This window comes from Desmodus rotundus, chromosome 4 (assembly GCF_022682495.2).
Source record: "Desmodus rotundus isolate HL8 chromosome 4, HLdesRot8A.1, whole genome shotgun sequence".
Taxonomy (NCBI): domain Eukaryota; kingdom Metazoa; phylum Chordata; class Mammalia; order Chiroptera; family Phyllostomidae; genus Desmodus; species Desmodus rotundus.
Window position 1 is genome coordinate 18072101 of NC_071390.1, and position 1030186 is coordinate 19102286.

Sequence of the window (1030186 nt, forward strand, 5' to 3'; positions counted from 1 at the left end):
TATGAGGATATTTGTGATTCCATGTAGGCCCCATCCAGATAATGCAAAATAATCTCCCCATCTCAAGATCCTTATTTTAATCATACCTTATATGGCCCTTTGTCACATAAGGTAATATTCACAGGTTCTGGGGATTCGGATGTGGACATCTTGGGAGCAGGCTTTAGGCAGACTGCCTACCACAAGAGCCATTTCCCTATTTCTTCACCTGACCAGTCAGAGGACCAGTGGGCCAACACGCAGCCTGACAACCTGGGAGGTAGGAATGAGAAGACACATAATTTATGGGATGAGGAGGGGCATTTAGGACCAGGGTGGAGTTTAACTTCAATAAAAGTTTGAGGAGCCTGGATGTGAGAGGCCTAGCATGTGGAGAATGGATATACCACAAGTGGAAAATGAACTGTAGCCTCAGAAAACATCTTAGCAGCCATTCAAAGCAGGCACTGCATCTCCCAAATCGCTCAGCTCTGAGTGGTCGAATCGATGTCAGTGAGTGGCGGCTACACCCTGAGTAAGGCCATCATGAGAGTCACGCCCTGGTGCTGTCTTGAAGACAAATATGGACATAAATATCATAACTAATCAATACTTGGAACCAGCCTTCTAAAAGAAGACATTACCGTGAACATTAAAATTCTTTATACCGAGATTGTTAAAAAAACAAGACCTCAATAATGAAAACAAGCAAAACTGCTATGTTTTATCAGCTATGCTAACATTTTCAATTTCCAACTATTCATTTCTTATGTGCTGATAATTTTAGGCCTAATAATCAATGTCCAAAACAGACAAGCAGGGTCTTTAAAAAGCAGTGAGGCAATTTACCTTGTTGGAATATGTTATTCCTGGCATTCAATTCTTGTTCTTTTGCTGTGTGCTCTAGTATTCTGATTGTGATTCAATATGTTTTTTTGTTTTGTATCTTGTCATCGATGTTGTTGTTTCTACTTTAACAATTGATTGGCTTACATATCTAATATGCTATGTGACCTTGGGGAAGGCTTTAAACCTCTCTGAGTGCCAGTTTGCCCTTTTTAAAGTACAAGGGGCCAAATAAAATGGTCTTTCTGGGCAGAGTCCCCAATCACTGTTCACCTTACAGAGGACACAGAACAAAATGGTCTAGTGGGGCCCTGGGATAAATAGATGAGGCAGTCCACTACCAGCGGCTCCTGGTTCTGCGGGCCCAAGCCTTGCACATCTACCCCAGAGACTGAAGGATGTCTATACCTGCACCCACAACCCAGTGCAATTCAGTGCAGTGACTTGTCACACAGAGTAACATTGCCTTGAATTCAAAGTCTGTGGGATCGAAACTCTGCCATCTCCTGAGCAGATGACCTTTCCCACACCATCTCCTTAAGTCACAATGTCACCGTCATCAACAGTGAATGATATAATATATAAATATAGATATAGATATAGATAAAGATATATGAAGAAACTCAGTGGGTGCATTAGTGATTTTTACTTTTTTTTTTTGCTGTTTCCACTTTCTATGTCTCATCCCAACAGACTTATTCTGTAATTATTTTGCTTAATATTTAAGTTGCCTAGTCTTCCAAGTTTCTGTTTTTTTTCTTTTGTATCTGAATTTTGGGGAGATGCATGTCCATTGTCAAAATGTAAACGATATGGAAAAATATGGGAGAAACTAAAACTCCCTGCAAATTTCACTAGCTGGAGATGACCACTTTTAATATTCTAGAGAAGTCCTTCCCAGTTATTCTCTATGCCTACAGCATATCTGTGTGCAATTTTATATACATGAGGTTATATTTATGCATCTTTGCCACTTGGTGATCGGTCATGGATGTGCATCTTTCCTCACTTAAAATGACTGAATAGTATTACTTTGCTCAAGTTGTGTTGCTGTACATTTACATAATTTCTATTTTTCCTATCTCAAAATGATATTTCAGATAAGTACTTTTGTTCATTTTTCTTTTACCCTTTTGCAGTTAGTGTAATTACAGATACAGAAGGCATGGACCACTTATGTTCTGAGAGATGGTGACTGAGCCTGCTGCCAAGGATTCAGGCACATGCCCTGTTAATATCTTCCCTGTTTTCCTGGTATCACATGCCTCCTTGACACTCACAGAACTAACTAGTCTTCAAGATGCAGCTGTAGTGTCAAAGCTTCTGGGAACCCTTTCTCACCTCTCCAAGAAGTGTACCTGTGTTTTTTCCTGTGTTCACAGACAGACGCTTCTACAGACTTTCACGGTGGCTTTTATTACATTCACGGAACAAATTCTGTATGCCCCTCTCCTCCGCAGCTGCCAATCTCTAAAGCACAGAGATCACAGGAAGCCATACATAGCATCCTGAGCTCTGGGTTCTGACTATCTGGGCCCAAATACCAGCTCATTTGCCAACTATGTAGTGTTGAGCAAGCTATTCACTTTCTTTAACTTTTCATTTCCTCACCCATTAAATGGAGACAAGTATAATATCTATTTCATAAAGTAGATGTGAGAACTTAAATGAGATAAAGTGTTGTATTAGTCGGAGTTCTAGAGATAAACAGAATCATAGGATATCTATCACCATATACGTATATGTGCATACAGAGAGGGAAACAGAGAGAGGGAGAGAGAGAGATTGATTTATCATCCTGTATTGGCTCTTGCAATATGGAGGCTGAGAAGTCTCCACAATCTGCCATCTGCAAGCTGGAGGCACAGGGAACTCTCTGATATTATTCAGTCTGAGTCCAAAGTCTTGAGAACCAGAATAGCCAATGGTATCGGTCCCAGCTCCGGAGAAGACAAGAGGAGACATCCCAGCTCCAACAGTTAGGCAGGACCAGAAGGGGCAATTCCTCCTTCATATGAGACCTTGGTTCTGTGCAAGTCTTCGAGGGACTGGATAATGCCCACTCACACTGGAGGAGGGCAGTCCACCAACTCAAATATTAATCTTATCAGGAAACACCCTCATAGTCACACCCAGAAATAATGATTAATCTGGGCACCACATGACCAGGAAAACTGACACATAAAATTAGCCTATACGTGTAAAAAGAAGTTAGACTCGGTGGCAAAGAAGAACACTAAGTACTCATTTTGTGCCAGGCATTGTACGCGCTGTATCATTGATGAATCATATTCCTAATTATTAACTTCTAGATTATGTTAATAGCAACTGACTTGTTTCTTAATTTTCAAAGTTAAGACTTTATAATCCATTTCTGCTTATTCGATCTTTCTGGTATACATTTTTCCTCATATTTCCCCTTGCAAAAAATGTAAAAGGTGATTCCTCAGACCACATCAACTTGGAGTGGTAGAGAATGATAAACCTGCAGTTCCTAGAGACTATTAACTAGCTTTCCCACTCTCTCAGGCTTCCTAGAACTCTGGCAAGTATGCTAAGTAGCTCATAACGATAAAGAAAGCAATAATAATAATAATCAATAATATTTATTAAGCCCTTACTATGTGCGCTGATAAGCATTTTGTGTACACCGCTTAATCCTCAGAAAAGCCAACTTGGGCAGACATTATTAACCTTATTTTGCAGACAACAGAGAGATGAAATAACCTACCTAGTAGGTATCAAAGTCAGATTTCAAGTGAAATTTGAAAGGAAAATTTCCATGTTCCTAAAAGCTCCACACTGCGCTGAGGGTCAAGGTGCTCTATTAGGCCTGAAGAAAGCCCAGGGCTATATTCAGCTAGTGTTCTCACCAATGAAGCGACCAGAGGTTTGGCTGTCCACCTCTGCGTCTGGCTCATAACCCTGGATGGTATAATTTCTACTCAGGCCAGACACTGGAGTAGACAATTGAGAGAGCTTGACTCATCTACTTCTCTGCAAGTGAATTCCTGGACCCAGGCTACCCTGCACATGCCAGCTACCGGCATTGCTAATGGCATGTAGGCCATAGGTCACATTCCTCTTTTCTTGTGCATCCAAAAGGAACCACCTCCCGTCATTTAATCAACACATCTAACCTGCTGTTTTTCACTGAAACTGCCACTACACATTCAAAAGCTCTCTATTTCCCGGTGCAAATCCTTTGTCCTCCTGTTGCAGTCTCTTAAACAGGAGAAGACACCTCAAGTGCCCACAGAGTCAACTATGGGGACACAAATGACTGAGGCACCCGTGTGCAAGGCGATGAGGGATGGGGGCACTCCGTCCCAGTGGAGAACTTGGACATTCTCAAGTGGGATTGTTACCACTTACAAATACAAGTCTAGAGACAATGGAGATGGGTGTGGCTAGATTTTCCAGTCTCTATTTTTCCTCAAAGGCAGAAATCTAAACTTATTAAAATTCAATTTTAAAATGTTAGCAAATAAGTCCATTCTCTTTAAATAGTCTGTGATCCAAATAAAACACGTCTGCCTTCTTTCTCCTCCTAGTCTTCAGAAGTAGCCAGCCCCATCCGACTGAACACTCACCGTTTCTCTGTTGTTGCCTTTAACGGCTCCAGTTCCTTTGCCTAAAGGTCTTTCCCTGTCTCTCCTCCACCGGTCAGCTCTGCATGTCCAAATTATACCCAACTTTTGAGACCTTTCTCCATTGATATGTCCTTGATATGCACCTAGATTTCTGTTTTCCTTCTACAATTGAAAGGACTGATATTTTGACTTTTTACACGTGGGTCACATCCTTTCCACTGGATGGGAGCCCCATCATACTAGGAAGAAACACCACATCTTACATTTTATCTTCCTACATAATTAGCAAAGTTACTAGAACATGGTTAAGTAGTATTAAAAAAGTGTAAGCTCTCTTATATATGGAGGGTCTACCATAATAATAAATGGTAACACTTTTTGAAGACTTATATAGACTATGCTGTTAAAGACTTTACTTAAATATCAGTTCTCCTCAGTAATCCTCTAATGCAGTTACTATTATTATCCTCACATTTTTTTAAAAAAAAATCTAGATCAAGAAACTCTGGCAGAGAGAGGTTAAGTTACTTGTCCTGTCACACAGCTATTAACTGGCAAAGGAAGGATTGGAACCAAGTCAGTCTGACTCCAGCACCTGCTTAAGACACTACACTGCTGTGAAGGACAGCGGAAGTAGAATGTTGCAGACCAGAGATGATATGTTTTTTGGGAAAAGTGATGCACGGCTAAATAAAACATATTCACCAGGAAGTGATCACTAGCCTCCCTTCAGAGAGCTTACTCCAAGGAACCTGACCTCCCCTGAAAAGGCAAAGAAGCCTGAAAGTCTGCCCCCAACAGGATCACACTTTTCTTGGTGTTCAAATATTTCTCTACTTTCCTTCCCTACTTCATGCCACAAAGGAGACAGTGTACCCCCCATCAATAGCCCCTATATGAAGACCCTTTACAAAAGTTAGCTTGAATCACAGCTGTTAGTTAACACACATATATGAAGAGCACCAAGGAACCACTGCACTTAGTAATGTAGAGAAATAAAAAGTAACTAAAAAAAGTGACAAAATTTATTTCTACCGTTATCATTAATGGTTGATGACTGGAATGATAGAATGATGCCTGTGGATGCCCATAAGGCCACCTCCACCTCCAAACTGGTCCTGGGACAGACTGCCTTCATCCAGCACACAGCTTAAATCCACGGTCATAACCCATGGTTTATGTTAGTGGACAGAAAAGTGATACTGCTGGTCTTACATGGAGGGGACTTGATCCCAAATCCTACAATTATCAAGGCACTTTAAAATGAATGGCTGGAGGACTCCCCCAGGACTCCTTACCTGTGACATAAAAGATGGTAGCAGATGTGCTAGAAATCAGCTTGGCCAAATTAGGAATCATTCTACCAATAAATATTTATTCAAGGCCTACATTGTGACTATAACTGGGCTGAACACTGTGTTACTAAACTAACTGTTTGGGGACCAACTGCTAGAGTGCTGGCCCAGGTGCTTTGTGGTACAGAATAAAGAATTAGTATTCATAGAGTTCTAGGTATCATGCCAGGCACTTCACAAGCATTATTTTATTTGGTTCTCACAATAAAGGTATTAAGTGGGTGTGTTTTAATCTCTATTTTGCTAATAAGAATCAGAGGCTTTGGATCTGAAGAGTTAGGTCAAGAAAACTAAAGACCCTCCAGGTAGTCCAGGAAAAATATTTGCATACAGGAATCAAAGGCTTGCACGACCATTCCAATGTCTTGCCTGGAGAAAGGAAGTGAAAAGCAGAGAAGCCACTAGCAGAATTCCAAAGTCAGAAAACTGGCCAGAGGATGTCACCACCTATGGCAACAAAGCAAGAAATTAGTGATGCGTGCTCACCCAGAGCGAGTGCAAACATCAGTAATCACAGTGAAGAGGATGTCAAGGTTTCACTGCCTGCATCACCTTCACGGAGCTCCCCCAAGCACCCTAACACTGCTGACAAACGTGTCTGCCCATATTTCCGCCTGCAGTTGCCACCACAGAATAATCACTGTCCTCATTCAATCGTCAAATCTCACAAATGCCGTGAAATGCAACTTAGAACCATCTAGTGAAAGGCTTCCAGGTAACGTTGTTCCAGACTACCCTCCCCCACCGCCCGCTGTACAGAGGACAAAGGAGAAGGGGCTGGTAATAATGCCAATCTCACAACAGAAAATCAGAATTACGCTTATAAATTTAAATGCTTGGTTCAAGGGCATACAACTCATTATTAGCAAGAGTATCAGGACTTGGACCTATGATGATGGTCTCATTCTAGCCATCTGTTCTATTGAATTACCTAACTGCATAAGAACATTAGCCTAGGTGGCCACAGAAAGCTCTAAGGAAGAGATCCAGTTTGAGTTGACTGGTAGGGTTCTGCTGGGCAGATAGGAATGCTATAAATAGTCCAGAAGTGTCCCGAGCAATCACATAGGAGTGTGCTGGTATATATACATTTTCTGAGAGGCTATACCTCTAACTGTGCTTTTTTTAGCATTTCTTATTTCGGTCTGTAGTTCCCAGCCTACCCTGGATAGCGAATGAATAATTGCAGAAATAATGATAATGACCTGTAACCAGCCATGTTTAGAGACATCTGGATCCCTTCTGGCAGGAACAGCGCACTAGAAAGAGCACACACTATATTTCTGCCTTCTGCTATTCCTAGATAAAATACAAGGTGAGCCAGGGGGAAATCTGGGACCAGCAAGAGTTAACCAGTCACTGTCAGCCTCAAAAACCACGAGTTTAGATACAGCTGTGATATTTTCCTTTTTTAATGCAGTATTTTCTCCTTTTTATCTTATATTGACAAAGATGTGACAGGATAGGAGAGGAGGAAAACAAAATGGTAAATAAACCAGATATTTCAATGTAAATATGAAACCCACTGTTGTTCTGCATTCAAGAGGTATAGGGTTTGACAGTGATTACCCTGAAAACAGCTTCAGCTCACTGCAGAGTCCTCTTCTTTGCCCATTTCCAGCGACAGAGCCATCATGAAGAAGAATGTTCAAAGACATCACATCTATAACCTTTGCCAAAGGCACACACAATCTTTGGAAGGAAGACTTTTATTTTCCCTGTCACCTTTAATGCGGAATCTACCAGCTGAAAGCTGAATTTCAAGTATAAGGTCACTGCACGGAGGCTTCCTAAAGACGTAGAGCCTGAAAAGAAATCCTTTCTGAATGTCACTCTTATTTCAGCTCACATTTTCCTGATGCAGTCCAGATGCACTAATTGGCCTAGCTGTCAACAATGACATACATACACATGAAGGAAGGAAGGAAGGAAGGAAGGAAGGAAGGAAGGAAGGAAGGAAGGAAGGAAGGGAGGGAGGGAGAAAGGAAGGAAGGAAGGAAGGAAGGAAGGAAGGAAGGAAGGAAGGAAGGAAGGAAGGAAGGGAGGGAGGGAGGGAGGGAGGGAGGGAGGGAGGGAGGAAGTTAGTTAAAGGGAGAAAAACAACAACAGCATTTTTGGTCAACATCCCCCATCAAGGCATTCACGTACATAACGAGCCCAGGATTCAGTTCAGAGTAAGTAATCGAGATGCACAGGAAATGCCAAATGCACAACTTCCTTTTTCACATGTTGTATAAATGTTAATGTTCTTTCTAGAAAAGAATCTTGTATATTTTGTCCCACTGGGGTTTCAGTGCACATAACAAGGCCAGGTTCAAATTGGTGGCCTACTCACCATACCTATGTGATAGGTCTTCTTTTCTGTGAACAGAATTTTAAAAGAAAAAATAGCTGCTTGCAACAGAAAATTTCACTGATTCCGGTGGTTTGGCAACAAGAGCCCTCCATCCTAGCTCTGATACTGGCTGGAGTTAATTAGCTTCCAAGTCCTTTAGTGAAGCAGACCCTTCAGTTCAACACCCTCTCAGCCCTGTCCATGCTACAGTGTGCTACTCATACGGTGGTCCACAGACCAGCAGATCAACAGCTCCTGGAAGTTCGTTAAAAATGCAAATTCACTGACCTCACCCCAGAATGTCCAATCGGAATCTATGGGAAGAGGCCCAGCAATCTGAGTGTTAACAAGATCCCCAGGTAATTTGTATTTATAGTACAGTTTTAAAAACCCCCTGCACTACACTAATTCATTTACCTGTCCAGACTTTATTAGCATTTAGGTTTATATTACTAACCCAGGGCTCAATGCACACTGTTATTCCCCCGGGTGAATTACCTTAGGAATCTGATGGAAAAAAGCAGAAACAAAAACATAGACCTTCATCTCTCACATATTCATTATATTTAATGAAATTCTGTGTTTTATCAGCTTTGTGACCTGCCAGAAAATGGTGACTTGGTAACAGGGGGTGGGTAAAGGCATAGACCCATTTGGTTATGCGTCAGTGAAGTATCCCTGATTTGTTTTGCTTCAGAGGATCACTGAAAACTGCCAGATTTCTTTGTTCACTGGAGCTGTGTTATTTTGCCTGTGTGAGCTTATCTCTTCCTCAAAGAGTAGCAAAACTGGTCTCGGGCTAAAGCCCAAATTACAGCAAAGGGGAGCGGTTTCCCCTCCTCCCCACTCAGCTGCATTGGATTACGGGAGGTCCTCTGGCTAGAGCCACTAGCCTGCATTAGAGTGTCAAGTGAGACCTCTCCCAGTGGTGACAGAAGCTTAGCATCCTTAGATCACCTTCAAAGCCAGATACTCTGCCTAGAGAGAGAAGCTTTAAGTGGTGGTCCCACTGAGTAGCATCATAGGCTGATAATCGCTCTGTTAGAGGCTGTGTAAAGCATTTTGGCAAAACCCTTCATTACCATTTGAAAACATCAGATGCTTTAGGGTTGCTTCAGGTCCTCCAAAATCTCATCTTTCACTCCTGCCAGGACCAAGGGATTCAGTAAACTCGAGTCAGGCCTCCCAGCCCAGAGATTCAAGATCACCACGCCACGTAATGCCATTTCACGTCTCTCTTTAGATCACCCAAAGCTGAATGGTCCAATTGTTCATGCTCAGTTTATCTGTGCTCCTCGGCTGCGTTCACACGGGCAATGTGGACAGTCTGAAGGGAGCGCCGGGTGCAAAAGCGTTCTAATTAACAACTGGTAGTTCCAGTAATTGAGAAATCAGCCTCCAGGTTAAGGTATCGATTTATTTGGAGAATATTATATATGCTGTGAAATTCTCTAATAGTTAAACCACCACTGAGATCTACTGAGGTAATAATACACGCTTAATACTGTTTCACACAACACCACAGATTTGAAAATGCCTTTTGAAATGTGCATTTTTCAGCTCCTCCATGAATTAGTATGCAGGGATTCTGCCCACGCTGGTATTGGCTCAGGATGTCAGCGTGGGGCCAGGGAAATTTTCCTATCAATAACTTCAGAGGGAACAAAGCTGTGTGTTTATCTCCTTTCATCAAAATTGGGTTTAAAAATGCAGTCACCCTTCTCTGGAACCAGGCCAGAGCTGCCATGGTCATCTCTAAGCTCGACAGCAAAGCAAACAAACAAAGAAAAACCACGGGCTGTCTCCAGATACTCGGCCCTGGAAATTGGCTGCGGCTATTACAGAGGAGTTTCCATCTGTAGCACCTACTGGTGTTTGTTCCTTAATGAAGATTCTAACATCCTGAGACTACCGGGGAGGGATGCACAAAAGACTTAGTCTTGAAGAAAAAGCAAATGAGAATATATACTCAAAGTATTTCCCAACAGGGCTTAAGAGAGACCCTCTCAGAGAGGGCATGGGGACTTAAGAGAGCGAACCAGAACTGGGTCTGATTTGTGTTGGGTGAAGTCTAAACAGTTCACCTTGGCATTCGAGGCCTCGATCGCTGCCTCTGACTGTGTCTCCTACTGCTCTGCCGCAGGGACATGTGCCTCAGCCCTCTGTACCTGCCTGCCGGTCTGGTGGCCTTCAAAGCTTTCTCTCAGACTTGTCTCTTTCCTGGAGAACAATCTCATCACTCTTTCTCCAAGGACCTGAGGCTTTCCTTATTTTTTTAAAAGTCTATCTCTGTTCCATTTCCTCCAGAAATCTCTTCCTACAGCCCCAGGCCTCACACATCCCCTCCTCCCATGTCTCATCACTTGTGACCTAGACCACCCAGCCATGCAGCAGTTCCCACACGCTCAGTCACCTTGCTGCTCTTTGCAGAACACACAACCCAGTAAGTGTCTACCCTTGAGAAAGCATACATTTTGCTCAGTTTTGGGTCTTGCTTTTTTTTCTGTTGCTGGGGACAGGGGAGGGGGTGGAACCTCTGTATATCATACAGAGGCTTTGCTCCCTGGTTCTCACCCTTTTGAAAGCAGAAACATTTCATCTCACCAATATTACTTAAAACTAGGAATAGGGAGGAGAGAAGAAGGTAGTTGGAATGTATAATACAGTCTTCCTGGACCTCAGCAACATGTCACAAGGAAGAGCTCAGCTGCCCGAGTTAATGCAAAATAATAAATCAGGGGCCCGAAAATAAATCAGTGCTTGGGGAACTTCCCCAGACACTCACGCTTCTGCACATGGTCTAAGTTTAACCAACAAGGTCAGGCAACTTATTCACAGAAGCAAGCTTAAAACTTCTAGTTTGGATAATGTCCAGCACTGATCATTCCTTAAATCTGTGCCAGAGCTGTTGTAGGTGTAGGAATTAGAGCAGTTCACAAGGCGAATGCTGTCCCTGCCCTCATTTACCGTATATACCTGTAGGAAGAATACTCCATGTGGGTGAGGGAAGGTTCAGTTTTTTCTGTGCCTCTAGGAGTCGGGTTTTGCAGGATGCGTAGGAGTTGGCCGAGCAAGGTCAGTATGCACAAAGGCATGGAATTTTGAAACCCTGTGACTGGCTTGGGGAAACGAAATTTGAGGTTCAAAGACAAGAGCAGAGCCACGGTGACTGGGACTCCTTTCACGGAGGGCCTCACATTCCCATTAAGCAAGAATATTTTAGAATCATAGTAATGACACAACTATAGGTTTACGGTAGCATTTTCTTTAGTTCTGGATTAAAGCCCCAAATGATTTTTGAAATCTTACTCTTCTTCAATATCTACTCTGGCTTCAGAAATGGCAGATAGTAGCTGATATACATTGAAAGAGTAGGGAGGGACCATAATTCCTTTTCCCTGGCATTATCCCTCCCTCCAGGCTTGCTTCAGGGCCCTGTATGCAATGATAAAGCTATTGCCAGATTACCTAAACTCAGGTACTGCCACTATATAGCAAGAAAGAAAAAAAGAATGATCATATGCTTCAGCAGGTCACATCCACCTTAGTGGGAAGCCTCTCTACTGGGGAGACCCTAGCTGGAGAAATTGCTCCCCACTTTTCCCTAATTATCACCAGTACATCTTTATGTTCAGGATACAATACCTCATTTACCTGATCAGATTCCTGTACACAATGATTATTAAAATGGCGCAACTGTTATGAAAGCTTTGTTTATGGTAGTGTGCAGGGTAAATATTTTATTTTCTGATGGGTGCTAGGGTTTTATTTGCCAGCACTAAAGCTAGGGTAGAGTGGCTGGAAATGGGAATCTGGGTATTTACCAGAGCAAGGAGATGATACACAGATGCTAATGAAAGCTCTGGGGGTAGTTTTCCGGGCTGTTGAATGTAATTTCTCACATCTCCAAATGGCTATAATAGGGAAACACCCTGAAAAGAATTCTCTAATGGCTGTGCCTATGTAGCAGAGGATCATTGGAAAGTTAATGGGCCATGCAGAGCAGATCTTTCTTCATTCATTCATTTGGTGTGGTATAAGGTGGCAGACCGATCGTGGGGCCCCCTGTGCCTCTTCTCTTTTTGCCTATTTTGTTCTCCTGCTCTAGGCCCTGATCTCTGTAGCTTCTCTTTAAAGATTGAGGCTAACCCTCTAATTTTACCTCCCGTTAACACCTTCCCAAACCTTCCAAACCTATCTTGAACTCTCTGTGCTCAGAGAGCCCCACAGGTCCGCTTCTGTTACAACAATTAACACATTTTAAATGAACTCCGTGTTTACCTCCTTGTAGAGTTCACTGGCTCTGATTGCTTAAAAGCAGACAGCATACTTTATTCTTTGTTGCATTCGGTCCTAAGCTCTGTGCAACTGTGCCTTGAATACTGCCAAGTGGTCACCATCTGTTAATCTGCCACTTCATTCTTCCTGGTTCCTAGTACACGTGTGTTTAACGGACAAATGATCAACAAAGCAGGAGACCCTGGTTGACTCTCAGAAAGTCACCTCGTTTTTTTTCCTGCATTTTCAATGAGGAAATTTAGTGAGTAGGGCTTTTTAGCCTAAAAGTTATTCAGGCATTCATTCATTAATTTCATGAGTGTTTAATATGTCATTAATAATAAGCAGGACACTGGGAAGATGCCCTTGCCATCAAACTCCACAGAATCCTGAGGGGGAAGCTGGGAGGACCCAAGGCCAAGCAAAGATAAAAGAATGTTGCACAAACTGTAGCTAGAAAATTCAGAGAAAATGCGAAGTAAGGGCATGATCAAGACGGTATAACTTTGCTTCTAACTTCCTAGGACTACCCATGGACCCCAGGAAATGGCTGGCTGAAGAAATCTTGCAGGCACAAGACTCAGAATACAAAATATGCTGCTATTGATCTTTCTCAATTTCTGATCCCAAAACCTTGCACCAACATCACCTTTGGTAGAAAGGAGAACCTAGCCCAGCAAAATCTCAGTTGTTCAGCCCGTACAGAGGCTACAGACCCAGCCAGCGATCTGGTCCTAATCAGTAATTAGACCCAGATTCTTGAATTCATGCCTCTGTTTTTATATTTACCTGGGGCATGTCTTCCAGAATAAACAATATTGCTTCTACCCAGCCTATAATGGATGGATGCCATCTTTTTGAACAAACTTCCTCAACTTGAAAAGGCAAGTCTCCTGCAATGAAGACTGTTGCCCAAGTCTCCACAAAGAGCCTTGTGTACTACACCAGACCCACTTCATTCCTACATACTGGTTGTTACACATAGCCTATGGGCACGAACACTGAGGTTGTTAACTACAAAGGAAAAGAAAACATAGTAACTGATAACACAGCTCAAGAAAACTCACCATCCCCTGTTCTGACTTTCACTTAGAGCAAAGTACACAGCAGTTGCACTGGTCACTGTGCATCTCCTGCCCCGACCTTCAAGTAGTACCAGAGTCCCGCAACTCTATACTGAATGAGCACTTAGTTCAACTCTACATTGCAAGCTGAGAACATCCTGCCATGATAAAAGAACTGGTTTCATAATATCTTTTCCTTTGCATGTTAAAGATTAAAAATACAAATTCAAGTGACTGAAGTATCTACAATACAAATTGCTGACAATTTTTTGATGCACCCCCTAGCCCCACTTTCAACGCCAGGGTGAAGGTAAGGAAACTAAACATGAGTACCTTATTGCAAAGACCCACCGTCTACACGTTTAATGTGAACAAAAATAAGATGACATGATTCTGAAAACAGACTCATGAGATGTCTAGATTTAATTTGGGCCTTGGACCTGGAAATAGAGAAAAATGTCAAATCCTCTCTAACAAAGGTTGACCTAAAGAGCAAGCACACACGATTACCTGCCTCTTAGCTTTCTCAAAGGGGAAGCGTTCATTGTCACAGGCTGGCTGGGATTTGCACAGGGAAACACACACCCCCCCCCCAATACTGGGCCCAAAACGATCCGGTGCTCTGCAATAGAAACGCACTGCCCGACTGAAAGGTGTAACCGCCGCCGCCACTTTGTGTTGCTGTTGCACTAACTGAGCCACCAGTGGCTGGAACAGCAGTCTGCAGATCATTCTTAGCAAGTAGAAAAGCAATGTCTAGCCTTTGCCTTTCCTCAGTGGGACAAGTCCTTATGTCCCACACCAAGCATAGCCTCCCAGGCCTTGTTTCCTGCCACCCGGAAACTCAGACATGATTTTTGCATGATGGTATGTAGAGCTGCTCTGTCCTCACTGTTTACCATTTCTTGGGGTCTTTCGCTTTCTTTTATTGTCTTTGTAGTTTTCTTATTTTATCCCCGTATCCCTCCATCTATCGTTGATTTCTCAACTTTTTGTCCCTATCACACTGCTTTCCCAATAGTACTTTAAATGCTAGTTTAAGTTATAGTTTAATAATATAATAATTTAATAATAATCTTCTAAATACAAGGACCTTTCCTTTCTGCCAGCCATGCCTAATATCCTAAATGTTACTCCCTTTGCATTTCTCACACTCGTTAATAGGAGATATCTTGGAAATGTTCAGCACGTGGAGATGGGAGAATCAATTAATGCTTGAGGGCACAGGTTCATTTTGGCGGCATGGCAGATATGGAATCAGTTCATTTCTGGAAAACAGATTCTGTCAAACATGATGAAGAACCTATATCAAGGACTAGATATAATATTTTCCTTATACACTATTTAACTTAGTCCTTACTAATTTTATAGGTGAGCGAAGTGAAAATCAGAGATAGGGTACATAACGTGCCCCAACTCATATTTCTGGCAAACGGCTGAACCAGGATTTCAATGTGGTTGTCTGCACTACTGATAGATGTCTATTTAATATGACTTCACCAGGAAAGTGGGGCAGAGCATAAAGGGGGCCAGAAAGAGTCCATGCCCCATCCACATTGCCCCCACGCACTCTCCAAGAAGACTCAAATTTCCAGATAAAAGTTCTAATCACTTTGTTTAAAACACTGTTCTATTTAAATGCAAATATAAGATTAGTATCAGCTGTCAGTCATTGTCACATTCCAGACAATTACCTTTGTCTCCCTTCCTGAAAGTTGACTTTGATAAGCAAAAGAACCAAGTGTCAGAGGAAACTGGTTTTCATTATAAAGAATTTCATGGACAGGGACAACAGTGTGGTGATTGTGAGATGGGAGAGGAGGTGGGCTTGGAGGTGGAAGAGGTCACAGGGGGGATAAATGGTGATGGAATTTTTTTTAATTTTTAAAAAATCTCAGGCTCAAAGGGAAGTGGGGCGCTGTTAATACTTTGGTATATACAGGCTTAGCTTCTGGTGTGCTTATATAGGCCACTACACCATTAGAGGCACTTCTGTCTAATGATCTTCTTGTTTAATTAATTTAAAAGCATGGACTTTGGACTTACCACCAAATCATCAGAATGGTAGGTAAAGTTAAGTTTGAAACAGAATCCATGTGCATTAAAATCTTGAATTCATGTAGGGTTCTTTACATGAATTCATGTAGGGTCAGGAGAGGGCTAGGATTTTGAGTTAATGTAGAGTGTAATCAAGAGCACTCAGAAAAGAATTTGACAAACACCTCCTGCTTCAGGTACGCAATGGAACCTGAAAACATTTTAAACAGGGAAAATCCACCCAGTAGAGGGGGCTGTAGGCCTAAGAGTTCTACCTGCCATGCTATGCAAATAAGGCAAATCTGAAGATTCCATTTATTTGTATATCCCTAGAGATGCTTGTAATGGCAAGAGATGTATGAAATATAACTCTACATGCAATATATCTGCATTTATTTATCTAGACATTTGCTTAGCTATACTTTTATAATCATAGTCTAGAAATTAGACTTCTAAATTGAGACTTGAGTGTGACAAGAAGAAAGAGAAGGTTTTATCTAACTCCAGAAACTGATATGGAGGAAAAGTGAAGGAACTGGAAGGAAATACCCACAGTATTTTTCCAAAAGCTTGAAAAACTCTGAAGTTTTACAGCCAGTTTACAACTCCATTAGAGTGAGTTCATTTTCTTGGTCCATGCGATTGTTGGCAAGCTCACATTGTACTTGCCAAGTTCTGCCACTATGCAGTGTGGTCCTGGGGGTGGGATGGAATGGGGTGGGCCCTGATCTGCTCATCCCTTTTTCAAAATTCTGGCCCTAAAAAGTGCTGCTTGGGTTGCCTGAAGATGATCCCAAAGACCCCTGGAAAAAAAGTTAAGGCTGGTGATAAACTAAGCAGGACATGGGTGAAGCCTCCTAATAAACAAGGGACAAAGGGACTTATCCCGAAAAGTTATTGGGCAAGATGCTTGAAGTGAGTTCTGAAAGCTTAATTTTAGTGGGGTAGATTCTTTTGGTTCTAACAATCATCTGCCTTTGGACCCTCACACAATGGAGCTGTTAATCCAGGTACACTAACGATACAGAAAAATAAAACATTAAGATTTGCTCCTAGGAAAATCATTAATAGTTATAGTAATGATGGAGAAATGTCCCTTTCTTCTAGATACAGCCAGTGAAGTCCCAGAGTCCGGCATGACTAAGATTTGGAGACTGAAGAGGGGACTCAGCTCCTGTTCCAGGCCCTTGAGTCACATTATAGATAAGGCCACGTGGTATCACCACGGAGACCAAGGGAGCAGGTCCCAATGAACCATTTTAATGGCTCCCAAGGACCCCACCATCTTCAGCTGCAGGAGAAAATTTTAATTCCTGGTAATTCCAGTGGTGGTAGCTCAGAGCCAAACAGATTCTATTCACCATTAGCCATATTATTCATGCTTTTTAATTTTTTTTTAATTTTCCATAGGTTGTAGCTAACTAAAATAAAATGCCCCCAGTGATTAATTGGTTTTTACAGGTTCACCAGTTGCCTTTGTCAGTCAAGACATAGTGCAAGTGTTTTCCCTAAACTTTCTACAAGGGAAGGGGCTAAGTCAAAATATTTTCAGTGGGTTGGTCATAATAGAATAGCACAAAGCTGAGATTTGCAAGGACCTTTTCATTTGCCTTTAAGAAATTACTTGAATTGATCAACTAACAAAATAGTAGAAACTTGCTGTAGTATTCAATGTGATTGCTTTCACTATAGCATCTAACCTTCTTGTTCCCTGCTCCCAATATAACAGATTGTTTTGACCCAGAATTCAGCCATATAAATGTATTTTAACTTAAGCCTTAAATCCCTAAATATGTGGGCATAAGAAGTTCTTCTAATGAATGAGATAATTTTGGAAATAATACAGGCTTTTGAAACATATAGTTCAAACAATCATTCCATAGGTTAAAAACAGGGTAAGAAATATTATTCAGCTTTTCTAAACTGATTCAGCAGAACCAGAAGCACACTTAAATTTCTTGGTTCTAAGTTTTCTATTTTTAAGGTTAATGTAAATTCCATTAATTTTAAAAGATCATAATAGCACTCATAATATTAGTAATGATTCCAAAATGTGGGTTACTGCATTTTTTAATGCTTTCAGATATTACAGTCTTTGAAGAAAATATTTCAACCATAGGCGAAGCTACTGGTTCTAGGTTAAAATCTATTCAGAGTATCACTGGTCCTCTGACAAGACATTTAACAGTTTAGGTGAAGATTGCTTGAATTTATGAAGTTTTACACAGCAAGGAAATTAATTTATTAATTTGGATGAGTCACTTCAGAAAGGCTTCACTTGAAAGGAAGAATATCTGTGTACTTTCTCATATTATTAATAGATACCAAGATTGGGGGAAAAATACCTTTGGGCTCTTGCAAAGTCTACTATTATTGTCCCACAGACTAAAGAGCATTGTAGTGAGGGTCACTCCCTCCAATCATTGAATAGGTCCTAGTATGGAAACAAATTAAACAAAACACAGCAGCTGGCACAATGCACACACTTTGCTCTCTCTGCATTAGCCAGTGATTGAGTGGGGCTCGATGAGCAGCCAGACTATTCAGATTGAAAATAGCTGCCTTTGACCCGCAGGAAGAAAAATCAAGTCCTTTATAAGGTAAGGCAGCAAAAAACCAAAATGAAATGTTATGAGCGTACTGCCCTAAGAAGAGTCTAGTGAGGGAGAGGAACCGAGATGTCAGAGAACATATGGAAAGCTTCTCCTCTGTGCAATGTGGTCAGGAACAAAACCCCTTTGCCTCTGTAGATTATTTTTTTTTCCTTTTTCTTCCCCCAATTCACTGAATGTCAAACTAAAGAAAAGAGATCCCCATTAGTCATATAAATATAATTTCTGAGTAATTGTGAGCCCCAAACAGGATAGAGCATAGCCGTTGTCTACATTTTATGTATTCATATATTTGTTCATTGTGCACAGTATAATGAAGATCTGCTACGTATAAGGCCGTATTCCCTGGCGGGAGAGACATACGATGACTGTCTTTGCTCTCTTGAAACTGGAAGCCTAATTATGACATAAGTCTAGTAAATGTGTGTTCATGTGCGAGACCAGTTTGAAAAGGTGACCTGGGTGATTACCAGTTGCAATAAATGTCTTTTTTTTTTTAACTTTTAAAAGTTGGAAAATAAGAGCACATAACAAGCAAACTAAAAATGTTGAAGGCTCTCTAAAAGGAAGAACGTGGATACATCGGATGAAGGGGAGGAGATCAGAGACCAGACCAAAACACACGGGAAAAGACGGTTACAAAGGGAGGTGTAATTTCAGGGGTTGTGCACACTCAGAGTTGATTAAGCTAAAGAAAATGAGAGGGCTCTGGGGAAATCATCAGGGTGCTTAACTGAAAAGTATTTTTTAAAGCAACAGCCTGGTTCAAACCTTCTCTTACTTACACCTTTTCTGACCAGGAATTTTACCATTGGGAGTGAAAAGTAGGGCAATGTCTTAGGCGGCTGGCTACCCCAGGAGGAACGGAGAGATTCTCTGACCCAATTACAGAGAATTAGGCAAAACCTCTTAAGTAGAATATCCAGCCAAACTACCAAAGACTTCTAAACAGGCTTCTGAGTCAGAGTTAGAATCCACATAAAGGAGAACTGGAATCGTAAATGGCAAATATAACCAAACACTTAAAGCAAGCCAATAACACAAAGGAAGGCAACTCATTGTGTAACAGGTGCAGCCAAGAGGGGAGGCCCAAATAGGGATTGGTAATGGGGTCCAGAACTCCAGGTATCCAGGAAATATTAGAAAATATATATATAGGATGTCCTCACCCCCACAAGTCTGAGCTTGGGGGATGGGACACAAGGAGCAGGGCCATTCAGAGCTGTTTTGCATAGCAACAGCTGTGCAGCTAACCTCTGGCATGGTCATTTAACATATCTATAACCTTTAACTACTTTCATGGATATGTTAAATAGCTGTGGCCATGCTTTGAGCCAGGGGGATGGAAGTGACTTCCACCCAAGATGCAACTGGGAGGCAACTCCCCCTGGTTACAGCTCCTGCGTGAGAGCTTGGAGAAGATTGGCTCCATGCCATGGGGCCTCACCTGCCCGTACTTACTGTGGCAGCCCAGTAAAGCTGGAAGAATACGGGAATGCTGGCAGGTGTAACTGATTGTAGGAGAAGTCAGAAATGGGGCTGCAGAAGAAGACTGGTGCTGGGATTTAAACCCAGGTGTGGCAGTCATACCTGGGAGAGGACCACGAAGCTTTGGTGGAGAAGGAAGAGAACCATGAGGCTTTGGCAGAGTGGGGACCCCATGGCAGAGACAAAGCTAATGGTGCTGGGAGCCTGAATCACAGACTTCTACTTCGTTTCCTGAGATACGGTACCCCGGACTGAGCAGAGGGAGAAGGAAGGTTTGTGTGCATGACATTAAGTCATTACTCTAAGTCTGTATAACTTTTAAATAAATAATTCCTTTCCTTTTCACCAATCTCTGGCATTGAGAGACGTCTTTCCTCTGGCAGCGGGCAAGGTGAACCTAATAGGTGGGGGGGACCCGCAGAGAGAAATGGGGGTCCTCTCAGTAATAGTATATTGTTCACCCCCCCCCGTGTCTGTTCTGTAATAATTGAACAAATGGCAGAACTGACACCCAACAAATCAAGATAAATTTTACTTATTTTATAATCTGTTTATATTTGCTCTGAATTCTAAATATTCTTGAGGATATTACATTAAAAAACATATCTAGGGATCATAAAAATTAAAACACAGTTATCAAAATTTAAACTTCAAGCTTCTTGTTTTCTGGCCTGACAGGAAAAGTTTGAAAATCATCACTCCTGTCCTTATCATAAGGAAAAACTAAACAAGTTGAAAATCAATCATCTTTCTTGGACACATCCAAGGGCTAAGATGCAGAGCAGACCACCCCCCAAAACCTGGAGAGACAGGAGAATCCATTGAGTTGTAGCCAATATCTGCTTGCCTGTAGCAGAAGCCACTAGAGCTGTACACCCATAGGAACCTTTAAATGCTAATTTTGATGAATTGCTCTACATCTGAGTATGGACTAGCCAGGGGCATGAATTCTAGGAGGTCTAGCTTTTCCCCTGGATAATCAGCAACCCCAGAAGCAGCAGCAAACAATAGCCAGGACCTGACAAATGGTCACTAGGTCTGGACCTCTGACAGACTAAAGATAACATCTTGACTTGTTATGTTTCAGCTCCAGAGCCCTAAGGTGGGAAGACTCCCTGGCTACTTTTCCAGAAACCAGACAGAGGGATGCCAGAGCAGACCTCAGAAATGTCCTCAAGACCTGGAGAAATTATTTATTACCTCACCTCCACCCAATCAGCTCCCAGCAAGACCCCAAACCCCTAGCTCTTGGTGTCTTTTGATTTTGCCTTATACAATCTGTAATCTACATGTCATTGAGAAGTTGAGTTTTTAGAGCACGAGCTCACACCCACTCTGGTTGGCCAACCCTATAATAAATCACTTCCTTTCTTCTCTGCAAAATCTTACTTGTGCATTTTTTTTCTGCCAGTGCACACAGGCAACGGAGATCACCAACATCCACTAGAAGACCAAATTTAATTGTAAGATTATAAGTGCTTCTTCCCCCCCACGAGTTACCACCACACGAACAGGGTTTCAGGATAGTAACAGTTACTAGAGCTGAAAGATGCACGTTGGCTGTGAAAGTGACCCTCGGGAAGTCCAGAGATAGCGGAGGAGACAGGAACACGAGAGAAGTTTGAAGCCTCTGACACCCACAAGGATAATCAACATAAAACACAACCCAGCTCTCAGCAAGAGAGTCATAGCCAATATTGTAATAGATTAACATAAGACCTCATAGTAGGGGCTTAATTATCTGTTTTTATTACGTGATACATCATGTCCAGCTTTCCACCAAAATGTTTTTGAATGTTTTGATGTTAGTTTCATGATTATACTGGGATTATAGATTTTGGGGAGGAAGACCACAGAGATAAAGGACAATTCTCATCAAAATAGATCAAGGGTATATATATCATAGTGACTTGTCACTGTTGATAATGATCTTGAACACTGGCCAAGGTGGTGTTTGTCAGTTTTTTCCAACTGCAAAATTATCTCTTCCCCTTTCACACCAGGCTCTTTGAAAGGAAGCCACATGTATTGCCAGACTAACCAGGAAAAAATAGAGAGAAGACACAAATTACGAACAGCAGAAAAGGAAGAGGGATCATCAATAACAATCTCACATTAAAAAGAAAGGAATATTATGCACATCTTCATGCCCATAAATCTGGTAATTTAGAGGAAAAGAACCAATTTCTTAAAGGACACAAACTTAGAAACTCACACAAGGAGAAACTGATAATATGAATAGGCCTATCTCTATTTTTTAATCAATAATTAATAATCTTCCTCAAAAACACAGCAAATCAAAAAAAAACAAAAAAAAATTTAAAAACAAACCAGGACCAGATGGTTTGACTGGTCTACTGTACCAAACATTTAAGTTAGAAATAATACCAATTCTTCATAATATCTTCCAGAAAAAAAGAAGCAGAAAGAATACTTTCTATATATATTCCATGGCCAGCATTACCCTAATACTAAAATCAGATGTAGACATTAAAATTTCAAAATAAAATTAGATACCCTGGTTACAGATCTCTCTCTCTCTCTCTCTCTCTCTCTCACACACACACACACACACACACACACACACACACACACGTGCGTGCACACGACCAAACAAGGGTTTTGATCAAACAACATAAATATAAAAAGATCAACCAGACAAATTTGAACAAAAAATGGTGGAACAGCAATATCAACATCAAACAAAAGAGAATTTTAGGTAAAAATATGAAATGGAAGAGAGATATTTTGTATGATGAAAATAAATTGGTGAAGAACATGTAAAAATGAGTTTTTATACACCTAACAGCATTGATTTAAAATACATCAAGTAAGCACTGATGGAAATGTAAGAAGAAACACAACTAAATTATACTTTAAAAGTTTTATACAATTCTGGGGAGAAAATGGGATTCTATGGTGAGGAACATTTAACACTGAACATTTGCAGATTATACGTGACAATTCTTATTGTGACAGAAACAAAAATTCTAACATTAGAACAAAAGCTACCATATTGTTTGGACTATAAGACACACTGGACCATAAGACGCACCTAGGTTTTAGAGAAGGAAAATAGGAAAAAAAATTTTGAAGCAAAAAATGTGGTAAAATATTTAATAACATCCTTTAAAGCAGAACTCCTTTTTTGCTTTGACATCTTTCCACAATTACGGTAGATTCAGCGGGAGACTACAGTACGCTATCATATCTTTCTACAACAAAATACGGTAATGACAGAACTGTCAGCACTGCGTCCTTCATAGTTATGGGGGCACTGTAGCTGAGAATATCAGTGGATGATGCACTGTTATGGGAGGATCTGCAGCTGACACTGTTGTGGGGGAGATCTGCTGCCCGAGGGCCACAGGTTGTACAACACTCTTGTATGGGGACAGCAGTTTTGCACAACCTGTGTGGCTCTGCAGCTGTTGCCAAATTACAGCTCCCATCATCCCAACCTGTCCAAGCATTAGGTGACCCTGCAGTGGAATTTGCCTATGTTAATGTTAATGGGGAGGACACACCAGTCACGTGATGGAGGCACCTACGGGCGCTGCAGGCTTTCTTCTCCTAATGTATCTGCACCACCTGTAACCTCCTCCCTAGTACTATAGTATGCCACAGCGGGAACTCCACTCCTGCCTCACTTGCTTCGCACCACCAGGATACACGCCCCCCTCCCAGCCCAGGGCCCGCAGCATCGCCCCACTCCTGCCGCCGCCAGCTTCCTGCAGCGGCGACCCTGCTCCTGCCTCCTGTGACCCCGCCCCACCACGCCCCTGCCCCCTGCCCCTCCAGCCAGGTAAGGTGCATTCGGACTATAAGACGCACCCCCATTTTCCTCCCAAATTTGGGGGGGTTCATCTTATAGTCCAAAAAATACAGTATATTTCTCCTTGATTGCCTATGTCAATCCCAAACTTCCCCTAACCCAGACTATGAATTTGGTATTGTCCTTTTAAATCTTTTCCTTTGATTTTCATTTATCTAACATATAAATCTATAAGAACATTGCTCCATTTGTTTTATTTTGTTTGGATTTGACCAATTTTACATAAATGGTATGATTGTTACATATTAACCTGCCTATTTTTTTTTCTTTCAACACTTGGAGTGAAAGATCTCACACTTGAAAACATGTCCATGTCAGGATATAAATCTACCTCATTTTATTTAACTGCACTTTATCCTGCAACACTGCTGTTTGTCTTAGCATCTCCCCTTTTGAAGGCATTTAAGCTGCTTCTAAACCATAGACTGCTGCCAGTGAGCACCTTTCGCACGCCCCCTTGTGCACATGGGCGGTTTATCTCTGTTGGATACCCAGACTCCTGGAAGTGAGGTTTTTAGCGTACCGAGTATGCTTCTTTAAAATATTGATAGATGAGGACAAACTGCTGTCCACACAGGCCTAATCTTTGGCAGTTTAGGGCTAATTTACTACTGGGGACCCTATTGTCAATATCCAAAACACTTGACATTTTGGCCATTTTTTCCCCCCAGCCTTCCACTTACCTGGCTTTGGATTGTCTGTGTAAAGAGCTTTGGATTCTAATTCTAATCCAGATGTTAATTAGTTGAACACTTCAGGCAAGTCACTTACTCTCCAAATATCTGTTTCTTCATCATGAAATGAATAATGTAGAACTTGGTCCTCAATTTTCCTCCTCTTCTATTATACCATGATCTTATGTTTCAATTTTGAAATGTTGAATTAAAAAAGCTCGTAAAGTAAAAACATGCAGAAAATAAAAATCCTATAAAAATGGATGGCATTGTTAGTTGTTAGGCAGCCAGCCTTCTTGATACTTACTAAACAGGAAAGAACGCGAGATAAATGTTTATTATTAGGTCCGATTCGCTACCTGAAGCTCTGAGGCAGAAGACATAAAAGAGAATGAGGCATTTCAAAAATGATTTTGGCAGCGAGAGAGACAAAACAGGATGTGATTAAAACTACACAGAATATAAGGCAAAAAGGGCAAACACTGACACACAATGGTAAAATGCCTCCAAAAAATCTCAAAGGACAATTAAAGATAATTGTGATCCCAGGGTCCTGGAACAGGTAGCACAGATGATAGAATCAGGTTTGCCTAGCAGAGTGGCTGCCTCCTGTCCTGCTGGAAAGAAGGAAGGACAAGAGCGCTAATTTGGAAACAAAGGTAGGTAGGGGAATGGGGGACGATAAGTAGTAAAGCTCATATACAGGTTTGCTAGATTTAGTACCAAATGAAAAAAAGCTATACCCAGCTTAATTTGAAATTAAGGGGAAGACATACCCAAAATGTATTTGTTGATCATCTAAAATTCAAATATAAGTGGACATCCTATATTTTATAGAGCAATCCTACTCATAGCTTGATCTTAGTATAACAGTCAAGGTCAGCTATGAAAACTTGGAGCTCTAGTCCAAGTTGGAGAAATAAGTAGTTGTCTATTGAACATCTCTTAAATGAATCACAGACTATTTAACATAATATATTAAAAAATGAACTCCTAAGTTACTCAAACCAGAAACCCTTCCCTGATGGGTTCTCCTACCTTACTGATAAAATCTAATTCGTCAGCAAGTGCTGACATATATATTCTGAAGATACGTCTCAAACCCCATGCACATTTCTCCATCCCACCTTCGTTCAGGACACCACGATCTCTGGCCTGGATTAATCCCATCGGCTGGGGTGGCCTCACACCTTCCTTCAACCCTTTCTTCATCCTAAAGCCAGAGTGGATTATTTCATTTTCCCTTATAAACCTTGCTTGCTTCCCCTTAAACTTCATCCAAATGCAAACTCTTTAATGGCCTACAAGGCAGACTGTGATCTGTCTCCAGCATGCCTCTCCCCTACGTCCATGGGCCACTTCTCCCTGCAGCTCTCTATGATCCAGCAGCTGAGGTCTGAGGTCCCTGAATACGCCTGTCATCATTCCTCCCACCTTAGTGCATTCGCTGATCTAAGTGAATGACGCTCTTGGCTTTCTCTAAATATGACCTAAATCCACTGCAGAGACCCCCTTCCATGCTGCCCTCCCACCACTGTCTCCATCACCTGAGGCTGGACCCATAGTCAGTCTGATTTTGATCCAGGTGTTCTCTCCTACATCATCACTCACCCCACTTTCCACCTGGCCATTCCCATCACCATACAAGCTTGCTGTTATTATTTCTCCCATCCAAAATAATAATTGAAAACTTCTTAAATGGAAAAAAAATCTGACAGCACAGATGTGACTTCTTCCAATGATATCAATCAGAAGAAAGAGGAGTACCTGAAAGGCATATTTCTGAGTCCCATAAAATTAGAATGATGGAAGAACAATCTGGTCTTGGTTTTTCTTACATCATGGTTCCAATGAAATCTCCATTCCAGCCAAACTGGTTTACTGACTTTCCCAGATTGTTCCACATACGTGTATTCGCAGATTACCGTTTGTAAACGTGTGTGTGTGTGGGGAGACAGACAGATAGACAGATAGACAGATAGGTATAGATAAACCCTTCCCTAAATTTTCAGCTGCCAGTGCAGCATTTTTCTACAAGTGCAGTTGGAGTTTTCCTTTCTCTATGACATCCGGGGTGCCCTCCGCCTTCTGTAATGTTGCCATAGGTGCCACACTGTGAGGTGAGGCAGAGAGAGCATGCAGCCAGACATCCCTGGTTTCAGTGCCACCTCTGTCACTCACAGGCTTAGTTAGTGATCTTCTCAACTGGAAAACATAGATTATAGGATAATGCTTACAATTTGGGAGGGACTAAAACCAGATATAATGGCATGGTTCCCAGTACACAGCAGACAATTTACATTAGTTTCCATTTTCCTTACTCTTTCCCTGGTTTGACACTGAGAATATGCCACCACGGAATGTCACAAGTTAATAGAGATTGATAAGGGCAAAATGATAATGAAGTAAATTAATAGAGTCCCAGAAGCAGCAGAAATCTTGAAAGTTGAGACCCTGAACAGGGAACCTGCCTAGGTCATTGCAGACCAATCTAGAAAAGCAGCTATCATTTTCATTAATACCTTAAGAAAGATGATGTTATGAACTCAGCCCCAAGATGAGAAGGCATTAGAAACTAAGAGTTATTCTTGTGTCACCATAGAGATGCCTGGAAGCTGGAGGTCCTCTCCTCCTTGTTCCCTAAAGATCTACCTTCTTAATACGGACCCTCTAAATCTGTTTCAAATGTTTAAGGTTTTGGTGAACTGGAAATACTTTGTTCTAAGTGTTTACTCTTCAACACAGATATCTTTAAGATAATGATAATGCTATTGATATTATTTGATATTCACACTTGCTCCCAAATTACATTCCTTTAATCTAGAATGACTGGCTCAACTTCCAAAATGTTTCCCTTTCATTGTCTAAAAATTATCTTAATATACTTAAAAAATCTGTTTAGCTTTTTCTCTTTGGATCATAACAAGAAAGGGTTCTTAGTGAAGGGAAAGAAAGGGGCAATTTTTTTCTATTTTAGAAGTATCCACATTTTGAAACTGAAAATGAGTGTGGATTTTAATTCTGAAGGAGATGACAATCACAAGGTAGAATAGATGTAAAGGCATTATATGTAAAATGACTAGAAAACACATTATTGCAGTTTAATTGGCCTGAAGTATCCATTTCTCACCATTATCTTAGGTAATCCCCAAATGATATCTGGTCAGAGAAGCTGCAACTCTGCCTTAGTGCATTCCCCAGTCTCCGGAAGATGAACATCTCCTTCCGCTCTCCCTAATGGTCCCTGCCTGGGTGTCACACAAGATGCAGAGCCTTCTCTTTGCATATTAGTCCATTCCGGAAGCCAGCTGTAAGATGAATGGATTAGACACTACCACAGTCTTTTCCTTCTCACTCTCCCTCCTTCCAAATGAAGACTCTTTATCAGCTGGAAAGCAGCAGGATTGGAATCACCTTTCAGGTTCTGTTTGGCAGGTGAAATGGCTCTTGCCAAATCAGTACTTAAAAGAGGAAACCCAATTTTGCAAAAAGGTTGGGTTATCATCAATTTATTTCAGCAGAGAATTCTTTAAGTGAAAGGAAGGAGACAATTGGATCAGCCAGGTGGGGTACTCTGGAGGTCTAAGAATTTAATTTATTTATATTTATTTTGCATTTATGCTCAGCAGGGCATCTTCTCGAGGAAAGTACACTGTGCATTATCACTTACATTGTTTTCCACATTCTCTCTTCTCATAAAACACCATTGGAGCACAATAAATACGGAAATATGCAATGCTTTCAATTAAAATGTTATTAGTTAAAGCAGTTGTAGAAACTTCTTACACATAATCATAAAGCCCGGGCCCCCGTGAGAATCTCCGTGTGCAGGATGTTTCAGGCAATTTCTGGGGAGACCTGGGAGGCAGAGGGCACTGTAAAATCCCCTATTGATTTGAAATGAAATCATATCCGCTGCTGAAAAGATCAAAACTATCCTCCCCTCATGTCTTATCTGATGGAGTTAGAGGAAAGGAAACAACAGCCAACAGAGAAGTCGGGTCCTCAATTTTGGAATGTGGTTCACCAACAAAAATGCTGGAAAGAGTGATTTCCTAGTTTTTATCATCTGGGGGTAACATATCATATAAAAGAATGATGATTAATATATTTTTCTCTATCTCTTTAATAAATAACTTGTGACGTGACCTTGGGCAAGGCATTTATCCTTACTAAAGTCAATTTTGCCTCAAAAATCTAGGAATGGGGGGGAGTCTATAGGAAGGCATGTCCAAAGTCAGATGGACCCAAATTTGTAATCCCACCTCCACCAATTAATACCTCTATTCTTTAATGCAGTTTACATCTCTGGGCCTTTTCCTTTAAATAAATGATTGGCGAGTGGTGGGAGAAGAGAGATAATAGGTCTAATGACTATTAATGAGGTAACACTCAGAGCAACAGATGGAGTAGCTATTATCATAGAATTTATTGTGCATTATGTCCATGCAAAAACACTGGCAGAAGGAATATAGAAATATGACTTAGAAGGTATCAACTAATTATAACTGTATATCGTGCACCTACCAAAAGATAAACATACCACAAAGCTTTGTTAAACTACAAGAGATGTATGAGACCAAAATCCTGGTCCTTAGGTTTCCTTTAAAATGGAAGAGACAAGTCTAATCCACTCAACAAAATTAGAGATAAATAAATAGCATCACATATTTAGTATTTAGCAAAGAACAAAATGGGATCACTAATTTGCAGCAGAAAAAGATGGCACTTGAGGAAGAGAAAGGTAGAAACAAACCAACCAAGAACGTTTGGAAAGGTGTTTTAGGCAGGATGAAGAGTGTGAATGAAATCACTGAGTCAAGAAATATACAGCAGCACATTTGGGGTTCAGCAAATCTGGGTCAAGTAGAGGCTTTACCTAAGTTTTAGTAGAAAGAAAGCCAGGCAGCTGGGGTTAAGCTGGAAGCTGCAGAAATTCTGGAGCAACATTAAGTCCCTAAAACAAAGGGTAGTTAAGAAGGTAGAGTCTGGCCCTGGCTGGTATGGCCCAGTGGATTGAGTGCGGGCCTGCAACCAAAGGGTGGCAGGTTAGATTCCCAGTCAGGGCACGTGCCTGGGTTGAGAGCCAGGTCCCCAGTAGGGGGCGCATGAGAGGCAACCTCACATGGATGTTTCTCCTTCTCTTCCCCTCTCTCTAAAACTAAATAAATAAAATCTTTTTTTAAAAAAGTAGGATCTGGGAATCACCATGAATCGTATTTATCAGTTATTTCAATGTGACACTTCTAGAAAAAACCCAAACAGGCCGAAAATGGCAGCTACAGAAGGGAAGACGCCTGGGGGTGGGGTGGGAGAATGTGGGATGCCGTCAGCGCGGGTGGGAGGGGGAGCAATGGAGTAGCCGAGCCTGTGTATCTATCCTTTAATTCTGTTTCACGTCCAAAGGGGACCATCCACAACACATTCATTGGCAAACCATTCTCTACAATACTTTATGGGTTCAACGATTAGCTTAAAATATTAAAGAGGCAAGCTGGGTCTCGTCTTGCATCACTAATGAGAAACATTGTTCCTTTCTTTCCTATTTTTTCCGGTAGGAAGATTTGCCCTTTCTTTTGCCCAACATAGTTAATCATGTTCTGTTCTCGGAGAGCTTAAGAAAATAGGGTTTTCTAAAGCCCGTAAGAGCAAATTGGTGGCACTGCCTGGGAGTGAATGTGTTACACAACTAACAAGCCTGTTACTCACCGGCTCCCAGGCGAGAAGTTCTGAGCAAAGAGCCTTTCTCGGGAGGCCAAGGAGAGGCAAAAGCATCAGCTGTGGGTCTGCTCCAAACTCTCAGTCTTTGTTTGCGGAGGCCTGACAGTTTACTTTGAGCACAGATTTCACGGAGCGGTTGGAGGCAGTTTAAGGTGGCTCCTGAGACTCCAGGCTTCATTAAGAGGCATGGAAGGAAGAGTCTGGGGGCTCCTGCAGTGAAGTGGTCCTCGGAGAGAACTCATCTGGGCAAATGGGGCAGGCTCTTGAGAAACAGGTGAATGCAAAGGATGAAAGAGGTGGCCAGCTGAAGAACTTGCAGGTTAGCATGTTCTTGTTGGGTCTTTCTCCCTGAGACAGTGGTTCTCAAATTGAGACGGCCAGGTCAGCAACACCAGCTTCACCTGGGAACTTATTAAAAATGTAAAATCTTTTACCCCTATGCCAGATCTACTAAATTAGAAAGTAGAGGATGGAGCCCAGCAGTCAGGTCTGACAGACCGTCCAGGTGATGCTGATGCCCAGTGAAGCTTGAGAACCACTGCCCCATGGGAATAAACTCAGTCCCCAGAGAGCTTTTCTTTCTAGTCTAGCAACCTGTGCCCAACCCAGGTCACTTCAGCTAGTGAACTACACACTGAGCTAAAATCAGAACTCAAGGCTCCTATTTCCTGTCCAGCGATCTTTTGACAATGGCTTGATAAGTCTAATTCACCTCTAATCAGTATTGAAATAATGTTATTTCATAGCTTCTCAAGATCGTTGGTAGGAAGAATTACCGAAATCATTCTGAAAATCCCCACTGTTATAATTGCTCTTGACATCTCATTGTGTTTTCAAATACAATTAGAGACTTCATTTCATTTGGGGCATTTTGTTCGATACCATGCACATAAGAATGATGTGGTCTTCTGTACACTTTTGGAGGCAATCATCTCATCAATGGTTTTGCACCTCAGCAAAGTAAGCGATATGCTTTTCTAGAATGAATTAGATATTTAAAACAAGCCTGGTCACAAATACTGGCCTGCCATTAAATACTTATTTCAATTATAACCTTGATGTGGAGTAAGAGCTGATCATCGTTTGTTTATAAGAGCATTCTGTTTGCCCAGGAATGTGTTCAGGGTGGGAAAAAGATGAGGGCGGGGGTTTGAGGGTGGGGCTGACAAGGGATGCCGGCAGGTAATTCCACACTAACAGTGATGCTCCTCTGCAGTCGGAAATGAAAGGAGATCAGTTTTATCTCAGTCCTCTGGGGAAATCATTCAAATATGCACTCTTATCAGACTCTAATAATGTTCTCACATCTGGCTGTTTGCTTTGATGAAGCTGATAATAACAGAAATCTACATTTATTTACATTTTTGTACTAGAAGTCACTGAAGCATCAGCGCATTATTTTAAAGTGCATATGCCTGTAAGTGGCAAAAAAAAAAAAAAAAAAAAAAAACCCATGAAATGTCATACAAATGCAGGCGGGAGCGTTCAGAGATAAAATTTGTTTCAAAAAGGAGTTGTGAGCTTGTCTCCCTCTGCCTGGTACCCTTGACCTGGGAAGCACATAAGGAAGTTGTCTTTTTTGGTATATTTTTTGTTTCTTTCTTTTGTTAAGTCTTCTTCTGTCGAAAGGCATTCCCTCCCAGCAGTGCAACTAATGCCCCCAGTTTCTAATTCTAACCACCCCCCCCAAAAAAAACACTGGTAAAAATAACACTACTTAGAAAAATCAACAAAAATAAACTTAGAAAGGGTTTTACAGATCATCTACACCCTTCATTCCCTGGTACAGACTTGGCAAATGTGTCCCAGAGAGTGTAAATGACTTTACCAAGACCACAAACCAAATTGAAAAGCAGAGTCGAAGAAAGAAGAAAAGCTATATTGACTCCTATAAGAGTGAAATAGTCTCTCTGACTCCATCTTGAAATCCATCTCATTCCCATGGCCTGGAGGCTAACAGCTTCTGCCAGTCATTAGTGGAATTCTGCTTGGGGCTTGAGTTTTTACAAAAACAGCCCTCCCCCTACCCCCCTGCCCATTTTTTCTTACCTTGACATAAAAGAAGCCTGAACTCTGCACTTTCTTAAGATGGATTTGAGGGACCACTGGGCTCCCATCTTCTCAGCTGACACCTCCTCAATCAATAGATCTTTGGGTACTCCAAACTCTGATGTTCTGAGTTTTGGCCTTTCGCAGAATCAGCCACATGGACTTTGTACTATAAACGTTCTAGTACCTCAGCCTCATTAAGGCATTGTCTTTAGGCTCAGAACTCATATGTTAGAAGAACCCACCTCCTGGTTAATTTTTAAAATTCTGTTCTTAATTTTATATACTTCTTGGTACAAGTCATCATTTTTACTTTGACGGAATACTTGTGAAAGAATACTGGCCCTTTCCAGCTGTGCCATGCTGGGGTTCTGTGATTCAGGTGAATTTATGTGAGTTGATCCTAAAGCCATCTGCAGGAGCTCAAGGAGAACAAAAGTAGATGGTGGCAGTTTCAGAGTCAGGCACTCTCTTCTCCTCCACTTGGAGTTTGGTGATTTATTTTCTACAGACTCTGCTGCATTGGTGGATGTAGGGAAAAGTCATTTTAAAGATGAATTAGAGTAGAAACTTTGGAAAACTTGCAAAGAAAAAAAGGCAAAACCTGAATTAATCTGAGAAACAAAACAAAACCTTCTTCCACGACCCATTAGCTTTTCAGCTCTGTTTATTTAGAAACATTTCCTATCAAATAACAGAAGATGTGGCTGACTGAGACTGTGGATCCCAGAACCACAGCCTTGTAACTGGGCCACTTTAGGCAAGTCACTGAACCTCTGTGTACCCACCCGAGCATCTTCATCTGTGAAAGAGACAACAAGAACACACATTTACACACTTCTTGTAATGCTTTTATATACATAAAACCTTTAATGTAGCATGTGAAATAATAAGCGCTCAAAGATGTTAGTGATTTTTTTCAGTTATTATTATTACATGCATTAAATAGGAAGAGCCAGTTTTCAATGAATTACTTTGTAACAATAGATAGTTACATAGCCCTTCCCAGTGCGCAAAGCCTTTTCCTCTGCCTCTTTCTCATCACACCAAACCGTGAGAAAAGAGGAAAGATCCCCATAATCCCTATTTGATACAAAATATGAAAGGAAGTATGTCCATATTTTACATGGAAAGAATGAGATTAGAATTCCTAGGTTAAGTCCTATGTTCTTTGCCCTTACCGATTACTTAACAGCAAATGTCTCAACTACATCCTGATTCCTGGATTGAAGTTGGAGTGAAGATCCCAAAACTAAGATATGGGGTACTGATCCCATGGACTAATATAATGTATTAATTATGTATTATTGACTTGCTAAAGTTCTTTTTCCATTATAAAAATTAAAAATAAAATTAAAGTGAAAATGACAAAAAATGTGTTCCTCCATTCTCAGAGCCTCTGTCCAAAGACAACTAAAATTATACCTTAAGAGTAAGTTCTGCAGAGATAAGTGTACCAGACACTCGGTTCTGCAGCTCGCTGTGTGTGTTTGGTTTGGTTGTTGGTTGTTTTTAGCTTAGCCATGGCCTGGGTATCATTCCATACCAACATGTCTATTTCTCATTATCTTCAGTGAGGTAGAGTATACTGTTGTATGGATATACAGTATTTAATCAGTCTTTCCCTAAGTCTCTTTTAGAACACAAAATGCTGTAAGCATGGAGCTTATGGGCTTTTGGAAAGATGAATATCTCTTACTTTGGAGTTTACCTAACAGACACTGTGTTCAATTTTCACACTGCAGCAACACTTGTGTCATGAGATGACCCTTCCTGAGAAAGTTTTTGAATATTCTTAGCATGTCGGACGACTTCATTTTATTCCTGTAGGAACCAAATAGCCATTAGCCAAGAGGACAATGAAAGGGTGAAAAGTGCAGAGAAGAGCTTTCTTTCTGTGTTTCAATCTCAGGGGTCACCTGAGAGAGCAAAAGAACTGTGGAGCCACATAACTGAATATTATCATGAGTGTAGATGCCATATGTTTTTTTTAGGGCCATTTGAATGCTGTCCAACAGATGAAAATGATAAGGCAAAGAACCTACATTGTTAATAAAATCTGTAATGAAAGCTCATCCTGCAATCAACAATTTCTTTATTAATTTTATTTTATAATTTTTTTCTTTAAGATTTTATTTATTTTTTAGGGAGAGGGGAAGGGAGGAAGAAAGAATGGGCCAGAAACATCAATGTGTGAGAGAAATATCGATCAGTTGCCTCTCGCATGCCTCCAGCTGGGGATCTGGCCCCCAACCTAGGCACATGCCCCAACTGGGAACTGAATCTGTGCTGTTTCAGTTTGCAGGCTGGTGCTCAACCAACCTAGCTACACTGGCCAGGGCTTCTTTATTAGTTTTAAAGGAAATCCCTTAGTAAATGAAACAAAATGTTTCCTGTCCTTGAATTCATTTTAAGTTATTCTTATTTTGTTATCAGTGTGATTTATCAATCTATAATAAAAATTATTATCAACTGTTTATTCTGTTTTAACCTTTTATCACTATAAATAATATTTTACTGTGCTATTTTATGGTATGTTCTTTTCGATTTTATATTTCTTCTGGTTAAAATAGCTAAAGATTTTTAGCTCTATTCCTCAATACCCTTATGTTCTGTACAATTCTTCTACCACCATTTGCTGAAATCTTTCCAACGTAATTATATTACTTTTGGGAGAAACTTACCCAAATGTTGGGTTTTGCATTATTATAATGATTTCCGTGTTGTACTGAAGAGCCAGAGTGTATGTGATTATATTTTTCTTCTTTCTGTTTTCCCTTTGGTTAATAATGGCCACTTTCCACCTTAACTTTCACTGCTCTATTACTAAGTTTTCTTCGGTTTTCCCTTAAATGTTCTGAGAGAGTTGTCAAATTTCTGTAAATATTTTTGTCCAAATGCTCAATGTTTTCAAACATACCCTCAGTTCCCATTTAGTTTTTTCCTTGAAATCGTCTGTCTGTCTTGTTGTTTTTCAACTCCCAGCTTCAATCTAATCTGGCTGCTCTCTCAGTGGACATGAGAAGTATCTTTCAACCCTCATCCAATGAGATCCACTCTGCCCTGGGGCCTAAGTCCTGATATGATCCCTTTCTTGTGCTGAGTGTAATAGCTAGCAGTTTCCTAGAAAAGAGTGCTTGTAGGAATATTTTGTGCATCCTTTTATGCATAGAAATTTATTAATTATACCTTGAGTACTGATGGTTGGTGGGGTGAACAATTCAAATTCAGAAATCATCTCCTGTCTACATTTTGAAGGTGTAACTTTAGTCTCCTGGCACACAGTGGCTGGGAGACTGAGGCTGTACTTACCCCTGACCCTTTGTAAATTCCATTACATTTCTGTTGCTGCAGTGGCGTGTGACGAGGGGTCTTGGTGTGGGTTTTCTTCATCCAGTGACCTCTTTCAATCATAAAGTCCATGTCCTTCTATCCGGGAAAATTGCCTGTATAATTTATTTGATAATGCTCTATGCTTCATTTGATCTATTCTCTCTCTATAGTTTTTTTTTCCTTTTTAGTAAACTCAGAGTTACAGGATTTTTTTTCAAATATCACAAATATTGCTTTAATAATTTATAACAAGATCTAAGCTTGTAACTTTGCTCAGACATAAATTGTCTTGGGTTTTTGCACACACACAAATGAAATTTATATAGAGAGACAGTAAAAAAAATAATAATTACTTCAGTCATAAAACTTAGATTAAGAAGTTTTTCTTTTTTTCCTTTTTTTAATTCTTATTCTGTAGATAGGATTTTCCTGATTCTGTTTTTCAATCTCCACCCACCCTCCCTTTTTTTTTTTTTTTTTTTTTGACCATCACGCTTTTACCTTTCAGGCTTTTCAAAACTTTTTTACTTTTTTACCCCCTACTCCTATTTATAGCATCCTGTTTTAATTCCATGGCTACAGCTTTTTCTCTTAATTCTCTAAAGCCATTAATAATAGATTTTATTTTTGAGGTTTTATTCTGTTCTCCGTGTCGAATCAATTTTTCTTTCTTTCTTTTTTCATTGAAGGTTCTCCTCAATTTTCTGGTAATCTTTCGCTATCAGTTTGTATTGCGGAGTAAAGCATTACTGCTGATAGAATACCCAGATGCAGGGGAAGTTTTTTCTGACTTGTGGCCTTCATAGAAAATTGGTTGGATAGCAAGTCAGATTCTTGATATAAGTTCTTCAAATACTAATAGTCTTTATTCTTTAAGGTTATCTGTTTCACCTAGTCTGTTGCCTGGGAGTCTATGGGTGGAATGGACGGGTACTATATCTCGCTAATTTACTCTGGGAACGTCTAGGGTAAACAGTCAACTGAATTATGATTCACTTGGCATACGCTCCTAAATGCCCATATTTTCTGCCTGGTACCTCAACACAACTCACTACCACAAATACCAGGATGAGCTACATAATTCATGAAACCCAGTGCAAAAAAAATAAAGTAAAGCTCCTTGTTAAATATTATTAAAAACGTTAATATTACAACAGCAAAGTGTTAAACAAGCATGGGGCCCTCTGAGCATGGGACTATGTGTGATCATACAAGTTCTCCAACCAGGAAGGTGGTCCAGAAAAAGGCACACTCAGTCCCACACTCTGCCTGGTTCAGTTTTGCCACAAGAGAATGAACCACCTGCCTTCTGAGAGTTTGGAAAGGGGATAATCGTCAGGCTAACAGGCACAAAGATGCAGATCCAAGGAATGAAGTATAAGCCAATCCACGTATTTTTCCATGTTATACCTCACTCCCATTCCCTGTGATTCTTGAAAACTCTAAACATCCAGGCTTTTCAAGATTCTATGAAGAAGTCACCACTTTTCACAGTTTCATAATCATTCCCCTCTATAGCCATGATCTATGCTTAACAGTGAGTTACTTCTTTCAAAACTCTGATACCATCTCTTATCTGGTATTGTCTCCTCTTTCATTCTGTTTCAGCTTTTGTGTGTATATCTCTGTTTTGTTAATTGTCTAGTGGGGGCATATCAAATAGTATACCTATAAAAGCATTTTGTTTTCCAAAATACCATATTTAACAACTGTAGTATTTAGCTATTTTCTTCTTTTATTATATTTATATAAGACACCTCCTTTTATCCTCCAATTACTTAATATGTCTCCACCTTTTGCTAAAAAAAATAAATAAATTTTACTTTGTTGAGTTTTTAAGTTCTAACACATTTTTCTCTCAAATGTCCCCTATTTCTACCTCCTCTTCCCAATCCTTAAAGAAAAGGGCACATTTTCTAGAAAGTAGAGTAAACTATATAGTGTGCTTTTTGGCCCAAATATTTCAAGCCGGAGTATGTCCTGTTCTAGCCAAATTGCTGGCTGAAAGTGATAAAATACTGAATGTTTAATTGCAAGCCATTACAAACTAGTTGTTTTTTATCTACTAACATTTAATCCGTAGTTGACTATTCTCTACTGGTCTCAGGACAAAATCCCTCTAATTTAATTAGAACTCTGAGGCACAGCCAAGACCTTGGTAACTTAGAATCATTCCAACAGAACTGAAACTCAAAGGAGGTGGATGGCAGTAGACAATCTTGAGTCTCAGTGAAGAAAAGAACTAGGCTGAGATTACACTGTGTATATATACACACTCGTGCAGTACCATTTCTAAAGGAAGTCTTGGTTCCGGCTGCAAAGAGCGCTTCAGCTGTGCCTTACTAGAGCATCACTTAAAATTAACATCAGTGTGCTGTGTCAGTATTCAATTGTCGAGAATAGCTAAGAGATAGTAAACTACCAAGAGAATTAATTGGATCAGATTCAACTTCTCAATGATCTCGGCCACCTTATAATCATAGAAGCCAAATATAACCCAGATCTCCCCACTGGTAGTCTATTGACTGTCTAATTAAGAAGCAAAACTGTCTAAGATGATTTAATATCTAGCCTCATTCTACAGTTAGATGGATGTCTTGTCGAAAAATCTGATAAAATATTCACAACTACAACCTATTCAACCCAGATGCTACTTGGCCAAATTACGGAAACGAGAGTGGAAAAAGACTGTATATATATTTTTCTTGAGAACATTTTTTATTTTTGTAAATGATTCTCTGTCCTGCTTTATTTTCCTAGAAATATAGGAATGTCTTCAGTATGCTTCTTAGAGTTGGGGAAATAAATGAGTGTCTATGGCTAAATATGTCATTTTGTCAGATAATTATTTTGGAGGAAGGCAATTAAGATGTTCTACTTTTAGTATGACCTACTCTATCCTGGCCTTTAGAGAGAGAGAGAGGGAGGGTGGGGGGAGGGAGAGAAAGAGAGAGGGAAATATGGGAGTCTGGAGCTAAAAACCTTAATTGCCCTGATCATAGAGAATTGAAGACTTCTAAGATGTGTTTCTTCACATCTCCTTGCCAAAGGACCTCCTAAAGATTATTCTGCATAAAATGTAAGGTTTCTTCATTTTACAAAGTTAAAGTCTCACTTCTTTTTTACTTAACAATGGAAAATAATTCTAAATGTTTTGATTCAAGAAATTGAAGTTGAAAAGAATTAAGAAGGTGAACCCTCTTTATTGGGCTCCTCTGCAAAGTAGGTGTCCATAGACAGCATTTGATTCCCTGTCCCCTAAAGCAGAGTGGGCTTGTGATCACGTAGAAAGAATATCAAACTAGCTGGAAATTCTGGTCTCTAGTTCAGTTATGTGACCTACCACCTAGCCGTGTGCCTTGGGTGAATCCCTCAGATTCGTTGGATCTCAGTTAATTACTCTTTAAATTGAGAATAATGCCATCTGTTCATTTTCTTTCTGTTGTTGTTTAAGCAGGTCTCGTTGTGCTTCCTCTGTGTCAGGCTGTCTGCTGCACACTTAATCTGATCTACCTGAAATTAGAACTATAATCTTATTTTGGCTCCAACAACAGTTCTACTATTAGTTGTGACATTGATATAAGGCTCAGAGAAGTTAAGTTACTGGAAGACCACACAGTTCATACACAAGCGAATCGGGACTCACAGTTAAGTCAATGCAGCGACAATTTATAACCCTCTGCCACGCTACTTTAAATTACCATTCCACCTCTTGTTGACAGCAGGTCCCAATCTATGCAGGGCCACCACTAACAGTGCTGTTCACAGGGTTGTAGAAGGGTTACCTAAGATAATGCATGCATGGCAAAGAGACATGTGCCCATGTAAGTGATTTTATTTTTATTATAATTATGAATAGACTTGTCATTATTAAGTGTGTTTGGCATCTCCAGTGCTTGTCACTTAGGTTCCCTTTTCACCCATTAGCTGGCTGGAAAGTTCTGAACTGGGGGGAATGGAGGCATCTGCCATCATGTTCCTCAGAGGACTTGGAGGTGCCTCCAGCCCCAGTGCCCCCTGGGAGTTTCATCCACCCACCAGTGCCAGGTGAAGGCTGAGCACTGCACACTTCCCTAGTTCGCATCAGCAATGGGAAGCCCTCCCTGTTAGCCAATATTCTCCCTCTGACCCCAGAAAACTATTAGACCACTGCACCTGGGTGTTCTTACCCCAGATTGTAGGAAATCTCATAGAGACTGAACAGATTACGCATTATTGGGGCTTGGAGAGGGAGAATAATATTTGGGACAGCCTACGGTCTGTGATTAATGGTAGCAGATCTTTTCCTTTATCGTGTAAGCATTGTTTTTCCCACTCAGATCCCCAGAGCGATAACACACTGCTTCTCAAAAAGCCAAATGCCATGAGACAATGGCAGGTAGACATAGGTTCTGGTACGTACAACCCATTCTAACTTTCTGCAAACTCTTACAAGTATCGACTACATACTGCAAACTGTAACTGGGTCATTTTGGATTGAGATGTATACATATTCTCGGATTAGGACTTTGGGACCATATCCAAATCATTTTAGGGTTTTAAGTTGTTCCACTCCCCCCATCCCCCAACCTCCCAACCCCTATCCCATGATATCCCTTTCCACCCCCACCCCCATCACCTCCCTTACCGTTATCTGCAACTCCAGTCTCATCTCATTTAAACAGGCAGCCACACGCCCCTGGAAAGGCAGCGCTTGCACTGAAGTTTGGTGTCTGCAGCACAGCCCTCAGGGAGTCTGTGAAGCTGTCAGGATTGATGTGCTTCAGTGGTTTTCTCAGGAGAACCGGGCTCCGGTGAAATAGTAGCCTCCAGAACTGGGCAAATACTTGTTACTAGTCCCCGACCCCACCCCCCGCCGCTGTGCAAGGGGAGGGACGTGAAGGGGGGGTGGAGGTGACCTCAGACAGATAAATAAGGGCTTGAGTTAAAAGGGAGCTTCTTAAAATAAAAATGATTCATTTCATCTTTTTATTGTAAAGTACCGCTCTGCAAAGGGCTCTTGGCACGTTGTCCTTGGCCTGGTAGCGACATTCCCCATAATGAACTCCCCACAGGAACCGAGGAAGTATGCCTGCCAGGCAGGAAGGCCTGCCCCTATTTTCCGAGAGCAGAGTGACAAGTGCTGCCTGTTTATTTTTTATTACTGAGAGGCATGAAAGACGCGGTGGCAACAAAGACCCAGAAGAATTACTGAGAAGGGTAAAGCCCCAGAATGAATCTACTTTTATGGAAGGTTAAAGATGGTTGAGTAGGGTGTTCCTTAGAAGAAAGGACAACCATCAGAGAATGCTGGGGCTTATTTTAATTTTGCTTCATATACACGTATATTTCTTACCAAAGTCAGTATTTTTCAGATTGGATTTGCAATGGATTACATAAATACAATAGCATCGCACCAAACCCTAAAAAGTGAAGATCGGAGGTAGTGGTTGTGGAATGGAACGGGGGGTCAAGGAACACACAATGTTAGAAGGGGCATTTAGAAGAAGTTTTCCAAATAACATTAGGGGTTCAGTTCAGGACAGGGCTGACTCTTGCCAGTAGCAATCATAGTGGAGAAGGCTTATGGCCATCTGTCTTTCAATTAGCAAAACATTTCACACTCCCCTTACACTCTAAAGAGGAATTTTGTAAGTGTGTGAAAGTGCCCAGGCAAATGGTTTTGTTTGGAATATTTTGAGTTCATGCGTGCAACAATGAACCTGCTTCAGAGAATTTAAGATGTATTTTCAAATCTATTATATAGGAGGAAAATAACTTCTTTTTCCTGCCTCTCTCTTCAGCAGGTCTGAGTATGCCAGAAACCAATTTTTAATGTTGCAGATGTGAATCAGTTACGTGTTTAAATTTGGGGGCTTTCTATTATGTGGAGATTATTTTGGATAAGCAAAATGACTACAGGTAGCAGTACTTGGTCTCAGCAGATTTTATAGACTAAAATAAATTAGGTTTATTTCATCAAATTGCTATTTTTTATTAAATATTTTTATTTATTGGAAAATGACAGCTAGGGCTAATCTGTAACACTTAAGGACTCTTGATAATCAAAACAACAAAACACTTTAAAATATCATTTGCTAGAAGATGATATTTTCAATGCATTTAAGATGTAGCTCAGTTTCACTTCTGGTTGTCTAATTGAGGTCTTATCTGGGGCCTTCACTTTATCCTTCTCAATTTTTAAGGCCATTTCTAACATTTGTATGCTGTGAGATTTCGACAACAAGAGACCTGCATTTGAGGATCCGATTTTCACATATACTGATACAGGCCTGAGGCAGGGTGAGCTGTGTTACCTTGCAGGGTAAGGTGAAAGGCTTTGGAATGGGAGCAGATGTAGGGGGATGGATTTGGGATTGCAGAAATTTTCATTACAAGGAGCACCACTCTGCTGCAAATGGAACAATTGGCTTTAATTAATCTGAATAAACAGTGGCTTTGACAAACAAAAAATAATCACCAGGTTAAGCAGCTTTTTGTGGAGAAAACCTCCCAAAGTGGCAGTATTGCCTTTGGGGTTTTGAGGTATTATATTTAGTAAACTGCCCTTTGCATTTCTAAGGGAAGGAGAGGTGATAGAGGAAGGGGGTGAGGGGAGTTGAATTACTTGAAATTGCAGGTGAGAATGATCAAATTTGGGAGCTGAATGGGACTTTGGTAATCATTTACACCTTTTATTTACGTGTCTAAAGAAAAAAAATGAACTACAAAGACAGAAATAGAGATAGAGTGAGATAAGACAGAGGACAAACTTGCCCAAGGTCTTATTTCATGTTCCTAACAATGATCATGGGCTATAGGGATGATATGGGGGAACTCTATGATGTTTGGTGCATTCCATTTACAAAAAAGAGAGAAAGAGGATTCAGATAGACTTTAAAAATAATAGCAACAAGGTTTTAAATTTCCAAATATCTGAAAATTTCACCAATTCCTTTTATCCACAATATCCCCAGAGATTTGAGATAATGAAACACCATTTACCTAAGTCAGGAAATGAGAAAGATCATTATTGAATGCGTAGTTGCAAAAGATCTACAGCACCAACCTTAATCCCAGATCATTGACTTCCAGAACTTCCTGCTCTGAAGGGGAGCATTACGTGTGTATTTAGTCACCATTCCCTGTGTGTGGACTTCCAGTTGGCTTGCCTAGAATGGACTTGTAAGTAATAGCTGAATAAACAGCTCAGCCTATTACAGCCCTATTCACCATTGCTTTCTCTCTGATCTCCCATAAAAAAGCAGGGTAGAAAGGGCCAGACCACTGTATCTCCTCCAGGATGGAGCTCCTTCAAGGCTGGGATGAGGGTTGTGAAACAACACATTAAAAATTCTAACTGGCATTTTTCCACCTTCAGTCATGCCTCAAACTTCAGACTTACTTTTCACATTGAGTGGATTCATTGACACTTTTCGTTAAGCTGTGGGCAAGTAGAAGGATAGTAGAAGGATAGGTGAAAATCCTAAGTGGAAAGGAAGCTCTCTACAAAGCCAAGAAGGATGCTCTCAATGTGCTACAATCTGTGTCTAAATCTCTTCTTTCTCTTTTAAATGTTATTATTTCTAAATCTTACCGAGTGTTTCTTTCTTGAGACTAGCTGGACCTTGGTGTATCCCCAAGTATTTTAGTGGGGCTTATTGAAAATTTACCCTATGGACAGGAAGCGGATGTATTATTTGGGTGCCAGCTTGAAGCAAAAGCAAATGGCTTCAATGACATCTCTTTCAGTATTTCATTGTGTAGGATGAAGTCATTCTATATGGAAGTCATGCTTCAGTCCTGAAGATGCATATAAAATACAGAAGCAATTCTCACCAGCTGTTTGTTTTTCTTCTACAGTCACAGGGAGATGGATATAGACTGTTCTCTAAGGAGGAGCAATGGTGGGAGGGGGAGGGAGTGTACTATTAGGGTAGAAGCTAGTGGCCTGTAGGGAAGCACTAGGTGAAGAAGGCAACTTATGAGAGCACCTTTGGATTCTTCCCTCTTATTCATGAATACACTCACCCCACCCTATCTCCCACATCAATATACGCTCCCTGGCAATTTATTCTACTCAACATTCACCACGTGTGTGTGCACACTTCACCCATGTCATTCACATATCAAAGGAGCCACTTACAAATGTACATAACTTACTCAAAGCCAAAATTTACTTTCCCTCATTTCTGTGAAATTATCCTTTTATTTCTTGGGTAATACAGTAATGAGTAGCTAATGAAATAAAGTTCTTTCACATGTGTTGATGAATACTATAAAATATTATGAGGCCCGTGTAACATTATGCACTGACATTCATTCTCTGTCACCAATTCTAGGAATTGTTGGTTCATTAAGTTTTGGGGAGCATCTAAAGAAAAAATATTTACTTAGAATCAAGATTCAGAAGGCCAGTCTCTCTCTTTTGCGCTCTGGCTGAAGGGCGCTGCAGCTAGCTCCAGCGGTGGGCCAAGACAGCTTGTCATTCTCTCTCTCTCACGCTTTGCCCAGCAAAGCATCCCTGGGGAGAGCTTAATATGTGTGCGGAGAGGAGGCAAGGCTTCGATCTGATTGTCAGATTAGACCCTTGGAGGTGATGTGTGTGATGTGTGACTGTTTCATGTGTGTGTGTGTGTGTGTGTGTGTGTTAAACTCTTTCCCACTGTAGAAAAACAGGGAGGACCTTCCTCTGGGAAAGTTCCCATAGAGGCTTACCCAAGAAGATTATGATGGACAGAATCCCCCCACCTCCAAAGATGACTCTACCAAGGGTTTTCAATGTATTTGCAAAATGCCATGAGGAAGTACATTATATACATATTTTTTCCTCCCCATAAACTACAAAATGCAGGATGTGGGCTAAGTAAATTGCCTGCACAAGAGGGAAGGGAGAGTAGCTAAGAAGAACTCCAGTTTGCATGTCTTTCACCTCTACCGTGCATGAGGCACTTGTATCTACTTCTCACACAAAGCGTATAAAATGAGCACAATTATGCAAAGCTGGCTCAGCCTGGTTCTTGCGCTCATGTTTTCCTCTCTGGAAAGCACCTTTAAAAACTTACAAAAAACATCAGAGAAAACATCAGAGAAACAGGGGATTTTTCAGTAAAAGACCACAACTATTAATGGCCCTTGAGTAAAAAAAAATTGTTTTCTTTTACAACAAAATGTCGATTTAGAATGAATATGAGTATCTATATGAGAAACAGATGAAAACTCAAACACGAATTTCCTAACCCTGGAATTGCCCAGCATGGAATGGGGCAGCATTGAAAAGCAGGAGATGACCGCTTGACCAGGATTCTCTAAGAGAAGTTTCTGTGTCTGTACTTGAGAAATTGGATTTATCGTTGTTAGGGAACCTTTGAGCTGTAAAGTTACACGATTCTGCTACATGGAAATGGTGTTCCCCAAGCTTATGGATTTTATCTGCCTGCACCACACCCTTCGAGCTAATGCTGGATTTACTCTGAGTGCGTTAAATAACTTGTATGTTGCAAATGCCATGCCTGCTATCTTGAATGGAAACAGTCATGAATCTATACTTTTGACTTTGAGTACGTGTGTAAGGAGCATTAGAAAGAGCCCTGAAGAACCATCTAGAATGGACTTCTATGGTCATAGTGGTTATATGACAGCTGTGTCTTTGAAATGAGAACTTCAGTCAATAAAATGAATACTACTGAAAAATTTAAAGTAAGACCCATACAAAAATCAGAATCTTTAAGTCCTTAGCATGCAATATTACACATGACCACTAACAAATTATTAACATTGATGAGTGAAGTCTATCTTTAGTAATAAATCTTGGATTTAGTGTAGTTTGGTTCAAAGTCACAAAAACAGACATTTGAACAAAACAAAGTCTTTTATCCAAGAGTCAAGAGCTAACCCGACCTTAGAAGTTTATCTAGAACTTGTAATGGCCATGGAGATCATTATTTTGTCTATCTCCTTTTATACCATCTGTACACATATTTATGAGCATATTATGTATTGTATATTATATATATATTCCTAATCTCTATGTTGCATGACATTTTATTGTGTTCCCCTAATTACATTATTTGAAATGCTATGATGCTATGGCAACTCTCTTAGTCAACTCAGGATGCTACAACAAAATGCCATTGGCTGGTTGACTTAAACAACAAGCATTTGTTTCTTGCTGTTCTGAAGGCTGGGAAGTCCAAGAATAAGGTGTTGGCCAACTCAATTCATGGTTGTGGCTCTCTTTCTGGTCTGCAGACCACCACCTTCTCACTGTGTGCTGACATGGCCTTGCTTCAGTGCAGGCATTTGGGGGAGAGAGAGGAAGCAAACTCTTGATGTCTCCTCTTATTGGGGCACTAATATCATCATGATGGCCCCGCCCTCATTACTTCATCCAAATCTAATGCATCACCATATTTTGCCATGTATGATGTACACCCACGTTTTTGGCCCAAACTTTCAGGAAAAGAATCTTTTGTTTTAATTTTTAATTCAATTTTTTATTACTTATATTTAGAAATAAAACCAATTATCATATTTCAGGTTATTATTTTGCATACAGACATTGTTATTGCTTTCTAGAGTTATACTTTTAACACATAAGCATGAATAAAAGAACTAAAAACATTTATACAGATATAGAATTAGTACTGCCCATGCATAATGCACATCCTTATTTTTCCCTCAAAAATTCCCTACTTCCCTCAAAAAAAGTAGGCATTATACATGGCAAATACAGTAATACGGTCAGTGTTCCCCAGAGAAACAGAACCAATAGGATGGATGGATAGGTAGATAGGCAGATAGGTAGATAGATAGATAGACAGATATGAGGGGGACCCAGAAAAACCTGGAAGCATCTTCTGGAGAGGGGGCCCCTTCCAGTACAAGCTTCCCCTGCTAGGTGAATGTCCTAGGAACCCATCTCTATCAGTTGACCAGCTGGCATTGTTGTGAGAGGTTGCATTTAGCTTCAGTGAATTTTTCTTAAGACTCAATGCGTTTGCCCATTTCATGATGGGAGATTTATGAGCACATATGCCCATGCTGAGTGTTCAGCAGTTTTTGAATAAAAAAGGGCATGACACCCGCCCCCATGCCCCACCCTTCCTATTCACTGGATCTGGCCCCAAGCAACTTTTTCTCTTGTTTCCCCAGATGAAAAAAGTCCTCAAAGGGAAACATTTTGCCAATGTGGAAGCGGTAAAACAAAAAATGGCAGAAGCACTAAAAGGCATTGAAATCAACAAGTTCAAAAACTGTTTTGAGCACAGGGAAAAGTCTCAATAGGTGAATTCTATCAAATGGAAAGTACTTTGAAAGTGACAAATTTAAACATGTAAGAATAAATATACTATTTTTTTATAAATAAATTCTGGTTTTATGGGGGATCCCCACTGTAGACAGATCAACTGATCAATCAATAGATATAGATATATAGATATTATATGTTAACATTTATATATAACATTTATATGTATATACACACACACACACATTATAAGGTTTGACTCACAATTATGGAGTGTTAGAAGTTTCAAGTCTGCTGTGTGCAAGCTGGAGACCTAGGAAAGCCAGTGGCATAGTGGTAAGGCCTGAGAGCCAGAGAACCAACAGTGAAGATTCCAGTCCTGCTCTAAAGGACCTGAGAATCAGAAGCACAGAGGGCAGGAAAAAATGGATGTCTCAGCTCAGCCACACAAAGTGCCTTTTCGACCTTCCCCTGACTTTTTGTTCTATTCAGACCCTCAATGCCTTAGATGATTCCCACCTGCTTTGAGAAGGACCATCCATCTGCTACACTCAGTCCACCAATTGAAATGCCAATCTCTTCTAAAACCATCTTCACAGACAACCAGAAACAATGTGCGACCACCCATCGGGGCATCTCATGGCCCAGTCAAGTTAACACACAAAATTAACCATCCCATCTAATTACCTCTGAAAGACTCCATCTCCAAATACCATCACATTAAGGGTTAAGGGTTCAACATATAAATTTGGGAAGACACAGTTCAGTTTATAACACCAACATTTTACAATATAAAATTCTACTTTCTTCCCATTGTCCTACCCTTGTAAATTACCTGTGATAGAAGACAGTCCTGATTTGGGAAAATGTAGACAATATGTTCTACAAGGTCTCTTTCAGTTTTCAAATGTTGTGAGTACATCAAGTTATTTCTTTATAGTCAGCACTTCTGGAAATTTACCTTTTTGAGCAGTAGGTGGTTCTAACTCTAGACTCTTTCCTTCACATGAATTTGATGTAGTAACCTGCATCTCAGAAGCCTTTTGGCCATATTTTATATCAGCATGATGCTTGTGCAGGTGCATATTCCTACATGCATATAGGGGCATGTTCTCTTTTATGTTGTCACAAGGTGATCCACCAGGAACACCTAATTGTTGGTAAAAACAGAAAATTTGTTATTTTTGCATAGTTGGTGTGTCCCTATTTTATGAATTAATTTGAAGGAGTTTTTGTTTAAGGTCTTTCCAGTCTCACTTAAATATAGCCTTAAGGACCCTTAGCTTTTTGATAAAGAAGTGACATGGGGACTATAGAAACATAGGTTAGGCTCTCTTTTGAGAACATATGAAATAAAGATTTTTTCTTAAACATCTATTGTAAGTAAGTGAGCAAAATCGGGTTTAATTATAGAAATTAGATTTACATATATCCCTTCAGGAGTACAGCTACAGCGAAAGGTAAAATATGCCTGTGTCAGTAAGGTAGTGGTTACAGACAATTTAAGCAGTGCTGAAAGCTTGTTGTGTTCTTCAAAGGCTTCAGGATGGTTTAATGTCAACTTAATGGAAGCCTGTCCAGAGACTCAGATTCTGGAGGTAGACAGGTGTGGTTTGAAGACCATGGGTGTGTGACCTTGGGTACATTCCTTAACTTCTTTAAGTTTCATCATCCTTTTCTGTAAACAAATATTGGTGCCTTCTAGTTGTATCACCCACAAACCTTAGGGGTTTTTTTGTTGATGTGTTAGATAAAAGTAAGCCTCTAAGACATTTGGTATAGCTGTGGGTTAGGGATTCAGCCAGCCTGAATTAATAACTCTGTGTAAATTAGAAATGGGGTGGACTACATCAAAAAGAACACTCTTGGAAATTCTGCAGTCCTGTCTGGCTCAGGGCTTTTGGGATAACAGAGGCAAGTCTAGATTCAACTTCCATGTGCTCTCTTGGCCGAAGGCCCACTAGCAATACACAAATTACAGAAACAAATATGGTGCCTTGTACAGGGTTACAGTCTCACTATTGGGCCATACTGAAGCAAATCCAAAGGAAATTCTACTACTTATAGAGACACATACTAAGTATTCCACAGAAAGTAGACAAAAACTGTTCTGTAAACTTATAGTCCACCTCTCTCTCCTTTTAGATGTTCAAACCGTACCTTGAATCAAATGCGCATGCAAGTCAGATAAGACAACATTTCAGAGGGAGGGGTGTTTTCCTAATAATTGCCAACTGGAAGACAGAAATTCCCCAAACCAGTGGTATAAATTTAAGAATTGAGTGTCAGGTACTCACCCCTGGAAAAGAGCAGGGCCCACTAGGTTCCCACACACAGCTTTGCAAGACAAGGGAGAATCTTTAAATCTTAGCTGTTGCTTATTTTGCAACCTTTACCGGCATCAATGACAGCCCATGCCTAACATTTGTCATGTTATTTAACAAGCTTGTAATACCACTTAGAAATGGACTTTATAGCTAATTAGTGAAGCATTTGTTTTCTACTGGGGTCTGAATAACAAAGGTCCTTGGAGCCTTGTCTCTGAAATAAGAGCTTCCTGATTAGGTGGCTCGCTCAGTTCCCAGAGTGTGAATTCCTGTTGAAATCAACTAAATCTAAGTTGCTGCTTAAGAAACACTGCGCAGACATAATATCAAAAACATACTTAAATACATCACATTATATTGTCACACTCAGGAAAGGCAAGCTACAGACAAAAAAAAGCATGCTCCCCATACTGTTCTAGAGGGACAACTTGATGATATAATGTATGCAAACATTTACCATAGCAGCTAGTAAACCTGGAGGGTTTTTCATATTTCACTGAATAGAAGATACATATTTTAAAGTGCCGTATTAATTTATCTATTTCAGGAAGAAAACCCAAGCTGCCCAAGATGGAGAGGTTAGTAGGAAACTTAATTCATGTTAAATCCATGATACCAAAAGGCTTCATGCTCCCTGAAAGGGTAAACTAGAAATCCACCCACCATACAGAAAGAGGCCACAAGGAAGCATGCGTGTCGCAAACTTGACACCAAGTAGGAGAAGGGGGAAGAAAAATCTCCCCTGAATATTTTTACCGTGTGCATAGTCATGCAAGTTTAAAGTCTGAAGGAAGAGGACCAGTGCAGTCCCAACGCTTTTAGTTTAGAGTGATCTCTCAGGTGGGTAGTGTTCCTGGGTGACTAACAAAAGCCAATGTAAATCCTCTCTAAGAAAACCCAATTCTTAGACACTGTTGATTTTAAGGCACAAACTACTTTCAGAGACATTAACATGTAAAAAATATGTGCCTATTACAGCCAATGAAAATGTGGGTAATTTATTACTTTGTTTACTTACTTACATTAAAGAGTCCCTAGACAATGGCTTTCTTTTACAATAGGCATTGTAATGGTATAGAGCAGTTTGGTATTTTCTGAGCATGGTTAAATAAGAATGATTAACTATATCTATTTATAGCAAAGGAACTGTGGACAAAGATAATTTCAAAGCTGTATTCTAATATCTCACTGGCATTGAATTCACCTGGCTCAAAGATTTCCCTTTGGTTGAACGAAAGGCTTTCCTTTTGTTGACTTGTCATCAATCTTCTCTAATGGAAAAGAAACCCTTTAGAAAGCAGGACTCCGGGAAGCCTCTTTTATAATATTAAGTTCTTTCAGGTTCATCCTTTGATTCTCAGTAGATCTCCAGCAGATGTTTCTGTGCCTCAAAGTACGGTCGTTGGAGTTTTAACTTGATTAAACTGTCACTCAAAATTTTTGTTTGTATCGTGGATCCAACATTAAAAAGCTGCCATGCCCCGGATCTGCTGTCAAGAAGGTTTGGGGTGACGGCAGGGGCAGAAGGAGTTTTACATCTTGGATGTTCGCCTCTAAGCCCCTCCGAGGTCCCCCCCCCCCCACCCTGGAAATGAACAGGGGCTAGCTGTGGGAAACTCACATCCTCAGATAAACCCTGGGACATAGGCAGAGAATACTGAAGAAACTGTTTGAGTGGGGAGATAGTTTGAACCGGTAGGCTTTCAACCTTGCATTTGAAAAATATCAAAGTGCTTTTCGTTATGGTTTTTATTATCTAATAATTTTAGATTCAGAGAAAAGTTGCAAAGAAAATACAGAGTTTCTGGTAGCTCTTCACCCAGTTTCCCCTCATGTTAACATCTTATGTTACCCTGGTACATGTGTCAAAACTATGAAACCAACATTGATATAGCCAAAGGCTTTCAAAATAATAAGTATTCTTAAGAAGGCTTTTTAAAATGCACTGTGAAGCTCCAGATTTTATGTGAATGTTCATGAAATTATACATAAAATAACCAAGCTTTGTACAAAAACAAAGCTGAATTTATTTTTCACTTTGTTTATGCTATCTCTACCCCAATTTAAGGCCCCATTTATGATTTAGTTCTTCCATGTTCTGCTCCCACTGCTATGGATTTATTCACCCCTGAACACTATGTATACTGGGTGTTGCATAAATTCATACCCAGTCATATTTCTGATCTGTTTTAATAAGTTTTCATTCATCAATATACTATAAAGTTAGCCCTGGCTGGTGTGGCTCAGTGGATTGAGCGCCGGCCTGTGAAACAAAGGGTCACTGGTTCGATTCTCAGTCAGGGCACATGCCTGGATTGCAGGCCAGGTTCCCGATGGGGGTCGTGTGAGAGGCAACCACACATTGATGTTTCTCCCCCTCTCTTTCTCACTCCCTTCCCCTCTGTCTAAAAATAAATAAAAATAAAATATTTTTTCAAAATATAAAGTTAGAGTTTGGAATAAAGAGGCTGGGATTTGTATTCTGATGCTTCCACTTTCCACAGCTGTGTGATCTTGAGCAAGTGGGAGTAGTATTACTACCGTATATCTGATAAGAGATGTGAATATTAAATAAATTATTTTACATAGAGTACTTCCCATAGTACTAGGACAATAAGTATTACCTATAACTACTAATATTGGGACTGCTACACAGAACAGGGCCCACGAGTCAAAATTGTCCCACTGCTCATTTTGGTATAATCCATGAGTTAAGAACGGTTGCCACATGGTTAAATACTTGGAAAGTTTTTTTTAAAAAGCCTATTTTTTGACATGTGAAAATTATATAATATTCAAATTCAGAGTCTACAAATAATTTTAGTTCAATATAGCCAACAGTCATTGGTTTAGGAGCTGTTTATGGCCGCTTTTGAGATGCAATGGCCAAGGTGAGTAGTCGCAACAGAGACCATATGGGCCACAAAGCTCGAAATAGTTACTATCTGGCTCTTTACAGAAAGAGTCTGCCAACCCTTGTTCTAGAAGATTTGTTCACTGTTGTTTTATTTGTTTGTTTGTTTGTTTAGCCATGGGCGTTACCTAAAGAACCTACTGTTGTTCCATGTAATGTGGATAATAATAAATAATACCCATCTCGTAGAATTGGTGAGGATTAAATGAGAATGCATGTGAAGCGAGTATCAATGTTTCAGTCACAAAGTGCTCAATAAAGAGTGTGTTTTGCTCTAAGCTTTATTGTCTGAATTTATTAGATAACAGAAATCCCTTATCAGAGAGTTCAAACTTCAGACAGTTTTCTCTTAAGAAGAACTGCACAGTATAGCAAATGCCAGATAGTCAGGTTTCAGTATGTATGCCAATGTTACAGACTCCGGAAAGAAGATGGAATGTAGGTTCTAGTATAGTGCTGGGCACAAGTTACTTTCTCAATTATTACCCATTGATTAATTCATTCTCATTCTCAAGCGGCTCATCAGGGACTATTTAGTGGAAAATAATTGCTTCTTATATTAACTGAAGTTAGTATGCTTCTTGTTTTATCCTCATCACACACCCGAGACACTTATATCCATTGAATTATGAGATTTGCAAAATTAATAGTGTTTTTCTTATGTGGAAATATGTGTTGCACATAATGCCAGCTGAGTGCTATACGCAGAAGATAAAATAATGAGCCAAACCAGATATGATGGGCCTTACAGCCTAGTGGGGAAACAAGCATTATTTTATTTTTCCTAAGAAATTATTATTTTTTATTGAGATACAATTGACATACAACTTTTGTAAGTTTGAGGTGTACACTGTCTTGGCTTGATATATTTTTATATATTGCAATATGATTACTATAGTAGCAACAAGCACCTTTATTACATCACATAATTAAAATTTTTTGGTAAAAGAGACGTCATTGCTGTGTTACATATGGATGTGCTGTCTAATCCCTGTGTTAAATGCTGCAAAATAGAATTGCAGGGAGTTACAAAATCCTTTGAGTCAGTCAAGGATGTGGATGAAGGATGGGTTGGAGTTGATTAGGATGCAAGAAGGAAGATTTAGAGTAGAAAGAGCATTATACATAGAGGCCCTGAGGCAGGAGGGAGGAAAAAGAACATCACAGATGCCAGGCTGGGGAGACTGAAGCTACTTAAGGGTGGCATTTGTCGTAGATGGGACTGAACCAAAGAGGAACTTGACCAAATGTTAGGCTGTTCTTTTTGATCATAAGAGCAATGGATATCAACTCACTGTTACATGTCACTCAGGGTGTCTCTGATCTAAAGTGAGAGGAATCATTTATTTAATAAATATTTGACAAATACCTACTATATGTCAAGCATGGTTCTAGACACTGAAGATATAGCAATGAAAGAAAAAAAATCATTTTGCTCAAGGAGCTTAAACTCTAGTAGAGCCCTACACAAGACTTAGGAGATTGTGATACAGAACAATATTTGTCATTGTTTTTATTCATTAGCCTCCCTCCCCACACAAACATACACAGGAGTCCTTTGGACATTTTTTACCTAATTGCCCCACCATGAAATTTTAATATTACAGATATGCCTTATATCTATTAGGTACTGTATTTTTATACATAAAATGAGTAAGACATTTTGATCTCAACAATCAATTTTCACCCCACTGGGGGCATGCTCCTTGCACTGAAAATGCATATTATTCATGTATGAACATCTAATCACAAATAAATTTCTCTTTAGGAACAGCCAGCCAGATGTTTCCTATGATGTGACTTGGTAAATGCTAATTCTACACATCCGTCACTGTCTTGATTAGAATGATAAGTTAGTGACGTGTGTGTTGGCTCACTGCCACCACCGATGGGTTTTGCTGACCTATTTCTGTATTCTACCTGTGTCTAGGAGCCCCAGTAGCACCTACACTTTCTCACCATCCTTACTTCCTTATTAAAACAATAACTCTTGGCTGTTAGCTATATTTACTTGAAGACCTAATTTCAAACCATCCTTTATTAGAGTAAGTTTATAAGTGTTAGTGATTCCATAAGCAATCTTATATCAAAAGTCCAACTCTATGCCTAAAAATGGCCATTCATTTCATTTAGTTCATTATTGCTAAAGAAAATTACATATAAATATGATGACTGTGGGTGGTTTAAATTATGAAAAGTTCAGGAGTGGGGGTAGTTCATCTGTATACAAATACGATAGTCACTGTACATATTTCAGTGAGGAATTAGTGAATGACTTCATTAAACACAAGATAATTGAGAAAACCAACAAAGAGGGGGTGAAGTTTAAATTGTTTTGCAAACTCTTCATAGACGTGCTGAACAAATCACATTTTAGGGTGCCAGCTTTTAGTCCTGTAAAATGCATTGCAAAGTGCTAGTCATATATCTTAGATTTTGTTTTCTCCATGTAGAATTAAATTCCAGATGGGCTTTGATCTCACTCTTGTATTTACATCTTGCTCCTTTGTTTGAACTGTCTTGTTATATTTACAGTATGCAGAGAAAAAAGCAGGTTTAAGTCCAATTACCATAATATCTGCTTGACTTATGTGCATTTAAATCTTGCTTTGGTGACAGGAGATTTTTCCTTCAAGATTTCTCAATAAATCCTTATAGACCTGATGAATAATTTGGGTCTCAATCCATCCTTTCTTTGCACAAAATGCTAGGTGTCCGGGTATCACTAAGTTTGAGAAGCAGGGCTTGCCTCTGGAAGACAAGCCAACTGCAGAAACATCCCTTGTGTGCTGACTCTGGGCCACACCAAACTGCTGCCAATGATTCTCTTTGTTTCTGAAAACCATCCCAAATTCTCAACTGCTGAATCCAGCACAAATGTTTTAGTTTGAAATTACTTGAGGTCTTTCAGAAAGTGGCCCCCAACTTGTACTGACTCCTTTCCTCTTGCCCTCAAGTCAATTTTTTGGCTTCAGCGGGATCCTTCTCTGCTTCCCATTTTTGCTATCATCTGTCCCGAGTTTCCTGCTCAAATCACCATTCTGTGTATCCCCATGAAAACCCTCCTTATCATTCAGTCCTGGCTCAGATTTAAATCTCCCTTGGCCACGTCAGCTCATATCCATCCATCTCTTGCCTAAACTCTTATGGAAATTTATTGCTATTCACTTATTTTGACCAAAGTCCTCAAACATAAAATCATCTCTCTCACTTTTCTCATACATCCACTCCATTACCAAGACCTGAATATTTTCCTCAAAATACATCCCAAACCATCTCCTCCTCCTCACGTCCACTCCCACCACCTTTGTCAGCACCACCTTTCACTGTGGCATTATCTTTCCAACTGATGATGCTCCTGCTCTCATTATTTCTTTTTCCCTCCCCTCACTTGACTCCCCCTCCTGCACCAGTAAATCCTTCACATTGCAGCCATCAGGATCTCTCTGTAACCTGTGCTGATGCTCTTCAAGGGAGGAAGCAAAGCCCATGACAAACCTCTAAAAAGGTCCCAGCCAAGTGGAGCTAAGAAGACAAGATGACTGAAGGTAATGCAACCTGCACAGAATCCTGGAACTGAAAACGGGTATTAGGTAGAAACTAAGAAAATATGAAGTGTGGACTTTAGTTAATAATAATGTATATTGTACACACAATGTATTTCAATGTCAGTTTATTATCTGTGACAAAGGTACCATACTGACATAGATGTTAAGGATAGAGAAACTGTCTGTGGAGGTGTGTGGGAACTCATTACTATGTGCAATGTTTTTATAAAACTGTGCTAAGATTAAAATTATGTGTTTTTTAAAAGTCAGAAAAGTACTCTGATATCGTGTTTAGTTCTTTGACTTTGAGTTGTGAAAACAGAGACTCTGGGAGGCTGAGGAAGGTCAAACAGCCACTGAGAAGCAGAACTGTGACTCAAGAGTCCAATCTCACTGTATTGTAATGTTGATGTACAAGCTATTTACCCAAGAAGAATCCCCCTTGAGAACTGTCAAGTTCTAACAGAATTTGTTGGATTTCCCCATTGATGAACTCATTTCCCTGTATGCTGTCCCTAGTGTTTTAGGTGGAAAAGACATACACTGAACCTTGGGAATAGATACTGGGAAACTCTAGGAAAACCCAGCTGGAGTAAGTTGTAAAAGAAATAGACATCAACAATTACAAAGCTCAGAGCATTTAAAGCATACCGCCTGCTGTTAGCTCTCTGATAAGGCCATAAAGTCCGTGACGACCCTGAGATGTGGACTGTGACTCATAATCCTAGCAGTACCCACAACACTTACTACATATCAGAGTACTTAAAATGTTTATTGATTGAATACATCCATCCCAAACACCATAATTGGTGAGTCAAATACTAAAAGATACACTAAGAGAAAACACAGAGTAAACATATTTTTTGCTGGAGGTACCTCATACTTGGATGGCATTGTCTTCTCCCTTCTCGTACACCGGGGCCCTTGGCTGCCACATTACAAACAAAATCCACCTACAATTTTTTACAAAACAGTGCCTTTCTATTTTTTTTTCTGTAAAAAGCCAGGAAATCAATTTTATTCCACGCCTTAGAGCATCAAGCTTCCTTCTGGGACATCACCTGCCCGAAGTGGCTGCCCTCGATGCCTCCCGGGCCACTCCTATAAAAAGGTGCAACTTTTTCCACAGATTCTATCAACAATCATTTTCAGACTGCCCTTTCTGTGCCAGGATTCACCCCTGTACCAGGGGTGGTTTCTAGAGAGCTTTGGAAAGGGGTGTAACTAGGCTAGGGAGCACACTAAATAAAAACCTTTCTCTTCTGTGCCTGAGATTAAATTTGAGAAATGTACACATTGGAAAGATGAGAAATTGTTAAAACCTTGTATGTAATTTAAAAAATCCTAAAATGGCAGGCCTAAACATTATGTTTACAGCTCAGTGTTTCAGTGGAGTGACTGAGCAGATGTATGGCAACTGCAGAGAAGTAAACCCCAAAAAGGCAAGAGAAAAAAATAATTGAGCCACATGTGCCCAGTTTCTTCCTTCTCTCAACTTCTCCAATCAGACGAGCCCAGGCATCTCTCCTAGGACTGAATGAGCGAGGCAAGAGAGAAGATAAGAACACCATTCTAGAGAATAAAAAAGCAGGAGAAGGCAGGGAAGAAAATAATATCCACTGAAGAAAGTCATAGTTATATTGTGCTAGGAAGGATAAAGGGTAGTTGGAGAAGCAAATGGGGACTAAGACCAGACCACAGAATGTTTCTAAGATCCCGTTAAGAATGTCTCCCCTCGCATCCTAAGTGTAAATATAACTATAGTTTGGAAACAGGGTGTTCATCTATCAGATTTGCATGTAAAAAGTAGGTCATTGGCAGGAGAATAGAAAAACTTGACTTTTTTCTGTGGTCCAGTGAGAAAGGATAGAGATTTATATCAAAGTGATGATTGTGAAGATCAAAAAAATTTGTCACATTTAAAAATTACTTGTGGAGGAAATTAAAAGATTGGTTTATTGAATTGGGTAGTACAGTGAGGTCAAGGAAAGTACTAAGGACGATGCCCAGGGATCTAGTCTCGGCAACATTATGAATGGTGGCTCCGTTTACCAAGCCATTGGCTGAAGGAGAAGAGGGGGAGAGGAGGGCTCCGATGTCTAAGGGGAGAAGACATGGTGCTGTCATCATTGAGAAGTGCAGGAGACAGAGAACAACATGAGCTTGCATGCTTCTGAATCTCTCGTCCAAAAGAGAATAAATTGTTTTAGTACCAGGAGCATGGGAAGGGGAAGGGAGAAAAAGAGATATTAAACAGAAGGCCAGAAAAGTTCCTTTGAAGCAGCTCCTGCTGACACCCTGGGCAAGATGTTCCTTGTGTAAAATAGATCACAAAATGCATTAAGAGATATTATGCTGTACATTTCAATTAGCATCACCAGTATCCCTTTGCTGGCTCACTGTCCAAAAAATCAATTTTACTGCTTCCAGAACTTTGAACAAACTCACATAATTCTTCAACTAGATGTATAAGGCATTAAAAACCACAATAACATTATTTCAAAGCCATAATTAAAAAGTTTGGTCCTAGTTGCTGGCCTACCATTGATTTCTAAGAAAAACATACTTCAGATCTGACGTAAGCCCTAATAAATTACCAGCTTTGAGAAAAATAGGTTTAGCTTGCCATAAAGAATAAAACAGGGTCTTGTTGTGGGAAAAGGGGAAGACTAAATGAGTGTAAATTTGTATTGCACTTTTATAACCACTCGGGTTTGAAGTCAAATATAATTTGAAATTTTATTGATATTTTCAGTGTTTAAAACTGACAAGAAGCACATTAAATTTTACCATGTAAATCTGATACAATACAAGGCCTCTCATACTTCTCATTGGAATTGTTGTAGTAAAATGAAATAAGAAGTACTATCAAGTAAATGAATTTTTTCTTTCTCTAAACCTTAAAAACAAACAAACAAACAAGGAGTTAAGGTGTCCTTATTTCTGTAGAATTAGACTTTTCCTCCTAAGTGGTGACTCTCATCCAACACCTGTAAGGAGGTCTTAAGATATGCTTTAAGCCTTGTATGCTATTGATATTATTCTGATAATAATAAAGGATTAAAGCAATCTATATTATTTTCCAAGGGCTGCTGTAATATAGTACCATAAACTGGGTGTTTTGAAACAACAGAAAATTATGATCTCAACAGTCTGGAGTCTAGAAGTCCAAACTCTAGGGGTGTTGGCCTGGCCATCCTCCCTCTGAGACCTGAAGAGACCCTTCCAAGCTTCTGGTGGCTTGTCAGCCATCTTTGGAGTTCGTTGGCTTGCAGCCACATATCTCCATTCTTTGCCTTGGTTGTCACATGGCTTTCTCCCAGGGTGCGTCCATCTTCACATGGGCATCTTTGTATAACACCAGTCACATTGGAGTAGACACACACCTTAGTCTAATATAACCTCAAACCAACTAATTACATCCACAAAGATGCTAATTCCAAACAAGACCACATTCTGAAGTACCAGGGATTGGGACCTCAACATATCTTGTTTTGGGGGGATACACTTCAACTCTATCACAATCTTTATTGAAAACCAACAACGCAAAGACATCCACTGCCATGGCAGCCCACAGAGATGTCTTACACAGAGGTCTATGAATGTTGCATTTACATATGCAATCTATAACAATTTCATGCAATAGAATATACACTGGAATAAATCAAAGAAGGATTTATGTTCAACTGGAAAGACAGATCATAGAGAAGATTTGATTCAACATCTCTATAGTAGTGGCAATGAGGACCTACCTTCCTTCTGCCGTCCTTCCCCTTGTCATCAAAAAGTGATGCTCATCAATTCTGGTAAGCATGGGCTTCTTCTTCCCTAACTCAAGGGAGAGGTTAATGGTTCCCGATGTTTTCTCAAAAGACTTCAACAAACTTCACTCAAGTTATTAATAGTTCATCTTTGTGTACATGGCTTTGACTGAACCAATAACTATGGCTATGGGATTGGATTAGATTATTTTATTAGATTAAACCTGAGCCAAGTGCCTTGACCTATAGGCCTAGATACAGAAAAACATTTAACTTTGCCCAAATACAAGAGCTACGCATGTTAATTATGTGTCCGGGTAATTCACAACCTTCCCAAGGAAACATACTGCACTGTTTTAATTCCTAATATTTTATTATAAAATTTTCCAAACATAAGGAAAATTTGAAAGAACATCTTTGAAAGAACATATGTGATGAACATCTATGTATCCATTACGTAGATTATACAATTGGCAATTTATTATATTTGCTTTATCATGTATCTAGCCATTTATCCATTGCATTAGGTTTTGAAGATCATGTAAAGGTATTGTTGCTTACATAATCCAACATATTATTTATTTATAATATTCTCTTTTTATTGCAGACATTACTACAGTCCCATTTTTTCCTCCTTTCCCCCCCTCCACCCAGCCCACTGCACCCCCTGGCCTTTACCACACTGTTGTCTGTATCCATGGACTATGCATATATGCATATACATTCTTTAGCTAATCTCTCCCAGTCCTCTCACTCCCATCCCCTCAATTACATTTGCATGAGTTTACAATGCATTTGTCCTCAGCTCTCTTTCATCAGCTAAGTGAAGTGTCATCATCAAGCTATACATTTCACATTCAAAACTTAGAATTTTAAACCTCTAGAAGAGTAGTTTTTAGCACTAAAGTTCTGAAGTTGATAGTGATTTGTATTTGGATAATTTTCCTGCAAATCAAAGGATTCATTGTAGGACTTTCCACTTACATCAATTTTCTTTGATTGTGAACTCAATACCCTCATGCTTTAATGAGTATCTAAACCTATTACAGCTTCCAGTATTCAAGATTCTGCTTCCACAAAACTCGATTACCTTACTGATTCCAGTGGGGTTCATACTTGTGTTCTTTCAAAGCTCAGTTCAATTACCACCTCCCCTCACAGTGTCCCAGGCTCCCACATTTAGCCTTAGGCAAATATGTCAACCTTAGTGTAATTGTACATTTATTTATAACATTTATCATGTCATAACTTAATTACTTATTTATGAGCCTGATTCCCTGTCCAGAATATTTTTATTATCAAGCTTCAATTTTGTGCTTTTGATACCATAGTATGGAGTCCATAAAGATTTGTAAAATTCAATTTAAATCAAGACATATATATGTACATATTATGTATATGTATATATATATGTATATATATGACCATATGCGTGTGCATTTGTGTGTGTGGGTATAATTGACCTGGGATTTTTTCAACACTTGACACTCACATGGAAGAATGCTTTGTATGCAACTACTTTTAAAAATCTCCATTAGGTGCTTTAGAAATCAAAATCAGTTGGGTGAGATGATGTTGGGTTCTCTGTGAAAATAGTTCTTTTCCTGAAATCATGTAACAGAAAATCAGCCTAGGCATTGTACCTGTTTTATTAAACCACAAAGAGCATTTAAAATAAAACTAGTCACCATGGAGATGTGGAGGGCATAAAGCTAAAGTGCTAGGGTTCAAGTATAGACTCTGCTCCTTTTTAGCTGCAAGACTATGGACAAATTACTAAAATTTTTACCGCTCAGATTTGTTATCTGTAAAATGGGGAACTTGAATGCCTATTTCATAGGATTGTTATGAGCATTAAATAAATTAATTCAGGTAAAATTTGTAGTACCTTATACTCAGTAAGCTCCCAGTCAATGTTGGATTTTAAAAGAAAGATGTAATAGACAGCATCTACTGCCTAAACATGACCCAAACCTTCCCCTTCTCATTTTTCTCTTGTAACAAAATCCAGATTCATTCAGGTGGCTACACATATCCCTTGATGTCAAAGTAGTAGGGCTTCATTACAGCCCCAGGAAATAAACCATGATGCTCTTGTCTAGACGTGTTACTCTCCTAACACTTGGCCTGTGACTGGTGTAGAATTTGCCAATGAAGAAAGTTAGGAGATTCTAGGAGGGGGGATTCAGGATAGGTTTTTCCTACATATAAAAGTGGAGAGATATGACTGAGTTGGATCTTTCTCTTTCTCCTTCTTCCTGCCTACATCACGAAGGGAAGCAGCTATATGGTCACCAGGAAGAGGAAAGAAAGAGCACAGAAGTCAAGTATAGACCCTGCTCCTTTTTAGCTGCAAGACTGTGGACAAATTACTAAAACTCAAGAAAGGCAAAGATTGGAAGAGTCTTAATTTACTGTATTTTTCGGACTATAAGATGCACCTTTCTCCCAAAATTGGGAGGAAAATGGGGGTGTGTCTTATAGTCTGAATGTAGCTTACCCGGCTCGCTGGGGAGGGAGTGAATATTATGTTATTTATGTTATTAAATATTTTACCACATATTTTGCTTCAATTTTTTTTTTCCTATTTTCCTCCTCTAAAACCTAGTGCATCTTATGGTCCAGAAATACGGTATGTTTACATCACTGAACCACTGCAGTAACACTGCTAGATTTTCTACCCCAGACTTCTTCTTATGAGTGAAAAACACTCGTGACTGTTGAATTAATGGAGTAGAGGTTTCTGATACTCTTAGTAAACACCAAAGACTTTCAACTGGCGTGCCACAAGAATTTTTAAAACATGCAATACCTGACTATTTAGCCAGGGCATTGACCTCTTTTTCTCTTAGATGGCCAAATAAAAAATACACAACAGCAAACGCAATTGCCTTCTGGTGTGAATGAATCAAAATTATACCTGTTTTTTCTGTCGGATCATCAAAAAAGTATATTTTATTGGTGTGTACAGAATCTTGGTAATTAGTTTATGTGTGCCATGAGATGAAAAAGGTGGAAAATTGCTGGTAAACACAGCCCAACTAGTACAACAATGCAATATAGTACAGCTTGATGATGTAAGGCTTTCTGGGCAATAAGTGTATTCGTACAGAATAATGACATTCTCGATGATAAGGAGAAAAAAGCTAGAGTATACAGTAAATACCACACTTTAAATGGGTTATTGTGTTAGAGCTTAGTCCCTGCATGTGTCCTTCAACTTTCTCTCTTCTACAGATAAAAGTTGAATCATCAACCTTAAAAAATTGTTTTGTAGTTTTTTCTTTTTTTAAAAAAAGATTTTATTTCTTTATTTTTAGAGGGAAATGAAGGGAGGGAGAATGAGGGGAGAGACATCAATGTGATTGAGATACATCCATCCATTGTCTCTCGCATGTACCCACGTGGGACCGGGCCCACAGCCCAGGCATGTAGCCTGACTAGGAATTTAACCTGCGACCTTTGGTTCACAGGCCAGCGCCTGAGCCACGCCAGCCAGGGCAAAAGCTGTTTTTTTCTTAGTGTGGCCTTTAACTACAATCAGTTAGGGAGAAGGAGGGAATAGATGACTTAGAACAGATTCTCACGCTCTGCTGAGAGATGGAGCACAAAAATAACCTCCTGTTTCAGTATGTAATAACAGCTCATTTAAACCCCAAGAAGAACATTTCTAAAGTGAAATACTTTATGTAAATAATTATAAATGTAAGAAACTGACTTTTCTTGTTAGCCAATGTCAAAGACATGAAACAAATTTGACAATATTCAACTTTGGAATTAACTTATTCAAAAAATATTCACTATATGCAGATCATTTGCAAGGTGCAAAGACAGCCCCATCTTTGTGCTCACTGGCTCTCCTACATGGCTCAGGGAGAGATGTCTTCTGAGGGCTCTTAATGCAAAGGAGAGGAAGATTAAGATTGGACCCTGAGCTATGTAGGAAGACAAGGTGTGGCTGCAGAACAGCTTTTTTCCAGGCCAATGAAAGTTGTAATCTGAAGATAGGCCATTAATATTGACACCAAGAGCAGGGAAGAGTTCGCAATTTCTGGAAGGAATCAATTGCTGAAACTGGCTCCATTTATGAAATCAAAAGGCCTTTGTAGAATTTCTTTTCCACTTGCCCCAGCCCTGTACATTTCCCTCCCTGTTCTTTTAGTCTATATTTTTTAGAAGTCAGATATATAAATTCTAACTCAATTCCTGGCCAAAACTTTAGGAAATTTCCACCTTAAAACTATAAAAGTTGCTAAATATTGCATCATGCCCCTTTCCTATATTGTCCTAACGTGGGGAAGGGGGTTCTCCAATATCAGTATAAGCTGCAACCACATAATGTGTAAAATATTTGCTTTCTTCAAATGCGTTCATTCTGACCACAGCATTGTGTAAGGTTTTGTAAAATATAAACTGCACCTGGACAAATACAAAGGCAAGGAAGACTGTATTCGAGTCTTGCGATAGGGCAGGAAGATTGAACTCAACTGCAATGCCGAAGCATTGAGGTGAGCTAGTGGAAAATACTGGAGGACAGGAGGGATGAGGTTGGTGTATGTGGTTAAGCCAACTGTGTTGACTGATTGGCACTTAACAAAGTTAGGTCCCACCCTCTTACATCTGGAAGATAGGGGTGCTATCCTTCTTAATAATTGTAATTCAAAGGGATGGCTCCCAGGCCCATGAGAAAGACATTCCTCGTTAGTAGAAGATTTCCATCTCAAAGTGGCAAAAGAAACAATTTAAAGTTTCAAGTTTTCCAAAGTCAATCCTCTAAGAAAAGGGATATCAAGAGCTTCTAGTCAAGAAGAAACCTGTCAAAAGTTCAGTCAAGCTGAGGGGACCAACCATTAAGACTGTCTTACCGTGTTTCTTATCATCTGAGATGCTGGAACCCAGCATTGCTCAGGGGAAGAACTAAAAGATACCTTTCTTTCGGTCACTGCCTCAAATTATTTTTAACTTTATCCATTTTTTTATAAATGTTCATATCTCATTTCTTTTTGCAAAGCTCCCATTTTACTGTTTTCTTTCCCTTTAAAATAGAAAATTGAGTTTAGCTCACAATAGAAGAGGTATTGTTGCATATTTAAATGTACCAAAATAGATGAAAACATAGGTAGGAAAATCCAACCAATCTCCATTAAAAGTTTCCCATGAAGCCAAACTTCTGCTCACCTCCATCCCATTCTCTCTCTGTCTCTCCAATAGAAGTAATTTTCTTTCTTTTATCTCAATTCCAAGAATTTAGAAGAAAAAGATGATCTTATATTTAACCAGTAGCTTACCTTGGAACACAAACCACAGAGCTACAGTAATTTCACAAGGTAGCTTTGTGCAGGACCGAATGGTAAGCAGTTTCCTATAGATTCTTTGCTGTCTATCCATTCCTTCCTGTGCTTATTTTTTTCTTGGCTAAAAACAAAGAATTCTTATGGATCAGCGCCCCTTGTTCTATTACCCAGACTGTTGATTCAAATTTACCTTCTCTCCCCTGTGCCTGTATATTATTACTTTGCTTGTCCCTGAAGAAGAACAGAAATTTGCAACCCCAAACGACCCATTTTAGACATAAGGATTATTTTAGATTGATTATTTTAAGACACAGCAGACACGGGGGAAACTCAGACAACCAAGGTACTCTTTTATAAGAGACAATTACATTTAGAAGGGATATCTTGATTTATAAGGATGTCTCCCTCTCTGTATCAGGAAGAGAAGTAAGACTAAACCTCTAGAAACTCGTATCCATGAATGAAGCTTTGACCTTTATCTGCATAACAACCTTACCCATGTTTACTGTTATTTTCCAGATAGCCTCTGCATCCACCTCCCACTTTTGTATTTAGAAGCAGATGGTATTTAAGCTGATGGCTTGGACCATTTTAGGGAGTTACCGTACTCAGTTTTCTTGGGTCTCTCCCATGGATAAGGGAGGTATACTTGTTAGGTAACTTCTGTTTGCTTTTCTCCTGTTAATCAGACTTTTTATAACAGGGGATCTCAGGCAAGAATCTAAAGAGTGGGAAAAAAATTCATTTATTCTCCCCTACACTCCTTTCTTATATCTCTCACTAGGCCTTACTGTATTCTGTTCTGGAAAAAATATGGAACTCTATACTGTTAAATGACTGACAGTTATATGAGTACGTGTAACTATAATAAACCTCTCCATAAACTTGAGGAGTTGGAAAGTATGATGAAAGGACACTTATGCCAATTCTAAGGAGATTTTCTACTATCCCTCTCTCAGAAAAAAGAAAAACCACAAATGTAACCTCTGGCAGCATAACATGCTACATACCAATACTTTTTCGTACAACATCAGCCTTCTGGCAATGAAATTCTCATTTGCATTTCTAAAGCAGCTCCTATTGGCTTTGACTACATTTCTAAAAATACTCGAGCTCTGTGTCCGTTTATATTTGAACCCAGATAACTGCTTATCCTGTCTAGGGCTGCTCTCAGGAAGATAATAAAGAGCATATCCTCTTACTAGAAAGTGGACAAAACATGTATTTCTATAAAAATATGTAGAAGTGCAACCTTTTTGCCTAGAGATCAGTAATTGGAGAAAGGTTTAATGTGTGTGGAAAGGTTGTTTGCGGAGGGGAGGGCAGGTAAGTTGCCCAAAGGAATCCTAAGAACTGAACTGATCAGAAACAAAAACATTTTCTTTTAGTATTATAATGAGATGGATTTCACAAATCAGCCAATTGCTCAGAACTATGGAACTGTTAAAGGAAATATAAAAATAGGGTTGAAGCTAGGAACTTGTAAATGAGAACATATGAAAATGAAGATCTAACATTTGGCATATCCTAGTCATTTCTCCAGAGTATTCTCGTCTAATCACAGACAGAGGTGCTGAATCCTACAGGACTTTCCGACAGAATTGCTCAAAGATGTAATTAAAGTTACAGCATTAACTTGCTGATGTAAGTCCAAATTTTCCTTCTGAAGAAATGTAAAATCAACGAGGCCATTAATTCTTAAATGGTTTATGATTTCAATCTGTTAAATAAACTTTTTATTGGAGGATAACAGACATATAAAAAAGCCACAAGTAGTTAAGTGTATGACGACGAGTTTTCACGGAGTTGACATTCATAAAAACCACCATCCTCTTCAAGAAATAAAACACTCTCCACACTGTGGAATAGTGCCTAATACCACTGGCCATTCATTACACAGACCATCTTTATATCTGGCCTGAGCTCTAAGACAGCAAATGGGTTTTGTCTGGTTTTGACTTTACGTAAAAGAAGGCAGACACTCTGTGTTCTTCTCCATCTGATATTTTCCCCTCAATATGATATTTGTGAGTCTCATTCATGTTGTTGCATAAAAGAGTAGTTCATTCCCATTGCTTATATTCTATTATAAAATAACAGAATATATTTCCTTATGTTACTATATGGACATTTGGGTTTTTCTCAATTTGGGACTGTAAAAATGCTGCTGCTATAAATATACTTGTATATGTTTTTAAATGCACATAAGTTTGCATTTTTGTTAGACATATGCCCAAAATAACGATTATCTAGGTCATAGAGTAAAGCAGACGGTCTTAGTATTCTACCATTCTACCCATAACAACTCTATTCTCACTATTCTACCCTTTGCATGAGAGCTTTCTCTGGCCTGCAGAGCTGATTCAACACTCCATCCCTAAATGTGCATGCACACACACAGCAGGCTGGAAGTCAAGGACTAACACCTCTGGTAGTAACCCATAAACAAAACTGACTCTCATCTAGATGCATCTTCTACACTGTCTCCCAGAGTTCCCCAGTAGGAGTAAGTTCCAGGTGCCCACACTGATATTTACTTGATAATACACACAGTCTTCTTGGCCTCTCCCTACACTGTCTCATTTCTGCAAGTTTCTACAGGTATTTCCTACCAAAAAAATCTTTTTGCAGTAGAATTGTTGTCTTAAAGTCAGCTGCTAAAGAAGGGTAATCTAGACAAAGGCTATGGATAGGTTCAGTTTGTGCAAATATCCCCAACAGTTTCTCAAAGACACAATGCCAATGAATACCCTCATTAGCGTAGCAGTGATGTGAGTTCCAGGGAGGTGTTCCCATCCTCACAAAATCTTGGCATAGAACATTAACAGTCTTGTAAAATTTTAGCTATTTTGGTTATATGTGGTACATAATTCAGTATGATTGTCCTTGCATTTTCTTGTTGATGAATGCCACTTAGATATACTTGTGTGTGTTGGGGGGTGTTTTGTGTGTGTGAGGGGGATAGATCTGGACATTCTATTCTGTGACATGCTTGTTCAATATATTTCCTTTTTCTACTGGATTTCCTATTAACCAGTAAGATTTCTTCATGTGTTTTGTTTATAAACCCTTTTGGGATATTTGTATTACAAATATTTCCCACTTTATAGCTTGTTTTTCACTTTCTTAATGATATCTGAATGAATAGAAAAATTTTAATGTATCCAAATTATCATTAATGTTTCTATAATTACTGCATTTTGTTACACATACAAAAATATTTGCCTAGCTCAAGTTTTGAAAATAGTCACTTGTGTTATCATCTATAAGCTTTATTGTTTTATAATCCAGTTGGAATTGATTTTTGTGCATTGTGCAAGGTCAGATCAAGAAATATGTCTTTTCTTATACTGGTCCTGTCGATCTATCTCCATTATTTAAAAGGCCATTCTTCCATGCCATTCTCATGACAAAGGGATCATCCCCTTTGTCATAAATCAAAATTGTGTGGATGTGATCTGTTTCTGTACTCTTTACTGTGACTCCATTGCTCTATTTGTTTATCCTAATGCCAATGTCAAGTTTTGAACTATAGCTTTTCAATACCTCTTGAAACTAATAGTGTAGTCCTCTTAATTTTTAAAGATATAATAATTACTTCATGTTACCTTATTTTCTGGGAAACAATTTCACTGGGTAATGAACTATAGGTAAGTTATTATTTTCTTTAAGTATTTTAGAACTGTCATTTTCTCATTACCATAAGATTTCCATAATTTTTCTTGAAAACTGAATCAACTGCCACTTCTTCAACTGGTCTTTTTTCCTCTGGCTACTTCCGTTTCTTTTCCTATTTGTATTTGGGTTCAACATTATTATTTTGATTTTGTGAGCGAGAGTTTCTTTCTATTTATCTTTCCTGACATTTGTAGCACTACTTAATTGATCTGTTTTAATCTTAAAAAAAAACCTTAGTCATTATGTCTTCAAATATTGAATGTTCCTCCTCTCTATTTCTACTTTCCTCCTAGAACTTCTACTAAGCTTTTTACCATGTTCCATTGGTTTCATCACACATTCTTCTGCATTTTCTGTTCTCTCTGTTCAAGTTAGATATTTTCTACCACTCTTTCATCTAGTTCACTGATATTCCCTTTAGCTATGTCTAAACTAATATTAAATAGATGTACAAGTTCTTCATTTCAATTGTTATAAATTTCAGTTCTAAAATTTTTATTTGATTCTATTTTTTGAAGTTTAAGATGGTTTTATTTTTTAACATTTTTTATTGTTGTTCAAGTACAGTTTTCTGCCTTTTCCCCCCACCCCTCCCCATCAACTCAGCCCTCCCCACCTCTCTCCCCTGTTTCCACCCCCCCCCCTTTATTCTCTATCTTATAAATCTTTTACTCGGCTGAAATTTCTCACTCCATCATGTATTTTCTTGAAGATAAAAATTATAGATATTTTAAGTCCATGTCTCAGAATTTCAGTATGTGGTCTATTTCTAGTTGGCCCTTACTCCTAGAGAGTACCATGACTGAAAGCAAGAGTTCTGTCCAGAATCCCTTCTCTTTCATGGGCCTTAACCTCAGTCTCTCTCTCTCATTATATGTATGTTCATATGTTGATATAGATGTGTTACAACAAAGTAAAATATTTCCAAAACATAAATTTCTAAGACAGTTACATATCTAATATTCATTTTAGAAATACAAGTTACTGGTGCTTCAATAACAATGGAATCATACTTTGCCAATAAAATTCTTCCTGCTGTTATTGATCTTTTTATATTACTCAAGTCATTTTTAAAATAATTCAAGAGTCTTATTTCTAAATGGCACACAGGAACCCATGCAGTTACCAGTGAGAGCAGATCTTTTCTTGCTGGACTGAAATGCCCAGGTCTCCTTGTGAAATCTTGTTTTAAATCTTCCCAATGATTCCAAAGAGTTTTCTGGTATCTTATATGCTTTCCTACACAGAAACTGCTATGGAATTTTATAAACTCGTTTGTGGGAACATATACAGAGACTACACTTTTTTTCCTGTGTTCAAATGTTGCAAAATGCTACAACCTCATCTTCTTATCACCTAATTAAGTTACTTATAAGTAATTCCCATGTCGTGTGCACTTTTATTATCTATCTATCTATTTTCTACTATAATAAAAAAAAAAAAAGAAGAGAAAGTCAAGCAAATTTGGGAATGTACTTTGTCTTGGCATAGTGCTGGGTTACATCCCCTGCTCAATGTGCATGCAATTGGGAAAGGGATAAATAAAGCTGGTATTCCTACTCCAGGGATAGCACTATAAAAATAAGTCTTTGCATAAATTTGTCAACATTGTTGTACATATAAACTATAAACCTTGGTTTTACCCTCAACTAAATCACATCACAAGCGTTTGCTTTGGTCTCTAATTAAATTATATGGAAAGATTAAATTCATTTGGGGGCAGCAAAACCATCTGTCCCCCCAAGACCTTATAAGGATGGCACACAAAACAGCAATAATTTACATGCCTGTTTTCTCCTAGGCTCACATGTAACAAATCAAGGAGATTCCCACTGAGGCATGCAGAAAGCTCCCTCTAACAGAGGTAGACAAGAGCATTAATAAATTACGACCATTATTAGAATTCTTAAACCAACATTTTATGATCAGGCGTGCTTCTTGTTATCAGTTCTGGAGTTAGAAATATTGAATATATAAAATGCTAATTATGAAATTGTTATACTTCACTAGTTGCCAAAGATTACTAGCAACATGATCATGGTTTAGAAAACAGTCATGAAATCTGACTTGCAAAGGATCTCTGGAGACATGTTGCTGCTAATGAACGTGTGCAGCTCCTGCTCATGCATGCAACCCTTGGGCAGAGCAAGGTGGACCTAATTGTCTTCTGCGTTTGTGCACATGCTCTCGACTCTAGCCCAGTGGTTTTCAACGGTGCCCATGAATTCATATGCTTGTATGTTCAGGTTGTGCACAGCAAAACCAGTTAGGTATAAACCGGGATTTGGGGGACCAGGTGAAATTGTGTCATTCTAAGAGCTGTGCAATTTATAGCACGTACTGAGAGCTAAACTTTCTACCCATATAGCATCAGAAAATTAGCGATAGCCACAAATATGACACCAATTACATCAGCAAACTCCACCACTTGAAGGATAAGTTTTCTGAATGAGATTCATAGGGATGACACAGTTAAAGCAATATTTCAGCACCCTCTGAATCATTTAGACCACTCAATTCTTCTTAATTTTAATAGAGGTGGAAAAATATTTTTGTCTAGTGTAGCTTTAACTGCATAGGGAACGTATGTTTTAAAAATTGTGTCAGTAATTTAGTAAGAAATAATGATATGAAAAAATAAACATATGATGTGTACAAGCCACCCATTCTCACCCATCCTATATACACTGCAATTACTTTTTAAATTTATTTAACTTAAAGTTTGTATTTCTAAAATACCCACATGCCTTTAAATATTTATGAGAAGCACTTAACACATTATTGTTATTCGTCTCAATGCATTTTTCCTTGGAAGGATGATGTATTTGAAATCTCTTAACAAAATGCTGTTATCCAACCTCTTTATGCCTCCAACTATTTGTCAAGTGAATATGTAGTTAAAACAATAGCAAAGTGGACATTATTTACTCAATAAACCTTCACAACTTTATGGAAAACCCTAGATTTAGCTGTTAGGAGAGAAAGGGTGCTTACACCATGGAAGCTTACCAAAATTGTCTTTGATGGACTTTGTTCAAGAGAATTGAAGTATCTGCCTCCAGCAAAGGACCATTTCTGAAATAAGTTGGTCATGAGCATAAATTGTCATTTGTCTTCAAACTGTTTAAGGAAGTGAGGAGATGGTACTTCTTGCTTTAACTTTAGAGTGAGTTGTTTGTATTGTCAAGCTAGATTTCGGCAGTTCATTTAGTTATGGCTCCTTTAAAACACCCCTTTCTTATTAAAATGGTTCTTTTTCGGGTAATAAATAGAATAAGGGGAACATTAGCACACAATGAAGACTACATTCTTTTATCTTAAGCTAGAAGATGCACAGTACAGAAATGATCTTCTCAGTCTTTGTAAAAATAGTCACAGTTCCTATAACCAAGTGCAACTTACCCCAGCTATGGGAAGACCAGGACTTACTGTTCAGAGACACAGGTTGGAGTTAGTTTTAAAAAATCTGCAGAGATATCTTATATCCTGGGTCTTAAAACTGATTCTTTTCTCCTGTCTGAAGAGCTGTTGTATTTGGAATCACAGTCCATACTCCACACCAGGTCACCTTATCCTTGTTTCCTAATCTGCATCTAATTCTTGCTTTTTTCATTTTGTGAAAGAAGAAGTTCGGTCTTTGACAAAAAGTAGATAAGGTACAGAGGTACCTTAGTGTTGCTAACAAGTTCTGTTTTTTTTTTTTTTTCTATAAATCATCACCTTAAAACAAGTTGGAAGTAGGAGGCATGTATGAGTCACAGAAGAATATAGATGAAGAGAATTCCATTGAATGTTGCAGAAGAAGGCAAGAAATATGAGGGAAAAAATGATTGTTCCACAGAAATAAAGCCTGGTGGCTAGTAGTAGATACTTACTATAATTAGAAATTTACTGTTTCAGCCCTGCAAAGAGAGAGAGAAACAAAATCTAAACTTTCCTGTTGGGAAAGAATTTAAAAGATGCATTTTCAATGATGAGTGTTGGATTATTAACCTAGTGGAAAAATCTTGACTCACATGATTAAGGCTATATTTGTTAGATAACAGGAAAATTTCTGAGTGTTAAAGGCATGCAGAAAATCTAGTTTTATCTCTTGCTTATAAAAATTTTGTTACCAATCTTCTTTAATGATTCAATTACTATTCATTTATTCAAGAACATTTTTACTGAGCAGCCGTCATGTGTCAAGCATTATTTTGGACACTGAGAATAATCAGAGTGAAGAACAAATTTCCTACCTTTAATGAGTTTCTGGTTTTATGGAGAATAAAAATATGTATACAAATAGATTATTAAAATTATCTGATACTGGTAAGTGCTATGAAGGACATCAAATGGGATCATGAGTTAGAGGATAATTGGAAGTGAGGCAATAACAATGTACTCATATATGAGATAATGTGACCAGGGAAAATCTGCCAGAGGAAGTTACCTTGGTGGTAAGATTGACAGGGTAAAGAGGTAAAGTCCTGAGGAAGAGTATCCCAGGCAGATGGAACAGCAAAGCGCTAGGGGAGTGGGACAAGAACAGTACAGAGAAGTCGGCATAAGCCAAGGCATAAGAGGCCTTGAATGCGCGGTAAGAAATGGGGATTTTATTTAAATTATAATTGAAATCTATTGTAGATTCTCACCTATTCTTTCAAAGGACACACTAGAAGCTGTGTGGATAATCAACTCTAGCAGGAAGCCTATGACACCATTTTTGAAGTCTAGGAGAGAGATAATCATGGCTTGATGAATGTGATAGCAGACAAGATGGTGAAAAGCAAGCATATTTAACATATATGTTAGAATTAAAGCCAATGGAAGATCCCCTGTTGGATGTAGGGCATGAGGGAAAAAAACGGAAAATATAACACGTGTTAGGTCTGTAGAAAAAATCAGAGTTGGAAAAAAATATTACAAAGGAGAGATTGAAGTTGAAGGCCAGATGGCAAAGGAACTTGTTAAAAATCCCACAGCTACTTAATGTTCTAGCTGGGACTACTAGAACCCCCTGAGAACCTACTCAAATTCACTTTCAGCCATGTCAGGTGGCTCCCAAGTGACTTTCCATTATTTCTCCCCTTTTCTTTTCATCAGGTAGAAAGGAAAGTCATTCCAATAGTTGAGAAAATATTATATGTTCTGCACAATTATTTGATTTGCTTCTCTCTTCCCTACTTCATGATATATTCAATTTCTTATATTAAAATTAATCATTTTACAGGATCCAGTTGAGATTATACAGGAAAAAGTATTCATGTCAGCATTGTGGGAAAATACTGATTTATTTTTATGAACTGCTGCCCCAACAAGGGGCCAGGGAAAAGTAAGTCTCATGTCAAGGACTGCTACATGTAGTTATTTGCCCCAGAAGGATGAGACTTAAATTGTCTCTCTTCTGAAACATACAGTACCGATTTCAAGTTGTTTACATTAAGAAAACAAAGTATTTTATTATTTAAACCTGCAAATATATGGGTTTAATATTTAGCCATTCCATCCTTTGCTTTCCTGGTTTACTGAGATATAATCGACATAGAACATTGTTTACGTTTCAGGTGTATAATGTGATGATTTTATACATGTGTATAGTGAGAAATTATTACCATAATAAGATTAGTGAAAACTTTCATTGCCTCACATAATTACCAGATCTGTGTGTCTGTGTGTATGATGAAAGCATTTAAGAGCTATTCTCTTAGAAACTTCCAAGTACATAATGTAGTGTTGTTAGCTATAGTCACCACACTGTTCTTTAGATGCCCAGAACTCATGTGCCTCATAACTGGAAGTTTGTACCCTTTCACCAATATCTCCTCATTTTCCCCACCCCTCTGCCAAATGCCTGGCAACCATCATTCTACTTTCTATTTCTATGAGTTTGGTTTTTTTTTAGATTTCACATGCCAGTAAGATGATCCAGGATGTGCCACTCATGGATTTATTGATTTCACTTAGCATAATGCCCTCAAGTTCAATCCTGACAAAAGGCAGGATTTCCTTCTTTCTAATGGCCAATATACATATGCCTATACACACATACCAACCACATCTTTAATTCCATGTATCTGTTAATAGACACACTGTTTCCACACCTTGGAATTGTAAATACTGCTGCATAAACATGAGAGTGCAAGTATCTCTTCAATATGGTGATTTCATTTCTTTTAGATACATACCCAGTAATGGAATTCCTACATCATGTGGTAGTTCTACTTTTAAACTTTTGAGGTTTTCTATTTTTCATAGTGGCCGTACTAGTTAACATTCCTACTAACAATGAAAAGGGGTTCTCTTTTCTTTACATCCTAAACAACACTTGCACATTTTAAAAATATTAATTCTTCTGATCCATGAACAAGGGATATCTTTCCATTTTTCTCTATTTTAATCAATTTCTTTTATTGATGTCTATAGTTTTCAGTGGACAGATCTTTTATCTTCTTGGTTAAAGGCATTCTTAAGTATTTTATTGTTTTTGATGCTATGGTAAATGGGATTGTTTGTTTATTTTTCAGATAGTTTGTTGTTGGGAACCACCCTGCCTGGTTTCAGAAGCTGTAACCCCCCATGGCTAAGGCTGAGTCAGAGACCTTGGGATCATAAGCCACTAAGGAGACAAAGCTTATCTCCCTGGCAGGGGTGCCCTTCCACCCACTTTACTTTACCCTGCTTGGCCCTGAGACTAACCAGTTAGCTAATGACGGGTAAGATTCCTCAAGGGAGGGATGACCTAAGACAGGCATGGTCATGAAGAGGCCCACAGGGAAGGACTTGGGGGGCTATAGAAAAAGGGGGTGATGGACCCTCACCCCTTGGCTTTGACAAGCCTGAGTCCTCATTCTGTCTGCAAGAAGTCTCCTAATCTCTGGGCTGCCTTACTTCCCCTGCCTGATTTAAACCTGACACAATGACAGAGGGCGGTGCAGCCCTCGGGCAGGAACAGGTGGTTCCCTGGGGCAATCAGGCCTAAGAAAGAATGCATAAAATCCTGTGAAAACTGCTTTGCTAAGAATGCCCTCAGTTTTCTGATAAGGTCCAAGCCTGAAATGAGTTTGTTTCCCAAAGTCTTATAGCCCTTTAGCTAACTGACCCTGACCCAGAATAAGCCCTCAGAGTTCTTTGTTTATTATCTATTATTTGATCCTGACTGCCTGACAATGATTGGTGAGCTTTACCTGTATTCCTGTGCAAACTGAACCCAATAAAAGCCAGTTGAGGAAAAGGCTCTTGGCCCTTCTCCTTTGAGAGATTGGCCACCTTTCCCGCCCAAGCAGATCATGTCTTGGTAGACTTATTCTCATCTGTGGTGGGCTGGGGGGGGGTGGCGGGGGGGGGGGGTGAGGCCCTGTGGGCAGAGCCCCCCCCCCATAGTTTATTGTTAATATTTAGAAACATGACTAATCTCTGAAAGTTGATTTTGTATCCTGCAGCTTTACCAAACTTATTTTTAGAATTCATGGAGTCTTTAGGATTTTCCACATATAAGATTATGTCATCTGCAAATACAGGCTTTACTTCTTCCTTTTGATTTACATGTCATTTTTTTTTCTTGTTAGATTTCTCTGGCTAGGACTTCCAGTACTATGTTGTATTGTCACTATGCTGTAATGAGAGTGGGCACCCTCTCGTCTTGTTCCTAATCTTGGAGGGAAGTTTTTTTTAACAATTCAACACTGAGCACGATGTTACCTCTGACTTGTCATATACAACCTTTATTATGTTGAGGTCTATTCCTTCTATAGCAAATTTGTTGAGAGTTTTTATTATGAAAGGATATGAAAGACAAATCTGTATCTTTTGAGATGATCAGGTGATTTTTATCCTTTATTTTGTTATTGTAGTGTATCATTTATCATTTGGTGTATGTTGAACCATCTTTGCATCCCAGGGATAAATCCTCCTTAATCATACTGCATCATCCTTTCAATGAGCTGTCGAATCTTGTTTGCTAGTATCCTGTTGAGAGTTTGTGCATCTATATTCATCAGGGATATTGGCATGCAGCTTTCTTTTCTCCTTTTGTCCTTATCTGGCTTTGGTGTCAGGATAATCCTGGTCTTTTAAAATGAGTTTGGAAGCACTCCCTAGTTGATGCCACTCCCCAAATTCTCAATTCTATGGGTTTTTTTTTTTTTACTTTTGATCTTTTATCTCTTTTAGGTACCTTTTACCAAATTCTGTTGGACTCCGCTACCTTTACAAATTAGTAGCAGTATGAATATATTTTTTAAATAGAAAATATGCTGCAGTGTTTCCTTTACCCTATGTTTGAAGGGTTTAGTTAGTAGTGAAGGAAGATTGAGGCATACCATTAAGTGTTTTAACATGCTAATGACTAGATATATTATTTCAGGAGATTAACTCAATTCATGAAATAAACACACTGGATAAAACTGAGGTACTGCTTAAATATGCATTGATGTTAAAGAAATATAAAATGTTTACGGACATAAAAATACAGATTTCATATGAATTTAGCACTTTTTGGCCTATGTCTACCATGAATGATAATGTTTTTGCAATGCAGTATTTAACACATATCATGAGTTATGAAACAGCAAACTGTTAGTCTTTAAGAATTTATAAGAACTTAAAACACTTCCAACCAAAGTATTAATCTCCAGGAACTATTCTAGAATTTAGGATCATAACGGGAATTTAGGAAGTGGTCTTCATATAGTTTATATTTTAGAGGGGGAAACAAATGATAAACACATATTTAGAAGATTATTACAGAGGGAGAAGATTCCTAAGTAAAATATAGTAAAAATCAGAAGATACCTAAAGGAAAGCAACTTCAGTTAGGAATGGCATGGAAGGATTCTCTGAGCAGGTCATATTTCAGATGGGACATGAATGATGTCATAGAGCAACCAAAAACATTTGGGAAAGTGCACTGGGGTGGGCAAACATAGGTTTACAGTTGTGAGCACACAAAACACAGAGTTTATTCTTGTATTACTATTTCCTATTTTTCCACACAAAAATTGTAAACCTATCTGCCAATCCCTGTATTTCAAGAAGAGCCCTTTGGTAATATTGGAGGCAAAATAAATGAAGTTCGGCTTTGATTCTCTCTCAGTTCCTTTTCTTCACTTTTAGTCCCTGTCTCTCTATTCTTGAACACTCATTACTCTGAAATCTGAATCCACTCGTGACCCAAACTTGAAAAATGACATCTCCCTCCTTCCTACACTCCACCCTCCCACAGGTACCTACTACCTAAGCAGGGTTGTCAATCTAAGGAATTATGAGATTTGTTTACACAAGGTTCTAAGAAAGTTAAAGGCGACTTAATGTTTAACTTTCCACAATACCGTTAGATAGAGCCTATTAAACTTATGAAAATAATATCTCCTGGTGGAATCTGAAAATCTTTCTTTGGAAGAGGAGTAGTAAGAGGAGAAATAAGGGAGGGTCACATGCAAGGTTTATATTGGGCTGGCCAAAAAGTTCGTTTAGTTTTTTTCTGTAAGATGGCTCTAGTAGGGCTTAGTTGTCTTAACTTCACTCAAAACAATTTTGTCAGATTTTATTCCAACAGCTGTCATATCAACGTGCATTAAAAAACATCAAAACTGGTGAATTTTTGTGTATCCATTTTAATATTGAAAATGGAAGAAAATACACCACATTTCCTATGTTTAGGTATATTTGTATACACAGATAGCATTGTGTTATCATTGACTACAGAATTCAGCACAGTAACACGTTGTAGAGTTTGTAGCATAGGAGCAAAAGGTTATACTATCGGGTTGGCCAAAAAGTCCATTTAGCTTTTTTCCATAAAATAAAAGACATTTTTCATTTTCACCAATAACTTTATCAACTTGGATATTTTGAGTATGTCAGCTGTCTCCTGCATGGGATAATGTTGGTTGTTCTTAATTAATGTCTCGATTTGATGGCTGTCAATTTCAACTGGTCAACACAACTGTGGAACATCATGCAGTGAGAAACTTCCAGCACGAAACTTTGCAAACCATTTTTGACACATTCAATCAATCACAGAACCTTTTCCATACACTGCACAAATTTTTTTTTTGCATTTCAGTTGCATTTTTCCTTTCTTGAAATAATAAAGCATAATATGTCAAAAATACTTTGTATTTCTTCCATCTTCAATATTAAAATGGCTACAGAAAAATTCACCAATTTTGATGTTTTTAAAAAATGCATGCTGATGTGACAGCTGTCACAATACAATCTAACAAAATTGTTTTGAATGAAGTTAAAGAAAACTAAGTGCTACTAGAGCCATCGTATGGAAAAAACCAAACAGACTTCCTGGCCAACCCAACACATTGGTACCCATTTATCCAAAGTAATTTCCTTTACATCTTTCCAGATACCCTCTAGAATGTATCTATCACAGGGAAAAAATGTAATATAGTCAATAATGGAGGTAAAGAGGCTCAGATAACCTAAAACAGATACTGCGGTGATTATTTATATCTGTTTATCAAGTGTTTTTTATGTGTAGATGGTTTATTTCTACATACTCTAAATAAAAAAGCACCTTATCTTGAACAATAACTTTAATTTATAATATTTATTAAAATATGGTCAAAGTTTTGCTTCAAAGGGATTCTCTTTGCCTGAGGGTAATGGGAGGCATTGGATATCATCCAATACTTTTAGTCTCTGTCAACTCTTTGTTACTCTATTGGGTGTTTGCTTATGCTTAGTTTTAGATCCTTTTAAAATAAATCTTATGAACACCATCATGTCTCATAAGTGTAAAAATAGTGAGAATATTGAAAGAGCTTAGAGGAAAAGCTTAAAATTACAATGACAATGACTGAAATTTTAAGAATTGAGATAACACATGAGGCACGATTGTGGTGTTTGAGAGTAGCTTTGTACTTGACGCACTACTGAGTGTGTCTATGGTCAGTTTCATAGGAAGCTGCCACGTGTTCAGCCACACAACTGGCGCTCTGCCTCTCTTCGTTGTGAAGACTTCCCCACCATGTCTGTTGAAGTATTCCTAGAAGCCATTAATGTTTTTATTAATTAACTGTCTGCTATGTGTATGATAATTTTTTTTCCCTTTGGCTGCATTTTCTTTGATTACCTCTTCTCATATGGTCAAGGTTTTATATTTCTCTAGGAAGAACGGAAAGATGATTTCATCTTCCTCCTATTATCACTGGTTAAAAATTTCTGAACTATTATTGATAGATTGAAAAAGGTGTTTCAAACCTCATGCCCATTTTTAGGATTATTATCAAGCTTCTTTTATATGTGGCCTATAAAATTTCAGTTCACTTTCAATGTTCTTAGGAGTGACTAAAAGTAAATAATCGTTAAAATGATCATACTCTAACCAGCCTGGCAATGACATTCTTGTTTCATGATATATTATAAATTTTATCTTATCTATGTCAAGCAATTTGTTCCAAATTGCAAACATTGTAAACCTCTTCACTGCATTTATAGGAACCAATTTTGTTCATTAACTGGATCATCAAATAGTGAAGAGCCTATCCATTCACTAAATTATTCTGAAAAAATTGTTACTGAAAATAAGGTGCACACAAAAGCCATGCAAACGCATTTAGAATTGTCATTGCATGGCATGGAGCCACATAACTGCAAATCAAATATTCCTTATGCTGCATACACTTGCTGGTAAATATGCTGGGAAGTTCTGTAGTGGCGCCCTCGTTTTTTTCAGACAATTTCCTTCTGTTGCTAGTGAAGTGGTGTTCCCTTTCACCCGAATCACCAGAACTCTCTCAGGACAAGGCATTTCAGATATACTTAGTCAAAGTCTCTTATGTTGGGATGCATAAAATGTGTGAATAGACACAAACAAACATATCTGGTTTTTATAGCATTAATGAAGTTTTGTGCCCTACAGACACAAAATTTTGATTATATTTTATGTGATTCTATTAAAAATTAGTATGGTGTGCTTATAATTGTATGTTGTCAGTATTGTTGAGTATATATTTCATAAGGATAAACATTTGATTGTTAATAAAAGATTAATCCATCACTTACACTTAAACATGTCTGAAGATTAGAAGAATGTTCCACAGACTAGTTTCTGGCCTGTATGTTTCAAGTCATGTTTTGCTTCCACTATGTATGTATGTGCTTTAGGCCCCAACATCAAAAAACATCATCATATTATCACATGACCTCTGCCCACACACAGTCATGTCACACCAGTGGTGCTGGTATGATGGATGGTAGGACGATTCCAGAAGCCATTCCTGTACTAGGATGACCGGTAAACCACAGAGATGTATCCCACTAATCCAAAACTGAAGGTACCTTCACCTCAACATTCCATGCTTAATTAGATCCCCAAAGGCTCGTGGGCACTCCAAGACCAATTGATGAGAAGAAAAGGTAAATGTGAGAGAGGATAATCAGAGTGGAGAAAGACAGTGGTCTTAGCCTATTGGGGTTCAAATATCTTATTATTGCAAAGTTTATAAAATAAGTATATGGTCATACAACTATGTGGCCAGTCCCCTTCCTGGGGTTTTGGAAGGGGCCCATGCCAGTCAAGGACACTGATGCTTAAGCGCCATCACTTCATGAGAAATTGAACTCTGCCTGTCTTTCTCATCTGCAATACTGAAAGCAAGCAGCCACTGTTATCAGTCATAGAGCATGTGCTTCCTGGCTGCAACCTTGGAAAAGGTCATCACATTATCACACTTTGCCTGCAGGCTCTAGAACCAAAGCAGCTCTTTTAAAACAAACTTGCTTCCCAAGTTTCACTTAGTTGCAAGAAACACAAACATACTGGGTCATTTAGGAGAAACCCAGAAACCCACAAAGGCCGTGTGTGTGTGTTTTCTACCTCTTCTACACTCATTCTCAAAGTCTGTAAGTATGGTAGCTACCAAGGAGCTTTTTATGACTCACAAAAAGATCATCAAAAAGAAGATTAACTTATCAAATGGAGTTTAAGTACATTTAAAATTGGTATATTTTGAAAAAATATTCTATTCAAATTTTCAACAATAGAAAAGTACAGCAAATTATTAACTACATTTAGACATTTCTTTCCTTATAAACTTATGTTCATCCAAAGCGAACATTAATAAAACAAAGAGCAAGTCACAGGCTAGGAAAACATATTCACAGTACATATGTCTGGCAAAGCACTTGTATCCAAAATAGGTAAAGACTATTGTTACTCATTAACAAGAATACAAGCATCTTAATGCTTAAAACTGGGAAAAATATTTGAACAGTTAACAAAAGCATATATAAAAATGTCAAAAAGCACATAAAAAATAAAGAGACCCTAAATCACTAGACACTGGGAAATGCTCATTAAAACCAATGAGATACTGTTATAAGCCTTCTAGAATGGCTAAAATTAAAATGACAACCAATGCCAAACATTGGAAAGGAGCAACCAAAACTCTCACATATTGTTAGTGAGAGTGTAAAATTACATAAATTATTTGGTCTAAAAATCTGGCAGTTTTTTGTACAAATAAATATGCCTACTCCTAGACACGCCCACAAAAAAAAAACATGTACAAAAATGTTCAAAAATACCTTTTTAGGAAATAACCAAAAGCTGCAAACAACCCAAGTGACCATCAATGGGACCATGAATAAACAAATTGTGATGCACCTATAATTTGTTACAATTCAGTAAAAAGGAATAAATTAAAGGTTCTTGCAACAACATGCACAAATCTACAAAGTCAGTGCTGAGCAAAAGAAGCCAGACACAACAGATTCCATGCACATAAAATTTAAGAACAGGCAAAGCTATTGGTTATGACAGAAATCAGTACAGGGGTTGTCATGGAAGTGGTCCAGGTAGAAGTTGACTGGGAAATGGTGTGAGGGAACCGTCTTGTTTGATGGAAATTTACTATATTTTGATTTAGGTAAGAGGGATGCAAAAATGTGTCAACACTTATCAAATTGTACATTTAAGATCTGTGCTTTCCTTCATAAGTATTTTATTCATTTATTTTTAGAGAGAGGAGAAGGGAGGAAGGAAGAGAGGGAGAGAAACATTGATGCACGAGAGAAACATCGATTGGTTGCCTCTTGCAGGCCCCCAACTGGGGACTTGGCCCACAATCCAGGCATGTGCCCTGACTGGGAATGGAACTGGGGACATTTTGATTTGTGGGATGATACTCAACCCACTGAGCCATACCAGTCAGGGCAATATCTGTGCTTTTCATTACATTATGCCTCAATTTTTTAAAAAATTGCATTTGGCTTTGGCCAGCCTGAACACTTCTTAATCTCCATGAACTCATCGACAAATGCAATGATGCCTTTGAGATAATAGCCTGCTTATAAGAGAAAAAAATTCAGTTTACAATTTTACAGAAGGGACAGAATGATGAACAGAAGTCTAATGTTTATTTTACTAGCTTAAATTTATACCTGCAAAATGTGCCTCTAAACTATAATGTCTAGAGTAGCACCTATCAGCAATACTTTAGCTCTGCTCTACTAGCTTGTTTAATCTTCAGGAAAAAAAATATATAACTGCTAGAACATACCATTATGAATCAGGACCTCATTCTTGCTCCAAAAAGGATATTGGAGAAGAATAAAAATGAGAAAGTGTCAGAGATAAATTCACATCTTTAAAAATGTCACAAAGGACTAACATACTCTCAAAGTCCTATACAACTATGCTACCTCAATAGCCAGAATTACTTATGATTAGAGAATTTTCTAATGGAAGAGGTCTTGGCCTTTATTATGAGGACTATATTAATGGAAATTTTCTAAGTTGTCAACCATATCCCTATTGCTTAGGAGATTTTACTAATAAGAAATAGCCATTATTGCTAGAAATGTTGGATTGGAAAATACGATTTCAAATTGCTGGTAAAATCAGGCCGCCCCTATAAACACAGAAATGTATGAGCTCCATAATTCAAAATTGTACCCTGGATAGAAAGTGTAACTGAAATCAGTGATTTGGTCTTTTTTTCAGAAGTCATGAAAGAATGGCAGATTGTTAATACAGCTACTTAGAGAAATAACCCTGAGCAGCCTCTATATTTTGTTAGGTCAATAAAGAAAAAGTTGATATACATTTCCATAAAATGTCAGATAAATTTATATTTATCATATATCCTGCAATCTTAAGTCACATTTTTTTGATTGTTGACTAAAGAAGGATGTTGGTTTGTTTGACTAGACAAAGACACCTTGTAGTAATGCAATTGACTTATAAACTTAAAATTAAGAATTGCTATAAAAGTCTCTTAAAATGTTTATAAATAAGACTATACATTCATTTAAGTGAACAATCTATGCTTGTCATAAGAAGTTGATTTCACTAAAATGTTTGTAACCCTTAAATTACAATACCTTATTATCTAACTCTTATTAAATTAAATATCTGTTTTTAAAAAAGGACTGCTTAGTCTCTTAAAATCAGAAGCATGGCTAAAGGCATGTTCCTCTTCTATAAATATAGTTCATACATAAAATTCAGTGACACAAATGTGGAATCTCAGGTTGCTTTGACACGCTCTAAATATTGGGACTAACTCAAGGTAAGGGTTGGCTAGGTGATTTTACAGAGGTGATTATATTCACTCACTCAGTTGCAGGTTAGAAGGTGGAAAACTGTCCTCCCCAAACAGGTCAACCTGTGCCCATCAGCACCATTCCCACCACTTCGGAGGGGGACTACTAACTCTGGGGAAGAGGTAATGCTTCATGTTACAAGCTGTGCAATCCAGATGAGAGTGCTGAAGAATAGAGCTGCTTTTGCCAGGTTCCTTCTCTTTATCTAATCTACCACCAAGCCATTCCTCCTTTCCCTGGGCAGATATGAGTCATGGAGAAGGGAAGAAACAACGGTTCCAATACTCTCTATATGGTCAAGTTCCAGTATCATGGCCCAGGGTGCAATAATGAAGCAAAGGTATAATTTTTCCCCTACAAATACATCTATCTCGGGTTTGCTTCAGAAAATCTTATCTAACTCTAAAATAAGCACCTATGGGAAACAGATTTAATTTAAAATGGACAGTGAAGAAAAAAGATTTATCTTCTCAAAAATGGGGACTCTTCTGTGTTTTATTCATATTTATTTTACAAATTATTTTCATTTACAGTCTTTCAGTTTACCTTTATCCAGAAAATTCAAAGTGGACAGCAAACAAGGAAGCCTAAGACCATGGTGGTTTAATATATAAAATCTGTTATGGAGCATCTACTGTGCATGCACACTCACACATACACACACAAAGGAGAATACTGATGTTTGCTGGAAATATTACATTCAATGATTCAAGATTACACAACATATCTCCTCTGTTCTTCAAAAACCTTGCAAATTCTATTTAATCCTGAGATTATAAAAAGGGATCACTCACCATTCAAATGGCAACAAAGATACCAATAGTGTTAGTATCCAAGTACAATAACTCCTGGTTTTCTGTAGCAACACAGTAGTGAGACTCTCAGCTGTGATGCATTGGGATCCTGTACCACTGGAAGGTGAAGTACTAGTTTATGTAGTAATTCAAGTATTAAACAACGTGAGGATACCCTTAAGTATAAGGATAGTGGAGAGCACTGACTTTATTTCAAAGGGGTTGCTTTGGAAATCTTAAATAAAGAAAATGACAAGCTATGAAAGCCAGAAGGCATCCTGGTGGTGTTTAAAGAGACCCTTATCTCCTCCAGGGAGGGCAGGTTAAGTTGAAATTCATGCTCAAGATTTCATTGTAAAGGTGGCAAAGTTGTAAAGAAGACTAAACATATAATACCACCTGGCCTCTTATGTTACAGTTAGAGCTCTTATAGGAGGCCATAGTAGCTGAGATCTGAATTGAGGACATTTGAGTGACAAGCCAGAGAATCTTGAATCCCAGATTACTCTGAACACAGGGGACTGGCAGAAGCTGCCATTATCTCCTTACACAGAAAAAAAAAAAAAAAACAAAACAGCAAAACAGTGTTACTTTGCCTGAATTGCTTGCAAAGATCACACCTGAAGCGCCTTACTTGCAAAGTGATGCTTATTCTATTCTACAGTCACTCAAGGCCTTCAGATAATTGCCAGGTTTCACATAACCTAAACAGGAAATTATACTCCCTACTGGAGCAGAAGTAGATTGCTCCTCAAAATAACTGAAGGACCTGGATGATGTACCCTAGAGGAAAGCAGATGGACACATGTGGGAGTGGATCATGAGGGTGAAGAGGGGTGATATTACTTGGGAGGATTCTTCCATGACTTGGATTTAGTGTCACGGTAAAGACATCTGGGACCTATCCTAATGTGCGATTGGGGCAGTGGCTCATATAATAGATGAGTTGGAGACAATGCACAGCCTTGACAAAGCATGCAGAAGGACTCAGAAAACTTAGGGAAGTAGAAATATTAGAATGGATTTACCTGAGAACAGAAAAACAAACACTTGACAAAGTTGCCTAGAGGGCTCTACAAATACATCTCTTAATTATGGCCACAAGGAAGACCTTGATGGTGTAATTAGGACTCTACAGAAACAGAACCAATGGGAGGTGTCTGCAAGTGTATGTGTGTGTGTGTGTGTATGATGTATTTACATATTTACATGTGTGATATAAATACTTACATTTAGATGTATAAAGAGATTTATATGTAAAGAGAGTTATTATAGAAACTGGTAGGAATTGGTTCATGTGGTTATGGAGGCCAGAAGTCCCACAATCTGTTGTCTGCAAACTGGAGAACCAGAAACACTATTGGTATAGTTCAGTCCAGGTCTGAAGGCACGAGAACCAGGGGACCGTTGTCTACGTCTCAGAGTTCAAAGGCCCTGGAACCAGAAGCTCTGATATCCAAAGGCAAAAAAAGGTGCTCAGTTCAAGAAGGAAAACAGAGAATTTGCCCTTCCTTTGCTTTTTTGTTCTATTCAGGTCCTCAAAAAACGGACAGGGTAATGCCCACCTACATCGGTAAGGGTGGGTCTCTTCATGCAGTCTACTGAATCCAATACTAATCTCTTCCAGAAGCACCTTACAGACACACCCAAGAATAATGTCTTAGCGGCTCTCTGGGCATCCTTTAGCCCAGTCCAGATGACCTATGAAATTAACTATCAACATGGAGGAACACAGCGGTCCAGTATGGAAGACATCAACAAACTACGCTTCTAGGATGTGCAAGATTTTAATGGGTGGAGATGTGAGGAGGGTAGTCTAGGTATTTTTCTCTTTCTTGGAGGCACAACAGAACAAATTTTACCTAGAATTCTAACATGGTTGTCCTAAGTGATACAATTGATAAGTTCTTCAGTTAGAGAACTAAATCATAGAATGACCGTGGTGGTTTTAGAGACTTGTGTTTAAAATGGAAGAAATCTATCAAACATTTGGGAACAAGGAGTAACATTAGCAGAATGTTTGGGATTGACAGTGATATATATTGGATGGGTAGGTCTTACAGGCAGTAGGGTTACAAAGGCGGCTTTGGGAATAGACCAGTCATGAGGCATCCAGATCCTGAACTAGAATTGGAAGGGTGAAAAATAGGAAAAAAAATTTAAATCATAATGTAAGCGACTAAGACACTACAAATTATGCTCCAGATTTTACTCAGATAAATATATTTGTTTACAGGTAATTGTTTATATTGACAGGTAATTATTTTGTTTGTTTTGGGGTTTTATTTATTATATTTTTTCCATTACCATTCAGTCCCCTTATACCACTCCCAACCCTTCAATCACCATATTCTTGTCCATGTCCATGAGGACTTTTTCCTTTCTGCTCAATCCCTTGACCCCTAGTAATTTTTTTAAGTATTTAGTGAGTCTTTATTCCTCAATATGCAAAGTCACTCTTCAAATTATATTTAGAGGCCAATGCACTGTTACCTCCATCCCCAATACCTCTGTGCTCATTCTCTAGCCTGTATTTAAGCAAAGTGGGTACCCTACTTCCATACCGAGGCCTGGAGATATGAGATGTATTAGAAAGTGGAAATTTGTGAAGCATTTGTATATCTGTGCTGATGGTCGTATAGCAAGCCATTCTAAAGGTCACATTTCTGAGAAGGTGTACTAGTTTTAACTTAAGGAAGCAGCAAATAGGTGGACAAATACCAGCCCACAGTTTCTGGAGTTTTTAAACTGCTCCAATTTTTTATTGTGATCAGCATTGGATTCACTACAAATGCTTTATGGTGGGGCGAGGGGAGTGACTTGGCCCACTTATAAAGAGCAAGATAAGAAAATGAAGTTTTATGGAAATGGATGACCATGTGTTTATACATGTCTTAAAACAATAATTTGCTATGTTGGCTTATTCAGGAATTTATTTTGCCATTCATGAAAACTGTAGCAATCAGCCTCAGCTGATTTTAGATCTGAAAGTGCTTTTAGCCCCAAGGCCCCACAGCTGTCTTGGTCACTTATCCCTGTGAAGAAAAGAGTTAATGTAGAATGTCAAAGAACGCTATCCTTAGAAAGGCTGGCTTGTCAGGTTGGCCCTTGGCTGGATCTGAGATCATGGTTGTTGGGATGTCCCCACATCAAAAGCTAATTGATAGGCCTAAGTCATTGTGCCAGACTGTTAGTGAAAACAATACGGTTTATGATGAACATTTGCTTTATTTCTGGGAGTCTGGGATTTGGTACATGGTAAACAGATGGTGCCTATGTGACCAGCTCCCAGTAAAAACCATGGGTGTTTATTCCTTAATGAGCTGTCCTGGGTAGAAACATCTCACGCGTTGGGGCATTGTTGTTGCTGGAGAAGAATGTGCACTGATGACTTTTCACGGGAGGAAGGGGGAATAAGGAGGCCCACGTATGGATTCTTCTATCCTCTGCCTGTGTCTTTTCTCCTTCTGATACAGCTGTGTATCCTTGCTATCACACTGCTGTAATGAATCTTGGCTAAGAGTAAAACAATATGCTGAATCCCTGTGCAACCAATCTCCAAGCTTGAGAGTGGTCGGTCTGGTCTCGGAGACCCCCGAAACAGTCCTGTTCTTTTCATAGATTTAATGAGTCTGGGCAAGAGCATTTCATCATCTGTGTAAGTGAGAAATAGCATTTTTTGTATACAGTTGAAGATCAGATTTTTTTCTCCAAGTGGGAAGATAGGTAACTCTTAAAGAAAAAGAAGCCAGTGTTAGCCAAAAGTTGACATGGTAATGGAAATGGTAATGGGAATTTATTTTTCTACCTATTTGGGTTGCAAAGTGTTATCATTATTTGCACACAAATGTTTAATTGCTTCGGTAATCTTGCTTGGCAATCAGTAGCCCCAGTGTCTGGATTCCATTATAGGTTGTGAAATCTCCTGTCATTTGTTTTGAATGTGATACTTTTTGATTTCCCCAGTTGGAGGAGTGCCCTCTTGTTGTTTTGTTACAGAAAAAGGTAAATAAAATGCCAACTGGCCTTCTGTAGCCATCCATCATGTTTTACCACTTGTGTCATAATTATTTCTTATTTCCAGTATGGCTGATTGGTACTCAATCCCCTGCCCAGAAAAACCGACATTTCTCTTCTCCCCTGAATAGCACAACTAGAGTCACTGTAAGCTTTTCCTAGGTCACCCTTTGGGTGGCGTTAGTGAGAGCTGTTAGCACAAGTACGATTGGCAATCAATTGAAGCATGCTGCACGAAGGTATGCTACTAAGGTTGAAACAACTTCGACCTTCCTCTCTCCACCTCTCATTGAAATGCAATCACTGCATTTACCAAGGATACCAAAAACTGAGAGCTCTCTCCAGAGCTCTTAGCAAGTATAACCAACAAAAACAGAGGTCCTTCACCTCCACTCCATATTGCTACTTCTGGTTAACCCAATCCCATTAGCAAAAGCTTGGAACATTGTTTAAACAAAGGGTGGCTCTGTTTCTTCAGTGGTCACGTATCTGTGTGCAATTGCATGGAATTTTAAAATTATTCATTCTCTGGCCACACACCCCTGAGATTCTGCTTTTGTTGACCTAAGGAGGGACACAGGAATTTATACACTTTTAGCAAGTTCCCTTGATAATGCTTTATAGGGAGGGATGTTATAAAAATGTAAAAAACTTAACTGTAATTTGGAAAAATGTCAGAAAGATCAACATTTCAATGTATTTCTCTCTCTATGACATGATTCTCTTAAAGAACTAAAAGGTGAGGCAGTGAGCAAGCTGACTAGCTATGTCTTTTAAACCCAGGAGCTTTCAACAATACATATGTAGCAGAAAGACAGAAGAGAGAAATGCACTGACCTTTTTGGGGCATGTTTTTTTCTTTCCTCTTCCCTCATATTCTTCCGTGAACTCGCATGGATTTTCATAATCTCCCCGTCTCTAAATAGAATCGTTGCCTTTTTCAACTAAGCATCAGAGATGAACAAACTCAGTTTGGTGAGGCTTGATGGTGAAGAACCTGGAACAGCAGAGGCCTCTAAGGACTAGACCTAAGATATAAAGAATGCACAGAGAAATTAAATCTATTTGTCTGCTTGTTGGTGGCTTTTAGGATTAAGGAAAACATGTAATACATAAAGCTGTTAGGTAATTATAATGCACAAGAACAGATTAGGCTAATCCATCCTGGACCACACAAGATTTCATGAGCGTTCTTTATAAAATACCTCAGCTAAATTGATTTGAGATCCTTAAGTCACTAACCCTTCAGAGCTGGTGGTGGTTCTTTAAACGAGGAAATCTATTTTTTTCACTTTTCTAACTGGCTGCCTCATGCATCAAGACAGCTGCCCAGGATACACCTCATTTAATTGCAATTGTTGTGGGTAAAAAAGGAAAGTTTATGGTTCTCTCAAATGTGGAGCCATCATTTGTAGTCTTATAGGCTCCTACTACCTCTTGGACACTCTTGGTAAATTTTACTTAAGTTGTTGTTTATTTCTCTTCTCACCTAGTGGTACATCCCCCTGCCTTATTTTTTTTCTTCTTTCACCACCCGCTATCCTCTGACTCGGCATATTATAGCCATACTTTGGAGATATTGTGGGTTCCATTTCAGACCACCATAATAAAGCAAGCATTGCAATAAATTGAGTCATTCATAATCATCATGCTGGTAGAGGCCCCTCCCTTCCATTTGTAAAAAATGCAACAATAAAGTGAAGCACATTACAATGAGGTATGCCTGTAACAGGATAAGGGAAAGGGCTGCCTGGATCATTTGGCCTTTACTACAGATGAGTCCAGACATTTCTTGCATACTGTCTGCGATATTATGATTTAAAATAAGAAAAATATATATTGGTCTGGGTCCACAGTTCCTGGCACAAAGTTCCTTAAAACCCTTGGAATTTAATAAGTGATAAAGGTATCTTTTGTTACTTTAATGAGGTGACTTTTGGAAAGCAGTTGAGAATGAGGCTGGTTGCCAGGAGGATCAAACAGGAGGCAGAAACTTTCAGTCCCATGCCCCTGATCTCCGGGGAAAGGAGCTGGTCGTCGAGTACTATTTCCATTGGCCAATGAGTTGATCAGTCATGTTTATGTAATAAAGCCTCCAAAAGAACACAAAAGTTCAGGGAGTTTCCATGCGGTGAACATGTGGAGGGCCAGGGAGAGTGGCACCCATGGAGAGTGGCATGGAAGTTCTGTGCCCCTTTCCTTATACCTTACCCTAGGCATCTCTACCATCTGGCTCTTCCCAAGTTATATTCTTTTAAACTAAACTGATGAGCACTGGCTGGTGTGGCTCAGTAGATTGAGTGCCAGCCTGCAAACCAAAGGGTCGTTGGTTTGACTCCCAGTCAGGGCACATGCCTGGGTTGCAGGCCAGGTCCCCAATAGGGGGTACGTAAGAGGCAACCACACATTGATGTTTCTCTCCCTTTCTTTCTCCCTCCTTTCTCTTCTCTCTAAAATAATAAATAAATAAAATCTTTTAAAGAAGTAAAAAAAAATAAAAATCTGACCTCTCATAAAAAAATAACAAAATAAACTGATGATAAAGTAAAATGTGCTTCTGATTTCTGGGGGATACTCTAGCAAATTAAATGGACCCAAGGAGGGAGTCGTTGGAACCTCCAATTGGTCAGAAGCACAGGTGACTCCCTGGACTTGCAACTGGCGTCAGAAGTGGTGGTGGTGAGGCAGTCTCTTAGAATGGAGCCCTTAACCTGTGCGATCTGATGCTATCTCCAGGTAGACAGTGTCAGAATGAGCTGAATTACAGGACAACCAGCTGGTGTGGAAGAGTTGCTTACCCATGCGAGGAACCCTAGGCCCCCTCCCACTTCCACATATCGGATTGGGCTCTCAAACCCCTAAATATCTATAAATGTTGTCTTCTAGGGCCTCCCTTGGTATTTCCACTGTCAGGGAGCTTACTACCTTTCAGGGCAACTAGTTCCACCAGTGGGCAAATCTTTTTTTTATTTTTCCTATGCTGACCTCATATATACCTCATTAAAACTGCTGAGCCTTGGCCCTGATTGTGTCCTTAAGATAATAGAGTTTGGAATGATAATCAGTTAAATAAATGACAAGGCTTAGGTATGAGATAATCAATTGGAGTTAAAATAAGAAATGATGGAACTTGGGCAAAATGAAATGTGTATTTATCTTCTAAAAGAGCTACTGGCCCCAGCAATTATTGTGGAAAAGCGTGGCCCAGTGTCATCAGATTTTCTAATTCTTCAGGGAAGGCCAGGAAATTAGATTTATATGCAAAATCTCCCAGATTTTGAACACTGACAGTGAATTCAAATTTAAACATTGGGTAGGCTAACACTACTGGCCAAGTAACATGAATTAGTAATTGGTCCAGTCACTGCCTTTTCCTCTAAACTTTCTACCTTGTTTCATCCAACAGCCTTCAGATATTTGAAGAGACCACTTTCAGACTCTACTTGTTTCCTGCCTAAATTTCCCTTCATTTCTTCAGATTATCCATATATGATCTACTTTCTCAAACCCTCATGTTCTCCATGGTTCTTCAAGTCCCTCTTAAGTTGACCAGTTTCTCAAAATAAGCTAGATAGATTCAGTATGAGTGAGGACTGATGTGGTAACCTTCCTAACACAGGCACTATGACACACACCTTAGAAGAACTTCTGTGAAGTTGACACTCCTCCATTCTCTGGGTGTGCATCTGGGTGTGTGTAAGTATACACATAAATGCACACACACATGCACAAACATATACATATGCAAAACACACTCATGGGTATATGTATGGATGGATTTAAACTTAATATACAACTTCATAATTTTCACTATTAGATTGTATCTTATAAATGTGACCTTTACTTGTAGTCTATTGAATTCATACTAACTTTGATTCTGCCATCCTCTCTTTGTACTTAACAATAGCTTTGTGCCATCCATAAGTTTAATATGCATATTGCTACATCTTTATTAAAGGAACTGTTAAAAGTTGACTGTGCCAAGTGCAAGGATAGAGCCTGGAGGCATAATATTAATGACTAACTTGTTATAGTGTTACTCAGCAGACACTTTCAGGGTATAATGATGCAACCACTTAAAGTTGGCCTAACTTCTCCAGCTCTTCTTTGAGAATATCATGTTTTGTTGAAATCTGAATACATATAATTTCCCTGGTGTTCTAGTTCAATATCTGCATATTTGAAATAAATATGACTGTTTCTAGGAGCTACCCTTCTTCCCTACCTGTTCTGCAGAGTCCTAAGCCCCTCTAAAGTCCAGAATACTTTCCAGCAGAACTTCATGCAAAAAGAAATACGATGTCCCTAAATTGCTTGGGCAAAATACACTGTGATGCAGAAAGTCCAAGAACCCTCTCCACATGGGCCTTTCTACTGCACAAATAGGCCAAGTACATTCAATAGCAGAAGCCTGCAGTTGATATTTCCTTTGACTTCCATGGGCAGCTTCTTCTCTTCCTTCTGAGCTCAGCTCAAATGTCACCTCCTCAAGCTACTGTTCCTACTATCCCATTTCTTCCTTAGAAGCTGTGGAACCTTAGGAAGATTCTCTGAGCTTCCTTTTCCTCCTCTATAAGAAAAGGGCAAAAATGCTACTTGCTTCACTAAGGGGAGAGTGTGTTAAATGATTTAATAAATGTAATTCTCCTAGAAGAGTCTCTTTGCATGTTAAACTCTATCATCATTGCTATTATTGTAATTATTTGAACACTTGCTCCCTTTCCTCACAGTCATTCTCACACATTTATCTATTTCATTTTCTTCAAATTTTATCACTCTCTCAAATCACCTTGTTCACTGTTTACTTGCTGATTTTCAATACCCTTCACCCTGATAGGGAAACGCCATGAGAACACACTTCCTGTCTCTGCAGGACTGCGTCTCCATTCATTAGAATTGCGTCTGGCACAGCAGAATCACTCAGCACTATCCCTCGCTTGAGGAAGTGCACAAATGAATGAAAGACAGACTGCTCTAGAGTAGTATCGTATTACTAATATTTCTCGATAGAAGGAAACTCCAAATATGTTTCTAAATTTTGAAATGTGGGAAGTTGTTGGCCACTTTAGACTTCATGGAATCTAGGAGATCTAGTTCCTAAACTTGGCATGTGCACTCATAATATTCGTCCCAGACTGTGAAAGAAAGAGACAGTTACATTCGTAAGGGAGGGCTGTCCGTCTAATAAATAGAAAAAAGAAGCCCTTCGAGGAGGACTTAGCAAGTGCATTGTAAAGCAATTCAAATGCTCCCAGACTGAAACATGGAATGCCGCCGTGCCAACATAAACCCTGGGCTATTTGAGGCTAATTTGAAGAAGAGCAGCTGATCTTTGATTCACACATAAAAGGAAAATGGGGAAATAGGCTTTAAAATATTCTGACTAAATACATTGGGGTGTTTTATACAATGGAATATTTTGCAGGTCTCAATAAAAGACTAAATGAGATTCTTATATATGTCTTGAGAAATATTTGTTATTATTTTTGAATATCCATAATAGTTAAAAATATGTATATTCATAATATATTCATAAAATACATTTAATAGTTAAATTTCATATTCCTATAATATTCATAATAGTTCAAATATATTTGTGTGTATTGAAAATTTACTCAGAATATTTTCTGCACTGTGTATGTGTACGTGTGTATGTAAATGTGTAACTAAAAGGGGAAGGCATGAAAAAATGCTCTAAATGTAATCATGGCGGCCATGTTTAGGAAGGAACAAAGGAGAACAGAATTGTTTGAGATATTCTAAGCAGTCTCTAGCCTATTGGTCATGTTAACATTTTTAAGGAAAATAGGAAAATATATTTATACCTTGTTTGATTGATAAGTTGATTTTAATTAATATGTAGAAAAACAAAGAAATGAAAAATATTCCTACCTGTGTGGAAATTGCCCTAAAATTCTGTTTGAGTGTTAGGTTTCTGTATGTCTAATACAATTGTTTATCAATACTATTTAACTGAAATGAAGATAGTTTGGCACATATTATCTTGAGTAAACTTAGGCTGTATTGAAATGAGTGTGGATTACTTTTGCAAATGCATATAAACATCTGTTTATGTGTTATAAAATTTGGCAGTAGGCTGTTAGCAGACTGACTGATGAGTGTTTCTTCCCAACAATTTATTTTCCTGCTCCTTTAAAAAGGAACACCTTTTGATTTTCTCCTTTTAGTTTTAGGGCTTCTCCAGTTTCTAAGATCCATCAAATGTCACTAATGGTTTCAACATGAACCCCTGTAATCATTTTTCTCCAAACACTGGAATTAATTTTGCCTGGAGACATAGTTCGTTTGACTTTGGCAAAAAGAAATTCCACTTTTATATTATATTTTTTTGTTTCTTTTAGGTAATAACAAGCAGTAACTATTCTATCTTTTGAGGACAAAATACGGTATTTGGGAACCTTGACCTGCTTGGGTACCTCAGTTGGTTAGAGCATTGTCCTGATACATCAAGGTTGCAGGTTCAACCTCCAGCCAGGGCACATACAAGAATCAACCAATGAAAGCAAAATTAATGGAACAACGAACAGATGTTTTTCTCTCCCTCTCCCTCTCCCTCCCTCCTTCTCTCTCTCTCTCTCTCTCTCTCTCTCTCTCTCTCTCTCTCGCTCCCTACCTCCTTCATCTCTCTCTAAAATAAATACACAAATAAAATATGGAAAGGACTGAAAAAGTAGGAACCGGAAGCTTCGTTTCTTCTCTGTGATGGTAAATGTACACCTATCTGCCCCAAATGGCTGTGTTGTTTCTTCCTCCTTTGTACAATTAGTTGCAGATACAGTTAGTTGCCCTACCTCAAAAATCTCAGTTAATTTAATTCTTTCGCCATCCCAGTTCTCTCCACATTGTTATGTCTTTTTAGGTTTGGCCCTTTCTTCTATCTCAAATGGTTCCCTTTCTCCTTTTTCTTGTTTTCTAATTCTTTTTGTGTGTGTGTGTGGAGCTCACCAGGAGCCCAAGGAGTTGATCCTAGTTTCCTTAGCTGATTTTCTCTTCCCTTGCTCCTCTGGAATGCTTACGATGCATTGTATGATCAGATTTTCAATTCTGAATCTTCTCTCCCTTTTAAAGTACATCCTCCCAGAGCCACAAGCTACAAAATGTTTTCTTCTTTTCTACGATATTTTTTGAAATCTGGTCTACCATTGCCCTATTGTCTATTCTAAAATCCTCACTGACATGGTCACTTTCTCCCAGGGTTCTCACGCCCTCCAGGGAGCACCAGGGCTTTCTTTGTGGGCCGTTGTTGTACCCAGAGGGGCAATCCCACTCACTGCTTTTCCGCCACTGACTGTCAGATGCTCAGGTCAGACTCATAGGAGGTTTCCAGCTGTTCATGTGGATAACTGGTAGCTGCTCATACTACAGTATGGGAAATATTTATAACGTTTTTTCTGGCCAGAAAGTCCCTTAGTTATTACCATCAGTGGGTTTTTTTTGGGGGGGGGGGCATTGTTTCTATTTTTAACCTTATCTAAAGGTCATACCACCTGTGTGGCCTGAGAGTTCTGATAGCTGCATGTGAAGGTTTTCCCTCAAACTGGAACGCCCACAAGATTTTTAAAAACTGGTTGCTTCTGTTGCTCTTAAAAAGAAAAGTTTTGTGTCCCGCCCAAGAGCTAACCTGCAATAAGGAGGAAAAAAATGCAAAAACTGAAAATTTCATGTTAAATGTCTTTTACTTAGAAATTATTTTTGCTGTGTTTCTATATTCCTGTGAAAGAATAAGAAAAAAAAGCTGTAATGGAGGCTAATAGGTGTTCTTTTATTATTTTTAATTTTTCCAACTTTATTGAGATATAATTGATATAACACTGTGTGATTTAAGGTGTACAACGTGTTGATTTGATACACTTAGATGTTGCAAAGTGATTTCCACCATAGTGTTCGCTGTTGCTATTTCCTCTTCCTCTGGTGAGCACAGCCAGATTATGTTTTCCAGCTGCCCTTGCAAGTAGGAGAAGCCATGCAGCTGGGTTTCACTGATGGGATATAAGGGATGTGATGAGCCAAATGTCAGGGCCTTGCTCCTATAAAGGCTCCCACGGGATCCTCCGCACTGTCTTTCCACAGCCTCTGCCTAAATTCAGAGGATCACGGGGAGAGATCCAAAAGCTGGTGGCAGAGCTACACAACAGTAAGCGGTGGAGAAGCATACCTCTTCTGCTAGCTAGCCCACTTCAGTCTGGCACCTGCCTTCACAGCCCACCCGAGCTCTACTTAATGGCTTTGCACTATTAAATCCAGGTTATATTTTTAATTCACATATTCTAGCTCTCTGCTGTGCTGGCTCCCACTGACCATACCTTGTTTCATCAAGTTCCACCATCCTGGAATTCCATGTCACTATCTCTTGTACTTTTCATCTTACCTCTCTAAAGCTTCTCTCCTTCTATTAGTTCCTTTTTCACTGTGGATATTTATGAAGCTCCATCACCAATACTTATCACTCAACGTGTTCTTCCCAGGTGTTTAATGACATTTATATGTTTTTTAAACTAATCTTTAATAACCCACTTTAAAATGTGGCTCCCAGCTTCTCTCCAAATTCATGTTTTTGGTAGCATTCTCTGCCTTCACCTTGTGCCCTGGGAACAGTGTAGTGCTTACCCTTCCACGGATATGCTGCATTACTGCATACTTCTCTTTTCACGTATGGGCTTCTCGGCCTATTGTTATCAAACTACTGTTTTTATCTCAAGGACGTCAATCACCCTGGCTTCTCTGAAGCCTTTCCTATGCCCTCCTGGGCAGAACTGAATAATTTCTCCTTCATAATCTAACTACAATGTCCACTCATCTCTCTCATGAACTTGTGCCACAATTACTTTTACACGTTTCTGCAGCCACCGGGCCGCGAATTCTTCAAAGGCACATTTCCTGTCTTACTGACTTTTGTGTGCTCCATTTTTCAGTATCATCTGCCCCATAACGAGCATCCAGTGAAGGTGAATTAGAAATTGTGAAATAAACTAAAGCTTACTAAAACTCTCTTTTGGTATACATGCCAAAATTTGAAAGGATTTATTTTCTGGGCTACAGTCAAGCAGTATATCGACAACTCACCCAGCTTTCGGTCCTCTGTCTATAATGCCAAGAAGGATTTTTTTGCTGTTGTTCAAAATAATGTGGTTGCTTGGTGGTTGTGGTTGATACAGAGGTATTTTGTTTCTAGCTTGTAGTGTAGGCTTCTGTTGAATAATTGGGTTCAGAAAGTGTTTGAGTGTTGAAGAGTAAGGGGAGATATGGAAGAATATATTTGAACTACTTATATTACTTTCCTGGGGACAAAATTTTTATGGGTATAAGACCATACTCTATTTTTATAGTTCTTTTCTTTCACTTGGAAATCAAAAGCTGGTACAGTGGTATATTCTTCACAAACGGATGACTACAGTTACAAAAACAAACATACAAAACCACCCCCTAAAAAATAAAACCAAAAAACACCCCAAATAGTGCTTTATACAATAAAAATATACTCCTACATCTCACAGTAGAGAGAACAAGCCTGGAGGCCTCTATCTAGAGACTCGAAAAGAGGAAATGAGAAATGCAAGTCTGCAGTTGAATGAAGACTCAAAGTAGAGAAGTTTTAGTTTGTTCCCCTCCACCACCAGCCTCCTTGGTTTTAAGATTGCCCAAACTTGAGCATGTTTCTGTGAGGCTTTCTTTAAAAAGAAGGAACACAGCAAGAATGGATACTGAAGGGAAATTCCAAAGGAAAAAAGACATTGATAGTAACTCATATTTCACCTGGGTTGTTGGTTTGGGCTAGGTGGAGGTGCACCACAATAGAAAATAAAAACAGCTATGTCAACCAACAATTTTAGGCAATGCTGATATTAAACATGCCCAGAAGAGGGCTGGGTCAAATGCCTCCTGTTCCATGAATTCTTTTGTAGTTCTTCCTACTCAGAATCAAACTTTCCCTCTTCTAAGCTCAGTTGTGTTTGGATTCTGCTTCTCTATTGATACTTACCAGTGTGTCTCCTGTTGCCATATCACCTAAGCCACTGCGCAAACTCTTTGAGTTCAGGAACACTATATATTTTATATCTTGACAGGATCAATAACAGCTAGAATGGTGTCTATGCATTCTGATGTCTAATACATAGTTAGAGAACTTACATTAATAGCCAGTTCTTTTTTATATGTCAGAATGAAGCCTATAGAGAAAATTACTCTCCCTTCATCTTCTATACTCAAATTTCCTAGCAAAAAAATTTCAGAATGTTTATCATAGGCATCTCTTTGTGTGGAATGAAACTTCCAGTGGGTTTCTGCTGGAATTCAACAAACATTTATTGAAAACCTAGTGAAATGAAGAATTTAAAGGACTGGTGTTTGGAGTCAGCTTTTTTGCAGGTTCAGAGACTGACCTCTGACAAGAATAAAACTCTTTTGGCATATAACTCAAACCACTTAGCAATGAAGAGAATTTCCTCGGTTAGGTGAGTCTGAATGTGTGTCCCAGGGAAATTTAGAGAGAAAAATGGATTCTTGGAAGATCTACTTTCAAGGTTCAGGCTAAGATTCCCTATTGAGGCAAATACTGCATTTGTATTCTTATACCCTGCAGTTAATTCAAACAAATGTTGAGTGGAAAGAGACAGCTGGTTTGCTCTCACTGAACATGGGAGATAATGACTTTGGAATCAATACCTGCTGAATCTTTTTCCTTTTTCTCCTTAAACATACAGATGCTGCTCAATCAAAAGCAGGACTATTAGAAAAGAATTGATTTCCTAATTCCAAGCATACGTGGATTAACTTGCAGCCAATTGTGTAAGCCACCTTAAACCCTTTTCTAGAAGGAAGAGGGATGTAAATAAACAAATAAGGGGGCTGTGTTCTCCTGCTTTCATGAGAATGGATTTCTGGGCTCCTTCTACTAGGGAGATTGATGTAGCGTGTTCTGCTGCTAGCCCAACACTGAAAATAACATTTTAACTTTGGGCATTCTGGTGAAATGTACTTAAAAGTAAATCAGATGGGGCTGTAAGCAAAGATAAATTTGGAAGTGGACTTTCTATGGCTTTGTACCCTTTTGCCATAGACCTTGCAGCCCAAACTGTATTCCTACTGAGGCCATAAAAAAATAGAAATGTGTGTTTGCAAATTATTGTGTGATTTTTGTTGTTGTTGCTACCTCATGCACGGTTTTCCTGGGGTTAGAAAAATAAAGATAGATGGCAGAAAAATAATTTTGAAAGTTAAAAAAATTGCAATGCAACTAGTACAGACACTCAACCATACTCATTCTTAACTAGAGACTTTGCCATTAGTTTTCTGCTCTCCTTAGAGCCACTTGCTATTTGTTGCCCTAAAAAGGACAAGATTCTTTACTAGTGGGCACCTTAGCACTTTGAAACACTGTCACACTTTTCAGAATTTAAGGGAAATAAAAGTAAACCAGGCACTTACAGGGTAGGGGAGAAAGCAAAATGCCAAAGTATCTGTTGTGGAAATTGATTGCAAAAATGTTCTCAATTTTTCATCCATCCCTATACTCATTTCCTGGTCTATGTGAACTTCCTAGTTCCTTTACCCCATTCAATGTTTGAATCTGTATCTTGTGGCTGACTTTGAGTAATAGAATACAGCAGATGAGATAGGGAGTCAATTATGTACCCAGACTGCAGCAGACCTTGTGGTCTGGACCCAGTACTCTACCAAACTCTACAACGGCCACATGAACAAAGGGCTACTCTTTGCAGTATGAGAGATGATATGGAGGATGCCCCATTGTTCCAGCCGAGGCTATCTCAGAGCAGCCTACAACACGCCAACATGCTGACATGTAAGAGAGCCCACTGAGATCAGCAGAGATGCCTGGTCAACACATGGCTGACACCAGATGCCTAAGGGGTCCCAGCTTAGACCAGAAGAATCAGCCAACTGAGCCTCAGTGCCAAACTATAGCATCATGAGATAATCCATTGGTTGTTTTTAGCTACTGAGTTTTGGGCTGTTGTGTTATGCAGAAATAGCTAAGCAAAATATGTGCTATAATGAAAACTGAACTGTTTTTTTAGTTTGATCAGCTGGTATTCAAAATCTTGTTGTAGGAAGCAAATGGGTAGCTTTCTAAAGGTTTAACCTAATTTTCTCATTTGAAAATTACTGGAGAGGATCCAAGATGGTGGAGAAGTAAGTGGCAGCTACACTAACTGCCTCCCAGGACCAATCTCGGCTTACAACTAAATTGTAGAGAAAGCAACCAGAATAATCAACTGAACACTAGCTGAAGAGAAGCTATATAATCAAGAACAGACAGAAGAAACCACTTCACCACAACAAGACTGGCAGGGGGTGTGGAGGAGGAGCGAGAGGGCTGGTTGGGCTCCCATGGGTGGCAGCTGAAGTTCCAGAGGGACATTTCAGCAGCCAGGGGATTCCCCCTGAGATGTGTGGGGTCTAAAGCCCAAGCTTGACTCTCCAGCCTACAGCACTAGAACTGGAAATGAACCCAGATAACATCCAGCTGTGAAAAGCAGCAGGGTTTCTGTCTGCCAGGGAGAAGCTGCTGGAGACTCAGAGAGCCTCTTAAAGGGCCAATGCACAAAATTTTGTTGGCAGCCACTTACCTTGGGCTCTGGGAGAGGAAGGACAGAGTTGGCTAGAGATGCTTGAGGGAGTCTGGGGTTGGTGGCTCCGGGGAAAGCACTGAAGGAACAGCCACCAGGACCCCTGGACTGAGTCACTGCCCATACTGCAGAAGCCATTTCTCTCAGGCAAAGCACTCCTCTCTGAATGGCATCAGCCTGAGGGGAAGCAATAGCCCCACCCACAGGAATTAATCCATTGAACCCAGTGGCACTTAAGATGATTAGATATTGATTAGTTCAACAACTGCTCAGTTCAAAAAAAAAAAAAAGGCAGAAAACACAAAGAAACAGCCAAAATGGGAAGACAAAGAAACAAACTTTAAAAGAAACAGCAAGAGAATTCTCTAGAAGAACTAGATGAAATGGGGGCAAGTAATTTATCAGATAGAGAGTTTAGAGTAATGATCATGAGGATATTCAAGAGCATGAAATAAAACATAGAAATCATAAAGAAGGACCAGTCAGAAATAAAGGATGTGCTATCTGTAATAAATAATATACTGGAAGGAATAAACAGTAGGTTAGATGAAACAGAGGATTGAATCAGTGATTTGGCAGACAAGGTAGAAAAAACACCCAGGCAGGAGAGCAAAAAGAAAAAAGAATGTTTAAAAAAAGATGAGGAGGGCTTAAGAAATATTTTGGTCAACAAGAAGCATAACAACATCTGCATAATGGGAATACCAGAAGGAGAAGACAGCGAGCAAGAGATCAAGAACATTTTTGAAGAAATAATGACTGAAGATGTCCCAATCTGGTGAAGGAAAATGACACACAAGTCCAGGAAACAGAGAGTTCCAAACAAGTTGAACACAAAGAGACCTACATGGAGACACATAATAATTAAAATGGCCAGGCTTAGAGACAAGGACAGAATCCTAAAAGCTGCAAGAGAAAAGCAGGTAGTTGCCTACAAGGGAGCACCAATTAGACTGTCATCTGATTACTTAACAGAAACATTTCAGGCCAGAAAGGAGTGGCATGAAATATTCAAGGTGATGAAAAGAGAGGACCTACAACTGAGGCTACTTTACCCAGCAAAGCTAGCATTAAAAATTGAAGGAGAAATAATAAGCTTCCCAGACAAGGAAACACTAAAGGTGTTAACACCAAACAAGTATTGCAACAAATGTTAGTTGGATTGCTTTAAGAAGAAGAACAAATAGAGAAAGAAAAATAAAAACAGGGGAAAACAGTCTAACAGTAAAATGGCACTACATACATATCTATCGATAATCACCTTAAATGTAAATGGTTTAAATTCTCCAACCAAAAGAAATAGAGTAGCTGAATGGATAAGAAAACAAGACCAATATATATGCTGTCTCCAGGAGACCCATCTCAGATTGAAAGATACACACAGACTAAACGTAAAGGGATGGAAAAAGGTATTTCATGCAAATGGAAAAGAAAAAAAAAGCTGGGGTCCAGTACTTATATCTGGCAAAGTGACTTTAAAACAAAGTCTATAGTAAGAGACAAAGAAGGACACAACATAATGATAAAGGGAACAATGAACAAGAGAATATAACCCTAGTAAACATTTATGCACCCAACACAGGAGCACCTAAATCTGTAAAGCAAATCTTGATGGACATAAAGGGAGAGATTGACAGAAATACAGTCATAGTTGGGGATTTTAACACCACATTGAATTCAATGGCTAGATTTACCAGGCAGAAAATCATAAAGGAGACAGCAGCCTTAAATGACATGGTAGATCAAATGGATTTAACTGATATCTTTAGAGCATTTCACCCCAAAGCAGAATATACATACTTTTCAAGTTCCCATTGAATGTTTTCTAGGATAGATCACATGTTAAGACACAAAAGAAGTATCAATAAATTTAAGAAGATTGAAATCATATCAAGCATCTTCTCTGACCATAATGCTATGAAATTAGAAATCAATCAATCACAAGGACACTGAAAAACATGCAAAGACATGGAAGCTAAATAACATGTTACTAAACAATGAGTGGATTAAAAATGAGATCAAGGAAGGCATCAAAAGATACATTGAAACAAACGAAAATGAGGACACAGCATTCTAAAATCTGTGGGGAACTGGAAAACATTCCTAAGAGGGAAATTCATAGCATTACAGGCCTGTCTCAAAATACAAGAAGCTCAAATAGGCAATCTAACTTCACAATTGAAGGAACTTGAAAAAGAACAACAAACAAAGCCCAAAGTGAGTAGAAGGAAGGAAATAATAAAGATCATGGCAGAAATAAACAAAATAGAGTCTAAAAAAACATACAAAAGATCAATGAATCCAAGAGCTTGTTCTTTGAAAGATAAAGAAGACTAATAAACCTTTAACCAGACTTATCAAGAAAAGAAGAGAAAGGACCCAAATAAATAAAATCAGAAATGAAAGAGGAAAATAACAACTAACACCAAAGAAATACAAAGGAATGTAAGAAATATTACGAACAACTATAAGCCAACAAAATGGACGATGTGGATGAAATGAGTAAATTTCTAGAAACACACAATCATCCAAAACATAATGAGGAAGAATCAGAAAATCTGAATACAAAGATTACACCTAGTGAAACTGAAGCAGTAATCACAACACTCCCAACAAACAATAGCCCTAGACTGGATGGCTCCACAGGTGAATTTTACCAAACATTCCAAGAACTAACATCTCAAAATATTTCAAAAAATTTAAGAGGAGGGAAGGCTTATGGACATTTTAGGAGGCCAGCGTTATCCTAATTCCAAAGCCAGAAGAGACACTACGAAAAAAGAAAATTAGAGGCCAATATCCCTAATGAACACAGATGCTGAAATCTTCAATAAAATATTAGCAAATCAAACACAGCAATGCATCAAAGAGATCACATACCATAACGAAGTGAGATTTATTCCAGGAATTGAAGGTTGGTAAAACATTTGCAAAGCAATAAATGTGATTCACCACGTAAACAAAAGGAAGGATAAAAAACACATGATCATATCATTAGATGCAGAAAAGCTTTTGATAAAATCTGACACCCATTTTTAATCAAAACTCTCAGCAAAGTGGAAATAGAGGGAACATACCTAAACATAATAAAGGCCCCATATGATAAACCCGTTGCCAGCATCATACTCAATGGACAAAAACTACAAATGTTCCCCTTAAGATCAGGAACAAGGCAGAGATGTCTTCTAACACATCTTTTATTCAACAGCGTCCTGGAACCAAAGGCACAGCAATCACACAAGTAGAAGAAATAAAAGGCATCCAAATTGGAAATGAAGAAGTAAAACTGTCTTTATTTGCAGATGACATGATGCTGTACATACAGAATCCCAAAGGTTCTACTAAGAAACTACTAGAACTGATAAATAAATTCAGCAAACTAGAGGAAAGAAAATTAATATCCAGAAATCAGTTGTTTTTATATGCAAATAATGTACTAAAAGTAAGGGAAATTAGTAAAACAATCCCATTCACAATTGCTTGAAAAATTATAAAAATACTTAAGAATAAACCTAATCAAGGATGTACCATAACAAAGCTATATTCAGAAAATCAGAAGACACTGAAGAAAAAAGTTGAAGAAGATACAGATAAGTAGAAGCACATACCGTGTTCATGGACAGGAAGAATTAACATCATTAAAATGTCCATACTACCCAAAGCAATCTATACATTCAGTGCAATTCCTATCAAGATTCCAAAGATGTATTTCACAGAACTAGAACAAATACTTAAAAAAATGTATATGGAACCACAAAAGGCCCCACATAACAACAGCAATCCTGAGAAAGAAGAACAAAGTTGAAGGAATCATGCTGCCTAATATTAAACTATACTATAAGCCTATAATAATCAAAACAGCATGGTACTGGAATAAAAACAGACACATAGATCAATGAAACAAAAAAGAAAGCCCAGTAATAAACCCACACCTTCATAGTAAATTAATATTTAACAAAGGAAACAAGCACACACAATAGGCTAAAGGCTAGTTTATTCAATAAATGGTGTTGGGAAAATTGATCAGACACAGGCAGAAAATGAAACTAGACCACTTTCATATACCACACACAAGAATACATTCAACAAGGATCAAAGACTTAACTGTTAAACCTGAAACTATAAAAATCCTAGAAGAAAACATAGGCAGTAAAATCTCAGACATTACATACAGCAATTTTTTATTGGATATATTTCCCCAGGCAAGGGAAATAAAATAAAAAATAAACAAATGGGACTATATCAACTGAAATGTTTTTGCTAGCAGAGAAAATCATCAACAAAATAAAAAGATAACTCATAGAGTGGGAGAACATATTTGCCAATACATCTGATAAGGGGTTAATATCCAAAATTTATAAAGTGCTTGTGAATCTCAACAATAAAAAAACAAACAACCCAATTAAAAAATGAGCAGAGGTCCTGAATAGATACTTCTCCAAAAAGGACATCCAGATGGCCAATAGACATATGAAAAGATGCTCAACATCACTAATCATCAGAGAAATGCAAATTAAAACCACAATGAGATACCATCTCACACCAGTCAGAATGGCTATCATCAATAAATCAACAAACAAGTGCTGATGAGGATGTGGAGAAAGGGGAACCCTTTTGCACTGTTGATGGGAATGCAGACTGATGTAGCCACTGTAGAAAGCAGTATGGAGATATTTCAAAAAATTAAAAATGGATCTGCCTTTTGACTCAGCAATCCCACTTCTGGGAATATATCTGAAGGAACCCAAAACAATAAATTGAAAGAACATAAGCACCCCTATGTTCATTGAAACATTATTTACAATCGCCAACATATGGAAGCAGCCCAAGCGTCCATCAGTAGAGGAGTGGATAAAATTTCTAGGGGAAATTTACACAATGGAATACCACTCAGCTGTAAAAAAAAAAAAAGAAGAAGAAAATTGTATCCTTTGTGACAGTATGGATGGAACTGGAGAATATTATACTAAGTGAAATAAGTCAGTCAGAGAAAGACAAATACCATATGATTTCACTCATATGTAGAATCTAATGAACAAACTGAACTCACAATCAAAATACAGAAAGACTCATAGATGGAGAGCATGAGGACAGCTAAGGGGGGGATTTTAGGGTGGGGAGGGGTGGAGCAAAAGAGAAAAAGGACTCATGGACATGGACAACAGTGTGGTGATTGCTAGGGGAAGGGGAGTATAAGGGGACTAAATAGTAATGGAAAAAATACAATAAAGTTTAAATTAAAAAAAAAGAAAAGTAGTAGTAATAATAATGGCTACATTTGCATTGTTTTTAAGGCACAGAAATTACACAGAAAGCATTTGACCCTAAGCCGATGGTAGCTATTTAAAAAATAATTAGGGGTAAGAAGTAAGATAGAATATGAATAAGAGAGGTAAGAGAAGAGAATATGTAAGAAAGAAAAGAAAAAATGATAGAGGGAGAACAGCAAGAGAAATTAAAGAATTTGGGATAATCTGGGGCACAGAAAATTGAGGTTTTAAGGCTGTCTCTGACTTCTTCCTCAAACAGCTCCTGTGGCTGCTGTCTTTGTGCATGTAAAGTATTATTGGATTACAAACAGAAAAAAATACAGCTATCATTCACTGAGTCATTCATTCATAAGCTTTAGGAACTCTGTTCAGGTCTTCAGAAACAGTTTCTCACAATCTTCCTAGTTCGTAGTTGTGATTGTTACCCCCATATTACAAATGAGAAACCAGGGCTTAGAGGGTTGAAAGGATTGCCAAGGCCACACAGCTAGTGAGGAACAGGGCTAAGGGATGAGTTCTCTGTGACCTGGCTTTGAGCGCCATGGAGTACACTTTTTCCCTAGAAGGCTGCATTAGAGGGTAATCTGAGTTTTACAAACTTATCATAATGGACCAAGAAAAGACCCCACTAAAGTCAACAGAGCTTTGTAAATCAGATGTGTCTTAAGTGCACATTAAGCTTCATAAATCAGACATATCCTTGAGAATGCATTAAGATGCTAGGTTCATCTTTTAAACATCAGGGAACCTGGGGGCTTAGTGGGTTCCCAGTGACAATTCTTTTGTCTTCATCCTTCTCTTTGTGGAAAAAAAAAGTCAGCATTTTGCAAGTTGGCAGAGTGTCTATTTTGTAGCCATCAGTGCAAGAACTTGAATTTTTTATAAACCAGGTCTGGAGCATTGCACCGAATCAGAACTTAGAAACCAGCTACATGATATGTTAACTAGTAACCCATTTGCTAATTGATGTAATTTCCCAACTACGGGAAATCTAAAAACACTCCGAAAGCACAAGGGATTTCAGTCCCTCAATTCTGAATGTGAAAGTAAGGGACAGTACGTGTTTTATTTCTAAGCCTGGGCTGATTCCCACAATCCTGCCTTATCAATTTATTTTCTCCACTCAACACATGACTGTCCTCGTTATTCCGAATTTCAGTGAAGAAATTTCTGGCTCAAAATTTGTATCACAAAAAATTGCACATAGTTACAACACCAGAATGGTGAGGTTTTCAGGATATACATTTGCAAGATAAATAAATAACAGAGTTAGATTTGTAATCTCAGTGTATCATTTGCATGATCCCAAGTTGGAAATTTTAGTCCTACTACCTTCCCATTAAGTTTTAATTCAGAATTGCAATGAAGCACCACGATTTACAACAGCTAAGAGAAATCTTATGCTAGATAAAATTTCAAGTGACCTATCTTAGGCAAAATTAAATGGGCTTACAAAATTATCTTCCAAAGTTATTATGCATGTCCCCGAGTGTTGTTATCTCTGAGAGAAAGAGTATCTCAGGGCAGCATGGTCTGAATTGAGGGCTAGGCCATTATTACACAGGCAAATGCTGCAGAACCAAAAGAGAGGGAAAGACGTTCTTCCCATTTTCGAGAACTCAAAATTCAAATGTAGAAACTGAAGAGTGCTTCAGCCATTTTTCTTATTTTTATCTTAGGACAGTCTCCCCATGGCTTAACCGAAACCTCCTCAGTATTCAAAGCAGCACAAACTCAAATACACAATTTTCGCCCTCCAGGAAGATCTGTCCAGCAGCTTCCTTCTTACACATTCTTTATTTTAAACTCAACCTTACAACTGACTAAGAAGATCTGTCAAAAACAAAGACACTCCCAAGAAGCTACAGCGCGACTTCCGTTTGTTATGTTGACCTAAGGATAATACCACAGCTGTATAAAACCACGAATCCTTTGAAGAGTAGAAACTGGACCCCAAAATATCAGACCACATGTCTAATTTAGAACAAGGAGTATTTCTTGAGTCCTTAACATTGCCCACATTCTTTCGTATTCAGCTTACTCTCATTTAATTTTAATAACCACCCATTGCAATAGGTATTACTGACTCCGATTCATGCATGAGGAAATGAATGGAAATAACTTGCTTCAGGTTCTGTGGCCCTAAAGAGGTGTTAGCAGAGGGACTTCAGTGCTTATCCTTTGGGTCTCAATTTCATGTTCTTAGTCCGGCATCCTGTAGCCTTTCTGAGTGTATATGTGTCATTGAATGTATTCCTTCTCCCTTGAGAACTTAAGAAACAATGAAGCAATTTGTTGTTTGCTTCTTTCTCACAGTTCTACTAAGACCTTCCACTTTTCTATCCTTTTGTCTTTGTTACTTTATAACCATAATTTTCATACTGTTCAGAATGTTCTCCTAAAAAATATTATGGTCCCTCTATGCAAGAAATCTTCCCATGGCTCCCATAAGCACTAGAGTTTTGCCTGTCACTTTTTAAGGCAGATAATAACCCAGAGACTATGTAAATAGTTCTATACATAAAATACGCCCAGGAAACCAGTGAATCATGAGCAAAACCAGAGCAGCAATGAAGCTAAAAAGTGCAGTTATTAATTTACACCACCAGGATTATTGCTTTTGGGAAAGGTATTTTTTAATGAAGAAAGATAAACAAAGCTTTAAAAATATGTGCCATTGTCAGTCTGGATCCCTGATTTTTGTGATTCTCCTGGGGCATAACTTTTCTTATAAAAATTTTTGGTTGGGGCACTTTGAGACAAGGGACACTTATAAGTTAACCATTTTTATTATGAAACTGTTAGCTTAAACTTTCCAAGGAAAACTGAAGTACATGCAGGAGTGTGTGCTTTTAAAGCTACTCTAAATTCTCCAACATAGGAAGAAGAAAACTTTGTATTCTGATGTGTAAGACATGAGTCTCCATCATGTCTGCCTGTGTGTGTGTCTGTGCACACACACACGTGCATGCATACAAAATGCTTGTTTTAAGGCTTGTGTTTTGGTTTGTACAAAATTCAATGCATTCATCAGATCAAGTGAGTTTATAAACTCCGAGAGCTTATAAGAGTAAATGCCTCAGGGACACTAGTATTTAATCTTTCTTGTGAAGTCATGAGATGCAAATTCCTCCATGGTTCCTTGTAGAATGTTTTTTTTTAATAAAAAGATTTATTGAATTTATTGTGGGTGGCATTAGCTAATAAAATTATATGGGTGTCAGGTGTACAATTCCATAATACATCATCTCTTTATTTTGTATCGTGTGTTCACCACCCCAAGCCGTGTCTCCTTCCATCACCAATTTTCCCTCTTTCCCCTCTTCTACCTCCTCCCACTCCCTTTTCCCTCTGGTAATCATTTTAACCGTTGTCTATACCTATGAGGGTTTTTATTAAATTAATCCTTCCACCTTTTTTCACCCAGCCCCCTAACACCCTAGACAACTGTCAGCCTATTCTTTGTATCTATGAATCCCAAATCTCAAAGGAAACAAGTCTCCTGAGGGCTAACTCTACATCTTTTAATCTTCTCTTGGCTCTGAACCAAAGCTTGCATGAGTAAAACTGTGCGGGGTATACAGAAAGAGGTTCTGAAGAACTTGCATAAGACTTTTTACCCCTGGGGCACAGAAAATCCTTGATTTAGTGCATGCGCCAGCAGGACTGGGAGCTCATCTAGCTTATCCCCTACTCAAGTTCCAGCACTTAGGATAGATAGCATCTAGGACATGATCATTGTTTTTACTGTTATTTGAACATGGTGAGACCAAATCAGGAGACAAATGTCACTAAAGAGATAGTTGGCTACTCACAGTTGCTATGAATTGTGGGTATGCCCTCCCATGCGGGGCCACACAGGGAGGCAGCAAAGCTGATCAGAAGACAAAAGGAGCAAGGGAAAAGTGTGTGCAAAAAACTTTACTGTGGTTTTAATGGCAATAAATAGGTAGGGCAATATACGCAGGCTTACAATTAGCTAGTTTGAATAATTGTAACAGGTTCTGAGGTGTAAGAGCTGTCTGGAGTTGCCTGGTAACCTGGTCCTTGGTAGATTAGATCAGGGGATTATTAGCTTGACATGTGAGAGTTCAATACATTTGGTGATTGAAGATATAAACTTGGGATTGGTTCTTTTACATATGCAAGAAATGTTGAAAGAGGAGTAATTTGCAATCTCTAGGAATTAACTAGCCATGGTAAGTCTGCCTTTTCCAGTAGTAAGACCTTATTATGTCAGAGCATTAAAGGTACATAAAAAAACCCAAATTAATAAAGCTGTATAATAATACATATATATTACATATATTGAGTGAGTGAAACAATAAATAAAGGGTGGATTTCTGCAACTCGGAGTTAGGCTTTGTTCACGTCTCTGACACCTCTGAAAATGAACAAATGATTTCGAAGAGAGCTGAGTAGAGAACTTTATCTCAGACTTCACCACTCCCAATGTCACTTGCATATTCAGGTGAGATAGTGTATCTTTTCTAAAAGCGAATGTGGAGCACATGGCCACGTGTGCCTCCCAGCACCAGAGTCCCTCCATCCGGTGACATACGTAGGTGCTGTGTGAAACTCGGGTGATTCATTTTTCTTTGAATCTTGGGTTCCCAACTGTTGAAGAACCCAGGCCCTTACATAAGGAGATGTTGGTGGTGTTAGGACAAAAAAAAAACATAACCAACACACAGTGGAAGCTTTCTGGAAACTAATTTGGAGTGAATATTTCAAGAAATGAATGAAAATAAAAAGCACTTACTCTAAACTCTGTAGGCCCTAATGACTCTAGGACATACATTGAAACAACCAAATGGTAGCCCCACTATGGGAACTTCAGTCACAATATAAATTCGCATGGACAGCTCAGTAGCATTTGCATTTAAAATGATTCTCCTGCAATGGAAGGACAGCTTTCAAGTACATGTAGATCATTGGATTCATTTAGTTCATATGACTTGTAAATTTGAGAGTCTGTGCTTCTAAAAATAAAGCCACGAAATCCTTCCTGAATATACACAACTCCATTAACAACTTCCTTGATTAAAAATTATCAACAGTAAATACGTCTGATTACAGTTACTATATATCATGCCTTATTTAACGTTTAATCTATTTTATCTATCCTGTAGGAATTTCGAGTTATTGCTGTCATCTTCATCTATTCAGGCTTAATATTCATGCTTCTTTGGGTTTAGCTTCCTTTTCTAAAGGGGAAAAAGTGCTGTACTGTTCTTTAATCACAGAAATTACATAAAACATAATTTATATCTTTCATGCTGGTTTCTCTGCACCAAATCTAGAGACTCCACCCAATTCCTATGTAAATTGTTGAGAGCCAAAGAGGAAAGATGCCCCATCGCACTGGGATACAGAAAGCCAGGGCTGGGTGGTTCTGGCGTGATTGGAGGATTTACCCAATATCAAGGGTCAGAAGATGTTGACCTCAGTGATGTAGACAATAATAAAGATTAATCAAGAAATGAGACATACAAGTTGGTGAACCCGCTTCAGCAGGTTAACTAAGACAGGAAGGATCAAGAAGTGCGAGCTGTCCAGGCAGGAAGGCCCAGAGTCTCCAAGGAAGAAGGCATTGGGGGCAGGCTAGGGGGGCACTGGTAAATGAAAGTGAGATTTTTTTGAAATTCTCAGCTGCATAGGTGTGTTGGGATTTGCTACAAGAGTGAGCTGAGAGAGGAGAGCTGCAGGGGATAACTCAGTTCTGATACAGGCAGGAAAAAAGGTCAATGCCAAAAGAAATTCTTATTTTGGAGCATTGCCATCTAAGCAAAGTGCCACCTATCTGAGGTATGTAGACTGCTAGTTGCATTTAAGAGCAATTCTCTCTCAGGTCCAGTGTACTCACAGGTGTTTCATTCATCTAATTGGTATGTACGGCCATAACCCATTAGCAGAAACAGACCCCATGGCAAGTGAGACCTGAATTGATTAAAATAATTTCCTAATTAAAAAAACACCCAGTAAAAATTTATTTTGTTCTCTATGCTTCTTGAGAGCATTATACTAAGTGAAGTAAGCCAGGCAGTGAAAGACAAATACCATATGATCTCACCTATAAGTGGAACCTAATTAACAAAACAAATAAGCAAGCAAAACATAACCAGAGTCAAGTAAATAATTAAATGTAATTAACAAATGTCTTTTTGAGATTAATCAGGGGTGGTCTTGGGATTCAGACATGGCTGGTCATGTATGGGACACAGTCACCAGAAGACTTGTTATTACATGAGGTCCAAGGAGCCTTCTGGAAGGAACTCCTAGGACAAGTGACCTGTAGCTACCATCTTGTGGTAATAGCGCCAGGTGATGCCGAGTAGAGCATAGTTCTTATCTTATAGATTGCCCTGTTGTCTTGCCACTGGGGACATTTGCCTAGGATTAAAAAAAAAAAAAGGAAGGACAAAAAAGAAAATATTAGGAGAATAGCTCTCTAAATGTCCATGGATCATTGATCTCAACCCACTGTCAACCATGTTGGCACTGCAGCCTCATAGCATTTTTGGAGGAATCGATTTTGGAACCAGAGCTTTTGGTATGCTGGTTCCAGAAAGAGTAACTGAGGGTTAGAGAAAGGCCTGAGAAATGTATATTATAGCCACCCAAAGAATTCAAGGAATATTTCATGGAGGAGCTGGTGTATTTTATATAATTATGGTTATATATGTGTGTATATATGTGTGTATGTGCATACATATATGTGTGTGTGTATATATACAAATATAGATAAATTATATACAAATATAGATAAATTATATATATACACAGCATATAATTTATATGACATCTCACACACCCACTGCTGAGAGATCAAATGAGAAGAGGGCACGCATACAGGATTGCTGTATTGGAGAAAAGAAAGAGAGGCAATTTTCTCTACTATAACAGAAAGAAAGACCCAGATAGATTATTCGGTGGCTGGAAGATTACAAAGTATAATAGTAGAAATATTCTGTTTTAATCAAATCTCAAATTACAAAGTATAACAGAGACCTTAGAGCTCTTTGAATTATAAAAACCTATTTGAATCGATGACAATATTTTTCTTTCAGTAAAAGATATACCAAATTAATCTACTTTCTTGGGGGAATTTTTCTTCACCTTTTTTTTATTGTTGTTCAAGTATAGTTGTCTCCATTTTCCTCCCACCACTCCCCCCAACCCCAGCCATCCCCACTTCCCACCCTTGATCCTACCCCCGTTTGGTTTTGTCCATGTGTCCTTCATACATGTTCCTGAAAACCCTTTCCCATTTTCCGCCCATTATCCAGTTACTCCCCTCCGGTTACTGTCAGTTTGTTCTTAATTTCAATGTCTTGGGAAATTTTAATTGTTCTTGTACTTTTGTTTTCAAATATATATATCTTTGTTCTTCCTACCTATGGAGCTAGAAGTCTTGTGTAGTCACTTCCTACTACAGGCATTATTATATATTCCATATGACCTTGTAAAGTAGAATTTAATTCAGAAAGCTCATTGAGGAGTTTCTAGCCTCTGATACTAAAAGAAATCAAGAAGCATTAAATTCACAGCTTTGAAGTAAATCTAACATCTGCTGTGAATCTAGAACTTGTTAAAAAAGAAAATCTATGGGCTGAAACAAGTACTACCTGATGATGTGGAAAATATAGAACTTTTGGCCAAATTACTTCAAAATGGTATCAAGTATTTCTTGCTTAAGAAAATCCCTTGATATTAAAATTATCAGAGCATATAAGCAAAGCATGCATATCCTAAATTTTAATACTGTATTATTGAATTCAGTGTGAAGCAGTAGTAATATATTTTTAGAATTAACTGTTTGTAGGGTACAGTTTCAGATGCTAGTAAACAGTGAATTGACATAGAACTCGTGTTCAAAGGGCTTATAAATCTAATTGAAATAAGCTAATATAGTGGTAGACAGATATGGACAGGTAAGTTAAAAACAGAAATTGACACATTAATTACACTGACAATTTTAAAAGTGTAAGTACTTCAGAATATAATAGGTGAACACAGTCATTAAAACACAATAATCAAGGGCCACTTATAATTGTGTATGAATTTTCAAATCAGCTTGTCAATTTTCACAGAGAAGTCAGTTGGTATTGAGATAGGAATTTGCTGAATGTGTAGCTCAGTTTGAGGAGTTTTACCATCTTAACATTGATAAGCCTTCTGATTCATGAATATGGGATATTTTGTGTGTATTTAGCTCTTCTTTAATTTTTCAGCAAGTGTTTTCAAAGTAAACATTTTTTTGTTAAATGTATTTCTAAGCATTTTATTGTATTTCATGCTATTGTGAATGGAATTATTCTCTCAATTTCTTTTTTCAGATTGATCATTGCAAGTGTATAAAATATAATTAAGTTTTGTTTTTGATTTCATATCCTGCAGCCTTGCTTAACTCATTTATTAATTTTATTATTTTTTATTTTATTATTATTTTTACTATATATAAGATCATGTCATCTAAATACAGTTTCATTTTCCTTCTTATGATCCAAATGCCATCTTTTCTTTTTCTCGGCTAATTGTCTGAATACAACCTTTAGTACAATCTTGAATTAAAATGTTGAGAGCAGATATGCTTACCTTATCCCTAATCTTTGAAAAAAAGCATAGAGCCTTTTACCATTAAATATGATATTAGCTGTGTTTTTTCATAAATGTCCTTCATCAGCTTGGGAAAGTTTCGTTCTACTCCTGGGGTTTTATTGGTGGTGGTGGTGGTGGCGTTATGAAAGGCATTTGATTTTGACAAATGCTTCTTTATCTACTAAGATGATTATGTAATTTATTATTTATTCAATTGATATGTCATGTTGATTTTTAGATGTTAAATCAGCTTTATGTTCCTGTGATTAACCCCACCTCTTCATGGTATGTAATTTTTTTAACCTTTTTTTATTGTTTTTCAAGTACAGCTGTCTCTATTTTCCTCCCACCACTCCCCCCTAACATAGCCACCCTCACTTCCCACCCTTGATCCTACCCCGCTTTGGTTTTGTCCATGTGTCCTTCATACATGTTCTTGAAAACTCTTCCCCCTTTTCCCTGCATTAACCCTTCCCACCTCCCCTGTGGTTACTGTCAGTTTGTTCTTAATTTCAATGTCTCTGGTTATATTTTGCTTGCTTGTTAGTTTTGTTGATTAGGTTCCACTTATTGGTGAGATCATATGGTATAAGATTTTATATATGTTGCTTTCAGGTTGCTAGTATTTTGTTATGGAATTTTATATCCATATTCATAAGAGACATTGGTCTATAATTTTTTTCTAGTGATATTTTTGTCTGTTTTTCTATTTGGATAATACTGGCCTTATGAAATGAGGGACGTGTTCACTCCCCTACTATTTTTTGGAAGAATTTGTGGAGACTTAGTACTAACTCTTTGAATGTTTGGTGGAATTCTGCAGTCAAGCCATCCTGGCCAAGGCATTTATTCATGGGTAGTTTTTTTTTTTTTAATTTCATCTCTCTAGCTGTTATAAATCTATTTAGATGGCCTCTTTTTGCATCTGTTTTTGTAGTTTGTTCTTTGTAGGAATTTGTCCGTTACATCTGAGTTATGTAATTTATTGATTTATGATTGTTCATGGCACTCATTTATAATACTTATTCCTGTAAGGTTGGTATTAATCTTCCCTCCTTTATTTTATTTATGTATTATAATGAATTTGTAATGACAAAATAAGTCAAAATAACTTCTTTATTACTGATTCTAGTAATTAGGGTCTTCTTTTTTTCTCTTTGCCAATCTAACTAAAAGTTTGTCATTTTTGTTGCCGTTTTCAAAGAACCAGATTTTGGTATCATTATTTTTTCCTTATTTTTTCTCTTTTCTATTTCATTATTTTCCACTCTAATGTTCCTTCTTTTTTTTTTTTTTTTTTTTGGCTTGCTTGCTGTAGTTTTAATCTCATTTTCTCCCCTGAATTGCAAAGATATTTGCAAAATATGTCTTTTTTGTAGGTAGTAGAGTTATTCAGACATCAGTGAAGTTCACCTAATGACGTCCTACTTGGAGACAGGTTAAGGTTTAAGTTTTCAAATGAAGTAACCATGCCAGCTAAGCCCCTATAAAAACCTTCTATGAATACTCACCTTAAATAAATATTTTATTATTAATAAACTATAATACTTTTTATTGGGGATAATTTCCCCAATGCAAAACTGCTGAGCACTGTTTTTCAAATTTATCAAAGCATAAAGCTAGTTGATACACAAATCAATGCAGTGGTGTGCAAAGGGATGGAAAGGAGAATACCAACATGAAAATGTCCATTAAAAGTGCAAAGTGCAGTATGATTTGGAGCCTATGCAAGCTTAACCCTCTCAAATGGCAGCAACCAAATCTCTGAGTAATCCTCCCTACAGTAGGTCAAAGCAGACAAGTTTAGTTGAAGGTGAATGGACAGTGATACAGTCTGATCAATTGCTGTCCGTATGCTTCAGACATCTTACATCTCCAAACCAGCTTGATCTGATTGGTCGTGCCAAGGGTTGTCTTATCAGAAATTCAATTCACCTAAGTAGAGAGACCAAAGAAACACTTCTCAAGGGCAAGCTTTGTTTGGACATAGAAAGTTTCATACAATGTGCATGGGATATAACCTACTATTAATACTGCAAGTCAACCTGCATAAAATTATCTCATTTGGTGAGTCCCCACACTCCTCTGCTATTATTTGATTCAGTTATAGGTGGATTTCATCCTACTTAACACTGGCAACCAAGATTTGTTTCTTTTTAAAACCTCTTGGATCCAAGTGAGAGAGGTATTATCGAGTCTTGGGACTCTGCTCACCACATCCAGGTTACTGCTAGTGAGCACAGACTCAGAGGATTAGTACTTGGCATGAGAACATGTCTGAGAGGAGAGGGGTTCACTGTGGGGACAGCAGCTCCAGAAGACGGTATTGAGGGAGGTGTACCCCTAGCAGACTAATCACAGAACACATAAGTCATACTGTAAAATGAGGCAGTCCCAGCCAGGAGTCATCTATCATAGAAGATAAGAGTACCACGACAGAGAAATCCAACAGCAAAAGACACACTTGAATCCCAAGAAGCAGGCACTCAAGATTAAAGATGGCAGTCTTGGACAAGAACATAGTTCTCACAAGCATTTTCTTTTCTTCTTCCTCTATTCAGGCACTCATTCAGAAATATGTAGCAGGCACAAGGGATACTGTGAGTTAAACAAATGTGGTTCTTGTCTCCTAGATCTTACTCTCCAGTGAGGGAGACAGACATTCATTATGATAAACACACAAACAGATGTATTATCATGGCCTGTGATTAAGTCCAAGAGTCAGAAATTCCTGGGACTATGAATATGATAACAAGGAGTCCTGAAATAGCCTGGTGAATATGGTGAGGACTCAGTTTCTTAATGAGGAAATCTGTGGATGGATGTCTGAGGAATTTGCAAGAAAGTAGTGATGAGGAGGCATTCAAAGTTCCCAGGTGGAAGACAACTGTACATTGAAAGGAAGGGTCGGGCAGGTGAACCACGGAAACAAGAGTGAGATGAGCACAAGGTCTGCAAAGGAAACTGAAATCAATCATTCAAGATCTTGTGAATAATCTTAAGCTTTTGTTTTTTAATCTATAAGCATTGGGAAGATATTAAATACTTTAAATGAAATAATATAATTGGGTACGTTTTTTAAAAGATTACTTTGATTAATACATGGAGAAAGAAATGTGGGCCTTGAAGGTGGAGGAAAAAGGAATGAGATGATTTGGGGGGACCACTTTGAAAGCTTTTTAAAAATTTTGTTTTCTGGGTGAGGCATGATGGTGGTCTGGATTAGGGTGCTGCAGGAGGAGATGATGGAAAGAGATGTATCAGAGGAGGGAAGAGCAACAAGAGAGGTGGTAAATTGAATGGGATGGGTGGGTGGGTGATGGAGAGAGAAGTGACAGAATGACTCTTCAAACTTTCACTGCAGAACTGCCAAATGATGGGACACTCTACTAAAATAATACACCCTGGAAGAAGAACAGGTTGGAATATGATAGAGGGGAATGAGTTTAGTTTTAGACATTTTCCATTTGCATCCTTTGAGACATCCTAGGAAAGCTGTAGAGAAAACAGTTGGATATATAAGTCTATGGCTCAGAGTAGAGATCCAGGATCATCACATAAACTCATTTGCATATAGGTGATAGTTGAGGATGGAAGCACTTGGTTGCCGTAACATCACCTAGAGAAATAGTACAGAATGAGGAAAGAAAAGCACTTGAAACCAAGCCTTGAAAAATGCCAACATATAGAAATTAGGAAATTAACAAATAGAGACTGGAAGTAGCTGGTACAGAGGTACAAAAGAAGAGGGGTGTGTGTGTGTGTGTCTGTGTGTGTGTGTGTGATATGTCACAGAAGACAAGAGAAGAGAGAATTTTAAGAAGGAGGGAATGATCAACAATATTGAATGCTGGTAAGCAATCAAGAAGGATGAGGATTGAAAATGTTCATTTAATAGAGACATGGAGGTTATTGGTGACTACAAAGAGCTTTTATGGTGGAATTTTTGTGGTTGTTGATATTGTTGTTTTCTCCCCAGATCAATGAACCTATTTTCCTCATGATCAATAAACCCATTGCCTCGCTGATTAATGAATTAACCAAGATTTTCAGTATAAAGCAGGTTTTAAAAGGAGAAGGTAGGAGGCGGATAAGGGAGGTTAGACAGAGGCACTGCAGAGATACTTTGGGAAGTTTGTTAAAAATGCACGACTCACATCTAACTATAAGTCTGTAATGAGGTAAGGAAACATCTCCGTGGTAGGTGGGTTCCTTGCCCTTATACAGTTCTTTCACACTGAGTATGGGCCTTTCCATTTGATTGGCTTTGGCTAATGAAGCATTAGTGTAAAGCAAGCAAAGAAATTTTACCTACTGCAGCTTGGCATCTGGAAATGCTCCTTCTTGGAACCCAGTTGCCAATTATTTAGAAGCCCAGGTATCTATGTGAAGATGCTCACAGGGAGAATGGAGACCCCTAACTGAAAGCCTCAGATAAGCTTGCAGCCAAAGACAGTACCAAGTGAGTGAGTCCATTTGGACCCACTCAATAGACATCCCAGCATCTTTGTCAAATCCACCAGAGGCAGAAGATATGGCTGGTCAGCTCACAGACTCACGAAAAACTAATGGCTTGTTTTTTCTTTCAGCCAACCTTTGAGTGTTGTATTATGTATCAACAGGGACTGAAAGAGTCCCCATTTTAGTAAGTTCCCTGGTGATTATAATGGTAATGTTCCAGAATATAATAAATTAGCCCATTTACTATTGTTGCTACCTTCTTCCCTCTAATTCTTTCTCCTTTTAGTTCTCTAGCTTCTTATCCTTCTAACTCCTTACCTGGAGGTGCCAGAGATTAGAGGATTGAGCAGGAACCTGAAATCTTTCCTTACTGATGCTTCTTATCTCCTTAAGTAACTGACTTAATCCTGAGCCTCAGTTTTCTCTTCCCTAGAAAGGACAATAGCCTGTTCACAGGGAAAGGTGAGGTGATAGCATTTAGGAAATGTTATCACCTCACCTGTTCTCCTGTCGCCAATTTATCTTTCTTCCTTAATATAGTCCTTAGCACAAATATCTAAGTTAATTTACTCATGTTTGACAACATTCACCTTCATTGTCTTCGCAGCCACCCATGTTCATAAACAATAGGGTTTTTTATAGGTTTACCTACTAAGTATTAACAGAACTTCTGAGGGTTAAGGTTTTTTTCTCAGAAAATCATCTGTATTAAAATGCTATCTTGTAGTGAAGTAATCATGTAAGATGAAGCCAGGTGGGATGGGGGATGCAGGATGAGAGCCCTCTGACCACCGTGTAGCACCTCCTGAGGCTTTCAAGCACTGGGGGACTTTGCATAATAGAAAATGCTAGACAACCTCCAGCTTTAGAGCTGAAGCAAAATTTCCTATTCTATTTCTAAGCTCTTCTTTTCTGTTAGAACAAGTAAGTGCATCACTACAGCTATCAGTGGTGAATTTTGATACTCATTCCTTCAGGACAAACTTAAAATAAATCATCAGGAGACTATAATGGTACCAGGCTCTCCAATGACTGGAATCCCCAGGCATTTCTCAGGGTGGATAAGGAATTTGTAAAACTCATTGTGTGCCCCTTCTCCTCTCTCTGAGCCCTCGGTGACCTGTTACTGTGGCCGATCACTGGTTATTTACCTTCAGCGCTGCTCATGCAAGTGACTGGAGTCGCAGCACTGGCTGCAATCTAACCCAGCCAGGGCTGCCTGGCTGGGAATGCACGTGGCTTGGGTGTGGCTGGGCTCGGTAACCTGCATTATAGGTATACTAGGAAGCTCAGGGACCTTATTGGGAAATTTGAAATACTGAGAAACTGGAGGAAGGTTTCAGCCTTTTAAAAATCACTGAAGAGGGGCTTTGTGAAATCTGTTACCAGCTTGCTAGCTTATCATCTTATCCTATTGATTTTACACATGCTTCTTTAATAGGCAAGAAGGAGACAGGGCTGATGGGAGTCCTGGAGAAAAAAAGACAGTGTGCAGGATCACCCTGCAGTTTGAACTACTTCTATAATATATTTATCATGTATAAGGTTCATTTTAGAGGTTGGTAAAAAGAATTTCCCCTCAATAGTCCCTGGTTTCCAAGTAGCCTAAGAGGCACTGTGATGTCAGAATTGCCACAGCAAGGTATAAATATCATCTATCTTACCCAAAGTCTGTCTTTGGGGTACCCAGGGATGGTTGTTAAGAGCATTATCTTCTTTTTGCTTTCTTTTCTAACCCTTTAGTCCCTGATAAACAAAACATTAATGTATTCATTCATTCATACAGCATCCACTGTGTGTAGATCCTGTTAGATGCTGGGATATAGAAATAAATCCAACATTAGTCCAAATAAAATAAGCAAACTGGTGTGGAAGCAGGGTGTGTAATAATGGAAGGTTGTACACAACAAGTGAGAGCTCCAGAAGCAGAGAGATGAACTCTGCCCAAAGGGGTTGAAAATGTCCTCCAGGAACTGATGACACTTGATCTGAGTTCTGCACGGCGAGTGGGAATAACTCTCCGAGAGGGAGTGGGAGAGCTGGCCCATCAGGAAAACTTCCAAGTGTCCTCTTTCTCTTCATATCCAGTGACAGGTCTGTCCCCTGGGTTCTCAGCCTGGGAGTACATAAGAATCATCTATAGGGCTGAAAGAAAACTAAACCTAAGAAAATTCATCCTCAGCGTGGGGATGCTCTCACTGCCTAGATCTGTTCTCAGGATCCTGGCAGAGGCCCCTCCACTGTAGGGATTGCCACAGCTAAGACAATGGTCTCATTCCCTCCCTAGGGCAGCCAGCATCCAATGACTGATCAATATGATGCTATAAAGTCCCACTTCTCTCTCCCCAAATACTTACAATACCTCTCAGGGGGTCATCTTAGCACCAGGAGCCCTTATAATAACTGAAGCTCCATGGAGACTCCTTCACAGCTCATCTTTCTCTGCCCACTCTCTTTTTCTTGCAGACAGGCCATCTCTCTCTGACAGTCAGCTTCCTAGAGAACCCAGCACATGACAACTGGCCTCCTTCCACAGAAGTCTGAGTACAGTGGGTGCCCCAGCTTGGCAGGCATAGTTTTGTGAAGGTCTACAGGCAATTCTAATGCACATCTCTTGTGAAAAACCATTAACTGGTCTTCTCAAAATGGGATCTGAAGACCCCTGACATCAGAACTGCCTTAAACAAGTTTATTGTGTGGAGATTCCTAGGTCACCTCCTGGACGCTTTGAATAGCAATCTTTGGACAGGAGAACTGGGTGTCTGCATTTTAGCAAGCACCCCACCCAGGTTCTTCATACGCATGCACACCGCTCTCTGAACCAACTAAAGCTCATCTCAAGCTTTTGTGAATGTTTTTATCCTTTTAATATATAAGTCAATAAAGGGACATGGCCTTCCTTCCGAACCACAGACCCTGCTCTCTGCACAACACGCAGACATGAGTAAATGTGATTCAGTAGGAGAAACACTGGCTACACCCAGAGCTGCTTTTGTCCACACATGCACAGCATCCGTCATGATTCAGTGACTTCTGGCTGCAGGGCCAGAAGAAGGACTTGCTGTTTAAGGAGGTTCTTTGGCATCTTCTGTGCAGCCTCTGATTGCCATACCACATAGTCCCCTCCTCCCCACCCAGCATGCAGTAAATACCAGAGATAGGGAACATCGTCAACATACCCTAAACCTTTCAAATAGAAGCCTTTAGACATAGTCATGCATAACTCCCGGCAGCTCCTTCAGGCCCTGTCTCTGTCCTTTATCTCAATATGCTTTTCTAATCAATTTTAAAATTACTTCCAGCAACGCCGCCTCAATAACCTTTCCTTGGTGGGCAACTCCATTATCTAAATGGACTTCTAAGGGGCCTTCCTCCTCACATCTTTGCTTACTCTGTCTTCTCTTTAAAGAGCAAATGAAGGCTATTGTTTCTTTATGTTCTTTTCTCCCTCTAACATTGCTGCAAAGAGAGTACAGCAATACAGTCAGTATGGCAGGCCCCTGAAATCAAACTCCCTGGATTCAAATCCTGAGTCTCCTGCATTTCAGCTGTATAATCTTGAGCAAGTTGCATACTCACTCTTTCCATTTTGGATCTGTAAGTTTGAGATAATGATACCTAGTTTCTGAGGCTGTTGGAAGGACTCGGTGCATTAGTATGTATGAAAATCTTTGAGCCGTGCCTGGTGTGGAGTAGGTATTCCATAAATTATTGATAATGTTATCATGGATGTGGGCAAATGGGAACCAAGTTACACTTGTCCACTTTCCATTTCCTGGTCCTGGTTGTGTCTTTCAAAATCAATACACATCAAATTACTGAGAAGTAGGCAGAAAAGATTTGGTCAAAGGGGCTTTTTATAGAGACCAATAGAAGCATGAAGGGAGAATATGGTTAACACCGGGATGAGCCTGACAACATGTCAAGGTGAACAGGTCTCCGACCACCAGACTCACATCTCGCAGTGGACATCTCGCAGACAATTACTCCCCAGAGCACTGATGATCAGTGTATGTTTGGATCTTGTGTTGCAAAACTACCTGGGTGGATGTGAAAGAGTCATCTGACTTCTCTGAGCCTCCTTTTTAGCTGTAAATTCAAGTCACTCATTCCTTTCACTGTAAAGGCAAATAAAAGGGTATACACCAGTGCTGGGCACAGACTGGCATTAATTAAGCATTAGATAAATCCTACGCATATTAAGGTGGAGCAAGCTGAAGATCCAGAAGCTTAGGACACCACTTGCGAATGCCAGGAAGAGGGACAGGACTTCCTGCCGGGCTAGTAAGAGCCGTGGTGCTGCAAAACCCACGTGGTCTACGAAACTCCTCTCCATTTTGATACTCGCAGCAGTGGCTCCTTCGGGAGTGAATGCTGATGGCTAAGAAATGTGTTTGACGAGCTGAAATCAGTGACAATTACTCTCCCACACAGCACACAGCCCCAGGAACTGGCAACCTATACCTCAGGCCATAGTCCCTGAAAGGTATCATAGCAGATCTTATTTTTAAAGGTGAATTTCTGACGGGTCACCCCTGGATTCTATACACCATTGAGCTTTAATGAACAAAAGGGGGCAGCCTCCAGGTCTCTTAACTCATTAAATGGACCCAAAGAGATACCAGAACATTGTTCTTTGCCCCCAGGTGTGTGCAGTATTGGGTTACCTATAGCCAGGAGATGTTGGCATGATTCTTCCTCCTACATTACCTTTTACCTTTATTTTCAGACATGGGCAATGAGCAAAAACTAACATCTGTAAAAATAAAAACAATAAATGCTTACTAATTACCTGCTTTGTGTCAAGACTTTTGTGTTGTAACTTTAATTTTCACAACAGCAACAACTTAATGTCGACAGAGTCTTTCAAATTGTACAGATGAGGATGTTGTAATAGACCCGGAAACATGCAATGATTTGTCCTAGGTCGCACAGCTAATGAGTAGTTGGCTGGGTGTCAATGGCTCCTTTTGCCTGGACTCAGGCTCATGTTTTTTTCCATTGTACCATGTTGCCCTTCCCCAGAAATCATTCAGACAGATGACGATAACAGACAGGAAAGGGAGAGAACGGAGTTTCCCTCGTTTGAAAGTAGTCCAAGAGTCTCCCTGCTGCTCAGGTTAACTCTATGTTCACTGTTTCTGCCCATTGGTTCATCGAGAACCAAATAGCAAATGAAGCCATTGCCCAAGGATTCTGTCTGGGAAGCCTCGCAGTGCTCCTCTGATTATAAAGATTCAGAGAGGTCCAGTAACGAAGAAATTATCTCATTGGCCTCTTGGGGGTTAAAACAAACAACAAAACAACAAATTTTAAGCCCTTCACCTTCATCCTCTGGGTATTTTAAGTTAAACATTTTCATCGTTTGTATCCAGAGGATAGGGATTCCTACATTACACAAACATGTATTGATCATCTACTACATTCCAATTACCATTCTAGCACTTGAGACATATCACCCACTAAAACAGATAAAAACGTCTGCCTTCAAGGAGCTCATACTGGTAGATGTTCATAAATCCCAAGAAATAATGAGTCTTAGAGGCTGTAGCAACAAGAACTGCTAATACATTTCTAGTTTTCATACATGATAACAAACGTGTTCTATGTTTTCAAATTTCTGAGTATCCATGATATGGCAAGTCAATATCTTCAAGAGCTTTGCAAATGGGGCCTTTCAACAACCCAGAGAGAGATTTTTGACCGTTGCAATGTGCTCATCAAAAGAAGACAAAGACGTAAATAAGGTGGCTCGGATGGCCCTTCCAGCAGCAAAGGTAAACCCAGTGGTGCACGATGACAGCGACTCTGGAGTTGTGTTATCCTGAACCTGAGGCTAGTGCACTTGTGTCTGGAGATCTGTGCTACTGTATAAAGAAGAACCGATGCCAGTTCAAGTTCTTATTCTGCCACTTTGTGATTAACTTTGGACAGATCAGCTGACCCTCTGTGATTTTTTCCTAGCTTTGAAAAAGAGGTAAGTTGTGCCTGAGTCATTTTTTTCATTTTGCATCTGTGTGTGGCTTTTTCTTTTAGAACACAGTGGAAGGATGTATGCTTTCATATATTTGCATGACTCTTTACATGAAAAGCAATTTTTATCACTAGTAATACCAAGGTAAAGTTCCTGTCACTGTGCCATCTCCCTTCCTTCTCATAACAAATCAGTATTTCCTTTATATTCAGTTTCTTATGTTCTCACTTTGCATTCCTGTTGCAATAGTCCAGGTCCCCAGGCTGTGGCTCCTGAAAAACTGGAAGAGCCACCTAGCTCCCTGGCCTGACTTATTGCCTCTTTCAATTCTGCATATTTTTAACAGACAAATCTGAATCAATATATCTCTTCCATTAGAAATTTGATTTTTATAATTTGCCAATGGCCTGGGTGATACATAAACTTCATAGTTGGCATTTTGGATCATAACTTATTTTTCTAGGCTTGTGTGTCTTTACTAGCCAGGAACTTCTGTTTACTATTCCTGATTCTCTCTCATTATTTCTCACACCAGGGTCTTTGTTCAAACCACCCTCATGAACAGTATCCCACTTTCTCTCCATAGCTAGGAGTTATGCTTGGTCACACTTTTTCTGTTTACTTGTTCCTTGTCACCTGTCACTGGTGTCCACTACCAAGAAAGAGTTCATGAAAGTTTGTCAAATTGAAGACTAAATAAGATGCCAAGGCATGTTTGATTGATGAGGGAATTAATTCACTTCTCAGTGTAATTTCTGGTAGTCTAAGAATTTCTGAGATTTCTGCATATCTATGGACTTTCAAGTTCATTATTATGACCCCATTAAGAACCATTATTGCTACAATATTATTAGTACCTGACAAATTCTCCAGTGATATCATGAATTTAATTCTATTATTTCCTGGGCCCATAAATCATTGGATTCCTCATTGTTAAGCATCTAACTCATTAAGAACCAACAACAATATTCAACATTGCCTAATGCTCTGGTTTATTACAGCATATAATAAACAATAAACACATGTATATATTACCTTATTTTATTCCCCTTTCAGTCAAGCCCTGGGAAGGGGTGTACCATTTTATCCCTACTTTAAGGAAAGGGTTTTCCTAAAAACATGTTAGAAGAGCGTTGATGATTTAAAAAAAAAAAGTTCAAAACTTGCATAGCTTGTCAGAGGTAGAGATGAGATTTGAACTCAGGTCTTTGTAATCCAGTCTATACAACTGTTTAATAAACATCTAAAAATAAGTACAGGTCCATGTGTGATTATCCATTTAGGTTATACCATCTCTTCTCCTGCCCCCTCAAATCAGCATCTCATAACACAGTCAGAAATCAGTTTCGAATATCAAACATTTTTCCCACACTGAGAACCCTGTAGGGACTCCCGGGGAACTGCTGGGTAATATACAAACTCCTAGATACACGGCCCTTTCCAGCTTGGATGCAGCCTGTCTGAACACCTCGGGAGGCTTCCTCCACTACCACTCATTCCACTAACTGTGCCCCGAAGATTCTGTCTTCCTCTGGATTCAGTTGCTTTCAGGACTTACCCCCACCAGGCTCAGTGGCTGGATAGGTAGCCTGTCATTATGGATCAGGAGCATGTATAACCTTGACAGTCAGTCTAGTACACAGGCCTGAGACAACTCTGAGAATGCCTCTTGATCAGTGGGGTCCAACCCCTATTATACAAAAAAAAAAAAATGGTTAAATAGAACACACCCAGAAAAAACCTTCATACATGCATAAAGTTTTTAGCTACTGGAAAAACAATCTTAGTTTTTCTTGGTAGACATGTAGCACCTATCAGGAAAGAAAAGCCAATGTGTAACAGCCTGTGAAATGGAAGGCAATATTGCCTCATCAGAGTTTATTTTAAGTTGGTTTTAAATGATGCTTTAAATGATGCTTCACGCATCTGACCAACTGCGGTGGGGACGAGGAATGTGCTTATTGTATCCTTTGGAAAGTGTTTTTTTTTCCTCCCCTAAATATAACCCGTCTCAGAATTTCAATGGGCAGAGAAAAACAAAAAGCCTTCTTCCTCTAAAGGAGGTTTTGAGTGTAATCAGGATTTTAATGACATTGTCCCTTCAGAGCCTGCTTGTCTATTTCCGGGAGAAACCTGAGGTCAGGACATGCTAGGAGAGTCCACCATTCTAATGGTTTTCCTCCTCCGCTTGTAGGCTTGCCTCTCCCTTGGTGCTTTTATGCAATATTGTTGAAACCTCTACAAAAGACATGGTATATGGAGTGGCTGAGTGTAGACCCTGAGTGTCAGATTGCTTTGGTTCTAATTCTGGCTCTGACACCTAACAGCCATGTGACCTTGAACAAGTTCACTGTTCTTTCTGGGAGGCACTTTTTAAAAATAATATTATATGTAGTCCTTTGTAACTGACTTTTTCACTTAGTATAATGTTTTCAAGGTCCATTTATGTTATAACATTAGCATCAGTTCATTTCTTTTTGTTGCTGAATAATATTCCATTGCATTGGTATATATTTAGTTTATCCATTTGTCAGCTGGACTTTTGGATTTTTCTTGACTTTTTAGCTATTATGAATAATGCTGCTATGAACATCCACGTGCAAGCTTTTGTGTGGGTGTATCTTTTCAGTTTTCTTCAGTATATACCTCAGAATGGAATTGCTGGGTCATACAGTGACTCCATGTTTAACCTCTTGAGGAACTGCCAGACTGTTTTTTGAAACACCCACATCAATTTACATTGTCATCAGTAGTGTATGTGAATTCCAATTTCTCCACATCCTTGCCAACACTTGTTATTGTTATTTTTTAATTTTTTTTCAATTTTTAAATTATTTTATTGTTGTTCAATTACAGTTGTCTGCATTTTCTCCCCACCCTTCTACCCAACCCCAGCCAAACCCCCCTCCCTCCCCTGCTTCCACCCTCCCCCTTGGTTTTGTCCATGTGTCCTTTATATGTTATTGCCATTATATATGTAGCCATTGTGGTTGGTGTGGAGCCATCTCATTATTGTTTATGGTTTCTTTGCTTGCTTTCTAATTGCTGGACTTTCATGGTTTAGAACAGCTTTAGATGCAGACAAAAATAGAACATCTAGTATAGACAGTTCATGTATCTCCCCCTCACCCCAACAGTTTTCTTGGGGTACTATAGAAATTACCATAAATCAGGTGGTTTAAAAGAAAAAATATTTCCTCACATTCTGGAGGGGTGAAGTCTGAAATTAAGGCATCGGCAGCATCATGCGGCCTATGAAGCCTCTGGAGAAGAAGGAGTCCTTGCCTCTTCCCAGGTGTCTGCCGGCAAGCCCTGGGATTCCCTGACTCTCAGCGGCATCACTCCAACTTCTGTCTCCATCTCACAAGGCATCTTTCCTCTGTGTGTGTCTGTGCCTCTTGCGCCTTCCTATAAGGACGCCAGTTATTGGATTTAAGGTCCACCCTAACCCAGTAGGACCTCTGCTTAATGTGAGAACATCTGCAAAGACTATTCCCAAATAAGGTCACATTCATTGGTCCATTGAGTTAGGATTTCTACACATTTTTTTATGGAACAGTAACCCACAATAGGTATACTTATGAACTAAATTAACAACTCAATATTGATACATTGTTATTAACTAAGCTCCATCATTTATTCAGATTTCTTTTGTGTTAGTGTCCTAATGTCCATTTTTATTCTGTTCTAGGGTCCCATTCAGGATGTCATCTTACATTACATTAAATTCTCCTGTTTCAATAAGGGCCCTTCTGGACTGTGCCCATTTTCTTGTGACTGTCATTGTTTTTGGTGAGCCTGAGAGCACTGAGGAGTATTATTCACCTCTACTGGAAGTTTGCTGATGTTTTCGTCATAGTCAGACTTCAGCTATAGGTGTAGGTCATAGAGTCTTGGGCAGAAAGACCACAGTGTCATTGTCATTATGTCATATCAAAGGCACATGCTATCAACATGACATCACTGCTGGTGTCATCTTCGATCACCTGGTTGAAGGAGTGTTGGTTAGTTTCTCCAATTGTAAAGTCACTCTTTGTCTATCCTTCTTATACTGAACTATTTGGAAAGAAGTCACGATGTGAAGCAGCCCAGGCATTAGTGAAAGTTTTTCTTGATCCTCCATATTTTTCCCACTTACTTTTTCTTCTGTAACATAGAAATAACAATAGCACCTAGCAATTCAAAGTGATGAGGTGAAGATTTATAAGTTTATTTATGTAAAGTCTTAGGAAAGGTTACTTACACAAAGTAATTATTTAATAAATGTTACCAATTACTAGTATCATTATCATTATTAAAATCCTCACACTTTGCCTTCTATTATAATAGGATTCCACATGTCTGTCCTCTCTATCTCTCTCATTCTCTCTCTCTCATTCTCTCTCGCTGTATAGTAACTTTCTTGCTTGTAAATGCATATAATTTTAATATTTCAATAATACCTACAATGGCAATATATTTTGGACAAAGTTATTGTTCAGTTTAGAAAGTCACTCATATAAACATAGTCGTATATGTATATGTATATGTATATGTATATGTATATGTATATGTGTATATATACAGTACTTGCCTCCACTTTCTTTAGCTTTGTGTAGCTTTTCTGAGAAGAGTGAATTTATAGTTGACCTTGGATAAGTGACCGTGCAAATTGAATTAGTTTATAGGACTGTTAGTCCTATAAACTAACAGATAGCCTTTTAAAAATATCAAAAATATTAAAAAATGCCCATTGTTCCATCATTATAATTGATCTCAATAGTGGCCTGAAGAATTTTCATCTTCAGTTTCCAAGTTCACTTTAATCAGCATTTTTTTGACTGAATAATCAGTCATAGGCACTCTGGGGATAATAAAGATGAGTAACAAACAGTTCTTGGTCCCTGCCCTCATTAACCTTATAATCTAATTGCAGAGACAGAAATAAATAACTCTAATGTGAGTTAAAACAGAGATATAACTAAAGCTTTTGACACCATGCAAAAAAGAACAATTAATTCTGACCATGATTATCACAGAAGACTTCACAGATTTACAGTATTTAAGCTGACATTTGAAGAATAAGTAAAATTTCAATAAAGTAAAGAGAGTAGTGAAAGAAATTCCACCTGATAGAAACTGCATGAGCAGAGACACGAATGTGAATAATGGTTAAAATAAAGAATAGCCCATATTTCCCGATAAATCATTTATAAGTGTTTTAAAATTCTTCTAGGCCCTTATATGGTTAAATTATTTAATCATCACTGAAAATAACAAAAGACCAATACTATTAATATGAGTATCCCTTATTAGAGTGATTAAAGGTGACTAATTCTGACTATTTGGTAGAATTTAGGACGTGAAATGACAGCAGGTAAGATGGGAAGGACAGAAGGTAGAATGAGGCTGAAATCTAAATTGGAACCAGATTGTAAAGGCCAGGGTTTTGGTTCTGAGGGCATTAGGGAGTCATTAAAAATAATGACTGACATTGTACATTCAAACTGGGTGGTATTGCAAAGAAGAGAAAGCCACGCTATTAGTGGAGAGAAGTGTATCACGTTCAGATATTATAAATAAATTTAGAGGAATATATCATATCAGACAGACCTTGCTGAAAGAAGACAAGGAAGGAAAAACTAGAAAATGTTTATGTTCTTATGACCCTAACAGTGAAATGAGCACTTGTAACTTGAGCAAACGGAGCAAGTGGTCCATAGGAACCAACCACCCCAGGGCGCACCTGCGAGTTGCTTTAGTAAAGGCGTTGTTCTTGGCATGTTATTATTGTAATGAGAAAAGCAAAACACAAATGCTCTAGCCAAGGGGAGAGCAATGGGTAAGCCATTAAGTCCACCTTAGGAAAAGGACCAGAGGAGCTTCTAAGCAGTTGGTTAAATAATGCCATATGATTTCACTTACATGTGGAATCTAAAAAACAACATAAATAAATAAAACAGAAACAAACTCATAGATACAGAGAAAAGTTGATGGTTGCCAGGTGGGAAGGGATGAGGGGAAGGGTGATAAAGTTGAATGGATTTAAAAGTACAAATTGGCAGTTATAAAATTAGTCACATGAATGTACTGCATAGGAAATATAGTCAATAATGATGTAATAACTATATATGGCATCAGATGGGTACAAGACTTAATTGGAGTGATCACTTCACGAGTTGTATCACTTATGTTGTATACCGGAAACTAATACAGTATTGTATGTCAACTACAATTTAAAAGTTTAAAAAATTTAAGAAAAGAATACAAAATATCCTTTGGATTTGGTTTAAAAATAAAAATGAATATATTAAACATGATCCAGAAATCCTGGGTAATACAGACAAATAGTATCCGTTGCTGACTTGATCATAAACTACACTTCTGTAGATTCTGTTGCCTCCTTTGTCTTCCTATCTAATGCCTTCACAAGGTAAATAAGTTGATAAGGTGGGGAAATCCATGAAGCAAACTGGGTAGAGAATCAATAGTAACCTCATTCTGGCAATAGTATATAGAATAGATTGGAGGAGAGAACAGCTGAAGTAAGGACAACTTGAAAAGTGTTACAGTCACTTACAAGAGATAATAAGGGACTGAATAAACCAGCGAGATTTTAAAGTCCTTTCTTTGTAATGGTAGATATTCCTGGGAGAAGTAACAGCTTAGGCAATTTTCTAATCACCCATTACAGCCATGGAGACATAAATGTTAGTTTAGAAGGCATTGCTTCTACTGAACCGGTTAGTTTAATCCTCTCCAAAACAGGAGAAACAGAGGTTCAGAGACGATAGATAGAGCACTCAGGTTTCTAGCTGAGTTAGTGGAGAACTGGGACCCAAACTGATCTTATGGTTTATTTCCAAACTAGGCTGCTTTGCAAAATACTGCATTCAGGTGTTATCAATTTAGATGTCTGTTAGCCAATTAAGGGAAGAATGAGGCCGGAACAGAATCCAGGTGCTCAAAGGATGTGGAATCAAGAGCAATCAAATAAATTATTATAAAAGGTATGAAACATCATGGAAAACAAATATTGTGAGCTTCACATTTTTGCCAAGAGGTAGCCCTACTGAGCCTCCACCCAAACCAAGTCCAGCCTACAGGAAACAAATGCACACAAAATCCTCTTTTTAATAAAAGCACATTTGCCTGGAGACCCTGTTCCTCCTAGCCACCAGATATAGTCTAACATTTTAATTTTCTTTCAAATCCTCTCAGAGCTGATTTACAAGCAGTCCCTTGAAAAAGAGTGAAATGTTCAGGGTGAGCATTTTCCATAAACCATACCTGAGAATCACTGTGGGAAAAAAAAAACCTATTCTACACTTGTGTGATATGTATTATATGAATAAGTATAACTAGGAGGTAGACAAAATGTCTGTATTCATGATGAAGGCTCCTTTCTGTGTGAAGGAGAGAGTCACATGACCTGTTTCCTCATCCATAAAGTGCAAATGATGGTATAAACCTACTTTCCTATGCACGTATGGAGGCGGACGGCAACGTGCTTTTCAAGTTGAAAGCTCAGTGTAATTAGCATTGCACTGTAAGACGCTCGTGTGCTCCACAGTCCTTTCAGCCGTACATTACGGCACCCTTAGGCAGCCTACATTAATTCAAGGTCTGTAAGAATTCCAGCACAAGCTAAGCTGAAGTTTGCTTTATAATATTTGTTCTGTTTCGAATATAAATGCTATATATAGTCATTGTAAAAAAAAACTGTAAAATTAGGGCCTGGCTGTGGAAGCAGTAAAGCATAGTGGTTAAAATGCGCTGGTCTGCCAGGCGTAAGTGGCTTGGCCCCGCACTTTATATAACATCTGGTTTTTAATTTAAAAAAATAGGAAATAGCAATGGCTCCTTCATAGAATTGTGGTGAGAATTAAAACTCTTGGAATAATTTCTGGCTCAGAGTAAGTACTCAATAAATAATAGTAACTGTTATTACTATTATTATTTCTCATATTGTAATGTAAGTCTCTATACATAAATTTTACACAGAAGCTATAAAGGATAAAAACTCCGTTTAAAAAATAAAATTATTTGGTACTTTGGGATCTTTAGGCCTCTCCCTGATTCTAATCCTCTCTATCCCAGTGCCCTGCGGATAACCACTGTCCTGGGTTTTGTGTTTGTTATCTTGTTATATTCTTAGTCTTCCTGAACCACATATTTGTGTATCTCTGAACAGCATTTTGTGAATGAAATCCTATTCATATATTCTACAACCAGTTTCTTTCCCCTCCCTTGCAATTTTATTCTCCTTCTGCCTATAGGTACTGATTCACGGAGTTGTGGATCATTATTTTTTCTGCTGTATGATATTCCTTCATATTTCATAAAACACATTTCAGATGAATAGTGCATTTGGTTCCAGTGTATTTGTTTCTTTTTTATATGTATGATGTTGCTATTAATATCACTATACATTTTTTCTGAAAATGTACAAAATCCAGTGCAGGATTATCTGAAGGATGAACACCTGAAAGTAGAGTTGGTAGGCCGTAGGATAGACATCCAAACTTGAAAACTGGAATCACTTTGCTTTAGAAAGTGAGCACTAAACATAATTAGTCTTAATCAATAGTTGTAAATTGGAACTGTCCCATGGAAAGTGAGAGTTAGGTCACTCTAACCCTTCTAAATAATATCTCTCAAAAAATGCTTTTTAAGGCACTGTAATTTACTCTCCTACCTGCAAGATACTTTATTTTTGATACTTTTTCAGCCTGCTTTAGTAAGTTAGTGAGATATACCTTTCTAGTAACTTACTCATTTTTTGTTTACAAACTTACTGGAATAAAATTGTTTTAATAATTAGCCCTGGCTGGTGTGGCTCAGTGGATCTAGCACCGGCCTGAGAACCCAAGGGTCTCTAGTTCGATTCCCAGTCAGGGCACATGCCTGGGTTGCAGGCCAGGTCCACAGTAGAGGGCGCCTAAGAGGCAAACACACATTGATGTTTCTCTGCCTCTCTTTCTCCCTCCCTTCCCCTCTAAAAATAATTAAATAATATCATTAAAACTGTTTTAACAACTATATTTTATTCCATTCAATTGTGTTTAGACATATCTGTTTGTCATTTCTAATATTGTCTCCGTGCTTTATTGGTTGCTCAATCTTGCAAGAGATTAATCCCCTGAGGAGACAAAAATAAAAATTTGACGAACATCTGTCTTATTTTGATATCTATTATAAGCCTGTTTTCTAGATTATTAGTTTCTGTTATTGTATTACTTCTTTCCTTTTACCTTGTTTCAGTTTATTTTACTCTTTTTCAGATGTCCTAAGTTTAGTGTTTGGCTGATTAATTTAAACTATTTTTTCAAAATATAAATTTAAGTGTTTAAGAACTGCTTTAGTTTCATCTCCTCATGTTTGGTCTGTAGATAATTTCTGTTATTGTTCAGTTCTAAATAACCTAATTTAGATTATTATTTCTTTATTGACTCAATTACTTAGAAATATGGTTTCAATTTTAAAACCTCAGGGGTTTACTAGTTTTTTTTCCTCCTCTAATTACTGATTTCTAATCAGCAGTGATTAATTATTTTTTAAGATAATAATTTCTTTTCTGCATCCCACTTCTGAGTCAGAAATTCAGAAAAGGCTCACAGGCAATTTTGTGTTTCTAATGGCTTCCTCTGGAGTTGCTGTGGCCATCCGATGGCTGGGTGGGGACTGGCACTCAGTGGCCTGATGTCTTGGCATAGTGTCTGGAAGTCCAGGTTCAGTCTGATCCCTCTCCAGTTCCTGGTAGTCTCAGAACCCCTCCAAGTGATCTCTGCAGAAGGCTTGGCCTCCTTATGCCTCGGAGGACTCAGAGTAGTTGGGCTTGTCGTAAGGAAGCTCACAGGGCTCTAAAGGTGTGTTCCGAGAAGCTTCCATGGATTTTCAGCAGAACCTAACAGGCTTCTTACAGACTGGCCTCAAAGGTTGAAGAAGATCACTTTTGCAAGATTCTAATGGTCAAAAACATCACAAAGGTTAGCCAAAAATCAGGAATGAAGGATTAAATTCTCTCTCTCAATACCAGGAATAGCAGAGAACTTAAGGCCATGTTAATTTTATCACACCTACCAGGTCACATGCTATCTATTACTACATCCAATTCAAGGTTTAAGATCACCTACAAATGTCTACGCGATACCATTAAATCCAAACATGGCTTCTTGTTCTCTAGTGATCTTCTATGCTCACTATGCAGTGAGTTACATAGTCGAGGTAAACACAGAAGATGCTTCTCTTTGGAAAAGGTAAGTGTAAGAGATGCGAAAACAATCACTTGTTAGTAATTCTACAATCGGCTGGGAAGCTTTTGGAAGGTTTTGATATGGGAGAAGTTCCTCCTAATTTAGGCTCTAGTTCTCTGCTCGTGGAGGGGAACCTTTGCCAATTTTTTATTCCTGTCTTCATCTCCAGATCCTTGATTCTTTATGTTACATGACCACTCTGATGTGCCTGGGAGAGTAAGTCTGTCTTCCAGGCTGGGAAGCTTTATAGACGGTGGCCTCAAAGTTGTTTTAAATTTTGATCAAATACATTTTTAGTCTGTGCTGGTGGATTTTCTGTTTTGTTTTGTTTGATGCGTTTTGAGATTTTTATTTTTATTTTTTGTAACAAATCCCTCAGGCACTTAGTTGGCTTCTGGTCTATTTTTCCCAGTTTCTTATGCCAACAACAAAATCCAAAGTTATTCCTTAAAGTTCCAGATAAGTTGTCTTTGCTTTCTCATCCTCTTGCTTCTTTCGACTCATATCCCACAGGCAAGAACTCCACAGATAATCCCCCCAGATGTGAAAAGATTTAGGAAATATAGCTCATCTATGTACTCAGAGAAAGGAAATAGGATAGTAAACACCTAGCCAGTTTCTGCCACAAATTTGTGTAGGAGTTTTAGTTGTTTATGGTAGGAGAGTAATTCAAGGGAATCAAGTCTGGCTTATAGCTAGAAATTAAAGTGTATTTTAATTTTCCTATTTCTCTAAATAGTCTGAAATTATAGTTTGGACTCCCTTATGGTCTAATAGCTTCATAAGAGGGTTTTTTTTTTAAATTTTAATCTCCAGGTAATAGATTTTTTCCCTTTTATTTTTATTAATTGCTAATTCTATGACATTGTGAGAAAAAAATGTGGCCTATGCAATTTATGTTATTTGGAACTTAATGAGGCCTACATTTAGCCTAATATACGATCATTAAAAAATAAATGTTACATGAACAATTGAAAATAAGGTAAATGAGAAAATGGGAGACTTTAAGAGCTCCAATTACTTCCCATCTCACTTAAATAAAATTCAGCCTCTCATAAAGCTCTAAATGACCTGATCCCTGCCTGCATCTCCACATTCATCTGTGAAGCATCAGCCACACCATGCTTTTTATCTTTGCCCGCGCTTCTTCGTATGACACCTGCTGCTCCTATTGTCTCCAGATCCAGACCGTGCCTGCCATTTAATACTGGTTCAAATGTCACCCCTCAGCATTTTCTAGGCCAGCCCCCTTACATACTAGCATTCCACAATGTTCTGTTCTTTTCTTAGAATTATTGTAGGAAATTAAATGCCTCGTTTGTTTGTGCGTTATCTGTCCTCCCTAAACAAAATGTCCTTCTATGAAAGAGGGACTTTTGCCATTTTCCTGTACTGGTTTATTTCTCATGTTCGAAGAAGTGATGAAAATACAGTAAACACTGAATACTTACATGAGTTATGTTGAATGGATGGATAGACATAACTTTTCTCACTTTCTCATCCATGCCTAACTCCAAGATTCAAATTGTTATGATGTCGAACCATTTAAAGGCTGCTGTTCACTCCCTCCCTCCCTCTGACCCCCCATTTCCCCATCCCTTTCACTCCTAGGGCTCTTCCTTCTTCCCTCCCCCTCCCACCATCCCCACCCCCAGATGGACCTCCCTCCCTTATTAGGGAAAGCTTGTCTTGCTAAGGTGACTTGTACATTCAAAAATCTATATCTCAACATAAAACTTCCGAATGGGATTTGGTAAATGACTTTTCTATTCTTTATTTATGGTCCCACTTCCACATTTTATCTTCTTAGGCATCTTTATTTTATATTTTGGTAGGAAAATGGCAAGAAATTTTTCAGTTATATTGAGTCATTTACTATGTTTATTCCAAAACTCCAGCAGAGGTTTTTTGTGTGCCCTAGTCTTCAAAAAATGTTTTAAAAATAAAATATACTCTATTTCAGATCTTGAGGACAAATTGAAGCTTTTCATGCAAATATACTTTTCAAATGTTTCATTGCCACTCATTTGCATAGACTTGAGATACTTGTCACAAATCAGACTTAATCTCTTTATAAGAGTTGCTCTCAAGAATCTTTGCTTGGTAACATAATGTTGCCTATGGTATTGGGCAAAAACAATTTGATTTCCCTTATCATTCATGTTTTAGTTCAGGTTTCCAATTCTTTAACTTCTCCCTAATTATCTGAAACTAATATTTTATTTTTATTCTTTAATTAACATGATACTAGGTCTGGTACACCTCAGAGAAGAGGGACAGTTGCAGTGTGTGAGTGTGCAAGTGTGCACAAGTGTGTGTGTGTTGTGCTATGGAGGTGCGGGGGGAGTCTATGGGCTTTTTTGAGTGAAGAAAATAAAAACTGATTCAAATTGGGACCTTTGTTCTGCAAACCTGTCTCATGAAAGCTGCTGGTCCAGGGAGGTTATCCTACTATTCAGGTCCCTTAGGAAACAGCAGGGTCATTTTCAGATTAGTCTATAATCAAAGGGCTACATAATACCTTCAAACTGATGTTCATTACGAATGAAAGGGTTCAAAGCAATTTATATATATCCCGCCCCATTTATGTATGTCCTGATTGGCCCTGATTGCTTTGTCCAAGGTAGGGAATCATGAACTCTGGGAAAAGTTCAGAATAGAAGCCTGCATGTTTCACTCATAAGCAGCAGCACAGGAAAAAAAAAAAAAGAAGGAATTGGTAGGCTGAGTTATTCATCCAGGATCCTTATAGAATTGTCCTGCTTTCTGGAGATAAACATAATCCCAAAAGTTGGTTATTTCCTCTCATATTCATAATGTGGAAAGTGATTAAGGAAGGGAGCATAACAGCAGAAGGATGATTGAATATAGTTTTTGAGTATCAGTGTTTAGCAGGTATGTAATTGAAATTTGAAAAAATAGCATCTATTTCTTTCTTAAATAATTTCATTGTATTTATTTTCATTACCATTTAGTCCCCTTATACCCACCTCCCCCTGTAATTGTCACACTGTTGTCCACGTCTATGAGTCCTTTTTCCTTTTTGCTCAGTCCCTCCCCCACCCTCCCCCCACAAGCTGTCATCTGCTCTCCATCTATGAGTCTGTCTCTATTTTGCTTGTTAGTTCAGTTTGTTCATTAGATTCCACATATGAGTAAAATCATATGTTATTTGTCTTTCTCTGACTGACTAATTTTACTTAGCATAATGCTCTCCAGGTCCATCCATACTGTCGCAAATGGTAAAACTTTCTTCCTTTTTATGTCCAAGCAGTATTTCATTGTGTGTCCCATAGTTGTTTTATCCACTCATCTACTGATGAACCCTTGGGCTGCTTCCATATCTTGGTGACTCTAAATAATGCTGCAATGAACATAGGGGTGCTTATGTTCTTTTGAATTAGTGTTTTGGGTTCCTTTGGATATATTACCAGAAGTGGGATCACTGGGTCAAAAGGCAGGTACATTTTTTAAATTTTTGACATATCTCCATACTGATTCCACAGTGGCTGCACCAGTCTGCATTCCCACCAACAGTTCAAAGGTGTTCCCTTTCTCCAAAACCTCACCAGCATGTGCCGTTTGATTGATTGATGACAGCCATTCTGACAGGTGTGAGATGATATCTCATTGTGGTTTTAATTTGCATTTCTCTGATTAGTGACATTGAGCATCTTTTCATATGTCTATTAGCCATCTGTATGTCCTCTTTGGAGGAGTGTCTATTCGGGTCCTTTGTCCATTTTTTAGTTGAGATGTATGGTGTTTTTGGTGTTGAGTTTTGTAAGTTCCTTATACATTTTGGATATTAACCACTTATCAGATGTATCAGTGAATATGTTCTCCCATTCTGTGGGTTGTCTTTTTATTTTGTTGATGTTTCCTTTTGCTATGCAAAAACATTTTAGTTTGATGTAGTCCCATTTGTTTAGTTTTCCTTTTGTTTCCCTTGCCTGAGGAGATATATCTAATAAAATATTGCTACAAGCTATTTCTGAGATTTTGCTGCCTATGTTTTCTTCTATGATTTTTATTCCAGTCTAACATTTAAGTCTTTGATCCCTGCTGAATTTATTCTTGTGTGTGTGGAACAAGGTGGTTTAGTTTTATTTTTCTGCATATCTGTCCAACTTTCCCAACAACATTTATTGAATAAACTATCTTTAGCCCATTGTATGTGCTTGCTTCCTCTGTTGAGTATTAATTGATTACAAAGGCATGTGTTTATTTCTGGGCTCTCTGTTTCATTCCATTGATCTATGTGTCTGTTTTTATGCCAGTAACATCCTGTTTGGATTACTGTGGCCTTATAGAATAGTTTGATATCAGGTAGCATGATTCCTCCAACTTTGTTCTTCTTTCTCAGGACTCCTGTTGCTATGTGGGGCCTTTTGTGGTTCCACATAAATTTCTTAAATATTTGCTCTAGTTCTCTGAAATATGTCATTGGAATCTTGATAGGAATTACATTGAATCTATAGCTTGCTTTGGGTAGTATGTACATTTTAATTATGTTAATTCATTCTATCTATGAACATGGTATGTGCTTTACTTATTTCTATCTTCTTCAATTTATTTCCTCAGTGTCTTGTAATTTTCTGAATATAGGTCTTTTACATCCTTGGTTAGATTTATTCCTAGGTATGTTATTCTTTTTCAAGCAATTTTGAATGGGGTGGTTTTCTTAGTTTCCCTTTCTGTTAGTTCATTATTGGCATATAAAAATACAACTGATTTCTGGACATTAATTTTGTATCCTTGTACTTTGCTGAATTTATTTATCAGTCCTAGTAGTTTCTTGGTGGAATCTTTCAGATTCTGTATGTACACTATCATGTCATCTGCAAATAAAGACAGTTTTTCTTCTTCCTTTCCAATTTGGATGACTTTTATTTCTTCTTGTCTGATTGCTGTGGGTAGGACTTCTAGTACTATGTTGAACGAGAGGTGAAAAAGGACACCCCTGTTTTGTTCCCTATCTTAATGGGAACGCTTGTGGGTTTTGCACATTGAGTATGGTGTTGGCAGTGGATTTGTCATACATGGCCATTATTATGTTTAGGGATGTTCCCTCTATTCCTACTTTGCTGAGAATTTTTATCATGGGTGCTGGATTTTATCAAATGTTTTTGTTCTGAATCTATTTATATGATCACATGGTTTTTATCCTTCATTTTGTTTATGCGGTGAATCACATTTATTGATTTGTGAATGTTGTACCAACCTTGCATTTATGGAATAAATCCCACTTGATCATGGTGTATGATTTTTTTGATACATTGCTCTATTCAGTTTGCTAATGTTTTGTTGAAGATTTTAGCATCTATGCCCATCAGGAATATTGGTCTCTAATTTTCTTTTTTGTAGTGTCTTTATCTGGTTTTAGAATTAGAATAATACTGGCCTAATAAAATGTGCCTGAGACCCTTCCCCTCTCTTGAACTTTTTGAAATAGTTTGAGGATAAGTGTTAGTTCTTCTCAGAATGTTTGGTAAAATTCACTTGTGAAGCCATCCAGTCCAGGGATTTTGTTTGTTGAGAGGTTTTTGTTTTTTTTTAATTACTGCTTCAATTTCACTAGGTATGATCTCTGAATTCAGATTCTCTGATTCTTCCTGATTTAGTTTTGAAAGATTGTATGTTTCTAGTAATTTATCCATTTCATCCAGGTTGTCCAGTTTGTTGGTATATAGTTGTTCATAATATTTTCTTCCAACCCTTTGTACTTCTTTGATATCAGTTGTTATTTCTCCTCTTTCATTTCTGATTTTGTTTATTTGGGTCTTCTCTCTTTTTTTCTTGATAAGTCTGGTTAAAAGTTTGTTAATCTTCTTTATCTTTCTAAAGAACCAGCTCTTGGATCCACTGATCTTTTTGTACTATTTTTTATACTCTATTTACTTCTGCTCCGATCTTTACAGTTTCCTTCCTTCTACTCACTTTGGGCTTTGTTTGTTATTCTTTTTCAACTTCCTTTAAGGGTAAAGTTAGATTGTTTATTTGAGCTTTTTGTTTGTTTGTTTTTTTGAGATTGGCGTTTGGCATCTATTTCTATTACTTCTAACACTAAGAGAGAGATGGCTAGGTTCCTCATTCATCTTTAGCTCTCTAACTTGTGATGAGGAATCTACGAAAGTAGGTAGAATTATTACCCCTCTTTTATACATGAAGAAACTAAAATATTGGAAGGTTACCCAAAGTTATATCATTTCTAAGTTGAGGCTCAAGATTTATAAATCCAGCAGTATAATTCTGGGGACCATACTTTAAATGACCAGCAGATGGATGGATGGATGGATGGGGAATGGTGAATTGAATTAGATAAATACATGAGTTAGCTCTGAGATGGCATCAGACAGCAATAGGAGATCAAGTGCATTCAATACTTCTTTGATTCTAATTTAATTTTGATGACATTTAAAAATTACTGATTTTTCTCAAAAGGGCCACTTGCAATGATGTCTTCAAAAAAACATCTGTATCTCATGGAAACTGTTAGCCTAATCATTCATTGGTATCCAGGTTCTTGTTACTCATGGAGTCGCCTGTCCCAGTGAGAAGAGCTGGTGGTCTGTGCTGCTCATTCATTAGCACCATCTGATGTTGAATTAATGTTTTACATTACTTACTTGCTTCTCATTAGGAGCAAGGTCAGAACACCATCCAATTCTCAGAGCAAAACACCCTAGAGCTTCCCCATACACCTGCATGTCATATAATGCTAAGGTTTATTAAAATACCACACATTTGCAAAATTTTTCAATAATTGCTATAAATATCCATCATACGTGGGGATGCTTATTCCTTTGCTTAATTCCTAAGAATGTTTTCTGCTATGGTACTATTTTGTTAGTCTCTCTTACAATTTATTTGGCATTTGACCAATTGAACTTATGATTTTAAGAAAATGGTACAGGCTTTGAATGTTTAGAATCTCATTCATGTTATTTGTTCATAGATTTAGTACCCATAAGCCTGTTGGCTGTGTTATTCTCTAATGGGAATTTTATAAAATGCCTTGGAGGCTCATTATAACTTGAGCTTCATTCTTTCCATTCAAATGAACCCCATTTGAAAATACAGCATTTCTTGCCGTTGAATGAGTGTTGGCTCTGGAGAAGTCAAGCTTCTCTCTGTAGAGTCAATGCTGCTGCTGGACCTAGAACATCAGCTTTGTGTGTGATGCTAAAGCTCACCCTTCTAACTGAAGCCCTTCCTCCATTCTTTTATTTTAATATCCTTCTTCTTTCTCAGTAATTAAAGTGAATGTTGACACTAGTATATCCTGCTTGGCACTCCTAGAGATTCACATGTAGCCACGAGATGTATCTTGTAATTGTACTTTACTTTCTGAGAAACTTCCTTGTTGCTTTTTTCCAGCTGTGTTGAAGTACATTTTTGACAAATAAAATTGTAATATATTTAACATGTACAATATGCTGATGTGATTTACATATACATTATAAAATGATTTCTACAATTAAGTCAATTAATACATTTCTCACCTTATATAATTATCTTTTATAACAATGTTCAAGACCTACCCTCTTAGCAAATTTCAAATATGAAATACAGTATAATTAACTGTAATCTCTAATAAATTTAACAAATTGTTTTCATTTCTATGGATTGTACCTCACAGAGTCTCAGCTGTCTTCCATTTGAACTACTTCAACTATTAGGATATAGAATGGCATAATTTCTTTCAATTTCTTTCAATTTTCTACATAAATATTTTTCCAATTCCTTTATCTATAACTCATTATCTAGCATAATTTATCATTTGCCTAGCTATCATGGCCACTCCTCTTTGATCATATTCTGCTTTATATGTAAACTGACTCAGACAGAGTAAAACAATATAAGCCTCTTCCAACTTCTAGACACTCTACTCTTGTTGAGCCAACAACATGGAATTGTTTTTGTTTTTGTTTTGTTTGTCAGATGCACGACATAGTTAACTCATGTCACTTATACTTGAGGCTAAGTCCTCTAAGTCATCCTTGCAAATTTGCCCTTTCTTCCCTTTCTACCCTGCATTTGCACAGTTGGGAGGGAGGACTTTGAAGCAGACTCCTTTTATGCACCATTTCAGATACTCATGCCTCCAACCACTGCTTTGGAGATCACCTCTGCATGGCTCTGTCCATCTGCGTGCAGGGCAACCCAATTGCCCCTCACCTCCTTCCCATGCCACCTCCCTCCTGCCTCCCAACTTTAGGAAAATTAGGAATATGACGAGGTTAACACCTGGTGGAATTAATTTTGATTAGTAGGATACAGGATCTGGTGTATAAATTTCTACTCCAAGAAAACTACTTGAGATGGAGTTCATAACGTAGTCCCAGAACATCAAATAGGCATTCTCAACGGTGCTAGCTCAATCAGCAGCCTCGTGCTGCATTGCCCCCTCCTCGTTGCTCACTTCTGCTTCTTTCTGATTTCCTTTCTTAATAACATAGCATAAGACTTAAGCTCAGGCTCTGCTTTCTGGGGAAGTCAGGCAAAGACCAATTATAGAATGCTAACATGTCTCATAAGCTTACTCTGTTTTAAATTTGAAGCATTCATATTTTTAAGAGATTCTAATTCTTTCATCTACAATATTTTTCTTACTCTCACCTGCACAGTCTTGAACTGGAGAGTAAAAAATAATTTCAAATATAGGATAAGGGATTGACTGCAATTATACTAATTGGAAGCTATATGGTTTGATTATTAATTTCAGTATCAAGATGTCTTTTTAATCAAACAGTAGTTTCTTGCAGAGGAAAAAGCATATTTTAAAAAGTAGGTCTGTAGATTTAGTACTTATATTGGTGAAGGTACAAGGGAAATATTTTCACTACAAATATTCCAAATTAAATTAGGTGCATCCAGCAGGATTGAAAGACCCAGAGACTCTGCTCGAATAAGTATTACTTGCCATTCTTCTTCAGATTGTATTTGCCAAACCACATCTACTTCCAGTATCTATTCGAATTTTAGTGAGAAAATGCTATAATCAATTATTAGTTTACTTTCATAAAATACATCTGTCTCTAAATTGTTCACTTATGTTTAAATTAAACCTTATAACTTATTAAATTTCACAATTGCTTAAAGAATGTAGCTAGAAGGAACCTTAGATATTTTCTGGTTCTTTCTTCCACTAACACTTTTTAAATAAGGGAAATTGAGGTCCAGAGAGGTAGGGTAGCCCATTCTGGGTCAACAGGAAAAAAATAATAACAGAGCTTGGACTAGGTTGTTAAACCTAAGGACTTTTCACAACACTAGTTTTTAGCTTTAAAACAGTAAGAGCTTTGTGTCCTATTATGAGACATTCCCACTGTGAATAGTCCATTAAAGTGTGCAAATGATGTTGAGAAGAAAATATAGTTTGTAAAGTCTATTTTTGATATTTTAGCATTTTTAAGTCTCTTTTTAACCCTTGAATATAGAATTAACCTCTTATTCTAAAATAACCCAATCCTGACTGTTGCTTCAAGAACATATCCTGAATCAGAACACTCTCACCTTCTCCATCGCTAAAGTACAGTCCAAAAAGTTGTCATCTCCTCAAATAGCTCTTAATTGGTCGTCCTTCTCTCTAGAATTCTATAAAGTATTACCTACTAGTAGTCAGTGTGACCTTTCTAAATGTAAATCTGACCATGACATTCCTTTGCTCAAAATCTCCCAATGGTTTCAGAATAAAATTCAAAGATGTCCCCCAAGGGAGTTTATGGTCTGGCCCCTGCCTACCTTTCCAACCTCTCCAACCTCTTTGTCTAGACCTTTGTCCACACTCATTTTATAGTAGCCAATATGGCTGTTTATTATTATTCCTCTAACAGACCAATCTCTTTCCCACTTCAGGATTTTTATGCTTGATGTTCCCTCTGCCCAGAATGTTCCTCTTCCAGATAGTCATCATTTGTGTCTTTGCAACATGCAGGTATCTTCTCATATCACTTTTATATGGTCCTTCTCTGACTGTTCATCACCTCCTTCCTCCTCTCTATCCTCTTACGTACTCTCACATTAGAACAACGATCACTATCTGAAGTTAGATGTTAGCATAGTTAAATACACACATTTCGTATCTTGCTTACTCAAATGTAAGCTTCGGAGGTCAAGATATTTATATTGTTCATCTAAGTATCTGCAGCACCAGTACAGGGATGGTGCTGAATAAATGTTTATCAAATGAATGAACATATAAGGTTATAAATCTTTACTATAGAGAAGTCATTTCCTGCAAACATATGCCATTATGATTTTAGTTCTCATGCCCCAGCAGTTATCCTGTTAACTACTAAGCAATTTACCATGAATAGAGAGTCAATCAAGAAAGCAAGTAGCCAGTTCAAGTCATTAGACTGCATTGAATTATCCCGTGCATCAGAATGCCTGGAACCTGAGTGTCAAAGCCATTTGGCTGCAAGTTATTTACTGCTTTTGGACCATAGACATGGTTGTATTCAAATGATCTCATAATAGCAGAAGAGCTCTTAGGTGGCCTATTGTCAATTATATTATTACACTATACTCTGTAAGCAATATCTAATTACTCCCCATAGCACTCCTGGCTGGGAACAGAGGAAACTGAATAGGCTTGGAGACAGACATCATCGTGGGTGGCTTTATTTTTTTTTAATTATATTTTATTGATTATGCTATTGCGGTTGTCCCAATTTTCCCTCTTTGCCCCTCTCCACCCAGCACCCCCCACTTCCTCAGGCAGTCCCCATAGCATTCTTCACGTCCATGGGTCATGAATAGGTTCTTTGGCTACTCCATTTCCTGTACTGTACTTTACATCCCCATGGCTATTCTGTAACTACATCCCCATGGCTATTTGGACTTCTTAATCCTCTGACCTCTTCACCCATTCCTCCATACTCCCGTCCCATGGGTGGCTTTAAAGTATGAATGAGCCTAAGCATTCAAAGAGCAAGGTTTCTTCTCTCTCTTAGACCTGTTGTGTCCAGGTTACTGTATTCACCAGCCAAATACTAGTGTGCATTCTCATCTATGTGTATTTGTTATAAATTTAGGCAGTTGGCATAGTTAATGGTAAGATATTATGTAATTTTAAAAAAGTTTTCTAAAGGAACTTTAAATGACACATTTTCAGGGGGTGTGGATTCCTCCAAGGAATGCAACAACTTTAGAGGCAATATAACATCGTGGATCATTGAAATTAACCAGAATCGAATTCAAGCCAAGTCCCTGCACCTTTCCAGCTGTACAGTTTGGGGGTAACTTAATGAATTTGTTGTAGACTCCGTGTTCTTTTTTTTGTGAACTTGAAGTGATAGTAGTACTCACTTCACAGCCTTTATGACTAGAATGGGGCCATGCATGAAAACAGTGCAATGACTGGCAGATTGAGAGCACTTCCTGTGTGTCGTCTACTACTACCGTCATTTTTTTAAAGAATCAATCAACGGGTACTTATTGAAGGACATGCTACATTAAGATAATGTGATTGAGATGGTGGGGGGTAAAATGCTGACTGCTTTACAGGAGTTAATGATCACTTTGGTGAAACAAGGTGCGCATACACTAAATGAAAGGTTAAAGATAAAAAACTGCAAATACGGTAAAAGATATAGCAATAGACGTAAGGTGCAGGAGAAGGTCTTTAGGCTAAGATGATCTGGTTTGTCTCACAAAAGGAGATTAAAACTCAGGAAGCACCGATGAAAAAAAATGAGATTTAGAAAGTTAGACAAGGAAGTCAAATGATTCTTTGGTGAAAGAAATTATGCTAATTTTAAGTCCCCATTGTCTGGGTTCATTACTGTTTATTTTGTGGATGTTTCTGTTGAAGACAGACCCCCTGGGGGCTTTCACTTTGGAAATAATTGTTAGCCTCAGTCTGGTGCCAAATGTACCGGAGAATAAGAGAATTCTGTTTATTCGAGGATGTTATTTTATACCATCATATCTAACACATTATTTTTGCATATCCAAAGATTCAAGTGCCCCTTACAGTTAGTTTTCCTGCCATGTACTGTAGTAGTTAATTTAATGGATGCAAAGAATTAAAATCATTAGAACCATGAATAAGACAGCTTATCCTTCCTGGGGAAAACTTGACTCTGCTTCTAGGCCACACAGAAGAGGTATAAGGATGAGTGAACGTCGTGTTTTCCCTCCCAACATTTCTCCCGTATGCACTTGCTTTTCCCTAGTTAAAAATCCCAAATTACATTGCATTATTGTTAAATATTTCGGTAAAAAGTAGGACTCTAATACAAAATGCCTGCTCTATGCTGAAAATGGGACTTTCTACAGGGCTTTTATGAAGTGTGACCTCATTCCATTATTAATAATACACTTTGTGAGTTTTCTTTCATCCATTCATCTTGCAGGAGCATTGCTAACATTAACTAATTAATTCTCTTGTCATCTCCAGAACGAGGTAAGGCATTTATTTGAAGGTTCACTCTGCCATGGTGGTACTTGGGCAAATCTGCTTGACAGTGGTTGATGAATGCAAAGTGCTCAGGTGACAGTGAAGAGATGACTTTTACAAGACGGCGGCTTCAGATTCTCTGGCACAGGCCCTTCTGTCTCACAGGCAAGCTGAGGACTTTCTCCATATACTCTTGGCTCATAGCTTTTCCCATCTGTCTGAAAGGCATGGTGCCCAAGCAGACACTGGTCAGATCCTTGGTGCCATGCACAGGAGAGGAGCACTTTCTGGGCAGTCTGTGTCTCCCTGCCACGTGGCATCTGTTTCAGCAGATGTCTCACCTCTGGGCCCATTGGTAGGCCAGCCCTGTTGCTACGTGTCTATTCACAGCACATCTGCTGCTGTGTAAATGCCAAGGAAAAAAGTAAATGGTAGGGCTGTGGTGTGTGTGTGTGTGTGTGTGTGTGGTGTGAATGTACATGCACGTATTTGTTGGGATGGGGGTTGGCAGACACCTAGAGCTCAAGATTCATAACGAACTTACAAAGCACTGCTCCCATAGCCCTTCTCACAGCGGTGTTTGCTGCAGGCTACAGCTGGGGATCGCTAGGACACCTGCCTTTAGCTGTCAAAGTGGATGCCTCCAAGTACATTGCTTCCAGAATCCAAAAGCATACGTCTTCTGTCCCAGAAGCAGGGATCACTAAGTTAAAAGGACCACAGAATCTCTGCCAAATAGAAGCAGTGGTAAGGCATATTGAAGCTCTCCTTAATGGTTTCATGTCACCATTCATCAACAGATATATATTGAGCACACTTCCAAGGTATCCAAGGTATGTAGCCCTATAATAACTGAATAAAGAGCTATAGAAAAATGATACTGGGCCTTTTGTCACCCTGGGGAATAAGATTTAAACATATGTAAGACTTGAGTACCCACATAAGGTAGCCAGTGGCAGGTGTTCAAGGGAGGGTTTGCTGTGGGCTCCAGGGCAAAGGAAATAAGTCTTAATGGTGAAGGTCAATTCCATTGCATTTTTCTTAGAAAGAAACAAAGTATTCCTGACATGAAGAGACAACTCCAAAATTGGCACAAATTAAGATATAGGAGTATGTTATATTGTCTGCATCGTAAGTTTCTTTACAAATAAATAAGTGTAGTCCTGACTGGTATGGCTCATTTGGTTTGGGGGTGTTGTCCTGCAAACCAAAACGTCCCTGGTTCCATTCCCAGTCAGGGCACAGGTTAGGACACATGCCTGGGTTCTGGGCCAGGTCCCTGGTTACCAATCAATGTTTCTCTCTTTCTCTCTCCTTTCCTCTCTCTCTGAAATAAATAAAAATCAAATAGTTTTAAAATAAATGAGTATAAATTATGAAATGCATATTTTCACATTGTTCAATCCCTAATCTACATGTTAGGGTCAGTTAGATCCTGAAGTACTCTCATCAGAAATACATACTCCAAGGTAATTCACAGGTATTTAAATAGAAAATGAACTGCTACAGGCAAGACCTGACACCAGAGATGTGGTCACTTGGCATTCCATATACCTATCAAAATCCACATCAGAGAGTTTTGAAATTACCCCAGAGATGTTAGAAATTAGAATGTGGTCAGAAAACGTCCAGAGGAAGTTGAGGAAGCCAGCAAACTTTGCAGTTCAATAGCCTGAGTGCGACACTTGAGTCCTGGATCCTTCTGAGCCTCCCTCCCCTGGGCTCCATGACAGTGCTGGTGGATGCTGCCGTCAGGTTTATTGGGTCCACCTGGAAAAGAGCTGTCTGCATGAGGTGCGTGTCAGAGTGCCCTGAGTAGTGTCAGAGTCGCAATTTCCTGACCTACAGTATAAGTTAGGTTTTCGTGCCAGTTCACTAATGTGTGATGGCAACTTGAGAATGGCTCCACAATAGACATTCGCTCTACTGCTCTCTTTCATTGTAACATACAAACTCATATGAGACATATAGCCCTTTCATCCCCCATTGCAACATGGGAGTTTAACCAAATTACCAAAAGAACTCGATATTGGATGAACAGCACACTGGCTTACATGGGTTCTCTGGTGTGAAGAGTGGTTAGTAGCTGAGTTTACAGCCAACGGGTAGTGGATGGGTAGATAAACCATAAAATAGAAAACTCTGTAACCACTACAAATCATGGTTTACAACTATTGACATTCAGGACAATTAAACAACTATTACTAGGCTGGCAGAGCTTGCATGCAATTCATCTTGTGGATATACCTGGCGCAAACATTTTATACTATTCAGAGCCCCAAGGTCATTCTTTTTCTGACCATGCTTACTATTTAGCAAAGCCATGGATGGTGGCCTGGCATTTAGAATAACAGAATTTTTAAGCAATAATTGTGTCCTCTTCCTTATAATTACTACTAACAGATACAGTGTTTCAATAAATTCAGGCTAAACTTCAATTCTCCACACAGCTTTTCTATTTATATTTTAATAATCTTTTATTTTCAGGGACTAAATGTTTAAATTAAGATCACAGGTGTTTCTCCCTTTACATATAAGGCAATATAAACTTTGATTTTGGACATATCAGTTTCACCTAATCAACCTCAAGATTTTTTGTCTGCTTGTTTTACTATTTCCCTTTCCAACCTTCCCATGGGTCATTTTTAAACTCAAGGGAATTGGTTCAAAGGCTGAATTCAGGTGAAGTGCTCTTATATTCTACATCTTCCAGGATTCTCCCAGTTTCTTAGAGATATCTGTGATCATGAGTTAACACTTTCACCTGTAGGTGGGATATTTCAATGAGTAAATTCATGACAAAATGGTTTTCAATAATATGGGTCTTATATGCTTAATATTCAGTAACATTGGTCTTATATCTTATATTCACTTATCTTAAAACACACACACACAGCCCTAGCTGGTGTGGCTCAGTGGATTGAGTGCTGGCCTGTGAATCAAAGGGTCACTGGTTCGATTCCCAGTCTAGGGCATATGACTAGATTGAGGGCCCAGTCCCCAGTAGGGAGCACGTGAGAGGCAACCACACATTGATGTTTCTCCCCCTCCCTTTCTCCCTCCCTTTCCTGCTCTAAAATAAATAAATAAAATCTTAAACACACCCACACACACACACACACACACAGGCTCTTTTTCCAGCACTAATCACAGCACGCATGTACAAGACGTTTTGTTAGGACATTAACTGTATGCATGTCATCACTGCTCTCCCGAGGACTGTGGCTACTGTTAACTACCTGCACAACAGGCCTGCTGAAAATGTCAAATTGGGTTCAGTCGAGGGACAACAATGAAGAATTCTTCTGTGTGGCATTCAGTCCTAGAACATGCCATTGATAAAAACCCCCAAATCACAGAGCAGAGGCAGCTCTAGCCTAGTTGTTGACTCCATTCTTCAAATGTGAATCTCTGAACAAGTGGCTAATGTGGATGATGCACGAACTTTTAAATGTGACAATTTTGACAACGGTCCTGGTCTACGTTGAAATTGGGATGGGAAGAAGTATTAATAGAACATGCATGTAAGCTCTAGAGACAATCAGGAAAGACAGCAGCTCAAGGTGGAAGAAACACAGGTTTCGGTTTAAGAGAATTTCTCATTCCAGTCTCATTATCACAGGGCCTTACTCTTCTCATCTCTAAAATAGGAATCAAAATACCTGTCTCATTAGATTAATATGAGACAAAAATCAGACAAAATATGCCAGGGACGCTGCAGATTGGTCCACTCAGTACCTGTGCTAAATATTTTCCAGCAGGCTGCCTGGACACAGAGCTAAGAAATCTAAAGCTTTATTTTGGAGACTCATTTGTAGCTAAGTCTCCGTATCCAGCTTGTGTCTGCCACATGGACCCATGTGCATGAAGCTGGGAAGGAAGCAGGAAGAAATGGGTGTCAGCAGTCAAGCAGAGAGATGATTATTGCTTGAGGGCAGGAAGCGCTGAGGCACTTGCTTCTCCTGGCAACTGTAGTGAAGGTTCTTGTCATCGTATCCAGAGTGTCATAGGTTGTGAGCAGCAGCCTGGAGGCCAGGGGGGGTTCCCTAAAATCCCATTCCTCCTAGTTTTTCTTCCTATCTGTGTATCATCCAAGCATAATCCCCTAATCCTCCTGGAAATTGTCATAAACTACTTAATGCGAGCTAACAAATCCCTTCCTGTTCCAATGCATGAGAATTAATTATGAGGACTGCAAATAAGATCTCTGAGATCATATCTGAAAAGTATTTCAAAAATGTCAAAGACACCACCTATTTTTCAAAGGAAGAATCATGATTGATTTCAAAAGATCTTAGGAAATAAAACATCAGAATCAGACTATAGAACATCTATAATATTCTTTTAATGTAGGTATTTTATGCATAAATTCTTTATTTTCTGTGTAGAAGCTGAAATAAAATTCAGATCAGATACACCTGAAAGTAAATTCATAATTGATGATGACTTTTTTCAGTTACATGCTTTCTTGTCAAATGGACTCACTCTCCCACATTGTGCCCAATTTATATCAGATGTTTGTAGTTAAAATTAGTATGATGTACAAGACATTAAAAGGTGTATAAGAATTTTGAAAACCTACATGTTTGTCTTCCGTACAAACATTGCGTATAAGAAGTTGCTTACTCAAGACTCTTTTAGTTATAAGAGAGAGATTCGAGTCAAAAGGAGAAAACAGTCACTTTACTGGTTTTTGTAACTGGAAAATAGACGGAAGACGCGGTGTCTGTCATGATGGATGTAGCAACTCAGGGCTGACCTTCATCCCTCTTCTTTTCGAGTTTGTCTCAATTCTTATGTGTGGGGAAGATTACTTCTACCAGTGCCTTGCCCAGCCAAAATCTACTGGGGGAAACACTGATTGCCAACTAGAAGCACAAGCCCACCCTGCTTCAGTCACTGTGGCCTGGGTCTGGACTATGCCAGACCAGGGCTGGTTCCCATAAGCACCAACAAGTTTGACAGCTGTAATAGGGAGCCCCTGCAGCCATGTGATTGGAATGGGGAAGAAATTCCCTGAAAAAAGCTAGGGTGCTAGACAGAAGAAAAACAAAGATCCCCTCTTGATTTATAAAAAAAGGCATTCTCAGTGCTCATTTTCCTATAAATTATAAAAATGTCCCTGCCGGTGCTCCTTTTACTAGGTACTTTCCAGCTTCCTCACCTATTCAGCCTGGCATGTAAGCTTCTTTCCTCCGAAAGAGATGGTCAAGCTATAATCACACATTCTCAAATGAAAAAGCACTGTATGACAAACGACTAAAAGAAAGAACAATACATACTCCCAGCCTATATTCTACAATAGCGTCTTCCAAAAGCAGGGCAGCACAACCTGGAAACTGCCTCAGTGCGCGGCACTGCTTGGCCCTTCACAACTTAAAGCAATTACCTTCACTCATTTTACCATTTCAATAACTCTATTAGGTAGATGATAATGATGATTTTTGCCTGTTTTACAATAGCATCCTATTGTTGTTATTATTATTTCTACTGATTTTATAGGTGACAATACAGATAGAGGGAGGTAAAATAGCTATCCAAAGTCTTAGAGCTATTAACTGGCAAAGAGAGGATTTTCAGCTAGTTAATGGGATACCTAAAAATCTTGCTCTTTCCACTGTATTTAAAACAGACCACTCATGGGTTAAATTGTGGAAGAAAAGCTTATTGTGTCATTCACCTTTGAAAACTTCTGATGGGAGGCATGGCTCTCTGGAGTAGGACTTTGTGCTCAACCGAGAGAGAAGCACATTGTTGGGAAAAATTCAGGGAGTGTGTGCAACTTCTGTTACATGATACTGTATCGAAATGATCATCTTCCTTACAAGAAGGGATGCTCCTAGTATCTCTCCTCCCTGGGCTTTGCATGTCCCAGCCATTACAGGAATGCTGTCTTAACCACCACCAGCTGGGATTCCAGAGCTCTTCACTGACGTCTCCATCCTAGCTAGAAGCAGGCGCTGCCATGGTGCCTGGAAGACAAACTCTTACTGTTGTCCTTAGGTCCCTGGGGATGTATTTGCAGCCTAACACACAGATTTCCTCAGAAACAGACAGTTATCCACTACAGTGCACCAAACTTGCAAAGTAAGTTGTTTTCCATTATTATTTTTTAAAATGTCTAATGTCAGCTTCACCCCTAATAGCACTTTCTCTCTCCAGGGATATCTAAGTGATTTTTGATCCTCTGAAAGCCTCTGTATTGCAAGCGATGTTTATGACTTAAAAAGAAAACAGCGGGGAAAATGTATTGCATGGGGTTGGACAAAACACTTAAACTGCCTCACTCCTGGGTTCTCACAACCACCCACTAAGATGTGTAAGGCACACACCCCAGTGGAACAGATGGAGAAACTGAAACCCCAGGGAAAGTGACTCACTGAACCTCTCTAATTATTTAGGGGAAGCTAGATGAAGTTCCAACTGCCCCTATGTCAGGTCTAAGTTTTTTCTATAAGACCAGTGGCTTTCACTTATCTATTTTAAAATTCTTCTTTAAAAATAAAATCTGGTATTTATATAGTGCTGCCCAGTATATAAAACATAATAGGAATGCTATTTATATGAAAGTAGGAGGACTGAGACCAGCCCCCTATGGCAACCCCCGAATGTCATGGCAAAAGGCCCATCACCATTGGAGAAGCCCAGGTTTCCACCTCCTCCTGTCCCTCTAGTCCAGTCCAGCAGAGCATAACTCCCTGAGTGGGGTGCCACAGGTCCTTCAAAGATGTGCTAAAATCTAGATACCCCCCAACCACCAGGAGGACCCAGGAAGTTTGAGCTCCCTGGAGTTGATCTCTACCTAGCAACAGCCTCTTCTGTATACCCCACTGTGCTACATGGAAATGTGTTTCTATGCTGGGAGGCACTACAGAAGGGTTAGGACACAGAGTCATGAATTTACTCACTGAATTCAAATCAACTCTACAGAAATTTCCTTTAACTAGCCTCCTCCTACCTGAATAGTGCCATCTTTTCTACCTGAATTCATTATTGGTTGTAGAAATTCTTACATTTGTCCAAAGCAGATTTCCCCAACAATTGATAGGTGTCCAAAGAATTCCTCCTTGTTTGTTTGTTTGTTTTTTGCCTGCTATCAAATTAATCCCTTTATTTAGGTGACCTCAGTTATCACTTTCTCCCAATGGTTCTTCATGATAGTTTCAATAGCAGTTTTCATTACACCAGGAGACACTTACTAAAATCCTCCCTGGCTTCTCTTTGCTGTAAGAACTTATTTTATTTTTTAGCAAGTCCCTGCAGGTTTTGCCATCTCTGTACCAGCATATCCTTAATTCACTCCACAATGTCCTCATTCATTATTTTGATCCCCATGGTGGGCCATGTCCTTCCTGCCACCGGGCCCTTGCTTATCACTAGATGCCACTCACCTCTTCTTTGTCTAGTCACACTTTCTCCTCCTTGAGAATTCAGCTCAGATGTCACACCCTCAGGAGCCTGACTTGATGCTATGGATTAAAGTGGCTCTCTGTTATTCGCCATACATATTTTCTTCATGATGTGTTATGATTATAGTTTCACATTTGTTGACATATTTGATTATTGCTGGCCACCCTTACTAGACTCTAAGATCTAAGATGACAAGATTATGCCAGTTCCTCCCCCTCCATTTTTATGCCTGGCACATGGTAAACTCTTAAAGAATTGCTAAATGGATGAATAAATGACATTATTACTGACGGCGATAAAGATGATGATGACAAGAACTTAGGGCTGGAGACGATTAGGCAAATGTGGTCCTTGCGTGTGTATTTATATTTCTAAGCAGGGCCATACTATAAATAGATCACAAGACTTTTCCCTCCCATCACCTTCCTCTCTGCTTCCCTTTAGCCCTGCCATCTCCTTGATCTTCTTCTTCCCTCTCGTCTTCTCCATCTTTCCTTTTTACCTCCTTTATGGAAATACTATTTTCATATGGGTAGGGAGAGTGGTAGCTGTGAGAGAAGCCCAGAAAGCCCAGAGAGAAGGAGCCAATAGCTGTCCCCTTGGTATGTCAGTTGAGCCTTGTAACACACAGAATTGTCCTGAAAGTGATGCAGGAATTAAGGCAAAAAAAGGGCTGCTGTCTTGAACATCAATGAAAACAATAACAATAGCAATGATGATGACTTTGTTAATCTTGTCATTAATTTCACTCACTATTGTCCACTAACAATAGCAATGATGATGACTTTGTTAATCTTGTCATTAATTTCACTCACTATTGTCCACTTTTCCTGAAAGTGAATTATTCTGTCAAATGTATAACCATTCCACTTTGGAGGGTCACTCAAGACTAACAAGACATAATGCATCTTCAGCTCAGATCCTGTCATCTTGCTCTGTGTCTTTTGAGAAGCCCCTTTGCCTCTCTTTGCATTGATTTTATTTGCAAAAAAAAAAGGATAAAAATATCTGCATTATCATTTCACATTATTGCTACTTTCTAACTTCTTTTTCTTGACTGTAAGAGTTAGGAGATGCTGCTGACCTAGACAGGACTTGGTAAGAAAGCTAGGAAAGGAGGAATCTTGTATTATGCTCAGTGGAGCTCAGTGGCAGGGGTCAGAAGCAGAGCTAGGTTCTGTGCTGGCAGAGTGTCCCAAAGTTGGTGTGTAAAGGAGACTTGGGGGCATCAAGGTTCAAAGGTGAAGATCATGACGACGTAATAACAGGGGAGATTTAAACAGAGGATAGATCCCCGAAACCAACGTAAGACCAATGCCGTAAAGTAGATGCAGTATTCTGTTTGTTTGGGGGGCTTTATTGTATTTGTTATAATCCTGTTCCTAAACTCTCTGGAAGAAACACACCAAAAGCTTATTAAATGAAAGTTGGAGGGGAAATTCATAATGGAGGGATTAGTCTGATAACCTCTAAAAGTGAGACTAATTCTTAACATCATGAAAAGAGAGAGATTCAGTGTTTCCACTGAAGTAGTACAATAAGGAGTAGCCATCCTGACCTATGATAAATTATGATGTATCCTCAGCAAAAAAAAAAAAAGAAAGAAAGAAAGAAAGAAATGAAACCTTAGTCTTAGTCTAGAGCTAATTATTTACAGAAAATACAGAGGAAGGGAAATCCATTATTTATAACATCACAGGTATGTAATCGCCCAAATCCAGAGTGTAGAAAGTTCTACAGGATTTTCTATAGGAAATTCTATAAAATTCATTTACCCATAAAATTTTAAGGAAAAACATGAAAGAGAGAAGAGACTGTTACAAAGCAGAGTAAATAATATGCATAAATCAAATGTCGTGTGTAAATTTTACTTGAACAAACCAACTATGAAGAAAAAAAGACATTTTCAAAAAACACAAAAGATAGGAAGTGTTGGTAAGGATGTAGAGAAGTTAAAACCATTGTATATTGCTGGGGAGAATGTAAAATGGTGCAGCCACTACGAAAAAGAGTGTAGAAATTTCTTGAGATATGAAAAATAGAATAACTACATGGTCCAGCAATGTCACTTTTGAGTATATATCCAAAAGAATTAAACGTGGAATCTTGAAGAGATACATGCATTCCTACATTGTATTCACAATAGCCAAGATATGGAAACAACCCAAATATCCACTGAATGGATAAAGAAAAGGTTGTGTATACACACAATGGTGTAGTAGTCGGCCTTAAACAACAAGGTTGATGATGTCATATGTTGATGATGGCATATGTTGACATATTCTTGTTGATGATGACATATATGACAGCATGGGTAAGCTTGGAGGACATTATGCTAAGTGAAAAAAGGGAGCCTGAGAAAGACAAGTACTTGATGGTTCCCTTTATACAGGATATCTAACATAGTCAAACACACAGAGACAGAGCGTGGAATGGTGGTTGCCAGGAATGTGGGAGAGGAAAGAACAATGAGCTGCTTTTCAATGGGTACGAAGTTTCACTTATGTGAGATGAACAAGCGTTCGAGATCTGCTGTACAGCACTGTGCCTATACTTAACAATACTGTATTGTGCGTCTAGAAACTTGTTAAGAAAGTAGGTCTCACGTTAAATGTTCTTACTACATATTTTTTAAAAAGCTGCTTGATTCAAACAGGAAATAAAACCACAATAATGTTTAAGGAAAAGACATGCATGAGACAATTGATGATATTTGAACACGGTTTAGATATTAGTTAAAATCCTTTCTAGTAAAATTAGTACTAATTAATATTAAGAAAATATGAATAGTTAGATAATGGTATTGGATTAATAAGAGTCATTGTCTCTTAGAAATGCAATAAAATTACATACCTGTATGATGAATAAAATTATATAACATACAGTGTATGATAGACAAAATAAGAATAGTTTATATATAGTTTCAGTTGTTGAAGGTAGATATGTGGGGGTTTATTTTTCTAATCTCTCTACTTTTGTATACTTTCGAAATTTCCATAATAAAATGTTAAGTGAAAACAAACACAATTTCCAGGATAAAATTAGGCACAAAATGCCAGCATAGCAATAGATCAATGAATTCACCAACAGTCAGCAAAATAATTTGCAGGTTCTAAGAGGAGTCAGGAGAGAGGCCAGAAAGATAATTTTGAAAAAGGAAACTGAAATAATAAACTACCTTTGAGAACTAAAATAAAGGTGGTTATAAGAGTGAAGTGGAGAATTCTGGGAGTCAAAGGTAATCAGAGAAAGGGCTTTGAAAAACCAAAATTGCAAATAACCATCAGTGTTGTAATTAACAATGCCAAGTCAGTTTGGGATTAACCATAAATAGTTAAAAGGTTTTTTTTTTTTTTTTAAATCCTTTTATTTCAAAAGGAATTTGTCTTTCATGCTTTACCAAAATTCTTTACAGCTCTCCCACCTTGTAGAGGAGCATTTCGTTACAGAAGCCTCACATTTTGCCTGCTGTACCAAGAAACGAAACCATGATGTGGAATTGGAGCCAACAACAATGATGTCAGGACAGGTTCAAAGGAAGCCCATCCCTTAAGTCAGAATTTATAACCCTGACGGCGCTATGCTGTGCTGTGCATTTCACTTCAGGGCCTGATGAGAGATTTATCAAAGGAAGGTAACAAGAGGAAGGGAAGGAGCCCGTAAGAGTTCTTCAAGCCTTTATGGACTAGAAGAAATCTTGAAACTTTGAGTTTACTCTCTGAAAGTCTCACTTCCCCGTTTAATTCCAAGTTAACATTTGACATATTATATAGGTGAAAAAAAGGAGGACATGGGGAAGCACGTCTCTAGCAAAGCTAAGAAGGCTCCCTCACATGGCACGTGCATGTAAATGTCTGTGAGAAGCAGACGGGTTTGTTCCTGGGACGGCGATCAGCCCTGGGGATGGGAAAAAACCGGGTCATGTGCTCTTTCAAGAAGGGAGCCGTGTGGCTCAGCTCCAGCCAATGGTTGCCATGCTTAACCACGGGTCTTCTGTGCACAGTTTTTCAGATTTTTTAGGAGCAGCCAGAAATTTAGATGATTATGAGAAATCTTCCAGTTACATAATGTCAGCAAGACATTAAAATTTATAAAATCTTTGTGGGCCAACTCCATGACTACCAAACGAAGTTGAGCTGCAGGCCACACTCTGCCTGAAGATAGCATGTTTGCAAACTCTGTTTTATGTTCATTCATATTTTAAAATCCCTTTCCACCTATTTTTTTTTTAATTCATCTTGTTTCAAGACAAGCTATAAATTTCCCTCATTCAATTTATTTTCATGGATTTTTTCTGGTGTTCCAGAATTTTTTTTTAAAAAGCTGTTTTTGAATCCTTCATTTTGTGTGTTAAGTATTTTTCCTGAGACTATAAAAAATGAAAATGAATGGGGAGCAAGTTGGTGGGGAGAAATTGTGAACTTATCTCTAACAGCTTTCTGATCTCGGGCAATTAGACCTTGGTGCTGAGACTCAGGTTAAAGTTTCCACATTTCCATAGGTTTACAAAGAAAAAAAAACCAACAATATGTTACTCCAACCAGAGTTGAAAAGATTGTGAGTCACTGTGTATAATCTATACTTCTGGACAAAAATAACCTAAGATGACTCTACCATTAGTTAGCTAATAATGCTGTATCACACAAAATGGCAACACAGGTATCTCTGATTTTAAACTTTAGCCTAGCTCAGCATGTAAGTTAAACATTTGGGAGTAAACCTGGCAATTTCATGGTGATTATTTATTGAGTCTTCAAGGTCACAATGATATAAAGTGGAAGGCCCACAAAAGCATGGGGGAGACAGGATGCTATGAAGAGAGGATTGGGCTGGGAATTGGAAATTAGGTTCCAGTCCCAACTCTGCTGTCAACAAGCTGTAAAAACCTCTCTGCACCTTGGTTCATTATTTATTTTCTATTTATACTTTGCCTATTTCCAAAAACAGACTGGAGGTGGCTTTCAATAAAAACCACTAATGTATCAGAACTCTTTTACAGGTAATAATAACCTGAGACTTAAAAAATATAAAAAATTTTAGCAGCAAATCTAAGCCAAGGCAATATACTGTAATGGAGCTGCTGTGAGCTTTGTGGCTACAGAGTAAAGCAGGAAATGAGTTATATCACTATCGTGATATATGGGTTTCAGTTTTCTTATTTACAGAACGGGTGGGAAATGAGAGTTGGCCGAAATCACTTTTTAGGTCTTTTTCAGGTTCAAGTGTTTCTGTTATAAAGTGATACATGCAAAGTGAAAAGAATTCTTCACATTCTGCACACTTAAGCACTAAAAGCTTATGAGTAAAGTTGGAGTCAGGTAATTCACTCATAACTTACGTAACTTTGTAATTAAAGAACTGTAAGGATAAATAACAATGCTAATAAAAATGCTGGCATGGTTAAAAGGAATGCAAAATTCCAAATAAAGAAAGAAATAGTATAGTACTTAGACTTTATTAAGAGGGTGCTGACTACAGGTTAGTGTAAACCTAGGTAAGGAAACATTGAGTCTTGTGGGTTCAAGGACAAAATGCAGTGTACACAGACCAACAGCAGTGTACAATGAGAACTGCAAGAGAGAGCATGAGGTCAAATTAAGCCAAGACCAAGTACATGGGTGAAGAAAAACAGGGTATGGTCCTTCATTCCTCAGCAGATGGCTCATGTATTTTGAGTTCGGTCACAGAAGAATCTGTGACTGAAAATTGATCAGTCTAAGATGACCTGTGTCTCCATGAAGAAGTCTTAGGGTTTCTCTATTGCACCCAACACACCTGGAAGGTTCAGTTATACAAAATATTGATTTGGCCATTACTCTGAAGAGAAGGACGAAAAGGCTAATACATTGTAATAAAACAAAAGTTATATAATGAATATGGCCACAAGGAATCTATAATCTAAAACAATGGTTAGGAGAGAGAATGTAGGGTAATTACAAAATACACAAACAAACAAAAAACCCATAAATAATAAGTTCACAGTGACTGTTGGACTGTTGTAGCAAACTCAGTAAAGAAAACTTACTCAGCAAAAGGGAATTCATGGAAGGATTGAGGAAAGTAGAAGGACCTATTCCCACTTTTGGGGATAAAGTTTCTTTAAATCAGTCTCTTAACCAGAGGCAATGTTGCTCCTTCAAGGTCACTTAGTAACGTCTGGAGACACTTTTGGTAGTTAAAACTAGGAAGGTAATACCGGCATATAATTGATAGAACCCAGGCATGCAGTGCAAGAACTGGCTGCTGCCACCAGGAATTATCTGGCCCAAGATATCAATAGTTTCATGGTTGCGAATCCCTACTTTAAATAAAAATAGCACTAGTTTTGCAGTCTGGATCACTGCTTTAAACATAATTAATGAGTTTTTCTTTCCATGAGGCAATTTGCCATGACCCATACTGCTTCCTATGACCTCAGTGGAAGTCAATCAGACTTTTTTCCAATCCCTTATGTGATGACCTTGAGACCCAACTCTTCTGACCAACTTGATCCTTAAGTTTTAGGACGAAGCTCAGCTCAACCCTATTCCATGTCTGATGTCTTTTTAAATGTTCCCATTTAAATTAGTTTCTTTGACTTAGTTCTTTTGACCCCCAGTGGATTGGCTTTTTGACTTACGGGGTAATGACTTTCTGGTCCTGGTTATAACCTCTCTTCCTTGAGTTTGACTCGGATGTCCTGAATTTTATTACTCTCAAATGGTATTTATTAGTCAATTAAACGGAACACACTAATTTGAACTTTTTCAGTATACAACCAAGTTTCTAAATATTTCATGGCCCCTATGTGCTTCTCAAGATACTAGTATTATGACAAACATAGTCTTAGATGTCAAAATTATGAAAATAGTCCTTAGATTAATACCACTTACCTTGAAGGAGATAAACGGAATCAGATAAAGACAAAAGAAACAGCCCTGACTGGTGTGGCGTAGTTGATTGGAGCATTGTCCCATACCTGAAAGGTTACAGGTTTAATTCCCAGTCAGGGAACATACCTAGGTTGTGGGTTTGATCCCAGGTACAGGTGCATATGATCCCGGTCTGGGTGCATATGGGAGGTAGCCAATTGATGTTTCTCTCTCTCCCTTCTTCTCTCTCTAAAAACAATGAAAAAAAAATGTCCTCAGGTGAGGATAAAAACAAAAGAAACATAATCAAAAGCACTGCTTCTGGACAGGTGAAGTCCGAGATGGGCAGCATTGGAAGGTCCTGAACTTACCACCCACCGTGGATGCACCAAACCTACAGCTACATATGGATACTTTCCCTCTGAAAATGACCTGAAAATTAAATAAGCTGCTCTCCACAACAAAGGATCAAAGGGCCACATCATGATAGGCAGTGGAGGCAGAGACACAGTCCTGAAAAAGCCCACCCTCAGTACAGAAAACCAAGGGGTTAGACCCACACCGCTGGCACTCCAGCCACTGGGAGCTACACCACAGAGATACCACCCAAAACATCTGGCGGAGAAAACCAACGTGACTGATGTCTAAGGGACCCAGGGTGTCATAGGAAACAGAAGTTTCTCTTAAAGGGCTTGCATATGGTTCGACTCACCTTAAGACACAGCAAAAGTTTGAAAAGTACCCAGACTCTAAGAGAATAAGATTCATTTATTAACCTAAAACCATCAGGTAGAAGGGTTGGGGGCAGTTTAAAGGTGTACTGGAGACAAGGGCATTGGCAGAAGCCATTATTGCAGTCTCTACCTAAACTGCTAATGCAGTTGGATGAGCTTGGACATGGCGCCCTCCTACCATCTGCTAAGACAGGCAGAGGTGAGCTTTCATGGCACTATCTCACCACCCTGCTAAAACCAGAGAGGCAGAGTGGTTGCAGCCCTCCCCCACTGCCTGGGCAGGGCAGGCTAGCAGGAATGTTTGTGATATTCTACAGCCCCCAGTCTAAAGTGAGCCTGAGTGCCCAGAGAAGGCACTCTCTCACCACACTACTGAAGTCTGCAGGAATGTAGAGTCAAGACATTTTCCCCAACCTTCCTGAGACCAACGAGTGAGCCCCACTCCTTACATTCTACAACAGGCTTGCTAAAGCCAGTGGGTGTGTGCAATCCACACAAAAGGGAAGCTTTTAATTTCCTGACCATGGTGGCCAAGGGTGCTGGTATAATTGAGTTCCACAGGACTATTGTAATCCCAAAGGCAGTCCTTGGCAGGCAGGCCACAACTCCTAGGGCAGTGCACAGCCAGCAGAATGAAATACCTCACTCAGTCTTCCTGGGAAAAAGGACTCTTTACTGAGCCAGGAGCTTTAGCCTGAGGGGCAGGCTTCTTGATTCCCACATATGGAGAAGCTAAAGAGGCACTCTTAGGGAATGAAAGCAGGGAAACACCATCCTTCTGTACTGCCTTGACTTCACTACAGCTCTGGGAGACTTCCCAGAAATGAGCTTAAGCATTCCTTTGGAGCCCCATTTCAGCAACTCTCACTGAAGAGACATCTCCAGAGCTCCTGGTCTGGAGACCAGTAGGGATAATGATGGTGACCTCAGAGGACTGTGTACATTTGCATACTAAGACACTGCTGCTTGAACGTCTGGCTTCCAATCAACCAGCAACTAGGTGCTAAATGAGATTCCTCCCTTTGGAACACGATCTTAGTATACCCTCAAAACCAGAGCAAATCAAGAATAATTCAGTTGGCTTATTTCACTTAGCATTCTGATTACTGTTTCAATTTCATCAGGTGTTATTGGTCTGTTCAGGTTTTCTGCTTCTTCTTCATTGAGTTTTGGAAGGTTATATTTTTATAGAAATTTGTCCATTTCAACTAGGTTTTCAAATTTCTTGGCATATATAGTTCTTCATAGTAATTTCTTACAACCCTTTGTATTTCAATGGTATCAGTTGTAGTCTCTCCTCTTTTATTTCTGATTATGTTTATTTGGGTCCTCCAGACAATCATAAAAATTCCAGAGACAACCAAGAACTAGGGCAAGGATGAAGGAGAAAGATTATTACCTATACAAGGCCATTCCTTCAAGACTGAAAAAGGCAGCTTTTTTTTTGGGTCTAATACATAGAAACTGAAACAGAGAGTCAAGCAAAAAGAGAAGACAAAACAATACGTTGCAAAGGAGTGAACAGGTGAATAAGAAAATCCCCCTGAAAAAGACCTTAAGGATATAGAGATAAATAATCTACCTGATAAAGAATTCAAAGTAATAGTCTTAAAGATGGTCATCAAAATCAGAAGAGTGAATGAACATGAAGAGAACTTCAACAAATAGAAAATATAAGAAAGCACCAAACAGAAGTTATAACTGAACCAAAAAAACCAACCAAACAAACAAAAAAACACTAGAGGGAATAGAGAGCAGAATGGAGGAAGTAGGAAGAGTAATCAGTGAGGATGGAAGGATGAATCAGGAGGACAGAAGACAAAATAATGATGCATACCCAAAAAGAGCCACTCAACCACAACAACAGTATGAATAGCTGAAAACGCACTAAAGGACCTGGGACAACATCAGGTAGAATAACATTTGTATTATAGGGTCCGGGAATGAAGAGAGAGAAAAGAGGCCAGAAAAGTTGTTTGAAGAAATAATACCTGAAATGTTCCCTACTATGGGGAAGGAAACAGATATCCAGGCCCAGGGAACCCAGAAATTTCCAAATAAGATGAATGCAAAGAGATCCTCACCAAGACACATTATAATGAAAATTATAAAACATCAAGAAAAAACAATTTGTTGCATTTAAGGGAAACCCCATAAGGTGATTGGCAGATTTTTCTGGAAAAATTTTACAGGTCAGGGAGTAGCACGACATATTCTAAACACTGAAATAAAAAGTGAAGGTTATCATTCAAAACAGAAGGAGAAGGAGAGATTAAGAGCTTTCTAGATAAGCAAACCAAACCAGATTCATCACCACCAAACCAGATTGATAAGAAATGTTAAAGGGACTTTTTTAAGCTAAACAACAACAACAAAAGAACATTAATTGCTAATCAGAAAACATACAAAGGTAAAAATCTCACTGGAAAAGGCAAAGATAGAGTAAAGGTAGTGGAACAATAACTTATAAAGCAAGTATAAAGATTATAAGATGAAAGTAGTGAAATTAAAATTATAATTATTAGTTAAGGGATACATAAAATAAAAAAAAGTAAAAACCGTCATCAAAAATACAAAATGTAGGGGGGGATAAAAATGAAAGCTTTGAAATGTGTTAAAATTTAAGTTGCTATCAACTTAAAATAGGCTGATATACAAATAGGATGCTTTATGTGAACCTCATGATAACCACAAAGGAAAAATTTACAGTAAATATATAAAAGGAAATGAGAAGGGAATCTGAACAGAACACTAAATAAAGTCACCAAATGATAAGGGAAAAGAGAACGAGAAGAAGAGAGGAACAGAGAAGGATTACAAAAAGAGCCAGTAAACAATGAACTGTGGGGGGCGGCTCCACCCACAGGCCCCCCTCCAACAGCTGCCATGGATGAGAATAAGTCTACCAAGACATGATCTGCTTGGGCAGGAAAGGTGAGCGATCTCTCAAAGAAGAAAGGCCAAGACCCTTTTCCTCAATGGGCTTTTATTGGGTTCAATTTGCACAGGAATACAGGTAAAGCTCATCAATCATTGTCAGACAGTAAGGATCAAACAATAGATAACATTCAAAGAACTCTGAGGGCTTGAGTCAGGGTCAGATAGCTAAAGGGCCAAAAACCTTTGGGGAAACAAACTCATTTCATGCTTGGACCCTTATCATTTAAATTGAGGGTATTAGCAAAGCAGGTTTCACAGGAATTTATGCATTCTTTCTTAAGCCTGATTGCCCTGGGGAACCCGCCCTTTCCAGCACAGGGCTGCACCCACCTCAGGCATTGTTTCAGGCTTAAGTCAGGCAGGGGAAGTAAGGCAGCCAAGAGATTAGGAGACAGTCTTGCAGACAGAATGAGGACTCAGGCTATGTCAAAGCCAAGGGGCGAGGGTCTATCACCCCCTTTTTTTATAGCCCCCCAAGTCCTTCCCTGAGGGCTTCTTCATGACCATGCCTTAGTTCGTCCCTCCCTTGAGGAATCTTACCCATTGTTGGCTAACAGATCATGCACTGGGGGCCAAGCAGGGTGAAGTAAAGTGGACAAAGGCAGAGCCCCTGACAGGGAGATAAACTTTGTCTCCTTAGTGGCTTAGGGTCTCAAGGTCTCTCACTCAGCCTTAGCCATGTGGGGTCACAGCTTCTGAAACCAGGCAGGGTGGTTCCCGACAATGAACAAAATGGCAATAAGCACATACCTATCAGTAATTACTCTAAATATAAATGGTCTAAATTTGCCAATCAAAATATAAAGAGTGGCTGAATAGATTTAAAAAACAAACAAACAAACAAAAAATATATCTATCCTTATGCTGCCTATAACAGACACACTTCATAAGGGCACAAAAATTTAAAGTGAAGGAATGGAAAAAGATATTCTATGCGAATGTATATTTTTTTTAAAAAGCCCGTATAGCTATACACATATCAGAAAAAAATAGATTTTAAAACAAAAACTGTAATAAAGATGAAGTAGGTCATTGCATAATGGGCTCAATCTAACAAAAAGACATAATATTTATAAAAATATATGTACCCAACATAGGAGCACCAAAATATATAAAGCAAATATTAACAAACCTAAAGGGAAAAATTGAATATAGCAATAACAGGAAACTTTAACACCCCACTAATAACAGGCAGAAAATTGATAAGGAAACTTTGGCCTTAAATAGTACACTATACCATATTTACTTAATAGATATCTAACAAAACATTCCATCCAAAAGCAGCAGAACACATATTTTCCTTAAGCACATATTAAATATTTGCCAGAATATACTAAATGTTGTGTCACAAAACAAGTCTCAATAAATTCAAGAAGATTGATATCATATTAAACATCTTTTCCGACTATAATATGTGAAACTGTTATCACATCAATAGAAATCAATTGTATAAGAAACTAGAAAAAAATAAAAACATGAAGATTAAATAACATGCTACTGAACAACCAATTAGAAATAGAATTTTTTTAAAAATCCTATTTACAATTGCATCAAAAGAAATAAATTTAATCAAGGAATTGAAGAGTCTATAAACTGAAAACTATGACATTGATCAAAGAAATTGCAAAAGACTCCCCCAAAATCAAAACATATTCCAGGCTCATAGGTTAGAAGAATTAATATTTTTTTAAATATCTATATTATCCAAAGCAATCTACAGATTTACCATAATACCTATCAAAATTCTAATGACACATTTCATATAACTAGAACAAAGAATTCTAAAATTTCTAGAGAACCACAAAAGATCCAGAATAGCCAGAGCAATCCTGAAAAAGAAGAACAAAGCTGGAGGCATCACACTCCTTGACTTCCAACTACACTACAAAGCTATAGTAATCAAAGCAGTATGACATTGCACAAAAACATACCACAAGCAATGAATGGAACCAAATCAAAAGCCCCAACATAAACCCACACCTATATGGACAATTAATTTATGACAAAGGAGCCAAGAATATACAATGAAGACAGAACAGTCTCTTTAATAAATGGTATTGGGAAGACTGGAATGCCACATGCAAAAGAATTAAACTAGACCACTATGGACACCATACACAAAAATTAACTAAAAATAGATTAAAGACTTGAACCTAAGCCCTGAAACCATAAGGGTCCTAAAGGAAAACATAGATGGTAAGCTCCTTGACATAAATTTTTATAATGATTTTTGTGGATCTGAATCCAAATACAAGGGGAACAAAAGCATAGTAAATAAAGGAGATACATCAAACTAAAAAGCTCTGCAAAGTGAAGGAGATCATCTTCAAAATAAAAAGACAATCTACTGAATGAGAGATGATATTTTCAAACTATACATCCAATAAAGGGTTAATATCCAAAATATATTAAAAACACACACAAGTCAACAACAACAATGAAAACCTATTAAAAAATGGGAAGAGCATCTGAATAGACATTTTTCTAAGGAAGACATACTAATGGCCAACAAGCATATGAAAAGGTATTCAACGTCACTAATTATTAGGAAAATCCAAGTTGAAACCACAGTGGAACTGGAGAGCATTATGCTAAGTGAAATAAGCCAGGCGGGAAAGACAAATACCACATGATTTCACCTTTAACTGGGACCTAATCAACAAAACAAACAAGCAAGCAAAATATAACCAATGATGTTGAAATTAAAAACAAACTGACAGTAACCAGAGGGGAGAGGGGATGGGACAATGGTAGGAAAAGGGTGAAGGGTTTATAGGAACAACTATAAAGGTCAAATGGACGAAAACAGGGGGGCGGAAACAGGGGAGGGAGGTGGGGATGGCTGGGGTGGTGGAAAGGGGTGGAGGGAAAAGGCAGAAAACTGTACTTGAACAACAATAAAATTCAAAAGTATTTAGTAAAAAATAAAAAAAAATTTAAATTAAAAAAAAAACACAATGAGATGTCATCTCACACATGTTAGAATGGCTATGATCAAAAAGACAAGAAACAAGAAGCATTGGAGAGCATGTGGAGAAAAGGGAACCTCACAAAAACTGTTGAGACTCGAGACTGATGCAGGCACTTTGGAAAACAGCATGTAGATTCCTCAAAATTAGGGATAGGACTACCATATAATCCAGATATTCCACCTCTGGGTATTTATTCAAAAATTACAAAAGCTTAATTAATAAAGATATATGTATTCTTATGTTCATTGCAGTATTGTTTACAAATAGCCAAGATACGAAAACAACCTAAGTGTCCACTGATGGATAAACAAATAACGAGGACGTGGTACATATACACAATGGAATACTACTTGGTCATAAAATTAACAATGTAACAAGCTCAGCAACTTGGGCAGATCTTGAGGGTATAAGGCTAAGTGAAATAAGTCAGAAGGAGAAAGACAAATACTGTATGATTCCACTTATTTGTGAAATCTAAAAATAAATAAATAATCACACCAAATAAAACCAAAACTCGTGATACAGAGAACAGATTGGTGGTTACCAGAGAAGGAGGGTTGGGGAGGGGATAAAAGGGGTGAAAGGAACCAATTGTATGGTGATAGATAGTAACTAGACTTTGGGGGTGATCACTTTGTAGTATATACGAACATTAAACTATAGCTATAATCCTGAAACATGAGACAACAAAAAAATTGCTTCTAAGAAAGAAGAAATATGCTCTTGTAATTACATGAGAAGAAAGTAGCACAAACAACTGACTGTGGCATCTCTTCTTCCCTGGGATTTAGAACAAATTGCCGCATGTTTGACATTTATTCTAGAATCTGTAGTTTGGAAATCAGTAGAGAACTCAATTGGACCTTTTGGGAGACCCTGTATGCCCATGGTGGATCTGATCTGAATAGAACATTATTGGATAAAAGTCTGCCCTTTGCCAGCTCTTTCAAATGCAAATTCCATCTGAGGCTTCTTCTGTAAGGGGACATTACTGGCTTTTCCTGACATTTTTCCTCATGATTGACATTTGCCAGAAACTTATCCCCAGCCATTGGTTTCATTAACATTATTATTGCTTTTGGTTGGCAGTCTTCCCTCTCTGTAATCCCGTAAAGATCAGACAGCATTTTGTCCCAGAGATAAAACCATTTCGCATACACACAGTCACCACACTAGAAGCCCATGGGAACACAGGAACACAGGAACACAGGAACACAGCCTACTTCAGATGGAGCAGATGCCAAGAGTGTGTTCTTCCAACCTCCAGGCAAAGGGACCTCTCACTGATGTTCCAGGACAGGGGAGAGAGAGGAAATGCTTCCACTTTTGTACCGTAAGTGGTCCTCATTGTGAGGACAATAAAGGGCCATTTTATGAAGTCACATCTACTTTCTCAAGTCTAAATGGAAAACAGGATTACAATGAACTAAACGTGTATCTAATAAAGGTTCATTAGAGCACAATAAAGGAAGTTACAGTAATTTCTTTACTGGTGTCTCAAAGCATATGCATACGTGGACAATTGCATGTGGGTCTGTAGGCATACAAAAGTGAATGGACCTCAATTGTTTGCTCTTCACAGTGGATCCTACATTTCAGGATTTATGAGCTGTCAGAATTTCAGTAAGTGAAGATGTCATCCTGGATCTAATAATCTATTTGATTAAGCCATGTGCATTTATAATAGAAATGTTCAGGTGTTTATTGAGATCGGTTAATACATGAAATGCTTTCTCTACTAGTAACCACTATTTACTGAATGCCTCCTATGTGAGTCAGACGCTGCGTCAAGGGACCTCCACGTTATCTTACTTAATTTCCCTGTGTCTTAGAATTATGTGTTCACTCAATCATTCTATTCAAGAAAAATATATTCCCCAGCCTCCCTGAGGCGAGACAGGACTGTGGGACTAAGTTATGGTCAGTAAAATGGACACAGGAGTAATGCATGCCATTTCCAGAGCTTGGCCTTCATAACTCTCACAGCCTCCTTTGCAGGAAGGTGCTCTCTTCTCTTGTTGTTGGAGGGATGGATGGGGAAAATCCGGGTGGGGATGCTGAGGCCCATTGGAATCACTGGATGAAGAGATCCTGGATTCTCTGGAGGAAAGCTGATGGTGATTATATTAACTGTTGACGTTTCATGAATAATCAATAAAGGTAAATAGTGCCCAGTTACTAAAATTTCACTGCTGTTTCTGCAGCACTAATAGTGTTTAACCTGCTTAATATGGCCATTGTGAACTAGAGAGAGGGTACAGCTGTAACCTAAAACTTAAATGTGTAGTGTGTTTGCCTTTGAGGTTAGGTGACAGGTGATCAGGAGACTGGTAACAGAGGCTCAAAAGATGGGAATTTGGTCCTTCAGTGGCAAAACATTTGGTATAATAATCACCTGAAATAGTGTTGAAGGCAAACCACATGCCTACTGGGCCAGAGCTCCACTGGGAAGAATTAGAAAAATTAAATGCTAACTTCTAGTTGATACTGTTGGCTGCTTTAACAGGCACTGCAAGAAGGAGATGAACTCATGATAAAACATGGCTGGTTTACAAGTAAAAATGGGAAGGAAGAGAGTCAGAAAGCATCTTATTCCTAGAAAAGCCATTTGCTTCTAGACACAAATCATAAGAGATGGAATTTAAAAAGTTTTAATTGTAGGTTGGTTAGTACAACTCAGGTGAATAAAGTGTCTAAAGACAACTATCAAATTAAGAGTGAGGCCTTTCATTCAAGTCAAGCGATCACCATTAGCTTAAAAGAGAAAAGCATAAGACTGAGGTAAAAACAAAGTAAGGGAAACTTGAAACTAAGTGTAGGAAAGAAATGTGAGTGGAGATCTTGGCATATGAGGCGAATCTAATCAAAAGACCATACACAGTGTGTGGGTTGAGCTGTGTCCCCAAATTCAAACATTGGAGTTCTAACAGCCAGTACCTCAGCATGTGACCTTGATTTATCTAGGGTATACAGAGGTAATCAAGTTAATTGGACTGGTGTCTTAATAGGAAGAAGAAATTTGGACAGAGGTTGGTACAGAAGGACAACCATGTGAAGACACAGAGAGAAGACAGCAAACCAAAGCAGTGAATTCTCTGTGTTTTCCTTCTGTAATTTTAAAAATGGCAGTATCACTGTAGTTAGCCCTGTCCTCCTCTTCCATTGTATATTAGGGGTGTGGGGAAGAAGGAAGTAGCTTATCATTTAAAGTCATAGGTATTATACCAGAAGAGCCACATCCAGTGAGATGGTAAAGAAAAGAGCTCATTACCCAGAGACCCCATTGGAAGCATCCCTGGATGGAACATTGGAGCATCTCCTGTGAGGTGGCAGTAAATATAATTCTAAGTGTGGGGAAAGCACAGATGAAGCATTTCTCCATGCTCTCCACACATGTTCATTCCCTCGTGGCCACACAGCTAAACTACTCCAGCAAGTTGCCTTACACACAATGTGACTCAGGTGTGGGCTAGGGGATGTCGGTAAAATAATACATGATTCTTCCAATAATGGCCTGTAAAAATATCTTACAAAATGCCTCTCCCCTCCTCTCCTCCACTCCCTCTTCCTTCGTGTTGACTGGACAGATGAAGAACTCCAAGGACTTAGAGGAGCCCAGACTTTCTGGGGTTGTTGAAAGGAGCCCAGATCCTAGAGCAACTGCTTTAAAGGGAAGCTGCCAAGGACAACTGCCCAATCCAGTACATTCTCACTGGACTTTATGGGAGCAGGAAATAAACTTTTGTGTGGGTAAGCCACAGAATTCCACGGTTTGTTACTGAAGCAGCTAGTATTACTTCTCTTGGCTCAAACATTTCTCAATCATCCGGAAAATAACAATAGCAATAGCCTTTTAGGGTGTTCTCCCAAAGATTACTAAACTGTTCAAGATTGTATAGTAAATTAGCCAGACTGTGGTGGGTTAATCAAGTCATAGTGGTTTAGCCTCAGTGGAAGATCCAGAATAAGATTTAAGAACTGGAGAACCAAGATGGCGGCGTAGGTAGACACACTGCGCCTCCTCGCACAACCAGAACTGACAGAGAATCGAACAACAAGGGGGACCAACACCAAGAAAATAGAAAATAACCATTCATCCAGACTGGTAGGAGGGGCGGAGACGGCACTGGGGTGGAGAGGACTCGCGCGGCTGTGGCGGGACTGAGATTGGCGGAGTGTGGGACAAATGGCGCAGGCAGTCCGAGCACTAGCAGACCCTGAGGCCCCACATCTACGCAGATAAACCGAGAGGGCCGGACTCAGAGTGGCGGAGAGTGGGGCAGGCAGAGCAGCGGGTAGCACCCCGCGCGGCACCAAATTCGCCCACAGATAAACCTGACCAACGGCGGGCAGCAAAGCAGACTGTGCAACCCAGGGCTCCAGCTCCGGGAAATAAAGCCTCAAACCTCTGATTGAAAGCGCCCCTGGGGGTTGGGGCGGCAGCAGGAGAGACTCCCAGCCTCACAGAAGAGGTTGTTGGAGAGACCCACAGGGGCCTAGAGTGTGCACAGGCCCACTTACTCGGGAACCAGCACCAGAGTGGCCCAGTTTGATTGTGGGTATCGGAGTGAAAGATTGAAATCCGGAGGAGAGTGAGGCGGGCGCCATTGCTCCCGCTGGGCCCCTCCCCCTCGTACAGCGTCACAGCTCAGCGACCAGCATTACCCCGCCCCGGTGAACACCTAAGGCTCCGCCCCTTAAAGTAACAGATGCGCCAAGACAAAAAAAAAAAAAATGGCCCAAATGACAGAACACTTCAAAGCTCCAGAAAAAATACAACTAAGTGACGAAGAGATAGCCAACCTATCGGATGCACAGTTCAAAGCACTGGTTATCAATATGCTCACAGACTTGGTTGAATCTATTCGAAAAACAGATGAAAAAATGAAGCCCATGCTGAGAGAAACGAAGGAAAATGTACAGGGAACCAATAGTGATGAGAAGGAAACTGGAACTCAAATCAATGGTGTGGACCAGAAGGAAGAAACAAACATCCAAGCAAAAAAGAATGAAGAAACAAGAACTTGGAAAAATGAGGAGAGGCTTAGGAACCTCCCGGACGCCTTGAAACGTTCCCACATCCGAATTATAGGGGTGCCAGAAGGAGAAGAGGAAGAACAAAAAATTGAAAACTTATTTGAACAAATAATGAAGGAGAACTTCCCTAATCTGGCAAAGGAAATAGACTTCCGGGAAGTCCAGGAAGCTCAGAGAATCCCAAAGAAGCTGGACCCAAGGAGGAACACACCAAGGCACATCATAATTACATTACCCAAGATTAAACGCAAGGACCTACATCCAAGATTACTGTATCCAGCAAAGCTATCACTTAGAATGGAAGGGAAGATAAAGTGCTTCTCAGATAAGGTCAAGTTAAAGAAGCTCATCATCACCAAGCCCTTATTATATGAAATGTTAAAGGGAGTTACCTAAGAAAAAGAAGATCAAAAATTGGAACAGTAAAAATGACAGCAAACTCACAGTTATTAATGGCCACACATAAAACAAAAACGAGAGCAAACTAGGCAAACAACTAGAACATGAGGGTTGTCATTAAGGGAGTGGGAGGGGGAGAGAGGGGGAAAGGTACAGAGAATAAGTAGCATAGATGATAGGTGGAAAATAGACAGGGGGAGGGTAAAAATAGTGTAGGAAATGTAGAAGCCAAAGAACTTATAAGTATGACCTATGGACATGAACTATAGGGGGGGAATGTGGGAGGGACGGGGGTGGGCAGGATGGAGTGGAGTGGGGGGGGAAATGGGACAACTGTAATAGCATAATCAATAAATATATTAAAAAAAAAAAAAAAAGATTTAAGAACTGTTGACATTAAATCTCTGTGCCAACATAGAACGGGGGCCTTCTCAAGGCATGACAGAAGTACCGATAGGTGTGATCTGTCAACAGTGTGTATACATGCACATGCACACCCCCCCGAAGTTTGCATTACATTTTTTCTGTAACAGTTTAATAAATCACAGTGCTTCCAATGAGTTAAGGATGAGTGAAAATCATCAATATCAGAAAAATATTAGTTGACTCATCCCTGCCGATTTATACTAAGTATAATGGATTAGGAACATGGAAAAGGGGGGGAAGAGTCTCTGCAATATTTACTGAAATACATCTGAATGGAAAAATTACTAAGGAGGCGGTCTAGGTCTCCAACTACGACGCTATCCACATGCCCAGTATAACTGAAATCATGCTGCAGATCGGGGAGTGAGTGAGCACACAACACCAGTGAGCGGACTTGCGGCATTGTAAAGAGAGCTCATTGAGCTAAGGGGGTTACCTGGAGAGGCAAACATTAGACTTCCACCGCAGTTCGCAACATGCATTAATGTCCGAATGAGAAATCTAATCCCCTCCTATTTGCCTAGCGATTATTTCACAAGATAACTAATCCCAGATGGAATTAAGAGATGAAATACATTAGAATTTGTGTCATCATAGAAATCAAACTGTACTTGTTTAAGGGTGGGGGATGGGGGAAGAGAGAAACAACCAGAAGACTTTTTTTTTTAAACTAAGAGTTTGCATAGATGTATTGACTACTTTTCTTTGAATGCTGGAGTTATATTCCATTTTACTGACAATGCATCATGATCAGACAGAATTGGATTTTTCCATTCTATTCAGACATGATTAGATGGTGAGCATAGACATGCACAATAGGCAACTGGAGACGAATGGTCCCCCCCAATGCCACAGGCACGAAGAAACGGAGATCTATGACTCAGCTTCCCATAGGTATTCAACGAAACCTGATTTAGTCATTGCAGAAGAACTAATGGGTATATATTTGGCCTACGCTTGCTTTTACAAGATAATTCAGCCATTATTCTGATATTACAAATAGTCTTTCTGAGTTTTATTGAATCTTTCTCTCTCTCCCTCCCTCCCTCCCTAATAATGTGGCCTATATTAAAGTTGATCTTCATAATATTTGAAATAGGCAGAGGCATTATGAACACATTTTGCTTTGCAAAGATAAAAATCATCATTCATATAATTCTAGAACAAGAATAAACAACATAAACAAGAATAAACACAGAAGCACTGGGAAAAATATGAGACCTCCTCCCCCCCTTCCCTTCAATATCTTCTTCCTTTCTCTCTCTCATTCTTCATCCTCCCTTTCTCCTATTCTCCCCTAATGTATTATTTCTACTCCCATTTTCTGGTCTTGTTGTGGGTCCAGGGGGACAGCTAGGCAGTTTCTACTTATTAACTCCCAGTGAGTTAGGAGATTTTTTTTCCCTTGGTTTGATTCTCCTTTTGGGTCAAGTTCTCTGAGAGACTTTAGACTGGGCCTTTTCTGACGCTAGATAACCTGTCAATTATATTTTCATACAGACACAGAAAATGGCTTCGCTTACACCTAATGCTCCGCTCTCTGCCCACCTGGTATTGCAAAGGGGGCTACTATAGTGAGACGGGCTTTGTCTCATGCTAATCTGTGGTTAAGTTCCAGCCCTGCCTTAAATTCCCTGTCCTTAGACACATTTCTTTATCCCTGAACACTCACTTACCTGTCTAAAAATGAGCATAATAACACCTATCCCTCAATTGAACATCACATCACAGATGTATACATTCCTTGTGTTATAGAATATAAGACAGGGAGTTACCCAATCACAGATTGTGGCATATTATGGGCACCCAGTGTACATTAGCTTCTTAGCAGCTCAAGCCTTTCTTCTCAACTTTGCTATTAAGAGTCAACATGCAGGTTTTTAAATTCCCTTTTTCTCCCCATAACTTCCTAGTTAATCAGCTGGGGGCTCCTCTCTCTACGTTACGTTAAATTTACATAAAGGCTTTTGCAGACCCAGGATAGTGGGTAAGAAACAACTTCCCTCTGTGTGCCTGCTTATCAGGATAAATAACTCTATTTCTGTGGTTTATGTTCAATGCCTGATAATGCATCTCTAAGAGAAACACTTAGGAAGAATACCCATAAATATGGCTATAATGTTTGTGCAAACTACTCTATTTGCAAGGCCAAGTATACAAATGAAGGATGAAAACACACAAAATGGGTCACTAAAATTAGCCTGCATGGTTTGTGAAGCGGAGGATAATAATACAGTGTGTTGTCTCTTAGAGTGTGTATCCCAAGGTGCTTTAGTTACATAAGAAAAATTTATTGTAAGAGTAAGAAATTTATTCTCTTTCATGTTAATGTGGTGTCTGCTGCTCTGAGAATGCAGGTCACAGAGATGCACCGCTAAAAGTGCACTCTCTGAAAGATCCTTTTCTTCCCAAACCTTGATATTTGGATATTATGTAAAGACAATTCACATTCTTTGGTCATACACAAACACTGCATCCTCTCAGCGCTGTCCCGTCCTACAGGAAGGGGCTAGAACTCAGAAGTTATTTATCATTAATAGAGACTCAAAAAAAGAAAAGGAAAAAGAAAAGAACTGTCTGATTATGAAAGAGGAACTCAATACATATTGATCTAGACTGGATGGAAGATACATGGTTGAGCTACAAGAAAGCAGATTTTTGCCTCAACAGAAGGAAGCAAAGAAGGAAACAAATGCAAAATATTAAGTGCCCATTATGTGTGAACAGCTGTACTTAAAATTTTTGTATTTCATCTCATTCATTTGTCCTTAAAAATCGCCCTTTTACACTTGAAAATAAGATAGACTAGAGATGTTTATGGAGCTTGCTGTGGCCACTCAAGCTAGTGAATAGCATAAATGACATTCATCTCAGTTTATGATCGACTCTAAAACTACCATTCTATCTTTGTAACTGCAGAGAACACTTTCACGCCCGGAGCTGCTGCAAAATTCAATCAGTGACTGAATGGGTAAAAAGTGTTCCATCACCAAAAACAGGTGCCCCGGGCCCATAGGAGCCAAATAGTAAAGAGAAGCCCCCATGGGTAGAGGTTGAACTTCCACAGTCGCTTTAATATCTGTGTTCCTGTATTTGTCTCCCTTCTCTCCACCATTCTGGTGGTCTGGTGGATGGAAGCACAGTTGTATCTCTTTTAAACAGTGTTTGCTTTTATCTTCGATCATTGGTGGTTTGCCAAGAACTTTATCAACACAACCACATGTAATCCTCAGCCCTTACCTGAAAGGTCATTTTACTGTCCCACTTTTCAGGTAAGGAAAAGTAATTTTAGATGGTAAAAAAGAGACTTGCTGAGGACATACAGGTAGGACATTTGAGATCTGGGGTTCTAATCTGGATCCATCTGACTCAAATGAAGGTTCACACTTTGATCGGGATGTTGAAAATCTCAAAATTCCTCAGAAAAAAATTACAGTAGGAAAAAAAATCAACCCTTTCCACATGAGGGGCTTGCCTCACTCAAAGTAATATCTTGCACAAGTTAACCTAGAGGATGCTAGAGGTGCTGAAATGGGCCTTGATGGTTTTCCTGCACGTGCTTAGTCCTACACATTTTTCTATCGCTTAGCCATGCACTAGGGCTCTCCTTTTTCATTCGTCATCTTGTCAAGGTTTCTCTTCTTCTATCGGGAAATATGACAGGGAGTTATCACCCTGATCTGTCCATCAAGCTAAACAAATTGGTGGGAACTGATGGAAGAAAACAGTGGACTTGTCCACCCCTATAAGCATTCTTATCACACGCCCGACTTTTGAGGGAATAGATGTCATTGTCACATGCAGCTTCATGTAGATTTGATTCCTTAATACATAAGTGAATATACAAAAACATCAATACTAAGTGAACAAGTAAGTAAATAATCAGAACCTCATAACAACTCCTTTGCTTTCTTTCTAAAACAAGCATTGCTGAAAGGAAAGCCATGGGATACGTTTATCCATGGAAACTTCTGCCTAATTCTCATACTCCCTAGAATTGCACAGTGAGGCAGACTGGTCCTCTGCACACCTGAGGCTCAAGTACAACCACTTACGAGTGAACAGAACTTTAAAAAGAACTTGGCCCTTTTTACGTAGGTGTTTACAGTCTCCCCCAACCCTCTTACCCCTTCATTGTTTTTTTCAAATCAAAACTTCTGGGTTGAACTATCTCATCTTTGCTCTTCTTGCTTTGGAATAAAGGGTGGAGATTGTCTCAAATCTAGCAAAACTGTGAGTCTATAACATCTTTATGACCTCATATTGGATGACTTTTACATCTTACTTATGCCTTCAGATTCACTATTAATTTTCTTCATAGGAATGAGCTAGTACCCACCATTAAGTAAACTGGCCATAAATTAAATATATCTTCATAGTTATTCCTGATGCCTGATATGTCCACCTTCCCATTTCTTAGTCTATGTGTCTTAGCTAGTAACCCAGAGGAAACAGATGTCACACTGGAATTCAAATAATTCACAGGGAACTTAATACAAAGACTAATTACAAATATGTGGGCAGACTTTAGGGATATCACAAGGGAGAGCCACAGCTTGCCCCACTTCTGTCACCTCTTCTAGGTGAAAGGGAGAAGAGAGGAAATGGCATTGGAGGCCAACAGGAAAGGGAATTGAGAAGGAGGCCATAGGAGAAGCTGTGATTCCTGAGGGAGGGAAGCCACCAAGAATAACCTCAAAAAGAGAGAGGATAAAGAATGAACTTAACCCTCTTTTGATCTCCTCCTGGAGCTCCTTAATGGGCAAAGGCTACTGGAGGCTGGAAGGCAAAGGAGCACATTGATGTAGATGTAGATCAGCCTCCTGGAGTAGAGAGGAAGGTAAAGAAGGGTGGGCGGTGGACCTGGATGGGCAAACAAGGTATCTATCATTCCATGTCTTCAAATTATATCCAGCAACCCACATAGACCATGGAACCCTCATTGCCACAATAGTCACACTGTCTTTGAACTACTGCAGTAGTTTCTCCCTCCTCCATTGCATATTGCTTACATACAATTTCACCCATTTCTTTTGTTTCATATGTGGTTGATTTTCCCATTCGATTATGCATTCCTGGAAGGCTGAGACAACATCCAATTTCTTGGAAAGTCTGGTGTTATGAATGATCAAGACCCAGCCTAGTACAGTGTGAAATATCCAAACTCCATATATTTCTTTAACATGAATGTATAAGTGAAATGTCAGTGGATATAAGCAAATTACCTAAAGGCTCATAGTGAATGAAGGTGAGAAAATAACATAAGAGTTATTCCAGATTTTATGCATTTAGGTTTTTTGCCTTCAGTTTACAATCAAGAAAACTTTCTCTTTCTTCCTTTCCTTTCTTTCTTCCTTCCTTCCTTTCCTTCCTTCCTTCCTTCCTTCCTTCCTTCCTTCCTTTCTTCCTTCCTTTCTTCCTTCCTTCTTTCCTTCCTTCTTTCCTTCCTTCCTTCCTTCCTTCCTTCCTTCCTTCCTTCCTTCCTTCTCCTTCTCTCTCTCTCTCTCTCTCTCTCTCTCTCTCTCTCTCTCTCTCATATGCATTCACAAGCTTAAACACATTATCTCTCTGGGTTACAATCATTTTCATTTGGGGAAAGGCAAGGTTCATCATCTACAAGAATTCATATGGGACAGGTTGATATTCTAAATGAATGTAACAGGAAATATTAATATCCTGCCTTTTATTTCGAGCCTCCCTATGTCTTACTCCCTCTAAATCACCGTGTAATCAATCTGAAGCAGCAACACGCAATGCTATTAAAATTCGGGATGTTTGAAGAGGGAATTAGTTTACTCACTCATTATTCTTGATTAATAGAAAATTATCCTGCTAACATTTACTGTGCTATTCATTTGTTATTTTGAAGTGATTAGCCACAAATAGCAGTTAAGAACAAGCTAGTTTTGTCATTTCAGCCACAGCTGTAATTACCTCCCCAGTGCCTCTTCCTTCAAACATACCTTCCTCACTTGAAAACAGTTCACACCCTTCCTCAAACACCACACTGTCTCCATATCGGTTTTCTTTCTCTCTTCCAGAGTGAGATCAGTGGGCCTGCTCCTCTTTACCCCATTCCTGAAGTCCTGAGAGCATCCTAGGAAGAAGTTGAGTTTATGGCCCAAGGCTGGAAAAGCTCAGTGCACTGATAACCCTGTTTCCCAGGTTCCCCCATTACCTGGTTTACATCTGCAGCTTTCAATGCATTTCTCATTGATTTACCTTCCTCTAAGAAGAAACCTGAGGATCGCAGTTCGGAGAGTGTCTGGCATCACTGTTAACTTCTTACATCTCTGCCTTCCTTCCTTCTTTTCTCTTTGAAACAACCCCTCCCCCAATCCTGGCACCTGGACATTTTCTTTCTTAGGCATCACCAAATTGTGCACATTTAATTGTCCCACTTAAATGTCCTTTATGTGTATTTTACTCCCACGAGGAATTAGCTTAACCAAGCTGTCACTTAATAAAGAACAAATTAATTTACCTTCGTGTGTTGACAATGACTGAAAATTGGCTTGCTAAGGTGTTAATCATCCTGAGATATTTACATTTTGTCACTTTTAGGGCCCTCACACAGTAATGCTCAGCCTAAACCATTATCATCAGCTGAGAAGTTTCTTTAAAACCATTAGTACTCGGGCCCTTTGTCAGAGTTTCTCATATAATAAGTAGGGGTGGAGCCTACATCTAAGAATCGGCTCTTGTCGGAATTTTAGTCATCTGTAACAACATAATGATTAGTTATGTTACTTACTTAGTGAGTTAGTTACTTAGTTAATTTTGTTTCAGCTGGCCAACACAGTGCCCCTAAGTTCATGGTTTGTCAGATACTACTCCTTTGTCCTTCAAGTCCAAGTCTTTTGCCTACTTTTACAACTCAACTGATTTTTAAAAACTTGTTCCAAAGAATCATTCAGAACGGCAGGGTTTATTCCTGTACCCCACTCCAGAGCTCTGCATTAAATCTTTTGGAACCTGCAATTGAACATTAACCAGTTGAGGTGGACTAAAGCATGTTTAAGTTTGAGAACCACTCATTGCTCTAGGTAAAAGCCAAGATCCCAGATCTACCAGGATTGGAAACTAATTTGTGTTAGTTTGTGTTTTGGTTTTGTTTTTTCACTGCAATGGATTATGAGTCCCAGAAATCACAACATATCCTCCAAATGCATCTTTGACTTATCTTAGAAAATACCTTTTTCTAAAAATAGCCTAACAATGTGAAATGCTCAGTCTCTCTGACTATATCTTGAAGTCCACCTTGTGCCCTTGGCCTTCAGGATGATTACTTTGGTTTTGTCTTGCATACAAAACATACTAATCATTAGAAGAATTCTAGTTGCCAGATTGAGTTTTTGAAAAACAGTCCTTCCCATTTTCCCTTCTCTTGACTTAAAAGGAGCCAACTCTGTACTTTCTTAAGATAGATTTGAGAAACCTCTAGGACTCCCACTTACTTGGCTGGCACCTTCTGGATTAATAATCCTTTCCTTACTCCAAGCTCTGACATTTTGAGTTCTGGCCCTTTGAAGTGTCCGTCACATGGACTTCGGACTGCTAACCATAGGATATAGTCAATGAGTTGTTTGAAATGATACTGTGTGGTGTCCAGAAATGTTTCATACACCTTTTGATTCAATGTGCACCTGGCACAATCTAGCCTAAGTTACTGCACAGCAGTGAACACAATCTGACTCTCTTCCCTCAGGGAGCTTAGAGCTCAGTCAGGGAGAAGGATGGAAGACTCAACTAATACAAAGCGGAAGGTAATAAGGGCTAAAATCAGGATCTGGAACAAGAATAAGCATGAGGGTATCCTACAGACCTCCTGTAAAGGAGATAGCAGATGAGCTCCTCCTTAAAGAACGGGCTGGCTTGCAACAGGCACTTAGGGCACAGGACAGACAGACTAACGGTAACCACGATGGGCTCGTGCTGTTGCCTTTCACACGTCAGGTTTTTCTAGTGAATTCCTATTTATCCCCCAAAGCCTTGCTTTGGCTCCATCTTGTCTATGAAGTCTCCCTCTTCCCCTTAGTGCCAAGTTCACCCTCCTTCCTTTGTTCCACTGCTTAGTTTGCAAATGCTGCTATGCTAAAAGCATCACACTCATGTAAGCTGTAAGAAATGAGGTATTTATGTAACTGACTTTACACTAGACTGTGATCTACTTAGTAGCAAAAACATGACTTGTTCATCTTTGACTGTCCAACACTTAGCAGAGCACCTGGTACACGATACACATTTGCAGACTTAACGTTTATATTGTAGTGGTGGAGAGCCAAACGGACTAGTTTCTATCTGGACTTTATAACTTGGTATCTATGTGACATCGGTAAAGTGACTTAATCTTTTTACACCTCAATTTCTTCATTAGTAAAATGAGAGACAATAAGTATTTTTGAATACTATTTCAACTACTATTTGAAAATAGTAAGTGCCAGTAGTATTGATATAAGGATAAAATGAGTTAATACTTGTAAAGTGTACAGGAGAGGGCCTGGTGTATAATAAGGGTTCAGTATTTACTAATATTTTATTAGTAGTAAAATTGAATAGATACATCCTTCTTTCCTTATCATTCTCCTTAGAGTTCATGTTACTCTCTCACTGAGATGTTAAGTGCTTGGGCAAGTGGGTGGCCACGAATGCATCTGGGGTACCTTATTTTGATATAGGACTCCTGTTCCCAGCACTAAGCCTTTTAAGGATATTGTCCTGCATCACTGCATGGCATTAGACATCTTAGAGCCACTGGCACAGAGGTTCCAGGTATTGTTGCAAGTCGTCCAATGAATCAGTGGAACAAGCCCAACCAGCCTCCAGACTTCTCAGGTCAATGCCATCTACTCATTTAATAAGAATTGAGGTGGTTGTTGTTTGGTTCTTTCTTTTCTTTCTTTTCTTTCTCTTCTTTCTTTCTTCCTTTCCTGTTGTTCTTCTTTTAGGATTGGGGATTTTGCACTGTGATCCTAACTATGCTTCTCAAACAGGAACAACCATGATGTCAATCTCAGCTTTCTACACTATCAAATGGAGCCTCTCTCAGCCTGGGATATTGTGCCAGCTATTGTACTTTTCCTTATCTGTTGCTGGAGAAAACGTTGAAGCAGAGGCTGTCATGAGCTGTCTTACAGAGGGCACTGATCGGCCCACTAACCTTCAACCTCTAAAGCAGTGGTTCTCTACCTGGAGGGGTTTTGCCCCAACCTGGGGAGATTTGGCAATATCTAGAGACATGTTTGGTTATCACAGCTGGGGAATGCTACCAGCTTCTAGTGGGTAGAGGCTAAGGATGCTGCTAAACATCCTATATTTGCAGAACAACCCTAACAACAAATAATTATGTTGCCCAAAATACCAACAGTACGAAGGCAGAGCCAGGTCACTACCTGAGCATGGGTTTAAAGAAATGGTTTACATTTTAAGCATCCCATTGCTGACTCAGTTTGGGGCAGTAAAACTCATGGGAGGAAGGAAGTAAAGCAGAAGGTGAGGATGATGGAGAAGGGCAAAGAGACCTTTTTCTGACAATAACACTTATTTCACTCGGATGCTTTATGTTTTCTACATCCCAGCAATCCAATTTACTACTTTTTTTTCTGGAAACAAACATGCTGCACAGTTATTTGACTGTTGGTTTCAATAGTAATGATACCCAGCAAGAGCTCTGGACCTGGAGAGCAGCTTTGTGGATTCTGTGGTCTGACCCACTGCCCTTTAATAAGACTAAGTTCCCTTTGTGACTCTCACTTGGCGAGGATTGAGGTACTGGGAGCAAAAGACCCATTTGATTCACTTTACCCTCCAGTTTTCTTTAAAATTGCACACGTCACAGTGCAGGGCCCCAGGTGAGAACAAAAGAGGCAGGTATCAAATTGGATTAAATAATAAAGAACTGGAGTCACAACCCCTCTCTTTCCTAGCTGCCTTCCCACAACAGTCACTTAGTTTCCCGTCTATAAAGCAGAATTATCCGATGGTCCCTAAACTATTCCAACTTAACATGCATGTCACACTTTAGTAATTATTGGTCATAATTACAAAGAAGCTATCATATCTTTTTATAGGGAGATTATTTCAGCCTTCTAATTTCAAAGTCAATGAGTTAGCACTATAGTTATATGGATAAATTATTTGTGTTCATGCTTTGGTGCTTCAAAACTTTGTTGAAAAAGAAAAGACACACTGTTTTGTTTTTGCAGCTAATCCCTCTCCAATATCCTAAACTTCCAGTATTTAAGATTTACTCAATTTCAAGATTTAACCAACTTAAAATGAGCCATTACTCTCAGAGATATTCAAATTTTAACCTAACTCTGTAATTTTGTTTTTAATAGGTAATTGAAAATGTGGAATTTCAATTTATTTCCATAAATAAATTATGATCTTTCTCTCTCACGATATATCTTGATCTTGTGACTTGGTCTTCTATAATGTAACTTTATGGCTACACGTTTGAAGATTTGATCTGCTAAAAGATTTACAGATGTTTAAATGTATTCCTTTCCTACATAATCTTTTTCTGTGAGCCCGGCAGACTGGGGAGCCTATTACAAATGTGGCATTTCCACTGCTGCAAAGGTTAACTCATTAGCTCCTTAAACCTTTTTCAAATCCCAGGCCCAAGAGGGCTGTGCTGCTCAATATAGTTAGAGACGCCTTATAAGCAAACCGCCTTATAACACGTCAATTAAAAATAGGAAAAGTTGTTAAAGAAATAGGGGCACACATTCTTTAACAATGATATTCTTTTGGGTTCAAAAACTATACAGACAAAGAATATCTTAGTTAAGAATTTTTCATGTACTGTAAGTAGAAGAGACTAACTTATTTTAGTCTAATCAAAGATATGGGAAATTATGGCTTCTAAAAGTGATTCCGTGTAAACTTAAATAGTTCATGTCACTCTTATGTTCAGAATGATCCAATCATTTCCTAACATTCAAAGTAAAACAGAGTAGGAGAGTTTGTTGTGGCAGCAAAACTGTAAATTGTCTGGCTCGCCATCTCTCCTGTTCTCATTTACCTATTCACTCCTCCCTCCTCATTTCTCCACTCCATCCTCATGGGTAGGCATTTGTACTTGTTCCCTCTGCCTAGAAGGCCCTTTCTTCTTACTTGAAGCTGATTCCATCATTTCACTCAAATAGCAACTTCCCACTGAAACCTTAGCCAGCTATTTAACCTCTCCTCCTCACACTTCCTGCCACACTTTATTTTTCTCCTAGTACTTATCACTATCTACCATATCGTATACTTTAATTACCATATTTATTTTGTATTTAACACATTGACATATAAGTTTCATGAGGGCAGAGATTTTTGTGAATATGTTTTTCACTGCTGTAAGCACAGTATCTAAGATAGAGCCTAGGGCATAATACATGCTCAAGAAATAATTATAAATTAAAAAAACAATTTCAATCTTGTCTGTGCAATTCAAATGCAAGAAGTTAATCTTGGATTCACAAAGGACCAGGAGGCTGGTAAGAACTTTGAAAGCTTCTTTTTTTGGATTCCTAGATTCTCCTACATGATCTTCTATTCCTGGTTCTATGTCATTTATTTCACCATCTCTATAGTTTCATGTTTATTGCTTCAACATGTAATCATTGAGTTCCTATTTTCTCAGTTTCATCCCCAAACTCCACTAGATTCTCTAGATCCCCTTTTTTTTCCAGAAGGAACAATTTAATTGGCCAACATTGGGATAAAGTGCCCCTGCTGTGGCCATTCAATGGTAATCAAAGGAAGGGGTTATGTGGGACAAAACAGGGCTAACTGGGATTTTCACTTCTATGGATGTGATGTTGGGTATATTCTTTTATATTTTCAGAAATTTTCCAAATCCACATTTATACAATTTCATTAATATATAAAAATAGAAGAAAATAAGAACAAATTTAACAAGAAAGAGAGATGGCTGACTCTACTCTGGCCTTTGTTTAAAGGAACAAAATCCTCCATCCTGTGTTATGAGGAAAAAAAATCAAATTCTATATAGCACACCCTACGAGGTTATATTCTGAAGGAACCATGGCTATAATTGACAACCAATTTTCAGTGTTTTAAGGGAGTGTTTTTCAACCTTTTACGTGCGTGTGCCCCTTCTCCTTTAATGCACAAACACTTCATAGACAACCCACATGATATAGTCAGATTTCAGAAATCACAACGGTTCTACATACAGCCTAAAATATAATAGTATATCAATGTGTGGCACTTCTTTTGTTAGCCGACATTGTTTCACAGATCTCTTAGAACAGGTCCGTTAGTCCTCAGAGTTCATGGTCCATGGGTTGGGAACCACCAAGGCTATACATAATGCATCCAAACCCTTAAACAATTTGTTCCCTCTTTCATTGAACCAATATTTACTTATATATACACTCTTTCTTGGGTATTATGCTAGAGGTATAAAAGGTAAACATGGTTTCTGCTGAGTGAATATGCATGATTTGCCATTGTTTGCCGGTACTCCAGCCCTTGGATAATAACTATTGGAGCACTTACTGAATAGCAAGCCTTATATTCATTTTATTGAATTATTCACAAAAATGTGATGTGAAAGCTACTGTATCTTTATTCTACAGATGAGAAAAGTGGGGCAAAGACTTGTCCAATGACTTGGCCACCTCTATACAGCTCACAAATGATATGGCGTGAACCTAGAGCTCAAGGCTCACAAGGAAAGCAAATAGTTATATAAGGAGAATATTAAAATAGAATGCAATACATTTTCTAATACAAAATTTGACAAAGTTTTATGGGAGCTCATAGAACAGAGTGGCAACCTGTCAGTTTGTACAATAAATAGGTGCAGGGAGAGCATCATATCTGGAGACAGAAGTAGGGCTCGGGTCTCAATCCCTCTACGAGCAATGTACATGAATTTCGCCAATCTCTTAACCTCTTAGCTTTGTGTTTTTTAATCATGAAAATGGAAACAACACCACACATCTTTCTTCATTTTGTTCTTCTAAGTACTTGATAAATAATAAATGTCAAATATGTGCCAGCTACTATGTTTGAGAATTATAGGACTACCTATGGAAGTTCTGGTGTGTGGTATATACACAATAATTATTTTCTTTCTTCACTTTTGTCGCTCCTAATCACCTTTAAATGTGTAGAGGTAAGAACTGAGTGAAAAGCTTTGCCGTCTATTTTAAGAGCGTTCATTTTCTTTGGTGTCTCTGGGATAAAGAACAGTTTTGACTCATTTCTGTGTCATGGCTGTCTTTAGTTCACTGGTTTTTAACAGTCATAAAAATAACTTCGCTGGGTGCCCTGGAGTCATAAAAAGTGAGGGGCTAATTTTAGGTCATCACTACTCTGTTGGCAACAAAAACTTTAGTTGGCAATCAATGTGCATAAGGCTGTTTAGGAGAGAATGAATGGAGTTCGCACGGACACAGGCTGCTCCCACATTGGGGTCATAGAGAACTTGCTCTGAGAATCTGTTGTGAGAGCTTGTCTCACAGTTTCTGTTCACTGTGGCATGGCCACCAACCCCAACTTTGTCATTTCTTACTAAAGGCATAATGGTTGAAGCCTGAAATGGGAACTGAACAGACCTGGGTTCCAGTCTCAGCTCTGTAAGATTGGGTAATTTAATTAACATCTCTGGGCTTTGTTTTCTCCCTTCTCAAGTAAAGGCAATGTGTGTTGGAGCACACTTGCTGGTTCTGTGCTAGTTGAGAAAGCTTATGTACTATAACAACAAATCAGGACGTTCACAGGTGGGCACCTTTCTACCTGTAGAAGACAGGCGGGACCCAGACACGCATTTACATTGCACTTTTTTGTTGTTGTTCATACATTTTCTTTCACTTTCTATTTTTGGGCAAATAAAGCTTCATTGCAGTGAGGAGGAAGGGAAAGGGTTTAAACAAAAAGAGGCAAGTATAGCTGATATGAAAATCTTTTAGTTCTTGGGGAAAATGAGGGTAGGGTATAGGACTTATAGAGAACTGGGGATTTTGTTGATTGTGTTGATGTTTTTAATCCTATCTGTCATTAAATGGGAAACTTCAAGGGACCTATCTAGGGCTCTGGGCTAAGTGTTGTAAGAAGGAAAACAGATCTCTGTCCCTTTCACACCTCAAAAAATCAGATTCTAGCTTAAGAAATGGAACACGGCTGCCAAGGTAAACAAATCATTTCCTCCATTAGGCAGTGAATTCTCAAAACTAGTAAGTGACAGGGACATTGAGTTTAGATGTAAGAATTACAGGGTGACAAGGGAAAGAGTCTGAGCAAAACTAGAAAGGACCTGGGGGGGGGGGAAATCAGCATGATTCAAATTCTCAATAGATGGAGAGAGGCAGTTTGCATTCCAAAAAGTAACAAACCAAGAGGCACCACTTGATAATCATGACTAGACTGAAAAGTTCTTCCTAGGACATAGCAGACAATGAGATGAAAATGTGGGTGTTAGTCACCTTGGAGATGATTTTCAACATCAGATTAAAATAAAGTCAACATGAAGTTGTTGAGAATTATTTATAGCTGTGGCTAAGGTGGATCAGCCCTGAGTGTAAAACAGCCAATGGCATAAACGTCAGCACTGACTCCAGCACACTCCCCACCTCTTCTTCGCTCTTTACTTCCATCTAGACGAGGTTGATAAACATGGTCATAACTTGCCTTTAGGAGAATCTGAAGGCAGGCCATTTACTGTTGGCTCTTCTAACAGGTCTGCCAGGTTTGTCATGGCCTTAAACTGGCGGGGGACCCTCGGGGCACTGTCCCATAGCCCTGTGTTTGCTCATCTGTTGAATTCCAACTAAATTTGTCTGTCCTGAAGCTTCCATTCAGCCTCCCACTCTACTCCTTATTGCTCTAGTTTGCTAAATTGATCAAATGATTCAGGTCACAGTTAGCAATGAATTCAAAATGAGAGATCTCTTACATTGTTTAGGCACAAGATGCCGGGTTTGACTATGGTCATTAGAGGTAGTTCCTCTGCACAAATCCAAAGGAGTTATCCAAGTAGTAAAAATGTGAGTAAAAGACTTATACTCAGAAAACTATTCAACACTGAAGAAAGAAATTAAGGAAGACACAAATGGAAGCATATACCGTGTTCATGGATTGAAAGATTTAACATCCTCAAAATGTCCATACTACACAAAGTAATTTATAGATTCAACGATGACGTCCCTGTTAAAATACCAATGACACACTTTAGTTGCTCTTCAGATTGTATAAATCTTTCACTTTTTTTTACCAATGACATATTTCACAAATATAGAACAAACATTTCAAAAATGTGTATGGAACCATAAATGACCCTGAATAGCCACAGCAGTTTTGAGAAAGAAAATCAATGTAGGAGGGATCACAATACCTGATATCAAACTATATTACAAGGCCTTTGTAATGAAAACAGTCTGGTACTAGCATAAGAACAGACACATAGATCAATGGAGCAGAATAGAGATCCCAGAAATAAACCCATGTCTCTATGGCCAATTACTATTTGACAAAGGGGCAGAAGCATAAAATGGAGTAAAAATAGCCTTTTCAACAAACAGTGTTGGGAGATCCAGACAGCAACATGCAAAATAAATGAAATTTGACCACCAACTTACGCCATACACAAAAATTAATTCGAGATGGATAAAAGACTTCAATATAAGTCACAACACCATAAAAGTCCTAAACAAGAACATAGGCAGGAAAATCTCAGGTATTCCATGCACCAATATTTTTATTGATATGTCCCCTAAAGCAAGGGACATAAAGGAAAAAAATAAACAAATGGGAGTTCAAAATAAAAAGCTTCTGCATGGCTAAAGAAAACATCAGCAAAATGAAGAGGGAGCCAACCATATGGGAAAATATAATTGCCAGTGATACCTTGGACAAGGGTTTGATCTCCAAAATACATAAAGAACTCATACTATAACTCCATTCCAGGAAGACAAACAATCCAATTAAAAAATGGGCAAAGGACCTGAACAGTTCCCAAGGAAGACATACAGAGGGCCCAGAGACATGTGAAAAGATGTTTGCTCAGCATCACTAGCCATCAAAGAGATGCAAATTAAAACCACAATGAGATACTACTTCATACCGATCAGAATGGCCATCATAAACAAATCAACAAACAGTAAGTGCTGGCAAGGTTGTGGAGAAAAGGTAACCTTAATACATTGTTGATGGGAATGAAGACTAGTATAGCCACTGTGGAAAACATATGGAATTTCCTCAAAAAACTAAAAATGAAGCTGCCTTTAACCCAGCAATTCCACTACTGGGATTATACCTAAGAATCCTGAAACATCAATTCAAAAGAATCTGTGCACCCCAATGTTTATAGTAGCCAAATTTACAATAGCCAAGTGCTGGAAGCAACCTAAGTGCCCATCAGTAAATAAGTGGATTGAAAAACTGTGATACATTTACACAATGGAATACAACACAGCAGAAAGAAAGAAGGAGCTCCTACCTTTCATGACAGCATGGGTAGAACTGGAGAGCATTATGCTAAGTGAAATAAGCCAGGTGCTGAAAGACAAATACCATATGATCTCACCTATAAGTGGAATCTAATCAACAAAACAAATAAGCAAGCAAAATATAACCAGAGACATTGAAACAAAGAACAAACTGACAGTAACCAAAGGGGCTGGAGAGGGGGATGACAGGGGAAAGAAGGGGAAGAGTCATCAAGGAACATGTATAAAAGACTGAAGGACAAAGCCAAAGGGGGATAGCATTGGGACGGGGGAAAGTGGTGGTAGGAAAATAGAGACAACTGTACTTGAACAACAATTTTAAAAAAAGAAAGAAAAACAAATAGTAAAAATGCCAGGAAGGGCAGAAGGAAGTAAGGGAATATACTGTCTTCCAGCTTCACCTGAGTCTGAGCACTGGGGCTCTGCTCACACTGTATCCTTAACTTGGAAATTTTTCCTACACCTGTCTCACTGTCAAACACTACTACCTTTCAGAAGTTGCTATCCCTTAAATGCCTTCTCCAACTCCCTTTTAAAGAAGAATATTAATTGGCTTCTTATTTTTGAGACTATTTTCAAATTGTTTTTCTTAGTCTCTTTAATTTACAAATGAGGAAAATGAGTTTTAGAGAAGTTAAGAATTGCTCAAAGTTACAGAACTAGTAAGTGGTTAGAGATATGGTGTCAAAACTCTTAACAACCCACTCATCCATTAAAATTTTATTTTTTGCTCCTTTGTTCCCCCTTGAGCATGTTGTTTGTGTCTTTGTTATAATAACAACGAGCACAGTCTACTTTGTACTATGATAAAGTGTTTACTCTACTGTGCACCTCAATAAATTATAAACTCCTTGAGTTTAAGGGCCATATTTAATTCATTGTTTTATTACCCATAGTACCTGGTGAGTGTCTGATGAGAATAATGTGCTTAATAAATTTCAGTTGAATTATAGAAAACAAATCAGGAGAAAATGTGACAAAAATGTCCTTAGAGTGATTAAGTTATTTTTTAAACATATTTTCTACTTTACCGGGCGTGTGTGTCTGTGTGTTTGTATGTATCTGAAGTTCAAGGAAAATACATCTACCTAAGTTCATGTTGAAAGCCTATTACTTTTGCCTCTTGTGAATAGTGTAGAAGTGGAAAATATAGCAGAATTGGGTACTGAAAGAAACTGTTATTATTTCACAGAGGAAATATCCCCTGAGTATATAAGTGCTATACCCAAACTCCCAGAGAACAGAGCTAATGAAATCTCACATGTGCATTCCTAATAGAGTACCCTCTTCATTTATTATTTAGTGGAAATTGTATGGTGATGATTTCTTTAAAGCTTTCTTCCCCCTGGCTTCAGCTTTTGGATAAAACTCACTCCATCCCCCAGCTCTAATAGCTCTCAGCAAGTGATAGGGATTTTAGAGGAATTTCAGCTTCCCTTTCTCTTTCTTTAGAGGTAAGGACTATGCAGATAGGTTTTTCATGAATAAAACACTTCCTGATCCAGGATCAACAGAGCGGTGCCCTTCTTCAAAACTCAGTGAGGAAAAATCACCTTGAAAGAATGTCTCAGTTATCCCATTGGTCCCAACGGCCAATCCAGACGCTTGCTTTCTAGGATCAAATCCTGAGCCAGAGTCCATTTTGCAGCCTCTCAGCTGGACGCTAAGGTTTTTATTCCACAACATCCTTTAGCTGAAAAGGTCTCTAAATCAGTCTCTCGGAGTTGAATCTCCTACTTCCCCCAGGGGCTCTCTGATTCTTACCTCTTAAAAAGAACAGCACTGTGCACAGCACACTGGAAGTTCTCCCATCAGCTGTGGCCACACTATTTCTCTTAAGCAGGTAGACACATGCAGGTGTGTGTCACCTTCCAGACAGGGAAAAGGGAGGCCAAAATCCTTTTTTTTTTTTCATTATTATGACGACACTTTGCCTCTGTCCAGTTCAGGACCCATGCATCCTTGAATGAGCATCAAGGACATGTTTTAGTGCACGGGGTCTGAGATGAGGCAACTTGTATACAATCCTAGCTCTGCAGTACATGAACTCCATAACATTAGAAAAGTTCCTGCACCTCACTGAATCTACTTTTATAAAATGGGTATATGATAGTACCTGCCTCGTGTGGCTCTTGTGAGCATGAGAAAGAATGATGACTATAAAGCACTTAGCATAATACTTGCTATATAAATTTGAGTTGTCTCATAGTGCTTTTATTATAATAATCAAGCTCTTCCCATCACCATGTCAAGGTGAAAAGCAGAATGTACTGGATTCTGACCCCCCTGGGTGGTGCAGTTGGTTGTAGCATTATCCCATCCACCAAAAGCGTGCAGTTATGATCACTGGTCAGCACACAGACCTAGGTTGTAAGTTCGATCCCCAGTCGGGGTACATATGGCAGGCAACTGATCAATGTTTCCCTCTCACATCCTTGTTCTTCTCACTCTCTGTTTCTCCCTTCCTCTCTCTCTACAAAGCAATGAATACATACTTGGGTGAGGATAAAATAAAAGAATTTGCCTGTATTAAATCCTCATTTTATCACAGATTGGATGTGTTGACTCAGGCAAGTTCACTTATATCTCACAACTTCAGCTTCTTATCTACTCAGCTGCAAAATTAAGCTAATAATAGTGATTATTTTTGGGGCAGTTGTAAGCATTAAGTACTAATGCAAGTAATATCCTTAGCACAGTCTGACTATAGTAATGCTATTAATAAATATTATTATTAAAATGTATTAGTGGAAGTATGAGTATTATAATTACTATTACTATTATTATTATTATCAGTCAATTGTATGCTTTTTGGAACAAGAACATTATTGTCTAAACATCTATCTCTGGCTTTTCCTAACCATCCAAGTGGCTCCAGCCAACCTAGATACTAAGCTCCTAAAGCAGCAAACCAGGTGGCATAATGTTACCACTGGGAAGAAAGATGCCCGTGTGCCCACAGAGTGGCCAGCCTTTGGCTGTGGAGAATATTTTCATGGAAATTTACCTCTGTGCTTCTCAGTTCTGGGACCTGTTCTCTTTCTTCTTCTCGCTCTCTCTTACTCATCAGCAACATAAGTATTTATTATTAATAACAGGAGCTTTGCTCTTACGTTTGAACAATCCTCACTTATCTTTCCTCCCAAGAGTTTTTAGTTTCCCTTAGTTTCTCTTCCTAAGTGAGTTTCGTTGGGAAGGACAGATACCCCACGCTGACTATAACCCTGTGGTAGGCATCTCATTTGTTACAGAACAGCTGTAATTACAAAGGAAAGAGGCATGTATTCACTTTCTCTCTTCTTCCTCATACTGTTTGCTCCTGAACACACAAATGTCTTATAACCCTCATGTTCAATGTGCATACCCCCATATAATCCCCTTTTCCTGAACACACTCTTCCCTGGATACTGTAAGAATGTTCTATTTTTTTTTCCTGCCTTTTTGGCTGTTTCTTCTGTCTCTTTTGCAAGCTCTCTTTCCCATCCTTATGAGAGATCCTCCACTTTTCTTCCTTACAAATGCATATCTCCATTGGGAGGCATTGTCTCAAGCCAGTAACCTGGGCAGCATTGCTGAATTATTCTTCTTCTTCATCATAAATGGAATTACAATCCCCCTGCCAAGATATCCCTAAGTTTTGTTGAATTTACTGTCTTACTATTTCTTGAATCCCTATACATTTTGGATTCCTACTTCCATCACCCTAGTTCAGGCCACCATGTCACTTACTTAAATTAAGTACAATAGCTTAATTTGTCTCCCTATTACTAAACTTGTTCCACATCCTCCCATTGTCTATTGTATAGCTAAGATGATCTTTCTAGAATGTAAGTGTGCTCGTGTCAGAGCAACACTTAAGACCTGTCTTTCCTTACCTCTCTTTTATCCGTTGCCACGCCCAAACTCCATGCGCTAACCGTAAACGATGTGTCCAGGTCCCAGCAGGCCAGCATAGTCTGTTTCCGTGCATGCTATTTACTCTCCCTTCAAAATCTTCCTCTCCTCACCTACACACACAATAAAATTAACTTCTCATCCCGTGAACTTGGGTGGAGAACTTCTTTCTTTTAGAAAACCTTCCCCATATACCCAAGTTTTGATCTGGTAACACTCATGTGCTCACTGACTTGCCCCACGAGAGCATTCATCTACAGCATTATTGCCAAGTTACTTCTGTATGTCTTTTTCACAGTATGATTATTCACGACCAAGAGGCAAAGAAGAACAGTATCATTCATATGTATATGTAAGTCTCCAGCACTGTGATAGATTCCCTTTCAGTAAAGGAGGGGGAAAGGGAAGGAAGAAAGGGAAATGGTAGAAGAAATCTAATCTAACCTCACAAAGAAGATGAAGAGAAGGGTGCAACTCTCCACTGAAGAAATATTTTATTGGAATCTAAGTGAGTTTTATGCCTGGAAATTCACTGTCACTTGGCTAACTTTCTCACTGCTATGTTTTGATTTTCCCCCCTTCTTACAATTGCCTACTGACTTCTTTACTCCAAACATATAAGAAGATTTGCAGCTGAATCAAGTTGAAATCCCAACATATCTATAAACAAATATAAATGACTTTTTGTTTGCATAAAACAGCAGGGGCTTTTCCCCCTCATGTTATTGGATTCTTCAATGCTTCATTCAACACAACAGCACTGTCCAAACTCTGCACCAATGTTAACTTATCCTGCGTCTGTGTCTCGAAAAGCTCTAACTCCTACCTGCTTAGTTGCAATTATATCCTATTAGCATAAGTGTTTTAGCTTTGAATCAATGGGGGGTTTTTTTAGTCCCTATTTACAAAACTGGGAAGAAAAAAAATGCATCTAACAACTAAATGAATTAGAATTTAGCTATGCTCCAGAAATTAAAACACATCATCAAAAAGATGATCATGGTCCCAAATCAGTTGCTTCAGTGTCTTTCACTGCATAAACGTTATGACTAAAAATGAAAGTTCTGATGATGATAACAATGATGACAAAGATGATAACAATGACAACAGTGACAATAAGGATAGTCAATATTTTGTAAGCTCCTGTAGTATGTCTGACAGGTTGATAAGCCCTTTTACATGAATCATCTTATTTATTAATTACAGTAAACCCAAAGGATCGATGTTATTATCATTTCTATTTTACAGAAGAGGAAACTGAGTTTTAAAATGTTAACTAATTTGCCAAAGGCCCTGCAGCTAATCGAATGGGTAGGCCAGAATTCAAATTCAACACAAAAGACTTAGTGCTTAATTTCATGTCAAGGCAATTCCAACAGACTGAGATATATACTCATGAGGCGTTTTAGTCTTCTATTTTGGTTTGCCCAGTTTAGCAGGCAGTACATTCACATCCTATTTTGATCATTTGCTCACTGCTAAGATACATTATAAGACTTCAACTATGCGGGAAAGATTAGCCATCTCTACTCATCACCTTTCCTATTTCAAACATTAGAATTCTTCAGCCTTGGCTGGAGTGGCTCAGTGGATTGAGTGCTGGCCTGTGAACCAAAGGGTTGCTGGTTTGATTTCCAGCAGGGGCATGTCCTGGCTAGGGTTCTGGGCTAGGGTTCGGGGCTAGGTCTCCAGTAGGGGGCACGTGAGAGGCAACCACACCTTGAGGTTTCTCTCCATCTCTCTCCCTCCCCTTCTCTGTAAAAATAAATAAATAACATATTTTTTTAAATAGATCTCTTTATTTAAAATCTAAACATGATTTTTTCAAGTTATTTTTTCAGATGCCTCTCATAATGTATTATAAATAGTGTTTTAAAATAAAGTTAGATATAATTTAGTTTTACATACCAATTCTTAATTTGCATCCATAAAATCATCAATTTCTCATCACTTTTCTACAAATTGTATGACCTCTTTACGCCTCCATATTCTGATTTCGATAAAATAATAATACTATTATCAAGCTCATTAGATTATTATAAATGCTAGATAGATTTAAGTAAATCATTTAGCACAGTGCCTGGCACATAGTAGATACTCACTAAAGGCCAACTATTTTTATTTTACAGACTAGAAACTCCTTTTACAATTGACTCTGTATAGACTCAAACGTTCCATATGACAGTTTCAAAGCCAGAGAGCAGTTTGTTGATATAATTCTTTCTAACAGCTTACCATATATCTCAACAAGCCACAGTCAAAATGTGTTCCCTAGAAGATGTGTAAGTTTAAATAAAGGCTAAGTCTGGCTTTGCTTTCCTAGTTTCTAATTAACTACAAAGGTCTATTTTTCCTTCTGCCAACCTTGCTTATTCACCCAGAGAGAACAGAAAGCTACATGTAGATAAGTTTTTATAAGAGCAGCACTAATTCTGTGACAATTTTAAAAATTGGGTTTCTCAGTCATTTTTTCTTCTTTTTACATATTTTTACGCCTCATCTGCCATCAGGCGCATGTCTATTTCTCCTCTTCAATGTGTGTAAGACACACTTGCACACACCAATACCTACATGTGGCTTCTGCCTTTCGGATGTCTATAGGAGACCGAGGGTGTCAAGGTTACAGACTAGCTGGGTCCTGGCTTTAACTGTTTTTGTTAGAAATTTTCATCTGCAACTCTTGATTTTTGCCAGCTGATGCCTGGCTTCCTTGTCATGCTCTTTCTATGAGGATGTGGAATGGTGACAAAGTCAGAAGCTGTGGCAGAAGCAGCGATACTCATCCACATTTTTCTTATAGTTAGGCAGGTCTTGTCACTAGTGGTGAACAGTTGCTGCAAGAGGAAATGGCATGTGTCACTATCAGGCTGAGCCAGTGACAAGCTCATGCTCAGACTTCCCCAACATCATTGACAAAAGGGGCCTTTTTTTCCAGAGGGTGCAGCTCTGATGGGGTGTTTCATCAGACTGGATACATGAGTCACCCTGTGGAGAGGTGCTTGCAACTACAGTTGACTTTGTGTGATAGATAGATACTAAAGTACATTTTTTATGTGTTCATCTAGTGATTTGGGGGCTTTTGCTACTCTAACAGAACCTATTCTCTCTAGACTAAAATGATATTATCAGCCTTATAAATTTACAAATCCTAAAGCAGGGGAATGTTTCTCCCAACAGTTTTGGCAACATCTTGAATAAGTTCTTATAGACCCGAGTTGTATCATCATTCCTGAACCATCGCTGTGATTATTGTGGTTAAATAATCTGATTGGGTAGTCTGATGCCATGATCCATACCCTAGATGGAGAAGAAAGGAGCAGAATACACTGAGCAGCATTACCTGGGCTTAAAAGGACTACCATGGACTGATGGAGGACGAGCTCTCCAAAGCTTGCTGCATTTATTTATAACACAGGGCACTGATAGATTCTGAGACGCGTCTTTACTGACATATAGTAACTTGCCATAGTAACAATGCTGCTGAGAGGAATAATAATAATATATTTGCATTTCCTAAAGTGCTTAAGTGACAGACAGTTTGGCTTTTTATACTTGTTGTCATCAAACACTTGTAAAAAGTGGATACATCTTCTGTCCACCTGCGGCTATGTGTAATGGACAATGTACATACAGCTGCCGGTATCTTCTGCTGTCCCCTCATCTTTCAGCTTATTCCATCCCAATGTGAGAACCTGCTGTGGGCCAATCAATAGCTAATCCTAAGGAGCCAGGTAGTCCTAGAACTGCCGTTTCAAGGGCAAAGGGAGAATGTAGTTGGCTTATAGCAAAGAGTAAACCTTGAGTTTGGATACTGCCTAGTGATCATACCAGTTTTAAAAAATGTCAATTTCACTAAAATTGCTTAGAAACTCAACTCTGGTAAACGGCAATTGAGAATATACTACCCTGTTAAAATTATAGCTGGCTTTCTTAGAAGCTGCATTGACCCCAAGAGGTCTGAACATTTGGAGTAAATGCTTTGATGTAGTTCATAAAATTGGATTTACATTAAAGACTAATGTGGGGCTGCTCGAATATAACACAAAGAACTCATCCCTGAATTCAGGGAATAAACACACACCCACACCCACATATACACATATACACATACACACACACAGGAAACACATTAGACTCAGCAAGAGCCAGGGTTATGGGTGGGGGAAGGTGGGAGGGAGAGTTTCGTTTTTATGTTTGCTTCTCTCCATAGTCAAGAATAGAAGGTGGATGGTTTGTAGCCTGAGGTAATGCAGTGTGTTTTCAGAGATGATCATCTGTTTCTATTTCAAATCCGAACATCTCGAGAATCAGGGTGAAATCTTCCAATTTCTATACGCTGCAGCAGGTCACAGAGTGGCGGTTGTTATTGCCTGGCCATGTGTAAACTTGGTTGTAATTTCTGATGGCGTGATCAGACCCCTTGACGTTTTGTTCAAAAAACCACTTAAGGGTCATTTGCAAAGGAACAGATCGTCCTTGCCCTTCCAACAACCAGGCATTGTCTGAAACGTCCCATTGTCGGTGGGAACGCACTAGCACCAGAGCTTACTGATTGGGTATTCGCAGTGAAGGAAAGCTCTAGAAGGTAATAGTGGAGGCCTGTCAGCTCACACACTGAATGGCACAAAGAAAGATATGATGCAGGAAAAGGTGTGGATATTGGTGACTTGAGTCATTTAATGTTTCCTACAGAATGACAGACAACTGGAAAAAATGGACAGAACTGCACAATGAGTTGATTTTGCTGTTGTTATTTGAAATGTGATAGCTAGAGGGGAAGAAATATGTCTGAAGTTTACAGTGTTTAATGCTTTTCACAAAAAATTCAACTTTTTAAGGTTATCTCACTGGCAATACTAAGCTACAGACCCTTGAGATAAGTAATTTTATGTGTTCAGCTATGTTCCCAATGAGTAGGGCAGTATTGCATCATTTATGGGATGCCTATTTGAGTAGAATGATCTAAACAATTCAATATTTACCCAACAAAAAATATAAACCTTTAAATATACAGCCAACCATGGGAAAATGAAAAATATTAATATGTCCCTGCCTTTTGTATGTGTGTAAATGGGTCATAATTTCACTATTCATTGATGATAGCATCATCACACACATAAATTATATATTCATGGGGAAACTGCTACTCTTCTGTAGCTACCAGTTCTCTTATTTGTGAAATAGAGAGGAACAGGGCAAACCAGATAATTTTAAGGGCATCTGATGCTGTGAGTATCTGTGCTTCCACTGGGTTGCAAACACTGACGTGTGAGGCTGGGATAAAGCCATTGTGCTTTGCCCTCCGTGAAACCCCGACTGAGAGTGTGTTTGCAGTTGCAGAGGGAAGAACAGCACAGCTACGTCAGGCGCTTGGGGGCGTCGGCCAACTCACCAATTCTGGGTCACGCTTTCCTACTCTGTGAGAAGAGCAACCGTATAAAGGGCCCATGGAACTTGAAGCTACTATGATTTTTTTTTTAAGAGAGATTTAGGAAGGGAAGGAGAAAGAGAGGAAAAGAAATATAGATCGGTTGCCTCTCATATGCACCCCACCTAGAAACCAAACCTGCAACCTAGGCACGTGCCCTGACCAGGAATCAAATCGGTGCGCTTTCCCTTTCTGGGACAGCACCCAACCAACTAAGCCACACGGGCTATAGTATACGCTATTAAACTATGATTTTTAATAACAGACATTTAAGCACGCAGAGGTTAATGAGAAATTAGACATGATCTTAGAATCTTTAACTCACTTTTACGGAAAACAGTTCTAAAGCCAAATCTCAAGCAATTCTCTAAGCAAACTTCATCTGTCACAGAAAGAGAGTAAAATTTTTGCCATTATATTTTCTACTGTCCTACTGATAAAATTGAGGCCCCTCCTGTTGTCTGTATCAATAAATTAATCCTTAGTACACATATATCAAATGTCTATTTCATGCAAGGCACAGTGTTAGGAGCTGGCTTTCCTAACATGGAGGGACATGATCCGATTGATTTACAGAAACCAGGGTTAGGGACTTCTAGGAACTGTTACAGGTTACTCTCGGTATGGAAACAATTACAAATGGTAATGTCCTTTCTGGTAGTCTGAACTCTGCTCCCACTGTGATTAACAGTCCAATTAGCAAGGCTAGGTTAGCAGTTAGAGCAGAATTACTTGCAGGTGTTAAGTATTTGTGACCATAATTACAAGCTGGCCCAGTTTCTGCCTAGTCAGGAACAATCACATGTATGTACAAGAACTATTTTTTAAGTTTCTCCTGTGGAACCATTTGGGGCACAGAGATGTTACCTAAGTTCCCAGGATGTTGGAAACCAATAAACAAAAAATACAACACCCAGGCTTTCTGCTGTTTTCGGATGGAAGGAACATTTAGAAACTTCCCACTGATTATCTTTTGGGCACTTCAGATTTTGTCTTCTCCAACCATATATAAATACTGTAAGCTATCTAACCCTTAAAATACTGATATTCTTACTTTCAGTTCTGAATTTAGTTGTTCAGTATTCATGTGGCACTTAGGATTTGTAACTCAATTTTCAATAATTAATTTGTTGAAGAAACATACAGGTAGATATTTTGGTATTCAAATTATATTGCATCCTGATATTGTCTTTAAATATGTATAAATATATATTGCCAAAATGTTTTTATAATTATGAAAATTACAGTAAAGTACATTTCCAAACTGACTTTCCATTTCTGTCTTCAAAACTCTATTATTATACTGTTGTGATTGTGATACATTTTGGCAAATACATATCAACAATTTCTATTGTATAAAGTTCTTGGTCTGAAAACATTTTGACACAACCCTCCACCAAGGGGTTTAGAGTTATGAGATATTTAAGAAGACTCTCCTGAACTAATTAATTAACAAATAAATACATTATTTTTCTAACACTTTATTTTCTTTTCACATTGCTTTATGTTTCTATGGGCTTTCTTTAAACATCAGTAAACAAATTGGCATTCCTGGTTAGTAATAATGTTCTGTCTCTATCAAGTTTTGTCCCCATATCCTTTCCCTCTCCTTTAAATACAGATATTAAAGTAATCATTGCAAATCCGATAAACTTCAAGTCAGTGACACTACATATCTAAAGATGAAAAGAGCTTAGCTTAGAACGGGAGAAAATAAGTACTATTTTATGTTAATTGAGTAGACACCTATAGTAGGAGAACATACACATACAAAATATTTGTTAAGAGCCAATAAAAGTTTTAAAAATTAAGGCAACATTGAGTGATGTGGAGTGTATATTTTAAAATTAAACCAGTGCGGGAACTGGGTAGACGCAGACAAAGGGGGAAAAATTGGGGCAACTGTAATAGCATAAACAATAAAAGAATTTTTTTAATAAAATTGAAGCAGTAAATCTGATCAATCCCCCAAAAAATGGATAAGAGAAAAAGGGAACAAGAAACAATAACATTAAGAATAATAAAAAATAGGACTATAGATACATAGCTATTTCAAAAAATGAAAGTACATACTGAATGGTATTTTATAATACTAAGCTAGAAAATCTGGAGGATATATTTGTACTAGAAGATAGAGACCTGGGTGGGTTAATGTAGCGATAACATAGAGATAGTTACAGATTTAACACTCTCCTCAAAAGGAATTAGACCAGTTCATTCTACTAGAGACTTGCACCACACCGTCAAAGAGGAGCTGATGTTTGTATGATTTAAGTGATAAGAACAAAGTAAAATTCAGAAACCATCTCAATCAAAAAAACAGACAAGCCTGAGAACAAAATTAAACAAAAATAGCACACAGCAAAAAATATTTATAGGAGAAAATTTCTCAGATTTTAGTAACATGTATCTCTTTTAAGAAAAATACTGGGTTGGCCAAAAAGTTCTTTTGTTTTATTCCCATAAGATTGCTCTAGTAGCACTTAGTTGTCTTTAACTTCATTCAAAACAGTTTTGTTAGATTGAATTGTGACAGCTGTCATATCAGCAATGCAACAAGCATATGTTCATAATACAGTCTTTCCTATAAGTCAGTGGGGCAACTGCTTGGCTAGCTGCCTGCTAAGCATCCCAGTAGCAAGGAATAGACAAGAGTCACACACAGTAACTATGTTATTCATTTGGCTTTTATTGAATGCGGGTTCACTCAAAGTAGAACATCAGCATACATTAATATCCTCCTCACACTCTAACAATCTAAGAGAAATATAACACACACAGAGCAATCAGTGGGGAATAACCAACTGAGTCCCAGAGATTCAGGCTGTAGGTCTGGGAGACAGGTTGGCAAGGGAGTTGTCAGTATCTTGCAAGGAAGGATCTCCAGAGCCAGGTGGGCAGCAGGGCAGACAAAGTCCTCAATCCAGCAGGGCAGGGCCTCTGGTGGCGATGCCAAGGGAGATCAGTGTTGCATGGAGCAGGACTCTGGGGTGTGGAGCCCAGCTGTCTCAGCAGTGGTCTGGACCCTGTCTCGGTTACACCTTGAAAGTGGTGCACTCCACACTTTTGGGTCTCTTGATAAGTGTCTCAGCCCCCCTGATGGTAAGTGGGGAATTTCCCCAGGAGCCGATCTATAGGTGGTCCCACACTGCAGACGTGTCTGCTCTGATCACATGAGCAGATATCTTAGGTGTGTCTCCATGCCAGATGTGTCTGCTCTGACTTAGGTAGTTTCCCTCTTGAACCAAAGTGTCATGGCTGACTGGCAGCCATCTAAGTTGACAGGAGTGACTCAACTTTGTTTTATATACTTTATGCTCTCTTGACTGGACCAATGCCATTTTATTGGTCCTGCTCTCCACAAGCATGCATTTAAAAAAAAAACATCAAAATTGGTGAATTTTTTGTATAGCCATTCTAATATTGAAGATGGAAGAAAATATTCAACATTTTTAACATATCATGCTTTATTATTTCAAGAAAGATAAGAATGTAACTGAAATGCAAAAAGACTTGTGTGGTGTATGGAAAAGGTGCTATGACTTATCAAATGTGTCAAAAATTGGTTTGCGAGGTTTCATGCCGGAGATTTCTTGCTGGACGATGCTCCACAGGCAGGTGGACCGGTTGAAGTTGACAGTGATCAAACTGAGACATGAACTGAGAAGAATTAACGTTATACCACGCGGGAGATAGCCGACATACTCAAAATATCCAAATCAATAAAGTTACTGGTGAAAATAAAAAAATATTATTTTATTTTATGGCAAAAAAAACTGTTAATACATTTTGGCCAACCCAATAAATCTTTCAGATACCCATTTTGATTTGCATATTTAATGTTACATATAGAAAAACACAAAGAAAGTTAAACTTTATATTAGTTATAGGTGTTTTACATTAAATCCAAAAAACAATGGCACACAAATGAAATGCATACTTATGAACGTGGTAGAGCATAAAGTAACATGTGCCTAGCCACCAAATTTCAACCATTATATTCAGTGGCGTAGCATTCCATAGAACAAATAGAACATTCTATTTTTTTCTGTTTTTCTGTTTAATAAAACTGATAATGAGTATGTCTGTTCACATAAATGTATTTCAAGAAGAATTACTAATAATTTCAAGGTCTGATTTAGTTACAAATCATCAGAACACATAATTTTTCAAAAACTGTGTGAATGGGCAATCTTGCAGTCTTTAAACACCAATTTTAATCAGGTGCCGCATAATGAATCTGCGGATATGCCTCGTTCATTTGAAATAAATGAGCATTGTGGTAATACTAAAGCATGTGCAAATGGCTATTTTAACTTGTATTGCTGGAATAGGAGTAAACAAAAAATTACTTATGTATAAGTCATTTATTTTGACAATTAATGTATATGGAGGCAAAATCTACATCTGTGTTTTCCATTTCTGACTGCACATTAGAGGTTGTTTTTTTTTCAGATACTAATATCCCAACTCTGGCTCCATGGATTCTGATTCATGTAATCTGAGGTGAGGCCCAGGAAAGTGCCGGAGCTGCCGAAGGCTTCCATGCAATGCACGCACAAGTAACTTCAGTGAACGACAACTGCCACGGTTCAATTGCTCTGGGCCTGTTCTGCCCACATTAACGTGTTCTTTAAGAATGACCCAATTCTCTCACTTTTTTCCTAGGCCTTGTTTCCTGGGCACCTTGTCATTTTTTTTAATCTATCCTTGGGGAGGGCTCTGTTTTAAGTGCAAAGGCAGAATAAGACTCGCTGGACTCAGAGACAAGTTCTCAGTTGTAGGGTGGTGACCCACATTTTGAAGATTGGGCTTAGGTGTGTATAATTTTAGAATATTATCGAACTGGAATGTAATATGGAGGTGTTTTACAATAAAAATAGATCTATGAGATGCTTGGGCCCATGGGTCTCATTTTGACAAAGGTAGTTAGAAAACAATATAACTTATAAATATGTGTAAATATTTTGGTAACTAAGGTAAAATTAAATGTGATTATATTTTTAATGAATGAATGAATGACATTTTATGATTAATAAGTATTTTACCAGAAAGGTAAATATAGCTTACCATTAGAAAATCTATTAATACAATTCACAGCATTAATAATTAAAGGGGAAGAAGCATAAGATGATCTAAATAATTATAAAAACATTTTAATAAAAGTCACCCATTCTTAGTCTTTCAGGAATAGAAAAACTCCATTAACTTAATAAAAAAGTTTTTTCCTTAAATCTACAGCAAACATCATATTTAATAATGAAATATTAGAATAACTGGAATTTAAATCAAGGACAATATTTTAATTAGCCCAAACTGCTATTATTTAACAATAATAATCTTGTCAATGAAATTTTTAAAAAGGACATGTGAGGTAAGATTTTTGGAAATTAAGCAACAACATTTGTGTTCTGCAATGCAGTGACATCAACTATCACCCTAGAAAAACGAAGATGACCACTTGAACAATTCTTGCTATATTCAGTAATAGCAAGTCAAGGTGCATAATGGGGAAAAAAAGAGTTGTTATTCACAATGAAACAAGTAAATTCACAATTACTATCAAATAATTAGACATCAGCCAAAGAAACATGCAAGGTATTTAAAAGAAAATAATACATGTAATTCTGGTTTCTGGCCAAGATAAAGTAACTGGGACTGGATTTACCTGATTGCCTTAGCCAAATAGTAAAAACAGGAGAAGTATAAATCAATGGTTTAAATATTGGAAAACAGTCAGTGCGGGACATAGATCTCCAAGAGAGGACACCAGATGAGGTTAGGAAGAGTACCAGAAAGGAGAGTGAGCGAGTGAGATGGGGAAAGAGAAAGAGACATGGAGGTGGAAGGGAAGAGAGTGTATGGTGTGGAGAGAGAGAGAAAGAAAGACAGGGAGGGAGGGACAGAGAAAGAGCTGTGAAGACACGCAGAGGTCTGACCACCCACTTCCAAAGCTTCAGGTGAGTACTGGTCGAAGCAAGTATGTAATGCAACACTCAGTGTTAGAGAAAGAACCAGCAAAGGGCAGGCAAAGAAACCTATGGAGCTCACAATAGTCAAGGTATATAATTGGTATTCCAACCAGCCATCCTGGAAATTTCTTAACAACAATGGGACCTTCGGTAGTATAACATCGGGTATTTGTAACCCACCCCGCCATTCTTTTGACATTGTTTCTGTAAATGCTGACTCTGACTAATATGTAGCTTGTAGATAAACAGCATGTTTGTGTAAGAATTCTTGGAACTAACTTCAAGAGATACAGACACTGACATTCAGTCATCTCAGCTCTGGGAGGTTTGCTGACTTCCAAATGCAAAACCAGGATGTTTTCAACTAGAATGATGCATGCCAGACCACTGCGTGACCAATTTTGAGGTCTTATCCAAATGGACTGTGCAAGTCTGCACATTGGAGAACTTTTCAACCCCTTCCCATTGATCTCTTTGGTCTGCTTTCCCTCTCTCTCCTTATAAAAACCTCTGCCTGCACTGAAACATTCAGATGGGCTTTGGGACAAGAGTCCCCCATCTTCTCTGACTACTGGCATCTGAATAAACCACTTTCCTTTTTCACCAGCACCTGTCTCACAAGTTCAGCTTTTGTTGCTACAGGCAGATGGACCTGTGTCCAACTGTAGTAGAGAACTCAGAAGAGCAATCCTTCTGTATGAAGGTAGAATTAGCCCGTGACTGTAGGATGCTCTGATACCACATTACAAAGCTTAAAACTAATGCTCAAAGGATCAAACATTCTCCAAATACCTTAACCTATTTCAAAACAAATCACAAAAGTATTTGAATAAACACAAAAATATCCAGCACCCAACAAAGTAAAACTCACAATGTTAGCTATAAAAAGAAGGCATAAAGAGAAGCAGGGGAATACAAGCCATGAAGTGGAAAATAATATTAACCAAAATAGAGCCGGAAATAGCACAGATCATAAAATAAGTGAACAAGCATGTTACAACAGTTACATAACTGCCTTCTATACATAAAAGGTGAAAGAATGAATGAACATGTTAAGAAGACACATGAAATATACAACAAAAACTTGAACTCCTAGGGATGAAAATGCAAGATCAGAAATGACAGACGTACTGGCACAGAGGAAAAGCAGATTAGACACTGAAGAAAACAGGTTAATAAGCTTAAATACAGTAGCCCCCTCTTATCTGATGGGGATAAGTTCCAAGACACCCTGTGGATACCTGAAACCAGGCATAATACTGATCCCTGTAGATACTATGTTTTTCCTATGCAGACATATGTATGATCAAGTTTAATTTATGAGTTCTTACAGTAATAGATTAACAATAATAACTAATAATAACAGATTGTAACAATATACTCTAATAAAAGTTATGTGAATGTGGTCTCTCTCTCTCTCTCTTTCCCTCTAACTTAACTAATAACTGAGACAGCTACCAAGTAACTAATGGGGGCAATGTACACAGTGAGGATCTGCTGGGCAAAGGGATGATTCATATCCAGGTGGGACAAAGTGACGTAGACTCATTTTTCCCCAGCCTGCAACCCTGTCACCACCCAGCAACTTCAAGTGGCCCTGTCTGCCTACACAAGCAGGGCAAGAACAGGCCAGGAAGGAAATTCCATCCCCCAACTCCCACCAAGTGGAAGTAGGTAGTCCTGCTCTACCGGAACTGCTGGCAGAAGGAAACACGAGTCTGATGTCTCCTGGTCTCGCATCAAAGAGCAGAGGGTGACTGAGGGCCAACATCATTTGACCCCACCCCCACCCCCACTGCCAGCAGAAAAAGGACTCAAAGAAGCACCATCTGCCCCAGAAGTTAACACCAACAGGGATCCAGCGGGAGCCCCATCAACATGAGGCAGCCTGGAAGATGGACTCAGGAAAGCAGTCCCCAGACCCTGACAGGTGATGCTACTCGTGTCCCTCACCTGGCAGCACTGGGCACGAGAAGCACACTTTCCTACTGTGGTCGGTATCAGCAAGAATCAAGCAGAAGCCCTGGTGGTACCAGGTGAACAAAGCAGACCACAACAGCATTGCAAGGGTTCAAAAACAAATAGTCATTGGAACTATAAATCACAAGTGTGAGCCAGAACCTACCTGCTTGCCTGAAACAGGGTGACTGCTTGCTAAAATTGATTTAAATAGGACCCAGAAGCTCCTAACACAAAATCCAAAATGTCCATGACTCAACTGAAAAATCACTCGATATAAATGAGAAAAATGTATTTTCTGACTCCATTTGAAATAAATAGAAGTCAATAACAAAAACCTATCTGAAAAATCCCTTAAACATGGAAACTAAATAATATCTCTCTATATATCCATTGAATCAAAAAGGAAATTAAAAGTAGACAATATTTTGAACTGAAGGAAATTGAAAACACAACATATAAAAATTTATGGACTGCAACTAATGCAGTACTTAGGGGGAAATTTATAACACTGAATGCCTATAATATAAAGACTGAAGAGCAATAAGCTAATCTTCCATTTTAAGAAATTAGAAAAATGAGGGAAAATTAATCCTAAAGTAAGGAGCACCAAGATAAATCAATGATAAGAGTAAAGGTAAATGAAATATAAGACAGAAAAACAACAGAGGCAAATGGAAGAAACTAAAAGCTAGGTCTTTGAGAAAATCAAGTCAATTGATATGCTTCTAATGAGAAAAAAAGAGAAAATTCAAGTTATCAAAATTAAAATCAAGATGAGCATTGGGGTTATTAGAAAAGATCCTTAAGATGTTAAAAGGATAGTCAACAATGTTATAAACTTAATGTAAATCAATTCAACAAGTTAGATTAAATGAACAAATTCATTAAAGAACAAACTGACAAAATGTAAGAAAAAATAAACTAATAGCCCTATATCTATTAAATAAGTTGAATTAATAGTTAAAATCCTTTCCACAATAAAAACACTGGGCACAGATGATGTCATTGGTGATGTCTACACAATATTTAAAAAGAAATAATATCAATCTAAATAAATTCTCCAAATTAAATAGATTAAAATACTTCCCAACTCCCTTAATGAGGCTAGCATTATCCTGATATCACAATCAAAGATAGTGCAAGAAAACCACATACCAATATCCCTCATGAATTTAGATATGATAATTTTTTTTAATTCTCGCAAATCAATTCCAACAATATGTAAAAAATGATAATGCACTATAACTAAATGGTAAGCTATCCTAGGAAGAAGGTAAGTTTGGTTTAGTACTCAGAAAACATTCAGAAAAATTCACCTTTATTACCAAAATAAAGAAGAAATGCTGTATAATCATATCACTAGATTTTGAAAAAAAATTGACAAAATTCAACATCTATTCCTGATAAAATTCCTCAGAAATCTATGAATTACAAAGACTTTCTTCAACTTTCTTCAGCTTGATGGAGGACATCTACAAGAAGTCTACAGGTAACATCATAACTGAACATTCTCTCCCTATGATTAGGAACAAAGTAAAAAATTAAAAGTAATAGAGGTCCAGAGAAGGCTGAATTCTCAAGTCTGTAAAGTCTCCTATATCACTATCAGGACCCAATTAGACAGAAAATGAAGCTAAGAGCCGTTAAGTCCAGGACCACCCTCATCTACAGTGGCCCACTTTGTCTTGTTGGAAGACAGTAGCCCCACTCTCCCTGAAGATTAAGAGGAGACTTTATTTGAGCAGGCATATTACAAGCCATCATTGATAGCAGAAAAGATGAAAGGTCTCAGAAGAGTGGGCATTCTAAAGTGAATACACTACAACAGCTGATAATGTTCTGTAGGAAAGCTCAGGAGACATGTCATGTACCGACGTGATAAGGAATGTGGTCGTGAGAGGGGCACCAACATCGCCGAAACCTCAGTGGTGGCCGGAGTCCATGGTGGAATGTTCCGTTGTAGAACCGGGCTCCCCGATAGCCACAGGATATGACAAAGACCCCAACATTACAGAGGCTAGGCAACCACCTACACCAGGTCAGTACAACGGCCCCAAAGATCGTCAAGATCAGTGGGAGTCACAGAGAGCCAATCTGCAAAGAGCTGTAGTGACGGTTAATAGAACACAGTGTCCTTGCAGGCAAGACAGAGAAACATCCAACAAGAATAATGATTAACTTATACAATCAATAGAAATAAAAAATAGAGTGAGGGTGGACGCACCAACAAAACACCATGATCCCTCAACCAGTGTCTCTACGTGAGCCATGTTTCATACCCAGAGTCCGTGCAACAAAGAAGAGGAGAGATCTTTTTAAAGACTCTAAAAGCTGCTATCAGTGAATGTAGTAACAATTGCCCAGAGAGAGCGCTCTGGTCTTTTGTTCATGCGAACGTACATTAGACAAAGGGAAACATTCAGGACTGTGAGTATGAGCCACATGGATTCTCAGACACACGGTCGGAATTGACTTGGATGCCCCCGAGCCCCTGTTAGAGTGGGCACATGGCATGCAGTGATAAGAGTTCTGGCCCAGGTCTAATTCACAATGAATCCACTGGGTCTGTAAACAAGCCTGGTCATCACCTTTTTTGTCTCTAAATGCATATTTGCTATTGACATACTTGTAGTTTTCAGAAAACCTAATATTGATTCCTAGACCTAGGAAAAGAGCTATTGTACTGGGATAGATTAAATGGATACTTTTGAAATCCCTCCCCCTGCCCAAAAAGATAAGAAATAAAAAACAGTAACACTTTTTAAGTGAAATGAAGCATACAGTGTCACTCTCCAAGACATAAAGAATGTAGTCAGTCACTGCCAAATCTGCATTTACGTCATCACTCCAGCCCCTGAAGTACAATATGGACCAAAGTATGGGACTCTAAGTAGAATTAACCAAGTAGACTGTTCATATCCTCCTGCATGTTAAATGTGGCCACTCACCTGGAGAATGCATATTTCCCACCCCTATGAAACAGGAGAATCAGGAGCAGTTCACCTTTATGTGAAAAGAACAGAATTATATTAACACTTTTACCCTTTCTCATAATATTGTCCAGAAATACTTGGGTCACCTGCACATTCTGCAGAACGTCACATTGGTACACGACATACGGGACTTTACTCCAATAGGACTGATGAGCAAGAAATGGCAAATTAGAGTCTGTGGTCAGATACACCTGCTCCACAGGGAGACATCTGTGATGTTTTTAGGGATCTAGTAATCTAGGACATGTGAGGACATTCCCATCACAGCAAGGGACATGTTCGTGTATTTTACACTTCCCATCAGTAAGAAAAACCCAAACTATTTGTTATGTTTCTTCGGGCTTTGAAGGACCATATTTCATACTTGGAAATACACTTCTGACTCATTTAGTAGATGATATGTCCACTTTCCGGTAAGTATGAATTATTATTATAGTTCCCTTATGTGAATAATTAAACAAACTGTGTTCATGTAGTATGCAACAGTATAGAACCTTAAGGCAGCATGTCAGTAATAAAAAGGAATAAATACTTCATACAAGCAACAGCTTACATGGATTTTAAAGGCACTATTGAATGAAAAGAGCCACCCTCAGAGGTCACACACTGTATGATTCCATTTACTTGGCATTCTCAAAATGATAAAATTATAAATGTGAAAAAGAGATTAGTGCTTCCCAGAGATTAGGGCAAGCAGACTGTAGGACCTTTTTATACAGGAACAGCCTGAGGGAGATTGTTGTGGTCACAGCGTTTTCTGTATCTTGATCAGCGGTGGTTATACAAATGCACACATGTGAGAAGATAACACATTGGACCAATGTTGAATTCGTGGTCTTCATACTCCACTACAATTGTGTAAGATATGCATGGGGAGAAACGGTGCAGGACACACGGGGCCTCTACATACTCTTCTTGCAAATTTCTGTTAATCTATAATTATTTCAATTGCAAATGTTTTAACAATGCAAACAGCGCTAGATTTTTCCACTGACATTGGAATTGAAACTGAGAAAAAGTGTTGATTTTAAGCTACTTTGCATAACTAAAATGTTTATCTTTCAATAGCAAGCTAATAAACAGGGTAGAAGAAGCGCCACACTACACTGCCCTTGGGAATGACCAGTGACAGCAGAGTCACACCTAGAAAATCAGGTTCAATCTAGGCCGTAACTGAGCTACGAGGAATGGGCAAACCAGTAGGCAAAGCCTCTCGCTGTTTGAATTCTCTCCCTGCTTGGTCCTACTGTCTTTACGGGGCACATAACTGAGTCTGTTCCATGCGTGTTTTTAGTGACCTCATATTCCAGATTTGCTCAGTCACTACCATCAGAAGAAACACAGATGTGTGCTGATTCATCAAAGCCCATTACTTCTCACTCCATACGTGAATATGGAGGGCAGTAGATTTCTCTTTTGCTGCCCAGATGGAAAACTGCTGCTCTCTCATTCTGGGTGAGGAGGTTATAGAAAATATGGAGGAAAGTGACAAAAAATAAAAACCAATGATTATGTATAACATTTTTTTCAAAAAAAAGTGTAATTTTTAACATGTTAAAAGTGTTTTTAAAACAGGGCAGCGTTGTGGTGTACAGGGAATGAAGGCATTAAGAGTGGGGCAGCTCAGGTTAAAATCTCTGCTGCCAGCGATCAGCCGGACGACGTAGCTCTTCTTCAACCTCTGCATGGCCCCGTGTGAAGGGGATAGCACGGGTACAAAGTGAGGTGACGATACGTTAGAAATTGTTTAATATTACTTTCTACGTAGTGAGCTCTTTATAAGTGCTATTTTTAAAATAATGTTTCATACTTGAAATCTGTAATTATTTGTGTTACCCTTTTACCCTTGCTTACAAAAGAAATATGTGTGTTTCATTCACCAAGAAAAATTTTGTAACTAAAATGGGTCACTGAACACAAAGCAAAAAATATCATCACCTCATTTAAGGTATGCATCCATAGCCCACGTACAGCCATTTCAATCACAAAGGCTTTGTTTATGCATGTACCTGAAAGGAGGAACATCGCCTACAGATGAGTTTCTATGCATCGTCCTACTTCACACTTAGAACTTTTCTTCTGCCCCTGGGCCTGGCATTCTGGGTACTTGACAGGGATTCAGCTTTCTCATGCACTGACTTTCTGTGCCATACAGTGTACTGAATGCAAGCTTTTACCAAAAGGAAAATAAAGATGGGGAGAGAGGAATCATTGTCTCATTAAGCAGATGATAATTGCAATTATTCACCAAGAATTATGAATTACAAATGAAGATTGCTAAGTCAATTGGGAAACAATTTGGCTATAAATACTCATATTAAGCAGCCTAATGAAATCCGCTTTGCTTTAGAAACTTCCACTCCTGTTTTCATCAAGTGCTCTGCAGAAGTACAAATCTTGATAAATTATTCCTGTCTCTTGCAATTCAGGAAAAAGAAGTGGTGTACTATCGTAATCGTGTCGATGGTTGCAGGGTCTTCTGATGGTAATGGTATCACCTACAATTCAATTGCATATGGTTTTCAGGTTTTCTCACTCAAAATTATTATTTCACATGATGCTCACAACACCATGTAATATCAGGTAAGAAAAATATTCCATTGCAAATTTATAGCTAAGGAAAATGTAGTATCAAAAGGCATAATGACTATCCCAAGGTCATATACTCCATTACCAGAGTAGAATCTGGGTCTGCTTATTTCCAGTAATGGGAAATTCTTTTCCCTAAATCACATTGCCTCCACCGTCTGTTGTGATGATTTTGATTTCACATCTCAAATTGACTTGAACAATAACAGAATGTATTGAATTATATAAATACCAAGTACATATGTAGATAGGTAGGTATGATGGTTGGTTTGATCTAGTAGCTCAGAAATATCACCTGATTTTTTTTTCTATCTCTTCCCTCTTTCTACAGGGAACACAGTCCTTTTTTGGTCTTAAGAACAGCTCACACTCTTACAACATAACTCTCAGCTACTGCTAGGAAAGAAAGATTGTGGCAAGAAGAGAGGTAAGAAATAAATGGTAGAGAGGGAAAGAGACCCTATTAAACATGAAGCCTGGACTCAGTTCTGATGCTCTGTGACAAAGACAAAACCACGTGCTGATCAGCTTCAATTAGTAGTAACTAATCATTACCATTTCTTTATCAATCACCCTGGCAGTGTTAAGTTCATGTTTATTGCATTAGACCAATCAGAGCCCAATTCTGGAGTCAGTGTAAATTGCACCCGAATTCAAACCACATAGAGGCTACACAACGATGTGGGTAGGTCACTTCCCAAAGAAACATCTGGGAGATATTAGAAAATGGAGGGGGGTGGTAATGTCAGCTGGAAAAGTCACCAATGAATACCTACTCCACCTTTAAATGTGCTGCTCACTAAACAAACCTGAGCAGCATCTAGAAGCTATGATACATAGATCTGGAACATGGAAGATCGAGTCTACATCTGAGGATTAAAAGGGCTATAAATGTACGTCAGTTCTTATAGAAGTTCAAGATTTGAAATAGGATGGACAATGGGAACCCACTCAAGAAGTAGTTTGAAAAGAATCTATGAGGCCAGTGGTACATCTTCAGTGAGCTTCCCCGTTCTACATACACCCACTTCCTCCTTAACGTGCTTCACCTTTGTATCTGCCAGCTTTATCCTAATATCAGCTAGGATTGGCAGTTACAGTCCTCACTGTAAACTGGTCTTATCCAAATCCATCTGGCTGCAAACCCACCTGTGTGATCTTATAAAATTGATCTCTCTGGGATTCACCTTCCTCTTATATACACTTAATGGTTTTATAAAATTATTTCTAAAATGCCTTAGTATCTCTAAGGTTCCTTCCTGTTTTGATATTCTTATAATTGACTTGCTCTTGAGTGGGATTCACTTTGCTTGAACATTATACTTTATCCTGCATGCGTGAAGGAGAAATGCAGAAAGACTTGGGCTAAAGACCTCGATTCCATTTTATCACACACTAAACTGGCTTTTTTGGCTGGGGTAAAAGTGAAAGACTCCTTGGGCCTTAACATTGACCTTAGTCTTCCTCCTTCAGCTGGTGGCAGGCAGATTACATACTAACAGGTTTCCACCTCCTTCTCCAGGACTTAGTTTAGTTTCAGCATAACACTTGGTAGCCTGACATAAACAATGGCCGCGGGTTTAACTGAAAACTGCTTCAGGAATGACACCTGATGTTCAGTTTCAAACAGTCTTGGATTGACAATTTAATCACCGGCTCCAACCTTGCATCTAAAGGTTTGCTGTTATGCTTAGTCCTTCAGTAAGGAGGATTTCTATTTTTGTCCATGTTGCTTTTGGAATTAAGGCCTAAGAGTAGGATCAACAGGTCAAAGAGGACATAGATGTGTTATTTTGCTAGATATTGCCAAATTTATGACCATAAAGTTGTACTATTTTATATCCTCACCAGAAAAGTATGAGAATGCCTACTTCCTGTTAGCCTCACAAATATGCTGGCAAATTTTGGAACACTGGCCAATAGCTGAGAAATTGCAATGAAGTGAAGTTTTATTTTTAAATTGTTTTTAAATTGAGAAATAAATGACATGTGACATTGTGTAAGTTTAAGGTGTGAAACATACTGATTTGATAGTTATATTGCAATGTGATTGTTACTGTAGTGTTAGCTAACACCTCTCTTGCATCAATTATTTCTTCTATTTGTGGGAACAATTTAAAATTTAGTCTCTTAGCAGGTTTAATATTTGTAATACAGTTTTATTGTTTATAATCCCCTTATATGTGAATCTGAGCGTGCTTCACTAAGATTAAGAGTAATTTGAAATTTTTTCCTGTGAATTCTATTAATTTCTTTAGGCCATAATCCTGTGGGTAGTTGAACATTTTCTTTTTAAAAGTCTTTTAATGTTAACCCTTATCTGTGACAAAAGGTAGAAAAATTTTTTCCCATTATGTCATTTATCTCTTTACTTGATTATATATTTTTTTGTTTGAGCAATTTTTATGATGTAACCATATTTACATTTTTAACAATTCATAGGCAACTTTAAATAAGGGGCTGAGGGAATGTCTCTCTGGAGAGGTGACAATGAATCTGAGCAACCTGACAGGAGGGTGAGCAACAGTCCAGGTTTCTCCGGGGCTAGTGAGTGTTTTGGGTGTGGGACAGTGTGTGTTAAAACTCGGATACTCCCAGGCAAACCTCGGTGAGCTGGTCATTCCATCTGAAAGCTGAGGTGTATCAGCTATCCGGGGACGACAGGAAAGAGTGTTTGGGGCAGAGCGAACATCAAGGACAAAACTCTAAAGCAGAAAAGGGCCAAACATTTTCTGACAAGTGCCGTAAGACCATCATACAATCAAGAAGTGAGAAGAGTCGCCCAGTTAGATGATTGGACAGAAGGGCCAGATCATGTGAGATTATTACCCTGAAGGTGGAGTAAGGGTAACTTGCATTTATAGTAAAAGTTTTGGGAGATTATTAACAGGCTTTCCTCTGAGAGTGGCATGATCCATTAATACTATTTGGTACTTCTTTCTCTGTCATTGATTCAGTGCAGGCTTTTGGTTCCATTTTGAATCTCTGTGCTTCGATTTCTCTATGTGAAAACTTTATCTGCTGTAATGAATCTCTTCCCCCTCACTTCAGGGCCCACACAATGAGTGATGAAAAAGCCCTTGTTGGATAAACATATGGCAGAAGGATTGAAAAGTGGCCCATGCTTCCCTTACATAAATCCTTAAAGTGCCTTCCCGAGGGACATAGCTGATGGGAAAGCTTTAAAGACCAAAAAGCCCTCCAATGCAATACACCTTTAAATTTACAGCACCTTTTTTTCCTCTGTGTGATCCTCAGACTCAAGGGGAAGAATTTATAGATCTACCTGGTAACTAGATACATCCTATTTTGTTGGACATTTTGAACTTAAAGTATAAATACAAACTAGGTGGATTATTCTTATTTTCAATCCTTGTGTGTAACCATATTTTGTCCAACCGCTCTTTTTGATTTCTTAACAATATGTTAGGCGGATTCCATGGTTTTACAATCACTTTAAGTGATTAGAAAAGTCACTCAGGCCAAACTGATTTAAGACTCCAGTCTCAGACCCAATTCAAATATTAACTTCTCTCTCCCCTTCAGCAGGCCTCACTTAGAGGGCTTGGGGTGTGAGGGATGTGTGGCTTTCTGAGACCCCCCATATCCAACACCTTTGAGGATGGAGGTTGCCTGGTCTGATTCTGGAATACATCTTCTCTCCTCCCACCTCTGTGTAGGGACAGGGGACAGGAGGGAGGAAGAAAAAAGGAAGGGTGTCATTGGTCCCTGGTCCTACGCTGACTCAGGCTAATCCCATTTGTGCCTGATGCTATCCACAAATGTGGCGATTTCTGCAAATTAGGAGTGATTTCTTGAGGCAGAAATTAAGCTTCACTCTGGCCCTTCCATTGCTGAAGACTCAGAGAGGAATAGCCATATCTCCTTTCAGGCCCGAGATTTCCACACACCCATCCTCTCTCTAGGTAGGAATCCCTGCTGTCTTGGAAGCCAAACAGACAACCTCACAGATCTGACCCTTCCTCTATTCATTCCTTTTTTCTTTTTCTTTTTTTTTTTTTTTTTTACTTCATTTGAAAGCTACTCAGATTTTCTTCCACATCCAAGTGTAGAACTCTCTCATCCATTTCCACCCATATCCATTTGCTAACACACCCGGGTTTTCCTTTGAGGAATGATTTCTCCAACATCACTGGGTAACCCATAACTGGGCTTTGGTTGCTCTAAGGCAATTAACCTCACTTTAACTCTTTGCCGTGAGGGTTTAGTTGTATGCGAGTCCCATCCCTTTTCCCTAAGCACACCATCCAGTGATTCCAACTTGCTGTTTATCTGGGCAATTCTATCTTCAAAAGCCTCTGGGTGAGAGCAGTCCCTTGAATCTGTGGGAACTCTCCCCAACTCCAGAGAATAAGTTTCAAGCAGTACCAAGAACTTAAATCTCATTCCCACTCCTATCTAGTTACCGTGGATTTCACAACTGAACAATTTTCCCCGGGTGGGAGTGAGATGCCAGTGTGCCTGTAGGCATCCCAAGCAGTAGTCATTTGTAGAGTTTGGAGGCCCCTCTCACTTGGCTTTGGATGAAAAGTATTGTGGATTCTCTCTCCTTGGAAAGGAAAGTACTGTAGATTCTCCTCCCCCCTCAAGTCTGGGGGCAGGTATGGACTATAGAGAGATTAGAAAACAACTGAGGCTACAAATGGATGGGGTGAATTAGAGATGCTGCTATCCCTTTAATGAATTAGAGAAAGGCATTTCCACTCTGGAAGGCTGGAACCCACGTTCACACAGCCAGGTTAGCAGGATGCATCTGCATTTCAGTTCTCCTTACCCTCTTGAGTGTGCCCGTGTGAACAATAAACAAGCTACACAAAACAACTAAGGCTGTGGTGTGACACCAGTGATAGTCAGGGATGACAAGGCTGGTGTTGGCTACTGCTTAATAAATACTGAAGAAGGGAGTCTGGCCTCAACTGGTGTTCGCTCGGTGCCTGCTGCACTGTGAAAATGAGATGCCAAAAAAACCAACAAACCTCCTCCTGAATAAATACAATTGAATACTGTCAGGCATCGTGTTCAGTAGCTTATGTTGCTGCTTGGAAATTTTGTTTTAAATTCATATCCAAGGACAATATGAAAGCAAGGCTATTGCTTATAATAACTGAGAGGATCTAGGCACTTTTTAAAAAGCCTAAAGAATATTTTAAGGCTAAGTGACATTACCTTTACCCAACATACTCAAAATAGCAGGATCATATTTCAGTTAAGAGAACCAAATACAAAATGCATTGAGTCAATATTTAAAAAAGAAAGAAAAAAGCCTGGCCTTTAGCTTAAGAAGAATTGCAATATGGGCAAAATTTCCTTACTATCTTCTTTTTTTTTCACTTAAAAGTTTTAGGTTTTTTTTATTTTTCTTTTAAATTGTACAAATGAAAGTAGAGTACTCATAATTCTTAGTTCAGAACACCATCATCATCAGTTCCTCCGTTATTTACTTGTTTTTTTATTTACTTATTTATTTTTCCCATGTATCCCCATTCCAAATCACATCTTTTCCTGCTATAGGCCATTGCTTTAATGAGTTTTAAATATATCTGTGAATTTGTATATAATATCCTTAAAATGCACACCTTTGGGCTATATTTTAAACTGTTCATTTTAATTATTTTTAAACATTTCATTTTTTATATTTGTATACTTAATTTCTATATTTTAATCTGATATGGATTTTCAAACTTTTATACATGCCACTCTACCACTTTTCTATTTATAAGGTTTTTTATTCTCTGTTTTTAAGATAATTTGTTTTCATTGCATATGCATGACTATGCGTATGATTTTTGCTTCTACTTAAACGGAATATTTCACAGTTTGCATTCACCACATTATGATTGTCCTTTCTCTAAATAATGGACTGGCTCCAACTGTAAATATACTGATCCATGGCTCCCTATGAAGCGGTGTAAAACTTGAATAGTTATGCCACTTAATTTGACTAAGTACAGCCTGTGGTTCTCCAGAATGGCTACACTGTTCTAAACTCGCAACCCTTTGAATTATGGGCTCTCTGCTTTTGCAACGAATATCTCCTTTGCCGCTGGCTTGCCCTCACTGTCATAAATACATTGTTGTATCCACGTGGAGCAAATGGCCATGCATATTCTCGGGGGTGAGTGAGAAGAAACAGGATGGAGATAGCTGTAAGCTGTGTGGATGGACACAGAGAGGACACTGTAATTATTAATGAGGCTGATGCAAATTAAATAAGCTAAATAGATGGTAAATTAACACTATAATGAGGGTCCTTCATGCTCTTGCCTTCTTTTTTTATACTAATAGTAAGCTTATTGCTAAGCATTTAGAGAAGAAAATATCTCAAATGATTATGAAAAACATTTTTTACAAAAACATTTTAGAAGAATAAATATTTGTAAAAGCTCTGTTTTATTTACTTTCTGCTTTTTAAAAACATACACATGTGTTTTTACAATGTGTGTGTGTGTGTGTTTTAATGTGGTCAGAAAACACATAACATGAAACCTACCCTCTTAAACAACTTGTCAGTGTGCGTATAGTCTTCACTATAAGCACAGTGTTGTACAGCAGATTTCTAGAACTTTCTTACCTCTCGTTACTGAAACTTTATACCCATTGAACAGCAGTTCCTATTTCCCCCTCTCCAACCCCTGGCAACCACTTTCTACCTCCTCCTTCTCTCTTACTCTCTATTAAAACAATTTTCTGATTATCACAATTATGCATGATTTTAGATAATGGGAAATTATAGACAAGTACAACAATGTAGAAAAATAAAATTTTACACAATCTTTCTCATTCAGAGACAATTAGTCTGTTCTATAATTTTAAAACATATTTGAGATATTGTAATGTGCTACATTTTATATAATTAACCCAAAATATATCTCAAAGTTAACCCTGTATAATTTTAACACTTTCCTCAAACGTCATTTTTTAAAAGATTTTATTCATTTATTTTTAGAGAGAGGGGAAGAGTGGGAGAGAAACATCAGTGTGTGGTTGCCTCTCACATACCCCCTACTGGGGACCTGGCCCACAGCCCAGGCACCCTTTGGTTCACAGTCTGGCACTCAGTCCACTGAGCCACACCAGCCAGGGATTTTAAAAGTCTACTTAGTTTGTTACAATGTATGAACAATACAGATTTCTTAATCTGAACATCAGTTTTCAATTTATAATTTGAAATGATGGTTATGATTATGAACTCTGAACGGGGAATATTTATTATAGCAAATTTAAACCAAATAAATAAAGGAGACTTAGTCTCTCTTATCACTGCCTGCTGTCCCCCTTGCTCCAAAAATAGAATATGAATTCTTAATCTACATTTTAGAAGTTCAGTTCAAATGATATTTGATATCTAGGTAGAATTCGTGGTTTGCTTTCTCTAGGGAGAACATAATTAAAACCTGGAGATCAGGAGATTTGATCGGTCTTTGGAATGAATCCCTAAATTTTACCTCGTTGCATTGTTAGGAATTAATGCCATTGTAAAGGGGCAAGGGACAATTGAAATGAAGTAAAAAGATTGGTGAAATTTTCCTTTGGCTTTGGAAAAAAGATAGGGATGTTACCTTGTTTTAGTTTCAATTTTCAATTGAAAACAAGGAAATGGTTTGGACAATTTTTTTTAATGTTCTAAAGTCATAGAGGAGCTACCAAGACAATGAAAAATTGGGAGCCAACATTGCAGAAAGCAGGGAAGCTCAAAATAGTGAGCCCAATATTTGGTATTGCTTTGCTTTTTGAGGCATTTACTGGTGTTAAGAACAGCAGCCGAAAGGCTAAAACTATGAACATAAAGCAGGAGCTAAAGTGATTGGTAGTCTCACAGGTCCGGGTAAGACTGGAGTTCAAGAGCCATCACAGAGGCGGGGCTGTGGCTCACAAAAGAGACTTTAACCGGGGACCTGAAAAGCTGTATTGTGAATAGACGAGTGAACCAGATGCAGACCGGCTCCTATGAGGACAGAGTTTCAGTTTTGAAGCAGCTCTAATCCTGATTAGGAAGTAGAATATAAAAGGTATTTACTCTCACCAAACTGTCAAGAAATCAACAGGAAAAAAAAAATTACATTTTTTTAAAAAGCCATGGAAAATTTAAGGGGAAAGAGAATCTAAAAAACTAAACTCTAGAGTGATGAGCCCTTCCTAGGTGAGCGATACACAGGACATTTCTATGCTTGGGGCCCGTTGCTAAGGTTGGTGGAGGAAAGGGGAGAGAGAAAGGGGCAAGTCCATGCCCCCCTCATACCCACTTAAAAATATATATAGGGTGATACAAGGAACAACATTATGCCATAAGTTTGAGAACTCAGATGAAATGAGAAAAATTTTAAAAAACAGCTTTTTTCAGGTATAGCTGATATACCAAAAAAAAAACCCCGAAGAAACACCTTACACATAATTAGTATATACAACTTAATAAGTTTAGACACATACAAATACACATGAAAACATCTCTATACTCAAAGTAATGGGCATATCCATCACTCCAAAAGTAAAAGTTTTCTTGTTCCTCTTTGGGGGCATTGTTTTTGCTTTTGTTCTGGTTTTTGTTGTCACTGTAAGAACAGGACGAGTTCTACCTTTTTAATGAAGTTCTAAGCACACAGCACAGTGTCGCTAACTGTGGGCACTGTGTTGTACAGCACATCGCTAGAATTACTCATAACTGAAACTTTATACCCATCATGTACCGCTTTTGGGAATGCTTTGGTTAGGCTGCCAGGCATTTTTATAATGTCTTATGCTTCCTAATATAACGACAGAAATGCTGAAACAGTAAACGACTTTATTCATTTTGTCAACATGCTCTTTTATATTCCTAACGTCAAGCACAAGTTTTGGTCCAAGAAAGCATTCAATAAAGATTTGAGCTGAGTAGCAAGTGTTGAATAGAACAAAATTTAAATTTGTAGACCTGTCATAGAGAGGTAGGGAAAGAAAGTTGACATTTTTGAAGACCCAGAAAGTACCTGGCACTGAACAAGGTCATTATTTATATTTTGTGTTTTGGAGTTTTATGAGCATTGAATAACAACTTATTGACCACATCAAAGTCTAAGGAGGAGTATGCAGAAGCAATATCAATGTACTTAAGTTGTAAAGTGCTCTACAGTTGCTTCTGTGCCTTTCATAAATGCTTGTTTTCCTGCTGCTACTTTCCCTCTCTAATTCTAGAACAGTTACAGCATGGTATAAAGGGTATCAACATACCTTTTGAGACTTTCCTTCATCCTAGTACAAATGCCCACATGGACTGGAGACATAACCTCTTTCTGCCTCTACTATTCCATAAAACCATTCAATTAGAGTTTGATAATCAGGAAAAATTGAGATGACATAAGCAAAGTGCTTCTCACAGTGTCTGCAATCTAAAATATACTCAAAATATATTATCTGTTATTATTATTATTATTATTGCAGATAAAGCAGCAAAAGACACTAATAGTATAATCTGTAGCAAAGGACAGAGCCACTCAGAACATTAGTTATCATATATGTAAAGAAAATGTCTTAGCTTTGAATTTCTGAGGCCCGTCCAGTGCTAAAACTTATACAGTGCATATGTTTATACACTCAGATAAATACATATACACATCAGCAGTCTTTACCTGATAGGATACAATGTATATTTATCTCTGTCTTCCATGTTCAGGTATCTGATTATCTTCAGTGTACTTCTTAGCTTGAGCTGAACATAATAACACTCCAATAAAAAAGATGCAGATAGAAGAGAAATGGCTTATACCTGTATTAGACACATATGTGATATATATAAGATGGTCTCTCCATCTATGTACACAGTGTTTAGTTATTAAATAATATTTGCTTTTTTATCCAGTTTGCAAACTCAATCTCATTGCAGAATGGCCACAGTTCTTTCCAATGCATATTTATACAACATTTCACTTTTGAATGCAATGACTTCCATGTGCTCTGAGTAGCTTTGTGCAGTAGAACTCAATCACGTTTCTAATGAGATACTCAGGACCCCTGATGTTCCCGGGTCCTATATCCCCATAGTGTTTGCTAGGATTCCACTTCTAAAGGTCATTTAGGAAAGCTTATCAGAGTGCAAATGTTATTAAGCTAATCATAATAAATCCATTCTAATAAAAATAAATGATTAAAAACTTCAAAATTTACTATGAGTAGTAAGTTACCTGTGACCTATCTTCCAAATGAAGACATTGATAATGTAGATATGTGGCTGCTTCGGCACCTTAAGGGCTAGAAAGCAAATATATCAATTGAATGACCACTAATAGTAAAATGTGGTAAGTGCCGTGATAGGGGCTTCATGTGGCAGAATGAGCAGGAGCATGTTACTTATTCTGGAAAGGATCAGAAAGGGGTACCGAGATAAAATGATGTGTGAGCTGAGATCTCAGAGATAAGGGGGATTCTTCCACTTAAGAGAAAATGTTTCAGGAAGAGGAACAACGCAGTTGATGGTGCCACGAACATGGTTGTCAGCCTGAAACGGAAGCCTTTTCTTATTTAGGAGCTTAAAAAGAGCCTGAGGCCAGTCACCTTAAGACCCTCCCCAAATGGAAATAGGGGTGCAGCAGGCCGAAGGCTATTTCACATCCCCATTATTTATAACAGCACTGGGAAGTCAGAGGAGTTCACTGTAAGCATGAGCACTGACAGCGGCACTCCATCAAGGAAGGCAAGTGAAACCTGTGAAATGATTGAATGCCACTTGTCAACTGAGAAGTCAAGAAAATTCCAAACAAATTTTGAGCAAGTCCACGGCTCTTCTATGCACAGGAGGATTATGGGACAAAAGAGTCAAGATATATAAAATTCAAGCTTAGAGATAGGGGGCATTTATTTTAGGTACTCTCTACAATCAAGCTTCCTGATTCTTCTGTGTCTGAGCCAGTAGACATGCTAGAGATGCAACTAATGAAGGCAGCCATAAGTGCAATGGCCAGTGACCACACCTTCATGCCAGGAGTTGTCTTCCTCAAACATAGATCAAGAAAAAAGCCTTATTCTATGACACCTTCCAATCCTGTTGCTGTCAGATGACATCAGAACGCTACTGAACTATACTTTTTATTCGCAGAGATTCACGACGACCCTTAGTTCTCTTTGATAAAATAATCCAGCCATCTTCCGCCTGCCTCAGCACTCCCCTCTTATCTCTGAAGCCCTTTCCTGTGCACACAAGGTATTAATTATGTCAGGAACTATTTGCCCAAATTGGTTCAGATGAATTCTGTGCAACCACCCTGGGCAATCTGCACTGCTGGCAATGTTGATGAATTCTAGGAAAGCTCTACAGACAAGTCACCTCTGTTTTCATGGTATTTATGGCCCAATTGGGGATTCAGTATTCCAGACTAAAACAGTTCTCACTCAGAGGTACATGTTGTGGAAGAGAGAGTGCCTGTAAAATTCTTTATAAATGTGTAGCTGATTCTGCAATGTATATCTGGTCTTCATATTTTTCAATTTTCTTATGGGTAAGCTAGTTTTAATAAAACAACAACTATTTTTCAAAAGAAAAAATTGTGAAAAAAGTGGCATTGCTTTACATTTTTGTAGATGTCTCTTATGACAGGCATAATGGAAGAGAGCTGGATTCCCATATCTGCCTCTGCATTCAGTCTGTAGTGAATCTTGGTTGAAGTCTATAAAGAAAAGAAAGCCTCACGAAGGAAAGTAGTTGAGGATGAGAAGATTTTATGGATTCTTCAAAAGATGTTGGGAAACCCAGGGTGCTTGGAGCATACTTCAGAGTCTGGTCTAACCCACGTGGGCAGTAAGTCTTTGTTGAATTCAGAGGTGGATGAAACTAACCCCCACTGAGGAGGGACATGAGTCAGAGAGAGACACTTGGTTCTAAAATTTGTTAATGTAGAAGTAATTTCCCCGTTATGGTGCCGTTTACTTCTCATCTTGGAGGAAAATGATGCCTCCATTTTTGACTTTACCTAACCATGTGATTGTTTCCTTATGTTTTAATGAGCAAATGTGCCAATGAACACACATCACCCTTCCTTGGTCAATAACCTTCTTTAGGGAAGTTTCTACAAGACACTTGTCTCAGCATGGGGAAAGCCAAGCTTTTCAATTACCTGGAGTTAAATATAACATCATATTTCAAGGTAACATATGAAACATTCTGTGTGTGCCATCTCTCTAGTATAGTTTTTATCCTATTGGCTTGAATGGAATAGGGAATACCTATAATTTTCAAACAAGAAGTTTGCATGATAGGAACTCATGAATAAGCATAGTATTCAATAAGTGTTGGTTGAATTAGAAAATTAAAGAGATGATTTTGAAGATGAAGCTCTCTACCCAAATATTCTCCCATGTCTATTTAAGCTTCAACCTTTGGGCTTTCTTTGTCATTTCTGAATGAGCCTGAGTCAAGTGGTGCCCCGCCCTGCAGCGGTGGTGGGGACTTCAGGCTTCTGCCTCTTGTCCTTCTGCTGACCATGCTGAAGGGCTGTGACTCTACCCCCTTCATTTCCAGGAGCTTCAGCTTGGCTGATATAAAGTAAATATCCTAGAAACTCCCCAAGAACTTTGGGAGCTAGAGATTTAAAATTTTGAAAATGTTTGAAAAAGTTGAAAGAAAGATATAAACAGAAAATAGTAGTAGTAATAAAAGTGAAAAGAGAAAGTGAGATGAAACATTTCTAAATAGCCCAGCTCTTTCAAGAGGTTGAGTTCAAACCACTTCCTTTAAATATATATTTTACCTCATTTTCAGAGCATTTAATGGCATTAAGTACTAATCATTTCATATAAAAGTAAAAATACTAAAACAATTTCATTATGTCCTGGGAAACCAAAGGACACTAATTAGTGTTACTAATTTGACTAAACATAAAACAAAATGCTTGAATGCGGCCCAACACAAAGTCATAAATTTACTTAAAACCTTTTTTTTTTTTTGCTCATCACTTTCCATTAGTGCTTGTGTATTTAATGAGTGGCCCAAGATAACTTTTCTTCTTCCAGTGTGGCCCAGAGACACCAATAGGTTGGACACCCCTGCTAGGGCGTGGTGCTCTAGACTCTCCCTAAAGAAGTTCGTTTGGGTGTTGGCTGTGTGTGTATGCGCATGTGTCTGGCAAATACATAAAAGGGTATTAGTCTAAGATAAAAGTACAAGTTTTTCTGGCTTTGTAACTTGCTTATATGTGAAAGACCTATTTATTCCAATTCTCTACTTCAGTTAGAAATCTTAAGTCAATCTTTTCTGACTTGTTTCTTGACTGTTTGGACTATGATAACAATGGCATTCTAATCTTTGGATTCCCCACTCACTAATAATGGACAAATCATAACCCATTCAAGGTGTCTCCACCACAAAAGATCCTCCACATGAGTTGTTTACCTCCAATAATAATGTTCAACTACTCCTGTGGTATCACTTAACTTGGACGGATAGACACTGGCAGACATTTGAATAGATAAACTCACATTTATAATGCTGGGTTAACAAACAACAGGGAAATCCATTCACTGGCACAGCTCATACAAATGTAAGATACAGTTAAATACAAGTTCATCTGGGAATAGTGTTCCAAGTTTGTTAAGAATCTTGACATTTAATGTAAAATTCACCTACTTTATCATCCAGCAACTATTTTTCTGTGTGCTTATTGCAGGTACAGTATTACATTGACAACTATAGAAATTACAATAAACCACAAGACTCTGTCCAGGAGGGACATACACTAGAGGGAAAAAATGTGTATGTATATACACATTATGTATGTATGTAAATATGTATGTATATCCATATACACACCTCATAAAAGTTTTAAAAATTAAGCAAAATAAAAACCAAGAATCATAAGGCCACATTGCTTGTTTAAAGTAGAAAATTGCACAAGGTTATATGGTCCTTCCAATTCTTATCCTTATAATTAAGAACAAACAAGTGTATAGAAAGAGCATATTTTTCTGGTGTTGTGTTTCCTTGGCCATCTTTCTTTTCTAATAGTACAAAATTTAGATTCAATTACCACCTTAATAATAATTCAAAATATATATCTTTAGCCTTTATCTCAATCCTAATACATAGACTCAATCTTTCATATATTTGCAAAGTATCAGACAGCAGCTAACATTTTGTGAATTGGTTATCTAATATATAAATGAATTAGCTGCCATTTCCTCCATAATTCTGACCATCAAAGTAGAACCAACTGGTAATTCAGAACTGAGTATCTTATTTTGAGAAAGCTACATCAAAGTGCAGAAAAGAGACAAAAAGAGACAGACCATGCTCATTTGGGAAAAACAGATTTCAACAAATTCAGGAAACAGTATAATAGTACATTATAGAAAGATACAATTAAAGAAAGGGAGTCTATTGAATCATTCCCCAGTATTTGCTGAGGGACATTCATGTCCACTGTGCTCGGCACCAAGACATTTTCAGATAAGGAACATCAGGCTCTACTAATCAATGAATAGTTATTGTACAATGACCTTGAGATTTGATTGGCATTTTCCGTTCAGCTGTGTCTCATTGCTTTCTATAGAGATAACAAGTGCTGTAAAATATTCTTATAAAAGTTATTTATATCCTTTCCTATGTCAACAGCTTGTTTTATCCATCAAGTAATTGTAAATTTGTTGCTGAGAAATGCTAAAATCTATGGTTACATAAATAAAAGGCAGATAAAAAGGATTATTAAAAAATAAAAAAATGAGGGACACTAAAATTAATTTCTGATAAGGACCAGTCATCAGAAAGCTGATTTCTTAGGTACCTTCCAACTGTAAGAATAGGTGACTCTCCAGTACTTCCTTGGATAAGAGGTTCTCACCAAGAACAGAAAACATTGTAGATCTACGAAACTGGAAATTTCACCACCCGTTCCCACTCAAAACTGTATGACTGATGCCAACCAGAATGATGCCCCAGTCAAAATACTGGTGTTGGACAAGGTTAGTATCACTAGATTTCATTTAGATACAGGTTCTCTTACTGTGAGATTATTCACAATCATCTCTTTCTTACCTGCATAATGCAAAATGTTTATGTTTAAATTTTAAAACTTTAAATTGAAACTTTAAAAATTTCAATTAAAAAGAATAATGAGTAATATTTAGAAAATATGAAAATATAACATATAAGAAAAAAGTATAGAGCATATATGTTTAAAAGTGATCTGTAATTTTACTACCTTACTATAAACATACTGATGTATTTTATTCATTAAACAAGCATTGGGAGACATTGAAGTTAAGAGCAATCTAACAATAGCCAGGGGGGAGTAGGGAGGGGATGGGGAAAGGGGATTATAGGAACTACTATAAAGGACACATGGACAAAATCAAGGGGGAGGGTGGAGGTAGGGGAAGGAGAGGGGTTAGGCTGGGGTGGGGTGGAGGGGTGGGGAGAAAAGGCATACAACTGTAATTGAATAACAATAAAAATTCAAAAAAAACAAGCATTGGTTGTATGTTGCATATATCTTTTATCTGTAAGTAATAGTACTATGTTATATAACCTTTAGAAGTATAACTAAATATTATAAACATTTTTCTAATTTATTAAAATTATTGACAGAATTATTTCTACTATATAGATATAATTTACTGACTTAATATGTTATAGATAATATGACTGACTGACTAATTTTCCTGCTGTTGAACATTTAAGTTGGCCCCACATTTTTATAATTAAGAACAACGCTTACATAAGCCCCTGAAACACTTGGACACATGTCTGATAGTATCTTTCTGATTCATGTTCGGTGGACTATCGACATACCTTGGCAAATTACCCTGGAAAAGAATACACCCTATAGTCCTTCCCCTACTTCACGGGACTGCTTGTGTTCTCACACCTTAACCAGGATTTTTTCAAAGTTGTTTTTTAATTTGTATTTGTCTGATTACCTTTAAGGTTGACTATACTTATTTATAATCATCAGCCGATATATGCAGGCTTCAGTTACTTATTCATTTATAAATGATCTGTGATATTCTAGGCTCAATTTTAATCAGAGCATATTTCTCTGGCTTGTTTGTAAGAATTATTGGAGATTAAGGATATCAACCATTTGCTTATCATAAAGATTGTGATTTTTTCCCTAGCTGGCATTTGATTTTGAATTTTATTCTTAGAAAAAATTATATATACAATTAATCATTCTTTAAAGTGAAATGAAGATAGCAATACATTTATTAATATTTACTATATGTGGCACAATGTACTCAACAGTTTAAATGCTTTATATCTTTTAATCTTAAGAACTCCATGAAGTAAATAATATTATTATTGTGTCTATTTTACTAATGCAAGAAACTAAGGTTTAGAAGGATTAAACAATTAATCCAAATTTTGTACAATCAGGAGGAGGCAGATCTGGCTGCTGAATGAGGTCAGAACCCTTACTCTGGGCCCCTACCTTCAAACATTTCTCTTTATCATACATTACTGCAACAAGCAAATAAACACTGAAATCAAATAAACACTGCCCTATACTTTCTTCTGGTTCTTTTATGATTTTATTTTTGTCTTTTAGAAATAAATCTGGAGTATGTTGTAAGCTAGAAGTCTTTCTATTATTATGTGTATGTATCATTTGACAATCAAATTGTCTTATGAATATTTACTAATTTGTTCCCCACAGGCATAAAATGAATTACCAACCCTCACTACCAGGCCAAATGTCCTACTCTCGTTTGGATTTGGACCCTGGATTTAAGCCTAAAGTCTGGAGAAGCAAACTTTATTTAGAATGCCAACCTACAACAACCGTGGCAGTGAAATAGATATACTAACCTACTGCAGCCTAAATTCAAAGACAGATTCCTTGGAGGTAGTTCTTGCAGTTGCTGGCACCAGTAGCCGAGGGTTGACCCCATTTTATTGGACTATGTGAGGCTGTGTACAATCCCAGCTTTTATCCACCGAGCGTTTATTAGATGCCTGGCATGGCCCTGAGTGTATTATTGCTCTGCATGCTTCGCCTCCTGAGTTCCGAAGGACCCTAAACTCTATTTAAAATGTTGAAAGAGAGAGACAGGGATCAAGAATGTCTTAGGGTTCCTCTGACCTAGGGAAATAAGGTAAACAGAGAGAGAGATGAGGTCTTTCCATATTAACTGTACTGTCTTGAGGGAAATTCTCACACACTGACAGGAATCACTCATTTCTAAGGGAGGATCAAGTTCAAGGGCTAGACCCAGGAGAGGCTAAGGCAAGTCAGGCTTGTCAAAGGGAAGGCCGGAGTGCAAAGGATGGGGGTCTGAGTGAGACTGGCCCAGACCCTGATCCCTGCAAACATTCAGGGAATGCTAACATAAAGTGTGTTTATTCCTCCTAAACGAGCTATCACTTACTCCAAAAAAGTAGGCAGATTTCAGGAGAAAAACCTGTTAATCTGAGAGGATGGAGAGTTCATTTTACTGATCGTTGTCTAGAGACGTGCCTTACTGGCCAGCCATTCAGGTTAGGCAGGCATTTTATTCAGCAGCAGTAAATCTTATAGGGGTGAAACAAAAAGCTCACAGATGAAGACCAGACATGTGTGAGAGATATTAAATCATTGCCCTAGCGGTAGAAGCAAGCATCCTTGAGGAGACAGACAGAAGAAAAGAGGGGCAGGTTCGAGAAGGGCAGTCCTGCTCACAAGCACAGAGCAAGCGAAGAAGGTAAAAAAGAAGCTGCAAAAGAAATGACATTTGTGTAGCAGAGGGACACACAATGGAACTGGTCAAGCTGAGTCAGTGGAATAAAAGAAAGGTCTAGTTAGTTCCCGTCCAATGGACACCAGGGACCATGGCCAATTCCTCCTCATTCTTGTACCACAGCTTGTTCATCACTTCTCGGAAAGCTTGAGTGATGAATTATTCCTCTCTGCAATGTTCTCAAATAGCAACCTCCTTCCTACTCTTAGAAATTGTGAGTAGAATGTACAAATAAAGAGGGTGGCTCTGGAGCCCAATAGTCCTTAGTTCAAATACCAACATCATCCTAATCCTCAGTTCAAATCTCAACAACATCAACGTTGCTGTGCCTCAGCTTGTTCGCCTGTAAAATGAAGTGAGTAGTACTATACCATTAGTTCATCATGGGGACCCAAAGACTTAACACAATGAACACAAATTTAACACTTGGGAAAGTGTCAGGTAATTAATCATTGCTCGATAAATGTTGGTCATTATTATGATCACAGCTCATTTTATTGTTTGTACTGCTCACTAGACAGTAAGTTCATGACAAGTTTAGATGTTCACTACTGCAGGGCTTCTGAAGACTCAGCATGCCCACAAATCCCTTGAGAATGTTGTTAAATGTAGATTTTGTTTCAGGAGAGGTGGAGTGAGACCTAAGTTTCTGTATTCTAGTAAACTCTCAGGTAATGAGCTGTTTGTCCATCTAGGAATCCAAGTGATGAAGGATTTGGCCAGCACTACAATCCTCTACTCCCTTTTGCTTCAGTTCCATGGAATAACTTTGCCCCTGTTTGAGGACGGTAGGATTGCCCATGCCACTTCCTATTTCCACACCGGAAATGGGTTCCATAGATAGGAAAGGTTAGTGCCACTGGCAGAATGGAATCTCAATATTGTTTCTCTGGGTAGGGGGTTTCCCAGACTCCTGTTCCAGCACCAACTCCATCAGGCTGCCAGAGACCCTGGGGGAGAGTGAATCCACTCTATGAGGTTTAGCCAGCCTAGTTTTCCTCACTTCTTCTGATCTACCAAATTTTTGAAGATGTGGGTAGTGGCTGAGAAGCTGGTTCTCTCCAGGGAAGCAGACACCCCTTGCCCTTCATGAGGTTTTATAGGTCGTGGAAGCCATCCAGTCTGAGCTCTCAAGGAGCAGGATCTAGCCTGGAGCCCATGTTTTCACAGGTTCCTATCTGATGGCCTGGGGTAGCTGTACACTTTTCCAATGATTGGTGTTTGCTTTATGGGGCTAGGTAATACCGACTCTGCAGTGATTATGATCGAATCTAGTGTGCACAGTATTTTGCACAAATAAATACTTAAAAAATGTCTAGTTGGTTGCAGTGGCAGTGTACTGTGTAGAGACAGTGTACATGGCTGCTTTTACAGAGGACCTTCTGGAAGGCTTCCTTGATTGTTGTCATCTCTACTCATTCTTTCTCAGAACTCATACTACTAAAATAGTTTAAATAATTAAAACTTGGCACTTGATAACTACATATTTCTCATTGCTCCGCACTGCTATTTTCATTTTGTTCAAGTCTTGCTTCCATGACCGGACTCGCATTCCTTTCAGCGCCTTGCCTGTCTCGCCCGTCCGTCAGCGTGTGCAGAGCAGCATGGGCTCCCGAGGTAATCAGGGAAATGCTGCCCGGCTTTGGAGCTGGTTATTCTCTTCTTCTGGAAATGCATTGCAACATGTTGACGCAGCGACCGAAACCGAAATGTCCAAACCCTTCTTATCTTTAAAGGCAAAGAAAAGCCTTCTAATCCTTTAGTGTAAATATTGAATTAGAACAACCCGGAAGGGAGCTTTTTGTTTGGGAAATTCCAGCTGCCTCAGGCTTCTAGGTACTTAGGACGTTTTCTTCACATATATGACAAGTGATACTAAAATAATTCCATGGTTTTTAAAATGCCATCTGAGGTTTTGAATAAAACATACTGGATCAATTGCATTTTCTGTGTGTGTGTGTGTGTGTGTGTGTGTGTGACAGAGAGAGGGAGAGAAGCAAAGAGAGACCAAGACAGAAACTGAGAGAGAAGGGTGTGCACACGTGTGTGGAATCCACTCTCTCACACACACCGTTATATACTTACATGTGGTATATGTCCTATGTATTATATATGTATATAAGATCACTCTCCAACTCCAGAGGGAGAGCATATAAATGAAGTGATATGTTTAACATGTTAATTCCTACAAAGTTTAAGCCTGTACTCTGAGCACTAATAAAGTGGGAATACCAAATAAATGGGAAAAAATAAAAACAACATATTTAATATTTTTTAAGCATTCAGCTTTTTAAATAAAAGTTTGGTTTTGTTTTTGTTTTGAATGACACATGGCTCCATACTCTTTCCCATGCTTAGCGTCCCTGAAGTTTTGAGCAGTGACAGGAAAACTTGGCACGACATGTTAGAAGAGGGGAGAAAGGAGAGGCATGAAAACCTGTCGGGGCCGTGCAGGAGGAGTTCGCCGCCAAGACCACACTTCCGTTCTAATACTATCACGTGCGATATGACACAAATCACTTCACATTTTAGAGCCTTACTTTTCATTTGTTTTAACCAGCAATTAAGTGACAACAGTAGTATTAACTTCCTACGTGAAAGGGAGTTTGGGGACCAAACAGAGTAGAAGTTGTATGAAAATGAATTGCAAAGTTAAAGTTTCTGTACGAACAACAGCTCTTGGTGACTGATGGGATGTGAGCAACTAGGGAAAGAGAGGAAGTTAAAATAAAGTATTAATTTCCTACTTTACTCAGGAGAGGAGAGTAAGGTCATTACACTATAAAGTCAGGAGACTCATTAGGGAAAACTCAGAGAATTTTGCTGGGCTGGACGTGATAGGTAACATCCAAGTTATATTCTTAGCTCTCTACACAGTATGAGTTGTACACTTTTGCATTCCTAGAAAACAGTCGATGCTTACACACTCTTGCTCTACTGTGAAACCTCTGGGTAGCAGAGACTGTCTCATGTCATTTTTTGTGCTTTTCTAGGGCCAAGGCATTGAAATGCACAGATTTGGTTGGTTTTGAGTACTTTCTTGTTATTTTGGATGTCCACCTGTGCCGCTTTTTCTTTTTCACTCACTCTCTTGGCTTAGTGACTGGGATTCTGGTTTAGGCAAGAAGGCAAGTACAATCTCCTCTTCTAATGGATATTTTGTCTGTGAAATATTGACATCGATGCATAGTGCATAGCAAGTGATATATGTGCTTGTTATTCTTTTTAGTAATAAGTGCTAAAATTACAGGACTATGAATTTTCCTCCAAATAAGCTTTGGGCTGCTCATTACTTGGCTGAATTTTAAATCATATGATCTTGAATTTTTAGCCTTGAATAGTCACATGGATCAACACAGTCATCTTTTAAGGAGAAAAACAAAATCATTGTGAAAAGTGACTTGACCAATATTACAGAGAAGTTTCCAATATATATATACAATTATGCTTAGTGAAAATAAACTAGGGAAGAAAAAAACAATGTAAGTTTTCTTTTGACTGTATTTTTCAGGGCCTAATGTGTAAATATCTGAAATTAAGCAGCTTAATTATCACTATTTTCAAGAAAGTGCATCTCTAAGTAAATAAGCAAATATAAATGGAAATAAAAATTGAGTGAATAAAAAAGGAAATTGTCACCTTCATTATGTCCAAAAGGATAATTTTTTAGATTCTTATAAAAAAAAGCCAATTTTTTACATCATTTGGATAATTATTGTTCTTTCAAAATTATTTTGGCAGTGATCTAAGACTTCTTATGTAATATAAACAAGGAAGCCTTGGAGAAGTTTAGCTTTTTAATTTTATTCCTTAAATATTAGTTCTAGGGTGAAATTGCTGCCTGGTTATAAATTCACAGGTAGAAATAGGTTTTGAAAAATCTTTAGCCACTCTGTGACAATGCATTTTCTGTTCTATAGTCATTATCATTACTATTAGCATGATATCAGGGTTTCCCCCTTGGAAAGCTTAAAAACGTGGCAAAGAGACTAACTATATAGAGTTGACATTCCCTTTATGAAGTCTCCATTAGGTGTCTCATTTGGAAAACATCAACCTAATGAACAAAGGACAGGTTTAATTTTGTTTCATTGGATTGTGAAGAGACAAAACATGAACTAATTAGTGTTAACTACAACACGCTTCACTAATATCCTGCCAACACAAAGGTATTCTATTGTGCCAAGATGAGAGCCGAGTTCGGGATGATCAGAGAAATGTAAGTGGGTTGTTGCAATTATTGTTACAATTATTGCTGCAAAAAATTCTAATTGAAAGGGGATTTTGCATTTGGGGGGTAATAAGCTCCATTAAGATCTTGGGCTAGACATTTAATTGAGTTTTAATGGCATAATTTTATGTTAATTAGATGCAAATTAATTATTAAGGATATTTATTGTGATTGTTCATACAGGCAACATCTTAAAATGATAAATAGGGACTTTTGAAGGGTAACCCAGCCACTTAGCTCCTCATTGGGTCGAAGTGGTAGTGAATGGAGAAAAAGCCTCAGGCAGGGTAAGTGAGCATTTCTATGGTGAGGGAGAAGAGATGCCATTTGCAAGGCATTGCCTTCAGGTTATATAGCTCTGGCCAGTTTCTACACTCTGAAAGTTGTTCCCACTCTGTGTATGGCAACATAAATCACAGTAATGTTAGCAAGTTAGTGGTAACATTTTGTCCCTCAGGGTTCCTAGAGAGCAAATCACACAATGGAACAAAGACACAATGCAAACTATCTGCAGTGCTAAACAATGTATCCTTACGTGTGTGCACATAAAAAGCTACACATTGCAGTGCGTTCTAATGATTATTCTATGCCTCATCAAGTAATGTAATTCAGTTCTTACTCCTGGCAAGTGTTCTCTGTGATGCATCTAGCTGTCACTCAAAGGTGGCAGTGTCTTAGGTGGCAGAGAGGGTTATGCTCCCCACACATGCATGCTCTATAATACAAAGCCTTTACATATTTCCTGGTTGTTTCAGTATCTGCCTATCACATGCCCGACTCTTTGGGCAATGTGGAGATCTCTTTGACTTGCCCCCTACTGCAGGGTTTCCAATGATAAATTTACGACACTTAAACTCACTATTATAAGAATATAATTATATGTTAAATATTTCTATGATGTGAGATGACAGTCACTATTGACTTGGGCAATTTGGAAAATTGTCAGTGGAGAATTAAAAACATAGAAATTGAATGCACAGAGAGATGGGAGAGAGTGGGAGGTGACTTCAACATGTTAATGACAGTGAATAGAAACATGTTCATATGGGGGAGTAACATAATAAGATCAGATGGGTGGGGTTCACACTTTGGGTTACTTTGGTGGCAGGCAGAAGGGGACCAATATATGATGAGTGATATGCATGCAACGATATTTTAAAAAGACTTTGTCTAATGTCTTACTCAGATGCACAGCCACTTCCTTGAACTGAAGCCTTAGGAAAGGCCAGCCATTGCGAAGACCGCGTCCCAGGCTTCCCAAGCCCTGGAAAATCTTGTAAAGTAAAATCCCCAAGTGTTTCCCTCTAAGCTTAGGAGTGGGTTTTCAAAACTGATTCCCCCAAAAGAAGATAGATTCAAAATTTCCAGACTGCTGCACCTCATTATAGAAAGAATCTGAAAAGACCTGGGCTGGATAATGGTAGCGAACTCCTAACCGACCACAGCACCACCGGTGCCCTCACTTCACAAGCCAAATACAAACACAGAACTCCTTAAAGTTCTCATTTGGACAACGACTGTTTACACGAAACCGTGCAGGCCCATGGATGCTAATGAGGAATTAGTACTAAGGTTCTAACAATTCTAAATGAAGAGATGGCTGCCTGAGGAAGAGAAAACTATATCTCCACAGTGGTGAATGCTTTGGAAATCTTTAAAGAATGCAAAACTATTTGGCTTTTTTTACTTTGAAATTATGAAAAAAATAATTAAATGTTTATAGACATTTTTAATTTAGGGAAAAGTCAAAATGTGTTCAAAATACATTTTGATAATATTTCACTTATTTTTACTTTGTTGGTTGAAGCCCTGGTTGTTGGTTTTCGCTTCCCCCTGCCCCCACCCCAGGAAACTGGCAATAGACCGGTAACAGGTATTGGATAGCATCTCACCTCTGTCACTTAAAATTGATATATTTCAAGACCGTTTCTCTGATTCAGGGCCTTCTTTTTCCTCAACTGGCCATATGTGAGAAAAATATATTTATTTTACTTTTCAATAAATGAGTATTTATATTCCTTATGATGTTTTCAAACCTGATAATGGAGTTGTTAATATTTTATGATCTCAAAAGGTGAATCAATTGGCCGCTTACCTCTGGAACTACCCATTTGTTTTGGTCCCCCAAGATACCCACTGCTTGCTTGATAGTTCTTAGTAGAAAACACTCTTATTTCTGCTCTTCTTGTAACTGGTTCTTTAACCGCACGCATTAGGCTCAGCACCCCCTTGTGACCTGTGAGCTGGTTTCACATGACTTCCACACAAAGGGTAGGTAGGTGTCTGCCTGGAACCAACTCATTTTCATTCTCTACAGTTTCCCTTGTTAGAGGGAGAAACGGGTTTTCCTGTCCTCTCTGAGTGCACAGAATAAACTGACAGGGTCAGGAGATAGATATGAATCCCCAGAAATGCCAGGTGAAGGGCAGACAGGGGCACATTCACTGTGGCTTTGGGCTTCTCTTGGCTGTTCCCAGTCACAGAGGGTCAGAAGCGGAAGCTGGCTTTTGAGTGTAACATCTGTGCCCTGTTTACAGCACTTCACTCGCCCTGACAAATGGGACCCGGCCAGGCTCACTGTATTCTGAACCCATTCCTGGTGGGTTTCATCACCACATTCTTTGATGAAAAGTGCAACTCTGAATACGTATTAGTCAGGATACAATTCTCCAGAGATGCTGAAAATGTAACTCTAAATTAGGTACATGCTAGAAATGGAATTCTAAGATAAATTTACAAAATGCATTTTGTGGTGCTGAAAGGGACAAAACTGAGTCACAATTTAGACAGGTTGAAAGACTGCCTGAATTAGTTTCCAGGTTTCCGACCTTCATTCATAGAAGGATGACAGAATGTAACCAAGATACGAAAGGATGAAGAAGGAATAATATTAACCAATTATTTGCTGTAAGTCTACTCTATAAGCCAGCTAGTTTTCAAACATTGAATAATTTCAAGAATCATTTGCTTAAAGTTATTGGTATCTCATTTTTTACCTTCATCTTCTGAAATTATGAAATTCAATATTTTCTGATCCACAGAAACTCAATTCCATTAGAGCTACACTAAAACTAAGGCCGGGGTTAGGACTCAGCCTCAGTGCCGCCTGAAACCGCACGGCATGTGGGGAGTTTAGACCCGGGTCAGAGGAGGAGCTGTGACTGAGAGATGCTGGCAGTGGGTTCCCGTGGACAAGACAAGCAGTGGTATGAAGGCACTTGAGGGGCTGGCTGAACAGACTGAGCATTTTCCATCAGCTCGTAGCCGAAGATGTAGAATGGCACTAGTGGTTTCCAAAAACAGAAAAATGTGAAGCAATCCACCTTTAAGTTTTGGATTTGCTTGTTAATTTACTCTACTGCCTTTAACATACCTTTCTCTTGTCTTTCTTCAAAATTTCAACTTTCCATGTAAAGACTTTTCATCTCAAAATCTCAGGTTTCTGAAGGAAAAGTGAATAGGGGGTATCTACTTCTAATTCAGTCTTTCAAAGAAACATGTTTGAAATAAACAATACCAAAGAGTCTGTTAAACTTTCCTTTTACTCATTGTTTTTATTCCTGCTTCTCTTATCCTCCTTTCTCTCAATCTCCCTCTCATTCTTCTAGATCAACATATTTGCTTTCTTTACAGAATAAACAAACTAAAATCCTCATAGTCTGACATCTGTCTTCACATTCTATATAAAAAAAAAAAACAGGCTATAAATCACGGAGCTGCGTTATCTCAAGGTGAGCAAGAGGAAAAGGGAAGATTTATAGAATGATAGATCATTGTCACTGATTTCTGTCCAGGGGGCAGCGAATCATGGGGTTCACAGGAAGCATCCAGGCAGGAAGGTCGCATGGATAAGGCTAATCTCTAGATGACATTTTCAGAGCTAAAACTAAGAACCCTCAGGCAAACCAGCGTCCTCGGCTACTGTAGTCTAAATAAAATCTCTCTCTAGACCTCTGACTCTGATTCACATCCTGTCCTCTTTATGTTATTAAAACTCAGCTCTTCTTGGGTACCCACATGCATTGCTCCTCAACCCTCCTCCCATTGGTTATATCACCTTCTTTTCACCATATTCTTCCGTCAAGGCCAGGCTTCCTACGCCCTCCCCTCCAGGCAATAATCCCAGGTTAACTCTATGCTATAAAAACTTTTCCAATCAAGAATATACTGAGGTCTTATGTATAAACCTACACCTCTCTAAGTGTAGCTTTTGTCCCACTACTGTTTTGCTTTATCCTAGCTCATTTATTCAACAATCGTTAGACAAGAGACACGAATACGCATACAAGTCCTGTATTGACCACGGGTGATATCGAGTCTATTAAAGGAGATACACATGCTCCCAGATCTCAAGGAATCCAGGGTAAATTGACAATATCTATCCAGTAAGGTAAGTTGTAGCTCAAGATGTGTACAGGATGCTATCAGAGCACAGAATAGATATATAGATTTCAGACTGGGGAGACAAGACAGATTCCTTGCAGGATGTGGAGCCTAAGCTAAGGTTATGAGGGACCTGGATGGGACACTTGGTGGAGCATTGCAGAAGACTTGGAACAGCCTGAAATGTGGAGGCAATTTTAAGGATTTGGGAGTGGTTTCTACACAGAATGCACACAATCAATGATGGGAAACATGCCAGAGAAAATCTCAACCAGAAGGTCTCCTATTTTGATAGACATCAAAATCACCCAGGGAATTTACTAAGGGATAGATTCTTGGCTGCACCAGAAAATCTGATCAATGGGGCTCAATAGTCTACCTTTTTAATAATCTCTTTCCAAGCATTGTTCAGGCTCATGAAGCATCTTCAATGCTGAGCAACGATATTTGAAAAGGATCTTGAAAGATTCAGAGATGCTATAGAGTCTTAAGTAGAAAAAGGACAAGATCCAGTGGGTGCAAAGAGGCTGGCTGATGTGGAACTGTTTAAAAGGTAATTTCAGTGATCTACTTATTATATTTATACACGATAGAGTTTGGATCCCAGTGTTTCTTTCCTTTTTTTTTTTTCAATTTTAAATCAATCCCTCGGAGCAGTGTTTATAAAAATACAGCATGTCATGGTGATCTGGGATATTGAAAAATAAAAATTCCTGGGCTCCATTTCTTAAAAACTAGATCAGAATCCCTGGGGTGGGAGCCAGTGGGCCACATTTTAACAAGTTCCTGACATGAGTCTCATATGCCACAAATAACGAAGTAAGTCCAGAGCATAAACTGGGCCGATGCCTTCCAGAGAATACATATTACATTGCATCATCCTTAAAGGAACACTTTGTCAGAGAGGGGGGTTTAGTATTCCCAAGAAGCACTTAATTCCTGTCTCCACAGTAGGTAGAGAAATAAAATGAAATGAAACAAAAACTTCTTAGGCTCATATTGAAGGAACAGCAGCTTCTAAAAGTCACGTGGAAGTAACCATGTATTAAGATGTCTCTGGGGAAAAAGGGAAAAAAAGGTGCCAATGCTTCTGTGAAGCTTAAGGAGCTTTTCCTTAAAAGAAATCGGGTAATTCTTTTTGAATTAAAGTTAAACCTTGGCTTAGTTCTCTTTCATTTTTCTTCCGGTAAATCTCTGGCTAAATTAATTAAGCTGTATTTAAACCAGCAACCAACCTGACACAGGAGGCCATGCGGCACACTGGATGTCGACAGTGAAATTAGAACAAAAGTTAGAATCTGCTGCTTGGGGTAAGCAGGCCTGCCCTTTTCTCTGCTCCCATTTCACCCCCCTCCTTTCAGAAACCCTGGACTGGTTGCAAACACCACCTTTGGATACTCATGCCTGAGTCCTTCAGCTGACTTTTTTTCCGCCCTGTTATATAGAAAATATGACAAATGCATGAATAATGAAAAGGAAGAGCAGCTTCCGTTGATCCCATCACTGGAACCCAGAATAAGGCAGAGCCCTCAGGCCCAGGACAGCAGACCGTCGTGCCCACTACGGAAGCGGAGGCGGTATGATGACTGACTTGATGTGTCTACCTGACTGGGCTAAGGGATAACTGGGCAGGTTGTAAAACACTGCTTCTGGGTGTGTCCGCGAGGGTGTTTCAGGAAGGATTAGCATTTGCTTTGGTAGACTGAGTCAAGATCCCCATCATTGAGGTGGGTGGCATCAGCCACACCTCTGAGAGCCTGCATGGAATAAAAAGGCAAATTTGCTGTTTTGTTTGAGGTGGGGCATCCATTTTCTCCCACCCGTGGATGATGTTACTCCTGGTTCTTGGACCGTTGGACTCTGGGACTTACACCAGCAGCAGCCCCCTGGTTCTTAGGCATTTGGACTTGGGCTGAACTGCACTATTGGTGTCCCTGAGTCTCCAGCTCATGCACATCAGATGGGAGGACTTCTTGGCCTCTATATTCACACAAACCAATTCCTATAAGAAATTTTTTATATATTTTCATTTTCATTCTATTGGCTGTTTCTTTAGAGAACCTTGAAATACACCAGGCACTAAAGCAAAAACATGCATGCTAAAGTTCATTTCTCTTTCTTCCTAATTTCTTCCTTATCTCTGTATCCCTCCCTTCCTTCCTCCCTCTATGCCTTCCTCCTTTTCTCCTTGCCCTTTCTTCTTTTACTCCTTTCTTCTCCTTTACTTACATATTGATTGAGCACCTACTGTGTGCTTGCACTGATAAATTGGTAGTGAAAAATATAGGCAAGATCTCTGACCACCCCTCCCCACCCCGGAATTGCATTCTAGTGGAGGACATAGATCATATGCAGTTAGAACAATCAGTGAACAAAAATAATTAAAGATTGGGACAGGTGCTATAAAGTAACAAAACACAATGCCGTGCGTGGCAACGGCTAAGAGAGGAGAATGTTAGACTAGGAGGAGATGGTAAGGGTACTTTTGAAGGGAGACATGCAGCATGAGAAGGAGCCAAGAAAGCTGGAGGAAGTGTGTTTCTGGCAGAAATGAGCAGTAGTAAAGGGTCCTGGAATGAATTTGAGTGGAACTCACTTATCTCTTGGAGACCACCTTTTCTCTTCTTTTTCAGCCCTGTTCAATAAGAAAACATTTCTAAGAGTTCTAAGTGGAAATTTCACAGGGCTCTGTAAGGGACTCTCTGAAATGAAGAGGTTGCTTTCAAAGTGAATTGTTCATCTTCTTTACTTGTAAGTTTAAGACATGTGTGGTTTAAGAGCCAGAAGATCAAGGAAGCTAACAAACAATAATGGCCAGTGGGAAAGGACTCGGTGGGACCAGAGCTATTCCGTAGCCATAATTTACCTTCCAAGGTCTACATTCAGCACAGTTTTTCTCACCACTGACTACAGGAAAGGGGAAGGCAGCCTTGACATCTGCAGTAATTATATGGGTTTAGTTATGAGTCCCTGAAATTTGTTTGGCCTGAAGAGTAACGCAATTTAAAGCAAAATTTGTTGCGGTTCTGGAGTGAGGGGATGCTTCCTAAATGCTAACTTGAGGCGATTTGGAAATGCCAGCTGGGCCCTGGTTGGGCAGAGACGGGTACGACCCTTTGGCATTCTGATTTGTGCCTGTCTCTGCAATGTGAGGTGATGTGATTCGACACCAATTAGCTGGCATGCACAAAAGTCGTCCATCCCTTTACCTAGTGAGTGGTGACCATAGCAGACCGTGCACCTCCTCAAACATGACAAACAGCCACAGAAGTCATTGCTGTGGTTAATCCTTATCGGGGCTGACAGGCAGTCAGTTTCGAAGAGACGCTGGGGAAGCAGAAAATGTGATTGGTCACAAACAGCATCAGGGAGGACAAACCCACCTGATGTTTGGACCAGGTGAAATCAGCAGGCAAAATGTAAATGTATTACTGCCCCAGAGCACGAACTCAGAAGCCTGTGTGTAAACATGCTGTACTTCTCAGGAGACTCATTAGGCCAGGAAGGGATAAGAGGCTTACCTCCCTGGGCTGAATACTCCAGAGAACATGGAAGCTTGTAAACCTCCTGATGTTTTACAAAAGAAACAGCATCCTCACAAACAGACAAAAAATTAAAACAAACTTAAGTGTGACTTTGATGGGTATCAGTTTATAATTGGTAGCTGTGTTTATTTTAAATCATGACTCTCAGTGAATAAAAGGATGAAGAGGCATCACAACAAAGGCTACTTCATCATGTCCCTCACTGCAAAACTGACCGGAAGCCTTGCTGCTTTGTATCCTTTGCTGACCTAAGAACTATAGGTAGCTCCCACTTCCTATCAGAGAATCCTGAGAACTCTCTTTAATTCAAGAACCCTATAAAGCCTATCTTAATGAAATCCTGTTTTGTAGTTACACTGGTCCTTCTTGTTCACAACCAAAGAAACAAAGAGACAAAGACAAAGAAAGATCTACAGGAGCTGTTTTAATGTCCAAAAATCAGTTGTAAAATATATATAAATATATACATAATTCAATACCTATTTTAACTACGTACTTATGTAGTATTCCATGAAGCAAATGGACAAAGAAATTCTAAGACCCAATGAAAAAAGAATGTTTCTTTTTTATCTGTTTCATTTGTATATTTAAGAACTTGGGACTTTCATACACTTAGCATGTATAGGCATGTATTGATAGATGGTATCAACTTATGTAGATATTTATAAGCAACATGGAGAACTCAGCAGAAATGATACCTCAGAATTCTGTAACACTCCCCCCAAATTCCAAAAACCAACACTCAGGGTAAAAAAAAGTAAAAGGAATTTCTATATCTAACCAAAACCACTTTGTCGGTTTTAAAAGATACAGATTAGTCAATGACACATCTTCCTCGGTCTCTTTAATATTTACGATAGAATGCCTATCACTTCTTCCAACTAGGCTGAGAAATAAATAACGTGTTTAACTGGAGTCCGATAAAAACAATATTTATGACCAGTTAGTTGCCTGGAGGCAGTGCAATTCTGTCACCTCCCTCAATCAGCATTTCCTAAACATGTCTTTTGGGACATAAATTCCACAGGATACCCAGTAAAATCTCCGGTCAACCACACTTAGAAAATTGTGCATATCATATCCCCCGCTAGAGATTCAGAACACACACAGAGCACAAAAACCTCTGAGAACCCCTGCAGTAAATAAAACCCTTCCATTAACTAACCTAGAGTTTTGCAAACCCTTTTGGTAAAGAGTCATTTTTATGCAAATGCCTGTGTCACATACTCAGAGAAACAACCCTGCACCAGCTACTTCACTGTGCTCCCCAACCTTTTGCTACTCAAAAGAACTGCAGTTACTAGAAAACTAAAAATGGAACTGACTTTTGACCCTGAAATTCCACTGCTGGGATTATACCCAAAGAAGACTGAAACACCAATTCAAAAGAACCTATGCACAATAGGTTCTTTGTGTTCATAGCAGCACAATTTACAATAGCCAAGTGCTGGAAGCAGTGTAGGTGCCCATCAGTGAGTGAGTGGAATCAAAAAACTGTGGTACATTTACACAATGGAATTCTATGCAGCAGAAAGAAAGAAGGAGCTCCGACCTTTCTCATCAGCATGGATGGAACTGGAGAGCACTATGCTAAGTGAAATAAGCCAGGAGGTGAAAGACAAATACCATATGATCTCACCTATAAGTGGGACCTAATCAACAAAACAAACAAGCAAGCAAAATTTAAACAGAGACATTGGAATAAAGAACAGACTGATGGTAGCCAGAGGGGAGGAGGAAGGGGATAACAGGGGAAAGAAAGGGAAGGGTCGGTAAGAAACATGTATAAAGGAGGCATGGACAAAGACAATGGTGGGGGGAGGATTGAGGGTAGGAGGTGGAAGGTGGTGGGGCGAGGGGAGAGGATGGGGGAAAATGGAGCCAACTGTACTTGAAAAACAATAAAAAATAAGTACATTTTAAAAAAAGAATTGCAGTTACTGAGCAAAATCTTTCTTGATGCTTCTATCACTTTATATCTATCAATGCACTCTGAAACATGTTATTTTTATCCATGAAGACATTATTGTGAAACAATTAAAAATGAAGAGTCACTAAATTTTAGTTACCATTATGAACCCACACAATGCTGATTTCCCTTTATACTGTGCAAGATAATCCCCAAAACGACCCTATGGAGTGACTGCCGTTGTTCCCAATTACAATCAAGTGCTGCATAACAACGTTTCGGTCAACAAGGGACAGAATATTCCTAACACTAGTAACTTTGTAGCTGTAGTCTTGGCCCAAAGCAGTTGTCCCATACATAGCAACGCTATAGGCCAGAAATGCCTGGGGCTCTCACCTGGGCCACCGGTGAACTTCCCACAGAAATACCCCCCTTGTAAACCAATGCTATGACTGGACCTACCCTTGTGTTTCTCATTACAGTTGCAAATGCCCTTCAGCAACAACCTTTGGGAAACTTTGAAGAAAAAGGAGTTTAATACTTACACGCCCTGGAGCACACAAGGCAGGGTGGCAGCACACAGGGAGGTTGTGAGTATAGAGAGGGAGCGGCAGCTGCAGGCCTGGGGCCTGGGGTTCTGCTTTCCCTGAGGCCCAGGCTTTCTCAGGCTCACTCATTATTGGTGAATGTAAAACACAGAAGAGGTCATTTAAAGGGCAGGAAGAGAACAAACCAAGTAGCCCGAAAGATCAGTTATCCTATCAACCAAGATCTCTAAAGCAAAGGGGCCTCAGAGAGGGGAGGTCTGGCTGCTTATCTACTTATAGGTGGTGAGGTGTTTATTGGAGACAGCCTTCCTTGAATCTGATGCCTCTTTAAAGTGGATACCTGGACAATCAAAGCTGAAACAAGAAGAAAAGCCACCTGTCAGGATTTCAGCTAAGTTACTCACGTGTTTGTGGTGAGGCTGGTGCAAACAAACCTAGGGAGCTGCCAGTCGAGTAAGAGAATAGCACATACAATTACGGTAGTAGGTTATGGCATACAGGTCTGGGTAAGTGTACTCTATGATGTTGGAGCAATGAGGAAACCTCGTAGTGATGCATGTGTCAGAACACGTTCCTGCCTTTAAGCTGTGTAGGACTCCAGCGATGAGAAAAACAGCCTGAAGGAGTTCCAGTAGCCATGCCCAAAATAACACGGCCAGTGCTTTTCAGAGCTTGGCCTGCTCGGACCCACGCTCTTGACTCCTCGGCTGTCCCTTGCAAACTCCATGTCTAAGGTAGCCCAGGAGGGACAGTTCTTAATGTTTTCTCTAGCAGAAAGAATTGGACTCCTAACTGCTTCTTCTTGTTGTTTTAATGATTTGATCACGTGTGTTATGAGGGTGCTTCCCTCTTCGCATCAGTACCCAAAGTGGGGCCTGGCAGGTGGGCGGTCCTTCAAGGCACGTGTGTGGAGGACCAGCCTTATGTTGGCACCATCTGACATTTTTGTTCTTATTCCCCCTTTGCCTCATTGTGCCTCATTCTGTTTCTCATTATATGCTCTACAAATACAAGGTGGCAAGGTAGAAATGTATTGCATCTCTAGCACTTCCTATACATCCCTTAGCTGTCCCAGTCCTTTTCGCTCCAGCCGCATCATCATAAAATACCATCATGAAAATAAACCTGAATGGAGTTCCAGTAATAAACATGCTTCCTTTACTACAGAGCTTTAACCCTAGCTGGTCAATTAGTACAGTGCATCACAGGGAAGCAAATTTGTCAAGAGCTCAGTTTGTCATCCATCGATACGTAAAAGGTATTTAATGTAAATCACATTTCCAAAATTCCCTCCACTTAGCAGGGTTCAGGAAGGACCTAGACACTGCAAGCGAAAGACTGCAGTGAGAGTGAGTGATGCAGCGGCCACTTTCCATTTATGTGAGCGTCTTTCTCCAGAGAGCACTTTGGAGTTGTCCTGTTTACTGCTCCTCGTTACACTTGCTTGGTTGCAGCGGTGTGTTACGAGAGCATCGCAACCTGAGCAACCATTGGTAGCAGCTCCCCAGAGCATGTTCCTTAAACTGTTTTAAGAGATCTGGTTCAAACCGTGCCCGTACAAGTACAGCTTGCCCTGAGTGGGGAAAGGCCTCCCATTCAAAGAGGGCTGACCAGGTGAGGCGCGGGTTTGACTCACCTGGGTAGCAGTATCTAGGATGACCATACGGCCCATCTCCTCCAGCCACCATAACTGAACCAAAGAGACTTAGAGTTCAAACATGAACCCGTTGCTTTAGAACAATATAATATATTTTTTGGTTGAAAACAAAGTTTCACTGTCGAAAATGTAAAAATAAAGATATACAAAAAGAAGAAAATACTAGCCCCCAAATAATCCTCTGTGCCATGGGGATGCGAGTGGAATTATTTCCAGACTCGAATTCACACACACTGATACACACAGAGGCACACACACACTCCATGCACATACATATGTATGTTTATATGTATACATACTTGTAGTTTCACGAATCAAGCCAAGAAGTAAGAATTCCAAACTTCCCCTTAATTACCAGGTAGACTTCGTTACTATTTACCATTATCTACTTCCTCTTCCTACAGGAAGGTTTTTAATCTCCTGCTACCTTGAATTCAGGCTTGACTCACCAAGCCAGTAAAATGCAAAGAGACTGATGTGAGACACTCCTGAGTGGAAATGTTAAGAGCCAATGCATGATTCACCATGGTCTTCTTTTCCTTTTCCATGACAGCTGCCCTGTGAGCCTATACTTCAAAGTGATGACAATGACAACTGCCATAGCAGAGGGCCCAGCTGACCTTATATGGACATGTCATGTAAGTGAGAAATAAACTACTTAATTTGTTATTTGAAACTACTAAGGTTTGGGGATTGTTTGTTGTCACAGCATAATCTAGCCTGTCCCAACTGTCATATTACATTAACAGAAACCAGTTGCAATCAACTTCAAGGGCCCATGACAAAGCTATGATAGTTATCACTTCTTACGAAGATCAGACGAAAGAGCAAAAACAACACCACCAAAAATGATGCTCAATATTTCCTTGGATGGTTCTCTTAGAAAACCCTGGTTTTATGGTGAGATCTTGGTTTTTGCTTCCTCTACGACATACATTCAGGAAAAGTGAAGGTGATTTTTTTCTTGTCAGTACAGCAATATCTTGTCACCCATCAATACATGGTATCTAAAAAATTTAACCATATAAGATGTGCCATTTGTGTTCTTGTGAGGGAGGATAATCAAAACGATAATTGAAGGCTTCACTCTACCTTCCACATTTCCCTTCCTGTACTCAATAATAATAGAAATTTTGACTTTCTCTGTCTGGGAACGGGATGGGCAGAAGTTAGGAACTGCTTGCAAATTCAATTCAATACTGTGTTATGGTATTTGTGGAATTTCTTGTTTATGGAGATAAAAACATTCAATTTCATTCCAGATGGGTTTATCTTGACTTATTTTTCTGTGCTTCCCATTTTCTACTGTTCTAAAATGCTATGACTGGGTACTGTGGTATGGGAAAATTTATTAAGAGGTCCCTTCAGTTTTCACATAATGAAATCTCCTCACTTGGTATTTAAAGTTCGATAGTTTTATAGTAGATTTGTAATAACATTTGAATGTAAGCCACACCAAGTAGTTACATAAATAAAAGTAATCCCACATAGACTAATTATGTCAGCCATCATCTAAAATCTATGAAAGCTGTAATAACAAGACTAACAATAATACATTCTTGTATAATAATACATTATTGTAAAGCTGTAATAACAATAATATACATTAATATAATTTGTTATAATACCTTCGACTTACTGGTTACATACCAGTGAGGGAGACCAGATGATGTTCTAGTAACTAACTTAAAGTCACATGGCTAGCTCAGGCATTGGTCTATATCTGGGTGATCTAGACTGACCCTATCTTAGACTGACCCTCAGATATCCAGAGCATATGTAAATAACTTACATATGAAAGAGATGTCAGTTCATTGGTTTCAGAAATCTCGCAGATTCTCAAGGCTTAATAGTCTCTAACAAACACTTCATGAGACAGAAAGGAAGGGGTTGAATATTTCATTCATTTAATCTATCAGTTGGTCAGGAAGTCATTGCTTCCAAAAATGCTTATTGAACATCTACTATATGCTAGAAAGGCTATGCTAGGCACTGCAGGTAAAATGGTTAGCAACAACAGATACTACCTCTACCCTTATAGAACTTAAAGTCTCATGAAATAGAGTGACATATACATAAATGAATGGATAAACATATAAATGAAATATGTACCATTTACAATAATTGTTGTAAAGGGGGCAAGGACGTGGGGTGGACAGATCGTGGTGGAGGCCCACTTGAGGAAGGGAAATCAACATAACCTCTCTGAAGAGATGACATTTGAACAGAGAGTTGAAGACTAGAGAGCTAGCTAGCAGTGAAGACGTGAGACGAACCTGCAGAGGAAACAGCGAGGCCCAGAAGCAGGAGAAAACCTTGGATGAGAATGAGCCAGGGTAAATGAATCTGAAAGGTCACCAGGACCACATCTTGGCTGGCGGATGAAGTGTGATGTCAGTCTAAGGGCCAAGGGAAGACATTGATGTTATATGTGAACGCTATTTTAGTGTTTCTCAAATTGAGAGGACAAGAGCCTGCAACATTCAAAAAACATTTAATGTTGGACATAGGTATGGAGAGCTAATTATGCCCAATGGATTAAACTAGAAAATATATACCAGGTATCGAGGGCACGGCTTAGAATTTTGAAAATGCCTGGTATAAATAAGTTGTTTTCCTTCTTTCCCCCACTCACTTCTAACAAAGCAAACATCTTCAAGTTGGTTGCTGGATGCTCCCTTCTGAGGCTTGTGCCCGCCACCTCAGCCCTCCAATGTCCTTCAACTAGAGAGCCCTCAAAATAACCCAGGACCCCAGAATGCCGTCTTCGGATTCCTTTGCTATTCTGGTTTGCAAGTAAGTTGAGCCACAGTGATTGTATGCATCTGGACTCTATCAGTAACCTCCCTTACAAAATAAAACTGTGTTAAATATGAACCAGTTGTGGAGAAAAATATTTATAGAGTCATCCCCCTTAGCGTAACTATTTACCTCTCTATGTACACATCCAATTTCACATTGTTGTCATCAGTGTTCACATTATCATTGTGTGGCATTTTTTGTTTACATATTTTGTAGGCATTTTTCATGCTTTTATAATTTTGATATTTATCTTTTTTCTGGTTGTATAGTACTAATAGGTTCATGTATCATAGTTTAATTAATTTTTATTTCAGAAATAATTATATTATCCACACATTTTCCAAATTGGTTCCTAGACCCTTCTCGATATATTTCATAGTTCTTTCATGTTTCTGGAGTGCGTGTGACCTTTTAAAATTAAAATTAAAATTAAAGGAAAATGACTTCCTAAAATGATCATATATTCTTGACATTCAAAGAGGCTTTTCTCCATGATTTAATTTTTTTTATACAAACTGTGTCTAACTGACTCCATTGGTTGTTCTGATTTTATTCCTATAAACCTCTGCTCTCGCTTTGTTTTTCTCATTAATCTTGGCTCTTTCTTTGGTTCCATTTTCATTAGACTGAAGGCCCAGGTTACTTAATCAACTCAGTTGTATGTCTCATGGTTTCATAGTTTGAATCTTCCTCTGGGGCTTGAAGCTTGCTTAGACTTCTTCCTTGTGAAAAACAAACATTGTAGGGGTTTTGGCAATAAAATAAGAATGGCTTTGTACTTTAAAGAGAATGTGGAAAATATGGAAAAAATTATATATGAACTTCTACCACTCACCTACACTAGATTTAATTTGTTGCCATAGACATTTCCTTTCTTCGTGTGTATCTTTTACCCAGTTGTAATCATACTGTGCTGGTGATTTTATATCACTTTCCCACTTATCATGACCTAATAGGCATTTTTATACTATTACAATTTTTCATGGCCAACATTTTCAATGGCTACAAAAACTTGTTTGGATTGAAGACATCCTTGCTTTGTTAACCATTTCCCTATTTTGTATTGTCTAAATTTGTGTGGCATTCTTGTTAAAATTCAGTGAGTTATCAAGAAACCGAGAACATCCTGCCAGAGCCTTAGAGCTGTGTCTCTACTGTTTCACAAATGGATGCTGCTTTTCAGGTGTTCGCATCTAATCTATTACACTGCATTTTTACCTTCTCCCAGGGATTGCTTTTCTCGCATTCCCTTTCTGCTTTCCAACACAACTTGGAATTACCTATGACAGGCATTTGATTTGATTTTCCCCTTGTTACCAAGCACCTTATAATCTGTCAGGAAAGCTCAGGCCTTACATTGCTTACCCTATAAGCTGAAGTCTAGCAAGGCATCGATGATTGCCAAACATGCGATAAGCAGTGAAAAGATGAGCCCTGTGGTCATTAATTCAAAGAGAGGAAAAGAAAGAGAGAGGGGAGAGAGGGAGAGAGATGGCAGGCACACCTCTGCTGGGAGAGAGGGAAAGAGTGATGACAGAGGGAAGTAAAAGGGCAGCTTTGGTTTCTGGAAGAAACATTCTGCAGTGAGAAATGCCGAGGAATGAAACAGACTCCCATGATGGATTATTACACATTGATAAGGGAGACCTGGAAAATGGCATCGGTTAAACACCACTATCCATTCAGTGCATTAATGAGACAGCTTTCAGAATTCACTTGGATAAAGAGGGCTATCAATACTGGAGAAGTCCAGAGGTACTGTGGTGGATTAGAGCAGGATGAATGTTTGCTAAGGGCATGGGGATTTTTCGTGCCGCTCCTCACTTTCCTGTATACCACCGTCAAAACTCGGCAATGCCCAGCAGTCTCAAATCCCACCTCATGCTTGTAACAACTGCATGATAATTGCATTGTACTAGATGCGGAAAACAACTGTGAATCATTCATTCTGGTCAGCCTTGGAAGCTAACTTGACATTCTGGTGATACAGGCTCCACAAAGCCCTTGGAGTCAAACCATTTTATTGCTCAAACAGATGTCCAAAGACCACACTGTATTTGAATGGAAAAATTTTTTCTTGTTGCTCCTTTGTGTTAATAAACAATAGGCATTCATTTATTGTTCATTTATTCAGTCATTTATATATATATCCTACACCATATTCCACAAAGAAATTTGAAGCAGTTACTAGACTCTTACTACAGAAGCCTACAAGGTGAAAAAGTATCCGGTTATCAGCAGTGAAATTGTATGCACTATGATCAGGTGATATTTAGAGGTAATGGCCAGAATATTCTCTCTACTAGTTTAAAATATAACCTGTTATGTTTGACATAATTAACATCTTCTATAAGGATGATGTGCATATGTCTGGCTAATTTTGTAACAACTGAAATCTTAGTAATAAGTTTAAACAATTCCAACTGCACACTATCAATCAGAAATATGATTTGACCTTTGTACCCTCATCAAACCCTGTTAACATGCAAGACAGTAAATAAAAATAAATTGTAAACATATAAAAGGAGCAGACTAGGAGTGGGAATTACAAGAAGTTATTGGAATGTGGGAAGTGTATGAAGGGATTAGTTTTGCTAAGAAATCAAAGTCCCAAGTGTGTGTGCAAGTCAGTTAGAACTCCAGATCTCAGGTACCCACACCACAGAAGAAAACAGTAAAGCAGTGGAAGAAATAAAAGGGGGAGAAATTGGTAGAAAAAACAGTACCCTGGTCCATTCTCTATTCCACCCAGTTGGGCAACAATGCTTTCTTCACCCCAATATGAGGTTATTAGTTAGGGTGGGGATGATAGGGGTGAAGGGACTGAGCATAAAAGAGAAAGGACTCGTGAACATGGACAACAGGGTGGTGATTGCTAGGGGGAGGAGAGTATAATGGGACTAAGTGGTAATGGAAAAATATAATAAAGATTATATATTTAAAAATAAATAGCCTTGGCTGGTGTGGCTCAGTGGACTGAGCGTCAGACTGCAAACCAAAGGGTTAACAGTTCAATTCCCAGTCAGGACACATGCCTGGGTTGTGGGCCAGGTCCCCAGAAGGGGGCACTGGAGAGGCAACCACACATTGATGTTTCTTTCCCTCTCTTTCTCTCTCCCTTCCCCTCTCTAAAAATAAACAAATAAAATCTTTTATAAATAAATAACAGGTGTGCCAAATAAAAAAAAAGAAAGAAAGAAATGTAAGCCAAAGACATTCCATTCTAGGTGACACTAGGCATGGTACTTGGTGGGAGAGAGATGCTATGATAAAAAATAAAGAGGTTAAGTTTACCTTACCCTTGCCACCACCCACAAAATGTTTCCCCTAAAAATGTTGGCCCTGACTTTCCTATCTAAAAATTACTACCCACATAAACCCTGGGCCTGGACTCAGCTAAATATAAAGCTTATTGTTCCTTATTTTCAGAAAGGAATATGTAAGAGAAAAAGACTCAAAGATACAACATCTGTAATTCCCACAGCTCAATTGCCAAGACTCTACCCAATCACCGAATGATTTTCATCCATACACCAGACCATCCAATCAGGTGTTAAGTGTTTGACCTGTAACATCAATTTTAGAAACCCCAGATAAAAATAAATTCCTAAAATATCTTAGAAAACAAACAAAGTCACACACAAAAGAACAGATATTAGAATGATTTAGGATTTTTTTAGTAGCAATACTATAGGTTGAGTGAAAATGAAACAATGCTTTTGAAACTCTAAGGGAAATTTTATTTTGGACATATAATGTCATACCTGGCCAAATTACCAATCAGGTGTGGGGGTTACAAACTACATTTTCCAGAAATTCAAGGTCTCAAATTTCCTCACATGTATCATTCTCAGAAAATCATTTGAAGTTGTACATTTCCAAAATGTGGGAACAGACCAAGAGAGACAAAAGCACTTCATTCAGGTAACATTGAATCAACCACATAAAGACTGAAGAAAAGTCCCAAGAGGTTAATGGTACAGTTCAGAATTCAACCAGCCCAGAGCGGAGGTGGAGGATGGGGGGCCAAGGATGGAGGACTCTTTCAAAGGAAAAAATAAATAGGTATCAGCTCAGTTGCTGTAGAAAAAGATATCTAAAGGACACTTCCTTTGTAGAGTTTGGGAAGCAAATGAATATATATTGAAAACTAAGTACATTCTTATATAAAGACAATTATTAATTCCAATATAAAGAGAGCAGAAAGAAGATGTAATCAATAGTTCTCTACTATTGAATGCTACCTATGTAGTCATATGCAGCCATGTTTCTCTTAATAATGAGAATATGTTCAGAGAAATGTGTCATTAGGTGATTTTGTCATTGTGTAAACACCATAGAGTACTCTTACACAAATTAAGGTTGTATAGCCTACTATACACCTAAGCCATTATAGCCTATTGCTCCTACACTACAAACCTGTAAGCGTGTTACTGTACAGAATTCTGGAGTTAACTGCACCACAGTGGCATCTGTGTATACAAATATATCCAAACATAGAAAATATACAGTAAAATATGATACAGAAGATAAAAAGGAATACACCACTCTAGGGCACTTCCCAGGAATGGAGCTTGCAGGACGGACGTCACTCTGGGTGAGTCAGTGAGTGACGGGTGAGTGAAGGGGAGGACCTGGGAGGTTCCTGTTCACTGCCGCAGACTCTGCAAACACTGTCCTGCAAGTCTTCCCCGGCTTCCATCCAACAGGGTCAGAAACAGGGCATCGGAGCTGTCAGTGCTGCCCCGTGAACGGGGACGTGGGCTGGAGAAGTTGCAAACGTGCAGGAGAACCTGGCTGGGCAAGGCAGATGTCACCAAATAGTTACTGTCGGGTGGGAGTAGAAGCTGGCCTGAGGCTCAATAGGAAAAAGAAACCAAGATGAAGAGATGAAGAGACACAGGGATTGTCATGGTGATATGGTTTTTAGCTATTCCATGCTGGACCATGGTCAGATTAAGGAACTTTGTGGTATTCATTTTTTAAAAAGAGGGTGTTTAAACATGGACTGAATGTAGAAGAAATAAGGACTCAGTATCTTAACTTTGGAAATTTGTTTTTTTTATTCCACTGACCTCATCTGGCACAAAGAGCTTTTCTCTGGCATTGAATTGATAGAAGAAATAAAACTTACCTATGCTTCATGTCACTGGAACCTAAAAATATTTTCAAAGTGCAGGGACAGGCTGGCTTTCACACTACAACAAAGAGCTTTGACTAAAGTGACAGGGGCACTTAATACTTGTTAAAGTGGCTCCTGTGGACACTTGTCCCTGTGCAGCATCTTAGGTCCTCAACAAAGACTGCACAGCAATATTCTCTGAAGGCCTTCAGGTCAAGACTGGGAGCACTGCGGTGCCCTCTGCACAGGCAGGGCAGGGGGCACGGGCTCCTCTGCGCTGAGACAGGCCAGCAGCTGACTGACGGGGGGGCAGTCTGTGCGCTCAACTTTGAGGTGGTGGGAGTGGGAGAGAATCTGTTACCAAATCCCACAGACATTGCTCCTATCAGAGAAAAAAATACCCTCCTGAGCCACACATCCTTCCACTACTGACAGTACATTCAGTTCCATTTTAATCCTCTGGGACCACCATTGTATATGTGGTCCCTCACTGATCAAAACGTCATTATGGGACATGACTGTGATGTAATGATGAATATGTGTTTAATCAATGTTAAGAGTGCTAAACCCTTACATATCCTGCGATGAAGTGAAGAGGTAATGCTCAAAAGTACAAATCAACAGTTGCCAATGGTATTGATACTAACATAATTGGTGTAATTAGTGTCCTAGATACTAATAACTACAAATATGAAAGTCAGGCAAATGCGACCTATAAAGATAAGTAGTATGTATGTATGTGTGTATGTGTGTATGCGTGTCATCAGTAGTAACTGACTCTGTGGAGCAAGACAGTCAGGGAGAAGCTGCAGTGGGGGAAGTGAGTGACAATGTGCTTTTGTGGAAGCTTTAGAATACTATTTTATTTTAACTGTTATGCTCTACTTTCATAAATAATTTTTGGAAAAAAAGTTTCTAAAGGGGGAGAAAAACAGTGGATACTTTTATGTCCTCAAGGTTAAGACATTTAGATGGGAGGATAGGAAAAAAAAAAAAGAGACATTTATGTTCGTCACAGTATTCCTGGCATTTTTGTATGTTTGAATTGTTTCTGTAATTAAATCCTTAAGAGTTACGGAGGAGGTAGATTCTATGGAAATTGCTGGCTCCTGGATGAATGGTTTTGAGGAAAAGAAAGAAACAAGTCCCTTATTCAGAGCATAGAAGCAGTGCTGTTTGAAGAAACAAGCTTGTGAAAAAGAACTCAAGTGATAAATTTGTTAGTTCTTTTTCCAAAGATTTCTTAGCATCAATAGTTTCAAGTCTTTTCCACTTGACCTGAGAAGCATTTCTTGACCTCTATAGCTTAAAACTCTCAATTCTTCGTAAAATAATAGGCCCTGTCTGATCAACGCCCACAGAATGATTCTCTCTCCATCTCTCTCTCTCCCTCTCTCTCTCGTCCATGGACATTTCCGAGACTTCGAGACAATTCTCCCCGTGAACACTATTCCTTTTCTCTCACAGTAAATACAGTATGATTTCGATGAGCTGTGCTGTAGCCCCAACCATGTGCACAGCACGGGTAAGGCACACTTGCTTCTTCCATCATGTTTAAGACCTTGAGTTTGAATTCAGACTGTCGGATTTCAAATGCTGGCCCCACTGCTTACTCTTTCTCCCTCAGTCTTACTTCACCTCCCTAATCTGTAGTTGCCATATCCTAGAGCTTAGAAAATACTAATTCCACCCACACAGAGTTGCCATCTGCATTGAAGATGGTGGTCATAAAGAACCAAGTACAGTGCCTGGCACATTTCAGTTCTCGAAAAATGGTCATTATTAAAATAATAAAAATAAAATGAAATTATTTTGTATGATGAGACTTAATATTAAATTATAGAAGACAGGGTTATTTTAAGTTCTTTTTAAAATGTCTAGCATAGTGTAGTAGGCATTCGAAAAATTTTTTGAATAGATGGGTATAACTTATTTTGTAATTGTTTTCCTGTAGAGTTGAATATCAATTTCTTCTTTAAAAAGTTAAAGTGGGGTGGAAGCAAGAGAGGGACATAAGTTTGGCTGGGGTGGGCGGAGTGGTGGGAGGTAAATACAGACAACTGTAATTGAACAACAATAAAATAATTTTTAAAAAAGTGAAAGCACACCAAATATATTCACTGTTGCTTTCTGGTACTTTACTAGTTAGTATAAATAAATAAGATATTGGGACTTATTTTTAAATTCAGGTTTTTCTTAATATAAAAGGCGTATCTAGAACATTGTGAACCATTAAATTTTTTAGAGTAATATGTCATCTAGTAGTTTTTTCTGAAAATAGACTGCTTTTGCTTAAACCTGGGGAAAAATACCCATCCTGATGAGATGCTACAATCTTTTTAATGAAACTCCCAATGAGATTTTTCACGGGTCTTCCCAGTAGGTGGACTATTTTCACACAAGCTCGCCCACGAAAAGTGTCACTTGTTTCTAAATAAATTCCTGTTTTACACCTTGAAAAATAATATGTCCGTCTATCATTCTTTTGAGATTTGGGGAGGAAGAGGCAGAAGTCTGTAAGATCCATCCCTGGCAGCCATGATTTAGAACATATTGCAATAATCAGATTTGACATTGTTAACCATTTATCTGGCTCAACTTTAATTCTTCTGTACTCACAAAGGAAAATCTGGTAAGGCGGATGCATCATGTGCAGATTTCCTAATGTTTCAAGGGCCCAGCGAAGCTTCCTTTCAAATTATTTCAACTTCTACCTGTGCCCTAACTCTACCTTGGAACAGTATCTTTCCCAGGCTTTCAACTTTGTCTTATTATTTTTATGCATGACCAAGTCAGGAGGTAAAAGGATTTAAACTCATCTATAAGTCTGTGTGTTTGTGCAAATTTATGTTTACATTTTTTCTATCAAAATGCATCTATTAAAATCTTCATGATGATTTTTTTAAAAGTGATGATTCATACAATGTCATGGTTGTTATGCTACTTTTGATTTAGGTATGAAAAAAGAAGTTTCCAACCAAATTAATCCGCAGCAGTGGTTCTAAAACATTTATGTGTGCTACAGCACACTAGCTAATTTTAGAAATTCTATGCTGGGAATTCAGCCCATTCCAGTGAAATCTCTGAAAGTGGAAACTGGTTACCCACACTTTCTGACACCCCTTTCCCAAGTCGATTCCCATGTAGAGCGAAGGTTGAGACAGTGATTCATACCAGCTGCTCGCAGTGTGGTCTGTGGGTTCACTATCCGGGAGCCTGTCATACATGCAGAGTCCTGGGTCCTTTCCTAGACCCACTGATTCAAAATGTAACTTAGATCAGAGCTTCCCAGATTGTAATGTGCCTTCCAACAACCTAGGGGTTCTTGTCAAGATGCAGATGTGCATTCAGTCGTTGAGCCACAGATCCTGAGATTCTGCATTTCCGATATGCTCTCAGAGGACACCCACGCTGCTGGTCCGCAGACTGCTCCTTACGAAGGACCCAGCTGGGGAAGGATGCCATCTTCTTTGAGGCATAAGCATCACATCCTGTGACATATATAAGGACGATAACAGCTATGGCTTTTAGGCAACCTATGTATTGGTGAATGGTCTCGGAGCTTTTTGAACAAACTCCAGGGAAAAAAATTATGATAACTTATATTTAAAAAATAAATTGAGGATCAGTGAGGCAAAAAGTGTGGCTCAAAGCTGCTCAGTTTCCCTTTTATCAAGAGCTCTCAGATTCAGAGCGATTATGAATCCCCCAGTGTGCTCACTAGATATATAAATTGTCAAATATTCTGTTTCAGTGTGGTTGAGGGGAGGAGACTTGATCATCTATTATCACCCCAAGAAATAGTCTGAGCCCCTTCCAAAGTTTTAAATAATGTCATCAAGCAACAAGCAAGCACTGTAAAGTGACTCTCAATGAATATGCCAAACTAACCCAGAAGAATTTCCACTTAACAACACTTTGTAAGTGTTGGTAATGTACAGTTAACTGTATGTGCCTGCAGTAACCAGGCATACTATTGCGATGAATTTTTCAAAGGATGAGCTCCTTTGGTTTCTAATAATTGGGAAGACACCATCACGGTGCTTACCTTGCACAGTGACATTCAAAATACATGTAAAATACAGCACGTCCACGAAAGCCGCTTTTAGAGGAGACAGGTATAAACCCATAAAGGAGTTCAGTAATAACACAAGGTGGCATATGGTAGATGCCAACTGAGCAATAGAGGCAGTGCTTATAATGATAGTAGCTACCACTTATTGAATGACTATTATGTGGCAGATGTTTTATATAAATTGCCTCATTCAATCACTGTAATCCATGGAAGGTTATAATTAATATTCCTATTTCACAGATAAGGGAGCTCAAGCAGTTATGTGATTTTTCCCAAGGACTCACCGATATTATACACCAAACTGGGATGCCAAGCCCGGGTCAGTGTGACTCCAACTGCAATTTGATTTCTAGAATGCCTTATTACCTCTCCTATACCATGCTACCTCCTCTGTATTCTTGGAGGTCAGTGAAGGGAAACACATAGCAACAGAGAACACTTCATGGGGAGATTTTACATGAGCTGTTCTTCATAAAAACTGCTGGGATTTAGGTGAGCACAGACATCGAAACATGAAAAAAAAAGAAGGATTAAGGAGCAATCTCAGGAAGCAAGATGGTGTCTATGTTTGATAAGGGTGGCTGGTTTGGGGAATAAGTGAGGGGTGAAGTGTACAAACTAAGATCATTCTGAAGGACCTTAAAAATCAGTCTCGGAGATACCAGCCCAAGGACAGTGTGGGCTCACAGAAGTTTTCAGGAGAGAGAGAAGAATGACAACCACGGAGTTTTCATGAAATAAATAAAAAGGTGATGATCGGTTAGTAGGATAGAAAGAAAGGAATGTGTGAAGGACTCTACTAAACCACATTAGAGCTTTGAGGGAGAAGCAGGACTATCACGCTTGTGGGACAGGTTTCTCTAGGGAAGTTGAAAATACAAAGCAGTAATGTCTTGATAGTTCCAAGTTGTAATGAGCTACTGGGATTGGAAATTTTTTTGAGGCAGTAAAAAGTAGTTATGAAGATCAGTCTTAGGAGAGAGAGGAAATAGTAAGACCTCTTAGAAAACAGAAAAGTTGAGGTAGTAGCAACGGAAATGGGAAAGAAAGTGTAAATAATAAGAACCAAGAATCTATAAGAGACCAGCTGATGAAGGGTGACCAATTAGAACTTTGCCATTCCACAAAAACCCCAAATGACTCAAAGATGGTAATGCCTAGAAGGTGGTAAGTTAATCATTTTTTATGGTACTTAAAGTTTAGACTTTGAATTTATAGTATAAAGGTAACTCAATACCAAGTAGGACGTATTTTCCTTTAAAAAATCCATGATAATAATAGTCGCTTATATTTGTACATTTTCTTGTTTTTTATGTTTTATTCTCTTATTCAAATGATTCTTACAAAATCAAAACTGCCTCATTGAAATCTCACTTATCCTTGAAAAAGCCAGGATAGAAATTATTACCCACATTTTATATGCGAGAAAAGTGAGGCAGAGAGAGGTTCAGGCACTTTCTTGAATTCACTCAGTGTGTGAATTCACCCAGTGGCCAAGCCAGGACTGGTCCCATATGTTGTGCCTCCAAGTCCAAGAACAGCCTCCGTAGAATAAAAACAACTAATCCTAGGCAGGAGGAGCCAGAGCTGGTTCGGGACGAACACACGGATTTCTGTAGCAATGTGCCATTCCTTCAATTAGTCCATAAAACAGAAGACAATTCAATAAAAGTAGGTAATGACTTTGCACTTTAGTTGTCATTAGGCTTAAATTACAGAAGTACTTCTCATCAGTTTCCAGGAAAGGGCGAGAGTAGGAGAAACGAAGGTGTGGGGTTTTTTTTTTTCTCTTTTCTTTTTGAAGTTATATGTGTCAAAATGTGAAATCACTTCGCATAAATTACTGACCCCTTAATTACTGAGCTCCAAAGGTATTCATCTGCCTGATTAAAAGAAGCTCACTCCAAATGAAGGCTCTTGGGGTTAACAACTCTCAGATATTGATAAAGACCCATCTGTGGAACCCAGGAATGAAGGTCAGTTATTGTTCCACACCTGAATTTTACTTTAAGTTTTTAGACTCCATCTGGGCAGGGAGATGATGAACCTTAAGATTGCAGATGCCTGCTTATACCCAACACTGCTTTCTGGAAGAAATTTCTTAAAAATTTGAGACCTGGATACACAAGTCTACATTTGTCTGTCAATTGGATATACCTGGACAAGTCATTTGGTCATTGTGCCTCAGTTTTCCACCCTTCAACTCAAAACAAACACCCTTAATTTCTAAATCTATTGACTGATGAATTTTATAAAAAGGAGACCTTACTATATGCTAAGGGTTAAGGTTAGTGCTGAACCACAGCCTGGAATAACACAGGTTCTAGCCCAAAAGAAGCTTAGAGATTATCAGAAGAAATTAAAATTCAGGAAATAATTATAAAATATATTAAAATCATTAAGATCTCAATGTTTTGGTGAAACTTCCTAGAGCAAAGGGATTTTTAAAAATGAGACACACTATAAATGCAAGAAATTTTAAGGTCAGAGGGAGAGAGCTGAATTTTACTGAGCAACTACTACTGACTTGGGGGTATACTAGGATCTTTATATGCATATGTTAATTTAATTCCCCCTCAAACCACACATTACTTGTTGTTATATATGTTTTCCCATAAAGCAGCAAAGGCTCAGAGAAGTTAATTAACTTGACTAATTTGTTATACTATGGTGATTAAGGACCCAAATTCTGGAGTTAGGTTACATGGGCTCACATATCATTTCTGTCTCTTACTATCTGTGAATTTGGGAAGTTATTTAACTTTCCTATATCTTAGTTTTGTCATCCATAAAATAAGAATAATAATATTATCCATCTCATAAGGTTGATGGGATAATTAAATGAGCTTATTTTGCCTAACAAATGGTTAACTATTATAATATTCTTAATATTAGGTGATTTGATAGTCAATTTCTTATGTCAATTTGGCTGAGCAATGATGTCCATTTGTTTGATCAAACATCACACTACATGTTGGCAGGGAGGTACTTACTAGATAAGATTAACATCTAAATCAGTAAACTTTGAGTAAAACAAATTGCTCTCCATAACATGGGTGGGCCTTATTTGATCAGATGACGGTCTTCAGGGGAGAAACTGAGGTTTCCTAGGAAGGAGGAATTCAGCCTCAGGACTGTAACATAGAAACCTAGCCTGAGTCCCCAGCCTGCCTGGCCTGTTCTATGGAATTCAGATTCAAGACAACATCAGCTCTTCCCTGAGTTTCCAGCCTGCGGGTTTGCCCTGTGGATTTTGGCATTGCCAGCCCTGTCAACAGGATCTAAACTATTGGTTGGGTTGTTTTGAAACCCTGACTAATGCAGGTAATAAAGATAATGTGAATTGAAATCTGATCACTGCTGGGATTATACCCTAAGAACCCTGAAACACCAATCCAAAAGAACCTATGCACCCCAATGTTCATAGCAGCACAATTTACAATAGCCAAGTGCTGAAAGCAACCTAAGTGCCCATCGGCAAATGAGTGGATCCAAAAACTATGGCAAATTTACACAATGGAATTCTATGCAGCAGAGAAAAAGAAGGAGCTTATACCCTTTGCAATAGCATGAATGGAACTGGAGAGCATTATTCTAAGTGAAATAAGCCAGGAGGTGGGGGACAAATACCATATGATCTCACCTTTAACTGGAACATAATCAACAAAAGAAAAAAGCAAACAAAATATAACCAGAGACATTGAAGTTACGAACAATCTAACAATAGCCAGAGGGGAGTGGGGAGGGGATAGTGGGGAGAGGGGTTTACAGGAACTACTATAAAGGACACATGGACAAAATCAAGGGGGAGGGTGGATGCGGGGGAGGGGGGTGGGTTTGGATGGAGTGGGGTGGAGGGATGAGGAGAAAATGCAGACAACTGTAATTGAATAAGAATAAAATTTTTTTTTAAAAATCTGATTGCAAGGGTGATTCCTTGCCTCAGACTTTCAATAGACTTTCCTGTAGTTATTCAAAGCTGTTTAATTTGTACTGTCCTCAATTGGTTTAAAAACAAAAGATTTTGACAAGATTTTACTGTAAAAGCCAGTAGCAGCCCAAAGCAACCTACTATAGGTCTTGTCTCTTCCTAATCCGGAACTTTCCTTCCCTGAAGACTTTGACACAGTGAATGGGGGCACCTCTGACAAGTCACATTTCTTTCATAATAAAGAGAAAAGTTTAAAATGAGATCCTAGACTTTCATTAGTTTGTTGCGCTGCCCTAATTTCGTTTTCTCCTTCGCTTTCACACCAGCTGCAGACTTTAATTAAACTGTGGCAAGTCTCCTAAACTTGGCCGGCTTTCCAGAGAAAACAAGGGCATCTCCTCCCAGGGCAGATCTTTCCCCGAGTCTTCCAGCTTGCATTTATTTTTTCCCAACTGTCTGGAGTAGTGGCTGGAAACCTTGCATGTCCTCAGATCTTGTTTTCTTGTTCTCTTTGCTCCCTCCCACTTAGCAGATTCCGCCTGAAGTTCCCCGGCTGTGTCTTACTGCCATGATTAATTCAAAGTAATATTTCATTGCTGCAATTACGGTAAATTACTGCACTGGCTTATCACATTGATTCTTTATTTTAAAGTACCATTCACCACCACAGGGAAAAAAAAAAGCCATCATATCTGTATTTATGGATTAAATTAATGCATCCCTTTATTAAAGATGGTGATCGAATGAAAGGTGAAAAGAAAGCACAATCTTATTAGGCTGTAGACAATGACAAATACATTAGGGACCATCTCAAAATGCTCCAAAAACTCAGTGGCTGTGTTTTGACTTTCATACCCGTTTTGTTATAGCAAACTGTGGAATCAAACAGTGGAAACTCATAGGTAAGCTCAGCATGGCTTATGTGACGATATTATTTAAAAAGGCCAATATATTTTTTTATTTAAAGGATCATTTTACTCTGCATAGACTCTTCTGCAAACTGCATCGCTGAACCTTTTCTACCTTGAAATAATATGAGACAGTTAATAGAAAAATTATAGAAAATGGGGATGTAAAATTGATTTACTATCAACTGAGTAAATAAGGAAGCCCAGTAACTGGACAAATAACAGACAGAAGAAATGCGAAGCAAAGGCTGGGGAGAAAAAACACTCCTGCCGAGGAGTGATAATAGAGGAGGTGGAGGAAAAGGATAATGGGAAAGAGTTGAAGAAAAGGTTTCTAACACAAAAGAGGTGAGACCAGAAGGCCCAGGAGAGTAAGCAATACCGGAAAGGAACCCAAGACTAGTCTCCTTCTAAAACCAAACCAGCATTCACCTATATTAAAGGGCCTTCCTTACCAAACAATAATCTTAGTGATTAGACATCAACCTATTTATCTTAATTCAGCACTGGACATAAGTAATTCAACAAATATGTATTGAGAATCTGCCCTGTGTCCAGCTCTCACTGGGACATAGCCATGAACAAGAGTATGGAAACTGCCTGCATGATGCTTACAGTTTAACTATAAACAGACACATTAAATACAATGAATACTCATGAAATAGCTGATTATATTTTGAATCATTCGAAGTTCTATAAATAAAACACAGGATATTATGAGCACACATCACAGGATGGGGGTTGTGTTAGCTAGTCAGAAAGCTTAAAGGAAACCTCCCGGAAGAAGTGATATTTTCAAATCTAAAAAATAATACGGCTTTGCACAGGCTGTTCCCTCTGCCTGGAACTGCTCCCTTCCCTTAATCTGCCCAGAGACCTAAGGCTGGAAAAGCTTGATGCTCAGAGTGAAAAGCAGTGTGCGTGGAGGAGGCTGAGGGAGGAGAAAAGGGGTGTGGGCTGAGGGGGTCAGGGGCTTCAAAGAGAGTGCCAGACCACAGGAAGAGCTGGGACCTTCTCTCCAAGGCAAAGAGAATCAATGTAAACATCTTAGGCAGACTGGGTTTGCACTTATTTAATTATTTATTTATAAAGATTTCATTTATTTATTTTTAGAGAGAAGGAAAGGGAGGGAGAAAGAGAGGGAGAGAAACATTGATGTGGGAAAGAAACATCATTCAGTTGCTTCTCGCATGTGTCTCGACAGGCGACCCGAACCCACAAACCCACAACCCAGGCACATGCCCTGACCAGGAACTGAACTGGTGACCTTTCGCTTGGCAGGACAATGCCCAACCAACAGAGCCACATCAGTCAGGGTGGGGCTTGCATTTTATAAAGATGCCTTTTGAGAAGGGGACAGTGGTAGCAGAGTAGGTGTACAGGCAACTTGAAGATGATCTCAGCCACTAGTTTGCACTGGGAGCCTAACATGCCAGGCATTGCATGTTGTGTATATTAATGCACTTTCCCTTTGCCTCCACTTGTGTGGCAGAGACTCAGGGCCTGTTTTGTGGGCTGCAGAGGGCCTCACACTCAGCTCAGTCACTAAGTGCCTGGCACTCAGAAGGCCCCTGCATTGAGGGTTTTTAGGCTCTACGTTGTCTTTCTTAAAAAAAAATTTTTTTGAATAAGAAAATATTTTATTTGCTAGAATGCTGCCCCGAGAAAAGCAGTTAGCCTGCAGACAGCCCAGGAGGGCAAGGGCCGCTGCTCTCTGCTTGCAGCCCTCTGGCACCCTGGGCCCCACCAGACCTCCCCCTGTCCATCTCTGCCTGGTGGCCACTGACATGCTTCTCCTGGACAGTGAACAAGTCACCCTACCATCATCCTTGGCCCCCAGCAAGGGCCTCACCCTCACCAAAATGTAGGATGAAGCTCAAGCACATGGTGGCAGCCGCCCCTACCCACTGCATGTGGCTGGACAATACCACAGGGGGTTCAGTGGGTGACACGTCAGGGACAAGCCTCTCATGTGTGCCAGTCCAGGCACTGGGCACCTCCTGACACAGAGGGTGAAAACCTTTGGAGGTCACCGTCACCATGGAGAGTGGCAGCAGGCCCAGGGGAGGGGAGATTGACTGGGGTGTGGGGCCTTGGTCTGGCAGCTGGCTGACTGGCTGCCATCTTCCATCACAGGGTGGGATCCCTGGGCACCTGTGAGTGTCTGCATGAGTATTTCTATCCTTGAGGGAGCATGATATTTAGTAGCAAAAATAAAATCAAAATAAAACAAAACAACACCAAAAACACCATGGCAATTCAAGAGGCAGACTGAAAAAGAAAGAAAAAAAATTTCATATTAGTACCTTAATGGCTTTATCCTTCCTGCTTTTTTGAACAAGGGGGCCTCACATTTCATATTGCACCGAGTTCCACAAATTATGTGTTCAGCCCTTACTTCATTTTGTAGATAGGAAAATTAAATTCGGTGCGGCGGGATATATGACACTAGGCAAGGTATTTAAGCTCTCAGATTCCATGATCTTCACCACCACACACAAATCCCTGTTTTAAAAATGACACAGTTTTAGATATATTTATTTAAGGTGCTATTAGGCATCTAAGTAGAGATGTTAAGTATATATTATACGTGTATTTATATATGTATATTATACACATACACACAAGTATATATACATATTTCTCTATATATGTGTATGTGTGCACACGCATATATACATGTATAAATATATGCATATGCATGTGCATGCATACATATTTGTATGTGTTTATGTATATAAATATATGTACATGTGTATATTCATATATTTATACATATATGCATATGTATGCAGAGGTCGGCAAAAGTATGTTAACAGTTGTAAATTAAACAGTTTATTCTTATATTATTATTTATTAATTATTGTATTATTTTCCATATGAACAACTTTTGCCCACCCCTGTATTTTAAAATTTTCTTGTGAGACATAATTTAGATTTATATTTTCATTTATTTATCTGTCTATAGGTCAGAAATTCAAAAAAAGAAGATTAGATGAAGTTATAAATCTAAATTATATCTCACAGGAAATTTCTGGGAACCAATTCACATGCCAAGAAATTGAATGCTTTTTTTAATGGAGATGATCATATCAATAATAAACATATTGAGCATTTATTATATGACTGACCTAAATCTAAACCCCTCATATGCATTGTTTCAGTGTATCTTGCAACCTTAAGATCAATGGTTACCTCCATTTGACAGATAACAGATCAAGTCCCAGAGAGTTAAGTTACTTGTTTGAAGTAACACAGCTTCATTTGCAGAAACAGGATTTAACACAAATCTAGGTGACTTCTGGGCCACTTCCCTTAACCAGCCTGGGCACTAGTTCCAATCAGTCCAGTCTACCTTATAGACAGTTGGCAAGACCAAAGCAAGAAATTTTTCTAGAGGTTTTACAGAGTAGCAATTACACAACCAATACTGGAACGCCGTCTGCTTCTTAATGCAAAGCTCTTTGGGTTATCAATGATAACTTCTCCAAGCTCTCCTTAGCCATTGACCTCAGTTTTATCTGACAGTATTTCTGCTCACAGGGGTTAAGGACCCCCTGGCACAGCTGGCACAGTGTGAGGTGAGGCCTCTCTTCACTAGCTCACCTTGGGAGGAATGAAGGCATCTGTCAACGGGCCAGTGTGTGGTGCTGCTCAGGCAGTCCTCTGGGTACGAGCAGGTCGCCTGGTGAGTGGCAGGGCCAGACACTGCCCTGGCCCAGACGTCGTTTGCTTTCCCGCTCACTCTGAACAGTGCGATGGAACATTCTTTCAAGTGTCACGCCAAGGCTGCCTATTTTACTGACAAGGGGTCTTGCACTTCCATGGCCTCATATTGGCCATCCCTCTATGTGACCAAGGAAATAAGCAAAAATAAACACAAAACAAGTATACAAAACAAATACAAAGGTATAAATCATCAGTGCTTCTGGACCTGTAACTTCCCAGAAGACTTCACGGATATAGCAACTCAACCGGTAATAACCATTCATTCATACATCCATTGACTTTAAAAATACATACTTATTGCCTTTCTATTTACTAAGTAACAGACCCTATTCTGGGTGTTGCGGATTACAGTAGGGAACAAAACAGAAAATGGAAGGCTCTCCTGGATCTCATAGTTGGGAGGTGGCATGGTAATTAAAAACTATGCAACATGTCTAATGGCGATAAACACTGTGGAGAAAAGCACAGGGGTGAGTGTGAAGGATGCAGCAAGCGAGGTCAGGTGCTATTCTAATAGGGGTCAGGGAACAACCACCTCTGATACTGGCGAGCAGAAACCTGAAAGTAACAAAGCCCTAAGCTACAGACTTCCCTGAGGGAAGAAATTTCCAGGAAACATTCCAGTGAGTACAAAAGCCCTGAGGCAGAAGCTTTTGATCTTGTGTAAGGAAGAGTAAGGAGGCCAGTGTGACTGGAGCGCAGTGAATAGGTGGGAGGGGAGGAATGAGGCCAGAGAGGTGATGGCAGGGAAAAGAGGTCAAATTGCCTAAGGAAGTCCAACAGGAGGCCACCCTGGGCCGCGTGCAGCCCAGAAAGGCTATGAATGTGGCCCAATACAAAATTGTAAATTTAATTAAAACCTTTTTTTTTTGCTCCTCAGTTTTTGTTTGTGTGTGTGTATTAATGTGTGACCCAAGACAACTCTTCTTCTTCCAGTGTGACCCAGAGATGCCAAAAGGTTGGACACTTCTAGCAGGTCCCTACTTTGCCTTTAGCCCTGAGATGAGAAACCACCAGAAGAATTTAAACAGAGCAGTCAGATGATATGTCGTTTAACAGGCTCACCCTGGCTGCTGAGCTGGGAAGAGGCTGGCAAGGCTGGGAGGGGCTGCATCCAGAAACGGGGTACTCAGTTAAGAAGTGGTGTTGGTGGTCCATGAGAGGATGAGGGTGGCTTGGCCCAGAGCTGTGGTGATGACAGGGGAGGAGTCAGTTCTGGACAGATGTTGTCCAGAAGGAAAGAGCCAGTAGGATTTGCTAATGGACTGGCTGGGAGGAGTAGGAGAAAGGCGATGATTCTGAGATTTTTGGCTTGAGTCATCAACTGTGGTGATGAGAAATGGAATTTCACACCTCAGTTTGGGATGTGTTAAGTTTGCGATGTCTATTAGATATCAACAAGGAGATGCTGAGTAAACAAGTCTATGTGTAGTGTGTGGTTTAGGAAGGAGGACCTGGCAAGAAATAAAAATGCATACTCTTCAGTATATTAATGGTATTAAAAGCTACACCACTGAATAAGATCACTATGGTGAAATGTGCTTAGAAGAAAATAAGATATTTAGAAGAAAAGAAAACATAGTTAAGATTTGAACAACGTACAAGAATTCAATAGACATTAGTTTAAGAAATCACACAGTATCTCTGTAAGGCAGGCGCTATTTCTCATTTTACACCTGGGAAAAGCGGGAGTGCTAAGTGACTGGCCTAAATTGATTCAAGGAGGAAATAACCAAGTGGGTCTCAAATCCAGGATGCCTGGTTTCAAACCCTACTCCTTGATCTAACTGCCTTGATCCCTGAGTGCTCCGTGCTTTTCTCCTGCTGAGACGGGAAGTGCTCTTAGGCACCAACTCTCCTCTGTGCAACGCACGGAAGAAAGGCTGCTGAAGGATAATGGCCATTGTTTTAACAGCCTCGGCCCTTTTTACTGGCGGAACCTTCTTCATAGTGAGCCTCCTGCCTTGCAAAGTATCCGGGAGGGACCTCGACAAAGGAGAAAGGAGGCCACTGGAATTGAGTGATTTTGTTGCAGAAAAAAACAACAAAAAAAGGGATCATAGATTTTTATACACACCCCAGACCTGAATGTTCCTGAATTTATAGGTGATGCTGGAAGGATAGCTTGCCCGGGAGGCTGCTGTGAGCGATGGGACGTGGAGAATGGATCCGATGCCCCAGAGGCTATGCCCGTGTGCAGCAGGGCGGCCTCCAGCCCATCCTCTCCAGGGGGTGGCTCCCTCTGCTGCCTAATCTAACTGGGAGAGCCTTCTGGGATTTTTGTGTTTGCTTAATTTTAACTGTCTCTCTTGCTTTCCCAATTTTATACAGTGTTCACAGCTGTTAATTAATACAGACCTCTCTCTCCCTGAACAGCCGCTGGCGTCTTTAGTGAAGTTATGGATTTTCTTTCTCAGTTGCTCTGGAGTCACCCCGAGGCTATTAATTTGGGCGATTAACCGTGGGTGATTTCAAAATCCATATTGATAACGCTGAGGCTGGGCTGGGCTGGCTGCCTGCTACGGAGGCTGTAAGTAAACAAGTGATATCTTCCTCTGCTAGTCAGCTGCAGCAGAGCTCCCGGGGAGCTCAGCTAGCTCAGGCCACTGTTCTCGGAATCCTGCTCTGCTGAGGACTTGGAGACAATAGCTGTCTTTCAAAATGGTAAAATAAAAAAACAATAATACTAATGACAACAAGACGTTAATACAATAAATTAATAACATTGTATGGCTAATAACGTTAATTCGCATTGATTAATAATTGATCATTAAGATAATTTAAATAAACAAAATGACCCCTGTTTCTATGGTAGTTCATTCATCAACTACTACTTGCCAGGCATGGTGCTGAGCATTTTTTTTTTTTTTATTGAATCCTCACACTTTCTCTAGGAGAATTTGTTAACATCACCATTTTATCACAGATGAGGAATCTGAGTTAAAAATTGGATGCAGTCTGCCCCATCATGTGACGAGGGCGCCAACCCCCATCTGTCTGAGTCCCAAGCCAGCGACCTTGGTGGTAAATGTGTTAGTCCTACAGACAAGCTGCCTCCCAACCACTGGAAGGCACTTCTTTGTACACAGACCATCACACTCTCCTCCAGAGCTACACAACCAGAATGTGTGTGGCTGACCCCAAAATCTGCGGTAGTAAACAAGCTGTCCAAACAGTACTCACAATGGCGTGTCTGGTAACCTCTGCGCAACCAGCGGTGGATTCGACCACCGTATTTCCCGAACATGGGCTCTCCAACCGGGTTGCTTGGTTATGAATCCCCCCCATTTGCTGTGTACCATTGACAAAGTTACTTAATCTAAACTGTGCCCCAGTTTCATTTTTAAAGGAGGATAATAATAATCATTAATATTTTTAAGGGGCATTGATCAATACCCTTCTTTTGAGCACTCACTATGTGTCAGGCTGAGTGCGGTCCAGTTAAGGTGAATGAAACCTTTGTGGTTTTCCCACAGTGCCAGGCGCACAGTGAGTATTTGTTACCATCAATGCAATAGTCACTGGGGGATCAGAGACCATGGAAGCTTGTGGGCTCAAGGCAAATGAAGTTTTATTTTCAATTCTTTAAGACAGCCCAGGTTTTAAATGTGAGCAGAGTAGATGCTCCTCACCTTGACAGCTCAGTATCACTTACGGTTGAAAGATCTGAGTTAAAACCTCACTCTGCCCCTGTCTATCCTGGGACCATAGTAAAGTCACATAACTCTCTTGAACTCAGCTGTAAAGTGAGTCAATAACACCGGCCACGCAGTACTGTGCAGAGACAACAGACATGAGTGTGCCCCTCGCGACCCTGACAGAGTCTCCTTGTTGCACGTGAGTAAGTGCTAACTTTGAGATCCCTAGAAATAGCTCCCCTGTGTGGTAACTCTGTGCCTCCTCACCATGCAAGGTCTGCTCTCATGCCTTTAGAAGCCACCACGCAGAATTTATTGTTTGGGGTTGAGGTGTTATTTCAGGTTAGAATGTAAATAATGGACACATCTAACTGAAAGGAACCAGTAACAGACATGTGTTGCTGAAAGAATCAAAGGTGGACTCCACCCCGCTTACTTGTCTAACGTCATAGAAGGAATGGGAGTCGCACAATTAATAAATGTGCTGAAATGTTAAAAAGTTGAAAGTTCAATGTCTCACTTTTCCAAAATTACCATCTGTACATTTTTATTTTAGTGATTCAAGAATCTACATTTTAATATTTATTTGCTTTTTTCCCCCTTTTTTTCTGTTGTTAGGGCATGACCAGTGTGGGAGTCAGCAAATGAGGCTGGGAAATCTAAAAGGAGGAAATCAAAGCCACATATAAACTCTTCCCACACAGATGTAAGCATATTGGTACCTTTTCTTTCAAATATTTTCTGTTATTGTACAACGTTTGCAATGTCAAAGTCTTTCTGATATATTATGCTGCATTCTTTTCTCACCTAATATTTGTGTCATAAGCCTCTTCTGTTTTTAAAAATTATTTAAACCCATCATTTTATTGACAGTCACAGTGTAGATGTACCATAATTTACTCAACAGCCAACTATCGTTTGGCATTTTAAATGTTTCAAGTTTTCAGTCACTGAAAAAAATGGTTGCACTGAACATGCTAATGTGGAATCTTTGTCTTTATCTGCATTTCTGATTATATTTGCCTAGGAACACTTCCTCAAAATAGGACGATCAGGTCCCCACCGCCTTAAGGCTATTGATATTCCCAATCTACGTTCCCAGGCGCACCAATCTGCACTCCCACCAGCAGACACATGGAGCCCAAATACTGAAACCTGCCAGGAAGTCTTTCTTTTACAAATGGGGGAAAGGTTGGAATCACCATAAAAGCTGAACTAGCAAATTCGAAATTGATCCAGCTTTACCTGGTATTTACTTCCTGATTATTAATCATGTACACCAAGCAGTCTAATCCCATCTACAGGATTTGGGGGTAGAAAAAAATGAGAATCAAACCAAAACAACCTCAATTCGCATAGTTAGAGGATATCCGACTGACCTGTTTTGGGGGGATTCTATGTTAGTCCCACTCTCTCATCCATTCACTTCTTTCACAAATATTTATTGAGTACCTATTAGAATCACCTATTGATTCAGTAAATAATTATTAGAATCTTAGTATAAGACAGGGCACCAACCAAATCCTAAGGCAATAGAGGAACAACTAAGACAAATACCTCCTCAGGGAGCTGCCAAGTAATTTGACAGGTAATTGCAAGTCTGATAAATGTTCGGCAAGATAAAGACAGAATGTCAAATCTGGGATATGCCGAATGAGTAGTATACTGTAAGTTAGCCAAAAACTAGATAGCAGCGCATCTTATGAAGAGGGAAACAACATATAAGAGGAAAAGATCTTGACAAAAGGAAGGCACATGGCATGCTTTTGTCTGGGGAACTAAAAGCATCTCAATGTGGTTAGAACACACAGAAGGGTATAAAGAGGGCTAGGTTTGGGTGGAGAAGATGTCAGCATAGGTCAGAACTTGCAGGCCATTTGCCACTCAATATTTTGGCCCAAACATTGAAAATAACTAAATGCTTAAGGGATTTCAAGAAAGAAATAAAAGGGTTGAATTTGCTTTTTCAACTCCAGCTGCTGTTGAGAGAATACAGGAGAGAATGGAAAGAGCAGACACCTAGTGGCTAGTTAGCAGGTTAATAAAATCCAGGAGATAGATGTCCTGGTTTGAACTTCAAGAGGTGGCAGTGATGGTGGGGAGAAATGGTCAATCTTAATATCAATAACCCCGGTGGCAGAGCGTATCTCCATTTGCATTCCTTAAATAGCTGCTCGAAACCTTTCCCCTTGTCCGTGAGAATAGAGGATTGCTAATCACCATTGGTTCTGTAAGATCATTCTTCCTATCTCATCCACCGTATACAGTTGTTCCTGATCTTCCTTTTTCTGATGTCAATAATCATACATCCTTTCATCTTAATTCTCAGGGTTGACCATTTCAAATTCATTGACCTGTTAGTTTTCTTTAAATTATTTTCAAGGGTGGTGGAAGAAAAGCCCCAAAGAAGCACTTGTAGGATATGTTCCTTGGTTATAGCAGGAACACTGCATACACTTAATAACCTATTCACGAAATGCTAGAATGCCATAGTTTACAAAGCAATATTTTTATTCCATTTGCTACAATTTGATGAAAATATGATAGGACAGGACACAGATATCTGCAAATGCATTTCTACTGAGGCATCGACAAAGGAGTTGCCTCTGCTGGGCAAAGGTATAAAACTCAGAAAGGTTAATTCTCTGGAACCCTCTTGTGCTGTTTTTGCAAGGAGGTGGGGACAGTGAGGGTTTCTCAGGTGCTTTCACTGACTTGATCTTTACTTCTTTGCCCCGTTTCTGCTATCAGCTCACCTCACAAAAGAGAAAAGAGAAAAGGATTAAGGAGATACTCTGTGTGACAAAAATAAAAGGGCTTTTTGTATTCACCGCATTATAAATCTGAGTGTTTGTGTTCATGATTTTTGCAAACATGACTTGGCCCAAGAAGTTCCTTGTTTTCAAATTCTGCATTAGGAGAGAAATTCAGTATTAAACCCTCTAGCAAGATGTTTTTGTTAAACCAGGAGAAACAGGTGGCAGGCTGCTTCCATTCATGGTTTATCTTCTTAATAGCCAATTGCTTTCTCTTTTACCAAATTGTCGGTCTTTGTATTCTTTCTCGCCTCTCAAGCAGACAGAGCTCTACCACAAAATGACTTTATAAAGTGACTGTGTATCCCCTTAGTCATTGCATTTTACCCTTCTGTGATCTCCACCCAACATTTAGCTTTGTCTCTCTGTTAATTGCATGCTTATTTTGGGACTCAAGAGAAAAGGAGGCTGTAAAAAAAAAAAAAAAACAAAAAACAAAAAACAGAGATCCACTTCTGGGTATTTAGCTGAAGAAAATGAAAACACTAACTCAAAAACTCCTATGTTCACTGCAGCATTACTTACAACAGCCAAGATATGGAAGCAGCCTAGGTGTCCCTAGAGAGCTGAATGGGTAAAGAAGATGTGGTGCATATATACAATGAAATATTATGTAGCAATAAAAAAGAATGAAATTGTGCCATTTGTGACAGCATGGATGGGTCTAGAGGGTATTATGCTAAGTGAAATAAGTCAGGTAGAGAAAGACACATCTAAAAAACAAAACAAAGCAATCCAAAAACAAAAACAGACTGATGGAAACAGAGACCACAGAGGTGGTTGCCAGAGAGGGGCGGAGGGGGGGAAATGGGTGACAAAGTGAAGGGGAATACAGTCAATGGCACTCACTGTGTTAAGTGCGGGTATTGACAGGTGATTACTACAATTAGTGGGGTGATCACATGATAAGGGAAAATATTGAATCAGTATGTACTGTACACCTGAAACTACTACAACTAATATATTGTCTACCAACTATTCTGAATCTTAAAAAAAAAAAAAGGAAAAAGGGGAAAATTAAAGAGAGCGATTTCTTCCTGACATTTGTCTCACAGCCTTGCACACTGACCCCATACTGTAGGCTCTCCAATGCCGAGCAATGCAGGACAATGGAGCCAAAGTCCAGAGGTGGCGTGATGGGGAAGGAGAGCTGAGCTTCTCCAACACTCCTGCCTTGAGTGTTATCGATGCCTGCAATGATGAGGGCAGACCAGAGCTCTGCAAACCTGCAGCCACTGGGTCACCTCCTGTGACCAGCACTTAAGCTTCAACTTTGCTTGTTCAGCCTCCTGGATGAAACTCCTGTGTTTATTTATTTGCAATTTATAAAATTGCACCCTTAACAAACTGCTGGCTGTGGGGAGCAAGCACACAGGTGTTACCAGCCGGTAAGTCACGTAGAGAACAGTATAGCAATCAACAGGCCGTGTCAGTGGGAAGCGTCTTAATGATCCCACCTCCTTCATAGCAATCAGGGCAGGGCTATTTACAAAGACACGGACTCCTCTGAGCCCCAAGTGGTGGGAGGTCAGGTTTTCCTCTCTTAAGATTTAGAAATTCTCTTAGAGCAATTCTGTGTTCTTTGTCCTCCTGAGACTAGATTCTTGATAGCCAGAAGAGAAATTCTATTTCTAAGAAGTCTGGGAAAATCTCAGCAAATATCTTTAATGTAGAGCCTCCTGGTCATAGCCCAGGGCAGTGCAAGGGGCAGGTGAACATTATTTAACCCTTTACTGAATTAATGTCTTCTATGTCAAGTATAGAAATTATATCTCCTTCCAATCCCTATCTCAAGGACTTTAAAAGGGCAGTTCCCATGGCTTCTTCAGCTGAGAAGATGAAGGAGCAGGGGAACCAGCCTCAATAAAGCAATTTGGCTTTTTGAACGAAGGAAAATAGCAAAGCTCTTGCCAGAGGGAGGGTGGTTAGGGAATAGGTGACATTTTGGAAATGTGGTCTTGCTGCGCTCTTTGTTTAAAAGACACTGCACAAGAGCTGCTTGATGAGAGATTATCTTTGCACATATTTTTCATTATGACTGTTATTAGGGCTAAAGAACAACGATGGACCCCTCTATTCTCTCATTCAGCCCCTGCCCCATCCCCTGTACCCACAAACACCTGTTCATTTCACTCTCCTCTTCAAACTAGAGAATGAGGGGATCAATGATTCATTTAGAATCAAGTACACCACTAAATCAGATCTAGACTTTCTACCTTATTGGTTTTGTTACTTTAGGCATTTCATTGACACATATAATGAGTTTGGTGATTAATGAATGGTAGCTGACTACTTCGGTTATAACAATTATGGATGCTATGTTTTCTGAGCCCCAATTTTCGCATCCATAAAAATTAGGTTAAAAGTTTACGATATAGGATGAAAGTAAAGAATAAATGAAACAATGCATTACAACTTTCTCTGACTTCCCCGTGACTGCATGTAAAGACACTCATCCACACCTGCATGGATCCCTCTGTTCTGGTGGTAGTTCTTTCCAACTTTTATCACAGTCATCTGCATACTTGTGGTCATAATCGTGAGACTAAGCTCCTTGAGGGCAGGTATCTTAGTCAGTTGGGCTACTATTAAAAAGTACCTTTGACTGGATGGCTTAAATGATGCAAAATTACTCCTCAACATACTAGATGCTGGGAAGTCCAAGGGCAAGGCATCAGCAGATCTGTGTCCAATGACACTTTCTGGTTTGTAGATGGTCATCTTCTTGTTGTACCTTCACATGGAAGAAAGAAAAAGCTCTGGCCCCTTCATCTTCCTAGAAGGACACTAATCCTATTCTGGAGGCTGCACCCTCAGGACCTAATCTAAATCTGATAGCTTCCCAAAGGCCCCACCTCCAAATGCCACTGGGGATTAGGGCTTCAATATATTGATGGGGTTGCACAACAACTCAGTCTATAACAGCAGGGAAATTGGCTCTTTATTGATTGGACTCTCAGGTACCAATATAGTAACTAATGAGTACTCAAAAATGTGTATTGGATGGACAAACGGACAGATGGATGGGTTCATAGATGGATAAGTGGAGGATGGTTTTTGGTACTTACCACAGTCTGAATAAAGTAACATTAATGTCTTTTCTTCTGATGTTGCCCTGAAACACTCTGTTGGTAAGCTTACGACAGAGCTTCTCAGACAGGGCTCAGTCTGTAGTCTCTCTCCCTTTCCTATAGCAACCAGACCTGGGATATGTCTTATTCCTAGTGCAAAACTAATGCCCCCTGGCTATCCAGGTAGGAAAAAAAGCTCACAGCCACATTAGCACTAAATTGCAAATGACCGATACAGTCTAATATATTTTCCCATTTAGATATATTTGCATTTTAATCACTGACAGTGCCTTAAATGAAGGATGGGTATATAAAGATGGCTTTTCAGGACTCAGCTTGAGAAGCTGCATCTTTCTATAGTATCCAGAAGTTAAAACCGCCACTCACCCACGTATCCCCCAAAATACTTAAGGATGCAGTTAGTTATGAACCAGAATACACATAAGAAGTCTCCTCTGTGTCTTCACTGATCAAGAAGAACCCTGTCGCCGTGCTGTAGCACAGCCCTACTGACTTAAAATGTGCAACTATGAGATATATTTGGACTTTTGCCAATATAAGGTGATGGTTGGAGGGAAAGCTCTTCCTGTTCTTTATTTTATGCAGCCAAACACCCGGCCCTGCCCTGCTCAGGGCCAGCCCTCAAGCCACGCCATTTCTACAGCCATGATTATTGTGCCCATTCCCAGAATCATACCACGTGTCTGACAAGTAGAGTTGGACTTTGGGACATAGGGGTGGGATAATTGAAATCTAGACTTTCCTGGAAAAAGTTGGACATGGGATTCTCCTGCACCTACAGGTGAGTCAAGAGGCTGCCTTTGCCACAGCAGATTCACCCCAAATTGGCACGTGTGTACAGCCAGCTCTGCAGGAAGGCTTAGCACACAAACACTCCACCCCATATCAGCAAACACCTCAGCAAAAGCCATGTAACAAAGGGATGTTCTGGCTCCCAGTGGTGTTGAATAAAGGAAAGAGAATTTTAAAATCTAGTGCAGTTTTATTTTCGTAGTCAGTAGTGTCTTGCCCAAGGTCACCCATGCACTGAGTACAGAGCAGTCCTTTAAAAATTGCACACGGCACTTTTAAGAAATGCTTTTTTATTACATTTGAGTATAACAAATTAATGTGGTAAGCAGGACAAAGTCATCCCCTCCATTTATAGATAAGAAGTTTGAGGATCAGAGTGTCTTACTCACACAGACTGCTGGGGATTCAGTTATCCCACTTACATGGATGATGGGGTTTTTGTGTTCTTGGATTTTCTTTGATGGGTTATTTGTTTGGTTCAGAGTATGATTTCACCCAAAATACACTCCATCCCTTTTTTGAATGGAGTAGAGTGCATCAGCCTAAGTCGTGAACAGACTCATAAAAACTTGTTGTTCTCTGCCCACATGCAGCTGGGTGACTGCTGGGAACTGACCTGCCTGGTTTCAGAAACTGTAACCCCCCCATGGCTAAGGCTGAGTGAGAGACCTTGGGACCCTAAGCCACTAAAGAGACAAAGCTTATTTTCCTGGCAGGGGCTCCACCTCTGCCCACTTTACTTCACCCTGCCTGGCCCCAAGAAGATGACCGGTTAGCCAATGACAGGTAAGATTCCTCAAAGGAGGGATGACCTAAGACAAGCACTGTCACGAAGAGGCCCTCAGGGAAGGACTTGGGGGGCTATAGAAAAAGGGGGTGATGGACCCTTACCCCTCAGCTTTGACATAGCCTGAGTCCTCATTCTGTCTGTGAGAAGTCTCCTAATCTCTTGGCTGCCTTACTTCCCCTGCCCGATTTAAACCTGAAAAAATGCCTGAGGTGGGTGTGGTGCTGGAAAGGGCAGGTTCCTCAGGGCATCAGGTCTAAGAAAGAATGCATAAAATCCTGTGAAACCTGCTTTGCTAATACCCTCAATTTAAATGATAAGGGTCTAAGTAGGGAATGAGTTTGTTTCCCCAAAGTTTTATGGCCCTTTGGCTATCTGACCCTGACTCAAAATAAGCCCTCAGAGTTCTTTGAATGTTATCTATTGTTTGATCATTACTGCCTGAGAATAATTTAGCTTTACCTGTATTCCTATGCAAATTAAACCCAATAAAAGCCCATTGAGGAATAGGCTCCTGGCCCTTCTCCTTTGAGAAATCGGCCACCTTTTCTGCCCAAGCAGATCTTGTCTTGGTAGACTTATTCTCATCTGTGGGGGTTGGGGGTGGTGGTGGGGGTTCTGCAGGTGGAGCCACCCCACAGGTGACCTTGGGCATTCCAGGGGACGACTCTGGGCCTTTGATGCTCCATCTGAAACATGGGGATGGGTGCACTATGTGGTGTCTAAGAAACTTTTCGGCTTCCTTGTTGAAAGAACTGTCAGAAGCTTGATGACATTCTTGACATCTAATGCCCAGGCAACAAGATCATACCCAGCCATCTACAATCCTCTAGTTGCTCTGAGGCCCGTTTATTTCTTTCTGTTCGCAGCAGAAAGGAGAAAAGTTGATGATCAACATCACGGTTCCGAGTTCCTAAAGCTGTTTACCTGTATTTCTGCGTCTGGCGCTCACCAGTATCCTGTCAAGAAGGCAGCATGGTTGTCATTGGCCACCCTTACCAGTGCTCCTGGGAGTGAGTGCAAGGTTCACTAAAATCGGGGGACATGGTGTATAAGTAGTAGTATCAGAGTAGTGTTAATATTCAGAACTGAGGCCTCGGGAGATCATTCCCACAGCTGGCCAGGGTGCAGCTTGGGTAACAGGACCAGAGAGCAGAGAACCCTAATGTAGGGGGAATGGGAGTTAGGAAGGGAGGGAGCATATTTCATAGTATAATTGTGACGAGAAGATGTTATAATTTAGTATTTGTAAATATACTTTATTTTTATAATGCACCAAAGAAGAAAAATTGTGCACATTTTTATGGCTTCTAGGGACACATGGCACGTGGCAGATTGTACAAAAAGGGAGTTTTCTGTGCTTCTCAAACACAGACGTGCGTTTTCAAAACTGAGAAATCTAGGTGCCGTTTTGCTCCTGTGGGACCAGCACCAGTCACTTAACCTCTCCCGGCTGCAGTTTCCTCCTGATGGGAATGAAAACTTGTACTCCAGCCTTGCAGAACAGAGCAGGGGTGGGGTGAAGGGGGTGGGGGGAGAAGTGCCAGGCAGGGGCAGGCACTGCTGTCTTGTTTGTCTCTCCTCCCATCCTGATTCACCATCCAACACTCTCCCTGCCTTCACATTCTTCCATGGGCAAGGAGCCTCTCTGCTATCCCTCTCCCCTCTCCTCTAGGCTGGGTGTCTGCCTCTGATGGCTGCCCTAACCGAGAAGGCGGGGATCATTACTGTCTGTATTACATCTTTCCAAAAGGCAGGCACTGCGGATACCAGTCACTGAGCCCTGACCTCGCTCTCGGAGCCCGATCTTATTTCCCAGGTTGGGCTGAGAACAGCGCACCTCATCTCAGAGATTTTTGACCTTTTCCCAATGTCTGTTGTTTGCCTCTGTCCTTTCTAAAAGCTTCATATTGATGTTTGGCCCTAATAGGGAAACATAAACAAGAGATAGATAAAGGTTAACAATATCCAATCAATGCTGCAGAGAGAGGCAGCCCGGGGAGGAAGGTATCAAAAGGCTAAATGTAAGGAGAATTCTATTGACAATTTAATTGCATTCATTCTTCCCCCCTTATGTGTTAACATAATAACAGGGCTGCTTGATATCTTTTATTTTCACTTTGGTGACACTTTTTTCCCTCTTTTTAATAGGTAAGAAGAAAAGCTGACATGAAAATATAGTACCATTTTCTTATTTTTTTTTAAACTAAATCTTTCCCAAACACACCCATAGGTTGCCTGTTTTCAATGGTGTTCTAAGTTATTCCCCCAGCCCCTGAAATGTGCTCTTCCATCTCTCATTTCTTCTTTACCTTCTCTTAAACTTGATCCACCCAGGGAAGCTCCGTTCCCCTTCTGGCCTCCCGAGGAAGCATTTCCTGAAGCCATAATTTACACTCGATGCCCCTTCATCTGTCACATCTGTTTCAGTGCCTGTGCTCTCTCAGACCAAGACTAATATCAAACCTCAGAATGTGTGCAGGACAGAGAGCTTTGAACAGCTGTTGGACAATGAGGAAGGTGAGGCTCAACAACATGACATGCGTTTCCTGGGATCGTAGAAAATGTCACAAGATTTGTAGTTAACTTCTACTGGATGTTTCTACCATTTTATGTACTTGCTTTAGTTTCTTGCACAAATAGCATAAGATGAACTAGTCAGTAGCCTGCACTTTGTTATACCTAAAATCCAAAGAAACAAAAAAGAAGAAAGGAAGGAAGGAAGGAAGGAGAGAAGGAAGGAAGGAAGGAAGGAAGGAAAGAAGGAAGAAAGAAGGAAGGGGGGTAACCCCACCATGGCAATGAATGAAACACTTATTGTCTCTAATTGATTCCAATATTACTCTTTCTTTGTAATACTTTCTTTGCCCCACCCCATTTTTCACACCTCCACCTCTCTGATGTCCAGCTTATAGCCTACAAAGAGTAAAGAATAAATATTCTTTTCTTTTAAAAGAACCTGGGAAGTAAAAACATGGAATCAAAGAAGAAAACATAGGTGGTTGTAGGAGGTTGACTTAACAACAATAAAGTCTGTGTCTAAATACTTCCTCCTTTACTACATTTTTATATGATTGGGATTCCCAACATTTCATTTACCAAGTTCAAATTACAGAAACATATGTGTTGCAAAAAATATTGGGACTATTGAACAGAAAACCTGTGTTTTTTTATCATGCCCATTATGCAATGCAGCTTGCCCATCTTTACATGGCTCGCAAAGAGCAAAATGTGTGTGGGGGAACCTTATTTCCCATGACATGTGTACAGAATAAAGGCTGTATTTGAGCAGAGGGCCTGCAATCCAGTAACTGCGTGGTTCTTTTTGAATGTGGGAAGAAGGAAACCAAGGTCACTGGTCTCTCCAGGATAGGAAAGGAGAGAAAGGGTGCCAACAACTGGGAACCAGTCCATTTTGTGCTCATCTCCATTTATATGCTGCTGGAACTGAACGAGCAGAATCCTGTGGCATCAAAGAAAATTGCATCCATTTTTAATTGTACACTTAATCATCTTCTTCCAGAAGGGAAAGCTGTCTTTTGTGACATTTTTGCATATTTGCAGGCAGCACTGTGTGAGTACAGGGCAAAATGCTGGTTTTATTAGATATCGCTGATAATTTCAGCTGACACTGATGGGCTGATTCAAGGGACAAGAGCCGTGTAAGGGGTGTGAGTGCCAGACACTAAAGAGACATGCAATGCCCAAGTCACAGAATTGTATTTTCTTTTGTTTATTCACTCAATTAATTTGCTAAGATTAATTCTATAAGGTATAATATTCTGAAAGTTAGAGACAGAGAGATGAAAGGCAGTACCTAATCTGAAAGAGCTGTCCGTGCAACTACTGCTGCAAACATAGCAATAAATAAGTCGAAGTGTTCCGAGGTAAGGGCAGTGCTAGTGGCGGTACAGGGCAGGCTGAGATTGTCTTGCATTAGGGCAAGTAACTATGAAGGTTCCTTGCTTCCCAGAAAGATTTGGAAGGTCATGCGTAGGGTTTTGAGGGATAGATAGGAGTTTGAAAAGCAGGCCAGGTGGTATCGTGTGTTTGTGGGCTTCCCTTCTATGCCTGAGGCACACTCAGAAGGAAATGAAGGTGATCTCTAGTCAGACGGAACAATACCTACAAAATACCTGTGGATATTTTTTCAAATTAGTAATATAATATCATATTATATTATATTACCTTTTTTCAAAAGGTAACATTATACCTTTTATACTGGGATGAAGAAAGGCAGATGAAGCATAGAGAAAATGAATTATTTTCTATGGTTCTTTCAACATAGAATCATTGTTTCCATTACATAATTGAATTCAATCAAGGTAAGATATCAGGACAAAGCTGGCATCCTTTGTGGCTGACTCTAGATTGACTCTGAAAATGTATCGATTGTTTAAAGTGCTTTAACATTTTGTTGATGTTGTTGTTGTTCCTAGGGTAGTTTTATTTTTTTTAATTGTAGCAAAATAAATAGAACACAAAATTTGACATCTTAATATCTCTTTTTAAAAGTACTGCCCAGCGTCATTAAGTACATTTATATTATTGTGCTGCTATCACCCCCATTCATCCACTGAACTCTTTTCATCTTGCAAAACGTAACCTCTACCCACTAAGCAGTAATTCCCTATTACCCCTCCCCCAAGTCTCTGGCAAACACCATTCTACTCTCTGTCTCTATGAGTTTAACTAGTCTAAGTACCTTATATAAGTGGAATCTTACTAGTTGTCTTTTGTTACTGGCTTTTTTCACTTAGCATAATGTTCAAGGTTCCTCCCTGCTCTAGCACACCAAAATGGTTAAGGCTGAATAATACTCCACTGTGTACATATACCACATTTGGTCTATCCATTCGTCCACCAAAAGACATGCATTGTTTCAACCTTGTGGCTACTGTAAATATTGCTGCTGTACACGTGTATACAGGTATCATTTTGAGACCCTGCTTTTATTTCTTTTTAATATATACCCAGAAGTCAAATTGCTGGATTATATGGTCCTTTTTTTTTAATAATAAAGCTTAGGATGCAGCGAGGATACCTGACTGCCATGTGGGGAAACACCTTTAAACTCCAAGTCAGAAAGCACGGACTCTCATCCAGTTTGTATCACTAACGTGCCACATATCCAGAAGCCAGTCACTGTACCCTTTTTGGACTTTAGTCTCGTCATTTGCTAAAACAGGAAGCTGGACTAAGTATTACTATGTTTCCTTGAGCAGCAGCATTGCACGGTTCTATGCTTGCGGTGGCTGTGTCTTCACCCACACTGCTAAAGAAAGTGAAGCTGGTTCATCCGTTCCGATCGCATTCCACACCCACCATGTGCTCGCCCTCGATGGGATAGACGATGTCTCCTGATGGCATACAATGGCTACACATGAGGGCAGGGATGGTGAGCAGTCTAGTTAGAAAGCAAATGTAAGTGTGCAACATTTAAATCATACTACATTATACTGTCTGGTTATGGGCTAGTACTGCGTGCGGGAGGCCCTAGGGAATGGAAATTCAGGGATTCAGAGAGCTGCTTCTGCAGCCAGACCACCAGGCTTGACTCCTAGACTTCCACTGATTAGCTGCGTGGCCTTCCCCAGAGAGTTTGGCCTGTCCTCAGTGTCCGTATCTTAAGAATTACAGCCAGTTCAAGGTATTGTTGTGTTAACTAAATAGAGCGCCTAGAGCAGTGGCTGCCCTTGCCCGAGGTCTTTGTGTTCACTTTGTACACGTTATTTCTCCCTCGTCCTACACTCTGCTTCTCTGTGCCTGGTAAACAACAAGTTTTAGGAATTTGTATTCTGGAGATCCCAGATTCTTTGCCCTTCCCTGTATTTTCACCTCTGTCTCATCCCCTTATCCCTTACATAGCCCCCTCGTGGTGGTTTTTTTCTTTTTATTATTCCTTCTGTCACCTTCTGGTCTCTCACATTTTCTTCACCTTTGTTCTGGCTCCTGCATTGAGATAAGCTCCTCTGGGCAGGTAAAACATTTAAGATTCTCAGATAAAATGAGGTCACAGATAGGATGCCGGCTTCTGTATCCAGTCCAGGATATTCAAGGGGACTCCTTTCGGGGGCAGGAGGGAAGGAGAGACTCAGATTAATTTAAATAGTTCCGCTGGTTTCTTCAATCCTGTCAATGTAGTCTCGAGTAAAAAGTAAAAAAAAAAAAAAAAGTTCTATCTGATACCCCCTGTTGCTAAAAAGAAAGATTTTATTATATAACTACAAGACCATTTTCAAACCTAAGAGCATTAGCTGTGCTTTTACAATAGCATATAATACCTATAGTTGTTCATGATTGTCCAAAAACTATCTTTTTACAAGTGGTTTGTTCAACTGGTGTGTAAAGCAAATATTCATCATTACCTTTAGTTGTGGGTTTTTTTTTTTTTTTATCAAATCTCTTTTCAGTCCCTTTTAATCCAAAGTAGTCTCAGACTCATAGATAGAGAGCAGGATGACAGCTCATCCGGGGTGGGAGGGTAGGAGGGGGAGAAGGGTTAGGGGTGGAGGGGCTGAGCACAAAGGAGAAAGGACTCATGGACATGGACAACAGTGTGGTGATTGCTGGGGTAGAGGGGGCTCTAAGGGGGCAAAATGGTAATGGGAAAAATACAATAAAGATTAAAAAAATAAATAAAGATTCTTTTAAAAAGTCTCTCTTTTCCTTTCCTTTTCTTTTCTTCACATTTTAAACATTTTGAATAAACAAGGTTAATATCTTGGAGAGAGTTCCACATTCTGAATTTGGCTAATTATTTCCTCATAGTACTATTTACTTGTGCCTCTGTCCCTGTGTTTCCTAAGTGGACTGTAGACTGTGGATTAGTCCTAAAGGCCTCATCAGGTGCTGGTTAAGCAAGTTTGGCAGAAAGCTTCACCGGTGGTGCTGTGTAGGTTTGAGTGCATCACATCAGGAGGTATCTAACGCCTATCTCACTTTTAGTGATGCTGAGATTGATGGGCGGGTTCAGGTGGTGACAGCCACATCCCTGCATTATTCTGTGCTTTGCCAGCAGAGCCTAGATTAGGTCATTTATTTTATTTAAGTCCCATGAGCAGAACCTGTCTAGCCTTCATGGGGACACTCCAGAAATACCAAATAACTGGGTTTGTGGATAAACACACACGTTCCTCCTGAAGCCTACTCTCCCCTTAGGTATCAACACTGATGCTATCATTTACTGAGTGTGTACAATTGTCAGAGACTATTCTGGGCATTTTATAAGTTTAACCCATATATGCTCACAATAGCCATCCACATTTTACAGATGAGAAGTGTGAAGGACAAAGAAGTTGATTAAATTGCCAAGTTCACATGTCTGAAAGCGGCAGTGGGGAACTTCAACTTCAGGCAGTCTCCCTTCACAACCCCCCTCCCAGCCACGCCCCTCCCAGGTCCTGCCCAGGCCACCTCGCATCTCACTTCTCCCAGAAAGCCATCCATTATCCAGTCCTGTCCATACCTATGCGACCTGGCGCAGCACCTAAATTATCCACGTTCCGCACTCTGCGTCCCTATGCCGCAGAGAGCATAGCCCACGTGAAAACGTGAGATGTGGGCTCTGGAGGGAAAGTTTATTTCAGGCTGTCACTTTCTAGCCATTTGTCTTGGGACAACTTCACTTCTCTGGGTCTAGTTTTCTACTGCAACAATATTTTTCTCTTGAAGTTCTTATGAAGGTCCAAGGAAGAAACATGAAAAATCTTTGCAACTTTAAGGCATTGTCTCAATATTTTCTACTCTCCTCATTCATTCTCATTCTCTTTCACACACACATACACACACACACACACACACAGTACCTCTCCATAATTAGGTTACATTTTATGTTCTCCACATCAGGAGCCACCTTGACTCTTCCTTTTTTCTCGCCCACAATTTTTAAATTTTTCATTGCTAAGTCCTTTGCTAGGACCTCAGCTGACAAGCAGTCTTTTCTGAATACGGAAACATCAGGGCCCCCATCTTCATTAACCACCAAAGCTTTATTTCTCAGTGGCTCACAGGGGACTCGGGAACCCAGCAGGCCTGACCCTGCGGAGTTGCCAGGTCTAGCACTCTGATAGTATTACACAGGAAGCAAAGAACGCCATTTATATTAAAGTCACATTAATTTAGATTCTACTTGGTTACATGATTTAGACATGGTAAATGTGCTTCTAATTCAGAACCAGCCTTGGGCAACATTGTGAGGTTGGCAGGACTCCCTTTGGTGTGTAACCCTCTCTCGCCTTCCTCTCCCTTCCAAATTTGCATATAAATTCCCTTGATCCCTGAATCTTCTTTAGGGTAAATTAATTTTATATTTGTGTGTATATACTCATTACTATAAAAGGCTTTATTTCTGCCTTGTGCAGATGAACAATTTAATTGAAGTCTTTAGATAATTTTACACAAGGCATTAGCTCCAATAGTGGAAATCGTAGGCATTCCACTGGTGTTAAGGTCATATTAAAGGGGATGGAGACAAATAGACTTTTCAGAACACATCAAAATGGCTAGGAAACAGAATGCCTATTCTATTTACTTATAAGGCAAGTCCATTCTTGATGCAAAGATTGAGACATTCTAGGCATTATTTCTCTTGTGCACTTTCAGGGATTTTTCTGTCTGAAAAACAAGCCCATCCTAACCTGAAGTACATTGCTTCACTGTAATTTCAATAAAGCTTCTAAAGGCTATTATATGAGTCTTCATCTTGCAAAATGACACACCTCGTTGTCACATGTTCACTAGTCAATTAATAAGACTTTATTGAGTGTCTGCTCAGCAGATGGGGTCATTTAAGCTGAGAAAGATACGACTTGCCTCTCTCCAGATGCCCATGCATAGACAGAACCAGGCAGAAGAGAATGGACAAATATGAGTTCAAATCTTGGCACAGCGACTTACTAATGAAGGAATTATTTAAGCTATCACCCCTCAACTGCTTTCTCAATAAAACAGGAATAATAAGTCTAAGACGCCAGATAACCTGTCTAATGAAGAACTTAAAATTTTGAGATGGTGTAAGGAAATGCATGCACATCATGGTCTCAACAAATACAAATTCACTTTCTGTGTATAATCTACTGCACACTGTGAAGAGTTTCATAACATAAGTGCAAAGTACCGCAAGCCTGTGGGGAAGAGATTAATTCTGACTGAGAGATGTTTTATTGTCAGGCTGTGTGATTATGTCTAATGGAACCCTTATATATCATGCTTTTTTAAAAAAAAAATCTCACTTTATTTTCCAGAGTCCATTAATCTCTCAATTTCAAATATGTGGAGAGTTTGTTTTCAGAAAAAATATCCTCAAAGGAAAAAGTTTCCGATTCAGACTCTCCACCATGGCAGAGAATCTTGTTTGCTCAGGGAACCAGGCTTTTCTCACTCTGCCCTGTTCACTCTCTTGGCCATAGCTAGCCAACCTGACGAGATCCCTGGGTATTATTTCTAAACATTACCATGTATCTCCCACAATCCCAGCCTCGGCAAATTTATGAGTTAGCTGTGTCCATGTATATATTTTTAAATTAAATCCCCTCTCACTGAATACTTAAGTACCTACAGTGCACTCCACACTGCTCGCACATAACCACACAGTTCACACGTTCCTCTCTTCTTGTCAGATAATTGGATGAATGGCTGGCTGAAACGCATGAAGGCCATGCATCCAAGAGGAAGAATTCCACATGGATCCTCAGAGTCAAAGTCACATTGCCAGGAAAGGCCCGCTCACCCTCATTCTGCCCTGCGCACACGGGTTTATTTGTTCCGTATAAAAAACAAGATAAGTGTGCAAACATTTGGTGTCCCAGCAAATGCAAACACTCACTGGCCAACGCCACCTAAGGTGAGATGAAGCACATATAATGGACAGGCTATGCCATTGGAAAAGTTCTGCTGGGCAGAGCTGAATTTATACTTACAACTGGAGGCCCAGAAGGGCATATCTGTGTCTGAAGTAGGGACACTTTCTATCGCTGTCTCCAACTCCGTGGCTTATTCAGCACTTCACCTATGACGCCTTGCATGGTTTGCTCTCTTTTTGTGACCATACAACCTGCTTTCTGCACATAAAGCCTCGTACCAAGTAACTGAAAACACAAATTTCTACATTTCCAATCTTATTGACTAATTAGTACTTAATTAGTGATTGCCTTGAAAATAGATGACCCTTGAGAATCATCTTAACCCACAAGAAAAGGCAATAAAGTACATAGCTCTACAGAGGGCCGTCCGTTTGCTTCGTTCACATTGGCCTTGTCTGTGTGTTGGGCCCTGTGCAGGGGCAGCTATGATGTAATGAGATTCACTTAACATCCTGAGCCACACTATTCTCCTCCATGTCTGGGAGTAATCATTTTGAACCCTCAGGGTTAAAATGAAGACTTAGGGAAAGCTTCGTGTAAGACACAAATTATTATATTAATGTTAGATTGATGTCATTTTCTTTCCCAGCTTCTTTTCCCTCTTTTTTTTCCCACAAACTAATGTCTATTTTAATTTTAAAGGCCAAGATCCTTCCTGAAGACCTTTCATATCCAGTTATGAATCCCCACAACCATATTGCATAGTCTTAATGGCCTAAGAATAAAATGTAACATGTAATTCCTGCTTAATATAATTTTGGTTGGATGCAAAGAACTGATTTCAAAGAAATCTAGACAAGTAAAGAGTTCTGTGTGCTTGTATATTTAAGATAAGTGGCTGTCTCACAAAGCCCAGGGGCAAGAAGTATGCAGGATTTTGCAAAAGACCAGGAATGGGAGAGAGCTCAGAAACCAGGCCCGAGGCCTCTGAGCTTCACTCTCTACCTCCCCCTGTGCTCCTCTCTGCATACCTGCTTCATTTGTCCCCCTTCTCTTCCGTGCCCACAGAGGGGATGATGTCTCACAGCCCCCAAGTATGTATAACTGCTGTTGAAACAAGCACACTTCCAAATTCCAAGGGGGGAGGGGATCCTGTTTTCAGCTTGGGTCAGATATTCACACTTCCACATTCCAAGGAGGGCAATTCCGACTTCAGCTCGGGTGCATGGCCATCCCCGTGATCCCCATTGGTAGATGGGGCAGGCGTGCCCAGGGGGACTATTCTCCAAAGAAGATGGTTTCCATAAGCTGCACGGATGCCTGTAAAGTTACCTTGTACAACTGCATTCTCTTGTGTTGTGTTTTCTGATTGCTTTACCTTCCAGGAAGGTTGTAAGGGTGTATGGTACCATGTATGATGAGTCAATAAGCCAGAAAGGAATATCCTTTCCTGTAGCGTACCCCACAACCACCATCGTGCATACTGACACTTGCAAAACATTTGATCACTTACTAAAATCCAGAATGCTAAGGAGACACACTCATGTGGACTATATGCATATATATATGGAAAATGAGAAAAACATATACATAGTATACACGAAAGATTTATATATTTATATATGGCATATACAAATATATAAATTATACATACATACATATATACATTTAAATTTTAGCTTAAGCCAAGATATGAACAGAAGCAAACTGTGAATTATATACAGTTCAGCATGTCGGGAAGTGGCAGAATGGCTGTTGTGACTTTGGGGCCAGAAGAAAAGAACAAGGGAAAACAGTTGGTGACTGTCAATCTTGCCTGGGGTCTACATTTGAGACCCTTCATCTAACATGGTCCATCATGGAAAATCCGTAGATTGAGGAGAATTTAAGATGACTGGAAGCCTCCTCATGAACACTGAGGACTGTTGCTACCTAGAAAACTCAGGGATCCCGGGCTAAGGTGAAGGGACAGAAAGTCTAGAGAGGTGACTCTCCTTTCTTAGATCAGCCTTCTGGAGGGAAGGGTGTGCATTTTAGTTTTCTCTCCATTTTCACTGACGAGAATCTCTGTCATGGCTGATTTATGAAACTTTAAATATTTATCACCATTATACATGCCTTTAAGATGCGGTATTACTTTTTCAACAACATTAAAGTTTAAAAACTGAATAAAAGCTTTGCTCCATGATTGACCAGATTATCTCTCAGAACAAAGAAACAGAAGAACAAATCATAGAACAAGATTTAGAGTCCATGGGGGACACATCACCTTGTTTCTTTTGAAGGTACATGTGAATCTATGTGCTTCCCTACACAGGGAGTTTGGGGAGGACAGTGCCACTCCGGGTTTTGTAGTGAACTAGCTTTAGGCTACTTTCATTTCCAAGTTCACATGGAAAGTTTCCAAGTTTCCAAGGTGGGAAAATAAGCAGCAAAGTCAATCACGTTGCTGGTTAGTTGCCCTTGGATAGGATCCAGTTTGTACAGTATTAGCCTATTCGGTGTCTTTAAAAATTGGAATTAATCAGTAGGGGGGCAGGCTGGGTAGAGGGAGGAGAAATGGGAAAAAGTGGGACAACTGTAACTGCATACACAATAAAATATTTACCAAAATAAAAATAAAAATTGGAATTAATCAACATTTAAAAATTTGGCATTTTGACTTTAATCTTTCAATTTCTGGTTTTCTCTTGAAAATTCAAGAGATGTCTAATCCTAGGCAAAATTTGCTGACTTGAAAAGAGGCTGCTCCATGTAGTGTTCCTAGGTTCTATATTTATCATAGTCCTGTGCCTCTATTGTCTCATGGACAATGAGACTGCATGCTAGTGCCATTTAGCATAGAAGTGCTTTGGCTCTTGTCTCAGAACTCTATTCAAGGAAAGAGAAAACACAGAAGGCCTGAGTGATCATATGTTTCAAGAAAAGTTGGAGAGAGCATAAGTCTTCGTGGAAATAAAGAACACTCTTCCATGTACATATGTAGGCAACGAAGGAATACAATGGCAGTCACCACGATGAAATAAACCCAGCCCACTGCACCCACTTTTTACTAAACAGCAATAGGACTGTGTGTTTGACTCACAGATTTACTAGATCTCTACTAATTCTAAGACTCTCTTGTTTGCTCTACCATTTTGATAGATGTTGTAAAATAAATTTCACGTGGGCTTATGAAACTGAACAGTGAAAGAAAAGATAATAGTTTTATAGAAAGAGAAGAACACAAAACTAGAGACAGGAACTCAAAGCTACCACTCAGATCCCCTGAATCACAGCCCAGGAGTATTCGTACCACTATTTCTACCCTTTAAATCCTCTCTCAGATGCATTAATGAACACTGGAGCATTACTAAGCACTCTGGGTCCCCAAGCCTTTGTTCACTTATGAAAAAAATATATATACAAATCTCTTGAACTCCACAGAAAACTTAGTTTTCATTTTCTCATTGGTTTTACATTTTGCAATCAGAGTGTAAATTGTTTTCTCTGTTCTAGAAGAATTTCTCAGATCCCTTTGGAACAGCCTTCTCTCTTCCTGGCATTCGAGTTTAGATTCTACTGTCACTAAAACTCCAAGTAAACATTTTCTCAGTTTAATGGTGGGCTTGTTTCCCAAGACACAGAGTAATTGTGTTAGGTGCAAAATTGCCTATCGTATTTGGCCCATTAATGTTTCATGATGCCTTCTACCCTGCTTGCAAATGCAAAATTTTAAACTTCCCAGGGAAATCCGGAGTTTCTCCTTTTCCAGACTGGAAAAGTTACTCAGGTAGGCCCTTCAAGGACTAGTGGTTCATCAACTTCATTAAAGAGTCGAGGGGAGTGCGTTTTAGAGGGACAGTATTTCTAGAAGTCCAAAGATGATGCTCCAGAAGAATATGCACCCACGCTTAACACACAGGAAAGAACTAAGGCTCAGAATGAGGCTCCACGGAGAGAAGAAAACCCTGGAAAGTTTAGTGCTGCTCCTCAACTCCTTATTGTGTGTTTTAAAGTGAAGTAATGCTTTATGAAACTACATGGGAGAGTTTTTACTGTAAAACACACTTGTTTAAGGAAATCCTGATAGAACCGCTCTAGATGATGACTGCAAATATTCACAAGTTTCTCACAAACTAAGAATTGCACTAACAAATGCAAACTAGCCAGATTCAAATCTGAATCTGTTAACAGCCTGTCTGCATTTGGATGAGGTCTGCAAGGTCAAATGGAGCCAAGAATCTTGGGGTTTCTAAATAACAGGAAACATTCATTATCTTTCCCAGGAAGGGACAATTAGTCCAAGACCTGTGACTGTATTTGCAACTAAAGTGAATACATTCTGTTTCTTAAACACATTATTGAAGTGAATGACATGATGTTTCAAAAGCTGCCTGGGACAGAAAGAGTGACTGTATTAAATACAATATATTTAGTAAATAAAAAACTCATGCATCCATAATGATAACAATGGGAAAAAATCATTCATTACCATTGGAGGTTACTTTTATACCAATTCTTTGAATAATTCTTTGAATAACCTAAAAAGGTAGCAAGATAATTATGAAATCATTAAATGAAGTTGATGGGGAATGGGGTATTTGTACAGTTTTGAAGTATTCCTTCAAAGATGTATCTGATTTCTATGTCTGCATAACACACAATAATCAAGGTGTGAGCAGGGCTTCATTTCTTTGGAAGCCACGTGTAGTTCATTGCCAGGTGATCCCCTTATACGACTCTCTCACAACAAGAAAGCTTATTTTTCAAAAAAAAAAAAAAAAAAAACAGAGCTGGGGTGGGGAAGGGAAATAGGGCTTGCTTTGCACTGGGCACAGTATTTCAGTTTTGCAAGATGGAAAAGTTCTAGAGATCGTTGCACAACAACGTGAATATAGTTACCACTCAACTCTACAATTACAATGGTTAAGACAGTGAATATACATTGTTCTTTGCCCCAATTTTTAAAACATCCAAAAACCAGGAAGCACAAAACACAATTTTTTTCATTGTGAGGTCTAATATTATAGAAGCAAACTCATTGTCAGTACTTACCGGCCTGGAGTGCACGCCGTGGCTCAGATCCTAAACATTCTCAACGATGTGATGTTGACTGTGTAGGGAAGGTAGCAGCTCTTGTATTTTAATAGAAGTACCAAGAGGTAGAAAAAAGCTTTCCCGGTAGAGAGATTCTCCTGCCTCTGACTGCATCTAAGAATAGGTGAAGATGACAAGCTGGCGCTGCTCAGAATTTAACATGTACAAGAACACCTGGAGACTGTTAAACTGTAGGTTTCTTTCTATGCAGTCAGTCTGGGGTGGGATCTGAGGTTCTAGAAGTCTAACACTCTCCCAGGTGATACTGATGCTGCTGGTTTAAGGGTCACACTTTGAGGGGAGAGCTTAAAAACATTCCAAAAATTAGCAAAGGCTGAGCTGACTATGAGGTATTTACCAACTTCATCTGGTCACCAGGATTACCTGGTGCTCTTGTTAATACCAACATCTAGGCCATTGCCCCAGCAATGGTGTCTCAGTTATTCTTCAGTGGAAGTCTGGGATTTGAGATTTTAAACTCATGATTGTTGCAATCAGTCAATTTTGGGGAAAATTAACTAAATAATCTTTACGATGGTTTTCAATATCAACTTCCCATGATTTTGCTTCTCTGCATTTCTCATGAGGCTGTAGACTCATTTTCAATAGACACCTATATCCAGTTTTGTCTGGGTGTATTGTTTCATCCCAGGGGCGTTAAAGTTTCTAGTAGGAGGAATAATCCCCTTTATTTTCAATGAACAAAAATAAACACTCTACATTGAACCTGCCAGCATCATTAGGCACGCAAGTGATTTCATTCAGTGACACTAATTTTATTTGCTTGACAAGTCTGAAGGTTTTTATTTTTCCCTTCATTGTGTAGATTAGAAAATAGCAGTTGACAGAGGTCAAGTGACTTGCATAAGGTCACACAGATAAAGGAAGTTGTAAGGTCTGGATGTGACTCCTCCCTCAGTCCAAAGCTCGGTCCCTGAAACACTAGACACCTAGGCCCTGTGGCGCTGCCTCCACCCGTGTGCTTATGAGGCTCGGCACCTGCACTCCATTCACATCCTCTGCTCCTGCTTCCTTAATTCAGTGTCTCCATCCCCCTGGGCTTTCTGCCTCCTGCTCAGGACTGTATGCTCTTATTTTTGCATCTGCTCTCCCAGGTCTTCCAGCGCTGACTATCTGCCCTGATTCTGACCAGCGTTGGGTTCAGATCATTCTTTCCAATCTCTCTCTGGTCTTTGTGAATGTGCACATCCATCTCAGTCTGGAGAAAAAGCCTGAGTGTGATGTAGTGAGGTACCTTGGACAGGGTCTTCAGCAGCCAAATGTATTCTCTTAACTATTCTTCAGTCAGAACCAGCTGTTGGGCACAGAGACATGTGGTGGGGCTGGTGCCATGGGGAAATTAACCTCCTACATGGTTAGTAATGATTTAGCTGATTGTTTCCTGCACCTCAGATATCATTAGCACAAATTGCATGGAGATCATTCGTTTAACAGGTATGCATTTAGCACCTGCCCGGCACCACTGCTCAGGATGCTCGGACATGCAGTGATGAGCACAGGCTGATGTGCAAGGTGTTCTCGTGGCGCTTCTGATTCAATAAGGGAGACAATTTAAATTAAATAATTATAGTAACTCACGTGTGATTACAAGTAGACATCAGGGCTATGGTGGGAAGAAACACAGATGTTAGAATAAAGTCACAAACCTGTGGCAGAAATCAGCAAAGCCTGGTCAGGTTAATCTCATTCTTCCTTTTATCCTTTTAGTGGTGTCTATAGATGTAAAAAAGCTAACATTTATTGAGTCTTTGTTATGTACAAGTGGTTTCTTATAAGCACTTGATATGCTTTATCATATTATAGCTCCACAGAAACCATATTAGCCCTATAAAATAGTTACTCTCACTCCACTTCAGTTTCTTCATTTATGGATTTTGGACAGAGCACTTAGTTTCCCAGTGAGCAGTGGGGGCTGAATCGAACACAGGTCTGGTTGGCTTGAGTGCTCAAGTTTATAACGACTGTGGATCACACAGGGGTGTCCAACCTGTGACCCATGGGCTGCATGTGGCTCAGGATGGCTGTGGATGCAGCCCAACACAAAATCGTAAATTTAATTAAAACATTATGACTTTTTTTTGCGTTTATGTGTCACAATGTATTTAATGTGTGGCCCAAGAAAACTCCTCTTCTTCCAGTGTGGCCCAGAGATGCAAAAGGTTGGACCCCGCAACTGAATTAGGGAAACGAGGTGAACGTGTGTCAAAAGCCAGCTGGGGGTTGTGAATTTGTCTCATGTCATAATTGGGCCCAGGACGGAGAGAGTGGCAAGATGTAAGAGCAGTTACATAGACTGATAACTGGTTGAACAAACAGACTCAAAGGGGATTTTTTGATAGATGACCAACTAGAATGAAGGCTGGTAATAGCATGGCCCAGGGCCCTGTCTGAAGCATTTTGTCAGTGGACCTACGTAAATGCATAAAAATGGAGCAACCAACACAATTGTGGGTGAAAAACACCAACGGGTGAAGCTAATACGCTGACTGATATGAGGTACGAGTGTAAGACGACTTATAAAATCCTGAAAGAGATGTTCTCCCGAAAGAGAACATCTTTACTCTGAGATGTGTAAAATTTGGGGGAAATGTTCAAAACAAAGGAGATAAGAGACGGTGTTGCTTTATTTGAGCTGACCATTCATGGAAATAGATATTTCACACGATTTTGGCACCTCATGGTGAGGTTACATAAACCAACTAGGTCATTTAGAGGAGAGAAGCCAGGATGCTAAAAGCTTGAAAATGCTTTTATATGAGAAGAATTTAAAACTTAAATGACACAATAAAACTAGGGTGTCTCCACTAGGGCAGATAAGATTCAGGATAGTTTAACTGAAAGCTGGAAATGAACAAACACAAATAAAAACTCATAGACAAAGACAACTGTGTGGTGGTTACCCAAGGAAAGGGGGGCAAATATACGGTGACAGAGGGCGACTTGACTTTTGGGTGGTGGACACACTACGTGACATTCACATGACGTGTTCTACAATCGTTCACTTGAAACCTACATAATTTTATTAACTAAGGTCACCCCAATAAATTGAATTAAAAAAAGAGTCAGGGCAGTTGACAAGCTGTCTTCAGCACACAAACTCTCCCGGAAGAGGACACGATGTCAAGTTGGGGTTTGTGGCATGTTAACGAGACCACTGAGCACAGGACGAGGAAACTATTTTGTTCCCCACTAACAAGAGTTATCAGTCTCCATTTTACAGAGGAGACAACAGAGGTCTCGAAATGTCAACAACTTTAGTCAGAGTTAAGGGTTTGCCTGATACAACAAGAAAGAGAGAGCAGAGTAGGTGAAAGATTTTAGAAAAAGCTTCAACAAGCAGATCTTCTAGAAGTCAGGACAAATCAGTACCAGCAACACAAATAATTGTGGATAAAATATACTGCTCTACTGATACGCCAGCCACTCTGTTAAGTGCTTGACATCCTTCGTCTCATTTAACATAACCTAGAAGTGCATTTTTCCATTTTAAAGTTGAGAAGGCGAAGGGTGGGTGAAATTAAGGGACTTGCTTGCACACAGCAGAAGAGAGACTCAGCAATATCCGGGCTGCAGTCCAGAGTCTGTGTGCTGACAGCCAGCCCTTTGTTGCTTCGAATAGAGCAGAAACCCAAAGGGTTGGGGTGGGAGGGCAAGGGACACCAGGGCTGGGGAAAAACGGAGATTTTCTCAAAAGGAGAAATTGTCAGGCTCTAATAATATGTTGAGCTGCAGATACAAGTGGTCTGGGTGGGGAGTGGTGACACGAGGCATCACAAGTCACTAGAATAATCAAGACTGTGGCAGTTCCTGGAAAGCACTGGCTATAACCAACTCCAGCTGGTATCGCCATCAGTTAGGGTGGGGTCTTTAGCCATAACACATCAGAATCCTTAAACCGGTGCATCAAGCACGACCCCACATCTGTGTCCTTTCAGGACAATATCACTCTGCTTGAGTGGTGTTCTCACCTTCTTTTGTGTTGACAGGTTGTCTACACTCAGCTTTTAATGAAAAAAATCATTAAGGACGAACAGGACGCACACAACGTGCTTCCAACAGCAGAGCTATCACATCGATATTGTAATTTGTATGGATGCAGTGCCTCCCTGCCCAAGCTTTACATATTTTCTCTCTTGTAGATGTCACAGGTTTAGCACGACAAACATTATCTTTTTCCCCAGGTGCCAGGAAAAGGAGAGTCACCATGCATTCTAATGCTGGACTTAGTTCTGGGGAAACTGCGGCTGGCAGGATATGGCCCGAGTCCTCAACATCGAAGATCAAGTCACAGAGGAAAACCCTAGACTACACTCTGCTTCCCAAAGACTATTCCCCCCAGCTCCTTAAGCCAGAGGGGTCATTTCATTTTCAAAATTCTTCATCCAAAATGTAATAAGGCCGCCTCTGGAATGGAGCAGGGGCCTGTTGGTGGAAAAATTATGTATCTCATGCCTACGCAGGTGAGTTCTGGCGGCAGAGGTCTCCCTTCCCTGCTGAGCCACAACAGACACAGTAGTTAATGTCTTGCTCTTTGACATCTTGCTGTGCACTGCTTTATTAAAAGGAATTTACTCTTCAATTTCCTGTGATTTCAAATTCCCAAGGTTACTGCCATACCTTACTTTATAGCAACAATTACACACCACTCCTTAAAGTCGTAAAGGATTTGGAACCTTTGGATATCAGATGCCGCCAGCCACCTGACAGCAACAGCAAGTCTCTCCTTAGAAACTCCAGTGTGAGATGCTTGGAGGTGAGGGGAGAGAAGGAGCCCCAAGAGAACAAGGAGAGGGTTCTTTAAATATGCTGGCTTGGTCTCAACACTCAGGGAGTGCCTTCAGAGAGAGAATCACAGCATGGGAACCAGGATGGGTTTCTCTGGCTGAGAGTAGTTTTATGTTCCCAGGGGGTCGCATTCCTCTCCTCCCCAGTCGTTATTTTAAATGGTTAAAGTTCACAAGGAAAACCACTGCTGAGGTCCCTTTAATCTTCATAGCCAGTTGGTTGGACACCACTATTGTGCTTCTTCTATGGCCTTCTAACAATTCACTTAGGTCAGAATGTCCAAGAATCATGCACTCTCCAAATAGGAGTTGAAGACAATGCTTCATCAGAAGCAACACCTGTATTTTATAAAGAGGGAAACTGAATCTCAGAGAGGGGATATTCAACTCACATGCTAACACACTGTAAGTAAACTGGGAGATATTTTTCTCATACTTTTACTGACCGTAAGTCTCATATTCACACAGAAAGAGTGATACACTGATTCACCCACAGGCTACTTTTTAATTAGTTCACTCTGATCTACACTTTAATTCAGCTTGGCTTTATGACAACACAAAGTTGGGGGCTTATGAACAAAATAAATCAGGAGTGAGCAACCTCTGGTTCTTGAATTAATTTAGTCTATTTAAGAGGAAAAGATGTAACATCTCCATGTATGACAATATTTGGACAAAAGGTGAAGGAATTAAGAAAAAAACTCATAGACACATTACAGTGACTACCAGAGAGAAAGGGGGGTCAGGGGAGGTAGAAGAGGGTATAGGGGGTATAAATGGTGATGGAAGGAGACTTGACTTGGGGTGGTGAACACACAATACAATATACAGATGATGTAGTATAGAATTGTACACCTGAAACCTATATAATTTTATGAGCCAATATCACCCCAATAAATTCAATAAAAAGGAAAAAAAGTAGTTGGGGAAAGGCCAAGGCTTTTGAAGGGCTTAGCAGCAATTGCCATGAACATCGCCAACAATCATTGGATGAGAAAGTCACGCCATGAAATTGGAACATCCCATACATAGGCCTTTCTCAGGTAGGAAAACGGACAAAAAGCAGGAGGTCATCCTCATGACCCCCAAATCTCTCCATCTGTCTGTCTCATTCTTTATTATCAATCCCTAGCTTCAGTTTGGTTCTGACATAGTGGTTTGTAGAAACATCTATCAGTAGGTAAATACATTTGTATTCCACACGACTATTTTGTAAACAAAAGAATACAGTACTTCATGTTTCTCCCTCCACCTATGGTAACAGCAGGGATGTTCAGATGTGAGTGGAGAGTAAGTTAAGGACTACAGGTCAGTGACCTTTGTTGGAACACAATCTCTCCAGAAATAGAAGGAGAATTAGGAAGCTTTTGAAATCTAGATCATTGTCAGAAACCCTGACAAAAAAATTAGCTTATTTATTTATTCAGCAAGTGTTTGCGTAACTACTCCATGCACAGTACATGTCCCGGGTTTTAATTTTCAGATGGAAAATCCAGACTCAAATTAGAGAGTGGTAGTGAAAACTCAGGTGGGGCACAATTACAGCATAGTGTCTGCTAAGAAATTCAGGAATAAAAATTTAGGACAAGAGAAGAGAAATGAATGTCTGCTGAGCCCTTCCTCTGCCCAAGTCATTGAGCTGGATCTGTTAACATCGCAATTATTTTTTGAAAATTTTTAATTCAAGTTGACATTCAATATTATGTTATATTAGTTTCAGGTATACAGCATACAGGTTAGACAATTACATAATTAATGAAGTGATCCCCCTCAATAATTCTAGTACCCACCTGGCATCATCCATATATATTATAGCATCACAATGTTTTCAGTTATGAAAAAATTAAAACCCTGTAGGCCCCTTTTTTGTGGAAAAAGGTTAATTACATTAAACAATGTTCCCATGGTCTCACCTACAGTAAGTGTGTCTGGGGTTGGGATTCAGATTTATCTGCTTCCAAAGCCCAACACTCTCCATTGTTTGCACAAATTGCTCATTGGTGCAAGATTTATATATAGGTGGTGTCTAATAAAATCGCCAGATATGTTAAAATTCCTTTTTATACAGTCTGTCAGAGCAGAATTTAGTCTATAAGAGATGAGTTAAACCTAGTTCCAAATCAAGTAATCACTGATTTTACAGGGCCACGCACACGGTTACCAGCCTGGGCTTGAAATTCATCCTTGTGATTTTGAATCCCAGTTTAACCACTTGCCAGTTGTGTGTTCCAAGCATATCATTTCATCATTCTGAACCTCATTTTTCCTGCTAGGAAAAAGACTGGGGAATTTGAAGAGAGTTTAAAAAAGGGATTTTTTTTTAACAAAAGTACGGGCAGGTTGTTGGAAACCACAAGAGCAAATAACCCAAGGAAGTGTCCTGAGCGGTATCCCAAGCAAGTAACAGCAACAGAGACTTTACTCCCCCAGGCTTAAGAGGCTAAGGAGGGAGAATGTTGGAACCCACAGAAGAGGGAGAGCTGTGTGGAGAGGGCTGGCTGGCAGAAGCAGGCTTCAGTCCAAAGGTACACGCATCCAGAGGGGACCCCAAAATAAGAGAGCTGGAGAATAAGTACCACAACCTCACCCTCCTCTCATTCTTCCCTAAAATTTCCTGTTCCCCATGGCAGAACTGCAAGAGAACTCAGAAGGAAGGGAATACCATTCACAAAGGTTGCCCCCACCCCCAAGTATTTTAGCAGGAGGGGGAATAATGGAAAGTGGAGCTAAAAACACACACCTATGGAATGGTGATAGTAGTACCTACCTCTACTCCAGAGTTGTTGCAAGGATTGCATGAATTAAAGCCCCTAAAGTACTGAGATTGATACAGGTCCCATGATCAGCTCATGTACAAATCCAAAATTGAAGTGCACTGAGAATGATCTACTCCAACATCTTCACTCAACAAATGAGTATACAGAGGCCCAGAGAGAAGTGACTTGCCCCAAGGTATACAAATAGGCTCAGAATCAAGACTAAAACTCAGTTCTCTGATCTAGTTGCTAGAGACTTGTATCGGTAGCATGCCTACCTTTCATTTGTTGAGTTCACACCTCCCTGAGACTTCCAGCATGTTCCCAGTAATAGTCAGCATTCCGCAGTGGACTATGACTTCCTGGATGACAGCAGGTCCTCTGATAACATTGTTTCATTCAATGTCATTTTGTTAAGACGATGATGAGATGATGAGATGCCACAGCAACTTAACTCTTCTTGATATCAGTTAGCCTATGGTAGAGCTGGTTTGGTTTTAAGTCATTTCATGTAAAGTCACCGACTCTACTGACAGGGTTAGCTAAGGACTTAACTGTAGTTGGTGTACCAGCTAACTTGCATTTTTTCTCTCTCATGGGTTTTTCTGTATAAAGAAGAATCTATTTACCTTTAAGATTAATGGTATATCTTAAAGGACCAATAAGCAAAGAGCAGGGAACCCCTATTTCATTTCAACAGTTTAAAGAATAGACCACTCCACAGAGACCATGCCAGAGTAGGAAGCAGAGCCAGGACATTTTAAACCACAGCCTCCCCTTTTCAGAAACATGAATGCTGTACAGAGCTGACTTTAGCCCAGGGTCCTTCACGACAACTGCAGCCAATTAGATGGTGACTTTCCATTCCAGTCGGCCAGAGGTGGTCTCAATTTTATTACAGAAAGTCTTTCATCCTGCAACAATCCCCTTCCCCCCAAATCCCACACTGCCCAGTTCTGGGTAAACCGGGATGGTTGATCACCTTAGGTGATTTACAGAGTTCAGAGCAGACAAAACCCTTGTGCTTAGGTTCTGGACTCTTGTTTAATTGCATCTTCTGGAATTTAATCAGATGCATTTCTAATGCAGCAATAATCTGCATTTGCCTCTGGGAATTCTGATGAGCATATGCCAATAAATCAGAAAGAAGTCACAAGGATAGAAACGAAAATTAAGAGTCCACTTAAAAGCAAAATGGAGAGCTGATGATATAACTACTTGTATATTGTAAAGCACTGAATTCCTGCCAGAGACTGCTGCTATCAGTCTGTCTAGTGAGCAAGGACTGGTGTAGTAGCCACCAGAAGACAGGGCTGGAAATACAGAGGATCTCAGATCCACTACTGACTGGGGCCAGTGACATCAGGAAGGAGACAGAGTTACTCAAGACAACTTAGACATGGTTACATCAAGAAGTCTAAGTAGACTACTCTGGATAGACTACTCTAGTGTGTAATTTTCTGGTGAATTAAGGAGTAAAAAAAAAAATGGAAAGAGAAAGATTCCTCAAATACTACAAAATTTTGATAAGCATATCTTCAATGTCATTATTTCTAGATGCTTGTGAGTTTGATTTTAAATTGGTTTACTTAGCCAGCCTGCTATCACCCAGTTCCCATCCAGAGGCTTGTCCAACATTCTGATTTGCTGGGGTAGTGTGGGGAAGGGATTGGGTAAAGTCATACATGCACTGTTATTCTTGAATGCTCAACGTAAGCTTGGTGAAACTCTAATTACATCTGTGAAGAGAAAAAAAATCAAATATAATTAATGATGATCCAAACCCTTTTCCATTTCTAAATTAGGTAATTTGGCCCACTTAGTCTTAATTTTTTTTTTAATTTCATCACATAAAAGAGAGCTCTGATGTACCAGATCAATTCTTGGAGTATTTGTGGTAGAAAATTAGGTTAAAAGGCAGGAGAATTGGTATTTTGGAAAGTGATTCAGTAGCAGAAGAGTGAAATGGGGAGTTTTCAGAGACATTACTAAGACTATGATTCACCTTCAAATTATAGAAATGCAAGTTAGAAAAATGAATCAACCTATGCTAGTTTTGTTGTATGAACTGTATTCTTTGAAACACGGCACCATTACGGGACAGAAACACACAGGTCGTGAATCTTTAAGTTTAAAATATTATTCTGTACGACACTATTAAACACCACTGATAGAATATGCCAGGAGAAATCAGCTATTCTGGTGTTTTAAAATCAATGCAGATCTGTTTACTTTATATCATGAACATGACTTGTCCTGACAGATATTCAAATCTATAAAACAGCAGGCAGTTCTGTTATACATTATGTTGACATTCTATCACCTAAAATTTATGTACAATTATTGCATTTTCAAACAAGTCTATGGTAGAAGGTAGTCTGGATAATAAAATACTTTCACTAATTTAATGTCAATTATGGCTTATATCATACCTTCATTATTGTCATTATTTGCTTAAAATCTGTCTCTCCCTGGATCTTCACCTCAGATGAATAGCAACCATGTCTGCTTGTGCTCAGTACTATTTCTTTAGCTACCAGCTCAACACCTGGACAAAACTGTAGTTTATCAATGCAAATTTGTTAAATAATTAAGCAATGACCTCCACGTAATTTATATAAATGATCGCTGAGGCACAGAAAGAATGTCAGCAGTCATTATTAACCATCTAAGAGGGTGAGTTTCCCCGCCCCACCAATCCCAAAATGTGGCTTACTATCAAACAACTGCTTCTGATTGAAGAATAGCTAAGGGAATATGTATTACTCTTGAAGAGCCTGTCCAAGGATCCTCATTGCATCACACTTTGGCTTTTTCCCCAGACTGAGATAAATGTGCACGTTCACAAAGACCAGAGAGAGATTGGAAAGAATGATCTGAACCCAACGCTGGTCAGAATCTGGGAAGATGGTCAGCCCTGAAGACCCCGGCGAGCAGATGCAAAAATAAGAGCATACAGTCCTGAGCAGGAGATAGAAAGCCCAGAGGGATGGAGACACCGAATTAAGGAAGCAGGAGCAGAGGATGTGAATGGATGTGTAGGAGGATAGGAGTCTAGTGTCTCAGTGACTGAGGTTCCGACTGAGAGAAGTGTCACATCCAGACCTCACAACTTCCTCTATCTGTGTTACCCTGGGCAAGTCACTTGGCCTCTATCGACTTCCAAAGTTTTCTAATCCACATAATAAGGGAACTAATATAAATAAATAACAACTATAGAAATGATCACTGAAAGTATAGTCTTAACTTAAACAATATAAATAAATAAATCGTATCACTTACTGGAATTATTTTACCACCAAATAATGATGGGAAGTCCATGTTTAGACTGCTTATTCTTGGTTATAAAAAATAAAAGCAGGTGATTCCATCTAATTGTAATCTTACTGTCTCTGAGCAAAAAATAAAAAACAACAACAAAAGAATTTCAGGAAAATAAATCAATATTTAGCCATATGAAAAACACAGAGAAATAGTGCTGTGGAAACATCATGAAAATCATCTATCAGTGTTTTCCAAATTTGCCTGATCGTAAGAATTTCCTTCTTAAACACAGTTTCTAGATTTTGACTCAATATCGACTACGTCACAAACTCACGTGGAGGAACTTAGAGAGCTCATCAATAAGAATACGAAGGTTATTCTTGTAACTAAACAAAACTGGGAAGCCCTGATTAGCTCAGTCTTTCCTAATTACTGGAAACCCCTTGAGTACGTTCATGCACAGGCAGAGCCTCCACATCACCAGGGGGCCGGCTACAAACTCGGAATCTCAGGCCCCACCTCAGAGCTACTGAATCAGAATCTGCACTTTAAGATGATTGGTAGGTGATCCTTATGGTCACTAACATCTGAGAAGCTCAGGTCCAAAACATTCCCATTTATTCTTAGATGCCATCACTGATGGGAAACTCACTACCTAAGTAGCACTTACAATGTACAATCTTAAGACCTATCAATGAATGTTTACTATTCTATTAAATTAAAATCAATTAGTATCTCTTACATTTGAGTAGCCCTTTTTATATCTTTGAATGGAAAGGATCAGTTCATTGGGCTATGCAGTTATTCCAAATATTGACCCATTCCATTGTAAAATATCACCACTGATCTTAGAAGAAATGTCTTTCATTTTTGTTAATCAGTCAAGGTCAGAGTGGCTTAAACAAGTTATCCAAATTTCAATTTTCTTAACTTTTTCATTGGAAACAAATATCAGTCGTTTTCCTTTAAGTGATATGCGACGTTTATTTTTCAAAAGGTGTCTGCCAAATACTTAAGGTGAATGACCTCAGTTTTGTCTGCCAGTTCTTCTTTCAAGTGAAAAACATTCTGTGGAAAACGTGGCTAGTTCAACTAGCAGTTCAAACAGGTCCTAGAAGCAACCACAGCACTTTTGATGGCAGCAGACAAGCGTTACGCTTAGTGAATATTTAAAACTAATGTACTAAAGGCTTGCGATTTATTACAATAAATTTGTTTCCGCTTTATCAAGGAAATTTTTAACTGAGCCTCCTCTCCACAACCTTTTATACTATAATTGTATAGCAGTGAAAATAACATAATTACAGGTGCCGTCACCGTCTTGATTTGTGGTAAGGTGCTAACAGTTTGATCCGCCATTGCCTTTGCACCCTGAGTCCAAATCTCAACAGAGTGAAAAAAGACAACAATGTCTTAATGATATTATGAGGAAAGTTTTGACCTCATACACCCCCAGAGGTTACAAGCCACACTTTGAAAATTGCTGTACTAATCTGTTCTCTGAAGAAATCTCTCTCTCTCTCTCTCCCCACCTCTCTCACTTTGTCTCAATGAAATATTTTTTCTTGACTGGGTAGTTTGGCATCCTTCCCTTCCTCCACAATTTGACCTTAATGGGGTTTACTGAAAATACAAATCAAAATTAATCATCTCTGTGTCTGTAACACTCTTTAGAATCTCAAAAATTCATCACACTTATATCTGCACTAAAGTAAACTCTCTCTTACAGTGATTCAATAGTCCAATGTGATTCAATAATCTGAAATGAAAAACATGTCTGGAAACATAATGAGTTTAGAAAAGTGTATTATCCTTGTGTATCAGATAGTGAGTGCCCTTTCAAGAAAAAAGAAGCTACTATATGTATTTAGACCTTATTTTTTAATTTAAGAGAGGCAATGGGTGACAAAGATTATGGAAAAACTAAAAAAAAAAGAAAGAAAAACAGAGAGAGAGAGAGACAGCAGTGGCATAAATCCATATTTTAATCATTACCATTACTAGACCACAAGTGAAAAAGGAGGAATACGGTGGTGTTCTATCCCAGGGGCTGGAACAAGTTAATTTCTGAAGTTGATAATCCATAGCAGACACTGCCTGCATGACAGCCAGGAGAAAATGTTCAATACATTGAATAGATCTGAGAGGAAATAGGCCAAGGATTGGCACACCTCGGCTTTGCTGTGACATTGCCGTAGAAGAATGCCATTTATTGCATTTTTTCAACCAATGTTTATTGAGCAACTACAATGTGATCAGCCCTCCTGTCCTAGTTCATGGGGATAATAAGACAAAGAAGACTCAGCATGAAGATGATGTTCTAATGAGGAAAGACGAATAACCCCATAAATTAAAAAGTAGTATTAGCTGTTCAGAAATTCAAGACAGGATCATATGATAAAGTGATTGAGTGGCTCTTTTAAAGCAGTCATAGAGTCGGGGGCCATGAGAAGATGACGTTTAAACAGAGATTGACAAGAAGGATCAGGCTCCTGAAGACCTGAGGACAAAACTTTTCAGATACAAGTTAGAAATAAGCTTGACACCTTAGAGAAACAGAAAGAAGGCCAAGGTGGCTGGGATTCATGGGTAGAATGAAAAGTACAAAGAGAGTTAGGCAGAAGCCAGATAGTAGAGGGATTTATCAGTCTAGAAACTTTTCATTATGAGGTTGTAAGAATTCCCTTTTATTCTAAATGCAATAAAATGTCATTGGAGAATTTTAAACTTGGAAGTGACATGATATAACTTATTTTAGAGGGTTCTCTGGAGGGCAAGAGTAGAAGGAGGGAGTTATTGAAGGTCAAAGAACCAAGAATAAATCTACTAAAGGTACATTGAAATCATTACAAATGGTCTCAGGAGCAGAGGTGGAAGAAAAGACGATGAGCCAGGCATTAAGTTATCAATAAATGAAGGAGTCGGGCAATTACAGTGGGATATGTAGCAACATCTGATGACATGAAATTTATAGAAGCAGTGGCTTTGAAAGAAAATTAAAGAAGTGGTTTGTAAGTGGCTAAGTGCATGTGCTGAGATTCCTGGGGTAAAAGCAATACTTTCAGGAGACTTCTCTAAAGGACAGTATTATTTATAAGGAGACATCCAGATTTCTGTTAGGGTAAGATACTGAAAAGGAAGTTTAGAGATAGGGGCATGAATAAGGTAGTTCACGGCTACTAGATCATAGATACAGAGGGCTCAATGAAAAGTTCTGTGGGAATAGAGGCCAGGATGGCAGAGGTGCTGGTAATGAATAGTTTAGGTGTTGTGAGGACCACAGAGAACAGGGATGCAAGATAAGATTGAACAAGATTTAACCAGGGAAAGCTGGACAGCTATTATTTCTTGATGCTCAGGGGGTCATGGCAAGCAAAAAGTGAGCCAAGGACTCTTTGTGGTTGCCGTCTCTCATGGCTGCGATATGTTGGGCAGTACAGAGATGACAGTGGGGGCTTAGGCTAAGGACTGTCTCAACTCAGAAGCCTTCAGGGTTGTGGCAGCGCATGTCACTTTAGGCCCTGTGTCTCCTCACCAAGCGTGCTCATGGTGGATGAGACACTGGACAAGAAGGAATGAGTTTCAAACTTAGCTGTAGAAACCTTGCTTCAAGAGAAAGTTGATGCAAAGGCCCAATACAAAGAACAGTCTGAATGAGACTCACTCTGCACTCTTAGCCCTGAGACTCCGAAACTATTCTGTTCCTCTGGGGCCTGAAGAGGCATCTTGGCACACCTCTGAACAGTGCGATCTCTAAGCAAGTTCCAAATCTCAGATTCAGTATTGGTATTATTCGCACCATTCCAGCTAACATCAGCAACCGTGACATATGTGATAAAGCCTCACTAATTTGATTGATGAGGCTTATACGACTCTATAACAAAACGAAATTACAGGCGTTCTGTTAACAAAATGCAATTTTATTACTCTTAAGTAGAGAATGTATTATGAAGTGAGCTATAAATGGGCATTATTAAGTTCAATGGAATAAGTTTATGTAAAATTACAGCTCACAATAGACCCATGTGGCTCAGTGATGTGTCACAAACATGTAAATCTTTTCACATAAGGGAAGTAATTGCTACGGTTTGGAAACTGAAGGCAAGACAAAGAGGGCCACTGATTTAGTGAGCCTTTGGTTCCCCAAACTACTATTTATAGTTTGAATTCTCTCTTAAATATAAGGCCCTGAAGAATCAAATATAAAGAAATTATTTGAATATTTATTTGGAAAAAGTTAAGTGTGAAAATTATTGAAAATCTCCAGTGAATATAGTTGGAGAAAATAATATTCCATTTTATGTTTAGGTCTGGATCCTTGATAATCAAAGACTTAGTTAAACAAGGTCAGATGACTTATAGGGATAAGACTCCTTGAAAACTTAATATGCATTGACAGAGGGCCTCAGGCTTTAATGACTATGAATCACCTGGGGATCATGTTAAAATGCAGATGCTGATGCTAGAGGTCCAGGGTGGGACCTGGGACTCTGAAGTCCCCGTGCGATGCCACTGTTGCATGTGTGTGCCACACTCTGGTGGACGAGTGCAAAAGGGCCTCCGGATTTTATGTGAGAAAGTTGAATAGATACAGTGTAGCATTTCTGATACCACAAGCCTTTTGTGGGAAGAGGGAGAAATGTCAAGTTTTAAGATTGTTTTATTGGAAATTTTTGAACCTATGATTTACCTTTACTAAGTAGGATGATCCTTTTTTCTCATCTACACTTCTCTAAGCACTTAGTAGGAGGTCTTTTACTCAGAGTATTAGGCAAATTACATAGGAAAATAAGTACAGAATTCTGTAACCCCAATATTCTGATACTGGCGAAGGGGGCCTTGTTTTACATTTAAAAATACTGTATTCTTTTTAGGTAAATGTATTTTAGTTCACTACTATTGTATAGTTAGTGACTTGCTTCAGTTAAAAGAACAATCAGCAATTGCTTTTAAATTCACAGACTTACAGATTCTAGACTGAGCAGGTTCTTGGAGTATGGATTATCTAAAACTCTTGTTTTTCAGATAAGGACTTAGAGACCCTTATTATATCATGTGGCCAGTATTCCACAGAAAGATTTAGTTCCTATATCTTCAGTCTCTCTTCAAATGTTTAAAGAAAAATGTGAGCCTCAATATCTCCTGCATTTAAATTCAAATACTACTTTTGTCTTGTACTTCTGGCTTATTAAAAGAGTCATAAGACTTTTATGGTGTTACGACTTATATTTAAGTCTTTTACCCACCTTGAATTTATTTTTGTGTATGGTATAAGTTGGTGATCGAATTTCATTTTTTTGCACGTTGCTGTCCAGATCTCCCAACACCATATGTTGAAGAGGCTATTTTTGCTCCATTTTATGCTCTTGCCTCCTTTGTCAAATATTAATTGACCATAAAGACTTGGGTTTATTTCTGGGCTCTCTGTTCTGTTCCATTGGTCTATGTGCCTGTTTTTATGCCAGTACCAGGCTGTTTTGATTACAGTGGCCTTGTAATACAGTTTGATATCAGGTATTGTGATCGATCCCTCCTGCTTTGGTACTAAGCAACCTAAGTGTGCATCAGCAAGTGAGTGGATCCAAAAACTATGGTACATTTACACAATGGAATTCTACGCAGCAGAGAAAAAGAAGGAGCTTATACCCTTTGCAACAGCATGGATGGAACTGGAAAGCATTATGCTAAGTGAAATAAGCCAGGTGCTGAGGGACAAATACCATATGATCTCACCTTTAACTGGAACATAATCAACAAAAGAAAAAAGCAGACAGAGTATAGCCAGAGAAATTGAAATTAAGAACAATCTAACAATAGCCAGAGGGGAGTGGGGAGGGGATAGTGGGGAGAGGGGTATATAGGAGCTACTATGGAGGACACAAGGACAAAATCAAGGGAGAGGGTAGAGGTGGGGGAGGAAGGTGGGACTGGCTGGGGTGGGGTGGAGGGATGGGGAGAAAATGCAGACAATTGTAACTGAATATAAATAAATAAATAAATAAATAAATAAATAAATAAATAAATTTTAAAAAATAAATAAATCAGTCAGTAAATGATAAACAAAAATAAAAGAATCATAAGATATTTGTAAGTATATCAGTGTAGAATGCATCGGTTTTATGCCCGCACTTGTGGCATTTAGTGTTTTTCAGATGCTAAAAGTTTATACCTTGAATTGTGTTAGGAGGCATAGCTTGAAGGTGTAACGTCAAATTGTTTCATCTTGGCTGTCCATGTTCAAGCTTCAGGTCCGCATGAGCCTCTGTTCCCAAGTAGATTTAATAAAAATGCTGTATCATCCTAGAAGGAGATGTGTTTACGGGAGATGTAATGCAGGTTCAGGATCACAGACTTACACAGCCTCTGATTATTGTCCACACAGGGCGCTGAGCGTCCCCAGCAATCTGTGAAATATGCAGAAGGCACGCTCTCCAGCTCCAGTTGCTTGCACTTAGCCCCGGTGAGCTGGCTGGGCTCCAACTCAGGTAATTGCATCCTGTCTGCTCAAATTTCCTTTGCAGTTTCAATCAGATATGTTATCCTCCTTAGCGCGGCTGCCCAAAATGATAGTTTAGGATTCCCTTACAGCTGCTAAACAGCTGTTGTGCTCAACCCAGAGGTGACTATGTTTCAGCAGTGGGTAAAATGATTCCTTGTTATTCCTTTTTGCCATCACAGAGGCATTCTGAGGTCTAATTAATAAAGATGTGCTCAGCTTATGAGATGTAATTTATGGTAAAGATGGCAGGCATTTATTATTAAGCATTTTTAAAAGAGTTCTGCACCTGCCTTCATCTCAAAGTGAAATCTGGGCATAACATGCTCCTTACGCTATAATATATCCTGTTTAAATTTAATAAGAAAATTATTATCAGAAATAGGGATTGGTTGAACTTAGAATTATCCAACATTCTGCCTTTGTATCACTTCAAATTATCTTCAATAATAATGAAGCAAACATCTCACTTAGAACTGCATCAATAAATTTCTCATTGATGGTTCCACATTAATACTTACAGATTCCAAAGGTGTCAAACGTTTTTTGTCCACCACTTCCCCAATTTTTCCATATGACTTTTTGCATGCAACTCACTCATGAAAATATGCTGCATGAAAAAAAAAAAAAAACTATCCCAAAACTGAATGGCTTAAAACAACCTTCATTTTATTGCAATTCATGACTTTGTTGGTTAGGAATTTGGGAATAGCTCAACTGGGGAATTCTTCCACCCTGTGTAACATTGACCAGGGTCACTTCTTGGGATTCAGCTGGGGTGGACTGCTCTGGAAGTCCAAAATGGTGTATTTACAGGCCCAGTGCCTTGTGAGATTAGACGGAAGACAGGGCTCAGCTGACCCCCCTCTCCAGTTAGTCTCTGGGCCTCTTCAAGGTCTCCCCAGCAGGGACTCAAACTACTACATGGGGACCCAGCACTTGAAAAGCCTGAGACAGAAGCTGCCAGTCCCCTGAAAGGTTGGAGCTGGAAAAGGCATAGTGTCACTTTAATTCTATTTCCTTTGTCAAAGCGGTAACAGGCCACCCTAGATTCAAGGAGAGGGAAAATAGGTCCACCTTTTAATGAGAGGAATGCCAAAGAATTGTGGGCATCTTTACTCCACCACACTGACCATTTTAATAGTGTTCTTGTCCATGGTAATTTCAGAGATATCTGATATTTCCACAAGAAACACCTCTACCACTGCACATCCAGACAGACAGAGGGATACACTCAGTACCAACCTCGTAGCTTTAACATTAACCTGAATTACCTTCGGAAACATAGCAAAAGCAGGTAGTTCTTCAGCATTAGCACGTGTAAAAGGTGCCAATCACCATAATTCCTATTTCTGACCTCTAAATGACACAGCACCCCTCAAACTATCACTTCAAATAAACTTGCAAATAGTTTTAATTATTCCAAGTGCATTTATACCTAGAATATTTTTAAAAATATGCAGTGGAGGTAGGTTAGAGATTATTCTTTCTATTTTGCTCCTGAAGAATTTAAAATAGACAGAGGTAGGTGATTTGGGAAAAAGTCTCCAGGAAATGAGTGACGGACCACTCACTGATGGCCACCTGGTCCAGGACACCATCTTCTTTACTTCACATTCTTTCTCTGTTAAGATTTGACTCACAACCTCAAGATCCTTGGTGAAGTGCAAGGTTCCCGACTTCACTACAAAGAAGATATTTTTGCAAAAGGGCAAAGCAGTTTTCGAACTGCTTGGCACTTCACACTTTCATACTTCACACTTCACAGATTCACACTTGCATTGAGAAATGTCTAAACTGGAACTGCTGCTGTTGTCCCCGGTTTGTTTACTTCCCTGGGCATGGAGGAAGAGAGTCCGGCATTGCTGAATAATGTATGCTTTGCTTGTTCGGCCATGTCACCGTCAAAGACACAAGACCATTCCAGTATTCTAAATCTTCTCTTCTTTAAGGAAAACACATCGCCTGCATTATTCTTGCCTTTCCTCTAATGCTTCACGTCCTTCTCAGTCTTAAAGACTCAGCTGAGTTCTCCCAACTGCTCTAGAAAGACAACTCACACAACATTAATCCGCATTTCACTCTTTCTCCTGAACTCAAAGATTTTTACAGTCTGGAGCATGCAATATCAGAAATCTATATATTCATTTTTCACTCCTCAAAATGTTTAAGGCACATTTCCTGTGTATATTTCCAGAATAGGTACCCTGCTGATATAAAACCAGTCTTATGTTGACCTCGCTCCAAAGAGCTAACTGAGGAATCGCTATGTACCATGTGCCACGTATGATAGGGGGGCTTCGCACGGTCATCTTCCCGACACCTCATAACAATCCCAGAGGGCTTTATGGATCGTGGAACTGGAGCACTGCATTCCAAGGTCACATTACTAGTAAGTGGCAGAGATAGGACATAAACCCAGAACTGTCTAACTCCAGAAACGAAGCACTTGGTTATAATGTATTTGGATAATTGTATCATATGTATGCATTTCCGTACAGTGTATGCGTCTGTTGATATCATTATTCAGGGAAATACATGGTGAAATTTACATTTCGATCATCACATGTGGTATCAGAAAGGCACAAAGAGCTATGAGACTTCAGATAAAGATAAAATAATTTCATCCAAAATAAGATCCGTGGCACTTCACACAAGCCCTATCAGAGGAATAGTGAGTATTTGGTTTAACATGAGAAAGGGATGGGTGAGCATAATGAGTAAGAATAGAGTAGGACAAACGTAAAAAAAATATGCTAAAAGATTTGAATTTGGTCACATGGTCATGGCTAAGTTTTTAGGGGAGCTTAATGGTGGGTTGACAGGATCTTCAAGAGGATTAATCTGCCAGCCCCAGTAGCAGGATGGATTACCGCAGGACCATGTCAGTGATGTAAGTAAAGCCTTGCTCTTTGAATTCCTAACAAAAGCAATTGTGAGTGTATTGTAAAAGTACAAGGAAAGGAAGTAGGAGAAGTCGGACTACATTACATACAGAATCTTGGCTTGTTTGTTGATGGCTTTAAGAGTGCAAATCTTGAATAGTAACTGTTAATAACAACAGTAACTCCTATTTTCCTCCTTTCATTGGACTTTCACATACATGATTCGTTCTTTAAAATAGAATTTTAAATAGCCTGTTGACTCCACAAAGCTGAGGATCATAGGATTGCAAAGTGCTAAGGATATACGTACAATTCAAGATGTTGGGCTAATTTTCTAATTAATCTATAAGCAATGATTCTCCTTCTATTCTTGGAACCATTCTCCAAACTACCTCCACTTATTGTTAATCACAAAAATAATGATAATACTTTCCAATAAATAAGTTATTACTACTATACAACATAAATCAAACAACTTAAGCACAATTATATAAGGTATATTATTATTTCCACATTAAGAAAACCAGGGCAAAGACAGTTAAGCAATTGCCCAGGCTTCTTTATCTATTATAAATAGTTCTTGGGTTCAAATGCAGACACAGTGACGCTAGAGCTTGTGCGCCCTTGACCACCAGTCTCCCAAATCTAGATCGTCTAGTCTTGGCTCCCGAGGTTCTGTGAGACAAGAGGTCTTCCACTAAATGCCCCAGAAAGAAAAGCTGTATTTTAAAACATATATATTAGGACACTCTAAATAGAGATATTTGGCAATGCATATCTATATGTTAGGGTATAATTTAAAGACTGCCTACATTGCAAATCCTGAGTTTAAATCTAACTGTGTTCTCCTGAGGTGATCATGTCCTATGGCAAAAAGGCAACTTGAAAAGCAGTGGGTGGAAAGAATCCAACCTCCTTTATCCAAAGTAAGACTGGATTGCTAAATCCTCAATGGATTTCTTCCTCCTAGCAGCTGGCTGCCAGGAGCAGAGGGCGTGCACCACAGCCCTGCACGAGATTTAATGGGGTAATTAAAAAGTGTGCTGAGAATTTGGCCTGGGACTTGATTCTGTTGTTGCTCTGCAGATTTTGTGTTGGTGGGAGCATTTCAGGCAATCCGTCCTTTGGGCTTGGCAATGCTAGTGACAGAAGTCAGTTCCGGGAATGAAGGAAGGGACAACCACACCAAATGGGTAGCAAGTTTGGCAGCAAGCTGTAGAGGCTTTAGGGCTCTTTGGCTGTGGTTAGTGTCCCTCTCAAATAACTCACAGCATCAAAGAGCAGGAGAAAATTGGACTGCCATTCCCCTAGTCTGCCCAGACCAGTTCCATCTTTTTTATTTTTTTGCTTATTCTTTCTACATCTATATGTATATGCATTCTTGCTTTTTTAAAGAAATCTTTACATGATATTACCAGTCTGATATGTGAGAGTACGTGAATGTCTAGGTATGAGTGAACCCAATCATTTTTCCAATGTTGGCGAGCTATGTGCACTCCCTTCCCTGCGAACTAATCGTTCGTCCCATTAAGCAAAGAGCCACAGACTGCCGTGGGGAGCTGTGAAATGGGTGCCCACACATGACGATTGGGGGATGACCAATGCGCACAACTTGTCATTATCTAGTAAAAATTTTAAGGTGCTCCTTCCCAACAAGGCCCCTCTTTTGTACTTATGGACCGACTCACACGCATGCAGCATGACATGTTTATAAGACCTTTACTGCAGCCCTTTGGGTAAAAAATAAGATACAAAACAACACACGTATTTGTTAATAGTTGCCTGGTTAAATAAACTATGGGAGGAACATTTACTTCCAGCTATAATGAAGTACCTGGCATGAGGTAGGTGGTTCTCCATCCATAAACACCTGTAAGACTGGACAAAATAAATGAGGGACTTTCTTCCAGCACTGAATAGACAGGCATAAGCTTCTGATCCCTGAGAGAAGGGAAACGAAAACTGTGAGGTCCACAACTGTCCAGCCTCCTACCTGGTGATAATTTCCTGACCATGGTGAAGAAAGCTAGAGTCAAAGCAGGCCTGGGCAGTCCTTTGGAGTTCAGGAAGCAAAGATCAGAATCGGAGGGAGCTGAGCTGAGTGGAGTTTACACGAGGCATATGAGAAATGAAGAAGGAGCTACATTCAGAGGGTGCCCTGAAGAATTGACAAAACTATATATATCTCTACTGGCAAAAAATAATCAGGAATGAAATTTAAAAACACTACTACTGTCCTTGCTGGTCTGGCTCAGTGGATTGAGCACCAGCCTGTGAACCAAAGGGTCACTGGTTTGATTCCCAGTCAGGGCACATGCCTGGGTTGCAAGCCAGGTCCCCACTGGGGGGCATGTGAGAAGCAACCACACATTGATGTTTCTTTCTCTCTCTCTTTCCCTTCCCCTACATCTAAAAATAAATAAATAAATAATCTTTTTTTAAAAAATTAAAAAATACTAAAACAGTACTATTTACAAAAGTACAAACAAATGAAAATTTTAGGTATAAATATACCAAATTTGTATGACATTTTATTCTGAAAACTATAAATAATGATTGAAACACATAAAATATGTAAAAAAAGAGATATAGCCTATTAATGGATGAGATTAATATCAGCAAGAGGACAATGCTTCCCTGATTGATTACTACATTCTCTTTAATTCTAGTCATGTACTTGTGAACCTGATAAAGTTTACATAGAAAAGCAAAGGAACATCAATGGCGCAAACAATTTTTATACAAAAGGGCAAAACTGAAAGTCTCACATTATTTAGGTTCAAGATTTTTGTAAAACTGCTGTAATTAAGACGTAGATTAAAGAACCAAAGAGTCCAGAAACAGCTCCATGCAAATAGTCAATTGATTTTTAATAGAATGACTAAGACAATTCAACCAAGAAATAACAATCTTTTCAAAAACTGATGCTGGAATAATTGGATATTCATACAAAAAGGAAAGAAAGGAAATTAAGTCCATAGCTCATACTAATATAAAATTTAAATCAGGGTAAATTGTAAGATTAAGTATAAAACCTAAAGCCAGAGAACTTTTCATAATAACAGAAAGAAAATCTGTATTATTTTGTGTTAGATAAAGATTTTTTTAGATTAAACATAAAGAATATAAACAGCAAGAGAAAACTGGACATAAGATACTCTACCAAAATTACAATAGTTCTGTTTGAAAGACACTGTGAAAAAAAATTAAAATACAAGTCATAAACTAAGAAAAATATTTGAAAAGCACATCTATATCCAGCTGATATAAAGAGCTATCTCAATTCGATAATAAGTAAGCAAAAAATTTAAGGGGGAAGGGGAAATTTTTTCAACAAAGGGTGCTAGATTAACTGAACTATCTATAGGAGGGGAGGAAAAACTAACGGTGGGGGGGGATTGACTTACTTCACACCTTATGCAGAAACTAACTTTCAATGAATAGTACCCTAAACACAAAACTAAATATATAAACCATTTAGTGGAAAACATAGGAGAAAACATTTGCAACCTTGCGATAGGCAAATATTTCTAAGAACACAAAAGAACAAACTCCCCCCCAAAAAGATATAGACTGGATTTCATCAAAATTAGCATTCTTTATCCTTTGAAAGACATTGTGGACAACAGTTATGACCCCCCCACACACACACCAAAAAAAGGATCTTAGTCCCAAATCCCTAGGACAATTGTGAGTATGTTACTTCGTGTGACAAAAGAAACTGTAATTCCTAAATTGGTTACTAATCAGTTGACCTTAAAATAGGCAGAGCTTCCTAGATTTCTGGGTAGACCCAATGTAGTACCACAAGCCTTTAAAAGCTGAAGAGGAAGGCAGAAGGGAACTTTGCAGAGATGTGAACCATGAGAATAAGTTTACGTCATTGGCTAGATGATGGGGGAGGCCATGTGTTAAGGAAACAGGAACCTCAGTCCTACACCTGCAAGGATGAAGATTCTGACAGCTTTAGTAAGCACAAAGCAGATTCTTCCCCAGAGCCTCTAGAAAGAAACACACTCCAGCCAACACCTTGATGTTGTCCGCTGAGACCCTGACAAGAGAACCAGCCACATGTAGGCCACACAGACTTATGGCCTATGGGACTGCGAGATAATAAATGGGTGGCTTAAGCTGCTTTGTGTGTGGTAATTTGTTTCACAGCAATAAAAAACCAACACAGACACAGTGGAAATAAAAGGCAAGCCTCAGACTGGGAGAAAATATTTGCGACACATAAACAAAGGACTTGTATCCAGACTAAATAAAGAATTCCCAGTTTTCAAGTTGGACAAAAGTTTGAACAGATAAATAACAAAGGAAGATATATAGATGCCCAATAAAACCATGCAAACATGTTCAACAACATTACTCTTTAAGGTTCAAATTAAACACATGGTGAGATATTTTTAATACCCATTAGAATGGCTACAATGTAAGACTAGCCACACCAGGAGTTAGAGATTATAACACATGTGAAATTGTCATACGTTACAGGAAGGAAAGCAAAAAAAGTACACCTTTAAAAATGATCTGATAGTCTCTTAAAAAGATAACAGAAAACTACCATGTGACCCTGTTTTTCTATTCTTAAATGTTTACCCCAAACAACTGAATATGTATGTGTACACAAAGACTTGTACACAAATATTCATGGCAGATTTATCTATGTTAGCCAAAACTGGAAAAAAAAACCCCAAATGTCTATTGATAATTGAATGTATTTCTTTTCCTAAATAATGGTGTATTTATACAATGGAATACTCTCAGCAACAAAAAAATGGAACAGACTTCTGATACCTACAACAACAGGGTTTAATCTCAAAAGCATGATGTTAAGTAAAAAAAGTCAGACAAGAAGAGTACGTCATATAAGGTTATATAAGATTTTATACAATGCAAACAAATGCATAGGGACAGAAGCAAATCAGTAGTCACCTGGGGCAGAGGAAGAGATAGATAATAAACCAGCCTGAGGCAAGTTTTGGGGTGAGGGAAATATTTATAATCTTAATTCTGATGATGGCTTGAAAGGTATATATCTATGTCAAAACTTATCAGCTTGAGGTCCTGGCTGTGTAGCTCAGCTGGTTAGAGCAGCGTCCGGACATGCCAAGGTTGTGGGTTTGATCCCTGGTCAGGGCACATAAAAGAATCAACCGATGAATGCATAAATGAGTGGAACAACAAATTGATGTTTCTCTCTCTCTCTCTCAAAAACCAATAAAAAATTTATCAGATTGAACATTTTAAATATGTAAAATTATTTACTTCCATTATGTCTCCATAAAGTAGCTTAAGCAATTATATGGCCCACAAATCACATCTTCCAGCCAGAAAGTTCTGGCCACGGTCCAACAGTTTAAATTCTCAGGTGTCACGATTATCATAAAAGTCAGAAGGATACTCTGAGATAATTAGAATTCTGTCACAGAATGATCCAATTTGGCCTACCTACAAGAGGCAGATGGGAAAAGGGGGAATTTTCCTTCTCTGTCTTCTATTGCTTATTTGAGGAAAATTCACCTTATGAAAAGTGTTTCGCAGTGGCCAAGGGCCCTAACCCACCTGTCATAAGCCATTGAGCCATTGATTTTGCAAGCACTGGGCCCCACAAAGCAACGGTGATTTCTCAGGTACAGGACTCCATGTTTAGAATTCTAAAGACTTTATATCTGGGCCCCTGCTGTGACTAAGCATTGCTTTGAGTTTGTTAGTGGTGGTCAATGGGAGGAGCTACAGACAAATCTCAGGGACTCCCTTAGTTTAAGATTAAGAAAATCCCCCGAGGAATTTTCTAGCCAGCCCCAGAGTAGCAAGATGACTGTATCACGGCTATGAAAGAAGGCAATTGTTCTAATCAATGATTTTTTTAAAATTCCAGACCCACTGAGAGGCCTTTCCAGGGCTAGTTTCCTAGCTCAGGGGTGTCACAAAGACATAGCTGATTGCTTAGCAGAAATCCAGGAATTGCCAGTGCAGGGGGGAATCTGGCTCCCCACCCCGACAGAAGCACCCGCAGCACAGCAGTGCAGAGCAGCCTCCATCCCTTCTGCAGGGGGCTCCCGTCCTGGCACAGAGAACCACCAGCTGCGGAGGCTTTGACCTCTTCTCCACTGGCAGCATCAGGGCTATTTGGGGGAAGCAAACAAGGATTTTCTCCTCTGTTACTGGCCGCAGGATCAACAGGTATCGCAGATAAGGATCCTCCAAAGACATCATTTCTGTTAGCCTCAGACACTTCCTGACAATCCTTACTCTCCAGAAAAAGCATTTTATTGCATCTTGAGTAGGAAAAGCAAATATTTCATTTAACCTCTCAGTACCTCACTTTCTAGTTATTCATTCATTCATTCAATAAATGATTAATGTCTACCTACTGTGTACAGGTCACTCATGCATTTCTGGCAGGAACCAACACTGAAACCTAGGTCTATTAGAAACTACAACAATGCTATTTTCTTTATATCAGTAATGTTACAAACTATCCTTTGTGAGTCCCCTATTAAGCACCAGCTGTACTGCATGCTTTATTTCCTTCCCTCACAATGTGAGTTAGATATAATAAGCATTTAATAGTTGAGAAAACAAAGGTTAAGCAATTCATTCAGCTTAACAATTGTCCAATCTGGAATTTGAGCCCAGATTTAGAACCCATGCACTTTCCACTCTCAGTAGATTACCCAGCCTGTTTGAAGTGATGCAAATACGGTGATGTTTCCTTCTTCCTAGCACTTCAGCAAACACGTTTGCACTATTATCTCTGGCACATTCATAGAGCATCATAACCGTAGGCGGCATCTGGCTGCACAGACCCTGGTGGATTCCCACCGTCCAGCTTTGTGTTTTTAGCTTTTAGGTTCAGAACTCAGTTTGTCTATCATCAGAAACTAATGCACAGGGATCTGACATACAAATAAGAATTCTAATCTATTATTTATAAGGGTAAATAGGACCAGAAAACTAACTGGAATATTGGGCATAACATCTCACCCATTCCACGAATATTTATGGTGTGTTAGGTGCTCCCAGGATTCCAGGTGCTACAGATAAGACAGTAAATGTGATTAGGAAGGTCTCTGCTCTCATGGTGATGATGCTCATTTGGTGGTTGCTGGTTGTCAGTTGCTGGTTGGGAGAAAAACACTCACACCAGCCAAAGATGCTCAGCTTTGGCTCTGCAGAGTTTGAAGAGGCTATGGGTTACTCAAGAGGACGTTTCCAGCAGGAGTGATGGTGTGCTCCAGCTGCCTCGCACAGCCCTGGAGAGCCAATTGTTAAATTTCCAGCTATTTTGTGAGCTGGTAGATGTCAATTTAATAGTTAAAAATCAGCCATAGTCAATATGTTTATGTCATGGAAATTGGCAAACTTCAAATTAGAGCCCCTCTTCTCTGTCCCCATGAGAGCCCGCTGTTAAAGATTCACTGGCCCGTCGTTGGGTAGAGGAATAGAGGCCTGGATGTCCAGGAGAAAGACTTGGACCTCCTTGGATTCTAGATCCTGTAGTGATGTTTAGAGGTTATTAGAAAATACAGATAGTGGTAAAAGTCTTAGCATAGAGACACTATCCTAGGGGATAGTGATAAAAACAGAAGTTTGAGAAAAGAGCTTTAATAATGAAGAACCAACGAGAAGGCAAAGAGCAAAGAAAGTGCCTCAGGTTTGACGTATCAGAGAGGAGTTTCACAAGGGAAATTGTGTAAGACATTTCCAGAAGGAAGTGCCCCACTTCGCTAGGTTCATCTTTTTAAACTCTTGTGTAAAGTTTACAAATTGTCCAAGAATTTTGGTGGCTGGGGTAAGGTGAATTGTCGATCGACTTGGACAAAACATTTTCAGAGAGTATGGGAAATGAAGTCAGATGCACAAAGGCAAAATGTGGATGGGGATTGTGGAGGAGAAAACAAGGACAAAGAACCAGAGAGCTCGTGTCTTGTGACAGGGAGCCCTGCCCTTCTGCACAGAGGAGAGGGCATTGTTATTCTAAGCCTCACCTCTCAGATCCCCGTTTTCTTTTCTTCATGCAGGAAATACCCTTCTGTTTGCACAGTCCTTCTGCACGTGGGGGATGGAAAAGGCAGCAGCTCTAGCTCTGCTAAGCAACCATACTCACCTGAGACTCCTGACACCCAAGTCATTGAATCTGGAAGTTCAACTGCCTATCGTGTAGGGTAGGTTTTCTACAGCTGGCTAATCTCATGTCCCACACGTAGCCTTTTTTCCCCTGGTGTACTGCTAGGAAGGTAATCTAAATTTCATGCTCAGGGAATACCTCACTCTTATCATGCACATATGCTCCAGGAGGGAATATTTTCTCTGCTCATTTTTAACTCATAAAAGATGCAGCAGGCTGGGGGCAGAGGAGGAAGAAGAGGAGAGTATGAGAATTGCATCATCTGTCTGGCAGTAACCAGCCCATCCCCACATCTGAAAAGATGCTCCATTTATATGCAACTGAGAGGAATGGTCAAGCTCTGTACCATTATCCCACTGTCCAGGTCCCAGCTGATGGAGCTGGGGATGGACAGCTACTCAACAAATGGTCATTGCAAAATCTGAACAGAGACAGTGCCTTGCTGGCTCAAAAAGACAAGCTACAATAATCGGGTTTCCTATCTCTAAAACTTTCCTCTAGGACTTTGCTTGAATCCTCCCTGTTGCAGGGGCATGGGCTGGAAAAGCAGTAAAAACAGAGATAAACATGGGCAGCGGGCAGGCAGAGGAAATGAGAGATGAGAGATAACGTGTTTCCCGAGAGACAGAGAGCGTAAGGTTACCAACAAGCCTCCTAAGAACTAGAACTTGGCGCTGGAAAGTGAGAAGCCAAGAACAAAGTCAAATCCAAAGAAATTTACTCAAGATCTCAATCCATGATAACAAAAGAGCCTTAATTAACATAAACGTGCCTTTTATCCAAGACATTATTTTTTCGTGACTGCCGCTTGATGCCCTTAGCAAACATTTATTAAGCACTTACTCTATACCAGACACACAGATAATAAGGCACTATCTCACAGTCCTCAAACAGTTCGCAGAGTGGGAAACAGGAAAGAAAAACTTCTGTGCCAACGGTTCGTTGGAAAAGGCAAAAGATAAAAATTGAAAATAACGGCTAAAGTCACAACTTTAGAGTAGAGAATTTCTGCAGTTTATTAAAGGGCAGCCTGATTTTCTATCAGCAAACTGAAGGCAGCTTGGACTCATACAGCTGAGCACGGGATACTTGCAGCTTATTATGTTTATAACGCTTGGTTCATTACTTCAGACGACATCTAGCCTACGTGAGAGACTGATTGGTTTCTCTCTGCTGCAAAGCTGTAGTCTAAATACGACCTCTTGGTTTTATCAAGAGGAATATGTTGATTTGGCCAGACTAATTCCTATAAAAGTCAAACATATTTTTCTTCATTGAGAGCTCCAATTCAAGTCACAAGAATAACATAAATCAAAGGCACCCAGATGAGCATTTGATAAATGGGAGTGAGTATTTCATATAATCCTCAATCAGTGTCATAAAGTACCTACCATTATTATTTGCACTTTGAGATGAAAAGAAAAGACTTAGTGATGTTACGTCGCTTGCCAAAGTCACCAGCCATAGATCACAGATAACACCCGGGTCTATTTTTGTGGTCTTCATTAGCACACTACGCAGAAGGCAACCTAGAGAAGACTCCTTAGCCCCTTGCACTGGCAATAGCAAGCCAATCAATAGTTAAGTTATATATTCACTATCACCCTCAGAGGAGCCATTGCCTTTAGGCAGGACAGTTGTGAAAAACCACCTAGAATAGGCTGGATTTAATTAAATAAAAGATAATGTTTGAGCTCATATTCAATTTCTTTATAACATTAAGGTCCCAGCTGTCTTCATACACACACATAGAAATATGTGTGTGTGACATATTGAAGCAAAAAATAGAAATCTACTGTACTTACAGCAAGTGTTGTTGGGAATGGTGAGCTGGGCCTACTTAATTAGCAATAATTGAACAAGGTAATATGACAGTGCTTACTTCGGCAAACAGAAATATTGAAAACTTTTAATTAGCAAGAAAATCTCCCAAGTTGTAGCTCCTATCCCCTCCCGCCAGGCAAGGGCTCTGTAAAAGCAGTCGGTGCAGTGATGAAAACACAGAGGTAAATCATAAAGCAGTTTTCCGGTCCTTGGGAGGGAGGCAGGACAGCCTTTAAAGTACTCACTAAAGTATGAGTGTTAACTGGAAGGACGGAGAAAAAAAACCATATATATGTATGTGTGTGTGTGTGTGTGTGTGTATAGATGCCTTCCATTCACACACCAGATGTTGCTACTAAACAATCACTTTCAAGAAAGCTCAGCCTGTGAGTAGATGATAATAATTGAATCTGAGTTCTTACCAGCCATGGAAGAAAATTCCTTGTGGAGGGAGGACTGCCATCTAAGGCCTGTTGCTGTGACAGGACACGGTCCTCCAGCCTTGGGGGTGGGGGGTGGGGTCCAGCCTGTTGTATATCTCTGACGCACACAAATGCATTGCTTTCCATCTCCTAGAAGTTCTCCCCTGGCTCACTGCTGGGGAGACTGGGACTGTGGCACTCAGCTATTTGTGTTGGTGAGTGGTCAGGGGAGCTGGTTTTCCTGCTCCTTGAGATATTATATTGAGGACGGCAGAGCAGTCCTACATATATTATATCTGTAAGGACACTTTGAATTGCAGAGATGGGAACGTCATTTTTTTACGATCTGACCACCATGGAATTCTCTTATTTTGGGTTTCCTAGAAACACACACTGAGACGGAGATTTCGGGTATGGAATTTGTGAAAAGAGTATTCAAAAAGAAAAGAAGAAAAGGATATGAAATGCAAGAAAGATTTGAGCAAGGAGGCGGTCTCGGGTTAAATTTACTTTGGACTTGACCCACAGGGGCTTCTGGAGCATACATCACACCACAGACCCGTCCCATCCCATCAAGGAGTGTGGTTGGGGTGTTGCTACCAGGAGAGTAGGGAGTCCCTCTGGGGCAGGAGCAGCTGGGGGACACGAGCAGCCAACACTCACAGATGCTGGTGTTGGCTGCACCGCTGCAATCAAAGACATGCAAACACAGGTACAGGGACTAGCCAGGAGATTGCCTCTTACTCAGCTCATTGCTGTGGCAGCTCTGAGCTAGTACATTAAATGCATCACAGAGTGAAGTATGTCATTTGGTACATACAATGACCCGACAAGATATGCAAGGCAGACATAATTTCCCTTCAGCACCAGCTTTTATTTTATAGAGCGGGAAATGTGTCCAGATAGACTGAATTGTGAGCCTAAGTAAGCCAGATAACATGAGAAGAGTTGGAACTAGAATCTAGGACACCTGACTTCAAGTTCTGTGTCTTTTCTGCCACATTGTGCTGTCTCTTGCCACTCATGGCTACAGGTGAGAGAAGTAAAATGATCGTGGCAAGTATACAGGTAGGAGAGCACACGGATGCTACAGGAAGCAGGAAAGGGTGAGAAGTATTGAACCGGGCTCATCAGCATGGCTTGCTGAGGGAGCCATGTCTATGCTGGTTTATCCTGATGGTTGGGATTTAGATGGATAGAGGGACAAAAACTTTCCTGGCTCAAGTAGAGCAAGACTAGAATGATCCCGAGTACATCTGGAGTATAGCATGTAGGTCATTCTGTAGAGCAGCTGCATTTGTACCAGCAATATTAACTGTGAGTATGTGTTGGAAAGAGGGTCTTCAATCAATATAGCTTATCTTTCCTCTCGTCTCCCACACAGTCTCCTGTCCACGTACCCACACCACACCCTTCTCTAGCATCTAAATTCAGCTGTAGTGTCTGATTGTGTGAACTCCTGAATAATTGGTCCTAGATGATAAAGAGTTGCATGAAATCACTTTCCACCATCAGATGAAGAGGAATAAAGCCCTTTAAACTCAATATGCAGTGTATATGAAATAATGGTAAGATTTTATAGAATTAAAATGGTTTAGGAGAGGCCAAAGTATTACAAATGCCCCCCTTGTCTCAAACACCTCTACCCAACAAGTTTCCAAGAGTTTCGAGGGAAAGAAAAAAGGAAAACAAATTTGCCACCTTCTTGTCCCTAAGTCCTGGACCATAAACCCTGATGCAGAATGCTTCGAGAAACCTGCACGATACATGTGACACCACCTGCAATTTTATGAGGCCTCTCCACCAAGCTTCTCCTCTCCTGCAAGCTCCAATGAAATCAAGCCTATAATGCCTCAGTCTATCTCATGAAAATATAAAAAAGTGCAAGAATGCATATGATACAAAACTTCCTTTTTTACGGAGGAATAGCCACATCATAGCTAGCACAGTGACCCCAACAAATAGCAAAGGAAACTCAATTTGTGCCCTAAAACCTAAGCAAAGGGACCACTACCCCTCCTCCTTCAAAGAGAAATGAAGGCAGGGGTATCAGTGGGAAATTCCTTGTTCATAATAGGCCACTAGGCTTATGGGATTCAAGGAAACGTCTAAGGTAGTTCACAAAATGCAGACCAGAAGAACACACCAGACCAGACACCCCAGATTCCCTTTAGAGAGTTAAAGGACTGGGACACTGGCCTGATGCTTTGATGTGAAAGGAAGAGTTACGGGAAAGACATGAGTCATGAGCCCTGGCCCTGGATGCTAATGGCTAAGGTGAAGGGCCATGTATGTTGGTCCCCACGCAAATATTCTACTTATCCCAAATTTTTTCCTTTTTCCTCCTTCTTTGTTTATCTTACTTTTAGGAATGGGTCTATGGGATGGGCTGAAATGATGACTCTCCAAAAGATACATCCACCCAGAGCCTGTCAAAGTGACAGGCTTCTTACTTGGAAAAGGGATTTTCACAGGTATAACTATGTTAAGGATCTTTGGATGACAACATCCTTGACTGAATGAACCCTAAATCCAATGATACGTCTCCTCATAAGAAAGAAGAAAAAATCACACAGAGAAGCCATATGAACACTGGAGTGATGTGCCTATAAGCCAAGGAGCACCAAGAAATGCCAGCAGCCACAAGAATCTAGCAGAGAGGCAGGGCGAAAATTCTTCCTCAGGGATTCCCTACAAAGAACCAGCTCTGCCCACTCCTTGATTTTGGACTTCTGGCCCTAGGACTGTAAGAAAACAGATTTCTATTGTTTTAGGCCACCTGGTGTGTGATCATTCGTCCTCGCAGTCTAGGACACTAACACAGTGCATTAGGTGCTGATCCTTGGAAACCCTCTCCATGACAACGGTATGGAGGGATGAACCACCCAGCTACCCCGGCCCAGGAACCTCAGCTATCAGGAAACAAGCCCACCAACCAGCACGATCATTTGCATTGAACTGTGAGAGTTCCCTAGTCTCCACCGGCCACCGACCCCACACAGAAGATTCTGTCCTCAGCCTGTCGGGCAGCACCTCTGCTCTAAAACATCCCATTACCTGGCTCCACCACATCTCCAGGCCCCTGGGAAATATATCCAAACGACAGAGCTGTTCTCCTTTTGGCAAAGGTCTTTATCAACCAACACAGTGTATTTTCAGGCACTCCCACATCACAATGAAGAGACACGCCACGTTAGCATGGGTTCGTGAGAAAGAAAAACAAAACAAACCAAAACATAAAACCATGGCTTGGGATGCCAGAGACTACTAGCTGGGGCTTTGAGCCTTCATGAATCTTAGCAGTAGCCAGAGAAGTGTAATTCAATCTTTGTAACTTTGTGATGTATATTCAAGTCAGTGGCTTTAAGATAAAGACTTCAATGAAAAACGAAACTTCTGATGAAAAATTGGAGGATATTGCTTTCCCCTCCATCAGAGATTCCAAATCCTGCTGTGTTCCCATCCCTGCCACTGCCATTCTTTTGTAAGGAAAACAATTTGGGAGGGAGAAAGAAAAGACAACTTGACCTTTGGGGAAGGAGGAGGGAGGGGGAAGGGAGATGACAGGAGAAAGAAGGGGTGAAAAAAAATCTCAGCATATAATCATCGAAAGATCCTAAAAGATGCAGGGAAATTGGCACATTGCTGATAATAACCATAATAACAAAGTTAATGATAGGCTCTGGGAAGGACCTTGCTTGGTCCAGGATTTGTTATAATGAAAAGGAGACATTCAGCTGGCAGGCATGGCTGCGGTTCACAATGTGGCATTTATCCTACACAACAGCCCCCCAGCCACTGCACAGTCCAGGCCGCTTGGCACAGTCCTGGCCGCTTGTTTCCTGCACGGTCCTCATTTTGCCTCCACAAAATTATGTGTATCTTGGCTAGTCTCTGGGACTCGACAAAAGAACAGGTGTAAACACTCACGGGGTGGTGGGGTTGGTTGAGGGACTCTCTGTAGTAACTTTGTTTCCTTGTTTCCTGCCCGGGGTGGGGGGGGGGAGGAGGGAGGCAGCACTGGGTTCATGGATTGGATGGGGTAGGGCCTAGGAAGCTGAGGGGGGCAAGGAGGACCCTTGGGGGTCTGAGACTCCCTGTCCTGCAAAGGGTCTCAGGTTCTCCCACACAGGGGGCCTAGGAAAGTACAGAGGAAAGGTGGAGGCAACGGGACTGCTCATTGATGCTGAACCTGAGATTTCTTTTTACTATTATTTTCTTCATAAGAACAAAAGAGAAAATGGAGACTCATAAATGCATAAGCTGGCATTGAATCCAGAGCTATAGCTTCTCAAAGGTTAAACCCTTATGGCCACATCATTCTCCTGCCCCCAAAGTGCAGGCAATGCCCCAGACTGGCGGTTTTCAACCTTTTTCATCTCGTGGCACACATTAACTAATTACTAAAATTCTGCAGCATGCCAAAAAATATATTTTTTGCCATTTGACAGAAAAAAATAGGCATAATTTTGATTCATTCACACCAGATGGCTATTGTTGTGTTGGCTGCTATCATTTTTTTATCTGACAATCTCAGGGAAAAGAGGTCAGGCCCCTGACTAAATAGTCAGGTGTTGCATGTTTTAAAAATTCTTGTGGCCACAAGTTGAAAATCGCTGCCTTGGATGAGCCTGGGGCGGAGAGTGGTCCTTTCTCGAGACTGGGAATGGGAGAGACTTCATCTGAAAAAAGGAAGGTTGCGTGACACAAAGGTAAACACTCATCAACAACGCATCCTGTAAATGGAAAACTGTTTAGTGAGCAGAATACTTTCCAAATTGGGCAGGGGTGGTTTGAGCCCCGCCATGCGGTATTTCTCCTTCAGGCCCATGGCCTTCCAGAGCCCCTGAGCCCCCCAGTCACCAGCCGGGATCAGACAGTCAGGTAGGCGCAAAAGCTCGGGCCAGAAATTTGGTCCAAGTTTCCCTTCTCCTCAGAATATCTTTTAACACCAGGCAATGCCTTCCTCCAGCTAAGTTCTTCACCTCACACTTCACGCAGAGCTGCCTGCCATGTTTGATAACCACTTAAAACCTTAATTGGTGTTGTTCTGCGCCAACATTTGTTAACAATGCAAAGTACTCATGGATGGGACATTGCCAGCAAAATTGCTAAACAAAAAAAGTTTCTCTATTTTTGTGAAAGGAATAAGACAAAAGAGTAGCAGAGAGCAACATAAAGGCCATTTCCTTTGCCAAGAATCTTGAGTAATGATTTCCTGTATCTTTAATACTCGCTGTGAAGGACCAAAGTAATTACAGCTTCTTTTTCCATTTATAAAGACCAATAAACCATTCTCCCGCAGATGTTATGTTACCACAAGTCTCTTCTGAAATTATCGCCCATCTTTGACCTTTGAATGTTCTTATTTTAACTCTGCTTAATAATCAGGATTGAAGAACACTCTCATTATGCTTTTTTTGAAGTTTATTAAAAAGGACTCTAATGAAATACCTGGAAACCCACTAGGTCTGGAACACCATTATGGACTCTTGATGGGACTTTACCTTTCTTCTTTATTGTTTTAAATTATGAAATGAATATATGCTCTTTATACAAATTTGGAATATTTAGAAAATACAAACTTTGTCATGTGCAGATGAGAAGGTGAACATTTTCCTAAGTCCAAACCCCTGATATTTTATTTGTTATTTTGTAGTTGTCATTCTAGCCCATTTCCTGACATTCCCTCATCCCCACTCATCCTCCAGTTCTGCCACGTCCTCAACTTTCAGACCACTATCGTTTTGCCAGAGAGAGAGAGGGGAAAAGGAGATTCTAAATGGAAAGAAAGGGTGAGCAAATTCAACACTTTTTTAATGCCTAGTAATTTTGTTTGATAACTCTCCCTTAATTTTTACCACCACCCTTTCTTCTGGAAGGGTGGAAGAATTAACCCTGTCAACCTCTCTAAGTTATCAAAACACTCTGTGTTCCTAAAAAGTGTGATAAAAAAAATTGAATAAATACTTACAAGAATGCTCCTTAAACTTTAAGTTCTTCCAGGCCAGGAAAGCGGATGCATAGTCATATCTGAAATTCTACCACCTCACACAGCACCAGGCACTTAGTTTCCTAGTTGATTCTCAATAAATATTGAAAGAATAGTGATTTTACTAATTAATTGATGGGTTATTATAGCGGACATTCCTTCTCTGTCCAGAATCAATCAGGCCTTCATAACCACTCACTCACTGTGGTGGAAGGGTAACCCTTCTCCTAGAGTATTTAGTCTAAGTAGAATAGTAAATTCAAATGCCTCTACTCCCACTTCACAAGCCAGAGCAATACTCGCAAGTTTATTCCCCTACATAGTTTACTTCACCATTTAGTTTTCTAAGGCTGTTATAACAAGTGCCACAGATTGGGTGGTTTAAACAACAGAAATATATTACGTTGCAACTGTGCAGACTAGAAGTCAGAGGTCAAAGTGTCAGCAGGGTTGGGTTCTTCTGGGGCCTCTCTCTTTGATTTATCGATGGTCATCTTCTCCCCGTGTCTTCGTGTGGTCTTCCTTCTGCACCTGTCTGTGTACTCATTTCTTCTTCTTATAGGATATCAGTCAGATTGGACTGGTACACACCCCAACAGCCTCATTTTAACTTGATCACCTTTAAAAGGCTTTATTTCTTAACACAGTCACATTCTGAGGTACTGGTGGTTCGGGCTTCAACATATGAAGTTTGAGGCCACACAACTTATTCCATAAAACTTACACAGTGCACACATTGCCTAAACTTTCCCAGATGGGCAATTTATCTGGAATTTTGAATCTTCAGGAAGATGGCAATAGAAGAGATGATTGGAGTTCATTCATTCCAGAGGAGACCCTCGGTAAAATGCTACCTGCTGGGAAAACATCCCAGTGCTTCCCGATTCTCTTCCCTGCAAAGACATCTTCCTGCCTCTTTCCAAGCTGTGTTCTCCAACTTTGAGTTGAGTCCATGGGCTCCCAATAGCCTTACCATAAATACCTTTTTGCCTGAATTAGGCAGGATAAGTGTTTATTTTCCTATTAACTGATACAATATTTTAAATCTTTTTTAAAAACCACGCTGAGCTATGCTCACTGACCTTGACTATGTAGGAGTTCACCACTCCAATGAGAGGCACTCAGAGGGCTCTCAGGCTGATACGTAAGCTCCAGAAACAGCTCAGAGAATTGGATGTCCATGCATAGGCCAGGGTCTGAAAGGGAGGAAACAATTCAAGGGTAAATGGAACATGGACACATCTCTGACTTCATGCTCCCTCTGAATTTTAAGTTTAGGGTGACCACACCTCCTGGTCTGCTTGAGACAGTCCTGTGTCATGCTCATTTTCCCAGAGTAATTATTAATAGTACTCCATTCACCTCCAACTGTGTCCCAGTTTGGATTAAAGAAATAATATGGTCACCTTTCATTAAGTTGTTTTAATCACTGATGTATTCCCAGTGCCCAAAACACAGCCTAGCAGAGAGCAAGTTTCAATAAACTTTTGGATGAATGAATGAGTGAATGAATGAATAAATGAGTGGGATCCTGTTTCTTTATCAGATATAGATATGCATGTTTAATTATTTATTTTTATTTGACTTGCTGCCACTTGCTGGGTATACATCATTAAGCCAAGAGGCTCTGGAGAGCTCCCAGAAAGAAAGGAGACATGGTTTGGAGACCTGCCACATTCCTATTGGCACCCATGGTAAAGGTAGGAAGGCTGCCTTTTCAAAAGGTATGCGTATCGAGGCAACTTATGAAGTCCACCTGTTGTTGGAAAGTCTGCCAAGATCTGAGCTCCGCTGGACTCACAGCTCAGAGTTCTTTCTCCCCCTACACCAAAGCCTGGTTGAGGCTCTGATTTGAGTAGTAGGCAACCACCATGCCATTAATTAAGAGGCACAAGGCATAGCATAGGATGACTAGTTATGGCTCCTGATGAGCACATGCTGCCTGGAGTTGTCTTGTTACCATTTTAAATAGATTAGAACTCTGGGGAGCATCAGCATTCCCCTCACAGAGGAAAATGTGAAATTGACAGGTAGGAATGAGAATGTGTCAAGTGGAGCTTTGTAATTAACAAAGATTAGCTTTATTTCTCTAGGCTCATCTCTCCTGCCTTCTTCCCTTGGCCCTCCTCCCTCAAAATGTCCCAGCTGCCAATGGAAGAAGCCCAGCTATTCTCTAATTGAACCATGAGATTTTGGAAGGTCAGTGCAAGAGAACCATTCTGGTGCTCCAAGGACAATGTGTGTTTTTTATGGAGACAATTATGCGCTTCCCAGGTGATTCTAACTAGAAGCCAAGAAAGACAGATTAGTGACAAGAAAAACAATTCTGTTCTCTCTCTGTTGCATCTGCATAGCCTCCTTTCTCTTTCTGTCCACCATGCTTGGACACAATGTTAATGGCAGCCAGTGCTTGGAAGACTGATGGCAATAACACTTTGCAAGGGAGAATAAGCAATAAAAGGTCCTACATCATAGGAACAGCTTCTGGGAGAGGCTCCAGGGAGGAGACATAGGACTTTCTTGGTGGGGAGAAATCCCTGGAGCACGACAGCCTTCAGCACATGGGATGCTTTGGGCACGAACATTTCAGCAGAGGAAACTCTGTTCCTCAGGGACCAGATCACACGCTTTCTCAAGAGCAAATTACTGAAGGCCCCACTTTATCTGGTTCATTTCTAATAGCTTCAAACAGCACCAGTCCCCAGAGACTAAGCCGTAATGACAGATGGCATGCGCACCTGTCATGATCTATTTTCCTCTGTCTTTCCTGACATTTTGAAAAGAATCCCCATCCTGTACTCACTCTCTCAAAGAGCTCTCCTGAAGCTGTGATCAGAATTGAAGGAAAGAAACCATGTCCTTGGTCCCTCCAGATCTATAAAAGGTATATTGTTACAAATCATTGTTTTATCTTCTGTTCCTCAATGTGTAAAGATGGAGGCACTCAAGTCAATGACCCACAGAACCCTAGGACCTAAAATCGTACACGTCATCACAAAGGCATTGTACAAGAAGGAAGGATAAGCTCAAAGCAAGCTCTAAATACTGGAGCCCCAAACCATAAACAAGCAAGGTCAAGGTGTTTCTGTCGCAGTAGCATGGCCACCTCTGGGGCTGCACCACCTTCGGCAAGAGTGAACATGCTTCAGGACCTGAGAGCCTGCAGTCTAATTTTATGAGGCATTCCTGGCAGCCCTGATTAGAAGTGTCCCATTGTAATCCCTGCCAAATCATCCACAGAAAATTAGATCAGTTGTATTAAAAAAAAAAAAAAAAGGAATAAAAGCAGCAGTGACTTTTGGAATCAAGGTGTTATTTTTAAGCAAAATCCTCTTCCTTCTGAGGGGAAGCTGAGGGAGATGCTGAGTCTCCCCAGGTAAATCTGAATTTCCCTGGTAATACAGCCCAAGGTGAGAGACTGGCCAGATCACTTTCACCACCTGAGTCCGGGGAGGACAGAGGAAAGGGATCTAGCATGACAGAACTAGAACCTCTCAGATTCAATTCATTATTTCTCAAGCCCTAGTCATTGTGTGTATGTTTACCCAAATTATCTCATTTGGTTTGAGACCCAACCCTGTGACATAGATGTCATTATTGTCAATTTACAGACAGGGAAATCGGACCCTGATTATGGCATTTTATCTCTCTGGGCCTCAGATAATTAGAAAGTAATGGATCCAAGTTTTATTGAGACTTTCAGTCTCCGACTAAATTGAACTCTGGCCAGCTTCTCCTACTTTAAAGGGCACTCTGCTACTATAAAGTTAATGGTCACTGATATAAGTTTAAGGGGCATCACAAGGCCGTGGTACTTTGAAAGGCAATCATTGGGCTACATCTGGTCTCCTTGGCAGTATTGTTGGAGCAGACAAGAGAATTTGGCCAGATCTGGTGTATGTGTCAGGATGAGGCATCCCCATTGCCTATGTTTGCTCTCTGGCCTTCTTTCCTCTGAACAAGGCCAACCACTTTAAAAGGCGAGCAGCACAGCATGGAAAGCCAGGGCCTGGCAGCTGTCTGTTGAGCAGCCTTACTTCAGTCTAGTGAGGGAAGCAGGGGCATCAGGTGATGGACTACTGAACAAGTGGGTCAGCAGGTCAAGAGTATGCAGAGGATTGTCCGCTACTAAAGGATACACACACTTGTGAAGTTAGAATCTGAACCATTCAGGATGTTATAAACATGAGCCATATCGGCATAACCATTGCCTTCCCTACTGATGCTCATGATCTGCAGTTCAATCAGCTTTGCATTTGTTAGGGAGTTGTTTGGTGGAAAGAAGAGTAGGGTTCTAGCTTCAGCTCTGCACTGATTTGCTGTGCAACCTTAGGAAAGTCACTTTCCTCTCTGAGTCTCAAGATATCCCTCTAACTTAAAAGTCAGAGGGAGCATAAAGTCCATGTTCCTTTACCCTTGAATTGTTTTTTTCCCTTTCAGACCCCTTCCGTCTCAGACAGAAGAAGGGAGTTCTCCTAAGTACTGCCCATCTCTCAATAATCTCTGACAAGCAAAGCTAGCCAGTGAGGCAGGCCATACAGTGTATTCCTTTTACAAACAAGGAGATTGAGGTCCAGAATGACTTGATGAAAGTAAGAGATCTCCTAATTCCTGGTTTAATATTCTTTCCAAGTCGACACATCACTACCTTAATTCAAAGTGTGTTTTTGTTCCAGATAACTCAATTAGGCAACTCTCAGAGTTGCAGCTGTTGCCTAGAAGGAAATGAGTAAATTTGGAAGCTGTTCTCACTCCTGTAAGTTAAGGCACCTTGTATTGTACCATGGTAACAGGAGCCAGGACAGTGACTTTTATCCGGTGACACTCCCTGAACTCTTTTGTGGCAGATACAGCAGTTCTTCTCAAACATTGGTGCACATGCGAGCCATCAGAGAATCTGCTTTCGGCGCTGATAGCTGGGCTCTTCCGAAGGCTTACTTATAAGGGCTGGAGTTGCCTGAGGCAAAGAGTGTCTTCACCGCTGGTGAGGAGCCCATCACAGAAGTAGTTAAAAGTCAGTCTCTTTGCACACTCTCTGCCATCTGCCTTTGCTGGTCTGATACTGAGAAATCTGAGATATCTATGCTGGTGGTGGGCAGGAGCTATATGCTTAGCATGGTTTAGCTCAAATGAACTCACTATCTCATACTGTTTTACCACTTTATAATTTCATCCTTCTTAATCTGGTGGAGCAATTTTGTCAACCCAAATTTTAATATGATAAGAACTCAGATCCCATTGGAAAGCAAAAATGAACACATTTTGAGAATTCACCCTTGAGTGGGATAAGAATATTAGACACTTTACATTATTTGGGAAGCACGAAACCATTGAAAATCCCTTAAAGATATGCAGGCACTCTATGATATAAACAAGCAGTGATACTGAAAAAAAAAACCCAAAAAACAAAAAAGTACTGCTACTTTGCTTAGAGGTACCATAAAGTTAACTTCTCAATATTTGAGGAAGGTATTTATATAATGTAAATTTATTTTAAAATAAGGTGAATATAACTCAAGAAAAATTGTGCTAAGAATATAATACATAATTTTAAATATATTCACAAATCAAAAAAGGCCATATTTGTTTAATTGTACATCTCCAAGTTGAGGTCAGAAGACATGATTCTAGAATAGCTAGTTAGTATCTAAAATATGGAAGCAAATTATTGACCAAAGCATTTTGATTTCTTGATTCTCTGGGATCCATGGAAATTTAACACATAATTTTCCACACTATAAAAACTAAAACATTCAACATAGAGCCCCTGTTATAGATACTCAGTCCACATCCCCTTATTACCTAATGTGGAGAAGAGCCACTCACTCACCCTTTCAAATTTCTTACCCATCACTGGGCAAGAGAACATTTGTTATTGGTGTGATGCATCAAACAGCAGGCAAAAGAAAAAAAAAGAATAGAAAAGAGAAGGGATATGTGTCTTATTGAGTTCCTTTCCTGTTTTTCTTTCTCCTGCTGAAATCTTTAAGACCTCAGTTGGAGGTTACAACTTGACTGCTCACTGGGACCTGAGCTCAGACACAGTCCATGGAGTTACCAAGACATGTGTTCAGAAATCCTGGCCACAAACAGTGGACCAGGAAACTTGGATACTGACTCAATGGTCCATCTAGAGAGAGCTCCTCGTGGGTCATAGAAAATGAACAGGTAGATTGAACTATTGTTCTCAATCCTTCATGCCCTCTCTCAGTTGGAATTATACATCCATACCTTTTGTCATGTACCTTTGCAGGGTCTTGCACCAGTGTAGGCAGAGTCTATTTCCCTAGACCACTGATCTTGGATATGGCCATGTTGTTTTCTTTAGTCAGTGGAATGTAGGTGATGGGTAAATGAGAGGACCATTTTGAGCCAAGACATTAGGGACAATGGCTACTCTGTTGGCCTCACTTGGAGTTCTGTAATTCACCACGGCGGGGGGGGGGGGGGGGTAGGGAATATACCCTGGGTAGTTACTGGTCTTGGAAAGATGACAACTTGCGGAGCAGACCTGAAGCAAATGAAGCCCGAATCCAAACTCGCTCAGAAGAGCCTGGTCAGTCCCAACTGAGCCCAGCCAAATCACAGCCAACCTAAAGACACAAAAGCAAAGCATAAATATCTGCTGTTATGAGCTATTCAATGGCTTTTTGCCATTTGGCATTATTGCAGCAATAGTTGACTGACAGACTAGATAAACCTGCCCAGAGAAATCTCAGACACATATACAGCTTTGATGTACAAAAATACATTTATTTTCAACAATTTCAAAACCACTGTCTTTTTTTTTACAGTAGAAATATTCAAATGGAACAATAAAACCAAGAACAGTATATATACATATACTGTATATATAGATACGACTCATGCATTTATATTCCATTGTTTAGTACAAGTATTGCAATTGTCTGCCCCATTTAACCCTTGAAACAAAAAAGCAGGATCTTTAGAAATACTCCTAATCCTGATCTATGCTGTAGCCAGTCAGTTATCCATACATCACATTTTCTCAGTGTCTCGTAGAAAGAAACGTGAACAACATCCCACAAATATTAATAGGTAAAATTCTGGCCTTTCCTCCCATATATATATATGTATATATACACAGTGTATCATTTCCTAAAACAGTGTGCACAGGCTGAGCCTGAAAATTAAAAACAGCTTACAGCATGGCTTACAGGGAGCCTACTGAAAACAACTGGCGTGTGTAAATGTGTGGAGGGGCAGGGAGCTGGAAGGGAGAATACTGGCGTTGGGAGCCACTCACTCCAGCGGCAAGAACTATCTTAAGAGAACTGAAGGCAGACTTTTGACTTTAAGGAAGGTGTGTACATCTGACAAGCAAACAGCACAGCTTTGCTAAAATCGTCTTTGACTAACATCATTAAAGACTAGACCCTCATTTGGCCCAAGAGGTTTGCCTGGACTCATGATTCTAGAAATGACACTTCCCTCCCGACCTCGGTAACCCTCCCATGCCAAGATCGCTCGCTGGGCGGAGCCTCGTGCCCAGAGGACTATTCTCAGCTAAAAAATAGCCCACGAATCCTCCATAAACATTATACATTTCTTTGGATTCCAACCAGAAAGCAGAATCATTGTTGTTTTTAGATCCATTGCCTGGCTTTGTTAGAGCAGAGCATTGTCTCATGCTGATATCCTCCATTTCATCCTCCTGGAGGGGGACCCTTGTCTTCCATCTGGATCTCAGTTCAAAGTCTCTAGTGGCTTCATCTTGCAACTTCTTCCATGTCACTGATGGAACAATAAGACTCCATGTTCCATGATGTTACCGTAGTCCTTCCTTTACAAATCATCCCAAAGAAGCTCCCCCGCCCCCCCTCCGCTGCCCCCGATACACATAAGTAGAAACCAGGTATGGCATGGACACAGAGATGCGAGAGTTAATTGCGACAGACAACTGGAGCATCCAGAACCCAACACATCAACCAGGCCTGGGGGTGGTCAGCTCTGGGCGTGAGTGCATAAGCCAACACACACGTCTTTCTTTTTTCTGTTTTCTTTTTTACTAAACATTAAATTATTTCTCAGGAAATAAAAAGCTATTTACATTGTAATTATATACAATAAGCCATCGGTAGCCTCGCTATTGACATGCACGAGGCAGGGCCTCCTTCATAAAGGTGTGCACACTTTCTGCAGCTAGTTCACGCCCCACTAACCTACCTCCTGCAGATCTGACTGGGAAATGGTTTATGTTTTAGGTGTGTGTGCTGGGGGAGGAGGTTGTTGGTGTTTTTGGGGGATAGGAGGTTAATGAAAAGCCAAACCAACTTAAAAAATAAAAACATAGACCACAAGGAAAAAGAGAGTCCTGGAACCATTAGTGGCAGAATAAAGCAAGAAGGCCATGGGGAGATGCGTGCTTTGCCCATAGCACAAATATAACCATTTATCCATTTTATTTCATTTTAATCAGCTAAGAACACCTCCCAAAGCTAAGTAAGCATCTGCCTGCTATTTATGAAGGGGCCCTTGGTAAACAAAGGGTAAAAAAAGACATTTTCATTTTTTTCCCATAATAATAGTAATAGTAATCATCAAAAATAAAAAGTCGGAAAGATGGTTGACCACGTGGCTTGTTGGTGTTAAACACTAGTGCAGTTGGGAATCTCCTTTGTGCTTTCGCTGTTTGCAATGGTGGCAATGCCTCCTGCAGGGGAGAGAGACAGAGGGAGAGAAGGGTGTAAGTCTCATAAGGGCAGGAGTCTGTGTTTGATTTCCTGCTCAGCACAAAGCCACCTTGAACAGGTGCTTCGTATGCACTTATTTAATAGGGCACCTAGATATTCTATCCCGTCAGCTCACTGGCTTATCTGATCTTCATCTAAAGTCTGCCATCTCCCCACCAGCACACAGGTAGGAGCAACACCTCGCCATCGTATGTATACTCTACTCATATCTATAGTGATAGGCACCATGTACTGAACACTTACTCTGCAGCAGGCACTGTGCTAATGACATCATATCACTCCATCATCACAAAAGCCTCAGAAGGTAGGTACTACTATTCCTATGTCACAGATGAGGAATATGAGGCACAAGGAAGTTGTAGAGCGCGTAGACTGGCAGATTAAGGAGAGACTGGCTGAACAATAAAATGGACCCAGCATCATTGGACAGCAGAGCCCCCATTACTGTGATTATTAATGAGGAGAGGGAATGCTTTTTTGTGTGGTTAATGATCATGTACTGATAATTGTTTCTGTTTTTTATTGTTGTTCGTGCTTCTGTTTTGTAGAAGAAAAAGAAAAAGCTCAAGAGTGATGGACAATTAGCCTCATCCCTCCCCCACTCTGACTTCAACAATTTCAATCTTGCTCTACTTTTAAGGGAAAATAATTTTGCCAATTTCATGTGTCCAGAAGTGGCAGGCAAATTTTCAAACATGATTACGTCACTGTAGCCAGTTCTAGAACTATCTGAAGAATAGGCCTAGTGGGTTGGCTGACCTAGGGTTTAAAGGACAGAGGACATAGGAGCTTGGTGGTACCAGCACACATACCTATGACCCGGGTGTCCAGCTCTTTGTCCAGCAGTTCCTCAGGCTCGGTGAAGTCACTGAGTGTGATTTTGGGGGCATTTTCACTTTGGCTCACTGACCCAATCATCTCCTGCTCCTTGTCATGTTGAACTTGAGCATAGATGTTAATCCAGGGGATTTTCCTACATGGGCGGGAGCAAAATCAGATTATGATCACAGGGCATATTGAACTTGGGCATTTGGAAACCCTGGGTGATAAGCCGAAGGAAGATGTTATTTACAAGGCAGGCCAATGTCAGGGAAAGGGAATGGCCACCCAGACACTGGGGTCATGAGGCCAAGAAACACAGAGCCAGAGACGCAGATGCCCAGGGGATACGTAAACCACAGAACTCCCTGAGGAATGCACTTTCTTCTGGGGCAAAACCAAGCAGGTGTAAACAGAAAGGCAATGCTCTGTCATGTATGCACTAAAATCCTTGTAACATTTATCCATTAATAAGACTTTAAAGGAGCTGGACTTTGAGACTCATTAGGTTGTATCATAGTAAAAAGACATTTGTTCTCTAAGGTTGCATCAATGTAATCAATTTTCATTGGTTTCCTTTATGAACAGCCAAGAAATAAAAGATATATAGCCATTGCTAGTATTTTTTTTTTCAGAACATCATTCATGGGCCAAGTATCTTAAATACTTCCATAGTCAGTTTCCTCATCTGTTCAATAGGAATAACAATAGCTTCCTTTTAGGATTGTAGAGAGGATTAAGGCAGAGATTAAGAGAAGTTAAATTTTTTCAAAGACATACAAGTAGTGGGTTTGGAAACAAGGCAGACAGACTTGAGGTTGGAGGAGCAGGCAGGTTCAAGTTAAAATCTCAAAGGATTTATCTCCTCACCCATTGTGTTCCAGCTTCCAGAGCCTTCTTTGAATTCCTACAATCCAGCACTTCTCAAACTATAAAGTGATTATACATCACCCAGGTTCTCCTTAAATGCATTGGTGACTCTACTGGTCTGGACAATCTCGCATTTCCACCAAGCTCCCAGAGGATGCTCATGCTACTGCTCTGAGACTCTAAGTTTGAGTTGCAAGACTCTAACCATCAAATTAATCCCATCCTGGGACTTCAAAGCAACTGTTCCCTCTGAAACACACCCCTTCGTACTCATCTCAGGAGAGTGTCATTCAGAACTTGGCTTACATGTCATTGCCAAGAGGTGTCTCCTGACCACCCAACCTTTTCTGTTATAAATATGTAATGAGATAGTGTCTATGAAAGAAATGAATACGGTGATATAACAGGCAGCGTTTGTGACTTGTGTTCTGTCTCTCCAACTAGACTAAAAGTCCAATGTGTATAAGTCTATGTTTTTATCTTCACTGCTATACACTTAACTTAGCACAGTGCTTGGCACATGGTTTACATTTAGTAAAAATTTGTTGAATGAATAAATGACCTCAGAGCACGGGCTCCTTCTACTTTCTATTTTCATATTATGCTCTCAAACAAAATAAACACAACTTTTTTTGTCTTGGAATATTACATCGAGAAGAAATCTCTCTACCTCATTAAACAATGGGGAGATTGCACTGATGTTCACACATCTCATGAAGCTGATCACTGGCATAGATGTTATTAAAATTTGAAACATCTGACAACCACCCCAATCTAGAACATTCTGTGCATTTCACTCTGATGCCGTGTCACCTACCAGTGATATTTTCAAGCTTCTATATCCCACCCCAACCCCACTCTAATCTCCAATGGATGTAGAGTGTGAGGGCATTTAATTGGGCTTTCTATAGCTACTTTATAAGGAAAGATTAAAAAAATAGGTTTAAAACATGAGCAGTTTCTACCTTTCCTTAGCATTCAGTTTTCATGTTTAAAGGGAGGTGTCCTTGTGACTCCTACTGGTCTGAACCAGTTTAATATAATTTACAAGAACCTTGAATGAATAGACTACATGAGGCAGCAAATCACAGGCTCTCTAAATGTGCCTAATTAAAAATTTATCCTGGCCCCTACTTTCTTATCTAAATAGAATTGAAGCCTAATGACAGATTTCTTCTAATCATCAACGTACATATTACTCATGAATGTTGGGATCAGCTGTAACATGTATTAGGTGCTGGGGGCAGTAAAAGCATTCCTGATCACACAAACCTGTATCACTTCAGAGCTGCAGCTAGAGTTCACTGTTCCCCCACACCCTCATGCCCCTTCCCGCTCTCCTAATGACGCCTCTGAGGATTGGGACACATTTGCCCTTATAAAATTTGTTCATTTATTTCAGTCTCTAAAAACAGGCAGATTCTTTCACCATTTTTAATTGATGTTTGGAAGAGAATAAATTTTATATGTTAACAATTTTCAGCATTTCAAAATTTGTCAAATTACTTTTCATTTCTTAACACATCCACTTGTAGGACTGTTGAGAATCTAAGTCAAGACTAAACCCAACGTTTGCAGATAAGAAATGTGGGAAGTAGATTTAGAGGCAAGTCTTGGGCTCCACGTTCATATAGACTTAAATAAGAGCAGTAAGATGGATCAACCCAAGTCACCTATAAAAGCTTCAGTTTTTATTTGTTTGTTCCAGCTATGATAAGTGCTAGAAGCCCATGGGAGGACATTTAGAGACAGTGAAGTAGGCTTCAGCCTATGATGAAAGCCTTACTTAAAAAAATACTGAAAAATGTTTTCTTAGATAACCAGGAAAAAAAAGTGAATCTACAGTATAGAAAGAAGGTCTTGCTAGGCAGTTCTCAGAAAATAAAAGCCATCTTACAATGATTTTCAATTATCTTGCCTAACATCAGTAATAGCAGTCACTATACAGGGTGATATTTATTTAAAATAAGCTTAGGGCTCATGGTATCTCTATTCTCCTTCCCCTGTTAAGTGAGGATTTGGGATACTGAGATGGTTTTCAGTACGTCGCACACAGTAGTAGATAGTCAATGAATCTTTGTTTAATGAATGAATGGTTTAATGAGTTAATCCTGGTGATCAGAGAGAGAAAGTTTTGGGTCTGAAAACTCAGCATGGCCAGTGATCTGAAAACAAAAACAGAATTGTCCTTTCTCTACACTATGTTATCCAGGTGTTCACTAGGCAGGTTTAGGTATTTTTAAATTAACTAAAGTTAAATAGAATTTAAAACTCAGTTCCTTGATCATATTAGTGACTACTGTGTTGGACAGTACAGATTATGGAGCATTTTCATCATTGCAGGAAGTTCTTTTGGACAATATTAAAAGAAGCAAAAGAGACTCTAGAACTCAGGGGCAAGAACCTGCCCCTTCCTCATCAGCAAGCCAGGCACAGTCCATACAGCCATCACTGGAGTTCCATGTGATGAGGGGGAAGGGAGACCAAAGAAATAAAAGAAGATCCAACAAGACCTACACCAAAGGGCTTCAACATTGGGAGGAAAACTTCCAGAAAAAGTGGCTAGAAAAACAAAAGTAATCTAATTTGCCTGGTGTTTGTTTCCGGTAGGCTTGGCTGCACGACTCACTGTCAGGGACATAGAAAGGTTGCCTGCTATTTAGGGACCACAAAGGTAGAATAATTCAGAGATGGCACTATTTGGCATAAATCCAAATACTGCAGTGTACACATTTAGAGATGCCTACATTAATAAGTTGACTGTCTAGGCAGTTTAGCAGCATTTATAAGAGAACAGGAGACTCTGTAAGTCCTTGGATAAGTCTTGCCTTAATTTGTTGACACCTGACACAAATACATTTTTGCAGGACGTCTACTGATCCTTGTCCTCAGCAACCATGGAGTTCTAGGGACCAGAAGAGTAAGTTTGGGATAGTTGATCTTCAAGCTGCAGCAACCACCAGGCTTCCCAACAGTCAAATACTTAGATGAATGAAAGTGTGCTTTGCTTGTAACTGAAGTACATCCATAAATGGGCGTTGCCTTGACCAGACTGTTTCTCCATTGAATCTTTGCTCTCTAATTGTAATATGGAAGGTTTTCCCCTCATTTTCAAAGGGAACATGGCAGGTGGGCTGACGTGCTTGATACAAGAGAACAAGAACTCATACTGCTCTACAAATTGAGTAGGAAGGTAAACCTCTTTAGGTCATTCTGGTGGAGGGTGTTGAAGGATTCCTGTTGTTCTGGATGATGTAGAGGTAGATATTAAGCAAAACTGGTGTTTTGAAGCCTGCGATATCCACTAGAGGAGAGCTAAAGGGAGCTGGGGAAGAGGTAGACTGAAGCACCTTTACCACTGATGTCTTCCAAAATCTAAAAGCATTACATTCAATACCTAGAAACACTCCCAGGACCAAGTAGGCTTTCAAAACTCATCTGATGATAGTTAATAGTTAGGTTTCCTAGGGAGCACATTTATATGCCAATGATATGATTTTTGTGAGCCTACTATGAGCCAGTTTGTGACACAGAAGGCACCTTTGGGAGGCATGTTTTTTGTTATTTATAATAATAACTTAGATTTGTTGATTATTTAGTATGTACCTGGTATAGATATTATTACATTTAAACCATACACCAAACCTATAAAGTGTTATTGTTTTCCTTTTTTTGACAGATGAGGAAATTAAAGTGGCTTAGAGAGCAAATCCAACTGGCCAAGTTTACAAATGGTAAAAATAAAAACTGGGTCTGTCTTATTTCAGAGTTCATGCTCGTAACTAGTCTACCTCGTGGTAGAAATATTGCATTATTTAAAGAATGGTAAAGAATTATTGATTTCAATTTCATGTTTTTAAATAGTATCCTGTCATATTACTCCTCCTGTGGAGTAATATATATATAGAATTTGGTTTTCAGGATCAAATTTCCTTTACAAACAGGAAAGGAGGGAGGAAGATAAGGTTAATTTTTTTTAGATTGTATTTATCTATTTTTAGAGAGAAGGGAAGGAGAGAGAGAGGAATAGAAACATCGATGTGCCAGAGAAACATCAATCAGTTGCCTCTCACACACCCCCAACCAGGGAGCTGGCCCACAATCCAGGCAAGTGCCTGCCTGGGAATCAAACTGGTGATCTCTTGGTTTGCAGTATGATACCCATCCCACTGAGCCGCACCAGTCAGGGCAAGGTTAAATATTTTTAGCATTCAAATTTAAATAGCTGCAGCACAAGATAAGAAAATGTGTGTGCATGTGTCCGTACATGTGCATATTCTCTACTTAACCACCCTGAATGGTTGCTAAGTTGCAGAAGAAGATATCCTGAATATATGAGACCTTATTTTAGAAATTTAGGTGAGGTTTGAAAACTCCTTACCCTTCTGTCAATGATAATAAATTGATTTCATAGACTATCCTTCATTTCCCTAACTCAATCTGGTTATAAATTGGACAGAGTTCAGATTATTCTTGAACTTATTTATTCCCTGACCCTCAACCAAACAGAGCTTCAAGGAGAGTTAACATCACATAACTGGGATGAGTTTTGGAATGTTGGTTACAGGAAGGATCAGCTCCCATGAATCTAGCCTCCAGATCAAAATTGAGTGACGGTAGTACATACCTTTTAAACTTGTAGATCAAAAACACAGCCAGGCCAACAAATACCACCGACAAGAGCATAAGCATGGCCGAGCTGCTGCGCCCAGCACTGGAGTCCACCAATGGAGCTAGGAGGAAAGAATATGCTCACTTGGAAACCATTAGCTGAAGTGAGTACCCATTGGAGAAAGGAGGCCAGGTGGGTTCCATCTTTCCATCCAGTCTCCCATTGCCCTGAATGCTATCTGCGCACAGGAAGCTTGGTTTCAATGATGAAATTACATCCCTAATCATGTCTTCTTATGGAAAGTAAACCCCTCTGCTCTTCTGGGGAGACTTGCTGTTCTTGGTGTAAACTGAGGACACAGAATGTGTGTCCAACTAAGGGGAGTAGAAGAAGGGCTTAAATGCCCTTTCTCTTATACAGCCTGAGTATCTGTCAACACAGTTACAGGCAGCTCACGGGGAAACTTTGGATTAAACACTGGCTCAATGTTTCAGTCTCTTTACACTGTTCTGGTGAAACCCTGCTGGATGAGCACATCTGGAATCTCCACATCTGGCAGCTTTTAGAACAGTAAGGGACATTTAGCAAATAGGCTATTCCAACGAGCCAGAAGTGAATGCCCGAAGGGACTGATCTTCTATTATTACTTTTACAAGTCAACCAACTACAGTTGGTCTCTGTTTCAACTTAAAGTGAAGTTATCTGATCTGATTTACCAATCAAGATTTATAGAATCAGAAAATCACAGAAATTAAGAGAGTCTGAGGACTGCCTAATATAACCCAAACTGTTACAGATTTAAAAAAAAAAAAGCCAAGGCCCAAAGAAATTGTAGGTTTTCCCCAAGATCACCCACGGTTCAATAGCAAGGCACTTCTAAGAAAGTCTTTTTCCTACCTCAACAGGAAGCCTAGAGAAAGATGTAAATAATATTTGTTAACCATCTCTATGCAAAAGAGCCCTTCCACAAGGCCATTTTCAGGCATTTATGGAGAAGTGTTTGCTAATTATCTCCTCCCTTTTCCCTCCAGGGAAACAGACCACTGTACCCATTTCCCCCTGACTCCCAACAGCACTCACCTAATGTCAGCTGTGTGACATACACAATGACTTGAACCCCTGGCTTCAGTTCAAACTGGACCAAGTTTTGGTTTAGAGCATTAAACAGCATCTCTACAATCTAGGAAAAAAGAGAGAGAGGCCACATGGCAAGACATGACCTGTGACAACTGTGCCCTCATGGAGTAAGAAACCAGGATCAACAGGAAAAAAAAAAAGAGAGACCATGTTAAATCAGGACAGGCTATTGGGACATCTTTATCAATTTGGTTCCCTTAGAGCACCGTCAAGCCAAAAAAGTGATTGGTATTATTCACTTATACTGGAGAAAATAATGAGAGAGGAGGTATGTCCAAAGTCACCTAGTAAATTCGAGTTGATAATGGACATTGATGTTTCCTTCAACATTTAGTTCTGCTCCTTTATCCATGCCTTTTAACTTACAATAGAAACCCCTGCGGTGGGTTCCAATATAAGTCAACCCATCATTAGTTCTTTAATCTGACCAAGTAATAATACACAGAGGGTAGAGAGGCCCCGCCATGATTAAGCAGGCATGTATACTCCAGCCCACTCCTCTGCTTTCCCCCTCTTTTAGAGACAATGCGAGGCAAACATCAAAGTGGAAGCTGCCTCCTTTTTATGGAATAATTTTTCCTCTTTACTTTCCTCCAGCAAATCTCAGAACACATAACAGCAATTTAATCACTTGGTAATTCCCACATGGAAACATAGGCAGACTTAGGCTATTGTCCCTAACACTTATTTTGCTGTACGTGCCTTAATACCACAGCTGCTATTTGTCACCGTAATTACTGATTTATCTAAATGGATGGATATTGTAGTTTCCAAGTATAATTCACATATGCCACTTGCTATTTCAGAATAAAGAGGTCTTGTAAAAGTGATGTATGCATTAGCTGAGTTTATTTCTGGCCAAGTTCACTATGCAACCCTGAAATGCAAGGATCCACTTCATTTCCCAGAGAAATGACTGTGATGACATCTGTGCTGCTTGAGACTTGAGGCAAACTGAGGACAGATGTCGGGATGGGGCAATGGCCAGGTGAGGAGCAGAGGGATGTGGAAGATGTCCATACAATGATCACCTCCTATGGAAGCAAAAGTGTTTGATTCACGCTGATTTCTTGCAGCCTCATTCTCACTGATTTTTACCTCTGACTTAGCATCCTGGGAAGGTAGGGAAGGGCGGAGCAGAGCACAGACACCAAGACTCCAGTAGGAGCAGGAGTGAGAGAGGGAGACGATGCATGGGGCCTACCATCTCCTTTACTTCCTGGATAGTATGCTGATCACAGGAACTAATTGCCCCTTTGGTAAGGACCACAAATCACAGTCTCATTTGGAAATGCTGCTTCCTTAGTCCAAGGAGGATGAGGCAATCCATCTCTCTCCACAGAAACATGCTTAAAGCAGTCCATGTTCTCCCCAGAAGCAGAACTTAGATGGACCGGATCTTTAAAGACAAGAAGCAACATTTCCCCAGCAAAAGGGAAACTCAAATTCCTCTCTCTTTTACCCACATCTCTTTCCCTAGGGACAAGTCACTGGGTGGAAAATATGAGCAACTTGTAGGAATGCCAACTGTTGGAATGAATGATGCTGATTGCTCCGGTCTACGCGCATCTGTGTGTACTTTGGGTTAGGCTGATTATTTTTCAAAGCCCTGAGTACTAGACAAATAGTGTGGCAGGCTGATGGGCCAATGGGAGAGAACTTGTCTCCCTGTTTGGATGGAATTAACTTTGGGTCGCCCTAGAATGTGAGGTACAGGCAAGTGTTCTAGCCAAGTTTGCTTTCACTTACTTGTTCCAGGTCCCCTTCATTGCCTTTCCTCCTCTCTGTCAAGTTCTTTGGGGGAAGGATAAAGAGCTCTGCCGAAGTAGGGAGGCCAGGGAACACAGCAACCAGGATCTGGTCTTCCGGGACACCAGTTACCTGCAAAGGTGTGCGAACCAAAGAGTGAGGTCCTAGGGGAGCCAGCCTCGCCTGAGTCAACAATAAGGAGCAGAACATGCACAGGTTTAAGGCTTATATATGTTTTTAAATGCAGCATTTTAGGCACAGGATCCAACTGACATTCAGGCTTTCTTTCTGTTTTCCACTAGAAGCGCTAGGTAAAGAATTATTAGTTTCACAACCTCCTCTGCTATTATGTACATTTTTACTGAAGCTAAAATACTATTACAAGTAATTTTCAAATTATTGTTTGCTGGGAACATTTGCAAGAGCTCCCCCCATATTTTCTGTTTTTCTGCACTAGAGTTCTGGCTAAAACACGAACAGACTGGCTGCAAATGAGGAATAAGAAGTTATAAACAAACCTGGGAAATGCAAATGAAAGGGGAAAAAAGCAAAGCAGCACTGGTTTTCACTTACTAAAGCAGGATTTTTTATTAACTTAAAACAGCTAATATTGGTGAGGCTTCAATTAAGAGGTTCCCTCATTTGTTGCTGGCAGCAGTAAAATTGGTACGGATTGCCAATTGGTTTTTCACAAGACTTTCAGGCCATAAAAATTTTCAGGCCCTTCATTCAATTACTGTAACTTGGAGTATTTGTCCTAACGAAATATTTTAAAATATAGAAATAAGGCATATGCAGGAAGAAATGCTCCCATCCTTACTTCTAATAGCAAATAAGTGGGAAAAACAAAAATATTTGAAAAAATTAAGTAAATAATGATATCATCAACCTGATGAAATGTTTCTCTACCGTTACGAGGACAATTAGTGCCGGGAGCCAATACGAAAAAACACTTATGATAGCTGCATTCTGATCTATGTCCTTCTATTTCTTTGGTTACAACTCTATAAAAATAAAAGTGTATCAGAGTAAAAGAGAAAAACAAAACACTAAAAGTTATGTTAAGATGCTGAGATTGTGAGTTAATTTTTCTATTCTTGAGTGTTTACTAAAAGGACTGTTTATATTGCTTTATTATAAAAACTTCAAAGTAAGCTTCTGTCTGAAAGCAAGTTCCTAATGAAAACAAAACTCTGACTTTTCCCACTATAAAGCAGATGACTATTCTTTCCTATGTGTCTCCTGAAGGTCTTTTATCCAGAACAATACTTCTTGTGCCAATCCAAATACGATGATGTAATTTTTGATTTGGCAGAAATACTAACCTCCTCATTGATGACCTCTGCTGAAAGTGACCTCCTCCATGCCAGCTCCCTGCCCTAACCCCTCCCAGACTACTACTTCCACCTCATTGAGGGGACTTGGATCATGTCCACTGTGACAGGTGAGTACATCCATCGGTACAGCCTTTTCTCTGATAGCTTCTTATCATATGTTTGCCCAGACCTGCCTGAGGGGATTTGTGGTCAGCTCGCTCTTCAAAAGATGCCTGGCAGAGTGGAGACTCAATAAACAGTTGCTGGGTTGCATGGAAGTGGAGGGGTTAGTTGTTTCCCATTTGCTCAGCTCTGCAACCAGATGAGGGGATTGGAGTTAACTCTCAGAAATGTGACAGCTAACAGTGAAAGGGTCAACTTGAGGAGAAGTAATAAGCAGCAGTCAGAAACCTAGAGTCCACCATGCAGAGAGGTATCCCTCAGGGACCCGAGCTGGCTTTGCCCGAGGCCTCAGTATATCCTGCTGGAAGGTTAGAGCCTGAGCAGTGGAAGTCTCGGTGCCCAATGGCATGAAGAAAGAAGGCTTATCCTAACCAGTCCGAGGAGACAAGTCTCCAAGGACCAGGCTGAGGACAAAATGCAGAGAATTACCCCATGGAGTGAAGTGGCTAAGGTGTGGCTGGTGTGACCCTTTGTCCTAGGGAACTGTCATCTTGGGGAGCATCAATCAGTAAGTTAGGGACCTTGGAGCTATGTGTCTAGAGTCATTCAATCTCATCCAAAGGGACATATGAGTGATTTCTTAGTGATATTTAAGACCAAGGTATCAACTGGCATGGCTGATTATTATTATTTATTAGGATTACTATTATAATTATCAAGTTATTTATTTAAAAGCTTGTATGTTTTTAATAAATAAAATTATACAAAATATAACACAATTATGGATGTTTCACAGTCAAAGGCATCCAAGAATAGCCTCATTTTAATCCTTTTCTATGAGCAGTCTCCTTATCAAAAGATTTGAGGTGAAGTTCATCCTTTGGACAATTCCCACAGGAATGCTCTTACGTCTCCATTTTCACTCATTCTTCTTGCCTTCTGTGAGCTCCTTCTTCACGTCTGTCCATGGAGCTTTCCCCTCTGTCTTGGGAAGTGTCAGCATCCATGTCTGCCCTGCCCCCATCCCTCCTAAAGGGGGTGTCTGAGGACTGCCACCACCTCAGCTCCCACGTCTCTACCTCCAGCCAGAACTTCTGCTTGATCTTCAGATCTGTATTTTCAGCTCTCCTGGTTACCTTAACCCAATTGTTTCTCCAAACTCAGATGAAAGATCAAATCACTATGGTTCCCACAGAATGTATCTCCTACATCGTCCCCATCCTGATTAATGACATGGCTGTCTCTTACCTACTCTTTAATCAGAAAGACTCTCCCTCCATCTCATTCATACTACATTTTATTAGTCATCAATTCTATTGTTCAACTTTCCCAGTAGCCTTTGAATCCTTCCTCTTCAGGAAGATTCAGGGTTTTATTACCTCTGGCTAGGATAAAGGGGGTAGTCTTATAACTACCATCTTCTGTGAAATCCACCCCCACTCGATTTACTTTCTACCTTAGAACCCATCCTCTGTGTTGCCATTAGAATGGATATCTGAAATATAAATCTATTATCGGGAATTTTTACTAAAATAAAAAACAACACTTCTCAGTGCCTATAAGAGGCAGATCACACTCCTTCTAGGTTCTCAGACCCTTCACAAAATGACTTAACCATACCCCCTGAACACTAATCTACCCTTGCCCTGAACACCTAAGGACTGGCTACACTAACTGCCATTTTCCAAATATACTGTGTTCTTTCAGCAGTCCACGGCTTTGCACATGCTGTTCATTCTACCTGAAAGATGTCATCCTGTTAACTACTATTTATTCTTTAAAACAGTCCAAGTACCTTCTCCAAAGACCATTCTAATAGTTCATAAGTATTTACTGAATCACCAATATGTGCTAAGCTTGCACTTTTCTGAATAAAGTGAATCTCGCTTCTTGCCATGCTCTTTTGATATGCTGGCATGCCTCTAGCACAGAACTAACTGCATATTAGAACTGACCATGTTTTATTCATCGTTATATTCTAGTGCCTAGCTCTGAGAAAGGGTTTAACAAAACCCTTTCAACTTTCTCTGACCTTGGTTCACTCCAGAAAGTCTGCTGGCATGCTCTGTTTCCTGGCCTTTAGCCATATACAGCCAACAGTGGTCTTGGAATCCAAGTGTCTGATTAAGAAAACCCTTTTGGTAGGCAAAAAGCCAGCCAAGTGAGTAATATTAATATACTCAATGAGTGGCCCTCATTATTTCATTAAAGTGGTCAAGCTCCTGTCTTAGAAAAAAAAATGGGATAAATATGGGGCCAATCTCCACCCTCAAACATTGCCCCCCCCACCCCTACCCCCACCATTCCTCCATCATTCTTTCACTTCCTCCATTTTTTCTCTCTTTCTTTTTACAAAAAATCCTAATCAAACTACAGAACAGTGGTTTTTATCTATGAAAATTTATTCTGGAGGACACCGTCTGGCACTATGTTCATAAAGATTTAAGCAAATATATAGCCAACTTACCTTAACCAGAGCTCTCTTGATGACATTGCCAATATCTTGCCTCCACTCGGGAATGTCAGGATTGTGGTAATCCAGGTTAGGAGAGAATGATAACAGCTGGGACTGGAAATATTCTGCAAGAAGAGAGAGTGTGTGAGTGATGCTGAGAGAGGGTGTGAAAGGCAAGAAGACTCCACATTCCCCATGCTTTAGGGAGAGGGTCTACTCTTTCTTGTAGACTCAATTACAATTCCTTCATTTCAGCCTATCCCTTGGCCTCTGAAAGAAAGTGGGATCTGATGACTGGAAGGAGATTTGTATTCCTACCATTTTGTCTTAAGAGTTCCTAACATCTTAAGTGCTTCTTGGAAACGAGTGTTACCTGAAATGAACCATAAGTATAAAACCCCAGAAGAAGGAGACTTTTACTAGAGTAGGTGGTATCATGCTGGGCCAATGACAAATCATTAACAAGTTGGGCTTAACGAGAATAGAGTCCTTTATCCTTCCCCCATTCCCTTGTCCATCCTGCCAGCACTGCCTAAGGGCTGGGTGCAGGAGAACTAGAAAGAAAGTTGAAACCTTAGATCTAGGGTGTGGGTAATGTTCAATTTCTTGATCTGGTTAGTGGGTACACAGCTTCATTCACTGTTCACTTTGTGGTAATTCATGGAGCTGAAACACTTATAATGTGTACTTCTCTGTATTATATTTATGCTTAAATAAAAATGTTTAGTTAAAAAAATCTTCTAGATGCCCAATGAGAGAGCCTGAGCATCATATTTGCAATAAATATAGGAAAAGGCCAGGAGAGCTAGTACAACTTTCTAGAAAAACCCTGGTTTAATTGCTGTGTTCAGGGACTTGGGGGAGGTTGTGTGAGATGGTAGAAAAAGCACAATTTTATTTAAAATAAATTTAAAAATTAAGAATGGTTCTCCAGGATTGAGAACAGGATAGTGGTCCTATTTACCACTCTCCTGCCTTGCTCCATCCTTCTATTCTTAGCCATATGTTCAGCCTTTGCAGCCAATGATGTTAGAGTCCTCACCAATCAAAAAAACGTGTAGGTTATTTATAGTTCATTTCAGTCCCTGAGCTATGAGCTCTTCAAGGTCAGGGACCGTGACTCCTCCAACTTCTGAAATCACCAAAAATGGGCCCTCATCCCCACAAAAATATGGGTGCTGCATGTTTGTTGTAGATACTTCACCAGGACATCAGATCTAGCTGCTACTATGACAGTTTTCCCAGCTTAGAATCATTTCAACTTATGATAAGTCTCTAGCTAATGAGACCATTAGGTTGTGATGTAGACACATCCCAGAAGACAAAAAATGCCCGCCTGTGCCCTGCTTCTCTTATAAGCCCTAACTTTATTCAGAAAGAAGGCAGGAAAAAGGCTTGGCAACCTATTATGGACACACATAATTTTCCCATGGCCTGGTGAATTTCCAAAGCAGTCAGCAGTTGTCACTAGGGTGGAGAGAGGGGATTGGCTGGGTAGGAGGAGGCATCTCAAGGACAATTTTCAGGGCTCACCATGAACTGCGATATCTTTTGTGTCCTGGATGAGAGCATTCCCAGCGGCCACCTGAACAGTGATGGTATTGGTTCCCTCTGCAAGGAATGTGAAGGAAATGCTGCTGTCCAAGGTGATGAGGGGCTAAATGGAATAGAAAGACCAATTTTAATCCTGTGTGCAATATGAGATTTCCTCCTTTCCTGTAAATCTCAGACTGTCAAAATCTGCATAACATTTGCATATCCCTAAGGAATCCTAACTTGAAAAAGGAAAAGAGAAAATTACACAGCTTCCCAAAATTGTGATTATATCCAGTATCCAAGAAGAGTATTAATAAATTCAAAATACTGTAACTGTAATAACTGCAAAGTGTTAATCCTGAGAAATAAAGACTGGACACCCTTGATTTTGCTTGTCATTCTGTTCCTTCTCCTGGCGCCAAGTAGAAGCATGTTTTGTAACCTATTCCTATTGGCTCTGGAAATAGAGCCAATGTTCTCTTCTGCAATATTCCACATCACTTGTATTTTCAACCTGTATTCCATTGGACTGTAAGAATATTCAGAGAAGTGACTGTATTTTATTGATTCCTGTATCACCCACTTTTGGCACACTGTCATGCAGATAGCAGAATATATACAGAAGTCGGATTCCCAGTCATAGTATTGGATTTTTATTTTATTATATCTGTGTTATCCATTGCAAGCCATTTCCAACATTTTTAATAGGTTGAAAAATATATAAACATATACATATACATGATCATTTTAATCTTTTTTCTTTTTGTTTTATTTTCCTTATTATAACTGAAGTGAGGATTTGCCTAGGATGAAAAGAGAAACAGAACTCTTTTCCCTGCAAATTAGGATCTTGATAAAATCTGGAGCTTAGTGGAGACAAGAGAATGAAGGTCTTGAGATTAACGAGTCACTGTTCAGTGGTCATCTTGAGGTCCGAGCCCTGTCAAGTTCTCCGGTGTTTGCAGGGTAAGACTTAATAGGAGGAGGCTTCTCTAAGGCAACTATAAGGAGATATCACAAACCCAGGTGAGCAGACTCCCTCTCCCTTCTGTGTCGTGACAACAATGGAACAGAGAGTAAGCCCGGTGGGGATGCAGAGAGCTTTAAGGGGTGGGTGGGTGTCAGCAAGTACTCACAGAGCAAACCCATGCATCTTAACTGAACATGGCTTGGATGTGGGGGCCAGAACCCCACAGAGGCTCAGAGATGTGGCTTTCAGACAGCGTCCCTGCTGCAAGACAGGAATTCTTTCCTAGCTCAGAATTTTCAAAGGTGCCTCTGAAATAACAATTTGATTTCTTCTGCTTTAAACTTCTCTACAGGTGGTAGATATATGGGCATTCACTATAAAATTATTTCAACTTTAGTGTATATTTGGAGGTTTTAATAATAAAATGTTGGGAAAGATACAAAAGTAGGACGGAACAATCAATGTGTTTTTATTTTTCTTGACTCCATGAATTACTGTCTCTGATTGCCCTTCCATTTTGGTGTGACTGCCCTCAGCTATTTCTCTTCTCTTGTCCACCTCTCACCACCAGGATATCCTTCTTTCTTTGAGTTGGTTCTTCAGGGAACCACCACTACTCCCCTGTCATCTTCTTCAGCTCTCAGTGGTCTGCAGGGTCCCCTCTCCTTCTCTGCACTCTCTTGTTTTAGATTCCAGTGGTTGGAACTGTGCCAGCCAGTGGCATTTCTTTCTGAGGGGACGGGGATGCCTCTTATCCCAGCAGATTTGCTCTTCTCCTCATCTAGCTGCTTCCCTAGGAGATCCATGGGCCAAGCAAGGATGCAGAGCAGCACGACAAGGGTATGCCAACTGAGGTGGGAAGGACAATACCATCCCACCAGCCAGATAGGGGTCTGAGGCACAGAAACAAACTGTGCTGAAAGGTAACACTTGGTCTCTGGGTGGCAGGACCCAGGCTTCGCTGCTAGGGAAATGGCAGGAGCTAATTTTGTTTTCCAAATTGTTCTTGTTTTTCATCAGCTCTTAGGGCTTCACAGCTCATATCACCTTCCTTGCAAAGCTGGAACACTCAACAGAATCCTTGAGTTCTTTCTTGGCCACCGATATTTAGAGCACAATGCTAAATTAAATCAAGTACTTAAGGTTCATTTACAGGATCTATTAGGCAAGCAGACACATTGGTTAAAGCCAGACCTCTGTTCATCCCAGTAAACTGGCCGTTCAGAGGCCCACAAATCCAACAGGTGGCCAGCCAATTGCCTTCTCTGTCTTTGTTCAAGCTGCAGGGCCAGCCCACAGCAAGGCTGCTTGGATTAACACTTCCTGCCCTGCCTAGGCTGGGCACTCCATCCCTTCCCACAGAGAACCCCTCATGTGTGACAGGTCAGTTGTCATCCACTGAGCCCAGCAAGAGACCAGCAAAGCTCTGAGTGACTATTTAGTTACGAGTCTTCCACTTGACCAATGAATGAAATAGGGAACTTCTGGGAAATCTTTAGATGCAGCCTACACCAGTTTGCCAGACACAGTAAGTCAAGTTAATACTGAATATCACGCAATCAGTACAATTTCAGTGTATGCCTTGATGAAAACTGCCATTCCCAAATTGGGCGGGCTATGCAATCAATGTGCTTGCCTTAGTTAAGACCTTCAGCAGATTACATAGTCATTACATAGTTATCACACATAGTCATGTGTGAAAAGTGCTTATGATATAAAGTGGAAAAGGCAGAATATGTAATGTGAATATACTATGATTAGAACTATGTGAAGTCTCTAAAATATATACAAAAGCAGAAAGAAATAAAGCAAAATAGTATGTAATGAATATTACCTGTGACTACAGAGTTAATGTGAAAATTCAGCTTGGAAAAAAATTCCTCAAATGCACACACACAAACACACACACACACATACACAACCAAAAACTCTTCGAAAGTATCTCAGTGTCTAAGTATCACTGTCCAAGAATCTGGGTCTATCGTCCATCATGCATTCCAAAATCTGGGTTTCTACAACAAAATAAAAAGCATCCATTTACATCATTCAAAGCCACCCATTATCTGTCCTCCCACCTTTCATCATAATCTCCAGTTTCTGCTTAGGTTTCTGAACCCTCTGTGCTGTTTCAATCAGTCTACACCATCTACACAGAACACAACCATGCCCAAAGCTTTAACATTGTATGCAAATTCCTTTCCTTCCTCTCCACCTCAATTCTACTGCTCCTTCAATGCCAGCTTAGGACAAACTTCACACAGAACCCATTCCATAACAAACAAACTCTGTGTCCATCACCCTCTAAGCCACAGGTGACAAACACAAGGCCCGCAGGCTGAATCCGGCCCTCCACCTTGTTTTATCTGGCCAGGCACCTTGTTTCTACCTGGCAGCAGCAGGGAACTCTCACTTAACTATTAAGGAGTAGTTACATTTACACAGTCCTAAACTTACATTCAGCCCTTTGAAGGCAACCAGAGGCTGATGTGGCCTCCGGTGAAAACAGATTTGACACCCCTGCTCTAGGCTGCTGGATTGGGCTAGTAACATTACATTCCTAAGCTTATAGTATTGTTACCTTACAGTAACTATAATATCTATTATCTTACAGTATCTTCTTAGATGTGAACCTCATGTTCTCAAATAGATTATATTTCTTGAAGGCAACAATTGGAATCTGCTCTGTTTTGTATTCCTCATAACATGTAACATAAAATGCAGGCTCTTGAGAAGATCCATAGAGCTATTGATTCGGTTTCACATCTCCCACTGTTAAGTCTGTAGCTATGTAGACTTCAGGAACACCTACTCTTCTCTTTCTACTTACATACCACACTTGCTCACCAATCATAATCATGGCACGTGTGCTTATCCTGCCTTCTGTGGGCACTGTAATTCCTTGAAGGCAGAGGCAATGCTATGTGTGTTCTTTGATTCCCAAGTGCACCAAGCAGAGGGCTAGACATAAAGAGTGGGGTATTAATTGATTATTATTGAGAGGTAATTTAATTCAACCACCTGAGTGAACCACCTAATTCACCTAGTCACAACACGCAAACACACACACACACACATCCACAAAACACTTCCTTCCAAGCTAATTAGCCTGTTTTCTCTGTGCAATGGGATAATTTCTCCTTTTTCAGTGATCTTCTAATGATTGAATAAAATAATATGTATTAAGAGACTCATACAAAGCAGTACTAGGAATAAATACTTAAAATTAGTATTAGTTCCTTTTGCAGGTAAGTTTGCTAGTCAAGGGGAACCAAATAGCTCTGAAATCAGCTCTCACCACGACCAAAAACACTCATTCATTTGTGAGCCAAAATGGCGGTCACAGGATTAATTATTGGATGTGGTGGCCACCTTGACGTGTCCATGGCATGGTGCTGCGATAAAGCACTGAAAATGTACCTGTTTCGAATGGACCGAATAATCATTCTTGGAGGTGGGAGGGAAATGCATGGAACCAAGTTGGATTTGTTGCTGACGTGTAGATGCTGTTGATGCAAATGATGAGCGTGCACAATAGCAACTGATGGGTTCACCTGCTTACATGTATTCTAAGCACTCTACATACCTTTCTTTACTTGGTCCCCAAAGCAGTATTAGAGTATAGTTACTACTACAGCACCTCTGAGACTGCAGTGAACAAAACCGGGGCTCAGAGAAATGCTAAGATTTGACCGAAGGCACACAGCCAAGAAGAACCTGAGTCTGGACTCCAGTCCACTTTTGCCCTCTTTCAAAGCCTCTCCTTTCTAATACCTCTCACGTATCATCATTCTCTGGCTTCTTTGGGAACAACAACCAACTAGTGAGACCTTGCAAACCTTGGTATTTGGGCAACACTTCATGCTCATGTTATAGATGGATAATTGCTAACCAAAGGAACACCTCATGTCATCATACATTTAAAGAAACTATAATGCCCTTCTGTTATTTAAAAACGTCCCTCTCCTAGCATGGCATAATGTAGATCAGATAGATAGATAAGCCCTTTATAACTTGATGTTCATGGATTGCATGTTAGTGCTCTCAGTTCAGAGAAATGAACACTGAGCCTCACACCAGGTGATTTGTTCACGCTAGCACAGATAATCGTTAGAGAAATTGAATTTAGACTCTCCAATCCCTTTATCCACATTTCTGGTTATTTATCAAATATTTATTAGACGCTGTCTCATTTTTCAGTTCTTAGAAGCAGCACTTGAAGAAAAACATGATGCCGAGGAGAAACACTGTGTGGGAGGTTCCTTGCAGGCTGCTGAGTAGATCCTTGTGTTGATGGCCAAGAGCTTCCCCCCTTACACACAGTAGTCTCTCCGTAAAAATGGCCACCAAGCGAACAGTAACAGAAAAGAATTCCCTGGCTAAGAGCCAAAGCCTCACATCATCAGAGGCGAAATGAACTTAAATTTCTTCTCCTCCCTTTCTCTCCCCAAATGATTTTTCTTTCCTTCACCATGTATGTCTGTTGGATTTTGAAGGAGGATTTGAGGGTCTGTAACCCCTATGAGGCAGGGTGATACAGCTAAAGCATCCTGGGGCTAAAGGAGAGGGCAGTGCATTGTAGGAGGGAGCTTGGAGACCAAGATTTTAGGTCTGACTCTACAATTAACCAGCTGTTTCACCCTGGGGTGCTCATCTCAAACAGGGAGCTCTACTTCTTTAATGTACTAAATGGAGATCTTATTAATTAACCTCCATAACCATTGCCTGGTACATAATAATCTCAGAAGTGCACATCAGTAGCCTCTGCTAAGAAACAGATCTGAAAGTATATAGTATGGATAATGCAAAGAGAAGAAGGACTCTTGGTCCAAGAATCTAGTTTTTATATATATATATATATATATATATATAAATTATATATATATTATATATAAATTATATATGTATAATTTTTTTTGGCCAGTCCATTCTAACTCCCAGTTTTTAGGACAAAATGAAAAGCATCCATTCAGGGAGTCTCCAGTGTGCGCCAGGGAAACACACATTCCCTTACTTAGTTTGCATGACCGTCAAGATGACACAGATATCATTCTTTCCAGTGTGCAGTTGAGTGAATTAATTTCAAACCCAAATACCTTGAACAAGCTCATGTGGCCAGCATGTGGCAGTGCTGGACCCTGACCCCTGTCTCTCTGACTCCTTTCATGCAGGGGCTGAAGTTCTCTTGTCATCTTGAAATAAGCAAACAAAACCATCGCTCCATTCATGTTTCAATAGAATGACTACACCAGCAATTAAATATGTTTTACCTTTTTAGATATTCAGCTTTTCCAAGTCTCATACGATAGCTTTCTTAAATTATTAAAAAAAAAAAATAAAGGTAGAGACTGAAGGTGAGCAATACCAATCACATCAAAAACGGCCAAGGAAAATGCAGACTGTAACATGAACAGAGAGGAACATTAAGCCCCTAAATTGAGGGACCCTCAGTCCAACTGCCCCCAGATTCTGTTATACAAGCGTGGTTATTTTTGACACAAGTGTCCTCCCCATGAGTGGCTGGGAGCTGGGAGCTTCTGCAAAGTCCGGAGTCTGACCCCTATAGCACCTTCTGGTGTGACTTGGCCACATAAGTACCATGTCTAAGAAGAACCCTGGCCTTCAGAGAACACCAGTAGGTCTTGACAAAGATTCTTTACATGCACTGTCCCACTTGCTTCTTATGGCCTTACATTTAAATATCTAAATCATATTTCGTAAATGGGGTTACTTAATCTCAGAAATGCTAAGTGACTTCCTTGATACTATAGAGCTAGTGAAAGTCCAGGTTTAAAAAAGATAAAGCAAAGGAAGTTTTAGAAATATTGATCACAGGAGCAAGAACAACCAGATTGGTACCGTTTCTCAAAGTACTCTTACTTCCTTAGGGTTGTTTGAACTTTCCCTATAATCATAATGAACTAGGGAGTGATGCTGTATTCACTTATGTGGATTCCTAGCTTCATGAAGTACATCCTCTTGCCTACATCCCCAGCATCCCCAATGTTAACACAGAAGCTGGAGCCCAGGAGCATTCAGTATAGATCTAATCAGACACAGGCAGAAAGGGCCGAACCTTTGTGCTATTGCCGAACCACCAGAAGTAGGTAAGAGTCCCCAGTTGACTGGGCCACACGACTGCACTGATGTTGACCTCCTTATTTCTTATGGCGACAAATGGAACTCGGAGATGAACATGCTCCACGGGACCTAAAGGAGCAAGGAAAACAATGTCAGTGTTTAAATTCCTGGAACAAACAGACTATCACATTCCTAGGTTCTTAATCTTAACCATTATTACCATCATCTATAAGCACACAAGGATGATAAACTCACAAATGTTGAGAGGTATGTGTGCCAATGTGTGTGTGTGTTCTTGAAATGAAACACCACCTATATTAGGGAAATCAAATCAGGCTTCAGATTTGTTTCTGAGTGACATTTGAACTTAATTTATCAATACGTCTAAACAAACTGACAATAACCAGAGAGGAGGAGGGAATTACAGGGGAAAGAAGGGGAACGGTGAAGTCCAAGAACATGTATAAAGGACCCATGGACAAATACAACAGGGCAGGGGGGACTGAATGTGGGAGGAAGGGTGTGGGTAGGGCAGGGGACAGTAATGGGGGAAAATGGGGACAACTGCAATTGAACTACAATAAATAAATAAATAAATAAATAAATTGCATCTGATAAGTCAAACCACAAATGCTTATGAAACTCCAGTCCAAGGACAAGGCTAGTTTACTAGACACTGAGCCAATAAACAGGAAGAAAAACAGCAGTGGCTTTCATTTCTGAGGATTAGCCTGTTCAGTGGTTCAGGGTCACTGCACTGCATGGGGGCCTCTCCCATTATCCTCAACTGTGAATGTGTCCCATCCTCTCCAACCATCAGCCACTGTGCCCGTGGTTGGCAGCACTCAGTGGGGGTCATTTAGAAGCAGGCAAGCTGTTTTACAAAAAAGAGAAACCCCGTTTCCCTAAACTGAAGGAGAAATAAATGCCAGGTTTCCAAATAATAAAAAAGCTGTTTGCAAACAGTTGACCAAACACTTCCTTTTTTTTCCTCAGAAAACTGAGATAAGCAGTATCAAGTTCTAAGGTAAGAGAACATACAGGAATACATTCTGTGCATAATAAATGAGGATTTTAATTAAATTAATTTCCAAAATAAAATGAGAGAGAAAAATGCTAATGGAAAATGTTAATATCTCAGTGGTGTACTTGTGGGGTAGATATGTTATTTAACTGTCTTTGAGATTTTCTCCTCCACCTCTGTCCCTTCCTCTTTCCTTTTCCTTCCTTCCTTCTTTCCTTCTTGCCATCCTTACGTCCTTAATTTTTGCTCTATACTTTCTTCTTTCCCCTTCCTTTTCCTTCCTGTTTTTCCTACTTAATCAAATCCAATCAAAATGTTCTAATTACCTGTTCACACTAACTGCACATTTCCCTGGTTTCCACTGCTCCAGTCTGATTAGTGAAAGTGAATAAAAGTCACAACTGCAGGAAGGACATCTCTTTAGCCTGCGGACCTTGAGTATTTCCAATAGGTGGGACAGTTTTCAGCTCATCCAGCCTTTGCCATTTGAATCTTTGACCATTTTGGAGACAGCCCAGTTTAAATTGAAGAAATGGCATGAAAACAGATGGATACTTCTCATTTCTGCTCTGGTTCAAATTAGCTATCTGATCATTTCCTCTATCTTGTAGAGCCTTGACCCTATGTAGACTGTTACCTTGTCCTAAAAATAAGGGGCAAACTTGCTCTGCCTTCCTCATAGCAATAAGAACATATGAAAGTAATGTGTGCCTGTTAAGAGTACCGCAGAGTTAATTTTGGGTCAGTACTATTCCTATGCCCACCACCGTGACCACCGAGCATCCCTGTCTTTGTGTATCTTGGGTAGGATTCCCTCTAAGGACAGTGGGCAATATTCTGGGTCCCACTGGACGAATTCTGTGTTGTGGGTAAATTTACATCAGGGGAGAAGGTGTTTGGACATGGACTGATGTTGGGGGATAAGACCAGCCAGCTCTGCTTGCCACTGTCCAGACTGTACTCTCCTGAACAGTCAACAGGTCTTCAAGAATCTGTGTGTCCACACCCCGAAAATACTCTCTGCCTACAGCTCTCTGACCTGACCCCAAACGTACAGCACGTCGAGAATTCCTCCAGCAAAGAACTTGAAACTTGTCACATCAGAGGCTTAATTATTATCCATAAGGAAGTCTGTGATTAACTTTGTGTGGTTTCATCATTGGTGAGAATAAAAAACACAAGGTGTGAGAAAACACGGGCTACTTTCACTGCTTTATTGACTCATTTCTAGGAGTTTGCCTAATGTCTCTCTCTCTGTTGTTCGTGCTTTACTGGTCAGTGGGGAAGAGAATGAGGGAGTGGGAAGGAGTCTCTGGCCAGCCCATGTCCAAGGAGGGAGATGAGACAGCTGCATCTTACATCATCACCTCAGTCTTTCTCTGTGCCCAGACACAGGTCCCTCACTCTTCCCCTTTTGCCCTCAAAGTCAAGGCTCTTGCTGTTGGGGGAAAATGACCTGGAGCCCGTTCCCCTGGCCAGTTCCTGGGAACCCCGGACTCTTCCACAGTTAAGGAATGAGGCCACTATGGCTTGTGGCCTTATAGATTCTTGTCAGCCTGCTGTCACTCATGGGCCAGGGCTTACTTTGCCAGGTATTTTGATGCCCAAGAAGATGAAAGGAGACCTCTTTTTCCCTAAACTCATAGAAACACAAAAGGGATGGGGCTTCCATGAATTGGGACACAGCACATTTGGCCACATTTATTCCAGCATCAGAACAAGCATGTTTGGGTAAATATAATCTCAAGTACCAACAACAGGTAGTAGCTGTTTAGCACAAAGAACTTGAGACAGAAGTTTCAAGCTTCCACCTAGATAGAGACAGACCATGGATCAGGGAGAAGAGAGCTGAAGGGATTCAGGAGCGAGCACAGCAAACACCTAATACCTTCACTGTCAAATAGTGCTCTTTTTGATAAAAATCTAATAATCTGTGTGAGAAGGGTTATTATGGGCAGCTAACAACTACTTTTGTTCGCTAATGGCCCAAGGTGAGGCCAAGAGCGGTTTGCACTCTAATAACTGTCTGGTAAATGCGGTCATGATTGATTTAGAGGGAATTATGAGCACGGTAAAAGTTTCAAGGAACATTTCCTCCTCTGTGCACAAAACCCACAGTTCAAACCTGTTCCTTGATATTGTGCTTTTTGCCACTAAGACATGAGTCTTTGCGCCCTGTAGACAAGGACTATTCTTACCACACTTAGGAACAGGGGCAGGTCCTTGGAATAGAGAAAAGTAATATTTTTTTCTTTGTCTTCATGTTTAAATGCCACAGAAGTGTCAGGAAGAAAGTTAATAGGAAGTACTTAGTACAGCTGACCCTTGAACAACATGGGTTTGAACTGTGCGGGTCCATATAAAAAAATTTTATTATTGAATTTATTGGGGTGACGTTGGTTAATAAAATTATACAGGTTTCATGTGCACAATTCTTTTTTAAAGATTTTATTTATTTCATTTTAGAGAGAGAGGAAGGGAGGGAAAAAGAGAGGAAGAGAAACATCAATGTGTGGTTGCCTCTTGCACACCCCCTGTTGGGGACCTGGCCTGCAACCCAGCAATGTGCCCTGACTGGGAATCGAACCACTGACACTCTGGTTTGCAGGCCAGCACTCAATCCACTGAGCCACACCAGCCAGCGCACAAGTGTACAATTTTACATTATCTGTATATGGTATTGTGTGTTCACTACCCCAAGTCATGTCTCCTTTTATCACCATAAATCCCCCCCTTTACCCTCATCTACTTCCCCCCACCTCCCTTTCCTTCTGGTAATCACCATATTGTTGTCTATGAGGTTTTTTTTTCTTTGCTTAATTCCTTCATCCTTTCACCCAGTACCCCCAAATCCCCCCACTCTGATAGCTGTCCCTCTGTTTTCTGTGTCTGTGAGTCTGGAAAAAAGAACTTGAAGAGGATACAAATAAGTGAAGGCACATACCGTGTTCATGGGTTTGAAGATTTAACATCATTAAAATGCCCATACTACTGAAAGCAATCTATAGAGTCAATGTAATTCCTATCAACATACCAAAGGTATACTTCACAGAACTAAAGCAAATATTCCAAAAATTCATACGGAACAACAACAGACCCTGAATAGCCACAACAATCTCGAGACAGAAGAACAAAATTGGAGGAATCACACTACCTGATAGCAAACTATGAGGGGAGACCCCCCAAAAACCCTGCAATTTATTTATTGAAAAAATGTGTATTTATCCTTACATGTTTAATCTTCAGTCACCTTCAATGTACCCTCCATTGGATACAATACACTTATAGACACGTTTTTTTCCACTACTCAAAAACAGTTATTGAACTCGTTGATACTGATGCCTTTTAGTGTTTCTGCCATTTTTTTGGTTCCACCACTTCCATATTGGCAAAATGTTTCCCTTTTAGGATGTTTTTCATCGAGGGAAACAAAAAAAAAATGTTGCTCAGGGTGCGACTGGGTGAATAGGGAGGGTGGGGCACAAGGGTCATGCTGTTTTGGGTCAAAAACTGCTGAACACTCAGCACAGTGTGGGCAGGCACATTTATAAATCACCATCATGAAATGGACCAATGTGTTGAAACAGGCTTCAAAAAAATTTACTGAAGCTGAACGCAGCCTCTCACAACAACGCCATCTGGTGCACTGATACAGATGGGTTCCTAGAACACTCAGCTAGTGGGGGAAGCCTGTATTTAGGGGCCTGTCCCCCAGAATATAATTCTTTTTTTTGGTCCCCCCTCTATAAGTCCATAGTAATCAAAACAGCATGGTACTGGCATAAAAACAGACATAGAACAATGGAACAGTATAGAGAGTACAGAAATAAACATATGCCTTTATGGTTAATTAATACTTGACAAAGGAGGCAAGTACATACAATGCGGTAAAGATAGTCTGTTCAATAAACGGTGTTGCGAAAATTGAACAATATGCACCAAAAAGATGAAACTAGACTACCTTCTTCCAGCTTGCACAAAAATAAACTCAGAATGGATTAAAGACTTAAATGTACAGGTCTATTCATACATGGATATTTTTAATAAACATATACATACTGAAAATATATTTTTCCCTTATGATTTTAATAATTGTCATTTCTATTACTTTTTTTTGTAAAAATACAATATATAATACTATATACTATACAAAATATGTGTTAATCAACTGTTCGTGTTATCAGTATGGCATCTGGTCAACATTATATAGTTGATCAATTATTAGTAGTTGGGATTTGGGGGAGTCAAAATTTATACATGGATTTTTGACTGCCCATTGAATCAGCATCTCTAACATCTGTGTTGTTCAAGAGTCAACTCTAATTACTATCACAGGTAACATTCGCCATGTACCAAGCTGGGCGCCAAGCTGCATTTTGCACACTGCAGAAAAATGTTAACAAAGATATGAAATTGCCATTTGTCAAAAGATCTGGCCCTGGACTAGCATCTGGGAACTTGGCCCTGAGAGTGATTCTAGCGAACAGTTAACTAATAAGAGCAGTTCACTCTGACTGAACTGTTGTGCCAACAGTACGGTATATTCTGAACACCTGCTTTCCTCTGGGAGTCTGGACTTTTGGGATAGGCTAGGCCAAGGATGCCTACTTGATCAGAACCCAATAGAAATCACGGACACTACGTCTCCAAAGAGATTCTCTGGTAGACAGCCCTTTTCACATGTTACTGTAACTCACTGCTAGAGGAATTAAGCATGTCCTGCATGACCCTGTGGGGAGAGGACTCTTGGAAGCTTGTGCCTGGTTTCCTCCCAACTTTGCCCTGTGAGCCTTCTGCCTGATATGACCTTGATTAGTCTCCTTTCGCTGTAATAAATCACAGCCATGAATACAACTATAGGCTGGGTCTTGTGCGTCCTTCTAGGAAATTGGCAAACCTAGGGGTGATTTGGGGGATCCCTGACAGACATGCACAACCCAATTGGTTCTTAAAGCCTCCCTATTAAAGATGAGGAGTCAGAGATTTGTAAAGACTAAGGAAGTTGACCAATATTAGACATTTAACAATGGGATATGATAAGAATTCCATGTAGATCTCTCTTGCTTTGAACCCTGGGCTCATGAATACCCTGCACAGCACCTGTCTGGGTTTCTGACTTGGTGTTTCTGGCACGGAATGATTATAGTTGGTGTGGTGTGGTCCATTTCTAGCAGAACCTCCCCATTCCCCCCTCCCCCAGAATATAAACTCTGCAAGGGCAGGGCCACATCTGTATTGGTACCTCCCTAGGTCCTAACAGAGTGCCTTCTATATATTAAGAAATCAATGAATGTTTATTGAATGAATTAGTGAATGATTGGATGTTTCATTTGTGTTTCCTCTTTATTGTTACAAGAACACTATGAAGCAAGTACCAGTTAGAATTAAGCCATTTTAAAATTAAAGGTCAGAAGACTATAAGATGAAACACTTTATCTCATGTCCACATAGCCTGACCTCTTTAAGAGTATAACAGATATAATCTAGGTCTCTTCCCATGCACTTCCCCTATTACTGTTGGTCCCTTTTCTATTAATGTGATTAGAATGCTCAGAGACTAGCTAGCTTACTGTGTGCCAGGGACCTCTTAAGTGTAGGTTATTTATACATTGGAGTTTATATCATCACTGAGTTGTTAATAGGAAAGGTGTTCCTTGTATTCACTCTTTTAAAATGTGGCATTTTCAACACATGTAGCACATTCCTCCAAGAACACTGTGGGGCATATAAATACGAACTATAGAAGTCCTTCAACCCATGAATATCAGTGATAGAGATTTAGGAAACTAAGACCAACCAGCTCCCATAATATTTCCTTGATCCAACATTCTAAAATCATAATATTTAAGTTTCAGTTTATATGAGCCAAGTCCCAGCAAAGCAAATACACAAAATGCATCCAGTACAAACAAAATATTCAGAACTTCAGCTGTTGTGTTGGTTTGTGCCAAGCAAGAGCCAACAGCAGTGAAATCACATTCTAGGACAGCAAAAACATTTTGGATAGTTCTTAAAACTGTTTGCAACAGAAATGAAATTACAGTACCCTTAGATGTAAGAATTAAGGTCTTTTGTGTGTTCCATTCTACATTTAAAAAAATCTAAACATCTGTTTCTTTCATCGTTCTTTGGCTCTTCCAACATAGATAACAAAGGGAAGGGACTTGCCCCTCGGTGTGGGTCTGCATGTGTGCACTTCCATCAGAACACAGTGGGGCTGAAAAGGAGGGGTGGTTGGTAACATGTTACCCAAACTTGTGAGATAAGGTACTTCAGTGTTAGGAAACGGAAACATCGATGAGCACACGTCTCAATCTTTTGACTTGGGCCATCCTTTAGCGTAGTAGCCACACCAAACCCCATCCCAGCTCCGAATCCCGGAAGTTTGGACGGAGGGAGTTGTCCACTGGAGGGGAAAGTAAGAAAGGGGCAGGCTCCTGCTACTTACAAACCACGTGCAGGAAGAGGACAGCCGTGTCCGAGCCCAAGCTGTTCTCGGCATAGGCCGTCACCTGGAAGATGCCCGCACTCTTGTACACGTGCTTGATGCCATCCTCAATGGGGCTGAAGTTCGCGTAGGACACTGCAATCCCATCCCCAAAGTCAAGCTGGATGTTTGTCCTTTGGAGATCACCCTGAGAAGGAAACAGCAGTTGGGGGTCCAATCATGTGGTCCAGCCTGACCCCATCTAATGCTTCAACCTGTGCCTTCACCATCACCCACTGAAAACCTAAAGTTACTCCCGGGGGGTTGAAATACCCTCAACACAATCAACAGACTCCTAGATGATACCCACCAGGCCCTATGGACCTATTGTCCCTGTATGCCCAAGCCCAGGCAGCCTGGGTCAGTGCGACACCAGCAATAATGGACAAGCTGGAGACTCTAGGAGACTGTGAAGAGGGGGAGCCAAGGGCTTCCCTGGTGCCTGCACACATGGTTTAATTATTCCTCCCCTGTGGCTCAATGATAACAACAGTAACAATAGTAGCAGCAAACACAGTTTCTTTTCAGTTCCAAGCATTTAATTTCCCTAAAACTCCATAATGTAGAAAGTATTATTGTCACCATTTTGCAAATAGGGACAAAAATGAAGTAATTAGACCAAAGTCTTGCAGCTAATAGTGGGAGAGACAAGTTTTGAACACTGGTAGTCTGGTTCTAATGCTAATGTCCCTTAACTATCATACTATAATTACAATTGTTCTTATTTTTTATTATTGATTATTATGCTAAAAATATCACCTTCAAAACAACTATATGGGGATAAAATGATTATTCCCATTCTGCAGATAAACATTGTACATGAGCTAAGGTTACACCTGTGCTCTGCTGACCTTGGACTTCCCTACACCTACCTAAGCCCCCTCTTCCCTGAAGCGTTTTCTAATCCTCCCAGCTCACAGATATCTTTGCCTCTTAAAAGGCCAAGAGAATCCTGGGTGCTGTCTGGTAGTGTCATAGCAATTGTTCAGATGAGTGCATCTTAGCACCCCAAGCCAAGATTCAGCTTCTTAAGGGACAATGTTAAACCCCATTCTTCCTTGCTGCCCCCAGCCCATATTGGACCAACACTCAGCGTAAATGCAATTGAACCTGACCACAAAGCAAAGATATCAGATGCAAAAGAAGAATCAGATCTCTGTTTAAATACGATGAAAGAGAAATGCATCATTTTGGAATTATGAGCCAATCCTTCTGCCTAGCAAATGTGCATCCATCATAGTTTCGCTCTCTGTCTCTTCCCCCATGGCAACCTAGTTGTGAGTAAAATATTGATAGGTACTCCCCTGCCCCACATGCAATGTCAACTACCTTTGAATTTATGAATATAAATTAAAGTGGAAATGAACTGGAGGCAATTCAAATGGATAAGATTGTGACTCTTCATATCCATTCAAGAGAAGGTTTTTATAGCTCTGGTCTGGGAAACTCCCTAGTGAAAATGAGATAATGACCTCCTCTGAACCTTAAAGTTTTGTTTATTTGTCTGTTTTTTAATTCAAGTGCCTAGTGTGGGTGAAGGCTGAAGACTCTGTCAGATCAGGATAAGGAACCTTCACCGTCCTCTCCAATGTGAGCCTGCTTTCAAAGGTTTCTGAAGTACTCATATTTAGGAACAAAAGAAAAAGGAAAAAAAAAACAACAACACACAACCCTCCTGACCTGTTTTGGTCCCTTTCCAAGATGTCAAGAGCACAGAGCAATTTGCATATAAATTTAGAGGGTTTTATAAATCAGGCAAGCCTTCTTGCCCCACAATCTCAGCAAGGAGTGCCTAGACACCGACCTGGTTTGGGAAGAGATGAAACAGCTCATTTAGGGAGCCTGAAGCAACCGGCGGAGCTATTTCTACCCTATAATAAATGAATGCAGTCTGCTGTATTGCCCAGATTGCAGAAGACACTAAAATATGAACTAATGGAGCAACTAGCTGATGGAAAATCAGCTATAAGACATTTTTCATAAACATCAATGGAAAGGATTTCCATAATCCACCCCCACCCTCAAATACATACTGTGAAGACCCCTGCCTTATGGGTTTTTTAATTACGGGGTGGTAAGAGTTAGAATAAAGCAAAAGAATTTCTACAAGGCAACAGATAAAATTTGAATTTCCTTCTTCTGGCAAAGTTTACAGTATATGGTCTTAGGGTGATAAACATTCTTTGAACAGAGGGGTGCCTAAGGGGAGCCTCAAAGAATGCGTCCAGACCTGCTCTGCCCAGGGACAGCGGGCCTGACTGCAGCCTGAGTCTGCATTGCTGGATGAGCGGAAGGAGGTCTCTGAACAGCCCAAGCCCTCCTCATCCCTTCTGTCTTCTCCCAGAAGGCTCAGCTCTCAACATGGACTCTTGTGCAGACACCTGAATCCAGGATTTTTTTCTCCTTCCCTCTTAGAGAACAGAGAAAGGTCTGCTTGTGAGTTCTGACCCCCAAACCCCAGGCCGCACCCACCTCCTCCATGAGGATGATGAAGGTTGCATTGTGCCCCTGCTCTGCCACCAGGCGTCCATCGGTTGTCACCACGTGGAGGCCCCGAGGCGCCTTTCCAGGGCACAGCTGGGCCTTGGCGGTGTACTTCTCTCTCAGCCCGTCTGTGCAGTTGTTGGACACAATCCGCCGGTACCTACGGAGCATGGACGGTTGTCAGTGGTGCGATTTGTCGGGTTTGTATCGTGTGTGTCTGTTAGAAAGAGTGCAAGAGAGCCAGGCAGACATTTTGCACAGTGCTTCTAAAAACGGAGTCTCAGACGAGACAGCCATTTAGGAAGCTAAACAGATGCTGAGGAAGCACTATCCCTCCATCTCAGGAAGAGCAGCTCTTTAAACATCGTTATTGATCCTACCTGGTGAGCTGCAGATCGGATCAGTGTCTAAACCAGCCAAGAAAAATCAATGTCTGACTCACACATAAGATAGGAGGAGGCAGACCCACTGGACTCTGCAAGCAAGAAGAACAGGTGCTTTTCTCTGTGAGGGGGAGACTTGTTTCTCATTCCCTGAGGCCAAACCCAGTTTTTCTGTACCAGAAAGCAGCTAGAAGATGAGACTTCTAACTCTGATTAATCAGGAAGCCTCTTCCTGTCTTTCCTCCACCCCCAAAACATCACTCTATACCTTAGTAACTAACAGTCCTTACTCTGGACCACTGGGATATTTTACAGAATATTTTCTCCCTTTATAAATATTTCATTTCTTACCACAACCACAGATTACAAGCATAAGTTTGAAACTCATATTCAAGCCAGCTGAGGTAAAATTATCTCAGATAGGAAGTGAGCACGAGAAAGCCTTCTAGGGCAAGGACATGTTTGTGCACAGTGATGCCATGTCAATGCGCCTGACCACTGACCCCAGCACATGATGTCAAGCCAAGAGCTTGGCCACAGCCCCGACCTGCATTACAGACCTCTTTCCAGGCATATTGCTATCTGTAAGGTTGCATAAAATCAACATTCTGGTAAAATCACATACAATAAATGCACCACCACTATCATCATTATCGTCATATTTTTTTCTTTCCCTCTGTGTATCAGGAGTAATTAACCAATCCACCCATGTTGCCTTCCTCTGGTGGTCTTGAAAGCGGACGAAACCAAATTCTTTATGGGTGACATTGACCCTCCTCTATACATGAAATTTCTCCTGAAATCTCATGAAGATGTTAGGCTAATTTGTGTGTATTATTGGCTCAGGTGGAATTACAATATATCCTCTTGAAAACATACATTATTTTAAATTGCCAATCGTGTGCTGTCGCATACAACTAGCCACTTTCTACCTACGGCTATTGAGCACTTACAATGTGGTCAGTGTTACATGTTCAAATGGCATGCAATGGTATATTGGGTTGAATAAAGTACATTATTAAAATTAATTTCACTTTAGTTTTTTAATGTGGCTACTGAAAAAACCAAATTACTCACATGGCCTATATTATAGTTCTTCTAACCAGTTTTAGTCCACATAATCAATCTTTTATAATCAATTTACACTTTATTGTTAACCTTTAGTCATCATGAGACATTTAGCTTTTACTTATGATAGAAAGTTTGGTGTGTAACATATCCTACTGCAAACTGGATGGATATCGTCCACTCTCCTCTTTCAGCCTCACCTGCCCGGCTGGCAGTTTGAAGTTGATACTGTGAATAAAAGGAATAGTTCCTCTCCTTGATTTATTTGGTTGGCTACTTGGGATTTTACAAGATTTAAATTACTTAAAATTGTGTCCAACTACACATGTTACATGATCATATGATATGTCTCAATGCATGTATCTTCCAATTACGTCCCAGGTGTGCTCTGGCTGGAAATGTGGGGGCCTAGCTGAGCACCTGTGCCCATTATATTCCTGTTCCTCAAACTTCATAGCATTCTGGCTTCTGACACCACATCTCTTTACGTTCAGGCTGCTGGATCTGTATTTGGAATGGCTTAAATCCTTAAACCAGACACCTACAATAAAATAACATTAAACGTGCTTAAATCCCAACTCAGACCCCAGGAATAGCCCCCTAAGAACTAAACATTTGGATAAAATGTTTTTTCAGAGTATCTCAGTCTACTCAACACATCGCTTCTACCATATTTTTTAGATTTCTCCTCTCTAGACATCAGTTGGGTAGACAGTACCTACCACTATTTTACAGCCAGGTAAGGTAAAAGTATGGAGGGGGAGCAATTTGTGTGAGATGGCAGCAGATCTATTGAAAGAGGTGAGACTGGAGTACGGAACACCTTTGTCCCTGGCTATTCAAAGGGTATCCAGGAACTCAGGTGAGCATTTCTTAGAAACAAAGAACCTCAATCCCACTTAGATCTCCCAGATCAGAAGGGGCATTTGAACAAGATCCCCAGATAATTCAAATGCCATTAACATTTGAAAAGTGTAGCCTTAGACCAGCCAGTCCCTTTCTAAACCTCTTCTAAGCCATGGAGTTGGCCAAGGAAAGGGGACGACAACAAATCTCCAAGGAAACTTTTTTCCAAGCATCTGAGTGAGTAACTAATAAGGGAACAATGAGAGAATCACACACATAATTTGACAATTACAGAAAGCATGCCTTGACTTCCTTATTCTAGGAGTTCCTGGGATAGGGCTTTTAAATTTTCATTTTACGTTTCAGCATTGGTCTGTGAGAGCTTCAGTTCAACCATCATTAGAGAGCATTGCAGTATCTGCACACCCCTTATGTTACTTTATTTCCCCCGGGCCCCATAAATAACGTGGGGCATCTCTCTCCAGGAGAGAAGTCCTGATCGAAACAATAGCTACATTTTATCAAATGGCAAAAGGTATAGAAATTTGGCAATCAGAACTCTCTCCTGATGTTTCCAAAAACTACTGGCAGCAAAAGCACTCCTCAGCCTTCCTCAGAAACCACATAAACCAACTCTATCTACATTCCATCCTGCTTCAATTGTGATGTTCTTTTTAATCACAGCTTAGAGGAAGACAAAAATAGCGAGTGGAGTTCCTTCAGTGGTGTTACTTACCCAGTGCTGTTAAGGTAGCTTTGCCCAAGGCTGCAGTCCTTTGATGGGGATGCCGGATTGTACCAGAAAGCTGGGACACACTGGCTCTCTCCGTATCTCTCATAGCCATAGTCACTGTCCAGAAAGTGATATTGCATAGTGATATAGGTGCAAAAATGTTAAAACACCCAGATACACACACAAACAGAAACACATCCCTATACTCTCAGTGAGGGCAAATATTCAGACTTGGAGAAGAGACTTTTAGATTTAAAAACAATCCTAAATCATATGGGGTCTGGTATATAGAGAAAAAAAACAGTGGATTATCAAATGGAGACTCCAGGTTTGAAAAGTATGGATATATTTTATACATAATGTGGTGGGGACATTGGTTTGCGGTAGGTGTGAAGGATGCTACAAGCTTAAAAACATATTTTGGATCACAGTGGAATTGCTGAAACAACTGGAAGTAACAACCAAGAAGATGTCTTTAAAGGTCAAGATTCATTTCTATGTTAAGATTCCACACGTGTTCTTCCAAAATTGATTTCATAGATTTTATTTTCATTTTCCCTGCCACTTATTTCTCAAGCATTTTACATATAGCCATCTGCATTCACATATAGCCATTCAAATTTTTCCCAACTACATACAAGACAGGTTCCCTCTTATCCTAGACAACAACAAAAACAAAACAAAACAAAAACAGAAAACAAAAAGCACCCCTCAAGTGTAGTTCTTTTCCATGACTTCATAAAACACTAGCTATAACAAAACTAAGAAATAAAGTCAGGTATGACTCCCTTCTCATTTCTGCCCCATTCCAGAATGAGAAAATAAGAAACAGTATAGAAGAGGAGAGCCTTATGTGAAGTCTTAATATTTCCTTACTTGTTAGAGTTTCAGAGGCTCCCAGTTAAGTATCTGTCAGGATATAAAAAGAGCAATACATTATTATTGCTCTTGTTAGCAATTAGAGGTCATTGAGGGTGACTTCGTTTGGCAGGAAAATTCATGCTTCTCAGTTAAGCATCCAAGGGTTTCCTGAAACCCACAGATTGGTCAGAACAATCTGGACATTTGATCCACTGAGTATTAATAAAATATAAACAGCAAGGGAAATCATTCTCTCTGGACCCACTCCTCTTTTCTTTTTCTGCTGCCATATTCTTTGAGCCAAGATTTGATTACAGTTGAATGAAATTAGAGGCCAATTGTCTATGTGTGTAACTAGCATAGGGATGAAAGGGAGACAGGAATGGAAGTTTAACGCCACATTTCTTTATCACTCAGTATGCGGCCTGTCCTGTGGAAGAAGCAGGATAATCCCTACCCTTAAGGGGATTTCAGTCTTTTGAAGAGAGGGATGCAACATGCCTCAAATCCAACAAAAGAGAGAATAATATAGTATGAAGCTGAACACAGTCCGATACAGTATGAAGCAGTATAGTTAAGAAGTACCACCGGGCTAATGAGATTATATGAATTATCTCCCAGTTTGACCCCATCCTTCCTTCTTACCACCTTCCCCCACACCGAACTCGGTCTGAACACTCAGGCCAACTTTTTATCCCTCTCTGTCTTTGTTACATATTTACCCCCTGGGCTTGAAGCACTCTGCCCTTTTCTGTGTTTGGCAGTTTCCTACATATCCTTCTTCTACGTCTAGGTCAGATGAGACCATCCATGATTCCCAGACAAACTTTTCATGGCCATAGTATGTTAGAAACATTGAGATTATAAAGTATCAGAGGCCTCTATTTGTTTTGTTTGCCAATGTGAGTCTGGACCAGAACCTAGGACACTGAATAAACATTTACTGGGTGAATGGATACTCCAATTACATCTAAAAATGATCTCACTACATTGTGCCCCTGCATTTGGTCTGCATGGAGACTGTGAGCCCACAGTTGACCTTCCGTTGTGGACCACAGAGAGTGTACCAATTGCTCAACAGATGCCTGTGGAGTGAGCCAGTCGTTTCAAATTGCTGTGCGGAAAGATGGAATTCAAGACCAGCTTTGATATGACCATGTTTAAATGCAACTGAAAGAAAAGGACAAAGGGACCTGTCTGTCAAGTAAGTCTTTTGTCATGCCTCCTGATCCAGGGCTGGAGAACTCCCAGCCTGAGAGCTGATAGGGACCCTGCGTTGCACCAGCTTGTAACAATCCATGAGAGCCAACTTAAAATTTCAGGAATTTTGCAAGCCATTCAATGGCTAGTAAACAAAGTCATTATTAAGACTTACATCATATAAAATTTCAATTAAATAAATATTAGAAAGGTAATAAATATTCAAAACACAGAACTGCATTATGTTACTACATGTTATTATTATATAATACATAGTATATACATGTTATTATATATTTTTCTATTATTTATGCTCTTGAGGTTACTTACATCTAAGTACCTGCATACAGGAAATAATACTATGTGATGCTGTACACATCTCTTCCCAATTCTGCATTCACTGATGTCATGCTGGTAGCTTGAAATCGACCACGGCAGGAATATTTATAACAATCAGCAAATGCTACTAATCAGGGCTTATTTATTTGTTTGTTCCCAGAAAGCTGGTAGTCAAATATTTACCAGCACACCAGCGAATATCTGATTTCTAAGCATTGTTTATCTGTAGAAACATTTATAGATTGTGGTGTGTCTACATTACTTCTAGAAAATTGCCCAAATGGTTTTTATAAGGTAAAGCTGCTGAATGTCTTGCTAACCTTAAGAAATTCAGTAACGTTTGAAGGAAGGGTGGGGTATCCTAAGCAGCTCTGGGAAGGAGAGAAATGCCTTACTGCTCTTTGCTGAATGCAACCGTTTTTTAGCAGCTCTGCTCAGCTCTGCTACCTGTTAGTCACATAGTAATTAAAAAGGGGGCATCAGGCTTGCTGCTTTGCCCCAAAGAGAAAAAGCATCCCATTAATATTTAATAACATTAATGGAAACATCACTGGCTGCCTCCAAGCTGTGGATTTCTTCATTAACTCCTGCTAAATGTATATTAAAATCTCTCATACTGTCCAACCTTCCTCCCAGCTCTGGAGTTCGCCTGATTTAGACAAACAAGCAGTTTCAGCTGCTGCTCCAGCTTCCTGGGGAAAGGTGTTCTTCTGTGGAATTGTGAATTTTGGAGCAAATGTAGCAGAAAGTTTGATTTGCCTCAGGGAAGGATGCTGCCACAGGTTCTGCAAACACACAGGCAGTTTCATCGGAGGAATGCCACCTCTGTGTCTTTCTTTAGAGGGGTTAGTGCTTCTAAAAGCTTAGGGGAAAACTCGTCCATTTCTGGGAACCTGTGTGTCCAAATTCCATCCAGAGATTGAGGGAGAAGTCCTCGACAACCTAAAAAAGAAACGACATCTTCCGAAACTCAAAGGTCTCTGCCTGTCAGAACAGGAAGGGACACTTGCATGCCTTGGGTTCTATCCCCTCAATTGGTAAATTAGAAAGGAGAAGCAAAAATAGGAGAAATGGCTTGTTAAAGATTGTACATATCTGATAATCGCAGATGGAGGTGACAATCAAAATTCTTGACTCCTGGTTCAGCATTTGAATGATCCCAAGGGGCACCCATTTCAATCCCAGGACTGACCCTCTGAGACCCTTGGAGCCAGCCAAGAATTCAATCGCTGACCCAGCTGCAGGGCCTCTGCTCTTCTCAGAACCTGCCAAGCCCCATCATAGCCTCGCTGACCCCCAGGTTCTCCATTCTCCCATTTGGCAGTTTAGATTCCAAGATCAGTGTTCCACGGGTGCTTCTCTCCCATTTTAGGAGACAGCATAGCATGCTGGGTTTGGAATCAAAGAGGGAGAGGTTTTTTGAGGAGGCACAGAATGTACAGTCAACAAACAGGAGCAACCACAGCAAAAACAATGGAATGATAACATCATCATCATTTAGCTGAGGCATAAGCCTAAATACAGTCATAAAGATAATTTCATCCAAATCATTTCAGAAACTGTCTAAAAAAACCAACAATTGTGCCTCAATATTTCTCTTACTCCAACCCCATGCTACTCATCTTCCCTTATTCCTCCAGTCATCAAGAACATCCTCATGTATCTGCTTTCCCTGAAATGATGCCCATTTTCCTTGTACTTACTCAGCAGGAAGCTTACACAGCCCCGTCACTACCTCCTGCAGGAAGCCTTTCATCGTTATTCCAGTCTTTGGTGATCCCTTTGCTCTGACCTTTTCTAGCACTTACAGGTAGGATCAGTAATGTCCCATGGAACTTTCTGTGATAATGGAAGTGCTTTACATCTATGCTATGCTATATGGTAGCCACTGGCTTCATGTTACAATAGGACACTTGAAATACGGCTAGTGCAAGTGAAGAACTGAATGTTTAATTTGATTTAATTTTAATGCAAATAACCACATTACTAGTGGCTACTCCATTGGATAACACATATCTGGGTCATGAAATTCAGCATCTAAGTGCACTCTTTATTATTTGCTTTTATACTTTCTTTGAGTTCAATAACTCTGGTTTATACATCTTTGACTTTTCCATAGTCTACAGAAAAAAAATCCTTGATTGTGCTCTACATGCAGAATATGAAAGGTTGAATGGATTTCAGATGTCTGAATTTATATGCTGTGGTACCCCGAATCTCTTCTGCTCTACCTTCTATATTAGCACTTGGTAAACTAGCTCTGTGGATCTGGAACTTACTGACCATAGCAGACACTAAGGCATAGTAAGACTTAGGACTCTGGAATCATAACATTATCAATTTGAGTGCTTTACTTCACCTCTTGTGTCCACATTTCTTCATCTATAAAATGTCCATAATCATGGGCACTTGGTGATTCTAGCACTTGGTTCTAGCACTTGGTTGAGAAGATTAACATAATCCACCTAAAGAACTTGGCACATAGTAGGTGCTTAGCAAGAGTTATTGCTGCTTAAACGGTTGGTTGAGTGACTAAGAAAAGGGACCTTCTAGGTGGAACCTCTGGTCCAAACTGGTTTTTCACCAAGCAAGAGTATCTAGGCCTCTCAGAGGTCAACTCACTCCTAGGAGCCCTGGGAAGCCCTGGGAAGATACAACTTCGCAGCCAGCCCTTTATGTTACCTTTTCTGACTACATACTGTTCTCCGACAAACTTAATCCTCCGGGAGGATTTGTTCTTGGCTGCTCACCAGTGCCAAGGTGAAGGTTGCGGCCAAGTGGCTCTCTAGGGTAAACATGAGGCTGGGGGTTTACAAGGCTATTAAGTAAAAACATTATTATTCATGCAAGATTCATGCAAGAATAATACCGGCTGTGGATGGAGGGTAAAAGTCAATGGTAGTCCACAAACACACGCTTCTGAAAATCTATCAAAACCTTCCCTCTTCAGGCAGAGGAGGGACGCAGGTGGGTAACACCCTCCTTTTTGCATCCAGGCTGTACTCCTCAACTTTTCCACCCACACCGAGACATTTGATCATACTGCCCAGTCTCCAACCCCAGACCCCACCTGATTAAATTAGGTTACACCCTCTATCTGCTGTTTCTGAGACCTAAAAGTCTCCTGGACCAATCAAATGGCTATGACCTGATTTGGCTTAGGGAAACAACTAAGTGGAATATGCATGATTATCGCTTATACTAACTGAGCTGGGAGTTTCAGATTCCTTAGCTAATAACACTTCCTGGTAGGAAGGACCATTGAGAAGGAGACGAGGCTATGAAACTGTTGCTATACGCTGCTTTCTGGTGTAAACATTAAAGACAAGCAGGCAAAGTACATTTGCTAGAAAAACTATATTTTTAACTGATAGCTATGATTACTGAAGTTGACTTAAAAACAAAAAGGCAATTTTAAACACTCAGTTCCACTGTCCACAAAAGAATCACTATAAAACCCAGCACTTTTAGAAATCAAACCACCTACTCCATACTCAAAAATAGTACAAAAATACTTTTTAGACCATGGGATGTTTTTGCTGTTGTTCTCACATTATGACCAGTAACCTGGCATCCAGCCTTGTGTGTCTGTCTCTCCTACCTCAGACTTAAGTGTTCCTTCTGTCTTTTTTTTAATGTGAGGTATGACTGGCTATAGAAAGACAAATGTACAATACCTTACATATCTCCTCAAATTCAAAGTCTTCTTGAACACCATAACCTATTAAAATTCCAGTACCAATGAGCAAATCTGCTTCATTCATAACTATTTTAGAGTTAATGGAACATTCTACATTAAACCTCATCAACAACAGTTAACCTAAGTCATTTGAAGTTGAGCGTTAATTTTAGGATAACTTAACTTGGGAACCTTATTCATTCTGAAACATAGAGTAAATCTAAAATAATAAAGACTTGCTTGACTTCTTGAGAAATGGCATGATTTAGAGGACAAAGCATGAGGTTTAGCTCAATTTATATTTGGACCCAGCTCTTTCTCTCCCAGTTATGTGACCTTGGTCAAGTAACTTACATTCCACATGCTCATTTTCTTCTCATTAAAATGTTATGGTAATGATGCCGACATTACAAGGTGTCGGGGCCAGATGGCCTCTACCCATGCAAGTGTGAGAACCACAGAACACACCTTGTAAGGACCACCCCCTCCCCCGGCCCCTGCTACTTTACTTATAGATGCATTCTGAAAGCAGTTGAAAAGAAGGGTTTAGAAATATTTTAAGCAATGCCACCAATATTGGAATAAATGGATAACACCCAAAGGTACAACTTTAAAGATGGTGCTTAATTGAATGTATAAGCTCTGGTTTACCTGCTAAAAATACCACAGGGATCACTTAACCCTGGGGTACAAGATTAACAACAGCAGCAGCAACTGCTACCATATGGATACCTGCACCACTAGGATAAACACCTTGTCCACATTAATGATGTATATTAATTCATTTATTCCTCCCTAGGACCCAATGAGATCTCTGTTATGTGTTTGTATTTTACAGCTGAGAAGGTGAAATCAAAGAGATTAAGAAATTCCCCCCCACCTCAAGGTCAAGAACTGTGAATATCAGAGCTGTCATTTTTTTCCCAGAATAGTACATGTTAATAGAATTGCTGAAAAAAATATTTATGCTACAATTATTATTCTTTCTCAACTGTGAGTTTTCCCAACAATGGCTGAGGAACCATTACAACTGAGAGAGACACAGGAGAAAACATAGCACAATATATGCAAAGACAACACACTCCATGGAGTCAGTCTGCAGAAGGACACAAAGAAGCCTGATCTCACATTCTGAATATTTAGGCTGACATCAGTATGTCATGTGCAATAATTCCGAGTGACCTACTATATACATCGCTATGACTATTTGGCTGAATTGTGGTTAATAATTGAAAAGTACTCTTCCCAAGTGTGAAAATATCTTTTGTTTCCAAAGGGTCAAGATTGCCACAGACAGAACCCTGACCCTCAGATTTAAATTCCATTCAGCACAACCCATTTGGCCGATTCTCAATGAAGTCGAGCCTTCTAAGGCATGAGTCCAGGGATGAGGAGCAGGTAGGAGGCAGTCAAAGTTGTCTGGCTGGCTTACAGTTACCAGTTACCGTCATAGCAGGCAGTGGCTTCCAGCCCAAATCAAGTTTAAGACACAGGATGGATGAAATATTATGAAATAGGGGTGAGGCTGCTGGCTGGACAAGGGCAGCCATTCTGTGCCCATTTGGACTCATTTCAGTTATTTAACATCATAAAAGCCCCAATGTAATTGTTTTGCCCCTGCCATGGTTAGAGGCTCATACCTGAGCCCTTAGCTTTGTCTCTTAATCTGGAACAGTTTATTAAAATGTCTACACTAGACATCAGCTTTTGACAGGGACACGAAGAAGTAATTCATCTAGCTGGGATCAGAGTAATATGTGCCCATTCCCCAAACTGGGAGGGTTTCTGACTCTCCTAAAAGGAACAGTATTCAGAAACGTGGTATGACCATTTACTCCTTATTACCACCTAGGAACAATGGGAGAAACTAAAACTCCTGCATTCATGGCACTTACGTCCTACTGGGGAAGACAGGCCATAATAAAACCGTGAGAAACATGATCACTCCACATGGTGACTAATACTAAAAAATCAAAACAGCCCAATGGTCCACAGAGCACCTGGGTGCAGGTAAGATTTGGTGGTCTTTCTGAGGAAATGATATTTTTACTGAGTCATGAGTGATCTAAACATGCCAGCCATGTTGAAATCTGGACGACGTCCTCACACATACTATTTCCTCTGCTGGAACAAGCCTGGATTAATTAAGGTACAGGATATCACAATGTGGCTGCAAAATGGTAAACAAGGGAAGAATAGCAAGAAATTAAGGCACAATGGCAACGGCAGGCCAACTCACCTGCCATGAAGCAAGCCAAGGGAAAAAGATTACATTAGAGTTTAAGGGCGAAGGGAAGTCTCTGGAGTATTCTCAGGACAAGAGGGATAAGATCTGATTTTGGTTTTTAAAATATAATTCTGGTTACTGTGAGGAGGACAGATTTTATGATGCAAGGGTGGAAATAGAGAAGGAATCAGTAGGCTGTTGGAAAGGCTGCAACAGCGGTTGACATGGGTAAAGGTGCTTTGAGTTAGAATGGATTTGGGAGATAGAGGTTTGCACAGACTTGCAGGTGACTTGGGTGAGAAAAAGGGAAAAGTCAAGCTTTCCTGGGATTTTGACTTAAGTAAATAAATGGATGTTTGTGAGCTTCATTGAGGCTGGAAGAACTTGGACGCTGTGGGGATTTAAGATGAGTTGAAAAACTGCTTCCAACAGTGATGATTCAGCAAGAGCTCTGCTTCGGCCACAAGAAGTTCCATTCAAGGGGAGATGGGTGTGGAGCAGATACATGAATACAAGTGTCTCATGCTAGAGGAGAGGGAGGCCAGGGCTCAAGGGACATATTGGGAAATTTGTGAGCTATTGACTAATGTGTGAGGTTTCACATTGTTCTTTGTGGTTGTCATTGGAGGGAGGAATAAAAATGATGACGAGAGTTCAACTGGAAGAGCACAATTTGAGCAAACTCGTCTGGAGGTTACCACGCCAGGCAGCAGCTCTCTGAGCTCTGTCAGTGCCCAGACCGACCTGTCTGGTACTTGCCAAGCTGCTAGCTGAAGACAAGAAGAAGTCCCCTGGGACATGATGCTCTGATAGAACAGTGGTCTCCCCTGTGAAAATGCCTCTTTCTGTCCCACTTACAGGTGCAGACTTCTTACCAGTCCCAGGAACTGGAGTAGTAGGCCCCACAGACCAGTAGTTCCTCCCCTAACTCATCTTCATTTTCACCCCACCACCAAACAGGTAACTCTCTGGTTGAAATTGGCATTGAGAGGCCAAGGGACTTACCACTCAAAGTCCGAGTCGGCACAAACACAGGGTTCTGAGACCACCGTCCCTGAGGAGTCTCGGCTCAGGGCACACTGAGCTCCTGGCTTGCGTTTCTTGAATATTTTCCTTTCTCCCATGACACAAGGTTCTCCCTTAGAAAGAAAGCCCATAGTGAGAGAGGTAGAAGCACACAAAAAAGGTGAAGAAAATCAGCTTCGCAACAAGAAGAGTTAGGCTTTTCATTCTCTTTTGCTCATTCTGTAGCAATCTCCTTCCAAGTAACCATCTGGGAGTGTCAAGGACAAAAGGGCTACTCTTTTACTATCACACCAAAGGAACACTATGCAAGGCTGGCCTATCACACCATCCATCCCCCACCCAATGTGGCCAGTGATGTCTACTTCATCCTGTTTCTCCTCCTCTTCCACAGGGGATGCAAAGACCCCAGTCATCCTCACAGACCACCAGGCCATTGCCCAAGTGGCTTCAACTGGAATTCTAGTGGAAAGGATTCCACTTCTGGCATATTTTTTCATCATCTTCAGAGTAAAACTGAAGTTGACCTGAAGCTCCTTCTTTATGGTAAACAACCACACCCAAGTCTTTATTCCTAGTCAAGGGCAAAAAGAACAGGAGAAGTTGGTACAAATTACAAGGACCCAATGGTTCTGAAGAACACAGAGCCCGACTATGTGGCGTATCAGTAAATACCTGCTATTGGTAGAGTCCCTCATGCCCACCCCTCACTCTTTCTTCGTAGTCCTGTTCCCAATGCTCTTGGGCCCTTACTCCAGGCTAGTCTGAGAAAGGCTTTCACCCTCCCCAGGGAAGGGAAAATGATTGAACCATTGGAGGGTCGGCCCCCTAGCTGTCTGGGCTTATTTGTCCATGGATAGAGCTAAAAGCCCCGGTTATCTTTCTTCCCCCTGCCCTATCCCCTTCTTCTCAGCGACTTCGATGAGTAGATCAGGATCCCAGAGTGGAAAATGGTCCCAAATACCATCTAACCCTACTGCACCTGGATATGAGGGCTTCAACCCTTCCCTAAAATCCACCATTATCCTCAGAGGCCCCACCACCTTCCTCCTCCAAATGGGAAGGGCCAGACGTAGCCAACAGGCCTTTCAGTAGCTCCTCTTCCCGGAAGCCAGCCTTCCACCCTCCCCCAACCCCCCATGCGGTGTACCTGATTTAGCAGGTGCCAGGTCTGATAGTCTTCCTTGGTGCAGTGCCGGCTAAAGATAGATTTGTAGTCCACTTTCACCAACTGCCATTCGGAGCGGAGACTGAAGTGGCCAAAGACTCTGTGTTTAATGGAGGAATGGGAAAAACAATAGAGAACGCCTCATAGTCAGTCAGTAATGCACCATCACGGTGGTGATAGAGCACTGAATTGCAGCCTGGACTTTGCCAGTTCTCCCAAAGTATGTTCTCTGAAAGCCATTGAGTAGAAAGTCCACTGTATATTCAACACCAACCAAACGCATGGCATTCACAGTGGGTTTAAAAACCAACCTTTTTAAACTGCAGTAGCAATATACGTACTTTATAGGAAAAATTTAAAATACAGAAAGGTGTGGAGAAGGAAAAAATCCTCCACCCAGATAGGACTGTCATTCACAATTTGCAACAGAGCCTTGTATGTCCTTAATTCCGAGCAACGGTGTTTTCCTTACTGGTGTCCACTGATGAGGACACAGTTTCCTTCCCTGTGAAGTAGATTGTATCTGTGTGTGCTGGGGATGGAGGTGGGGTAGCTCCTTAAAAGTATGACCCTGCCACTTCCAAAATCTTGACCGAATGGAAGGGTTTTATTTTATATTCCCATTTTTAATTCCTATGACTACCACCCTCCTCACCCTTTCCCCGAAAAAATCACAGGAGTGTCATAAAAGAAACACCTATTTATGTAGGGTGAAGAAGCACAGCATGTGCGTGTCTTAGATAACCCATATGCACCTTTTCAAAGCCCAGCGCGTGATGGCCCTATAAATATGAATAATCAATTATTTCTATAAAAACAGATTGATCACCCATACTCCACTCGGGCGGCATATCTTGTAATTACAATGCAAGACATCTATCACAGTGATGCAAAGGGGAGACCAATCATGCCGGGAACTTAAATCAACGGAAGTCGTTCAAGGAATCGGATGGCTTTCATTTCATCAAGACTTAATCATGCCCCCAGCCCTGGATTTTCCTCTCCTCAAGTTCAGGTACTCGTATGGTGCCACCAAGAAAGTAACTCTCCTCAGGGGACATTTCCTTCTGCTATCTGAAACATGAGGATGCTTTGGGAGCTGGTTAAGATGGTAAAATAGGGAAAGAAATAGGATTGTTCTATAGGTCAAACAACTTAAAATACACCTCAAGAAACGACTTTTAATGTTCTAATGGTTCAATATTAAATAAAACTTTTTAGAGTTTTGTCTAAAGAAGATTAAACGGACTTTGAGGAGGAGACTTGGGGCCCTACGTTTATAAAGCTGCATGGTCTCTGTATGAGTCTTAGATCAGCACTGGGTGGTGGAAACCACGGGTCTGAATATCCTGGATCATATGGCCAATGCTGCGTGGAGCAGAGAAAACTTAATGTAAGTATCTTCCCTGGTTTTCCCTGTTCTCTTGCATTCTTTCTATGTCCAGTGCTCTTCTTATCCAGTAAATCCATACCAGGTCTCAACTAAGGTATTTCCATCTTTTAGTTCTAATTCATTTCATGGTGAGGTCATGAGTCAGTCCATTTTAATACTTTAACAAAAACAGTTTACTCATTAAAAATGTCTATCTGTTTGAAGAGAGGAGAGTTATATTGAAAGCTCATCAGGGGGAAAAAAAAAGTGGGAGGAGACTTTGATGGATGTCTTTTCCTTCTCTATCCAGCCTATGAAAATCCTGCTACATTCAAATGCCACCTCCCCTAGCAAGTCTTCCCTGATTGGGGTACTCTGAGTAGCAGGACATTGGTGATGCTAAACCAAGCATTCTGCCTACTCCAAATAGTTTACAGTTATTTCATGGATCATAAAATATATCATGTCAGATTAATACCATCCCTTTCTATGAAAGGATTACTAGGCAGACAGGAGAGGGAAATATGAGGCACATGATTTACCTATCAGCCAAGCATCTGACACGGTCTGCCACAGCAGTCTTGAAAAAAAGATGAAAAAATATGAGCCAGGCACTAGTAAAATTATGTGGTTGAACAGTACCTAATTAAGGCATTAAAATCAGCCATGAGGGAGGATGTGAGTAGTCAGCTGCAAGGTTCTGCTGTCTGCTCTTTCTTGTTCATCATTTTTATTAATGACTTGAAGACATGAAAATAATGGTCATCATTGAAAATCACATTTTCTGATGACATAAAGCTGGAAGAAACAGTCAATATTCTTGATGGCAGAATCAGGACCCAAGAAGGACTTGACAGAATGAGAGACAGGTCTAATTTAACAGCATGTGACACAACAGGAAGAAATGCTAGGCCCTCCCCTTGGCAACTACATAAATATTAGATGGAATAATGGGGCTTGGTGAAACTCAGCAATAATAATAATAATAATAATAATAATAATAATGGCAGCTTAAGAGTTTTCATATACAATATGATTAATGCAAGTATACACTTCAGAGACACAAACATATTTAAGGTGATATCAGAGTGCATTAACACAGAATTATGTATCAATATGTTATCTAGAACAAAAGAGGCAATATCATGGTCTACTCTACACTAGATCACAAAGAAGAATTGTAGTTAATTTTGTAGCCATCATTCAACAATGATAGAGATTAAGTACCTCAATGGACAGTACACATACAGGTTTTGGTGGTGATAGTGGAATTTGAATCTCCTGAAATTTTAAGTAAAAATATGCATTTATTGGCATTTGTATTTATCTATGGAGAAATTACATGTATTTTATCAGATTTTCAAAGGAGTTCCAAGTTTCCGAGTTTAAGAACCATTGAAAAAAGAGTGATTAAGATTATGTACTGAAATGAATAGTGGCTTCCCAAAGAAATATGACCTGAAGCCTATGAATGAGAACTGATTTGGAAAAGGGTCTTTGATTTGGAAGTTAAGAGTCTCCAGATGCCTTCATCCTGGATTATCAAGGTGAACCCAAAATCCAGTGTGACCCAGCACCCCCTCTTCTGGGTATCTAGCCCCCAGATTTTTAAACATTTACTTGTGAAGCTCTATGTACCTGTATGTTCATGGCTGCACTGTTGACTGTAGCCAAGATCTGGAAACAAAGTGTCCCTCAATAGATAATTGGATGAAGAAGATGTGGTCCATATATATACAATAAAATACTACTCAGCCATAAGAAAAGATGAAATACTGTCATTTGCAACAACATAGGTGGATCTTGAGACTATCATACTAAGCAAATAAGTCAGATGGAAAAATGAACCATATGATTTCACTCATACGTGGAATACTAAACTGAAAACAATAAATGAACAAACAAGACAAACCAACAAGCCACACAGACACAGACCACAGCGTGGAGGGTACCAGGAGGAAAGAGTGGGTGCTGTGGAGGAGGTAGGAGAGGGTAAAGGGGACAAATATACAGTGATAAAAGAATTGACTTTGGGTGATAAACACACAATGCAACATACAGATGATTTCTCATAGAACTGTGTACTTGAAACCTGTATAATGTTATAAACCAATGTCACCTCAATACATTTAATTAAAAATAATAAAAAATAAAAAGAAGAAAGACATGCAGAGAGGAGAAGGCCATGTGAAGACAGAGGCAAAGATGGGATTTCTGAGGCAACAAGTCAGGGAACACCTGGAGCCCCAGGAGATAGAATAACAGAACAAATCCTCCCTAGCACACTAGAGGGAGTGTAGCCCTGCTACCAGCTTGACCTTGGACTCTGGCCCTCAGAACTGTGAGAGAACACATTTCCATTCTTTTATCCAACCAATTTGTGGTCATTTATTGCAGCAGCCACAGAAAATTAATACAGATGACTATATGATTCGAGAACAGTTTTCATCTCTCTGCTGAAGAAGTGGTATAAAAATTATGTCTAACCTACCTGGAGATGACTTAGGAAGGGGCAGGAGAGAGAAGACCAATAAGTGGGCATTCTAGGGAGATCTCTTGAGTATTAAAAAATAACAAAAAACAAAAGTGTGAAAGTTTAAAAAATGTGAAAGATCTTTCCAACAGACAGAGCTGCCCACAGAGGAAAGGAATTCTTGAGCATTAGTAAACACAGAACTTCAAGCTCAGGCTTAACCATCTCCCAGAGCTCTTGTTGCAGGGCATACAAGCATCATTCAGGTGCATGGAGTAATTGATCCCCAGTCCCTAGGGTTGTTCATGGAGTTTTTTTCCAGCTCTTGGGATATCTGTTTAGGATCTCAGAGTGTTCATGTCAGGACTGAACACAAAAATAGGTCCCCAGTCAGGCCTTGTGGGCTAATTCAGATTCTTCTCTTCTGCATTCTTGGTGGGTGCATCCCTTTCATCTATATTTCTTTGGTTTCTATCCCAGGTTTTCTTAGACTGTGTGCCCCAGGTCTTTCCCCAGACTGTATATGGATATACTAATATTTTCACTTAGGAGTGTGCTAGTCTTCTCTCGTGTGTGGTTTTGTACCTACACCAGACGCAAAATTTTAAATATTTAATGTTAGGACTATGATTTTTTGCTCATTTTCTCATTGGACTCCAACTAAGACCAGTAAGGGAAAACCCTTAGCAACTTTCAAACATTAATGTACTCCTCCTATCTCCATCCAGGATCCTTTCTGAGAAGAAAAAAGTTTATTGAGGGAGCCCTGCTGTGGGGCGTAGGTGGCTCTGACACAGGGTCTATCTTTTCCATAGATCTGGCTTCCTAGTTCTGCTCAATACTGTCTCCACTCATTGCTCTTCTGACTAGAGCTCATGGAAGCTGAAAAAATGACAGAAACACAGCAAACTAAGAAGGAGACAAAATGAGGACTAATTTAAGTGCAAGCATTTCTTCCTTTTCCTAACTACCCTTAGAACAGATGTTGAAAATCAGGACGGGATCTGTGGTAGTGAGCACTCAGCAGAGAAATTAGGGTGACCCTCATCAGAGGCCATGTCCATCATGGTGGGGTGACAAACATTGACAAGGTCCACTGACTTCTGGGTTGGGTAAAGAGAAAACCTAGGTATTTTCTAAGTAGTAATAAAAATAAAATGTCCATGTAAAAGTTGCTCATCTTCCGAAAACACTCCTCTACAGTTAGTAAGCTTATCACCAATAAAGTAGTCACAGTGTATTCATCTCGCTTGTGGTATCTTTTGGGGGGCAAAAGTGGTTCATACATCAGCTGAATATGAAAACCCGAGAAATGGGCAGGGCAGAGGACCACATGGCATATCTCTAATAGGACAGTGTGACCCCCAAATCAGGTGCTCTCTCAGAAAGTCTTCCTTCAGAAGGTCTGTTCCAGCAATGCTGAGCTCTATTTCCTCGGAAGCTCAAATGGTCCTGTTATCTCTAGACCAGAGGTTTCCCACTGTCTGCATGAAAATCACCTAGAAGGCTTATGAAACATAGGTTGTCCCACCCCCAGACTTGCTGAATAGTATATTTTGGGTGACTGATTATACACAATTCTAGGTCCCCAGTGATGCTGATATTGCCGGTGCCAGGACCAGCCTTGGAGAAACATTGCTCCAGACAACTTACTGATAATTTCTTAATTTTCTTGGTTTGTTGGTCAGATTTTTTTAAACCACTTAGAAAGGTCCTACGTCTGAGAATGATTCTCATATTTCTTTGTACTCCATAGAGCCTTTCAACAGTTGTTACCTGACAAAAAATGGCTGATTGATTACAGAGTGTCAATGAGACAAGGCAATGATTTTTAGCATGGCCAAATCCACTGTGATCCACAGTCTGGTTTTCTTGCAATTACCAAGAAAAACTATGTTGGATATCTCCTTCAGAAATGCATTTCTAGTCTCTCTCCTCAATTCAAAGTAGAGAGGTGGGTGGGCAAAAAGTAGGTTCACAATTGTGAGTACACGAAACAGTTTATTCTTGCATTATTATTTATTTAATATTATATTATTTAGTCGTATGATGTAAACCTACTTTTGCCTACCCCTGTATTTTTAGCAACATAATAAAAACTATATCATGTGAGATCACACATGTGAAAATCCTGTGGATCTCAGTGGGCAGCGAATGTTCATTCCCACCACCAGCATTACCATTACTGGAACCCCCAGGGACCCAGTCCAAGGCCCTGCTCAGCTAGGGCTTTCAATAAGTTTGGTTCAAAATGCTTTGTTCAAAGTACATACTAACCTCAAATACAGGGCTTTTTTTTTGTCTCGTGTGTGTTTGTGTGTTTGATATCTATAGATTCTGGGAGAAAGTAGATGCCTCATATATAAATACAGATGACTATCTGTAGACAGATAGCCCACCCTTTAGCTCCCCTGAAGAAGTTGCTCCCTACCACAGGACAAAATAAATGAATTCTCTAAGCCATTTCTCACGATATGGATTTTTAGGGGGAAAAAATCAATTAAAATTTATTACTTCTGGTTTTCTTTTTCTTTTTACCTTGCCACCTGGGTTTTTTCATGAGAGTTTTTCACTCTGCTAAAGATGTACCCTCTTGGGCTCTATAAACCTAAGAAACCATCTCTTTTCTTATTAAACTCCTTCAGTCCTAGTGTGACTCTGGTCACAGAGTATCATCCTGTGCTCTTGTTTAACTTTTAACATAGAGTTGGCCTGGGCATGATAGCAAGACTATTAGGCAAGGAAGTAAAAGATGTTTTCTTTTCCTAGTCCTAACCTGCCACTAAATTAGCCTGCTGACCTTGAGCAAAACACTTTATCTTTCAAGCATCCCTACAGAAGATGACTTTTAATCATTGACATATATACTTAAAGGATTGGATGCAGAAATAGTCCAGATGAAATGTGGCCCTTTCAAGACAATGCCCAAGAGTTTATTTCCTTTCAATCCCTATGTCTACCTCAAGGTGTACAAGCTATCTATCTCCTGGTGAGCCCATACACAAAGGATTTATCTAGAGTCATTCATCTTTGTCTCCACTGGAACTTCTTTCATATAACATATGCTCAATAAATAGTTCTGGGTTGATTAATGGACAGAATTAATCTATCAAATCATTCACTTCTTCTAAAATTGGGGTAATAGCTTTAGCTGCCCTTATTTCTGGGCCAAAGCACATGGTTGAATTGTGTGTCCTTTGGAGTTTAGAAGGACAGAAACAGTCTCAGGTGGAAAATAGCAGCACAGTCACCGTCCCTGGTTATCCTGGACTGTGCTAGAATTTCCATAAGCGACAACTGTGAGTTGCTAGGACCCTAAATACCACACCTTCTCCAATCCACCATCCAGTCCTGAGTAAGCCTTGTGGGGAGAGGAGTGATTAATTGGTGGGAGGGAGTTTGTTCACAAAAATAAAAGACTTCATTAGAATTCCATACACACAGAGGGTTACCTACTCATTAATTAAATGATTTCAAAGGGGATCTTGGTATATAATTGCTATAATTTAGGTGGAAACAATGCCACACTAAATGTAATTAGAGGAGTAGGCTCTGTAAAGATATTTTCCTCTTTACTAGAGAACAATTCGGGGTCAGCTGATTCTCTCCTGCTTAGTAACCCGGTTCTTTTTTTTTCCACCTCTAATTACACCAATTTTTCTACGTAGTTATCAAAGCTGAGAAAAGTTTCAAGGAGAGAGTGGTCGACCATAGTCTTTCAGAGAGGGAAAGGAGAGGATTCATTACTAGGAAGTCACTAGAAATGTGCAAAAGAAAGATCAAACAGTGCCAGTTCGATAAGGAGGACTTCACTGCAGACCGATTTGTAGGAACATTTGATTGAACTCAACCAGGATAATGTTGCTTTGTCACGGACCTGCCTCTAGACCTCTCCCTTTCCCTTATGGCCCTCCATGACTCAAGCACCTGCATTTTGAGCTTTTCTTTCCCATCTTTACTTTAAGAAAATCCTAAAAAGCAGAACAAGGCCAAAGCTGACTCCATCAGCTCCTTCCTGACTTTCCTCTCTCTGTTATTGCCTCAGCTGAATTCTCAGTCATCAGGCTAGAAACCTCTGCACCAGCAAACAGTCCTCAACTTGGTCCTCTCTCTTAACCTCCAGCCCGATATTCAATCCTTCTCACTGCACATCTACAAACCTCTCACGTTCACCGACTCCATTTGAGTTTCATTCCCATGCCCTGATAATAGCAATGACTATGACTGATGGTGTTATTATCATGTGCCAGGGGCTCTGCTGAATGTTTCACAGCTATTATCATCCTGAATCCCCACACAATGCCCAGAGAACCAGAGGTACAGTCATTTCAGATGATGGTACTGAGGCTCCCTGCCCATGTTCAAGACACTGGTTGAGCTGGGATTCAAGTTGGCATTTATGTGGAACCAAAGCTCTCACTGGCTGCACTTCCTTGGGCTGAAGACTGTAATCCATGGTCTGAAAACCTCTTGCCTCCTCACTAATTTCACTTGTTTAGACAAAATAGCCATCTTCATGAGATGCCCTCCACCTCCTTCCAGACAGTTGTCTTGAAGTAGTATTCAATGAGACTACATGCCCGCACAGAAACTGTGATTTGAGAACACAGCCCACATGTCCAGACCTAGCACTCTACCCTCAATCCGATCCTCACATTTCCGAGCTTTTCCTCTCCTTTCGTTCTGGCTAAACCTCTCTGTTTCTCTTTGTACAAATGCCTACTCTGCATAGACACTTGTGTGCATGTGTTTACACACGCTCGTGCTACTGATCATAGCTGTGGAACATTTAGTAGATTCCGTAGTGCATACACACACACACATTCCTGGTTCAGACCTTCTTTTTGACATGCCATTCACCACAAACATCTTCCTTTATTCTCTGCCTGCCCAATCTCATCTGAAGTCCCTACCTAAATACCACCTCTTCTTAGAAGGAATGCTCAGGTATTCCATGTCTACGTGATCCCTCCCTTTTCTAAATTTTAATGTTTACAGGTGGTGATCTTCTTCCACAGAGGCAGAGGCCTTTCCTCGGTTTAACTAGTCCTTTGCTTCAGCACCATCATATCCTCCCTGTTTCCTCTGACTTCCCTAAGTGTACCTCTTTCCTTCCTCTTCTTCCCATTTCTGACTGTCCTAACTTAAGCCTTCTTCTTAGTCCCTACACTTGACCTTGGCAATTCTATTTATTTCTGCGCCTTCAACCTTTGTGTAGAAAACTCCCAAGGTACCTACTCTTATCCTTGAACTCTCAGAAGACTTAGTTGTGAACATCATGCTAAGAACTTTGATTTTTATTTGAGAGCCTCCTTCACTGGCATCCAGCCATCTTTGTAGTACCATCTCCTGCCAGGCCCATTGTTACTTGTGCTCAGATAGAATTCCAATTGTTTCTCTAAAAGAAGCATGATTACCTTGGTCTGCTTTTCCTCTGCTTAGCAGGCCTTTCTCCACATCTTACCTTGTTCAGTGCTTACCCATTCTGTAAATCTCAAGTCAAATACAGACAGTAATTCATGGCACAGGTTGGTGGGGGGAGGAGATGGAAGGAAAAGCTTTTCAAGTCTACGTATTTTGTTGTGATGATTTTCATTTCCTCTTTAAGAAACAAAACTATGAGGTTTCCCCCTTTATTTCCCTTGTCATAATTTTATTTTAAAATTTTTATCTAGTTACACTATTTAGAGAAAACATGATCTCAACGATATCGGCTCTTTGAAATTACTCCAAAGTTTGCATGTGACCCAGTAGATAATCAATTTAAAAAAATATACTAAATGTTTACTTAAAAAAGTATGTGTTCTCTATTTCTTAAGAGGAGGTCTTCTAAATAAAGCTTGCCGATGGTATTATTCATATCCAAATACATACTAACTTTTTGACTGCTTGGTCTATTAGTTTGCACATGAAGGTTATTAGAATATTTCTCTAAGAAATTGCAAATCTTCCATTTCTCCTTGTATCTTTGGTAGGTTTCTGTATTGCGTAAGCACAACACTCCACAGACTTTCAGATTATTCTGTATTCTTTGTTTATTCTTTTTAGTTTCAACTTAAGTGCTAACTTCTCTGTTATACCCGCCATTATCTTTCTTCCTCCTCAATTCTAAAATTTTCTCCCTTCAAAGAAAAAAACTATCACTTTCCTCTGAATTTTTGTAGCATTTTTTCTGTACTTTGATTATCTTACCACTTCCATGAGGTATCACAATGCATAGAATATGTATGTACAGAAGTTCCTTACCCTCCTTGCTAGATTTTAAGCTCTTAGAAGTTTGCAGCTTACATATGCTGTACCTGACATGTCATAAGAGCTTGTCATACATTGATTTTCCGAGAGCCAAGGGAATGAAGTGGTCAAACACAAAGGTGCTGGCACCAGACAGGAGACATTTGAGCCCCAGTCCTAGCTCTATGGACAGTTCTTTACGCATGCCAATTAGACTGCAGTTGCATCATGGGCAAAATGAGAATAAAAATACCTAACAGAATTCTGAAGTTTCAATGTGTTGTAGATCTACGATGGGTAGTATAAGTATAAAAATGAATAATTTAAAATTACTACTTTATATAATTGTATTGTACTAACTATAATAAGGTATGACTTTTGTTGAATGCTTGAGAACTTTGTTGGCAGATAGAATAACTTAAGTCTGTATGGTTCCATGACCTCTATCTTATAGGAGACTGTTCTGTGTGGCGTGGGCTCAGCTCCCACTTGGAGAGGCCAGTGAAAAGCGAGGTCCAGCACACAGGACCCGCGCCCACGGAGAGGTTCTCCCATGGGGAATCATGCCTGCATTGTACCTAGGCTGCTTTGAGACTTGCTTTTTGCTAAAACTCCTTCACCCTGAATTGAGGCAGCAAACGTTTACCTCACAGCTTTAAAGTAACTTCCTAAAATCTATGCTAAACCTTCCAAGGATCAGTGTAACCAGTTCAACCACTTTTCCCTTTACATTTGCAAATATCCTTCCTTTTTGATGTAATTAGCAACATCCTCTCCTTTGTTTTCTGTAACCACCTAAAGCAACCTGTGCACAGTAAATGAGGATCATCCTCAATGTAATGTGCCCAGAAAAGCAATAAAAGCCTGTCAAGGCAAGGGTCAGGGTGCTCTCCTCTTGAGAGAGTGGCCGTTCGGTCCCTTTTCCTCCACAGGACTTGGTAGTCTGTGTGAATTTGTCTCGTCTCAGCCACACCACCGTGGACACTGCTTGCATATTACCGCGACACTATCTACTACAAGACTTTTCAAACAGTAGATACACTAGTAAAAGTCACTCAAATAACAATAATAATTAGAAATACCAATACTAGTGAGAATTTATTGAACACATAGTATGCTAACTACTTTGCATGGATTATCTCATTTCATTTAGCATTCCCATTTAATGGATGAGGAAGCTGAAGATCAAAGAAGTTAAATAATTCATCTAATAAAGTTACACAGCAAGTAGATGCTGGAGCCAGCAGTCCAACTTAGGCATTGCCGCTAGTGTTATAACACAGTCCTCAACACTGCTTTTAGCAAGGCTCAAACCCCTTGTTAAGGGTATGACTCATTAGCAACCATATGACTGTGCATTTTGGTACTTTGGTACTATGTGGGGAGTACTTTGGTACTTTGGTACTTTGGTACTCTTAGCTCTAGCTCAAAAGGCAGAAATACCATGAAATAATATAAAACTGAAAACATAGTCTGAGGAGGAATGGTGAGAAATCTGTAGAGATTCACCTAGAGAGCTCCGTTTATGGACCTATTTGTCTCAATGTCTATAGGATCTAATTTATGGGGAATTACATTTTTGAACCTAAACTATGACAATCTCATTGGCTGAGTCTCTAGCTGGGAGTCCTGGGATATAAAGAAAAAACAAACAGAATTGAAAGTCTTGGTGCTGGAAGGGTCCTTAGGGATTAACCTTTGGCCTAAACATTTCCTATGCTGCCTGGGGAAACCCAGGCTCAGGCTCAGCAGTGGCCTGCTCAGGAACACAAACAACAAGAACCCAGCTCTCCCGAACCCACCTCCTTCCCCCACATGGGCAACCGTGGCAGCCTGCCGGTTGAATCATGGTCCACCATAAAGGACAGTAGTGTCATGAACAATTGCTGGAGGCACGAGGAGCAGAGACGTGATCTACGGAGCTACAGTTAACCAAGGAAAGTTTCAACCCAAACCCATTTTCCACAATTTGCAGGTTTTTCTCCCAGGCTCCTATTATCTCAAGAGTGCTCTGGGTTTTCCAAACTCTAGCCTGCCTTTCTGGAACTCCAGATGTGTGCCACCAGCTTTTCTGAGAGAGAGGATGTTCTTTCATAAGCTATTCTTCTGAAGAGTCTTTCTTACTCATTTGGATTAAATGAGTTACCAGAATGACACAGACAATGCTGTATCCTGGTCCCTCGAGAAATGGTCCTGCTCGCCTCCAGGGAGAGCTTAGCTGTTCCTACTGAGCCCATACATACTATGGCAATAGAGTCTAAGCTGGGCTTCGCTGGTGGCCAGCAAGCTGGAGGGCACACAGAGACCTCCAGTTTATAAGTGAGGGAGCACCCCTGCGAGTGTCAGGGCAGAAGAATTCGCCCGCTGGTCCGGGTGTTGCGGCCACATTGCCATGCAGATAAGTGCGCCCCAAATCCGGTGCTCTGCGATGGCCCGGTCTGATTACATGATCGCCTTCACCGACATACTAGATTTATTTCTCATTGCTCTGAGTAAACAGTTAAATCTGCTACGGATTCCGGTGAGTCACACACCGTCTTCTCTGCCCGCTCTGTGCAGGACTCGGAATTAGCCATTGCTAGGAAACGGCAAATCCCACCTCAATCCTTTTACCCAACCTCAACTCCTTTCAGGGGCTGGATGTCATTAATTTGAGACCAAATTATTAGAAACCTGGAAAACAGTTCTCAAATTCCTGCAGATTTATGATGAAGTCATTCCACAAAAGGTCACAGGCAACTTTGCTATAATTAAGTCTTTCATTAATTTTAAAATACACAATAACTTATAAATGCAGCATAAATTAACCAGATGACCTTGAAGAAATTATTTAGAGCATTGCTTCCTCAGAAGCCAATATCTAGCAACTTTCTGAATTTTTAATTCTATGGGTGAGACTTGTCTATTTCCTATTCTTATCTTTGATTGGGTTCTAGTGTCCTGTTTATTTGCAATGATTTAGCATTAATTTGCTCAGAGCATTAGGTAGCACTGCAAGGGATGATGGGTAGTTAAGACTCTCCTTTCCTTTAGGTCCCAACCTCAAAGGTAGAGGAAGTGTGACCCACAGAGTCACCCACTTAAATGCAGCCCCTCTATTTTATTAACTGGGATATACTTTTTTCATGTGTACATGTTGATAAATGATTTCCCTTTACCTATTATAAAAAGAATGCATTCTCATTATAAAAGTTTTAAAGATTATAAAAATCTATACTTGAAAAAACTGAACCCCCCCTGTAGGTAAGTACTTTCACTATTCTGTGATATTGCCTTCCATTCATTGAAAGTCCTGTTCTTTCTCGGACGAGGAGAGAAGCAAGAATGTGAAGCCGCAGCCAGTATTCGAATCTTTGAAACTTGGAGAGACTCTGAGGTTTGTGGTAGAACCTTCTCTCTCCCCCTCTTTCCTCCCTTTTTCTTTCTTGTCACTTCTCCCCTCTGCCTCCTCCTTCTTTCCCACCCTCCAGTCCTCTCTCTCTACAGCCATTACCATTAAGAATACAGAATTGGATTGCAGACAGATTTCATGAACCTTAGAACTAAAGTAAACCTCACAGAAAACTGATTTTTCTTCTGTAAGGCGTAGAAGAGGCTTTACAATATAAACTGCCCATCAGCAGAGACGTGTCTGTGCCCTAGCCCAGCTCCTAAAACAGCTAGGACAGAGCCTCCCTTGTGGCAAACACTCGGTTTCTACTGTGGAATAAAGATAAAAGAAACATTCTCAATAGGAGGAACTAGATACACGTGGAGCCCTGAGTTCTTTATTAAATATTCCTCTAAAGGTCTAGTTCTCGCTCTGAAAAGCCCAGGCTTCCCATACCCACTCTTGCCTTCTGCTTCCATAAGCCCTCCTCTCTGCTTCCACAGAGGAAGCCGCTGAGGACAGATTTCAAATCAAAACAGAAAGATTTGTGTTCTGGGAAGGTCAGCCATCAGTGGCCAGCAATTGCAGGTCTCCAGAAATTCAGGCCACATCCCTGGCTACTGGTGTGCATCCAGGCCACCTGACTGTTTCCCATTAGGGTGTAGATTGGATTAGTGGTAAAGGAGGTCAGCAGCTACAGGGGAATTGCACTGAGCGAAAGTGAGACATGAACAAGACCTTAATAGAAATAGGCAGGGCATCAGCAGTGAGGAATCCTGCAAGCGGAGCCTGTGTTAAGCTACAGGATACCATGATGGGTGAGATGGTGGAAAGAGGCAGGGATTAAAAGGCTTGAAAATAAGTACTGGGAGGGAAGGGGGTGGGGAGATTCAGAGAGTGAAAGGCATCGGAACTGAAGAGGCAAAAGAAAGCAAACTGACATTTACAAACTAAATTAAAGAAATCATTCTATGTCTAAACAACTTGGGTTCTTAAAGCTTAATAAGCTCCACGCATGGGTTTGAAAGCTCAAAGTCCATGCCCGTGGGTTAGAAATTGTGGTCTGTGAACCTGTGAAACGTGAGTTGGTAGTTGGGTGATGAAGGAGAACCTAAGAGACAGAAACAAGAGTGTGAAAATGGATGCTCACGATGGCATTTAAGAGAGGAGGGAATTAATTAAAAGAACTGTGACAGAGGAGCCACAGGAGAGACACCTGGTTTTCCTACGTCATTAAATTTCTCAGTCTCCTACTCTGTGTCAAATCTTGAACCAAGAGCTAAAAATATCAGAAAGAGGTGTAACATTCATCCCTTTCCCTTAAATAGTCTGCAGTCCAGTCCAATAGTATTACTCACTCACCACATGCCTGCCGAGCCCCGCTGTGCACGAGCCTCCACGCTCAGTGCTGCAGGGGAGGATGAACAAGACAGTGGCACTTCATGAATCTCACAGACTGAAAACGACCTCACATTCCAACTGCAATGACCAACATGTGAAACAATTTGGAAACTCCAAAATAAAGGTGACAGTGACAATTCACAATGACCCAGCAATTCCACCGGAAGGTATGTCACTCAGAGAACTTCCAAGCCTGAAGGCTCTTGGACAAAGATAGGACAATGTTGTTTGTAGAAATGCAAAGCCAGAAACAACACAATGCCCGCCGATAGGGGAATGGAGAAGTAAGTTGTGCATATTCATCTCTTGATAGAATTCCATGTAGCACTGGAAGGTCTGGACCAGACAACATTGAATGACAGACGCATGTGGGGAATGATAGCATTTAGATAAATTACACGTTTTTTAAACACTTAAAGCAATGAAAGATCTGGAAATGGGCAGGACCCAAGAAGACCAGCTCCACCTGGGATGCCAGCACATTTCTCTTAAAAATTGAAAGCCAAAGTGGTAATATGTTAATATTTATTAATTCCAGGTAGTTGGTGCACAGGTACGAGTGACATTATTCTTTGTAGTGAACTATATTTTTAAAACTTTCAAAAGGAACTGTAAGAAACACAATACAGCTGTGAATGCACAGATGTAGAATTTATAGTAAGAATCACAAATTCAACAGGAGGGCAACTTAAATGCACAAAGAGTGAGCTGAAGCAATGGGAGCAGATGTGTGTACTTCGAGTAAGAGGTGGAGCAAGAACCAGCATGTCCAGTCGGAAGTGGGCGGCTCCCATGTACCTCTAGCAGACTGTTGGACGACGGGCATTTGGGCTCAATGTTGCCAGATGCTTCTGACATTATAAAATTTGACACCATTAAAAAAAAAAAAGTGCAAACCAAATTACATATACCTGCGAGCAAAACCCTGTGGCTTTAGATAGGAATTCAATGAAAGAAAAGAAAGACACAGAGGAATTGTGGAGGGCTTCTTGAAAAAGGGAGGCTCATCTATGGGTTCTGGATCAGAAATGAGAACACTTTTAAGCCATTTCAAATGATTTGCTTTTCATTTCTTCATAAGATGCTGCTACTAGAGAACTAGTCACTGGGTAAGGGAAGTTTGTATAGAAACTGTGTCAAAAATTTCAGTGATATTGTAACATATCCACAATGGATGAAGCTCCATGTGCACGCACTCTTGTTCAGGATCTGCAAATTACAGCCCATGGGACAAATCTGGCTGCTACCTGTTTTGGATGGCCTAAAAACTAACAATGGCTTTTACATTGTAAATGCTGAGTGTATAAGGGGTGGGGTGGGGGAACCAAATGAAGAACAGCATTTATGACATGAAAACTGTGCAAAATTCAAATGTGTCTATAATTTGGTGCCCATTCATTATATATTGTCTACAGCCAACTTTATACTACATCGCAAGGGCCAAGTAGGAGCAACAAGAATCTGGCTAGAAAATGTTTGCTGATTACTGCTCTATTCGTCCGAAGTCCTTCCCTGCAGATGGCCCATTTCTTAACCTTTAGACTATGGAGACTACAGACATCTCTAATGTCCCACAGTGGAGGTTACTGAATTTAATTCTCACATTCAGGTGAGGAAACCTAAGCTCAGGGTAAGTAAAGCATCTAAGGTCACAGGCATGGTTAAGTGGCAACCAGAGCACTGTGCCTGGAATATCAACCTTTAAAACCCATGCTCTAAGCCCCACACAGAAATCTGTTGGTCAAAATAAGCCTTTTTTCCCTCTAAGTCATTGCCAGCCCCCAGTACCTCCCAGTGTATCCCCAAACCCCTCTGCAGGCACACATTCAGCTTTCGTGTTCCTTGGTACAAACGACAGTGGGCCTCTGAGTGGATGGCAAGTGCGATGACAGCCTGAATGATGTGAATCCAGCAGCCAGCCTGAGAGGTAATGACTTGGGAGTTCCACTGGATTTGTCGATTACTCGAATCACTTACTTCAGGCAAAGTCAAGTCAGGCTCTTCCAGCAAACAACAGAGAATTGAAAAACAGATCAATGGAAGCAACACTGGTTCATTGCCAATGACTTTATCGGATACAGTTACTGAAGGCTAAACAACGCATTTGAGCTCAGGGCTCCATGTTATGCTAAGACTGCACTGAAGCGCATATTCCCTGCTACACATGTGGTCATCGTTTCTTAAGTGGAAAGAAGGTTCTGCTTTTTTTAAATTTTAAACCTCTGCAGCTTTGGGGTTTGCATAATTTCCTAGGCAAAAGGTTCTCTCTCCCCCTTCACTTTAGCTATTAGTGCTGCTGGTGGAACAATGGGTCAAAGATATAAGCCAGTTAGAACTGGATTTATGCAGGGAGGCTACAAGGCAATCAGCCGTAGACAATTTGCTGAAAGCATCTCTAGCCCTTCCCACTCCTCTGCAGACCAGACAGGGTACTACTGTTCCTCATTGCTCACATTGTTCCCCCACCTGGAGTGCCTCTCTGCTTCGTCCTTACAGAGCATGACGCCTCTGTAGCAACTCTTGGATATTCTTAAATATCCCATAGCAACTACAGTTTGGCCCACCTCTTTCCATTTCACTGTCCTCTAGTTCTCTCTTATGTTAGTCACATCTTTCCAAACATTGATTGGTATGGGCTTGCTGTTACTGTGGACACTCATCTGTACTGAGTGAGTAACTAACAGCCTGCCCCTCTGCCCACGCACCATGGTCCTTGACTGAAGAAACCTTGGAGAACTGTAGTACCTTTCCTCAAATTTCAGGGCCATGCCTGAAGTTTGAAATTCACATTCCTTGTTCCCATTTTGCCTCTTACAGAGCATGTGAGCTGAGCACTTAAATTTTCAGCCTTGGTGGCATCTGCCTGACGATGAGAATCTGACCTACCTGGCAGGGCTGTTAGGAGATTTCAGTGAAATCAAGTTTGACAAACTGCTCAACGAGATGCCCGACTCAAAGGTAAGTGTTGAACAGATACAAGTCGGCTGCTGCTCACTCCTGGGAAGAAGTGTCTGCTTTCTTCCAGGAAAGCTCTGCCTCTCCCTTTGAAGGAATTTTTTTTTTCTTTTCCTGGGAGGCTGCTATGTTTTCCCTGGCCTCTGTAAAAGATCAGCTAAATCACAGTCAATTGGTTCAAATGTTTCACATCAAGAAAGAAATTCAAATGTAGCTTTGAGCATGCTGGAAAACTGTGTTTTTCCATCTGATTCCACATCGGAGCCAAGCAAAACAGAGCTCTCCTTAAAGTGCTAATCTGGGGGCAAACCTTTCAAAAAATAGTGGACTAAAGAAGCCCAGGGCTCTAACAGCCACAGGCATCTCATCAGCTGGAGAGCCACTGCCGAAAATGGGAATAGGCCCTCCAGCTTGTCAATCATCCAGCCCTGTCCTCCGCCTTAAGTAATAAGAATGGTCACATTTCACTGTGAATCAGGCTAGACTAGATGGTTCCTGTCAAGGTTACCAGGGAGATGTTGCAATAATAACATTTGAAAAGAAAGCAGAAAAATGTACGATAAAAGTAAGCAAAATCCATGCCTGCAAGCTGGGAACTGTTTCTCCCACACAGATTACCCTGCAGAGCTAGTGTTTGAAGACTTCATACTCCTGAGCTGTGGCCTTTTGGGAGAAGTGGATGCTAGGGGGAATCAGAAATCATTCCCAGGAGGGTCTTCATTCTCTAGCTGCCCTTAGTACCCACATGCCATCCCACTCCCCTGCTTTATCACCCCCTATACACACCTCTGCCCACAGACACAGGCTGCTCTGATTGCCCCCAGCCTCCAGCCCCACAATTCACAACTGCTAGGTTCTGATTATAGCACTTTAGAATGTCTAGGAATCTATAATCAATGTCCTACAATGTTAGAGCCATGGGCCAGAGAAGTCATGAAAATCAAAACACTGGTAGGATTATTAGGGTCCACACATTGCCCTAGTTGATTCATTCACTTATTCATTCAATACATATATACTGCTAAATTCTCAGTGCTAGCACAAAACTGATAAACATACAACACTCAAAGAATAAGGTATACAAAGATGCTCTCTCATGGGGACTTAAAGTCACGTGCATGTGTGTGTCCATGCATACACCTGTGCCTGTCTGTCTGTATTAAGGGTGGATGAAGGTGGGGACTATACTAAACCAACGAGGACCTTTTACTAATATTTATTGTCTAATATGTTGTCAAGGGAAAGTATATAGGGCTATGACAGCACATGGCATGGAGACCCAACTTCACCTGGTAGGTGAAAGGAAGGTGTGCTAGAAAAGCTGACACTTAAAATAAGACTTTAATGATGTCTAGAAGTTTGCTTGTTCACATGGAAAGGGCAAGCACATTCCAGGCAGAAACATGGGCAAAGACCCTGGGACAGGAAGGCACCAGTGGATCAGGGAATGGAGTCCAGAAATGAGAATGTAGATAGGAGGCCAGTGCAGATATGTGCAGCCATTGAATGAGTTTGCATTTTATCCTAAATGTGATGGAAAGATGCCCGTAAGAGTTTTTAGAAGAGGAGTTGCATTATCCTATTTTCAATTTTGAGAACATCATTTTGGGTACAGGTCAAATTCTTAGACATAACCTAAGACCCATCACAGTCTCAACCCTTAACACCTAGTCATGCTCTTTCATGGTTCTTTTCCTTTGTTTGTGTGCTGTGCTTTGCCTTGAAATAACTTATTCTCTCAAAAAATGATTCCTGACATCCTGTTATGTGTCAGATCCCCTCTGAGGCACTAAGGCTATAGTACTCAACAAAAGTTTTAAAAATCTGTGCTTTCTTTAAGCTTACATTCTGTTACCTTTACACAGTTTTTCTACCAGTGAACTGCTATTGAAACTTCCAGACCAACTTGACTGTCACCTTTTGTATGTGTGAAGTCTTCACTTACCTCTACTCATACCCTGGTTATATAACTAGGATTCCTTGATGATTAGAGTACCCCTACTTCCCATATGTTGGCCTGAGATCTCCATAAAGGTACAAAGAATTGAATTTATCTCTTTCATACCCCTCAATAGGGTCTAAAATATATTAGAAGCTTATTAAGTGTATTTGAATGAATAATGTATATATTAGGATTCTCCCGAGAAACGGAGTAAATAGGATGTATGTGTGTGTGTGTGTGTGTGTGTGTATACAAGTTCCAAGACCTTTGGGGTGAGCTGGCAAACTAAATACCCAGGAAAGCCAGTGGTGGAGTTCCAGTCTGTAGATTGGCAGGCTTGAGACCCAGGGAAAGCGAATGTTTCAGGTGGACCCTAAAGGTTTTTCCTTAAGAACCATGTTCCAGTTCAAAGGCAGCCAGGCAGAGGGAAGTCTCTTTTGCTCAAGGAAGGGACAGCCTTTTTATTCCATTAAGGCCTTCAATTGGTTGGATGAGGTCCACCCACATTGAGGAGGGCAATCTGCTTTATTCAGTCTACTGATTTAAATGTTAATCTTATCCAAAAAAAAAACCTTGACAGAAACACAGAATAATGTTTGACCAAATATTTAGGTACCTCATAGCCCAGACAAGTTGACATATAAAATAGCTATCACAAACTATTAAACATTTAAATCCTCCAAAGAAGTTATCAAGATATGGCAGTAAACCTTAGTATGAGTATGCTAGCCCTTTTTTCTCCTTGACCATAGCTAAATCAGGATTGGCAATGAGGGGAAGGATATAGAATTCAAATAGCTTATATCATTAATAAGATTTTTTATTAAATTGTAAGATTAAGTATTTTGTCCCCAAATGAACTTCCTGTCCTCATAGTCCCCAAGGATCCAAGATGGCATAGGATTAAGTGGAAGCTACACTAACCTCCTCCCAGGACCAATCTGGAATTACAACTAAACTGTAGAGAAATCATCCAGAATAACCAAATGAACACTAACTGGAGAGAAGTCTTACAACCAAGGATAGAGAGAAGAAACCACTTCACCACAACATGACTGGTAGGGAGTGTGGAGATGTGAGAGGCCTGGCTGGGCTCCCACGGGGGGCAGCTGAAGTGCCAAAGGGATATTTCAGCAGCCAGAGCGTTCCCCCTGAGAAGTGTGGGGTCTAAATCCCAAGCTGGGCTACCCAGCCTACAACACTAGAGCTGGAAAGAAATCCAGATAACATCCAGCTATGGAAAGCAGCAAGGTTCCTGTCAGTCAGGGAGAGACTGCTGGAGACACAGAGAGCCTCTGAAAGGGCCAAAGCACAAAATTTTTCTTGCAGACCCTTACCCTGGACTCCGGCAAAGGGACAGAATGGGCAAGAGACACTTGAGTAGAGTCTGGGGTTGGAGGCTCTGGGGAGAGAACTGAGAAACAGCCAGCAGGGTCCTTGTGCAGTGTCATTCCCCATACTGCAAGAGCCATCTCTCTCAGGCAGAGCACTCCTCTCCAAGTGGCATCAGCCTGAGGGGAAGCAATAGCCCCTCCTGCAGGAATTACTCTGCCCTACCCTGTGATGCTTAAGCCCAGCTGCGTACAGCTTGATTAAATTAATAACTAATCAATTTAGCGGCTGATTAATTTAACAAGTAAATCAGAAAACACAAAGCAGCCACAATGGGAAAACAAAGAAACAGGCCCCAAATGAAAGAACAAGTGAATTCTCCAGAAGATCTAGATGAAATGGAGGCAAACAATTTATCAGATAGAGAATTTAGAGTAACGATTATAAGGATACTCAACAGCAAGAAAAAAGACATAGAAACCATTAGAAAGGACCAGTCAGAAATAAAGAATGCAATATCTGAGATAAATAGTACACTGGAAGGAATAAACAATAGGTTAGATGAAGCAGAGGATAGAACCAGTGTTTTGGAAGACAAAGTAGAGAAAATCAATGAGGAAGAGCAGCAAAAAGAAAAAAAGTGTGGAGAGCTTTAGAAACATTTTGGACAAAGTGAAGAATACCAACATCCTCATCATGGGAACATCAGAAGGAGAGTTAGCAAGGGATCAAAAACCTATTTGAAGAAATAACGAGAGAAAGCATCCCTAATCTGGTGAAGGAAAAAGTCATACAGGTCCAGGAAGCTCAGAGAGTCACAAACAAGTTGGACTCATAGAGGCCTACACATGACACATCATAATTAAAATGACAAGGCTTAAAGCCAAGGAGAGAATCCTATAAGTCACAAGAGAAAAGCAGGTATTTACCTACAAGGGAGCACCAATTAGACTAGCATCCGATTACTCAACAGAAAGATTTCAGTCCAGAAGGGAGTAGCATGAAATATTCAAGGTGATGAAAAGAGATGACCTACAATGGAGGCTACTTTACTCAGCAAAGGTATCATTTAAAACTGAGGGAGAAATAAGAAGCATCCCAGACAAGGAAAAGCTAAAGGAGTTAACACCAAACAAGTACTGCAACAAATGTTAAAGGGCTTGCTTTAAGAAGAAGAAGAAAAAGAAAAGAAAAAGAAAAACAGAGGAAAACAGCCTAACAATAAAATGGCACTACAGACATACCTATCAATAATCACCTTACATGTAAATGGCTTAAATGCTCTGACCCAGAGACAAAGAGTAGTTGAATGGATAAGAAAACAAGACCCATACATATGACGCCTCCAAGAGACCCATCTCAGATGAAAAGATACACACAGACCAAAAGTAGAGATGCAACTTAAAACCACAATGAGATACCACTTCACACCGGTCAGAATGGCCATCATAAACAAATCAACAAACAACAAGTGCTGGCGAGGGTGTGGGGTAAAGGGAACTCCAGTGCACTGTTGGTGGCATTGCAGACGGGTGCAGCCACTGTGGAAAACAGTATGGAATTTCCTCAAAAAACTAAAAATGGAACTGCCTTTTTGACCCAGCAATTCCACTGCTGGGATTATACCCTAAAAATCCTGAAACACCAATTCAAAAGAACCTATACACCCCAATGTTCATAGCAGCATTATTTACAATAGCCAAGTGCAGGGAACAGCCTAAATGTCCATCAGTAAATGAGAGTATCAAAAACTGTGGTACATCTACACAGTGGAATTCTATGCAACAGAAAGAAAGAACTCCTACCCTTTGTGACAGCATGGATGGAACTTGAGAGCATTATGCTAAGTGAAATAAGCCAGGAGGTGAAAGACAAATATATGATCTCACCTAAAAGTGGAACCTAATCAACAAAACAAACAAGCAAGCAAAATAGAACCAGAGACATGGAAATAAAGAACAAACTGACAGTGACCAGAGGAGAGGGGGGAGAAGGATAATGTGGGAAAGAAGGGGAAGGGTCAAGTCAAGGAACATGTATAAAGGACTCATGGACAATGACATGGAGGGAGGACTGAATGTGGGAGGTGGGGGTGGGTAGGGCAGGGGAGAGTAATGGGGGAAACTGGGGACAAGTATAACTGAACAACAATAAAAAAAGTAAAGGGTTGGAAAAAGATATTTCATGCAAATGGAAAAAAAAGATGGGGTAGCAGTACTTATATCTGACAAAACAGACTTTAAAACCAATGCTATGATAAGAGATAAAGAAGGAAAGTACATAATGATAAAGGGAACAATCCAGCAAAAGGATATAAGCCTAATAAGCATTTATGCACCCAACATAAGAGCACCTAAATAAGTAAAGGAAATCTTCATGAACAGAAAGAGAGAGATTGACAGAAATAGTCACAGTTGGGGATTTTAACACCCCATTGGCTTCAATGGATCTACCAGACAGAAAATCAACAAGGAGACAGCAGCCTTAAACGACACACTAGATCAAAGGAATTTAATCAACATCTTCAGAGCATTTCACCCCAAAGCAGCAGAACATATATACTTTTCAAGTGCACATGGGATATTTTCTAGGATAGATCACATGTTAGGATACAAAACAAGTCTCAATAAATTTAAGAAGACTGAAATCATATCAAGCATCTTCTCTGACCACAGTGCTATGAAACTAGAAATCAACCACAAGAACACTGAAAAACATGCAAAGGCATGGAAGCTAAATAACACGTTATTAAACAATGGATGGGTCAACAATGAGATCAAGGAAGAAATAAAAGATACCTTGAAACAAATGAAAATGAGGACACAACAATCCAAACTCTGTGGGACACAGGGAACGCAGCCCTAAAAGAGAATGGCAGAGCATGCCGGCCTATCTCAAAAAACAAGAAAAAGCTCAAATAAATGATCGAACTTCACACTTAAAGGAACTGGGAAAAAAAAACAACAACAAACAAAGCCCAAAGTGAATAGAAGGAAGAAGGAAATAATAAAGATCAGAGCAGAAATAAATGAAATGGAGTCTAAAAAAATACAAAAATCAATGAATCCAATAGCTGGTTCTTTGAAAAGATAAGATTGACAAACCTTTAACCAGATTCATCAAGGAAAAAAACAGAAAGCACCCAAATAAATAAAATCAGAAATGAAAGAGGAGGAGTAATAACTGACACCAAAGAAATACAAAGGATTGTAAGAAAATATTATGAACAATTATATGCCAACAAACTGGACAACCTGGACAAAGTGGATAAATTCCTAGAAACATACAATCTTCCAAAAACAAATCAGGAAGAATCAGAGAACCTAAGAAATACATAAAAATCTCTTGAACTCCTGCTATATAGTTCTCGCCATTGCCATTCCATGAGGGAAAAACACTGGTCAGCTCTACCAAGTGGGCCACTTGGTTTTAAATTCCTTTTCAAATCTAAGACAGAAACAGAAATCGTCTCTTGGCAATTCTTTAAGAGCTCAATCTCTGGCTGTCTGAAGAGTCCTGGAAAAACTTCTATCATTTTCATGCTAGAGAAAGTTTGTATTTCATAAAAAGTTAAAAAGAGAGAAATTTTGAATTTGATAAAAATTAAATAATTGGGTGGATGACTGCTTCCCAACCCATCTTAATTTTGTAAAAGGACATACTTCTCTGTCCCAAAACTCGTATCAGAAAATTATGCACTATTCTTGCTCCCATTCTTCTTACTGGCATTTAAGGTATCATGATAAGCAAGGTAAGGTGGGGGCAGAAACCTGCCACACTCTTGAGGAGTCTTAGTGGGAGGAAAGGGAAGTGGCAGTGCTATCCAGGCTTTTCAGTAAGTGGTTTGGCCCTGAAGGCAATTTCCCTCACATCCATGTGACCAGCTAAACTCCATCTGAAGGTGAGAAAAAAATTATTAACATTAGTCATTAGACGAACACAGAATTTAAACTGCGGCCTTAAATTTTCTGGGGAATTCCAGGTCATGTAGAAATTAGAGTACATGTAAAACTGTTCAAAGGGATGCCCAAGAGAAGCAGGCAATGAGTTCAAATAGGTTTCATAGAAAAGAATGCAGGAAAAATCACATTATGAGATGAGGAGAAACCAGAATAGAAGGAGGACCAGAAAGAAGTACATGGCCCTGACTTTAGGACCATGTACATCTTCACTGCCCAGGATGCTAGGATGTGACTGATATGAACGTGCTGAGCAGCCACATCCGCCTTGATAAACTGAGGCAGCCTGCATAACCTTTTTGAATGTGTGTACCTTGCCTTACAGAATTTAGAACTCACTGCTCAAACTCTTGGATGTCCACCTCAGAGGAAGTTCTAAAAAAGATGAAGGTTATCTTTCATATCTAGTGATTAAGTGAAGGATGGGAAATAATTTGGAAGCATCAGCTCATGGTCAGAGATTCTCCTGAAAAAAGATGGTAGTATTTTTAGTATTCCATTCACTTTCTGGAATTTTTAAGAACAACTTTTCATCTCTCAGCCGAGTATTCTGGGTAACATGCCATTTTTATATTACATTTATTTAATGTACAAACATGCAAACTCCAAAAACACAGGAGTTTCTGTCTTACTTGTTCATCTAGAAGAGTATCTGGCATATACTAGGTAGCACCATTTTTTTTAATGGTATAACTTTATAAAGGTCTTTTCAGGACCCTAGTTCTGAGAGAATCCTCTCTTATCTCCATCATCTCTGTGTGTGTGTGGAAGTATGCACGTAAGTGTGTATATATATTCTTATATATACTATTATATAGTTATTAATGTATAATCATATGTATTATGTATATGTAATATAATAATATGTATTATGTGTGCATGCATAAACACACTTGCATATATAGTCACTGTACATATATATCTGTATATTTACTGGATCATTTGTATTTTAGGAAAAAAGGTTACTGTTTTTGAACATATAAAACTCATGCTACATACTGTTGTCGTGTGTCCATCAAATGATGAAGCTTTAGACTCTAAGCATTAATGATGTATCTCAAATACTGTTTATAACTTGTACAGATAAAGTTGCGTACAATAGCGTTAACTCTTAATAAAGTGATTTGACAGCCTAATAATAGAGTTTGCTTGTCATTATAGGAGTTGGGGAAGTGGGGGTGGTACAGGCTGGTGCAGGGTCACCATAACTATTCTCCCAAACCCCTCATGCACACATGTGCACACAAACACACACAGGTGAGCAACTTTTTAGGGGTTCAAATTTGATACACTTTTAGAATATTTGCATATTCAGAAAGTATCAAATACTCAGAAAGTAACGCATGGATTTTTACAGCTTTAGGATCTATATCTCTCCGTCTACTTGCATTGTAAAGAAGGGTAGAAAAATTTTCACAGCAAATTAATCTAAAGGGAAACAAGAACTGTAAGGGTGAGCGCATGAGAGTGAATGTGTGTGTGATACACTGTAGGAGTTTCTCTTAAAATATTCCCTGTTGTCCCTGGCTGGTGTGGCTCAGTGGATTGAGTGGCGGCCTGTGAACCAAAGGGCGGTCGGTTTGATTCCCAGTCAGGGTACATGCCTGGGTTGCGGGCCAGGTACCCAGTAGGGGGCACACAAGAGGCAACCACACATTGATGTTTCTCTCCCTCTCTTTCTCCCTCCCTTCTCCTCTCTCTAAAAATAAATAAATAAAATCTTTTAAAAAATATTCCCTGTTTTCAATATGCTGGTTGTTTTGCTTCCTCTGTTCTTGTCCTTAGTCTCTTATGGAATGTTTCAGAAAGAGAGAAACATATGTAAAGACATAAGCTTTCTGTTTGCTTGGGCTTTTAGAAGAATGGAAAATTGTTACAAAACTACTTTAAATTCCATTAGAAATCTTAACATTTTAAGAGTAGCCTGGCTTCTCTACTGTGGTCAGTAGTCTGCTGAATTGTTGGCACAAACACAGATGAGGAAACACTGGCCCAGACACTGCAATGCTTTGGTGTAAGGCTCCCTGGGAAAAAAATTGCCTCACATAACAAGCCAAAGAAGTACTCACGTCATGATCTGGTTCTCCACACCAGCCTCCACCAGGGCCCCATCGACGAAGAGAGGGACCGAAGTGAAAGCATACTTGTCCCAGGAGTGGCCCTCGTCGAAACTCACCCTGCGTGAGACACAAGTACAGGAAAGAGGCAGCTGAAAATAAAACCACACTCTTCTGCCACCATTTTCCAGGTTATCAAATTCTCCTCTTTGTCTCGCTCTCTGGCAGTTTGGATTATCAGTGGGCATTAAGCATCAACATCTCCCCATATTATTATGAGATCTGGTTAAAGCTGCATTTCCTGAGCCAGGAAGAAACAGCACCAGGGCTGCAGAAATACTTCAACGTATCAGAATTGAAAAAGCAACCCAAGCAGCAGGGCTTAGTGGATGGAGTGTCACGTTTCAAGTACTCGGAATGGAACCCGAGGTTCAATACACTTCACAATCAATTCAGCCCTTGGAGTTTTTGGCACAGATAAATTGAGTGTGCCCTATGGGAGGGGAGGTGTGTGTCTTCAGATCATACCTTTAAAAAAACAACTTCCTGCTAGTTCAGAATGGATGTTAGGATCATCTTCCCTCCCCAGTGCCACTTGGAGGGGCTTTTAGGGATGAATATTGAGTGTTGGAGGTGTTCTGGGCAGCGCTATGCCATCTTTCATCCAATGGTAAGAGGGAGGTCTGGCCCTTTGTGGATACAACTTCAGAAACTTTTTAAGGAATGCTGCTAAGGACTCCAGTGCTTCTGAGTGCTTGCTTCCTTCCCTTTCCTGGCAGTATCAAGGCCTTGCCTGCCCTGGATTTAACGAGGGACACAGCCCAAAGACCATCTCCTCTGGAACGCTTTTCCCAACACCACTTCCACAAGGCAGCATTACTTGCTTCATTCTCAGAGATTCTTCCCAGCCAGGTTAATTTTTAATTCTTCTCTGACTCCACAACACAGGATTCTCTGAGTTCAATTGTAGAAACTCTATTTCCTGTAAGACCCAAGCCTTCTTCTATCAGAGTGTTGAGTAATGGTTTTTTAACTAATCTTGAGTCCCTCAATTCAACATTATAATCTTGGGAGTTCAGGGGTACCCTGTACGTCATGTTCACTGAATGACCCCTTAACGCCCCTACATATCTATATTAGAGTGCTTCCTTCTTGATACTGCTTATATATTATCAAAAATATGTCTGACTTTCCCAATGAACTGTGAGCTCTTTGGGATTAAAGACCACAGCATTCATTTTTTCATGCCTAGTACTTAGCAGGGAAAATTGGCACAAGGTACTATATAAATGTTAAATGAGTAAATGAATAAAACAAATAAGGAATGATTAAGAGTCTTCTTCTAACTCACCCAAGCATTTTTTCAAGCACGATTTATTCTTCTATCTATGAACTGGACGCAGGAGTCCCTTCCCCCTTATAGTCAACCGACACGGTCTGTTCTCCATTTATTTACTCCTTTGACTCTCTCAGTCTCTCTGTCTCTTTCTTTTTCTCACTGTCTTATCCTCTCTTCCCCAATATATTGATTCAAAAGAATTAGAAAGTCAATCTCTTTACCACTAGAACAATTAATGTCTCAGACAATTTTTGTATTATGTTGTACCTAAATCTAGATCCAGACAAAAAAGAAGATAGTTGCTCATAAAAGTTCTGTGGGTTCCTAAATTAAGAGTGTATGCTTTGACTTAAAAAAAATTATTGAGATATCTTTAACATATAAAATCATTTATAGTTAAAGTATATAAGTTGATGTTTTGATCTATTGTGGAGAAATCGCCACAGTCAAGCTGATTTCAGAGGAGCGTGGCACGGGGGGGGGCGGGGAGGGGAGAAGAAGGGAGGAAGGAGACATTGGTCAAAGCGTACAAAGTTGCAGGTGCAAGATGAACAAGTGTTGAACACCTGATATAAAGCATGATGATGACAGTCAACAATACTGCCGTGACGTTTAAGGACTTGGTTATTTTTGGTTTTTTAAAATAGTCTAAAAGCTAAATAGTCATCTAAGCTGACTCAGAGAAAGTTGGGCAGATCTAAGCTGCTTTTCTTGGAAGTGAGGTTCTCATTGCAAAAGCGAAAACAAAAGCAGGATTTGGAATGGACTTGACTTTTTTTTTTGCCATGTACCACCTTGGTTCCTAAATTAATCATAGCTGTTTCAGAGTATGCCATGGCCACTAACTAGTTAACGCTGTGTGGTAAGTCCAGGAAGTAAAAAATATATATATTTGCTTAATTTCTTATTTGTTTGCTTTGGTGACTTTGAATAAATTGATTATTGTCTTGAGAGAAAAAAGCCAAGCTGAGTTGAAGGCCTCTGTCCTTGTCTCAGACGTTCCATACCGACGGAGGTCAGGTATTAACAGTAGCAGAATGAATTGTTGTTAGTGTCAACAGCAGTTCAGGGAAGGACGAGCCTGCATTACACTGACATTAATAGAAGCACAGCCCTGGTCGGTGTGGCTCAGTTGGTTGGAGTGTTGTCACATAGACTGAAAGGTCACAGGTTTGATTCTCAGTCAGGGCACATACCCAGTTTGCGGGTTCAATCCCTGGTCTGGGACCATACAAAAAGGCAACCAATCAATGTTTCTCTTTCACATTGATGTCTCTCCCTCTCTCCACCCACCTCCTTTCATCTCTCTCTAAAAAAAAGAAAAAAGCAATAAAAAATGTCTTCAGGTGAGGATAAAAAACTAGGACAGAGAATAGTTATCTTTACATTATATATGAAGATAAGTCACCACAGTTGACACAGAGGGGCCATCACAGCCTTCTAGCTCAAAAACGGAAGCTCCAAAGAGGATCTAAGCCAGAGACGAATAGAGAAATGGTAGAAGATAAAAGCCCAGTTGAATAAACTGAATTCATATGGAAGGAGCAGAAGTATGGGTTAGAGGGAAGGCTGAGATGAGCAGGAAAAATGAGAAATGCCAAACTCCAGGTGGGAAAGCTAGCATACACAATAATCACAGTGCAAAGACGATACAAGATAAGCACAAGCAAAGGGGGAGGTCTCCAGAGCCAGAGTGAGGAATGAACCCTGCGACCCCCGTTACGGTCAGTGCACCACTGGAAATACAGGAGGTGCCGCTCACGGGTCTTCCGAGATCAGTAATTCCTAACACGTGACTAATTACTTAAAAACACACACACACACACACACAACAAAAAAATCTCCTAAAGAAACTCCAAAAACTACATTTAAAAATTTTATCTCTTGAGTATCAGAAATGTGGGTCTGGGTGACTTGTCATTAGTGAAAGTGACTCTTTTAGATGACTAGGAGTTTTTAAGTGTTCTGAAGTAACTATATTGAATGGTACCCCCAGGAGATCCACTTTCTCCTCCTCGGTTCAATAGCTCATTAATGGCCAAGACAAAGGAATTAGGAATTTCTTATTAGGTCCCCAGGTGAAATTGAAATTGGTAGGATTGCCAATACTCAGGGAGGCAGGAGTAAAGTTATAATGGCCTCCAAATAGTGGCAAGATGGGACTTCAAATTCCAAATAAAATTAAATTAACTTATCAAACATTTATTGATGCCTACTAGGTGGCAGCTCTGGCACCGCCCTGTGTTCCAGTGATGTTGCAGTGAACAGGAAAAGGACGGCTCTAGCTTCAGTGGAACTTACATCCGAGTTTGAGGAGACAGTTGGCAGATAAATGGATACAAACATACGAGGTAGAAAAAAGGGTCGTGAAGGCAATTAAAATAGAGTGATGTGATGGAGAGTGACTGAACACATATTTCGTATCAGAAATTTGAGAAAGTCCTCTCTGAGGAGGTGACATTTAAACTAAAATCTGAATGATAATAAGGAACTAGCTGTGCAAAGATCAAGGTGAGGGCCATTCCAGAAGGAAGATCGAATGTGAAATGAAGTTGCTGTATGGGAAGAAGAGAAAAATGTTCAGTGGTTGTAGATTAGTGGGAAAGGAAATTAGCAGAAGGAAATTCAGTCAAAAAAAAAGGGGCTGGGCCAGGCTAGAAAAGACTTTTTTCCAGTTGAAATGGGAAAGGTATGATTTGATTTAAACTTTAGAATATAACTCTTACTTCTTTGGTGAGTGGACTGTCAGGGCCCAAAGTGAATGTGAGAAGATGAATTGGGGGGAGGTTTGGGAACTGCCAGAGACTAAGTAAGAGAAGAGGTTTGAATGAAGGTTATAATAGAGGAGATAAAAGGCTATGGAAAGACTTAGGATATTGTTAGAAGTGATGTAAACAGGGTTTGGTGATAGAATATGTACAGATTGCTTGAGCAAAAGAAAAAAATCACGGACAACATGGATTTGGGGAGGTAAGTAACTGAAATAGGGACATGGAATGAAAAGCAGAAGCAAAGCTTTTTGTTTATTTGATTCTGTTTAGTCCACATCAAGGTTTAGATGCTTTTTGGACTTCCATATTGTAACTGTCAAGGAGACATTTGGGTGGACGGATCTGGATTTCTGGGGAGTGACCGAAGCTAGGAATGTAGATTTAGAAGTCACTTATCAGGTTAAACAAATTCAAGCCTAATACCTAATTTTTTTTAAAGGCCTACATTTGGAAAAAGGAAAATAGTAACTAATAACAAGCTCAAGCAAAACAAAAACAAAAACAAAAACAAAAAACAGGGTCATAGACAGGTTCAAGGTAGACATTTCCAAGAAATGTCGCTATTATGAGAGGTAATCAAACCACTGAGTCTAGCATGTGTTCACAGATCGATAACATGCATAATAAAAGAAACTGTCCTACTACCAGATTGTAAATACTATGTTCAGTTTTGATCATTGCAGAAAACTGGCAATCAGTGTGATTAAAGGTAAAAAAAAAAAAAAAAGGTTGTTCTAGAAACAGGTAATATAAATTCAAGACAGCTCAGGAAAGAGAATAACAGAACCAAATTAATTATCATTGCCTTATAATATTTTTTAGTGAGAAAGCTTTCAAATAGTTAAACAAGCAAACAAAGACAACCATATTTATTGACTACTGAAAAGGGGCAATGTCTTTGAATAAAATCTGAGAAAATATAGTTAAATGCATGAAAGTATCAGTTAAAATATAGCGAGACTAAGGGAGACAATATTGCCATTCCCATCATTCTTCTAAAGAGCAGAGTCAAATATCTGCAATAAGAATATACGCTCCCAAGTACTTCTTTTGTTCATTGGTATATCCCAGCGCCCACACTAGGGGTGTATAAATAATACATGCTCAAACAATATGTGAGGAATAAATGAAAAATGCACAGAATATGTCTGAGTTGCATATCTGTTCATTTTCCAGAACTTATAAAGGCTAGACAAAGAAATATCTTGAGGTCCTTTCCAACTGTGGTCCTTTCCAAAACTCTAAAAATTACATGCAATTCTAGAGCAAACATTCTGCATAAGTCTGTCCAGCAGAACAGGAGCCAATGGACAAAAATTGCAAGTAGGCTCATTATTGCTCAACACAAAAACAATCTTTCAAACAAGCTACAGGCATTGTATAAGATGGGAACTGTCTTGGGTATTTGCGAGTTGGTCAGCACTGTGGTATTCTGGTGGAGTAGAGTGACCCTCTTAGGTATCACAGAGGTATCTTCTAAGACCCCCCCCTTGCTTCATGCATCTATAAGTTTATGATACTGAGGTAAGATCAACTAAAATGGAACAGAATCTTCTAGGAACAACCAGAGCCCTCCCCAGAAGTCTCTAGCACAGAAACAGAGTTATAACTGAGGTCATTGAGAATCAATGTTTCTCCCTTTGGTGAGGTGTGCTGTTCTATTTTATCCCAAAGCATGAGGTGGTAGCATTTTAGCCACCTGGAAGGTCTTCAGAATAGCACATGCCTTTCACTTCTCAGAGATACATATGCATTGAAACTATTGTTTTTGTGTGAATGTTTGCTAAACAAAAAAAGGCCAGGTGATGTTTTGCTTTCAGTTTCCAAGAACATTCCACTGAAAGGAGACACTGACCACTTGTCAGAGCCAAGCAAACAGTAGGATCCCAGTCTACCTGCCTAAGTTTTCATTAAAACACTGATTCCAATTCCCTGGGCCCCCATTGTTCCCTTCCCTCTAATGCTCTAAGGTACAAAGGTAATATACTCTCTGGAAGGCTAAACTGAAATAGCACTTACGTGCTAATCGCTATGCATCCAAATGTGCGTGGCCACAAATAGATGAGTTAATTTGTATGTTTTTTTGTCTTCATGCATATCTAGCTCCCTATTATTTCAATTTACAGGAAACAGCATGCCTTGCTAGCCTCACTAAAGTTCCCCCCAGTTTTCAATTATGACTCCTACTTTCTCTGAAAGGTAATGTAGCTATTATTAAAATTTGAGAGCCACAGTACTCTCGTGTGAGAGTGAGTAGGCTGGTGTCATCTTCCTATGCAAATGCATATACATCTGTATACAAAGTAACATCAGAGACATACAATAGGAAGTCACAATGAAGTAATTACTTTAACTTTCTTCCACTTAAAATGAGCTGTGTGTTTATCTTGAAAGTTATGACTTAACTAGAAACTACTGGTAGTAAAGAAATGTTTGAGTTTCAGAAGCTTACAGTTCATAAGCAGGGGACAAAATCAGTCAACAATTTCTTAAGGAAACATTGATGATAATGATATGGTCAAACCCTTACAAAACATTCACTTAGTCTTTGAAACCGAAGTTCAAAGCAGAATTCCTGAATGAGTTATTTGTGGTTGTTTTCTAACACACTCAATAGCTGGCATTTAACCACTGGAGGTGTGATTTGAGAAAGGCATTCATAGATAAGTAAGCAGAAATCATGGGGAATGTCCAAGTTCAGGGAAATGTGTAGCATTTATGACAAATGACAGTGTCAGTATCCTTTATATGGAGAAAATACTATCTCAAAACCTGAGTTTGAAAAATTATTTTCAATACTATGTAAGCTGGAGTAGGTGAACAAATGGAAGGTATTATTACCATTATTATTATTATTATCAGAGGTAATTCAGTGGGAATGCCGTTTATTTTTACTGAGCTTTATTATTTTTTCATCAACAGAAGATATATCATAGAACACAAGAGAACTCAAAACTTAGTATTGATGACTTTGAAAGGCGTGATTTGAACCTACTTACATATCCCTGAGAGAATATTAAATAATTTCCTAACTTGGATGATTTCCCTCAATTCCCAGACAAGTGCTTCTTTTGGAAGTAATATGTGAACTACCTAAACTCCTTGACTATGATCTCTCAGTAGGCAGGGCCATGTGGTAAGCCTCTGTGTACTCATTAAAGTATCTGAGAGATTAGCCATTAAAACAGAAGAGCATCCATTACAGAGACCCAACTTGGTTCTGCCTGGTACTAACTGTGCAGCCTTGAGCAAGGTATTTAATATGCCTGCATTGCAATGGCACTATAAATATGTGATAAAAGAGTACTCACATACATAGGGTTGTTCCAGAAGATAATTCATGTAAAGCTTTAGAACAGTATCGGGAATGTAATAATCAATCCCTCAGTAAATGCTGATTATCATTAATAGCACCTAATTCCATTCCTCTGATGCTAAGCAAAAAGTATATGCTCCGTAGTAAAAGGATGATAAACAATTACACTGGGAACTTTTACAAGCTCATCCTTGAGTTGGTAAGAGCACTTTTCTTATAAATGGCTCATGTATATGTTTAAAATTTATTCTCTCAATCTCTCTCTAAGAAGATATAGTAGTAGGTGTTACCATTTTACTTTATGCTAGGTTGAGCTCTAAGGAACTGATGATATTTTACCATTTTTGACTTAAAAAAATGCCAATTTCATATGGTTTAACTTAATAAATGGCCAGACTGAGAGATGGGGATCTTATGCCTTTTCCTGATTATGATCTGATGCTTCCCAGTAAAGTCTCCGAAAACTCTTACTCCACAAATCATGGGCCTGGCATTTAAGCCAGAGTCCACCTTCTAGCCCATGGACAATCCAATGCCACCTGTACTCTAGGGAGCACATTCTCTACCACCAAATCTTCACTCTCAAATATTCACTTAGGTGAGTCTGAGGTTCCTTTCCTTCAGAATACCAACCCACATGTGACGTCTGCAACCCCTTCCCCAAACCAAAACAAACAACAACAGCAACATCATCATCGTCATTAAAATCATCATCTTCAACTATTTGTCCTCACTGGAGTGTTAATATATATGTATATTAAACATATATGTATATATTTGTATTCAACTTTATTCCACAATCTACTCATCTACTTTCTTAAGAAGAGTTATCTACAGTCTCTCTCTGTTACCCCATTGCTTATCATTCCTTCCTTCCTTCCTTCCTTCCTTCCTTCCTTCCTTCCTTCCTTCCTTCATTCACCTATTCGTAAATCTATTGCAATCTACCTTTTAAACTCCTCTCTTTTGAATCTACTCTGACAAGGATCATCAATGACAGTTGATTAGTCCTAGATTGTTTTTCCCTCTATAACTAATTTATATGATTATAGAATTGGTGTTATTGATCACCTCTTCTTTCAGCATGCATGAAAATATTTCTCCTGGGCTTTTTTTTTTTTTTTGGCAACTCCTTAGTCTGTTCCACAATTTCTTCTGCTCTGCCTGTTAGTGTTCACCAGCGTTCCTTAGAAGGCCCTGGCTGCTCCTTGTTATCCCCACCCTCCTGAGGCACTGAGCCCACAGCCATGACTTTAACTACCGCCTAACAACTAAATGAATCTAAATCCAGAGTGTCAGCCCAGACCTCTCTCCTGATTTTCAGATGAATATGTCTGATAACTAATGATCATCTCTGCCTGAATATTTATAGACATCTCAAACTCAAATTATCTAGGTCTGAATTTAGTTCATGCACTAACCTTCTTCTTGAAGCAATTTGCATCTCCCGTATTTTCAATTCTTAACCTTATCCATTTGAACTCAGAGGTCATTCTTGCTCTTTTTTTGCCTTATCTGAGCACCAATCCTACCGTTCCACTCTATACATCATTTCATCCCACCTAAATTACCTGGCCTACTACTACTACCTGAGAGTTAGATTATGCAATGTGCATTAAGTGAATGGGTGGATGAATAAATGGATGAGGAAATGAATAAATTGGGCACAAAACCATGCAGAAAAACTTATCCCAACTCCTTCCACCATAAAGTTGCTCATTAATAGAGCAGGGAGCTGTCCTTACCACAAATGCCTGACTGGCAGAGGCGTGTGCTTCAGGGCCACCAGGGCGCCACCCCAGTCTAGGAACCAGACATTGTACTCCTCATCAAAGACCTGAAACAACAACAACAACAGCAATTATAGCAACACCTGACCTTCGCACAATGCTTCCCAGTTCACAACGTCTTTATAGAAAATGTTCCTTCTTCCAACACCCTATCAGGCCATCTGGCAAGTACTATCTCCCGCTTTAATAGATCAGGAAGTGGGCTTGCAGAGAACAAATGTCTCCCTAGGCTAAGGACACGGCTTTTTCGTGGCTCTTCCCACTAGTACTGTGAACCAGTGTGCTATAAGAAGGGGAGGCAACAAGATGTGTGCTCAACTGGATAATCGAAAGGAAAATACAACTTAAAAAGTTTCCCCATCTTTATTTTAGTAGACTCCTACTTGGCTCTCTCTTCTTCCTCAACTATTCAGATGCTAGCTAATTGACACATGGTCTGGATCTTATAGTTCTGTTTATAATTATCTAGGAAGATAGAAGACTTTCCTTTAGAAATTATGGTATCCATGATAACTGAGTTCTTAGTCTTAGCCACCACCTTCAAGTTTTCCCTGCAAGATGGATGAAGACCTAAGTTTGGTGCTCAGGGATCTTTATACTAACTGCTCATTGAAACATAGTTCTCCCAGGGACCCAAAGTAATTCATTCTTTGATTTATCCATTTGCCTATCCACTATTCATCCATCCACTCACTCATTCAGTGACCCATCCATCTATCTATCAACATAGGCATTTACTAAGCATCTACTATAATGCAAGGCTCTTAGCTAAGAGAACTTCTAACCTAATCCCACATATAACAATGTTTCTAGTACACATGACTTTCAAATCTCCAACCTGAAATAGGAAAGAAACATTTCACCAGCAGAGACCCAGTCCCCTACTTTAAATCTTCTAGAGAAAAGTGGAATTGAAGAATCCCTCTACCTTTCTAGCATTAATGGTGCTTCTGGCAGCCTGGTCGGAGAGGTTGGGATGGCAGGTTCAGTGAGAAGTACCAGAAGGTGTAAGAAGAAATAGGCAGGTTTGATAGGAATGGGGCCTTTTTCACACATGCCTCAGAAACACTACAGAAAAAAAGCAAGTGGATTCTCAGGCCAGGCCTCAGTTCATTTTCTTTCCCATATTTGATTTTAAATGAAAGAAGAATGTCCATACTAATGGTGAGTGTTAATGCACAAAGGACACAAGGGGAATTTGTTTGTATTTTAGATATAAACAAAGACTCTGAACCTGTAATGCTAGCACTTTCTCTCCAGATCTATAGGTGGGCTCTGTGATAAGCCGCATAATGGAGGTTCTTGGCATTGGAGAAGAGAGAGAAGCTGTTATGCTCACACTCTACTCTCAATACTATCATTCTAGCCACTACCATCTCTTGCCCTGTCCAGCACTGGAGTGGAAACCGGAACCCCTAGCTCCTTGCGAAGAGTGACAGCACAAGGACGAAATGTTGCAGTCTCCACATGGTGGGGTGAGCTGTTCCTTGACTTGGAGGGACAATGGCTTGTCTTTTTGGATTTTCTATGCCAGAAGAGTTCGCATCCCAGCTTCTATCCTCATTGGGCCCTTTTAATGATTATCTTATATTTTGAAGGCATGTTTTCATTTTTCTGTCTGTTCCTCATACATCTGGTTATGGTTGCATGAGTAGGAACGTGAATGTATTTTGTGGTGTATGCCTTGAGGTACTTGGTTGTGTCTAGTAAGTCCTCAGTAAATTTTTTTGATAGTGGTGGTGGTGACAGCGGTGGTAATGGGGGTGGTGAGGATGATATTGATGATGGTGATGACAACCTTATCCGACTAGATTTCAGATGGTGACTTCTCCTTCATCATCAAGATATTCCTGATTCTTCCCCAGGTAGAAAACTTCTCACCTTTAAAACTTAGTAAAATGTCAGCTCTTCCTGTGAAGTCTTTCCCAGTTTTCCCAAGTAGAACAACTCCTTTCTTTTCTCTACATGCTAATAATGCTACTAAAATAATAAAATCACCCTAAGCTCTAGTTATTTATGAGCCCATTTCCACTACTTAATTTTGATCTCCTTGAGGAAAGAAATCTGAAGTACTCAACTGCCTTCTTAGTTCTGTACTTGATACCTAGTTGGCATTGTATAAATCTGTGCTGTCCAACAGAGTTGCCACATGAGACTATTCAAATTTAGATTGATTAAAACAAATACAATTTAAAATTCAGTTCCTCCATCACAGTAGTCACATTTCAAGTGCTCAGTAACCACAGGGACAGGAGAGATACAGAACATTTTCATCACTACTGAAAGTTTTATTGGACAGCACTGCTCCAAATGTTGGTACAACTGAATTATTTGTTCATATAGTCGTATATCTATGCAGCTGTTCCATGCTTACTTATGGCGGGACCTACACAATACGTAATCACAGGATTCTACCATTTTGCTGGGTTAGTATTCTACCCCCTTCGTCTTGTAGATAAAGAAACAGATCCAGAAAGATTAAGAGAGCTGCTTGCAAAGATCCCACGGCACGTAAATGATAGAAACCATTTTATCAGTTGTATCCCTAGCAACCAGCATAGCACTCTGCATCCAGTGACTGTTCCGTACATACTGCTAAATAAAAGAATAAAGTAATTGGGGAAATTCCAGTTCCTCCTATTCCCTGCCCAGTGGTCTTTTCGTTTGACCCCACTGGTCATCTAATCTGCCAACCCAATTGACCCCACTGGACAGCTGCTTCCATTTCTTTGCAACCACAAAGTTATAATGTGCCTGAGAATCTATAGGAAGGTGAGATGTTATAAGAAATTGCCCTAAATCCCTCTTCCCTGTCTCTGAATCTCTCAGTTACCTGTCTCCATGTGTTGCCCCCATCGGAAGAGATGAACACACTGATATCAGTATATGAGAGCTCCGGGCCAATGTTGCCTGAAACACAAGCAGAGTATTTGAAATTATCAGGCAGGTTATAGATTATGGGTACTTGGGGTTAGGGGATTGGGGGACAGTGAGTAAAGGTTTCCCAAGTGATATTTAGAGTTGATTTGTATAGTTTATTTTTTGGTGTCATATCAAAAAATGCAGCAAGAAGGTAAACCAATAATCTGAATAATAATAAAAAGTAAATAATCTGACAGAAATGAATCCTTAAATGGTAAAACTCAAAGACCAAATACTGATTAGTTTGGATCTCTTGAACTATTCATTCTGTATACTAATAATCTCTTTAAAATTCATCTTGACAGGTGTTCCCCGAACGTGGCAAAGAGTGGAAGAGTTGACATGCATGGAGAAGCTGGGCCTAGGGACACCTTTCTCCTTACATATATTTTAGTCTAATAAAAACAGGTGTGTGTCCCACACAACTTAAAAAAAAACCCTTTATTTATTGATTCTATAGAGAAAGAGGAAGGGGTGTGTGTGTGTGTGGGAGAGAAAGAGAGAAACATTGACTTGCTTTTCCACTCATTCACACGTCCATTTGTTGACTCTTATATGTGCCCTGAACAGGAATCACACCCACAACCCTGATGCACGAGGACGATGCTCCAACAAACTGAGCTACCTGGCCAGGGCTGTTTCCAACTCTAACTTGTCAAAATGTCTCTTTGAGTGACAGACAGTTGAGTGACCCGATAGTATAAACTATGTAATCTACATTGTGGAGTGCCCAGAAGAAGACAACTGTACTTAGCAGACCATGCCATCAAGCATGGCAGTAAAGAAGTCACCTTGTTTATGCCTAGACTGACCACACTTACTGCCTCTATCCCTCTTTTCTTCTTTCCCCTCCTTTTTCTTACAGTTGCACCTTTTTACCTTAGGGTTATATTTATTGTAAAAGAAAGTGATGAGATTTTCTATATCTGTATTACCCAGTGGATACCTCACCTCCCTTAGAGTCCAGAGCAGTGTCACAAATGTAGCAGTCAGTTGCTCAATAATTAATTGCGGAATGAATGAATGAGTAGACAGATGATTGAATCCTGTTCTGATGATGTGCATTTGGGGAGGCATTGAGAATCAGGAAGATACCCTAAACATGTAAGAATATATCATTTTGACTGGTATTTATTTTTATTTAAAAAACAGCAGGAAGGGCGGGGAGAAAGCAGGAAGGAATGTTGGCTCCCACACATCTGTAGCCTAAATAAGAGCACAATAAAAATGCAATAATGAAAATGTCAATTGATCTCCTGACATTTAATGTTTCAAAATGAGAAATTAAAGCCAGGCTAGAGCTTGTCAAGCCCCCATCAGCATCAGGAGCACACAGCAAGCCTACTTGTTTTGACACTCAGGCTTCCAAAAATAACCCTGGGGCTCAGGGCTCAAAGAGTAGGTACAAGGGAAGTGGGGAGAGGCATGGCAGGCAGCGCTGGGGCTATCTATCTGGGACTAGGAATTCCATTCTCCGGATATAGGTTTTGGAAGATACAAATCAAGATAATAAGTATGGGGCCGAGAATATCAACTCAAGTTGTTGGCTGAGGGTTGCCTGGGACATAGTACTAATTAGGATTCTGAGGCCATAACTGATTTCAACAGAATAGAGTATGGTGATCAATTAGTAATGTCTACCATGGGTGGGTGGGGGAGAGAGGGAGAGAACCTACGGCTCAAGTCTGGCATCCCTGTCATGGGTTCCTAGGGTCTGTGTCATCACCTTCTACCCTCGTTAAAAACTGGTTCTGCCAACATCCTTGGCCTCTCTTTCAAAGGCTGACTAGATTGATTGTGGAGGCTCCATGGTGGTAAGAATCCAAGGCTAACAATGAAGTCTGTTTTTGGAAATATCTTCTATCAACTGGAAGGAGCCCTGAAAGAAATGCTGCTGATCACAGAGACCAAAAAGTCGATTCCTGGATGAAAGGACACAAAGAATATATCCAGGCTGATTTGATCTGTGAACACGTTCAGTCCCTAAATGGCCCAGTGGGAAATCTCTGACAAAGTTACGGTATCAGAGAAGGATGATTTGAACAATGCACCTCACTGGCTAAAGTGGAACTGAAAAGGCTTACCAAGGCCTTGTTGGAAGGTGTAGCTGTTCCCCACTCAAGTGGTATGACAGGAGGGAGGAAGGAGGTGTGAGATGGAGAACTGGGAGTGCTTCTCACCAATAGCTTAACTGGTAAATCATGGAAGTTTGCTACTGTACTTGTTGGCAGCTCTAAACGATGTGCTTTTACCACCATGCCCTGATTCCTCCAGGGCTACACTGTCATGCTCTTTAAAAACTTGTAGGGGAAAAATGTGGAAAGAGGGAGAGAAGAGAGAGAGAGAGAGAGAGAGAGAGAGAGAGAGAGAGAGAGAGAGAGACAGGGAGAGAGAGAGAGAGGGAGGAGAAATTTTGGAGTCCTCTGGAGTTAGAGATGTTCTCTCACCATTGCCTATACTGGGCAATCAAGGGCTCAGAGGAGGAGGGGCAGGGAGGCAAAGTGCCTCCATGGAGGGACAACACTAGGGTTTGAACATTCAGAATTTATAGGGAGCATGGCAGGGAGCCCAGGGTCATTGTGGAGCTGGTACATGCAGGGGCTCAGGGCTAGGTGTCGCTGAGTGGTTACTGCACAGATTAGTCTTGGAGCCGGAGGGAATGTGGATGTGGGCATGACACTCTCCCCCCTTGTCCTCCATCTCTTCATCAGTTAGTTGAGGAGAAGAGTAATAGCCTTTTCTACATGACAGGGTCTTTGTGTAACCAAGACAGGGAAAGTGTTTTGCACTGTGAGGATGTCGGGTCTTGAGTACTAGCTTTGAAACCACAGTGATAAGAATATGAAGAACCCTAGTATGTCTGTACTAAAAGCAATTGTCAAACTCTCCAGACTGGAATTCCATCTGCCTTCTAAGACAGCCTCAGTGAGAATTAGAGATGAATCCAGGGGTACACTTTCATCCACACAGCTTCCCTGAGATCACATCTTCAGTGAGTGATGGGAAGAGGCAGTAAAAGGAGTGGAGGGGACAGAGCCCAGGGTCACTGAGACCCGAAGGCAGGAGAAATGTATGGATGTAGGAAAGGGCCCTGGAGAGACAGGCTCTATGCAGGCCATTGGAGAAACCCTTGGCTAACTTCATAATTATTTGACAGCAAATAATCTCAAAGGGAGAGTTGGCACATAGGATAAGGAGAAACTGGGGTAAGAGGAGTCATGTGCCAGGGATCTAGCGGCGTCTTTTCATCAGGAGCTGGCCAGCTATGTTATATCCCTCCAAAGTCCCAGGGTAGAGCAAAAAGCCATACAAAATTGCAAGAGTTCCAAGGGTGAGAGAAAAATAAATTAGTTAATTCTGATATATTCAGATAAAAAAATAAAAATCAAATCTTTAATGTCTGCATGTTTGTTAATTTATAAAGCCTTAGCATTGGACTAATTCAGAGGCATGGGCTGGTCACAGGTAATAACAACCACCAGTGACTCCACTCTCTATGCTCTTAGCCCTTTGCTGGGTTGCGTAGACACTCTCCATCTCTAATTCTTAATCACCCTCACAAATTAGAAAACACCCCTGTTTTACAGATGAGGAAAGCAAATCTCAGTGGTTACAGAATGAAGCCACATTCATGAAGCTAGTAAGTGTCAGAGCTCAGCCCGTGAAGCAGGACGGCAGGTTAACGAGTGCGTTCATTCGTTCAGTGTGTGCAAAGGGTACTCGTATGGTTTATGGACTCTGCTGAAGGAGATGAGCAAATCACGTTCTGTTGCAAAAACAGCGGTTTTAACTTCTGTGATATTAACGATAACAGGTGACATGTATTGAGGACTCGATATATCCTAGGCACTGTTCTGAACACTTTAAATCCATTGCTTCATTTACTCCTCCAATTCGGTCTCTACTATTATTCCCACTTTGCCAATGAGAACACTGAAGTTCAGTGCAGTGGAGCTACATAGAACGAAGCCTGGCACCATAGTACACACGCACTTAAATAACATGAACTTTTATTATGGATTATGGCTTTTCAGTGTTGCTCCTACTCCAGTCCAGGCCTCCTGTAGACCTTGAGAGAGGCAGAGCACAGGAGCCCGGAGTCGGGAGGTACACCCGCATGCATTACAGCGTGCAGATGTCACAGCCCGAGCCGGCAGAACCACAGCAGAGACTGCCTGCTCTCACCTCTCACTGTTCCCAGCTCTCTGAAGCCAGTGCTGTTAAACAGGGTGAGCCCAACCCGATGGGGCTGAGAGAAGTTGACTGAAATGCCAGAAGGCTACCCTAGAGGTCCATCTGATTAGAGTGGTTGGGTGCTGGCATTTAAAGTTTGCACAGCTGGAGGCTTGGGCAATGAAGCCACGTCTAGGAAAGCAGTCAGTGCAGGAGCAGAGCTTCAGGTGGATGCGAAAGAACAGAATGTGCCTCCCAGAAAGGCGCTGTGAATCTATCTGCTTTCATTAGTGAAAAGCTGCCTGACACCAGAGCTCTAACGTCTAAGACGAGAAGCCTGCCTCGCTTTATGCAATCAATGTATTCCTGAGAAGGCATATGTAAATCAAACGCATGCTAATCAGAGCACCTTCCCCCAGAGATTTTCCTTTTCATTTCCGAGTGGCTTTATCTTCCTTTCTGATTGATGTTTAGTGGACAGTGGTTCCAACAAGCAACCTTAAGTTTTCGGTCCTTTTCCCCAGGCTCTCAGCCAAGTGTTAATCATGTGCAAACAAACCTTTCCATGCACTGGAGACCTCATAATGAAAAAGAGCTCAGGGATGAAAGCCTTTGCGAAGAATCCTCTGTGTAAAGAGAGCACTACCCCAACTTGCATCTGGTGAGCCAGGAAGTCCATAGGTCACATTTTCTTCAAATGAGAATTCCCTATTACAAATAATCTCTCTGAGCAGTCAGCTTACTTGGAGAGGCCTGCTCTGTGACTGAGAGATGGCACACTCACCTAGAAGTTACAAGTGTCTGCAGTTATTTTCTGAGTTATTGGAATGGCCTTGGGGATCCAGGTACCCTGCCTGTGTCCTGGCGAGAGTGCCCATAGCTTTCATCTGATGCACAAATGAATGCAAAGAACTTACAAACACAATCCCGCAGCTCTCAGTGAGCAAGAAGCCCAGGGAACATTCTCCTTACCTGTCGCCACCACAAGTCCCGGGGCCGTCGCCTTGCTCGAGATTCTTCCCGAGGAATACGGATTCTCAGAGGTCTGCAAGTGCAGGTGTAAGGAGCAGAAGGGCTACAAGGGAGAAGGAGGAAATGGCTTTATTCCAGGACACTCCTGACAGACGCCCTGCCCCACCAGATGTTAGGCTTCCGGGAACAGCGAGGATTGGATGTGAGCCACACACTCAGGTTTGGGCAGGAGTCATCTCCACCTGAGATGGCCGACGGGTTCACCACAGCAGCTGCCCTGAGCACCTGGCCCTGTTCCCACCACACTGTCCGCTCTCCCCTCTCTTCCTCACCCCCCTCCCAGCCATCAAGATCCAGGTCATGGCGGGCTTTATGACACCCCCCTGCCTGTCCCTTACCACAGGATGGCACTGACCTTCTCCCACCTCTGATCCGAACCACTACACACTGCTTCTTAGACCCCTGAGGGACCCCACTGGGATGGGTGACAAGGGGAATCTGATTACCCAGCCCTTTACCCACTTTTTCAACCAGATTATCTCTGTTTCTGTTTTATGTATGTGGTTCCCATTTATAATTTCACTTGAATTTTACTTAAAATATTTGAAGTCATTACCTAAAACTCATGCATGTTGGTGTCCGATATTTATTTACTTATTTATTTCTGTCTGTGTGTTCTTTAAAATAATTTATAGGGATGTATAATATAGTTATTTATAGTTATTAATAAATAAAAAATATGAAAATGATGAAATTGGGTAAGTAGAAAATTAGGTCAAAGAAATAAGATGAAGCCATGAGTAAGATTTGGAGGAAAAATTATGTTGTGACCAGCTTTTAGAAATAGGTGGGCATTTGTCTTTGACCTTCTCAGTGCCCTCAAGCAAAAATCATGGAGTTGGATCAACACTACAAAAGGGGAAAGGCCACGTTTGCCCTATTTTCCACTGTAGCTCCAGTTTTTAAAATAATGTCTACAATGTGGTTCAGTAGTTAATAAACCACTTTTAAATAAGTGGCAACAGGCAACTTTTTCTGCTAAGCAGAAACATAACCATTTCTGGAACCTTAGAAAAATTTCTTTTTTAGATGTGTTTCTTAATTTTTATTAAATTTATTGAGGTGACATTGGAAGGTAGGATTGTATAGGTTTCAAGTGTACATTTCTATCATACGTGATCTGTATATCCTACTATGTGCTTACTACCTAAAGTCAAACCATCTTCTGTCACTATACATTAAGTTTCCGTCCACCCCAAATATCCCCCTCCCCCTTCCCTCTGTCAACCACCAGACTACTATCACATAGGTCCTCTTTAAGATGGAGCTGAGGGTTGTGAATGTCACTGTTAATTATCTGTCTTCTGTCCCCACCTAGAGTTGTAGCACCTGAGGGCAGATATAGCATCTTACACATCGTGTCCTCCATTGCTCCTACCCCAATACTCCATGCAGCTGTAACCCTGGGGATGCTGATAGATTAACTACTCCATGTGGACATACCAGCCTGACCTCTCCTGAGCTTCCAAGGCAACTTTTGCTTACCTTGACAGCCATCAAACACCTACCAAACTATATCATATCAGCATCACTTAAGAAGTGTGTTGCCACTACTGAGCTGCCTGGGACCCTGGAACACAGGTACTTTCTCTTGTATGTTTCTTTATCTTACTAAGACTTAGATCACATACTATGTTCTCAGTAAAAGCCTCTGATATTCAACTGAACTTTCCATCCAAGTGGTATGACAGTCTGAGCCCACAGATCCACACCCTGGGAGTTGTGGGAAATGCCTGCCCAGCACCAGCCAAGCTCCTAAGGCCCCCTGATGGAAGAAAGCTCCCGAGTCAGCATCCTCAGATAGCCAGCCTTCCCTGTGGACTTCACATGAGTCTGGGTGACTGACCAGCAGGCATTGCACTGGGCTTCCTCTCAGGTCCACATCTGGAGCTTGCAGTAGGCGCCAATCTCTGCCCTTGTTGTAAGTGATGTATGTCTTCACTTGGTCATCCACCTTCTTGTTTGCCAGGAATATCCCTTTGATACCTGCTACCTAGGAAAAAGGGCAAGAGATGGAGAACCACATTGGGCCAAAATGCCTATAGTCTTGGAGGAGCCCTGAGAGAAGCCCCAGCATTTTCCACAGGATGTTGGGGGTACAAAAAGGAAGAGAAGGAACATGGTGAGACATACCACATGCTATACAGTCTCTGAGAAAATTTTAAGTTCATTTCTGCACCCCCAACTCACATGTCCTATTCCCCTCTTACCCACCTGACTTTCCCATGTTGCATGTCTCTGCACTTCGTTCCCTAGGACCCAATCCTTAATATTAGCATTCCCTCTGAGGTGGACATGGTCAATGGCAACTGTAGGTGTTACCCCCTCCTGCTCAGGAGGGGCTTGTAAACAGGTTGTCAAGGCATCAGGGTATACTCCTTAATGACGGAAGTTGAGGTATCCCAATTGGTAGTGAGGCAAATATACTTTGGGTAGATGACCCAGCTTGGCAACCTGGAATCCATCCCTGGTTGTGTCACTAGCACGTTGTGTGACTACAGAGAACTGCCATATCATCTTTGGTTCTCAGCCAGCAGTCACTTTGAAACAGGCAGAATCAGGCCTGCTCTTGCCATTTTCCCTTGGTTGACTGGCAATGGATACATGAAATAACATGGGCATTCTTGCCAGAGTTCCCGATTACCGGGATTGGCGCACCCGTAATATTTTGAAGGAGGAAAAGCATCACCACAAAACAAGAAGCTAGAGGATTAAAGGACATTTGTGATTTAGAAGGTTCTAGAATAAGTACAAATTCACTTAAACTTTTATTTCTATTATGTCTATGTTCTGGGCAATAAGAACAGCTATTTATATTGACAATATTTGATGTCAAAAAAGAAAAACATTCTCTTAACTTCCCATACAATTCCAGTATGTTCCAAAGCGAAAAGATAACTCGAATAGTTCAAGTATATGTAAACAGAAGGTTTAATGGCAGCTTTTCTGGGTAATAGAGATCTCAAAATTTTAATTACATTTACCCCCCATTCTCTAAGGATCATGGTTAACTGAGATTTATTGCAGTTCGGAGAGAACACCAGCGGGAAAGAATTTCACAGAAGTGAGCTCTTTCATTTTTTTTAATGGCATAATTTAGTTGATGAAATAAGAAGTCTCTTTTTTCTACTTGCTTTTTAATATTTTAGTAATCTGACTGGCCTTGAAAGAGAATGCCAACCCAAATAAAACAAAGAAAAAACTGGGCAAAGAATATCAGAAGGAAAACAGAATTATCTGGGAAGGACACCACCAGGGGAATTTGACAAGTGGCCAACATTGGAATTGATTAGGTTCCCAACTTGAACAGAGGGTGGGTAAGGGAAGAAGCCAAGCTGTGGGGGAACGTGGGAGGGGGGTCGCACAGCTGAAGGAGTTATGCCCTTCCCCAGAGGTATCCTTGCTGCCCTAGCTGCTTAAAGTCAGTGTCATTTCAGGAAGGCTGGCACCTTATATGCTTCTGTAGGAGCCATGAGGCCCTCAGATCACGTGGGTCTTTAAAACCAACAGCAAAGGTGTTTTTCTTAAACCTAATTGCCAGTTATTCCTCACAGATAATGCAGTCCATGTTTCTTTAGAACCTTTCGCCTTTTGGTATTTTCTTAGGACCACCAGATATTGATTCCAAGAACTCTCCCCGCCTAGGCAGATGGCCCACCTCCAACATGTACCTAGGGCCTGGCTGTCCACTTCCTGGAAGAAAAGATAGGGTCAAACTCCAACTCCTGAGTCTGCCCCTGTGGGGGTCCTGTCACCCTGTCCCCTGCCTCCAGTGCGATGCACTGCAGCACGAATTACTAGCCATGCCACCGCCTCTTGTGTTCTTCTGGATAAACATGTTTGGCAAATGGAACGGTCACAACCATCGTTTCCCACTAAGAGCTTTACCACTCAGATGGACATCTTCTGTGTGCCCCACATATCCTGAGAGCAAAATCAGGAGAACGGAGACTGCAAAAGCATAGGAAGGAGGCCTTTGGAGCCCAGGAAACCCACCTGTAGCTCTGAAGGCCTTTCTCCTGCAGCTGCACATAACGCCACAACAATCTCCTTCTTGTCTGAGAGAACCGGAGTGCTTTCCCTTTGTATATGGATTGGTCAAAGCCCTTACCTTATTACTGAATTGCTTTTTGACTCCATATCTTAAATAAATGGACTATACGTTTAGAAGTCACTTTGCTTTTGTGTACCTTAGGCCAACAGCATTCAAACTTTTTGAATGCAAACCCAAGAATGAAATACATTTATGATGCCGCCTAATAGACTCATACCCATATATGCAGGTATATGTGGACATATGTAGGTACATATATATCAAGAAACACAACTTACCCTCACTATATTCAATGTAAGGGAATTAGATAATGAGACACACATTCGAATTCTTCTCCACCCAAGGAGGTAGCTGGCATCTGCCTTAAACATGCTTCCTCCCACTGTTGTTTGAAGTCAGAGGCCTGGCTGCTGCTGTTGGCCCCAGCAGTTCAAGGAGAAAAGCACCAGCTGGCGGTGGCCCCATGGAAGAAGACAGTATGAGGTGTCAGGATTGAATGGCCCACTTTCTGGGAGTCAATTTGAACTATAAAGGGAAACTGACAGTGACCCCTTGGCAAGGCACTGAGTGCAGCTGGCATGGTCATCTGTCACTTACTACCCTGGGCCCTCAGGACAAAAAAAACCAGGGCTCTGCTGAGAAAAGCAATTACCACAGTCTGCTGTGGGCTGTCCCTAGAGTCAAACCTGTGGTGAGAACCCAATGAAGGTCAGTTTGGAAAATATGTCCCTCTGGAGTCTATAAGCAATTGTCCATCTGGCCAAAAAAGGGTCATCTAAGATCATGATAAAACAGAGGGTGGAAGGCAACCATTAGGGACAAGGAAAACAAGGAAGCATCCATAAGATGGTCAAAGAGACCAGAACTCTGAGGATACCTCAGAGAGTTGCATTTTGTCCACCCAACATAATTAGTCATGAGAAATTTCAAATTAAACCCACAATGAGGTAGCTCTGTGCTTCTTTCAGGAGGGCTAAATACATGCACAATCACACACACATGCAAGCATGCACACACACACATGCGTGCACATGCACACACATGCACAGCTGATAATACCGAGTGCTAGTGAAGATATGAAGCAACTGGAATGCTCTTACATCTCTGGCAGCAATGCAAAGTGGTCCTGCCACTTTAGAAACTGCTTGGTGGCTTTTTATAAACATATACTCATATTCAACCTGTCAATCCTACATCTATATGGGTATGGACCCATGAGAAATAAAAACTTATATTTACATGATTATTTATAAAAGTTTTATTCATAATCATGCACAAGAGGAAACAACTTAAGTGCCCTCAGATTGGTGAATGAATAAAAAAACTGATATACCCAAACAATGGAATACTGTTTGGCAATAAAAAGGAATATTTATTGATACTCAACAATATGTATGAATCTCAAGGGCATCAGTGAAAAAAGCCAGACTCCAAAGAATACCTACTGTCTAATTCCATTCATATGACACTACAGAAAAGGCAAAGCTGGAAAGAGAGAGAAATCAGACCAGTGTTTGCCAGTGACTTTAGGTGGGGGGAGAGTTGACTACTAAAAGGCCAAAAGACAGAATATCTGGGGATAATAGAACTGTTTATATTCTCATTGTAGTGGCAGTTACACAACTGTATACCCTTGTCATAATTTACAGAACTGTTTACAAGAAAGGATAAATTTTACTGTATATAAATTATACCTCAATAAAAAAATAATATGGAAAAATACGTAGTAGAAAGAGTCTGGGATTTCTAGACAAAGAAACATGGGTTTGTGTAAGGGTAGTGCCAGCAGTTACTGGCTGTGTGATTTGAGCCATGTTACTAAATTCTCTGCATGTCTGTACCCCCATAGGCACAGTGGGGGGGAATGACACCCACAAGGGATATTGTGAGAGATGAATAAGAAAAAGTATATAAGCTGTTTTGGTGGTGCCATCCAATACCATAGCCACTAGCCACAAGTGGCTGTTGAGCACTTGAAATGTGGCCAGTGGAACCAAGAAATGTATTTATAATTTTATTTAATTTTAACCAGTTTGAACACTGATGACCAGTTTAGTCATTGGTAAACTTTTAAGTGTGTCTGGAGTAACTTTGGGTGTGTGAATCTACACTTTTCCACTGCAAAGTTTATGAAATGTAGATACTAATCAGATTTCTGATGAAAATTTAGCATATGAATAGAGATGTGTGGGAAATGTAAACGACACCCAGGATTTTGTACAGTTAGTATGGAAAAATATAAAGTATGTCAGCAGTTTGTCATAATGAACCTATATTGAGATGATAATATCTTTTGGACATTTTTGCTAAATAAAATATATCATTATAATTTATTCTACCTGTTTCATTTTACATTTTTAATGTGGGTAGTATGAAATTTAGAAGTACATGTGTACATATTTATTCAACTATACCAGCGTAGGGCATTGCCTGGTATGCTGTTATCAAGTTGGATGCTTAATATTCGGGAAAGTATTGAAGAAAATCCATCAGATGGGCAGCTCGGAGCATGTTTCCATAATATAACTGAGGGTGTTGAAAAGAATATTTGTTTCCTGATTTATCAGTGGAGAGCAACTAAAAAGAAATACAGTTTATAGTTAGGGATGTAAAGAGAGCACTCCCCTATATAAAAAGAGTGTCATAGGAATAATGGTGAGCACACATAATTGGACTACATTTGTGGTCAACACCAGCCTTGTTTTGATAGAATGGGCTCTGAACCCTTAAAGAAGAGATTGATTATTATTTGGCCTTCAATAATTAATTTCTCTGCTAATTATGTTATTACATCTATGACAACATTGTGCTTTGAGGGGGGGATTAAAGAGAGAAGCAAGAGACTCTCTGTACAGCAGCAGACTGCTCCAACAGACCAAGAAATGACGATGTATTTGTCTTATTGGGTTTTAGTGAGTTTACTGGGGTTGATCCCCATTGGTCTTCAAGGTCTCTCAGTGGCTATGACCTGAAAGATAAAGTCTCAAATAAGTTCTTGCTTTCTTTGTCCTGTTTCCATTGTCAGGAAGAGGCTTGAGAGGTCATTGTGGAAGATGGAGTGATGCATCAGTGGCTTTAAGTGGCTATGGTCAGTCCAAGCCACCTCACATCTGTGATAGCGAAAGGCATCTCTGACATTTCAGACAAGGGAATACCGGTTATCCTGTTACATTATCATATACAGTTCGACGTTGGTTTGAAATAGGGGGCTACATCGTGCATGGAAATACCATTCACTAGCTATGTAGATATAGGGACAAAACAGAAATACCAGCCCATAGAATAAATGCCCGGGTCTTCAGTCAAGTTCATTACCGGTATCTTTAGAATCTTCATCCTTACTATTCCCCAAGGCCACTCAACATTCTATAAAAATAGACCTCTACTCATCAGACTCTGGTTCTCTTCTCATGTTCGGACTCCACCAGACATGTCTTTCTCTCAAGCTCCAGCATTCATTCTTCAAGCCAAATCATCTATAGGTCTCCCCAAATTTCTCAAGTCAGAATTAACCTTCATTTTTACTGATCCCACATCATGGGGAATCGTAACTTTAATAAAGGTCTGTTATCACTGGTTACCCTAATAGAGTCACTTACATCTTTTTGCATCTCATCAAACAATACACTCCATAAAGGTGTGTTAATTTTGCTGAATTTAATGTGAAAGCTTACTGGTTTTCCCAGATGCATTACTCAAGGGCATTCAGAGCCCAGAAAAATTATAGCCTCTTTGCTAACTGGCCATATGGTACACAATCTCAGCTTCTACGAGAATCGCCAGTGAAGAAGGTTAAAGTCTAATGACCCCTAGAGACCAATTAAATTGAGCTTTGTCTCCAAATCACAGAATGTATCTCCAGGTGTGAAACAGCATTGCCCTCTAAAAACCTTCAATATGTTGTTCATGGTCTAGATAGTGTCAGGGTCCAATTTATTCTGTTGATATTAAATGCCTTCTAGAATCTGAACTCCAAATATTTATCCAGATATCTATCTCATTTTTGTACCTGGCAAGCATCTATTCTATTCCATGACACTGGCTAACTTACAAACTTACAAATCTATACCCTCTGTCCAATCCTTGGCTCATGCCACTCTTGACATATGGAATGCCTTCCACTTCTTCACCTCTTCCTCTTCAGGGAAAAGGATCTGATAATGTATGGTAATCCTGAGAAAAAACTGGGGGTCTGCCTGCAAAGATCACATCTTCTATACCTCAGTGTGATGTTGCTACAGAGACAGGCTTATCCAAATCTTTTTAATTTACTATGTCTGCCTGTTACTGGATGGATGGGTGCAATTCTGGAGTGCCATATTAGCTAGCCCAGTTCCTCCTACACAACTTTTAAAAAAGCAATACAGCTGATGTTTGGTCTCCATTTTTCTCCCCTCTGTCTCTATCTCAATTGGTTCTAATCCTGGGCAGGTAAAAAGGGAATTTTTTTGTTGAGCCTTCAAAGCCCAATGAACTTGATTCAACCTCACTGAAGATAAGAGCCATCATCTCTCCTGTCTTCCTCACAGACTTGAACACCAAGTAGGGGCACAATAAACCATGATAAAATTTAATAGAGAAACAGCTCAGTAGTGCTGGTTTTAGAGAAGTTGCCTTCCTTGGTACATTTTGCTTCTCTATAGATGCAATGGCACCATGCCATTTTTCACCCAAGAAGACCAAAAATGCAAGACTGACTTCAACAAGAAGGACAAAGGTATATTCTTCATTTTGATTCATGTTCCAGTTCAGATCACAGTGTGTCACTATTCTAAATGACCAAGGAGTTTCAGGCTCCCTTAGGAAAGAAACGGCATAGGGGCAATCTCACCCACCATCATCAGTAGGGTCAGAGACCCAGGGAATTCTCGACTGAAAGATCATCTGCAGCAATGTCTACCCTCCTCCTGGGTGTGGCCCCAGGAGCATGGATAATTCTCTTATCCTTACAGCCTCACTTCTGCAAATAGGAGTTTGGTTGGAGTGGCCTCGGTCCCGTGAACATGCATCCAAACCTTCCCACAAGCAGTGACGTATTGTCCAATAACACAAGTATATTCTTCTTCCTGGTATGATTACAGGCATGGAAATGGAAGCTTCCCAAAGCCCGTTATGGGGAGGAGGGACACAAAAAAAACCCCAGATTTTTAAAATACAAAATGTGTATTTATTCTTACATGTTTAAACTCCAGTTATCTTCAAAGTACTCTCCCTTTGATGCAATACACCTATCGAGATGTTTCTCCACTGCTCAAAACAGGTTTTTGAACTTCTCAATTTTGATGCCTTTTAGTACTTCTGCTCTTTTTTGTTTCACCTCTCCCACATTGGCAAAATGTTTCCCTTGATGACTTTTTTTCATCCAGGAAAACGAACAAACAAAAAAAGTTGCTCCAGGCAAGATGTGGTGAATAGGGAGGGTGGGGCACAGGGTCAAAAACTGCTGAACACTCAGCCTGGTATTGGCAGGTAAACCACCCACCATGAAATGGACAAGTGCATCGAATGAGGCTTTTTTTTTCTTTTCTTTAAAAAAATTTATTGTTATTCTATTACTGTTGTCCCATTTTTCCCCCTTTACTCTCCTCCACCCAGACCACCCCTTGCCCCCACAGTCAATCTCCACACGGTTGTCCATGTCCATGAGTCATTCATACATGTTCTTTGACTAGTCCTTTCCCCTTCTTCCCATCCTTATCCCCCTCACCACCCCCTCTGGTTGCTGCCTGTCTGTTCCTTGTTTCCATGCCTCTGGTACTATTTTGCTCATTAGTTTATTTTTATTCACTAGGTTCCTCTTATAGGTGAGATCATATGATATTTGTCTTTCACTGATTGGCTTATTTTACTTAGCATAATATTATCCAGTTCCACCCATGCTGTCACAAAAGGTAGGAGTTCCTTCTTTCTGCTATGTAGTATTCAATTGTGTAAACATACCACAGTTTTTTGATCCACTCCTTTACTGATAGGCACTTAGGCTGTTTCCAGCACTTGGCCATTGTAAATAGTGCTGCTCTGAACATAGGAGTGTATGAGTTCTTTTGAATTGGTGTTTCCAGATTCTTAGGGTATATTCCTAGCAGTGGAATTGCTGGATCAAAAGGCAGTTCCATTTTCAGTTTTTTGAGGAATTACATACTGTTTTCCACAGTGGCTGCACCAGTCTGAATTCCCACCAAGTGAAGGAGTCTTCAAAAAAAAAATTCACCAAAGCTGAACACAGCCTCTCACACCACCACCAGCTGGTATACTGATACAGATGGGTTCCTAGAACACTCACCTAGCTGGGGAAACCTATATCACAAGAGGATTGGCCTCCAGAAGATAATTCTGGTTTTCCTGGGTTCCCCCACATACATTCTTTAAACACCTTTACCAATTTTTACAACTCTAGGAAGATATCTGGGCAATTTTCCAAACAAACCTTATTGTTAAAGGAATTATTTTAGCACTTGCCAACTACTGCTTTAGGAAATCAGGATATTTCTACTGATTTTAGTTATAATGAATGACATTCATTTTTCTCCTTTTTTAAATATAATTCCATTCTCCCTGTCTTTCTGTAACCTTCTTTCTACCCTAATAAAAGAATAGAATCTTATTAGTTTCTATCACTACCAGTAACTGAGCAGCCAATTTAGATACCAGTGTAGAGATGCTGGATCTTTGACAGGTGCTGCTCAGAGGAGAACACTGTAAAGCAGAAGCCTGTGCACTGACCCCTCTGCTCTGAAAGTCACTCCCAACCCTCAAAGAGAAAAACTCATCCAAACCATCTGTGGCTACCACCCGTAACACACAACTTGTCCTCGCATGAACAAATGACTTCAAACAGCACAGTCTAGGTGGGTGTGACCGCCAGGCACTAGTGAATGTTAAATAATGAGACACGCTTTCTTTGCTCAAATCAATGCATCCATCATACTGAGGTACTCAGTCAAGTACCTTCACCATGGCTAAGATCATCAAAGGATGGACATACTTGTCACTAGATGTTTAAAAAAGCACACTTGTCACCAGAGGTATAGGGTCGCTGAGACAATGAGTTTTTAAATCTAGTTCCTATATCGAGTCACTTGGTTTCCTAGATAAACTATTCTTTAAATAGTAATCATAGTATTAAAAAAAACTCTATAAGTGCAAATTCATGAAAGGCATCATATTTAAAAAAAGAAAAACTCATTGTAAGCAAAGGCCATCTCTTCATGTTCAGATACTGGCATTTGATGGCATTTTAGGGAAACCATCATGCCCATTACTGATGATATGTGTATTTTTCCATAAAATTTGTTCATAAACCTTTTTAAAAACATACAGATGATATTTGATCTCCACAAACTTAAGTTATTTTGATTTTACAAATAATTTAAGGCATATAAATAACACTACTTCCCTCACCTAGGGTCTGTAAGAAACATAAAATTGAAAAATGTACATAAAAGATCACAAAGGCCAATTATCTTAATTTCTGATTTGTAATCAGAAATGATCATGCCTACAAGAACATCAACTTTAGATACCATTTGTTGAAAGCTCACTAAGCTGACCATCACACTAGATGCTTCACAAACATTATCTTTTGTTCTCACAATAATCTCATTAGATAGTTTACCTCCATTGTACAGGTAAGAGGAATTGAGGGACAGAGAAGATACCTCCCTTGCCCAAGTGACACAACTGCTAAGTGGCACAGCGGAGATCTGACCCAGGACTTTGTGACTCCCATGCTTGTGTTTATACCATTAAAACTCATGAAAAAGAGAGGCAGATCCAGGTGTGGGACAACCTTGGGTACATACCTCATACAATTCAATAATGATGTTCCCCATTAGACCTCGGCTGCTCTTAATGTTCTCCATGGCCAGGGTGAAGTAGATGCCACGCATGTCTGAGATATAGAGGTTGTAGGTGTCATTCTGGTTCCATTCTTGGACCGCTGCAAACACTTGGTTCTCATCAGTACTGATAATGTGCATGTCCTGCAAGAAGATGGAAGACCTGTAAGGCAGCAGATATCTTTATCTCCTGCCCACTGGGACCCAGAATAATTACTATCACTGATAAAATGGTTGAGAAAAAGCTTGATTTATAGGCAATGTTAAACAATTCTGTGTCGGACCAAAGCTATCAATTATGAGCTTCATGATTTCTGTTCCTTGTTAAATGACAGCAAGATGGGTGTAAGGGGCTTTGGTGGGTATCATTTTCCATGGCTTCGAGGGATTCACCCACTTTCATTTTTTATTTTTATATCTGAAAGGTAGTCTTAGTGCTAACAGAGACATACAGCCTTGCAAGAGAGAATGCACACATGCCAAGAAGACAGGCTTTATCCCCTTTTTAGATCTTCATTTATGTTTTCAAACTTTTCAGTGTAATCATTTTTACGCATTCCTTTGGAATCTTCAGAATCATGGGGATTGCAAGAAGGGTGGCAGGGAGGTATGGCCATTGGGTGTGGCTCTGGACTTTCTAACCAGTTTCAACTACAGCAGAACCACTCAAATCTGCTTTATCCTAGACTTCTCTATAACATTTTACCTGATGAACAAACAAACAAGCAAGCAAAATATAACCAGAGACACTAAAATAAAGAACTGACAGTAAGCAGAGGGGAGAGGGGAGGGTATAACAGGGAGAGGAAAGGGGAAGGGTCGTCAAGGAGCATGTGTGAAGGACCCATAGACAAAGTCAAAGCGGGGTAGGATTGAGGGTGGGGATGGCTGTGGTGAGCTGTGTGGTGAGGGGAAAATGGAGACATCTGTACTTGGACAACAAGAAAAATAAATAAATAAAATAAAAGTAAAAGGTGAGGGAAGTTCTTCTGTTCATAAAATAATATTTGAAAATCACTGATATAGAGGAAAATATACTGAACTGGGGATTTAGTGTTCTGGGTCATAATGTAAGCTCTGCTGTGGGACTGTGAAATGTGTCAGCCCCCCGAGCTTCAATATTCTTACCAAAATGGTAAAGAGGCTGGGATACCAACAACAACAGCTAACGTTTGGGCAATGTTCTAAGTTATCTTAACATAGTATTTCAAGAAATCCAAATAATTCTATAATGGAGGTAGTATATCTATTGAGGACTGAATTAAGGAAATGTTCACACACTTGCTTCTGATTACATAGCTGGTAAGTGGCAGAGCCATGTTTTGAACCTCAGTGGTGTGACTCTAAACTAATTGTTGCTTCTAACCATTTGGATCCATAGCCTCCAGATTAGAAGTTGCAAACCAATGACTCATGAAATAAATATAAATCACAAGTGTTTGGCTTGACCACAGTCTCTTTGCAAGAGGTGGAATCATTGGACTCTCAGTCCTATATATCCCAGTTTTCTTATAATCTGCCACTCCCTGGTCCCTGAAGTCACTGTAGTTTGCATTCCTGGAGTTGATCATTTCTAAAGCCAAATCTACCAGTTCAGAAATAAAAACAGTTTATAAAAATCAGTTTGCATATGTGTCTAGGCACTGTACAAAGATTATCATAAACACAAGTCCTCATTTAAGGAGCTTACACTGTCAGGAGGCAAATGTTGACAAAGATAAACATTTGAAAAATGAGAGTAGTTAAAAATGCATAACTATATAGATGTATATGCCAAAAATAATAACATCTTGAGAGAGCAGGAGAGACTCCCCAGTCACTGTGTTGGAATGCACTGGTAACAAGAGCCCAGGCAATTAGAGTTGACAGTAAGTAGATAATCAGGCTGAATCTAACTCTTACCTTATTTGGCCAACCTTTCCCAGAAATGGTTTCAACAATAAAAGGAGGCAGCAATGTCTGTCATGCCAGAGCTATGGAGAGCTCCGCCAAGATGCTTTCAAAAGGAGCAAGGTCTTTTGATTTGGACAACCGGGAGGTGGGGAAAGTGAGAAAGCAAGTTCTCCATCTCTGCATTGGAAATTCTCCGTCACGTCCCAGTCTCCGGCCTTGAACGCACCAGGTCACCTTGACTAAGACCTCACTTGCTCATTTGTGCTTACACACCTTACAGGTTCCTGCTGAGCTGCTTGAAAATGAAAATAAGGCTTACTCTTAAAAACCATGTGATGATATCGTGTTGTGTTGGTGTGGAATAAAAGCCCAAGGACCCAGTAGGAGGGAAAATAGCAGCTGCAGGAAATACGGATTAAATTCACTTACCCTGTTAAAAATGCAATAGAAACGCCTGGCTTTCCCCAGATGTTTTGGTCATAAAAATGAATGAGCTAAGTTATTTTAGACTAAACTGATGTAAAAGAAGTGGGAGAAACAGTTGAAAACTCTGGGGCATGGTCAGGATTAGAGGCAGCCAGATTCACCGTGAGTGCATCATGCCTTGGATCTGCACTGGGACTGTGTCACCTGGTGAACAGGTTACTGCAGTCTCTGGGGTGAAAGATTGCTATCTAGGATCCAGGGATATCAGCTTGGGAAATCATTAATTGGCCAAAATCACTTAGCTAATAAATGACCTTACTAAGATTTAAACCTAAGACTACCCTAATCAAGAGCTAAGCTTCATATCAGAGGGACTATAACTTCAATGTGCATCAGAGTGACCTGGAGATCTTAATAGCATGAAGACTCGTGAGTTCTAGTGCCTGAGATTCTGATTCACTATGTCTGGTGAAGCGTCTTAGGTTCTACCAGCTAAATAAGCCCTCCAGATGATGCTAGCATGTGCAATCTGGGGAGTCACTCTCTGAAAAGCTCTGGACAATTTGTCCTCCCTCCTAATAAGTCTTATGGTTGAATAAGGATCAATCAATAATAACTTGGATAGTAAGTCTTCAAAAACAAAGAGCCTTGTCAGTTAAATTTGTTCTAATAGGGATCTGAAGGATAATAAAGCTTATTTCTTGAATTCTCTGCCCTAATCTAATTCCAAAGCATGTGTCATCTTCATATTAAAACAATTATAAATAACAGTCTGTCTACACCCTCCCAACAGAGTAATTGGGAATAATCAGAGTTGCTTTTTGAAAACCTAAACCTGTGACGTCCTAGGAGAAAACAGTGAAAATACTTCCATTACTGAAACATTTTCTTGTAATCTGGGCCTAACAGAACTTCATTATAGAGAGACCTATGCTCTTAGGCATACACCATGTGCCAAACACCATAATATAAATACAGAGAAAAACAAATATAGAACCTAACCTTAGGAAGATGCCCACCTGGTGATGGAGATATCATGTGTTCTTGTGGCCTTCTGTGAAGCTCTAAGCGCTGCCTAGAGGTACTGAAAATGGCGATAGGAGTAGAAAGGCTTATAAAGATAGGAGAGAGGAAGGGTGGAGCAGTCAAGGAAATGTGAGGGACTTGGAATAGCTTGAAAGCAGTTTTCTTCTGGTGACAGTGAGTATAGATAGAGTGGCCATATTACAAGGGTTCAGAATGGCACACCAAAATTTACACAGAAGGAAGTGCAAAGCTAGTACAAGTTTAAGTGGAAGAAAGAAAAGATTAGAGTTGATAAATGGAGAGACTGAGTTGGTGACGATTAGCTTCATTGCATGATCATTTTCATTGTGGAAGCAGTATAAAGAGTGGATTTAACCAGAGCAGGGAAAAGGGCCAATTAAAAGGTCATTGCAACAATCTAGGTTCATTGCAAACACATGAGGGGTTGAACTAAGGAGCAGGTTTTCTTAAGAACTCTAAGAAATGGATTAGTGAAATATTAAGGAGGTAGACTCTACAGCAGGTAAGGGAGAAGGACATATCTTTAAAATCCCAGATATCTGACTTACAAAATTCCCTGCATTTTTTGAGTAGTCATTAAAATCATAATTAAATATTCATTCACTTGTGCAATTATTTGTTTGATGTCTGTCTCTCTCATTAGACTGTAAACTCCCAGAAGGCAAAAAACTATGGCTCTCTTATTTATCACCTTATTTCTAGTATGTATCAGAGCATCTTGCATGTGGCAGACATTAACACAAGCTTATTTAATGAATAAATGGAGTAAGTAACCATGGAGAAGAAAGAGATATAAGGAATATAAGACGGAGACTCTGAGCTAAGTTCTGGAGTTGTTAAATGGAACCCTCAAGGGGATGTAATTTGAAAAGGCAGTGGTAGGTACAGTCCAGAGTTCAGTGGAGAGATATGGGCTGGGGCTGTGGACATAGGCATCACCGATATGAAGAAAAGGAATGAGGTCATGCAGGAACCATGCAGAATGCATAAAGAATTGAAAACATCAACATTTAAAGGCTGGCAAGGATAACAGGATCCAGGAAAGAAAATCAGAAGTAAATACTACCAAAGGGACGACGATCAGGTATGGATTTTTCTCCCCAGTAGTGTCAAGTGCTACAGAGAGGTATAAAAAGATAAAGAGCTAGAGATGTCTGTTGGACACACAGGCAGTCACTGGTAGCAAAGGTTAGAAGATTTTTAGTGGAATAGTGGGATGGATGTGGCAGAGCCCAGGGCAACTGGCAGTGGGTTGAAGAGTGAATAGCAAGTGAGAAAAGAGGCTAGAATTACAGATAACTCTTTAAGAAGTGTGGCTGTGACATAGCAAGGAAGGGCAAATGAGCATTTGGGGAAATGTAAAAATTAAGAAAAATATTCCAGAGGAAACTGAGAAAAAGGTTAATATCACTGCCATTATCATTATAATAAATTTTTAAACTATATTTCCTTCTCTTCTCTCTTATTATTCAAATCAGGATTAACTATATTCTACTGTCAAATGAAAACAAACCCAGACAGACAAAAAGACTTTATTTGCAAAGACTATTGTTAACACTATTATAATATCTGCAAGTACTTCAGGTGAGGGCAGAAAAGAATTACTTTTACAGGGAGAAGTACAACAAGACTACAAAAAAGTGGGAGTGAGGGGTGGGGTGAGCAGGTGGCGTGATCCCACAATTAGAAAATTGTTCTCCTTAGAGTCGATGATTCTCAGAGGGGCTGTTACAAGGGGTTGTTCTGAGTTGCAATGCTCACATAAGTTCCCAGTGCTTCCATATGCTCAAGAGTGGGTCAGTGTAGGGGCTTGAGGGAAGAAGAAAAGCTGAACTTATGTTGGTAAAGTCCAATTAGCAAGCATTTGGTACAGCTTGGTCAGCATGGACAAACAGTCCAGCTAATCATGTATGAAACCAAGAATGGGGATCTGGTGTGGTCAGAAGTGAAGACCAGGGAGGGGAATTCTTTGTAGTTAGCCATGTCTGGGAACACAAAGGGTGAGGGGAGGATTTCTTACATATTTCTGTTTTCCAGAAGCACAGGACTGAGGTAAATTGCAACATCATCACTAACTGAATCCTACATACAAATAAACATAAAATCAAAATAGAACCAGAGACATGGAACTAAAAAACACTCTGACAGTGACAAGAGGGGAGGTAGGAGGGGGAACACAAGGGAAAGAAGGGGAAGGGTCAAGCCAAGGAACATGTATAAAGGACCCATGGACAAAGATAACAGGGGTGGTGAGGATTGAATGTGGAAGGCAGAGGGTGGTTAGGGAAGAGGAGAGTAATGGGGGTAAATGGAGACAACTATAATTGAACAATTAAAAAAACAAATATCAAAAAAATTTCTCACATAGAAATGACTATAAAAGTAATAAGTTAAGAAAAAGTCCAGAATCTAAGAGACAAAAGAGGACGTATTGGAGTCAGAGTGGTAAAGTGAGGGACTCAGGTAACACTGAGTCCAAGGTCAGGCTGGGACATGACCCCTCAAGGAACACATCTCCATGGCAGCAGGTTAAAAACATCTACCATAGTTCCCCTTGGATCACATTTGTTGCTTAGGCTTGTCCAGCACTTTCAACTTAATCAACAATGAGCCATTGGTTGAATCCTCACAACTTTATCGAATAGTACGACAATGCTCATTTCACAGACGAGAAGACCTGGGCTTGTGGATAAGTACACGGCAGAGCTGTAATAAGAGTTCAGGATTTCTGTTCATATGCTCTGTCTCCTTTTCCTGGGCCACCATGGCTCCCCTTCATCGTCTTCCCTGCCCTCTGCTGTGCTTCTCCTGCCTGTTGGACTGAGATGCCAACCCGACGCCCTGGGACTGGGTTTGGAGGACTCGGCATGAGGTTGCTGCTTCCAGTAATGCTGCACATTATAAATGATATTCATTTTATTCTCTGCAAAACACTCCAAAGCCACGGCTGCCCCAGGAGAGCAAATTCTGAACAGACAGGCTGGAAACAGAGGTGTGAGGGCAGTGATGACAGGGAGCTTCTCTGCCTCTGTTCCTAAGTGCGATGCCCGGCAGCAGCCACAGAACCATGCAAACAGCAGCAACATGCTTAAAAGCCATTTCCACTTTTAAAAATGGGAAGAACCAATCTCCCTCCACCCCCTCTGTCTTCACCTCCTACGAAAAGTTGAGCCAATGTCAGGTAATAATGGGGAATCAATAACCATCCAGCTATTTTCACAGCAGCCCTCATATTAATGAGAAGCTGCTCTGGATGAAGTTCTATAAGAGGGGCCGCGGAGGGTATGCCACCACAATAAATGGCCATGGGTTGCTAATTGTTAGTGGAGTGTTCTAGGATTGTGAACAATTCCAGACTTCATTTGTCCCTACCTGCGGCCACACTGTCCAGGGAAGAGAACTGCTTGTTTTCCTGAGAAGGTTAAAATATATATAAAATATGTACATAAACACAGACTAGGCCCTACATTGGCAAGATGGTTTAGAAAGGTGATTTGGGAAGTTCCTGAAACTCTTTTCCTAGGCCAACACATTGACATCATCAGGTTCCTGGGAGGGGCCGTTGTCCTTTAGAAAGAACATGATTAAGAAAACCCCTTTCCTCATCTCTAGGCAGGGACACCTCTTCCCTGCCTGGGTTTGGAAAATCCGATGAGTACCTCCTGCAGCCACCATTCTATACAGTGGTCCTGTAAAAGCCATTCGCAGAGAGGGCAGAGGGAAGGAGAAACTGATCCCCATGACCTCCGAGGCTATTTAATATGGCTCCTGCCCACCTCTTCAGCCTCTTCACCCATCTCTGAAATCCAGCTACTCGACATGGTTTTTAATTTGTTGAATGAACTGTACTCTCTCTTAAAACAGGGCCTGTGCATGTGTTTTCTATTGCCTTCCCCAACACCTGTTTGCACAGTTAACTCATTTTTATCAGTTTAAACATCACTTTCTTTAGGAAACTTGTCCTCACCACTCATATCTGTGTGTTTCCAACTCATGCCTTGATGACCCTTGAGCTTCTATATTTATAATACCCTCTACACCTACAATTGGTTGGTCAGTATCTGTCTTCTCTCCTAGCATATAAGTTCCATGAAGGTAGGGCTTGCTGTGTCTAATTCACCACTGTATCCACAGAACTTAGTTCAGTGCCTCACAGAGTAAGAACTTAAATGCTGGAAAGAATATTTCAATGGATGAATGAAAGAACAAATGAATGAATGGATTGATACAGGCATACATGAATAAATGAATGCATAAAAACAAAGGGTAGACAATTAACTACCCTCTTCTCTCATAATTCCTCCTACCTCTACACACAAGTAACCCGTCATAATGTTTCCTAGCACCAGCTTAGAGACACAGTTCTTTGTAACATTACTTTTGATATGTAGTCAACCTGAGACTTTGCTTTTTGCAGCCTTATTAAGTGATGCAATGATGTCCTGTCCATGTTCACAATGAAGTTCTAAAATCCATCTTCTCCCAAACACCTATTGTTCATAGGAAATGGGGTCCATAGAGCTAAGTTTTATTTTTCTTTTTTTTAATGTTGTTTGAATACAGTTGTCTCCATTTTCCCACCACCACTTTCCCCTGATCCACCCATCCTTATCTCCCACCCTCTATCCTTCCTCCCTTTAGCTTTGTCCATGGGTCCTTTATACCTGTTCCCTGACAACCCTTCCCTTTCCTTCCCCTGTTATCTCACTCCCCCCTCTCCTCTGGTCACTGTCAGTTTGTTCTTTATTTCCATGTCTCTGGTTATATTTTGCTTGCTTATTTCTTTTGTTGATTAGGTTCCACTTATAGGTGAGATCATGTGGTATTTGTCTTTCACTGCCTGGCTTAATTCACTTAGCATAATGCTCTCCAGTTCCATCCATGCTGTCATGAAGGGTAGGAGCTCCTTCTTTCTTTCTGCTGTGTAGTATTCCATTGTGTAAACATACCACAGTTTTTTGATCCACTCATTTACTGATGGGCTCCTAGGCTGCTTCCAGCACTTGGCTATTGTAAATTGTGCTGCTATGAACATTGGGATGCATAGGTTCTTTTGAATTAGTGTTTCAGCATTCTTGGGGTATAATCCTAGCAATGGAGTTGCTGAATCAAAAGGCAGTTCCATTTTTAGTTTTTTGAGGAAATTCCATACTGTTTTCCACAGTGGCTGCACCAGTCTGCATTCCCACCAACAGTATACTAGGGTCCCCTTTTCTCCACAACCTCACCAGCACTTCTTGTTTGTTGATTTGTTTATAATGGCCATTCTGACAGGTGTGAAGTGGTATCTCATTGTGGTTTTAATCTGCATCTCTTTGATGGCTAGTGATGCTGCGCATCCTTTCATATGTCTTTGGGCCCTCTGGATGTCCTCCTTGGCGAAGTTTCTGTTCAGGTCCTTTGCCCATTTTTTAATTGGATTGTCTGTCTTCCTGGAGTAGAGTCATATGGGCTCTTTATATATTTTGGAGATCAGACCCTTGTTCAAGGTATCATTGGCAAATCTATTTTCCCATACAGTTGGTTCCCTTCACATTTTGCAGATGTTTACTTCATCAAAATAAAAAGCTTCTGCATGGCTAAAGTTTTATAATTTCTCAATAGAGTAGTTAACATGCCATCATTTGATATTAAAATTATATTAAATTATTCCTTTCTCATTACTCACAGTGACAGAAGGGAGTGGAACATAAGCAGTACATTTATATTTAGCATTAAAATGTAGGGAGAAGCAAGAAAAAACAGGAGACTCACCTGTGGACCTTTATGCACACATACTTATAGCATCTGTGCTCTGCCTGGGCCATTCTGAGCCCACCCCTCTATTAGGCAGTAAAGCTCTAAAGCTCTTACAAAAGGAAGGGGTCCTCAGAAAAGATTCCAAAGGTAGTGAAGTCCTTTCACTACCACTCCTGGGGAATGACCCGAGGTTGTGCAGGATGTTTGAGTCATAGCAAATTAAAACTCCTGCCTGTGTACCCTGCTGAGAGGAGAACACAGAATCCAGGTTCAGCAACATCAGCTGAGGCCAAACTCTGCACTGGTAAGTCGGGCTGAATACCAGCTGTCTCCCAGGCAGGAATCAAACCTCCCACACCGCCTACCAGGGCAGCTTCTCCCTGAGGCTTCATCTGGCAGGGCCCAGGACAGCAGGGGGCGCATACCTTTGGCAGTGAGTACTTGGGCAGCTTTATCTGAGCAAAGGCCTCTCTTCGATAGGACACATAGTAGCTGGCTCTGCCACCAGTTGTTACCTGAGTTAGGAGGAAACACAAAGAGGTCAGATGGGGCCATGGACCATGGCACAAGTTGGAAGGTATTAGCCTTTTCAGCAACAGACACAAAGGTTTGTGCCAACCTTTTAGAGAATGTCCCTTGCTGGCTCTGAACCTCCAAGCCCATGTACCCTGAGCTTCTCCCATGTTATGGCACTTAGAGAGTAAGGGGGAAATGATAACAGTCTCCCCCCACAGCCCTTTCGGTGAGAATAGGGACTCTATTTGGTCACTGTGCTCTGCGTGGGTACACACCTAATAAATATTTTCTACTGAAAACAGAAGCTACCAATGTGGGCTGTACCCATGAGCTACTTATTCTTTTTTAAAAACAATTTTTAATCTATTGTAACCATGACGTGGTGGCTGAAGGAATTTTTTTCTTGCTCTGATAATTACTATTGCTTAAAGTTCTCATTACTTCAAAATTAACTTTACTTCTGACCTGAGCACACTTTTTCCCTTTGTATTTAAAAATTAATACATTAAGCAGATATTTAGGGACTTACGTAAAGGCATCAAAAGTGAGAGAAAGAACTCTGGGTTTAAAGGTCAGAAATCTGGGTTTGAGTTCCGGTGCTGCTGTCATGGCGGATTAGGCTCTGTAACCTCACTTGGGAAAGTATGGATTCTTACAGTAACCTGGAAGCCACTCTAGGAAACGGTCCTCTGGCCTGGGCCTGGTGGAAAGTCCTGCCAGCACAGCACAGCTCTGCAGATGGCTGCTCTCGGCCCAATCGTCCTAACCCAGGGGAAATTAATATTCACAACAGACAATAACATAGTCTGTTCAGAGAAAATAGTCAGATGACAATAGCAACCAGGCTGCTGTACTGAGGAGGCAATTGCTGGGAGGCACATGCTCCGTTCTCATTAGGCCCAAGCACTTGCTGGAGAAAAGCCAGTCCTCCTACTCAGGTCCAAACCTGGCACCCATCCACAGCGGCTGCTGAGAGCAGGAGGGGTCTAACATCTCTATTGAAATCCACCTATGGCTCCTCACTCTGAGAGATGGCACCTCCCATGGCTCCCCCTGGCTTCACACAGACTGGAAGCCCACAAATCAGGCACCATAAGCTGCCAGGTAGAGCAGATGTTAGAGTCAGCATGAAGGCAGAACCTTGCAAAAACTTGGTGCAAAGACGTCGGCTGTGAACCAAGAGGAGAGGCTGGTTTTCCCCCTGATGTTCGCCGTTATCCTTACATCTCTATTTTCTAATTAGAACCATTTTTGTCTTGTGTTCCAGGACTCTTTTTTTTTTTTTTTTTTTTGGTAAGACATCTGTTCTGAATCTATATTGTTCTGCATTGGCTTAGAGGCGGGGTGTTGACATACTGAGATCAATGAGTTACTGGACACTTTATTTTTCTCTTTTAAATAAATCTCAACTATATAGACTCAGATTAAAATATAATCCTTAGTTCCAAACAGAGTCACCATTTGTCTTTGTATGACCTTATTCACTTATTTATTGTGTAATTTGGTTTTATTTTTAACTATAAAACCAACACAAGTAAATGCATCTGCCAAACCCAAGCCTAGGTCAGTTTTTAAACTTTAGCCTGCATCAGAATCACCCAGAAAGCTTGTTAAAACTCAGACTGCCAGACTCCACCCACAGTCTCGGATTCGATCAGCCTGGGGTGGGGCCTAAGAGCTGTCTTTTTTCTAATTGGTTTCCAGATGATGCTGATGCTGCTGGTCTGGGACCACATGTGGAGCAGGACAGACCTAGAATTTCAATGACAATTGACACACACCTCTGTGCCACTGGGTTCCTCAGCTATCCTGACCCCTGCCTCCCTCCCAGATGCAGTTAGTTTCCTGACTTTTACATTTACAGTGATGATAAACTTCCTTCTAATTGAGGGGGAATTCATATAACATAAGATTAACAGTTGTAAAGAGCATACTTCGGTGGCATTTCGCACATTCACAGTTTTGTGTAACCATCCCCTCTTCAGTAGTTCTAAAATGGTTTTATCACCCCCCAAAGGAGAGGCTGTACTCGGGGATAGTTTGTAAATTCAAAGATCTATCCTCTGGCCACTTATTAGAGGCTTAAAAATCAGTTCTCCATAGCACCCCCTGAACCTCACCAACCTTACCCTTCGTGAATCAGGCTGGCATGGGACACTTGCCCTGCATGCACACAGACTCTCTCCCACACGCTCACACACAGAACCTGGAAGAGCTGGTGGCTGGGTAAACTATAGAGATGGAAATTACCCTGCAGGTACACCACGGAATGATCCAAACTAGTAAGGGGCCTCGCGAAGCCCAGGGGCTCTCCCAGTGCCTCTGACATCAGAGTATCTCACAGAGATACCAAGCTGGCTCCTGCAGCTCTGCCCTTGCCCTGGCCATGCCCCTCTCTGCCCCATCAAAATCCAACTGAAGCTCTAAAGCTCAGTGTAAGACCCATGAGTTCATTGGGATGCCAGCAATTTATTATCATGTCTCCCTTCTCTCAACTCCTGAACTTGGTTACTTCCATTTCTACCGCACTTTCAACATTTACTCTTGATGGTTCACGCATTCCTACGTTTATCCCGCCATGTCTTACTATAAGGTCGTAACCTCCTGGTCCCCAGGCCGAGTTGGTCTCACCGTCATCGATCGATTTTCCATGCTCCAGAACTGCATGTAGCCCTTATATAAACTACCGAGTTTAAACCTCATTTCAACCTTACAGAGGCTCTAAGATACTGAGTGACTTGCCCACGATAAGACAAATTTGAACCCAGTCAAGTTTGGCTCTAACCCTGTATTCCTCTTCCTGTGACTAAAATGAATTCTCCATTCATTTTATTCACCTCACTGTAGCAACAATATATTTCCATGATTCCAACATCTTAAATTTTAAAAAAATTTCTGTAATTGGCATGTGTATATATGTTCGTATTTCTTCATTTTCCCAGAAAATCCATCATGCATTTATGCTGCATCTTCAAAATAATGTCTTCTTTGAAGAGAAGAGGTGATGAAATAAAAGAGTAATAATAACTACCATGCAGTAAAACCTTAGTACATGAAAGATCCTATGATAAGCAGTTTATAAACTATACCTCATATGCATGTGTATTAAGTATTATGTACATACATATATACAAAATATATAGAGGTATAGATTGTACTTCCACTTTACAGGTCAGGAAATTGAGGCTGAGAGAAGCCAACTACCTTGCCTGACATCACACAGTCTTTCATTGTCATGGCCAGAATAGGACCCTAGCCTTACCTAGACCCTTAATTGGGAATGAACATGTCCCAAAAATGTCAGGGGTCAATACTTACTAACTGAATAATGAATTGTGATTCATCTGCTTAACTAGAGAGACTTGGAGTTCAATTTCCTCCAGTGTTTAGTAACTAAACCATGGATGTAGTGAACTCTCCATTCCTGCCCAGTCTTTGGATGGCACGGGAACTCATCTCCAAACTGAAGCCCTAGCACCCCCCTTGGGAGCAGAGCCCTCACAAGGTTGGGGTGATACCAGGCTAGTGCGTGTGCTGCCTCTCTGCTCTTTTTGTGGCTCTCTGGCAACCACACAAGGAAGGAATAAAGTTTAGTGACTATTAATCTATTTTGATGAACTTTCCTCTTCCTTACAAGCAAATTTTCTGGCATTGTAAATCCCAGAGATTATTACCACTCTCCCTTTCAGCGACGCCTTTTATTTTACATTTGATGAATGTCATCCAATTATTTGCTCTGGGCCCATCCATCATGCTAAACACAGAATTAGCTGGGTCTTTTCCTCACTAATGACTGGCTCGTTAATCTGATTTTCTGCATTTCCATTTTACAGGTTTAATTGGGCTTCTGGCCAGTGAAAATGATTCCTTTGGACAAGTGCATTGGCCATTAAACACATCTGTCTCTTCTGACTTGTTCCCACTCCTGCTGTAACCAAGTCTAACATGACATGTCCTTCTCTCTTTTTTTTTTTTCATTTCTATTTTGCTTCTTGATGATGGCTTGCCCTGGAAGAGACAAAGAAATCTGTCCCCTCAAAAACTTGGCTTTGAGTCATACTGGGCCTGTTTCTGCCATAGATAGAAGTAAATTTGTAGTGTCTCTAGAATTCATAAAGGGCATTAAGTAATGTGAGAAGAAAAGCAGAAACTACCATTTCTACATATGAATTATGTGATGAGTGTTTTACATGCATGACAATTATTTATATCCATAATAATTATCACTATTAATATTGTTAACAAAATTATTAGTACTTTACAAGACAAAAATATTAACATAACATTTTTTGAGTTTTTAATATATGTGAAGTACTATTCCTGTGTGTATACTAGTTTTCAAAGACTTTGAAGACCCACCACAAATAAATGGTAAAGCTGGAATTTGAACCCTAGTTTACCTGACTACCAAGCTTCTTATGCCAGTTTCTCTTCATGGAGGGGAATAGATCCCATGTCACTCAACTTCCAGTTTCCCAGACAAGATGCCTAGCAGCAAGGCAGCTATTTCTATGTGAGTTCATATCAATTTATCAGCCTTGAGAAATCAATGCTCTATTGTTGCACTGGATGAATGGTGCTGCTTTGGAATCTGAGAATAAGAGAGACCATAATGGAAATAAATTTGGCTTACACAAGAGTTGTTGCCATCATGGAAAGTGACATTTAGAAGCTTTTCCAGCTAGAGCACCTTGCTGGGTCCACTATAATGTGAATAATCAGGCTAAGCCAAGAGAGATGACCACCTATACAGGCACACGTTAGTTCCAACACACAGCCTCTGCACTGTTGGCTCCTCCGTAAAGAAACAAAAGGGAGTCAGGCAAGTTATGAAGCACAATTAACTTCCCCAATTTCTTTGTTCCTTAATTCTATTCAGATTATTTAAAACAAATCTTGACGTTGTTAGGCTTTTCTCTTCCTTTCCACCTACATAATTCCTTCAAAGATCACATTTCTTTTTCAAGAACAAAGACACAGGCTTCTGACTGCTGGGCCACATGAGTCAATACATGCCCATAGGTCTCATCAAGGTGTCACTGTAAGTGTCAGGACAACCCTCGGAATGATGGGTTATGTTACCTCTGCAATCTCGAGCTCATTTTCCAAAAGTGTTTGCAAAGGTGCCACATCATGTGCCTGAATCATTATGAAAGCAGTGGGAACGATATGACACCTTATCGGCCATCTTCTATGCTAGGCTGTTTGATCTTGACTTTCAGTGTTTGTCAAACTGGTGTTTGCTCCATTTCTGTCCTGGAGGCTCTATGATATTAATGGAATATACATTTCTACCTGCTTGTTTTTAGGAAGAGTGGGTCTGATATCTAATACAACACTCTCACTGAACCTCCTGTGAAACAGATTCATATGTAAAAATTTGTCTTAGGGCCCTAACATAATAACCTCAATGTAGCTTCACCAAGAATAGATTCGGGATAAGAGAATTGACACTATAGACACTGACACTCTCTCTAGCTGTGTGTGTGTGCGTGCGCGCACATGTATGGGGCAGACGTTCTAGAGAAGATGTGTACTGAGGTTGCCAGCACACTCATTGGCTAACAAACGCTTACAAAGCCAATGCCACCTACACCAGCCCTGCCAAGAAACTTCCTGAAGCCTTCACTGCCTATGGGGAATGTCAGTAAGGCAGAGAAAAGGTGGTGAGTTACAAAAGCATGGGACAAAGACTGTGTGTCTAGTCCACAACAGCACTAGAAGAAGTATCAGTGTGCCTCATTCACTGAGTCTGTTTGTCAAATATAACAAATGGCTTGGACTTGATAAGCTTGCAGTTATGTATTTTCAACAAGTCTGATTTTCCCCCTCTGATCTTTATGCATTATAGTGCCTTTGGTTGGGATCGCAGACCTGCTTTTTGGAATCGTGCTTCTGCCACCTGTTGGTTTGGTGACTTTGGACAAGTAATCAAATCTTCCTAATTTCTTCTGGAAAATGAAAATATTAATACTACCTATTGACATGTTATCATGAGGATTAAACACAATATAGCATGTAAAGAGCTTTAACCCTGAACCTGGCACATCCTAAGTACTCACTGCATGTTCCTGTCCCTGCTGAACTACAGGCAGATGTCTACATCAGTCCAATGTCTTGGAGGCTTTATGGTAACTGACCAGGGTGACGGCTTATATATGCACCCTCGCGGCTTTGGGAAGTGCTGGAGTAGCTAAGTGGGCCACCTGGTCAGAATTGAGCAGACACAGGGGACTGAAATTCTTGCTGTCCTCAGCAAGGATGACTTCACAAAGAAGACCAGTGATGGAGACCACAAAGGCAAAGTGATTTTACCAGAGATTTAACCATTACTGGCTGCAAGCCTTTCTTAGTGTTCTGACTTTTATGATTTAGAGGGAGGGGAAGAAGTTCTGAAGATGCCCACCTAATCCTTTGAAATGGAAGTTCTTTGTTTTTTCCTCTCCTAGTATATTTTTGAGGGGGGCTGGTAAAAAAGGCAGAGTGCAGAAATAAAAAATGAACAAATGCAGATTTAAATTGTCAATCTGAAGTACAAAGTTTGGGAGCATCTGGATACTCCCAGTTAATATAATAATAGAAAAAAGTTAAAACCTAGACAATCTACTTGGAGCATCCTAGATTCAGGATGCCAGAGCTTCACACACAAAGAAGAAAATACTATCTATGGATATTCTAAAGAGAAATTTTAATACCTACTATCAAAACTCTGTCCCTTTTCTCTTTCAAAATTGCCCCTTTTTCTTGCAGAGTTTAATATCATTTTGTAAAATATGGAGCTGAAAAGAAGCAAGAGAAGATATTATAAGGAGTCTAGATTATATAAACTTTTCTCTTTGACTCGAGACACCACATAGCCTATTTCCTTTATGCAGGTGGACATTATGAGGTCAGTTAATTGAAATCTTCCCAAGCCAGACACTGTCTAGCCTCTGTCTTTTCTATAGTATCTCAGAATTTCATAAAGTCAAAACAAAGTAGTAGGAAGGAGAGGAAGAAAGGAACTGTAAGGTTCTGGCATCTGCAACATCTGTGGTTTTAGTTCGGCTCAATCAATTATCAGACATGTGATTTTAGGCATGGTAATGAACCTCTTGGAGTTTCAGGATTATTTTTCTATAAAAATGTAATGAGTAATAATTATCCTTCTCTTACAGAGAAGTAAATGAGATGAGGTAATAAAATGCTTTCATTTAACTATAGTGTTCAACAAATACAATAATTAGGATGTTAAAAATGATCTGTGGTATGTATCTAGGAACCTAAAGATTTTAGAAGTATTTTCACAGGCAAATTGCAACAGATTGAATTTTGCTTCCCCGCCCTACATTCTACCAATTCATACATTTAAACTTAACCCACAGCCCTGGTCCGTGTGGCTCAGTTGGTTGGAGGGTTGTTCTACAAACCAAAAGTTCCTGGGTTCAATTCCCGGCCAGCGTACATACGTGGGTTGCAGGTTCAGTCACTGCTCAGGGCGCATATGAGAGGCAACCATTGATGTTTCTCTCCCCCTCTCTCTCCCTCCCTAACCCTCTCTCTAAAATCAATAAGCATGTCCTCAGGTGAGGATAACACAAAGCAAAAAAACAATTCAACACCCAATGTGATGGTGTTGGAGGTGGGGCCGTCGGGAAGTGATTAGGTCACGAAGGTGGAGCCCTCACAAATTATATTAGAACCCTGGAGATCCCAGAGAGCTCCCTTGCTCCTCCCTCATGTGAGGGCACAGTTACCCAGGAAGTGGGCCCTCACCAGACATCGAATCTGCCAGTACTTTAACCTTAAACTTGCCAGCTTCCAGAACTGTGGGAAATGAATTGCTGTTGTTTATAAGCCACCCAGTTTGTCGTATTCTTTTATAGTGGCCATAAAGCAGAAGTCAAGCTGGCGATCCACATGTGCCCACGCTATTGATTGTGTGCAGCACGGAAATTTGCCAGTGAGGCCTGCAGCTATCCACAGACTGAACGGTTAGAAGCAGTGAGGACTATGACAAGACAAGCAGGAGATGGATGGCCAGAGCTAGAGAACTGAAGTGTCTTCCGTCACGTGGGATGAATGCCAGGGGCACACAGCTGCTTAGAGAATGATTAGTTTTATTGATATGTTCAAGAAATTTTAAATATCTCAAAAGGTCAAAGCAAACAAAATCACTCATTTTCTAGAGAGGTAGGGACGCTTTTTTGAGACAGGGGATTTCCAGACAGCCCTGGGGATATGGGTGGGCTGCTAGGCATTATGGCACAACTTTGAAAACAGAGGATTTGTACACCTCAAGAGTGAATTTTGGGACAGCAGTAGATGGATTTAAACCATCTGTCAAGCTGTTTCTTAGAAAATACTGCCATCTCCCCAAGAGAGCCATGAATATTTGTGAAATGCCAACTGCTACTTCTCAGAGTTTCCCCATTGCACACCCTGGGTCACGCCTCTCCTGTCCTCCCCCACAGAAGCATCACTGTGAGAGTCGGGCTTTGTGTTCACCACTCTGTGTGCTGTCTACTCTCACACATGCCCATGTAGGGAAGACACAGTCATTAAAGCAGCCCTGCTCAATGGTACGTTAATAGACATGCATAAAGTTACTCCGTTTCAAAGTGGCAGAGCCTGGTTTTGAACTTGGGCCTTTCAATCCTGACAATGTCCACTACACTGTGCAACCCAGAACAAGCCTGAAGTGTCAACTGCAGAGCCTTTCCAAAGAGTGACTACTTTAGGACCAGTTACCTGGAGGGATTAATTGTGGCACAGATCACTCAAAGGCTCCAGCATCAGTAACTTTCACAGTGGCTTATGTCAAAGCCACCTCCTTAACACAGCCTTCCCACACCCCAGTTGTCCAGATGGGTTTCACCTCGTCTTCTTCTGACTCCCAGGGCTTTTTTTCAGTGACCCTCTTGTTGCACTTACCAGCTGCTCTCCTGAATTACTGGAAAGTAGGTACAGCTTAGATCTCTTGTACTATAATATCTTTGAGAGTAGATAATGTGTCTTGTTCCTATTAACCCTCTCTTAGTACCTGGCACCATGTCATAACAACTAATATCTATAGAGTACTCTACTCTATGCCATTAATTTTCATTACTGCACTTAATCTCATCTGGTCAGAGCATAACCCTTCGAGTGAGGTCTAATTACATCCCAATTTTAGAATTAAGGGGCAGAGTCCCAGACAGGCCACTTTAGTTTACTTTTTCACTAAAAGGTGAGGTTTAAAGCCAACCTTAGAACTTCTGACTTGAAACCCCAGTCTCTTTCCACATCACCGGCTGCTTCAGCCTATGGTTGCTAAGTCAAGATCAGAAAAACACGAAGTGGAGATAACTGCATGGAGTTTCACAAGAGGGTCATGATTCTACATCAATTGCACCTTTGAGTGGTTGGCAACAACAAAATATGGAGAACCAAGGTGATTAGAGAGAGTGCTTTCCTGTGGGAAACAGGGAAGCAGGCTACGAGATGTTCTTCCCCACTCACTGCTGAATTCACATATTAATTAAAGGTCTGGCTAAATTTACATCACTCCTGGAACATCAATCATGTTTATATATTTCATTATGGATACTCGGCCCAATTCTACTATATGTTACATGTACCAACTCATCGGCAAGTCCCTGTTCGGCACTTTGTGCCCAGGCTGTGTCAGGTACCATGGAAGTCAGGGGCCCAAGACCTCATGGTGTTCACCATTTCTCTGTAAAAACAAGCCTAACATATAAGATGACCACATGCCAACATATGGTCAGTGACAATACTGTTGAACCCTGAGCAGGGTAAGGACAAGGAGCTATAAAGCAGAGAAAACCTCTCCTCAGTACCGTAAGACTTCATTCAACATATTTTCATGCTTTTTCTAGAATGACAATAGAATCACTGACAGGCATGGCAGAGTCCACACTTATCCTGTCTACACTTTACATGTGATATAACGAAGACATGGAAATGGCTGAGGGCTGAGCTGGAATTTAAACTCATGTGTGTCTAGCTCCAGATATGTAGGCATAACCAAGCTCCTATATCACCCTCCACAGTGTGATATGCATGTGCTTAGGAAGGGATTGGGTTCTCAACACTAAAGGATATTCCGCTTGCTAAATGGAATGATGAATTTGAGGTTGGAAGACTAGAGAAACCAGAAAATGGCTAAAGTGTTCAAATAACAAAGGGAGAGATGGAGAGAAAAGAGGGTGATAATGTAGAGATGGATCTTGAAAAAAGAAAAAGATCACCAGCAAGATGGAGAGGTTGCAGGAAGAGAGATCCAAGAGGGTGGGTCACTGGGTGTTGGTTCCAGCAGAGGTATTTGGGGGGAATGACAACAGAAGTGGGTGTGCATAGGTTTGACTACGCATTTTTGCTGGGCAGTATCTGACATAAACACTATGCTTCATTCTTGCTTGACAGTTTTGGGAAAAGTATACACTACACTGCTCAATAATCTTATTATAACTTCATTCATGTATTTGTTTGTTTATCTTTGCAGAAGTGGTTCATATCAGCAATGCAGCTCTACTTCAAGAAAATGCCCAAGAATTACAGCTGCGTTACCAAAGATTTAATCTTTCAGTACCTTTGGGGTTACTTATTTAGTTGTTTGTTGTGAAAATTCACAAAGACTCTGGAACATAAGCCTAGACAAGGAATCCAAAACTCCGTACCCAATGGCTATTACAGACCTTTGGGGAAAAGGATGTAACGGCTTCCATATCTCAGTTTTATCTTAAAACAGTTCCACAGGCCCACTTACAAGACAAGGCCCAACACATACCTGCCTGACACAAAGCAAGACTCAAAGATGTCACATCTGCTATGATCCTCATCCCTTCACTTCCTGGGTCCCAGCTTCCTCAGCAGAAAGGTCTTCTTAAGCTTCTACATCCAAAGATTCTACGCAGCCAGTTTCCTTTGTGGTCAATGACTCCACAAATGTGGCTTGAGCAGTTATTTTGTATGAAAGCTTTCCGTTTCTACTTACTGTCCCATACACACCCCTTGACCCAATTTGCTTCAGACAAGTAAGCAAGTGTCTGTCGTAACCCCTTCTCATTAAAAGAACAGAATGAGCGTAATGACTAAGAAAGGAGCTCTGGTGTCTGCCAGCCTAGGCCAATTTCTGCTCCACTCTAGACTGGCTGTGTGATCTTGGGAAAATGATTTACCCTCTCTGTGCCTATTTTGTGAAAAGGAGGTTAAGAGTAGAACTTCCTTCATAGGACATCATGAAGATTAAATGCATTACTAATAAACCTGGCTTACATTAACCATTCGGTAAGTCTTAACTGTTCCTACTATGTAATTGATTTTTCAAGAACTACATATTATTCTATAAGAAAATTAACCAGGAGGTAAAAATCATAGAAAAAGGTGGAGGACACATCTTAAACGAGAAAATGCTGAGAACTATATACAGAAAAGTTATGTTCAATCCACTTCGTAAGGACTCATCTCAGATACCTCACAGGGAATAAGGAAGCCAGCATTTCTATGCCTTCCCTCCCACACTGAACACTCCCAGCACCTAAGAAGCAATTACAGAGTACAATAAAATAATAAACACAATCATATTAAGAGCACTTTGATTATTTCTCCATACTGCAATCTGGAAGCCATCGCTACCCGAGGCAGGCAGGCAAACTGCAGGCGTTTATGCTGGAGAATCGGACAGCAGGCCTTGGGAATGGCAGATGCTCCATTCTAACTGCGTTCAGTGGAATTACCACTGCAGATTATTATTACAAGGTGGGCAGCCCTTCCAGAAACACTTTTCAGAGAAGAAAGTCTAAGCCATCTTCTCTGGCCTCGAGAGGTTACAAGGCTCCCACGGCACACAAACTGGATTAGAAAACAAGGAAGGAGGAGGAGAGTAGGGAGTTTCAAAATGAGGCAATTTTAAAGCCCAGGAAGCTTAGAGGGAAAAGCCAATCAATTTCTTTCTGTCGTTTATTTTTATGCAACAGATGTTTTGCTTGCAGTTCCAAATCTAATAGTAGTTGGTACAGTACAGATGAGATAGATAAAGGTGGAAGAAAAAGGGAGAACCAAAAAAAGAAGGGAGGAAGGAAGTTGGGTTGGCAAACAAGCAGCTAATTCCCATGCCGCCCTTCTTCCATGCTGCACACGGCGCAGTTCTGCCCCAAGGGCACAGGCCCCGTGTTTCTCTGGAGTCTGGCTTGCAGCAGTCCCTCCCTGCAGGCATTCCTCACCAGGAAGTCAGGGGTAATCAAGCCCATTCTTAAACATCTTCATTCTATTACTTTCATAATCAGCTTCTAATGTTCTGTTCGATAGATGTGGGGCCGACCAGACCATGCACTTGAACAGCTGCTTGGGCCATGGAGCTATTCTCTGTGCGATTGATCACCAAGACAAAAATCAATCCTGGCTAAGCAGAAAGAAGTTAAAAATAAATTGCCGCGATTGATTTCCATTCAGACCTTCTGACTCCCCGTGTAGGAAGGGGGAGGAAGAGTGTGCATGTATATCTGCCTGTTGTGAAATCACTTCATATGTCCCAGAATCCAAAGCAAAATTTGGGGATATTTTACATACACACACGTTTTCCCATAATTCATGTTTTTTATGGGTTTTTTTTAATTTGCCTCCTAATAATGATCAGAGATGAGAATTTTTCAAATCACAAGCCCCCCAGCAAAGAGGATTGTTGGGGTTTGTTTTGTTCATTACAAAATCTCCAGTGTAGGGTACCATGCTCTGTGGGTAGTTGTAGCCCTGGAAATATGTACTGAGGGACCGATGGAATAAATTAATGAATAAAATGCCCTCCCTGTTATTAGTGCCTATCAAATTACCTTTATTTCTTCATAGGTTTGCCACAGTAAGCAATTATTTTCTTCTTTATTTTTTGTTTATACGTTATCTTTCTCTCTTACTAGACTATAACCCTTCCCATGGCAGGGATGTCTGTCTGTCTGATTTGCATATTCACTTCTTACATGCTGCACAATCTCCAGGGACCATAACTTTCTTTTTTTATTTTCAATTTTGATCTACTGCATTGTTTCCATATTGTGACTTCGTGGATGTGTGTTGAGTGAAAGAAGGAAAGAATAATTCAACAACTATCTTGACAAATTAACTATATCCCAAATATTTTTTACATTCTGACACTGGAGAAATGAGTTGGAAAATGCTTCTGAATAATAGTCTAACTAAATGGAGTATCATGTAGAGCAAGCAGACTTTTGGAATTTCAGCCGTAGAAGGGAATTTCTGGAGATAGAGGCCCACTGCCTTGCCAGTGGGTTCAATAGAGTTCAAGACTTCTACAGGGATGTCTTGGGACTGTCCACAAAAGGGTGAAGAAGAAGCTGGGTGGGGGGTGATGCTCATATAGTCCCTAACCCTTAAAACATTTCACCTGTATCTGGTTTTTTTAAAGGTTTTATTTATTTAATTTTAGAGAGAGGGGAGGGGAGGGAGGAAGGGAGGGAGAGAAACATCAATCAGCTGCCTCTTGCAGGCCCCCAACAGGGACCTGGCTGGCAACCCAGGCATGAGCCCTGACTGGGAATTGAACCAGCGACTTACAGCTTTGCAGAACAATGCCCAGCCCCCTAAGCCATGCAGGTCAGGGCTGTATCTGTTTCATATATTGGAATTCTTTGAATATCATTGTCTGAAAAGTAGTTCCCATTGCTAAGAACAGCAAGAACAAAAGGTCTGAAAGCTCTTCTTTGATGCAATCCTTTCATTTTATAATAAGGAAACTGAGATCCAGGGAGTGAAGGCGATGGCCCAAGGTCAGACAATGAGTTAATGGTGAGACCAGACTTAAGTCCAGAAAGGCTGCCCTTCTGACACTTCCCGCCTCATCTTGTCATACTGTTTCCTATCACTGAAGGGTCTCTTTCCCTTGGAGCACTGGCTGGTCCTACAGTTGGACTCCTCAACTCAATCCCCTGCTTTGAGAATGAGTTTGAGCCCTTGCCTTCTCCAGGAAAGTGACCCTGATCACATCATGACTCCCAGAGCTCCCTCGCTCTGGGAAGGAGCCCAGCAGTTTCAGAAATGCTTGCGAGCCCTGCTCTGGAGTGTGTCAGGCCGTGAAGCCCTAATTCCTCGTCTAGACTGAACACAAAATGAGGACACCATTTGTCAGTCTTGTTTGCCATTATATCCCCTTTAGTTAGAACAGCAACAGGAGTATATTAAGTGCTCAATTAATGGTTGTTATGTGAATGAATGAATCAACCAATCAGTACGTCTATCTCAGAGAGAACCTATCACAGCTCTGGGTACCTAGTAGGTGCTTAATCAAAACAAGTCAATAGATTAGCCACTGGCTCTGCCACTATTAAACTCCAAGAAGACTTTATTCTGCCTGATCAGGAGGGCTCTCAGAGGTCATATTCTTAAAAGCTGCTTGCAGAAATCCAAAATGTTCATTTTCCCCATTAACTAGCTATGGAGTTAAAGGCAGAGTGATTAAAATTTTTAAAAGCTGGGCCTCTGAAATAAATAGATATATATCCTAGTTAGAACAGTAATGGAGGGAGAACTGGACTTAATAGTCAACTTCTCAGTCAGCAGCCCAAATGCCTTCATTATCAGCACTGTTGTTTTACAACAATATAATTATCTTTAATAGGAGAAGGCCCAGAAAATGGATCCTCTGCGAGCTGGGCTTAGCAGAGTGAGTGTTCAGGACTTGCTGGAACTTGGAAGGGTAGGACAAATGGAGAAACCCTGCTGTGTCATTCAACAGCTTCTCTGCCCCCTGGAGTGGGATGCAAGAGAAGCTGGGCCCCAAAACGCATCATGGAAATTGGATAATGAATGCCAGAGGTACAAGGCAAGCGGGGAAGTCTGGAGAAGAATGAGCTAGGGATGGTAATGATGATTAACCACACTGTCACTTGGTCCCCAGGGCTCCCCAGTGAGGAGTGTCTGAATACCCCTCCAAGTGTATCTGAGAGACAAGTTTCAGAGGTGCGGGTGTGATTACATTGTACTGAGTCCCACAAAGCCCTTCTTTGGCTGATGATGCAGAAAGTTTCTGATCTGGAGCAAAATTAAAACAGATCCAGACAAACAGTCTGCTGAACAAGGAGTGGGATAAGGCTTTTTCTGCCCTCGCATCTACCAAGATAGGACCAACATCTGCTTATTTTTGTCTTACGGTCATCTGGAAAAGTTTCTGGGAACACCAGCTATTCAGTGCTCATGTGAAGATCTTCAGACTGGGAAATGAAATGAGAAATTTATCCTTGTCCTCCATCATCAACCTTTATGAACTCAGGCACCCCTGAAGTCATATCTCGAACCTACCATTTACTGAGCTGCATGACAAAGGTTGATTCTCCAAATTTCTCAGAAATCTGGTTTTCTCCATTGAAAGATAATATTTACCCCACTGGGATCCTGTGACAATTAGAGTAGAATAAAATAAAATAAAATGCACACATGCCAGACACAAATTTGACACTAAAGAAATGTGAGGGCCATTCCCAACCATTCTTCTAGTTTGTTAACTGGTAGGTAACAACTGATGGGTTGGCTAGGCAGAAAGAACGTTCTGAAGAATCACTGCCTTGGAAATAGGAAATTGCAGATTTCCAAACAGCGGAAGAGATTGAGAGTTGCGTAGCTGATCACACTCCTTCCAGCTGAATATAGAAATGCTTGTGGTCCCCTGGACAACAAGCCCCCCTTCCAGACCACAGATCACGGGCTGCATCTAACCGTGTAAGGCTTATGGACAATTAAACACTGTGAATGCCACCCATCCTCTAAAATGCATTGCACAGGCTGTATGCCACCACTCTTCCTCTTGAACCCGTGGAGACACCACTAATTACCAATGGCAGTCTCTCCTACTGAACCACGCAGCGTCACCTTAGGTAATGCAGCTAGTACCAATCACTCAGAGGTGATACACAAAATGAAAACAATTTGACCCCCCTGAACCGGACATATGCCACCCATGTACTACCGGAATGGCAAAGCGTACATTATAATACAAAGCGAATTACAGAACAAGTGTCTGAGATTAAGGGAAAACATTCCTTGCTATTTTGGCCTAGTGAGAAACAAGTATTGTCACTTGCATAGAGCCTCAGCAGATCTCTTGAGAAGAAAAAAAATCTTAAGAATTTATTAGGGACATGCACAGCAAAGCTGTGAATAGAATGAAGAGATTGCCATGCCTAAAGGATAGGTCAGCAGTCTGTAAATAAGGAGCCCCTCCGTGGAGCCTCTGCCTCAGCAGGAGACATTGGGGGCTCGCTGGCATCTGGGTAGTAGTTGATGCTATGTTGTGAGAATGGGTGGAATGGAGTTACTCAGAGAGAGAGAGAGAGAGAGAGGAGAGAAGGAGGGAGAGAGAGAAAGGGAATGCACAGAGACAAGGAATCTAGGAAGCACTCTGAGACCAACCCATATTTAAAAGGCGGGCAGAGGAAGAGGCACCTGCATGGGAGAAGATGCTGCTGACAGGTAGAAGAGGCGCGGGACTGCGCATTATCAAAGAAGCCCAGGGGACAGAGTACTTCAAGAAAGAAGCAGCAGTCAAGAGATCCACGTGTTGCAGACAGGTCAACTAAGTTAATTATTGAGAGGCGCCATTGGGATATAATTGTAAGATATCTCTGATGAACTCGGCAAGGGCAATTTCAGTGGAGTGGCAGAGGCAGAAGTCACTCTCAAGTGTGTTAAAGAGAGAAGAAATGAGAAAATGGGCTAATGAATAGAGACAGCTCTCAAGGATTCGGTTGAGAATGAAAGACAGGACATTTATAGAGAAGAACATGGGGTTCCAAGAAAGTTTTGTTTTAATTTTAGGATAGTACATATTTAAAAACAGTTAACCCATGGAAATCCTGCAATAGGGATGAATAAGATAAAGATATAGGGAAAATAAGGATAATCAATAAAGCAAGTTCCCTTAAAAGTTAGAAAGGATGGGATTGGGTATTTGGAGTGAGGAATTTTTTACAGGAATGAAGTTGATTCTACTTTTCTTGCATGGTTCACTCTATCTATAAAACTAGATACATAGTAGGGACTCAATAAATTTAAGACTCTTTCAAGGTTGCCTTCAGTTGGGCTCCACCCAAATGTAGACAAGCGCTTCTATGTAGGTAGTTGGGTTGGGTTTTTTTGGAGGGTGATGGTCGTTGTGGGTTCACTTGTTTTTGACACATGACCACAGGGAACTGGAGTGACAGAACTAGGAATCAAAGAGGGAGAGAAAGCCATCCAAGGCATGTTACTGAACTAGTTATGAATCTGAGAAACTGGGGCTCAATCCCAATGGGGACGCTTTGAAGACTCATGGAGAATGAGGCTCAATCACAGGGAGAGAAGAGTATTTGCCACTGGCTCCTGACTCCTTTTGGTCAAATCGTCCCAAAGGGTCTTGACACTTTCCACTTCAAGGTTTGTGTCTGCACCAGCACCACTAAGGGCGTCTCTCATGAACATCCCACTTGGGGAGAAAGGATCCCCAGAACAAAAAGAAAGAGGCTTGCTGTGTAGCTGAGGTGTTATCAGGCCACCCGTGTGCACAACTGGTTTCTGAGCAAACATGAGCTAGAAGGATGTGAAATGGGACATATGAGATGCTCAACACAAAGGTCCCCTAAACATCACTTCACAATTAGATCACTAATTTGCACTTACTCATGGGAGTATTTCAAATACTAACAGCACCTTTTACAGCCAGCTACCAAAATCATCATATGTAGGGAGACACATCCCAGCTACATGCTATTTAAAGAACTTCCATTAGTGCTAGCTTTTGTAAACACTTTTAAGATTCTGAAAGTGCCTCAAGAATATTCACCTGAAGATGTCTTTATTGGATTTCTTTTGAAGATTGCCTCCGCAACTCTCATTTTCCTTTAAACTCCTGTGTTGTAAATGTGTCCCTAATGATGAAATTGCTATTTATTTAACATTCAAAATCTCTTCCATTAAGACCAAATTAACATCATTTAAAATATTGCCAAATAGTTTTCTTTGAATAATTACACTCTATTAATTTTTGCCTTGGGGCTTTTTTTTCTTTCAAAAAGATAACAATTTATTAGGGGTACAAGAGCCATGCCTTAGAGGCTTTCCTACCTCCCACACTGATGTATAAAACAGGACCTTAAATCAAAACGCAGGTGAGCTGGGGAACAACATGCTTACAAAACAGGTTCTCGAGAGCCTTGAAAGATAATTAAACCCCAGAATATCTACAGTTACATATGTATCATTAGCCGTTGGGCTCTTTGATAATGAAAACCATGAAAGATATGTGGCAAGATCTTATCATGCACATATGTGAATACATAGTTGAATCTATGAATAATTAAAAATGAATTTGAGAGAAAGATTTATTAATCTTCTGTGTGACAGGTTTATAAAAACCTTTAAAAGAGAAGGTGCATACAAACACTAGAGAAGCTGATTTCTGCATATGCATTACTCTCTTGATTCTTGAATTTTATGGGGCTGTACAGTTTTCAAAGCATCTCAAAGCCATTATTATCTCTCTTGGTCCTCACAACAACCTTCCAATTTAGGCAGGGCAAGAAGCATGAGGCCATAGTGCAGAGATGAGGAAATTAGTGCTCTGAGAGTCCAAGTGACTTGCCCGGTGCTCCTTGGCTGGCATGTGGCAGAACCCTGATTACAGCCCAGGTTGCTAAATTCAGGGGTTTTTACCCACAACAGACCACTAGCTCCCTGAATTCTAAACTGTTTGAGAGCAGGAATAATGTCTTCCTCCTCTGCTATGCTCCACAGCACCTGGCATATCCTAGGGGCTCATCAAGTGTCTATTAATTGGTTACTAATACTTATTAATTGCTAACACATCTAGAACATCTCCTAAGCCTTTACCAGCAGTGTCACTTTCCTATTTTTATATCCAGAACTCTTAAAAACTAAGACCAACGTATATCCAAAGTACCAACTGGTTCCACTGCCATGCTGGATTATCCTAGAACCACTCTTATGCATGCCACTGCTCCACACTCAGAATGCTTTGTTGTAGAAGTGGCTTCTCTTGCCTGTCTCCGCACAATGAGACTGGGAGCTGGAAGTGACACTAGGTAGTAGATGGATCTACACAGTGTTACTATGTCTAGATGTGGATGTAGGGAAGGATTTGGCAGAACTGGGATGGCCTTCCCTCCTTCAAATGTTCTGCTCGCTCCACACCTCTAGAGTACTTTATTTGTTCTCTATTGTCGATCCGTTCTTTCTCTTGCATTTCAGATACCTGAAGATAAGTAAGTATCATATTTTTTGACATACAAATGCATGTACAATGAAACTTTATTCAATGAGTAAATGAATACTTATCATAGTGAAGGCCACCTCCTGTGCCAGGAAGAGAGGGTGGGGCCGAGCTTCCTCTACTCAGGAGAGACACACAAAGCTCTTGCTATGGCTCTACTGAGGTTCTGCTCTTGTTGTCTTCATCACACTCCCTAATGGGCAGGGTTGAACCGTATCACTGGAGGGATCTGAACACCACCACTGCTGAACTACCTAGTCTCTAAAATAATCACTAGAAAAGCCACTCCGCAGGGAAAAGACAGGATTTCCAACCAGTGTGACTCAGAACACAGAAACAAACTTATCTCTCTCCCCCTGCCCCTGCAGAGGAAAGCCGATTTCTCTTTTATCCATGCGGAACGGAGGCATTTCAGACAGACTCTTTCCCATTAAAACAAGGGCACTTCTGGGAACGATTAGCTCCTTTTGATTCCACTAGGAAATCCCAGGCCCTGGACCCCCTGCACAGAAAAAGCTTTGACAGATGAACAAATGTCACAGCTTGCTGTACATTTCGGGCTCAGCATCTCCCACAGCAGGAGATCAAACACTAAGGTGCCCTGAGTAAAACCATCAGGATGACCACCTTTACCTCGCTGTCAATAGAAAAATAAAAGGTGAGGCAGAACCCGTGGGGTCTCTCCAAATTACAGCAGCTGTGTGAGGAGTATGTGGACATTTCTACCACATCATGTCTAGAAAAAGAAAATTATGACTGGGCATGGGAGAGGGTAATTTATTTTTAATGCAAAATGAATATCATGGGAAGTTCATTATGAAGAGGTTACCCAGGTTTTTGTTTACTTAAACTGCACTGTCATATGCATATATATTTGTAGGTAATGATTCACTCATGAATAAATAGTTATGCCTCAAATACATACGGCACATTCATGAATAGGCAGGGAAAGCATACAGATGTCACCTGAATGCCCGGTGGTTCGCTTGTCCACACACACAAAAATAACTGACCTTTGACTCATGGAGCCAGCAGTGATTTACAAACATTATTTAGCAGCAGATTCATCTTGTCAAATGAAAAAGTATTAAGACCTCTGACATACAGAGCAAACAAAAGCAGAGCTGCTCTATTTAAGGGGGGGCAGACAAGAGTCCAGGAAGCCCACCCTCCAAGCCATCCTCCTCTATACTTTGGTTGCTCCTAAGGCTAGTTCCCCAAGATTCAATGTGGTTCCTCAACAAACTAAAAATAGAGTTACCATAGGACCCCTCATCTGGATATCTACCTAAAAGCTTTGAAAACATTTATTTGCAAAGGGACATATACATCCTTATGTTCACTGTAGAATTATTCATGGTGGCTAAGACATGGAAACAAGCAGAATGTCCTCTGGCAGATGACTGGAGAAAGAAGATGTGGTCCACACACACAATGGGATACTGCTCTGTCATAAGAAGAGATGAAATACTGCCATCGGTGACAATATGGATGGGTCTTGAGAATATCATGCTAAATGAAATAAATCAGACAGAAGAAATCAAGAACCACTCATATGTGGAATATAAAACTAAAAGCAACAACTGAATAAACAAAATAAACAAACAAACACTCATAGACACAGACAACAGTATGGTGATTGCCAGAGAGAAGAGGGGTACAGGGGGGTAGTAAAGGGTGAATGGGGTCAAATATATGGTGACAGAAGCAAATTCAACTTTGGGTGGTGAACACATAATACAATATACAGATGATGTATCACAGACTCGTACACTTGAAAACTATATAATTTTATTACCTAATGTCACCCCAATAAATTCAATGTAAAAAAATTTAAGAAGGCTAAGACATATTTGGCACATGCGGTAGGAAAGAATGAGAGGATACACTGAATGGTCTCATTTTCTGTGAGTTTTTCCCCCTCAAAGTTGTGTCTCTGGTGGCACTAAAACAAAAGATATCAATACTTTAAAAAATTGGAAAATTTAAGTGACTAAGTCCCTTAACATTATGAAAAGCCAAACCCACCAAAGCCCCTTACGCCCACTGCAATGTTATTTAGTCACTCAAAATGCAGGCATAGACGAAAACGATGGGCCGCTCCAAGGCTCCCCTGCCAAAGCCAACCTATGGAGGGTGAGGGAGCGTCTTTCAGTGGAAAGCATGATCCTCAGTGTCAGCTCTGCCTTCAGGGTACTTTCTGGAGACTTCACGCAGGAAGGCTGGGCTGGATGGACCCCAGCCTTCAGCACTACATCTTCTTTCCCCAAGGTCATTTGTTAGTACATTTCTTGCACAGTCAGAGAATATGACCTACCCTGATTCCCCGACACCGAGTTCAGATACAAATCTGTGGTTTAAACCCTGGAGGAGGAACTACTGTAGGCCTCAGGGTTTTCTGCTCTGACAAAAACCTAAGGGGATGGCTTCATTTCAAGGAACAGGAAGAGGAATTCTAGTCCTTTCCCTGCTTCAAAGGTAGATAGTAATCAGTACAGTGCAAATCTCACCTTCTCTGTCAAGCCTTTCCTGAGTGCCCAAATCAACTTTTACAACTGACAACCACCAAAAACATTAAACACCCACACTAATTTTAGAATTTATTTGAGATGGCTCCAATAATTTTTAAAAAGCAAGAAACAAAAAACATTTTAAAAGAAAGCAGCCAAATAATAAAAAACAGCCAATGGTAGAGGAGAAAGGAAAAATAATACCCTAAAGGTTAATGCAGGAAAGCTGCTAAAATTGACACAAAAGATTAGTTCTGAGCTTCCTAGCAACTATAGAAAGGGAATCACAATATTACCTAGATCTAATTATAGGAAATAGAAAAGGTTCACCTCTCCAGGACAATTTTCTCATTTATTTTCCTGCCACGTCACTCCCTCCCACAGCTACAATTGTCCTTGGACAGAGAGGTCCCGGTGATACGTTTTCTTGCTTCCCTAATGTTACCCATGCCTTTCCCACCACCGAAAATACCCTTTTTCCTTTTCCCATCAAATGGGTACTCACAGTCTCTGTTCCAGGAAGCTTGCGTTGACCCTCCTCCCAGGGCAGGGGTAAGGGCTCTTCTTCCTGGCTCCAAGAGCATCACGTGCTTCCCACTATTACAGCCCTTATCACTCTGCATTGCAATTGTTTAGTTGTCTGTATTCTCCACTGGGCTAAATGCATATTAATATATTTAAATGACTGAATATAAAAAAGACACTAAATAACATAATGGATAGTTCCTGGATGGCAGTTTTATAAAAATGCAGAGACATTCTACATATGGTCATTACTTATGCAGTGAGCAATTGTCAATTACCCTGAGCCATCTTACATTGTTATTTGGAGGAACAAGATTCCCTTACTTTAAAAAGATAACTAACTACACTCCCTGAGAATAAAGACAGTATCTTATCTTCTCAGTACAGTTCAGTTCAACACGCATTTATTGAATACTAGTCATTACGCGGAGTGCAGAAGAAACAGTGATGAATAAGACCTAGTCCTGTTCCTCTTAAAGTTTACAGACCTGGCTGGGAAGACACAATGCTCATGGATAAGTAGCACAGGAGCTTGGTCCAATCCCAGCTACGATTTCCTAGAGGAGGCATTGCCTAAGCTAAATTGTAAAGAATGAGCTTGTCTGGTAAAGGGACATTCCAAATAGGGAAAAAAGAAAGAAAAAAAAACAAAAACAAGAAAAGTTCATTAGGCAAAAAAGGACATAGTATATACACAGAAACTTTAAAAATTAATTTTTATTGAAGGGTAAAATACAACAAGGAAGGTACCTGGGGAAGAGCGGTGGGTAAGGAATCACAAGAGGCTGATGGAGTAGGTAGGGTCCAGGTCATAGAGGAGCTTGTAGGCAATGTTGAGGAAATTGGATTTTACCCTATAGGTGATGAGCAGCCACTGAAGTCGGGAACATTGATTTTCATTTTAAATAAACTACTTTGGAAGTAGTGTTGTTAAAATGGATTGGGGTTGGGGAGTGCTATCTGGGAGCAGGGAAGTCAGTTATCAACATTTCAGAAAATGCATGATAAGGGTTTATAAATGGTTTTAAACAGCCAAGTAATAAAGGCACTTCCCCCTTGTTTTATAATAAATCACCCTGAAGCAACTAGAAAAACAAGAAAGAAAAATGCAAACTCTATACTTTATGAAAATATAACCCTGAAACAATATATGTGGAAAGGAAGCAAACGCAGTGATGGACAAACTGGGTGTAAACAGGCACCAAGGCAAAAATGTCTACAGCTACAAGTCTTAGATAAAGACAGAAAAATAGAGTTCTCCAGAGATGACATTTCCCAAGGAGCAAAACTAATAATCTAGCACCTATTTGGAACCAAGGGTACATGGCCGAGGAATTGGCCGCAGGAGCATCCCTGGGACTGATTGGTGATGAGGAGGAGGAGCTGGACAGGCGTGTCTAAGTAAACAACCAGGCAGGTGCTTCCACCTTATGAGAAGAACCTACTCACAGACAAACCAGCTTGAGGGACACGGAAACTCACTGGGAACCAAGGAGGGGTTCCATTAAGCTGAAACAGAGCTCTGATCTATCACCAAAAACTTCCTCAAATAGTTTACCCAGGGGAAGCCCATGACATTAAGAAATAAAATGGGTACTACAACATAGAGATAAAAGAAAATAGTGCAAGAATTATAAAATAATACAGCAAAATAATGGAAGAAAATGGGCAGAAGAAATGAATAGCAGATATAGGACCAAAAAAACGCTTCCAAGGACCAACTGAAAATTGTGAACATACAGCTATGACTAAAGATAATCCGTACAATGAGATCATCTCTCCAAGAGAAGAGTTCAAAGCAGAAATACGAGAGCTTGGGAGAGATATGTTGAGACAACAAAACATGATAAACTATGAGCTGGCAAAAATCAGGAAAGGAGTCAAACGACAGCAGCAAAAAAGGCAAAGAGGAGCCTGGACACTGCCACCCATTCACGGATAATGTGGGCAAGACTGGTTTTTTCCAATCTCATTTTGCTCAGAGAACTCAAACAGATTAGAAGGGAAAAAAATGACGGCTCTCCTTTGTCTGTCCTGTCTATTGTACACATCCTCCCAAGAGTCCGGAAGGGAGAGAATCAAAACAGTGAAACAGAAATAAAGTATATATTTCAAAATATAAGTCACAGAAATTTTTGAGAAATTAAAAAGTAAGGAACATACGGAAGCAACCCAAGTGCCCATCAATAGACAAGTGAATGAAAAAGCTGTGGTACATAAATGCAATGGAATATCACTTGGTGATAAAAAAAAAAAAAGAATGAAATCTTACCATTTGCAACAGCAAGGACGGACCTAGAGGGTATTACACTGAGTGAAATAAGTCAGCCATAGAAAGGCAAATAGCATATGACTTCACTTATGTGTAGAATCGAAAGGGCAAAATAAATGAGAAAACAAAGCAGAGGCAGACTCATAGTTGCAGAGAGCAGTGTGATGGTTGCCAGAGGGGCGGGGGGTTGTGGGCTGGGTACGAAAGGTGAAGGGATTAAGTACTAATCGGTAGTTACAAACAGAGAATATAGTGAATAATATTGTAATAACTATGCATCGTACCGGGTGGGTCCTGGAAATATGGGGGGAGGATCATTTTGTAACGAATATGTTTGTCTAACCCCTGTGCTGTACACCTGAAACTAGTACAAAATAGTGTTGAATGTAAACTGTAATTGAAAAATAAAATTTAAAAAAAGTGAAGAGTATTTGAACCAATATTCCAGGAGGAAGAATTGACGGTATGAACAACATAAAACATGAACTAATAAAGTATATAAAATAATTGATGGTCACCATTGAACACACTTACCTATAAAACCAAAATAAAAATAAATACAGGAATGATGATTCAGAGCAAAATGTAAATGCTCTAAATAATTTAATTAAAAAACTGGTGTTGGATAGATAGAAGGGAGAGAGTGGGAAGTCATAAAGACATGCTATTTTTTCCTACCTTTGTTCAGAGCCTCATAAAATATTTAAGTCTAACAGAATTATACTTTAAGGTATAAAAGAGAATAATACTAGAAGATAATAATCCAGCAAAATTTTGTGGTGGAAGAACTAAAGCAAGAAGGGAGGAAATAGAAATTCATGGAAATACACTAATTTTATAATTGCTCACAAGGGGAAATCAATAGATTTATCCAAAAAGATTTGCCATGTTATATAAAGTTATGTTCATAAAGCTAAGTAATAGAGCAAATATTCAGATTATCAAAGAATCCTATATGTGGGAAAGAAGGAAAACAGTCCACATGATGAGTTTTTTAAGCAATTATAACTAAAAACTAAGCATACACAGTCAGAATGAAGACATACCTCTCATACCAATCAGTGCAAATGGCTAAACTCACCTAAGAGAAGGAAAGCGCACTTTAATGAAATTCTGATGACCAACCAACTTCCATTTATATGACAGTTTGTGTAATTGTTTATCTGCCACCTACTGCACGATTTGTTTCAATCTTATCCGATGGATAGTTTCAAATAATAGCATTCAATCTGTATTTATTTGATGATTAATAAAATTCAATGTTTTCTTAAGAGTATTGGCCTTTTGCATTACTTGGTGGTGCATTGCTATTTCATTGTTTCTCGTCTCTTTGATAATTAAATAAAAAATTCTTTAAAACAGATTTTGAGGCCTGTGGGATCTACCGCCCTATGACTTTCCGTTGTTATCTCTAAACTCTCCTTCTGGATCTCGTTTCTTACTTCCTTCTCATCTCCCTGAACTCCAAAAAGGAGAGTGTCCCATAGCCCAATCTTCCGATTGTCTCTGTTCTCTCTACTTGCTCCCTTGGTGACTTCAATTTTGTGGTTCAAAAATGTCGGCAACATGCTGACACCCTTCCAATTTTAATCCACAGCCCCGACCACTCCTGCTTCTATATCCAGTCTCAAATTTCTACCTGCTTACCCCACATCTCCATGAGGGGCTCAGAGGGGCTCAGGGCCCAACACACCCTCTGAGTGCTGACTGCTGCCGCCCTATCCCTGGTTTACCACCTAATGAGGCCTTCCCAGGTCATCCCAAATAAAATAGCAATACCAAAAGACACCCAACATTCAGTCCTTCATTTATTTTTACCCATATCATTGTCACCACCTGATATATTTTATAGTTAGATATATAGATGACCATACAGGATAGACAGACAGAGAGAGAGCACACACATAACATTGTTTTGGTGCTTTACAGATATAATTCACAATTGCAATCCTCCCAGTGATCTTTGAAGTGGAAACTGCAATTATCCCCTATTTGTAGAGGAGTCAGATGAGGCGCGGCTCAAGGTCGTGCAGCTAAGTGTGGCAAGCCAAGTTCAGAATACATGCTGGTCATCAATCTCCAAACTACACTATGCCTTACAGTCTTTCAGAGAGATAGATGATAGATAGATAGATGATAGATAGATAATCTATACATATTTTTCCTGTCTTCCACTAGAATCTATATGCCACTAAAGCAAGACCTTTATTGTGTTTAGTATTTTAACCCCACCACCTAGAACAAGGGGTCTAGAACATAGTAGGCAGTCAATAAAACTATATTGAATAATAAGAACTCATATCTTTTTCAAAGAAAATAAAATATGCTGCTGATTAAAGAAAAATCTTCTATTGGTTTCCACTATAATGAAAAACAATGTTTCAAAATAGAAAAAAATCTGGATATCCGCCTGCACAGTTATAGAAAACTTTGTGCAATACAAGGAAAAATGAAACCAAAAAAATCTGAACATTTTAAATTCTAAGTGATGCTTCCCAGAAATAATTCCGCCATGTTCATCACTATATGCAGTATTGGCATTAAGAAAAGTACAATTGGATTAGTAAATTTATAAATCATCCCAGTATTTCTACCTTAAGAAAATAGAGAGAAAGCAATAATAAAGCCTTAAACCAGGGCCACAGTAATGGGAATGGAATAAAAGGAAGCACTTAAGAAATAACTAATGGTGATACTAGCAGAGGTCATGGGCTCATTTAATTTGGTGACATACAGTGACTTTCAGGTTTCTACTTTAAGTAACTTGGTCAAACGTAGTGCCACCAATGTGTCAGGTTCAAGGGGGTTGTGTTGAATTTATTTTACCTGTGGCTGAGGTGACTATTAGATAAACAGATCTGCAGTACATGGTAGAGGTCGCAGCTCGTTAACTTCAGAGCCATAAGAACAAGGAGACGATGCTCCAAACCATGAGAAGTCCTGGGCCACGAGTGCTGGGTGCAAAGAGAAACTGGCCACGGGAAGAAAGCTTGGGAACACCAAGAGTAGTGCCTCATACTGTCTACCTTGCATTGTATGCACTGTATGTGTTCAAAAACTACTTTTGAATAAAGGAATGATAGTGCCAATGACCTACCAATATTTAGGAAAAATTGCCCAGGATTCTGCCTTTTAATCAAGCGATGAAACAGTGACATATAAGCCACAAAGACCTCTCTTTTATGATCTCTTTCAAGCTGATTTTTGAGTGGCTGGCTACTTTTCCTGCATTTTACTAGGACCTCAAAAATCCATGCAACTAATTTGCAAAAAGAAGTAACTGCTACATCCATAATCCATCAATCCAACAGGTAGCCACTGAGCACCCTTGATTTGCAAAGATACCTTGTTAGGGTAGGGACAAGGATGAGGAGTAAATTGTGTGTATGAAATACGGTCCCCATCCTCAGAGAGTATAAAATGCAATTTGGAAAGAAGGAGACAAATAAATCTATTAAGATCTAAGTAACAACTCCTGATTCAGGGAGATTCCAAAGTTCAAATTTCCTGAAGGAAACAGTTTGTACCAAGTATTTGCCACACACACACTCACACACAAAGTCACTCACTCAGTAGACTGTCATCTTTTGTTTTGTCCCTCATTTTTAATCTATTTTGCATCTCCTTCCAGTAAAACTCCAAACCTAAAACAAGGCTTCCTTTGCCCATCTAAAAATGTGAGTCCCGTTTTTAGGTAAGCTCTCTGAGAGTCAGAGTTCTTGGAGTAATGGACTTTGGACTTGGACATCTGAAGGGGTAGTCGGCACTGAAAGGGGAAGGAAAGATTTAGTGTGCTCTGGATCTTTCCAGAATAAAAATACTAGTAATGCCTAATTTCTAGAAGATTCTCATTGGCAAGTTTAGACAAGACACTTTGATAAATTAAACTTCACTGTCATTAGAGACTTGACTGTAAGTAACCTCAATCCCCAGCTCAAGTCCCAGTCATTTAAAAACCCCTTCAGTATAATCAAAAAGCAACTCAAGTAAGGGATTCAATGGGCCAGTACAGTCCCCTGTAAACGATACTGACCCACAGTGCCTTCATCTTTCACCAGAAGTCGGAGGCCTCCCCAAGGGGCCAGGTTACCAAAGTCAAAAGAGGGACATCCCCCTCAGGAAAACCATCCTCATGTTTCTAGCAAGCAGCTGACTTCACCTACCTTTCCTCCCGCTACCAATGACAGCACTTTCTGTACTCACCTGAATGAAGATGTATTCATCCTGGACGACCAGGGAACTGATGTCAATGGAGCGAGCAAAAGGCCCACTCCGAGTGGTCTCGGCGCATTCCTGGATCCTGCAGGTGAGGTAGCGAGCATCTGCAATGGGAGGGTGGAGCGACAGTCACAGGGGAAATGGTGAGCAAAGCTCTCCTCAGCCCAAGAAGCTCTGTCTCATGGGAAATTAGTGATGGCATTGAAAAAAAACAGTGAGATTTCATTTTCCTGTCCACAAAATGTGTAATAATATTTTTTTTAAATATCAAAATCTAGTTAAGGCAAGGGTGTAGGGAAAGAGTTAATCCTACATTCTTCTGGCAAAACAGTAAACTGGTATAGCTTTTCTTGATAACCAATGTGCAATACGAATCTATCAGAATTTTAAACGCACATCTTACAACAGCAATTCTAATTCCAGGGGTATTTTCCTAGAGAAATACTCCTATATCTTCACAAAGAGGCAAGGGCAGTTGTTCATGGCGGCGTTGTTCATAGCACTCAAAGACTGGAAACAGGCAAAGTGGCTAGGGCTTAAGGAACCTTTAAATCAACCAAAGTCCATGTATAAGAGAGTACGCTGGTGCGTTGCCATGTTGATTTCTCCAAGATGTACTGTTCCGCGACCTTTTACAAAATTATTTAATACTATGTATTGTGTGAACCAATTTATGTCGAAAACCCTTATCTTTACGAATATATTGGTTTGCGCCATAACTACCTAGAAAGAAGAATATGTACAAAAATGAGCTATGATTACTTTGGGGGAAAGAAATGAACTAAAGGAGAGTTCGTTCCAGTGCAGTGTTTGAATTTTATATTAGGTACATCTTCATTATTTTTACAAAGAGCATAATATTTACTTATTACTTATGTAAAATTTAGAAAACTCGTATAATTACTTATAAAATCTCAGCCTCTGAACTTGTCTCAGTCACCACAAAAAATCACAGCAGCAGCTGTGGCTGAACAGGCAACCCTTGGCTCTCAAAGCGCCCTGCTTACTATGACTGCGGGGTCATCCCAGGAAGACAATCCATTTAGCTCATTGTTCCTTAATGAAAAACTACAGGTGAGTCTCTTTGAAGAAACTAGTGTATTCATTTGTTTTAAAATAGTTATTATTCATTTAATGGTGTTGGAAAATAATAAATGGTCAAAATGAAAAGTAGGGATTGTTTTAGGGTCCAACACAGGGTGTCTTTGTTTACCATCTAAAACCACCCGCATTACCACAGGTATCTAATGAGACTGTCCCCTTGGATAATGTGCACAGGTGTGCATAGATTTCAGAGGCTACAATGAAAGGGGTAATAGGTAGCAGAAATAAAGGCAAAATGTTAAAAAAATAAAATGCATTTTTTTAAAAAGCATACTTTCAATTATCCCTAACTTGATCTTTCATTAATTACTTTACTGTTGGATTCACCAAGGACTTTTTGCGTGCATGCGACGTATTGGATGTTGTTTAGGTTTCAGGAATATGACAGTGAACGAGACAAAAATTTTCTCTTCTAAAAGGGCCTGCTGTCCAGGAGGGGGCTTACTCACATTATTTGTAGCTAACTACTATATACATTGATTTATAAATGATGCTAATTTAACAGTGAAACATATTTTGGTAGAAAATGAATTCATCACATGCTCTCTCTCTGCTTTTCAAACGTCCAAATTTGAACAAAGTCTATTTGCTATGGTATCCATAATCCAAACACGACAAATATTGATTTCATTTTCTCCATCAGCAGTTTTATCATCTGCCCAATAGCTCAAGTCTCTTAACTTTATCTTTCTCTCACATGTCATACAATCCAGCTGGTTCCTAGCCTTGAAGATTCTGGGCCGGAAGTGCATCCACAGTCTCTCTTTCCTCTTTGATCCCTGCCACTTGCCTGGGACAAGCCCTCCTCATCTGTGCTGCCTGTAGCACCCTTTTCACAGCTAGTATTCCTGTGCATGATGGACTGGAACCCGGACTGACCTGAGGCAAAGAGCCCAAGTCACCTCTGAAACCTAAACCTGAGCTATACCCTCCGGACTTTAATCCACCAACAGTTCTGAGTGCCCAGGGACAAAGCCCAAGCAGCTTTCTATGCAACAGAAGGCCTTTTACAACCACTCTAATAAAATCAAGTGCTGGAGGAGCCAGGCAAATAATGTATATGAGTAAAATAGGCTGGGGTCAGTGGCACATGACCTTGGTGTCAGGGACACTGAGGAGCAGTGGAGACTGCAGTAAAATGCCCAGCACTTGCCTCTTGAAGGTGGAGCTGCTTCTCAGCATCAGTTCATCATTGACATGCAGAAATAAGAAGTTCTGAGTTTCCAAATAAAGCTAACATGCCCTATTAATTTATGCAAATTTTCCTGATTTAAAAAAAAATGACAGTGAATTTAAAGCTAAGATAGGACACAGGCCAAACAAAACAGGCGTATAGTCCAAACAAGTTCTGGAAGCCACTGTACCCATCTCTACTCTGTAATTTGATTCCCAACTTATCTCTCCAGAAAGGAGACACCCTCTCCCCCCATTCCCTGACCCCTTAGCAAGACCAGCTTGTTGACCACTTTGTAAGTACAGTCTGCACATCTTTTCCTCTTTGTCTCTGTTCACCAAGGAAACCAAGAGTGCCTGGCTTGCCTCTTCTGGCTGAGCAGACAGGGGAAGGCAGGCAGCCCAGCTGTGCCTTGGAGCACATGGCCTGCCTGCTCACTGGGCATTTTCTTGGACCCACACAACATAAGTAATTTGCTCTTAGAATAAAGCACTAAAACCCCAGTGAAAAGCTGCAGTAAACACATGTAAAGAAACCACAAGTGTTGACATGACAACCTGCTTCTTTCTCACCAGCCAGTACCTCAGAAAGCTCCTTACTCTGGTATAGTCAAAGGTGGCTCAGGTGGCCATCTGCTCATCCCCCCTACAGGCTCATTTTCCCCTATTTATGATTCACTCTGCCATTTGGACACTATGAAAAAAGAATCAAGTGTATTCAAAGCCAACCCCAACAAAATCAACACTTACCTAAACCTTGGCCCATGGCAGGTGGGCTATTGTGCCAAACTCATCCCACTTTTTAGCTATCTCCCTGCCTGCTATCTCCCAGCATGCAACAAAAAGTCCTATTTAACCTTTTTCCCTTTTAGGGAAAGTCCTATTTCCCTTTTAGGACTAAAATGAGTCCTTGAAATCCATGTAAAGTTCAGGGTCCTTGCAGTCTTTAGGTGGACTCACGTACTAGAAATCTCAATGCTTTTATTTTTCAAAACACAGATATGATAACAAGTGCTACAACACCCACGCCTGGTGAGAACCCAAAGTGGGGGCTTGGGGAGAGCGAATCTGCGGGCATCTGGGGCCACCAGGGAGAAGTGACTGAGAGTTGCAGGGGGCTTTGGGTGTCAAAGGTGAGCAGAGAACACCATTTGCTCAAGTCTTTAATCTGCAAAAAAGTCTCAATTTTGGATTTTAGGCATTATCTCCAAATGAGCCTGGATATAGTCATTAATGATTCCATGATGAAACAGAAAGAAGATATATTTATTATATATCTTGAAGTCTCCAAATAAGCTTCTAACAACTGTGCCCTTTTCATTCTTTTTTTTTTTAATCAGATTTTTTTTTATCAGATGCCTGATAAAATGGAAGAGGTCCAGATATCTTGAGGATACTGTGGTGTTTGAGAGCAAGACCTCTGAAGCTAGATGCCCTGAGTCTGAATCCTGGATTTGCTCCTCGCTGCAAACCTTGGCCAAGCAGCAGCGCTGCTCTTCATCTGTGAGGTGCACACAAATCAGTGTGTGCCTCTGAGGGCTGTCATCTGGATTATGTAAGATTATGTATGAAAAACGCTCAGTACGTTGTTGCACAAATTTTAAAAGATCAATAAATGTTAGCTCTTTTTTATTATTATGAAAGAACGAAGGGGATTTAAGACCCAGCATCTCTCATACATTCAATTAATAACAAGCGATGTTTTATTTCATTGTGGAAAATCAAAAGACCATGATTCTACTAGCCTAGATTCTACTAGCAAAATCATACTCTCAATTTATATCACTGTTTAGTTGCTTTAATTGTAATGGCTGATCAGACAAAGAAAAAAAGAGGGGGAGTCTGAGCTGGAATAAATAATCCAGGACGACTTGAAGGAGAAGGCAGCCCTTGTCTTTAGCCTGGACGGAGAAGTGTGCTTTGGGAGGAGGAAATTCCTAGAAAAGGAGGTGCAAACTGCACGTGGAGGAGCAGGTGGGCAAAGCTCCTTGAAGGCACTATATAATTACCTGTGGACTTTGACTAGTGCTTATTCTTGAGCTTCCATTTTCTCTCCTCTCCTTTAAAACCTCCTCAAATGGAAGACTAGAAAGAATACATTGGGTGAAGAGCTCATTTGCATATCCCTGTGGGAGAACCAGGGAGTGACTTCCCAAATGTCTGAAAGTCACATCACCCCTCATGATTAATGTGTTTCTAAATGTCAAATGTCTTTCTAATGTATTTCTAAGATCTGGGGCAGACTACTGAAAGCCAAAGGCTTTGCTCCCTGCACTGTGGATAGAGAGATCTGTTTGATAACTTTAGCAATACTGGGCCCTGTTTCAGCTAGCTCTACTGTTCGCAGGACCTTTAGGGAAGGTGGTGCCATCTCCCTAGTGTGTCGAGCCTCCACTTTCTCACCTGGCAGATGGACCAATGTTGGGAACTGCCCTGCCTGGTTTCAGAGGCTGTAACCCCCCATGGTTAAGGCTGAGTCAGAGTTGGGACCATAAGCTACTAAGGAGACAAAGCTTATCTCCCTGGCCGGTGTGCCACCTCTGTCCACTTCACCCTCCTTGGCCCTGAGCTTGACCAGTTAGCCAATGACGGGTAAGAATCCTCAAGGGAGGATCAACCTAAGACAGGCTCTGGTCACCAGGAATAAGCTCGCAGGGAACGACTGGGGAGCTGTGGAAAAAGGGGGTGATGGACCCTCGCCCCTCGGCTTTGAAATAGCCTGAGTCCTTATTCTGTCTGCAAGAAGTCTCCTAATCTCTTGGCTGCCTTACTTCCCTTGCCTGACTTAAGCCTGAAACAATGACAGAGGGCAGTGCAGTCCTGTTCTGGGAGGGGCGGATTCCCTGGGGAATCAGGCCTAAGAAAAATACATACATTCCTGTGAAACCTACTTAATTTGTACCCTCAGCTTAAAAGATAAGGGTCCAGACCTGAGATGAGTCTGGCGCCTAAAGTTTTATGGCCCTCTAACTAATTGGCTGTAACTCAGAATAAGCCCTCAAAGTTCTCTGTAAATCATATACTGTTTAACCCTTACTGGCTGACAATGATTGATGAGCTTTATCTGTATTCCTGTGCGAATGAACCCAATAAAAGCCCATGGAGGGAAAGGCTCTAGGCCCTCCTCCTTTGAGAGATCGGCCACCTCTCCTCCCAAGCAGATCATGTCTTGGTAGACTTATTCTTCATCCATGGCGGACGGGGGGCTGCGTTAAAGCTCCCCAACAGACCAACAGTCATATTACGGAGAGAAGGGGTGGCCTCAGACTGACTGATTCACTTCTTTTGTATTGGCTCAAGGTATATAGAAAAGCTGCAGGTGTCAGACACTCCCTGAGGTTCCAGAAAGAAGGGAGAATAAGACAGGTTCTTGCCCTCAGAAGAATCCCAGGCCAATAACAGAAATGGGATATTCATAAGTAGACATGTTTTGGGGTCTGTGCTGGACAGAGGATGCCCAGAGAACTGGGGAATGTGGAGCGAGAGAATGAAGGAGATAAAGTGGCATCCTTAAGCTTCTTTTCTTCCTAAGGTATTGCATTTCTGCTAGTTTTGTAAAGCTTAGGGTGGCAGCTTCTGTCTCTCCCCATTCAGCAGGGCAAGCTTCTCATCTACCTACATCAACACGTTTAACCATGAAGTAGATAGAGCATTTCTCATTGTGCCAAATCTTCCCCAAAGGATCATCTCCTTAGAAACAGGAATCAAGTCTTAGAAATCTGTTTCTATCCTCAGGCTGACTTTATAAATACTGGGTAAATAGCATTGAATTGCATTCAAAGCCTAGACATTTTTATGTTGAATTATATTGTGACTAGTGATTATGTTTTGCCTTTGAGATTATTAAATATTCAAACTATCCTACATATCTTGTCTCTCATCACCTAACAAAAAATTTCCCATGACTCCTTCAAATACCATCTTTTTAGGTAATATTCATAAGGTCAAAAATTGAAAAAGGGAATTAAAATTGTGAACAAAAGTTCTTCAGGTTTTCTCTTAGATAAATACCCAGGAGCTATTTATTTTAAATAAGAACATAAACTCTTAAATGCAAACAAGTAAAAAACACATTCCAGGGAACTATGAAGTTATTTAGCTTCCAAAGCCTCCTTCTCATTGACCTGGGAATGGGGCTAACCTGCTTGTAGGCACAGCGCAAAAAATGGCATTGACATTGCTGCAGGTGCCTACTACAGCACTCGAGACTTGGGAGAATCTAAAAACAAACAAAATCCACAAACAAACAAACAAAGTAACTTCTATTCCTTCCTATTGTGTTTATGGGTTTAAAGTCTTTGTAAAACTTCTAATCGCCCATTGGAGAATTCTAGTGTTGTGCCTTCTCATGATTCGGGGGTAGTGGTGGTCGGCAGAGTGATAAACACATAGAAATCACAGTAACTTTGACAATCTTAGGACTCCTGATACTCTATTGAGGGCTCTTCCCACTCTACTTGTCAAATAAACTGATCTTGAATATGATGACGAGGTGATGATGATGATGGTGGTGGTGATGATGATGACAATAATAACATTTTTTTTAATGCTCACTCTGTGTTCTCTGGTGTTGCAGGAAATACAAGCATTAACTGATCATTGCAAGAATGTAAAATTCATTGCAAGATCCCCATATGGAGTTATTATTATTATCATCCCCGTTACATAGATGAGAAAACTAAAGCCAGAACAATGAAGTAATTTGCCTGAATCCCACCATTCTAGAAAGTGACAGAGCTGGGACCTGTGCTAGAATCACCTGAATAACTATCTCCACAACAAGGTAGAAGCTCATTGAGGGCAGAGATGATAGCACCTTCACCTGCGTGTCCCCCCAGTATCAGCATATGTAGATTATAAATAAATATTGGTTGGCTAAAAAAGAACTAAATGGATTAATTAATTAATAATGAAGAAAGATAGGAAGTTCTATAAAACTAGAGGCCAAGAACTGCACATTATAGTTTTTCTTACCATATATTTTATTTCAGTAGTAGTTTAAAAGTTATTTTTTTCAATTTATATATAGCACATTTTTTTTGCAAACAGCTCTAAAGTTTTGGCAGATGTATAGATTAATGTAAAACCACCGTGATCAGGTTACAGAAAAGTTACACTACCCTCAGAAATTTCCTAATTCTGACCTTTCTTGTCAACTACTTGCCCCACTCTGACAACTACTGATGTATTCTGCATCCCTGTAGTTTTCCTCTTCCCATAATATCATGTAAATGGAATCATATAATATGTAACCTTTTGAGACTAGCTGATGTCACTCAACATAATGCCTTTGAAAGTCATCCATGTTGTTGCATGTATTGAAAGGTGCAAAACAGTAGTCTATTTAATAAAATATACCCCAACTTGTTCATCATTCATTCATTCCATTTTTAGGTTGTTTCCAGTTTGGGGTGATTACTAATAAATCTGCGACAGACATTTGTGTATAGGTTTTTGTGTGAATATAGCTTTCATTTCTTTAGGGTAAATATGCTGAATCCTAAGGTGTGTGTAACTTACAAGACTGTCAAATACTTTTCTACAGCAACTGTAGCATTTTGCATCCCCGCCAGCAGTGTATGACAGTTTCACTTGCTTCACATCCTTGTCAGCACTTAGCACTGCCAGCTTTGTTTATTGTAGCAATGCTAATAGGTATGTAATGATCTTACATTATGGCTTTAATTGGCATTTCCCTAATGTCTAATATTCTGGAGCGTCATTTCATGTGATAGTCATCATCTCTATATCTTCTTTGGTATAAGCAGTCTTTTAAAAATTTTCCCACTTTTAAAAAAATTGGGTTATTACTTATTGCTATATGTTTTGAAATTTCTTTATATGTTCTGGCTATGAGTACTTTGTCACATATATCATTTGCAAATATTTTTTCCCACTGTCTTTACTATGTCTTCAGAATAGCAAAAGTTTTTAATTCTGATGCAATCCAATTTACCAATTCTTTATTTTGTCAATTTTGCTCTTGGTGTCAATCCAGGGTCATAAAGGTTTTTTCTTATACTTTCTTCTAAAAGTTTTGCAATTTTATATTTTACATTTAGAATATGATCCATTTTAAATTAAATTTTGTATAAATAGTGAATCATAGCTTGACGTTCATTTTCTCCCCTATGATTGTCCATTTTTTCTGAGACCATTTGTTATAAAAAATATTCTTTCTCCTCTAAATATGTTGTATCCTGCAACCTTGCTCAATAAACTTATTTGTTCCAGGTGCTGCTCTGTTAAATTCCTTGTGATATTCTACATAGAAAGTCATGCCAGTGAGAATAGTAAGTTTTATTTTTTCCTTTGTGATCTACATCAATTACATTTCATTTTTCTACCTTTCTTGCACCGGCTCGGACTTTCAGCATGATGTTGAAGAGGTGCGGTAAGGTAAGAGTAAGTACCCCTGCCTTCTCCCTGCCCTTAGGGGTTAGCATTGAGTATCTCACCATTAAATATGATGCTAGTTATAAGTCTTCAGAAATGTCCTTCTATTTGTAGCATATTGAGAGTTCTGTGTTCTAGTTGTTATTCTGTAACTAGGGTGGCTGTTGTGAATCTGGGAAAATTTGCGGCTAAGCTGTCACATCAGAAAAAGAAAAGAAATGAAATATACTTCGTGCTTTTCTGTGATGATCATTTAGATAAGAATGTGTGGGTATGAGTGAGTGTGAGGAAGCAAAGGGAAGTGTCAGGCCTCTCGTTAGGTTACGCAAAGTACAACCCCGGACTAACGCCGGGATGACATGTGCACTTTCTAAATAGAGGTGGGTTAGATCCAATTGACTAGGTTGGGGAAGATTCTTTTAACTATTGGAAAACTGTTTTTAAAAACCTAGAACACGGAACAGAATGAATATATGCTATAGTTTAACCTCAGTATGGCACATGACATTTATCTCTGTTATATTTCTGTCTACTTTTTTCAATTCTTGATAACAAGCCAGAAAATCTTCTATGTGCTTTGCATTTTTAATCTCATAAAATTTCACAGCACTTCACAACATAGGTCTTATCCAAATTTGGACTGGTATTCTTAGACTTTCAGAAAATAAGTTTAAGCTTAATGTAAGAAATTACCTTAAAAAAAGAAGCAAAACAAGCAAACAACAACAAATAGAAGCTGTCCATCAATAGCCAGGGGCATGTCTTAAGCTTGACCTCATGGGATTGGAGAACACACAGCAGAGCTTTGGGGGGAAGGTATTACTATACTAAGTAGGAGACCAGACAGTCCTATAAAGTTTCCTCCAACTCTGAACTGTGACAACTACCAGAGGTCACATATATGGCTTTAAGAGGTTGACCTGGGAAGCAAAGCCAAGGCAGGGGTTGCCTGGAAAGCTGGCCTGTGGGTCATCTTCTGAGAGTTATTGCCTGCATTCCTCTGGCTGCCCTGCTATGTTCCTTCAAACCCCTATATCTAACTCTCTCCCTCTCCCCAGTTTTTTTAGCAGTAACAGTCAGATAATATAATTTTGAATCCAGGTTATGTCACCTTTATGATCAATGAATTTGAGTATGTGGCATTATCCATTGCATCCCTAAATCTTAAATAGTCCTTTTATTTAAAATTGCAAAAGAGAGAGAGAGAGAGAGACTCAGGTAGAGAACAGGCTGACAGCTGTTGGGCAGTGGGGGAGTACATGGGGGGCGTGGAGGGATAGAGCAAAGAAAAAAAAAGAAAGAACTCATGAACAGGAACAATGGTGGTGATTGCAGGGGGGGGACAGGGAGGAGATGGAAAAGGGCATAAGGGGTATAAATGGTGACGGAAGGAGACTTCACTTAGGGTGGTGAACACACAGTACAGTGTACAGATGACGTGTTGTGGAATTATGCACCTGAAACCTGTATAATTTTGCTAACCAGTGTCACCCCAATAAATTAAATACAAAGGAAAAAGAAAAAAGAAACAGAAATTGTTAAAGAGTCTGGGTCATTCTTCATCCTTGCCTGCTTCAGGGAAAGAAAGAAAAAAATAAAGTACTTGGCAGAATGCCATACATATACTAATGCTGATTGCTTTCTAACTCTTCAAAAATAAAAACAAAGCCAGTAAAATATATTACCCCAAATGCATGTTTCTGGCATGCATCTGTGTTTGGCCTCAAAAAACACATGTTTGGACAAAACACATGCAGTTTTACTTTATGTGTTTTGAATGATATTCTAGCACCACAGCCTGATCAAAACAGACTCTCCTCACATTTGTACAACATCTCATAATTTCTATACCATTCCCTTCCATTTGGCCAACCCACAGCCCTGTGCTGTGAGCAGGGCAAGGATGAGTAATCTCAGGTAACAGGAAGCCAGAGCACAGGGAGTTGAGAGGGGAGAGGGGTTTCGCCTGGTATCAGTGCTAATGGGTGGCAGGACCCCAACTCATCAGCAGGTGCCTGTTCAGCTCCATTCTTAGGTCAGTGCTATTTCCATAGATTGGTTGGCTCTATTTTTGACCTAGGATATGCTAATTCTATTTCATGTAGTTTACATATTTCATACATAAAATATGGAGAATATTTTATATATGAAAATATAAAATATTTCACATATTTACATATTTTTGTTTAAGCTGGTTTTATTTCTCTTGTATAGGAAGGAGCCCTATAATATGATCTACTCTGGGAAGAATAAAATGCTTAAAGTGGTGCAAAATGATACTTTATCAGTCCACTCCGGGTAAGATGCACGTAGATGCACAATGTACCAAGGGGTCACATGTTTGAAACCTTGGAGTTTCACTGCTTATTTGCAAGGACAATATAGGTCTTACACTCCACTGTTATATCCAGGGCCTAGAACAAAGCCTGGTACACAGTAGGCCATGCCTAAATATTTGTGGAATGAATAAATAAAAATTTTGCTAATAGCTGCCCAGTTACTTTTTGGAGTAAGCTTGACTATAGGACGGGTTTGTTTTTTAAGGCTGGCAACTCCTGCATTTTATCCAGTGAATGCAAAATACTATGATGAGCTATGGATACCCTATTCAGATTACACTGAGGATGCCAGAAAATTACTAACAGTAGCCTTAAAATTCATCGCATTAACTCACATCCCCTGAAAATTCATTCCTGAGAGTTTATTTCAATGGAATAAATATCTCCCTTAGGATGAGAGGCCTCTCCCCACCCTGGGAAATAAGGATAGATCTGGCAGCAACAGAGCTCAGGGCTTTTCATCTTCCCAAGCCCTTAAAATGCAAATTGGGGGAGGAGAGAGGGCTGCAGGCCAAGCTGCCTGGCCCTCGCCTGGAGGAGGCAGCACTCACATCCGTCAGTGGTCCGCACCTCCATGTGCACCAGGTCCGCCTCCTTATCCAATCCGGCCACCGACCTGGGGAAGGAAGGGAGATAGAAACTCAGTGACCACAGGATGGCACACAACACATGGGAGCACGAAGAGTGATTACTGGGAGAGTCATTTTCTCAAGAGGGTCTGTCCTGCACCATGGGGACCACAGAATAAGGCCGCTGGCAAGCCCAGCTGTATGGTTGTCTCTAGTAGCCAGCACCTATAATGGTCACCACACATCCTGGAGTGATGTCAGAGACTTGGTAACTCTGGAAAAAACATAAGAGTACAGAGTCTATAGCAATGCTGGTCTAAATTTCCATTCTTGACCCTTCTCTGCCACCTCGCATCTTCCGAGAGGCTGTCTCTCCCCGATGGTCTTCCACCTCCCCCTTCTTACCACACCTGATTGCGTCCCCCATCCTCCTCCTCTGCCCTCCCACTGAGCAAGTGCTATTCCCTACTCCATTCTGGCCCTGTGGGAGGGAGGTTGCCTCAGTCCTAGCTGTTTGCTGCCAGGCACTCCGGCCCTCCTGAGAGATCTGATCTACACTTCCTTCCTCCTGCCTTGCAAACAATAAATGTTTGGTGACAAGCATTCAAAATCTGGTCCGACAAGAACAAAATTCTCCTGATGACCAGAGTGGGAAACCCTAAAGGTCTATTGCCAGGAGCTAGAAGAAGGAAGGCTGAGAACCCCTACTAAGTAATCCTCCTGGGCCTCAGCCCTTCTGCACATAAAACCCAGTTAGCCGGCTGTCTCTCTCCTGAATGAGCTATCCCAGCCAGAGTAGAAGACCCAGAAAATCAGCTAAAAATAGACAAACAGACATTAAAACATTCATGCAGTAAGGAAATCACATAATCCAGTCTCTCTGGCAAGCTCTTACTCATAGTCTATTTACTCTTATTTTAAATATCATTCTAAGATTGGTTTTCTGGTTTTTCAGTCCTCAATAGGTAAGAAGCAGCAAGTTTAGGGAAAAAAAGGTAGAATTTAAAATGGTGAGAATGAACAGCTGATACCTAGAGAGCATAAGAAATAGAAAACCAATGGAAAACAGACCTAAGATTGCAAAATCCAATCTTCTGCACCATAAATCTCTACACTTCTCAATGGCCCAGAGGCCATTACTGTATTATAGCATCAGTATCTGACATCTGTGCTGAGGGGCTGAAGGCACAGAAAACAGGAAGTGGGATGCTAACGGTACCAGTATTTTCTGCTTAAGAGACTAGGGTTACAAATAATATATGTTAGAAAAAATACAATATTATAATTCTGTTAAAGTAAAATGATTATATCTTGAATGATAAAACTTCAGTTACTTAAAAAATTCATTGATATAAAAATTCAGTTTTCCAAAGAAGCTGAATAAATGAGGCCTTATTCTAATGCCTTATTTTTTCCCAATGATCATTAATAGACTTTTAATTTTTTCTCGCCTCATTTCAACCTAAGGATAAACACCTAAGATAAGGAAAGCAGGTATATACGATTGAATGAGAAGCTGAGGCCTAGAGAAATTGATGCTTATCCAAAGTGACACAGGGACTAGGCCAGAACAAGAGGGACTTAGTGACTTCTCAGTCAAGAGCTGTTCCTCTCCTTCTTGGCTCTTCCCCCTTTTGCTTGCAATGTCCTTCCTTTCTAACAATTTCCCTGCTCCCTTTCTCCTCCATCTACCTCTCCCCCATTCCTTCAAGATCAGGTGGCCTCACCCCTCCAGCAGCCCTTCCTTCCATCTCTCTTCTTACTGAAGAACCAAAGAGTAAATATATATATATATATATATAAAATTTACATATTATTTCTAATGCAGAAGGAAAAGTCATCAACAGTGCCTTTATTTGCTTATGCTGTATTCCTCATTTTAATTAAGTAACTATAGAACAGAATAATAGAACTAAAGTATATCAAGAGTAGGTATGAATCTATGAAAGCCCTTATGAATATTTAAAAATTCCTCAGTTGTGGATTCTTTTGTCATAAAGTTTTTAAAAACTGAACATGATCGGGGAAAACAAGTCTTTCCCAGCGGGTCTATGTTCCCTGGAGAAGGAAAGCAGGAGCAGCCCCCTTTATGCGAAGTCCTCATCTCATTTTGAACATACATACAGATAATAACTTATTAGTTTCCACATCTGTAAAATGGGAGTATCATGAGACCTACTTCATAATGCTACGGGATAAATGAGCTGAGTGGTAAATACTTACAATTGTGCCTGAAGCAGAAAACATTCTTTATATTTTGGTTATCATCATTTTTCATTTAAAGAATAAATAAATTCATCTGCTTTCCTGTCTACCTTCTTTCCTCCCTCATACCTCAGTTCTATATTTGTTGAATCTTAATAATTATGGCATTGTTCTAGGCACTGGATATAAAAAGTCCGGGCTACTGGGGGGTTCAGTTTAGGCACCTCCCTCCCTTTCTACACTGATTATATATCAAAAATCCAGAATTAATTCTTGATAAGGGCTTGTATAATGTCATGTTCTAACCAGTACAGAAATCAATATTCTGGATTGCAATTACTTTTTTTTTTTAACCTGTGGGATATAATTCTTAACCTTACAGACTTTTGCTGGATCTTTACATCAACATTTCCATCACAGTGCTTTGCACATAGTAGATTATCAACAAATATTTTTTTGAATAAATGATTATAACACTTTCATCCAATCAGCAAACTTTACAAGCTCCTATGTAAGCCTTGAGCTCATGCTTGGGGCTCAAAGACAAACCTTTCTTATGCCCAGAAGAAATTTCATTTTCCTACCTGCGTACCAGATAGTATTTATCATGTGAGCTGCTCAACTGGTGCTGAAAAGGGGGAAAAAATTGTAACAATTAACAAGCCCAACACTAGTGCATAAGGATCATGCAAGAGGGACTTCTGGGCAAGATGGCGGCATAGGTGAACATGGCTCACCTCCTTGAACAACCACACCAAAATTACAACTAAAATGTAGAACAACCGTTACAAGGAGCCATCAGAAATTGAGACAAATGGATGTCTGACAACTATGGAATTAAAGAAATTACATTGATCCAGACTGGTAGGAGGGACAGAGATGCGGAATGGGCTAGTCCCACATCCACGTGTGATGGATGAAAATTTGGAAGGGATATCTCAGAAGAAAAGAGACCCAGCCCCATTCCAAGCACCCCATGCCAGAGTTCCAGTATCAGGAAGGTAAGTCCCCGTAATTTCTGGCTGCAACCATTGAGGTTTGAGTCAGTGAAAGAAACTTCTGGAGTCCCAAGTAGTTCCCCTTAAAAAACCCATACATGGACTTACTCAGACTCACTCCTTCTGAGCTCCAGCACTGGGGTAAAAGCTTGAAAGGCACCAGTGGCTTACAGGGAGGAACTGAAGTGTCTGGCATCAAGGCAGGAACCGGGTGACAGCTTTCTCCCAGATATAAAGATAGACAGAGGCCATTTTCCCTTTTCTGAGCCCTCATCCCACAGAGTCACAGAGCCAGCAGGTGGGTGCCATATGTGAGACTTCATCAACCTAACACTGTTTGCCCCACCCTGAAAATCCCCTGAGACTCCATCCACCCAACTTATGAACTCATCCAAACTGTTAACTGACTTTTCCATATGAATAGCTAGTCTTGGCATATGCTTCACAACTTCCTAAATCCTATCAGATAAGCAATAGTCAGCCTCAGTAAGGCCTCAGGCCCCATACCTCTTGCTAAGTGGCTACAGGCCTGGTACTAGCAGCAGCCAGCCTAGATTCACAGCTTGGCTTTGCCTAGGAATCTGCAAGCCCAACACAAGTAGCAGCCACCTAAGATCGCTTTATAGCTCAGACAGGGTGTCCCTGGGCAGAACTCAGGTGGGGGCTGACCTTGACCTATGCCACCTGGGAAACCCCAGAACCTGTGCATCCAGCGAACAGCTACAGACCATGTCAGAGCACCACCACCCTGCCTCCAAACTGCTAATTCTCCATAGAGAGCAGAGGTTGATGGTCAGTGGTCACACCCATTCCTTGCAGCTGACTGGCCTGGGTAAATCCCTCCTATTGACCTGCCAACAGCAATCAAGGCTCAACTACAAGAGGAGGGTGTACTCAGCCCACACAAAGGGTGCACCTTGAGTACCCAGCATGGGTCATAGGGGAAGCTGTACCACCAAACCCTATAGGACACCTACTACATTAAGCCACACTACAAAGACATGAAGTCAAAGCAGCTCTACCTAATACATACAAACAAACACAAAAGGCTGCCAAAATGAACAGACCAAGAAGCAAAGAACAGATCAAAGCTCCAGAAAATGAACTAAACAAAATGTAAATAAGCAATCTATCAGATGCAGAGTTCAAAACACTGGTTATAAGAATGCTCAAGGAACTTAATAAGGACCTCAACAACATAAAAAATATCCCATCAGAAATGAGGGATACACTAATTGAGATAAAGAACAATTTATAGGGAAATTAAAGAACAACAGTGGACTGGATGAAGCTGAGAATCAAATCAATGATTTTGAACACAAGGAAGTAAAAAACAACCAATCAGAAAAACAAGAAGAAAAAAGAATTTTAAAAAAAGGAGTATAGTGTAAGCAGCTTCTGGGACAACTTCAGGCATTCCAACATTCACATCGTAGGGGTACTAGAAGGAGAAGAGAAATAGCAAGAAATTGGAAATCTATCTGAAAAAATAATGAAAAAGTTTACCTAACTTGGTGAAGGAAATAGACATGCAAGTCCAAGAAGCACAGAGAGTCCCAAACAAGATGGATACAAAGAGGCCCATTCCAAAACACACCATAATTAAAATGCCAAAAGTTAAAGATAAAGAGAGAACCTTAAAAGCAGCAAGTGAAAATCAGTTAGTTAACTACAGAAGAATTTCCATAAGACTGTCAGCTGATTTCTCAAAAGAAACTTCACAGGCTAGAAGAGATTGGCAAGAAGTACTTGAAGTCACGAAAAGCAGGGACCTACAGCTAAGATTGCTCTACCCAGCAAAGATATCATTTAGAATCGAAGGGCAGATAAAGAGTTTCTAAGACAGAAAAATGAAAGGAGTTCATCATCACCAAATCATTATTATATGAAATGTTAAAAGGACTTATTTAAGAAATAGAAGATCAAAACTATGAACAATAATGGCAATAAATACATATCTATCAAGAATTGAATCTAAAAAATGAACTAAGCAAACAAGAACAGAGACAGCATCATGGATGTGGAGAACATTTTGATTATTGCCAGATGGGAGGGGGTGGGGGTGGATGAAGAGGTGAGGGGATTAAGAAGTACAAATAGGTAGTTACAGAATAGCCATGGGGATGTAAAGTACAGTATAGGAAATGGAGTAGCCAAAGAACTTGTACATATGACTCATGAACATGAACAAAGGTGTGGAAATTGCTTGAGGGAGTCGAGGGTGCTGGGGGGAGGGAAGCAAAGGGGGGAAAATTGGGACACCTGTAATAGCATAAAGTCAATAAAATATTATTTTAAAAAATAAAGAAAATGAAAAAGCAAACAAAAAAAAGGATCGTGTAAAACTGAGAGGTAGAATAGCCATTTTTCTCCAAAATTAGAGCCCTTCTGCCTTCTGTGTGAGGACCAAGGACACAGAGAACAACAGGAAATAAGCAGCCAGAGCCAAACCTCCAGGGAAGACACGGAAACCAGCTCCTAGAATACACTGTGAGCATACACTCACAGGTGTTGCTGAGGGAAGTGCAGATGTTACTGATGGAAGTACCTGAAAAAGGTCAAGTGGCTTTCAAGATTTTTTTAGCAACTAAATGCTGTTCACAGTACCCAAGTCTTAATATAAATTAACTTACCCAAGCAACCTATCAAGAACCCTAAATGGCTCACTCACATGCAACAGTTCCTGAAGAGCTGGGTGCAGCAACCTTGGAAACACCCTGATCTTGCTCAGCCTCTTCATTTCATAGGTCAGAAAACTGAGCCTCACATAATTGTGCAAAGACACACAGCTAGGCTATGCTGTGTGGCCCCAGAATCCAATCTGAAACCGTAGCCCAGACTCTTCCGGACACACTGCCACAAGGAAGAGGCGGGGCTAAGCTGTGTATTTTCTCTCCTTGTGGATGTGAATCCCAGAGCAAAACCCTCCCCAACAATAAGAAAGCTGGATGTTAAGGTAAGCATAAAGCAGTACTGAGGGTAAGACATTGATAAGATCAAAGTACAAATGCTTTATGAACTGATTAGCTAGACACTTCAATTATAAAATAACCTTACCTCAATATATTTCTCCAATTCACACACAAATATTCTCCCCATTTGTGATTTTGCTCAGGCTGCCTCTCCACCTGGAATACTTCTGTTCTACTCTGTATATGCTTTGGTTATGTCTCCACTCAATACCTACTTTCCATGAAAGCTCCTGACCCTGGCTGACAACTATAATCCCTTGGGAAACTTTATAAAGACATTGAATACCAATGCACAGGCCCTACTCACAGGAATCCTGGCTTCATCCTCCAGGAGTAACAGTCCCTTCACATTTTAGTAGCATCTGAAGAATCTCCTTGTTAAAACACTGATGCAGAGCTCCACCCTCAAAGTTTCTGACTGGGGGGTGTCTGGGACAGGGCCCAAGACTTTGCAATCTTAGCAAATGCACAGATGTTATGATAACGGTAGTCAGGGATCACATTCTGAGAACCTCTAGCTTGCAGTATAGTAAAAGCTATTCAGGAATCAATAGCTTTTAGATGCTCCTGGGTGATAAGAATGTGTGGTCAGAGTTTAAAGTCACTCGTTACAACTCGGAACACAGCCTCAGTAAGCTCTAACTGAAATAGCCTCTCCTTTGCATGTATTTGCCAGGTAGTTAAGAGCATAAATTCTGGAATCAGACTCTCTGAGTTAGAGTCTTGGGTACATCAATTACCAACTGTGGGATCACAGGTGATTTAGTTAACCTCTCTATGCTTCAATTTGCTCATCGGCACAACAGGGAGATAATAAAAGCACCCTCCTTATTGTTTTTATGAAAACTAAATGAACTATATAAATGCATGCAAAACATTTTGAAGACAGAGAGGCATGTATTAACACTTGACACTATGTCACGCTTACTGTTATAGGGCTCACATTATCTAAAGTGCAACTGTATTTATTGAGCACCTAATGTACCAAAATGTTTGCTATCAATTTAATATGTTATATCACTTAATCCTTAAACCAACTTTTGAGATAGGCAGTATCATTTTTTTCAGAAGAAGAAATGGCCATTTTGAGATGTCAAATTACCTAACGAGAGTAAGAAAGAGATAGAGCCTGGATTCAAATACAGTCTTACGCCACCTTCAGTTATCTGTGTACCTGAAATGTTTCTCCTTCTTGATTGGACGATTCTTAAAGACAGTCCCTAGATCTGATTAAATTGTGTTTTGCACCAGTGCCTAGCACTGTGCCTTGCTCTGCATTTATTAAATATCTGTTGAGTAGATGAATAAATATACAAGTGAGAACAATAATAACCCCAGCAGTATGTTTAAGATAAATGTTGAAAAAGGCACCATAATATGGTGAAACAGATTTCATACATCTAATTAATCTCTAGGCAATTAAGTGAATAAAGTCTTCATTTTATGTTATTATGCTGCTATTTTCACCATTTATCCTCAAAGCAATATTGGTTCCATCAAACACACAGTCAACTGCGATTTGCTTGACAAACATGATCATTGTGTGAACATGCTAAGGCAGCAAAACCTCAGGGATCGCATCCAGTGCAAATGAACCTGGCTCCTCTAGCGGGCACCTTGGGAGTTTTCTTCTCAAATCACAAACAATCCAGCCTCCATCAACTGCTGGCTCCCCTAGACCCACAGACCTCTAGGTGCAGACCCCTATGCCCACATCGGTACTATATCACCCTGTCACTTGTCTATAGCTGATTAAACCAGGGCTAGAACCCCAACCCAAGCTGGGTCAAAAATATCTGTTTCTCCGACTTTAGGATTTGGTTTGAGAAACCGTAGCATGAGACTTGGAGCAATTTGTCTTGGATACTTTTACCTGCTCTGCCAGAAAGAAGGGAGAAGCCGAGATAAGAGACAGGCAGAAAATATTCTGTGAGATTCTGAGGTCTATGCATTTCTTCTCTTGAATCCCAATTATTCTCTCTCTCTGTGTCTTTAATTAAGCTAGATCAAGTTATCTACTGTTCTTTGCAACTAGAGAGTCATTACCAGCACCTTCCCCCCAAAATTGCTCAGCACGTGCAGAGCCTCCTCATGACTCCTGGCTCCTGTCTCTGCAGCGTTCCGATTCTCCCAGCAAATTAAAAGGGCCGCTGCCTGGTAGATCATTATCTTTCAAACAATGGGCTGTGTAAGTCCTGAAATATACTTAGTGGATCAATCCCAATTTTTTTAATAAAATGGAATGAAATAGAAAACATTAGAGAGCATCTCATGTGAAGGACCATTTTTATGTAACTTTGTTTAAGATCTATAAATAGACATTGGATTATACTGAGTCATTATTTCCTATCAGGGAAGCAGTATAAAAAAAAAAGAAAAGAAAGAAACTATATAATCTAATTTCATATAATGTCTTTCTAAGATCTCAGTGGTTGGAACCATACACAGTAGTTAGCTGAAATATTTTCAGGACAAGGCATAGACATTTCAAGAGGTCACTCCCAACAAACAAGGAGATTCATGTCAACTGAAGAATCTCTGGGAACCATAGCCAACACCATGATACATGCTGGCAGTAGGGATTTGAAGCTGGTCTTTGGAGTCTCATGGTTATGTTAGTGTAGTAACAATCCATGAGGCTTTACCTAAATCTAACTGAGTAACTGCTCTACTAGGAACACGGCCAGTAATCCCTCGACAAGTATTTACTGAATACCCACTATGTGTGAGTACTTGGGAAGTTGTAATACGGCCTCCCACATGGCCTACTTTTGCTATGTATGTGTAGACTACAGCCCGGCATAGCTCTAATAAACAGTTATACGTTTCCAAACAAGACTCTGTTACATGACGGAGCCTAAAAAAGACAACTGTTGCTCACAGAAGTCCTCTTGATGCCAATAAATAGAACTAGCGCATTGCAGCATTGGCAGAATGTTGCAGAGAATGGGCAGTCTTTGTTCCTAGACACTTGATTTTGGAATTGTCACTCTCCGATTCCACTACCAACCTCTGAGTGTATACTATTCCTTTAATAGGTATTTATGGGGTGATACCTAAAGCTTGCAGGTGTGTTGAAAAGTACAGTGGGTCAGGAAGGGTTTCATAGAGGCGGGAAGACAGACTAGGCTTGAAGAATGTGTGGGATTAGACAGCCAAGGAAAAGAGAGGAGTGAGATGATGCAAGGCACGTAGGTGCGAATGGGCATGCTGGAGGGGCAGACTGTTGGGCAGAAGTCACGAGAGGTCACTCTAGAGACAGCATAAGAAAGACTCTTAAGGCAAAGGCCAGCATTCCAGGAATTATGGACTGTTTCCTGCAAACTAAAGTCTACACTATTCCCTTCATTTTGGTTGTGCCATTGGACAACTCATTCTGTTTCTGAAGGTGTATGCAATCTATTTCTTTAGAAATGAATTTGTGTAAATGTAATTTTTGTCAACTGGTTTCTTTTTGAAAAGTCTAGGCTTTTTAAAGTATTCTTTTATTTTTTGTTAAGTTTATAGGGCATACTTAAAATATTAAAACTTGGAGCACATGTGACCACAAATAGAAGTTTTTTGTAGAGATCTTCTGATGTCATCATTCACTGAGGGCCAGAGTCATCACCCAAGGCCACTTAGGTGGAATGCAAGCCAAAGAACAAGACATACAGACTCAGAACCAAAGCAGTGTCCACTGACATGGCCCAAACTCCTCACACTCTGCGTTGTGAGAAGAGCAGAGGGAGGCATTTTGATTGGCAAGGATTTTCATGAAATCTTAGGTTGAGAAGGGGTACCTTTCTATCATCCCCATCATCATATCACAACGTCTCTTCTGGGCAGAGTACCACACTATCTAAATACTTCATTCCACTTACTCACATGCAGGTACTGAGCATCTGTTATGAATCTGACACCAAGGAGATGATACAGGAGGGAAGATGCCGAGATGTGTAAGGTAAGGTTCTAGCTCTAGAAGCTCAGACTGATCTGGGAAACAGAATTAGGCAGATATTTGTAAGAAAGGGTGGCACAGACTGCTGCTGGAGTTCATAAAGTCCTGGGTCCTTAAAAGTGAATTGAAGAGAGAGGTACCAATAGATGAGGCCTAAGTCAATCCTACTGGCCCACCAGTGTGGCCCTGTGGCTCCCAAAGCAAATATTTTCCAAGAGCTTCTTGTGTGTCCAACATGGAGACTGGCAATACAATGAGGGTCAGGGGACCAGAGGCAGAGGAGGAGTTGGTAAAGTCAGGTAGGATATAATATAAGAGGGAAACAGGCTCGTAAAGGTATAGGGACCTATCTCCTGAGTGTACACTACTCCAGTTAAACAGGCACGTGTAGAAATGAACAAAATCTTCATTGGCCCAATTTCCCGAGCTAGAGTTTGGGAAGACATTTAGTGCTTTTTGGGGATCCCCTGATCACACTGGGTATTATTTCTAACTCAGTAATACAGTAAGACAGACTGTATATAATGTGTTTTTAGGACAACAACTTGTCTCCTCTACAGTCCAGTGGTTAAGAGAGGAGCTTTGAAGTTATATGTTCTAGATCCTGGCTCTACATCTATTAATTGTGTGGCCTTAGGCAAGTTAATTAACCTCTCTAAATCTCTAATTCTCCATAATAATCACAGCAGCATCATTTGGTCTTGATGAGGATGAAATGAAATGACACATGACTGCAATTAACAATGGGCACACAATGTCCAGGCATCCTATGGAGCAAATCCAGACGGATACACACACACAAATGCTCAGACACATGGACAAACATGCACACTCATTCCGTCACCTACTGATTATGTAGAAAGTGTCTAAGAAAAACTTGTATTAGAATGTAGTAGAAAGAGCAGTGGGCTGAATTGAGGGCAAAGACCTGTTTTGGTCATAGCCTCTTCACTGACCAGCACTGTGTCTTAGAATACAGGACTAAACCCCTGAGGGCACAGGTTCTTCCTCTGAAAATGGAAGGGGGCACCAGGGCAGTGGGGTAGGAGGCTCCCAGGGATCCCCTCTGTCTCTGGTCTGTGACGTTGGGAAACTCCACAGCTGAGGATGATGGAGACATGTGAGCTCTTCCTTTGTACTGGCAGCTCTTACACCCCTGCTTGTCAGGTTCCTCCTTGCTCCACGTCTCTGAACATCTCTAACCGTCTCCAGCTGCCAGAACCTGTCTGCACCTGCACCTCCTTGGGGGCCACAGAGCAAGCAGGGCATGGACAGATGGAGGAGCTGCTGAAGATCAAGGGGCAGGTGGCCCCTGCACTTGACAGTTTACAGAGCGCTTTCATATCATTGTCTAATTGTACTGCACAGATCTTGGGAGGTAGATATCACTGTTCCCATTCTGTGGATGACCAACTCAGGAAGCAGAGGTCACTTAAGATCGTGGAACAGAGCTGGGGCTCCCACCAGACTCTGAGACAAGATTATGTGGTATCCCGACTGGAAGTGCTGGAGGAATTCAGAGAGTTAATTAAAAAAAGGCAAAGGGCATTAAGAAGACAGCTTGGGAGGGTGTTTTGTGGAAGTTTTAAAGAAGGAAGAGAAAGGGTCCAGGTGTATTTATAGACTAATAATGTGCAAAAGGGGGAAAATGCGCTGCCTCCGGCAATTCTCATCAAGTTAATAGATGTTGCCAATTACTGTGGTAACATTTTAATTGTATCTTAGCTCTGAAGAGAATAAAAACGAAATTTCCTAGTCTTTGCCTCAGAACTGATAGGGACGGGTGTTCTGGGATATTATGCCAGCGCGGGCATAGCTGCCCAGGGTCCATGCAGACAGCCCATGCCACAGGAGAGCATTACTCACAGCTGTTCCAAACCAATCTGGGGTGGAAAGGAGTTGCTCAGGAAAGGGCATCTGCTTTATGAGTTTATGTGGAAGACAACAGGCAGAAGTGTGCGAGAGAAGAGGTGATGACCATGTGGAGGCCCCATAAAGAAGATGGTCCCCAAAGCTAGTGCATACCTAGTATTCGTGTGCTTTCTGATGGTAGGTCGGTCCCTGTGCTATAGAGCTTTGTGGGTGTGACCTTATTTAATACTCATAACAATTCATGCAATGATTAGAATAGTACCTGTCTCCCCTCTAGGTTGTAAGTTTCTTGAAGGGAGGGGCCCTTTCCTGCCTCACCCACCACAGTAACTGCACTTCTTAACACTCAATTACACTGTTGAACACAGGATCCAAACTCCTATGAGGGAGGTACAGTTTTTGTCCCGTTTCACTAACAAGGAATGGTAGGCTCGGAGGAGCTAAGAGGTTTGTTGAAGCCACCGCAGATACACAAATGACAGCTTTCAGATTCAAACCCTGGTCAGGCGGACTCACCTTGGAGCACGTCCAGTGAGGCACCATGGAAGCTGCCTTTCTTGACTGGAAAAAAAGGGAGGAACTGAGAAAATGGCCACCACGTGTTCACCTGCCGCTGTGTGTCAGACCCCTCATTTCTTTATGTCATTTAACCTTAAAAAGAAACCTACAAATCATGTAGTAACCAGAAATTGAAAATGCAGAAATGGAGGCCCTGAGAATTGGAGGAACTTGCTCAATATTCCTCAGATACAAAGGAGAATATGGAGAATTCAAATGATTCTGTAACCTCAACAGGACTTCCCTAAACTTCATGGTTCCCAGAGAGTGACATCACACAGTTCAAATTATGTCCTGCTGATGGACACTTAGGCTGCTTCCTTCTATTAGTGACTGCAAATAACACAGCAATGAACATGGGGGTACTTATGTTCTTTTGAAGTAGTGTTTGGGGTTCCTTCAGATATATTCTCAGAATTGGGATCACTGGGTTAAAAGGCAGATCCCTTTTTAAGTGTCCAGCAGTAGACGAGTGGATAAAAAAACTACAGGAAATTTATACAATACTATTCAGCCATAAAAAAAAGAAGAAAATGTTACCCTTTGCGACAGCATGGATGGACCCAGGGAATATTATGCTATGTGAAATAAGCCAGTCAGAGAAAGATAAATACCATATGATTTCACTCATATGTGGAATCTAATGAACAAACTGACCTAACAGGCAAAATGGAGACAGACTCATAGATGGAGAGACACCTCTAGGGTTGGGGGCTAGGGGATCGAGAGACTGAGCAAAAAGGTAAAAGGACTCATGGGCATGGACAACAGTGTGGTTATGGCCGGGTGGGTATAAGAGGATCAGATGGTAATGGGAAAATAAACTAAAATATTTTAAAATGCTATAAAACACACAGATAATCCATATTTTAAAAGTGATGCCCTGAAAACACAGAGTATTGAGGAGAATAAAATAAAAGCGCATGGTTTCTTCTTCAAACAATTCCTTTAGGGACAACTTGGGGACAAATCGTGATACAGATAATTCTTCTCTGATGATCACCCCACCCCTGATGCCACCACCCCTTTCGATGTTTTTCTCTCTCATTTTTATGTCCCATGGCCTCATGCTTCTCACCCTCTGGCTCAAGGACCAACATAGTTTCCCACTTGGGCCTGTCCTTATAATATTTTGGGCTCAACCACCAGCAGCCCATGAATATGCTCAGGCCCTCGGCCAACATCAGCCAAAGGAAGCTAATTTAATCAACGTGGAAATCTCCTTTGACGACAAGCAAGGACATCTTGGGAGTGACAGCAGGGCAAACCACCTTAACCAGTTACACAGCAGGTCCTCAAATAGCATTGTTTCATTCAACGCTATCATGCTGATTAGATGCCATAGGACCATCACTCCTGTTTATACCAATTAGCCTATGGTAAAATTTGTTTTGTTGTCTGTCAGTTTGCTAAAAGTCACAGAACCAATGGACAACATTAAGTGAAGACTTAACTATGCATGCACCAGTCACTGAGCAGAAGATATGTGAATTAAATACCCCCTTTGCCTAGGTCTGGGAGGGATTATAGTCTAAGAGCACACAGATATGCCAACACCCCCAAAATTTCTGTGGCTGGGAGCTAGCTGCACAGGGAGCTCATGGCACAGCACAAACTTGCCAAGTCAGAAAAAGAAACCTGGCTGATGGGAGGATCAGACGTCTTCAATTCAAAGGTAGCACTGGTTGTTTCTCCACTCTTCCTGCTGCTCACTCCAGTCGTGTTCAGTACATTTTACTATGAGGCAGTGACAGAGTACAGTGAGCTAAAACATGCACTTTGCAACTCAGAGAGACCTTGGTTCAAATCTCAGCCCCACCACCCATGAGTTTTATAACCTTGACAGGCACCTGACTGCTCTGAGACTCAGGATTTTCATCTCCCAACAGGAAATAAGAAAGGGGAGGGGACAGTGGGGAGAAGGGTTTTCAGGAACTACTATAAAGGACACATGGACAAAACCAACAGGGAGGGTGGAAGCAAGGGAGGGAGGTGGGTTTGGCTGGGGAGAAGAACCCCAGGTGGGGAGGTGGGTTTTGGCTGGGGAGTGGTGAGGAGAAAATGCAGACAACTGTAATTGAACAACAATGAAGTAATTTAAAAAGTCAAATTAAAAAAAAAGAACATACTTTCCTCAAAGGGTTGTTGTGTTAAACTTAAGTGTTACTGTGAGAATTAAACCAGACAGTAGAATGGCACTCCTAATATAGGCTAAGGAATACTCAACACATGAGCTATTAGTGTTTCTGATCTTCCCAACAGACCAGTTTTTGACCCTAAGCTCCCACTGTTGTCCTAAGCCCCCATTCCCACATTTTACTTGCACAGATACAGCTGTAGGCACAACTCCAGGCTAAGAGGAGAAAGAGACAAAATTACCAGATTCTATCTACAGGTAAAGATCCTTAATCTACCTACCCAAAAATATTCCTCCTGAACTCAGCAAATTCCAGAGGCAACTTGTGAAAAATCCCAGGCCCCAGAAAACCGAGTCCAAGAGGAGGCACACATCCTTGATACAGGGCAGCAGCGTCCTTTGAGATATCACTCACACCTGCATCCACCAGCCCCAAAAAAGGGCTGCCCAGGGGAAGAGCAAGAAGTCAGACCGTCTGGGACAATTAAAGTGAAACTGAACAAGACACTCTGGATCCTCTCCTGGGAATCATTCCGCCTAGTCCAGGGTTGGGGCAACAAGACTTAATAGGCCCTTTTTCATGTTTAATTTCTCTGATTCATAAAGTTTTCAAGATCAATTGCGAAGAGAGCTAATGTGAGGAGATGAGGCAGCAATGTCCTCTGGGCCAGCATCAGCTAATTTCTTAGCTTCTAACTAGAATCCACAGGGACCCACTAGCACGAAGCCTGAGAATTCACCTTGCTCAACACCTCTGCCATCTGCAAACTCCCTCTAAATAATGATTTGAATTACAACCCAGCAATAACAGCATATCAGCCTCAAGCCAGACAGTACTTCCTAGGAATCGAAGAAAGATCTTGCTTAATACACTTACACTTCTGCCCAGGGTAGGGCTCATGGGTTCAGAGCCTGTTCCTCTGCCTTCACACCCAGGGTCCCAGGGACCTGGCATCTTCAAAGGTTATCTAAAGCAATGCAAGTCAACATGCTCTCTAACTGTATGGGTTTAAATTCCACTTCTACCTTTTTCTAAGCCTTGGTTTCCTCATCTGCAAATGGGAGTAACAAGAGATTTGTGGGCATAGAACTAAACAATGCCAGTAACGTGCTTAACAAGGCACTTGCGCTTAGTAAATGCCAGCTGTCACTCACTGTCCATTATGCTTAGGCCCCTTGATGCCAGCACACTGTATTAATTCATGATTAAGTCAAAATGGCCCAACACTACAGAACCCTTGTGTGTTTCACAGGAAAAGCTGTACTTGGGCTTCATTTTAGCTGCTGCATTCCCTGAAAGAAGTGACAGCCTTCTCATTTACTTTACTATTTCCCCTCTCTCCTTTGTTCCTGTAGTAAGTTAAACTCTCCCCACGGGAAGCCACAGACAGGAATAATGATGTCTAATTGACAGTTTGTACCAAAAGATGCCCAGAAACAGCATGGAAGAAAAGTTGCCTCCTATCCAGGAGACCTACATTGTTGAAAGGGAAGCACCACCCAGAGGGGAATAGCTTGTACCAATTGTCCTAGAGACGAGACATCCTCCAGGACCCTTCCATTTCCCTACCAGGCCTCTGCTTCTCTCTCCCCATCATTTTCAGCTTATTTTCCTTAATGATGGCAGAATTTAACAACTTTTTCTGCACAACTGGCTCTGGGGGATTCTAGAAAGTCTGGGAAGGAAGTTTCAATTTGTTCACTTGCTGAGAATGAATTCTGCCTCATATAACTCCTGACAAATTGCCATTTTTAAAGGGTTTGTTAATTTCCAATGAGCAAATGGCACATCAGATATCTTATTTATTCAACAGATGCTCCTGAGCAAAACAAATGGTTCTTGTTTAACAAACACGGAAACATCTTGTCAGCTTTACAGAGATCATCCTATTTAACTATCAAGGGAGGGTCTTGTGATTTGTGAAGAAAACATGAGCTGCCTTCCTCCAGTGTAGGGTTCTCAAAAGGGCCGGGGATGGTCGTGTCATTGAAAGAGATGATATGAAGCTCCTTCATCACTGCCCAAGAAGACAAAGGACTTTGATGTTCTCCTTTCCCTGAAGATATCAGGTATTTATGATTCAGGTCTATTTTGATCAGGAAATAGCCTTGGTGGTGACTCTGAAAATAGTCTTGAAGGAGACAGCCATCTGACACAGAGAGGTGGTGTAAAACCATGGTTAAAATAGCTGTGGAGGGAGCCTCAGTTGGATGCTGGCTCGTAATTAAATCGTGCGAACTACATTGTGTGAACTTGGGCTGCTTACCCACCACTCTCAACCTCAGCTCCCTCACCTACGAAACAGGTCTACCACTGACACGAAGGGCAAAGATGCTGACAATAATGGTAAGTGGTCCTCCTGTTCGGCCTAATAACATTTAAAAAATTTAAGTGGAACTGCAAACAGCAGTGAGTCTAAGGGCCAGAGAGAAGGTTGGGAGGAATCCAATTCCTGCATCCTCCATTGTTTGGAAGAAATACATGTGGCATGTGTGATGACGTGACGGTTCGATGACTCCAGTCAAGATGAAATTTAAACACAGTGGAGTCCGTCCAAGCCTCAAAACTTCAGCCTGATATCATAATTACTTTCAGCCAGTGAGCTAAGGACCTGGCTAGACCAGGAGGCAAGGTAGAATGGAGAGGGCTGGGAAAGAAGGGAGAGAAGAGGTCAGCTTGCTGAGAGCACGCAGGGACATGTGGAGAGAGATGATGGCAGACCTCTGTCAAGTCCAAATGTGTGAGGGTAAATCCATCTGCTGATGAATGCAGCGCAGGACAGCATATTAATTATGAGAGGGATGGCATTTCAAGGCCTCCCTGCTGGAAAGTATCACCGAGAATTACCTAGGGACAACATCTCACCTGCTGGAAATTAATTTACTCCACGGGACAGATGCTTCAGAGAGATGTGAAATGAGGTCGATCCCAGATGGGTGTGGCATTACTAAGGATCTTCTTATAGAGATGTAGGCACAACCATCTGAATGCTTGGAAGGTCTGAGGAACACGCACACGTGGCTGATTACCAGACAGAAATTCCACAGGACTATGTGAGGAAGACATCATTATTTTCATGACTAGATTGATGAAGAAACTGAGGCTTATAAAATGTGAAACTATTAGAGCTTCTAATAGAAGGGCCAATATGCCTGGTTTAGAAAACATTCTCTTAACAACTCTGAAACTCCGAAAATGTATGAAAGAAGGGTCAGACAGTTGCAAAAGTAAGGCAACTTTTCAGCTGGACTTTAGAAAATAGCAAGTATTAAGCTGTTTGCCTGAAATTACATGCCCCACCTCCATCATCCCGGCAAAGGGACTGAAGGCCTGCAGGCAGGCAATCTCCTGGCATGTACGCAGAAGAGTGATGGGTTTATGGTGTGGGTGGGAGATGAGGATCAGTAGGGGATAGACAGATGGGGAAAATGTTTCAAATATCTGGTGTGAGAGGCACTCTATGCCATGCTAAGGGTTTGGAAATTCATCTCTAGTCTAGTTTTCCTCAATCTTGACTTCCTGAAAAACCTGTGGTAGGTACTATTCACATAAGACACAATTGGGTAGGTGTACCAGGATTTTGAAAAATTCTCAAATAATCGTTAGTAAAATCCTGCACAGCAATGATTTGCATTCATTACATCTTTTCTGGCTCATCCAAAAAGGCAGCTTACTATGGTCAGTAAGAGAGACAGAAGAGGTTAGGGACACATTCACTGTTATTCAATTGATTTCTGTTCATTTAGGAATGCAAGTAAGTAAGAATGACATAATTTTACTGACAACCTTGAATTGCCTCAAATTTACCAAAAAAAGAGAAAAAAAAATGAAGGAGCGATAACTCATCAACATCAGTGCTTTATTCCTGGCCGCAAAATTTTTGTGACGCATTTCACAAGTAATCATGACTCACCGGTGTGTAATTACACTTTTATTTAAACATCTTTTATAGTTCTCTCTTGGTTTTAATGGCAGGTTTTAACCAAAGGATAACATCATTTAGTTTGCATTTTAGAAAAATTCCAATACAACATAAAGGGCTGACTCATGTGATGGCAAATCAAAGGCAGAGAAGGCAGAGAGGAAGCTGGTCCAGGCAAGAAGATGAGGACTTAGTTTAAGGAAGTGTCAGAAGGGAGAAAACAATGCAGTTGGGAAAAATGTCCTGCAGGGGCCATCAACTTGGCATGGAGATCAAGTGGGTGCAGATGACAGAAAGACTGGAGGAAGTGAGTCCAGAGTGACTTGAGATATCAGGTCAGACTAGTAGATGGATGGTGATATACTTAACTGAGATTACCTAAGAGACCAGGAGGAATAACTTAAGCAAGTTGGGGGAAATAGGAGATACAGTTTTTGCGCATCAAGAGAGTAGCAATATGTCCCGTTATGGATAGTTTGGGCTTTGAGATGTATGAGAACTATCACAGTAAAGCTATCCAGCACTATCTGAGCAACGTTGAGGAAGAGATGCCTCGTGGGGCATGGGATGTGTGTGTCTGTAATTCCAGAGAGAGTAGAGGAGAAAAAGGATCTGTGGTCTATAAAAGAACTAACAGTTTTTCTGGGAAAAATTGGATCTTTTTTAAATCAAAACAACGATGAGAAGATCCTGAAAACACTGACATTTATGAGGTTGCCAAATCAAAAGGTAGTCAATGAAGGATGAGGCTCAGGGATGGTCTGGGAGATAGAAAAACAGAAGAAAATCACAGTGGTCAAGGAAGGACAAAGACTCCAGAAGGAAGTAGACCGCAGTGAGAACATCTGCTGAAGTCAGGTAGAATGAAGAATGGAAAGAGAGCACAAGGGCTGGCACTTCGAGGTCCCCGATGACCACCACCCAGGGAGCCGTGGTAGAGAGACCAGACTGAGTGGGTTCAAAGGCGGTTTGAAGGTGAGGAAGTACATTCATTATAAATCATTTCATAAAGTTGGGCAATGAAGAAAAGGGGGTAAATAGGCAAGTCCCTTGAGGGAAAAGAAGGACAGGTATGTTTTCTTTTTTCCTTTTTTTCCCCCCCAGGATGGAAGAGAATTTATGATTTTTTTAAAAAGAAAGGAACAGAGTTTGAAGATAACAGACCTAGAGAGGAAGTGATGAAATGAGCTCCTGAAAGGTGGGAAGAGACAAGATTTTAAAATGCAAATAAAAATCCAAGTACATTAAGAAGGTACAGCTAGTCTTCCAACACAGCAGAGAAATAAGGGAAAAGGGACAAACCTTTGGGCAGAGAGAGGCATGGAAAAGTAGGGCACACTCCCATGTTGTAGTCTCTATTTTCTGGTGAGACAGAAGGCTCAGTGATTGCCATAAAGGGCAGAGAAGGGGGGAGGGAGCTAATGTGAGTGGTAAAGAGTTGAACTAGCCCATGTAAGGAACAGAAGGGGAGCCAGTGCAAGAAAATCACTATGTAGTAATAACAAGGGCTGTTTGGTTTATCAAATAAGAGGACTGGAAGGGAGCTGGTGCCAGACTTATGATTCTCTTTCTTCAAGAATGGAATGACATACAGTGAGTGGGTGCCTACCAAATTACTGGAGACAAATGATCACAAATCTAGTTAGGTCTCTGGATAAAAAGATTCGATGTGGCAAAATCCACAATCCCACCCCCCTCTGCTCCTGGCAAGGAAGAAGCAGCCTCTTGTGTCCAATGAAGTGGCAGCCCCAGCCTGTCAGTAATTTAACTCCAGCTCTTTCAATCTCTAAACCTAGATCCTTCTCCTCCTGTGGGTCTCCACCTGGTCAAGTGCACTGTTTCCTAGCAAGGCCGTGTGTTTAGAAAAGATACCCAGAAAAGATAGCCCTTCCTTGAACATTGAAGAAGGGATAGCCAAGGAACTGACGTTCACCAGGAAAGCCTTTAATGGAAATGGGCCTGGGGGAGAGGCTGCTGCTTAGTATTAACGCAGGTCCGTTTTGCAATGTGGTCACAAAATGTCAGTGTGGATTGTTCCACCAGATGAGCTCCTGAATGAATATTAATTTTTAAAAACACTTTCCTAGGATTAGCTTTTTATAAAGCACAGTGTTTACCCAGGGGACCATCCATAAAGGCAGTTAAACAGAGACACTCTAATTCACTGTGTTTCCAGGGTCTTGGGAAATAGAAATCCTTTAAGTACCTTTACTCTGCTTCATGGGAGCTACTTTTCAAAGTTTAAATTGCTTATACTTCACACTACTCACTTCCTAAATTCCATTTATAAATCAAAGTAGCTTTTGAGCAATTTGATGGGAGTGAAATGGATTAAGAAAGAACAAACACCAAATATATATATTTGGTCATTTCGGTTTATTAGATTTTTCTTTCTTTTTGTCTCCTAACCTCTTTTATGAGGGTGCTCTGAGCTGGTCTGGTATGTTCAGCTTCGGCCTGGAGATCAGGCCTATTGCCAGGAAAGGACGCGCTGTGACTGTGTTAGAATTCTAACTTCTGACTCCAATGACATCATGACGTCTGTGTTCCATTGGCGCATCAGAGTTGGCCTGCTTAATGTCTCAGAGACACAGGCTGAAGAAGACCTTCTTCTGGAATAACATTTTCTCACTCATAATCAGTCCACTCTTAGGCTCTACCTCTCACCTTGGGTATTTTATAACACTGATCTAGAAGTTTCTGTTCTATCTAAATGAAGTCAAAGCCTCTTAGCACCAATAGGGTTCTCAGAGGTCCCCTTGTATAGTTGGTTTTCAAACCACTTAGGATGAATACATTTTCCCTAACTATTGCAGGCTGAGATTTTTGTCAATGCAGTAAAAATATCACAGAATGTCAAGTTGCTATACAGGTTTCTAAAGACTCTCAATGGATATACTTATCTCTAATTACTTCTTCACAGACCAATAGCAGTTGGTGGACCACCAGTGACCCCTGGACTATACTCTGAGTAACAATGATGCTAATACAAACTCCCATTCCTCAGTTAAGGAAGCTGAAATGCACAGGGAGGAGGTGATTCACCATAAACACGTGGTTTCTTGGCAGGAGAGTTAGGTTAGAACCAGAACTACTGATGCCATCCACAAGATACTGAACCTCCTCAGACTCACTCATGTGTAGATTAGAAAGATGGACCGCCCACAAAGACTCCTCATTACCGCCATCCTACATATTTTGATTTTGTAAGTATGCATATATATATATCTGACTGGGTAGGTTCCTTGTTATATATATACACTATGAAGGAAGGCCTTTAAAACTCCCAGGTCATGCCGAATCCCTCCGTTTCACACTCACACGACCTCCTGCTTTTTATCACAGTTAGCAATTACATCGAGTGATGATCATCTGTTTTCCCTGCTGGACTGTAAGTGCCAAAGAGAAAGAGACCATGTCTGTTTGGCCTACCATTCGATGCTGGCGCCTGCTACAGTGCCTGGCTTCTGCTAGATGTTCAGCAGATGTTTGTTGAAAGAAGTAAAGCAGTCCCGCCAGGGTGGCACTCTGGGGCCACCTGCAGGAACTGTGGGAGCTAGCAGCATGCGCACAGCTGCCATCCTGAGGACACTAGAATGGCCACAGAGCTGAGCCACAGGCTACGGGCTACTTCCTAAATTTTCTCCAGGGAAGCTCGGCTCCTCAGGCCTGGCATCCGCTCCAGGCTTACTTCATGTGGCCCTTGATCAACACAGCAGATAGCAGGCTCCCTTCCTGACCTAACTCCCTTCCTTTCTTCCTTCTTTCCTTCCTGTAATTATCCATATGTCTAACACCGTGTGAGACGATGTATTCAGAGATAATCTGGTGGGATTCTTGCCTAGAAAATGTTTATAATCTAGTTAGGGGGAGAGATAAGTGCACATGATCAGTTAATGAGAGAAGCCAGCAAACATTAACTAAGACAACATGAGCTCTAGGATTTTCAACTCCTCTGCCTGGGTTTTAGGCCCTTCATAATCAGATCACATCCTACCTGGCTGAGGTTTAACCAGGGTGCAAAGCCCCAGTCCTCAGCATCTCCAAACATCACTCTTATTTCTGTCTCTGAATCTCTAGCCCCTGCTGCTGCTCTGGCTGAAATATTCCCACCCTCCTTCATCTGACTTTGCTGGGTCTCACCTTGCCAAAACTAGCTCCAATGCCACTACCTCTGAGACCTACACTGACCTCCAGTTTCCCGTGGCACAAAGTATCTGGATCACACAGATGCACACTGAGGTCAGCCGGCTGCATTACAAGCCCTCTGAAGGAAGGGACTGGGGCTGGTATATATTCAGTGGCCCCACAGTGCTCCAGGTGTAAAACTGTAAATGAATCCTTCAGTGGAAATACACTGTGAGGGCAAAACAATTTACTTGCAGGTCATTTTCTGGGTCTGCCACCACTCAGAACACATGAAAGCAAATTTGGGGCAATGAATGCACATGGGTGTCATTGAAAGGCATTGAGCCTTATCTTCAAAATGGTTATATTTGAGGTAACCTACAAAAAGAGTTTGCTAAGACTCGGTTTGTCATTTACAAAATAGGAACAGAATGGACAGCTGGGATAATGGGGAAATGCATAATTAAGAGTAACAGCAACACAACAGATGCAGCGCTGCACCACTGCCTACACCACTGCCTACACTGCGGGAATGAGGGCGGGTCATGTTACCTCTCTGAGCCTCGGTTTCTTTTCCGTCAAAGGAGGGTGGCTGGTCTGTTTTGTCAAGACTCCCTTCCAGCTCTAAGCATCTTGGGGGGTCTCTTAGAAACCAGCATCTCCCTCTTGAGTTCCCAAAGTCCATGGCTGTTCCAGAAATGGCTGCTGATCTCCGAGCAGCCGGAAGGAAAAGGTTTTTATTCATTACATAGCCCCATAAATCATCTGGAGCCCATAGGATGTTTAATACGGAATCACTTAATTTAATAGTCATTTTGACATAAGGAATTGTTTTCTTAAAGCCAGAACTGGCTGTAAAATCTCAAGTGATATTTTATGTCTGCCATAGAATAAAATCATTCAGCAATTAGTGATTAATGACATACAACAATGAGTTTCTCTATGGTCGCCTCCCCCGCTGGCGTTTCCCTCTGGCCTCGCCCACTTCCCAGTCCAGCAATCATACCTGACTGACGAGCCTCTTTTATAACCAGGGCAGATATCTGAGCCTAAAAGACCATCCCTGTGATCAAGAAGTGTCTGACGGAGCCCGGCACGGTGCTGAGGCTGAATAGAAGCATCTACATCGACATGGTCTATGGCACAGAGGCGACTTCCTCAGACAAAACTCCGAGCTTGGCATTCAGTACAATGACACGAGGTGTCAACTCCCTAGGTTTAGATCTTTTCATGACCAGCTTAGCCCTTTCTGGAGAAAGGCACGGAAACACTGTGAGCTCGGCAGTCGTCTGCACTCCCCTGCTTGTCACAATTCTCTCTCCTGCTGTACCCTTAGCCCACACTGTCCCCCAAACATCTAACATCCTCTGGCTGAGCAGGGTCCTTATTGTGACACCCTTCTCTGGCCCACCTTCCCACAAACACCAAAAACTGAACTTGACAGCATTGCACTCAGAAAAACCAGCCCTACTATTTCCTAGTTCACACAACGCTTGCCACAAGCCTAGGGAGCAGACTCTTGGTGTTATTCCCACGAAGAAACTGAGGCCCTGCGTGCCCATGGTCATGCTGCCTAATTAGCAGTCCAACCGTGATTCAAGCCTAGGCAGTCTGCAGCCAACCCCACACATTGGGCCACTACGCTGTTCTCACTGCACACTCATTAAAAAGATAATTGCAATGATGGATGCCATGGACCTAGCACATTTCTTGGCATAGCATAAGCCCTTGATAAATGATAACCTGTTGTTATCATTGTTATTTGCTTATTATTGCGTTGTTGTTTTTTGCTGTTATAATAGAATAGAAGTTTATCTTCCTCTTAGGAACAAGTACAAAATTGGGGAGTAGACCTACCTCTCCCCACTGCAGTGGATAGAGTCGTGTGCTATCTGGACCCCACTCTGTTCCAGGCATTCACTTCCAGTGTTGGGAGTAGAGGTGCCTGATGACTCTCAGCTGAGTCTCTCACTGAGAAGTCTCCAGATTGGGGACAGCCACTTACCAAATCACGCCTCTTCCTGGGGGTAGCCCACATCTCCTAATCCCTTAGCTCAAGGCTGGACATCTCCAACTACACAGCCATCCCAGCCATACAGCTCCCACGGGAGCTCAACTGCATCTCAGCCCATCCTCTGCCCTGCCCACGTTGCACCTCTCCCTCCTCAAAGGGGTTGTGATTCCTGAGAGCTCCCAGATCTCCTGCACGCAAGTTTCTACCTTAATCTATGAACCAAAGGAACACAGCCTACAACATCTACCCATCCCCCCATATTACCAAATATGCATAAAGCCACTCAGGGGACATGGTTTCAGTGCCTTGTTACCTTGGAGGAAATTACACCCAAGTCCAGAGCATGGCTTTCTGGGAAGTGTGTTAATATTATTCTGAATTTAAACACTCATTAAATACATATTTGTAGCCTGACTGGTGTGGCTCAGTGGATTGAGTGCCAGCCTGCAAACCAAAGGGTCGCTGGTTCGATTCCCAGTCAGGGCACATGCCTGAGTTGCGAGCCAGGTCCCCAGTGGGGAGTGCGTGAGAGGCAACCACACACTGATGTTCCTCTCTTTCTCCCTCCCCTCCTCTCTCTCTAAAAATAAATAAATAAAATATTTTTTAAGATGTATTTGTAAAATCTATACATCTGTAGTCACTATAACCTGCTGATTTATTTCCAAGTAGAATTTGAGTTTTTAGACATTATAAAGACTGAAAACAACACTCTAGGGTGGAAAAAGGATTTGAATTTATTTTCTACTCTTCAAGATGTTCGTTTTCATTTTTAATTGTAAAGCACATTTTCCAGATTTGTCTGGAGTTCCACCTCCTGTTTTCAGTACTCGTTGCCCCTAGGAATAGCCTTTTAATAGGCCACCAGTCTCAAGCTCTTCCTTCTATGGTTTGCCCTTCATCCCACTGCAAGAATGACCTTCCTAAAGGCCAGTGCTGAGCATGCCTGACCCTGAGTAGAACCATCCAAGGGTGTACTTTATTAACTGCAAAATCTTCAACCTGGCATTTAAAACCTCTAAGTTATCACTTTAGTCTTCTTTCCAGCCGTATCGGCATCTCTTCTCTCACAAGTGTAGAACTTGAACTTCATGACCCGTTGAACTACTAACAATTATCTAAACACAACCTGTGTTCTCTCACTTTTGAGGCTCTCCTGCTGCTCCTTCCTCTGCCTGAAGTGCCTGACACAACATCACGCCAGAAGGCCCCCAAACCCACACAGAAGCTTTACCTGTTGTAACTGAACCCGTCTTTTAAGTATCCTCTCACATGCCAGTCCTCCATGAAGGCTTTGGTGAGGCCACCTCCTGTGATCTCTCTCTGTCTCAGCTTGTACCTCTCTCATGGCACTCCACCACCTTTGTATCACACATGTGTCCACTTGTCCCAACTGTTCTTTGTCCTGCTGCATCCAGTTAGCTTTTGCTATACAATGGACCATCCCAAAATTCAGTGGCTTACAATAGTTATGCAATTTGCTCATACATTTAGGGGCCAGTTGGGAATCGGCTCGTCTAGGCTGGGTTCCATGGGCGGTCTGCTCCAAGCTAGGAATTGGGCAGAGCTTGGCTCTTCACCGAGGTGTGCGCTTGGGCATGTTCCATGTGTTCATTATGGAGTCTGGGATGAAGGGCCACAGCTACCTTGGGATGGCAGAGGTGACAGAGGCACACCCAACCAGGCAGGGATTTTAAATCTTCTACTTGGGTCATATCTGCTAAACTTAAAGAAAGCAAGTCACATGCATGATCCCATAGTCAAGGGGCTGAGGAAGTAACCACTACATATAAAGTCAAAAAGCACCACAAAGTTACATGGCATGGACATAAATGTATAATTCTATTACTTAAGAGAGAGCTAAGAATTGGAACAATAACCCATACCTCCTGTCTTTTATATCCCTTTGTATGTATACCCTGTTCATGGAGTAGGGACCCAAAACCACCTCTTGAATGAAATTCCTCAGTAAGTACATCTAGCTAAACACTGATGCAATCATAACCTCATTCATGCCATAGTGTTAATAAAAACTAGAGGCATTGTCTTCATAATGACTAATATCTATACAACATTTTACATTTACAAAACATTTTAATAATGCTTTACAGCTTTCACAGCACAATTAAATGTACTATCTCATTTAGCATGGAGTAAACACATTTTTAAAAGATGCCTGGAGGTGGCAATGTCTTCTCTGATTGCAGTGTCTTTATTGATTGTAATTATGGATGTCAAATACTGCAAAGAAAGGAGAGATTTTTTGATGAGGGGTCCTAGTCTGTACCACTCAAAGTGAGGCAGGATAGTAAGAAGCTAGGAAGATTCCTTGGCAAGTGTACTAGGGAAATTGAGATAGCTAAACAAAATGGCCAAGCAATTTACAGCCAGATACAGAAGGTCGTCTCCCCGGAGATAATATTAGGCCTCAGCTGTATTTCAGCTCCAGGCCCAAGAAAGCAGCAGAACTGGTGGGCAATAGCAGGACCAGCTGCAATGATTAACTCTGTCACTGACCAGTCAGTGAGACCGTGACCCTGAAAGAGCACACCTGGAGAACTGATGCATAGTCTACTGAAACCCTCCCCTGAGACCTCCCCTAAGATTCCAGCCTGCAAGAGAGAGATAAAGGCTTCAAGACAGAAGACCCAGGGCTTCAGCTTTTCCTCTGGGGAGCAGCCCAAGTCATTCCCTTTCCCCTCTTCTTCCTTCTCTTCTTTCTCCTAACCTCTAAGGGACCCCGACCTGTAACCAGAGTAACACTGGGCAGTGGCAGTTCCTCCCAGGCTAATCCCCTGAACATGTCCCCAAGGTCCCTTTTTCTCTGACTTCCCAGGGAACTAAGGCAACCCGACCTAGGCTCTCCTGTTGCTGTTTCTATGCTGGGCCCTTCCTTGTTTCCCTCTCTCCAGCTTTAATAAATGTACCCTCATAGTCACCTGGGCTTGTGTTGTAAAATCTTTCCTACATGAAGTCAAGAACCCAACCCACACACCACTGGCTGGCCCTAGGCAGACCCACTCGGGGCCAGGCCCCTGTATAGTAACAACAGCACAACACCTGGTACCCCACTGATTTGCCTCCCTGGTTTTCAAACCAATTCCTAACCAACTCCTTCGGTTTCTAAAACCCAATGGGCCAAGGAATTGCTGGGAGAAAATGTTAAAATAGAAATTCCTGATGCCCAGGTCTAGAGAGTCAGATCAAGAATCTGCATTTTTAACAACCTCAGGTCAATCCACTGCAGGTTCTCCCTTCGACATCATCTAAAAAAAAAACCCCAAAATTCTCCCCTATCAGAGGAGAGAACGGGACTTCCTCTCCTGCCACCACCTGGTGCTGGCGAGCAGCCCCCAAGCTGCCAGAGGCCTACAGACTCTTGGGATGAAAGCATTGGATAGAACTTCTAAGACCTTCTATCAAGCCCTTTGAATGCTGCAGATAAATCCATAGAAAGCCAAAGACATCCCTACGCCTGGCCCCTGTTCCAGCGGCAGGAGTAGAATTCGCAGCCAGAAGCCCTGACTCTTCCTCAGGCTCTCTTTCCACTACACGAAAGTCAGATTTTTTTTTTTTTAACAAAAAGGAATCACTACATTTTACCAGGGGATTGGACAAAAATATGTAATCAATATTTTTTTCCTTTTTATATTCAGCACTGTTTTCTTTTTTAGTTACAGTTAACATTCACTATCATTTCATCTTAGTTTCAGGTGAGGCACAGATTTTCTCCACCTAGCTTATTGAATTTCTCTCAGCTCTGGGAAAATCCTAACAAATCTCACATAAAAAAAAAAAAAGAATGAAAGAAAGGAAAAGAGAAGGAAGGCGTGGTTCCCTAATTACGTAATTCATGTTCCAAAGCTCCTCTTCCACAAAAGGAAAAAGTCATAAACCCAACTCCTTTTGTTCTAGTTCACTGTCCCTTCTTTTCATGGCACTTGTTAAACAGGGGGACAGATGCCATAAAATCTGTGAGGCAGGATCTCGGACCTCTCATTCCCAGCTGCACGGAGGCATGCGTGGCTACCCCGTTGGAAACCCCCAGTGCTTTGGGCCAGGCTCCTTAGCAGTTATCGCATACTTGGGTGCCTTTTATAGATCAGACTGGTTCCAGGGTTTGACCTTTTCAAAGCCTGAGTCTCCTCAAATTCATCCGAAATGCTGAATGGGCAGAGCAGGAATCCCCCGGGGGCTCTCTCTCTGCCTCCACTGTACACAGTTCTGCTCAAACTGCCTGACAGCTTCTCTCCCACACGGTTAGGGAAAATGTTGAAGAATGTGTGAATATGACCCAGCTGGCCAGCGGGGAGATGAGGAGGGGGGCAGGCCCCAAATCCATCATGCGGGCTGCCTTTCCAAAGAGCAGATATGAGTGAGATGACTAACAGGGGAAACTGTGTCCTTATTTGGGGGGATTTAAGGAGAAGCACCGTGGATTCTGGAATCGGAATTTTGTCCCTTGATCAGGGGTAGCAAAGGCCTTTTGCAAGACTCAGACACACACAAAACAGGTATGCAGAAGAAAAAAACAGTTGTCTTTCAAAAGCAAGATGCTGACAGCTGGAAAAAACCTAACTTTCTAGAAAAAAATTTCCTATTTTAGGCATCCCTTCGAGGAAAAAACAAACGAATGAACAAAAACAAAACAAGCTAGAGTGTGACTGACCCTCAGTGCCATTGGCCTCCAAGCAAATAAAGGGGTCTGTGAGCACTTCTTCCAACCCCATTCCCACAGCCTTGCATCCTCTCTTATACCTGGCTCCATGAACTAGCACTTAAATTGCCAAAATCATGTCCACGTAAATGTGGACAGTTACGTTCTCACCAAAACGAGGTAAGCCTGTGGACAGAGAAGAGGGTCCTCGGATTGTATCCTCACTGACACGCCAGGCTTAGGGAGTCTGGCAATGACTTTAACCATTCGAGCACTGTCTTCACTATGGAGCTGGACACTGCAGGGCGGTGTAGACATTGAGGAAAGATAACCTGTAGGCGGCTTGTAAAAAATGAATTTTTTTAAATGCCTAGATCAATGATTTTGTAAACAGTTTTGTTTCTTTCATAAATGGTCTTCTACCTTTCAAAGTAACACTCTGCCGAAGCCTAACATGTAAAGCTAATGAACAAGGTCAGTCGTGCTGGCTGCAGCAGAAATGGGAGGGCCATGATCCATAAGCGCCCCGCCCCAGGCTTCACTATGTCCTGGGGCAACTTATCAGAACCCCCACAGAGCATCCAAGAGCACTGCTGGAGAAATCACTAGGCCAGATCATCGGCCAGCGTCCTTTCCACTCTACCTTTTCCATAATTCTTTAGTATAAATGAGGGGAATATTCTGCCACCTTCAAAATGATCTTACACATACCTATAGACTATTGTTCAGGCTGGGTGTAAGTGAAAGAAAATAGACATAAAATGGGGGCAGAATACGATTTTGTGAGAAATGACTTTCATGTATACAAAAATTAGAAAAAGGCAAGAAAAAATAAAAGGTGTTGTGCTAAAATGATTAAATCCTTCGTTTAAAAGTCCTTTAATATTGCATCAATTCAAGTATAAACAAAATGTGTTATTTTTTAAAATGTATGTTGGATATATACTTTTTTAACATCTATAATTACATGAGTTTTTTCATGTAATTGAAAATGGAACCCAGAATCAGGATGCTTTTAAAGATTTGTACCTGTCATGAGAAAAATCAGTACCTTATCTATAGGCAGAAAGTTGCACAGAAATGCACTTGAGCATCTCAAGGAAAGTGTCAAATGTCAATAAATCTTCATGAAACATGAGTATCATGTCATTTCCTTGCACAAAAGATGAATGCTCTCCATTACCCAGAGAGAGAAGTCTAAACCACTTAACTGGCATTTGAGGCCCCCCCTTCACAATCTGAACCTAGTGTCCCCAGTTTTATTTCCCATGGTCTCTCAATGCACTTTTATTTTTCTAGCACAGTAGTTCTCAGTGACAGACGGATGGGAGGGTTTTTGCCCCTCAAAGAACATTTGGCAACACCTGGAGCCATTTTCACAACTAAAGGGGTGCCGCAGGCATTTATGGAGCAGAGACCTGGGAGCCAACTGACCCTCATACCATGCATGGGATAATCTTCCAGTCAAAGACATGTCAAAAATGCTGAAGTTGAGAACCCCACTCTAGCAGATCTACCAACTGCTCCCAAACATACCATGACCTAGGCTGTGTTCCAATTATTCTCCCTTGCCGGAATCTGTCTCCCTTTCTTACTGGCCAATTGAAATCACTCCTCAAGATTCTCCAGTTCTCCTTTGGGAGAAACGACTTTGATGGGCACACCAGCCTCACCTGAGCCCTTCATCCTCTGAGCAATCCCAACAGCTCCTCTAATATTCCTTGGGTGTTTCCCGGTTCAGGCCACAGTCCTTCAGCAATCTGCCTGGATTTGATTCAACATTTGCCTCGCATCTGTTACAGTACATGAGATCTGCTACAACACAATATTCAGTTTATGGCCTTATGAATTTTATTTAATTTTATTAACATCAAGCCAGAAACACTTTTCTCTAAAAATAGTTTTAACAAGTATAATACTAAGACATATGCTGATAGCTGGAAAATCATGTCAGAAATACAAACACTGGCTACTAGGCAATGGGACTTGATGGTGGGGGGGAAAGTATTCAGACATACCAAACCTAGCTTAGTTGCAGAGATGCTAAGTACCATTTGCCACCCAATTAAGGAGGATGGTCATCATGTCCAATTATCCTCTCATATTATAAGCTGTTTTATTATTAATTTCATAGCTGATATTTATTAAGGACTGTGTGCCAGGCTGAGAAACCTGACACTCACCCAAGAGCCAATAGCAGGGAATACCAGTTGGTGTCTGCTCTGACCAGAGGGGCATGCTGCAAAGAGAGAAAAACAACTGCCCAAGGCCACACAGCTATGAAGGGGGGAGCTTGTCTCCTGTTTAGACACCCAAGCCCCCACTCGTCACATCACACTCTCCAATCACTTAAAGTTTACAAAAAACAAATTTTCTTCATAACGTAAAGAATCTTAGGATACCAACTACGTATGCACGGAGGCAAGCTACAGACACTCCTCATGGCTGCCCAGTTCAGCCACGCCGGTCTGAAGGCAGATGCTGTGTGCGAGACATCTTTACTTACAATAGCACCAAAGGCGAAACTTCCTAGAAACAATGTAGCTGAAACTGTGTAGGGCTAATATGAAGAGACGTATACAGTTTCACTGAGGAACACGCAGAAATGGAATTAAAGGAAAGACAAACCATATGGTCAAAAATGAAAACTGGATATTGAAAGAGATTCTTTTCTCTTTAAATGAATTTATAGCTTTGCTGCAATTCTAGTCGATAGTTCATTTACGGAGTGAGGGAATTGGGAGATTTTGGAACATGACAAAGTGATTCCAAATTCATTTGGATGAATAAATGAGTATGGCAAGCCAAGAATATTTTGAAAAAGATGGTTATTTATTTTTGTTTTATTTTGTTATGGATTTCAGGAGAGGAAATTTGCCCAGCCAGGCACTATGTTCTGTTATAAACAATAATTAAACACAGTGAGGCCCAGCTCAGGGAACAGAGGACTCACCAACCCATTAGAATAAAAGCTGACAAATGCCATCAGCCTCAAGAGTGCCTAACTATGACCAGAGTCCCCTATAGGAAACTGTCAAATCAAACAGTCAGAAATATGAGCACAGATTTAAGTGAGGACATGTTCATTGGATTTTATTTTACTAGAAATAGTAAATAGAAATCCCATAAATTCTAAAAATATCCATCAGTATAGATAAAATTATTAAACTGATTAAATGATGATATAGTCACAGGATGAAGTAGTAGTATAAGATTTCTAAAGCATAATATAGGAGAAAAGACAGTATTTTATGTCTGATATATTACCTAACATATATGTAATATATAAATAGTATACATTGTATAGTTATATATTTAATAGAACTGCATTATAAATCAGAAAACTTCAGATAATATTCACATTATCACAGGTTGAGGACACTTTCTGAACATAAAGTAATAGAAGACATTATAATGAGAAAAGTAAAAATATTTTATCAATTTTTTAAACTAAAATGTATGTTAAAAATCATAAGGCAATTAAAACCCAAAGAACAAACTGGGGACAATATTGAAACAAAATTAGAGACCAAATAAAGGACTCGTAATAAAAAAGATATAAAACAGATGGTCACATAAAAGAAATACAATGGCTAATAAACATATAAAAACATGTCTAAACTCACCGATCTGATAAGAAATGCAAATTAAAACAAAGGAGATCCATTTTTGCATATGAAATAAGATTACTTTTTAAATCAAATTTTTATGAGGTGTAATGAAATGATATTTTACTAGTTGAGGTGAAAACTGGTATAAACTTCCTGGAGAACAGTTTGACATGACAATATTTATATATATTGTTTTGATAGTCTATCCTCAAAATTACATTAATCAGACCTTGAACAAATAATTACTTAAAGGTTTTCAAAACAACATTCCAATGCCTTCTCTAATAGTAAAAGTTTAGAATTGAGGTTAAATGATAAAAGAGTAATTCGGTTATTATGTATCCACCAATTAGAACACAATGCAAGTCATGCAAGTTTTAAATTATGTTTATTTTTTAATGTTTATTTCTGCAGTTGAGATTGCTAATTGCCTACCTAATACATCATTTTTTAAAGATCTTATTTATTTTTTATTTTTAGAGAGAGGGGAAGGGAAGGAGAAAGAGAGAGAGAAAAACATCCATGTGCAAGAAAAACATCAATCCATTGCCTCTCGCGCAACCCCAACTGGGGACCTGGCCTGCAACCCCGGCGTGTGCCCTAATGGGGAATGGAACCTGTGACCTTTTGATTCACAGGCTGGTGCTCAGTTATATTTCGAAATTATAGAGAATGGTATAAAAAATGTTTATTTTTTAAATACAAAATTTTATTTTTTATTTTGTAGTTATATTTTATTGATTATGCTATTACAGTTGTCCTGATTTTTCCCCTTTGCCCCCCTCCACCCAGCAACCCCCACTCCCTCAGGCAATCCCCCCACAATTGTTAATGTCCATGGATCATGTGTATAAGTTCGTTGGCTACTCCATTTCCTCTACTGTACTTTACATCCCCATGGCTGTATTAAAAGCATGATCTGGACTGTGATAAAAGTTAAATAAGCTTACAATTACACTATATTATGATGTGGGAAAAAGTATAGGAAGTAGTACCTGATTTTTTTTAAGTGGTATTTTCTGTGCAGTGAAATTATAGATAATCATTTTCTTTTTATTTTTCTACTTTTTCTTCAATGTCTACAGCAAGTTTGTATTGTGTCTACAATTAGAAAATAAAAGTAGTTAATAACTGTGTTCCTTCCCTCTTAATATCTTTGACATGTTGGCATTGTCTCTCCATCTTTTCCCTCCAGCCTTAGTCATTTCTGCTACAGAACTCTTCTCCCCCAATAGGACGGTATCTGGAGATGGGACCTGTGGAAAGCAATCAGGTTTAGATAAGGTCATGAGCATAGGACCCTCATGATGGGATTCATGTCCTTACAAGAAGGGACACCAGAGAGGCCTGACCAGTGTAGCTCAGTTGGTTGGGCATTGTTCCACTAAGTGAAGGGTCACCGGTTCATTTCCTAGTCAGTACACGTGCCTGGGTTGTGGGTTTGGTCCCCAGTCGAGGCGCATGCAAGAGTCAACCGATCCATGTTTCTCTCTCACATCAATGTCTCTCCACCTGTCTTTATCCCTCCCTTCCCCTCTCTCTAAAAATAAGTAAGTAAAATCTTTAAAAAGAAGAAGAGTGAGGAGCAGGAAGAGAAGGAGAAGAAGGGACACCAGAGAGCACGCTTGCTCTCTCATCTTCTCTACCATGCAAGGACACAGCAAGAAGATGGCCATCCACAAGCCAGGAAGAGAGCTTTTTGCCAGAAAGCAACCACGCTGGCCCCCTGATCTCAGACTTTCAGCTTCCGAAACAGTGAGAAAATTAATTTCTGGTATTTTGTTATGGCAGCCTGAGCAGACTAATGCACATCCCAACCCAATCTGGAATAGAACACTCTTAGATTTCCTCCGGGAGAAAAGGGTGAGTCCTTCATCCTGCAACTGTGTATCCGACCTCATTTTAAACAGCCCCCTAGCCCTTAGTTTGGAGTTTCTTCATGGGCTATTCAGCCCAAATCTTTCACTTTCTTCTCCTAGCCCTCTCCCTGACCCTCCAATTCTCATAGTCCCTACTCCTAAGGCTGCTGAACAGCTCATTGCCGTCAGTGTATTCACTCTCCCCACTTCTTTAAGGAGCAGGCTGGATGTGAAGAAATCTGAGCTTCAGGAAGACCACTCCACTAGGGTAGTCAAGCCTCTCTGCTCCACACGGCGTCTCTCCTGACCCTGCCCTTAAAGGACAACAACCAGCTGAAATCTCACCCACGAGGAGCACAGTTAAATTTGCTCTCCTCTGAAAGTCTCTTAGCAATGAGATTCCACAGTCTCTGAGCTGAACGGACACTTCTCATATGCTCCGCATAATCATCCAGGTAGAGAAAGCATTTGAAAGGCAGGTGAATCTAATTCTGGAGACACTGGCTGAAAACCTAGAGAAAGAGAATAGGATGGTGTTTCCATTTCCGTCTTAGAATTTTTGTTACATGGATTGGGCGAGGAAATTTTGGAATCTGTGTTTAAGACACACTAATCTTTTCAGGTTGCCCAAGGCAGGGTCAAATATGACCCCTTCTTTTCATAGTAAAGAAATCATTATGTACATAGCTACATATGTCTCCTTTCTTCTACTCTCTCATAGAACTGACACGTGCTAGGCATAACTGTCACACGAGTCCAGTACATCCTAATTCCATCCAAGGGGAAGGTGAACATCCTGTCTTCCTCAGCGCACTGGCAGACTGCCGTGTAAACTCCAAGCATTGCATTTTACTCTTAGCATTAAGATAGCTCTTCCAAGGCCAAGATGCAACCAGACATACAGCATGGGCAGCCCCCACCAGCCAAGGAGAAACCATTTTCTGCTTGCAAGCTGAGCTTTCAAATCCCCCTCCTGACCTTGCATGTATTATTTTGAATGTAATGTAGTTTTAAATTGCTTCACCATTTTTAAAATGTAAGGGAGAGCTGAATTAAGTATTATTTGTGGCATACCCTGGTTTGCAAAGGGCCTCTAAATCTGATCCCTTATATCAGGTCGATGCCTAAATCGCATTACTTGAGATTGCAAATGACGGTGTTTGCGAAATTGTAGATGCACATTTAGAGGCAGCTTCAAAAGTTCATCCCGTAATGGTAACTTTGTTTGAAAAGGCCTTGATTTTCCAGGAAGCAATCTCAAGCCATTCTGCCTATTCCTTAACTCTGTCCCTTCGTGGATAATGCATTAAAGTGTAGGGATGACTTGGCGCGTGGTTCTTTGGGAGCCTTAGTTTAAGGTCTAAATGAGTTCCTAGCTAAATAGATGGAGCCCATTTTTTGCAGCAAAACATAGAATGTATTCAAGAACAGGTGAGATCTATAGAGTTTAAATTGAGGTAAAGGTGCGAGAGGGTTCACTCCAGACACTTTATTTCAAGGTAATCATTTCCCATTTACAGCTCCTGCATCTCTGCCCTATGTCGTCTACACCTGCAGCTGCTACCACGCTGAGATGGGTAACTCTAGGACCCAGACACAAGGGAGGTCTACGGCTTAAGGGAAATTAGAATTTCTCCACATGGGTATGTGCACACTTGCACATACTTTACATAAACATATGTGCACAGATGCACACATATTCAGAATCAACAATATTCTCAGAAAATGCAATCCTGTCATCAAAATGTATAATAGAAATAAACTAGAACAGAATACAATAGAATAGAATAGTCAGATAGGCAGATATACTAGCCTCTGTACTAAAAACAAACAAACAAACAAGTAAAACAGAACTAGAGACATGAAAATAAAGAACAAAATGACAGTAACCAGAAGGGAGGAGGGAAGGGATAATGGGGTAAAGAAAAGGAAGGGTCATCAAGGAACATGTATAAAGGACCCATGGACAAAGACAATGGTAGGGGGGGATTGCATGTGGAAGTTGGGGTGTGGGTAGGGCAGGGGAGAGAATGGTGGAAAAATGGGGATGACTGTAATTGAACAACAATAAAATAAATAAAGTTAGACAACCTCAATATATTAGATGAGCTTCAATAAGACTGAGGATACAGTTCTGAGTTCTGTTAACCCCCATAGAATCTAAGCATCAGGATGCCAGAATATCATCAGGACATCATGATATTTCCCTACTGAAAGGGTAGCCCCAAACAATTAGTAAAGCTCAACATCTAGAGGGTTGATACCAGTATAGGGCAAATGAGGAAATGGTCCAAAACAGAAGCAGTTACTTTATGTTCAAAAATAAACATGGAAAAAATGATGATCAGGGAGAAGTATATTGGTTATCAATTTCTGTGTGACAAATTATGATCAAACTTAGCAGCTAAAAGCAACAAATATTTATTATCTCACTGATTTTATGGGTCAGACATCTGGACATGACTCAGTGAGGTGCCCAATCCTCAAGGTCTCTCACAAGACTTAGATCAGTGTGTCTGCCAGGGCTGCAGTCTCATCTGAAGGCCTGACTGGAGAGGGTGTACTTGCAAGCTCACTCACGTGATTGTCAGCAGGATTCAGTTGTTCCTCACTGGAACTACGCTTTGGACTGAGAGCCTCAGTGCCTCACTTACTACTGACTGAAGACCCTCCTCAGTCCCTTGCCACATGGGCCTGTCCATAGGACATCTCAAAACATGACCATTTGCTTTGACCAACCAAGCAAGAGAGCCCACCTAAGATGAAAACCATTGCCTGAAGTGACATCTCATCGCCTGCACCCCATGCTATTCACTAGAAGCAAGTCACTAAATTCAGCCCAAATTTAAAGGGAGGGGCCTGTACAATGGGATGGACTCCAAAAGATAGAGATCTTAAAGGGTTGTATTGCAGGCTACCTACCATGAGGAGAAAATAAATATTCACTATAAACAGACTGATACCGCCATGTTACATGTGGGACTATATAGTAGCATACGAATTTACTAATATTTTTAATAATAGGCATTAAAATACTCAAAATTTTTGTATTTTAATGTAATTATCCCCCTTCTAGTGGTGATTATATCAAAAGTACTAAACCCTAACAATTTCTAACCCCCCTTCCTCAATGTTCTAAGGGATGTACACCTATGGAATATTATACTGGTTTGCTGAGGATGGAGTGAGAGAGGTAGAAGGAGAGGTAAAGATAAGGGGTAGACCATTCTATATTGAAAATTGATGGTACTTGGGGAGGAGGGTGTAAGCGTTTGGGAGGCTCTGGGAGGGATGCCCAGTGGACAATAAAGCTCTGTGACCAAGAGCCCATGGAGAAAGAAGGAAAAGATGAGAAATAACTTCCGTGATGAGGAGGACTTTGGAGAGACAGATATGGTCAAAGGAGCTTCAGAAGACTTGCTGTGTGCTGTGTGACACATGCTTCTTTGCAAACTCCTCCAAGAAAATGTTCACTTGAAAGCTACATTGCTCTGCAAGGCGTTCATTGTTGAGCTGGGATCACGCCATTTAAATGTGATATTTTGCTGAGATTGGACAATCACAATTGAGTTTTTATTTGGGTTACAATGGTCCCAGAAAACAAACCTAGGTGTTAAAGAAATACGCATAAAATACTAATGAAACATATTTATAATAATAAATATATAAAAAATCTCTATGTCCAATAAAAATAAATCACAGTAGGAATAAAGTGGGTATCTTTCAATAATGAAGTGTTGCATAGACAATTAAAAATGACATTTATAGAGATTTTATAATAACAAAAATTGTTACAATAAAACATTAGGAGGAGAAAAGGAAGATTATATAAATTCATATGTAATATGTTAAGGCCACATATAAAAGATCATATGCATTTAAAAAGAGGCTGGTTAAAATCAGAATAATGAAAGATTGTTTTTTATTTCCATACCGCCCCTTTCTTCTTTAAAAACCATTTTCCTAGGACCTCCTATCTATACACACCAGGAGGACATGCTTCGCTTTTCCATTCTTCCCAACCTCCTTCATAGCCTTTCTGAAAAAGCATCCTAGAAATCAACAATCAGTAAGCTGACCTTTAGCAAGTCCAGTAGAGACCTGGAGCCCATCCTGACTGTCCCTGTCACTCCTGAACCTGAAACTAGGCTCATAACAGCTCAAGAGCTGTCCTCGAGGACCCTGCCCCTGTCCCCACTAAAGTAGGCTGACCTAGAAGGTCTACTACATCTGTTGACTTCAGGGGTTTCTGACTCTCAAGACCAGTCCATGCAGCAATCCAAATACCCCAGAAATCGGGTCAGAGTTTAAGTCCCCTGACACCTTAGGGCAGGGTTCCCAATCTCCAGGCCTTGGACCAGGCCTGTTAGGAATGGGGCCACACAGCAGGATGTGAGCTTGAATGTCATATGCTTGAATCGTCCCAAAACTGTCCCCCCACCCCAGTCTATGGAAAAATTGTCTTCCACGAAACCACCAGTCCCTGGTGCCAAAAAGTTTGGGGACTGCTGCCTTAGGGTGTATTACTTTATCACCACCCCTGCCTGAAGTGATAGCAAGGAAGATAAACAAAAAGACCCCAATCTTTCAGGACAGAGGATAATTAAGTAAGGAAGAGACACTAGGAACATTCTTTCTCTCTTTCATAATACTATACAAGCAAATGCCATCGGAGACCAGAGGCACTTAAACAGGCCAGACCAGTCACACATGAAACTCAGCAAAGCCGAGGATGCCTGTGAACTCTTTGGAAAAGATGCTGGAAGAAGGTGGACACCTAGGGAGGGTGAGGGGCCACCAAGGCAAAGCTGTGAACCACAACAAGTGTTCACATTGGATGTGCAGAGGAAACAGCTCCTCCCACTGCAGAATGTGCCTGCCTGTTAAATATCTCCCACAGGAAGAGTGAAAATACCATTCATTTGCAGCTCAGTAGGATATAAGAAAGAAACAATCAAACAAAAAGAAACCTAATGCTTTTTCCTTATGACAATGCTGCCCAAGCAAAGACTAGAAAGGGATTATGTTAGGATAGTTACTCCACCTTTGTTTAACCAGGTATTGAATGAGTAAAGAAGGGGCTTTCCTATCAGTCAGTCCTATTCTTGGGGCATGTTTGATGGCTGAATCACTCCACAGTATAACATTTCTAGGTGACCTCACTTGATGGAGTTAGAACATGTAGTATTCATAAAGAAAATTTTATTTCTCAATGAAGATTTTATTAATAGTGTTGATGAATAGTATGCCCCATGCTCTGCCTAATCCACAAATATTGTGGGGCAGGAAGGAGGAAGAGGATAAAAGTGATAGCTCCTTATAATCTCCAACACACTTTCCCAGCCATTACAAGGATCCTCATCTTAGATAAAGAGCAAGTATGAGGCATGCGTGGGGTCAGATCTTCCTCCTGCGCCCTTGACAGAAATCACTTCTCAAGCATGGTGTTCTTCCTACAAATCCCCTCCAGGCCACTACTTTCCATACTTGGAAGTTTGCATGGGAGAAGAAATGTGCCATTCAAGAAGAATCTATCCTTAGATATTTGCAAATCTTCAAATTGTGAATAACAATATTTGAACGATATTACTCCTGAATTGCATGTTCACTCTATTTGTCTACATCCCATATGATAAATACGATCAAAGTCTTTTTAACACCATCTTTCATTTCAGTGTCTTGTTTTTGGCATGGCTATTCTTCCTCTGTGTTTCTCCACCGCCTCCAATCCCACCTCACTCTACACCATCCCTCCCGAAGAAGGAGTTTTAAGGCTTCTTGTTGTTGATTTTTTTTTTATTTTTACTACTCCATAAGAATCATGACTCAAAAAGTAGAGGAATATAAAGTTAGTTGAGATGGGCACTCTTAGAAGTAAATTAGGCCCATTCAATTGTTAATGGATGTCCATGGGCACATAGTCTGTGCCTGGGATTCAAATTTGTGTCCCAGAAAAATGACAAATCACTTATGTGCCATGGTCTTCAGAATTGCTAATAAACACAGTACTTAAAGACTTATAACTTACAAATTAGAAATTAGAAATGCAGAAATGAAATTGCCAAGTGTCCAACTGATCGTATCTGTTCCTTCAATAACTGCATGAAATTGATGAGAAGAATAGTGTTCCCATTACATGGATGAAGAACACCCAGCTTAAAGAGGCCCTGTCTCAGCCAAAGCTATACTCTACACTCAGAAATATGCATCTTGTCTTTTCTCAAGGAGGTTCCACGAGGATATTTCTACTCCTAACCCATGGAGGCTATGTCTCTCAAACAGAAGTGGTTTAGAGCTTTCAGCGGCCTCGAGTTCTGTCATTGAGGGAAAAAGAAGTCTATGTAAAAAGTTGTTCTTCTTCTGTGACTCCTATGACATCTAAAAGAATAATCACGGCAATTATACATCAGAAACAAAGAAGCGATAATTACAAAAATGAAATTTCCAGCTACCACTTGGCTAGCTAGCACGGGCACTAACTTTTATATTTCCCCATGGGGCATATATGAAAGGAGCACCGAGTGGAAGAGAGATGAAACACAATTATTAGAACCCAGGGATTTATTCTCTCTGCTGCACAAAGGAAGGGGGAGGGTGGCAGCAGCTGGAACAGTCTGCTGTTGCTCTTGCAAAGATAGAAAAACGTGGCCCTTCATCCCCTTTATTTTAATTTCCTTCAGAAACAATGACAAGGCTTATCCAGTCTATGGTAGTTTCCTTCTCCATCAACATGACTTCCTAGTTAACTAGCTGCCTTACTATCCCTAGAGCTTGTTCAAGGGACGCTGAGAGACAGACAGCACGCTGAGACTCTGGTCCATGTTAACCGAGCAAAGGCTACAGTTCCGCAGCCAGAATACTGGAGAAACAAATATTCCCTATTTCTGCCCCAGTCTACTGAAAAAATCTCAATAGTTCCAAGTACACACCAAATAATGATTGTAATAATTGTTACAGACCAAATAATATTGGTCTGAAAAGCACAAAATAACTGGGGATAGTCCAGGCATTGAATCAAGAGCAATACTCCAACTCCCTTTGCTCTTCCAGGACTCTAAACTATACGAATAAAACGCAGTTGCTTTTCACAGTATGCTTCGGAAGTCATCATTTTTAGCTCCAGACACAGTTTTGTGGGTCCTTCCAAAGACGTTGGTGTAGACGTGCATATGTACAAGGTGCTCACCACCGCTAGCTCCCTGCTACATCCACCGCACACCCACCCGTGCCTTATGTAGGGCATAAGTGCCACATCATGACTTCTTAAGGGAATTGCCCTAAGGTATTCAAAGGAGACATGAAATACTACTTTCAAACACTGTGAATTTTGGTTTTGTTTTACGTTAGGCATATAATTAAGCATGCAATACTCTTTAGTGTATGCTTCCTAATCTTGAATGCTTTGACTTTCTCCTCTACTGAAAAATAAGAAGTATTTCATGGAAGAGCAAGGAAGAGCAAGAGGTAAAATTATATCAGAACAAGTTTATCTTGTGATAACCAAGGTGAAAATTGTATGGATCTATAAAGGAACACCAATTAATAAAGTCACTTTCTGATTGGGGGAGGGCTAATTCTCCATATGGAATATGAACTCACTCCTATAAAAGCTTTTTTTCAAAATGTGCTCCCCAGAAGTTGTTCTGAAGGATTTATCTGTTGTGAACACACACACACACACACACACACATTTTGTAGTAAAATAAGTGTAGAAATAAGTCATTTGAAGTTCAGCAGGCTTCTTCACTCAGGGCCTCCCCAGAGTCTGATACCCTAACACAAATCCTGAGTCTTCAGGAGGGTAGAGCTGGCCAATCATAATTCAGATTATCTGACTATAAAATCACTTATGAGAAGAGAAACTTTGTGGGTGTGACTAGTGTTCTTCAGAGGACATTTTAGGAAATATGGCCTTTTACAAAAGGCACATAAAAGATTTGGGGGTTTTTTTTCCAAATAGAAGGGAGATGAGTACATAGCTAAGAGGGTCTAGCCATGAGTTTCTCATTGAGCTCTCTAGCCCAGTGCTTCGTGAACTTTAATGTGCATGTTAAATCACCAGGGAAGCTGTTACATGCTGGCTCCTGATCGGTATGTCTTGCTGGAGAATCTGCATTTCTAACAAGCTCCCAGGTGACCCTGATATTGCTGGTCCAGGAACACCACTTTGAGAAGCAAAGGACTAGAACACATGTGCCTTCAATGATGAAGGTGCCCAGGAATTGTTCATCGTGCTTTGCCCTCTGATAATTCTTTATCCAAGAAGGTGAGTCTGTGGCAGAGTCTGCAGATGGGGCTTACCAGTAAAACCTGTTGGGGGTGATGCGTTCATGCATGAGTTGCCAGCGTCTCCCAAAGTCCATGGAGCTGTAGAGCTGCAAAACAATGAAGTGAGGAGAGCATAAGCACTTTCAACATGACTACATGGGTCTTCCCCCTGGAGAATGACATTCCAACCCACCAGAGTGCCTCATACGCCCAAGCAGGCGTCTGGTGTATCCAGATAAAAATACATGTACATGAGTGCACTGTGCTTATTATTGTGCTTTCTAGCACAAGTAGGTTCTTAGTATGTATGCAATTGACTGATGGTTTTGAGCTGAGTATAAATCCATTTCTGTTGCCATCCATCATTCTCTCCTTTAGAGGTAAAATCTTTAATAAAAGTATGTCTCCTTCTTCCCTCAAAGCCCATGAAAGTCTTTAGCTACATCTAAAACAATTCAATTTCAAAAGTATTTATTGGCAAGTCCTACATGTAAATGCTCTGGTGGGTATCAATACAAAGAAGAGGCAGATTCTGGGCTCAGAGAGAAAATGGAACACCTATGTAAAAATGGTCATCAGCTGGGATCTGAGCTAATATTATATGCAAAAGACTGGGCTCCTTCAGTGTCCTTTCTTACTGCTCCCATATATAATCTAAACAAAATGAACCCCTCAGTGTCACTCGTGATACCAGGCTCATATAGACTCCCATGTGCTTGCAAAATGGCAAAGATAAGGCCCCTCTCGTGCCCAAGTAAAAATTACCCATCCGTGCAGGACCAGCACAAGTACGGCCTCCTCTGCAAAGCCTGTTCTGACCACTTCAGCCCACTCATCATTCCTCCTTCCCAATTCACTGTACTCATCTTTGGTTTCCATTGAGCACTAATCACAGGCTAATAGATGGTTGTGTCTTTTGGATTTGGCTGTGTTTAGTTGTGTTTACATTCCTTGAATACATATAAAGGGTTCACCAGATATCTGTTGCATAAATCACTCATTAAAATAGGCAGGTTAGGATGCAGAGCAACTCAGAGAATGAGAAAAAATTCCAGGAGAGCCCCCAGAACTTTGAAAAATTTTTAAAAATCTCTGCATGACTAAAGAGTCAGATCCCACATTCACTTATTTTATGGATGTAGAGTCTGACCCCTTTGTAACACATAAGGGAAAGTGCAGCATACCTAAGAGACCAGTCAGGAGACTGGGGTTTCTTTTCAATAGAATGCCCGATAGTACAATATCTGAATCTAAGAATGAAATAATAACAGTAATTCAACCACATTGTTCTTTCACATACAGTTGAGGCTTAAAAAGACACTGTAAAAAAGGAAGAACAGTTATTACTAACTTAAACTCCTGTTCCCAAGCATTTTCTGGTCACCCCAGGCAGAGTTAACCATGCGCTCCATGGTGTCACCGCTATTTTTACAGTCTGCCTCTAGGAAGTTGTTCACACTAACCATTTATGGTTGGAAGCCTCTCCTCCTACTAAACTATGAGTCAGAGAGGGGCAAGGATCATGCCTTACTCACATTTACGTACCAGTGGTTAAACAATTCTGGGCACCTAACAGGGAACACACAAACCTCTTTCATGGTTAAGGAAACGCAGTCATGGAGAAGTTACGTTTTGGTCAAAGAAACTAGAATTTAAGTTTTCTGGTGCCTAGCTCACCTCTCCTTCCATGTAATCATGGTGTCTAGATGATAGTGAAGATTTCAGCATGTTTATATTTCTCCCACAAACTTTTATAGGTAGAGCAATTGAGAAAGGCAAAAGTAGGTGGCCCTCAAGTTCATAGAAATGGTGTCAGTTGAAGTATATTCCTGTAACCACATCCCCGGAGCTGCTCACCTAGAGGGATGCACTGTCCAGCACAACACACCCAGGCAACTTTGCTGTCTGTTAAGTTCTGAGACCATAATCTTATAGTCCATACAGAAATAATTTTTGAATAAATTCCTGGTAATTTCAAAAATGGTTTGAGAGGTTTGGGAAAAATTTGGCCCATTTCAATTTAATTCAGCAAATATTTATTGAACACTGGTACTATGAACTACATAAAAAGTCTCTTTTTTGTCCAGTGAAGGACAGATGTGTTCATCTGCATCCCCATTTTATAGATTAAGATTCTAACACTTAGTCTACAAAGTGACTGCAGCAACAACACGGAAAACCAGGATGCCATCCTGATTCAGCTGACGGCAAGCTTATACTATACCACACCAACTCTACACCACCTCTCAACTCTCACCACATTTACCCAAACTGGGCTCTCACTTCATGAGTAAGTACTAACTACTGTGCGTGTCCAACTCTGCGCAGGGGGAAAACAGGCAACACTCTTCCCCACCACCTTCTGTCCCTCTCTTTCTTTATCAGCTCAGTGAACAAACGATACTAGCTCTGTACCATTAAACGACAGAGCACACAGAGCCACATCCCAGTCTGCAAGCAGCAAAAAGGGTAACTGCTGACCATTGGAATATACGTGCAGATGCACCACACAAAAGGGGGAAAGGGGGCAAAGGCTAAAGCTCTAACAGGGGTGTCCAACCTTTTGGGGTCTCTGAGACACACTGGAAGAAGAGGAGTTGTCTTGGGCCACACATTCAATACATTGTGACACATAATCACACAAATACCTCATAATGTTTTAAGTAAATTTATGATTTTGTGTTGGGCCATATTCACAGCCATCCTGGGCCACATGCAGCCCACAGGCCACAGCTTGGACACCCCTGTGAGGAACGGGCAAGACTAACAGGGGTAGACATGGAACAACAAGGTTTCCTGGAGAACTATATCCTGAGCTAGGCCTTTGGAGGTAGGTGATGTGCACAGGCGAGAAGGAGGGTGGAGATTGTACTGAGTGGAGGAGACAATAAGAACAAAGGTGTCAATACGGCCAAGGTCTTGGGCTTGGCTTGTAGAGAAGCTGTTCGGAGGATGGAGGTTGGTGATGACTGTTGCTGGCTGAGAAGACAGAGGTTGCCGGTCTGGCTGCCCATTAATCCATCTCTCTTTCTGCCCATCCATCCATCCATCCACTTGTGAATGTTTCCATATCTATCTGTATGTATATCTATCTATGTTGGGGCAGTTTGGGAGGAAGGACAGGGTTTGTGAGGACCAGATGATCCCACTGAAAAGCATAGATCCATAAATTTTACTGCAAAAACTGAGTTTTCAATGCAGGGTTTTAAGAAACGGAACACTCTCCCTCCCATTGCAGGTGTCTGAGAGATGGATGCTCAGACTTAAAACACATGTTTCCCAATTAAATACAGAAGAGACTTTAGTTGGAGCCCTCTATATCCCACAGATATTATTGGAGTCTCTGTCAGCCCTGATTCCAATCATAGCAAACATCCCCAAATTCCTCCAAGTGAAATCCAGCGTGACTGTGTCTGCCACTGCTGCAAACTCCACAGGCAGGCCAGGGGTAAACCATGAGGGTCGCACTGACACTGTGGGGGTCTCCATTTCCTGGAGACATGATCAGCCCTTCTATCGTGGAGAGTCCTGGTGTGGCGGGCTGCCGTCCGCCCCAGCTCCTGCTAGCACTCAGCCTTGGGAACAGCATGGCTCCTCTCCTCTCACACATGGCTCCTCTCCCCTCTTTGTACCAGAGAAAGAATAGGAGATGAGCTGCTGATGTCCTCATCCAAGCCTGTTCCACCTCCTGCCTCCCCTGTTTCTGGTTTTGCTTTTTCAGCTCTTCAGTTTGACTGATGGGAGAAAAATTAAATTGAATTCTCTGCCTAGAGGCTGATTCAGATGGACGGAAAGAGCAGGCTCCTATTCATTAAGGGCCTTGGGTTAGCTACTTGTGTCTCTCAATCTAGTAAGTTTTTAGCTGAGTGTGAAACAAATTTTATTCTACCACAAGGTGAATCTTTGCAGGTTTCTGTTCATCCATTTCTTCATTCATTCATTCGCTAAAAGTGTATCAACCAACTGTTGTGCTTCAAGCACTGAACTAAGTGCTGGACTTACCGAGGTTAAAAACTCCACGAAGAGTGGAAGACATGTACTCAGACAACTATGCTGCGATGCGAGCAATGTTACAATATTAATACTAGTTATCTCTGCAATGGCAAGATTGTGGGCCATTGGTGCTTTCTTCTTTAGATTTTTTAATTATTGTGAATATGCATTACTTTAGTAATTAAAAAATTAAAGCTCTAACACTCAATTAACATAGGGGTACTTATATTCATTCAAATTAGCATTTCAAGTTTCTTAAGATAAATCCCCACAAGTGGAATTTTTGGGTCATAAGACAGTTTCCTTTTTAATTTTGTGAGGTAACTGCATACTGCTTTCCACAGTGGCTGCACCAATCTGCATTCCCACCAACAGTGTAAAAGGGTTCCCCTTTCTCCACATCCTCACCAGTACTAGTTGTTTGTTGATTTATTGATGATAATCATTCTCACCAGTATGAAGTGATACCTCATTGTGGTTTAAATTCACATTTTTCTGATGATTGGTGATATTGAGCATCTTTTTATACCTCTATTGGCCATCTGTATGTCTTCCATGTTTATCACAGTGTTATTTACAATTGCCAAGATTTGGAAGCAGCCCAAGTGTCCATCAGTAGATGAATGGATAAAACAACTATGGGACATTTACACAATGGAATATTACGTGGCTGTAAAAAAGATGAAAATTTTACCCTTTGCAACAGCATAGATGGACCTGAAGAACATTATGCTAAGTGAAATAAGCCAGTCAGAGAAAGAAGAATGCCATATGATTTCACTCATATTTGGAGCCTAATGAACAAACTGAACTAACAAGCAAAGTAGAGACAGACTCATAGATGGAGAGCAGGCTGACCGTTCTTGGCTGGAGGTGAGGGTGGGTTAGGGGGTGGAGGGCTTGAACGAAAAAGGAAAAGGACTCAGGGACGTGGACAGCAGTGTGGTGAGTGCAGGAGGGAGGGGGTGGATGGAGGTGGAAGAGGGTATGAAGTGGAAAAATGGTAATGGAAAAAATACAGTAAAAAATAAATTGAAAAAATAAAAATAAATTTTTACAAAGTTGTAACACTCAAATAAAAATGAAGCTCATAGGTACATAGGTAACCATTAAATAGTAAGTGTTAGAAGAGTATCTAATGATATGAAAATGTTTATAATACATAATTTATTTCAAATAACTATAAAACTTTATAATTTACTTTTAAATTTTATATAAGATACTACAAAACTTGCATACATTGACATGAACTTTATTTAAAGTAGATTGCAAAAAAACTTGAAACTTATTAGAAGAAAGTATGCCAAAATATTAGTAGTTGTTATCTCTGAATTGTGAGATTATGGGTAAGTTTTATATTTTTTAATTTTCCATCACTTTCAGATTTCTTTACAATGGATATACAAGGTTGGTCTAGAAGGTATCCAGCCATGTAATAAGAAAAATAGAGACATTTACTGAAGATATAAGATACAAGAAACATTGTACATAGGACAATGACGCCTCAGTCCCCTTTAAAAGTAGGCACCTTGGGACCTCACAGAGTTCTTCCAATTGCCATCAGCTGCCCCAGCATATTCTCCTAAATCTCAGTGATGGTCTGAAATTTCTTCTCTTTCAAAGATGATTTTAGTTTGGAGAAAAGTCAGAAGTCACAGGGCTTCAAATCTGGCCTGTAAGGGGGCTAAGTCACCTAGTGATTTGATGTTTTGCAAAAAAAACTCTGCATGAGATGTGATGCATGAGCAGGCACGTTGTTGTGGTGAAGCTGCCAATCACCCGCTGCCCATAGCTGCGGCCTTCTGAGTCATCTGAGTAGTTTCCAGGAGGAATGTTCAAGCCTGGTGCAAAATTTGATGCATATTTGTTGTTCTACTTGCTCAGTCATTTTGAATGTGACGGCCCCACAGTACACATGCTCACTGAATGGAATCCAGCGCCCCCACTGACTAGTACAGTGAAGTTGTCATTGCTCACACATGTGCATTCCAGTCCACTCTCCTTGGCTGCCAGGTTACATCGATGTCACACAAACCACTCTTGTTACATTAACAATGGCTGGAATTTTTCTGGACAGACCTTCGTATACCTTCATAGTAATACAAGCCTGTGTTTTTTTAACTTATATTTTTATAGTAATAACTTTTTATAATGTACACATCATATTTATCTCTAGCACTACTTTTGAAAGATCCAAGAATAAAAATTCCAACTTTTTCATGAGGGGTCTGGAATTAGACATGGCACTATGGGATTTTCCATAAAACATTTCACAGAGATTAGCACAAATAGTGATGAGTCCTTACTTGGACGCGCATTTGTATTAGTGCACATGGTGTTTATATAGTCCTGCACGCCTTCGACCCAGTAAGTTTCATGCAACATTAAATTAAAGTGTAGTTTCTGAGCAATGAATGTTTTTAAAAAGCATTTCTTGTTCACACAAAGGTACACATACAAGACCATGTTGTCCTCCATATGCTGCCTCATAATGCCCCTCCCTGCGTGCACATCATTCCTGACCTTTTACCAGAGAACAGTCTAGATCCTCTTCTTTCCCTCCTTCCCCTGTCATGGTCTCATATCTGCTAATGTATTCAGTGGCAACACGCACACAGCCCTAAATGAATCATCGGAACAGCTGGAAAATATGAAAGAACACGCTCTTTTCCTTATTGATTCAGTTATTAGTTCCCTAATTACATCAGCCTGCCAAGGAAAAGCATCTGATAGCTGAAGAACTAAAAAGGCAATTTAATCAATGTAATAATGTTCCACAGGAAGAACAAATTGTATCTGAAAAGCTTGATTCAAAGAATAATATGATTGCATCGGGAGACTATAGGTTAAATGTGTCTGCCTTAAAAAGACACATTGAATTTCTAATCCCCGGTATCTCAAAATGTGACATTTAAAAATAAGGTCTCTGCAAAGGTAATCAGATTAAAATGAGGCAAGGGCGGGCCCCAATCCAAAGTAACTGATACCCTCATAAGGAGAAAACATTGGAACGCATATGCAGACAGGCACAGAGGGTAGACAGTGTGGAAGCACATAGAGAAAGCCATGCAAAGACAAAGGACTGGAATGATGTATCCACAAGCCAAGGGATGCCAAAGACTGCTGACCGATCCCCACCCACTAGGGATAAGAAAAGAACCCCTCACCGAGTTTTAGAGGGAGCACGATCTTGATAACACATTGATTTTGGACTTCTAGCCTCCCAAGCCATAAGACAACAAAGGTCTGTGGTTCTAAGTCACCCAGTGGCTGTTACATTGTCACAGCATCCCAAGGAAGCTGATGCAGACATCTTACACCTGCCACCAGGAGTAACAATGACAGATCTTGCTACATTTCTCTGTCATTTTGTTTTCTCCATTTCCTGTCATTTAGTTGTCAGTCCAGAATTCTGGTTTAGGGCCACTCTGTCGACTCTGTGGTTAAAAGCCACACTCTCACTTGCCAGTATTTCTCTGTCCTATGCATTTTCACTGCACCTCTAAGGACAGTTTTTAAGAATAAATGTGAATTCATAATAACCACATGGTGGCAAGCAGACATAATCAGGAAAGGCAACAAAATACGCGTTTTTATGACAGTGTTTGGTATTCCAGCTAGATGCCCTACAGCCAGCAGATCTCCCATGTGGAGGGAAGGATGGTTGGAAACTCATTTATACAAAAGCTCTCCCCTGTAGGCAAATCCAAACTTCAAGCATAACTATCCTGATTTTTTTTTCTAAAACCTATGGAGTTCTAGTAGGCTTCTGATAAATTGTGGTCATGAGAATTTTGTCAAATAAAATGAGGCTGATTTCTGCTCCAAATAAGAAGGGCTCTGCACCTATTTCCTTGGTAGCCACAGAACAGGTGGGAGGGCTTGCCTGGCTCCATAGGGCTGCGGGGAGAATCCGCTGGGCTGTGGCAGTGTTTACGGCACGCAGGAGAGAAAACAGTGCCACACAGCAGCAGAGTCCTTCCCAACATGTGCCTCTGGTTCCTCCCTCAGACACTCTCCAAAGAACTTATCCCTTGATTCCTGGTAAAGACAATCCCACCCAGTGTCACTCTCAGCTCTGAGTACATTTTCCTTGGCCCTTGGAAGATCTAAGGCATCTAAACCATAAAAATATTTATTAAAAAAAAAAAAGACATAGGCATTCACCTAGTCATGGCATTTTTTTTTATAGGATGCACCATTTTTCTTCCCTTTTTGAAGATTTCTAGACATACAGGTTTTACTTCTCTCAGATGGCTTACATTGTTCATTTCTTCATTTAATAAACATTGATCAAATGTCTGTCAAGAAGCAAGAACATTTGAGAACCAAAGAGACAAAAAGTCTTTGCCCTTGGGAGCTTTACATTCTAATGGAGATCAAGAACTCAAATGACCTCAAGTCCATACTGTGAATATGTGAGCAACTAAGAAAAATAGTACAATTACCCTGGCTGGTGTGGCTCAGTGGATTGAGTGTGGGCTGGGAACCAAAGGGTCGCTGGTTCAATTCCCAGTCAGAGCACTTTCCTGGGTTGTGAGCCAGGACCCCAGTAGAGTATGCGTGAGAGGCAACCACACATTGATATTTCTCTCCCTTTCTTTCTCCTTCCCTTCCCCTCTCTTTAAAATTAAATTTAAAAAAATACTTTAAAAAAAGAAAAATAGTACAATTATTTGTGTTCTGTAGACACAGTTTCATTTTGCTGGCACTTAAAATATTAAGGAAACGTCTTTGCCTATCCAAGAAGATTTCCCCATTTTTATTAAAATGCTTGGCTATCTTTTGCTGTGCTGCTTTTGACAGAGCTCAAAACAGGTTTCATTTCCTTTCACATCTAAGAAAAACACAGCGTAAGTGAGATAATTCTTGACAGATGACATTTTACCATGATGCTGGGGATGCTGGGGAGAAACAGGGAATCCGGTGAGCCCGCACTCCATCTAAAAGTGGGTTTAGCTGCTCCTGAGCTGAACAGGAGAGCTGATCCAGTGTGGTCAGGTTTTGCAATTTTCCAAAGGAAACTGAAATTTCAGATTTTTTTATGGGAAGTCTCCATATTTTTCAACTCTGGCTAAAAATGTAAGAATTTAGAACATACTTCAGGGCAAATGTCTTGACCCAGACGGCCAGATGCGACTTGAGGGCCACCGTTATATGACCTGAGACTTAGTGTAGTTTCAAACAACTGTCTGAAGGAAGGCGTGGCTCTCGCTCACCTGAAAGTAGCATCACCAGATACAGCAAATAAAAATACAGCAAGCCCAGGTAATTTGAATTTCAGATAAAAGATAAATTTTGGGATGTATGCCTCGTGTAACATCAGGGATAGGCTTTTATTTTTTTAAATGATGTAATTTATCTGAAATTCAAATTTAACTGGGTGTCCTGTGTTTTACCTGGCAATCCTACCTTGAAGTCCTTCCCCATTTCATTGCTATGCGTCTGGATGATAAGACACACTTCTCTATAGTATGCTTCCTTATACTTTGATATTGGATGCCACCAAATAAATAAAAGAAACTCAAAATTATCATCAATGTGCCCTGTAATTAATTAACTCAAATTAGTTCCCTCAACATATTTAGAATTAATTCAGCATCTAGCATGCACTAGACTTAGTATCAGGTGTGATGATACAAAGATGAATAGCACAGGGTTCCCTGAGCTCCAGAAACTTAGAACCTAGATGGGAAGAGAGATATGTCAACAGGCAAGTGCAACACAACACAACAAGGCCAGCGCCAATAGAGGCAGAGGAGTTCTGGGAGAACTCAAAGGAAGGAGTGGTCAGTTCTGCTGGGTCGGGCACTGGGCCATGAGCTGAGTCATAATGAATGAGTGGGAGCTGGCCTGAAGGATAAGGTCCCCCAACACACTGCAGCTAACAAAGGTAAAAAATGCTGGTCATTAGGGAAGCTGTTGGAAATAAAACAGAAACATTATCTCATCCTCCTACAAATGTATAATTCACTTGGCCTGGGATCAGTGAACTTTGGTCTGATCACCACACCTGAAAGGAGAAAGACCAGGGATGGAGAAAGATCCAGACCAGGTCATCTAGGGTTCAAGAGGAAGAGGAGACAACAACTCCCCAAAAATGTAGGAGGATAAAAGGCAGGCTTGAAGATGGGCTGGGAGCATGAAGGCTATAAAAGCAGAGACATGTAGAGAAACACATACTTGAGTTTCAAAACTCCCTCCCTTGAAACCTAACAAGCAAGATCACGACACCAAAAACAGGACTATTTTTAAAACTTATTTTTAAAAGTAAATTTATAAGATTCACAACTCTAAGAAGTTGATGAAAAAGGCATAAGATATTCTATAAATGGTATCAAACATGGTTTGAGACTCAGTGCTTCTCAAAATTTTTCAACAAAACATCTCCAACAGCCAAAGTGAATAAAGCATCTCACCAGGAATCTGGAGGTTCGATCATAAGCAGTCGGACATAAGAGCAAATGTTTTTATGTCTCAAACTCTTCCTGTGAATTTCCTTGGATATTTTGTAGACTTCTGTATAAGATGTCAGGGCTTAGAGTAAAAGATGAGTCTCCAAGTGAGATAAATCCTGCAGAAAGACCCTCCATATCTATTATACTTTCTTTTCATCACTGCCCCTAACGTGCATTTTTGAGACCCAGTTTGAAGAAGAGGGGAAAGTGACACCGAGAATGTCTGATGAATAATTAGGAACTGGGTATTGTTGATGAGGGAACTCATTTAACTGTCTCAAGTGTGTTTTGTGCCAGGTGGAGTTGTGGTCATTTCTTAGTACCTATGACACTTGGACTTGATATTGGGAAAGACCCTATGGACCGGATTTTCATTTAAATCTCCTTAATTAGAAGGAACAAGGGTGGGAGAAATGTAGTTTTGGCGATGTCATACTTGCAAGAAAGTGATTGCACTAGACCCTAGGGCAACATAGTAAGTCTGATTTTGCTTAACTATGCCTCCAGTTTCAGAGGCTACACGTGTATTTAAATAACCACAGCCCTCTGCCTTGAAAGTCAGTGTCCTACTCCCTGCCAGAGGTGCTGGTAACTCTGAAGGCCCATTTGAGAACACAAAGTACAGATGATGCTTGCTCCCATGTTCCCCAATTCCCACCCCACAGTATAGTGTGCTTTTCTCCCATCAGACATGTAGAAAGTAGCTCACACTGATTGATGTCTACCCTCTATCGACAGGGAGACAGCATGCCCATTTCCCACCAGTCTTTCTTCCAGGATTCTCTCTTTCCCTGCTTCAGGTTTCAGAAACACTGGCCTTCTTTTGGCTTTTCAAACATGCTATGGACTCTCTCCAGTCCAGGGTTTTTGCACGTTCTGTCCCCTCTACCTAAAATCCCCTTCTTGTCTCTGCACTTCTCCCTCTTTCCATTCATGTCCTGAGCTCCTACTCATATGTTGGGTATCAGCAGAAGTAACACTCCCTAACGGTAGCCCTCTTTGGCCCCCTCCTGCCCCAGATGGCATCAGGTCCTCTTATTATCTGCTGTCAAGGCTCTTCATTCTCTTATTTCAGAACATTCATCGAAGTATGAAGTTATTTACTTGTGTAAGTGTATGATCTATGTCTGCATTCCATTCCAAGTAGTAGAGATTGCTACTTTAATAGTCACTGTTTAACACAGTGACAGGTAGAGGAGAATAGATGCTCGACAAATATTTGCTGAACAAATACATGAATATTCCTCTTCAAGTCTTCAAAATTCTATTCCTTCTATATAAAAGGTTTCTTCCCTTCCCAAATTTGTCCAATTCTATCTTATTTTCAATATTAGTTCAAATTGTTTCCTTTCTGAAGCCATCCTTTGCCACATGTGGCCAAATGAGGCTAGATTACAATAGGAACACTAAAGAACTACTTCTTTTGTTTTTTAGAGAGAGGGGAAGGGGGGCAGAAAGAGAAGGAGACAAACATCAATGTGTGGTTGCCTCCCACACACCTCCAACTGGGAACCTGGCCTGAAACCCTAGTGTGTGCCCTGACTGGGAATCAAACCGGTGACCCTTTGGTTTGCAGGTCAGCACTCAATCCACTGAGCCACACCAGCCAGGGCAAGAACTACTTTTAACAGCAAATTCACAAAATTCATTACCATAAGAAGTTGGTGAGAAAGAAAAGGTGCCTTATAAATAGTATATCTCATCTCATGTTTAATACCCAGTGTCCAACTAGATTCTAACAACAGGTTTCTCTTATAAACTCTCAAAATATTTTTATTTAACATATCCAAATATTGATCTATTCATTCAAACACTTATGCATCAAAACTTCAGGTAATCTCTTCAAATAGATTACAAGCTCCTGGATGAGAGGGCTCCCATTTGAAATCTGGATCCCCCACTCACAGAATCTGCCACTGGGCTGCCTGACAAAATTGAATCAGAAAACAAAAAACTTTTGTAGCTGACAGCAGCCTTAGAGATCATCTGGACAATTCTTTTACACACGAGGAATCTAAGGCTCACAGAGCTCAAGTGACTTGTCTAATGTCACATAGCTAGTTAGTTGTAGAGCTAGAATTCAAAGCCAGGGTCCAGACTTCTATCTCAATGACCCCCTTTTTTTTTTTTTTTGCTGTACAGTGCTCTTTTTTTGTTAACTGCTTGATTTTAAAAGAAAAACAAGTTAATACAACCTCATAGGAATAATGGCTCATTTTGGGTATGCTAAGCATGAATAACATTATACCTTGAATTTGTCTAGCAGTTTTATTTACAAATCATCTTCACAATTGATTTTATCCTCTTTTATACTGAAGAGTATTTTCTGAGCTAACAGTCACATAAAATAATCTTACAATTTACATAGTATTTGCTAAAATCCACTCTTTTGTCTTCAAAGTCTTATTCTCTTGATCATTTTCTGTTGCAATCAGATTCTATTCATTTTTATACATTATGATTCAGAAATGTCTCATATTAAGCACACAAATGTTGGCATTTCTCTGCGCACTGACTTTTTCTGTTCTGACCCACATGCCCCTCCCCCTCCCCCACGCCTGTGTTTTCTCTATCTTTAATGGTTTGGTTTCACATCATATCCTATTATTAGCATCCACTTCGTTGCCTACTACTATCCTGTCCTTTTCACTGTGTCCAATTTGTCCTTAACTCTTCCAAGTTCAGATTTTCTTCCTTTCCAAAGACCTGACTCTAAAAGAGGTGAGGAGAACATAAACCTCTCAGTTTTAGGGCATTTATTTAAGCTACTATCTCTAAGTAACAAAACAGTAACACCTGCTTTCATTTTGGAGGAAATGAAGGCATTATTATCCCCCGGTATGTGAAACAACATTTGAAACATACCTCCAGGTGGACACTAAAATATGCTTATCACTGTTGTACTAATATATGGCCAGAAAATCTAAGCATTCATTCAAACTCAATATATTTTTAAGAAGTGTGTACTTTAAAGGGTATTATTTCAGATGAATAAGAGGAAATGAAAAAACTAATTATGGAGGACTTTCTTGAGCAGGCATTTTTGTATGGGTTGTCTAGTTTACTAAACACCAAATATTTCTGTCCACACTTCCTGGAGGAAAACACGGAAGCCCCATGGTCTTTATAAACTTGCACAAGATCTCAAAGCCCATTCTAGAACATCTAATTCCAAAAATCATTGTTCATTCTAAAACACCTACTTGCCAGAGAAAATACGTATTTTCAAGAAAATGCCCTGAATTGTTTGAAGGAGCTCAAACTATCTCCTAGAAGAAAAACTGTGGAGACTTAGGATGGTTGGCACTGAAACCTGACCAATGGGCAGAGGGGTGTAGAACTGCTTTCAAATGTGGAATACGGTTCTGTGGGAAGAAATGAGACTTTCTTCTGGGTGACTGAAGAAGAAAGGAGTAGATCCAAAAGCTCAAGCATAGAAGGAAGTAAATGTTGGCTTGATAGAAGAAATAATATTGTAATGGAAAGAACTCCCTGAGGCAGGAGGAAGCTGCCTTGCAGGACATCAAGGTCTCCAGGGAGGTAGGGAATGTTTTGAGTGTAAGCTGGATGAGCACTCTGATCAAGGTGATACTGTCAGGAAACTGAAGTGTCAGCTGGGATTTAAACCAATGAGTTCTTAGACCGTTGAAGGTTTTGGATTCTTTGTCCAAGAGTAATAACCCTAGGAATAGAACCCAAGCAAATATTCACTCTTGATACTTCCTAACATTTGTAAAAGCTGGTAGATAAACTTTTTAAAAAGGCTCTCAAATGCTGTGAGAAAGGTCCAGGACTCTGTGTGGCAGGCTTTGGTGGATTCAATTAGCCTCCCTTTATCTGCAGCGTTTGGAAAGGGATTTCAGGCTCCTGCCTTCAAGAGGTCGAATTGATTTCCTCACATGTGGAAATGAAGTCTTCCTTCCCTGGGTTGGCATCAGAATGCAGTGGAAATGACAGCGTTCCAGCTCTGAGTGTAGTCCCTGAGAAATCGTAAACACTTCTAGTCACTGAAATGGCGTCACCCCCAGGTAAACAAGCCTGTGCTTGCCTGACAGAGGATGAAAGATCACATAGAAAAGAACTCAGTATCCCGGTGGTGCCCATCTCAGACCAGGACACAGCCAGCTGAGTTCTAAAGGTGAGAGCCCACCTAAGGTGAGCACAGCTGCCCACTCAGCCACAGCTGACCATAGACACATAAATAAACCTAGCTGGGGCCAGAAATATCACCCAACTCACCAAAAGTTATAAGCAATGATGGATGTTTACAGTTTTAAGCCTCTAAATTTAGGAAGAGTTGGTTATGCAGCATTAGCTAGCTGATACACAGACTTAGAGTGGAGTCTTAGCTCTATCAATGACCTAACTAGGCTGTTTTGAGGAAGACTTTAAATTTCTCATTCTCAGTCTTCTTATATAAGTATAATGAATGGCTTTCTCTAGAACAGTGGCTCTCAGGTTTCAAAGTTATCCAGATAACTGTTTAAAAGAACTTCTCCAAAATTCTGATTCAGGAGGTCAAGAGTGGGATGTAGAAATCTGCCTTTTAACAAGCTAGAAGATCATTCTAATGTAAATGTAAATACTAAGGGATCACACACTGAGGAACTCTGTTCTAGACAGTTCTTATTCTTAGAACAGACATTTATTTTTTTAATTATTTTATTGTTGTTCAAGTACAGTTGTCTGCATTTACCCCCTACCATCCCCCGCCGCCACCAGCCACCCTCACCTCCCTCCCCTGATTCTACCCCCCTTGGTTTTGTCCATGAGTCCTTTATAGTTGTTCCTGAAAACCCTTCCACCTTTCCCCCCATTATCACCTCCCACCTGCCCTCTGGTTACTGTCAGTTTGTTCTTTATTTCAACATCTCTGGTTGTATTTTGTTTGCTTGTTTGTTTTGTTGATTAGGTTCCACTTAAAGGTGAGATCATATGGTATTTGTCTTTCATGCCTGGCTGATGACACTTAGCATAATGCTCTCCAGTTCCATCCATGGTACATTTACATAATGGAATACTATGCAGCAGAAAGAAAGAAGGAGCTCCTACCCTTTGCGACAGCATGGATAGAACAGACACTTATGACTAAGCTTATTCTCTTACCTTGAGTCAGCCCCCCTCTATCACAGGTAGATGATGTCTAGCTGAATATTTGGAGTTCAGCAGTGGTGAGAGTACCACAGGCTTGCTCTAGAGCTTATGAGATAAAATTGTTTTGACCTTAAGTCAGACACCTTTTGACTCATGGGAACCCACTCCTAGCTTCATAACAGAAGCCATGACCTTGACAAAGGATATGGGCAGATTGTTTCCACTTAAAATCATTCTGTCCAACTGCCAGTGCTGGAGCACAATTAAATAGCAAAAAGCATAGCTTCAGCTCAAATGTGCAGTAACAGCTGGACTGTGTTCCCTGAAAGTGCAATGCATTTATTACACCGATAATTAGACTTCCCTCTAGATACAGAAGTGTTATGGTCTGAGCATTAAGTAAAAGGGACCTACCACAGCCTGGATAGCCCTGCCTAAAGCTTTCAAAAAAGTGCTGATCTTTGGGTTCTAAAATGGGGAGAGCAGGGAGCTAGGGCAAAGGTAGGAAGGTAGCAACTGCTTCGAGGTTCTCTGTTCATAGCTTTATTTTTTCCACATTTTTTTACGTTGTTCAAGTACATTTGTCTCCATTTCCCACCCCCACCCCAGCCATCCCCACCTCCCACCCTCAATCCTACCCCCCTTTGGCTTTGGCCATGTGTCCTATATACATGTTCCTTGATGACCCTTCCCCCTTTTCCCCTGTTATCCCTTCCCACCTCCCCTTTGGTCACTGTCAGTTTGTTCTTTATTTCAATGTCTGGTTATATTTTGCTTGCTTGTTTCTTTTGTTGATTATGTTCCACTTATAGGTGAGATCATATGGTATTTGTCTTTCACCTGCTGGCTTATTTCACTTAGCATAATGCTCTCCAGTTCCATGCATGCTGTCACTATAGGTAAGAGCTCCTTCTTTCTGTCTGCTGTGTAGTATTCCACTGTGCAAAGGTACCATAGTTTTTTGATCCACTCAGTTATTGATGGGCACTTAGGTTGCTTCCAGCATTTGGCTATTGTAAATTGTGCAGCTATGAACATTGGGGTGCATAGGTTCTTTTTAAGTAGCGTTTCAGGATTCTTAGGGTATAATTCCAGCAGTGGAATTGCTGGGCCAAAAGGCAGACTCATTTTTAATTTTTAAGGAAATTCCGTACTATTTTCCACAGTGGCTGCACCAGTCTGCATTCCCACCAACAGTGTACTAGGGTTCCCTTTTTTCCACAATCTCGTCAGCACTTCTTGTTTGTTGATTTGTTTATGATGGCCATTCTGACAGGTGTGAAGTGGTATCTCATCATGATTTTAATTTGCATCTCTCTGATGGCTAGAGATGCTGAGCATCCTTTCATGTCTCTGGGCCCTCTGTGCATCCTCCTTGGAGAAGTATCTGTTCAAGTCCTTTGCCCATTTTTTAATTGGGCTGTTTGTCTTTCTGGAGTGGAGTTGTGTGAGTTCTTTACATATTTTGGAGATCAAACCCTTGCCTGAGATATCATTTGCAAATATATTTTCCCATAAGTTTGGTTCTCCTTTCATTTTGCTGATGTTTTCTTTAGCTATGCAGAAGCTTTTTATTTTGATGAAGTCCCATTTGTTTACTCTTTCCTTTATGTCCCTTGTTGTAGGGAACATATTGGTAGAAAGTATTGATGTGTGGAATATCTGAGATTTTCCTCTCTAAGTTCTCCTCTAGGACTTTTATGGTGTCATGTCTTATATTTAAGTCTTTTATCCATCTTGAGTTTATTTTTATGTATGGTATAAGCTGGTGATCAAGTTTCATTTTTTTTTTTGCATATAGCTGTCTAGATTTCCCAACACCACTTGTTGAAGTGGCTATTTTACATTAAGAGGCTATTTCTACATTTTATGCTTCTATCCCCTTTGTCAAATATTAATTGACCACAGAGGCTTGGGTTTATTTCTGGGCTCTCTATTCTGTTCCACTGATCTACGTGTCTGTTCTTATGCCAGTAGCAGACTGCTTTCATTTCTGTGGCCTTATAATATAGTTTGATGGCAGGTATTGTCATCTCTCCTACTTTGTTCTTCTTTCTCAAAATTGCTGCAGCTATTCAGGGTCATTTATGGTTCAAAAAAAATTTTTGAAATGTTTATTCTCTATCTGTGAAATATGTCATTTGTATTTTAATAGGGATTGCATTGAATTTATAAATTACTTTGATACTATGGACATTTTGATGATGTTAACTCTTCTAATCCATGTTCATGGCCATAATAATCCAAATCAGTAGCTCTAATCTCTGCATTAGAATTGCCTGGGAGTTGTCAACAATACTGATGCCCATCTCAGAAAAAATAAATCGGAATCTGTGGGAATAGACCACCTGGGCATAGTTATTTTTAAAGCTCCCCAGGTGATTCTAAAATGCAGACATGGTTGAGTACTATTGGTCTAAAGCAGAGGTTGGCAGACTATGATCCACCCATTTTTGTAAAGAAAGTTTGATTGGAACATAGCCATACTCATTCAGAGTTGAGTTGTTACAACAGAGAACATATGACTGGCAAAAATGAACATACTTACTATTCAGTCCTTTATAGAAATTTTGTCCACCCCTGCTCTTAGGTACTGACATCCGTTTTTCCATCAGCAGAAGCTCAAAGTACATAATAATAAGAACATGTCTAACAAGTATGTATTAAGTGTCAGGCACTAGGGTAAGTGGTTTGCATCATCCCATTTCGTCCCTGTGACCATCCTACAGAGAAATTCTAGTTATCTTCATAGGAATGAAAACAAGATTTGGAAAGGACTAAGTCACTTGACCAAAAAAACAAGTGTGGAGGTCAGATGCCAACCAAGCTGTCTGATTCCGTGGCCCATGTACTCAGTAACCACACAGCCAAAATTCACAACATGGAAACATGGAACTTCTCAGCCAGGCTGTCGGGTGAGCTTGGGCAGGCCACTTCAAGGGGTGGAGATGGGGGAGAGTTTCTAAGTATCCCCCTCTAAGAGCTGTGCTAAGATTAGGAATAGCATGATGTCTCATAAAATTAAAATGTCTGGCAGACAAAAACAACTGTCAGATTTTTTTTCTTAAGACATTCTTGACTGCATGTCACTGAAGTTTTTTGTCCATTAGATCAATCAGTAATTTAGTGAGCACGGGCTCATGAACTAGATGAACTCGGCATGGTTCTATGTGCTAAGCATACAGCAGAGAACTAGATGCTGGAAAACACAATCTGCAGATCCCTGACTTCAGAGTAGTAGGGAAAATGGGCAATAAGCAAATGGATACTTACATATATATATATACATCAATAGGAAAACAAATATGTGTGAATTAATTTATATATGATTTTCATTGTCATAATTGTAATGGTTTTTAAAATCAGAGCAAACACTGATCTAGCAAATACTAAACCAATGTGTTTAGTGGAAATACAAGCTTGGGTTCCTGTGAGTTTTGGGTCACAATACAGAATGGGCAGAAGTAGGTTTACAGTTGCTCCTATAGCAAATAATATAATAATTAATGAATGAATGATATAAGAATAAACTGTTTTGTATACCCACAACTGTAAACCAACTTTTGCCTACCCTTGTGTTTTCATCAAAGAATCAATACACAGCCTTGTTTTAAGTGTGTTTCTGTTTAAAGACACCTTGCTTAATATATCTTGTGAATTCATTAACATTGACCTCATGGCTAATAGCAACATAACTCACGCCTGAAGGCAGCTTAGCTAACGCAAGCATTTACTACCTCAGGCACATCACAGCCTTCTCGTGCTTAGGACACTAGATAGCCCCTCAGCAGTGTACTTGAGGGTCATTTGTAACAATGAATCCACCAAGAAAAAACACAGAACTATACCAAAAAATGGCATAAAACAGACCATGAAAAGGACAATTGTTTAGAGTATGAGAACTAAAACAAGAAAGTAGGGAATCGCTTTGTTAAACCTCAGCTGAGAACACGTTGAGAGATTTGGCCAACTCAAACGTTTTGCCACTCCTCCATGTCTGTGCATGACCAAGAAAACATTGTGAGTGCCAACAACCAAGTTTGTCGAGTAGGTAAGTTCTCAAATATGGAATCTTGGAATAATGGGGTTGACTGTATAATGTCATGCAGAGACAACTAAGAAGAAAATTAAAGCAGGGTAAGGGGATAGAGGATGACAAGTGATACTATTTATTTTGTGAAGGCAGCCAAAGAAGACCTTTCTGAACAGTGAACATTTGAGCAGAAACCTGAATGAAATGAAAGGTCAGGTGATGCAAACATCTGGAGAAGAGTGACCTAGGGTAGAAGAGGACTAAGGACAAAGAGCCAGAGGTGGCAGCCTGGGTGGCATATTAGAGGAGCCCTCCACTCCACTCCAGAGTAGCTACAGCAGTGGGCCAGAGGGAGAAGCATCAGGAGACAAAGACAGAGAAAATGAGGGTCGACGTCCTGTAAAAGGCATGTCTGCCCAGATTGGACCTTGGGCTTCCTAGTCTGCATGATGGAAGTGCACAGCAGTGTCTGAGAAGGCTGCCACGATATGATTTAAGTCTTAAATCTGCTCTATGGAGAGTAGGAAGTGGGGCGACCAGAGAGGAAGCAGAGAGACTACAGAAGAGATGGCTGAGGTTGTCTAAGGAAGGTGGGAGGTAGCTTGATCTGGCATGCAAGTGGTGGAGTTGGGATGGTGGAGGGATTTGCAAAACATTCCAGAGGTGACATTAGTAAGATTCAGTAATGGAATGGCTGTGAGGTCTGAGAGCGAAACAAGGCTCACACAGAACTCTGGGACTTTGTACTCTGTCAACTGAGTAGTAGAGGAAGATGAGAGAACTGATCACAGAGATATATTTGGAAGGTAGAAGTGACAAAATTTGCTGCGGCATCGGAATTGGGTTAGAGAGAAAGATGTCTCCAAGATTTTGTGGTGTCATTTACTGCAATTCAAATCTGGAAAGGAATGAGTTTGTGAAGATTTCATGAGCTGGTTGCATGAATTAACTTATTCTTCATATGCATGTGTGTGTATATGAATGACACAGACAGACAGAGACAGATAAGAGAGAAATTAAGTGAAGTAATAGGAACTCATAAAATATTTATATATTACCTATTAGGTATATTCTGTTAAGAGTAAGGTGAAGGCAGAAACCAAACTCCCTGGAGGAGCTCAAAATCTAATGGGGGAAACCGACAAGTACACAGGTGATTATTTTACAAATCTTAAAACAGGTTCTGAAGTCAGAGAGTGTCGGGCAATGTCCAAAGCTGCACAGAGAGAACACTGGAATGAGATCCAAAAATCCTAATCTGTAGAAATTCCAACTTCCCCCAGGAAAGCCCCGAGGAAGGATGATTTTCCTGGTCTCAGAAACACACAGTCAAGAGCTTTCAGCTCAGGTAGCTCAGCTGATAATTCAATGGCTACTAGAACCTCCTTGGGGAAAGGCTCTATGAGAAACCTAGCTGGGCAGGCCAACAACAATCATAGCATTAAGTGCCACGTAAATGTTTCCTGGCTCAGAGGACAGCACGCAGCTTTCGGACTGGCACCCCATATTCATTCATTCTCCCTGCTGAATTTGTCTGCAGAGGTACTTGTTGCTTTTTTCAAGTGTAACCAAGGTGGCCCAGGGAAGATGGGAGGTGCCGTGATCTGGCATGTGAGTGGTGGAGCTGGGATGGTGGAGGAATTTGCAGAGCATTCCAGAGGTGACTCTTGGGGAGTAACACCAACAGCACTAAAAGCCCTGACCAAGGGAATCGCCTCCACAAACAAAACACAGATTCTTCCAAGGTTCGAGCAAGGGGGAAAAACAGCTCTCTTGATCAAAACCCCTGTTGGGGGCAGGATGCTTTTTCCTCTGTGTTTATATCCTCCTTTCTCTCTGGTCCCAGCGCTGACAGAGACAAAACTAAAAAATCAGACACAATCCTTTCCCTCAGTCCCCTCCGTACAGCTGTTACAGGCCAGCATTTTCAAAAAGAATGTACTACAGAAATCCAACAGGGAAATAAACAAAAAATATATATATAAACTGTAAAATCGTTGCACTCTCAAAGCAGAGGTCCTGGACCCTGCAATAGCTAAGAGGATTGCTTACCAGGCACACAAGCCCTGTTTTGTTACACATTCTGTCTGAAAGCTCCCGTTAAGGAAACGCCTCTGTTTAATTCTTAAGTAGGCAGCTCAAGCACACGCACACATACACTGATTTATACATACTCCTTGGAGATCTCCAAATGCCTGAAGTGGAAACTCCAGCCCTGTGGCTGTTTTGAAGGAAAATGAGCAGGAATTGGAGGTGTTGAAGCTCCCCTGGGTGAACAATGCGCAGAACAGCAGAAGAGTGGATCAGGTCAAGATCTGATCTTCTCTTCTCCATCGCCCCTGCCCCTATTCCATCCCTATTTCAGGCAAACTTTGCATTTCAGGGCTGGGGGGGGGGAGGGGGTTCCCATGAGATCACTGCTGGAGTCCCCTTTAAAGTCAGTAATGCTGAGCTGGTTTACATCTCTGTCTGACTATAAAGTGGGCCCATAACCCTCCCCTGTTGGCATTGTATATTTCAAAGCACAGTGAAAGACGACAGTCAAATGCACGCTCAGCTACATCCCTGGGTATAAAGAACAGAAATGAATGTAGAACCCTTTGAGGAAAACCAGAAAGATCCCCCACAAAATTGCCCAGGGGCTATCCAAAGCACTCTCACCCAGAGATTAGCTCTGTGTTATGGCCTGTCACACATGGAGTGTGAATCACATGTAGATATAGATGTCCCCTTCTGCCACTTCGTTTTCCATTTGGACTTCACCGTGCTTGCACAAAGAACACGATATTCCAACAGTGTTCCCATGAAAGAGTCCAATTACAAAAATGAAAATAATTAGGCTGGGAAAGGGGAGGCTGGCTTCTCCTTGCAACCAAGCCTTCCCAGCTCCTTGCCTGCCCAGGTTAGCATGCTGGAACTACTCTGCATGTGAACTTGCAGAGTCCAACTGGATTTTTCAGTTTGATCATTTCTTGCTAATTGTCTCCCCTGATCCCATTCCTGTCCGGAGTTCATAATTTTGCAGAAACTTAGAAGTTATGTTCCATTTCTTCTTCACTGCATTGCTCAGCAACTACAGAGATGCCTCAGACTGATTTTCCAACACCACCCCCCTGCCCACTGTCCCCAGGCAAGGGACAAAAGTTGCTATTGGACCCATCATTTGGATGTGCTCACTCTCTGTGACATGATTTATAGGGAGGCAGCCTCAATTACAATTTCTCTTACTTCTTGCATTGACAAAATGCTGAAAATACAGAATTGCCAAGATGGCACGGTCCACAGCCTCTGACTCGAACAGCCTTCTGCCTACAGCCCCAGGCACCAAAAAAGAAAGTAAAAAGATACAGTGCCAACAACAATGACTCAATCTATCAGTGCCAAAAATGGAAGACCGGAAGCTGTTTTCCTAATTCAGAAAGGCGGCCCCACCACCACAGCTCCCCTCCCTCCAACCGACGTCGGGAACCCTCTGCTCCCTTTTTCTCCCTGGGAGCTGAGGCAGCCACTGTCATGGGCCAAGCAATTTTAGACACAGCAGCCAGCAGACAGGAATTGAGAGATTAAACAGTAAATCTGCATGTGTCTTTCTATTTCCAGCCCTGGTTTACTCATAGCAGTTAAAAAAACAAAACAAAACATGAAACTAGTAACTGAAATACAAACAAATAGACCCATTTATCTACCAGCTTTGGTTTCACTTTTATTCTGTTGAGTTGAGACTAGTCAGAAATCCAAAACAGCGTTTTACCAGACAGGAGAGTTTGTGAGACTGAGCTGGGGCTGGGAAGAGAGGGCACCTTAGCATGTGTCACTGTTTGGTGGAAGAGGGAGCATACAAAAACCCAGGTCGCCCTTCCACTGCCTCCCGGCACTTGTTCCAGTCTTTTCTTTTTCAACCTGTCTCTTCTCCAGTCTTTTTATAACAGATTCAATGATCGGTGCGGCACCTTGGAAACTGTTGTTTTAAGATCTCAGCATTTGGAAAGGTGCTCAGAGAAAGTAACTGCCGTTTCTGGCTCACCCAGTCTGCTTTCTATCCACTTCACCACCATGGTCCTTGCAATGTTCGCTCTTGAAGCTCCCAGTATGTCCCAGACGGCTTTGTGGGTAAAATTTCTAAGAGGTCATCTCTTGACAATTGGGCTCTCTTTTATTGTCTTGACTACTGAAACTAAGATTTTTAAAACATTAATAGACTTCAGTTTTTGGAGCAGTTTTCGGTTCACAGAAAAGTGAGTGGAAAGCACATACAAATGGGGAGTGCCCCCACATATCCTCTCCCCTGGCCAGCATTAACAGCCTGCATTAGTGTGGTACATTTGGTACACTTAATGAGCCAACATTGATACATTCTTAACGGAAGTCCACAGTTTACATTAGGGTCTACTCTTTGTGTACATTCTGTGGGTTTTGACAAATGTATAATGACACGTATCCACCATTACTGTATCGCAGAAAATTTTCACTGTACTAAAAATCCTCTTTGCTCCAACTATGCAGCTCTTCTCCCCCCTCCCTCTCCACCCGCCAGCAACCAGTGATGTCTTTACAGTCTCCATAGTTTCACCTTTTCCAGAATGTCATTATGTCATATGGTTGGAATCAGACATTATATGTAGCCTTTTCAGATTGATTTCTTTCACTTAACAAAATACATGTTAGATTTCTTGTAGGTCTTTTAGTGGATGAATTGTTTGTGTGTGGGTGTGTTTATTTGCTTGTTTACTGTGTCTAGTAGCTTGGAAACACAGGGCTGGAACTAGTATCTTATAAAATTATAAAATGTCTGTTCTAATTTTCTCCTCTTAACTGTAACCTCTGAAGTAGATCAGGGACACCAGGAAAAACCAGTGAAACAAAAGCTTGGTGCTTCCTACTATTTGTAAGGGCAGAACCACAAATATGCATTTTATATTATCCAGTGCATGTTTATAGTTATGTCAAGTGAGTCAACCAAAATTATCCCATCTCAGAGAACATTATTCTAATTACCAGTTATTAGAGTTATTCATTGTTAAAATGGGAATGTGTCAGAGACTGGGAGGAAAAAAACAGTGCTTGAACTCTGTAGAACAGCACAGAAGAGATATTTATTCAATTGATTGGTTAATTCCATTTTAGTGTACATGTATGCTCATGGATCAGGCACCAGCCAAAGAATGTTATCTGAAAATCTAGCAATAAGAGGCTTTGTTCAATGCACTTTGGGCATGTGAATGTAAGATTCATGCTCTGCACATTAGCAGCCAATGATCTCCCAGGCGTGGGAGTGTGATGGGGCAGGGGAGGGACAGATGATCAGTGTCCTGGAAGCTCAGACAAGAAAGAGAGATCCTTTCTATCTGGGTGATTTGTGAGCTGGCAGCCCTTCAGGAAGAAAAGAAAGTCACCTGTAAACACCCTGCTATGCAGTGACAGGACAGCACAGGAGAGTGAGGGCCATGGTGAAGGTTAGGCGGGTCGGGGAGCTTTCTGCATGTGTGTGTGTGCAGGGCTCTCAACTTGTGATCCAAATGTAGCTTCTGTTATCTTTCTATGTGTGCGTTTTTAAAGGAGAGTTGCTTTGGTTAATCCATTTTTATTTTTTTACAATTTTATACATTTTAAATTTGAATTTGAATATCTTCACACAGGGCGTGTACATACCAATTTACTACAGTCCAAAGCCTTTCTTATTTATATAGTCTGCCAGTCCCTCTTGTGTATCTGAGATAAACCTGTGGTTTAGGGTTTGCACAGGGAATCAGAAGGCAATGCATCTATGATACAAACGGTGGAAAGGTTGAATTCTGGGTTTACAAGCTTGTAATTTATCCTGGCAAGGGAGAGCCATTTAAGATTTCCCAACATTGTTTGAAAGAAACTATCTTACATGGCCAACATTTCTAAAGCCCTTGCCTTAAAAGATTCTTAAAAGAACAAATCCCATGGCTATCCAGTGACAGGGAAGTATGGGCAGCACCTTGAATGCCAATAACAGAATAGAAGCTCCCTCAAGCAGCAAGGAGACGATGGCTAGAAGGGTTTGGAGGAAAGCCACTGGATTTCCCAGAGAGGGCAAACTTGGCCTCTGGTAAATCACTTGAGTCAAGTGACGTCATAAAGCATGAGAGCTCTAAAGCCTTGAAAGTCAAATGTGAGTAGTGGGTGCTCCTTCCAAATTCAGAGAAGAGAAGGAAATGCATATGTATGATAACCAGCACCCTTCTGGTATGGAACAGAAAAGTCATCGCCTGCCATGTTCGTCAGAAAAATATGGGCCGCTGCACCAAGTAGATCTTTGATTCAGCAATAACTATATTCCTTCCTTATTCATTTATTCACCCATTCAGCAAATGCCTATTGATGGTCTTCTAAGTACAGGGTGTTATTCTGGGTGCTGGAAGAGTAACAAAGATGATCATACAAATTCATCCCAATGTGGTTTTTACATACGAGACAAAGTATGCATCACTGAGCAAGGTAAAGTAAGTGTTTAACATAAAATATGGCATAGTATACACCTGAGAAAGAGTACGCTTAGGATTACAAGAAAGAAAGTAATGTCAAGCCTCAGAGAGAATGTGACCTCTTTTTGTTGGTTGACTGAAGGAAGCTATATGGATAAGTAGCCTCTGGTCATGGAAGTCCATTAGCCTGTGGATAGAAGAGGTAAAAGAAGGGAAGGAAAAAGGCAGGACAACTCATGTTTACAGAAGGGGACACAACCCAAACATGTCTAGAACATGAAGCTTGCAAAGAGGAGGAGAGGAAATGGTAGGTGGGGTCTAGAACGGAAGCCTCAAATGCACACTTAAAGTACGAGCAGTGGAGAACAGGTGGTGTTTTCCTCTGGGCGGGAACGGCATGCTACATCTCACAGGATACCACAAAATGACTCTATGACATTGAGCAGTTGCCTCAATCCCCCTTTAGTTTATTGGCTTTGCAAATGAGAAAAGAGTAGAGATGACTTCTGAAGAATGATCACATATGCCATTCTATACAAATTTTTAATTTGGCACCAGTACGTAGGAGGTTGAGAAGAAAAGAGACATGGAGGGACATCTGAAGAATTAGGAAGCCACCACAAGTGTTGTAAAATAAAGACAAAAACTGAGGTGGCAATGATGGGAACGGAAAAGAGGTGAAGACAGTGTCGGCACGGCAAGAAACGATTTCAACATGGGGGACAAGGAAGAGGGGGAAGTCCCAGGCCTACATGTCAGGAAGAATGGATGGGTGGAGTTTGGCAGAGAATTTGGAAAATTTTTAATATTTCCTCAGGGCCGGCTCCAAGGAACACAATCTTGAGAGAGAAAAACTAACATTAGAGTATATGACTATAATTAATCAAGGGAGAGTATGGATTAGAAACTATGGCTTCTTCTAGACTCTACTGAGGGGAGCAATTCAATTCAGTCATGTTGAGTCTATATTGAATCATTACTGTCTATTCTGTTTTAAAAGTTAGAAGAGAAAAAAATGAAAAGGAAAACACAGTCTCACTTGTAATAATCTTAAAATTTAGATGATAAAAGTATAAAATGTCTCTATGTAACACAAGACATTTTTTAAAGATGCTATTTATTTATTTTTAGAGAGAAGGGAACGAGGAAGAAAGACTGAGGAACACTGGTGTGTGAGAGAAACATCAATTTGTCACCCCTTGCACACACTCCCACTGGGGACTAGGCCCCAAAAGGCATGGCTGGGACCGGGAATCGAACTGGTGATCTTTTGCTTTGCAGGATGATGTTCAACCAACCGAGCCGTGCAGGTCAGGGTATAAGACATCTCTGTCTGCTGTTCATTGCTTTCCTGCTCTGTGTTCATTTCTACGTCTTCCAGGAACACTGAACTTCCCGGGGACTACTCTTCCCCCCACTGGTTCAGGACACTTGTGTGGGGCTGTGCCCTGCTCTCACCCTGACATCCAGGTCAGCAAGTGATCCAGGCCTCAGCCAAGTGCAGTGGCTCAGTGATTGCTTCAGGGATGGGCATGTGGCACAATCGGAAGCAATCAGAGTCAATCCCAAGGCTCTGGTAAAGAAGCCTACTTTTCACCCGGGTTACAGAGAGACTGGACAGAGGCCTGGAGTTGCTGGCAGCCATCTTGCCACTCTGAGGAACAAGTTTCATGAGAACAAGGACAATGTCAGAAAAAAAGAAGAGCTGAAAGATGCAGAAGAAGAGAGCACTCAAGTCAGCCATGCATGAAACCAGACGAGCCCTTGAATTCACAACTACCTTCATCCTTAAATTCCCCTTTGCTTATGCGGGTTTGAGATAAGACTTCTGTCACTTCCATCCAAAATATTCTTTGCACAGCATATAACCACAAGTGACACCGCATCATGTACACGCTAAGCCCAGAGAGAGGCACATGTTTTTGCAGGCTACATTAGCCGGTGCACATTTTATGCAAGAGGCCAGTTCTTTGAGGTTGGTTCATTGTGCTTTGGCTAATGAAATTTTTATTAGGCATTGCAGGGAATATTTATAAAAATTATATCAGTGCAGCTCCTGCTAATCAGGGACCTCACAATTTTATGCAGGTAAGAGTTGCATGGCTAGACTCAACATGGGAGTGAACAAGTTTAAGGACGCATAGAAGACATAGACTGGAGCCTCATAGAGAGGGATTCATCCTTGTAAAACAAATTAAATTAAGGAAGACTGTGGTTTTAAATTGCAGTATTCACTGAGCAACATTCTATGTACTACAACTTCCCACATTTCCTCTCTCTGTCGTTCTTTCTCAAAAGCTATCATCATAATAATAACATCCATAAAGCCCCTTACTGCTTTCCCATTTCTTTCTGGAGACCGGACTATACAATCTGAAAGGCCAAGCTTTAGCCACTATGTTATAATACCCAGCGGCCCCCTGTCATCTGGCTGACCTACCAGAGTTTCTGGTTAATTGATCCTCTTTCTCATGCCTGAATCTGCAGAGAAGACTCTTTACTTTCACGACTCCAATTGCAAGTGGGAAACTACCTTCCTGTTTACTGATAGCCTCTAGGAGTCCCATGGGTCAGTTAAACAGGACTGCTCATCTACGGTAGGGCCTTTCTACCATGACCACCAGGACTGCCTTTGTGGTGGACGCCCCCACCAGGCCCCCGCTGCTCACCCTCCTAGCACAACCATGTCATGCAGAGACCAGCAGAGGCAGCGAACGGCTCCTTCAAAAAATTCCCCTTCATGACAACAACAAATAACCTTGGTAATTACCCGAAGTAGCAGGAAAAAATATTACTAACACCGAGAGAACAAACACAACTTAACCTTTAAATGAGACATAATGGAGTTTCTTGCACTGCATCAAAGTTGTTAAAAACCCTGTCCTCCCAATGAGAACACTGATCTCCTGATTTCAAGAGTCAAATCCGTTTAAACACACCTCTCCCCTAGGCAGTTTTCAAGAGTGATAATATCGTATATGTTGTTTTAGGAAACTTCTATTTCCCCCTGCAACTCAGAGTAACATTTATTTTGTGAGCAGGCCAGCCATACATCCCCCACTGGCACACTGAGTGGAGGACAAGGCAACTCAGTGTGCCTTGAAATCGGAATGCCAATATGCCAAGGAATCAATCAGAAGGACAGAGAGGAGCAGCCAGGGTCTACCGTCTGGAGTCCTCAGCAGCCTTCATCATTTATGATAACAGTTTATATAAGAGCTCCAGCTGGTGTGGCTCAGTGGATTGAGTGCCGACCTGTGAACCAAAGGGTTGACGGTTCAATTCCCAGCTGAGCAAAAGTCTAGGCTGTGTTCCAGGTCCCCAACAGGGGGCGCACAAGAGGAAACCACACATTGATGTTTCTCTCCCTCTATTTCTCCCTCCCTTTGCCTCTCTCTCTATACTCTGATTTCTCTTCAGAAAGAATAAATCTTTTGCCTTTTTCTTCTCCTCTCGCTAAAAATAAATGAATAATTAATAAATGCTAGCTATTTTTTTTTAATTTATATCAGAAAAAGCACAAAAAAGTGATCACCCCTTGAAACAAGACTTACACTTATAAAAGTGACAGCCTCTTTTTTGTTGTTGTTATTCAGCAATTAGACTGCAGGTATGATGCTAAACTTTTTAGCTCTACAGTTTCTTCAGCACTACATTTCAGTGTTTTAAAAATCCTATAATATTTTCTTTTTATAAAATATGCATGTAATGTTTGTAATATGCAATGTGTAATAAATTTAAGAAAGGAAGCATAATGTAACAAACACCTGTGATCCTACCACAAAAACTTAGGAAGTAGAGCCCTGGCTGGGTGGCTCATCGATTGGAGCATTCATTGTCCCATGCACCAAATAGGTTGTGGGTTCTATTCCTGGTCAAGGCACATACCTAGGCTGTGGTTCAGTCCCCAGTCAGGGTGCATACGGGAGGCAGCCCATCGATGTTTCTCTCTCACATCAATGTCTGTCTGTCTGTCTGTCTCTCCCCCTTCCGCTCTCTCTAAAAATCAATAAATATATCCTTGGGTAAAGATTAAAAAAAGTTAGGAAGTAGAACCTCACCTCTTCCATTGAAGTGAACTCTGTGCTCCCTCTGAACCGGTAAGGTAAGCACTCACCAGAACTGGAGTCTTATTATTGCCTCCCTGTGCAAAATAATTCGACCCCATAGGTATGGAAACCTAAACACAATATTGTTAGGCATTACTTACTTCTGAAATTTATAAAAATGGCATCACACTGTATAAAGCTGACTTTGATGAGATTTTTTTTCCTTCCAAGATTATTTTTCTAAGACCCATCCACATTGTTCAATGCCGTTTTAGTTGGTTGATTTTCGTGGCTGAACAATATTCCACTGTGTCAATGTAACACAATTTATTCACCCAGTCAGTGGATGCTGAGTGACTTCAGGCTTTTTGGCTACAACAAGAAATTATATATGAACATTCCTCCATAGGCTTTCTGGAAAGCATGTCCCTGGGGTTTATACCCACGAATGGATTGTTCAGTGGTAAAATTTGACTTACTTGATGTCAAAGGTACAGCCAGCTTGTTTTCTAACACATTGTTCAAATTTAAGCTGCCACCCAGGATGACCTGGGCTTCCATTTCCATTGAACCTCGACTTGCTTCATACTTGATCCTACATGTCTTCATTTTGCCAGTCTGGTGGTTGTTAAATGGTATCTCATTGTTGTCTTAATTTTCATCATACTGGTTACTTATGAGCAATTTTTATGTTTATTTTCCATTAGTGTTTCCTCAAATATTATGCCTCTTCATTTATTTTAACAAATATTTTGTTAATTTATCCATGTTTTGCTTATAAATTTGTAATATTTCCTAATATAAAATAGATACTTATCTTATGAAAGAGAAATGTGTGCAAATATCTTTTCCGAGTTTGTGGCTTATATTTTCACATATCACTTTTGGTATCTTTTAATAAAAAAAACTATTCTTCATTACTATAAACTCTAATTAACATAACAAATTTATTGATTTTATGATTATCTTTTTAAATTAATTAAAATTAATTTCTTAGTTAATTTTAATTCATTTGGTTTCTTAATTTAAAAATGCTTTCCTATAAGGTACAAAATATAGTATCCAAATTTTCTTCATTAAGATTAATATTTTTATTTCACCTTTAAGCCTTAAATCCACCTGGAATTTTTGTATATGTTAGGAAGTTCAGACCCAAACGCATTTCTTCCCTATGCATAAACAATTGTCCCGGCACAGTCGTTGAACAGTCCACCCTCTGCCCACTGGTCTGCTAGCCAACTCTGTGACATCAGGCTGCCGTATATGTTTTGCACGGATCTGCCCAGGGCTCTCAATTCCGCACCACTTTGCAGTTTGCCTGTGCCGTATGTGTGTATACAAACTGAACAGAGGTACGGGATAAACCTGTAACTTTTCATATCTGTTAAGTTCGCCACCGCAGCCCAACGGCACACATGTTATTCCACTTTAGGCGAATGTGGCTTATTTCTGGGCCTTTGTTGTCTTTTATGCATTAGAAAATCAGCTTGGTAAGCTCCTACAAGCACCCCTGGCTGTTTAGATTGAAATGTATTGAAACAGCAACTTGTAGGGAATTGACATTTTTAGGCTACTGAGGCTTTTAGTATTTAGTTTGGTCTCTTTCAATGCCTTTTAACAAAGTTTAAAAGGTTTCTTCATAAAGGTCTGGCACAACTTTATTCTTTTAGGACAGAAGAACAAGTCACACCACATAAATTATATTTTAATTATGTTTTCTAACTCTTTATGATTGGGGAATAAAATCCATTTGATTTTGCTAAGCTTTATTAGGTTTAATAATTTGACTACAGTTTCTTTTGAGTCTTATATGTAAAGACCCTTATTATCTACAGAGAATGACTCTTTTTTCCTTTTCCAAACCTTATTATGAGGCATAAGACTCACAGTGCAAGGTTGATTCAAAGCTACTTGATGGGTATTCTTGACTTACTCCGGATTTTAAAAGAAATGCTTCTAATATTTTACAATTAAAATAATGTCTGTTATATTTTTTCATTGATAATCTTTATCAAGTTAAAGAAGCACTCATCTTCCCCTAGTTTGCTAAAAGATTTTTGTTTGTTTTGTTTTCTCATTTTTGTTTTGTAAATTGCTGATGAGTGTTCCATTCTATTCAAGAATTTGTATGAGTCAACTGAGATGTTAATATGGCTTTTCTCCTAAAACCTTTAATACAGTGAATTTCAATTTTAGATTTTTATAACATTAAATGATGTTGCATTCTAAAATAAACCAAGCTCAACCATAATATATTCCCTTTGCAAGCACTGCTGAATTCAGTTTATCTCATTAAATCTTCACATTACAAAGTAGGTGCATTATAATCTTTTAACAGAGCATAACTTAGTAGAGATGTAACTGGGTGAAGGCAGAACTTGACCTCAGGCCTGTCTGACTCCAAACCCCAAGATTTTATCATCTGTCATAGCTCTCTAGATACTTAGAAATTAATTACTTAGGCAAATGCCTCAACATACAATATCTTCATAGTGTCCCCTTGGCCTCTAATCCAGTTTTTTGCTCTTGCAATAGTAAGATCCCAACAGGTTAACTTCATTAAACACTTGAACTTGAAAGTCAACTTTGTAGATGTGTGTGTATACTGAGGAAGGAAAAGAAGGATAGAATTGCTGGCATTAAAATGCTTAAAGACAAGAGTCTAAGAGTATAAATGAGGACCAAAATGTCTTTTTAGGTCCATTATAGGGAACGACTAGAAGTTTGTCAGGTTACTAGTTAATGGAAATAGGCCTGTTTATCTCCTGCCCATGTAGACTTACAAAGTTATCGGATCTATTTACCCAACCCCACCTCCCTTTAACTGCATACTTTTTTAGAGCCTTCACCATAAGTCACTCAATACTAAAAGAATTCATCAGAAAAATATAGCAAGCACTCATCAAACCATCCAATGTCCAAAAAATCCATTCAGATTTCTTTTTAAGCATGGTTTTCCTTCACTTTGAACATGGACGTTTTCTTTAACCTGCTCCAATTTCTCCGCATCCTTCTCTGAATGCAGACACCAGAATCAAACATCACAGAGAATTAAAAGAAACTCTTACAAATATTGAGCTCTAGGGAGGCAACAGTCTTGGGAAACTGCAGAACAAGTGTCATGAGACTTCACTCCTTCTGTACTGTTAATGGCCTGCCCACCTTCAAGGGGTCATGTCCGAGTCTAGTGTTAATGTTACACCAGAGACCTGTAGTGCTGGCTGGACCCTCGGCTCTGACACTTTGGTTCTCTCAGATATCCCTGTCTGGATGAACCCTTCCCTGACCATGCCGAGTTCTAGCTCTCCCATCCTGGCTATCCCTGTTCCCATTCTTTGTGTTATTTTCCTTATAGTACTAATGACCAACTAACAATATAGGTCATTGTTGGACCAAGCATAACAGTAGTTGGCCAATCATATAAGACCAACTATAACAATAAATATTCTAACATTTATTATGATCTTTTAAAGTTTGACAGACATGACAAGTTTTAGAATTGGGGGGGGGGTTGTCTGGTTTTTGATTATTTAATTATTGATGTAACCAGACACCTGGAACAGCACCTGGGACTGAGTCTGTGTACAATAAATATTGAGGGAAAGAGGAAGTGAAGTTGGAAGGGAGAGGGGGAAGGTGGGGAAGTCTGCCTCGATCTCTCACTGTGCAACCTGGACTTGGAAATGCTGATCACTATTGCTGGTCACTAAAACAGTCCCCACACCCCTAAAATGTGTTGACAAATGATCTCAGGTCACATATACAGAGTGTTCTGGGTACCAGATCTAGTGGTGATAGCCATGTAATAAAGATAAAAACTGTGTTAATCTTAAAATACCATAACCAACAGAACGGAAAAACCCACTGATATGCTCAATGACACGGAGGGATCCAAGAGTCCTCGTGCCCACTGAAAGAAGCCCGGCACACAAAACAAGTACATATTGGATGACTCCATTTGTATCAAAGGCAAACTAACTCATAATGATAAAAAGCAGAGTAGTGTCGGCCTGGGGCCAGAGGTGGAAGGAGGGATGGACTGCAAAGGGGCATGAGAAATCTAAAGCAGAACAGAAATATTCTGTACCTTGGGGGACATTTTACAGAAGCTTACAACTGTCAAAATTCACTGAACTGTGTACTTCAAATGAATGCAGTTGATTATACACAAATTATTTTCAATAAGGTTGATAAGGAAAAAATACCCTAACCGGGACCAGAAAAGGCAAATGGCTCTTCAGCTCAGTTTCCTATTCAGAGGATAACAGCAGTCAGACTTGTGCACAATGGTCAGGCCGGACTTCCACAAAGTGCAAGGTCAACTCCGAAGTGTGTTCAGGTTCTCTAGCTCGCCCTTCCCTTTTTTCCTGCCATCACTCCTTCTCCTGAGACTGCCTGAGAACTCCTCTCACGGCATCTCAGGCACACACCAGTCCCCTTCACCCATCCCTCCCACCGGCTGTGTACTCACACTGCATGTTATCTGCCCCCGTTGTCAGTATGTAAGGTTTTCCTAATACTCTACCCGGGTCACGTCAGTCATCACCCCCAATGTCTCCCTGGAGAATCTCACCATGACCCTAGCCTGCTCTTCCTTTGGTCTTAAAAGTGTTTAAACTTCAGAAAAGTACCACAAAAAGAAAAAGGAGAAAGTGTGTTTCCAATAGAAAGATTTTTCATTTAAATGCTTTTTATTGTGTGATGTATTCCTTTAATTAAAGCGTGTGTCTGGGTGCACTGGTTGCTATTACAGTGCAATCCCTCATGTTTATTGAATGCAAGAGTAGCTGGGGCAATGCAGTGGAAACTCACATATTAGCCAGAGAGCAACTTAAAGCTACAGTTCCCTGATTTTCGAGCTTCTGAGAGGTGGGTAATCTTCAGGGTGATTTTGATTAGTAGCTCAGTGGTATAAGACTTCCTCTGTTAATTTGAATAGGTCTCATCCGAAAAAAGCAAATTTTATTTTTAATACCTTGTTTGGTTTTGTCTTGTTTTCTAACCTAGACTGTGTTCTTCACCTCTAGAAGAAACATAGAACCAGGCAGAGGAATGGACAGATGCTAGAAAGTTCCTACCATCACCAAAATGTGGTGTAGGAAAGAATTAATAGCCTCTGCCACTCACATGTGACCTATAGTTCACAAAGCATGTTTATATGTCTTCATAGACTCCTCTTAAAAGGCTTGCGATGTGTAATTACCTCCCATGCTGACTTAGAAACTAAGACTGAGAGGACAGGTGAGGTACCCAAGTTGCACGGGAAACGGGAGAGAGGTACCAGCCCCACCCCTCTGACTCCGAATCTGGTGCTCCTATTGCCACAGCAGAGCTGATAGTTGGGACTCTGTTCTGATTCTGCCCTAAGTTATGCTTGACATAACTTATGTCAGTTATGCTTTGGGACAAATCTTGGTGCCTCTTTGGGACTGAGTCTTCTGGTCTGTCAACAGAGGGGCTATTTCAACATTCCTTCAATTCTTACATTCCAAGAGTCTCTATTCACCTCCATAAACTGAGAAATAGGAAACCAGAGAAAAAAAGGGTCTCATTTTAAGATCATGTGAAAGGCTGGTTAATTTCCTTCCCAGCCAGGGCCCTGTTATGTTACAAAGAAAAGCTAGCCTTTCCTTTGATATCACTCCCGTTTTTCTTTCCCCCTCAAACTCACTGAGAAAAAAAAATGTCGTCCTAAAAATACCGGACTTAAAATTAATCATTAATCAATAACTCCAATAGATCAACTGTTTTCATTTCGCCATGATCTCTGCCAGGTCTTGCCAACAACATACATCTCTACATGTCCGTGCTGATATTTCATCTCGCTGACATTTTCACAAAGAAGATCTATCCTTTCGTCCTTCTCCTGGGCTAAAATATACCTCTCAGAAATATTTTCTCTCCCCCTGGAGTGCGCGCTTCTTGAGGGCAGAGACCCTAAATAACAGCTCTCTGGAATGTGCCTCGGCATTTACTGTTTTCTGCCAGGAGCATAAAAAGCCCCTTTCACATTTCTCCTGTGTTCCCCTGCTTCTTAAATTTCTTCTTTCACAATTAAAGCTCTGTTTCCTTTTCCAGATTTTCCTAATAAAATTATTTTTCTGACATTTATTAGCTCTCAGCACAGGGTTATCCACATCCTTCTCTATGCCCTGTTTTTAACTCTTCAATTTCCAAATAAAAAAAGAAAGAAAGAAAAGAACCCACTCACCCGGTTACTGTGTGGTAAAAAGCACATGAAAGCACTTAGCACAATGTCTGCTGTGTAGTAGGCGCTCCATAGATTTGGGTTAGATCTGAGAACATAAAGCAGCACGTGACTATGTTCATAGGTCCCCCTTGAGTTAAAGGGAAAAGAAGAGAAGAAAGAAACTGTGTAGTCAAAACTTGACTCGATTCTACCTCCTCAAAACTACTCACCAATGCGCTGTCAGTAACATTCAATAGGATGGAGAGCCTGCTCCAGAAACACCCTGGCCATGAAGTATCTCTCCTCCAGCCTCTTGTGATCACTCGAATGCAACAAAAACCGTAGCACAGACACCAAACAAAAGCTTAAAGCCACTCAGAGGGATGGATGCATCCAAATGGCGTTACAGCCTTCAAGTTCAGCCAGGTTTGAATATACTTCCTTGATCAAGGACTGTTGACCAGAAGAAAGAGATCCTTTCATGGGGAATTTCTCCCAGCCGTCAGTGAAATGCAGAGCATTACTAGGCTCTGGGCACTAGGGATTCACAGAAGAAAAGACAAGGTGTCTTCTCCGCTCTTCCTCGCAGTCTGCACAGAAGGGGTGATTATAATATAAAGTGGCAGATGCTAAAATGGAAATGCGTCTGGGCAACAATTGGACAGGATCTAAGACCACCTGGCAGAGATCAAAAAAGCATCCTAGAGATACTTAAGCTGAGTGAAAATTTGCTACACAGAAACCAAACTACGCAACCAGAGTCATGCTTTGCCAGTGATCTCTCTGTTCTTTCTTCCCCTTTCCTCTCCAGCTGCACTATTTCTTTTCTCATCTTCGAGGCCAAGCTTACCTCCCTCCTTCTCTGCGTCAGAGCCAATCACGCCGTCCCAGAGGGACTTCCTCCCTGAAAGATCTCCATACTTCTGAAGTTCCAGCTGCTATCCTCATTTCAAATCTATGGCCTTGTACCTTCTGAGCTCTTCAAGAACAAGGTCCCTGCCTGGGGCTGCTCATCACTTTCCGTCCAGCACAAAGCACCAGACCTGGTACCCAGGAAGCACTTCTGCAAATACGCAACCACTGGCTAAGCATCCCGACAACTAGCATTTCATGAACCGATCTTGTGTTCAGGTATTTTTGGGTTCAGAAAACATGGCCTGCGATTATGGCACTGAAGGGCAGGCAGGTGGTTTATAATCCAGCTTGTGCTGTTTCACTCCTGACCCCCATCCTCACAAACTTGAACTCACCTTGGGAAAGCTACTTATGCTGCCTAGACCTCCATTTCCTCATGTGTTTGTTTCTTTCTTTGAAGTGGGGGGGTGGCAGGGGTAGGGAAAATGATGGTGCTTTTCTCAAACTGTCATAAAAATTAAATGAGATTTTGAATGAGAGATTTTAACGCAACGCCTGGAACATAGCTATTAATATTACTGGGATTAATGGTAATTACCATGGTGTGTGTGTATGTTTCACCTTAACCAAACTACAAAGACCCTTGAGAACTGAAATTCTATTACATATTTACCTGTATTTCTCAGAACACCCAACACAAGGCTGCACAGAAAGGAAGATTCCTAATAAATATTAATTGACCAGCTGGTTAAAAAGCCCAACCACTACCTAGGACTTGAATAAAAGGGAGCCACTGATGCTAGACCGTGGTGACGTCCCTTCCTTCCCTGGGGAGTGAGCTTTCGAGGGTGAGTCCTGACCAAAGTGAGGATGCTGTACTAGAATTTTCTCACCCTTACACATCCAGTCGGTCAGCAAGTAAGTCCAGAGTACCTGTCCTAAACCAGGCCTTGACCGAGGCACTGAAGTTGCATTTTGAGACAAAAAAAGCTCAAATCCCTGCCTTCCTACAGCTTGAATTCCGGCGGGGGTGACCAACAGGCCACACAAGAAGTTGCTTATGGCAACTTGTTGAGAAGAAAAGTAAAACAGGATAAATGGTCAGAAAGAAGTTGCATTTCACACAGGGTGGCTAGGGAAGGGATTTCTAAAAAGATGGGATTTGAATGGAGACCTTCGAGTGAGACCTCAAACCAAGTGAATAATCTGCATCCCAAACATAGTGCCAGAGAGGAGGACGGAGCTAGGACTGTGCCTGACAGCTGCAGGGAGAGCAAGGAAGCCTAAGGGGCTGGGGCACACGAGTGCATGGATAGGGGGCTGAGGTCAGAGCAGAGGTGAGGGCAGGCAGACAGGAGGAGTGGGGGGGGTGTGGAATGGGGAGTTCTGGGACTCTAGATGTATTTTAAAATTAGAGACAAGACAATTTGCTTCAGGGATGATGGTAGAGTGTGAAACAAAGAGAGAAGAGCCAGGACTCCAAAGTATATGCCCTGAAAAATTGGAAGAATGAAACTTAGAGGAAAAAATGTGTGAAGGGGAATGACTAGAAATCAGGTGTTTAATTTTAGAATGGAAAATCTGGCATATTTATGAGATACCCATGTTGAGATGTCAAGCAAGCAGTTGGAGATGAATAAGTCTGGGGTAGAGAGGAGTACTCTGAGCTAATAATTAGGACACATGAGTGGTATTTAAAACCAGAGGTCTGATGAGGTCAGAAAAGAAAGGAGTGAGGGCAGAGATGGGAAGAGGTCCAAGGGCTCTTCCATATTTGGAGAGATCATGAATATGAGGCAGCGGGAAAGGCTCCTGAGAAGCAGCACCACCGAGGGAGAAGACACAAAGGAGCTCAGTGCTCCATCCTCCACACAGTTCTGCTCCAACTAGAACCCCTCCTCCTCCCCCTGCTGCACACTATTCTCTGGCGTTGCTGGATAGCTTCTACCCAGCTTCCAAATCTCGGCCTTTGCCAATTCCACAGAGAGGATTTCCCTTGTCCCCAGTATACACTGTCTCCCTCTTGTCATATTATGTTGCTCTTTACCTTGACACTTCGTGTATGAATCCATGTGCCTATCTCCGTATGAATATAATTGTGCATGGCAATTTGCATCATTCTGTGTTTGGTTACATGCATATACAATGTATATACTAGACTATTGGCCACCTGTATGCAAGGGCTCTGTCTAATTCCATTTGCCCCAGAGTGCGTTTGTCAGATTACTGCAAGAATAAACACTAGGACCTGTGCTGAGTGTACCGTATTCATTCTCTAAATTCAACTCAATAGCAACACTCTGATGTTTATAGAATTAGCCCACTTTATAGATACAAAACTGAAGACGAGAAAGCTGAGGAACTTGGCAAAGCCCACCTCACTAACAAGCAACTATACCAGGATTGAAAAGAAAACCCAAGTCTATCTAATTGAAAATAGATGCCCTTTCCATATTCACTGTTGCCCCTACATAGGAAGAATTCAGTAAATATTTGATACTGGTCTGCTTAGAAAGTGACTGATTAAAAATGGTGGAAGAAGAGGGGAGACTTAATAAGCTTGAACCTCACATTCCCGATGCACTTTCCTACCTCTCCCTACCTTCTCCCCCATTACGCCACATTCACACCTCACAGCTGTCCACACTGTCTATGCTGATTAGTCTCCATTTGTACTCACTCCACAGCCACTTTCTGCTCCTCTCTAGCCTGTTCTGTGCCCCTGCGGGGCGTGCCCAAGGGGACCACATTGGCCCATCTGGCCTCCTTGGTGGATTCAGCCAAGGAAAGGCACCAGCAGGTGCCTGGCAGGTGAGAAGACAGGGAGGCTAGGCTTTGTCTTTCTGCTCCCCCACTTCCTTCCTGCTGGCCTGGGGCCCACATTTCCAGCAGGGGTTCTGTTCTGTCTCTTATGGCTTCAGCTATTGGACACCACCCCACCCCACACCATTGCCACCCCACTGCTCAGGTCAGTCCAGGAATTCATGCAGTGGTCCCCTGTGCTTGCTCCCTTGAGCCCCAGGTTCTAACAGCTTCCTACTGCTGCTAGTCTCTGGTTGCCTCTCTGTGCTCTGTTGGTTTCCTTAGCCCTACACGTCCCTCTGACAGAGTCCCTTCACTCAGTGCTCACTGGGATTCTAGCTAGGGCCAACCTTCTGCTCTGGGCCTGGACTCTGACTTACACGAGGCCACAGTGTAAGTCCCCTTCTGGGCACTGTCCTGCTCTGGCCCCAACCCCTGCTGGGCACCTGCACAGTCAGGCTCTCAGGCAGACCGCTGCACGGCGCCCGCTGTGATTTTATAGCCATCCAGTCCCATAAAAATCAATGGAACAAAAACCCAGAGATTCTATCACACCTGAGATATTTCCCATAACTGCCCTGAAATTGTCCTGGATCTCCTGGGGTAGAACTTTAAAGAGAGGATAAAAAAGAAAAAAAAAGGTTTGACATCCAGGTGTAAACTGGTGGTAATTCCTATCTTTTCCCTGACTGGATGAAAAATGAGAAGCTCAGCCTGTCTGAAGACGGTGATAATGCTGCACTGTTTGCATAAACGTTTTCCAAACCCCAGTTCCCAAGTGTGCAGGAAGGAGCCCGTGGCATAAATCAGAGCCTGGTCAGAATGAAAAGTTAGGAGGACAGGCACCCATGCCATGCATCCTGCCTGGACACACTCATAAAAGGACGCTTGGTAAGCACAGTTAATGACAAAGTGATTTGTAGGATTTATGTAAACATACTCAACACCTTGCTCTGCACATTTATCTGACATTGAGTGATTAACTGGTTGCATAAGCTAATATTTATACATGACTTGCAATTGTGCAATGCAAATTAGCCCCCATTTATCATGAAATCAGAGACTTGGAAAAGGGAAGCCGAATCCAGGGACCTTCTCTTTCTAGCCCCACATGTTGTAGATGAGGAAACTAAAGCGGAGAGGGGGAGTGATGTGTCTGAGGCAGGAAGAGCAAGTGCTAAGGGCTCCTGCCCCCCACTGCACTCCTTTTTCTGTTATATTATTTTCCACTCACAAGGGGAACAAGGTGTCTATCTCCCCTAGACTCCTGAAAAGACAAAAATTAAAATTTCTCTAATGTTTTTGAAGGCCAGAATAATATTAACTTGCATTTCCTGAGCTCTCACTCTATGCCAGGCAGATACTAAGATCTTAATGGAGTAAATGATTTAATGCTGCCAGCATCAGTATGAGATCGAGGCCAATATTAGGAATTATGATACAGACTGAGGGCTCTGATTCTGGACCCTGACTGCTGGCTTCACATTGGCTCCACTATTAATGAGCTGTATGACTATTCTGTTTCCGTTTCTACATCCATGAAATAAGAATAATAACAGCATCTACCTCATCGGGTGGTTGCAAAATTACATTAGTCAATGCAAATAAAGCAGTAACAATGATCTCTAGAACCTACCGAGCATCATAGCAGATGGTCCCTATTTTGTTAACTATCCTCTCCCTTTTGTAGATTAAGGAAAAAAAATCAGATATTTTTAAATCCTGCTAAAGAACACGTGAAAACAGCCCTGGCTGGTATAGCTCAGTGGACTGAGTGCCAGCCTGTGAACCAAAGGGTCTCTGGTTCGATTCCTAGTCAGGGCACCTGCCTGGGTTTCCGGCCAGGTCCCCAGTGTGGGGCACAAGAGAGGCAACCACACATTGATGTGTCTCTCCCTCTCTGTCTTCTTCCCTTCCCCCTCTCTAAAATAAATAAATAAAACCTTTAAAAAAACACGTGAAAACACAAGGCTTCTAAGGGACAGAGCCAGGTCTCATCCCAGGCCTTCTCATTGGAGAGCCAACATTCGCTGTTCGCTCAGACGCCATGTAGTAGAATCTCTGCAGTGACGCAAATGGTCTACAGCTGTGCTAACCTAACCAATATGGTGGCACCAGCCACACTGAGCACTTAAAACGTACTAGTGAAGCTGAGGAATGAAATTATTTTCTTTATTTACAATTAATTTAATTTCATTTGTAGCCACATGTGGTTAGTGATTACTATGTCCAACAGCCCACCTCCTCACTACCTTATTTGTTTGGTGGTCCTTATTCCGCAGCTACATGCCGATGGGTGGCACTCTGTGTCACTCTCTAAGATATACACCCTTATTCCCACCTTTGCAACATACTGCCTTCTTGGGTCTGTGCTCAGTAAAGGGTTAGGCAGCTAAGATGAACTCAGGAATGCCTGCAGGATGAATACAGAAGGAAATGAATGAAAATCTCATCTCAGCTAGGTTGTGAAATGGCTCCATGTAAAGCAGGGTGGGTCTTCTGGCCTCCATCCTTTATCATAAGGCAGAGACCCCATTCTCCAGCCTGCAGCCTTTGAGCTTTTGTCTGCTTTTCAGGAGAGGCCAGAGGGAGAAACTCAGAGGCTACAAAGGTTCTGCATCACCTGTCACCTAGGTCCTACCTGGGCGCACATCCTCGGAATCTGGAAGAGAGTTTGGAACACACACATATTTTGTTTCTGGCAGTCGCATCCTCCCCACGTGCCCAGGGAAATTGCAAGAACCACTCAAAACAAGTTTCACTGGGGGACCTGAAAACTTATGATGCCACACTGTGGAGTCTGACCAGCCTCTGTCTCAATCCCAATTCTGTCGTTTCCAGCTGTGATACCTTGGGCCACAACAAGGCACTTAAGGTTTAAGGTTTAGGTGCCTCATCTTTAAAATCAAACAACAGTACCCTTTTCCAAAGGGCTGAGAGACAACAAGCATGGAGAGCTTAGCATACAACCCAATATATTGCATGTGCTCCTGAAAGAATGTTCGACTCTCCCTACAAGGATAAAGTCACCACAAGCACCTCCTCTAACTGGTCTGTTCCTAATGGACCCTTCTTTTCAATGTTTTTCGCCTGAGGGGTTTCTGTAGGCAACTTCCCAAAGCAAAATTACATCCAAAACGTAGGCATAAAACTGGACCTGATCCCAAGTTGTTGCATACTTTTTTGAATAGGAAGTACAATTTCAAGGAAAATTTTGGATAATCACCTTCACCATGAGAAAGCACTTAAGTGATTATTTACGAGTGGTGCCTAAGGAAGAAGACAGGATTACACAGCCCCTGCCCTCCAGGCCCACTTCAAAGAATCACTTAGATGCAATCTGTTTTTTTAGAAAAGTCCAATGATTGTTGTCTCAGCCCTTATCCCTCTAACAGCATTGGGTTATTGTCCAAACCTTGACATATATTTCTTTTCTAAAATCCATGGTATTTCTCATTCCTAGTTTGTTTGGTTTTTTTCCTGCTTCCAGGAACATTCTTCCTTTGCCTCCTTTGCTGGCTGCTATACATCTCTGTTCTGCCATTTACTGGCTGCATGACTTCTGAAAACTTACCTAACCATCCTGAACCTTGGTATCAACCACAGACTCAAGGTAATGACACCTACCTCATAGGGTTAGTTTGAAGATTATGTAGGAGAGATAGAAAGACCACCACTGGATGGGACCTCATCTCCCAACAAATATTATAACATGATAAATAGAGGAAAACCTAAAATCTTAAATAATTTCTGAGCCTCAGAGTAAATGCCTGCATGCCAAAATCAAATTAAGAACTTAAAACCAAAGTGGTAAGTAGGAACTGGCTCAATTGTAATCCATGGTGTTGGTGAAGGGAACCAAGGGGTAGATTCTAGAAAACATTTTTGTCCTATGCCCTACAAGGTAAATAGCTGGAAACAGCCCATACATAAAGTCTGAAGTGTTATCTGATACATGGAGCCTTGAAATAGGTTAGCCACCATTGGGGCAAACAGGAACAAATTGCCTTCAGATTAGAGCTTTGCATTCAGGTGGGGGGAGGTGGGAATAATCACTCAAGAGAAAACAATACCCCAGGCTATGGATCTGGAGTTTGAATTCATACAACCTGCCTGATGCAGAAATCCAAAGTAGATACAAATGCATAAATCTGCCCACATCCATTGATGCTCCTATTGAAGCTCCTAGGGCTCAAGCAGAATCAAATGAAAAATCGCAATCCAGGGCACCCTGTGACAAAGCTAACTAGACAAGTCTTTGTAAAGGTGAGCTAACACTTAAAATATACACATAACTACACACAAACACACACCACTATGAGGTTTGAAATTAATGCATGAAATTAATGGAATTAATGAATAAATCAGAAAGAAGCTAGAATAATAAAGTTAGCCTAAATAAAACTCTTAGCCCAATGCTTAGTATATATTAGGTATTCAGTGGTTCTTATTTCCCAAGCTCTCTTGTTGTATACCCTAAATACTAGTTCCAAGCATCTGTCCTTGTATCTTGTTGGTTTGGGACATTTATTTTTGGTTTTGTTAGATTGCTTTCTTTCATTCATTCATTCAGCAGGGGAGTGCATGACCAGAGCTGAGCTTTACAGAGACTATACTTTATGCGACCAAAATACTGATTCATTCACCACTGATAAAAAAGGATTTTAAAAAACCGGAGGCAATAATGGAGGAACTGGGACATAGAACGAGGCAGGCAGTCTAAGGGAAAGGTAATTCATCTGCTGTCATAAGAGGGTGGCCATATGGTAAAATAAAGTATGAGAGAAGAAGCTAGTGGGGAAAATTAAGGAGCCACTAAGGAATCTCCAGCTCCACTTGTGGACTCTAATGGGCTAGACCCATGACTTGACCCCAAAGTGGAGAAGCATAAAGTATTCTTCCAACCTTTCTGTGTGTGCTTGAACAGCCAACAGTCGGACCACTGGGGCATGAGCCCTCCAGCCTTCCCTTTACACAGCAGGGCTGTAGTTCAAGTTTTCAGAAATTATCCTGGGGAGCAAGAGGTGTTTATCCTGCACGGGATGAGAGCGATACAAGTGCTAAAGCTATGTCACCCATTTAAAGAGTTTTCATAAGGAGACAGGGAGACTTGTTGTGGATTTTAGAGGTCAGAATGTTTGAATGAGGTAGTGATAAAGAGAGCTATTTCCAATGGTGGACTAAAATAGGAATTTTTTTTTTTTATGTGTAAGGCCTTAGCTAATAATCAGAGTTCTCCAAAACCAGAATTGGCTGCTTTGAGAAACCGAGCTCCCTGAAACTGGAAATGTGTAAACACAAGCTATATGGCTGCTGGTCAAAGCTAATATATGAAGGACTGGGGACTTGAACTACAATCTGTCCAGCTCAAAGAGTCTATAAAAGTTAAGGAAAGAGCCCTGGCTGGTGTGGCTCAGTGGATTGAGTGTGGGCTGCAAACAAAAGGGTCGCTGGTTCAATTCCCAGTCAGGGCACATGCCTGGGTTGTGGGTCAGGTCCCCAGTGGAGGCCACGTGAGAGGCAACCACACATTGATGTTTCTCTCCCCGCCTTACTCCCTCCCTTCCCTTCTCTCTAAAGAATAAATAAAATCTTTAAAAAAAAGTTAAGGAAATAAAAAGTGGAGATGTTAAAAGCCGCAGCAAAAACAAATACAAAAAATATTTCCCGAGAGTATATAAAATGAATTTCACACCTAGAGTTATTCATTAAAACAAAAATGAGTTTAATTAAATGGATGATCATAAAGATGATCATTTTCCCTCCCCTTCTCCAGGTTTATAACAGTATGAGAGCACGCATATGCACAAGCTACCCGAGAGATGCCACCAGCTGAGGCTGGCACAATCGAAACGCTAAAAATGTCATAGTTCGCACACTGTCACAACTTCCCTCCTCTGTGTGTATTTCCATGACAAAGAGAAAGCTCTGAATAATCTGAGCATTGCTGTCTTCAACGCAGTAATGAGAGAACACGGGCCCTGATGAATGGCAAATGGAGCCAGAGCCCCAGCTTGTGACTTGATGAGCAAAGACAGACCGGTCACAGACCCCCACACTCCATTTTAATCGACACCTGATGATGCTCTGCTGGAAAACTGTCCTCAGTGATGTACGGTTCTATTAGCCAACTAGTACCTGGTCAGTCTCCTTTACCTGAGACCTCTGGCCTTTTTAGTTCTGAGTCTGGACAACTGAGTATTAAGGAGACTGAAGGTTCAAAGAGTCTTGAAAAATAACTTCACCTAGGAGGAAATACCCCTTGAAGTCTTAGAACAGTTAAAATTCAAAGCAGCAAAAGAAGAAGAGATTTTAAAAATAAGTAAATAACTGCTTTGAAAGTGAAGGAAATCTGGTTAGTTCAGCCAGTTTAGACACCAAAGCTCATGAAAATTGATGTCATCGGCTCAGCTGTGTGGCTCAAGAGGAGACAGAGGTGGTTTATTCCACATAGAGATTTAACAATGAAAAGGGACTCAGCATATTTGCATACCTTCTCCCATAGGATTATCACAAAATGTCTGTGAGCTTTCCATGACTATTCTCATTCTACAGAAAATGAAGCAGGTTCAGAGAGGTTAAGCCACCCACTCCAGGTAACCCATCTGGGAACAAGAGAAGCATGGAATGAAATCAATGGCTTTTGAGTCCAAGTCTCTTTCCGGAACCTAGCACCATGTCCTTCAAGAAGGTCCCCTTTCAGCTGGCTATTAACTGTGAGAGGTCCTCTAAACTACATATTCTTCTTAACTGAGCGCATTTTGTAATAACTGACCTGTCGCCAAGTATGTATTAGGCATCTAATAAGTACCTAGTAGTTTCCTTTCTTTGGTGAACCTCATCATCTAAGCTTCAGCTCGCTTCCTCCCCCAATATTCATCAAGGACCCTTCCCTGTCTTGGCCAGGGTGGCTCAGGTGGTTGGAGCATTTTCCAGAACACCAAAAGGTTGGGGGTTCAATCCCCGATCAGAGCACATACCTGTATTGCAAGTTTGATCCCCCAGCTGGGGTGTATATGGGAGGCAACCAACTGATGTTTCTCTCTCACATCAATGTCTCTCTCTCTCTCAATCTCTCTCTCCCTCACTCTCTCTTTCTCTCTCTCTCTCTCTCTCTCTCTCTCTCTCTCTTTCTCTGCCCCCCACCTTCCTCTGTCTCTAATATCAATAAACATATTTTTTTAAAAAGACCCTTCCCTGCTAGTGGTCTCAGAAAAAGCACCAGTTCCTAAAGTGCCAAAAACTCTGTATGTAACAAAGGGTTTAGAACTTTTCCCGCCCATATGATTGAACCACTTCAGGGAAGGTCTGTATCTGATTGGTTATTCCAGTCACAGAAGTGCTGTAAATAGTTATTTAAATCCTTCGAGTCCTCAGTAAAGCTTTGCAGAATGGAAAAGTAGGCTCTGGCATAAGGAAGTTAGGGTCTTGTTGCACAGCCAAGACGTACACATGCAACAGACATTGAAGTAGATCATTAAATGCTAAACTGTGCTTCCCAGATTTTAACTGCTGTGCAGATAATCCCCAAGGGACAGTCTCCAGAAAGCAAAGCACACATATACATCTCCCTCAATCCATCTCTGAGGTACCACCTCCTCCCTGCAAGGGTTGGGAGGAGTGTTGGAGGCAAGTTATTGCCCCACCTAGAATGGATCTCAACTGGGATAAGACCATTGATGAAAAGGTCAACTCTCAGGTCAAGAGACACATTCACATCTGAAATTCTGAAATGAATCAAAGGTTCACATAAAACTGATGAAGGGCAAAACTGAAGATTCTCTTTAGGTTTTGAACAGTTAGTTCATGTAAAGAAATGACTTACTCAAATAGCCTTTGTTATTTCAACACAGACCGTCCCCAACCTCCACGTGTACCACATTAAATAGTAAAGAAATAATTTACAATCCACATAATAAAGTTCAAACTCCCTAGACCAACTAATACCCAAAGGCCCCCACTGGCTGACCTCAGACTGACTTTCTGACTACTCCCCCAATCATGTTTTTTGTGCTCCACCAAAATTAAACTACTCACTAACCTTCGCCATAACCCCTTTCCCAACCTTTGCGAGTTTACTTAACCTATTTGCACCACCTCGAGCATCTTCTCCATGTGCCAATCTGATACTTTTTCCAGGAACTGCTCCCCAAACAAAGCCAGTTTTGTTTTGTTTTTTATCTTCCATATACCCTGGATGAATCTCCCTCCATGGAACTCCTAAAGTGTTACCCCTTTAAACTTTGTACTTACTTGACACTTTAAATAAAGTGACATTTTAGTAGTAAGGATTTTTTTATTATTATTAATTCTTGCTTCTATGGCTTCAAAATATTTTTCATACTTTAGGTAATATTCATACTTCTCTAAAACTAGTAAAACTAGTTCCATTTTATAGGTGAAGAGTCACAACAAGTATACTCAGGCACAAAGGACCGGAATACGGCTGGTCTTGGTAAATGTTCTACACACACTTGAGAAGAACGTGTATTCTGCTTTGGCAGGTGAAGTGTTCTATCAAAGTCAGTCACATAAACTACCAACAAAGAATTGGAAATTGAATATTTAATACCATTTTAAAAAATCATATGTGTAAAATGTTAGGAACAAGTCTCACAAAAAAGGTGCAAGATCTATAAACTACAGCCTATAAAGCTTTGCTGAAAGCTAGATAAATGGAGAGATATAAAGTGGCCACAGAGCAGAACACGATGTTTCTAAAATGTCAGTTCTCCTCAAAATGATCTATAGACCTTATGCTATCTTAATCAAAATTCCAGAAGATTCTTTGGAGGATAGAAATTGGCAAGTTGATTCTCAAATTTGTATGGAAATGCAACTTTGAGAAAGAAGAATAACTTGGAAGACTTACTCCTGGACTTCAAGGGTTATTATAAAACTACAATAATCAAGATAATGTGACATTAGTGTCAAAATAGAAAAATAAATGAATGAAATAGAGTTCAGAAATAGACCTGTATGTATACAGACAAATGATTTTTGACAAAAGTGCAAAGGCAATTCAATGAAGATATTCAATAATAATAATAAACTTTGACTCATATCTCATACCATATACAAATGTAACTAAAAATAGATCATGTATAAAACTTACAGCTGTAGAACATCTCTGTGACCCTGACCCAGGCAAAGAGTTCTTAGACATGACACTGAAAGTATGATCCAAAAATAAATAATTAACAAATTATACCTCATCAAAAGTGTGAACTTTTCTCCACGGAGAAACACTGAGAATGAAAAGAAAAACTACAGGTTGAGAGAAAATATCTGCCAGTCACGTGTCTGTTAAAAGACTTCTATCCAGAATGCAGAAAGACTCTCAACATTCAACAATAAAACAAAAACAATCCAACTTTTAAATGGGCAAATTATTTGCTCAGAAACTTTACCAAAGAAAATACATAACAAATAATGCCCCTTTTTAATTATAAAATATTTTAGTACAAAATCATAAGCATGTAACTCTGTAACATAACAATATCACACTCAAGCATACCATATGACATTTTAGGGGAAATGATCAAATTAAAACTAAATTATTGCACCCTGCCAACCACACTCAAGCAAGCCTTCCTTCTGCTGGACCCTGTATATAGATAGCAAACAAGCACATAAAAAGACACAATATTCTTAGTCACTAAGAAGAAAAATTAAAATTGCAATGAGATAGAACTGTACACTTATTAAGTTATCAAATGAAAAAGACTGACCTTCACAAGTGTTGGTAAGGGTGTAGAGCAACTATAACTCATGTACTGCTGGTGGAAATGTGGAATGGTATGACTACTTTGGAAAACAGGTTGGCATTTCCTTAAAAAATTGCAGCTACATCTGCCATGTGATCCAGTCATTTCACTATGAGGTATGTGCCCGAGAGAAACAAAAGCCTGTATCCGTACAAAACTTGTATGGGAATGACATAGCGTTTTTATTTGTAATAGCCAAACCTACATTCGACCCAAATGTTCATGGCAAATATATAAACCAAGGTTGATATATACATACAATAAAATACTACCCAGCCACAAAAATAAAATAAACTATTCATACACTCAGCAACATGATGGATGCATCGCAAAATAATTGTGAGAGAAAAAAGCCATATAAAAACAGAATATACGCTGCATGATTCCTTTTACACAAAATTACACTAAATGAAAACTAACCTGTGGTGACAGTAAGTGAAGCCATGAATGTGAATACGCTGGGGGGTGAAGAGGGTGGAGGGAGCAATTACAAAAGAGCACAAGGAAACTTGGGGGGAAGGGGGAGGGGGGAGGTACGCTCATTTTCTTGACTGCAGTGATGAATACATGGGTGTCTCCCTGTCAAAACTTAACAAATTTGTAGACTTTCATTCCCGTAGCTACTGAATATCAATCATACTTCAATAAAGTTGTTTCTAAAAATCTGAAGGCAACTCATAGGGTGACCTTAATTTTATTTTAAATAACATGTGTGAGCCCTTAGAAATGTTTAACTCCATGAGAATGTCTCAACCCTCCAATACAGTCTTCATTTTCAACATTTTTTAAGCTAGGTCAGCTCTTCTCCCTAATGCATGCTATCATAAAAATCAAGAATTGTATGTGGTAGCACCTCTCGCTATTGGCTCGACTAGTTATTTGACCAATCTTTCTCTTCCCGAGACAGCAGAGATAGTATCAGTACCCTCCATTATTCCATCCCTAGGTCCTGGCACTAGTAAATGCTCAGTAAATATTTCTTGAATATAATATCTTTGACCTGGTATCCGGGTAATAAAAAGCAGACTGTAGATACGTCCCATGACACATGCTAAAATGTAAGAAACGATTTTTGCTCTCTAGGCTTCTTTTCTTCATTTTCCCATTCACTGGATCAATATTCATTTGAGAAAAAAATTCAATATTTTAAAACATGAATCTTTGTTAGAATATATTAGACTCTAATATTTGTTAGTAAGTTATCTGGGAGAAAAAAAGACAAGTGTTGTGGCAGAGTTTTCAGTTATTTTTAATGACCAAGTTGTGATACCTATAATGAATATATGAATAATATCAGCTTTGTACCTGATTGGTTATTAAACTGGCATTTTGCACATCAAATAAAGGAAAGAGATTGTATAAACCTAAGGGAGACAGATTATGTCATGAGTAATGATCTCCTAGTGAAACTTGAAAGCTCCCTTTGGGGCGGGAGCCTCTGGGCTAGAAGGTTCCAGAATCCATCCACACAGACGCAGGAGAGAATGGATTCCCCAACCATTATTCAGCATCTTAATTATGAAACCATTCCAACCCAACAGTAGTACAACAGTAGTATTTGAAGAAAGAAGAATTAATACATCTTTTTTTCCCTCACTCATGCCCCAGCTGCTTATTACAAAGCTTCTGGATTACCACTTCTGGTATCTCTTACCAAGCATTTTAAATTAAAAAGTCTCCATTTTTAAAAGCCTTGTTTCAATAACAATCAGACAGCTACTGCTGGCTGCTGCCTCCAAAGCTCAGAGCAGCCAGGGGAGGCAAGGGCGACATGTCAGAAAAGCAGCTAAAGGAAAAAGCAACCACAAGGGAAAAGTCACTGTGTCCCTCATGGCACACCTGCGTGGCAGCACCTACCCGGGCCTCCTCTCTCTCCCTTGGTACTTTAGGGAAACAAGCATCTCCTTTGTCACCAAAGAAACAATGTGGGCACAGCCCTTGGTCTGAGATGTTTTTGCAGACACTCAGATGGTTAGATCAATGGTTTACTTTCAGCTCCTGTCACAGTTGGAGTTATCAGGCACCCTTCCTTTCTGTGACTTCTACACAGTCACAAAGTCTGCTTCTACACTCTATAAATCGTCCCCTTTCTTCTCAACCCCACTATTATTACCTTAATTCAGGCCCTCTCTGTCTCTTGTCCAGGGACAATTTAAGATCTTTGGATGTCTTAAACATTGAGAAAAATGTTGGTTCCTCCACCCTTATGTACTTATAAAATAAAAGGCTTTCAGTACATAAACATGAAAGTAGCTTCTTTCTAGATTTTTCTTCAAAATCTTGATAAGTTTAGTTCTGTCTCCGTAGATACGTTTGTCTAGGAAGGCACTTGAGTTGAATTTTGGAAGGTAAATAGGACTAACTAGATGAGAAGGAGAAAAGGACTCCCAGAGGGAAGAGCATGTGCTAGGGCACTTTGGGGTAAAGCAGGAGGATGCATTCACTCCCTGGTGCGTGAGTGAAGGGGGTGCTTGAGAACAGGGATAGAAACTTAGACAAACTATATGCTGAGCTAACTTTATCCTCCAAGCTATAGGGAAGCCAATGATGAATTTTAAAATTTATAACACCTTCAGGTCCTCCAAACCTCTTTCTGTCACTTTAGGCACATCTGAGATCTACTGACACTTTCAAATGCAAAGAGAGAACAAAAAATAAAGCACCAAAACCAAACCAAACAAATCTAGTTTACACAAGCTAATACCTGTGATTCTGAAAACTAAGTTTGCACCTGAGATTTCTTTCAGATTCTGTTCCCTCAGAGTTCTTCCCAGTGGTCTCCATGGTCCAGGCACCATCTTTTCTCTTGTGCCCTCCAAGATTCCCTAGCCTTAATCAGAGTCAAGGCCAAAGACCAGTTTGAAACCTTGCTGACCAGTCTCAGGGCATCTCATGGATCTGGTGTCCATCTCAGGGAATTGCCCCACCCTCACTTCCTATCTCCCACCCCCAATGTAAATCCTTTTGGGGGGTGGTTCCATTCCATGTGCCTCAGGAACCCCTTGTGTTACAGGAGGAAGAAACTCCTACTCCTTCCTCACACAGGGAGTAGAGACACAAAGAACAAGACTTTCATCACTCAGCAACGTTGACATGTATATATCAACAAGTTAAGGGCTGAATTATGTACCCAGAAATTCATATGTTGAAGGCTCCAACCCCCAGTACCACAGATTGTGACTGTATTTGGAGTTAGGGTATTTGAAGAGTTCATTAAGTTAAAATGAAGTTATTAGAGTGGGCCCTAATGCAATTTGACTGGTATCCTTATAAGAAGAGGAATTCAGGGCACAGAGTCACAGAGGAAAGATTCCATCTGAAGATTCAGGAAACAGATGGCATGTAAAAGCCAAGGAGAGAGGCCTCTGGAGAAACCAACTCTCCTGACACCTTAATCTCAGACTTGTAGCTTTCAGAACTATGAGAACTTAAGGACTTCCAGCCAAGATGGAAGTGGAGGTAGATACATTTTGCCTCCTTGCACAACCAAAAGATGGACAACAACAAAGTGAAAAGCAAAAACCAACCAGAACTACCAGAAAATTGAACTATATGGAAGCCTGACAACCAAGGAGTTAAAGAAGAAACATTCATCCAGACTGGTAGGAGGGGTGCAGATGGGCAGCTGGGGTGGAGAGGACACGCAGCAAGGCAGCAGCTGGCAGACTGGGTGGTGAGGTGGAAGCTGGCAGGCCATGGCCCCACATTTGCATGTGGATAAACTGGGAGGAACAATTGAGGAGCAAGACAGACTGTATAACCCAGGGTTCCAGCATGGGGAAATAAAGTCTCAAAACCTCTGGCTGTAAAACCTGTGGGAGTCACAGAGTGGGAGAAACTCCTAGCCTCACAAGAGAGTTTGTTGGAGAGGACCACAGGGTCCTAGAACATACACAAGTCCACCCACCAGGCATCAGCACCAGAAGGGCCCAATTTGCCTGTGGGTGGCAGGGGAAGTGACTGAAACCTGGCCGAGTGCAGAGCAAGCAGCACTGATCTCTCTCTGACCCCTCCCCCACATACAGTGCCATAGGTTTCCCAGCCCTGGTGAATACCTAAGACTCTGCCCCTTACAATATAACAGGTGCACCAAGACAAACAAATATGGCCCAAATAAAAGAACAGATCAAAATTCCAGAAAAAGAGCTAAGCAATGAAGAGATAGCCAACCTATCAGATGCAGAGTTCAAGAGTTCAAAACACTGGTAATAAGGATGCTCACAGAAATGGTTGAGTATGGTTGCAAAATAGGGGAAAAAGTGAAGGCTATGCAAAGTGAAATAAAGGAAAATGTACAGGGAACCAACAGTGACGGGAAAGAAACTGGGACTCAAATCAACGATTTGGAGCAGAAGAAAGAAATAAGTATTCAACTACAACAAAATGAAGAAACAAGAATTCAAAAAAAATGAGGAGAGGCTTAGGAACCTCCAGGACAACTTTAAATGTTCCAATGTCCAAATCATAGGGATTCCAGAAGGAGAAGAGGAAGAGCAAGAAATGGAAAACTTATTTGAAAAAATAATGAAAGAGGACTTCCCTAATCTGGCAAAGGAAATAGACTTCCAGGATGTCCAGCATCTCAGGGAGTCCCAAAGACATTGGACCCAAGGAAGCACACACCAAGGTACATCTTAATTACATTATCTAAGATTAAAGATAAGGAGAGAATCTTAAAAGAAGCAAGAGAAAAGGAGAGAGTTACCTACAAAGGAGTTCCCATAAGACTGTCAGCTGATTTCTCAAAAGAGACCTTACAGGCAAGAAGGGCCTGGAAAGAAGTATTCCAAGTCATGACAGTCAAGGACCTACATCCAAGATTGCTCTATCCCACAGAGCTATCATTTAGAATGGAAGGGCAGATAAAGTGCTTCCCAGATAAGGTCAACTTAAAGGAGTTCATCATCACCAAGCCCTCATTATATGAAATGTTAAAGGGACTTATCTAAGAAAAATAAGATAAAAAATATGAACAACAAAATGACAAACTCACAACTATCAACAAATGAACCTAAAAAAACCCCAAACTAAGTAAACTACTAAAACAGAAACAGAATCAGAGAAATGGAGATCACATGGAGGGTTATCAACGGGGAGCAGGAAGAATAGGGGAATAGGTACAGGGAATAAGAAGCATAAATGGTAGGTACAAAATAGACAGGGGGAGGTTAAGAATAGTATAGGAAATGGAGAAGCCAAAGAACTTTTAAGTATGACCCATGGATATGAACTAAGGGGTGGGAGGGGGGTGGATGCTGATGGGATGGGGGATGCAGGCAGAGGGGAATAAAGGGGAGGAAAAACTGGGACAACTGTAATAGCGTAATGAATAAAATACACTTTAAAAAAAGAACTATGAGAAGTTATTTACATTTATGTTATTTATACCAATCAATCTGTGGTGCTTTGTTATGGCAAGCTTAGCAAACTAAGACAATATATAACTAGACAATGAACATTATTATTCATAAGAATTCCTCTTAGGAGGAACTCTTCTTATAACAGAACTGCATGGATCAGTGTAGAGAGACATCAAAAGTATGGCCTGCATGGCCAGGGTCTGGGTCTGCTGATGCCTCAGCTTGTAGAAGCAAGTGTGGACAAGTAAAGGATTTTGGCTGCTGTTTAACAGAAGATCCACTGAAGCTAGGGGAAGGGTCAGTGAGTGTATTAGTTTCCATTCACTGTTATAACAAATTACCACAAATTAGTGGCTTACATGAATTTATTTTACAGTTCCGGAAGTCAGAGGTCCAAAATCATTCTTAGAGGGTGAAAATCAAGGTGTCAGCAGAGCTGCATTCCTCTGGAGGTTCCAGAGAAGAACCCACTTCCTTGACTTTTCCAGCCTCTAGAGGCCACCTGCAGTCCTTCCCTCACGGCCACATCTTCAAAGAGCATGGCTCCCATTCCTCTTTCCACTGTCACATCTCCTTGTTTTAGCTCTTCCTTTTCTGCCTCCTGCTTTATCTGTTACCCTGTGGTTATGCTGGGCACACTTGGGTATCCAGTCTGCTCTTCCCATCCCAAGAGTCTTAACTTAGTCACATGTGCTAAGTCTTGCCCTGTAGGGTAACATATTCACAGGCTCTGGGGATTTGGAGGTGGATATCTTTCAGGGAGAGGGCACTGTTCAGCTTACAACACTGAGGAAAATCACAGGGTGGCATGGCCGAGGACAGACTAGGGACATAGAAATGTCAAAGGGCACTTTCTGGGTGGAGATCTATGTGCTGCAATCCCAGTCCTTGACCCCATAAATCTTCAACTATCACCACCTAAACCACAAAATGCTAGGCATAGTGGGTTCGAGTTCCCCCAGAAGCAGATACTGAGATAAGAAATAAGTAGTTTATTTGGGAGATGGTATAGAAGTAGAGAAATGGCCCAGGCAGTGGAAGGCAGTCAGTGTATGGTATGTTACAAAACCAACTGACTCTGTGGGCAACTAGAGCTTAATCCCACTGGGCAAATCTGGGGGGAAAAGTATAAACCACACACCTCAGACTTGCCCCACATGAGAAGCAAGGAAACCAGGGTATCTATACACTCAGTTCTATTGCTCATTGGCTGAGGGCTGCTCCCACATGTCAATTCCCTGGCCCTTCTGCAACATGCTGTGCCAGGGAGTGAAGTAGCCTCTACAGGGTTTGGAGGAAGCCTTCCAGGAAAGAAATGCAAATCGCAGCAATCAGAAGTCAATGAGAGCACACTACAGTGGAAACACTGAACAGATATAAGCATGAGCAGGACACGAACAGTGTTACAATTAGATTCCTCCTGGAAATCAGCAACATGGCTGACTTTTGCAACGTCATTGATGCAGGGCTGAAATAGTCCATAAATTTGAGGTCACAGCGGACAGCTGGATCACACTGAGAATAAACATCGATGCAACAGCACCTTATTCCTACAGACCTGCCACTGTGGCGATTCATTCCGCAGACTCCTCCACAGAAAAACCAGCCTTGAACACCTTGCTCTCTGGCCCTGGTTCAGCACTTCTGCAGAGTCACCATTCATAGCGTTTCCCTGGTCTGGAGCAAATCTCCCCCTCCTCTCACTCCCACCACATTGGGCTTAGACAGAACATCAGTCTGCACTGCTACCATCGCTATTGCGCTTTTCAGTAGATGAAATATATTGGATAGAGTTTCTCTCCACCCACTACTTCCTCCCTTGATTAAAAAAGAAAATTAAAAAAGAAATTACAAAGAGAAAAATCCCCAACTGTTTTTCTCCTTTCATTTCACTTTAATCCTCAGGCTTTCCCCCGTCTTCCCAGCCATAAATCAGGCAGTTCTGGAATTTCCACATCCAAATGCACAAGGACAATATGCATGTGGGTACTTTTAAGTAAGAAGTCAATGTTCTATAATTCAATTTTCTCCTCTCACATTAAACCTGACATCCTTCTCATAACCGGAGTGATAAATGCGGAGTCAGACTTCGTCTTTCTGACATTAATACCCATCAGAACTTCAAATGCAAACAATTGTGACATTTGACTTCATAAAAATTACCAAGTGCACCAACTCTGCTTAATTAAACCATTTAAAAGTTGCTTTTGTTACATTTAATGAATCATATATTATACTGCAATAAAAAAGGAAGCAAAACAAATACTTCACAATGCTTCCAATTAAGACTCACTTCACTTATGCCAATTGACGACACAAGAGTTCCACACTTCATTCAGTGTGTGCATTTTAAGTGAACTGGTTAGTGAGAAGGGTGCTTCTTTGCTAATGAGTTTTGTAATCAAGGCATCTATTTTAATTTCAAATTGGCTAGATTGGGGAAAATTGCTAGACTAAATGACTGGTACTAATTAGGATTATAAAAATATTCATCATGCCATGGAATTAACATGGGGGTCTGATTTTCCTACATTTGCATATTGCTTGAGTTTTGGGGGGAAAATCTTGACAAATTGTCTTCTCTTTAGCAAATTGAACAAACACTATATCTGTTTTAGCCTTTCTTTTCATTTAAAGCATAATACATATTCATGATTTGTAAATGAAGTTAAATGATTTCAACTTCCATCTTCATTACCATATTAAAGATGTTGTCTCCATAAGCTTCCTTAAAAAAACTTCAGATCATAGTATTACCTATTTAAATGGCAAACACTTTGGTTTAATCTATATATTAACCAAATGTTGGAACAAATTAATGGGAAAAGTGAACAAAACAAGACAAAACCTTTAAAAAACACAACTGCCTTGTTGTTTATTTTCTGCCTGAAGCAGAATTAATTAGTCCTATGGCCTATCATCCATCAGTAAACAGTTTGATGACTTCCTTCCTCAAAGTCCCACCCCAGAAAGTGACATCAGCTGAGGGATGTGACAGAATCACCTTGGCATTCATTCGAAGGTCTGGTCTCTTCATGGCTGGCTGTGCTGTCTCCCTGTTGGAGTGCTCTCTGGGGCTGGGTTCATTATAAGAGGCCCACAAGGAAAGTCTGTTGATCTCCTAGGGAGAGTGAGGTGTAGGGGTCCATAGGGAGTCTGGGGGACCTCTGCCAGGCTGACCATAGAGAGCAGCGTGGGCCCCTCACTAGCTATGTGACCTTCAGCAAATTAATATCTCCTTCAAGAGTCATATGCTCACCTGTAAAATAATAACCACCTTGCAGATTCTCACTTCCTATGAGAATTCAATGTAATAATGTATATAAAGCACCTGCTAGTGCCATACCCAGGAGCACTTAAGGACATACTATACCTCCATTTCTGAGAAGCACCTACACTCGTACGTCCGCAGTGTGTAACATCGCATGGGGAATGTAAAAGTCACTTGGCACAAACCTTAATCCCCTGCACACGTGCACACCCCTTGGCTCCAGGGTGTACATTTCCATTACAGCTGTCAGATCAAATAACTAAATACTAATTCAATTTGGGGATATAGCTGCAAAATTCATCTGAAAGCTACCGGAATAAACAGCTTCCTCAACATATATCTATAGTGGATGCTTCTAAATAATAAAGTCTGGATCTATAGCTGAGTTGTAAATAATACAGATTGAAGCTGTATCCGACAGAAGTGCACTTTCTGTTGGGAGGAAAAAATAATTCCTAGAGTTTCACAGTTTGGCAGGGACCATAGTCGAAAGCCAACGTGAACAAAAGAGAAACCTCAGGCTCAGTGTATTCCGAGTTCAGGGAAATTTTCCTTTACACCACACTGCCTCTTGGAAAGGTATTTAAATAATAATTTGAAATGACTTTAGCTAAATTGACGCTATTAACACCTAGAACCTTTTTTAAGAGCACTGCCATATAATTAGGACAGAACATAAGCTGTTCAAGGTAGATTACTTTTCAGAATTTTTTAATTATAAAGTAATTTAATGAAAGAATAGAAAAATTTGGAAAACAAATGGTATGGAAAAAAATCCATAAACATAATTCCATCTTCTTATCCGAGAACCCAGATAATATTTAGGAATATTTCCTTTGATTCTTTTTAAAATTGTTCTCCTTCCTTCCCTCTTTGCTTGCTTTCTTCCTTTATCTTATTTTATTTTTGTATATGTGTATTCAAAGAGTACCACCTGACTTAATACATACTATGTATGAATTTATATATGGTGTATGTGATGTGAGAGATATACAGGATGAGGCAAAAGCAGGTTTACAGTTGTTTGTATGGAACATTACATTAATAAATAACAGTACGAGAATAAGCTCTGTGTTTTGTGTATTCACAGCTGTAACCTACTTTTGTCCCACCCTGTACGCATTAAATAGGTAATAATATGTATCCATGTTGCTACATGGTCCTCAGGACTACCACGTTAGTGTCTGCACAATATTCTGGCCAACGCATGCACTGTGATTTAAAGGTCCTTACGTTGGGAATTCCCTACGTTTCTATCCAGTGTTCCCATTGTGAATGGCTTTGATAGCATCATTTTACCTAATGCTCTATGGTAGTCTCCCATTGGTACAGACTCAGAAGTGGAGTAACTGAACCATTGGATCAACGTTATGAATACCTCTGTACTTTCCAGGAAGGAAAAGTTATCTGGACAGCCATCAATACTATTTCAGAGTAAGAGTTTCACCGCAACTTTGCCAGCACTGGGTATTTTCCTTACTTCGCAGAAAGTAGCACATTTTTAAAAATTGAAACTTGTTAAAGTAGTTTGAAATGAGCATTTTTAGAAGTTTCCTTATAAATTCTCTGGATTAGTTGTGCTTATTCAATGTTAATAAATGTTTACCTTCACTTAGTCTAATCTTCTAATGTTAAGATTTTTAAAAATTTTCCTTTTCTGTCATTTACCTCACTTGTTATCTTCCAACCTTTCTTCCAAGGAATCCATCGTGTGTCTATTCCTTTACCAGTTTAGCTAGTCATCAATCGTTGGCATGAAATGAATAATCACACTGACTGATAGTGCCCCCATGGAGTGTGGAAGATAATTACGAGGAAAGTGCACAAAGGGTATTCTGTGATGCCAGTCGTGTTGTGCTTCGCGATTAGGAGGCTGGTTTCGTAGGTGTATTCAGTTTATGAAAATTCATCATGCTCATAAAATGTGCACTTTTATATATGTATATTACGCTCTAATTTAGAAGGTTTAAAGGCTGACCCTGACTTTAAAAGCATCTAGCTATCATACCAGGATGAGTGGTCAAGATGGAGACAGAGACTGGAGGGAGGATAGAAGGCGTGGTCGGGTCAGATAGACAAGGTCAAGAACCAGAAAGACCTGCAAAGGGAAAAACAAGCAGAAAACTCCCTGAGGCCAGGTGTGAAGACAAGGTCACGCCAAGGAGGAAGCAGGTGTGGAAGAACACAGAAGTAGCCGTGCTAGAAGAAGAACACGAAGCTGCGTGGTTCTACCTCCTTGCCTCCCACCAGTAGCTGCAGTCACCTCCTTCACCAGAACACGGCCAGGGCTGAGTTGCTACCATCGTAGCCTAACTGCTTTGAGAAAGATATTGTTGGGAAAAGGTCCCTGAGTACCCTTCTCAATGTGTGTGTGCGGTGTGTGTAGCATCTTCCATTATTTTAGCAAATGTTCTTTCCCTAAAAGAAATGCATCAGGTTACCAAAATGGACACCTAGAAGGTAGCGAAGAGAAAGTCTGAGACATGATAGGGGAAAAGGCTTGCTTTTCCCTAAGACAAAGGCCACCAGATCCACAATTTCGCTGAAGGTCGTTCCTTTGCGCTAATGTTCTCACAGCACTGTTGCCATGGGTAGAGATCCTTACTGCACCACCCTCACTGAATGCCAGTTAATAGGGTACATGAAGCCACTTACTTTATTCAGAACTCAGCTCAAGTAGATCAATAGTGACATGTGAATAACACAGGGTTTGTTCCACCTTCTTACTAAAAAAATAGGACCATTCTTGGTCCACTATCTTTGTTTTCATCTACAGGAAAGTGGCCTCATGGAAACTGGTGTTTCTATGGTGATGGAGCTAGCACATCCCCACTATATTGATGAGACACTGTGAGAGCAGTCGGCTTGTCATAGGTGAGTAGAGCTATTGATTTTTTTTGTCTCTTAAATGATACGCAAATGGTTTTACAGGCACAGGAGAGGACTTAAAGAAAATGCACTGTTTTTCTTTAAGTATAAAAGTGCTCTTCAGTCCTACTCTTATTCCATGAGGGATAAGCTTCAAAGACATGGTCATTCCTAGTTAATCCCCAGCAGGTGGGGAGACAGAACACCTGCTTCTGCCAATAGTTACTGAGGAAAATTATCATCACCTACTAATCCTGGAGGCTCTGAATACAATTACATTTCTAATCTGAGGGTTTATATGAGAATCTAAGCAAAAGAAACAGCATCATTTTTATCCAGCATTTGAGAAGCACAGGTTTAAACATCCTTTTATATCTCCAGGCCCTCCAGACTCCAGATACACTCTAATTCGCCAGTGACCTGCGCATGCGGGCTGTGGAGCCCCGGGAGGACCCAACCCACTGGCAAAGCCCACGTGCAACCACCATCATCTCCTCCACAGTACACCCTGTTTTGCCAGTGATCATGCCTCAAATTGTAACAGCTCCTTAACCAGCTCGTCAATCTGTCAGCTGCTATTGAACTTGGCTGGTAAAAGACAATCAAAAAACACAACAAAGCAAAACAAAATAAAACCATAGCTGCACGCTTACCTCTCCAACTACTGTAACAGCAACCTATCATTAATGTACTAGTGCTTCAGAAAGTGGTTTTTACACAGAAATCATTGGCAATTCCAGATCAGTCTAGCCCAGAAGTGTCTGGAAAACAATAGAATCTGAAATCCCATTGAATTCCTCAACTCTGATCTCCAAAACCAGTTGTATTTGTTAAAGTTTCATTTTGCCAAAAAGAGGAATGATAATAAAGAGCTGTGCAATCCCACCTCTCACATAGAGAAATAGCTATGTTCAGTCCTCCACATCCAGTGGAAGCCCCCTGTGCCACGATGTATGTATCTGTGAACACATGAGCACATGCCCATTAAAAAAAAAAAAAAAAAAAAAAAAACCTCCACAGAGTCTCTTGTCAAAATGAGGGATGTTTAAACATCTGGCTTTCTATAATGAGAACATCTATTTATTTAGAAGACTTCAATGTCCTCAGACCCTACCTCAAAATCTTTCAAAAATTCTCCGTTTTAGCAAGATCACTGAGCCCTCCAGCTAATCCAAAACCTCACAAGGTAAGCTGTTTCAGTCATCAGTGGGGCAAGAGCCTGCTGAAAACAAAAAAGAATCCTGCCTCTTAAATAGCTGGTAAACATTCAGTCCTCAAAAGATGTTTCTAGAGCTGTAGTGAGGAAGGGAAGGTAGGGCAGAGGAGAGCAGGGGAAGAGGTTTTTTTGTTTTGTTTTGTTTTTGTTTTTTAATTTCCAACTTGGTCAACCGCAACCTATTACCTTTGCTGGTTTTTTTCAATCACAAAAATTTTCATAAAGCACCTCCAAAGACCCAAAGAGTCTTACCCAAGAAAGAATCTCTTGTCTTTACTAAGTACTGGCACAGAAACCGGCAGGAATTGGGACTCTCATAGGATGGTCAGAATGAAAGGACTTGAGCCCAAGTCCACCTGAGGAGGAAACAGAAAGGACTTCGCTATTTTGGGACACAACAGAACTGAAAAGGTATGGCCCTCCAACTGGGTCAAGTGCAAGGTGCATTTGCCCCCTACCTCCCCACCCCTTTGAAGTTTTGGAAGTTGGAAGGCTCGGAAGACCTTAACCCGCAGTCTGGGTTTGACCAGTGCAAAGTAACCATGTTTCCCAGTTGACTCAAAAGTTGCCCTGAAGCACCTCAACTAACACAGCACCATGTGCATCTCTCAATTTTTAGGTACAATTTTGTTTTACCCAGAAGGTATAAGCTTAGTTCTCCAGCAGCGCTTTTACCAAGTGAAATCTCCTGGAAGGTCTCCTGCTGCTTTGGGGTAGCAATTTGGAGGGTAAAGCAATTGAATATGATCCCTTTAAAATATCATTCAATTAGGTCTTTTGTAATACATACAACAGAACGAGACAGCCTTACCGATCCTAAAGAAATCACTAGCGCATTTCATCAAAGGCACAATAATGAAAACATTGATTCACTCCTCACCACAAACATCTCCCTTTGATGCTGCAGTTACCTTAACACCAGCACTTTTCATTTTCCCTGGAAGAAGCCAGCTGCCTCAATGCAAGCATATCAGAGAAGGCTTCAGTCTGAAATAAGACAATTGTATATCAAGCTCAACTACCCTTACATCTTCATTTGCTGCTGTATAGCATCATTCTCCTGGACTCTAAACCGATAAATTACCCCCAAATAAAGAAAAAGTTCTGCAACGTGGATGACTGGGTCTAGGTGTTTTATGTCATCTCTGCAAATGTTGCCAGGGGCATCATCTGTCTCCTCACACGATTTATTTAAAAGAATGACAGGGCACCAGTTAGAAACTTTATGGGCCTGAAGAACAGTCAGCCACTTTACACAAAAGATGACGACAAGAAACAATGCCTGAGGAATAATCTGTCCAGAAGTGTACCGTGTGTTTAAGAAAATCCATCAACACCACCATCACATTTCCAAATACTTTTGCTAAGCAAAAAGCAGCCACCAAGTCGGAAAATATTTTTGAACGCGTTTTACCTACAAGGGCAGGTACGTCTTGAGCAATGCTGCAAACATTCTCGGTGCTGTGGTGATGGAGATGAGGGATACTCCTTCTAGATACACACAAGGCACATTGCATTTGGTTCATCAACCTGTCTTAAGATGTCTGTTGCTTCTAATCTATTGGTAGCTTGTCTCTGTACAAACAAAAACATGATTCAGGAGTTCTGAGCTCCTAAATTACCATCCAACCACTTAACAATCCAAGTAATTTTTTTTCAACATAGCTTCAAAATTCCTGAATATATTGAGCATCTGAACTCACAGATTATCTGACATTTGGCTAAGTCTTTTATACAATATCCACTTGATGCCATGAAAGAAATGTATTTGCAATGGCTTTTGCTCTGCAAATGTCATGTAGTTGTCCTTAGGGGACTGCATTAAGTACCTGACACCCCCCTCAAGGCTCCGTTAATGAGAGACATAAAGGTTATGTTGAAATTATTGTTTAAAGGTGCTGACATCACACGTGCACACACCCACACACATACTCACTCACCACTCCCATTTACAATCTCATATTCAAATATACGCTGAGAAGCAACTATTTCAGGATTTAAGAGAGAATAAAGAAGCTACTACAACTAAGTTTATTCTGTGGATCTATTTGAGACAGTGCTTGGAATTTTCCATTTCCTTTCATTAACTGATGCTACAGCATTATTATATTATAGTTTGACATCAAGTACTGTACGAAGGTTCTGGAGATGGCAGGAAATATGAGGATAAATCATCTAAAGTCCATTTTCTTAAGTATAGGTTGATCAATCACAGGGGGTTTATTACCATAATGTGTATGCATTCTTCCACTAATTAGGCCACTTATCAAATATTTACTGGGCACTTACTAAGTACCAGGCCCCATGCTAGGGTCTGATGCTACACTAGTAAATAAAAACAGAGATGGCCCTACATTCCTGGAGTTTTTTATCTCGGGAGGAATGCAGATAATCCATAAATCAATTGTAAAATCTCAACCATGACATGACTCTGAAGGGGTATTAGTGTTCTTCTCACCATGCTATGAGAAGGAACATCACGGAGAATGTAACTTTGTCAGAGATTTAGGGAAGACATCCTGAGGAGGTGATAGTAGATCTGAGATATGCTAGTGATGAGGTTTCCTCCAGGGAAGAAGACTCCAGGCCCAGGAAATGGAGCAAGGAAGACAGCTAGGGTGAGGGTCTGAAGGAAACCATCCAAGAGGAAATGATAACAGTGAATCGAGAGGGAGAAGGAGGGAGCAGACCAGGTGCTGACAGATCCCACTGAGGACAGTGGTCTCCCTTCTGTGAACAATGAGAAAATGATGAAGAAGTTTTAACAAAGGCAAGAAATCGTAAGATCTATACTTAGGAAAAATAGTGTTTGGGTAATAGTCTGAACAGACTGGAAGAGGCTCTGGCCATAATTCAAATGACAACGGTAACTTATATGTGAGTGGCGGTGGTAATAGAAAGGAGTGCATGGAATCCAGAGATAGAAATAAGACTTGATGGTGGTTGGAGATGGTAGGTTAGGACTACAAGTATTAAGCATGCCTCCTAAATTTCTGACTTTTACAGCTAAATGGATACAACTAGGAAATAATGGAAGAGAACCAGCTATGTTGGGGTAAAATGAGTAGTTCATTTTTGTAATATGTTGAATCAAGAGGCTTCTGAGACTATAAGAGACAAGGCCAAGTACATGACCAGATTATATGGAAGTGGAGCTCAAAGAGGAGGACTTATTGGCCCACTATATCTTGAATGTACTTAGAGAAAATAACAAAACAGACCTGTTTAAAGCTTTTCTTTCTTTACTAAACTCAGAACAACGGTATATTCAAATTTTACCAAATCGAGGCAGCATTGTGTGATATAATGCACCCTAGTCTTGAAATCTAACAATGCACATTCAAATCCTGGCTCCTCCAGCTACTAGCTGGGTGCATCTCAACATCTCTGTTTACTACAGTCACTATAAAATTATTACGAGTACACATTTCCTATTTACTTCACAGGGTAAAGGCCAAGTGAGTAAAGTCATAGAGAAAATCATCTTGAGCCTATAAAATAATAAAGAGCTTTGCCAATAAATGAAAGATACCTTCTACGTATTTTGAAACTAAAGAGTAGACAGGAAAGTTAGTTGCTAAAAACAAGATCAACCTTGTTTGGAATAATGAAATGCCGGTGAATCCCCTTCAAAATTTAGATGCAATAAGCAAGTGCTTTTCACCAAGTGGTACCCGGGTGAAAGGATGGGAATAAAAACCGTGTCTGTTCACCTTTTGGTCCAGGCTGTAGGCCAGCACCCAGTCCTCTTGCTTGGGATGGAAGAGCAGACTCTGGATATAGAAGGTGAGCCGGTATTTCTGATAGGTTGCACCCTCATCTGAGCTGATCAATATGCTGCTCTCCATTTCAGGATCACTAAGCAGCATGATCTAAAAAAAGAGAGAGAGAGAGAGGAGAAAACACACATAGAGTTAGTGGGAGAGAATAAGCACATGAAATTAAAGCATAAATATTAAGTCACCTGTACTTGTATGTCACTACACAGAAAGGGGCATCTGGGATCTATACAAAATATGGGCCTTTTTCCCAATTCAGCCCTTCATTACTGAATTGAGCTGAAATACTGTGCAAGGTTAGGTTTGCATACAAATGAGGCCTCATTTGGGGGTGTCTCTCTTTTAAGTATTGAGAGCATATTCTCAAGGTCCACTGTCCCCTAACATCGAGGCCATCACACCTCTCTCCCCTCTCTTCCCTGCTCAATTTTCCAAGTCGCTCTACAACAAACTATTGCTTTTATTGCTTTTTACTCATGAAAAGGATCCCCCTATAATCTCATGTTTGTTTGGTCTTTCTGAATTGTTTTAGTGAATAGATTGACTTAAGTGGTTTCATGATCCCCTTGTCCTCTGCATTTTCTAAAGCACACGTCCCCAAAGGACCTCGAGGCAAATTCTGGGGCTCAGGAAAGTGTGCCACCCCCAAGCCAGAGAGCCACAATGGCGCCATATGAACGCTTTGACATCAGAGGAAACACGCCCAAACCTCAACACTTCTCTTTTCACATCCATCACCTTGGAAAATGACTAACCTCTGCAGACCCTGGTTTCCACAACAATAACTGAGTCTGATGATACCCAAACTGGCTTTGAGTGCCTGGTATAACAAATACTCTTGGCAAGTGATAGCTATGATAGCAAGTGATTACTATTTACCTTTTGGTGTTTATTGAAAAGCCCTCTCCAGGAGATGAGATTTAGCTTCTACTTATAGTAATTCAATGACGTTGGTCCCACTAAAGATGTCATTGCCTCACTGTCTTTTCGGTGTTTAAATCCCGTAGACACTTAGGCACTCAGACCTTTCCTTTAGTTAAATTCCTGGGAAGCTTTGATACCACTGGCAACCACATTTTTCTTGAAGCATTCTCTGCCAGGTACTTGCGTAACACTGTATTTGTGTGGTCTTCCTTTTCACCTCTTCTGAATATTCAACTTTCTGTTATCCTTATTATATGACCATTCCTCAACCCTCAGCTTTGACCTTATTCTCTGTATACTCAACAAACTGTTTCTCAGTGACTTCTTCCACTTTTATTTTTCTTTTCCTTAATTACCATCTTTCTGGGGCCAGTGCATAAATTATATCCTGAACTAAGGTGGCCTTCTCTCAGTTTCAGACTTGAAACCTTAGTTTCTTGGTAGATTCTTCTATTTGGATGTTACCCAAACACCTCAAACTCAACAAGTTCCACAAGCCCCTCATCCCAGCCCTATTATTCTCCCAGTGTTTCCTGTCTGGCTTAGGAAGTATTTCTACCAACCACTCATGTGAAGCCAAAAGCCCAAGATTCATTCTTAACTCTGCTTCTCCACTTATGTCCTAAAATTCATTTCTAAGTTCTGTATATTTCACCTGCTAACTACTTTGAAATCAGATCCATTCTCTCCCTGCCCACTGTTATCAGCTTAGTCCAAAATGTTATCATCTCTGTACTAGATTGCTGTAAAGCATCACCAGCCAATCTCACTGTTTCTGCCTTGTTCCCTACAATTCACTGTGTACGCTGTGGCCAGAACAATCTATAATACAAATCTGAATCGGATATTCCCCTACTTAAAGCCATTCAATGGCTTATCATGTATCCTCCTACATTATGAAGTCCTTAAAACAGCCTGGCATAGTCTGCTCCCTGCTTCTGTCTCTGGCTTCATTCGCAGCACAGTTCTTTTCACCATTTTTATCCAGCTTAGCCCAACTCCTTTGAGGTCCTAGTGTTCGCTGAGTGACCAAATAAGCAAATGAGCTTCTTTCCCCTTGCAGCTTTCCTGTCTTTGGCTAAACTGCCAACAGTTGTTGGGCTACTTCTACACACAGCCTGAATCACGGTGCCCAAAGCCTATAGTAAAGCAAAAAACATTTTAATACCTTATAAAATAAAACTACTAAATAGCAGGATTGTTAAAATGTTAGCATAGCATATATTAGTATTATAAAGTAAGCTTTAAAAGAAACTCAATCCTTTTAACTGCTAATATTCATAGTAACTTTTTTCTTTTATTCCTTTATAGCTTCTAAGACCAGTTTACATTCTCTTTCTCAAAACCTGCTTTGGCTTTATTGAAATAAGTTATTACTAGTTATCAGCAAATTTGTAAGAAATGGATGTATTGTGTATTTTTTCATGCATGCGTAAATAATCTAGGGCAGCGATTTTCAACATTTTTCATCTCATGGCACATATAAACTAATTACTAAAATTCTGCAGCACATCAAAAAGTAAATATTTATTTTTTTGGCTGATCTGACAAAAATAGGTATAATTTTGATTCATTCATCCTGGAAAGATATTGTTGTGTTAGCTGGTGTCATTTTTTTTATTTGATAATCTAGGAGAAAAGAAGTCAGCGCCCCTGACTAAATATTCAGGGGCTGCGTGTTTTCAAAACTCTTGCAGCCCACCGGTGTGCCATGACACGCTGGTTAAAATCACTCATGTAGGGGGAGCTCTCACACGGCTTATTCAGAGGTAGAATACATTTCTCCTTCTCTGGCGCTGGGATGGGGTAAGGAAAACTGGGAAGAGCACCCTGGCTGCCCTTGAGGAAACCTCAGAGGATGCATTCATGTTCTTGCAGAGCATGAGAGAACAAATATACTGGGTAAGAATGAGGCTTTCACAATTGCCCTTGCTTACTTCACACCACGGAGCGATAGGCTACGTAACAAGGCAATGAAATAATTTCCCCCGTGGTGCAGAGAAATTAAACCGCTTATTTTACGCAGGTATAAAGAAGCTGCATGCCTATGATTTTAATTAGAAGATAAGACCGATGTCGTAAACAAACTTTATTTTATACGCCGTGAGTTACAATACACTGAGTAAGGGTCACCGTCAAGTAGCTAGTGCAATGTATCCTCTTGCTCCAGCCCAGTGTCCTTCTGCACACACACCCACACTTGCATGCACTGAGACAGCAATCGGCACACAAATGCCGCGTCCACGTGTGCACACGTGTGACTACATGGACACAGATGCAGCATATATGTGCAAATGTGCACACAGAAATGAATTTAGATGTAAGGCATATTGACGTTGTGTAGTGGTTTTAGGGAGCTTTTGTTGGCAAGAGTATGTTTTTATTGCAACCTTTCCCTGACATTCTCATCAGAAACCCTTGTATATACTTTCATATCACTGGCAGGGTCTGCATTCAGTCCTCGTTTCCGAAAAGAATTAGTGGAAGGGGCGTAGCAACCTACATGTGCAGGGTTTCTAAGGTGTTGGGCACTTTGCTGGGTATTTTATTAAAATTGTGTAAATTATGTGAAATATCATTACTTGTATATACAGATAGGGAAACTGAGGCTCAGAGGAGAAAAGCAACTGGACTTTGACCTCTGATCAATTCAAATGCTACCACCTCCCCTTTATACACACTAACACTTTACTGGACCTTGAAACCACATCTTTACCAAGGGCCAAGTAGAAGTCAGAGAAGCATGTATTTGTCCTTTTATTTTTAAGCATCTCTAAGAATTCCACCCGAAATAAAAAATCCCCTTTTCTTCTCTGATGAATATCAACCCCAGCCAAGAAGAGATAAAACATAAATAAATAGGAATCCACCCCCAACCAAAAAAAGAAAAAAGGAATGTTTGTGCTAAAAAAAAGAGAGAAGGAAAAGGAGGAGACAATGGTATTAACATAAATATAATAAGGGAGAAAGTGCCTCATCAGAATTGTCTCAAGATAAACCATGTGTATTGTATACTAAAATACAACAGATATAAAATACAGAAAGTCATCCCAGGTCCACCCACATTTCTGTTGTTCAGCAGGGATTTCAAACACAAATGCCTAAGAGGCAAAGCAGGAACACAGTGAGTGGAGCAGGGAACACCGGACACGGAGTGGTGAGGACTGTGCCAAAATGCAAAGTGCCCACCTTTCCTCAAAAAAGTTAAAATTGAATTTTAAACATGTGCCCACGTTAAATATCTGTGGACTGAATTCATGAAGTAGTCATGTGGCTCATGTTAATGTTATGATCACTTGTTTTTGCAGAAATCAAGAAATGTCCAACCCTTGCCTTTCCGTTTTTAATTACAGGTAGATAGATATAAAACCCATGGCCGTGCCTGTGAGTTCTGCATTTATGGGACTTTGACAATATGAAGAGGAAAGAGTTCCCGTTGGAGATTTTTGTTTTATTTTGGTTTTCTTCTGATTCATTTTGCTTTGATTCTTTATCCAGCTTTTCCTGACATGGATCTGCAGTGGGCGTATACATGTCCTGAGGAGGAATATTTCAAATCTGGGTCCACAGAGTTATTAGTGGTATACAGACTCTGGGGACAGGTGCCTTGAGTTCGAGTCCTCAGTCTGCTGTTTTATGTGTAAATGTTGACGATATTATTCACTTTTCCTAATCTATTATCTCATCTATTTAAAAAACAGATAATAATTGTATCGAATTCACAATGCTGCTGAGATAATTAAATGAGATAATGATTAAAAGAGCTTAGCACAGGCCCATAACTGCTAAATAAATATTAACCTTTATCTTTAAATCACCCAGGATAAGAGCACAACTATAGTCAGCAGCAATGCCCAGCAGGCTGGAGACAAATATAAGCAATTCGGAGATTATTTGCCTCCCTCTTGGCTCCCATCATTCCTGAGTTTGGGGGTAAAAATGAAAGGGGTGGGTGGTGAGGGGAAAGGGGAGTTGCTCTTCAATGGGTATTATTTAAAAAGGGACAACAGGCCCAAAATGGGGTCACTTGTGTTAAGGCCCTATGTCAGCAAAACAAAACCTAATACCTACGCTAATTACAGCTTCAGCCTTCCTCAGGACTGTGACCTCTAACCGGCCAACCTGGAATTCCCTGGTCAGCACCAGGGGCAATCCCCTGACAGACCCTTTCCATGCATGCCCCCGAGGAGGGTGACCTTGCCAGAAACAATGCATTTGTTGCTCATAATTTCCTTTGTTTACCTCCTCTGCCTTTACAAACCTCTCTACTTGCTAGATAGGATGCTTCCCAATTCATGAAGCATTTAATAAAGCCAATTGTATATTCAAAATTTATTCAGCTGCATTTTTGTCATTTCACAGTATAAATGATGAGCCAGCCATACAAGGTGATAAAATTCTAGAGATCTGCTGTACAATGTTATTCTTTTGGAAGAGCTTGATAACAGGGTAGAGTTCACATTATTTGATTTCTTTGACACAGTTTTAAAAATGGAAGGGTGGAGTAGAAAAAATACATTCTACATTTATTTTGCAAAGATTTTGCATCCCTGATAATAGTTTAAGAAAAATACATTAAATTAGCAAATATCAACACCGCCAAAGTGAACATCAATCAGTAGGTAATTGTGTCTATTTGCTAAATATTACAGAATTGCCACTTTGAATGACCACTGTCATCTCCTCAGTGGGAAGCTCCAATCCATGAAGCAACTAAACACACCACTGCTTTAGGAGTGAGAACCGCATACAACCAGTCTCTGTGTGTTTGGCCATTCACTACACATGAACTGTCTGTATCTTACATTAGCGAGACAGAAGTTTTAGAGCTTACCAACATATGGATGGTGCAATACCTTTTCTTGGGCAATGCTTTTAGCAGGAAATTCCTGGGGAAGTTGAATAACAGTGGCCCGAATTTAAATGGTGTATTGCAAATTGCAAAGGACACATGAGGAGATAAAGAATGAGGCAGGGGGATGTGCTTAGTCAATTTACAACTTCAAAGCCTGTAAGTTTATCTGTGTCCAAACCAGTCCAAACTAGTATGGAGATGTTGAAATCGTCTCCAGAAAGCTTCCCAGAATACACCCTTGCCCGCTGCTAGAGCGTCATACAACATCATCTATGAATATGTCGCTTTATTCAGTTCTCACCCTCTCCTTCTCTCCTGTGTGCAATTTATAAAATGGTGGTGACTAAAGGTTTCTCAGTCCCTCACTCTGCCAGAGATACCGGGAATGAGAAAGAAACAAATGTTAGTCCAGTGCTTTGAAAACAATCTAAAATAGTAGAAAGTACACTTCCTCTGAGCGGAAAAGGATAAGTACTATAATTGACTGTATAACTGAGTCTTAACGGGAGACCCTTAGCACAGTTTGTATTCAATAACAAATAACAATAATATCAATACTAGCTCACGAAGAGTATGAGAGATGTTGTTTAGGCTGACCCCTAAACCTACTGACATGGTCGATATGTTGTTGAATACTGACTTACACACAAGTAGAGCCTGTTATAGATAAGCCTTTCAATCACAATGTCGCAATACACCAGCATCCACCACTCAACCCCCCCCCCCATCTATCTATTTATCTATCTAGTATCTCCTCTTGCAGCAGTGATTCGCAACTGGGGTGACAGGAGGGGTTGCCCCCAGGGGACATTTAGCAATATATGGAAACGTTTGAATTGTCACAACTGGGGGAAGAGGGAGGGAGTTATTGGCATCTAGTGGGTTGAGGCCAGGGATGCTGCTAAACACATTACAGTAAGCAGAGCAGCACCACCAACAAAGATTTATCCAACCCATACCGTCAACAGTGCCCCTGCTGAGAAACCTTGTCCTCTGTTTATACAGGTATATGCACACTATGATGGGGAAAATACGTACATTATATACTCATTTTACAGACAGGGTATTGATGTTTATTTATCCGAATATGCATGTCTCTTTTATCTACTACCATTTATATTTGCCATTCTCTCTGCCATAGTCGAACTCCCCACTTTTCCCTCCCAATCCATTATATCTCCTCATCCTTCAGAATTTAACATAAGTATCACCACTAAAGCAACAATAATGAGGCAAATAAGAAAATAATCAGCACAAAAACAACAAGAAAAACATATTTCAAAATGGGCAAAGGACTGGAATGTCTATTTTTCAAAAAACTATATGTAAATGACCAAAAAGGACATAAAATATGCTTAATATCACTCATCACTAGGAAAACACAAATCAAAACCATTAATGAGATACCACCTCATAGCCATTGGGATGTAAAAATGGAGAATGTAATAAGCGTTGGCAAGGATTCTGAGAAATCGGAAGCCTTGCGCATTGTTGCTGGGACTGCAGGATGGTGCAGCTACTGTGGAAAACAGTATGGAGCTTCCTCAAAAATTAAAAATGAAAGGACAGATGATCCAGCAGGGCCTCAAAGACACGCCTGTACCACATGTTCATAGCAGTGTTATTCACAATAGCCAAAAGGTGGAAGCAACCCAACTGTCCACCAGTGGAGGAATAAATAAACAAAGGAGGTGTATACACACAAAAATACGATACGATTCCACTTAAATGTGATAACTAGAGGAGTCAAATTCATAGGGACTGAAAGTAGAACGATGGTTGCCAGGGGCTGGGGGAATGAGGAGCCACTGTTTAATGGGTATAGACTTTTAGTTTTTTTGCAAGATGAGAAGAGTTCTGAGTTCGGAAAAGGCCTCATTGAGAAGACAAAACTTAAAAAAGGACATAAGAGTCTGGTGAGCTACAACAGAGTGAAGGAGGTAGAGTGCTGCAAATGGGCCAGTGGGTGATATAAGCACCGGGCTTTATCCCAAGTGGTGTGGAAAGCCTTGGGCTTTGAGCAAGGCATTTTGAGCATAGGCTATGGTGTGCATTTGTTATAGAGTTTTTGTTCACTATTTCACTCAATTCTGCTCTAATTTTTATTATTTCCTTTCTTCTGCTGACTTTGGGATGCTTTTGTTCTTCTTTTTCTAGTTCTTAAGATGTAATGTTAGGTTGTTTACTTGGGATTCCTCTTGTTTCTTGTGATAGGCCTGTAATAGCATAAACTTCCTCTTATTGTTTTTGCCGCATCCCAGAAATTTGGATAGGCAGCATTCGTTCCTTTCACTGTGGCTGCCACTCTGGTTGCATGGAGCATTGTGGGAGGTGGGGAATAGAGGGCGAGACTCAGACAGACCAGCTGGAGGCCACTGTGACGGCCCAGACAGGAGTGGCTGATGGCCCAAACTAAGTTAAAGTGCCAAGGCACTAATTGGGTCTATTTCTGGGTATATTTTAAAGTGAAAGTCAAAAGGGTTCCCTTGCAGATTAGATGTGGGGTGTCAGAGAAAGTGAGGAGACCCATTAAATAGTTTTATACCTATATGTTCATCTCATTGTTGCTTATAATAATTAAAAATTAGAAATAACTCAAACTGTCTTATCAGTTTATTGCCTGAACAACTGGAAAAAAAGAGTTAGCATTTAGAAGATAGGTATGCCCTTGGAAGTAGCAGGCTAGGCTTTAAAAATAAGGAATCTGGTTTTTAAATGGGCAGATGGCTAATTTAAAGGCATCCAAAAGGGAATATTAAGGAAACAGACAATAGATACACACTAAGCTTATTTTGGGGACAGTGGGCCTGCATGCAGATAAAAACTCAGAAGACAGGAGTACTTGAATAGCTCTTAAAGATATAAATCTGGAGATCACCCAGACAACAAATATAGACAGAAAAAAGTCTGGAGAACTGCGCTCTAGCACACTGATGGAGGTTCGAAGAGATGAACCTTAAGGAGGATAACTCAGAAACTGCAGTGTCCTCGAAACCTTACAATGAAGGAAGGAAAGTGCATCAGGGAGGAGAGTGTCCAATGTGTCAAATGCAACTGACAGTTAAGTAAGATGAGCGCTGAGAACCGGCCATTGAATTTCGCAACGTGGAGGATGTTGGCGATCAATGCAAAGGCAGCGGAGGGAAGTGTGCAGACGGGATTGAGGCGAGTATAAAGCGACACGACTGCTCTGGAAAGCCGTGTGGCAATACGGAACAAGAGTCTTATAAATATTTATAATACTTCTGATCCTATAATTTCTCTTCTAGGAATCTGTCCAAAGAAACCACTGGGGACCCGATAAAAGGTTTATCCACCTGTTTGTTCATCTCAGTGTTATTTATAATAGTAAAAAAAAAATAGAAACAACCCAAGTATCTGGTAGAATGATCAAATAAAGTAGGCTAACTCCATTCAACGGAGTATTATGCATCCATTAAGTATGAATTCAAATAGTTTTATGGCACATGAAAAGTAATCATATCTTTAAACTGTGCCTAAAAAGCAGGCAAAAAACACAGGAAACATAATCTCAATTTTGTCAAAAATTGTTTACATTTTATGTCTGAATCGATGCATAAATAAACCCACTCCATGCTAACACAAGTTGATATTGTGGCAAGATCATGAGAAATTTTCTGTTTATCTTTACATTTTTCTATTATTTCCCAAATATTCTGCAAATCTACTATGAGCAGATACTCTCTTTATATTTTTCTCACTTTCTCTACACACATACAGACACATTTTCCCATTAACTGTTTCAAGAATCTCAAAAACATCATGCTAACCGGTTGCCGGGAAGCCGGATGAATACCTGTGGGCGTGGTGAGCACAGCTCGGAAAGAATGGCAGGTGTGGGGTAAAGGCCGACGTCAGCAAGAGCATCTCCCAACTCAGAAAGCGGTACTCCTGACCTCCCCCACTGGAGTACAACTCCTTAGCACCCCTCTCCCCCAAAGCTCCAAACATCCCCCTGACAAGAAACTCCAGAACTCTCTACATGGCATGGAAACCAAGCCTGGCTCCCCATTTGGGGGCCCCATGTTGTTCTGAGGCCTGACCTCTAAAACACCACCATACAATGTTAACAAGCATTCCCTTAAAGTTTTTTCAAATCACTATACCTACGCTAACATTCTTTTTAAAATATTTTATTTTTTTAATTGTTGTTCTATTAGAGTTGCCCCAGTATTTCCCTGTTGCTCTCCCCTGCCCCTCCCTCTGACACCCCTACAGTCAATTGCCCCCTCCTATTGTCCATGTCCATGGGTCATTTATACTTGTTCTTTAACTATACTCTGACCTTTCTTTTCTCCCTTATCTCCCTCCCTCTTCCCCTCTGGTTCCTGTCAGTTTGTTCCTTGTTTCCATGTCTCTGGTTTTATTTTGCTCTTTTGTTTGTTTTGTTCATTAGGTTCCTGTTATAGGTCAGATCATATGGTATTAGTGTAGGTATTTGTCTTTTGTTAACATTCTTCTCTTTGCTAGTGTTCCTGCCCTACCTAGAAAGTCCAGCATCCTCCCTGCCCAGACCTTTCTTCAAGGCCCATTAAAATTATCTCCCTTTTGCCCTGGCCGCATGGCTCCATTGGTTGGGTCATCATTCCATTCACCAAAAAGTCACCAGTTCTATTCCTGGTCAGGGCACATGCCTAGGTTTCAGGTTTGGTCCCCGGCTGGGAGGCAACCAATTTATGTCTCTCCCTCCCTCCCTCCCTCTCTCTCGAAATTAAATAAGTTTTAAAAATAAAATACAAATAAATACTCTCCCACTAAGTCTCCCCAATGCTGCAGCAGAACAATCTCTGCCTTTCATCACCAAATTTGTTATCCCAAATTTAATGTGTTTAAATGATATGATTCTGAAATGTTTAAAATACTTGAAAATTTAAAAGTAATAGTTATATTTTGTTTCATTTGTCTTCATCTCACTCTGCCACGTAGACATTAAGTTCTTCAAAGGCTGAGAACTTCAGTGATATCACATCCTCTGATCTCCTTTGCTGGGCTCAGTGAATCACATGGTCAATGAACATGGAATACGTGGCCGAGTGAGGGTCGCGCAGGGGTGTCTACATTTGCTTGTCCAAACGCTCAGAGCACTGTATTTGTGGCTTACCAGCGCCCTGGCCAACGAGGCTGGTTCCACCTCAGTTAGGGCAGTGAGTAGAGCCTGCATTTGAAGCAGCGCCCATTAGTGGCCCAGACATTACTGGCCCCGTGGGTGGTAACTGTCACTTTGGGCAACAGCCCCTCTGCCTCCTCCAGTTCTCTTTTATGAAAGTCTAATACAGACAAATTTAGTAAATTGACAGACATATTATTTTTCAAGAAGATGTTTATTTCTAATATTTTTACAAAGCAAGCCTAAACCTCAAGAAGAAAAAAAAAGAAGTGCCCTATTTAAAAAAAAAAAAATTCTGTAGAATTGGGTTGGAAGTAATGTTCATTATTTTGTTGAATTATTTTAAATGTACTATCGCGGTTTGATCTGGGGACTTTGGTGTGTTTGTTTTATCTTTGTCCACATGAAGAGCACTAAAGAAAGACGCGAGCGCAGACGTGTATACTCAAGGAGACCAGGTGGAGGGTGCCGGGACACAGGTTAACTGGATGAAGCCAAGGAATTTGGCACAATGCCGCCATGAGCACAGATAATAACCAGGCATAGTGGGAAAGATTTTGAAAAATATGAAATAAGTTGACTCAAAATCAACTCAGGCGTTTGCTCTCTCAAGCACCCGAGTTGCTGCTGTGCACAAGTGGAACCCCGGTCACTGTGCCAAATCCTGCTATCGGAAAGGCAGTGACCACGTGAAGATAGAAGAAATTCTTAGCAGCACGCAGATTATCTACCACACAATGAACCTAATATCTAAGCATCTGGTTGAAGCTGTGTGGGCGGAAGATCCTGAAAAGATTCTGGGGCACAAGAAATGGTAAACAGAAATTAATTGCACAGTACCCATTACAACTAATTTAAGAATTGTAGTTTGTCACTGATACAGAATTTATTAGGGTGCTATCTTTAGTATTTAATTTAGTGAACATTAAGAAAAGGGGACAAGGCTTCCAAAAGTTCACCTACTAATCCAATTTTCCCCTTGGGTCTTCAATTCTTCATATGAGAAGCCTTCCACCTAGGCAATTTTCTTTTTTTTAATTAAATTTTATTGGGGTGACAATGGTTAATAAGATTATACAGCTTTCAAGTGTACAATTCTATGATAAGTCATCTGTATATTGCATTGTGTGTCCACCTAGGCAACTTTCAGGGACCTAACCTTAGATAGGTGGGAAGGATTATTTTAGTAAGGAGAGGCAAAACAAGCTTTAGGTTGTCATGAGACAAACAATCAAGGGAGTAAATAAGCTTGGAAATACCCTTGTCTTAGTCTAGTTGGAAGACACTATGCAGCCCAGAGCTTCATGGGCCTTGGTAGCAAGGTCACCACATGCTGGGAACACCACCTTGTCCAGTAAAACTCCACTCCGCGTCCCCAGTCACTGCCCACACTCTGAGAGGCAGGGATGGGCTCACATACAGCTAAATGCTAGGGACGATCAACAGGGAGTATACCACTTCCTGAGACAACAGCCCTTTGGGCAAAAGGTCCACAGAGAAGCCAAACTGTAATAACCGATGGTGCCTTACAGTCATTTCACCAGCACAGGAACTGGCCCGGGGAAAAGAAAAGGAGCACTGATCCCAGTCCCCCAGGAGAGAGACATTTAGTTCCCAGAAAGAATAGCAATGAAAGGGAACAGACCGTGTGAGGAGTTGGGCAGACCCTTGGTCTGTGCTTTCTACCTCCAGCTCAAGACACCTGCTCTGTTTACCTTCCCCTTTGGGTGGAGTTAACACTGAAGACATTGAGTCGCATTGCACTTTCTGGTTTGCCAGGTCTTTCACCCTCACTCTGCACCCTGGGGAGGCAGGGCAGGTGTTATTACCCACACCGTCTTAGTCTCCTGTTGCTGAAAACCAGTTAACAGAAGTTCAATGGCTTATAACAACCTACAATAATTTTATTATCTTCTAGTTCTGGATGTCAGAAGCCCAAAATGGGTCTCACTGGGCTGAAATCAAGGTGCCTGAGAAGCTGTATTATTTTTCTGAAGGCTCGGAGGGAGAATCTCGCTTCTTGCTTTTTCTACTTCTCAAGGTTGCCCTCGTTCCTTGGCTCCTGCTCCGTTTCCATTTTCAAAACCAACAGTGGCCTGTCCAGTCTCCCTCATACATCATCCCTCTGACTCTGCTTCTTCCCTCTTCCATAGTTCTAAGGACTCTTGTAATTCAGTGGCCTGCTTGAATTATCCAGATAGTCTCCTTGCTTCTTTTGGTTTTATTTTTTAAGATGTTATTTATTTATTTTTAGAGAGAGGGGATGAAGAGAGGGAGAGAAACATTGATGTGTGAGAGTCACACCAATTGGTTGCCTCTCATAGGCGCCTGGACCAGGGACCAAACCCACATCCCAGGCATGTGCCCTGACTGGGGATTGAACCGGCAACCTGTCAGTTCGTGGGACAACACCCAACCCACTGAGCCACACCAGTCAGGGCAGGTCTCCTTATTTTAATGTCAGCTGATGAACAACCTTAATACCATCTAGGCCTTTAATCGCCCCTTGCTATGTAATCTAACAGTCACAGATGTGGGGGGTTAGGGCATCTCTGGGAGGCTATTATTTCGCTGACCACACCCCATTCCACAGGCAAAGAGCCATCAGAGCCAGAACTGAGTGACTCGCTGGAGGTCACAGCTGGTTACTGAGTGGTACAACTGGGACTCAAACTCAGAACTTCATCTCCCAAATTGAGAGCTTTAGTCTTCCTGCTGTGCTCTGTGTTGGTAACACAGTGAAGGCGAGAGAGGGCATAGCAAGTGAATGGCAGGGTGAGTGCAAACAAAGGCAGGAGAAATCAAGCAGAAAGCAGGAGAACCGAGGAGGCTTTCACCGCATAGGTCATTGTCCCCGCTGGTCTCTTGTCCTGCCCTCGCCACCATCCTCTCCCTCTGGTTTTCATCCCTTCAGCAGTAAATCTGACCTCATAATCCCCAAAGAAAAGGCCTTGTGTGTGTACATTTACCTGTTGGGTTTTTAGGATGCTCTGGTTGTATGGTGTTGCTTGCTGTCTTTCCCAATGTGAAGCAGAGAGGAGGGAGGGGACAGAAAGGTGGCAATTTTGCCAGGCAGGTGCTCTCTATAATGATCCGTCATCCAGTGCCAGGCAGTCCCCATTCAGGCAGGGAAGAAAAGGCCACAATAACAGTTATAAATGAAGAAGAGGGCCTTGTAGTAACAGCACAATAAAGGGTCCTGGCTGCCTCAGTCCTGGAGGGTGGGAAGAGGCAGGAGCGGAGAGACTGAAGGCGGGAGACATGGACGAACCCACAGGCGGCAGTTTTCGACTTTGCCCCAGTGACTGCCCTGAGTGTGTGTGGCTTCTCCCCCTCATCATTCAAAGGAAGAAAACAACACTCACACACGTGTTGTTAAGGATGGAGCAGCACATTTGTCAAAAGGTAAAACTGCCACTTCTGATCCTGAAGCTCGGCAAAAGGATCCACCCCTATGGTGATTTAGATTAATCGCTTCTCATTAAGAGCCAATAAACAAAGTGCATTCAGAGAGCTCCCCTCAGCCTGGCCCGATGTTGCCGCGTGTAATTGCCCGAGGGAAAGCAGAGCGCACCAGACTTGTCAAATGTAATTTATAGGTTTTTAAGATCTAATCATTGCCTATAATATTAGATTAAATGACCATCTATATTAAAAAGGAAATTATATTTCACCTTGCTTTCTCCACTTTTCCCCCCTTTTCTAGCTAGAGTTTTCAAAAAGCTCTCTCTAATCCCACAGCAAAGGGCCAGAACACGCCCTGGAAGTGTATTGGAGAAGGACCAGCCCACAGACTTCCCTGCACCCAGCAGTCTGTACAGAGAAGCAGGTCAAGGGAGAAATGGGAATATTCTCTTAGCTGAGCCAACTCCATCCTGGAACCTCACAGAGTCCAGACCCCTTACTTCCACCATCTCACTGCCTGACCACCCTCACCACGGCTCCAGAGGATTCACTTTAGTGTTTGTGGTGGAAAAGAGAGCATCTTCCAAACCCTCATCCCCTTTAGATTGGCATCCGAGAGACCTTGCCTTCTCATTTAGTCATTCAGCCACGTGGCCAGTCACTCTCGCCTTCGCTCGCTGAGCCTCTGTGCACCAGATTCGAGGATGGACGTGGGGAGCACAAAGATGAGTAACATGAGATTCAAATCCCATCTCCATTTGTTAGCTCATCGGTTAGCTCCTTGCCTTCCAAGCTTCAGTTTTCTCAACTGTAAAATCCAAAAAGGAATCGCACCCTCCCCCAGCACCATGGTGGCTTTAGAAGACAGAGAAGATGTTGGAAACCTCCGCGCTCGTCTGACCGTCCTGACGTGGATGGTCAGGCTGACTAGATAAACAAATTTCGGCGCATGTGCACGAAACGGTGAGCAGCCATAGAAAAAATGGAGTATGCCTACGTGCTGCAACATGGCTGGAACCTCGAAGCATGCAAAGTGAAGTAAGCCGGTCCCAAGAGGTCACATATTATAGTGTTGCTGTGTAAGAAGTACTCAGAATAGGTAAATCCATAGAGACAGAATGCAAATTGGTGTGTCCAGTGGCTGGGGGTAGGGAGGAATGCTTAGTGGTTATGGGGTTCCTTTTGGGGGTGATGAAAGTGTTTGGGAACTAGGGAGAAGTGGTGGTTGAACACACTGTGAACATATTAAATGCCACTGAATTGTTCACTTTGAAGTGGTTAAGTTTATGTGAGGTGAAGTATGCCTCCATAAAACATGAGTAAAAGAACGGAGCCGTGGCCAGCACTCATTGGCTCCAGCCTCTCTCTCGCTTGCCAAGCAGAATTAAGACGAAGATATTAAACTACAGGTACTGCTAAGCACTATCTAGCTTGGAAAGTGGCTCGTCTCCTCACAAACCCTCTGCTCAATGGAAAATAATAATAATACAGCTGATCTAAGTAAACATTTACCACCGATCCCCACCAAAAACTCGTCTGAACAGCTGCACTAACCTCGCAGCCAACTGCTGGTTAGTGAGTCTGATACAGACCTGCTTTCTCCCTGCGATGCCCAGCTCCAGCTTGGGCTCCAGCCCATAACGAATCCACATGTCCTGCTGACGTAAGTGGCAGTTCCAGGTGGACTCTCCTTCTCCGGAACAAATCCTCTCCTAATTGCCTCAAACCTCCTCTTCTATTTCTTAAAAAGTAACACTGCCAACAGGTTTAATTAACAAGCAGAGGTCCCCTCATGCCTAAATGCCATGCTCGAATGCTCTCATTTTAAAGGATAGTGTGCAGGTGCCTGCTTTATATAGCCTGTGAAGCATGGGCTATAAAAGCATCTCACCCATGTGACTTTTTAATACGGCGGCAGTCTGTTCAGTTCAATCCCATAAAATCCCAGCGATGTTTAAGTGTTAAAGGTAATTTTCACTAGGATATTTATTATTGGGTAATGAATAATGGACAGGTAGCCTTCAAAACTCCAGGCAATGGAGTGAACCTATCTCTTCTAAGCTTTTAGTAACAGGACCACCATGCTTCCAAGACATCCTACAAATCCCCAGTGTGCCTTTTGAGGCTCCCTCTTGGCAGCATGAGTTTTCTTAACAACTTATTTTTTCTTCTTAGAGACCAAATCCCATGTTAGTCTAAGAAAAAACAGTTAAATATTTGGATCTGCCTTCTCTATCAGACTGGGCATTTTTAGGACAAACTTGCCTTCCCCATATCTCCAAGAGTTGCCCAAGATTCTCAGTCTCCCCTTCCTATAGTCATCCCTGTAGAACCCAGTATAGAGAGCTATTAGAACACAGTAGGAACTTGCTCTGTGCCTGTCTTCCCAACTCTGGGTCCTCGCGGGTCCTGTGTCCTGTTGCTGTTATACTAATGGATGCTTAGCACCATTTATTGCTCTGTATGTTTGTGTCCTCAGCAGACTATGACATCTCTGAGAACAGTGACTGGGTCTGATTTATCTTTCTTATCCACAGCATCCAGCACAGTATCTGGTACACTGCAGATGTTAACAGATATATCTGAGCGAAATAATAGTTAACTAACTCTGAGGAAATGATTACAGAGCAAGATCATCTATCGCAACTATCTTAATACATAGTTGAGGGCATGTCAGAGACTCAGCCGTCTTCTTAGAAATCCCAGTTATTACTGATTTAATTGTTAGTCAATAGTGGCACCTTGAAAAAACCATCAGGATCATCCGAAGTGCTTTTAAACACTGCATCTTCCTGGGTCCTACCTCAAAAACCCTGGTTCGAATTTCTGGCCCAGGGTGCAGAGCCCTGAACATGCCTTTTAACAATCACCAAGATGTGGCTGAAGTACACACGAGTGTTTGCAACAGGAAAGCCATTCTTCTCCAGTTCCATGTGGAAAGGAAGTGAACTGCTGCCACCTGACAGCCTCCCATCAAGGGGGTGCACCAGGGTGTGGAGGACTCATGCAAGTAAAATGGAGTGTGAAATGTAGATGCAGCCTTCATCACAGGGGTCAGCTTCCTTGGACTCAATGGGAAATCAGGGACAGCAGGGGAGAATGATATGGCACTGGGGACAGAACTAATTACAACAAGAGAATCAGGACACCATGTGTTACTAACTATCCTTGTCTGAATAACCTAGATTCCCCACTACTCTGTCAGAAGGGGGGAGTTCCAAACACCCCCTGTGTAACTTCACTAACCACATACCAAGTGCCCCGAAGGAGTGTGGCTTGCCTCCTAAAAAACAAACAACAACAACAACAACAAAAACCCTACATTTTAGCTTTCTAAACACCACCTATTTATTCATAACATGGTTGGGAAGTAATTAGCATCACCGGTGCAGCAATGAGCTGCTGCTTTCAGAGTCTACATTTAGTTTCTAGAATAGAAATGAGCTGGAATTAGCCATTCTCTTCCCACATTAATAGGCAAGAGTTGCCATCCCTGCTAATTCACAGCATGTTAACACAACTCTGGCTGCTCTCTGGCGGGGCTGCCCGGCTTACAATGACATCAAAGGAAAGCAAATACAAGTGTGTGATGTCAGTGCGTGCATGCATTTAGGCTAGAGATGCAAGCATGTAGGAGGGAAACCTGAATCTGATTAGAACAGAGTAAGCACAGCTCTCAATGTAGACACAAGGTGGACAACAGAAGGACCTTCGGTGTTTGTTCCTACACCATGGGTGAATGCAGACCCCAAGGACCCTGGACATCTAGACTAGAAAGGCCCAATTTAAGACTGAGGGGAGAAAAGATATAGTTTAGTACATTTTACACTTGAGGATGCTCATGAATCACCAAAGATCTTATTAAAATACAGATCCTTATTCAGTAGGTGTGATGTGGTCAAGAAAGTTGGTTTTCTTAAAAAAAAAAAAAAAAAAAAAAAAAAAAAAAACCATTCCACTTAAGATGCTCCTGTTATAACACTGCTTTGCTGAAATCAGGGCTGTTCAGGACCGAGCCTTTTAGTTATGAGACCACTGAGAGAACAGCATCTTCATGTAGGCTTATGGGTTTCAACTTTAGTAAAATTAAGAATCCCCAGAAAGCTTGGTAGAACATTCCAAATCCATGCTGCATGCTCTGCAGATGCTGATTCTGGATGCCCGAGGTGAAAACATAAACTTCCCCACCACCCTTTTTTAAACCGAGACAGCATTTTCCCCATCTGAGCCAGAGAAAAATGGCACTTCCTCCAAGCCACTTGGACTAGCTCTTCTATTCAAGTGGAAATTTCCAGCAAGTCTTCTCCAAAACCAATTTATAAAACATTTTTTGTAACTAAACCAGATCTATAAAAATATCCTTAAAACCATAATTACAGTCATGATAGCTAATATTCCTTGCTCTTGCTATGTGCCAAGCTGTATGCTAAGATTTTTTTCCTTATATGCAGTTCCTCACTTAACCCTCACCAGGACTGCAGGAGTTAGGAAATTTTATTAACCAGTTTTCCAACATAACCCAAGATCAGACAACTAGCGGGCAATGCTGCAGGAACCACAATATGATGTTTCTAACCCCAAAACTTATTATTGTATACTGTCCTAAAATTAGCCCCTTTTGTGGTCAAAGAAAAGGCAAGAGGTAATATTGGTTTGGAACGCAATCATTACACATGGCTTCATTTCAGAGGGTAACATTTTAAACAGAACCTTGAATGGGGTGGAAAGTTAATAGGCAAATAAGGCAGAAGGGTGTTACAAAGAGGGGAACAAGGGCGGAAAGGTAGAAAAACTCAGAGAAGTCCTGCTTTTCCATCTCTGCTTGCTACTACACTTTATTTTTTGTTCAACCTCCACTTTATCTCTTACTGCCCTTGTTCCTACCTCTGCATCTTACATCGATGCTTCTGTGACTTGCTGACACCTGTACAGGTGGGCTTGTCTACTACATACAAATTGAACCTGTGCAATCGAACCTATTCCTCCACTGACTCATTACTGTTTGACTCCAAATTGATATTCAATGTGCAATTTAAAGTTTCTCTCCCCTCAGTTCTCCGCCAAGTAGCTAATGATCTGCAAATGAACAGTGAAATACGCCAAGGAACTGACCAATAAATTCACTATTTTCCCCACCTCTTCCTCCTCCATACACACAGAACGCAAAGCCTACATGTCTTACCATCCAAAGATGTATGAATAGGCAGTTTTCTTAAAGGGAACGTGACTTTGAGCATGCACTTGGTCCTATTTAAAAAGCCACAATGAACAAACATCCAAAAGCTAGACTAAGCCAGACTTTGGGTCTAAGAGTCTCTTTATCACATATCTATGTGTAAGGAAAACAAAATATATTTATAAAATGCTGCAAGAGGTTCCAAGATACAGCATCACATTTCCTAAGAAATACAAGTCATATTTAACTACTTCTCTTAATACTCCACATTTTAAACTCCTAAGAGAACGTCTTCTATTAGCGTTTCCGCTCTCTTACCAGAAAAAATAACTCCATTCATCTATCATTCTCTTGAACTGCCAATTCAAACTAAAACCTCACTTCCCAGGCTTGAGCTACTTTCAAAACTATTTTGCTTTCCCTATGGCAAATAAGCAAAAAAAAAAATAAATAAGCTCTTTCAACCACCTATATCTCTCCCCCACTGATGCCCAAACACAAACATTGCATCTGTGGAAAACATAGCAATTTAAAGATGAAGAGAACATAGCAATTTTAAATACAGACAACTCTCAATTTTTTGCCTCTGAGTAGGGTGGGGATTAAGTGCTAAAGGGGCCTATTGATTTTTTAAACAGAGAATAAAAATATAAACTTGGCTTCTCCTGTCAAAATCTGGTTATTCATACTATGGAGAAGACCTGGGGCCGGGGGCGGGGGGGGGGGGGTGCAATCCCAAGTGGCCACCAGTCAAGCACTTTTTCCCTTTATATTCTAGATGGCAGTCTTTTCTGCAATAATTTACTTTGAATTAGCTTGTATTACTATTGCCACAAACTTACATTCTTTGACAAAGTAATATTTTGTGGGTGGCTGGGAGGAAGGAGGGTGTCAGCAAATGCAACTGGGAGAAGAGTGGCCTACAATTAAATACTTCCCATAGAGACTGCACGGTGAACAACCAGAGCTGAGACACTGGGGGGCCTGATGGGTTTGGAGCCATGGGCCCCACTACATAACGCCTAAGAAGAGGCAAATCAGATCACTCACTTTCTGGGTGCTCTTCCTCTTGGAGAGGTCCCTTTCATTTAGGACTCTTCCTTTGGACCCATAACCCATAGCAAGGTCAAAAAAAGGAGGCACTCATAGACATCAAACTGGAAAGTCAAGATGAGAGCAGGGCTACTGTGTCCCCAGGCTCTGGCCCCATGAAGATGCCAGATAAATTCATCCATATGCAAACTCATTTCCCAGCTGGACCACCTCTCTCACCAGCATAAGTTCTTCATGCCATTCCACTCACCTCCACATTGCCAGTCCTTGCTCATCTCTCTATAATCACCTCTATTACCCACCCAGCCTTACAGTTTTTGTGCCCAATTGGATGTCTATGTGATGCCTGAAGCTGGCTTCCCAGCTCCTCGATATTGATTTCTCCATTTTGCATGATGCACCCCATCAGAATGTATTGGTAATGGCCCACTGATTTGGGAAAGCCCTTATTTCTGTGCTTTTCTTGCTGTTTTTGCAACCTCTACCAGATAGAGCAGTACCCTGTAGATGGACTTAAACGGCTGAGGTGGGGCAGAGCTACCACCCCCTTGGAGGTAAGCAGGACCCAGGGGAACTCAAGGCAGGGCCAGGAAAGAATCAGTATCCTGAATGCATCAGAGAGATGGTGGACAGAGTACAGCTGGGAAGAGCCCGAAGGTTGTTCATGTGTTATTTGTTCCTCATGGCCAAGTCCGTTCTTACTCCCTCTGGGGTCCTCTCCTCTAAGGAGTCCTTTAAACGTTCTCACTCATTTTTACAAGGACAAAAATAATAATAATAAAACTAACCCTAGTGTCCAGACGAAAGCAGTTTTGTTTTTTGAACACTTATGCTCAGGGTCTTTAAACACCAGCACTGGGGCAGGAAGTGGGCCCTTGCAAGCTCTGCCTGTCTCTGACTCAAGGAGGAAGAGGTATTTCTGCAGCACAGGGGAGCCTCACCATCCACACAGACAGCTCCCTGGTACTGGGAGCCCCTTTGTGCGTCTGAACTCACTGAACCTCCCTCAAGAGGAAAGAGAACGAGGCTCTTCTCTCTAAATCCTGGCGTTTCCTGAGCTGTCCCAGCTGGAGCATGGGATTCTCAATGGCATCAGCCCCTCTTTCCAGTCCCCACAGAGAAGGGGAAATGTTTCTCCAATCTGAGTAACATACAACAGGCATGGATCTTACTGCCAGTCTCTGCCATAGAACCTTCTTTTGTCAAAGCACACCTCTCTCTAGTTGAGTCCTTCCCGGTCCACCCACGTTTTCCCTCCTGGAAGGAGAAACAGAGTGGCCTTTCATACGTGAGCAAAAGACAAAGTGACAGAGCAGCGAGGATGGGACAGCGGGTCAGACCGGGGATCGGTGCTAATTTTACAGGCCACACGGCTGCTTTTCCTGGTTCCCAAGTTGTCATCTCTTCCTTCTCTTGGCAAACAACCCAGCCCGCCCCTCTCAGAGGTAAGCTTGGCTTCCTGTTCCCTGCTGTCCCCATTCCTGCCAGTGTGCCTTCCCGTGTCCTCACACCAAAGGGACAGTCTGGAGCTCAGAGGGAGTGAGAGCTCTTGTTTCCCTAGGACTCAGAAATCCTACCAAAGAGCCATAAAACTCTTAGCTCCAAATAAAGAGAGGCATGCTCTGATGTCTTTTTTCCCTCGAGCCACACGGAATTGGTTCTCATGCAGAACGAGAGGAGAAAGGAAAATGTCTCAGTTAACTGGTACTCACAGGGAGGAGGGCGGGAGGAGGTGAAAAGTGCAGCGCTAAGTGATCCTGGGACATAGGAACATTCTCGGCCAGGGAAATGAAGCTTCTGGGTTTTTTTAGTAGTTTATTTTTTATTGTACTTTTTTCTATTACCACTTATCCCCCTTAAGCCCTCTTCTACCTCCATCCATTCCCCTACCCACTGCAATCACCACACTGCTGTCTGTGTCCATGAGCCCTTTTTCTTTCTTGCTTGGTACCCTTACCCCCAACCCGCCCCCATCCCCACCAGAGCGTCTGGTTTCTTTTGAAACCACGGAGTCAGCAAGGCTACCAGCCTACAGGCAACTTTGTGTCAAAGCAGCAGTTGGGTCCTAGCCTGTACACAGCGTTTGAATGTCCTGCTTCCGCATCGAAGCCCCTGCAGTGGTCTGACTACACAAAGCACTTATCAAACAATTTGGGTTTCTGCTGATAAAGCGGAAACTGGTTAGCTCCACCATAACCACACACACCACTCGTAAAAGAGAGAGACGACATCAGCCAGGCAGAGAGCAATAGGGCTGGAACTCCCTGAGCCATGGGAAGACAGGAGAGGAGGAGGGTGAAGAGGGGACCCCAAAGGAAAAGACGAGAGAGAGCACCGAAAGAAGAAGGAGCAAGACTGAAAGTCCTGACTGTATTCATGACTCTTTATTCCAGGCCCCCTATGGGCATCTTCAACAACCCCACACTCCCGCCTTAGCTGGTAATAGTTGTCACCACCACCAAACCTGTCATGCTGTCTGTGCCAGTCACTGTGGATTCTCTCATTAGATACTCAAAAACACCCTAGAGGGCATTACCCTGATTCCCATTTCACAGATAGGACACTGAAGTTTTCAGAACTCCACCACTCACCCCAAATAACACTGTTATTAAGTAGTAGAGCTCAAGTCTGCCTGAAGCCAACACGGAGGCTCTGAAAAACCATACCAAATGGTCACAAGATAGCAAGACTTGAGTCAAAGCTCATTCCTCAGCCCCCTAGAGCATTGACCACGCCACCCCAACCTCCCAACGTGACTGAGGATATACTTACTGGCTGGTCTAAGGACGAAGCACAACATGAAGCAAACACACTTCTTGTTTGGGGGGGCTGCATATTGTGTGATTGATTTGGTGAAAAATGGGTGCACTGCTGAACGGAGCAGCCATGGCTCCCCTTTTAAATCAAGGTGCCTCTTATGTTATAAAGTAATTTAATGTAAACAGTGTATTGGAGCCAATGTGCATCACTGACAAATCACAAGGGCACAACAGCCTGCTGCACTTTCACAGGTGAGTGTGCCTGTGAATTCCTTCCCGACATCAAGAACATTAGCACCTCAGATTCACACCTTGTGTCCCTTCTCTTCCCAAAGTAACCCCAATTCTTTCTTTTATTAACATTGATTAGTTTTGACTATTTTTAGATGTTATATCAGCAGAGCCATACCCCATGCTTTTTTTTTTTTTGGTCTTGCTTGTATGGCACCACATTTTATAAGATGAATCCATTCTGTTGCTTGCTTATAAGTAGTCATTCATTCTTTCTCTTCTTTATTGTATGGTTTTCCATTGTATAAATAATCAACAACTTGTTTGTCCATTTTATTGTTAATGGGCATTTGGGGTGGTTCCAGATTGTGGCTTTTATTGCTGTAAACATTCTTCTTCATGTCACATGTGCACATGTGCACGCACTTCTGTGTGATGTATACGTAAGAGTGGAATCGATGGGTCACAGGCTATGTGCGTGCTCAGCTTCAATAGATGCTGCATTTTTCAAAGTGGTCGTAACCCTTTACATCCCTCTCAGCGGAGTATGCAAGATCTAGCTGCTTACATCCTTGCCAATACGAGTACTGTCTATCTTTTGTATGTTAGCTAATGTGATGTTGATATAAAGGGATCTCAGAATGCTTTTATTTTGCACTTCTTGACGACTGATGAGCAAGTTTTCACGTGTCCGGGACATTTAGATATCTTCTTTGGTGAAACATACTTCAATCTTTTCCCCCTTTTTCCACTGAGTCATCTATCTGTCTTTCTCTTACAGATTTGCAGGAATTCTTTATATATTCTGCTTATAAGTCCTTTGTCAGATATACGTATTAAAAATATCTTCCCTTATTAAGTGGCCTGTCTTTTCACCCTCTTATAAGGCTTTTGTTGAACAGAAGCATTATTTAATATATAAGCATATTAAAAGTGCTTATTTCATTAAAGTTCAATTTATCAGTATTTCCTTTCCAGTCCAAAGATTTGTGGCCTGTATAAGAAATCTTTGCCTATCCAGGAGCCAAAAAAGTAATCTCTTAGGTTTTTGTAGGGAAGCTTTATGGTCTTAACATTTACATTTATATCTATAATCCATCAGGAATGGTCTTTGTGTAAAGAGTGAGACAGGAGTCAAGAATCTTTTTTTAATTAGGTAATCAATAAACCAAGTTACATTTATTAAAAATATAAACTTTTTATCACTGCATTTCACTTTTCTGATACCTTAAGATTTTTTTTTTTTTTGGTTCTTTCCCACTGGTCTAATACAACACTGTTTTAATTGCTGCACTTTCAAACGTCTTAATGTGATAGTATAATTTCTCCAACTTACTTTTTCAAGATCGTCTAATATATTTCTGGTACTTCACATTTTGTGCTATAAATTTTAGAATTAGCTGGTCAAATTCCATAGAAAATGTCCACTGGGATTTTTATTGGGACTGGTTTGAATTAATAGATGAGTTTCAGAGAGAATTAACATGTTTATGCCATCAACTCATTCTAGACATAAATATGGTTTTCTGTCCAATTTATTTAGGCCTTCTTTAAATTTTCTCAGCTATGTTTTGTAGTGTTTTGTCCTGAGGCCTTGCCCATCGCTTATTATTCTATTGATTACATTATTATATTACCTACATATTTAACACATATTTATTGATGCTATTATAAATAGAACCATTGTAAATGTTTTATTTTTCTATTTGTTTTTTACCATCATACAGAAATATTTTTTTATATACTGATACTGTATCCAGTACCCTTGCCATATTCACTCAAAAATTCTAGTGGTGTGTTTATAGATTCTTGAATTTTCCACATAGAAAATTATCTTATTATTTCTTTGTCGCCAATCTTTACACATTTTATTTTATTCTTTCTTGCCTTTTACACTAGCTAGACCCTTCACTATAATGTTGAATAAAAGAGGTGATAGTGGGCATCCTTATCCAATTCTCCATTTTAGGAGAGGACATTCAAAATTTCACCACTAAGTGACATTTTCTGTAGATTTTTAAAATACATATTTTATCAGCCCTGGCTGGTGTGGCTCAGTGGATTGAGCACCAGCTTACAAACCTAAGGGTCGCTGGTTCAATTTCCAATCAGGGCACATGCCTAGGTTGCAGGCCAGGTGCCCAGCAGGGGGCACATAAGAGGCAACCACACAATGATGTTTCTCTCCCTCTCTTTCTCCCTCCCTTCCCCACCCTGCCTAAATAAATAAATAAAATATATTTTATCAGATTAAGGAAGTTCCCTTTTTATCTAGTTGGCTATGAGTTATTATCAGGAATAGGTGTTGAGTGTTAGCAAATATTTGTTTTGCATCAGTTGAGATTATCAAATAATATTCTCCCTTATTATGTAATTGTGGTGAATTAAATTTGATTTTTAATGTTAAAGTAGCTTAAATAAACCCAACTTGGTTGTGCTATATTATCCTGTTTATGTTTTGTGGATTTGAACTACTATTGTTCTGTTAAGAACTTTTACATCTACATTAAGGAGAGAAATTAATCTGTAATTTTATTTCTTTTAATGTCATTCTCAGATACTGGTGTCCTGATGCTGCCCTCATAATGAGTTGGAAAGACTTTCCCCTTTTCCTAGTTTCTGGAGACTTTCTCTAAGATGCATTGTTTTTTCCCTACCATTTGGAAGAATTCACTGATGAGGCCATCTGGGCCTGGTGACTTCTTGGTGCGAAAACTTTGAATCAGAGATCCAGTTTCTTCAATAAATGCTAGACTTTTAAATTTTCCAGTAGTCCAAAATTTTTCAACAGTTGCTCTAGTTCACTACAGTGTTTGACTCCTGGGAGTCCTTGGAAAGTGCGGCCACACATTCCCTTGGCCAAACTCCATCCACGACTCTCCTTCCACAGTCCCGATCTTTTAGTCAGATCTCCCCTCACACTCTTCCGATCTCTGCATTTGCCTCTCCAAAGAATACAAGTGTTTTCATCACTAGAAAAGAAAAGAATCCCTGTCCTTGTAGCAGGGTGATTTATTGAGAATTTAACACAGCAGGATAACCTATTAAGACATAAAATTGTGTCTTCTTTCTCAATGCTCCAGACTCATCAGCCTGAAACAAAAGCCAAGTCCCAATTCCCCGTATAAACCTTTCCAGACAGGCAGCCAGGTCTTTGTTTCCAAGGACTGGACTCTCTTTTGGCCCAGTGGGGACTTCACAACTATTCTGTTACTTTGTAACAGAGCCAGAGCAAGAAGAGAAGAGGTTTGTATTTGGAAACCAATGCTAAAATCATCTTCGCTTTCTTCTCCAAGGTCTAGACGGGCCCAGGGAATTGAGCAGGAGTATGTAAGTTTGGTGCTCTGGTTGAAAAGAACAGAGTCCCACGCCACAGCAGTAAGAAGGGTTGTGAGCTCTCTGAGTCTGGTAAGCAGCATGGGAGGGGCAGAAATTGATGTGGGAGTGACTGCAAACAGAGCTGGTGACCTGGAGAGCCTAGAGAAGGTGTACATGGCACAATTCATCAGAGGGAGGAAAGACAGCTCCAGAGTGAGCCGTCTCCAAGTAGGCCAGACAAACACTTGCCGAGGGCCAAATATAGTGAATTCAATCACCAAGGGAGGTCAAAGATGTCCCCATTCTCCCCTGGGTTGTGTAAAATCCAGTACTTTTAAGTGATCCAAAGTGGAAAGGGCCAGAAAGAATAACTGATATGAAGGAGAAGTCTAGTGATTAAGGCTCAACCTCTCATTTTCTTTTTTTTTTAATCTTTCAGTAAGAAAAAAATAACATTTTTAAAAGTGTGGCTTATCTTTTACCCCCTGAGTGTTGTGGAGCAAGAGAAATCCATGCCCAAATCTCTTTGAACTTTTTGGAACAGGGTCAGTATGAAAATCCGCCAGGAAATTAGTTTTTTGAGTAGGTTTTTGTTCGCGAGCATTCACTTCACAGAGCCTCAGAGCCTTCACGCTTTGGCCTGCTTTGGCCTCCTTCCCTCCGTGGTACTTCCACCCCGAGGACAAAAAATGTCCCCTACACCTCCAGGGTGCAGGAGCATCAAGCCCAATGGGGACACTTTTAAGGATTTCGGACAGAGTAGCTGCAGAAACATAATATGGAGTTCAGATAACTCACCTGCTTTGATTGGATACTTTCTGGGGCATTCTCACTTAGTAATTGCTTATTGAATTCACCTTAGTTGAAACGACTGTCAACCCAGTGCCAAGCCCTGTGTTCGGTACCAGTCAGCCCAGAGAGAAAACACATGGTTCTGGCCCTAGGGCATTCAGTGTTTAGCAGGGGAGACAGAGACATAAATGGCTGAGCTACAGGGAGATGCATGCTAGGACAGGAGATAAACAGAATGCTGTAAAAGTACCTAGGAGGAAGCAATCCATTCCACCACAAACGTTCCCCCACTCCCTCCTCCCAGCAGAAGGTATGAGGCTCTGAATTCTGGCAGAGGAAGACTATAAGCTATTACAGCTGGAAGCCATTAGTCCTGTTGCAATGACAGGAGAGGCCAGCAGAATGCTGAATACAGAAAGTAAGGCCGGGAGGAACAGCCAAGCTCAGGTGCCATCTGGACCAGGAAAGCAGATCTGGGAAGCCGGGATAGAAGCTGAAGCAAAAGCCTCTTCGTGCGTTAGCCACACACAGGCTTTGCCCAGGGAAACGCTGAGACCCATCAACAGGTGGCTGGGATCCAGCAACCCTGGAACTGCCTCCAACACCTGCACCACAGCTTCCCTCCTAGGCAACAACAAGAATGCTGTGCTCTGAGAGCATGCGAAACTTTGCACCGGGCACAACAACAGGTACACGAATGGAGAAAGCTCTGGGCCTGCCCCAAAAGAGCTGGTCCTATTTCTAGAGAGAGAAATATTAAGAGATGACCCACAAAGTGGTAATGCCAGTCAATCTGGAAGAAACACTAAATGAGCTGATTAGTTAAGGTGCTTTGGAGGAGATGCCTTCTGCATAGGGCCCTGAAGATGGTTTGGATTTAAATAAGTGCAGAGAGACTGGGAAGAAGCACTCCAAGAAGACACTGACGAGCATAAGCACAGAACTGCCATGGGAGCCAGTAGGGGACATGGAGTGTCTGACTTCTACAAGGGCCAAAGAATACAAGTGAGATGAGGCAGGAGAAAATGTCTGGTGCAGGTTAGGGAGTAGATTTAAACCCATGCTTTGGAGTTGGGCCTGAATCCTGAAGGCAACAAGTGATCACTGGCCAATTTTGAGCAAGGTAGGGAACTGCATGAGAGCAAATTATCTCTCATAACACTTCCTCCCTGACCAATAGAAGCATTCAATTGGAAGATGTCAAAGCACAGCCCAGCCTCAGGTTATAAATTCACCTGCCAACTACTGAGCGTCCTATCAGCTTGAGAAGGTTTGGGTCTCTGCACTATATTTATTTCCCAGTCAAAAATGTAAGGCAATCACCACAGTAGAGAAAGGTTGAATGGGCTCCTGATACACAGAGAGCCCTGGAAGTGCAGAAAATACATGAAACTTCAGCAAAATCAAAGAGGAAGACCAGAGTCCAAACTCTGCCTGCCATTCACCCTGCACCAGGTCACGCATCTACCACTTGGCCGGCTTCCATCCCCACTGGCATCGAACGCTAACCACTCCTCACCACTGTGCCTTGTAATTAAAGGTAAAAGTAGACACAAGTGCTGCCAAAGAAGAGCAGCCAGACACACGAGGACGCAGCATTTGGAAGGGCCCAGTGGTGTGGCGAGGTGCATACAGCAATGGGATTCTGCCACCACTTTCCTGAGTGACCTTCAATAGCCACCCGGAGGTGAGCTAGCACTGACTTACCCCTTCCTATTTAAACAGGTAAGGGAAATGGGGCATCTGCCTGGACCTTGGGAAAGGCTTATCCTTCCAAGACCCAAGCTTGACTTGGCTGATAGGGCCCGGAGGAAAACCTACCGCAGGCACCATCCGACTTGACTCCGGTAGTCCACATTGCCTCGTGGCAAGTGAAGGTGATAGGCACTTTCAGCCAACCTGAGAGAGAACGTAAGCTGGCTTACAAAACATACTCATGTTAGCTATGGTCTCAGAAAGGGATTTCTTGAATTTTAAAGTAGACTCTTTTAATGGATTTAATATTCAGTCCCCTGACATTTAAATTAATACCCACTTTTTTCTGGAATATGACTAGCGTCTAAAGGAAAATTCAGATGCAACCGCAATGCATAAAACATTGACCCACTTGGCAAACTCTAACCCATCTTTGAAGACCTCGTCAAATGTGACCTCTGCTCTGTATCTTGCTCCACCGGTGCTGGGAGCATCTGTCACTCCCCTCTCCTGTGCTACCAAAGCACTCCATACGTATCTCTATCACAGCTTGTTTCCCTGGACAGAGATCAAGTCTCACTGGTCTTGGTGGTCCCAGTGCCTGGCACCGCGATGACCACAGAATGTGTTTCCAATAAATGTTTGCTGAACTGATGGTGAGCTGGGTTTATTTGCCCTTGATCCTATGTTCAATAACAGGAATTGAAAACAGACTTTATTGTTGAATTTATCTGTTTGCCAAGACTTAGGTGTGCTCTTAAGCATAAGCCTGTCTCCTAGGATATAGACCCATAAATCCACCTACCTAAAAGCTTTCTTACCTGGAAGTATCACAGTATCAAATTCAACATGCCCAACCAAATGAATTATGTTTTGCCCAAAACTTCCTCTTTCTCTGTCGTCCATCCATGTCTTATTAACATTTCTGACCTCCACTCATTTACCCAGGCACTCAACTGAAATCCTGGGAACCACCCTAAACCTTCTGTCGTATTTCAACACCCAAGCGAGCACCAAGGTGGGCTGATTCCTCCTCTCTAGCACTTCTCACAGCCAGCTGCTCCTCACCACCCCGTACGGCTGCAGGGGTCCATGCCCTCGCCACCCCTTGCCTAGAGCATCACGTCAAACACTTTTTCGTTGCTTGCGTTATTCAAACATATAGTTCTAGAACCTTTTTTCAACTTATATAATGAATTGGCTTTTTATATAAACAAACATAATATTTCATCACTATATAGTATTCCATAAAACTAATGTATTTAATTTACTAACGAATTTCTAAGAGTTGGGCGTTCAGATGACTTCTAATCTTTTTTTTTTTCTTTTATAAGGCAATGTCACACCGGGTTCTCTGTTGTCAGTCTTACCATCCTCTACTCTTTTCCCCAAATGATCTTTCTTTCTAAGACACAGATCTGATCCAATGGCTCCCTATTAAGAAAAACCAAACCAACAAACAAAAACCCCACCTTCCTAGCCCAGTACAGGTGACTCTTACTCCCATGGCCATCTATTACCACCCTTCCTTCCTCTGCCAAATTCTCACATGTGCTTTTACCCCACCCCACAAAGTTCTTGGGCCTTCCTGAACACACCTTACTCTCGCACATGGCTGTGCCATCACACACGTTATTTCCTCTGCCCAGAACACACTCCTCAACCCACCACCACCATTAGTCCTCAGTATACCCCTACCAACGTGTTGACTTGGCTTAAATATTAACTTCATTCTGAGCCTCCCGGCCTTGCCAGGCCGAATCAGTGCCTTCTTCCCCTGTGACCCACTTACCATTCTCCTGGGTAAAATGCCTCTGTAAAAGCAAAGGCCCAGGACACAAATACACATTGTAAAATAGTCAATGAATGAATGGATTTTTCTTCACTCCAAGTAAACCAGTGGTTCTAGATGCTGGAAGCACATTAGGATCATCTAGAAAGTTTATAAATTACTAATCCAGGGCCTCGCCCTAGATCATTAAAACACTTCCTTCGTGAGGCCTGGGCACGGGTGGTTTTACAGCTCCTTCAGGCACCCTGAAGGGCAGCCAGAATTGAAAATCAATAAAATTCACTCTGAAAGCACTGATGCATGTTTTCTGGAACTCCAGTAGAGTGAGTGGGTCACAGTATGGAAGCTGGAGTCTATCAAACCCGAGTTGAAAACTTAAGTCATCAACTTGTTACTGAGGCCAATTTCTCAACCTGCCTTGGCCTCAGTTTCCACCGCTGCCAAATGGCAGTCGTAGCAGGTGCCTAACTCACAAGGGTCACGGGGCTCTTTTGAGGATTAAAGACTTAGCCCTGACCCCAGCACACCAGAGGCATGTTATGGCTACTATTTACTATTCTTCCACAGTCCCACTCAGAGCCCAAATCAAGCCAACATGCACCACAGTCACTTGGGGAATATTCAGGGGCCAGAATATTCACTCTGCTACTCAGTGTCCCCATCAGCTCCCTGCAAATCTGACAAGAAGGGCAGTAATTTGCTACTCCGATCATTACTAGGAAAAGGAAGCCGTGCGAAAAGCACCCTCCCCAGGCTTGGCTGTTTTCAAAGATAATGTTAAGTCAATTTTGACTTTTTTTGACTCTGCAATCTTAAAGGCAACCACAGTGAGACCTTCTAAATTGGTTATAATTTTGAAAGAAGGATAGAAACTGTGGGCAGAAAGCCTGCTGCTGAACATGAGGAGGTAGATCTGTCTTTGGCAGGAATTGGCAGAGGAATAAACCATCAAACCTGGTTTGGTTGTAGGCCGTAGAATATTAGGGGTATCAGTGAATTGAGCACTTTATCCACACATCTAGAAAACGTCTGGAAAAATTTTTTTTTAATCCTTACACTCAAAAGATTCATTGAAAACACGACACCCAGGGACACAGATATATATATGACAACATGGTCCCTGCAATCAGCTAGGAAGAGAACTTGAAAAGTTATCCACTGTTTTTCAGTGGGTGATGAAGCCCAGATGTTAAGTTCTAGAAATTATTTCTAAACCTGGCTATTGATCAGGAATGGCTGGGAGGTATTTTTTGTCGAATACGTATCCCCAACCTTCTCCCGACCTATAGAATAACAGTCTCCAGGAGTAAGTGGCATCTAAAATTCAGTATTTTTCAAGTCTCCTCAGGTTGTCTCATGCAGTTAATCCACAGAACTACTCTAGAGGTTCAGGAATTGTGGGCGGAAGTTCTATCTGGGAGAGGAAAAAGGGGCATAAAATACAGGGAAAATTTCATGGAGGAAGGAAGATTCAAGCTGAACTTTGAAAGAGGAATAAGATTTGGGCAGGTGAGGTGAACACATATCAGTGAGAGCCAAGACATAAACACAGAAGTGATGGAACACAAGAAAAATGCTAATAATTACTTGATTTACATAGTTTGTCTCACTCAGTTCTCAGAAGAACGCTATGAAGCAGTGTGGCAGGTGTTGTTGGCTGCCTAGACAGCATCTCTCCATGCCTTTCCTTCTTCTTTCCTGACAGACCAGTATTCTGTTGAGGTGTCCTCCTCTGTGCGGCCATGAGCTTGAAGGAGGCTGGGCCCCCTCCAGCTCTCCTGACCTGCCCCGCCCCAGCAGAGGCATGCACTTGGAATATAGTGGTGGCAGCTGTGCACTTCCAGAAACAGTTCCATCATTCTGAGAGCCTGGTGTCTCCTATTCTTCTTCTAACATGTGCATGTCTGGATGTGATCTTAGAAACTCTGCAAACCTCTTGTTATGCATGATGAGGGCAAAGACCAAAACTGTAGACGGCAAAGCCAAAGACAAACAAACTGGTCCTCGGCGATGTCATGGAGCCCATGAATTAACAACCCAGAATTACCCTACCTTTAGACCTCATCACATGACATGATGGATCCGCCATGCTTCTGCCGGGTAAGGCAGAGATTCCTAAACCTTATGCAGCCATAGCATCCTAACTGAGATAGGCAGATATTATGACACCTATTTTATAGAGGGTGGCCTGAGTTTTAGAGCATTTAAAGCTTGTCCAAGGTCCTAGGACTGATACTGCTGAGCAGGGCACAGAGCGCGGGGCAGCAAAGCTCAGAACCACTTGCTGTACCACACATTGGTACTCTCCCCTGGACACTGGGGAGCTCTTGAAAGTTTCTGAGTAAGAACTGACTTCATCAAAGCTGTGATTCCTGAAAATAAATGACAAATTCTGACTACACTTTAGTCCCCACCGTCACAATCTGTGGTTTTGCTCTTCAAGGTTTCAGTGACCCATAGTCAACCGAGGTTCAAAAATATTAAATGGAAAATTCCAGAAATAAACAATCCATACATTTTAAATTATATGCTCTTCTGGGTAACGTGATGAAATCTCACACCGTCCCACCTGCTGTGTCCTGCCCGGGACGTGAATCCTCCCTTTGTCCGGCGTACACACACTGGATACACCACCTGCCTGTCAGTCACTGTGTAGCCATCCTGGGTATCAAAGCAGCCGCTGTGGTATCCCAGAGCTTATGCTCCAGTAACCTTCATTTTCCTCAGTAATGTCTCATCCCCTCACTGCCTCTCATCACGTAGGCACTGTCTTGTCTCACGTCATCACAAGAAGGCTGAGTACAGAACAGTAAGACAGTTTAGAGAGAAAGAGACTATGTTCATACAACTTTTATTACAGTATATTGTTAGAATCCTACTTTATTTTAGGTATTGTTGTTCATCCCTTACTGTACCTAATTTGCAAATTAAACTCTATTATAGGTATGTGTGTGTCATACCTATAAAATGTAGCATCTATAGGGTTCGGTACTCTCCGAGGTTCCAGGCATCCACTCGGGGTCTTGGAACATACCCCCCTGGTGATAAGGGGGCACTACTGTGTCATTTTTGAGAGGATGTCTGGGGTAATAGCCCCTTTCCTCACCACTTTCTTTCCCTCACTTCCAAGGGAACCAGGCCCCACCCCTCAGAGCAAACTCAGCAAGCATGAGTTCACATACAAGGAACTGAGAGACCGAAGAGAAACAATTTTATAGCTGCTGATGGAAAGACAGTAGTGCAGAGTACTTCAAACCATTTACAACTGGTTTAGGGTCCAGCTGAGGCAAGACAGTTTCCCCAGACAGCCACGTCAGGGGCTGTTCACGCTGAGGGGATATTCTCAGAGAAATAACTTTTTACAACCTCGTGTCTGCGAGGCTGGTCTCCCCGGAGCTACCGAATGCTGATGCTCTGTGATGTGGGATCAAGGTGGGGCGGCTGAGAGCAGGGAGCCAGCAGTTGTTATCCCTAGCGGCCTTTCCGGAGCTAACCCACGTGCTAAGACTCTGCTCTGACTTCAACTCACTCCTCTGGAAGGTCCGGAGTGGAGTCAGGACATCTCCCGTGCATATATATGCGGTCGCTGCCTTCCCCAAGATGATTGAAGATTCGAGGTTCAGGCCAAAGACCACTTTGGATAATTGCATCCTATCTCTGCTGCTCTTCTTATGTGGCTGTCCTTCTCATCTGGCCTGCCGACTGCTTTAATCACTCAAGCGCCTCGCCTGCTACCTGCCCCCCAGCAAGTGAAAGCTACCCAATAAAAAATGTGCTGCCAATAACCTCACGGTCTCAAGCCAGAAATCCATGCCCAGGCCTCCCTTCTAATCCATGGCCTGCCTTTCTGCTGTCTTCCCCGCTGGCTGGTCTTCCCGTGTGGGGCCTTTTCTCGCTCTTTGGAAGCAAGTTCAGCTCAGACCTTTTCTCTCCTTGTTCATCCTTGACTTGGACTCTCCTCTAGTTTGCTGCGTGTGGCTGCTCTGGGCCCACCTTGGCCTTGGGGACATTACCCCTGGCCACATGCCCTTGGCAGGGTTCCCACCTGAGTCACTGTGGCCTGAAAGACTGACCTGGCCTCTTCTACTCCCAGTGCCCTGGAAACTTGAGCTTTACTGGATGGAGACAGGGAGCGCCTGAAAGCTGCTGGCTGTTAGTGGCCACCTGAGCAACCCGCCTGTCTGGCTCTGCCTGGATCATGCGTTGGCTTTCTGCGCAATTTCATAGGAAGAACACTGGGCTTGAAGCCAGCAATCTGATTTCTGAAACCATAACTCTGCTATTAGGTGGCTATGTGACCTTGAATAAGTGAGACTCTCCCCACTGGGACTTCGTTTCTTCATCAGTTTAATGTCAGACTTGAGCCAGACCATCTTCCAGCCACCCCCCAGATCCACAGTTCTCCAAACAGATCACCTGACACCTGAGAGAAAGCCAAGAGTGCCCAGCCAGGCCATGGTTCCAGTAAGTGGGCGGGTCCAACATGGGCCTACCCCCTATTTATAGGAGCCAGTTATCCTGAGATTAGAACAATGATAAGAGTAACAATAAGTAGTATTTACCGAGTACCATGTATCGGTCACTGGATGCACATTTGCACATATTTGTCATTTAATCCTCCTATCAGCCTATGCGGTGGGTACTAGTATAATTCTGTTGATACAGACAAGAAAATAGAAACTTAAAAATACGTCATAATGTGCTGGAGCCACCAGCTGCTAAGATGGGGAGACAAGATCTGCAGTAAGTGGCTTCTTGCCCAAGTGGAAAGAGAGCCCTGGGAACCCAGCCAGCTCCCACCCAGTGGGGGCTCCCGAGTGGGAACGCCGGAGCTGGGCCCTGCGGCCTGCTCAGATGAATTATTGAATACTAAGGCACTTCCACAGGCTGTTTCCTGGCTCATCCATCCCAGTCTACTGTTGGTCCCATGTGTAAGAAACCCAGCAACTCTGTACCACTCTGACTTCTCCCTCAGCAGAAAGCATTTTCCATAACTCCCCAGCACAGGCCCACAGGAGACCCAAGGGAGGCCAATGCAACACCGTGTTAAGAGCGTTTCGAAGTTGGACTGCCTGGGTTCAGAGCCTGGCTTGGCCACTTCCCAGCTGGGCCAACTTCGTCTTTCTGCCTCAGTGTGTGCTCCTCTCCCCCACTCCCTTGAGGACCTCAGCCACTCTCTTTCTCCCCCACCTCCTTTCCCTTAAAATGGGGATCATAACCGTATGACCTTATAGGTAGGTGTGTGTGTGAGAAAAATGCTCCTGTAAAACCATCATCATGATGCACAGAAGTACCCAGTAAATGTTAGCATTTTTTTTCTTTATAACGTCCAAGCTGAAACTAGAAGCCCTGATATGTAGTCAGCAGCTGCTGCTAGGACTGCAGCTGCTGAGGTCTTGGGCCACCGGGTCCTCTCCAAGCGCTGACTCCCAAATGAGAGTCCCACTTAAATAAGACACCTGGCAGTGTGGCGTCTGGGCCTGAAGCACCTGCATGTTCCCTAGGCCTGGCACAGTGCCCCCCACATAGCAAGGGGACCCACCGTGTCTGGTGGTGACAAGGATGTTGGAATCTCGCGGTGTGTCTGCACAGATGCAGGTGGTATCTGGTGGGGGTGCAATGCTGGAGAAGCTGCTGGGGCTTGAAAGCCAGGGGACCTAGATGAGAATCCCTGTACCACCAGCTGCATCTGCCTCATGGGACTTGGGGGATAATGGGTAGAAATTTGCTTTGCACACATGGCCTAGTGCTGGCACCTCTTGTTTTTAATTTATGCTTCATTAAGTGAGACAGAAGAAATCAATGGATTGGTGAAAAGGGAAGGAACACAAGAAGATGGCTAGATGGAGAGAAATAGGAGCCATGCAGAGGGGGTAATTTTTTGGTTTCGTAAGTTGGAAGTTCTTTGCCTCTTGCTAGTTTGAGGGAGGCAGATCCCTTTTCCCAGGATAGAAAAGTCAGCTACGTGGTATTCTTGGGATCTGGGAGGTATCGGTGAGCAGAGGGAAACGCTGAGGAAAGGCTCATTTAATGAGGGGGTGGGGGATGGGGCACCCTGTTGAGCATCTATTCTGTGTACTCTATATACCTTGTTGTTTAATTCCTAAATTAGTTTTTAAATTACTACTGGAGCCTCGTTTACAGATGAGAAAACTAAGGCTTGGAGAAGTTCAACAATATATTCAAGGCACACAGCTAAGTGTGGCACAGGCTGTGCTGTGAAGCTCTTCGCTCCACACCATGGCCCCTTGCTGAGCACTGGGAAGGAGCCAGGAAGAACTTCCCTGCCCCTGGCAGTGGGAGCGGAGAGATCCGCATGGGTTTTCCTCACACCTCCTTCATCCTCTCTGGTTCATTTCTGTCCTCTGTTTGGCCATCATGAGACAGCCGGAGCCATTTCTGAGAGTTCGATGTGTGCTGTGGAAAGACAGGGCTGACTGTCTGCATCTGTTCCCTGGGGCCCTTCGCATGGGGCTGTCAGCACCAACCCAGACATCCATTCGTCACTGAGGTCAGTGTCTCGGCACTGCTGGCTCAGACCCCAATGTGCAGACACTGGGACTTGGTTGCTCCAAACCTGCCCCAAGCCATTCAGCAGGCCTGGGGATTTCAGGATGCTCACCCCTCATTCCCTGGACACGCAAAGGGTGTTCGGAGCAATGAAGTCTGTTGTTCAGACCTTGGGCCAGTAATGGGGAGATGGGCAGGAGGCAAGGCATGCACACCAATAGCAGTCTCTGCTTGGCTGAGCTCACCCAGGAAGAAAAAAAAATACAGTCATTTCTTTTACGGGTGATGGTGGTGGTTTTTGTTACAGATAGCTTCACCTCGGAGGCAGCGAGATCCACTTGCTATATAACGGTGCCTTGGAACATTAGCAAGAACACATCACCCTGCCTTCCCAAGCTCTTTGCTAAAATTGTTCTGCCTGTGATGCTCAGAAAAGACACCTAGAGGTCTAGTGAGGGCAGGGCAGGGGAGGAGAGATGGAGTGGGATGCTTAACACGGGCACCTCATCAGTCTAAGATGCTCTTGTTGGCCCTTCTTACACACAGCCCCCATGCTAGCAACCCCTGCTCAAAAGTCCCCCACTATCTCTCTCTCCCAAATTACAACTGCTAAACCAAATATGCCTATTAAAACCTCCATGCTCTCATTCCTATATTGGACGGCCCTATTTCCCTCCTTCAAATCCCAAGATTTCTTCCAAAGTCAGCCCAACCTCTGCCTCTGCCTTTCCCCAGCTCTGATGATGCCACGGGATGACATCTTTCTTGAAGTTTGGTGCTGTATTAACCCTTTCAGACTGGGATTCATTGTATTCCTTTCTGAAGGCCATTACAGTATAAAATTCCCCAGTGGCCATCCAGGCCCGGTTCAGAAACCCCACTGATGTTTGTCACATTGTCATTTTCCCTCACTCAGCTGATGCTTTCATACTGCACTTCAAAGCCCTCTCCTTTGGCTTGGGCCCTTGGTCCTTCCGCTCCTATTACGGGCTTTGCCTTAGCCTGTATCCTCAGCTGCCAGCCACCCCTGAGAGGGAACTCCTCCTCAGAGTCTTACTGAGCAACTATGGTCATCAGTCAGGGACCAGGGCAGCAGGGGCAGGGGTTGGGGGGTGGAGGGGGGATGTCAGGGGGGCCAGGCAGCAAAGCAGAACCAGTATCTCATGTGAACACCCCAAAATGCAGGCTATCTTTCCATTCATGGGCATTGCAAACCAGAGTTTTCACAGAAGAGGAACAGGGTTTTGTTATTATTTCTTAACTCTGACATTTTCAGAATGCTCTTTGTGGAACATCTCCTGTGCACACAGAGATGCACATGTACACACACACACAAAACCGAAAACCAATAAAAATCAAATTAAAAAAACAAGTTAGGCCATAAGCCGCTAAGAAGTGCAGTAAGTGGCTAATTTTTATTATCCCTTTTAAGTGTCTGGTTAATCTTTACTGAAAATCATACCTTTATTTTTAAAAGAATATATGATATACTCTATGCAAACCTCAACGGGCACTTTGGAGAGAAGCCAGGCCATAGGTTTATATGCTTCCCATTTCCAAATAAAATGCAAAAGAAAAAACTAGTAATCATTTTAATGAGCCTTTAAATAAATTCTTGGCTAGAGCACAGTGCAGTAATTCATACAGGGAACCACATGCATATATTTGCTGAGAAAGGGACTTCGTGACTAAAGACTGGATTTCCAAGAATCACTGTAGATGCCTTTTCCTTTAAGTGATTAGTTTGAATTGAACCACACTTCATATCCACGCCACTGCAGGGTCACACTTGCAAAGGGGGGTGGGGATTTGTACACCAGTGTCTTTCCCTTCACTGACCCTCCTCCGTCTTCTTAAAGCCCCTTTGGGCTGATTTCTGGTTGTCTTTCAGGACGTACCATGAAGAGAAAGAGGTTTGGACTCAGAATCAGTAAATGAGGGGGGTTTGACCTAAATTCTTTTCTTTTCCTTTTTCCACCTCTTCCTTTCACACTCTTCCCCCGAATGTATCTGCTGAAACACTGCTCTAGCCTCCTGGTAACTGTTAATTTATGAGGCAAGAAAAACAAGGTGGTTGTGAATTAACAAGTGTGGGACCATTTCTCTCCATCAGCAGAGTAATCAATCTCTCTCAGGCAGTCAGTACGGTTGGTTTTAAGAGACAGAGATTGGAAAAAAGAAGGTGGCAGTGTGCCTCTTGGACAGGGCGGAATATGAGGCTCTTAAAAACCCAGAGTTCTGGGAGCTGCATTCTCCCCAGGGAAGCCAAGAAGCAGGCGGCCCCGAGGGGAGCCCCAGCAGCCCCCACAGTCAGTACCAGGGCACAGCCCAGGCACCTGGTTCCCATCTGTCATCAGGATGCCACCTCCCCTCTCTTTCCAGGGCTTATTCCTTCCAAACCAATATCATATTTCTCATTCTATCTTAATGTTGCTCCACAAAGAAGGGGATAGGGGAATGATTTTTTATCCCCATTTTATAGATTGACAAACAGAGGCTCAGGGAATGTACATAATTTTCTCAATGCCCCACAGCTAATTAAGAGAAAGCCATAAACTAAAAATTTCAATTCCTTCCTAGACATCTCTTCCCCCGCCTCTGGCTTCTCTGATAGCCCTTTGACCACAGACATGCTACTGTACCACTGTGTGCTTCCAACATGCAAAAGGCAGCTCAGATCCCAGGCCCTTGGTTTCTCATCCAGGTTCATCTGAATTGGGATTCCAACTGCAGCATCCTTGGGGCTTTGAGACCAGAAATCCGAGAAGGTATGGATGTTTGCAAAACCCTACAGCTAAAACACACATTCAGTGAGATGGGTGGGGAGTGCATATCCTCAACTGCCCCCTACTTGCATTCACCTCTACCCCCAGTTGGGATTCCCCATCAGATCTGAGTGTTCCAGCTGTCAACTGCCCATGGACTTGGCAAAGAATATCGGATTAGGAATCCCGTAGAACTAGTTCTAGCCCCAGGTCTACTGCAAATGACTCTGTGACCTGGGACCAGTCCCCAAGTGGCCTCATCTGTTAAATGAGAGCCTGTACAGTCCCTGAGGGCCCTTTTACTCCAACATGCAGTGAGTCCGAGAATTAAGTATGAGCAAGAGTGAGTTAGATGAGTACATCAGACCAAGGGAAGTGGTCATTAGCAGCCAAATGTAAGCAGGCCACTAGAGTCTTGGGGTCAAACTCATCGTTTATAAATAGAACAATGAGAGTACCAGTGATTGTTGATGAAGTATTAAGTGAGTTAATTCACATAAAACATTTAGCATGAATTTGGGACATTATAAATGCTCAAGAAATACTACCTTATTATCATTGTCATCATCTCATCAATAATATCATACACACTTATTACATTTGAAAAGAGTAACAAATACTAGCACTAAGGGAGACTTCTCTTAGTCGCTCTCTAACACATAGCTTATTACACACATTTTCTGAAGGGAGAAAGCGGGGCCCACAGAGGTGAGATGCCTGGCTGAGGCTGCAACAGGTAGGGGCCATGAAGGAGAAGTGTGGTGCAATAGAGCCAGTCCTCTGTGACACTGGGTGCCCTTGCCCCTGGGATGCCAGAGCACATCTAGGCAGCGTCTCCAGCTCGGTCCCCTGCAGGAGGAGGACTGTGCATGCCTGGATGAGGACAGTGGTGCTCAAGTGAAGTTGCATCAGCTCATCCTGATGGAACCCCTCACTTGTGCCATCGAAGATGCTGCTGCTCTGAGTTGCGCCAGCAGAGCCAGTGGGTTCAAGGGAAACACACCACCTTCTGACCGAGGAACTGTACGCTCAGAATAGCCAGGCCTGGATGGCAGTCCTTAGCTGGCCAACATGTGGCCATAGAGCTAAGAGCTATGGGATCCTATCTTCCAACCAGCTATTCACTGAGGCCAAAGTCCATGGACTGTCACACAGTATCACGGAGTCCCCTGAGAGGCACTGTCCACATGTGGCCACCCAGACAACCCAAGCTGGAAGGAACCTCAAAAACATAGGACCCAACCTTGTAATTGCACAAATAAGGAGATGGAGGCTCGGAGAAGAGGCTGGCTTATTCAATAGCACCCAGTTATTCAGAGGCAGATCCAAGACCAGAAAGCAGTCGTCTGCCCCCTCCTCCTTTTCTAGTGGTCTTACCCTTAAATGAACAAAAGGTCTTGCATTGCAGGCCCTACTATGTGGTTCCTTTGAGTCAAAGAGAAGACTCTGTGAGCCATGCTTGACTAGTTTCTCTCTCACACAGATCCTGAAAGCATCACTGCTGGCCCCCAGCAAGAGAGGCTGCTAAGTGTTATTATCCTCTGGCCCCAAAGAGCACTTTGTAAACACTAACTTTTCACCTGGAGACTAACTTCCTACCCAGAACACGGAACGTGATGCCAACTGGATACAAGAGATTGAAGTAGGTTTGGGACAGCCTGCCAGCCCCCACACCCCACACTCCACATCCTAGCCTATTTAACACATTTCAAAATACAGAAGTTTCATATAAAAATTTGCAGAGAAAAATCTCTTAATACAATCAGAAAATGATGACAATGAAGTCACAGCGGCACTGTGCCCTTATTCTCTCTCACATGACAACAGTCCTCTGAAGCTGATTAGTGGGAGCTCCTTCACAGAGGCTCACTGAGTCGCCACCTGGCCCACATGGCTCACTGGCATTCCCTGCCTGACCCTCCTGTGCATTTTAATTTGAGATCCCAGGTCTATGTGTGCAGTTGTTTCCCACGGGCATCTTGCCTACCCAGGTAGATTACACATTTCTGAAAGCAGGAATCTCCCTCCAAAATCCTTCGCCCAGAGTTAGACATTAGACATTTAACAGATTGCTTAACAGCCTGAAATTCTTTCTTTCCACTATTTTTTTGGCTTGGCTTTGCCTTGCTTTAGTGTAAGAGATTTTAATGTCTGTAAATGGAAGGGTACTACCCTAGAGCTTACTTCCCCTGACCCTCTAACAATCCCGGTAGACGCGATCAGGGAAAGTGAGAGTCGAATATTCTAAAATCATGTGTTTTGTTTTGTTTCAAGGTTTGCCAGGGTGTCAAAGAGAGCTCAGGGTTATGCTGTTGTGTTAAGAGAATGACATAGGAATAGCCAACATCCAACCACAAACACAATGCCTCTTTAACAGCTTGACTGAAAGAGGCAGCTTGTGCATCAGGGAAATCTGACTAGCAATCCCCACTGTATTTCTGCACGGTAGCCTGGAAGTAATTATCCCTCTCACTGGTAAATCAATTAGGAAAGGAGGATCCAACACTCCCCTCCCCCTGCAAAAAACTGCTAATCCTCTCACACCTATGGGCAGAAAACCCCAGGCAACAAAGTTCCTGCAAATAGAGTAATGACAGCACTCAACCTGGTCTTTGTACCTGTGGCAGGGGCAGCTTACCTGTGTAAGAGTAGACAGCATAACCCTAGTGGCCTGACAAAGGTGAAGGGGGATCCTGGACCCTTTCCTACCAGCTTCTTCATAAAAAGCAAGAGGCTCACCTGTCTGAGCCTCAATTTTCTCAGCCATCAAATGTGGATAAAACTACCAGGCCCAGGGGGTTAGTAGTGAAACTTAGAACAGAGTGTAGAAATGAACTGAGCCCAATACCCGGAACTTACTAAGAGTTCTAAAGAAAAAGAAGTCATTACCCTACTCTGATGTTGACCTCACAGTCTTCCTCCCATGTGCCCAGGGGCACACACACCTCCGCCCTGCCACAACTTGGTCACATTCCCTGGAAGTCAGACCTCTCTATGTTCTTTGCCTTTTCTGAAACACTGTTTCCAAATCTGCAGGTGGCAGCCACTTTTGAATCAGAGCAATTAGAACATAACATGCTTATATTTTCCTATCCATGCAAAGATTTGTTCTCGAATAGACACACACAAGAGCCATGCCCCTCCTGCCCCTCCTGTGCTGAGGCACAAAACCTTCAGCCTATTTGCACCAAGTGCAGCTCTGTTAAATGTGGACTTGATCTTGGCACCTGCCATTCTGCATGGCCTTGAGGATAAGAGCCAGCTAACAGTGAGCTGGAGCTCAGACCCCGCTATGGTAGAGCCCCTTTTCCCAGAGGCCCACCCTACACACACCTGCTTCTAGAACTAACACAACTCCTTGTGTTCGAAGTGCCAGGCTCAGACATCACCCAGGCCGTGAGCTGAGTGGCCAGTGGTTGGAGAAAAGTGAACAGTGAGGGATAGAGAAATTCACATCAAACGCAGCCAGAGCAGGTCAGAAATCACTAAAATAGGGCTGATGCCACCACATCATAGGATGGTCTAGATTCTAGACTCTAGAACGACTTCAGTGAGAGCAGCTCCCAGGACTTCATAGCAATGTAGTTTCATTTAGTGGAAGACCAGTAGATACTACTAGTCCAAATGTCAACTTTTTAAGGGAATCCAGCATTACTGGATGTATCCCGACCAATTTGTTCCCCAAATAAAACCAATGGGAAGGCTGGTGCAGACCCACCATTTACAGTAATAGAGCTTGGGGTAATTAGAGTCCATTTCCTTATCTTGCCTGCTTTCTAATGTGGCTGGGCAGATTGGAAATCGTAAAGATTAAGCTCCTGAAAGGAAGTTTAGTGTAGTAGGTACTCAATTAATGTGAAGATTATTACTGATAGAAGGAGACTATACACCTTTTAGCATTTCTACTTTTAGCTTAATGGCTTATCTGCTATCTGCATTTGGAGATTTCATGTTGTCCAAAAAAAGGTGTTAGAAAATCAACAATTAGTTTCAGGAACAAATATATAAATACAAGCACAATTTACTATTTTGCCAGGGGCAACAGATCTCTACCATACTCACAGGCTCCAAGGACAGGAATAGGCGTCTAGTAAATAAATTACTCACTAGGTGGAAAGCAGTGTTTCTACCAGATTTACTGAAAAATCTGCTGCAAAGTACTACTATGAGCTGGCTGACGAACATGGGGAGCCACAGATAATCTGGGTGCTGAGAGAATCAAAAGGCTCTTGCTGAGGTGAGAATCCAGATAACCACAGGTTTAAACTTCAACATGTGTCTAAGTAAGACACAAAAAAAATTGCATGACAAGGTCATAATGACCCAGAGCACTAGAACAATAAAGTAACAAAGAAGAGTATTTCCATTTATACCTAACTGCCATTTTGCCTGAGTGGCTGGTGCGGGGCAGTTCCAATAAACTGAATATTCTGGTTAAGAGAAAGTGGCCGTGTAGAATATTTGCACATCATGAGTATCTACAGGCTCAGAATACAATGAAAAACACTTAACGATAAAACTGAACAGCACGTAACCTTATCTTTCCTCGGGTGACTCAGAAAGCACTTCAGGATGACAGTCTCCTTGTGACATTAATTTCTATTATCATTTAAAAAAATAAACCCATGGCATTAGCCTGTCATTTGTCTTTCTCCAAGTTGGGTGAAGAAAATGTCTCTGCTTATAACTTTCTAGGTGGGAATGTACCTTAGGTGGGAGTTAACTGTGCTTTGGTGGTGTTTCCAAGACAGAGAAAATGGGCCCAGCTTTTAACCGGGCACTAACTCCTGTGAGAGACTCTGGAGAGAGTCCATGGTCTGACATCAGCTCCACAAAGCAGAAATGGAGGTGGCATTTCTGCGCCCGGTGTCTCTAAACCTCAGCTACGTTCCTTCCTACCCTCAGTGTCTGTCTTAACCTGCCCCTCATGTCTCACAGGTGTAAGCACCTCTAGGCTGTGCTAAGAAGAGTTAAAACAGTCAGGCATAGAAAAAAAAACAGCAAACACCAAAGGACACATCATCAGAGTTTAACAGGAACACACCTGACAGATGACTATCAAAATGGATAAACACAGGTGTGACCCTTTCGTATACCACCTGGGAAGAGCCCCATGAAGACAGCTGATCTATCACCTACACGAAAATATGATTAACTCTGTTGTGGTCCAGACGTAGGTCAGAGACCAGCACGGAAGGGCATCTGCTGTGTGTCACATAACCACTTCCTACTTCCCCCAAAGCGCATACACCTTCTGTGATTCTCTCCCACCTGAAGTCACTGAGAGCCAGGAGACCAACAGCCAACTCAGCCCCTAACAGCTGAGGGACCTGGGTGGGACACTCATCCTCTGTGGGCCTCGGCTGCCTTCTTAATGAAGGAAGAAGGGAAGGGAAAGAATTGAAAGAGATCATCACCGACTCCATTCAGTCAAGTTTTATCCTGTGTTCATCGTGGACATGGCACCAAGCTTTGGATCAAGGCCATGAAGCACATGCCTTCCGTGTCAGAACCAGATCATCAATTCTGAAACCCTCGGCTGTGACTGTAGAGGAGGCAAGGGCACACCATGTGGTCTGGAGCAAAGAAGTCTGGGCTCAGAACCAAGAGTGCTGGGCTCTAACCTGGCTCTGTTTTGACCTGACTCTGTGGGCTCCTTTGAACTCCTTTTCTCATCTGTTACATGAGGCTACTGGACTAGATGAAAGATTCTTAACCAAGAGCCCAAGAACATCTTTGGTCCATGGTGGGATTTGAGCTGCTTACAAACTCCTATAAATAGTTTTCAAATTTTGTGTGCTGAGCCATGTTTCTAGAAAGGAAGTCTAGAGCTTTAAATAATGTTTAGAAAAGAGATGAAATTGAAAAAAACAATGAATAACTGCTTATATAGGTGAAATCTATCATCCTTTCCAGCTCTAATGTGTAATAATTCAAATAACAATACCGAAAAATATAAAAATGGCAATGCCTTGGGACAAAGAAAGGAGAAACCACTCGGCTAAAACTAGTAATGGATGCCTACGCAGCGGTTCTGATGATCAGGACTTTGGCACTTGACTGATGGGCGCGTTCTCAGGTCTGGGGACCTGTGGAGCAAGCCGGATCTTTGGGTATCGATCACCAATACCGACCCAGGCACCGCCAGTTCTGCTTCCTCCCTTTTGCTGGGGATATTTAGGGATATCGGAGGTGGTAGTAAAGCAAAGGGGTGGGGCTGGGGGTTGTGATGCTACGGATTTCAGTCAAGGCTGCTCTGCCATAAGCAGCATAAACGATCATTCTAAGCCACCTCCTGGATTCCACCAAGTTAGAATCGGAGATCAGGGACATTTGCACAGTGGGCTGAAGCTCACCCCTGAGCTTATCTCACTGAAGAAAGGGTTTGCAAAACCATAGGGGAATGGAAACCAGTTTGCAGGATGAGAGCTTGGAAGTGCCATTTCCAGCCTTTTAGAAACACTGAAATAGCCTTTTATATTCCCGGTGTGTCTGTTGGGGCAGGGCCAGGCCTGCCTTAAGTTTCTAAACAGCAGTTCCTTCCTAGCTGGGAATAGATCCCCTCTCCCCAAAGCCAATATACTGAACAGCATTCACTTTCCAAAACTGGGCCCTGGCTGGTGTGGCTCAGTGGACTGAGTGCCAGTCTCTTAACCAAAGGGTCACCGGTTCAATTCCCAGTCAGGGCACATGCCTGGGTTGTGGGCCAGGTCCCCAGCAGGGGAAGCTTGAGAGGCAACTACACATTGATTTTTCTCTCCCTCTCTTCCTCCCTCCCTTCCCTTCTCTCTAAAAATGAATAAATAAAATCTTTAAAACTGGTCATTGTTTCATAAAATCCAGGCCCCCCTCTCCATGACTAAAGTCCAATTTTATGTGACTTCATCCATGTCCTGGCTGTTCAATCAAAAGGAAAGATGGAAAGGCACAAGGCTGGCAGAGCCACGTCTGCCATCCCAGGCATCAGAAGCAGCTCTGGATCGAGAAGACAAATCCAGAGCTGCCTAGCCTTCCTTCGGCAGAATCACCTGCTGAACCTAGACCAGCTGGAGGGAGGCTAAGGAAGGACTCAGCCCTGCAGTCCAGCAGACCCATTCTCAAGTCCTCGATCTGTTCCTTAGCACTGTCGAACTTCAGGCGAGAAAGTTATTGGATACTTAATCTCTCTGAGTTTCAGTTTCTTTATCTGCAAAATGGGGACAAGGATCATTTCTACCCCACAGATTCATCATGAGGATACATGAGACAAGGTGTGTAAGCAGCATCCTTGGCACGGAGGAGCCCCTTACATAATCATATAGTTTTACTGTTGTTGTTGTTGTTGTTATTATTATTATTGCTACTGCTACTGTCAAGGCTATTGTTAGAATTACCAAGTGTCTGTGATGGTCTTAGCATATAAAGCAGAGCCTCTATAAGCAATTCCAGGGCTATTGTTTTCTCACAACTCCTGGCCATTGGCAGCCGTACCACCCCAAAGGGGGTGCCCAGGACCCACTGATCCTCCTCTTACCTTCCTTTTGTTGGTGGGGTTGACGTAGAGGTAACTGAGGACAGTCTTCAAACCCACTTTGTCGTTCAGCTTTTCATAGGTGGTGCCATAGTTTGTGGACCTGCAGGTGAGAAAGAAAGGCAAAGATGGTTTTAGACTGGGGGGCAGGGTGTGTTTAAAGGGGAGTCAGTCTCTCCTCAGATGACACGTTTGTTCCCAAATGACATGAGTGCTTAAAAGTATTTTTCAGAGATAAAAGGCCCCATTAATTTTAGAAAAACAACTAGACTAATGCATGCGCTTACTACCTCAGCTCACTTGTCTGTGCCCCTGGCCCTTCTCAGAGACCTAACTTCTGCCCTGTGTGCGGATGTGCTGCCAAAGGCGCTGCGGTCCCGCCCCGCCCCTGCACACGCCCAGCCCTCCGAGCCTCTGGTTCTCTGCGTGGCACTGCAGTTCTCAGGGCAGGAGCAACTGCGAGGAGGCCACGGGGAGAGAGGCCACACTGTCTCCTGAGGTCACTGGGGCACAACCAACTTCACATCCCTCCACTAAGCTTGAAGCAAGGGGACCATCAGAGAGGCAGGACACGCCCTACCCAAGAGCTGGGGGCACAGTAGCCAGATCAGGCCCCACCAGCCAGAGAGTTTGAGGATTCCTGTAGGAGCCACAGCGTGTCAGGGCATCAGCGTCGCTGACCCACTTGCCAGTAGTTCATCATTCCACTTACCCTGCCGGCTACCCGCTCCTCATTTGGGCCTACTTGGCAGGACGCTGACCCTGTGCCAAAAGAGGGACACCAGGCTGGCCAGCTCCTAGGCTCCCTCCTATCCACCTCATCTCTCCGTGGTAGAGGAAGGACAGCAGATGCCAAATAGATTCAAGTAGCCAACGTCCCTGCCACCTTTCACCTCCTTCTCATCCCCTCCCGCCAGCCGCTCCACACATCACCCCTCCTCTCCAAACTATCAGTATCACCAGGTTCACACTCCCCCTCTCTGCCCTCTCCTTCCTTGGCTAGACGCATACAACTTCCCCCACTGAGTCACGGAAGCCAGTTCATTTTCTCTGTGGTCAACGGACACCATGGGAGCCTTTGTTCTGCCTCAGATCTCAGTTTCTGACTCTGGCCTTTTCCTGGAACCTTTACCCCCCACCCCACCCCCTCGAACTCTAATCTGTTCCTGCCCTGGACCACAAATAGGCTTTATAAACCTAGTAGCCAAACTGTGATGACCTTTAAGGACTATCCCGACCCTCAACCAACCTGCCACATTCCATGTCCCCAGACCCAACTTAAATACCTACCCTCAGCTCCATTAAGGCTTCACTAGCCTTCTTCCCAGTGGCCGCTCATCTCTCTCCTGGGCTCCAGAACGAACATCCCTATCCATTATATGCCCAAGGCACACTAAATGCCTCTTTTTGACTCTTGAATATTGTCATGATTAGTTTCTTTATATTCTGTTTCACCAAGTTCAATGGTAAGCTCCTCAAGGACAAGGCACTTCAGAGAAGACCGTGGCGAGAGGAAAGGACATGACCTTTGGGCATAACAAAACCTCTGTTTCTTTCCCAGATCTGCAGCTCCCGGTTCTATGACCATGTAGAGGTTACTTAACCTGCTGGAGCCTCAAATTTCTTACCTGAAAAAGGGGGGTTATTTAATCTCATGAGGTATTTGTAAGGATGTAAAACTTTAACACATAGGAAACCTCCTGCAGGGTGTAGGCTTACCAAATGTTAAAAAATAAAAATTTTTTAAAAAGACATTCACTTCTCCTTTCCAAAAAATGTACAGAATCAGGCCTTGTGCATCATGCACACTCAGCACAATTACTGAATAAAAAACATTAATATCTCAAATCTTTCCCTAGGCTACTGGCTCCACATGGTCATTGGTTCTTGTAACTTTAATAATCAGTCCCCCACACAAACTCACTTCTTATCTTCTGTCTCCTGGCTGCCCTAGGCACTGGGAATCACTCTCAATCTTTCTCTTTGCCTTTATCTCTCGACCCCAGCTCAGTCTCCAAGTCATAACGATTCTATCTCCTAAATAACTCAGACCCCCTGGTCTTTCCATTCCCACACCAAAGCTCTGGCTCAAGCATCGTCCTTTTTGCCACAGTCTCCCAATTGGATGTCCGTCTTACAGCATTCCCCTCCCACCATCCTCCATGGTGCCATCAGGTTACATTTCAACCACCCAGACCTGTCCATCTCACTCCCTGCCGGTTAAGTACTGATTGCTTGCGTACTGTGAAATTGTACCTGCCAAGCTCGGTCTTGTAAAATCTGGCTTTCACCTCCCTTACTAGACTTATTTCCAGCCACTGGCTTCTCCGCCCCTTTCTCTGCAGCCTCATTAAACTTTCCTGCATGTCTTGCATTTTCATCCCTCTCTATTTCGCACACATCTTTCCCTCTGCCTAACCGTCCGTGCCCTTTTCTTCTACTTGGTAAACTTCTCTCCAACCTTTACCACCCAACTCCAGCATTACCCTCCTTCCAACAACTTAATCACAATTCCAGTTGTTGTTTGCAGACCGTCTTGTACATATTTCTGTTTTAGCCTTTATCCTATTCTTTCGGTCATTCCAATTTTATTCTGGGACCTCTTTCTTGACTATAACTCCCTAAGGACAACAGCAATTTCCTCTAAGGGCCCACAGGCTTGCACCATGCCCGATATAAAACAAACAATGGGCTTGTCGATTTTGCATTGTTTGGCTCTGTGTTTATTTGCAGGTGTAAATGAGCGTGCCCAAACCTACTCACAAGTACTTGACCAACTGCTAACATCTAGGGGCACCTCAACACATAGCCACATCCAGAAAACACACCTGACCATTTGGATGCTGCACAACTGGCACAGACTGTAAGGTCTAGCAGAGCCTGGCGCCAGAGAAGGATCTATATAGTTCACTGGGACCAGCATAAAGGTTAAATGACAAATCACCCTGCGCTCCCATCCTACCCAGGGCGGGGGAGGAGACAGACCGCAGTCTCGAAAGGCTGTCACTTGCATACTTTATTAACCCAAATACAACATGAATTGCTTCTTAATTGTATACTTTTGAAGGCATAAAGACATTGTGGCATCGGGAAAGAACAGTGAACCTGAGTCCGGGAATCTAGAATCTAGAAGTAAATCTGAAATGTACTCAAGGTGTCAGCCTGGATAAGCTGACTCTCTTAGCCTATAAAGAAAAATAGCATTCTGACACTTCTTAAAATGGCAAGGCAGACTTCATCCAGGACTACTGCGGCGCGGTTTGCAGTAGGAAAGAGAAACTGGGTCCGACTCCGAAGACCACAAGGAACTTTCAGCCAAAGAGAAGGGTGGGGGTCAGCAGACAGACGTGACTAAGAGGGTAGGGAAATTCTTTGCTAAACTGACCAGACAGGATTTTTGCTGCAGACAGGCCAGGGTGATCAGACATCACCTGGGGCCTGGTGGAGTTGAGGAATTTGGTCGGATATAGAACATGATGAGATAGGGAGGGTCCCCTATCTCAGGGGACTCTGGCTGAATTGACTGAGCAGGAACCTTGCTAAAAACTGGGCTCTTGAGGACATAGCCAAGGACAGGGCCCAGCTGAAAAGAGCCCAGAGGATCCTGACTAGAGTTTGATCAGAGAATCTTTGTCGAGCCCCAATTCCATCATCAGCACAAGAGGTTTAACTCACGTGGTCATAAAGCTCCTTCTGGACTTGAAATCTTATTATCCCCCCAACACAGTACTAAGCTGTTTTCCATCTAGTGATCTTTTCCTCCTCCCATATATAACATCTTATTACAAGAGCTAAATTCTCAGGGCTCCCTGCATGACGGTGTCACAACAAATTTCCTTCCGAATCCAAATGGCCCTCATCAAAGGCAGTGTGTTCAGCACCACACACAGTTTCTCTTTCTACACGCTGCACAGCAGATTCACACTGGTTTTACTTTTTCCAGAAGTGGCTGCTGAGAGTAGAGACTTCCCCAGCACAGACTGCTCCACATCCCAGCTTCCTCCATAGCCCCGGCAGTCTCTGCTCATTCAGGCTGACAGAAACAAGTTTCACTCACTGAAGACACCTCAAGGAACCAGCAGGTCAATAGAATTAAAGGCGGCCTGGACTCTGTCCTTTCTAGCAGGAACTCCGCACACCGCATGGACCACAGAGTTCTGTAGGCCCCCTTTGCCTGGGGGCAGGGGCAGCTGGCAGAGAAGCCTCAGCCCGGATGAAGAGGCAGCTGTGCCTGCAGACCTCACTTTTACAAGAAAGCAGACCATCCTCCGCCTTGTGACTCCAGACCTTTGCCTGGGTGGTTACATTAAGAAAACAGCCTCGTCTTCCCCATTTTAAAGCTAGCCTCCCAAATTTTAACACCTGGAATGTTCAGAAATGTTCAGAAAGCGGGAACCATCACACACTTGCTTTGAGCGCCCACCAGGAGCCTGGCGTGATATTGGTTACCATTTCGAATTGCTCAGGACACAGAGCTCACCTGGAAGACAGCAGGCAAGATGTGCGCAGCCGCTCGGCTTTCAGCCTCTGTGCCTCGGCTCAGGTTACTCCAGCTGCAGGAGGTTATTTCATGGCTGTGTGTGCATGTGCGTGTGTGAGTCCATCTCTCCTTCTTTCTTTCTGCCTTTTCAGGAATTATTTGCAGCACACAGAAAAAGCATAATGAGATGCCAATCATAGGCCCACTACTAGATTTAACGAATTTCTGTGATCATAAACTACCTTTGTGAAGTTTTACATTTACATAAATCTTATCTTTCATAATGTATGTCCTGAGGCTTGCTTGTTTTGTGCCCAACATTCAGTTTTGGGATTTATCCACGCTGACACAGCCGTAATTCATTCATTTAAACTGCTGTAGAGCGCTGCAGCTTATGAATAAACCACTGTCTATTCATCCTTCAACCACTGATAAGTATTTCTTCTTTTAAAACTTGCTACTGTAGACAACGTTTCAATTAACACTCTTGAACATGGCTTCTGGTGCATTTGTGAAAAAACGTGTTTCTGGGGACATATTGCTGCTTCAAATTCTAAGTTCTCCTTTGCTGAATGTTGAGAAAATTTTCTCCAAGGAAGCTGTACCTTCAAAGAGATATTCCCTTAGTCTCCGGTGCCAACAACTTGGGAGTTTTAATCCCAGGGCTTGAGTCCACAGCTCCTGGTGCTATCTGTCTTTCCGGAGTCCTGAATTTCAGTGTCCGAACCCAGCTGGCTGCTGGGGCCCTGAATCTCGGCCTCAGGAGCGCTGTGCCTGGTTTTCCCCTTTGCATCTCTGCAGGTGCCCTGCTCTGTGGCTCCTCCACCTGAACAACCTGCTGGTCATCGGGCTGCACCTCCGGCTACCGACTGCTCACACTACTCCCCAGGTGCCTGATGCTCACTGGTCCCCTCCCAGAGGTGGATGGGTCTATACCAGGACCTGACTCCTGGTCTGAGCCCTTCAAGTATTTGGGAACCCTTGTCCCATCCTGACAGGCTTCAGGAGAGCCTCAGAGTATAGTCGGTACATTCTGGGAGGACCATCCCAGCCTAGTCTGCCAGAACCCTGGCTGTTCCTCAGGGCCACTCTCTCAATGGTAATTTCCAGAGTTGAGCTGTGAATATGTTACATTTATCCATCCAGCAAGCTCCCCCTCCTCTAGTGAGCTTCTGGTGGGGGGAGGCTAGTGGCAACAAGCATATGGGCTGCTATTTTTAAAGTAAAAGAACAGAAAAGAAATCTTCCAGCCAACGCAGCCAAGTCAGCTTCCCGGTAGAGCTGAGCAGAAGCTCCACACCCCTGTTCCCAACGCCACGTTCCTGCCAGCAGTGAGAGGACTCAGCTCGGCCCTCTGCCAGCTCTCGGCAGGCCCACCAGATGTGCAGGGTCGGGTGGGCACCGCTCTCCTCATCCAGCCAGAACCTTCTCCTCCTTCACTACCGGGCTCCCCGGCCCCTCCTCCTTCCCTCGCCAACTCTTGCCCTGAGAAAGAACTGCGGAACTACAAGTCTTTTACTCTTTAATTTCCCCATGCGTCTCTTCCCTTCTCAGGGGTGCTCTCTGGGCGATACAACCCAAAAATAGCAAACAGCCGCAGTCATGACACTTCCTTTCCTGTTAGCACTTTTATTTTGTTTTGCTCATTTCTTAACATACATCTATGATCTATTCTGGCCTGTCCCGTGTGCCAGGCATCAGGCTTTGCTGTCCCTTCCTGGACAATTATAAGTGGCTCTAGCTCAGGTTAGCAAGCTTTTTTTTTTTTTCTGTAAAAGGGCCAAATAGTAAATATTTTAGGTGATGTCAATCTCTGCCACAAGCACTCAACTCTTTCCCTGTAGCTCAAAATAAGCCAAACACAATACGGAAATGAATGGGTGTGGCTTAATCAAACAGTAGTTACAAGAGGAAGCGATGTATAACTTCACAGCCACTGCCCCATCCCATTGCTACATCAGTCACTGCTATCTCCACCGCCACCCTGAGGTCCCACTCTGCTTTTGTCTGTGAGACAACTTCCCAAGATTCCTTCCGGGGTCGCTGGTGCCCTCACTCACGCTTCCCTGCCTGGCCGCAGTGTCAGGTCAAAATGCCTGCCTGCCTGCCTGGCGTTTAAAAGCTCCGAGGTCTGCCCACTTTCCCTCCCGTTTGCCACTCTCCCATTGAGTTTACGGCTGGCAACTGCCCAGATTTTCTCCCGATTGACTCCTAGCTCCAGTACTAATTCCATCATGGAGACTCTTCCTACAACTCCAGCCCACACCCTCCTCTGCACTTACACCAACAGCACCTTGGAGATCCCCATTTATTCTCTGATTATGCATATGTGCTTCTTCCACTTTTCAGCAATTGCTAAAAATGCCTTAGAAGTAAAATAACATATGAAACGTGTTTTGAATCTCTGAGACTGCAGAGCATGGCTCTCAGTAGAGGAAACGGGAACGACCGGAGCTGCGCAGAGACAGTGAGGACTAGACGGTGAACGCTGCTTCTCTGACCCTGGGCCCAGACGACAGGGTGCTGTCACAAGGACTCAGTGAGGAGCGGTGAGACGCCTGGCCTCGCATCCGATAAAAGCCCTCGTTCCATAAATGCTTGTGACTGTCATTTTTATGAATAGCACAGACTGGAGGGCAATCACCTTGGATTTTTTCTTTGATTTAGACTCCTTAACCTTAACAGGGGCTGATGCACATTGATGTCCAATATATCATTAAAGAATCTTTGGCCACTGTTGCCAATTGCCCCCATGAAAGTACAACATGGCCCAGCTGCCTGGGAATCAAAAGGCAGAACCATGCTGCTGAGTGCCAGGCCACGGGAAGTACCCACCAGCCATTCCCCCGGTATGTTCCACTGACAGTCAACAGTCAAAGCCCACAGGCAGTTAGGGGCTCCGGTGCATGGTGAACCACAGCCCGTTCCGAGGTCAGGGTCACGAGTTTCCACAGCACACCATTGGCAGCTCCAGACCAATGGCTGCCCAGAGAGTCTTTATGATGGAAATGGGAAAACCGTGCATGCTCCCCTCTGGCCTGTTCCACCCCTCATCTTCGGGCCAATGCCCGAAGCCACATTAATGGTACCTTTGCAGTGGCAGAAGTCCATCCTGACCACAGATAACCAGATAACTACTTTCAGACCTCACGCCCAAACAAGTGATTTCAATAGCTTCATTCTCCAAGTAGGTGAGGTCTCACTCTCTGCTTCTGAAAAACCATAGGCAGGCTGATGCCAAGGCAGATGCTCACGAAGCTCTCAGTGACCTTTCATGTTATCAGACTCCTCAGCTGTATTATCTAGTCTCACAATGAGAGGCACGATGATACAGGGTAATTAATTTATCTCTAGGTCCTCCTGCCCTGGCTACTTGAATGCGAGCCATCACTGGGTTCCAAATGCAGAAAATTAGAGGTAGGCTGGCTCTGAAAACCAGATCATGCAGAAGTCATGGTTTACTGCAGATAAAACGTACACCCAACAGGTGTAGGGCAGGGGGCGGTTGGCCAAACATTCAGCTCCTCGGTCTTTCTCACTAGTATCACATCTGTTCTCACTGAAGAGTCCCAGTTCAGACAGTTGGGTTGCTGGGTTCTTATCCTGAGAATTTAAAACACCAAAGATCTCAATCCTATCAGCCAAGAGGCCTGTTTGTGTCATACAGGTGAGGGGAGGAAAGAAACCTTCCAGGAAGAAAAAGCAAGAACAGACCCCCCAAGAAGATGTGACAGCCCATACTTCGCTGCACCTTTGGTCATAGGAACGTAATGGAATGGCAATGATTAGGGGGAAGGCTAAATAAAATAGAGTGTATTTTACTGTATAACAGCATTAAAAATAGAGATATCAAGGTTATTGACCTGGAAACATCTCTAAAACATATTACTAAATGAAAATGGGTACTAAATAATAATATATTAAATATACAAACAGTATATCCAGACAAAACAAAACATATTTCCATTAGGTTTATATGAGTGTACAAAACACATTTCAACAATTCTAGAGGAATACACAAATAACCAGTCAACTCTGGGTAGGAGACAGGGCAGGGTGGGGTGGCTATAGGGACTCGAGTTTATTTGGAATGTTGCAATGTTTTAAAACAAAACCATATCGATGTATCACTCCTGTAGTTAAAAATAACAGCAATAAAGTGGATTGTTACTGAGCAGTTACAATGCAGATCAGTAAATTAACACATCTGTAGAGGAACTCTATTATAGATAAGTATTTGTATTCAAAAAGGCAGCCCAACATAATCACAAGAGGATTCATTTCAGAGTTAAGCAGATTTTGTTTCAAATCCAGACTGTGGAACCTCAGGCTAATTACATAAGTCTCATGTTTCATATCTACTCAATGGGAATATAAATATTGCCTTCATAGGATTACGGTGAAGCTGAAATAGCCCTAATTTCATGGGGTTCACTGTCAGTTGTTGGGAGGCCCCAGGATGGAACAACAAAGTAATCGTTGCAGGGGAATCTGTCCCATACATCGCTGGGCGAACAGCAGCTGAGTTACAGTTACACAAGCATCAGTGAACAGCGAATGCCATCCCGGTCCCACCACATCAGTAGCACGCCACCAAAAGGCACAAGGGAAGATGGAGGGGTTGCTCCTCACCATCAGAGTTGGCTTCCAGCAGGTAGCCACCCTGGCAATTTAAAGTCTAGAGAAAACAGATTCAACTTCTTTCACTAAGTTTTCCCCGGGAAAAAAATAATAATAATAATAATGAGGCATGCATTGCAAGGTTCTGGACAGTTTTAACAAGGCATCTCTGCCTGGGGAGTAGATGTTTACCATTTCCCCTTAAAATTACATGCAGCCAGTTGTGTCCGTCTGACAGGTACGCAATTATGTCTGTCTGTGCACATCCAGAAATCCCAGGATAAAATGGGTAGCTGCCTAATGGAGAGCCTTCAGCCCATCTCTCTCACCTGGAGAAGCCAAATTTGATGCCCCATCCATTTGTAAAATCTTTTTCTTCTCAGGGATAAGCACAGTGCCTTGCCTGAGGTAGGCACTCAATACATTAATTATTTTGTCAATTAATTCGGGTCTATGCCTCCTGGAAGCAGTCAGCCTGGAGACAACAGAGCAACTTTTTTGCAGCTATCATCCTCCGTGAAGCCTCTCTCCTCTCCTGTCTCTGGTCTCCTTGCCCTCAGCCTCTGTGTCCCTCTCGGGAGCTTTGTGCCTGCTCTCTGGGAATATAGATCTCTTCTCTTCTGCTGTTGCTTTATGTCATTATTTAGCTTTATGTACACAAGGCTTCTTTGTCCAGATAGTATAAGTTCTCTGAAGTCACGGGACTACCTTAGACGTCTCTTTTAACCCCTAAAGCATGCTGAATAATGCCAGGGAGAGTAGGTACCAAACTGAGCAAATGCGTTCCAGGGACTGAAATAGTCACATTCAGACAGATTCCCTTCTGGTGGTGAAAACGTTCTGTGGTGTGAGACTAACAACAAAGCTGATGTTCCTTCACACAGCGCTGGTTCTATCAGTTATCCCACCGGTCATTCGGGGGAGAAAGAAGACTAACCTCTTCCAACACCTGACATCTCTCAACCCAGGAAAAAAATAAAAAGAGGAAATCCCGGATACCAAGGATGGAATAGCAGCTCCCCTATCTGAGGTTCCCGGGCCATAGTCACCCCATCTCCTCATGGGGCCAGAAGCCTGAATGCTCCTTTATCTCTTTCTTTTCAATAAATATACTGATTGTTATGCTCCCTGCACCATGCCAGCTGCTTATTATTTAAACAATTATCCTGTTGGACCCACATGATATACTCCAAATGCTCTTGACAAGAGACTAGAGCTGGAGGAAGAAAACCAATCCCACTCTTTTTAAAGCTTTCTTTTGAAAGGCTAAGTGGGACAAAGAAATGGGTTTATTCTCAAGTCACAGAGTGTTCTTTAAACGTCACTGTGGCCCTTACAGGACTGCCCCTCTGGGAGCCGAGGTGTCACTTACCTGACCCGCAGGCGAGAGGGGCTGGCTCAGAATATTGGTTCCCATGGCCTCAGCTACAATTACTGCTATACTCTAGGGTCATTTAAAAGATAAAAGTGCTGAAAGTTTTATGGTAGAATATTGTAAAATTTTGAAAATGATCATTTCTAATACAGACATCAGTTATAGCCACACCACACAGGGAAAAACTCGGTTACTATTTCGGCGTGTTGTTTCTCTAATCGGTGGGCAGGTGTGTGTTTACAAAACTTGGAGCTGTTCTTTGTCTACAGTTTGGTGTTTTGCTTTTTCACTTAACATAATATTTTAAGCATTTCCCCATCTGTTAAATATTCTTTTAAAAAATCATTGTAAAAGCTTTACCACATTCCAGTGTATAAATACAGCGTAATTTACTTTAACTCTCTATTTGGCCAGGTGGTCAATTTCTGGCCAAATTTTTACATGAAATAAAGGTAGTGTGTATTCTTCTCCATAAATCCTTGTTTATGTATATGTATTCGTTTCCTTAGACTAAATTATTACAAGGGCAATTACTAGTTCAAAGGGTAAAAAATGCCATTAAGGCTCTAGTTATAAACTGTCTCACATACACATTCTGGTCAGTTTGCACTTCCGCTAAACACGTATGAGCGTACCATTTTCCCTGCACATAACATCGGGCATTATCATTTCGAAGTTTCCAGACACGGGCATTCTAAGACACCCAAACAATATATCGTTTGGCATGAAAGCATGATAAAAGTATGTGCAATATTAACTGTATCTTCACACCAGACTTTTATGATGGAGGACTCCTTCATGCTTATCAAAATGATTGAGGGCCCTAAGAAATTTAATTCACATGCTATATCAACATGTAATGTATTACAAATTACATCAGATAAAATTTTATAATACCTATTAATTCATTCAAAAATAATACATATAACATAATTTTATGGAAAAAAACCCTATAGTTTCCAGAACAAAAACAATTCAGTGAGAGAGAATGGCATTGTTTTACTTTTTTTGTAAAGTCTTTAATATCTGGCTTAAAAGACTGTTGGGGCCTCATCTATTTCTACATTTAATCTGTTATGAAATAACAGCATAAAACATGTAGCTTCTATAAAACTCCACTGTACTCTTAAGAAAAAGTGAGAATTTAAAAGGGCAAATAATATTTTAGTATTTATTAGAAAATAGCTTTGACTTCATGAATCTCCTGGAAGGGTGGTGGACACCTCCTGGGGTCCCAGGACCTCACTTGGAGAACTACTGTTCCAGGTCAAACAACAGCTGGATCCCAGGAAGACTGCAAATCGCAAAAAGTTTGTTTGTTTTCAATTGAAAGGTCTGGCTGTCTCACAGATCTCCCCTCCCTTCCAACATCCTTCTTCTCCAGATCCTTTAAAGCTCAGCCCAGCCTCCTGTGTGAGGCTTCCTCACCCACCCTGCCCTCTAGCGATCCTTCCTTTCTCCGATTCCCTGCTGCTTTCACATCAGGGCAGCACAGCTGGCCTGTACCTCTGATTTTCATTGTCTCTTGTCCCCACCAAAACTATAAGCTTCTTGAGGTCAGGGATCAAGCCTTTGACATACACATGGGCTCAGTAATTGATTTCTCAGAAAAGCGTCACCCTGAATCACTGCGGCATTTAAGCAGCTGACATGTGTATGCTGCTCCATACCAAACATCTTCTCTTGAAATAGTTCATTTAATTCTTGCAATGACCCTTTGACATAGGTATTTTATCTTTGTCCTGAAATTGAGGGGACCGAGAGTCAGAGACATGCAGAGACAGTGCAGGAGCTGGAGCGCAGGTCAGCTTAGTCCAAACCCCATGTGCTCAACTTCAGGGCTTGGTTATTTATTTAAGCAGTGGTCACTGAGCATCTTCTTCACTGAGTATCATGTGGTTGGGGTTTCCCCACCGCATCCTCTCAGGGGATCTCCAAAGGCATGTCCCACTAGGAGGCATTACAGATATTAAAAAGGAGTGGGTTTGGAGTCAAAATTAAGCTAGAATTCTTACTCTCTCATCAACTAGCAACATAACACTGGGCATGTTACCTTACCTTTCTGGGCCTCAGTTTCCCCATCTCTAGTACAGGCCACCAGTCAGGGATGTTGGGAAAACCCAGTGAGAAAATCTATAGAAAGCGCAGTGCAAGAATCAGCTTCATTCCTTGATACACTAATATTCCTTCGCAATGCCATCTCACCACTGTTCCTTACCTCCCCCCCAGAAAACAAGAACAACTTTCTGAAATGAGGAAAGGAACTTCCCACAGTCTGAGCAATCTCTTGAACAGAAAATATTTTATCTCAGGCACATTGGTCTGGGGTTTTGGGAACATAAAGCCTACCGAATCCTAGGCCAAAAGTAACACTGAAAAGAGAGGACAATAGTTTTTACCAAAAGACACATTCATTGTCCACCCATGGGAGAGCCTGTAGGGGCCTTGGCTCTAGAAGCAGACCCCCCACAACATACAACGACATTCCTCAGACCCATATCCTCTCAGAGGTGGGTTGTTCCCCTGGAGGGAAACTAGTGCTCAATTAGGCAACTGAGGTGCTGAGAAGAGCCAGATCCCTGATTGGCAGCAGAGTGTCTCTCAGCCCATTAACAAACACGAGCCCTGGCAGGAACATAACGCTGCTGACGTCTCCAGTGACTCCTACTTAAGCATACTGCAAGTCTGGGAGTTCTGGTCTGTTGGGTTTCCAGATTCTTGTTGTTACAGACACTCCTTGTTTACAATCCAAAACAATGCTTCACAGTTTGATTACTCTCCTCCTTTGTAAAATAAGAGGGTTGGAAATAATGATCTCCACAGTCTCTGTGGTCTCCAACCTTTTGTGCATCTTATCAAGCTCCAAATGGCTTCTGCACGCTTCCAAAATGCAGATCTCTGCTCCAAGGATGCAAATCTGCCATCACTGAGGGCCACCAAGGTTATGCAAAACTGTCGAAGCCAGAGCACATCCCTGGATAAGTGTTCATAGCTTCTCAAAGGTCCATCAACCTATGGATCACCTAATCTAGGCACCTATGGGTATGCTGTCAGGAAAAATCATTGCGACACAAGACCATCTTTCATTGAATAACCAGAAGGGAGGGCATGAGTGAGTCCTAAAGGCCAAGGGATGAAACATGTCATTTTAAACCTGAACCACCAGGAAATGATGAGCAAAGTAACAAAGCATGTATGTGATGTAGCTCCTGGAGAGATGAGAGGAGAGGAAGAAGCTTGGATAGAGAAGTGGTGATTAGAAAAGGGGCTCCAGGACACAATTAGGTAAAAACCTGTGAAGAAAAGGGCTCTACAGAGCCCCTAGCACCCATTTCCTGGCACTGTTTTTAATAAACAAATACATAAAGGATAAATGAGTAGGAAGCAACTAGACCAAATGCAATAGGATAGCGGAGTGGTTACGTGCCTAAGTTTTGGAGTCAGAGACATGCTGATCTCAAGGCCTGGCTCCAAACGCCTCACTGACTATGTGATCTTGGGCAGGTCTATTAACCACTTTGAACTTTAGTATTCTCATCAATAAAATAGGTGCAACTATGTAAACTAAGCACCTCGCAGGTTTTAAAACTCAGTGAAGAACTCAAAGAGACCTCAATGAGGAAGTGACCATAAAACATTTACCACACTGTCAGGCATATTACAGATTCTTAATAAATGGCAGCCATAATTAATATGATGATGATGATGAAGAAGAAGAAAATAACAATGATGAAGACGTGACATTAATGCTAGAGGAGCTCAGAAAAAGGAAGGCAGACTCCACAGAAGAGGTTAGTTTTAAGGAAAAGGCAGAGTATTAGGGGACAGAAGGAAGACAAAGAGCATGTCCAAAGGCTTGGAACCTGAACCATGAAAGTATGTTTAGAAGATTATTAAGAGATCGGCCAGGCCTGAAAGATACATTCTTAACAGTCAGGAGAGGAGAGGAGTCTAGACATGTTGAACATCTGCCAGAGAGCTGTGGGGCCCCAGATGTTCTTGAACAGGTTGGGGACATGGTAGAAGCCTGTCTGGAAAGACTAACCTGTCAGTGCTGGTGTATGATGGGTTCGTGAAGTATATTCTCCTGAAGGTAGAAGGACTTATGAGGAATCTATCTCACTAACCTTATGACAGTAGGCTGTAAGAAATGAAAAGGACACAGAGAAGAAGCAAAATCTCTTTATTGGCCCTGGGGCAGAGATGCAGGAGAAGGATCAGGCAAAGCTAACTTGAAGATTCCAAGCCTGAGTGCCAAAGAGAGTACTGTTACCATTGACAGAATCAAGAGTAGAACCAACATCTCTGGAACAGATTATAAATTGAGTTTGAAATCAAAGAAAAACATTCTAGGCTGAGTTCCCTAAAATTAGAGCCCAAGTCTGGGATTTGGAAGCTCAAGAATTATTGAGGGAGTGCTCTTAGCCTGGACCTAACAGGAGCAAGGGAAGCAAGATAGGGAAGGAGCAGCAGAAAGCAAGGGTGTGGTCCAAGGTCACGTTGGATCCACAGGGGAGCTGTGGTGCCTGCCTCTCACCACTGACTTGACCCATTCTAAGGCAAGGGGCCAGGCCTCTGTGCCCCATACCAGCCAGTTACTGGCCATCCCAAATGTGGGAGAGTGGTGACCTCTACAGAAGGTCACCATGTCTCTTGTAGCAGCAATAGGTAAGGGAATGTTAACCTAAGGCTTGGCACACAGCACTTGACCGATGCCTTTTATTACTATTATGAGTGTCAGCATTAAGAAGGCAGCGGGATGTCTAACATATTTGGTGCATGAAAGAGAACAACTTGGGAAAGCACAGTTTTCCGTCCCGGCACAACCCCTGTCCAGGAGTGTAACCCACCTCCCCTCCACTTCCCGACCTTCTTTGTGTAAGCAGCAGAAAGCTAAGTAGTTGTCATTTACTGAGTTTTCAGAATTGGCCATGCAATTCATCAGAGGTACAAAAGCATGAAAGAAAATTTATGTGAGGCTTTCTAAAAACGAGGGAAAGATAAGCCCCATCTATTTTAAGCATTTCAATATGGATGGGAAAACCTGGCATGGATGCTCCAATTATTTCTCTGGGCCTGTAACATTCGTGGCCAGTGCACACAGTCTGGCCTGGAACCCTCCATCCTGGGTGGAGCCCATCTGCAGAGCTATTCCAACACTTCCAGGGCTCTGCCGCAGTGTTTACCTTTTACATGGCAGGAATCTCCCTGAAAGGGTGTGTGTGAATTTAAGGTTAGTTTTAATGTTCCAGGTAAGCTGAACTCTTTGTTTAAAAGCTGTATACTAAATCATATAGTAGAGAATCACACCCAAAGGCACATTTTCTCTGAAATATAAGTTCTAACATAAAACATGCTTGCATTTTATAGGAAACTGCTGTTTCATTCTTTGACCCCGTAATCAATCAACAGATGTTTATTTGAGTGCCTATGATGTGAAGGGCACTATGGCTAGATGCTAGAAAAACACAGGGTATCTTAGGAATAGTAAATAGACATTCTGGCCAGAGAAGCAAGCAAATGTAGGAGTAGGAGAGCTGTAATGCATTTCAGAGATTGTATGCACTGAGGTAGCTAAGAGAAACAGCAAATGCCAGCAACATTTCAGTGACTTAACACTTTGTCACTCACACCATAGTCCAAAGAGAGCCAGCAGGGAGGTTAAGGGCGGAAAGGAGCTCTGCTCTATGCAGAGATTTGGAGACCCAGGTTCATTAAACAGAGGCTCTGCCACCTCTAGATCTTAGGAATTCTCGACAGAACTGATGGATGGGTAGAGTGAGCACGGAGAAGGATGCAAGAAGTGTTTTGACCAGGTACAGATGCGTATACATCAGTTCCGGCCTGTTTCAAGGAACAGAATTCAGTCAGATGGCTGTATCTCACTGTAGTCCAGTTGTCTGTCCTGGATCAAAATGAAAGTTTTAGTGGCTATCAAATCAGTCTCTACCACAGCAACATAGTGCTGAGGTTTCAGAACTTCGAAATGAGTAGTTTTGTCTTACACATAAAAGACTAACCAGCTACTGACTTCTTGCTCCCAAGGAGAATTCTGAGCTCACTTGAGATACCCAGAAATATACCCTACCCACCAAAAGAACAGGTGGTCTGTTAATAACCTATTCATTTTCCAAATGGTTATGCGGTGCCCATGACTTTCCTGACACTGCTGTAGAGGGCAAAAGCACTGCAATAAAAAGAAAAACAAACAAGCCATGTGTTGAAAACTATATTAAGAGAGGTATTTTCTTTCCTTTTTGCCCCTAAAATTTCAAACAAAAAAAAATTAGGTTCTTTCAATATCCTTTCTGGAAGGAGATTTGACTTTGGGTGTTGGGCACACAATGTAATATACAGATGATGTATCATAGAATTGTATACTTGAAACCTATAATATTTTATCAACCAATGTCACTCCAATAAATTTATTTTTTAAACACTCAATGAATTGGGTATAGAAGGAATGTAATTCAACATAATGAAGTCCATATATGACAAACCCACAGCTATTGATGTTGCTGGTGATTACTCAGTGATGAAAAGCTGAAAATTTTTCCTCTAATACGAGGAAAGACAAGAATGCCCACTCTTGCCACTAATTCAGTATAGTACTAGAAGGCCCAACCAGAGCTATAAGACAAGGAGAAATAAAAGGCATTTAAATTGAAAAAGAAGTAAAATTACCTTTGTTTGGAGAAGATATGGTCTTATATAGAGAAAACCCTAAAGATTCCACACAAAAAAACCCTGTTAGAACTAATAATTTCAGTAAAATGTAGGATACAAAATTTATATTAAAAAATCAATTGTGTTTCTATACACCAAGAATGAACTATCAGAAAGAGAAAGTAAGAGACAACCCCATTTACCATCACATCAAAAAGAATAATACTTAGGAATAAATATAACCAAGGAGGTAAAAGATATGCACACTAAGAAATAGAAGACATTAATAAAAGACATTGGAGAAGACACAAATATATATATTATGTTTTCATGGATTAAGAGAGTTAATATGGTTGAAGAGTCCATACTAACCAAGTGACCTACAGATTCAATACAATCCCCACCAAAATTCCAAAAGCATTTCACACAGAAATATAAAAAAACAACCCTAGTATTCATAAAGAACCAAAAAAGACCCCAAATAGCCAAAACAATTTTGAGAAAGAAAAACAAAGCTGGAGTCATCACACATTCTTATCTTGAATTACATTTAAAAACTATAGTAATCAAAACAGTCTGGTATTGGTATCAAATACATATAATGGAACAAAATAGAGAGTCCAGAAATAAAACCATGCATAGATGGTAAATTAATTTTTGACAAAGGAATCGAGAATATATAATGGAGAAAAGAATAGTCTCATTAATTAATGGTACTGAGAAAATTGGATATTCACCTGCAAAAAACCCCCAAAAACCCTCAATCCCTGTCTTACATGATACACAAAAAAACAACTCAAAATGGATTAAAACTTGAAACCATAAAATTCCTAGAAGAAAATATAAGGGTAATTTCTTTGACAATGATATTTTGGATTTTGCCTTTGCTTTTCATAAAAGCAAAGGCAAAAAAATTTAAAAAGCAAAAATAAATGAGTAAGACCACATCAAACTGGAAGAATTCTGTACAGCAAAGAAAACCATCAGTGAAATGAAAAAGCAATCTATGTAATGGGAGTAAATATTTGTAAACCACATATCTGATATGGGGTTTATACCCAAAATATACAAGGATCTCATACAAATCAACAGCAAAAAATAACCCAATTTAAAAACTGGCAAAGGACCTGAATAGACATTTTTCCCAAGAAGACATACAAGTGGCCAATAGGTACACAAAAAGATACTTAAAATTACTAATCAGGGAAATCAAAAGCAAAACAATAATTATCACCTCACACCTCTTAGGATGTTCATTATTAAAAGAAAAATGCTGGTAAAAATTCATAAAAAAAAAAAAAACACTGAACCCTTGTACACTGTTACTGTGAGAAAGTGAACTGGTGCAGCACTGGGCAAAATAGTATGAAGGTTCCTTAAAAAATTGAGAATGGAACTATCGTATGATCCCGCAATCCCACTACTGGGTGTAGACCCAAAGGAAATGAAAACAGGATCTTGAAGAGATTACCTGTCATCATAGAACAAAAGCAGTCATAGATGATCCATAGAGAAATGAGCCTGGCCTAGGCCCAATAATACTTTATTTCTGGACACTAAAATTTGAATTCCTCTTATTTTCAAGGTGTCACAATGTAGTATTCTTTCAACTTGTTTTCAATCATTTAAAAATGAGAAAGTTGTCTGTAACTCACAGGCTATACAAAAACATGAGGGGGTCTGGATTTGGCCGCGCCACTGAGTCACAGTCTGCTGACCTTTGCCCTCTGACACTGCCTACTTACCCCGTCCCCACTATAAATGCCATTACTTTTGCTGATCTAGCAGCACTGACATTCACCTTTCTTCCTAGGCCAAAATCTACATTCACGCTTTGTGCTATGCCTTCTCTGAGCTGACCCTTGCTTGAACCACTCCAGTCCCAGGACACTATACTGGCATTTGTCCTTGGTGGCTGGCATGTCCATCTGAATCACTGCAGCTTTAGCAGTAGGAAAGCAAACAAAGAAAGCCAAATGTTGTGAATCTTCGTGCCTTAAAAAGACCTGCAGTTTAAGAGTGGCCAAGCTGCAGCTTACCCAGTGGACCGGCATGCATAGAGCCCAAGCTGGGCTTCTTCCAGGAAAGAGGGGGAAGCATCCGCCATTTCACTTTTTTGGCCACAAGACCAGTGAGGAAGCATGGGTCCTGTAAAGAGAGGACCTGACATCTCCAGCAAGGGAAAAGATGCCCCAAACCCATCTGGTCAGCGCAGTTTGGCCAGGTCCATGTAGCTATACTCATGTTGCCTAAAGCAACAGTTTTCTTGGAGGTTGGAAAATGATAGCAATAAAAAAAATGAATGGAACCCAGCCAGATAGATGGCTCTCAGTACAAAAAGCCTCTGCATAAGGAGAAATGGGAAAAATATTTATATACATAGAGAGAGAGATTATCTTCTTCTCTAACACATTTTTCTGAAGTTACAAACCTATGATTTCTATTTATTTCCACTGGAGAGAAAAACAAAAATACTGAGATTTATGAGCAGTGTTATTTATTTATAATCCAAGAACTCTCCTCATACCATATGCTTGGTAAATTTACAGAGAGACAAAGTGAGAGGAAATTGACTGTTTAATTCAATGGCCTTGGCAAAGCTAGCAGGCAGAGAGAGCATCCCAAATTCTTCCTCCGACATGTGTGTAAGCATGTACGGGTGTGGAGGCCCGCATGCCGAGAGCAGAGGGAGCCCTTGCTGAGAAAGCTCCACTCATCCCTCTAGTTATGCGCACACAAGTGAGACACAGATACAGAGAAAGAGGTGGAAAAGGAGCGTGAGGGCTGAGAGATGCTGTACAAAAAAAGAGGACATGCAGTACCTGAGGGTTCTCAGGAAGGCAAAGCACACCCAGGTCTCTACAATACTTTTATTTATTTTCCTTCTTGGTGTTCATGGGGAATGAGGAGGAACTTCCGATGTTATCTCTGCGGCCCAGCGTGCTCCACAAAGAGAGGCTATCACCCATTCCTTTAAGGAACGAGACACAGTTTGCAGGGGATATTTTCATTTCCTCTGTGCTGCAGCCTCTACTTTCAGGCTTAATGACAAATGAATAAAAAAGAAAACACTGAGGTTGAAGACTACTACTACAAATGAACATAGTGCCCAGATATGAAAGAGATAGAAAAGGGCGAAAAATAAACAAACATAAATGACGGGATGGGTGGAGGCAGAGGACCTCGGTGAGGAGGTCCTCCCTGACGGCTTCTGTCCATGGTGCTCCATCTGCCTGCACGTCCAGAGCCCACAGGACTTGTCCACACCACACCCCAAAACTTACCCCATTCCAGCCTCTCCCGTAAGCTTCAGTCCCACATTTCCAAATGCTGTGCAATGAACCGTTGCCATTGTAATCCCAAGATGCTAAAACTGAGCTCATCACTTCCCCCATCACAACACACCGCACCTATTTCTCCTCCCCTCCTCCCTCCCTCCTTCTCCATTCCCATCCCCCACACCCTCCGACTCTCTCGGGTCTGAAACATTACAATTGTCATGAGTATTCTCCTCTCCCTCACCTCGAATCTCTGCCAAGTCCTGTTAGCTGTACTTCAGAAAAATCTCTTGCATTGATCCTTCTCTCTCCCCTTCTGAAGTACCCAAGTTCAGGACAACAGCCTGCCTGACTGGCTTCCTTGGTGGCTGTAATATTCCCCTCGCTTGTTGCCTTGCCTGGGGACATCTTCTTCCTCAGTCCAGGGCTCACGCGCATGTCAAATCCACCTTCCCAAAGCAAAGCTATAAGCATGAAGTCATTTTCCAGCTCTAGACCCCTCACGGTGCCATATTTACTATAAAATACAATTCTGATGGATGTGCTCACCATCATCACTGCTCACCGCCAACCCAGGGGGCTGCACAGGTTGAGTCTCAGTAATTGATTGATGATGAAATGATTGGTGGCTGAAAACTACTGAAAAAAGCAAGGATATTTTTTTTCTTTTCCTTTATGGTTATTTGGGAGAAATGCTGAAGTTGAGAGGACCCATGGGCTTATGAAACTGAACTGATTTGACAGTTACAAGTGTGTAAAGCAATGATAAGAAAGCAAAGGGTGGAAAGAAGAAAGAAGATTACACCAAAGTTTGTGACAAATAACAGGAAGGAAGCCCAGTCAGTGAGCAGCCAGAATAATTAAGAACAAGACTCCAAAAAAAGGTCTGGGAATAAAACAGAAGGGCCTGGGCGAGCCAACGAGAAGAAATTTATTGACGAGGGGTAGACATAGCTAAACAATTAAATGAATTTGTTGGTTAGGAGTGTTGCAGAAAGAAAGGAAGGAACAGGTGCTGGAGAGAGGCATAAATTTGCTACAGGAGAAAACCCAGGGTCCTTATCAGAATGAGTAAAGGAGCATCTCAGAAGGACAGGAAGCTGACCAGACTGCTAAGCGTGGCCAGGCTTACCTGAGAAGGAAACAATTGGAAAATCAAGGAGCTGCTTACCCTGCCATTGAGACCGCTGGCTTCCTCTTAACATGCACAGCAGGTATGGCCAAGAGTCTGGGGCGCCCGGGGGGAAATGAGCCCTAATTCATACAAACAGACTCTATAGAAGCACCAGTCAAAGGTCCCACACCAGAGGAATGGGGGACCCAAAGGTAGTCAAGGGACAAAAGGGGACAAAGACAAAAGATCTGTCACATGCCAGAGGCATCAAAAATAACCAGTACATACCATGAATAGAGTTCCGAAGCCAGAAAATCATACTTCAAGTGGCATCAAACTGGAGTGAACTGTGCCCTATGCCTTGTTCTGATCACCAAAGCTGACAAGGCAGACAATGTGGGGTTTGGGGGAAGAGACCATTGTCATTAGTCGTTCTTTACCCAGAACAAGGTTAGGTTTTGTACATGATGATACCCAGCAAACTAACTCGCTGCCTTTGGAAAGTCAACCCTGCAAGTGCCCACTGAGTGTCTATATCAACCTTACATTACGATACTACCGTATAAATATAAATTCTAACAAGGGTAAACTGTTTACCTTCCTATTCTCCTTGAGGTCCAAATTAATCTCTCCATGACTGATAAAGCAAACCAAATCTCAGCTCTGTGAAGCTCACAATACAGAGTGGGAGAAAAACAGTGAACTAGTATGCTAGTAAGTAAATTCAAACACTGAAATTATGAACCACACTGAATGAAATAAAGAAGGACTATGACAGAGACTGGTAGGGGGCGATGTCTTCAAAGAGGAGAGGCGATTTAAGCTGGACCTGAAGAACAGAGGCATGCAGAGAGTGAAATAAAGAGCACTGCAGTGGGAATGCCATGCGTAAGGACCCTGAGGCAGATGAGAGGTTGACTAGTCGGAGGAATTAAAGAAAGGCAGTAAGGCTGGAGTTAGTGAGCAGGGAAGACGGAGCATGCAATCGGAAGACAATGCATGGCCCAGCCACGTGTTTCACAGTGAGGGGACACAAAGGGGGAGAAAGGAACAACCTTCCATTGCTTCCCTTCTATGGCTCAAGCACTGAGAGAGGTATTTTCAACCAAAGCCACTGCCTGTGCCTGTACAAGCTTCCAGACAGAACTAATATGCATGAAGCAGAACCGTCAGTCCTGCCGGAGACGTTTTTATTGGTCTTGGTTTGGTAAGAATCTCGTTTTACACCCTCAGTCAAAAATAACACCCATTGCCAACTAGCCTGGTACAACTCCCTAAACACAGCACTGAGCTAATCAATTACAGGCTGGAGCAAAAGGAGCTTTACAGTTATGAGTACATGAAACACAGTTTATTCCTGTGTTATTATTTACTAATTACTGTATTATTTTCCACAGGAACAACTGTAAACCTACTTGCGCCCCACCTGCATTCCTAAGCTTTTCATGCACTTACAATCTAGATTTCCTAACAACAAAAATGAAGAGGACCCTGAATGGACATGCTAACGGTCAAACTGAAATTTTTGGAAGGGACACATCAACAATCTAGTACATACTTTTAGATCAAACAACATAAAGCTGTAAAACAAGAATTCTTTTTTTTTTTTAATATATTTATTGATTATGCTATTACAGTTGTCCCATTTCCCCCCCACTCCACTCCATCCTGCCCACCCCCCTCCCTCCCACATTCCCCGCCTATAGTTCATGTCCATAGGTCATACTTATAAGTTCTTTGGTTTCTACATTTCCTACACTATTTTTACCCTCCCCCTGTCTATTTTCCACCTATCATCTATGCTACTTATTCTCTGTACCTTTCCCCCTCTCTCCCTCTCCCACTCCCTTAATGACAACCCTCATGTTCTAGTTGTTTGCCTAGTTTGCTCTCGTTTTTGTTTTATGTGTGGCCGTTAATAACTGTGAGTTTGCTGTCATTTTTACTGTTCCTATTTTTGATCTTCTTTTTCTTAGGTAACTCCCTTTAACATTTCATATAATAAGGGCTTGGTGATGATGAGCTTCTTTAACTTGACCTTATCTGAGAAGCACTTTATCTTCCCTTCCATTCTAAGTGATAGCTTTGCTGGATACAGTAATCTTGGATGTAGATCCTTGCGTTTAATCTTGGGTAATGTAATTATGATGTGCCTTGGCGTGTTCCTCCTTGGGTCCAGCTTCTTTGGGACTCTCTGAACTTCCTGGACTTCCCGGAAGTCTATTTCCTTTGCCAGATTAGGGAAGTTCTCCTTCATTATTTGTTCAAATAAGTTTTCAATTTTTTGTTCTTCCTCTTCTCCTTCTGGCACCCCTATAATTCGGATGTTGGAACGTTTCAAGGTGTCCTGGAGGTTCCTAAGCCTCTCCTCATTTTTCCAAGTTCTTGTTTCTTCATTCTTTTCTGTTTGGATGTTCGTTTCTTCCTTCTGGTCCACACCATTGAATTGAGTCCCAGTTTCCTTCTCATCACTATTGGTTCCCTGTACATTTTCCTTTGTTTCTCTTAGCATAGGCTTCATTTTTTCATCTGTTTTTCGAATAGATTCAACCAAGTCTGTGGGCATATTGATAACCAGTGCTTTGAACTGTGCATCTGATAGGTTGGCTATCTCTTCGTCGCTTAGTTGTATTTTTTCTGGAGCTTTGAAGTGTTCTGTCATTTGGGCCATTTTTTTTTTTTTTTGTCTTGGCGTGTCTGTTACTTTAAGGGGCGGAGCCTTAGGTGTTCACCGGGGCAGGGTAACGCTGGCCGCTGAGCTGTGACGCTGTACGAGGGGGAGGGGCTGAGTGGGAGCAATGGCGCCAGCCTCACTCTCCTCCGGATTTCAATCCTTCACTCCGCTACCCACAATCAAACTGGACCACTCTGGTGCTGGTTCCCGAGTAAGTGGGCCTGTGCACACTCTCGGCCCCTGTGGGTCTCTCCAACAACCTCTCCTGTGAGGCTGGGAGTCTCTCCTGCTGCTGCCCCAACCCCCAGGGGCGCTTTCAATCAGAGGTTTGAGGCTTTATTTCCCGGAGCTGGAGCCCTGGGTTGCACAGTCTGCTTCTCTGCCCGCCGTTCGTCCAGTTTATCTGTGGGCGAATGTGGTGCCGCAAGGTGCTACCCGCCACTCTGCCTGCCCCACTCTCCGCCACTCTGAGTCCGGCCCTCTCAGTTTATCTGCGCAGATGTGGGGCCGCAGGGTCTGCTAGTGCTCGGACTGCCTGCGCCATTTGTCCCACACTCCGCCAGTCTCAGTCCTGCCACAGCCACGCGAGTCCTCTCCACCCCAGTGCCGTCTCCGCCCCTCCTACCAGTCTGGATGAATGGTTATTTTCTATTTTCTTGGTGTTGGTCCCCCTTGCTGTTTGATTCTCTGTCAGTTCTAGTTGTGCGAGGAGGCGCAGTGTGTCTACCTACGCCGCCATCTTGGTTCTCAAAAAAAAAAAACAAGAATTCTTACAAAATATTTGTGCTGACGCACCATCTACATCTTCTTCCCATGGGGGCACGATCCTGTCTACAGAAAAATGCGTTTAACAAATAAGGATCGAAGAAGAGGCAGAGATTCCGTGAGCTTCACTCTGTCTGTCTTAAGTATTGTCTTTGAAGGTTCGTTGTTACACTTGGAGGTGGCAGTGGCAGTGATATGACTGAAAGTGTACAACTGTGAAGAAACACATCTGGGGTATCACACCAGCTCTGTCACTAAACCAGTTAACTAAGTCTTCGGTAAGCATTCACCTCTTCTGACCTCAGTTTTATCAGGTATAAAACAAGGCATAGGTACTTCTGATTTAGGATGTGATTGAGTAACAGGGACTGAATCTACCTTCCCTCATATAAATAAAGTATATAAAACAATGACTGTCAAGTAATTGGACATCAGACAATGAAGGACAGTGATCCCTGAGTGATAGAAAACCAATGAGGTAAGCCTTACAATAGCCCCAGACCATGGCATTGAAAGTTTCCAGGCCATATGCAGAGAAAAGAAATTTAGTGAAGCCTAGTGACCTCTCTGAGTTGAGCACTTGGAACAGGAAGTCTGGGCAGGCAAAGGTGGCTAGAGAATGCAAGAAACAGTACTGAAGAAAAGACAGCTACATAAGTAAAGAGAACTCTAGAGAGATGCAGAGGATCTCCTCAAATCTTCAGCTAAGTAGGTGTCCATTTATGCTTATAAAGAAACTGCCCGTGGTTGGAGAAAGAGCCACCTGAAAGGATTAGAAGGAATAATCCCAGAAGCTCACACAGGGTCAATAATAGTTACAGTTCCCATCACCCAGGGTGTCAACCCTCATAAATCTTGAAATATCAGATAGAATAAGTCAGAAAAATTCTGCTTTAGTAATGGGGCAAAATTAGTCTGAAACAAAATGATGTTCTGATCCCAACTTATGAAGGCCTAAAATCAAGTATTTTCAAGTTACTTAAGTGTGTCCCAGCACAAAGCTCAACAATATTTATGGGAATTCAAAAATACCCACTGAGATAAAAATCACATCTGGCATCAAATAAAAAATTATTTGGCATGACAGAAGGAAAAAAACCCATAATGAAGAAAAAATAAATCCATCTAAACTACTAGTTCTCAAGTAGGGGTGATTCCCCACCCCCTTCACCCTGGAAACATTAGTCAATGTATGGAGAAACTTCTAACTGTCATGACTGAAGAAGCTACTGGCATCTAGTGATGGAAGACAGGGAATCTGCTAAGTATCTCGCAATGCACAGGAAATCCTCCCACAACAAAGAATTAGCCAATCTGAGAAGTCAATATTACCACTGTTGAGAAATCTTATTCAAAATAATCCCAGAAATAATACTGTGAAAGTGTTAGAACTTGTAAAGAAGAAGAAAAAAAGTTATAATAACTTTATTCCATTATGTTCAAGAAACTAGAGAAAAAAGTGTACATGTTAATTAGATACATGAAAGATAAAAAGAGACATAAATCAAATTTCCAGAGATGAAAACTATGATGTCCAATCTAAAAAGTATGCTAAATGGGATTAATGGCAATTTTGATATTGCAAAAGAAAAGGCAAGTAAAATTGAAAGCGTAATAGAAACTATAAAAAATTAAACATAGGAAAAAACTGGAAAAAATGAAAAGAACATCAGTGTGTTGCAGAACAACATCAAGTGTAATCAGAGTCCCTGAAATGAGGTGTGGATGGGCGCAAATAACATATTTGAAGAAATAATGGCTAAATAGTTTCAAATTTGATGAAAACTATAAACCAACATCCAAGAAGCACAAAAAATCACAAGCACAAGAATCATGAATAAAATAACATCAAAGCACATCATAACTCAATTTCTCAACAACAGTAATAAAAACATAGGATACAGAGGAAAAGTAAATAAATAAGTCACATAAAGTGGAACAAAGATGGATGACAGCATTTTTTTGTTGTTGTTACACACGATGTAAGTGACAATAAAGTGAAGCAGCATTTTGAAAGTAATGAATGGGGGGAAAAACCTCTCAATCAAATTCTATACCTAGCAAAAATCTCTTTGATAGACGAAGGAAAATAAAAGCTATATTGAAAAATAGCTGAAAGAACTCACCACCTGCATATAAGAAAAGTTGAAGTCCTTCAGGCAGAATTAAGTGATACCAGATGGAAACCTGGATTGATGCAAAAGGAATGTAGACTACCAAAATGCAGACTACTTATGGATAAATAGAGGTCTTTCTTAACATATCAGTATATTTAAAGGATAAATTATTGTTTAAAGCAAAAATAATAATGCATTACGAGGTTTATAACATGGGCAGAAATAAAATGCATAGCTACAATGGCCCAAGGGCTAGCAGGGGAGAACTGAAAGTAAACTGTTTTAAGGGTTTTGCTTCTATGTGAGATGATAACATCACTTGGATGTAGCTGGTTATGAGGTAGAGATGGTTACTGTAAATCCACAAGCAACCACTGAAATAATACAATAAACGGTTATATCAAGCAAGAGGGAAAAAAGGTAAAATGGAATAACAAAAAAATATTTAATCCAAAGAGGGGGAAAGGAGGAAAAAAATGACACAAAGGAAGTTGAGACAAATATTTGCAAACAAAGAGTAAGGTGATAGGTGATAAATCCAAATATATCAGCAATCACATTAAATGTAAACAGTCCAAACACTCCCAAGGCAAAGATTGTCAGATTGGATTAAAAAAACAAGATCCGACTATAGGCTCTCTATAATAAATGTACTTTAAATAGAAAAACACAAACAGGTTAAAAGCAAAATGATATGGGAAAATGTGTATCAATCAAACGAAAGCGGGAGTGGCTATGCTAAAATCCGGAAATGTAGATTTCAGAACAAAGAATATTACCGCGGATAAATACGAACATTTCATAATGATAAAGTGGTCAATATATCCATGAGATACAACAACCCTTATGTTTATGCAGCTACTAACAGAATTTCAAAATAATATGAAGTATAATAAGGCATGGGCAGGACTAATATTTAACTATAATAATGTTAAATTAATGGAATTAGGTAAATCACTGTTACTCCAAGTCCCCCAAATATCCTCCAACCATCCCTGCCTCTGCCCCAGGATCTTCTCACAACTAAGAACCTAACGGGATAACATCTCTCCAGCCTTGAGACTCTTTACCCTCTTCTAACCCTACAGCCTGTATCTACTCTGGTTGATGAATGCCTGTTGCTTATTATTTTAAATATAACCAACCTCTGGGCTTAGATAAAGGTAATCCCCAAATTTCCTGCCATATCCAAGGTTTTCTCATTACATGTATTCAAGTTGACACAACATAGAGAAATTTGAGTGCAGGGCGGGGGTGGAGGTAGTTAAGAGCAAAGAAACAAGAATGGACATCCTTATTTTATACTGATAGCATGTAAAGAATGCGTTTGTAGAAATATGGAAAACAAGGGGCTCTTCCATGGGGCCATTTTGCATTTCTCACTGAACACCACCAGGTCTGACGCTCTGCGGGAAAATACAATTAAGCTCAATTCTTGGGATCAACCAGCATATGCACCTCTTGGCCCAACCACTCGACCAGTCGCTTTGCTCTGGTGGTAGCTAAGGGTTTATAGACTTGGTTTCAATGTTTCATTTTCAGTTTTACTCTCAGTGGCAGAGGAATAAAAGGCAGAATAAAATCATTTAAAAGAGGTTAACCATTACAATGGTATGTGACTATAAAAAGTGAAAGAAGGGGAATAGTTTCACAGTGCTCCCTAAAAGAAATCTGTGAAGTCTCAATGAAGCACACAAGAGGAAAAGAGGTCCCAGGGGACAGCACATCTTCCCGACCACCTTCAAAAAGATAATGAACCCAAACTCTTCGGAGCATTCGTTGGTCTCACGCTGTCTTCCTGGGCTTGCCCCTCCCGGTGTTGCTCAGAAGGTACAGGAGATGAGAGAGATAGCCTGCCTGTGCACTGCAGGTGTGAGTACCTGTACTTAGACACCTGTACTTAGACACCCGCATGCAGATCTGGCCACAGTAAATCATGGCAGATGTAGTCGAGCTTCAAACATCCACAGAAAAACATGACTAAAACAATAAACTAATGGAGATGAGGAAGGGGTCAGTGCGGCTCTTAATGGGGTACCATTTGAAAACAAACAAGCCCACATGGGGTCAAGATAGTACTCGGGATAAGAGCTGTACACCACCAGCATCGCCACTGGGAGATCTCAAGGCAGGTAGAATCCTTGACCCTGAGTGGCAATTCCACCCCTTCCAATAACTGGCCTTTTATCCAGGAGCTGCATTCTATGTACCAAAGCCACAGCAGCAAGTCTAAACTCCTCATGAAGCTTTTACAGCCCTCTAATTTCCACCTTCCCACCTCCATGACAGTAATTATGTCTCTACTATTTATCCCTCTGCACTCCCTGTCTGTGCCAGCTGGCTTGAAGGGTTCTAAGCCTCCCACAAAGCCGTGTTCATGTCTGACCCAAGCCTTTGCTCACGCCGTATCTCTTTCTAGAATATCCTCCATGAGTCTTCTCTGCCTAGCTCTTCCTATCCATCCTTAGCTCAACCTGCCCCCACCTAGAGACTCTTTCCCAACCAATTCACGCCATAATGATTGCTTTCCATTCCAGAGTCCTTTAGCTTTTACAAACAGTGAAGTGTCTATGCCATTTATTCACACAGGGTTTTAAATTTTCATGTAATTACTGCTTCCATGAATCTTTGTCTCCCCACCTAAATCATAAATTCCTGCAAAACAGACACTCTCAAATATTTCCCCACCCTGACAGACGTGGCTCAGTGGATTGGGCATCTTTCTACAAACCAAAAGGTCACCAGTTCGATTCCCAATCAGGGCCTGGGTTGCAGGTCGGGCCCCTGGTTGGGGGCGGGCGGGAGGCACTTGATAAATGCTTCTCTCACACATCAATGTTTCTCTCCCTCTCTTTCTCCCTCCCTTCCCCTCTCTCTAAAAATAAATAAAATCTTTTAAATAAAGAAAGAAATAAGATATTTCCCCGACTATGCTCTCTGAGGTAGTCCCTAAATGACTAGGTGAATGGAAAAATTTGCATCACTAGGATTACCCAGATACTCCCACCTAGATATTTCTTTCGGAAAACGTTCTTGTCAACCTGCACTGCTGCTGAGCTCACAGGCAGGAAAGTGAGCAACCTGCATATGTTCCATCCTATTACTTAGAAAGTTGGACCCAGAAAGTGGTGAGTAAACTGTGAAATTAAAAAAAAAAAAAAAAAAAACCTCTAGCCAGCCTGAAAGCTGTCACCATAGATAAAAGAGTAAACATTTCATTCAGGAATTCTACAGATAAAATTTTCTGCACTCTCCCACAAATTTTACATATTAATTTAAACAAAGAGAATAATGACAAATAAGGTTCTCTCTTGTACGTCACTTCCCACCAATGCCCAATGACTGTCTTGGGCTCACAAAAAGAAAGATTCTAATAGATTCTAATTCCAAATCTATGTGTACAGAAAAGATATATTCACATACATACACCTACACATACAGGACGGGAAAAAAGTAGGTTTACAGTTGTTCATATGGAAAATAATATAATAATTAATGAACAATACAAGAATAAACTGTTTCATGTACCATATTTTGCTGTGTACTTTTAATGTGTACTTTTTGCCCAAATTTTTGAGGGAACAATAAGGAAGTACATTATACATGAGTATAATAATCCTGTGTATAATATGCACAAAAATATGGGTGCGCATTATACATGGTAAAATATGGTACTCACAATTATAAACCTACTTTTGCTCCACATTGTATGTAATATTTTTAATATTGTATGCATTACTGTGTGTATATTAAACATAAATATATACAATTTATTACCTATATGGTGTCAGGATATGTTCTCTGCATCTGCCTATTCCGACCAATTCTAAGTATATATAAAATTAAGTCCATAAAGTAAATGAAATTAATTCACCAATTATCCTTGTGACAATGCTATTCAAATTCGATTTCCAGGAAGACTGCGAAGAGAGAAGCAGCACCTGAATGAGAATTTTAAAAGAGCTGATAAAAATAACAGGATCCAGACAGATTTTGCTGCTTCCCTAAGGGAAGCATCATAATCCCCAAAATAAAACCTCCATTCCCACTCTGTTGGATAAAACTATAAATTAGGTTCCTCTTAGTAGAAAAGAATGATTAAAGATATGTTTAAGGACTTTGGAACATGGAGCCAAGAGATAAAAATTATAGCCCTCACACAGCTGCTACCTAGCCAGGTATCTGTGAGACCCTCACCTGATAGTTCTGGCCCCTTAGTTTCCCAATCTGTTAAGTGGGAGGAATGGCTAGAACGTCTCTTCTGGCTCTGAGGTGCTTGCTTTACTTGGAGCATTACCTAATCACCTGGCACAGAGAATAGATACAACTATGTTCTTTCTTGCGTATGGTCCATTTCTACTCTTCTGTTTGACGTTTCTGCCTTTGATGTTTAGCTTCAGATCATATGCGCTAAGAGAAAGTCTTAGAACTATTAAAGAAACAAAGTAGAAATCCTAAAAAGTTTGAATCGTACTAAGGTGCACCCCAAACTCTCCCAGGCCAATGGGCTATTCATCCTGGGTACGTACATTCTGGCTAGTCGGATGCAGCCATCTGCTGTACGTCACACACCTCATGGAAGACGGCACTTGGAATGGCAGTGAAGTAGAAAGAAATAAAAGAGATATATAATTTTTGGTTATGCATTTTATGTTTGAGGGAGAACCTTTTTCTCCTAAGCCTTAATACCCTACAGGCTTTTTAAAAGATGATGACCATAAATATTTTCTAATCCTAACAAAATTAAAATACATAAAGGTATTTTTCTAAAGTCCTGTTGAGCACCTAAGACCATATTACCACAAGGACCACCTACGCAGCAAGGTCTCTGGAATAAAAGGGACGGTTTCAAACGTCTTCCAAGTGCTTCCAGGGCACTTGAAACACAAGTGTGTATGCCTTCAGAAATCGAAATCTCCCCGGAGCAGAAACTGAACTCTGTCTGCTGTCCTTGAGAGCTTTGTTGACAGGGCCCAGATAAAGGCAACACTTGTGATTCAGGAATGTCTAGTAAAGAGACACTGTTGACACAGGAGGCAGTGGTCCACTTGGCTGTGTCTGTGAGCATCCATAAGAGGACAGGGAAACGATGCTCCCTGCTTGGGTGAGCAGCAGTTCAGCCTCCCTTCCGTCAGCCTGGCTTTAGAGAAAAGTCCAGCCTCTTCACACAACTCCCAGTCCCTGGCGTGGGGCCTGCCACATGCTGGATTCTCAGGAACTCTTCATTAAAATACTGACTTGGAAATGTACGATTAGTCCACCCACAATTTCCTGACCTCCTACTTCAATGAAGCAGAAGGAATGGTATGAGAAAACAATCTAGAAGCAATAAATGCCAGGGATGCTCTGAGCAAAGTAACTACTTTAGATCTACCATGACTGGGAGCAAGCATCCTGGGAGGCAAGTGGAAGAAAGAAAAGCTAGAATGAGACCCGAATGTGGAGAGAATGCTGATGAGCACCTTCTTTTTCACCCAAATTGCCACCTATGGGATCAACACTTCATTTTGAAAATTCCTTTTATTCCTTATGCCCAATGTTCAAGATGTAATCGATCTTGTATCCATATTACCTCCCAGAAATTTCTCCTTCTGTCTCTATACAAGGGACCCTGTTACCCCTTTATCTAACACCAAACTTTTACATACATCTGATACAGTACAACCTGATTATTCTCCCGAACTTCTGTTTCTAATCCTCGAACACCCACTCAAAACTCTCCAGCAGTCTGTTGACTACTTCCTAAACCTGGCGTCCAAAGTACACTATCCCATCTTCTCTTTGAACTTTATAGTAGTATACATAATAGTCTCTATAGAGCATGTTGATTTTACATGGCAGATCCTAGATGTATTTCTTATATAACTGGTTAGATCTTATCTGTCTTTTTAACTCCTCATTCGTAACCCAGCAAGTAGTCGTCCCTCCATGTTTGAGGAATAAATGAATGGACCAAAGCTTACCTCTCTTCTCACAAGATCTTTACCATTTATACAGTTGAAAACTGGAAACTAGGGCTAATTCCTCCTGAACATGTTCGATTTGGCCTGCCAAGAAGTATTTAAAAATCTGAACTTGAACGACTTCAGAGCGGACATTTATACTCCTGTTAACCATAGTTCCCCACCCCTTACTATCAGCCCTGCTTCACTCATTTATTCTCCTTGTAATTCTGGAATCCTTGGCTTCAAGATCACACAATTAAGTCATAATAGGTAACTTGTACCGAGTGTTTACTTGAGCCAAATCTTGTTCTAGGTACTTTGCATTAATATGGCCTTTTACGTAATCTGATAACTTGACAGTAAGGTTGAGCGCTATGCATTTAATTGTTCGATGGTGTTAGCCATTATCCACACCTGGACAGTAGGTGCTCCCAAAGGAGAAAGTCAGCCCCCGCTGTGGTTCTCACTCAGAAGGAGCTGAAGGTGTGACTGGCTCCACAAAGGAGAGGAGCCGTGCCTTCTTTAAGAAGTTTAGGAAAGCTTGGGGAGATGGAGTATCAGTTCCAGGGGCCATTCTAATGAACCCACCTCCCAGCCTGCTTGGAGGAAGAGAAATTGAGTCGCCCCAATCTGGCTTCCTAATACTTAAGAGGCTCCAAGTAAATACCCCAGGTCCTTTCAGAAACTAGAAATGCTTAGAAGGGGCACCAGTAAGATAGGATGTTCCCCAGAGATACGAGCCCCAGTTGGCTGCTTTGTGTAGCACCCCTGAAAGACTTGACCCAAAGGAGCCATTTTTCTTAGCTCAGACTCTCCACCAAGCTTTTATGATGCTAATAAATGAGGTAAAGTCTAAGACTTTGCCTTTAAAAATACATTATTTCAGAATTTTCTTAGCTTCCCTTCATGGCCGGTGAATCACTCACAGTCTTCGCAAAGCCTTTGCACAAAGGCACTTAATCTTCTCATCTAATGACACTGTCTATGGAAAGAAGCCGCAGTGTCTCCATTCACCAATAGCCAGATCAATCATGTGTCTCTGAAAAAATGAAGTCATAGCAAACTGGTTTTTAACATTACTGAGGGGTGTCGTTAAGGCTTCGGAGACTCCTTCTGCCGATGGGCTCTGATAGCTTGTGATTAATTAGGTAGCTCTTTCCCGTAGACTCCCTCCCCGCCTCTGCTGTCAAACCCAGTCACCCCAAGGTAAAGATTCCTGGGCTCCCCAGACCCTGTGGCAACCAGTTTGATCAGGTCCAGGAAACTTCCCCACAGCCACTGCTCTGCTCTGGAATAGAAAATTGAAGCTCCTACCCTGCCTGCTGAGAACTAACCAAGCGGATGGTACAGCCACCTATAATCTGAAAATAAGCGCCCTTGCCCCCTGTGATTCTGTGATGCTTTCTTCTATACTTCACTGTAAATCAGCAGCATTCTCTTTGAAGCGGAAGAGAGGGGTCAAGAGGGGAAACACTGTGTGACAATGACATGGTGAATTAGCATTCTTTTTTCTAGACCAAACGTTCACTAGCCTTTGTGATACCTACAAAGATTCTCTCACCCCAAGCTGTAGCTGGAAGAGGGAAGCGGATGGGGAGATTGAAACTGGCCGGTGTTACAGGCAGCTATAAGGTGGTACCAGGCCACACCAAACGAGGAGGTTGTCCAAAGAAATATAAAAATCATAGTGCATTTCATAGAGAAAGGAGTGGCCACCTGAATGCTTCTTCCCTAAACAGGAAGGGTCGGGTCAAGTCCGTGAACGCGGACTGTGCTGCTCCTCTCCGGGCCTCAGCTTCTCCATCTGTAAAATGATTCTGTAGAATTCTACAGCTCTAGGGGTTCATGCTCCTTTCCTACCACAAACAATGAGACCACATTTGTCAGAATTTCCCTTCAAAACCGTAATTATTCTGAGGATACTTGCTTCATAAACTGATGCTCTGCTAGTCATTTTTCCTGTCTCAGTCCAAATACTAAGCTCGGCTATAAGGATGTCTGAAGCCAGGAGGTTTCTTTTGATCCAGGGGATAGTCACACTTTTGATCATACATCAGAAAATATTACCCGGGAACCACCTTTATAATAAATACAGGGCTGGGCAAAAATAGGTTTACAGTTGTACCTATAGAAAATAACACAATAATTAACAAATAATAATAACACCAGAATAAACTGTGTGCTTCATGGACTCAAAACCTACGTTTCCCACCCCATGTAGGCATTTCACAAGCAGCAGGCTGAGGACAAAGCAGAGGTACAAAGTAAATCAAGTGGATCTCACCCACAGTTTATTGCAAAAGAAATTCAGATCTTTCTCCTGCTCTCAAAAACTGGGTACTGTTCAATGACGGTGATCTGTCAAAACAGCTTAAAGGAGAATCTACAATTTTCAAAGGAGACGCTACCTTCTGAATTATTCTGTGCACCCACTAGGCAGCTCATCGCCTCTGGGTTTAGATCCCATTTGGGGATTTACTTTTTTTCCCCAGGGAGAAATAGAGATGCCCGCTGACTGCTGAAGATGCAAAGAGCTTTTATCCCATGTTGTCCACATGAAAACCATGAGAACTCCTTAAGGTGAGTACTGTTGTTCCCATTTTACCAGTGAGAAAAACAGCCCAGACAAGCAGGTGGCTTGACCAAGGTTACCTGGCTAGTTAGGAGTGGAGGTGGCACTAGCGCCCAGGTCTGATGACACACTGCAACCCATGGTCTCCTGCTCTGCTTCTCTGCTTGGTTTCAGATAAAACCACCATGCACTGCTTCAATCATCAGTAGATCAAACCTTCTGCCTTTGCAGCTGCCAATGTGTGTACTCATCTGTATTTATATAGAAGCAATTGCAAAGTGAACATTGCCTGCCCTTCCGTTCTTAATTGGAAGCTCTTCAATCTGTTACTTTTTTCTCCCTTCAAAGAATTCCCTTTAATCCCCCGAAAAAGGGCCCAGATTCTGTCTGCATGTTGCAGGTTCCCTCCCAAGTTTGGTCTTTGCAATTGAATATGTCCATTTAAATGCTCCATCAATTCAATCAAAATGTTCATATTCTCATTACAAAGTATGCCTCTGTGCCTTACTAACATGCTTCTTTCTCACTTCTTTTCTCAAGCAAAGCTTGAATCTGGAGTTCACAAACAGGCTGGTCATTTTGGTTTAACGGGGACAGCTGCACACCGCAATGCTACAGTAATTGATTAGTAGAAATATTTCAGGAGATTAAACTACAGTTGGGATGCACTCACCCACATTCATAGCATTTTTGTACTCTGTACATAGCTATCACACAGCTGCTAAAACTCTGTGTTTGTAATGATCAGGGAGACCAATAAACTAGCATCTGTCCTTTTAAAATCTATGTTAAAGACGGGTTTAGCGATGTTATCGAGGACTGTAACTCCTTTTTCATCCTTCGCTGCATACATGATGCTGACGTTGGAGCAAATAAATAATCATGGTTTCAACTTCAAGGCATTCTCTCTCAGACAACAGAGATGATATATTTTAACAAGTCAGATTCATAAAACGATCTCAGAAATTTTGAAATATTAATCCTTTTCTCCACTGTAGGTAGACTGACAAACAGCGGCTTTGAAGTCCAACTGTAGCCCACATTATGACATTCCCACTGCAAAATGGTTGGCCCACGAAGGGGGATCTGCTCAGAAATGACCCAATCAATATGAGTCACTTCCCTGCTCATCTGCATTATAACACTAGAGAGCAAAGCAGGGAGCCCGGGCTGGGGGAAAGCAGGATTTCTAATGAGGTTGGACAATGTACCCGAATGTTCTGCACAAATGCCTCCTACCCACTACCCACCGGGTGGAGGAGAGGGGTTGTTGCCGGAGGCATTGGTGGAGGAGGCAGCAACCTATGTGACCGGATGGTCAAGCACCAGAAAGCCCCTCACTCAAAAATGCTTCTCCCATTTGTCCTGACAATTGGTTTCACTCAAAGTAAAGTAATTTATCCTGTAATTAGGCATCGAAGGTGCGTATCAGTTAAAAGCGAACCGCAGCGATAATTTCAATCACACGTGAGAATCACTGACGGCTAGCAGACTTGACAAAGGACAGGAAAGGCAGAGCACGCAGCAGGAGGGAGAGAGGCCCCGCGGAGGAAAAGCGGTGTTTCGGGAAGGAAGATAAAAACTTTGCCGTCTGATTCTTTTCCTCTGTGTTGCAATAGGAGAAAGACGACGGCGTGCGTTGGTTAGTCTCAAAGGCCTTTTGCAATCCCCATCACATTTGACTTCAATCATAAGCTCATTAAGGCCACCTGCGTCATTAAGTATCTAACAATGAGCTTGGGCTATAAGGAATGTAAGGAGAAAATGTTGGCTTTCTCACCTTTCCGGAAACTTACAGCCTGGCTGGGGAGGCAACATACAATTATTTAGAAGTACAGATGAACCAGTGAGGAAGTGATCCAGCACGGCTTGCACCCTGGGGAGAAGGATTTGACCTGTGGAATTCTCACATGCCCAAGGCATCACCCAGATTCCCCACAACCGCCACCTCGTCCTCATCATCCTGAGAAAGAGGTGGCAGGTGAAATTCACTGAACTTGAACACCCCTCCTCTAAAGGTTTCCACCCCTTGACCTCGCCCAGGGTCTCTGTACAGGGCTGTGCAGATCGAGGGTATCCTGTCAAGGGAGGAGTGGGCCTACAACCCAGTCTGTTCTGCTGGGCAGGCTGCGAGCCCTGGCTCAAGGCTGCATCTGTCCAGTGGAAGGGCTGCATTTTTCAAACCCACATGCAGGGATACATTTTTCAGATCTACATCTTCTCACCAAGGGGCTATGTCCAACCAGAGGAGATGACTTCGTGCAAGTTAGACAAATGTGTGTGCTGGGTCCTGGGCAAGTGGTAGCCTCGCCCCACCATCCTTCTCATGCACATCATGGTCAGCAGAAAATGGTCCCAAAGATGTCCATGCCTTAGTCTTTGGGATCTTTGAATGGCACCTATAAAAGGGGCTTTGCAGATGTGGTTAATTAAGAATACATATCTTGAGATGGGGAGATAACCCTGGATTTCCTAGATGGGTCCAATCTAATCATCTTAGTCCTTCCAAGTGGAGAATTTTCCCTGCCATGGTAGATTCAGAGCGTTGAGACATAAGAAAGACTTAACATGCCATTAATACCTTTGAAAGTCGTAAGTGATACAAGCAGCCTCTAGAGGCTGGAAAAAGCAAGTACACAGATGCCCCCTCCAGGGCCTCCAGGAAAGAATGCAGCCTGCTATTCACCTTGACTTTAGCCCAGTGAGACCTGTGTCCAACTCCCCATGTGCAGACTGGGAAATAATACACTGGTGTTGTTTTAAGCCACTACATTCGTGGTAACTTGTTACACAGCCATGGAAAACTAACATAAGCATAATCCATCATGGTCTGTCCATCCTACCACTCTCTATAACAGAGTCCTACACTTGGCAGGAGTCTCAGGAAAAACGTGTTCCGCACAGTCTTTTGTAACATGGAGCTGTCCTTGGAAACCTCCGACTTTGCTGATGCTGACTGATGAAATAGATTGGTGTTTCCCAGAGTTTCCTAGGGATTCGTCATAGCTGCAGGGTAAGCCCTTAAAAACCGTCCACTACTTCTGCTGCAGGTAGCATCCCTGACCTCTGCGCCCCTAGGCCTTCCACAGCTTGTGCAATTCCCTCTAACACCCTGTATTTAAATCCTCCGAACATTGAAGTTAAGAACAATCGAACAATAGCCAGAGGGGAGGGGGGAAAGGAAAGTGGGGAGAAGGTTTTCAGGAACTACTATAAAGACCACAGGGACAAAACCAAGGGGGAGAGTAGAAGCAGGGGAGGGAGGTGGGTTTGGCTGGGGTGGGGTAGAGTGTTGAGGAGAAAATGCAGACAACTGTAATTAAACAACAATAAAATAATTTTAAAAAATTTAAATCCTCCGTACTTGAAATACACAGAGTATATTCCACATGACTGATGATGCTATTATTGTATGTACTTACATTCTAACCCCTGTAATCCACAAATTTAATTTTTTACACAAGTGCTTCATTGTTTAAAAACCTTTGTAAAATCAGTTAAACAGTCACACAGTATTTTATCATATAAAATAAAATATGTGATCATTGTGCTAATTGGGGCATTTATTTTTTCTCTTGTGAACATCTTTTCCAAATAATACTTACACATGCGCGCACACACACACTTTCTACTGAAAGACAAGAAACACAAGAAGCCATAGCTCAAATTCTTTGCAGTTTTTTTGTGTGTTTGTTTTATCCTCACCCAAGGACATTTTTTAATGTTTCTTTGTAGAGTGAGAGGAGGGAAGAGAGGAAGAGAGAGAGAAACATCAACCAGGGATTGTACATGTCAGCACCGTCCGGACCAGGAATCACATACGGGACCTGGGATGAACTCACAATTGAGGTATGCACCCTGATCGGGAATGAACCTGCACCCTTCCGGTTATGGGATGATGCTCCAATCGAGCCACATGGGCCAGGAGTCTTGGAAGGTTTTGAGCAAATCCTCTTGAGCATCCAGTGCCTTCCATGACAAGGAGTGCCCTTTGCCCCAAACACTCACATGAAAGAATTCTCCCCAGCCCCACCCCTACCACCCTCCTTTCCCTATCACATCTTATTTCCTTCACAGCATGTATCACCAGCTAGAACTGTTTTGCTCGTTAATGTATCTGACAGTTTGTAATCTGCTTCCCCCGTGAGCATGTCAGCTTGTCAAGGGCAGGGACCGTGAATGTTCGTCCATGTCTGTAGCCCCAAAGGCACAGCTCAGGTCCTGGAATGGAGTAAGCGAACAAATACAGTTCTCCACGGAAGTGTCCATGGCTACACCCTTGTCCCTGAGCTGGTGCTCAATAAAAAGACAAAAAATTTCATGAGCATGCAGTTGAAGAATCTGTGTATATTTTCTAAAAGCTGGATTCAGCTTGGCATTGAAATGAGTGTCCTATCAGGCCACCTGAAATCCTTTCTGGAAAATGGTAGGGTATGTATGCACAAGTAAGTTAAAAAATATATATATAAATGTTATTGCCAAAATGATCTCTTAAGAAAACTAGTTTTATAACACAGAGACTATACAAGACTTTTTCAAAGTCATAATGCTAAAGACACAATCTGTATATGTTTTGAAACTTTGGGAAATTGTAGACAACAATACAGCAAGGACACCCTATGCAGTATCTGAATCTTTCTCAAGAAATATTTTTCTTTTTGCCCTGTACAATTAGCATTCCTCTCTTCTCTTAGCCTGTTTTCTGTCCTTTGTATGGCATTCCATTATAAGGTCTGGCTTCAAAATTATATGTGTACATCTTCCTTTATTTAATTCTGAGATCCTTGAGAGTGTAGCCAGTGACTAGTTTGTTTACCTCCAGTGCGTCTAGCTCTCTATACACTAGGCTCAAAGGAACAAATGACAATAAGATAAGTTAATAGTAGTGGGAAATTATATTTATTGAACATTTTATGGGCCTAATACCTTTATACTGACTACTGACTTATTTAATCCTCATAAAAAATAGAATATAATTGTATCCATTTTATAGATGAGAAAACAGGTTCTAAAAGGTAAATAAAATTGCCCAAGGTCACATAGATCACTGTGGGTTAGAAAGAACTCTGGCACTGAAATATGGAGAAAGAAAGAGGCAAAGAAAGACACAGGAGAGATACATATAAGGGGAACAATATGGGAAACCACAGGGCGTACGGCGTACTGCATAGCGGTAGGTGCACTAGCTGAAGCAGGTTATAGTTACTCAGATCTAGTAAACATTATGATTAAAACAGGTAGACCTGGACCATGGCCTGATGTGCACATAACATGGCAGCATTGGACCAATGAACAGAGCTGTACAGCATGTGAATGAGGTATCCCTTCCATTCTACAGTCAACAAAGGTCAGAGCCATGAGAGGATCTATTCAAGATTCCTACCCTCCAACTCAGGCTCTTTCTTTTATACCAAACTGAGAAATGACTATTTTCTAAAAGGAACAGAAGGCCTTTTGGGATCTCTGGTATTGTGCTCATGGAAATGGATATTTAATTGAAATATAATTTCTATGCTTCTACAGATCAACTTGAAGTGTTCATAACTGTAAAATATTTTGGAATTTTGCTTTGTTAATAGGTAAAAGAAAAGGCAGAAACCTAAAGGTAAAGGATGACCGTATGAAAACAAGCACCACCCTCCAATAGCCAGAAAAATCAAAGCAAGTTGTTAACATCTGATGATACGGTTACCCAAGACAAACTGGCTACAAGAGGAGATGGTTGCAATCCTTAGAATATAATCCCTTTTGAGAATGTTTATTGCCCTCAGTGACTTACAACATTTGAAGTCACAGCCCCTGTTTGTCAGCAGGCTTTGCTATTTTTCTCAAAAAACGTCAGGTCCAACAACTATTCCTAGGTGAAAAATATGATTTGCTCCTTATTAGCATTTGACCTTGATGTATATAGAGTTAATACTAACTAGAGAGAAAAGCCATGGTTCAAAAACTCCCAGATAAACATTAGGAGCCTGTGCGCTTATGTTTGGCAGTGTTATGTGAAAAATAGCCACTTCGCTTCTGCCGTGTGAGTCTATCCGGTCACTCTAAGGCTTTTCTGTCAGTGTTATAGTGTCTAGAGATACAAAACACTGATAATTGCATCTATTGTAAAGCTTTGCACTGACCATCAGCCTAGCACCTACGCACTCAGACAGGCATGCGGGTTTTACAACTTAGAGACATCTCTAATATGCACCATTGAGCCCACGAGACCATCAGATTTTTTCACAGACACGGGCAGGCCAGCGGCAATAACTAACCAGGAATTTTATTAGCCCAGCTGCATCTCAGCCACAATTTATAAACTCAAATGTCTTCAGTTTATCACAGCTGACCTTGAAATTTCAGAGGTTCGTCTTAAGCAAACACTGATTTAAAAGTTTAGCAGGTCAATGAACTGTAGTCATAATCATTAGCATTTTTAAGAGTTTTCTAAGTTCCAGGAACTATGCTAACCACATTACAAACATTAATTCATGTAATTAGTAGTAACTTTATAAGGTGGACCCATTGTGCCCCATTTTGCAGATGAGAAGACTGAAGTTAAGAGGAATAACTTGCCCAAAGTCACACAGCCACTTAGTGGCAGACTCAGGACTTAAACTCAAGATTTGCTCTTCATATAAACCACTATTGTGGAACCAAGGAATGGTCCATGTGCCAAGGTGTCGTCCTGCATCCAGTGCATGTCCCAAAGTAGATATCAAGTTATACTTTCCTTCTTGATTGGTCAAGCACTCTTGACTTGAAAACAATCTACCAACTGACAAACATTTATTGAGCATCTATTCCAAGCAAAGCACTGTGTATATAGAAAGCTTGGTTTCTGTCTTTGAAGAAGATAGTTTTTTTAAGACAAGACACGTGACTTGAAGACCTGAGGCTAAAGAGAAGTTGAGAAAACAGAAGACATCAATGCACTCAAACAAAGACAGAAATTCAGCAGGCATAAGAGTGTGAGAAAATTGGAGGACTAATAGAATATCATTAGAGAGAGGAATTTTAGAATTCAAGTTATTATAGGTAAGATAGTCCTAAATAAATGTGAGAACCAAGATTTGGTGATGCTGATAGGTGGTTGAAGAAGAGATCTGAAGACTAGGAGACCAGAGTATTGGAGGCGTTGTCCAATATGGATAGAGGAGCCATCATGGAGACTATTAAAGGGCATGATGATGAAGAGAGCTATAAACCAGGGACGTGGTGAGGAACATGGAAAGGTGTATTTGAGGTTAGGTGATACAACCTAAGGAACAACGGGACAGGATAGTAGGTGCCATCCATTATGACACCTTCACAGAATTGAAAACCAGAGTAGCCATTCCTGATTTCACCTATCCCAATTGCACGTAAGATTTGCTTCCATTTGTTAAGAAAACTACCTCTTAGGAGTTTTCAGAAGCCTCATAGTTTTGATGTCCTGAACCTTTGGTGAACTAGTCAGTCTACAAAAACCAGGAAATATTGGGGACAAACATTGGAAAGAGACCAGCATACACAATAAAGCCTATAAAATGTTCTTTATAACAGTTAGACTCGCTCCGGGGGGCATGGCATTTAGTCCTAACGTCAACCAGCACAGCAGCATGTGCTAGAGACAAAACAGCAAAAGGTAAATGGAGGTGAAAGAGAAACCCAACTTTTTTTTTTAATCTTCATCTAAGGGCATTTTCTTTGTTACTTTTAGAGAAAGAAGAAGGGAGAGAGGAAGGGACAGAGAAAAACAGCATTGCGAAAGAGAAGCATTGATCAGTTACTTCCTATACTCACCCGGACCAGGGATCCAACCCACACCCTAGGTATGTGCCCTGAGCGGGAATGAACCTGTAACCTTTCAGCTATGGGATGACTCCCCAACCAACCAAGCCACACCCACCAGGGCTGCATGTGCCTCTTGGTGGAAGATCTGCATGTCAGATATCAAAATGCAAACCAAGGACTAGCTGAATAATGCCTGGCATTTTGTTATTTATCAAAATTTGTTTGCATGACCAAATCCTCTCACTCAAACAAAAATGGGCGTTGTGAAGGGAGCAGATAAGATAAGCACACTGCATCCTCACCCCTATTAATGTGATTTTTCTTTGCCTGGCCTTGTTCAGGATAAGCTGCTTTCACAGTGTAAGTCTCTCCATGGCAGTAAATTTTTAATGCAAATCAACTGTCTAACAGTATTTGTATTACAATAATAACCTGGAAGAACTTGTTTAATATTGGAAGACTTAGTGGAGCAGATGAATAGTTCCAACATGATATCCGTGGGATAGAAATTCAATTAAAAATTGCAAGTAGAGCTGGAGAGAGATAGTTATTGTTCAACACATACCACAGGGCCCTTTACCGTAGCACAGCTATTAGCTGAACTGGTTGAGAAATTCTGTTTTCCTTTATGGCAATCTGTTAGCTTGTATAAAGTTAAACTAATAAAAACACTGAGCTGCCTCTGTGGTGGGAGAGCAGCATGAGGCCAAGGGCTAGTTGCATATTTTATAATTATGGATTAAGTGCATTCTGCCATGCAAATTAAAGATGTGCCACAATCATAATAAAAATGAGAGGTGGCACATCTGCAAATGGTGACTGCTGCATCCAAAAGAGAAGGCTGGGGCTCCACCCCCAAAAAGGCAATTGTTTCCACCTTGAGAGAGGAAAGGGAGTTACCTCTCCTGCACCCTTTCCTTCGGAAGAGACAGCTAAAACAGCACTTCTTCTGAAGAGAGTCAAGGAAACGCCAGGGGCTGTTGATTGCCACTGCTCTCCGCTCAGAACTGGGCCCCAATGCTCAAGAAATTAACACTTTGCAGGGAGCACTTTGAAGTGAGTGGAGGTTGTTAATCTCCTTTAGGAATGAATGGGTTTTCCGAAGAGAAATATCTGACCAGCAACTAAGGAAGAGCAAAAAAAAACAAAAACAAAACAAAACGGGGATCTTATCCCGCCCAGGGAAAGTGGGGCCAGGACAAGGAAATCCAGCATTCCACACCCCTTACTGAATGTCTGCATCAAAGAAAGGCCCTTGCCACGTTTCTATTTTCTGCTCATTTTGAAAACAGGAAGCAAAAGCTCTTCTTGTGAAAAAGACTGACGGACCCGTTGGCATTCCCTGCTGTCTGTCACCGAGAGGGCAATGACCCTTCAGATCCGTTCTTTGCTCTTTTCTTCACATATTAGTTAAGTGGGAGCGCGGGCAAGAGGCAAGTGCATGGGTGTCTGGGTGTCTGGGTGTGCGCACGTGATTATAAATCACATTCTGCAAATGGAACATCCTTCCAGTCATAAGCCTTCAGGCATGGCGAATGCTTTCAGCACATAACACAATTTTCCTTCTGCCAAGACTCCAGCATATTGTGCTTAGCGAAAAACAAAGTTTTCAACCCATATTGTTTGTAATGGTGCGTGGGAGTGGGCGTGCACATTTAGGCAAGCACGGGAGACACACACGAGGAAAGGCAGCTGAAGAAAGGAAGCTCGTCAGAAACCCAGACACCCCAAAAGGAAGTGTCGATGGAAGTTAGCTGTCTCATTCATCCTCCTTTGTTATTCTTCCCCTGGTGCAGGGGTTCTCAAATGAGAGCTTGTGCACTCCTGCACCAGAATCCCGTGCAATGTTTGCAAAAATATGAGGGTCCCTCGGTCCAATCCCTCACTTACTGGACCACGGTCCCTGAAGAGTGTGACCAGAAGCTGGCATTTTAGCAGGACTGTGGCCTGGCATGGCCAGGTAATGCCCAATCACACTCCATTTGACAATGAGCCCTCTATTTTCATCCCCAGGCCAAAGGCCCCTGCATGGAAAGAGATTATCAAAAATACTCAATCAGGAGTATCATCAGACACAAGCCTTCGTTTTCCTGACAATGAAGCTCATGTTTAGGAAGGAAAACCAACTTGCCAAAGGTCAATGGGAGTCACTGCTGAAGCTCAGTCTAGGCTGGAGACAATGCCTGTCATTTATAATGTAACGTGTAATTTAAAAGCACTTTGCCAATTATTTTATGCTTTCCTCATAATCTCTTGTGAGTTTCAGGAGGCAGTTATTATTATATTTATATTACTGATATAGAAATTTGCAGTAGGATTTGGTTGACTAGAGTTAGTATAAGTTTTGTGCACTTTATTCAGCCAAGTAAGCAAGTGTTTAGCTACATCTGTGAGTCAAGTGGTCGGAGTGAGCTGAGCCAAGTGAGAGGGTAGGACAGAGCAGAAGTCACCTCCTGGCTTAAAGTATAACTGTGTTCTCATCAGTTAAGACCATAACCAGGAATATGAGACAAAGGGGTAAAATGAAGCCCCCTCAGGAGGGATGAGAGCACTAAGCAGGCATATCCCACAATCCAGAGTCTGCCCACTGCCCCAGGAACCGCCTGCTCTCTCCCCACTGGATTCCAGGAAGAGCAGAAACAAGACAGCCTGTAAGCTGTGTCTCGGGGGCAGGAGCTCCTCAGCCTCAGCTCACAAACATTGATAGAAAGGATTCCAGCAAGGCGGCTCAAATAAAAATGAATTGAGGATTCAAAACCAATTACCAAAGCATAATCTCACTCAGACGGGCACGCCAAGAATAATTACTCTCCATAAGAAAAATGTCTGTTGTAGACACATTGCAGAAGGCTGCATAATTAAATACAGCTGCCAGTTCTCATTTATCTTTCTGGCAATTTGTATTTGAGGGTCCACCTGGATAGCCAAAGGCCTGGAACTGGTGCGCACAGTGGGGCTGAGGGCAGGGCCTCCCCATTTCTAAAGTAGCAGAGCTCTAATGAGGACACTGCACTGCTGATGAACAGGACTCTGGAAATCAGTTAGCACCCCTGGTTTACCTAAGGGGACCCCACAAATAGACCACATGCCTCTTCTTCTCCCTTCCTGGAAAATTCTCCACTTTCCCTGTGCATGATTAAATCCTAGCCATGCTTCAAAGTCTAATTCAGAGTGGAGCTCACTGTGAAGCCTTCTCTGCCCCCCCAGCTTTTTCATCTGCAAAATAGGGATCATTAGGTATTCACCTGCCTGGATTGTTGGGAATTGGAAAAGTTAATCCGTGTAAATCTTCAAACAGCACAGCACAGAGCAGTCACTCTGTAGACATGACTGTCACTTTATTCCAAGGCTCCTCTGGCCACCACTGGCTTGGTCTCTCTCTGCCTGTTCATATGCCCAAGCACACAGGCCACCCTGAGCATGTGGGGCCAGTTCCCTCGCTGTGGTTTCTGCTCATGCCTACTGTGCTCAGACCCAAAGCGACCCAGACCCCCTCACTTGCCCCAGAAACCCTGTCAAAAGTCTTTCTCAAAACCTTCCCTCACGTTGAGGTGCCAGGAGCTGATGACAGTTTTAGATGTTACCTTTCTTTGAAGTCATATAAATAGTCTTTTAACAAGAATATAAACACTGATGAAATGTGACGATGATCAGCTTCATCAAGGGACTGGCAAGGGAGCCTGGCACAGGGTGGGGCTCCGGAAGTGTTTGTTGAGTAAATGTACCCATGGATGAATAAATGAATGACTCCCACTCATTGCTACTGACTAAAGGTGGTTCACAGTTTCTCTTTCCCAAGGATTTTAGTTGGCCAAGAAGAATTGTCCCAAAGCATACGACCAGTGAGCTAGATAGAGAGAGAGAGACAGAGAGAAAGAGAGAGACATATAGATACATATCTATATATATAAATTTAATTGTGTGCTTTTGTTTATATGCTTCATCAGTGACACAGAAATAAAGTAAAATCACATCACTCTTTGAGAACTATTAACACTTAGAATATGCATCAACACTGTGAAATAATAATAAAAAATATAACAATCAAAGGTATTACTAGAGCTCTCACATGTCAGGCAATGTTCCAAGAACTTCCTGTACATCAACTCATTTGTTGAACACAAACTCTCTCTGTGTTGGATGCCAGCCTCATATCCATTCTGTAGATGAGGGCACTGAGGTACAACAGTAAATCATTCACAGCCAATCATGATGCAGCCAACAAGAGAACCCAGGCTGCCGCACTATACAACATGCACAGCGACCACGCTCGCTGCTATCCTAACTGAGTGTAAGCGTTTAGTCCGGAAAATTTAAACATGGTGCATTGTATGTTCTGCTTTTGGTTTGAGAAGAGGCGGGTGGTGGTAATACCTAGAAAGGTCTATCTGATAGATGCCAGCAGGAAAGCAGGCTAAGGGGAAATACTTCTGGACTAGGTGGGCAAAATCTGGCCTGGATGTCACGCTGTGAGCTAGCTAGACTATGGAGGCCTCTGTCTGAAACGAGAGACTTGAGTGAGCATCCCTTGCAAACTACATGCATGTGAGAGGTGGTCAGTCCCATGAGAACACAGCTTCGCAATCATGAGAGATTCTTTCGGGGAAGTGCTCCTTTGGACCACGTTAGAAAGAGCGACGCATCATACATCACTCAGGAGTTAGAACTCTGCTTGTAATTTTGGAACCTGGCAATGTAGCATCTCTCAACAATGTGTTAATAGTGTTAATGTGCTTTTAATTAATGGTCTACAGTTGCACATGTTATTTGTAAAGAGACATTTCCATAAGAAGGCAGCCAAGACATTCTCCCTCAGTCAGAGAACAAACCCCTAAAGCACTCTGAAGTCAAAGTAAAGAAGGAAATGGATAGAACCACCGGGACTGAGCCACAAGGCTCCTCAGCAATTAAAAAAACAACTGTATATGAACACACAAAGCAAGGATGGGGTCACATGTTTCTAAGAACCACGCAGAGCCAGATTTCTGCATGCTAATGAGTACAGAGAAGCTCACGGTTGTAAAACAGGATGAATACCACCCCTCATTAGTACTGCATTTGATGGCTATGCAAAAGGAAGAAAATGATCCACTTAAAAAGGGTCTTTAACGTTGATGGGTCAATTCTGGCAATTACAGGCTTTATATGGACATCTCAGCACCACACTGAAATGAGGCGCAGCAAACGCCATCTTCACTCACTTGTTTAGCTGATGACCAGGAGGCTCTTTCAAGGCCTGGCTCCCCACTCTTTTAGGTCCCAGCTCAAACGTCACCTCCACATCAGGGCTGGGACTAGCACAACATGTGCAAGCAGGGTGTTTAGGACTCAAAATTTAAGGAGGCCTCGTAGGGCCCTAAGAGTGAGTGCCTCCTTAAGTACTGCACCCTGAGCAGCTCACCCACCTCACCTGCTTTACCCTAGTCCCAGCCCTGCTCCCTAGGTGAGGTCACCCCTGACCTCTGACACTCTAATAAAAGTCCCCCCACCCCTCCTCTGCCATGCCCACCTAGTGCCTATCACACCACCCTTTGGCACTTATATTCAGTTATCACCTAGTTCATTGTTTCCCTATCTACTGTTGTCCTCACTGTTCTGTATACTCCGTGGAAGGAGGGACATGGTCTACCTTCCACTCCACCCCCATCTGAAGTCCCTCTTGCCTCACACGGTGTCTCACACACAGTAGGCTTCTAGGAATTCAGGTGGTGAATGGGCATAAAACAAGGATGCAAAATCTCTTACAAGAATGGTGTCCAGTGACTATAGACAAGCCAACGAAAGCCTCCTAAAACCTAAGTCTTCCTACTCATATTTAAGTATACAGAAAAATAAGGTAAAATAAAATAATGACATGGGTACGTGTTCAAAATTGAAATACTCTAAAAGAGATTTGGGGCAAAAAAGTTGGGAAATAGTGATTCAGAAAAGAGGAGCTCCTCAAGCGTTTGGGGCCACCCTTCCCAAATCATTGAGACAAAAAGTCGAAGTGAACACCCACATATAACAGGCACTTTGAGATTATTTCAATTAATGTGCACATTGACCTTCTGAAGTAAACTATGTTCCCATTTTCCAGAATGAGAACGTTAATGTGAGGATTGAAGAGGTTCCATAATCTCTCCACGGTTTTGCAGTGAGTAAGTGAGGAATCGGCATTCAAGCTCAGGTTTCTGTAAGCATCAAAGTTGTTCTTTCCCACGGCCCGACAAAGCACCCAGGTTGATTTAACTTCAAGGACTCAAGGTATAAACGTAACAGTTACTGATGGTCCTGACTCATCATCCCCAACTCTGGCTGGTCTAAAGAATCCCTAGATCAATAGCCCAATGAATCTACTCTTAAAGAGCAGGCAACATAGACGATTTGTTTTTCAGAAATACATGTATTTTCCCATACTTACATATCCATCCTGCTAGTTCTCCACCACATTAACTTCTGTTAATATCATTAACTTCTGTTACATAAGCCCCCATCTCCTTGCCTTACTCTGTGCCCACTTCTTCTTGTTCAGACCTCTATGCCTCAAGTCCCTGACTCTGAGCATTGTCAAACTTTAGCTCATTTCTTCAAAAGTAACCAGCACGACTCTGTCCCTTTTCCATCAGACCTTTTTTCTAACTCACTATCACTGTTTTAGCTGTGTCTGCAGTGTTTGCCTTGCTCCCTTTCTTTTCAATTTCAAGGATAATACATACGAGGTACCCACCCCAAGCTGATGAGTGTGGGAAGGGCATGGAGAACCACTGTCTGACCCTCACACACCTCCCTCCCCAAACAGGCTTGTGACCACAGACAGAAGCACAGCAGCCAGTCAGCCTCTACGCAGGACACGCTGCCTACCAAGCCAGCAACAGATGGCTAGGCTTCCACCCGAGTCTGCGCTGAGGCAGAGCTCAACTTCATTGTCAGGTGCGCTGTGCTCAGCTTGTAGTTTCACTTCAGGGAAAAGAACAAGGCTATGTTCTTTCCAGGTCTCCCTGGGACCTTGTACAGACTCACAGCTTTCTCCTGGGTGAGAGCCCAGCCTTTGCTTGCCTTCACGTGTAAAGTGTTCCACTTTTTTGATTGCTCCTCTACAAAGCAAAGGGTTTAGTCACAAACCCCTAAAGACTGAACCCCCAAGATCTTCAGGGGTCACTGCCTTGCTGCCTGAAAGTGCACTGGTTTTAGTTTTGGTTTAAACCCTGTCCTGACAAAGTGCTATCAGGTAAGTCATTTCCCTTCTCTGAACCTCACTTCTCTCTTCTCTACAACCTGGAGGGAAGGTCTGTTGATATGTTTCTCCTCGCATGAAATACCAGCAATCTAAGAGAATTTATTAAAGGAAGAGACCTACAGGGGTTAGGTCAAGAATTGGCATTCGGGGAAATGGAACTCTCATGTCTACCTGCCTGCCCTGGGTTCTGTCTGTGGATCCCTACCTGCCTCCCTCCCTCCTTCCTTCTTCCCTTGCATCATATGGCTCCTGCCATGTGCCAATCACAGCACTTGGTGGTAAGGGAGCATGTATCATGAGACAAACATGACCCCTGGTCTCAGTGAGTCTATGATTAGTGGGGAAGGTGAAGTAGTAGTGAAAGAAATAAATAATCCCTACAGGAGACATAAAGTAAAATGACTGTAAGGTACGCAATAATTAGCACTGTTAGAGGCTGAGAGACAGACCAGCCTGGAAACTTTTCTTAGATAGGACAGCCAGGTAACACGCGTCTGGGGAAGAGATGCCTAGATTAAAAAAATAAAAGGTTAAAAAAAAAAAACAAACCCTAGTCTTGTGAAACATTTGATAGGGGACAAGTGGAAAGGGAGGTAGGAAGGAAAGTGAGAATATTCCAGACAGAAATCTCCAGACAGAAAAAGCTTGGTTTGCTCTAAAGAGCCTGGAAGAACACCAGTTTGCCTTTGGTGATTTGAGGCAACACGCATTATCACCCCACTATTCGCCCTTACGGGTCCATATGAACTTGGTGCGTTCACTGATGCTTTAACAGTGGACAATGGGGAGCCTAATGACAGATCTAGTGATATCTCTGATGCAAAGACATGGGGGCACCCTGCTCCAGCAGTCAGTGGCTGACGCCACCCATCACCGCACAACAGTGGGCCATGAAAGGAAGAGAGTGTCACTTGGGGAGATGCTGACAGACAAACTTTCTGAAGCTTTATACAAGGCACAACTCCAGGGGTGCACTGGCGACACGGGTGAGCGGAACCCTGAAAGGACCGACTGTGGCTTTGATGTCAATGTGTTTGAAAAGGTCAGTGGGATTTCCTGAAACGTCCAAGGCTGGACAGGTCCCTCTGTGGTTACATTCACCTAGTGACCCCAGGCCCTAGGGCTGTAGCTGCAGTAACACTAAGCTACACACACACACACACACACACACACACACACACACACACACACACTCCTATGAATTCCGAGCAAAGAAAAATATTTCTAAAGTGCATTTTTTAATCTTAAGATTTTCATAAATATGTAACAATTCCTGACATCTCTGGGCAGGAGACCAAAGCCAGAGAGCCCTGCAGCATTCCCACACCCATGTGGCATTCTGCTCAGGTTGTACTATACCCAGGACCTCGCTAAACCTTTTGCCATCCGGGTGTTCAGATTACAGAAAATATCAAAAAGTACCTATTCTTTGCACACAGTAGCCATTCAATATATGCTAACAATTATGATAACTTCCCCCAAGAACATTTTGCCCCCATTGGTCCCCCAATCTCTTGGAAACGTTCCTTTTGTCAATCCTGAAAAACAATCTGACAACTGTCTCAAAACAGCCAGTGAGTTTCGCTAACTGTGGATTCTGTGTGCTGTCCTCAGTCACTGGCTGGCTGGCTTCCAGTACATGCTGTCCTTCTGAAATATCAATTCTTCCCACCCTATAGCATCTAACTGTGACAGAGGACATGCCATGGAGCAGAAAACACTGCCCCTGCAAAGCTGCTCACAGGAGCCCAGGGGCACCCAGAACCAAGCATCCGCAGGAGGCAGCCTGGCACTCGAAGTGCCCGCGGCACCTGAGGCTGCTACACCCGCCAGGCTTCCCACAGGCTCCTAATATCACCGTGAAGGAAGCTCAGATAGACCCTGCTCCCAAAAGACATCTATTGAGCACATAAGATGCCCAGAGCATGCAGCCCGGTGCTGTGGGTGATCTCAAGAAACCACATGTGGTAACACCAAGCAGCAGATGAATGGGTACAAAAGCAGATTCTGAGGGACTCAAAAGAGAAAAGAGAGAGGGTGCTGGGCTAGGGTGCTCAAGGAAGTCTCTGGAAGAATGTAGGACATATGTCCTAAAAGGGAGCAAGAGGAGAAAAGAGGGAAGTCCAGAATAAGAAGTGACGTAAATAAAGGCAGGGATGTTGGAAAGCGAGGCAGCGGCCTGGCCAGAGCATCTTTATGGAAGCATTTTCTCTGTGGGAACTTCCTAGTTTCCATCTGCAATGTAGGTACCCAGCTCTGCTGTGATGGGTGGAGGCCCCCAAAACACCACTCAAAGCTGCCAGCTGAGAAATTCCTTGGTTATGAATAAGTCATGAGTCTTCTCATCTGGGTGAAGAGACCAAATCCACCTGAGTAAACTTCAGCAGATTGTTCATTTTATTAAAATCTCAGTTTCCCCATCTGCAAAAAGGAAAGTATAATAGAACCTACTTTGAATGGTCTGGGGGAGAATTTGATGAGATAATTGATCACAAAACAAGCAGATGTTTTCCCAAATGAATGCCACGGCTTACTCAACAATTTTTATCACACATTTCCCATCTAAGAGAGGGATTTTCTGCTGTGTAAGAACAGATTGAAAAGGTGAGAGCACTTCAATCTTAACAAACAAAACGAAGAAGAAATGTGATTTTTCTAAATAAAGATTAGCAGATTTGATTATTTACAAAATGCAAAGCTACTTCATGGGGAAAAAACTATAATAACAGGGGAAAAAACAGAATGAGGGAAATATTGGTATCAGATTCAACAATGTTTTCAGTGTGTGTATTTTAAAAACATGCACAAAATGATAAGGAAAACAAGTCACCCAGAGGTAAACACACAAAAATTCACTTTAAAAAAACACATATGAGCAATTGCAAGTAGAAAACAAAATGGAGGGCGGGGGGGATATTCCATTCACGAAATAATAAAAAATTAAAGTTCAGTAATAATAAAACTTTAAACTACACATTACTTGATGGCATGGCCCTGCTTAAAACCTTTTAATTGTCTCCCATTTTGCCCAAAGTAAAACCCAAACTGTTTGAAATGGCTGACAAGATGCCATAGGGTGTGCCCCTTGCCACCTCTCCTCATCTCATGGACCCATTGGCTTATGTCAGCATCTTGAAAAGGCAACATCCTGTCCACCACAGGATCTTTGCGCAGACCTGCCTGGCGTGGTTTCTCTCATCACTCTCTCATCCTCAGACCCTCTGCCCCGGTTAATTACGCCTCATCCTTCAGCCCCAGCAATGGGCACTTCACAGCTGCTACGGGTTGATTTGCATCCACACAAAAAAAGTTCATATATTTAAGTCCTTACTCCAGTACCTCAGAATGTGAGCGTATTTGGAAGCACAGTAATTACTTAAGATAAGGTCATCCTGGAGTGGGGCACATCCCTAATCCTATTGGAGACCATATCCCTATGCATAAGGATACCAATATAGCCAACGCCCTTATCAAAAGGGGAGATCTGACCACAGACAGGCACGCAAGGAGAAAGCCATGTGAACAGGAAGGCAGAAACGGGGTGATGCTTCTACAAGCCAAGGAGTACCGTAGGTGGCCAGCAAACCACCAGAGGGTAGGGGGCAGGCCTGGAACAGGTGCCCCCTCGCAGCCCTCAGAAGGAACCGACCCTGTGGACACCTTGATCTCAGAGGACTTCTGGCCTCCACAACTGGGGCAATAAATGCCTGTGGTGCAAGCCACCTAGTTTGCAGTACTGTGTTACAGTGACTGCAGAAAACTAATATGCCCAGGAAAGCCCCTGTCATCCTCCCGCTGGGTGAGTTCCTGCCACCTCACCCTCTGGGAAGCCTTGCGTTCCATCAACTGGAACAGATCGTACTTGATCGGTGTCTGCGTCCACACAGGAGGGAAGCACCCCCTAAGGAGCAGGCAGTGTGCCTGTGTGCTCCCTGTGCTACCTGCGGTACCCAGCATGTGAAAGTATTTGCTGACTGTGTCTGGGAAACATGGGTATAAGTCTGGTGGGCATGAGCCCTCCCTGGAGCCTTGAGGGGTTAGGACGGAAGGCAGACCCATCCTGACTGAAACTGAAGCAAACACAGAGCACGTGCTTACTGTGAGCCCGCACTGCTCCAGGAACTTCACCATTATTTACTCAGGGTGTCCTCCCAGCTGCCCAGTGAGGTAAGTCCTGTCATCGCTCCACTTTAGAGATGGGGAAGTGGAGCCCAGACAAGTTACTGCCGAAAGCTCACAGCTGGAAAGTGGCATAGCTGGGATTCGAACCCAGGCAAAACGTACCAGAGTCTGTGATTTTAATCTCTCTGTAGTGTAACTATCAGAACTATAAAGGTAAACAAGTACAAGTAACAGGTAAGACGGGTACAAAACAGGTAAGCTGCTGTTCAATAAATCCTTCAGGATTATTAAGAGAAATGAGGAGGAGCTGAGGCCTATCCCAAACCTTTACAGAAAGGAAAGAGACAAGCCCCTCCCACAGCTCTCTTCTTCAGGCTTCCATAACAGATAACCCAGGAGGAATTTTTGTGTGGCCTCCTTCTTTCACATGAGTGTTGCCCCAGGGTCTTGCACTAATGGGCTTATAAACCTTAGACAGATGGGAGCCTCCATAACAACTTCCAAACCCGGTCAGTTCTTACTTAATGACCGACTGGAGTGGTGTTCAGTGCACAGGCTCTAGGATCCAGAGTCTGGACCCAAATCCCAACTCGAGCACCTACTAAGAGCATGCACGGCCCTGGGAAAGTTATTTAAACTCACTGGCCCTGGGGTTCCTCAGGTATAAAATGCAGATGACAGCAGTACTTACCTAACTGGTTCACCATGGGGCTGGGCAGCTGGGTTAGCCAGATGTAAAGCACTTCAGTCCCTGCCTGGCACATAGTGTGAACGGCTATTATTATTGACATGACTGCTATTGTTTTCACTTTATCCATTCAGGTGGGCCTGGATATTCTCAGTCAGCAGGAGACAGGCATGTTCTTCTTGGAGAGGGGGGAAATATCACTCCCAAGGGTCGCATTACCCAAGTCTTATTCTGATAATTTTACAAAATTTTAGGCATACTAATGACCCTAAAGCACGTACATATATATCTGTAATGTGCATAAGCCACACACACATATACATGCCACAAACCGTGTCAACTTTCCCCTCTTAACACCGCAGGGTTTTCCCCAGCTTCAGAGTTTCAGAAGCACGCCTTTCTCATAACCGACTCGGCAACGTATACACCGAGAGTCTTAAAATTTCTCCTCTAGAGTTTATCCTAAGGAAATAATCTAAAATGCAGACCAAAAAATAATTTATATATCTAGATATTCGTTACCACATTTTTAAAATAGTGAAAAACTATAAAAAATTTAAATCCCTAAAAATAAAGGAATGAATATTGTTAAGTAAATTACAGAACCGCAATACAAGGCACTATTAACGAAAACATTCAAATTACATTTGCAAAACATTCTGCATAACATTGAAAAATGCTTAGTCAAAGGTTATATGAAAATAAGAGACAAAATTATTCATAGGAGAGGATCTCAATTATGTGAAACACATAGGCAAAAGCACATAGGTACATATCTGCTGAAACTTAAAAACGATTTTAAATGGGACTAAAGATGGTGGCTATTTTTCAATAATACTCTTCATTTTCAAGCTTTGGAAAATCATTTTCATTAGTAAAATTGTTGCATAAATAAGCCAGTTGGAGACAGACAAGTACCATATGACGTCACTCATATGTGAACTGTAGTGAACAAACTGAACTAACAAGCATAAGAGAGACGGACTCATAGATGCAGAGGAGGCTGGCAGCTCTGGGGAGGGCTGGGGGGAAGGGGGACAGACTGAGCATAAAAGGGGAAAAAAGAGAAAGAACTCATGGAAGCAGACAACAGTGCAGTGACTGTAGGGGGGGGGGAGGTAGAAGATATAGGGAAGATAAATGGTGATGGAAAACAATTAAATTGAATTTAAACAAATTTTAATATGCAAAAAGGGAAAAAGAAGTTTAAGAAACTCATTGTTTCTTCCTCGCTGGCCTGATAAAAATCTTATACAATATCTCAGTTTTCAAGTTGGAGGGAATCCAGGCAGATGTGTTTAAAGAAAATGCCAATAAAAGGTATCAAAGTATCAACACAAATCAGAATTTGGTCCGATTCCAAATTCCTCCATTTGCATTGTTACTACCCTGCCTCCCATATCCTCACACTGAGCACACGTTGAGGAATGAAACAACGGAATAAGCTGAATAAGGCAGGCCGCTTCCTTTACCCTCTGATCTGAGCTTTCAGAAGGCTACAGTCTGACCTTTGCCCGAGGATAGTGAGCGAATGAAGCATGCCTGGTCCCTAATGACCCCTCACCATGTCTGACTCCTCCAGCCAGTCCTCACACTCTAACTCCAATGGTACAGAATCCATCTGAAAGCCAGTAAGAGAATAAAGAATAATCTCTCTTCAGAGGGAAGGATACAAAGGAAGTTTCTGATTTCCCTCAAGCAAGGGGGCTTTGAGCTTAGACATTATGCCCTCCTCGTTCCTGACCCATGAAATACGAGATACTTGGACATTTTATAAGGGTAGGAAAATAAATGAGCACACAAGAAAACACATGGATGGATAGATGGATGGATGGATAAGAGGGGAGGAAAATGAATAAAAATGTCATAATTGTCACAACTGACTCACCACCTGCAATTTTTTCCCCATTAAATCACTCTTTCTAAACACATCTTTCCACAACATAGCCATTACTTTACAATTGCTCTTTCCTCTCCACCCCACGGAAAAGGTCTTTAACTGCTCAAACAGGCATCAAAGTCTTCCCCGATGTGATTTTCACCTCCTGTCCAGCCTCCGCCTTCAATTCCACTGGCCTCCTAATCATTCTCCAAACTTGTCCTGGTCATTCTCCCTTCCTGGATTTTCATCTATTTATCTAGCATGCCCATTCCCTCACATTACCCATCAAAGTTTTTCTACTATATTTATTTCATACTGTAATATAACGTGAAAAGGTTTGTATTCTCTCTCCCTCTCCCTCCCTCCTTCCCTTCCCTTTCTTTCCCTCCCCTTTGTTTCCTTTCTCTCCCTCCCTACCACCTCCCTTTCTCTAGGAGGTTCCTAAAAAGGGATAAATCTCTTCTATATCTTTACATGCCCCCCATGCCTAGCATAGATACCACACGTAGCCAGTCTCATTAAATGAATTGACCCCACTGGGGAACTTCACTCTATTCCATGAGGTATTTCATAATGTACAGAAGGCACCTAGCACAGCACTGGGTCCACAGTAAGCATTCAAAGGCCAGTACCAAGTGAGTTCATCAAGACCACAGGGTACAAGATCAACACACAAAACAAGCTCATTTCCATTCCTACTCATTAACAGTGAACATTTGAAAACTGTAATTTAGAATACAATACCTTTTATAATCATTCCCAAGGAAATGAAATACTTCAGTACACACTTAACAAAACATATACAGCTTTTATATGGTTTGTATGGTAAAAATTACAAAATGCTGATAAAAAATCAGACATATCAGTGAAGACATGTGCCATGTTCATGTACCACAAGACTCAACATAAATATGTCATAAATAGGGATGTATTAAATCTCGCTGGCACAGGTAAGGCTCTCAACAAATACAGAACAATGCACTGTTGTAATGGTAGTGTATAGATCACTTTCAACACTAGCATAAAAGTTAAAAGACAAAAGTATTTAAATAACTATAAGCATAAAAGTTGTTAATACATAAATAATAGAGAAGTAAATTCTGACATCGATGACATAAAATATGGGAGCAAAGTAAAAGTGTACAGATTTCATACGTGATTGAAGTTGTTATCAGCTTAAAATAGGCTGTTATAAGTTCTATGCCTTGTGGTAACCACAGAGAAAAACCTATAGTGGGTCTAAAAAGATAAGGAGAAAAGAATCAAAGTACATCACTACACATAATCATCAGGATCTTCTCAGGACTGAGAAGGTGCTCACTACTCAGCTCTGGATTTAAAACTGTTTGGGGAGGCAGCATGGCCAAGTGAGACAAGCATGGACTTTGAAGTTTTATAGACCTATGCTCAAACTTAATCTTCATTACCTGCCGGCTGTCAGGACCACAGGTGGGATAAATTCCTTTCAAGGTTGTGGTAAGTGACGTGCTGATGAATAAAACACCTAGCACATCCCAGACACATAATAAATGACAACCTTTTAAATCAACAGTACAGTTGAAGGGATGTTCTTTAAAATTTTGCAAATGTAAATACAAGTCACCTTTACATAAGACTACATCAGAAGACATGACATCTGTGAAGGCTACTGATCTGGAATTCCCAGCATCCTCTCCTGGCTTTCTTCTGGTGGATCCAGTCTCTCTCTGCGTAGCAATGAACAAAGGAGCCAGCCTCAGTCAGGAAATTCTCAGCCCTGAACATAGTTAAAGCTTTGGCTACTTAACTCAAGCAGTCCCTTTAATTCTCTCTCTCAGGAATTTAAATCATAGAAAAGATAGGTGCATATAATGGCATGTGAGCCATGGCATGCCATGGTCCCTGGAGAGGCCGAAGACTCTGCCAGTCCCAGGGTTTTGTCATTATCTTTCCCTCCAAATGTTGAGCCAGCACAGTAACCTTTCAACAAATCCTATAGTTTGCCCAAGTTAGTGTGATTTCTGTTGGTTGTAACCAAAAATTATGAATATAAAGCCTTTCCAAGTCACTTGGAAGTCATTCCCTGTTGGTTATGCTCTCTGACCCCCAGAGAGCTGAGTGAGATTCCCGGCTGCCAACTCACGCTCACAGGGTTTATATCTCAGACACAACTCCGGGGAGAGCAGCACCTATAACCACTGTCTTGTGTCACCAGTCTCTAAAATCAATGTTAATTGCCCAATTAAACCAGCCTGATGCTGACAGAATGTGAACTAATTAGTAAGTGCCAGAGCTCATTCCAATTATTAACCTTTATGGTTGTCATTTATAAAGATAAGGGTGCAACTATGGATTTTTGCATGAATGAATTTGTGCCTGTCACTCTGAGCCAGCCATAAGGAAATTGGGTAAAAGGAAAAGGTGCTATGCTGGGAGAAGATTCCCCAAAACAAGTTTTCATGGACCTTTCAGAGACAAATATGGCTAAAAAGTCTCTTAGATCAGTGCTTACATCAGAATCAAGTGAAGAGTTCTTTAAAACTCTAAGTTCCTAGATCTTGATCCCAAAAATTGATTCAGTAGATTTGGAATAAGGCCCAGGACACTGGCTCTTCTTATATTTCCCAGCCAATTCTCATGATCTACCAGATTAAAAACCCCCTGGGCAAATATCCAAGGAAACTCATTCCCAGCCCCCAAAGTAGCCCCTTAGACATAGGTGTCTTATGAAATATGAATGGTTGCCCAGCTAGAAAGGCCAGGAAAGAGGGATTACTAACGTAATAGCAAGAGCACAGAGCTGCTGAGAATCAGGAGACCTAGATCTGGCTCCCAAATCTAAAATCACTGACCAGCAACCCATTCAAAACCTTACTTTATCCATCTGTAAAATGGAACATTCAATCAAACAAGACTTACACTCCTCTCAGAAACATGAGCTGGGCATGTGTTCCTGTGGACGACGACTATGAATGTGATACCAATTTAAGACATTAGCGCCATCAAAAAGGGGATCTTTTAAAAGATAAACTCTACTGTATTGAATTTTAAGACTTGACTTCAGCTTTAACTTGGACACAAGACATTTAGAAGCAACAGCAAGATGTAAACTGCTTCCTTTTTAAGTTCAGTGACTCCTAAATAGAACCTCACAGACATGTGACAGAGAAAAGAGGCCTTTTACAGTTTATTGCTCCCTCAATAATGTCTGGGGCAGCAGCCTTTGCAGGGAAGCTGCCAGAAGCCTCCTAAAGACATTTATAGTCTATGTCCAATAAGGTAATTGGCCACCAAATGATGAGAAAGTAACTATGAAAGCTCGACTACCTAATCTTTATAGTCGTTATACATATAAGAAGGAATGGGGTATGTAAAACTATATTCTCCTATAAACTTGGAAATAGATAGGCTCTGGGTGAATTGAAAATTTTCCTTTTTTTTTTTTTTTTTACTTCAAACCACATTCCAAGGGCTTGCCTAGCCTCGTTTTACACACATGGACATCTGGCAGAGAAATAAATTAAGGCTTACCTTAGAGGGCACAAAAATGCATCCATTTATAAGTGTTATTTTAGAAGGGACTGTCTGATCCTGTTGACTTATTAACTTCATTAGAAGGCTGATGAATCTACTGCTAGGCAAATGAGAGGGAGCGCAGGCTGTGTAAAGTGATGGGCAAAATTTCACACCCCTTCTCCACATGGTGGGGTTATTTATGATCGTGATAAAAATGGCACTGCATTTGGAGGAAAGAGAAAACAACATAAAATAATCAACAGACACGATTCACAGGAAAGTGTTACATTCTCTCAGCCACTGGACAAAAATCCAGATTTATACATGTCCAAGTCCTCCCTACTGGAAAAAAAAAAAAAAAGACTAGGTCGTAAAAGAACCTCCCGTTCCCATCATAAATAAGAAAGTATTAAATCTGTGATCCAGACCTGCTTCTCCGCCGTCCACATTTCTCTCTCTCTTCTGAGGGCTCAATGTTTGGGACAAACTCCTTCCTCATTCATTTTTTAGAACACAGACTCATAGATTGAATGATGTTCTCTATATTTAATAAATTTAAATTAAGTAGTTTGGACAGGTGTTCTGGCTAACCCCTGCTAATGGCCACTATCCATCAGTGAAGGGCACCCCAGCAGAGTGTGTCCATGGAGCTGACACTGATTTTTTAGGAGGGTGGCCGTGCTCAGGAATGGGGCTGTTATCGATCGGGCTTCATAAATCCTAATGTCATGCTTCCTGTTTGACTTCCCAGGTTGGTAGAGGCTGTGGACCTGGAATTAAAAGAGACTTGGGAGAACATTTCATACAATGCTTTTCATGAGGAAAGAGAAGACCGGCATGAATACTCAAGCTCATTAGTAACTGCAATGGGCCTAGAAGCCAAGCTTCCTATGGGCTCTGTGGTGCCCAACCCTGCCTGAAGGTAACAATCCATCAGGAAGCTTTCAAGATTATACATCCTAATGCCCGGCCTTTCTAAAATGGAATCTCTTGGGTAGGGCCCATGAATCTCGATTTTTAATTCGTTCCACATATAATTCTTAGGATATGCCAAATTTGAGAACCATGTATGACCCCACCCTACCTTCCATGTTAATTCCTTGAGAGGTAACAAATCTCTTCAATGAGCTTAGATCCCCTAATACAGGGGTGTCAGACTCATTTTCACCAGGGGCCACATCAGCCTCACAGTTGCTGTCAAAGGGCCGAATGTAATTTTAGAACTGTATAAAGGTAACTATTCCTTAACAGTTAAATGAGAGCTCAGCGCTGCTGCCAGGTAGAAACAAGGTGCCAGGCCAGATAAAACAAGGTGGAGGGCCAGATTCGGCCCGCGGGCCTTGTGTTTGCCACCTGTTCCCTAATGGTTGCATTGAAAACAAAATCATCAGTAATGAATGAGTTAACTCTGCGCTATATTAGGGGAACTTAAATCAGATGGTGTGTTTTGCATCCCATATGCAAAAATCATCTTCTGGTGTCGGAAAACCAAGAAGTATATTAACATTACCCTTTTGCTAAGCACAGAAGAGTGTCTAAAGGAGAAAGCTCCAGAGTTTTCTCTTCATAGAAATGTATCATTTCCAGGCTTTAGGTGCTTCAGATTCTAGATGTGTTCTGCACCCCACCCCACTAAAGATATCAGCACAGCTGTCATTTGGAGCCTGGTGGAAGCTGCTGGGCCAGGAGGATATGGGCCTATGAACAAACATGAATCGTTATATTAAGTAATGACTGGATTGCAGGCATTTTGCATTCTGTGCATCATCTTGCTGAATCCTTGAGAAGCTTCTGTGAGATAGGTCTTCTCATCATCCCACTATGTGGAGAAGTAAAGGAGGCTTAAAGAAATTAAAACATTGCTCGAGGTGGTGCTGCTAGTAAGCAGTATATCCGGGATTCCCACCCAGACCATTTGAATCCAGAATCCACTCTAACCGCTACACCTACTCAATCCCATCTGTTACTAGGTGCTTCTGAGACCTACGGAAATGCCTGGTATGTGAAACAGTGTTTCCTCTTGAGAGTGTTACATCCTAATGGAAAAATAAGATGTTTTACATTAAACAGCAAAACAAAATATGTGTGCCCATTGATCAGTTCTCTAGTCATTTCTAAAATTGCTTTGCATCCTTTATAGAATGAGGCGGCGTGATAATAATAAAAATATAAGCATTTCCTGCACCAATACGGTGCAGACTGCACCGTATCTGGTTTGTCCATATGCATTCTTGCATATGTCCGATGCTCTTTCCAATGTAAATTAATATTGTCTGTCAACCAAACTAAACACACCTTGCAGAGAGTGATCAGGACAAACTTACTCTGCATCCCCAGCAGTGAGCTCAGGGCTGCTTACATATGGATGCTCAATTAATATCTGTTCAACAGAGTGCTCGCTGACCCATTCAGGAGTTTCCACCAGATTTATTAGCAGTGAAAGCAAATAGAAGAAAGCCCCAGTCCTAGAGGGAGGATCTCACAGCCTGTGTCAGCCCAGCCTTCGGGACCTCACATGTGAAGAGACGAACGAATGGGATGGAAAGCTTTTAATTAACAGCCTTGCAAAAAAAAAATGTCATTCCAATCTGCTGTTTTGTTTCCATTAATTCACTCAGATTCAACAGGAATTCCACCAGGGAATTGGGGTGAACAGCTGGAGAGGGAGGGAAGCACATAAATAAATCATGAGTGTCATTAAAATGTGTAAACTAATAACTTCTGGGAAGTCTCAGCAATTATTATCAGGGTTTTCTTGGCAAACAAAAAAATTAATAATTCCAAAAGGTCTCCAATTCCTATTTTTAAAAATAAAAACATAGCATCCCCCAGAAAGGTCACTGACAGAACAATTAGGGGAGGAAATAAATGGCCCGGACAACAGCTTGCAAAGCAGATGAAAAGTCACAGGATTCCCCAGTGGCAGGAGGACGAGACAACTCAATACAAGGAAAGTGACAGGCAAGGCGGGCCGGGCTGGCATTGGTTTGGAGCTATTGGAATGTCAGCTCAGTTCTCTAAGCTCTTATTTAGTGTCGCCCACGGGATAGGCTTTGTAGTTCCAGAAATCAGAAAGGCACATGTCCCCTGCTCTTGATAGGTTCCCAGGCTGGGAACAGATCACAACACACTGTAGGGATGTGGCATCAGCAGCGAACAGCGGACGGTCGGGGAAGGTGTCCAGGAGGATGTGTCTGGGAAGGGTGTACTCCATAAACACCCCAAAACTAGGAACCCCTCTGCCTGAAGTCCCCTTGCTCTGCAGCTCCTGAGGACAGACATACAGAGTAAGGGCTGAGCCTTATCAAAGAGCAGAATTTATTCCATGCTGCTAGACTAGGCGTGAATGAAACAGAGCAAAAGAAAAAACAAGAACCGAGGTGAAGGAGCAATGGGGAGAAACCATGCATTGCAATGGATTTCTGTTTGCTCTTCTGCCTCCACAATTGCACACCCATTCAGTGTTGTAAGGATCCCTAATCCAATAGGAAATCCACAGGAAAACTCCTGATCATAAACCGACTACTCAGGGACCATAGCTAGAGAGTAGCGCTTGGGATGGAGAGATGGAAGCTGGACAATTGCTTACTAGCTCAGCTCACTCCAGAAATTAGTTCCTTCAACTATTTTTTTAAGGGAAGACTGTGCTTACCAGTCCAAGTGTCAATGTTTAAGACATATAGAACTGAGTCCCAGAAGCGATTTGCCACTCAGAAACATAAATCTCAACCATGACTTACATTCAAAACCAAAGATTCAAAAACCTCAGGCAGTGGAATAATTGGCCTTCTCATAGTTGCCACTTCCAGAGAAAGTGACATTCTTGCTCCCAAATCGAGGACCATGAATGTCAACAAATGAGGCAGAGGTACAGACACCTGTGCTTGCAGAGGAGCGTGAAGATGGCACCAAAGTATATGCTACATGCTGTTGTCACAGGAATGAAGGAGACCATGGCCCCATCACTCAGTCAGGCCATGATGCCTGCACAGCAGCTATCAATGGCCTATTTTCAGTGGGAACGGAAGAGACAAGAAGCAAAGGGTTATCTCTGTCCGGCTGCAGAGTTTCCATGTAGGAGGACATGTGATGCTATGGAAAAAGTTCAAGTTCAGGAGCCAGGAGGATCCTGCTCTCAGATGTATGACCTTAGGCCTGGATCCCCTCTCCCCTCAACTTATTAACTGTACGACATCTGGCAAGTCATTTAACCCCTGAAATGCTCAGTGTTTTCATTTGTAAAATGGGGCCGGTGATACCCAACTCTCAAGTCTGCTGTACAGGACAGAACAAGAGAGCTTAGGTAAAGGAACTAGCATGGAGAAGCAGTTCAATTACAGGTGGATTACATGATGATTAATTCTCCCTGAGTGTGTTGCATGCATAGCACTCCATGCCAAGCATTTTCTAGGGAATGTACATATTTCATGTTATTGAAATATCATAACCACTCTAGGAGGTCAGTTTTAGTATAATTCTCAGCATATAGAGAAGGAAATGGAGGCACAGAGAGGTGGAGAAACTTGTTCAAGGTCACCCTGTGGCTAAGTGGAAAAGCATGAACTTGAAACCAGACCATCAGTCCCAAAGGCTTCACTTTAATACTTTGCTGAGAAGAAAACTGATTGATACTGAGCCTTCTGACCTTGACTCATCACTCTTCCTTGAGTCAGGCTTCTACTAAATCGAATAGAGTTGGGGCCCAAAATCATTTGACTGATAGGCAGCCCCCTAGTTTGACATACTATGGGCTGAAAAGATTCTGATAGTGAAACCCTGGTTCTCTTTGAAAAAGTCATCCCCTAACCTCATGAAGTCTCTAAGCTTGAAATCCTATGTGTAAATTGTTACTTGACTAAGAGATGCCAACAGGTGGTTGTGCTGACGGCCATTTATGTCGTCATCCTTCTGTTGGTGGAGACAAAACTTGAACCACCTCCTGTGTAAAAGCACCAAGGAGTTTTAGAAAGAGTGTCACAAAGGCACGAGACGCTACTACATTGCTGAATGCTTTTAAACAGTCTTGTCTGTTTAGAAGTAGATGGCCTCTGAATTATTAATCCAGTAAGGCAAATAATTATATCACAGTGGAACCTACCAGGGACTGTCATCTTGTCGTGACGGCTCCTGCTCCAGGCTCCTCTGTTACATAGAAATTGAAGAATCACCAAATTCAATTTCAACTCGGTTAAGGATGTTGGGCCAAATCATGAAACCAAAAGGGTGCATGTTTAATTTAGTTTCTTTTCTCTGCACACTGTATTACTAAGGAAGATCATGGTGCTCTAGGCTTTAACTGTAAAATGCATCATCATCATCAGTAGAAAAGAGAGTGGGAGACAGAGATCTTTAGGGGCTGAGCAGGGAAGAAAAAAAAATCAGAAGACACCCTATGAGGCCCCAGCAAGCTGGAAAATCCCACAAGATTTAAGAACAGCCCCTGTCCTCAATCATATTCCATCCAGGTTCCTAAGCTGGGATTTCTGTGGCCCATGACCCTTCTGAAACACAACACAAAAATAAAAATACATTCCTACATAACATTTATCCAGAGGGAAAGCCCATAATATCCGCCGGCTTTTCAAGTCCCTAAGAGGTCACACCACATGGCATCTGTTATCTGTAAACTCTGCTGTGAGTGGCCCATTTGGCTTGGCCCTTCTGTGAACCTGGGGAGGCCCCACACTTCCTATTTGGTCCGACAACCATTTTCTCTCCCACCCCGTCTGGCTCCCTTCTCTCCTGAAGCCCAGCCTTGCCTGGCCTTTTCCCTACACCAGTGACATTTTTCCACTTTCCATTTGCAAAATTGTATCCCACCCATCATTCCAACATCCAGCTCAGAAAATCTTGTCTACAAAAGAACATCTTTAACTAGGTAGAATCGACATTCCAATTCCCTTCAGTTAACATAGGGACAGCATTTTAAATCACTCTTTCCCCTTCCCTGTCCCCTCTCATCACCCCCTGAAAGTCTCTGCTAAGTCCTAGAAGCACAGAATCCATTCCCTTGACGCCCTGCAATCTCCATCACACGGACGCCTGAATCAAAGGAGCCTTATAAACAAAGTCAATAATGAAATGAAAACTATGCAAACACACAGGGTTATAGAAATCATTAATTATTACAATTGAGTGAGCACTTCCTGCATGTGAATTACTGTCCTGTTTGTTCATTTATCATTTCATTGAATCCTTGCAATCTATCCATTAATTTATTTATTGAGCAAACATTTTTTAGGTCCTTTCTGTTTGCCAGATACTTTCCTAGGTGCTGAGGATACAGCATTAAATGAAAATGGGAAAAATCTCTCGCTCCATGCTTAGATGTTAAGCAGGTATAGACAGACAATCAATAAATCAGTGAGTAAGTATTCAGCATGCCAGAAGGTGCGAAGTCCTAAGGAGTGAGGGAATGTAAAGTCCTGGGGACAGGCCCCACCGAGTAGGTGAACAAAGAGGGGCCGGGAGTGAGGGGAGTGAGGGCGAGCCAGCGTCTGATAGAAGAGACCTCAGGCAGAGGAAGAGCCAAAGGTGAGTGTTCTGGGGAAAACAGACTGGTGTGTACAAGGAGCATGAGGACAAAGTGGCCGGAGCAAAGGTAGCTTCCGTACTATAAACAACTTCCATTCAGGGAAACTGAGACTTAGAGAATGAAATAGGTTGAATGGTGCCCCCCACCCCCAAAACCACATGTCCACATCCTAACCCCCAGATCCTGTAATGGGGACCTTATTTGAAAATAGTGTTTTTGAGGTGTAATTAATGATCTTGAGATTAGATCATCCTAGATTATCCAGATGGACCCCAAATCCAATGGGACAGACCATGAAAAGACATGAGCACAGAGAAGCAAGCCACACAGAGATTGGAGTAATGCAGCCACAAGGCATGCCGACAGCCACCGGAAGCTTAAGGAGGCAAAGAATTCTTCCTAAGCCTCCTGGAAGGAGTGTGGCCACATCAACCCCTTGATTCCCGTCCTCCAGCCTCCAGAACTGGGAGAGAATAAATGCCTGCTGCTTAAGCCGCCCAGGCTGTGGTCTCCGTTATGGCAGCCATGGGACACTAACAGAGAGCGATAAAATAAAGTTCCCAAAGTCACAGAGCATTCTGGGAGTGGTGGGGGTGGGGAGCAAACTGGGGCTTGAATCCCGTCAACTGGACATTAGGATGCCCTTAGAGCCACTCCGCTGTCTACCGTCTTTCGTGCACACTAGTGCGTATACTGGCTGGTGACCATGGGGCACACACTGGGTCCCTTAAGAGCCTCCAGCATTAGGTACCTGGCTTTGGCTCCCAGGCTTTGACTGGCTGTCAATCTCTCCTGAAACTTGGGATGCTGTCTCCCATTGGGATGCAGGGATTCTCTGGCTTGTTTTGTTATTTGCCCCCATCAGACAGCATGGGAGTCAGGCCACCACAGTATCACTGTGACTGGGCCTGAGAGGGAGGAGTCTGAGCCTCCGATTACCCGGGAGTCCCGTGCGAGTGCAAACAGGCATGCTTTTATATATTGCAAGCACCCTGGTTACTTATTGCCCTGCCAATTTTCAATGAGCAGCAAAATTAGGTTTTAGACAACCTGTGCAAATGGAGGCAGGCCTCAGTCGATAGGAGCAATTAACCCCTAAATATTTAATAGACGCTGTGACTGCTCCCTCTCCCTGGCAGAGAGGCCCCGGCTAGTCTCCTGCAAATAAACGAGTCAGATGAAGAAGCAGCAAGGTGTGCAGATACTCACACCCCAGGCCCCTCTGCTCCAGGACCCAAGAAAACCCTCAGGACAGGGGTCCGGGGTGATGACAGCCAAGTGAATGGCCTTTTGTGACAGCATCCTTCCCTGTGTTTACAAAGGGCAAGGTCAGTGGGATACATACACGGCCTCTTGAGTGTCAGGGACAGATAAGAATGACGGGTGAGATGCAGACTCACAGTGGCTGATGAAACTTGCTGTCGCCCTGTGTGACTGCAGGCAGTGTGACTGTGAGCCTGAGTGTGAGTGGGTGTGTGAGTGGAAGGATGTATACAGGAAGGTAAGCATGCAGGCATTCCCTATGCAGAGAAGCTCCTAGGTTCATAGCTCCTAGGTTCAAGCCCTGCCTGCCTTAACCCACCCACACCCGTCTTCTGCCTGTCCCCAGTGCCCCCGTGTCCCACCAGGGCTGACTTACCTAGCACACACAATGGGTAGTGCCTAAGGCACAAACGCTTCCTTTCTTTTAAAATCAAAACAAAAAATGAAATTTTAGGCTAAAACAAAATGTTTTAATACATTTGTCTTTATACCAATGCACTCATGAAGTATCTTTTAATATTATTTTATAGAGGAAGGAGCCCCAAAAGCTTCAGGTCGTGAAAGTCAATGCACAGACCTGATCCCACATGGGTCTGTTCCTGTAAGTGCAAGCTTCTCAAGAACTACAGCACCTTACATCACAAAGGACCCAAAACAGGCACACCCAGGCTGCGCATCCTCCCACAGCAGACCCCTTATCCACAACGACACCAGGTCTCTCCTTGAATCGGGCACCCCCCCCGCCCCCCCCCCCCCCCCCCCCCCGCATCTCTCCAGCCAGACTACCTTCGTCAAGAAGAATGTCACACTGCAGGAACGCAAAAGCAACAACACTACTGAGGACAACGTGTGGCCAGCCCCACAAGAGATAAGCAAAGTGCTGTGGCAATTCCCAGGTGTAGGCCATCGGTTCCACCTGGGACCTTAAAGAGGGCTTCCAGGAGGGGGCCCATCTTCTGCTCCTTTCAAAACAGGCTTCCCAAAGTCTTAGCTGGCATTTCTCACATGAGCCAAGACAAGTAACTCCTTAAGAATCTCTAATCCTCTTACCTCCAAAGCGAACTCTCAGTCACGCTCCCCAGATTGAAGTCATATAGCTTCGTCAGGATAAGGATAACCTGCGAGGGGGGTGAGGAGGAGAGCAGAGGAGAGGAGCAAAAGGGGGGGAAAAAAGAAAGCTTGCTTTAGTTTGTGTAACCATGTATAGTGCATCTCAAATTACCCAAAGAAAAGGTTAGTGTATCAGTTGAGTGGATGGTTATCATAGGATCAAGCAAGGGGAAAACATATTAATTTAATGCATCCCCATAACTGGTAGCATTTATTTTAATCCTGAAGATGCTTTGCATTTAAAATAAAAGCATGCCCACAGGAATGAACTGGGAATTGACAGTTGTTTCTCCACATCTGTCCTCCTTCAAGGTCAGGCACAGGCTGGCTGGCTCTGTTATGGCCACCAGGAGATCTGAGAGTGGGCTTGCTTCTGATCTGAAGATAATTCTGATTTGCACACTTGGGCTAACAGGGTAAGAAGGAGCTGGGTCTCATTCTGTCTACAGACCAGTTCAAAGAGATTTTGTGTTTCCATCACTAGGGCCAAAGATACCTGAACGGCAGGCAGGTCCAGTGCCCAACACGATCTGATGAGTGTCACCTACCACGCAGCATCTGTCCCCGCCATGGAGTAAACAGGTCATTGGACTCCACTGGACTCCAGGACCACTGACTCCAGTTGAAATTACAAAACCCAGAAGGAAGCTAGACTGTCAGAGAGCTGGAGCTGCCTACTAGCAGTTTGCTGGAATGTCTTTGGGCTAGTCAGTCTGGTTCTATGCCCTTTAAACTCCCCCAGCTGGGAACTTGGATATAAGACATCTCCTAGCCTGCCCCTCACGAACTTGGACAGTGGCTTAGGAACAACTCCATACCTACAAGGAGGCTAAGCGCATGCACCTGAATCGATTTTAATCAAAACGCAGGTGCCTTATATACAGTGTCTGCCTGCACGCGTGGTAATCCAGTTACACATAATTGTGTTTATCTAAATTTAATGCACAACTCATTTCACTTTTCTCCGCTCCTTCCCATTCCACAATTTAACTTCCTCCAGTTCATTTGCACAGCAGCCATTAAACTCTTTCCGAGATAATGAATTTCTGCTACCAAGAAGGGGCTTTCCCATTCTAGGTATCCATTTTAGATTAAAGAAAAATAATCAGCCATTCTATTGAACATGTTTATGGCATTTAACTGATGACAAAACCCTCACTTTGATATTTATTCTCATCCAGCACCCCATGGGGACGGTCAGCGCTATTTCCATTAGTTTTACGTAAACTAAGAAAGAATTAGAGGCAAGGATGTGACCCATTATAGGTTGAAGAGAGTCCATGGCAAAGTTGGTTTGGGACACTCAACTTTTTTGCAGGGCCATTACTGGAGGGCGCATTGGGCTCCTCTCTGATTCCCGTGCTAGGGAGTGGTGGGCTGGCAAACAGCCAAACCAAGACAGACACCAATGGCACGGCTCTTCATAGAACAGTAGGAGCTGCTAAGCCACCTGTCCTATTAGCATAGCGCAACAGCAAGGAGTGTGAATCCCATGCAAAGCACTGTTCTCCACAGTCACTCAGGGGACCTTGCCTCTCCCCTTCATTATGAGTTTCCTCATTCATTAAATTCAGGGGCGAATGAAGACAAGGGACTTATCCACACTCTTCTCAACCAGATGCCTAGCAATGTGCCAGATAATTCCTGTTTTTGTTGAATTAATATGCACACACATGCACACAAAAAGCTTCCGCCCTTTATTTTACCTTATTTTTTATATGAAGTCACTCTCACAGTCCGTATGTAAAAGCACAGTGGCTATATACATGCAAGCCATCTGAAATGCTGGACAAGCAAACTCAAAACTATGCTCTTCTAGAAGTTGGTCAGAACACCTGTTTCAAGCACTAGAGGAGCAAGGCAGAACAGTGCATTTTCTCCCAGTATCAAGCCCGCATGGACCTGCAACAATCTCCAACAAGTGCAAAGTCCACAGAGAGAGAAGAAAGAGACGTCGGGGGTAAGAGTTCCACTTCATTACTGGAGTTTCTAACAAATAACTGGGTCTGGGACACCCTTCGATGAACCCAGAGCCATTCTCATTCTATCAGTCTCCTTACCAAATGCTTGGACTCAATGCATAGTCAGATCTTTACAGCACCACGTAAATAGAATGATAAAAGTAAATCCAGGGAATGATGGGACCGAGAGACTCTCCTTCTTTCCTTCCCCCCCTCCATTTGTCTGCCCCTAATATGTTTCTGTGTCTCATCTCATCTTTGGGTCTGCTTGTTGGAGGGTTCAGACAAACACGCCCTTCCGAACCTCTGTGAATATTTTTTCTGCCTTCATGGTAGACAGCTTCAATTCCGTCTTTGCATTCATGCACTTTCTTGATTAGGAATCTTTACTGGCTCCCCCTGTCTAATGATGAACCCCCGACTCCTTCAGCTGGTATGTAAGACACTTCACAGTCTGGTCCACCCTCACTCTTCCAACTACTTTCCCCTAATTCTCAAGAAACTGCCCCCTGCTTTAGCAACCTAAGTTTCCCAAGGTGCTGCAAACAAGCCAAACCCATTCTCACCACTCTGCTTTCTCTCTGGCATGTTGGATTATTGTATCATTGCTCGTGTTCAGTCCTCTTATTATCATCTGCATAGCCTCACTATTGTGCAAAAAATTGCTCAGAATCCGCCTTCCTCAGGCAGCCTTCCAAGACTATCCCAGCCATCCAAGTTCTCTCTTTTGAATAGAAAAAGAACATAATTTGCTACTTAAAACACTATCTTGATAGCTTCTAGATATCACATCAGTTACCTTCCCAAATCAATTTTTAACAATTTGAGGAAGGATTCATGTTTTGTACTTCTGTCTCCCTAGCAGGTAGGCTCAGCCTGTCAAATGTCCCTATAAATAGTCATTTTTGAGTCAATAAAAGATCATGGTGTTTTGGCAGTAAATCAGTCTTTAGAATGGGATGGCATTAATTTCGTCTACCACCCTCATTTTACAGATGAGGAAACTGAGGCACAGAGGGAGGAATTGACTCAAGTTTAAGTCCCAATAATGTGTGACCTTGACCAAGCTCCCCAGGGCACTATACTTCCCACTCCGTGAGTGAAGCTGGAGTCTAACAGTCACTGGAGAGCAGTGATACAGATTCTCTGGCCCCACGCCTAGCAAGTTTAACTTGAGCATTCTGGGTAGTGTCCAGAAATCTTGCTGTGGCAACTGAGGGACCACATTTTGAGAAATATTCCATCACATTGTGATTCCTTTCCCAACTCTGTGCCGCAATCCCCCCACCCTCCCACCTTGCTGAGATCCTGATCTAGAACCGCATCCCTTCTTTTGCATTGAGTTTAACCTAACAAAGAAGGCAGAGAGTAGGAGATGGAAGAGGAGGTTGTCTCAGCAAAATTACCCACTGCCCTGGAGGAAAGGTCAATTGGGGGCTGGAAGCTTCCTCTCCCCTGGAGCCCACACAGAAGGACAAAACAAAGCTATGAAAAGCTGCCATTGTAGCCTTTAGCCTTAAGACATTCTGTGTCATTCAAACAAAACCAAAAGCAAAAGAAAGCTTAGCCACTCCTGGCGTCTCTCACCACTCAGAAGGGAATTACCAGGGAAGAAAACTAGACACAAACCCACCTGACAACAAGCCCCAGGCTGTTGGGAAAGCACTCAGAATGGACGGCAAAATGCGAGTGTGCCTCTGGAATCACCAGTGGCTTGCAGGAAGGGTGAGGACCCATAATAAAGCCCAACTTCACTTCCCTCCAGCAGAGGTCCCCAGATGAGAGGGAACACTCACATTCAAAGAAGAAAAAGCAGGAATAAAACATTAATTGAACCCCTACTATGTGCTGGATACTACACTGGATGTGTCTCAATCCTCACAACAAATTTTTGAGACTGAGCAGATGTTATATGATATCCCCATTTTACAGACAAGGAAACTGAGTCCTGAGAGCTGAGCAAATTACCCCAAAGGTACAACCAGCAAGAAAGAGAGCCAGCATTCCCACCCAGGGCTACATGACTCAACCACGCCTGCTGTGCTCTAACACAATGCTTCTCCATCTAGCAAATGTTCATGTGGGCTTTCTGTGTGCAAGGGAATTAGTGAGCAGAAACAGAAAAAAAAAATACCCTTGCTCTCAAGTAGTTTAGCACTCACTCATATACTCCACAAATAGTTACTGAGCACCTCCTATGTGAATTAGAAAGTCACACGCCAAACTCCAGGAATCAGGGAGGCACCCAGGGCTCAAAGCCCAGAGAGTGAAGATAACTTTTGATTCCTTTGTTCTGGGAGAAAAAAGAAAAGGAAACAGATGTATAATAAGAAAAGAACTAGACAAATTGTTGGGAGACTCAGGTTTGTCAAATAAACTTTGTCAAATAAGTAACTTTTTGATCTCCTGGCTGCAATCCTAGAGAGATTTTCAACAGCAGGAGAAATAAAAATAAATTAGAATAATTAATGAGTAAATAGCACTTTCCTCTTAATGTAAGCTATGTACACACACACACACACACACACACACAGAGTAGTGAAGTCCCTAACTGTATGTGTGAGTGTACATGTAAATAATAGCTAGAAAAGCTAGTACATGTGTATGAGAATACATCTATATATACACACGTAGACATATGAACATACACACGTAACCTTACATTGCCATTTGACATCTTCCCTGAAATAAGAAACCTCTGTTCACACATCTCTTCCAGCCTTTAACACACTGGGTTACACAGACTTACCCACGTGTCTGCCTTGTCTATTAGATTGTGACCTCTTCGAGGTGAGCAGTTGGGTTTCCGCATCCCCGATACCCAGCATAATGCCTGACACGTGGCAGGTGGTACACAATGCCTACTGAATGAATTATAAATGTATGACAACAAAAGAAGGGATGAGATGATAAAGGTATGGGGGAGGTGCGGATAATGTGCTGTAAGAATTGAGAAGAGGAAGCAATTAAGTCCAGAAAATTAATCAGCCAAGTCTTCACAAAGGAGAGATTATATGATCTGGGACTTTAAGCATGATAAGAATTTCAACATCCAAAAATAGAACAAACCTTCCCTCCTTCCCTCTCTCCTATTCTTTTCCTTTCTTTCTTTCTGTTCTTTCTCGCTTTTGTTCTTTCTTTCTTTCTCTTGTTCTTCCTTTCTTCCCTCCATGAGAAAGAAGGCAAAAAGAACAATGGAATCATACAGAAAGGATGCAGGAAGCCCAACTTGTGGTCGACGGATGAAAAGTTTTATAAGAATGAAGAGAGCGGTGACGATGAGGGATTATATTATATTAAGAGACTTGCTATGTATATATAGTATATATTATACATAACAAGTAATATATATTAAGGAACCATATTATAATAAGGGACTAATATAATAAGGTGACCAAAAGGGACATAGCTGGCCTCTTACAAGACCAGTTGGTGCTGTCTTTGTTGACCATCCACCTCCTATGATCTTGTCCCCAGACATCTGCTGACTTCTGCTGCCCCCAGATGCTCAGGCCAGCCTTCTGCTAACTGCCTGATCTTTGGACACACTCATTGCCTGTAACTAATGTCTCCATTTCGCATTTCCCCTTTTTCTTTCACTCATCTATTCCTGGTTGTTCCCGGCATCGCATAAGATTCTCGGTGATGAAGAAGCAAATTCGAAATGGTTCCTGTCCTCATGAAATGCATAGCTTCCTGAACCTGCTGCCTCCCAGGATTATCTGTACTTGAACTAAGGTGTCCAAGTCCCTGGCAGGCTCAGGGTGAGTGATATTTGAGGGGTAAGGGAGCTTTCTACGTGATTCCCACACCACCCACTTCCTAATGAGAGGAGGTACCCACACTCAGAACTGCAGAGAAGTTTCAGTCCCTGTTCCACCTGAGAATTTTTCTCCATTTCCTGTGTCTAGATTCACTTATCCCATGGGGTCCAGCTGGGGCCTTCCGGATGGGGCTAGTGTGGGGGGCATGGGAAAAAAAGAGCACTTGCCAAGAGAGGACCTCACTCTAAACCCAGTCTTACCATACACTACTGTGCAAGGCAGGACAACTTATTTACTTTTTCATTATCTGCACCAATTTCCTAAAATTGGGATAAAAATACACCTCCCCCTGCCAGCCTCAGAATTGCTGATTCAAATCAAATAAGGGCAGCTGACCTGCTTTATAAGCTGTACTATGCAAATATGAGTTATTTGTATGATAATTATTCTTCAGGAGACAAGGGTTCCATCTAATGCTCATTGAGTAGGAGGGAAAGGGGGAATTCAGAGTCAAGAGTTGCTAAGCTCCTTCTTTAAAATACCCATCCATTCTAGACCCCAATGGCAATGCAGGAGGCTGCAGATCAGACCTGGTGTGCTCACCTGGCACCTGAACTCAGCTTCAGAAGGAAGGCGGAAGACCCCCAGGGAATCCTGTCCTCTGAAAGGATAATGAATAATCTGCACATTCATAAATCACTAGGATGCTCTCACCCATGAGCACATTCAGTGAAGTGAGGACATTTAATGCCTGTAAGTTTACCCTGGAGGAAAACTACTTTAGTTCATTAAACCTTCCTGAAATCTTGGTGCCTTTAAATCCATGGGGTTCTCTGCATGTGCCCCGCCAGTTCCCCTTCACCTCTCACCACCTCATTCCTGCCCCTGCATGGTATTTCTTTGTGTCCAGCCCATTGGAATAGGCACAGTAGTTGTCTTTACCAGGAGTAGTTGACAAAGGTGACCTAACAGGGATGCTAAGACATATTCCTCAGGGATCACCTACCAACGAGTGTATTTTGGGGTCTCAGCAGAGTCTGAATCCTGGGGTCCTCCTCCCTCCTCCGAAGCAATCCCTCAGGGAACAGAAACTCAATGCTTGTGATGCACAGCCCAACTGATCCCCATTATAAGACTGTCGGACTCCCGCTGGGTATCCAGAGCTGTGCTAGGCACGTGCCAAAGTCAGAATAACATAAACTGTGCTCCCTGCCCTCCGTGAGTCTGCAGCCCAGGTGAGAGGACGGTGTAAGAGAGACCAACGTTGCCATGGGTCCTGCATATGTCAACTCCGGCTCAAGGTAAAACCTCAGCGTGAGCCTTGATGCCTCCCTTATCCAACACATAACAAGATACACCCTGTGTCTCCTGAAACGTGTTGTCGTCCCCTGTATTGTCCAATTTCAGGTCCCCATAATTTTTTTCATTCGTTCACTAACCAAATATGTATGAAGTGCTTCCTGTTTGCCAAGTGCAGTAGATTCAGCAGCGAGGAAAACAAAGCAGCTTCTTTGCTCTCACTAAGTTTACTTTCTGGCAGGGGAGGTAAAGAAGTAGGTGAATGGCATTGTGTTCAGATGATGGTGAGTGTTTTGGGGGGGGGCCAGTAAACAGAAGAGTAAGTGCTAACATGCAGGGATAGCCAGGGGTATTCAGGCTGCAGCATAAGTAAGGAGCCCTGGACAGTCCTTTGTGAACAACTGAATGAGATGGGGGATTAAGTCATGTGACATGTGGGCAGTAAACTTCACAGGCAGAGGAAGCAGTGAACACAAAGATCCTCAGGCAAGAGTGTGCCTGGCATATTCAAAAAAACAGCGAGAAGGCCATTGAGGTTGGCGCTAAGAGGGGCGAGTAGTAGGAGATGAGGTCAGGGACATATTGGGAGGCTGAGCTCTTGCTTGAACTTGTGAACCATGTAAAGACTCTGTCTCTTGAGAAGGGAAGTTGTTGGAAGATTTTAATAGAGGACTGAAGTTTTCACAGGACCCCTCTGGTTGCTGTGCCGAGAAAGGCAGAAAGGGGACAAAAGTAAATTAGGATGCTGTTTTAATCATCCAGGTGAAGCCTGGTGTGGGTTAGACCAGAGCAACAGCAGTGGACAGGAATAGGGGCATGATGTGAATATATTTTGAAGGTAGAGCCAAGATTTGCTGACAAAGTGAAATGGGATGTGAATGAAAGAGAACAGTCGAGAATGACCCTCATCGTTCAGGACTGAGCAACTGGAAGGACAGCGTTGCCATTTTATGAGATGAAGACTGTAGGAGAAGGTTTGGACTGAAGATCAGAAGTTTAGCTTTGCACATTAAGCTTGCAAAGCCTAAGAGAGTTCAAATGGAGAAGTCAAATGGTCAGCTGGATAAATGAGTCTAGAGTTCAGGGAAGAAAGTCGAGGCTAGAAACATCAATTTGGGAATTGTCAGTGATTAGATGGTATTTAGAGACGTGAGACTAGAAGAGATCACCAAGAGATGAAGTGTGGATAGAGTAGAGATATGACAACAGAAAGCGGGGGCATTTCAGCATTTGGAGATCAGAGAATTCAGGAAGGGAAATCAGCATGTTTGGACCTCTCGAAACCGGCACAGGGGCCATTTGTGTCCTGTGTGAATGTTCACTGAACGGTATTTACTACAGGAGAGATTTTCAATTATCAGAAGGACAAGACGGTCTTCTGGTGAGGCCAGGAAGCCTGTTTTCCCAGATTCTCAGTGGGCTTCTGTATAAAGGTGGCCACTGTGGCAGAGACAGAGGCTTTGCCTAGACTTGACACGGACTTCCCCTCACCAAGGCTGATGCGGATACTATCACTGCGGAGTTCCCCACCTGCCAACATCAGAAACCAACACTAAGACCCCATGATGGCACCTGGTGGCAAGAGGATTACATTGCACCCCTCCCACCACTCCCATTGCTTCCAATGAGGGAGCAATTTCTCCTCTTTGGAATTGCTTTCCTGCCTGCAGTGATTATGCTAGAATCAACATCCTTCCGTTTCAGAATGCCTTATTCACTGTCACAGTATCCCACACAACATTACTTCTAACAAAGGAACTCATTTCACAGCAAATGAAGCGCAGTAATGGGCATGTCCATGGAATCCACTGGTCCTGCCACAAACTTCATCACCCAGAAGCAGATGAACTGATACAGTGGTTGAGTGGACTTTCAGAGCCTCCATGACAGAACTAGCTGAGAGCCAGCACTCTGAGAGGTTGTGGTGCTGTCCTCCAGGACATGGATTCAACCAGTGTGTGGCCGAAACATAAAAGTGTGGGAGGCCAGGGGCAAAGGCGGGAGTGGCCCCGCATCATTACACCCAATAAGGCACCACAGAATATTTTCTTCAGGTCCCCACAACCTTTGTCTCTGTTGATAGCGAAGTCTTGGTTCCGAAGGAGGAGATTGTCACCAGGAGGCAAAACACCTGTTCCATGGAATAAGAAACTGAAACTAATACCCAGCTATTTTGAGCTTCTCATGCTATCACTGAACCACCACAAAAATATGGAGTTGGGGGGTTGCGGGGGGCTACTCATGAGTAGGGGGTGGAAATGGGTGCTCAAAGCAGCTGAAGAGGTGATTGTTATGTTTATTTATTCCTGGCCCACTTTCCTGCCTATGTATTAGAAGTGCTCAGGACCCTGAGAATTTTATGTCTGACTCACCTGTCATCTGGCTTCTAATTTGATTCTGCCAATGGGCGCGGGGGAGGGGAGGCAGGTACTTGTGGGGACTGGTGGAAAGGAAAAGGCTATTGTGTCCATACTTCTGTTGTCTGGCGACAAGTCAATAGCATCAACAGAGCTAGTGGCAGCAGAAGCGGTGGTTCTGGGCCTTGGTGACAGAAATTACAGGCTCCCGGACTCCTGCTCACTGAGCTCAGCACGCACTGCAGGGGTCTGGGTGGCAGAGGCCCTTGGCCCCTTGTGCTGTGTTTCTCTCCTCCAGGGCAGGGTGTGATCGTTTCCGCAGTTACCGATCTTTGAGCAACATTACCTTTGTCTTTCTTGCTCCTCCAGCCTTTCCAGCACCGTAGTCAATGGTGAGTCAAAGACCCTCACTGACTGACACAGGTGGTCTAGGAAATTAAAGGAAACCCGGAAGAATGTGTGTTCTGGAAGCCATGTAAAGAAAGTGTTCCAAGGAGGAAGGAGTGCTCGGCTGGGTGAAAGGCTGACTGCTCACATGCAAGAAAGATTATGAATGGACCATTGGATTTAGCTGCTGGATGACTATAAAGGCCTTCAGAATAACTGGTTTATTCTGAAATTGGCTCTTCACCTCTCTGCCATCCTTACACTACAATGGCTTTTCTAAAGCAGTGGCTGAATCCTGTTACCTTCTGACAAATAATCTCTAGCGACTTCATACTGCCTTTAAGATCAACTTCAAATTCCTCATCACGGCATAAATGGTCTTTCTCAATCTGGCCCCAGTTGACATTTTAACCCTCTTTTATAGCCACTTTCCCCAAAATGACATCTAAATTCCAGCTGCCCTTGAATACCCATTTTTCTCCCTGTTCCCTACTCCCACACTTCTGCACAGCCTCTGTCCTCTGAAAGCTCTCCTCCCACCCTCCACCTGAACCTCTCCTCATTCTTCAAGGCTCGCCATGAAAATTATCAGCACTCTGCTCCCATCTGTCCTTCAAAACAGAACTTATTCCTTTAATCCATATTTCCCTAACATGTTGCACATACTTCCAACTATCCTATTTACCAGGTTATATTATAATCTTCTATTTGTGTGTGTGTACCTAATCTCCACCATTAGACTATGTGCTCCTTCAGCAGAGTGACCTTGTCTCGTTCATTGTTAGACTATGAGAGTACTGTTACGCTCTTCCTTGACATGGTTCCTATTATCCAAGAGAGATACAACACAGTCTTGGACTTGAAAGCATCAACATAGTCATTCAAAGGAGGAGAAGATGAATCTGAGCTGGGGTAACTGACACCTCTTGATAGAGGGTGAGAAGTGTGAGAGATGGGGGACAAGTGAAAATTCCCAGCCCTCTTTCATCTGGAGTATTTTGTAAACTTCTTTAAGGCTGTCTTTTTCTTAGATAAGCTAGACTGCCAATTCTCTCCTGAAGGGCAAGGTCAAAGTGGCTTGTGAAAGAACTTCAAGAGCGTCTACAAGAGGGTAAAAGAAAGGACACAGAAGGGCAGGGAGGGAAGTTGGTGAAAGCAACCTCCTAACATATGACTGTATTAAGTTTTAAAGATTTTTTAAATTCTCTAGAGACTTCTAAAGAGGACAAAAGTGTATACTTATACCTGATGGAATGTAGGTTAAAGAAAACACTAGATCCTTATACAAAAGCATGACTTGATAGAGCGGAGTAGTTCAGACAGCAGCAGAACAAATACAGAAAGGACAGAGGTGGGACTACTAACATGCCCTGAGCACCTACTCAGTGCCTAGCACTGTGCTTGGTGCTCTACACTCATTACAAAGATAATGGGTATGACCACACTGAAAGATAGATGGCATCACCCACATTGTCAAGATGAGGAAACTGTCCGGGTCATGTGGCAAGGAAGAGGTAGGAATTGGCACCCAACCACAGGTTTGTCTATTCCTACAAGACTCAAGGAAGGGATACAAGATAAAAGAAATGAATAAGCATTAGTCATCCCTATTTAAAATGGGTCCATTGTTCAGAAAGCACTTTGCAGAATTTGGTAGCTCGATAAGGCAAGTGACAGATCACGGAAATGAAAATTCAGTGTTGCTGAAACAAGGAGCTCACGAAAAAAATGGCTATTGAATAGTGGGGATTTTGTTCTGGTTTTGTGTAACAAGCCATTAAAAATGAATTAAAAATCCATTCACTCTCATTCCCTATGGGATTTTGAACATGAGAGAGAGAACCTTCTCTTGGAAGTGATTTAGGTAGCATGCAGTCCAGTAACATGGGTGGGCCCAAATGACCACAGAATTCCCTGCCACGATGACATGATGACATCTCTATTTCTTGATGACAGAGCATGAGAACTAGAGTTTATCAGCTCCAGATGGAGTCTGAGCCGTCCCCTCCTAGATGCCCATCACTCCTTCCATCCAACCACTGCCCTGTGGAGAAAGCCAAGGGCAGAAACAAGTGTGAGCAGATGAAAGATGAAATGGGGGCTCCAAAGCCACTAGAAGGAAGCTTCCAGAGATAATCATCAATAGAGAGGAAACACACATAATCTGTTTCCTTGGAAAAAAGAGCAGAAGCTGTCAGTCAGACAGTCTCGGTGTGGAATCCAGGCTCTGAAACTTGCTCTCGGTGTGGCCTTGGGCAATGGGCTAACCCGTGGAGTCTCAGTGTCCTCATCTGGAAAATTAAGCCAATGTCCTTCCTTTCATTGGACTGTTGTGAGGATTAGATAGCAGGTATCTTATGCCAGGTCAGCAGTAAGTCCTTGGTGTATATTAGGTCCCTTCCATCCCCAGTCTCTGAGAAAACCAGGTCATTTGCCACCCGAGTAGAAAAAATCCATGTCTCCAAGAGGGAGCATGTCACCTCTTTAGTGATGACAACCTGAGGCTCACAAAATAAAGAGCAACCTCTGCAGGCCTCCCACTGATGTAGAGATAAAAGGCCAAGCGGTCCCTGAGTGCCGTTGTTTGCTTTGTGTGGACATGCATTGACAGCCTTAGAATGGAGAGATCACGGGCCCATTGAGCCCGTCCTTCCTGATGTGTGACCCGACCCACTTGTCTCTTTCAATTTCAGGGCCTGTCTCCGCAGGTCCTGCCTACAGGCCCACACACTCTCCTTCCTTCTGATGCTCCTGTCAGGGGCGTCATCCCCACCTCTGTCTCAGGAGCTGAGAGAGCTCTCAGCGAAGCCACTTACCTTCTGAACCCCATGGATTTTCTGGGGATCAGCAATTCCCCAGATTGAAAGTAGCTACCAGCCTGAGGTGCTTTACATGAAACCAAGAGCAGGGACTTGACTGCAATGTGTGATGTCTCAGGGTGAACACATCTGTCTCGCCTGTTACTATATCTTCAGCACCTGGGACAATCTCCAGCGTGTCCCAGATCCCTGTACACAAGGGTGAAGCAAATGACTTCTCACCCAGTCCATGATCTGGTATGGATCACAGCCCACCTCCTATTCCATCCTACAAATTAGTACAAAGTCTGTCTTATGGGCAACGCACTGTGCTAAATCCTGTAGAGGATGGAGGGATATGAGACACAAAGTTCCTGACCTAAGGCATTTTCAGGGCAAGAAAAGAGATACACATTTGTACAGCTACATTCGGTGGAAGTCAAAATTGGTCTGACACCAGATTGGCTGGAGACACCACCCCCTATTGTCTCACGTGAGTCGCACAGAAACCCTGCAAGGCTGATATACACTGCAAATGAGTGATTTCTAAACCGGGGTAAAGGATAGGATTACCCTTCCTGAAAATTTTTACAAGAGGTAGTATTTGATCTGGCTAATTTTAGTAGGTGAAGAAGGCAAAAGATTTTTCAGGCTGAAGATGCAACATGAGAAAACACAGTTGGGCTGAAATTGCCTTTATGTTGCAGGACCAGAGTTTGTTGAGGCTAGAACTTTGGGTGCGTGGAGAAGGAGAAGGAGATGGAGACCTAGACTGGGGTCAGATAATTATGTTTTTAAATACCAGCCATGCAAATTTCCTACTGTTGCTGTAAATTATCACCCATGCAGTGGCTTTAAACAACACAACTGTATTATCTCACAGTTTTGGAGACCAGAAGCCCAAGTAAGAGTCAATGGTGAAAATCAAGGTGCTCACAGGGCTTTGTTCCTACCTTCCCTCTGGAGGCTCTAGGGGAGAATCTGTTTCCTTGCCTTTTCCAGCTTCTGGAGGCTATTCTCATTCTTTGGCTTGTGGCTCCCTTCTGTCTTCAAAGCCAGAAATGGCTGGTTGAGTCTCTCCTATCACATCACTCTGGCTCTGACTATTCTGCTTCCCTCTTCCCCATTTAAAGATCCTTCTGATTACATTGGGCCCAGCCAGAGAACCCCAAATCATCACTTTATCTTAAGCTCAGCTGGTTAAAACCTTACTTGCATCTACTATCTTAATTCCCCTTTGCCATGTAACCTATTAACAGGTTCCAGGAATTAGGACTTGGGCATCTTTGGGAGGCCACTACTCTGCCTACCACACCTGGTTAAAGAGTTGCAATGGTACTCAGTAAATAGCACGGGGCTGCCTAATGTGCTTCAGCAGGTGAATGATTCATTGGCACCTGCATTTTGAAAACAAAACGGTCTGTAGTGTGAAGGGTGGATCAGTGAAGATGAATAGCAGGGAACCCAGGGAGAAGGATATTGCAATAGTCCAAACATAAAAAAATAAGAGGTCTCAATTGGGGCTATGGCAGTGGGAAAGGAAAGAAGGGAAGAAAGGGGGAAAAACTATGAAAGTTGTTACTAAAAATCACAAATAAGGCATCACAGAAATGAACGGAGTCAAAAACGACTCCAGGGTTTTCAGGAAGTTAGTGTGCTTCACTGCACTTCCAACGCCTGGGCTTCAAATCCAGCTCCAACACTTACACAGGGCCATCTATGTGTTGCCACGTCCTAACCCTCATCCCACGCCCCAGGTTGGTTGGATGAGTTGGTTGGGATGAACTTCTGAGAATCTCCTTCCCTGAATGAACATCGTTTTGTCCTCACCTATATGTCTGGCCACCTCTTGGGCTCCTTGCACAAACCGCCTACCTGGAGCTCACTCGTGGGTCACCCAGATTCCCATGTTCTTCCTCAGTCAGCTTTGTTCTAGGTCTTGAGCCACAACAGCAGAGAATTGGGCCATGACAGCCACATCCCAAGGCACAACAGATGAAGAGCTGCCCCATTTGTGTGGTGGGGAGTGGGGAGGGGATATAGAGTTTAATCTGTTCACGCTCTTGATCAAAACTCCAGAGGTCTGTGCCATATATCATAGTAAAAGGGCCATCCATTAAAGCGGAAGAGTGCTCATAAATCCCAGACATTAGAGGTGGGAAATATTTAGGGTATAATCAGGGCCCTGCCAGACCCAGAGAAGAATTGCCCCCCTTCAGTTTTTTGCAATGGACAGCATTCCTCTAGCAGCCACACCAATATTTCCTGTGGAAAATTATCTGGATACCCTAACATAACACAAGCCTGGATTTTGTCTCCACATAACTCATTGGAAAGGAGCAGAACTTCCAGGGGCTGATGGTGGGTGATTTAAGAGCCCTCTCTCATGTAACCGAAGACATAACAACAAAGAACACATAATTTATTTGTATTGATTCACCAGCACACATTTGATCGTATCTCCTTGTCCTTCCTTTTGCTAAGAATCTATGGCCATGGTCCTGAAAAATATATCTTTTGCAAAATGTCTCTGTAAAAATTCAGTTCCTCACATATCTTGGCTACAGCCAACGAGTCCAGGCCAGGGAGACTTGCCAAGGAAAAGGGGACAGGGAGCTGGCAGTCCTTCTTGTGTGTTCACCCTGGTCTGAAAAATCTCCCTCCGTGATGTGAAGTAGACAAGGTGATAGCGGGAATTAAAGCCTCCATTCTGGGACAGGGACTGTCAGAGACAAAAAAAAAATAAAAAGGACCAAAAAACCCCACAGAGACAGATCAGATTCCTGCTCTAGAGGAATAAGGAGCACAGCGGAGCTGATCGGGTTCTGAGACAAAGAGAAGGAATAAAGAAGGGAACAGAAACAAATTTGTACTTCACGCTAGACTGACAGCGTAAAAATGCCCAGGTGTTCAGCACCGCTTCCACTTAACCTTCATTCAAGGTTATTTTATTCAAATAATCTTGCACTGAGCATCTACTACATACTTGGCTCTGCTCCAGAAGCTACGATAGGTTAGACATAGTTTCTTCTCTCCAGAGAGTCTCAATCCAATAGGGGGGAAACGGGCCAGTAAGCAAAGGGTTTATTTAATGTGATTTCTGTGCTAACAAGGGTACTTACTGCACTAACTGAAGGACTTTGTCACTCATCTTTGTCCCTCCATGGTGTGGAGGCCCCTTCATTCCAGAATAGAACAGAAAACAATGGGGAAAACCTAGAGAAATGGCTTTGCACTTTGACGAGGCTGATCGCGCGACATCTCTGGGGAACACCGTGGGATACAGTGATGTCAAGGCAAGTGGCTTTCTGCTAGGTGTCCACTCGACACACTGAACATCAGGTCTAAAGTTCCCTGCACTCACCCACACATTGTATACATCATACCCAGTAAAGATCCTTGACCTACAGAATCCATGAACATAATAAAACGTTTTTCTTTCACACCACTACTTTTGGGGTGATTTGTTATGCCAAAAAGGTACCTGAAACACCATTCATGAAACATGTGCAGCTTTTAAGGTTTACAGTCATTATGCATGTGGATTTTTTTCTAATAATTTATATAGACCTAATCTCCATACATAGAATGTAAACTCCTGGAAGGAACAGATTAAGAACCGTTCAGACATCTTCCCACAGGTATGCTATGTACCCCTTGTCCCAAAGAGTATTCATCACTGCTCAGACCTGCCCCCTCCTTGGGGAATGCTGCTTCTGAAAGAGGGTGCAATCATCCATTCAGCTGTCCAAGCCAAATATCCAGGAATCCTTCTCATACCTCATGCAAATCCTCCTTGTTATTCTGCCTTTGATTTTCATATCTCACCTTTCTGTCATCCACACTACTTCTTCCCAAGTTCAAATTCTCATCCTCTCTTATCAGCCTTAATGCATCTGCCTTCTAATTGGTCTCCCTTCATCTAGTCACACAAGACCTGCTCTACAAGGTGCCAGGTTGCCTTCCTAACATCTAAATATGATCATGTCATTACTCAAAATCCTCAATGACTCCCCACTGCCTATAATGTAAAGTCTAAGGTGAATAGCAAGGTATAAAGGCCTTCTCAATCTGGCCCTCGCCTAGGTCTCTATTCTCATTTCTTGTCACTAGTTTTTCAATCTGGGGTTCTACTTTCTGAGTTACTAATCCAATCACAGAAGAGAGAAAGGATTTGAGTGACTTCTTTCAATTGTCCCCAAAACCAAGACATTCAGGTTTAATATCTCTCCCTCTCTCCCTCTCTTTCGCTCCCTCTCTCATTTCTACTCACTCAATATTCCTGTACAACCCTCTCTAGAGTCTAGAGCTGTGTTCTCCAATGCCATAGCCATAGCCATAACCACATGGTTATTTAAATAAATAAAATTAATAATTCAGTTTCTCCATCACACTAGCCAGCCACATTTCAGGCACTCAGCAATCACATCTGCCCCCTGCTAGTTTCTCACCTAAAATGCAAACTATAAATACCCATTGCTGATGTAGTAGAGAGCTAGCTTCTCCATGCTGCCAAGAATCCATGCCCTTTTGTCCCGGGAACAATGACCCTTTGGGAAACCAATTCTCCCCATCATGAGCCCTGTGGCATTGACCATAACATTGACCCTTCCCTCTGCATACGGGAAGGGTCTATTGGCCTAAGCCATTCACCTACCCCACCCCCTTGGCACAATGATTGGTTCAGAGAAAAACATGTTGCCCTACTAGAGCCAATGAGACCCAAGATGAGTCTTTCTTGGGGCTCTGGGAAAGTGAAGCATCCTCTTTCTTCCTGAAGGAACATCAGGAGACCCACTTCTTCCAAACAAAATGGAAAATAGATGTGAGTTCTAGCACGGCCCTCTTAAAGGGAGAGCCTAAAGTTGCTGAAGGATCACCATGTGGAACCTGAGGATGCAGCCAACACTGCGCAAGCCAGTGTAGAAAAGTTAAAGGAATCTAAGTCCTTGATGACAACATTTGAGTGGCTGGATCAACCTAACCCGAAGCTATTAGCCTGTAGTATTTCATGTACAATCAGCCAAAAAAATCCTCCATGTTGTTTCAGCCTATTCTTGTTCTTAACTGCTACACTTGAACTACTCCTCCCACTCTTCAAGGCTCAGATCAGAGTTACCTCCTCCACAAAGCCTACCCTGTCTCCTCCAGACAGGTTCTAGCACTCCTTTTATATGACCCTTGGTGCATTCTAACCTTGTGGCAATTCTTATTGCATTGGAATATTAACTTTTTACCTTCTTACTATACTATGAGATATTTGAGAGAAGTTTTGAGCCTCTTCATCTTTATTACAAATAAACAAACATAACCTTACCTGATACGTATTAGATGTTCATACGCATGTTAATAAGTAAATTATAGAGTAAATAGTAGACAATTGATAAATTCCAGTTAATAATAATGGTAGTATAAATATAAGTCTACTTTTGGAGCCATCATTTCATTTAACTTCTCAATAATCCCATGAAATGTGAAATCGTTATTCACATTTGTTTCAAAGATGAACCAGAGTCTTGGAGAGATTAACTGAGCCAAGTCCCACAATGCATAAATGGCAGCAGCTAATACATTCTTCCTCTAAAAAACATCTGGGTATTCCCTCCCACTGTTTTATATTCTATCTCCTTCCTGATTAAGGTGTCAATTAACTCAGCAATTTCAGCATCACTTAAGTTACCATGGCAGTCCAGTATCCACTAACGCCTCCCCTGGAATCTCCTCAAGGCTATGTTCAAAGTAAACCCAACAAAATCCTCAAGACAGAACCACAGACTCAACCTCAAACCAACTCTTTATTCTAATAAGGTCAATGGTCAAGGAATACACACAGACCTTCAAGTCTACTTTCATAGCTGTGTGATGACTTCAGCTCTTTGGGACTGAAGACCAGGACAATTCCTCCATATGTAGTTCCTCCTACCTCTCTATTCTCCCAAAACCCAGGTTCCCCTACATTTTGAGACACACTCCACCCTGTTTATTCCTCCAGGCCATCTACTCAGCAGGGCTCAGATGGCAGGCTCACAAAGCAATAGGACTATTGCAATTGCTAACTAAAAATTGAAATACCATGCTTGAGCAGCGCATCTTAGGTGCCTAATGAATAGTAGTTTCACTTCATTTCCTGGTAAGGAAATTGACCGGTCATATTCTCCCTCTGACACACAGCTCCTGCTTGGCCAGGTCTTGCACGCAGCCTCTTCGAGGCAACAGTATAACCACGTTCCATGCAGGTAAATGTGCCAAGGGCACAGGCCCCAGCAAAAAGTGCCTGGGGTCAAGGTGGCTCCTAGTTCAGTGTTTCAGTGAAAAAAAAATATCTGCTCTGAGCTTAGGGAAATAAACACACACTGCCCCAGAAGACTGGGAGCTGGGTCCACTTAGGTGGGTGCAGAAATGCTCACCCAGAATCTGGTCAAAGTGAAATCTTGAGTGTCTGGGCTGAAGGAGCAGCCTTCCTCCGAACTCTGGCAGCTGGGTTCCCACTGGGGTTGGTCTGCATGCAGAGGCAGCTTCCTCTCAATAACTGGGCTGGGGGTTGCAGGCTGTTAAGGGCTCTGTTCCTCCCCAGGCCTGGATCATCTGTCGGAGCCTCCAGAGAAGGCCAGATGGCATGACCACCTCTTGGAAAGTTGGATTTGTTTCCAAAATTCCAGTGACTCAAGACAATCAGGAACTATATGAGCAGTCCCTCCAGAAATTATTGCCCAGAGGAAGGGCGGGGGCAGGAAATTTGAGGGTGGGGCTAAGGTGATGGAGCCACACCACAGCTAAGGATTCCCAAATGTGTATTCCCAGTCAACCTGAATGAGGAGGATGAATCCCACACTTTAAGGACCTTTATGCATTCTATATCCATGGTTCAGCCAGAGTCCATCTTCCTTTTTACATACGGGCATCATTCAAGTTCTCCAGTAGCATCTGATTCTGATTAACCCAGCCCTGAGCCGCATGCCATACAGCACGAGTGAGGCCATGACCAAGGGCAGGACGTGTCCCATCAGATACCCACTATGGCATGGCACACGCACAAGGGCCTATAAGTCACCATTGATAATACATTCTTTTGCTGCAAGGTGGACCCACGTCAAAGAGCTCACCTACATCAGACAGCCGAAGCCTGTATACAACAGCCCCCACTGGTAGGATGTGAGGAGGATGCAGTTCTCAGAACACTGGCCAGGGCCCCAACCTCCTGGGTTCTCCCACAGTCGGTCTGGAGCAGGACGTAAGCCTAGCAGTACTACATCTAGCAGTACCCTGATTGAGGCTGCATTCCAGCACCTCGATCAGGGCCTGGAACAAATGTTTGTTGGCCGAATGAACGCAAGACCAAAGCAACAATGAGCTCCCACTGTGTATACTATTCAACAGAAAAGAAACCGCATGGAGACTAAATGTATAGTAGTGAAGGCCCACATCCTGAACTCAAACAGCCCTGGGTTCAAATGCCATCACCCCACTTCCTGTGCACCCTTGGGCAAGTTTTATGAACCCGGAATCTCCCTTTCTGTCTCTGTCACAGGCGTGCTGGCCCACCTAGGACTGCAATGAGGAAGAGAGAAGAAAACAGTCAATTGAGAACTCAATGTCAGCACACAGAAAGAAGTTGGGTCATGCTGGCTAGCATTAGAATTGGCTCCAGAAGGTTCCATTTCTCTTAGAAGGTAGAGGAGAAAAGGGTGAGAGGTAAGTGACAGGGCGTGGAAAGTGGAGAGAGACGATTCTAAGAGACCCTCATTTAATGTTGCAAACAGCCCTCCAAACTGGGTTCTGCTGTCCCTGACATCCAGCTGAGGAAGCTCAGGCTCAGAGAGGCTAACAAACCTCCACATGTTCCACAGCGTAGAGTCCAGGCCAAACCTCAAAGCCCATGCTCTTTTCTCAACACAAGGTGTTTTTTAAAAGCTCCTGGTGGGTCTAGAAGGTGACCTGAGCAGCAGCCAGTCCCGTGGGTACAGCTAAGAATCTATTAAGCTCACAAACGCCCAGCACACTGGTGGACCTGGGACAAGTGTATTTGCATAATGTGGAAATAGACTGGAAGGAAAGGACAAATTCAAGAAAAATAATTAGCCAAGTGATAAAGCTCAGTTCTGTTTTTCCTTATGTTAGGAATAATAACAATTTGTTAGTCTAAGACCCAACGCTGTGCTTATAGGCAGAGGTGCCTAAAAGCAAAAAATGAGTAGCTTATATGTGAAGAATAATAGAGTGAACCAAGGCTAAAAAGAAGCAGCAGCAGCTCTGCAGCTGGTCTTCAGCTGATTACAGAAAAGCAAATGAACTCATTTTCTGAAATGCCGGGATACCATTAAATTAGTGAAAATTAACTTAGAAGTTATAAAGTGTACAGATATTCTAACGACACAGGTATCCTCTTACCCTCCCGGGAATACTGTTTGCTGGCTTAGGCCCCTCAGGGAGCATGCTGGCAGAATGACAAAGCTCTTCATGCCCATTAACCTGCTAATTCCACTTTAGGTAATATACTCTCCTATTCCATGGAAATTATTCAAAAGTAAAAAAGAAAAATACTATTTGTATGGAAATGTTCATAACACCGGTATCCCTCACAGGGAAAAAAAAAAAAAGCAAACAAACCACCTAAATATCTAACAGCATGAACATATTCAAGCAATTAATAGCATATTCTATGACGGATTCCATATTGTTACCACAAATTGAAAACTGGAAATGCATAGCCTATGTTAATACGGAGGCAAAATGTAGACACATACTTAAGTTACAAATCAGAGCAAAAGTATGCTCGTGCTTATTATAGCTACATGTAAATAGGTATATCCACTGATAAACTGGTATTTTATATTAATGATATTGTACCCTGTAAAGTTATATGCATAATGAAAGTTTGGTTTTGTTTTATGTATTGACTGAAGCCTACCTAAAAGAAAAACCTGTGTCTGTGTAATTGTGGAAATACAAATATACTCCCCTTTATGGCCATAAGTGACCATCGAGACAGAAAAATACTTTCAAACAAATATTTAGGGTCATAATGAATCTACTTTGCATCTCAATCTTAAATCTTTATATATATTAAAGTGTGTCTAAGAATGGTGTGTTCCAGCATCCTGAATGATCGGCTTGAATCTGCTCTTCACTATTATGGTTCACGGTTACTAACCCCTGTGGTTTAGCTGATTCATTAGTGACAACCATGCACATACTTCCTTCTTCTGTCTCCACTGTGTGCCTTTCCAGCCACCTGCCTCAGAATGCAAGCTTTTTGAGAATACGAATCGTATCTTCCCTCTTCCTCCAAGTCTATCCACAGAGAGCATCTTTCGAGTCTTGTTAACAAACGGGGGCTCAATTAGGATTTGATGATGAGGATAAACAGAAAAGGAAGAATCATAATTATCAACTATATGTACAAGATATAATAATGCTGGGAGACTTAAAAAGAGGAGCTAAGACAAAAAAATTAACTTGCATTTTATTTGGGCAAAGGTCTTACAGCAAATAAAATGTTCTCCATACCCATTAATAATTAATAATAGTATCTGGTATGTCCTAGTGACACAAAGATAAATTATACTCAGTCCTGCCCCTTCCCCAAGTATTTCACATTTAGTGAGTTACATGCATGAACTCACAATCATAATGTAAAGAGTGTCAAGAGTGTCTTTGATGGAGGTCAGCATGAGGCACTATCAGTGAACAGAGGAGGGCTATCAGGGTGGCTTCCAGGAGGAGGTATGACCCCTGAGTTGAGTTCTAGAGGATGAATAAGGGGTTACCATATGGAAAGGGAGGTTGGTGGATGGATGGGAAGGAAGCAGAATTCTAGGTCAGAGGGACAATATCTACAAAGGCAAAGATGTGATGATCAAGTACAGCAAGTAGATCTCAAACACAGGGTTTAAGTGCAAGGAAGCTGAGCCTGAGCCACTATAAAGCCTGGCTTCTAAGGAGGGTTTCGCCCAGTTACTTAGGGTGGTGTGTGTCCTTGGAATGGGGAGGGAGGGCAGCAAGATGAGAGAGAAGGAATGCAGAAAAGGCTCTGAGACGTCACCACAGGTAGGGAGAGAGGGAGGCAGTAGAAGGCAGCCTTCTGCACACTGTCTCCAACATCTCCAACACCAGAGGAAAGCGAATCCACTTCCCCAGCGTGCCTTGAGACTTAGAACACCAGCACGGCCACCGCGGCCAGTGACCAGCAGCTTGGACACTATCGGACAAGAGATACTCTAGTGGAGTCTTATGTGAGTAAGAGAGAACACATACTAATTCTACTTGGTAAGTTAGAAGTTACTCTGGAATAGGGTGAAAAAAAATCATGAGTTTTCCTAAATTACTCAGAGAAACAAAAAAAAGAAAAAAGAAAAGAAAGAAAAAGAAATGGACTCCCTGAAAAAAGGTTTTAGAATTTCCAAAATATTCATGACAATGATAGAAGAAAACTATCTTTTTTTTCCCTAAGCAAACCCGTAAACACAATATTGTCCTGATCACTAATTTTGTTTCATCACAGAGATGGATTCTTTTTCTTTAATGTCACTCTTGTCAGCCCAGAGCATCTTCAGTGGAATCTTCTCATTTGGGGCCATCAGTTCTGTCCATGAAGAGCCACCAAGGGGCACAGGAAAGACCAATGTCGCCAGCGAGAAAAAGAGAAAGCCTCCCTGCTCGGAGAATGTGTAGTAAGTGCACGCAAAGCCTCTTCTACATTCCAGCCACCGAGCTGCGTGTGTATATTAATAAATATTAGTGTATAAATTAGGCTATCTCTGTCCTCACGGAGTACTAAAATTAGTGGTAGGGATGAGATATGTAAACAGGACAAAGAAATGAACACATAATTACAAAGTGCAATGAGGGTCTCTGGATTAGAGAACGGTACAGGGGCTCACTTGCACATCGGGAGGTCAGAAACGCCTGCTCAAAGTGGCGAACAGACTGTGAGAAGCAGCTGGCCCCCAGGAGGAAGAGGAGAAGGGAAAGCGCTGCACTGTCAGGGGACAGCAGTGGTGAAGGCCCTCAGGCTGAAAAGACCCTGGCACATTTAAGAAACCAAGAGAAAGTCAGCGAGGCTGGAGGGCGCGGGGTGGTGGATAAATGCGAGATGAAGCTGGAAAGGTGGTGAAGCAGGCAGGGGCCTTGCAGGACATGGAAAAAGAAAAAAAAAAAAAAACTATCCTAGGGATGATGTTGGAGTTAAAGACCAAGGGCTGGTGTCTTGGAATCAGGGGCAGGGGCAAACCAAGCTTCTTCAGGAAAGAAAGGGCTCTTCCTTCTGCTGCTAAAAACATTAAAAATTTAAAAAAAATTCAGATACCCACCATCCACATATAACACCCCATCCATTAACAAGGAAATGAAGGTGAAACTGGCCCACACTTCCTCCAAATGCTACACTGGATATCTGTTTGGAGACTCAGCCTGTTCACCTTTCCCAGCTGAAATTCTGGGGAGCACTGTGGGAATGCCCTGCCGTCTCCTCACCCAACCCCCACAACAGGGCAACCACCAGCCTGAGCCTCACCTGGACCGCCTTAAGAGAGACAAGTGGTTGCCACAGGAGTGGCCTCTATTGGGGGCCGGGACCGTCACTAGGACCACCCCTTCACTCACTGGAGTGTTTCAACATTGTGTGTTGTTATTTAAAAAAACAACACTTTTTATTTTTGGAATTGCAAGCTGGGAATGAAAAAATAGAAAGGAACTAATATCTCAGTGGAAGAGGTTTTGTTTATTTGATCTTTTAACTGAAATAATACAACAAAATCTAGGTCAGTGTTTTTTCTACGATTTTGACTGAATTAAGAAAAGAACTGCTATAGCAAACGAAATCCTGGAATGACTAAGGAGGTGCCTAACTAGTGGGGGTCTGATCACTGGGCTGAGGCTTACGGGCTTCCCTATGCTAACCCGTCCCTGCTGCCTTTGGAAGCAGGTCAGTTCTGCAAGGCAGCTGGGCTGGCTGGAAGCCTCCACCTACCCCTCACCTAATCCTTGAGGGTGCTATCAGATTAATCTCTTCTGACCCACACCTCCTCAGAAGCAACTTCCTTGTTCTCCAAATAGCAATCCCTTCTCTCCCTACCAACTAAGGTGCACGGCCCTTAGTTTAGAATGTAAAGCCCTCTGGTATCTATGTCCCCCATCACCTCCCTGCACTGCTTCCCTAAATGAATCTCTGGTCTCTTTCGCAACGTCCACTTCCAAGCCACTTCCCTTGAGACACTGCTCTTCAATCATTCCATCTCTAACTCCACCCTGTCCTGTTCCGTAGGCTCATCCTAAATTCCAGTCTCTCCCAAAGGACCTAGTGACACAGAGCACAGATCTAGGTGGAATTCGTGACTCTGCCACCTTTGAGCTGGGTGACCTCACTTAACCTCTGTAAGTCTGTTTCTCCCTCTGTAAACTAAGTATTAGCCCCCCCCCCCTTTCTAGGCCATTGTAAGGAGTAAATGAAGCAAAGCTCAATTTTTCATTCTTGTGTCATATCAAACTCCCTCTCATCTCAGGAGCCAGCCTCAATTGCCCCGGGCAGGCTCTTTCCTCTTCCCCATGCATCCCGTACAATAATTTCCATGGCAGTGGTGACGGCAGGTCTGACTGCCCTGGTGCGGGGACCTCTGAGAGCAGCCCCTCTGGCCTTCATCTTTGCATTCCCAGGAAATGAACAAGTGAGCGAATGTGTAAAACGCCTGGCCCAGGTCCTGGCGCACAAGCATGCTAATAGTTATTTTAGCTTCTTAATGTGGTATTTTAATATGTTGCCTTGTGTTGTACATCATTATCTCTTTCACTGGATCTTAAGTCCCTGGGGAGTCTGGGCATGCCTTAGTCACTTTTAAAATTTTATTTTTAAAATTTACATGGAGTAAAATCTCTTTTTGGCATATAGTTCTATGTGTTTTGACAAAGGCATAAAGATGTGTAACTACCTATCGTAGGCATTTTTATTTCTCCCTAGGTACTTTATCTCTCTACAATGTTTGGTGAATAAATCAGTGAATAACTGAATGAAGGACTGAACTTGCTGGGAAAGTTTCCACGATGGCCACCCAGATAATTCTTGACTCAAAGAAAATTCAGAAGATGAGATTATAACTGATAGTCCACCTTTCTGCAAAGCAATTTCTCAATATCTATCAGAAACTCTCCTAAAAAATGCTTATACCCTCTGACCCAGAATTCATACTTCTCAGACTACATCCAAAGGAAACAATAAGATGCCCACAATGGTTTAGGTACCAGGAAGGACACAATAGCAGTATTTACAATAGCAAACTACCAGAAACCACACAAAGACCCAACAACAGAGAAATGGTTAATTAAACTGTGGTACTTGCACACGATGAAATAAAATTATACATTCACATTCTTATCTTATAATATTAAATAGGATGTAAAATTGTGTGGCTCAGTTGGGCGCCGTCCCACAAACTGAGAGGTCGCGGGTTCAATTCCCTGTCAGGGCATATGCCTGAGTTTCGGGTCCCAGGTGGGGATGTATATGGAAGTACCTGTTGATGTTTCTCTCTCAAATTGATGTTTCCCTCCTTCTCTTTCTCCCTCCCTTTCCTTCTCTCTAAGATCAAAACTTAAAATTAAAAATTGTGTAGTGTTAAGTATAAAATACAATCCTTAAAATAGTATATGTAATACTAAGAAGTGTTTGAAAAATGCATATACATATATGTATATCCTGTATAATGACAATGTTAGATAAAAATTCATACAAAATATTAACCTTTTGACAAAATAAATGTGTGTGTGTTGACATAATCATCAGTGTGTTTTAGGTGATTTTTATTTCTTTCACTATATATTTTCAGATTTTCTAATTTCTTACAATAGATATGCCTGTGTCTCTTATAATTAGAAAAACGTTATAAAAATAGAGTTGAAAGGCCTTTATTTCTGCTTTAAAAATCTCATAACCTTTATTTCATATCTAGATGATTCAGTGGTGGCTAAATTTTAACATTCAAATGAGGCATATGGCTCTGCTTAGACGAGAACGTGCTTTCTGTCGGAAGCATGTTCAGAAATAGCCCGTCCCACTGGAGGGTGACACATTTCCTGCACACCTACAGGAAGCAGCCCCTGTCCCCGGGGACTGAGGCTTAGCAATACTTCCATCAGGAGAATGTCAGACAAAGGACACTAGGTGGAGTCTGGGACAAGCAGAGCAGGTTCGCCTGCACCACTAAGAGGTACAGGACTTTCCGGAAGCTCAGTGCTGGGACTACGCTTTACTCATTTCCATACCCCGGCAACTAGCAGAGCAGCTGGCCCACACAACACCCAAGTAACGCTTGTTGGATGAGGATGGGCGAGGCGTGAGTAGGAGCTGGGAGATGGAAGAGTGAAGAGGTGCTCTGAAACCAGAGTCATCCCACTTTCTTGGAGAACATAGGGGCCAACTGCTCCCAGCAATGGTCCCAACTGCCACACCTCCCTGGGCCCACATCTGTTTTCAGGTGTGACTTGCGGCTTCTCCCCACAAGAGTCAGAGTCTATTACCCCACCTTGGAGTCTGTGTTGGCTTTTGGGTTGTTTTGCCCCATGGAATATGGTAGACGCAAAGGTGTTCCAGTTCTGGACCTAGGGCTCCAGACACACATTGCCTGTCCCTACCTGTTTTGTTTAGAGCCCCACCTAGCCACCAGGAAAACAGGCTGCTGTGGCATGAGACATGTGGCCAGCCACCCAGCAGGGGAAGAGCCAGCCAGCTGACATGTGATGACAGCAGATGCAGGAGGGAGCCCAGCTAAGTCCAGAAAGCTGACTAGCTGAGCTCAGCCCAAACTGCTGACTCTCAGAATTCTAAATCCAATACATGTTTTTTAAGCCACTAAGTCATGGGAAGTAAATGACAAATGAGCTTTTATTTGGGCTTTTAAATCTCTATTTGTATATCTTAAAGGTATCTAAAACTCAGCACACTTTAAATCCATGTTCTCAGGACCTCTAGTATTTTATGAATGATATGATTATCCTTCTCCTTGAATATGATGAAAATCTAGAAATCATCCTCAACCCCTCCCTTGCCCTCCCCTACATTCTTGTATATATATTCAACGCATCATTAAGTTCTGTTGAAATGCCACCTAAATATTTCTGAAATCCATTTACTTCTCTCAATCTGTATCACTAACACTTCTCCAAGTTACCATCAATCCACTTCTGCTCTGTGACCTATGACAAGTGACCTTACTTCCCTGAGCCTCTGTGTCCTTGCCTGTAAAATGGAGATAAAGTTAGTACCTACTTTACAGAGTATATTAAATAAGGTAACACATCTAAAGGGCACAATAGAAGATCTGGTATAACTATATGATCTCACCTATAAGTGGAACCTAATCAACTAAACAAACGAGTGAGCAAAATAGAACCAGAGACATGGAAGTAGAGAACAAACTGGTGTGGCCAGAGGGGAGCAGGGAGAGGAATAAAGGGAGAAAGAAGGGGAAGGGTCAAGTCAAGGAACATGCATAAAGGACCCCTGGACAAAGACAACAGGGGAGGAGGATTGAATGTGGGAGGTGGGAGGTGAGTAGGGCAGAGGAGAGTAATGGGGGGAAAATGGAGACAACTATAATTGAACAACAATAAAAAAATAAATTTAAAAAAAAAGATCTGGTACAAAGTACGTGCTTAGTCAATGTTAATTTATTCTCCATAATAAAAAGGCACATAGTACCCATTTACAATGGGCCCCAGTGTTCTCATCTACCAGCAGCTCCAGCACCTCATCTACACGGAGGCAAGAGTAAGCTGCCTTCATCCAATGCCTCATTCTCTGTCTTGCCCCCAGGCCCTTCCACATGCTGTGTCTCCCATCTAGAATGTCCTTCCCCTCTGCCCATTGCAGACGAACTTCTCTTCATTCTTCAAAACCCAAGTCACATTTTCACCCCCATATTTTCACCTCTCCCTGAGCCCCCTTCCAGACTTAACCGCTCCCTCGGATCAGCCCCTTTCATGCTATCTCTATGCTCTATACATGTTTCTATTGAGTTGCACATCATTAAACACCCATTCATATCCATCTTCATTTCACTGTTAGCTGGTTGAAGGTACAGGCTATGTCCTTATATCCCCACACATAAAATAGCACCCAGCACACAGTACATGCTCAATAAATGCTTAGTTAATGGATAAAAAATACAGATGCAGATGCACTACTATGTCCTCGACCACCTCACAAAAGCAGAATGTAGCCTGAATCAAGAGAACCAACTTCTCCTCCTTCAGGAGCCTTAGTTCTTTCAGTGCCAAAGTAACTGGAACCCATGTGGAAAATGCTGTCACTCCCCCACCCAGATTCCTAATTCCAATTCAAAGCCAAGTGCCTGTCTCCCCGCCAGGGCAGCCCACAGCTTTACTGCAAATGTTTCCCTCCACTCTCTTCGGTGCGTAACCTTAGCTATATTATTTACTACCGTGAACACCATAATATGTATTTAAATATGCTGTAAAGGTCAGACAACTGAGCCATACCCCTTCCTGGGAATCCATTTCACACCATGGCAGAGTCAGGCCTCCCAGCACTCACTCAAACGCAGATTTGAAGGTAAATTATGAAGCCTTTTTTTCTGGTGTGAGGACAACCTCCTCATGCATCATACTCTATTGAATAATAGCTATAAATCCATCTGTTACAAGCTGGGAGAGCAGCAAATGCTGGAAGCCACAGAGTGATTTTAACTTCTGAGCTGTCACCCTCCTATTCAGAGCTATAAAATTCAACCTCAAGTTCAAGAAAAAAAATAGAGAAAAGAATAGAGAAAGCACTTGGGGGATAGATGCTGCTTCCCCCCAACCACCAACCTGAGATGCTCCAAAGAGATGATTCCTAAACTTTCAGAAGACCACTTACCTCCTCTTCTTTTCGTCTTACATCTTTTGTCCTTGCCCTGATGCCTTCAGCTCATTTCTCTTTAGTTTGGAGGACCAAAGAGCTCTTAGAGAAAATGAATGGATGATTTACTATGATGGCAGCATGATTATTCCAGTTTCAGCCCAAATAGAAAAGGTTCTAGCGCTTACAGCATCATTAGCGACATTCAGATGTTGTGCTGCTGTTACTGAAGCCTCTGTCCATATCCTACTATATCACCCGGAACTAGGCTCCCAAACCCTCTGTACCTGGCCTTCCCCTCTGAGCACACAGGAAATTAACTCAGAGGAGACAGAAACCTCAGCCAGTGGAATGACCTCGTATGAACATTTAGTCATAAGTTTCCTATTTAGAATCCTGGCTCTACGGATTACGAGCTGTGTGGTCTTAGGAAAGATACTTGACCTCTCTGTGCCTCAGTTTCCCCATCTGGAAGCAAAGGATAACTTGACCTAATTTACAGAAAGTTAAAAAGTGGTAAAAAGAGTACTCTGCTAATGTTCATAACTTCTTTCCCACTTCTTTCCATGGGCCTTATACGTAAGGCCCCCTGCGTGAAGATAGAGGGTAACTGAGGTTGAGGTTTAAAAACAAAGAACTGAAATTTACTCGTGAAAAAGAGAGGAAGGAAAGGGATCAATAGCTGAAGGAACAGGAGGAAGAAGTTTAGTGACAGGGTAGGTAACAGGGGCGTGAAGAGAGGAGCCCAGGACTGTAAACAGCAGATGAAACTCCTCCATGAGGAGTTTGGAGAGTGAGAATCATTGATGTACTTGTTAGAATCAAAGGAGATTCTCCACATGAAAAGCTGTGGAAACTGTAAAGCACTAAGAAAATACAAGGTATCATTTCTAAACTAACAGAATCTTTTACCCTGATAAAGTAATTAAATAAATAGAGGTAAATAGAGACTGACATCGCAAAATAATTCCTCAAGGTTAATTTGGTCTCAGTGTTGGGTGGTAAACAATGATGTAACTGCTCTTTCCCTGGACTGTGAAACAGGCTTCGGTGGGGGAATTGAAGATCTCTGTGACAGCAGGAAATTTAGTCTTGAACCCTGAAGGAGGCAGAGGGCCCTCCAAGTGAGAGCCAGAGGAGAAAAGAGCCAGGAAAATAATACTGCCTTTCATGAGAATCTAGAAGCAAAAAATGGGATCACTCACCTGTAGGAAGAGCCTGAGTGAGTGAATGAGCCTGGGGACTCACACAGGAACACTAAATTCATTCCTTACAAACAGCAACCCAGAGACACCAGAAATGGAGAGGGGTGACAGGTAAAAGGGGGAAAAAAGGGGGCCAGTGATGGGAAATACATAGGATTACAGAACGTGCTTACAGCAGTGGTTTTAGAAAATATTTTAGCCCAGGAAATCTTCCTTTAAAGAAAACTGATGGGGAAATCCAACGTAGAAAACAGGTAAAATCGAGGTAAGCTAGATGAGGAGACAGCCTCTCCATCTCCTACAGGCAGCTTTGTAGGGGATCTGAGGAACCCTAAGGGATCTGACAGCAGAATTGGGAGGCCACTGACTTAGTAAGGTAAGGGTTCTGTGACAAAGACTGCCACCACCACTGCACGTGCCCCCTTCTTCCCTGTAGAATTAGAACCCCTCTTGCCATGTTCTAGGTAAAAAATTTCATTTCCAGCTTCCCTTGCAAGTAGAAAAAATCATAAGACTAAGATTTTTGCTAGTGGAACAAAGGTGGAAGTGATGTATGCAATTGCAGAGTCACTTTCTTAAAAAGAAGCTCAGATGTGACAATGGCTGGCTTCAACCATGTGGAAGGGACAAACTTAGAAGCTGGTAGAGCAACAAGATGGAAGAAGCCTGGGTCTCTTGATGACCTTGTGGAGCAGAGCCACCTCCCCTCCCTGGACCACACACCTACACCTGGACATGGGAGAGAAAGAAATCTCCACCTTGCTTGGGCCTCAGTACTCTGGGTATCATGGTAACAGGTACCCTGTGACCTAACTAAGCCAGCGTATGGGAGGGAAAGAGAAAGAGCGGGAAAGATACAATTTGGTGTCCACCCACCCCCAGATCTTTTCTGAGCACATCACTCTTGGTCACAACACCAGAATAGTGACCTCTTTGATCTTCAGAAGTTGTTCTTAGCTTTGGATGGGCACAGAATCTGTTTATGCTTCATTGTTAAGGGGAAAGGATTCTACAGATGCTCAACAGGTCCCATGGACCAAACTAAGACAGCATGGAGTTCTTTCTTCTCTTTGCTTTTGCTCCATTGGGGCCGCAGAGCTGGAGGAGGATTTCACAGTCCTACATATTCTCCAATTTCCCAACACTGCTACTTCCAGGCTATTCCCAGAATGAGCCCTTTGTTTTCTGGGAGGAAACCACAGCCTAGTATCTCATTCTTTCAATCTCAGAGAGATGGATCAGCTCAGCCTGAAAAGTGCTACCTCAATTCCAAGAACTATTACAAGGTGTTTAAAAACAACTTTGTATAAACTCCACAAAGTTAACCTCTGTTGTGGCTGATTTTCAGTGCTTGTCTCTTCTATCTTCTTGTCTTGGATAATTCAATTGCCCAATATATCCAGAATAAGGAGATTTTAGGTCCTCCATTCCCATCACCTGACAGGCTCACTATCTCTTGGCTTCAGGGTTCCAGAATCTTTGTGAAATCATTGTTAAATACTAGGCCATTACTGAGAATGATGATGTTGAGATGTTTAAAAGAAACTTAATGCCTCAGAATATAAAAGCTATTCTAATCACTACATCTAATTACCAAGAAGAATGACTCACCAAAATATTTTAAATGTCTTAAAATATAATAAAAAGAAAAGAGATAATGTGAGCAATTGCTTAGTGAGCTGGCAAGGGGAAATGGATCTCAGAGAATACAATTCCCATTTTAGCATCAAAGGAGCCAGGATCTTTCAAAATCATTGTAAGTTCTATTCTTATCAGTGTTTAAACTTAAGGCCTTCAGAAGTGGTAAAACTTTTGAATTTTTTAACAGGATCTGACGCTTGCCCTTGCTGCCTACTACAATGACTATAAGCCTTTACATATCTGTAAATTCGCATACAATTTTGGTGATAGAAATACATGCATCCTTCAATGTTTTAGTTCCTTCTTTCAGGCTCTGCTTCAAAACTACATGCCCAGATGAAAGGCCTAAGATGTAAAAATTATGGTAGCAATAGATTCTTATCTTACCCTCAAAGATTCCATTTGCACTGCGATGCCATGCATAATTCATTCATTCACACATTTACTGTGTGTACATACGGCAGCATGAGTGACGGGCACAAAAGAGATAGTAGCACTAACTGAGCCAATCACAGAGCTTGGCCTTTTACAGGGGTGGTATTTTTTGCCCTCCAAATTACTCTGAAAGTTAGGCAGTTTTAATTTTATTTTACACATGAGAAAATTATGGTTTGAAAAGGTTAAAGAATTTTTTCATGGTTGGAACCAAAGATCTGCCAGGCTACAGAGCTTGTCCACTCTTCCACACTGTCTCCCGCCAAGGAAGGAGGGAAACATAAAAAACAAATAATAAAAGCTACTGTGTCATAATCTCTTCACCTTAAACTGCCTATGAGATAGACCCTCTTAAGTCCCCCACATTTACAGATAAGGACACCTGGGTATGAGCAGATTCAGTAACTTCTCAAGGTGCTACCAACAAGTGGCCAAACTGGAACTTGAACCCAGGCCTCCTGGCTGTGCCTGTTGCCAGTACATTAAAACTGCCTCTCTACACTAAAAAAGTAGAAATACCCAAATGGAAAAAGATAAATAAAATAATCACTGATGTCTACAAATTCGGGAGAAAAGTTAGTCCTAACACAGGCATCAGGGAACACTAGACAGAAGAGGTGCATTTTCAAACTAGTGGCATAGGGATGGGACTCGCCCAGACGCAGGGAGAACCATACGTGAGGAAGCATACATGCTCAGGCTCTGCCTTGGTCTGACCCAAAAGCCCACGTTTTACATTTGCACTCGGTGATGTACATTCAGTGGGCCTTGACAAATGCATAATGACATGTATCCACCATTACAGTATCTTACAGAATCCTTTCACTGCCCCCAAGATCCACCTATCACCTCCCCCTAACCCATGGCAACCATCGATCTCTTTACTGTCTCCACAGTTTTGCCTTTTCTAGAATGCCATATAGGTTGAATCACGTACCATGTAGCCTTTTCAGATTGGTTTCTTTCCCTTAGAAATAAGCATGTGAAGTTCCTTCCATATCTTTTCACAGCTTGGTAGCTCATTTCTTTTTAAAGTCAAATAATATTCCATTGCCTTGATGTACCATAGTGTGTTTATCCGTTCACCTACTGAAGGACATCTTGGTTGCTTCTGAGTTTTGCCAGTCATGAATAAAGCTGCTATAAACATCCATGTGCAGGAATTTCGTGCGGCATATGTTTTCAACTCATTTGGTTAAGTACCAACGAGCATGATTGATGACTATACAGTGAGAGTATGTTCACTTAGTTGTGTAAGAAACTGCCAAATTAACTTCCAAAGTAGCTGTACCATTTTGCATTCCCACCAGCAAAGGGAATTCCTGTTGCTCCACACCCTCCTCAGCATTTGGTGTTGTCCATGCTCTGGATTTGGGGCATTCTAATAGGTATGTAGTGGTATCAAAGTTGCATTTTTCAAAAGAGCTTCCCTGTGACTCTCAAGGTATGCAGATAAGTGAAGGTATGGAGAAATATGAAACTTATACAAAAGGAGACCCTTACCACCAGCTTGCAGTTTCTCATGTGAGGATTACAAGGGCTGATACTCAGCTGGTACTCACTGATACAGCCACACCAGCTAAAATATTGACACACTCCTAGGCCCCTTAGTAAAATGCTACTACTCCAAGCTCCCTAAGCATCCAGTACCACTCAAGTAGCCCCAGACCCTCTGCATAGACCTCCTTACTTTTCTCATATCCTGTACACAGCAGCTAAGGCTTGGCACTGAGAGAACCCCTAGACCCCTGCTCCAGCTAGAGCCACGTCCTTTCTGATTGGGCAGGGCCTAGGCCCTTCCTGGTTCTGCAGTATTTGGAATATCACCCCTGGGATTACTTGGTGAGATATATGCACTGTTTCACCCAACCTTTCCTGATGACTAAGCACACTTGCTGGGCTTGTTAGACAGATAATCGGGCCTCACCCTCAGAAATGCTGACTCAGTACATCTGCGTTGGAGCCCAGGAATCTGCATGTGTGTTCTTTTCTTTCTTTTTTTTTCAAACATCCAAGATAATTTTTTTTCAATATCCCAAGGTGATTCTTTTTAAGAGAGTTTTGCAATTTTAAAAAATGGTATGGAGAAATAGGAAACTCATAGAATATTCCACCCAGGATAGAAAAATCCTTCTATGAAGAGGGTAGCTAAGTCCCAAAAGCACAGATTTTATATGTAGAGACATCTAGAGATGTAAAATTCAAATTCCAGCCCCACTTCGCCGGCTGCGTGACTTTGGGCAATTGACTTAACCTCTCTGAAATGACTGTTTGCTATAAAGAGTAGGGTGAAACAAGTATGTGAAACATGTAAGTTAGACAAACAATTCCAGCCAATGTTGTAAGGAGGCAGCACACTTAATGAACTGTCTCTCAGCTTCTGAAGGGTAACCTTGATTCTGATTCGAGATCTTGCTACCTTTTCAGAACAGCACAATTGGCCTAGGTTGGCGTAGCAAACAGCTTGGTATCACCTAACCTATACAATTTATCATTCTTTTTATCTTATTTATTCAGTGGGCATCCAATTGACATCCATGTTTCTGTAAAAATATATATATATTTGGAAAAAGACTTTTACCTCCCTTTTGAGTTAGAAAACATTTAACTAAATAACTATTATTAGTCACTAAAGACTTCATTTTATAGGTATCTTCCTTAGGCTATTTATTTTTCTCTTTCTATTTTTACAGCAGCAAATATTTTTGGCCCAGCTTCTTGCTTTGTTCTAAACTGAGTAGGGAGGAAAAATAGAAAATGCCTTCTTTCGAAGAATTTCACACCTTAAATGCAGAATGATTCTTTGGAATCCCAGCCCATCCCATGTCATCAGGGATGAATGCCACCTTGTCATAAGTGCTAGGTTGCAAAGAGTAGAGAAATGGGCAGATAATAAAATTACTAAGCACTCAGAGTGTCAAGAGATTGACAGGCCGGGGCCATCCATCACTGATTATATGAGACATTAACATGCTGCTTTCCTATTCAGGGACAAAGACAGCAACAAGAAGAGTAAATAATCTGGAGTGAGTCGTGCAAGAAACCAATAATTTAATGAGCTGACAAGCAGCCAATACCCTGAGAGTGTGGCCTGCCTCTGCCCCAGAACTTGTTTTATACCCAGGCACCTGCCCTTGGAATCATGCAAAACAGCAACGCTGTCCTAAACTCCAATCCTTCACGCACCGCCTTCCTTGCAACCACGTCAGTGTAACATCTGTACTAAATTTAGTGTATTTCTTTAAATTGGCTCTTCTTTTCCCTAAAATTAATTGATTTTTGAAAGAAAACTTGGTGTTACTACCAAAATGGAAAAATCAGTATTGCCAGCCATAAATGCAGAGTAATTGTGACAACAATTGCAAAGCAGGAAAAATAAGGCCATTGAAGTCTAGTCGATACTGTCCCCTGCTGTGGGCTGTGAGCCTGAAACTGGCCTTTTCTTTATTAAAATAGAAAATTAACAAGTGTTAGAAAAGTGGTAAAGACACTTTACCACTGAGATTTTCCCTTGACGCCCTACAAGGATTGAAAGCTAACTGAAAAAGGGATCAATTTTCTCACCAAATGAACCAATGAGACTTACTGCCGCATCCATGCATTAGGGGAATTCCTACAAGTCTCACACTTTGGAAAATGCTGTCAAGAGCTTTGGCTGCAATTGGTATAGTACTGGCAGGCATTTCACAATACAAAACTATGGAACCTCAGAACCTTCGAAATCCAAATGGGAGAACACAACTATGCTTCCCCCTGCTGAAAGGTAGACAACTCAGGGAATCCCTCCGTGATGACTTTTCTATAAAACATTTAGCAGTTGTGATCCTTTCCTCCTTTTTGATCCAACCAAGAAGGTTCAGCCAAAGCCACACCACTGCTCTGAATGGTTCTCAGTCCAAAGCAGGGCAAGGAGATCTGACTGGTGGTCTGGCTGTTGGGCACAAAACTCTCATTTTGGAGAAAGCTAAAGTTGGTAACTGGAGCCTTGGATCAGGGAGCTGAGATCAAAGGGAAGTCACGGCGGCAAGTAGGATTTGAGATGTGTCTAATCTGTGGGAACCAAGTTAGCTTGCACCAAAGGCTAGGCAGCACCAGGGGCACCAACAGTTCATACAGAGGGTGATAACTGGAGTTCTTCAGTTCTCAATAGAAATGGTCTTTTGTGGCCATCACCAAGTCTTTCTTTTTAATATACATGTTTGATGGGACACCTGGTATGGGTAATCAACAGGAGAGCTATTGGTCCTTAGGGAGTATTCTGAAAATTTGGTGGGATGAAGCAATACTGGATTTAGTGGACAGAAGAAAATCATCTCCCATCTCATACAGCTTGAAATAGTCACCAGACGTTTTAAAGATTTTATTTATTTATTTTCAGAGAGAAGGGGAAGGGGGAAGAAAGGGAGAGAGAGCAACATCGATCAGTTCCCTCTTGTACGTGCCATGACCTGGGACCAAACCCACAGCCCAAGCACGTGCCCTGACCCAGAATCGAACTGGCAACCTTCCGTTTTGCAGAATGACGCCCAACCAATGGAGCCACACCAGTCAGGGTAATCACCAGACTTTCTTGTAGGGAAGGGCTTGTTTGTCATTAACCAAGCCTAGAACATAAATTAATTTTACATATAAGCAGAAAATATTCTTGCCTAGTATTAATAGACTAAATTTTTAGGCATACAACTACCACGTAGGATAAGGAAAGTCTGCTTTGGGGTTTTGTAAAGAACTTAACAAGAAGCATGTTTGCCATTTTTTTAAAAATCACATACTAAATGACAGCACCACTTACAGGGTTGGAGTTGCCAATATTTTGTAGCCATCTTACTCATGATGACTCTCTGTATAAGGGCAAGCACCTGATGACTTCATTATATTTTCTAATGTAATCAGAGCTGAGCATTTATTAAAATACAAACATTTTGTTATAAATTACTCTCCATTTATATCTTATTTATATCAGACTTAGAACATTCTGTTGATTTTAATTATGTGTGTAGGCAGGTTACATTATCTCTGAATTTCATTTCAGTTCTATAAAGTAAGTGTTTCAAAACATTTGTTACAAAAAGAGGGGACTGGGACTGAGATGCTTGAGTGTACGGTTCTCAGAGATCGTCCCCATACTGGTTTGTCTTCGTCATCTCCATATCCCCCACTGAGTCCATTTAGAGTATCTTTTTAGGTAAGAGAAAAGGGGGCTCCTCAGCCTCACCACGCCCCATGTGGCTGTTAGACTATGGCATTCAGAGGAACAAGGTGTCTAGCCAAGGCATTCAGTCCAATGGGGTTCCTCCTAAGTCTACTTGTCACCCCACCAGTCTCCTTGTCCTGGCTGAAGTAAGGTACGTAGGTTTGTGCTGTCTTTGAAGTTACTTTCCGAATCTCCTCTTCAACTAATCAATCAACTGCACACACAATCTACCTTCATATCTTGATTTTTTTGTCTAACTTCTTCTGATAGAGGCTCTTTTGGTTCATTTTCCCTGGACTCCTGTGGCTATTTCTCCTCTGCGCTGCTGAAGGACTCTCCACCCCACCCAGGCATCTGTTCTGAGCCCCAGAACTCCCTTTATCACTATTTGTCTTCCTCATCTGCAGCAGCCACTTGGCTCTTTATCCCTTTTGGCTTCATGATAAAAAATGTCTCAATCGCCGACCCTTGAAGGAAAACAGGTGTCCTGGGAAATACCTGATGCTTCACTCCAGAGAGCGCAGAGCACTAAGTGTTTGACGTTTTCCAAACCAAAACCCTGGGCGTGAAATCGGACAAAAAATATGGGCATAAACTCTGACAACAGAACAAAGTACTTGGAATCCTGACTGTTCCAGAAATTCAGGGACGAATGACCCAGAGAAGGAGGTCTTACAACTCTTCGGAGGTAGCTGCCAAGGATAGCAGCGGCTGCATGTGACTTTTCTCGGGCCCGGAAACTGAGGCGAGAAAAAGGAGCAGACTGTGCATTCCTAACACTCTGCCGGCATCTCCTTTGGCTTTCCCGTGGCTGAGCTGCCTCACTCTGCCTCTTCCATGGTGGTCATTGCCAGGTTGCACCTTCAGCCCTCCTTCCCTCTCCACATTAAATTCCTGGGAAATTTAATCCACTCGGACAGTTTCCTTACCACCTAAGTGCCAATGGTGCCAATTGTCTCTTCCAGAACTTCTCCCTGATCTTCAATCCTCTAAACCCAACTGCCTCCCAGAAAACTCCAGCCTTTGAAGGACCGGTACTTCAATCATGATGTGTCAAAATCATACACACTTTCCTTCCCTCTCCTCCACTAAATAAAACCCCCAACCCTCTGTCTGTATTTCTGTCTTAGTTAATGGTGTAACCGCCCTCCCCAGTACCCATAAGAGAAACCTGAAAGCCATGTTACTGACCTGATTCATTAAATCACTACTAAGTCCTAACAACTCTACCTTTGCAATGATAACTGAGTATCACATCCTCTACCTTCCCACAACTTCAGTCCAGATTTGTACCATATTTTACCTGGAATTCTATAATACCACATACTTTAACTGATCCCTCTTCCTTCTCACAGCTTCTCACCCATGCCCCAACCTCCTAGCAATGTTACCCTGTTAACACATAGTGTCAAATCTCACACTTGGCTCCCCCCATCAAGCTTTCAATGGTCACCACTGGTGCAGAATCCAAATTCCTAAACACAGCCTTCCATTACTGTGTCCTTCCAATCAGGAAGGACTAGAAGCATTTGAATCAAACAGACCTGAGATTGAATTATAGGTTCACAGATTACTGGCTGTGTGACCTTGGGCAAGAGCAAGTGTGCAGACTCATTACTGTAATTACCCTAATTGTAGAGTCTGTGTTTATTGTACATAGAGTTCAACTTCCTATTCAGCCACTCTAGGTTTAAAAAAAATCACCCACATGAGATGAGGTTATGTTATTTGACATTCAAAATAATTCACTTCTGAAGTGATAAGAATCTCTTTTTTTCTCAAAAATAGAGATAATAACAATGTTTATCCCAGGTTTGTTGTGAGAACTAAAATGAGATAGAGTGTGTATATAATATAACATATAACTTTACATAAACAGTTATACATAATATATAAGCAATGTGCTAGACTATAAATATATATGTATAAAACAAAAGGGTTGATCTGATACACATGCACACACACATCTCAAGTTCCAACAACCATGATATTAATGCACTGAAACTCATCCCTTATTAAGGAATAAACTTGGAAAATCAGCAACCCAAAAACCACTCAGTCCCAAAGTAGGGACATAGCTATTGTGGAAGACCCCAGGAGCCCACCATCTACCTGAGGCTGCAGGAAGGGATGAGAAAAGATAATGCACAATCTACAAAAATGTAGGGATTTAGAGACAGTAGGGCCTTGTAAATTAGGATCATTACAAGTTTCATGAAGAAGGCTGCTTTTGAATAATCTTCTTTGGAAGGAAATAACAATTATGGAGAATTGTAGCCACCTTGATACTGAGAACACTTAGAAGTTCACTTTCCAAAACAGGAAATGTTGCAAAGACCATAAGGATAAATGTTCATTGCATTTCCTCTAGCTGCCAGAAGAGCACAAAAGCTGTGAGTAATCCAAGGGGAATAAACTACTCATTGCCTTCAAGGACCAAGTTGTCTTCTAAAGGCTTTAACATGCTTACCTAGTGAAGCAAAGCATAATGGGATGCAGTCAAAAAAAAAAAAAAAGGAACCAAGCACGTACCACAGGGGGAAGAGACTAAGGGCAGCAAAGCTGCAGTATGGGGAAGTCCAGTCTCACTTTCTCCATCTTCTCTGCATTAAGTCCTGTTGCCTAGATACTTCTAACAGGTTAGGCCCATGCTGTTTTAGGATAACCCTGACTTTTCCTGAGGCCTGAGTTTTTAATTCAAACCAGAATCACCCCCAAAAGATAAGCTTCCCTTGGCAAGGAATGTAGACACTGGTCCAAGCTTCCTTCTACACCTATGCCTCCAATCTATTCCCCTCTCTTCTTTCTTATTTGATTCCAGAACAGAAATATAACAACTGTGGTCTCAGGAAAAAGATTTCAGTCCCTGGCATGGTTATGGAAAAAGGTGTAGAAAATATAAAAATCTGCTCTGACCATAGAGCCACCTTCAGAATCCCAATTTGGAAGGAGCTCCAATTTTCTCAGAGTTGCCGAGAACTCTAGATGATCCATTAGGCGTCACCATGAATAAAGAGGCAAAAGCTAAGGGGACACTCAGGCCTCAGGTGCCTGTGGCTGCTCCAGCTCCAGACCATCTCAGAGCAGCATGGGCACCCCCTGTAAGCCTCTCTCTGTCATCCACGGACAGCAACCAGAGGGCAAAGTCTTCAGACACCAGCACTCCTGTGTTCTAAGCAGAGGGTGGAAGGTGTGGCCTTAGAGTCACTTCCTGAGAAGCCTGGATTTCAGCTGATCTAAGTGCTTTCTTCTACCAAAATCCTAATCAGAACAAAAAAAAAATGTTCACAAAACAGCCACTGTACACATCATTGATCACCACCAGGCTACCATCAACCAGCGATGTCTCCTGGGTGTTTTTAGACCCTTTCACTCCCCTGAGCCTTTCCTTAAGTCATCTGTTAAATACAGGCAATATTTTACTGCCATAAAAGCAGAGGGCTGGATCAAATGGCTTCCTGAGTTATCTTCCTGCTCTAACTTACCTGCATAGCAACCAGGAATAGGAAAGGCTATTTTTCCAGCTTGACAAGGCACTGACTTAAGCTACATTTGGACAGATATATGTTTGTTTGTAGGGCTCTGAGCCCATATTACCCCACGAATCTACAAACAGCTGCAAGTGGACCAGTTAAAGCAGAAGCTACAGGAGTCATTGACTTCACCAGTCAATGGAGCCCAAGACCTGCCTGTCCCACGCTTAGCCCTCTCACTCCACCGTAGGCCTACTCTTGAGTTCATGAGACAGCTTTTTAGCCTTTCTCCGATGTACCCACCATTCCACCAGCCTTGCCTTAACCAGCTCCCGCATGTTCTTTCCTTAGCTCTCAGTGCACCCTAGAAGTTGTATCCCCAGTTGCTGTTCAGGGCTGTTCCAGGTTCTCCCAGTCCCACTGACCCACTGATGCGGCAACTGGCCAAGAGAATGACACTGTTTGTAGACTATGAATAGAGCAAGAGAAGAGCTGCCTGAGTTGCCATCTTTACGCAAACTAAGAGTGTCCCCTATGAAAGCTGAGTAGCCGTGGACCTCAATTTCCTCATCCTTGAACAGAAAAGAGAGGGTGGGACTTAGTTCATTTAATAGAGAGTGCACATACATGTATGTTGTGCAAAGGACCACACTCGTACTTGACTTTGCTAACAGTAAATGCCATTAGTGCTTAGGCCACGTTTTGCTTATCTAAGTATCCCCCACTAGCACTGGGAATGGTATATGACAAGCATTCACTAAAATGGTCACTACATTGTCAGTTACCAAGTCATAATCTCTGCCTTCAGCATACTTACACACATTTATAGGGGAAGAAAGAAAACCAAGGATACAAATAACCATTGTAAAGGTGGAAAGTCAGCACAGCACTAAGAGAGAGATGAGCAACAAAACAGAGTTAATTAAATCCTAAGAGTAAAAGTTGCTTTCATCTGCAATATCAGGGAAGGCTTCAGGGAGGGGGTGGCATATGAGCCACTAGATGAGTAAATTATGTAACTGCAGAGACAGGGAAGGGCTATTCCAAATTTGGAAACAAGGGGATATTCCAATGGTAATCAGCCTACATGGGGAATCCAATTCATGACCATAAGATTTTTCTCTCCTACCATCTTGAAAAAGACCTCTTGTTTCTTTTCCTTTTTCTGGCCTTCTTTCCATTATAGCTTTTTAGGGGGGAAGCGGGGAGGGAGTGTCTCCTTTCCTACTTCCATATCCACTGCAAACTTCTACTGGGAAGTGGCTTGTTAATGTTCTTCCTTTCTTTTTGTCTGCCTTAAGTTAATGGGCTTTTGGCTAAAAACGTGAATTTATGCACCCTACGTTGTCTTTTCAGTACAGGTTGCAGTAATTTATAGGAACAGCTGTCTGCTGCATTGTGTTATTTAGCACTGTGGAGAGCGCCCAGGTACAGTCTGCCCACCGGTGCTTCTGCAGGGCAGAGAGGCAGTGTCGTATGGAAGCGGACAGGCTCTCCTGCCCCTCTTCTGCACAGGTGAGTTCCCAAGCAGAGTTATGGCGGCCCTGGCACAGAATCCCCTGAGTCATGCCAAACCATAAAGAAGAGACAGCATGAGGGAGAAAGTCCTAAATTATCTGACAAAGTTGGCCATTAGGGCAGCCAAGATCCCTGCTAGCCAGAGAAAGCCAGACAGAGGAAAGCTCGTCCCTAAAGTCATGGGGGCTGGATATTGTTTATATGGGTGCCGCAGAGGGCTCAGAGCAGGGCGGACTCAAGTGCCCGCCTCCACCGGCAGCTACACTTGCAAAGGGCAACCAGCTTTCTCTAATGCTTCACAAGTCCTTATGCGGAATACATACTGCGCTGAGAATGATTCGATTTGTTTATTTCATTTTCTCAGCAATTCTGTTCCAGCTTTTACCTTTCCTGTCACAGAAGCCCGCAGTGGGACGAGAACTTCCCAACCGCAATGCTATAACCTAGTAATGCCCTGCATGACCTGGGTTTTTGAAGAACAGCTCAGGGCAAGATGTGCTAACCTCCGCCCTGAGTGGGGAAATGAACAAATGCTCGCCCTCCGGGAATCTCATGTCCGGTAGAAAAGATGAAATGCCTTTTCAATAACCTGGGGCAGAATGTGCAGAGATAGAGCCAAGCTGTCTCCTGGCTCTTCCCTCAACTTTCAGCATCAACGCCCAGGAGGATGCTCTCTGACTAGTGAAGCTTCTATCTACCGTGCAGAGCCAAGTATTACTGAAGGAGGAAGGCAGGACATCAGAGAAAGGTTCAGGAAAGGGATTGTGGAATCCAGACCTTGAACAAGATATACCCACTGATTTTCTTCAAGCTGAATTTGGTTGTTTCCCAGAGGGGCATGCCACTGTGGTCACCAAAGACCTCACCACTTTTACTGTCTCCCACTTGGCCACTCCAAACATTTATGTTACCTCTCGACCCCTGATCCACAGAAAAGAAATTCTGAGAGCCCCAGAGAAACAGCCTCAGCACCCCAACCGTGCTGAAGAATAACAAGACATCGTAGAAAAGGCAGGGAGCGTGGGTGGTAGAGACAATGATGTCATTAGGAGGGGTGTCCAAGCTTTAATAGATGGCACATAATAAATCGGTGTAGTATAAGTGCAATTTATGTGGGCCATAATGTACTCAATTTATCCCCATAAATGAAGGTAAAATCGTACCTCACCTGACAGGTCCTGGTTCTTACTTATCATTAGCAGTGATAAATCCCACACAATAATGGGAATTCCTGGAGACAACTCTTCATTTCTGGGTAGCTTCGGTTAGTCACATTCAAACCACAATTTTCTCATCCTTCCAAAAGCAAACCTTGCTAGGCATTATGAGATTTGAAATTCATTTTTCAGCCTTAAGTGATTTTTGAGAAAGTAATACAAGCATAGTAAAAAAAAAAAAAAAAAATCCCGAAGCACAAAAGGGTTTTCTACATAAAGCTTTCCCACTTCTCCCTCCTTCAATCAAGTATGTCTCTAATGGCAAATATTATTACAAATATCCTGTGGATCTTCCCAGAGATCACCCTTGTAGATGCAAGGTACGCATTTATAAATCAGTGTTTCTTTTATACAAATGGAAGCATGCAATATACACTGGTCTGCCCACATTCCTCCTCATTGCACTTTATGCTGGAGATCAGTCCTTATCAGCGGACATAACCCTCCCTCACTCCTTTTAGCAGCTGCATAGTATTCTATTTTATGGATGGACCATAACTGAGTCAACCGGTTCCCAGCCAACAGACATTATGGTTCTTGTTCCAATCTTCTGTTCCCACAACGCAGCAATAAATGGCCTTTTGGCTCCATTTTAGTTTCCTTTCAACACAGCCTCTACCTGATTCAATTTCCCCACCTTCTTCACCTAGATTCGGGAGCCGACCCCGGGAGACAGAATAAAAGTCTGCAGAGCCATGGTTCTCGGCAAAATGAAATCAAATGAAATCCTCCCTCTGTAGGTCCTGCTTTAGGGACTTGATATGAGTAGAGTCTGTATGAATAATAAATCTCTCTTGACACAGGAGCTGGGAGGAGGCTGCCCAAGCATCAGTGATGGGCCTCTCAGTTTGAGGTGTCGACAGGCTACACTGAAAGCAGAAAATGAAGCCGTATAAATCTGTAATTGTAACCCCCGTTCTCACAGGCAGAGAGTTGCCTGCTTGTATTTGGGTCTCATTACCTGCTTACAGATGTAATTTCTATGCGGTTTTTTCCCTACAATGCGGTTCACTGGGGACTCAAGCTAGAGTAGTAGGGCTGGGCAGTTTAAAAAAAAAAAATGAAAAGGTACCTATTATGGAAAACTTTCTCTCCTGAATCCAGCTACTATGAACTTCATTGTCCCTCTTCAGGTGAGAATGTCGCAGCCTTGTGCAGATACAAATTCCACCAGCCCATCCTGTCCAGGAGCATCAGGTGGTGGGTGAGGCTGGATTGTAGCCGAGTTCAAAGTACTCACCAGCTCCAAGGGGCCAGTTCGACCTCTTCCCGGGCTGTCTAAAGTATGCATCCTAGCCAGAAAGAAGGGGTCTAGTTATTTTATTGGACTCATTATGATTCGTTATAGAGCCCAAATGAGGCAGACCGAAACAAACAGAGGTAACCGTGGCATCGACATGATTCGCTGCAACAGTGATGATCATTCTGCAAAGTTGTCTCTCTACAAGAGACTTCATCAGTGAGCCCCTCAACAAAGACATCTGATCTGAAAAGCCAGCCTTATCCCCTAGTGGGCTCAGCAATGAACCAAGGGCATGATTCCACTGTGCTCCCCCTGCCCCATCTTGCCTCATGTCCTCCTTCAACAAAAAAGGTGGGGGCTGTGGACCACAACTAGAGAGCCAAGTCCTAAAAACCCCAGATGGAACTCTCTGTGTGCTCTATTCCTTTCCTGTAACAATGACAGGACATCATCCAGTGGCCCCTGCTCTGCAGAGGACACTGAAAAAAGGAAGTAGGCTCTGCTGCCTTGGAGCACTGGAAGGTTCTGGATCTTATCTTAAAGTGCTTCCAGACCAAGCTTGAGTCCAGGACAAGGTGCCAGACACCAAGGCAGACCCTGCTGGATCCTGTACAAGTCTTCAATCCCAGTAGATTTTAGAAGGGAGAAGGCAGTGCCCAGAGAAGAGGAGCTCTGGTCCCAGATGGTGTATTCTCACAGCTCACGCTCTGCGCCTGAACCTGAAGCCATTCCCCTCGGCTCCACTCTTGAGGATTCAGTTTTCTTTATTTTTTGTCTTTCTTTTAATTTCTATAGTCTTTATTGTTGAGAAGGAAGACTGTCTCCCCAGTGGTTAATTCCACAATTGACATATAGACACTAAATAAATGTGTGCTGAATGAATGACTGAATGAGGTAAACACAAGAAGTTACTAACTCGCTGTGCTAAATTATCATTCCCTAAAAACAGAGGCTCTCTGAGGCCAGGGACTGACGTGCCTCCTTCCCTTGAGGGCCCCAGGGATGCCGTTCAATACACAGCCACAAAAGCCTCCACAGTCTCCACAGAGTGTCCCAGGATTTAGATATGACAAATTCTGAGTTCATGAACATGGAGGTCCATGCACCACCTCAAATCACATGCAGAAGTATGTGCATAAATCTGTATGCACTTCTCTGCAAGAAGTTCCATTATTTCCATCATATCCTCAGAGGGAGTCATGGCTTCAAATAGCTCCATGTTCACTGACTGAGAGAATCAGAAACCTGAGAACTGGAACGTCTCCTCCTTCCTCCCTGATGTGCAGCAGAGTTAAGCAGAGGGGAGCAGGGGAGAGGCTGCAGGTGTGAGTTCTGCTGACTAACAAGCACCGTCGCTCAGCTTTATGGAAACAGATAAATCACCAGGACTTACAGAACCCCAGTCCCTGCAATGCTCCTGTGCTTGACAGCGAGCACATTATTTCTCCCCACCAAGTCAACATCTCCAGAAGGAGCGACCAAGCCCTGTCAGTCCAAGAATAAGAAAGGAGGCTTGAAGTAAGATTAAAGAAATAAATAAAGCTCAACGTGCAAGCTGGGAAGACAGTCTCTTCCTAGAATGGGGCTAAACTGCTCAATTCTGGGACGGGAGGACAAGAATAAAGTGATACGGCGTGTCAGCCCTGAGCCCAGACGCCATGCAGTGACAAGGGGCCTGTTACCCCATCCACAGGGGGGGGCTTGGAGAAGCTGAGTATTCAGGTCTGGGTCTGCTACAGTAGCATTCGGGGAGACATCACCTGGGTGCACCTCCTTCAGCACCATCCTGAAAGCAGTCCTGTCATAAAAGGCCTAATTTTGCAGGGCCTTGCACTGCATGTAAATATGGGACGGACAGAAACCCTGTCCCTGACTGTCTCTTGAACAGGGTTTCTCAGCCTCAGCACCATGGACATCTGGGGCCAGATAATTCTGTTGTGCGTGGCTGTGCATTTAGGACGTGTAGCAGCATCCCCAGGTGCCAGGTGCACTCCCCCCACAAGCGGTGACAACCAAAAATGTCTCCAGACCTTGTCAAATGTCTCCTAGAGAGAAAGATCGCCTCCAATGAGGACCACTACTCTAGAATTTCTCAACCGTGTCCCGGGAAACACCTGTTCTGAGGGACCTGAATGGTTGCTGGAGAAAACCAAATAGAATGCTGTGGTCAAATAATTTGGGAAACACTGGATTAAACAAAGGTAAACAGGACTCTCCCCTGATGGATTTCTCAGTCTGAAATAGAGCAGGGTGTACGGTGAATCTCTAAGAGGGAAACATAATACCCAGCATTCTGCCGAAGGCATTTGGCCGCAGAATCCTTTTATCTCAGAGCATTTAGGAATAGTATTCCAAGGGATTTACTTTTGGAAACACATCTGTAAGGCAAATTGGAAATATATCTCTAAGGCAAACACTGGGAGGAAGAGATGGAGAAGCTGAGGGATGCAGCCTGTGGGCGCACAACTTCCTGAAGAAGCCTCAGGCTTCAGAGAGCCTCAGACTTCATCACTAGAGACTCTTTTTTGAAACCAGGTTTAGACTGCCATGCTTCAAAACTCCCAAATATTTTGGAAGATATTAAAATCAGATCACCATCAGCAAGCACGTTCTCCAGGGTAAGTTTATCAGATAATTTCCTCAAGGTGAGAGCTGGCCACGTCCAGAGCTCTGTGGGGAGTGGAAAACCACAGGGGCACCTGGAGCGGAAGGAAGTAACTCAGGAAAGGAAGTGAGGACACCCAAACCAACCTGTCTGAATTCACCATTCTGGCCAGGACTGCCCTGGATATAATATTCACATTTACACCCTGTATGCTTGGGCTTAAGGAAAATTGGAGATGGTAGGAAAGCTGCCTTATAAGAGAGGTTAGAGTTGTTCTTTGTAAAATGGATTTAAGATAGCATTATTCTACTATATTGACTTCACTGTGATTTCCCCAGATTTCAAAGAGCCTATAAAATTAGAACTGGAAAGGACCTTGAATTATCTATTGTTTTTTTTTCTTTGAACTTATCTCCAAAAGTCATTTACTCAAAGCCCAAAATATAAAACACAAAATCCCAACTATTATCAGTTAGAATGACAGAGTCCCACCCAACACGTAAGCCCCACCTCAACCTCTTGCAACCCCTGAGGAACCTTCCAGAAAGCCCAAGCTTCTCAGAGCACCACTGGAAACCCAATACACCCATTTCACAGGCAGAGGAAACTGAAACCCAGACAGATTACGAGACTTGCCTGAGGTCCCACCGCTCGCAGTAAGTCAGAAGAACCCAGCCTGGTGCCTGACTCTTAGCCCAGTGCTCTTCCCATCTGTCCACACGTTCACTAAACGTAGGGAAGTGCCTACTAACCCTACATAGGATGAGTTGCCTCGGAACAGAGTGCCCTCCTCATTTCTGCAGCTATCCAAGAACAGGCTGCTGATCATTTGTAAGACGTGGTTACTGCACTGACGAGAAAGATGAACTACACACCTTTCCAGTCTCTTCTGAATGTCATACTAGCCCTATAGTGCCTTCCCTGTTTTTAGAGACAGGGTGCCCAGGGCAGCCCACTCTACAGAAGTGACACAGCCCCAGACAAAGGGCGACCCTGCCATTCTGTCTGCTTCCCCAGCTCCTGCCCTCCCCTGATGGAAGCAGTCCAGCTAAAATGAACAGTGGGCTCTGCATGGGTGAGAGACAGTAGACGACAACCAGGTGACACATCCCTGAGCCAAGTCAACAACTCCAGGCTCAGTGCGTATCAGGCAGAAATACGACAGTGACTGTCAGTCACAGGAACATCATAAGGGGGGTTTAAAATAATAAAGCTGCCCCGGAACTGGTAATCCAAATGATCCATGCACAAGATGACAGATTCCTGCACCGGATTACTGAGTGTGGCAGGAAAGCTCAGCCCGGGCATGCTTGCGAGTGTGTCTGTGGGTACACACGCACCCACCCTGCACGTAGAAACAAAACCAGCACCGTGTCTGTGAAGCTCGGTAACTCCATCTTAATTCCACCTCAGTTCCTTAATGTGAGGGAGACTCCACAGTGTTACTGAAGGAAGAGGAACGGGGTGGACCCCAAGGATCCAGGAAAGAGAAAGAGGAAGACCTGCCCTGATGTCAAAAACCAGCACAACTATATACGCGCAGGTGGGCGTGATGATCAGCAGGAGGAAATGGAGGCACCACGTGAACCCCACGCATCATCTGCTGGGGTCTCTCTGGAATGCGGGAAAGCGTACCTTGATACTGGCAATTAGAGAGAAGTGGTGATGCAGCGAAGTGTTCTTTTTGTTTGCTCCGTGTGCTTTTCTCGTTTCTCCTCGGGGCGTGTCATGTGTGTTTCACATGTTTTCTCCAGGAATCACCATGCCCCCCTCGCACATAAGCTAAGCAGGTGGCTCACAGCCATGTCCTCCAACAAGCCACTGCCTCTGGAATGCCCAGAACAAACCCAGCCCTACCGAGCACATGCCCTCTCTGTGAGAATCAAGTGAGATGACTGATGTGAAAGGACTTTGAAACAAAAGCTCTGTGACACATGTGCCCATCACAAATATATAATAATCTGTGGGATAGGCGACTGTGGTAGGTGGAACAAGTCCTGACCTTGGCGTCACAAGGGGTTTGAATGCCCACTCTTATCCTTACCAGCTGTGTGATATAAGCAAGCTGCTTAACTTCTCTGGGCTGCAGTTGGCTATTGCGAAGATCCAAGGAGACATAAAGGTGGGTATGAACTACAAAACATTCTGTAGATGTTAGTTATCAGTATCACTATACGCCTGCCTACACTTTTCTACCATCTGTAATCACCAGTGCTGGTCATCTTCTCCTGGTCGTAGTATATATTACTAACAAAGCTACATAATATATCTCACAATCATCTTGCTCTCTGATATTAGAGAATGCTATTTTTTCTAGCAGTACTGGTATCAGTAATAATAATGTCCCATAGGTAGTACCTACGTGTTTTATTGTCTCCCTAAGAAAACAGTGAGCTCCTGAGGAGAGATCCTACCTGACAGTTCCCTGTCACAGTCCCTGGACGATACTCAGCAAATGTTTGATGATTGACAAAGGACACAGGGGACTCTGGTGGTGCCCATCTCAGCTGGCCACCGGCCTGGTCTCCCTCTAAAGGTAACGGGCTTCAGAGCCTGAGTTCAGCATATTCTGGGGAAGATAAACCTTATCTCCCATCTCACCCAGAGATTCAATTTCAAACCTGTTACCCCACAGAAGGACAATGTGCTTTTGGATCAGAAGCCCCTCCAGGTCCACCAGGGGCCAGAACCAGAACTGGCCCTCTCCACTAAGAAAACAGTCCCCGTGGAAACGAGAGGGATACCTAGGGCTCAGGGCACTAGACCAAGTGGGCTCCTCCGTCATCAAAGCCTGTGTAAGGGAGCTGTGCTCGGAAGGGGAAGGGGTGAACAAACTCCGAGGGAGGCGTCTAAGGTTTATTAATAACTTCCCTTCCCTCCGTTCTTCCCCTTCACGTTCTCATCTCAGGGTGACCTTCACAAGTCACACCATGAGAGAACATTTATTAGTGTTATAATTATAGTGATCATATTGGTCCGTGTGCTCACAGATGCCTCTGAATGTGTGACGTGCGCATTCTCCTTGCATTTCCAATTCAGTGTCTCGGAGCCAAAAATACTCCACCAAATTACGCTCAGCTCTTCTTTATCTGCCTCTTTTCTCAGGGCAACTCTTCCCAACCCTCTAGCAGGCAGACAATTCAATTCTTTGTACCACCCCCCACCCCCGCCTCCACCCCCCTGCCCCACCCCCCTGCCTCTTCCTCCTTCCCACCAACAGAACAGCAACGTGCTTAAGGTTAATACACCCGTCAAGCCTCCCTCTGATGAATGACAGGTGAAAGATGTGCACATCTCCTTAAATAATTCCTACTTCTAATAACCGTGATTGTCAGTTCTCACACCACCCTCATCAACTGAGGCGGGTAGTGCAGGGTGAGGCTGGGGAGAATAGGGACCTGCAAACTGGAAAAGACGGGGAATGAAGAGGGACCTCTCCTGCCATCCTATCTAATCAGTCATGAGGTTGGGGCGGGGGAGCGAGAGTAAAAGATGCTTCCAGGACAGGTGAGCCAGCCGCAGGAGCCACTGTGCTGCCAGGTGGGCAGTAAATAGAGGGCAGGAGACCAGACTGAAAGCTCAACATCTAAGGGGTCAGCGGATCACTGGGCAAGAGAGAAGTCATTGCCAAGATACCCAAGTGTCTTCACAAGACATCAGCTGGAGAACTCAGAGAACAGCAGCCTTCCCACTCCCTCCGAGATGTCCCCCGGGGTTAACAGAAGTAATTGGGAAGAATCCTCACTCTCAATATTTTTCTCTTATAGTTTCCTTGACGTGAATCCTCCCAGCCCCTTCAGGTGTGTGCGCGTCTCCTCTAAGTACTTAGACAACGGATGCCTGGACTCCCATTCGCCACCCGGACTTTGTGGATGTGAGACTATGGTACGTGTACTAGTTTCCTACGGCTGCTCTAACCAATGACTACAACTTGGTGACTTAAACACAACACAAATGTATTCTCCTACAGTTCTCAAAGTCAAGAGTCCAAACTGGGTCTCACGGGGCTAAAGTCAAGGTGTCATCAGGGCTGGCTCCTGCTGGAGGTTCTGGGGGAGAATCCACTTTCTTGCCCATTTTAGCTTCTGGAAGCCAGCAGCATTCCTTGGCTCACAAACCCTTCCTCATATCGCTCCAACCCCTGGCTTCCATAGTCACACGTTCTACTTCCTCTGATCTCTTGCCTCTCTGTTATAAGGACCCCTGTGACAATATCAGGCACACCCAGATAACCCAGGATAATCTCCCCATCTCAAGATCATTATCTTAATCACATCTGCAAAGTTGCTTTTGTCAAGTAGGGTGACAATCACAGGTTCCCAAGATTAGGATATGGACAACTTGTAGGGGGCCAGAATGTGCCCCAGCTATACAGCAAGGCTGTTGTGAAGCTAAGCAGAAAAATTACTACGAGAGCATTTCACATGGTGCCTGGAACATGGGCGGTTGATGACTGTCAGGTCTCGGCACTACCAAATATGGTAGAGTCATCTGATGGGAGCTTTGATGCAGCTGTCTCATTGCATGCCCACCGCAAACCAGGATACAGATGTGGTTGTCCTTCTTTTGAGAAGACAATACAGGCTCAGAGAACATGTGACTTGCCCAAGGTCACCTAGTTAACAAATGGCAGAGCTAAGGTTAATATCCAGGTTTATCTGAATGAACAAATGACAAATGTTCAACCAGCACTGTTACTTAATCCATTATTTATGAAAACAGGCTACATGTCAGAATTACCTTTGGAGCAGAGTAGCAATACAGATTCCTGGGCCCACCCATGGAGATTCTGACTCAGGATACAGAAAATGGGATCTGGAAATACATCTTTTTAAATAAGCTAGATGTATAATTTGGATATAGAACAAGTTTATAGAACAGGAGTCTAATTCACCCGAAGTGTAGATACACCGAACTCTCCTCACTCTCAAATACACTTCCCCCTACACACACACACACACACACACACACACACACACACACACACACACACACACACACAATCAGATACAGTTCTCAAAAGCAGCACTACTGATGGTTGGGGCTGGATAATGTTTTGTTGTGCATTATATGATGTGTAACAGCATCCTTGGCCTCTACTCACTAGATGCCAGTAGCACTCTCCCCCTGACTGTGACAAATGTCTCCAGACACTTTTGAATGTCGCCTGGAAGGCAAACTTGCCCCCGGTTGAAAACCACTGAGATGGGGGATCAGAAAGAATAGTTATGAAAGCAAAGCCATTGCCAGCAGAAACGTCCAGTCTTTGCTCAGTTCACACCCCTCCCTTAACTGAAGCAAGTGGGAACGGGGCAGTGGGAAGCATATAGCCTGGGAATCAAGCGTGGCAGGCTCTCAGCAGCTCAGCATGTACTTGGGGAGCCATTCCTTGAGTTCAGCCACAGACTTTCATGCATCCCACGTACTTGTCAGGGGACAGTGAGCAGCTGTCGAATTTCCCTTGTCTGGGTCTCAGTTTCCTCATTCACAAAATGAACATGTTCAGCAAGAATATCTCTAGGGTCCTCTCGAGTTCTTAGTTCCTCAGAAGTAAGCCAGCCCTCCTAACCATAAGAAGGCAGGGTCAGAGGATAAGCTCATTCCTGGGCTTCCAGAAGAGGGGCACAGCCAGACACCCTCAATGCCGCAGCTCCACTGCGTCCTGGGCAGGTGCAACGAGACAAAAAAAGCCTCTACTTCCCAACACCCCGTTGCTCCCCCTCGCTCTATCAGCGTCTCTCTCCCCCTTGTGGCTCTCTCTCTCTCTGTCATATAAGAAAGAGGAACTATGCAGGATTTTGTGAGGCTGTTCTGTTTTTCATTTCTTGCTGCTGAATAAGCCCAGGTCCTTTTATTTTTATTAAAGCTGATACCTTCAGCAAAGATAGTCCAGAAAGGTTCTCTGAGTTCTGGGATATAAGATTATCATGATTTTGCCTGACCCAGGTTCTCGGAGAACGAGGAGCTGATGCAGCAATCCTGGGTAAAGACTCGAGAACAGGCTGGTTCTCAAGAGGCAGAAGTGGCGCCTGTTTGTACTCTGGGCTGCCCTTTAAGAGAGATAAAAAGGCAACTTCTTTTGCAAACTATATTTGGTGTAATTATTTGGCAAGGTTGTCCTACACAGAACAGACAGTTAATTCCATTTCAAATTAATCTTATTTCACCAGCAGAGTGTGACCTGAAAAAAAAAAAAAAAGGTTGCCAACAAGCCAACAACAAAAATTCCCAACTATTAAGCACAAATGTCTTGTCCCATTTTCAAAAGGCAAATGCAATTGACTTTCATATGAGGGCTTCATGCCAACTGCAACGACCCTTGCAATTATCTGGAAACATGGAGCTGGCCTGGCAGAAAGAACTCCAAGTAGACAAAAGAATTCCCCCACTCTGGGGAGTGTTAGAGAACTCCATGGCATGTTGGAGTGCCAGGGCCCGAAAGAAGGTTTGAGTCAACAGTGCCGACATCCCTTCCTCCAGAAAACCTCCTCCATCCGCTATAGACTCCGCGAACCCCTTCTTTCTATGCCTTGGTGCAATCACATGCCCCTCACCTCCACGTAGGCTCTTACATTCTGCCCTGCCCCTGGCCCCCGCACTCCCTCCCCATGTCCTTAGTACCTATCAGACTCTGCTAAGCATACTTGGTGACGTGTCTGTCTCCCCACTCAGACTGGAATCTTCCAGAGGCAAGTACCAAATTCGTTCACTCCCAGATCCTTAGCATTTGGACACAAGTATTTAATATCTGCTTATTTAATGAAAGGAAAGGAAGGAAAGTAGGGCCAGAAGGAAAGTGCTACATTATTACATACTCATTCTGATCAGAAGCAACTACATGCCCTGCCTCTAGCATCTTGCCATCCAAGTGAGTAGACCTTGTCTCCCAGCTAAGTCAGAGTTCTTAGCTTCAGAGGTCTGTTTCTCCTGATCTGGAGAATCCTCCCACCCGCTGCACATGGGTACATAAGTGCCCATGATGTTCTATCTGGAAGACCTCAAGTACGTGCTGCCAAGAGGAAGAAAGTCTAAGTGCCATGTCATGCCCAAGGCCAAAGCAGCAGTGAGGTCCATCATTCTGTCTTTATAGAACCTGTCCCAGCTGTGCTGTGTTTTCAGTTCCTGATTGTCACTGGGAGCACACTGGCCACTGGCTTGCTAATCCGTGACTCTATGACCTGAACATCTCATCTCTGTGCTCCCAGTCACTGCATCCTTACCTCCAGGGCTGGTGGGTACCTCATCACAGACTGGATGAACATCTGTCTCAGCTCAGTGGATGTCTTGCAGGCAAAACCCCCTGACATACACGAGTCTTTGTATTGCTAACACCTAATCAAGGCTGGAGACCTAACAGGGAAAGGAATGACTTATCAAGCATGTCCACGTCTCAAGTCTCAACCCTTGTGCTCTAGACACACTCCCTCATGTATCCCTCAATGAGGAAGGAACTTCTGTTTTGTAGGTGGAGAAACTGATACTCAGAGAATTTAAGCAACTGAAGTTACTTAAGCTTCCAGAGCCACAGCTAACAAAATACAAATCACTGATTGAAACCCAGGTTTTCAACTCAAAACCTACGTTGCTTCCAATGCACCATACCTCATCTCAAGAGTAGACACTCAATAAACGCTGGTTGAGTTAAAGTGAATTCCAAGAACACCCTTAAACCAAATACATATGTACACCAGACTCCTCATAGCTTACTGCTGCTTATTAAACTTATTCTTGACTAACAAGAAATAATTAGGTCTCTGGAGTGCAATCCATTAGAAATATGTCCTTGGGAATTAGAACATAAAACAGGCCTAAATAGGAGTATCTCTGCTTGTTGGTGAAGTTTATAAAATCATAGAATCTCAGTGCTGAGAAGGACCCTGGAGATCACTGAGTTCAAGTCCATCTTTTTATAGAAAATAAACTAAGGCACAGATGGAAAATGACTTACTCGAGGTGGCACATCAAGTTGTGGCAATGACAGGACCAGAATCCATAATTCTGGAGGGGGACCAAGGGTCCCTCCTTGTTCCCTTTGTGTTCTTGGCTCCTGGTCCTAAATGTCCTGGGTGCCATTCCTCACTGCCCACTCCCCTCAGCACCAAGTCTCACAGACGGGACTCTGGGCCAAATCCTTCTTCCTTGTCAAGTAACTGGGACTCATGGCCACAGACAGAAGCTGCCACATCATCTCAGCATTTAATCACCCGCAAAAGCCATTTCCCACCTCGTTTGCTCCGTTGCCAGAAATATTATCCTTAAATAATCAACACACGGCAGGCCCCAGGGAAGGAGGACACTCTTGTCCCTTCTGCTGGGGAAAGGGTGACATCAGCACAGGCTGCAGAGCAAGAAGGGGCACTGCTTGGCTGCATATCCCGAGGCGTGGGGGTTAACAACGCAGTCTCACAAAATCGAGTCATACATTTCAGGGGGCCTCGGGGGTGAGAGCCCTCTTCCTGCTTCCATGGAAAAGGGCTGGGGCAGTCTGTTCAGTCAAAGGGAAAGGCCGATCTCCCGCTCGGAGTTGTGAGATAAGGGGTGGAAAAGGGGGTAGTGGAGGGGCTAGGGTGACTGTAAATGAATGAGCAATTATTTGTGGAGTTTGTGCTGCACACAAAGACAGAGATCCCACTTTCTTCCAAGAGGATGGGAGATGGCTTGTGAAATTAAACACAGTATAGAATGTTGTATTTCGTAAGGTAAGCGTAAAACTGCAATCGCAAGCAATGAGAAAGGAATGGTTCTCATTCCCGGTTCTTGAGCACACTCGCCTACTCCGGAGATGGAGAGCCAGGTCTAGTTTGTCCGGCCTGGACTGGGGGCTCTAGCTTCACTAGCTCTTCTCAGTTATTTCTCATATCCATCCTCTCAAATCTGTCTCAACATCCCCGTTTGAAAAGCGAGAAAACGGAAGTTCACAGAGGCTAAATAACCCGACCAGCGACACAAGCTAGCGTCTGCCTCCCAATTCCGAGTCCCTTCTGCTCCCACGCCTGCCTCCTGCTCATCTGCGCAGCCCTGTGTCAGCTGGCAGGGGTGTTTTGGTAAATAATTAAATACCAGAGCACTGAAAGGAAAAACACGAGAACCCAGATTTATAACATTCACCAATTTCCATAGCGTAAATATTGTCATCATGGCCAATTTCAAGCAATCCAAGTGCATTAACCAGCTCACAAAATTCCTGAAAATATGTTAGTTGGCTCTGAAAGTCACCAGGCACCAGCACGCCGCTCCTTCTAGGGAGCAACTGAAGGTCTCTGGGTGCAGCCTCAGTCTTCAAGGAGCTCACAGCCTAGTTAGGGGACCAGGAGAATGACATATTGGGATGGGGACACGCCTCTGTGCCCTGCAGCATTTGACCCCTGCCACTCCTCCAGCCTCAAGACCTCCTTTCTGAAGTCTCAGGGCTCACACCTATGCTATTCTTCTTCAATTCTTATCCTGAACCTTGTCTCTCTTTTTTTTTAATCCTCACATAGGATATACTTATTGAGAAAGAGGGACAGAGAAACATTGATGTGAGAGAGAAGCATGAAATGATGGCCTCCCAGGCGCTCCCCGACCAGGGATCCAGCCTGCAACCCAGGCATGTCCCTGACCAGGAACCGAGCCCACAGCCTTTCGGTGCATGGGATGACGCTCCAACCTACTGATCCACCCAGCAGGGCTAACCCTCGCTTCTTTGGGAAGCTTGCCTGAGTTTAGGTGTCCCTGTAAGACACTCCCATAGCACCAAGAGCCAAATTACCACAATTCATTAAAACGTGACGTGTCTGTCCTCCACACAGGGATCCTAGGGTCCCTCGATAGGGTCAAAGGCCAAGTGACCATTGCCTGAACCACCCGCATCCACTCTTACACATGGGGGCCCTTATTTCTCACGTCAACAGTACTTACTAGCTAACTGCACACACAGAGAATTTGAAGAACTGGAAATCTTGAAATTGGAAGAGAGGTCCTCTAGCATCTCAAAGTTTAAGGTGCACAGAATCCCCTGAGATAGAGCTACATGCAGATTCCAATTCAGCAGCTCAAACGTGGGGCCTGAGAGTCTACATTTCCCTTGAGCTCTCAGGTAATCCCAATGTTGCTAATCTCTGGACCACACAGAAAGTAAAAACGATCTCATAGATCTGTCTGATAGGGTGCCCACCAGCCACCTGTGGCTGCTGAGCAATTGGGTGTGGCCAGTCCCTACTGAGAAAGCATACAAGTGCAAAATTGACACCAGATTTCCAAAGTACAGATAGAAAAAAAAAAAAAAAAGCAAAATATGGCATTAATAATCTGATATTAGTTACATGTTGAAATAACACTATTTTGGATATACTAGACTATAACAAATTATTAAAAATTACTTCATCTATTTTTTTTACTTTTTTAATGTGGTTTCTAGAAAATTTTACATTTCAGATGAGGCTCACATTCTATGACACAGCGCTGTCACTGACCTTCCCATCAAAAAAAGTAATCCTGCAAGAACAGCATTGCAGAGTTCCACGGAACTGCACTGACAGCCTTAGCCTTGCGGCAAGAGTTCCCACCCCTCCCCTTTACCCAATAAAGTGCCACACTCAACTCTGAAAACATTGAGTTAGTCAAAATCAAATAGATTCCTCTGTATCAGATTTCTCAGAACCTCTGCCTGGCTCCTGTGCTTTGTGAGCTTCTAACAAAGGGTATATATAGTGTACCCTACATAGTGTATATATAGTGTACAGGGTTCCCCCAAAGCACCTGACCTCTCTACAGCGGCACACTTGTCCAGACCCGTTTCTCAGGCCAACTTCAGGCCCCGTCCCAAGCCTGCCAAATTAGAGTTTCTGGGGGGTGGGGTCCAGGGATATAGTTTTTTAGTAATCAGATGATTCTGATGAAATTGTCTTGGAATCACTCACAAGTATTCTTTGCTGAATGAATACCTCTAGTGACAAGGGGCTCATCACCTCATAAGGCATTCTGTTTTGCTACTGGGCATCTAGTACTGTTGTAATATGACATTATCATCATCATCATCATCATCATCCCAAATGGCCTCCCAAAGAGGAATCATCTTACTAAAGCTTGTAACTCATAAGAGCAAGCCAGGACTTAGGGCTAACCACACCCAAAACCTTCATTTTACAGATAAGGAACTGAGACACACAGAAGGAAAAGTCCTACCTGGGTCACACACAAGGGGAGAGATGGACGTCAGACTCCACGGTAATGCTCACCTCTGACAGTCCTACCTGAGACTTTGGCAACTAAATGCCCCTCTGACTCTGACCTCTGGAAGGCTGGGCACAAATTCCTGGCAGGCCTTCCTTAGCTGTAACGAATAGTCTTGAAGTCCCCCTTTCCTCCACCAGAATGGGGCTCCGGCGATGCCTGCCAGCCTCTTCCTTCTGGTGCTGAATTTTGCACTGGGGCCCCAGCTCCTTAGCAGGCATCTCAGCACACGTGGGTGCATTCCCCAGAGCAAGGATGAGGGCTGGCCTTGCTCCAGTGGGTAGGAACCATCACTGAGGCACTCCGAATACCTCACCAGACACTGACGTTGTTCTAAAACTGCTTCCGGAAACAAAAACAGCTCGCAGCACCACTGCGGGCACAGTGTCTGGGGCGGCCTCGGGACCCAGCACCTGCGACCTGGCCTCACCCTAACTTCCCCTCTGGCTATCAGCAGGCAAGGGCTCCCCATCCTGCCACATGCTATAGCCCCTTGGGGACAGGGCATGTCTCCCCCACCTCGTCTTGTTTCCTGTGGAGTTATAAAGAGCCCACAGTCAGTGATTCCCTCATTCCAGGGGAAGCCACACGTTTCTAACAGCACAGGATGGATCTACTTCCTTAAGTGCAAGAAAACTGGCGGTTCTTTGACCCTCTTTTCTGTCACCTCATAAAAACAGAAGAGTTGGGAGGTCTGCAAGACAGTGGGGTGGGAAAGAGGAGATGCAGCAGCAAGGAAAGGACAAAGGGAAGCCCGATGTCAGTACTCTGCAGAGGGGGCCCAAGGATGGACTAGCCTCTCAAGCCATTGGAATTCTGTCTGCGTAATCAGTAGGACTCCACGAGCTGCCCTTGCCCCTGACCTCCTTCCATGCCCAGGTCTTTACACACTTGTCCACACACTCTTGCTTGCATTGTGCCTCCACGTCAGGTCACTCCAGTGTCATTCAGGAGGAGGAGGACCTCTAATTACGCAGAGAAACAGATGCTTTCTGCATAGAAAATTGGGTTGGAGGGAGCAAGGGGTGATGGCCTGACTTGCAAAGCTCTGGAATAGCAAATTCTCCATCAGCAGAAGTTAGACAAGCACTGAATAACTAATAAGCACCATGAGAGAACTGAACTTCGCCATCACCTTTAGCACCTCTGTGGCTTATAATAGGTGCTCTGCTTGGTGACCATGAATATACCACACTGTCAAGGAAAACAAAAATCAGATTAGCAAAATGGGTTTTTTTTTGTCCATTCCTATGTATTAAGAGTTTCCTCTCCTCTTCCTGCTTTCCCTAGCCCCATCTCAAGCACAACTTTTCTTTAAACTTGTGTTATAAAATACAATATAGAGATAGAAAAAATAGAGCACTCATTTTATTTTTTTAATGTAACAAACTCTCCAATTTTCCCCACACTTCCTGTTCTCCACCTCCTCGATACTGAACTCCAGTCCAATGTGCCTACTCATCTCTCCCTGAGCAAGAGAGCTCCCGCACTAAAGGATGCTCACACGTTATTACACGTAAGAACCACCTGGGCAACTTGTGAAGCAGCAGATTCAGGGCGCCTCTTTCCTACACACGCTGATTCCACGCATCTACTTTAGAGCTCAGGAAGTTTCATAATTATAACACGTGAGACAGGTAATGCTGAGACCATCCTCCTGTGAACCACCCCTTGAGAACCTCCGTTCTAACAGTTCCAACCCAGGTCAAGAATATATTTAGAGGTTTCTTTTCAAAAAACCCACGTGTTAAATCTGCTTTATCCAGTGAAATACCTGGGTTCTTGTTCCCCGAATCTGTCCTGTTCTGGAAGGCTGAGTTTTGAGGCTTCTTCTCCTGTAGTAAAATCATTCAGAGAGCGGTGCCTATTGGCCATCTGTATACTACAGCCAAGCTCTAACAGACTTGTAAATAATACAAACCGAAAGGAAAGAGGAGAGGGACAGATTCCTGAAGAGAAGCAAAGACACTTCACTTTCAGAGCAGAACCTAAAAAGTTGCCCCAGTCAAGTCCTCTGGAATTGGCACTACTCTGCAGGCCTGGAAGGCAGGGTTTCACCTGCATCTTAAGGTGGAATTTCATCAAGCGCGTAGGCTAGAGATCCCAGCATTTCTTAGTGCTTTGCACTTACTCAGTGATTCGGATAGCAGATCTTGCCACCCTCTCAGAAAGGTCACTTTCTCAGCTGCTCCAGTACAGATTAAGTACACACACTGCCCCCCAACTCTGCAAGTATTTACTGCACATGTTCATTTCTGTACACCATCAGCTAAACAAGTCACAAAACTACCTCTCGAAAAGCTTACAATTAATCTGGGAAAATAAGATGCTGAGAGTCACAACCACATTTAACCGGGGGCAAGGATGACTTGGGGACATGATTCACTGAAAGCACGTGGGAATGTGAATCTAAGATATGAACACTTTTTGCATCCTTCCTCTAAACGCAGAAAAACTAGAAACCTAACAGTCATTGTCTAGGGAATAATGGGCCTTACCCCATATTGCTGGAGTCCAAATAGTATTTATGTTAAATCAATCCCCACAGGCAGTTTTGATGGAGAAAATAATGGGAGAACATGTTACAGAAAGCCAATGTGCACCTTTGGGGAGGCTACAGAACAGAAGTAGCTGTTTTCAGGCGAAATTTGAAGTAACTATGGAGAGTTACACACTTTATGTACTAGAACCTCACATGTTCTTAGGCCCGGTGTGTAGCATCTGCTCTTCCTTCCACCGAGCACTTCCCCAAACCCTGTCTCCTTCATGGTCCCTACAGCAGTCACAAGAGAAAGCCAAGGTGAATGCCCAACATGCCATTATGAAGGAAGAGAGCCTCAACCAACAGACAGCAGTACAAAGGGCCTTTCCTGTGATAAGTCATTCACAGTTCATTGCCCAACTGCATGCCCAGTACTGTGTTAGTGCTTGAAACAGAGTGGACAAGAAGACACAGCCTACTCCTCCCACAGGGCTCCCACGGAGCACAGACAAGCAAACAAGCACTATGAGTGCGATGTACCAGAACAGAGGTATGTAGAGATGCGTGTGTTTCAATCCCTACAATGCCCCTCTCACCACTCAGCAGCTGGTGTCAAGATGGGGCTCCAGCACTGGGTGCGGGAGGCAAATGCTGACCAGATCTGGTAAATGCATCCAGTTTACCGGCACTCTCCTGGCCCTCTCTCTCCTCTCAGGCACCCCAAGATGATTAGACCATGGCCTTACCCACTTGCTTCTCTCTGATCTGATTTTTACACTGTCAGTGGGTCTGTCCCAGACTTAGTCTCACTCCTATCCTGATTTCCCCTGGGTTGTTTCTCCTGAGAGCAGCAGAATAACACCAGTGCTGCTTTCAGAAATTCTGGAAAATCAGAAATCCTCCAGGAAAGAAAGCCCATCTCCAACATCTCTGACCCCAAAAGGCAAGTTAGTGGCTGTGGACACCAGGAGGTCCCCCACCCCCAGCCTAGCTGGGGCAGTATGGTACAGTAGCTGAAAGCAGAGACGTCAGCCAGGCTCCCTGGGTGGGAAACCCCAGCTCTGACACTGACTAGCTGGGTGATCTTGGGCAACGTATTTAATTTCTCAGTGGCTGTTTTCTTATCTGTGAAACAGTAGCTAATTCCCAGTAGTATTATGAACATTAAATGAGTTAATATCTATGTTGCACTTCAAATTATTCCTGGCACAGAGAAGAGCCTTGGAATTTTTAGTTTCATAAAATAATTGTCTTTCTCCCTTCCCATACAACAGCATGCATGCAGGTCAGCTGGATTCTATGCCAAGTCAGGTCACAAGCCCACCATAGGTCAATGTCATTGAAAAAGTGTACACGGTGTGCAGGGGGATCAGCTGAAAGAAAACAACCAACATTGACTGAATGCCTGCTGTGTACCAGCCCCTCGGGTGGGAATTCTCGTATACAATATACATCACTCAATCTCTCAGCAACCTGAGATATTAAAATCATTATCATCAAGTCCATAGATAAAGAGACAGAGGTTCAAACATTCCTCTGACCTCTAGGAACTAGAGACCAATTCCATGCCTATGTAGCTTTAAAAGGGCCCATAAATCTCTCAACTTCTTCATTCTGGTACTCATCTGTTTCCACGGAAAGATTAGGAGTCGGGCCCCTAAGGGAATGGGGTTGACGGCCAAGAGTGGGGCTGGGGAGACTGCTGTCCTCTCTGTTCAGCTCTTTGGAGAGAGAAACCTCAGGAGACAGGGGAAGTACAGCTGAGACGGGGAGAAGATTAGGCTCCACAGTGCCAGAATGAAAGGAAGGTGAAGCGGGGGAGCTGCCCCCGTCCTACACAGAAGTGCCAGAGCTTCATGGGAGGAATTTCTGCCCAAATCTCTGCTTCTTGGTGGAGATTCAAGCCTAAGTCAGTCTGGCTCTGGAAATCAGCCCACTACTTTAACTGTCTGCTGTCAAAGGCAGGCATCAATAATCGATCCCAGGACTCCTGCATCCAGGCCTGGAAGCACACTCAGCATTTAGACTCCAGGAAGCCCTGCCAATTAATCAGAACTGACTACTAGATACAATCTATTTGCCAACCTTTCTCCTTACCATGCTGACAAATGTGGGCTAAGAAGCCCGCTACTTCTTAAAATAGTGGGTAATTTACTTAGGGAACTGATTAGGACACAGGAAAGGAGTGAAAAATGTATTCCTAGGGCCTGCTGGGTAACTGTTGGTTAAGGTTTCAGAAAAAAAAAAAAATCACTACACTACAATAGGCTGAGAAATGTGGTGCAAGTAACTGTGCTTTGAGAAACTAGTAATTCATTGAGTTTTTAGCTTAAACTTCTAAATACTTTATGATTTACAAATTATCATCACTTGACCCTCACAACTACCTCACCAGGCAGCTAGGCACCTTGTAATGCATCATACATAAAATTCTTATTTAGGTTTAGTGGCTTGTAAATTTTTTAAGTGGGCAGTCACCTTTGCAAGTAATTTCTTTTGCAATTCTTATGGCCTCCCTTTTATTTTTTTTCCTATTTTATTGCATCAGCCAGAACCTCAGAGCCATGCTACTTGGTGTGTGACCTACAAACCAGCAGCACTGGCATCACCTGGAAACTGGCAAAAATGCAGAGTCTCAGGCCCCACCCCAGACCTCTCAGAATCTGCATTTCAACAGGATCGCCACGTGATTCCCATGTACACAGAAGTTTAAGAAACACTGCTCGACTACCTGTTGAAAATAGAAATAGTAAAAAGTATTCTCAGCGTTTCTCCAATTTTAACGAGAATGTATCTCTACTTTTATCATTATTAGTGATGCTTGGAAGTTTCTGATAGATACCCTGTGTCCGTTAAAGCTGAAAACTCTGTAAAGGTTAATAAGCACAAAAAAAGGAAAGTCTGTAGAAGTTAAGTGTCTGCCGCAAGACCACCCAGCTCCAAGGTAATAGACGAGATAGGGCGCGTTCAGGGTGGTCTGGCCGTAGACGCTCCTAAGTAATAGAACAAGCACAAAAGTCCAGGCTTGTGCCATCCTGCTGCTGATTGGCCATCATCATAACAATAATAAACCTAATAAACATAATAATAATAATAACAAATTATTCATGCCTAGTCTGAGGTTCCTGGCTAATCAATGCATGTTTGATGAATAAATGAATAAATGAATGAATAAAAGGGAGTTTCATTACACTTTGCATGAGGTTCCAGACCACGATACATAGTAGATAAAGGAACAAATGAATGCATTTCACTGTCCTTTGTTTTGTGTGTGTGTTTCTGAATAGCTGAGCAAACAACAAATGTTAGATCTTTGAATATTTGTGAAACGCATGATTCAGTGTACAAGAAGACATCTTCATTTCAAGGTGCACTAAATCCTTTCACGAAGAGGAAAAAGTGGCTTACTTCATGAAAATGTGCTCCTTGACAGATTTTAATCAACAAGTGTTGATTGGGCACAGCTGTGTGCCTATAACGGCTTCAGTTCTAATAAGGATTTGGAAGACTTAAGATAGTGGTTCTCAAATTTAGCATGCATAAGAATTACCTGAAAGGCTTATTAAACCAGGTTGCTGGTCTACCCTTCGCAGCTGAGTTTCACATCCAGTAGTTCTGGGGTACGGATAAAAATTAGCGCTTTTAACGCGTCTCAGGGTGATATTGATACTGCTGGTCTAAGGATCATGCTTTAAGAAGAACCAACATCGAATACCCTCCCTGCATCTAGGGCAGCTGTTCTCATCAGGCCACACAGTCATACATTTGAATCACCTGGGACACCTTTAAAACTACTGATGCCTGGTTCCCATTCACAACTGACTCAGAATCTCTGGGGGCAGAGCCTGGGCCCTGGTATCTTCCTTAGTTTACCCACATGTTTCTAGTGTCAAGTCAGAGTTGAGCACCTCTGAGCCTTCCAGTTTAGTTGGGGAGGGAAGGTAGACATGCCAGAGTTCTGGGGCAGCACATGCAGTGGCGTCCTGGTACCCGCTGGAACCAGCTGGAGAGAGCCAAGGTGCACATCTCTTCCCAAGTCTGCATCCAGTGGCATCACATCCTTAGCTTGAAATGAGCCACTGTAGGAGTATTTAGGCTGCAGAAATCGTCGAGTGCTACAAGTCAGGGCTTTCCCCGTCCCCTAGAAACCCAGTTATTAAACGTTTACCAGCACACCATTGTACAGAGGGCGGATGAGGCAAGCACCTAATGAACAGTCAGGCAACAAGTACCAGGGAAGATGAGAAGCAGCAGAAATCCCACGGGGCTGGAGTGGACAAGAAGGACTTCCTGGAGGTGCTGGGACCAGAGCTGGGCCATAAAGCATGAACAGAATGTGTATAGAAAGAATGTCATCTAAATGGGAGAAAACGGGAGTATGTGTTTGGAGGTGGGAGAGGGTAAGGCACTTCTGAGCAGGTGGAAAAAGACTGAAAACGCTCAAGAGAAGGAATCTCAGTGTAGAAAAGTGTTTCTATGAAAATTTGTTTTCAGAAGTTTAGAATTTCATACAATGGGTTTCCAGGGAAAAGTGTATGCCTGCAGTACAGGACTATATATTAGCCAAACTTTCTGTATGAATCATTAAGACAGAAGCAGGCCACTGCATAACCACCCCAACCCTACCGGTGTGTCCTGGGAGCCTCCTGACTTTGCAGCAAGTCAACAGCTTGCAGGCAGTGTCTGAGCAGCACACTCTGGACCAACCCATCAGCCCCCATTTCTCCCTTTAATGACACCAATCTGTTTGATCCCATCACCTTCTCCCAGAAGCCATTGCAGAGGGACGGGTGGTGGGGGATCTGCATCTTTGAAATTCTTCTCCAGTCCCCAAGGGGAGACGGAATGGTCAATATCCATTTGGGATCCCGGAGACTAGGTAAGAAGCAGATGTATCTCAGTTTACTAGGAAAACAGGATGTCAGGATGAGAAAGAAAAAAAAATTTGGGACTGGAAAGGGAAGAGCTTTCTCTGCCCCTCCCTCCCCAAGAAGGTCAAAGATAGGCCCGCAGGAGCCATTTCTACATGCTTCCTGTACTCAGAACGTTTGGCTTGGATGCTTTTCACTCCTGTGTCTGGAGAGAAAAGAGGAGAGAAAAAGAAAATTACCCATGAATATTTCATGCAGTTCCTCTGCTGACTTTTTAGTTCCCTGAACACCCATTAAAGTGCCACTGTAATAATGTCATTGTTTGCTCGTCCCTTTGTACCTGGCTCTTAGGGAGGGGGAATAAAAAAACAAAATTAATAATTTCTAGCTCTGATTGGGAGGTCACAGGAAATCATCTACCATTTGTACTGTGGCTTTTGAAGATCAAAGGGCTAAACAATCACATTCTCATTTATTTGGCATCATTCAAGGAAATAGAATTCCATGGATGTGCATTTTCCAGATAAATGAAGCTTATCCTTAAGTACCAGGTTTGTTTTTGAATTTTAACAATTTCACATGGAAATTATTCTAGAATGGCACCTACTTGTCTGTTTTCTTAGACAAAAATACATGGAGCAAAATGTTACCTTTTTTGTATTATTTCAGAATCCCCATTGTAAACAGCCTTACTTCTACCAGGCTGCAATAGTACATGATATCTCGGCGTATTGTGATGCTTAGGGCTGCTTGTCCTTGAATTAATACCCTCACGCTGATGAGCTTCCTGGACTCTTAGTTTTGCTTTGCCTTCTCACCTATCTTTCTTGTTGCTGATGCGTCTACCATGGCAACATACGTACATCTGGTGTTTGCCTCTAGTGTCGATTCTCCACCCCCATTTGCTCCCCAATTATAATGTGTTGCTCTAAATTTGATAGAAATTAGGAAACTTAACGACCGGCACCATTACAATAGCATGTAAAAAGAGAGTTAATAGGCTCTAAACAAGGGCCAAAGGCAGTATTTGCTAAATAAACTGTATGACCTTGAGCCATCTTGCCTTGGCATCTCTGAACCATGTTTATTTATTTTCTGCTTCTTAACACATCCTGGTTAGCAGAGTTTGCCCAAGAAGTAGTTCTTCAATAAATGTCATTGCTTAGCGATTTTTAATTAACATGTGTACATACAGTGTTGATGGTTATCTGTTCAGCATATTTATATATATTAGGCACTGGCCGTGTGCTGGGTGCTGTGCTGATGAAGGCTACAGAATCCCTTTCACGATAAGCTCAGTCTGGCAGGGAGCCCAAGCTTATATAGCCCCACCCCCACTTTCCACAACGCCCCACTGCTGAACACGACAGGATCTTTCCCTCCTCTGGGCCTCTGCACTTTGCTCTTCCCTCCCCTGGGACTCTCTTCCTGCAGGTCTTTGCATGACTGTTTCCACTCATTCAGGGCTCAGCACAAAACACCTACCCACGCCTGGGAGGAGAAAAAGAAATCTCAAGGAGGTGAGATCTGAGCTAGAGCTCAAACAATGATGTTAGCGAGAAAAGAACCAGAGGTGTTCCAGATAAAAGACCACATATAATAAATATACCAAAATATATATTAAAATACCCCCTACAGAAAATCTCAGCCTTATGACTTAAATATTGTCCAAAATATTTGACACCCACTGTCAACTCCCTCCTGGGTGATTATTTTCCCCTGTGCAAATCCCAGAGAGCACTCACAAACACTTTGTGTTTGGAGCCTGTATTAGTTTGCAAGGGCTGCCGTAACAAAGTACCACTACTTGGGTAAATTAAATAACAGAAAATTTTGGTATCATAGTTCTGGAGGCTAGCAGGCCTAGATCAAGGTGTAGACAAGGTTGGTTTCTTCTACAGTTTGTGAGGGAGAATCCATTCCATGCCCCTCCCGTAGCTTCCTGTGGTTTGCTAGCAATCTTCGGCGCTTCCTGGCTTGTAGATGCATCGCTCTGATTGCTGCCTTTATCTTCACATGGCATCCTCTCTCTGTATCAGTCTGTGTCCAAATTTTTCTTTTATAAGGACACCAGTCATATTTGATTAGGGGCCAACTCTATTCCACACTCCAGTATGACCTCACATTAATAATCACATCAGCAATGACGCTATTTGCAAATAAGGTCACATGCTGAGGCCCTGAGGGTTAAGAATTCAGTCTATGAATTTTAGGGCAATGAAATTCAACCCATAACAGAACATCAGAATGGAAACCAGTTTTCCTGGCAGGCTCTGCTTCTGTAGGGCAAAGACACGGCTGGGGTTGACTTGGAGCACAGTGGAGGCAGATCAGCCCTGGTCAGGCCACTAAGTGGGGAGAAGAGAAACAACAGGCCCCTGGTTTGAGAAGTAGCCAGGGAGGAGGACAAGAAGAGGATGGGAGCTCCACTCTCACTTAGAGAGGAGCCACAACACTCCAGAGTCCTAGCTAAATCCCCTTGTCAGCGCAACACACCCAAGGTCCTAGCGGTCACTTTAAAATGATTCAGGCAATGAGATATCCCAGAGCCTGGATCCTGGAGAGAGGCTGGGACAGGTGAGAAGATAAAAACAGAGTGTCCTCAACTGCAAAATGAGAAGCTGGACAATGGCAGCTATGACCCCTCCTGCTCTTGTGGTCTCTGCTTCTTCACAGAGGCATGCCTTCCACGTGGTAGCCACTTGATAAACATTTGTCAAATAGCTGAACGAAGGAAAGAATAAATGAATGAATCCATAGCCATAAGGATAAGATGAGGTAACCTTTATTGCAGTTAAACCTCCTTAAAGAAGAAAAAAGCAGACCAGGAATGAACCTGGGTTAAAGATCACCGCCCTCTGGAAATGCTGGTTAAAATCCAATGATATCGTAATCACTGCAACGGAGCAGTGTAAACACACCAAGGATCTAATTAGACTTCTGATGCTTATGTGCACGGTTCCTGCCAGGATTTTCTTTGCCTCGAAACACAGATCTCAGACTTTCTTCCCCCAGCCAGGACCTGTATCAGTTGCTGGGGCTTAGTCTAAATCCATCCCTCAGCACTGAGGCATCGAACAATCTACTCTGAGAAGCAATTATTTCTGAGGCTGAGAATTCTCCTGTCTCCATGTCCCAGCCTGACGTGAGTTCATCCTGCAAAGGGCTGAGAAGCTACAGCCAGGAATACAATCAAAAAAGAAGGACAACCTGTAATCTTAACTTTCCCTTTGTACTTCAGACAACCACTATCAGCATCAAGGCAGCAGGGGGAAAAAAATACTGCAAGTGGAGGAATCGAGCACACATCTGTGCAGTGAGACTTCCAGAGAAAATGAAAACGCCTCCCTTTGATGCCAGAGTTTAAGAAGAGAAATCGCTTCAGAAATGAGAACTCAAAAGAAAGAAAGGGAAAGAGAAAGAAATGGGGAGAGAAAGTTCACGCCCCCCAAACTGCATTTCAAACCACCACCACAAAGCAATATCCAGCTCAGAAAAAGCAAGAGGAAAACCTATTCCCCTGACAATAAAACCACAGCCCTCCAAACAAACAGGAACACAGACACACAGGCAGGAGATCGGACACCGATGTGCGAACAAGAGGGCCAAACTCAGGTCGCCATCTCTGAGAGCAAAGCTGCCTGCGGAAGTGGTCCACAGGGCCAGCTCTGCTGTTGCACCTGCCTGGTGTCGGGAGGACAAGCATTCCCAGGCCTGCACAGGAGAGCTTAGCAAATGAGATGAAGATCATCAGCCTGTGGTGAGAATCGGGACGCACTGAGGACAGGAGCCAATGGCAATTATTTAGTTTTAATAACTGGGTAATTGCCGACCAGACCAGCAGAGGCCAAAAGGCCAATGCCTTCGTTTCGCCAAGAAAGCCAAGGGTTAGGTGTTAACTGCATAAAATTAAGTGGGCTGCTGCCCTGGTCACTTGTAATTGGGCTGTGGTGCCACATAATGTGGGGACAGACCATATGGGTCAGGGGGCCTCTGACAGACCCCCTGGACAGAGTAGGCACAAACTTTTGAGCTATAATTGGGCTAAAAAACCTTAACTTGGACAACAGCAGCTCTTCAGTGCCAGAATGGGTTAGGGATCTTAGGATAATGGATGAACTTAAACATGGATACAGACCTTCTAGCTTCAGGAGAAGTCAAGGGACTATTTGGGCAGGGGGGTGGGGAGGAAATCCTGAAAGCAGGTGAAGCTGTTAAGGGGTCAAGTCTTTAGCATTCAGTCCCAGGAGTCACTAATCTGAAAGTCAAGGAGATTTCCCCACCCACCCAGGACACTGAGCATGACCACCCAGGATCCCAGCCAAAGCACTGCCAGGAGTGTGGGAAGGGAGGTATTTCTGCTCTAAGGGATTTGTGTCCTGAAAGCATCAGCTTGACCACTCTCACAGGGTCAGCGCAACGTCAGGTCCAATCCAACTCCATAGGCTGCCTCCATTCTGCATTCTCAGGGCGCTTCCTCCTCTCCCATTCACACGCTGCCTGGTACCTCCTGAGTTCCACCTCACCCTCCCAAGAAACCCTGTTTATAGAGAAGGTGCTGACTAAAACATCACCTGACCTTCACAGTATTTGCCCCTGCTGAAGTCTTTGAGCTCTCCATCAAAGGGTACTTAGTGATAATTCAGTCCAACTTTATAGATAATAATAAACCGAGTCCCAGGCAGGTTACATTGCTTATGCAGACACTGTTTTGTTAATTTCTGCTACATGTATGAGAATCTCATCTGTCCAATACACTGCATGTTTCTGAAAGACAGAGCTCCTATATTATTTAATATGTTAGTCTCTTGTATACCCACATGGTATTTAACAAAGGAGCAGACAGAAATTTATCCTTAATAAACATCTGTCCAGCATTGAACCTTTCCCTCTGTTTCCCATTGATGACCTAATGCCAGTAGTAGTATTGTAAGTCTCAGAATGACCTTGACTTCCTCTAACCACACTGATGAGGAACCACATAATAATCTAATAATATTATAGCAGAGCTAACCACTTTGGCTGGTATCCTACATGTAGCAGGCAACACGGAAGGGAAAAGGGATTGGTCCCTCACCTTTATCCAGATATATCACCATTCAGTCCCCACATACTAACTGAGTGCATATTATTTGCCAGCTTTGTATAAGTAACGGTACTTAAAAGTCAAGACAGACAAGAAGACATCATTAGGACTCCATGTGACAAGCGGGACAACACAGAAAGGGCAAAGGAGTGTCATTCTGGATCACTAAATAAAACTCCATCTGCCTCTGTCTTTCTCTTGACTCACCAACATGGTCCCCATGAACACAGCATGGTTGTCTTGACCATCTGCCAAAGCCCCAGCGTACCTCTGCTTCTACATTTTTGCTCACACCGTTCTCCCCACCCCAAATGTCTTCACTTCCATGTAAACCCAGCTCATCTTTAAAACTGAAGTTGCAAGTTGAATGCCAAATTCTTTAGGATGATTCTTTTCACTAGGCTCTCCTTAACTACCTTGTCACTTCTTTTCTGCAACACTCTCGTTGTCTCTTATATTTCTTGTTCAATTCTTAGGTCCTTACTTAACTCTCATACAATCATATTATTGATCTAAATTTTAAATTCCTGAATGGTGGGTCTCAAGTTCAATTTTCACATGGAAAATTTACATATGGACAAGTCTCAGATACGTAGCAAGTGGTCAATATATCTCTTTGAATGAATAGGTGAATGAATGAATGGCCATTTAATTAGTCAAGTTTCAATTGTTGGTCAATAATTCCAGATAAATATGTCCCCTAGCTGTCTCCTCGCCTCCCTATTACACACTAACACAGACACATGACACACTACTTTCCATCAACCAGAATCAGTTCATCTGAAATGCACTTGCCACAGGTCTCTGCTAAGCTCAGCCAGGTTATTTCAAAGCACCTTTTGTAATCTGATCTTTTTCTTTGGCAACCCCTCCAACCCACCCAGACTCCATCTGGATTTTATTAGCACCTGAGGAAAAGGAGAAAATGAGTAAAGAAGCTGGCAGGAACAAGGTATAATTCTGTGGCTCAAATTGCCATCCTCCAGTAAGTGGAATAAATCTTTGTTGATGCTAATAAACAAGATGTTGATCCGTGGGTGCAGTGGTCAGGGCTCACCATGGTAGGGCTTCAGCAGGGACTGATTACTGTAACCAGTTTTCGTTCCTCTATGAATATCCCAAACCACAAGCAGGCTGGATGGAAATCATTTTCTGGGTATATTTCCATGTCCTAACATAGAAAGCAAGGCCATAAGCCCAAACACTGCCCTCAACCACCAAACCCAGGGAAGCTCCATTTTTCAATGCCTCTTGACTTCTCCATTTACAGAACCAGAGGCAAAAGAAGATGAAGCAGCTTTTATCCCCACTATTCTGGACTTTATCTCTAACATTTGCTTATAGGGACAAGTGCACAAAGTCCTTCCCGCTGCAGGGCTACAGTCCGAGGCAGGCAATAATGCCCATGAGCTAAGCCTGGTCACTCATCCAGATCATCTGGGGAACAGCAGCTAGAGAGATTCTGACTCAGTCGGTCTTGAATGGAGCCTGACAATCTGATTTTCGACGAGGTCCCCAGATAATTCTTAGGTAGCCAGCCCATATGACAGACAGGTAAATAAATGGAAACACTGTGTCATACAAACAACATGTGCTTTTTATCAGGCATATGGAAGTGGAAATTTTGGCTCTATTTACTGCAAACTGGGGCAAGTCAGTTAACCTCTGATAAGAATAGCTTTTTCAGAGCTCCTACCCTTTGCCACAGCATGGATGGAACTGGAGAGCATTATGCTAAGTGAAATAAGCCAGGAAGTGAAGGACAAATACTTTATGATCTCACCTTTAACTGACATAATCAACAAAAGAAAAAAGCAAACAAAATATAACGAGAGACATTGAAATTAAGAACAATCTAACAATAGCCAGAGGGGTGGGGGAAGGGGACAGTGGGGAGAAGGGTTTTCAGGAACTACTATAAAGGACACATGGACAAAACCAAGGGGGAGGGTGGAAGCAAGGGAGGGAGGGAGGTTTGGCTGGGGTCGGGGGGTGGGCAGGGAGAAAATGCAGACAACTGTAATTGAACAACAATAAAGTAATTTTTTTAAAAAAGAATAGCTTCTTCAGAAAGCTGCTGTCGGGATTTAATTTAAGCACGAAATACTCGCCAAACTAGTCAAACAGTGCCTGCCACATGGCAGAATTTCAGGAAATAGAAACTGCCCCCTCGTGGAGCCCCTGAGCTTTCAGCTCCCAGACCCTCTGGTGCAGTCCAAACTTCAATCAATCATAGTAGGTCTATTAAATTAAGGCTCTATTTTGGGATGTAAGTATGATTTGGTCATTCTGTATACATAAATTCTCAACTAGGAAAATAAGTATATTTGCGGTTTCTGAAAATATGGTCACCAAAATGATCGTATAGAATTCCATAGCTATAGTCCAGCCTTGGACTTTTAGGTCATTGGTCTCTGAAGAATGTTCTGATGATACTGCTTCATTAAGAACATGATGCCCCAACATAAACCCCAAGGACAATGTCACACTGGAAAATAAGATCATAAGATGAGGAAGGCCTCTGAAAAGTCTCCTGTAGAGTAATAAAACCATCTTTTAAAACCTCATTTAGAGAGAAGGAAAAACCATCAACAAAATCACACATCAGTATCCTTCTTACACTTCTACTATCAAAGTTCATTATTCATATAGTATTAGGAAAAGGACTCTTGATTAAAGCTAAGTGTTGCTATCAACAAATATTTGCATTCTTTCTGTTCTTGCTTTTTACATACATTTTGTACTCAGTGCATCTTTTCGAAGCCAGCTGTAATGGAAACTTGTGTGAGACTTTAGTACGTAAGTTCTCATCTTGATATAACCTGGTCCAATCACTCTAAATGAAAGTACTGGAGATCACGTTCCCTTTTTTATGTCTTGGCAATAAAATTTGCTGGTAAATATCATTTAACCTTTCTCACACAGAGAAGGTAGCCCCGGTTCCATCCATCAAATGGATTCCTCACTCTTAATTTAAAATATTAGAAGATGTGCTAAACCTTTTTCTGTGGGGGAGACCCAAGCAAATCTTATTTGGATAGATTCCTCATGGTTATCTCAATTCAATGCCAGATTCTTCAAAGATACCTAGCCAGGTACAACATTTAATTAAAATAATGTCAGTCAACAAAGTAGACATGCTCCTACTTGAGGAATTAATTGCTAGGAAGAATTTAATGAATTATTTTTGGAACCAAAGTCCCTGTTTTCATAAGGTTTTCCCCCTTAAAGCCGTCACTGAATTTCACCAGCAACTTTTTTTCTAGGGCTGTTAAATAGATAAAGACAAATAGCTGTCCAGAGGCATTCATGATGTATGGAAAGTATATAAACTCTCTTTTAAGTGCTCAGTAACAATCTGAAACCCAACAGTAACTTCGTCATTATTTACTGCCTGAGACCATTCCATGATTTTTTATCTTTAACATGAAATAATCAGATGAGAGTAATTAATTCCATTTAATGGAATCAAGTGCCAGTGAAAGGAAGTTAAATTTCAATCACTGAGCAAATGGGACAAAAATCACAATTGAACGCACCTAATATCCTTGAGATTTCTCAAAGAAATGGAAGAGGGAAGGTAAGTGAATATGTGATCTAGCCAGAGAACAGGCCCAGCCCACAGCAAAACTCAAATGACAAATGTGACCTTGAAGTCCTTCCACTTTTTCTTTTAAAACAAGGCTTAACCACGTTGGTGATTCACCATCTCCTAAGATGTCACCTTGTCACCTGTAGCTCCTTCCTCAACTCTGTGATTCAAACACTGCCCCATGCCCCGAAAAGATCTTCCCTTTCCTTGTACCAAAAATTTCTTAAGGCCTGTGTTTTTACAGGAAACCAACCAAAAACATAATTACTTCCAGAATGAAATTATTACCATGGTTAACATGTAGCCCTACCATTAGCATTTGTACATTTTTTTTAAGAGAGTGCATGAGGACTTAATTGAGTAAAAACCTGAATAGTGAAATTCAGTCACTGTGTAAAATCATTGCAGGAGAATATGAGAGATTATATCTGGGTAGAAGCCACTGCTACTTCCCTCCTCATATCACACTATTTAAGTGGGCAGCCACACAGCTGTAAATGCACTTTTCCTAAAATGGGATTATTATAGCTTGTTTTCATCACAGAATGTCATGAATGAAAGGGATCCTGATTCTAGCCTCTCATTTCACAGTTGAGGAAGCTAAAGACCACAGCCATTTAATGATCTGCCACAGATTACACAGCAAGCTACAGCCATATCTTACTTTCTCACTGTGCTTTACAAGTAATACATATATTGCCTTGTGCTTTGGTGCAATGGACATATCCTAGACTCTTTTGCATTAACTTAACCCTTAAATCCAATGAGTTGCCAAGTTTTGTCTCACTTGGACAATAGCAACAGTCTCCTAACCAGTCTCTCTGATTGCAGACTAGCATATCTCTTGCAGGGAGGCAAGAACCCCTGTCACTCAAACGATTAGAGTTTCTCCATTGTAGGGTACACCAGTAATCTATAGGAATATCTCTTGAGAGTCACCCTACATGGTCCTCCAGCCTATTAACTTCTCATAATAGAAATTTCAGTATATCCCAAGAAAATTCACCTCATAACCAGGCACATCTATTAGGAACTTATTCATTATTTGAACCCAAATCTGCCTCCCTGGGGCTGCCACATATCAGCACCAGTTCTATAATTTGATACTATATTAAGCAATCCTAATATCTCTTGGACTCGACACCCCTTCCTATATCGAAAGGCTGCTATCATGTCTCTCGTTTCTCTTTATCTTTTTATATCCCCCATTTCTTTAACATCTGCTCTATGACATGGTTTGAAGACTTCTTGTCATCAGTTCCCCCTCTCCTACATGTCTCCCAATTTGTCCACACTCCAGGAGGTATCTGCCAAAAAAAAATTCCAATCTGGAATATTACAAACACAATATGCCAAAATAAAAAGTGCAGAGTACACAGAAATCATTCTTATATAAGACTATACATCTATTAACATAGATTAAGGTTCCATGAGATGTTTTGGCTTATTATATCAGTGTTGCCTCCGAGTGAACTTTGAGCTTACTGTTTCCCAAGCCATTTAATAATATTCTACTCATCCTGGCTGGTGCGGCTCAGTGGATTGAGTGCTGGCCTGTGAACCAAAGGGTCGCTGGTTGATTCCCAGCCTAGGGAACATGCCTGGGTTGTGGACCAGGTCCCCAGTAGGAGGCACACGAGAGGCAACCACACATTGATGTTTCTCTCCCTCTCTTTTTCCCTCCCTTCCCCTCTCTAAAAAATAAACAAATAAATAAATAAAATAATATTTTACTCATCCTACTAATCCCATGAAATATCTCCCTCATCCAATTTTGTGCCGTTTCGTTTTTGGATGTGTAGAACTTTACATTCATCCCTGCTACATTTTGTTCTGTTACACTTGGCCCAGATCTCTGGTCTATAAGTATCATTTTATACCCTGTTTCTGTCTTAGCATTCACTTTTCCTCCTGTCTTTGTGTTATGCGAACATTGGATGAATTTGCCATCAACAGCTTCCCCAACCTGAGGGCAATGATGCCTGCACCTCTCAGGTAGACTTCAGGGCAGGACCAAGGACAGCACCTCAGAGCAGGTTGTGCCGAGACTCTCCCCACGTTAACTTTGAAAGTTAACTTTCAAAAGATACCGATATGGGTCAGTATCCTTTGAGAATGTTTGTTTGACCAGTTATTAATCTATCCAGTTTCATTTACATACAAATATAGATCCATACTAATCACAAAGATATCACAAGAAAGTTGTTCAGATATGTTGCTGAAATCTTTTCTGCTTGTTATTTTTTCTCACCTAATAGATAAGTGACCCTTATAAAAGAAGCAAGATTTATGCTAGCATGAATTGCTTGCATCGAACCCTCGACATCCCAGTGATTGTTACCTTCTGCTGATTAATTTAATATCCCCTTATAAAATCTTGCCCAGGGTCATTGTCAAGCTTCCTGCTCCAGGGCTGTGACAACCACCATCTGTCTATTTCATTCTTGAGCTTGCTCAGAGTCTTCCACAGTGAATTCCTAGGTAGTGTCTTTCACAGCCCTGGCATAAAGTCTTCCGTGATAGAAGACTTGAATTTATTTAGATCAATACGATATTCTATAAGGCTCTTCACATATTTTGTGGCTTTTCTCATTTATCCATGTCCATTCTACACGCTTGAGGCCAAAGATCATTTTTCTTGACACAGAAGACAAAATTAAAATTAAAGTGGAAATTGAGGTGCTCTCCTTTCTCTCTGTCATCTATCACTCTGTAGGACTTTCCTTGTATCCTTGTTTCAAATATTTTCAAAATCCTCATTCTTGTCCTTGGGATTTTTTTGGAAAACTGTTAAAATTCTAAAATGTTTCCTTCCAAACAACTTTGAGGTAAATCCCACCTACCAATTTATGGTACTCAAATCTTTGCTCTTGAAGATATTTTCAAATGTATTGCTTAAAAATTGTGTCTCATGCCAATCGAGACACAATAAAGTTATAAAGTCATTTGATAATTTAATTTTTATTATTTGTTGAGTTTCAAAGAACAACATTCAATTCCATTGTTTTGCAAGGAATCTATAATTAAACAATGCAGGATCAGGAATTACCAATGAGATTAGGATTTTAAAAATGAAAATCTTTCCATGTGCAAGTCAAAGAAAAAAATGGAAAATATCAAAACATGTGAAAAATAAGCAAAATAATGTACTAAATCCTATAAAAAGTATATAAATCCTGGGAAAGTATAGTCGTGAGGAGTGTTGGCTTTGGGTTTAGCAAAGTTGAATTCACATGCTTTTGTTCCCTCACAGTAGATATGTAACCCTGAGATAATTACCTCCCCTTCCAAAGGCCCCTCTCCCTCGTTTGGGAGATACGGATAATTCTAGTGCCTACTGCTTACAGGCTAAGAGAATTCAATGAGAAAGAGGAAATAGTGAATGTGCGCGATTATTGACATAAAATAAGCACTCACTAACCTTTACAGTATTTTCTATGTTCCCATTTAAAATCCACCTTTAATATTGAACACTTGGGCCAAACATGCCTCAGTTCTTAAGCGGCATGAAATATGAGGTAGATATAAATAGCTTAGAAGAAAAGTAGCTGGAAAAACAGCTGATACAGAAGCCACAATCATTTTAAAACTGATAAAGCCATCTCTCATTCCGGTTCTGGCCTTGCACTATAGTCTCCTAAAGGACAGAGTCCCTGAAATATGCTTCTTTGTCACACACACGCCATACTTTATACACAGTGAGATACCTGCTAAGTGCTCAGTAACCACGCTTGACTGAATGGTGATGTCCTCAGAGTAGGAAAACAAGAGGTAAACTGATAATCCTCCAGGCTACACAAACATTAACTACAGTAGATATGTTCTATACCCAGGTCTGCTGTCCCTGGGAATTGCCTGGCCCTCGTAAAGTGCTGGCCTCCTCACAGGCATATTCCTGCTTTATGACCTGCTCCTCTGGCCACAGCAGATTAGTTTAATGGTGAACACCTGCCCACAGCTGGGAACATTGGATTCCATCCTCACGGGATCTGCTAAGAATCTGGTTACACTACTGGGGAAGGAAAGAATGGTCTACAAACTCCTGCCCCAGGGGTCTTTCCCCTGGTTCTCACCCTGTTCCGAGGCACGTATGTTATCTGAAATGCCTACAGTACTAAAATATCATTCCAATAATCTTTTTTAAGTGAATTCCAACTGGTTTCTGTTGCCAATACAAATAACCAAAACAAAATCTAAGTATTTGTTAGAAAAGACTGAATGAGACCCAGTAAAGTCATTTAGAAAGGAATTATGAAATTGCATCATCAAAAGCATGATGGAGATCCATAACAGACTATAATTTGAGTCAGATCACATGAATTCAGAGAAAAGCCAGACTTTGCCAAAAGAAAGATTTTTCTGAGATTAACCAAGGATCCAGGGCAAACTTAAGAGCCAGCCTGGCTGAGTGCTTACCCTGTGCTAGCTACTGCTCTAAGCGCTTGTTCGTGCATTAACTCAAGTCTCAGGACCATCACCTGATGGGCAGCTACTCCCAGTCCCAGTTAAAGATGGTGGAAACTCGGGGACTGAGAGGTGAAGTATTTCCCCAAGGTTCATGGCTTGGCAAACAGCATATCCAGGCTTCAAACAGTGGGCAGTGGGGCATCCTGCAAGCTAACTACAGATGCTGCCATATTCAGTGCAGAAGTGTGAAGGCAGAGAAAAGAAATTATCCTGTGGGAGCCATTTTGCTTTTTCCATGTGAACATGTTCATTCATTCAACTGATGCTACTGAAGCCCCCTTCACACCAGTCACTGTGCTAGATGCTGAGAATGTTCCCAGTGGTGCCCTCTTGCAGAGCATGAATTCCTAGGGTCACAGGATGTGTGCACACAGTGTGCCACAGGATCTTGTAATGAACAGGCAAGCGCTAACCTACACACCACATTTGGGAAGCATTTCTTGCCTTCCTACAAACTGCAGGTTAGGTTAGCACCCCTTCTTGATTCCCCGGGAATCTCAAGTATCTATCATAGGCTTCTCACAGCACTTTGGAAATATCTGTGTATCTGTTTACTCCCAAAAAATACAAGCTATTTGTGCATGTGACTGGGCTGTTCATCTGTCTCACTAGGGCTGGGAAGATTTCCCAGCATATGTAGGTGTTCAATAAATGTTTATTGAATGGGCTCCTCAATATGACCTATTCCTTCTTCAGAAGCCCATCCTTTGGGGAAAGAGTTGGATCTGTCCTCAACCAACTGTTCTCTTTCCTCCTGTCTTTTTATGACCAACTCTATCTAGCCGGGAGGTGGTCCACAGGATAAGGAATGCAGACCGAGGAAGTCTGTCACTGAGGAGGAAGGACACCATTCAGTGAAGCGAGCATGGATTTAAACTCACACAGACCTAGGGTCAAATCCCTACATCTCCACCCAACACTTGTGTAACTTTGAACAAGTAAACTCTGAGTCTCAGTCTTTTCATTTTGATACTTGCCTCACAGTCGTTCTGAGGATTCAATGAGGACCATGCAAATGAAAGCACCAGAACGTAGTAGATGCCGATAAATATGAACAGCCCACCTCTTGGCTAATGTAGCACGTATCTTTTAAAAGTATATACTAATCCTTTTAATTATCTTAGAATCTACTTTTCTATCTCCTCCATTTTCCTCTCTCTAAGTAGGCAGGCTTTTTAATATAGATGTGACAATAGGGAACAGCTGTGGGATACAAATGATTAAAAAGGAAAAACCACATTGTTAATCAAGGATGATAGCCTTACTACCTCAGTTCACTGTTACATCTTGTGTAGGAAACCCCCTTGACACCTCCCAACCTGCAAAAACCAAAGGCTTGCAGTCATGTTCACCATGTAAATGAAACATCACTCCTCAAACCTCAACTGATTTTGTATTTAACTTTTTTAAACAAACCATAACAAATACTAAGTGTAGCTAATCATTCTCTGATTCCTTGGGTATTCATTGTAATAGCACTAATTACAATAAACACATTTGGAATTAATGTGCATGTCATAGGCATATATCAATTCTGTTCTAATTTGCCATTGATTAACACCCGTGAAGTGAACAAGTCTTCAGTTTTAAAACACCAGTCACGTCTGGGGCGGCAGAGCCCTAAAATGGGTCCCAGGCAGGCAACAGCCAACCAATAGCCCAAAGAGAGGCAAAAGGCAAGGGAGAAATTGCAGGAAGATTCTGCTTGTCTTTTCACTTCTCAGTTCGTGATGCATTCTGGGGATGCAAGCAGAGTCCAGATTCTTCTGCAAACCCAGAATTAGAAAACATTCATGCAGGAGAAAATGAGGTTTGGGGGTTAAATCACAGCCTTTGGAATCAGACTGACCAGGCTTCCAATCCTGGCTCTGCCCCTTATTAGGCAAGTCACACAATGCCTCTAACCTTCAGGTCCTTCACTGCAGCAGTGGAGATAATGTGTTTCTCATATGATTGTTGTGAGGATTATGTAAGAACAAGCAAACACTTTACTATTCTCGGCATATGGTTTGTATTTTAATAAAAATAGGATTGTTCTCATTAATAAGAATCACCATTACTACCATTGTTAATAGAAAAATAACTATTAAAAGCTAAGAATTTCATTCAACAGGAGGTACTGGTGTAAATACCACCCAAGCAGGCCCAGCTTGTTAAGGGGTCCAAGACTGGGGAGGGAAGGAAAGGCAGAGCAAAGGTATGTCTTTGTTTATGTTCAGCTTTTTGGTTTGAGGTTTTTTTAGGAGATTGTTTTAGAGGATTGGGGTCAGAGGATAAAGTGATGAAGAGGCAAGGGGAGAGCTATGGATTGGACATCCGTTCGACCAGGCCCCTGCCAGCCACCGCGCGTAGGCCCACCAGGCTTTGTAAGAGTTAGCACCACTATCAGAGTTTATTACATCGTTATTAGTAGCATAATTATCACAATCATCATCACTATTAATGAATGAGAGTTTAGGGAAACTCATTCTGAAATCTTTTTATTAGAATCCTAGCCTTTAAAATTATGCCTGGATAAAAGGGTGCTTTTCATTTTCTTGTTCCTAATCCCTCTTCCAAGTCTCCACATCCATGTCTTTGCAGACTGGGAAGAGTTTCTGTTTTCCCAGCACCAGCCCCTTGTCTTGAGGAAGCAAGAACCTGGGCACAAAGGAGCTCAGGACGAAATGTGGATGGCTCCAAACAAACACACCCCATTCCCAGGAAAAAGAACACACAGGCTGGAAAAAAAACACACCCCCTTCTCAGTCCACAGGCTGTCCTGAGAGCCCACTCTCAGTAATACTGACTTATAGAAGAGAATTTCTAGAGCACTGTATAGGGCACCCAGCTCCTAAACCCCTCACCCCTATGGTGATCCATCTGGTCAACAAACCCTAGCAACAGATGAATGCCTCTCACAGCACATCTCCCACCCTGCCTTCTACGGTACCATTTAAGCATTAAGCTAGTGCAAGACTATGAGAAACCTTTAAGTGGAGACATCACACATGAACAAAGACTTCCATTCTCGACAAGAGCTATTAGCAGGTTGTGGGTGTTTAATGAAAATAAATAAATAAATATCAAAAATAATGCTGGCAAGATTGTGAAGAAATTGGAACCCTTGTACACTGCTGGTGGGAGTGTAAAATGGTGCAGCCACCATCACTATGAGAAACAAGATGGAGGGTCCGCAAAAAATTAAAATAGAACAACCATGTAATCTAACAGTCTCACTTCTGGGTATATACCCAAGAGAAGTCAAATCAAGATCTCAAAGAAGTATCTCCTCAGACAAGGGTTTGATCTCAAAAATATATAAAGAACTCACATGACTCCACTCCAGGAACACAAACAATCCAATTAAAAAATGGGCAAAGGATCTGAACAGACACTTCTCCAAGAGGACATACAGAGAGTCCAGAGACATATGAAAGGATGCTCAGCATCATTACCCATCAGAGAGATGCAAATTAAAACTACAATGAGATACCACTTCACACCGGTCAGAATGTCATCATTAACAAATCAACAAACAAGTGCTAGCAAGGTTGTGACGAAAAGGGAACCTTAGTGCACTGTTGGTGGGAATGCAGACTGGTGCAGCCACTATGGAAAACAGTATGGAATTTCCTCAAGGAACTAAAAATGGAACTGCTTTTTGACCCAGCAATTCCACTGCTGGGATTATACGCTAAAAATCCTGAAACATCAATTCAAAAGAATTGTTCACAGCAGCATTATTTACAATAGTCAAGTGCTGGAAGCAGCCTAAGTTGCTCATCAGTAAATGAGTGGTACATTTACACAATGGAATACTATGCAGTAGAAAGAAAGAAGGAGCTCCTACCCTTCACGACAGCATGGATGGAACTGGAGAGCATTATGCTAAGTAAAATAGCCAGGCTGTTAAAGACAAACACTATACGATCTCACATATAAGTGGAACCTAAACAACAAAACAAACAAGCAAGCAAAATAGAACCAGAGACATGGAAATAAAGAACAAACCAACAATGACCACAGGGGAGGTGAGAGGGGGAATAAGGGGGAAAGAAAGGGAAGGGTCAAGTCAAGGAACACATATGAAGGACCCATGGACAAAAACAATGTCGGGGAGGATTGAATGTGGAAGGTAGGGGGTGGGCAGGGCAGGGGAGGGTAATGGGGGGAAATGGGGACAACTGTAATTGAACAGTAATTATAAAAAGAAAAGTATTAAATAAAATACTAGCCAAATAATTTTTAAAAATATCTCAAAGACGTATCTACTCTCTCATATTCATCAGAGCATTATCACAATAGCCAAGATATGAAAACAACTCGTGTTTAATGGCAGACAATGGATAGAGAAAATGTGATATATACATATAATGGAATATTATTCGGCCTTTAAAGAGAAGGAAATCTCGTCATTTGCAACAACATGAATGGGCCTGGAACATATTATGCTAAGTAAAGTAATTCAGTCATTGAAGGACTGATACCACATGATTCCTTTTATGTTTGGCACCTAAAATAGTCCAACATATAAAATAGACAATACAGTGGTGGTTACTGGGTTTCCTCCAGGAAGAGGATGTGGGAAGTTGTTCAGTGATTATAAAGTTTTAGTTATACAAGAGGAGTAAATTCCAGAGGTATGCTATACAACAGAGTGCCTATTAACAATAGGGTATTGTGGACTTAAACATTTGTAAAGGGGATAGCTAGCATGTTAAATGTTCTTTCATACACACACGAAAAAAATGGGACAAAGAAAACTTACGGAGGTGATGGTTTTATATACACACACACACACACACACACACCTGGATTATAGTGGTGTACCATGAGTGTACACATATGTCTAAACTCACCGAATTGTATGCATTAATTATGTGCAGTTTTTGGATACCAGCTGAACCTCAAAAAACTGGGTGGCACAGGAAAACACACCAAAATACTACTATTGGCTACCAAAGAAAGGTGGGATTAGACAGCAGTATGTATGTGTGTACACACATACACATACATGTTGGGGGGTATTAACATATCCCATATAATCATTGACTTTTTTATTAAAAACATTTTTAATCACAAAAATAACAAATTTTCCAAAAGACATAAATTTAAAGATTCAAAAAGCTTAGCAAACCCCAAACAGAATAAGCCCAAAGAAACCCATGCCAAGACACATCACTATAAAACTTCTGAAAACTAAAGGCAAAGAAAAAGTTTAGAAAGCTGCGAGAGAGAACCAACACATTACCTACAGAGGAAACACAATTTGAGTGACAGCAAATTCCTCATCAGAAATGAGGGACACCAGAAGGAAATCGCACAGCATTTTTCAAGTACTGAAAGAAAAGAACTGTCAACTCAGAATTCTATATCCAGAAAAAATATCTTTCAAGTATGACAGGGTAAATCAAAACATTGTCAAATAAAACAAAGCTAAGAAAGTTTGGGGCAAACAGATCTATTCTAAAACGATGGCCAAAAGAAGCTCTTGAAATAGGAAGGAAATGATCAAAAAAGGAACTTTGGAAAATTGGCCACCAGAATGAGGCCCAGAAGAAAGGAGATTACATTGATGCTGCATAGCCTGCAAAACTGAAAGGCATGAAGAAATCAGTGGCTACTAGGATAACTATCAATGCCAGTGGCCCTCTGTTCCCTCTATCCTTAGAAAATGTGCTGTTTTTCTATGTATGCAGAAGACTCTCACCTTTCAAAGAAGTCCTCTAGCAATGCTCTTACCCCACCCACTTGAACTTCAGGAATGATGTTAAATGCTGAGCCTGTCCAGCCGCTTCTGTTTTCTGTCCTTATATCCAAGAAACTCCTGCCCTGCATGTTGAGCACCCAACCAGAAGACCAGTCCCAGAGTCAGAGGCCCCCACTCTTTCTTCAGGCAGACTGTAAAGAAGACACTTTCATCACTAAGAACTGGGTTCTTCATGAAGTCCCAAATTTTGTAAAATTTTGGCTCTGCAGTCTTAACTGATATGCGGAAGGAAAAAGGAGAGCAGGACCAATGACAAAATGCTAGCTCTGGACCTCCCAGACCTCTGCTCTGGGTGTCTGTGGATGTACAATGAGGTACATTATGGACCAGGGAGACCAAGTACACTGTTAAGATGGTTGCGTGGTGAATGTTCTAAATAAAGATTACAAAGGAAAGGCTTTATTGAACTTACATTTTCAAAACAAGAACTACAAGATGAGAAGCTAATGTTATGGTGAGGATGGAAAGGTAAACATTGTGTACTTGATTTAATAAAGCCAACTAGCAGACAAGATTCTGGAAGAAAATTAAGCCCTCAAATCCCAGGACTTTACCCCTTCTATACCATCATTTCTCCATGCAAACTACTTTCCTTGCCTGGAGACACACAGGGAAAGAAGGGAAATAAAAAATAAGAACTCTCCTTCCTTTATAAAGCCTCTGTGCAACACACATTAATCTACTGATCGTCCAGGGGGCAGAGCACCATGTGCGATTCTGATGCTGGTATCTGTTCCTGAGAAGCACACAGGGCACTCACACCATCACGGATGTCACCTGGGTGACAGACGATGAACCAATAATGAGAGGAGCATTTAATACAATTTCTTATGTTCTGTAAAGAACCAGTTCCAGGGTATGAGGACATAAACACGGGAATCCTGAGCCTGCATGATCAGATAACACTGCCGGGGTAGTGGCAGCAAAGCAGTAAATGGACTGAGCGTGTGAGACAAGAGAGACAGGGTCCTAGGAATGGACGTACTGTGATCACCACCCGATCCGGATATTTTCCTACTGGAAAGAAGCTTTCCCTGTACCAGGGGACACACAATGAGGAATTAATGATTTGGCTCAGTGCAGTGAGTGAGGAGACAGGGTCCCACAAATTTCTAGGACTAAACAGTGGAGGCAGATTATGAAAGACTTTGTTATAATCAATGTTGACTCTTTCAGTTTCACACAATGAACACATTGCCTAGTTTGTCTTTGTTACCATATATTGAAAATGTTTAAATTTGTACCTTTTTTGTACTTTTGATCATGATAAGAAATCCTATACACAAAGGAAATACTTTCCATCTGGTCAGAAGTCATACTAAGTACTATTTTGTCATCCAAGTCTTTCCACTTCACCATTAAACACTCTCTATCTCTTTTTATACTTCCCACACAAAGGGGATAGCAAGTAAAATGTCATTTGGTAGTTGAATAAACAAAGAACCTGCAAATTGTCACCCAGAAACTCCATCATCCTACATAGGTGGACAAATGCTCTGTTTTCTTTTGACAGGCATTTTAATGGAAATACACTCATAGAAGAGATATGGGAATGGCAGGATGTAGGAGGAAGGTGTGCTCTCATCTGTCCCAATAAGGGGGCAGCAGTGACTCAAGGTGCGCTGGGAGCCTTCAGAGTCAGATACCTGAGGAGAAGGCCGCAACTGAAGAGCAGCCCCGGCTGAACTCCACAAAGCACTGACCCGCCCTGGTGCGCGGGCGACTTCGGAGTGCCCTGCTTCTTTGGTGATGGGAACTGATGAAAGGCTTTTCATCTGCCCAGGGCACTTTCAGTTCTCCTAGAAGAAGCAAAGTCAGGAAAACCTGGCACTGGGCGATTTGGTCCACCTATTGGAGGGTTGAAGCCAGTAATAAACAGAGACCTGAGAATTCACCCTGGGATAGTGAGCTTCTACGTGATCACGACAGAAAAACTCAAAAAAAAAAAAAAAAAGATTAGATCCAATTGCCTGAACTATGTTGAAGATCCCTGTTGATTATTCTGCAAAAACAACCTTCCACTTCACCTGTCTTGGGTCTTTGGAGAGAGAGAACCAAGACAGTCTTTTCACTTGTCCCCAGGATCTTCCCATCTCTCAGACACAGAGGATCCCGTCAACATGGCCCCGCAGTGGCTGGTGGCTGAGATTAAAGCTGACATCATGCTTGGAACCAGCACACAAGGCTGGATGCAGAGGTTGTGTGTGTATGAAAGTCTGCACCCAGCTGTGTCCAGTGGCTTCCTCATGTTTCTAATAACTTGTGAAGTGTCAGATGTGTGAATGCTCAGCAGGGCCCACCCGAGAGCGCTGAGACACGCATCTCTACAGCATGTGTTTTGGGTCCCCCTCACTTCACTGCCGGCCGCCACTCTCAGAAGGAGATATAAGCTGGGGTGTTTGCAGGGAACCTTTATCTTGTCAGGACCTCCCTCTGTGCCTTCAGACCTTAGGTTCTGGGGTTTGAGTCTCAGGGGAAGATGTGAAGTTGCCGTCAGTTCTGAACCGGGGACTATTCTCTATGTGAATGCAAATTTGCAGAAAATGAAGATTTTCCTGGACTGTGTGACCTAAAGCCATTTCATTTTTCAATGTCTCTGATGGTTTCCACCTATGTGCACAAATGTGTCTGTGTCAGAGCCTTCGCATCCACTCTTCTACCCTGGATCCCAACAGGCAGTAAGAACATGGAACCCATGAGCATCCGCCACAAGGAAGCTACAAGTTCTGCAATTTGGCCACAGTCCCCTCAAGAAGACATGTGAAGCCAGAAAGTAAGAACAAGTGGGAGAAAACTGCTGGCTCGCATGTTCCCAAGTTCTTCTGACATTACCGATGTTGATAAGAGGCTGTATCCATGAACTGCTGCTTCAAGATGAATCAAGAACCCATTTCTGAACAGCACCTGGGTGGGATCAGTGCATAATGTCACAATGTGCAGGTGAGTTGAGAAGCAAAAAAAAGTCATCAAATTAAAAGTCTGCACACCAAGCAAGAAAGATATCAAATTAAATTTTCAATTGAAAAAGTCAAAGGAGGAATCAGAGGTAGAAACACTTTGGAAAAAAAAAAGTTTTTGCGAATTTGCAATGAGTACAAGGAAACTGTCTTCAGTACCCATTCCCCAAATAGAGAATAACTATTCAGTTGAACAAACTGCAACATTAACAAGGTCATAAAAAATTACAAAAATGCCATAGCTCCTTGGGGATGCTGACAATAATAGCCACAACCATAAATGTTAAATTTGTCAATGTCCATTTAAAATACATTCCCAAATCCTGACAGAATAACGAAGTATCGTTCTGTTCTCTCAAATTCTCGGGCAACAAAACACGCATGTTATGTGCCATGATGTACCCTGACTGGGTACACACATGTAACCCCAAAGTGTGTCCTTTCTACTTGTGCGTTTCGCTCAGGAAGTCCTTGGAACATTAAGAAGAAAATGTCCCTTGCCCAGGAACAAGAAATCACTTTGTTTTCAACAAGCTCACCGCCTCTCCTGTGGCCTAATTCCTTTTCCTCCTTCCATGTTTGAAGTCGGACCCCCACCGCCACGCCTCGTGAGCTCCAGCCAATCAATTCACAAGGGGGTCTGGCCGAGGCCAAACAACTGGCCCTGTTCAGCAATGACACTCACAGGCCTGAGGCCCAGGAACGCAAGCTTTCGAGAATTATGACAACAAATTTAGTTCAGTCGCAGGAGGACAATTAAGAAGGCTGGCTGGTTTGTTTCATAAGTGGATTCCTGGGCAGCCCAAGTATGACAGCTGTTTAACACCAGCCCAAGGGGATGAGCTGAGATGAAAGGGAAAATGAGTTCAACCAAGCCTCATTCTGCTATTAGAAAGAAGAAAAGAGAGAGACAGACACATTTGACTTCACTTTGAGCTGCCACTGTATTGTGTCTGGAGGGCTGTATTTCTTTCTTGGGGGAGGAGTGGTCAGATTAGAGGGAAAGAGGTCACATTTTGAAAGAAAAGACAACTGGTTATTATTGAGCAAATCAGAAAGAGTTCCAAGAAACCTGAGGCCTGGCTCCAGCCCATGGCATGTGTAATAACTGCACCCCAAACAGAAATCTTATCAGAATGCTCTTCCCCAAAGCTGCCTTTTCATCTCAGCGGCCACCAACAGGCCGGCAGCTCAGTGGCAGCTTTCATTACTTTCCGCTATCACCGCTGATCTCCGAGCTGGAGCCAGGAAGGGAGCCAGGGGCTTTGTCTTTTTCATAGGTAATTTACAATTACAAGGGCCAGTTTCCTTGAACCCTCTGGGTGGGACAGAGGAGGCTGAAGAGCAAGCTTCTTTCTCTCCCAAAGAAACAAAGGGATTGATAAGAAAGCAGACCATGCGAGCTCATGAATACCCCAGCTCCCCAGCTCTGGCTCCAGCCAGAAATAAACATGAAAAATAATGAGAATCCGGAAAAAAGTGAACAGCCGAGGACGCATCTCTGGCTGCACTTGGGGGCAGCTCTCAAAAGCCACCTGGAGGTTCCTGAATCCCAAGTAATAACTCTAAAACTATTTCCTAAGCCAATTTTTGGAGAGCCCTGAGTGGCTGGCATAAACGCCAAGAACAATGCAGCAGCACCGCGTTGGGGGAGCCGCCTGGCCCCCTGCCCGCTACATTGAACAGGCAGGCGAACCAGGCGAACCACAAGACCTCGGAGCTGCCGGGGAAAGGCCCTCTGGGAGTCTTCCTCTTCCCTGAAGGTCTTTGTGGACACTTGAATTTGAACCCCACCCATCCTGGGGAAAGAATTGCTAAACCCAGTACCTTAAAGGGTAGATTCTTTTATTAACTACCTGAAAAAAACTGTGTTTAAAGGAAGGCAAGCCTAACTGGCTACACCTATGAATAATAAGTTAGTAACAGGCCCTGCCTGCATACATGTTATCTCATTTAATACTCCTGTCACATGTAGGAGGTCAGTGTTTTTTGGCTTTTGCTTTTTTATCTCTAGGGATCAGAGAGGTGAAATTATTCAGTCAAGGTCATGAAGCTACCCTTCACGAAGGTAGCTACCCATATGGGGTGCCCAAGCTGGGATCAAATCCACGTGTGGCTAGTGTAACCGCCTAGAAACTTTATTTCTTCAATATGACCTTTTCCCCTTTCTTTCCTTTGGATTCAAACAAGATTCACCCTGACTCACCTACCTCCTTCTCCCTGGCACGTCTACTCCCTTAATCATTCAGCCCTCAGAACTGAATGAGGTTCTGATTAGCATCAAATAATTTTAGGAACAAAGCCTCCTCGAATCTGTTGACCCTAGAGACAGAGTTTCAATCAAACTAGAGATAACATCTAGGCCTCAGTTCTGTTTCAGCTCCAGACCCAGAAAAGCAGCAAAACTAGAAGAAGCGGTACCAAGGCTGACATCAGGACCAGAGGCAATGACAAACGACCCCTTACCCTAGCACCGAGGAGTCAGTAGAGACCACAACACTGACCACAACCTGACTCCCTTCGTCACCAGGATTAACCCATATAGCCCATCCCCTAGAAGCCACTGGGGGGTCAGGTCTTTTAGCATGAGCTCACCTGTCTGTGGGTGTGAGCCACTTTCTTAACCCTTACTTTCTTTGCTGGAAGCTTCTGTCCGTGTCTTATTGGGCTTTGGTGCACACAGGCAAATGGACCCCTTCAGTCAGGTAAGGGTAGCTCCATCCAAAGCCTGCAGATATGCTTTTCACTGCAGAATAGGGTCTGCGCTGCCAAAGAATCCTGAGCCAATATCGGCACAGGCTGTGGAGAGAAATATCAGAGGTGAGCCCCTCTGCCCACACGTGGCCCCCTCACGGCTCATCCTCACAGTGACGGTTGCTAAGGCATCATGCCTACAGGAGGCTGAGACCCACCGAGTGGGCAACAGTCCTTCCTGAGATCCCGTACGCAGTGACCTCGCGCTCTGGCACGCACTCCGCCCTGAAGCTCTTTCAGTCTACTGGGGACGACAGGCAAAAGGTCAGCTCTCCGCCTAATTACAGAAGTTGTCTTTGGTGAGGAAGCTTTCCGCACTTCCTCTGCCCTTTCCCCTCATTTGTCTCCTCTTCACCTTTGGGGGCTCCAAGCTACCTCTCACTAAACTAATTTCTCCTAGAAATAAAAGAACGCTAACTAATTCATGCTACAGTTTACAATACCACAGATGTTTGTCCTTAGAATTAAAAAGCGCACCTCTAACGGTGAAAATTACCATTGCACAGTGACTAGGAAATGGGATACACTTCCAGGGAAGTGATCTTTCTAGCATCCCTGAAAACAAACGACAAAACTAGACCCCTTTTTCACATTTTAGATTAAACCAACCCGACACACAGATGCTCACCCACAGGTGCACGTATGCACACGCAAGTTCAGAGGTGTGAACAACTTAATAACAGCAGTATCTCCACTCCATCTCAATTCAATTATCATATGCTGAAGGCCTTCTTATGTGGTGGGGGGCCCCCGAAAGCAGGTCACTAAGATATAAAAAGGACCCTTGAGAAGGTTATAATTGGTCTGGGGACAGGCAGGCATCTAAAGACGTCATGAGGGAAACATCACGAGTCCCATCTTATGGTTTCACAGGGATGCTGCAAAAAGAGCATCCCTGTGTAGATGGGGGTAGGTTACTAAGCATCTGCCACAAGGAGGCTCCCCTCTCCCTTCCCCACCGTGAAACAGAGACTGAGAAAATACAAAATTAAATCTTTGAACATAGCAGCAAAGCACAAACCTGGTACTTCTCAAAAGAAAGTGAGGGGGAAATCACAAAGCTGCTTTATTTAAACACATAAGCTGTTGGAATTATATTTCCTAAAGCTAATTCAAGGCCTAACACAAAAATATGTGCTCAAATATTTGGTGAGTGAATGAATGAATGCATGATGATAGAAATTAGGGTGGGCATTAGGTCCAGCTCTTCTGCGTCTGGCTTGGTGGCCTTGTGCAGCTCCCTCAGCTCTCTGCCTCCTGGTGGCGTGGAGATCAATGCCTGCGCTCCCCACCCCTCAGGGCTCCTGAGAGCATCAGAGGAGTTCATGGACTCCAGAGCATTTTCAGAAGCACAAAACACTCTGCAAGTTCAAGGGTTGTTATTATTCTTTTTGCAGACACCCATGACAATCTGCAGCAGTTCTTGTAGGAAAATTGAATCCATTCTTGATTAATCAGCCTGTTTACTGCAGGCTAGTGGTAGCCTGACTTGCCCCCACTCTGGCTCTGGGGCTCCCTCCTCCACTGTTTGCTGCTCAGTCCATCAACTGTCAGATCCCAGAACCTGGAAAACGGCCTGGAGGAGGCCCCCTCTCCTGCAGCCTCATCCTGCACGGCGGCGTCTGGCCACTCCCACCCTATACCCACCTCCATGCTGGCTATACCAGGCTGTATCCAGAGAGCCTAACAAATCTTCCAGCTCAACAGATAACATCGAGGCCTCAGTTCTGTTTCAGCTCCAGACCCAGAAAAGCAGCAAAACTAGAAGCAATACCAAGGCTGACATCAGGACCAGAGGCAATGACGAACGACGTCATTGCTAGATGACAAAGCACTCCAGATGTCAAAGCACTGCTGGGCCCTGCCCCCCGCCCAATCCTGCTGATTAGCATGGCTCTTTCTTTTCAGGGAAATGGTGAGATATTTCTGCTCCACAGTGGGCACATTTCAGCCCAAGACAAATGCTTCTGAACAGCAGTGGCTGCAGCGTGGACGCAAAAGCAGAGGTTGACCCAAGTTAAGATTGGAGTTCATCTTTCTAGTAATTCGATACCCTCCCATTCCCTTTTGGGGGACAGCAAAGGCACTTGACATTTGGCCTTTTTAATTTCCCACAGCAGAGCCTGGTTCTGAGCGTTCCTCTCTCGCCAGCATCTATCATGACTGTTAAAAGCCATGTCAGCCTGCAGTGACTTGCCGTTCAAATACAAATGCCACAGTTTAGGAACATCACGTCCGGAGACATCAAAGAACACTGATGGAACAATGGCCCTGACCTCATGTGTCTCTGCTTCTCTCTTTGTACCTGCAATGTCTGCTATTAAGGCTCTGAGCTAGCACAATTCTGTTAAAGTGAAACAATATCAGGTTTTATTATAAATGTATCAGACCCTATGCAGAGTCCTATCTTGCTTTCTTCATAAATGCTGGAGTTTTTATCCAATCGGATGGCACTCAAGATGGATTTCCTGAAGGCTCGTTAACACCAAGAATAGAAGGCGGTGTGTCCTGCCCTCCTCCACGGACACCAGAGCTAGCTAGGGTTTCTTCAACACTTGTGACTAGTGAGAGTCTTATGTCCATAACCTCACTGATAGCCCCTCCCAACAACCATAGGCTATATCACCCAGAGTTGAAGAAACTGAAGTTTAAGGTACTTAATGTGCCCTAGGATAGCAGAAGGGCTGAGATTTGAATCGAGGCCTTTGCATTCTGAGCCCACAGCTTAAAGGCAGCAGCAGTAAATCACCCACAACACAACCAGGGAATGCCAAAGGGCTAAATGGTGCTGACTGGTGTGCATCCCCTTGTTTGTTCTCCTCCATTCATTTCACAGTGTCTACTGAGTATCTCCAGGGAGCCAGGCACATTCTAGATACAGGGACTAATATCCCTGTCCTTCAGTGACTCATAAGTCAGGAAGTCTGGATGGCCTTCATAACCTGGGCAGATAGATCCCTGGAGGGTAGAAGACCACAGAATAGAACCTGGAAAAGTACAGAGGGCGTAAGAGACACATCACAGGAGAGGCAGCGCTGGGAGCCAAGTGCTAGAGCCTGTGATGTGGATAAAGGCTGACAGGGAAACGGAGGCTCCGAGTAGCAAAGCAGAGGAAGAGTCAGGGATTAGGCAGGCTTTTCTGGAAGAATCCCAAGCAACAACTCCTGGGAGAGAGATGACCTAGAATGAGGCCCCAAGTCCTGCTCTTTCTCCCAGAAGGAAGAGGACTCAGTAAGTGAAGACGCACACTAAGAAGAAACATCTATTTGCATCTCTGCCTCTGCCTGGGACCCAAGAAAACACTTTGTAAAATGCACCAACATATCCCCATGGATCTTCTGTTATGTTCCATCACAGATGTGAATGTATAAGGGTGATGATGTCTCTGAAAGGCGCTGCTGGGGCACCTGACCAGGCAGTCATCTCAGCAGGAGCCAGGGACTGCATGAGACCATGGAGGCAGACAGCCTCTGGCTGTCTTCGGGAAGACAATCACTCATACAGTCAAAGCCCACCCAGTCCGCCCCGCCAACCTGGATAAATACACTACACTTCCAACTTAAACTTGGCCACTTGGCCCCAGGGTGTAATGGAAAACCTGGACTCACCATTCTTTTCCAATCTAGAGGTACATTACTGATCACCCAGCCAAATGTCCAAAGAACCCAGCTGATGAGAACATGACGGAGACAAGTACGAGGCAGATGGAGGGAGGGCAGAGATACGGCCCAGCTGGCCAGGGGCTGCACTTGGACGCAGACTCCTCTGGTGCCCAATCCCGACCGATCCCTCCATTTACTGCCAACGCTTCCCCAGAACACCCTGACAATTGTCTTTTTCTTTAATTTAATCTTTATTGTATTTTTTCCATTACCGTTTAGTCCCTTTATACCTCCCAGCAGTCACCACACTGCTGTCCATGGCCACGAAGACATGCAACATGGTAGTGCAGACTGGGAAACAGCTGCAGAGCCTTCAATCAAACACATCGCCCCTGAGACGACTTCCTGATAGGCAAAACGCCCACCAAAAGAGTTCCTGCTTCACAGGGCTTTCCAGAAGGGCAAACGGGATAATCCAAGTGAGCCACTGAGAACAATGTCTGGCAGACAGAATACATCCATCTCATGTGCTTCCAAGTCCACTCTTCCCCAGACTGAAAATCTTTACTGACATGAATTCAACCCTTCTTAGGATCTCGCTCATTCCCCTGCTAGCAGGGACAAAAACAAATCCAAGGGTGGGGAGTACCCAGTCTGAACGAGGCCTATGTAATCCTTGCCCATATTACTGATAAGGAAACTTAAGCTCAGAAAGATGAACATGTTCCCCAAGGAACACGGAGCCTGTCCCTGGCAGATTTGGAAGTTACCAGGTTCTGTCTCCCCTGGTGCACTATCTGCGTTTCGTTTTCTCTAAGTGCTGTGCCCAGAACGGGTCACTTCATCACAGGTGTCGTAGAGCCAGTGCCAACGGAGAAGGCGTCATCATAGGTCCTGTAGTTCCATTCACGCACCCTGACATGGGCTGAACTTGACACAGTAAATTTTCTGAGACATGAGGATGCCAGACCTCCCCATGCTGCCCTTACGCGTTTGTTTTACTGTTCTAATGCAAGGATAAGACCCAGCATATGACCCTATTAACCGTCATTTTGATAAATTAAGTTCGTTTTTTCAAGCCTGAACAAATCATTTTGGATCTGAATTCTTTCATCCCACATATCCATCATCTCTCCCATCTTCATGTCATCTTCATATTTCTTTCGCTGTCATCGATTAAAGAAAGTGTTAACAACGCAGGGTCAAGAATAGAACCATGTAGTCCTAGAAACTGGTCTCTGGCTTAAGAAGGCTCCATTAAAAAGTACCCTGGTCACATTCCATAAATAACTGATCCAGTCCAAAGCCCTTAGCCTTGAGCCCACGGTTATCTGGCGAGGCTTCCCCAACACCTTGCTGAAATAAGGGTATGTGATGCCCACCGCAAAGAAGGGAATGAGGTAAGGTGAATAAGACTTGCTCTTTGTTTAGCACATGATGACTCCTAATGATTGCTGTTTGCTTTTCCAAGGTTACACAAACCATCTTTTAAATACCGTATTTCAGAAGCTTGCCCAGGCTTTAAACCAGCTCATGAATCTATAAACTAGCTCATACAGACTAGTTTGAAAAAATAGAAATAGCTGCCTGTCTCCAACCTTCCAGAACATTTCCCTTATGCAATGATTTCCTAAATATCACCGGCAATATTATATTCTTCCAAAGTTTGACATCTAACCTGGGATGTAATTGCCAAGTTCAAGAGACTTGAGTTCATTTAAGGCAGATGAAGTGGAATTCTCTTCTAATCAGGTCACCAGGGTTTGTCATCCATAATTGTTAGTAGAACATCCATGATCTACCCCAGGATTCCAAACTGCAGGACTAGCCCCCAGGGAACCTGGACTTCCACCACCACTTACTAAGCTCAGACAAGCTGAAGGTAGAGGATCAGCCAGATACTGGGATTTTTCAGAGCTGATACTGAGATGGTCTTTGAGCCTCCAAGCCCTGCAGAGCCCCATTACAGAAATTAACCCTTGGTTTCTGGTAGGACGGGTGTAAAAGGCTTTCTAGCTGAGGCAGCATTTACTGTAGTTGAGAGGTCCTAGTGTTTAGTGTGATATATCCCCAAGTCTTTGACCCAATTTGACCCACTCTGACCCCGCACACCGCCCTAATCTGGTTCCCAAACCCTTTCCTGGTTTCGTGTATTCTCCTATTATCATTTCAGGCACACACAGACTTCTGGACTCCGGGTCCACCATAAACTGAGTTCATTCTCAGCCTCACCTGGGTTTTCCCAGCCTTGCAATCGAACTCATTCTCTCAAACCTCCACTGCTCAAGTCTTAGAACAGCAACAGAAGTGCAAGGTCAGGGCCAAAGCTGAGATCTAAACAAGGTTTAAGCTCTAGAGTTCGCTTTGTCTATTGGGGTAACCTGCAAACTACAAGTGGCACCCTAGCTTTTAAAATCACTCAGAAGCTTTTGACTGAGAAATTCTAGTCAAAGAAATTGATCTTAAGAAATAATCAGGGGTGGTAAAAAAATAGCACCACAAGAGCAAAATTTCTAAAACAAACCTAAATATCCAAAAGTCAGGGATTGCTTTAAAAAAAAGAAAATTAGTGGTGCAGCCACGAATGGAATAACAGATAGCTCGATACAGATTATAAATATACATCTATAGATGAGTAGACAGATGATACATAAGGACAATAATTATGATAACAGAATATTTAATTGCATGATAAAATGTTCATGATATATTATTATGGGAAATAACAGGTTACAAAATAATATGTACCATAAGATCCAAGTATTTTTTTTAATATAGAGATAGACAGATGATGATTATATAGAGATGGTAAGAAGGAAGTAAACAGACCGGAGGGAGATACAAAAGGATACCTGGATAGTGGGTTACAAGCCACAGACTGGGTGGGCCAAAGTAGGTTTAGTTGTGAGTATATGAAACAGTTTAACTCTTGTGTTATTTTTATTAATTATTGTATTGTTTATTATTACTATTAACCTCCTTTTGCCCACCCCTGCATGTGTGCTTTTCTGTTTTTCTCACATTTCCTACAAAACACAGTAACATTTATTGTTTTGTAATAGATAAAAATTAATAAAAATCAATCAGTGTGGTTAAGCTACACCCTCTCACTTCAGGGATATAACTCATTCTCCACTTATTCATGCATCAAATAAGGTCTGAACCCCTACCACACGAAAGGCCCTATGCCAGGTGCTCTAAAGGACCCGAAGAATAAGGGATGATCCCTGTCCCTGAATTACGTGCACGTCAGCTGGAGAGACAACCAGCGAACACCAACACGTAGGACAAAGCCAGTGGAAACGCCAGTGCCAGAGGAATGGACAGTGAGTGGTGGAGCTCAAGGGCCCATCAGGAAATCCAGTGGGACCCTGAAAATGGATGAAATTGTCATAGGTAGAGATGGTGTTAAAGAGGGGCAACCAACTTATCCTGGTTTACCCAGGACTTTACCAATTTGAGCACTGAAATCCTGCATCCCAAGAATCCCCAGTGAATGGATACTATGCAACACCCTCCCTGGAGGGTGTCCAGCAGTCTCCGAATGAGAAAGGGCGAAGGCATTAAGATGGGGTCAGGCACCAGCTGTTCAGTGAAAGGCAGGGAGCCCTCCATGAAGAAATGTAAACAGGAACCAAACTGTAGATGGCTCTCAAGTCTAGCCAGAGGAAATAGATTTAACCCAACGACAACTGAGGGCTGCTGATGACTTTAGAGGAGGCGCAATTTTGGAACAATAATCTGGGAGTACTATCCCTGGCAAACCAGAAGAAGAGGGAAGGAACAAGAGTGAGACCCCAGAGAGGAGTCCAAGAGAGCCCCTCCTGGGGGAAGTGCCCTGGTGGGAGAGCACTAATTCCTTGTACATGAAAACATGCAAAACAGCACCTAAGGTTTGTTTACATCGGATTCTGATTTGTCAACTCTCATTTCACATACAGGCTCCTTTCTCCACCCACCACTTCACTACCCAGATGAATAAGCAAGAGCCCAGATGAATAAGCACAGTTTCAATCCCAAGAAAAACAGACTGCCTGATAAAATGAAACACCCCTGGCAAGCAAGCACAGATCTGGTAGGAAGAAAAGCCAGGCACAATCACTCTGGAGAGGGCAAGACCAGATGTGTCTTAGTGTCTCCCACAGGGAGGCGCTCTCCTAAGTACAGGGTCCAGCACAAATAACAGCCCTATTTTATTGCAAAATCTTTGATTACAAAATCATAAACATGAAATTCGGTAACATAACAATATCACACTCAATCCCACCATATGACATTTTGGGTGAAATGTTCAATTTAAAGCTATAAATTATTACACCCATATTATTACCCTACCAACCACACTCAAGCGGGCATTACTTCTGTCGGACCCTGTACAGGACGGTAACACAGTGCAGGGAGTTCCTGGAATTCAGAGCCACTGAACACTGAGTAAGGTACATTTGCCTCTGATGGTTTTAAATGGCAGGTGTGTTTATTTCAAAGACCTCTAAGCAGAAAGTTCAACTAGCTGATCAGCTCTCTGACATGTCTCGTGCACATGGAGGGGGAGAGAGATCTTTTTTCAGACATGGCCACCCCAGACATAAGAACTTAAAAATCCAATTTCATTTGTTCCTTCCCCGCAACACATCTAGGAACACATTCCTTCTGTCAAAATACAAGTACAAATCCCATGGTTTCTTGCTGCCAGCAAGGTTATCTTTCTGTGAAGATAGGAGAGGACCCCCTGATTTCAATCATTTCAAAATAATAAGAACACCTGCCTTATATGTGTGTAGTGTTCTTACCTTTTCAAGTGTCCTTTATGTCTGGTGTTCCTTCATGCTCATAACAACCCTGACAGCAGGGACAAATGGCCCAAGTGCCCCCATTTCGTGCAGAAGGAAACAGAAACGGGGAGGTGAAGCAATTTAGCCTAAGACCAGACAGTGAGACCTAATAATGTCTTTTTCTGTGTTGCACCCGCCATCCATCCTTTACCACCCCCCTCAGCCAGGTTCTCCGAGGACCTGAGTCCAGGGAAACAGAAGTAAAGGAATGCAGACCCCACCTTAAGTCACCTGTATTCCAGTTACACTGACAAAACCTAAGAACCCAAGTTACACTGCTAAACTAGCCCGATCCACGCGTGAGCACAAAGGGCAAGAAGAACCAGGGAATGCTGACAACTAGAAGAAATGAGAGAACGGGGATTTTAGAGATGGACAGAGAGGCCTAGACCCATGCTGTCTGATACAGTAACCATTAGCCACGTGCAACAACAAAGCGAAAACCAGCTTTCTGGATTTACTCCGGGTGTGCAAGATTGGTTTGACACTTAAAAACCAATCAATGTAAGCCACCTCATTAACAGACTAAAGAAGGAAAATCACATGATCCTGTCAATCAAGGGGAAAAAAGCATCTGACAAACTCCGATTCCCCTTCCTGATAAAAACTGTCAGCAAACCAGAAATAGAGGGGAATTTCCTCACTTAGATAAAGAATATCTACCCAAAATAACCTATAGCTCACATGATGCCATGAGGTAAGGAGAAGATAGAGAAATATCCCACAGAAAAGGACAAGAAGTGAAGGTGGATTTTTTCTCAGGTCGGAGAAGGCTAGGGAGGCTGAAGAGGTGGGGGCTCCTCCCATGTTCCCACCTCCCTTCATGCAACTGAGCTGACGACACCTTGTGCTGAGCTGAGAAAAAGCAACGTAACACTCTCCGGAACCCCCACACACGGCTCACCCCATAACCCTTCTGTTTTCCCTGTAGCACATGTCACTTTCTAACGTGTTATGTAACTACTGTTGATTGACTCTTGCCCACTAGGAAGTAAAGCCCAGGAGTCCAGGGGTTTTGCTGTTTTGTTAACTGCCATTTCCTGACCATGCAATGGGTACTTGTTTATTTTCATTGAATGAACGAGCCAGTTTGGACCTTGGGGTATTTTAGGTTACTCAGAGGCCAAGAACACAGCGAGAGATGGTCCCAGGGTTGGGAACAGCAGGACAACAGCCATCCTTCAGCTGTGGGAAACTTCTCCGAGAGGGACACCACCCTCCTTGAAAGCTTCCTGCATCTACTGCTCCCCCAGAGCCACCTACCTTGCAGGGGGCACGCTGCCAGGCTCAGGACTGCTAACCGGCTCACCTGGGACTAGGAAGGCACCCGTCCCTCCTCAGCCTCCACAGCCCTCCCCAAACCTGGAGTGGCTTCCGGAGCCAAGAAAACCATATGTGAGAATGGCCTAGAAAACAGCATCACGCAAATGTTTTCATTCAGCAGTAAAATCGTTTGATTTCACTCAAGCTTGCCTTTGTAACGGCAACTGAAGCCAGCTTGACAGAGAGCCCTTAAAGAGACCAGTTAGGAAATGATTTGGAGAGGCATTAGGGCAGAGTGGGGAACAGTCAGGCCACAAGGATTGGGTTCCGGCACAGTTACTTCCTAGCTGTGTGACATCTTCCAGGACAAAGAACCTCTCTGAACCTCTTCCTCATCTTTAATACAGGAACAAAATAACATTATTTCACAGGTTGGTATCTGGCGTCAAGAAGACAATGCATGTGAAAAGTGCTTTGTAAAGTGGGAGGTACCATGGAAGTCTATTTGTTGCTATTATTTTACGATTACTGGGAGAATCACAAGAATAGAAAAGATGGGGAACTTAGATGTTGGAGATGCAGTATAGGGAGAACAAAAATCTAACAATAGGTTGTAATTTGGCCGTTTGAACTGCACCGTAGGCCCTTCACAGGAAGCATGGGCAAGCGGGAGAAGCAGTGACAATTTCTCCATCCTGTGGCCCTGAACGTCCATCTCCTCTGGCTTTAGGACTCATGGGGCACCACCTTAGCTCAAATACCCACATCTCTGAACTCTCCTCAAGGTATCGTTTGAGGCTGCCCTGATAATAGATTTCCCTGAGCTCAGTAGTCCATGATGCTTCCCCAAATCTACCAGCATCCCAGAAGCTGGTACTCACTGCAGATCCCTATTCCTGAAGAAATGCCAGAGTGAGAAGGGGCCCGGTATTGGTGCTGGGAACTGCCCCAAGCCAGAGCTAGCCTTGCTTCTCTCTGCACCCCAGAAAGTGAGTGTGGCCTGAGCTTGTCTGCCATGGGAGGGCAGCTGAACGGAGCCATCGAAAACACAGCCTGCAGGTCAGAAAGCCCCGTGTTAGATTCTGGCTTCTGCAAGGCTACCCAGCTATGAAACTTGAGAAAGATGCTTGACCTCTCTGAGCTGCAGGATTTTCAGATGAGGATGATAGAAGCATTTAGCTCACATCTCTTGCCTGGATCAGAATAAGCTACGGATGTTCACTCACAGACCGCCCAAGTTCAAAATCTGGACAGGATACTTAGTTGACGTACAACCCTGGACAGTGAATCAACTTCATGCTTCTGTTTTCTCAGTCATAAAATATGGACAATAGAAAAACCCATTTCTTAGACTAGTAAGGATTAAATTAGTTAATCCACATAAAGTGTTTACAACAGTGTCTAGCATATTGTATATGCTCAGTAATGATAGCTAATATTTGTTTAACAAAAATAAGTAATAATAATAGTGAATTATTGCTGAAAGGGCTTGAAAACCAAAGCAGCCCCCCCTCTCCCACAGCCTGTAGCCCATAACAGAAAACTGATAAACATTCACAGTGAGTGACCCCAGACACTTCCATCTAATCTCCCAATATTGCTACGTCCCGTTTACTCAAAAATTCTGTTCCGTGGCCTCTGCAAGCAGAATGTGCAAACCCACGTTAACTGTCACCTCGTCCTTGTGTTTCACGTACTGCCTTTTTGTGGTGATGGTGATGGTGATGCTGTTTGCTTCTTCAGTAAGCTTCTTAAAGAAAGAGAGGCACAGTTGTAACAACATTCTCCCCAGAGCAGGTCTGGAGGAAGCTGCCATGAGCCACAGGGACGGGCAGGCACAGAGGACTCAGTTTAGGTCAGTTCACTGCTCTGCATGGTGTGGGGCACAGAGATGGAAACCTCAGGGTCTACTGTTCCCTCTGGCTGCCATGCTCCTCCTCACTTCCTTCAGGATTCACTCGAATAGCCCCTCTGCAGAGAGGCCCTCTACAACAGCTCCCCCAGCACTCTGTGCCCATCACCCTGCTCTGCTCTTCTTCATAAGATTTTCATAAGACATTTATTAGTTTATCATCTGCCTCCTCCCTGAAGGAACCGCAGAGAGATGGGCCTGTTTTGTGCACCACTAAGCCTAGAACAGTGCCTGGTACACACGTAATAGGCCCTCATGAAGTACTGGATATGTGAATGGATGAAGCAAAGTTCTTCCCCAGCAGAGGTGACTGCCAGCCACCTGGCTGGGCTGCAGAGTTGCCCCTTTCTGCCAAATGACTCAAGCATGATGGCCTGGGCTGGGCCGGGCTGGGCTGCAGGGCAAAGGGAAACGGCAAACCCAGGTCTCGGCTCCATTCTTTTTGAGAGGTGGTAAGAATTTGCCATTTATCTGAAAAACATGCTCTGTCCCATTCCATCATTCAGTGAGAACGTTAGAGTTGCAACAAAATTAATTTGCTTATCACCAGGGAACTTATAATGTCTGCAAATAAATCCTACCCCTGCAGCCCAGTTTCCGGTGGCTGATACGCCTGATACACGAGAACCAAGAGAGGAGTACTGGGAAAACAGTTTCTAGCTGGAAGGGAAAATTCAGCAAAGGTAAAAAAAAGAAATAATAAAAAAGAAAGAAACCCTGCCTGCGTCTGTGTTTTGAATGTCTTTTCCAAAGTAGACAAGTGATTTAAAGACCTAAAATGCAGGCTGTGCAGTTACATCTCTCTCTCTCTCTCTCTCTCTCTCTCTCTCTCTCTCTCTCTCTCTCTCGGGCAGGAAGAGTATAGGTGTTCACCCAACGCCCAGATGACTTAGTCCTGCCCTGCACAGCAGTGCTTCCGAACATGGGCTTAGCGACTAGATAAGCTTGGGCTTTGATTCCATCTCTGCCACGTACTAGCTGTGTGACCCCAGGACATTTACTAACTTCTCTGAACCTTGAGTTCCTCAGCTGCGAAATGAGAATAATAACATTAATCTTGAAATAATGTATAATTGTACAGAAAGCAGAGTGGGTGAGCAACATGTGAAATATACTTTTTATTATTAATAATGTTAAATATCAAGAATACAAAAATAACAGTATCAATAATAAACACAGAAGATAATGTAACCCAAGTCTGTAAAGGGGGGATGGATGGTACATGTCAACAAACTGTAGGACTGGCAAGGGATCTCCCCAGGGCCACTACTTCTGGAGCTTCCCTCCTCACAGCCTTTCTGTGCAAGATACATATGACATCCTTGTTCCAAGCGGGGACACGGTGAGATGACCTGGAATGATTCCCAGGAGATGAATGAATCCCATCACACTCACTCACAGATCCAAACACCCAACTGAAATCTCCCCACTACCCTGCTGGCTCCAACTCCCACTCCATCCACCTCCCTCCGAACACACAGAAGAGGCACACAATTTTTTTTTTTTAAGTGACTGAGGAAAGCATCCAGAAGTGCTTGCCTGGGGAAGAAGCATGAGAAACGGAAGGTCCAGACAGAACTGCTCTCAAACCCAAAGCAAGGAGGCAAGCAAGACAAGGCAGGACAGAGCGGGGAGTGGGGGTGGGGCGCACTGCACTGCTCTCTAATGAGCCACAATCGGATGGCAAAGCCACCTTCCCTTTGTAATGTCACTGTTTCCCTGGAGTCGCTGGCAATTAAAAACAAAAAACTTAGATGCCTGAAAAGGGTGATGTGATTGCCGAAGAGATAGGAGTAAAGAATGGGTTGGAAAAAGCATCCTATTCAGCCTGGGAGAAATATAATCCCAAAGCCCAAAGCCAGCAAGTTTTGAGATCTACAAACCAACATTACATATGACCAACTCCCTTTCTCCCAGCCCAGAATCCAGGCATGAAGTTTGTCGGCTGCAGCACCAAACAAGTTATGAGCAATCTCGCAGTCCGCTAAGCATTCCTGAGTGGGCTTAGTCTCCCTCTCTCACCAAATTCTCTAGCCTAACGTCTTCCATTGCACAAAGACTCACACGGACGATAGGCCACCTCTCCTGCTTTGCTCCCTCAGGTCTCTTGGGAGGAAGGAGAGCCAGGACATGGCTGGTAAGTGCGTACGCTTCACTGCACGGCTGTGGCGGCATGCGGTTTCATTAGGAAGGCTGCACCAGGTGACAATGGCACAGTCCCTATTCGTACACAGCTGTGGGTGGGTTTATCCAGGGCACCAATTAGCTAATTGCTGCTAATGTTCCACATATTTACTCAGCTGCAAATTTGCAAAATGGGGCCTGACTCACAAGAAGGGGATAATAATGGGAGATATATTTCCATTTGAAAATTCATGAATAAGCAAGAGCCCTGTTTATTAAAATTCAGATGCAGATAAACAATGAGTATAGTTCCAGGAATAATCGCAGGGTTTTCACAGTTACAGAAAACCAGCCCCTTTGTCAACACTCCATTGTTCTATTTATACCTTGGGAGATATTGCACTGAGTTTCTATAAATACAATGCGAACTCATTCAATTCAACCCCTCTCACGTGGAAAGTCCCAACCTTCTCAATAATAGAAGAACTGCATCCTCATGTATCTGACATTAGGTCTCAAACTGTCATTGGCAAAGCCTTCCTAGTATAAGGGATCTAGCAGAACAGGCTTGGGTTGGACTGGAGAGCGGGAGGGGAAGCAACAGGCATTCTATTCTGGGTTTTGAAATAGAAGAAGCAGATACATCTTTGCCAGGTCTCAGCCACTGAGTGTTAAGAATCTCAGTGCTTAAACACAGAGAAAACAAACTGCCCAAAATATCTTGACACCGACACTGGATAAGAGATCCTCAGTGATACTCATTTATACAGTTGCTCTGAATGTGACTCTGTCCTCCTCTGCGAATATTATTAGGCCCCTCTCCTATTCTACTGCAAACCTACATCATGCTAATCTTGAAATCTACTTCTTCGGTCCCCCACCCCCAAGGACCCAGCACAGCACTTGGAACCACACAGTGTTCGTTCATCAGAGTCTGAGTCAGCGAAGGTCTCCTGGTCCCAGCATCCCAAAAGAGTGTCCCCACAGCAGGACATCATTGTGCTGTCCAGACACAATTGATACGAATATCACATTTTTAAATGCTTCACTGTGTGGCGGGCACTGTATGAATTACTTTCCATATAAAAATCTAAGCATCCCCCCAACTCTACAAAGGAAGTCCTGTTATCCTCCTTTTTTAGACTAAAACACAACATGATAAGGTTAAGTTACCCTGGCACACAGCTGGTAAGTAGCAGAGGCTGGACTTGAACCCAGGACTATCTGAAACTAGGATACATGCTTTTAGCCAATGAATCACCTCACCTTTTCTCTTCCTGGACCCAGTCTCACCCTGCTTCATTTCACGGATAAGCCCGAGTGCCCCTTCTCTATGCCGTGGCTCACAGGGTCTTGCTTCTGTCAAATCATTGCAACTCATTTACTTTAGTCACTCCTCACACACATTAAAAGGTTTTTTTTAATTAGTTTATTGTTGTTCAATTACAGTTGTCTGTGTTTACTCCCCACCACTTACCCCCGCCCCGCAACCCCAGCCAAACCCTCTTCCCTCCCTTGCTTTCACCCCCGCCCCCGCTTGGTTTTGTCCATGTGTCCTTTAGAGCTGTTCCTAAAAGTTTTAGTCTCTCTCTCCATGATCCCTAGTTTTCAATGGCTGACCCTGCATCCACAGCAATCTTCACGTGCCCACATGGATCTGTCTCATGTTTAGGGAAAAAATCTTTTTATGTAAGAGATATATAGCATACACACATAAATATATATGTCTACATATATGTGCATATGTATGCATGTACCTATATAAATAAAATGCATTTGTGTGCATGTGGATGTCACATACATATCTGTAAGCTTCTTGCCAGTGTCCCCTTACAGGTCAGGTATAATTATCCACAGGCAAGTGGGACCAGACTAGAAGCGGCGGCCCTGATGCACACGCAATTCGCTCGCCGGCTGACAGTCCATCTGCCAGACTCACTGACGGGGTTGACACATACAGAATTGTAACACAATTGGCTTCCTTCGGTGGTATCTCTCTCTAGAGACCCAAGTCCCTGAACATGTCACAGGTCTCACAGCCTAAGTAGAAGGGGCTCAAACAAGAAGTAATGGCAGGTAGGGTGCCCGGGAGCAAAGGAGACGTTTTATACTTTGCTCATCAGCATGATGGAAGCTGTGTTAGTTCATAGGTGGGGCAGGGGTCTCGGGAGCCAGCTGGCAGCTTCATTCAGATATCTGGGCCCTGTTCATTGGAGAGAGATTTCTCTTCACAGCATCATTTCACAGACAGTGGGGAAAGTTTCAGTCTTTTGATTTGGGCCCAGCACTGCTACAGAGAGGAGAGGTGGCCAATTATGAATCGAAATACCAGTGGTCCTGAAAAAGTCGTATCTCCAAAAGTTCTCTGTTTCACTTACTGGATTGCTCATGCATCCATTTAACAACTACTGAACACCTACTTAGACAGTGGAGTAGCTCCATAGAGTCTAAACTGAACTTGCTTACTGATCTGCTAGATTACCTGGTGTTCTCCATTGTTCCGATGCCCCCTCATGCAACTCCTAGCAACTGAGTCACATGTTACTCCACTCTCACACACCCAAGCATTGCTCCTCCCACCAACTGAGTTACATGTTCCCAAGGGCTGTGTGTGTTCTCAAAACTTACGTAAGTTGTCATACTTGTTATGATAATCACATTTTTTAACTAAATAGTATGTAAAATCTACAGAAAATGAGTTCAACGATCGATGTGTCTACAGAAGCTCATTGGAATGTTTTGCAAAGGCATGATAAAGGTGAGTCACTAAAAATTACAGTTGAGATCGGTATGAACAGGAAAAGTATGAAATATTGGGTGTGGGGAAGAGTCTAGAACCTTTAAATTGCCTTTCCAAAGTTTTCTGGAAATTATAGATCATGTATTACAGACACGATTTAAATCAAAAAGGTGACCTAGAACTGTAATCAGCAGATCCAAAAGCACAGAAAAGACCTATATCAAAAAATGGGTAAATAAACACACATTTCTCACTTTTAAGTTAAAATAATGCCTTCAGGGTATACATGTAGTATTTTTATGATTCCCCCAAGTTTCAGATAAATTTTTAAATTACCAGTATCTGGTCTCCACTATAAGACACGAACAACCACAATCCACAGTCATGGGCTGCAACAGGCACATGGGGTGTGGGATGGAGGGAGAAGGGGAAAGGGGGAGCATCTGAACCAGGATTACGGTGGGTAAGGAGGGAAAGAGGAAGAACCTCAGGGAGAAGAAACATGTGTGTAGAGTCTTGAAGAAGAAGAGGGAGCTAGCCTGGCAAAGTGGTGGGGAAGAGTACTCCACGCACACAGTGCAGCATCCACAAGGGCCCATGTTACATTTGAGTATCTCCCAAAGATTCAGCATGGCTGAAACACTGAACCGTACATAGTGAACGTGATTCTGTCCACAATGACTTGCACACTCGTGTTTGCCAGGAACCTTACCAGGATCTGTGCTCTTGGGCACACATTCTCATTGCTCTAGAGAGAAGTTGATCTGTCACACATTGCAAAACCTTTTCACATACAGCCGATCCTCCAAAGGCTGGAACCATGTGCGCCTCTGCTTTGGTACACATGCCCATCTCTACCCAACTTTCAGGTTCCAACCCAACACCGAGCACACAGTTATTTCTCAATAAACATCACAGAAGTGAACAGGGACAGCCAACCAGATCTCATGGACAACAATTTCACCCCAGCCAAAAGGACCCAGAGTTGAAAAAATAACCATGTCATTTTCCCTCCTTCTTCTTACTGTTTCCTTCTAAACTGAAATGATTACTCAACCACCCAAAGGCCACTGAAACACGTGAAAGATTGGATTACCTGATACAACCCTACACTGTCCAAGAAATTTCCTACTATCCACAGGAGCTGCTATTCTTTTCAAGCTGGTTGCTGACAATATTTCCAAATGAATCCTCCTACACTCTTATGTTTACCCTTGACTAGTTAATGGTAATCTCCTTGGGCTTGGAGCCCAGATGGAATTGAAAATCCCTGATTTCTTTCAGAAGTGAACTTTGGTAGAAAGCCGCTCCATCTGGCCACTCTTAAACACTTTGTTTTCACTCTTTCCCTTCCCCCGTCTCCAACAACCCTCATCATTTTATCTAAACCACCACCCTATTGGCTTTCTTGAGAGTGCAGCTTCTAAATAAAGAGACCAAAACATTGCTTGGTCTTTGGGCTAATCTTTGGGTTTTATTTTTTTGTTTTGTTTTGCTTTTTTTAATATTTTATTAATTATTTTTAGAGAGAGGGGAAGGGAAGGAGAAAGAGAGGGAGAGAAACATCTATGTGTGGTTGTCTCTTGCACACCCCCCACTGGGGGCACAACTTGGCTCACAACCCAGGCATGTGCCCTGACTGGGAATCGAACCAGTGACCCATTGGTTCACAGGCTAGTGCTCAATCCACTGAGCCACACCAGCCAAGGCAGGGGACAATCTTTGTTTTAAAGGGCCAGGGAAATCTAAACCTCTATATAATCAAACAATTTGAAGTTCCCTTTTCCTTACCATTAATTAATTTGATGGTTAGCCTGGTAATTGTTTTGTTCACCAGCGTATCCCCAATGCCTAGCAAAAGCTATGGCAGGAAGGAGGTGCTCAGTAAAGAGAAACTGAATGAATGGGCAATCCTTACGACAGCCCGGCGGAGTAAGCAAGGTAGATATTCTTACAGAGGAGGATAGACTCCAGAAGGTTAAGTAGTTTGCTCGGGGTTCTTCAGCCTAGGACTCTGTCAGCTTTTATCTTGTGCCATTTTACTAGACCATACACCTGAACTCCAGCACAGGCACAGGGAAATCTTTCTAATCCTTGCTTCTACAGGAATAAAATCAGGGCCCTAAGTCCATCCCCAAGTCCACAGATCTTAAGATGGGATTGAAGACTTTGGAAATGGGTCCTATGGAAACAGCACTGCATCCTGTAACAGAGTTCTGCAGGGAAAGGGAAAGGAGCAGAATGGAGCTGCAGAAACTTGGTGATAACACAGTGTGCTTCAGCTGTACTCAGGCAGAGGAGCCCACGGAGATTCCTAGAGACTCTGTACACCCAGGCTCTGCAAAAACTACTGCCCACGGGCCAAATCTGGCCCGCCAGCTGTTTTCGTAAATGAAGACTTACTGGAGCAGAGGCTCGCCCTTTCAAGCACCTACGGCGTTTGGCAGCTTTCTTACTACAACAGCAGAGTCAAGCAGTCCACCACGTGATTCATAATGTCAAAAATATTTGCTATCTGCCCCTATACAGAAAAATTAGGCAAACTCCTGGTGTAGATTCACTAAGTAACAACATAAGCACCATCAACAGTAGCAGCAGGGATGAAACACAGTACTACTGATGGTCAAAGGGCTGGAAGGGCCCTGACCAGCACGGCCCAGTTGGTTGGACATTGTCTCACAAAGTAAAAGGTCACTGATTGGGTCATGTACAAGAAGCAACTGACATTTCTCTCCCTTTCTTTTTTCCTTCTCTTCCCCTCTCTCTAAAAATGAATAAATAAAATATATTTTTTAAAAGCAAAGAGCTAGAAAGGATAATTTTCTCTCCAACCCCCCAAAAATAAAAACAAAGCCAATTACTTCAGTTTTTTTAATATATTTATTGATTATGCTATTACAGTTGTCCCATTTTCCCCCCTTTACTCCACTCCATCCTGCACACCCCTCTCTCCCACATTCCCCCCCTATAGTTCATGTCCATGGGTCATACATATAAGTTCTTTGGCTTCTACATTTCCTATACTATTCTTACCCTCCCCCTGTCTATTTTCTACCTATCATCTATGCTACTTATTCTCTGTACCTTTCCCCCCTCTCTCCCCCTCCCACTCCCCTGTTGATAACCCTCCATGTGGTCTCCATTTCTGTGGTTCTGTTCCTATTCTAGTTGTTTGCTTAGTTTGCTTTTGTTTTTGTTTTAGGTGTGGTTGTTAATAACTGTGAGTCTGCTGTCATTTTTACTGTTCATATTTTTTTATCTTCTTTTTCTTAGATAAATCCCTTTAACATTTCATATAATAAGGGCTTGGTGATGATGAACTTCTTTAACTTGACCTTATCTGAGAAGCACTTTATCTTCCCTTCCATTCTAAATGAAAGTTTTGCTGGATAGAGTCATCTTGGATGTAGGTCCTTGCCTTTCATGACTTGGAATACTTCTTGCCAGCCCCTTCTTGCCTGTAAGGTCTCTTTGGAGAAATCAGCTGACAGTCTTATGGTAACTCCTTTGTAGGTAACTGTGTCCTTTTCTCTTGTTGCTTCTAAGACTCTCTCCTTATTTTTAATCTTGGGTAGTGTAATTCTGATGTGCCTTGGTGTGTTCCTCCTTGGGTCCAGCTTCTTTGGGACTCTCTGAGCTTCCTGGACTTCCTGGAAGTCTATTTCCTTTGCCAGATTGGGGAAGTTTTCCTTCATTATTTGTTCAAATAAGTTTTCAATTTCTTGCTCTTCCTCTTCTCCTTCTGGTACCCCTATGATTCGGATGTTGGAATGTTTAAAGATGTCCTGGAGCTTCCTAAGCCTCTCCTCATTTTTTTGAATTCTTGTTTCTTCATTCTTTTCTGGTTGGATGTTTCTTTCTTCCTTCTGGTCCACACCATTGATTTGAGCTCCAGTTTCCTTCCCATCACTACTGGTTCCCTGTGCATTTTCCTTTGTTTCTCTTAGCATAGCCTTCATTTTTTCATCTAATTTGTGACCACATTCAAGCAATTCTGTGAGCATCCTGATTATCAGTGTTTTGAACTGTGCATCTGATAGGTTGGCTCTCTCTTCATCGCTTAGTTGTATTTTTTTATGGAGCTTTAATCTGTTCTTTCATTTGGGCCATATTTTTTTGTCTTAGTTCACCTGTTACATAATAAGGGGCGGAGCCTTAGGTGTTCACCAGGGTGGGGCAACCCACAAGGCTGTGCTGTGACATTATATGTGGGGAGGGGTCTGACAGGGAACAATGGCACTTGCTCCGCTCTCTGCTGGCTTTCAGTCACTTCCCCAGATCTCCAGAAGCAAAGTGGGCCCTTCTGGTGCTGATTCCCACGTGGGTGGGTTTGTGTGCATTCTAGGACCCTGTGGGTCTCTCCAACGAACTCTCCTGTGAGTCTGGGATTTTCTCCCACTGGTGCCTCAACCCCCACAGGTGTTTTCAGTCAGAGGTTTGAGGCTTTATTTCCCTGCCCTGGAGCCCTGGGTTGTGTGGTCTGTTTCGTTCCCCAGTTGTTCCTCCTTGTTTATCTGTGCTCCAATGTGGGACTGCTAGGTCCACCAGCCACTGACTGGCGGGATCCACCAGCTGCCCCTTGCCTGCCCCACTCCCCAATCCGCCACCTCGCTGGGTCCACCAGCCGCTGCCTTGCTGGGAGTCCTCTCCACCCCTCCTACAGGTCTGGATGAATGTTTCTTCTTTAACTCCTTGGTTGTCAGACTTCCACACAGTTCGATTTTCTGTCAGTTCTGGTTGTTTTTTTGTTTTTAAATTGTTGTTGTCCTTCTTTTGGTTGTGCGAGGAAGCACAGTGTGTCTCCCTATGCCTCCATCTTGGCCAGCCAATTACTTCCGTTCTTGATACCTGCTTAGAAGCCTTCTGTCAGTAATACCTGCTCTTACCTGGACCCTTGAACCAGATATCTACTCCCTCCATTACCACTGCATTTAGAATTAGCAATCAGTGGAAGAGCTTCAAAAACAAACTTTTTTTCCTCTATTTAAAAAGAAAAATCAGAGAACTGCATGTTGAATGCAGTGCTACAATAAATGGAAACTCAGCATGCCTTGTAAAATGGTTTAGATCTCATTAAATGATTTCTTGGCTATTATCCTTTGGGCTCACCAATGGATTTGAATGGACACTCCAGTGAAAATGAATGTTAAGGTGCTACTCTTTTGAAAGGAAATAGAACATTAGAATCAAAAAAGATGAAGACCAATTGTTAGGAAAAGCTGATTTCAAATTAAGAGTCCCATTTTCTGTCTTTAAGCTTTGCCACTGATATTCCCCTGCAAATAAAACCTTAACCTTCCCTCCATGTCTTACTTTCCTACATGAGAAAAATCATATCCATTTTCTACCTTCTGTCCCTCTCCCTCAAGCCAGTGATTTGGAAAGAATGCATAAAACAGAGTTTGCTGTGAGTTTTTGAAGAAACCCTTGCAGGTAAATGCTAAACACTGTTATGCATACGCCTCCAAGCCCAAACTACTTTCCATGGAGGTGGCACTCAGTAAATGGCACAGTCGGGGATCCAAAGGCAAATGTCCTACTAACTCATGTCCTACAGGAGCCTTAATGCAAGTATGGCAATACAAGATGGAAAAGTGTGAATTAAATTCTGGTAAATTCTAAAATAACAACTTCAACAGTTTCATCTTATGAAAGCTAAGCAATTATTACTTACTACTGGTATGAATAACTTTTCTGTGTTAAGTCACTTTCTAGATATAATAGGGCCCTGACTAGTGTGGTTCAGTTGGTTGGGCGTAGTCTGGCAAAGTGAAAGGTTGTTGGTTCAATTCCCAGTCAGTGCACATTCGTGGTTGCAGGTTTGGTCCCCAGACCAGAGGCATCCGAGAGGCAACCCATCAATGTTTCTCTACCTCTTTCTCTTTCCCTCCCCCGTATCTAAAAATAAAGAGTAAATAAAATCTTTTTTTTAATCCAATAGTTCCCTATCTCTGATACCCACATTTTTTGTTGCAGCCCAGGCTAAGGTGAAGTCTCTGCTCTGATTCCAGGTGTGGGCTGGCTGTATAAAGCAGAGAGCACCTAAGGCCATAGAATCATAGAACCCTAGCAGACAGTTGGTATCACCTTGATCTGAACCATTCTCTCTCTTCCCCTTAAACACCTGCCCCCCAACTCTTTATCCCTGCATTTCGAAAACTGCCCCTCTCCACTCCATTTTACTCTAAGGAGGCTGTCAATCAGAGTCTACCTCCTTGAGCTTACCTCTGGTCCAGAGGTAAGGTGGACACATGAGCCAAGCAGGGATAACTTTTCAGGGACAAAAATAAAGAAAGGAAGAGGATGAGAAGAGAGACTGACTCTTTCAGTCGAGGCAAGTTCTAAATTACTATCATTCCCACCACATGGAGCGTGTCTGCTGGAAAATGAAGCTGACAATGAGGAAAGCAGAGTTGGACGTGGAAAGAGAAAGAAAAAGACTCTTAACCACACTGAGCCTCTAGGGCACAGGTGGCAACCCAAGGCCCGAGGGGCCACATCCGGCCCTCCAGCTCGTTTTGTCCACCGGCACCTTGTTTCTACCCAGCGGCAGTGCCGAGCTCTCGCTTCACTGGTAAGGAGTAGTTACATTTATACAGTCCTAACATTATATTCGGCCCTTTGACGGAAACTGTGAGGCTGATGTGGCCCCTGGTAAAAATGGGTTTGACAGCCCTGCATCACTGAAGCTACATCCATTTTGGACTTCTTAATTAAGTTTTGGTTAACTTTTCACTTTGATTAAGTTTCAGCTTAAAATCATTTGAGTTTAGTTTCTGTCACTTGCCACACAGTGAATACACAACACAAGCCATCTCATTTACCTTCACGACGTGATCAAGGAACAGAATGTGGATGGCTCAGGGCAAACCTCCCCACCCCTAAACTGACAGCTCCCCACCTGCCCAAACACCCGTGCATCTGAAGCACAACCTTACGCAGTGCTTCGACTCATTCTGTGCGGTGGCAGGTCATGTTTGTAATTTACCCACAGCCTCCTGATTGGTATTTATTACATTTTTGTTTAGAACTGGGTGAGAAAATAATTTATAAGTATCTCAGAATATATTTCATTTAGAATAAAGCTTGCGTTGCATCCAGATGCAATTACCCTGATGAGTTACAGTAAATCATCCATCTTTTAAAATCAGGTATATTTTTGAAATCTATTAGCTACTATTATTTTTCTGACAATCAAGAATGTTCTGATCTTTTTATCTATTTTCCCTAATTATAAAGTTTTACTACTTCGTACCCAAACTCCTAAAGCCTTTAAACTGATATTAAAGACTCCCACGTCGGAGCCCCTTTCTCCTCCTCACACCTAATATCTCACAGGCACCCTGCCCTCCAGAAAAACTGGTCCACTCTTTCCCTCGCATTTGCTCAGTTAGTCCTCTTGACCCAGAATGATCTTCCCACGCATGTGCCACTCACTCTTCTGACAATCCCAATCCTGGCTCATCTTAAAGGGCCAGTCAGGTCCCATCTCACCTTTGTAATGATTCTAGACATCCTAGTACAAAGAGCACTCTCTCCTCTCTGAGTGTGTACCTGTTTGCTATTTGGAGACAAATGAGAGTGCTGCAAGCACTTGCACAGTCCATGGTTTTCTGGAAGGAAATGCTCCAATTAATGGCCTTCATATAGAAAAACAAAACAAAAAAACTCCTCCTCTGAACTTGATGTAACGCAGCCCCCAAAAAACCTTTAAAAGTTGCCCCTCAGTAAAGCACAATGGGAGCAGGCAGCACCCGGTGGACTGGACTTGCTTGGACTCCTTCCTGGGTGATGGAATTAAGCCACTGGCAGGACCATGAATGTGCTGAGTGGCATCATTAGACTATTAGACCCATCACTTAGCTGCATTAATGGGGCTATAGATCATCCACTATGTCACAGAATGTGTCCCAGATGCGTTTTAAAAGTAACTATAAGGGACCATTTTCTATGCTTATTTACATGTTAGAGGCTTGCCACCCGGGTGACACTTGTTCTCTTTCAATAGCCCCCTGTCGTGTAAGGCTTGAGACACCTGTGAACATTTTAACTGGTTTGGGTGAAAGCCCTGTGATCATCTTCAAGTGCTCTGGAAACAAAGCCCCTAGCCTAAAACTGCAGAGGAAGAAGGCGTGACTTATCCTAGCAGCAGCGTACAGGGAAAGCCCACTCTCAGAAAAGAGAGTGGCCGGCAGGACCAGCACCTGGACAATCAGGCCAAAACAAAACTTGCACCAAGGAATTCAGTGCCCCACATTCTCCTCTCGTTCATATATAATGGTCTCTGCTGGAAAAACATCCATGCCTGCTTGTGGGCTAAGGAGAGCTATGCCCTTTCATTTCTCGTCAGGCTGCACCTGGCCTTCAGTTTCATGCAGCCGTTATTGATTCAACACCTATTACACATGCAATCCTGTGCAAGTCAAGGGTCATATGTTCCAATGGTATAATGAGTGCATGAGCAAGGATACTCACTGAAGCTTTGTTTACTATATTGAAAATCTGGAAGCAACCTGTATAGCCGTTAATGATAGTCGTCTCAAATAAATTTTCCTACAGCTAGTTAATGGAGTATGATGGGCAAACATTAAAAAGAATGAAGTAGGTTTATATATACAGATCTGAAAATAGGCCCAATTAGAATAAGTAAGGGGGGGAACAAGTTACACAGTAGCATATATGATATGCTCTCCCTTACTTTAAATATATATATATATACATATACACATATATACGGATTTACACACGTATGTATCACTGTGAATCTGTATGCACATGACCACCCATGCACAGGAGAAAGCTGCACTGAAGTTGTAACGTGGTGACCTCTGAGGGATGGAATTTGTGTGGACAGGCAGGGAGGAGAAGGGTCTTCCACTTTTTATGTTACGTATCTCAAGAATGTGAAAAGTTCTTCCCATTCCTGTTCTATTTCTGTTATAACCACCTACAAAAGATGTTGGTTTTAAATGGCATACAAAATGTTGTAAGTATGTATAGTGACGGATATTAACTAGACTTAGTGTGGTGATCCCTTCACCATATGTACAAATATTGAATCACTATGGTGTACATCTGACTAACATGATGATATATGTCAATTATATCTCAATTTTTTCAGTGGTATACTAGCCCCACTTCCCTCATTAGCCTAAGTAATCTCAAGTGACCTAACCATACTGGTAACCATCAACTAAGCTCCCTAAAACTCCAGTAAATAAGAAACCACACACACACTTGGAAGATTAAAGGAGTAGGTATGAATGATAACATGTTCCCTCTTCCCCCTACTAGAATTACCCTTCTTTTCCTCATTAATTCCTCACTACAAGATTGAGTTTGTCGAAGCACTTCCTAAAAGTCTAAACATCTTTGGGAATATACTTCAGAGAGCATATGATTTCTGGTTAAAAAAGAATTTATATCGCTATGACAAAATTCCCTCACACAAAGCTGATCTGAATGTCCCCAAACCACTTCTGATAATGAAGTTTGACATGAATCTGTGGGAGGGCTTCCTTCAGAGCCCCAAAGAATTCCAACTTCACTGAAATTTATTGAGCCCTGATCATGACTGCATATTCAATATTTTCTGCAGATGTAGAAAAGTGGCTTGAGATTTTATAGCTATGAATTTTATGAAATTTTGAAGCTAATAAAATAAAAGCTGCATTTATGAAGAACCTGTTTTTCAAGCACTACACTAAGCATCCACATCAATGATTTTATTTAATTATTACAAAACACTGTAAATTAGGTGTCTTTGGTGGGGTCCTCAGGACTCTGAAAACAGAGATTTGCATGCTGGGATTTTGGTGAGGGCAGAAGAGGGAGAGTTTCGATACAAACACCTGTGGGGAAGTAAAAGCTACAGGACTAGGCAGAGACAGGTAAGGTCGTGAAGGCAGAGGGGTGATGCAGCCACAACAGAGGCCCCAGCCCATCCATGGGAGCTCTGGAGTTCTCCTGCCTCCATTCAAGATAGCTAGGCCATCACCCTATTGACACTGACACTGGTTTACCCTGGGGGGGGGGGGCATGACCTTGAGGTAGGCAGCTCTCTTATGCTGAGGGCAATTACTAGGGAAGGACTCAGTGGCCAGCACTCCCAGCAGCTGAGGGAATGAAGGCTTACTCTGAAGAGGGGGGATTTGGGAGGAGTAGGACAGCATCCCCTGCATTTACTACACTACCATGCATGTTCTAAAAATGAAGACCAGCAACTGACAGAAATTACCAACCAGCCCAAGGTAAGCAGAGTGGGAGCATTTGAACCATCTAACTTCCAAAACTCCTTCCCTCCTGCCATGCTGCCTCCCCAGCCAAGTACCCACTTGAGACGTCTGTTTCAGAGAAGGGTAGTCTCTGGTTCTTCATCTCCCCCTTAAAATCTGGACTTCTATGCTGATAAGAATATCCATTTGCCCACCAAAAGAAAGGGAAGAAAAACTTGAACGAGAAGTTAAAAGGAATCTATCAAGAGAAAACATCTGTCACAAACACAAGACAAGGGCTTTGCCAACCATCACACAGGTAATCACACAGGCCCTATTGCTTTGTAATCACTTCTGCTTTCTATTCCTTTGCACAGTAACCTATGTTCATCCTACTTATCTGAGTGTCTTCTGGAAGGAGATTTGGTTTTAAATGGGTGCTTTAAGAAGTCCATTTACCCAATTCCATTCCCACTTGCTATGTCCTATACTAAACTATCAAAAATAGAAGCTGCACAGGATAAACTGGGTATGAAAGGAATGTATATCTTGGCACATGGAAGAAGAGAATAAGAGAAAGGAAAGAAGAAAGGTGACTAAAAGACTCTCCTTCTTGCAAAATGCTTCCAACCTGTGGACTGGTATCAAACCTCATATCCATCCATTACCAGCTATAAATCACCGGGAAGTTATTCTTGAAGCCTCAGTTTCCTCCACTGTTAAGTGGAGAGCGATGATGCATTAGACCTCGTGGGGCCATTGTGGAGATTAAACAAGATAATGAACATTAAGTGCTTAGCACTATGCTTGTACAGGGTGAGCACTTAATAATCAGAGCTATTACAATCATCAACACCCTGCCAATAACCAACTGTAGCAAGAAAAGTTAGAATGAAAGAAAGTGTAATATATGGGTTGGGTTTTTCTAAACGTTCTACCAAGTACACTGGATTACAAATGGCTTTGCTTTCCTATCTTTAGAGACACCCCCCTAAAATGGCATGTCCTCCCCAAAATTCTCTATCCTCTCTCGCATTTCATAGCTCCTGCGGTGTGGCCAGCTGAAATGACAGCAGCTCACCCGCACTGCCTGTGTGCAAACCTCACACAGCCAGTGAGGCCATCAACATCCCCCACTCCGTGCACTGGAGCTTGGCCAAGCTGCCTTTGCCTCCCGGCTGGCTGCACGAGTTAAAACTAAAGGAGGACTCAACTGATGCTTTCTCCTCTGCTGAGGAAGGCCAGGTTCCGGGGTCTGGCTGGCCCTCAGAGGCTATCTCGCTATTGTTAAGACTATTTGGGATTGCCCTAAGAATAGCAAGCCGTGGAAGCTTCTGTGGCTCAGAGAGGTTTCACTTATGAGGAACACCCCCGGGGTAGACCAGTGTCTCTAAGCGTATGGTCCCTAGCTGACCTCCATCAAAATCACCTGCACAGTTTGTTAAAAATAGAAGTAGATTTCTAGGACTGCTGAATCAGAATCTTGGGGGTGGGGCCCCAGAAGCATTTAACCAGGGGTGTCCAACCTTTTGGCATCTCTTGGGCCACACTGGAAGAAGAGTTGTCTTGGGCCACACATTAAATACATTGCGACAAGTAATCACAAAAAAAATCTCATAATATTTCAAGTAAACTTACAATTTTGGGTTTAGCCGCGTTCATCACCATCTGGGCCACATGTGGCCCGTGGGCTGCATGCGGGGAGGACACCCCTGACAGATACCCAAAGGATTATGGTTCAGCTAAAGCTTGAGGCCCCCTAGGCACAGACATGCTTCTCTTTACAGCCCAGATCACCAGCCTGGGTCATCATGACCTTTTTTGACCTTCCCCAATCTTCAACTCCACGCCCATATGTCCCAAATACTCACTCAGTGGTCAGCCAATCCCTATTGTACACTTGAAAATGTGTAGTGTGTTAACGTCCCTGGGGGTTGTTGCATTTTCTCAGGTAGACTGCAAGCTTGACCAGGGCGAGGACTCATTCAACAAATACAGGTGCCCGTCCTTGTGCAGGTGCTGTGGGGTGCAGAGAAGCCATGGGCCACTTCGCAGAAGTTCGCTGTGCACACACAGAAAGCTCCACTCATCTCGTTCCCAAAGCCTTCAAAGCCCCTTTGCATCTAAAGCTGCCCTTGACCATTGAGCATCTGTAACCCAGACCTACAGCTGGAAGGCCAATGTCGAGCCTTCTTTTCTCTGCTGCTCTATCCTTCCCTCTGCCTTTTCCCTCCAAGGCCTTCATATCGCCATGGCCCCTGCCCTTTCCCTGATGAGGAAGGAGAATAAAGGCTCAGATCCTTTCTCAGATCCACGTTGAGATGGTCCCATCTCAAAAAGGGGACCGCCAGGTTGCTAAAAGACACCAAAGCCTGTTCCCAGTCACCTGACCCCAAGTCAAGTACTGATGAAGTCACACACATCTGCATGAGTCCACACCATGGGGTAAGAAACCATGGTGGCTGGTGGCAGGGAGAGGGGGGGTGAAGGAAACCCAAAACACAGCACACTCCATCTAATCAGCCAAAATGGACACAAGGAAACCTCACAAGCCAGGCTGTGAGCATGTACATGGCGGAGGACAGAGGAGCCTGAATTGATACGGTACCGTCTCCCCCAAGCCCTGAGTGAACAAAAGAAAGAGAGAAAAACAACGTTACGAGATAGAGGAAGAAAACCAGGAGGAGTCCTGTTCCCAAAGCCAAAGTCAAGTGCTCCAGACTAGACAAGGAACAGGAAAACTGACTGGTACGAATGAGGAAAGGGACCAACCAGGAAATGCTTCCTAGAAGAGGCGATGTAACGCTAGGTCTGGTTTTTATCTCTTTTACTGGTACTTCTCTGTCAGCGCCTTCTCTACTTCTCTATCTTTTAAGACTTTTTTTTTTTTTTAGTTTTCCAAACCCACACAAAACAACTTCTTCTAACCCTCCCGCCCTAGTCATTTTCACTCTCCTCCCACGACCACGATCCCAGGAGGCCACAGCCTGGTTGCTAATGCAGTGGGCCGGCCGGAGTCTGATAGGCCCCGGTCCCCTGTCACCATGTGGATGCAATTCCTCCAATTGGTTTCTATGACACCATGGCACTAGTGTTCTCCAGCTTCGTTACCATGGAAGCCTTCCGTCCCTCTCTTCTCGAGCCCATGCAGCATGTCAGGAGGGCAGCCCACAGGCTGCTGGCCAAGCCCAGCCTCCTGGACAACACTGTCCTGAAGGACACAGTGGTCGGAGCCAGCTGCAGGCACACACCTGAGCCAAAGCAGTCTGAAGAAGAGTTTTCTGGCGGACCCCTCAAAAGGTTAAACACACAGAAACAGCCGTTTAAAATCTGCATCTGAAAAACAAGGCGTCCTGAACACACAGGGGCTCTCTGCTTCACGAAGAAACCATTGATCGGGTCACTGCTAACCGAGGGGAGCCCTCGGCACAGCCTTGCCTGGTCCCCAGAGGTGCAGCCAGGGCTCAGCAGGAACTATTGGGTCATGGATCACTAAGAAACACCTGCTTCCACCCACGACCCTGGAACCCAAGCCCTTGCTGGCATCACCTCAGGGCTGGCGGGATGATGAGCAGGAGGGAGAAGAAAGAACATGAAAAAAGAAAAAGCTTGTCTTTGCACAGAGAAAGTAAATATAAAAGTTCCTGCCATGCGGAAACCCACAGCTCTGAATCAACACCCCGGGAGTACAGAGGGTTTCGCTACGGTGAGGGTAAAACACCCCGGAGGAGGGGGCGTGAGACCTGGCCTCCAGTCCTGCCCCAACCCTGGAATTCAGGCAAAGCATTTCTCCTCCATGAACCCTGGTTTCCTCCTCCAAAAATCATGGGGGTCTGAGCAGATCATCCCTCTGGGCCCCTCCCTGGGATGGGGTGTGACTAAGTCACTCTTAGTGGGGGCTCCAGAGATAGAACTCCTGAGTCTGACCTCAGAGGGCCAAAGCAGCAGGCACCAGGCTACCGAGGACTGAATCTTCAAATCCGCACCCCTTTCCCCAGCCCCGAGGAGACTCCAGGTCCAGAGAAGGGCTCCATCACCAAGAACAGGCCTTTGTGGGTGCTGCCACCCAGAGCCACATATATCTGTAAGGGGATCCCCACCTGCAGGCAAAGAATAAAAGACACCCCAGCCCCTCCAGTGTGCCCAGACCTGGAGCTGGCCCAGGCACTGCACTGCTCTTAATCAAACTCCTCTACAGGTCCAGGGAAGAGAGCCGTCGTTCTTTGCTGTTCAGAAAAAAGAACAGCAACCAAACTAAAGGATTCCAAAAAACATAAATGACAACGAACACAGGTAAAAGCAGAGAAATGGGTGAGGCCACACAGTCGCGGCATCTGCTCCCAATCTAACTAATGCAGCCACAGTTGAAATGGGACAGTATTGTTCACAAAAATGTCAGTTCCCAAATCCCTTCTTCTCAGTTTACCCACACCTGGGGATTCCTGCCTGAAATTCCTCTTCTCCAGGCCTTCACCATGTCTGCTCCCCACCCTCACTCTCCCGCAGTCAGCAAATGGCCCTGGGCTGGGGGGGGGGGGGGTGGGGCGGGGCGGGAGGCGGGTAGGGAATACAAAGATGAACCAGCCAATGGGGGCCCTCGTGGGTGTTACCATCAGTGGTGAGGACAGACAAAAGAGAAATAAATAACTTTCAAGTGGTGAGTAACCACTGCAGGGTCAAGTGGTTTACTTCTCCATCTTTTAAGAATTTTGAGACAAAATAGGGTGTTGTAATAAATAAAATAATCATCTCCTGGTAAGGAGAGTCGGGGCAGGCATCCTTGATGAGGTAACATTTAAGCTGAGCTACGAAGGGTGACACGCAGCCAGTCTCACAAAGAGTGTTCATATAGCGCCAACAGCATGTTTGAAGGCCCTGAGGCAGGAATGATTAAATGACATAATTTGAGAAACTTCCATTCTGGGTGAAGAGACAGATATGCAAACAAACTACCACAACTTCACAAGGTAACAGGGGGTTTGTTGGCAACGTGGACAAAGTGAGCAGACCAGAGAAGGAAGGTCCTGAAGGCCAAGTGTCCAGGGACTGATCAGGAGGACTTCTCAGAGGAGGAGGTATCTGAGCTGAGTCTGGAAGAACAAGTGGATCTTGCCCGGGCAGGAGAAACACTGAATGTACGAAGGCCTGGAGGCACAAGTGGCATCGACTTTCCTAGAGCAACAAGCAGCCCTATTTACCAGGAGCTTCAGGAGGGAGGAGTGGTGCAGCAAAAAGCCAAACAAAAACAGGTAAAGGAGGCAAATCATCAAGTCCCTTAAACAGATCCACAATAGAATGCTAACTGGTAACAGGCCACTCCCAGCTACAGCTGGCAGTTCCCTCAACACAGACCGCACTTCTGCATGACACCACCTCGCCTCCCTGACACGGATGCCCACCTGGAGGAGATGGAGTTCATCTCCACACATGACAGAGAACCTGTCCTGAGGAATTCCTTGCTGCAGAGACTGGGGCCATGCTGCCAAGAGCTGGCCTGATCGGGGAGGTTCCAGGAGTCAGCAGGTGGAGGGGCAGAATCCTGAGGGTGTACAGCAGCAGGTAACCAAAGATGCGTCAGAATTCCACCCACACCAACTCTCTCAAAAAGGCTCCTCTCAAAAAGGCCCGTCTGGAGGGGATGAGATAGAGAGAAGATGGGAGGGGAGGGGAAGCAAGGAGGAGGGGCGGGGGGCGGGGGGGGGGGGGGGGGGGCGGGGAGTAGGGACAGGAGATAATGGGAGTCCAGGCTGCCCTACACAACCATCAGGGTAGGAAAGCTCTGAGCTCCGCCTGCAATTACATTGAAGAAGAAAACAGAAGCAGTCCCCACTGCTGTGTTCCTGCCACTGAGAATGGTGGAGTGTGTATCTCCACACACGCTGCTACTCTCTCTGCCCACCGCCTGCTGGCAGGCACTGGAGTCTACGGAGCTCTGATTCACACCGCCCTCTGCCTCCTCCAAGCACACAGCTTCTGTGCACGGGCTGAGTCTCTGTTCCCCCACCCCCGCCCCACCCCCAAGTCTCCACACACCGCCTCTGCCTGGACAGCTCCCCTCACCCCTATCCTTCTGCCCCCAGCCTCCACAGGCTGCTGGAAGGTAGTCAGACAGGGTTCAGGGCTGGCTCCCATGCCCTCCCTGCCCACTTCAGTGACGGTCCCACTTGGGATAAATATGGAGGAGGAGACCCAGATCCAGCTTTCTGAGAGGCTCCACTGATTAGAGTTCCCAGATCAAATACCAGTTAAATTTGAATTTCAGGTAAATAACACATTTGTTTATACTGTATTCTTATTTGTAAATCCCTCTTCCTTTGGCTCCACACTCCTCTCCTGAAGCTACAGCTGATGAGGACGATCATGACGGCGAAGGATAACCAGCATTTTGAACTATTACGTGCCAGGGACTGTGCAAGGTGAAGCACATGCCTTATTTCATCAAATCTCACAACAGCTCTAGGAGATCAGCAGCATTATCTTCCCCATGTACAGATGCAGAAGCTGAGGTTTAGAACCTTTTAAGGGCACGTAGCTAAAAAGTGGGAGCTGAGATCAGAACTGCCGGTCAGGCTCCAAAGCCTGTGACCTCCACCCCTAAGCTCCCCACCACCCTCTCAAGACACACAGTAGGTCCAGAGATCCCAGGGTAAGCCAGAGAGTCCTTACATTCCAGTCACTGCCTTTCCATTGGACATCACTGGCTCAGAAGAAGTATGAAGGGCTTCCCCCCACTATTCCTTACTCCTGTGTGGTACCCACCAAGCAGGGCTCTCCCCTGGCCACTGCTCCCAGTAAATAGTGTGTATTTATGTTTGGTGTGACCTCTCCCAGACATCTGAACTTGGGGTGGGTGGGTGGGTGGGTGGATGAATTGATGGGTGAAGGAATGGGTAGAAGGATGGATGGGTGGCGTAGTGGATTGGTATATAAAGAGATAAATAGTTCAGGGGGTGGGGTGATGGATGGATGGATGGATGGATAGATGAACAGGAGGGTAGGGTGGGTGGAGAGCCTGAGACAGATGGGTTGTTGTTGTCAGAGAGACCACTGGCTACATGGGGCTCCTCCCAGGAGCCTGGGTCTTTTCCATCACTTCCCGTGACAGACTTTAAAGACAAGGAGAGAGGAGGAAGGGATGGGAACAGGATAGCTAGGAAAGGGTATGGAAGGAGGAAGCCAGGCAGGACAACGTAAGGGAGAAGGAAGAGCTGTGTGGCATTTTGAATTCATCTGAATCTTCTGGGCTTGTCACACCAGAATAGAGATGACCCATGGGGACCCCAGCTATTCATCTCTGCAGTTCACTGAGTGTGGGTGTTCTAGAGCACGACAGTCAGTTATTTCTCGCTCTGTTTATCCAGGAGGCTGGTGCACCGGGTGAGTAAGACTGAAGTCTCTGAGTCTGCAACAGCTGGCAATTCCTTCGCCATGTGCTGCTCTCCCACCCTCAGCCCCAAGCTAGTCCCCACCGCTCCTGTCGCACCCCCCACCCACCTGACGCCACCAAAAAAACCCCTGAGACCTGAGAAGCACTTGCCAGACCCCTGCTCAGATCCGCATTTGGGGAGAGAAGTTGGCACCGCCCCTCCCCGTCCCTGACCTCCTCTTGCCACAGAGAAGCTGACAAGTGGGGTCTGCAAGACAAATCAGAGCCCATGCCCTCAAGAGACATCCTGTGCATTCACTTCCTCCCTCCCTCCCCAGGGCTGCAGGACCTCACTGCCACCCAACAATAAAGGGCAGGCAAGAGGGTTGGGCAGGAGGGGGTCAGCCAACCCCAAAGGGGAGGAAAATCAGCAAAGAAACCCACCAGAAGAGAAGCAGGAACCTAGTCCTCCTCCACTCCGGTGAGCCTCCCTGGGGGCGGTGACACCCACTAGAGGACACTTGGAAGGGAAAATACCAGTGACAATGACTGGGCGGGAGCAAGGATGCAAAGTCCCACAATGCACATGACAGAAGCACCAGAAAGAATGTTTCTCCTGCCCCCAAAGCCAATGTGCCCCCTACTGAAAAATATTCCTTAGAGCCATGCCTTATTTTCAGACTTGTACAAGTGTCTGTAAGGACTCAAAGGTGGGGGAAAATGAGTCAGAGCTGAAGCCAGCAGGCTGAGGAAATTCAATAAAGGGGGGAAACATTGCAGGATGTCACCTGGGTCTGGCTGTACCAGGGGTGCTCTGTGCAAGTGACCCTTGCAGCTGCAGCCTCTCCCTGCTGGGTGGGCAGGAAGAGCAGACCGCAGGCTCAGGGCCCCATGACCTCACTCCAGAGGGCACTGGTGGATGGCTTCAGGAGCCTCTGCCCAAGAGAAGGGTTCCCCCGAGGCCAGGGAGGAGCAGCCTTGGTGTGAGAGGTGTCAGGGGCGACCAGTGAGCTCATCCTTACACAGAGTGCAGCGCCCTTTCTCTCCACCTCGCGGACACAGGCCATGCCCCTCTGTGCTCTCACGGGGCCCAGCTCAGGCCTCTTGCAGAGCTCCTCTCGTTCCATGTCCATTACCCATGTACTGCCCACCTCTCTATTAATCAACGTTAACATTCGCTGGGTACTTTCTAAATAAATGCCTGGCACTGCGTTCTTTCCATGCAATAGCCATTTATCTACACAAAAGCCTGAGAGGAGGTATTACCACCATCATCCCCATTGTACCCCTGAGCCCCATGAGGAGCAGAGCAAGTTAGAAACTGTCCAGATGCCCCAAGGTGGTCAGCGATGGAGCAGGGCTGACTAGCATGAGGGACTGGTGAGGACCACTGTGCCAGGTTGCCACGCTGCAACCCACATCAGTGTGCACGGCCAAGGACGCGACCTGACTCATTCCTGCACCCCAGTAGTTGCCCTTGCACTTGGCACATAGTGGGTGCTCAATAAAAGTTGAACAAATGGAGGAATGAGCTGGATGGATGGATGGGCTTAATGGACTCTGTGTGGCATTACTCCGGAGACTGTGACTGTGTAACCAAGTAAGGACAGAACACAGAAATGAAGCAAAGGATAACAATGCTTAGGGGATGATAATGGCTCCATTTCTGACACGGGCAGGCACACTCCATGATCACCTTCTCTAATTCTCAGAAACACCGGTGAGGCAGGGACCATGATTCCAAGGATCAAGGTCATTCATTTGTCTAGGGTCACTCCCCTGGAAAGTGGCAGAACCAGGGCCACCTCTTCTGTGAATTCTGCTGGTGGGGCAGACAGCACCTATTCTCTGTCCCTACAGAACCTTCTATCAACCCCTACTGGAGAACTCTGCAGCCTTTCTAAGATCTTCCTTCAGTAGACTTACGACTCAACAGCAGGCCTCTGCCTTACCCTTGCGTGCCACGGCACAGAGCCCTGAGCCCAGCGTGGGGAAGGAGTAAGCTGACTGTGTAGTCAGCTGGACAATGAGACTAGTCAGGAATGTGGCGGAACCCTGCTGCGGACTGGATTGTGTTCCCCATGCCCCCAATACATATGACGAAGCACTAACCTCTCAGTGTGTTGGTATTTGGACATGGGGCCTTCAGAAGGTAATTAGATTTAGTTGGAGATGGGGGCCTCACAATGAGATTAGTTCCCAAAAGAGACACCAGAAAGCTTGCTTCCTCTCTGTCTCTCCACCCGCATGCACAGGGAAAAGGCCACCTGTGGACCCAGCAAGACAGAGGCAATCCCAGGAGAGAGCTCTCACCAGACACCGACCCTGATGGCCCCTTGATCTTGGACTTCTCGTCTCCATCACTGTGAGAAATAAATTCCCGTTGTTTAAGCCACTGGCCTATGGTATTTGTAATGGCAGCCCGAGCAGACTAAAACAGGCCCTTTCCAGGGTTTGCCAGCCACTGGTGTTGCTCAGCTGTCACTTGTGAACCCTAGCACCACTCTGCCCAAGAAGGACCAGTCCTACATAACTGTCTTTCCCATTCCTCCCCAAGCTGAACTTTGGCTGAGACAAGATTCAGGTGATAAACATTAGCTAGCACTAAAAATTTTCGCCAACATAGGTACAATGAGCCATCGTGACAGCATAGAAGCAAAAGGGTAAAAATGCCTTTCTCTCCCATTTTCATTCCTCTCCCCCACCTCAGGGCTTCATGCTGAAGGCCAGGGAGACATCCTGGAAGCTTCACCGACCCGCCGCCGCATCAGTCTTGGCTGGCCTCGTCTTTCCCATCTCTCCATAAATGAACATGTGTGCACACCAGCAGCGGTCAGGCAGCTGGGATTCGTTTCCAAGCATCTGCTTCTTCTGAGTCAAAGACACTGAGAGCCCTGGCCATTCTGGTCCCAAGAAGCACACCTTGTCTCTATGTCCAAGGGGCAATGCAGGCTCGTCCTTACACTTCCTACTGGAGTGATGCACCCAAAGCAAAAGGCCTTCCCTTTCCAAGTCTTCTCATGCTTTCTGGACTCATCTCAATCTAGCGCCAATGTCACCTGGGTTTGAATGGCCCATTGCAAGGGATGCAGCAAGGTGAAGCTCACTGTTGCTACCACTGGGACAGTCAAGGCCTTCCTCTGAGCTCTGTAAGAACCTGGGCAAAATATGCCTGGGTAGGCAGGGTCCCCAGAACACTGGCTGAAAGCCAGTGACCCCCAGTTTGGCTGTGATATCCGGGAGAGTCTGAATTACTATATAAGATCCTGGGCCAGGACTGAGTGACACTTGGGAGCAGGAAGAAGACGACTTGGGGGGCTGTGTGCACCTGTTCCAAGAGCAACTCCAGGCTTTGCTTCAGGGCCCAGAGCCAGATCCTTCCCCCCACCAGCCTCCCCACGTGGCTAACCCAGGACATCCGAGTTTCCTAACCCAGGAATCATTTTGGAATACTTCTCTTCTGCCTAGATGTCCATTCTCCAAAGACTTTAGCAGCTTTAGGAAATGTTGAATGAAGTTTCACCTGTGTAATCTGTCTGGCATTCCCCTCCCTCCTCTAGGCACCAAGGGAGGCAGGGTGCATTCACCAAATCAGTACCTACAGGAGTCAATTCTGGAGGGATTGACCCAAGTCCCATGGAGGGGACACCCCCTGCTTGGAATTCGAATGTTCAAGCTGAAAGTTCTTTTTCAAATAATAGGTAGCCTGCTGAGCACTTATAAGATACAGGCATTGTTTAGACTTGCATGGACCCTGCCCAACAACCCTACAAGGCAATTACAGACACCACTATCCCCTTTTCATAGGAAAGGAAATGAAGTGAGACTGAGGACTGGCCTGAGTTCGGGGAGCTGGTAAGTAGAGGAGTCCAGGCCCCGCAGCCCCAGGCCTGGCCTTGTATTCTTTCATTCAGCAAACATCTAACAGCATCAGGATTTTTTTCCAAGTAAACAAACTGCTCTGGAGAGGCCATTCCTTTTCACAGCTCAGGAAATAAAGTCACTTGCAATCACAAAGTGTTTCCACCACCTGGCTTCATTCAGTTTCTCCCCTTCTATTCTACTCCCTGGGGCTGTACTATGCAGGGGGTGGAGAGGGCCAGAAACAAACCAGACAAATCTCTGTCTTCATGGAGCTTGCCTTCTCATGGGGGGTGGGGGGCAGACCATAAATAAGATAAATTAGTAAAATGTATAATATGTGACACAGTTACAAAGAGGAAATCCAGAGGAGAGAAAGAAGGTGAATGCGAGGAAAGGCACATGATTTTAGTTTGGGTGGCAAGGGCAGGCCCCACTGAGAAAAACATTTTAACTAAAAACCAGAAGGAAGTGAGAGGATGAACCATGCAGCCATCTGGGGACAGAGCACTCCAGAGAGAGGACAGAGTCAGTGCAACGGTCCTGAGGCAGGAGCTTGGCTAATATGTTGGGGAACAGAGAAGCCAGTGTAGCTGCACCGAGTGGTCAGGGGAGGAGCAAGCAGGAGAGACAAGGGCCAATCCAGGGGCCTTGAGGGTCACAGTGAGGACTCTGGCTTTGACTCTGACCAATCCGCTTGTGAAGGTGAAGAAACTAGGCTCAGAGAGAGCTGGTGATTAGGTAAAAGCCATACAGAGCTCGAGTTCAATCCAAGGTCCTGAAACACAACCAACCGTGATGTGTCATCCCCCTAAGTGGAGACCCCAGGCCTTTTCTTCTGCCCACAGCCTCCCCAACCTGGCACCCCATCCATCTCTGACTTAAAACAGCTATAGAATGGAATGACGCAAGAAGGCCAGCTGCGCACTCTGCAGTGGGAGGGCTGGGATCCAGGGCTCTCTCGCCAGCCTCCACACTGCAGCTGGGGGGGGGGGGGGGTTGGGGGAGGCAAGGATAATGATGATGGGCCTCCAGAAGCAGGAATTTCAAGGTGCTAGGAACCCTCAGGTGATGGTGAGCTTCCTGGGGCTCCTTCATCTCTCGGGCTGTAAAAAGAAACCGCCTCTCCACAAAGTGGGTTTGTTTACTTGAAGAAAGTCCCCATGCTGGGTTATGAATATCTCCCTACGTGTGTACTACAAATAACTCCACTTCCCCATTGAAAGCAGGGAAACGGCCCACAGCGTGCCGCATGTGCTACAGCTGAGTGTGAGCACGTATCCCTCCCTAGAGAAAGAGGGATCTGAGGTGGAGATTGCACAGCTCAGTTTGCGATTTTCCCCTTGTCCTGCCCCTCATTCTGTTTCCTCAGGTGCCCGCCAAGCCCCTCACTCTATCTGAACCTCCAAGTGTTCTGGAAGGTATTTTTTTCTTATATTGTATTGATTATACTATTCCAGTTGTCCCAGTTTTTGTCCCTTTGCCCCCTCCACCCGGTATCCCCTTTCCTTCCAGCAATCCCCTCCTTAGTTCATGTCCATGGGTCATGCATTTAAGTTCCTTGGCTTCTCCATTTCCTGTACTATTCTTAACCTCCCCCTGTCTATTCTGTTCCTACCAATTATGCTTCTTAATCCCTACACCATTTCCCCATTCTCCCCCTTCCCCCTTCCAGCTGATAACCCTCCGTATGATCTCTGTATCTATGATTCTACTTCTGTTCTGGTTGTTTGCTGAGATTCTTTCTTGATTCAGTTGTTGATAGTTGTGAATTTGTTGCCATTTTAATGTTCATGGTTTTGATCTTTTTCTTTAACACTTCATGTAATAATGGCTTGGTGGTGATGAACTCCTTTAGCTTTACCTTGTCTGGGAAGCACTTTATCTGCCCTCCCATTCTAAATGATAGCTTTGCGGCATAGAGTAATCTAGGTTGTAGATCCTTGCTTTTTATCACTTGAAGTACTTCTTGCCTTCTTGCCTGCAAAGTTTCTTTTGAGAAGTCAGTTAATAGTCTTTTGGAACTCCTTTGTAGGTAACTCTCTACTTTTCTCTTGTTGCTTTTAAGATTCTCTTTATGCCCTGACTGGTGTGGCTCAGTGGATTGAGTGCTGGCCTACAAACCAAAGGACCACCGGTTCAATTCCCAGTCAGGACACATGTCTGGGTTGCCAGCAAGGTACCCAATAGGGGGCGTGCAAGAAGCAACCACACATTGATGTTTCTCTTCCTCTCTTTCTCCCTCCCTTCCCCTCTCTCTAAAAATAAATAAATAAAATCTTTTTTAAAGAATCTCTATTTCAATCTTTGGCATTTTAATTATGATGTGTCTTGGTGTGGTCTTCTTTGGGTCCAACTTGTTTGGGACTCTCTTTGCTTCCAGGACTTGTATGTCTATTTCCTTTGCCAAATTAGAGAAGTTTACTTATTTTTTCAAATAAGTTTTCAATTTCTTGGTCTTCCTATTCTCCTTCTGGCATCCCTACGATTCAGATGTTGGCACATTTGGAAATATCCCAGAGGGTCCTAAGCCTATCCTTGTTTTTTTGAATTCTTGTTTCTTCTTTTTGTTCTGGTTGAATGTTTATCTCTTCCTTATGTTCCAAATCATTGGTTTGAATCCCAGTTTCCTTCCCTTCTCTGTTGGTTTCCTGTGGATTATTCTTTATTTCACTTACTGTAACCTTCCTTTCTTCCTTTATTTTTTTTTGCAGTACTTGAGTTCTCTGAGCTTCCTGATAACCAGTGTTTTGAACTCTGCCTCTGATAGTTGTCTATTTCTGTTTTGCTTCGTTCTTTTTCTGGGGTTTTGTTCTGTCCTTTCATTTGAGCCATATATCTTTGTCTCCTCAATTTAGCAGCCTCCCTGTGTTTGTTTCTGTGCATTAGGTAGAGCTGCTTTTACTTCCTCTCTTAGTAGCATGGCCTATGTCAAAAAGGCACCTGTAAATTGTGTGGGGCGGAGCCTTAGGTAATTGCCAGGGCAGGGTACTCTCTTCACCACTTTATGGCTGTGTGGGGAGGGCTGGGAGAGGGGACAATGCCACCACCTGGCTTCTGGGAGTTTGTCTGGCATGCATCCCATTTTCATTCACTTCACACCTTTCCCATGTGTGATTGGCACCCTTCCAGCTGCTGCCCCAGTGTTGAATCCCAGAGTAGGTGGGTTTGTGGACATTCTAAGACCAATGCTGGCTGTTTAAATAGTGAAAATCTAGCTGTTTCTTCTGCCACCCCAACCCCCACTGGTTTTTACAGCCAGAGGTAAGGAGGATCTATCCTCCTGGTGCTGGAACCCTGGGCTGTGCGGTCTGGCCTGGGGCTGGAATCGCTCACTCCGAAGGTATTCCTCCCATCCATTTCACCACTGTGCCTTTCCTTGCCACACTGCCTCTCCACCCTTCTCTGTGACTCCACCCCTCCTACCTATCTGGATGAATGTGTCTTCTTTAAATCCTTGGTTGTCAGACTTCCACAGTTTGATTTTATGATGGTTCTGGGTGTGATTAGTTTTGAGATCTGGTTGTAATTCTTTCTATGGTTGTGCAAGGCAGCAAAGCATGTCTACCTACCTACACCTCCATCTTGACCGGAAGTCTAGAAGGTGTTTTTTAAAGGTCTGCCTTTGCCTCTCTCTTGCTGGTTCTCAGGAGTGGTTCAGAACTCTTAACAACTCTTACCTGCAGTGTGCCTACCTCCTCATGTAGAAAAATGTCACAAGAGCCCTTTAGAGAACTAGCAGCAATAAAGAAGCCCCAGGAATTCATGGCCAATGCCCCAGAGCAAATAGTAGCTATTATAGTAATAATAGCTGACACGCCCACAGTTCAGCACATTGCGTAAGTCAGGCACTGTTTTGGGAGCTTCACATGCATTCATTTAACTAGTATAGCCCTTACACTAGTTGGCTCTGTGGTGAGCCCCATTTTACAGATGAGGAAATTGAGGCAGGAGAAAGTTAAATGACTCACCAAGGTCATATCCCTCATGATAAGTACCAGAGCTGGGATCTGAACCCAAGCAGTATGACTCCAGAGTCCACAACCTGGACAGCCCCTCTGGGGACAAGGCTGGTGGCCCACCCCCTTCTGGGACATGCCCAGAGATAAGAATCCCTCGGCTGAGAAAACAAGCATTGAAGGCAGGACTAGTAAACTCTGAAGTCCCACCTCTGTGCCATGTCGTCTACCACCCCAGACAATCACTCTCCACTCCACTGGGAATGCTGAATTTTAAGTGTCACCTACACACAACATGCAACTCTTGAAACGGCTGACTTGTGCACCTGTCTCTTCCAGGACAAGACTGTGAGCTCCTGGAGGTCCCTGTTCTAATCTGTTTGTATCCCGCTGAGAGGAACTGGGAGGGCTCATGGTAACAATCACTAAATGTGTTCTGAGTGAATTAATGAATGAATCTGTGAATGAATGAATGCACTCAGCCAGGTCCAGATGTTTTAGGTGTCTCCTTTAGAAACTTTAAGTTGGAACATCACAACGCCTAGGTCAACATTTCCTCTCTGCCTCCCACACAGTCCCACGGCATGACTGAAATAGATACACATATGCTCCCTCTTTTTCCTTTCACTGCATTTAATTCCATGTTTCAGAGTAATTTAAAAAACACAATAGCTTAAAGTGCTGGACGCTGATGCACTTTGCTAGTCATGAATATTTATCACTCTGGGCTATATGAAATTGAATAATTATTAGCAATTAAAAGAAGGTCAACAGAAGACTTTCTGGAACTCTCTACCAAGGGGAAGAGGGACATACACTGCCATCAAGAGCCCTGGGCAAGGACTTTACAGGAAAGGGAAGGTTTGGCTGACAAGGCAAAAACCATGTTCCAAGGGCCACCCAAGATCTGAAGAAAGTTCTCGAAGTGTTTGAAGTACATCTATGCTACCCGCAAATCATTTCTTTAGATGAGGAAATAGTTGGCTTGGTGTAAAAAGGATCCAATTGACAGCAGAGGGTTCCAGAAGACGATTCAGAAAGGAAAATGTGAGCCTGGGCCAAATTACTCTGCCTGCCTGACTACGTCTCCTTCTCTACTCCTCACCTGAAGGTGTCCTGGTACAAACATCGCCTGCAATGCCCCTGACATACTGCAAGTGTTCAATAAATGGCAAGTCCCTCCAATTCTCCTTCAAGGTCAACAAGGTTCTCACCAACCCTAATCGGTGCAAATGGACCAGCCCACCAACATTTACTTCCCTCTCCCCAAGCAAGAGAACCCAGTCCTCATTTAATTTTTACTTTAAAAGAAGATTTGAAAATAGATTCCAACCTCATCCACACATGACTTGACAGCCTCTGAAAAGATCCCCACTTTGTCTCCTGCCAAGCACTTCTCCTCCAGGCAGAGTGCGTCTTCATCTAGCCAGAAAATCAGGCTCCTGGCAATCTCCTCTCCAGACTAACCTTTACCCCCTGAGGCTAGGCGAACAGTTCTTATCCTTCTTCTGCAGAGACATCCTTCAAATATTTAGAGCTCCCCTCCTCCAGGTCTTCTTTTCTCCAGGCTGAACGAACCTCATATTTTTAACAGTTTATTTTACCAGAGTGACCCTTCCCTGCCCCGGTAGCTCTGGCGCATGATGCTCTCGTTTGTCCTGGGTCCGCAGACCTGAAAGCAATGATGCAGGCGCGGCCCAGGTGGGGAGAGCAGGACCTTGCAGGTGGACAAGACACTGTGTTCTTTTGGGGGCACTACAGCTCAGTGTTGGTCATTCCTGAGCACACCATTCATTCTTTTAACAATATATTTGAGCACATGCTTCCTCCGGCCAGGGACTGCTGGGATGGATGCAGTCCCGGCCCTCAGGAGGCTAACCATGAGAGTGGCCACTCCTAAGCATATCACCACTAGTCTCGCCACGGCAGAGGTATTAAACGGCAGGTAAAACACATCAAAACAAGAGGTCACACTGAGTTCCCCTCACTGTCCAGCACTAAACACTCTGTCCTCCTAAATGGTGCTCTTGCCCCCAACCCTTGACACTAGGGACTGGGTTACCAGACCCAGATGGTTTTTACCCTCACCTCTTTTGCAGCAATAATAATCATATTCACTTGTATTGATGGAGTACTTCCTCTGTATCAGGTACATCAGGGGCTTTACGAGAATGACTCATTTAATAGCTGCTTTCGAGGCTCTGAGCCCTGCCTCTGGAAGTTACTTCTTGGACTAGGTCTAGTCCACCCAACCACTCAACCCCTAATAAGGGGAGTCACCTCACTGTCAGAGTTTGCTATTACTAAAGTCTCATGCCGTTGTCACACACCACCATCCTGAGTTCAACTGCCAGAGGGCAGAGTGTAGGAAGACTGAAATGTTGAGGTCCTCCTGCGACAGGACAGTAGAAACCTAGGAAAACTCCTCGGCAAGCGGAATAGGGGAACCGAGACAGCTGAACACAGTGGCCCAGCAATTTACAGCCAGGTGCAGGTGATCACCAGGGTGGAAGGCCCAGAGGGTCGGGCAGGGGTCAAAACTGGGAAAACACAGACGTTGCCCCCAGGGCGACCTCTTATCCCCTGGCCTTTCCTCCCCGGAGATAAATCTAGGAGATAACACCTACACCTCAGGTGTATTTCAGCTCCAGGCCCAGAAAAGCAGCAGCACCAGGTAGGCAACACCTGAACCAATTGCAATGACTTAAGATCCTCTGCCCCCTCACCTATCAATCAGTGGAGACCATGACCCTGAAAGGGCACACCTGGAGAACTGGTGAATATTCTGCTGAAACCCTCCCTGAGAGAGATAAAAGCCTAAAGACAAAGGACCAAGGGAGAGCTCTCCCTCTGGGGAGCAGCCCTGCCAGTCCCCTTCCCCTCTTCTTCCCCCACTCCTTTCCCCACCGGCCCTACCTCCTAAACTCTAAGGCAATGGGCAGCTGGCAGCTGGCAGCTTGTTCCAGGCTAATCCCCTGATCCTGCCCCAAGGCCATCTTCTCTCTCCTGTCCCAGTGAGCTACGGCAGCCTAGCCCAGGCTCTCCCGTTGCTGCTTCTATGCCAAGCCCTTCCTTGTTTCGCTGTCCCCAGCTTTAATAAACATACCCTTATAGTCACCTGGACTCATGTTGTGACATCTTTCCTACACGAAGTCAAGAACCCACACACTACCGGCTGGCCCTAGACAGACCCATTCAGGGCCAGGCCCCACGTCCGGTAACACTTCCTTATTTATTATTAAAGTGCACTCAAGGGGTCTATGTCCTTTTAAGAAATTTAATTTTGGCATCCCCACATTTTTCTGTTTGAAGACCACGTACACGTATATCTACCGATGACATCAATTCTATCCCTACTAGAAATTTTCTAGAAAGTAAGAGCGTCTACCGCTTTAAACAAATGTCTGGTGATGTACCACCCCCCTCTTACTTTACTATGTTGATAAGAGAGAAAAAATTAGAAAACCTCAGAGATGGAGGCAATTTGAGTGCCTCTCTTTGCTAAGCACATACATACACACACTCTGTTTCTAGGAATGGGGCATGGATGGGCCTGAATCATCCACACTTTCTCCAGGTCATCCTCAGGGACAACTGGCCACTGTTAGCACACAGTCTATAGTTCTGGGGTGGGAAAAGGTTGTTTCCTACACAGAGCAACAGGACAATGGCAGAGAATGGACTCTGTCCCAGCACACTTCCCCTCCAACACCAATCCCTCAGATGACCACCCGGGGGAACCAGCCTAGCAGGTGTTTGGTGTTTCAGTAGTGGCGGTGAAGGCTCAGGAGCCCTCAGGCAGGGAACATCTCAGCCCAAACCTCAGCCTCTTCCTCAGCAAACTTTTCTGCCCCAGAAAAAATGCAGGAGGTTCTGACAGATTGGCTAGGGTTAGGGGAACATCTTGAATACATTACAACACTGCAAAGCCTATTTACATTAATCTTTCAAAGAGGATAAAAAAACCTATCTTTATTGTTTCTTCTTCAGAGCTCTTTTGTGGTTGTTTTTTATTGTTTTCACCTTAAATGGAACCATCCTAATTTAGTCAGGACTAGAAAAAACAAACAACAGCCTGAGGATAGACTTTGCAAAAAAGAAAGCAAAACCAACCAGAGAACTGGGCCAGCTGCAGGGAGCTCAGGCTGCTCAGCAGCAGCACAGCTGGCAGACACTCTGAGGTTGGGTCTGAGGCAGAGGCCTCAGCCGCAGGAGATAAGCTTGGCTCGATGCCACAAAAGGTTGCATTGTCTGAAGTCCGGAGGGGTGGTTGAAGCCTTTACTCCAGACTGAAACTTGCTCAGCCCTCTTATTCCATGTACAGTGACTGTTGGATGGACATTGTTTGCAGAGAACTGACACCAAGACACCAAAGGGGGTGCCAGTCATGTCCATGAATCTCATGCCCCAGCCACCGTGATCTCAGCTGGCAGTATGTAATGGGCATCTTATGAGGCACAGAAGAGCCTTATAAGATCTGGTTGAAAGGGGAAAGAAGGCACACCCTGCCATTTTCCACTGGAGAGAGAATGAGATTGAACTGGATGGAGGGCAAGATTAAGATCAAGGCTCAGGTAGAGACTGGGAAAGAGATGGTAAGAAAGAAACAGATATGAAGAGACACAGTTAAGACAGAATGCCGGGGGCCCTAAAGAGGACTTTGCAACAGCTGTTCTGGTCCTTATAGATCTTTGTGTGCAACAGAAAGAAATAAGACCTAGGTTCCCAGAAGACCTGGGTTCCCCAGCCTCCAGCCCTCACTAGCCATGTGACATATTGATCACAATTTACCTGGGCTCTCCCAGTGCCTGGAATATAGGGGCCATCCAAGACATTTTTCTTTTACTCTCATTTTTAGCATACTTATTCATCTTGCTGCTCTTATTCTTACTCATGTTATCATCATTATTACTCCCTTTTATAGGTTAGCTTTTAATTTTTCCACACAGAGATAATCATTAAACATTAGACTTGAAAAAGAGACTTTTATCTCTAACCTGATAGCCACCTACAGCAAACATGAGGATACTGTGAAACACTGAAATACTGAACAGATTCCCCTGATCTCAGGAACAAGAGAAAGATGTCTACTATTGCTGCTTCCATTCAACACTGTGGGGAAGTCATAACCCATGCAATAAGACAAGAAAAATGAAATGAAAGGTATAAAAAAGGAAACAAAATACTCTTTCATTATTAACAGATGATATGGTGCTATACAAAGAAAATCAAAAAGAATCTAAAGAAAATACTGGCAACAATTAGAAAATAATTTTTTTAATTCCCATGTAAAATAGCATCAAACAATATCAAACTGAGGGGCATAAATCTACTGAAAGATTTCTAAGACTTTTCAACTGAAAACTGTGGAATACTGATGGAAGAAATAAAGGAAAGTTAAACAATGTTAATGTTCCTCAAATTGACCAATTGATAAATTTAATCCTAGCCAAAAATCCTAGTAGGCTTTTTTCATGGAAACTGGCAAGTTAATTCTAAAAAGTATATGGGAATGCAAAGGGCCAAAAGCCAAGACAATCATGAAGAAAACACAAGAAGTTGACAAATCACCAAATAATAAGATGGATTATGAAGCTACAGTATTAAGACAGTATGGCATTGGTGTTAGGATAGAAAAAAGGAAAAAAGACCAATGGGACAAAATAGGGAATTCACAAACCGACACACACAGGTAAAGACACTTAATTTACAATGAAGATACCCTGTCAATAAATGATGCTGGGTCATTTAGAGTTCTGTATGAAAAAATAAAATAAAATGAATTTGAACCCCCTTTCTTACATGAGAAATTTAGCATATAAAGAAAGAAATTCCAGATGGATCATAGGTCTAAATGTGAATGTTAAAACAATAAAATTTCTAATAAAAAAAATCAGAGAATGTTGCCAATACAAAAACAGGCAAATATCTTATAACCTTCAAAGAAAAAAATTGACAGATTACATTTCATTAAAATTAAGAGCAACCCTTTGTAAAAATATACCATTAATAGAATACAAAGCAAGCCACAAAATGGAAGAAGATAGTGACAATAAATATATATGACAAAGAACTTATAGCCAGAATATCAAAAATTCCTATAAATCCATTTTAAAAATAAAAAATGTAATATAAGATGGACAAATTACTTGAATAAGTGTTTCACTAAAGAGGATATCCAAATGGCCATTAAGCATATGAAAAATGGTCAACATACGTCAGTCATCAAATTAAAAACCACATGGGATATATCACTATATACCCACTAAAACAATGCAAAAAGAAAACATAAAAAATACCAGGCCTTAGCAAGGAAGTGGTACAATTGGAAATCTCTTAAGTTGCTGGAGGGAATGTAATTGGTATAACCACTTTGAAAAGTGGTTCAGGAGTACCTACTACAGTCTGTTCTGTGATCCAGTTATTCTACACTTGGGTGTATATGCATATACCCACCAAAAAATACATACAAGGATGTCCACACAGCCAACAATAGAAACAACCCAGATGTCCATCAAATACAGAATGAATAAATAATCTGATTATACTCCTACACTTTAATACAATATAGAAATAAACAAACTGAAGTTATATATATCAATAGGGATATACATCAAAAAGGTTTAAGTGGAAAAATCCAGACACAAAACAGAATATAATATAGATATAATTAATATATATATTAATTAGTTTTCTATTGCTGTATAATAATTATGCTCTAACAAAGAGGCTTAAAACAACTGATATTTGCTGTCCCAATGATTCCCATGGGTCAGGAATCTCGGTGCAGCTTAGCTAAGTCCTCCAGCTCTGGGCTGCTCACAAGGTTTCAGTCAAGTTGTCAGCCAGACTACAGTGGTCTTAAGGCTCGGCCAGGGGAAGGCAGCTTCCAGGTTCAAGCATAAGGTTGTTGGGCAGAGGGCCTCAGTTTTTCACTAGCTGTTGCCCAGAGGACAGCTCACAGAGTGGCAGCTGGCTTCATGAGAGCAAGAAGAGCCAGAGAGAGTGAAAGCAAGATGAAAGTCACACAGGCCTTTATAACCGAACCTTGAAAGTGATATCCTAACACTTTCACTGTACCTTAGAAGCAGGTAAGGCGGCCAATACACACTCAAGGGGAGATTATACATGGGCATTAAATATCAGGAGGCAGAGATAATTGAGAGCTATCTTAGAGGCTGCCTACCACTCTGTATTATTTCATTTGTGTGAATTTCGAGAACAGGCAAAACTTGAAAGAAATCAAAGTATTGATTACCTCCTGGGGGGAGAGGCTGTTCATGTGAAGGGGGAGTAAAGGAGCTTTCTAGGCGCTCTAAATGCATGGTAACTTGACCTTGTTTGGGTGGTGAGGTAACATCAGTGTAATTGTATATAAAAACACCCATGCACTCTAGTGCATGTCTAGTGCGTACATCAATCAACAACTTGGGGGGAAAAGGGATCTAGTAGCCCTCACCTTCTCTCCTATGTCTGATGATACTGGGGCCCAGGAAGATGAACAGAATTCCTTAAAGTCAAAGAGCTGGTTTTGAGTGGCAGTCCTGACAAGCCTCTCATCAGGTCGGTGTGTGGGTGGCAACCCACAAAACCTTCCAGCTGAATCTCCCCTCTGTCAATACATGTGACAAAAACTCTTTGCTCTCAAAGATGGGGACTATACCTGCTTAATTTGCTCCTCCAGCCCTAAGGTCAAGGCCACACTCAGGAAAATACGACCTCTGGTATATCACAAAGTTCTCAGAAATCAGTTCCATACCAGGAGTTACAATGCCTAGGTTCCCTTCATCTATGGAGCTGCAAAATGACAAACAATAACAGTGTCAATTATTGTGATCCTTCTCATTTGAAATTTGGGAAAAATCTAGATGTGGGCTGGACTAGAGTCAACGTTTTGCCCTGAGTTCAAAAACGGTTTATTAAGCTACTGGGGAAAAGCAGTACATTTAACCCACTTAATTATGGTTAACTTTGATAAGATAGATATTGTGATAAGACTTTCCAGGCAGATCTCACTGAATCAGGATATCAACACCACGAAGAAGGTACTAAGATTCATGCCCCTTTTGTAAACGAAGACATTCACACATAGAAAGCACAAATGAATTGCCCAAGATCATTCACCTAGTAAAAGGCCCAGACAGGACTGAAGCCCATCTCTCTCACTCCCAAACCTGTGATCTTAACTAACTCACTATGTGATTCCTTATGCATCTCTTTTTTAAAAAATTCACCTAGTTCTGTATGTCATAAAGGTTCTGGTAAAACCAACAAAGCAGGTCCAGCAGGGCCCCCGTAATAGCCAGATTGAGATACTCTAGGTCCTAGAAAGAACAAGCTGGGATCCTAAGTGCATCTAGTGTGGTTTGCTAATTAAAACCTGCACGTGTGCGTGTGTGCCCATGCGCATGGGCGAGCACACTTGCCACAGGAAAGTTCAGTAGCTCTAACCAGGAAGGTGCTCAGCTGAGGTGAGCAGAGCATCCTGGACCTGTCCATTCTAAGTACTAGGGGAGAAATGAAGGCCTGAACTTAAACAGCAAATACTCCTGGGAGCTCAGCAAGGTGTCACAAAAGCAGCGTCATAAATGGTCTTCCTTGTATACCCGTCTATTGCCCAGGTGGGGCACCAGGAGAGCAGCACCCAGAGGTGGTCCCTTGTAAAGCACCCACAGCTCTCAGACCTCTGTAAAGCACCGAGCTAACTGATACCATCCCGTAGACCAGGCCCACTTTGACCGAGAGAAAATGTGGCGAGATCACATGACTACAGCATGAGATCACAATCACCGTGAACATGCAGCAACAGTAGCAAACAAGCTGTTGAACCAAAAGGGACTGGCCATTTCATTGGCGGGGAAATCTGTTTTAATGCTCATTTGTTATTTGTTCGTTTATTTATCAGCCAAAATTTGCTAAGCCCATAAGAGAATATTTTTTAACCATGCAAATCTAGCCATTTTATTTCATAAAAAGGGCCACTGCTCATTTATTTTTGAAGCAGATACTCGAGCCTAATCCTTGAGCAACCCAAAGATGTTTTATATCAAGGAGAATGTCTTCGATCTCCTGAGGAATTTACAGTCTAGAGCAAGGGTGTCAAACTCATTTTCACCAGGGGCCACGTCAGCCTCGAGGTTGCCTTCAAAGGGCCAAATGTAATTTTAGGACTGTATAAATGTAACTACTCCGTACTGGTTAAGTGAGAGCTCGGCACTGCCGCCAGGTAGAAACAAGGTGCAGGGCCGGATAAAACAAGGTGGAGGGCCGGATTCTGCCCTCGGGCCTGTGTTTGCCACCTGTGCTCTAGAGAAAGCAAAGGTGGGGGATTAATGGAAAGAAATGGGATCAGGAAGGAGGGCTGAGAGGGGAATTTCAGGAGAAGGGAGCAGACATATGGAGAAGTGGGGTGCAGGAAGGTGAGGACATGGACAGAGGAAAGTAGCTGGGGAAGAGGGTAATCGTGCTGGGGCCCAGCAGAGCAGCTCAGGCAGGGAGAAGCATGTATCAGCACAAGGCCTAGTGTGTGTAAGTGCACACCTACTAGATGCAGAGCCGTGTTCCAAATTTAATGACATATGAACATAAGTCAGTTCCCACTCACTCTCCAATAGCTCCTCACCGAAGCATCGTGTTTATTCTCTTCATATCCACCCAATGTCAACTATTCACATTGTATTTACTAGATAATTATCTCCAACACACACACACACACACACCCCTTTAAGCCTCATAACAGCACAGATTACATCTTCCGCTCCCTGTTCTCAGATCTGCCTTACCAGCTGTGTGACCTTAGGCAGGTTATTTCACCTCTCTGATCCAATAGTTGGTGGAGCTTTTGCAAAAATCAAGTGAGAAATGCATATAAAATACAGACTAGCTCTCATTAGAATTATTCAGTTTCCCCTCAAACTGAGCAAGAACAAAGGTCCGTGGTCCACATTCAATTAACAGTTCTTCCTCCTTTTCCCACATGAGGTTAATTCTGCAATCCATGGTTAGATTCTCCATTCAAGGATCCAAACAGAAAAATCCTACACCCCTGCCATCCCATGTGATTTTGTTGGAATTTCACCCCTCCGGGCAGTTTCAATCCTCTCCTCTCCTCTCCCCCCTCCTTTTGCCTGATGCTATGATGCCACAATCCAGTCTCTGTGACTCGGGAAACGTTTCCATGGTGATGAGCAGTGATGTCATAATGGGGGGATTGTTACAGGGTTGAATGATATCTGGCACCGGATGCACCCTGCCTCCTTATATAAGGGAGGGGGAGAGAACTCGTGTAGGCACATCCCAGAAAATGGGAAACCGCATCACCCAAGGGATGGCAAGGGATGACCAGAGGGAAGAAAAGTTCGAATCCCTTCCAGGCACTAGCAGTCCCATTTGGAATAGTCTGGATTTAACAGACCTCACCAAGACAAGAATCGTTTTTCGCCAAAGGAAATCAGAGTTACGAACAAGAGGCAGGGAACACCAGAGACTCCGCCTTCTGGTCTAGAAAGTTCCAAGCTTCATCCAATACAGCCTGGTGTACCAAATATTTACAGAGTAAGAAGCCATGGATTCTTCCTTACCAGGCCCTTAGATTGCCACGTGCATTTGACTGCTCCAAAGACAGGCCATTGTGATTTTCAGCCCAGCGTGCACTTGACAGTAACAAGACTCACCAGAGAAATAGCAGCCACCCCCAGCAGAATTCCCAGAGGAACTCGAACCACCTATTAAGAATATTCTCGGAGGGGATTTTATACTAAGGAGACCTCATAACGCTGTCTGCCATCTCTGGGTTCGCTAAAAGCAATCCCGGCCTTGGAAAAGGAATGCCCGCCACCAGGGAAGTTTGGCTGCCCAGGCGGAGGAAGGAGAACCAATGGGCAATGCTTGAAAGCAGAGAAGCACGTGTTGCATTGGAAAGGCCTGGTCAGGGGTGACCGTTGTCCCTGCTGGTTCCTTCTCTATCCCTTGAAATCGCAGATTGAGTGAATGTCACAATTGTAAGTGCCAAGGACTGGGTCCTTCTCAATAAAAAGTTCCCCTTGATCCCACAGAGACTCTGGGAGCCAGTGCTTCTCTCTTCCTCCAGGCAGCTGGTTTTCCTGAATGCCCTGCTCCTGGCAAGTCTGATCCACAGCAGTAGCTAAGTACGTGTGCAGTGTGCGTGTACTTTCACGGCCTTCATCATTATTTATGAACTAGCTTCAGAGGGAAGTCACTTGCATCCAGGAAACCTGACATCTGCTTTTCCACACCCACACGTGCATAGAGATCAGATAAACTGTACTTGCTTCTCATTCCTGAGGACAGGAGGCAGTTTTTCTGGGTGTCAGTTGGGGCAGCACCAAGCCACCTCCCACGCATCAGAGGAAAGTCAAATGGCCTGTAGGCTACACTTCTAGGTCACTCTCCAGTCCCCAAAGAGGCCACAGTCTCTCATGCCTCCCAGCCTTGCTCCATGCTGTCCTCTTGGCCAAGAATGTCCCTCACCCCCACGGTACCCTCACAACCCCTTCAACCGTAAGATGCGGCCCAGGTCAGATGGCCCTAGTCCTCCTCTGTGGATGACTGAGGCTTTCCAGGAAGGAGCCTCTCCCTCCTTGACTGTCTAGCTCCTCCACGACAGTGTGGCTCCTTTAGGGCAGGGCCCGTCCCTTACGCAGCATATCGAACACTGGCCGGGGCACATGTCCCCAGTATCTGCAGTACACACGTGCCAAGGTGAACAGTGGCAGAGAAGCCAAGATTCCGGTGCTCGGCAAATCCTCACTGCCAGCTCCGACTCTTCCAAAATAAAAGTTACTTCTTTAAAGTAAGTTTTGGTGACTTGAGTGACTAATTTCACGGACCAGGGTCCCTTGATAAGATCGAGGAAGAGCAGTGGAGCAAACTGCGCATCGTCCTGGAGCTCTGATTCACTCATCTGTGAAGCTGGAGAAGGTGGAAGTGTGGGCTCCATGCACAGTTCTAACATTCTACGTCACTGAGGCAGTGCACAGCATTTCCACATCCTGAGACGGGCGCTCACTCTTCAACCATGATGCCTCAAGGCACTCGACTGGCCTCCTGGGCTGATACTGTCCCTTTCAGTCTCCCTTTAAATACCCCTCCCTGTTCATTCCTCACAGTGCACTGCGGGCTGGGGATGGATGACAACTCCCCACGAAGGGCAGACTGTAAAGACAAATGGAACTACTGCCTAGCCGAGCTGCCCTTGTTAATGCCATGTCACTCAAAGAGAGTCTGCCCCCCTCCCAAACACCTGGGAGCCTAACCTTGGCCAGGGCCCCCGGCACCAGCAAAGCTCCAAAGCTCTTCCCATATCTGCTTGAGCAGGGCTAATTCCATTATTTTGCAAACACACCTTGGAGTACCTGTACATTCTGTCACTCTCCTTGTCCATGACAAATGCCTGGCATAAAAATTACCTTCAGAAATGTGTTAAGGCAGTAGCAAGCACATTCAAAGGTCTGGGGAAGGTCAGAAGGCCGGAGATTGGTGGAGATGATCTTCATTACCGTGCATCAGAAAAATAGAAGGAATAAGAGGAACAGGGGGTTCCAGGGTGAAGCAAAAAACTGCTGGTTCATTCACCAGCACCATGCATGTGTCCAATGTCTATCCAAGTTGCTCAGCAACCAAGAAAAGGCATTTCAAAGAGCAAGGGGCTAATTGGATAAATGAATTAATTAGACATTTCTGGAGTCAGTGCCATAAATGACGACAAGCTTGATTGGCCAGTTTCTTGCTGGCTAAAGTGTCTTCCTCCCCTACCTGAACTTTGGAGAGGGTGGGAATACGGCAACAATGTATCAGAATCTATCTTGGGAGAGGTAGGTGGGGGAAGGGAATCTTGCCTTGGGAGAGAAGTTGAACTAAATGACACCCCGAGGTCTCTTTCAACTCTCATATTTGATCAGTTTTGCCCTGCAGGGTGGAAAGGGCAAGAAAGGGAGTAAGTCCCCATTCTGGCAGCCTGAACCATCCAGGGGTTCCCCACACCATCCAGGGGTTTCCCTTTGCTGTATTTAAAACAAGCAGGTTCCCATGAAAGCCGATAGATAGACGGCAATTGTTAGGGCGTTTTGTGGGAAATCAGATGTTTGGTTGGTGGTTGTTTTCCCCCTTGCTCTGCTTTGCTCCCTCCCCTTGGCTTCCTTTAATTACAGCAGAACCCCACTGGTTGCTCTAATGATGGAGAAGGCGGTGTTGTATGGAGCTCACAGAGGAGAGGAAGGAGCAGGCAGGAGGTGAGCAGGGGGCGGGGAACAGCAGGGAAGGGAGAGGAGGGCGGCCAACAGGGATCAGAGCCTGCTCTCCAGGACGGGACACAGCAGTGTGGGCCTCTGGTCTTGCTGCCTGTTGACAGTCGGCTGGAGCCTCCAGGCAAGCCCCTGTACCTCTCTGAGCCTCTGTTTTCCCTTCCTCCAAGCAGGGAGAATGGGGTTTGTAGCATTTTGATAACAATTGATGTCATGGTTAATTACATCTCCCCCTTGCTCAATTACTAAGGGTTGCCCACTGCTGACAAAAATAAACCCAAGTCTGTCAGCAGGACCTGCAGAGCCTCCATTATTCAGTCTCACTTCATCCAGGTTCCCAAACACATCTTGGTTCCCAAACACATCTTGCTGCTTCTCATCTCCAAGGTGCTATTCATCCTGCTCCTGCCTGGAAGTGAAGCTGTGTGACCCTGGCAATCTGTGTAGCCTCTCTTCATCACCGTTAGGGATGTAAGTAAGTTAGGGATCAAAATAACCCAAACTCACAGGTAGCTGTGAGGGAGAAATGGGAAGACACATATCAAGCACCCAAGACTGGCATCTGGCACATAGTAGGCCCTCAATAAATGTTAGAGCTCATCCACAGAGGCTTCACTTTTGGTTCCAATGTTGGTTTGATATTTCCATCTACCTACATGTGCTCATGATGACTATAGTTAGTAATACGGTGTTATACACTTGAAGTTGGCTAGGAGAGTGGATTTTAAATGTTCTCAACACCAATACAATGGTTGTGGTGATGTACACATGTGTGGTGATGGACACATTTATTAGCTGGATTATGGTAATCACTTCACGATGTATCCATATATCAAAAAATCACATTGAACACCTTAAATATATACAGTTTCATTGATTATAACTTAATAAGGCTGGTAAATACAATTCAAAGTCCTCAGGAAAAGGAATTGAAGGAGCAAAGGACTAACATTAGAACTTTTTTTTCTCCAGAGCAGGGAGAGCAACAAAAGTAGGGGGTACTGGGCGCAGGGCAGGGGAAGGGCCAGGCAGGGCAACTGAACACACTTCTCTGCATCCCTCTCTTTTCTTGTTTTGCTTTCAGTAAACACTGGCCCCACCCCCATGCCTGAGAGGAGACACAGGCTCCGGGGCCTTGAGATGTCCTGTCCCTGGAAATCCCTTCTCCCCAAGTGTTGTTAACCCATGGGTGGCTCTGCTTTACTTGCTATAAATTCACTATGGGTCCCACCCAGTTCACAAGAGAGTCAGGATGGATTTGTTAGTAGCAGGATAAATTCTCCAAGAAAAAAAAACATTTTTAGGAAGCTACCTTAGTAACTTAAATCAAGAAGTGAAGCCCCATATGACACAGAGCCTTACAGCATAGGATACAATCCATTTCATATGTCTCATCTTCAGAGTCACCTGCTATTCTTTGAAGACCATCATCCCCACCCTCCTGCCATCCCCACCCCCTTCAGGGGAAAACAGAATGGGGCTAGAGCTGTGTCTGTCTGAGATTAAAGAGAAAGTGAGGGCCACTACCAGGCCGCCTTCCCACAGTGCAGGGATTTCTGCAGGAAACCACCCATCCCCGGGGAGGGGAAATAACAGTGCAGGGAGGTGCGGCTCCCCCCTCCCCTAAAGACACACCCTCACAGAGGGAATAATGGCTCACAGGAGGTAGACCCACCATGAGGCTAATCTTCAGGACCTCTTATCACCTTATAATCATTTTCTACCCATTGTCAAGTATCTTCTGCCACAGGACAGGCACCCTGCCAAGCATTTGAAACTCACTAAACCCTCACAACAGATGCACAGAATAAGGATTATAACCTCCATTTTATAAAGGAAAGAACTGGGTTTCACAAAGGAACTTGCCCAAGGTCATACCACCCAAAGTCAGTGGGAGAGGTAAGGTTCAAAGTGAGGGCCCTCTGACCCAAACACTGCTCTGCCACCTGAAGCACCTGTCACCCCATAAGTCATCCAATGTATTCACTCTGCCCAAGGCTCCCTACTTGGAGAAAAAGTCCCAAACTGTACAGAACTTAATGGAAAACTGAAGCGCATCAGGGTGTGGCAGAAAGAGCACTGGACTGGGAATCCACTGTCTCCGCGAATGTGGGCACTCCACAACCTCTCCTGACCACATGTTCCACACCTGGACAAGGATGTGGTTAGATCATACATGCTCTTTCCAACTCTAAAATTATTTATATTTTAAGAGAATCTTGGAGAGGACAATGTTTAACCAAAAGGAATGACTCTCAAATTGGGAAGTTTCTGGCCAAAAAGAACTGAGCAGAGAATGCTTTCTGCTGCCTCTCACGATCACACCACAAGCCGGAGCAACTTCTACAACTTCATAGCAATGACATTGCCTTAAGCGGATCTGTAATATAGGGTTTACAATGCCTTTTCAAATATGAAACTTTATTTTGATGCTTGCAATTATTACACAGATTCAAAAACTTGAGGCTCAAATGTTGATTGACTGGGGCCATTCCATAAAGCTGGTAGATGGTGACATGAAGGCTTGTCTTCCCATTTCGGTCTGACCGCAACACAAGCGAACGCTCCTACATGGCCTTGTGCTTGGAGCTAGAGTCCTATTGCAGAACTAGCCAATTCATATAGCAACTAAGCTATCATCATCATCATCATCATCATCATCATCATCATCATCCGTACTGAACTCATCTGAGCACATAATAGACACGAAGTCATAGTTGTAGAAACTATTAATAAAGGAAGCCGGTGCTGTTTCAGTGCACACAGCCAAACACCTGCCAACTCCATCTGCAGGTGAGATTGGCTCTGCTCAGAGGCATGCGCACATAACACTCACATGACCTCCCTACTAGTTTCTCTCCTCATCCCAGCCCCTGAAAAAGGCACGCTGATGAGTCCTTCTCTCCTGGACGTCATTCTGGCAGCATACCTCAGTCTGGTACGACAAACAGGCTTGGCTGAAGCAGGGGATCATCAGGGAACAACAGTCTTTCACTGCTGCCTGCCTATACTCAGTTACAGGGCGTGACAATGGTGTTTCACACAATGTAATCAGCTCTACCCACCCCTGCTCCAGGCCTTTAAAAATTCATATGTGCACAAGGAAGAAAGAAAACACAAAACAAAACCAGAAGGGGAGAAAGGCAAATCTTGAAATGAATTCAACTGCAGAAGCTTATGTTCCAGCAGGCAGAGTAGATATTAATAATTCAACAAAATATTACAATAATTACTATACTTTGCAAAATCACAACAGTGCACGTTAGCACAACTCCTACCAATCTCCCTGCCACTGCCATTAATAAATAAAACACCGTTCCCTATATTAAACTTGTTGTTTAAAAGCTAAATATTTTATCAGCACTAATATATTTTAAATAATCAGTCAAGACCGAGAAAATCCCCGGCCCCACATTTCTCTCCTCCTCCCCAGTAAGTGAAATCCTGTCTGCACAGCTAGAACAGTAATTGACTTTAATTCTAACATGAACCCACTGAGTGTTAGGGCTTGAAGGCCCCCATTGAGGGACCTGAGGACCACTCAGCTCGGACACTCTGCTGGAATCTGATTAGGCTTCTAGAAAGAGAGCGAGAGATAAAAAGTGGAAGATAAATTCTTCTAGACCATGAATCCAACCTACCTCATTCAGCTCTAGAAAAAAAGAAGCTATGAATTGTAAAGAGAAATGAGTGTCCAGAAACCACCAAAAAGACACCCCTAAGTACAACCCTGAGCATGTGTGAGGCTAATATCCTTGAAAGACAGGTGAGCCTCACTTCACACTGTAATTACAACCCCACAAATTTTCTACATCCAATACATCAAGTTACGTTGATTTTACCTGCTCTATCAGTTAGCTTTTGCTGCAAATATATATGGCAAAACAAAGCAAGCAAATCTCAAACACTTATTTTCACAACAGTCATTTACTCTCATAAATGCACAAGGCAGCCCCAGTTTGGCTGACAGAGCTGGGCTCTGTGGGGCAGTTCTGTTGCTCACAGCTGGGCTGGGCTCGGCTGATCTAGGCTCCTTATCCTCCCAGGAGCAGGAGGCTACTCTGGGCATTTTTCTCATGGCCACTGCAGAGGCTCACCACAGCAGGTAGAAACACAATGCCTCTTGCTAACTAAATTTAGAACTGGCATCTCTTCTATTGGCCAAAGCAAGTCACAAGGCCAAACCCAAAATTAGGAGCTGGAAAAGGATGCCCCTCCCACCGAGAAAGGGAACTATGAAGGCCCAGTACAAAGAGAGTGATCCGGAGTAGTGAAGAATTATGCAGAGGAGCAACAACACAAATCAACTGCACCTGATGAATGTTTTCTCAGTTGGCTCGTTCCCACCCAATCCCACTTCCACCACCCACGCCACCACTGTCTTTATCCTTAGCAGCAGACTGGTCTCCAAGCATGCATCCTATTCTTCCTCCAAACCACAGGGTGGCCAGAATGGTTTTTTAATGTCCATTTAATTATATTACTCTGCTATGTTAACCCCTCCAGTGGCTTACCCCTTTGCTCTCAGGATGAAGAAGAAACTCCTTCCCCTGGGCCCATAAGGCCCTACTTGGTCCTGTCCACGCCTGCCTGTCTAGCTTCATCTCTCACCAGCCTCCAGCCCACACGCCATCTGCTCGAGCCACCCTGTCCTTTCTGTCCCTTTTAGATACCTTCCCCTCATGCCCCAGAAGCTGTGTGCCAGAACACTTTGCCCCTCCTCTTCACCTCATTGGCCCTAAGCATCTTGGAGATCTAAGTTCATCAGCTTCTGCCTCTCTGTCCTCTACAGGTTAAATGTCCCTGGGTGGTCTCTGATTGTGCCATGACCTCCCCTTCAGAGCACCGTTCACTGTTAGAAACTCAGACCCCAGCAGCGCCAGACACGCAGAGGGCACTCCACAAATACCTGTTGAATGCTGATGAAGTTTTAAAAGCTATTTTTAATTTTTAAAGTAAAAGGTAGCTAAAATTGCCTTTTCTCTTAGTTTTATATTGAAGGTATTTAGATAATGCGTCTACGGCGAACTGCTCTGTCGAGGGTTTGGTCCCCACAACATACTGCCACTTCAGAATAAATCTGCTTGTGACGCATCAGGACCTTCTAAAGGGTCCTGTGTCACTAAGTTGAACAATGCCATGGGTGTCGCAAGTCAGGCAGCTGTAACCCTCTTCCCCACCCTCATCGCTCCCAGAGTGGGAGGGGAGACACCTATAACCCAAAAACACCAGATGGTACAAACCCAGCAAGTAATCTAAGCACTTCACAGATCCCAGGGGAAAAAATTTAGACCCTAACTTACTATGTCCAGATGAACCATCACGCCAATGTGAGAGCAAAATAAATGTCGGATGTGCCAAGGATGAGAACAATAAAAAGTACTGCTGAGGCACTGGGCGACTGCATGGTCTACCCACCAAGCCAGGGCCTTCTGAGAGTTCAAAGGGATCTCTCTATATTTATATGAGGACACAGGAATAAGCATTCTCATGCACCTTCTGAAAAAGGATATTTGAGGACATACCACAGAAAAATGAAAATCAGCCCCAATAAGAGAAAAGAAATCCGAGAAACAGATGCACTACCCCAGGAGTAGAATGAATAGATACAGGATTTTGCCATGTTTAATGCACACTTTTTGGCCCAAACTTTTGAGTCAGAGTGTGCATTATACGTGGGTATAATAGTGGGCATAATAATCTTACGCACAGTGTGCACAGAAACGTGGGTGCGCATTATACACGGAAAAATACAGTGCATCCAGATGACAAAGGGAAGCAGCCTGGAAAGCAATCGGTACGAGTTGGAACATCCAATAGTAGTACAACTACGAGGCTGGAATATCTCAGGACTGTGGTGGAAAACAGATGCTTCTTCCGTCTATGGGGAAGATAAAAAAGGTAGAAACTCAAAAGAAAAACACAAAAGGCTATACAAGAAAAGTAGCCCAAGCTGATGGGGCAGAATTCTGAGCAACTGTCAGAATATAAAATAATCTATTTTACCTCAAAGATCAGCAAACTCATCACCAAGCAACACAGGCTTAGTCATGAGAATTAGATCTATTTCCTACCCCGTTATGGGGTTTTGTTATAAATAATAAATACAATCATAATATTTAAACATTATATTAGTTTTCATTCACTGTGGTCTTGATTACATTTAGTGTATTTCCTAAGTATGCTCAAATTGGCACATGTCTTAAATTATCTCCCATTGCTCTTGGCAGTGTTTATCTAACATGTACCATAGTTCACCATGTATAATGTGCACTTATTTGCCCCAATTTTTGAGGGAAAAATAAGGATGTGCATTATACATGGGTAGTACCTCAAATACCTTGTATCTGTTCTTGTGCTTTGTAATTATGTGTTACGTAAAACTTCTTATACCATAACATATTCAAAAATAAATGCTGAAATTCCTTTATAATACAAAAAACAAGTATCTGAATATAAATAAGTAAATGATTGAATTCAAAATTAAAATGAAACATTTTTTTTTCCTGAATGTTTAGGCCAAAAACGTGGGTATGCATTACACAGAGGGGTGTACAATACACAGCAAACACAGCATTTCGCACACAAGACAATAAGCTTCATGGGTGTCAGCTTTCATCATATGCTTTTTTCACCTTCTGCATCACTGGCCATATTTAGATGCTCCCCAATACTGCGTATCATCTGAAAGGAATAAGGCAGAGCAATCAATAGAGTTCAAGTCCTGGAACAAATGTTTGTCTTAAACATCGAAATTACACTACCATCTGAGAATTTTATTATATCAGATGTGACTTGAAATGAATTGTACAGCATTCCTGGAATAAGAATCTCAAGGTTTTTAACACCAGGGATGTATGCTACTGAAACTGTCTCATTTGTGCTGGGAGAGGGCAAAAAAACATGGATGCCATACGTGGTCTCAAGTCTGTTGTGGAAGGCCTTCCAGCTACTGGAGGAATAAAGGAGAGGGAAGGTGAACTGATGCCGTGAGTTCATGGTGACCCCTGTTCATACCACTTTGAAAAGCTTTCTTTTCAAAATGCTTCCAAGTACAGTATCTCATTATTTAACTGTGACATAAAGGGAGCAAATAGGATTGTCCCCATTTCACACCTAAGGAAATGATTGACCTAACATCACATCTACTTTATGGTGAAATGGGCCTGCATCAATTTATGCAACTCTTTCATTTTGTAGATAAAAATAACCTGAATCCCAGAAAATTCAAATAAACTAGCATTGTGTACTTAGCAAAAAAGAAAAAAAAAGAATAATGAATGAATGCACACATGCTTGGGATAAGACCAATGTCTGAATGCTTGAGAGAAGCATTTTACATTCTTTATCATCAATCGAGAACCTCTCCTTACTAACGTACCCACTTAAAAAAAGAAGTCTCTAATATATAGACATATAAGCCATCCCATCTGGAAGGTTCTTTATTCACCGACACTTAAGAAAGGGTGATTTGCTGAAGATAATTATGTAAATCAAGAACCCAAGTCTAGAGGTCCCAACTCCAGGCCCATATTCTTTACAACCTGTCACGATGACCCTCACTGATGGTATCTTAGAAAGAAGGGTACCAACTGTAAGCTCAGCTGCTCCTTGCTGAAACCTGATGAAGCTGAAGAAAAACAGGAACTGCACTCCATTCCCAGTCAGGAGATCCCATGCCAGCAAGTAGTAGGGCACTGTGCGTGTTGTGAAGCCCAAGCACATGCCCTCAGGTGAGCTGGGGCTCCTTAGCCCCGAGAAATAACAGTGTATGACTAATTCAAAGGTGTGTGTCCTCTTCTCAAAGCCTTAACACCATGTGTCTGCCAGTCATTGTAACCCTGGACTGGATTCCTCTCTTCTGGAAGATGCCACTCTAAAGGGGGACCCTCTCAGAACCAGCGTCAGTGACTCATCTCCATCCCCAATAGGTACATGGTATGGCCCTAAGAGTATTGTTTAAAAGTATGATGGAAATCCACAACTTGGTGTGATGGTTAATTTTATGTGTCAACTTGACTAGGCCATAGGATGCCCAAATATATGATCCAACATTATTCCAGGTGTGTGTGAGGCTGTTTCTAGGTGAGATTAATATTTGAATCAGTAGACATTGGGTAAAGCAGTTCACCCAATGTGGATGGACCACGTTCAATCCACTGAATGCCTGAATAGAACAAAAAGGTTGAGTAAGAAATAATTATTTCTTTCTGCATGACTGTCTTCAAGTTGGAACATTGGTTTTCTCCTGCTTCAGACTCAGACTCAAATGAGAACTACATATACCATCAGCAAAATTGGGTTTTCAGCTGCCAGCTAAAGATTGCAAACTTCTCAGCCTCCATACAGTGTAAGCCAATTCCTTACAGTAAATCTCTTTATATATACAGATACATTTATACATATATACACACACACACAAGAAGATAATCACTATGAGGGATGTTGTATAAAATATATAGAGAGAAAAACATACCCTGAAAGACTTGAATTCAATGTAGTTTATTTGGGAGGTGATCCCAAGTAATACTGATAGGGGACCAGGAAAGTAAGAGAGGAATGGCAGGGCATCCAATAAGGCAAGCAAACTACCTTGGTAGGCAAATGGGGCTTAATCCCCCCGGAGACTCTGGGAGACAGTATAGAAAGCCAGCCTCAGAGCAGTCCCATCCCAAAGGGCAAGGAAGCTAGGGTATTTATCCAACTCCCACTAGTCACTGATAGGTGGCTTCTCCCTACTTCTTGATGGGAATTAATTTCTGACACTTCCAGCCTGCGTCTTCCATGATCAAAGCAAGTTCCAGTGGGCAAACAGGCCCTAGTGCTGGTGGTTAGAAGTCAGGTCAACATACAGAGAAAGGGTGAGGGCCAAGGAGATATGGGCACGGTACCGTTTTATCTGCTACAGATGGCTACACATTCAACCTGCCCCATTCCCTGCCTGGGCAGATAATGAGAACTAACATTCTTAACCAATGGAATAGCCTACTCTGCTAGACCCTTTATGTGTATGAATTATCTCTAACATTCACAACAACCCTACAAGCTCGGCATTATCCCCATTTTACAGCCAGTGAAACTAAGGCTTAGAGACCTGTTCAAAGTCCCTGTTGCTTGTAACAGAAAAGACATTTCTGAGTTTTGAGAAATCTTCCAGTCGAAAGTTTGCTTTCAAGCATGAGTGACACTGAAAGAAACCCAGTGACATGAATGACTCTTTCACCTCTAAAGATACCCCTGTCACCTTGGAAAACAAGCTTCTCTGCATCTCCTTTCATGGCCTTAAAACTCTTACTGTAGACAAGCTCTCCCACTACGTGTAACCACATTTGGATATGGCAGTTTGAGCTGCTTTCCCAGCCCTGAAAAAAAAATGTTCACCTCAGTAATTGCTCTCCATCTCCCACTGAGAACAGATTTTAAAAAGAAATAGTTCACTTCTTATGCATCAGCGTAATCTTTAACCTGATTCTAGCCATCTGGAAAAGAAACTGCCGACCTCACCATAGATGCCACAAAGACTTTGAGAATACTGAGTCAGGCATGTGGGACCTGAGAACCAATGCCAGACAACTGTGACGTCCCAGAGGTGCAGACCTCAGGCCTGGAGGCGGCCAGAGGAGGCCAGACCCTTTTTCAACCCCAAGACATTCATTCTTCATTCAGGCAGTTTTAAGTATTTAAGAAGGTATTTATGTCACTCAACTCAACAAGCTCCTATTGACTGACCACCTTGCACAAGGAAGCGAGAAGCACAACGACAGAAAAGGCAGAAGAGATGGGAAAACCAAGCCTGGCTGAATTTATTTCTACAGTCTTGGTTGAGACGTTCATGGGTTGAATGGACCGCGGCATATTTGTACAATGCATCCATTTCCTGTTTTCTGCAGGTAGAGGCTAAATGATTTCTGACACTTCTAGCCTGTGCCTTGCATGAATAATTGATTGGCCACAAAGCAGTTGTCAATCAATTTTTCATTTACGGACCACCAAGCAACCCCTCACACGATGCACCTGCAGGCTGCTGCTGCTCTTCTCTCCTGTGCGACAATTCCTCACACGGTATTCTTTTATTATTTCATCCTATTTATTTCCCCTTCTTTCCCAGGACAACACTCCCTCAAGTGTCTGCGTAGGAATCTCAGGCTCCATTTTTGGCGCACAGGGTGCAGGCAAAAAGAGAATTCACACCTGTAACTCAGTGGGTGTCAATCGCTACGGAGTACCAAAGGTTTCGGCCAATATGGTGATCCTAGAAAAGAGACTGCAAGTATCTGCAGATAGTTAGTTCCAGCCACAGATATCCCCATTTCACGTCACTCACAAAGCAAATCTAGGAGATGGAGAGGAGAAGCAAACCTGGACCATCAGCCCCATCTCATGACCTTGACATAGATGAGTCTTGGGTGCTATGGGCTCTGTTTGCCAACCAGCCCAGCAGCCCATGTTGCTCTCACTTTCTTCAGGAAGTCTCCCATGAGTTACTGTGAGGGGTAATCATGGATGCCCAGGCCAAGCGAAGCTACTCTTCATCTTTCTGAATACCTTTTTCAACCCTTCACGCCATGAAATCCTGGAAAAAGTGTTCAAATTATCAGTTGTGAATTAGTATAATCTTTAACCTGCTTCGAACCATCTGATTTTAACCATTTCTATTACAAATTTGGAGTATGGGTTTCTAGGAGCCCTTCAATCCCCAGGCTCCCTCACCGTGTATCTCGGTACCACACAGAAGAGGACATCACAACAGTTCATCGGACCGAGGCCATGGGCTCCGGGAGGTGGTTGGAAAGAGCATCTCACTGAGAACTGGCTTCTAGACAAGGCTTTGCCATCAGCTCACCGGGGAAATTTAGGCAAGCCCCTCCTTCCTCTGCTTCAAGGTTTCCATCTGAAAAGGAAGGGAAAGCCCCTTCCAACATCAAAATAACAACTAAACTGACTAAAAGTTACTATGCAAGCCAAGCACTTCTTTTAAGCAGTGTGCTGAATGCATTTTATTGAATCCTGACAGCAGCCCAAGGGGAGAGGTACTGTTATCACGACCCCCTTTTCGTAGATGGAAAAATAGCCAAGAAGGATGACAACTTGCCTGATGTCACACAACTGGTAAGAGACGGAGGCAGCATTCACACCCGAGCACCCGGCTCCAGAAACCCAGTTCCTGTTCCCTGTGTGTCCTTGTTTCATGTTCCCAGTAAATAAGGATCGCATTCATGATGGGAATCTCCACAAGCATGAATTCATAAAAAGTCATACCGTCACGCCCAGGCGAAGGAATCCTAAATCCACAACCTACTAGGATCCTTGATTATGCTACAATGGCTCTTTTTCCAGCTAGTCCCCTAAACTAAGTTCTCTTCCAGTGTGTGCCGAGTAACAGGCCCCTACTTAGCACTGGGTACAGTTTTACTGACCAAGAGTCCTGATTGGTTGGCTCCCCTGTGCCCCGGGTCCCTGCCATCTTGAGGACTTAATAGCAGAGAGCTATTTGTGCGATCCTGAAGTTCTTGGACGCCTTTACTTTTTTTGAATTTACTATAGCACATTTATTAGTGTACTATAAAGAACAGCATCTCCATAAATAATTGAACCCAAACTACACTGATCAAAATAAATGAGCAAAATGTTCCTGATGATGCAACCAGGCTTGATTCACTCACTAACGCAAATAATGAGGTGACTCACAAGAGGCCCCCATTAACGACGATTAGAAAGAGATTGTCTAACATTAAAAAGCTTGGTATTTATTGTCTGCAGCCACAGCGGTGGGTGGGCCAGGGCGGGTGGGCAGGACGGCCATAGCACACAGCATGGAAATTGGAAGAAGAACAGATTTCTAAGCCTCTCTGGCTAGCCTCATGCATACTCATCCTAATCCTCAGTCTATCCCACCTATAAAATGGGCAGCACTCTATCTCACCTGAGAGAAAATGCATAAATACTCTCGCCAGGAAAACAGTCTGTAAACCCCAGGAGAAAGGAGAACACCAGGAGTGAGCAGAGGACAGCCACACAAAGAGGAAGGACAGTAGGGGGTCTGAGCTATAGGGTGCCATGTTGCCGTCTAAGCTTCATATCCCTTACCTCAGTGCTGAGTAGTGTGATGGAGACAATTTTCAAGTGCATGTCTACCCTTGACATTCTGTGAGTCCAAGATGACTGGAGTGTCTCTTACAGTGGCCCTCTCTCCTCTGAGCTCATAGCCTGAACACCAATTAACCACATATCATCCCATGGCATCGGTCTTGTTCTCATGTGTTATTTAACTTCATAGAAGAACAGTCTTATATCCAAAGCATATTGGAAGGACTCTGAGGCAAACAATGCCTTATGTTTGTTTGTCCTCTCCCTCCATCACATCCCTACCAGCCTGAGGGCCCAGAACACTGCCACATATGGAGGAAACACTTAACGAAGGGTTGGATATCTTATGGGAGTCCATCTGATCTCTAGAGTATAAAAGGAAGAAGCCAGGATTGCTGACTAGTTCCTATTCCTATCTTACTGAGTGGAGTAGAGATGCCTCTAAACCTTATGTTAAAATTCATACATGAAATGATAAACCAGGTGAATAAACTCAATGCTATTAAGAGAGAGCAGTAGACTGCCCCACCCCACAGCTAAGGCAGTCTGTGAATTCTATGAGCACTTAGAAAAAGGAAAATAAACTCCTCTAAGGGAGGCTCTGTAGAGGTTCTTGTGCTATGTTTGAATCTTGAACTCAGCTGTGAATAATGGGTGCATCTCAATAGAGGGTGACCCCAATAGCTGAGGCTTCCAGTCAAGAGGGGACTTAGGACAATGAAGGGGCTGCCTTGGCTACAGTGAAGGAGTCAACCAGGGAACAGTCAAATACAAAGTCAGAGACATAGACTCAGCACATATGCAGCGAGGGGCCTTGAATGCCAGGCTAAGGGTCTTTTGGATTTGAATCTAAAAGGCTAAAGGTACTCAAGCTAGAATGTAGACATACTATTTGAAATACTCCTGGCAATAGCAGCTGTCAACTTATGAACAAGTGAGAAGGAAATCATCGTTATCTCAAAGGACGATGATTTGATTTCTTTGTAATGTCTGCTACAGGAGCCTTGGGACTTTTACCCACATGGTCAAACAGGATGTGGTACCTACTCCATGTAAGGCAGAGCTCCCTCATCTCTACTCATTGCCAACAAAGTCAACCGCCCACCAGTTCCAAGGGGCTGAGTATGGTCAGCCAAATTCCATCCATTCCAGCTCCAGTTCTGATGCCTCTAAGTGGCCCACCAGGCACAAGCATTCTGGGTTTTCCACCTCCTCCTCCACAAGCCCTCTTTTTCCTCAAATGTGCAGAAAAATCATCCTTTGACACTTTCCCCTGTGAGGGAAGTGTCTCAAGCCAGGCAGGAGCCAAAGGAAGTAGGAAATCAACAGCTGAGTGAAAGTACCAGGCCTCAGGTACACCTAGCCTTGGATAAAGCCCGGTCCTTTGGACACATCTTCCCGTCTCAGCCTGTCTGTGCTGCACCCCTCTGCTCCTTCTAGGATGATTCAGGGCCCACACATCATCCAGTTCCTAAATCCCCACCCATCACAGCATAACACATTTACACAGCAAGAAGGAAAAGCGCTTCTCCCTTCTGCCCTCTGAGCTTTCTTGCCCCTGGAGCTACAACCCCTCGCTCCCCCTTAAATCCAGCACAATTGGAGAAGCCACTTCCTGGCATTCCTCCCTTGTCAACTCCAAAGCAAGCTCCAGCCACTGCACTTCTGCAATCATTCAATCACGCCTTCTAATTAAGGAGTTTGCAACTTCTGCTCACTTTGGAAACCAATGCAGGATCTGAGAAGCAAATAACCCACGTAAGCCAGACATCAGAGGAAGCACAGAGCAGACAAATAGCCTGTGTCTACCCCCTCCTCTTCCCCCTCCCCCAGGACAACAGTGACCAGGAGCAATTAGTGCTTTCTGCCTTTCCCAGCGACATCTCAACTGAGACGGTTCCCCGATAATATTAATTTAAAATAGATTCTTTTTGGCAAATGGTTTCTGTGGCAGGCTTCTTTATGAGGCCTCCAAGAAGGTGAAATGCATTAAGATATTGTAACTTTGGGGACTGTGAGCAGACACGACGAAGGCTGGACAATCCAGCCAAAGGCTGTTTGAAAAATCTGTTTCAGAGCCACAATTAGATGCTCGAGTGAGTGAAACACAATTAATCCGGTCAAATCCGCCACTATATTGCACATTAGGAGTAAATATTTTAGAACACAGTTCAGCTGATTAGTTAAGGGTATGAAACCCCGCCTGGGAGAATCCATGTGTCCCCCCCTCCTAGCATGCCCAGGGAAGGGTGATCAGGTGGGGACCTGGAATTGTCGGCGTCTCCCATTTCTCTTCACCAAGGCACAGTGTTGGGCACAGTAACTGAAAACTATCTGGCAAGTCATTCCAACCACACTGCAGGGGCGGCAGCCTGCAGACCACCGCTCTGGGAGTGAGCTGCTGGAAAGCAGAGAGGATCCATCCAAGGAGAGGCAGCACTGTCACCTCAGTACCAGGAATGGGGATCCCCACCAAGGGTTCCTCCAGGGAGGAGGAGGCCTTCACAATTCTCCACAGCCACTTGCCAACTCACTGACCAAGTAGGGAGCCTTCTTCCCTCTTCTGTAGGAGAAGGGCAGAATGATGTTTTGCTGTTCTCCTGTAAACCATGAGAACAGGGCTCCCTCTGGGTGTTTGTGAAACATTCTCTAACCCATTAATCACCAGGATCCCAGCTGGAGACAGTTGGAGAGAATGAATGGCAAATTACTCAGGCTGCAAGTCCAAGTCCACTCACCTCTCCCCCAGAACACCTGGCAGGGCAAGAACAGTCAGCAAGGGACAGTGACTCTATTCACTCCTGATGCCTTCTGTCTCAAGCCTGCTGAGCGGCCATCCCACAAGCCATCCCTCCCCACTCCTGGGACCAAAGTGAATACATGTTCCAAGCCTGGGACAAGGATATCCTTCCACCCACTGAGTCCCTGGGCACGTGCTGGACCCATGGGGTGGGTTGGAGGTCCTGGCCTTGCATGTCCACTTCTGCACGCCTAGCTGCTGCAGACTGGCAGAGTGGAGTTCAACTTCCAGCTCTACAGGGGACTGAAAACTCCCCGGAAAGGAACTCACATCAGGTCACGAGGTCCACCAAAGGCACTTGTGAGGAGAGTATGTAAATCAACCTGGTGGTCTTCCCTGAGTAGGACATGTTCAGCACTTTTGAAGTCAGAAGAGAAGATGGAATTCTCTTTTCATGTCAAAAGAGCCTGATGCTAGGACCCAAGTTCTCTGCCCTGGGCCATCCCTCTCTACTTTGAAACCAATGATGAAGGGACATTTTGAAGGTTCATCATCCCCACCACTCCTTACCTAGATTTTATTTAGAGCACCTTCTTTTACTGCCCTCAGGACAGGAAAAGAGGAGAAAGAAACCAACCGGGTAGTACAGCAGAAACTTGTTTCCCCATTACTCTCCCAGGGGTTCTTAAGTCTCTCACAGACAGGGTCATGTTACCATGGTTCCCCATCTTCCCTCGGAGCAGCCCACACCTGATACTCAGCAAAGCCTTTCTCACTGATACTGTGTGCAAAGTGTGGTCAAAAGAGACAGGCCCAGCCCAGGAGCTAGAGACAGTCCTCTGGACCAGAGAAAGAGGACACCATGGGGTCCCTGCACCCATCTATGCTACCTTGTCCTTTGCTTGGGCAATAAGACAGGCCACCAGCACAACCAATAAACCCCTGGGTGACTGTCTGTGGACTGTCCAGATCTCATCACTGTTACTAAGGATGCCAGGGCCAACTGATCCGCTTCCCAGTCCCTCTCCTAATTGGAGAGCCATTTCCCAGAGAGCATTGGGCAAGACTTGCCCCCTCACTTCCTTGGCTGCACAGCCACATGGACGATGGGCAGAGAAGGCTATGCTCATTTAACTCCTATTTACAAAGACCACTCTCTAAAGTCCCATCTTCAGGAACTTTGTCAATACACACATACACACACACACACACACACACACACACACTGAGGGTCCTTGAGATAAAAGCAGAAGTGTAAGGAAACTCCAGGCAGAGTGAGTTTATACTCTCTACATGTGTCAGTCCGCAATAAAGTCACAGATACTAAGGACATCACCTCCTCCTAGGACACATGTACTTCAACACATCCGTCCATCCTCCTCACCCAGAGAGCACACAGAAACACATGTGCGTGCATGCGAGCACACACACGCGCGCGCGCTGGAGTCCCCTGGGAACTTGTAAGTCTTCAATCACCCATCCCCGCAAAGGCACACGTTGCCCACCCCCCACCCCCAGAGCTGCCCACTCCAAAGTTATAGGGGTCTTCACTGGAGGCAGATGAAGCAGCCACTACCCAGGGTGAGCAGAACGAGGGAGCCTGTGCTCAGGATTGCCGATGGCGCTGCTAGCTTTCCTGCTATTCGCTTCTCACCCCCAGCCGGTGACAGCCCCAGCCAGGCCCCATTAAAATAAGGCGAAGATTTCCCAGCGAAATGTTTGATGCCAGTCATGAAGAGATATACAAAGGGCAGAGGGCGGTGCTTTCCCATCGAATGAGCTCCCCAAGCTGCCTGTGCAGACATCCATCATCCTCCTGCCCAACGCAGAGTTGCCACCTGATCCCGAGAGCCGGAGAAAAGGATTTTTGTGAGACTGGCTGAAGTGGGGGCAGCGGAAGTGAGTGGAGTGGGGTAAATCGCGGGAGGCCACCCCCCTCTGCCCAGAAAGCCCATTCCCCGCTGCTCCTAGGCTAAGCTGCAAAGCACAGAGTGCGGGGAGTTGGGTGGGCAGAGACCCCTCCCTGCGCGCTCTATTCTGCAGCGGACAGAGCTGGAGCCCAGCGCTGGATCTAGAGCTCGGAGCCTCTGGAGTGGACTCAAGGGCGCCACCTCTCGTTACAGCCGCCTGCAGGGGAACCTGGCCGCAGAGAAAGGAGGAGTGGAGAGGTGTGCTGAAAGCACCCTACTCCACTCGGGGAGCTGATTGTAGTGCAGGACGAAGCAACCGAAGCGAGATTTCTTGTTCAGAGGCTCGTGTGTGCTTGTGCATGCTTGGGCGAGGCGTGCAGAATGGATGCTGAATTTCACTTCACACTTTAAACTTTCTTGCGGCCTCTCCTGTAGCATTCCAGGGCAGCTGCCCAGGTTTGGAGGGAGAAATCAGTGTCCCCAGAGGCCAGACTTGGGTAGGCTTGGCCCTGCTCACCGCCCAGGCTGGCAGAAAGTGGACCGGGAGCAGAGAGCGGGGACCCTAAGGCAGCAGGAGTAGGGCGTCCCGGGTTCCCTTCCTTCTGATTGGAGGGGAGAAGAGGGAAGGAAGCCCGGCTGTGGCGGGGACGTATCAGACTGCCCAGCCTCTCCCAGCGGCTTCCTCCCCAAATCAGTGTTCTCACCCACGAATTGAATCGCCCAACAGGAAAACTCACCCTCCAAGCCGAGCACCCCAGAAAGTGACCACAGATCCCTCCCTCCTCTGCTCAACTTTAAGCCCCTTCTTCCTCCTCTCCCCTCACGGCAGCCGCAATCCTGGGGTCTCCGATACACACACACACACACACACACACACCATCTTCCAACAAACTCCACTAACCTGTTGGGGGCGTGGGGGACGCTGGATGAACCTGTTGTCTCTAAAAGTCATGGCGCCCCCCCACCCCACCCCAGACCCTCCAGTAACTATTTGTCCCTCGCTCCTGCCCCATTCTCCCTTGCTGTGGGGTGTCAGTGGGCTCCGCCACCGCCGCCCGGGCGGGTACTCACGCTGCTGTTGTGTCCCGACCAGTGCACCATGGCTTGGTTGTGGGCCGAGTCCCCGGTCAGAGCGAACGAGGTGCTGGTCAGCCTGAGCTCTTCGGCCGCCGCACCCCCAGCCCGCGATGCCTTCACCTCCTCCCGGAGACCCTTGGCCAGATGACGGCTTCCTTTGGAACCATCGGATAAGGCAGTGGCCCAGGGGTCCTCGCGTTCCAGAGCGCTGGGGGGCTGTGCTCGGCGACTCCTCCTCGAGCTGCCAGGTTTGCCGGTGGCCAGTATGTCCTGTCCCCACCGTGCACCTGCCGGGGACAGTCCCCCGGCTTCTCCCTGCTTCTTTCTGTCACTGATGCCGCCTGGATGGAGCAGCGGCTCTCGCCCTGGCTGGTGCCCCAGTGCGGCGCCTCTCTGCGCCGTTGCCAGCTTCTCCGGCCACTGTCTTTCCACTGCCCGCGGCAAGAGAGGGAGCAGCACAGGGGGCCGTGAAGCCGGGCCAGTGAGACGCCCAGGACCGCTTGTCGCACCCCAAGTGATCTCCGCACCGGCCAGGACCCACGTCGACAAAAGCAGGAGCCCAGTCCGGGCAAGGGGCGCCCCGGGCCAGCCTGTGGGGCGCTCCGTGCGCGCCACCTCCATCCCGCTGCGGCTGCCGAGGCTGGGGCTACCGAGTGTGTGGAGCCTGCCGAGGTGCTGGTCCGGCGCGGGGGTGTGCGTGTGCAGGCGAGCAAGCCAGCGAGTGTGTGTCGGGGGAATGGGGAGGGGGCCGCCTGGAAGAAGGTGGCTGGGGCTGGCGCGCCTCCTGGGTCCTCTCCACTCTTCCCTCCTCGCTCTCCCTCTCGATCTCTCGCTCTCTTGTCCAGAGGATTCCGAACCCAGGAAAAAAAAAATTAATAAATGCCCCTTCGGTGCTTTTTTTCCCCCTTAAAATAAGATCCCAAAAATCTTCCCCACTGAGCTCCAACAGAAATTTTGTAAAAAAAAAAAAAAAAAGGAGTGTTCAAAGGTAAAGAGAAATCCTCTTTTAAAATATGAAAACCAAGCCAGATCCAGGAGAAGGGGCTGGACCCCAATCCAGAGTCTCTCCAAATTCCAGCCTCCAACCTGCTCCCGGTGCTGAGTTGGGAGACGCTTCTCGCAGCTTTTAGGAGGTTACTCTTCCGGCCTGTTGGGGTGGGGTGGGGGTGGGGGAGATGGCACGCAGGGAGGACAGAGGGGGTCTCAAGGGAGGAGGAGGAGTGAAGTGTTTTCAGCGCCAACTGTTCCGGTTCGGGAGCCAAGGGGGAACCCAGCCAGAGCCTGCGCGTGGGGAGACAGCACACAGAAGCTGAGCGCGGGATGGACCAGGGACTCCGCTCCCGGCTCCTTGGCCCGCCCCTGCCGCGGCTCAACACCCCCCAACCCCCCGCAGGCTGCACCCCCGCCTGGGCGGGGGCTCGTAGAGTGCTCCTGTGCGCCTGCGTGAGCTGAAGAGGGCAGGCCCGCGAGGGTGAGGAGAGGAGGGAGTCCCGGGGTGGGGGTACCCGGCTGAGCCAGAGCTGTCTGGGTGTGCGGAGGTCCTCGGCTCCCTGCCTGTGTGTTTGCACGCGTCTGTGCATGGGTTCGCGTGAGAAGGAGGTGTGCTCCTTCGCCGGGAGCCCCGGAGGCTGGGGCTTTGGGCAGGCCGGCTGTGCTTGCATTTTTATACCTGCGAGTTGGCAAGAAAGGTAGGACTGAGAGCAAGGCAGGCGGCTCAGGACACCCCCCTTCTCCCGGCGCCCAGTGCACCCACGGCCCCCCACCACGCACAGATGTAACCTGGTTGTTCCTTAAGCCTACAGAAGGTGTGGGGGAGAGAACTGGGAGGGTGCAGCAGTGGCATCAGGGGCCTGCACTCTCCTGGGACCCCCAGTGGTAACGGAGACTGGCACTCACCTAGCGGATCCAGACACCCCCCCCCACCACCACACACACATACACACACACCGCCTTGTCTTGCCTAGATTCATTTCTGAGCGTTTCTGAGCGAGCTCAGTTGTGCTTTCAAAGTGTCTGCTGCCAGCTATAGGGCCCAGCCCTCCCATAACCGCCTGCAGAAGCTCAGCTGGAACCCTTCGAGCCCTGTATGAAGAGGGAGAGTTCGGGTGGGCTGGAGAGAAGGAAGATAAATATGAGCTCGACACGGAGATGTGGTTTACAGGTCCCAGGGCTTGCAGTTCAGCCAGCGCCTCCAAGAAGCTCCCTAATTTCCAGGGATTGAAAAGGCCGAGGTGATCGGAGCTAAAAGAGGAGTTGTTTAAAGAGCAGGATTTAGGGAGGGAGCTTGGTGAGCTTGTCGACCTCCAGGCTCTTCTCTTCTCGGGGATTGGACGAAGAGTTACTTGGTAGGGAATGGTTCAGACAGAGCTAGAGGGAGGGAAACGGGAGGAGAGGGGAGGAGAGAAAGATGGGCGAAGGTGAAACGGAAACGGAGGGGAATATGGAAATAGAGAAGGATGAAAGAAAAAGGAGGAAAAGCGAAGAGTTGAAGTGGAGGGTGGAAGGCGCGGTGGGGATGCTGCAAAGGGACAGGGGAGAGAAGAGTAGAGTCCCTGAAGTGCGCCAGAGAGGGGGACGGGGCGGGGGGGAGGCCTGGAGGGAGACGGAAGACGTGCCTGGGAATCTGAGCCAGGTGAGGGAGGGCGACAACCAGCCGTTCTGGAGCCCCCACCTTAGCGAACTCGCTTTTCCAGCAGGACCTGCAATGGAAAAATGAGAACCGAGAAGCCTGGACAGGACAACTAAGCTGGTGATAACGTCCAGTCCACAATGAGGTGGGTCCTGGTGTCTGTGGGTTTCTAAAGACCTCGGGCGACGAGCCGCCCCAAGAAAAGTTCTGCTCGGAGGGCTGAGGTGGGCGCAGGATCGGGACTCGGGACGAAAGCTGGCCATCAGCGGATTGTCAGCGCCCCTGCCGGGAAGGCTCCGCGCTGCAGCCGGAGCCGTAGCTTGGGGGTTTGGGAAGGATGTGAAGCTTCTCCACTGCTTGGGCTCTGGGCAGAGGCGATAAATGGCACGGTGTAAGGAATCCGGCGTGCCAAGCTCCAGGCCCTCAGAAAAGGGCCAATTCCTGAAGCTCTCTGAAGTCCCTCCAAGAGGGCAGTCCTTCTGAAGAGCAAGGCTGAGGTCTCCCCTTGCTTTCTCCCACCTGAAGGAGCCCCAGCCCTGATAGAGCCCGTGGAAAGGTTGGATCCTGGATTCGGGCACATGTGGCTATTAAGTATTTGTTTGGGAAAAAATGGATAGAAGACTCTCACGGGCCTCCATCCCCAGTCTCCCAGTCCCCACCAATCTTCTCCCCTGTTCTCCCCTACACCTGCAGTCCCCCAAACCCCTTCTCCCCGGTTCTCCCCTGCACCTGCAGTCCTCCTCCCTCTCCAGCCTCTCTCTCTCCTGGACTTGCTGCAATCTGACACCTGCCTTCAGGTGACTCATCAAAGCCCTACCCACAACAAATGCCCCCCAATGGCTTCCAGAGACAGCCCCCCAAAGAGCCTCTGCTTCCTGCATTTGTAAATATGTCCCATCTGGAAAGATCTCCCTTGGTCTACATAGCACCACGACTAGTGGCTATAGGTTTAGATAGTACAGCTCCATACTGTTGGCAGAAATAGCCTCTTAAAATGTAAGGAAGAGTATGTCATAGACTGCCCTCCTCAAAATTCTTCACGACCAACTGTTATCCAACAGGTCCAAATGTCTCAGAATGGTGGCCAAGCCTCCGTGCCCTGCCTCTCCTCCACGGACTTTCCTACCATACGCCTTAAGCCTGGAATCTGCCCTCTGCCGCAATTTCTGTGGTGGTGTGTTTTAAATGCCAGCTCTTCCACGAAGCCTGTTGCTGCTGTCCCACAGTACCTGACACCATATGCATCATTACCACCACCACCACCACCATCAGCAGCACCAATTCTCAGTCTTCCTTCCTGCTATAAGATGAAATCTGCACAGTACCTAATTGGGAATTTAAAAGAGAGGGTGGGGGATGGATTGGGCTCCCCTTTCCCTTGCTGGCATAAGGCCTGCTTCAGCTGGGAAAGGCAGGTTAACAGCTAAGCTCAGCCCTCGCCAGCCCCAGTGGGGAGAGCAAAGGAGGCCTCGCCGAGGACATCTTCCTTCCAGGTTTCCTCCCTGTTACAAACAACTGGAGGAAGTAAATTGGATGCTACACGTTACCCATGAGATGACACTAAATGTCACTCTAGTGTGACAACTTTCGGGGGGGGGGGGCTTGTTTGTTTGTTTGTTTGTTTAACCATTACAGTGAAATAACACTTTGGGAAACTGTTCTCCCTGACATCACAAATACACACTCATACACTTACTCTTCCAACCCCTTAGCAACCTAACAGACTCTTGCGATCAGCACCCAGAGCTGACACAGATAAACATTTCAATTATGCATATCTCTCATCCCTTAGAACATGTGCAGCACTCCTTATATGAGGACCTAAAGGCAAATTCCACATACAATTTAGATCCAGGAAAAAGTGGGTTTCTCCTGTGAAACTGACATCCTTTTTTAAAGGTTTTAAAGTGCCTTTGTCTCCTCACTTGTCTTCCTCTTGTCTTGGAAGTCAAGCTGAGTACTGGGTTCACTTGCTTGAAACAGTCTCCGGAACAAGATCTTTATCCTCTGCTCCCCTTTTGCTAAATGTTGTGCTTTATTGTTTGGTACTCTGTAGTCTTACTATATCTGTGCATTGTCGATAACCTACTGCACGCTCTTTGGAGAACTAAATAGGAAATTAATTAATTGATTAACATCAAAACAACAGTGCGCATTGTAGCTCTGAATTTCCACAGAGGCAAATGATTAGGAAAAAAACCTGAAATGCAGATAGAAGCAGTCACAAGACCACCGAAATCAGGACTTCCACCGTGTGCTCACGGAGACAAGAGGAGTCTACTTTGTTCAACACTATATCCTCAGCACCTGGCCCAATCCCTGGCACAGCACTGACCCTCAATAAGTGTGCAGTAAAAGATAAAGCAAATAAATATCAATAATATTTTTATGTTCTTTTGAATTAGTGTTTCAGGTTTCTTCGGATAAATTCCCAGAAGTGGGATCACTGGGTCACAAGGCAGTTCCATTTTTAATTTTTTGAGGCACTATGTTCATTGTGGTGTTATTTACAATCAGCAAGCTATGAAGCAGCCCAAGTGTCCATCAGTAGATGAGTGGATAAAACAACTATGGGACATTTACACAATGTAATACTGCTCAGTGTAAAAAAGAAGAAAATTTTACAACAGCATGGATAGACATGGACAGCATTATGCTAAGTGAAATAAGCCAGTCAGAGAAAGACAAATACCATACAATTTCACTCATATGCGGAATCTAATGAACCAATTGAATTAACAAGCAAAACAGAGACAGACTCATAGAGAACAGGCTCATAGAGAGCTCTCGGGTGGGGGTGGGGGTAGCAGTGGGTTTAGAGGTTGGAGGGATAGAACAAAAAGGAAAAAGGACTCATGGACATGGCCAACAGTGTGGCGATTATTGTGGGAGGGGAGGTGATAAGGGGGACAAATGGTAATGGAAAAATACAATAAAAATAAATTTTAAAAATAATTTAAAATAAATAAATATACATAATATTCTGCTGCAAAAGATGCTACTAGTCATCTGGTCTTTTCAGCATATGTATGCTTCCTAGAGAGGCAAAAGTCTAAGATTTGATTGATGCCATGCTGTACCCCAGGGAACCATCTGCCCAGTGGTCATCGGTGGAAGGAGTAACATTAAGAATCTTGCCCACAAAGACACCAAGGACTTTATGATGAGGAAAAGTGGAAGAGATAGTGAAAAGAAGGGATAAGTAGAAAAGAAGCTAAAAACTGACATTTAATAAGGGCTTTCTTTAAGTCGGGTTCTATGTCTTCTATGCTCATGGCTTCATTTAATTGTGACAAACTACGTTTTCTCGGCTCTGGTCAGTAGATTGAGAACAGAAATGTCTACAGGTGAAGCAGTGATCACAGGTGTGATCATGCTGATGATAACACCGAGCATTAGAGCATGCTGAGCACTAACTCTGGACCAGAGGTGTGGTAAGGACCCATCAGCATTCTAGCAGAGTGATTACGAGTCTATTCTTTGGACTGAAATTACCTGTGTTCAAATTCTGACCATACCAATCACCAGCTGAGTGACTTGGCACAAATTACTTAACCTCTCTTTCTTTGCATTCCTCATCTGTAAATGGGCATGGTGAAAATACCACATAGAGTAAGAGTGAAGATTAAATTAATTAATGTACACACTGTAAAGCAGCAGAACAAAGTGTGGCACAGATAAAACATTAGATAGGTTTGGTTATAAATGCTCTTCCTCTTAACAGTTTGCGGAGGCCAGCACTTCGTCCCCATTTTACAGATGAGGAAACTTTGATTCAGAGACGCTGGGTTGTACAGCTTGTGATTGACAGAACTAGGGGTTTGGATTCAGCATTAAAGGAGGGAATTTACAAGAGAGCAGTAAGGAAGCTTAACCAGCTAAAGGCATGGGCCTGTTGGTTCAGTTGGCATGGGTATAGCTACAGATCTCTTCTCCTTAGATTGGGCATCTTCCCAGGCCCAAGCTAACCTACAGCTTTGATTTCTAGAACCCCGTACATGCTTAGAGAGATAAGCATCCAACCTCCCTTTTATATTCCCATGAGTCCTAGCTCTGTACTTCCCCATCAAAGTTTATATAGAGGGGAGCATCTAATGTATATCAAAACGTTGATGTCTTAATGCACCACTTCCCAGGAGTACAATAATGGTATTTTAAAAGGCACCACCAGATGCTTCCTGGCTTAACAAGGGGCTTGTATGACCATGGGCAACTCCAGGCAACACTGACCATGAGAACCAAAAAGACCTGACCTACTTCCCGGCATGCCACTGGTGGGTTAAGGCCTACATCGCAAAGAACAAAATAGGACTGGAAAAGAGTGGACAAGCAAAGGGAAGAAGAGGAATGGCTGAGAGAAGGAGGGATGGAAAAGGTGTCCAGGTGGGGATGGTAGGAGTATTGGGGAGAAAAAGAAAAGGCAAATAAGCTTTCAGGTACTAAAGATGGAACATGATCTCCAGGGAGACCAGAGAGCCCAGTGGCCAAACACAAAGATTCTGGACTCACACAGAGTTCAAATCCTGACTCTGCCTTACCAGTTGTGTGATCTTGGGGAAGATATGTAACCTCCTACCTCAGAGAGTTACTTGAGAATCCGGTGAGATAATGTCTATATAGTCTCTGGCACCTAATAAACACTTAAGAAATCACCATTAGACCCCCGTTACCTCCCTTCTCTAATTCCCCTCTCCATCCACCTCCAAAAACATGTCCCATCTGCCTGATGATGCTTGGATTTCCCTCATGAGAAGTCAAAGCTTTTACTCCCCAAGATTCAATTGCAAAATTAAAGAGTGAACAATCCCATCGAAATGGCCTCAGCAGCTGACCTCGATACTCTGACTGTGAACAATTGTGCACACACCCTATCTTCCCAGAATCTCCACAGATGGAGACCCCATGCTCAGAGAGGCTACACCCACCCTCCAAGGCTAATAATAGGGAGGGTTGGGGATTTCCTAAGAGCAAGTTTGGACACAAGAGAAGCAAGAAAAAGGGAGGACATACTGGAAAACCCTAAAGAACAGCCCCATCCATGTTAGCTGCTGCCAGAGGTGGAGAGCACCATGGGTGTAGGTGTGGCCCTCCCTTTCCTTCCCAAACACACTCAGAGCCATGACCCTTCCACCCATCCCTGAGTCAGAATCAGGAGCACCATGGGGGACCTCGGAGAGCTGGAGAGCTGGCCGTTCTTGGGAAATTATTCAAATGTGGCAGAGAGCAAAGCAGGGGAACTAAATGGGGCCTCAAAACAAATGTGGATTCCAACCAGAAGGGAGAGAGAGAGCACTGCAGAGGTCACCTGAAGCCCAGATGAGGCTCTTTGGCAGAAAACCAGGCAATGGTTCCTAGGTGCTCCTGGGAGTTGCTTCCCTGCTCTTGCCCCCACACCTACCCCCTCTCCTGCTCCCAAAAGTCCCAGCTCCCTCCTACTGCAGTGGGGTCTTTGCCCATGTTGCTCCTTCCCTCTCTGCTTGCCTAATTCACTCTCAATCTTCCTTCAGATCTTAGGTCTAGCATTACCTCCTTCAGGAAGCCTCCCCTGACCTCAGGACATCCCCTCCCCTATTATTGGGGTGGTTATGTGGCCCAGTTTAGTCCTTCTTTCTCAGCCTAATTACTAATAGCACCCCTTTCACTCAAAATTATTTCAGATTGAGCAATAAATTATTGGCCATGCACCCTATCTATTATATGTTCTAAGACTACACACCTCTTCTATACTTTAGTCGAATTTTTACGTGTTTCGATAGAGATTTAATTAATTCCTCTCTCCTCCAAAACACTATTAACCCCACAAACAAAGGAATCATCCAATTTTTTTAAGGTTTTATTGATTATTTTTAGACAGAGGGGAGGTGAAGGACAAAGAGAGGGAGAGAAACATCAATGTGTGGTTGCCTCCATGTGCCCCCTACTGGAGACCTGACCTGCAACCAAGGCATGTGCCCTGACTGGGAATCGAACTGGTAACCCTTTGGTTCACAGTCCAGCACTCAATCCACTGAGCCACACCAGCCAGGGTGGGATCATACCTATTTTTAATTAAACTTTTAATTTTGGAATAATTGGAGATTCACATGTCATTGGAAGAATTAACACAAAGAGACCCTTTGCTCCCTTTACCCAGTTCCCCGTAAAGGTAGCATCTTACAGAATTACGATACTCATCACCAGGATGTGGTCGCTGAAACAATGAAGCTGCAGAACCTTCCTTTCATGGCAAGGATCCCATGTTGTCATTTCATAGCCACACCCACTTCATTCTCTCTCCAGCCTCTGCTTAATCCCTGGCAACCACTAATCTGTTCTCCATGCTATAATTTTATCAAGAATGTGATATAAATGGAATTATATGACACATAACCTATTGATAATGGCGTTTCTCACCCAGCCTAATTCTGTGGAGATTCAACCGGGTTGTTACTTGTATCAATAGTTTATTCTTTTTCATTGCTAGACTGTATTTCATGGAATTCATGGATCAGAGTTTATTTAACCTGTTGAAGGACATCTGAGTTGTTACCAGTTAGGGGCTATAATGAATAAAGCTGCCATAAACATTCATGTACAGGATTTTAGGTGAATGTAAATTTTCATTTCTCTGGGATAAATGCCCAGGAGTACAATGGCTCAGTCCTATGGTAGCTGCAGGTTTGTTTTTTGTTTTTGTTTTTTTTAAACAAATTGCCAAACTGTTTTCCAGAATGACTGTCCAGCTTTACATTCCCACCAGCGATGAATCCTCTCCAGCATTTAGTGCTATCAATATTTTTTATTTTAACCATTATAGCAGGTATGTAATGAAGTCTCGCTGTGGCTTCAGTTTGCATTTTCTCACGGCTAATGTTGTTGAACATCTTTTCATGTCCTCTTTGCCCTCTACATATCTTCTTAGATGAGATGTCTCTGCATGCCCTTGGCCCATTTTCTAATTATATTGCTTTGGTTTTCGCTTCCTTTTTTCAGAGTTCTTTATATATTCTAGATACTAGTCTGTGTAGAACATGCGGTTTGAAAATATTTCCTTTGAGGCAATCACTTGCCTTTCCACCCTCTTAACAGGATCTTTCACAGAACAGAATTTTTTTACTGTGATGAAGGCCAATTTATCGATTTTTCCTTTGTAAATCGTGCAACTTTGGTGTCATCCACACATTTTGCTTAGCCCTGGATCGTGAAGATTTTCTCCTATGGTCATTTCTTTAAGTTGTATAGTGTACATTTCACACTGAAGCACATGATTCATTTTTATTGAACTTTGTGTAAGGTCTGAGACAAGTGGAGGTTCACTGTCATGGCTACCGATGTCCAGTCGCTCCAGCACCACTTGTGGAAAAGCTGTCTTTCCTCCATTGAATTACTTTTGTAAATCAAAAGTAAGTTGAGCATATCTGCGTGGGCCTGTGTCTGAATTCACTCTTCTGTTTCACGATCAATATGGCCATCTGCCTGCCATACCACAGAGACTTCTTTGTGTTAAGTTTGAAATTGGGTAGACTGATTGCTTCCACTTCGCTCCTCTTTTCAAAACTGTTTCGGCTATTTTAATACTTTGATATAAACTTCTGCCTTTTGATATAAATTTTAGAATAATTTTGTCTGTATTTATAAAAAGCCTTCCTGGGATTGTGATAGGAATTCTATTGGACCTGCATATCACTTTGGGGAGAACTGACTTCTTTACTGTGCTGTTTTCCAATCCACACCCCCAGTATGTCTTCTCAATTATTTCTATCTTCTTTGATTCTTTTATCAGAATTTTATAGCTTTCAGCATATATTTTGCATACTTGTTTCATTGTACCTAAGGAGGGGGATGAATATAAACGGTATTTCATTTTAAACCTTGGTCCCTAGGAATTCCCTGCCAGCATGTAGAAATATGATTAATTTCGTGTTGCTATCTTGTATCTTGTGACCGTGCTGAACTCACTTATTCCAGGATTATTGTCATGGATGCCTTGGGATTTTCTGTGTAAACAATCACGTCATACCCAAGGAGGAACAGTTTTATGATTTCATTGCCAGTCTGTATGCCTTTTATTTCCTCGTCTTACCTTTTTTACTGGCTAGAACTTAAGCACATATTGAATAAAAGTGGTAAGATTGGACATCCTTTTCTTATTCCTGATCTTAGAAAGCAATTAGTATTTCACCATTAAGTCTAATGTTACCTATTGGGGGGTTTTTTGGAAGTGCCCTTTATCAAGTACAGAAAGTTACTTTCTATTCCTATTTCAATTTTTTTATCATAATGAATGTTGTCAGATGCTTTTTTCCTGCATCAATTGATATGATAGGTTGATTTTTCCTCTTTAGCCTATTAATTTGGATTGATTTTCTTATATTAAACTAGTCTCATACCCCTGCAATAAGCCCCACTTGGTCATGGTATGTAATTTATTTTGTACATTGCTAAATTCTATTTGCCAATATTTTGTTAAAGATTTTTTTATCCGTGTTAATGAATGTTATTGATCTGTGGGTTTTTTAATTTTTCTGTATTGTCTGTCTGGTTTTGGTATTAAGGTAATATTAACTTTATAAATTGAATCGAAAGTACTCCCTTATCTTCCATTATCAGGAAGGTATTATGTAGAATTGGTCTTAACTCTTCTTTAAACTTGATAGAATTTTTCAGTAAAGCTATCTGAGCCAGGAAATTTCATTTGTGGGAGATTTTTTAAATTATGAATTCAATTTGCTTAATACTTATAGAGCTGTTTAAATTATCTATTTTATATTGGGTAAGTTGTGGTCGTTGGTGTTTTTCAAAATATCAATCTATTTTGTCTAAGTGGTCAAATTTGTGCATGTAGAATTGTTAGAAGTATTCATTTATTATCTTTTCACGTCTGGAGAATTGGTAGTGATATCCCCATTCCTGATATTGCTAACTTCTTCCGTTTTATTTTACTGGTTTTGTTAGAAGTTTGTCAATGTTATTGCTGTTTTCAAAGAAACAGCTCTTTGTTTCAGTGATTTTTCTGTATTTCCGTTTTCAGTTTAATTGATTTATACTGTTTTCTTTATTATGTCCTTCTTTTTTGTGTTCTTGAGTTGGAAACTTAAATTATTGACTTGAAGCTTTTTCTCTTCTCTAATTTATGCACTTAGTTCTAAAATAAATCTTCCTCTCAGCATTATTTTAGTGGTATCCCAGGAATTTGGATACATTGTATATTTATTTTCATTTAGTTCGATTTTTTATTTTTCTTGAGACTTCCTGTTTGACCCATGGATTATTTAGGAGTTTATTCTTTTGTTTCCAAGTATTTGGAAATTTTCCTGTTATTTTTCTGTTGTTGATTTCCAGTGTGATTCCATTTGAGGTCAGAGAAATTCTCCATGATTTCACTTTTTTTTAATATATCAAGATTTGTTTTATAGCCCTGGGTATGATCTCTCTTATCTATTGTTCTGTGGGCACTTGAAACAAAGTACATTCTACTGTGGAGTGTTCTGTAAATATTCTAGTTGGTGGTGGTGGTGTTGAATTATTCTCTGTCCGTGCTGATTTTCTGTCTAGTTGTTCCATTAATTGTACAGACAGGGGTGCTGAAGTCTCTAACTTTAATTGTGAATTTGCCTATTCCTCCTTTTATTTCTACCAGGTTTTGCTTTGCGTGTTTTACAGCTCTATTGTTTGGTGCTTGCACATTTCAGATTGCTATTTCTTCTTGCTAGATGGACCCCTTTGTCACTGTATAATGTCTCTGTCTCCGGTAGCTTTCTTTGTTCTGAAGTCTATTTCATCTGCTGTTGATACAGCTACTCCTCCTTTCTTCTGATGAACGTTTTCATGATATAGCCTTTCCACCCTCTCATAGTTACATGTGAAGTAAGTTTCATGTAGATAGCAAATAGTGGGTTGTGCTTATTAATCCACCCTTCCAGCCTCTGTCTTTTATTTTATGTATTTAGACCATTTACAGTTAATGTAATTAGTGATATGTTAGAGCTTAAATCTGGCATTTTATTTTTTGTTTTCTCTTTGTTCTCTGTGTATTTCATTTCTCTGTTTGGTTTTACTTGTTTTCCTGTGGGTTACAAGCAGGGATTTTTTAATTCCATTTTTATTTATCGATAGCATTTTTTAGTGTATCTCTGTATAGTTGCTAATAGTTCTTTTAGGTATTGCATTAAATATGCATAATTATTCATAATCCACTTGTCTCTTATCTTACCAGTTTGAGTGAAGTACAGAAAGCTTACTTGCCTTCATGTCCTTTTACCCTTCCCTACTTACAATTATCTTAAATATTTCCCATACATGCACTTAGAACTGTATCCAACAGTTATAATTTTTGCTTTAGCCATCAGGCAAAATTTTTAAAACTCAGTAGGAGAATAAAAGTCTGTTTTATTTACCTATATTTTTGTTTACCATGTTCTTCCTTCCTGACATTCCAAAGTTTCTTCTTTTATCATTTCTTTTCATTTTAGAGTACTTCCTATATTCTTAGGTTGGGTCTACTCCTAACAAACCCTGTTCATTTTTCTCCATCTAAGAATGTCTTTATTTTCCCTTCAGTCTTGAAGAATATTTTCACTGGCTATGGAATTCTCAATTGATATTTCTTTACTTTCAATACTTGAAACATACTATGTCACTTCTGCGATCCATGGTTTCTGATGAAAAATCCATTGTCATCTGCATTGTTTTTTCCCTATGGGTAATGTATTATTTCTCTCCCACTGCTTTCAATATTTTTCTTTGTCTTCAGTTTCAGAAGTTTGATTCTGGTATGTCTTGCTGTAGATATTTTTTTAATTCATTGTGTTTGTGGTTTGCTCAGCTTCATGAATGTGTACATATGTGCTTTGCTAAATTTGAGAAGTTTTTAACCATTATCTCCCTGAGTGCTTTCCCATTCCCATCCTTTCTCTCCTCTCCCTCTGTTGGTCCCAGGACATACAACAGACATTTTGTTATAATTCCACAAGTCTATTTTCTCTCTGTTGTTCAGATTGCATATTTCCTGCTTTTCTATCTTCAACTTCAGTGATTCTACCTCTGTCACCTTAATTCTGCTGCTGAATCTGTCCTTTGAGATTTTTACTTTCAGTTGTTCTCAGTTTTAAAACTTCCATTTGGTTCGTTTTTACATCTTCTATTTCTTTTCTGAAACTTTCTATATTTTCATTTGTTTCAAGTATGTGTACAATTGCTTGTTGAAGTATTTTTACAATGACTGCTTGCAAATCTTAATCAGATAATTCTAACATCTGTCATCTCAATGCTGCCATCTATCGATTGTCTTTTTACATTTGATTTTCGATTTCCGGGTGCTTGGCGTGACAGGTGGTTTTTAATTGAAACCTGGCTATTGTGAGTATTATAGTATAAGACTCTGGATCTTAATTCAGCTGGCTTCTGGTACAGCCATGGCAGGGAAGGGGAAAAGGTGCCATCTTGTTATGCCAGGTGGGGATATAAGTCCACATTCCCTACTTGGCCTTCATTGACACCAGAGGATGGTGCTAGGCAAAGGTCAGAGTACCTTGTCCCCACCAAATCTCCACTGATGCCATTCTGGCTGGGAGGGATAGCAGTGTGTCTTGCCACCACTTTTTATGTGGCTTCCATTGACATAAAGGGTGGAGGTGGGAGGTGCCTTCGATACCACCGGGCAGAGGTCAAAGTCCTCACCGCCCTAGGCCTCCTCTGATACCACTTCAGCAGGAAGGGGCAGGGCTGCCTCATTCCTGTTGGTGGGGATGGACGTGGCTTCTACTGATGTCACAAGTAGGGTGGGGGGAGTCTCATTACCCCCTAGAACAGATGAAAGTCTTGGCTTCTTATGTGGCCTTTTATGACATGACTCTGGCAGGGGGGTGGAGTGCCTTATTACAGCCCCATGAGGGGTAGGAGTCTAGGCTGAACACTTAGTCTTGCAAGTGTAAGTGGGGATAAGACCAGTTTCTTCTGAGCTGTTTGGTTAGAGTGGAGCTGTATTGTCTATAAGTTCTCCGCTCGCCAAAGCGCCCTTTCCTAATCCTTCAGCCAAAGACAGCAGAATTTTTATTGTCTTCACCCTTTGGCATTGCCAGGCTGTTGGCTTCTTCATCTCCCAAGTCTGGGGTACAGGAGGAAAATAAACCCAGGGAACTCACCACTGTATCATTCCTTGGGTCCCAAGTTTCCTTGCTAATCTGCCATCTTTTTTTTTTCTTTCTGCATTCCACAGTCTTCTTCTGTTTGTCTTACATGCAATGCCCAGGGACTTTGTCATACATGGCAGGCAGAATAAAGAAAAGTACACCTACTCCATCTTTCCAAAGATGATCGCACCTGCTTTTGCTCATCATTTTATCTTCAACACCAAACTCAGTTCCTGGCACAGAGTAGTAGATCTTGTATAAATAGCTGTTCAGTGGATGAATGAATAAAACTAATTTCAAATTCTCCAGATTTTAAGCCCCTCCCACATGTAAGCTTTTCAGTGGTCTGCACTCCTCCAGGCTGTGAAGGGGTCTCTGAGCAGAAGGCAACCTTTCATTATCTGTAATGTGAGTCCCTGAAGGGTTATGTATCTGCAAAATCGAGATAATCATAGCATCAATCTTAGTAATTATGGTAAAGATTAAATAAGGAATCCATAAAGCACTAAGAAACACCTCTGTCAAATTGTAAGCTCCTGATAAATACTATTTACTGTGTGAAAAACTGAATTTTTGTCCAATGGACGGCACTTCTTACTGATTCGTGTTATCATTTGAGAGGTGATGTCATTTCATTTCCGATCCCCAGGGCTTAGTTTCTCAGCCCCTCCCAGCCTTTGTGACAAGCCTGCAAATAGACTGTTGACCAGTGCGGCCGAGGGTCTTTAGTATTAATTGAGTTCCAGTGCACCTTCTTCTGTCCGGCCCTTATATCTCCCCCCAGTCACTCCATTGTATAAACTCACTGGTTGCTTTAAATTCTGCATGTTTGGAGTTAAGCATATTGAGCTCTTGCATTCACATGCCACCCTCCACAGACGTTTTCCATTGGATGCTCACAGGTTGTACGACTATAACACCCTTTTTTTCTGTTGCCATCATCATTACAATAACAATGCTACTGTTTATGGAAGATTCATTATATCTTAGGCCCTTTTCTCAGAATTCTACCAGCATTTTCTCAATGAATCCTCACGAAAGAACTAGGATATGGGCCCTCTTACCATCCCCGCTTTTCAAATGAGAAAACTAAAGTTTAGAGAGTTAAGTAACCTGCCTAAGGTTACAGGGCTACTCAGTGTCCAGCCCAGGCCTGTCTGAAGCCCAGCCCACATGCTTTTGCCTGGGAAGTGGGGGCCACCTTCTCCAGCAACCACAACCACAGCACAAATCACTGTTTCCCCAGAGGCCCCCTTTGCCAGAGGTCAAGCAGTTTAAATCTGAGCAAACCTGGTTCATGGAAATAAAAAATTCAAGCAAGCTAGCAGGAGGCCTGAGTTCTGCTTAATTGACCCAGTATAATTATTTCCATTGAATTGCTCTGCATCTGGGGATGGGTATTTACTAAGCAGGCTGGCCCAGTGGTTCCCTGAAGCACCTGCTTTAGTCCAGAGGAAGTTAATTGCATGGAAAGTTTTCATCTAAATTACTAAGTTTCTTATTCTCACCAATGCCTGAAATACACACGCGCGCACATACACACAGAATCTTGTGCCGAAGGCTTTTGCCAGAAGGCGGACTGGCCCTTTGGCTGAGATGCCGCTTCTGAATGACAGCTCCAAACCATTTGGAGGCTCTCGGAAGCACGGTGATTGCCAACAGCCAGAACAGGGCGCCGGCACTGCTGAGAGGAAACAGTGAGGAGCAGTACCGTCTCTGGACCACCACCCAGACCAAAGGCACTCCCCACCCCCACCACCAACAGAAACAAACCAGAAATAGGATGCAGGGGAACGGGCTCAGCCAAAGTTGCTTTCTCCTCTTTGGAAACTCAAGCAGAAGACAAATTGCAGTTTCTGTTAGGAGCATAATTACTTTAATTAAAATTTAGGGGGTTGGAGAAGCCAATTCTGAATGTCACATTTCCAATGATGTGTGTTAGGCCTGGAGAATAAAAATACAGCCCTGTAAATAACTAGCATATTATAACTAGAGCTGTGAGTGCATTACTAGTCACTTAGACTTAGAATAGCAATTAAATGCTAACCAGGATTCCATTCTCTGCCCTCCTGCCTCTGCCCTCATTTCACACCCAGGTAGCAATTGCGTGCATGACTATGGTGGCTTTCTCTTCCCCATCCCAGCATAGTCAGCCTCCCAAGCCCTTCTCACAGTGTTTCTTCAACCCGTTCTTGAAGGCTCGTTCCACAGAAATCCTCCCACCCTCACCAGCCACTGTGCTTGTTTTCTGCTCCAGGCGTTTCCCTCTTAATTGGACTGATTTCAGCTTCGTCCAGAGTCTGTCACATACAGCCCTCTAATTGTGTCGTTTCCCTAACCAGAGTCTCAGCTCTTAGGAGGCCCAGAACGTGTCATATTGAAAACACAGATATTTAGAGCTAGAGAGATCTCAGACACCATACTGCAGGTAAGAAAACAGGTCACAGAGCTAGCTGGGGGCTGAGCCGGGAATGGAGCTCAATAATTCTAACTCAGTTCAGTGTGGGTTCCAACCCTGCCCCGGCTCAGTGGCAGGTTTTGAATGAGTTCCATTGAGAATCACCTTGGTCAGGTATGAGAGATTGGGTACCAGGGGAAATTTTCCATAAACTACCACCATTCCTTTAAGCCCGTTCTCGGGGAGGTGGAAGTGGGGGGATTATCTCATTGAATGGGGTGGGAAGGCTGGTTAGGCAGAGAGCCACAGAGAGACATTGGTCCACCATGGTGGACTGGTGGCTGACGACCAGCCAGCTGCTGTCATTGGGCTGTGGGGAGGCTCTGCTCTCTGGAGGACAATGACAAAGGCCCAACTTCCCTGTAACTCTCTGCTCTAGCAAGGGAAAGGGCCTTGTTGAAGAAGCTTCTCCAGCTCCTCCCTTTCTCCTTTTCCATCTTCAGTGTCTTAGCTCAAGTTCCCCAGAAGCAGACTCTGAGTGGTTGTTAAAGGTGTTGAGAACAGGAGGAGGAAAGGAAAGAAGACAAGAAAGGATGCAATTTGATGAATAGTCACATGGAGGGTAGCTTTGCCCTGACCCTGCAGAAATGAACGTTCTGGTTAATTACTCTTAAGCTACCCCTAAGAGTTGTCTCAAACAGAGGACAGGGAGTTGGGACTGCACAGGCCCAACCTTCAGTCACCAGCGAAGGACCAACTGGGGGGACAACAGTTCCCAGGCCATTCTATCTTCTTACATGATTGGGTAGAATGAGCTCCAGGTGTGCCCAAGGGCGGGTCTTTGATACTGACTATTAGAATCTCAAGGACACTAAAGGGAGACATAAATGATGAAAAGTACCCTGAGGACATCTGAGCAAAGCACCAGCATTGTAACACTAGGACATTTTTATCTAGTCAACAAGCAGCTGGGAAACTTAACAAATATCTGTGGGCTTCGGTTTCTGGTTTCATAAAGGGGTGACTTTTTATGAAAGTTACGTAGTTTTTGTGCCAGAGGTGGTGGGAAGCAGGCAGGGTTTCCATGAGGGACAGACCCCCCAGGGCACAAGTAAAGGAACATAATGGTTCAGAGGGGCAGCATTCTGACCAACACTTTGAAACAATCTCCCACCCACCACACTCAGTGTACACAGTGAGGTGGGAGTCACTAAGGAGTCGCAAGGTATCGCAAATACCTTGGTGCATCAGGAGGTAGGGGAGCACATTGTTTATGAACACACATTGGTTTTAAAACCCAACCCTACAATTAACCGACTCTTAAGTTCCTGGAAAAACCTTTTAACCTCTATAGCCTCCGTTTAATCATCTGTAAAAATGAAGAATGATAAGAATTATCTCATGGATTTGCTGTGAGGAAAAATAAGGAGTGTGTGTGTGTGTGTGTGTGTGTGTGTGTGTGTGTGTGTGTGTGTGATGTAGCAAAGGCACTGACTACAGTAAGGGCTTGCCATAGGCTGTGTCTTCCAAAGAAAGCCACACGCACTTGGTCACTAGAACCTGGGCATCTTCTCATCGAGAAGAAATAGTTTGTTCCCTCTCTCTTTGAATCTGTGTGGGCCTGTGACTTGTTTGTAACAAATAAAGGCAATTGGATATGACGTGATGGTTGGGGCAAGATCGGAAAAGCTGACAGAGTCTTGCTTTTGGAGGCCTGGGAGGCCATATTGTGAGGAAGCTCTCAGCAGCTCCCAGGGAGAGGTCCTGAGTCTACACCCAGAGAGAGTTGCCGGGCGGCCCTCAGCTGCTCTGGGCATTGTCCAACCACAGTCCAAGCCCGAGCATTCAGCTAAGGCCTCCCAAATCCCTGACCCACCGAAACAGTAGGAAATAACGAAAGGATTGTTTTTGATTTAAGCCACTAAGTGATGATTTGTTACACGGCAACAGATAATTGAAATGGTGCTTCATAAAAGCTAGGGATTGACATTGTTATTCACCACAGAACCGGGATATCATTCAGAGGCATGCAGGTTCTGAAATGTGATTTTGTTTGATCCCACCGAGAACGAGTCAGTAACACAGGGATTGACTCTCACTAATCAAGGTCAAAGAGAACTGATATACAGCCCAGAATGCCAATTTAGTATCATAATGGGCCTGCTAGGGGGTTAAACATCCCATCATCAGACTAGATTATTCCCTCATGTAAGAAATTTACTTTGAAAATAAACTATAATCAGGTTGTCTAGCAAGCACAGAGTCAGCAGGGAAATCAATTGCCTGACTCAAATAATTCCATGGTATCAGGTCAAGGGAACACATTTGTGTTCATCTCCTTGGAAAGGACCCACCAGATGCCAGGACCCAACAGCACAGACCTCAAGCCTGGTCACTGTGTCGTTCAAGCGGCCCTTTGATGGGCACTGATACCATTTCTTCATCTGATTGTCTGTTTTCCAGCTTCAATATAGAGAATTCCCCTTCTGATTAATACAGCATTTTAGTCTAGTGGATGTTAATAGTGTTCTTTGAAAAATAAAATAGTCATATAAATTCAAGAAATACTAGATTCAGCAAAGTGAAAAGGGGTCCATTACCACAGGAACTTCAAGATGTGAATTTGTGATGCAGACCACCCAGAGAGAGATACAAGACGATGAATTCCCACATACATTATCTCCTCCCACCCCCAGATTACAGTTGATTAAATGTTGTTTAAAGATAACTTCAGTCGAGTTACACTCTGAACCAGGCAACATTCTGACTGCTTAAACTGACTTTTCTGGCCCATCAAGTTGATTTTTGTACTCTTTAACTCTTAGAAGATTCACCTCACTTTCCTTTTGTCCAAATTCTGTTGAAGTGTCCTGGTCCCTTGCCCTTAAGGGGTTTTGGGAAAGGGTGGGGCAGAGTTCTAGGGTAGAGATTTAAAATGTTACGAAGCCTCTGGAAATACCAGAAACGACTTTAGAGAGAAGCAGAATTCAAAGTGGGCTTTGAAGACCAGATAGGAAAGAGCACCTCCAGCCAAAGGAGCAGGCTGAGCAGAGGCCTGGGGAGAAGCAAGGAATGGAGTGTTCAGGCAGTCGAGCAGGACACAGTGGAGGGACGACCCTGACAATGTAGGAAGAGGGTAGAAAGCCATAAGAAAGAGACCAGGCATCAAGTGAAGGTGCAGAGACACAGAGACAGGCTGTGACAGAGTGAGGGTGACCAGATTAGTCTCCATAACTGGGGAAAGAATTCTGAAGCTAATACATGGAACACACTGGAAAAGTACAAGATGGGAAGCCGCTTAGGAAGCTACTGCATGTCACAGGAATGTCAGCTGTTACTCAGGAGTATGTGGTGGTTCCATCAACTCCTTCACACTTTGTGCTATAGGAGCTTGGGGCTCGTTGAGAAATCATCACCCAATCATTTCAGACATGCAACTTCACCCAATGAAAAGACAAAGAGAAAGCACTTCTCCGTGATAGTGCATAAGTGAACCACATAAATCTAACCGTGCAGATGGAAGAATGGGATTCATCTCAGCTCTCAATACAGGGAGACGGGAGGGTACAGCCGGGTATCCCCAAAGCTAATACATAACAGTTGATGCCTTGTTTCTTAATCAGTACTCTGCACTCTCTCCACCATCCCTGAGGGATGGATATTCAGTTCTGTAATCCTGTGGGGCTTCCTTTTAGTGCTCTTCAAAAGTCCCAGGGTTCTTGTACATCCTCAATTTTCAGAGAAAAATCTCCTTCTCTTCAGTCCTCACAAGTACAGCAAGGTGATCCTGGTCTAAACTAGCCTGGTCATTTGTGGGGGAAAATCAGAGATCTTCCAACCCCATGACCAGTGACACAGTATCTGGTCTCCCAGGCATCCACAAGCCACCACACAGCAGTCCCAGAGTCGGTGGTTGGCCTCTTCCCCTCCCAAGACCCACAAAACCAGTGTTCTCATGACTCGGAGAATCTTAGCTCTACTTCCTGTCCAGCTGCCTCTGCCTCTGTCCTTCAAAAGCCGTGATTTAGCCCAAGACCAGAAACTCAAATACCTAAAAGGCCCAAAGGGTGTTGCAAAGGCGTGGTACCTGCCAGCTGGAAGATGCAAAAATGGCAACTGACTGTCAAGCCTGGGTCAGGAAGACAAGAGGGAAGGGTAGCAACTGTGGCTAACCAGAAATCCTTGCCTTCTAAAGGGGACAGTACCATTGCTGGCACTGCAAGTGTGGAGCCACTAGTCACTGAGCACTTGATTTTCTGGAAAAAGCCTAAGATTTGAGGTTACATGTACAATCTCTTTAAAAATTTTAACAGCAATCAGACCTACAACTCTGATTAATATGCCTACAGTAGGTAGGGCATTATGTCAGGCAGTGTGGAGGGTCTCCAGGTGAGCACGTGCTTGGGTAGTTCAGGGAAAGAGATGGTCTGTTACTCGAAGTAGATGATATGATGGGAACAGGAGATAGGAAGCACAACTAACTACTCGCCTTCTATTTTGTCTCCATCATTTCAGGAAAAATAACCTTCATACGGAGAAGGTAGAACAAATGTCTTTTCAGGATTCAGAAATCTGAGATGAATGAGGAGAAAGTAGAAAGCTTATCACTGCTGTGAATGAGTCCAAATCACTTGTCCCAACCGAGTGACATCAAAGTGTACTTACAGGGCTTATAGAGAAGAATGCCAAGCCCCTGGGGATACTCTCTGAAGGGCTGTGGGGAACGGGAAAATAATCTGGCTGTTAAAAAATGGATTTCCCCATTTACTGTCAAATGAGTTGTATTTAGTCCTTGGAAGAATAAACAGTTTTTGAACACATTTTAAAAAATGCATTTATTTTTCAATTAAATATCTTTTGAAGGAATCGATGAGTTCCATTTATTTACCACCTATTGTATATGGTAAAGAGAAACAACAAACAAAAAAACTTAGTCTAAAAAGGAAAATTACTTGTAATATCCCAATTGAGGGCTATCTTAAGACCGGGGTTCCAACCTGTACATTCATGAATGGTGAAGGATTTAAACTGGGTTTTAGTATTTGACCAATTTCATTTCCTGCAGAACAACAGTATGGGTCCAAAAAGAACAAATTATACTAAACCACCCCAATCTCCTTTCTTCAATAAACTGATACAATGGGCCCTGCCTGATGTGGCGCAGTTAGTTAAAGCATTGTCCCGCAATCAAAACGTCACAGGTTCAATTCCTGGTCAGAGCACATAGCTAGGTTGCGGGTTTAATCCCTGGTTGGGGCGCACACAATCCCCTTTATGGGAGGCAACCAATCAGCGCTTCTCTCTAGCATTGATGTTTCTCTCTCTGCCTTCCTCTTTCTCTAAAAGCATAAAAAAATGTCTTCCGTTGAGGATAAAAAAAAAATGGGCATAAAAGAGAATGTGTCACACATAAGGTATCCAAATGGTAATGCGATTGGCAGTCTTTTTTCTTCCTGTTTTTGAAAATCTTGTTTTCAAATGGAGAAACAAGCCACATGATAATACAGCTAAGATGATTAATTGATCAGAGCCAAAGACTGTTTGATCAATGGAGTAATGGAACCCGGAGGGTGGTCTCCCAGGAAATGCTACGAGGCTCTACACTATTTTAAATGATTCAGCAGTGATTTTGATACTTACTGATTTTAAAATCATATAAACCTGGGAGAGATTTGCTGATAAGACTGAGACTTAAAAAGATCACAGGAGGCTACAATAATTTACCTAAAAAGCAACAAGATGATTTTCAATGAAAAGGTAAAGTCCTACATTTAGGTTTTAAAAAATCAATTACGCAAGTACAGGATGGAAAAGACCTGGCTTAACTGCATTTCATCCATAAAAGATGAGGCGTTTCACCTGACCACAAAGGACAATATGAGGCCATCGCCGTATATGACAGTGTAGAAGGACATTTCCTGACATGGGGAAATGCCTACAACGTTTTCTTAAGGAATAAAGAACAAGTTACAGCATTCACACACATACACAGAGCGTAACAGGAAAAAAGGCTCAAAGCGTAGCCATGGTTAACCCTCACGGTGGGAACACAGGTGATCTCATTTTCCTTTGTGTGGTTTCATGTTTTGCACATTTGCTGCAATTACTTTTTATAGAAAGAGGTCATTTTAGCCTAATATGCACAACAAGTGTAACCTGGGTGATAAAAACATTAGGGATGCAGTCTTAGGCTGCGTACATAGAATTAGATTTTCCAGAAAAGAGACTGTGATCAGCTGCCATATCTGGGACAGTGACTCAAGTCCTGGATGCCAAGTCTCGTGGGCGGTCTGATCACCTGGACTGCACAGGGGGTTGGGAAGGATGTGAGTGACCTGAACATTATAGAAACTCTTAGGTATTACCTATAAAAAAAACCAACAAACTTAATGGAGACAAGTTTGCTTCCTTAATATATATTAAGGGACCTCGTATGGAAGGGGCAGTCGATTTGTGACAGATTATAGACCTGTCCTTTGACACTCATCCCACGGAGAAATGGGAGTCTATGTTCCCTCCCTTTGAATGTGGGTGGTCTCTGTGACTACTTGACTGACATAATATGGAGGTGATTCTGTGCCAGTTTCCAGACCCAGGCCTTAAGAGATTGTTAGCTTCCACTTCCTGTCTTCTGAGGAAGCCAGTGGCCTTCTAAGAAGCTTGTCCACATGACGACCACCATGCTGTGAGGGAGTCCCAGCTAGCCATGTGGAGAGACAGGCTGGACCAGCGCAGGCACCAGACCTGTGAGTGCAGACGCCTTCAGAGGACTCCTGCTGACTGCCACCCGATAGAACCGCCAGCTGAACCCTTCAGTCCCAGAATCATGAGCAATAACAGTTTGTTAAGTCACTGAGTTTTGGGATACTTTGTTACAGAGCAATAGAAAACTGGAAGAGTTTTTATGTCCAGCTCGATCTTAGTGTAACATTCAGTAAGGGACCATTGACAGTTTTTGAGCTGGGAAGACACTGCCCTTTATGATGAGGGCTCTGACAATGCAGTGCAGGATGGAAGGGGGTGTGGCCCCTGAGACAAGTTCAGGGGCTGGAGGCACCTCGAGCTTTGTAACAAGCCCCTAGATGACTGCTAGCTATAAGGCAGGCCCAAACCAGAGATGACAAGAGTCAGCTCCATCCTCAGGGATTCCCACATGGAAAGGAGACTATAAGCAGAAACAGGGCCATAAGCAAACGGGAGGTGGCCTTTCCTAGTGAACTGAGCATACAGTGCCCTGGGCTAGTGCATTTGCAGAGCAAAGTGAGGGGGCCCCTCCCTGCTTCGCCGGTAACTTAGAATCCTCGTTTCCCTGCTTCTTGTCTTGGCACGATCCTCGTCTCTATTTTCTCATCTCTCATCCCCCTTTCTCTTGGGTCCTGCTTTCTCTTCAGTTCTCTCTTGGCATGAGCCACCTGGCTATTGGGTCTAACAGACTTTGGGTGTAGGGTTTAGGGGCTTCCTCTAGTCAATGCACAGGAGTGAATTTCGCTACAAGAATCCTGAGCGTGTGTCTAGAAGGAGAAAGAAGAATCCATACCTCCCCAGCCAGCGGCCTTAGCAATCCAGAAATGAAGACTACCAGAATGCTTTCCAGCATTTTCCCAGAAACGTGTTACCTATATACACGTTCATATGTCCTTCAGACAAACCCTCCCAGAAAACTCGCTGCAAGAGGAGGGCAGATTTCCCCACTAGATCTAACAGCATATCACCCAACAGGCAGCATCGACCTTAACTGTGTGTCTTCCAGGGACTATTTGTGCGGAATGGGGAGGATTCCCCTCCCCTGACTTTTCTCATCAGCACATGGTGATCTTTGGGTGAGTTAGTCCAGGGGCACCCCCTCCCTGAGCTTTCTCTTTCAAGATTTTTTTTTCCACATTATGCCCACTTGTTTCACTCCCAGCACTTATCACAATATATAAAATGTGCGAAGGCAGAGACTCTGTCCTTGTCCATCACGGTGTCCCAGCCTCTCAAGCAGTAACTGACACAGTGAAGACATTCAATAAATATTCATTACCTAAATGAGTAACAGAGGCTTTATTTTATTTGACTGCACCTATCTTTGAGTCGAGGATTTATTTACTGGATACATATTTGGGAAAACTTCCACACACATTAAACTCAGAGGAAAGAGAGAAATAATGGAACTGCAAGAAGCCAATTATCAAAAATTTTAAAGTTTGGGTTTGATACATATTCACATGTGGTGGATTAAAAAATTGCTTTCATGATTAATGTTGCTATCTTTCCAAACATTGTCATTTAGTCTTTTGACAGGACACCACCACGCAGAGAAGAATGATAAGACAACTGTTGTGACTGAGCAAAATATAACAAAGTTATAATTCTTCCGAGTGCAGGATGTTTGTGTTCTGTGGATTCATATTTAAATGGCACTTGGAGCGGATGAAAGGAATGTATAATAAGTCGGCTGGAGGAGAAAGACAGGCATGTTAGCCCCGTGGAAAACAACTGGGCCTTTAGCAGATGCCAGGATTTGGGGGTGGGGGGATCAAAATTGGGAGGGAAGGAGCTGTCAGTCTCTGTACCACTTTCAGGTCTAGGTAAGTGCATTTCTGGAGACATATTCAGCTCAGAGGAGCCCCACCGCTCAAGATAAAGATTTCCATTTGGCGATGCAAATGAGGGCTCCTCTGCAGAGGTGTCTGAAAAGAGCCAATAACCTGGGGAAATGTTTGGAAGCAGCTTGAAGTAAGGAAAGTCTGACGACAGGAAGGAAAAGACCTATCTTTGGCTAAAAGTTGCTGTTGTGGAGGTTGGGGACGCTGTTTTGTTAGCACTGGCTTCTCTGAGCCACGGTCACGGATAGCAGAGGGTGGGTCTCTTGGCCTTTATCCTCTAGCAAGAGAAGGCTCCCCTCTTTTACTGTCTGGTTTTAAGATACCACCTGGCTCCTCGCTGCTCAGCCTCCTTCCTGCAAATGCGTGGGTCTCCCTCTGCAGCCTCCTCAGGCCCCTCTGTGAACACATGCCAGTCCCTCCCTGCTGCCCATCCGCTCCTCAGACCCAGCTGACGAGTGCCCGGTGTGTGGGGATTTACAGTTGGCTGAACACACCCCCATTCCTCGTCTTACTTGGTCTTCACAACAGTCCTTCAAGGGCCCCGACAAGGAAAGAGAAAAAGCAATGGTAGCCACTAACAGTACAGTCTCAGAAGCTGGGCAGAGCCGAATTTGGGTCCTCCTCTCTCACTTCCTGTCTGTGTGGTCTCAGCAAGTGAGTGAACTTTTCTGAGAATGAACTTCTCAATGTCCTGATCTCCAGCTGACTTTTAGTCCAGGAGGTGACATGGAGTTTGGTGAAGAGCTTAGACCCTAAAGACTGATTGCCCAGATAGAATCTCTACCTGGCTGGCCACGTGACCTTGTGCAATTTACTTACCATTTCTGTCCCTCAGGTTCCACATCTGGAAAGTGGCACAATAATAGTATCTCCAACTCAGAGGTTTGTTGTGAGGGTTAAAGAGGTAAGTATATGTGAGACACGTAGAAAAAACAACCCAGCGTGCAATACTCACTATTTACTATTAGTTTTATTATTCTTTAAAAAAATATTTTTGTTCTGCCAATAAAAGTAACACATCAGTATTGTAGAAATCCTGGGAAATCTCTATTTTGCTCTCTATCCTTAATTACTTTTCAATAAGAGTCTTCATAAAAACTATTCTAGAAATATTCAGCCAGAGCCTCCCCACCTCACACCCCCCCATGTACCACCCTCCCTCCAGGTTGTTGTAATAACTGAGCCAGGACACAGGTGTGAGGAAGCAGGAGCAGTGGCACAGGTTCCCAACCAACACCTTCCCCTTCCTCAGTGACTAAACCCACTACCACCAACCAAGAGAAGAGGATTCAAATTAAGGGCAGAAGGTTTTTCTTTGGGGCCGGTCGTGTGTGCATTTTACAGGAGTGTTTGTTGTTCTGTTGTTGTTTTCACTTTGCTTCCCTGCACTGCCCTCCTTCTGGCCAGTAGCCACTCACTTTTGGAATCTAGGAAAACGACAAAGTTCCCATAATGTGTGCTGACCTGGAAAAAGAGGAAATAATAAACATCCATGACTTTTCCTGGAGATGGTTCTGCCCTCCCGTGGCCTCCTTGACAACATCAGAGAAATCCCCTCTTCCGGAGTCAAAAAGATTCCAGGCACCCTCCCAAATGCCAACGTGGTCAAGTAGTACTTCCAGCCATATGCTTTTGAGCCAAAACCATGGGAGGGGTATGTTTCTCTTAAGCAGATCAAGTATGGGGAAGCATACAATGTAACAGAGGGCACAGGTAACACATCAGGAAGACCTACGTGCAAAGAGCAGCGTCCACCCTGCACGAGCCTGTGTCTGCGGTTCCAGTCCGGGGCCGCAGGGAGCGACTGCTCCACAGTGTGCAACTGCTCCTCATGGGAGCTGTCACTCCTGGAGCCAAGTCCCTTTTTGGAGACTCAGGGTGACCCACCTTAGGCTCTTCCCCAGAAGAATTTTTGTACAATATTACAAGGTTCTGGCTACAACAGAGGAAGTAAATATCCCTCCAAAACAGAAAAGATGTGCTTGCTTCCTCATGAGGAAAGGAGGAGATGTCAATCCAGCATCGAGCCCATACTTAGCACAGGCTTCTCTGTTACTTATTGAATGAATGGTGTGAAATAAGAGTGGTTCTCAAGATAATAAAATAAATATTAAGTGCTTCCCCTTTGACAGGTGCAATGCTAACTGCTTTGCACACTTTTTCTCATTGGATGCTCACTGGATGCTCATCATAACCCCAGAAAATAGGAGCCACCCCCAATAACAGATGAGGAAAGGAAGGCTTAAAAAGGCTGAACAATTATCCAAGGTCATGGAGCTGGTGAGTGGCAGAGCCAAGGCTCAAATCAAAATCTCCCTGCCACTCAAGTCCACTCGTAACCACCAGTAACAATAATAAAGATAACGATAATAGCAAACACTGTGTGCTGGGCATGCTAAGCATTGTACGTAGGTTCGTATAACACATATACATATATTATCTCTAGAACATTAGTATTATCATGCCCCTCACAGGTGGAGATTGAGGCACGGAGTGGCTAAATGACATGGACAAGGTCACACAGCTCTTAAAGCGCCTGAGCTGAGGCACAAACCCAGCACTTGGGCTTGAGAGGCCCTGTCCTCCACCTCGTTGTTCTGCTACTTAGGATGACCCAGGACAGCATTGTTTGGGTAGAACTGTTCTCTGGCAGGACTCTGAAAAACTAAGGACCCAGGTAGACACTTTCACCCAAAGCAATGCATCTGTATGATGTTATTTAGTTGGCCCAGGACTTCCTAGACCCTGTCAGGGACACAGCAGGAGACACATGCCTTCGTCTTCTAGGCCCTTAAAGTCCGTTCAAGGCCGAGGTTCCGCAAGTAGTATGTACTGAGTTCTAACTGGACACGAGCACTGTGTCGGTCTTTTTGTACTCCTTCTTCCTTTGATCTGCACAACCGTCCTGGGGGGTAGGTACCATCCTCTCCTTTCACAGGGAAAGAAACAGCGACTTTCAGGACAGAAAGAGATCCCTCAGCTGTTGGCTCTGGTCTCACCTGTCCAGGTATTCTCCCAGGCCCATCCTCGGATCAAGCACCTTTATACCTAACAGCAACACTCACACTTAATATTTGATTAATATTCTGTGTGTGTGGGTACACACACAAAATGCCTAGCTATTTAAGAACTAAATATAGAACTGATAACTGATTACTGTGTACAGTGTTTATTCTAATCCATGCAGGTTCATAAATTCCACTTTAGACCAAAATAAGGCTGACTCACATGTGTAAAAGAAAATCAGTTCGTATTTACAAGCCCCATAAAACCTGCTGCAAATACTTAGGTAGAAAGATAGAGCAAAGGCATTTACAACCTGACCCAAAAGTCTCACTGGCAGCAACCTGGAGGAGGCTCAGGGAGGGCTGAAAACCCAGAAAGTACGAGGCTCAAGCAATCTATGAGGGCAACATATGCTAATTACTAAATGAACAGGACCACCTGAGAGTATCGGGTTCAAGTGGATTTTCCTGTGGTTTCAGAACCACTGCAGAACATGCCATAAATGGGCTCTATGACATGCTTAGAAGACCAGATTCATGCATGTACACACACACACACACATACACCATGGGGGAACAGAGGTTGTGCCTTTCTGCCTGAAGTGTTCCAGCAGTTGTTGGCATTTCTAGGACAAACCCACCACCCTGTGCCCAGCCGGGTGCTGCCCAGACTCACCATTCATTAGACCAGCAACTCTGATGCCTCCAGCACCTCTCACTTGTGCATTCAGGGGAAGATAAGGATGGAAACGTGGTCCCTGAGAAACTGAGCATGTGACCCCCATGGATTATTTAAGGAAGAAATGAGTTGGGATCCACTTGATGATGGGCACCAAAGCTCACCGGAAGTGACTCGAGTAGAAAGATTTGTTGGCAGGACAAGCAGCCCCTCAAGCAACCCAAGTGCAGGGAGCACAGCTGAGCTCCTGTCCATTTCTCCTTCTTCCTGGCCCCCTGGTCTCACCCACTCATCTCCATTCCTGGGGCTTCTCACCAGTCCTTTCTCTCTCCACCACCCCTGCTGTGTCCACACCGCCAGCCATGTACAGAGTGGGCAGGATCTTCTGATTTGACAACTAAACCTCCTACAAAGGAATGAAGACACTACCCAAAGGCAAAGAAACACAGCCCCTCAAAATCATGGCAGCTTCGAGGCAGGGAGGTGTTGCCTTGGGGGCTCCCTGTCCCATTGGCTGTGCCCAAGGGAAGGAGCAGGTCGACTCATCTTGCATGGGCTTTGAGGCTGGTCCCCTGAATCTGATTCTCTCTTGGGAGAAGCACTCTCTGCCAAGGGGCCGCTTTCCAAAGGGCCCCCACAACTTACAGAGATGCCCCACCTTTGTGCAGGCCAGAGCTTCTGAGATACAGAGATGGGGAAAGGCCTCAGACACCTGTGCCCCAGAACCTGCAGGAGAGAACACAGACAGTTCACAGCTGCCTCACGTCAGAACTTACCGACTTATAATATTCTCCACTCCACAAGCATCAATGCAGAGTCTCCAGCAAGTCTCTGCTTGGCACAGAAGGGCCCAGAATTAGGAAACACTGTCACCAAGAGACTCTGAATCCTACCAAGGACCACAGACAGGTACCATAACCAACCGTAATCTAAAGTGAGAGGTGGAACAGGCCTCTAAACCAAGGGAAGAAGCTGCACTTTGTTAAATGACCCCTCTGTGCAGGCATTTGGACCCCCAACTCTCCTTGAGAGAGTGGGATAACACAGGCTCAGAGAGGCTAAGAAACTTGTCCATAGTCCCACAGGTCACTGCAGGAGTTGGACCCTGCACTTTCCGTGATGCTATGCAGCTTCCTCCTGAAAGAGTGTGTGGACCGAGGCAGGTGCAGAGAGCCCAGAGAAGGCAGAGCGGAGAGAGGGAGTAGATAAGACTGCCGCACTGAGATTCCCACCAGCCACGTTGGAAGCACTGTTATGGAAAATTAAATTACTCATGTACTTTCACAGTCTACAGTGTGTAGAGAAGTAGGTTTTAGAAGATTTGTTTGAAGAGGCACAATAAGAGACTGACGGTGATGATAGACATAAGAAGTACCAAGGGCAATCCCCAAAACTGCAAACAATAAGGCCATCAGTACGGGAGCAAGCCTCAGCCAGACTTGCATTACAATGTGAATGGCGATCAGTGTTTCTAATGATACCTCTGGGTTATCAACAAACGGATACATTACACTGACATATGGTCTAAGGTGGACAGAGTGTGTCGTCAGGACTACTCACTGACTCTGCAGCTGTCTTGGGCTAGCTGTGTGACCTTGGAAAAGTCAATTAACTCCTCTGGACTGGTCGTGAGCAAGTGAGCATCTCCGACAGGAGTCACTCACACACGTTCGTGTCTGCCCACAATGCCACCTCTATTAGAGGAGACTTCCACAGCAAGCCAACAGACACTCACAGGTTACACACAGGTTAGAGAGGCAGAGTTTATACAATAAAAGCAAGCAGGGTGAGCATCCAGTGCTAAGTCCCCATCCCTGGCAGCGTCCACAGGTGGAGGTGGGTATGGGCCTCAGTCAAGCTGGGCACTGCGGTGGTGACACGTATCCAGTGCGGGGGAAGTCCACTGGGCCCTGAGCATAACCTGTGGTACAGTCAGGCTCCAGCACTGGGTGTTCAGAGCTCTGAGTTCTTATAGCCCACAAAGGGCAGAGGTCCCACTTATCCAAGTGTCCAGACTTGTAGTTTGGGGCATTCTGAACCCCTCCTAAGGGTATTCCCGCTACACCTCATTACCTCAGTCTTGACATAGCACCTGCCATGACTGTCATGGCTGACAGAAACTCCATATTGGATTGTCAAGGGTGTCCAAATATCCTGCTCTGTGCTTGCTCTACACAGGACTTCGGCCCTCTCACTGGTGAAATGAGGGCTGTGGCAACTCCAAACATCTTTCTCTGAAAACAAAGGGATCCTGGAGAGAAAAGTTATTCCCACCCACCCCATTCCAACAGTGACAGGAGCACTTGTGGGGGGGGGGCGGGCAACCAAATTCTTCCTTCTGGACCCTCCAATCTACATGTAGTTGTTTATTCCAAAGATGCTCTCTAGTTGCTTCCTCTCTGCTCCATTCCCCTAGAAGCCCTCTTCGCAGCAGCTCCACTTTTTCCCAGGTTATCACTGGCGGTAGCATGCATATTCGGTTTAAATTAGGGAGTGATTTGCTACTTCCCTGTTGGAAACTGCCCTTCTGGTTTCAGAGACTGTAACCCCCCCATGGCTAAGGCTGAGTGAGAGGCCTTGGGACCATAAGCCACTAAGGAGACAAAGCTTATCTCCCTGGCAGGGGCTCTGCCTCTACCCACTTTACTTCACCCTGCCTGGGTCCCAGTGCATGACCAGTTAGCCAATGACAGGTAAGATTCCTCAAGGAAGAGATGACCTAACATGGGCATGATCATGAGGGGGCCCTCAGGGAAGGATTTAGGGGGCTATGGCAAAAGTGGGTGATGGATCCTGACCTCTCAGCTTTGACATAGCCTGAGTCGTCATTCTGTCTGCAAGAAGTCTCCTAATCTCTTGGCTGCCATACTTCCCCTACTCAACCTAAGCCTGAAACAATGCTGAAGGTGGGTGTGACCCTGTGCTGGAAAGGGCAGGTTCCCCCAGGCAATCAGGCCTGACAAATAATGCATAAAATCCTGTGAAACCTGCTTTGCTAATACCCTCAATTTAAATGATAAGAGCCCGAGCATGAAATGAGTTTGTTTTCCCAAAGTTTTGTGGTCCTTTAGCTATCTGATCCTGACTCAAAATAAGCCCTCAAGAGTTCTTTGAATATATCTATTGTTTGATCATCACTGCCTGACAATGACTGATGAGCTTTACACATAAACCCTGTATTCCTATGCAAATTAAGCCAATAAAAGCCTGTCAAGGCAAGGGTCAGGGCACTCTCCCCTTGAGAGAGTGACCATGCATCCCTTTTCCTCCACAGGACTCGGTAGTCTGTGTGAATCTGTCTCATCTCAGCTACAGCGCTGAGGACACTGCTTGCCAGTGACCGTGCCACTTACCAAAAATGAAAAATATTAATTCAGCAGAATTATTTTTACTTGGTAATTTTAAGGACACAAGTCGTGCTTTTTAAATGCTAAGCTACTTTTCCATCTATAGGCAGCACAGGCACTTAATTTCTATTACCAAAAAAAAATAAAAAAGAGCCCTGGCTGGTGTGGCTCAGTGGATTGAGTGCCAGCCTGTGAACCAAAAATCACTGGTTCAATTCCCAGTCAGGGCACATGCCTGGGTTGCAGGCCAAGTTCCCAGTCGGGGGTGTGCAAGAGGCAACCCATCTCTCGCATGTTGATGTTTCTCTCCCTCCCTTTCTCCCTTCTTTCCACTCTCTTCATAAATAAATAAGTAAATAAATAAAAAGAAACCTTTACATAAAATTTAAAAATTTTTGAAAAAAGAAAAAGTGTGGCAGAGAAAGCATAGATGAGTCCAGCTTCTGTGCTGGAGGTGGCCGAGGCTAAGTGCAGGTTTGAACAAATTGCCCCTGCTCTGCTAGCAGCCTTGGCCTCTGGGTTACATTATATTGTGTTAGATCACGTTCAAGGGTCAGAGCCAGCCTAGATCTGAATATGATCTGAAGCCTCCAATGCCCAATTCCATCCAAGTCTGTACTTGAAATTATAGCAGTAGAGGGCCAGTCCTGCCTTCTTCTTCCATTTACAGAGCACACTGTTTAAAACAAAAGTATAGACCCTTGGGGGAAGCAGGACCTTAATCCACAAATGGTAAATAGATTTTATCTAAACTACTAACTTTAATCAACTGGTGATGACCGCCTGGAGCATTGTGCTGAGAAAGACTCTTTAGATGTTCCCCAGGGTGATATTCAAAATATTTAACCACCCACCAATCACTGCAGATGACAGCTGTGGTACTTGAGAGGCTCCACCCCCAACCTTAACCTCTTCTCCTGTGGGCTCTTCCAGGCCCCCTGCTGGTGGTATTAACTCTTCAGTTGCTGGGTCAGTGTGGGGTGGTCCTAGGGGAGCCCTCAGCAGCTCTTGACCAACTGCTGCAGAAGATGTTTAAACCACCTGGTTGTTAGGTGCTGTATCAGTTCCGCTGTCCTCCACGTGCGTTGGAAGTGGGCAGCAATGGATTAGGGTTTCAGCATGAGATGGATGGAGGCAAAGGACAATACAGCACTACGTCAAGCATGTTCTCTCTCTGCTGCAGATTTTACCTTCTACAGGAGCTGCATTTCTCTTGCTGGGCCATCGGACCGGAAGCTCACCTGTTGTAGGCCTCGTGAACTTTCACTGGATTCAAGTACAGAGCTGCGAGGGCAAACCCCAGACGGATTCCTACTGGTCATGGGTATGCTGATTTGTTTTCTGTTGTCGTTTCAACCTTCTGTTGAGATGAATCCAGAGGACTCATTGGTCATGATATAACTTCACTAGAATTAACAGACAGCTAAAAATGAGATAATTGCATATATTAAGCTTCAATGAAAATTATGGGTAGGGTCAAGCCTGTTAGTCTGACATAGTGGCTCTCAGACCCTAGGAGCCCCCAAAACCGTGGTTGAGTTCTCCTGGCCCTTCTCAGGTGCTTATTAGAAGCTATTGTTAAAAATTGTAGGCAGAGGGCAGCCCAGTGTTAACTTGCTGGTGGGACACCTGGCCCAGCAGGTAGAACAGATCACTCTCCACCCTTGGAGGACACCTGGGGGCCTGAGTTTAAGTCTCTCTCATACCACAGTGTGCATCAGAAACACCTTGGAGTATGTTAAAATGCAGATTCATAGGTCTGCCCTGAAAGATTCTAGTTAGGCAGGGATCTGCATTTTAACAGATTTCCAAGTGGACTCTGTTGCAGATTGTAAATCACACTTTGAGAGACCCTAATCAGTGGGGATGAGAACCCAAGAGTCTTCTGGAAGCAGAGTGTAAAATGGAAGAAGACAGTGGACTGGGCCCTGGGATACCCAACATAAACTCCACCCACTCAGGCTTTCCCCACGGATGGCCAGAACCTGCCTTTGTCAGATAAGGAGTTAGGTTCATTTACTGACGCAGAGTGAGTGACAAGTGCTTGCTCTACCTTCATTGGTTCAAATCTCAGAGCAGCAGCCACCTAGATGGAGGCACTGCCATCATTCTCATTTTCAAGAGAAGAAACTGAGGCCCAAAGCTACCCAACTTGAAGGTATTGAAACCAGGATTTGAAACCAGGCAGCCTGGCTCCAGAGCCAGGGTACTCACCACCCACAGGTGCTGCCCACGTACGAGAACAATTCTGATAATATCTGACATAATAGCTCATCTTTTTCTCCTGGACTAGCTGGTATATAAATACAACTGTCAACTTTTTTCAACTTATAATAAAAATTACTGGTTGAAAATACAGAACAGAAAACCAATGTGGCTAAAATTACACATGATAAATTTCATTATAATTAAAATGTAACTAAAGAATTGTATCTCCTTGACAAAATTTAGCTTTGAAAAATCAACTCTGAAAAAGAACTGTACTTGAAAAAAATAAAATCATTATGGCAAAAGCCAAAATTTGAAATGGCCAAAAAAAATATATATATCAACCCATCGAAACCTGAGCAATGAATCAACTATTCACTGTACTATATATGAAATGGAAAGTTTCATAATAAAAATGGAAATGAAAACCAATGATTGGAATTTTTTAGATAAATCAGATAGCAAAAAAGATCAGGAAATTACATATAGTTGTTTGCTCCACAAAATTATTTTTGACAAAATTTATGTTTTATTAGTCCAATTAAAATGACGTTATTTATAAACATGGAATCAAAGTGTCTGGGGAGGTGCTGTCAAAACAGCAAGGAACAAGCTTGCAGTGGGCCGCCCCAGGCTGTATCCCTGAATGTCGCCCATCACTTGAGCAGGGACCCTAGGCCCTCACTCACAGTTAGCATTGGTGGGATCCTCAGGACACAAAACCTTGAGGCAGTTGGCAGAATACTGGAGGAGAGTGTGTCCCCCACGCTCCCCCATCACAGTACACGGCTGCGTGTTCTAGGGGAACCCCAGGGGAAAAGTCACTGCTGAATTGGCATGTGCACCATATTCCCAGGAGAGCAGGAAAAAGAGCAGTTTGAGAAACACTGCCTTGAATACTGAGACCTTCCCCTACCTCCTGTGTGTCTCTGTGCCACCTCTCCACCCAGGGTACTAAATATCTGTGCGCTGTTGGCCGGCTACTGCTCTGCCCTACGCGCACCGTCGTCATCTCTCATCTCAACCGCTGCCATAACCTCACCGCCAGCCTGTCTCCACTCTGGCCCCCTCACCATCATTCTTCATTCTGTAGCCAGAGAGAACTCTCAAAAACATAAGTCAAATTACATTCTTCTGCCTAAAGTCCTTCAATGGTTCCCTGTTGCACTAAGAATAAAGCATAAAATCCTTATCCTCGTTTACAAAGCTCCTTACATTCTGACCCCACCTACTTCACCAGATAGATGGTGTAGCACCCTCCCATTTCTCACCTCACCCCTCCCACACTGCCTTTCTTTTGTTCCTGCTCTTTCTCGCCTCAGACCCTTTGGGCTGGCAGTTCCCTCGGCCAGTGCACTCAGTTCCCCGACCTAGTCTTGGTTGGCTTCTTCTCAGCTTTCAGTTCACAGCTCAAAGGGGCTTTTTCTTGACCAACATCTCCCAAACCAAGACACCATTTTTAATCCTCAGCATCCTGCTACACCTCCTGTTTTGATGTCTCGTGTCTGACTCTAACGTTATTAAACTCCACCAGGGCAGAGGCTGATTTTATTTTGTTCCCTGCCACGTGAGCACCCTACGTATGTTAGTGGATGTCACGAATGGATAGCTGCATGAATAAATGGGTAAAGGAGCGAATGCCGTACCTTAAGGTGGCTGAAATTTTAGGAGACTGTGTACCAGGAATACCAAAGAGAAATGAAGGTAGATCTTCCTCCTCTTAACCCAAGACCCTCCTCAAAAATCCCTCTTTCACTTAGGAAGCATGCCCCATCCACAGCGGCTCTGCCTCCTCTGAGCTTCCACAGCAGCAATTTACACTTGCAGTTAACCCTTCATTTCACAGTGCACTCACTCTGCCGCCATATTGCATGGCCTTTCCTGTGATATCGCTCTGCCCCATTGCCCTGGACTGGGTCTCCCCCACTAGGGTAATCTCCTCGCAGGTTTGGGCTATATTTGTTTGTAATCTTCAGCACCCAGTACATATTTCATAAACCATAGCAGCTCAGGGTTGGAAGTGATCTCAGAGACCACCTTCAGGAAACTCCACTGTGGCAGTAAGAGGCTGAGACCTAGAGGCATGAAGTGACTTGCCCAAGGTTTCATGGCCAGCCGGACCCAAGACTGCTCCTTGAACCTGAGTGTCCTGTTTCCCAGGCCACTAGTCTTTCTGCTGTGTCAGCAGAGACCTTGTTAAACATGCAAGCTCCTGGCACCCCCCTTAGAGCTGGGACAGGGCTCCACAATCAGGTGCCCCAAATGACTTGGTGATTGTAGCTTCAGGGACCCAATGATGGTGATGCTTCTGTAATCCAGTGTTAGGTAGAACCATATGAAATCGCTGACATCATTTTTTTGTAGTTTTTTTGTGTAAAAAATGGCAATTCATGTGGTTCAGCCTCATAATACTCTCTTGGGTATAAGATGTTACGGGTGACAGAGGAAAAGACCCAGGAGAGAGGTGATAGCTCTCAGGAAAACAAATTGAAAGTCTGAGAAGGATAATAAATAGACACCCAAGTGGAAATGTTATAAAGGCAAGAACAGCTTCCTGGAGGGACCGAATGCAGCCCTGTGGTATGAGGGATGGTCTGGGGCACGCCTGACAATAGCAAGTTCCTCGTCACTGAAACAGTTATCCTCAATAAGGGCAGTCCTTAAAGATGGCATTTACTGAGGAGCTTCTCTTGCCAAGGACAGCTTTAGGCACTTACAAGTTTTAACTCATCCTTACAACAAGCTCACTCAGTCAGTACTATCATTATTCCACATTACAGATGAGGAAAACAAGGCTGGGAGGAGGTAAGGAACTAGTCCACGGTTGTGGATCAGGAAGTGACGGAGACCACGCCCTTGCCCACTGAGCTAGTTTGAACGTGTTCCAGGGAAAGTCAGATGATCACTCAGCACACACTTTGGAAAGCACTCTCCAGTTTGTTTTTAAGAAGAACTATGAACAATAAAATGGCATATATATATATATATATATATATATATATATATATACTAGCAAACAAGAAGAACAGACACAGAATCGTGGATATGGAGAGCATTTTGATGGTTGCCAGATAGGAAGGGGTGTAGGGGAATGGCTGAAGAGGTGAGGCAATTGAGAAGTACAAATAGGTAATTACAGAACAGCCTTGGAAATGCTTGGAAACAGCCTTCATTTCCTATACTGTACTTGATATAAAGTATAGTATAGGAAATGAAGTAGCCATAGAACTTACATGACCCATGGACGTGAACAATGGTGGGGGGATGGCCTGAGGGAGTGGGGGGTGCTGGGTGGAAGGGGCAAAGGAAGAAAAATTGGAACAACTGTAATAGCATAACCAATAATATATATATATTTTTGTTTGTTTTGTTTTGTTTTATTTTGTTTTTAAAGGAAACTTCCAGGCCTGGGATTTTAGGATGCTAGGATTTCAGAGTGAGAATTTCCAGCAGAGAAGTGACTGACCACAGTGTTTCTTTCCCAAGTAGTCCCCTCCCCACTCTCCATCAGGCTCACACTTTTCTGGAGGGGTTCATAGGGGGGGGTCCAGGAGTTGGAGTTATGACCCCCACGTACTATATACCTGATATGTAGCGATCATTTGTTTATCCACAGAAGACACTGTGTCTCACACACTCCCCTCAACACCACCAAAGTAGGTGTGTTCCCCATTTTACAGACAAGGACAGTAAGTCACAGGGGAAGGACGTGGCTTTAGCTGGTCAGTGGCAGAACCAGGGTGGAACCCAGGTCTGATTCCAGAAGTTTGTGCTCTTTCCACAAAAGCACAGAATACCGTGGAATGTGGCTGCGGGCAACAGCTGTCTCTTCCCTGCTCTTCTCCAGATGTCGGTGTGGCCTGAGAGGCAAAAGAAGCTAAGAGGGATGAAAAGAATCTTAAATTCCTGGTTCTGAGTACAAGTGGCGTGTGCCTCCTGCAGCCTCACAGAAGTGTCTTATATCTTGATTGTGCCCGGATAGCACATCCCAGGCAATTTCCACATCTTACGCCTCATTCATAACATGAGGTGGGATAAATAACATGCCTTTTCCAATTTAATTGATCAACAGATCTTGAGTGTCCACCAAGACAGTCCAACAACAAATAAAGGAAGTCAGGGTGCTCACTGAAAGTGTAACACCTAGACCTAGCCCCGCCCCTGCCTCCAAATGATTCATCTCTTCAGGTGAGGCCAGTAGGAGCAGCTGCTGAGCTGTCCGCAGCCGCGCTCCTGGGGCGGCACTGCTTCCCCACCAGCCCAGCAGCCGCCAGCTCCAGCTCCGGTTCCGGTTCCCACCACCGCAGGGACAGCTGGTGTTTCCTTTACTTGTCTGATAATGGTATCATTTACCTTGCGGGGGCTCCTTCGCATGGCTTTTCTTTTATTTGCTACACAAGTTCTCAATTACCCTATCTCCTCCCCCATCTGCTGATAAGAACAATGGCATTTGTGACAGCAACTACAGAGGGTCCTTTCCCTTTCTGTTCAGAACCAGTGAGAAGGGACACAGAGCCCGGCTCCAGGGCAGAGCCCCTGCTTCCACACAGTGCAGGGACCAGGGACAAGAGTGATGGTGAGGGCCTGAGTTTCCTAGTAGATGAGAAGAGATGCCACATTTCTGATTCACCACCCCCAGCTCAAGAGTCCTCTCAAGCTGAGCTCTCCTTGGCAAATCCTGGGTTATCCCACTTACTTTTCTGAATGTCTGCCTAGCAATGGCCTTGGCCTGAGGCATCTCGGCTTTGCCCATGGACATCAGGGCAGCCGCCTAAATGGTGTCGACAGGCCAACATTGGAGCTGTGTTTCCCAAACTGTTCTTAAGAATATTCACTAACATATGTTCAATTTAAGTATCCCTGGATCAAATACAATGAAAAGTCTATTCCCAGGTGTTTATCTAAGAGAAATGAAAATATGTCTACACAAACACCTGTACACAAATACCCATAGCAGCTTCATTCTTAACCACCTCACATTGGAAATAACCCACACATCTATCTGCTGGTGGGTAGACTAACCAACGGTGGCCCCTCCGTACAACAGGCTACTCCTTAGCAATAAAATGGAACAAACTACCGACACACACAACGTGACTGATCCTCAGAAAACAGGCTCAGGGAAAGGAGCCAGAGGTACAAAAGACTAGTTACTGTATGATTCCATCACGTGAAATTCTAGAAAAAGACGAAACTAAAGTTATGGAAAATAGATCAGTGGTTATCGAGGGGTGGGAGGTGGGGAAGAACGCTGAGCGCAAAGGGTCGTGGGTGAATTTGGGGGTTGGTAGATGTGTCCTGTCTCTTGATTAGGCTACTGGTTATCTTAGTATGTACATTCATCAAAATTCACTGAACTGTGCTCCTGAAATGAGGAAGTTATATGTAAACCAGACTTTAGCAAGACTAGAAAGTGTTAAAAAATCAAACAGGTTGTTTTTAAATCACAAAACTTTTCAGGGCCTTTAATATGCTCGTGTGCATTTTAAATCTTCAAGGAGGAGCTATAACATCCAAGGTTTCTCAAATTCACTTGGCAAAAACTTAATTGAAAGTTTTATAGAACACCAGTTAAAATCTTGAGGAAACAAAACTGCAATAGAGAATTACCAATCTGGATAAAGCATTGCCCTCGTCATTGTCTTTTTTAAAAACTCAAACACCTCTGAGACGGGAAGCACTTTCAGCATGACATCCTACGTGGGGTTTAATTTCTAGGCAATTTCCTGCAGGCTGGAGGGCCACATGTTAGCACGAGCACCCTGGGTGAGGAAGAGGGTGCTAACCGTGGAAGCAGGAGCTGGAAAACTGACTGGGCCCCCTGTAAGCTGTGGCTATTCATTCATCCATCCACCCACCCGCCTGCCCATCCATCCGTCATTCGTCTTGCAAGGCACTCTGCCAAATGCCAGGGAAAGTATGTATGTCGCCTACCCTCCAGAGCTCACAGTCTTGCTCACCCTTGTCAAGAGCTGTCTGTCCCAGGGTCACCTGCTCACCCTCTCTTCCATGGCTTCCTTCTCCGGCTTCTCCTTGTCTTTACCTAGCGGGCAAATTGGATGGGTCTCTGACACTTGGGTCTGGCAAACTCCCACCAACCTCCAGCCAGAGCAGTTACCAATTCTAACCAGGAGGTTGTCCCAGACTCACTGATCACCAGAAGGAATTCTGGAGTTCTGGCAGGTAGCAGCAAAGGGAGAGACTCCTCCCCCTCATTTCATCTCCAGCCTCATTTAACTCCTCCCCAGCCCTCTTTGGGCCTGCCCATTGCTCTGAGTCCGGAAAACCAGACAAGAGGGAGCATCGCAGAGATGGCTGCGTGGAACACTTCTGCTTTCTCAGGTGGCTGAGCTCTGGCCCAGCCAGCTCTGCTCTCACTCTGTCTCCCTTCTGCTCCTCTCATGCCCCCCTGACCTGGCCGCCTGGCTCCTCTCCAGAAGGAGCCGTCTCTGGGGAAACAGAGCGCACATCCGGGATTGGGACCCTAGTTGGCTGCTTCCAGATAAACTCTTAATTTCTGCACCAAACTGTTACATTCCTTCCCCTCCCTGCACCTAGGAAAGGAGGTGGACCCAGACCCTGCTCACACCTTTCTGTACTGAAATAACTTCCGTTGATCCTGCAAACGCTGGTGGCTACCCTGTGTGTATACAACACCCGCTGCCTCTAAACCAGCAGTTGTCAAACTTCTGGTCTCAAGACCCCTTTACGCTCTTAAAAATGAAGCATCCCCAAGAGCTTCTGTTTACATGGGTTGTATCCACTGACATTTACCATATTAGAAATTGGAATGGAGACATTTTTTAAAAGACATCAATTCATTTAAAAACAACACTGAACTTATTATACCTTGACATAAACTCATAACATGTTAATATAAATTAGGTGTTTTTCATGAAAAATAACTACACTCTCTAAAATAAAAAATTAATGAGATGGCCCTGGTCAGGTGGCTCAGTTGGTTGGAGCATCATCCCATACACATACCTAGGTTGCAGGTTCAATCCCTGGTAGGGGCACAAGCAGGATACAACCGATTGATGTTTCTCTCTCAATCAATGTTTCTCTCCCCTTCCTTCCTCTCTCTCTAAAAGTAGTAAACACATCCTCAGGTGAGGATGAAAAAACATTAGTGAGATGGACAGAGTCTTCCACACGGCTTGCAAATCTCTTTAACGGCTGGCTCAGGGAAGGCAGCTGAATTCATAATCTGCTAATCCATTCAATCTGGTTTGATGTCACATCTCAGGTAGCCTTTGAATAACTCCACTGTCCATTCTCAACAGAGACGGAAAAGGACAAATGCCTCAGCATTATTGTAAAAAGATAATATACCCGCTAAGAGGGTCTCAGAAACCCCTAGGCATTCCCAGACCACACTTGGAGAATCCCTGCTCTAAGCCGTCCAACTGTGTGTACAGGACTGACCAGCTGGTTAAAGATCAGCCCATGAGCTTGTTGAGGAGCCAAGACCTCGGCCCTCGGTTCTCCACCCTCCAGTGCTGGGGGCAGGAGAGGAAAGGGCAGCAGCGACCCAGGTGGACTGAAAGCAGAAGCCACCGTCAGCACCTCACTAACAGGAAAGCCAGTTCCAGGAGGGCAGCGTGTTGATGCTGTTTTGTTCACTGTCTGTCCCCAGGTCCTAGAACCCCCAGTAGGCTCCCAATAAATGTGTTCAATGAATGAATGAAATATATGCATGCCTTTTTTAAAGGACCTGTTTTTAAAATTTTTTTCTTAACAACATCAAGCATAGACGCCTTGAGTGAAAAACCACACAGCCGGGAACACTCAGCCATCCAGAACGACAGCTAGACAAACACCACGTTGATGGCTGATTCTGTGGTCCTTCTGTTACCCTTGTGCCTCCCACGGCATTCACCACCTCCTAGGTTCTCCGTGTAGTTGCAGAAACGACCACACAGGGGAGAGCTGACTTGTTCTTTAGGTGTGGCAGGGGTCTGTTGTGAACGTTGTATCATTGTGAGGCTTCCCACAATCTCCTGGAGGCAGATGGCTCAAAGCTGAGGAGGCCCAGGAAGTACTAGTCCAGTCATGGTCAATTTCTTCCTTCCCAACAGAATCAATGTGAAGGATGGAAACTTCTTCCAGGAATCACCGCAGGAGGAAGTGGGGTTGTCCCAGAGGAGGGGGGAGGTAAGGCCAGAGCTACAGGAATCATCCTCTTCATTGGCCCCTCTACCCACCTGCCTCTCACCCACCCCCCATCCAGAAAGCCCCCATTCCAGGAGCAGGCCGTGGCCAAGGCTCACCCTGGACACACCCAGGGGAGATGACCATCTTGGAATCCTTGAGCTCCCTGCCTCCACCTCATCCCCACCCCTGGGTTCTGTGAACGATGCCTGTGTTCCTAAACATTTCCTGTTGTGTTGCTTAGCCAGCTTGAGGGAGGTTCCTGTCCCTTGCAGCCAGGGTGGCTTTAATAAAGCTAGCCAGTCTACTGTGGGCACTCTCACAGGTGCCCCTAAGCCTTTGTCTTTTCCCAGCATTCTCCCCACAACCCCTACAGGGAACCAAGGTCTGGTAGGGCTGGTAGGGCTGGTGGGGTGCCCCGCCCCGAGAACGGAGAAGCAGCCAGAAATAACAACCTGTGACCTTCCAGCTGACCAGCAGGTCCCAGTCTGCAGGGCAGGGGCCCTTCACACTGGATGAAATCAAAGTTAACTCAATTTCTTCAAGTTCATTAACTCCCTTACTTCTCTTCCACCAAAGGAAAGGGAGGGGAGGGGAGGGGAAAAAAAGGGAACTCTCATTTTGGGCAAGATCTAAATGCAATTATAACTCAGTACAGCCATGAGAAAATTTACAAGAGCCAATCCTTTGCACAAGGCATGCTCCGATTTCATGCCGACACATTATTTTTTAAAGGGCATTAATATCACAAGCTGATGACTTTTAGCCCTGAGCAAATGATGCATTTTAATGTTTCTTTACACATAGCTCTCAGCCCAAGTGAAGCTGTCTTCAGCAAAGCATTAACAAACATTTACATTTCAAAACTCAACAGACGGGTTGTTGTTGGGTTTTTCTCTTTCTTCTCATCTATGCCTGGACAGATAAATCACATTTCACATGTTAAGTGGTATGTAGCATTCTCTTTCTAACCCCTGGCAGCCCATTAGAAGGCAGTGGCACCTGCTTTTCAGGCCTACGCTCAAAAGATTGGTTTTGAAAGGGAAAAAGAAATACAGGGCGTCATCAAACACTATTGCTTTTGTGGCAGGCAGGCTGTTTCTGAAATGGCAGTGATTTTGAGGTTCCTCTATTTCTACCCACAGGAGGAGGCACCAGACATCTGGTGCCTTCTGCTGTCTGAGGGTCAGAGCGGGATGCTCGGAGAGCAAACAGCCCAGAGGTTTGTTTATTTTCCCAGGTGGAGCCAGAGCCAAATGACAGTGAGCCCAGGGGTGGGTGAGAATTAGAGTCAATCAGGGGCAGAGTCGGTTTCCATGCCAATACGCTCAGATTGGTTAAGAGTCACAGAAGTAAAGTGTTGAGCGTGCCCTCAGGGTCTGCCCCATTTCAAGTCCTCTTACAGTACAGTCTACACTCTCAACAAGGTCTTCAAATGCCCTTCAGTCTAATGGATCTCAGCCTGCAAACTCCACAGGCAGAGAGGTATGGGTTCACATCCCAGCTCAGCCACTTCCTAGCAGTGAGAACTTGCCCAAGTGCCTCAACCTCTGTAAGCTTCAGCTTCTCCATCTGTAAAATGGGGAAAATAAGATGCCCATTTCACTGGGTCTTTCACATGATGAGGTCAGCGAGGCCCCTGGCTCACTGTACATACACCACAAGAACTGTCAATTCTTGTCATCGTTTCTTCCCGAAGGAAACTTCCTGTCCAGGCTGCTCCACCATCTCCGTTTCTTGAGTTTCCTCTCCTCCCAAAACTGGCTGTGCACCCTCCTCCCCACACCTGGCACAGGACCCCAGTAACCATTCAAGCTAATCATTCAGAGAAACAGGGTCATGAAAACAACCAGTGTTCTCCACACGGGCTGGCTGCACCACTGTGCATCTACTGAAACTCATTGACTCGTACATGCTCAGTGTGTACGCATCATAGTATGTAAATTATACCTCAATAAAAATAATAAATGACCGAAACAGGAAAGTTGCCAAGTTCCTGTCTGAGCATGTTAGTCTAGGGCAAACATTCTTGGCTCCTCCTCTCATGTCCTTTAAACAAAAAAGGCCACCTGACATGCTTGCTAATCTCCCTTTACCCCTCTGTTCTGTGTCCAGTGTTGGGATGGCTGATTTGGAGTCTCTAAGGCAGGAGTCCCACCTTCTCTCCCCCAAAGAGGAAATCGGCTCTCCTGCTCTGTGTCCACTTTTCCTTCCCCAGGTGACAGATTAGAAGGAACTCAATGCACATGAGTAGCACTGGGGAGATGCTCACCACACAACCCAGACCCAGGAGTGATCTTGTTACTGAGTTTGGAAAAAGCTACCAAAAAAAAGAGAAAAAACCAACAACAATCCATTTCACCTAATGTTCACTTGCCCTGACAGCTCATCTCTCCCACACAATCATCCCCCTAAATATTTAGCAGCCTTGCACCCTCTCTGGGAACACAGTGGGCCCTAGCTAGCTGTAACGAAGATGACATTTTCCCCAAAACCGCCTATTGTGGTGAGGTGTACACTCTGTTATTTGGGGAGCAGACATCTGGGTGGGACTGCAAGAGGGCTATTTAGAGTTCCCACAGCATCTTTCAAATGCAGAATGCCTCTACTCCCTCTTCACTCTCCAACTCTGTCCCACTGAAGTGGCCACAAGCCAGCTTGCATCAAGGTGACCATAGAAGGAGGGAGGGAACAGCCCTCCCAGATGCCTGAAGAGTACACACCAGCCTTCTTACCTCTTTAGACGCTGCTGGTGGCTCTGCTTTCCACTCTAAAACCTCTACCCCAGTCCTCCTTCCCTGCACTAAAATTGTCTCTTGATCTCCCCTCCCCAAAGTTTTGCTCCTACAAGTGTTCTCAGGATAAACAAGAACAAGTTCTGGCTGTGGTTTTTCCCAACAGCCCCTCAGCAAATTTAACCAATGCAAAGGGAAAACACCAGTGAGAGTCCCCACAGCAACAACAGCAAAGGAACCGAGATGGGCAGAGTGTGACTGCACTTCCACTGTCAGTCAGGCCAGCCTTGGGCCAGCACCACCCACATAGCTAACTGCTCAGAGGGCCATCCAGGGCCCAGGCTCCCACCAGGAGCCTGGATCTTATCTCTCACCCAACTGGTGCCAAAAAATGGAGGCCAGCAGACTTCCACAGAAGTGACAGCAACATTGGAATCTGCCAAGGACAGGACAGGAGACACAGGAGGAACCCAGCCAAGGCAGCCCTTGAATGCATCCTACCCATTGGTTGGACAGGTTTTCATAGAGCCTGGTTTCATGATGCCCTCACCAGCCTACACGCAGAAACCCCCCACCCTATTTTCAGGATTTTTGCATCTGAACAGAACAACCCCATGCCTAACTCCTACAGATATCCAGAGCTCCTTTGCGTCTCTCCACCTTCACCAATGCTACCCATTGACCCTGGACTCTGCAACAGCCTCTCTGATGTGTTCACGCTTGTGCCTCACCATCTGTTTTCCACAATGCGGCCAGATGTCTAGGGTCACAGCACTCCCCGGCTCCGATGACTCCCATGCCACTCAGGACCAAATCCAGACTCCCTTCCAGAACCCACATGTTCCTACTGATCCTCAGCCTACCTCTCACACACCCAGGGAATGACTGGTCGAACAAACGCTTGCTTCCTAAACGTCAGTCTCCATCTTCCTTTGCTACTTACAAACAATGAAAACATTCACATAGGGCGCCCCACAGTGGTTGTGATAGCGATTAAACTCTTATCCAACCCAGGAGCCTTCCCTACCTCTCTAATCAAAGTCAAAATTAGAAGCATCACCTCTGCTTTACCTTTCAATATCATCCCTTCTAAGTTCATACTATTTTCGTTGAATTGTGTATCCATTCGCTACACAGCACAACGCAGGAAGTCTGGGCCGCGGAAATAATGGAAACTCTTTGGTGCCCCCTTGTGGTCATATCTAGTTAGCCGACTGAGAAGTGCCCAGAGGAATGCTCGCTATTCCCTGAAGGTTTGCAGGTGAAGGGTGCTGCGGTGGAAGGAGGGAGCTCTACCACGGGCAGCCCTAAGCTGGAAAGGAAGTACACCAACGTGTAAATTCTAGAAATACACGTCCGCTCCACCCTGCCACACAGGAGGAGGAAAACATTAAAATGCTTACCAGTCAACTTCTCTAAGTCTCAGATTCCTGTTTGATAAAATCAGTATAATTCTTGCCCAACCATTGCGGTAGGTGTGTTATGAAGCTACCATGAGATCAACTGCACAGTTTTGTGTGCTTAAAAAAATATTTTTTTTCTAGTGCTCCATCTTGATAAATTCTAAAGTCCTTTTCCTGCCCCTGAACCCTTGCCTATTCATCCGAACTTTCTGTAATCACCAGATGAGTCCGGTGGAATGGGAATGAGGACAAATTTTAGACAGTGTGTGCCTGACAAAGAGGTGCCCATACGCCACTCCTTGTCACACAGAGAAGTAATGGAGAAACGTCAGTGAAAAGCTTTGTAAGCAGTGAAGAGGAAACACCGTGACGGGTTGTTATCTCCTCCAGCGAAGCTCAAGAACAGATGCTGGAAACGGCCACACCACCTGAACACGCCTCATCTCCTCTGATCTCCAAAGAACTGATGCTGGGTTCTGGAATTTGCGATGGGGACAGGAGCCAGGTACCTATGATTAAGAAAATTAACCCTCACCTCTTGTGTTTCCAACCCTTCTGAGGTTCCTGTCTTAAAGATGCTCATCTTTGCACCCAGAGCCTATTAAAATGATACCAAACAGGTGTTTAATAACTCTGAGGTACCTGAATAAATGAATTTGATTCTGAGTAAATATTTGCAATATCTACAGCCCCCAACTCTGAAGCTGCTTACTTTCTAGTCCTGCCCCAGCCCCTGAGAACCCCAGTATTGTCCCCTATAAGCCTTAACTTTTTAATCTCTTTAAATATAGTGAAAAGGGTACTCAGCTAATTTTGTTATGCATGCCTGCAGTCTTTAAATCCCTCTCTCCGCACAGCTAATTTTGCATTGTCTGCGTATCACAATGTCTTTGTCTGATTAAGGAAAATCTGCCTAATTCTAACAGGGAAAATAAATAACTTTTTCCTCCAAACCAGGCCTGAGCTCTGGTTGAACATTAGAATAAACTCAAGCTCGCGTGCAGGCGTGCACACACACACCTGGGCCCCATCCCAGGCCACTTAAAATCTCTAGGGGTTGGGGCCTGGGTATCAGTATTTTTCCAATACTTCCCAGCCTGTTCTGACATCCATCCAGGATTAAGAACCACTGCTGCGAATGAGCTGGCCTTGTCCCAGAGAGCAGAGACTCACCTATTATAAATAAAGCAAAAGCAGGCTTTAGTGTTGTCTTCCAAGTACCTTTAGATCCAGGCCAGAAGGATAATAGGATCTCAAGCCCAGGACTGGGAAAGAGTTCCAGTTTTTATTCCTCCTTGGGCTCCTCTCTTCCTGACCAAGGATAGTATGGGACCCAAGTTAGATTTGCCTCGTGCAGGTTGGGCAGGGACAGCAACTCGGGAGCAACTTCCAGCAGGTGTAATGGCATCAGCGCAGACCCTACTGCAGTCCTACCAGCTCAGGTGGGCTGGGGAGAGAGCCACGGGCATGGTGAAGGGAGGGGGGGGGGTCTCCCTTTTACAACACTAGTGGGGTGGAAACTGGGCTTTCAATGCAAATAACCAGGCATTCCCGGGGGTGCTGCATAAGGAACTCGCCACTCATTTTAAACCAGGCTTCCCACAGCCACTCATATTTCAAACACAGCACAGGAACCTAATTTCAGTCTGCTGCGTTACAATTTCTTGCTTTTAATTTAAGGCCTCCGGGGCTTCAACTCATTTAAGGAACAATCTGGAAACAAAAAGGAGACCATCTTCTCACAAAAATGTCATTAGCATAAGACACTGCTTCCCAAATTTGGAGCATAGTTGAGACTTTCCAAATCTTACCTACACGTTAGGGGTCTTTTCAAACTATGCACCTGGGCCATATAAAAGTAAATAACGTTTGTCTACTAGGTAGCGAATTAGGGCTGTGTCCATCTCTTCTCCAACAAACCATTGGTTCATTTAATGTCTCGGTGCTCTTAAACTTTAGACACCTGCCTTTGAAACCACAGAGTAAACATGAGCACGATTCATCACCACACTGTGTTCAAAGAGTGTCTGACTGGGTCCTGCGGGCTCTCGGTGAGAACAGCAGTCTTCAGCTCATCCCCGAGCCCCCAGCTGAGATCAGAAGCCCCACCCCAGGCACAGATTCCAACTGCCCATCACTGATGGATGGGAGCACGGTGAGGCCGGCCTTTTGTGTCCGGTGGAAACACCGGGAGGCAGCTGTGTTGTAGGGCTGCTTGCAGGCAGTTCTCACTAGCAGGCCAGAAAACGGGAGATGCCTGCTCGAAGGCACAGAAGGCAGATGGGCGTGAATCTCGATTGTATCAGCCAGACCCAGGCAGGGGCTCAAGCTTGCCACCCCGGGGTGGACCGCATGGGCCAGGGGCTTTTACGGGAACTTCTGTCCAGAGTGGAGGATAAGTTCCAGCCTCTAATCCTCCAGAGGGCTCGTCCAGGTGACTGCAGCAAAATAGCCAGTAGGGGGCGGTGGGGGGAGAGGGGTCCTGCTTTCCAGGTCAATTTTTTCAGTTTATTACAATGCTAATCAAGATCACGAGGCATTTTTCACAGAAATTTGAATAAAATTATTCACTCATCTCACACATTAAATAAGTGAGATAAATAAGTGAGATATATAAACTTGAAGTGTAAGTGTGTGGTCCTTGCAGTAGGAAAACTTGGTGTTAAATATCTGCTCTGCCCTGACTGGTGTGGCTCAGTGGTTGAGCGCCAGCCTCTGAAACAGGAGGTCACTGGTTCGATTCCCGGTCAGGGCACATGCCTGGGTTGCAGGCCGGTCCCCAAATGGGGACATGTGATCAATGTTTCTCTCCCTCTCTTTCTCCCTTCCTTCCTCTCCCTAAAAATAAATAAATAAAACCTTTAAAAAATAAAATAAATAAATAAAAATAAAAATAAATAAATAAGTGAGATAAATAAACTTGAAGTGTCAGTGTGTGGTCCTTGCAGTAGGAAAAGCTGGTGTTAAATGTCTGCTCTGCTACATGTTAGCTAGTGGCCTTGCCCAGCACTACCGACCCCCTACCCTTCCCCACGTCTGTTTATTTTATTTTATTTTTGAATTTTGGGGGGGTGACCTTGGGTAATAAAATTACCTAGGTTTCAGATGTACAATCCTATAACACATCATCTGTACAGCGTATTGTGAACTCACCACCCCAAGTCACGTCTCCTTCCATCTCCATTTATCCTCCCTTTACTCTCCTCTCCCCTCCCCCCTTTGGCTGTGGTGATCACCATACTGTTGTTGCCTGTGCCCCTGATTTTTGTTTTGATTTGTTTTCTTTTTTGGTTAATCCCTTTACCTTTTCACCCAGCCCACCACCCCCTCTCCCCTTTGACAGCTGTCTGTCTGTTGTCTGTCTCCACGAGTCTGTTTCTATTTTGCTTATTAGTTTATTCTATTTAAAAAGCTTTGACTTTCCCTTGCTTCACCCTCAACCCTCATCCTCCCCCAACTCCCCCCTGCATCTTTGAAAAGTTCTTGCCACATAGAGAAGACAGTGAATATTTGTAATAAAATTCCCAAATAGCAAATGAGCAATCTTCCCCAAACACTAACCCAGGAGACAGAGAGAAATCCGGGATCGCGTCTCTCTGCTTTCAGACTTTTTGTTCAGGACTCTTTTATGCATTGGACGCATTTGATCTTAAATATGACCTTAAACAAGGCCCCAGTGAGACCTTTCCTGCCCCCTAAAGAGTGAAGAAAAGAAAACAGGTGATACTGGAAGGAGTCTCAGAGATGTCTCAAACAAACCCCCTTCTTCGGTGGAGGGGGGATTGAAAGGCAGAGAATTACGGAGACTGAAACAGAGAAGGAAGTGAGTAACTGGACGGCGTCGCTCCACAGAACGTGGGCTTCACATTCCGTGGGCTTCACATTCCGTGGAACTGCAGCCCTCTTCGAGCTCCCCGTCCAGCGCCCGTGCATGGCATCACCCCACAGGGAAGCTGGTCAGTGCACAGCCTAAACCAGCTTCCTGCTCAAAAGCCCTGGGTCACTTCCACCGGAGCCCACTCCTCAGTGCCATCCAGCCTTGGTTAGGCAGTGTTTCCAGGGAGCTGGAGGACATGGCAAACCAGAATGTAATATTGCCTGTGGGGAAACTAAGGCACACCAGTCTCTTGAAAAGAGGCAAAGCAAAAGAGTCCCAGGATTGGCCTGTTCTTCAAAAAGACTGTGCTGAGTGAGAAATGAATGAATGGACTTGGCTGGACTTGGCTGAGTCTGGAGTCAGTGTTGGAGACGAAGGAGCTGGGACGAAGGATCAAGGACAGCTCTAGGTGCCTCTCCACCCTCCAGCTCTTACTACCGGAATGACAGTGGGCACGATAGGTCACTTCTTGTAAACACAGTCCATAGTAGTGTCTCCCAAAGCATGCTCACCAGAACGCTCCCGTGGGCAGTGTGGTACTTACTGTCCCGGAAAGTGCTCCAGGAAGCTCTGCTTCTTTTACACTGGTCTCTCACTGTGTACAAGAGAGTTACAGTACGTCCTGGCATCGTAAGGCTCTGAGCATTCCCGCAGCAAAGGAGCCTACTTCACTCAGTATCATGCACCCATGTTTGACCATGCAGCCGTTTTTCCTGGGAGCATCTCGAGGAATTAGTTCCACTGCCAACTGGTTTGGGGAAATGCTGGTACATGGAGGCAGTTGTCAGCCAGAGGTGATTTTGCTCTCAGGGAACGTTTAGCAATGTCTGAAGACAGTTTGGACAGTCACAGCTGGAGGTGAGGGGCAGGGCTGCTCCTGACATCTAATGAGTAGAGGCCAGGGACACTGCTAAAGATACTGCCATGCCCAGGACAGCCCTCTTGCAACTGAAAATGGTCCAGTTCAAAATATCAGCCGTGCCAGGATTGACAATGCCTGGTCTGTACAGCCATTCCTACATTTTCCCGCCATTTGCTCTCTTCCTCCTCTCTGGCACCCAGTCCAGCACTGCCTCCTTGGGTTCACCCACATGCCCTCTTACTACCATCTGGAAGCCTTTTCTCATTTCTCATCCAACTTGACCTTTCCGCATCACTTAGTACTGATGATCTCCACGCCTTTCTTAAAACTCTTTCCTTAGCTTTTAAAACCTTCCTCCTGATTCTTCTTCAACCCCCCTGGATTTCCTCCCGCTTCCCCCCATGTCAACCAAAGATCCACCAAAGATCTTTTTCCAACCCTCTCCTCTTAATGGTTTTTTAAAAATCTTTCCCTGGATGGCCACATCTCAAGTGGTCAAAGAACATAGTAAGGGCTTCTACGTGGCAAGCGCCCTGGGGAAGAGGGAGACAGATGAATAGATGGTTTCTGCTTTGTAAGAACCAATTTGGAGAAGAAAAAGATAGGTGTTGATTTGTTCAGTAAAGTACCTCTCCAATGTCCACTGTGGGCTGGGCACAAAGACAGACATGGTCCCTAACCACACAGAACGTAGAATCTAGTGGGAGACACACAAGCATCAAATCGTCACATGAACAAATGTGAAAAGGCTTCTGAGGTAGATGATGGGAAGGAGAGGTACCTGGTAAGAACTACCTAGGACAGGCAGGTGGGATGTGGTCAGGTGGTCAGGAGTGGCTGAAGGAAGCGGAGGGTTCAAACTGGGGAGGCAGGAAATAGGAGGAGCTAGAAGTGAAGTCAGACTGGGTCAGGTCTTGGAGGAACAAGAATGCTACAACGAGTACGGACTGTAGAGTTTGTAAATCCATTCAGAATTTTAGCGTCGAGAAACGGCCCAGTGAGGGGCCTGCCATAGTGCGAGAGATCAACTTTAAAAATATCATAAGGTTGCTCATAGCTGGAGACTTGGGGTGACATAAGACTTCCTGCAATATTCTGATCAAAGTGAAGGTCAGAAATAGCTATTATGATCTCAGTCGAAATACCCTCCCCCCAGACACCAGAACCATCACATGACTCACTAATCAAAGTACAAAATACCAACCTCTTGCCAACAAAAATCAATTTCCATTTTGCCCTTTGCTTTACAAATGGTCTAGATCTTTCCAAGTGCGGTAGAAGAAATAAGGTAACTTTTCCAATAAGATTATTTCATGCAAGAAACAGTCTCCTTTTCAATAAATAGTTTTAAAGCATTCTCCCTGGATTCTGAATTACACTACTCTCAGAAGATATATAAATATCAGGTAGCAGTTTTATTCCCTATGAGTGGGGAACTTTGGTTTAATAAGGAGGAAAGAGGCAGGGCGATGGACTTTGGAGGGGAAGCGAGATCTATTAGATCGTCTCGGCCATTTCGCGGGGCCTGCCGAGATTGCTCCCAACTGCATTGGCATATTCACTGCCGCTCACGCTGGTCCAGTTTTAAATGATTTAAGGGTAATATATTAAAGGCTCATGACCAGCTATAAAGAGGTGCTTCTTCCTGAGACACTAGCGAAGGGTTGGCTGTAATTATAGATGGATGCTCATCCTACAGAAGGTGGAGGGCACCTTGCTGCCCTTCAGCCAGTACCACACCAGGGCCCTAGAAGTTATGCTCATCCAGACCATGGTCAACAACCAAGGGAAAGTACAAATGCCATCGCCATTCATCAAACCCTGAGCAACCGTGGGCTGCAGTGCTGAAGTAAAGAACTGCATTCTCACTATCCATGGCACTTGTTACAGACAATGGTCATTCTGTTCCTGTTTAAACCTGATTTGTATACAAGGTGGGACGCATAGCTCAGAAAGCTGGTCTCGGGGGAGCAGGGTGGAGAGGGGTGGACAGAGTCACCACCTCCTCTTCCCCATCAGGAGTGTCCATTGCCTTCACTGGGTCCTGGGAGTGGCCTGTTGTAGGACTACGGGCTCCAGAACTAGGAAGATCTTAAGTCTCACACACCCTTGCCCACCTGAGGCCCATAGGATCACAATGCTATGAGTACAGTTAACCAGTAAATTTTAAAATGCAGCTTGTGACGAGAACAACATAAGGGAGGATGGAGCTATAATAGGGGCAGAGATTTTTTTGTATGCCATTGAAACTAAGTTGATATCAGTTCTGATTACATTGTTATAAATGTCGGATGTTAATGACAATCCCCATGGCAATCACTAAGAAAATATCTTTAAAATATACACAAAAATCAATGAGAAGGAAATAAAAATATTACAGTACAAAGAATCAGTCAAACACAATAAAGGCAGGAATGAAGGAAATTAAGAAAAACAAAGGCGTAAGACAGAAAAAAACAATAGCATAATGACAAAAGTAAGTCCTTCCTTAGAAGTAAGTCCTTTCTTATAAGTAATTACTTCAAATGTAAATGGATTAAACTCTCCAATCAAAAGACAGACACTGACTAAATTGATTAAGAAAAAGACTCGTCCATATGTTATTTTCAAGACACTCACTGTAGCTCCAAAGACACAAAACTTATAGGACACTGTTAATGCAGGGCTCAGCAGGGAACTTAGAGTTATAAATGCTTACACTAAAAATGATCTCATATCAATAACCTCAGCTAGCACATCAAACAACTAGAGAAAAAAGAGGAAACTAAATTCAAAGCTAAATGAAAGATAAAGAATAGAGATTAGAGATAAATACAATAGAGAATTAAAAAGATAATAGACAATCAATAAATCAAAAATTAGCTTTTGAAAGAGCAATAAAATTGACAAACCTTAAGCTATACTTACTAAAAAGAAAAGAGAGAATACACATTTCACTAAAATTGGAAATAAAAAGGGACATTAGTACAGACCTCATGGGGAAAAAAGGATTAGAAAAAAATACTATGAATAATTGTATGCCAACAAATTAGATAACCTTGATGATATGGATAAATTCCTAGTAACCAAATTACTAAAACTGAATCATGAAGAAATAATCTAAACAGACTTATAACAAGTAAAGACTTAAAAGACTTTATAAAAGTATTATAAAAATAAATTTAAAACCTCTAAGAAGAAAAATCCAGGATGAGATGGCTTCTCTAGTCCATTCCAGCAAACATTTAAAGAATTAACAGCAATCTTTCTCAAATACTTCAGGAAAATAAGGGATAAGAGAACACTTCCCAAATTATTCTGAGACCAGCATTACCCTTATATAAAAACCAGAAAAAAGACACCACAAGAAACCTATAGACAAATAACCATTATGAATGTAGATGTGAAAAATACTCAACAAAATATTTCAAACTAAATCAAACAGCATATTAATGTGGCTGTATATCAAATGGGATTTCTCCTAAGAATGCAAAAGTAATTCAAGGTAAGAACATCAATTAATGTAACACAAATCAATAGAATGAAGTGGGGGAAAAGAACACAATCTCAATTGATGGAGAAAAGTCTTTTGACAAAATCCAACCATGTTTCATGATGAAAATACTCAGAGAAAACTAGGAATAGAAGAAAAGTTCTTTAACATGACAAAGGGAATTTGTGAGAAACCCATAGCTAACGCCCTATTCGTTGATGAAATACTGAAATCTTTACCCGCAGATCAGAAGCAGCAGGAGTATGTGTACTTTCACAGCTACTATTCAGCACTGGACTGGAAGTTCTACTCACAGCAGTGAGGCAATAAAGCACATCCAAATTAGAAAGGAAGCAGTGAACCTAGCTTATTCACAGACGACCCTACATACAGAAAATCCCAAAGAATCCACATTAAAAACAAAAAGATAAGCCAATTCAACAAATTTCAAATTATAATATCAACATGTCAAACATCAGCTGTTTTCACACACCACACATGGACAATTCAAAAAGAAAAGTAAGAGAACAATTCCATTAGTCATCAGGGCAATACAAAGGAAAACCACAGTGAGATACCACTTCGTACTCAGTAGAATGGCTATGAACATGTGTGAGGCAAATATATGTACTCACATGTTCACAGCAGCACCATAGCCAAAGGGGGAAACGCCACATATCTTTGGTGGATGAAGGGATTTAAAATTGTTACATATCTGTACAATGAAATGTTCCTGAGGCACAGGAACAAATGAAGTACTGATATCGGCTACAATCAGGGTAAACCTCAGACACATTCTGTCCTGAGGGACAGAAACAAGACATAAGAAAATCATATATTGTATGATTCCATTTATATGAAATATCCAAACAGGTAAATCCGTAGAAACAGAAAGGTGAATGCCAAGGGCTTGAGGGAGAGGGAAATTGAGGGTTGGGGGTAACGTAAATTCCACCTCAATGAAAAAGAAAGAATCAGCCAGATAAACTAATTTTTAAAGTTGATTTCAAAGCAAAGCTACTGAAGGTGGAAACCGAGTCTCGGTCACCTCTGCGCCCTCACTGCCGCGCTGTTTAGCACAGTCTGGCTGGTGAGGTGTCTGCCTGGATGGCTGAACAATCTGGAGAAAAGCTACACACAAAGTTTGGAGACTTAGGAGTCTCATCATCTTCCTTACCCTTTTCGTTTGTTTAAATGTTTCCTTAGATTTTCTTTTTTCAACTACAAAAGCCATTCTCACTCGCTGCTACAAGCCAACAACAGATATACAAAGAATGCCCACCACCTGCCCACCTTGCCCCATGACACTGCCCTCTCTGCACTCTCAAACACACCAGGTTCTCGGTAGTAACACATTAACAGTTCAGTGTGTATCCTTCCACCGATGTCTTCATGCTTAGTCGAGTATTCCCAAATGATGCGTGCCCCCCACCACTTGGTCATTATCTCAGTACCAGCATTTCCAGAGTGAACTACTCCTGGATGTTTTTATTCCATCCTCTCCTCCCCTGAGACGCCAGGGGGCCAAAAAGGAATGATTAAGAAGACTTGTCCAAGTCAAAGGGACGACATTTCAGTTGCTACATGCATTGTCTAACTATGCAAAGTAGGAGCTTGATTTGAAACTTAACATGAGCAGGCTTAAGTGGGTGACACATTTGGCAACACCCATTCTTCCACCCCTAATATACACTATTTGTTATTTTCTAGCCATCCAATTTATCAGCAGAGTCATCTGCCTCCCAGCATGGATTTTATCCAAAAGTATTTTGACTTTTATCAATCCAAAGATGGAAGTTCATCACCTTCTAATATTTACTTATTTATTTAGTTCTTTTGGATTCAATCTGACTTGAACTTGACTTTTGAGGTTCTGGGCTACTATAAGGGAGTGGACTCAGAACACATCAGCCCAGAGAAATCTTTCAGACCCCTGCCTCCCTTTTGTGGATATAAAGACAGAACCATGGTGTTTCAGAGGCCACGGACCACTCCTGCGTCCCCACTCCTCCACTGTCTGCTACAGGTTGGGATGCCGAGCTGGAATGGTGATGAGTCAACAGCACTCAGAACTGCCTTTTCTGAATGCTGAGAGGAGCTATTTTTCATTTAGTCCCTTAAATGTCTCTCAGCGTGAGTGAGATGCAGCCAGCTAGCTTGTTGCCTGACACGTCAGGGAAGTGTGGCTGTCCCACATCTGCTCAGCCCATATTTTTAATTGCTTAATAATAGTGAGTGGGCTTCCTTCCTCCCCTCCAGCACAGCAGCGTGGTGGGCTTTGACATTCAGGACCCGATATGTGGGCAGGAAACACAGATGAGGCTGGGAAAATGTCAACCTCCTACAGCTTCTCTCCCAATTAATCATGGCCATATGACTGGGCACACCTCCGACAAGGAACGCTGGGCTGGCCGTCCAAGAGCTCGGCTCCAGCCCTGCTGCACTCCCAAATTAGCCCTGTGACGTAGAGGAGCTGGCTCACCCTCCAGGAGCCGCAAGTTCCTACCAGTTTTAAAGAGACAAAAAGAATTGGAGAAGAGGATGTTTAGGGGATGGTTTTATGGGACAGTGATTAGAGCACAGACTCAGGATCGAGACCACCTCCAACTCCACCATGTGCCAATAGCAGGACCCCCCAGTAAGTGACTTAACCTATCTGTGCCACAATTCCCTCAACTGCAAAGCCAGCATAATAATCGTACCTACACACCGAGGTGGCTGGAAGGACTTAGAACCTAGCATAACATGAGGTATGCATTTAATAAATATTAGTCACTTATTATTCCAATTCTAGTTATCCAAATTGGTTCACTACATTCCAAGTTCCAAGGGAAATATTTTCAAAGATGAAGAAAACATGGAATTTGCTTCCCACATACTCAGAGTCTGATGGGAAAAGACAAACATGTACACTGAAACATTGGGGGGTGCGACAGGGGGGCTGCCACACACGGAGGGCTCTACTTGCATGCTCCTAGTTACCCCTCACACAGCCACCGGAAGTGGTTGATCCCATTTTACAAAGTGGGAAGTAGTCTCAGAGACATTAAGTAATTAGATTACATAGCTTCTAAGACAGGATTCAAACTCAAGTCTTAAGTCATTGCTCTTACATTCTGCATCATTGGGAGATTAGGTGGGATTTGGGAAATGCTTCACCAGAGAAGACAAATTTGAGCAGACTAAACCTCCACTTTTTTAACTATGAAAAGGCAGGATTTTTGGAGCATCTCCCAGCAAAGCTTCTCAGCTATATAACTTATTCTGTAAACACCTCTGCGCCACAGTTTCTTCATTTCTGAATAAGAATAGTGTTCACCACAGAGCTGATAAGAGGAATAAATGAGTTTATGTATGTAAAGCTCTTAACAGTACCTGGTACACAGCAAGCACTTAATAGATATTAGCTTGTCCCCATCATCAACATCTGTGGTCAATTCCCCTCAGCTGACAGGATCAGACCACCCAGTGATTGAAAGGGAATCCACTTTCATAAGAGCGCTCAAAAGCATTTCCTAGCAGGTGCCTGAAATGTGACAATTAACCACTTGTTCCTTAGGTTAAACATCTGTCCTATGCCTGTAAACATAAAAGCCATCAAGAGGAATAAATAGCACTTGCAATTCTTCACAACGTTCAGTGAGCTGAGAAAGAGTCCATGCCCCTAAGAAGGACAGATGATGGAGAAGGTGAAGCCAAGGCAGAGGCAGATGAGAAGAAGGACCCTACGAACGAGAGCCAGAAATAGGGAGGGGCGTAGAGTTAAATGCTGTCTCCTTCACGATGCTGCGGGGGACTGCCTGGTCCAGGTCTGCAAAGAAGCTGAACCCTCCCCAACCCCAGCCTTCCCTTCAGGCAGCGATGGTGTATGAGCTGAACTCTCAGAGCTCGTGCCACCAGAGCTGAGAGGGGTGAGTGATGGCTCCCCCAGAACAGAGGGGTGTTTAATGCAGGTTTGTCAGCCCCGCCATCCCTCACCGGCACCTGGGGCCAAGATTCATAGCCTCTGTCAGCGGCTCATCCAAAACTCCGAGCTGGCCTCCACTGACGTTCAATTTGTATACCCCCTCCCTGAAACTGGCAGGCAATCTTTTGGGGACAGGAGATGGGGAGACACAGCAACACTCTATTTTTCCTGGGAATAGCTTAGGGGCCAGGAGTCAGGATAAACTACCAGAGGGAAAGGCAAAAAGGAGAGGAGGATTCAGAAGAGATGCATTAACCATGGCTTTTTGCCTGTTTTTCTGCCATTATCGCACATGGCCTTCCTCCCCCAGCTCTCTCCCAGGTTTTGCAGGAAATATCACTTGGAAAAATGGCTTATCAGTTCAAGATACTAGTCTGTCACACTGGGCAGTTTCTCACCAAGAGAAGATAATGCCGTGAAAGCCAAGATCGATTCACGTGAAAGATAAAGTGCTCAAGTCAGAATAAAACATTTTCCTATTTTAGTTGGAAGCTGTGTGTCGCCTCTGCTCCCTTTTGTCTCACACGGGTTGCCACATCTTAAGTCCCTATGATGTGTTGGGGGCTGCGAGACATACCATCATGAGTGTGGCCAAGTCCCTGCTCCAGGGGCTCAGTATTGAGCCTGTGACTGTGAGCCTCCCAAGGGCAGGAACTAAGCCTGGGAGGCGGGGGCCCACTCTGCCCTGTGGCTTCCACAGTGCCTGGCACACAGTAGGCACTCAATAATGCCTCTTCGATGATACACTTCAGTAGCATCTTTCCCACACACACACACACACACACACAAATGATGAAGAAACCAACAGGAATGAAGTCTTGTATTATTTTCCCTGATATAATCAATTCCAGGGGGAAAACTTCTTTTTGTTTTTTTTTTTTGAGACTGGACAACAGCAAAAATGCTACAAAACTTGATACCTGGTGTTCTGGCAACATTACCCTGTGGCTGTGTGGCACAACTAGGGAAAGAAGTTCTGGTCTGGAGGCCTTGAGTTAATCAATGCTGGTGGTGCCCTCCGGCCCCTGTGTGACTGTGGAGCCCCTGGCTGCTCTGAGCCTGGCGCTCCTTCTCGATCAGGGTAGGAGAGACAGAAGGGGCTCAAAGATGCTTTCGAAGAGGGGTTCTGAACTGGCGCCTGTGGGTTCTGGTCTCAAAGCCTAAAGTTGAGGAAATGAAATGGTCGTCCCCAGATGCAGGTTTGGTACCCACATCGGGTTTTAAAGAAGATTGAATTCATTCCAACATTGAAAAATCGGGAGACTTTACATTTCGAAATCTGAATATCCAGCTGCTCTGGAAAAACAGAAAGTCTGACAGCACCAGACCAGAAGCTCAGCACGAAAACAGACTTTTGTAGTTGGAGAGTGGCTGCGTCCTTTAGGCTGAGCCTGTGCTCTGCAGGTGGCCACAGTTCTCCCTACAATCAGCTTCCTTCCTTTAAGCCACCTCCCTGGACCCTGCAGGCATCCAACTGGATGAGAAACCTGACCAGGCCAACTGCAGGTCCAAGGCAGCGTGTGCCCAGCTAGAAATTCACACCTAAAGGCACAAGTCGGCCCCCAAGATGTCAGAGGAAAGGGAGTTCCAGGATTTGGGGAAGGGGAGGGGAGGTGGTCAAGAAAATGAATGTCAAATGTGTGTGGTCCCATTCGCTGTCCAGTGGGGGGGGGGCTCCACCTGCAGGGCTCCTCCCCACCCACCCCCCAGATGCAATGGATGAGAATAAGTCTACCAAGACATGATCTGCTTGGGGAGGAAAGGTGGCCAATCTCTCAAAGGAGAAGGGCCAAGAGCCTTTTCCTCAATGGACTTTTATTGGGTTCAATTTGCACAGAAATACAGATAAAGCTCATGAATCATTGTCAGGCAGTAAGGATCAAACAATAGATAACAAAGAACTCCAGGGCTTATTCTGAGTCAGGGTCAGTTAGCTAAAAAGCTATAAAACTTTGGGGAACAAACTCATTTCATGCTTGGACCCTTATTAGAAAACTGAGGGCATTCTTAGCAAAGCAGGTTACACAGGATTTTATGCATTCTTTCTTAGGCCTGATCGCCCAGGGGGACCTGCCCTTTCCAGCACAGGACTGCACCTCCCTGTCATTGTTTCAGGCTTAAGTCAGGCAGGGGAAGTCAGGCAGCCAAGAGATTAGGAGACTTCTTGCAAACAGAATGAGGACTCAGGCTATGTCAAAGCCGAGGGGCGAGGGTCCATCACCCCCTTTTTCTATAGCCCCTCAAGTCCTTCCCTGAGGGCCTCTTCCTGACCATGCCTGTCTTAGGTCGTTCCTCCCTTGAGGAATCTTACCCATCATTGGCTAACTGGTCAGGCTCAGGGCCAAGCAGGGTGAAGTAAAGTGAGCAGAGGCGGTGCTCCTGCCAGGGAGATAAACTTTGTATCCTTAATAGTTTATGATCCCAAGGTCTGTCACCCAGCCTTAGCCCTGGGGGTTTACAGCTTCTGAAACCAGGCAGGGCGGATCCCAACAGTCCAGGTGTTGTCAATCATGCTGGCTGGCGCCAGGGTCTGTGCAGAGAAGCTGGGAGGATAAGGCTGGGAATATTAAGTTGAGCCCATACTGTTGGCACAAGGGCCCTGAATGCCAAGTAATATCACTCTCAGCTTTTCATGCCAGAAACTCCAGATATAATGTGGGGTTTAGGGACTAATGCTGCCAAGCTCTCCCCTACACACATTTCCACTCCCACCTTCATGACTCGAGTTGAGGTAGGAGTCTAGGCCTCGGGAAATACACAAGGCTAAGTACAAGCTTCTGAAAACCACCCTCCGCCTTCACAAACTCCCCATTCTGCAGGTTTTCTAAAGCAGCCAGAGGCGCACCACAAAGCCCCAGCCGCAGCAGAGGGCAAACTTCTGAGTTGAATTCTCCCAGAGCACCTCAGGGGAAAGAATAGGAGAAAGAAAAAAGGGGGAAAAAACCCTCCTTTCAGCTTCATTGGAGTTCTTGCTTAACCAAGCTAAAAATAAAACTAATTGCTTTTGCTATTCTAATGTGAAAAACCAGTTTTTAAAGGATCAAAATTCCTTCCATGGCTGGAGAAATCATTGAATTGGTAATAGATGGACTGCCAATGAATTATGAATGTCATAATCAAGCCTTCTTGGAAGGCCAAAGTCTTGGTTACAAATGGGCACTATAATTAGAAATATGCTAAGCTGCCTAAAGCAGACCCCCCTACTTTCTCTCTTTCTTTCTTTCTTTTTTTTTTTTTAAGAGAAAAGAGGCATAGACTGCTCCTCTCCAGGTATCTGTCTTGTTCTTGAACAATACTTGTTCTCACCATTACAGGAGACATTGGCACAAAAGAGTGTACACACACCATCCCTTCCCCCTTTAAGGAGCCCCACATCTCTCCCAGCAGTGACGAGGAAAGGACTTCAAGTCTATTCATTTCTTACCTGGAATTCTACAAATTATAGATATTCTAGGACAGCAAGCAGCCTCTATTCAAATCCAAGAGGTCTGGGGTCTGAGCATGCTCAGTCATCCACACATTAGTGGGAATCAGTTTGATTCAATCCTTTCATTGGAAGAAAGAGGCAAGCTCTGTAGGATTGGGAGCTGGAGGAGAGAGGGCATGCATGTCAGGGAGGAAAAGGAGAGAGGAAGGGTAGCAATGAAGGTTGAGTTTCCAAGGAGGGGGGATATGAATAGGGCTGCTTCCTATCTCGGAGCCCTCAACCAGGAAGGAGAAAAGGTCCCCCCATAAAACTCAAACAACAAGAAAAGCTAGTCCAGATTGACAGGGTTGATAACAATGTTCCCCTAAGATAGAATCATGCCTGGGGAGTTTATCTGACCTTGTTTTCTTGAGGATGGACCCAATTTCAGCAAAACAAGGGCTGAGAGTTGCTGTTTTCCTTCAAATCCTTTGCCTTTCTCTTGGCATCTGGAAATAGGACCAATTCTAACTGGAAAGCTCCCTGAATAGGAACTACTGCTAAACACTTATCTTATCCCAGCCCTGGAGCGGGAAGAAGGTTAAGTTCTGCTTCTCTCTGAGCCCTGAACTGAAGGTGAGCCAAGCTCCTGACACTTCCTGAGCATGACCAGATGGGCTTAATCAATGGTTCTCAGCCCTGATTGCACATAAACGTCACTTGGGAGATGTTGATGCCCAGTTCACATCCCAGATGGACTCAATGTAACATCTAGGAATGACTCCAGGCATCACTATTTGTTAAAGCGTTCTAGTGATTCTAATATGCAGTCATGACTGAGAACCACTGACTTCATCATTTCCTCCCAGAACCCATTCTCTATATTCTTGCTTCTCCTCTCAACTTCCCAGGCCTAGAGCAAGAGGTTTCTCTAGCATGAGAGTCTCCAGAGGCAGCAATGCCTTTATCACTCAGGGTGGGCACCACCTTCTGGAGCACTTCTGTATAGCACCCAGAACAGCTTCCTCACACCTAAATCATTCTGTTAGAATAGACTTGAAGGCACATCTTAATTGGGGAAGCAAATAGGATTCATCCTCAAGCCAACTCTGTTGGACCAGAAGTGCTTCTCTAGGGCATGATATTGAGAAAGTCCTTCTCAACAGGACATGTCCAAGCTCAGGAGGAAAGAACACCATCTTCAGTTACCAATGTCAGCCAAGGGAACAGGAAAGGCAAATGGTAGTACAGGAGCCTAGCATTTGTCAAGCCTAAAAAACTTCCTCATTGGCTTAAAGAAAAAAACAAGGAATGCATGGAAAGAAAGTGGCATGCCCACTAACTAGTGAATGAATCAACAAGTTAGGTTGAAAAGCTTGGTCTGTGTCTAACACAGTAAAACCTTGTTACTCAAAGTGCGATCCATGGACCACCAGGAGGAGCATCAGCTGGGACCTTGTTAGACATACAGAAACTCGGGCTCCGTAGAAGATGTATTGGATCCAAATCTGCATTTAACAAGTTCCCCAGGTGATTCCATTTCACAAAGAGTTTTGAAAAGTACTGCTAGAGGTAGACAGAAAATAGGAGTAACAGTGGGCTCTGCCATGGTCCACATGAGGAATACAAGAAAACACTCAAGCAGACAACCATGCTAAGTAGTGTACAAGAACAGAAACGCTGTCTGAGCCCAGAAAGGGGAGACATCCATGTGAGTGCAAAAGCTCAGGAGGCTTCAGAGTGGAGGAGGTCTTTAGGCAGGTCCAAAAGGATGGGCAGATCTTAAAATAGGCAGAAAGGGCCCCTGCCACTCTCCAACAGCTCTCCTCCTTTCACCCTTGGAAGTTTTCTGTTGCCTCCACTGCCTTAGCTCTGGCTATAGATCAGATGTTTCTAGTGGAAGCCTTCTCTCCCAAAAAGGCTTGGGAACTCCTTGAGGCCGGGGATGGTGTCTTGCCCCATCTCCTGTATTTATCCACACGGGACCAGGCTCAGAATGACCACTCACAACATTCTTGAATGAATAAAAGGGTGCTGGAATGAACAAGGAAGCAGTGAAGCCAGGCCTGTGAAACCACAAAGCCCAGCTCCATTCAGCCCCTCTCCAACACCACCACCCCAAAATGACCTGCTGGAACTTAGGCGGGTGCCCCAAATGATTAGACTATGACTTTAAAAAAAAGAAAGAAAAGAAAATTTAATCTAGAATCCCCAACCTCAACCAAGTCTGCTTTGGCTGCTAATCAGCTAGGGCCACTCTCATCTGGGAGAGAATTCTGCAGGCTCTGTGGTCCCAACATTCACAGCTGAGCCCCATGGGAAGAGAAACAGAGAATAAGGTCTAAAGAGATGGGGAGTCCTGAGTAAAATGGGGTGGGGCCGCGTAACAGTCACTCGGAGTGTCAGTTCTGCCTCAGTTATGGTGTTCCCCTTCTTCTACGGCAGCATTCAAAGGCCCTGGCCAGTCAGTCTGACGACCCTGATCAGCCCAGACCACCCCACAAAGTTAATGTATGTGGAAGTACTTTGTGGAGAGTAGAGATCTTCCACATAAAGTATCAGCACTGTAGTATGAATGAAAAGAACCTAAACAGAATCTTAGAGGCAGGTATTTTCCAATCTTTTATTCTTTCACAGTCTTGTGTTTGTGTGCTCTGCAAAAAAAAAAAAAAAAAAAAAAAAGGCAGTGCAGGTTCTGGGGTGATAGTACCTGTGTTTGGATGCTGTCTCTGGCACTTATTTAGTTGTGTGACCTTGAGCAAGTTATTAAACTTTGCTAGGCCTTGAGATCCTTGTCAATAAGAGGGAGATAACACATGTGTCACAGGGTGCTCTAGAGATTAAAAGCACTAATGCATATGTGATTTTTTGGAACATTCTACACATATTCAATAAATGTGAGCAAGTAGTACCTGCCTTTGGCTCCTGCCCACCTGTAGGTATCTCCTCCTGTGCCCACTATATGTGTGCTGCCCTTGGTTGCCCAGACCCTCCCATGGACACCACCCAAATCTGGTGAAAGGCAGCACCTCATGCTTCAAAGGAAGCAGTTCCCCCTGACATTTGATTCTTTATACCTACCACTCCCGAGGGTACATTCTCAGTAAACTGGAAAGAAAGTATTTGATAATCTAATATTATACATGGATGTATTTCAGACTCATACATATCTATACTCCTTTGAAGGTACAGAATATCTGCTCTTTAAAAAGGAGTCTAAAGATAGCAGTGTCTCAACAAAAAGGGACTCTGCACAGCACTGAAATTTCAGATGCAGCCATAGATCAGGCAGGTGCATGGTTTTAAATTAAAGGAGGACAGAAACCTGAATGCCCAGCTCCGGAGCCAACCCTCCTTTTAAAGCAATAGCAGAGGTCAAGAAGCCTCTGGAAGGAATTTCAAGGCAGATGTGTGATTTGGTTGGTTCATTGTTTCTGAACTTTGAGTTCTTGTTCTATGGGTGAGAGCACAAAGGGGCATCTCTTTCTTGGTCATTGCCAATAAGCAGTCCTCCCGCAGCGAGGGACTGTAGGAGCCACCTCTACCACTAAGGTCAAAGTCGCCATGGGATGACAAGCCCCACGAGCTAATGCTCCCGGAGCCCTCCTCAAGGACAACAGAAAATCCCCACCATTTTCTCCCTTCTCTCTGAAGAAAACACCCTCCCTCCATGTGCAGGGGACACAGTGCTAAAACCAGGAAGGTCTCACTTCCTGTAGGGCAGAGCTGGAGCAGATGAGGCTATCTGAGGACTGTGGGGCTCCCAGGATTATTCCCCACTGCCCTTCCTCCTAAATGGCAGGAGCAAACTGAATATGAAATCCATCCCTCAGTGCTGCCAAGTGTAGGGGGGCAGGGAGTGTTTTGGAATAAAGCTATAATATGCCTGCCATAAAAGTTTACCAGCTTTTATACAGGTTCCCAGTAATGAGGGGAGACATTTCAGCAGCTCAGTGCCATGTGAGGAAAAGCAATTCCCAGCAACATTTCTTTAGCACAAGAATCTGCCTCCCCCATGTGGTTCATAACCAGGAGTTTTCCCCTTTAACGGGACTGCAATGCCCTGGCCAGGTGGCTCAGTTGGTTGGAGCATCGTCTGGTGCACCAGAAGGTTGCAAGTTCGATTTCTGGTCAGGGCACATACCTAGCTTATGGGTTTGATCCTCGGTTGAGGTATGTACAGAAGGCAACAGACCAATATTTCTCTCTCACATTGATGTTTCTCTCTCTCTCTCTCTCAAGTCAATAAATACATACTTGGGTGAGGATCTTTAAAATTTTTTAAATAAATAAATAAAGGGGATTACATTAAGTTCTCTTTCATTCCTCATCCAGGTTTGTAGTGATTACTCAAGTCTTTTGAATGAAGAAGTTCATAAAGTGTAACTTTGCACTGGAAATGGGTAGTGAAATTTTCCTGTCCCCAAATCTTGGAAGAGTCAAGAGTTACAGCAACAGAAAGGTAAGAGGTGAGGAACTCTGGAGTGTTCTAGGAGTACAGAACTGAGGGCAGAGTGGGAAGAGGAAGTGTGTCCTCAGACATTGGGAAATAAATTGAGGCTAGATCAAAGTGTTGCCACCCCAGACAAGGACTTTAAGAAGTGGTTACCCCATAAGGTGGGCCAGAAACTGGTCAGTATAGAGAAGGATTCCCCTGAATGCTTGGGAAGGGGCAACAAGTAAGGAGCCAGAAAGAATGACTGGCCACTTAGAAGCAAAGGGAATGTCTTCAGAAATACTGGTGAGAACTTCTGGCCAAGATGGAGGCATAGGTAGACACGCCTCATCTCCTCGCACAACCAGAAGAAGGATAGCAACTAACCTCAAAATAAAAAGCAACCAGAACTGCCAGAAAATCAAACTTATGGATGTCTGACAACTAAGGATTTAAAGAAGAAATATTCATCCAGATGGGTAGGAAGGGCAGAAATGGGCAGCCAGGGTGGAGAGGAGGCAGTGTAGTGGCAGCAAGGTGGCGACATTGAGGCAACATCAGAGGTGGCAGGTAGAAGGCAGTCCCACATTCATGTGTAGCAGATAAAAACTGGGAGGGACACCTGGGCAGTGAGCAATCCCAGCCCCAGGCCAGACTGCGAAGCCCAGGGTCCCAGCCCTGGGAAAATAAAATCTCATCAGTTCTGGCTGTGAAAACCAATGAGGGTTGGGGCAGTGGAAAAAAACTGTCTGTCTCCCAGGAGAGACCACTTAAAGGGCCATCATGGTCCTAGAACATAGGCAAACCTACCCAATCTGGGAACCACCACCAGGGCAATGGCTAGAGAGGCATCAGTCACATACAGGAAGTGGGTGAAGTGATGGGATGGGGCAAAGGCCAAGCAAGCAGCATTGTGCCCTTTCCAACCCCTCCCCCACATACAATGCCACAAAGCAGCAAAGCATGTTGCCCCACCCTGGTGAATGCCTAGGGCTCCACCCCTTACAACATAACAGGTGCACCAAGACCCGGAGTCAAAGCAGCTCTACCTAATACATGGAAACAAACACAGGGAGACAAAGAAATATGGCCCCCCAAAATCTGAAAGAACAGATCAAAGCTCCAGAAAAAAAAAAAGAAAAATGGAGATAGCCAACCTATCAGATGCAGAGTTCAAAACACTGGTGATAAGGATGATTAGAGATCTCATTGAGTACGGCAAACACATAAGGGAAGAAATGAAGGCTACACTAAGTGACATGAAGAAAAATCCACTTCCACAGGAGGCCTACACACTGCTGCAGCCATGATTCTTGTGACTCCTGAGCAGTTCCAGCACATTTTGCAAGCACCAATATCCATGGACGATGCAAAATAGCCTTTGCCATCACTGCAATTAAGGGTGTGGGGCGAAGATGTGCCCGTGTGGTGTTGAGACAAGCAGACACCGACCTCACTGAGAGGGCAGGAGGGCTCACAGAGGATGAGGTAGAGCAGGTGATCACCATTATGCAGATCCCACACCAGGACAAGATTCCAGGCTGGTTCTTGAACAGACAGAAGGATGCAGAGGACGGAAAATACAGCTAGTTCCTGATGAATGGTCCAGACAACAAGCTTCGTGAAGACCTGGAGCAGCTGAAGAAAATTTGGGCCCACTGAGGGCGGCACCACTTCTGGGGTCTTCGTGTTCGAGGCCAGCACACCAAGACCATAGGCCGTCAGGGTCACACTGTGGGTGTGTCCAAGAAGAAATAAATTTGTAGGTCTTGTCTGTTAATAAATAGTTTATGCACACACACACGAAGAAAAGGAAAAAGAAAAATCCACAGGGAACCAACAGTGAAGGGAAGAAGCTAGGGTTCAAATCCACAGTTTGGAACATAAGGAAGAAATAAATAGTCAATCAGTACAGAATGAAGAAAAAAGAATTCAAAAAAATGAGGAGAGAATAAGAAGACTCTGGAACATCTCAAAACGTACCAACATCCAAATCATAAGGGTGCCAGAAGGAGAAGAGGAAGAGCAAGATATTGAAAACTTATTTGAAAACATAAGAAAATTCCCCTAATTTGGCAAAGGATATAGACATACAAGTCCAGGAAGTACAGAGTCTCAAACAAGTTGGACCCAAAGAGGACCACACCAGCGCACATCATAATTAAAATGCCAAAGGTTAAAGATAAAGAGAATTCTAAGGGCAGCAAGAGAAAACAGAGTTACCTACAAAGGAGTTCCCATAAGACTATCAGCTGATTTCACAAAAGAAACTTTGAAGGCAAGAAAGGGCTGGAAAGAAGTATATAAAGTGATGAAAAGCAAGGACCTACATCCAAGATTACTCTATCCAGCAAAGCTATCACTTAGAATAGAAGGGCAGATAAAGTGCTTCCCAGACAAAATAAAGCTAAAGGAGTTCATCGTCACTAAGCCCTTATTATATGAAACATTAAGGGGACTTAAATTTAAGAAAATGAAGAAGATCAAAACTGTGAACAGTAAAATGACAACAAACTCATGACTATCAACAACTGAATCTAAAAAACAAAAACAAACTAAGTAAACAAGTTGAACAAGAACAGAATCATAGATATGAAATAAGGTGGGGGGTTATCAGTGGGGTGAGGGAAAGGGAGAATAGAGAAAAGGTACAGGGAGTAAGAAGTATAACTGGTAGGTGCAAAATACACAGGGGGAGGTTAAGAACAGTATAGGAAATACAGAAGCCAAAGAACTTATAGGGACATGAACTAAGAGGGGGATTGTTACAGGGAATGGGGGTACTGGGTGGAGGGGGGCAAAGGGGAAAAAATTAAGACAAGTGTAATAGCATAATCAATAAATATACTTTAAAAAAAAAAAGGAGAGATACTGGTAAGGGAACAGAGGAGGGGTGGAGGCCAAGGTAAGGGGACAGAATGAAGGAGGCCAGGACGAAGGCAGGTGAGCCCACTGTGTGACCTGGAGAGCAGCCTGCCCTTCCGCGCTGCTTTCTCATGCTACCCAGAGAGAACGGATGCTTTCCTGCACAGGGAACCAGTTGCAGCCTGTGCTGAGATGTGATTTGATACAGACCTTTAGGGCCCAGAGGTCTTCACTGTCCAGTGGGCATCATGTCAAACCTCATTAACGGAAACAGGCCTGATTTCCAACTTGTGATCATTTAGACACAGACAAGACTCGAGTTGACATACGAGCTTTCCAGGAAAATAGGGTTCATTACACAAATCAAGAGTGTGAAAGAATTATGAACCAGAGGGATAATTAATCTACTTGAGGAAAACAACTGATTTCAAGAACTTGCAAGGACATTGGCTCCTCTCTGTTTGTATCCATGTCACTTGCAAAGGACTGCTGTCTCACATGCGGCCCTAGCAGACCCTCTGCATCACTGATCGATGCTGGTGTTCATGCTTAAAATAGCAATAGCATCCCCCCCTTCATTCAAAGTCCAGCTCAAATCACCTCTCCGCCCCCTGCAGGAGGCCTTCTAGGAGTTCTCAGCCCCCAAGACTTTTCCTAAAGCATCTGGTGTTGGCATCACCAATGTGCCATTCACACAATCCCTTGAACAGCGAGTTCTCCTGTCCCAGGCCCACGTTGATAGCCCTAACTGAACTGGAAGTACATGGAGTCCAAAAGCGAGTCTGATTTATGGTAATTTGACCCATTAGGTCACCAAGCACTCTGTGTTGGCTAATTGAGAGAGAAGTGCATTTTTCTAGCAAAAATATTTATATATGGATACTCTTAAGTATTAGGAAGTGATTAAAAAGGATGAGTTGGAGCTCCATGTATTGATTGACCTAAAAAGACATCCATTTCACTGTTAGTGGAAAAAAATTGATTGTGGGGTTATGCACATTGTGTGATCCCATTTCTGAAGAAAAAATACTGGTTGGGATATTTTATAAACATTTAAATATGTTTGAGTGAGCACAGAGGAGAGGAAGGAAGGGTGTGCACCGAATGATGGATGTTGGTTTTCTTGGTTTGGGGGGTGGGGTTGGGGATGGAGGAAGGCCCAACTTTCCCTTGCAGGGCCCGGCAAGGTTTGGCTTGTTGAAATGGGCATGCCTTACTTTTTACTTTGAGGGGGAGTCGGTAGGCATTACACATAGTGCAAAGTCCAGTGATGTTAGGCTTTGCACAGACCCAGACAGCAGCGCCTCCTCCCCGTGAGGCTGAGGGCTGAGGGCTGAGTGCTGAGCTTGGGGTGGGTGGGGCCCGGCAGATCATCTGTTCCTGCTGCCACCCCACGCGGAATCCACACAGTCGTCCTGCGCAGCTTTGTAAGGAGTCTTCCTAAACTCCACCTCCCCCTGCATTCCCACCTCTGAGGTCCCAGTCCCATCACCTGCTTCTCCTTGAAGTAACCCCGAGTGGATCTGTTTCTTGCCTCCCAGACAGCCCTGCCTGAAATCAGCAGATAGCTCTAGAAAGCTGCATATTGTCTGGTTTTCCTCCCAGGTCCACTCCCTGCCCGCTTCAGCAGGCTTAGCAGCCTCAGAGGGGTGGCATCCAGGGACTATGAGAATAAGATTCCCTTACAGGTTGGGTTCAGCCAACAGGAGGACCCAGCAGGAGACCAGAGGGTGGGAGGAGACAGTGGTCAAGGTCTTCATTCCCCCAGCTGTCCCACAGCCCACCCCTGGGCTAGCAATACCTGTGTTCCTCTCCTGACCCCACAGCTCCTGTGGACAGCCCCTTCTGCTGCCATCGCTCTCTCGAGGTGCAGCGAGTGCTTCCAGTCTCGGGTACCAGCCAGTGTGGTGACAGTTTCTTGCTGCCACTAATCCCGAGGTGCTGCACATTCCTGGCTGGTACCCTCAAACCTGTCTACTCCTTTGTGAACTGTCCCTTTGTGAACTCCCTCCAATTTTCCCCTTGTGAGGGTGACATTGGCTTCCTGCCTGAAGCCTGAGTCCCCTCCCTGTTCTCTGCCACCAGCAAAGGGCTCTGCGGCACTCCAGGAGGGATCAAGGGCTGTCTTCAAACGCTGCCTGTGCTGTGAGAAGCCCTCCAGGCTAGAGTTGTGTGCGCCCTGGGAACAGCTCTCTCTGGCACACGGTCCTCTCTGCATCCACGGAAGGTTCCTTCTAACAGCAAAGCCTCCTGTTTCCCTCGCTCACTGGCCATGGAGAGGTGGAGAACAAGCCCAGCTTACCTCCTCATGATCTACAGGGTCTGGCACAAATAATGCCCCTTTTTTATTACGTAATAATACTTTATTGCAAAATCATAAGCATGTCATTCTGTAACACAACAATATCACACTCAAGCACACCATATAACATTCTATGTGAAATGTTCAAATTACTGTCCATTTCACGTTAGACATTCATGTCCCCTACCATCCACGCTCAATGGTGTTACTTCTGCCAGACTCTGTATTTGAGCAAAGGAACTAGACAAGCTAAAAGAGATGGAAATCTTCATGCCTGTTGCCAGGAGAACTGATTGGAGGGGTGCAGGGAGGCCAGCCACTGTAGCCAAGTCTCTTCCATAGCGAAGTTAGGCTCCTGTGCCTCTCTCACCCAGCGAGTGTCAATCAGGCCAGGAACAGGGAGAGAACAGATGCAAACAAGCCAACTAAAAATACACCCATTGCAAACTTCGATAAATGTGTGGGCACATTCTCAGGCCCTGGGGCAATGAAATACTGGGATCTCAGTATTTGAAGGGGCGGAAGAGGCATGACAACTAAAGTAGATCCCAATATAAAAACAATAGCAGGGTGACAAAAAACATATATCCAATACAAAAAAAACCCCAAAACCCTCTTTATGTTCAAATCCTGGAGGATACTAACACCTAATTATTAATCAAGCTGAGCAAGAATGAGCTATGTCCTCGGAATCAGCTTCCTTCCATTCTCCAGAGCCCATCATCCAATCTGTATGTGCTACCGAAACCGTGGACTCCAGGAGATGTGAAAGGGCCCGTCTCAGGCATGCTCCTAGATAAAGCAGGAGGATCCCCATCAAGCGGGGCCTGAAGGCCAGGCACAGAGGATAGCAGACAAGCCAACAACCCCTCCTCCCCTGCCCACCACCTCCTGGCAGCAAGAGACCCATGTTTAGAATAACCCCGGAGGACAAAAGATGGGTTTTCATGTCCATAAAGGCCCATGTGTTACTTCTATTTTATGTTGCGGAAGTCCAGTTTAAACTGGCTTAAGCAGAAGAGAGAACTGATTGGCTCATAAAACTGATGAGTCTATGGGTAGTTCAGGCATGGCTGGATCTAGGTGCTCAATGGATGTTACCAAGCATCTCTCGCTCTCTGCCTCTCACATCTGCTTTCCTTGGTGGGACCTGATTCTCACTCCTCAAGGGAGGGCCCCAGAAGCTCCAAGCTTGTATCTATTATTAAGCAACTCCAGAGGAAAGTACATGTTGCTTCCCAAAGAGTTCCCCGAGAAGTCTCAGACTTGAGTTTCAGTGGTGTGATTTATGTCACCTGCCCATCTATAACTGATCTTTGTGGCTAGGAGAATGGAACGCACTGATTGGCCAGGTCTGGATCATGAGCTCACCCCTGGGTGTTGGATATGGAGTAGTCAGTCAGGCATAGAGAGAAGATATGTTTCATGCATTTGGAATGAATGAACGGCCCAGAGAGGTCACAGCACATGGGCAGACAGTGAGTTGGCCACCATAGGTGAAAGAATGTGATGGGAAAACCAAGAATGAACAGACAGTATGTGATACGGTTGCCACGGGCAAGGTACTAGCAAACTGGATGAAAAACCACAGGACACAGGGGAGAAGCCTGGGTGCACGCTATCTACCCCCTGGAGCTTGCTTCCTCACAAGAGTCACATTACAACCACCCACATATTATAGCACAAGGAAAAGGTGATGGGCCCTACAGGAGCAGAGAGGATGCCTTCCCAAGGGGGAGGGAGTAGGCCATCAGAGAGCTTTGGGTGGAGGAGTTCGAAGCCACTCTTCCATTCGGAGATGGCGAGCAGGAACAGTCAGGACAGGAAAACAGGGATGGGAGCTGAGGCAGGAACTCTGCTCAGGGAGATGGGGAAGAGGGTGGGTAGGTCCGGTGAGGATAGGACTGTGACAGGGGGGCCTAGGGAGGGGGCTATAAATGGGCTCAGAAGGCCCTGAGGGAAAGGCTGAGGCTTTGGGACCAAGGATTTAGAGCTTTACTGTGCTGGCTAAGGGGCAGGGCAGAGGCTTCTTGAGCCAGCTGCTCTCAGTCACTGTCCTAGAAATCCCATCTACCTTTTCTTGGGGCATATCAGTTCAAATCATGCCTTTAAGAAATGGACAGGCTCTCTCCCCGCTGACAGGCTGCCCTCCCCTCCCCCCCCCCCGCCCCCTCAGCCTGCCGCTATAGGAGTGGGTGATGCCCCTCCAAAGGGCAGCATCTCCAGGCTGTGGTTCACCCTCCCTCACTTCCAACCATCTCCAGCAACAATGGCATAGTTCATCTTAAAAAGGCAGGGTTCTCGGCATGCATGACAAACTCAACTTTAACCGATTATTGAAATCTACAAGCTGTTAATCCAGTGGCTGCCAGCAAAGCCTCTCTCTCTCCACGGTTTAATCTTCACTTACAGTGACAGAATTCATATGTTCTCTCAGCTGCTCTCTGCCTCCCCACCATGCTTCCTCCCCGAGACCTCTCCCGCAGTCAGTCCACGCAGCGAACCCATTAGCGTCATCTCCCTCCCTCCCTCCCTCTCTCTCTGTCTCTCACCCCCACCCGCCCCATTCTGTCTCTACCTCTAATTAAGGCATATCTGAAAATCACTGGTCAAAGCAAGCAAGAAATCACTTGACAGGGATAAATTCTGTGCAGCAGAAAAGGATGGATTCTCAAGGATTTTATCAGGGGAGTGTCCACAGGCTCAGAGGACTGTTCAGTTTGATGAGTGACCTTAGCTGCTCATCTGGGCTAGGCCCCGCAGCAGCAGTGAGCCTTGTCAAAGGCTTTCTGGGGGTAACCTGGGAGCATCACTACACTCAGCTGGGTTGTCCCTTTGCCCCAGTAAGCTACTTTATTGCCAGCCTAGGACTCACACCTGGCTGAGTCAGGGCTGCCTCCCTGGCCCCAGCCAGATGAAACACAGCACAGGGGCAGACGGGGTCCACTCAGCTTCCTCATTGTCTGTCTGTCTGTCCCCTACTCACAGCCCACCGTCAGGCCTTCCGTGCCACCTGGGATCTTACTCCAACTGCCTCCGTGTACTTTCCCTGTCTTCTCTGTCCCCAACCTCTTCACATACCCTTGGATCCAGCCATAGTAAACTGCTCCCTGTTCCCCCAGATACCTTCTACCCTTTCTCATCTCTGTGCCTTCGCTTCCCAGAATCCTCCACCAGGCCACCCACCCTGCAGCCACCCCTCTCTGACAAATACCCAGCTCTCAAAATGCTACCTACCTTCAAGCTCCAATGGCATGTTCCTGAGCTCACTTGGGACCCCTTCCTGCAAACTCCTACGGCACTGTTTGTACATACGTGGACATCCCTGCTGTTTCGCTTAATATTAAAACAGCACAGCATAGCGTCTAAGAGTATAAAGCTTTACTATGTAACTCTGGGAAAACGACTTAACCTCTCTGTCTTGATCTCCTAATCCATAAAATAGGAATAGTAGTCCTACCTCAGAGAGTTGTGAAGAAAAATGAATGGGCCAATATTCTAGAGCACACATGGTAAGATAATAGCATAAAGTAACTGTTTAAAAACCACAAGTTGTATTATCATTACGGTGGCTGTTGCTATAATTGTTTCGTTTCTCTTACCATGCTGTGAAACCCTTCAGGACAAGACACTGTCCTTGAATCCCTCTCACTGGCCGGCATATTTGTGGCACATAGCAGGCACTTCCTAGTTGATAAATGAATGAATGAGTAGGCGAAAGAATAAACTGTATAGCTCTGGCTTTCTTGCTTGGATTAGTTAATATTTTAACTTCTTTTCCTCTTGGCCCCTGTTTACACGCACACACAGAATCTTGGACACGTCAGGCACCCTAGTCATGGAAAAAGGGTAGGAGTAAGCCTCCTGGGAGGGTGGCAAAGGCTGCTTTTCCAGGTGCCGTGCACAGAGTGCTACAGTGGTTCCTCTCATCACTCAGTCATGTGTCTCCTTTAGTCAGTCAACAAACCTGTGCTTAGCACTTACTCTGTGCCAGGCACCGGGCCAAGTGCCAAGGCAAGACCATCATATTTCTGTCCTCATGGAGCTTGGATCTAGCAGACAGGATAGACCTCGATGACTATTAACCAAAAAACCGTAAAATTACAACTGTGAATCTCACCTTCTATAGTGCAGGCTCAGAGCGGCTCATTGGTGGTTGATATTGAATTTGATCAATTTAGCCCTCTGAATTTCTTAGAAGCTTAGTTTCCTCTAAACCAGTGGTTCTTAAATTTTTATGAGTGTTAGACCCTCTGAAGGGTTCTACTCTCCATTAGAAAGTGGACCTACAGACAAATGTCTAAGATCATTTCAGGGGATTCGTGGGCTCCCTGAACCCAAATGAACACCCTCTTCCCATAAGCACTCCATCCCAGGTTCAGACATCCCGCCCTACGCTTCCATTAGCAATGCCAAAGCAAGCTTTGGGCACCTGGGAACCTCTAAGAAGGCTTCTCCCCGCCCTGTTCCTGAGACAGAAGGCTCTTCCCCTCCCTCCTCTCTTCCTAGAACCCACTCCTACTTTCTTAAGTCCTGAGACTGCAATGGAGGAAACGTGTCCAGGAAAACCCCAACTATAAAATCCCAGCATCTTTGCCACACCTCTTGCCTTTGCTGAAGCCAACGTATGAAAAATACTCTTGTAGGATTTTAACATGGATTGTTCAAGAAAGAAGAGGAGGGGAGAACTTTGTGAGATCCATTTGAAACACACTGGATATAACAAAGTTAACTCTGCTTCTTTGCTTTAAGATTTCTTGGAGCCTTTAATGTACCTGTTTGACCACACAAACCTTTATCACAGAGCTTCTCATGGGGTTAGCAGTGCACCAAAACAACTTTAAGAATTGCCATCCTGACTCTCCACCAGCAGCATAGAGTCAGGCAGCCCCTCAGAAGTGCCCCTATCCTCACTCTGGGGAGTTGGGAGTGGAGATTTGGAAAAAATGCATTGGTTAGTAGGAAGCAGTGATTTTCATCCTTGTTCACAAATTAGAATCGCCTTGAGAGCTTTGAAAATGTACCTTTGCCCACGCTCCACCCCCTAGAGGTTCCAGGTCTTTTGGTCTGGGGTGTTGTTTGGTTTTGTTCTGTTTTGTTTTTACTGTCTTCCAGGTGATTAAAATATTTTGCTTAGGGATAAGCATGTGTTGAGTTTGTTAATGGATTAGTTATGACTAGCTTCAGCTTCTAGGACGAGATAAGAAAGCTCAAACTCTTATTTGTCTCCTTTGTCTCTTTCTGTCTCTCTTCCCCCCCACCTCCATTCTGTCTTTACCTCTAATTAAGGCATATCTGAAAATCACTGGTCAAAGCAAACAAGAAATCACTTGACAGGGATAAATTCTGTGCAGCAGAATTATTTATTACTTTCTTACATAAAAGTTCAGAGGCAAGTAATCGAAGGCTGGTATGGTGGTTCTACTCCATAAAATCCTCAAAAACTAAAGCTTCCTCCATCTCTCTGTTCCACCATCCCTAGAGTGCGGGCCTCCTCCTCATGGTCCAGTGTGGAGCTAACGCTCCATCCACCCCGGCAGCCAGAGAGGGAAAGCGAAAGGGAGAGGCAGTGAGCATGTGCCCATCTCCTTAATGAAGCTGCTCCCAAAAGTGGCACTTGCACTTACACCTCTTAGACCAGAACTGTGTCACGTGGTCGGTCGCACCTATCCACAAAGAAGGTTGGGAAATACAATCTTTACTCTGGTTGGCCATGTGCCCAGATAAGTCACATGATCTACAGAAGATTAAAAAAGATAACATACTGGAGTACAGCCAGTAGCCTTTGCCTTGGGTAACAAGGAGTTTAATTAGATGGTGCGTGTACACTTGCCAAGCACCCTGTCCAGCCATGGGTAACCACAAAGAGGCCAGACTCGTCTGAGAGAGTGGCAGAGGAAAGGACTCACTTGGCAAGAAGGGTCATCCTGGAAAACGTCTTTACTAGGACACTGGTGTCACAGATGGGCGAAGCGCACCCCCATGCAGGCTGCGTGATGCTCCAACCCCAGGGCTGTCCAGGTATGAAGTTCTGATACGGTGGTTGCCTGACAGAGGAAAGGGAAGGTATAACAACTTTTACCCAGACACACACAACCGAAAGCCCAAAGGTCTTTCTTTAGTGTGAAGGTGTAGCCCTTGTGTGATTTTCCAGAGCAGAGGCCCCAAAGAGCAACTCTAGGTGCTGAGTGCCTCCCCTGTGTCCATCCTGCTGGGTTAAGGTTTACCCTCTGCAGGCTTCTAGGAATGACATCAAGTGGCCCACACCTGTGCTACTCAGTATATGGCGGCTTCTTCACCTTCTTCCTTGTTGAGAAGGGGAAATGAGAACAGGGCTGGAAAACCTAAAGATGAAGTTATCACCTGGAGTGGGATGGGGCATAGAAAGGAAGCTGATCCCCAGGCGCAGGGCTCCTTCTGGGAGTGGGGCAAGGATGGGCCCCCTGCTTACCTGCCTTTATCAGATTTGATCCATTTGTTCTTCTCAGCTCTGTGCTCTCTTTACTCAGATGGTCTCCAGGATGAAACCCCAGCCAGGTCCCAAGCTTGTCGCTGGGTATTACCTGCTGACATCAGTCCATTGGTCAGTGGCCTGTGGGTGTTGCAGACTAGTGACGTCCAGACCTCTGTGCTTGACCCTGGGTGGGAGACCATGGCCACAGCACAGAAGAGTATTCCTTTCCCTGAGAGCTCCTAACTCGTTGGACAGGAAGAAGTAACCCTCCCAACCCTCCAGATGACAACTGAATTACAGCCAAAGGCATGTGCCGGCTGTGTTAGCAAAGGTTCCCAGAAACCAACATGTGACACCAATGCTTACATCTCATCTGTAGACAGGAATGCATGCTTTGCTGGGTCGTAGAAGGGAGGGTGGGGGGTGGGGGATGAATGGTCTGAGAAGGCTTCGTAAAGCACCGGACAAATGCATGCATGCATGGGTGTGTGGGCACGCATGTGCACGAGTGCGTGCATGGATGCATGTGTGTGGGTGCATGTGCGTGCCTCCCTGTGCAGTGCATCTTCAGACTGGTCTTTGCCAAAGCTGTCAGCTGTGGGTTTGTCCATGCCCCCATTTTAAGTGTCCTTCTCTCCTCTTTCTTCAGCACCTCCTGCCTCCCCATCCTTGCCTCCTCTACTGCCCACCAACAGCACACGCAAGAACCAGAGTCCCCTCTAGACCCAGAGATAACCAATTTATTGTGATTAAAGGGATGACCCCTGACCAGGGCACCTGCCTCTGCATTTTGAAAGGGGGCAAAGCTTAACCCCTCAGACTGGATCTCTAATGAGGAGTTCCCATGGGCAGAAGGGTTTCCTAACAACTTGAGAAGTCTCCTTTAGGCCAAGCACAATGGTGGGCAAATCATCCCCATTATCTCATTCAACCCGCATAACAATTCTGCAAAAGACACGTTCTCAGCCTCCTGCCTCAGAAAGGGAAACAGGGCTTGCCCACGGTAACCCAGTGGTGGAGCAGAGCCTGCCTTTTTCCAGTATCCTATGCCTCGATGGGGAGAAGATATCAGAGTGGGGACAGGGACAGATGGGGAGACACTCCGCAGAGCCCCTCCAGGCACGGACATGCAGAGCCCCTCTGTTCAGGCCGACCCCACATCTGTCAGCCAGATGCCCTTCTAGAGCCCTGCCCACAATCCCTTACCTTTCCCTTCTCTCCGCCAGCCCTCCCCCCCTCTCCCCTCTCTCTAGTCCTTTTTCACTTCGGAAAGTAATTAACAAGGCGGGATTATTTGCCCTTGAACTCATTCACACCTCCCAAAAGGACGAGCTGGTTTGGGGCCATCCCTAAGCAGGTTTTTAAGAAAGCAGTCTAAGCTGAAATTGAGTGTCCCTCCCCGCCTCAGATTTTAGCAACAGAATCTTTTCTCTGGGAAATATGATAATGAAAAATGGCCTCCAATTTTTCAAAGCCTGTTTCCATGAATAACTTAGGAGCAAAGATGCTTATGGTTCCTAACCTGCTTGCCACAGCACCCCTCCTCCACCCCTCCCTCACTCCTGGGGTGTTTCTTAATCCCCCCCAAAAGTCTGTAACTCCCTATACACTGAAATACCCAGAAATGCGGTCACCTGGAACCACAGGTGAGACAACCACCCGTGTGTGTAGAACCTGCTCCGTATGCCCAACACTGGCCTAAGCACACTGTGTGCGTTCCCTCACGTAATTCCCTCCAGATCTGGTATCATCCGCATTTTACAGATGAGGAAGCAGAGGCTAGAAAATGAAATGGTCCCAAGGTCTTGTAACCAGAAAGTGACAGAGCAAGAATTCAACCCCAGGAGACACCAGCATCCTGGCTTTCCACCCGCACTTCTCTGCTGATGTCCCTTTACACAGAGGACGGACCATTTCCTGGGCTGCATTCCTGACCACCCCTCTTCGGGCCCCAATCTCAACTCAGAGGCAGGAGAGCTCTTGCAGCTCGTGCCAGGGCTTGGGATTTGCACAGACTCACTCCTCCTCCTGGGATGTTTCTGGACTCCCCCAGTTTATAGCTTTGGCTTCTTGGACTGAAACCAGGGAAACCTTCCCAAGCCCAGTGGCATCAAGGGGGACAGGCTCTGCCTTATCTCAAGTCCAGCTCCTTGGAGGAAGCTCGTACAAAGTTTTACGTGTAGGTGAAAGCAGCCTCAACACCCACAATCCCCTCCCTCATCTTCCCGGCACAGCAACCACACCCCATCCAAACTCAGAGGAGAGATGCGGGGAGGAAGCTTGCAAACAGGATTTTAGCCTCCTGACCTAAGATGCCTGTGGTCGGGTCTGCTCTGGTTCTTTACCTTCTCCCTGTGAGACAGCACCCAGCCCCTTGCTCTGTACTCAGCACAGGAAAGGGGCCTGAGTTAGCCAAGACCACAGCAGGAGACCAAAACCTAGACACCCAATAACGGGAGAAGAAAGAAGGCGCAGTTGACCCTGTCCACCCCAGTCAGGTAGGGGCTTTAATCAGCTCCATGGCAGAGCCAGCCAGTGGACTCCAGTACCCACCCTCCCACCTTCTTCCTTAGGAAAAAGACCCTGAAGTTTATTCTGAATCACTGTCTCCAGGAAGAAAGTGGGAAACTTCCAGTAAGTCTTCCTTTTTCTTTCCTTCTTCCCATTTGCTGCCCAGTACTCAGATGTGGTGGCAGGAGAGGACCAGAGCCACCGCCGAAGTGGCAAGAAGAGAGGCCTGACCTCATTCATCTCTTGCCCACCTACCACCTGCTGGCCTCTCCCACTGGCCAGACTCAAAGGGAAGACAGAGGACTTAAGCCAAGTGGTCCTTAGTGGTCCGCCTCCGGGGCTCAGATAGGGAACCTCCAACCAAGGCAGGCGTCAGTCCAGAAGACCCCTCGCCTGTTTCTTTAACAACCACTTTTGAATTGAGAGTGAAAGGTGAGAAGAATGTCTACGGCTGACACTGAGAAAGAGAACTCCGGGTGAGGGAAACAGGGACAACGAAAGCTTTGGGTGCGTTTGGGGAATAGCAAGGGCTCGGAGAGGCCAGCACCCAGAATGGGGTAAGTTGGGAATGAAGGAATGACCTTGTTAGCTGCCCTGTTAAAGAGTTTGGGCTTCACTGGGTGACACAGGGGAGCCACTGACAGTTTTTGACAGACATGTCATAATCATAGCTTTGCTTTACGATAAGGAAAGCAACAGCAGTGTTAAAGATGGATTAGGAGGGAGATTAGAAGCAGGAAGCCCAGTCAAGAGGCCACTGCAAGCTGGACGTGTACTGTATTATGAACCCTGAAAGCGATGCTGAGGACAGAGCGGGTCTGCGCTGGGGACTCTGGTAAGAGAGCACGATGCAGGGTGTCCTGTAGGATGCAGGCTCATCCTCTCCAGGCCGAAGGAACTCACTCTGTGCTGCCTTCCCAAGCCTCTCTCCGTTGATGTAGACTCCAAGTCAAGAATCACTTGGCCTTTTGTGGGGCCCAATGAGGCAGGGGTGAAATGGCCCCATTGCAAAGGCTGGGGATAGGCCAGCTGGGCCAAGGCCTAGATGGAGGGTGTGGCAAAACACGGGGTGCCCCTGGTAGGAAGAGCTGAGTGAAGGCCAGGGTCTCTACTGGAACCCAGAGCCTGAGAACTCTGCAAGCCTCTGCCCTCCTCCTCCTCCGAGTGTCTGCAAGTGGGCAGTGGCCAGGTGGGCAGTGGCATTACTGTGGAAACCACCCACACAGATCCAAATACTCCTGTACCTTGATGCTTTGAAAAACACCACATCCTTCCCAACATCCGTTTGGGCAGGGCAGAAATAAGAGAAACCAAGCCACAGCCCAGATCAGACAACATAAAGAAGACTCTCCCACTCACAGAATGCCAGATCTATTTATTATGGTTTGAATGGAAAAGCTACAAGCTCTGTGCCAGAGAAGGAGATGCTCTCACAACTCTATCCTTCATCCCTCCACTTGGGATAGCATTCCACCTTAGGTGCCTAGCACATGCCGCTCAACACGCCCTGGCCACACAAGTCAGGGAGGGCCACGCAGGGCCAGGCCCACATCGCAAAGCTGTGGGAACAGGGAGGAGAATTTAAAAACAGAAGGTTGTGGGCCCGAGGAGCAGGTCCACTGTGCGCGCTCCTGCAGGTCGCTCACCACACAAGGGCTCCTGGTGGGTGGGATGCCTTTTCCTGATTTGCACAAAGAATTCCTGTGGAGTAGCTATGGCCCTGAAAAGGCAGACTCTTTAAGTGGCTTCAGAAATCATCTCCTATCTCTGATGCCCCCAAGTCAAGTACCTGTATTGTTAGCTCTCGCAGCCCATGTAAGCCACATGTGTAGTACCTGTCAGAGTTACAAACTGACATTTATTTCTGTGAATATTTGCCAATGTCTGTCTTCCCTCTGGATCATAATCCCCACGACAGCAGTGGGTAGGGGGTGGCTTTGATGCCTAGCAGAGCTTGGCACACAGCAGACAGTCAAGAGAGGTTTGGTCAGTGAAAACTGTTATCCTAGCTGTGGGTCAGCACAAGGCTCTACAGGTGACTTTCGTGCCCCAATCCCTTCTCAGCACAGGGCTCTACCTCCTTGGAGAACAGCTGTGGGTTGGAAGTGGGTGAGAACTTTGGCCATCATTCTGCTCTGGCACCTTCAGATTTTGAAGAGAGTGCATTATGTGAAAACCCTCAAGCCACAGGCAAGGGTGGAACCGAATTAGACTTCCTCACCCCTGGTGGCCCATCCGTTACGCCACCAGTAATGCAATGAGCTGGCCAGGGCACCCCATGACAGAGTGATGGAAAAGTCCAATTTTCTAAAAGGCATCTCAGTCAGGCTTTTTCTGAGATCCATCCACCCTCGCGTGCACACAGACATTATTTTAGGCTGCAGAGTTACTCACAGAAGTCAGCAACGGGAAACAACACCTTTTGTAACTACGGGGGAAATGGGCCACTTTTCAAAGAAGGCCATTTTTTTTCCCCTCCCACAAAAGCCGTCATCATTCAGGTTTTCACAGCAACAGGACTGGCTTGGAGAGGGACTTGTTTGGGGAAATTTTTACACCTCCTCCACCTCCCCTTGAGTCTTCCATTTGAGGAATAAGCAACAATTTCTTCAAGTCACTCCCCCATGTTCCATCCTTCCTAAAAAGTCCATGTTATTCCTTAAAAACAACTCATACCTCAAGGCCTTCTGTGTTTGTCAGCCGCTGTTTTAGGTTAATAATTGTGTTAAACAACTGTTGCTATGTTACAAACAACCTCTCGGTCCCACTGGCATCGACAATAGGCTGGTATTTTCTCGTAAGTTTGCAGGTTGCCTGGGGCAGCTTTCCTCCCTGTGTTTCTCTTCCTCATCCTGGGGCCAGGGGTGAGTCAGGTGATAGTTAAAAAGCACCAGAGGGCAAGTCAACTGCTCCAGCACATCCCGAGCCTCTGCTCCTATCATCACGTCCGCTAGCACCTCATTGGCCAAAGCAGGTCCAATAGCCAAACCCAAGGTCAAAGGGCAGAGATAACGTCATCTACCTTTGTGAGAGGGACTGCAAAGCGACTCCTCACAGACGTGGATATAGAGAGGGGTAAGCCCATCCCCCATAATAAGTGAACTATCTGCTATTCACCAAGCCCCACATTTGCTGAGTTTCCACTACCTGCAAGGCACTATGGGATGCCAAGCAGAATTGGATCCAGTCTCTGCCCTCCAGGAATTTACAAGCCTATAAAGGAAACAAGAGAGTCCATAAAGACGTGACATTTGAGTGTGAAGCAAAGAGCTTGGGAACAGTGGAGGAAGCAACACATTCTGTCTGTGAAAGTAAAGGAATACTTTGTGGGCGGAGGGAACATGGTAGGTACAGGAATGATTCCGATGGGTAAAAAAAGAAAAGGACCCTTAGCTCTCCAGCCAAGAGCAAGAAATCCAAGATTAGTGATGACGTCTAACGTCCTGTTCTTTTATATTGCAAACCACTTTCATGATCTGGTGCAGTGACACTGAGGATGCAGAGGGACTGGGATCCCAGCACGATAGTGTTGAAGAGGATTCAAGAGGTCCCCTAATCCAAGCCTGTATCTGGTCCCCCAAACTCTGCTAAGCCTGGGGACCAAAGATAATGAGACAGAGGTGTTAGAAATGCACAAGAGATAGAGACAGGAGGAGCCAGATTATCTGATCCAAGTGCCTTTATTGGAAGCTGCACTACAGGTGGGCTGAGTCTGGGCAGGAGGATGGTTTTTTTTAAAGAAAAAGCACAGGGCGTGGGGGAATAAGGGAGGGGTTAGTCTCTTTAGGGCAGTTGCCTCAGGGTTTCAGGATATGAGTCAGGACAGTGGGTCAGGTGAAGGGATGGGCTGTTCCCAGGTGCAGGAAGGCCAGTCTGACCACCAGCCCCAGTGGCTGCCACCAGATGTCTATTGTGCAAGGTGGGAGAGAGTTTCCATTAAGCCACAAGCTATCAAGTGAGTCGGGATAACGGAGTCATGAGTAGTCAGGCAGGTTGGGAAACTGGCCTGACCCTTTCAAGAGGTCCCTTCAGATTGGTCAGCACTCAAAACTCACAGAATAGGTGAGACTCTTGCACACAGGTGCATGGCTTGTGCCTGTGGGGAACGGCAGGGCTGGTTTGTAGCACCAGGAAACACGGAGAGCCCCAATGTGACAGCTGCAAGGACAACAGAAATGCTGAGAGGCTTTGGGTCGGAGGCCATACTCTATGCCTTTTCACGGAAGAGGATGTGAATTCTCTCTCTGTGTGTGAACCTGTCTGGAGTGGAATTTCTCTCAAAGCCCCCGAACCCCAAAGAGTTTGGGTGAACCCTGATTATCTTCCTAGCACTCAGAAGTTAGAAGAGTGCCTCTTCAGATCCATCTGCTCTCGATTACGCTGGGGAAACCAAGGCAGCATAGTAGACCCTCCTCTCACTGGCAATCCTGCCTAACAAGTGCTCAAGGGCATCTAGAGGTTAATGTGGCCAGGAATTCTCACTGTGGAGACCAGAGATGGTCACCAGCGAGTCTGGTGACCTATAAAATGCGTGTTGTCATGAGTAAGAATTCATGGGTTTCACTGTATTTGTGTACTCATTACAATTAAGACCACCCCCAAGAAGTTAGAAAATTTGATCCCCTCATCCTTCCGTTTCTTCCACAGACACGTACTGATGCTGAGTATTCAGAGACCACACCCCGATACAAGGATACAAGGAAGATAAGACGTCACCCCAGCCTTTGCTCAGGACCCACCATCCATCGTCTTGCTCTTCCAAGGAGACTGTTGGGTCAGCGGAACTTGAACTTCTTCATAATGTGGGCCCGTCTGGCCACCCAACATTCTCCCCCATGATTTCTTGAATCCCCTACCCTCCGCACCACTTTCTCCCTGTTTTCCTCCCTCCCTGCCTTCAACAGTTATTCAAGGAGGACTTCCTGCCTGTATCTTGTTGAATTTCTGGAACCATGCTTTGGACTGAGCCAGTTTTGAGGCATTTCATCTCTATGGAGAAGGGCAGAGGAACTAAAGTCTCTCCTCTTCTTCTCTCCTCCCTTCTCCCCACCACCCTGTTCTGCCCCAGTCAGGAAAGGCTTTGTTTTCTCCTTGAAGAAGCCCTAATGAAGACTCCCTCTATGTTTATGGTTTACAGAAGAAGAACATTAGAGAATTACCATGGTTACAGGCCCCATTCTGCCTTCATTCGAGGACCAGAGGGAGCTGGAGGCAAGCACCAAACAGCAGCTCCTGATGCCTCTCAGCCCGGAATCATCATAAAAAAAAATGTTTACATCACAGGAGAAATTGCTTCTCAAATAGCAAAGGGAAAACGCCAGGTTTGATGAGATTGTTACACAGAATCTTGGCTGGGTTGTTTCTCTTGCTCCCTCTTCCCCCTGACCCATTATTATTTAAGATTGTATTAAATCAGGCAAAGGGAGCAGGCGATAACATGCAACTTGGTATTGGCAGCTCTGGCAGGGCGCCCAGGCTCAGCGCTGGCGCTATATCTAACCTTCTTCATCCTCAGCCACCAGGGCAGCATTGCTTGAGAGCCAGACCACAGGCGACCAAAGTGACGCCATTCCAACCCCCTGGGGGCTCACAGGCTGGAGTAGACCATTCTGATTCTGAAACAGAACCAGGGCAGGCTAGAACCAGGCAACCGGGTCCAAATCCAGCTCTGTTCTTTATTAGCTGTGTGTCCTTGGGCAGATGTCTTTGCCTCTCTGAATGATTATTTCCCTTCCTTTAAAACAAGGGCACAGGTAACCATCCCGAGAGTGAAACAGTGGAATGCTGTCATTCAGGGTCAGGTCCCCTCTGTGCCTCAGTTTCCTCGCCTGAGAAACAGTAATGACGGTAGCACTTACCTCATGGAGCTGTGTGGATAAACACAGCATCACTCAGAATTGGGTGTGGTTATACCACTCTGTCCTCACAATCACCTGATGAGATAAATACTATCGTTATGCCCATTGTGTGGATGGGAAAGAGCCTTGGAGATGTTAAGGGCCCTCTTAAGTTCTCCAAGTGGAAAGTGACAACACCAGGATTTAAAGTCAGAGTCATCTAAGTCTGGGATCTAAAGCCCTCTCTCTGCCCACTGGGTCCCTCCTCAGGGCAGAGAGTGAGAACTTTCACGAAAGCACAAAGCAGGGCTGCTTAACCCCAGAGCCATGTTCTTAGCTCTTCAGTTCCCTCTCTTGAAGGAAGTCCAATCTAGCTGAAAGACAAGGCAACTACCAAAGCCAACTAAGCAGAACTCTGAGAACATCCATCAGTGAGGGATGAGGGCAGGAGGCATAGACACAGAAGGAGAAATCCCTGCGGGCTACTGGGAGGAGGTGAGCCAAGAGGAGCTGAGCTGGCAGGATGGACCCATCAGAGCAGAGGGGGAACTAGCCCAAGCAAAGGTGGAGAGATAGGGATATAGGCAAGGAGTGAGGGAAGAGAGGGAAGTCCACCAAGGCACCCTGAGAAACCAGCTAAAGAAAGTTCCCTCCAGAGGGCTGTGAGGAGTGAGTGGCAGGAGGTCTCTGAGTTGGGTGTGTGATGGTCTTAGGGTTTTAAGAGCTATGGGCACTGAGCTCTTGATTCCCCTGCTTGTCCCACAGATGGGGCTCTGGGAAAGAGAACAACATAGCTCGGAAGAGGAGGCAGAGCCCTCATGCCCACCCCACCCCTAAAATCCCCACTTGGAAGGAAAAGCAATTTCCCATATTAATGTATCTGAGTCCCAAACCTGCTGACCTGTGAAAAACCCTTCCTGGTGATTTATTTGTCTCCTCTTGCTAAGACAACTGCCTCATTATTTTAAGTCACGCACGCAACAGAGACACTCACTCCCTTCTGCTCTCAGACAGGCCTGCAATGGGGGCCAGAGAAAGCCCGGGAGGAGTCTCAAGAGGCATCTAGCCCTAGGAAATCATCACGAGGAAGGGCTACTTACAGCACTCTGGGACCACAAGGGACTCCTTAGAGGTCCCAGTTGGCAAGGGATTGGCCAGAGAAGAGCCAGACCAAGAGAAAGGCTGGGCTCAAGCCAACAGCCAGTAAAAGAACCACCGGAAGCTTCAGTTTACTGCCTGTGAAGCCAGGGCCCCTGTGTCATGGCAGACATCCTGCGAGAGCTTTCATGGACCCCACAGTGGACTCAGCTGTGATCAAAAAGAGTCTCCCACATTGAAAGACCTTATTCTCAGATAGCAATGGAAACAAAATTCTCCCACCCCACCCCCATGTCCTCCTTTGCTGGAAAAGGATGGATGTTAGAAACTAGTCAGATTGAAAACAATGCAGAAATGGGAACTCAGCTCATAGTGGGACAAACAGCAATTCAGCACCTCATGCGTGGCTGGCAGGCTTTCCAGTGTGCGTGGAAAAGAAGAGATTGCACAAGGGCTAGTGGCGGTGCCCTCCCAGCCACCCTCGGCCAGAGAGGCGGAGTAGTGGAAAGAGCAGGGGGGTTGGAGTCTGAGCGCTTCTGGGCTCAAACAAGCTGCCTGGGACACTGGGCGTGTTGTTAACCTGCCGGTGTGCCTCCATTTCCTCATCTGTAAAACGGGGATGTCGGCAGTCATAGTAGAAACTCAATTCACATTATTTCTCCCCCGTTATATGTTTCATTTACTCCACTTTGTGAAATCTTTCAAAACTCACAGCTCCGTGGAAATGAGTTATCTACTCCTCTACCTCCAGTGGACCCCTAGTTCTGTTTACTGTCCACAAGCCTCTAAATAGGCCATCAAATATTTTCACGCAGTGCATCAAACTGTTTTCAGAGAGGATGGATGTGCAGTCTCTCAGTCACAAGGACAGTTTCTTGAGGCTGTCTTTATACTTACTGTGGATCCCCTCTGGGATCTGGCACAGGACTGGAGCAGGGTGGGAACTCAAGCAAGAGGTGCTTAACCAGATGATCATGGAGGCAGAAGGGAGCTGTGGGTAATAAAACTCAGTCTGCTGGATGGGCCAGTTAAGAACTAGCTCTGTGTGTACTGAGGACACGGCCTGCCCATTGCATACAGGGGATGATGGATGGATGGATGCATGCAGGCGTGGATAGCATGATCTTATCCTGAGGGGATTGCTCTCTGCTCTTGGTCCCTTCAAGTTTACCCTGAATCTTTACATTTTTCCCTCCTCCCCCAGCTGTTATTCTAGCCAGGCTGCACCAGGAGGCTTATGAGGCAAGCTGATTAGTTTTCTCAATTGCTTGTGTTATATAAATAAGTAATATAAAAACAACTCAGTGTCATGTCCGAAACGTTTCTGACAATGCTGCCAGCCTCCTAATTCATGCCACTGGCTGGCAGGCACTCTGTAGCCTGTCCCCCTCAGCTCCTTCTGAGTGCCCAGCAGTTCATGCCAGGTCTGGTGCAGTAGGCGTCAGACCCAACCAGTGACCTCCTCTACCAGCCACCTGGAGACATAAACAATTCGGACAAGTTCAGAGTGAGGCAGCTCAGTGCCGTCACATGCCCAGGTACAGGGTAACCAAGGTCATGTAGGGAAATATGTCTGTCTTGGAAGAAATGCCAGGATGGTCCCTCTAGAGCATCCTTCCTCAGACTTAGCTGTGCCCAACCTAAGTCCCATCCTCCAGGAAGCCTTTGTGATTTCTCAGCCCTCACATGTCAGTTCCACTCTGACCTCTACAACCTCCCTTCTGCTCTGTGGGAAAGGTGAAACAGCCTCTTCCCCTCCACTCACATTTCAGCTTCAGCCCATCTGCAAAGGGCATCTTTCACCAGTTCCTCGGCGAGTGACATTCTACAAAACACCTGACCAGTATTCCTCAAAACTGCCAAGGGCATCGGAAACAGCAGAAGTCTGAGAAAGCATCACAACCAAGAAGAGCCTAGAGAGGGGAGGTAACTAAATGTACTAATGAGGTATCCTAGATGACATCTTGGATCAGGAAAAGGACATAAAAACTCTGGTTAAGGTGGAGGCATAGGTAAACATGCATCGCCTCCTCACACAACTACAGAAAACATTACAACCAGACCTCAGAACAAATAACACCCAGAACTGTCAGAAAATAGAGCTGCATGGAAGTCTGACAACCAAGGACTTAAAGAAGCCACATTCATCCAGATGGATAGGACGGGTGGAGACGGGTGGAGAGGCATGGAGACCCTGGGTGGCATGGAGAGGTGGTGGAATGATTGGTCCCACATTCATGTGTGGTGGATAAATCAGGAAGGATACCTTGGGAGCGAAGGATCCCAGCCACAGGCCAGACCACTTAGCCCAGGGTTCCAACATCAGGAAGATAAATCCCAATAACTTCTTGCTGTAAAATCCAGTAGGGGTTGGGGCAGCAAGGGAAGCTGCTGGATTTTCAGGAGACGCTGCTTGAAGGGCCTGCACAGACTTAGAACTTATGCAGACCTACCCCCTATGGGATTCTGCACCAGGGCAATGGCCAGAACAGCGCCAGTCACATATGGGATGTAAGTGAAGTGACTGGAAACGGCAAGTGCTGGACAAACCTCCCGAAGCCAGCCAGAGCCATTGTCCTTCCCCAAGCCCTCCCACCACACAAGTTACCTAACTTACCTAGGGCTCGCCCCCCCGCCCCCAGTTTACTGGTGCCTTTTCTACAATAGGCCGCATTACTAAGACAGGGAGTAAAGCACTTCTATCTAATACACAGAAACAAACACAGACAGGCTGCCAAATTGAGGAGACAAAGAAATATGGCCCAATAAAAGAGCAGAGCAACACTCCAGAAAAAGAAACTAAATGAAACAGAGATAACCAACCTAACAGATGCAGAGTTCAAAACACTGGTTATCAGGATGCTCAAAGAACTCACTGAGTACAGCAACAGCATAAAAAAGGCCCAGGAAGAAATGAAGATTACATTAAGTGAAATAAAGAAAAATCTACAGGGAACCAGCAATAGAGGGGATGACACTGATATTCAAAACAATGATTTGGAACATAAGGAAGAAATAAGCATTCAACGAGAACAGCAAGAATGAAAAATCCAAACAATCAAGGACACTGTAAGGAACCTCTGGGATATCGCCAAATGACCAACATCTGAATCATAGGAGTGCCAGAAGGAGAAGAGGAAGAGCAAGAAATTGAAAACTTATTTGAAAACATAATGAAAGAAAACTTCCCTAATTTGGTGAAGAAAATAGACATATAAGTCCAGGAAGCACAGAGTCCCAAACAAGTTGGACCCAAAGAGGACCACACAAAGGCACATCAAAATTAAAATGCCTAAGGTTAAAGATAAGGAGAGAATCTTAAAAGCAGCAAGAGAAAAGCAGGGTGTTACCTACAAAGGAGTTCCCATAAGACTATCAGCTGATTTCTCAAAAGAAACTTTGCAGGCTAGAAGGGGCTGGAAAGAAGCATTCAAAGTGATGAAAAGCAAGGACCTACAGCCTAGATTACTCTATCCAGCAAAGCTATCATTTAGAAAGGAAGGGCAGATAAAGTGCTTCCCAGATAAGGTAAAGCTAAAGGAGCTTGTCACCACCAAGTCATTATTAGATGAAATGTTAAAGGGACTTATTTTAAAAAAAGAAGAAAATCAAAACTATGAACATAAAAATGGCAACAAATTTACAACTATCAATACTGAATTTAAAAAACAAACTAAGCAAACAACCAGAATAGGAACAGAATCATAGACAGGAAGATCATTTGGAGGGTTATCAACTGGGAGGGGGAAAGGGGAGAATGGGGAAAAGGTACAGATATTAAAGCATAATTGGTAGGTACAGAATGGACAGAGGGAGGTTTACAATAGCATAGTAAATGGAGAAACCAAAGAACTTATATGCACGACCTATGGGCATGAACTGGGGTGGGGGGGACTGCTGGAGGGAATGAGGGTACAGGGTAGAGGGGCAGAAGGGGAAAACTGGGACAACTGTAATCGCATAATCAATAAAATATTTTTTTAAACTAAGGAAATCTGAACAAAGTATGGACGTTAGTTAATGATAATGTTGAAACATTAGTCCGTTGCATAGGGCAAATGTACATACCAATATAAGAAGTTAACAAATGGGTGTGGCATACCTGCGAACTCTATCTTGCTACCTTTGTAATTTTTTTGTAAATCTAAAACTTTTCTAAAATTAAAAGCTTATTTTTTAAATAAAGTTAATGAAAAGATTTGTGCCCCAAACTCCACCTACCCTGAAACCTTAATGCATATACCTCCCAGGGCAGAGCAAGTTCAGATACTGTCTCACGCTGCCCTTTAGTGCCCCAGTAAGTTCAGCTTCCTTAAAGACAAGAGTCAAGTCTTATCTTCATGGATAGAGTCTTAACACAGAGCCAAGCATATAGCAGGTGCTTAATAAAAACCTAATGGTTGTTTAAAACACCTCAGGACCTTGGAAATCTTTGGAGGTGAGAGGAGATGGTGGATGCTGCCCAATTGTGCATTGCAGTGTCATACATAGTTCCCACAAAGATGTCGACTGACTGTGATAAGTTAAGTGAGGCAAACTATTGCAACTTCACAAGTAGCTGACCTGTACACGTAATACTAAGTCACTCATAATACTTAATACTGAATGCATTAAGTACTCATAATTTGTCAGGTTTTGTGCATGATCTCATTTAATCCTCCTAACAACTCTAAGTAGTAGGTAGCTGCAATCATGTAATCCCCACTTTAGAGATGAGGAAATCAGAGGCCAGGAAGTACATGTGACTTATTCAAGATCACAAAATTACTAGTTAGCAGAGTTCGATTTTAACCCACATAGAACAGGCTGATTCTGAATACACTCTACGCCATACATTCTACTTGTGTTAACCACCTACCAACCTATGTTACTTATTTCAACCTGTTTCTCAACATAGTCTGTGGGTTCCACGTTCAAATTCCCAATAAGTAGGTCCAACTAAACAAGTATTTCTACAAGCTTCTGTCCAGACTAACAGAGGGGTCCCGCAGAGCTTCCAGAAAGGCTGCTTTTCCTCCACAGTGGACGGCCTGTCTTTCATCTGCTGCTACACGCTTTGTTCTGGTCCTGGCTCTGCCATCTAGTGGCTGCATCACCTTGGGTGGGCCTCAGGTGCCTGCCTGTACAATGTGAAGTTTGGACTAACAGATCCCTGAGGTCCTTTCCAACTAAAACATTCCAGGGCTCTTCGGATATGAATAGCGCCCTGATGAGGCAGCACTGCCTGTATCAGAAGCCTGTGGTGGCGATACAGACGGATCAGTGTCTAGAGAGCCAGCCTGCCTTTGTCTTCTCACTCCAAACAATCCCAGCTTAATCCCTCAAAGCCCCAACTCCACAGCCTCTCCTGCAGGGCCCAGATCTCAGCGAAGGCTTGCCCTTCCCCCCTCCCTTGGGTCTGATTTTGGTTCCTGTGAAGTCACCTGAAATAGGGATGATCCTGAGCTCTAGCATAGAAAGCTCCTTGACTAAAGCAGATGAGAAAAGATGCATTGAAGAATTTCCCTCGAGGACCCCTTGTTTGGGCTTCCATCCATTCCTGCTAGAGAGCACATTCGATTGTCAGGTTATAATTAGAAATAGAAGCAGCACTGACAACCTGTGGGCAGGCAGGCACCACCCCTAGCAGCACCCAGTCTCTTCTCGACAAGCCCTGCAGACACCTGCCCAGATCTTCCTGGTGCTGCAGCCAGGGGCGGCTTCCCCACGGAGGAACAGAGCCAAGATAACCAAGCTGCCTGTCCACAGAGGCCAAGGCCCCTGTTTGCCTACTGGCTCTCTGATGCCTCCAGAAGAAGCCCCAGGAAGAACTGTCATCACCTTGTCCCCTCCAGGAATTCCTGAAATGCCGAAATACCTTTAAAGGAATGTGGGCATGTTACTAGAGCACCAGGCTAGAGTCCAGCAGACCTGGAATCCAGTCCCGACTTCGGCACTAACAAGCTTTGGGGCTTTGGGGTTTGTCAACCATCCTACCTGGGACTCAATTTCCTCTTAGATTTAATTATTTTCACTCTTGCATTAATAACATAATTAGTTGTAGTAATACCTGAACTGCTTACCCTGTAATGGTGATACATGAATTCAGTTAGATAACAGGCAACAGCTCGCCAGGTCCTGAGCTAAAGCCTTTTCCATTCTTCAAAAACTAAGCATTTAATGAATAACAAATTACTACCATCTCAGCTGCTGAAAAACGATGTTTGTTCGTTTATAACTACGTAGTTCAGAAGCCCAGGCCCACTGTGGCCAGGTTTGGCTGCCCAGGGTATCACAGGCTGCAATCCCCATGTCAGCCAGGCTGCAATCCTTTTTGGCCCCTCTGGGGAAAACTCCACTCCCCAGTACCCTACTTCCTTCTAGCTGTAGAGTGAAGTCCCCACTTTCTTGCTGGCTGTCTGTTAGGGGCTATTCTCGGCACCTACAAGCATCCTCCTTCTTTGCCCTGCAGCTCCCTCCATCTGCAAGGCAGTAGTTGAGAACTTCTCATGCCTGAAGCCCCCTCATGCCTCACATCTCCAACTTTCCCTGTCCCTGACCTGGATCCAGATTTCAAGGGCTTTTGTGATAAGGTAAGGCCCACCCAGATCAGGTCTTTGTCTTAACCTCAACTGACTTGGGACCTTAATAACATTTGCAAAGTCACTTCACAGTCACACCTAGAATAGTGTTTGAATCACTGGGAAAAGGTGCATGCATAGTGGGGGACAGAATCTTGACACTAGCTTAGAATTCTGTCTACCACAGACTTTCTGGCTGTTACAAATAAAACTGCTATAAAAAGTGGGGGGAAAAGACAACTACACTAAAATGTGAATACATTTATTGCGTTCAAATACACTATTGCATTCAAATCAGGTCAACCCGGGAGAGACTGACTTGCACGTCCTAACGCAATCACGGGTCCACTGAAGAGCTGAGCCATCCTAGGCTCTTCGAGTCTCTGAACAAACAGGCAGAAAAGGAAGTCACAGCCCCGGCTGGGGTGACTGACCCAGGGAAGGTGATTGATCCAAGTGGAAATTGGGTCGCTGTTCCCCAGTGGGTCAAGGGAAATTATGTCTGGAACTCCGGGGAATCTCTGGGTACATCTGGTATTCTTTAGTCTAATAATCTCGGCTAATGCAGGAGGCAGCAGTCTAGTAGGTCCCACAAGAATGAATTCCTGGGACTCCCACCAGGTGAAGAACCTCACGCCGCAGGAGCCCACCACCAGCAGCAGGCCTTTCTGAACTTCCTCCCTCACATTTCTGAAGTGGAAAATCCAGCCACAGCAATCCTACACAAGTGCTCTTTCTGTCGTCTTTAAATCGCAGAGACAATCTACTACACAAACTTTTAAGATTGAATCACAGAATCTCCAGGTTGGCAGTCACTTCAACAACAATTCAGTTCACAGGTATCTAGAGTAGTCAGACTCGCAGAGAATGCAGAGTGGCGGTTGCCAGGGGTGGGGGAGGGGGGTGGTTCTGCAAGAAGGAGAGAGGCCTGGAGGTTGGGTGCACAGCAGTGTGTGTGCACTTAATGCCCTCAAACTTAAAAATGGTTAAAATGGTACATTTTATGTTATGTGCTTTTTAAAAATGTTTTAAAAAAAACAATTCACAGTTTAAAAAATAATGCAGTTACCCCATGACCACCACGAAAGACTAACTGCACTCCACAGCACCGTCTCTGAGTGGTCAGCCCGTGGATACCACCAGCCCCGCCCCACGTGCTGTGTGGGGAAGCGTTCCACGTGTGGGAAATGTGGCTCAGCCCCCACTCGGAAAAGCCAGTGGGGAGCAAGGTTGGTGGGCAGGAGCCACGCCCGTGGATAGGTTCTCCAGTGGGAAATCAGGCCTGCATTGTACCTTGACTGCTATGAGACTTGCTCTTGCTAAAACTCCCTCGCCCTGAATTGAGGCAGCAAATGTTTACTAAGTATCTTCATCTTCCTAAAATCTGTGCTAAACCACCCAAGTATGGAGGGTGAGCAGTTTCCCCCTTGAGTGGAACATCCTTCTCTTTGAAGTAATTAGCAGTGTCCTGTCCTTTGTTGTCCTTAAAAGGTAATCACCTGTGGTGAACCTGTGCATGGTAAATGAGGATCGCCCTCCATGTAATGTGCCCAGAGAAACAATAAAAGCTGTCCAGGTGGGGGTCAAGGGCCCTCTCTCTAACATGGAGAGCTGCCACGCAGCCCCTTTTCCTCCACAGGATTTCTGTAGTCCGTGTATATTTGCATATTACAGCCACAACACAGGATCCCAAAGGCGGGGATCTGTAGCTGTGTCCTGGGGAAACATAGATATGTGCTGGGGAAACATAGAGGCTCACATTTTACACACACACACACACAGACTCAGGGTCAACACTTGCCCCTCTGCTGCTCTGACCTTGGAGGAGCCTCCTGTGTCACCTGGCTTCTTGCTGTGCTGTGCCGGCCCAATGGGAAGCAAGTTGGAGACTGAAGGACAGGAGGGAGAAGCCCGGATATCCTCCCTTCCTTCTCTGTTGGAGGAAATGTCTACAGCAACAGAGGCTTTTCAAACTGGCTCTGGCTCCCATTGGAAATGCCTGCCCTGTGGTCCCAGTTTCCACCAGGTGACATCATCGCCCCCACTCCCAGGCTCTGGCAGCACCACCTCTTCCCTTTGACTGCCCAGCCTAGGAAGAACAACTACTTCCAATGTTGCTAATTTCTGGGTTGCCTTGCCATCCCTGCCGGCTTGAGGCTTTTTCATCACGTTGCTTTGAGTGTCTAGCATTGTAAAAATTTCAGTAGTGCCTGCTTTCCTGGTTGGGCCCTGACTTTGGATACCAGCTGCCCTGATTATGTCAGAATCTCAGGCCTGGAAGGCAAAGCCTCTTTGCTCCATTGCTCTCCATGCAGTTCACCAATGGGCCTGTGCTCCAGAGGAAGAACCCCCAGACCCCAAGCAGCTAAGGAAGGAGCTCAGACACCTTGCAGTTCCAGGGATTTGAACTGCTCGTCCAGGAGCTCCCCACCTGTGGCTCAGGCTCTCCCACCACTGTGGGACCTACCCTCCATTCCAGATGTGTTTGCGAACCCAATGGCCAGATGCACCCAGGGGCCACTGAGAGGTGGAAGAACCCACCAATGCCCTGAGAGCAGTGGGCATCCTTGGTGGAAGAGGGAGTCTAGAGCATTTCTGGGTGCCTTTGAGGGAAGCCAGCCAGCTCCACACTCCCCAAGGAGACACGTGCACTCCTGCCAGGTGGCCCAGGGCTCTGCAGGGGAGCATTCGAGGGTCACTTCCCTCTAATCAGGAGTATTCACAGACCTGCCGTGCTCACAGGCAGGGCCAATAGCTGCACGTGGCTTTTTCTCGTTTAAATTTAAATTAATTAATCCTAAGTAAAGTTAAAAATTCAGCTCTTCAGTTGCACCAACCGTATTTCAAGTGCTCATGGCTAGTGGCGGCCGTATTAGCACAGATGCAGAACTTGTTCATCTATTGGGCAGCGCTCTTCGTAGACAAAGCTGTCTTTGTCGACAGAAAAAGAAATGCAACCTGCATCGCACAAATTAACCACTTCCATTTAACAATTAAACATTCTCCCAGCCATGTGGGTAACCAAGGGATGATTGCATTTTTATGCAGAAATGGCTTTTAGCTGGGGGTTCGGGCGGAATGGAAGAGGCAGAGAGATTATTTTCTAATTCCTTTTCCGAAGATGCATGAATTGAGAGTTGATGGGATTAATGTGAGAAGGAAAGCCCACCAGAGCAAGAAGCTTACGGAAATGAGAGACAGACGTTTACTTAAATGGAAAAGAGAAAAACAACGTGTTTACTCTTCACTTGGTTCTTTAAAAAAATAACAAAACAAAAGAGCAACGGCTGAAATGTGTTTAACTAGGAGGCAAGCTGATGGAAGGCAAGACTGGCGGTGGGCGAATGAGGTAGGATATTTAACCTGTCTGCTCTGACAAGAAAATTAAAGACAATTGAGCATGGCATTGAACCTGGAGACACAGACGTTCCTTTGCACGACACCGTTTGCACGATACCTTCTCTCACTGCAGCTCTTAGCTACAAGGAAACAGTTCTATTTCCAGTTCATTCAAAATCTACATGCTAACTGGGGGGTGGGAGTGGAGGGAGGTGTCCAGGGGGCCACAGGGATAAAAGGGTGTCATTTGCTAGCCCTTAGAATGTTGACCTTTTTTTATGATAGAGCAAAGGGGTCAGCAGGCTACAGGGATATTGTACAGACCTGGAGAGAGAGGCCTCTGGCGTCCTAGAAGCGGTTCTCACAGGCAATTCTCAGGCTCCACCTCCTGATTCAGTGTGTTGGGCGTGGGACCCAAGAATTTCCATTTCAATGCGTTCTCAGTGATGCTGATGCTGTCCGGGGGAGCCGCTCTTTAAGAGCGGCTGCTCTAGAGGGACGTTTCAGGTAAAACCACCCCAGTGAGGGTCCTGTCCCCTGTTGTCCACTCAGGCCCAAGTCTAAATGAGCAGAATGAGGTGCATTCGTTTTGATTTCTTTAAATGTTACGTTAATATATTAGATTAATAAGGTTTTGGAGCCCCCTGCTTAAATTTTGCACCTGAGGTGAGTGCCCGACTCTCCCTACACTAGTCCTGGCCCTGGCTGCAAGATCGCCACACGGCTCCCCATTTATTTTCTCCCTTCTGAGGCCCAGAGATGTGGAGTGACCTGCCCAAGATCACCCAGTAAGGGCAGAGCCACAACTCCAGCCCAGGGCTTTGGAATCCCAAATCCAGGACTCATTCCACTAAACCACAGTTCTCCAGATTAACACCCTCTGAGATGCCTGTTTTTCCTATGGCTCATGTGACCCCTTGGGGCAGGTTGACAGAGGCTACCCCCCCCCATGCGTACAGGAACTGCTGTGATCCTCTGTCTGCCACCACCCTCAGTCCACACCAGAGAGCCTCTCTTTTTTCTCTTGTAGGGGTCCAGCTGGGAACTGACAATTCACCTATTGAATCATAAAAAGCAACTTCTCCAAACCAAGAAAAGGTAATTGCTAACATTAATTTAACATTCAGTGCATGCTGGGCACTCTACCCATATCATCTCATTCGATCTTTATATCAAACCGGGGAACGGAGGTCCTGCTCGCCTTTCCATCTCACAGAGGAGAAACACCAAGTACAGACAAACACGTGATCTGCCCCCAGAGGCTGAACCCACCACCTCTACATCACACACAAGGGGAGAAAGGAAGAGCCCGGATTCAGCAGATGCCCACCACAAGGTCATTTCCAATTTCTCCTTTTGGCCAAAGACTGATGGCACGCCTACTATGTGTGGGCACCCAATAAGATTTAGAGATTCTTAGGTCCCAGTTCAGCCCTCCAGACTTTTACTATTTACCTCTTTCAAGCACCCAGAGAGGGTCTGGTCCTTCATGGATAATGCCCATATCATTTTTCTTTCCAAAAAAAAAAAAAAACCATAGAAAAAAATAACGACATTTTTTTCTACGAGAAGATGCCAGAAGGTAATTGCTTTGCAAATTAATGTAAGTTATAAATGGATCAATGATTTTCTCCAAACTTAGAATCAACTGTAATTAGCAATATGCAAATCCCACCCTGAGCCCTTTGCTGGCCACAGTGAAGGGGGAGGCATTCGTTCAGAGGCAACCCCCATCAAATGGGGTCTGCAGGATGTGAACTGAAAGAAGGTGGAGAGGGGCACAGCAAACTTGTGTCCTGCGGAAGCTGGAGAGAAGATTCTGAGCTCTTCCAGCAGAAGTCCTGCCCCTGTCCCCAGCTGGGGCCCGAGTAGGGATAGCAAAGGAGAACCTGAGTCAGTTGTGATTTCCCTTCCACGCCATTCAGTGAGGTTGGCAGAAGGCTGGGAAAACTGTCAGGATTTAATTTGTAAAAGAAACAGCTATGTTTGTCACCTGAAGGAAGGAGTTGGCGTGGGTGAGAGGAATGAGCACCAGACTAGGAGTCCAGAAGGCTGGTACTAGTCCCAGCTCTGCACTAACAGCCTTGAGGCCTTGAGGCCTTGAGCCAGGCACATCACCTCTTAGGTACTCAATTCCTCATTTGTCCACAGAGTGGATTGGAGGAGGTGCTCCATAGGGTTCCCTCCATTCACCTATTCATTCTCTACAAGCACTTCCTCTACCTACTATGTGCCAGGCACTGTGCTAAGCACTAGAGGCAGAAACCCCAAATAAAAATTGTTCCCATCATCAGGAGCTCTCAATTTGCCAGGAGCAAATGTTGTATAAGCAGATCATCTTAAGGATGTACAGTAAGTACCCCAGTACCCATGTGAACAGGTTCATCCCAAGGGAATTGGGAAGGCTTCTTGGAGGAGGTGACATTTCAACTAGACGTCAAAGAATGATTCTATACTTCATTTCCAAGCAATTCACTTGTGACTCCATCTGGGGCCACAAACGGTTTAAAGCAGTGCTTCTTGAACTTTTGTGAACATGAGAATCTTTGGGGAGCATCCTAAAATGTTGATTTCCAGAGCCCTTCTCACAGAGATGCCAATCAATCTGCCTGAGACTGGTACTGAGAATCTGTGTGTTAATAAGCTCACCAGTGGGTCTAGAGCAGCTGGTCTGTAGACCACATTCTGAGAAAAGACTGGTTCAGCCCTTCTTGATTCTATCTGTATTATTACAAAAACGAAAAAAAATATCCAAGGGCTGTTTTCAGAAACTTGACAAGACACTTGACATTTGAAAACAATTGCTGAATTTCCACATAGGTGCCCCCGCCTCCCGTACTCCCCACAAGAAGCAAACGACCAGTTGCTGCCACTACAGTGGTGCCACCAAGAGGCTACAAAGAGTTTCTTCAGAAAGGAAGACCCAACTCCATCCATTCCCTGGGAAGGGCCAGGGGCTCTGTCTGGTCTCCAAAGGCACCCATGAAGCAGTCTGGCAAGATGTCCCCACGCTGTTCCTTCAACCCCCGACCAGCCCACCCAACATCTCGCCATCTATACCTCATCAGTCTACCCATCACCTAGGCTGGCATATCTGGGATAGCCCTGTAAATGATGGCCCCAATCCATCCTGCCTGGTGACTATGCCCTACACAGTCTCAGTCCACTGAATCCGGGCTGGGCTGGTGACTCATTTTAACCACAGAATGTGGCAGAGGCAATGCTGTGCCTTCAGAAGTCCCGGCAGCTCACCCTTTCGTGCTTATGGAAGCCTGGAGCGCCCCCTCCTGGACAGACCAAGTCCCATGGTTACACGAAGGCTACATGAAGAGAGAGGCCCAGCTGATCTGGCTGATCCCAGACACCTCCAACCTGCCATGCAAATGGAGCCACACACGTGGCCATGAGCAAGAGTAGCCAAAGGACCACCCTGCTGAGTCCAGTCCTGACTGTAGACTTGTGAACAAATTGAATAGGTCTTGTTTTACACCACTGAGTTTTAGGAAGGGTTGCATTATACAGCACTAAATACCTGATACCATATCACTCTGTTTCACTTTATACCACCTATCACAAATGAACAAAAAATCTCTGTCTGCCTTCTCTACAAGGTAAGCTTCATGAGGGCGGGGGCTGTTTGCTCCCTGCAGTATTCCCACCCAGAACTACTTAATACTGGTTGAATGAACTCACCACCACTCACCTGAACCCCACGCCGAACCAGGAGAAAAACGTAAGACAATAATGCCCAGCGGCCTCTCTGCCAGAGCCAGAGGAGTCAGAAAGATTCGTTGATTTTCAATTAACAAACTTCACACTAATCAAAGCAAACTTTAAAGGATGAAGAAAAACAGCTATTGAGGGATTTTATGCTTGTTCAGAGAAGCCATAAACAGCTGGCTTACCAGCAGCAAGCGCTGCTGTTCCCTGGGGTCACGGGATGCAGCAGCCGAGACCAAATGGCACTGAGAAAGGTCCCAGCACCAACAGCTGGCCTTCTGCACCCCACTCCCTTTTACCACGCCATGCACAGAGCATGCACACCCTGAGTAATGACACTTCTCAAACAGACCCTCGTCTACCACCTCCTGCAGAGCACACAGCCAGCTGCTGATGGCAAAGGACAAAAGAACCCCTTTGGGATGGGCAAGGTGGCTACATATGGGACAAAGGAAAACAGTGTGAATGACGCTCTTTTTTTTTTCACAAAGCACTTCACTCCCATTTGCATGCTCTTCTGGCCACTTTGTCCGTTGTGGGCCAAGGCCAGCTGGACCTCTCTCTATATGCAGCACCTGGCTGCAAGGAATGCAAATACCTGTGCAAGAGCACTACCTGCCAGGGTCCCCAGAGCCCCTACATTAGTTGGCATTGGGATTTTTGAGGGCACTCAGCCAACCCCCTATATCTCTAACCTTTCCAAGTTTCCTTGTCTTCTCTGTGCTGAGGATTCTCCCAGCACTTTCGTGGGAGTGAAATCAGGCAATGTCTTTAAAGCAGGCGCTCTCCCATGCTGTTGTGCATGAGAGTCATGCAGAGGCCTTGTTAAAACACAGATGACTGAGTCTCACCCCTGAGTTTCAGCAGCTCAGTCAGGCAAGAAGCCCAAGAATTTGCAGCTTCTAACAAGTTCCTCGTTGATACTGACACTGCTGGTGCAGGGACCACATTTTGGCAGTTGGACTTAAAGTAGTAGAAATGTAAATATGAACATCTGTATTCACACACGTACACACAAGAGGCAGAGTTTTTCTGGGCTTGCCCCAGTTGTTGGTCGGTGGAAATATAGAAGTCATTTTAAACTGCCCTGACTCCACAGCCCTCAGGAGGCTGTGCAGGGAGCAACCTGGCAGCAGAGTGCTGTGGAGGAGGCAGAGGGGAAAGGATAAATATGTCCCAGGCTCAGACTTGGTGTTCCTTATCCACCCAGGAAGAAGTCAGGGAATGTGTGGGGAAAAGAGAAAGGAATCGTGCATCTTCCAAATCCATTGGCCAGGGAGCATTTGTTACTTCCCACTTCATCAGTCAAGGAGGACTTTTAGGGCTGTGGGGGTTTGGGGTACTAGAATCAAGGGAACAACCTCCTGGAGCTCTAAGATCCCTAGACCTACTGAATCAGTGTCACAGAAACTCCGCCCTCAGCCTCACTCCAGACCTGGGGGATGGGAGTCTATGAAGCGGAGGTCCTAGCACTTTCACTTAAACACGATCCCAGGTCAGACTCAGGCACCCTTGAAGAATTCTTCCCTAGGGTGTCTCCTGTCCCATCAAGGACGCAGCGGGGGATGCGGGAAGGGGATGGGGAAGCTGGCAGTCTGTGTTTCGTGGGTATAGAGTGTCAGTTTGGGAAGATTAAAAGGTTCTGGAGATGGATGGGGCTGATGGTTGTAGAACAATGTGAAAGTACTTAATGCCACAGAACTGTGCACTTAAAATGGTAAATTTTCTGTTATGCCTATTTTACAATAATAAAAAATAAAGACCCATCAATAAGATAAGTTGTATCTAATTAATTACAAATTACCTTGATAAAATTGTCATAATGTATTGGACGGAGTGCAGAAAGATACAAGAAATAATGCTTGGTGGGATCCCTGCCCAGCTGAATGGTGGTCTAATTCTTATAATAAACACTTCTGAGTGAAGCAGTAGTACCTTCAGGATAAATAGGAGGTAATACTCCTGGTGGATATCCAGCTCCCGGCACTCCTCTTCTGGGACCCAAAGGCAATATTCCGATCTAGGGCGGGGGCCTTGTCAAGCACTGTTCTCCACCCCCCACCCCACCTCCCAGGAGGCAATGTCCCCTGTAGGTGTACGTAGCTGGAGAAGCCTTCTGTTATAAATTTCCACATTTGCACTCTTCTACACGCTTCCGTCCCCTGGGAAGAGTCCTGTTCAGCCACAGTACATCCGTTCCCCAGAACCTCAGTGCCTGGCCAATTGAAAAAGCTGAAGTTCCAAACATGCAAAGCTGAGGATGCAAATGACCCCTTAGAGGACCACAAATTCCAGGAGGCACAGCCCGGAAAGGGAACTGTCAGCCCCAAACACCTTCCTCCCAACACCTACATGTTTATAATGAAAGTGTAAGTCAAACCTGGGAAATGCTCTCACTTTGCCCAGGAATGGGAAGAAGCATCATCTCCTTATGCTTTCCAAGTTCATCACCAGGATCTGTCATGTCCCCCTTTAATCTCACCTCCTCAACAAAGCCAGGGCTGAATTCTCCAATCTCATTTCCCCCTCTCTTTCTTCTAAAAGCCTACTGAACCAGCATCAAGTTTTTCACATTTAATTATGCACAGCCTCGTGTCTTTTCCTGGCATGAATAGCTTGAGAAGGTACCAAAAGGTGTGGGATTTAGAGCCAGAGATTTGGACTTGAGGCTAGCCCTGCCATTTCCTGGCTGTAGTACTTTATTCTGAGCCTCAGAATCTGCATCTGGACTTAGAATTTAAGAAACTCAGTCCACGTGGAGAGCTGAGGAGAGAAGATAATGGCTAAAGGAGTGCCCAGCACTGTGCAGGCCCCCAGAGCTGCTCTCCGAGCTCACGGTGAGGAACACTAGTCTTCTCCCTTTCTCCCAGGGCCGTGGTTCTCAGCCCCGGCTGCCCATTAGTCTGGCGAATAGCTTTGAATGTCCAAAGATCCTGAGGTGGGGCTCGAACATCATCTATTCTTTTAAAGCTCCCCCAGCCACTTCCCTAGAGCCAACAGCACGGTACCGAGCTCAACTGACGTTCAAGGAGAACTTAACACATTGATTGAGATACAGAGTTCTGTGATCAATATCATTGACAAGATTGGACTATTCCTCGCAGGCATCATTATTACTAGGCTCCATTTTCACAGCAGAAATAAACCCCACGGAATATTATGTAGCTACAGATGAGCATTAACTGAGCTGCCGAAGACTTGGTCTGAGGGCCAAGGATCCCAAGAGTGTTTCTGTTCATTGTTCGTATTCGACATCAGTGTCTCTTCACGTGCCGAGGCTCCTTGTTAGGAAACAAGCATCTTCTCCAGCACACACTTTGTTTGCGGCAGCAGTAATAAACAAAGGGGTCATGGAAGAACTTTGGGAGGAAGAGCTGAAAAGCCCAGTGGTGTATAAATAGATGGCTGGATGGTTACCAAATTTGACCCCAGAGTCATATAATTAGCAAACAGAGGGGGAAACCTCATTAACTACAAAAATCATTAGCAGAAAAAGAAAACGGGGGGTGCTGTAGGTGGAGGTATTGAGCGGCCCAGAGAGGGCTGCTCCGGAGGAGGCCGTGACTGCCGCTGGAGCGAACTCTGTGGGTCAGAGCGGGAGTCTGAGAGCCTGGAGGGAGAGTCGAAGAGCTGGCCAGCCCCCCATCCCCCTGGGGGTTTCCATGAGAGTAAGGCGAGAGGCTGGAAATGCCCAGGGCTCACAACTGGCTGTGGCCTCTGTCTTCCAATGCCTATGTCCAGGGTAAGGTGGCAGCACCCCCTGTAGGCACAGAGGTCAGCAGAGGTGGCCTGGACTCCATCCATACTATGCACAGACAGGAGAGGTCCTTTATGACCTACACAGTAGCCAAGACAGGACTCAGAATGAAGCCGAGGACCCAGACAAGCCCAGTCCCCAGCTAGCTAGCCCTACCTGATGCCTGCTCCCCACTTCCCTCTTAGACTCTCCAAGCCGGGGTTCTGCCTTTGACCTGTGGAGAGTGAGCCCTGCCACCCTCCCCATGACCTAAGGAGGACTTTGTTCCCTTTGGTTTGATTCATTCAGCCATCCTATGCCTGACTCCTCTTTAAGGCAGCAGCTTCAGGCAGGATTGCTTTGGGGAAGCACAAAGTGGAGCCCTGCCTTCCAACTGTGCTGCAGGCAGCCCAGCTTTAGCCCCTCAGCGGAGGGCAGGGAGACTGCGGTGCTCTCTGGAGAGGGCAGTGGAGGCAGGGGGGAGGGGCAGTGCCCTGTGGACATGGCCACATGGTCTGGCAGAGGTGGAAATCCAGCCACCCAGGTGGCAGCAGCGCCCGCACTCTGTGGCAGCTGTGAGCTTGCACAGGATACTCCCTGGGGACGCCCTGGAACGCCTGAGGGGTTTTTTGCAGGACTGGGGGCCTGCATTGACAGGAGAGGGAGCAACTAGGAAAGCACAGGAGATAACCGATGACGTGACCCACTTTCAACCAGGGGAAGCTTCGAGTAAATGTATGCAAGGCAGAGACCTGTCTGACCCCCAGCCTGACCCTCCTTGATTTCTTTCGAACCAAAAGGCCACGTGAAATGAAAGATAATAATAAGTAAATAAATAATAAATAGATAAATAAAGACAACTTAAGGCTAAATAGTTTGTTTACCCAATGTCACTCTCTCACTAAATTATCCTCAGTATTGATGAAAATTTTTGGCTGACACCCTCCCAAGTCTCCTGACCAGCCCTGACTATTCTGGGAAAAGCCTACCGACTCCATGCACCTCATGGCCCTTAAGCCCACAGGGGTGAACACGCCCCCTACATGAGAGCCCATATGCACCCATACTACAATATAGACCCACCCACAGAGCGCAGAGCTGACAAGACAGGGTCAAGGGCTCCGCCTTGCTTCTCCTCAGCAGGTGCCATGTGAAAAGGTGCCAGCGTGGTGGTGTCCTGTGGCTTCGGCAGGCAGGCAGGCAAGGAAGGCTAATTAGTCAGTCCAGGTCCGAGGGGGAAAGGCTCACACGCTCAATAAGCGTGAGTGCCTGGCCCCCAGGGGCGGCTGAAACCACTGAAAGGAAAGGGCAGCAGCCGGTCGGGGGGGGGGGGGGGGGGGGGCAGCAGAAGGGCAGACAGGTGTTCTCCAAAGAGCCCCTCACCTGCGACCTCTTCAGCCTTTATTCCAGAGATCATTTTCGAGCAACATTCAAGTGGCCTCACCAGGTGTCCGGCGCTGCGCTCATGCTCTCTTTCTCAGACACTCATTCATTTGCAAGGGAAGAGGAGTGGGTGGTGGTGACAGACCGCAGACGCCAAAAGTCACAGGGCTTTGCAGGCTGTGCACAACACAGCGTCACCCCGGAACGTCAATTCTTTACCTAAAGATGAGGGGGGCAGAGGGCATCATTGGGTATCAAAACAACATGGGTGTATTACAGAGTATAATGCAAGCTCTGCAGAACTGTTCAAATAGGGCCGAAAGCTTTAGGATTGGGACCGCGCTGCCAGACCCTGCCGGGCGCATGCTCAGTGACATCCACAATTAGGATGCACCAGTGGAAAAGCAGAATGCACATTTTATATACCACAGCACCAACTGTAAGGGCTAGATTTCAGAGTCCCTTTCTCAAATTACAATAACAAGAATAATAATAGCGGCTTAATGACTAGCTCAAGCTTACCCAGCTCCTGACTGTGCTGGCAGTGTAAACAAAGTGTGTCCAACCCACCACCCCATTCAAGCAGACAGCTGGAAGCACCCAAATCCCTGCTCGCACTAGAAGAGCGTTGAAGCTCCTCCACATTTCCCCAGGGTTCCCAACGAGAGCTGAGGGTGCACTGACAGGCGGAGAGAGAGATGGCTGTCCAGAGCAAGACACTGGACAGGCCCAGAGAAGGACAGGTCATTCCTAATGTCCACACAGCCACCAACAGAGCATAAGAAAATCCTGAAACAAACACAAATTGTCCCTTTCCTTAAAGAGCTGGTGTGAGGGACCCTGGGTTATGCAGAGAACATGACGTTTCTTTTCATCTGGTATTAATGTACCTTTCCTTTGATGTGTCGTGACTCAGGACGTCACAGAAGCCGACCAGTTGTGAAAAACTGATTTCAATTTAGTAAATGGATTCGCATACTTCCTGGATCTTGGTGGAAACACTCAGTTATAGTGATCTCCAAGTATTTCTGGAGATTAAAATTCATAAAGCTTAGATGAGTCCTTATTTCACTGGCATATCTTTATTTCACTTATTTCCTTGCAGAACTTCCTAACTGAGAGATACACTGTAGACAGTGGAAGTCAGGTCTGGAGGCTGCCCTGAGCTGCAGCGGGGACAGATGGGTTCAGACGGTGCCCTGGGGATCCCACACCTTTCCTATGCAGACAGCCCTGCCCGGAGGAGCACAGACTAGTCTAGCAGAGGTTATAGTCTAGCAGGGGAACAAACTTTGGAATCCACTCATTCGACACATAGTTACCATGCCAGGCAACTGATCCAGGCACCAAGGGTTACCACAGTGAACTTAACAGTCATCTCTCAAGAAGCAACAGAACTGATGCAAATTCAGACCCTTGGGTGAATAGCTGATATATCCCCACCGTGCTAGTATTATTTTTAACCCTCTAGCTAAGTTACTTCACCTCCCTGGACCTTACCTAGTTTCCTAGCCTGTACACGAAGGTGGTGGTAATGGCCAGCCTAAGAGGGCTGTGACCACTAACCACTTTAAAACAGATAAAATAGGAAACACATTGTAGCGGTGGGATAATGAGGTGAGCTCGGGGTCCTGAGTTTGAGGATGCGACACTTAGAGCAATGCCTGGGACACATCAGCAGTCCATAAATATTAGCTTTCCTAATGAACAATCACACAAGTAAGGAGGTAGAGAACGGACTGCTCACTGAACAGTGTTTCATGTGTTCAATGTATGTATGTCAGTTACCCATCCTGCCTCCTCCTCTTCCTGCCCCCCCCCCCCAGCTGGGTGACAGAAGGGGGCTGGGAACCCATTGAACATCAGTGAATATGTGCATCCTATCTCTGGCTTCACTACACACCAAAGAAACAACTGATTTTGAACTTCCTCAGATTTTTGCATCAGTTGTCCCGGAGAAGAGCTGAATGGTGTTACATCTGAGTTACTCGGGCACAAGGCCAAACAGGCGTTTCGTTAGCCTGTTGTTTTGTTTCTCACCCTCAATAATCCAGATCATGGCCTGATTCCCCCTGGGATGGGGCAGTGGAAGAAGCTCTCCTTACATGATAAACATAAATAAGTAAAGCGGGAGGAGGGGAGGGATGCAGCCAATTGTGTCCCATGGGTTAAAAAAAAAAAAAGTCAGATCTGTACTCTATTCTCAAATAGAAATGGGACTGGCTCCACCAAGAATAGTATTAACTGAAAAGCCAGCCCGGAGAGCACACCTGAAGGGCAGAGTGGGGGGCTGAGAAAGTTGCTCAGAACCCTGCTAACTGCCCTCCCTCTGTCCCCCACACTGGCCTTCAGCTGGGAGGAGGGGCGCCTATTCTTACAAAGAAGCTAGCTGGGGATCTGAGGGGAACAGATGTCTGATTTCCTCCCTGGCTCCTTAATGCTGCTTTCAGCTTAATTAGCCAACTGTGCTCCTTCCGCACCTGGGTGGGATTCTGGAAGGCTGAGTAAACACCCTCTGGGCCCCTCAGTGAGCGGCCCCCACCCTTTGCCCTCCAGGCTTTGCCTGCGCCACAGGAGCCTGCCTCCCGACTGGGCCTCTCCCAGGAGTCTGGGCTGTAGCCAGCAGCCTTGACTGACTCCAGGGCACAGTCCGAAGGGACGCAGGCTCCCAAGAAAGGCCCTCGCTTCCCAGCGGCCACCTTAGCCCCACTCACTGTGGTCCTTTGCAGGGAAAGAGCAGGGTCTCAAAGACCAGTCTACAGCTTATGTGTATGAATTCTTTACTCCTGACGAGAACACTACAAGTAGAGGATGTTTCGTCTTTTTTACTTCTGAGGGCACTGAGTTGAAGGGGGATTAAACGACAGGCCTGAAGTCACTCAGCTAATGAGTAGTTTAGCTGGCGTTAAAATCCAGGCATTCCAGCTCTAGAATCTGTGTTCTTCCCCATGACACCAGGTGCCTGATGGATGAGCTCACCAGGGGGCAGGAATGGATAAAGGTGTTTTAGGTTTGAAGACAAAAGTGTGGATGTCATGCAGCCCATCAGACCAGTAGGCCAGTGGAGCACCGAGCTGCCCTAGAGAGATCAACAGAGGAGGGAAGCATGGCTTCCGCTCCTGCGAGGTTTGCTGTTCAGTAATAATGGCTGGCGTTGCTCAAGCACTTACCCATCCCCCAACCCCATGTTATCACTGTCACTTTACAGATGATGAAAACTGACACCCAGAGAGGAACATGCTCAAGGGCATATAGATAATGCAAAGCGTGCTGGGATTTGAGTGTAGCCATCTCTGGAGGAGGTGTGCTGATCCCCGTGTCTGGTGAAAAGGCAGCATTTGTTAAGGCATAGGGGCCAGTTAGGAGTGGGAAGACCTCTGCCCTCACCCCTGCTCCCAGCTACAGAACCCCCTAGGCCAGACGAGCTAGACTTGGCCCCTGTCCCCATTAGACCCTCCTCTGGCTCCCTTGGCTACTCCTGGAAATCGAGCAGAATCATGGGCATTGGCCCCTGCCTCCTGCCCATGCAGCCCTCTCAGCCAGGGACTCAAGGTTTCCAACAGCAGGCCTTTGGGCAGATCCTTCTTCTCCACTCCCTCGGGAGAGTGGGCAGATGCCCAGAGAAGCCTGATCTCCGGGCCTGGAACTGCACCTGAGCCGGCTGTGGAACCCTGCCCAGCCTGCTCAACCCTACACCCACCTGTCCCACTTCCCCCGGCAACTGAAAGGTACAGCCTGACACCCTCTAGGTCATACCATCTGTAAGTTCAAATGTTTGTGAAAAAGGTTATTTTGAATACCATGTGATCTCACCTATAAGTGGAACCTAATCAACAAAACAAACAAGCAAGCAAAATGTAACCAGAGACACTGAAATTAAGAACAAACTGACAGTGACCAGAGGGGAGGTGGAAGGGGATAATGAATGGGGGGAAAAGGGGGAAGGGTTGTCAAGGAACATGTATGAAGGACACACAGACAAAGCCAAAGGGGGTAGGATCAAGGGTGGGAGTGAGAGATGGCCGGGGTAGAGGGGAGGAGTGGGGGGAAAATGGAGACAACTGTACTTGAACAACAATAAAAATAAAAAATTTTAAAAAAAGGTTATTTGAACTTTTGGCTAAGGCTGTCCTGTAGCTCTGAGTGGGGTCCGTTTGGTGTCCCCTTTCATTTCTGAGATTAGTGACTGTGTCCTCTCTCTCTTTTTTTTCTTAGTGTGGCTAGAGGCTTATCAATGATATGGATCTTTCCAAAGAACCAGCTTTTGGCATCATTGATTCTCACTTTCGTTTTCCTGTTTTCAATTTCATTGATTTTTGCTCTAATTCTTATTTTTCTGCTTACATTGGATTTACTTTGGGTTTTTTCCAGTTTCCTATGGTAAAAATATGTCGGACTTCAGATCTTCCTTCTCCTCTAGTACATGCATCATTGCTACAAATTTCCCTCTGAGTCCTGCTTTCACTGCATCCCACACATTTCAATAAACTGTGTTTTCTTTTCCATTTAGTTTGAAATATTTTCTAGTTTCTCCAAAGATTTCTTCTTGGACCCATGTGTTTAGAAGTGTTCTTTAATCTCCATGTACTTTGGGATTTTTCATTTATCTTTCTGTTCTCGATTTCTACTTTGATGCCACTGTGGTCTGGCAGCAGACACTGTATGATTTCCATTCTTTTAAATTTGGTAAGGTGTGTTTTCGAGCCCAGAATGTGGTCTGGCATGGTGAACGTTCCGTGTGAGCTTGAGAAGAATGTGTATTCGTTGTTGTCAGATGAAGTCGTCTATAGTTGTCAATTATGTCTAGCTGACTGATGTCGTTGAATTCAACCAGGTCCTTACTGATTTTCTGCCGGCTGGATCGGTCTGTTTCTGACTGAGGGGTGTTGAAGTCTCCAACTATGAGAGTAGATTCATCTGTTTCTCTTCATACTTCTAATAGTTTTGCCTCATGTAGTTTTATGCTCCATTATTAAGCTATAGAGCAATTGTCAAAGATTGTTATGTCTTCTTGGAGAATTGACTTCTTTATCACTATGTAATGGCTTTCTTTACTCCTAGTAAGTTCCCTTAGTTTGAAATCTGCTCCATCTGAAATTAGTATAAGTACTACTGCTTTCTTTTGATTAATGTTAGCACGGTATATTTTCCTCCATCTGTTTACTTTTAATCTCAATGTGTCTTTATATTGAAAGTGGATTTCTTGTAGACAACATAGATTTGGGTGTTGTCTTTTGATCCATTCCGACAATCTCTGTCTTTTAATTGGTGCGTTTAGACCACTGGCATTCAAAGCAATTACTGACATAGTTGGATTAGTGTCCATCACATTTGTTACTCTTTTCTAATTGTTGCCCTTGCTCTTTGTTTCTATGTTTGTCGTCCATTATTTTTTTCTGTCTTTTGTGGTTATAGTTGAACATTTATGATTCCATTTTTTCTTCTTTCTTAGCATATATGTTGCCCTCACTAGTGTTTTTGAAAAGCTGCTGTGGTCATTCCTTTCCAGCTTTATTTTCTGCCAGTCCAGGCTGCTTCTCTGTTCTTCTCTCACCATTCCGTAGAAGCCCCTTACCACTCTGTCAGTTAAACAACTTCACTTCGCACTTAGTTCTAGGTATGTGGTGGTCCCTGCCTTCAGGAGTTAATGATTACAGGTACTGTTTCCTGAGCATCTATTATGTTCCAGTCACTGTCTTGGGTGTTCTTAACAATATAGGGACATTATTATTCCAGTTTTAGAGATTTGCTGAAAAAATATTCTTCATTCTACATTGTTATCGTCACTTTATTTCCAAAAAGAAATTAGGACAGTCCAGGGCCTGAGTTGAGATCTAAGCCCTGGCACCCCCTCTTCGCGACAGGGTGGACTGTCTGCCCTCTGACTGCTTCTCAAGGTTGTTTTTGTCCAGTGGAGGGGGACTCACTTGACTTCAGCACCAGCAAGTGTATATGTGATTTTTTAAATTAAATTTATTTTTTCTTATTTTAAAAATATAGAGCAGAGGCATTTGGGAGCAAGCATCAAAAAGGATGCTGTCGCCCCTTCTGTGCATTCTGATCTCATCTCAGCTGTAATAGTAACATTGTAGTAAGATGATAGGGGCATCAAGCTGTTGGGGGCACCCTGTCTGTGGCTGATTCCATCAGCAATGTCATCTCCCCCAATCGGTGGCCTTTGATTTGCCACTTAGGGGAATTTGAAACGGAATCTTGGCGATTCAGCCACAAATGGGAGCAGATCAGAAAGGGAGTTCAGCTGAGTCGCGCCAGAGCGAAGCACAAATGCAAGGTCAGGGAATTCTGCTGCAGCTCCTGTCCTAGGAGGAGCCTGGGTCCCACCTTTCCTGTGGCCCAATTGTCCAGAATGTACTTGGACTCCAGAGGGTTCATAGCCTTAGAATATTCTTCCCCTCAACTCCAGCAGACTTCTGTTCCCAGTAAATATATGATCTCTAGCATAAACTGATTTTTAAAATGAAATGTACTTCTCCCCTAAAAACAGGGCAGATATCCTCTCTGAGCTTCAGCTCATACACTGACTGTGGCCAACACTCAGCAGGTGGGCATGGCGCTCCCACTGTGCACCTGACCCTGTGCCGGCACTTGTGGCTGAGGCTGAAGAAGGGACAGTGCTGGGCAGTGGCAGGCCTACCCTATTCTGTCATGGAGGGAAAGGACAGGAGTGAGAGCAGAGAGCCTGGCTCCTGCCCGGACAGAACAGAAAAAAAGGAAAAGGAGCTGATTTTGTTCTGTCCTCGCTCCTTGCTTGCTGCCAGCTTTCCGGCTGCCACCAGGATGGACTCGGTTGTTTCCCGGGCTGTGCACCTCTTTTCTGGGGGCTGGGAAAGAAAATAAAGCCCCAAGCAAACCCTCACCAGCATTGTTGAGCCAATGAACTGCAGTTCATGGGAAAGCCGAGCTTAGCTAAGGATAGTTACTGCTAATGAAAAACTGCAAGAGGGGAAAGTGGCTTTTTTTACAGGAGCCTTAGGAGCCCAAATAGAATAACTTTTAAATGTTTTACGTATCTTATGTAGAGTGGGTATGCTTCTGTGTGCATGTGCTTCTTGGGAGGCAATTCGTTGGAAAGAAAAGCACAGTGACAGAGAAAGCCACTTACTGGATATCCTTAAACAAATTAGTTAAGCTCTTTTTGAGCCTCAAATTTCTTCAAAACATAAGTAAGATAATATCACTCCCTGTGGTCGCTGTACAGATGAAATGATCTAATGTAAAATGTCAGGTATACAGTATAATCAGCATTCAATAAGCGGTAGCTATTTTTTTCAATTTCAGGTGGACTTACGGAGTCCTATCGGGTCCTACAATAAGACCTCTCCTACCCCCTTGCTGTTTGCAATGGATAGGAAGTTCCACCAGCATTGAACTTAGCCCCCCAACTCTTAAAACAGAAACTGCTCGGCATTGTGGTATATTTCTTTGCCTTTAGAGAAAAGTTGTTCAAAAAGAATGGCAGGAAGAAAAGAAGCAGGAGGGAGAGGGCAGGTGTGCACCCCAGCACTTGGCATTCTTTGCCCCTACTACCCTGTCCCCCACCAAGTCGCCCAGGCTGGCTGGCGTGCCCAGACCAGAGACTGCCCTCGATCCATGTAAGACCAGTTTAAACTCAGATTCCCACAAGAATGTTTGTCTGATCAGCTCAGGGTTTCACATGTAAAACAGCCAATCTTTAAAAATCAGATTTTATGTCTGAAAAAGTCCAGATCTCTGATTCCTCTTGAAAAGTCAGAAGTCAGGCCATGCTGGGGGGGGGCCCCCCTTCCTTGGTCGGTGTGCACAATGGGCCGGCGCTTGCAATAGCTGCCTCTGTAAGTTGAGACAAGCCATCTTCCGTTTGCAGAGTATCCAGCATTCTCTGCTGCTTTCTCTTCATGTACATCGCTTGCCTGGCCCTGTGGTCTCCTGCAGCATCTGGTCTGGAGACACACACTCAGCTTCATTCTGAGACAAACCTTTATGCCCCGTGCTGGCAGCCCCTTATTCTGTGAGAAGTCCAAGAGCAACTGCGCCGTGGGGTTCTGTGGAGGCCTGAGAGGGGCGCCACAAGAAGAGGCCAGCGGTGTGGCCCCCCAGACTCAGTTCCCTCCCCAGCAGGAAAAGAGCACTGGGTGGGGAGTCTGCCACCTGGGGTGTGAAAATTCATTCTCCCCATGTCACCTGTCTGAACTTCAGTTCTTCCTGTGACGTGGGAGGACTGGAGAAGAGGGACCCAGAGGCTTCCTTTGGCTCTAATTTGGCATAACTGAGGAGTCAGCAACTGTCTGGTTCACTTGGGAATAGGGCTCTGCATGATGGCCCCAGGGGCCGGGATCGTTGCTCAGAGCTAGTCATGGCCCAGACTTCCTATTAGAGGCAGGCTGAGCTGAACACCCCCAGCCACTGGAGCCCCAACATTCAGAAGGGGGAAGCTAGAGACCTTTGTTGCTTGTTGTGATGGTTCATTTGCGGATGCCTGGCCAGTGGATGTCAGACAAAGTGGAGTTCCTGGGGGGGGCCAGGAACGCAGTAAAACCTGAAGTAGAGAAAGAGTATTAAGAGCAGGAGGGATAAGGGGCCAAGAGGAGGTGAAGAAAGAGGCGCCTGGTTAAACAGTTGCATAATTCTGGACTTCAAAGAAGAAAATTAAATCTGGGGGAATGAAACACTAAAAAGGGTCATCAATCTGCGTTGTGACTTATTCTGGTGCCGCCCCAGCTCCCTGAGGCATTTACATCCTTGGCTCCTCTGTCTCACCCAACCTAGGATGTGCTCTGTCTGCTCCCCCTCCTTCTCCCTCCCCCACCCCTCCAAGCCCTGGCTACTTGAGCCCTCAGTCCCGTAAGCTGTTTTCTTAGACTGCATCTATCGTAAAGTGTTCCACTAGAATAATTTTGTTTTCATCTCACCAAGCAAGAGAAAAGACTTGAGATGCTTTTAAAAAGCAGCCAAGCCCAGGCAATTTTAATAGACTAGCGGGTGGGGTAATAAGAGTACTTTAACACAGATTCAAACAAAGTAAACACTCCAGAGAGAGAGAGAGACAGAGAGAATGAGAGAAAGGAGAGAGACTGAGACAGAGGAAGAGTGCTCAGACGCAGAGGCATAGGTTTGGGATCATCCTGGCAAACTCTAATACCTCACCTGAAATCTAAGACAGGTTCTAGGCAAGTGAGTGCCCATGACCAGAATGCCCACAATCTCCATTAAGCCGCTTTGACATGACAAACTACCCACACGGCTGGCACTCAGATGGATGACTTCATGAGAAGCCCTCGGTCATGTGCTAGCTGGCCCATGGGTGACATTTAGGGAGACCTATGTAATTTTTTTCCAGGGACAGTCCTGGGCCTTTCAGAAAACCCAGCAGGGAGTCCCGCTCACCCCAAGGCTGTATGCCACAAGGTCCCCTGATAATGAGACACCAGAGAGCTTGTAAACCCAGCCAACTGATGGGTGGAGAGTGGTCCTCCTTTAAACCTCAGTTCTGGAACTTTCGGAGGTTGGGGAGAAAGGGAGTAGCCCTCTCCACCGGTAATAAAAACCGACTTTTCCTTTATCACCTTAGCAACCATCTCCTAACTGGCTTGCTGCTTGCCTGCCTGACCCCACCCCCCACCCCGCTCCCACCCCCGCCACAGGGTGTTCTGATCACTGCAGCCAGAGACTTATCTGGGAAACTTGAATCAGACTCTGTCAAGGAAAGATCTCATCTGCTGAAAACCCTATAGTGACTTCCCATATTTTAGAATAAGAATGAAATCCTTAACAAGGCCCAGAGGTTGACCATATGTTCTGCTCTCCCAAACCAGTGTTGGCAGTAAAAGAGGACACTATTCCTAATTTGCTGGGGAAACAGAAGCAAACCAGGACTGTCTTCAGCAAAATGAGATGTATGCTCACCATTCATTCAGTCCCTGCACGTTCTGGCTCCCAGTCTCTCTCTCCAGCTCAGCCTGAGATGCTTTGCTCTACATTCCAGCCTTGTCGGCCTTCTTTCATTCCCCAGAATTCCTCATGTTCCTTCCTACCACAGGACCTTTGCATATGCTGAAAACTCTCACCCTGGAATCCTTTGTCCATTCCCTTTAACCAAGTAATTCCAGCTCATCACCCATATCTCAGCATAAATGATACTTTGAAGAGAGGTATTCCCTGACCTCCTCTTCCCCACCCACAGCCAGCCGTGGCCAATCCCTTTGTTATGCACTCCCAAAGAAACATGTTTCCTTTCCTTTTGATGATTGCTCTCCCATTGTGGTCATTCACTCACTTCTTTAATAATCTGATTGCTGTCTGATTTCCCTCATCAGACTCCACGAGGGTAGGGACTGGATGTGTTTGCTCACATTATGCATTTAGCACCCAGTGCAGTGCCTGGAACGCAGTAGGTTCTCAATAACTCCATGACAAATTAATAATGATTGGCTCACACCCTTTCTAGAACATGCAGAAAAACTCACTCTGTATCCAACTCCCAAGTTCTGAACCAACTTTACCTTGGTCCCCATGTCCTGTCACCCTGCCTGCCCCAGATCACTCACTTCTCCATTCTGTTCATCCATCCCACTGGTCTCACACACAGTCTGGGCCACCAGACATACCCATTGGCTTGTGTCCTGCTCTGCCACATTCTTGAATGGTTTCACGGGTAACTGCTGAATCTCCCAACTAATGTAAGTTCAAGAGTAAGAGCCTCTCAAATGGAGGGAATCTCCAAATTCTGAGCAAACTTCTCAGCCTGAGTGGTTCCAGCCTTATTTCTTTTTTTCTTCCCTAACCCACCTGAGACGTGCAGCACCCTCTAACTAGGCATTAGCTGGGTGATTAAGAGCACAGGCAAAGGGAACAGCCTTGCAAAGGCTCAGTGGCAAGAGGAAATAGGGTGTACAAGGAACAGAAAAAGATTTGGGGCAACTGGACGGTCAGAGGCCAGGAAGAGACTGTTTAGTGGGAGCTGGGTGAGGGAACCAGACCGCTTTATGCAGAGCCTGAGAAGCCACGCCAAGGCATGTGGACTTCATCCTAAAGCACTGGAAAGCCTTCAACAGATATTTATTAAGCAACTCCTATGTGTCAAGATTGGACTAGACACTGGGTGTACAGAGGAAAGCAAATCAGGTCCTTGCCCTCTTGTGCTTTATAATTTACTGCTGGAAACAGACGTGAACCCAACAACAACTGAACAAATCAATGATGATGGATATATGTGGATATGGCTAGTGTGCACTTAGAATTTCTCAGAAGAACCAAGTGTTTAATTTAATTTTTTATCTTCAATTCAAATGTAAATAGCTACAGGAAGTTAGTAACTACAGTATGGGACAGCACGGGAAAGAATAAACTCAGTTCTGAGAGCTCATATAACAGAGGGACTGGTGTCAACCAGCGGGTGAGGGTAGGCACTCCTGGGAAGGTGACACTGAGTCAGGATGGCCACTATTGACGGGCTTATCTCAAAACCCCTGCTATACAGTGGAAAGAACATTGAAACCAAAGTGCATGAGATTTTGAGCTCAGCGCTGGCTCAGGGACTAACAAGCCAGGCAATGCATTATCCAATCTCTGATTTGCTCTGCGCCTCAGTGTCCTCATTTGTGAAATGGGAATAACTGTTCTACCTAGTTCATAGTACTGCTATGCGGATGAAACAAAAGGATGTATATAAAAATACTGGAAACTATAAATAGTATGTGAATGTATGGTATTATTTTAATATCCCTTTTGCTCATTACAAAATAAATATACACCCATTGTAGAAAATTTGGGAAACAGAAAGACTGAAAGGTAAAAAAAAACTTTTAAAATAACATTTTAGCGGTGTCTGCATTTTTTCTCTGCACATGTGTGCATATATGTCATTTTTTGAACAAAATCCCGGACATATTGTGTGCTCTTTTGTAGACTGCTTCTTTCCCTAGTGATTTATCGTGAAACTTCCCCTAAGTCGTTAGTTTTCTCCAACATGGTCTTCAATGGCTGTGAAGCGTTCCATAAGATGTTATCATTTTGCCTTCAGAGCCCATTACCTCCTTCATCAGCAGGTAGAGAGTGAGTCAAGGGCAGTCCCCAACTGCTTCCCAGCCACAGAGCTGCAGCCCAATCCAACTCCACAGCACCTCCATGTCCCGGAACAAACCAATTTACGAACAAGGAAATCTCCCGGGGGTCTCCACTGATCCCACCCGTATCTGCAATCGCTTCTCAGGCCCTGGAATCAAGCCACGCCCAGACAGCAGCTCTGCCAGACTCACCGGTAATGAACCGCACATGGCACCCAGTGCTATGGGAATTCTCCAGGGGGTGACCATCAAGGCCCCCCACCCCTCCTCCTGCTATTTGGGGGGTAGCTTCCTTTCTTTGTCACCAGTGAGCTTCACTGGGCTTTAATATTTTCAAAGTTCAGCTGGGCCTTGACCCTCCGAGAGGCACCCCTGCTGCATCGGTTTTCAGCCTGTGCCACTGTGAACGTGATTTGAGAAACATTGCTGGAACCTCCACTCCATCTATCTCTGGAAATGGTCTTTGTGCTCAAATCATCTGCCAGCGATACTCCATCTCCACAATTATCACAGCTATTTTATCTGTATCTATCTGGAACACTGAAGGGGGAGCAGCAGTTATTTAAGTGACTTGTTCAGCTTAAATACTTTTGCACCTCCGAGCATGAAATACCCTACTGCAGCCCTAGCCTTTCCCCAGAGGACCAGGCCCTGCACTAGGCTTAAGCATGATGAAGAGAGGCTGCCAAGGAAACAGTTTAATTATAACAGGGCTGCATCCTCAGGAAGGCAGGACGGGTGGCCCGTGGCCTAGGAGGCTATTTTAACAATCCTGTAGAATCAGTGTAGCTTCTATGCAACTAGAATATTCTGCAGGGAACAAAGCTACAGCCTGCCTGAGAGGTCAGGAGGAAAAGAACAAGGATCAGACTGTTAGGATGTGACCCTACCTGGTCCCAATATTGGTGGATTTTTTAAAATGAAATTACTATAGTCACATACTATAGACACCAAGAGAAAGAAGGACGCTACCACATGTCTCCTGGCTCCAGGGAGATGAAATAGCAAGAGATAATGAACAAAACCAGGCAGTACATGCCAAGTTAATAAAAACAGCTACGATGATCGAGCTCTTACTATGTGCCAGGCATTCTGCTAAGCACCATCACATTTTCTTATTTACTACTCACAACAGTCCTATGAGGTGTACGTGATGAGCCCCATTTTTCAAATGGGAACACAGCGCAAGAGTGAGATTAAACAACTTGCCCCTCATCGTACAAGCAGACGTTACAGCCAGAGCTATCTGCTTTGTAATTGACACAGGGCTGTTTCCGAAGGGAGCTGTTGGGAGAAGGAAAAGAGGGGGCCCAGCCCACTTTCTAATAAAGCCAAACCAGTGGCCCTTTCAAGTGTTAGGACTAGACACTAATTAAAGGAACATAGGGCGGCCCCTGGGGGTGGCGAACACAGCTCTCCACCGGCCCTGGTACTTTTCTAGAGAGACATGTCCTTACATTTCATGCCTGAGGCGTGGTTTTTTCAGGATTCCTTTCTTTATTTTTCTTTCTTTCTATCTTTTTTTCTTCCTTCCTTCCTTCCTTCCTTCCTTCCTTCCTTCCTTCCTTCCTTCCTTTCTTTCTTTTTTTCTTTCCATTGCTTTCTCCCTTAAAAACAAGATTTCATTCTTTCCAGTCAAGGACTGGGCAAACACCAGCAGGAATACCGGGCACATGGGCCAGGTCATTGCTCAGAGGAGCCTGAGACAGATATGACCTGAGAAGTCCTACGAGTTCAAGGTAAGGAAGGAGCAGGAAGAGCCTGTGACAGTACTGGACAAGCCATGGGTCAGATCTTAGGCCCAAGGTGAGAGAGTCAGGACCGAGACAGAAAACAGTGAGGTCTGGCTTAGGTGGTGAGCCCCAGAAGTAGGCTTAGTGTGAATGGTTTGTCTGGAAGGTGAGTCTGAGAAGCAGTACTAGGAGAATGGGGAACTGAGATAAGAAGAGGAAGGAAGCAAATACTGGGCATGTTAATAAGTTTACTGTTTGGGGCAATTGGGACAAATGGGAACCCTGGGTGATGATGTGCAACATGCTTCAGAGTCGTCCCCCACAAGGAGCTAAGGAGCGCTGGCGTACCGACGCCATCACATGAATAGTTGAGGAGTGTTCCCACGTGAGACTAGCCCTAGCACTTCAGCCCACCCACATACTCACGCTTGGCCAGCTCCTCCTACAGCCAGGGGGAGCCCACAGGTAGGCAGTCTCAGGTGCTTGCAGGAAAAAAAGCCCTGATTGGGTGTGCCTGGTCATATGACAAGGTCAGAGCTAGAGCAAACGGCAACTAGGAGGGAAAGAATGTAAGGGTATGGTGGAAACCTCAAGCTATAAGGTGACCAGAAGGACTGTGAGCTCCCCAGAGCAACCTGGCTACTGACCTCATGACACAGGGACAGGCAGGCCAGAGGGTATCAAGGGTCAGGGCTAGGCTGATGGGGAAGCAGCTGCTACTGGTAAGTTACTGAGGCCCTCTGTCCCTTGTGGACCTGCTCCTTAGTCCCTTCCCTGTCCTAGGGATGAGCTGGCCAGCCAACCTGGGAATCAGACCCCAGGAAATGGAAGAACGCCCTGCAAGCCCTTGGCCCTCTTGTCACCTTCAAGCTTCTCTCCCTGCCCCCACTCTGATCTGCAGGTCCCCCATGAACTTGATCTCTGGGCCCAGGCAGGGTGATTTTACAAGATGGTACCTCCTCTCTTTCAGTCCAAACCTACTGCCTGACCCTGTGACAATGGCCCCAGAACTGTCACTCAGAAAATAATTGTGGCCAGGATGAGAGGTGCAGAAGTCAGCATGAGGATCTGAGCGAGACATCTGTAATTTCACACTTGGAAAATAAAGCAGACCTTTAAACACAAGTGCTATTTCAATTTTCTCACCCCCATTCTTCTTTAACCTTCGACTGAGGGGGGAAGAAACCCTCTCTGATGTGTTGACTGAATTCCTTACAGAGCCACCTTGTCCTTTTCTAAATTTATTTTTTCCTTTTGCTTGGGGCAGACATCAGGGGCCCAAAATGGGAATTTGGTACCTTGATCAGATGCTCAAAATGCCAGAAGTTGCCATGGGGAATAGTGTGCTACCAATCATCTTTCCTGCTAATCCAGAAGTCAAGTTCATAGAGGGCTTTTTTCCCCCAGAATTTCAGGCTCCCTGAGGACTAATTTCTCTGAAAGCTGCATTAAACTAATAGCACCATAAACGGCCCATTGTGAGATATAATGGGTTTGCAGGACTTTCCTATAAAAATAATAAAAAGACTGCCAAAGGCAGTTTGCAAAGGTCAGTTATCTTTGTGTGGCTTGGGCTGAGTGGAGGTCAGTCCCAGAATTCCATTTTATAGGCATATTCATCAAAAAGGGGCCTGCCCTACCCATTGACCCCATCAGCTGTCAGAGAAGTCACAGGTTCCTCCTTATGCTGATCTCCAAGTGGGGGCTCTGGGCTCCTCTTCCCCCAGGAAGAGACTGGCCCAGTACCACATGGACGCAGAGCTGGAATCTGAAGTTTTCAGGGCAGTATGAAAAGGAGAATGGCTACACCCTGAGGACAAGAATGAAGAGATTACACTCAGTGAGTCAGGCAGGCCTGTGCCTGGCCATGTACATAGACCAGGCTAGACAGGGCCCCTGCCCCCACGGAGCTGGGGAAATACTTATAACTAGGTTATATTTGACCAAAACCAGCTTCAACTAGTTTAAGCAATGATGACAAGTTCACTCATAGATACAGGCAACAAACAGATGGGTGGTTACCGGAGGGGAAGAGGGATGGAGGAAGAACAAAATGAGCAAAGTAAGTCAATTATATGGGGATGGATGGAAACGACTTTTGGTGGTGAGCAAGCTGTGGTGTGTACAGATATCGAGTTATAATGCTGTACTCCTGAATCATATAAGATGTTGCCTCCATGAAAAAAATTAACTAATCAAAAGAAAAGTAATATAACTGGGAATTTTAAGGATGGCCGGATCCAAGGGCTCAAACAATGTCAGCTCATTGATGAGAGGACGTTCTCACCTCTCTCTCTCCCCCTCTCTCCTTCTCTCTCTTTTTTCCTCCCTCCCTCTGTCCCTCACCCTCACACCCTACATCTATCTCCACACTGCTGCTCCCTGCTCTCAGACAAGCTCCTTGCCATGTGGCAGGCAAGAAGGCATCAGGCTGACCTTGTTGGCCATTTTCCCCATTGAGCTACCTCAGTGTAAAAAGACATTTTTGTCAATTCCAGGGAAACCCTCTGTTTAGCCCTGTTTGGATCACGTGCCCACCCGTGGGCCAATCATTGTATCCAAGGGGTTGCAAGAACATGATTTGCTCAGCCTGGATCATATGCTCACCCCTGTGGCTAAGAGGTCTGGAGAGAGAGGACACACAGCATATCTGACAATTAATCAGATCACATCCAGTAGTGGCACGGAGGTTCCCTCCAGGACAGGATGCTGGTGGACAAAACCCTGCCCACCCAAAGAAAACTATTCAACTTCAGAATGTACTCTACTGATTAACTTAAGGTGTTTTCATTCCAAATATTCCATTAATCTATTCACCACTCCTTTCTTCGATCTATCATTCAGCCACCCAGCCAGCCAATTATCTAGCGAACGTATTGGTTTTATAGGAACAAGTTTTTCTCCTTCTTGCCCCTGCTCAAAATAAAATGTGAAAAACAATTGCTCTTGCAGGGCACTAAGATTCTAAAGGAATGAATTATTCCCAAGCCCTAGAGTCTGCACCACTCAATAAGGATACATTAAAAAGTATGTAAGGCTCCACACCAAAATATTAACAATGGCTACCTCTAAATGATATCTATGCTTCCTTTTTTTCTTTATTGCATATCATGTTTTCTAATCTTTCCGCAATGAAAATATAGTACCTGTGTAATTTTTAAAAGGAAAAGTAATGCCAAAAGCCTCTCAATCTCATTACTCTGATTCTGTGTCCACCGAGCAACCCTTTTGGGACATAAACCAGTTTCCCAAGTCCACTTTGCTACTAAAGAGAGCAGGTTGACCATCCTAAACACTCAGTGGCTGTGTCTTTCCATAAAAGTAATATTCAGGCATGCTCGTGTATCAAGTCTTTCCTGAGTCCTGGACGTGGAAATCTCCTGCTCACAAGGTGCCGGCCCAACAAACAGCCTCCTCCACAAAACTTGAAGGCAGCGTCCAAGGCCCTGGAGGATGAAAGCGTTTGCCTTTTCACAATGCCCTGTGGTGGCTGGCCATATCTGCACTGGCCACAGAGCCATTACTCATTAGCAGCCAAGCAAAAGTAAGGGTATTTTCTATCATGTACATGAAGGGGTTCATCCCTTGATGCAATCAGTGACCATCCATACGAGACATGGAAGAAGGTGCCCTTCTTGGCCCAGAAGCAGAAATGCTCCAGCTGGGGTCAGGGACTCTATAAAGAGTCATTTCTGGGTTGGCAATAAAAGTGGAAATGACCAGGCCTTTGAAATAGCTTAAACTTAGTTCGATCTTAATACTTCAATAGGATCAAGGTGCGCTGGTGTAGGACAGTACTTTTCACAGAATTCTTTTTTTAAAGATTGTATTTCTTTATTTTTAGAGAGAGGGGAAGGGAAGAAGACAGGTAGGGAAACGTCAATGTGAGAAAGAAATAGCGACTGGTTGCTTCTTACATGCCCCCAACCTGACCCGAAACCCAGGCACGTGCCCTGACCAGGAATAGAACAGGCTGCCCTTCGGTGTGTGGGATGACACCCAACCCACGGAGCCACACCAGTCAGGGCTTTCACAGAGTCTTTTGTCACACAAGTTTGGCAACAAGACTTATGTTGGTCAAAAGTACTTTAAACTTTTATACCCAGACTCACCTTGGAGAGGTAGGAGTCCTGATCAAATAAGGAATACAATTTTTAAAGGATGTGGCTGTAGACCCAAGATGGCGGAGGAGCAAGTGGAAGCTACATTGACCTCCTCCCAGGAGCAATCTGGAATTACAATTAAATTGTACAGAAATCATCCTGAGTAGCCAACTGAACACTAGCTGGAGAGAACCTTTATAACTGAGGACAAATGGAAGAAACCACTTCACCACAACATGACTGGTAGGGAGTGCAGAGGAGGCACAAGAGGGCTGGCTGGGCTCCCATGGACAGCAGCTGAAGTGCCAGAGGGATATTTCAGCGGCCAGAGGGTTCCCCCTGAAAATTGTAGGGTCTGAACCCCAAGCGGGGCTCCCCAGCCTACAGCACGAGAGTGGGGAAAAGAACCCAGACAACATCCCACTGTGAAAAGCAGGGGCATTCCTGTCCACCAAGGAGAGACAACTGGAGGCAGAGAGCTTTTAAAGGGCCAATGCACAAAATTTCATTTGTAGTCAATTTCATTACCTTGGGATCCGGCAGAGAAAGGGAAGAGTGGACTAGGGATATGTGAGGAAAGTCTGGGGTTGATGGCTTTGGGGAGAGAACTAAAAGAACAGCAGCCAGGTCCCTGTGCTGAGTCATTCCCCATGCTACAGAGGCTGTCTTTCTCAGGCAAAGCACTCTCTTCCAAGCAGCATTAGCCTGAGGGGAAGCAATAGCCCCACCTGCAGCAATTACTTTGCCCCCACCCTGTGGAGCTTAAGCCTGGCTGCTGAGTACAGCTTGAGGCTATATGATTGATTAAGTTGAACAACTAAAGTGGATCTCTGGGACCTCTGAGACTTTAGCTGACCACTCCCCACCTCCCCCACCACCACCACCAGCACGGCCTTGGTGCACAGCCTGGTTCATACTGCACACACCCAGGTCCAGCAGGAAGAACCACATACTGCGGATCACTGATAGCTCCAAACAGGTTGCCTAGGGCCAGTCACAAGCAGCGTCTGACTGTGGCCTACACCAGAGGCTTTGCAGATCTACTAATACATAGGAACAAATACAAAAAAGCAAACAAAATAGGAAGAAAAAGAAACAGACCCCCAAATGAAAAAACAAGGGAATTCTCCAGAAGAAAAACTAGAAATCAGGACAAGCAACTTATCAGATAGAGAGTTTAAAGTAATGATTATGAGGATACTCAGCAGCATTAAAAAAAAAGACATAGAAACCATAAAAAAGGACCAGTCAGAAATAAAGAATGCAATATCTGAAATAAATTATACACTAGAAGGAATAAACAGTAGGTTAGATGAACCAGAGAAGTGAATCAGTGACTTGGAAGACAAGGTAGAAAAAAATCACCCAGGCAGAGCAGCAAAAAGAAAAAAGAATTTTAAAAAATGAGGAGAGCTTAAGAAATATTTTGGACAACATGAAGCATAGCATAGTTGTTATACATCCGTATCATGGGAATACCAGAAGAAGAGAGTGAGCAAGGGATCAAGAAACTATTTGATGAAACAATGACTCAAAACTTCCCTAATCTGATGAAGGAAAAAGATACACAAGTCCAGGAAGCTCAGAGTCCCAAACAAGTTGGACCCAAAGAGGCCTATACCAAGACATATCATAATTAAAATGGCAAGGCTTAAACACAAGGAAAGAATCCTAAAACACAAGAGAAAAGCAGGTAGTTACACACAAGGGAGCACTAATTAGACTTTCATCTGATTTCTCAACAAAAACATTTCATGTCAGAAGGGAGAGGCATGAAATATTCAAAGTGATGAAAAGCAAGACCTAAAATCAAGGCTACTTTACCCAGCAAGGCTATCATTTAAAATTGAAAGAGAAATAGGAGCTTCCCAGACAGGAAAAAGATAAAGGACTTTGTTAACACCAAATCAGTACTGCAACAAATGTTAAAGGGCTTGCTTGAAGAAGATGAAGATGGAAAAGAGAAAATAAAAACAAAGGAAAATAGTCTAACAATAAAATGGCCCTATATATGTACTTATCAATAATCACCTTAAATGTAAATGGTTTAAATACTCCAACAAAAATACATAGGGTAGCTGAATGGATAAGAAAACAAGACCCATATACATGCTGCCTCTAAGAGACCCATCTCAGATCAAAAGATACACACAGACTAAAAGTAAAGGGATGGAAAATGATGTTTCATGCAAATGGAAAGGGAAAAAAAGCTGGGGCAGCAGTACTTACATCCGACAAAATAGACTTTAAAACCAGAGCAGTAGTAAGAGACAAAGAAAGACACTACATAATGATAAAGAGAACAACACAACAAGAGGATATAACCCTAGTAAACACCCAACATAGGAACATCTAAATATGTAAAACAAATCTTGATGGACATAAAGGGAGAGATCAACAGAAATATAATCATAGTCAGGGATTTTAACAGGCAATTGACTTCCATGGATAGATCTTCCAGGAAGAAAATCAACAAGGAGACAGCAGCCTTAAATGACACACTATATCAAATGGATTTAATCGATGTCTTCAGAGCATTTCATCCCAAAGCAGCAGAATATACATCCTATTCAAGTTTACACAGAATGTTTTCTAGGATAGATCACATGTTAGGACACAAAACAAGTCTCAATAAATTTAAGAAGATTGAAATCATGTCAAACATCTTCTCTGACCACAATGCTATGAAACTCGAAATTAATCACAAGAAGAACACTGAAAAACATGCAAAGACATGGAAGCTAAATAACATGTTATTAAGCAATGGAGAAGGTCAAAAATGAGATCAAGAAAGAAATCAAAAGATACCTTGAAACAAATGAAAATGAGGACACAACAATTCAAAATCTGTGGGACAGTGGGAATGCTATCCTAAGAGGGAAATCCTTAGCATTACAGGCCTATCTAAAGAAAAACCTCAAACAATCAAACTTTACACTTAAAGGAACTTGAAAAAGAACAATAAAGCCCAAAGTGAGTAGAAAGAAGGAAGTAATAAAGATCAGAGCAGAAATAAATGAAATAGAGTCTAAAAATATGATATAAAAGATCAATGAATCCAAGAGTTGGTTCATTGAAAAGATAAACAAGATTGACAAAATTTTAACCAGACTCATCAAGAAAAGAAAGAGAAAGGACCCAAATAAATAAAATCAAAAATGAAAGGAGAAATAACAACTGATACCAAAGAAATACAAAGGATTTTAAGACAATATTATGAACTATATGCCAACAAACTGGACAACTTGCACAAAATGGATAAATTCCTAGAAACATACAATCTTACAAAACTAAATCAGGAAGAATCAGAGAATCTGAACAGACAGAATAGACAAGTGAAATTGAAGCAGTGATCAAAAAACTCCCAAGAAACACAATCATTCCTGGACCCGATGGTTTCACAGTTGAATTTTACCACATTCCAAGAACTAGCATCTCTCCTTCCCAAACTACTTCAAAAAATTCAAGAGGATGGAAGCCTCCTAAACTTATTTTATGAGGCCAACATTATCCTAACTCCAAAACCAGATAAAGACACTACAAAAAAAAATTATAGGCCGATATCCCTGATGAACATAGATACTAAATTCCTCAACAAAATATTAGCAAACCAAATATAGCAATGCATCAAAAAGATTACACACCATGATTAAGTGGGATTTATTCTGGGAAAGCAAGGTTGGTATAACATTCGCAAATCAATAAAAGTGATTCACCACATAAACAAAGTGAAGGATAAATACCACATGATCATACTAATAGTTGCAGAAAAAGCATTTGATAAAATCCAGCACCCATTTGTAATAAAAACTCTCATCAAAGTGGGAATAGAGGGAATATACCTAAACATAATAAAGGCCATATGCCAGCATCATAGTCAATGGACAGAAATGACCAGTGTTCCCCTTAAGATCGGGAACCAGACTGGGATGTCTGCTTCCACTTCTCTTATTCAACATAGTACTGGAACTCTTAACCACAGCAATCAGACAAGAAGAAGAAAGAAAGGCATCCAAATTTGAAAGGAAGAAGTAAAATTCTCTTTATCTGCAGATGACAAGATACTGTACATAGAAAACCCCAAAGATTCCACCAAGAAACTACTAGAACTGATAAATAGATTCAGCAAAGTAGCAGGATACAAAATTAACACACAGAAATCAGTTGCATTTTTATATGCCAATAACAAACTAACAGAAAGGGAAATTAAGAAAACAATCCCATTCACAATTGCTTCAAAAAGAATAAAATACCTAAGAATAAATCTAACCAAAGATGTAAAAGGCCTACACACAGAAAATTATAAGACACTGAAGAAAGAAATTAAAGAAGATATAGATAAATAGAAGCACACACTGTGTTCATGGATAGGGAAAATTAACATCATTAAAATGTCTGTATTAAACAAAGCAATCCATAGATTCAACACAATTCCTATCAAGATTCCATCCAATGACTTATTTCACAGAAGTAGAAAAAATATTTCAAAAATTTATATGGAAACTTTGTTCTCTTATTTCCTGAGAAAGAAGAACAAAGTTGGAAGAATCATGCTACCTATAAGTCCTATAAGTCAAACTATACTATAAGTCCATAGTAATCAAAACAGCATGGTACTGGCATAAAAACAGACACATAGATCAATGGAAAAAAATAGAGATCCAAGAAATAAACCCATACCTCTATAGTCAATTAATATTCAACAGAGGAAGCAAGCACACACAATGGGCTAAAGATAGTTTATTCAATAAATGGTGTTGGGAAAACTGGACAGATATGTGCAGAAAATATGGAACTAGACCACCTTCTTATATCACACACAAGAATAAATTCAAAATGGACTAAAGACTTAAATGTTTGACCTAAAACCATAAAAATTGTAGAAGAAAACATAGGCAGCAAAATCTCAGACATTGCTCATAGCATTATTTTATTGGCTATATCTCCCCAGGAAAGGGAAACAAGAGAAAAAATAAACAAATGGGACTACACCAAACTAACAAGGTTTTGTACAGCAAAGGAAAACATCAACAAAATAGACAACCCACAAAATGGGAGAACATATTCGCCGATACATCTGATAAGGGGTTAATATTCATAATTTATAAAGAACTTAACAAAACTCAACACCAAAAAAACCAACACCCCATTTAAAAAATGAACAAAGGACCTGAATTGACACTTCTCCACACAGGACATACAGATGGCCAATAGACATATGAAAAGATGCTCAACATCACTATCCATCGGAAAAATCGCAAATTAAAACTATGATGAGATATCACCTTACACCTGTCAGAATGGCTATTATTGATAAATCAACAAACAACAAGTGCTTGTGAGGATGTGGAGAAAGGGGAACACTTTTGCACTGTTGGTGGGAATGCACACTGGTGTAGCCACTATGGAAAGCCGTATGGAGATACCTCAAAAAATTAAAAATGGATCTGCCTTTTGACCCAGCGATCCCATTTCTGGGAATATATCTGAAGGAACCCAAAACACTAATTCGAAAGAACACAAGCACCCCTATGTTCATTGCAGCATTATTTACTATCACCAAGATATGGAAGCAGCCCAAGTGTCCATCAGTAGATGAGTAGATAAAACAATATAGGATATTTATGCAGTGGAATACTACTCAGCCATAAAAAAGAGAAAATTTTACCCTTTGTAACAGTATGGATGGACCTGGAAAACATTATGCTAAGTGAAATAAGCCAGTCAGATTAAGACAAATTCCACATGATTTCACTCATATGTGGAATCTAATGAACAAACTGAACTAAAAGCAAAATAGAGACAGACTCATAGATGGAGACCAGGATGACAGCTAAGGTGGAGAGAGATTGGGCAGTGGAGGAATTGAGCAAAAAGGAAAAAGGACTCATGGGCATGGACAACAGTGTGGTGATTGCAGGGGGGGAGGGGAGTATGAGTGTACTAAATGGTAATGGGAAAAATTACAATAATTGTTTTTTAAATAAAGGATGTTGTTTATGTTCCAGTAAAGGGTGAGAAGGGTCTATAGGAGCTACTATAAAGGACACAAGGACAAAATCAAGGGGGAGGGTAGAGGTGGGGAAGGTAGGTGGGACTAGCTGGGGTGGGGTGGAGGGATGGGGAGAAAATGCAGACAATTGTAACTGAATAAAAATTTTAAAAAATTAAATAAAGGATGTTGTGCTTCTCAGATGTGAAACTGTCCAGTGATTGAATACCAAGCTGCATATATAATATTCACAAAGACTCTGAATCTATTTTCTAAGGACACAGCTATTAATCAAAAATAAACTAACATTTACTATTTATTACATTATATTACTATTTATCTTCTATGACTTCAAGTAGTCCCTTACAACAACCTTGTAAGTTTTTAAAGGTGGGGAATTAATAAATCAAATAATTGGAAGAACCAGAGCTTTCCTGTTGGGAATCATCCTGCCTGGTTTCAGGAGCTATAACCCTACCAACAGGCGAAAAGTCCCCACAGCTAGGGGATCTTGGGACCATAAGCCACTAAGCAGACAAAACTTATGCTCCCAGCAGAGGCTCAGCCTTTGCCCCCTTTACTTCACCCTGCTTGGCCCCTGGAGGATGGCTGGATAGTCAACGACGGGTAAGATTCCTCAAGGAAGGAACAACCTAAGACAGGCACAGCTGCAAAGGGACCATCAGGGAAGGATTTAGGGGATTGTGGAGGAGGGACAAAAAACCCTCACCCCTTGGGTTTATTCTATCTGTAAAAAGTCTCCCAATCTCTTGGCTGCCTTGCTTCCCCAGCCTGATTCAGGCCTGAAACAATGCCGAAGGGGGGTGCAGCCCTGTGCTGGAACCAACAGTTCTTGGGGGGGGGGGGTGGCAGTCAGTCCTAGCAAAGAATGCATAAAGTCCTGTGAAACCTGCTTTGTTAAGAATGTCCTCGATTTATATGTTAAGGGTCCAACCGCAAAATAAGTTTGTTTCCCAATGTTTTACAGCTGATTGGCATCACCCTGTCTATCAGACCCTGACTCAGAAAGGACCCCCATGATCCCAGAAAAGTTATCTGTAAACCATACCTCCTTTCTTTGATATGCATCCCTATGCGAGCTAAACTCAATAAAAGCTCATTGAGAGGCTAAACACCTTTCTCCTCTGAGAGACTGGTCAGCCTTTCCTCCCCAAGCAGATTATGTCTTGGTAGACTTATTCTCATCCACAGCGGCCAGGGGAGCTCTGCGAGTGGAGCCCCCCACACTTCCCCAAGTCTGTTCTGTCTCCATCCTTCACCTGCTTCCACCACCCCTATGTGCCTGTCTCAGCAATGCCCCAAATGTACCTGCGCACAGGTGCACATCCATAGGCACCACATGTATGATAAGCTTGTGCAATGCTCAGGTGCCACATTTTCTGCATCAACTAGAGATTAACATGCAGGCAATGGAAAGGGATGCCAAGTGAGAAAAACTCAAACAGAAAAGAAAAATGGAAGGTAGAGTTAACTCTGAAAGAGTAAAATCAATTTAACTTAAACAGTCCTTCTTCCCCCTGCACAGAAAGTAGCTACGGAGCCATGGAATCTGGATGGGCTTGGCCATTTCTGGTTTAAATACAACCTCTTCAGAGGAAATTTCCCAAAGTGTCAGGTGGGCACAACTCTAAAATGAACACCAAACATCAGCAGGGAAATCAACCCCATGCTTACAAATCCCATGAGGAAATAGTAAAGCCATCTCTGACTAGATAACGGCACAACACACCAATATTCCGGAAAGACAAACATAAACACAAGTTGCTGCCTACTTTAGAAAAGAAGAGGTAGTGACACACTCACTCTGGCTAGTTTGCCAAGTCCTGCCGATTAAAGCCTGGGAAGGTACAGGGCCCCAGGGCCTGCTCTCAGGTACTGTTTCCTGGGAGGGGGGCCAGCCCAACCAACTGGGTTTATTTCTTCTAATGCTCAGATGGGAAAATACAAATCTTTCTTTAGAGGGTTATAGAAAACAAGACTGGCTTATTGAGAGTATGGCTTTTCTGTTGTTCTCCCTACAATAACAAGAGGATTTGGAAACCCACTTGGGTTTATGAAGTATAAATCCTGTTTACGTCTATCGAAGTTAAGAAGACATGTGATAGTTCTTTGGAGAAGAAAGCAGAACCTGTGTCAGGTTGCACTGAGCAATGTTCTTTGTTGTTGGAGATATTGATAAATAACCAGGCTTTCGACAAGGGGAGTCCACAATAGAAAACTCATTTCAAATCATATCTCAGGTAGGCGTCTGAACCAAAATAAGATGAAAGTCATTAGTTTCTTTTTTCTATTAAGCCACCAAGCACAAGTGGAACAGTTCTTTCCTTGTCTTATTTCGATCTGAAATCTGTTAAAAACAAGAGCCAAGATTCTGGTTCTAAATATTCAGAGAACTGCACAAAACTGTTCTTTTTTCTTTCTCCTCAACAAAAACAAGGTGAGAACAAAGCTGTCACTTAACAGGGTAATTAATACAGGGAAATATAATTAGCTGCTACAAGCTTTTCTTTCTCATCTCAAACATCGCTGATGCCAAAGAGATCAGCATCTATATCACAGTGAGGGTACTAAGCCCACCTGATGGAAAGGATGCTTTAATTGTCTTGATTTGGTAACACAATGGCTCAAATTAATTTCCAAATGATTTTTCTAAGGCCTCTTCACAGATGAAAAGAGTCACAGAGGCAAAATGCTTCCACAAGCAAATCTTCACATCTATAAACACAAACAGCCTTATAATGAACCTTAATTTTCTGTGACAACATAAATATCAGTTAACACCCGTAAGGCAGACAAAAGCTGACCCTGAAATTCAGGGCAAAATTGGAACAATCTCTGATGGTCACAAACTAGACAGCTAGTACTCAAGTATTTAGCCACCCAAACCAAAAACCACACTGCCACCAGTCGACACCAGACCCTATAACAAAAATGATTAAAATACCATCTTTAGCAGGCTGTGTTTAGATGAGGTTGTATAAATTTATACTATACCTAGCTTTCCTTTTATTACAAGAAAGCAAAGGCTGTTCAATCAGAAAATAAAACGCAAGCATGCAATTTGCTTAGTGATAAGCATGTTGCTCATTTAACTGGATCATTCCATCACCACTCCCAACCCTTTCCCTGGGCATCTAAAATAAAACACAAGCTGCTGGTGGTCCTGTTACCTTCTCCCATGGCCCACCTTTCTCCCTACATCTCTGTCTACCTCTCACCATCCCCTGGAGCTTACATACTTGAGTCAGTTCCCTGTCGTCTTTGCTTATTTCTTTTTGAATTGGGAGTTTTAATGTGGTCTTCCCTGTATAATCAGTTATAACGCATAATTGCTTCTTGATAAGGAGAATCACCATTCCATCAGTTTTACTAATTTCTGCAGGAAAAATTGGGTTGATTGTTTGACTTTGGAGTGCGTCTTTCAATTTAGTCAGCTCCAAACTTTCTCTAGGACACAGATCCTGTCTTTAAAAGCCTCATTCATGATTTTGTCCCTCTGCTTAAACACTTCAGGTGGAAAGGAGGTTACCATATTTGAGGCAACCTGTTGCACTGCCAGGCTGCAGACAGCTGTAGACTTCAATTTGCCAGAGATTGTCTCCTACAACTTGCATTGCTGATACTGGTTTCACTGTCAAGGGCTCCAGAAAATACATCAGCTCCCCTTCCAACTCAGTAACCCCTCACCAAATGAAGAGAGCAATTTCATCAGACAGCTACAAACGCCCAAAGTCACACCAAGTACACTCAGGGAACCATGGGGAACCAGAGTGCGGCTCACACAAAGGGACCAGCAGTGACTTGGTATCGCATGACTGTTCTCATAGATAAATAAAGATCCAGGGCTGACAGATCTTCCAAATTTCCAAGAGAAGAATGAAATTTGGATTTGTATATAAAATTTCCCAGTTTTTGAAAGTTGAAGTGCAAGTCAGAAAACAATTTTAGATACCACATAGCCCGAGTGAAACTCATCTGGAACCCAGATCCAACTCACAGAACACAGGTTGGCATCTACTTCTCTAAAACCTTCTCTTCTTGGAACCAGAGGTATGTGGTTTAGTTGACAATGGCATAAGTTTGGGGGATCCCTTTTCATTTTTGTCCTACACACTACCCTGCAGAAGAGGTTAAATGTCTTGCTGAGAGCATACATTTGTATTTAGCTGAAAGTTTTCTTTTTTAAACCATTCAAACCAGACTAATTCCCCATGCAAGTCTGCCCACATGAATACAAGTTAGATGGCTCTAAGTTACTTAGATAATTAGTCAACACCATTAGTCATACATCTATGTACGACCTTAGAAAATTCACTTTACCTCTCTGAGCCCCAATTTCTTTATCTGAAAAGTGGAATAAAAAAGTATTTTCCTTGGTGGAACTTAATTACCACCATTCCTTCACAGGTTGAGGATGCACTAGAATTAGTGACTTACTTCCAAAGAAGAGAGTATGGAAAGGGAAAAAATAGTAATTTTATAGCAGGGAAACCTGGCAAACACAAACTTAACCAAACCATAAAGGTTCACATCACCCGTGATGTCGCGTGGAGATCACATTCCTCCTGATATGAAGGTATGAAAAGGGCACTTTGCCCTGCAGTATTCCTCCCTCAGAAAACTACTTCAATCTAATCACAAAAAAATCAGACAGTTGTACATTGGAGAACATCTACAGGATAGTGTTTCAAGGAGTAGGAAGGTGTCAGTTGGGCCAAATGTTGAATGATTAAGATTAGCGCAGGAAAGATTCTACAGACTTGAGTCTTTCCAGATGTGTGGCTGGTGACTGGAGCTAGATTGGAGAAAGTTGAAAAGTACGTGGGACCAAGGACAGATGAGTTCAAAAATTTTTTTGAAAAACAAAAAAGAGAAATTGGGATATGAGGTGAAGAAGGATGTGAAATCAAGGAAGACTGTTGTTGGTTTTCAAGGGATCATGCTAGTAAAAATCTCTAAGTTAATGAGAATGATCCTGTACAGTAGGACTGACATTTGCAGGAGAAAGGTAATAAAACTTGCTGAAGCTTTGAGTTCTTGAGAAACTGAGGAGATGGAATCCAGAGCACAAGAAGAGAGGCTGGCCTTTGATAGAACTTGGGACATGTCTCACCTCTCAATTGCAAGGGAAGTGAAAGAGGCCAAGCTCCAAAGAGATGTCTAGGTTTCTTGGTGGGAAGGACATGGCTTTCCTCAATTAAGTATAAGCCATAAGTACAACGTCAGAAGGGGAAGGAAGGGTGGTAAAAATATGACAGTGGGAGCACACTCACACTACGAGGAGGCTTGACAATTGATTACAGCAGAGCAGAAGCGTCAAGTACCCTGAAAGTGTTTGCAAGGAGACGATGGTACTTATGGGCCATAAAATCTAAGCCATCTCAGGAGGAAAGGGAAGAAAAATGGATGAGACAAAGTAGTAAAGTCTAAGAGTTGACAGACTTAGTGATGTTGGAAAACTTGTATTCGTTATTCTAGGGCTTAGCAACTGCAAAAATATTAAAAATCTAAATTTCAAGACTGGTGGAATAATTGGATGATAAGCTGAGGTGGAAGGGAACAAAAGTTGTTAGAAGTAAGGAACTCAAGGAGCTGAGAGCCCAGGGCATTGCATGAGTCATCTACATAGTTGCTGAAGTCACCAGGAGCAGTAAAAGGAGTAGGCATGAAAAAAACACACAGTGAGCCCAGAGGTAAGGCCTTAGGGGCATGAGGAGAGTGCCTCAGAGGTGGATATAAAAAGGAATGAAATTCAAGGGCTTGGGGGCTGATATAGCAGGATGGCCCAAGTTCAAACATACTGATATTTTGAAGGAGAAAAGAAGAGGAACTAAAATAGAATACAGAGGAAAGATGACACCTACTCATCTTGCTCAACCTGAAGAACACAGTAAATGTGACATTTAGGAAGAAAAGGGTCTTCACTCAAGGGAGTGGACCAAGTCTCCATTAGAGCAAGAAGAGGAAGAAGGCAACTTCCACTCAGAATAAAAGATTGAGGATGTAGGAAGTTTGCTGATCACAGGTCAGAGTTTAGAGGGCACAATGAGGGGGAGAAGGGATGGATGATTGGGTCCATTAGAGCAAAATTAGATTGGGATAGCCAGGAGCTTATGCTTCCATCAGAGATTAAGGAAACTCTCAATGCGGTGATAAGGGGCAGGATAGTATATTCAAAGAGGCATATCAGTTCAAGTCCTGCCTCTGAACATGAAGGTCCGTGGCCCAGGAAGCTGCTCTCTCTCTCTCTCAGTAGTGAGGCTGCATGGGCCTAAAGAGTGGTTTCTTTCAAGGAGGAGGTGCTGTATATAAAAGCAGCCATTCTCAGTCTGGCTGCCACCTGGGAGCTTTAAAAAAAAAATCCTGTTGCTTTCATCATACCTGAGCCAATGAAATCAGAGTCTCTGGGGGCAGGACCAGACATCAATATTTTTGAAAGTTTCCCAAGTGATGCCCATGTGCAGCCAAGCTTGAGAATGTGTTGTTGCTCTCCCAAAGACTCCAGCGTATGGCCTGGGAATTGGCGTTTTGAAAGCCTTTGTGATGGCTGGTGGCTGTTACTGTTATTTTCACACATGTTGAGTTCCCTTACATCATCATGATGGGAAGGAGGAAAAGGAATCGTCTTTGTTTAAATAGAAGAGACCAGTGCTATTTTGAAACTAGAGGAGAGAGATCCTGGCATTGTCTCAAATTCAGTGTAAGAAAGACTAATCATTTAGGTTAGAGAGACAAAATTGGCACAATATACTTTAATAGCCATTCAATCTTCTAATACCTACTTAAAGAACATAATAGAAGGCTCCACGGTCCAGGGAGGGTTCTTGGTCATGTCCATTCAGATGGCACTTAAGCAGCTCTTAAGATGTTTATGATCCATTCACTTGACCACTTAGAGAAATATTTTAAATCTTTCCAGGCCATTACTAGGAGCAAGGAAATGATTTTTAGGTAATAATAATGAAAGCTGACATTACTATGTGCCAGGTATTGTGCAAATAATCACATGTGATCTCCCGTAATCCTCGTAACAATTCTGTAACACGGGTATGTCATTATGCCCAATTTACAAATGAGAGTCCAAAGTCTCAATTTACAAATGAGAGATGTTATTTAACTATAGAGATCAAACATCTATAACCGAATGGGTATGCATTCAAATTTTAAAGTCTGTCTGGTCCCCAAACCTGTGTGCTCTTAACCACTACGCAATCCTGTCTATTTGCAAGATTCCATTAGATATGAAAGGGTTGTGGGCAAAGATGGAGGAATTAGCCTTAGGGAACAACAAAGGCATGCATTCTTGCTGGAGAGAATAAAAGAGAAAACAGGTAGCTGGGGAAAAGGATATAAAGGAAATTGAAAGTGAAGAGGAAAACAACTCAAAAATACTAAAATTTGTAAGGACACCTTTATATTTCCTAAAGTGCTTAAAATATAAATGACATACAACAGAAACTCAAAACATACTGTTGACTGAATGTTCTTTCAACAGTCATTGTATCATTAAATAAAGAATCTTAATGAAAACAGTTGATTTGTCAAAGGACTCAGCTTCTGGAACCTTTTGTTCATTTCTTCAGTTCTCACACTTATTACAGCTGTACTGTCTGTACAAATACCTTAGAAAACGTAAATATTAGAAAGAAAGAAAAAATAAAGAAGGAAGGAAGGAAACACTCTTCCTGCCAGTAAAGAGCCAGCTAATGAATGGAGAAAAAATGATAGAATAAGAAAATTACCATTTTCCTATATGGCAAAATATCATATTTCCTGTTGATTCAGGAAAGAATCAACAATGCAGCTAAAACCAGTGGGTAAAGTTCAAGGAAAGAATATTAACATAGTCTGAAATTATTTATCTACAAGATATTTATTAGTTACAATGGTTTGAAGAGTAAATTTTCCAAGGAGAAACACAAAAGATAACCACCTTAAGCAAACTATCAAACTTAATGGGATTTACCATCTGCCTCCAGATACGATGCATTGAGAAGAAGTCAGCATCACTTCTGTGATATTCCTGCCAAAAATCTATGACCGGAATCATAAGAAAACATTAAACAAACTTGAATTAAGTTTGAAGAGTAACCTTCAATGCTATGAGGTACAAAGGCTCACGATCTGTTCCAGATCAAAGCGGTCTAAAGAGGTATGACAAGCACATATCAGTTATTGGATTTTTATTTGCTATAAAGCACATAAATGGGACAACTTCCAAATCTCAATACAGTCCATAGATTGGAAAATACTATTACACCAGTTAATTTTCTGAGGTTGATTTTACTGAAGTTATGTGACAGAGTTCCTTGTTTTTAGCCAATATGCTCTGAAGTATTTAGGGATAAAGAAGCATCATCGCTACAACTTACTCCTAAATGAGCTCAGAAAAAAATACAGAAGTGAGTAAAGCAAATGTGGTAAAATGATAACAGTTGGATAATCTGGGTGAAGAGTATCAATAAATTCCTTGTACTATTTTTGCAACTTTTCTGTAAGTCTAAAAATAAGTCAAAAAATGAATAAGCCTATACATTAATCCACAAGCAATTTAACTATCTACCAAAACACACTTGCTTACTCTTTAAAGAAAGACAGTAAAACCCAGACACTTAGTAATGTAATATTCACAGTATCTAACATCCAATAGAAAATTATCGGATACACAAATATGTAGAAAAAGGTGACCCAAACCAGGAGAAAAAATCAGGCAATAGAAATAGCCATAAATTACAGAGATGAGCCCTTGCTGGTGTGGCTCAGTGGATTGAGTGCCAGCCTGCGAACCAAAGGGTCGCCTGGTCAATTCCTGGTCAGGGCACATGCCTGGGTTGCTGGCCAGGTCCCCAGGAGGCGGCATGCAAGTGGCAAGCACTCATTGATGTTTCTCACCCTCTCTTTCTCCCTCTCTTCCTCTCTCTCTAAAAATAAATTAATTTAAAAATTACAGAGATGATATAATTAATAGGATTTCAAAACAACTATGATAAATATGCTCGTGGGTATAAAGGAAAGCAAAACATAGAGGGGAGAGAGATGAAGGATGTAAAAAGCAAGCAAATGAAGCTTCTAAAGCTGAAAAATACAATATCTGAAATTTTTAAAAAATGTACTGAATGAGGTTGAATCACAGAGTAAACAATGCACAAGGGAAAAGTAGAAAAATATTAAGACATAGCAACAGAAACTATCCAAAGTGAATCACAAAACAAAATAAAATTAAAAAGACTGAAAATAAACAGAGGAATTGATGTCTATAAGATATTATTAAACTGCCTACCATGAAAGTAAAAGGAATCCCAAAAAAGAGGGTGTACACAAAAAATTTTTTTGAGAAAATAATGGCTAAATTTTTCCATATTTTATAAAAATAATAAGCCTAGACTCTCAATGACCCCCCGAGCAGAATAAATGTAAAGAAAACCACACAATAGCACATCATAATCAAATCCTAAACATCAGTTTTAAAGGATAAATTTTATAAAGCAAAAGACATTCAGGAGAACAAAGATAAAAATACTGTAGACTTCTAATCAGAAATATTACAAATCAGAAAACAATATAACAAACAAAGGACAGGTTGGTAAAAGAGGGTGAACTTTCAGTTGCACAGTGAATAAGGTCGAAGAATTGTATGTATAACATGGCGACTGTAGTTGATAACACTGTATTGCATAATTGAATGTTGCTGGGAGTAGAACTTAAGTTCCACTCACCCACATTCACAATGTATCCACATATCAAATCATCACACTGTATATCTATAAATATCTTACAATTTTATTTGTCAATTATACCTCAATAAAGCTAAAGAAATTCAGTATAAAAGCAGACTGGAAAAGAATAATGAATGAATGGGACAAATAGAAAACAAACAGCAAGATTGTAGACCTAAACTAACTAATACTGATAATTACATTTAACATAATTGATCTAATCCCTCCAATTAAAAGGGCAAGATTGTGATACTGAAGTTAAAAAAAAAAAAGGCAATATCCAACCATATCTACAATGGGTGAATTTTAATATACAAATAGCTTAAACATAAAATGATGTGCCCTGACTGGTGTGGTTCAGTGGGTTGGGCGTCACCCCACAAAGCCAAAGGTCACTGGTTCGATTCCTGGTCAGGGCACATGCCTGGGTTACAGGCCAGGTCCCCAGTTGGTGGTGTGCGAGGGGCAATCTATAGATGTTTCTCTTTCTCCCTCTCTTCCGTCTCTCTAAAAATCAATGAAGTCTTTTTTTAAAAGTACAAGGAAGTGAAAAGATATAAACACTAATAACAATAGTGCTGGAGTGACTGTATTAATATAAGACATAATAGACTTTAAGACAAGCAATATTATCAAGAGAGATATTTATAATAATAAAAGGTCAATTTATCAAGAAGACACAATCCTTAATGTCTATGCACTAATTTCAAAGCTTCAAAATACATGCAGCAAAAACTGGCAACAATCAAAGGATAACTAGACAAAGTTACAACCATATTTGGAGGGTTGACACTCCATGCTCAGTAGTTAATAGAATAGAAAATCAGTAAAAGCTTAGACTTGACTAACACTAGCAACTCACTTGACCTACTTATATATATAACATTTATATAACACTCCACCCAACAAAAGCAAAATACACCTTCTTTTCAGGGATGCATAGAACAAGCACCACAAAGATAGTCCATATCGTAGCCTATAAAACAAGTCTCAATAACTTTGGAATAATTCAACGTATACAGGACATGTTCTCTGATGACAACAGAATTAAATTAAAAATCAGTAACAAAAAGATATCTGGAAAAGCACCTAAATGTTTGAAAATTTAAAACATGATAAGCAGCCCATGAGTCAAAGAAACAGTCATAAAGGAAAAGTAGAAAGCAGTTAAGCTGAATCGTAACAAAAATACCACATATTAAAATGTGTGAGATGCATTTAAAGCAGAGCTTAAAGGGAAATACATAGCTTTAAAGGTTGTATTAAAAATAAAGGAAAAGGCTAAAATGGACTGATTTCCTTAAGAAGCTATAAGTAGAAGAGAAAATAAAAGAAAATTTAATCCAGAGTAAGTACCAGGAAAAAAAATATTATTAGGACAGAAATCAATGGGAAAAAAAAGCCTGACAATGGAGTAAAATTAATGGAACAAGAAGCAGGTTCTTGGGAAATATTAATAAAATTTTATTGATAATTTTTTAGCTAGATTTTCATAGAAAAAAGGAGAGATGGTTCCAATTACTAATATCCAGAGTGAAAGAGGGAACATCAGTTCATGTCCTAGCAAGGTTAAGGGTAGTAAAAAGATATTTTAAACAACTTTATGTCAATAAATCCACACACATGAAATACACAAATTCCTTGACAGACCCAAATTCTCAAAAGTAACACAAAATGAAAGAGAAAATCTGAATAGCCCCATATCTAGTTAAACTTTCCCATAGGAAAACTTGTAATTTTGGATGACTTTACTCTTAAATTATATCCAATATTTAGGGAAGAAGTAATTACAACTCTATACAAAGTATTTCAGGAAATAGTGGAGGAGCATTCTCCAATTCAGTCTGGAGGCCAGCAAAACTTGATACCAAAACCAGACAAAGACATCACTGGTCTGTAAGAAAAGTACAGACCAGTGATGCTCATGATCATAGTTTTAAAAAGTCTTTAAAAATATTGGCAAACCTAACTCCACAATATATAAAAATGATAATATGTTTTGACCAAGTGGGGTGTCAAAGTAATTCACCATGTCAATAAAATAAGAGGGCAAAAACACATGATTATATCGATACATGCAGAAAAGGCATTGACAAAATTCCATATCTGTGCACGATTAAACACTCTAGCATATAATAAATAGAAGCAGGCTTCCTCAACCTAACCAAAGGCATCTGTGAAAATCCTATAGCAAACCTCACACTTCGTGATGAAAGGCTCAAACTCCCCCTGCTGCAAGACCAGAAAAAAGGCAGAGATGTTGCTCTTACCACTTAATCTAACTTTGTACTAGAAGCCTTGGCCAACGAAATTTGGGTGATCATGAACACAGAAACAAATAATAGAAAGCATACTGATTAGAAACAAAGAAAAACTGTCTTTATTTGTAGAAAACATGATTATGTTCATTGAAAATCCTAATTAATTCCAAAAAGCTGTAAAACAAATGAATTTAACAATGTCATGAGATACAAAATTCATATACAAAAATCAATTGTATTTCCACATACTAAAGAATGAAAAATAATATTTAAAATAGCATTTAGAATAACGTCATAAAATCCAAAATACTAAGGCATATATTTTACAAAATATGGGCAATGTCTGTACACTGAAAACTACAAAAAGGTGCTTACGAGAAATTTTAAAAGATCTAAGTAATGGGGGTCAATATACCATGTTCATGGGAAAAAAGGCTCAATATTGTTTAAAATGGCAATGATCCCCAAATTGATCTACAGACTCACTGCAATTCTAACCAAACTCCCAGAAAGCTTTTCGGTAGATATTGACAAGCTGACTCTAAGCTGTATAGAGATGCTCAAAAGACCTAATAACAACAAAAATAATTTCTAAAGAGGAGAAAAATGTTGAGGATTTTACACCATCCAATATCAAGACTTACTCTATAGCTATTGTTATCAAGATAGATAGATATAAAACTATAGAATGGAATCGAAACTTCATAAACGGAACTACTCAAATACAGTCGATTGATTTTCTTTGTATGTGCCAAGGTAATTCAATAGGAAAACAGCCTTTTCAGCAAATGGTGCTGAACTACTGGATATCCATATGGAACAAAAATGAACCTGTACACTAACCTCATACCACACATAAAATTAACTCTAAATGGCTCATAAATCTAAACATAAACACTAAAACTATATTAAAACTTCTAGAGAAAAACATTAAAAAATACTACTGTCTTGGAGTAGGCAAAAATTACTCAGGACAAGAAAAGTACAAACATACAAGAAAAATAAGGACCTTATTAAAATTTAAAATGCCTGCTCTTCAAAATACACTAAGAAAATGAAAAAAAATAAGCCACAGAGTACAAATATTTGTAATACATATGTCTGACAAAGGTTTTATATCCAGAATATACAAAGAATTTTTATAGTCTAATAAGAAGATAAAAATTGGGCAAAAGATTTAAAGATACTTTACAAAATAAGGCATATAAATGTCCAAAGTACATGAAAAAAAGCTTAGCATTGTTAGTTATAAGGAAATGCAAATTTAAATCACAATGAGATATCACTATGTATCCAATAAAATGAGTTAAATACCTAATATTAACAAATATTACCTAATATTAACAAAGACTGGAGTAAGTGGGGCTCACACACGTTGTCGGTAGGAATGTAAAATGGTCCAAGCAGGAAAACAGTTTGGCAGTTTCTTACCAAGTTAAATGTGCACATACCCTTTGATCCAGCAATTGCAAGCTCAGTATTTACCCAAGAGAAATGAAATACCTGTCCACATAAAGACTTGTACATGAACATTCATAGCAACTGTGTTCTTAATAGCTGAACACTGGAAGCAACCTGAATGCCCATCAACAGGTAAGTCAATGAACAGCTTGTATTATGTCAATATAACAGACACATATTCAACAATAAAAATGAATGAATTACTGATATACACAACATCATGGTTGTATTTCAAAAGACACACTACATGAAAAAAGGCAGGCACAAAAGAATACATAGTGTGTGATTCCATTTACCTGAAGTTCTAAGAAAGACAAAATTTATATATAATGATGAAAAACAGACTCATCGTTACTCAGGCTGGATGGGGGGTAGGAATATTGGCTGCCTAGTGGCATGGGGGCATCTGGGTGGGGTGGCAGGTTGACAATTGTGGCTACTTGGACACATGCATTTGTCGAAACTTACCAAAATGTACACTTGAAATACTTTTATTATAGGTACATTATGCCCCAATTACATCTTTGATTTTTAAAAATAAGATACCCCTGTATATACACTTATTTTAAATGTCCATAACGATACACTCAAAATTATAAAACAGCAGTATTTCATGGATGACATTCGAAATATTTAACAATTGGGAATTCTAAGTACCAACAAGTTAGAACAAATGGTGGGCGTGAACAGTTGGTAATACCCAACCTACGTGAAAGAAAAAGGGGTTGGCCCAGGAAAACAATAATTATCAATAGGTGGTAGGATTATTGATGTCTTCTGTCTTCTTTTTGCTTATCTGTACTTTCTAATTGTCTATCCATATTTTCAATCAGGTACTTTAAAATAAAAGGAAAAAATCAATTTTTAATTATAAAAAAGAAAAATGGTGCCCTGTTGATATCACATCTCATACTATTATAAAATTTTAATGGGTCTCAAAACCCTAATGGAACTTTTAAATAATAGATATGAGAAATGGTATACTAAAACAGCATTGAATTAGAAGATAAAAATGGATGATGCCATAAGAATATTTCCCATCTACCATAAACAAAATAGTGAGATGTATTTTCAAACTATTTTAATATTTTAAAATGCCCTCCCTCTGCTACTATTCCTACTAGATCTCCATATAATTGATTATGTTGAAGAGAGAGACAATATCTTTCCCCCCAAATTTCCAGGCTCTGAAATGCCATACTGCTCAAAATTCATTATACAGTGTTTTCCAAAAGGTGTCGTGAGCTCGGTCAAATTTCAAACTCTGGCTGAGCAAACCAGAAAACCAAATGATAATTATCAACCCTGGATAAATTTTTATAGCAAAACTACAGCCCGTGACGAGAAAAGTCGAGGCCATCTCCTCCTAGCACGGCTACCTCCATTCTCTGTGGCTTCCCACCGCAACAAACCTTTGCCCTGAGCAGCCCCTTCGGAGGCAGGCCCAATGGAAGCCTGGCTATGAGAGTAGTCGCTGAGCAGCTCTGATCAGCACATAATGACCAGGAAGTCCCTTCATCATGTCTCTCTCTACCAACAGAGAAACCATACCAGCTCCCCACGGCCCAGTCAAGAGCCAGCGGCTGGTTTAGCAACATGACTCCTTTCCAAAACTTTGAAAACCCCAGAGGAAAATGATGCTACTGTCCAATCTCCTAATGTTGCTCTACAGTGCAGCTCAAATCTGTAATTTTAAAGCACCTCATCCCACTGTGAGCTCACAGTTATCCTTAACAATGTTCAAATCTCACTGTTTTTAGCAGCTCATTTTTGTACTGAGGTCACAGTGGTAACAGCTGCACCTCAATAGTTCCTGCTATAACACCCTGGGCTCTCTGGATATGCAGTAAATGAGAGGCAGCAGCAGTATCTTCCACCTTTTCTAGCCTTAATTTACTTCTGCATCTGCACCTAAGCACACTGGGCCCTCGGAGCTCCCATGTCAGCTCCCAGGTCGCGTGCCATCTTGGCTCCTGGTACCCTGGCCATCAGCAGAGGCTGACCAACCTGCTCCATGACGTGGAGAGAAACAAGGAGATGGCAGCTCAAGGCCACTAGTGTCTTTCCCTCTGGAAGCTCTGACTTCTGAAGGTGAAGGATCTGTCCCCAGATCACAATTACAAAAAACAAGTGCAAAAGTTTTCATGACCGATGTGGCATTTTTACAAGATATTCAACTATAAATTACATGACCAAATCCTTCTTCCTCCAGATGTGTTAGTGTCATTGTCATCCACCTTCTAAGCACTAGCACCACCTCTGGAGTTGATATGATACAGCATCGTGTAATAATTTTTCTTCTCTAATTTTAAAACATTCGCTATCTCTTACATAATAATAACAATGGTGGGCTAGGTATTGAACAGCTACTATGTGCCTGACATTGTTCCAAGCTCACATGCATTAACTCATTTAATTCTCAGAAGAATTCATCATCATGAAAAGTCAGGATTTGAACCTAGCGTCTGTCTCTAGAATCTTTGCCATTCTGATAGACCAAGAATCAAAGACCCCATTTCCCTAGAGAATAACCCTCATATAAAGTTTCCCACAGACTTAGAAGGAAAGGCTATACTTCAAAATGCCCCTGAACAGACAGGGAACTCCCCGGGGTTGTACATGTATCACAACTGCCTTACCATCCCTGCACAAGTCTTTTGTCTAAGCAGAGAATATGGTGGGCTCTGAGGTCGGGGGTAACACCAGGGATTTCAAAACATGGAAATGGCCCCACTGTAATTCTTTGGGTTTAAAGTGCTTTCAGCAAATTCTCTAGGGAACATAGCCATTCTCCACAGCTGATGGCCACACCTCACCACAGAGTGGTTGGCTACATGGAGGGTGACATCATCTGTAGTTCTCCCTCTGGGACCATTTGGGAGAAACAGCAGACGGATTTCCCCAAGCCCTTAACCACTTATACTTCCAACAGTCGGCCCTTCTGAGCAGTCCCTGCTCAATGAACAGCATGAGGGGTATAAACACCCCAGCTCCCTCACCCTTGATGGGGACAACTCTGAGATGTGACTACATTGTCTCCAAAGTCCCCTGCAAGTCTCCCAGCCTGGGACTTGACTTGATATTGCACCCTAGCTTGGTTCTCCTTCCCTTCCCTGTCCCACTTCCCCATTCCTACTAGGATTTCTGAGATCACTTCACAGTAAACCACTTTCATGGGTCTGCTTCCAGTGGTGAACTGAGAAGGATGGCAGAACATGCAGAAGATCCCTCTAAAACCCCAACTCTGTATAATCTGAACAAGCATCCTGGGTCATTAGTCCTCTGCTCCTCTCAATGGAAAACTTGGTCCTGTAAAACAAATGGAATGATCCACTTGTATTGTCCCTGCTCGTCCCTGAGCTACTTAGTCCTCAGTAACTTTAAAATATTGCAAAAGCCAAGTTTTTGTGAGAGAGATGGCCAGAGCATCCTCACATGGCATTACTGAATAAGCACTCTTAACAAAAGAATGTTGAGTGATGTCCACATAATTGTGGCT

General features: G+C 42.2%; 1 protein-coding gene and 1 pseudogene across 1 annotated transcript; one reads left to right on the plus strand and one right to left on the minus strand.

Annotated features, from left to right (window-relative positions):
- Positions 1-337939: 337939 nt before the first annotated feature.
- Positions 337940-883047, minus strand: SORCS3 (sortilin related VPS10 domain containing receptor 3). Its single transcript, XM_024555801.3, has 27 exons — positions 882253-883047; positions 718129-718196; positions 648508-648607; positions 600526-600684; positions 534438-534511; positions 491245-491309; positions 479667-479785; positions 450814-450903; positions 441248-441427; positions 431238-431384; positions 429332-429434; positions 424098-424174; positions 421220-421311; positions 412061-412168; positions 384939-385056; positions 383771-383904; positions 374463-374576; positions 371418-371589; positions 368907-369093; positions 361430-361563; positions 354384-354507; positions 352863-352975; positions 348957-349088; positions 347151-347250; positions 346086-346191; positions 340582-340742; positions 337940-339729 (listed from the first exon to the last, which is right to left on the minus strand). Exons 1-27 carry the CDS (start codon positions 882877-882879, stop codon positions 339665-339667), a joined length of 3669 nt encoding a protein of 1222 aa, XP_024411569.3. The 5' UTR covers positions 882880-883047; the 3' UTR covers positions 337940-339664.
- A 67792-nt stretch (positions 883048-950839) lies between these two features.
- On the plus strand, positions 950840-951291 carry LOC112300513 (small ribosomal subunit protein uS13-like; annotated as a pseudogene).
- The last annotated feature ends 78895 nt before the right edge of the window (positions 951292-1030186 follow it).

Coding starts and splice junctions, on each gene's coding strand:
- SORCS3 (XM_024555801.3), bottom strand. CDS start 882,879: ATGGAGGTGGCGCGCACGGAGCGCCCCACAGGCTGGCCCGGGGCGCCC. Junction 374,577..383,770: donor GCCGACTCGGACTTTGAGTG/GTAAGTCCCTTG, acceptor CTTTCTGGACAG/TGACTATGGCTATGAGAGAT. Junction 349,089..352,862: donor TCAAGAGAGCTCTGGTTAAG/GTAAGTTGGCTA, acceptor ACACCTTTGCAG/GTAACTGGTGTCCCGGAAGA.